Source organism: Lagopus muta, chromosome 17, assembly GCF_023343835.1.
Source record: "Lagopus muta isolate bLagMut1 chromosome 17, bLagMut1 primary, whole genome shotgun sequence".
Taxonomy (NCBI): domain Eukaryota; kingdom Metazoa; phylum Chordata; class Aves; order Galliformes; family Phasianidae; genus Lagopus; species Lagopus muta.
The window spans coordinates 10,397,822-11,265,356 of NC_064449.1; the positions used below are offsets into that span (position 1 = coordinate 10,397,822).

Here is an 867,535-nt window from a genome sequence, read left to right on the forward strand (position 1 = left end):
CACTTCTCAGATGACAATCCAAAAGTTATTAAAGACACATACAATTAGCCTGTCTTAATTGTATCTTCATCAAATGCAACCACAAAGTTTTGAAATCTCAATTCAGCCACCTTGTGCCTCAAAGTAAACGTAAGCCTTCAGACAAAATGTTTGCCAGGCTGAATAGCCCGGAGTGGTGTGAAACCAGTGTCATGTGAAAAATTGAGAGCCATGATGCTTCTAAAAGCATTCCAGATGATGGGGGAAAAGCAATCAAAATGCATTAGTGGCAGAGGGCATTCACACCTCCCTTCTACCTTTTTAAAAGAAATAAAAGCAAACACCACATGAGCAAAGCAGATAAAGCTTGAATGGACAGGATTAATTAGAAAGCAAAATAGTAATGGGAAAAGCTGCTGCGCTTTCTCCTCTTTTTTTTTTTCTCCTCTGTAATTTTCCATTCAGTAAGTGGCCACTTACAAAAACAAAACAAAACACTCACAAATCCCTAGCATGGAATGACGCCTCCTTTTCTTCCTTTGAGTAATGAACCGATTTTCTTGTTCCGTGACGATAAGGCAACTCTTGACTATGAGAAATTTAGGAGAAAGTTTTCTATTATAGGTATAGGCCAGATAGAGAACAGAAGCAGAAAATTGCTATATAGCAGCAATACAAAGTTGCAGAACATAAGTTTTCCAATGGACTGTTACACTCTTTTCTTCATTCAGTTTCGGGAATTTCAAGTATAGGCATCAAGAGTGAAGTCTGCTTCATTCATCTCATAGATAAAGGGAGCAATGGATCACGGGACCATGGGGTAAGAAAGAAAACAACTGAAACATTCCTCTTCCAGCACTGGTTTAAGTGGGGATGGGGATAGAATGAGCCTGGCTGAGAGGTAGGGAAGGCAGTCTGTGCAAGATGGTAAGCATTGAAACTGAAACTTCACACCACGGAATATGAGCTGGATTAAATGCTGTTTGTCTTTAAGAAGCCATTTTATGAGCCAACTAACAATGAATTCACTTATGCTCTCATTCTTCCCAAGTGATCGGATCTGAGCATAGGCAACCCTCCCACTCCTGCAAATTAATTTCTGGTATCCTCAGTAGGACACCATTTTCTTCATAAAACTTGTACAATTAGATCCTTTCTTCCTCCTCAGAAATAATGGAGGACCTTCTATGGCAAGAGCTGCCTCACTTACTCAAGTACATTATTCCATAGCTGCATCTTTCCAGTACATAATTATTTGAGAAACTAGACCCTACCCAGCAGCCAGGCTAGGTGTGACTAAAGTCTCCCTATCACACAGTGAAAGGCCTTTAACCCCTCCAGTGTTGTGCCCATTTTCTTGACCCTTCCAAGAGTACTTTGAGAAAGCATATCAATCACTGAGCTGTTCGAACAACAAATAAATGAAAAATTTTATAGTATAAGAGACAAGACTGTGACACCAGACTAAAGTGAGAAGACTTATTAGCACTGAGCTGAGGAGTTGTGCTACAGATCTCTGCCTCACAAGCATCACTGCAGTGTCATAGTTTGACATAGAGACAGGGAAGAATTCTTCAGCAGTATCAAAGAAGGGAAGAAAATTGAATTCCCTGTCACTCAGCTGTAAATGGTCTAATGAAGTGACAGTTTCCCCAAATAAAATAAAAGAAAAATCATGCTCCAAACTCAATGAATACCATTAGACTGAAATCAGATAGAAGCTTGTGAACAAAAATAGTGAAAAAATAATGAAAGATAATAATAAAAATCACCTTTTCTAGTAAAGCCATTGCTTCTCCCAGGTACTCAAAGGCTGCATCTCAGCAGTAGATCTCTTCCAACAGAAGGGCTACAGGGCCAGGAAGAATCATCCCACAGCCATTCCTGCTGTCACGTTAGGGATACAAGTCCCACATGGGGCTGCTTGGGGATCCCCAGACACTGAGTCACAGAACACTCCAGAACACCTCTCCCACAGAGGCCAGATTTATACTCTTACCTCAGTGGGACTGATCATGTATTCTGATAGGCATCAGGTGAGGCTTGTCTTGCTAAATAAAGGAGGAGTTGCAGGCAATGCTTGGTAAAGAGGTGGGGTTGCTCAGACTTGTAGTAGTTCAGGTGTATGAATCTGGGAGCAAGGTTGCACCTGCTTTCTAGCTCCCAGTTGGTGCATAGTATGGATAAACAAACAAGCCTGTAGTCTCTAATAATAAAGTACCCTTGTTGCTCCAGCTCTTCTGCTGAGTTATGACTTAGAAGTCAATGTAGACTTTGCATCTTCTGTAAGAAATCCATGTAACTTGGGCTTGTGGCACAGCCCTATTATATGTAGGCAAAGATCTTACTATAAATTGTACCAGGTTGACTAATGAGTTTTGTTTCCAGTGTGTCTGTAACATTTGGCAACACTGAAAGAAACAGTAGTTGAGGATGAGGATAGCAACCCTGCATTTTCAAGTCAACTGAAACAATTGCACTGCATGTTTTTTCCTCTGCCTCTATTCTTAACGCATCTATCTTAAAATACCTGTAGCTACAAGCTTGAGTCCTACCTGAAAGAAGGGATGGGATCAAACACCTTTAATCAATTAGTAGAAATGCCTTTATCACTTGCTGTCATCTTTATTGGAAAAAAATCAGTCTGAAGTTTTATGACCCCATACTGCTTTTATACTATTAGCTCCATGCCCGTTACTGTCTGGTTTCTTTGTATATAATGAAGCTCTCACTCAATACAATTCATGAGTTTTTCTATATGCTATCATTCATATTGATACAAATCAGTGTGCTTCTGATTAAGCCTAATGCCCCTGGCAGCACTGGCTGTTTCTTCCATCCTCCTGGGATTGCATTTAGAGTTTACCAGTGTAGGAAAGGAAGGGAACTGGAATAGAAATTTTCAGCACCTTTTGGCTGTCTGCATAACCCTGGTCACATCGCTTAATCTGGACTCTGACTGTCATTGCAGGAATTTGTGTTTTGCTTTTGAAGGAAGAGCTTGTGTGTAGTGCAGTTGGATTCCATCTCTGTTGGACTGTATAGGTGCTCTTTGTCACAGATGTCACTATTCCATACTGCCAGGTTGGTAGGAAAGAGTTATGTTCTGCAGAACTGTGTGTGCAGGCAGACCTGGGTGCAGTGGGAGCAGGGATTGCAGCGCTTTGTTCCCAGCTAGAACTGGTCCATTGTTTCTTGGCACTGATGTTCTCCAGCTCCATCTCTGTTCATTTAGTTTCCAGAGCTAAATGGTAGCTGTTCATTTCTTTGCACATACGCTGGGTTTTCACTGCATTGGGGAGACTGCTTGACTCAGCATGAGGAGAGCTCATTTGCAGTGTGTCAGAAGCATGCTTTTCCACTTGACCTGTGTGGTCACAGGGTGATTTGACATCAGTGGGTCTTACCAGGCCCACAGCCAGCTGAAGCCTGCCTTGTTGGCACAGCAAGCAGTCACTGAAATTCTTTCTGGAAATACAACGCACAACAGTTTCTCCACCACACCAGAAAAGATCATCCTGTGCTAACAAAAGGTTTTCACAGGCCAGCAGGCAGGAAAAACGCTCACTTCTCCTCAGGCACAAAGCCATCAGCCCCGTGCTGGTGTTAATTAGTGAAATTCTGATTAAGTCACTGGAGCAGTGCCAGTTGCTGCAGATGAGGAACTGGTCCGCATGGCGTGGTGTGGGCTGAGTGCTCTGGGGATGTAATAGCTGTACAGTGAAAGCAGAGCCTGGAGTAAAAGCAACGTGCTTCCAGTACCACTGTATTCTCAGTACTTTCTGGTACTTTATTTTTACAAGTTATCTCTCTGTCTGCATATGAAAATCTTACCACATATACATTATGTTTATGTACCTACCTTTCCAGCATGAGATGAAAGGGGTTGCTAAAGTCTGCAAAAGCCAGCACTATGTAGTTAAGCTTTTAGGTGTACACAGAAATACTGACTGCCTTGGTTGGATAACATGGGGAAAAGCTGTGTGGGCTCCACATAGTATTTCAGTTCTTAGCTGGTTAAAAAGTAAATTTATTCCCTCTTCCATCCAAAAAACATTCCTGAGACAATCTATCAAACAGCAGAAACAGAACCTTGAATTTTTTCAAAAGTTTTGGAACTCTTGAGATTTGATCATAAACACATATGTTCTAGATATAGTATCTTAACACTTCAACTTACCCATCTCTTCAGTCTTCCTGTTATTTTGTACTCACACAGACACATTATTCCACTTTAATGTCTGAAAATGTTTCTAGATTAAGTGAGTAAATTACCATCTGGGTCTACACAGACTGACTTTACGGGGTTTTATCTTTTCTGCATGAAATATTTTTATTTATAATTCTCTCCATTTTTCGGGCTTGAGCATCAGTGGTATCTACCTTTAAGAACAAAAAGTTCATGGGACTGTATCTTCAACCTCGCTGGTTTATTACAGAGGTGAATGAATCAGCAATATCAATTAAAAATAAACACTGTAATATTGCTGAAACACCAAAGTGTTTGACCTATTTCTCTTCACTCTCACTTTGTTAAATCCATGCAGGTATTAACCTGATACTCTGGGAAAACACTCAGCACATTACATATTTGCTTTTATTAAGTGAACAGAGAAAAATATGTTGTCGTGTATTGTCCTAGAATACTGGAGAAACCTTGCTGCCTTCAAATCAGATGTGCCTAAGAGGGAGCAGGCATGGGGAGAACTAATAATTTTTCTGGTTTTGGTAGAAAATGTTCTCACTGCATGCTATTCTTTTGTGCAATTCTTACTAGGTATGTATCTAGCAGGACTTCTGATTTTAATGTCTAGATAGATTGAGGTGGGAGCTAATATTTGTCAGACTACAGATTAAACAGTCTCCACTCTGGCCACAGTGGCAATGAACACGTTGGCCTTTTTCAAACATACTGCACATGCTCTCTCTTACTGGGGTCAGATGCACAAGCAGTGAGATTCCCCCCACTTGGAAAACAGATTGGTTGTCACAACAGCCTCAGATTCATGCTGGCTGGCTGTACAAAGTAGAACCAGCTAATCTGCATGCATAAGAATCCCTTCCTTGTCACTGAAGTGGGGAAGACTCTGGGATGAAACGCAGAGGCTGTTTTAATGCTCTGAAGCAGCACTGCACGGTACTTTGCTGCAAGAAAATCAGTACATTGGAAAGATGGACTGTCAGAAGAGTGCAAAAGGCCTGAGCACGTGGAGTGATGGACAAACTGTGCCAGTTTGTCACCACATCTCTGGAGATTGTTCTCTTTTTCCTTCTCAAGAGAATGAGCATTTCAGCTTCATTTGCAATCTTTTGCAATTTCTGATAGAGACAAGAGACATCACTCACTGTTCAGTTGTCATGAGGTTAAGATGCTGGTGGCTTCTAGCTTACTGCAGACTGAAATTACCTTTTTTTTTTCTTTTTATCCTTTGTGTAATGTACCCGACTTGATTATTTGACCCACTGAGCTCAATGAAGGTCCAGCAGGTGTGTAAATGCTCCTGAGCATTCATGAGTAGTTTAAGAGAATCTGCTGAAGTGAAGAAGAAAAAACAGTAAGATGTGTACAACTGCTGTGGAAATTTTAAAGTGTTTGCCAGCATCACTGGAAAAAGTTTCAGTGGAACTTTCAGGTTAAGGTTGCAAAGATAAAAGACACAACAGGCCTGAGAGACACAATGGAAAGTGCTCTGGGAATGGATTTGGCACCTGAAGAGCTCTTGGATACATTGAGACTAAAGGCATAGAGAAATGAGACTGTGACCCTTTAAGGAACTGCCTTTCCAAATCCCCTGTAAAATCAGGAAGACCTCAGATCCCACCTCAGTCAGCTGAAGCCTCAGAGTTATGGAAAACTTCAGACACAAATACCTTTTTGGGATTAGTTCAGGTAGGAGGGTGGCTGACTGATGCTTAGGGTGTCTGTAACATTCAAAGGCAGGTCTGCATGTCTAATACAAAGAGAAATCAAAGGCCAAGCATTCAGATTAGCATTTCAGTAGAGCAATGCTTCATTGTAGCCTAATTTAATCTCATTATTTGTGTAATGAATAGTTGACAGCCATCATGTGTTTGCTTAAAATATACATATGGTCCAGCTTCTGAACCTTAGAGCTGCATTTGTTCTCAATAGCGTTGCCTTGGGAGAGGAAGATCTTAGCATTTCAGGAGATGGTAAGAACTCAGTCTTCCAGAAGTAAAATGTGAAGCATCACATGGAAGACACATGGCTTTATCTACAGTTAAAGGACACTGCTGGCTGCCGTGCCTTGGGATTTGCTCGCATGAATCTATGTTTTGTTACCCAGGTTTCACAAAGTAACAGAACTTACAGGGTTGCTTCTTGATTTTCTTGTTTTTCCCCTCTGGTAATCACACGAAACAATTTTTATTAAAAACAAACAAACAAACAAAAAACAAATTGGAGGAGATACATTTCCTTTTTGTGCTGTTCTGTGACAAGCATGGTGGGGCCGTTTGTCTCCCCCAGCTGCCTTCATTGCGGCCAGCTGCAGAACAATTGGTGAGACACCATCTGCCTTTCCCTAATTTTCACCAGCTGTAGGTATAATCAGCAGGATAATTGCCAAGTCCCTCTTTCTTCCATAGAAAGACTCTGAAAAACAAATGTAGTGATGCATGGAAGTGCAACAGGAGATTAAAAACAGCTTTCAGAGGGACAGAGGATCTGCAATAAATAATTCCTGTGCAAGTTTAAAAGCACATAGCTTCATGTGCATTGAGTGAACAAACTGCTGGTGTTAAACAGCTGCAGCTTATCAGGAACTGGCATTTCTCAGTGTGGTTGTGCACAGAGACAATGGACATGGAGACATGGACAAGTACAGTGAAGTTTCATGTCTGGGCCCCTGGTGCTCATAAGGGCACAAAGACCTTCCTTTCTACATTTTCTCCTTGTTTAGATGCATTTAGATTATAATCTGTTAGGTCAAGTAAAGTGTTCTTCATTGTGCAACCAGTGAGGACAGTGCTACTGAACGTAAAAAACAGCAAGGTTTAACACATGGGTTAACTTCTGTTTATCTTGGGGCCAGTTGAGTCAATAACAGCATCAGGATTTAGCTCTGCTTGTGCTAGTTGGCAGTTCTGCTCTCACTGCCATGCCTGCCTCATTAGGGCTGATGTTTCAGACAGGTTGAGCACCTGTAGCTTCTGTTGCCTTCAGCTGCTAAATCATTCAGCAGAGCAGATCTTCCATAACAGCCCATAGGTAGTGGGAGGTTTTCTTTTACTGAGTTTTACTTTGGAGTTGGCCTGGATTTCATCTGATCTGAATATAATGCACCTTTTCAATCCCAGTTCCTACTTCTATTACTTCATAAAATCCTACAGGACACCAGATTCCCAGTGAAGTCTTTCTGGATGGCAAATAAAGAGTTGTCTGGGGCTCATGAATCGCTGAAGGACTGAACTGCACTGGAACTGTTTAAAGCCATGTGTGCTCTCAGCCTGTGTACTGTAGGTTTGTGTAATGTCCTACTTGCTTGCCTTTTAATTATTCAAGCAGTACAAAGTACAACTAGCTACCAGGGCACCTTAATAATAGATTGCAGGGCTAAGGATTATGGCAAACTTGCATAGAAATGTAGAGGAGTATCAGTTTGGAAAGTGGATTATTTAAAGGCACGTAGCATTTGTAGCCATCTATGCATTTCACAGTTCAGTTTATTTTTTAGTTAGAGCAGCTAGTTGTTTTTTTCAGTCATGTCTACTAAAAATCACTGCTTTAACAAAAATAAAAGCAGACATTTCCTCCCCACGTGACTGAAATTAATGTGGTCCAGGCAGCAACTGAAGAATATTTCCATCTTTGTCTAGTTGTTTTAGTAGAGGTTCTGGGAGATGCAGGGGGCCCTACGCTATCCCATGATGATCTCTTATCAGAGAAGACCAGAATTTCAAATGCTTGAGAGGCAAAAAATGGTGATTGGGAAGCTAAATATCCATTTAGAATTTGTGGGAGGGAAAGGGCTTAATATAAACTGTTAGTCTGAGCAAGTGATAATCTGTACTTTGCTGTCAATATTGCAGACTCCTGAAGTATCTGGGGACTGGCTATGCTGGGCTCTGACCTCTTGCAGCCCAGATTAAATATCCCATTTGTCCTTGAAACACCATCAAGGCAGTGAAAGGAACACACACGTCCCTGAAGAAACGATAGTTGAGCTAAACTGGAGAATACAAATGTGATCTGTTTTTAATGTGAGGTTAGCTTTTGCACTGGGAGAATTGTAGATATCACAGACCTCAAAGGTTGTGGCAGGGTGACTCCTCTGTTAAGCATGAACTGCTTATAGGCTAGAGATAACAAGATCTATAGCAAGCAACCGTTAAGGAATTGATTACTGTCATGTGAAGAAACACTGTGTTTTGAGAACAAAAAAATAACAGGGGAAGTGTATGTGCTTGAGTTTGGTAAGAACAATATTAATTTTTCTTTCAAGAAACAAAAATACAAGAAGATATTTAATAGAAAGTGATCAGTTCTAATCTCAAGGTTATTGATCTTGTTGCTAGCGTAGAGCAAAACAAATAAAAACTCCAAATCCCAAAAAAATCCCTCTATTGTGTATATCAAAAATAGCTGCATAAAAGCTGTTCAGTGGAATTTGAAATGCTGGTTAATTACACTGCCGTGTTAATTAGTACCAGTAGTCCTGAGACAAATCTGATAATTAGTGAGTTACATATCCAGTGGGGAAGCCCAGCAGAACACCTGTTTAGGAGCGGCTCCTGGATGTAAATGAAAGGCTTGCTGTACAGTGGCAGTGCTGCTCCTTTTGTTGTTTTGCTTCTTTGGTGCTGTGCTTTTCCAGCAATCCTCTGGATGCATGTTAGAGTTCCTGTGTATCAGCCATTTCCCTGAAGCCATACAAAGCACGCTTTGCTGGTAGGCTTTCAGCACCAGGCGAGGTATTATCCTGGCAATTGGGGAGATGATGGCTGTGGCTTTGGAACATCTATTTCCCAATTTTTCAGACTGTAGTGAATACTCAGACTTGTGAGAATGGACCAGGTGTACATTTGGCTGTCAAGATAATTGCATGCAAATCTCAGACCCCAAACTGAATCTATCGTTGTTCCTAGTAAGCATTTTGTGTTAAGCATGGAAAAAATGTCTATCCTGTTCAGATACAGCACACAGCAGTAATTGTCTTCTGAAAAACGATGTGCTCAGGATTAAGATTTCACTTGGCCTTAATTAAGGATGTCATTGGTTAAATAACAAATGCAATAGTGCAATGTTCAGGTGCCCTTTGGGCAAGGCTCATCTGCACTGAATTCCAGAGGTCTGTCTGCATAGTGGTCTCACCAGCACTGATTGTTTATGCAGTGGGAAAGGTGAGCTTCAGAGCAATTTACACCACCTGGATTTGATGCTTAGCAGACCAGAGCTGTGTCAGCACTTAAGGGCAAGAGACAGAGTGGGTCAGCATGGAGCAACACTGAAAACCAGAGTTTTAGAAGTGCTGCAGAAAAAGGGATTGTTGCTAAGGAGATAGGCTTATTTAGTAGTCTGTACTTCTACCAGCCTATCCCTAGCAACTTGAATATGGTCATACTTCACTTGATACAGACTGAAAGGGAAAATGCATCCCTTGGCCATGAGCCAAGCAGACTCAGCAGGATCTTAGAAGGAACCAATCAAGCACCAACCCAGTTAGCAGAAAAAGAAAAAAAAAAGTGTCTTTTTTCTAGGGATAGTTGGTGTTTTCTAAAAGGTCTCGTGACCAGAAACTTTAAAATATTGCCATGCAGAAAAAGTGCTCCACAGCAGTGTTCTGGTCCCTGAGATTTTCAGGAAAATTCAGAATCACTTTATAGTGTTTTGTACAAGCAAATAAAAATACCACGTAAGTCACGGTATTTTAATGTGAAAAGCAACTATGATATAAGCTACTATTTCATCCTGTCAGTGCCTCAGCCTTTCAGGAGATTTATCTGAGAAACTAGATGTGAGAAAATCTTGGCAATGTTGTTAGTTGGGGCTAATATCCTTGCTAAACCCACAGCTATCAGCATAAGAAAGAAATAATCTGCTTTTGGGCATGCAGGCACCATTCCTGGTGCTGAAATAGAGGCCAGTTCTGTACCCATGGGCTGTTGTGTGAAGAGGAAACTTGGCACCAAATGTCTGGCATGGCAGTTTTAGACTGGATAGCAGATACACAAGTGTTAAAGGTGGACACTCCTAGATGCCAACAGAGCTGCAGCTTCTGACTAGAATAGCACTGTGGATGGATCTTTTTCTTTGTTAACTATTGTAATACTGGTTGGTATCATTATTAAAAGGAAGAAGGCAATGGCTGTGATGCATTAAGAGTCCAATCAGCAGTTTCCTTGCTGCAGCTTCACATGGATTATTTTATTCCTACGCCTTGAAGCTGCACTGGTGAAAATGGCTTGAGAAGCACTAAACACCACAGGTCTCTCTTTGGGGATCTCATAACTGTTTACAGACATCTAACGTGCAGAAGTTGAGGGAGCAGGCTCTTTTCTGTGGTGTGCAGCAGTAGAACAAGGGGAAGAAATTGGAACACAGGAAGTTCCATACTAACAAGAGAAATAACTTTCTGTGAGTGACAGAGCACTGGAACAGGCTGCCCAGAGAGGTGGTGGAATTTACTTGTCTGCAGATATTCAAGACCCATCTGGACTCTTAGCCGTGTGACCTACTGTAGAAAACCTGTTTAAGCAGGGGAGTTGGACTCAATGACATCTAAGGGTCCCTCCCAATTCCTAAAATTCGGTGATTTTGTGAAGTCCAGGAGGCATGCCTGGGAAATGCAATAGTTGGCTTAGAGTTTGGATGTCAAGCCTGGCATGGTGCTCTGCCTCTGAAGCATAACTGTTAGAGGCTGTTGGAGCATGGCTGTAAGAAGGCTTAGACACAACATCTATTCTTATCTGACCCTCTCCGTGGAAAGCAGAAAAGAAACTGTTTCTCCCTTGCTGTGATATGGAAGGAAGATAAATATCAGCAGGGCCAGGTTTTTCCCCAGTGACAGCGATGCCACAAAGATGTCCCAAACACATTTTGCTGTAGGCAAGTCTAGTCTAGAACAGAGAAGGAATGGTAATGTAAGTCACAAAGTGAGGTCTTCCAAAGTGAGCTGTAGTGAGCTGCATATGGTTTATACTCGATCCTGACAATACTTGTGCTGCTGTGGTGCAATCAAAATACCAGCCTTGGTACTGGCTGACACCATGTAGACATATCCTTGGGCTTATAGGTTTTCAACATGAAGTCACTTTAATTTTGCATGCACAAACACTTTGTGTTTCTACAAGGCAAAATGATAAATGGTAGTTCAGAGCAGGCAGTACACTAAGATTTCTCACAAGGACTCTGCTTTCAGCAGAGCTGAACTGTGTAGTTCAGTGCAGCTGTTGACTACACATACCTATACAGAGCAGCTGTGATCACAAAATCTATAGCTTTATGGAAATTAGAGCTGCAGGGCAAGTGACCTTGTGGACTTGCAGTCTATCATAATAGCCTCCTCAGGTCGATAAATGCTGTGAAGAATAAGCCAAATCTTTCCTTTCTAACCTATCTCCATTTTAAGAAAGGGCAAATGCTAAGGTTAAATGTAAACAATACGCTGATGATGGGCATTGTGAAACTTGCCACATGCGAGGGCTTGTGGTTAAAATGATGGAGAGAACTTTAGTCTTGTTAGCAGTGCTGCCCTGGAGCTATCTAAATAGATGACATCTGAAAACAGATTTTTCTGAAGGTTTCTGGGTTAGCTGGAGGCTTTCTGCCTTTTGCGTGTTACCTGAGTTCTGAAGGAAGATCAAGAAAATTGTCAGCTCCTCTTAGAAATGTGTACCTCAATGAAAGGAAGTAAGACAAACTTAGAGGAACTGAAATGTTCACAGGTAGTCTCAGAGTTCAGAACAACTTCCAGAGGAAAACAGACAGCAAATGTCCTCAGAGACACAGTTGATAAAATTTGTGAACTCTTGGGGGCAGGGGGAAACATGTTACAAGCACGTCCATTAAATCATTTTCTAATTAGATCCATGCTTCGTATGATGTATGTGGTTACTTCTTTGTAATGACCTTCCTGATTACTGACCTTCCTCCTCCTTCCCTGAGGGATAAACCAAAGGTGCCCACGTAAGGCTGCAAGTTAAGCATATGATAAAATTTGAGACCTAAAGGGATGAGTGAGCAATAGCAGCAGGGACAGCGTTCTCTGCATTGCTGCAGCGCGTGTGGATGGAATCACAGAGCTGGGACAGGAAATGGTTGTATCTCCTAGGGGAACGGTGACCACAGTGGATGTTTTAAGGACTGTTACTTCTCTGCCAGCTTTGCTGGCAGATTGTTTTGAAGGCCTCTCTCCAGTCCCTGACAGCTTGCTTCAGCTTTCATTTTGCTCGTGTGCAGACTTCTAAAAACTGGTGCCTGAAAGGTCTTGCTAGTGATAAATATTTCTAATAAAAAAATCACTGGAATACCTGTGGTTTCTGGCTGGGTCCTTTCAAAGCAAAACTCTAGGCTGCTAGGCACTTTGGTGATGAAACAAGACGTTAGCTTAATTAGGTGGAGAGAGCTGGATTAGTTTGACTGGAGGATGCTGGAAGTGATCCAGTACTGTTGAAGTCCCAGACTTACGTGCTAATTGCCCTCAGGAAATAATTTTTAGGATTCTACTGGAGTTTTTTCCACCAGGGAAAAGCTGTTCTTTGGGAAAACAAGAGTTTATTTCAATATGAGAGAGAGTTCTTAGGCACCGTTTAGCACAGTCCTTAAGGATAAGGTGCTCTGTCCCTTCTTAGTGCTCCAGCAGAGCTAAGACAGAGAATTCTGAATCAGCAGAGAATCACAGCTTAAGCAAAAATGTGATTTAACCAATATAGTTATCTTGCACTAAGCTTGAGCAAAAGTGGGAATTGAGCAACTTGTTCATGTGGTCAAAGCACTGGACAGGCTGAAACGTGCAGTTCAACACTCCCCTAAGGTATGTGTTGTCCCCGTTATCGAGTTGCATCCCGTTGGGGGCTAGCCATCTGCCCTCACTAGGACCATAGCGACACAAACACCAATATGAGGATGTAGCAAATGGTGTTTATTGTAACTACAAAGAGGTTTATATATCCTACGTGCTTCGCCTACACCCCTAAAGCATGCGTCATAAATTCATCACAGAGCAGGGGAGGTCCTAACGCGTCACATCCAATGCCTCGCTAGCGCCTACTGCAACAGCTATGGAGACTGCACAGCAGTTGAGTGATGCCTGCACTGAGGCAGAGCTCTCACAGCCCACTATCACTTCAGTAAAGCTAATGATAGTCCAGCATATCCTTCCAGACTTAAGATTTTCCTTCATTCCTGCAGCTGTGCACCGCACACGCTCAGCAGCTGTGTCTATGCCTTCCTTCCAATGCCAGATTCTGGGAACAGAAGATGTCAGCATGTGGAAATATTACCTTTGAATTACACAACACTTGGCAAAATTAAATGTGATATCCAAAAACCTGACTGGGTTTTGATTTGTTTGTAATTTAAATCTCGTGAGCTGCAAGATCACCTGCGGGTTCTAAAATGACTTGTGTTCAGTTGAGAAAAAGAGAGCTGGGTAGCATCTGTGAAAGACAGCTATTTGACTTTGACTTGTGAGAAAGGTTGACTGAGTACTGAGTACAGGCAGAACAAAACCAAAAACGCTGTGAGCACAACTATGTGGTTACCCACACACGACACCAACACAGAGGGCCTGAGGATAAGGATCTGGCCTTGCTGTAAGACACAGGCACGTTTACATATTCACATGAGACACAGTACAAAACCACCTGCTCTATGGAACAACTTCCATGTCAACCACTTGCTTCCGTGTGAGCTTATCTCAGTCTTACAACACCTAAACCATTGTTGGCATCAGTTGTTGGGGCTGTGAAGCAGCATTCTATCAGTGCTTCACCCTTTACCTCCACACTTCATTCTTTTCCCTATCCTTGTTTGAATACCCTCCAGCCAAAAGTAGTAGCTTGCAGTTTCTTTTAAAATTTCACTTGATGTATTAGTTTTTTCCATCTTCCTCTATCCTTTTCCCCCCACTCTTTCTTAATTTCAGTTCATATGTTCCTGTTTCTAACCTGTTCCCACACAACTTTGGTTCCATCCACCTTCTCCATCCAGAATTTTACATCTCAATCATGTCCTTTCTAAATCAGCTCTCTTAATAAATTCAAGGCTAATTTTCCTAACCTCTCCACATAGCTCTAAACCACTGAGACCTTTTATCCTACTAGTTACTCTCACCTGCACCTTTTCTAATTCTTCAATATGCTTTCTGTATTAAGAACAAACCACTAGTGGCAAAAGCCTCTTTTCTGGCACGTGGAAAGAGACTTATTAAAAAGAATAGAACGATCATAGCAGCACCATATCCTCCTTGTCTGCATAAGACACAAGCAGACAACCATTTGCAGCCTGGGTAGATCCTTAAGATTCAATACTTCGGCGGTGACAAAATGGGAGCAGCTAATCTGCACAGGATTCAGTCTCTTTTCTCATCTATTCACACTGAACAGACTGCCTGCAGCTGCTTCTGGCCCATGGATGGGAATGGTAAGAATTTGATTCCCCATTTGATAAGCTTTTCATTTAAAGCAACCCCATCACTTCTCCAGAGTGCAGATACCTGAGCAGAACAAGTTCCTTTCAATTGTTTTTCCTGCCTGCTTCAATCTTGACCCACACAGACAGGATCAAGCACTTCTCTCCGAGAGCACGTCAGTCAGCCTCTGCATCTGTTTCCTGGCAGCCCAATACTGGAATACACTGCAAATTTACCATAGTTCAAACTCAAGAAAAAAAGGAACCTCACATCCTGGATGCCATCAGGACAGTAGAGCAGTCCAGAGCCTTACATGTCCCTACGTTGCCCAAGCAAAACTTTAGTGGATTCTTCTAGTGTAGTTTGCCACCAGTTGTTGAAAAACAAAGCTGTTCACGGAAATTTCTGAGCCACTTCTCCAGACATCTTCAGCTCACTGAGTTAAGACGACAGAAGAAGACACAGAGCATTTCCCTCATTTTCATTAACCTAGGGGAAACATGCTGGCGAATTAACAGGCTGCCAGTTGTCATCCTATCATGCCTGTTAAGCCGCACTGAAGAAGCAGCTTCAGATGAACATAAGCAAGTTTGAAAGGTAATATTTCATTTGCAAGACACAGTGACCACCCATCTAAAGGGTAGGACAGCAACCACAGAGGACAATAGTTTCCTACTGATTAAAATAAATAGGAAGTCACTAAGTTTGGTGATGAAACTATTTAAGTACCTAATTGGAATCACCCATTTTCTTGCTGTAAACCTTTAAGAATAATAGCCTCGGGTTTATTCTACTGGTTTTTTTGGACCAAAACGTCAAAGGGACAATAATCAAGAGGCAGGTTTGCAGGGGGCAGAGATGTTATTAAATAAGGCAGCAAGGAGTATGGAAAGATACATTCGGTGCCAACGAAGCCCATCTAAAAAGCAAATCCCTGTTCTCAACGCAACAGGAGACACGTTAGGAGAATTTCTCAGCTCTTCCAGAGCACAAATGAGGCCATTGCTGGGCTGTAATAAATTCCATAAACAAAGCATATTGTAAAACTGCTGTTTTCACATCCTCCAATAAAATCATACACCATCTTTAATCAGGGTTCTTTTCTTTTTATTACCAGAATGTTGTTTATGATTGCAGAGTGTTCTTCCAATAGTACTTTCATGCATCCATTAGGCTTTTGTGGTAGCCACAGGGAGATACAAAACCATCATTCCCTTCCTCCAAACTACCCTCATCCCAGCACTGCTGCCTCAGGCATTCAGAAAGATAAACTGTATCCTGCAGAAACATCTGAAACTTGTCTCTGAACAACTGAATTACCAAAGCACTTCAGCTCTGCTTCTACTTCCCAATCTCTCCATAAAATGGAAAGATTTAAGTCGACCACTGATGTTAAACTGTAACCAAACTTAGAATCCAAATCTCAAATCTGAACTTTGCCACTTTTGGCAGGAAGCTCTGCAGCAGTTTGAAGTTCCTGGCTAAACATTTACAGTAACAGCAACCCATATTGCAAAGATATTCTTTATTATAACATTGCCATGTTCTAAACAAAGAAAATACAATGATTACTTCATGTCATTAGAAGATCTGCTTTCTTTTCATCCTTACTTTTAACTGTTTCATGCTAATCTTTCTCTGAGCTTCAGTCAGGCCTCCCAAAGATCATGATTTTTACTGTTGGCATTCAGTGCAAGGGAAAATTGGAGTTAACACAGAATCTTTCTCTCTGTTGAAAAAGATTCAAGTTTATACTCTCACTTCGGAATAGCAGTATAACAGCTAAGGACATGAAATGAAACATTAGGAAATCCTCCTGGAGTTATTGAATCCATTACATTTCATGAGATTTCTACATTTCATTTAGCCCTAAATACAACAAAGATTGTCTATCTTTCCCGACTCTATGGAGTGAAAAACTAAACATGCCTTAAACAGAGCTGCAAAAATTAGTCTCTTCTTATTAAATCATACTTAACAAATTACAGCAGTGACACAAGTTAATAGCAGGGTTATCTAGAAGATGGTAGAGTTATCATGAGTCACACTGTAATTAGGAACAGAGCATGATTTCTAACAGCTACCAATGCTATCACTGGAAGAAATTCCTACTGTGAAGTGATGGGAAGTGGCCTGTTCTGTTCCAGCCAAACACTCTTTGCAGACCAGTTACATTACTATCATCACTATCTGCTCAAACGATACTAAAAAGAAGAGTGTAGAGGCATTCACTGCACTCTAAAGATGGATGCTGCTTCAAAATTTCATGGTGTCACTACAGACTTCCTGAAAGGTGACAGGCAGATACCATCACTGACACAGTGAGGAGATGATGAGTGAGAAATACATGGTAGCATAATCCACGTTTAAGCTCAGAGTGAACTTGAACTTGAGACAACAGCATCCACTGTCAGAATCATTGCTCTCACACATCCTGACTGGACAGAAAACATGGCATGTCACATCTCTGTTCTTGAGATGTCTATGGTCAACTGTATGAAGAAAATGAGGGAAAAAAAGCAAATGTAAAGTATGAAAAAATACCTCAGCAGCAAGACGCTGGCTACAAGTAATCAGAGACCTAGCAGAGTTACAGCTATAGAGAAATGGAGAACTGGGACCTGGAAAAAAGAAGTCAAAACAGTCACCAGTGGCTTGAAAGCAAGAGGTGAAAACCTGGATATGTAGGGGCAGATACTGCAACCATGTAGAGACAGGATAGGGAAGAAGAAAACAAAAGGCAAGATTTTCATTCAGTGAAAGGATTGGGACTTCCTGGACATTTCTCCAGACTTTCCTGTAGAGGCAGATCAGAAAGGCACTGAAGCACTGAGAAAGGTTTGGATGACCACAATTACTTCATACCAAAGAAGAGCAATATGAACCACATGTGGTGAGAATTCTGTGCCCCTTCACAGACTCCAGCTTCCAGGCTGCAAACATTAGCATATAAACACAGAGAAATATTTTATCAGTTTAACTGGACAAACTTCTCTTGTGATAAGTTCCAGAAGAAGGGGTGCCTAATTTCTGCTCAGCTTAATGCTATAACTTCTTCAGAGCCTCCCAGTGTTTTCTGCCAGCAGGTTCTCTTGGGTAGGAGAGTAACTGCTGGTAAGGGGCCTGTGCACTGTGGGGGAGCAAAGAGTCCCCATGAGATTTAATGCTGAATTTCAGTAGCAGCTTGCAATACACTCATTGGAATTTCTTTGTTAAGATGTTTTATGATAAATCAGTGCTAAACTGTAATTGCAGTTCACTTTTCAAGAACACTCATTTCTTAGAAGTCCATAAAGTTCAGGAGGAACTAAGCCAAATTTTGCACTTCAGCCCCTTTTGTTTTTTGGATTTGAACTACCCCCGATTACCTTCCTTGTATACCTCAGACATTTAAGAGATCTATACTCAATGTGTTCTGTGCCTGTTGGCAGGAGCACAGCATTATTCACACCACCAGATATCACTTTCTGTAATAATTCAGACTGGGGGAAAGTGCAAGCAAGGCAGGCTGACATATCTGCAAAGAGAAAGTAATATGTTTTTCTTTGGTGCAAAATAAGTGAAATAAGGTTCTCCCCACATATCTGAAAGGGAGCTTTGAGACACAAGGGTCTTGTTTTAAGCTGCATACATAAGGGTATGAGGAACGATGTGAGAGGCATGAAGGGGAGGGGAAAAAAACCACCAGTAATGATATTCAGCTCCTTCTGCCCATTTCTGCCATTTGCTATCACAATCAGACACACCTCCCTCCACGTTTCTGGGATCACATCTTATTAACCTGGGTATGCCTAAGGTAATCAGTAATTTGCAGAGGGTCCATGGGTACACAGAAGAGATTTCTGCTTTAAGAAGGAGATGTTTAGAAGTGTATTTCTAAACCAGACATGAACAGCCTTTCCCAGGGCTCACATAGCAGTGATCTCACATCCCCTTTTCACCATGCAGATGCCCCCGGGAGCAGCTTCCTACTGGCACTGGCTGCAAAGTGGACCTGAACAGACGCATCATCATTGATTCAGACTCTGTCAACAGGGTTTTGTAGATTCCCTGATAGAAACCGTGGATCATCTGCCTCTGGGACTACTTTCAGCACTGTCTATAATGGCCAAATCTTGATATAACCGCGCTAGTGCAAATCTCTGGTACAGACATCTGGGCCATTTACCCAGCAAGAAAACAGGGAGCGCAGCCCTGGCAGAAAATTGAGGTTTACAAAAGATAGATGCAGCTACACTGACTGCTGAAAAATGAGAGCTGGATGGTAGATTCCCATTTTAGAAAAGACTCTCTGGGGATCACTTCTGTGGAAAAACCATCTGCCCTTCCTTTGTAGCAAATCCTTGCTGTTCTTTAGTGTCAGAAGAGGAAGCTGCACAGGTTAGTGCAAAGCGCAACACTTGCACCAGCAATATAGCATCTTTGACTTGTAAATGGATCTGCAATGCTCCTAGGAACAGTAAGGTCAGAAAGTGACACTGAAAGACAAGATGGCTAATTGGACGATGGCATTTGCATAGAGCAGCTAATTACATTCCAGATTATCAACACAAGGTAAATTTCAGCACTCTCATTATTACATTCATTATTAGTAGCAATTATCTCACTTAAGACAACAGAACTTACTTTTGCCACTGTCATCTTACAGTTCTCTTGCACTTCGAGATGGGTGTTGTGAACTCCACATTTCCAAAATACAACAGTCCAGTATGCTTCATCCTCTCTTGTCCTTTTTTTCCCCCTTCTCCATTTATTCCTTTAAAATGTCATAGGAAAAGAATCTGCCCATGCCTCATGTTTATTCTCAGAGCAAATCCAGCCAGTCCTTTCTGCAGGTATTTGTCATTCCAATATGTACTCCTCATTTGCAAAGTCTAATTGTAAGAACTTTGTGGTAATAACAATTTTATGGATACATATATGTGAAAAAAATGGGCTGCTGCTATACTGCAAATAAATTATAGTCAAACTAGTTAGCTTTTTCTAGAAAAACTTGATTTCTGTCTTTATTAGCTTCACTGCTACCTACTTACAAAAGGAACAAACCAATGAATTCTACTTCCTTCACATTCCTCCCCCTCCCCCTCCCCCCCCCCCCCCCCCCCCCCAAAAAAAAAAAATCACTTAATTCACTTTTGGCACTGACTTTCAGGGAAATAAGTGCTACAGAAATGACACACGCCATGCTGAGTATTTTAGTGTAATGGGCATCCTCTAATTCATACTATACTAATTTGTCCTCTAATATATGCAGGTGATTTCATCTCTAAGCCATTACAAGCTGATAGGGAAAATTCAGGTTGGACATTAGGAAAAACCTTCTCTGAAAGAGTGCTCAGGAGCTGGAATGGCTGCCCAGGGAGGTGTGGAGCCACAAAGCCTGGAGGTGATCAAGAAACGTGTAGATGTTGTTCTGAGGGACTTGGCTCAGTGGGAAATACTGGTTGTAGGTGGGTGGTTGGACTGGATGATCTTAGAAGCCTGTTCCAACCTTGGTGATTCTATGATTCTATGATAAATTACGTAGCAACACAGCAGGTGATAGGAGATCACAGAAGAGCTTAAGACCTGTTCAGGCTTTGTCTAGCACAACAGAGCAGCATTTTTTACTCCTGCTCAATATTTGCCATTTGTCATCCATTAAATCCACTTAAGAGGTTAGTCCAGCAGTTCACACGTGCTCCACCTGGTTTCACAGAATGCCACATCACTTGGTGACTAGTAAAGCCAAGGAAATTGAGCAGCGAGTAGAGTGCACTGCCCCACAGCACACAGAAACACGAGCAATGACGAGTTGTATCCCTATAAGTTTACACTCTGCAGTGCAATGTAAAGTGGGAGTGAGTGGTTTACAATGCAAGAATTGAAATGACGTGTTAGTCGTGCCCCTGTAACAGCTCAAAGACACTTCCACTTTTACAGAGGAATTATAATCCGCTTGCGTATCAATCACAGGGCAGCGCATTGAGAATTCTCTCTTAGCTTTTGGTCCTATGTTCAGCAGCACTGCATAAGCCAAGCAGCAGGGAACACACTGCCAAGGGGGTAACGAATAGGCTGTACTGTATTTTAATTATGGAGAAGAGAACAAGGTATTCTGACAGATGATGGCAGGCTGCATTGATGGCTTCTTTGATGGAAGCCTGTCTTGGTGAATGAAGTGTCTTTCAGTACAGCAAAAATAATGAGCTCCCCAGTGTAGGCTCAGCTATTTTTAAGAAACCATTTTCTTTCTGCTCCACAGTTATCAGCCAAACTACACCAATCCTTTCAAACATGGCTTAGGGTATAAAAGAATAGCTGGAAATTCACAGCAATCCAACCTATCATTATGGATAACGAAACAAACTGTGCCAAGTAGCACTTCACTCAGATTTAGAAATGCCACCATTTGATCAATGAGGCCCTTTGCTGACTGCACAGCCACACTGCCACAGGTAGCACAGGTTACAGATGTAGTCAGTGCCTGGCACTATACTTGCTAACAAACAGATTTGCCCAATAGTTCCCCCTGAGCACTGTCAGCCTGATCCCCTGCTCTGCCACCTGGTCCCCACTGGCACGTCCAGCTGGATCTTTGTGCTTTAGATTTTTCTCTTGCCTTCCCAAATCCTGTCCCTGCTGCTCAGGTCTCAGCCTCAGTTGCAGCCTGCCCACATCTTGGAACTGCAGCTCTTTCCATGGCCCTTCTGGCTTTCGTTCCTTTAGAAACAGTTTACAACAGGCTCCACAGATCCTGCTTCCCCTGGCCTTCAACCCAGCAAAAGGACACTGAGTATTCTATATTACATGCATATCCACAGCTACATTTCCCACAGATTCCAGCATTGAGGAGACATCACATCTGGTGACTTAGATAGGAGGACTGAGCACTTACCACCCTAAAGAACAGATTTTCCCATTACTAGGCCCAGTGTGACCTAGAATAAAGGTGACTGTATTGCACACTGGGGGAAAACAAAGCATCACTGAAGCCAATGCCAGGGAAAATGCTTCTAAGTGAGTAGCAAATTTATGAGCAGATTGGAGGAGAAACTATTAAGCACTGAAATGTATACTTCCCATAATAAAACAGGCTAATAAAAGAAGCATCACATTCTAATTATGAGAAGGAAATAATTTCTAGTGATACCGTAATCTTAATTTACCGTTAAAAGAAAATGTGAGGGTAAATTAAAGCTAAAGCAAAAATTGGAAATCAGAAGATAAAGTGATATTTTCCAGGAGAACTACGAGGTGGTTTCACCACTTGTTCCACACACTTCAGTGTACCACACTCCCTAAAAGTATTCTGAACCTAATTCTCCTCTCGAATGAATCAGCATTGTTGCAGTTACTTCAAAAGCAAGAGCAATACAAACTGAAAGCCTGACATTGAAGCTTAAGGAGGAAAAAAGAGGCCTCCTCTTCTATCATTAATCTTTCATGAGCCACCCATGATTCCTGCAAATTTATTCATTATTTGAAAGTATTTCCCAAACAGTCAGCATGAATCATTTCCAGACTTTGGGCAGTTCACTGAAACATCCATTTCAGCAGCACGCAATTTGAGATGTGCAGTTTTGTAACACAGTTTTGCTTCTGCTTCGCTACCTGAAACATTTCAGCAGGGATATGAAGACAAGACAAGGCAGTGTGCGCACAGCACACGCTGCTGTGGTCCAGGAAATGGAGAATGCCATTCACAAAAACCAGACACAAAGATGGATTTCTTATACCCTGCAAGCATCCTAAAATATCATAAGCAAATTATTCATAAGCATAATTGAGAGGGATGTGAAAAATGCAGTTGCAACTTCCAGTCAAAGCTAAAACCCATTTTCAAAGTCCTGCATTAGAATGTGACAGGAAATCTCATCAGCGCCAATTATAAAAAAGGTAAAATTAGAGTATAAAATGAGTTCTTAGCTAACTATAAATTTCTTACGCAATTCTCTACTTTTAATGTACAGCAGTCTAAAAAGAGATGGCAAAATAGCAGGGTAACCTCTTGAGCATGACAGCCATTCTTGGACATCCAGTGTCCACCTGTAGGACAGCCCCAGCGCAAGGAAGCTCCAGCTGAGCTCTGGAAGCAGAGGGGCAATTCTCTGCACAGCTGCTTGTGTCCAAAGACCAGAAGACCATAAAAGTGACCCAAATAAACCACATTTCCCATGAGTACAACCTCGCTCTTGCGTTCCAAAAAAGGGTGTAGGTGACAGTGTTCAAGCTTGCTTTCAACTGCCATTCATAAAAGATGTATTTATTTATTTCAAGGAGAAACTGCTATAGTCTTTGCTTTCTACAGATTACCCTACAGACCAGAACTTTGAAATTGCTGCTTGGCCTGAATCTTTCTAACAAAGTCAGCCTAAGGCGTCAATCATCAAAATTAATTAAAATCTAGAGAAAGCAATAAATACTTGTAACAGAAGGGTTAGGCAGGCTCAGCATTACCTGCTGGTATTCACAGCTACTGTAACTTTAGGAGGAACATTGTTTAACCACAGCCAGCACATCTGAGGGATCACACCCATCCAGCTGCATTCTGATGGAAGATATTTCACGGTCAAGAAGCCACGAGGATAATTTTGCTCATCAGCACCTACACCAAGCTTAGTCTGGATGGGAGGAAACTCTGAGGACAAAATGCTTTATGAACACTGGAGAGCTCACCCACAGCACCTTGTGTTTCTTGTAAACACCTCAGTCATTCTTTACCCTGCGAATAATTTCATACTACAGAAAGCAGCCCAAGGCCATGTGAGAACGCAGTATTCACCCAAATTCTTTCATTTAGTTAAAACCACTCACCTTCCTGATCATCCAAGTCACCCAAACCTGACGGACCGTGACTTGCATCATAGTCAGAATGGGATTTACCTCGAGCACAGCAGTGACGGGGAGTGTGTCAGAGGACAGCCATGGGACACAGAGCCGTGCTACAGCTGCAGTCTCTACGTCTGCCATTTCAGACACGGCGCTTTGCAGCTCCTGACAGCTGCAGAGCAACGGCCGACTGCGTGCATTGCAGCACTGCACAGCCTCCATCGGCCCATGCTGCCTTTGGTTCAGGTGGATCGGCTCCCTGTGATCCTGAGCGCAACACAAGCAGTTTGGACTGTGCATCCTGAAACAGAGCTGCTAACAAACACGACATGGTTTCCCAGGGGACTGGGTATTTTAGGCACTAGAACTTCATGCTTGTCTGACTGCTGCTTCTAAACAAGCTGAGCATGGATAAAAGTTGTTTCTTCAGTTCGCAAAGATCCCTTGATTGATGTTAGAGCACGATCTAAAGTCAGTGGGTGCCAGAGCTGCGCACATCCTCTCCAGTGCACCCAGGTGGGAACTGCCGGGCCGCCTCAGGAAATGTCTCAAAGTGGGTGGCCGTGTGTGTGCGTCGGGGTCAGCTGCACCGCTCAGCTCCTTCAGCTCCTACCCTCATTGCTCAGATGAACGTAGCCGCGGGTCCCCGGCAGGCGATGTCAGGGCTGCCCGCTCTGCACGCAGCGGCCCCAGCGGGGCCCCGTGAGGCGGCGCTGAGGGGGCAGCGCGCGAGCGCAACGGCAGCGGGGCCGCGAGGAGCAAAAAGGGCAGGAAGCGGCCGTGCAGCACCGCGAGGAGCAAAAAAAGGCGGGAAGCGGCCGCGCAGCACCGCGAGGAGCAAAAAAAGGCGGGAAGCGGCCGCGCAGCACCGCGAGGAGCAAAAAAGGGCGGGAAGCGGCCGTGCAGCACCGCGTGGCGTCACGCACCACGGCAGGAATTCCCATGCAAACCACGGGCAGACAGCAGCAGAGCTGGGGAAGGTGTAAGGAGGAGCTGAGAGGGCTCTGCTTTGGAGAGACAGCACCTTCTGTCCTCCATCGAGACACAGAAATGAAGTAATGGCAGCCTTAAGCACATCCAGCCATGTTTGCAACATCCGTGGCTCTATCACTGCTAATGGCTGAATGCAAGTGCTGTGAAAAATAAGTCAGTTAACACGGTGTTCTCTCCACAGAATGTCAGTGGGGAAATGTAGTCCTGACATGCAGTTCAGGGTGAGGCGTCCCTGGCATCCAGCTGAGTCAACCAACACTTCTGTGGAATGAAATTGTTCCCAGCCGGGTCTTTCAAACTTTGTCCATCAGTTCTGTTTGCAATCACAAAGTTTCATCATGGTGAAATGGAAAACATGGAGAGGAAAAACAAAAGCTATGTCATAAACCAGACTAAAGAGGAGAAACTGCATGGCTAGCACAACTGCTGCTCAGAATGGACACAAGGGACACGGCCATTTATAAGGCAACGTTGTGCATCCAGACAGAGGGACTGCTGAAAACAGATTAGGATCCAGCAGTGGAAACACAGCCGGCAAGCGACGTTCCCTGTGTCCTTCTGAAAGGAACAGACATTGCTGCTACCAGCCAACAGAAAAATCTCACTAAGATTCAGCCGGGGTCTGCCTGGAGGTGTTCTGGTTTCGCTGCAGGATCCTTCCCTGCTTTGATTTTTTCAGCCCTTGGTTGGACTGAGACACAACATGATGAGAGAATGGCAGCCTGTAAGGAGAAAGGGGCACCGGGCCTTCAAAGCACAGCTTCCACCTGGAGCTGCAGGAATGGAATATTTCTGTTCAGAGCAGTCAGAACTTCAGAAATGTTTGCTTTCATCTTCCAAAAGGAACATTTTGCTTTTTAACAAGTGTTTTTAGTTTCCTCTAAGGAGAGCAACAGCCATGCTCAGATCTCTGCCTGTCACTAGGCAAGGATTTCCATGACCCAGAGCTATAGCATCAAGGAAATCATGGAAAGATTTTTTTTTTAATATAATGCTTGTACTTTTTTAGCCTTGCAGTGTGCTGAGAAGGGAGCAGGCCACCTTAGCTATATCCATTACCAGTGAGAGATATGTTGCCTTGAAGGGAAGCAATTCTGCTGCTGGCAATTGCAGGCTCCTACATCTGTATACCTATTGCTAAGATACCTACAGTGCAGATGCCAGAACACCGTTTGTTTGGAGCAGTCACACCGTGAAATTTGTTTCATTGATGAGAAAGCAAGACAAAACTTGGCTACATACAAACAGTCTGCAGACTTTTTCCTGTTGCTGTTTGCCCCCTGCGTGCTGCCCTTACTCTCATTTAACAGTGATCACTAACAGTGCTCTTTCCTACCGCTGAGCAAGGCTCAAGGAAAAACAAAAAAAGAAAACAACAAAACAGACAAAACAAAACAAAACCAAACAAACAAAAAAAGCCCCCAACCCAGACCTCATTTACTTGTTTGCTTTTCTTCTTTCTTACACCAAACACCTCCTGGTGCCCACCACCACTCATTTCAAGTTCAAACCTGCAGGTGTAATTCCAGTAGAGCTTTATTGATAGCTAATAACTTCTTTTTACAGGCTTCTAAGCTAAGCCTCCAATTGACTTCAGGAGAATGGTATTTATCACTGTTTCTTGTCCTAAATATACACCCAGAGACACATGCACACACATATACATCCAGTATCAGTTTAACTTCTGCTGGCCCTGGCACCACTCCTTTCTTCCAGACCTGAATCCTTTAAGAGTTGTTGATTGCCCCTATAGATCTCATGGCACGTGATCAAATTTCTTCTTTACAGTGTTAAATTCTGTCCAGCTGCCAACACCCCTCCTCTCCACAAACTCATAAAGAAATGAGCTGCTGAGAGCATTTTCAACCTGTTATCACTATACTGGCTGTTCCACACAGAGAAAACTGGAGCAGCTACATCTCACACTCTTTATTTAATACGTCTCAGTGCCAAGCAGTATCTAATGGACGTAATGATTGAATACTGACATGCATATTTTTCCAGCCCAGCTCTCCTTTGGCAATAATGCCTGACCAAGATTGATGAGTCTAATACAAAAGCAGGCAGTTTGTTTGCTTCTTCTATAGGCTTCATTTTTCAAATAGCCTCAGATTCCCTCTCCTTATCCTAAAGAAAAAGGAAATGGAAAATTGAGATGACTACTAAGATACCTATACAAGTTCAGTTGTTGTTTCTTCAGGCCACCAAACCACAAAGGTTAGATTCACTAAGTCATTCACTTGATTTATTCCAGCATAATTCCAATGGTTTTACATCAGTATGAAACTGGTCTGTCACAGTGACACATGCGGCTCCCTTGGCGATGGAGCCAGTTAGCGGTGCGGAACAAATCCTAAGCAGGTCTCATCCGATCACAACAGCCACATTTCAAACGTAGGTATGAAGCCATCACACAGAATTCAAGATTAGGAATAAAAGAGTGCCATCAACACGAACAAAAGGTACAAAATGGATTCCATGCAAAAAGCGCTGTTTTCCTTTTTACGCTGCCTGTAGGAATCGGCAGCAGATCCCAAGGATGTCTGAGAACAGCAAGAAAACACTGACATGCAAAGCTGAACTGGGAGCCATTTTACAGCAGGGAGTAAGACCACAGTGTATGTGACACAAAAATAAGACACTTAAAGCTTGTCTTGCCTAAGAAGAATCCACTGGGAGGCAAAGTACAGTGCTGTATGCTGCAGATGGCAATTACCTAGAAGAAGAGCAGAGGAAATGGAAAAAAGCTCTAAAATAGGAACTTGATGATACATTTGGCTCTCCAAGGAAAAGCCTGGCAATGTTGTATTTGTAGATCGACCCTCCTGTGCTTTTGTCAAGAGCAGTTAGGACCTGGCCTACTGCTTAGTTCTGTCATATCACTTACGTTTTTATATGCTTGTTTTACAGAGGAATCATCTGCATCTTGGAGCTCATTTCAAAAACAAAGATACAGGTCTTGTTTGTTTTCTGGTGTAACTGACCTACTGAGGGAGATGCTCAAGGGCTGGACAGAGGAAGGTATCTATTTTTCTGAACCCTACCTTCACGATCACCTGCTTTCATGTCCCACTGATGTGGCAATAGGGACTGAGATGACATAAACTGAATAGAAACAAAGCAGGGGTCTGTCTTCCACGAGATCTGAATACTCAGGCTTAGAAACCAGCTGCCTCTTTCTGAGCTTCAGTCAAGAAGCACCAACGCTGCAAATTACACAGAGGCAGAATTTCCTGTGAGCTATAATCAGAAATAGCCTCCCTTTAAAATTGCCTGAGTCCCATTTACGAGATCTTAGAAAGTAGTGGCACTTAAAACTTCAGAGCCACAGACAAAAGAAAATTGTAGAGATGAGTCCCCAGGGCCAGCTCTGCTCATTTTCAGCTCAGAGAACTTCTTGCCAGTCTATTATATGGGTCCTAATTTGAAACAATATGTGATATATAGGAAAGGTTAAATAGGACTGATCAGCAGCACAAAGTGCACTGGGAAGAGGTAGACAGAAGCTATCATCTGTGTCATATACAATAGATCTACACTACAGTGATCACACTCTTGCTAATTCTCCCTTGAATGAAGCATCACAACACTTACACACCTGACAAAGTTTGCAAAATGTCACTACATCATGTATCATCTATTTAAGATCCTTTAGAGTTTTGAAAAGACCAGCAAAATTTTGTTCCTTATGACCTTGAGCTGCAATTCTCAGCCAATCACCACTGATGCCATTTACAGACATCTTTCATTCAATCCGCTGACTCTACCCCCTTTTCTCTCTTTCAGTTCCAGTACTATGTTCTGAAAAGTCTTTCAACAGCTCACAGCTCTGTAATCAAAGATTGCAGACAAAGTCAAATTATAAGGTCTGGACTGAATTGCAAAGACATTTGGTGAACGTCACTGAAAAAAACAAGAGCTGCACAAGAAACTCCAGATGTTTATTGCTCTGAAACACCCTGCTCTCAGTAATAACCTAAATCTAACTCATCTGCTTCTTATTTGCTTCTCACTTTATTGGAAGGTTTTTCTTCAGAGCAAGGGTGCCACTGAGAAAAGGTAGATCAGCTAAGAACAAACAATGTTATTTGAGAAGAAGCTGAGAGGTTAAATGCTTGGGAAGGGGTGCAAGAGTAGCAAGATGCAGCAGTAAAGCACAAATAAACACAGTAACTTATGCAGACCCTGGAAATAAAAGCAAAGCAAGCTCTCACTATTTCATTCATTATATTGGTAGCGTAATCTGATGAATGGAAATAATGGACAACACAACACAAATTATTTTTGTGTGCCCACAGACATGTAGACGCACACGCATACGTAAATAAACACATCTTCTGCTGATTAAACCTGAATTGTAAGGAAACCAAATTAACAACTACGTGAATAACAACGCTAAAGAATCTTTGTAAATATTCACTTATGCACTGGATCAAAATACCCTGCCAGAATCCCCAGTATTTGTACCTAATGCTAAGTCTCAGGTACAGGAGCATCGTAAACATGCATTTCCTTTCCAAATGCACAGCAGAACCGTCTGGAGCCCTGTGCCTGGAGGAATAAACTGTAAATCCTGGATAACATCCCGCTGAGGTGGAACATCGTTCAGCATTTCATGTAAAGTTTTAGGCAAAGAGAGAACAAAAGACCACTCGACATCTTGTGGGAAGCTATCTGCTGCCATTTGTTTAGAACGTGATTACAACTTTTGATGCTCATGCTAATCACAGCAAAGGATACAAACAACTACTGAGAACAGAAACAGAGGCTGCTTTCCTTGTCAGTCTGCATAGCAAACCCAAAGGTTAACCCAAGACTGCAAGAGAAGCACACACAGATTTCAAATCTTTATTTCACACTACTGCTGCAGATACAAGCATGCCTTGGCTCCAGTAAATCAGTCATAAGCCCTTGCTAGACTTCTACTAATTATTTTTTCCGTTGCTGTGTTTTTTCCTCTTCTTTTTAAGAGAAAGTTTTATGTTTGTGCACTGTAGATGGCATCATCACTAGCTGCATTTTCTTTTTAGGGTTCCTAGGGTTTTTTGTTTGTTTACTCCCTTACATATATACATTACTTGTACCTTTAAGATTATTTCTAGGTTGGGACTGTGAAAAAAAGAAACAAGTCCAATTTTCAAGATCCTACATCTTGGATCCTGAGAGATGCTGCGCTGCTCACTGTGTAAAATAACCTCTGCTATATTCAAATCCATCTCCAGTTTGGTTCAACAGACTTATTCTCTGTACAATATGGCAGGTGGTGATATGTAATGGGGAGCAGTAACTCACAGAATAATCAGCTTCTCCGAGGTCCTTTGAAGGGATGTTACTATTCTTGGGATATTTTTTAAAAGCCTTTGCTAAATGATCCATGTCCTCTACTGCAGCTAAACAATAATTGATTTTTCTGCTCTTTCTAAGCACTGTCCCATTGCCAACATATATTTCTCATTTAGGTTCCTGGAGCATTTTGCTGCCTCTCCAGCTTAATCTCTCTTTTCCATAAACTTACTTTATGAGCCTCCACATCTGTTTCTGTGAGATGTGTGCACACATACATACTGCATGCGTATCTCTCTACACAGCTATTACCCAGACACGTGCATGTTTGCTGACTGCACAGCATGTACACAGCCTGTCAGGAGCTGCCATGACGATGCTGTAAAATGAGATTCTGAATCTGCTTTGCTGCTGATCCTGCCACACATTTAATATCTGTGACCATAATAAATTACGTTGGACATCCCAGCTTCTCATCACCAAATCACAGCCTACCACATAACAACTCTCTCTAGTCTCACACAGATTGTTTGGGGATTACGAGCTCTCTGCATGTATTTTTGGCCCGTTATTATTCCGGATTTTTATGCAGATAGTAAAGCAGACTATTAGCACCACACTCCTCTTTATCTGTTTGCCAATACAGCACCAAAGTATTGCTGAGTAATCTCACTGCGCTGCCCACCCTCCTGCTTAATGTTATACCCCGGGGAGACACATCTTGCACAATTAAATGAAAGTCAGTCCTAACTGGCCTTGAGCCTGAATAAAACAGGTCCTCCTACCCCTTCAAAAACGCCATTAATGCCTGTAACACAAACAGCCCATACTGACATGCCCCTGCAGCTTGCTGTGCAAAGGTGGTTGGGCTCTGAATCCAGCCCTACCACATCCTGCTGTCCGGACGAGGGCATCAGCTCAGCAGTTACAAAAAGCCTAAGGAACAAGATGTAGTTTCAAGGGTTCTTTTGCTACTGCTTTGAGCACAAGATGCAAAAACCACAGCTTACGTCACGTTTCTGGGATGGCTCTGTGTACTTAGTTCAGCTGAAGAGAGCAGCAGCCAGATATCTGCTCTCAGACCACTGGTCCCAGCAGGCACTGCTATCTACTGTAAGCTGTCGCATTGTCTGCAGAGCACTTTCCACTGTTCTGGTTGGGGTTTAAAGAGAAAACATGTAAGGCTGTTTTTTCAGGGAAGCGCTGTACACGACCCCCCCAGCACACAGCAGGCTGCTTGTGCTGCGTTCCCAGCTGCTGACATACTAAGGGTTGAAAAGACACCACTAGGTTTCTCTCTCTTTCCTTCCCCTTTGTTGATTTTTCATAACTCAGGACATGTTTCTTTCCTTAGGCCCTCAGCTGGGAATTTCACCTCACTAAGCTGCTGCTATTGCAGGGACCTACAACCCTCAGCACGCCCTTGGGCCTTCCTGCTCTTCTCTTACAGTACAGCATAGCTGTAGTTTGTGCTTCTTTTTATATTACACATCTCAAATTTGCACAGTATTTTATGACTACATCTAGCCATGAAAGATGAGTTCTTCCAGACGCAGAGCTTCTCTCCATCCAAATCTCATTCCTGATGTGCCTTTCTAAAAGTCAGGGGACACTCACCTGCAGTAAATACTCAAGGAAAAAAAAAAATAAATCCCTCTCTGAATTTCAAAACCAACATGTTTTTGTTAAAAGTGAGTGTTCCTCTCCCTGCAGATGAAATACACTGAAGTACACGGTTCAGAACCACCAGCAACTATCACTTATCCCTAAGGGAAACGTGCACAGCAGTTCAGAAGACTCCATGGCCTCTGCTGACAGGCCAGGCTCCCAGCCCCACTTCCCAGGCCTGAGCACAGTAAGGTTGAAGTGCCATTGAACACACGGCAACATTTTGGCACTTTCTGGCACTTGTACAAAGGCCCTTCCAGTGTAGAAACTAAATCATAAATGCAGCATGGTGCTCAAGTGCCTGTGACCCTATCTAAGTTCAAGCACCCTCTGTCAGAACACTGCATTTACCTGTCCCAGAAAGAGCAGGAGCTCGCTTGTGCCTGGCACTCAAGGCAAGTGCTGGTAGGGAAGCATTTCAAAATCCACCTACACTCAATTATTTTTCCCAGTCAACCATAACTGTACAAAAAAAGTAGAGGAAACTTATTCCTCGCAGCCACAGAGCCCTTATTCTGCTAAGAGCCATGCGTCCCATGCACCTGCTGCTGCAGCTACGCCAGCCCTCTCAGCTGCCAGCCAGCTGTGCACCAGGCTGGGCTGGGACATGTGGGGATGAGTGCTGGGGCAGAGCCTCATGGGCTCACATGGCCCAGGGTGCAAAAACCGTGCAGATGGAGAGAGCACACAACTGAAACATTTCCTCTTTTTTTTTTTTTTTTCTTTTTAGCAAATTAAATAAAAAGTCTAAAAACTACAGCTTGCATAATTTAACATGACTGTAAACATGGAACATGCATAATTGATGTTAAACAACACGCTAATCACCTCGTCATGTGAACAGAGAAGAAACATACCTGGGTTTATGTACGAGTAACGAGATGGAAGCCTGCTGGGCTCTGTATAATAGCTTCCTTCCCCTTTTACATTTGTGTCTCAGCATGATGGTAGGCCACAGCTTAGACAGGAAACCTGATGTATTATTTATGCTAAGCTTTGAACTGAAACGCTTTTCTCTATTTTATATAAGTATATACATTACTCCTTCAAACACAGTGATTGATTCTGTTAGGTCCCTGTAAGCATAAATTTCCCCACTATGGTCAGAAGGAGATAGCGCACAGCAGGAGTGTCAGCAGTGGGGAGGGATGCTTGTTGCTCCATGCAGTGCCACAGACATGTCCCCAGTTCTCCTTCTGCTCCTGTATCTGCCTTGGAAACATCACAAACAGCATTACACAGGTGCCTACACCAGGGAACACTGCTGGAGCTGCCTGTGAAGACGAAATGTAATCTTTTTCCCTACCAACTTTAAGGCATCACTATATCCACTGAGGAGAGAAGTGCTGCCAAGAGGATAAATGTCCAGAGCCGTTACTGCTTCTAACAGCAAAGTCCTGATTTTCCAGTCGCTAACAGCAACAACTGCAAACTGTTTGGAAACAAACTCCCAAATTAACCTCTGATGGAGACAAGGATGTTGATTTGCAAGCAGAGAAATTGATCTGCCAATTCTATTACAAAGATGGATGCCATCAGTGGCGAAATAGAAGAGCTTTCCCACCAAGTATTCCCAATCACAATGAAGGAAAGTAGGTTTGTTGGCCCTCACAAAGACTGAGGATTTCTATAAAGAGGTGGAAGAGAACAGGGAAATAAGAACAAACATCAGGGCAAGTGAGCCAATAGTAAAAATATATGGAGCAGGAATGGCAGAGGGCAATTGGACAGGCAAGCTCAGCTCCCACTAGCAAACTGCAGGCGTTATGGAGAAAACTCAGCCACAAGCAGCAGGCTGCTGAAGCCAGGGACAGAGCTCCTGTTGACTTCAGAAGGAACACAACTGAGCTTAAGAGCAAATTTAGCATGAATTTTATTGTGTTTCTTCCTCCAAACTCAGTGCAGATGGGCTGAGTTGGACAAATAGCTGTGTTTTTGTGCCGTACCTATGAATCTGCAAGTAGATTCCATCTCACTAACACCATACATCTGACTTTGGCCTTATCAGAGGTCTGGCTTTAATTAAAATCAACCTTAAATAATTTACATAGCATTTCATTAGATGCATACTGACTCAAAGCAGGGCACTACCACTGCAATTTAATGTTTCCAGAATGCTAGCTGAGAAGCTAAGGTCATAACAGCATGTTTTTATTTCTTCCTCCTTTTTTTTGGAATCTGCTGTTTAAAGATAAAATGCCAAACATTCCTTAACCTTGCTCTGGGCAGATGGACTCACTGCCATGGAATATGTTACCCAAATAATTAAGACCACCGATAGCCACAAACAGATGTGAATTAACCCTAACCCTAACCCGAGCCCTAACCCTAACTCTAACCATTACCCCAACCCAAACCCTAACCCAAACAATAACCCTAACCCTACAGTAACCCTAACCCTAACCTTAACCCTAACCATACCCTAACCCTAAGCCTCACCCTAACCCTAACCCTGCCCTAACCCTACCCTAACCCCAACACTAACCCTAACCCTAACCTTAACCCAATCCCTATCCCTAACCCTAACCCTACCCTAACCCTAATAGATGTGAGTTATTCTGCTGTAATGCCAGAGCTTCACAATGCCACTGCTTCACAAGTGGCAGTTCTGAACTTTGACAGGATCTCCAGCACGCGCAGGCTGTGCTCTCAGCTGATGTTGGGTAAATATTTATTTGTGTTTGGGGGAGGGGGGATAAATAAAGGAACAACATGGCAAATGAGACACAAAGGATTACATGGAATAAATCCATCTCCAGGCTCTTTTTCACTGCCCATCCCACTCACACTTGTTCAAGTAAATCCTTTTTAACTCGGTGTACTTGAACCTAAGATGTGATTTATTTATTTTACCAATTTGACTAATTGTGGTGGCAGTGGGCTTCCAAGCTCTTGCACAAGTCGTTGTGCTGGCAGCTTGCAGGGAGGAACTGCAGGAAGGGGCAGGCAGTGAGCAGCAGTGTGAGGAGAAACGTGTCTGCACTGAGACATGGCACGGTTACAGGGGATGCTTCTGCTTGTGCAATTATGTTTTTTTCTTTAAAAAACTCCCTATCTTAAACGAGATTTGCAGAGTCGGGCTACATTTAGAGAAATGTGGAGAACAAAAGGCTCTGAGGAGCAGGGAATTGGAGTTGACCGCTCCCTGTCACCTCTGCACATCCCTCTGGGAGACAGAAAATGCTCAGCTGGGCACAGAACGCTGCCTGAACTTGCAGCCCTTTGGGAAAGTAGGGAAATGGCGACCAGGAGGAGCAGGAAGCATCGTGCTCTCTAGTTTCACAGCAAACCTTTTCTATTTGCAAGTCAATGATACAAAGAGCGTGTCACACGTTGAGAAAGATGGATTATGTAGAGGGAAATTGGTGCGAGAATTACATTGCTGGGAATGGAATTCATCTCTAAGCCAGATGGAGATGAGTTTGTTTACAAGTCTGCATTGTGATATCCACTCCGTCCATCTGGCAGATGCTGAAGGGAAGTCCTTTCAGCAGATATCCTCGAAGCACCGTTCTGCTTGAGCTTGCTTTTCATCACTCCACATCAATCAGCACGTTATCTAGACTAGTGCTGAGTATAGCAGGTAGAGAAAACAGCAAGCTCTGAAACTCAGCACTCTTTCCAATCAATACTAATTAAAAACAACAACAACAAAAAAAAACCACACACCACCACACCAAATCCTGCCAAATTTCAGCGGAGGCCTCTCTGCAAAGTCATGTCCTGGATCTCATTTATATCAAGGGAACTTTCCAGCCCTCTTATTACCTACTGTACTGTAGGTACAGCTGTACCTCTGCCAGGGGACTTAGAGACACGAAGATCACAGAGTCACAGCATGGTTTGGGTTGGAAAGGACCTTAAAGCCCACCCAGTGCCATGGGCTGTGTGCCCCCCAGCTCAGGCTGCCCAGGGCCCATCTGCGGCCTCGGGCACCTCCCGGGGTGAGGCACCACAGCTCTGGGCAGTGCCGGAGCCTCACTGCCCTCTGGGGAAATCATTTCTTCTTTACATAGAACTTTCATCGCCGGCTGCATTCCGTGCAGAGCAGCCGCCAGCCGCGCTGTGCTGCAGCCGTGTGTCCGTGTGCCTGCAGCGCCACCCAGCGGCCATGGGCGGCCACAACACCCTGGGCGACGTCAGCCTGTCCGGCAAAGCTGCTGCCCCCCTCCACCTCCCCACTGCCCCGACTGGAATCTGACGTTTCTCTCCTGCAATGGCCTGGAAGCCCTCTGCTCAGCAACAACTGGGGAGTTCAGCCTGCAAAAAAAATCCCGAACATATCTAGAAGGACAAGTCTATTTAAAGCTTGTCCACTAACACTAAGGATCTCCATTTAAAATAAAGCTTCCCAAAGAAACCTGTAGCAAAAATTTTCTAAGCGGTGACTAATCCATTCTAAGTTCTCTTCCAGAAGAGAGCAGCAAAACTGCCAAGCCTAAAAGGGCTGCAACCAGGTTGATTGCTCCTGAATCACAGTGCCTATGTCCTTATCCAGATCTTACTCTGGATGCCCATCACTAAGTCCATCAGCTGCACTCCAGCTGGATTCTCCTTCCTCCTCCTGGTTCATTTCTCTATTCCTAAGACAATATTGTCACTAGGAACTGCCTTTGTGCCGCTAAGATTCTGACTGTTCTCCCAAAGGATGCTCAGTGGTGTGGCTGCATTCCTTGTCTTTGGATGAGGGACATATGAGCATTAAAACAGTGAACTTTAAGCACAGTTTTTGGTCCTTCTGCAGTCCCTCTGAGAAGACTTCGGAGCTTAATAAGGACTGTGCTAGAACTGCGAGTGTCCTTTGGAAATTAAAGCACTTACTAGTGTTTGATATTCTGTATTGAGCTCCTGATTAAAAGCTCAGTTTCTGCTGCAGGTATCTGCCTGCTTGTTTGTTTTTTTTACCCCTTATCCCTCCGTGTTCCCACTTATTGTTCCAGGAGTCCTTTCCTTTCAGTTTTATACCCTGATGAAGATTTCCCTTTGTAACACAGTTTGCCCTTACTCCAAAGATATTAACTCACTTATTTTGCTGCCTGCTGGGTTAAAAGATAAAAGGGCACCACTTCTATCAGTTTAAACTCTCTTAATAAAGGGAAGTAGAGCATTAATACTACGAACTATTTACATGGTTATATAGCATTATAGCCACATATGCGCTCCACATTTAAAGTGCATTTTTTCCCTCTGAAAGAGCAAGTTAACCAATTGCTAACTAGTCTCCGAACTAAGGCAGAGCCAGTTACTATTCAGCAGCATAAGCAAAGGTGGAGCCCTAATTCCAAAACAGACACACGTAACACAAATCAAACCCCAAATTAGCTGCATCACATCAGGATCAGAAAGCTGGCCACGAACCGTGCACTGTATGCAACCTTCATCAGATCCCACGGGCTCTTAAGGCGCTCAAAGGTCGCAGACTCTATCATCAGCCTCTCCATTGTACATAGAGAAGATGGGAACACTCAAATATCATCATGAACTGCTTTCACAAAACCCTTCTTTTCAGTGCTACGTCTGCTTATTGCCCAACAAGGAGCTCCACTGAAGCACAAAGAAGCACTGAATAAACGGACCCACACCTGTGCGTCCTGCAGCACTGCTGTGCTCATTACTCTTTCTTGGAAAAGACCCATAAATGACCACTGAAACCAGCAGCAGCAGAGCACGCCTGAAGAACAAATATTCAGCTTGCAGTACTTATTTTTTTAAACGGCTGTGTGTGAAGGCTTCAAATGTCGGAGCCTGATCCTGGCATGATGTGGGACAACTGCAAATGTAAATCCTGCTGTTACCCTGACGGCCTCCCTCGGAGCCACCAGATGTCACTCTTGGACTTTCAGTGGCAGCAATCGTTTCCTTCCCCTCCCCCAGCTGTTACGCCAGTTGCTGCAAAGAATGAAAGCTTTGCTGTCATTTTACATCTTAATTTAATATGATGGTTCCAAAAGACTATATTGAGCGTAATGATTATGGGAGAAGACACATACTAAATTCCCCCTGTAAGAAATGGGAACTGGTCTGCTCATAATTCAACTCAGTGCATGATCGTCTTAAGAGGAGCGCCAGCTTCAAGAACTGCTTGTTTAAATATTGATCTTAACCTCAGCATTGTTTAATCCCTATAGAAACACAAGAAGAAAGCAACACCTTACTGCATGACTCATATTTTAGGAGGAAGGCTGCTGGATAAGATGATGGAACCAAAGTGCCTTAGAAACAAAAAGTGTTCCGAGTCAAATCCAGACCACGAGGGTATAAAAATGGGAAGGTCCACATAGCACCACTGCAATTGCAGGGCCACAGACAGCCCTTTCACACACACACGGTTGCATGTTTTGCCTTGAAGGTTACTTAGATGCTGGAGTGGGTCCTTTTTCAAGGCTGGATGAACCTTGGACACTGGATGCACATTTCCTTGCTGGCAGCAAGTGCACTCAGCCCAGCCATGGAGCCACAGCCCACTGAGCCAATTCCAGCCAGGAATGGTCACAGCTTCACCTAGGAAAGTGGGTTTGGCATGAGCAGCTCTCAGCAAAACACAGATTTCAGTCCTGGCAGGATTAACTCAGCACCTCACCTGCAATTTATTCACACTCAGTTCTTTTAGGGCTGTACAAATAACCCTCAGAACCAGCCGAGCTGTCTGCCAGCTCCTCCAGCTGGGATCAGCTCCTCTGGGCCTGTTTTCCTTCCTGCAGCCAAGCAGGAATTAGCTGTCAGCATCCTCTGCATCTGTCTCTGCATAACTCTGAAGGGAGAGCAATAATCAGAGCAAGCCTTCCCGTCAGCAGAGGTGTGAAGGAGGAGGATTTCCACTGCCAGGACTCAGTGGTGCTCTCAGCAGAACAGATGCCTTTGTCACCTGAAACCCATCGCAGTGATGCTGGACTTTGCAGCCCTTTTCCACTTCCCACAAGACCTCCATGGTTGAAGCAATTAAAAGCAATGCTGCAGTGATCAATATTCACACTAACAATAAAAGAGGTGTGAAAATGTAAAAATTCTGATCCAAGCAGGAAACAAAAACAGCATCACAGGCAACCAAAGCAATCTGATTGCAGCTCCCCCCACAGAAAGCTGCACTCAACTGGAAGGCAAAAGAAGTGTCTGAAAAACAATCCATTTAGAAAGACACCTCTTTCTTTCTGAAGGAAAAGCACACGTGACATTGAATTGGAAATCATTTCTCCAGCATCTCCAACATCAGTGACAGTTCCTATTCTAGAAGCACCTTTTCTCTCTCCTAACTGAAAAACCACACTCATGCAGGGGTTCTTTCACTGCAAACTGCACCCATCAGCCTGGCAGCCACTGACCAACAACTCCAGCAACACTTTGACATGCAGCTGAAGATATTTCTCTTGGAAATGACAGCACTGAGCTTATGAACAGCATGTTCTGTATCTGAAGAACCTTCACAGGTCCTTATGAGGGACACACAGCTATAATAACTGCTAAGCAGCTGCTTGCTTTCATTCTTGACTCAGCTGTTTTTATTACACGATGCTGCTCTCTATACAAGCAATCAGCTTGACAAACCACCCAGATGTTTTTGCCCTCTTTTGCACAGTAGCTGCTGCACAAGCCGGGAAGTTCTTCAGCTTCAGCATTCCTTCTCTCCACAAAGGTTCTAAAGAATAGCATTTGGATGCTTTGCACCTCAACTAAGAGGGTCCAAAGATCTCAGTTCCAAAAATCCTTGCCCAAAAATTAGGATATCTGCAGGAGGAATTTGGGACATAGTCCTACAACAGCTGGGAGGGAGTTGCAGCTCTGCTTTGGGCAGAGCAGCCTCGCCATTTGATTAGAGCAGGCCTGATTCACACAGGCAGCAGGCTGTGGTTACAGTGACTGGATCTGTCAGCTACCAGTGGTAGCTGGGGATGAGATCAGGGCAGGTGCTGTGCAGGATTTATAATCCACATCTGCATCACGAAGCACAGACAGCTTATTGAAAAGGACGATAAAGCTGTGGATGTTTAGAACAGCAAATCATCTTTCCTTTTCTTTTCCCCCCCCAGTAGGGAAAGAACCCAGCCAGGCAGCTCTTGCACTGAGCCAATGGTCCCACTGTACTCCTAACATGCTTAACATGGGGGAAAAACATCTTAGGGGAGTTTGAAGTGGTAATGGGCCATGAAGCATATGGCAGTGTTGTGGCATCTCGAGAGCCATATGTACAGACCGACAAACTGTAGGGATGTGATACACTGCAGATAATATCCATGATAAATTATTCACTTAACCAAAAATTGTACATCAACCCTCAACAGCTGGTAAAAGCTGGATCCTTGCCCAGTACATTAAGGAAGTTTGCTTCCTCAAAGCTCTACTGTTCTTTGGGGGATTTGAATTATGCATGTTACCATGAAAGCTAATGCTGCACATATGCATTCAAAGTTATTATTAACCTCATCAGGCAGAGAAGGAGTAGAAAAGGCAGTTGTTTTTCCTAGCTCATGTGCTTCGGACGTGGTGATGTTTTCAAGGACTTGCTGAGAGCAAGGATATAAAGGATATAGGAGAGTTTATTCCTTCTCCCCCACCCGAGCAGCCTGACAGCAGCCAGCTCAGCCTGAAGGGTCTCCTTTTTGGGGGTGGCTGGCAGGGCTCAGTCTCCTCTTCACTACTTTTACAGAAGGAAAAAAATGTTGCAATTGTTTCATGACCACAGTTTCAGTTTTACTGCGCTGCCATTTAAGGATGTCTCCAAACAGGACGGCTGCAGGCTGACCCAGCCCTCAGGCTCCCACCACATTTACTGACAAGCTCCACCACAACTACCAGACCCTTGCTTGCAGGTCTGTCACTGCAGAATCTGGCTTTCTACAACCATAATATCCTTGCTGGCATGTAGGGAAATGGGCTTGAGACCTTCAACAGTCAAAAGCTGAGATGAAGTGTTATAAAATTCTGGTGCATATTTGAACGTTGGAATGACTTTCAGGCAGATTTCACACTTGACTGCAGAGCTCAACAGGTGTGAGAAAAGCCTGAAGGCCACACCACACACATCCACACCAGCTCTGAATTAGCTCAAGCAAAAACCCAACTGCTTGGCTCCCAGTCATCAATGATGCAGTGAGTGGGGTCATCGTAACAGCTCCTGTGTCACCAGATCAGTATCACATTAACTGCAGGAGCCAGGAAAAAAAATCAGGAGAAACAGCAGCTGCTTAACTCCTTCCTCCACCCCTAAGATCCGTCCTTGCTTTTCTCCTTCTCCCCTGCATTAAGACCACATACCAGTGCGAAGCTGAATTTATTATTATAGCTGCAGAAATGATGTAAGTAGCTTCAAAACCTCCTGTCATCCACACACAGAATTGCACTAGAGAAGCACAGCTTGCCATTAAAACAGACTTTGATTTTCTCCAAACAACTTCAAGATACAGATTGCAACCCTGCCTGCAAGACTGACGTGTCTCTCTTGATCCCAAGCAGCAGGAGCATGTCTGTGACACGAGCTGCAGACGGAGTGCCCAGGACAGTAAAGGCAGCACCATTATCTCCTGCCTGGCTCACACACGCTCTTGGCATTCATCTTCTGTAGCTCCCCCAGTCACTGATTTCTTTCCCTTTCAAATATTTTGCTCTGCCAAGAAATCCAAAGCTAGGCTATCTGATGAAGGGACCAGCTGGTGCCACAGCACAGAGCATCACTGACCAGAAATGAGTTTGAACTACAGTTTGGGGGAAGTTTAAATCCCTCAGCCAAATTAGTTGGGAGATGCAGACCAGACTTGCTGCTGGGGCCTGGAACGTTGTTCTGCAGCATTAACTGGTCTATTCTAGCAGCTGCTAGATAGAGCAATAATCTTTGAACATGATTTCCAGAAAGACAGGCTAATTAAAAAGGGGTTATGGACAGATTTGCAGACTAAGAGATTTCTGAAATACATGAAGAGCAGCTCAGCAGGCAGATCTCCTTTAAAAAAAAAAAAAAGAAAGAAAGAAAAGAGAACCAAAACCACTTCTCACAGCTATTAAAACTTCTCCTCTGGCAAAAAGATAAAATAAACTTTAAAAATCCCAATTTCTTCTGCAAAGCTACGTATCCTTTAATACAAATTTCTGATCTTTTAAAGCATCAGTCACTGCACAGCAATCTGTGGTAATATCGTTCCATCACCCCATCTCTCAACCAATCAATCCACAACCACTTGACCTTCACTCCACCTCCAGCAGAAGACATTCAGTAAGCAAGGCAAGCACACGCTGGTTCCTCCACTACACATGCAAACAGTGTTCATTGCTGTCGATGATGGAAATCCAACAAGTCAGTCAATGTGTTCCCATGTTTCCTACAGGTGTGAAAGGAAGCAAAAAGTGCTGAGATGAGAACAAGGCTGTACCTGCTCACCACCTCCCTAAAGAGGGGAGGCCAAAGCAGCACCTGTTGCAGCAGCTCTTTGCTGCAGGCTCTCCTCCTGGGAGATCCTACAAGGAATTAGCAAGCTGCTGCAAAAGCCAACAACCCATCTTGAATGTCAGTGTCATTTACACAGTAAATGTCACTTAAAGCTAACACCAGAAGGAGCTTGTTGGTATAATTCAGCAAGAAGTGGCAACAGCAGCTTAGCAGCTCCTTTCCCAAATACATGTGTATATGTATAAATATACTGACCTAAAACTGAATTTAGACTATGAAAGGTTTTCTAGAGATGGCATCAGATTCCCAAGCTTAAGTTTGCAAAAGTAAAATCCCCTCCATCATACACTCATGTGCCACCTCCAGGCACTCACGTTTATTACTCTTCCAATTTACACACTGCTTCTAAAGACGCAGGCAGCTTACAGTGTCAGCCAACTCCTTGGGGACCAGCCCTGTCTGCAGCTCTCAGACTAAACTTGTCCATCCACCACTGGACTAAGAACCATTCACTCATTACATTCTAAACAGCAGTTAATACAAATGGCAACCAGACACCGCTAGTCTGGGTTTCAGCTGGGAGCTGGAAGCAAGAGAACAAATCCTCTCTAGCAGAATCCTGCTGGCTGGCCCAAATGTCATAGCTGCACCAAAGCATCTTCAGCCAGCCCATATATTCACTCCTGCAGGAACTCAAACCAAGACCCTGGCATTTGTGATAAAGGGAGGGGAGCCCAGCACACAGATTTCTTCCTGCCTGGCTTGCAAGCAGCAAAGCTGCAGCAGGGAGGACGGCTGCTGCTCATTTCCTCCCTGGACTGAGGGACGGGAAGCTGGCGCAGTGCCTGGAGAAGCCATTTCGGATGCATACCGGTTTGACTCGGCTACAGGCTTCAGCCCTGAACAGAAGATAAAGGCGTTTACAGCACTTATTTATCTCAATACAGACAGAATCTGAAATTTGTAATCAACTCATCCCCTGAAGCACTAAACCATGCACTGATGTCCATTAGGACGTCTGTCTCCTCCCAAACTCTCCTGTGCAAGTTACCTGGAATCTGTAGGGCACGCAAGCACAAGGGCAGCTTTGGGAAGCAAATACAAAAGAGCAGTTCATCAGACATTAAGGTTTTGCCACCACACATGCATTTCATAGCTCTTATGCAAGCCAGGCACCGGAAAAACATCCACCTGTTGAAAGACATCAGCTATAGTCATATATGGTGTACTGCTACAACGTAAAACACAGATTGGAGTCTTCATTTTCTCCTTTCTTGACAGACGGCAGCTGCGTGGAATTGAGACATAGCGCAAGAGCCTCATGAATCCACAGCTAAGCTGTGGGAGAGCAGAAGCAAATAAATATTTCACAAAGCATTAGCACAGGACACGACAGCATAAATAAAGCAGGAGTGAGGATAACAGCTCCAAATGCAATTTGGCTTAAGTCATCTGTAGCTTCAGAAATAGAAAGATGAGAGATTTATTTCAAAGCTGAGTGACCCAAGAGGAAGGCCGTGGGGCTCTCTTGGGTTATTTGTTTATTTTTAATCAGTACCTGTGGCTTTTATGCAGGCAGCAACGAGAGCAGAAGCAGAGGGTTGCTGACACTGTGTGTTGGTTAGCCCTGGGAGCACTTCTCAGAGGTCTGATGGATATCTGATGAAGTGAGATGAGCTGATCAGAGCGATCCCCAAAGCCCTGCTGGATGGAACACGTTAGCCATGCGCCCAGGCTGAGGCCTGGTAATGAAAGCTTCCGTGTTTAATAGTCCTCAATGGACATTTCTTCCTTGCATTCACCCAACTGCTCTGCACTGCACATGGCAGGAGGCCTGCTAGGCTCGGATCTGCCACCTGGAGGATACATGCAATGGCCCTTAAGTCCCCGTTCATTCAGAATTAGACAGGGTAAAGCATGGACAGTACAAAGCCTTAGTCAGCTGCTATTCCTCAGCCTGAAGCAGTGGAAAATAGCAAACAGACAACACAAACAAAATTAACAAAATCTAAACTAGTACAAACACCACAGAGTCACGTTGCGAAACAGAGAGGAGTTCGTTCCCAGCTAAGCATTCTGAGATTCCCAGTAATATGCACCAATTCACACGTGTCAGAGGAATAGGTGTGTTGTATACAGCCAGAAGCAAAGCCATCCACTCTTTGGAGCCTGGTGGTGCCTTCAGGCAGCAGCCCTCACTGGCAGCAGAGGAACTGCTCCCATTTTCCACTGAAGGAGCCGGAATTCACTGCTTCAATTTCACAGCACAAGCAGCATGCCGTGGGCTGGCAAGCTGCCACCCCCTCCAGACACAAACCTCACAGCAGCTGCTGAGCACTCCATCTCTCCAAGCAGCAGAAGATAAGAGCTCGGAGGGGGAAGGGTAAAAGCCACATCATGCTGTGGGTAGGAGGGACAGCAAGCACTTTGCACTCATCAGCAAGTGAATCATTTCCACTGAGCCAGCCTAAAGCACCGTGCAAGTGCATGAGGCACTTCAGGCAACTCACGCACCTTTACTCCAGCCCTACCTGTGAGTGCAGGCTCAGGCTTTATCCAGGAGGAAAACCCACTGGGGAACGCTGCACTTGGAACAACAGCTGCTCTGGCAGCTCCTTTCAGATGCACTCTGCTGCTGGAGCAGGAGGCAGATCTGGGGAAGATGAGTTCAGATAATTATTTCCTCCCTGGAAATTGGCACTTCCTTCTGGAGCTGGCAATCCTGCAGCAAAGCCCTAGTGAAACCCAACCGATGGGCATCCGTTCTTCCTCCTAAAGTCTAGTTTGAGTGGCTCTCCGAGCCTCAAAGCAGCCTGCAAGCCTTCTCTTGTACAAACACCAGGCAGCAGCAGGCAGCTGTGAAACTCTACTGAGCAAAGGCCCCAACAGCTGCCGTGCACACAGAGCCCAAGCACCCAGCAGTGCAGACAGCGGGCATTGCTGCGTTCCTTTGAAGCCGTGCAGCTTCCTGAAAGCCACCTCTGGAGGTGCCAAGCCGCAGCCTGCTGCTTCCAGCTAGGGGAGCAAATACACTCTTGCGGTGAAGGTGGTGGCTTTTTCCATCATTTCCCAACTTTCTTTTGTTAGCACAACATGCAGACACAAGGCCTGACCCTCAGGCAGCTGTAAAGCATCCCAGCTCTCCCTGTTTCATGGACTGAAACCGATGCAGTTCAGCAAAGGGTTTGATGCTCAGTGCTACAGCAAGGTCTGATTGTATCCAGCCCATCTGACTCTGCCACACAACAAATATCCTGACTGCAGATGGACCAGAGCTAGGCCAAGGCTGGATGCTGCCGAAAATCCTCCCCTGCAGATACTGCAACAGCTGACTCCAGCTCAGGAACTTGAGAGCATAGTGAGGGATAAAAATGAGATTGAGTAAAAATGATGGTCACATTCCAAGCTGGCACGGTCTGGCACAACCCCACTGACTCCAAATGAAGGATCAGCAATTTCAACCAGCTGACAATCCAATCAAATTACCCCGGTTCAGATGAGAGCAGGTACACAGCTCTGAACCACGGATCCCAGCCACACTGCTCAAGGCTGTGTACACGCACATAGGAAAAAAGGAAATGCTGCCAAAAAGAAATTGTGAAATCTTTACTGATATTATTACCTAAATCGTATTTTATCACTCAATTAAGGAGATGCTCTCCTCCAATCTCTGTTTGTTCCCCCTTGCTCTAAACATATCTCCTGATCTCCTTGTAAACATACCTCGCTTGCTTGCACCTACGTGGCACAACGTAATGCCATAAAGAAAACTCAATTACACCCGGTTAAGATTTAACGCAGGTAGAGAAAGAGCTCTACACAGGCAAATACATCTATCAAGAGTAATTAACCCCACCTGAACTCTGCGTAAGTTCAGCTACATTGCTTTTAGCATCTGAGCTGGATCATTTAGAAGTGGATACAAGAACTCCCCACGGTGATTTGTGCTTTACAGCCAGACAGTAACCACCCTTTGTGAAGATGCACAGAAAGTTACCCTTGATCTGAAGGTGGTGACTCTTTTATAGCCTGCTGAGGCTCAGATTGCCTCACTTGCAATGTATTAAGGTGTCACAAATGCAAGAAGAGGATCCCTATCTCTTCTTGAACACGAGGCACCTCCAAACTGCTGTCTCCAATCCTCAGAAAACTCGGCCATCACAGTGCCCCCAGCAGCAGGAAGGTAACTGACCACCAAGCTAACACAGCGTGTGCTGTCTCCTCATAGATTTTATGACCCTGAATGAGGCATTCCACAGCCCCACACTCTTCAAACAGTAGACTTGAACTGCTCTATGCACAGTACAGTGTAAGTAATGAACTTGGTTTTCACTTGTTTCCCTCAGTCTCAATCTCGCTTCATCATCCTTTTATTGGCCACATGCTCATTTTACCTCTGAAGCTAAAGAGTAATGACAAGTCAAAGGCAGATTTGTTTCTTTAAAAGCTGATCCTGTTCTTTGACTCACACACATTGTCTGGATTGCTTCACTAGACCAAAAAGTAAAAGAGAGATTCAAAACATCCTTGGTTGAGATTATAAAACACTGAATTTCCACTGAAAGCTGGTAATGCTCCAAACAGGGGCTGGATCGCATGCACTCCAAAGATTTCTTCCAACTTAAATTACTACGGATTATCATTACCCCAGGGTAAAACTCAATCCACTGTAGTCAGATTTTATAGCAAGGATAATTAAGACTAAAAGTCTTTGGAATGGTACAGCCTACCAATCTGGTTAACAGGACAATTAAAAGCAAACAAACAAACACAAAAAAATCACTAGATTGAACAGTGTTCAATACCCCAAATTAGCTGCATTACAAATATTATTTTATTCAGTGTCATGATTTATTGGCACCCTCCCTCTTGAGAGCTTCCACTGACCTCAGGTTCACCTCAATGAATCTTGATTTTTGAATGAAAAAAGCAGTCAATAATATTTACTTCCTATTGACTTCATCCTCAACAGCACAAGGAAGAGACTGAACTATTCCTGACCTCCCTGTCTCGGTTCTGATCACAGCAGTGAGATGCAGGGCACCATCTCTGCAGGTCAAGGTGGGAAGTAATGCCCAGCAATGACCCCACCATAAGGTGATAACAAGCCACACAGCAAGGTTATTTATACAGGGAGACAATGAATTTCCCAAAATCTCATGGTCAATTCTCTGTGACAAGAGCTTTCATTTAAAATATTACCTTGCTCCTATTGCTATTTGTGAAATCTATCACTGGGGAGCAGCAGAAACTACAACAGAGAGACCTGTGACGAACGCTGAGAAGTGAAATTTGGGTTCCTGGAGGAACTCAGCGGCACTCCATGAATACTGCTGCTTATTTACAGCTTCCCTCATGATGCTGTGATTTCAAATGGAAAACCTTCCATTTGTTACTCCTCACCCTCTGATCCTCCTCGGTTTGTTTGACAGTCAGCTATCTTTCAGGTGCTCACAGTCAAGGTTAGCTGAACTCCGGCTGACAACGGGAAGCTCAAGCTGTGGCAAGGCTTGGAGGTGGCAACAGAAGGCAGCTGCTCACACCCAGCAGGTGCTGGCTGATGCTGTTCAGCTGCCTGAGGCTTTTCCCCCTTGGTACGCTGAGGCTCAGGGAAGCAGTTCCAGGTTACCCCTCATTAAGCAGATGTTCTTTAAATGATTTATGCTTCTACCGAGCTTGATATCCCCACAGAAGATTGTTAGTGAAAAGCCCTGTGTAATCATTTATAGTGGGATTTATGGTGTTTAACTGAGTAACTCTCTGCAGGCCCTAGCAGGATGAAGGCGGGCTGTGGGCAGGCAGAGGCTGCTCCCAGAGGAAGCACGACCATGATTGTAAGAGGAAACTGGAGTCAGGCTCTGAAGGGCTGCATCCACCCTGCAGGGGAAGCAGCAGAGGCTTCGATCATCCCTGCCAACAGCACAGCGACAGAAGATGAGCAAGACTGCACCTCACGTGGCCAAGGCTGATGGTGAACGTGTCCTTAAAGTGTCTTTTGGCTTATTCCTGCTGTCATTTCTTTCTCTGTTCATATTAAGTTGTCTTGTTTCGCGTCTCATATCAAGCCATCAACCAGGCACACAAACATATAGTAGATAAAGTCTTTGTCAGTGTATTTTCAGGCCAACAGCTATCTGAGCCAGACCACCACCAAAGCACAGGCTGAATGGTGAGTGAGACCAGGCCACGCTTTGGTCCCTCCAGTAGCACAAGCACAGCCTGCTAATGGCCACCAAAGTCATTTCTGAGACATCTGCGAGCCACCAGGACATTCTGGAAGTAAATTTCATATTTTAGTCATCTTTTTGCTTTCCTTTTATCATCAGGATTGGGAGGCAAAGTGCTAGAATACACCCAGAAGGCCAGAAATGGCATAAGGAATATTCACTGAGTCCAGCAGCAGGGATTACTGACAAGTTCTGGGAGCAGCCCACCTTCTGCTGCCCAGCAGCGCAGCCCCTCAATGCTTGGATAATTCAGCAGCCTGGATTTCCCCTCCCCACGCTAACCTGAACCACCTCCTGCTGCTGCAGTCCAGCAGTCCCACATTTGTTACTTTGAGCTGTTTTGACCATTCTTTCTGCAGGTTTCTGACCAAACTGCTGCACGGTTGGCTTCCCAATACACACTGGGGCTTATAATCACAGACAGCAAAGCTGGACCAGCTGGAAACATGTGCTAAATACTGAATTATAGCTCATCTAAAGAAATATCATTATCCCACAGCACCTCTGGGACAAACCAGCAGCCTGGAATTCTCCACCCTACCTACCCAACAAAGGCTGCAGTGCTTTGGTGAGCTCTGCTATTTGCTTTCTGTCTCCATTTCCTCCCCTGTAAGATGAGGTCTTGTTTAAAGCCTGTTTGCAGAGCTTGCCACAATGCTCCTGGGGCAGCTGCTCTCCCAAGGCTAAGCAGTTTGCAAAATCCCTTACTGGCCTAAAGCAAAGCAGCCAGGAGGCTCTGGGCCTGTTGTTCAGCACATGGTAGGGGATGGTTCCTACCCTGCAGGGGCTGCAGCTCGGCCAGTCCCGTGGCAGGGAGCGGAGCAGCAGGGCTGCATGCAGCGCCCCGCTCAGTGCCCCCCGTGCAGCACAGCAGATCATTAGCAGAGCTACAAGTAGAAAAGCAGCTCCTCCACAAAGCCCAGCAAATACCCTGAGAAAAGCCTCGCTGTTTCCTTCCCACCCACTTCTCCCCCAGGCCAGCTCTGCTGGAAAATCCCATCCTCCCTCCTACGCACACAGAGCAGGCTTTGCACAGCTCCTGGAAGAAAATGCTTTAACCACACACTTGCACCTGCAGCGCCCGGCCCCATGTGTCACCGAATTCAGAATTAAGTAGCACAGCTATTGTAAAAATGAGTTACAGCAAAAGCTCCTTCATCTCAGTCATCACAAGGGCTACATCCCGCTTCTGTTTTGGTACCAGATGGCTCAAGGTCTATTTTTCAACAAGTGCTGTCTGCCGCACTCACTGACACAAAGCCCTTTGAGTTACAAGCCAAATCTCTTTCCTTAATATCTTTTTCATCCCATTTTTTCCCTTTTTGAGCTCACAAGTATGTCTTTTCTTAAGGAAAAAAAAAAAAAAATCTATTATTCTTCAAAGGCCCGGTTGTGTTCTTCATTTACTGAAGTAGTCAAAGAATATTATGGGTCATTTTGTCACCATGGAAACCACAAATAGACCTTCAAGGTTTTGGAGAGGTGATATTATTTTGGAGAGGCCACGTAGGGTTCTCTGACAGAAAATAATAGGGATGGCAAATCAAGGAGACCTTTTATACAGACTGTGTGAAATGCAAAGGGTATCAAACATCATTTCTCTGCCACCGAAGACTACTCCAGGCAGCAGTTTAATATGGTATCCTCTGACAGCTGAGCCCAAATGGAAAATTAATGAGGCAGCATGATATATGAGTCTTTTTAAATCTCATAACCAGCCTCCTTTATAGAATAAAAATGGCCAAATCAGTTTAATATTAGTGGAGAGCTTCTCTGTGCGTCTTCCTTCAAAGCCTTGTCAGCGCGCTGCTGAAGAGACAGTTCTGTTTTATTGACTGTGTAAGTCGAGCTGTTTTCAAGTTTGGGATTATCTAAATCAAAATAATTCTGAGCTTCATTGGTTCAGCAGAAAAATGTGAAAGCCTAAGGAGCACCTGGGCTCTCAAAGGCATCACACCCTGCCCTGCAGGACCCACAGCACAGCAAGCAGCCCCAGGGACAGCAGCCCCCTTTCTGCCTCCTTCTACCAGGGCTTTCCACATCCCACCTGCCAGAACACCAGCACTCCTTATTTCCACTATTTGAAGGCACGCAGGACAAGAGGGACTTCTCCACACTGCCAGTATAGAAGCTGCTGTGAGCAAATAGAAGTGAGACTCAGGAAGTTGCCCTGAATCCCCCCAGGCAAATGCAGCCCAGATCTGCCCACTGGGTCCAGTCCCCATCTGTACAGATGTCTCCCTTTCAAGATAATAGTGTGGAAAGGAGATGGCTTTATCTCTGTAGGTCATTAGCGCTCTCAGGTATGTGCTGCCTGCCTCTGTTGCCTGGTTTTGGATGGAGTTTTTCACCCTAGAGAAATCAATCAGGATACTAGCAAACATTTTCACTGGAAGACCTACAGAGGTGAAAAGAGAAGCAATCACAAATTGGGCTTACAAGGCTGCATCCTACCTGCATCTGGATGGAAAATGGAGTCCTAAACCTAAAGGGAGCGCTGACATGTCATAGCTTCTGCTACCCAGAATTAGAACCAAAGCTCAAAACCTCAAGTTGTTCTGCAGAACAGAAGTTTCAAAACACTTCTGCCCAGAAACAAGCAACCACTTCACTGAAACACTGAGAAAACAGCTTCAGCAAAACAAAGGAGACAAAACAAGCATTCGTTTCCAAACTTTTCTGCCAAAACGCCCTTGAAATAGACACCTTCCTGCAAAACATTTCAGCTTCAGCAGAAAAAGAGCTTCTGGAAAACTACTTCAGCAAAGACACAACTCCTCTGACTTCCCTCTGGGATGCTAATGGGCACATTCAGAACAGCCACTCACGTGGTTCTAAAGTTGCTCCTCCCCCTCCATCCCCTCACTGGAGCAACATCATTGTCTGGGTGCTCTGTGCATCCCCCACAAGGAGCCACACTGCAGATGTCAGGGAGCAATAGGAAGAACTGGGGCTCACGGCGTGCCAACCTCTTTGTCCTTGCCCCATTCAGCTGCACTGTGGGCTTCCAGCTGTCCTCCTTACCTCTTCTCCACTGAGGTCCCCAGCCAGAAGGGGCTGAGGTGCTGGAGCAGCACTGAGCAGCAGCACTGGGGCAGTGTGGGAAGGATTGGATGAAGCTGTATGACAAGGGGTGAGGACGAGAGGACCAGCCAAGCCTTCCAAGGTGCTCTATCTGATACACTTAAGGATATCAAGGGAGAAAATAGAAAAAACCCACAAGTGCCTTGTAATAAGCATCCGGACACAGGGCAGGAGGATTTTCTCTGTCTTACCTTCCCAGCCAAGCAGCACCATATTCCAGGAGCAGGACTCAGCCCTGTGGGAAATACTGCCCTGCGTCAGCAATAGTTCAGCAGCCCTGTGTTGAAGTTCTTCCTGCACTAAGTACTTAGAGATCTTGTCTTCCCTAGGCTCTCTAAATGCTTTATAAACATTTATAAACAGACAGAGTGAAAAATCAATGCAGAGATACTGTGGGGAGGGAGAGAGAGCAAGAAAGAAAAGAAAAACTCAATGAAACATGAAATAGTGCCCAAGCATCACCTACTATCAGCTCCAGGGCTTTGTCCTTACTCCTTCTCTACCCCAGGCTTTCCGTGCAGAAGGAAAGAAATGGACATACATACATTTTACAACAGACCTTTAAGAATGTGGTTTTAATAATGGGATGTATTTTGTCATCCTCTACAGGCAGTTCAGGTTTGGAAACTCCAAGACTCCTCCATCAGTCTTCAGAAATAAGAAGTACTGATAAAGAAGAGGCAATGACTTCTTTAAGGCACCCACACTGCAGACACTGGGGTGCTTTCCCTGCTCCATAGCAGGAAGCTCCTATCAGCAGCACCAGCGACATCCAATAGACACCTACTTTCCTTACTCCAGTTATTTCCCAAAGGAGAAACCCCCACTGAGCAGCCTCTTGGCTGAGGAACAGATGTTCAGGGACATTTCAGGGACGTTTCACAGAGCGTTTTCCAGGGAGAGTTCAGACCACTGTTCCAGTGCTGCAAAGGAACCACATCACAGTGCCATATCAGCAAGCAAAGACTCAGTGAAATTCCGTGGGGTTGTACAGACATACAGCCAGGATGGATCATGTCCCACTGCAGCCCTGTTCTGCTGGCTGCATTTCTCAGGTGAATTCAGAGACCTTTTACAAACAACCTCACTTTAATAACTCGCCAGGCAAAGCTGAGAGCCCCAACACAGCCCTGCCCTAAGCCAGAAGAGTTTGACTTTTGTGTTCAGCAGGATGGGAAGCAGCCCCTGAAACAACAGGAACATTTGCTAGGAATGTGCTGGGTGCACCTTGCCCAGGTGCTGCGCTGCGTGGAGCCCAGTGCAAACACTCTTATCTCCCTTACTCTGGCAGACTAGTAATAACACGTTTATACAGTTCATCTTAAACAAATATTGGGAAAGTCAGTCCATACAAGGTCTGCTAAATTGCAAAGACGTCTGTGCGAAGGCGATTGATGACACGGTGTTGAATTATACAAAGGAAGAGGTCAATGCCAGTAAGGCTGTTTCTCAGAGCAGATTGCACGGAGGTCTCATTTAACACTGCCAACTCTGAACATGTGCACTGTTGAAAGTAGAGCCTTTATTGTTCTATCACAGGTCCCTGATTTGGCTCTAGGAACCATCTGCTGATTTAATAGGGGATCTGGATTGTTAGGGACTTTTTTTTCATTCTTATAAACACCTAAAGCTTAGACATTTAATAGAGAAAAATATGGCAGTGGCATAATCCTCAGTGCAGCAAAGAAGGGGAGAAATAAATGTGTTAGGCTTTGTTTAATTTTGTCTCCTAAGCAACCAACATATTGGATAGTGTTGGTATCAAATCTTGAGTGTGTGAAAGTCATTAAAGCAGCCCTTCTGAGACTGCAGTAACCATATTATTAGGAAATTTTAGATAAATTACTCTGTCAAGACTGTTAACTATCACCTGTGCTTTTATCAGCCGCTAATTAAGACTGAAATAGAATATTAATGCCCATCTTACTTCTGCTAAACAAACAGATAATACACACAACACTGCCTGTGCATAGATAATGGGCACAACCGCCCCACGCACGTATTCTTCCTACATTTTCCCATGCTTATCTGCCTGAACACTGACACCCCATGGCTGCCAGAATCAGGAGCCTTGACAGGGTGTTTCTGCTGCTAAGTACCACGGGCACGGCTGGTGACATTTTCATCTGTCAGCAACGTGAAGTGTGCTTCCAAAGCCGATGGGAGCGGTGGGCTCAGCCGTCCGCCCGGCCTCTGTGATGGATCTAATGGTGTGACTGAAAAAAACCCTGAGCTTCCTCACTGGGATACAAGGGCACACATGTGCACAGTGCAGGCTGAAGCCCAGCAGCTCTGCTCTGCATTATTCAATGCGTTTCTGGGAAGATGAATTCCTGCAGTTCATGCTGCATAGCAACTGCTCCTCACGGACCTCGCAGTAATTCATGAAACAAAAGCTTTGCTCCTGCAGCTTGTCGCTGGCCTCCAGCTCTGCCCAAGAAAGGAGTCAGTCCAGGATCCCCACCCATGGGGTCTGAAGCAAAAGGTTTCCGTGCTCCCCATGAGCTTCCCTGTGTTATCATAGGAGACTGTCACATCCCAACTCCACTAAATAGCACTCGTTGCCCCCAGCTCAGATGGGCTGTCCTTGGCAACAGTTTGCTCCTTTCTCAGCAGCCATCTGCTTTCACTTAACAACCTGGGTTGTGTCTGTGTCAGCCTGCCCCACGTCTGGCTCTTTGCAGCTGGACCTGCATTGGTGATGCTTCCATGTGCAATGAGCACAGCTCAGGTCATCCTCAGCCTTACTGGGAAAGGGGAGGAGACCTTTGAGAGGCAGGAGTTGTGCCACCTCATCTCTCTCTCTTGTGCAGAAACCAAGCCTTCAGCTACCACTGTTCCTCCCCCCTGCCTGCACACCATCTTTAAGAAACAGCCAAGAGCCCTAGGTTGGTCCCTACCAGCATCCAGTGTGTGTGCTGGAGGTGAGCACCAGCAGCACAGAACGAAAACTTCAGCTGATGCAAAATTAATGCAGTGCCACTGAGACCAGCCCACCTTCGCTCCAGTTCAATCACACTCTGACGTTTTTTATATGGAATTTTGAACAAATATTTTATGCAAAGGTCTCAGATTTCTCATTTCAAGGGCTGTGAATCTCACAGGCAGTTCAGAGAGTACAGAAACAGGTGAGAGGTAATTACCTTTAGCTGGGTTGCAGAGAAATTCCCTTCTGAATTCAAGAAATGAGCTGCCAGCTGAGCATTTCCTCAAAACATTTAGCACAAAATGAAGAGTGGTTCCATCAGTCACACGTGCTGAATTGAGATAGTATGAATGGCCACTGGATGGGGCAGCTCACGTCACCACCAGAATCTTTCCAAAATTTACTCTAGCAAATTAGTTTTACTCTGTATTCATGCTGCTATTTGCAGGCCAGAAGGTTTGTCTGGGTTACGTCCTTGATTCAAACTAATAGACAGGAGCAGAGATAAGAAAACAAAGCCTCCCAAAAATGGAGACCTAAAGCCAACATGTTTTCCTTAGTAAAGGTGAGAGAGAAAACAATTTACCAACCAATTTACTGAGAAGCTATGGTACCTCTCCTGCTACTTGCATAATGGAAAATGCTTTGAAAATGAGTTTCCAGATTTCTCATTTGCGGCGGATTTAATATTATGGGCAAAGTTGTTAATTAGACAAGAAAAAGTGTGCCTGGAGTTTGTAATACCTTGCGAACCAACACGATTCCTTCTTATTCTCCATCCATGGTTCAGACAAATGCACCTGAAGCATTTCTGGGACTCAAGAGAAAAAGGACTCCTTTTATCCGCTATCTCAACACATTCTAGTTCCAGGAAAAGGAGTTCAGTTAGTGATGAATCACAAACTGAATGAAACCTAACCTTTCCAGAGGCACTCAAATTTAAGTGCTTGAGCAGATATCTGCAGCAAACTGTTCCACCTGTGAGCAGCCACAGCAGAGCCCTCTCTGCTCTTCAAGTGCCCGATGGCCAATACAGGATGTTTCTCCACATGCTGGATGCAGAAGACAGCCAGCAACTGACCAGCCATGAGCTCAACCGCATGCATCTAGCACAGCCACAGCCTTAATAATTGGTCATTATCCCATAAGCCAACATTCAGTGGAGCCAACCAACTAGCAACAGAGCTTTGGCTCACCAGAACATGGCTGAAAACGTGAGGCCAAAGACTCACTGGTGAACCTCTGTGCCACAGAAGTCACCCCCTTAGCTTTCAGATAGGCACAGCTTTAAGGCACGTCCGTGCAAAAAAATCTTAGAGAGCTTCCCTTGTGAAGGTGTGCACTCAAAGAGCTTGACCTGCACCCAAAGAGAATGGAGGTGACAGAGGGGGCAAGATGCTACTGCTCTACAGGGGTTTAACCCCTGCAGTTAAACTGCAAGAAGAAAGCCAGAAGAAGAGGTGAGAAAGCAGAGAACTGAGCCTTAGCTTGGGGCTTGGCTCTGTAAGTGTCCAGGTATAACGCCAGAGAAAGCCTGATGCAAAAATCTGGCACTGCTTTCTGGCACTCTGATTGACCTCAAACAGGAGATAACTTAAGAGTCTCTCTGGTTTTGTTCTTTTAAATACACGTACAGTCTGCTCCAGCTGCTTGGCTCCAACTTTAGCTCATGGTGCCAAGCCAGACATATTTGGCTTTGATACAAAGCTGGCTCAGCCTTCAAATAAACCACTGCTGTATTGTCGTTACGAAACAGGAGCTCGAGTGATTTTACCAGAGCTGTCCCAGAGCTGCAGCACCAGGCGGAGCTGAGGTACCGCCGTGCTCAGGAGCAGCAGCAGAGTGGTTGCAGGCAGCAGACTGCTGCAGAAAGTCTCCCATTTCCAACATCTGTCATCTATTTCTCAGTCCCACATGATTTGTGACACACTGAATGCAAGCAGTGTTTGGACAATCTGTATATCAAATGTGACAACCCACTAGACTTTGGGTGCTTTCTAATTTATTTTTGAATTCTTAAGATGATACCATCCAAACCTAGGGCTGATGCTCTATGAGTGAGTATTGGATGAGTTTTACAGAGGAGCTCATTTAATTCATTCACTTAGCTAAACATGCATCATCTTTCAAGGCCATGGTAAGCATTCAGGCTGCACAAAGTGATGGGAAAGAAACTCATCCTGTCGCCATAGGTAGAGTTAAGGTAGCCTTAGCACTGAGCTGTTTGCTCGTTCTTCATGGTCCTCACCCACCTTCAGCAGGATCACATCATGTATTTGTAGCACAGCATCTCCTCTCTACCTGGCATACACCACATGCGAACCACTGCGAGTACCAACCAGCTGCAAGTAATCATCAGGTTTGGGCTGATGAGAATGCCAAGTCCCTGCTGGCCTCACACGCAGCACATCTCCACTCTGCATTGCACACATCACCCAGGGTTTGCCTGCATGGGGATGGGAGCCTCACAGGTCTGCCTGCAGGAGCACAGCTGGGTCTGCACACCAGGAGAGGAGAAGCAGAACAGGACCTCATCGGAAATATTTGACAGAAGCTAACAGAGCGATCTTGCTTTTGTCTACTGGCAGAAACTCTGACAATTGTATATAATCTGCCTGACTTTCTATAGTCCATACAGTTAAAAATAGAAGTAGTTTAGCTTTTACAGGAGCTGACCCTGGGGAACAGAAAGCTTGCTAGACAAAACAGTGACCACAGAGGAAGGCTCCACTCTCCCATTCTCCCCATCTCCTCAGCATAACAGAACTGGGAACACAAACACATCCATCAGACCATTCCTCTACAGATGGGAAATGCAAGGAGAGAGGGAGAGAGGGAAGGAGTGAAAGACATCATGCTATTTCTAAACACTTGAGAATGGCTCCAGAACTACTGAGACAGGCACGGAAAGTGCTCAGAAAGAAAAGAATCACCCAGGAACACATTGAGATCCCCAGTGACTGCACTGTGGGCTTTGTGCTGTATCAGAACAGGCAGGGAGATTCTCTTCCCTTCTGGCTGGGCTAGCTCACATCCACTGCCAGCACACACAGACTGAGGCAGCAACCACCCCCATTCACTCCACAGGCTTTCCACTTCCATTCATTTCACCTCTAAGCCTATGAAAGCTGGAATTCATGCTGAAGACTCCCAGCAAAAGGGCAGAGTGAGAAAGGATGGAGTTAAGGGGACAGAGGTGTGTGACCAGCGTACCTCCAAAGGATGGAGTCACCTTGCTCTGAGCAGCAGGGGACTTGCTTGCCAAAGGCACAGATAAAATCCTGACCTGACTGATACCAAAGGATTCAGCCTTTGTATTCACTTTCCTGTGCTCCCACATTATCACAACAGTCTGCCAGAATTTAGGAGAAACTTATCTAAGATCTACGAGCAGGCTTTTTGAATCATATTCTGGGACTTATGAAGGGTTAGGGGCTGAATATTACAACTGAGTTACGGATTTCATCAAAGAATATTCTATTAGAATGAAAAATGAAATAACTGTCCAGATGCTAATACAAAACAGGTGTTAGGCTTTGAACATGACAGCATTTAATGTTTTAGCCATATTAATATTATGGTCAAGACATACTGTACTGATTACAGCTTTAATTTAATGAATGTCAGCAGTGCAGAGCATCGTATTCTTTACTTACACATGACATCCTTCCTCGGCAGAAGAGAAAAAACAGATAAACAAAGGGATTTTTACCAAGGAAAATACACTGTGAATGAAAGAAAGCTTTGCAAGGTTTAAGGTCTTAAGCATGATATATAGCTCACCTAACGGCAAGTTTTGATCATTCCTAGAAATAGCAGTCCCAGGACAGGGCTGATTGGTAATTATGTGTGAGCAGCGCTGCCTCACCCCTTCCCTGCCATGGGAATTGTTCATCTTTCCCAGAATTATAACACTATTTATTTTGGGAGGAGCTTTGGGCCCTTTGGTGCTGCTCAGTGACCTGAGAAGCAGTTCAAAAGGTTTCTTTGCTGGGGGTCCCAATCCTGCGGGTGTGCAGTGACTGCCAGCATCTCTCTGTTTTCTTCTGTTTGAGGAGGAACGGGGCAAGGATCACATTCAAAGGGGAATTTACTGCTTGTGAAACACCACACACCCACTGGGGTCAAGGGGAAAAGGCAAAGATTATAAAATAAATTGAAACATTCTTTTGCAAAATTAGGTGAAGAAGTGTCATGGAACAATAATGCAGCGGACTGAAAAACCCACAAAGCCTCAAGAATCCTCAGAAGCTCTGGCAAACATTAAAACAAACAAACAGAAAGAGGAAACAGAGAGGAAAAAGAAAAAGACAGCACACACGCTTTGAACAGAAGCCAAGCACTTGCGACGGGTAGGTTTAATCCTATCCTCAGTTACTTTCCCTGCCTGCAAGGACCCCCTTGGCAGCAGCTGCTGTGTGCCAGCAGGCACTGCACCCCAAGCACGGCGCAGCCATGCAGCCATGCTTGCGTTCAGCCCAGAGCTGCAGCGCAGGGTCAGCGGCCGGCTGCATTAGGAGAGGAAAGGCTGATAGCCATTGCTAATGGCATTTTGAAAGTAATGTTTGCACAAAGCATAAGAACAATAGCAATAACATTCTATTGTCTCTAGGTTTTAGAGCCACTAAGACTAATGAGTTCATTTATAGCCCTGATGGAAGTAATTAAATCTGAAAATCAAAGCACAACATTCTTGTTTAGTGCTCTTTGAAACCAGAATTCTAATGGAAAGCTATCAACAGCTAATTGAAGCACTAATCTTGCCCAGGGTTGGGCCCATTGCCCAGATGGCTAATATATCATTTTCTAGTCTGGCAAGCAATATATTGCTCTGCCTGGATAAGGCTGAGATTAGATATATCTATACGAAACAATGGGAGCATAAGAACTTTTTCAATCAATATTTTGATAAAATTGGCATTTAATGTCAATCATTTGATAACCTTCTCACTGAAGTACAAGGACACGTCCTTGGCTTTATTAAATATATATATCTGTTGCATTATACAAATAAAAGTTCCTACCAAGTGGATGGGAATGGCCATACAGAAACATTAGCGAGATAAATGCTGTGCGACTGCTGTGAGGACAACTGGGAGCCTGAATGGCTTCATTTTCCTCACACAGCCAGATTGTTTAACGGATGAAGTCCACAATTCTCTGCTGTAAACAAGGCCTTTCTCTAAGTTCTTGCATACTGTGTACTATGGCAGAAGGAGGGGTGCAGGAGAGCACTGTGCTATAGGAGATGCTCCCGGCAGGGATCTCTGACCAGCAGCACGATGGGGATTCTCATCATTTAGTGCCCATTGTAAGATGGCTTCACCCTCTACACCTGGGATGCCATATTCTGCCATTCTCAGAACTGGATGTTAGAAGTACCAGGGATCCCCTCACCAACCTTCTGTGCCTACAACACTGGGGGCACACAGAAGCAGGGAGTCAATGAAGCGAGAGTCAATGATGAGAAGCATCCTTACAGTCAGTGCCCAGTGATCCATGTCTGCTCTCTGACAATGTGGTTTGAACTTCAGCCTTGAACTATGAATTAAGAACCACTTGCAGCAGGGTTTTCTTGCCAAGCAGTGCACTAAGTCTGCTGTTTGCGGGCAGCACAAGAGTGGGTTTGTTTCTGGACATGCATGTGCACTCACATGAGCTTCTGAAGCTGTACAGCTGTCTCTGCACGCACCCAGACCTCTCTAAAAAGCATAAATAATCCCAAGAACATCCTGTTTTATTCATTTTTTTTACCAGAAGCTGGTCAGACAGCCTATATCACAAATATTTTGAAATACTAAGTGGGATATGGCTTAATGCCAGTCAAGGTCCAAGTGCAGCATTATCTGCAGACTTAGCAGGAGGCAGCAACTGCTGCCATTGTATGCTACTGTCATACAATGCCGTCTCACTTGAGCAGACAAGAATCTGCCCTCAGGAGTGATAGAAGTGACAGAACTGAACATCTCTATCTGCAGCTTCTTACACATAGATGTACACCAAGTTCTTGGTATTTCTGCTCCTCTACCTTTACTTCACATTTTGTGGCTTCAACTTCTGTAACAAAGGCTTGACACTGGTTAAGCACTATTATGTATTCTCCTGAGGGCTCTGAATGAGAAGCGTGGTCATCCACAGCTCCCTCAGGGACAGGGAAGGAGAGGGGCAGCTTCCAGGCACAGCTCAGCCCACGTAAGATCTGAGTTCTCCCCCCTCTCGCACCACATTCTGGATACAGCCTAGGACAGGACTTCTCCAAATTACGCACCACTGTTTGTCCAAATCCCAGCTAAGGTGGAAAATAAAGGTTAAATGACATTCTTGACCCAGTGCACAGCCACAAAGCCAAGCAAACATACAGAAGCAGCAGCACATTCCAGCTTTGGCATTCCAAGTACCTCATGCCAGATGCCAGCAAAGCTGCTGTCAGAGGGTCCAATGCACTTCTCCCTCTATCTGTGCTTTGTGCAGGGGCACTTCTCCTCACATCAGGGACTGCCCAAACTGTCACTGCAAGAAAGTGCCAAGTTGGCATTGATTCCCTGCCACGTGCTACACTTCTTGAACTGCAAATGAAATCACATGGCCACAGATGGCCAGGACAAGATGACCAGGGCACAAATCTGGTGTCGGCAGCTGTGGAACTACACCGCCAGATGCAAGGAAACAGGAGAACTAAGACAGAGGTTCCTCAGTCACAGGCACAGCCCTCCTTCAGGAGACCTACAGAAAAGCAGCAGGGAAGTTAACATCTGACAGATTCAAGTTGTTCCACAGCACTCCTCAGCAGGCATAAAACCAGCATTAAAATGCCATAAAGAGTCATTTGAAATGTTTAGTTTACAATCCATCTCATTGCAGAGATGTAAGAGCGGATACAGACACAACAAATGATGCCCACTGTGGTGTCACTCCCCAGAAGCCCTCTGCAGGTGTCAGAGATCCATTGGCTTGTAATGGCAAGGCACATAATTGTTCCCATTCCATTCTGAAATGCTGCATTACCAGGATGCATCGCCTATTACTTTCTTGCTTCCACCTCCATTTAAATACTTAATTGAGCAGAATCATTTCACTCAAGCACGGGAAAGAAAATCCATGTGTTTTTTTTTTAACCAATAATTAAAAGGCATGGTGAGCAATCCTGCTCCACCAGCCCAAGGCAAAACCTGCCCAGCAGATGGAAGAGCTGGAGGAGACGTGCTGGGAGCACCACGTGTGGGGATGCAGGGCAAGGGGAGCTGTGGGCAAAGAGTAATGAGCTTGACCTTGTCAAAGGCCATCATTATTGATAATAACAAAGTTCAACAGTATTATTATAGGATTTCACAACTGTTAACCTTTATTGCTGGAGGGCTAATTGTGACCTTCCTTGTGTCTCCTTCACACCTAATTAGGTTTCCGTTGTAAAGAGATAAAAGAGTGTTTGTATCAGTGGGGCATCTCTTTCTGCAGCTGAATGAATTCATGAAAGAGTGAGATTGTTAAGAGAGAGACAGAGAGAGGGGAAAAAAATACAGAAAAAGGCAGGAGTCATTAATAGACTTTAGAATAAAATCCTGACAGATTCAAATTGATTCTGCTGCCTGAGAAAATTGAGTGCAGAGGGAATTAGATTTATGCACTGTTAAATGTAACTGCCTGGCAGTATCCATACAGAAAGCTGTTAAAATGGTAATCTTTAGAGATGTATGAAAATTGTGTGTGAATAGGCCAATGAACCATCACTCGGAGCAGGCTTCTTCCAGCCAAATAATACAAGACGGTATTATTATTATTAATAATGTATTACAAACACTATGCATTATGTATGTAATTTAATCATAGCATCTAAACGTACAAACAACAGCAGAGGCACTCGGTAACTTTGCTGTGTGTGTGGTTATATGTTTGCTTTTCCTCCTGTAGGGCCCCCAAGGACTGGGGCAGCACTGCTCCCAGCAGAGCAAACCTGGGGCTGGCACTGCAGCATGTGCTCAGGGCAGAGCAGCAAGGAGCTTTTTTTAGAGGTCAGTGGGATCTAAATACAGCTGTTTGTTTGCTTCTGGTTCAATCTTTTCAGCTAAAAATGCCCGATCAGGAAACCGCACAAGGTAATTTCTAGCACGAAGCACAGACAGCACATGCAGACAAAAGGAACCATGAATTTCTACCAAGGAAGTCAGAAACAAGTTCGTAATAAACATACACTGTAGCTCAGATTGAGAGGAAAAATCAAGCGGAAGAAATGCCTTCTTGATTCCCCATTTGAATTCAGATCTCTGGTTCTTATCTCAGACTTTTCTCTGGCATCAAAGAGCTCAGTGAGATGAAGTTACTGCTGATGATAGGAACAATCACTGATTGATCTTTCAAGATGTGATTTAGATTAGAGACTGTCGTATCTCTTTTTATAACTCTAATGGCTGTAACTTTGCTCCATCCGCACAGAGTGGTGCACTCAGCACAGAAATGGAGCTGTTTCAGAGCACAACAATTTGCCCTTTATCCTTGCTTTGCCCCTTCCAGCACAGGGAGCTGTAAAAGGTTGTAAATCCAGAAATGCTTCCAGGTGAGCCAGATTGTTACCTCATTTGGACCTTCCCATTGCCAGACTGGAACTCACCACATACTTTTTTCCACTGAGAAAATGCCATTTCTACACAGAAAAATTAATTCACCAAAGCTCTGTGAAGGAACAGCTGCTTCCTTGGCCCCAGGAAGGCAGCAGTGAGCACCCATGGGAGCTGAACATCACCCCTTTCCTCCCTGCCAGCTCGCTCCTTCTCCAGCTCTGGGGTTACCTTGAAAGGTGCACTTCATGCCATTTCATTAACATAAGCAGACGTACCTGCTGTTGAAACAGAGCAATGTGGGCAAACCTTTAGCTAACGTGAGATTGCCTTCCCTTCCCTGTTGATTTCATTTTCTTTAGTTCTTACCTTTGTTCTCTATGAGGCAGCGCTGAAAATAACTTGTCTGACTTGCAACTGAGTCACTCAGAGCAGCTTTCTCCTTTGCCTTTGAAAAATAGGTGTAGCCCTGTGCAGTTTGCTGGCAACATAATTCATGGCTATTTTTCCAGCTGAGCTCAAATGTGATTAACCCAGGCTGAGCTACACAAACAAGTACTCGAACTAATGGGCAGCAGGTGGGTGCTTTCACTCCACTGTTCTTAGTAGAGGACAGTCCTCTCTGGTTGCAGAGCACTTGCAATATTGGGAATTTCTTTTATGAGAGCATTGAGAAGTCCTGAATGTAAAGATGTCATTAAGTCTCCACATTTCTTGGGTATGAACTGAGACACATTAATTTCAAAATAAAGCTCTTCACTTAAAGCGATTTGAAGAGCTGCAACTAGCTGGAACACTCATTGACAAGCAGGAAAAACAAAGCACCAGTGCTATGCAACAGCCCATGTTGCAGCAGGCCCTGCAGTAATGCAGCAGAGAAGCAGGGCTTTGAAGGGTAAAGAGGTGGTTTGAGGGCACAGCTGATTCAGTTTCAAACCCTAAATGCTCATAGCCAAAACAAAAGCAAAGCAGACACTGGGAGAAGAAACTCAGGTACACAAACATGGGCTGAAAGTGGAGCTCAGCACAGAGGTTAAGAGCACTGTATTGGATAAAAGGCAAAGTACCTCAGCCAGAAGGAGCAGGAGCCAGCAGCAGATGGAGGGCTTCCTCCACAGCCTGTGTGTGCTTTTTCAGGTGAAGATGCTGCTTTTCAGAATGGCCTACAAACAGAAAAGGAAAAAAAAAAAAGAAATTCCAGGTTAAAATACATAACTATAAAGGCAGAGTGCATCAAAAATGACAGTGGTGAGCGGGGCTGTGCAGGGCACGAGGCAGCAAAGTGCAGCACTGGAGCACTGACCTGTCCTGCCTGCAGTCCTGCAGGCACAGCAGTGGGAGCACAGCACATGGGACATTTTGTTTAGTGCCTCAGTTCTGGTGAACAGATGTTTTCTGGCACCACAGACTCCTTTAATTTGCATTGTTAATAATGTGCAGCAGAAAACCCTGATTAACAAAATAATTAACAAGCATTTAAAGTCTTTTTTTTTTTTTTTTTTTTTCTTTTTCTGGTTGAATCCTATAATATCCTCCATCACCTCAAATGCCAACCACAAGCCATAAGGCATGAGACCCCAAGCAGCCAAGCAACATGCAGGGAATGACCTCCCCTCTCCTCCATGGGCCCTCCCAGCCCCTGGGGTCAAGATTTACTCAGTGCTGTCTGCTCGCAGCTTCTGGGATTCCCACCTCCAATCAATAGGAAACTGCTGTAGGATGCACTCAAACTGCTTTACTGCTTAAACAGGCATGTGCAATAACGTGCTGACAAAAATGTATGGGGAAAATATTCTTCAGTATATTGTTCTGAGGAGAAAAGCATGCTGGTAAAGGCGAGCATGTTTTATTTACCAGGTTGGCTCATTTTCAGAGCAGCTTTCTATAACAAACCAGTTTAATAATATTCTTGAAAGCAAGAAGGATACCTATAAATAGGATCGGGACCTGTCTGTGAAACTTCTACATGAAACTTTAATGGCAAGAGAAATAGCCTTAATGTATTGCACTTGACAAATTCTTTATTGCTTTTCTACCTACGTGTTGCACCAAAGCCAGGACCAAGAAGAGCACTGCCCAGCAGCACAGGCAGCCACCCGCTGCCCCAGTCCTCAGCCGAGCAGTTTTCATCCACTGCACCACTCAGTCAAAAACAGCTTGGGATGAGGATCCCCATACGGGCTTCAAGGGGATCAGCTGCCCTATGCAGGTAGAAGTCTCAAGCCCAAGCTGTGCACTACTCTGTACACAGATGTTGGCCACACACAGGGGCTCTTGAAATGAACAACCCATTCATTTCTCTCCATCCATTCAGGTGGCCTTTGCTGGATCTAATAACTAGCGAGCCTCCAGTCTATCGAAAAAGCAATCTATCTTCTAAGACTTTTAAAGATTTTAGCCACGTGCCCTCTATGCACACAGTGCTACATGGAAACAGAAGGGATTTACTGCTGGGCGGTTTGACTGTAACACAGCCCATTAGGAATTTCAGATGAAAAGCTATTTTTAATAAGACACGGTGATTTCTGCTCTTAATTTCCATTTTAATATTTTTTTTATCGCATATCACATATCAATTTACAAATATTTACCACAATGATCATTGTTTTAATTACTTATAACTAATAATTACTTCAAGTAGTTTTTCTCTCCTTCCTTTTCCATTCCTCCCTCCTCAAATCTCTGTGGTGCACATAATGAAGGAGTGTGCCTTGCCTAGACTGCTCAGAAGGAACTCGAGGCTGCATTTCTATTACTGGCTGCTGTGCATGTTTGTACCAGTGCCTGAGAAAGACCAGAAATCTCTCTGCTGTTGGCCACTTGGGTTCCCAGAACCATACAGGAGCACTTCTGGCTGGAGCCCCTGCCCATCCATCAAGCACCTTGCTGTCCTGGTGCAGGTCAGGGGTCCCACAGCTCCCATCTTCCCAGGGGTTTTATTTTCCTTCGGACTCTCCCCCAGAGAATGCAGCGTGAAATGCCACGATCTCAAATTGCCTTTGCTACTCCACAGTGCTGTAAAAGGCTGGAATCTGCACAGTGACCCTAAGGGAGGTCGGTACCTGCATCCCATCAAATTGAAGGATTTGCATACAGACAGAGGAATCCAGCAAAGGCCAGAGAAATGAGATAAACCCACACAGGCCTGCGCAGGAGATGACTTGATCTTACAAACCACTTGGTAGTTTTGTGCCATGTTTAGCTCTGTGACAGAGGGGGCCAAGCCACAAATAGCCACTTCTTTCTACAAGAAGAAAAACCAAGAGCCCTCTCCCTGCTTAGCAAAACAGCTGCTGTTCCCATCTGGCTTAACTTCCCCAGCCCCACCTGCAGCCCTGACCCTCTGTCGCATCCTCAGCTTCCAGCTCCAGCCCTTCTCACTGCATCTCCTGCACATCTGCTCACAGCCTTACCCACACTGGGCCTCGGAGCCAGCCCAGCAGAGCCAGCCCAGCAGAGCCAGCCCAGCAGTGCCCCGACTCCTCTGCTTGCAGCCCGGCAGAGATGTTGGGCTGGAAGTCATCAGCCATGGCCGCACACCGGGGCCAGGCACTGTTTACCTAATCTGCAGACCAGGCACATCCACTCAGGGAGAAAAAAAGAAAATCACAGGCAATTTGTCAGAGCATTAGCTGATAATTCAGACAGAAATGTTAGATCTTGAGGCACAGCTTGGGGCTGCAGGGGAAATGTTATTGACTCTGACAGATCCCTGATGACATATCCACCCCCTCTGCAGGGGCAAGGCTACATTTAGACACACTTAAGTTTTCATTCAAATTCAAGATTAGCACAGCAAGTGGACAGTGGGGAAAGAAAGTGAGAAAAGGTTAGGGGAGGAAAAGGGAGCTTACTTTGTTGGGTTCTGGCTTTTCTTCCCCCTCTGTAATTGTGTCTTATTTCTTTTAAAACTCATTGAGCTCGCCATGATAATTATTACACAAGCTTAGAAATAAATATTCCCTCCTCTATGGGACAGCCGTTACTGCCAACTTAATACCACTTATTTGCTGTGATAGCTCTGAGTGCAAACTTATGCAACGCCAAATTTTTCTGAGACTTGATCAAATGTTTCTGAGGTCTCCTCCATCCCCTCCTGCTTCCCAGCCCATTGCAGTTATTCATTGTCTCAAGCAGAGATTTGAAGTGCCTTCAGGTTATTTCTTCTCTTGCTTTGTGTACTGGTGTACAAAGCTGTCCTGAGCCTTCAGTGACAGCTGTTAAGCAGCAAATAAGAGTAATAATTGGAGCATATCTAATTAGACAGCAGTTTTCAAATTTGGGTGCCTAAGGAGGTGCACTGTCACTCAGCACGACTCTGCTCCTCATTCCCTTGAGTTCCCTTGAAAATGCCACACGTGCAGTTGTACTTAAGCCCATCTGTGCATACGATCTGTTTTTTAAAAACAAAGTTTGCCACCAGTTTGCCCAAACTGAGCCTGGTTAACAACACAGCTCTGCAAACCGTAGCACAACCTGAACAGGATCTGCTGCACGTTGGTTGCAGTAGCACCATGAGCACCATGCCCTCCCCAGCAGTCCTGCCCGACCATTAGGCTGCACGGCCATCCAGACTGCATTCCCATTGACTTTGGGAATGCCGTAGAGGATTTGAGTAAGAGTTGCTCATCTTCTGGCAGGGGACCAGACCCAGCTGCTCTAGTGGCTATTTGAGTGTTTGTAATGGCATAAAGACTTTGCTGAAGCAAGCACAAGCGCTCCCAAAGCATCGTATACCCAATGAATCAGGGCCACGACAGGCAAGAGGGAAACAGGATCCCATTTAATCCTGGACATGTGCAATAATTTAAAGAAGACCCTCTCACACTTGAACTAGCATGCAGGATGCAGCTGTTAACTTTCAGCATGCTAAAGGCCAAAGACAATGAAAGATCCAGACACCATAGAGGTTAAATCAGTGCATCATTTGACAGAGAACTGTGAGCCATTAACCTTTCCACTGGCACTCAGAGCGAAGAGCTGGAAGATAAACACGTTGGTTAGGAAACAAATTGGTTCATTCGAATGCTATTAATGTGTGTGCCCTTGGAGGCCACATTTATGCTTTTGGAAAATTACACATTCATGCATAATGAAGTGAGATATAGCTCACCGATTACCAACGGGGTGCAGAGCCCACGATAAGGATTTATAGCAGGTGCCTAATTCTCTAACCATTTGCAAATTAAGTATTTACAAGCGTAATGCTGGCTATTTTATTGCCAGTTTAAGTTACCATCATTTCAGCTTTTTACTTTGCACTGAAACTGAACTGAGCATTTAATATCCATGACGTGTAATTTATTGAAATATAATTTGGTGATGTTATAGTGGGAATTTGGGCAGTACCTAGAGATCCTAATTGTGACACAGCTATACATAAACACAGGAAGAAATCTATGTCCTAGAAAACTTGTTCTCAGCTGCTGAGACAGATAAAGACTGTGATGCACACTGCAGAGGAAGGAAACCTGGTAAAGAAGTTAAAAGGCTTGCTAATGCCTCATGAAGTGTTGGCCATGGTTAGTAATAAATAAATAAATACACAAAAATCCAGGCCTCCTATCCCACACGCTTCACTTTTTAGGGCAAAAAAAAAAAGTAGATTTTTTTACCTGCTTATGGATTCTGAGCAAATCCAGCCAGATGAGCAGCTCTCCATGCTGCATACTGCTGTTTGCACCTGGGGCACTCATCCATTCCCCACTAGACCACGGGGTTTGTACTGTTTTAGCATGTCCTGCATACTGCACCATGCACAGGTTACCGTGTGCCCCAAAGGGCTGCCAGCACCTAACAAACCTGGCTTGTTGTCTTTAGCACTCGCCCTCTCCCACCACCATCACAGGTGCTGCAGCCTGCATGGGACAAGGGCATGGGCTGCTTGGGTTGGAAGGAACCCAAATCCACCCTGCTCCGTCTGCAGCCAAAGGAGAACAGGGATGAATGGCAGAGTTTCAGCTGTGGAATGGCTCCCAGGAGGAGGGATGGATGACATGATTTACACCAATGCTCTCCTCCAGGCGGAGAAAGCATGTCTGTTTTTCTCAAAGGGAAGAGCACAGTCCCCTGCCTGCCCCAGCAGCGTGCTCACCTGCCTCCTCCTGCTCTGGGCCTGCTGGCCAGCACTGAGGCATGAAGGTAAAGTGTCTCCCTTCCTCATCCCTTGCAGTTTAGAAAGGAGAAGATGGCTCACTCATTACAAACGTGGCTTTGAACCAGCCTGAAGCGTCATCCCAGGATTCCGATAACGAAATACACAGAGGCCACCATTTCTTTGCTCTGCAGCAGGAGAGACGTCTGCACGTGACAGGCCATGGTGTGGTCAGAGCAGAGCTCTCCCTGCAGCCCCCAGCTCAGCCCCAAGTCCTGGCAGGAGCCATGAGCTGTTGGGTGTGTGCAAACTGATATTGCCCTGCATTTCTTGGATGCGGGTCAATCTGAGGAGCATGGACTGTTTTGTATCACTTTTCTGCATTCTGCTACTGGAATCTCCCACCAGTTTCCCTTCACTAATATAGCAATAAATATTCTTCCTTCCTGATTTTCTGTATCAGGAACAGACAGCAAAAGCAGAAAGCTCTTTAAGCCAGCCATTCCTGACTGTAATAAGTAAATTAACTTAAGGGTTGTGACCTAAAGAAGTGGCTCTTGCAATATCTTGCACTGTAAGTCTCTCTTGGCCAAGTCCCCCTCTTAGACCACAGCAGAAAACTGATGGCCTTCTGGCACTGCCCTGACCTGCACGAAAGGAGCAGATCAGAGTCTGTCGTGTGTAAATGCAAGGTCCCACGAATCAAGATCCAACACCTACCAGGAGGTTTCTGAGATGAGATTCAACTCATCCAGATGAATTCATGCCATACCCTGGGAGCCAATAAACCCATTAGATATTTCTGGTCTGCTGGAGAACAGATAAAATGATGTAATTATGGGAAAACTGTTAATGCACAGTGGTTCAAGAAAAAGGAGAGAATGGGAAGAAACCAGATTGGACTGGAACAGCTACCAAGTACTTAAGCTGTTTTCCAGCCAGCACTTACTGAGAATCTATTTTCAAATGTAGCAGGAGAAGCTGTTAATAATTGGTGAGTTAGCCCTGATGCTAAGTACTGTGTGTAAGTTTAGAACAATTGACATTTGTAAAGGTTAAAACAGGAGATTCTTCATCCATAAGACGCTACTTCTGTGTCTTCTGGAGATGCTGAATGAAAGGCACATAGTTACAATGACAGATTTACAAGAGCTGTTAACACCAGAACAGCATTTGAAAGCACTTGTTTTCTCGCAGAAAGCTAAGTGGGAAAACATGCACAGGTCTCTAATTGTTTTCCTTAAAGCAATAATGCTGTCTTTCCTTTCACTCTCTTGAATTTCTTGAATCTGAGTTGAGTTGGGTGACAAAGTGAGCAGGTCAAGGCTGCAGGACTTTGAAAATCCCATCCTTTATCTGGGGCTGAAGCAATCACAGGAAAATAAGTGAAGAGACAGAAGACACAACAAGATCAAAACATGTCTCCATCCTCTAACACAGCGCTCACAGACCCCCCATAGCGATTCAACATGAAGCATGTAATTCCCTTTCCCTAAACCATTCTCAGTTTGAAGATTCTCTTATGTGGAATGTAAGAATCAGTTTTCCCTCATCTCACTGTTCCTCCAGCACACGCAGATACCTGCAGTGCCCCCACAAAAGCTCCAAATGCTCTGCCAGTGCCATCCCACGCAATGCGCACAGTTCCAGCACGCACCCAGCGGGACTCCAGCACTGATGGCAACACGGCGCTCCTTCCCTCAGGCTGCAGAACGATGGACAAAACCTGCACCCATGCCAAGCTGCCCCACACCACGGCCAGGGTTGCTCAGGGGATGTGCAGATTGTCCTCAACCCACGCCAGGCTCACGACTGCAGAATTACACCCCTTAATGAGACCACCCCAGCTCCCCAAATGTTCGCCTTTTTTCCAGTTACTAAATAAGTTAATCACTTCATGAACAAGGAAATCTGCAGATGCCTTTGAGGCTTTGTTAACATAGTGCCTAAGCCAGCTTTACACTCTCTTCTAATCCTCTTTAAGACACTATGAGGCAGTGAAGTAGCCTATAATCAGTTTTTAAGGTTATAGACAATATCCCTACTCAAGCTGGTTGCCTAGAGCAACAGTGCAGGAACTGAACACTAGCAATGAGATTGGATTACTTGCCTTGTTTATTCATCCATATATATTTATCCTCTGCTCTGCCTACAGCAGAAGCAGGGATTTTGCAGCCTGTGCCATACGCGTCTGCATGAGGAGCAGAATTTATGTAAATAAATGCAGACAGGCTTCACAAATTAATCTCTTCCCATTTCTGGTTCTTTCCCTTCCCTCTCCACCTCAGCACCTGGAAGCTCAGAGCCCTCCCAGGACAGCAGTGTGCCCTGCCAGCAGCTCGGCTCTGCACAGAGCTGGGAAGCCGTCGCTCCTGAGTGCCAGAGCCCCCAGCAAGCAGGCACAGGGCCACAGCTGGGGCTGCCAACTATGGATCTGCACCGCTGTGACCTCCAGGAACCCCCAGCTACTATAGGATAGTATAGTATAGCATAAAGGAAATCGGAAGCAAATTGTCGCTGCAATCCAGTGAGGAATTCATGTCATTTCCTTCTGTTAGAAGAACTTGGTCTTCCCTTGAACAACTGGGCTTTCCCTCTGGCCAAAACCCACTGCCCTTTTGCTTCTGAGCTTTAAGCACAGTTCCACCAGAACCAGAACAACATGACCATCCATTCCTGACTGCAGTGGCTCTTCTTTAGAAACTAAGTTGTACAAAAACCCCTCAAAAAACAGATGGGAGAGCTACACACAGCCCTGATACCAATGCAGTCAGTGACAGTCGAAACGTTACTGACAAACTTCGGGGTGGCAGACGGCACAGGAGCCATTCCAGAAGCATGCAGGACAGCAGCAGCCTACCTGCCTTCCCACATGTGCACAGCAGCCTGCCAGAAGGTCAACCCAGGGCTGCTCCCAGGAAGCCCTCCTCTTCCTGCAAACACACATTTCTGTGGGGTTTTGGTATCTTGTTAAGTAGCTTTGAAAATGGCATGGTGCACAGAAGCAGCACATCCTAAGGCTTCCATGCTTCCACGTGCCTGAGCCCTCTTAGAGTTCACACCTGCAAACTTAGCCTATCCTTCCTATGCACAGGCCAAACCACTTTGTGGAGATTTCTCTAACACATACAAAATTCAAAACTGGTCATTAAATGTAAGTCTGAAAACATCATCCTGACCTCTCCCATTCCAAACCTTGCCTGGAGCTTGGCCGCTATCAGTGACCTCTGCTGTGCACTGGGCGTCATTTATCAGAGAAAACAGAAATCATCTGATTTCCTCCCACAGTCAGAGCACCACATCCCTGCGCAGCCCCGTGACAGAACAGCTATGCTTTATTACCCAGCAGCTTGCAGCCATTGTGGAGAGAGGGGCTGCAGGAAGGTGGGGCTGCGGACCCAGTTTCAGGGGAACCACCAAGAATTTCTCAATGTAATCTGGGACGACTCACTTTGTAACTCAGTTCCTCACTAGGGGAGCGGTGCATTCCTTCAAGAAAAGAGATTAGGGGCTTGACAAATAACAAATTTACCAAAAAAATGGGTTTTAAGGATATCTAACTGAACGGCAGGTGAACTGGGTGAATGGCAGCACAGAGGTGAGGGACAGAAAGGCTGCTGCTGCGAGGGGAGCCTAAAGGAGAAGAGCTCAGTCTGCTGCATTTCAGGGCACAGTTAAAATGAAAAGCTCATCTCAGAAATGCTGATGTTCCTCCCTTCAACGTTTTCTAAAAGAAACTTTCTGGCTTTTCAGTTCGAACTGTTTTATTTCCTCGCACTGAAAGCCACCGACGTTCATCGGAAAGAGGAAACCAGGCGTTAAATAACCCCAAATCAAAACTGAACGTTTCATTTTGGATCCAAGCTGACGCTTCAGGATGACCCAAAACGAAAGCTTTGTGGTTTTCATTTCACTGACAAAAAAACAAAACAAAACAAAACAAAACAAAAAAAAAACCAAAAAAACAACCACACACCAACACAACCCAACAACAAAACGCCGTGTCTCAAACGGACAGGAACCGTTTCCCACAGCTCCCAGTCGGGCAGCTCACTTTGGTCTCGCAGAGCAGACGGGTCGTCCCTTCTTCTTCTTCTTCTTCTTCCTCTTCTTCTTCTTCTTCTTCTTTTTCTTCTTCTTTTTCTTCTTCCATGCGCTGCCCGGGCTGCGGGTCCCTGCAGGTGGCACTGCAGGAGCGCCCTGCCCGCGCCATCGCCTCCCGCCCTACTTTCTGCCGGAGAAATTATTTATCGTCGGGATTGCCAGCGCTTAATAAACATCCCTCCAAGAATAAATTTGTTTATCTAAGGTATTTTATTATGCCGCCTCAGATAAAAGAGAAGGGAAAGAGAAATCCTCCCCAGAATATTTCTGACTGAGCAAACAGTGGCAGAGCGATGTCCTTGAGCGTGGCGTTCAAAGGAAGGGCTGTCAGAAGCCATTCCGGCTGTTAAGGAATGAGTTATCCCCCAAATGAATAAAAAGAGGTGGTGATGTAGGCTCTGGCCATTGATCTGGTGCGACAGGGGCAGATTTAGGGCCCTCGGAGCAGTTTTTTGGGGGCCGCCCGCCTCACCTCCTGCTGCCACCCCAGCCAGGCAGCGGGGGAAGGAGGGCAGTGGTTTGAATTTGGGTTGTGCAGGTTCAAGCAGCAGCACATGACAGCAGGTCATGGAAAATCAGGTCTGGTGTCACTCAATCTCAGGGCAGCTGAGCATCACGCCGTGCAGCTGGGTGCTGGCATGGGCAGCATTGGGCTGCATGGGGATAATTCACTGAAAGGAATGCTCATTAGGAGTAGGAATCCTGGCAGTTGGATTTCTTATCCTAAATACGAGGTTTGCAGAGGTATAAATAATGCACATCAACTGCCAGCATCCTGAAAATTAGTTGAAGTAGGTTAGGAAAAAAATAAATCTCACTTCAGTGCTCTCCATTCAAAAAGAGTTAGCTGCTCACAACGGGCCGGTACAGGAAGAGGGGACAGGAATTAAAAACCTCACCCGCTGTCACATGGGACCATCTGAGTGAGAAACAGAGCCTTCTCCCAGCTCTTGGGCCCAACGCTTTGGTGTCTCCCCCAGCAGCATGGCACTGCCCTGTCTGTCACATGGATGTCACACTCCACACCTTGGCTCAGAGCACATCACCCAAACATGTGCCTGGCCCATTCTTCAAGAGGACGCCTGGTACTTCACTGCAGAAGGTGGCAGAGCGACCATTTGCACAGCAAGGGCTGTAGGAAGCACACGCTGCCCTGTGTGCTGCAGGCTGTCACCTCGGGCACTGAGGTCATCCTCACAGAGGGCTCCTGATGGCTGTGCTGAGACTCAGCCTCCCAGATCTAATCCTCGAGGGACTTGCAGTGAGCAGAGCTGACTGTGCCTTTTTTGAAGTAAAAGAGCAGAGGCTTCATCCCATCCCCTTCCTCTCCGAGGACAGCTTCCCTTCCTCCAGCCACTGGTGCAGGGGTGACACACAGCTCTGAGCAGTTCCAGCACAAGGTCTACCCATGACTTACATCCTAGAGACAAAGATGCTGCACAAAGGTTTGTTCTGGCCTATGTACAGAGCCATATCATCAGGGATTACGTGAAAGATCACAGCTGGAGGAATTGGAGCAGTTAATGAAAGCTATCAGCCTCTCACAGGATCCCTTGGACCTACAGATCGCCCATCTCCATGGCAGAGGAAAGCAGCCCTTTTTCCTCCATTCACCACCCCTGCTGAGCACACAAGCTGTCCCTAGAAATGGGATCGTGAAGGGCAGCTCTGGGGATGGAAGAAAACCTTCAGTGCATTTGTGCTTTCAGCCTCCAGAACTTTGAAAGTTGCCTAGAAGTGACCACATACCTTTCAGCATCTGCTAGGAGGTGAGCACCCAGCTCCATCCACCCAGGGACAGCGGCCCAGCACTGTGCACCAAGTGCTGCAAAGCCAGAGTGTGAGGTGCCAGCAGCTGGGCAGGGAAATGCCCTGGCTGGGCCAGACAGACATAGAGCATCACAGCTGGAACAACACCCCGAGCATGGAAAGGCAAGGGACGGGCATGGAACTCACCAGGGCTCACCCTCTTCACTGTTTTCAATCCACCTAATCTCTGTTTCCTGGCAGATGCTGTCACCTGGAATGTTCAGTGCACTGAACACTGCAGTCAAGGAGCTTACTTTACTTTCCAGATATTGCTGCCCGAGCGCAACCAACCTACAGCCTAACCAAATCTATTAGGATGAAGCCTTCTGAATTCCCCATCTTCACAAACAGCGCCCTGAACACCCCCAGCAGATACAACTGGTGTGCTGGAGGCCAGTGGCTCTCTAAGTAATCACAAGCAATTTCATTACCAGCAGCAATTCCAGCACTGAGTCTCCCCTCGGATCCATCCAAATTCCAGTTCCCACTGAACTGCCCACCCCAGCTGCAAACTTCTCCCTAATCTAATAATTCCACCAGCAATAAACACGGTAGTGCTGGTAGAATGCTTCTCACTAAAATGCCTCTGTGCACATCAGCGATGATCTCTGTACAACAATTACAGTAAAAAGAATTTCTGGAAAAAAAATAGTTTTCAAAACCCTCCTTCTTTTTTCATTTAATGTTGATCACCGTGGCTGTCTTCCAGCTCCTCTCTCAAAGTGTATAGGCCTTTAGAAAACATCAGATATAATGAAAAATGGTCCCCAAGGAAAGATAAGCACTAAGCCAGTGATTTTCTCAAATAATCACTGTATGCATGAAAGCATTTATCATCCGCATATGGCACCAAACCTTTCACTCCTGCAGGACCGCGAATGTCTCTGCAGAAGTTCTCTGGAAGGAACACCTATCCAAACACACAGGACAGCCCTGTCTGCTCCACCAAGTGAGAACATGCCTTCAGCACAGTGGCTGCTAAATCTGTCAGCACTACAGGAATTAAAAGTTCTGATTCCACTGCAGCTGGGTTCTCCAGAGAGCAAAATCCTTACGGCACGTGAAGCAATTTGACTCGGAAAATACAGAAACATCTCCATCTGGCTTCCTGTCTGTCCTGACCCAAACTTTGGATGCTGTTCAAGAACACATCAGGGACCCAGAAAACTGCTGGAGCTGCCTCCTTCACATCGAAACAAAACATCCATTTAATACATAGCACTTCCAGTCCAGATCTGAGAAGTAAGACATTTTTTCTGTGTTACTTCCAGAGTGACACTGGTGTTAACACACCTGTTAACAGAAGTCCCTAGCCCATCAGCCACACTAACGTAAGGCACTGCAGGGTTGCTGCAAACCAGCAGCAAACAGTGACCGGAACACCAAGACAGCAAGGAGTGTGGCTGCAGACAAGCACCTGCTTTAGCTCTTCAGCCGAGTCAAGCTCCTGAGACGAGCAAAGCAAAGGCTGTGTTAGGATGTGTTTACTGACTGCCCTGGATGTTTAGATTAGTCCCGAACACTGCGCACTTTGTATCCAAAGCTGCACTTTGTTTCGTGTGGCTTACACCGTGGGGCACAGCTCCACAAACACAACCTTCGGTGCCAGGGGGTTTCCGTTGGGATGGGGACCTTGCCTGCATCTCACTTCTGGATGGCATTCAGCATAATGGAGCCTCTGTCCAAACAGAAGCTGTCCCTGAGGAGGAAAGCACCTGGGTTGCATCCCAGGAGGCAGCACCGCGTTCTCAGCTATGCCAGGCCTTCCTGGTGGCTGGGAGTACCTACATGGCTCTGCTGCTTCCCTGTAAAATAGCAACAGCAATTCCTTCCGTGTCCTCTGCCCATTTCATGTAAAACAGAGCTGCGCGTGGCAAAAAGCAGCTCTCATAATGGGTACTTACAGCACCTGGAATAATTCACCTCCTTTCCCACTTCACTGTTGAGATGCTTTTAAGAGAAAGCTGAGTTCATTTTCCACTTAAGAGAGAGGTCTCTCATCACGGAACAGTGATGCTTTGTAATGAATGTGCTTCCTATGCTATTTTATAAAAACAGTGTTCAGGGAAATTTGTATAGTCTTAAATACATGTATTAAAATGCCATTCATACGCTACTTTGCGACAAGTTCAAAAGCAGAGACTGCAGCACTGAGACCAGGCACATTTCATAGCAAAGACTGTATGAAACGGAGCTGTAATTAGAAGACTCCACATAATTTTGTGAGATTTAAAACAGAACATGGCTTACCTTCTGCAAGTAAGGAAAAAACAAACCTGGCTTACACTGCTGTGCTCCCCACTCTCAAACTGCCACTGTGAGCATTTGTTTTTCATCTTTTTTCCATTATCTGCTTAGGAAACCTAGCTTGAATTTCTGATTACAGTGGTCAAGTATAGGGTTGGTTTTGCTTTGTTTTTTGTTTGTTTTTTTGCTTAAGCAGAACAAATAAAACACAAATAGGAAACTCAGTCAGCAAAGCCTCGCAGCCCTCGGAGGTGCAGGACGGCTCTGTGCTCCCAGCAGCCTCGCATGCCCCTGCACTGCTCACTATTGAGCACAGTAATTACGCTGCTTCCTTCCCATCTGGGATCCCGTCCAAAGACATTTGACAAAGTAACAATGCATTCTCTATTCGCCCTCTTCAGAACAGAATAGGATTGTCTAGTTTAAGTGGGCTCCCAGCCAGAAGAAGGTCAATCATAACAAAGCACTGACATTAAGATAAAGGCTAAAGCTGCGCTCCATGAAAAGTATCCAAGTTCTGACAGTTGGCACTTGAGTGACAAGTCTGTGCTGGGGGTGTTCCATGTACTTAGCTTTTATAATTTGGGCAGTGTTCGATTTCACATTCGTGTTTATTTACTGCAAACCACAGAATCGCCCTCCAGGTTTTCTCAATTTTCCGTGAAGAAAAATACAATGTTCTCTTGCAATGAAGTAAACAGAGTTGGTTTTAGCATACACTTTAAACAAAACATTGGTTTTTAAGGCTGCCAGTGGCTCGGCTTGTTTACAGTTTGCGGTCTGAGGCATTTTCCCTGTGGTTCTCTATATGGTAATTTCGCAGTAGAAAATAGTTGGCATTGCCTGCTCTCCTTTTTTGGCGATGTTTGCAAAGCAAGCTATCTCAAATAGAGCTGTAAGGATGAGAATACATTCTCAGCTATCAGACACCTACAGATTTCAACTGTTCCTTTTATTTCAGTCTTTTCCCCCCTTTGCCATGTGGTTCATACTACCCCTCATATTTCTCCTCTGGGCTTTGATCCACATTCTCATTCCTATCAGTTCTTCAGCGAGTCTCTGATACCTCACTAGTATCCTCTGGAGTATCTATTTGAAGCTCTGCTGCTTCTCATCTTCTGGTATGGCTCTCACTCCATGGTTGAGCATTTTTTGCTCTTTCAGTGCAGGATTAGATAACCCTGCTCGGTTAATTTTCTATCCACTCCAATGCAATGAGTTTCAAATTGAGATCTAAGAAGGAAGACAGTTACAAGTTTAAGACCACAGACGGGCTGGGGAGGCTCATATGCTCTACTTTCCCATTTGACTTTCTGCATGTCACTTGAGGGCACCATGCTTCCATTCCCATCTATAAAAGAGGAAAAAACTTTTCCCTTCCCTTTCCCCATCCCTTCTCTTTTTCAGAAGGCAGAGTGGTTATACAAAAGCCAAGTACAACAGAGCGCAGGGGTGATCTGGGGTTTCTAGCTGCTAGTGCAATAAAATTAACACACTGCTTGCAGAGCATCCTTCCACTGATGCTATGTAGCAGTTATACTTTCAGATAAACAGTCTTGCAGACAGACGGAGCCTGTGTCAAGTTAAAATGTTCATGAAGAACGCCTGCACTGGTTACCATGCTGTCACTATCCTCCTGTTGCCAAAAGAACTTCTATTAAGAATGAGAACATATTTTTGAAAGATGAGAAGATTTTGTGATACACAATGCACCAGCCAAAATATTTAATCATATTTAATATGTGCCTCAGTCAAAAATTCCATCGCTGCCTCCACATAATCTGCACCGAAGCACTGCCCTGCCCCCGGCGCTCCATTGCCCAGCACTTTTCTGCTCTGCAGTTGGTAAAGGAAGAGTGAACATCTCTCCATGACACTCAGACACACTCAGGCCATACTGCTCCAAAGCTCAGGGTTGAACTGCAGCTGCTGTCCTGCCCAAGGGCTGCAGATAAGCAAGGAAACACCAGCAGCTCCCAGAGCTCCCAGCACAGCAGCATCAACACTTACGGACATTTCTGCTGCCCCTCAGCATTTTCCCTCAGAACGTTTCAGGGTCTGGTGTTCAAACCAAAGGTGCTAAGGAGAGAAGCACTGCTTCTCCTGACAACGCAGGAAAAAGCCCAAAGCGTCCAGGCACAGGATCTGCTCAGATCTGTCAGATGAAGACGTTTGTGAGAGCTTATCAGGTTTCTGCTGTCAGCTGAGTGCAGGACAGAACATTTTCCCACAGATCTTGCATACTTCATAGTCATAAACCTCTGCACTAGTAATTCACTCTCAATAATTTATTCCTCCCCCTTCCTGTAAATCTAGAACTGTTCATTCAAAGCACATATGTTGTGGGAGGAGAAAAGAGAGGAGAGGAGGACGAGCACAACCTGCACGGGGGTAGCAGGCAACTCTGGGAGCAGCAGACTCAGAGAACCGCACGTTTCTGTCTCACATCCAACCCCCAGCAGCTGTGCCATCCCCATTCCTACCCCCAACCCCATCCCCATTACCCACAGCTGTCTCACAGCCTGCCGTAGCACCAGCAGCTCCCTGCTCACCTGCAAGCAGACACCAGTCACTCCTGCACTAACAGAAAGCCCCTAGTGACAGCATGGGCAACACGCTGCTGGAGAGATGGAAGGTCCAGCACTGAGGAGGCTGCACTGCTGCCTGCTGCTGCTAGGAGCGTGAAACTGGTTGCACTTGTCAGAACTAAAATTAACTCGCACACATTCTCAAAGTTGTCTTAATTTGCTAAATTCTGCAGCTCAGCCTAGATTATCTGAACTTCAATTATCCCAAGCTCCCCGGTATTCAAAACAGGGTCAAGTCTCTTGACATCCATTAAGTACATTGAAAATTCCCTCAGTTATCAGAGACCTCATTTATAGGAACATATTCCATATCCCCAGTGCTTTTTCTATAATTGAGGCTGAGCGTCAGTCAGGTTTTGATTTCAGGATATTTTGACTAATAATTGAAATTGCCAGAGAGATGATTGCACTTTATTTTCGCCTCTTTCTTTTTTCTTTTGTGTTCCGTGGAATTTTATTTTATTGAACATCCAAATTCAAAGCCAAGCTTTGAACTTTCTGCAGTTAAACAGACACACTGTTTGCAACAGGCAAGCCAGGATTTCATTGGATATAAGTTCTATGTAACTATAGTGAAAATCAACAGCAAAAAATCAATTAATACCGAATTCAAATGCCTACAAAATGTGGGGCTTACATAAATACTGTAAGACAACTGCTTTGTATCACAGCTTATTAAAATTTACATTCCCTCCTTGTTTAATTAAAGGAAGATACACTGCCATCAGTATGGGTAAAACAAAGCGTAAGTTTGGGAGGGAATTCCAGTGTTTTCAGCCATCTTAGCATTTCAGCACTGCAAACACTGTGCATAATGAATGAGCTGCAGACAGCGAGGTGGGGCACAGCCCTGCCTGGCTCTGCTGCCCCTGTGTGATTGCAGCCACTGGCAATGCATGTGGAAGCACAAACACTGCACATGGGGATGCTGCCCTTCAACTGTGCATGTCATGTGCCTGTCTGCTTGTGCAAGTCTGCATGCACAAAACACAAAGAAGTCATCACAGGTATTCGGATCGCAGAGTATCCAGAGCTTGAAGGGAGCACTAGGATCATGGGTTCCAAGAGGCTGAGGAGGATCGTGGCATGGAAGACCTGAATACCAACTATTCGTATAAAGAAGCGTAATCTGAAGTGCTGATAGACAGTGAATGGCTGCACTGACCACTGGTCAGTCACAGCTCTGGGTCAGCATAAGGATCTGAGAGGTGGCTCAGACATGCTCCCTTCCCCTACCTGTACACCCAATGCTTGCAGCACACACACTGCCTTACCCATAAATGGCAACAATTTTTGTAATAGGTCATTACTCCTTCCTCACTGGAGCCTTCAGAAGTGAGCTTAAGCATTTGGTGAGCAAAAGGTTACCGTAATTACTGGCATGGATCTGTGCTCTGGAAACAGCTTTTCCAGTGCATGCTGTGTGCATGAAAAATATGTCCTCAGCAAACTGAACTGTAGCCCTGCATGCTAACTGATACGTGTGAATGTACACATCTGTGCACTTCTCAGCTACCTGCGAGCTTCAGCACGAGCTTTTAGGAGAGGTACCACATTGCAGTGTGAACTGATTTGATCTGCAGAGCGCGGACTGGAGGTGGCTGCACAACACGACAGAGCATGTCAGCATCTCTCATCCCGATGTTCATTACTGTCCTGTCTGTATCCAGATGGAGAAAGGATACAGAAAGCCAAGGAGCAATGCTGTGCAGTTTGCAGCAGTGTGGGCTGTCCTTTGCTCACAGCAATCCCAGTTAGAGCACGATGACAGCCCTGGGAATGGCCTCGTTAGTGTTAGTGGAAAAGGTGTATTCTGTTTGCTTACAAAACCTTGGGTTAAAAATGGCTGCCTCATCTGAGCCAAGAGCCTTGGGATAGTAAATTTGCTCGCACTGTGGAAAGACAGCTTATCCTTCAGTGTGAAAGAAGAAAGAACAAAATGCGCGGACAGAGAAAGGAAGCAATAAAAGTAGAGTATTAACAGCAACAATAAAACACAAGGAGAAGTCAAAGGAAGGTTGAAAAGCACCTCAGGGAGGGAGCCAGGCTCAGGAAGTTTGGGGAAGGAGGAAAAAGGACTGAATGTACCTTTGTAACAAACGGATCCTCTCAAATAGCGTCAACCAGCATCAGAAGGAGCTGTAACACCCCCTTAGGCTCAGGATAGAGAGCTGCCTTTGGAGTCTTCTATAGATACAATTACTGTATTTCTTTAAAGAAATAAACTTTAAGGAAAATAAGGACATATTCAGAAATGACAGGAAGGTCCATGAAGAGGATCCCAGAGCAGCATTTGCAAATTCACTTCTTCAAAAGAATCCAGGATGCATATTTTGGTGGTATGAGGAGTCAAACCTGGACTCTGGAAGGAGGAAACACCAGAAATCAAGTTCTCACAAAGTTTCAGTGGCTGAGAATCCAAGTGTCTGCCTCCATCACGTACCCAAAGTCGGACATTTCCAAAAAACAAATGTCAGTGTATTTTCCCAAGCACTGTGTCACACATTTCAGACAACACAACACACTCCTCACTCTCAGGGTAAAGAAGCCTCCTGAACTATTTCCAGCACACAGTGTCAGCAGGGGAATCCCATCCTACCCCTCTGAGTTGGAAAACACCCTCGCACTCAACAGCACTCGATCAGAGAAGGAACTCAGACCTGGAGCCTGGCAGAGAGCAAATCCTTGGATACAGATTGCAGCAGGGTGACCAGGAGGAAGGGATACTTCCCTCTACCATAGGTCAGCACTCAGAGCGTAGCCCCGATAAAGCTGAAACCATCTCCAATTGCCTGCCTTCAGAACCTTTATCAAAGTTATTTTCCGCCGACCCGCAGCTGCAGCAGCAGGAAGTGAGCAGCTCTCCTCGGCGGCCCCATGTGCATGCCTACAGTAACCACATTAACCGCAAAGCATGTTTTTATCTTGTTAAGCCGCTAAGCTCTGAAGTGTTCCGTTTAGTATGGTAATAACAAGGCTGAGTGATAAAGCTTTTAGTGGGTAGAGAAATAGCAGCCAAGATCTCCTGTGAAGGGGACACGCAGTTTGTTTTCTTTACACGGATTCTTCTGGACATGCCAGCACAGAAATAAATCAAATTCCGCAGGCTAGATAACACCCCAGCTACGAGACAGGCCAACAAAAGGCAAGAATTCAGCATTAAGAAGACACCGTGAAGTAATTCAGGCCATAAAGTTGACTTGTCAAACCTGATAAGGAATATCATCCAGATACTAACCAACCAATAAAATAAACCACACTATTAAGGCACTCAGGTGTTTGTAAATAAGACAATACGTGACCATCTGTAATTGCAGATAGAAGACGTTATTTTTATTCTGTTTTGGTTCCACATGGTTAGGCCCCTAATGAAAACAGGAGCACTAAATGCACCCACCCCATGTCCGGCACCGCCCCGCTGTCTGCCACACACACACCAAGTAGTCATTCTGCCCACTCAAAATACTCTCATCATGCAAATAAGAGCAATCAGGGCAGTCACTCTGCTGTTAGGGCAGGGGTAGCACACACGGCACCCTTCCTGTGAAAGGAAGCTCTCTCAAATCCCACACTTGGCAAGGATCCTTATAATTTTGCACCAGGGAGGACCACGGTGGTCCCAACAGCACACTCGTGCTTCAAGCCCCTGCTGCAGCCTCAGTAAGGAATGAGGTCTTTGAGAGCAGAGCTCTGAGCACTCAGAATCAGCTCCGGGCAGCTTGCATGGGGGTTCATTATCTGAGCACCTTGTTATCTTGTCACAAACAGCAGCATCAGTTGCTAATTTGTTGGTAACTGCTCTGCTCACAGAATCTGCACTATCACTGGCCTCTGCATTTTAAGATAAGAAAAATTCCATTAATTTATTTTTTTATTATTATTGTTTAGTTTAATCATGAAAAACACTCTTTTGGAAGTACAACTGATAGCATTTCTGGCTTGCCATCTTTTTGTTTAATGCAGTTTAGCAGCAATGCATGTTTCCTCTATATCTCTGCTCCTACAGAAAACATGAGTTCAGGTAACAAAATGGCAGAAGTATCTTCAGATTTCAATAACCACATTCCCCTGCACACAGCAAAGCTCCATCAAGTTCGTGGCCCAGCACCTGCACAAACCCACTTCCCAGAGCCAAAGCTCTGCAGTACCACACAGTGGGTTTCACCGAGTCTCCATCTGCATCCTTAGAGGCCAGAAACAGAGGAGCTGACTGAGACCTGAGGTTAATGACTACACCCAACTCCACAGAGAGCTCAGGTAGATTCCTGCAGAATATTCCTCATACAAACAGTGAGAGGTGCTTGGTGGGAAACTGGAGCTCACATAGTAGGTGGCCTAAGTGAAAAAAATAGGTCCCTCGGTACTGGTTTACTTATGTAAGTACTGCTGCCCCATGCTTTTCCAGACCGTAATAAAAGAGGGATTGCATCCTGCAGACGCTTGCCTGCCCAGACAGCTGCCTGTTCTGTGCCTGCAGCTGCCTTGGAGTGACAGGGACAGCAGGACCAAAGAGGGAAAGCAGAAAAATAGCAGGCGGGTGACCAAAGCCAGGCTCTTGGTGTGAGCACATGTTTTACTCTGTCCTGACTTTTCAAAGACTGTGCTGGGCAATGCACCTGGGGACACTCTGAATGCTCCAATGCTGGAGCAGAGCTTGCAGCCACCAGCACGCTCCACCTCACCAGACTGAGGGTTTGGCTTCTCTGCAGAGGACAGGATGAAGCCACTCAGAAGGGTCGAGCACCTCCATCTCACTTGCCTAGTGCCGTGCAGCGCAGGCTGAGAGCACAGGGTGGGATGCAATCTCCTTCATGTTACCCGAGCACAAAGCGACAAAGTGATTCAACAGAATTTTAGTGCTTGCAGCTCATGAGGCAGATATTCCAGCATTCTCTTCTCTGTAATGCCTTAACTCCCATTTAAGCTCAATAGAATGCTATTCCACCAACGGAAAGTACAAAACCAAAGGAAATAAGCAGTTAAGTCAGTCAGGCCCCAGCTCCCACACAGCCACCAGTTCCCTATGGTAACCTCAGTTACCTCGCCCTGCAGAGCAGCGTGCACTCCTCACTGCCTTGCAATCAGTGCTCATTATAGCTGTGCAGAACTGAAGAAATTGATGTGGCTTCCTTTAGCCCAGCTGTAGAAAGTTAGGTTTGTCTCATGTGAGCGCCCCAGGACAAGGGTTACTGCTTGGGTCTGAGCAACAAAGGTGTCAGATGGAATTAGGGCATGGATCACTCAATGAGCTTAACCTCCGTGTCCAATAAATGAATTCCACAAGGAACTTCAGTAATTTTACCCCCTGATTTTGCCTCAGTCTTTTGGAAATGAGTGGGCTGTTGTAATCCAGTGGTGCTCTGCAGGAGTTGAGCTGCTAACTCCTAAAAATATCATCTGGTGGGCACTGCTGTTGTGGTTATTGGCCTTACACAGATGAAGCACTTTGCTGATCCTCAGGGGGACTGCACACTGCAGGGCACTGCCAGCTCTGGGATGAAGACAGCAACAGAAAGAGGAGAGAAAGGAGGAGAGCAGAAGTGAAGACCTTAGGCATTAAGATTTAACTAACTGGATGAGACAGAATTATTAAAAAGGAGGGAAAGGGGGCAGGGAGACAATTTTCCCTAACCCGTCCCATTTTGCCATTAACATTTAAATTAAAACGATGGATTACTGCAATAGCCAAGGTCCCGGCCTCCATATCCTCCCCTGCACTAAGTACCCTGAAGCACTGTCATGTGCAAACAGCTCCGTCATGAGACACCAAAGGGCTCTTAATAATGGATATTACACTTCTGCAATGATCGCAGTGGAAAGCACCCAAAATTACCAGCTTTCTTTGCAAAGTAATTTGTTATTTTAATGCTGTCAACCTGCAGAAATAGATTTATTGTTATTAATAATAGTGATTTGCCACATTTTGCTAGTTAAATTACAGTGCTGTATAGTTAGTTCCACAATAAAGGACTGGAAGCGTGCCAGGAGATTGCTCATAGCTCAGTGTAACAGCAGTTGGCACCGTTCCCATTAAGGCATTAAAATTTGAGTCAGAAACATAACAGATGCAAAACAAAACATGAGGTCGCTCGCGGGGATTATACAAAAACAATTAAAACAAATTAATTACCAGTTATGTTAGTGTTGCTCCAAGTACACATAGAATGATTACAAATCCACGCAGAGGTCTTTCGGAGACCGTAAAAGTCAACGAGGATCCCCGAGGGACTGCCAGGGAACTTTGAGTTTCCAGCATACCCACAGGTTTAGGGGCACAAGCCTCGGGGCAGCACAGGTGTGGGACAGCCCCGACTTCCCAGGAGCAGAAGCAGCTTCTGGAGGTGCCCGAGGACATCCAGGGATGAGGGTTATGAGTAGAGAGGGACAAATGAGTGTCTATCCTGGGAGTGACGCAAGGCACAACTCTCCGACCCACCTGGGCTCAGCACAGGTAAGCTGAACTGGAGCCAGCATGCCAGCTGGAGTCAAAGGGACACCTTAGAAATTCCAGGCACGCACAACGCAGAGAAAGTTAGCACAGAGGTTTCCTTAACAAACCCGGGGCTTTCTGGCAACAAACAGTGTCTGCAGCTCTTCAGATATCCAAAGTTTCAAGAACTGAAGGCAGGCTCCTCAGGCAGCACGCAGGCTGATGCTGCTCTGACTGTTGTGTCTGGCTGTGCATCGCCAAGGAAAGGAAAAAGCATGCTGATATTTTTGCATCTGAGGAACAATGCAAAAACATTATCTCACTGTTGCTCTCCAAGGGGTGATTTAGTTCATATCCTTTGGAATGAAGCAGGTATGGAATAATCACATCAGCTCTGCTCATTGTGCACGTATGACACCTAGCATTAAAAAATACTGAATTCAGGCTCAGTGCAGCCCCTGGCCCGGCAGGCAGCCTGGCTCCCAGCAGCAGGCAGCCCCAAGTTGTCCCACATGCTCATGTACCTTACTTCTCAAGAAATAAGGACCGTGCAGACTGTAACTCCACCCTCCTAAAAAGCAGATGGTAGCAGTAAATATTGATGGGTATCACCAGATGTCACTGTTGTACAAAGTCACCCAAGTTGCACTTGTTGGAGAGCACACTAGTGGCTGGAACTGCTATCTTTGGGTTTTCCCTCACTTGCCCCTCTCATTGCCCCCCACCAAAATGTTCTACAGGAGGAACACAGCAAGGTTTGCTCCCTGGAATGGGCTGGTTTGAAATCTAGTTCCTTAAAACAGAGGCATGCTGAGCTGTGGTCTGGAAAAGAAATCACGGCATGACCAAACCAGGTCTGATACGTTTATGTTCTAATTTTGTTCAAGGACTTCTTTTTCTTTCTGCTGGAAACCTAAATTGCAGGGCTACATCTACAGCTGTCAGCTGACAAAGAGACAACAATGATTAATATTTGGTAATATTGAGCTTAGAATGTCTTTGCATGATGCTGCCTTAACAGTTTCAGCAGGGATTCTCTGAGCTATCAAAGCCAGGACTTTGGAGTTCATTTGCATGAAGCCTGCTTCATACAGATTCTGATGCACTTCTGAGATGGCTTGGATACGAACATTTCCTGTCAATAATAACAGATAGTTCCCTACCTGCAGTGTGTCTATCAGAAGCACGGAGCTGTAGGTACATGAACTTTGGATTGAACAAGATATCCTCAGAGCAATGTCCTTTCAAAGGCAAATTATGCTGAGGAAATAATTTTAGCTATGAAAATAAACATCACTGGAGCTGCATCAAAAGAACAGCACAATAATGCTGATCTGCTGAAGGAGCACACTTGATGTTTTCAAACAAAACAGATCAGCGCGAGGAATTGATTGCTTAAAATATGTGTGTATTTTTATTCTTCATGACATTCAAAAACAAAAGGACGACAAAACATCCGTGCACATCAAGCCCCTCAGTCTGAGCGTGCTGATGCCAGCTTGTTACGTATCATTAGCTACCCCCAAGGTGACAGGCGTTATCTGAATGAGGTTGTGCAGCAATCCAGAACCAATTACATGTAACAGTTCTTTTGCAAAGTGCCCTGACAAATAAACAAAACACACCAATTGACAAATGCACTTCACACCCTGCTCCTGGTGGCAGCAGCAGCAGCCCAGGTGGGTTCTGCGGGACCACAGCAGCATTCAGACAGGACTTGCTGAACACAGAGATCACAGCACCTGGTCTGTGCTGAGTACCTTCAGAGCTACCACCCATAACACGAGCCACCCCCTCTCTGCACGGCTGTTTTCACAACGTTAGATTGGTTCACTCCACCCCTCATTACACAGATGTAGAGCAATTTTTTATTACTCATCAGCTTCCAATTTGGCTCAGCTACACACACCTTCATTCCTGTTTAATGCTGCCTTAAGCATAATGAACAAAGGAACAATGAGGACCAGAAATGTATCAGCTTGGAGGGGGGTACCCCTGGGATACTACAGGGATTTCACTGCAGCCTGGTACAATATTAATATATATATTTTTAATAGGAACAGAGAAAACGGCAATTAAATTAAGTTCAGATCATTTCAGGATAAAAGGTATTGCAAAGAGAAATAAAAGAAAAATAATAGGCCCGAGGAAGTTTGCAAAATATGGCCACAGAGTAGTAAAATAATCTTCCAGCCAAACGCAGAGCTAATGCATGCTGCAGAGGCTGGGGAAATAAATCCCACGTGCAATGGTGTGAGGAGAAGAGGGATGCTTGTGAGGCACTCCAAGGGCTGTGCTGCACATTGCTGGTGAGCATGATTTCTCTATGGGGTTGGTACAACACTGCTGCTGAACCCTCCCTCTTCCCACTGCAGCCCACTTCTCCAGGTCACACCGAGGCATGAAGGAAGCTCAGCCTCTTGACAAGGAAGCAGAAAGCAAAGAGCTTTGGAGAGATGCCTCTTTGTTTCGGGTCGATATGAGCCTGAGCTCGCAGCGGTGAGGCGGTGAGCAGCCCGCCGTCGGGCTGTAATTGCCTGCTGCAGGATTTCTGACATTTTCATCTTATACAGCTGGTAGCACAGTGGGAGACAAAATACAGTACTCTGATCCAATCCATGAGCAGATTTCATCTCTCGTGCTCTCTTCCCCTGCCATCCTTCTGTAGTAATTCCAATAAAACCAAAGCGTTTTCACCCGGAATGAAAAAACACACTTAGTTTTGTAAGTCTGAAGCCAAAGCCCAGTGCATCCAGCAGCCAAGGTCACTGGGCAGGCTGCGACCGATCCAGAACCCAGCCCAGATCTCCTCAATCCCAGTCTCACCTGCCTGAGCTTTTAATAACTGTTTGCAACCGACTCGGCAGCACTTGCCAAACCTTTGATGCAGGGCACGTACTGCTGGCTTGCAAGCATCTCAGGTGTCCACCCCTTCCCTCCAGGGTACCAGAAGCTGCACACTGGATGATTGGGGCAGGCATATCCTGCACTGTTGGACTGCACAGAGCCTTCCAAGCTGCTGTGCTGGGCAGTTAGCATCATCACCAGCCCTACACCCAGCAGTGACAGCAGAGGCACTGGCAGACCCCTGTCTCCAGGAGGATCCCACTCAGCCCCGCTGTCTCCCGCTCCCACCGACTCACTGTTGGCTCGGGGGCACCCTCAGAAAGCTGGGACCAGTGAGCCAGGAAAGAAGAGATCACAGTGGAGGAACAGAGGGGAATCCAAACATGAAGAGGAACAGCCCTTTGCCTTGGGCTTGTGCAAACTGCCACACACCTCGCTGCAAAGCACTGGGCTTGTGAAAGTCTCTGCGCATGGGGAGAGTGATGAGGTGTCATGCATTCATCTGTAAGCTCTTTCTGGCTGCTTTTTGACTAGATCAGCATGAATGTATCTTAGTCTGTGAGGCCCCAAAATGCAGCAAATACAAAGCAGGGAGAGAACGCTGCAGTTTCACTCTTTACACAGGTAGGGGCTCCTCTGAAAAGAGTAAAATTAACTGCAGCACCATAAAAGTAGAGCGCTGTGTTTTCTACCTTATATGTGCATGTTCAGCTCCAGAACTTTTAGAGAACATCAAGTTCTAAGAAGCTGGATGCAAATATGGAACATCACACACCATGCTCAGACAAAAGATGAAAACTGGTCCCATAGAAATCCACAGAAAAACCCGCTGACTTCCAAAAGATGAGAATATATGCTAGGCTGCAAAAAAATCCCCACCGCCAGATCACAAATAGGTATAGGACTGCCAGGACGAAGGCACTGCCTCTAAAATACATGAGAGACTTTGGAGAGACTGCAAATCACTTCAGCTCTCAGCACGTCACAGCAGGAGCCTGAAAAATCCCCCTGGTTTTTCACACAGCTCTCAAAGAGCTCTGGGGCAATCATTCCCACACGGATGGATGCCACCCACCATCACACCCACCTCCACCCAGGGCTCCCCGTGCTCTCAAAAGAGGCCAATCAATGTCAGTACAGTTGAACAGCACAAGCAGGAGAACTAGGAAAGCAAGAGGCGCAGCAGCAAGATTGCAGGCTGAGGCTCTTCCCAACAACAAAGGGAACCAGAGCTGCAGAGCTGCTCATCTTTGTTCCTTGGGCCTTAATGCCTGCAGCAGGTTCTGCTGGAGATCTGGGGGTTCTAAGTGCTCAGTACCACATGCACAGTGCAGGACAGGGCAGAAAAAAACCTTACTAACTGTGATCATGATGAGAGAGCATTCAGACAGCATCTCTCCCTCTGTTCCCCTGTCCTCTCCCAAGTGATTGCAGCAGCCTGACTTACATATCATTTCAGGAGAGAAAAAAAAAAAAAAAAGCAGTTGAGGAAAAACCATCAACTCGATGTTAACAAAGCCAGACATCCTTTCCTGGGAGGATCCATCCTATGGGAGCAGCTTTCTAACTGCCACAGCTCTAAGGAGGAAACAGTGAATGTGACCATATGGAAAGATGGCTCTTGGTGCAGCCCACAGCAATGGCACACTCACGATTATCTTAGCTCAGAAGTGGGGATTGGAAACAAAGTGTGCCTGCCAGCTTTGAGTTGAAAGGAATGCTTTTTCAGTTAAGGTAAACTTCTTAGCCAGACCTCTCCAATCTTCAACATCCGTAATTTTACCACTGCAGCTGGGAGAGCAATTACTGCTCTGCAGGGCTGGTGGTCAGACCCTCTCTGCTGCCTGCCTGCTGCCGGCCCCACACCCCACTTATCCCCATACACTGCACCCAAAACATCCCCAAAAGCAACCTGGCCTCGCTGCTCTGACAAGCACTGGGGACAGTCCACCCTCAGAGAGAAGAGACAAGTGCTGCTGAACTGCTGACACTGGATAAATGCTGTCACCAAGCCAACAGCAGTCACTGGGGGCTGAAGAAAAGAGCAAATGTTTGCAATCAGCGCCGCTGCAAACTTACTGGTTCCTTGCTAAGCCCTTAGAAAAACAAGGAGATGAAAAGTTGGCTTCTGCTCTTTTTAGTAGGCACTGGAAACGCCTTGGCTCTGCACAAACCCGTGTGTTTACATAGCCTCCCCATCGCCTCCTGCCTGCATTCGTGCTGTAAGCGGCTTCTGTTTACGTGCAGCAGGGAATGTGATCTCTGTCCATGAAAATGTATGATGTCAGGGTTAATTAATCCGACCTGAGGTGACACGGCTGGGTGCAGCCACTACAACTCCCAGCAGGGAGAAGCTATATATAGTTTGGTGACACATATCAATCACAGAGCAAAGGAAATAAGAAGGCACTTTGATTTAACAGCACATTCTACTTTGCCATCCCAGTAAGGCTGGCCAGCTGAAATGGTGCATAAAAGTCGACTACTGTGCAAAATGTATTTTCAGATGCGGTATTTACTGGTAGCAATTTCAGCCTTGAAAAAGGAGACTGTTAGAAGATTTAGAACCAGGAAAATGTAACAGGAAAATTTCCTGGAGGTCACAGCTGTGCAAAACACGCAGCGCCTCGTTTCCCAAGGGGACGTGAGCACAGCACTCAGCTCACGCTGCAGCCTGCGCTCCCCTCATTTCTCTTGCAAATCTGTTTGAGCCCAGAATGCAAAGCTAAGTTCAGTGCAGTGCCCAGATAAAGCAAGCAAAGCTGTGAGCTCCTCATGGTTCCTGGTGGGAAGTCATCAACCCATCTAGGGCTGCCCCCGCATTTCCCAAACCTTCGGGGGACTTTTCAGCTACTCATTTGTGGAACTGTGTAATTTCTCCTTCTTGCTTTTTTCTCACTAATTACCTGACCATAAATCCAACCCACTGACCAGGGGCAATTTCAGGAACCAGCTGATGCTGGATAACACAACTAGCATAGGTTGAAATTCCCTATAAAACTATCCAACCTCACTTCGCTGTGCATGCTGTAGAGATAAGGGGCAGGCCCAGGATGCAGCACCACCACCAAGCAGAAGAGACACCAGCTACCCTGGAAAGGTACAGTCCAGCACTAGAACAGCATATATGAAAACCAGAGAGCTGCAGGCAGAGGCCAAACACAGCCCCGAGCAGCAGCCCTAAGGAGGGCAGAGTGGGTAGCAATACATGCTCCCTCTTGGGCCTCAAAGAGATTAACCTATACATACGGATAGCCCTGAACATTGAAGTTCTCAGTTTATCTACAAAAGAGGTGAAATCTTGGCAACAGCCAAGTACCTTCCTGGAAATGGCTCGGGTCTATGCAGCTCCTCAGCCTGGGAAGGAGTGATCTGCAGCACAGTGCATTGCTGAGCTGCCTGGGGATGGCCACCCCCAAATCAGAGCCCATTGTAGTGCAGAGGGTACAACAGTAAAGCTGTGGGATGGGGGCTTTCCTGCCTCCGCTGAGGGACAAAGGAGGAGAGTGATTTAAAAAAAGAAACCCGACAACAACAATAAAAAAGCCTCTTTGAAGTAAGGCTCAAGCAGCTGAACACGGTGATGGTAATGACATAGTGTAGGTGCAGCAGGGATTTATCAATGACAAACGTATGCGAGAAGATTGTATGTTTACCCTGTATGTACACTGTGAAAAATATAGCCCCCCATTGGTGCCACGGCTGAGTGCAGCCCTGCTCAGCACAGGCCGTGGATCAGCCCAAGCTGACAGCCTTGTATTATTTATGGCAGCTTTTCCAACTAGGTAGACATTTACAAATCAAAATAACTGTCATCTGTGTTGTCTGAGTGCAATTTGGGGTGTGTTTTACCTCTGCCTTCCCCCTCCTCCTGCATCATCTCCAGTCCTGGCCTCTCCCTGCCAATCTCCATCTCCCCCACGGATGTTTCCATGTGCCCCAGAGCAACGCCCTCCTCACCTCCACCTACCACGACGTTAATTACAAGCAGGCTGCACAGAAACCTGATTTCAGCCCTCCACTGGAACACGCATTTGTCTCTTAAAAATTGCACCTCACACAGCAAGTACTGCCATGGGCAGGGACTGCTGCAGCTTGTGACCTGCCTGGCTGCAGAGCTGTGCTGACGGGGGCCTTGCAGGGCTCACTGCCATTCTGCACAGCCCTTCCCATCCCCATGGAAACCACCGGTGCATCCAGCCAAGAGTATGAATGAGCCTCTCATATAACTTCATTCTGCATGCTATTTTATGGCCGCAGTGTCTTAACACCTTCAGGTGGAACACGGACAGCTCTGTGCCTGCAGTGCACCAGCACAGTGTTTGCCCCTCTGTGACTAAATACCATCCAAAAGAGGACATGCAGACAGAGGCACAGGATCCCAAGGAACTGAGGGACCACAATGACAAGTATAGCAAGACATGGTCAAACAGCATCTCTCACAACAGCGTAGAAAGAGGTCATCGATCTTAATTTTTCCATAAGGAATTTTTAAGTGACTTTACATTCCCTATGTTAATTTTAAGAGAACAGCCCTTAAGAGACACCTGAGATGCCCGTCATCTGATCCCAAGGAGCCATGCAAAAAATGGCCCTGCATCTTAAAGAGTGATAGAATCTTCTTTCCTTCTGTGCTCCCATGTTCTGTGCAGAGGAGCGCAGTCCCACCTCCAACACCTCCAACAGCTCCTGCTAGGAACTCAGCACAACTGGGAAGATCTGCCCCAACCCTACTGCATGAGCTGGGCACCTCCAGGCAGAAGAGTCAGCACTCAGCCATAAAGCCCCAGTGCTCAGCCAGCAGGTTTTGTTCCATTTTAAAGGATACTGGGATAACTTACTCTAGCTTTAATGTTCTATCTTTATTCTACGCACATTATCTGTTGTCCTTTCAAAACAACTTTTTCGGGGGAGGGAGTCTGTCCAAGCAATTTCCTTTTTGCTGGAAAGAATTAGACACTGCACACTATAAGGTCACCTGCTGCTGCACGGGAGGATAAAAGCTGTAAGTGCTATGAGGTGCCATGGGGTGCTTCTCATCATGCACTCCTGCCCATACACACATGCAGAATTAAACATTAGAAGAAACAGCAGCAGAGAAAATGTCATGCCTTGTCAGGGCTTCTTATCCAGGTCCCCGAAGTCTGCTGCCACCTTCGCTTTATCAACTATTATTATTGCTAATAATTATCAGATTAAACTCCATGCAGAGGAACTTCTCAAATTAATTACAGCTGGGAATAGTAACAACAAAAGCATTGCCAGACCTAGATCACATTCCTCGATGGCTCTGTGAACTGTGCTACAGCGGTGAGCCTGACAGCAAGGGAGAAACCTGCCTGACTTTGTTGGAGTAATTTTATTAACTCTGGCTGGCTGTGTTAGTTGACAAAGTGACAGGATCCTGGGGAAAATTCCTCTGTGTGTTTAGTACATCTTTGGCAGGTGTCAAGGTATATTCTCTGGCTTGTCACTCACCGTGCTGCCCTTTAGATAGTTATTATTTCATGTAATTATGATTATTACATGCTGAGATGCCACCCTTATGAATAGCCTCTGGTTGCTGTCACTCACCGCACCATGATGTGTGAGGACGAGTTGTCAGGAAGGAACTGCAGGGTATGAAATTGCCACGTCTCCCTATTTTAAAACAAATAAGCCCCACATTCCTGCCAGCCATCCCATTGTGCCGACTGTGGCAGTGCAGACAAAGCCACCTGCTATGCGGCACCCATGCTGGATCCACCTACAAAATAATTGCGACGTGAAGCCACCAGGAGAAGGAGAAAGCAAAATGACCGCGAGAGCTGTGCTCAGCATGCGACCACTCTGTGGCATCTTTGCTCCAGAGATTCCCTCTCCATGACTGCTCAGCTCAGCACAACTTCAGCACGGCCTTCTGTCAGACTCGTGGTGAGATGCACCGGGCACAGCTCCATCCATCCTGAGCTCACACTGGCTGCTGAGCCTCCCACTGGAGGGAACTGTCACTCCATTTGCTGCAGAGAGAGGGCAGATTACACGAGATTTCACACCGCTTCTTCCCAGCTCAAGTGTTCAGATAAAATCCTGATTGCAAAAGTGATGTTCGTGTAGCAGACGCTCATAAAGTTCACCCTAACTGCTAATAATTCCTTCTCTGGAGCTATTTCATGCAAACCAAAGCATTCAACTTGAACTAAGTCAACTTTTTTTTCCCACATCCTGCTGTAGACTCTCCTTGATCTTGGGCAAGTTGTTCAATACCTCTGTGGCCCAACTACAAAATGCAAGTCACAGTATTCTTTAAAAAACTCTTTGACCACAGAGTTCCTTCCCACAGTACGTGTGAAACGTGCAGCACAAGAAGGCTGCAACCTTGACCAAAGCTTTCTGGAATAACTCTGGTATTAAAAACAAATGCACTTTTCCAGTTGATTTCAGATACCTGATGCTTCACGCAGTGCGCTGCTTCCACAGGGAGATATTTGCAATTACAAACGGATCAATATTCATAAATCATCTCCCTAAAACAGCTGAACAAATCATTTGCAATGATTCATTTCCTTGATGAATTTCACCTCTTTTTCTGTTTGCAAATTATGTGTGAACAGAGTGGGATTTTCCAAATTGATTTTTCCAAGTCGTTTTCCACTCAATGCAATTTCCAAGAAAAGTTTCCAAGCCTTAAAAGAGCTGCAGTGTTCTCACCTGCCCACCACCAGATTGTAGCCATCATTGGCAGCAATGAACTCATTACAGCCACCATTATCCTAACTGCAAAATGTCACTTCTTTGCTCTTCATGTTTCTTGACAGGGTCAGGACAAGCAGCATTAAGTTTCAAGTGCTAATACTTAAGAGTACAGATTTGCAGCCATCTTGGGCACTAATTTCAACAAATATTTCCTTTCCTTATAAGACTGTTGCCTGTTAACACACTTGTTTTAATAGCCACAAAGAACTAATGCAAGAAGGACAAAGTGCAGTTAATGCTGAGACCAAGTCTGCTGAAGCACTTGCTGGATTTAACACTTGGCCCAACTCAGACATCATTGCAGCTCTGTTCCCATCTTTGGGCCATGGATGATACACTAAGCAACAAAACTCTGCCCATGTTGCATCCCAAGCTGACTTTATGAGCTGAGTGTTGCAAAGGCTGCTGACACAATGACCCTGGGGGATGCATGGTGGGAGCCGGCCGGTGAGGCGCTCATGTGGCTGTGAAAGAAGCTGAGCAAACTGGATTTGGGGCATAGAAAAAAGCCGCAGCTGAGCTTCCAGCAGACTCTCTTCTGAGCTGTCATGCAGCCAGCAAGTCTTGAGACAGCTCACAGTTATGTCCACACCTACAGCCACTACTTAGCAAGCCATGCACAGGACAAATCCACAGCATTCTGGTTTTCTGGGTTGCCACCAAACAGAAACACAATCTTAGTCTTGCTGACAGGACAGAAACCCAGCTCAAGAAGCAGCTGTTTACCTCAGTTCTACCCTGATTTACTCCCAGAAGGGACCCCCTGGCTGTACAGGAACTAGCTGTCCCACCCCAGGCTTTCAAGCCAGTTAAACTTTTATCTGGTCAGTGAGTGGCAGAGCCAGGGCTGGTTGAGATGCCTTAAGCCCACACTGCGCAGATGCTCAGTGGAGTCATTTTGGCCCTGCCTGGCCAGACAAAACTGCAGCACAGAGCACATCTATAGTGGTTGCAGCCAATATGAGAAGGAACACTGTGAAGAATGCACGATAGCAAGAGCAGGCATGTGATGGCGAGGGCAGGCACAAAGCTGTCCCCAAACTCTGCTACCTCCATTACAGGCTGGAAGGTACCTGCGCATGTCGATATCGCACTAACAACACAAAGCAAAGACCGCAGGCTGTGAGCCTAACCATGAAGGCTCCCACCTCCCTTCCAGTGCCAGGAGCCATTTCCTTCCTGCTGAGCATTGAGCTCCCCTGGAGCATCTCCAGCTTTCTTATGAGCCCTCCCCACCTCAGCAGCACCACTGGGGTTCCCCAGCTCCCCCTGAGATGCAGCCCCCAGCTTGGGAGCCTTCTGTGGCCGCTGGGGGAATCTGGTTCTGCTTCACTGGCAGCAAAACCAGCTCTGCTCCGCAGGGGCAGGCCCGGCTGGTAATTAAATCCACCACCGAGATATTCACATTCTGCTCCCTTGCCAGTTAAACAGACATAAAACATTTTATTATTCTGCTGATTTAGGAACCTGAATTTAAATATTAGAGTATTAAAGCGATACTTAATTAGTTGACTGAATGTTCTCCCTTTTATCAGTGTTGACAGATCTTAATTATAGCAGGGGCTGTGAAAGCCGATAGAGCAGCTGATGGCAGCAGCACCGCCAGGAATAATGACGTGTGCCAGAACGGCTCCTCTGTTCTCCCTCTCCCCCTTGATCTGCTCTTCAGGCACACTCTGAAGTCCTTGGCAAAGGCAGACAAGGCCTCCGCCAAGCCCAAACACGCTGGCATTTACTCTCAAGGACATGAGAAACTGCTAACCCTTGAGACAGCCAGGATAATCCATAGGCCCAGACTTCCAAATGGGCCGAGTGATGGGAAAGTATTTCCCCATTAATTATTTTCCTGTCCGCTAATCAAGCAGACGGATGGCAATGCAACAGGAGCATAGATGTTCCTTATTCACTGAAATCCCACTTTCACATTTAGGTATATGGGGACAGACATCCCAACAAAACCTGAAGATTTCAGCTGCCGTCATCCACTGCCATTCCCTCTACTGCTGACAGCAGGGGTGCTCTGAGGCCTGGCCGCACTGTTGGATCAAGGCTCCCATCATCTCAGCCAACATCATCCCCTCTCTTGCCAGCACAGAGCCAATGCTGGGCCCCAGGCTGTCCTGACACCCCAACAAGTTCATGGATGAGGCAACGCGGGCAAGAACACAAAGTTTGGCCAGGCTCTTGCCCTGGCTCACCAGTCCCCTTGCCCTAAAGCCTCTCTCAAACCTAGCTGAGAGAATACTAACATCCAGCTTTCATTTCCCTATCTATTCCTTTTGACATGAATTAGGAGATGTGCAGCTCACATAATAACAGTCTGCTAATACTACACTCTGCAGAAAAAACTGTCGTGAGAAACGTGGAGCAAACAAGGTAGGAGCAATGCGTTGGAGCCAAATGTTTAATCAACTAAAGTTACAGCCCTAAAATGGTCCCTAGACACCAGCAATAGAGCGTGGTTCTCAAAAGTGCTGAATGCTGACTGTGTTTCAGCTCGTGCTTCCCCACCCAGAATTCTTAAGGATTATTCAATTACTCTGATCCAATTTTATTCTGGGAAAAAACTGTAGTAAAAATAGAGAATAAAATCAGTAATTGTCATCAGTTTGTGCATCCTGCCTTTAGCTCCTTCCTTTTAAGGCTGCAGACAGAGCGAAGTTTCGATCCCTATGGTACATTGACGCTTTCTAAGTTATTCCAGCCTGAATGATCTCAACCTCAGGAATGACGCGCACAGACACTGCCAGGGAGCAAGCAGCCATGCACAGGGGAAACTCTCTGCAGCCACGATTCAGGCACATTACAGGTTGTGACACCTTTCCCCAAGTGCCATCCATCACATGATTTCCACTGCTGATCACCACTGGAAACAAACCCTTTTTCTTCCCATTATTGAATGCAAGAAGAAATCACTTGGTGCTTGCTTTGCACAACACAGTGGCAGGCAGAGGGTCTTCCCATGGGATAAAGGCTCCTCTCTGCTGTCCTGTGTCACAGCTGTGTCCCCCAGACCCACACTCAGCCCTCTCTGGTGACGGCCAATGCTCCTCAGGAGCTCCATGGGGTGCAGCACTCGCTCTGGGCCTCGAGGCATGCACAGAAGTAGGGCCCCATGAACACCTACATCCTTTACCAAGGAGTTTATTTTACTCGGGCTGGCAAAGAGCCTACGCACAATTATTTTAAACAGCAACAACAATCTGGCCGTTCCCGAGTTGGCCTCCCAGACCACATCCAGGAAAGCAGAGAGTAGGAAAACTGGAAATTATCATTAGACAGGAAAAACAGGCAAAGTCCTTTGGGGGAAAAGGAATCACCACAAAAACCTGTTTTTCATTTAGCATTCAGCCCTAATAGAAACACATTTTTCTGTTTCTTAAGCCACAAGGCCAACAAAGCAACAAGCATTGATTGCTCTTCAGTAACAGCTTTATAACAACCCTACCAGGCTGTCAGTTTTACAGAAGCAGATCAGACATGATTTTTTGCTGCCTGTGATGGTGCTGGAAATAGAACCTTTTTACACCTTACAGTATTTTCAGCATTTCTTCCGTTGGCTGATACACAAATAAAATAGAAAATAATGGATTAGAGGGGAAGGCAGACGTTTACTCAGCTTCTACTCATACTTCTCTAAAGTTCAAGCAGCAGTTTGACTTGAAGCAAAATGGTTTTTCCAGACCAGCCCTGCCTCCATCAAGGAGGCAAAGCTGGCATGGCTGCTGCACTCACACCCAGGCTAGGCTCAGAGAGCAGCGCATCACAGCACCACGTGCAGTGATTATTGAGGGCACGTGTTGTTCCAAAGGCCTCCTCTAAATCCTGGCTGCTTTAGGAAACCCAGCAGCAGGACGGCAGGAAAAGATTTTTTTCTTGCTGAGGTTTTCTCTGCCCCTGGCACTGTCACATTGCTCTGGCCTTTGTCACCAAATGGGGAGCAAGTTCATGACCTCCTGAGAGCAGGTGCTGGCTCCCTCCGGAGCTTTTCCACCCAGATGAACTGCTCCATTGTGGAGCTGGCAGCTCTGCTGTACAGCCATTGTCAGCAGCAGCAATAGCAGATGTCATCGGCAGTGTGACAGCAGCCAGCGAGCTGACCGCCAAACCTGCTCCTGGGGCACCGCTGTGCCGAGCGATCCCAGCTCCTGTGGGCATCCCACGTGCTGATGTCCACCCAAAGAGCCCATGGGATGCAAAGGAATGCACAGAGCCACAGCCTGGACCTGACTTGCATCAGGCTTTTTTGGTTTGGAAGCTATTTTAGTTGGGAGGAGAGCTGCCCAGCCTGAATCCCCCTGCCACTGGCTCAGGCTGAATCAGCAGGGCCCTGTTGGCTCTCAGCCTTGCCTTTATAAACATGCTTAATGATCAGCAATGATGTCTTGGCGGCCTCACCCGCTTGCACTAGTGCCCATGTGCTAAGAAGGCATTTTGCCTGCTCGCAAACAAGCCAATCCCATTTAACAGGGCAGAGATTTAAGAGAGGCAGCCTGCTTGGTGCAGCTGGGTGCCTGCAATCCTCTCCCACAGCAACCCAGCTCCCCACTGCCACAAAGCCTCTTTGCTTAACAAAACTGCCTCTCAGCCGGAGAGGAGCGAGCACTTCTGGAGGCATTCTGATGCTGGTTCACAGTAGCCCCTTCCAGCAGGAGAGGAGATGCTTTGTCACTTTCTCCTGCAACACCGAGAGATGCAATGAATGAATTTATTTCTCTGGGGTTTGTGGAGCTAAATATCAGTGTGGGTTCCACCTATCTGCCCAGCTGGTATATCCAGCCACATTTGGATCCAGCCCACTGCATGCAGTACTCTGCCTGGAACCTGGAGAATGCACAAGCTCAGCTGTTACTGAAGGACATTTTCTTGGGCAGACGAATCTGTCTCCAAGGCAGCCATCCAACGCAAACCTGGCAGTTTGCACGAGAACACATTTCAGAGGTTTGCTCACCTGGGGAGCTGCCCACAGTGGGAAGGGGAGAAGGAATAGTTAAAAATTGGGGTAGCAGCATATCTGACAAGCCATCTCTCACCACAGATCTCACAAAGCTTTTCTCGACCATCATCTTTTTTTTTTTTTTCTGATGCTATAATTGTACTGAATGAGTCGTAGCTTCTTCCCGGTGTACACTGCCTTTCTTTGGCCACCATCCAGTGTTTGCCCCACGAGTTCTCTTTCTGTCTCCAAGAAGCTGTCACAAATGGAGCCACAATAAATGTAATACACAGACCACAGCTTTCCAAAGAGTTGGCAGACACAGGCTGCAATGATAAAAGATCAACGAGAATTTCAAGTGCTGCTTAAATGCCTGTTAGGCTGTGAGCTCCCTATCTTTGATCACCAGCCACGCACAGCGTTTTTTTGTTATTCAATTTATATGTTCACAGTGGCCAAGAGATTCAGGGTGCTGCAGTGATTTGGGCAGTGGAAAGAAGTGCTGCCCATGGAGTTTTTCTGTCAGCAGAGGGACAGGCAGAACAGGAAACGCAGAGCAGGCAGATCAAGACAGGGGCACAGATGAGCACACGATAGGAGGGAGCATGGACTTGATGTACTTCTCCATGAACCATAGAGAGAGATGCCATGCTGAACAAAACCTCTGTGCAGTCATACAAAAGAAACACGCGAGCCTCTTCCTCTGGATTTCTTTGCATCCAAGACAACATTTTCCTCTACAGCAATCAATAAAAAAGGAGCTGCACCCAATTTTCACTGCACAGTACATTGTGCTTGTGAAAAGGACTTCTGAGCACAAAGCAGGCAGGGTCCTCCTGCTGCAGCACACCAGGCTTCATGCAGAACTCCCCATGTTTGTGCCAACCGAGGCTGTGACCCATTATTTTCTGTCACAGCTGGCACTGGTCAGACTGCTGCTGGCACTGCTCTAAACAGGCAGCAAAATCCATGGCACTGAAATTATGGGAGCTTGGTGTCAGCGGATGTGAATCAGTTTGCAGACTGCTGTAATACCATTTCAGCAAGCAGCACAATAAATCAATAACTGCAAATTAAGTATTTTGTTTACGCTCCACACAGCAAAGCTCTTCCTTGGATGCTATGCTAGCGCTACAGAGCACTGCCCATGGATTTCATCACATCAGTCCTCAATTGTGCCTGGGCACCAAGCTGATGGGCAGGCTGTGCTGCCCAGGGTGGTGTTAGGCAAGGGTACAGCCATCAGGGAAGGCTCCCCTCCTGCTCTGCTCTCACTGCGGGCAGCTTGCAGCTTCCAGCCTGCCATTCCCAGGCTGGAAGGCTCTCAGGCTTCCCCACTACCTGTAGTTGCCTTGGGGAGGAAATAGGAAAGCACGTAGTATCCCTGTGTGTGGGGCAGCATGGCAGGTAGAAAAGGGGACAGGGAAAAGCTCCTGGCATCGAGTCATTGCTTGCTGTTGTCACTGGGACTGTGACAGACGGATGGCTTTCACACCACCACCCCCAACCTGGTGGGAAACTGCAGAGATGCTCTGCACATGAAAAGCAGAGGATGTACTGAATATGCCTCTACCCAGCCTCTGCCTTCCTCATAGAAATGCTTTCAGCCCCTTTCAACACACAGGATAATGCTGCTCTCCTTCTTTCCCACCCTCCTGGTGTGGAAATGACAAGTCTTTTATTGGCACTTTTTACAATTTCCTGGTGATGTGTATATGTCTCTCTTTTGGCACTTTACAGCAGAGGTGAGACTTCAACTCCTATAAAGCACAGGCACGAGTCAAACGAGTCCCTTTCCCCACATAAATGGTGCAGAACAAGCATAGCAGTAACTCACCAAGGCTTTGGGGGATTTTTTAATCCCTCCCTTCTATCTGAACAGCCACATCTGCCCTCCTTTCCAGCACCCCACTTCCATCCAGTGCCACTTGTGCTACCCATGGCCTTTGCAGACAGGAGCTGGATTAAGGACAAAGCATGCCAGGAGATTTGCTGCTGTTGTCCATCTAGCAGCCTATCTCTAAGTGCTGTAATCCCTGCTTTTGGGGCTTTGGTTGTGCAGAGACAGGTTTGAAAGGTCTTACATGACAGCTTTGAGCTCCACGTGGAGCTTTAGTAGCAAGCAGATCCCCACGGCTTCAGCCCAGCACCAGAGGATGGCTGTACAAGATGCTGCATTGACATGGTCAGTAACAGCCCCAAAGGTAACTGCCTGGGCACGCACAGAGAACAGGTGAGGAAGAGGAATGAAGGAAAGCATGCCAAGCCAAAACGTCCCAGCAGTCCCCACGGCCAGGGCTCGAGGCAGCAGATGAAATATGCGTGCGCGCAAGGTTGTACCTCATCGCCAGAATATGTTGTTGCCTGGAGCAACACATCTCACACAGTGGTGGAGGGACCATCAGAGGCAGAAGCTTTCTGCCTTGCCAGAGGCAAGAGAGTCTGCACAGCTTCCAAGCAGAATGCTGTGGACAACTGAAGTTTGCATGGTAGCAAGCCTAGCAATATCACTTGGAGTTTGCTCTGCTTCCTTCCTCCAAACGGAAGAAGGCTGAGGGAAATGGACCCTGCAGGCGAAAGCCCCCCACTCCATCATTAATGCTCAGTGCTCACGCAAACCAGGCTGCTAAAGCTTTCCTAATGAACTGTGTATTCAGGCACTTAGACCTGGATAAGCAACCTTGACAATACAAATATGTGCAATCTGCATATCTTCTGAACATTGGTTCAAGCAGCATTACAGCATCTCTAAAAGCATTACTTTTATGCTTCTCTAGATAGAGCCTGAGGATGATCTGGGGAGATAAATGTTATTCCCCAAATCCCAGACTGGGAATTCACAGGACTACAGCCAGTGCACGAGCAAACAAAAGGAGAGGAAATGAGGAAGGAGAGTCTGATCACATTTCTTACGAATGACCATCCTGCATCTTCTCTCAATGCACGTCAGGTGGAAGGCCTGGAAAAAGAGATTTTCTTGCTACATCTGACCAAAAGTTGGTCTTGTCCCCCAGGAAATAGACAAAATGCCATTTGCCATTAACTTGGCCACGCAGCCCTTCTCTATACCCTGGAGGCGGCTATATTTTAACAGCAGAGTGATCCTTGCACTTACTTATAGTTAGCACAGTGGTTGTAGGTCCTTTGGGACTGGGCACATTACATATGTGAATGACAGCAGTATTTCAGAAGATGACAGTGATAGCTAATATAGACTGCAGAGCTCCCTGTGAGGAAGTATTATAAAGGCCATAAAAGCTGCAAAGGACTTTGCAATTGCTAACAATTTAATGGAGAAGACACTACAGTGATGGGCAACAGGCTGAAACTCGAGATTACCCAGCTGAGACATGAGGGAAATGGCACATCCCTGCTGAAGGAGCAGAGCTGAGAACTGAGCACAGGTACCTGCATGTCAATAACAAGAGAAGATTTCCAAGGGAATTAATTCAATAACTTACACAGCGATTTGTGTGGGCTTTTTTTTTTTTTTGTGGTGGTGGTTTGAGGGCTTTTTTTTTTTGTTAGCTTGAGGACTGTTGAAAATTGACTACTGTATAATTATTTGAGAACACATCTCTTCCACATTTTCAGCCAGCTCTGGCTCAGAGGAGGTGAGAAAGCTATATTTACTCTGGTTAAAGTGCTTTGACTTTCAGCAAAGCAAGTGTGAAACAAGTCCTCGAGCCTCCCACAGGGAGTGCATGGACCTCACTGAACTCCTCAACCCCTCTGCAATCTCAACCCTCAATTGCTCCTTGCACCCAGCCATGGCACTGTGGCTATGCTGCTGTACATTAGACGAGAAAGTAGCTGGGAGCCTCTAAGCCTTTGCTCATATCTCAGATAATGCTTTCATTTCAGAGAGAGGTGGGTACAGGTACCCTGGGATGAATTCAACTGTAAATATTCAGAATGATTCATTGTTTGGCTTTTCTCTGCAATCTAAATAGTCGGAGCTGTCAAAATTGATCTGAGTTTTTACGGTACAATACTTTGGAGAGAGAACAAACCGTGGATTAAATTTGCTGTTGTGGCCCAAAATAGCTTTCAAATATCAACACAGGCAAGATACACATAAAAGAGACTATTTCCTTGTGAGACAAGGCAAGTCCTCACATCTCCATTTAACTGCCTTTCTCCCTGGAGGTGCACGGCAGAAAGCTGAATGCTTAAGCTGCCTCTCTTTCCCCTTCCCCATCACTGGATGAACTGAGAGCCACAAAAATCTCATTCTCCTGAGGAGCGCCTGCTTGTGCCCTGTAAGCTGTCCTGCATGGGAGCAGAGCTGGAAATAGTGAGCGGCCCTTGCTTTCTCATTATGTCATTAACACAGCGTTTCTCAGAACAAAAGATCATTGGTTGGCCCTCACCGCCCTTGAGGCACCCATTTCTCCACCAGAGCCACTCCAAGCAGTTTCCCCCACTGCAATTCTGCTACAGACAGCGGGTAGACAGGATGCATTTTGTCCTTTTGAGACAAGAAAGGTTCACTATTATGAAAGTACACCACCTCCAGAAGGAAAATGCTCTGAAATTAAAGAGGCATAAGAATACAGGTTTTCCATCTGAAAAAATAATAATTAAAAAAAAATCCATGGATGCTTGTCACTAGAGCTAAGTGTGAGCTATTGCTTGTTTGAGAGGCAGTCAGAAATGCAAGCAGGGTCTGGTTGTAATTCAAACATCCTCCATCCGGCTATGAGCTCAGAAACATTTCCAATTACACCAAGCACTAGAGGAAAAGATAACATTTTCTTTTGTCGGTTTCACCTTAAAAACCAGAAGAAGGCAGTTTCTTGAAAGAAGGCCAGCTTCTGCAGGAGGCATGCTTCAGCATTTAGTGCTAAAATTACCCAAGGAGCCACTGTGAGGCGATATAATATTGCAAGAAAAAGCAGCCTTGGCAGGTGAAATTTTGTGGAACGGAAATTAAGAAATTCCTCATCTAAATATACCAACATCATCAGCTTGGTGATTGCAGGAAAGCAGAAAAGGGCACAAGAAAAAGAAAAAGCCAACGAGCTCTTACAGTTTTCACAACTATTTTTCCCCATGCAGCTTTGCAGCTTCCCAGTAAAAGCTTCTCCTTCGTTTGAGGACGCAATGTAAAAGTCAGCAAAGGTGAATTTTGACCTTTTAATTCAGGGGCCTTTCAATAAGCTCAGTGTTGGAGCTGTAGACTCCCCTGCATGACTTATGCACTTGGTCAAAGCTGCCAGGCTGTAGGTCAGCAGAGCACAAAGTGCAGCCAAGGCCACTGAGCCACTGCCAAGGCATGGGGTCAGCCTGCACCTCCTGGCACCGCCTGGATCAGCAGTAATTGTTTCAAGAAAAACATGTAAAGCAGTTAATGTTCATTACAGACCGGGGAGCTGAAATAAAGTGGCTGTCACCCAAGACACAACTATATTGAGATTTCAGTTTGAAACTGCCCATGGTGAAAGAAACGGGGCTTGGCACAGCTCTGGAAAAGAACAAGTTGTGACAATGCTCCGTCTTCAGACCTACTCCCAGCAACCAAATAACTTCTGACCAAAACAAACACTGCAATAAGATGCTTATCGCCCTTACGTAGCCTTCATATCCAGGTGACCAGCTGTGCCTCAGTTCCCCCTGCACAGTGTGAGCTGCCACCTTTGCTTTGCCTGACGGCTGAGGCGAACCGCATTTTCCTGCGTTCACACTGTAGCACTGAGAGGTGCTGCGGTGACACAGTGAATATTCAGCTTTGAGGCCGCAGTGCTTGTGACTACAGCCACATGGATGCTGTGCTATGAAGGAGTTTCTTTGGAAAAGAGGCATATTTACAGGAAAAAAACCTTGAAGCGGGAGGAAGAAAACACTTCCCAAGTGCCAGGTTGCTCTCCAGAAGCCCTGCTGTGTCCCACTGGATTTCCAGCAGCAAACAGATAGTAATGCAGTGACTGCCTGCTTCTAGGAGGGACCAGGGCAGGCAAGCCAACAACTGATTGCTGTTCTGCTATTGAACAGATCTGTCAACAATCAATCTTTTTCCATTTACTTTCTAGGGATTGCTGTCTTTCTCTAGAAGCCATCTCCACGTTGCATGCTTTCTTCCACATATTTACATTTCCCTTTTCAACACCTGGCTTCTGAGGGCTGGTAAATTCACATCCCTAGAACTCAGATCTTCTGGCCAAGCTGTGCTGCAAAAGTGAGCCATGAAAAACCAAGAACTGGGAGAAGAGCACCAAGTTTAACAGGGACCTTCTAGGGAGCCTGTGGGAAGGAGTTGTAGGTGCAGAAGTGTGAATAAAGCTTGGATATAGAGCCTTAAGCTACTGAAATTCAAATCAAACAAACCAAATGGCACAGAATTAGATTTATCAGCTGCTTACAGCTGCCCCGTGATCAGAATCAAACTAAGGGCCATACTCCCTCACCGTACAATGCAGACATGCTTCCAGCCGAACAGGGGCAGATTTGTCACTTTACAAGTCAACCCAATAGGATCTCAATGAAGTGGCTGAAATAATTTCTCCACAAACAAATTATTCCCAGCAGATCATCATCAGTGGGATCCTTACGGCTGTCCCACCAGCAGATCTGCCAAGCGGTGCCACTGCTGCACTTTATAACCGAGGCTGATTGGAGCCAGGTTGAGCTTCTGCTGAGTTTGTTATTGCAGCAAAGACAGATGGATGATAAGTGTGACTAATCCCTGATTCCCATCCAAGAGGCTCTTCTGGAGCAGAAACATGAAATTACCATTCCCCAGGCTACTTCTGCACAGTCCCCACTTACTTCTGTCAGCTGGTGGCATGGGAAAGAAAATCTCGTCTCCGCTGCCAGAAGCAAGAGACCAAGGACAAGATTTTCTGGAAGCAATCTGTAACTCTTAGGCTCACTGCTTTTGCTTCAGTCTCCCCAGCACTCTGTACACCTTTCCTACATGAAGAAGCACCTTAAAGAGTCACGATCTCAGAGACCAGTCGGAATGAGCCTGCACATCACTGCCCAACCTGCTGGCAAATATTTCTGTGTACTGCAAGGCTGTTAAAGAAAGAGGTTCCCTTTGGAGAAGAAACTGGCACTTCAGCACCAGGTAACACCTTCCCTGCAGAGAGATTAAACTTAAAGGAGAGGAGGAGGAAAAACAAGATAAGAAGAGAAAGAAAAATAGATGGATCCTGCCGGTGTTACAAGATGTGCTGACAAGAGCTTTACAATGAATGAGCAGTTATTTTCTCTCTCTGCTTGAGAGAGGACGTGTCATCACAGCCTCTGGTCTCAAGAACTTGACTGCTGTATCCAGTAGGCCAGTAAGTGCCTGTTCACTTTCCCCAGGTAACACCGTGGCCTCCGTAATTCACTGCTGGTATTTCACCACGGAGATGGGTCTCCACCTCAGAACCCCCAAAGGGGACCCCAGTGTCACAGCAAAGTGCTGCTCCTCGCAGCCTGGCCTCAGATCTGGAGGAGTCAGAAGAGCTCGTTTGCTAATGACTCACCAGAGACCATTTAAGAGTTACTCAGAGAGGCTGTGCAAAGGCCAGGGCTGAGAACAGAAGCCTTTGTGGTACAAATCCACAACTACATTAATGCATATTAACCTATGGCACAAAAAACCTTTAAGCAGCATGAAGAAGTCATTAAGCAGAAACCATCAAAGCCAAAAACCTTGTCTGTAGAGCAGGAAAGGAACAGGGGCAAATGTGTGCTGCTTTCTGTATGTCTGGCTGAGGAGGAAGCGTTTGAAAAAGAAAAAAATGAAAAATGCCAAGATTCCAAGGAATCCATTAATTTCAGCACCACCATAATGCACTGCTAGTGGGGAAGGCCTAATCACGCTCTAATCATGGCTTCTAACCCAAAGCACAGACCTGCTTTGCTGACGTGTGTTCCTGGAGAGAATACAGAGCACATCTTCTCTGACAAGAACGCGTTCGTATCTCAGCATCTTGAAGTCATTGAGAGCCCTCGGAGCCAAATGCAGAAGAAGCTTAGCAGCTGTAAGGCAGTAGCACTTTGCTCCCATGCTGTGCGATCATCTGAAGACCTCAAAGCTCTTTAAAAGCATCACAAAGTCACGAGGACCTCGCTGGAGATGTTATTAAGCTCATTTAGCTTGTGGGTAGACTCAGGCCCAGACATGATAAATCATGCTTCCACTCAAGACCTATGAGTTCTGTAACAGCAGATACAGGGAAGAGCACAAGATGATCTAATCTTATTTTCCTTACTTATCCCAAACAATTTTCCACTCCGCTGGTAAGGAAAGGAGACATAAACTTTCCCCGTCATTGTCCTATTCACTCTTGATCCTTTTGTCTGCTTTGAGACAGCAGCAGAAGTTACCTGACCACCTTCATCCTTATGCTGATCACACAAACCCAGTTGCAACTGGAAAGCTCTACTCTCAGTTCTTAATAGCAGTAGGCAGAAGACAAGCTGGTGGCATGACAACAGGTTTTGATAAGTAAGAATGCTTGTCACACACTAAGTGCTCAGGCAGCAAGGTAAGAAGTATAGAAATATAGAGAAAAAAATTGAGCCACATTCCATCTGTCGCATTAAGGACATTGATCAATAAAAGCACTATCTTGAACAGTGTAATAGCATTGTTAAAGATCATTGCTGCTTCTTTAGCTAACAAGTCGGCTTCTGAAAGATCAGTTTTAAGTGGAAGCTAGGGAAATACATAAACACTGGCTGAGATCACCAGCAAGTGTAAACTGATGTGGTTCCACAGATTTTGGGATACAAAAGTTTGCTGTGGAGCTGTGTATATAGTATCATAGTAGTAAATAATATTTCTGAAAAGTAGCCCACAATAATTGTTCTATTTTAACCCCACAAGCACCAAAGCCCAGAACAGGGCTCAAAACAACCTTTTCCATCACCCAAAAGCAGGAAGCCTCTTCAGCAGAGAGCAACACAGCAGAGGGGTTTTTCAGCAGGGCCTAATCCTTCATACCAAACCAAGCAGATTTACTTTAGACTTTAAAGTATAGATATCTACTTTATACCGAGTAGAAAGAATAAGCAAGTCTCACATGCTTCATATCGATGTATTGCCCTAACTGCGGCAGACTTGTCTCCAGGCTGCCCTGCAGCTGGTGCCACTGAACACATGGGAGCAGATGAGCTGCTCACAGCTCTGTGCTGGCATTGTCTGCCGCACTGCCCTCCAGATGCCTGACAGTCAGCAGCTTCCCCAGCCATACATGGCACAGGGCTCAACGTGAAGTCTCCTGCCTCAGCTCCTGGTTTCTTAACCCCATGAGGTACTGAGGGACCTTTCAGAAGCAGAATGACAGATAAAGGGAAAGTTAATAAAGTGGAACTGGTTCCCAGATAAACAAGCTTCACCCCTCAGCTACTTGCTCTAAGGTGCTTTTGGTTATATCTTTGAAATATTTGTTCTAGCTGCCACTCTGCTGCCTCCCTGCCCTGCATCCTCACCAGCTCCACAACAGAAATATATGCAGTTTGTGGCAGTTGATGGTTTTCTAGAAACCTTAGCACAATTGTGAGGCAACAACAAGCAGCAACATAAAGTACCTGTCTGACTTCAGGAAGGTGCTTTAGGTACATTTGTGCCTTGTCAACAAACACTTGGCTCCACAGTCCAACATCTCTGAACACCTTCTGAAGTGCTTTTAGGCTCCCCAAGAAGCCTCCTGTTCCTGCCTTTTGGGAGGAAGAATAGCAATCACATCAAAGGGACACAACAAAGCTGCTCCTTCAGCTGACTCACTGCATACACAGCAGCATCTGGTGCCAGTTGTGATTCTTCCAGCTACATACTCCAGGTAGAGCAAAGCAGAAACCCAAAGCAGAGCTCCTCCATTGCCTTTGCATCACAGCCCTGTTGGCATGACGATGAAAAGGGACATCACGGTGAGCCTGTATCACTAATAAGCTGCAAGGTCTCTGCATTTCTTCACCTTGCTGCCCCTGCCTAGTGAGCAGCATCACACTAATCTGCTTATTTCACCTCGCCTCCGCCTTGAGTTTCCTGCCAACAACAACAAAACTGATCCTGTACATTAGGTACGCCTCTGATCACAATCACCGAAACCTGTGTTACATCCCATTCCCTGGAGACAGTGCCTGTGCTCAGAGAAGAAAGGCTGCTGTGTTTTCCAATTCCATGCCCCAATCTCTTTAGACAGATTTCACAGTAATTGTAGGTCTGAGCCACTGGATTGTGTGCAGCGCCTTCGTTTCAGTGTTTATCCGAGGTGCTGCATATTTCCAGCTGGGATCTGTCAGTGATTATTTCCATACCCTTCACTTCACCCTTGTAGGCAACCATGTATCAAGGAGTGAGCAGTAATTAAAAGAATTGGGGTCTATTTAATTACCTTCTGACATGATAGTGCAACCGCTGCCTTCAAAGCAGTGCAGCTCCCTGGCAAATCTAATCTAATGGCATCAGCCTAAGACTGTGCTGTATTAGCACAGGTTGTCTTCACTTGCTAGAAAGAGGGAAAAGGAAAAAGAAAAAGGAAAAAAAGAAAGAAGCAAGTTTTCTAATTTCCAGCTCAGAAGGAAAAAAAGCTGATTTCAGATAGGCAAGCCAATGGAACTTGGAAAGGGAAATTCTGAGTGCAGCCTTGATGCTGCAGAAGCTATTGGTCCTGGAAACAGGCTGCAGTTACAGCAGAGGAAGCAGGGGGTGCCCAAAAGCCACCCACACAAGCTACAAAGATTTGGTTTCCATAAAGATTCATCGGTAACTCTTTCCTGAGGCAGAGGAAACCTTTGATCCCACACAACTTTCCCATTGCTTCTCTGTGGTCTGTTTTTAAACAGCTAGAGCAGCCTGGGAAAGCAATGGGGGGAGAAACCAGAGCCTGTGCTTTGGATCCCATGGGCTTGGTCTAGTTTTCATGCTTCTGTTCTGGTGAAGGTCACAGTCCTGTTATGCCCAAACCCAAATCCTCCTGCTTTTACCTCCAAGCTATAAGAAAGGCAGCCCCACTGCCTCCTCTGCCTCAAAGGTGGTGACCTCTACCTTCAGCTGAACAAGCCAGCTTTCTGCAGCTTTTCTTCCCCAGAAGCCTCTGAGCTGGATCCTTGATCATCTCAGATACCTTCTGCCCTAGGGAAAGACATAATTGTCTTAGGAGACCTTTGGAAACTAAGGGATCCCAGGGGATGGCTCCAACACCTGTGGACGAGGTCAACACTGCGGTAGCTTCAGGTTCTTTCAGCAGCGCCGTGGGGATGCTGGCTCCCCACACCAATCCGTTACAAACTTGCGGTGAAAAGACAGGATGTAGAACCCACAAACTGTTCCTTTGTAGAAAGAAAATGAAAACCAAGTAGAAAAGTCTAACCACACGCTCTTTAGCTCATCAAGAGACGACTCGAGTGAAAACCAGTAAGGGTGATCCTCAAGGACCGGCAGCAGAGCCAGCACCGCCAGCCCAATTTGCGCTTCTCCCAGAAGGACCTGCAGCTGCACACCACTGCTGGCAATAAGATGCTTTTCATTTCATACATCACCCAGAAACTCACAAAACCAGGCCAGGTTTGCTTGAGAAAGGAGTGCTCTCATTGCCTTCTAAAAGCAGGAACAACTATCAGTGCATCCTAGAAACTGTCAGGATATTAAGACAGGTTCTTGATGAGTGAAACTGTGACCTAGTTGTGCTTCATCAAATTAATGCCATGATAAGTGCTGATGGGTTCAAGAAGACTTATACAGAATACCAACAATAACCACAACTTCATTTTCCATGCGTTTTGCTGTGAATGATCGAGAGACTGTGTCTCTCTTTTGATAAATTCACAGTATTTATTTCTTAGCTTCTTTAGCTGTCTCACTCTGGGCTCTAGAAAAGTTGGAGGAAAAAGCTCCAGAGAATTAGGTATTGGTAGAGGTGATGCAACCCCTCTGAAGCCATTGCATGAAACTGTCACCATTCCTTAGACTACAGCTAACAGGACATTCAGTTCAACTGTGTACTTTCTTGGTACAAATAGGCAACACCCTCTTCCCATTTCCTAGCCAGCTCTACCATCACCACCTCCCCTTGCTCTTACTGGGGAGGAAGATGTGGGACAGCATCAGGAGCACCAGGCAGGAGCAAGGTGGCCTCAGCTCAGGGCCCAGCTACCAAGAGAACCCAGAGACCGGTCAGTGCCCATATAGACCAAGAAGATACCCAAAGAGTTCCATTGCTTTTGACAAAGCTTCCTTCCCCTGCCAAGCCCTCAAGCACCACCTGGATGTTCAGCTGATGGAGCATAAAAAGGATGAGTCGGCAAAGTCACCCCAAACTTGTCAATAGAAGGCAGCAATAGCAAAGAGAGGCAGTACTCAGGACAGAGCTGGGTTTTTCAGGATCATTTAACATAAACCCTTTGGCTCAATTTGAACACCCTAAACAAACATGAAAGGCTCTAGGGGTTGTGACCTTCCTCCCTTTCACATTGCACTGCCAAGTTTCACTTCCCTCATACCTTGTGCCCATGCCGAGTGCAGTGAAAAATCTGCACCAATTCATTGCATTCTGCCCCTGCTTTTTGATTTTTCCTTGTTTGTTTTTAGCAGTCAAAAACAGGGGAAGATGACATCTTTCTCCTCTTAAGATGCTTTTTGGAAACATTCAAAATGCAGGCTGTTCTGGCTGATCTGGGCTGTAGGAATGAACATCACGCCTCTGCTCTGCAAATGGCAGGTTCACTTGGAGCCCAGGGAATAGATTCACATTTATGACTTGAAATACATTCTCTGGAAAAGTCTTGCAAGCTTTGTTTAGAATTCATTGTTTCTTGTAAACTCATTCACTAGAATATTAATAGAAGGAAAACATATAAAAGGAAGAAATGCAGCTGACAGGAATTTGGTTAAAAATTCAAACCAGTGTACACAGGACTTTTCAATCTCCCATCTCTGGGTCGCATAATTTCCGATGTGCAGGGCCTGAAACAGGCCTGAATGCTAATGCCATTCTGAAAAGAAAAGGCATGATGAATGTTTTGGCAGATTCTTGATTCTCTTTTTAGCTACCTGGGAAGTTCTGATTGAAAATACAAGAGACAACATTTAAAAAAAAAAAAGGAAAAAGAGATAAAGAATATAATTCCAAGCTACAGGTAGAAGAAATTGGTAGGGAAGGCAGGAGAGAAAAATGGCTGAAATAGTTATTAATGAGGAATTAGCCCATACATGCACAGATCAGCAATATCACACCAGAGAAGAGCAAAGCCATGCTGAATTAACACCCAAAGACTCCAGCAGGCACAGGTTATTTCATAGCCAGAGGTCGCCTTGCCACAGGCCCAGTGCATGGCACCTCTGCAAGTACCAGCAGACTTGGCCTCTGCAGACAGATGGCATCTGCAGTGCAGCCACCCTGTTTCTCTCCAGCTGTAATTGAGAAAATCACCAGCAATCAGAGGAAGTCAGCTGCTCCAAGGCCGTAATGAAACGGGGCTGGAACAGCTGTGCTGCAGCTTTTTTTCATTTTTAATTTAATTTTTTTTTTTTTTTTTACAATCATCCTTCCTCCACCTCTCTAATTAATAACACTTTCATGAAGAGTAAACCTTGCTACACCTGAAATCCTTCAAATGAAAAGGGATGTCCTACCTCTGCCTGATCAGTAGCAGTGAGAACAGCACCAGGGTAAGCACCTCACTGGATGCACTCAAACACTGCCATGGATGTCACAATATCACCTACAGAAGGGGCCAAGGTGCCAGCTAACAACACTGGTGCAAAGGACAAATCTCATGTGCTTAGCGAGACAGGAGGAGCACCGAAGGCAGGAAGCAAAATGCAAAGGATATCAGTAAAACACCTCAGCCTACAGGAACTCCAGGGTCCTCTTGAATTCTTGTTTGAATCACAGGAGGAAAAAACAACAACAAAAAAACCAAAGCCCATTGACAAAGGCTGTGCCCTGAGACACCTCTCCCTGTCTGCAACACAAGACAAACAGACAGGAGAAGCTGCAGACGCTCATGGGGTCACACAGCCACCAGCAATTGCAGCAGAGCAGAGATGTCTCAGAGGGCAGCGAGGTGGGCATGGCAGAGTCCCAGCACTCCATATGCAGCATTTACAAACAGCAGCTCAGAATGAGAGGCCTGGCATCGCAGCGTACCAGCAAGGTGAGAAGCACCTGCAGAGATCCTGCCCTGCTCAGAAGTCTGCCAGCACCAAGCCTGCTCCCCTGCAGCTGGAGCCCGTGCTGCCCCATGAGCTGAGCGCAGGCAGAAGGATGGCCCTGGGCACGTCTGCAGCAGCACAGCCAAATCATTATAAATCACAGAGCCATTATCAGGGGTAAAATTAGCTCCTGTTACTGACAGCATCTATCACTCATCCCTACGCTAATCTATACCAGGGGAAGGATTTACAAGCAACAACGATGAAAGAGAAGAGGGGGGGAAAAAGAAAATCAAAGCGATGCAGAGGAGGAACAAAAATAATCAAAGGAAAGATAACAAAAGCATTTGCAAGGCTGCAAGAAACAAACTACATTATATTATGGGGACTGAGGGACTCTCATCATGGCCAGATAAGATTTTCATCCAACATGTTGAGAATTTCTTTAAACTGCTGAAGAAGATTCAAATTCCTTGCCAGACACCTCCAAGCTCCATTAAGGATTTCTTGTAGCCACGCATCATCACAGCAGCTTGGCTCTATAGAAAACCTGAGGAAGCATTCAACGAGAAAGGCATCAAAGGCAAAGAAATATGTAGGAAACTGACTGAACAGGTACTGGGATTTAAGCTCATATTTTATCTCGACATTATCCTGTAAAAGGTTTATTAACCCTTAATAAATGGTTTATTAAAACAGAGTAATCAATAATCAGCTGTGATGAGCCTAACCCACAGATCAGAAGATAGCAGGATGTTATATAGCACATATTAGTAAATGAGTACACGATGCAAAAAATTGAGCCCTTATGAAAACATAAAATGAAACATGGCCAGAAGAAGGAAGGAGACCACTAACAGTGCTGTTTGTTGGCACTTTTCAAGTTGCACATGAGAAGATTAAAAAAAAAAAAGAAAAAAAAAAGCAGTGCAGGGCCTGCCCTGTCTTTGGAACTTTCCTGCTGGCACATCTGCTAGAAGGCATCTCCAGCGTTACCAGCCACAGCCAATGCCATCCCAAGGTCCCATTTGGCTGGGAACACCTGTAGGATGCAGGCTAACAACTGGGAGGGAGAAAGCCCGGTGTTCCCAAAATATCTGCCACAGCTGCTGCCATGCAGGGTCTCAGCAAACAGAAAATGAGGGGTTGGTGCTGCTGTGCAAGTTGGAGTGTCTCATACCACCAACCAGATTAATTCCTCTTTGCCTTCTCAGCAGAGTCCCCACGCTCCTCTCCCCTCCCCTCAAAGGCTCCAACATTGCTCGCAAAACACCACTGCAATGAGCATGAGGAAATCACCCATTTGCTAAGAGAAACTATATAGATGCATATGTGCTTTGGGAAGGCTCGTTTGCATTTCTGGGCCTCGGAGTGCCCCTAATACAATTTACAGTGGGTTGTGAAGATTGCCATCCCAGTTAATCAAATATAATAAATAGCTCTGGCTGCGCAGATGACTCTCCTACAGCACTGTGGTTATCAGAGGGATCGGTCTTAATTTGAGACTCCATTCATCAGCCCCACTAACAGGATTGCACAGAGAGCGATATTTGACAGAAGTGTTTTCGAAATTCCTACATGGAGAGCGTGCACTGATGGTGACAAGATGGATGTTCCCATTACAGTGGCTGCATGGGATGCCTCACCGTCTCCCCTTCTCACCCTGTAACAAACACATGACACTGCAGTGCATGTCATTGCCAGGGGTTCCTCCTCATGTTTACCTGAAGATAAAATGAGTTCAACAAACAAGGGACAAAGGGTGGCAGGGTGCAGCAGTTTGCACTGCACTCACAGCTCTGAATTTTACAGAGAAAGTGAGGATTACAGGAGAGCTCAGAGGGATGTGCACCTGCACAGGGATCAGCCAGGAGCTGCTACAGCACCCACAGCCCCTGCTGAGGTTGTTAGGGACCAAAAGCCAGAAAGGACCTGCTGATGCATTGATTCATGTACCCTGCAGAAGTGTCAAAATCCCATTCTCCAGACCAGTGTCTATCAACTTTAAAACCAGTTTAGCTTTTCTAACCTCACCACCATCACTGGGAAGAGGACAACACAAAACCATTTTCTCCTGCCGTTGACTTGAAGTGGCAGCGTTGAGGAACCCTACAGCTGGCCCCAGGATTCTTCCCTGTTCACCCTTCCATCTCTTCATCTGGTTCATCTGATTCCCTGTGACAGGAACAAAGTAGATGGGAGATGCTGGAAAAGGCTTCTCAGTTTGTGTCTGGTTGCTCCAGCAAAGACCTTCAAGAGCCACAGGACCGATAGCTTTTGTCCTGATGTGGGAAATAATTACCACTGTGAACCCCCCCTCACCACCCCCCCAGAGACAACCAAGGGACAGAGGGGAGCTGGGGCAGGACAGCAAGGAATAGGGGAAAAAGACAAAAGAAATAAGAGGAAATAAGGAAGCCCATTCTGCAAGTCAACAAGAGTTTGGCATTTCCAAGTTAAATACAAACGAAGCCTCTGTCCGCATGCCTCATTGTAACACTGTTGCTCTAAATCCCCTTTTATCTCTTTAATTATGCATGAAAAAACCACACGACCTCCCTGCTCGTACGCTCAGCCGAGCAGCAGCTCGCAGTGCAGAAGGCTCATTATACAGCTTTAGCGGGGCTGAATACCCTGAATTATTTAAATCTCCATTAAGCCTTCACCATGGCACATCTATGTGATAAACGGATCAGGTGCTGCTGGATTTCTCCCCCGGCCAACGCACTCTCCCTTTGCCTTCCCCCGCTTCTTTCCTCCTCCTGCACAGCTCAGTAGGGAAGGGAGATAATTGCCAAGAGGACAGGAGTTCGCACTCGTGCTATCAAGTGTTTCCTTGTCGTTTAAAAAAGGCCAACTGAGCCAAGTAATAAAGACACTTAATCAGAATTAGCACTAGAGGGCATGGTGAGGTGGTCAATGCATAACTTGTTTAATAGCCATTTTATTGTTTAAATTAAACTTAAATCATTATGCTTTATTTAAGTAGCATGAATGCCCCATCCCCGCAGCACCGCTGTAAGAGCGTGCAGAGGAAACTGGGCATTTTCAGAAACAGAATGGTTGTGTGATGATGGGGCTCAGCATGCCTAACGTGGGCAGTGGGTGCTTTTATTCCCCCTTTCCCTTTCTATATGCTCGCTGTTCTACAGGACAGTGACGGTGCAGGGAGAAGCTGGGAAGCATTCTGCACTGAAAAATCTGAGCAGTCAAAGCATGAGAAATTGTGCAACGGGCTTCCAGCCCCAGGAAAAAGAAAGGAAAAAAAGAAATAAAGAAAGAAAAACCTCTACAGCTTCCATAAAGCAGGAATGGTCATCAACACATCAAGGAGAGCCTCTCAGACCCTGTGAAGCAAAGGGCAAGAACGGCTGCCCTTAGAGAAAGTTCCTTGCTGCCACAAAACTGTCTTGAGCAGGAAAGCATGAGGGAGAGGAGGACCACCTCCATACTGCTGTCCCAAACACCTCTTCAAACAGGCAGGCCCCCCGCAGAACCTACCAAGCAGCATCCCAAGGCAGACTCCAAGGGCTGCAGCACAAAAATCTTCAGTTAATACTGTTTTCCTTGTTTTCTTCTCCTTGGTTTCTTGCTGCCAGGGACCAAGAGGCAAAAGTGATATCATGTGTAAACACCCAGCAACCACAAGTTTGTAAAAGAAGTAGCAGAAAACTCTAGTAGGAACACTTCCAGAATATTCTGGGGTTTGGTGGAAAAGTCCTTTTCAACAGAGACCAATGACAGCCCTAAATGTGCTTCTGTCCATCTCAGTGCTGGGAAAGAGGAAGAACATCACAGTCCTTCCAATTGCATCCCATCACTGAGGCCAGGGTAGGTTGAAGTAGAGTCTGGTCACCACCAATCTCTGGGTGCTCAGCACTACCACTGCGAGCACAGCATCAAAGCTGGTCAGGGAAGCACAAGTACAAAAAGTACTGAAAAGTACAACTGTTACCTCAAATTCACAACTCCCTGCTTCTCAAGAAAAGCAAACTAGATACAGCTCCTACTTGACCACAAGTTTTCTAAATGAGAGCCATCAGCTCCACAGGTTCCCACAGGCTTTGGCTTCTCATCTGCACAGTGGTGATAAGAGACAGTCAGCCCTCGTGGCTGTGGTGAGGCTGGAGCATCACGATGGGCACTGGGAGGTGCAGATAAATGGCAGGCACTCCCCCCTGCCCCAGGAAGCACCTGAGTGGGGCAGGAAGCAGGCAGAGATGAGAAGGTGCTTTCTGAAATAAACAACAGCACAACTGGAAAAATCTGCAGAGGAAAGAAAAAGCTGTTGGTGTTAAAAATAACCTCTGTTGGGGAAAAAAAAAAAAAGCCTCTCATTTTAAAAGTTTCTCTCCACATTTACTTGAGATAAATGGAGACAGCTCGGTGGCAACATTTTCTTAAGAGCTGAGAAATAGATGGCAGGACTCTGGAGACAGGTTTCCCTCATATATCATTCCCTTCCCCTCCCAGTCTCTGGGGGACGCGTGCTGCTGTGAGATCTCTTACTAAGATTTACAGAGCAGTCATGCTGTCAGGGATGCAACGGCAGCCTTGCTGCCACGGAGCTGCTTCAGGCCTGCACCGCGCTCCAGAGGCAGCAGTTCACCTTGGGTTTAAGCCGTGGCTTCCAGTTGGAAGCCACACAACAGACAAAGAAGCAGCTCCAGCTGCTGCACTGGGGGCTGCCCACACTCGCCCTGCCTCAGTTTACCTCACCATGCCAGCTCCCAGCTGCATTGGTAAGAACTGCATGAGTCAGGCGTGACTCAGAGTCCCGAAGCGTAAGAAACTGGCTTTACATTCAGGCTGTGTTTTGAAGAGGAAGATGGAAATTTCTTGCAGGCAAAAAAACTCCGGTCGTCAACTCTAGGTGCTGAGATCTTCTTTAAAGGAGTATGAGATTGTTAGTAAACACATAGCATCTAATGGGCATGAATAGTCAGGGTTTAAACATCAAGCGATCCTTGTGCGGGCAGCTCTCAGACTAACCTAACCATACCAACCCAGCTTTTCCTGGGGGAAATAATGTGAGCATTGCCTCCTATTAACGATTAAGCCAGGATAGTAATAACTAAGGCAGGAAGGGACTTCAGGGCTTCACTGGGTGTCCCCCAGCCCCAGCAGTCACCCTGACCAGAGCGAGCTGGGGTCTCTGCCAAGGAGGTGGGGATGCTGCAGTCCCAGCCCTGTCATCCCATGGCTGGTCACACAGGAGAGCCCAGAGTCGGATACCCGGAGAAACTTCAGTATTAAAGGAAAGCCACTATCAGTTTCTAATGCAATTAACAGCCCCCTGCCAAGAGAGCCAATAAGAGCACTTCATCAGACCATTATAACCCTGGAGGGTATAGAGAGGCTGCCACGGTAACTCCTTTAATTGCCCTTAATGTTTCATTAAACACAATTACATTTAAACCTAAACTGTGCCATTTGTTGTGGTTTTAATTAGACAAAGGGCAAGATAAAAGGATCGGATTAACCCTCTTCTCTTCCCTGTACCGGGAGCTGGCTGCATTGGAAACTGGGTCTGGAGAAAGGGAAGCAGAAGGATGGAAGCTCACCCACAGACACTGGGAAGGTGCTCCCAGCAGCCAGGAGGGCAGGAGAGGCTTCAAGCTCACAGCTCCGTGTCAGTGCTGCCAATCCAGCCCCTACGAGGGGAAAGGCATGCAAACACACGTATTTTAGCCTAATGAAAAACTGTTTTTCCTTCAGAATATTAATTCAAGTATTTGCTTAAATATTGTTTCTGATCAGGTCTAGGGCTTAAATGCTGAATCTGCATTCATTCGCTGCGGATAGCTGCAGCAAATCCAGGCTGTCTCCTCCATCTTTTCCCAGCTTTCAGAGACTCGGAGGAAAAAAGAAAAGCAGGTTTAGCTGCAGAGCCACATGCTCAAATCAGAATAAACTGCTAAAATGCTGTTCTTTTCAGAGATTTATGATATAATTAACATTTTTTGTCGGTTTCTAATGACTTCTTTCTTCCTTTCTGAAGCTGACAAGAGAGTAGGAATAGCCACGGGGTACAATCAGACTGTCTGCAAGGTGGAAGAGAAATGAAGCAGAGCAGAAAGGGGCCCTCTGAAGCAGGCAGGTATCACTATTATCTCTTTGTGGGAGCACGAGCACCATTGGAGGGCACTCAGGCACTGCTGGAACAAGAGCAGCACAAGAACTTGAATAGAGCAGATGAGAAGATGAAAGGAATGGAACAGGCGCTCAGTGACAGATCTGAATAGAATCCTTTATGCCACAAGACTTGCTGAGATTTAGCTAGCACTTGACAAGTGCCAAAACTCCACAAGTCTGATCCAAAGACCACATATGTCAACAGGAAGTCTCCCATTAGCTTCAGTGAAACTGAGCCCAAGCCAAGGTGTAATAGATCATGTATCACTGTTACAGGGAAATAAGTGAAATCCAAATTACAATTTTTGCTACTAATTTTCAGCCGTTTTTCACAATGTATCTCATCTTCACAGTGTCTACTCACGCCATAAATCGCGCTTTTGCAGAGCCAAGAATGAAATGAGGGGATGGGGTAGGAGAAAAACGTGGGGAAAGGAGAATTTCTGCCACGGCTGAAAAGACAATAACTGCAGCAAGAGCAGGTGCCTTTTCAGTCCACTGACACTGCAGAACAGGGCAACAGAAATGAAAAGCGAAGAGGCTTCCACCCAGGTGTTCAGGATCACAAAGGAGACAAGACAAATGTCCTTCTCCTGCCCCTGCAGACTGGAACCTACATTTCCCAGGAGAAGAATGTGCCTATGGGTCAGACAGACTGAAATCATTCCTGCGGTTAGTGCTCCAGTGTGCATGAAACTGTTGGCACAGATGGGACCCCTGTGACCTCTCCTCAACAGTCCAGAGCTCTGAACTTCATCATTCTTGACATCTCCCATTCCCTATTCCTTGACTCAATAAATATGCTAAAAACATCATGGAAAAGTAAAACAGCAGAAAGTGATGTACGTCCCTGGGGACAGTGCAGGCTTGCATTCCCTCACACTGAACCAATGGAGCAGGAACTGTTCTTTCACAAAGAGACACACACAGAAAACCTGCTCCCCATCCTTCTCTCCTGCCACATGAGAGAACAAAGGGTACTTTTACAGATAAGGCAGAAATAAAATCCATTTTTCCTAAGGTCCAGAACAGACTTTCAGCAATCAGCCTTCTCTTACTCTATCATAAGTTTAACACTACTCACCTCTCACAGTTTGCCAAAGTAATTCTCACTTCTTTATTCTCTTCCACAGGTATCTGAAGTGTTTCATCGTCTGTTCTGTGCATACCTGGGGACTGTGAAATTAGCATCTGCACTCCGTTCTGACAATTTCCTAGGGCACTTTTAATTTTATAATTATAACATCTGCCTATCATTTATTCCCTAAGAGAATAATCTCTTCTCTGCATTTATCCTGAGCAGAAATATTCAATACTGGCAGTTGTATATAATGGACATCTTCAATAACACATTTAAAGAATATATGCATATTTCATAAAGCCACAAAGCAAGAAAGATGGTGAAGGAACTGAGGAGTGCACAGACACACTGTAACCACTAGGACAACCTGCCCCACATCTCCAAGTGGAAGAAGAGGGTTTACAGAGAGCAACCCAAGGAAAACAGTGCTATCAGAAGGAAAGGACATCAGAGCAGACTAGGGAAAAAGCCAGACTTCCACTGCCAACTGTTGGGCAGAGGAGTGGGGAATGCCATGGGGCAGAAAGACCTAGCTTCAAAGCAGTGAAAAACAGCAGAGCAGCTTGTGAGCTGGCAACTAGACATGCATGTCAGAACTAATAAGAAAAGCTTCGCAAGGGGAACATATCTGAATGTGTCCTTTTCAATTACTCCATCATTCTTTTGATTTTCTATTTCTCAGAGATAAAGCTGGACGTGGTCCAGTTAGAGCATCACTTTTTCCTCACCTCTCTGCCATCTCTGGGGCAGCTGTTCCCCTTTCTGCTGAGGTACAGAGACAGGAACATCTCTAACCAACACCACGGCCAAGGTAGGCTGACTTTGGCACGATACTGTTGCTCAACAGGCAAAATTGAGGAGTAGGGGACTTGCCTACCATTGAAGGCTGGCTGCCTGTGGTAAAGCTGCACTCAATCACTGTGTGTACATCTGTACATCACTGCTTCTACTTCCAGGACTGAGGGGTCACCCTTAGGTTTGAGCTTTGGGGAGGAAGAAGGAGTAAGGGGGCAGGGGGTACGAGAGACTGGGGAGAACAGCTGTTAAGCTCTTAGAGATAATAAATTGAATAGCTCTGAAATTGGACCCACAAGGATAAAAGTGTTTTTAGTGCCTATAAGACCGACTATAAACTCAATCTGTCAGACAGCAGCAGCTGTTAAAGATAATGGTCCTGGTAAATTTAACTTCTGAACTGCCACAAAGGGACTAGCACAACATTAAGTTTCTCCCTTCTTTCAAAGGGGGTGGGGGAAAAAAGCATCAAAAAATGCAAGATTTTAAACATGCATCTCCAGTCAGCTAATCAAAAACCTGCTTTGAAGCACAAGGATGGGCTGTGCGCCCATGGGGGAGAAGAGATCCTCCAGGAGCTATGAATACCTCTGGGCTCCTTTGATACGATTCCACAATTATACCAAATACTTGCTAATAAGCCAAGGTCAGCACAGAAAGAAATGACTCTCTGCTCTGAAGCCAGGCACCTCCTCAGTCCTCCCTGCGATTTCATCATAAACTGTGGGGAAATAAAAACACCCAGCCGGATTACCTCAAGCAGATGGTGATTCTGAAGCAGTTCCTTCTTTGAGAGGGAATAACCCTTAGCCTGCACTGGGCCGACCTGGGAACCAGGATCCTTTCCACACGCTGCCCTGCCCAAGGAAGCCAAGCCCCAGCACAGCTCCTGCAGGGCGAGCAGGCAGCACGCGCTCACAGCGATCCCACAGCAAAGCTGCTGGCACCGAGCATCCCAACAACAGCCAGAGCATTATGCCATTGAAACCCTCCATACAGAGATCAGATAGAATAGCTCAGGTATCCAAATGCCTGAGAGATAGATAGTCTCTAGCTCAGCAGTGACTAGGTGCAATTCTTTAAAGCCTATTTTCCTTGTCAGGCTTGTAATACTGCTCTGATTGAGATCATGTTTACACAGACCAATGTTCCAAATAATCCATTCACAGCAGGTTTTTTTAGTATGACAATCAGAACTACTGAAGCAGTTTTGAAGAGGCAGCAGGATTTGACAACAGGAACAGAAGATATCCCAACTAACTTTACCTACAAGGCAACTCTTGCAACCAGAAAACCATCCTAAACAAGCTAATAAAGCAAACAAGATGTGAGTGGTCCCAGTATCCCAATATTCCCAATACCTCACTTGCTTTAAGGTTGGAGGAAGGTTTCATCCTTAGAGGATTCCTTCACAGCTCATTTTTCAGCCACCTGAGCAGTGTTCTTGGACTGCTGCCACTCCAGGGGAAACCTGTAAATGACCTTCACTGGAGAGACAGGGAAAAAGTGGTTCCTTTGGAAACATTTTCACCCCAATGGGAATGAGATTTCTCACGTGCTTAGCATAACATCTGTGCCTTGATGGATTTGGGTTTCACTGCAGTGAGGGATACGGTGTCAAACCAGCACAGCTTCCAATCAAGTCCTTGGGAGAGGACCATGCAACTCCATTGCAGCAGTAATCTGGAATTACTTACCAAGACAGAGAGATTTTTCAAGGGGTGGGAGGGCTCCTTTTGGGTGCATTCCAGCTCTACTCATCCTTTCTAACCAGCAGCTAAAGAGTGCCGAAGGTCTCACAAGTCAGAATCAGCACAAAGTAAAGGAGCATAAGGCTACTTAGAAATTAAAACCCTTGATTTTGTTCAGTGCTATGGACAGCTTCTCATTGTTTCTCTTATTGGAGGAGGTAAGAAGAGGCCAATCCAACACAGCATTTGGGAGGCATTTGCAGACGTACTAGTGAAGGAATGCGGCCCCAAACCCTGTGTTTACACCTCTCTCATTGTCACCAGAAAGCTCCAATTCAAGAGCAGCTCTTCCAGCCTTTTTCTGATCAGTGGCACAGGACAGCACAGAACAGAGGTGGAACCAGTGCTTGTAAAATGGCTCATTGCTGCAGCCACACACAACACAGCTCTGTTATAGTTGCCTACTGCTTCCCAGAAATGAATCCATGTGGTTTAATCCCAGGAACATTCGAGTTTGCACCCTGAAGTGATTCTCCAGCCGTCAGCAGCGCTATGCATGTGGCACATCCCCAGGGCCTTCTTCCTCCCTCTGCATTCCTTTGTGCTCCCAAAAGAAAAAAAGGAAAAAAAAAAAAGGAGGGGGCAAAATGTTGTGGTTTTATGTTTTTTTCATAAAGAAAAAAAAAAAAGCCTCTCCAGGCCTCTGGGTTAAACTGTGACCTACTTCAATCCATGCTGCTGTCCATTATTACCAATCCAATTATTCCAGACAGGTTAACTCAGCTTTAATTTATGTCAATCCAATTACTTTTTTTTTTTTTTTTTTAATCTCTTTATGCTTTGAATGATATATGAATACTAGGTCAGCATCCCAGGGAAAGGACTTGGGAATGCTCAAGGTCAAGACTGGCCTCACGTAGGAAATCCCAGCCAGGGTTTGTAGGGGAAGCTTTGCTCACCTCTTCTCTCACTCTTTTCTTTTTCCTTTAAATTGGATCTCTCACAAGCCTATGGCTTCCAACACTGCTCAGTGAGCACAAGTGGTGTTCTGACTGAAAACGTGTTTCAGCTGAAGTAAGAGGCACTTAAATTAAATAGATCTCCTTGTCTGCCGCAGCATAATGGGACAGCTGAGCACAAAGCTTTCTCCTTCAGGGGAAAAAGGAATCCAGGATGGAGATATTTCAAAGGCACAAAGGGGAGGAAGGTATCTAATTCCCAAAAACGTCCTCCCAATTTCCCTTTGTCAGCCTCCTCCAGAAGTAAACAGCAGGGATGCTTTAAACACAACCCACAAAACATGACCTCCAGCCATTGGCAAGGTTCCCACAAACCTCTCTGAGCAGCCAGCGTTGTTAAAAGGCATTTGGGTGTTGTTAAAAGGAGCCCAATATGCTCAGCTGGGTGCAAGGCCCCACTGCCTGCCCCTGGGGACAACCAGCACCAGGACTGATGCTGTCTGCTTTCTTACACTCTAGAGCTGCATTTCTCAACCATTTTTCTCCAGTGCTCCTAATCAGCACCAAAATAAATTCACTTCATATTTTCTGTCCAGATAGACTCTGCAGTCGATCTCAGCTGCCATGACAGCAGTCAGTTCAGCAGGTAACCTGGATCCCAGTGCATTTCCAACCCTTGATTTAAATCCTGCAGAATTATCTTTAAGAGAAGGGACAGCTGCTGTGGTCAATGGGATTCAGACAGCTTCCTTTCAGAAGAGGATGAGGGAAAAAGCCTCGCCTGAGTGCAGTTTTAGTAAGGTCTCCTCAAAGTGCTTCCTTCACCCCCTCACCATGACAGCAACTGAACCAAGGATCATCTATTCCTCAGCCCTAATGAGTCAGACAACAGCGCTGCTCAGAACTCCTCACTGTCAAGGACAGCACAACAAATCCTTTGCCCAAAACAATGTCTGGACATCCAAACACTGAGTCACTTCAGCATCCTGGAGAGCGTGTCCTCGAGGCAGAAAAGCCAGACAGCCCACAGTGCCAGACAACCTCCTCAAAGCAGTCACTTCAAAGCAATGCTGTTCAGATGTCGGATCATGCAATACAAGGTGGGATGTTGCCTAGTCACAAGGAACACGTGGGGAAGGGCACCTTATCCTCATGCTACCCAGTAGCTGCAATAGCCTAGGCAGCATCTGTTCCCTGTCCTTCCCACGTTGCGTTGGGTAAAAACCTCTTTTCCTCCTCTTCACTCAGCTTTTTATCTAATGTCCACTTGTGTGTACAGGTTATTTGTGATGAGCTGTGGATTGCCATCCTTCCCCAGTTCTACATCAGAACACAAGGACAGCTCAGCAGGCTACTAATAAGGTACTCAGTTTTCAAACAAACCACAGTAATGCTATAGTTGGAAAGGTAAATGCTGGATAAGTAAAACACTAACGTGTATAAACCCATTACATTATCCCTTTCCTGATCCTCAAGCTGGGTTATTAAGAAAGTACACAAGAAAATGGAACAGTGCTATATGGCTACAATATGTGTCCACATGCATCTTTTGAGGGCTTTTTAGATGCTGCTCTATGGAATGCACAGCTGAAATTCATTATTTTCTGAAGCAGTCTTTGTCTGAAAACAGACAAATGAAAACACTACACCAACCAAAAATAATAGCTTTTGAAGAGGATTTTAAAATTCAGGAAATGCATTACTAAAGCCAGGGAATTTAAAGCTCCCCTTTCACATGCCACCAGAGCGATGTGGATGGACTTCCTCGAAGTAAACAAAAGGAGAAGTCCATGTCTACCGAGTGACATTGAAATTTTCACCCCCAAAACCAAAAGGACCCTGTGAGCTGGGATGACATGGCACCAGACAGTGCTTCAGTGCCCAGCCTAATATGGCTCAAAGGACCAAAACCTTCCCTGCTGTTTTAGGCTCAGCATCAAGCAAGCAAGTGAAAGGAAATAATAGTGACAAAAACTAGGAAGGGAAGCACCTGTATTTGCTTTCCTTGTGGCTGTTTCTGCCAAACCTTAAAATAATACTGAGAACCTTCACCTTCTCCCTCTATACTTTCCACTGCAGACGCTGGGTTTCTCCAATGTTGTCTGTGACCTGACATGATATCTCCCAAATGGGACCCCTCATCTTGAGGAGATTCAGTAAGGGCAGAGGGAAGAAGCGCTCACAGCTCCTGCAGCAACAAGGCTTTGGTGAGTGCAGGGGAGAGGCAGCTGTCTGGAAACAAGGACTGGACACACTTTCAGTTTGAAGGGAATCAGTCCTTCAGGATCCCCTCTCTGCCCTTCATTTTGAAACCAGCAGGCTCCAGCTCAGCATGTACTTTCATTTCACTCGTGACACATGCCAGTGTTGGTTTTCTGCCCATCCTCTTCAAAAGCAAGAAAGAAGAGACAAAAAAAAGTACAGCAAAAAAAATGATGCCACTCTCAAGAAATGGCACTTTAGGCAGTCCCTGCTACATCAGTAATGACAGTCAATAGTGCCTCCAAGGACTTGCTTTCTTCAAGTCAATACTGCATTCTGACAGCCAGTTTATTCCTGGGATCCATGAGCCTCTCTTCCAGATTGAATCTTGCTCAGACAATCATTCCTCTGAGGCTTTTATCCAGCTCACAGATAGAATAGCCATGCAAGAGGCAAACAGTGAAGAAATCTTAGTGCTGCTCTGAAGAAATGCTTCTCTTCACTAAGTGGTTTCTCCTACCCGGCAGGGTGACCTGCAGCCCTGAGGAAGTCAGAGGTCATTAGAAATAAAGCAGAGATGCTTAAACAAATACCTCACCCCAGATTCCACAGGACTTAGGCTCCAGGCAGTCCTTTCCTACAGCTTTCCTTCTTAAGAGATTTACCACTCTGCTGCCTTGTGTACACATGCAGAAGAAGAAAATGAGGCAGAGAATCTTCTAAGAATAAACCATGATTTAAAGTCCACAAAGCTCATTTCACTGACTTGGCTGCCTGAGCCAGAGCTGAGAAGGTACCCACTGACTTTTGGTTTCCAATCCTGGCATCTCAACAAGGCTGGCCCTGTCTGTTAGTGAACTGCCCACCTGTATCACTAAGACAGCTTTAATAGGCAGCCTTTTTCCCCTCAGGCACAAGGCAAAAACCACCACCAACAACAAAAGACAGTTATCTTTGAAGTAGGCTTAGAAAAAGCATGTAGAGAAAGCATGTACTACAGCAATTAAGTTTAGTGCAGAAAGCCCCTGGCTTTTCCCTTCAGTATTCTACAAGCACATGAAAGGCCTCTGGGACAAAAGCTAATTTTGCAAAGTTCAACAGCAAAGTCTGGACCTCCATGACTTAGTGGCTTCCACTCCAAAAAGGAAACACTTTGTGCTCATGTGCATCGCTGCCTCAGATCTACTCACACCTGAAGGGTGCCTTGTTCCTAAGGCATGTTCTGAAAGCACTTGTTGCTACTGCTGCAGAAGTCTGTGTTTAATGAGCCTTTCTGCTGTGAGCTGTGCAGATGAGCAGAGGGATTACTACTCAGCTGGTGAGCAGCATGGGCAGACAGAGGGATGCAAACTAACCCATCGCTCCCAGCCTGGGAGTAATGCAGAGAGTTGCTGTTGTGCCCCCTGGGCACTATTTCTTCTTTTCTTCCACACCAAAAGTCTTCGACCAAACAAAACAAGCTGTCTGTCAAAACGCATTGTCCCCATCAGCCTGACTTATCCCTACTATGAGTCACCCAGCCTCTGCCCTCCGCCCTGCACAGCAGAGCCACAGCTGAAGGTGCTCAGCAGGCAGGTGGGGCCTGGGAAGCCAGGAACCTCATGGTACCTCCAGCACCTGTACCAGCATCTCACCCCAAAGGTCAGAACTTTTCTGTGGGAGCAGGAGTGTCACAGGAAGCTCACCCTCTTCAGCTGACAATTTTAGACATGGTTGGTTGGTGACTAATGTGGTCCAGGGGGCACGGATTACTGCTGTTTGTACAGCTTTATAGAGGAAGCTGTAAGAGCACTGTTGATGAAATCAGTACATATTTGCACATTAGTGCAATTTAACCAGAACTCATTCTATCATACAAATCTCTGGAGTGGACACATGAGCAAACAGGCAAAGAATGTCTTTATTTTAGAAAGGCTAAGGTGGCAGTCTGCAATGTGTCATATCTGAAGCCAACAGGAGGGTGGAGATCCATGCAAGGACAAGGAAGATTCCAACAGAGAAACACCTCAAAAATTTCTCTGCCACAAACCATTTATTTATTTATTTTTTAAAAAGCCCTTCAGTGACATAAACAGTTCCAGTTTCTGTGCCTTGCGTGCAGGTACTGATCCTCCCCTGCCACCCAGCAAACCTCCCCTTCCTCTAGGCCCAATCACCCCCAGATCAGACCACAGGGTGCTGGGCTGTTTCCCCCAGGAGTAGCACTGCTCCCTTGCACTGCTGAATGCTTTTGAGGACAGCTATGACACATGGCCATGTCTGACACTCAGAGACAACTGCTCTGCATGGCTTTAGCCTTAGAAGGAGATGCTTTACCAAAAACAGATGTTTGTATAAAATCCCCAGAGGCTTCTGAAAAGCCCCTGCTGTTAGGAGCTGTCACTATCAGTATTTTGTATAAAATAAATTTTGCTCTGCTGGGGAAACCAGGGACTGCTCAGTTCCCCACAGGGCAAGGTAACTCAGAGTTTTTATTACCTCTGTCCTCTTCTGCTTGCTCTGCTGATCCTGTACAAGCTCGCTGGCCCAAAGCAATGATGACAGGCTAACCACTCTGCCTGGCCTTGTACCAGCTCAGCCTGTCCTTCCACAGATGGCACAGAAGTACAGCAAGTCACCTGCAGCACTTCAGCTAATTCAACAAGCATGACTGTAGGTGAGTGCATAGCACTCAGAGCCCCACATACCGGCTGCAGACACAAGACACCTCACAAAGCCTCCTTTGGATGGTCTTACACATCTAGCACATTTCAGGTGTATCTGCATCGCCCAGCCATGGGCCCCCCACACATTACGGGCATCCCAAGCTGGTCCATGCACCAGCAGCAGCACAGAGCTCAGCAAGGGCTGCCCGTGAAACCCAGGCAGGTGCTCCCAGCCATGCTGAGCTCCATGCTGCCATCGCTGGGCACATCTGGCCCAATTCAGCTGGTCACTGCTGCACTGTAAACAGCCCTGACAGCAGGGCTCCCAGCCTAAGTCTGCCAGCTTTGCCCAGCTTGAGATAAAGAATGTTCCTTAATAAAAATAAGGGGTGTGGGATTCCCAAAAGGGACTGACTCAGAACTAGCTAAGTAGTGAGTAGAGCCATGCTGAAAAAACTCCATCTACTTCAGAAGCAAGCTGGCTGCTCAACATATCTTGCCCAGCAAGGGAGGAAAAGAGAATCTCCTGGGTATGATTATGGATATTGCTAAGTGAAATGTCACAAGGCGTGAGATTTCCCTTCTCAGCATCAGGCAGGATGCAGAGCTCTCTCCTTCCACCCTCTTTACACCAGTTCTCAACCAAGGGGATGCTGCTATGCCATTTTAACTCAAGCTACGCAAATCAAGAAACTGCCTGGAGCCCAGAGTCCCAGAGATCCTGTGTGTGTGATTCCCTACTGCTCACCTTGTCTCAGCCCCAGTTCCCAGAAGCTGAAGGACACAATGGCAACAGCTGATCCACTGAAGCGAGGTAAACACCACACAGTCTTGTTTAGCCTGTGGCTCCGTACACACACCTACCAGACTATGTGAACCAACACAGTGTGTCACACAACCAAAAGTGTTATGCAAGGCTGAGTAATGAAAGCAGAGACTGTTACCAGCTTTAACAGGCACTGGATCATGCCAAGAACAAGTCCCACTCTGTTTTAGTTGCTGCAGTATGATATCCCACATCTTTTCTATAATAATCAAATGCTCCTACACCGCAATCAGGAGCAGGAGACAAATAAGTAGTAAACAGATAAGCAATGTCTAACGAGCTGACAAGGCTGCCAGGAATATTACTGATCTGATTTCAGCCCTGTCTTTCTGCTTTCCCTGACCTGCCACCAGACTCTATGCGATGTGCACAGCTGCTTCAGGCTGCGGTGCAGAGATGGCTTCTGAGCAGACCAAGAAAAGCAATCTGGCTGGCAGGCTAAGATTCATTACAGAGGGAGTTGGAATGCTGAAAATCACTGACCTGCACCAACCCATGAGCTCATTTATGAAACACTTGCACTCTGTTACAGGTCAATGGAAAAAAAAAACAGGTTAGATGGGTGATGTATATATTGCAGGAAACAAACCCACTTACTGGACCATGAGCTGAGAGGAGTTCCCCACTGTCTACAATACCAAAGAGATACTTGAGATCAGAACAGACTGTAATCACTTCTACAAAGCAAAGAGACTTCTGTTGAACAACATATTGTTGGTGCGTCCCCTCCTGGGCAGAGAAGTCTGTCTACCATTTGCTGTCAGCCACAGCAGAGATGAACTGGTAAGAGCACAGCGTGCTCTGCTCTTTGCAGGAGAGCAAAAACTGTATCCACTTGTCACCTCCTCCTCTGTTATCTGCTACTCCAAAGCGACACATGCAGCAGATTGTTCTGAGATGTGTAACAGAACAACCTCTAGGTTGGCTTAAGCTGTCTCTCAGAAACAATCCTGACTCATGAAGGGAAATAAAGCAAAATAATCACTGCCCCCAGGTGCAGCCCCAGTCTGAGCAAAGGCCATAAAAATTGAACGACACAGTACAGCAGATTGCATTCCACTTGGGTTCCGCACACCTTGCAACCACACCAAATAGAGGTCTCAGGAGCACACAGCGGAGACTTGAGATTCTCAGGAGTCAACTGAGAGGAAAAGCAGGAGGCAGAGGGCAGAAGGTTAATTTACACCTTTCTGCTGGAAAGTAATCACCAGTTTTAACAGTTTCCTGCAGAAGATGGGGAGGAAAAGGGAAATCAGTCACAATCCACGGCACGCCTATCAGTTCCTACACCTCCAGCGTTCTTTCTAGTATCGCTGCAAACCCAGCCACATCCACACTCCGATAACGCAGCAGCAACACACTATTTGAATACAATTAGAGGAGGCTGCTCCCTCCCTGAGCGCTGTTAGGGAGGGAGGATAGGCAGTGTTACAGCTGCTCCTGAACAATCCACCAACACTGAGCTGAGCTGCAGCTCACTGTCACCCCTGGCTGTGGCTCTGGAACTCCCCTCCCAGTTCTCAGGAAGGTGTCAGGACATGCGGGAGGGATGGCAGAGCAGACGTGCTTTGCTCCAGGCCAGGAGGGATTATTTGCAAAGCAGCACTTATTACACTGAATTAAAACTTGTTTCACCAGTTTCAGTGGGAACCAGCACTAAGGCATATAAGTCACACACACACACACACACACACACCAACAACATATAGAAATGGCTTTTATAACCTTAGCAAAACTCAGTGAAGATTAACAGCTCACTGGTCCTGTAAGTCTTGTTGGCCTAGAGAAGACATCTGATTTCCTGAAGATGCCCCACTATATCAATAGCAACACCATGGCTGCACTGCCCTGCACAAGGACCTTCCCTGCAGGCTGCACTGCAAAACAGCTGCAACAAGTGACACCCTTCAGAAGGATATCATTCATGACAGTAAAATACAAAATCAGGACAGCAATTCATGCTCATCTGCAAATAAGACACTGAACTAATTCCTGCTCATTTGCACATGAAAATTACTTAAGCACTGACTGTGCGTTGCAGTGATCAAAACAGCTTTGGAGCTGCTGCTCAGTGGTCATCACACTATGTGATTAAATACATTTCATCACTCATTTCAGGAAAAGCAACTAGAGTTGCAGGGGAGAGGCTGAAGCAGATGACAGGAGTGTTACATAAATGTTATTGATTTTGTTTCTTCAAGCGCTCATGAAATAAACCAGATAAACATGCCAACCAATTTTGTTCAACAACTTAATGCATCACTCAGCCCTTCAAACATCTGTGCGTAGTGTGTGCGCGTTTGATGCTTCCATGAAGGGCTGAGGAAGGAGGAAGTGGTGATCAGATGAAGGGCACACATTCACTCATCTGGCAGCAATGCAGCAGCAGCTCCTCTTCCCACTGCCAACAGAGATGTAAGGCTATTTCTCACACAGACTTGTTATTTTTTAATATATCAGCCTATTTTTTGGCAACACAGAAATCGTGGAGGATAAGATTCAGTTTGTCAGTGCACCATAATACTACAGCCAGTACTACTGATGACAAAGGGTGAAGGAACAGGCATCTTGGTTGTACCTCTCTTTCCAAATGAGAAGGGAAAGACCCAAATGCTTGAGTTCACGGTCAGAAAAAGGTCTTAGATTGTTGCTGTTCTTATTGAATGTAGGGGGATTAAAAAAAAAAAAAAACAATATTGGGGATGAAATATCACCATTAACTACAGCAAGTGCTCATGGCACATCATCTGAGAGTGCTTGTGAAAACCAGAACAACCCTCGTGGCCAAGGACAGGGATAACGTCCTTACTTCGCCAACATCTTCCCAAATACATCTTTTTCTTCATCAGCAAGAAATCTGATTGTTTAAAGCAAGCTAAATAAATAAATGATGATAATCACAATTCTCCCATCTGTTCAGTGCCCGTTAGCTCACAAATTGTCAGAGTGTTTCGAACAGTCACATCAAGGGCTGGATGGATGGATGGGCAACAACAAAAAGAAAAAAGCAACTGCTCCATCCAGTTTTGATATGTAGACTCTAGGAGATTAATTCTGTTGCTACAAGTAAACAGCTTTATCACCTATCTGCTTTCTGGGGAGGCAGGGACGGAGGTGCAGAGAGAAGAGAGTGCCAAACCCTTAAAATACAAACTGCTTTATTCTTTCTAGGGGTTGGAAACAGCATTTGCTCCTCAGTACATCTAGTTCTACAAATCTCAAAACAGAAGGACAGAAAAAAAAAAAAATAGATCAATGGATATCAGGGATGGATCACCCACCTGAACCAGGAGAAATGTCAGCTTGTATCAGATTTGCCAAGTGCTGAGGAGATAAAAACTTGATAGGGAAAGGAACAAACTCCTACAACTTTTCAGGTGATTCTTTAAAAATCATTTTTAACTTGAAAGCGTTCCTCCTACCTCAACTCTTTAACTCCAAAAAGAAAAGGACAGCACAGAAGCGTTACAGCCTCACTGCTGTATCAGGGCCAAACAGACCCCCTACCCTAAACCAAAAAGCAGTCAGTTACATTTTGTGACAGCTGAATTGTGTAATCAGTATTAGTACATAAAAGGGCAGAATCAGCACTGGGGTTTCAGATCTTAATTTCAACTGCTTCCTATTCAAGCCTCAGGCTGAAGTATGTCATTTGTTCCTGTTTAAGTTGGATTTAGTTTGGTGCTTGTATTTGTAGCATTCACAATGATAACAGACGGAGCCCCTGTCCTGCTCCCCGTGGAACAAACTGCACAGCCTGGAAGACCCTACTTTGCTCAGGTCACACCACACAACGCAGCACAGAAGGAAATCCAACACAAGGGCTCAGCTCTCTGCATGCTCACCTTGTGGGAAGGGCAGCAGGGCAAGTCTGCAGGGTGCATCAACCCCACAGCCCACGGAGCTGGGAAGCACCAAGTGCTGGAGCACATCACGCTCCACCCATCCACATTCAATCTCCTTCACAGACCTCATGTTCTTCAACTTCCCCTATAGTGAATCAATAGCATCTGTCCTCTTACATTTTTATCACACACAGTTTTTTCTGCTGTTATTTTCCCAGAGTTTCACCTGTTGCATCCTGCAGTTAATGTGATTTTACACTCCCCCCTCACAACCTGCATTGATGGGGGCTTGAGGAGGGTGGGGAAGCAGGTGGTAAAGAACTGCAGTTGCTTCTCCTCCTGATTTTTATTTTTATTTTTTTTCCTGTGCTGACAACAATTACCAAAATGCCACACCAAAGCCACCCTGCTGAAAGAACTTCATTAGGTACAAACGCAGAAGCCCATCTGCTTAGCAACAAAGTATCAGCAAAACTGCTCCCAGAAGCCTCACGCTGAGGTATGCAGTTGCATTTGGTTCTCAATTCCAAGGCTCTGAGATGGGATAGGACAAGTAGCCATCCCACAGCAGGAAGCTGCAAGCAGCAGGACACATCTGTCTGCCACTGTTGGCAGAAGGAAGCATCACACCAACAGGAACCTGCTGTAGGACTTCTTGTCTTTGGAAACAGTGTTAAGATGCACCCAAGACAAGTGGGACATCAGAGGGGTTTCTGGAAGAAAGAGACAGTTGGGAAAAAGTTAACTGAAAACCTCTGCCAAGCTTCAGAAACTGGCGTGAGAGGCCAGAGAACACTAAGAACAGGAGGGGAAAAAAATCAGATAAAAGAGGCAGTTAGAATTGCTTGAGTGATCACAAAGAAATGATGTTTTGTTATGTGATCCAAAGCCCTCCGCCACAGGTGCCATATAAATAATTATTAATTATGTTGTTGATTAGCTGTGTGAGCAATAGAGCTAATGAGCTGGTTCTTACAGGAGATAAATACAGCTTCTAAAGAGCAGGGCAGCCATTCTGCCAAAGGCAAGTAATTAGAAGCATTTCTTCTCTGCTGAAAGTTTGTTGTTGTTTTTTTTAAACCTGAGGACAACCAATGTACATTGTAGATATTTGCTATTAAACCCCTCCTCTCACAGTCCCAGTGGACATAAACTGAATTTCACTTAATGACTGGGGCCAATTAACTGGAACCTGCAGCTCCACTTTGTAAGCAGCAGGGTTCCTCTTCGGAGGGTCGGCCCCAATGGGCAGAAGACCTCCAAAGGTTGAGGATTAAAGCTGCTTTCTTTCACTGAGCATGTATACCATATTGCTGAATGGTTGGCATGGGAACACAGCTATGGAGAAGCCTGTTGTGCACAATAAGCAGTCTCCATGAACTAAGGAAGCAAATAACTGAGGAGATGAAGAGTAAACTCTTCACCCATCATTTGGGAGAGATCAGCAGATGGAGGAAGAAAGAGCAGCCATTCAGATCCACTGTTCTACTGCTCTGCCTGCAGAACAGCTGCTTCCAGGGGTTTTGTTCCAACATTACTGCTTTAAGTCTTCAGTGCACGTGTTTGCTCAATCCATTTTGCTGCCTGGTGTCCAAAGCACGGGTATCTCAGAGGAAGCTCTGCCTCAGCTGCTGCCATCACATTACAGCCCTGAATTGCAAAGGCTATCAAGGTGCTGGTTAACCGCAGGGCAGAATATGAGCAGAGGACTGGCCTAGAGGGGCATGATTAGCAAGCTAAGATTACATGGGTTTCTCAATGCTGTCAGCAAAACCTTAAAGCTTGTTTTCTGACACAGGAAAGGAGAGAAGATGTCCAGGCCCTGACCCAGCTGACTAAACAGTTCCATGCTAGTCAACAAGTGTTTGAGCAGGGTAAGGAGGTACCCTGCTGTTACCTCACCTTGCAGTCCCACCAGCTGAGCCTCCAGGACTGCCTCAGCACCCCTTGTAGCTCTGTACAGGTAAGCAGAGCTGGCTTAGCCCACACTATAACTTCACACATCCACCAAAAATAGGGAAACCTGGAGACGTTCAAGTGCCCATACTATGAACTGGAATTCAGCTCTGGAAATGGTCTGCAGACATGTCTGGCTGCACAGAAAGCCACCGCCTCCTCCTGGAACGCAGGAAGGGCAGGGAAGCCAGCAGAGCCCCAGGGAGCAGCAGGCTGCTGCAGTGCTGAGCTGCTCAGCGCTGGGACGAGTCTCCAGCTGAATTCCTGGCCAAGTTTGCACAGGACCTGAACAGGGTGTTTGACTTACAGTTAAGGATTAGCACCTCAGTGCTTAGGGCTAAGCAAAAATAGAGCTCTCTCAGTGAGGCTTACAGATGGAAGAAGCGTTAATTCCCTTCAGTTCACAGCAGGTTGCAGTTCATTCTCCTGCACAACCCAAAACCCCAATGGCTCATCCAGTCCTCCTATTACAACTTTACTTCCTGGACCTCTCTCAACACCAATTAATGAAGGGGGAGAGGATAAGTTACCCCTGTATAAGTATGCCCCACTTTCTCAGAGTCCCAGAGGTCCATGAAAAGTAGCTGGACCCAAAGTCACTGAGCTGACCCCTGCCAGCAAGTGCAGTAACAAATCAGGAATGAAGCACATAACCCTGCTTCTGCAGAAGAGGGGAAGGGAAGGATAATCAAACTTCAGAAACCTGCAACTTCTCTGCTAACACTTCACTTTGCCTCCTCTCTGACTGCAGTGTGATTTGCAGATGAGACACCACAAGCATCTTCTGATCTCATCCAGGGTTGCTGCTCCAGCATGCTGACCTTCAATCTGTAGAAATCTCCCAGCCCAGATTGAAGCACTAGATAAAACTTGCAGAACCCTGACCCCGGGGATTTGCTCAGGAGACAGAAACATAAAGGCTCAATCAGCAGAGCTGGAATTTATGAGCTTGCTGGCAGCCTGGCTGCAGGACGGACACTGGTATTCAGCAAGGGCTGGGAAAAGTCATTCTTTGTTACAAGCGAGACAGACGAGAACAGACAGGATCACCCGTAGATCCAAAACTACAAACTCCAAATACCATTAGCTTTTTTTCCTTTCTTCTTTTCTCTCTAGCAAAAGCAGAGAGATGTTTCATGCCAATGCAGCCTGAAGGCCTTCTGATGCATCTCTGCCTGCAGTTTTGAAGTGTGCAGTACAGAATTAATACATCTTTAGGACTTCTGTAACGTAAAGAAAGAAGCCCACAGTGCACCAGAACAGGAACTCCATAGCTTTAATACTCAGCACCGTGGGCACTGACCTACACAAGCTGCTTCACCCAGCCAGACCATCCACTGCTTTTCATATCAAATGTGACCTAGAGTGCCTCATGTGTTCTGCTATGTTTTAAGAGGTCAGACAAGAGCTCTCAAACAGGCTCAGAGCTGCCAAGGACACCTTGCTTTCTCTCCCTTCATTGCTCTTCAGTAGCCACGGGTTAGGTGCAGGGCTCTGCATCCCAAGGTTATTATGCATTTCTCTAATGGATACCCATGCATAATTAATTAGCTCATTAATGAATTGATTTGAAAGCAGAGTTCAGCGCAGGGGCCAGGAACTCAAAGACAAATGCCTAAGACTGAACAAATAAGTCAGTTCTGCTTTTGTCATAACATCTCTGTATTTGCAGAGGCCTGCTCTCATGTCCTTGCAGCCCTTTTCCATTTGGGCCCCTCGCATTTACTGCTGACATCAAGGGAGTCTGTGATTCTAGCACATCTTCTGCAGCACTGGAATCATTTGGCTTGGGACTGTGGGTCCTCCTAGAGGGCTGTTACCAGTCTGCAAAAATCCCAGAGTTCTCTTGTTTGCTTGCTTGCTATTGCTGTACACAAAGAGGGAATTTAATCTGGCAACAGCTGCCCAGAGCTGCTAACTGAATAGTTCCAGATGAATCCAGGAACATACCTCCGTGCTCCAGCACCAAGCACTACCTTGTAAACAAATGCCCTTATACAGGTCTGTGTGGGCAAAGTTAATTATCTCCAAATAGCTTCCAGAAGCCTCAAATCAATTTATGAAAACAAAAATTAACTTTCCATATAAACATAATTACAGTGAGACAACAGTACCCAGCCTCATGCTAACGCTGTTTTTGGAAGCTGGGCAAAAAGCCAAATGAGTTCATTAGGCAGTAATTAATAATGGTTTTCCCCTGCTTTAGGAAGCCATTTATAGCCCTGAGAGGCAAAGGTACTGGGGAAAAAATCCACAGTGAGCAAGTTTTAAAAGGTACTTCTGCAACAATAATTTGTTTTAGAGCCTCCGTGTGAACACACATTGTGTATAGCATTTAATGAGCATTAAAAAAAAAAACACAAAGAAACTGCACTGCAGCAAGACCAGTTCATTCTACTCAAAAAGGTGCCTAGAAACGCTCTTCCTAAGAAGGAGCCACCAAGCTTCCCCTCCAGAGCATCACCCACGTCAGGACCAAGAAGAATGAACACAGGAGGACGAAGAACTACCAACTTCCTCTGTTCAGTCCCCCACCTCCAGTAAGGGGCCTGGAACAGCTTAAGGTCCCCAAAATGAGCAAGGAGCACAAAAGCGGACAGCAAAACAAATGTTGGTTTTGTTTTTTCTACTAAACAAAGTCTAATTATTTCTTAGCTGCTCTGAACTACAGACCCACTCTCAGGCTAGACAGACAGACATACTTTGCAAGCACAGATCGTTTTATCTCAGTCCTTAGTGGCAAGGGGCTATCTGTAGTAGAGGTCTTCCATGTGTGAGAAATCCACATTCATCATCCTCTGTCCCACTGAGCCCAGAAAGTTTGTGCTGATGTTACCAAGAAAATGCCAGTCAATGCTGACAAATACTGTGCTGGAGGATAAAGACAGAAGTACAAGAGTTGAGCCTTGTTCAACTGAGCAGTCATTCCTGTGGAAGCAGAAGGTCAGTACTGTACTAGTCAGTAGCCTTCTAGTTACCAGGACAAATTAAAAACAGATAACATCCATCTAATCATCATCATCTGGTCTTCTAGCAGCATGCCCCAAATGCAATTACCTTCAGAGGGAGCACTACACGAGGCTCCCATGGAGCCTGGCATGGGCTGCCAGCCACCGCTGTGCAGCAGGAAAGAGGTGCTGTCTCCATGCAGGCCAGCAGCACTGCTGTCACCACTGGAACAGCAGAGCCACACCAATTCACTCCCACAATAGGGCCAGGGCATCTCTGAGCAACCGCTGCTGTTTCCCACCTGACAGCTATCCTGGCACTCCTTCATCCACCCTGCTCTAGCTCGTGCAGGATGTATTATGTGGCTCTGATTCAAGGGAATATTTAGGGATCCATCTCCAAAAGCTAGGAAAGCTGTTGATAGCCCCTCCTCTCCAGCACCCCAACTAGCTTCTGGCTCAGTTTCTCCTCTAGTTCCCTATAGCAGAGGCAGAGAGAAAAAAAATCCAACATCCTGTGCTGCCTGGATTGAATAGACCCACCATTCCATCGAGCTGCCTGCCTCACAGCACGCTGCAGCATGACAACATAATCTATTTATGAATGGCAGCGGAACCCCTAGATTGAATTACAAGGCAGGTATTCAATCAGGCAGGATGTGTAGCTGCTTTCTAACAGACTAGAGGATTAGGAGAGCGATAGGATACACGCTTTCCTTCCATATGACAGCATCTTCTCCTCTCCCCAGCCAAGAAACCAGCAATCTGTACTTAAATGGAAGAGAATTTACAGTGCTTGGGACCCACAGGAAGGGTTAGAGAAAGGTTAGAGAGAACATTCGTGCAGAGATAACTCTCCTGTATCACCCACAGCAGAAGGATTATAAAACAACAGTCTGCAAGATCAGGCAAACACCTGAGCTACCAGGAGGAGCAGGGCACAGCTGGGAGAGCTGGCAGCTGTTGAACACTACACAGCCAGCACTCACACAGCATCTAATGCAAGAAATCTGCAGCACTTGTTTCCAGCACAGCTCAGAGACAGGCTACACAACACTGATAGTCTGCACAGCATTGGTTCTGGGGGGAATTGCAAGCAAGATGTGCTGCAGCCAGGTAACAACCAAGGTTTCTCATCACCTAAATGCGTTTAGTCTTGCACATGCAAAACTGGGCCTCTGCAAAGAGCACATCACGTATGGAGTAGGGACTTCCCTGTACCCATTGCTACCATTCCTAGGGACATACATTATAGCAGAGCATGGTAAGGAGAGAGGGGTTTTAGCCTAGAGAAGAACCTTCCATGGTTATGAAAGTCATCCTACAGAGAGGGGCTGCAGGCTGGTGCAAGAGGACAGAGGAAAGGATTTCACGTGATGTAGAAAGAAGTGCTCTATCTGATGCAGCAGGATTACATCATGTCTGACGGCAGAGGCCCATTGTGCTCTCCCCTGTAAAGGAGGATTACCGTATATCTGATCTGCAAGAAGGATTACTGTGTTTGAAGCAGTAGAGTACAACCAGGATATACTGACAGGCAGTAACGCGGTGCTGTAAGGTCTCACTGGATTTGCAATGAGTGGATGGAGAGCAGCATCACAGGCACTGGCACAGCTGCACCCACACACTGGGTCCTCCTCCAGGTTGTTCCAGCCCAGGACACAGGTCTCCAGCCCCCAGAGCACTCAGAGGCTGTCAAAGCAACATCTGAGTTCACAGCAGAGGCCCATGTGATTCTTGAAACAAAATGCCAGCTTCTGAATTCTCCTCTGATTTGGAGTCTTTTGTGTCCCCTGACTTAGCACTTATTTCCAGACCTGGCCTTGCTTACAATCTCCTGCATTTGAATGACCATCTCCTTTTATTTATAATGAAAACCTTAATTGAATTTGACAGTGACAAAGATGCAATGCATGCTCTAATGTCTTAAAATATATTAACTCTTGGACACATAACTATTGCATTTTCTGCTATCAATACTCCAATAAACTTCCCATTAAACCTTGTTACAAGAAAATTGAGTTTTCATTGAAATCTACAGGGCCAGTCTATTACTGTAGGAATCATATCAGGGAAGACATCACAGCCACCCTAGCACAGAACAAGCCAGACAGTACTTAACACAGCAGATGGCATTTATCAAGATATTGACTATAAATCGTTGCAATTGGAACTGCAAGAGAAGCAAATCATAGCTGCCTGTTGGTATCATGCAAGCCTTATTTTACATTTTGCTGGGTATAGCATGCACCTCTGCAGGACAAGCTTGAGGTGTCATTGCCTGTTGCCATGTACAGAAACAGCCCACCATTCAGGCTCTCGATCAGAGCAGTCTAGTGAATGAATGGGCTACTTTATCCTTCAGGAAGTAGGACAGCACCCCACCTTGAGGGGAGAGCCCCATGTCTTACCACCTTGCCTAAACGTTCTGCATTAGGCACCACTTTCAGCTGAGGCATAAAGGAAATGGGAATTCGGTGAGACTTATGCCAGTCACAGAACATGCAGCCTGTTGCCTGATAACTCTTGCAGCTCCTGAGCTATCAGGAGGTTCATGCTCAGGTTTGGCACAAAGAGGCATCTCTTGATTAATTCCCTCCCACAAACATGTTCTTTTCTCTTTGTCACCAATTCCTCCTGCTAAAATCCATCCTTCAGAAAATTCTGCAGCAAAGCAAGTGGATTTGCTGTATACTGAGTATTTGACAGAAGGAAGAACAGATTGGGACTCCGTGAAGAGTGACTCATTATCAGCAAATAGTTTTAAGTGATGATCGTCTCACCATCACCCACCCAGCTCTTCCCAGTCTCCAGGCTAGAGCAAAAATTCACTGCAAAAGGGTGACACAAAAGAAAAGTTAGGCAGACAGCTTTACCTCTTGCTTTCTCTCCCAGGTGCAACAAGCAGAACTTTCTAAGAAGGGAATGTGCAACAGGCCAATAGAACCTTGGGATATAAATTGGCATTTAGGTTGTGGGGTTTTTATTCCCCTTCCGAAAGCAGTACATAACACTGCCTCCCTTCATTACCTACCCAGGAAAATGCTGAACAATGTTTTCAGACATCTGCCCTTTCCCTGTGCAAACATATGCTGAGCCCAACCCTTAGGGACACTGACACCCTTGCAGACATTTAGCGGGTAAGCCCCTGCTGTAGGATCAAAGCTCACTTGCAACGTGCCAGCTGATGTTGCTGTAAATGAGCATTAGCACATTTGGGATCCAGCAGGACTGGTGCCTCAAGGTGATGAATTCCATACTCCCAGTCAAACACATCAGAACTCTATCAATAGCAGGGTACGGAAGGTTAAGGCAGAAAATAAAAGAGAAAAAAAAAAATTCTTGCTATATCACATTGCTCTCAGCAACTATTTCCAGCAGCGAGCTGCATTTAGAATAGCTGTAGATCAAATCTAGAGAGAGAGAAAGAAAAAAAATAATCACACGCAGTACCTAGAGAGGATTTTTGAATTGAGACAGCTCAAGGGCATCCATATAAGAGAATGGAGTTGTGTTGCTTGAGGAACAACGGCCTGGCTTCTATTGCAAGCAGGAAAAGGGAGGAGGCAAGAGGATGAGGCAGCATCCCGTGGTGTCGCCCTCTCTCCCAGGCAGCAGCCTCCTCAGTCCAGCACCACAGCCTCTCCTGTCCCAGACACTCTGCTGCTCCGAACAACTGCTTGCTCAGGCCATGCCTAGAGGCAGTCCTGTTCTGCAGCCACAGGCTCCATTCACCCAGCTGACAGCACTTGTTCCTCTTTGGTAGACCATCAGATGAGATGCCTCCGGATTCCTGAAAATCAATTTTGACGATATCATACAAACGGCCCAGGCACCATCCAGAACACGGCACAGCAAAAAGCTGCTTCGGGTTCCCAAACACTCTCAGGAGGACCTGCTCCAGGGAACCCAAACGCGCAGAGCCATTTGCACCAGGCAGTGAGGCATGCAAGGAGTTCTGGTGGCAGGAGGTAACTGCATCCCCTGGGCATTGCAGTGCATACAGCACAGCTGTGCCTGCTGTCCCCAGGGGCAATCACCTCCTCATAGACCATGCTTCCCCTGCCCTAAAGCTGCTGTTAGTGCTGTTATTAAATTGCCCTCACCTCCATAGCATTGTAAATTATTGAGCATTATTTGAAGGCCTGGGAGGCATTACTTTGCATATCCCAACTAAGGAAACCACTTTCCATCATGCAGTTGGACTTGGAAATTCCAAGTTTAGTTAAAAACTAGAATAAAACTGCCATGTTTTGTTGTTTTTTTTTTTTGTTTGTTTGTTTTTAAGCAATTCCTTGAAATATTAAGCACAAACCCACACCCAATGCCTAACACTTGAATACCCACGTGAGCCCACAGGAATTCTGCATCCCAGCTCCCAGTTGTATTTTGTAGGCTTTGCATCACTACCAAAGCTGGAGACAGCTATCACTGACGGTGTGCCACGCAGAGAGAAACAGCATTCTTCTGCTGCTCTTTGTTCTGAGGGCCACCACCCATCCAGCTTCTGACCAGACAAGCTTCCTTCCCCACTGGCCCATGGGCCTTCCTGACCAAAACAACCACCCCACCATGCTGGCACTTGCACCACGTTGTGCAAAGGGTCTTTACAGGCACAGGAGAGAATGATTTAGTGACTATCTGTTATTAACTACCTGCCACTATCCCTTCAAAACATCTTTACAACATGGAGGTGGAAAATGAGGAGAAAGATGAGCTTTGCAGGCAAAGTGAGGAAGCTGATCCCTCCAGCAGAGGAACAGTCTGAAAGTCCCCCATTATGGAACCACTCAAACTGTACAGGGTCACACAGATCACCACGCAGGCCAAGGTCACCCTTATCTACATTAGACCTTGTTTGTCTTTCAGCCTTTACTCCCAAAGAGCTGAAAGCCCAAAGCTGAGCAGAATATACAATTCCTTTTCCCTGGACACTTACTGCATTATTAAAGATGGATTTAAACAAGTTTTTCCTATCCAAAAGCTAAAATGCCTTTAAAAAAAAAAAAAAAAAAAAAAAAAAAGCAGAAAATGACAACTTTGCCTGAGGGAAACCACTCTTTGTTTTGGCTTAACTGAACACCCATTAATTTTATAAGAACGGGCAGGGGGAAGGGTTTGCATCTCCTCAGATTTATAGCCTTTTCATGCCAACTGGGAAGGAAATTCTCACATGCTCATGGAGCATCAGACTTCTCCCACAAAGCTCATATTTACAGAAGAATGCAAAGTTCCCCAAGGGAGTCTACAAGCTGATGAGAGTACGAGGATCTGTTATTTATATTACAACAGTGCCCAAGATTCTTGGACATCGCACACATTTGGGGGAAGACACAGCCCCTCCCTCTTCACGCTCACAGCAAATTATTCACTTTCATGGAAATCAGCATGAGCTTCACGTGTTTTCTGGAACAGAGCTATTAGTTCACACACCCCAGAGGCAACCTGATGCCTGTGTCTGGCCACTGCAGCAAACAATGAGCCTTCTCATTCGGGTGATATTTGCTGTGCCCGAGCTTGCCAGACAGGATTGCAGGCAAGCAACATGAGCCACAATGTGCCAGATGCACCAGCGTACCCTGGAAACAACCCCACTCGACTCACTGGAGCTGATTGCTAAAGAAGTGTGTGTGTAATCTGACCAATTTAACCAAGTTGGTGAGTCCCTGGGAGTGTGCTGAATCAAGCAGCTGCTGACAGAGCTGGTGTCATCGCCTCTCCTTCAAGCCACAAATGACTCATCCTGGTTAATGCAACCAGTTTTCCACTTGTGTATGCTGGGGGCACAGAACAAAGAAAAGGTTGCAACGTGATTTGCCCTAAAGCCAGAACACAGCTTTGTCATGAGAAATCCCTCCCTGAAGGGAAACAAGTCGTTTCACAAACCTCAAAGTATCCACTGAACCTACAGAGCCTTCTAGAATGGAAAGGGCTTGCACAGAAAAAAAGTACAGACTGCTGAAAGGACCAGAACGGGTGGGAGAAGAAAGGAAAGCCCCATAAGTGTCAAATGCAGAATGACTGACTGTGCGCTGGAAAGTCCTCCTCCTGTCTGCAGTTTGTGTGCAATACAGAGAAATGATGGGCTTACAATTACAGAAAGGGAAGTTTGGGTTAGAATGAAGAAAACACTTTGTACCAGAGAGAACAAAGCTGTTGAATAGCAGTGACTACAACACCTCGCCTTCTGAGGTCAGCCAAGGAACCCACAGCCCATCTTCCAAACACCTACTGACCCCACACAGGATGAGGAGGACAAGACAGATTCATAGGGCCCCTTGCAGCCCTACAATCAACTGGGAGCTCCTCAAAAAGGAAGTAAAGAAATCGGAAACGTGTCCTGACATCAGAGCTCTGGACTAGGCACAGTGGGGGTGTCCCTGCTACGTTCAAATCTAAACAGATTCCAGAGGGGCTGCATCGTGATGGCGGGACTCTGGAAGGCAGCTGGAGCCTCCTGGGGACCACAGAGCCTCCCCATCCTAACACTGAGTTTTGGAATGGCTGTACCGTGCCTGCAGGCCAGAAGTAGCACAAGTAGAAAGGACTGTACTTCTGAAAGCCCCAAATTAGCCTGGGGCAACAGAAGAATTTAACCAGTAGTACTCTCACTCCCAGAACAAATCTTCACAGAGCTCAGCTTCTCCTGGAGGTGAGCTGAGCATCCCTGCCCTCAGGGCAGCAGAAGAGTTCCTACCAACTCCCTTTCCACAGAAGTCTTAACTTTCTTATTACTTTTAACTTCTGATAGGGAGCAAAGCCTGTTGTCACACAGAGGTTTTAAGCAATGAACGTTTGTCTTTCTGCCTATAGAAAGCTGCCAAATCATAAAGCTCCATCCTGTTTGTAAAGCAAGCCCTAGGGTATTATTTTTCCTAAAGTCAATGATGTCACAGAAATACTACTTGAAAACAGAATCTAAAATTACACTCTTGAGTGCAACACATTCTGGAGTTTTCGTTGGCACTGCTAAAATTGTTCTGTTGTGTTTTTCTGGCACAAGCCACAGTCAGATAATTGCTTGGGGCTAATCTTGAGAAGGCAAAATATACACAACCAGCACAGTTCCACTTCTGCTCCATGTTCTATTAAGAAACAAATATTCTCCACAGCATGAAGTCCGATTATCTGTGCCAAAAATATGTACTAAATGGAGCTGAGTGAATTTGGAGAGAGGGGTAAGGAGTACAATCTTGGCAGTGCCAAAAGCTTTTGTGAATTATTGCACAACCAAATTGGGGTGAGGTGTTCCAAAGCTGGGACTGTGAGGTCAAAGAGCTTTGTTTTAGCCTGAAGGAATTCTGGTTTCACCCCTCCCAGAAGTATGAATGAACAAGGCAGAGAAGGGGACACCTAGCCCACATATTCTGCTCTGTCTCCAAGCACCATTTCATAACTGTTCCAGACAAGTTAAATCAGCCATTTAAAGACCTTTCCACCTCCTAATTTTACTGGGTTATAAAAGATTTGTTGCCCAGCATTATTCCACCCTATTTACAGTAGCAGAAACTTGGTGCCAAGAACCAGAGCACACGAAGCCAGTGTAGAGAGGTGGTAGCAAGCAGTGCCAACTCCTGCTTTCAAGAGCACGCTTGCAGCACCGCCAGTGTAATTGGGCCAGCAATGCAATTCAGTCAGATATCCCCTTCACCACATCTGGCAGAAATTATCATCATGCCCAGAAGACCAGTGCCCAGGTACAGCTTCACATCAGTGTCTCAGGATGCAGGTACGAACAGCCTTGCACAAACTAAGCAGTGCATGTAGTTTGATCCACTATATTGTTTTCACAGGTCTAAAGGTTAATTTAACCTTTAAAAGTTCCGTAATTAGCCTACCACCTATGAGGAGATTGTATGGGTACAACAGAAAGTACATGCGACCACCAAATGCAGATATTGCAAAAGGCTCAATGAATTTCAGAACCTGAGCACCTTAACCTAAATAGTCATCTTTAGTATTTAAACTGGCTGCGAGGCACTAATCCTCCAGCCCCTATATATTAGCACAATAACATAGGATTCTATAGGGGGAAAACAGCAGGATATGAAGTCTGTTTGTTTAGGTACATTGCCAAGGCTTCCAGTGCAGCCATCCCATCCTCCAGCCAGCTAAGATTTCTAATTAGAGTACGAGGAAGTTCAGCTTCAGCTGACAGCAAAAGGCTTGAAATAGCCACAAGCCATGGTAAATTTGGATTCTGGTTTCTGTCATCTCCTTCAAAGCTGACACTACACTATGCAGTTTTTGTGAAGGAGAAAAGTCAAGTTCATTCAGCATAAGGCCTTGGCACAGGGCATTTGTTTGCAGTCTTTAGGGACTGTTTTGTGTGTTATAGAAACAGGCGGAAAAGAGAGAGTTACGTGATAGATTTCAATGTTTTAGCCCATCAAGGGGATTTTACACATAAACCCATCATCCCAGCACAGCACTTCGGTTAACTCTAGCCAAGGTAGAGCCAGTGGAAAGATGACTGCTTAGGGCCCAGAACAGGCGCTGTGAAAAAAAGAAAAAGAAAAAACAGAAAGCTCTTTATAACTCCAAGCACTGAACTAAACCCCACCAAAGAGAAACAACAAGTCAGCTTCCTATCTAGTGCAGAAAGCAGTCACAACCTAACTCAGATCAATGCTGCTTTTTCTTTTAAATAAGAATCTAACAGCCTTTTGCTTGCTTATTAAAATGCCCTTACTAGAATTCTGGTAGCACAGTGATGTACCTTGATCAGATACCATTAACAAATACTTAGGTTTGTCCTGAACAGCATCCCTAGGAGTGGGACCTCCCTTCGCATCCACAAAAGGTGACATCTCTTTCAAAGCAGCACAGCTCTCTGGTTATTGCAGCGTCCCCAGAAGAAGGTTAAAAAAAAAGTGTCATCTTATTGTGTGCTTTCCTTCATCAGTCACCCAGAGGTCCCAGTGCCTCCAAGAGAGAGATTAATAAGGCGCAGTGATCATTCTCAGAGCTTCCCTAAAGGGCTGGAAGGAAAGAGATGCTCCGCGCTATTCTGACTGCTGGATTCCTTTGAGGCAGATTGTTGCACCATGAGGTAAGAAAACACTTCAGTTAACAACAGGCCATCTTGCTTTCTTATTTTCTTTGTGTCAGGCTTGAAGAAGCCCAACTCCTGATTTATTTTGGCACCTTTGCTATTGACCCCAGCTGCAACCAGAGCTGTGGAAACATTAGAAGAAAGGGAACCACACTTCATCAAAACTCAAACCCCAAATCTTTGTTATTTGGATAAGTATTCAAGTCAGCTTTATTTCACCTAGATGCTGATCAGAATAAGCAGATGTGTAGAATAAAAATACACACACCCTGAACATGCAGATATCAAGGGAATGTGAAGATGAGGCTCTAACTACACACCCTCTCAGTCTTCTGTTTTTGTTGTGTTGTCCCCCCCTTCTGATTTCAGGCTGGGAGAGAAGCACAGTGCTGAAACAACAGTGAATACAATTCTGTGATTCTGTGAATACCTTACGTACAGCCTTGGCACGGCAGCACAATTTTTAGGAGCCTCCTGGGAACACTGCTGCTCACATGCTTTTGATTCCCGTCTTCAGGTTCAGATAAGCCTCTGAGTTTGATGCCAATCCAAACTGAACCAGAATCCCAAGCCTCCAGGTCTAGCTCCAGTTCAGCACGTTATAACACAGTGCTTATCAGCTACATTCATAAGTGCTGTCACCTCGGAGCTGCTCTGGTGAAGCCTGGTCAATAGCACTCAACAGAAAGTTCAAGTTACAAGCACACACGGCTATTCAGATAATCTCTGGAGTGGTAAATGACATCAAATTGAGGGGAAAGGCATCAGCAAGCATGAAGTGCATGTCCTTCTCCCAGCCTGTCCAAGAGAAAAATGTGAGCTTTGGCAAGCACACCGCTGTGCCCTTACAACCAATCCTAAGTACTTTGCTGTACTTTCGCTGCATGCTGAGAACAGACTGCACATGGCAGTCAGCAGCACACCAAGGGCTCCCCGTCCTCCCCAGCAGGGTTAGGTGTCCTCAAAGGACATAAAAGGATGATTGGAATGCATTGGTTTGGGATGCCCTCCCAAAACAAAGAAATTAAGAAAGGGAGCTGGGAGTCCCTGCACTAGCAGCTCCTTGCTATGTATTACAGACAAAGAGTGATGAAAGTTGGCTCCCAAATGCCCTTAGGCCAAGGCTTACTACACAGAAAACAACGAATTTGCTCCCCCTCCTCTCTCAGAGGAAGCAAACAGCAATGTCTTTCTGTCCCTGGGCTACACAGATGAAAGGGCTGCGTCTTGTAAAGTGAACAAGCTGCCCTGAGGCCAAGACATGCAGGAAAAAGGCAGCTCAGGTTCAGCTGAGTGCTTGCTGGGAGGACTCTCATACCAAACAAGGCACAGTGCCCCATCTCCAGCTGCAGGTACCAGCAACCATCTCACCCACACCTCACCAGGGTATGAGGCAAGTACCAGAAGCCCTCTCTCCATCCCCTGGTTCCTGAAGCACACAGTCACTGACTGCCCAGCTGTGTGGTGCCAGGGTTGTTTTGGAGAAGGAAGAGGGAAAGGGAGCAGGAAAGGGCCTTCTGAATGTAGGAAATCAGCTATCAGGATGAAGGTAACACCTTGGCAAGGCTGGCTTATGAGTCCAGCTTCAAAGGCAGGAAAGCTGCAGGCAGGAGTTGTCAGAGCCTTTCACTGGGAGCTCTGTTATCTGCATATCATTGAGCTGCACTCTCATATCCATATTTCCTCCAGCGTTACAAGGAATTTCACTGCAGATGAGTGATGCTTTCAGAAAGGCAAGCGAGTGGGAAGGCTGTGCAGTGCAGCTCCTCTAGTGAAGTTGTTACCGTTTCAGGGTGCAGATGAAAGCAGCTCACAACTTTCACTGGTGGGAAGGTCAGGGCTTCTGCCCCGTAGCCTTAAAGACAAGTAACAGCAACAACATACAGGCATAGCTACAGTTGGTCAGGAAGTCTAACAATGTGTTTTCTTCATTGCGAGGTGTTATTTTATAATGATCAAAACTCTGCAGAACAGCTTGAGCAGGTACTGGTTTTGTCAGAGCCAGAAACAGCCTGTTATCCTCCCATAGGACAGGCTACACATTCTGTACTGCCAAAACAAGGACTTGGGCCCAGTTCTCCGAATCACGGCAACTGCTGTACACACTATTCACACTAATTTAAAGTTCACACATTCTCATGGTTTACTCTATCCTTATTTTGCAGATGAAAGCCAATATTTAGAGAACAGGCAAGTTGTATGAAGAACCACAACAGGAGTCAAAAACAGGAAGAAGCTCCATTTTTCAAGAATCCTTGTCTGCACCAAGTCAGCCAGCCTCTTCAAGATGAGCACTGTTACAGCCATTGCTGCCATGTACTGATGACAGGCTGCTTTCAGGAGCAAACTCATCAAGTGTTGTATTTAAACATTGCAAATGGGCAGTGAAAGCTGCATCTCCGACCAAGGACAAGGAGCAAAAGGATGTAGAAGGGCAAAAAAGGCAAACTGCCTATGGTCAAGGATCAGAAAAAGAAGAGGTGACCAAAGGGACTAACAGTATTTCACAACAGCATCTGGATACGCATTTGCCAAATGCAGTGGTGACAAGTGAGGAAATCTCAGAGAGATGCGAGGAGCTGGAGCTGTGACAGAGCCATGACATCTAATCTAGGGCGACATCTGCCTCTGGCTAGAGCAGCAAGATTGTTTTCACCACTACTGGAAAGAAGATTGCTGTAGTCAGAAACAGCGCTGCTGAGGAAAGGGAAAGTATGAGTGTAGGAAGAAAGCGGTCAGGAATTCACTATTACACACAAAACGGAGTCATACATTAGACATCACCCAAAGAAAGAGTGAATAAAATGCTAGACTAGAATCTTGGTGGGTTACAGAGAGAGATAAAGGAAGGAGGGACAGTTTGGGGAGAAAGGCCAATGACTTTCACACTTCATTCAGGTTGCTTAAGAGTCATTTGGCATAGACACCCTCGTGGGGTGGGAAGATGCAGTAGCAAACATTGGAGACAATTCCCAGTAACACAGTTGGCAACATGTGAAATCCCTTCTCGGGCCAGCACAGAGGCAGAGAACAAGCAAAACAGATTATTGGGGTTTAAAGCAAGAGACACCTTAGAAAGTCAAAATGAAACATGTCTGTTTATTGATAGCTCTTTGAGACTGAGCTAAATTTAAAATCAAGAACATTTGAAATGTTCTACACAGACATGGTGAGTTGTACAGCTTTGGTTAACACCCTTCCTGGCAGCAAAAGGCACTTTCATGTGGTAAAGGCAGTACTAGGAGAACATAGCAGCATTCTCCTAGCCATTCTCCAAGCAAGAACACTGCCGTGTTCTCCTCACCTGACCTCTGCTAGGTCAGTCTGCAGATATCTGCCCAGCGGGTCTCCGTTCCCCATTCCCAAAATTGGAGGCCTCAGAAGGTTACCCAGTTACTGGGCAGCGTAAGTCAGCAGTTGCCAGCACCACCCAACAGCCACCCACATCAGCACAGCATGGAGAGCATCTCAGAGCTCCCTTTGCATCACCCAGGTCTGAAAAGGATGCCTCCTCTCAAAGAATCCCAGGTCTGTCATTACAGAGGGTCAGGAAAGACTCCTTAGAGAGTCACAGGTTTCATGCTGTCACTCATATTAATGATGCAATGCTTTATTAATTGGAGTTTTCCTGAACAGCATGTGTAGTATCAGTGACACTCATAATTAAATAGGCAAGCAGCATTTTTTTTTTTTTTAAACGAGCAGAGAGTTAATTGAATTCTGGAGTCCCTGTGATCAGCTGTGAAATTTATACCTGCAATTTGTGCAGGCAGCAAGAACTAGAGCCTTTGGGGCCTTGTTATTCATCAAAAATAGGCTGATTTATTTGTGCCAAGTATCTCTGTAGGAGGCTCTTGGGCCCGATGTACAGTCACTTTCCTCCAATTAACCTCCCTGGCCTAGAGGGAAAAGAGAATTAGACATCTGTTAAAAGCACGAACCTAGTCTTGAGAAAGTGGGCACATTTTAGTGAAGCCAACTCTCATCTGAGTTAACCTCTGGCCACCAGTAGTTGAGGAGTTCCCAGTGTGAAATATGTCAAGAACAGCGGAGACAAACTACAGAGCTGAAGTTAATCACAGACAACAGGAGGTGGAACGGACCTGGCTTGGGACGGCTGGACCCGCCTTCACACTCGTTTTTACTGTGAACATCTCTACTCTGCTTCAAGGTTCCCACTGTTGTTAGTACCTTGGCAACTACTACCCCTCCAGACGTTTGATTTTCCTCTCTCTTGGCTCACCCTACACATAAATCCTCTACAGCCATACAACTACTTTCCAAGACTGAATTAGTTACTTATCACCAAGTAATTTCTCTCCTTCCATTTTCCCCATCTAGTCTGTGCAAAATTCAATTCCCAGAAGACAGTGTTTTGGTCAGCTCTTTTCAAGCCACCTTTCTTCCAATTACTGCTAAATCTGGGTAAGTCTCTGTAAAAGAACTGGAACTGTTTCACCTTTTTTGTCTTGCTCAGGTTGGGGCTCAGCACAAGGCTGCTGAGCACATAGGAAGCAGGCATTTCTCAGCAGCGCAATGAATAATTTGTATGCGCATTCAGGAAACTTTCCAGCCATGCACTCCTTTGCATCACCATCTCAAGACATAGCAGACAGCATCTGAGCAGGGGTCTGATTTGGAGCTAAGTGCCTCCAAACTGCCCAAGGCCTTTGTTAACCTTCTTTTAGAATTAAATATTATTATAAGGCGATGGTAGAGCCAGAAACCAGTGATATCTTTGCTCAACTGAGTTTCCAGTGCTGGGCTAGCTCTGCCAACAATATGACATCATTCTTCAGCACTAAAGCTCTGCACCAGCACGCATTAGCTAATCCCCTGCAAGCGTGCGGGATATAGATTTCAGTTCTGCAGTTGGCTTTTATAAAACTTTTGATCAAAAATGATTCCCAAACAAAGACAGAACTTCCACATGGACGTTCTGGAGAGCCCACAACTTAACTATCATAGCACGGGAGAAGCATAGGCCAGGATTTGTTTAATAACGTTTGCTTAGACAGGAAAAAGAATGAGATCAAAACAGCACCAGCTAATCTCAAAATACACCAGAGTGGCAAAACCAAGTTTTTCACCTTACACTCATCCAGACTGGAGCATAGCTTAAAAAGCATCAGCATTTTATACTATGATGCTTATCACTAATGGGCCTGGGACTTTTCCTTAAATTTTCACTTCTTTAAAAGTTTGGAGTTTAGGTTACAACTTGTTTTGACTGTGCTGGATATGAAGTCTGGTCTGTTACATATACCCAAATCTACTGAAAACTGTGGGTAACCAGCAGGACCCTATCTAGAGTAGCTCTTCTCCCCCATCCAACATTACTGGTTGGTTTGGAAAACACTCATTCAGGAGAAAAAGAAATAAAGACTGCATTGACAGCTCAATCCATTATTAAAATCCATCCTTCCTCATGGCTAAACGCAGCCTTTTGAACTGAGCAGTCAAGACTTGTTAACAATTCTTGTAAAGATCTTTAATGACGCCCTACGACACAAACATGACAAGCACACATGTAACAACTGTTTGCACAGGAACTAATTTCACAGGAAAAGTGTTTGAAGAATAGTTAGAAAACTCTTATTTCAGCTGGTATTTCTTCATATGAGTTCAAAGGCAAGCTCGCTACCAAGCAGCTTAGGTGTCTGCTTACAACAGAAGGCAATAACAGCAATTGCTCCCAGAGGATAGCCTGGGAGCCTCACAATAAGGACATTCAGCTCCCTAAGAAATTCATTCCTGCACAGAAATATGATTTCCACATAGCTACTGTAGCACATCCTCGGTAGATTGGAGCTCCAGTAGATTAAGAATAGCTCTGGTGATACTGCAGGTCTACAGCAACCTCATGACAGAAGTTTATCCTGGGAGCAATCCACAGGACAAGCCATGCTTTAAGGTGGGGTGCTCTCAACAGGTACCTTGCTCATTAAAACAGACAGCAACAGCCAGGCTGCTTCTGCTCATGTGGGAAACGTCCAGTTGGTTTAGTGCTCCAGGTACATAGACCTCAGGATGCCACAGCTTCACACACACCTGCTGCCCACCAAGCAGAAGTGCCACAATGTATTCTCAGTAGAAAGGCTGATGTTACCACTACTGCTTATAGAACAGCTTGCTGCACTTGTAGGGCACGCAGAACTGTATTTTGACTACAGTTAGTTAAGCGCAATATGTGAATGCACTTATCTCGGGCAATCTCTATCAGTAGATGAGATCTACTTGCACCAGAGGGCTGAATGCCAGTTATCAGTTGCCCTCCCACTGCACACCAGCCAGCTGTAACACGGTGGAAAGTGTAACAACAACAGAGGACCAAGATCCCAGGCTGCAGCAAGTGAGGATTTGCTCAAACACAGCAACTATAGGCACAAAAATAAAGAAGCTGCTTACCTTTAGAAGGCCTCAGGCATACAAGAGCCCCCAGCAAGATACCCTCATCTCCACTGCCAACCCTTAAATGAGGTCTGGGAACGGGAGGATTCTGACTCCACCCCATCCAATCACTGAGGTACACTGCCTGCCCCTGAGCTCCCCTGGGTTGGCTCTGCCTTCCCACCAGGTGCTCCATCACTGCTTCAGGCTGTAACTCAGCATTTCTGTTACACAAACAAGCAAAGAAAACCAGCATATACCCACCTCCATGTATACACACAGCAAAATCAGAACATTTACTATGAAGATATTTATGTAACCTCTGTAGGCTTAGTCATAGACAAAAACATTGCATCCATCTGTCACGCTGGATCAAATAACTGATCCATCAAACCTAATAAATACTTCTGGAAAGCAGAAGAAAAACATTCTCACATAATTGTGCCTCTTAAAGACACAGCCTCTGTTCTCACGCTGTGTGCAAAGAGGAGCAAGGCAGGTCCAAAAGGTCTGCACCGCACCAAGGGCTCATTTCAGGTCTCTCAGAACACGTCAAGCAGCAGAATTGCAGAGGGACAGGACTGCCCAGGGCAAAGGGAGGCAAGGAGCCCTTCTGCAGCATACCTCACACCAGATCTCCGTGTGTCCTCAGTCCAGCTGAAACTCCTCGTCTTCTCTGAGGTCAGCCCTGCACCCGCACGGCCGTTCCTGCCGGGCCACACGCAGCCCTGTAAAGAACAGCAAAATCCAAATTCCATTTTTTCTCTCTCTCCGCAGGACACACCACGGAAGCAAGCTTCAACGAGCACAGCCGGTACCACACGTGCCTTACATTTCCTCCAAGGCCGTCGGTTCGATCTGAGCGCATTGCGGCCGGGAGGAGGGCCGGGTCCCGCGAGCACGAGCCGTGCTGAGGCAGGGCACGAGGCACCCCTCAGCACCCAGCTCCACACCGCACGCAGCACCCTGCAGCTCCTCCGGCCCCGGCCTCCGGCTCGCTGCCACAAGAGGGGGACAGAGCACCGCACAGCCCCACGGTGCCCGCGGCCGCCCTGCCCCGCTGCCTGGGGCACGGCTACCGTGGCGGCGGGAAAGCCTCAGAGAAGCGGCATGAAAGCCTCAGAGCGGCGGCGCATCCCGCACGCACGAGGCGCTGCGCGGACCGCAGCGGGGCGGACGAGCTCCGCGCGAGCCCGCAGAGCAGCGCTGCTGCCCCGGGGTCGCAACCCCGCTGCCGCCCCGCATCGCCGCTGCTGTTGGGCGGCTCCGTCTGGGCACGCGCCGCAAAGAAAGTTGTTTGTTTAAGAGAGATTTGAGCGGCTCTGGGCCGTAAGTGACGAATCATTAGTTAATGCCTTCGGTACGGACGGAAATAGCATCGATCAAAGTGAACGCGTCTGGTAGCTAAATAGGAACGTAATCATCCATTAAAATGTTAACGTTTATGAAAACTGTTTGTTCAAACAAAGTCATAAGAATCTCATTGCGATTTGACGATCAGCTAATGTCCCCTTAAGGCAGAACTGGAACACTCGATGCTTGGAAGGAGATAACATTGTAAGTGCCCCGTCATTTTGTAACTCCACAGTTACTCTGCAACGTGATTAAGCCTTTGCATGGCAGGCCTGGAAACGGATGTCCTTTAGTTCATCTTCATGCACACACATTGCAGCACTGACCTTCTTTTCCAGCCATGCGTACATGAACCAAAATCACAGAAATGGCCAAAGAGCTGAGCACTGGAGGTAAGCTGAAGGTACAGCCATGAGGCTCAGCCCTCCCTGGCCTGGCAGGGCTCGCACAGCAGCACAAAGTGCTGGAGCTGAGAGCAGCTCTCCTTCAGATGTGGTGCTATTGGGAGGGCTGACAAAGGAATCACAGAATCACCAAGGTTGGAAAAGATCATCCAGTCCAACCTATCGTCGTATTTCCACCTATCATCAATATTTCTCACTAAACCACGTCCAATGTCTACACGTTTCTTGAACACTTCCAGGACTGGTGACTCCACACCTCCCTGGGCAGCCCGTTCCAGTCCCTGAGCACTGTCTTGGAGATGAAAGCAAGGAGCATTCTTGCAGCCCAATGGTCTGTGCTCAGGGAGAGCACGACAGCACAAACGATCCATGCAGCTACACAGGTGTGCACATGACATGTGGCCCTACAGACTGCTCTGCCCTTGTGTGCATCCCGGTTGGCATTTCCATTCAGACATGCACGTTGGAGTCCTCAACCTCAAACCCAACCTCATTTCCCTTTCTGAGAAGGGAGAAGTTATACATGTAATTAGATAACATTTAGCAGTAAGGCAGACTTAACAACTACAGGCAGGTTTCATTTTGAGTCACACTTTCAATTAAGCACGCACTGGATCTGCTTTCTTATACAAGCCTTAGACCCCCGGAAGCTTGCTGTGTGCAGAGGCTGGCATGCAGGAACCACACTGTGTGTTCATGTGCACAGAGATCTTTGGCCCACTCCATTTCAGTGTATCTTCAATTCAGATATGACCTCAACAAATTCAAGTTGGACTCTGTGTGCTACATATAGCATTTCACCAGGCGGCTCTGAGGGGATCCGCTCACTGAGCTCCACTAAGCTTTAATCTCCAGATTCAAGCTAGCTCACGCAGATCTCTCCAGAAATCTCCAAAATGCAGTTATCCTTTGGCAGGTGCAGTTTTACCCTGAAGTATTATTTTCACTGCAATTAATAATGAATCATAACACATATGTTTGCAACAACTGACTCAGGAATTGGGCTATTTCCTACAGCCCTGAAATGGGTAAGGATAATCATCGTGTCCTATGCTGAAATATCAATCTCTTCCAACACTGAGTGGGAAGAAGGGAATTTTGTGTCTTGATAAGTTTTTAGTGTGTACTTAAAAAATCTTGAGGATTTTTATGACCTTACAGAGAAGTAAGGACCTTCTCTAGAAATTTATAGGTTTCATCTATTTCAGTTGAATTTAGTAAACAATGGCCCCATAGTTCCCAGTGAATGGAGCTATAAACCCCCAATCACCAGCAATTCATTACACATTTGCTTTAATAAGAAAGATCCAAATTCTTTTGATAACCACAAGCAAATTGTGAGAGCTGTCTTTGTCCCGGAGAATTTCCACTATCATTCAGCATTAGTCAAGCACTAATGGACATTAAAAAATAAAGAATTGCTGGAGACTGTAAAAAATACATCATTTCAACTTTCCCATGTGACTGAGGCCTTGAGAAATTGACTGGCATAGCTATAACAAAATAATTAGTCTGTTATAGCTGTGCTGTATAACTTCTCCACATGGACACTCTATTCTAAAATTTAAGTGACTTTATTACAGGATAATTACTCAAGGACTTTAGTCCAGAATGAGGTTCTGCACAGGAGAGCTTTGCCCGTGTGCTCTAGTGATTTAAATTCACCATACTAAGCAGGTGAATTTTGCTGTGCAGACTCTCTGGAGAGACTGCCAGCAGCATTAGATAAGACATCCCCATGCTGTATTATCTGAAAATTGAACTTCTGCACTGCACGGAGCACAGCATGCCATTTTGCATGCTCTCACAAGCAGGCAGGGCATCTGCCTCCCCCAGGAATGTACACCCACAGCATGGAAGGAAGAGAAGGCAGATATCATGCAGTCGTAGAAGAAGAAGTGGGATTTAGTGAACGCAGGGTCACATTTTCCAAGTGCGCTACCAGATCCATTTTCAAATACAAACAGTGGATGTGCAGCCTTTCCACCCACTTGCCTACATTTTTGGCCAGGAAAATCTGGCTCTATTGCCAGATTTGCTTTCCTTGCTGGTGTCCTATTAATGCTCTTTCAGAAGTACGCAGCCCTTACACGGGTTACATCTGGCCTTTACAAAACACTGTGCTTTTGCACACGATATCAATGCGTGCTGTCAAAGCCTCAGCCTTCAGCAGGGCTCCCCTGACCGGCTGCTGGCTGCCATCCTGGCTTGGCTGAGTCACCCAGGCCGCAAATGATTCATTAAAGCCGCTGAGGATCATCACAAGCCGCATTCTTTTAACGAGATTTCACACACTTCATCAACAAATGCCATGATTTGGGGTGAAGTGAGAACCTCTAACCTGGGACACGCAGGAGATTCCCCTTCCTCCTCCTCGCACTAATTAGCTCTGCTGCGATCCAGCGAGTGCTAAATACAGCAGTGCGAACGAGCCACGGCCTGCCTGATCTCAGAGCAAGGCAGCCCTGGTCTCTGCAGAGAGACCACCCGGGATTCTGGGGTGCTCCAGGCGCAGAGTCATTTACCATGTGTTTGAAATTGAACTAATGGAAAGATCTTGTTCGGTCCCAAAACACAGCTGAGCTAACACGTAGGAATCAAAGGAAACAAGCAGTCCTATTAACAGCAGGATCAGTGAAGCCTGGTTTGCTACGCATTTGTCTTTCAAAGTTGAGCCCCTCTGTGGATTTCCTCGTGCTCAGAGGACTGAGTTCATGGCTTCCCTTCAGTGGACGAGGGCTTAGCATGCTTTCTTTTGCCTACACAGTATGCTGTGTTTTCCTAACTGTAAAACCTCAGCCCCCTAAATCAAATTAACCAGAAACTAACAATTTCTGCTGAAAACACTGAGAATTACCTACTGATGATGGCAAGCAGACTCAGGGCAAGAGTACAAGAATGGTCTATTAGAAGTTCAAGGCCTTCAACTAATTCAGTCACAAATCAAAGACTTTCTGGGTACGTGGGCAAATGCATTGTTAGAGGCTGTTCCAGCACTTCCCCGTGTCACATGAGAATATATCTCCCTGCCCTACACTGGTCTCCTAGAGTTTTAATACCATAGAATCATAGAATGGTTTGGGTTGGAAGGGACCTTTAAGATCACCTGTTTCCAACCCCCTGCTCTCTCTAGTCCCCATTGCTCACAACCCCAACCAGCCTGGCCTTGATGCTTCCAGGGTAGGGGCATCCTCAGCCTCGCTGGGCAACCTGTGCCAGTGTCTCACAATAAAGAATTTCTTCCTGTTACCAAGTCTAAATCTACCTTCTTCCAGTTAAAACCATTTCCTTTCATTAATACAAGAATCATAAAAGCATCTTGAGACCAGGACAGGTAATTTATGCTCAAATCCGTTTTCGATGGTAGTAAATCCTCTCATTTTATCTCCATTTGAAAGTGAAAAACTTGCTCACTGAAATGTATGTCACCTTGAGTGAGAATTAGAAGATGTCCAGTTGTCCAAAGTTGGAGCAGACTGCTAATGGTGTGTTTGCCCATCAGTAACACACTGATATCTCCTCTGCTCTACAGAACAGCTTCTGCTGTGAAAGTTCTCAAGTCTTTCAGAGTCAAACAATTGCCACACTTTCTCCAGAAGTACCAGTTCTGGGAGTCCAGATGTAGTCTAGTTGATAGGAAGGGAAAAGCCCTCCTAGGCTCTCTATCAAAGGCAGCAGCCATAAATGGAGCTTGCAGTTTCTAATGGGGCAGGGATTTCACTCCTAGGGGCCTATTTGCTCTTTTGTTTTTTTTGTTAAAGAGTCTGGGAACCCGTGCCTGTAAGGGTCAAGCAGGGGCAATGCAACGCTCTTCTCCCCTTTCAAGTGCAAGGCGCAGCCCAGACCACTGCATGCTCCCGCATGTGAATTATTTAACCGTTCTGCTGGTTAAAAATAGAATGGCAGCAACTCCCTTTGCCTCTCAGCCTCTGACTGTTAAATGGGCCGGCAGAGCACAGCCAAGCTCTGGGGTCAGGGCCTGGGCTGCACATGCGGCCAGGCGTGGGGTGCCAGAGGCTGCGAGAAGCAAGTGGCTGTGCAGCCTTGTTCCAGGCTGATGATATCAGCCTGGGAGAGAAAGGCAAGGCGAGCTCGGAACATTACGGAGCTGCCAAAGAAAACACTGTCTTCACAATGAACAAAAGTCTGATTAATTATTAATTGCCTGCCAGCTAATTAGCATTCCCTTGGGCAGCTGTCTACAGAATGCCTTATATTTCCAACCCACCCCAGGCCAACACCATCTATGCAAATGGCTTTGGATCAAAATTAGCAACTGATTTGTTGCCTGAAACAAGTTGTTCCCCTCCCCTCATCTCCTCCTGCCACCCCTTTTTCCGCCACCCAGGGGTTTGAGCTCATTACAGCGTAAGCTAAGCAGAAAACACCCCTTGCTGATGTCTCTCTCTGCAGTTCTTGCTCAGCCTTACCGAGAAACACAGACACCTCTCACCAGCCCTCAGCCTTTACAGCATGGGGACGTCAGTGTCTCAGCACAAAGCCATGGCTGTGGAGCAGGAGCAGCTCCAGGCTGCAAGGAAGTGGTGAGCAACACAAACAGAGACCAACTCTTGGCTTTAGAACTGAAGGCAGCATTTAGGGAATTCTTCGTCAGCTAATGCTCGTGTTCAACTCCTATTAACGCTAATGGGACTTACGCACATGCATCAAGGGCAAACAGACCCCTTACCAGAGCAGAAGCATAAATTACAGCTAAGTACAGGCAGAGCAAACCTTCAGCTTGCTGTTTTACCTTGCTAAGAAGGATGCACTTCCATTTTAAGATCTCAGCAGCATCTTTTTTTTTTTTTAAGGGAAAGAATTGGTGAAAAATTGCAACAGAACATGAAAGTATCTCAGTATGCCATTACACTGGTAGGCAAAGGCTATTCCAAACCTACCCAAGCATTACAGCTCGAGGAAGCACAACATGAGTATTTATCACGCTGTCCTTGCAATACAGGCAAATCCCAAAATGGATTTATCATTTTCCCTGAAACCCTCACCCAGATTTTGTGCTCACAACTGACACCTGAGTATACCTGATGTACCTGTGTTCATTAGACGATAATGTGTTTAAGAGTTTAACAGGATAGCAGGTAAAGTTCACAAAGAAAGATGAAGAATGAAACAAGGATCAACTATAGAGTGGTCTTAAGTATGAAGGCTGACCATCAGCAACCAGGTGTAGCAGGGAAGATGAGCTGAATGAGAACCAATGGCTGTAATGGACAACTCTGCAGCACCTTCACCAGACCTCAAACTGACTCCCCAGGTCCAGAGATCTGAGGAAAGATGAGGTCCCTCACAGCACGGCCGGGTGACAAAGGCTGCCATGGCAATTGGAGAAGTCCTCATTAGTGGGAGCACAGAGTCACTGGGACAGAGCAGTGTCCTGGTCTGCTTATGCACTTTCTAGACAAGGAATTCTGCATCTAAGACTGAGTGTCTTGGCTGTCAATGCAATGTAAACATCGTAAATGGACTGGTTTTCACCCAAAGGCAGAAGATACGTCTTATGCAGCAAGACGATTAAGGTAAGAAGAGCAGTTGTGTTCTGACTGAAGGGACATAATCTGTGTGAAGTTCCTGTGTTATAGGCAAGGGACTTGATCTGCCACGTAAAAAATAAAAAGCCCAATTACCACAGTCAAATTCTTACTCTCATCCTACAAGATTTACCATACCTTCTGTCTAGCTACACACTCTGCTATGCCAAGAAGGCAGCACGTTAGTCAAGCACAAGATCATTAAGTTACATCTCCATAGCTATGGGATACGGCCCTCTGGGACTTCCAGGCACTGCACAGGAGCAGAAGGCATTTTTACAGTGCCCCTGTTAATGGCTTTGCAAAGAACCTGCAGCCATGGTGCACAGGCAGATTTTTCTTTATTAGACTACATTTTCCTCACATGCTTGAGTCATATAAAGTACATAAACTCATGAAGTCCAACTAAGACTACTATAAATCAGGGATAGCACCACTGAAGCCAATGGAGTTGCACTGGGGTGAAAAAGTGGCATAAATCAGAGCCTGATCAGGTACACATTTTCTTTAAGGTAGACAGACCATTAAGTGGCTTACATAGACTGCTGATCACATTACAGCTCTGTAAGGTAAATAACAGTCACCATGCACTGTATGTAATGAATTGCAGCCTGCAAAATACAAATGGCCATTTTTCTCAGGGAATCTCAGCTCAGAGCTCTGGGACCAAAAATAATGGGCAATATTCTCCAGCATTCATGTGTGACATTCCCATTAGTATTAACAGGAGGTATGTGCCCAAAGTCAGGATGTATTCATCAGCGATCTGAATTGGATATTTCTGGGGATCCTGATCAATGTTCCAGTTTCCTACCCAGAAATGATCCTCCTGAGAACAGACACAGCTCTTTACTCACCCTTGCATAGCCATTGAACAGGAAAATATTTACACAGTGGCAGGTAGAGCTAGAATCAGAAGCAGGCAGCCTTGTATCAGTTACCTCTAAACTAAACCCCTCAAAGCTGCATTCTTCAGCCTCACGATTTGATGATTTGAAGGCCAGGTGGCAGCTGGTAGCTAAAGCATGAAGAAAAATGGGCAGAAGTTAGGTGACCATGAAGCAACAGGGCAGATCAGCAGGAGCTAGCAAAGCCAAGTCTCTGACCTGTTGGTCACATATTCTGTTATATGCTACCACCTCCCTACTTTTAACCTGAGAGGCTGTAATCTCTCTCGTGTTTCATAAGGTTAAGTCTACTGACCTCAAAGAAGTCTGCACCAATCTTATGTTGGAGAAGGTAAAAACAAAATTCTGATCCGCAAAGTACAGCATAACTGAGCAGTGAGATAATTTAATGTAGTGCATTTACTGATGAACTTCAGAACACAAATGCTCACCCTGTTTTCATCCCAAACAGCCTATGCATGTGTTTTACTATTCTCTGCTTATTTTTTGAGTTACACTTCAAGACAACTTGAATATGGAGCTGCAGCAGGTGCAACTGGTGACCAACCTGCAGCCGACACAGGCAGAGCGTGCATTAACAAGAACATTCATTAACAAGAACAAACTGCTTCCCGAGTTGCACTTAATGAGAGCCATAGGCTGGTTCGAAACCAAATATATGCTATAGCATATCATTAAAACACAGAGCTTGGGGAGAGTGGAGTGGTGTGAGTAGATAAATACAAAGCTAAGAAGCAGTGGAATCTGTACAGGAGAAAAGGAATGAAAAACACAGAAAACTGAGGAGCACAGCTGCTCGAAATAACTCTAAGGAAGAGCTGGAACTGTTGCTTGCCTCAACCTAAGCCCTTATTTCTGAAAGTGAGAGCCTTGGCAGTACCAGTCCTGGCCTGCTCAGGCACTGGGAGTATATCCCAGAGAACCAAAGGGCAGAACCGAGTGCCCATCGTCAACCATCAGATCTCAAGATTTCAGAGGTATCAGCCATGCAATTAAAAAATTAACAAAAACTTTCAGGACAGCAATACCAAGTGCTTGCAGCTGTGAACACAAGGCCTTAATCCCAGAGTTACCGGCCTGGGGATAAAGCCCAAGTACTCCATCCATACCTTCACAAGGTGTATTTAGGATAATAAAACAATGTAAATAGGACTCCCAACCAAAAGATAACTGACAGCAATACAACAGAGGGGTCAGGGGAATCTAATCCAGAAATTCAGCGTGCACCCCCTTAAGCAAGGAATTGGAGCACTACTAAAAATAGAAGGTGAGACTGTCTGACAGCTAAATTGCCAGTGGTGGCTTAGCATGGATTCGGTTACATTGCTCAGCGACCCTCAGTGAATTAAATAGATTGAAATGCTAATGACAGAGTGAATTCCCAGTGCAGAGGTAGAATAAAGTAGTCAGATTGGGTTTCAGACAAGGTGAGTTCAATGGCAAGGGAGAGATCAGCGTTTGTTTGGATCAAGGTACAAAGGTAATTTGTCTAGATCAGGGCAAAGAGATGCTGCTTTAAAGCTAAGTAACACTCCACAGCCAGCGTGGGCCCGCCAGCCATCTCAGTAACTGGTAGATTCCTACCATCACCAGAACATTTTTCACTGGTCTCAAAATGCTCTTAACGGCATTATCATTTATCTCCTAATTAGTTAAATGCTACTCTGATGACAGATGTGTGACGGTTCACCTGTGCTGTCACTCAGGCTACACTTAAAAATTGCAGTGAGATTTGTTGCAAAGCAGTGCAAGATGAGACAATAGGGTGCACCAAGGGTGTGCTAACACAGCCTCGGGAGGAAAGAAACAGCAGTATTCTTACTCTGGTATCTACAGGATACCACGGCCTCACAAAAGGCCACAGGGGTTCATCTTCACTGCTCGTCAAAGTCAGGAATCAATACTGTCAGTCTGTCAGCACAGATAGCAGACCCAGCCCTGAGCAAATGCTGTATCTGCCTGAGCCCAGGCCACCTCCTGAACAGAACATATTCCCTAGGCTGGTGATAATACATGGCAATGCTCTCATAGAGCACAGCAAGAATGAGAATCCAGCCTGAAACTCTATCCAGGGTTTGCTCATTTAAAACAACTCTGGAGGCTCTCCAGGGCAGGTATATTAGTACATAAATTCCAAGATCAATTTAGCCTTAAACAACTGATCCATCCCTTCTCATCCAAGGTCACAGAGCAACTCAATGACACTAAATTAAACAAAAAAACAACAAAAAAAACCTCACAAATCCAGCACTGCAACCATCTTGAAATGAAATGCCCTATCCTAGCAGAAAGGGCAATTAAAGACCTTACTTGACAAGACAGGGGCCTCAGCATCACTTGGAGCTTCAAAAATGAGAGTCGGCATCTTTCTAAAGGATATGTTTCAATTCACTACTCTTGTAATACAGGATAGTTATTCTCATAAGAAAGTGACATTGTAACATGTCGTTCTACTATCAATCAGTGGTGTCATAGTACTTCAGCATCAATTGTCTGTTTCCATTACAATAAATAAGAATTAGGTATTCTAGAGGAAAAAAGTTATGTAAGCCGATGTAAGGTTGGGGGAAACATAACATTGTGCCCACAGGAGTTTCTTTTTTTTGCTGTAGCTCTCAGAAAGCTGTGAGCAGGAAATTTCAGCTCTTCTGATGGCGGTGCTTGTGGTCTAGGAACCAGATCTCATCATCTGGTCATTGAGTTAATTACTATGTAAGGAAAAAAAAGATAACAAAAAAAAACAACCAAACAAACAAAAACACCAACCACATGAAAATAAGATTTTCCAGAGTGGTAATTTGATTTACATTGCTCTGTTTCAGCGCTGAGATACAAAAAGGACCAGTTTTCAGATGGCAGCTGACTGCAGGAATTAGCCCAGGCAGAATGCAATTTGAGCAGTCATTTTTCAGCCACTGCACTTGGGATGGGGCTTAATGCTGCCTTCCTCTTGACTCAGATCAGGTCTTGGTTTTGTCTCACTATCACTAGAGGAAAAAGAACATGTGGGCAGTATTTGTGAACTGCACGAGGCAGCTGTGATGACTGCCTGAGGACCATCATCCTCCGCATCCAAGGTTAACAGGAGGCTGGGGCCATTTCTCCCATTATACCAGTGAAAATGTGATTAAGTGCAGTCACTGAAGCAGAGAGGCTGACAGCAGAGCCTCACCCCTCATGGTTCCAGGCCTAAATGAGATTCAGCAAGTAGAAGTAATTCTTGAGAAGCAGCGCCCTGATATGCTCTCTCCATTCACTGTAAGTCCACTTCATGCCAAGTGACTCATTACCATGAGCGAAGGGAATGCGATTCAACCCGAAAAGTACATTTAATTTGCATAGATTACTTTCCCAGTTGGTTTCCATACTGTGGAGTAATAGGGACTGCCTTCAAGGCAAAAAAAAAAAGGATATTCCCATGAGTAATTCTTTACTGAACTATTAAGAGATACTGGATTGAAGAGACATTTGGATACAGCAGTCAAGAAAAAAGCGCCGCAAAGAAGCAAGATTTGTGCTGTATTTATTTCTATTGTTGTGGAAGTGAAATGAAATTAGCATTTAGAGGATGTTTCAAACAGCAGTGGTGAAGTGAGGAAGAAATGCTTCTCTTTGCAGCCCACGGAAGTCTGTGCTGGGAGAAAGAAAGACGAGGTTGGTTCAAAGATGTGCTTCTCTCCCCCAGCTGGGCATGGCTTGTTGTTCTGTCAGAGTCAGCACCACACCAACAGCTTTTGTAGATACAGACCTCACTGCAGCATCAGGGGCTCAGTTCTGTGAAGGAGGTGGTCTCCAGACTCCCTCCTCCCTCAGGGTGCTGCAGCCATCACAGGATGACACTCAGAGAGCTTTCAGCATTCATGTATCAGACCATTAACCTAAAATGAGGATGCGATTTCACTTACAGCTCCGCAGTAAAATGCAGCAACTGCAGTGGGTAGCATGTTGTGCTTTTGTTGAAGCAATTGCTGGCAGAATTATGACAGGAATAAGCAACTGGTTCCAGTGAAGTCCTAAGGACAAACCCAGACTGCTTACTTTCTACATAAATGGTTTAATGTAGCAGGGCACAGGAGGAGCAGAAGATCTGTCAGGAAAAGTAAACAGGAAAGGAAATATTACTTCAGAATAACTCCTCCCAAGTAAATTGAGCTTCCTGAAGCAGCAGTATGCAGCTACTGAGTTCCAAGAGTTTCATCCTGGCTCCAGGCACTGCATGATGCTCTACTGACAAACAAGCCAAGTTCAAGAAAAACAACCTTGCTAGATTAACAGAGCAAGGAAGGATTGGGGAGAGCTGACATGCAGCTTATCACTTACAGGGCTTCTTGTACTGCAGGAGAGCAGGCAGGCTTTGATAAGCATCCAGATCTGAAGCCCAGTAAAAATTCCCCACACTTTGAACCATCAGCAAAGTCAACAGCATTTTAGGAAGTGTAGCAGTCGGTACGCACAGATGGCTGACAAGGACGTCGGTGATGGCACTACCAAGGAGAACAGAACACAGCAGCACCACGGGGCAGCACAATCCCAGCACAACTTAGGAGAGCAAAAGTAGAAATTTCACCCCAGTCACAGCTGGAAACACGAAATACAAAGCAGAGAATACTCTAGTGATGGGGGGAGTACTGGGGGTCCATCAGCCAAAACAGCACTGTGTTCTGTAGTTCTGGACCTCATAGAGAGGCACTATATAATCCCTCCAGTCCCCTGAAGAAAGTGTTTGGCTGATTTATCAAGGGCTCTAACACTGAACAGAAATCTTCTTACAGTTGTTTTCTTTGAGTAGCTCAAAAGTCAAGTCAGAAGAGTCCAAAGGAACATTCTTATCCCAAAAGCTGCACAGAGGCAAAATTACACTGTACATCAACACAAAGCAGACATGCAAATCAGCACCTAACTGCAAACCCATGGCTTTACTCAACCTTCCCTCCACAGCCTCGCATCTCTTGAAGTCTACTTTCTTCTCCTTGTATTTCTTACCCTTCTGACCCAGTGACTTTAATGTGGTTACCTACCTAAAACCATGCTGCTGCTAGAAGAGGAGGTTCACTTCTGCTCTCCATGTCACTCAAGGAGTGGGTAAATTACACCCTCTACAAGGCACTTCCAAGTCATTCTTCTGTATATAAGAAACTAGCTAGAAATTAATGACTATTAAGTGAGTTGATGAGACTGAGAGGATCGGGGAGCATTACATAAGCAGCACGACCTGTGACAAATAGATGGACCTCTAACTCTGTCTTATAAGAAGAATTATGGCATGCTTTACAACCCTATCTGCAGCCCAGGCTGGGGAACCTTCCTGTAGCAAGCTATGGCTCTATCTCCTTTCTAGGAAAGTCAGAGCTCAGGAGAGGATAACAAATACCAAACTCTTCCCTCAGCACAGGAGCATTCCCAGTTCCCACAGTCCAGACAGCCCCAGAAATCCTATTATTGCTCTTCACATTCTTACCATGTTGTTCAAACTCCTTTGCTTTCCCACAGCACTTTGGCTGCGCTCCCAGCCACACTGGAAGTATTTGTTTGCAGACAGGGCCCCGTGAGTCCACTCTTAGCAAAAAAAAACATTGTGTAGGATCTGAGCACAGAACTAGAACACAGAAGATCATAGCTGCTTGAGAACTTCCTTGGAAATGGAAGAGAGCTGCCTGTTCTGGGAGCAGGAGAGAGACTGCACAGGTGAAGAGATCAGTGCTGAGCAAGGTGTAGGCTCTCCTTAGCAGCTGGCAGAGGCTCAACAGCACTCTGGAGATCTACATCAGTCTTACTGCAGGCAAATTTTAATGTGAAATCAGCTACCTGCAGCCAGTTCCAGGTATTGCACTCTGCTGTAACCACGTCCATCCATCCCTGGCAATCTCCATCCATGTGCTCCCTCCTCTTGGCTTATTCCACCTCCCAGCCCAGCAAGGTGATCGATGCTCAGGACCCACACAGATGTCCTTGCACTGAGAGTTCTTTTGCAGAACTCTCTACCTCTGCCCTCTGTCCCATCTCCCGTTGTGGAGGAGCCCCACAGAGCACTGTCAAATAGGTGCGTGGCAGCATCTCTCACACTATCAGCTCTTTGCCTTTCCCTAAGGAAAAGCTTTGTTAGTTTTTTTTTATCTGTCCCTTTCAGAAGAGGGAAGGAGGCGGGGATAACCATCAGCAAGCCCTTGTAAGTGCCGATAGGGCCCTAAGGGCTTCTCCACACTACAGCAGTGTAACTCCTACAGGCTGCTATTGTGGTCTGTGTTTGCACTCTCTACTCCTTAATTACAACTGTTGTTGACAACTGTTTACAAGACCACTTGCAGCTCTGTCTTGGAAATCAATTCAGATGTCAACAGTTACACTGTGAATGGGTTTGAAGCAAATGGGTAAAGGCCGTAAATTTGACACCAGAAAATGTAAACCTTCAAAAAAAGGGGAGTGGAACTTCTCATAGAATGTGACATGGGGGACACCAGATTCTGATCATTAAAGGGATGCCTGCACAGTGGCATTTATCCCGCCAGCAGGGCAGTTTTCTTCTGCAACAGTAACATGAATGTACAACCCTAATAATAATACACATCATGAGGAAGATTAAACCTCCCAAAGCAGCAAAACTCAGGATTCTCAGCGCTTGCCAGTCTGTTCCAAGCAAGTTGCATCTCTGAGCTGCAATGGCTGGAGGGCTCATCTGCAGCCATTGTGTCCTTGGGTAGAGCTCCGAAACAGGAGTCAGAAGGTACTAGGTGAGAGTTTACAGATGGGGAACCAACGCACAGGAAGATTAATAATAATGATACTTATCGTTTCTTTAATTCTTTAAATGGCCCACACCCTTTAGAGATGTTGACTGATCAACCCTCCCAGTACCCTGGGGGGAGGTGATCGACTATTGCTATCCTGTTTATCACAGATGGAGACAAGAAGCCTGAAATACGCTGTGCCCAAGGCCAAATAGTAGACAGCAGATGAACATAATTCAGTGCTTTGAGTCCACTCCATATCCTGCACAAAAACCATCTTAACGATTCTCTTTCTGACCGACTTTATCCTACTGCTTGTTGCAGTTGCAGACATGCAGAGCATCCTCAGTCCTTTTGCTGAAAAGATTAATTTGAGGCCAAGCACAAGGTGTCTTCACTGAAAAGTCCCTCAGAATCCTTTCCTTCCCCATGGACAATCTCTTCCCCACTAGGAAGAATAATAGCTATATAATGCCACCAGCACCCCAGGCATTCATCTTGCTGGGCTCACTCCCCTTCCCACAGTACTGACTTCATTGCTCCAGTACTGCCTATTGCAATACCCTCCCTTTCCTCTGCTTTTCCAGTGGAAGGAGGACCACACAGGGCTGGGAATGGGGCTGAGTGAAGATTTTAGGAGGAACAGAAAGAAAAGAAACAGCACAGGCAATGTTGACAAAAGTCTGAGTAGAATCAGAATGCAAAATAAACAATTGCCACCAGCAGAGTGAGCTTCTGGAACAGGCCTGGAAGACCAATGATATGGGCAAAACCACAAGGACAAAGAAACCTCAGCCAATCTATGTTGTTTTAAGGTGGACAGAGATGGCTGTTTGGGAAGCATGGGATCAGAACTCATGAGGAAAGTTGTAAGGACAGCAATGGGAGTTGGTGCAACCATGTAAAATGTTGAAAATCTGTTCAAGACCAACCCTCTGCTCCTCCCCTTCTTTCCCCAAGGTGCAGACACCCCTCCTTCTCAAAATCATGAGCACATGTCCACCCAAGGGGATGAAAGGGACTGGGTTCCTTTTCCAAAGACTGGGTCCTCCCTGCTGACTTGTGGAATGCCAGAAGGGCCCAGACCCATCTATCAGCTGTGCAGGGCTGGCCATCACAGGAAGCATAGGGAGATTTTCCTCCATGGGAAGATCATGCTGTTATCATTCAGGGTCTAAGAATAAATTACGTGATCCCTTGGGGCCCTTCTTCACGAGAAAAATGTAAGTCCTTAATGCCCATTAATTAACTCAAAGTAGGCTTTGCGGGAAATGTGTAGTTTTTACATGAATCAGTGGGTTATATTAAAGACCAGCTCTGCATATTTTATTTGCTATATGATTCAGCAGATCTCGAGCATGCACTTAACTTTAAACATGCTTTCAGAGCTCTGTGAAGTCTGTGGAAGGCTGCTAAAATGCTTCAGTAACTTGGAGCTTATTTAGACTGTGTGTGATTTAGGGCTACGCATCTGCAATCACAAGTTTCCGATACTTCACCTCCTACTCTAGTACCTGAATATGTTCTTCTTTTGTCTGAAAGCTGCTAGCACTATGTGAAAAAGTAAGACCCAAGCCTATAGGAGATCTAAATCTGGCTTGCTTAAAGCTCAGCAAGGCTTTGTGATCAAAGGGCAGAGGTTGTGTTGTTTCCTGCTGGTCCAATTCAGCCCCTCTGCAATTAGGACTGACACCAGGGTTCTGCTTTCCTGAAAGCTGTTGCACCAGCAGATTGAGCTGCTTTGTGCCAGGAGGCTGCAACGCACTGCCCAGATATGTTGGAGAGCTTATGAGATTTCTGTGTGCATTTGGAAAGGACTAGCAGCCTTGGAACGCTATAAAGTTGAGAGGAGCATCTCTTGATCATCTGTGCTTTTCTGCCTGGAATGCAGCAAGCAGCAAGCGTGAGCACCATGGAGGCAATTTCCCACATCTCCTTTCTCCTGCCAAACCACACAAGACAGTCTCCGTGCAGCAAACACCCCTCCTTTAAGCCAGGGCCACCTCGTAGGCTCAGATCACTGCCCATTTCCCTGCCCCACAGCCCACCCAGCTCTGCCAGGGCTCCCCTCCTCCCTGCAAGCAGCATCAGCCCTCAGCCCCTAATGATCGCTGTTTAAACTTAAAATATGACAGCACTGTGCTACACTTACGTGATCCTGTAATCATATCTTCCTACAGATGCCCTTTTCATGCAGCTTAAATATTTTACAAATACATGTCTAAGTACAAATCTATTGCATTAACTCTTGTATAGAGGGTACTTATGTTCAGCTAGGTGGCTGGGATTCCTATAAGTATAATTTACCTTGCAGCATGACAGAGCTGGGTTAGAACGCACGGCTTTTACTAGCTAAAATACAATAAAATATGCTACACTGTGTTTCACAGATGAATCACTTCTTAAACTATACCTTTAAGTATTGTCTGTCACTGCAGTTCCTTATTGTAATACTTTGTGAGAGATGGAGGAAAAGAGAGAGAAATTGCCCTTTAAATCTCCACAAAGCTTAACATCCAGAAGAAATTAGGGACATTTGTTCTTGGAGTCAGATGGGTTGTATAAGAGAAAGCTGTATACAATGGATTTTACTGGGGTGGAGGTGAGTAGAATGTGTTTTTGCTTATTTATTTACATTATGTTTTATTAGAACCTGTTTAAACACAAGCTCATGAACAAAGCAGCACCCAAACTCCATAAAGAGCAGCTGTGGTCCAAAGGGTGCAACCATTCCATCTCAGCCCAAGCAGCCCAGACAGTGGGGTGACAAGAACTTCCTCACACCTGCCCTATGCCAGCTCCCAAGAGGAGAGCCAGCAGCGTGGGGACAAAGCAGAGGAGTAGGATGGGCAAGTCAACAGGCTGTAGGGTTTTCAAGACTCCCCTCTCCCTTAAAGCTACCCCCGAAATAATGCTGTAATGGCAACGCTGCCATCTGCAAGAAGTGAGACTCAGGATCCACAAGATGTGCTCTACACAGCACCAGCCCCGGCTTGGCATGCAGTGCTGCAAGGCTCAATGCAGCTTCCCATTAGCCCCACTCGCAGCTTTGGGTTTCTGTCTGGGGCTGCATGGCTGAGTGTGTCTCACTACCAAAAAAACATTAAGAACTTAATTAGAATGATGCCTTCCTGCAGCTTTTGTAAACAGTTTGAGGCCACAGGGTTTCACTCTGCCTCATGACTTCTCCAGAAGGAGGTGACTAAGAACTGGGCAGTGCAGGAGGGCTGGGAGCTGCAAGGTTCACAGCTGCACTTTGCAGACGCCCTTTGCTCACTTGCTTTAGATGTCAGTTTGGGAGGAGGAGGCTCAGAGAGGAGAGACTTTTTCTTTTCTCCTTCTGACAAAACTCCCAAAAACAAACAAACAAACAAAAAAACAACAGCAAAAAACAACAGAACAAAAAAAACCCAACCAACCCAACAGAAACCTCAGAAACACCGACTCTCAGGTTTATGCAAGAACCTCCACAAAGCTCCCCTGAGCATTCATATCCAGAATAACTCTGTCTTCTGGAGGCTGACACCTACTCACATCACTTTCCATTAAGTATCACACTGCTCCCTCTCAGTGCTCACCCTGTGATCCTTCACCTCTGTGCACACAGTGCTCCCCATGGCAATATGATGCTCCCCACACACACATGGTGCTCTCCAGTGCAGCACAAAGCTGCCCGTTTGCTGGCTCTGCTCTTGCCATAGAAATGCAGGAGTTCTGCATGCCCCTCATGGATCAACCTTTCTTTCAGCCAAAGAGATTTATGTGCCCACCCAGTTTAAATTAAACTTCTCTCAAAGAGCACAACTGTAAAGCTCAGTTCAGGCACAAACCCATGCAGATGATAGGGTTGGAGATTAGCGTGGTTTCTACTGTCTTCTCTGCATGCTCCGTTGTAATTTCCAGCTTCCTTCATGTTCCCCAACACTGGGCTGTGACTCAGGCTGTCACCCTGAGGTAGTAGCCATGGCGGAGGGGACCAGACCTTCCTGTCACCAAAGAGACACGGGGCCGGTGCCTGGCTTGGTGAAGCAGCCCCAGCTCTTGGGCCAAGGACTTGTTGGCTTTTTCAACACCATCCATTTTACATTTACCTTGTGAGACCACATAAAATGTGCCCTTGCAGTGAATGAGTTCCATAAAGATCAGACATTGGTTATTGCCTATTGATTTCATGAATGAAATATGTACCCATAGTGTGAGAACTGAGAGCTCGCACCAAAGCACTTGTATCATTACAGGAGATGTGCACGTTAATGAGAGACCAACTGTATTTTCCTTAAGTGCAAAGTGTGTTTAAAAGGAGAAGGAGGCTCCCAGAGCTTTTGAAGTCAGAAGTTGTTAAATAGCCAGCGGCTGGAAATTTAAAATTCCTTCACATCAGGGCTCTCGGATCTGTGATCAATAGGGATTAAGTCAGACAGCACTTTTCAAAGCCTCTGGCCTTATTAACAAATAGGAAACTGAAATGGCAAGGCACTGTGACACCTGTGAGATCCTGGGGGGCAGAGGAACACTGGGCAGGGTGCTGCAGCTCCTGCACCGCCGGTTATAGCAGCTCTGGGAGCACACAGCTGCAGGCAGGCAGAGGGCAGGGAGTGCACAGACAGCTGCTTTGCATTTTCTCCATCTGCAAGGCGCAGTGTCCCTGTTTCCATTCTAATAAAATGTGGTCCAATGGTTTGCGTTTTTCCCCTCGACCTTAAGGCCTTTAGATCTCCTTTGCAGACCTCAGCTGTAGGAGCAGGTCCTCTGCTGATGCAGCTCGGTCTAACTCAGGGTCCCATCACAGGCTTTTCCAGAGGCTTTTCCAGAACTTGTTTCTGCTGCCACTTAAAGCCCTAAGGCCTTTGAGATGTAAATAAAGCAGAATCCCCTCTGCTATGCTTGCACATCACAAAGCAAGTGGACTGATCCGTAAAAAGAGCTCTGCCTGTTACACAGAGGTCAGTTTTCTGAACATCTGGACCCCCCCCGGGGCTCTTGCAAATCTGCTTTTTCTCATCTTCTGCTCTTTAGACCACTATGCAAAATGGATCACGAGGTTGCGCAAGGCATGGGTTCACTTATGTGCATCAGCTCAGTCCATGGGCACGCCATCTGTGCTCAGCATGCAGCACTTGAGCACTGTGATGATCCTCTGCAGGCTGGCTGCAAGATTAGGTTTGTTGTTTGGGTGGTGAACCTCATCCATGGGAGGCATACGGGCATATCAGCAATAGCTGGGCAAGCTGGGCAGGCAGCTGGCGGCTGTCTGAGTGAGCCTGAAGAGCTGAGCACATCACAGGGAAGGGCGAGGGCTGGACCCACGGGGTCACCCTGCTCTCTCAGTAGTGCTCCTATCAGTGCTCGGTTATGGAGTCACAAAACCTGCACTTGCTCCTGTCACCTGAGGAGCTCAAACAGTCAAAGAACGATTGACCCAAATCTCTCTCTTTTTTTTTTTTTTAATCAAGGAGAGAGAAAAAAAAAAAAGATTCTTACCCTTTTCTGGCAGTCTTCCATATGAGTATGGGCAGACCAAAACGTTAGGGCCTAGGCCTTCAGAGGCAGCAATTCTATTAAAGAGGAGCAAAGATTAAGAGCTTTGCTCTGATCAGATCCAGAAATCAATTTCTTCCTCTTGTAAAGCTCTTATTATTTACCATTTTTTGCAGTTTTACTGGAGTTATAAATATACTGCCTTCTGAGGAAAAAAATAGACTCCTGCAAAATTGAGAAATCCAGTCCTTTTCCTTTTATATCCAGCAGGTGCAAGCTACCAAAAGAGATTTCCTTCCCAGCAACCACTGAATCTGAGTTCTGCAGTTTCATTTACGTTTCCTGCATGAGCGAGCTAAACCCTGTTGTAGCCATGTCACTGGATTTACGATGTGGTCAACAGTTGGTTATCTGCTTCTCCGCCTTCCAGTTGCCTTTGTCTCACTTAGAGATGAACGGCTGAGGTGAGACGTGTGGCTGCTGCTCAGCATGTCACCCCAGCAGCAGTGGAGGCCCCTGGAAGCCGCAGAGTGCCTGCCAGCCCGAGGTGCTCGCTAATGACCAATCGCCGAGATGCACAAGGCTCAGAGGGTGAGCCCGTTGTCTTCAGCACAGCGTCGTGTGTTGACTAGCAGAGCAAAGTGTTTTATGTTGCTGTGAAAGAAGCCGACACGGCTGGAGATTTAATCATTTCGAATTCATCTTGGCACGAGGCCACGAGTGCGTACAAATGGAGCGTTTAATGTTTAATGTGCTGCTCTGACTGAGCTGTGACCTTCTCGTGCAATTGCATGTTGGGGATTTCCAATGCCGTGTCATTACAAGCAGCAGTGCCACTTCAGCTGCTAGGAGCGGGTGGAAGTCAGGCAACCTGGTGCAGCATCCTGCCCATCCCAGGGCCTGGCACACAGCAGGAATGTTCCACCAGCACTTACTGACCTGCAGCATGTGGTGGGGCAGACAGTGTGGCTCTGCAGGCTGTGATGGCCCTCGTCTTTGTGCTGCTCACTGTGTCTCTGCCAAAGCACCAGGAGATGTGGATTAGGAGACCTGGATCACTTCTTCTAAGCACTCTTCTAAGTGCTAAAATATTGTGGGAATCAAATAAAAGGTGAAAATGCCTATTATGTGTGTTCCTCTTCCATTCCTCTCCCCAGCCCAGGAAAACAAGGCTTCTACAATATGCAAGCTTCCTAAAGATGCCTTTATCAGTCAAAGCAGTGATTGTTTGCAGTGTTCCCCCTCTTGCTCTGTCACATCATTTTTATTGTCTTGCTCGGTTTCTGCTGCATGTTCTTCTCACTTCTCCACCAGAGGAAATGAGCAACACACAGACTGGGCATTAGAGAGAGAACTCAAAAGCACTTAATGTAAATTAACCTAGGAGCAGCTCAAGCCCAGTGACTTCTCCCCATGTAGCGTTATTATTGATTGTTCATTTTTGAGAAGCATCAAATGCTAGGAGGAAATTTCAAGCAGTGTTTGTAAGTTGCCCCAGCGTGGGTCAGACAGCACAAAGCAAACCCCCACAGCTCTGCCCCAAGGAAACTGCACTCTCATTTCTGCCTGTCCTGAGTTTCAGACATACCTGAGCATTTCAAACACCTAAAGAAGGCAGGACATGCCCTAACCAAACTGCTGCTGGGAAACCAGGCTGACTCTGAGATGCACACTTTCCTTTCAACATTTCTGCTTTGTTGCTACACTTTACACCCTTTCAGTATCCATTGTGTTTCTCGGCTGCATACCCTTAGTCCAGAGCAGACACCAGGAAAGCACATAGCTCTTCTCCTTCTCCAGGGGAGGATCAGTCAGGGGTCACCTCTGACTAATACCCACTGTTCTTAAAGATCCTCCCAAGGTTAAGATCTTGTAGCATCACTGGGCGAGCCATTACAGTGCTTCATAATATTGAGAACATCTCTGTATTATTGCTTGAATCCCACTCTACCATCTGCTTCAGGTTTGGTAATGACATTTCTGAACATCAGCAAAAATCCCAGGCTTAGTATTTGCTGGACAAGTGTGCACGCAGGTATCATTACAGCAAGAAGGCTTCCAGGAACAAATAGGTGTCCGGAGGTTTGCTGAGTTTTAGTTGTAAGGTTAATCCTGGATATAAGAGAAAAACACATGGCCTGTCAGAGAGAAAGAGAAGAGCTGGGTGAGACAATGAGGCGTGGAACACGGTGCAGCACCAGAGCAGATGTGTCCTGACCAGCACCACAAGGCAGTGGAAGTGGGACCCTCTGCTGGGCAGCCATTCCAGCCAAAGATGAACCTTCCTGGTCAGCATCAGCTCCAGTCTTTCCACCAAATAGACGCCAGTCTACTAGGAACTGGATAGAAATTGCCAACTCATTTCATAGGAGAGCACTAAACATCATCAGAGGAATGATGAATGTTCAGTCATTATTAGCATGTGCCAATTCTGAACTTACACAATGGAAGGAAAACACCTCTGAGTCACCTCAGGTCAGTGCTACAAGTGCTGAGATGGCAGCAGGCTCCTGGAGCATTCCTGCTGCACCCCACACAGTGCGTTCAGGAGCCAGCAGGAGGGCTGGCTGCCGTGACATGGAGCTTCCTCAGGGGAGGTCACTGATCAGAGCAAGGCTGGCTGTGGTTTCCTTTCTCTTCCATCAGCTTTCATGCCCAGCAAGTGCTCATGTGTGCCTGGTGCTCAGGACTACATGCATTACGGCAGGTGATTTAACACGGGTATGAAGTTCAGCAGGGATCCTCACCCAAGCTGCTCAGAGGGCTGTTGCACCCATCTAACAGCTCCAGCCCCAGCTGCTTCCCACGCTGAGTGAGGCGGTTGCTGCCTAACAGCCTCCTGTTGCTCAAGGCTCCATGAGCAGAGGGTCATTTCTTTTTCCTCTCAGGCCACTGGCACAGCCCTCCAATACCACATCCTTCACCTTTCATGAGTTCTGGGCACAAGGAGCTGAGTCTCACAGAAGTTGGAGCAGGAAGTGTGGAAGGGCTCGATGTAACCAAGGGAAGGCAAAGGAGAGTCTCTTGCTAAGCCAAGAGACCGCAGGCACAACCACACCCAGTAGCCCTCACACAGGGAGGAGTTTTTAATATAATACAATTGGAGACAAAAAAAAAACAAAAAACAAACACAAACGTGGGATTTTGTTGAGGCCAGAGGGCCTAGGTGACTCTGCTGAGAAACAGAACAGCGCTCAGCTAACCTGACTAATGAGCTTATCTGGATGGCCTGGCTCAGAGATAAAGGCAAACCTGCAAAACTTGAAGAAACACCTGCAGCACGAATCTTATCTGAGCTCTTAAGTTTTCTTCCCATCCTCATCTGCTTTTCTATGTGTTCTGAATAGTTTCTCTCCCTCCTCCCACAATCCCATGTATCAGCACAATACAGGCTCTGTTAAAACTTCTAGAAGTAGGCTCCAGGCTTACTGGGAAGGATTTGGATCTGCTGGAAGACTTGAACATTCTGTTGTCCAACAAAGAACAGCGAGGCAGAAAGAAAAGTGTGCAGCAGGTTGAGGCTAACATCCCTGACTCCCCCTGGGGACTGTGTGACACCGTGCAGCCACAGCAGGCCAGCTGAGCAGGGCTGGCACCAACCTGCCGTGAGCCCATCCCAGCCACATGTGGCCACTTCAGCATCACAACAGAGATGGAGAAAGATAACATCCTGCCGAGCGGTACAGGTGACTTCAGTCTGATGATGATAAGAGGGAAATGCAGGTACACAGGGCTCATCCTTCGCGCAGCTGGAAGGTACAGGTACAAACTGGTGTCTCAGTCCCAGCTTAATTTGTAATGAGAAGAGCAGGAAGAAGTGGGCAGAAGATGCCGGTAAGATGTGTAAACAGAAGAGCAGCTGACTACGCATACCCAGAAACATATCACACATATCTCACATGGGACGCATCACGCGTTACAGACACCTCTGCTCCCCCCAGCATGGTGGCTCCAGACTCCCTTTATAATCACTGGAGAGAAAGAGGCCCAGTTAGAGAATGATTCATCTGACCTATTTTCAACATCTACTCTAGCATACAATGACTCATGTCCTTAGGGTGCCCATTTCTTTCCTATAAACAAGAGTCTAGACAACTAACTCAAACGTAGACATCCACAATTAGATGTCAACATTTGGGCAGATGTATTTTGCCTCTAACGTTCATCCAGAAATCAACCTAGAAGCTGTGCCAAAGACAGCTCTGGTTGATAGCCATGTTAGGGAAGAGAAACAGGGTCATTCATTCTTTTTGATGGTGCGTAGCTCCCTGCATAAAACGCTTCAAGCACTAGCTAAAAGATTAACCACCCTGTGAATGGTTGCGATAGTACCAGTGGAACAGCAGCAGGGATCAGTAAAAGGAGATTCATTATTGCAACTATTTTTCTAACGTGCACCTGTGTCTAATTAACTGGTGTCAGATCCCTTTTCATTCAAACACATTTAGCAAAAGGAAACACAAATCAAATGACTTTCTCATACAGCCTTCTCTTGGTGTGGGTTGGTAATGGTGTGGACGGGCCTCTGGCCATGGGCTTCCACTCTCCCAGACCTGAGAGGCCACAAGAGAGGCTGGTGCCAAATCTGCCAATCCTCAGCATCCCTTCAGTGTCAGCACAGCTGGCGCTGTGTTTTGCAACGTAGGGTCTCAGCAGCTGGGGTAGCTGCCAGGATCTGAGAAGACTTTAGGAACCAATAATCTGGACAAAAAGTCAGGTCAGGCCACTGGGACCGTTTTTTATTCTGACAATTTTGAAGTGTTTCTCATTTCATCCTGTCAGTCTGGCTTCCTACGGCTCGTACATTCACATTGTCTGTGTCTCCCTCAGCAACTTTGAACTCATTGAGCAGTTTCAGACGAATTTGACAGAGATAACAGCCTCAGAGACGAATCAGTTCCTCAAAGGTTCACAGAAATAGACATCCGCGTAAAGGAGAGAGATGTTATGAGTAACCTCAACCGAACAAAAGGCTGCAGTGTGTGCTCAGCCTTGATTAGTCACCAGAGAATCCACAACTGAAGGAGGCACCACAGAGCCCTCAGACTCCAGCCCTGCAAACAGTTTTCTGAGCTCGCCATCAGCTCAGACACACACAGCAGGCTCAGCTCAACCTCCCAGAGGCCCTGCCAGCAACCTCCCAACCCACGGCATGGGTCCAGGAGGCACTGCCTCTCCATCCTGCACCTCAGCAAGCAGGGGGTGGGGAGGGACCGTCACCTGGCTGCTGCTGCCACCAAGGCTCACCAAGACTGCCTTAGGCCTCTCAAAGTGTTCTGTGTGAAAAAGGTGGGAAAATGCCTAAGAGCCTGAGGGAGGCTCTGCGGGAGTCCCTTCCCTCCTGCTGTTAAGGGGAGCTTGGGCAGGGAAACCAGGAAGCTTCCAGGAAGCTGGAAGAGGGATGCATCCTTCCAGCTCATGGGGATGCTGTGGCTGTGGATGAATAGGAAAAGTTCCATATCATCAGGGAACTTTGCACACTCCAGCCAAATGCTGCATGAGTCACTGCCCAGCTGGAGCCAAGTGTCTGGCTGTTACAGCAGCACTGCTCTAGGAGCCCGTGCTGAGCTACAGCCGGTTACTTCTTGGTGCCATTCCCTGTGTATGCAAAAGGGACTTGCTTACAGGAAAAGGGCAGCTGCCAGGAGAGAGAAAAAACCAAATCCACCACCCAGCACCAGAGCCATGGGAAATCCTGAGCCAAGGCTAGAAGGCTACAAAAAAACATCATTTGGTTTCTTCCACTCTCAACCTCAGCAGTGAGAGCAGCAGCAAGTCTCTCAGGCCCATACCAGGGTTTCACTACGAGGAAACATGGTTTTATCAGCCTACAAAAACCCCTATAACATCTGGGCACAGGGCAGGCAAGGGCTGCAAGAGGAAATCTGTAACAGCATCTGATTTATGTTGACACCTCTCAAGCCTTCCCTTTCCCTTCCCACACCAGCCCAAACTGTTGCACCTGCACAAGCCTACAGATGCAGCAGCTCTGCTGTCCCAGAGGAAGCAGCCCCATAAAACAGCCAGCACAGGGCTCTGGCTTCCGCAGCTGCTGCCCTGTGCTGAGTGCAGCTGTCCTGCCAATGCCTGGGAAGTTCCTCTGCTCTGCCCCCACAGCAGCTCCCCAAGCAGAGCACTTTTATTCCATCTGCCCTTATCAATCGCACAAGGGACAGAAGCAGGAAAAACCCAGACATGCAGGCTTCCAGCAGGCTGCCACAGGTTTGGCAAAAACCAGCATCAGAAGTGAAGGTTTACCCCCAAGGAAGAAGCACATAAACAGCTCCAGACACCCTGAAGTGCTCAGACAGCATAAAGACAGACTGCTGGCCACCCTGAGGATGCACAGAAAAGCCAGAAACCCACATCTCCCACTAGCCAGAGTGCTGTGAGCTGGAGGGAGCACAGCACTTTGCAGCCAGCTCCACCTGAGCCCCTGACTTGCAGCTGGGGAGCAGTGGGGGCAGGTTGTACTGAATGGACGCACACAAAGCACAGCTACCAGCCTGTTCTCAGGACATGCATTTGCCCCCAGCAGAAGTTCTCCTGTAGTGCAGGCAGTACGCCCTGCTGCCTCATTTATTGTAAAGGAGGCCTATTCTGGCAATATGGAAACAAAACAACTTCCTCTCCCCTTCACACCCATGATGTTAATGGACAGGACCAAAACACAAAGAACATCAAGCTGTCACACTGGCTCAAAGGTGATGCTGCTCCATCCACAGTGGCAGAGGTCCCAAAGACCACGCTGCACTCAGCCACGCTTCCAGCTGGCCCCAGCCCAACACAACCATGAGCTCCAGAGGCCAGCAGTGCCAAAGAAGCAGGATGCCCATCTGCATGCACCTGGAGGAGCCTCTGTGCTTACAGCAGTGGCATTTAATGTTCTCCTCTTCTGCACTGCTCTGCTGATTGATGGCTTACCACAGAGCTGTTAACACAGCAATATCCCAGCCCTATTTACAGACATCTCTGCACATTTACTTTGTCACAAGTAAACTCTGCACACAGCAATAAAGCTTAAGGTAATGACTTCTTCAGCACAAAGCCAGCAATTTCCTGTCAGCTTGGTTTACAAATGGCTAACTTTTGGGTTAATTTTCAACTGTGATTCCAAAGACAGCTATGCAAAGTAAGGTGAGAAACTCTGGACTGTGCCACCCCAGGCTGTGGCATCCCTGCTCTGCAGAACGGTCATGCTGGGACAAATTGTGTTTCTTGCTTCCACACCTTGCTCTGTAGCTTGCAGGAAAGATGCAAACCAATGCACTGGCTTGCAGAAAGCCTGCAAGTGTCAAGGAGAACAAAGAGGTTAATGGTCCTTCTTGCATGCATCAGCTTCCATGTGTTGCAATGAGGATCTTAACTTCTCTGAAGTCCTTCTATAATTAGGGAGGATGTCTGAGAACAGGCATCTATTTTGGGTGTTGTGAGTCACCTTCCAGAGATGCGTATCTTTTTTTGCAGTGACCATAGAGAAGGATCTGAAAGTAGTTACCTAAAATAGATGGCATAAATATGTATTGAAATCTCGGAGTACGCTGCCCTTTAATTGGGTTGTGATGTTCTTTTTTAACAAGGGTGAGAAAACACTTTGTCACACTGACATTAAATTGTGGCATCCAGGAGGGTCGTCAGCAGCCAAGCAGACGCCAAGGGGACAGGATGATGTTGGTGGAGGAGCTGTAAACCACCTTGGTCCAACACCTTTGGAAAATAGCAGCCCATTCTGTCCTCACCTTGGTGTGGGCCTGCGCTGCTTTTCTACGCTGATACTGAACCATTGGAATGTTGCCTTGCTAGAGCTGAAAAGAAGGTACAAATGAGCATCATTCCATCTGTGAAAACGGGCCAAAAGATCAGGAATTCATCCTGGCTGAGAGTCCAGAATTCATGTCTGTGCATCACATTGTCATTTTCACCCATGGCTAAAAGGAGAAGAAACTGAAGATGGAAACAAGCTGCTCCTGCTGCAGCCCCGTGTGTTTGAGGACACACCACCAGGGAAGGAGGAAGGGCTGCATTCAAACATCAACATTTTCCCATTCTTATGGGCTTTTCCTTTTTAACCCCTGATTTTTCCTACTTTTTCTTATTTTCTTCCACTAAATTTTGCTCTACCCTTTCACAGTGGCTTCATAACCAAAATTCACATAATTTACTGGAATTCCTTCTGTTTTCAAGTCCCCAATTCTTAACATTTTCATTATTCTTCTTGAGACCTTTCTTCCCATTGCTTCTATTCTGTCTAGAAAGCCCTTGTTCTCCTGTTTCCATTACAAGCTGTTGGATTCACTCCCCTTTTCCTCCTTCTCCATTTCTCCACTGCCCATTCCCCAGCTCCGATGAAGTCTTCCTCAAGTGCCTTCTGGACTTAAAAGCTTTCTCGAATGAACCGCACTGCAGCTCTGTGTCCTCTCACACAACTTGCTGAATACTCTTCTTGTTATTTTTGAGAATCTGTTAGAATTAAATCCCACTAAGAAATCTGCCACCATTGTGCAGGATAGCCCATTAATCAAAGACACAAGCCTCTCCCCAGCTGCCCAGGCAGGGTCCAGCTTGGAATTGATAAATTGCACCTGGAGGTAACTAATAAATCTGAGAAGTCATTTGCTTTTTCTGAACAGGAGCAGTGGGAGGTCCTGCTGCTAGAGGGATGTGGTTGGAAGGGCGCAGTGCCCAGAACTCTGCACACATGTCCCATCCTATTCCCTTGCTTCCTGGCATCCCTGATTTTTGCTTACAGAGATGCTGTGCCCGGAGGTGCAGGAGCTGCCATGGGGCTGATTGGGGCACACAGCAGGCATGCAGCCAGAGCATCCCCAGGGTGCAGGGCTCTGTGTACTGCTGCCAAAATCAGCACTTGAGCATTGCCACAAAAGACTTGGAAAACTTCATCCTCACTGACTGGAAACAATTTTACTGCACCCATGCCATAAAAATCCATAAGAAATAAGATAAATCATTAACTATGGATCTGGTCTTTGCTGATACTACAAGCAATTCTGCTTAAAAGCATGGGGTGAAGAAAAATGATTAAAAACCCTCTGCTGCAGTACCACCCCAAATATCATTTCCTGTTTTCTCCACTCACAAACTCCCCAAGGTAAGCATCTCTCATACCTACACATTTCACAGAGCTGAGCACAGTCAGTAGCAAACCGGCCCCAACAGCACACATGTCAGTTATTCAGATGCGCAGGAGAGGAGATGGGACGCGATTACAGCAGAGATCAAGCAAGATGTGGGTTACAGCATTTCCTCCCTCCCCTTCCCTTCCTCTTCAGAGGCATGTGGCCGTGGTTAGGGCGGTCTGGAAGCCACAAGGACGCAGTAGGGTGGGTGCACACCTAGTGAGAGGGCTCAGTGCTTCGGAAAAGCTCTGCTGCCCCCAGTGCACTCAGCATCCAGCAACATCAACTCCAAACCCAGCAGCAGCAACTGGGACATTTCATTTTTTCCCCCTCTTTCATAAATAGGGCCACTCTGATGTTTGTTCACAACACGGGTTGCACACAGCAGAGTGGGATTACTTACTGCCAATTAGTACATTAAAGTTCAAGTGGAACGATGCACTAATTGCCTTGTTATAGCTATTAAAGCTGTGTTATGCAACCAGGGCACTCTTAAGAGTATCTGCACGCAGCATGGCAATACATGAGGTATGAAGGGATCTACTAAGAAATGAATGCTGATACAGGCATAATCTCTTTAATAACAAATTATATATATGTAGTGAAAAAGAATGCTCAGGTTTGTTGGGGGCTCTGCAAACTACTGAAAGCAAAGAGTCACCTGCTGCCTATTCACCAAAGCAAAGCTCCTGTATCACACCTTTCAGAAAGCACCGTAAGTACAGCAAGAAGCACCACCCCATGAAGCAGGGGAAGGAGACACCTCATCTCTTCTCACCTGGAGCTTTCCTGCTGGCCGGCTGGAGGCACTTCAGTCATCGTTGCCTTCCCAGGAGCTCATCGTGCTTCCAGGCAAGGGGAGGCCATGGCGAGTCCTGTGGGATTTCAGACAGTGCTAAACTCTCTTGCATCTTTCTGGGGAGCTAGTTCATTCCTATTAGCAGGCTTGCAGCTGGACCAACAAGTGAGTTGCCAGGGGTGATTCCCGCTGCAAGGTGATGGGAACGGCAGAGAGGCTGTGGGGGAGAAGAACCTGCTGCCTTCTGCTTCCCACTCTTCCCTCCTGGTTGTGGTCAGCAGGACCTATCTCTGCTGCTCAGACGTTGCAAGAAAGTGTTAAACTATTAACTATAGAAAAACTCTTGCTCAGGGACTCATTTAACTATAAGCTCAATTCCCTGAGAGCCCATCTGGTCAGATTCCAGCTTCTGTTTTTCTGAGGGATCGCTTAGGAAAAAGAGACAGATAAGAGCTGAGTTACAGGAAACAAACCTTGTTTTCTTTCTGACTGCTTGAAACTATAGCTTAACTTTATCAGTAACTCGGCCTGGTGCAGCAGTGGTGCCAGGCAGTGCAAAAAAAGGCTGGGTGGTCTCACTGCTGACAGTGGAAATTAGTGCTTCCAGTTCTTTTAACACCAAAGGGAGGACAGAGCAGTGAATTCATGCACTGCTTTTCATAGGATAGCTGAAAAGAGTAAGAAGAAAGTAGCAGAGATAGCAACGAGAGATCCAGAAATATTCATATCTAAATTAGCTCCTCTAAACTAAAGCTCCAGCTTGACTATGTTTTATGGACTGTGCATCATGCGAGACATAACTCACACCTATAACAAGGGAGTAACAGTGCATGCCAACCAACCAAAGGCCTTCTAGACACCTTCAGCTCCAGCTTCATCTTTCTCATTAACCTGAGGTCTTCCTGAGTCTCCCGGTAGCCCAAGGGACTTCTAAAGGTTTAGTGCACAGAAGCCCGTGCCAGTGCAGCCACGCACAGGTCTGCAGGTTGCACATCTTTAAGGGAAAGGAAACCACCACCAAATAGATTAGCTTCACAGTTGTGCTGTTCATTATGGGTCATTTAGTTCAGTTAATCAATAGGCAGACTTCTTTAACCAGCTAATTTTGCCAAATTGCTTCCACAACAGGCAGGTTTGCTGCTAGATGTTAGCCATGAAGGGATAATATTTCACTGCAATGATAAGCACAGCCCTGGTGCTCAGGTACTTTGCAGCCCCGCTGTTTGCACTGCCACCGGCTGCAATTGAACCCCTTCCTCACCAAACAGAGGCTTGAAGCTGGGCAGAGCTATCGGCATCCTTGGTCTCTTGGTGCTGGGCAATAACAGGCCATCTCCAACTGAATCACTCACATCATTTACCCTCCTCATCCAGGATAAGCAGGAGCTAGAAGTTATCTGCACAAACCAACCAGCTGGACTTCCCGATGGCAGAGCAAGTTAAACTAACACTATCACCTTACAGGCCATACATATACAGTTCCCTTCTTTGCTTTGCTAGGCAGTTACATGAGATACCTCCCAGCCAAGGCAGGAGAGCCCAACCACATCCTCCAATCCGATCCTCGGGGCACATCAGCACGCAGAGGAGGAGGGCAAGGTCCTCGGCTTGTCAAAACAGATAAAAGGTCAAGACAAACCCTTGATACTTGCGGTTGTTTAGGGGGGAAAAAAAAAGATTTTGTTGTACACTTGAAGAACTGATTGCTGGATTCAAGGCCCCTGTTGAGGTCATCAAATAGTTATTGCAATAGAGCAAGATAAGAGCCAAGCAATAGGAAAAGTTTGTAGTTGAATTTCCTGGAGGTTTTTTTTAACAGAACAAAACAATTGGTGCCTGGGGTTTGTTAGCAAATTGCTTTAGCTGAAGAACTGCAGCTTGCTGAGTGCGGGCCCTCAGCATCCTCTGCAATGCTTCCTCTGACACGTCAGGGCCTCCGCTCCCACAGGGGGACTTCAGATGCCCCCACCTGAGGAGGACCCCAGCAGGGGCACGCTGGCTCTGGGACACATGCCACCAACAGAGCTCTGTGTTTCTGCTGGCTTCTGGATGACTCAGTTCCTGCCCTACTTGTATCCCCTATCTTTATTTCCCCTTTTGTATTTCCCCTCTTTAATCCCTCACCTATTGGCAAACCAGACCTTTGCTTTTCCTGCTTGAGAAAGCCCATTAATGAGACATCACTAGAATAAAGAAACACAAATACAAGCCCTGGCAGTGAGTGGTTGCTAAGAATTTCTCTCCATAGAAAAATCACACTGTTGTAACTACACCAGGATGACTGGTAGTAGTTGTTGTAAAAGCACAACTGAAGACAACAGATAAGCTATGCCAGCAAAGTCATCTTTAACTGGAAGAGAACTCAATGCATCCACCTGACCATTTGGACAACTGGAAATTAAATCCCTGCACATCTAATGCCATCCATCACACCAATGCAGAACTTGCATGTTCCCCAGATCTTGGCAGCATATTTAAAGCTTGTAATGCACTGCCTCAGGGGGTGCAAAGTGCCCCCAGACCATCTGTGCCACCTCTGAACACTGCTGATGACCTTCTGTGACCACCTTGCTGCACTACCAGCTGCACCAGATCTCAGTGCCCACAAGTAAGACGTTTGTTGCAGGTAGAAGCACTACCTGTGCTCTGTATCACCTTCTTTTTGGCACTTCAGTGCTGAGTTGTTTTAAAAAGAAGCCAAGCTTAACTGCAACAACTCTTGTCTGCAATCAGCTCTAAATTACATTGCCAGGGCGAAAGCTTTGTGTAAGCTTTTCAGTTTCAGATGTTATTTTCCAACCTTCTCAGATGTTTACCAAAACATTAAAAAGATTGCAGCATTGATTGGAAAAATGGAACACGGGCTTACAGAGAAATAAGGCTTTGCTGAATCACAAAACCTGCAAGAATTGCTAAGGTTTGTATCCCGAGGCAACCTGCCAGCCAGCCAAGCAGTCCTGCTGGGAAGGGAAGGTGTGGTGAGGAGGGGCTGCCAGCACATCCCAGGGGTGCTGGGGCAGAGCTGCAGGATCCCCAGCTCCAGGCTGAGCGCAGATTTTCTCTGGGAGGAGCGCTGGTGAGAGGTGAAGCCACTCCTTGGGAGCACTGGCGAATATCACTCATTTGAACCCGCACGCAACCCATTTGCTAAAGCTCAGTGCAGCTGCCAGGAGGTGGAATTTCAGTCTAGAAACTGGGAAACAGAAGCGTAATAGTTCACGTTAGAAAAGCTTGCTTTTAGCCAGATCGCTAGAAAAGAAAGGGACAAGGAGTATTCCTTTGGGACAAGCGGTGCTAGATTACAAATGTGATTCATGGAGACATTTGATCTGATGGCACATCAAAAGCAATGGCAAATTACATGTCTTCAATAAAAAAACCATTAAGTCATAGATGCTTGGCCATGGAGTAAGGCGATTAGACTTCAGCATTGTTTGTTGAACGGGCATAAGATGATACAGAGTGAATTTTTTCGCAATAATAGCCGTTCCTGGTTATTCATTCTGAAGAGAATAAATCTGCCACTTGAGTGAAAACAATTGACAGCACCATTTATTACCCCGCACACTACAGAATAACAGCACGATTTACATGTTGCCCTTTGGCACTGCGACTCTCATCTCGCTTAGAAACAAAGCAAAAAATATCTGCAGACTTGGTAGTAAGGACTTAAGCGGCCGCTGACCTTATGTGGTTGATTTTAACTTCTACAACCAGGGGCTGAACGAGGGCACACCGTGATCAGGGAAATTGGTTCTTCTGAAGTATCCACACCCTGTGGATGCTGAGACACTGAGGGTCATGCAGAGGTCTCGCTATGTGACAGTTCAGAGAGTAACAGTTCGACTCTGATCCTCTGAGATGCCCCCTGGGAATTAAAGATATTTGGTTTCCTTTCAGAGGCTTTACAAGGTTGAACCCATCATAAAGGGAATTTTTCCCTAGCTCATGAGGCTAAAACTTTGTGCTGGGTCTTAGCTTTCTCATTCAAGCGAAGGCCAGATTCTTGGTACATCCAGGCAATGTAGCCCACTGAAAATCAAGACAAAAATAATAGGGGGAACACTGTGTTACTATAACAGAAAATGCTCACCCAAAAAAGAATGTGAATGTGTTGAAATGCTGCCCTTCACAGTGACATCTCTGCAGGCTTAGCTGCTGCCTGTTACTTGTTTTTATGAAGGTTTACAAGTTTCCTCTGGCACCTGTTACAATGCATATAACTCTCAAATTTGGGATCAAATACTGGGGAAGCATGAAGACAACTTCAGAAGGACATTTTAAATACGTACTTGCTTCTTGAAGCCAACAGAAACATTTAGGTGGAGAACAATTATAATCCCCTACCAAATACTTCTCTATAATTGATGAGCAAAAATCTGTCCAGAATGGGCCACCTGGAAAATGCCCTATTCTCACCCTTATGGTATTAAACTGGGATTTCAGGGTTATAAATGGCTACTGGGATAGGGTGTCCATGTCAGCCAGGCACTGGGAAGCATTATGTCTGCTTTGGGATGTCTCCAGAACTCCACCACCTCAAAGCAAGAGCCACAAACACAGCTTTTTCCATCACAAAACCACAGTTTAGCAACATCCATTACAGTTCCTAAAGGTTCCCATTGCACTTCCCTTTGGCAACGGCTCCTTCGGTACACTTAAAATATAGAGCAGTCAGTGTTTATTTTAATTTTCCCCACTGTTTGACAGCACACGGCAAGGTCAAGAGAAAGGTCATTTATTAATAATCCCTATGATTCCTAAGAGCTATCCTACACACTGTGAAATCCAGAGAGATTAATACAGCCACTGGCAGCACTTTGCTCTCCGTCAGCACAGGTCTCGGTGCCTCCTCCCAGAGCACCCAGCTCTTTGTAGAGTTGGGAAGAAACCATCACTCTGAACTGTCCTATTCTCAGCAATGGGACCAAGTTAGAAAAACGAAAATGAGATTCTGGTTTTCAGATATCTTAAGGGAAGATTTTGGCTCTTTGCTGCTACAGAACATTTTTAAAGATTGAGGCTATGACTGGTTTCTTAGCCTTTGCCTTCTCCTTTCTAATTCTTAAAGACACCAACATATAATCAAAATGTCTTCTCTTCCTTCTTTCTTCTCCCTTCTTTTTTTTTTTTTTATAAATAGTTGCCATCAATCTGCAGTTCTGTTGTCAAATAAACTGCTGATACAGGTATATCATTTGCTGTAATTTCTAGCAATGCTGAGAGTAGAGTTTCATGACTTATTTATTTATTTTAAAACACTGCAGCCCACTCACATGTCACTTCAGTGCTCCAAAAATACCCGAATCTAAAACCTCCATTTGAATGAACAGCGTGACAGAGAAACATCAGAGAAAGCTGAATAGTCCAGACCCACAAATGTCTTCTCAATAGCAATGGACCAGAAACCACTGATAAACCTTAACCCTTTGTTACCAAGAGACAGGAGGCTTATATTGGTCCCTCTGTGAAAGTAAAAAAAATAGATGAAATCTAGGTAGGGTTTACTTAACTACTTTTTCCAGTGTTTGGTGGAAAAAGCTTCTCTTCAAAAGAGGCAAGGCAAGACACCATAGATGGTTCTCATTTTTAATATTGTCCTTTGCACTGTCAAATGTGCAAATGTTTGGGAACTCCACACAAAGCGATTTTTTGTTCCTTTGCCTATCCTTCAGGCCATAAGTGTTACCTTCCTAAGGTCTGGCAAGGAAGGCTTGAAGAGGAATTCCTCACTTTAGCAGGGGAAGGCTAGGTCTCCTCACCTTTGCAGTTTTCTTAATCAGGCCTAAAACACTTTATCCTGTTCTCTTCCTTATCTCCTGCTCCCCATATCTACTGCCTTCTTAAAACAAACAAAATTTGGCAGTGGATGAAGCAGTGCAGTGCCAGGCTTATGGGGCAAACAGAGGTCGCCTGCCCTATCTCTGCCTACAGGGTCTGAAAGCAGAGTACTTAGCATTATTAGCTTTTCTGCATGAGTGATCAATCCCAAGTTGGACATACGGGTGCCATGGACACACTGATAAAGTGACATTTATTTTTTCTGAATGGGCTATTTACTACTTACTTGTGACTGCGGTAGCAGCTTGCAAGCTATACTTCTGTGATATCCTGCTATCACACTTTGTGATAAGGCTGAAACCATTAGGCAGGCAATAAATAAATTTTAAAAAAAGGGAAAGTCCTCCTGTGTGTGCTAGGGGAATGCTATGAGGCAAGCTGGATGCCTGCTTAGAGGCAATACCCCCACATTCTGCCCCTGGTCCCAGGGCTATTCCAGCTCCAACTCTGCTGGGGCACCTGAAGAAGTAATTCAGGCTCCCGCCTATTTTAGTGAGGTGTTGTGGGATGCAGCTCCACACACAGAGGCTCCAACCACCAGGTTTTACAGCAGGGGAACCCAATGCTGCTTCGCTTGCTCAAACAAAACGCCCAGCTCTGGCGAGGCCTTCCTTCAGAACACTGCCCTGCACCACAGCCTCAATTTCCCTGAAACATCACTGCGGGGCATTGTTCACCAGCAGAATCCGTAAGAGCACCGGATGAATCATTACCGTTCAGATGACCTTCGGCGCAGCCTGAGCGGTGTCCTGACACCCACACAGCCTGCGAGGCGATGGGAAGCCATGGCCTTCCTCTCCGTGCCTCCTGCTGCTCCCATGGCCTCGCTTTGGTTTTTTTCAACTACTTCTGCTTCCCACAGAGCAGGGATGGGGCGTACAGCGGCGATGCCTTGTCAGCCCAGGGCCAGGCTGGGGCTCCTGGTGCAGCCCGCAGGCCTGCCCTGTCCTCAGGAGGAACTGTAAGCAGGGCAGGGGAGCTGGCTCTGCTCACAGCCTCCTGCACCCATTTCTTTAGAACACTCCTCCAGATTCTTTCTTCTTCTTTCACTTCCCTTCCTCACCCTACCCTTTGTCTCTGCAGGCCTCACAGCAGGACTTGAAAGATTTCTATGCAATGCCTTCACATGGCACTAACACATCCAAGTCACTTTGCTATGGAAGGTTCTTTCACCCCCCATCCCCACCCACCAAGAAAACCATCATAGGGTACAGAGGGTCAGCATCCCACCTGGGAGGAGGAGACATGAGGCACAAGAGCCAGGCGCTGTGCAAAACAGGACACAGGATTTCCTTGCACCAGGATCCTTTGCTTAGACAGTCATAAACCCCCTGTCACCTCTCAGCCCAAGCCACACATACCCCCTTTGAACACCAGGAGATGACTTTCATTTGCAGATTAACTTTAAAAAAAAATCAATTTCAAATTGAGAAAAACATTTCCATTTCAGATAGCTTTACGCACTGCTCCGAGTAGTTTGCAGCCCAGCAATTTGAAATGTCTGCTCCTGCAAAGCTGTCTACATTTTCTGGCACCGATTAGTTTTCCGCTGCAAATCCCATGTGATCAATCTGTTCTTCAGGCAGCAAAAGGCAAACAAGGAAGCCCCAGTTGCAACAGAAACTGATGGGAACCTTCTCACAAGTTTTAATAGGAGGTGAATTAAACCCAGGGTTAATTTGAAATGCTGGGACAACCCGCAGCTCAAGATGGATGCAGTAAATGCCTGGGATGCCAGACATCAGGGAGAGACCACAGTGACCCCCTGTCTCACTATAAGCCCCAGTGCTCCCAGTGCTGCCTCAGCTGCTCAGAGCCCGCCCTGTCTGCATGCTCGTATAACTGAGAGCTGCATCCAACAGACCTGGTCTGCTGGGTTCGTTACAGTTAATTAGTGTGGCTGCCCCCCAGGCCGATCAATAAATGAAAACAAACAGGGCATGCATATGTGCCACGCATCTTTTACAGAAGCCCCAGCTGATGGCGTGCCGGGGTCTCAGTCTGCTCGACGTGCCCTAGGAGCAGACCACCCACACTCTGAAGCCACAACATACGCACAGCAAGGATTGGCTCTGCACGAGGAGGGGTTAGGAAACCTCTACCTTTTGGCATAGCAGATAGCAAGAGGATAAAGGAGATGTTTTTAAATGAGAAGAAGGGAGACTTTGATTAGATATTAGAAGCAATTATTTACTTAAGAGGGGGATGAGGCCCTAGAACTGCTGCCCAGAGCTGTGGGTGCCCCATCCCTGGAGATGCTCGAGCCCATGGATGGATCCTGAGATGGTGGGGATCACACAGTAAGGGGTTGGAACTGGGTGGGATTTAAGGTCTTTTCCAACCTAAACCATTGCATCATAGAATATCCTGAGTTGGAAAGGACCCATAGGACCACTGAGTCCAACTCGTGACTCTGCACTAAACTGCATGCAAGATCTGAGCTACTGTGCCATGGGGCCTCTTGTCCCATTTAGCACATCCCTCCTGCCCCCAGCTCAGGGGCACTTGGCCTTCAGTTCATGGTGCAGACCTGGGGGCTTGCAACTCCACAGGCAGCCCGACCAAAAGGAAGAGGTGAACAGCCTTACTATATCAGATTGGGTTATGAGAATCTGGCCCCAAACTGCTGAGGAGGTTTTTGTATGAATAGTAAATTAATGATAGGTTTTTGGAAGGAAAACTGATATGGGAGGAGATAGATTTTCCAAAATGTCAGAACATTCTGTTTTGACATTTTTCCAAATGAAAATGTTGACATTTTGCAAGGGAAAAAAAAACTAATTTAGATTTTAGTTTAATGTTAAATATGGACTCATCAGCAGTAAAACTCAACAAAATAATCCATTTTATGTCAAGCATTTTACATCTTAGCTCAAAATTAATTTTGTTTTTGGGATTCGTTTAATTAATCGAACACTCCTGGAAAGTACCAGTTTCAGCTGGCCTAAAGTGATACATCCCAAATCACACATTCAGCCACTGAGAAAGAATTTCTACACTCAGATTAATGCAAGGCGGGAGACGATAAACCGGCTTGAAAGAGCAGCTCTCACTGACATAAAGATAGGAAGAATAGGTTGGGAGAGGGTGTGAGATGCACAGAACTCAACAGCAGAGATCACAGAAGAGAAGCAAAGAAAAGAGTGTAGAAGTGCATAGACTCCATTGGAAAGGGAGAGAGGATTTAATATTAAAATACTGGAAAAAAGTTGGATGCAGAAGGGGCTTTGCAAAAATATCTCAATAACCGTGTATCCCCAGGCTAAGCCCAGCTTCAGAAGATACAAATGCTTAAATAAACATGAGTCAATTTATTATTCCTCTGTGTTTTAGAGCTTCTTCACCTTCTGCCTGGCTCATTTACTGCAATTAAATGCTTGTAAACAGATTATACCCTGAAAGCTACATTTTCCTGTTAAGTGGTCACCTCAACCTCCACTGCTTTGACTGTGGCTGATATTCCCCAGGTTTCACAGTAATCACTGAATAATGAGACCAAAAAGGATCACTGGGTCAGTTCATTGCACAAAACTGTCTCCTGCACCCAAAGCAGAGCTGTGCTCTGCTGGCTGCACTGACAAGCACTGCTTGTACACTCAGAAAAAAACTTGTCACTCTCCTTAAAAAAGTATTCCAGCAAACATGCACTCAACACAGAACATAGCTGTATTAAATTAGTATTAAATTAGTAAGCGTAATAACGAACTCTGAACTCATAGTTTTGCTTTCTTGCTGGTTATGATGTGTACACATTGTGAAACCAGCAAAGTGGAGCTTGCTGCGAAACAGCGTAATTTTCTGGAAACGTAGATGAGCTTCTCCAAGCTATTCTAAGAACTGGGATCCAAATACCTTGTGTTTAACCCAGCCCCAGATGAGCCTCAGCACTGCCTGTGCTGGCAGGAAGGAACAGCAGGAGCAGTGAGAGAGCCCCCAAACAAGACTGCCTTCTTAATGCTTTGTTTGTTATTAGTGGCAAGATTTGACCTGAAATACTACCGACAGGGAGAAAGTTGATTACAGCTTCTTAGATGGGGAGCAGGTTCTGAGATGGCACAGATTAGTGTGACTCCTCTGGATCAAGTGGGGCTACCAGTTTACAATAATTGGTAGTCTTAACCTGCATTTTCTGTCCTTGGCACTGACTGTCAAACTGCATTGATCGTCTCTAACAGCAACAAGAGAAAAAAGAAAAGATGCATGGCTTAAATGGAGCCTGTTTCATCAGTGTCTGCCCAGCACGGTGCCTGGTGTCTTGCTACACCCTTTGGAGAAGCAACTTGCAAACAGGCGTGCTCTCTCTCCCAGGCCAACACACAGCAGAGAGAGCATTGCATGCAAGTCTCTAGAGGAAGCCAGTTCTGTATTTTTACATAATAATCTCCATTCTGAGCTTTATGAAAAGTTCACAAAATGGAAGGAACAGAAAGTCACAGTGCAAGCAAAACTCAAAGATGCAGCACGATACTTAGTGTTGTTTACCTGCTCCAGTAATTCTGATCCCAGGGCAAAGTGCTGAAGATTAGCTCCAGACCTCATTAAGCAGGATAGAATTACGTGGGTTAACAAAGTAATACTCTCGTCTTTCCTTTGCATTTTAAAACTGGCTTGAGACCTATAAAATCCCTTTGAATTTTATTAAAAGTCTTCCTCAATCATTTTTCATCCCACAGCCCCGCTGAGCCAAAATAATAAATTAGTGTGTTATCTGCATGGATATCCATTAGAGCTTCAAATGAACGTTATTGCAGCCAACAAACTAACAATGTTGGTTCTAAGCAGGGAGAAGGCAAGCTGCTCCAGTGAGTGCTGCCCCATGAGCCCACAGGAGATGGGCAGAATGGGGCTCCTGGCCAAAAGGTGACTGAAGCTCACGGGACTCTTCCATGGATTATCCTTTCACCCAAGCCCCAGCTCCTCCTTACAGGGCTCTGGTTCCTGCAACCCCATTCCGTGTCCCCATCACCCCAACATAAACACAGACATGGATTCTTACAACCCCCCAAAATAGTCTGCATGAGCTGAGACGCATGATGTGCTGCCCAGAGTGAATTTCAAGATAAATCTCCTTGCTGCTGTTCTTCCCTTGGGGTCACACAGACACCATTTTAGTGTGCCTTTATTTCCAGCCTTCCTCTTCTTCATCTAATTCCCTTTTACCTCCCACTCCCATCCTTTATTACTCTTTTTCTATTCTTTTCTAAGAGGAAAATGTTTCTTTTCACTCTCAATCTCTGGTCCTTTCCTCCTGTCATTCCCTTCATGTCTCATCCACAATGGTATTTTTGTTCATGCAATAACTAGTTTGCTCTTTCTCCTCTTCCTGCTGGGCTACTTTGATCTACTGTTCCTGTGTCTGTTTTACACATCCCTTTTCCTCCTGCCAAAGACACATCAGTATATTTCCCATTCCCTCCTCCTTACTTATTTCTCTTTTCCTGCTCTGATCTATTCTTGCTACACCAAACTCGTTTCATGTGTAGACGGCTTAAAAATCTGCTCTGCTGCCCCAATAAGCATTGCAGTAAGTAATGGAGGATATGGTCTGTCAGTGCTGTCGCCCTGCACCAACTCAGGATACCCCTTCAACAACCTTCCCTGTCATACTTTGTTGAGGACACCCAACTTCCAAAGGAGATACAGACTTGCAGTTTTTAAACAAACAATTTCTCAGTTACTGCAGATCTGAAGAACACCCGTGGACTTGTCCCAGCCACAGCACATCCCTCAGTGGGAGGACACACGTGGCCCTTTTGTTGTCCATAGTCAAGGACATCCCCTGAAAATAATGCACCTCACTTATAACCTTATAGGAGCACAGAGAGAGGAACTTTTAGAGCTGCATGTTCTCCATGACAGTAAATCACGGCATGATTGTGTTGAGCAGCAGGGACCCCACTGGGAATGATGGGAATCTGAGGGTGAAAATTACTCTTCCACTCCACAGGACAACCATTTACTAATTTGCCCTCTGCCCTGGGAATCTGTGAGCAAGGAGAAATGAGAGCTCTGACAACCACGCTTTTCTACTCTGCACCAAGCAAGATGAGCCATTTCTGTGCTCCTTCAGGTGAAAACTCACGTCTGACTTAGCCACTTCTTGGGGAAAGCAGATAAACAGCAAGAAAAAAGTGACATGAGTTGCTGTAATATTCCGTCCAGAAAGCAAATAACACTTCCTTGGGGACAAGCCTTTCAAAACAGGGCCTTCTGCAGCCAGAGCTGTTGGACACAGTGCACAAATGCCCTTTGGTGCCCACTGAATTCCCCTGCTTCATGCACGCTGACTCCTGGCTGCTTGGTCAGCTGCTTCACCCCAGGGATTGAATGAGCAGCACTTAATCTGAAGACTGCAACAGAGAGTTTCAGCAGCTTCAATTCATAGAGCATCACCCAATGATTTCATTAATGCCAGAGAACTGAAAGAAGTGTTCGTATTAATGCCTGGAAAGGAAAAGAGTAAAAGGGCTTGCTTTGTTTTCCTTTGTTCCAAAGGGGAGAATACAGGAACGTGGTGTTGTACATACTGTGAAAGGCTGGTTTACCTGTAAGGGGAGTTAATAGATCCAGTTGGCAGCAAACGAAACATACTATTAATTAATTTTGTGATGACAGTCCTGGAAACCCAGCACTGCTTTCTTTTTCCTTGCGCAGCCACATGAATCAGCCATTTCCAAAATGATAACTACACTCACAGCCGTGCAAAGGCCAAATGCTCCTCCTTGATCTCCAGCCCTGAATTCTCCAGGCTCACTACTGACAGCAACCTGTGAGCGAGCTCTGTGTGCGTTCAAGCACCCATGAAATAACAAGGCAGCCACAGCAATCTTTCTGCCATTCCAAAGGTTAGGTTCAGGCTGCCCTTTGCATGCCCCACACCCAAATGTGGTTTGCGGCTGAGCGAAAAAACTCGAGATGAAGCAGGTCTGAGCAATTGCTTCACACTTGCACACGGCGCATTATTCAGTAGCAATGGTCTGAAACATTACGCTTCCATGGTGCTCCAACAGCATCACTTACAGCCATCACACAGGGAGAACGCAGCTCTGCCTGGCAGCGGGAGGTTTGCTGTTGGTTTTTAGTAGAGTAAGGAAGAGCTTAAAGCTATTATCGCCGATAGAACCATACAAATATGCAACACAAATGCTGCGCTAGGAAACAGCTTTTGACCTGTTGGCATCATCTCCTTTTGAACTGGACACCAGCTACAAAGCATAAGTCCTTTGAACCTGGAAAGATAGATACACTGCACACACAGTGAACTCCTAGCCTTGAGGCTGAATGTTGCCTTATTTAGTGAAAAGTGATTAGATTTGTCAGGTGAATAAAACCCTTTATTAAATTTGCCTGGCTGAAAGTATGCCTGTGTATTTTAGTTTTTCATTAGAGTGTCGGTAAATTTGTCAGAAGTAGTTAAGGATATCATAAGTAATACATCAGTAACAATTGGACCAGTCCACAGCAGAAACCCCTAAGGAGAGTGTGCCTTGCCTATGGAACTGAAGTCTGTATGCTGCTGGTTTCGATTTCTGCCCACCAGAGGGGAGCAGAAGAGAAATTAGCCTAAAATAAGGTATCTCTGCTTAAGAAAACAAAAAATGAAATAAGGCAGAAAAACCTCTGAACCACCTCTCCCTGCTTGCACACACACACAAACAGTGCCAAGAAAGCCAGCACCAGCATTTCAGGATCAGCTGCAAAGATCAACAACAGAGGGCAGACCCTCTGCGGGCACAGAGCAGAGCTGCCCAACATCCCACGCTGGGGAATTCGCTTCACTTGCCCATGTCTGATTTCTAATTATGATGCAGCATGCACAGTCATAAATTTCCTATGGGATACTCATTATATAGAGCATATGAATGTGCTGTAATCAAGCGTATTTGTTGCTATGGAAAAACACAGCAAGCATGCGGAGCCTTCTGTGTGGCATCCTTAGTGTCCCTTCACCCGGAGTACTTGGATTCCTTGGCAGTGTGTGGCATAGCAACATGTTATCTGGCACAAAACTCAAGGACGTTACAAGCTTCAGCTGACAAACCTGCACACCTTGTTAGCCCGCTGCATTTTCAAAGGACGTTACTAGTAACGATTTTGCATTATTGCCTTTTAAAGAATGGAGATCAAAGAAAAGTACCATAGGCTGCACAACGCTGAAAGTGTGACCTTTCCCTCCTCCCTCCTAATGCCTCTTGTCTTACACCAATATTACTGGCCACATCCATTTCAGGAGGTAAGACATCACAGTGTGATGTGTGCCCAAACCTGCGCTAGCCATGGCTAGCCAGGGCTCAGCACAGCTCTCTGCGTGCCCAAGGAGGGATGTGCAGCCACACAGGGCAATGCCCAGCTGGCTCATGCTGAGCTTAAAAACAATAAAAAGAAATAAACAAGGAAAGAAAAGTGCCATGCTCATTAATTAACTCCCCTGCTAATCTCTTCTGTGAGCAGAAGTGGGGGCAGTGCCCAAGCGCAGTTTTCCTCCCGCTCCTGAATTAATGGCTCCTGTTGGCACATGGAATTGAGGGGAGCATTTGCTTTCTGCCTCCCCTGTTTTAGAACACTTAACCCAAGGCTGGACCCACAGAGCTGCAGTGCATTTCTCAGGAGCTCCCACAGTCTCCATAGAGAGGCAGAGCAGAGCCATCTCGCCCTGCAGCACAGTTAGATGCAGATGCAATGAAGAGCAGTGCTTTTTCTCCAAAATGTGAGTCTACTCATATTGTTTTACAGCAGCACCCACGTTTATGTTCATCTCAGGCTGGAGAAGAGATCCAATTTGTACTTGGGAGTTTAGCCCCACTGCCTCTGTGCAACAAATAGGGATAGAACAAATTCATCTCTCTTGTTCTCTAAGTTGGGCAATAGTCCAGCGGATGGAGTGGCACTAAGCAGGGCTGCCACCATTTTTGTGATTTGTATCATGTCTAACAACTCTTACTTCAGGAGGAAGATTGTGGAAAAATAGAAGTGTGCGTGTGTGGGAGAGGAGAGGTGTTCTGCCCTGCCCAGCTTCCTCTGCCCCTATTTCCTTGCCTGAACTCCCAGGGAGAGCCAGCTATGGGCTGGCGGAGCTGAGAAACAGTGTAACATAGGAAAACCATGTGAGCGGGCATCAAATGCAAACATCTACATCTGTAGGGCCCATGCATCAGTCGGCCAGAAGGGATGGCCATACCATGCAATGCTCTGCTAAGATGGCCAGCAGCCCACCTGAGGATGGTGGATCCTCCCAAATCCAACCAGCCTTGTTCCAAGCTGGTGTCCTCCAGAGAGCACTCACAGATACAGCGTCCAAACAGCACATGCACAGAGCAAGCTAAAAGTAAACAGGGACATTTCAGTCTCCATTCATTCACTTAAGGAATTTCTGTTTCATTCACCTGCTAGGTTGTCCAGTCTACAGTGCATTTTAGGGAGTCATTGTCACTCCTGCGTTTTATCTATACAACACATCACATCATGCGCCCAACATCCTGGAAGGCATAAAATACAAACCTACTAGCTTCATAAAAATTTACCAGCATCGCAAGCTCGTAACTCCACAGAACAAGTGCATTGCTGGAAACTAATGTCCCAACAAAGAGCCCGTGATGTAAGGCCAGCTGAGAACAGACCAGTGATTGTCATGCTCCCAAGCCCATAGCAAGCATGCAGGATAATGGAAAAGTGTTATGCATAGAACTTGCAGGAAAACTGTCCAATATTTTCTTGGTTTTGTTTACATAGATTTTTTGCAATGCTTATGAAGGAGAAACTTGACAAGAAATGTGAGCACACAGTTTCTCAAACAAAACACACAAAAGGGTGAAATTCCCCTCCTACTTCAAGGGAAAACTGTCTCATTTGCTGATGCCAAATACTGATTTAAAACACTGACAGATACAGACCACTAAAACTTCCCGTAATGAACTGTGGTTTTCAGTGTTGGTAAGAAACCTCAAAACACAACAGGAAATGAGGCAAGGGTTTTGTTTTGCTTTTTTCATTCCCTCTATTGTAGCTTATAGAAAGGCAGAAATTGTTACCTTTTATTGCTAAATCCGTAACTCAAAGACCTGATCTGCCTGTTTCGGAACCCCAGGCACAACCCCTCTGGCTGCAGGGGTGCCCAGAGGGTGCAGCTCTGCAGCAGCCAGGAGGGAGTGCGAGCCAGAGCTCAGCTGCTGACTGAGAGCATTTCAATCTCTGCTTTTTGGGAAAAATGCAAAAAACATTCTTCCTTTGTGTCAGTTGCATCTTGCCAGCAGTGCTGCCATGGTTACCACATGGGGCTTTAGTTTTATAGGGTTTTATTGCTTTTTTGACTCTCAGCTGAATTTGTTCTCTCTCACTGCTGAAGTGTTTGATAATGCTATCTGGTTTTCTTTCCTCAAACAGAGGAAACTCCTGTCTAGAAAGTTTTGGAGAAGTGATCTTGTCTTGTTTTAGTTGTTGTTGTTTTTTCCTGCATAAACTCAGCACCTCGTTCCTGCCCTGAGAGCCTGATGGCAAAGCCCCAGCACAAAGCAAGTGGTCCAAAGACATAGGAGCTGCTGAAACCCAACCCAGGCAGCTGAGGGAGCAGGAGCCGGGCAGCACAGCAGACTGCAGTTGTGGCACCCATTTCACATGCCGGGTAGCAGCAACAATTAATAGAAGTGAAACGAGCTGTTGTGAGTTCACTTATTTCTCACCTGAGCGTGTCCATTGCTCAAATCAATGAGGGACAGTTATTAGCTCAGCAACAGTAAATAAATACTGAAAAAATACCCCAAAAGATGACCCTCATTTCTGCGTTTGACTTTTGCACCACGCATCAAAGAAGCTTTCCTGACTTCAGTTCTCAAAATTGGTGACAACTGCCTGATTCTGAGCATTTCTTCAGCACAGCATCAAGGGAGAACACACAGACGTGGGGATGCACTCCCTGTCCCAGGAACTGGTCATTTCTGTAGGTTGTTTGCAAAATTTGAGATAAAGTACAACATCTACTTCCTGAAAAAAAAAAAAAAAGAAAGAAAAAGAAGAGATTGCCTGGAAACTACAGATAGATCTGCTTTAAAACCCATGGAAATATTTGCAGACATTGTTTTCCTAACCGCATTCAAATTAGCCATGAATATGAGCCATTAACAAAAGCAATATTAGCATACTTGCAGCAAAGCATCTCCTGGCACTATTAGTCTCTGTCTGTGTCACACTGCACATGTTCCCAGAGGACCGAAAACACACAGGACCAGCTCTTTGAAGTGAGTGGGAATGCTGCTATCCCATGAACAGGATTAAGTGTAACGCAGAAGAAAAAATGATCTCGTTTTTGAGCACAGAGTCCAAAGAAAGAGAGGTAAAGATCCCAAGGCTGTGGTGGTTCAGTAATTCAGCCAGAAGGTGCCGTGAATTAGGCCCACCGGCCAGAGACAATAAAGAGGCAGTAAGACAGTTTTCCCAGGGACAGAGATGGTAATCGCTGCTCAGTTGCAGCTGCTAAAGAATTGCCTCAATTCCAGTAGTTCCAGAGACAGCTTATCAGCCTGTGCTGTTCTGCCCTTGGAGCGAGAGGTTATGGCCCAGGGACAGCTGGGACTGGAGAGGGACAAAGGAACGATAACAAGGAGGAAGAGGAAGGCCCGTTTGCTTCCCACTCCACTTTAGTTTAGAGAGATAAGGATATTTTTCCTCTCCTTGGAGCACTGTAAGGGAAGCAGGTTAGACGTGTGGGCTACAAACTTCCTCATGCAACTTAAGGGATCAGGAAGCAAGGAGCTTGCATCAGCCAGCTTCCTCCTTAAGGCCAGCTTGCATCTCCATCCCAGCATCCAACCCCAGTGTGATGCCCACGACACCAAATGTACAGGAGGTGAGCAAAGCCTCCTCCAGGAGGAACCGATCCCAGCATAACAGCTTCCTATTTGATGGGGGCACAGCAGTTAACTGATGCTGCTCTATGGCTCCCAGGCAGCAAGAACCTAACTCCCAGCAGTTCAGAGCACAGGAGTTAAGTGTGTTTGTTCTGGCCTGAAAGAAGACATCTTAAAGACAAATTAAGAAATAAAAATGCACCTTTTTAACCTGCACCCAGCAGCTCTAGAACAGAGGACAGGTATGTGAGGAGTGGGAATCTAAGTCTGATGAAAATGTTGCACCTCCCTTTACTTGCTAGACAGGAAAAAAGCAGCAGTATGGCACACTACCATAACGGTACAGAGCTTAGAAAATATTCTTTTGCTGATCCTCCTCTTTTGGCAGAACTGTATTCTGCTTCTGGGCTAACAGGTTTCAGAGCAGTTGGAGACACTTGTCTGCAGGGCAGACATTGCAGAAAGCAGTGCCTGGAAGCAGCCAGCCCCACTCCCACCTTCACACCCCAGCACAGCCCCACAGAGGGACACATTGGTGGGTGCAGAGCTGTTAGAATAACACTTACCAGTGGTTATCCATGGTTACACTTGATTTTGTCAGACAGCACGTTGATGATGTCACTTCTTAAACCACAGCTTAACATAATTCTTAGGTGCCTTGATAAGTCTCATTGAGCTCACAGGAAATTAAGTAGATGATTATCTAATCAAGAGCACAAACAGCTATAATTTTCCCTTATCTCCCCATCAACCTTAGGATCTCAAAGCAATTTACAGAACGAGTAAGACGAGACACATAACTACTCTCCGAGGGATGGTACTCTGCCCATTTTACAGGTAGGGAAACTGAGGCGTGCATTTTCCAGGCAAAGGTCAGCAAACCTTCCCATCATGCTGAAAGCAGACTCATAGAAACCAAAGGGATGAGTTGAGAGAGAGGATTTGCCTTATGAATGAAGGGAACATCAATGGGCCCCAAAGGTCTGCAGTTACGGATGAAAGCATAGATGAGACAGGAAGAGACCTAAAGAGCATCAGCTCCTGGATGCAAGGATGCCTGCCTCTTATGTGCACAGTCAGAAAGTCTCCCTCTCTCTCAGTACATGTGTTCCTCTGAAATTCATTCTTACATTGCTCTGTTGACTTAGCAGCCCTCTGCGGCAAGGGAGGGGTGATGGATTCATATTAATGCGCATCCCGGGAAGCAGGCACATCCCCAAGGGAGCAGCATGATTCATTTTTAATGATACTTCACTGAGTCTGTAGGCCCCATAAGCCAAGAATTACAAGCCTTGAAAGTCATCATCACTGACTGAGCTGTTGTTGGTGAAGGAGGGTTTCCAGCCCAAGTGGGAGTCATTACAGCAGGGGGATCGTTTTAAACTAAGTGACAAGAATATATCAGGGACAGGAAAATTACACTTTTCAACAACCAAAGAAAAGAAGAAAAAAAAGAAACTACTTCCTGGCAGAAATTCTGATTCAGAAAGACGACAGAGAAGGCAAATTGCTTCCCCTTGTCTACTCTGCATGGAGCAAACCTACACACATAGGTCAGAGGCCTAGCAAGAGCCTGAGGCTAAACTAATTATTGTGATTTGCTCGTCTTTTGTAATTAATCTAGGAAAGGCTTAAGGCTGTTAGCAGCTTTAAAGAAGTAAATCTGAAGGACCAATTAATTAAAAACAGCAGCGCTTAATGAGGACCTTTTGGTTCTCTCATGTTGATTGTTATATTTGTTGAAAGTTAAGTTTCCGCTGTCTGTCAGATCTTGTCTGGTCTTGTAAAATAGATCTTCTTACTTGGTGCTTAACCACTTGACACTGGAACAAAAGCTTTCGATTACAAAGCAATTTGTGGGGATTATAATGGAATGAGCTACACCCACGCTCCCTGATTTAACAATCAATTTAAAGCTATTTTCAGTTGAACCAAGAAACCTTAAGGACCAGGAAACTATTGCTGGGATCTCCTGGTACCTCTCCTTTGGACCTCGCCATTATTGATAGCAGAGAGAGACTGAGGTGTGCAGCTCAAATTCCAAGAGAATTTGAGAGATCTTCTTTGGAAATCAGAAAGACAGGTGCAATGTTCCTTCTTCTTAGTCTTAAGTTTACTATGTTTAACCAGGGGAATGAGCACTTCACCCCAAGAATATACCTGCGTAACTGAGTTAGTGAAAGCAGTGAAACTGCTTCAGGGAAAACCTGGACTGAGAAACTCCCTTAAGAGCCTGAACATCTCACAGAAAACGATATTATTCAGGAGTGAGGCACCTGCCATTGGCAAGGCTGGGGCCCTAGGACAGCTTCACCTGTTGGCTGCTCTACCAGAAGAGATGCAGAGATGCTTTCAGCTGGAAAAAAAAAAATAATAATAGAGGCTGGGAAAGGAGAAAGCGAGCATAAAAGGAATAAAAAGCAGATTACCAGCTTAACCCTAGAAACAGCCTTTTGTGAATACAAAGGGTCGATTTTGCCTGGCGAGATGCAGGAATACATCCATGCCGTTCTCTTTGTGACACCTCTGTCATCTGTCCCCACAGCTAGCATTTTTCACATGCAGCAAATTAATTTTACATTCTCAGCAGGCTTCCCTTTTAGAGACCAGCCAACTTCCTGATATTTTGTGTTCAGTTTTTATATCAGCAGATCTATTTTAAATAAAAAGCTATGTGTTTTACAAAACATGAGTGCCAGTAACACAGAGGAAGAATGTGACATTTTTCTCCCCAGGATATTTTGACTGACACACGAAAAAGTCTATAATCTTACATAGGCTCAAGCTGCTCATGTTGACATCCAAATGTTTGGTGAAAAAAGAGCTCGATTGCCTTCCATGAAAGGTGCAGGCTTCCGATTTAGTCTCTCCTCACAGAAGGGGAGGAAAAAAACAACTAAAAACTGACCTCGCGCTCTTTCTGAAGGCATTTTGTTTTATTCACCTGCCACAGATGCAGCGGGTGAGTTGTCTTTCCACTGCTTCACCAAGTCTGCACACAATACCTTATTTACTTCCATCACATTCTCACATTGCCAGCTGCTTATGTGAGCCCGCTGAGCCTGCCCCCAAAGCCTTCGCAGCTCATGGTTCAGCTCAGTGGAAGCACTCCCTGGCTTTTGTAATTACTCTGTCCTTCAGCATCCACAGACATCCACCGTCTTCCTGCAGAATCAGTCACCCTCCATGGAAAGGAAACACCAGACTTATCAGTGGAAACGAGAAAGCCTTCCCCGTCCCACAGCACCACTGTGCTGCCTCACCTGAGCACTGTGCAGCTTCAAAATCCTTCCAGACAGCAGCACACAGATACAGCCTCCTTGGAGCCCAGCTGTAAAATTAGTCAAACTCCAAAATGAGAGCCAGAGCAGAACTGCACTATTTTCTGGTATCCTTATGGTTCTGTACTTAAAGCACTCCACCACCGAGACAGAAATAACCCCTTTCTGAGGGTTTTTCCCAAAGACCTCAGTGGAAACTCCATAGGCTTTGACTCATTGTTTCAGACTGATTGTTTCAGCAGCAGCTGGGAGAAATGCAGACTGAACTGGAATTCACCCGACAGCTGTAGGGCATAGGAAAACCTGCTGGATCTGGGTCTAACAGAGTGGAAACCCCAAAATCCACTCCACCTCCCAGCAGTGTACATGTAACATTATCTCCAATCTGAACCAGCAGCAAACCTCCCCAGTGTTATGAGTGAACACAGATTTAAAACCAAGCCTTGTGTACATGCACACAGCATTTATGAGTCAGGTTTATGGCTGAGTCATAGCACATAAATCAGGAGTTAATGCATGAAAGGGAAAGGGCTTATTTTCCAGTGCAAAGAGGTCATGTCTATGCTTCAGATTACTCTCACTTAGATCTAAGTTTTGGGGCTGGGAAAGATGGAAGTTCATTGCTGCTTTCACTAACTCAATGTGCTGGATGAGTATGGTGCCAGCAGCATTAACAGGCTCAGCTTTACTTCTGAGCAGCTCAAAAAACAGAGAAACAAGGTGGAAGAGAGCAGTTTACCTCTTCTTCTTCCAAGCTCTTGGAAATTTAACATGTATAGGAACAGGCAGCTCTTCTGGTCTGTGGGGTACCAGGCACCAGGTGGAGCCAGGGGCTCAGGTTCTGAGGAGGGCCCCTTTTGGCAATTTTGAAACATTGGAGAGCTGAAGAGGTGTAAGGGCCTTTCAGAGGCAGAGAGAGCAGCAGGGCAGTTCCTTGACATGAGCAGAGCTCTGGGGTGCAGCTCACAGCCTCATGGTCATCTACAGCTGTGGTTACCCCTGGGTTTTGATTTAATGCATTGTAAGAAGTATACAAAAGGAGGTGGTGGTGGAGAGCAGCTCTGTGATAAGCTGTGGAGAAAAAGAGGAAGAGGTGGCAAAACCAGTTACTGTTGGTATGAGCACAGCTGGGCTGTGCTGGGATGGGCCAGACGTTTGTGTGAGCTCCGGGATCTGCTCCTTGCCGAACTGGTGTCAGAAGGGAAGCATTTATGGACAGGCCCTCCGTCACACCAGCCATCAGGCTCTAAATGCTCACAGGACAACAAAGTGGCATGCCAGGGCAGGAGGGGAATGCACAGCTGAGGCTAGAAATTGCTGGAGTTGGCTTCACTGCAAGGTATAGGCATGATTAAACTGAGGTCTGTGCTGCAGTGTGTGAGAAATCAGTCAGTCAGCACCTTCCACCTGTCCCAGTGCTCAGCCATGTGCTGGAATGCTTTTCCACAGCTTGCTATGGCCCAGACTTGTATGTACTCAACACTGTGGCACGTGGCCCACGTGCTGAGCTCATGCTGCAGCTAGAAAGGTCAGAATGGATTTTGTTAGCATCAGCAATAGCTCCAAAAAAAAAAAAAAAAAAAAAAAAAAAAAAAAAAAAAAATCATTATAAACAACATACAATTTTGCAGCTTCCCAGGCATGAATGCAAGACAGAAGGCTGGCAAGGGGAATATTGCCCTAGCTAGATGGCTCAACAGCACCTGGCTGCAGAGTCTGGGCAGGGAAAAACAGATCCTATTCCAGCAGCATTAATTTCTTGTTTGTTTAGTTGAACTTGATAAAGACCATGGCGTCATCTGGCTGCTTTTCAACAGAGGGCTGAGAAGGGCGGGAATGTCTGATTAGCTGTGTATTGTCAGTCCAGATCTGGAGCTCAGCATCTCTCTGGATAGGGATTTTTACATATTCTTTGTAGAGTAGGACCCTGCTGGGATTGAGGGAATCCAGTGGTCACTGGAAATATTGATCTCAGACTCTCTATTACACTTCACAAAGGAGAGAGTGAAAAATGTGCTTCATGTTTGTTCTTGCAGTAGTTCAAAGTACATGAAAATCAAGCAAGATATTCAGAAAAAGGAACATCTAAATATTGTCTCTTACATAGGACAAGAACACTTGCCTGGAAGCAATCCGAAGATGCTTGATAATACGTTTGCAGCTCTGTCACTAGTGACCTATCAGTCTCCTTACATATGAAGATAGATGTCAAGGCTGAGCCATTGTGTATTCTCGAGACACAATGGAGAATACTTTGAAAAGTAGTCCCAGAGCACTTCAGTCATCACTATGAGATGAAGCACAATAAGACATCTGAAAAGCTGTGGCGGTTGTTTTATGTCTGATATGTGTTTTTCTGAATAGCAGCTTCAGTAATTTATGTTCCTGTTTGAAAAGCTTTTTGTAGCCTTAATACACACACAGCAGTTAACCCTTTGCTCCTCAGCCTAGAAGCCTTTACAAGTCACTGAAGACAAATAGTGCTATCCTTGGTTCCATCTCCAGATCTCTTTCAAGTTTAAGCACTAACATCCCTTATTTTCTATGCCCTTAGAGCAGCTGTGCACCAAAGCACAGAAGATTTCCCAGAAGAAATATCCTGATGTACCAGCACTTGCCTTTCTCTCCCCTTCCACAGCCCCTCTCAGCTCCACCCGTTCTGTTCCTTTGGGGCTCCCTCCTCCCCTCCCCAAGGAGTCCTTTATCTGTACTGCCTATAGCAACACTGCCATCCAACCTCGTCTGCAAACTTTCTGCAAGGGATCTATTCTCTGAAGATTAATTCTACACATTTTCCAGTCTCTCCTGGTAAATACAGGTTTGGAAGAATGATCCCCCAAAGCCTTTCCCTGGTATTAAGATATCCAAGCTGTACCCAGCAGACCAACACCTTTTAGCTGATGGAAATCTTGACAGAAATGTTTGCAGTCACTTTGTATGCTTGTGCACATGCATAACATGTATAAGATCATTAAGAGAACAATATCATACAAAACAAGAACAGAGCAGAGAACTCCTTATCGCAGTCATGCCAAAATGACAAGAGTATATAGTCTTAAATGCTGAAAAACAGTAAAAATGTCCTTCCTCTGCAAAGGTTCCTTTTTCCTTTTGTCTACACTGACCTGTGCCCATCTCTGCAGGCTTGAGACAATCACCGAGATCCTCTGAAATCTAACACAGAGGTGTGAGATGTCACTAGAATTATATTTACCTATTAAAAAGAGGCTTATGGTAATAAGTTTGCACGATGCCTGCAGCTGCCTCTGTTACATCATGCTGCCACTGCATGTCACTGTTAAGACAGAATGGCAAAGAACTGATGGGGATTTCAGGAATGGCTACAAAACTGTGGTTGGACAGACCCCACTCAACCCAAGGACTGCCCCTGGTTGTGCCTTAGTCAGCATCACCCTCCTGATCCAAGCACAAGGTTGAAGACCCAAGAAGACCATTTGGACTAAGCTGAAAGCAGCAGCAGATACAACATTCTTGGAGGAGAGGAAAGGTGGCAGAGCAGACATGGGGAAAAGGAGAGATTTGAAAAAAGCCAGAGAGAAGTGCAGCAAGCAATGGTTATTAAATATCACCTGCAAGCAGAGCTGGGGCTAAATCTCAACTGTCAGTGCCTATCAGCAGTGGGGAGCCTGCCCAATTTTGCAGCAATACCTATTTCTCTGCCAACAAAAAAACCTCAGCTAATTAGAAGGAGGAAAGCAAGGGGCAGTCCTTGCTCACCTTGTTGGTGTGTTCATAGCCTGCTAGAAGAACAGCTGCCAACAGCTTTGCAGTAGCACAGCCCAAAAAAGCGTTCTCATACCCATCCCTCCCTGCTCGCTCTTCAGGCACAGGAGACCCGCTGCTCAGCACAGGTCCTGTGGTTGGCCTGACATGTTGTTCTCATCTCTGGTTTACACAATCTGGGAGACTCATTTGAGATTAAACAAAGGGCTAAAGATTAGGTGTTCTGTAATTTAGTACTTCCTTTGCCTGCTTTATGTTTAACAGCTTTTGGCAGAGAAGAGGAACAGCAGCAGCCAAGATGGGTTCTGTGAATCCACATGACCTAACCAGAAACGAGAGCATGTCACTTGACTCTAGTTAGCACACCAACCTTTCATCCAGGGTACCCTTCCACACACTGCACTTGCATTCGTTTTGCCATCAAGCCATGTGATTGTTTAAAGAGACTCATGGAAAACACATTAAAAAATAAACTGTAGAGGAGATCCAGATGTTTTGAGACGTTAAGCAGCGCCTCATGCTCTTCCCTCCCCATCCTGCTTGAAAAAAAACTCCCAAAAGAAAAAAAAAAAAAGGGAAAAACTCAAAAGCATTCCTGAGCTGGTTTGTAATGAGCCATTACTTCATTCTAAGAAGTATACTCTAACACAGACTCAAATAATCAATCTTTTAGCCATAAACACAATTACCAAAACACTTTGAAGGCTTGGATCAGCTTCATGGAAGGATAAAAATTCTTCACTCTCTTTCCTATTTTAAATAGGAGTTTTGTATCCAATAAAAGTTCATTTCCATATTGAAAATATACACAAAGGAGCGAGATGATATCCCTGAGTACCAGTCTGAGCGTGGTGCAGTGGGAAAGGATTTCACACAGCCTTTCAGAAATGGAGACAAAGGCACTTTGCACCTGATTTCAGAAGTGTTATTGACAAGGCAGGAGCAACAAAGCTCTTAGGGAAGATCTCAGCTGGCAACTTGCAGGGCCACCTCTGTACCATCAGCAGAAATATCAGCATCCAAATGCTTTCACCTCTGCCAGTGATGGTGGCAGTGGTCCACCATACAGCAACAAGAGTGGCTGTGTTAGGAATTATGGCATTCTTGTCTTTAGGCAATATCCTGGTGAGACTGGACAGCTCTGCCTTACTCACCCCATGCTGAGTATCCCTCATCACCAGCTTAGCACTTATCAGTCATCTTATAGGGACATTTTGATGCTAGCAGGCCACTACCACCTCTTTTCTCTCTTATTTCAGACACCTGAAGACCTTGGTCTCCCACGTTTATCTGTGCTTCTGAAAATTCTTCCCCTTTTGAGAACCTAACAGCTTCAAAAAGTTGATGCCTCCACCACCAAGCAGTATCCACTGCATCAGGCAGCCCTCACGCACCTTAAACCAAACAACTCCACAGCCCTAAAAAGAAGAGCCAAGGACCAACTGCCTTGCCAGGCAGGTGAGGAGCCCACACACACCACAAACCTGCATGATTTCCTCATGACTTTGCACAACTACACACACATTTCAGTTCCCTGAAAGATGCAAAGAGCTCAGCCACCAGTGGGACCAAGCCTTGCTGTAATACCATGCAACCAGAGAGCAAGAAAGCAAATCTTCTCTACTTCTGGAGTCAGCCACCATTTGCACATTACTGCTTCCCCCATTCCTACATAAATATATTCAAACGTGATCTTGCATCCTTGAGCTGGCCAGAAACCTCCTCAACTCCATCTCCGTATCACAAGTCAGATTCATAGGCCAGGGTCAGATCATTTTTCCCCCCTTTTTTTCCAGCTATTAGCTAATAGTTTCCCAAACTCTTCCCCCATAGCTCCTGATAGCAGTTGGAGGCTATTCAGTGGATGAACATGATAAGTGCATTAACACACAGTATTGTTGTCAACCATAAGAAGCTGTGTTGAAAAAACATTGAGAGTGGGATAGAGGAGTGAGACAACAGGGTGACTGCCTTCCTCTGAACCCCCAGGCCTAGTTTCAGGCTTATTTAGGCACAAATACCAGGTATGAAGTAGTGATTTGGTCAGCTCAGCTGCTTTAGACAATCTCCATACAGTTCTCATTGCCATCTATAACCATTTCAGTACCTTTGAAAACCTGACCCACAAACTCGTTTTTAAATATGGGGAACAGAAGCCTCACAAGTCTAAAAGAGAAAGTGTTTCTAATCGATGTAACGGCCTCACTTCAAAATCATCTACTGAGATACATTAAGGTCTATGTCTTTATGTTTTAAAAGTTGGGGAGAGGAATGTGTTTCTTCATAGAGCATCAGAACGGTCACTAAAGTGCTCCTGGTACCACAAGTCCACAATGTCTGCATACTGCTCCTTTCCCTCCCTGACCCAGAGGCCCCCTGTACCCAGACCTGCCTCATCTCTCACATCAGCCTTACAACACAACTGAAGGTTTCCCCACCAGGCTTTGCTTTACACCAAGAAGAGTCCCAGCCTACCCATCCAAGCAAGTCCTCTGTGATCCAGGCCTTTGAGACTTATAACTACACAGTGCAGATCTGCTTTAAAAATCAACTCCAGAACATTTGGAAGTTATTACAGCCTGCTAACTCTGTAATTATAAAACACTGAAATTACTTTGAAACTTCAGTTAGGGAAGACTAATGCTGCAATTACTCAGCAAAGCCATTTTGCAACCTGATTATTGATGATCATGGTATGTTCATATCTGAGCATGAATGTGAACTACCAAAGGGCAAGACACTGCTAAGCACACACCTACTGGTATCTCACTGGTATGCTACCCCATAAAACCACCTTCCGTAAACTAAGAAAATAACATGGTACGTGCTGGTTTAATTGTTAGTTACAGCTTCCTTGTAAAGCAGCACATGTGAGAGGGCACTTAGAAAAGTTGTTATTCTGTATATGGGATCCCTGCAAATCATGGCTCAGCAGTGTGGAAATGGTTAGCACCTGCATGTCAGCATAGGGCAGCAAAGTTTGGAAACCATGATCTCAGCTTTTGGCAAAATGAAGAGCTTGAAAGGTCTTAAGTTTTCCTGGGCAACAAATCCAGTGATTACAGAGATTATATTAACTTCACATCCATCTTTTTTTTGCTGCAGCAGCATAAACTACTGCACCCACATCTTGTCCAGGGGGGCATGACTTTCAGAGGCACTGCTTCCAGCAGACAGGAGTGATGAGTCCCATCATTAGACCCAATGCTACGAGTTCCTGCATCAGTGCATCCCTGTCTTAAAGCTTTGAATCAGTAACACAGAGTTACAGGTACTCGAGGAGGTAGAATAACGTCTCCCTGTTCTACATCGTTATGCAGAATTACAGAGACCGCTGCTCTACAGCTCTGTTTATCCCAGGGGCTTATTTCAAAGCCATGTCCTGTTGTTGATGGCTTGACTTTGAACTGGAGTTGATACAGCACTGCAGCAAACACAAACTAAGCCTGTCAGCATCAAGAGAGCTGCTCAGATATGTCACTGAAACAGAATGGCAGATTCATGGGGGTTTGGCAAATTAACATTTTCTGGAAGGGCTTGTAGGTGGAAAGCACAGAAGGGAATGGGAACTGGTGAGGATATGAAAATAAGCCAAAAGCAAACAAACCTCCTTCGCCTTGTTTTGCTTGCTCTCCCCCACCCTCGATTTATTTTTGTTTTAAACTTGGTTTTCTGTTTGTTTTGTTTCCCAGTAAGATTTTGGAGGTGTTCCTGATTTTACCCCACCTTTTTTCACTGTCTGAGCATTTTAGCATCAGTCATAAAAAAAAAAAAAACCTGCACACAGAGAAAGCTTTTAACCTCATTCTACACTAAAAAAAAAAATACCCACAGTCCAATACCTTTCAAGTCCATCCTCATCAAAGAGTTGCTACCCACAGCCAGCCTTTCCCCATGCCCTGACTTGCCCTGGCTCGGAGGAACTTATTTGCTGTCAGCTTCAATCAGATCCCTGCATCCATCTCATCTCAGCTCCTGACACGGCATGGCACCACGTGCCTGGGAAGAAGAGCTGAGGGCTGTGCAGGGCTGGAGGCAGCTCGCCCTGAGCCAAGCCCACACTTCAGCCCAGCTTTTTGAAGGAATTGGAGTTATGGGCTCAACAGGCACCTGGACAAGATATTGAAGCATGGCAGACATAAGTCTCTACCCAGCACTCCTCAAGCCCACTGTCCCATTGGTATGGGACACCGGGACGCAGAGCCACACTTCTGCCACCACATTTCTCACCTCCACACATCCCCATGGAGAGACCCCAAGGCAACCCCACAGCTACATCCATGCTCAAAAATGAAAAGAAAAAAAAAAGCCATAAAATCTACAATAATTTAAATTCCATTTTAATACCGCTACGCAAGAGAGGGAGAAGAGGTCTCTGGCACGTGTTTTCCCACTACCACAACAGTCTGTGCATTGTGTTATAAAATTGTTCAGTGCCATTTATTTTTATTTGGCCTGTGAAAGACTTTGGGGGAAGGCCTCCTTGTAAATGGCCCATAAAGTTTGACAGGAACTAAACCTCCCGCTGGTTTTGTGACTGATATAAAAAAGAGCCAACTTAGTTGGCACCCTTAATGCATGTTTTATGGGAAGAGGAAGACTGTCCCTCTGTAGTAGCAGCCGATCGCTGAGCAAACCAACTTGAGTCCTGTAAGCATCTTTTGTGGCCTTTTACAAGGTAAGGCTTTCCTTATAAAGCTCCGGCCTCACCGCAAACCCACTTCCCTCTGGGCTCATCCATTAATAAGCACTTTCATTAAAATTCCACCTTTCCTAGAGAAACAGCCAAGCTAATTCAACAGGAAATTGACTTTCTCCATCTCCTTCATGCCTCTGAGTGCAGCAACACGCAGCACTGCCAGCCAGAGACATCCCGTCTGCGAGCAGCTCTCCTTCATGCATCAGTCTGTAAAACCACACAGCTCCTGGGCTGCCTCGGGAAGGAGCAAAGGGAAAGTCTCAGGGCAACTGCTTCATTGAGTCAACCAAGGGTTGGAAAAGACCTCTAAGACCATCCAGTCCAACCATCCACCTACCACCAATGTTCCATCACTAAGCCATGTCCCTCAGTACAACACCTATACACATCTTGAACATCTCCAGGGTTAGCGACTGTACCACCTTCCTGGGCAGCCCATTCTAGCACCTCAGCATCTTAGTGACCCTAATAGCCAACCTGACCTCTCCTCACACAACTTGAGGCCATCCCCTCTCATTCTCTTCTATGCACACTGAGCAGATGGAGCCGCAGCAGTTCAGTGAGCGATGGGGTCGTGCCACGTGGCTCTCAGTCCCCTGCACTCTGCTGAGGTGCCATCCTCCCAGGGATGAGCTACCACTAGCAAGAGATCAATCCCATATGAATAAAAAACAAAGAAAAAGTAGATTTACTACACAGTGTGTTCTGGGAAATAAATTCCACACACACACCAATATTTTATGAGCGGAGAAGGGGGTCTGAGTTCAAATACATTATATGTATCCTGTGTACTGGCAAACTTATAAGAATTAATGACTTCTTTGCCCTCATTGTAAAAATCTTCCTTTTCTTTCTGCTTCCAAGACAAGCTTTCAGGTGGAAGGCTGTACATAACACCACTGTATTTAGAAATGAGAAACCAGAAATGACAGTGACTCCATCTGTCCATAAAAAAAAAAAAAAAAATAGCATAAAAATTCCATATGAATTTATTTTGCATTCTAGTGACGTCTCTCTCTGCATTTCACAAGAAAACGTCCAGGGAAAATGACAGGTTTATTTTTAGCCTTCCTTTAATCTCTGCAGAGGATGACAGCAGATTGCAACCCATCATGAGTGTCCCAAACTAGGCTGAGATCTGCTACCGAAAAAGAATGGCTTTGGATTGACTGTCGTGCTGCAAAGATATGGAGATGTTCTTAACAACCAGCCCCACTCCAGCTATAAGAAATTTTATCATATGCATTTCATTCTCAGTGTCACATATAAGTGGGAGATACATTTGTCACTGGATAATACATTCAGAATTAACAAGAAGAACTTGTCAGGTTTTGGCTGCAACCACTGAAGCTAAAGCCTAGAGCGAAATAAACTGTCAGATCAGAGCTTTGTTAAAAGGATTAAACCCATTCTTAAGGGTGGAGCTGTGGAAAAGCTTTTAAGCGTTATACTTACACCTGAAAGGTTTTTAACTGGGATTTTAAGACTGACACGAAACAAATATCTCAAGAATCAGCAGCAATTCCAGCCTCAGTTCAGAGCCACCCCCAGAGTTGCTGGCACCGTGAGCCCCACGTCCGTTGGGCAGTCACTAATTACTGCCTGCATTTCTTGGCATCTGCTCAAGTTGCTGTAGAATCAGGAACTGTTCTGTAAGTTAGTCTCATTACAGTCCTGCTGCAGTAATTGGTTTGCACAGTGGCCATGTGGTAACTCATAAAACTTTGCACAAGGGTCCCAGCTCTGCCAGTACTTCTTCCTGCGCTTAAAGGGAACAAAGCCCCCTCTGGATGCTAAGGAGCTCAGCCTGCAAGCAAGCAGCAGGAACATTGCATCACAGCCTGAATGCCACCATAAGTGTTCTCCTACGTGCTATTAGTTATAAAATAGCATGACATGGTCATAGAATCATTAAAGTTGGAAAACACCTTCTAGTCCAACCATCAACCCATTGCCACCATACCACTAACACAGCCCTCAGTGCCACAGCCCCCGCAAATGAAGTGGGTGTTCCTGTAATGCTCATTCTGCAGCTGGGGAAGCAGAGCTATGACTCAGAGCTGCTCAAGGTCACCCAGTAGCATAAATAAATAGCATCCAGGAGCCCTGCTCTTGCCTAATTTCCAGCTTTTTCCACACTGCTCACAGTATTTGGGGAGTTTGTCTTCAAAGAGGTTTGGAACCCACTCTGTGCCTTTGCGACAAGGAGGCTGCTGGACACCAGAGCAGCCTGCGTTCATCGCTGCTGCTGCTTGCTGGGAGGAGGTCAGCATCTGGTTGGTGGGTGCAAAGAAAGTGCACAAAACTCAAGGTTGAATAGTGCAAATGCTATGTATAGCTCCATCACTGAGCTAAAGGCTTTCAGGCGGCTGATGGGCTGCTCTTTATCACCTCTTTGGGCCCAGGGTGAGATTCTGGGCTACATGCAGCTGTGGAAGTTGGGCTTTACAAGGCTGCACTCTAGGGATGGAGAGAGCACCAGCTGCAGACACACAGCTTTACAGAGGCTGCAATGCAAGGATAAGGCAGAGCCACGGTCAGCCTGCATCTCACAAGCCAGCATTTTTTCTGCAAGTGCCATAAAATGAACTGCAATAAGATTAAAGTTTAGTGAGTCAGACATCAGATAGCACGGCATCAGTGGTCTGGGATCATGAGAGCTGAAGCCTAACCTCATTATGGTGTTGCTATATTCCTAGGTGATGAGGAGCGTGTGGAGTGCTGCCACCCAGTAGGACACATCTCTATCACTTCATCTGTCTGGGTTATCGAGTCATCAGAGCACAGCCTGTTCCTCACCTGCCACAGCTCTAGTAGATAACCTCTGGCAAGGCTCTCATATTTAATGCTGTTCTTTAAGCAGGGCAGACACCACTAAACGCATATCTATATCAAAGCAAGGAATCCTTGTTTCATATTTGAAGCCAATTTTGGTCTGAAGAGGCTCATTTGCCCCACCTGTGAGGAAAGGCCCTGTGCCATTGCACCTCTCGTAATGACCAGAGCAGGCTGTGAAAGATCAATCCTCCCAACCCCTTTCATAAGGACATATCACAGCTGGGGAATTCCCCCCGCTCCCTCCTCCCCTTGCAAACCTGCTGCTCCCTTCCTGCTCTTTCCAAGCTTCTGCAGGGCTGCGTAGGCCCTCTTTTTGCCTTTTAATATTTGAACTCAGCGGTGCTAGGAATCATACACCCTCCGAGATACCAGTACATCCCCAAGGGCCACGCCATCCCTCCCAGGTAATTAGGTCTGTTGCTTTTACCAAAAACAGAAAGCAAAATAAGAATAATAATAAAAGTGTAATTATGGCACTGGTCTCATTTTTTCCATTCTCAAAAGTCCTCTGGGGATACAAAGAATGAAAGCTCCTTATTGATTTCATCCTCCCGATGCTCGCACGGCACTGGATAACGGGGCCCGTGCTGGAAAGCCCCGCTGCCCTCAGCTCCCCCGGGAAGCAACGCGGAACGGGGGGGGGGAGGGGGGGAGTGGGGAGAGAACACGCTTGGGTTTTAAAAGGAAAAGAAATAGAGAAGGGAAAGGAAAGAAGAAAAAGAGGGCAACAGCTTGGGCTTTCATTATAAGCACTGTTCTATCAACAATGGCTGGGGAACAAAGGAAGCCATTTCCACGAGTTCCTGCTTCAATTAGTTATTTGAACTAGTGAAGATTGTGCCACTTTATCTCCCCCTTGTAACATAATCATTGTATTTTACATCTCACGAGAAAAAAGGCCTGCCAGAGGACATTATCTGGCTCTGGGTCATACATCACAGGAGATAACATCGTTATTCATGTCAGAAGGGATGATCAAGGTCTTCCTGTTTTATCAGCGATTAGCCAGGAAAGAAAAGCCGCGCTGCTGCTGGCGGGCGGCCCGGGAGCTCAGCCAGAGCCGCTGGGGGTGCGGGGGGACCGGAGCGGGGCTGCGGAGCGGGGCTGCGGAACGGGGAGCGCCCCGACCCCACAGCGCCCGGCAGAGCTCAGCTCCGGGTTTGTCCCCCGAGCTCAGCGCGTTCCCACTCCGAGCAGCTCCCCACCTTTTCTCAGCTGCAAGCCCAGCGGGAGTTACAGCACGGAGCCTTCAGCCTCGAACGCTAACAGAAAAATAAACCAGAAGTACGCCGCGATTCGAAATCTACCGCACCGAATTCCAGAGGTACAGCCACAGTGCTGCACGATGCGCCTCGGCTCGGCACCTGATGCAGAACTCCCAGCTGCCCTCTGAGCTGTGGCACCACGTCCTCAGCAGGTTCTACGGCATCACTGTGGTTCAGGGTCCCAAACTGCCAGGTAAAACAGGATTCTACCATCTTCTCCCAGCCAGCTGACAAGAGAAAAGTCCATTCCCTGACCGTACTGTTGTAGAGCACAGAGGGGTGCTGTCTGTAACTGCTGGGTAACAATCAGACCAGACTTACACAAGTTTTGAGCTCTACTAAAACACAAAATTCAGCCTCCCAGTTTGGGGAAAAAAATTTGGGTGGACATTTTAGTGTGATCCACTGTGCAAGCTCTATGCCTTCCCCTAGATCATTCACCACTGGCCAGGGGTGGAAAAAATAGGAATTGATACTTCAAATCCCTTCAATAGTTATTCTCCAAAGGCTTCACAATGGTTACGCCAACTCACAGCCCAACACATAATTATGCTGTTGCAGCAGCCAGCCTGAAACTGGAAGAGTGTTAATAGCAAAAATAAAAACTGTGAACCAAAACTTATTAAACACTGCAATACGTTAAAATAATAGCAAAAGAAAACCGAGACCAAATGCCGTTTCCCTTCAAAGGGAGATAAAATTAAATGTGACTCAGCAGCTATGAGTCAGGACACGAAACCTGTCACAGAGCCAGCAACTGTAGCTCCAGTGGAAGCGGGCACGAGGGCTCTGAATTGCTATTGCTGGCACTGGCCACCTCCCGCCTGCCAAACCCAATGTGTGACGCCTGCAGAGCCGCTCGGGACCGACTCACCATGAGGGCTTGGGGACGTCGGGTGTTCTCTGGCTGAAAGAGACCCAGAAGTGCTGAGGCAGAGCACAGAGGTGAGGCCAGGCGGTGCGGCACAGCTGGGGCTCTCACTGCTCACGCAGTTACAGAGGGCAGAGCCCTGCTGGAGCTTTGCTCCCAGCCTTCAGCTGGTGTCCTGCTGCTCGTTAGCCAAGTTGTGGGAAGTGACCTCCAAAGTCAATCATCAGGATTAAGTCAAACTGACAGCTGGGCTTCCACCCACAGCCAGCCAGAGTCCTCATCATCTTACTAGAAATTATGGGACCCAGGCTGGGAAAGGCTGGCAAGTAAGCTTGCTTGAGCAGTGAACAAACCATGTACTGCTCTTCTGGAGAAAGAGCCAGGAGATGACTGTCTAGATAGAGGAACTCATAAAGTTTTACTACAGAGATCATATAAGCCCTGCAACCTTTAATAAAGCAATTGCTTTATTACAGAGGATTACTATTATTTTTTTTTATTTTTTATTTTTTTTAATCAAACGTTTCAAGTGCCAGGTATACAAAAACACAATTGTACAAGCTGCCAAAAAAGGAATCAAACAAGTATGTAACCCTCCCAGTAATTAACATCCATTAGGGCTTATTTGCATACAAATAAGATCAGATCTAGAAATGCCAGCCCCAGAGAACTGCCCAGTTTGCCCTTTGGGTGTACTAGCCTTGCTCATATCCTGCCCAACCTTACACCCAAAGACCTCAAAACACGGCAGAGAAGCAAAGCACTGCCACCACATGAGGATTCTTAGCAAGCACGTAGTGAGCTCCTTACAGAGCACAGCAGCAGGAGCTACAAAGCACAGCCCGTATTAACTAATTAACAGAGCTCAGCTACATCAAGAGTATGCTCCAATCTTTCTTTCCTCATGTGGCCCAGATCACCTCTCTGGTTGAGTCCTCTCAGGAAGCAAAGCCAAATCTCCCCAGCAGGATTTTCCCATGACCCCCAGCCCCATGCATCCCATCAGGACCACTGAGCTCCAGCCCCCAGCTGAGCCCCATGGCCACACTAAGCAGTTCAGCATGGCTGTGGGGCTCTGTGGGAGCACAGCCAGAAGCACAGAGTGGCAGGACCAACCTGAGCACCGAGCAGCTCCAATCAGACCTGGAAAGTTCTGCCGCAGATAACTACTTCTACAAGTGCCCTAGGAAAGCTATTTGGAGTTGGCTAATGGATATTCAAATAACAGAGAGATTAAATCCATCTGCAAGAGTTTTATTTTTGAGAGAAAGAACTCCACTATAGAAACTGTACATACTGCTTCTGGCCAAAGATGCTATTTTGCATGGGCTGCACCACATGGATGTATTTATTACTACACTTCATAAAATATTTCTGAAGCTTCCTGGAAGATCCTGTTTCACATGCCACCAACAAACACAACGCTTTCTCCAAACAGCTCACAATACATATTTGGAGGAGGGGAGGAAATTTATCAGCCAGAGCCTTTTCAAAAGCCAATTCTTCCCCGCACTGTGGAGATAAGAGCGATGGCACGTGATGGACGAGGCCATCTCCAGTCCAACTCACACAGAGCTGTCCCAGCCAGCTGGGCACTCACTTCATCAGAGCCTTGCTAGGATCTCACACCCTGGGCAGGACAGCTTCCCACAAAGGCTTCCAGATGCCCCATGCCAGCAGCACAGTGCCTCCCATCACCCAGCAGCCCCCACATGCTCTGTGCCCTTTGTAGCCATCTCAACACCTCAGCATCAATCCTGGCCTCTCCATCCTGTGCCCAACGCTGCACCAAGGCATCTAAAGCTCCAAAAAACATCCATGTCTCATTCCACGGCTAAGTAGTACCTGGCTAATAATGTAATGACATTTAAACCTCACATCAGAGAAGATATTAATGAAGATATTCCCCATCTTCTCCATTACCATTATTGATTACATCTTTTTAAGGAGGATAGATAGGATTTCGATTTCAACGCTGAACTGCTGAAATGATTGACTGGAGATGCTCAGCACCTCCCCACCTCAGTGACCTTTTGGTTTTTTAGCAACGTTATCTTTGAAAGACTTTAAGAGATTCTGAAATGAGCCTCAGTGTCCCAGATTTCTCCTTCATGTTTCAGCAGAGCAGATATTTCCTCAAAGATTTATTTTTAAACTTATTACAAGTCTCTCACATGAGTATAGATCTTACCATGGAGTATCTAATTCTGATAAATTGTTAATTTTATTAATTTTAATTGAAAGCCCTACTGCCAAAAATCTGAGAGGCTTCAGACAGGATCTAACTGTGGGGGTAAAAAAAATAAACCTATTTCCTTTGGAAGCAAAGGAAGACTCAAAGAGACCAGTCTAAAAAGAAGCAAATCATCCTAAGTATAGACATGCAAAACTTCTTTATTCTGTTCTTAAAATGATTATTTCATTTGAATCCTTATAATGTCACAGAACAAATTACTACGAGGACAGGGCCATTATCCCATTGTTGTGGGACAGCGCTGCCAGTTCTGCTAATAATTCCCCCGTGGATCTGAACGCAGATACCAAGAGAGAAGGGGCTTATCTTTGCAAGTGTACAAATGGGGGAGAGAAAGAGAAAAAGCAGCACATAACCACATCTTTGTAACAGAAGCCTTCTCCACCAGCTGCTGCACAGAGCTCCCAGATAAAGCACACAGCCCCGTCCAGGGCTGGGGCAGCTTCCACAGCTGTGCTAGGGCAGACCACAGGGTTTGGGGAGATGCTGTAAGCCCCGATTCGCCACTCAGCACCAATCACCTGGATTGTATAGAACTATTATTTTACGTTCTACACTGAAAGGGGGAAGGGCAGCACCTCCAGGAGGGAGGTGACGAAGCTGAGGATGAAGATCTGTGCAGCTCTTTCAGTTCAACACTTTGCATATGCGATCAGTAGCCAGAGGATAATTTATTGACAAAATTTGTGGCAGATCAGACAAGGTGTTTGTGAGATATGGGGCTTTGAAAAATGAGGTGCAATTCAGTCTTTGAAATATTCCTCTAACAATTTATCGCAGAGCCATATCTCAAAACCCTTTTGGCCTAGAAACTTCAAGTTTGTTTTATTCAAGAGTCCTTGGCTAGATTCACTGCACAAGAACAATTCAGAGAAGGTCAGAGCCTTATTTACCATCGGCTTCCCACCAGACCTTTTATTTTTATCCTCCTTTTTTAATTTTTAAACCATCAAGCATCCCTTCAGGCTGAAAGAAGTATCAGGCAGAGCTCCCTAGGATGCTAGCAGGACTTAGCCATAGGGAAATACAGACACACAAACGCCAGCAGCACTGCAGCCCCATCAGCCATAAGGACTCCATTTTCAGAAGATCAACACCTCTCCCACCCTACTGCTGAAATCCCAGTGCCTGAACCACCCTCACTGCAGGCACCGATGCAGATGGGTTTTGGGCCCCACTGAGCCAGCTCACACATGGTAAGGCTGTACCACACAACAACCCCCCATATGGACAGGGACCACAAACAGCCAACCCAACAGCTAAAGTACATCCCAGGAAAGACTACAGACTCACCTAGAACAGAACAAACACAGAGGGATGTAAGAACTCACATCACACAACATTTCACTCTTCCTCCCTGATCCTTTTAATCACCCCCTGCTTAATCACTCCTGTGAAAATGCAACCCTGAAGCACCTGCCCCTCATCTCTATTTGCCCTGCTCAGCATCAGCTACAAACTGCCATCCCTGGCAGATGGATTAAATTTCCTTTGACCTTACAATTTCAATAATCAGATGGGCTTTCCACCCATCAGAGACCTGGACAAGCAAATTGGTGTTGCAAAGAGGAACAAACCAGCAAGGAGGGGTGGAAAGAAAGCAGAGGGTGAAGAATAACAAGCCTTTTCCTAACTTGCCCCAGGTGAGCGTGGTGAATTGGCAGCAGCAATAAGGGAGTCACCCAGGGTTACCATGCAAATAATTGAGTATTAGCAAGCATCCTTGCATTGTTTTCATCCATGATGTATAATTAACCCCTTGGAGCCGATGAGTCTGGCACTGTCATTGTTGGGGTTGATGTAAAATGTGGCATGGCATGCTACACTAGGAATTCCTAACAGCCCACCATCAAAGGTTTAATCATATGCAATTTATGCCTTTGCAGTTTATTACATATTAGAGCTTGCTGGAACCTTTCCTGTTATCGTGCACTAACATGCAACGAATCTGTGTCATCTCCACTTGAGAGCATTGTCTCACAAGTGCCCTTTCCCCATAGGAAAAAGAAAAAAATGAAAAGCAGTAACAAGATATTTTTAAACAGTCTAGACTGGAAATTGAATAGGAGGAGGTGGAGGCTGAGAAAGAAAGATATGAATGCAGCTCCTGCAATATAGGACAGCCCATGCACGTAGCTTTAACTCTTGCAGCTGTTATGGAGCCCCAGAGGGAAAGCTGAGATCAGAGATTTTACTCTTTTGGGCTCTAAAACATTTAAATGCTGGTATAATTTTTCTGAGATATCCAATACATGCTATGTGCCAGCAGGTAAACCAATTAAGTCACAGAAGAGAAACATTCGTGAAGATTCATACTCCATAACAGCAATCTGTCCAAAAGAAACTTCTGGACTCAGTTTTAGAGTGATGGTGTGAGCTCCAGGAGGACCCCAGTGCTGAATGTTTGGGGTCAGGTTTGCAGTGATGCTGGTAATGTTTCCTTAAAAGATAAGGCAAAAACCCAAACAAAACACAGGAAGCGAAGTTCTCACCTCATCAGACAAGTCAAGAAGTGGGGATTTAAATACTGCAGAAAATCTCCTGAAACTCACAGTCAGGTTAGCAATGAACCAGAGGAAAGTGAAGTAGTGGTGGTACCAGCATCCCTCGGGGCACTTCATGACCTGAGGCAGTTTGCAGGGACGCTGCATCCAAAATGGAGCAGCGCCTGATCTACAGAGGGCAGGCAGGCAGGCAGAGGGGAAATGCCATTTACATTACGGATGAGGAGCAGAACATCTGAGTGACTTGCTTTAAATCATGGGCAGTGCACGAGCAGACGCAGGGGCTGGATTCAGGCCTCATGGACTTTCATTGCAGATGATTGGCACTGAGCTGCCTTCTCTCTGCTCCGTGCCAGAGGACAGCACAGAGCAGCCGCCCGGAGGTCACAGCCTGCAGAGCGCCAGGACGGGGCGCCCAGAAATAGATCCCTGTTACAAAATGTGGCGGGATGTTTTTCACATTATCACCTTTCAGAGGTAAGTTCTCAATGCGGGCAGGGATGCTTGCAAGCAGGCAGGATTTACTGATGCTGAGCAAGGCCTTATCTCTGCTCCAGGGACGTGACCAGGGGAGCGGGACTGCGTTATCTGCACACAGAGCACCGAGCGGCACAGCAGTTCCTCCAGCAGTGATACCAGAGATAGTGGGATCGCAGGCTGTAACATCTGCTGTGGGAAATTCCTTCTCAGGGGAAGATGACTCTGCTCTTCTGCTTTCCGATCAGCAGAGGAAAAGAGAATTTCTTCCTGTGCACAGTGCCGGGTGGGAAGGGGTTGGGTGTTCACCACAGTATTGGTGCTCAAATAATGCCAGCTTACAGGCACGGCAATTGCTTCAGGCAATAAGCAGTTAATTTTCAGCGTGCTGTTCGCTTGCTTTCCCCTCGATGCCAGGGATGGTGTAAAATTATTCAAGGCCTAACCTCTCACTCACCCCTTGCACTTCAAATCTCTGTCTAAGCCTTGGAATTTAGGCTTTTCCAGAAAAAGATGCAAAGAAGAAATCTCTGCTCATCCCCATCCTAGATGTACTAATTGCCTCTGAGAGAACTTCACCAAGAGAGAAAAAGACAGATGCCATAAATGAAAAGCCCTTATTCTGATTTCTGCAGACCTTTCAGGTCTTTACACATACTTTTCCTACTGCTTTGAGCAGCCACTGTCACATCAAAGTTCATAACATCAAAGTTGGTAGCAGAGCTATCCACCCAGGAGCTAATAATTCACGTCTCTCACAGCCAGGAAGTAATTTGGCTTTAACCTCTCCGTTCTGGGACCCGTGCTAACAAGCTGTTCTTCTCAGATCCCTCCTTGTGTATCACAGCTGACTCTCTTTCCTGGGAAAAAGGCCACAGCTAGTCAAAGATGCACAGAGGAAATAAGTCATTAAACCCATGGCATCCCCAAAATCCACATTCCATGTTCAGGGCTGTTATAACCTTGCCTGTGCTGGCTTCCCTTGCTGGCCCTGAAGGCGCACACGCAGGGAGGAGGCACTGCCTGCCCTTCACAGGAGAGATTGTGGCAGAGGAAAGTTCTGTGCTGGGCCACGTTCACCCCTTGATGCCTCTTCTGCTGGCATCTATTAAGGAATTACTGCACACTGCTCAAATATCTCTTGATTAGCATTAGCCACATTATGCTCTGGTCTTTTCATAGGCAAAGCAGAGTTCTTACAGCTGTGTGATGCTGGTAAGTGCTCCATGTGATGAACCTCAGCCTGACATACATTCAGCTCAGAACGAAGCGTGGCTTAAATGTGAAGTGTCCATCATGCACATGGGGACCTGACACAGAGGCTGTACTTTCCCATCATGTCCTGGCCGCTCCCTAAACCTGAGTGCAATGCAGAGACCTTCAGCTGAGCAGAATGACTCTTAGGAAATGGTATGGAAGCTATTAAAGTTTAAAATGCAATCATGTGCATGAAAGAGAGGTCATTCCTTCACACTGCTTCGAGTCCAAGTAAGAGGAAAAGGGAAAGTGCCTCAGCTGATTAGAAGAGGGCAATGGAAAGGAAACAGAAATTGGAAAGGAGGGAGCAACTGAGGGGAGCACCTCTGAAGAGGCAGTGTGCCACGCTGATGCAAGCAAGGAGGAGGTGACAGAGGTCACCACTCTGCACCCCAGCTCACAGCCTGCACCCCTGAGTGTTGGGGGAGAAGTGGTGAGCTGTGCCTCCTGAGCAGCACACAGATCCACAGGTATGTTTCATAAAATACTTTGTTCTTAACCCAGGACTCTGTCAAGCTCCCATGTTGGTTGAGACTTGTAGAAGCAATAATTTATAAATTACAAACAGTAGCAAAGCAACAGCTGTTTCAGCATCTGTCATTTCCTGTGACAGAAATACATGCAAAGCCCCGGGAACCTCAAGGTGTCAACCCAAGCAACCTGCTGCTGCTACAGTCTTCCATCAATCAGAGTGACCGGCGCACGGCCGTGGTTCTGAGTGGCAGCAAACAAATGCTTCCAGCACGCTGCTCTCTGCCTGCTCTGGTGACTAACAGCTCAGGGGAAAAGAAGTTCGCAAGCAATTTATGGCTGGAAAAAAAAGGTAACACTTGAATATTATTCATTGCAAATTATTCATGCTCTTTTCCAGGCAACTAGTTTGTCCATTCATCAAAATTTTTGCTCCATCCAGGGCTGGGAAACAAGCTGTTACTCATTTTTATTTTCTTGCTATTGCTGTGGAAGGATAATATATAAGAAAAGCCGTGCTCTGTTGGTACACAGGCAAAGGACAGAATTACAGCCAAACAAATGCAGCCAGCAGAGCCGTGGGGCTGCACACAGCTCTCCTGGGGAAGGGGACAGCACGTGCAGGTGGTAAATTCAGTGAGCAACAAGGAACAGCCAGGCATTGGGTTTCACCCCTCATTCAGTGCTGTATCTGCTGACGTTTGGTGGGTAGGAGCAGCCCCCAAGGGCTCTCGCTGGGCGTCAGACCAACTCCAGGCAGGGCTCTTCAAACTTTCCACACCTGCCCATGCTGAGCAGACTGCAGGGCCGGGCACACTGTGGGCAGGTCAGCGTGTGAGGGACAAGAAGCCACCCAAGGATCACAGAACCCTGTGCCTGGGGTTTGCTCCTGTGGCACTGATGCAGCTCAGCCCCAGCCCAGCAGCTCCCATTCTGCTCCTGCAGAGCCAAGGGTTTACTTCCAGCGCTGCTTTCCTGCAGCAGCTGGAAAGTAGGCTGAAATACAGGAAACATGACATCATTTGCCTTCTCCAGCAGAAGATAGATTAGCTTCTTTGTAAGGGGAAGCAGTGGTGAGAAACGCACACCCCCAGCAGTAAATTCCACTATTACAGAGACACATTTATTGGGAGATAACAAAAGAAAGCTGCTTCTGCAGTGACTTTCTGGATAGAAAAAAGGAGACATCTATTTTATTCTTTTGAAGTAGATGCTGTGTAGGAAATAGCTAGCTCTGTACAGCTGGCTGTGTTTTCAGCTCTAGCTTTCCCCAGACCTGTTCCCGAAGCTATGTGCTATGTGAGTCACTCCATCAAATAAAGAGCAATAATAAGTTATTGTGAGCAGCGGGCCTTTAGATTTCTCGGTCTCCTCATCTGAAGAACAAAAATTACCCCCCTCCTGGCTTCTTAACTTTGTTGGACAAACTTTAAAGCCATGGCTGAACACCAAGCAAAGTACTGAGCGCAATACTGCACTGCAATGGGTTTGGTGTAGTTCAAAGTCAACATTCCTGGGTTCATTTCCCAACTCTACCGTGGCCTTTTCTTCCTCTTTTTGGATTAAACCATCAGTCAGTGAGTCATGTGATGACTGCCTGCAAGATGGTCCCATCCTGAATGACACCAGAAGGTGCAGAAGTTCAGATGAGTAAATTTCTTCCCATCTTTCTTGCATATAAAGCCACATAAAATGAATGATAGAATTAGTACCTTCTTCCTGAAGAGAGCACGACTTTCAAGGTTAAACACTGCCATTTGGAGAACGTTCTCACAGAAGCCAACTTGGGTCATCTACAGCAAAATCTCCCCTTTGTCCCTACCTCCATCCCTGCACCTCTGCTGCTCACAGCTCGCATGGCTGGGGATGGGATACAGAGAGGATGGGTAAATTGCTGCTGCCTAGAGCAAAGGTTCAAGCTGCAATCCTTCTGCTTCTCACCCACAAGGAGGAGGAAAGTGCCTCTCTGGTGCCTCTCCCAGAGCAGGGAGGCTGCCAGCAAGGAGGTGCTGCAAGCGAGAGGATGCTCACTAGGTCTGATCCCCAGCTGGGAAATGCATTATGCATCCAGCACCTTGGGGAATCTGTTGGGAAGGCTGAGTGAAGCTGGCAGTGGGTAGCTATTAAATATATTGCAGCTATTATTGCTGTTACTGTTGAGAAGGCAGGCACTGGGATATCATTGAGGGAGGCTGAGGAGAAGAAATATAAGCAAAACACAGGCAGCACATAGGAAATTAAACCATCTTCAGAAATGCAGAAGCAGAGTAAAACTAGCTGGAGCAGGCTCTTTTTCTGCAAACGTTTCCTCATTCAGCCCATCACTCGCTCCTCAGCCACACTCAGAGCCCCATTTTGCACTGGGATGAGGTGCTATTATTCATTGGAAATGCCATGGTAGGACGTGTTTCTGTTAACACCACAGCCCTCTCCACCCATAAATATCCTCCCAGCTTTCAGACACCCCCCAGCACTTTCTGCTGCTGTCCTATACCTGTGGCTGCTCTAAGAAAAACATACACCTTATTATTCCTACTTGTACAGGCTGCCACAGGAAAGTAGATGACCTAAACACTGTATACATGTGCCCTGGGATGTGGAGGTATATGCAGACAAAGCCTTTTACACGCTTCTTTTCTTTGTCAGCACTCTATTTCCCAGGGAGTATCAAAATGAAAGGTCTTTTATCGCAAGTCAGACTGGAAGTTTCCAAATGGAAATGACATTGATGCTGGAAGAAATGCCAGGCTCTGTGCAGCCCAGGAATCTGGCAGTAACTCTGCTCAGACTGAGCACAGCAGCTTCTGCTTCATGCAGGACGTCACACTGACAACCTCATATCTGCTGCCTGCTAACATCTACTGGGTTAGCACACTGCAGCCCTCTGCACAGGATAGCAAAGCAGGGTGCAGCTTCCAGCTCTCAGATGCTCTCCATCTCCAAACTGCAGACACTTTCATCCAAATAAGGGCAGACTGGGGGCCTTCACACAGCACTTCTGCACCCTCCTCACTGCAATCCCTGCGTGCATTTGGTCGCCACGGTCTTGGCAGTGCTGGTGATGAGGGGCCCGGTGAGTTCCCCCATGGTGCAGATGTCTGTGCTCCCACATCTTTCCCAGCACATCCCTTCAGAACCCACTCCACACACTCACCAACATGAAATGAACTTTAACCATCCTCATCTGGCCCAGGGTTTGGTTTGTGGGCAGGTGAGGACTGGTGAGAAACAGGGCCCATGTGCCTGCAGGTGATGCAGCGCTGCCCTGCGGCTTGTTGGAGCAGGCAGAGATTGCTCCTCCCCTCCCGCTTCCTTGGCAAAAGCCAGCCCTGAGGTTTCTCCTTCCCAAGCTCATTCACATAAGGAAATAGTGGGTGAGCACCAGAGGTGGACAGGTTTCCTGTATGGAGCTTTATGGATCTACCTCATCTGCACAGTGTCCTTCTCTCTGTGGCGCAGGGCGGAGCGATGTTCCACTTGGTCAAATGCTCTTCCCCTTTTATCTTTTAATTTCCAGCCCTGCAAACACGTACATCTGCCAGACTGTATGTAAACAGAATAATGGGTTCTCTGGCCAGCAGGAAGGTATGACTCATTAATTGCTTTACTCCACAGTATAGAAAGCCGTCGGTGTCCACAAAGGCCAATCCCCTCCTAGAGAAGGTGTATTTGGATTGTATTTTTCAAAAGAAAACTCTGTATGCTCTGCCACTGTTTGCTATGCAAATTTTGGTGTTAATTGCACCAAAATGAGAAGCATATTACTTAAATCAGTGCACTCTTCAGATGGGCATCAGTGCATGTGTGTGATATTCTGCCAGATGTTATTTTATTACTGCAGTTTAATACCTAACCATCTGCTTCCTTCTTATTTTGTCATGGTTTGTATTCTCCCTGGGACCTCTTTTCTGTTACACTGGCTTTTATCATCTGCATTATGTATTAGGATGGTCAAGGCTAAAGGCTGACAGCATCCTGAGCATGATATTTGCCCAGCAAAGCAGATGAGCAGCAGATTATTAAAGTAAGAGCATGGAACGGATACCCCAATTGGAGCGAGGAATCAAGTTGACAAGACAAAAAGATGGAAGCAGAGCTGGACATTTTTATCAAACAGGGCCCTGTTTCACTGTTTGTGATGTCAGATCTGAATGTCTTCTTGAGACATCTTAGCAGAGCCTCGGTGGTTCTCCCACACACAGCTGGGGATGAGAACAGGTCGAGCCAAGAACTCACAGGGACGCGAAAGTGAAAGCAGCAATCAGTAAGGAAGGAAGAGCATTTCCTTCCTATTTCTCTTACTGTTTAAAAGAGACCAAGATAGTGTTTTTCAGATCAATTTCACAGGGATGCTTTCAAGGGTTTGGTGGTTTATGAGAAGCCAGGAGCCCCAGTTGGCAGCAGGAATGCTGGCATTGCCCAAGTGTGGGTCTCAGAGGCACCTCAGTGTCGGTGCTGCCATGTGGGAGAGAGGTTGTTCAGATAATTCATTTTGCCAACACATACAGCAATATTTTCAATAATTCTGTCTAGTCTGTTGCAATTTTATTGTCTAGTAAGAGATAATGGATAAAAACGACCTGACCTTTTGTTAGTAAACTTCCACCAGGCTACACATAATATTACTTAGCACTTCATATCCTGCACAAATAGTAAGTAATGGATCCACACAGTAATTGTCCTGCACAATAAAGAGCAAAGAGAACAGCATTTACAGCAAGCACTGGGAGCACAGGGTGCAGGGCCCATCCACAGCACAAATCTCTCTGATTCTGGAGGACATGTAACACCAGCATCAGGTCCTTGTTGTGTTATAACAGGTCTAGAAAAACAGACTTGCAAGGGCCAAAAACCAAAACCAGCTGCATAACAGTAACCTGCTTCTGGCTTTCTTTTAGTTAAGAATGAAATTAACTTTTAATTGATTAGGAATTAAAAGCATAACAGGGAATATAGCCCAAATGGACCAAAGAAGAGGCAACAGACCTGCATAGAATACACTCTTCCTTCCAACCTTTAAAGCTATTAACCCTGGCATGAATTTTTATTTACTGTTAATTAGGGGACTGGCAGCAAGAATCAATTAATTAATTACATCTCAGATCCACTGAAAACTATAATGGAAATCAAAGAGAGCTTGATTATCCTGCATCCACAGAGAAAAGGCTGCAAAGCAACTCTGGATAATGGCACTACCTCTCACTTAAGTGTGAAGAAATCAGGGCTTAAACAAAATGAATGAATAAACAAGCAAACAAATAAATATTGAAGTCTGGTGAGCAAGATTGTATCTCATGTCAGAAATGATGAATCCTCCCTTGACTTGGGTCACCCTATGGCACAGTACCCATCCCTGGCTTCCGCTCCCATGTTCAACTCCAGAGCATTCTCTTCCTGGGGCTTTCCCCTCTCAGTCCTGCAGAGTTCTCCCTTCCCCTCATCACCTGCAAAGCACCCCTCAGGTGCAGGTGATGGGAGTGCTGGGGAAGGTCCAGAATGTCTCCAGGGAGGTGTTCCTGCAGGACACAAAGAGGGACGGCGGCACACATCCACGTCCTCTGGGGAACGTGCACATTTTGCTATGACATCTACTTGGGTAAAATTATGGACTGGGTTTGGTTTTGCTTTGTTTTTCATTGCTCAAGGTACAATTAGCTAGATAGCATCATAGACAATGATCAGCAGGTGCTAATTAGAACAGGATTTCTGTCAAGTTACACACTGCGTAAGTATGGCCTGACAAAGCAGCCCTGTTTTTACAGAAGGAGCATGTGCTGCTGTGAGCATCCTATGGGCGAGGCAGGGTGCTCAGCTGAGGCATCTGCCCTCTTCTGTGTTGGTTTGGGCAGGAAACTTCCACCAGGGGATTTCTATCAGTGCAAGGTAACAACATTTTGGCTTTCTGATGATGGCTTATGGGGCCACGGGATCAGGGAGCGCGCTGCACGCTCAGCCCATCCATCACTCATCAGTGTCACAGCAGAGGATAAATATTTACAAATGGATTGTCAGTTCTGCTGTGACAAATTATCCCAGCCACTGCTGAGATGGTTTGAGATGTGTTGGGCCAGTCCAAAATGCGTGGTTAAGAAATGTATGAGAGGGGAAGCAGAGGGAGAGAGAGGAAAGCCGCCTGTGCCTGAAGGCCTTGCAGTGAAGGACAAAGCATAGAATCATAGCATTGTTAGTGCTGGAAAAGCCCTCTAGGATCATCTACTCCAACCACGGACCAACGTGGAGCAGCCGCCTTTGCACTGCATTCTTGCCCCTGGTTTGGGATGTGTAAGTAACCTGCTGAAGTACATTAAAACTCTCTTGACTAACCCCAGTTTATTGTAAATATTACAGCAAATCCATTGTAAACAGCAGCAAGAGGCTTTTGGGAACCCATTAATCAAAATAAACTGCTCTGGAAAATGCCTCTGCTCAGCTTGTTTAACTAGTGCTGCAGCTCCATGCTGCAGAGCTGATTTCCAAATATACAATTTATTGCCGCGGATGTCTTTGCTCAGAGCTGGGTCTAAATTCCTCTGGGTACTTTAACATACAGTTAATCAAAGCACAATGCCACCCCTATCATATTTACAATCTGGCAGGCAATTAGTCAATAATAAATAAAATGCATTGGAAAGACAAATGATATTACTGTGTATGTATCAATGGGCTTATAGGCTCAAAAGATTTATCAGTACCACTGGAGAGAATAAATATTTATAAATGGATGTGTCACTCATAAAGTGATAAACTATCTCCAGTCATCACATGAAGAATGCATATTTTCAAGTTGACATACTTTATTATCCGCCTAATCATTTTTCTAAAGGTGTTTTTCAACTTTATTAGCCATACTTAGCAACGGGAGGAACTTCTTATTGCCACTGCGGGGTGGAGGAAGGACAGCACAGCCGCGCTCAGGATGCGAGCTGCGCGGTGGAGAAGAATAGATTTTCTTTCTCCTTTGTTATCCTTTGGCCGCAAACGTGTACTTAAAAGTCCTGCAAACTCTATTTCTGGGAGTGGAACAACTTGAAAGAGAAATCAATAAGCAACCTCCGCTGAATAAAAATCTCAAGCAGTCGGAACGCTTACATCCCCAACGCCATTGATAGGCAGATATCCGAAACCCATCAGGACTGGGAACGCTTTGCTCCATTCCACCGCAGCTCAATACTGCGAGGGAGCATCTGAGCCTTGGCACAAGCACATCTTTGCTGCCATTCTCCATCCCAGCCCTGCTGCTCTCAACGAGGGGCTCGCCCTGTCAGAACTAAGGATGTGTTTTAAAACCTACCCATTTTTTTTTTGGATAAATATTTAAATAGGAGCGCTTTTTAGCAAAGTAGCTTGTGTTAGCAAAAGTGTGGCTGAAGTTATATTTGTATTAAATGTTTACACGATAGCTGTATTTGTGGAGAAGATTTAAACTAATATTACTGCACCCACACTTAGAAACGTCCACTGAAATAGCACAGAAAAGAGTAATTCTTTCCTGCTTACATCCCCACCAGCAGTTCATTAGCTACTGATTAACTCAGCCACATTATTTATAGAAGCTCGGCTTTCATTTTGTACTATTATATTTTATTTCATTGACCAAAGAGCTAAGGCTATATACTCATAAATAACAAGCACTTTAAGCCCACGTATAAGGCAATAGCTAAGCGTTGGCACTGAGGACCAAACTGGGAGCTGGGCTATGAACCAGCAGTCCCATGGTGTGCTGGGACCTGTGTGCTGGGAAAGCCACACTGCTGGGGATTGCAGCCCCGAGGGATGGAGCTGTGAGCAAGCAGGGGAAACTGTATATCTTCCACATCTGCAGATCTGCCATGCCAGTTAGACCTGATGAAATTTTAAATGCTCCCTTGAAGGAAGTTTTTTTAAATGCTGCTGTTGTCATCCCACTCGTTTTACATGGGAGTTTGGCAGGAGATGCCATTAGTGAACGTTCAGTGTCAACAGTGTCACGATGCTGCTCTTAGAGATGTGTCAAACACCGCAGAGCGATCCTATTGCACTCAGCATTGAGTGCAGCAGCGAGGCAGTGCCAGCTCCCACCCATACAGGCTGCAGCCAGGAGCTGCCAGGTGGGCAGGGAGTACTGGGGGAGCCAACAGGCACCAAACCCAGCTCTGTCCTGACGCTGCTTTTTACTTTGTGCCACATCTTGTGCAAATAGGAATAGGCCTCTCTTGTGCTCCTGTTGCTCTGAAAATTCACTTTGCAAGAGAAACCAGAGAGAGTGGCTGGTCAATGGCGCATCCCCTGGGAACCCTGTGTGACAGCCATGTGCAGCTTGTGCTTCTTTATCCTCAATCAAACTAACTTTGGAGGCGGGACAGGACACCACGTACTTTTAGGAAAAAATAAAAGCCTCTTTTAGAAGCATGCTGCCCAGGTGCTCGTGAGCACAGCTCTGTTCCAATGCACCTCTTTTCCTGACGCATTCAAAGTTTTCCTCTGCAAATCATTTCTCGGCGTAAATCTTCAGTTTCTTGGAAACCACATGACTGATGGTCCTCAAAACACGAGCTGCAGATAATCTATTGCACTTAGCACGGAGCTGCCCACTCAGCATTACGCACCGCTCTTTTGCACCGCGTGCTTTATGAGGTGGAACACAGCTCTTATATCCTTCTGAGCTGATGCTCTGACGGTTTTTTTCCTCTATGATTCAGATGGGGGGAAAAAAAGAAATGCATTCAGCCAATTGATAAATGTTGGTGTTAAGCTGTTTTCACCTTGCTTGTTCACCTGAAGATGGAACAGATTTAGGATAGAAACTCTGAAGGGTGAGCAGAAGTGTGGGTTCACCCATAACTTGGCTTTTTCTTGGGCAAAAGCAGCAGGAAGAGCACTCAGGGATCAGACCCACTCTGTGCTCCTGTCGTGCTGCACAGACACACACAGGCCATGCTCCTAAGGAAGCAGGCACACCCTGTGACACGGGAGAAGTGCTGGCACGGAGCAGACAGCAGAATTTGGTTTACAACGAGAGGGGTTTGGAAAGAGCAGCCACCTTAAAAAAAACGTATGGAAAAAAAAACAACAACAAAACCCAACCCTGTGCTCTTGTTTCATAAGAGCGCCAGAGACCATTTCTTCTTAATAACACCTCTTACACAACCTGGGCACCATTACATCATCGACTGGAAAAACTGCCAGAGCAGGCAGCAGGGTCACCACGGCCCAGCCCAGCACGGGGCAGCAGCAGGGAGGGGTTCAGTGCTGAGCTTTGTAGTGAGGAGAACACAAATGGAGCACACAGCCCAGAGCTGCGTGAGCAACACACAGGATCTCTGAGCTCAGTGGGTGACCTGAAGTCGCCTCTCTGAAAGCACCAACCTCTCATCCAATTTTGTTGCACCAAAGCATTTCCAAGAGTCACACCCAGTGAGCTGCAACAAGTCACCCAGGTGCCACCTGGGCACTCATTACAGCCAGGAACAGGACTGCCTGCCCGCAGCCATGACATCCACCCTGCCCATGGGATGCAGCACTGCTGCCATTGCAAAAGGTGGTGGGTGCTCAGCAGGTTGGGGCAGGGGGAGAAATGATCTCTGCAGGACAACCTTTGTTCTGATCTCTCTGCGGCAGTGGGACTCCATCTTATCTCTTTGTTAACCCACAGCCCCCCTCACCAGGTGAAGCAGTGCCCCCAAACACCCCAAAGGCTGGGATCAGCTGCACTGTGCTCCTGGGGCACAGCCAACACACACAGCCCTGTGCCACCAGGAGCTGCATGCTCCTGAGAGGTGAGTGGAGGAGCTGGTTGCATTACGAGTGATGATTTGTTCAAACACTGCTGCGAGGACTCCCCAGAGGTATTAAAAGCTAGGGATAGATTTTGCAAATGTGTTCTTGCATGTGGAGGGATGAACTGATGACTGCATGGGTCAGTTTCCTACTGCAAAGGGCAGGAGAAGAAAGGCACAAGTAAAATTCTCAGCTCACTAATTGTGGCCTCAGATGAATTCCCTGCCATCAGGTAGCTCTTCTTGCTGCAGTCAGAACTTTTTGTCTGCCTTGAAATCATACAACCAATTAAGGTTGGAATCTGAGATCATCCGGTCCAACCCCAAGCCACCCCACCATGCCCCCAACCACATCCCTCAGTGCCACATCTCCATGTCTTCTGCACACTCCACAGATGGTGAATGCACCACCTCCCTGGGCTGCCCCCCTGGGCATTACCATTCTTTCTGAGAAGAAATTTTTCCTAATACCCAACCTGAAGCTCATTTGTATCCTTGCTGCCCCTCCCCTCATTGCCTTCACTAGGAACGCACGCACCCACAGTGCCACACGCAGCCAGTCCCATCCTGCAGACAGACCTGGGTTCACGTTCTGCCCATCCTCCCCAGAATCTGCATTGGCACTGGGCAGCACCTTGTCCTGCAGCACCCTCACTGTGCTGAGCCATCATGAGCTGCCAGATGGAATCAAACCAAGCCAAGGTGATGCCAGTCTCTACAGCAAAGGGCAGGGGGACGTGGACACACAGCTGCTGGGAGCAGGGGACACAGCACTGCATTTTAATACATAAATTTAATTCACTACGAGAACCACATCCCTGCATCATGAACACCATACGGTATTTTACAGCTGGGGTCATAACTCAGCTCCATCAGAAGCCTGCGGTGGCCAGGAACAAGCTGTAGAAATGGCACATCACTTTCTAAAAGGCTATGACACAGCATATTGCTGCGGCCAATACATGCAAAATCAAGAGAAAAATAAGAACTGCCGTTAAGCATAATGGCAGTTTTCACCTATCTGCCAGAAGCAGAGTTTCTTTTGACAGACAAAATAACACATATGCAATAATTAGTAATTACAAGCCCTAAAAGTACCACGTCCATGCTATTCATACATGTACAGGTGTGTGTCACATCAACAACACTTCTCAGATCATTTCAGTTTGGATACTAGGAAAAAATTCTGCTCAGAAGGAGCAGTAATACATTGGCACCAATGAGGTGGTGGAGTCACTGTCCCAGGAGATGCTCAGGGAAAGGGCAGCTGTGGCACTGAGGGATGTGGTGGGGATGGGTTGGACTGGGTGATCTCAGTGTGTTGGTTGTGTGTTTTTTTTAACCTTAATGATTCTGCCATTCTATTCCAAGGACACCACAGAGCCATCCTGCATCCAGTCCCTGCAACCCTGCTCTTTGCAGGCAATGATTTGGGGACATGGAGGCTGTGCCCCTGCTTGCAGGGATGGGGGAACTTTAGGATGCAATTACAGTTCCTTTAATTTCAGACAGGACAAATCTGGTGCTCTGGCAGTGTTTAGATGTGAAGCTTTAGACTGAGATGCTCTGAAGACTGAGAAAAGGAAATTTCCCAGAATGGGTGTCACGAAAATAAATAAATAAATCTAATCAGTGCAATTTGGTAACCGATTTGTTTCAGGCATGCTCTCGCCCTTCCTTTTGAAATGAATGTTCTTTGGAGACAAGTGTCACAGCACAGGGCTGGAGTGTGAAATCCATCACAAGCACAGCCACCGGATGCATTTGGCTTCATGAGCTTCAGATTTCCTGAACTTCTCCACAAGAAGCGCGTGCCTCTGCAGCTTCAGACTGGGGGCAGTGAATTCGGCAGCCAGCAATCAAGCCATAGTTATTTCTCAAGGAGTTTCAGCAGATGAGGTTATGTGTAGTGGATTACATGCCCAATTCAAGCTGTTTGAAATTTTCCAACAATTATTTGGTTCTCAGACTCGCTGCCTGGATACAAAATAATCTCGTATAGTTACTGGGTATAGGTATCAACGCTTAGCAGTGAGCCAACACTCAGTTTTTGCCAGAGGCTGCTGGACAAGCCTGTGAGACACACACAGCTCTAGGAACATGCATTTCTGGTGTAAACTGGGAAGGGATCTGTTTGAGGCAAACCCTGAATCCCTAAGCCAAAAGTGCACCTGTTTGATTTGAGTGGCTGTAGAGCTCCTGTAGGAAGCGTGCCACCTTTGACTTATGAAGAACACTGCAAAGCAGCAGCCCACATCATTCGTGAATTCAGCATGCAAGAGAGCAAGCGTTATCATCTTCTAGTGGCCCTGAGAAGCTGCTGCTAACATGGCTGCACCAAGCACTATTGCACAGGTTGCCTTATTCGTAGGACTCGCTGCTGTTTCTGTTGTACTGAGGTTTAAAAATCAGTACTTGCCCTCCCACCACCCCTGCCCATAGCACACTGCTGGGGCTCCAGTGGGAGGGCAGGCAGAAGCCCCGGTGGGCAGAGGCACACCGACACAGCCCAGAGGGACCACAGCTTCCCCAGTCCGAGCTCAGCATCATGTTTGCAAACCTCATCTATTTGCTACAAGCCTGCGTTTTGACAGAACAAAAATCTGCATGTTTCAGACACCTTGTGCTCTAACTCATACTGCTGGCATCCAGAGAAACGCACTGAACCACCCAGCCATGGCTCTGCAGCCCAGCTCCTCATGGCTGGGAGTGAGGTTCACAGCGAGCCCTCATTTCCCACCCCCAAAATCAAGAGAAGCACAGACGATGCTGTTTCCTTTACAGCTTATCCCAGAGTGCAGCACAAAGGCAGGTCACAAATTTATGAAGCAACTTCAGTGTAAATTGATGACCAGGCAATAAACCTGTCTTTAGATAAGTAGAACAGTTTGCATATGCTTTTGTGCATGCACCTGCCTGTTCAGCGAGTCATCACTCATTTCACAGCTCATTTCGCTGACTGTGGTCTACAGGTTTTATCTTTTTAATTGGGCAAACAATACACACCTTGTCTTTGCACATAAAGTCCAGTGCTAACGTGCACGACTCCTACATTTTTTTATTATTTATATATATATATATTTTACACCATAGGCTCTTAGTAATGAAGCACATGCTGTGCTTTTAAGGTGAACGTGTCCCCTTTTTTTGCCAGTTCCCTATCTGCAGTGCAAATACTCTGATTTCTGCAAACACGTTAATTCTGCCCATAGCCAATCTTCTAGAATCTGTGTCTGTGTCCCTCAGCACCCAGGGGAACACTCCCTTCGATTTGGCTTTGGGACATGCCCAACACCGCTACAAATCACATCCCAAGTAAGAAGGGACCCATAAGGATCACAGAGTACAACTCCTGGCTCCACACAGAACCTCCCAGAGCTCAGACCACGTGCCTGAGAGCTTTGTCCAGATGCTCTTGAACTCCAGCAAGCTCAGTGCTGTGACCATTGCCCTGGGTCCCAGATGGACAGAAATAGATGGCCAAATGAAGTATAAACTACTAAACACACCACCAGGATGTTTAAGAGCAGATGAAGAGCAGCAGCAATGCAGCAGCCATCCTGCTTCACACGGTTTCCCTGGGAGATGATTTGGGGGTTGGAGGCAGGGCCAGAGGGGTGGGATGGAAGGGCTGAGGCCACGCGCACGCCCCACATGCACTGTGCAGCTTGATGAGCTGCAGGCGAAGGCACACTGAGTTATGGGGGGGAAAGTGCCGCCTTTGTTCTGCGATGCAAATGAGCATTTTTTTTAGAAGCTGAGAAAGAGCCCCAACTAACAAAAATTGCACACTGACTGAAATAAGCCAGGCTGCTTTTCAGATGTAGACTTCAGACGGAAAATGAAACATATCAAAGTGTCTGATTTGACGTGGCTTGCAGCTGCAAGGCAAAGCGACTGTCCCATTTTTTTCCCCCCGAGGCAAACACTCAAGATTTTCTTGATCTTATCGTTGTCTTTCTATAAGTCTTTGAAAACCATCTGTAGAGATTCATAAAGGGTATTTGTGTTTTAAGTAAACTGCAGAAGTGATCTATACCGAACAGATGGAAACAAATCAAAAAGCTTCACAGGATGCAGGAAAAAAACAGCAACACTCAGAGAAATGCTGGATGTGACCGAGAAGGCAGGCTGCCTCCCATTTTGTGTGCTATTCCCCCTGCTCCTCCAATGCAGCCAACACGGACTGCTCTCACCACTCTACTGCCCCCACAGGGGCTGCCAGAAGCTCTCTGGCTGTGCTCACCCTTCTGCATCACTATGCCTTGGTTGGGTCCCATGCACTCGATGCCATCCTGAGGCTGGCTCTGCAGGGAGCACAGTGCCTCAGCCCCACTCTGCCCGCTATCTGCTTGCTCAGGGCAACATTGCTCTGCTATGCCATTTCAAGGAAGCATCAGCCTGTTTCCTCAGTAACATCTTTTCGTAGAAGACACACTGAGGTGCAAAACGTGTTCCTGGAGTGAGTGGGAGTTAATGGGACTTCCTGAGCGTACTAACAAAACTGTCAGAGGAATGAGAAAGCTTTGTGAGTTCTGCCGTGTTTTAGCCCTCTCCCTCACTGCCAGCACAGCCCTGTGCCTTCTCCTTGCTCCTCTGTCAATATCCACCCAATTTCAGATCGGTCATTGTAACCCTGAGTAAAATCTTCACTTTGCCACACCTTCACCACACAGATTTTTGCATTGGCACAGCTCTGCTGACCCACACCAGGACGCAGGAAGGGCCCACAGAGCCCAGTCCCAGCCAGCAGAATTAACATCTGCCACCATCACAGAGCCACACAGCTCCACACACACCCCCAGGCACAGTGACCCACACCACCTCTGTGTGACAACAACTCTTGCTTTATTCCCAGCTTACATTCACCAGTGGCCAGCTTGCACCTTTTCTCTCCTCCAAAGGCTACATAATTCCTAATTGTAAGACCCGGGCTGGCTGGAGCTACATCAAAGCACTCCTGCTTTGTTTCTGTAGGATGTTACATGACAGAAGTTCAAGATAAATGTGTGTTTCTATTGAGCTCCTTAATTTGTTATGAAGTGAAGACACGGGTTCTGCCTCAAGCGTCTCAGGAGGAGGGTGGTCCTGAAGTCCCTTTACGCCCCCAGGAGGGACACCATGCACAGCCTTCTGACTGGGACCACGCTTCGGTTGGGTGCCAAGGGGTGACACAAAGGACAGGAGGAGGGACTGTGAATGAAGAGAAGGGTATGCTCTGAGCCCACACCACGCTGAGTGGGGCCATCTCCCTCTGCCTTGCCCTGCAGCTGCCTCTGGGTGCTCCCAACAGGCAGCCCACGCTGCGGCCCCACTGGACCTTTGGTATTTGGATGAGTGCAAGTGAAGATTCACAGTTCTCTCCACCTACCAGCCCAGGGAGCCTTGTGCTCAAAAATAGAGGCAACACTGTGACCGATATTTTTAGAAAGGGAATGCATATGCAAATTATCCCCCTGAAAATGTCTCTGTGCGTCACTCTCCCCTGATTCAGAGAACATCCCTTCTCCCTTTTCCTCAAGTACACGCTGCGCACAGCACAGCCAAACATCTCAGGAGCCTGCCAGCAGGAAAGGTTGCCGCAGGAGTGATTCATCCCCACATCTCACACAGCCTCACTGAGAGGGGCACAGTTCTCTGCCTCCAGCTCGGGCTGCCTGTCCCCCATTCACATCCCCGTGATGGGGGTGAGGACAACGAGCAGCGCTGCTCCCTCACCTCCACACCTCAACCTCGAGCTGCTGCACCCAGACACCCCGCAGGAGGTGCAGCATCTCGAGGAAGCAAACAGCCCCGTCCCCAGCACTTCTCTCCATCACCAGCCACAAGCAATGAGGAAGCTAATGAAAATGAATAGATCACTTAAGCATTCAGAGTTTATATCACATTAATTCTACAGGGCAAGATACAGAGAAAGACAAGGGCTGAAGAAAAGGCCAAGGGCAGTACAGCAGTGCTCCACAGTGTGTTTTTCACCCTTTCCTTGTAATGCAAAAGATAATCCTGTCTCCTGGCTTATCTAGATACATTTGTAAAGATTAAAACACATGCTGCTTTTCCATTGGAAATGATGATTACCCGAGGTACCATTAAGAAGGGCTCCCTGCCAGCCTTTAGGCTCTGATTCAAACCATAAGGATGGGGATACTGGGAGCAAAACTGCAACTGCCTGCATGGGAAAGCCAGGGCCCTGCCACCCCATCCTCATGGGTGAGCAGCTGCAGTGCAGATGCCTGCCTCTGGCTGCAGGGGTGATGCTGCTTTATTACTGCAGAGCCCCACTCTTCACACCTCTTTTTAAAGCAGGATTTACTGGCGCCACTACACTTCGTATCTCTTCCTGAAAATAGCTGTGGGTCACAAAATCTCAGCGGCAGGCAGCCAGCTGAAACGCACGGATGTTGGTATGCTGAAAGCCTGTGGTCGTTGTCCTATGTCTCGGAGCTCTTTGGCTTAAGAAATCTAACAAGGAAATGCATTGCTCTGTCACATCCCAGTCCAATACAAATTAATGTATTGGTATTGAAAGACCATGAAAAATGGGGTTAATTACGGAAATGATGACCCTTACATATAGCAGCTCAACCACGGGCAGCTAGCATACATCATGACCTTAGGGAGAGCCACTTACTGATACACAACAGCAAATAAATAATAAATAATAAATCCATCAGCCTAAACTGAACCTTACATAAAGTCATCCTGACATAGCAGCCATTAATTTGGCTAGCCCATCATTTGTTAATCCTTCATCCCAAGCAACATGCAAATGCTACAGCAGCAACATTTGAGCTACTCACATCACACAGTGACACCAGCATGTCACCCTGGAGACCATCAACTCAGTTTCCTGTGATTTACAAATAGTGCCAAAATACAGCCAGCATTACAGGACTCCACACATCGAGGTTGGATTACACACAGGGTGAGCACAGCTCTGCTCTGGGATTAAGCAGGTCACATCAGAACTGCCCCTCCTGGATGCCCAATGTGTTTGGCCATGCAAACCCAGCACTCACTGCTGCCAAGGGGAGCATCCCACCTTCTGAGGCCACAAAACTAATGATTAGGGGTTTGTATCATCAGTAAGAAAATTCCACTAGACCGAGCATACTGTTTGTAATAAATGCCATATTCAGTGATAAAGGGAACAAGTAATCCATACTAGTAGATTTATGCAGTGAAGTTCACTGTATAAAAGCTGGCATATTCTAGCATAGCCCTTGATAAGGGGAGTGAGTTAAAAGAATTTTTAGGTTCTAAACGTATTCTACCCTGGGGCTGTTTGGGGTTTTAGAGCTGTAAGAGTGGTTCAGCACAGCAGACCTGGGTGGAGAAAACACAGCAGAGGCAAATGTACCCACCTTGGGGAAAGCTTTGCAGAAGATTCTCAAGTTATTGAAGAAATGCAGCAATTCTTCCACCGCTCACATGGAGTGACAAGCCCTGCAGCAGCAGCAGCACCTAAAACACCCGCTTATTAGAGCCATTATTAGACACCAGAAGCACGTCTACTCCCACACGAGAGCTGGAAACCTATGCCTAATTTTAAAGTGAAAGCCAAGAAGCAAACAATGGAAACAATATTTTCCCTCCCAAAACAGATTACTCTAAAGTTGCTTCTCACTGCTATTGTCAACTCTAATTATTGTGTTCCTTGCAGCACCTTTTGCTCTAATTGTCAAGTGACACACAAGTGATACATGTGATGGTTCCAAAAGTGCCCCGGAGCTGCAGCCCTCCTGCACCCACTGAAGCCCTCACACCACTCATGGCAGAGCAGTGGGACAGCACATCTCTGGGCAGCAACAGTCACATTGTCATCCAGACACCAACCACAGAAATCCTCATCTGTTTTCTCCACTTACTCCTTCACTCAAGAGAGCCAGACCAAATAATAAACCATCACACTTGAGTGTTATATATGATGATCGCTATATAAATGTCATCACATTTAAATCACAATCTGGTGTAACACAGAGGTCAGCCCTGCTTTGAGCAGGAGGTGGACTCCCTGACCTCCAGAGGTTCATCATAGCCTAAATTATTGTGTGATTTGGTGATAGAAATTTTCCATCACAATCCTCCAACAGAAGTTACTGCAAACCACGTGGAAACAAAATTGATAAAAGGTACCTGCTGCTTTGAATTCGAAGCATTAAGGGAAGTAAATACATTTAAGAGGAATTGCAGCCCTTAAGGTAGCACATGGAGTAATTCTGTAGCATTCAGCACAGCGCCAGTACCTGGTTCCAGCACGGGCAAGACTACTCCCATATCCATTGCTACTGGGTTTTACAGGGGCGTCCAATTACCTTTTGTTGCATGGAAGATGGACTTTAAGGTGCAGTTACACCCATTCCTCCTGCACCCAGCCCTGCTCTCCCTGGGGAAACCACATGGCCCCACCAGCACTGGAGGTAGGAGGCTGCCCTTGCATACAGCATGTGATAATCCCATATCAGCAAAACCACGGGGCCAGGGCATCACTGTTGCAGTGGTGGACTCTCAAATCTGCATTTATTTTGCTAAAATCACAGGGATAGAAGTGGCACCACAGCCTCACATCATGAAATCAGCCTGGTTGCAGTAAGGATCAAGCTGTGCTTCTGTCAGGCTTTGGTGTTCCCAGGTGGAAGGAGTGCGAGCAGCACGGTGAAGTGTTGTTTTTACACAAGATTTATCAGTACGGTTAACACAGCACCACAGAGCTGCTACTGCAGCATGCCCTGAATGCTAATAGGTGCACAGAAGGAAGAACGCTGCTGCAGGTATGAGAGGAAGGAATAGAGGCACAGGGTCACGGATGGGCTCATGAGAACAAGGCTTCAAAAGCCATGGAAGCACCCTATTACCATCATATGGGATTTACATGTTGCACTGCCCAGGGGACCTCACACTAAAGCATTTTGCTGGGTGAGGATGTGTCTCATTCTGAGTGGTGTGCTCTCTCAGTGTTTAATGGGATGAGCGGACTGTAGAGGTTCCCATGCAGAAGCTTTGTCAGGTGTCAGAGACATGTCAATGAATCTCCACTGATGTCCTATGGAAATCAAACAGGAGGCTAGGAAAATACAGCAGAAAACATCCAAGAATCTCTAGGGAAAATGCTAGCAAAGTATCACAGGAAAAAGAAAGCTCGATGGGCTATCAAGAGGTCACCCAGTCCAGTGTTTCTCAGCATTTGGAGATCATTCCGACACTTTCTTTCAGAAGTTACAGACTTTTGTGCATCATTGGCATAACCAGCCTATTTGCAAACCTATCCAGTGTTTGGATTAATGCTAATAATATATATTATTTACTTTTTTTTTTTTTTTTTTTTTTTTACTCTTTATCAGTATGGTTAACACAGCACCACAGAGCTGCTACTGCAGCATGCCCCGAATGCTAATAGGTGCACAGAAGGCAGAATGCTGCTGCAGGTACGAAAGGAAGTGATAGAGGCACAGGGTCATGGATAGGCCTGATGTTATTTACACTTTATTATATACACACATTTCTCTCATTTTTTCAATCTCCTGAATGATTTACTTTTTCCTGGTTTTCTTATGGGCCACTTTGTGTTTTGAAGACTCCTGGGCCAGTTCCCCAGCTCCTTAGCAAGGCTTCACCTTCCAAAACCATGAGATACACGCAAACCATCTGCATCCAACCATCACAAAATGCCTTCAGCAACATCTCCTTCACCTCTCTGCAGCCCCATGGGGATGTGGCCCACATGCCCACCTCAGTGGTTGTCCTCAGGCACCCTCTGACACAGCCTGGTTACATGCTGTTAAAAGCAGAGCAACACTCAACATATCCCTTGTTAAAGTATTCCCACATCCACCCCAGCAAACAAAAGCAAATGAGTCATAGAGTCACAGAATCACCAAGATTGGAAAAGACTGCTAATAAGATGGGGGGAAAGACTTATCCCCACCAGAGGAGGAGCCACCCACCTGAGCAACCCCTGCACACCAGGGTCCTCCTGACCTCCCCCCATGCCCCAGACCTGCATGTAGGCTCCGGACCCCACGCCCAGCAGAGGGGTATTTCCATATCCAGGCAGGCATGCAGAGCATTCCCACACCTTTCTCACGCCTCCTCCCCAGAGCACACCCAGCCCATCCAACTTCTTTCTAAACCATGGGAGCAACAATTCTCTGTGGCTTGTGCACATAACTAATGCACTGAGGTCTGTTTTTTGTTTAAATAGCTGTGAAAAGCACTGTGTGTGTTTTACCCAGAGATATATTACACTTGATTAGGCGGTGCGCTGGAGCGCAAATGGTACAACAGGAGACGGACGTGCTTAACTAGCGGTTTCAGCCTGCGCTCCGGTATTGGGAGGTCAAGGGAAAGATTAACTATATCTGACTGCCATGTCAAAACACTCAATTGGAGCATTTATAAACCCGCAGAACTAGTTGCCTCAGTTGGCGGAGCAGATTTATTTCCCTCTGCAGCTGCCTCAGAGCAAACGAGGGCACTTGCCCAGCCTCTTTTTTGCTTTCAGCCCCATCCAAAGGGCAGGCAGAGCTGAGATGCTCCAATAGAGCCACACACTTCCCAACAGCTGGCTGCTGTCTTCAGCCAAGATGTAAACACAGCAGGGAAATCCTGTGATTTCAGTTGCCTCTGCCTATGGGTGCTTTGTGCTTCAAATCCAAGAACACTTTCTCAGCACTCAGACTCAACCTTACCCAACTTGTCACCCCCCTCTGCCATGCCAAACACAGCAGTTACTGTGTGATGTGCAATGACAGCTTATTCCTCCTATTTCCTCTGTGGCTTCAGCATCAAGGTCAAGACTAGAGATGTTGCTATCATCCATCACACTGGAAGATAAAGGATGCCAAACATTCAGGGTCAGCCTATGTGGAGAGTGCCTACGTTCTGCATCAAACACACTGCAAATACAATAAGGAACCACAATGCCCAGGCTCTGATAAAGCAGCACTTTTAAGGATTTCAAAGAATAGAAGGAGCTACTGTGGGTCCAGGGATAGGACCAGCACATTCAGTGTCCCATTGCACAGCATAGACATGCCCATGTTACCTTCCAGAAGGCAGCAGATGGGACTTGTCCACTCCAGTCACAGAAATATCTCTAGGCTGAGACTGCCTGGATAAGCCAGGCACTCCATCACTCCAAGCAATGCCGCAGGGGTGCAATTTTGTTTTTAAACTACACTTAGCAGCGTTCTGACTTGCAAGTTTCACTTTTTAAATAGTAAACACCTCTTGTAGGTGCCAGGGAGAATTTCAAAGCAGTTCAGTGGAGTCCTTTTACCTTCACAGCCCAGGGGCATATACACTGAAACAACAGCTGAAATCCAATTACTAAGGAATATTCTCAAGTACATTTCCATAGGTAATTTGTTAGTCTGTTGGAACATGCAAAGTGATCTCTCCCTACTTCTTGATGTTGTACCTCAGGCTCTTTGGTTGAAGACTTGTATCCAAATTGCATAGTAACACTACCACTGAAAAGGAGCCCACACAGCCACCCTCCTCTCCAGGGGAAGCTGCAGTCTGGAGCACACCCAGCATTGCCCAGGCCCAGCCCTTACCCATGACTTGACAAAATCCAGCAGCCAGCCATGCTCCAAGCCCTACTACCATCCAAGCTGCTCCCTGCCCAATCAGTTTGATACATAAAGACATAAGAAGCCTAAAAGTATTTTTCCTTCAGCATCCTGTTTATTGATTTAGCAGAGAGCTGACACAGACGTACAGTTCTCGAGACAAGCTGTAATGGAATCCCTTCATCTGCTGTCACTCACGATCGCACAAGCCGGCTGCTGCCATAATGTGGGGAGGGGCTGCCCTGCTCATTTGGGGGCTGTCACACAGCACAGCTGCTCACATTGCCCTCATTAGATTAGGGAGATGCCCCAGACTTGCATCACACCCACGCTGCGCATGCCGTTACAACACATCTAGCACCATGCCCAGAAAACCACCATGTGCTGGGCACACACAGAGCCTGCAGTGATGTACTTTGGTCCTCCTTGCAGGACCTTTGCCTCTGCTGTCTTTGCCCTGCTTGAGTTAACCTCACCCCACTGTGCCTTCATCCAAGTCAGCAGCACGCTGCAGGGATAAAGCAAGGGTTGGGTGCCAAGGGAGAAAGCTGTAGAGCCCATTGTCCGCCCTGTTCACGAGTCAGAATCATTATCACTGTTGAGGTATCGTTGGAAATTAGTCTGTTTTCAGTGGGGGACGGAATTAAATAGGCAAAGTTCGGGTCAGAGTGACAAGGAGCATAATCAGAAAAGAGCATAGATGAAATGCAATGAGTCCTACAGATAATTCAGGGCAAATTAAAGCATCTGAAATCCTACTGAGAGCCACTGATTTGGAATTATGAAGTTAACTTACAGCAATCATTTTCTATATGAAAGCAATTATGGATGGGTTAAAAGCTTCTGTTATTATGGATTGTGTATGAACCTTCTGTGGCAGCCAATCTCCCTGGATGAAATTTTAGCCCTCATGAAAAGCTACTACATCCTGTATGCCAAATCTTGTTCACCCATCAGAAAGTCATTGAACATTATCCATTTTATTAACCAATGCAAATGCAGACAGCCAGGGAGAGGTAGATAGGGAACATCCTGCTCACCAATAAAACACATACACACAAATCACCATGGTTCACTTCCCAAAATAATCACATGAGCTCAAACGCACAGCTGTGATGAATGGCAAATTTCCAAGTCTTAATGCATCAGAAAGCAGAAACATTGTTTGAAGTGGTCATCTCTTGAAAGGAAGAGAAAAGTCAAGGGAAAGCATGCAAGAAATCTGTTAGCACAGAGCTGTCCCCAGGAGCAGCTTGGCAGAAGGCCACCCAATGGGCACTGGGCACACAGGAGCTGAGCTCAGCATCCATCCCCAGCCTATGCCAGAAGGCAGCCCATTGCAGTTCAGCAGCAGGATAGAAAGGGCCAGCTGGGGTCTGGTGGCTTGGCTGCACCTGGGAGGTGATCCTCATGTTCTCCACCACCCCAGAGCCAGCACCCAAGCCAGCAAGTTCACACAGCAAGAGCTCACGAGCAGAGCTGACAAAACCACTTACCCAAACAATCCATTATCCTGAGCTTCTTCCTTTTCTCTGTTCTTAATTGGGCTTTATTTCTTGTTTGGTGTTTTCTATGCAGTTAAATGAATTGACAGACTTACTGTTTCTGGAATGAAAATGAGGTTTTGGCTGAGACGTGCATGGTGATGAGCTGATGTGAGGGTACCTCCATTGCACATCTTCAGAAGAAGAGTCAGAAAGGGGAACACCCACCAGACACCTGCTGGAAGCCAAACATTCTCATACAGCCTGACTGCCAGCAGCGCTGCAAGTAGTTGCACTGCTCCTGCTGCAATGGCACAGAGAGGCACACAGAGCAGCCTGGCCCTGGGGCAGGGAACAGCCCTGTGGCCAGCAGGCAGTGCAAGGCTGATGGGGCAAGGCTGCAAGGGAATCAATACAAAGCTCTGATGATCACTGTTGATCCGTGTTTAATGTTAGCTGCTATGATAAATAACATTTAGTAGCTAAACTCAGTTATAGTAACAGGTCACTGAACTACGCGTTGGAAAGACAATGAGAAAGCAGAACTTGCTGCATAATGCATGAGAAGGAAAACCACGGTGCTGACAGTAAGAGCCAGTTACAGAAAGGTTGGAGGCAAAAATCCTCATTGGATTCAACAGCACTCGGACTGAGTCCTAACAAGGACACCAAGCTGGTTCTCGTTACAGCAACTCTCTACTCCCTCTTTCCTGATATGACCCAAGGTCCCACTCCTCTCGCTCAACACAGAGGTCATGTGGTAGAAGGGCTTTAAGCTTGCACCTAGGGACTCCTCAGAGGCAGTTCTGTGCCCTCCTCCATCTCACCTGTACAAGAAAGCCTCTAAGCATATCAGTATTGCCAGAGCACCCAGGTAAGTGAGGCTAAGCACCCAGGGCCAGCCAGAAGGGCTACGGCCAAGCCAGCTCTTGCCACCCTCCACAGCCAATGCAGTCCTTCCTGCAGCTTTGCCCTCTGGGCTGCTCTTTGTGCTTGTTCCCTGCACCAGCAGCAGGTGTAAAGGTAGTAAGTGAAACAGTCACATTCCTAAAAGTCCTGCATTAAAGTGGATTTGGATTTAGGATTCCTGTTGTCATGTAATTTCAGTTCAAAGATGTCTTTTGGGGAAGAATTCCACGGCTGAACACAGAAATGGTGAAAGCTCACTGGGAAGCAACAGTAGGACAAATCATTTTCCCCTTGAGCTCGTCTTCTCTATGAAGTTTCACATGGCAAACCTAAGGCAAGAATTGCACCTATTTAGCACTATTGATCCATCTTACTTCAGTAACAATCCACATTAAGTTAAAATCAATACCAGCCACTCTTAAACTGATTTAGGAGTGTTCACACAAAGGGGCTCACGCCAATTTAAACAGATCTTTTTTGAAACCAATTTAGTTAAAACATGCAATCTAGGGGCTGAGCTGTGCTCTGAATGGCTTAAAGGCATTAATTCAAGTTCCATCAATAGCTCCCAAAGGACAGGACACCAAAGGTTAAGTGTCACCAACCAGAGTCCATCTTTCTTGGCAAAACATAAGGTCTCCATAGCTTCAAAAGCCAAAGAGCTGAGGAGAGAGCCAAGACCTTGGGTTTAAGGTACTCGTATGGCACAAACTTGGCTTTAAAAAAAATAAAGTAAGATAGAAGATGCTCGAGCCAAGCAGATCTAAAAGCTGCATTTTACTCCTCTCCCCAGAATATTTACTCAGGGGGACTCACAAATCACAGATAGCTTTACTCACTATAAATCCACTGGTGCAGCACTTCATGGTTCATTCTGCCGCGGAATTGAAGTGGCTGAGGTTAGGAAACGTAACGTGAGGAAGTGTTTCTGAGCACCGTATATCACAGCAGCTTGGTTGTGCTTTGACATCTTCTGTTGGTTTAATATCCAAGGGTCTGCGTGCCTGGGAAAGAGGCTTGAGGTGCTTCACTCCTTGGTGCTCACAAGTCTTGCCTTACACCACGACTTCATGGAGTCACAGGCTGCCCTTAGAGCTGGACTGTAAATCTCCTTGACAAGAAGTAGGAATAAGGATTCTGACTTGAAATGAGATGAGGCTTTAATGTTTAATCAAGTGAAAGCTCAGGGGTCTCCATCAGACACCAGCCACAGCTGCTTGGGGATAGATAGACCCCCACTAGGTCTAAAATCTCTCTGAGAGGCAGAAAACACCACACTTGGTTGCTGCTCATCCACCTACAAAATAAGCACGTTTAGGCATCTCTTCTCCTAAGCTGTTTTTAAATCTGCCATTCTGAAGTAGTTTGGGGTTTCAGGCTCAGGCTGTAAATCTGAAGAGCTCTGTGATATTCCAGATACCCTGGAAAGGTTTTGAAATCCTTTTCTCTGTTGTTACTAGGTAATAATTGGTTTCAGTGAAGGATTCAAGACTTCTGCTTCAGCTGCTGAATTAAACACTGGACTGTTCTGGAAACAGAATCAAACCTTTTTCCCCTTCCTCCTTTAGAGCCAAGGAAATCCCACACGGGACCTGCAGAGCTGCCCCAGTGCTGGGGGAGCAGGGCACTACCCAGGGACAGGACCAGGAAGGTTACACTGGTGTGGAATAGAAGCAAGGGCAGCTTGTGTTCCTCACGCATCATCTAATCTAAGCAAAAAGACCAACAATAAACCTACATCCTCAGCTACACCATGTCCTCTGTGAAGGGTATCTTCACTGCCAAGTGCCAAAGGCACACAGCCATCCTGTGCCTGCACTGACGGTACAGACAGGGAGGCAGTCACTCAGCTCTCTTCTGCTTGAGTGCAGAGTGTCTTCCTGCAGTGCCAGATGCACTTTGCAACAGGAAGATTTAAAACCCAGTTGCAAAATAAACTGCATGCAGTGATAAGTTAGTTCTGGAAAAAGTGCTACAGGCCAAGTCATTTCTGCATGATCCCAGCAAAAGTAACAACAAAAAGAAACTGGAATTTGTGGTTACAAAAGCAGTACTTAAGTGCCTGTCAGCCTCATCCTCACAATCCTTTCTGCTGTATTGAACTTCAGTTGGAGACTGACATTTGAACCATCCTGCAGTCCCCTCGTAGCGAGGCCTTACCCAAAGCACACAGAGCATTCCGAGTCCCAAGCAGAGAGAGAAGAGGTGCTCCATGTGTCAGGTTAAAGTGTGTATGGGGGGGTCCCTTTTTGCCATGGCTCGGGGTGGTGGTACAGAAGATGCTGCAGAAGAGGTATTGGCTGTGTCCCTCGCCCCACAGCCCCCCTGCCCTCATTGCAGGCATCCCAAAGGGCCATAAACACCCACAAACACCCTGACTGTGAGTCAGCAGCCCAGCAAAGGGGAGCATGCAGCTTGAGGGCACCTGCTTCTCTCTGCAGCCATTGATTCACATTGATAGCACGAGAGATTAAGCAGCTTTACCACATCCTGGCAATATGGTGATTAAAATAAAAACAAAATACCACCACAACACCGCGTTTGTTTAATCAGGATTTGCACAGCACCAAGATGCTCAGGCACCAGCAAGCACAGAACAGCATCATCACACGCTGACTGCCATGTGTCCAAATGCACCGCGATGCCCAGAGATCCTGGGAGGAACTGGGCTGCTCCAGAGCCCCCAGCTCACCACCACTGGTTCCTGGCACTCGAGGTACTGGGGATGCAGAGCTCCTCCAGCCACCCTGCCTCGGGGGTAAGCTGCAGCACTCTTTCCCCTTACCTGCTAAGCAATAAGCATGAGGGAGAGGACTTATTGTTTTTTAACAAGTGCCACAGCACATCCATTTCATTAATTTACACAGGAGGCGTGGGGGGGCTGTCTGCTCGATAAATTCTCCCAGCCTATTGCTTTGGAACAAACAACTTTGTGCATTCAGGCTGTGGATGTCACAGCAGAAGCTTTTATCCAAATGAGCTCTGCGTTTGCCATGGAATGACTAAAATACTTCTCCAAAAAAGAAAAAAAAAAAAGAGGGTGGGGAGGGAAGCCACTCTACAGAAGGTGACGTATCACTGACACATTGTTTGAACTCCCAGTGGCGTATTAAAAAATAAAAATAAACCCCCTCTGAACCACAGCTGCATCCTCAGTGTGTTATTTTAGCTCCAAGGGAAAGCAGGTCATGACTTTTTCTTCTCTCCCCCCCGCCCAAAGAGGAAAGCACGTTGGTTTTCCTGGTGCCCGATGTGGCCGTAGGGTGAGGAAAGGCAGTGGGGTGGTAACCCAGGGAGAACATGGGGCATTCCCAGCACAGCAGGGCTTCTGCCCTCCCCGAAGGGAAGCTGCCTACCAGCAGGGCTGTAGCAAAGCCAGAGAGAGGGATTTTACCTTCCACTCCACCTCTCTATTTCATATCACTTCTACAGAAAGCAAACCAGCATGCATACACACCCTTCCCCTGCCATCCAGAGGAACAACTCAGACAAAGCCAACAGGAATGTTCCTGCAAAGCTCCCTGAGCACCAAATCCACATTTTAACCATGCTCTGTTCTCCATATGCCTCTTGGTAACAAATCCTGTTCTCTCCAGCCCAGCTGCACAGTTTGCACTTCACTGCTAGAAAATGAGCTGCAACCTCAATCTGCACATGAGGGAATTGTCATTCCCATTCAGGCCCTGTGCCTCTTCCCCAGGTCTTCATGGCTGGTGGGCACCACAGCCATTGTCCTCTGCAACCTCCAAAGGCAAATATTGGAGGTAGAGCTCACAGGTGTTTGTTTAAACTATTGGCAAACACATGGAGCTTATCAGAAAGTGTTTGTTCTGATCTGTTTTGCCATCAGATACAGAGTGAAAGAGAAGGGTTTTGTTAAAAAGCATAGAAAAATACAAGGTTGTTACCAATAATCTGCTTTAAAATTCTCTTACTATAAAAAGACAGAGGAATTTTCTTATTTATGAAGAAATATTTGCCAATATTTTTCCACAAGTCTTTTTCCCCCCCCCTACATTTCCCATAAATATCAACACTTCCACTGCCTCCAATTACCACAGTGCTCATCACCACCACCTCTAAGCACCTCACAAATCTCAATTAACCCTAATCATCCAGGGAGCAGATTAATGACTGCCTTGGACCCAGGCAGAGCAGCACAAGCATTGCCAGCACCCCACACTGACCCCAGCACTGGAGGAGAGGGGCTGACTGCCCAGCCTGCTGGCAGAGCTCCTTCAGCTGGAACAGGAAGGCTAATGGCACTTCATTATCCTCACTTATGTCTTTCTGCTCAACAACATACAATGCTAAGCCATTCCACCAGACTTTTTCGGGGATATTACAGAGTCTGAACCCAAAAATCTAGGTTTCACACCCAAATTAAATCCTATTAACTTCTCCCCTCCCCTGACGTCCCCTGTACAGTGGATCTCTCATCATCACTACCTCATAACTCTTTCTGGGCTGATCTACACAGGACCTAACCTACAACAAACTGCTGTTATTCTGCTCACACAGGTGAGGGCAAGAGCCCAGACAAAGCGCTGCAGTTGGCTGCTGTCACAGGGACAAGAGGACTCCTCAGCCCAGCACCCACTCAGCTACCATGCATCTTCTGCAGGAGACTCTCAGCAATAGGACCTTGCAGCCATGGAGCAGAGATAGGGCATGCTAATGCTGCCTTCAGAGCAAACGTTACAGGTTGCTTGCTATGTCACACACATATAATGCTAACAAGCATTTAAAAGGTGCACTTACAAAAGAAGGCAATATGAGATTAGGATTACCTGCATTTTGCCCTACAGCAGCCCTGCCACACGACTTGTTAAAATCAGAAAGATTAACATGGTGGAAGGGCGATACAGGAATGTAACAGCAAAGGGACTACTGCAGACAGAACAGTGTTACAAAGGAAAAGCATTCACTCACCTCCAAACATCGGGGCTTACAGGAAAGACTCCACAAGAAAAGGAACTCCAACCACAGATCCTTCCCCACTGGCACTCAGCCCTTAAATGAGGTCTGAAAGAGGTGCAGCCAGCCTCCACCCCTTCTGGTCACACAGCTGAATTGCCTTCACCTGTGCTCCCAGGGCTGACCCGGTCCTTTCCCCAGGTGTTCAATCAGTGCTTCAGGCCACGACTCAGCAGTCACCACACAGGGCTTCAGGCTCAGAACTGCAGGCATTCTGCTTTGTTCCCCCATGACCCTCTCAAAAGAAAATACCCTTGCTTATTACCCCCCCTACAACGCAACACCCATTACCTTACCCTGTCCTGCCATGAGCACAACAGCAGGCAGTGGCTGCAGCCTCATCCAGCAGCAAAGACCCCCCTGTGGGCACACACCCAGCTTAGCCATCACCTTGCAGCAGTGCAAAGCCCAGCCCCTGCTGTGGCCTTAAATAGGAAATTCAGATCCTCTACTGCTAACTATGGCCACCCATCCTTCCTCCCTCGTTCATCAAAAACGAGATGCAGCCCAGTCGATTAGCTAATGATTAAATCTAAGTTCCAGGGCTGGGAGCCTTCCAGTCCCCCATTTGCCACACTGGGATGAAGCCCCTTCCTAACAGCACTGCGAGTGCTGATGGGACTGCCCTGCCGTTCCCCTCACCTGCTCACCCCCGAGCTGCAAGCCTCCTGCTTGCTGAGCTCAGAGATTACTCTGCCAGCCAGGAAACCATGTGAGAGTGGTTGTGAGACCTGAAATGAAAACAAAACTCGAGACAAAAGCATTCAAAGAGGCTGTGAAACGGCTCCGATTAGCAGCAGGCGACAAAGCGGCTTTCAGCCACGGCACACACCGCCCTCCCTTAGCTGCCGCTGCAGAATGGATTTGCTGAACTCGAGTGCCAAGGGAAAAATAGAGAATTTGATCCGAAGAGCAAATCCTACCTACAGGAGGCTCAGCCCCGCTCCTATCCTCCAGCTGACCCCAGGGATGCTCACTTTTATTTCTCCACTTGGAAAGGCGCACGGTGACATCACTTCATTGCCTATGGGAACAAATCAGTGCTTCCCTACTACTCGGCCCGGCGGCAGCGAGCTGTGGGGCAGCGCGACGTGACAGCTCCCAGCAAAAAGCAGAGATGTTAACGAGAGATGTCCCTCTGAGTCACAACACTGCAGGGACCCGCAGTGTACGGTCAGGGCTATCCGCCAGCTTTGCTTGGGGACTTCCTTAAGGTCAAGCCCTGCACTTAGAACTGCCCATCTGTGAGCAGAACAAACACTTGGCCACGTTTGTGCGCTCAAGCTGGAGATGATTCACTCGTAATGACTTTCAGAGGGAAAATTATGTGAGTAATACTTTGAAAAAGAAGGTATGAAAAACACAGGGAGGGAAATTTGTGATGTATTTAATAATTATGAGTGCTCACAGCATCATGATACTCATACAGAACCGCTTCCAGCGTTCCCAATTATTGCACTGTGCCGCTCTGGAGCATGCTAACCCTAAAATGCTCAGCAAATACATTTGTGTCACTCAGTGCTATCAGTGTTTAGAGAATGTCTTGGAGCTCACATTAAACACTTCAGCTGCTAAAGCGAGTGTCAGCGCTGTCCCAGGAGCCTCTGAAGTAAATGATGTCGTTAACCACATCATGGGAATACTCGTATTAATCTCCTGGCTCTGTGCAAACCTGCTTTGCAGAGCAGAGCCACAGGTGCTGCAGCTCTTACACTTGGATTTACAGCACACTGGAACACGGAGCAGGGCTGGGCAGAGGTGGCCCCATGGGTATGTGCCTGGGGACAGCAGTGGGATGCTGTGCTCCCAGCCTCCAGCTGCTCCTCACTCCTTGCCCTGTGTGCCAGACCTTGCTAGCACCGCATGGCACCAGGGCTCCTGACACGGCCGTAATGTAATTTCGCATGTGTTAATTTCATTTCTTGGCTTTGCTTAGTATCAGTTATTATTCTGCTGAGACTGTAAGCAGGAATGGGTGAAGCTGGTTCAGAGAAAACAGCCAAGCCCATGCCTTTCATTTCCCCTCTCTTTCCAGCTGCCGTGACCTTTGCCCATTATTACAACCAAAATTGAAATCAGCCTGCTCTTGCCAAGCCTCTGAAATACTCAGCTCTGAGTCAAATATATGAAAGAAGGGAACTGATTCAGACCACCACAAGCTGTTGTTTCAGTTCCACCATAGAGCAGTTCCAGCACCACCAGCTCTTTCCCTTCCGTTGCAAGCAGTAGAAAGAAACCATGGAGCAGCCCAGTTGGATGCTATTGGCATCGAGAACCCCGCAGCCCCACAGTCAGTGCTTCCATCCCCAACTGACCCTCTTTGTCCCAGCAGGGCTGGTCCCTGTCCATCACTGCCCAGTTGGGACCCCAGCACCACCCTGCAGCTGAGCCAGGCACAGTCCCTTGGCTCATAGCAGCCAGCTGGAGCTTCGTCCCTTGGAAAAGGACAGAAGTCCTACTTGAAGGGCTGCAGCATTCAGTCTCGCTTCAGTTTAGCTCGCATCCACCACAATAAAGCACTTGCACACCATCGCAGCTCTGGATGGGGACAGATTGCGCTGGTGTAAGTGCTTTCTCCAATCTCACCATGCTTCAGGAACAGGGCCTTCTGATTGCACTGGTGTGGCTACACCCATGCAGACTTCTCCAGAGCCGAGCCCCCAGGAGAAAGGCTGTTATTTGTGCTCTGAGTCATGGAGTGCCTTGTCCAGTTCTTAAGTCTGATACTGATCCATATTTTTGTTAAGAGCATAAACGTAGCAGCTGAGCAAGTTGCTGGGAAGGCAAGTTTAGGGCTTTTTCCTCAAAGGTGATTTCAAAATGTTTTCCAGCTCTGCCTTCTTTACTGTAAATACACCACCCCAGGTTCCAGGGGCCTTTGGGGAAAGGCGCCTGGTGTTGTAAGGAAGCATCTCCTCTGCCAGATCTGACATTTGAGAAGCTCCTACTTGCAGAACAACACAGGCACCTGTTGTTTGTTTTGGCAATCCCGAAATTGCGGTGTTCCCAGCACGCAGACATGGGCTCAGGGAGAGCTTGAGCACTCAATACTGAAAGATATCATGCTATTTAAATAAAAAAATCCTCTGTGGTTCAGCAAAGATCGCATGGAAATACTACTGTGTAAGTATCAAATAGCTGAGATTCAGGCCCAAAGGTGAAGGAAATTGTCTGTTCTTATCTCCATAGGGAGGAAGGCCTGCTTGCCAGGTCTGTGCTGAACAGAGCTGCTGGGAACACAGGCGGTTCTGGGTCAGGAGAGCTGGGATTTGCTCTGGAGCACCCTTCCCCACCCAGTCTCATGGAACCCAACCACGTAACAGTGCCCCTACCCACTAGCAGGGACTTATCTCTTCTGCTGGGATCTGAGTCAAAACATCATGCCAGCTAGGCTGGAACATCATCTATGCCAAGGCTTTTTGCACTCTTCCAGAAAAGCAGCAGACCCAGGGATGCTAACTGCAGACCTGTGCAGGAAATACCAGCCTGCTGCCTTCGCTCTTGGCTTCTCACCCGAAACACCTTTGTTTTGTACAGCCTTTATGCAGAAAATTTTTCCAGACACCCACGACAGTTGTGATTACTCACCTTAATGTTCAGCATTTATCCATATCTATCTCACAGTAGTTAACATACACAAGTCAGCCAGGCTTGGCAAATCTTTGCCCTTTCCTACATTATCGATCTGACATTTCCTCTGGAGTATTTCAACTGAGAATTAAATTAACGCCGTATCTACGGACGTTACCTGGTTCAGACAGACCAGCTGCTCAGACTGGCACACCTTCTGCTTAGTCAGTCACAATCTTCCCTTTATTAATCCACAAATTCTTGTTGTTTCTCCAAAGCAGAAGATGCCACTCCTAGAAAGCACAAAAACCATCACTCCTGCCCCTCTCCAGCTCACCCCAAAGGAGCTCTGCTCCCTTCTTTGCTTCTCCTGTTGTCAGGTTAAACGTTAATTAAACACGGTTTTCATTGTTAAACATTCCATTTTCCCATTTCCTTTCATGCCATGGCAATGCCATTGAGGGATCAGCAGGAAGAACCAGGGGCTTCCAGAAAGGCTGCTTGGCCTGGGGAAGAGGTGTCCTCCACATGGACTGCACCGCCTTCCCAGATTTATAGGGCTTTCTTTGGTATTTAATAAAGATGGCTGTTCTGACAATAAAGAGAAACATCTGCTGCCCTGTGAGAGCCTGGCCTGCTCCAGCAGCCTCTGTGCTTCCTTCTTCAGAGAGCAGTTTGGATTGATTAAGACTTGAGCAAATACCTTATGCTTCTATACATCCCTGGCTTTATTGAAATCGTACCTGAAATCTCACAAAAACCCACCAAAACAAAATGCTACATTAAATGAAAGTCTGGAGGACACGTGAAGGCCCGAAACATCAAAGAAGTGCTTTCAAGGACAAAGACTCCATCCAAAGGCTTTTAAATTGCTCCAGATGCAAAGGAGGCCTTCAGATGGGGTCTGCAATGGTGCTGTGCACAGGACAGGGCTTTGCTCATGACTGAGGGCAGTCCCAGTTTGTACACATACAAATACAGGCTAACCAGGGCAAGACCCCCAGGGTTTGACTTGTGTTCTGTGCCCAACCTGAGGGTGAGAGGGGCTGCGTGCTGCCAGAAAGCTCAGAGATGGCACAGGAAGCAGAGGATGCCATAGCATCACAGAACCAAGCTTGGTGCTGGAACAAGATGGGTATTCCATTTATTTGCAGGAACAATAGTAAATACAAAAAAAAAAAAACCAAAAAAATACACCAGACAACAAAACACAAACCTGCACTGATGGCTTTTATCACTTCTAAGGCTCTGAATAGGAATCAGCACAGACTTGTTGGCTCCAAGCACAAAACACCTCTAGGTAAATAAAAATGCCACATAACAGGAGTTGGAACTAGATGACATTAAAAGTCCCTTCCAACTCAAACCAGTCTACAATTCTACATATTGCCAAGGTTATTCCTCCGTGGAATACCTAAAAAGTAGTTTTTGCTGCAAGATACCACTTGCTTCCTTTAAAGTCCTCTGGTCTTGCATTTGTAAGTAGAAAAGCTGTGATAGAAGCTGGTAAGTGTTAATGTTGTGTTCAGTAAAGCCGTGGGGCACCCAGGCAGATGACTGCTCTTGGCAGCAGCATCTCAACCTGCAGATGAAGCCCAGCCAAGCTGAGGCTTGGGGCTGGTGTGTGCCCTGCTGGGCACAGCTGTGGGGCAGCAGCTGGAGCACAGTGCCTGCAGAGCATGGGCAGCTGCTCAGCCCTAGCATTAACAGCTCTAAACCACCACCTGAATAGCCCCATACAGCAAAACAATCTTCTTTGTTGCAGAAGAAGGAAACGATGCGCTACACTCCCTCGTGCAGCTTAGCTGACGTTTAGAAATAATCCGCCTTACTTCTGCTATCAAATGGAAAAAAAAAAGCCTTGCCTCCACTCACCCAAATCTTCCAGTTGTGTCAAACCATGTGGTGCATGGCAAACCTTCGTGGTGCAGGCAAAATGCACATAAGGGATTAGGTCAGGAGCATCCTCACCCTCCATGTTTTATTTCTCAGTGTCTACCTGGTGTGAGCATGAATATTGGAGTCATCCCCCTCCTGTAGTTTAATTGGTGAAATTGCATTACAGGACTGGAGGAGGACACAAAGCACACAAATCAACGCCCAGAAGCATCACAACATTCCTCCCCCTCCCCCTGTGATCCACTTCTCTTTGCAGAGAGGAAATCACCCCAGATCAGCTTCTGCACAGCCACTCATTCAGCCAAGACAAGAGAACTGCTGGAACAAATAATTGAAGAGTAATATGATAAAAACACAACATAAGTGGTAACAGCCTTTACAGATCGGCTCCTGAAGGAGATGCACTCAGTACTGCACATTCCCCACTTACAGTCATTTTCTTGCTACAAAGAGATTTGCTGAAGATTTGAGCCCTAATCAGCGTAGTGTAACAGTACCTACATTTGTATCTGTATGCTCCTCTGGTTAGATGAAGGCTTTGGATCTCAGGGAATCCACAGCACAGTTTGATTATCCCTGTTCCAAGTTAAGTCTGTGCTAGTTTGTTACACAGAGATCCTTTGGTTTTCTTTTTAATATCAAAGACAAGTAGGCAGGGGCTTGTTGGTGCCCAAGCTGGTGCCCTCCCTTGGCTTCAGAGCCACTTTGCACAGAACACACGAGCAGCCACGTGTAGAAATGCAGCACCTATCAACTCGTGCTGCTGCTTCCAACGTACTCAAGGTGAAATCATCAGTCAGGAGCCTGAAAGGGAAGAGCACCTGCTACTCCTACAGCCACCATCTCCCTTTTCCTTTATCTTGGGCTTCTGACTCTTTAATCTGTTGTGGAATGTCATTTAATTAAGCATTTCCAGGGTTCACTCTAGGCCATGGGATTATGCAGTAAGCAGGCAGCTCCGGCCTGAAGCTGCGATAATTAAGGCCACAAAGGACAGCTTGGCACTTTGTCTAATCGGGGAGCCAAAAGAAATATGCCAGAGCTGGTACTAAATATTACCACAGTAGAAGCATCCTCTCAGATATCTCCTAATCAAAGGAACAAACTGATCCAAAAGTGTGTTTTTCAATCCAAAGTAGACCTCGACCCTGGATGTGCAGGCAGCTCCGCGATGCCAACCCCTCCAGCTACCAGCAATTAGTGCAGCTGCGCTGACACGGGCAAGTTCTTGATCCCTGCTGGTGGAGCCATCCTGCCACCAGGACAGCTGTGCCCATCCCTGTGCACCACAGAGCCTGACCTTGATGTTGCTTTGCTGAAGCCAAGCGCAGGTCAGGGCTCCAGCTGGTGAGCTGGCATGTTTCCACCAGCTCCAGAACAGCCGCTTCTGCCAGCAGCAGGCATGGGTTGAGCAGAGCAGTGGGCAGCTGGGTTCCTGCAGCACATGCTGAGCAAGCTGGGGAAAGGAAGAGAAGAAGCGGGCTCCATTCAGCACTGGCTGATAGAAGTTTTCTTCTCTAACATTCACATTAGCAGTGGTATTGTTACTTTTACTCAAGTGCTTTGATTTCAGCCACAGGAGATGTCACAAATCAGTGTTTACAGAACTTAACATGAGGGGCTGTCAGTACTTGCTCGGAGATGAGGATTCAGCAGCTGAGACCCCAGTCTGGAGGCAGGAGGAGGGCAGACTTGCAGAAGAGGTGGAACTAAGGGAGCTCAGATTGCAGCAGGGAGGCACACTGCACCGCTCCTATGTCTCCATGCCAAAAGGAACAAAGAGAATAGTGCAGAAGGGGCAGGCTGGTCAGATGCAGCTTCTTCTGTGATCCGAGGGCTCAACAGCATTGCTTGTTGGCTGGGACAGCAGTTCCTAGTGGTTTCCTGCCCAGCTGGAAGAAAGCCATTTTTCACTTGGGCTAGTTAAAAAGACAATCTGCAGAAGAAATGCAAATCTGACAGTAGCATGACATTAAAAATCCTTCAGTCAGCAAAGAAATACAGTCCACGTGAATGCACAGAAGATGCAGAATATCCATGAGAAGTGGGCTCTCCTATGGGGCACTGCAGCACAACCAACTGCCCCCACGCACCATCACCGAGCAAACACACATCACTACAGCAACCTAGCAGTCATCCTGGCTGTCTTGTTTTGTTTTTAAACCAGCACAGACTTCTCTGTGCTGTGAATGCCATCTCAGAGCCATGGGTGCAGTGCATGGTCCCCATCAGAAACCCCCTCCAGCCTTTCAACACGAGCACAAGTTTTGAGCTCCACAACTGCGTTATCACTGCAGCTCTTTTTAATCAATTCAAGGTACTGATGCTTGAGTATCTCCTGCATTAAAGAGCAACTGCTGTTTAGATATTTTTTCTTTAAGAAATCATTATAACATTCTCATAATTACTTATCTTTCAGAGGAAGATAAGACAGACAGCTGCTATTTCAAAGGACACTTTGTGCACATTGCTCAAGCAGTCACGTGTGAAGCAGAGCAGATTCTCTCGAGTTCAGGAACCTCCTTCTCTCCAGCCCTGCATGGCAGCACTGTGCCCAACTCCCACAGCTCTCCCAGGTGGGTCCCTCTCATCTCCACACCCTATGGTGAAGTTACCAGGAAGCAGCAGCACACCAGAATCCAGGCAGGTATTAACCAACACTTTGTTTCGGAATGGTTAATTAGACATTTACAGGAGCTTTGGGTCTCATCTCTCAGTCCCCTCTGCAAAACATGACCTGCCAGTGATCCCCTGCTATTTCCTCAGAGCCAAAGCTCTTCTCACAACCAATGGAAGTTCAGTCACAATGGAGAAGAGCAAATGAATAAAAAGAGAAGAAAAGCAGAGGGTGGAGAGGGACCCAGGATCTCACCTGATTGCAATTGTTGTCCCCAACACAGCACAGTGATTTCCCACCAGTTACAATTTAAAGAAACTCCTAATGCAATTCCAGTGCTAAAGCTGGTACTTAATAACACAAAGACTCCCTGATGCCGTTAGCACAGCTGGACTGCCAGTTCTGAAATGTCAGCTTTCTTCCCTGTGCTGCAGAAGCTCTACTGTTAATTTTGACATCTGTTTTTTAGTGAGATGTATTTCTTGCAGAGCAAATGCACACTGACAAATCCGGGGCCCTCTGTGTATTTTGGTAAATTGCAATCCATTATGAATATATATCTTCCTATAATGAAATGTTAGCTTTGCTGCTGTAATGCAAGCTGTCCAACTATCTGGTGGGAACATTTAACAACAATAATAATATTTTTACTGAGGATAACACCACTACCTCATTTAGGCAGCCCTGGTGCATTCTGCTGAAGCAGTTTCCCCTGATATATTAACAGTTTAACAGCACACAGGTGAAAGCAGCTAGGTGATAGTTACATAAAACACTGCCCTGGCAGCTCAAAGCCTCCCTGCAGAGGAGGCAGAACAGCACACGTCTGCTGTAGTTCTCCCTGGGACCTTGCTGATAGCCAACATTGTGCATCACAGCCATCCTAAAAAGGCACAGATTTGTTGCTGCGCTGCTCACCTCTGGATGCATTTTGAGGGCTTGGGAGGGCAGTGATAGGTATGGTGAGATACCCTTCCTGCAGGAAAAGGACAAAATGCTCTGTGCTGTGCTCAGACCTGACTTCACCCAAGGTCTGTTTGTTTCAATGGCTCTGCCCAAGTTGAGCTCAGATGGGTATCCCAGTGAACCACCTCCTGTCAACAGGACAACCTTCCACAGGCTCTCATGGCAGCATGGTCACCCTTGTTCCCCACACTGGCACTGAGATTTCCCAGCATCTCCCACCAGCCCTGGTACCAGGCAAGGAGGAACCTCCCCAGCAGTCCACATGCAGAACGCACCCAGTCACATTCAGCTTCACGTGGCTGCCTCAGCCATATTGCAGGCCCTCATTCCCTCCAAATCACTCACCACACTTCGCACTAGCACAGTCTGGAGTGACATCCAGCTTGTCTCAGTACTCCAAGCATTGAAATCTAGGGATAGTCAGGACCTGGCTTATTAATCTCATTCAACTACTAAAGCAGTACTCAAAAATCCTACTTAAAAATCAGTTTATGTCATCTATGTAACAATCAGAAAGAACAATAGGTGGATACAGGAGCTGCAATGGCAAAGGGACTAACACGATAGAAAGGGACTACAAAGAAAAAGGGAAGTGCTCACCCAGCTCTGAACAGCCAGGCTTACAGGGAAAACTCCACAAGAGAAGGATCTCCAACCACACATCCTTCCCCAGTGGCACTCAGCCCTTAAATGAGGTCTGAAAGAGGTGCAGCCAGCCTCCACCCCTTCTGGTCACACAGCTGAATTGCCTTCACCTGTGCTCCTAGGGCTGACCGGTCCTTTCCCCAGGTGCACAATCAGTGCTTCAGGCTGTCCCTCAGCAGTTACCACACGGTGTTATCACAGAGGGATTCATCATTACACTACTGCACTGCACAATGCCTTTCTACGCGGTTGTGCTGCGTGCTTAAGGGCTTCTTCTTCGAGATGCAAAGCTCACAGCTGAACGCCTTCATTGGCGCTGAGGATCTGGATCAGATGCAGAGAGCAGAAGAGAATATTGGTTCCTAACTCTCCTATTTGAGCGTGACATGCCCCCAGGCTTGCTGCTTGTCTTAGCAGAAGCATTATCTCCTGTTTAGGCATGACAACATTTGTCAAGTGTAATGCTCATTAGTCTGCTGTGTGGTCAGGCTCACAGTGTATAAACACTCCCAAAGATCAGGTGGGGACTAAAGGTCTGCTTTTTGTAGTCAATTATAGCCATCAACCTTAATGATGCCACCACGGAGAGCCACGCAGGAAGAGAAGTGCTTCTCGGAGGTGAGGCTTGACAGCATACCTGGGCTGCGAGGAGCTGGCGATGAAAACGTAGCGCGCACCTCCAGCCTTCCTCTCACCCTCTCAGTGATTCATTTCAAGAACAGTCTAGTGGCTTTTAAAAAAAAAAAAAAACACAACATGGTGAATAAAAGACAAGCTTTCTAACCTCAAGTGCATTTCATGTATTCTTCAGAATCCGCGCTGTTGATGATACTTCAACCTGGTATTTAATCAGAAAGAGAAAAAGCAGCACAGAGGCTGAAAGTTTCCCATCTCTGCCTCTGACGGTACGTTTTCCCAGCAAAACCTGAGATTTCCCAGCACAGCCAAGCTTTTTAATGGCATTTGCTTGGAGACAGTGCTTGTCCCATTTACTGCTGGGAAAAACAGGAAGCTTTTTACCCTTGGAGAATTTCATCATTATTTTAATTATTTTAAAATGATTTTCAAAGTGCAGCTACGCTTTTCCAAATTTCTTTCACAAAGAAAATGGTAACAAAATTAAAAAAAAATCAAATTACTTGAATTCTCAGAGAAGCAGGAAGACTTGGGGTTACTCAAAAACTGGTTCTCAAGGTGAAGGAAATCCCTGCTGCAAAACTGACCATATGAAAGTCACCCACGTGGCAGCATCCCACATGCTGCCAAAGGAGGAGAGGAGGAGCTCCCCTGTGCTCCGTCCCATCGAAGGGCAAACTTCAGGAAAAGCCTCATCGTGAAAGAAAGAGAAATAGCACGCAGTTCTAAAAGCCTGGTACAGTTCTCCATCCTGCCAGACTGCTTTAAATACAATGGAGCATGAGACAACAAGAGCATGTCCTGAAATCTGGCACGTGTGTCACCGTCCCTATAAATGCCATCCACGTAGAGCCAGGTAAGAACGGATACTCCCAGACAAAAACTAAACTCCAAAATGCATTTTCCAACTCTTCTCTAAACAGGAAGTTTCTTAAGCACGTGCTTAATTTTAAGCAGAACCATGAAGAACATGTATTTCAGTTTAGGAACCGATTTACTGCTTTGCTAAGGAGGAATGCTTTGATCAGAGTCATCATTTGCTTAGCCCATGGCCATTGATTTCAATTTAATTGGCATCCATCATCTTTGCAAATGCAGCAGAACAGAGCACCAATTTTATAGTCTATGACATATTCCATTCCTTTAATTGCATTTGCTGGCCAAAACAGGACCCAACATGTAAGGTTATTTATGCACTCGTCCACAGAGCGGATTGCACAGCAAAGAGCAGCATTCAATATTTGATGCATCCCCTAAAAAGAAAGCCACGTTCTCTCTAAGAGAGGTGCAGCTCAGGCAGTAATTCAAACTCTCAGCATCCATGAAATCCTGCAATCCATTTACGCCTGCTTTGTAGAAGTGATGTTTGCGTGGTGGTCTAAAGCCTTTTCTTTTTCTCTTTGCCTTTCCAGCATGTGCTCTTGTACTTACCAGGGCACTTACAGCATTATTTAGGTTGCTGCCTGCGATATTTTCAAGCTACTAGAAGACAGTTTCTTCGACATTTTCATAATGTTTTGAAATGCTGATGAGGATTTAGCATTAAAATTAATGGCAGCCAGCCGTGGTCTTTCAGATGTGAAAGACTGCACAGTATTTTCTGAGGAAAAAAGAGAGGGGGGAGAAGAATGGAGATATAAATAGCCAGTCTTGCTTTTCTCCAGGCAGGATCCTTTTAATCATGTAAAATAGATTTTAAAGATTAAAGACTCTAGGCTCTGTTCTGCCTTTGCTCATGACTCGTATCACAATTTTTTTGTATGTAATTTGAATGAAAAAGGACACACATGGTGTTTCCATTTGCATTACCCCAAACTGGAATTTCCCCCCGAAGGATGGAGCCCCTTCCTCCTCTGCAGTGAGGGGAGAGCCACACACATCCCAAATCATCACCCCGCTTCTGAGGCCCGGACCTTCCATTTTCAGAGATTCAATTCAGAGCCACGTCTCAGATGTAGAAAAAGAGACAGAAGAATTACTGGTCCAGCAGCTCCGTCTGTATATGCATGAGCTGCAGTCCCAGTTTCCATCCAGACATCAGAGCACTGATGGAAATCCTGCGCTCACTGGGACGGGAGCGGATGGCGGCAGGCAGCGCCTGGGGCCTCCTTGGAGCTGCGGTGGGTTCTGCAAGCTGCAAGACAGCCGCTTGTTGGAGCCTCTGCTGCTCCAGAGAGCAGGCAGCCCTCCTTGTGGGACCACTGGGAGCCAGCATGGTGAGCAGGTATTCTTCCTGCTAGGTATTGCTTCAGAATAGCAGGAAGCAAAGGATGCTGTCGGACACAGATACATCTTCCAATGGCATTCGGGATTCAGCTCAAAACCTTTTTGGTCAAAGCTGAGACTGATTTCTGGTGGGCTTCATTTCCAAGGCTTTGAGGAGCAGAGTCTGCCGTTCACATGAGAATATATAAGAAAACATAAGAGCAGAAAAGCAGTTTTCAGATACGAGGAACTGCCTCAGTTCTTAGCATCAACTTTCCAGGGACAGCACGGCCTGAATGAAAATAAATACGTGCAACCTTCCTACAGGAAAATAAAACACTTCTGTAATTGCAACAGCTCTGCCTTGGCAGCTCTGGAAATGCAGCTGATGAAGTACAGTGTGGGCAGTGTCAGAGCATCCTCCCACATGTGCCTGCAGCCCTGAACATAAGCAGGGCTAAGGGCAGTTTGCTCCCCCCTGCCCTGGGCTGGCAGACCGCTGTGCCCTCAGTCAGTTCCCTCTGCTGGGAACCCATCCATGAGGAGCTGACCCAGAACCGCTCTCCTTGCTGTGCAGATTGCACACATCTCTGCTCCCTCGCAGACTCAGATCTGTTTCAAGGTCCTGACCCGAGTTTTTAAAGCCCTTAATAGGCGACAGCCTAATGAACCTTGGAGACAGCCTTTTAGTCTGCAATCCAAAGCAACAGCTGGGAGTGCTCAGGGCAAGCAGGATTGGCTGGGCTCGGGGCAAAGCCCTCCTCGCTCTCTGAACCCAACCCTCTTACTGCCCATGTCCCAGTTCTGCCTTTTACCATCTGTGACACAGTCCAGACTGGCACCTCAGACCTGCCATGGCCTTCTTTACTATTGCTGCTGCGAGAGATTGGTTAAGTGTTGGCACAAGGCAAGGAGAAGTGGAATTTTAGGAATAAACAATTCTCCAGACTTTTGCAGAAAGCAGTCGTGGAGACACCGTGCTTCCAGGAGTAAGGAGAGAAGGGCTCTGTTCAAGCTGTATGAAGGCAGGGCTGGGAGAGACCTTGCTAGGCAAGTGGATCATCCCTGCTGGCAACAGCAAACAGAGCACAGGCACCAGAGCTCTGAAGGAAAAGCCCTGGAGTTGCTGGGACCCACACAGCCTGTTTTCAGGAGTCCTCACAATGTGACCCTTCCGAGCAAGGACTGGCTGAGGCCATGGCAGCTGGAAGCAGAGGCAGCGCCAGTGCTTCATCCTTGCTTAGGAGCAGCACAACATGCAGCTGTAAGAAGACATTCTCCATCACAGATGCATTAATGCTTGCTAATTTGCTTATCAGCTTCTTCTCACTCCTCCACACGCAGCCTATGCTCTTCTACCATGCAGCTATGAATAGAACCGCAGAATTAGCCTGCACCATAACTCTGGCTTGAAAACTCACCCGCATCTCCATCCTCCTTGCCACACACCATTTAATACTCCAGTATCAACTTTTAAATAGCTCAGAGGCTGAGGAGCTGACAGCAGCAGCTCATTACTCCCACAGCTCTAGCACCCCCTTCCCGCAGCCTTCCTTCTCCTCGGCAGCCATCCTCTGCCCCCATCCCCACCCCGGACGCTCCCTGCCACATGCACAGCCACAGCAGGGTGCACATCCCCAGCTCCCACCCCAGCTTCAGAGAGCTGAAGCCCTCATTCTGCTGAGCAGCTCCTCCCGCTGCTCATCGCCCTCCACCTTCAGTTGGTCACTGTGTGCATTCAGACATGTTCACTGGCTTTCACATCCTGCTCTTTTGTAAGCACGTGTACCTTCAAAGAATGAGCAGCAATGACTGCAGCCACACCTATACTGGAAATGCCTGTGCAGCGAACTGTAGGTAGGTTCACAAAGAAAACCAAAGCTGCAAAGAAGTGAATATCCATTCGCTTTGAACTTTGCTATCAGGTCCTTCTCTGGACCTGATGCTTTGAAGCACTGAGCTGCTACAGCCCCTGAGGGACCTGAGCTTCTCCTCACACACAAACAGAAATCACGGGTCGCTCTATTGTAGGGAAGTGAATTATGCAGGTGTAACCTCGACGTGACAGAGGGCTCATGGATGCCAGCAGAGACTGGAACAGGTGCCCTTTCATTTTTCACATGGTGATTTTTCATTTTCAGCCACTTGGTTTGCACAACTACATGAGCACATGCAGCTGTGATGCAGTAGGAGAGGAAGGCTGATATTGAGGGGAAATCACACGCTTAGATCAATGCACACTGCAGGTATTCAGCTGGAACCAAATGTGTTGGAAGCCATGTAAACCCCAGGGGGCTTGTTCACTAATCAATAAACACAAGGAATGTACGCCACTGAGTTATTGCTGGAGTGTTAATTGCAGCCATACAAGATGTCTCTTTTGCATTGCTAAAGACAGACAACATCGCAAACTTTGTTTTCACAAAATGGATATGGTAGGAAAAATGTATTTATATTCCCTCTCTCCAGTATGTTTTCAACTTTAGGAAAATATATAAACTGATTAGAAGCTCTCAGTGATGTCTCATGAAGGAAACAAAGGAGTTCACAGTGGTTCCAGTCCCCTGGTTTACCACTAGTGACATTTAAGCAGTCACCTGGGGAAAAATCCCAATGGGAGCACTGACAACGCTTACCATTTGAAAAAGGTCAGGCCTTCTAGTCTTGCTTTGAATAGATGGTGCTGACCTTAAAAACCTTTCTGCCTCAATCTCCTTCCCTGTCAGCGGGAGGAGCTGATGACGAGAGGCCGCCATGGCACACCTACCTGGGACAGGCATGGGGCACAGAGTTCTTTCTGCTCCTTTCCCTCTGGACCAATTGCAGGCAGCTCAGCTCAGCTGCAGGTGCTGGGCAGCACCAGGCAGGGCACTGCTGCTTCCCGGGATGACTGTGTTGAAAACAAATGGTGAAAATTGCAGTAGCAACACAACCCAGGGTGGGCAGAGCACTCTGTGCAGTGGTGAACAGAACTTCCATCCTGAGGAATCCTCACTCATCACCTCAGCCTGCAGGACTGAGTGCTACCATCATCCAAAATTTGGGAAGAGAAACTCCTAACCCCAATGGGGTGTCAGAAAGCCAACATTCCTTTATTCCTCATGATAAGTACCATGAACGTGCCCTCAGAGTTCAAGTTTTAACAGGTAAGACATACATATGCAATACATTTGTATACATACTCATTATTTTCCAATAACTCATTAATATATGCTAATGTCCTTCTGGGCATGTGTGGTATGGACCTCTGATGGTTGTAGACCACTTACTTCCTCCCTATTTTTCCATCATCAGCTTCATCATGGTGCCTTTTGGCTCACCTTTGGCTATTTTCTCCAGTTTGGCAAATTTCCATTTCTTGTTATGCCATAATGAGCAACTCTCTATCTTAGTGCACTATAATCCAAAACAACGTATGTGAAATGCAAGGAAAAGGTCCTTGCACCTGGTGGGTGCAGAGATAAAAGTCGTTTGTTGTGACTCCAGTGCTCCTGTGAAGCAGGATAGTTGAGAAAGCCAAGGCTGTTCACACACCAAGCAAAGCTCAATTGGAAAGTTCAGAACTAGCACTCATCGATTCCTTTTGCTAAACTAATGTACTGGTCCTTAAGCTAATGTACTGATTCCTATTGCTAAAGCAGCTCATATCACCATGCATACACCTGGCAGCTGCCAGCCCAATACAGCAGGATGCAGCCCTCAGGCCGGTCCCGCAGCACAGCCTTTAGAGCAGCACAGCCTTTAGAGCAGCACATATCCACCCCACAGCTGAGACAGACAGCCCACAGCAGCAATCCCGAGCACTGCCTCATGCTGGGGAATCGGTCCCTAACCACTGCAGTCACGAAAATGCAATAAACATACCCTAGGATTCCATTTTTAGTCGCTTTTTGATGCGGCACTGCAGTTTGTAAGCCTTTCTTGTCCCAGCTGGAACAGATAAATTGCTGATGCTTTTTAGGACCATTGGCATATGAGCACAATAGAAACATCACTCAGATATTGATGACTCACGCACACGAAACACTTCCAAAAACTGCGTTGCCATCGCAGCTAAACAAAGTGAACTAAATTAACATTTGCATGGAAGGAAAGGAGTTCATTTCCACATATTCAGCACTTAACCCAGCCTATGGCACCCCTGCAAAACTCGGCTGAAACAGAAACTGCCGGTGCTTCTCCTGAAAGTTTCATAGACCTCCACAGGCCGAACTCAGGTTTCAGGCTGGCAGCAAAGGCTGGAGCATCTCACAGGGTATGGGATTTCAGGACAGAAATTTCACACAGCTCTCACAGCTACTGGGACATCTTCCCTGTGTCACAGCCCTACCGACCGCCAGATAACGGTCTGACTTTGGCTTACATCGCCCCGGTACGAAAGCAACAGACCTCGTATTGTTTGTAAGTTGCAGCCCAACATATTGCAAAGCTCACCGATGTCTCTTACCATTCCCAATGGATTTGATCGGCTCCTTCGTGGGAGACCTCCTCGCCAGCTCTCCCTCCAGGAGGGGAAGCAGTCTGCTGGAGCACGGCATGAACCCGGCTAACCTACAGAGGTGGAAATCCTCACCATGGCTGGAAATGCCACTGCCACAGAGCCAAAAGCACAGAAAAAAATGACCTCATTTAGCCAGCAAGAAAACAACAACCAGCACATCTAACAGTAAGGCAGCACTGACACACTGACTAATAACAAAAGGAAGAGCCCTCTGTCTGGAGAGGGATTAAGCAGATGACTCATGAAGTGGATCTGCTGCTGTCATCTCTGACTCAACATGATGCTGAAGCCCAGATACGATGTGATCTGAGTGTGTTGGCTGTGGGAGTTACGGCAGCAGGGGGATCAGACCCCCAGCCCCTTCCCAGCACCGCAGCCATGGCCAGAGCCCAGCACCAGGGTTCCTTCCATTGCAGCACCACAGCAATCCTCTTCCTGCCTCGCGCTCTTCAGCTTCCTGCTATGCAATGACAAACCTGAAAACCCCTAAGCAGAACAGACTTCTTCAGGTCCCCTGTTACTCCAATACACTGGCCTGCTTGTTTTGTGCCTGAAATAAGTCAGCATTTCCTGCTGCATAACCACTTTGTGAGGATTAACATTTACTGCACTTACAAACTGTCTGAAATATTATTTTTTCCCTCAAAAAACCCTACTCCCCTAAGTTATAGCTCTTTCTTCAGCTTCGGAGCAGATGTCTGCACCTCTGGCTGTGTTTAATGGCATCATACACCAGCACCTGAGAGCACCTGAGAGCACCTTTTGGTGCCAGGAGCTCCAGCACAAATACCTCTCCTTCTTCAAACAGGAACACCCCTTTGTGCTCCTGCCCATTGCAACAGCTGAAACCCAGGCAGGCTGTGTGTATTATAGAGCCCACCCTGACACACACTGCACGAGAGCGCTTTTCCAACAGGCTGACCTTGCTCACAGAACCAGTGAGGGGGAGAACAGGATGTGCTCTTGAAACCCAGAGAAGAATAGAACGCTTATAGACATCTGATGGATTTCTGTTTCATTAGATCAGGAGCCGTGCCTTTAACATAACTAACATGTGGCAACCACAGGGTCACCACAGTGAGTAAATCTGTCCTGCAGGAGGAAGCAGAAATGCAGCAGGGTTTGCTTCAGCTGTGAGGAAAGCATGCAGCAGTCGTCAGCACCGGCGGCAGCTGGGGGTGGTGGGGAGGAGAACTGAGAGTACGGAGCTGAGAACAGAAGCGTCACAGCGGTGGTGGGTGGGAAACCCAGCCAGCCCCCACTGCCACCACTGCTTTCCTGCTGAGCACAGCAGAGCAATGGAGCTGATAGTCCTTGCTCTCCTGGGAAAGGCTTGAGGTGGTCTTAAACAAGATAAATATATATAAAGGCAGTTAATAACAACGTGACAGGGTATGCATTTAAATTTGCATGGAAAAAGCATGCAAAAGAGAGGGGCTGCAGTAAAGCTGGGGGTCTCTCACATTGCCCTGTTGTGGGGAGACTGCAATCACAGAAACATAGAGCAGCTTGGATTGGAAGGGACCTCAAGGATCATCAAGTTCCAGCCCCAGATATTCCCACTAGCAATGCAGCTCCCTCGCTTCGTTCCCTAAACAGCTTAGATGTTACCAGATGTCCAAAATAAGTCACCATCTTCCCATCGGTTTGGGGACTAGAAGCTATACGAAAGAAAAATAAAAAATCATGGCCTAATAGAGCATGGCAATTAAAGAACACTGGCACACTCTGGCCATTTCCAAAGAAGCCGGGGTACCTTTCAGTTCGCTGCACACCAGTTTGTGTTTCAAATCAAAGGGCTGTATGTCATTGACATTCCCCTGAGCAATCTAAGTGACAGGGCTCTCCAAGGTGCAGTAATAGGATGTAAGTGAAGAAGTGGATATTATTTTACTCGTGCTGTGATAATCAGAATGCACCACTGCCCAGCATCATAAACAGCAAAGCGAGAGGTATTAGCAGCATTTCAAACCCTGTGCACTGGGGGACAGCCTAAAGGGGGTCCGAGGGGAGCAGAAGGAAGGAGAAATTGGATCCCCAGCAGTAATGTAAACATCTAAATATAAACATTAAAAGCTAAAGCGGAGAGAACATGACAGTGCTTAAAATCTAAAGACTAGAGGAAAACTGTTAAGAGTTTGCCTTTCACCTTTCCAAGAAGGCAGCAGTAGTGCCACGAATTGCAAGCAGAGTGTTCTTAATAATCATCGCATTTTAAAGGCGATCTTGGAGGTTTGCACAGAGACACTGTAATTAAGAGAAGAAATCAAGGCTTACTGGTCACCACCTGTCTGCAGCAGAGAGGGATCCCATCATATATCTTGCACAGAACAGCACACACTGCACAACGTCAGGAGAAGGAAACAAGTGCCAAAGGCACGGCATGATGCATGCACTGGTTTCCTTTTCTCCCTGGCCAGGTTTCCTGCACCCTCTCCCCCCCCCCCCCCCGGTCCCACAGCCCCCCTGGCATGGGGCTGAGGTGCGGTGCTGGTGGGAGGCTGAGGCTGAGCAGGCAGTGGGGCTGGGAGCAGGAGCTGCCTGCTGTAGGGATGGCTCAGCTCAGCCCACGCTTTGCCTGAACTAAAAAGGGCAAATAGATGATTGGTAAGGCAGGAAAACAGGGAAAGGGATCATTACCTGCAATTATTTTAAAGGACTGTTTTAGAATTCCTTCCAATGTCAACCAGGTGAGCTAACACTACACAACCCGAGGAGTGCACAGAGCTTTCTCGTTCCAGTAAAGGAGATTCTCACATGGATTTCCCAGGAGTCAGCTGCACCCACTCACCTGTATGCATCCACAGGGCCCACCCAGCACCATGCAGATGCCCAAAAAGAAAGAAATCAGTGGAATTTTTACCCACTTTGAATAAATAACCTTGTAGACTGATATGTGAATTGCTCCCAAATTACTGAGGGTGATTGGATCAGTTCTGTACACCAAGCCAGTCCTCCTTTGACTCCAGATGCAAAATTACCGTTTTTCTGCTGAAAGGGTGATTTCATGCCACAACATGCATGACTAAGGTTTTCAGAGAAGACTTTTGTTTAGATAAGGGCTAGAGATGCCCCGAGGCTTGTATTGTAATGCTATATGGATATATAGATGGAGAAAAATTTTGTCGGGCTGAGGGAGTGGTGAGATGTTTATCTGCATGATTGCTTACTGACAGACACTGGGAACAATGAGATCCTCCCCGACCTTTCCTCACCCCATCCTCGTTTGGGAGGCAGCAGCAGCCTGCTCTGCAGCACCTGGTCCTGGGCAGCCGCACTGCATCTGCTTTCTGCACACACCTCCATCCAGCTGGGCACCTCTGTCCCCAAAATAGAGCTGTTGTCTGCTTGAAACCCAATCTACAGCTCCAGGGAAGAAAGGAGAGCTGGAGCTGACAATGCTCCCAAAGGAAAATAGTCAGAAGAACAGTGCTGATATGTGGAACAGTTCCTGGGACTTGCCCTCTGCTCACATTGTTAAATAAGCTTGCAATTGCATCTCTTTTGCTGTACTACCAAGCTCCAGATAGAGCAATCTGCGTTGCAATGCAACCTGCACATCTCTGGGTGCAGCGGTGCTTACACAAGCAGCAGAAAGCACTGCACAAGCTGTGGTGGGTGCTGCTCCTGTGGTGGGTGCTGCTGCTGTGGTGGGTGCTGTCCTTTCATTAATGCACACTAATTGCAAGCAGTGCTGCAGGAATGTGATGAGCTCTCCCAGGGCATTTCAGGACGTTGTGGAAACTTTCTTGTATCTTCGTTGAGACTGCAGATAACCTCAGTTCAGGTTCTTAGATGTAAAACTCTGTATCTCAGCCTAAAAACTGAGTTCTGAGCAATTACTGAACCCAAGAACAGGAGACTGGATGGCTTGGACTCAGCAAGGTCTAAAATACTCACTGAAAGCTACTAGTGGTAACTATGAAACGTTTTCATCCTGAGACATCAAAACCATTCAGGAAATGGACAGCTATTCCCATTTTATAGACAAAAAAGAACAAAGGAGGCAACTTGTTTTCAAGGAATGCCATGTAACCTTCGGCTTCTGGTGGGGGAAAGCTGCAGCAAGGCAACACAGAAGTGCCATGTAAAGACCTGGATCATTTTCCACTCAATAATCCTCTCCCATCATTGCTGGCGCTGGCCCATGAGCAGTGCTGTGGGATTTTGCCTATGCAGCAAATCAGCATCTGAGAGCTCTCTGGACATACAGCTCCATACCTTCCTCCTCCAGGCCCCAAATAAAACACCAAATCAGAAGCCTTCGGCTCATCTTTTAGCCCAAGGGCCATCTCAGGCCCACCCAGCTGACAGAAACAGAAAACATTCAGCTGCTTCAGCAAACTTCACCTAGAACAAGCATAAATGGCACAATAATTCACTCTATTGACTGTTGTGTTTTTGTGAGGGATAATTTCAGGGAATGCCTTGTTTTGCCCATCCATCCAAGCTTCAAAAGAAATTTAACTCCCTTCTGTCCAGTTGAATATCAGTGAGTGCACGAAAGTGTAATGCTGTAGTTTCAGTGACATCAGTCAATGGCACCATTAAAGCAGACTCCTGATAGCTGGCAAAAAATACTCTATTAATAGGTTAAAGGGGTAAGTAGGAAAAGAAATATGAAAATAAATATGCACTTAAATTGTGCTCTCTCTCTGGAAGCTTTGGAACATAAAAGAAATGTTTTCCATCAGATTTCATTGCTGACATCTGAAGAATCCCCTTTCAGCAGAAGATGACAGTTTGAAAGGTTTCTAATTTTTCGTTTGCTGCTTTTTCTTTTAAACTGCCCGTGATCCAGCACCGAGTCACAGCAGCTCAGTGTTAAGGGGATCAAAGCCTCCATTACCTCAAGCTTAAAAATTCTTCACACTTTCCTCCTTATCCTTATTCAGCTACAGGAAGGGAAATAATATCTGCCTTGGATTTTATTCCGCATTTCAAAATGCCAAAATCATCCAAACAAGAGCTGCTTGTGTACGGTGCGAGGGCTTTGTTTTGACTGGCACCCGGAGCAATTATGACATACTATCATCAAAGCGAACTCTGCAGATTATGGGGTAAGCAAAACAGGTTCTCAGTTTTCCAACTTCTCCTGATATAAACATCTCCGCAGTCGAGCAGGTACAATATATGGGAGTTATAACCTTGGAACCGAGGCTGTCACTTGGTTAAGGAATATTAATGCCATCCACACAGAAGTTCCCCGCGAAAAAGTACATAGAAGTTTATTACGTATATGTTTTAGAATAAATTCTGATCTGATGTTCATGTATATGCACAAAAGGCACTGACATCCGTGCCACAGCCACCTGTGTGCACAAACACTGTGCTGGGAGGAGGAGGAGTGCACTTCCACCTCACAGCTCTGCACGGGGACGAGCATCCCTTCCTACGGCACGGCATCGGCAACGCGACCAGGGCCAAAAGCCAACCTACAGCTATGCAGAAGGAGTTCAGGGTTTTAGCCAAAACACAAATAAGAAATCCCACATTTTCAGAAGCCTGTTTTTTATCAACTTTGACCTCGGTTGGTTTCTTGCCTGTGAAACATTTGCTTTTCCTAATGCCATTGTTCTTACAAAGCTCTCCCAAAGCCCCCTAATCGATGCGTATTTGTAAACCATACAGGTCCTTTGTTGGAGCTTCCATTCTAATCTGGGGACTTCATTTTTCGGAGCAACCGACTCCTCAGTGGTGTGGAAGCGTCAGGATGAAGGCTCTGTGAACCCAGGGTCAGCAAGTCATGCGTTCCTTTCGACAAGGATTTGTTCTCAACAAGCAAGCAGCTCACAAATCCCTTGTGCGAGTTTAAGGCTCTGTGTAGCCTGCAGAGACAAAATTAGAATATAAACATCTACTCACTAGAGAAACAAGGGAGTTATTGTCACTGTAAAGAAGGAGACATCTAAACCATACCCCCTCTGCATTAATTCCATTCTTGTGCACAGGCAAGCTGACAGTTATACCACCGAGTAAACCGCAGTTATCTAGTCAAATGATCGTTTAATGTTCTTTATTTTACTTTTTCTAAAGAAAATTGATTTCTTGCTATTTATGTTCAGGGTATTTCATTGTGCTGTGATTATAAACTAGACTGAATGCATTTGCACTGACTCCCTGCAAAGTGTTTTACAATCCTTCCTGTTTGCACAACGCGAGATGTCTTTTTTAATTGCGAGTCTTTTTTTTATTATTATTAAATAGAATACTTGCTTATTTGTTTACTCAAAACCTCTGGAAGAGCCAGGCTGGGCTGCAGCCCCTCAGGCGAACTGCTATGAGGTAGGGGAGGAAATATCCCCGGAAAAGATGTCTGCCATTTCATAGCAAAACCATCCTCTCAAACTTCACCAAACCTCTGCAGATGTTTAACATTTAAACTGGAAGGACAATTCTGGGGCACGGCTTTGGTTCATAACCAGCACGGCTGTCACATCAGGTGCCCCCTCCCCTCTGACGCATCACACAAGCAGGGCACAGCAGGGACACCGCAGCCAGGTGGGCAGCGAGGAGCCAGCACAGTCCAACCATCCATCCCTACTGCAGGAGCCAACATGCAGCTCAGTGGGGTTTTGTCTCGTTGTGCAGATTGCCTCATCTCTGAGGTGCTCCCTTGCTCAAGAAGTGCAAAATTCTCAGCTCTCCTCCAGGACTGCTAATGTAATCACTCCAACCACCCCCACTCTGAGAGCCTTTTAAGGGCAGACATTTAGGCACAGGTTTTGAAACACATTCAACATCCTGTGATTATTTTTTTTTCCCCTTTCCTTCCCACACCTCAGTATGTAAAATGCTATTGCTGTGGAAATAAACGTGTGAAAATCAATCGGGGACCTTTGCAAGCTATTCAAAACCTACCATAGCATTACAGGTTTACCACCAGCAGCTAAAAGAGGCTCTCTGTGAAACTGTGTGGGAAATATTCCACACGACACAAGGATTTTGACTGACATACAGAGTATTTTGAATAATCCAGCTACTATTTACCTAGAAAACCACAGTCACTCGCACAAATACAAAGCTCTATAAATATTATTTTACTGCTGATGTTTTGCCATCTTTTCTTGGGAAAACTATCTCATGTAGAAACGTGTGGCTGCAGGGAGGGGTCAAACTTTGCTGTAAATACCGATTGTTAAAAGGCAAACAAAGAGAAGTGTGGGGGGTTGGTTCCCACCCACTCCTCGCTGCCTTCTTCCCTTCTCTGCTCAGTACTTCTCAGAAACGAAGCAGTGCCTTCCTCCTGCTGGCTGCTTCTCTCTCAGCTGTGCATGGCGGCGAGCCCTTGTTATGGGGGTCTCAACTGATTCCCATGCCAAAATTACCCCTGCTCTGCTGGGCCACCCCATGGCGCACGCTTGAGCGTCCTGCACCAAAGCACCTCTCCTCCAGCTGCTCCCCCTGCCTCCAGCCTGCAGACTCCAGGAGACATCCATCCTGTGGGCCACTTTGGAGCTGGATGCACCAGGGACCATCCAGCAGAGACACTCTGCCCAGATGGCCCCTAACATCCCCCAGACAGCCCTGGGAGAAGCAAGCAGCAAAAGAGGGATCTTGGCAGCTGTAGCCTTGGCAGAGCCCATCACAGCTACAAGAAATTGTTTTCCTGACCACCCATACAGAAAAATCATGGAATCTCCTGTGAATAGCATGGAAGGAAGTATTTCGGCAGAAGTACAAGTCTCTTTGTCAGTACAAGAGTCAGCCCGTTGCGTACCGCAAACAAGGTCATCACAGCTCAAATCAACAGGGATAAATCTACACTGAAAGAAGGAAGGGGGAATAAATTCACCTTAATCCAGTCTCGCACAACCCTGCGCTCATACCAGAGACATAACACTCTGGCTGTAGAGAGTTATGACACCTTCACAGGCTGCATTTAACCAGCAGCATGACCTGACCTGCTCTGCAGAGAAAGCCCTTTATGTTCTGTTCCCAGCTCTGACCCGCACTGCAGCCTTGCTGGAGTGCACTGCATTGATACAGCATGGAGTGCTGCACGAGGGCTCTCAATGCTACTGCCTTTCAGATTCCAAGCTACACCTTTTCAATAGATCCTCCCCAAAACCATGAGAGCTCCAAGCAGATGCATGCACTGCCCACAGTTCTCTAAGAATGAGGAGGGAGTGCACCACAAAAGCATGCTGAGATCCACATGAGTTTGTGCATGCACTCATTTTGCAGACAAATCGTGAGCACAGCTATTTTCCACTTCGATTAAAACAAAAACCTGAGAGCTGTAATGCTGATTCTCTGCAGATTTGTAGAATTGTGACAAAAGTTTCAGCTAAAGCAGGTTTACCACTGTGCTACAAGAGAACCACGCTGACACGACAGGACCTTGTCCATCTGCTGCAGAAAGCCTGCAGGACACTCTATAGCATCTCATCTGGCGACCACTAGCAGAGCTACTCCCAGAAGATGTCCTATGGCAAGTGAGAAAGCAATACTCCCAACCCCTGCTTTGTTTTGAGGAGAAACCCTCCCACCTTTCTTGGCCACAGCTCTGTTTCTCCCAGGTCTGAGAAGAAGTTCTCATTGCTGATGGCACCAAGTTCATGCAAGCGCTGGTTATTTTGGAGTCTCTCCAGAGGGAAATATTTTGACAGTCATATTCTGTTCATTACTCTTCCAAGAGAGGAAACACGCACGTCGTTATCTGCAGGAACACAGTCAGCCCACCATGCTCTTTGCCTGACTGCCTTATTTATCTTGATAAATGCCAGCTAAGATCAGGACTTAGTGCCATTAGATGTGTCTAAAACATGAAGCTGTCATTACCATGTCAGCACCAAGGACTGTTTCCAACCGTGATAATGGTGGGGCCACGTTTTGAACAAAGACAGATTTTAGTCTGCAATGGCCTACCACGCCAGCTGTTTCCCATTACAGCACTGAGACCTTTTGCTCATGATTATGAGCTACGCCACCATTATATTTTTTTTTAAATTGGAAACCAGAAATATCCTCCCCATCTATGACTCATATTGGATCTAGCAAATGGTTACCTCATGGCTGGGGGCTGGCAGAGTTGAGTCTGCAACAGTTGAGAAATCTGCCTGATACAGAGCTTGAAGAACACTCCATCAAGTAAGGAACTCCAGAGTGCATCCAGCACCACCAGCAGACCTGCAGCCAGCTCCACATGCACGCCATGCAATGCAAGGTGGATGCAAGAATGCATATTTTCCATGCCATCTTTTTGACTTTGGTCTTTCAATGCTCCTGCTAGCTCTGAGGGAAGTAATTTTGAGCTCACAGTGAGACAAATTTAGACCTGACTCAGCCCAATACTTAAGCAGAATGCTTAAGTACTTCCCATTCAGTAAAGCACTTAAGTGTGTGGTTTAATTTATAAAAGGTAAGCAGGTATTTCTGTGCTTTAGGCGGTCAAATTTGGAACTGTTGTACAAACTGCTGTCTATATATAGTTAACTCTGGATGACTTGCTAAAAATATATATAGCTGGCTTTAATCTCAGGTTTTAAGGATTCTTATTGGGTTTGTAGCAATCACATTGCCCTACAATCAAGCCACATTTAGCAGAATGATTCAAACAAAACTATGCACATCACTCAAGTTGCTTTCTAGTTCTCTGAGCAAAGATCTATCCCTGCAAGGCAGCAACTCGTGCTTTATTCCCCCAGACCAGCACCTGAAGTTGTGTAGTTGTTCTGTTCCCATCAGGCTGACTGCAAAAGATTTCACATGAATATAGATTTATGACTTGCTGCTTGAAAATGTACAATGTCAAGTGTCCCACTGAGTTTTATTGAGTTGGCTCTGGCAGTATCCACTACGCAGTGCAACATGATCACTTCAGACTTTAATCCTGCCTAATCCTGTTCCACAGAAGGGTTTCATATTTTCCCCTCCTCTATGCCTGACAATTTTGGCATCCAAACTGCAAATATTATGTTACTTATACTGAAAATTAAGACTAACTGGGCATCTTAAAATTAGCTGACCAGAAGGCTTGTCCGAGACCCAGCCATATCTTCTGCTCTGCCTGCCATCTACGTCCAGTCCTGCCTGAACCATCTGGATTCAGATGCACTGAGAGCTCCTGGGTTTTGCTCAGTTTACCCTTCAGCTGGTGGCATCTCTTATTTATGATTCACTGCAATGCAAATTGTTTGCAGCTATTAACAACGCAAAGATTGCAGAAGAAGCAGAAATCACATGCCTTTTAGTTTGACTTTTTCTTCCTATTGCAAAGCAACAGGAATTAATTGACTCTCTCTAAACTACAACTGGTTAGAAAAAAAAAATAATTTCATTCCCTAGTAGATACGTGCAGCTATAGATCTAATTTGTTGAATTGTCCCACTGGGCAACAGGTGGAAACACACTTTTTGCTGGGATGGGAAGGCCCAGTTTTGGAGCAGTATGCTGGGCATCCTCTTCCCATATGGAAAAAAAGTGCATTTTTGGTGTGCAGCCACCACAGAGGCAGAGGATTGCTGCAATTATCTAACTGCCAACTTTGACATCTGTAGATGTTTTGCTCCCATAAAGAGGGCAACTATGCCTGTATCTCCTGGAATGAGGAGATGAACCCACAGTGACTCAGGGGAGATGGAATATTACACTCTGTTAATGCCAATCCCTAGAGAAAAGACTGGTTTCTTGAAAACAGTTATGGGCACTGCAAGGTAGTAATGAATGTCAGAGACTGTGAGGGCATCATTTGAAAAGACTAGATATGTATCTTATTAATGCTGTCTTCAGGGCAAGTATAATTAAACAAACCATAGAGAAAAGACAAACAACCCCAGAGCACCATTCCTCGCTCGGAATGCAGCAGCTAACATTCCTGAATGGGCAGCAGCAAGGAGGAAAATTGCTAGTTACTGTGCCCATTTTACTGGCAAAATGAGCCAGGGCATCTCAAGGACCAACCTGAAAGCTTCAATGGAAAGCAGCTTTGTCAGCATTTGCTAAGAGCTTCCCAAGGCACAGCGACATCCACCCTGGGTTTTAGACTGAGGCTCTCCAGGAGCCTGAAGACAACTCACACCCGGCCTCCCCAGAGGACAGGAGCTGAGCACTTGCCTGCCTCTGGCTGTGTGAACCACCACGTTTCAAAGTCTCTTCATTAAACTCAAAACATCCAAGAGAGTCACTGCTGGTGGTTCTGGAGCACCCAGATAAAAATCTCTTTGCTAGGCAGTGCAAAGTTTTTCTCACTCCTTCCAAGATGCATCTGGAGGAGAGGAAGGAGCCCTGCACCTCTGCTGCCGGCTGGGACTGGGGAAGTCAGAGTTCACTTCCCAGTCTGTCACCAGCTCCAGCCATGCTTCCTCTTTCTGCTTTGATATCTCTTTTGTGCAGTTAGTGTGCTGATAGCCATCCTTTGCCTTCCAGGCTCTTTGCAATTAGCCACAGCGTGCCACAGAGCCCTCAAACTAGACGAGGCGAAACGCATGAAGAACAGAACAGAGTGGCACTGAGTGGTTAACACGCTCCTATATCACCCTGCTATCATGTGTTATCACTATTCAACAACTGAAAAATATAGGTACATATTTTTATGCCTTGAACTTTCTTCTTTTGACAAAGCATTTTTTTCCTGAGAATTTCAGAAGGTTGCTACACTGCTCTTACTTTGTTCAAGCGTCCCCTGTGACAACCACATCCTGGAGCATATTAGAGTTTAAAAATACAGCAGCAAGATAAGCAGTGGCAGGAAGATAGAGGAATTCACAACTTTGAGACTCAGAAGAAAAGATATTTCTAATCTCTGCTGAAAATATAAGACAAAGTGGATAAGGCAGACAAGCACAAGGAGGCTGCTACAAACAGGAGAGGCTGGAAAGAGGGGAAGGAGGGGGCAGCTGCTCACACCAGCAAGTGAGCTTGATAGCAAGATGAGAGAGAGGTCACAGGCAGACAAGGAGAGCGAGCAGGCAAGCAGAGCTCCAGAGAGATACTGACTAGAAGACAGGTCAGGGCAAGTCTACGTCTGTGTTTTGCTTTGTTCTTATTTAAGGCTTTCCACATACCTTCAAAAGGAGAGATTATCAGATAAGAATTGATGGGACACCATTAAAACAGGAGGTTTTTCCAGCTCTATTGTGTGCATGACATTCCTTCCCCTCTGGTCTCCAGAGATCTCATACGTCTGGGGATGTAATTTGCAAAGCACACACACAGCAGAACTGCACGGCAATGCTGCCCTTGGTTAGGAATTTGATCAAAGGTGCAATTTGAAGTGGGTGTTTAATAGCCTAGCTGTGTTTCTTTACCATGGGACTGTACAGCCCAGCCTGTAACAAACACTTTGTGCTATCAACAGGTGCTGGGAAGCATGCCAATGTTCCTCATCTCACAAGAAGCTTCTGCCTTCCCTGCTGGTGTCCATGTGCTCTGGGAGAAAGGAATTCTACACCTCCAGTAGCAGGAGATTTAGCCACCTCAGCTAAAGAGCAGTAATTGGGACCAGATGCTGACTTCCCGGGGGCTAATTCTACAAAAAAATAATAACAATAATAGTAAACTGGAAGCAAAAAGTCTATATCATAGCAGTGTGCTGGGAATTGAGAAGACATGCAAACGAGAAGGCTAGATGTGACTATAGCAGTCAGATCTGCCATACTTTTAAAGGTCAGAAGAACCTACATGATCAACATGGGGAAAAAAAGCGGTGTACAACAGTCAGACGAAAGGAATTAGCAACCAGAGATCTGTATAACACTATCACCAGCAGTGCTGCCAAGGTGAAAGAGGACCTAATATACTTCATTACTGAATACGTATTTTGGTAGAAGAAATGGGGAACGAAATGAGAGGGAATCATTGCTCTAAAATTTCAACCGCTCTTTTATAGGCATTTACCCCTTCCTCCCTTTCTGGTATTTTCTTCCCTTTCACATCACAGGCTGCTCCCTTGCATTAACCAAAAAAACTGGCAAATGTGAGAATGCTGCCGAGATTACCCCAGTGGAAGAGCATGCAAGATATTGTCCAGAGCTCCATTGCTCACGCAACAGCTCTTCTTATCCTTTAATATTCAGCAGCATTTTATAGCAGCAGGACATCCCTGACTCTTCCTCTGCTTTGGAATGTAAATAGCAGCTGGCTGGGTGCTGGCTGGCACGGAGGCATGCCAGAGGCATGCTCAATGCACAGTCGGTGGGGCCTCTCAGGAGGCAGCAGGAGAAAGCCTGGCCTGCTAATCTTGACAGGGCTTAGGAAGGAGATCAGATTTGAACAGTTCAACATCAACATGACTTGGATAATTCTAGACATACAGAGAGGAGCTTTAAGTACCTAAGGAACCCTCTTGGTGGTGATACTCAGCCGCTTACTGAAGTCGGCAGGAGCGGCGAGGATTATCCTTTTGGATTTAGGAGCCTAAATTCTTCAAGTTCCTCCTTAGGCACTTACTCCTTTCTGTAAATCCAGCACTCTTAAAAATCACTGCTCCTTTTTTCTATCCATGAAGTAACGGTTAAAGATACCTATCAGAATAAATGCACGCATCACTCAGCCTCATCCACTTGTCATCGTTTGTCAGCTGGGTGCCGTGCAGCAGGACGATGTCCTGGAGACGTGGGCAGGGGCAAGGAACAAGCGGCTACAGCGGGAGAGCTCAAAGCCAACCCACCAGAAAATAACACTCATCTACTCCTGTCCTAGCAAAGCACATCACAACACTGCTGCTGGCCCTGGAGTTACTTCAGGGCTCCCACCAGACTGACTATGAGCGTGCAGCTGAGGTTTGAGGAGCTACTCATCATTTCTCCCCCTCTAATTGTAATTTGGCGCTGAGAACCCCTCACAGGAACCTTTTCTAATATCTTCACTCCTCTAGTAATTGAAATATGAAGATCTCCTTGCTGGGAACCTGAGGATTCCTGCAGAGCCTGCTGCAATGTAAATCTCCTTAGTAACAAAGGAAATGGAGGGGAAAAGAGGAAAAGAGAAAAAAAGAAAAAAAAAAAGAGGAGACTGCAAAGAACCAGAGGCTGCCTTTCTGGGGGTTTGCTGCCATGTTGCTCCAAAAAACAGTCCAGCCTCTCTCCCATCAGCTCCCCTCCTGACTTCTGAGAGGGATTGCTTCAAAGAGGAATGTTTTTCAAAGTTCTCAGTGAGGTATCCGCCGTTCTTTAAAGAGATTATGGAGGGAGCATTCCTAGTACATTGACTCCACTGTGCAGCCAGCCTTGAGATTAAATGGCTCAGAGGTGGTTTCCAAGGATAAACTGTGCCAGGGCTGACAACATTTCCTCACCAAAGAGGGGTGAATGTAATAAAGAGTAAGGAGGAAAACTGCTCCAGCTCGGCAGCTATTATTAATGTCTCAGAGCACTGTCACTGCTTCGCCTGTGCTGTCAGATGTCGCTTTGCATCAGTTCTGGGCAATGCCCGCCAGAGGAACGGTGCAACTCATGTAGCTGTGCAGTGCATGGCTCACAGCACGGCTGTGCAGAGGGCTGAGCGACCTCTTGATGCTGGTGGGAGCTTTGCTCAACAAGTTCAAGTGGGCTCTCCAGTGATGTATGCAAGCACCTTTCTCTTAGGCTGGCAATTAGTAGCAATTTATACATGCTGTCCAGCTGTTCTTGCAATGCATGACAAGAAGTAGTTGCAAACAAGCTCTGGCACTCAGTCCTACCATCCCTATACCAAACTGGCAACCCAAATAAGGGGGAAAAAGAGAACTGAGGCAAATAGATAACTGACATATAATGGATGTTTTACTTTCGGGCACAGGCTGTGCTTGGAAGCCAAGTTGAGGGCTGCAGGCACCAGACAGAACCCAGCAGCAAACCCAGCAACAGCACACTACATCTCTACACTCACCATACTGACAGCATGCTTTCCATACTCTTCCTGCTTATTGCAGGATCATCCTTCTCACTGAAACTACTCTTTTCCAGTTTTTCAGAGAGAGCTTCCTAGGATAAGGCCAAGCAACTTTGTCTCTTAACAAAGAACTTGGCAATCAGCACATGCTGACTGTATTTTTTTCAGCTGTAAGGAAACATGCAAGGAACATCCTTTACACTTTCTCACCAAGAGCACAGATCATAACATGCTCTTTGTTACAGCACAGGAATACTGAAGAGTTGTGTTCATTTTGCTGACTGTGTGGCAGTTTACTTTGAACTGTATGTATAAGCAAAATTAATCAGAGTTGAAGTGAGATCTGCACTCATCCTACACCATTCTCATTACACACTTACAGGCCTGCCTTAGCTCTGAACTGAAAGCCACATCCACCAAGAAAATGTAACTGGTTTTTCTTCTGATCTTAGTCATCTGCCAGCACACTGTTTGCTGTAGAACAACACAGCACTGCTAAATGGTTGGGTAGATGCAGGTTAAAATGGCAGCTTCAGAAAACAAACAAAAAAAACAAAACCAGGTACTGTGATTTCAGTCCACTGCAATAAGTCCCTCCCTTAGTATCCAAGCTGCAGACAGGTCCTGCATTTTTGAGGTGAATATGGGGAAGCCAATTTAACTCCTTTCAAAACATCTATTAGCTGTTCAGCACACTGGATGTGACTGGGAGTAACGTCATGCTGACAGCTGCAAGATTTCAGCCAGACTTGTAGATCAGAGCACCTGATGGATTGTACTCCTAAGTACCTGCAGAGCTCTGAAGCTCTGTCTGACTGATAGTACTCTTCCTGTTCTACTGAATTAGAAGGCGTGCTTTAAGTAAAACCCTACTTGACCACAGTATCATTGTCTTGACCACAGTATCAGATCTCAGAATATGAAGTGCCCTTCATTAAGATGGATATTTTCCCCGAGACAACAAAAAACAGCTGTGTGAGCGCACATGCTGAGATGTAAAATTAGGAAAAATCAAAGACTGAAGTCATTTTTCTACATAGACACACTTGAGGCACACTTATTCACTGGGAAAAGTTACAGCACTGGCACAGATTTTCTGTGGCCATTCTACAAGTGGCAGACAGCTGTGACAGTCGCTTGATGAGATGGAGCCCACACCTCCCATTTTTCCAAAGGCCCCGTCCTCTCCACCTTTCAGGCTATGGTCCATTACAAAGGTAGTGCTGGTCCTGCTGCCTTGAGAGTTAGGAGCTGCACTAAGCATCTTTTCCCCTGCCCTAGTCAGGAACAGCCCCAGAACTGCAGTGGGAGGAAAGAAAAAAGGAATGTCAGGCACATGCTTGCGAGCTGGTGAGTTCCCTTGGGGAACTCTCGGGTTAAGAAAGAACAAGCAGGAATTTAATGATCATCCAAGGATTAAAGTGTGGAAGCGCCTGAATTCTGGAGTTAGAACTAAATTCTTTGAGAATCACTCTCCTTTGTTTCCCAGGTCTGAATTTTGACTTATCTTTTTTAGCAATAATCTATTGATAACACTCCTTCCTCTCAAGGGAAAAAAAAAAAAAGAGTAGTAATGAGCAGCAATGCCTTTTTGAGCTTGTTTCCGCTTAGCTGCTGCCCGCAGGTTTTCGGAGAGACACAGAACTGTAAGCAAAATCCTCATCTTTCAGTTTAATCACAGCGAGGGAAGCTTGACCAAGAAGTGCCTCAAAGCTACCTCAGTCCCAAGTGTAATAAATAAAGAAAGAAGCAAACAAATAAATAAAACGGAGGAAATACACGAGGTGCAGATTCTGCCAGGCAGGAAGCAAATAGCTGAATTCATAGAGGAAGTCCTCAGTCACAGAACAACTGCTCAGCCAAAGCTATTTCATTAGCTTCACTCTGAAGGGTCCTACAGACTTTCTTTTTGAGGTGTAAGCAATTCAGAGAGCTGGAAGATCACTGTAATTTGGCCTGTGAAAAATGAGTAGGTGTTCACAGTTCATTTCCCAATAGAAAAGTCATGCTCATCACAGAAACCATCATCATGCACAGAACTAATAGCTGCCCTGCTTGGCAGGCACACCCATGCACATTAAAAGCTTGCAGTGCACTCGCTTGTACCAAGTAGGAACAAGAAATTTTGGTTAGCAGGGCTGTCAGGAAGGCGCTTTCTTTTCCCTAGCACTACATTCAGGTGAAAGAATATAATTATGGCATAAATAAATACACACAAACAAAACTAGACTCCTGAGAGAGCAGAATAAATTGAAAATTCTGCAGCATTCCCAAATAAAGCCCCTGCTCTCAGGTAAGCCCAAATGAAAACACCCTGGAAGAGCCATAAACACAGAGGAAAATACTCAAAGCTACGGGGGCAGGAAGCCAGCAGCTCAGAAGGTTGATGGAACAGAATAAAACATTCTGCTGCTTATCTGGATAAGTAACATCAGCTGTGGTCAAAGGGCAGTACTGAATAGGATTTGATATTTTCCCATTTGTGCTGTGAGTAAAGCAGGGCGTGAGGCTTGGGAACAGCCGCAGCTCTTGGGATTCCAGCAGTCCACCCATGTGGAGACTCTGCCTTGAATCCACACAAAGACTTACAAAACATCAGGGCCCCTCTAGAAGACCATTTAGCATCTGACCTCTGCTTGGATATTGCCAAAATAAACTGAAGTCAAAATTAGACATGGCTGAGTCCAATTTCACCTTGATTAGTATTTACATAACGCACAGAAACGTGAGAAGGGCACATAAATAATGCACTGTTTGTGCAGCCCTCTCAGGAGGAGAGTGCTCAGATACGTTATTGATCCTCAGGCACACACAGCTCACTGTGCAAAAGGCCCCATCTTCTCTGTTAATGAGAGCAAGCTTCCAGAAGCCGAGCCATCTGCGCTGGGCTGCATTCTGGATAAGAGCCTCATATGGAAAAAAGTAACATGGGGAGTTTCCAGATCTGGTTAATTTAGAGGACATTCTGCTTCCTTAACTTCTTTCCTACTGGCAGACTCGGCATTTTTGACAGCATTCCCAGGAAACACAAATCTGTGAGAAGCTGGATGTTGGGTTTGTCCTGGTCCCGCAGCACTGCCCCCCCACCCGATCCCAATAGCAGCTGGGGCAGGGGGCAAAGCAGGGCTGGCAGTGGGGTGACTTGGTGCCATCACTACTGGACGGTCACACAACACAGGATTACTCAACAGCCACACTTAGTAGCTTAGTAGGTGTCCATGCCACCTGTGAGAATGAAGCGAGAATAATTTCTCTTCCCTGTTCTCCCTCTTGTTGGAGGAAGGATTCAACTTCATGCCCCATCCATGTAGGCAGAGGTTTGGGGCGTCTGGACATTTCTATCCCTTTAGCACTGTGATTCCATGAGCCTTCTGCAGAACCTCACCACACCTGAGGGGAACAGGTCCTGCAGCAGAACTGCCAGAGGGCTGCAACCTGTCATGTGCCTCTGTGCTGCACGGCCACAAAGCAAAGCAGCTGAGGATACTGCAATTGGCAAAAGGTGAATCAAGCTTCAGATCTGAAGTGCCCAACGCAGCACATGTCCTCTGATAAGACACTCGCACTGAGCCAGCAGGAGAGACAGCTGTAAGATTCAGCATTACTATTTTCCTGAAGCTCCAACGTCTCAAGTCTGCAGCAAATGAATGTCACTCTCAAGCACACTGTTAGGAAAGATTGCTTAAAATTAATTAGCTTAGTAACAATGGCCTGTCATTATGCTACTAAGTCACCAGAGTGAGCACATAAGTTACAGTGACAGCTCAGGGTATAAAATAAGTGCCACTGTATTGAAATTTGCAAAGTGCCTGGCAGTCAAATGCCAATCTATTCACTTTTGGTGATATTGCACAGTTTCTTCTTAATACGCTGTTCTGAACTCCCACACAAAGATATGACTTATTTCACTACAGAGCGGTCTTTCGCTTCGTGCATTGACCGTGCCCAATTTTAGAAAGCTCTTAAAAACGTGTTCATTTGTTCAGAGTTGCTCCATGCAACTTCCAGCTGAACGTGAGATTTAGAATATGACATTAGAAAAAGCGGTAGGTAATTGAAAAAACTCTCCTGGATGCCATAAAGATGCATGATAAACCAAAGGCAAGGGCTGAGTTCTGAGGTGCGAGAGCATCAGCAGTTCCCACATTCAGCACTTTACAAGATTTCCCCAGAAGAGAAGGGAATAGTTATTGCTATAATTATTTCATAGTTCCAGTCAGCTGCATTCAGTTGTACTGTTATATTCCAATGGCAGAGAAATGGAATACAGTAAACTATAAATATCTGTCAGAATTCCTTTGAAAGGACAACAGTTAATTGCATAGCTTGATCTCCTGCCGTGCAGAGCTTGCATTTCAGGTTAGAAAGGTACAGATTGTTATTGATTTAATTCTCTTGAAACATGTGTGGTATAAAACAGTTCCAGAGACTTATAGGGAGAAATATGTGCTTCCAAAGGAAGGCCTATGGCACAGGATTGTGGAGGGCTACATTCTTGTAAAATGCTCTCTGCAGTGCAGTACACCCCTCTTCCAAAGGCCATCCGTATTCTCAAATCGAGGCCCTTTCCTTCCCTCACAGAAGTGAAATTAAATCAGTGAATCAGATGAAGAACAACAGATTAGCAATAGCATGAGGCACATGCAAAAAATAGCCCTCTGTGTTAAGAATAATTCAGTACTTATGACACATTCAGCCTAATGGTGACCCATTTGAATCTTCTGTTATTTAGCTTCCAAATCTACCTCTCTTTTTAAAATGATTCCAGGCAGCTAATCTAACATTTAAACTATTATATTCTCCTAGATATCTTTGAATCCATTTCTGATTCAGCTCTTGCAAAGTCAGTCTGAGCTCCTAAAGACACCAGAACATATAACCAGGGCAATTTGTTAAGCCTTGTCCATCCTGGGAATAAATTCCCCATTATAGCTATCGACAATAGGCAGGGTGAAGCCCTGCTTAACACTTGCACAGCTCACCTACTTTCTGTGAAGGGTAACTTGACCCAATATAAATTATGTATCATCATGATTTTGACAGTCTACTTTGGGTTTTATCCTGCTGCTGCTACATGGCGAGCCCAATCCCTGGCAAAGAACAGCCCCTACTAGCAAGTTACCCAGCTGCTAATAAACTCCCTGCTCCCAAATACTGTAATTAAGATGACACATCTTCCTGATGGTCGCTTCAAAGAGACAAAACGTGAACGAAGGGAGCACCACAGAAATGTCTTAGCACCTGTTTATCATTAGCGGCTGACCACGTGTTGAGTTACATTTGTGCTCCATGCCAGCCTCTTTTGGGAGATCTCTGGGACTTGGATCACCAGATATACCCTCTCCAGGATGGTTTTAGCCAGCTTCCCCCTGGTTTTTGGGCTTAGAACACAAAAATGTGTTTAAAGCCTTAATTTTTAGGCTTCCCAGGGTTGGTATTCGGGTTGTTTATTCTTAAGGGGAAGTTTTATCTTACACTATCAATATTGTAAACGGGGAAATTAAAAAGAAATGATATTTTAAAGGAATGGTATTTTAAATGATAGAAAGAGCACAACTTACAGCGCACTTGCAAAGAGAGGCGGCTTCTGTCCATGGGTTCCCAACAGCAGCAGCGATGGCTGCACTGAGCAGAGCTGATTTTAGCTTTTATTCACCAGTAAGTACATCTACACATTACATGCTGAAGAAGATGGCTATACACCAGCAGCGTTCTGAAGGGAAGTAAAAGAATCATTAAATAGATCACTGAGCCCAACAGGATCTAGGCATACCTAGTCAAGCAAAACACAGCATTTAGCTACTGAGCATCATGCTGCATGTTTGTTTTTTTTTTTCCCCAGACTTTGCAGAACTGAAGCAAGAAGCAGTGCATTCCCTGCAATGCTCACAGCCTCCTGAAATCTGAGCCATGCATATGCAAATCCCCGGGCTGAGAGCAGCAGACTTCACAGGGCTGCAGGCAGGAGTCAAGGCCTGCCCACACGGAACGAGTTCTGCAGCCCCAACTGGGGGAGAGCAGACAGGCAAACATACAGCCAGCAGCCTTGGCAGAAGGGTGGGGAAAGCTTTACTGAGATGAAGTAGGCAGGAAAGAATCTCTGGAAGAGAAAAAAAAAGTTATAGATGGAAGATAACAGACAGTGGGAGCAGACAGGATGCAAACGCAGAGCTCTTCCAGCAGAGCTTTACCCCGCAGGATCTGAGAGCACCATGGGTAGGTGAGAAGCGGGCTGCTCCTATGGAAGTTGCGAGAGGAATGCTGCTTCTCTGTACTTCTGCAGCCTAAAATAACGATTTAAACAATAAGTTCTTCCTAAAACCATTTCAGGAGCTAAGCAGAGTGTATATGGTCGGACAAAATTAAGCTGCTGTTATTATTGCCTTCTCTTATCCGTGACAGAAGATGAAAAAGGCTTCCTTGGAGAAGAGCATTATACAAGCCACCATTCACACTACTGCAACCCACAAGCACACAAAATATGAATATCTGATTATAAAAAGACTTACACTTTTTCTTTTTTCCCTCTACATTTAAAATGTCCATCACATCCTTTACCCATCTGGACAGCCAGAGGTAGACTGTTCCTCCCTGCTGTGCTGGCTGCTGGGAAACAGAGGCTGGCTAGAGCCCACCTGTACGGGGCCCACACCAGCCGGCAGAAGGATGAGAGCACCAGGGCTGCAGCAGCTGGGCTGGGAGGGATTGCACTGCACACTTCCCCCTTTGTGCTTCCAGGCCAGCAAATTCATACGGTGTCAGCATATGGAAATGCTTAGCAGACCAGGGGAGGGTCAGACCCAGTCGTGCACACATTGATTGCAAGTGCACGCTTTTTCCCTAAGGCAAAAAAGTGTACTTGAACCTTTAAAGCAGATAGGCTGGAGCTGATTTATTGGGGTGATTTAGGTCTGTTAAAACAAATTTAATTTTGAACACAATTTTATATCAATTAACAGAGTCTCACAAGTGTAGCCATTAAGGATTCTCTTTCCAAAACCAAAGCCAAATATTCAAGATTTATGAGACTGACTTGCCATATTGGAAGTAACTAATTATTCGTAATGATTCTTTGTACTCTGACAGTGATTATGTATTTTCACTGCAAATGACCACGATGAAGCAAGTGATAAAGGCAGCCCATGTTTGCGGAAGGGATAACAAGCAGTTAAGGTCTGATCATTTTGGCAAAGTACTGGGATAGAAGGGGGAGAAACAACATGAAACAGCAAAGCCTGGTGACACAATATCCAGTTTATTTAACATCTTGAAGTATGCTCTATCTCATGTCAGAACTGTAAAGAAATGCCCTGGTCTCCCTTTATTGCCTTAAGCAATTGTGTATTCAGTTTATTTATTCTGACCTTTTGGTTGTCCTTCCACCTTACAGTCTTTAACAGAGCAAGGCTCTGCAGAAGGAACCTGCGCTGCTGGCAGCAGATGATGGGGTATGTTCAGGGTGATGGGGACGATGCAGGTCTGGGGCCTGATTCCCATTTGCACTGAAGTTTCTCCACCTAGCTCTGACAGCACAAGGCACTGACAATAAAGTCAAGGCCCAGATGAGGGAAAAGGCTCTGGCTTATGCTGCTCTGAGTAAAGTCCCTGGGAACCAGAAAATGATAGCAGGACCGGGATGGGCTAGATTTTCACATAGCCTTGGGCTACAGAGAATGTGCTACAAAAGCACCGCCTTCCTCTTCTCTTCATAACTCCCAGTCCTGCCCCAGATACAGGAACAGAGTAATTGAGAACAAAGTCCTGTTCTAGTGAGGTGTTTTGTGCCAGCAAGGTTAACGTTCAGGGGCAGCGCATGGCAGAGCAACGCCGCACTTACTGCTGGGGAAGCTGCTCTCCGGGTGCTGTACTCACTCCAGCTACGAACAAGGGTCTGATTTCTTATCCTCAGAAAGCAAAGACAAAGCAAGTTGGTCATTGAAATCTGCAGCAGCATGCATGAGATTAAAATGTTAATGTCAATATTGTAATCAAGGTCTGACTCACAGGACAGCTGGTAAGAGACTTGATCTGTATTGCTTAGCCCCAGTCATCTGATGCAGACCAGGGTTACAAAAAGGTTGCGCCCCATCACATGGCAGGGATTGGCATGCATCGGCTTCTGCAGCTATCTGTGGGCTGGTGGCTGAAAGGGAAAAATCAGATCAAGTGCAGGAGCAATATTGATAAGTTTGGCTCTGTCTGTAAACCAGCAATGTAGAGCCCTTCTGAAAAGGTCCCTGGTATCATCGAAGCTGCAGCTCTGTTACAACAGTAATGGGATGCCTGCTGTCTTCAGTGGTGCTGCTGAGAGGCTCTCCTCCTTCCTTGTCTCACTGGCCCATCTCCCTGCTTTTGGAATTTTCTGTGCTAGTTTATATTTAGCTGAGTTTTATCTCTTTGAGCCTCTGGTAAATTTTGCCTGGTGTTGACTATAGTCTGCAGAGCTTCTTTTCAGTAAATTCAGGATTAATGAAGAAGGCCCCTCTATTGTTGGAATGTCTAATACAATTATGAACTGAATGAGAGGACTCGGCAGCAGCGAAGGGCTCCCAGGTTCATGGCAGAGAATTGTCTGTTTTAACATCCATCTGTTTTCATTCCCTCTGATCCATTATCATTCACCTAGAGTTATAACATGATGAATATCATTGTGTGGAAAGCCATTTGATGCTAGGGGGGAAAAATCACTGTAGGTCTGCCTTCTATTGAAAACGTGAAATTGCCTTGGTAGAAGGAAAGGCACGATTGATTCAGAGATGCTGTTTCAAACAGAAGCATCCTTTCAGATTTGGACTGTTTGATTTTGTTAATTCCTTTGGGCGACCCTTCTGCTGTGTTTTTCAAGGAAAATATACATATATACAAGCTTGGGGTTTCCCACAGATAAATATTGATAACCACAGTGCAATAGATGTGTTCATTGTTTTTTACCTCCCACTGCTGAAACTGTGCATTTAACTGATAAAATATATATATATCTTCACCATTTTCCCAGGAAGACACCTTCAGTTTGCATGCAGAGTGACACTAAGCAGTTGTATGTAAGCACATAAGCAGGGTGAGAATCTTGATGACCCTGCTGACAGGAATTAAAGGAACTTTACAGGCAATTTCCGTTATCCTCGTTGGTCAGAAAATTTGGAAGTGAATGAAAAAAGAAAAGGGAACTAGAAATGCATGTTAATGATGGAGGACTAAAGCACGATAGGATTGAAGGGAGTGCTACCCAGAGGACCTGTTATAAATTCCACCTTTTCTCTTTGTTAAGGGGTTACCATTATAATTAACTTGTGAACAATACAGAAATTATCTTGTGAGTTAAGAGATGCTCACAAATGTAAGAAAAAAGCTTATTGAAATCAGTATAAATGCTCTTTTCTAGAAAGTGACTCTTAAAATATTGGTAAAGCAAATACAGTTGTTAAGATCAATCCATTGTTTAACTGGGTGTATCTAAGCTTTCATTAACAACCCTCTTGCAGAACTTGGTTATATCTTTAAAATACTATGTATCTGAAATATTACAGTACTGTCCTTAAAGAGACAGGAGGAGAGAAAATGCTCCACTGGAAATCTCACAGCCCAGCCAAACACAAGGCAGGTAAGTGTGACCCCACGAGCCTGTAAATATCAAACCAAGTGGTTAGACTTAGACATCTCCCTTGTTTAACTGATGTGCAAAAGATTATAGGATTTTATTAGGACATAAATGACACCAGTACAAGTGTGATTGAGGCATGCAATGCATGAATGACTATTTGCATTAAGAGGCTCTGTACCACACATGGGATTTCTACCTTTGGTTTTGAATTGCTTAAATTTAAATGACGTTTCTGTGCTACTTTTTAAGAGGGTGATATTTATTTTAGCTCTTGTTTAAGTAAGGCAGGGCAAAGCTGTTGCCAGACACCAGAAATCCTCCAAAAAGGGCCTGTCAGGGCCAGGTGGAACGAGGCTGATTTTCAGCTGCTCCATTACTACAACTGGATGAGAAATGTGATGAAAGCAAGGAAAGGCAGGCACTGCATACACAGAGCCTTTGGCAGGCTAGAAACCAGCCATCAGCCTGCCTCTGCTGGGCAGGCCACTGCTTCAAGGAAGCCATCGTCCCTGGCGGTGACTGAACAGGTGGCAAGGGCCTTTTTTGGCTTCCCTCACTTCCACAGCTCCCACTAACCCTGAATCTCCTTCATAGATATTTATCTGCTTATTTATGTAACTTCTACTCCTCTTGCACACAGAACTTGAGGTTACCCCCCAGGGAAGGGGGAAGCTAGAGCAGGTGAGGAATGAAGCCAAGGCAGTAGAACAGAGCCAGCCAAGGAAAGGAGGACCCAGGAGCGATGCTAACATGTGGCAATATCTAACTGTATGCAATAAAAAACGATAACGGGAGGATTAGGTCGTGCTGCTGTTGTGACACACAGCGCAGCTGGTGCCCTGCATCAGGGCCAGTGTCCATGCACCCCTCCCAGGCCGGGCCCTCCCCAGGTAGGCACAGGGACCCTGCCTGGGGCCAGGCCTAGAGGAGACCCAGGGGAGAAGCTGTAAGAGCAGGGAGCATGGAGCAAAGCGGGGCGTCATCCTGTGCGGCAGAGGTCAGATGAGGCCTTGGTGAGATGGACGGGTGCAGAGCAGGGCTTTAAGGGGAAGGATCTCCTCCATGACTCTGGCCTCCATCCTCTGCTCCCTGCGCTGCTCCAGGTGCCACCTGCAGCTCAGTGTCACCAGCCTGTCACACAACCTGCCCCTCTGCCCTCACTCCACAGATCTCAGCCTGTCCCTGTCCCCCAATCACCCCTCAGCCTGCTTCTCACCTCTGTTCACCGCGTAACTCCTATCTCACCCTCCGCGCAGTTCACCCCTCATCACATCACTCCTAGCTCAGCTCCTCACAGAACCCCCAACTATTCCCTGAGCGTCGCTCACAGCTCATCCCTCATTCCTCACCCACCGCAGGACCCTGCTGAAGGACAGAGTTGGACTCAGAGGTCCCTTCCAAGCCCTACGGCCCTGTGACTGCATAACCCCCAGCTCGTCCCTGTCCCCTGCTCATCAGTCCCTCAGTTCTTCCCTTCGCTCCCAACTCTTTCTTCAGCCCTCGGTTCATCACTTCAACTCCCAACGGATCCCTTTTTCCCGACCCCATCCCTCAGCTCTCCCCCTGCTGCAAACCGCTTCCCCACCGTCGCCACCCTCCATTTCCCGGGCCAGAGGCAGGAGGGCGGGCGGCGGGCAGCCCCCCCCGCTAAGGGAGGAGCTCCGGGGGGAAACTTTTCCGGGCGGTGGGGGTGAGGGCGGCCGGCGGGTCCCCCCGCTGAGGCGAGCGCGGGGGGGTGGTGGGAGGCGGCCGCGCGCCGCCGGCTGGGCGGGAAGGAGGAGGAGGAGGAGGAGGAGGAAGAGGGGGGGCCGGGGGCACGGCCGGGCCTGCGCCGGGGAATGACGCGCAGCTGGCAGCCCTGCTCATGCGCGGCCGGCCGGGCGGTGCTAGCGCCGCGTCCCAGCTCGGGGAGAATGGGGCGGCATCCGGGCAGCGCCGACTGAGCGGCTTCTGGGGGCCGGGGCTGCGCCGCGCCGCGGGCGGCCGGGCTGGGGCGGGCGGGCGAGCGGCATCCGGCAGCGGGCGGCGGCGGAGGGGGCGCCGCGCCGCGCCGGAGGGGGCTGCGAGCCGCCGGCGGCGCCCGGCGAGGAGGGGTCGGCGGAGGCGGCGGGCGGCGGCGGCGGCGGCGGGCGGCGGCGGGGGCTGCCCAGGGATTGTCTCGCTCGCTCCGCGGCAAGAAAGTTGGGCGGCGGGCCCCCGGCCGCGGAGCGGGGCCCCGGAGCGGCGCTGCCCCCGGGGAGGGGGCGCCGCGCCTGGATTATCCCGAGCCGGGTCGGAGCCTCCTGGATCTGCCTCTCTCTTCCGCGCCGAGTGAAGCCGAGCTGTCCTCGTCCTGATCCAGATAGACCCCCCCCTCCTCTCTGTTCTCCCCTCCTCTTCCCGTCTCTGCTTTTTTTTGGGGGGGTGGGGGGAGGCAGGGGGGTGGAAATTTGTCAAGGTCATTCCGTGGATTTAATATTTTTGGTGTGTGTGTGCCGCTCGCCCCGCCGCCACCCAGCCTTGCTCTGTGGATTACCATCGCCCTGGATCCGAGGCGCTGAACAGCAGGATTTTTGTTGTTGGTGGTGTTGATTTTTTTTTATTTTTTTCCTTAAATTATTATTATTATTATTGTTTTTAAAGGGCTGCGGGGTTTGGAGAGGGGAAGCGGAGAGTTGGAGGGGGGCCACTTTTAACCCCCCCCCCCCCCGCACCCCCCACCCCCACCTCCCCGCGCCCGGCCTTCTCATCTTTTATTTTTCCTTTTTTTTTTTTTTTTTTTAAATATATATTTTTATTATTTTATTTTTGCTTTGCCTCCTCTTCGGAAATGGATGGGAAAATCCGGCAGAGCCGGAGGTCGAGGTCGCAGCGGGACCGCGTGCGGCGGCGGGAGGCGGCGGCCCGCGACCCCCGCAACCAGAGCCCCTCGTCGGGCTCCGAGAAGGAGCCGAGCCCCGGCAAGGAGAACGGCGCCCAGAACTGCACGGCCCCGCGCGGCCCCCCGCCCGCCGCCCGCACCGCGCGGCCCCCGCGCCGCCGCCGCCGCGAGTCCAGCTCCCAGGAAGAGGACCTGATCGATGGCTTTGCCATAGCCAGCTTCAACACGCTGGAAGCGCTGGAGGTAAGAGCCGAAAGGGCGGTGTGGGGGGGGAGGGGGAGGTGGGAAGGAGTGTTTCTTCCCTTCATCTGTAGGAGGGGGTGGGAGGAAAAAAAATAATAATAAAATTTTGGAGGGGAAAAAAAAAAAAAAAAAAAAGCATTGTGCTTTCAGAATGCTGAATGTTGTCAGTGCCCGTTTATGTGTGTTAATCCCCATGTTTGCTGGGGGGGGCAGCTTGCTGCAGGCGGTGCCCCCTGCTTGCCCTCTCTCAGGACAGGAGGGCTGCGGCGGTGCTGGGGTGTTCCCATGGCGCGGGGCCCCCCCAGCTCTCAGAGTTTGTGTTTGCCCCGTGCCAAAATGTGACTTGATCCCGAGATGGTTAGCAAATGGCCAGCGTTTGACATTTTGTGGAAAAGAGATGTTTAAATGGATAATAATCCCTCGGCTGTAATTCCCATTTTTGAAGTAATTGAACAAATTCTTCATCTCTTGTTGACTGTACATATTTTTCTGGTGTTAATAGGCTGGCAAAAAATATTGCTTGTCTAACTTATTACAAACAATATTTGCTGAGCAAATACTGCCTGCCTTGTCTGGGCTGAGTCGAGCAGAGCAGGAAATCCAATGTTTTCAGAGGGGCATTGACAAACTACAGCTTTGGCTTTTGGTTTTTGCTCTGTTTGTGTGCACCCATTGGGGCGCGTGGGGAGCCCTGGGATGTGGATCTCAAGAGCACCCCGTGTCTCCGTCTGCTCCCTCTGACACAAATGAGGGAGAGCTTGGGGTGCTGCAGGTGTCCTGCTGCTGTGTGTTGATGAAGGGTGTTGCACGGACTGCTGGACGATCCCAACGTTGCAGTGGGAGCTGTGCTGCTTCACTTCAGAATCCCATCTGTGTGTCACCTCTGTGCTGTCCTGCATGGGAAACCTCAGCCCCAGTGATGGGGGCAGATCCTGGGGGGCCCGCACTCCCTTCGCCCCAGTGCTGAGTGGAGCTGAGCGGTCCCTGAGCAGCACCAGGTGTGTGTGCTGTGCTGGTGGTTGGCCTTCACGTTGTCACTTGTGGGGTGTTGTCCTGGCAGGAAGGCCAGTATTTTGTCTAACGTAGCTGATAACAAACTGGGGATCTGCTTGTGTGCCTAAAACATGCCACAAAACTGTATTATTATTATTTTTTTTTCATGGGTGTGCTCTTAGCCAAATCCCCAACAGCAGAGAGGTCCAATTAGAGCCCCCAGCCTCCACCGAGCTGTCAGTGCAGAAAGTAACGTTCATCTTGCAGAAATTTTCCCCCACAATGAGCACATTATCAGGAAATAGAATTCAGATGAGAGCAGTGTGGTCCCTGTAGAGCTGGAGGGAAAACTCGGTGCTTTTTCAATGGGATGCGCCCTGTTATTGCATCGACGGGGCCGGAACCTCGATAAGGGGCTGGGAGGTGACCTTAAACTTTGTTCACCCCTGTGGACAGCTGTCTGTGGGAGCACTGTGTTGTTTTGTCCTTCAGTAAAATGATATACAGATCTTTTTGAGCGGTCCTCTCTGAAATGTTATACGCTAGCAGCTGAAATAAATGGATTCCTATTATTCCCTTGCATGCAGGGGTGCGTGCATGCTCCAGCACCTCAGGGTAGCGGGTTCCTCTGGAGGAGTGTTTCCTGCAGGTATGGGGCCAGGAGATGCTCCCAGCGCTCTGATGTCCGTGTCTGATTCATAAATGGCAGTGACACACAAAAAAGAGGAAACCGCTCAGTGTGGTGTGGATTTCAACTTGTCCATGGGTGCTGCCCAGTAGAGCAGCAGGTGAAGGGGGTTGTTGAGGCACGACTGCTGGTTGGCAGCGTGTGCCCGTGTGGTTGGCTGGTGCTGCGGGGTCACTTCGTGCTGTGGCACTGGAGCTGTGGTGTGCTTGGCTGCAACAGGTGGTTTTCTTCTGGTTTGGAGGAGATCAGCCTTTCAGTCTGTGTTCATATACATGTTTTTTGTTGGAGTACTTAAAATCTGCTCTGATGAGATTTTGAAAATAAGTGAGAATTGAAACCCTCCGTGTCGGTGGAGAGGGAGAAAGGATATAAGTGAGTGCATGGATCGAGGGCCATACTGGAGTACCAAAGTCTGCTTTGTTTGATTTCTAATCCTAAACAGAACCTTTGTTGTGTTTGTGATAGCGTGTTGCGGTCCCTCTTTGCGTTCTTCCTCGAGGTGTGTTTGTCACTAGGTGGTGAGATGACCTGTGCTGGCACAGCTTTGGGTTTCCCCCTGGAAATTAAATCTGAGTGCTTAGGCAGAATTTTATGACAGAAGTGTTGGGAAGACGTAAGGGTTTTTTTGTTTGTTTTTATCTCAAAATGCTGTGAATTCCCCTTGCCCACTTCAGAAAATCCTCAGCAGTGGTGTTCCTGTAAGCACAGGGTGCTCTGTGGCTCCTGCACACTGACCTGGTGATGGGGGCAGTTAGCATGAGTGCTTTGTGAAGCCTCTTATAGCTCTTTGGTGTGAATTCCAGGCATTTGGGGCATCTCATTTCACTGGTGTGGCAGTTTTCATCTGAAAATATGGCATCTTGCTTCTATGATACCCACCTGTGGTTCGACCTACATCTCCCTGGCTTTAGCCCCATCAGGTAAAGGCAGATTTGACATGTATTTATTTATTTGAAGGAAAAACAAGCAGAGCCCGTGGGCAGAGCCCAGGAAGAGGAGGCTTCTCTTTTCACTTCCTTCTCCTGAACCTTCTGTGATAAATGTGACTCCCTTTCAGGCTGTGCCCCACTGATACATGTGCAGGGTGCTCATCTCCCTTGGGCACAGCGCTGGGGCTAAAAGCCAGGACATTGGGTTTGCCCAGTGCTGGTCATCACAGCGAGCTGCAGCCCAGGAGATGGATGGGGGATTTTTGGGCACCTCCCGAAATGAATGGGACGGAGGGGAGCGAGTGTGGCTTGTTATGTTCAGATGAAGCTGCTCATTATTCGTGGAGGTGATTGGTGAATCAGAGTGAGAGAAGTGAAATGAGTGAGTGGTGGCTGAGGGCTCTCTGATCATCGCTGTTCCTTTCAAGTACAAAAAACAGCCCTAAAAGGGAACTTCATCAGCATGTTAATGAATGCGATCTTGGAGAGCAATTGTTCTCCCAAAGTAGTCATAAAGATGAGGGGTTGTGTTTTCCTTTTGGCTTTTGTTTATCAATTTTACAAATTCCAGCAAGGCTTTGGAACACTGTGTGGAAATTTTAACTTTCTGGGTGTGTGTGTGTGTAAGAGCTGTGCGTATTTCTTGTTTTAAAGGAATGTTTAACCTATTTATAGCATCTCCTGGAGGACCCACGTGCAGGCCGGCATTGGGCAGCAGCAGGTCCCTGACTGGAGCAGACATTGACCCTGTGCCCACCGTGGGGTGCTGGTTCCCTCTGGCTCCTGACTCCGGGGGCTGAGCACGGCGACTCCCCCCCAGTGACTGCTCTGCTGTTGGTGTCACAGGGTTCAGGGAGCCCACGCGGTGCCAGCAGGTTCTAGACAGCGTCCTTGGGTTCTTCAGCTGCTGTTCTGATAAGGCTGCTCTTGTGTGTGCTGGTGCTCTGATCTCCCACTGATAAGAAAAGCAGTGCATGTAACTGCAGCTTCCTGCTCCAGCGGTCTGTGCTGGCTCTGCTGGCCTGGCTGTGCAGCTTCTGGTTCATTGGATCTCCCTGTATTTCGCAGTGTAGCTTTTCCATGGCTAATCTGAAGTTTGAAACAAGCTCCTAGGCTTAAGCGTTTATTTTCCTTCTACTTAATTGCCAATTGCTCTCATCGCTGTTGGTTTTCAGTCTGAAGCAGGTACTCTTGGTGTGTTTTTGTCGCTATCAAGGTGTGAGAAGTCCTGAGTACAGAGCTTGGGGGCTGGAATGAGATGATCTTTGAGGTCCCTTCTGATTCAACCCATTCTATGGTTCTAAAACAGGATGGCTCTGGGATGCCAGGGTGCCTGCTTAGCCCTGAGCAGAGATGTCTGGGTGCCTGCACCGTGCTGCGAGGTGATGCGGTGCTGGGCGGGGGTCTGGCTCTCGTTGGAGTGCTTTGCCCCACTAGTGAGCCTTGCTGGGTACGGTAGCGTGCAGGTTGGGTCAGCTGGTGGCATTGTCACCTGGTGTGGGGTCACTTGCACAGGAGCTGTAAGCTCAGCCCTGCCAAGGCCAGTGCCTGCTCGCCCAGCTCTCCAGCGTGCCGTCAGCAGCAGCAGTGCCATTGAGCATAGCTGCAGTGTCATGGGGAGGAAGTGGTGTGCTCAGCCCAGGCCGGGCTGTGGGATGCTCAGGCCTTTCAGAGCTCAGCCTTTCTTCAGTGGGCTGAAAGCTGGGGTGAAAGGTGGGATGGAACTTGCTGCAGTGTCTCATTATCCTTAATAATAATAACATGTAAAAAACCAGGGTATTATATATTACACAGGCAGGATTTTTGGATAAAAGGGCTCTAGTGTAGCTAGTGTTCCACTTAATCCAAATAGTAGGTGGTACTGGACCCAAGTTAGTGTTGTGTGTAGCAATGTGCTTGGCTGCTTGTCTAATGGAAAGTGAGATCTTCTTTGTCCTCCCAGTATGTCAAGGACGTGCACTTTTTATGTTTTGCCTCAATTATTTCCCAGAATGGGGCTGAGTATTACAGTGTTTCTTTCTGGGAAAATAACAGTGCAAGGGAGCTGGGAGGGATGGGGCGAGCTGGGCGCTGCGCTGTTTCTCTCAGATTCCTGCTTGCTTGGCTGATGGATCGCTCTACTGTAGCTCTTTAAAAATGCACTGAGTGATGGAGATGCAGTGCCTGGGCTGCAGAGCCACACTCACACAGCGGTACCCACGGTGCTCGCACTGCTTCCTGCGACTGTGAGCTTTGGGGTGGTGGTTTCATTCTGATATCCTCCTGCTCTCTTGTTTCCTGGTTGTGCAGAGCTGAGCTGTCTGGCACTACAGGCTGCTTCCCTTCACCTGCACGGATCCTAACTGAGTGAAGGTCTGCAGGTCACTCTGTGCCTGCAGCACTGCAGGAAGCTCTGGAAGCAAACAGCATCTCAAAGCAGCCCGTCCTGCCCCATGCAGTAATTTTTTTTTTCTTTTAAAATAAAGTTTTGAAATACAGTGTGGAGGACTTGCACCTCAGTATCAGTTGTATGTGAACATCCTGCTGTAAGTGAGAACAATTTCCAATTCACTGCACTTTAATGCCTCCAGTTTATCACCGTAAAGGTATAAAAGAGTTTTATGTAGGTGAAGTGGCTCTTGCCATTTAAATATCTCCTGGCTTTGCTGTGTTCCAGCACCATGGGAGCTTTGCTCCAGTCATGTTCCTTGCAAGCTCTGAATGCAATTTTACGAGCTCTGTTCCCTCTCTTTGAAAACCGGCCTCCTCCAAAGCTAATGAAATTTTAAGAATGCTGTTGAGATGCTGAAAGGAGAGCCAATCTTTGTGTTATTGACCTGATAGGTGTGAAACAGAGGAGAGGGGTGAGCACTTTGGAGCCACCAGGGATGGGGAGCGCCCTGCCATGAGGACAGCCTGCCTCAGTCTGTAACTTTGCTGTTCTGGATCTAAAGTTCAGACATATCAGGTGAAAGCTGGCATTGAGGCAGCTCTGTGTATAGTACTTGGTGCTCCAGGATGAACAGAGAGCATTTCCTTTGTAGCACTGTCTTGCTTCGAGCCAAAAAGAGGCTAAACTTGAACAAAAGTTGCATCTGCAAGGTCAGTGGTTGGCATGGATAAGGGGATTGAAGGGATCAAAATGATTTCCCTGCGCTGCTGGCTGCAAAACATGGGCTTATGGCACCGTTCCTCTTTCTCCTTTGTGCTCAGAGCAAAGCTTTTTTAATCTTGTGCTGCCTATGTATAGCTGTGCCACATGGATGTGGCAGTTGGAAGTGAAATGCTCTATTGCAGGGGCTCTTGGGCTCTGTCACTGGGCCTGGGGAACTGCTGACGGAGCAGGATGGTGTTGGTGCTTTCTTCTGGGTGTGCTATGAGAAGTGCATGTTTGTGAATGTCTCTGTGCTGCACTTTTGCCTATCATCCAAATGCAGTGCTTGTGTTTGCTGTTGAGTATCACTGTATAATTTTTGCTTACAACAGATGTTCGTTCTAGGTCTGTAACAACACCTGTAGTTGTTCGGTGTTTTCTTTCTTGTTTCACACTTCGATGTAGATTGATTTGCTCTGCAGCCAGTTCCCTGGTCTGGGCTCTGCTTGATGAGGATGTGCTTGGGCTGGAGGAAGCATACAGCACAGCTTGGGTTTGAGGCTTCTGGCTGGAACGCTGCTGGACACCCAGGTCACATCCTGACCCCCTCCTGTTGAACAGTGAGACTGTAGTTTGCTCACTGGTAACTCTTCTATCTACTGAAGAGCTAAAGAAAAAAAAAAAAAAAAAAAAAAAGAATTTTAGGGCAAGCAATGTCTTGTTGGACCTTACAGTGTTGCCAAGTGCATCAGCTAATAAATATACTGTTGCTGTTGATGTTTTTGTGCTCATAAATGTCTTGTGTGCTGCTGTCTGAGGACGTGCAGCCGCTTTATTCCCTCCAGCCCAGTACATGCTGCACATAGGGGGAGCAGGGTTCTGTGCAGCTAGGAGATGTTTATGGAATCAGCCAAACTTATATAAAATGATTATGGTGTTTTGACAGCTTGTTAATAACTTGCAACCAATGGAAGAAATGGAATTGCAGCATTCTTGGTCTTTGGAACCTTGGCATTTCTTTCAGATTGTAAAATTAAAGAAAAAAATATGAAAGCCATTAAAATAGTTGGATGTAGTGCCTGGGAAAAATGATGGGCCACTTAATTGAAAAAATGCTTCTTTCCAGTTGGAGTTCATTGCAGTTTATTTCTATCTGGCTGCCCGGGTCCGTTGTGGAGAGGGAAGAGACCCCAAAACCCATCTGAGACTGGTGGCTGTCGCTCAGTTCTTCGTCTCGTCTGAATGGAGTGGAAGGAAATTTGAGCGAGCATTAGACAGGGAGAAGTCTTGTCACCTGTAATGACTAAAATCCCCTGAAGTGTTGCCAGCATGTACTTTAGGAATCATATAATTATATGATTATTGTAAGAGACATAAAAGACCTCATGGCAAAAACCTTAGACAGGGGGAGGGAGGGAATCCATATGCAAATGAAGATACACAGAATTTGCTGTCTTTTTTTTTTCCTGGTTATTTTTCAGTGCAAAGCTCGGTAATTGCTTTTATGGGGATTACTTAATAAAACTGGGGCATGGAAAGGAGGGAGATGTTGTTTATGCTGTGTCACAGGACTGGCTTGCATTCCTATGGAGTCAGAGTCTAAATGAATGTTAAAAGTAAAACTACAGAGTGGGTTTTCTGCTAACAGAAAATAGCTATTTGTTGTAACGTTATCCTACAATAAAAGTGTTCTGTGGTCTGGCGGTTAGCAGAGGGGACCGGAAGGCGAGATAATGGGGTTTTCTTTCTGACTCGACCACGGGCTTCCTGTTGGAGTTTGGGCAGGTCCTGCCCCTGAGGTGCTCAGAGCCATGGCTGTGCTGCCCCTGCCCTGGGCAGCCCTTGGCTCACCTTCAGCCCTTGGTGCGTGGAAACTCAGCGCTAGATTTTCCCGAGCTTCAGTTACCCCTGAAGCACAGGTCTGGAGTTGAAGAGCCGAAGCTCTCCCAGCCTTCAGCTTTTTCTTACCGGTGCCCTGGATTTATAGACTTGCTTCTCACAGAAGCACTCGTTCATGTGGTTACAAGGGAACTCTCCTGATGCAGAACAGACCCATATCTCAAGAGAGGTTTTCTTGCAAGATAGGCAAAAATCTCCTTCCTTTTTTTCTTAGAAGCACCAAAGCATTTGGTGCATTAAAAAGGGGAAAAAAATCATGCTGCTATTAATGTTGCATTACTGAATATTTTGCAAGATTCTCTACAGGAAAAAGAATAGCATTTGCTCTGGGAATCCAGTCTGAAGCTAAATGGCACCAAGTTGTGATGTAAGTTTGCTAATGTGATTTTTAGCTGAAAATGACAATGGTTTTCCAACCAGATGGATTCTATAACATGCCTGCTATCAGCTCGTCCATCACACTGCACAGATGTCTGTACATTCATTATAATGGGTGTGTGGTAATGCTGCTGATTACATCGAACGTGCTGATAAACCCACTCCAGCCTGATTACCATTGCCCTGGTGGGTGCTGACCCTGAGGGCACAAGCAGGGCCCTGAGGTCCTTGTCACTGGGTCTGTTTGTGGGGAAGGTGATCTTTTCAGCAGCTGCTGGAGATGAGGTTTTCTAAAGCCTTATGTTAGCACCAGACCTTCAGTTCTAAGAAATGAGCCTGTGTTTTGGCAGGTATAGAATGTGCCATTTCCAAAGGAGAGGTTGTGATCTGGTGCAACAAGGGCCTATGTGTAAAGTAAGTTCCCAGATCATGAGCTCAGATTAAACATCTATGGGTAGTTTGTTTTCATAAATGCTTCCCAGGAATTATTTCTGAAGTTGCAGGGGGAGGGAAGGCAGCTGTTTTCAGAGAATACATCTTAGGGTTCTTAGCCTCACCCACGCAGTGCCCAAAGGAGTGCAGCGATGGTGCTGGTGTGGCTGAGCATGGATTCCCACCTGGGAGGGGGGGCTGAGGGCTGCCACCTCTGTGCGCAGGGCTGCAGGTGCTGGGCTCCATGCTGCAGCCCTCCGGCTGCCTCCCCTGTGCTGTGGGCTCTAAGGGCTTCCTTGGAGTTGTTTGTTTTGAGCACTGTGTTGCTCTGGTGTCGGGGCTAGTGAGTGAGCAGCTTCTCCTGGAACGCATCTTGCAAGCAAATGTACCTTTCCAGCATTGTCTTTTTTTTATTTGCACTTTGATTTTTATGTAATTCTGATTTTTCTGCTCGTTACAGCAAGTGAATTTTCACTGTTTCAGTGCACTTGCCTGGGAGAAAAGGAACAAGTGCTGAGATGGAGGAATAGATTTTTGTCTCAAGCGATACATGAATTCTTTTTGTTCTTTTACATCTCCCTCCCTCTGTGCGTGTGTATGTTAAAATTCCCGTTCCCTGTTTATAAATGTTTAGCAGCTGAAGTCACTGGTGTTTTTCAAAGTAGTACCTTTGCGAGGTTGAGAACATAAGCAAAATGTGATTCTTCACTCGGTCTCAGCTGAATACTGTAGGAATAATGAGTCTGTGCCTACAGCACAAACCGAGACACAAAAAGCATGCCAATAAGAATACAAGCCTGGGGGAAGAGATAGTGTGGTGTGTTTTAGCAGCTGTACTGGAGCATCTCTGCCTGTATTTTGGGGCTGGGAAGGGTCAGCTGTGGTGTGAGGCTGCTCTGCTGATGGCAGCCTGGCTGGCACTGCCCCTGGGCTGGGCATGCAGCTGGCTGTGTCTTCCTGGTGATGGAGGCATGTCGAAAAGAGCCAGTGCAGCTGTCTTGCAACATGTTCATGAGCTGATGAAGGGAAGGGAAATGGTCGGACATCTTCCTGATCGGCGAATTGATGTCTTATAGCTCATGCTTCCCAGGTGGCTGCCAGCTAGCAACAGCTGTATCTTCTGGAGGATACAGGTACCTTCTAGGCCAGTTTGGGTTACAGCTGAATTGTAAAGTAAAGTGCAGTGATGTACAGATATATATATATTTTTTTAGACTATCTAGTTCCTCTGATAATGTGTTGTCAAGTTTTAAAGCTGAATGAACTTCAAATATCATCTGTGTTTAACAGCGTTTAATCTTTGTTTTCTGTTTTATTTAGCCTGAATAAAGACAGTGTTGTATTCCCTTTAGATCATGGCCACGGAAATGGTTTGTCTCTCATTAATTAAGGAATGAGATGGAGTGCCCGGTTACTTAGTGCTGCTCCTCTTAATGTTGAATGTTCATCCTTTGCCCCCACTTTTTGATGTAGATTTTTCTCTAAAATGTTATAAAAATGTGTTTCTAAAAGACCTAATTAGGGTTGATATTTCTGTATCTGGGTTTGTAATGCAGCTTTTATAACAGGACACCAGGGCATCAGCACTAAATATAAAGAAAATTGAACCTATACCCAAAGTGATGCATGTGATTTTGAATAAAAACAAACACCTTACAGGTTCAGGCTGTTACCTGTTGGTGCAGCGCTTATCCCGGGTTCACTGTGCCCTTTGGAGCGAAGGGGAAAATGGCATCTGACTAATGCTGAAGTAATTAGTCACTTTGCTTTATGGTTTGAGAAAAATCTGCCTAGGCAAACATGTCCCAGCTGGGCAGATAGCTGTGTGGCTGATTCTGTTTTAGGGCCGATAAAGCATTGTTCACACCTGCTTGGAACGTAATAGGGGAATAAATGGGAAACCCGAGCTCCTCGGTGCTGTGCGCTGTGCAGACAGGCCGTGCTCCAGTACAGGGATTTATTTCATGCACGGTGGCCTAGACATGAAACAAATGTGCAGAAAAAGGAATTATGTAAAATTGAAAGTGACAATTATGCAAACATTCCGGCTGAGGAAGAAGTAAATTCTTCTCATTTTCCATGTGCTCAACTTCAGCGCTAACGAGCAGCCTGTTGGGGTTTTCACGTCTGCGTCTGTATCTGTCATCTCTCTCATCTCGGCTGCTTCTCATTTCATGTTTTCTTTTTTGTTGTTGCTTTGACCTTATTTTCCCTTTTGTTCCATGGCTCCGTCCCCGTGCTGTTGGCAGGTAGCCTTGTGCAGAGCTGCCCTGTTGGGTGTCCGTGCTGCCTGGGAATTCCCACTGCGCAGTGGCAGGGAGGCACAGCAGTGGCTGTGATCTGACATTGCTGTCTGCCTTTGCTGCAGGGGACGGACCTCTCCTGCCTGGTCCTGTTGCCTCCTGTGTGCCAGCACCAGTATTTAGGCTGGCACAGGGGGAGAGGATGAAAGAAATCACTCTGCTGTTCTGACTTGAGCCTCTGCAGTGGGGCTGTGGCCAGGTTCTCCCCACGGTTTGGGTCACCTGGGTGGTGACACGGACAGGGATGGGCAGTGTAGAATGGTGACGATGCTGCGCTGGTGCTTTCTGTGCTGCTCTCCAGTTCAGCCTGTGGAGTTGGGTTGAGGTGGCCAAATGTGGGTTGGGATGGGACACTCCGATGGGAGTGGGTTACTAGGAAGAAAGTTCAGAGCAATTCAATTGCTCTGAAAACCTGGTTTCCTTCCACCTTGCTTTTAGTGATTAATTTCAATATGGTGGGGAGAAAGAGTCTCTTGTTTGTGCTTTGCCAGGTGCTTCAAGTGAAAGAGGTCTCTAACCCTGTTGATGGCAGAAGGTTAAAACTAGTTCAGTCTGTGCATGGCTTTTACAGCTCAGTTTACACAAGAATTCTTTCTCTTCAGCCTTCTTTTCTTCTCCTTTCTTTCTTCCTCAACTTGTTTCTGGTGCTTGTGCTGTATGAAGAAGTGCATTCTGAATATTAAATCCAGAGAGTGGGGGAAGAAGCAGCTCTCCTCATCAGTGTCACTTTTCCTTGCTGTAATCCCACAGAGGGATTGAAGAAAGTGTTGGGAGGATAAGATCAGTGTTTGAGCCCAGCCAAAAGATGACTCTGCTGCAGAAAATGGTTTTAATGGAGGCTGGTTGTGTGGGGAGGGTGAGAAAATTGCACAGGAATTGTGCAAATTTCTAAATAAAAAGCATTTAATTGCATTAACAGAAAGGGAGGAACCCTCTTGTGTGCACATTGGAAACTTCAGTGAGCACATGTAACCTCTGTGGCACAGTAGTCATTGACCTTGTCAAATCATGGCACTGGAGGTCATGTGTGGCATAGTGAGTTGCCACAGGGGATTAGCACATGTGGGCAGAGGGGTTTTAAATCAGAGCACACATGCCAAATCTCATCTTCAGCGGTGCATACAGATTCATCAGAAGGCCCAAGGAAAGGAGATCAGAAGGCACCTGGCATGGGAGAGAGCTGCTGGGCCGGGCTGCAGCCCACATGCAAGGGATGGCTGGCCTGGGCCCCAGCTCACTGGTGGGACGTGCTTGGAGCTTGGGTGCAGGGAGCTGTGAGCTGTCCTTGGCAGTCTCAGGTTTTGGTGGTGTGGGCTCACCGCTGCCTTTTTGCCTCTGTTAAGGAGAGCAGCAAGAATGTGAAACTAGCGGGTTGAATACAAATGGTCTAGATATAAATGAAGATACAGATGGGAATGCCCGAAGCATAGGGAAGCAATTCACTGCTAGCAACTGATCCGTTTTCTCTGTGCCTAGAAAGGAAAACATTGAAGGCTTGAACTTTGCTGCGTTGTTGAAGTGTTTAATAGAAAGCTTGTTGGCATGGCATCCTTGAAGCCTCAGCAGCCGAGTGTGAGGCTCTGTACAGCCCTGCTCTGCGGTGCCCTGGGCGGGTAGGCAGGCCCACAGCACGGCTTTCTGTTTATTAGCTGACAGGCAATAGCTTACGGCTCAATCAGGAATGCAAGTGCTGCCTGTGTGCTTAAAGCGGATTCTGTGCAGGATGGGAAATCGTGTTCTCTGTTATAGCTGCACGTGTAATGTGTAATCAGAGCTGCCAAGACCGTGCTTTGGTGTTAGACCTGTGACCCCCTGCCCCAAGCAGAGTTACCCTGATAGCAGAGCATGGCTGTGTGATGGCTCATTGCTGTTCATACAGGTAAGCCTGATGCCATAAGGGAGCTGAGTTAGATTTCTTTCTGTTCTACAGAACCAATGAATAGAGTTGTCTGTTTCTATTAAAGACTCAGATTATGTTGTGTGAATTGTTTCTCTTCATATTATTCTTCTATTCTTCTAAAAGTCTGCCTCAGTTGATTTAATTTCACATCTCACAAAGAAAGTATTAAAAATTGAGTCCTTCTAGCAGTGAAATGCCTGGAGCTGAGTTAAAGCTGAAGCTGGCTAGTCTTCGTGCTTGCTAGTAAGGGAATCATTTGTCCTCTGTCTCTGTTGTCTCACAGTGAGGAAAGATAAGTAATGCTTTGCTCCCACCTCAGTCATAAGGACCTGGAATGAAACTGATCGGAGCAATGAGAACGCTGGATCAGAGTTCCTGGAGAGCTGTGGTTCTACAGAATGTTTGTGCCAAACTTCTGGTAGACAAGAAAACATTGAAGTTCTGCAGAGTTAAGATTTTTAGAAGTCAGTGTTTGTAAGGAAATCATTGGCAATGTGATGCTGAGAGTCGGGTGAGAAAGATGCTCTGTTTGAGGGGTAGCTGTGTTTCCAAGGGGAGGTGGTGGCACAAACAGCAGTAGGAAGACCAGAGCTGGGCTTCTCAGAGCTGATGGCTTTCTGCACTTTTCAGAGGATCTGTCATTTTGGACCAAGATGTGTTTGAAACCACTGGGAAAATGGGCTGATGTTCTGTAGCACTGTTAGGATGCAGGCAGAGTGGCTGTGCTCGTGCTCTGTGGCTGTGGGGCTCTGAGCAGAGCCTGGCTGCTTCTGCTTCTTTAGGGCATTCGCTGCTCCAGTTCGCATCCCAAATATTAGGCTGGACTTGGGGAATTAAGTGGCGCAATTATGAAGCGGAGGGAAAAACACTTATGTGGTGGCTGTGATAGATTAGTCATTTTGTACCTCCAAATAGCCAATTATTCCTCTGACTGGCTTTTATCTGACCAATTTGCATGTGCAGTCATGGTAACTGGTTTGCAGATTAGGCACAGCGTTTCGTGTAGATCTGATGTCGAGTTTCGGTCTGGTCTGCTTGGGAGCAGGAAGCGAAATAAATGGATGAGAGATTCATCATTAAAGATTACGATGAGCTGCTTGGTATTTTTCACTCTGAAAGCCTTTTCACTCTTGCAGGGGACAAGATGGCTCACTTTATTGTAGTCTTTTCTCCTCCTTTTTGTAAATGTGTGACAGAGCTGTGTAAAGTGGTCCCAGCTCTGTGGAGCCCGCAACACAGATTCCATTTGTATCGCAGTTGTCTGCTGCATAGCTGGAGAAAATGCTGTTCGAGGGCTGGGAACTCGCTGGAGCGTCAGTGTGTTTTATAAGAGATAGGAAAGGAAAAAGAGCTGGAGGAAAGAAGGAAAAATAAACCGAAGCAGCGTGGAGTGACCGAGGGTGAAGCCCTGCCTCCTTGAAGTCGTGTCATAACTCTGCCTTCGCTGGCGCCGAGTTTCCCTGTCCTGCCTGATTTTGATCTTGGCTACATGGGTGTGCTGCAAATTAACAAGGTGGTTATTTGATTTAATACCGTACACCTAGAGAGCTAAGTGAAATCTTAATTTGAACAATATTAATAATTCAGATAGCTGTATTTTGCTATTAGGTTAAATATAAGCTCTGTTTCTGTCTGGGATTTGTGTCAATTTAGCATGCTGTGGACTTTGCAGAATCTCTGATGTGAACACGCTTTGAAGTGGAGAAATGGTCTAAAATATTTTCCAACAGCCAGCTAGCTTTTTAAAGCTCCATTTGCTTCAAATCAGCAAGCCTTTTTAAAAACAAACAAATAAAAAGCAGTTTGCAAGTGCAAGAATAACAAGATACTCTTTAAAAAACCCATTTTTTTCATATGGGCTCCAGCTACTCAGCTGTAGTTACCTCGGTCTCCAGTGCTGCCAAAGACAAATTAAGCTAATAAAACAGTATCTTGCAACATTGTAGCAAATAAATTATTTAATGTGTATGCAAGTAGTTTGCTATGCCAAATTTAAACTCTTTAAGCCTTTGCTCTTTGGATGAGAAGAAGAGGCTGTTAGAAACGTAACCCCATTAAGGATCTGCAAAACAATGCCTCGTCCAGCCTGCAGCAGCCTTCTGGAGTGTTCGGGGAATACAGATGATAAGTTGAGATGCACTTCTAAGGAAATCATATCTTTATTTTCCTATAAGTGGCAACATGATCATAGACTGATAATAAAGTCGTGCGTTAGAAGGCAGGTTCTGAGGAGGCTGCTGTATCCACCTGTCTGCATGGCGTGACCAACCTTGGCAGGGAGCTGAAGGCGTTCCTTGGTTTGCATCATATTCTGGCTGTAATAGTGCATGTGCGTGCACGTACCTGCCTCAGCATATGCATTTCTTCTCTGCCATGGACAGAAAACAAGTGGACCTGTCTTAGATTATTATGATTATTTTTTTGCAAACTCCTGTTTGTTCCCTCGCCTGTTCTTTTGGGACTGGCCCCTGGTCACACCATATGGTTTTCAAACAGAGCACCTGTGCAGGCTCCCAGTTTTGTGTAAAACATACTGTAAGAACAATTGCAGGTGCACAAGCACCTCACTTTAAGTTATCCGAGCTGTTTTAACTTGGGAGGCTTTTTACATTTCAAATGCTGGAATCAGCATGTGAGGAGTTTTAATAAAACTGGCTGTCAAGCTTCATTTCAACAGATTTTTCTTCCACTAACTGCTGAGGAGCCCCTCCAAAGCAGTTTCAGCGCAGCTTGGGGTACTGGAAAAATCAGAGTTGAAAATGGGGCAGGTCACGCTTTTTCCACCCTCCTCCCCTCCTTCTCTAGATAAGTTACGTAATCTCTGTTCCTCTGTTTCTTCTGTAAAACAAGGATAACTTATCTCACGGCACTTCTACTGCTGAGTAGTTGTAAGCCCTGCATGCAGGATCTTTTTTGATAGGAAGTACATTAAGATTAAAGTACATGGTGTTTTGTTCTGAAGAGTTTGAGGATGAAATTTATAGGCAACCGTAAGCTGTGTGTTTGTTTATGATAAAATTGGGAGATGAAGTATAAAGGAACAGACACTGGTACTGGCCGTGTAACTTGCAGCTTTACATTACAAACAGGCTCTTGTTTGTGGCGATAAAGGCAAGAAATCCAGTGTATTCTGCTAGCTGCAAATAGCTACAAGGGGTAGAGCTTTTCACTCCTTCAGAATGAGCTTTTTCTCCTTCTCAAATCAATCTCTCAGCTGTTCCTTTTCAGAGGGTCTTCTCTCCACCTGTTTAGTAACTGAATTTTTGTTGCTGTAAGAGTAAACAAGCATCTTTTGCTGCTAAACATCAATGCTGTCATCGTTCTCTCCTCCCCCACTTTCTTTTATATTCTCAGGATTTAGTTACCACAATTCCTTCCTCCTTGCTCTCCCCAGTCCTTTAGCTGAATCAGTATGACAGCTCAGACAGCAGGCAATAGGTTGCTCATGATTATTGCTTTCCCTGCTAACCCTTTCTTTCTTCTGCTTGGTTCTGTAAAATGCTGTTGAATTCCTCCAGCCTACCTGGCTTGGGCACTGCTGCAGCATTGGGAATCCCCGCAGTGTGAGAGCTGTGCCCAGAGCAGATTCCTATCAGTGTGTGCTGCCCTTGGGATTTCTGCATCTCGTGTGCCGGAGGGCTGCCAAGTAACACTGCTCTGCAGGCACAGGAGTTCTCTTCTCTGCCCCGCAGCTCTTCTGGTTGTTGTGTAAATACTGGAGAGTTTGAGGGGATGAGTTTTGTGTGGATGCTGAAGAATTTTGGAGGCAAAAGGTGGCTTGGTGGCCTTGGAGTGTGGTTTTGTAACTATTGGAGGTGTTTCCTCCCTAATGGGTCTGCTGCCTTAAAGCTTCTGGTGACAAGATGCAGAATTTGTCTTTAATCTTGAGAAGAAAAATGGAATACTGAAGGCAGCTCCTCTTCCAGGCTGTGTTCTTGAGTATTTCTGGAGATGTGTTTACAGGCTGCGTGTCTCTGCAGCCCCTGCAGCCCCTGTCACAGAAGCAGCTCATCAGCTTTATGCTATGAGTCGTTCCCTCCTGGTTTTGAGTCAGTACATCTCCAAGGCTTTGGGACAGCATTATGAATGCTGGGCTGCTGGGAACCTGCAGGCCTCTCAGGTCTCAAACGAGTGGGGAAAGTGCAGGTGTAGTGCAGTGCTGTTCTCTTTCTCATGGGCTGTGTAACCTCTGGGACCTGCTGACCGCTTGGTCACTGCTGAAAGGGAATCCTGCCTTGGGAAAGATGCTCTATCGAGGCTTTATTCCTGCTGTTTAGCCTGAGCCTTTTCAATAAGCATCCATGCTAAGCAGGTGGGTGCACAGCGTGGGGGTGGGAGGCAGTGGTGGGTAGCATGGTCAGCATGCACAGCGTTTGTTGTGCTGCTGGTTTGCTTCGTCTGCCTCGTCACGTTCTGTCTGTGTTCCCCGTGCATCGTAGCTGGGGGAATGGCAGGGAGCTGCACAAAGCTGCCTTTCTTGTCATATCTGCTCAAATCTCACGTGACAGCTGGACAGAAGCTGTTTTCACTGCTTACAGTGAGGGGGAGGTGGAATGGGTGGTGGATTTAAAGAAAACTATATATACTTTTTTCCTATATGCAGGCGGCTTGTGTTTGTGGTGGTGGTGTGGGCAAGGAAGCACCTTGTTATGCAATCTGTGTCGGCTCTGTAGTGGAGAGAGCTTCCTCCCAAGTACGGGTTTATGCCCTGGTTCTGCAAGCTGGGGTGCTTGGCAACTCTTGCATGCACACACCTAAATGTCTGATAAAAATGCAGTGAAGCTGTACTGATATTCTTCATTGCCATGGCTTCATTGGGCTGGGGAGGAAATGAGACCATGACAGAGGTAAATCGGAGCGATGACCTTGTGGAGCCTTGGGGAAAAAATAATTTGTCAAAGAGTGTGCAGTTACTTATTAGAATTAATGTCACCCTCCAATCTTTTTCTTCATTCTTTTTCCTGTTGCCTTTGCATCCATCAGTGAATTCTTCTTTTTTTTTTGCTGGCTGTAGACATGTGATGCTTTCTCATCCATTCACTCCCAATCTAGTTCTCCCTGCTGGTCATTCAAAACCTTCCTTTGCAGGAAGGAGCACTGAGTAGTAGATACGCAGGCATATGTGAGTGAGCAGCAGAATGGGATTTGTGTATTGCTGTGTTTTGAAAAATGGTGATCTTTCACCTGATGAATTGCTCTCTCAAACTTGAATCTGGCAATCCCCCTAAATTGGACTTGGCTTTCTCTGGGAACTATAAAAGCAGCAAATTTCTAAAACCTTCTGCTAATGGATTACTGAGTGAAGATCAATAGAGATGCTGAGAGAGGAGCCAGACCTGGAAAAAGAACATAGAACGCAAGCTGCCTGATTAATTTGCTCTAGAGAATAAAAGCCTTCAGAGATGGGAACAGGGTATAAAACAAGCAGCTATAGACCTCCTGTCTGTTGAGCAGAAAATGTTAACTTCTCAGGTCTGGTAAAGATTTCCAGCGTTGGTTTTGTAATGATATTCTGTGTGTGGTGTAAGGGAGAGTGTTCAGTGCCTGCCTGGCAAAGGAACTTCCATGCTGGCAGGGGACATGCTGGCTCCCAGACGGGAGAATGTGTCTGCTTCTCATCTTCCAGTTAGGTCCACTGAGCCTCTTGATTTCCTGTCTTTACTTGTAAATGGCAGCAGCAAGCTTGCTTTCTTCTCTTACTTCAGATGTTTGTCTGTATTAAAAAAAAAAAAAAAAAAAAAAAAAAAAAAAAAAGCAAAAAAAAAAAAAAAAAAAAAGTTATTTCCTCTAAAGAGCTGGATAGTCATTTCTGCTCTCTGCAAGTCATGTTTAACCCTCTTTATAGGGCCTCCACCACACCTGGGATGGAACTTATGGGCTAGTGGCTTGGTCGTGAAGCTGAAGATGGATGGTGAGCAAAGGATCAAGTAGAAGCACATGCTTGCTGCTCAGATGTTCTTAATTCAGTGGACTGCTGGGTCACAGCTTGAAGCAGTGATGGAGCACCTGGTGGGAAGGCAGGGCCAACTCAGGGGAGCTCAGGTGCAGGCAGTGTACCTCAGTGATTGGAAGGGGTGGAGCCAGAATCCTCCCCTTCCCAGACCTCATTTAAGGGTTGGCAGTGGAGGTGAGGGTATCTTGCTGGAGATCCCTTCATGCCTCAGGCCTTCCAAAGGTAAGTAGCTTCTTTCCTTTATTTCTGTTCCCATGACTGTTGTGTTTGAGCAAACCCCTCACTTGCTGCAGGCTAGGACTGTGCTGCTCTGCTGTTATTTGCTGCATTTTCTGTTGTGTTACACCAAGCCAAGTGGCTTGTGCATTTGTGGAGTTATTTCAATTCTGTTGCTGTTTTTTGTGATGGCTTATATTAGAGAAAAGTCAGTTTTCCAAGGCAATATGACTTCCAAGGCTGTTTTCTTGCACACTCCTCAGGCTGTTGCAGTTGGGGCAGGGATTTTCCCAAATGAGTTTTGGCCAGGAGACTGGTGTTAACATCTTCTCTTTGCTCAGAAAGAAATGGAGCAGAAAGAGAGAAGGCTTCATAATCAAGACTGTCCAGAACTTCCAGTTTATGTCCCAGTGGTACTTCTCCAGCAGCAAAGGTGCCTGGTAGACCCTGTGTTTCCACTGAGAAGGAAAATGTTATCCTAAAATCTTGTTTGCATGTTTGTTCTCGAGCTTCTTAACATGCATGGTTTATTTTTAGAGAAAACAATGTCAGCCAGATTTGTACTAATTGTTGGCAACAGTATGTTAGTCCCTCAAATGCTGACAGGGAGACAATGTTTGGTGATTGCAGTCGTGCAAAGCTAAAAATGACTTTAATTAAACAATCATGAAATATACTTTGCAGCGAAGGAGCTGAACAGCAGGGTTTTTGGTTTGGAGTTTCATTTGTATGTTTTGAGGTTTTTGACTCAGCTGATTGCAGGTGTTGTGTGACAAATTGGATATACTTGTGTTCTGCCTTGAATCATTACTGGTTTTCTAAAATAATGAAAGCAAAAGCTATCATCCTCCTTAAAAGGAGTTGGTGAGAAGTTCCTCTCCTTTCTGCCGCCCCCCATCCTAGCATTGTAGCAACTCTGTTTCAGCAGTGCTTACATTTTTTTTCTTTTGTTTTTAGATTTACTGTAGTGGAGGTTTTTGTGGTGTTCTGGGGTTGCATTTTGACAGTGCTGTTTAACTGTTCTGAGGCCTCCATTTAGCCCTGCTGTGCCCTGTGGTGTGCGTCCCAGGGCTGGGGGGGGAGGAGGTGGGGGACTGCCTTCCTGCTGTGAGCTGGGCCTGCGGCTTCAGCAGTCCTCGTGTTATTTCTTTGCTTGTAGGAAGGAGAAAGCAAAACATGGCATTGGGATTTCTTTATGATGGAGCCCCTGGAGAGCAGCGGGTGGCTCTGTGCAGCCCTCAGCACGAGGCACAGCAGGTCGGGTTGGCTGCACGCAGGCTGCTGAGGCATTCTGAGGGTGCAGTGCAGTATGTGCACTGCTGAGCAGTGCATCTGTGACATCGGGCTCTGCAGGCTGTGCTTGTGATGGCCTGGGGCTCCGGATCCTTGTGATGAGGAACCAGCGTCTGCAGCTCCTGCTGCGGCTGCACGGATGTGAGCAATGTGCCAGGCATGCTGCACCAGGAAGGGATCCTGCCTGTGAGTGCCACCAGCTATTTGCTCTGTTGGTCCAGAATTAAAGAGTGCAAAGCAGTTCCTGCCCAAAGTGTTTGTTTTACCTTTGTTTGCCAGGCTGACAAAAGATGACAAAGATTTAGTGTACTTGAATGGCTAGAAATGACACACTGCTCCTCATCTGCACATCTGGGATGGCTGAGCTCTCTGGATGATGGAACGGGCTGGTGGGTGTCTCTGGCTGCCCTGTCACTCAGCTGCTAGCTTACCTGGAGTGCAGCTCCCGTGGGATTTTGCAGATTTTCACTGCTGTTTTCACAAGCAAGAGGACAGCTTGAGGTATGAGGGCAGCACGTGGAGTTAGTAGCAGTCCAAAGGCAAGGGGAGGGAATGAGGAGACGCCTAAATGCAGCCTGAAGTAAATTCTTTTCTTACAGAACTTGGAGAATGAATTGCTATTATCAGAGGGCATCAAGGTGCAGGTTAATCATCCTTTTGAGATTTATTTTCTGGATCTCTGCTTTTTTCCTCCAATCAGAACAGTTTCAGTGCTGATTTTTCTCTCCTCTTCTGTAGTGTGTGACCAGAGGAGCATCTTCAATGCTGTTGGCCTAGCTCAGGAGGAGTGTGAGAGATGTTCAGCCCAACACACCTGTTTAGTTTTGTTCTGTAGGTTTAATGAGGCATATGGGGATGGGTTTTTTCCAATTTTTTTTTTTCATTTTCCTTGAGAAATCAATTCTGTATTTTATGTGATGCCAGAGTAAGCAGAGGGAGGAGCGCAGCAGCTTGCCTCTGATTCCAGTGCTGCATCTTGTCTACCTTAAATCTCTAGCTGTTGTAAAACCACTAAGAATTAATTACAGAGGCTTCAAACCTTCCCTTCTTCAGCTCCTGCCTTTAGTAGCTGCCACGGAAATGAGGACTTGGATAGAAATAAACAGTGTTGCATTTCATCCTCTGGTTTGAAGATATTTTTTTCATCTGTAGCCTTTCAAGTGGCGTCGCCAATTGAAATGTGCCTGTGGGGAATGGAGTGGCAGGGCTCCACCAGGCTCTGGAGTGCCTTGCAGTGACAGTGCAGGGGGCACTCGGTGTTTCAAAGAAATGAACAAATTAAAGAGCAAAGAGAGCATATGAAAACAGCTCAGCTTTAAAGGGCCTTTGAGTGCACTGCCCAGTGGCTGGGTCAGAGCTGTACTGTTTGGCCCAGCACAACTGCTCCTTACCCTTCTGCTTGCTTGCATTGCAGAATAGAGGGGGAAGGAAAAAAGGACATCTTATACAAGCAGGTTAACCCTAAACCTTAAACGAGTTGGTTTGTTTTTGGGTTTCCTAATTGCTCTTTCAGCACCATTAGGTCACATGTTTCATAATTCTTGCTGTGCTGCAGTGGTTATTAAATTATTTTGCTTGCGACACCTCAAAATGCCTCTGTTTCAGTGCATGCTGTGGCCATGGATGTTTCTTCCAGAAGTGAATGTATTTGTGTAACATCTTTAGAGCATCATCATCATGTTTAGCAGTTTGGTTCATTATTGGTGTAAGCTGTCTTTCATTGTGAGTAATGGCTAAGATAGCCTGTTTTGCCTCTGTCTGCTGGTATCTGTATGCGACTGCTGGCACAGGAGGCCAGAGGGAGGGGGTTTAGCAGAGCATATGAGCAGAGAAGGGGAGGAAGGGATGCAGGTGGGCTGCTGCCTGGCAGCCTGCACAGGAAGCAGGGCGATACTCTGCAATTTGCTGGGCTGGAGTCTCTCAAAGTGAGGAAGCGTGGCTGTTTGCATCTGTAAGCTGGGGGTGGTTTGAGGTTCTCCTCTGTCTGTGTGCATTGTGTAATAAATGAATTTAATTAAAAAACCAACCCCAACAGACCAAGTACTTGGTGCCTGATGAGTAAGGACAGCATCGGTGTTTTTGCCCTTGTTAAAACAGCTGCTCCCAAAGTTGTTTGCAAGCAGGTGATTCCTAAGGAAAAAGAGGGAAGCACTGGTGGGACAATGGCAGCATCCGTGGCAGTGGAGGCGCTCATAGGGCAATGATGTTGCTGCTGTGTACCTGCTTTAATCCTCTTATCTCTCCTCTGGTTGCTCCACAGAAATGCGGAGAAGCCTGCTATGGCCTTCTTGGAACAAACAGCTTTGATGCTGATTGTGCACTGTGAGCAAATGTGAGCAACTGCTCCAGTTCTAGTGAGGCAGTGGGCAGAAACAAAGTGAGGAACCTGGTTGGAGGAAGCAGAGCGTATTCCGATTAGATAGAAGAGGCAAGGAGGAAAACGCTGAGAGAAAACCCAAGCAAGCAGCCAGGAAAGCCGGCACTGTTTATTTTTGGCCGGAGCTGCTGAATGGAAGCTGCTTGTAAGTAGTGTTGTTGGTGGCAATGCACAGCCAGGGTCGGGTTACAGCGCTGATTCAGTGACCAGCAAATGATTTTGCTTTTCCCTCTTTGCTCTTCTCCTTTTGCACAGACTATTTGGAGCACTGCTCTCTTTCTCCCTGGCCCTTCCTCCTCTTCTTTGGGTGCTCTGTTCTTCCCTGGGTGTTGTGAACACTGGAGGAAGATGCTGGTATCACGCAATCGCTTCCAGCAAACCCAGCAGCTCTGTAGCTGTTCCACATTAGAGAGGAGTCCAGGTGTGCCTCTTGTGTGGATCCTGGCTCTGAGAGCTGCTTGTATTTCAGAGCATTGCAACCTGGCTGAGGCCAGGGGCTTTTGAGTGGCTCTGCATTGGGATGGCTGCTGAGCTCTGGGGCCACCTGGGTGCAAGATGAGCAGGTGTGAAATTGCACGTGCATGGCACTGAATAGATTGTGCATTGTACTGCCAGGTTTGGGCACAGCAGTGTTCAGAAATGAGCCCTCTGGTATGTAATACCACCAGGAAAGAGAAATAGGGGAGTGTTGTGTGTTTTTTTAAATTTTTTTATTTTTATTTTTTAAGAAAACAACTGGGTGGTTGCCTTCAAGGTAGGAAAGCCTCGGCAAGATGAGTGGGAGAAGAGCCCTTTGCCTTCCCTGCTCTGTCAGCCTCTCTGTGGGCTGGGTGCCTCCTGCTTTTTGAGGGGCAGAAGTGAAGCAGGAAAGGTGAAAGCTTGCATCGCTGGCTGGAGCAGGAGGGGCAGCCTGGGGGGGCTCAGACTTCCTTCCTCTCACCAGGGTGCTTTTTCTGCACTGGGGAATGTTTTTCCCACTTGTGCAGCTGGCCTGAATGTACTGGTTTGGGGCTCTGTGCGGTTGTCTGTGTGTCAGGAATTGCACAACCGTTTAGGAATTACAGCCCCAAACGTGTGCAGGTATTGCTGATGCCAGCTGTGTTTTCACTGTGAGCATGGTCACAATGCTCAGGGAATTTCAACGTTTGTAATTTCCAAACACTGTTTTGAAATAAATGAATGTTCACAAATGACACAGTGACTATCAAATGTGGTGTAACTGTGTCCATAGCAGTGGATCTCAAAGCGCTTAATGAACGAACTGTCACAGCTGTAATATGGGGAGAAGTGTTCCGTTTCTTCAGGAGCAGAGCTGCCAGAGTGGAATTGAAGCAGCAAACAGAAATTCCCCTGCAGGTTCTGCTGGAATGTATTCAGCCCTCAGTCTGCAGTGCTTACCGATACTTTTTGCTACGTGTTGCAGTTTGTTACCAACAAGTTGGGAAGCTTTAAAGCCAGGTAACAAATACTTGCTAATTAGAGCTAATGGATAGCTTGTTGCAGCCGTAATCTTTTGATTTGCTTTAGTGGCTCTAAAAGGAAATCCAGATCTCGAAGCTGCTTTTTGTGTGGCTAAACTGCTGGAAAATTGGTCATCTCCTGGAAGGGAATGCCTGAGCTGCTTTCTCTCCTCTCTGCAAATCGGTGATTATATATAAATTTTTCTACTTAGAGCTCCCTTCTTGAAAGGAGCTTGGAAATGAAGTGCAGCATATGAGCCTCTGTAAAAGTGCAGACTTGGTCTGCATCGTGTGGTGTTGGAGAACCCTGCTGTGTTTTTCCTGCACCGCTCTTAGTGAGAAGCAACAAATTAGCTGCAGCTCAGTCATCCTGCAACATCTCTGGAAGTAACTGGAAATCATGTAATTTCTAGGCCAAAAAATAATAAAAAGCACGTATGTGTGACTGCCATGGAGGAAAACAGCTAAAGATGGGAAGGCTATTGTAGTCTTATCTCAGTGGGGAAAAAATTAAGGGTTTATTTGGCTCAAGTTATTCCCTTTGTCTGCCTAGCTGTGTCTGATGAGAATCAATAATGACTGTCTTGGTGCAGAACTGGCGCGTGATGAAATTCTCTCCATCCCTCCTTGGGCGCCTGCTTGCATTGCTGGGATGGCTGCTGCGTGCGTTGCAGTGCCGATGAAAGCCATTGGCTTTGACAAAACCCTGGAATGTGTCACTGACATTGGCGTTTTAGAAACTGCAATCAGTGTCTTTGGGTTTTGAGCAATGCAGCAGAGCCCAGGCTTGCAGGATTTGCCTGCATGGCCGTGCTGTGCTGTTGGTGTGCTGGTTCTCCTGCTCTGGATGCTCTTGTGCTTCAAAATCAGCCTGAAAGTGGCAGTGGTCACATAGGTGTTTATAGAGTGAGCTGTTTAACCTGTGTTGCTGATTTAATCTGCTCAGGTTGTAAACTCAGGGAAGGAAGGACAGAGAATCAACTAATATCCTGGTATGCTGCTGGCTTTTCAGTGCACATACTCGGGGCAGCTGCTTACTGTGTTGTTCAATTTCATTCAAAGACATTGGCAGTGCCCCCCATAAGTGATGGGGCTGGTGGATAACTTCAGGTTGTAAGTGCTTACACAACTGCCCTTTAATACTGGAAAGATCCAGAGTGGTTCTCTCAAAGAGAAACGTGTGAAAGCTCTGGATGGAAATGGTTGGTGTCTGTTTCTGGAAAAAACTGTGGAGCCGTAAGCAGCTTCTTCCCATCAGTGTGCTGCTGGGAGGAGGATGTGCCTTGCTCCATTGGTGCAAGGGAACCTGGTGTGTACCCTGCCATGTGCCTGCTTGTCTGCTTGAGAGACAAGTTGGGAATTTAAAGAGCTAGTGTTGCTGTCAGTAAAAGCAGATGTGCTGCCTCCAGCTCAGTCCTGCATAGACAACTCTGCCTGTTTACAGCTAAGGAAATGGGGAGTCCCATGGGATGCCAGTGGAAGGACTTGGAAACCTCCCACAGCTCTCTCCTGGATTGGGGCTAACGCCTTTATCTCTTTTTACCTTCCACTAATATCTTGTGAGCCAAAACAAAAAGAACAGTGCATGAAAACTGCGTGGCGGCACTTCTACTTGATTTCTTATTCACAGAGTCCTGGAGCAATTCCTAGATTTTCTGGTGAGCTGTTGAAATGACTCTGGTTTCCCTGCTGCTAATACGAACCTTGTTAGTGAGACAAAGCGAGAAGCGCCAATCTGCGTTACCCTGGGCCGGGACGAAGCAGCGCCGTGCTGTGCCCTGCGTGCTCGGCCTCCTGGCACGTGTGTGCCTTGTGCTGCTGCTTGCCTCTGCCCCTTCCAGCTGGGCAGGGTCAGGAGGGCTCTGTCCTGCCCATGGCACTGCCTGAGGAGCTGCTGCGCTTGCATGGTATTCGGTTTATTTGTACAAAAAAAACGAACAAATGTGTCAATTGGCTTATATATTGCATTTATCCTACGGAGAGGAATGAGCTGTGCTATGGTATTATGTCCTATAAATGAGCTGACATCACTTCTTTGTTCCCTTCGGTGAGAGGCACACTCTCTTTGGAGCGGATGGGTGACTGCCACGTCTCGGTGAGGGCTGGTGCTGGCCACTGCTGAAAGCGCTTCTGGGCATTTTGAAAATAGAATTAAGACCTTAAGAAGTGGTGTGGGTTGTTGGCAGGAAGCACCATGACGTATTTTATTTTCTGTGAGCACCTTACCTCATTCCTGCAGCAGACTCCAGTCGGTGAGCAGTGAACCCTAATGAACACGGGCTTTCTCCAGCTCCTTGCTTGCAGGGTTGCATGCCGTAACTGTAGAGACGGAGATGTCTGACAGCTGCTCCAGAAGCAAAACACTAACTTGGTCATTGGGCATTAAATTCAAAACAGTTGTTGCACAGAAATACTGCTTTGTTTAGGCACTGCTCTGAGTCAGAAGTGGACTGACAGTGAACTTTTAGAGCTGAGATAAGTAGGAGCGGTCAGTGTTAACTTACAGGAGGTAAAGTAGATCTTCAGCAACTCTTGGTTTCTTTTTTTGTTGTTTTTTTTTTTTTGTTGGTGTTTTGGGGTGGTGTCTTTTTTGGTGGAAGCATCACATTCTGGAGAATGAAGCAGGAGCATGAATAATTGAGGAGCTTCACTAGCTTTCTTTCAACTGGGCTGTTTATAAAAGGCATCATACAAGACAAAAATAATGTGTTTTTGGAAGCAAAGGGGGTTGCAGAAGAGCACTGCAGTGAGCTGATGCCAGCTGTGCTGATGGAGACAGGGGCCAGCTCATCCTGCAAGGAGCCTGCAGTACACGCAGCTGAATGGGCTTTGGAGCCCTTACCTCCAGAAGGAGAACAGAGGGTTGGACTTATTGAAGTAACTTGTCTGTCACTGCAAGTTGAACGTGAAGTTGTCATTTCCTTGCCCAGCTATTGTGTAGGAGAATTTCCTGTGCAGCTAAAGGGGGCTTAGACTTCAAATAAGTTTTTTTCCAATTGCAGTATTTTTGCAGCAGGATATTATGGCAGAGGCTTAGTGAAGGAGGCTTGCCATGTGTGCGACTCTTTCAGACTCACATTTGGAAGACTGAGGTGGAATGCACTAAAATGCATGTCGTAGCAAGGATTCTTTCTTTCCCCCTTGCCTTTGAACGTGCTGATGGCTGAGGAAATGACAGTCTGACTTGTCTGTAAGGTCAGTGGCTTCCAAGCACTTTCTGTTAAACCTCTGTTTCTAATATTTTCTGAGGTTCTTGAATTTGGTCCAATGCTCGTTTCCTAGTTTGTCAGGAAATTGTTTTGCTGCTTTATTGAATGAACTGCAAAATAATCCTAGGGAAGGGAAAAAGTCTTAAGGAGATTCTCAGCGGTGCTTTGGCTGCTGGTGCCAGGTAGGACTGCACAGATCAAAGGTATCCGTCTGGCCTTTTTATCCTTATTGCTTTCAGCAATGATATTAAATTGATTCTTGGGCAACTGGGAAATGCTGGGTTGAAATAAATCAATAGATGCACAGCAGTCTCCCTCCATGGTACCAGCAGGACCCTGGCTGATCAAGGGGCAGCTTTAGGATCCATCAAACTCAACGAGTGCAACAGAGGAAAAACTGCTGTGAAGTTCTTCTTGCTCAGACACTTGGTAGAAAGTTTACGAGCTGAGTTGATGACGTTGTGCTTCAGCTTTCTAGCCAGCTTGTTTGGGTGCTGGGTTATGGCTGGCTAGATCTTCTGCTCGTTGGCCTTCTGAGACGTGTTTGTCTGGACACAGTCTGGCCTTCCACCTCTATGGCAAAGAATGACAAACAGCCTGTGAGGAATTTCGCATTTCACATCGGCATTAATGACCTTAATGTACACTATTACGAAAACAATCTCTCTTAGTTATCCTGTCCTTTCGTGGGTCATGCTTGGTATTTACTTTATTATGTGTTCTCTGATAGTGTCCCACCCTCTTGCTGCATAACTTGTTTTCCTGGAGGCTGGACGTGCCTCTTGTTGAAAACATTGCCAAGCAAGAACTAAATAGCTGGCTTGAATTAACTGCTAGAAAATGTTTCTGCTCAATCTGTGTAGGAGGATAGAAAGGGAGAGGCTGTATCCTGACTGTGGAATAATGCAGAAATCATAGGATAAGTAACTTCCAGTAAGCAGTAAACTTTTTCACTAAGTTCTTATTAAAGAATGTGAAAAAATGACAAAATAATGGCGCACTTTGAGCAGTGACCTCCTTCTCCGCACTGGCCGGGCTTCTGCTGTGCCTGCCAAAGCCAAGCTTCATATAATAGATGCTTTCTTAAAATAAAGCTGTATTGAAAACCAGCGAGAGGCTTTAGTGATACTAAACCCCCACCCAGATATTAAGTGCTCAAAGGGGTTTTTGTATTGTTATTTTTTTTTTCTTTCCACTGATGTGGTAAAACTGCTGATGTGACTGGAGAAATGGGGGAACGGCTCGAAACTTGGTGAGTTCCAGGAAGAGCCATGGCTTGGGCATGCTGTGGCAGTGGTGGGTGCACAGACAACTGCTGCAGGGCTCTCTCTGTCCCTCCCTGCCCCCTGGTTAAACTATGTCCATTTCTGGAATGTTGCCGCAGTCCCACCGTGTGCGCAGTAGGCTTTGCATGTGGGCATTGCTCTAGGTAACAGCTCGCTCCAGGCTTATCTCTATCCCCTCTAAGCAGGGAAGTGTCAGACCTTAATTCCCTCTGTGCTGTGTCATTGAACCGCAGCATCTCGTTTTATCCCCTTATACACAGACTTAAGGAAGATGTGGCAGTTGGGTGCTGTGGTGGTGCTGGGCCTGGGCGGCTCCTGGGATATCTGCTCTGACTGCCAGCTCACCTGACCTGGGAGTCCTGGCTGCTGCCAGCCGCTGTGCAGTGATGCTTTTCCTGTGCCCCATCCCCTGGCACCTGCTGGCTGGGACCTAGCTGTGATGCTGTGACATTCCACCCTTTTGTCACCCTAAGTGTCACGAATTTTAAATCAACCTCCAAGGAATGTTGGAGGAATTTTGAAACATTTGTTCCACTGCCCAGGAGTTGTTTGGGGAGAAGGCAGGCTTGGTCACCCTCCAGCAGTGAGGAGAGCAGCGGCCCCTGCAGCTCTGCTTCCCAGCCGGGGCTGCCTATGGAAGGCAAGCTGTGTTGCAGGAGGGAGCTGGGCTGCTTTGGTTCTAGAGCGTGGCTAGAGAACAGGGCTTCCCCTTTTTAGATGTGGTGGCTTGGGTACCTGGCTCCTATGGATCTGTTGCCGTTAGCGTTTCTATTCAGAATGAATGCCTCAGACTTCTTTGCTTGGCCTCTGTAACTGAGAAAGAAGTGTGTGTGTCACATTATTTCTGAACCCTGGGAATCCAGAGCATTAAGTCGAGAGCTGTACGGTTGAATCCTGTAGTGCAGAGAAGCTGTTGTGACTCTTCTATTCCTTTGTTCCTGCTGCGGAATACAGCACGCTAACTGAACACAAAAAATGCTCTCAGGCTGAGAAGCAAGAGTGGCACAGATAAAAATGGGAATTATAAGAAGACCCTACCTGTCGAAGATCTGGCACAGTGCGAATTCCAGCTTGCTTAGCAAAGGGCGTTGCAGTGGGAGAGGCTTTAAAGATCAGGTCTGGTTCCAGGTGTGAGGTTTACCTCCTGGGCTTTGTCTGATCTGCCCAACAGTTACCAGTGGTGGGTTTCCTTCATAACTTGCCCTCCCTGGCTGTGTATGGGTATGGGATGGCGCTGGCACACAGCTGTCCCAGTGTGGAAGGAAGCAGTCCTGGGAAGCTTCACACAGCATTGGTGCGAGGCTGCTGTGCTGTCCTGGCCCTTGGCTCTATTTTGGTATTATCAGGAAGCTGCATGAGAAAAGGAGGACTGATATCTCTGGAGGCAGTGCCCAAAACCCAAGGGAAGGAGATGAGAGGCACGCATAAATGTCACAGTTAAACACTTAATAGGATTTAGGGAGGTTTTTTTTTTTTATTTTTAGATGTATTCTGTTAATTTTTCTATGGTCTCTACAGAGCTGTGCCATTCTTAGTGAAGCTAAAACCAATTAGGGCAGAAGTTCTGACTTAGACTTTGAGTTTTCGAGTTGAAACTAAGTTACAGATAGCTTTCAAGGTCAATATGTGGTTGCATGCTATGAAACTTAATTGATATTTTTCTTCCCTAAAGCATCGACGTATTAGCAGGCAGCTCATCACTTGCATAGAATTCCCTTGGACATCATTAGATTTAACCTGGGATGCTTTATCTCTGAAGGACTCTTATTCACATTTGAAACGTTCTTTTTCCAGAAACAGGTGATAAATTCTGCTTAGCATTTCCAAAGTGAAGTATACAGAATGAGAAACAGAGGAGGAAGAGGGATTTAAGTGTGGGAGCACACCTGTGTAATGAACAGAAATGTTTTAAAAGGAAGAAGATGGGTGACCTGAAAATAAACCTTTTAAGTGAAAAACAAAGCAGAGCATTTAAATGCACAAATATTGCCGAGTTAGAAGTAGTTTTGTTTAACATATCGTCCTTTGAAATAGGTGTTGTCATTCCTGTGTTTTATAAATGGGTAAACTGCTGGGACTTGTCTGCCCCTTGTCCAGCCCTGAGAGCGTTCCCAAATGCAAGGAGAACAAGGAGTGCTTGTGCTTGGGGGGATCGCTAACCACGTAAATGCAGTGTGCAAGAAGTGAGTGCTCGTGGTCTTCAGAGGTTTGGACTCCTTTCAGGTTGAGAACTGAGCATCTAAGGAAGGCATTCTAGATTATTAATCACCTTGTTTTCAAGTCCAAGTTTTTTTCATAGCTAATGAGACTTTTCCAGAGTGGACAGTACCTGAACAGTGCATTTAGTATAATAACATACAGTAACAGAAAAATTATCTGTGAGCCAAATGTTATGTGATTCCTATGCTGGACTCTGTCCTATTTATTCTTGGCAAGAGCTGGCGTACCATAAGGGAGCGGTGACGCTTCCAGAGATCCGTGGCACGTGACGTGTTTTTCTGCACCGAAGCACGAGGCGACGTGCCATGAGATGTCAGCTTCCCGTTTCGTAAGCGAGGCCGTGCCGTCCAAGGGTGCCGGCAGTGCTGGGAGGCGGGCAGGTGGAGCTGCTCTCAGGAGCATCCTGAGCCCCCCAGCCCCCACATGGCCGGGTTCTGCTTCTGATCAGAGCTCTGGCATTTGCGTCGTGAGTCGGGGCGAGCAGCACCCAGGCCTGAGAGCAGCCAGAAACAGCAGAGGCTTTTTATTTTCTTGCGTAGTCAAGCGAAAGGAACAATCTCTCTTTTATGTTGGTAGCCAGGATTAAATTATTCTTGGACTCATTATTAAATGAAGCATATGATTAAATGTTGAACCGAAGAGTATTATCTTTCATATCTGCCTCGGAATGAAGAGGGAAAAACATATGGATGAGTCAGTTCCTGTATCCAAAACAGTGGGGGAGAAGGGAGCAGTGCTCAGACACAGAATCTGGGGTCTGGTTCCCTGCATGCAGGAGGTGCGTGGTGCGGAGCAGTGATGTGCCTGGAATGGAGCATCGTGGTGCTTCAGGAGCCTGTGCTGGCTCCCTGCAGGTGCTGAGAAGCTGAACCCCCTAAGGACCCCATTTCCAATCACTGAGTTAAATATGTACTTTGTGAAGCATGCTCCAAGCCTATCCATGGGTGGGTAAATACAGAAATGTTTCCCTGCTGCGGCAGCTTGCTGAGATCCCAGTGAGGTCTGTGTTGTGCTGCGTGGGACTGCGCTGAGGGCTGCATCTCAAAGGTCTGTGGAGCAAAGGTGGCTGACCAAAAGGCAAGAAAAGGAAGATGCAAGAGAGAATATTAACTTGGTGCTGTGGGTGGCAGTTTGCTAAAGCAGTCTCAAAAGCTCTGAGGGAATTTGACGTGAAGAATTTGAATAATAAACTTCCAGCATTTTTGTTTTCTGGTGGTAGTGAGTGTACTTCTTTGCCTGCAATCTGTGGTAAGGAAACTAAATTGGTGGAAGTGCACACGTGAGGGATGGGTGTTTTGAGAGCACTAAGGCTACCCTAAGAAATAGGATCCTGGAGGACAAGGGCACTTACTCTGGGTTTCCCAGTAGGTTAGTCCATAAGAGAGGTGGGCTCAGGAACACGGGCTGACACTGAAAAAAGTCTTGTTACAACTGCAAAGTGATGCTTTGGCAATTAGTGTGCTAACCAAGTGGCTAATTTATGAGACAGTGGTTACCCAGCAAACAAAAGGCAAGGAGGAATGTGTTGGGTGGCCAGCTGTGCTCTGCTGCCAGTGCTTCCTGGAGGCAGTGGGCTCTCCGTGCTGTAAAGTTCCTGTATTCGTTGCTGAGATAAAGGTGTTAAAGCAGAATAACCTTTTTCTCCTCTATGAAAGTAGAACTTTTAAATTGATTTTGTGGACGCATTCATAGTGCTGGAGTAGTTTGCTTTTGTAATTACTGGTTTTCTTTACGTGTTCAAGAGCTAAGAATTTGAAAAGGCAGGGGAAATGTGCGTATCAGAAATACAAGGGGAAGGAAGCCCTCATCTTGCTGCTGTGTGCTGCCGAGCAGCCCTGTCACAGACCTGTGCTGCTGTCAGGTGTTTGGCTCCTGACTCGTAGTGCTTGGGGTGGGAAACTCAGTTTTGTTCTTGAAAGTCGGAGAAGCCAAGGACTCCTGAATCCAGCCATAGCAAAGCTCGTAGCCCAAAGGTTTGCTGCTTAGGAGCATCCTCAGCATTTCTTTGTGCTGATCCCAGAGGTGTGAGTGGGGCTGTGCGACAGCCCCCATTGGGGAGCTGACAGCTCACCTCCTATCCCTTCTCCTTTGCTCTCTGCTGCCTTTCTGCAGCCTCCATACCCGTGCTCCTCCTGGGGGCAGTTAGCAGGAGCTCCCTGAGCCGTCACGGGGATGATGTCAGGAGTGACTGAGACTCAACTGCAAGGAGTGCATGAGTTGGAAGCGTAGCACTGTGTGTGCATTGCAAGGCTTCGTTTTGTAGCTCTGCTGTATTGAAACCCACAGCTGCTTTTGCACAGTGCATGCATTGCTGTTGTCTGCTTGGTAAACCTTCTCATATGGCTATTAAAAGTATTTGCTTTATTGCTGCATTGGCAGTGCTATTAATAGTCTAACTTGGTAGGAATGAGTGGAAGTTGGTGCACGAGTACAGGCCCTACACAGGCTCCATTTTGTTATTTTTATTAGTGACAGATGTATTTTGTTGGCATGCTGTCCTGCACAGCTGAATTGCATCGAACTACTCGTGCTCTTGGAACTGTGCTTTTAAAATAAAAGAAGTTCAGACTGGAGCTGAGCTTTAGGTTGAGCCTGCTGGGTAGTTTGTGTAATTACTTAGGAGTTTATCGCGGACTCGCTGAACAGTGTTTATAAATCAGATTTCAATAAAGTTTGCAGTGTCAATAAACCTGGGGAACGACTTGGCAGTCGGCTCTTGAACCACTCACGGGCAAAGTACAGTGACAGCAATATCCCGGTGCCGGCGTGCCCGGCTCCCTGACAGCCTGCAGCCTGGGGCCATCCCCTGCCATCTCGGTTCGCATCTTCAAACGAGCCAGCCCGCTGCGTGCTGATAGCATTGATTCCAAATCGGCAAATAATGAAGCGGATCAAATGCACCGGGGATGCGGCGGCTCTTCCAGAAATTAAAGCTTTTATTGTAGAAGTGTGGAAATGGGAGACTATTAATTTCGTTCTCCTGACAGTTATTAAATCCGGCTTAGTTCACGTGGTTCTTTTTAATTCTGATATTGCAGCGCGCTGGAGAGCGGTGTGAGAAAGCTCAGCCACTCCAGAAGTTGCTGACGGATCGGACTGCTTTGTAATGGGAGGAGCTGGGGTTGTTTCTGATATTACAGTGTCCAAGCAGAACGGCCTTGCTAACGCTATTACTAAGTGGAAAACGGTGTGAAAAGGAAATCTCTTATCCAAGTCGACATGGGGGATTTCCTAAGCACGTGTAAGTGTGAGTAAGGAAGCCGTGAAGCCGATGGGATCCTTCTGCTCCTGGTACTGTTCAGAGGAGGCCTCCCAAGATGCTCACAGCAAAAAGTGTGATGGATTTTATTTCAAACCTATGCATCATTTAACTTTGTTGCTCAACTGAAAATCCAGCCAGTACTAAATCAACCTAAACTCTTTTTTTTTTTTTTTTTTTTCTTGTTTCTGCATTGCTGGTTTGATCCCTAGATATAGAAGATCAGCAGAAATCCCCCACCATTTAAAAGGATTAGAACTGGCTGGTGAGGTTTTGGCAGTGGAATTAACTTGTGGGAGCTATTCTGCAGCACTAATGCTCGGGTCAGGCACGTGGATGGGCTGCGTGTGTCTGCATTGAGCAGAAAGCGAGATGCAGTTCTTCAGTGTCTGCAGCCTTGCTGCTGGATGTATGGCTGCCCCTTTCTTTCCAGCCCTAATTCCCATCTGTTCTGCTGCTCAGCCCTGCACGTAGAACCTGCTTGTCTCACAACTGTGCTTAATGACTTCCCCAAGCATAGCTGTCTACGTTCTCCTTTCTTCCGGCACCCACGCACAAACTGGAAGGCGGAGGGGTCTGGCAGGCCTCATGACAGCAGCTCTGCACTTAGCTGCATTGCCTGCCACTGCTGTCGTATTTGCAAAACTTTGGCGTTTCTTGGAGTGATAACGGTGCTTATCTAAGTGGTGTAGTAATGTGGGAGGTGAGGGTTTACCTGGCCAAGGTGATATGGCTTCTGCTAGCAAGGGGAGTGGAGGTAGTGGTGCAGGGAGAAGAATGCCCCGTGCTTCTTTGCTCTTCCAAAGGACTGCTTTCCTCTTCTCATGCTGCAGAAGGGAGGATCAAAGTCCTGCTGCCAAAACTGGAGGAATCAGACTAGTTTCTTCATCTCCACGAGCACGCTGGGGAAGCCAGTGGAACTTTAGCTGGGTGCTCCTTATCCGTTTGTGTTTGAGCCTTAGATTATTTTGTTAGAAATGGAAATGAGCCTTCTGGTTTTGATGTATTTCCTATAACGTTATCTTTTTGTTCTCAGTTAGCATTCACTGTGACTTTTTGGTACCTTCAGTGGGCCTGACCGTTCCATTGTGTTAATCCCACCTATTTTTGGCACCAGTATTAAGAGAGGATGTTTAAGGAGAGCATCAGTCAAATTGCCTTCAGGCAACCTTTGTCCTCCTGTGACTGACCGACTCTAATCTTTGCTCCAAGGAGCCCTGTGGCCATTGCGGGGGGTGATGGCTGTGTTTGTCCTGCAGCAGCTTTATCTGTAGTGTTTGTGCTGTGAGGCAGTGAGACTGCTGCTGATGAGTTCTTTGCGATACCAGGCAAAGCATTGCTGGTGATGCTCCTTCCAAGGAGGCGGCCTTCAGCTGGGAGATGTTCTCCCTTTGGAGGACTTTAATGAGCCCAGGTTTGGGGGTGGGAGGTGGACTCTGGATCCAGCCTGTGGTCATGTGGGAAGCAAGGTGAATTGCTTGCACCTGTGCTGCCTGGGCTCCTCCCTTCGTACTCCTTCACTAGGTGCTCAGTCATCAGTTCAGCCTGTGACATAACAGTTCCCTACAGCTAGATACTACAGATATGAGACCTGGGCAAAAAGCAAGCAACTTACCTGAGGTCAGATAAGCCACGTGTGACAGTTACTGGTGTCTCTGTGTTCTTTGCTTGCCAGGCTGCTCAGAATTTCTCAGAAGCTGTTTGCTTTTATTTCTTCTACCTTTTTACAGCACATAGCAGTGTGATTTTGATTTAAGCCTCGAGCCTTTGATTTAAGCATGCGGGAGCTGCTGCAACGCAGTAATTGTGAGCCCTTGGAGTCTCTTGGCGTGTAACGATCATCATTCGGACAGAAGTAGTGAAAGGATTGCAAATACTCTTAATTCCTGTTCTCGTGCTGTCTGCTGGCTTGTTAATAAATTCTCAAAGCTTATATGATTAAAAACTTGAGAACCTGGTGTGCTCTGTGCTCTAATTACATGTGGTGGAAATTCAAAGCTCCCTTTGAAGGGCTGTGAAAATTGGAAGGTGGCTTTGGGGATTGGATCCTGGCAGCAGAGGAGGAGTGTTGTCACCCTGTCGCATCGGATGGGTTCTGATACAGGGGCAGGACGTGGTTGTTCTCTACTCCTGATTTACTGCAAGTAGCAAACACAACTCGAGGTTGGCACGTAAGCTCTTGGCTGCAAAGAGCTGTGCTGAGCGCATCTGATAAACTGTGGCTTCTAGGGCAATGAACAGGGCTCAAACACTGGCTGCATCATCTCCATATACCTGCAGCCTGGGGAAAGGCTCTCCTTTCAGGATCAGTTTGTTTCAGATCCCAAAGGGCAGCAGCTGTGGCAGGAAGGTGGCTCTGTGTGCACAAGCACAGGTCTCCCTTGGAGCACAACAAGCTGTGCTGAAGGGAATGTGAGAGTTAGGCTTGTGCTTGGCCCTGCCCTGGATCCCAGGGAACCGGAAAAGTACCCTGCACTGCTGGAAGCTTGCGTTTATTGAAGAGTAAGCGGTGGATATGCGAGCATAATTTACTGGGTATCACAATGTGTCTTTAAACACAGCACTGAATTAAAAAAGAAAAACTGCTTTGCGTGGTTTTATTGTTTCTTTATGAAATACAGCTGTTGAATTTGTGTTTTCCCTTGTTAGATTCCCTGTCCCCCAGCCATTCATCATTACAGCTCTCTGGAGTCATGATTGCTCCCCAGCTCTAGTATTAAAAACTCATAAGAAGAGTCTGGTTGGGATTTTCCAAGCACGCGTGGTATCTCAGCATCACAGCTCTCATTAATTTTTGTGACATTCAGGGTTCAGATCCCACGGACGGCCTTTTGGAAAGATTTTGTTTCCACAAACGAAAAAGCAGTGAGGGATTTTTATGCCTCTAAATTTTTTTTTTTTTTAAGTGAATAGCAGCAAGCAATTGTATCCTTCTGTTAGGCCACTGGTGGAAGCTCTCCTCCTGCATATAAGGCAATGTGTGTTGGGGCTGGGAGCATGTGGAGTGCTGGAATTAAAGCTGCATCTCTGTTGGTACGTATTTAGAATTCAGATATTACTGCAAGTTGAAACAACTTTGGCTGCATGTGCAAATTACTTGGCAAAAGTGTTGATTTCCTTGTTAAACGTTGTAGCAGGAAGGGCCTTTGATCCCAACAGCCTGTTGGGAGCCCTTCCTAATTGTTATCGTACTATCCTGTAGCTTTAAACAGATAAGGCCTAATTAGTTAAAGTGGAGTTGTGTTGTTTCAAAATGGAGAGCCCTCTGGATGCTGGGCACCTGTATTTGTGCTCCTTCAGCACAGATTGCTGCCCTGTGCTGTGGGGGGACGGTGCGAGCCCTCCTTGCCGTGGTGGCAGGCAGCATTCTCAGCTCTCGTCCTCACAACGTGCACCAGTGCTAATAGAGAAGTCTTCTTTCTGCAATCCTTGTGCTGTGAAAAAGAAGGAAAGATCACACGGGTGTAGAGTAAGGTCTGACTTCCTTGCCTTGACACTGAATCTTCTCCCCATTAAAAGACACGGTTGACTGGAGTCTCCTTTGCTGCTTTTACCTGAGGCCATTAGTGAGGCCTCTGCAGAGGAGGAGGAAGGAGAAAGAGAGCTTGGAAACGCAATATTCTTCTGTCTCCTTCACCCATCTGCTTCCAATGGGAAAACTGAAGCATTAAGGATTTGATTCAACACCTGCTAGGTTACTCAAGGAAACACAAAGACTTTACCAGATGTTTAAGAAGAAACATATGGCAGGCGGGGAAGGAGAGCCTCTGCCAATTTGTCTGTTTAATCAATCAAACTTGTAACAATCAATGCTATTGTCCGTGCCCTTGATAAATAATTGCTCCTGTGAAATGCTGCTGGATGCAGTGCAGAACTTCACTAATTGCCCCTCGCAGTGGGCAAAATGGGAGAGGTAAAAGGTCCTGCTTTCTTCCCTTGCTGGTGGTACAGAGCTGTTGGATTTTATTCCTTCCATTTTTAAGCCCCAAACAAAAAAATCAATTCTGGTAATAGATGGAAGCAGAACTCATAACCACCAGCATGGCTTTTAGAGGCCATTTGAAATTAAGCTTCGGTGAGTATCAGGGAAGGTAAAGAAAACAGGATTTTCTTTCTTAAGGTACTTTATGAACTCACTGAAGTCATAAACTTGGGTTCCTTGCTGCTTTTTATGTCAAAAACAGACAGTAACAATGCCAGGATTGCTGTCACCACAGCCTCCCACCCTCAGCCGCTGTCTTACAAATACCGTTCCTGTAACTCCAGAGCAGCACCTGCAGCACTGTGCTATGGGAGGAAGCACGGTGCTTTTAGGTGGTTTCCTGAAGAAATGCTCAACTCCAACCCCTCTCAAAGCTGCTTTTTGGCCACACACCATCGGGGATCCAACCCTGAGCATTGCACCTGTGTCCTTGGGCTTCAGCCACCACCAAGTGAGCAAGCCATACAAGTGTGGAGCACATCAGGATAAGCAGGTTGTCGTTAGAGGCAGGGCACAGCTCAGCTCCTGACGCTGTTGCACAGTAGTGCGCCTTCTGTCGCTTCGTGGTGATTAATCACAGCCTTGCACCCAGTGTTACCGGGCAGCACGCGTTTGCTTAGCAGTCAGTAACTGCTGTACAGACTCAGCTGGCTTAATCCCTGGCGACTGTTTTCTAATGCTATCAGTGCTGAACAATGGGATATCATGACAGCTTGTGATTGATGCTTTTTTTCCTTTCCCCCACCTTGTGTCAAAGAATTGGGGCTTTCCCTGTGAGATGCTGACTTAGTTCCCTTCTACTCTCAGTAGCTGAGCACTGCATTGGTTGCTGCCATTATCTAACAACTTCTAATTCTACTCTGATTCAGGGTTTGACCAAGTACCAAATCAGGGTATTTCCTTTCTGTCAGTTCTCTGTTTGCTTGTCAGTTGGTCAGTGGTTAGGCACTGGGGCAGGTGCTGAGGGAGGCTGAAGGCCCCTCTCTCTGAAGCCCCCACCAGCATCCTCAGGTAACGGTGCTGCAGTCTCTTCTGCATTAAAATGGAGGCAGAACCAGGTTAATTCTGATAGGAAACAACGGTGGGTGTCACAGCGAGTGCAGTTTGTAGAAGAGAAGTCAGGGTTTGTCTTCACCTCTGTTACGTGAACAGGATAGGAGAGTTTTTCTCCATAGGTGCGTGGGTGCAGTGATTTGCAATGCACCCAAGTTGGCTAAGGCCTACTTTTCTTAATTCCTACCTTTTTGCCAGTGTCATACAAAGCATTACAGAAAAACCTGGTTAGACCTGGACCGGCGTGACTTCAGCTGTCAAGCCCTTTGTCAACACGACAGCTATTGCTAAGTGAAGCATATGCTGATCCTGGTCTAAATATGTTTTTCTTCCATTGCCTGACACCGTGTTAATTAAAACATCCTTTTACTGGAGGAACTGCTGGTGGTGAGCATCCCACCGGGCCTCTCCTTGCTGACCTCCCTCGTTATAGTCTTGAATTTCTTTGGAAAAGCCAATTCTCCCATTTCTGATATTTCCAGACACCTCTTTTCTTGCTACTCTGTTCCTTACGACTGCTGGAGTAATGGCTTTGTTTGCCCTATGGGCTGAATTACTGCTCTGTAGACTTTTTACTCGGTCTTTTTTTTCTCCAGCCTTTCTGGATGTCTGAAGTAGGCTTTCCTGCTTTAATCCAGATCGCTGGGATTTGCTTATATATCAAATGCAAATCTCTCTGCATCCGTAATCCTTCCCCATAAACTGTTGTTGACTTTTCTGTGGGATTTCTTATTTTATGCCCTATCTCAATGGGTACATATGTTCCGAGGTTTGTGGTTTTGAAAAGTGCATCCCGAGTGAGTTATGAGACAGATCTGTGCTAATATGGCTTGACAGCTCACTGCAGTGTTCGGAGGAGGATTGTGCTGAAATGCAGCTTCTATCCTGTCTGAGCTCTTGTATTTTTCCTGAGATACGAGGAGGAAAAGTTTGCCTGCACTCTGAAGATGTTTTTGTTTGCTCACCAGACTGAGAGCCAGCACATGCGCTGTTCTGGGATCGTTGGTTCTTCTGTGCTTGTTGGAGAAACAGTGAGGTGTCTGTGGTGCTTGAAGGTATGGTGAGGGTGGGGGCAGTGCTGGGGCTGTTGGTTAATGCCCGGGCACCTGGGGTTGGATTTGACAAGGGCCAGCCCCATCTGAGCCTCTTGTGAAGCTGTGCTGTGACTTGCTCGCTCATGGTCTGTATTAAGTTGCTGTTAAAGGAAAAAAGAAGGAAAGATCTTCAACCCTAAGTATCAAAGATTCTGGTTTATTCTTGAAGTAGGTATAGCAGTATGGAGCAGATTTATCAGCAGTGTAGAGCGTTGTGTTCGGTAGGAAAGAAGTGAAAGAACGATTGGTAGGAACGAGGAAGAAAGAAAACAAGTGAACTTATTTTCATCTTAACTAGAATATGCCTAATTAAAAGAAAACAACAAACAAGCAAGGATCTAGACTGTAACAGCTAAGTGTGCTTTAATCACAGCACTGTTCTTTCATGCTGTTGTTTTCTGTCACAAGGGTAGCGCTGAGAAGCAGGTAGTGACTAATAAGTTGTGAATACACTTGCAAATGGTTTGGGGTTAGTGCAAGGTGAAAACATGAAGCAATTACCCAAGATCTATTACGTGCTGCCTACCTTTTAAGGAGGCCATTAGCGTATTTAACAGCTAGTTTTCACTGCCAGGTCGTTGGACGATTTCTTTGGGTGAGGACAGCAGAAGTGCAGCGGTGGTGTCGGTGGGCTGCTGTTGCTCAGCGCTGACACGGAGATGTGGGCATCTGTGCATCTCCCCCCAGCACGGGGCACTGTGCATCTCAGGCGGTGTGATGGCAGGGAGCCACCGGGATCTCTGCTTGGATGGCAGGAATTCATCAGAAATGGCACACAAGGCTTTTGCTGGCAGCGTCGTTCAAAGCTAACCCTGAACGCGAAGATTTTGCAGCCTAGCGATGTGCTCAGGGCCAGGCGGCGGTGTTTATTCCATCTCCTTGGTGAGGAGCTCGGATGACGTTGTTGCTAATTCCTTCTCTGGAAGTGTGGCTCTTCTGCATATTTATCGGTGTGTGTGCGGGAGCTGCTCCGCTCCGCCGGGGCGCTGCAGTGAGCGGGCTGTCAGTTTGAGAGGCAGACAATTGAATCACGGCACTAAAACATGCCACTCCAAAGCCGTTTAAATCATCGTAATGCGAGTTAGGAATTTATTACAATACGCATTACCTCAGGGGACAGAGAGGGAAGGGAGATCTGAAGGGGCTGTTTGTAAACATGCGAGACAATAAGCGCTTCCTGCGTCGCCGCCGTGACAGGGCTGTCTGGCTGAAATGCAGCGCGGTGTACACGGGGAGCAGCTCACCTGGGGCCGGCTGGCTCTCAGTGCCAGCAAAATAAAAAATATTAAAAACCTGCTGCCAAAAACCAGGCCCAGCAACAAAGCCAGGAGCTCTCGGCTGGGGACGCTGTGCCTGTGGGCTGCGTGGTACTGGGCTCGGAGTGCTGCCTCCTCACCTGCCCAGCTCCGCGGAGATGGCCGGTGCTTATCACCGTCAGCCCGGCTGCGGGTGTCTGTTTCTGCTTCGTGAGCCGCTTGGCGCTCTGTAGATTTGGTGCTGATTTGGGTGAGTGCTGTAAACCTGGGGAGCCCCTCTCCTGTGCCTCCAGGACGAGGGGAAGCTGACGCTGAAGGTGTCTGAATGTGGAACAGTGCATCTTTCTTCAGGGCTTTGGCTCTCCTCCTGCTGGGTGTGCACACCTTGCAGCCTGGGTAGCAGTGGGCGTGTAAAGCAGAGCAAGTTTTGCTCAGAGATTTCCTGACCAACGTCGATAGGGCTTTCACTGGCTCTTATTACTTCCCTGTTAAAAGGCACTTCTGATGCCAGGAGAGCAGCTTTGGCCACGTGCCCTGATGCTCTGCACCACACAAGTAGCAGAGCCCCTGTTGCAGCTCTTGCCCTGAGGCCAGGTCTCTGGCTGTACAGTGTGCTGTTTGCCATGCGGCTGCTGGAGGTGTGTTGTGTCTGTGCTCTGGGCAGGCTGTCTCCAAATCAGAGGCTTGGAAGGCTGTGGACACCCCAGTGCTTCCTGAAGGATTTCCTTCTCTCTCCTCCCCTCGTGGGAAGCAGCACAAAGCATCCTGCAGGGTGCTCAGCATCTCCCCAAACAAGGCTCCTGCAGATAAGCAGTGCTTGTTTTGGGGTTTTCTCCAGCTTTGAGCATCAGTGCTGATGCTCAGTGTCTGACAGCTTCAGCCCCGACTTCAAGGGTGCTGGGCAGTGTCCCATAGAGCCATTCGGTTCCACAAGTGAGCAGTTCTCTGTGAGATACGAGGGCAGACGCTCCCTCATGATGCTCTGCTCCTCAGCATCCTTCAGTGTGGGTGAGGCAGCTTGCATGGTCTGAGGATAAGCATGCTTCCAGAGCTCTGGGAGGGCTGGTGCTGATGTATAAAGTGGAGAACCTCAACCTGGTGCAGGGTGTGCTGCCAGCATCCTGGCTGTCCTTAAAGGACTTCTGGATATACTGCACCACAAGACTGCAGCAATTTGGCTGCAAGCTATATTTAGCCTATTTATTCTTTGTTGGTGTATAATGTGCAGTTCAGTGGAAAACTTGGTCTCTCCAAAAAGGAGATTTGAACTGGAGTCAAGACAGGGAAAACACCATCTGTCTAGAGAACATTTTTTCTTAAGTGATTTGAAGGGGAAGGCTGCATGTGAAGTAGATGCACACGGTGCTTGTTTTGCTGCTTGTTTGTTTTTAAAAAAGCATTTTTTGTCATCGGATTTCTTCCTTCCTCTAGTTCTGTTATTGTTACACTCTTTTGAAAACAGAGAGAAATGCACTTTGTAGTTCAGCTTGTTGGATGAACTCTGTAGGAGAGCCTGTGCTGTGCCAGCACTCTGCAACAGCCTCAGGAATTACCTCTGGGAAGCTCTGCACTGGAGATGTCCTCCCTGGGATGTGATGCGATGGGGCCCAAATGCTCAGCCTGCAGCCTTCACGTTTGTCCCTCCTTTTGCCCAAGCAGGTCTGGTAGTGACCTTAGGGGTGCGAAGTGGGACTGTGCTGCAGGAGGTTGGATGCAGGAAGCTGGGTGAGGAAAGCTGGGAGGGATGTGGTGTATGCTTACGTTCTTGTAGCTTCGTTATGCTTGTACTGTGCACTGCAGGATGCTGTGGGTACCTGAAAGCACTACTGCAAAACAAGTGCACAGATAAATTCTGAGTGCACCATGCATAGAATGAAATCCCACCCGTTCCGTATGAATTTCAGCAGGCTGGGCACAGAGTCTTTACGCAGATAACATTTTCTTAGATAATATTTTCTTAGTTTCAATAATGTTAAATATGAAATATTGCTTTTTATGGCCAGGCACTATCTTCTTATTCTGTTTCTTGGGTGTCTGTTCATCTGTCTCCATAATTATATTTTACTTCCTGGAATTATGCAATCCATCACTGTCAGGAAGGGCAGGGCGGCTGAGGGCTGCTCTGAGACTCATCAGACAACTGCAATGCATTTCTAGCTGTTGAAATTGTATCCTTATTAAAAGTGAGATATTTCTTCTCCCTACACCCCCCCAGCTTAAATATTTTAAAAAGACACTTGATAAAATGGAAACCTCTGTACACATACTGCTCTGTCGTGCAGCTGCCGTGCTGCCCGATGGCAGCAACCTGCAGAGCTGCATGCTGCAGGCAGTGCTGTGGGTCCTTCCTCCTGCTCCCAGCACGCTGCCCCATCAGCAGATGATACCCGTGCTGTATGCAGCTTGGGCTGCATTCCACCCAGTTCCACTTCAGCACTGCCAACACTTGCTGTGACTTTTTTTTTTTCCCTCCATGAAGGAGTCCAAGAGAAATGGTTCTGTGCTGGGTAAGCCTTAACCACAGGGCTGGTGCTGGCAGCTGCAGCCTGTTAGGCAGATGGAATTTCTCTTGGCAGTTTGGAGCCCAGGTGAGCTGGTTACTGTTGGTTTTGGAGGCGTGGGAGGTTGTGTCTGCTGCTTCGTTCCATTGCAGAGCTTCACTGCTGCCTGCCTTCGTACCTCCCCCAGCGGTTGGACGAGGAGTGAATGCAGTTGGTAGAGAAATTAGACAATTAATTCCGCAAGATGTTTTTAGCGATACTTCAAGATGTCAATTTGATAGGAAGTGCTGGTTAGAGGAGGGAACCATCTGATGGCTTCAGATTGAGCAATTAACTACTTAACAGCTGGAAAAAAGATTGCGAGCGATGCGATTCTTCACAGCAGCAGCACTTAGCTGTTGTACCACAGTTGTAAAGTGCTTTGAGCAGGAGATTGGTATCTTGCTCATTTTGCAGATGAGCAAACAGAAGGACAGAGAGGAGCGAATAGACTCGAGCAGCAGGTCAGCAGCACGGCCAGAAGGAAGAATCGCGGTCGCCTACCTCCCACCCCCTGGAGCACAGGCGACGATGTTCCCCCCAAGATTATTTCCTCTGCCAGCACTGATGGGGCCAAGATTCTCAAAGCTTGTCTGTTTTTTGAGCTTCTTTCTTTTAATGTGTGGGTGTTCTGCGAATGAGATCCTCAGGCAGTGCAGATGCCCAGTGCTTCCCAAGCCCCAGGCTGGGCTGCTTGCTGGTCCCTGGGCTGCTGAGCCCAATGGCTCTGTGCTCCTGCAGGCACTGCTCCTTGCTCAGCGGTGCTCGCTGCACCCCAGCTCTGTTGTTCTTTAGCTGGGTCTAAAATATACATCGTTGCTGGCATTCCAACCCCTATCTGCTCCCAGCATATGCTCTTGGCGCCGTACCAGCAGATGCTGTTAAGCGGTATCGAATCTTAAAGCGCAGATATGTTCTGAAGCGTGACTCTGTGAAAATGACGCTTTAGGGTTCCTCGCCTGCGCCTTGGTGCCTTGCACGTTACGTCCTCTCTTAAAAAGCAAACAATGTTGATTGCTGTTAACAGTCCTCCTGACAAAGCGGACCCCACCAAAGTGGTGGGGTTTGGATGGGGGGAGTCCCTGCAGTTGTGCAGGGCTCAGCCTGCAGTGCGCTCTCTGGTCTGGGGAGGGGATGTCCATCAGTGCCCTGCGCTGGGCCTGCTGTGGTACCTCATAAATATTGCTGTTTTGCTGTTTAATAGCAAGCCGTTCATGCTCGATTTGCAGCTGTCTTAAGAATGCAAAATAAGTGGGGGGTGAACAGAAATTTCAGAAATGTCAACAAACTGTGTTGTCGAGAGTGGTTTCTATTGAAAAAAGAAAAGAAGGATGTGTGATCACTGAGTCAATATTCTTTACCCTTTTCCGTCCTTATTCTCCTTTTGCTTGTGTGACATTAAATGATTATAAGCAAACTCACTGCACAACTGACTCTTTGCTTATTGTTCATCCTCCTGTGAAGTGCGGTGCCATCTGGCAAATGGACAAGTGGGGAAGATTGATGGTTAACAAAGAGCACCATTCATTTTCTCCTACCAGATCTGGACAGAAAGCAAACGTTTTTAATCAAATCTATATGTTTCTTAGGAATATTGGCTGCTGAAAATTTGCCAAGGGCTGAATTTTTCTTCTCCCTCCCCCATAAGGGAGAATTGTATCCTGCCAGGGAAGGGGCAGGGTGGGCACTTCTGTCGTTCATGAGTTTCTTATATGCTGATGAGAGAACAGGAAGGTAAAGGGCTGCTGGTGCCGGGGAGGGGGAATGGTAGAAATGTTATGTGTAGCACGGATAATCTTGAAATGTAACAGTACAGTACTTCTGTTGGCCTCTCAATGAATCATGCAAGACAGCCATTGGAGCAAAATGCACAGTTGCTTTCAATGAAGCAATCAAAACTACAGTGGAAAAGTTTGCCTGCAGTGGTTTTTCGTTTTTTCAGAGAAAAATGAATTATGTATGGGTTGCCTTTACCATCCCATCTTCTCTCAGCAATTATGTAGTCACAGGATAGTGCAGGAATTTAGGATCCATGGGACAGAGGGAATCCAGCCGTGCTGATCAGCTGGGAGGCACTGATGGGCTTCTCCTGGGGGGAATGAGGGGAGGGGGGACAGCTGCTGGCCCCAGGGAGCTGCCTGGCTTCAGGGCCAGGGGAGGGCCAGCCCCACAGCCTGGGGTAGGAGGATGGGGAGAGCAGCTGGGGGCTTCTGGGGCGTGAGAGATGCAGTCTGTGCTGCAGGTGCCTGTGGGATGCAGAGCGGGACTTCGGCGTTTTGCCAAGATTGGAAAAAAGAAGCCTCGCCTATTTGAATATTAATTTCAGATGCCTTTTATAATGCCTATAAATTAATAGGATTTCAAGCACAGCATTCAAAAGCATTGTAAGGGGGATATGGGATAGGTAGAGATAAAATGGATTTTGCAGCGCTTTATAGCCGTGGAAAGAAAATGATTTTCGTTTTGATTTTTTAATATATTTTTTTCCTTTGAAGTGTAATAATGGAGTTAATTAGCTCTAAGCACCTGGACTGGGAGCTCTTAAAACGATCCTTTCATTGCAGAGTTCCTGAATTTTCTGGAAGGTTGCAGCCGTGTGCTTGTATCCAAGCATGGTGCATGGAACCTGGTGCTGCTGCATCAGGCTGCAGGTTGGGCATCACCGTCTGGAGAAGAACCTCTCTTAGCTTTGGCAAGTTGCTGCTGAGTTCGAATGCAAAGCCTCCTTTGCTCTGCCCTGCTGCACCGAGCTGTGGATCCTTGGCTGCCGTGTGTCTGTATGTTAATTGCAGAGGGTTTTGCCCCTGCCCCGAGCTGGGAGCACAGGAGTGCTGCTGCTGGGCTGCATGGTGGTGGGGAGCAACGCGATGGGAGCTGGAGGAGACCACGCTGACGTGGAAAGTTTCCAACTGTTGTATTTATGTAACAGTGCAGAGCTGAAATGGCTCTCAGAGCAGGCAGATTTATGTCCCTTCCAACACTTTCTGCACGCTGTTCCCCTCTTTTCTTTTTTTTCTTCCTGCTGCCGTAAATCTGGATGCTCTTGCTGATATAAATATTCTGTCTTTTAAAGAATTTTGCTAAGGTTTGCGGGCACTCAATCACATCTCGTGGGTTTTGTGTTGTGATTTTTTTTTTTTCTCTATTTTTTCTTTATCAGTCTTCAATTTGTTTTAAAGTATTTCCTCACTCATGAGACTCAGGTGCTGCAGGAGCACAACAGCCTGCTCTCCCCATGCTCACCCTGCTGCGGTGCCGGGTTGGGTGGAACAACCTGTCAGGTGCTGCTTGGGGAAATGTGCAGGAGCTGCTGCTGCAGGGAGAGCAGAATGTGTGCCCAGCCCAGGACTCATGCTGTGGGAGCCACGAAGCCGGCTGTGTGCTGGGCTGCTGCACGCCTCTCAGCGCGCTCACTGTGTCCTGTTCTGTCCTTGAGCAGCAGTGCTGCAGCCTGCAGAAGGGAAGGGGATGATTTCCATTGTCGGCGGTGGGTTGTGGATTAAGTCTCGGGAGTATAATAATATCATGGTTTACTTGGCATTGATAATGGCAGCAGTGCTGACTGCAGACAAGAAGCACGTTAGGGAAAACAGGATAGCTCACTTCTGAACGGGACGGGAGTTGCTCGGAAAGCAGCCCGTTTTGCATGCTGTGTGGGAGCTTTGAGCAGGGAACTTTGACATGGATTCCATGTAGGTGAAGTGCCAGGCCTTAAGCAGACAAGGATATAATGAAACTGCCGGTGAAATCATGGAACGAAGCATGTGCTCTGCTTTGAAAATCCCCATAGAGGTGTCTGTGGGCACTCCAAGCTGGCTCCAGCTGCCTGGTGCTCGGGGGGGGTTTCAGCCAGGAGCTGTGAGTTTGCAGAAGCGTGCAGGCAGGGCACCAACGTGCTGACTGCTGTGAGGCTTCCCATGGGCAGGACAGCCTGATGTGGGTGGGGGAGGGAGGAAACACCTGATACAGAACTTGGTCAACTAGGGGAGCTGTGTGTGATAGATTTAAAAAAAAAACCCTGCTTTTATTGCACAGCACAGCGTAATCCCTGGTATCCTGTTTCAAATCAAAGCTAGGTAGTACAGGAGAGGCTGAGTTCTGCTCTGACCTTTTCAGCTGAGGCCAGCTGGCAGGGGAAACCTCCGGCTCCCAGCACAGACGTGCACGTGGTGAAGGAGTAATGCAGAGTTGCACTGGGGGCTGGGAGGAATCTTGTTGGCTTCCTATCCTTTGACAAAATTGTTTTGGTTCTTTAAAGAGAAAAAGGGAAAAAAGCATTATTGTTGCAGTGTCTGACAGCTAACCTGTGCTTTCCTGGGTGTTAATGCACCTTCTGGGACGAGGGGCTGGGGGACACTTAATGTATTTGGTAAGGAGCGTTCTGGTGAAGCAGGGATCTTGTAACTTTGCATTACCTTGTTGCTGATCTCTGCATTGGACGTTGCCCTTGTCCAGTCACGGTGTGCAGTTGTGGTTCTGCTGCTTCCCATTTGTGGTTGGCAATCTGAAATGCGCAGCTGCTTTAAGGAAACAAAAAGCAAAAAAGGCCATTGTGCTGTAGGGTTGTTTAAAACTAGGTGAGGAAGTATGGGCAGAGGCTAAGCCAGTGTTTTTTAAAGTGGAGGAGTGCAAATCCTCGAGGAACCCGGTGGTCTGATGCTCAGAGGTAATTAGTAGGTAGCCCTATTAATTTTAATGGCAGCTCTGAGCCGTTAAAGCCTGGCTATTGCCACTATATTTTAAATATTATTAAATACTAAATACTGAAGCGCTTTATTGCTCTCATTATAGAAAGAAGTCAGCTTGTTCTTCAGGTACCTTGGTTCCAGTTGTTATTTCTGGTGCCTGCTGGAAGCTGGGTACATTCTCTGGGAGGAAGGCCGCTGTTCAGGTAGTTGTATTTGGATGCTGTGTGCAGCTTCAGGATGCCTCCAGCCTGTTCTTGGTGAGGGGCACCTGCTGGTGAAGGCTTACCCCAATAACCGTCCAAACACGAAGCTGGACCCCAATACCAGCACCGCAGCCCACACCCCCAGGTGCTGCAGGTTGAGTTCCCTCCTTGTGTGCTTGAGGTGGCCCTGAGCCCAGCCTCAGCCTGTTTGCAACCAGAAGTGAGGAGAATTTCACCTCTCCTTGGTGCTCTGCTGCGTACCAGGGGAGATGTGCTGGAAGCATCAAGTCCATCTGCAGCGATTCCTTTGAGGAGGCCTGGCAGCCCATCAGATCCTAGGCTGCTTGACATCCAAAGTGCAGCATGAATTGCCTTTCAAGTGGAAGAGATTAGAGCATTCCCGTGGCTCTTCTGCATTTCCCTCCTAGGTTGCTGTGTGCAGTGCTGGAGCTGGCCCAGGATGGGGAGCTGCCTGGGGGCTGGTCCTTGCTGCCTGCTCTGTGGTGTCCTGCCACATCTCCCTTCTACTTGCACATGCGTTGAGTGTTTCAAAGTTTGCCATTTCTGATGATATGGAAGGACTGGGAGAGAAGGTGATAAAACCGTGCCCCATTTACCAGGCAACCTTATTCATTCATTGCTGAGGCTTTCTGCTACCTGTGCAACAGCTGTGAAAGCAGAAAGTGAGCCGTGCAGTGTGCAGCTCTGGGTTGCTCCTGCCTTTGGCCTCCCTCTACTAGGAAGCAGAGTCCCAGTGTGACACGCTGGTGTTGTCAGGTCTTGTAGCAGAGCAGCACAGCCGTGCTGTTACCTTCCCAGCCTTGGGGTGCTGGCAGCTGATGCAGGAGCACCCCGGCTGGTGTGGGGGGAGGCTTCCTCTGCAGCTGAGCAGATGCCTGCTCGTCTCCGTGAGACACTGCCTTGCTGTTCTATCAAGCCGTGCAGAGGACAGATGTTGGGTGGAAGCACTGGAATATTTAACTAGGATATTTTCCCCCCCTTGCAGCCGCAGTTGCTTGTTGGGCCTATTAATCTTTTACAAGGCTTGCACCTGCTCAGAGGTGTTGGCTTCTTTTCAGGTTTTGGATGAACTTTGTGTGTCTGGTTTGAACGAGTAGTGTAAAGAGCAAATGTGTGCGCAGAGAAACTGAGCGCAAAAGGAGGTGAATTTATCTACTGGCTACTGAAAGCCTCTTGTAATAATGCAAATATTATAATGCTCCTTCTCCTATGGATCCTTGCCCTTTTTTTCTATGTGGAGTGTCTTTAACCTCTAGTCTGTACAAGTAAGATTGCTATCAGTGTATCCTCAAAGGGAGCTTGTCCTTATGTATGGATGGCCTTGTAAAGTGTATCGCTAGATAATGAAGTGCTCATTTGCCCCACTGTCCCTTTCTTCCTTGTCTCATTATTGGCACATTTGAGTAGATCTGAATATGATGACATCTTTAGAGGTTATTGGAGGGGAAGGGGGAGGAACTCATCAGTAGTTAACTGCTCATCCCAAGTTAGCAGCTCTTTTGCTTATCAGGAATTTATTTTCAGCTAGAATGTTACCTGTCTGTAATGCTTTATTCTTCTGCATCCACTTCTGATTGTAGTCACTTGCGTTTCCTTTTCCTCTCATTGTAACATTGGCACTGGCACCATAGCTGGTGATGGAACCCCTGTGACAGTCCTGAATAACACGACAGATTGAAAAAGCAGAGAAACAACGTGCATGCAAAACTTATGCCCCCCTCAAGGAATAGCCTTCCTGGACCATATTTTATACACTGTTACACTTCAGAAAGAGGAAAAAAAAACCATGCTTGCAACCTCCTTAATTAATACTTAATAAGGATTAATACTGGTTGAGTAATTAAAAAGCTCTCTGAAGCAGAGTTTTTTCCTTTGCTGCTGCTGACTTAATAGCTCATAGTTACACATGGTTGATGTTGTCTGTTGCAGCCTGCTTTTCTTTCAGTGTTGCAATTCTGAGTTTAAATTGCATGTTGCCTTCTAATATCTGGTGGATGTAATCCAGTTTTTGTTTTCTTTAGACTTAGTTCATTTATTAATTCCCTTTTTCTCTGTGTTCGATGAATTGAGGTAAAGTGAGAAATTGCCAGATACACTCACTGAGCTTCCCCCTCTCCTAGCAGATGAATTATTCGCTCTGCATTTTGAGGAGTAAGAGCAATGCTGGTTTGAAAGTAATTTAGTGCAGCTGGAGTTCATCTGACCACTTGGAGAGCATCTCAGGGCCATCCTGGGAGATGGTGGTGCGTAGCAAGTCATGTCTCAGCAGAAAAGGCTCATTTGGTGAGAAGCTCCTATGCTTACAGCCAGTCTGGTTCGGGTCTGGAGTTAATTCATTTATAAGAAATAAGTTTTCTTCTTTGAGTAATCATATTTAAGTGAAATACGAACCTGTTGTTTAGTCTCTGTGCTTTGCTCGATGCTTCTGTTTCGATCTTCCTCGTTTAGCAAAAGGAGGTGGCAAAGTCTCAGCGATGTCTTTTCTCAAAATGCTCACTCAGTTGTAATTGAAAATTAATTGTTCAGCTGCCTGTCTTCTGTCTCCATACCTCCCATGTTCTGCCCAGTAACATTCTTCTCCCGTACCCTCCGATCACTTAAAAAATATCCTAGGCAAGGAGGACGTATTAGCAAAGTCACAGCTATATTGGCAGGTGGAAAGAATCCCTTCTCAAGTGTCTCCGTACGTGCCAAGTTCCCGTGGTGCATGCAGAGAATACAGGAGCGGGCTGCTGGGGCTGCTGCTGATCACCAGCACGGCTGGGCGGGGGGCCTGCAGACCTGGATGAAAAAGCTGATGGGTGTTGTTAGGGATTTGTATCGCCTTCTGCTCATCGTCATGAGCATGAGAGTCATTAAATATAACTCCTTGCCACCCTCCTGTTCCTCCTGTGAGCTCTTCCTGCAGACCTCAGCTCGGTTGTCTCCATGCATGTAGGAGCGTGGCAGTCTCACATTTGAAGGCCCTTCAGATTGAATAAAATGCAGTAAATTTATGAGATTGCTGCATGAATCCCCCCGATAACTGCAGGTTTGTTGTGTCCTGCCTGCCCGATTCCACATCTCCCCAGTGGCAGTGCAGTGGGACAGCCAGTGAATGTCCCTGGGTGGAAACTGGCATTGCCTGAGAGGAAAAAAAACAGCACCGTGTCTTCTGGGGAAAGGTCTGCTGGTGGTGTGGGGGATGAGCAAAAATGCCTGGGTGTGAGGAAGTGGTGGAATTGGCAGCCTCTGGCCTTATGGTGCATGGGGTTCCCACATTGGCCCAGCACCAATGGGCATCAGCTGTGCTTTTCCTTTGGTTGTAGATTATTATGTAGGGCATCCAAACCATCTTCCTAAATATGGTTGAGATTTAGTACAAGGAGTGCTAAAGGAGTACAAGGAAATTAAAATGGAAGGCACAAGCAAGGCAGGCATTTATAAATGATTGAGCTCAAGTCTGTTCACTAGAATGAGCTGCAGTTGCAGCAGCAGTGTTTCTTTCTTCAGGTACAGAGCATTGCCCATCATTATTGGTTATGCTAAAAGGCCGCAGTTCCACATGAACACGTCTTACTGCAGCTGGATAAGTCATAGCCTCGTGTCCATCAGCAGTGGTGCCTGGCTGAGGTGATCTGTGCAGTGAGGAGATGCAGGTTTTGGCTTCTGGCCGTGAGCATTGCGTGCTGTTACAGCACAGCTGCAGTGCTGCTGGTGTTCTCACTTCAGTAAGTTGCTGCTTTTTGAAGGCTATAAAACCACAGGCTGTTGAAATTATATGGTATAATAATGGAGTCAAATCCACATGCTCAAGTGATCCTGTGTGTTTTGGGTGTTTTATTAAATTGATGAGTAGGTAAAAAGTCAGACTTGCTCGTCATGCTGCTAGTTGTGAGAAAACAGAGGCATGCAGACCTTTCCAGTTAGCTGTTTGCAGGAAACATCATCAATATTTTGGATCCTTCTCGCCAAAGCATGAGGAGATGTATGATGTCCTCCCTCGTGGCACAGATGTGAACGGCTCTGGGGTCTCTGCAGTTTGCACCTCCTGACTGCTCAGTTGATGGTGGATTCCATCTGAAGTTTGTTTACTGCAGAAGCACTTAGACCGAAGTTGAAACCAATGGATTAGCTTTGTTCTGCGGTCCTTTCAAAAATGTCACGTGCCAAATCCTCAGAAACAATTGCCATTGAAAAGCTGAGTGCGTTTTTCCTCCCTGTTCTGAGCGGCGGAATGTGCAAGAGCAGCATTTTTACTATCTGAAAGTTCCAGGAGCAGCAGAGAGGTGCGATCCCGTGATGGCGGTGTCTTTCACACGGCTCTGTCTGCTCCTTGAAAGTGCCACAGGACAGCAAATGGGCAGTGCTGAGCAGGGAAGAAGAGGCCTTGGGAGTGCCTGGTGGGGATGGCATGGGTACCCGTGGCAGAACATCCCTGTGGCTCTGCCCCACACCACGGCTGTCGGGTGGTCTTGGGTTGGGAAGGACGTTCTGCTGCACTGTAAGAATTGAGATACTTGGTTCTGTGGGAAAAGAGAAACACGGTTCAGAAGGCAGCCAGGGTTTTGCAGAGATAAAAGTATCATCTATTCCTATCACCCTGCTGGTTTTCGCCATTCTCTGCTGCTGTTGTGTGCTGTGAAAGCTCAGTTTCCCTGCCTTGGATTTATTGAGGGAGCACGAGAGGAAAATGAAACGAAGCAATGTATTTGCTTTGTTGTCTTCTCGCTGTCAATTGAGTCTTAGTGGTACCATTAGTCATTTTATGACACGTTTACCTTACCTGAGTGAGTTTTGCTCCCCGCTCAGTGTGTTGGGCTGAATTTTTAAACGTGTTTTTGTAGGTTCCCTGAGATTGGAAGGCATGCTTTTCGTAAAGTTGGTTCCTTTCTGAGCTTCCAAAGCACGCCTCTGCTCAGCCTTCCATCAGCTGGCACTCAGAGCTCCCAGGGCTGAGTGAGCTTTGTCTCTGTTGACACAATTAGTTGGTTCACAGTGTGAGTGAGACAGCGGCTGTGTGCAGGTCTGCTGGAATGCAGTTATAGAGCAATAACAAACCATCAGAGCAGTGAGAAGGACCAAAGAATCGTGATTTCTGTGGAGAGCTCTGCAGTCCCAGCGCTTCTCTCACTTGCATGAATGTACAAATCCATTGGGACTGTTGCCTTTCTCTCTGCTTCTGCCCTTGATGCTGAGTAAAGCTGCAGGGGCTGAAGTGCAGGGTGTGGAGTGGGGAGCTTCCTTGAGCACAGAGCCACTGCCTGAGCTGCGCTGCCTTGCAAGCCCCAAGCACAGCTGAAATTTGTCATGATCTTCATGGAGCTGGTTAAGAAAAGCTGAGCTTCCTTTTCTGTGTGTTGAAGCTCTGGAATCCTTTGAGTGTGCATGCAGCTTGTGATTCCTATTAATAACAACTGGTTTATAAAATGTGGTTACTGGATTTGGCAAGCGTATATTGGCAGCAAGGCAACACAATAGTCAGCTGAATGCAAGCAGCAGGCTGCTAATGCACCCCTACAGTATCCTTGTTTGTGCATTCTGAAATGATTATGTTTGGTCTGTACTTGTGTTAAGTGCATCTTGGGTTCAGCCATTAGAAATTTGAAGATCCTGATAGCAAATAAGCGGTCTGCCTTGTAGCTGTATTGGTCAAAACTGAAGTGTTAGAAATATTTTCAGAGAGAGATCTTTGAGCTGAATGCTGCAATTACGGATCGCAAACTGGTTCTGAAAGCTGACTGCGCCGGGCAGGGGAGGGCTAAATATATCTCTAATCGTAATAGTTGGGTTTTGAGCATTTCCTATAGTGATCTTACATCTGTAACTGCAGATGGAGAAATCTTCATGTGAAGCCTTGAGTGTGTCAGAACTAATGGGGAGGCAGTGAAAGGAAGCCCGCTGTTCAATGAATTGTTGCCTTTTGGCCCCATGTGGATCTGCAGCCGGTTTTTCTGTTGTCCCACCACCCCCAGGCTTCTCCAGATCCCACGTTTCTGGTAGGCAGAACTTCCAGTTTGTGTCCCATGGCCCATCTGGGAGCAATACCGCGTCTCTCTTGGCACAGACCTGCAATCTGTGTCTCCTCAAAGCGCAAGCTCAGGCAAGTCCACAAACCTAGGCTATCAAGTTCAATCTAAAGAAAGGGGATTTTTATTTAGTTTCGGTTTTTTAACAAGCGAACATCAGAAAGGCAAGCCAGTGGCATCGTACCACATTATTGCTGTGCCGTGTTTAGGGTTGTAAAGCTTTCTGTAAGACTAACACAGACTGACGTCTGTTTTGTTTCAGCTTTAGTATTTGAGTTACCAAAGAATAACTTGCTTTTGAGACCCAGTCAGATAATGTAAGAGGGAAGCTTAGTCCAGCCCGCTCAGCACAGAACTGCTTCCCCTCCCGAACTGTCTGTGCCAATGGCTTGGAGGCTGGTAGGGAGCTTGCAAGTTGGTTTGGAGGACAATTCTTTTGAACGTAGACAGTAATTTCATAATTAGCCCTTAAAATTGCATAGTAGTAAAAGCTCAGGAAACATGAAAGATCGCAACCATGAAAGCATCTGGTTTATATTTGAGCTACTCTCGTCCTGATCCCTTCAGCTGTCCTCAAAAAAGGAAGGGAAAGAGTTGGTGTGCTTTGAGTTAGCGTAGGACTGCTTGGAGGAGAAAGGGGAAGATGATTAAAGGCAGCTACTGAGCTGGCCAGAGGCGTGAGCCATGGCGATGCTCTGGTAGAGGGTGGGTTATTTTTGCACGGTCAGAAGCATGTGTGCATTTAACTGGCTGAGCTTCCTTATCTTCACTGCTTACTGAGTCCAGGTCAGATCACACTCAGAACCCGGTGATGTGAGCAATGCCTGTGCAGGGCACAGAGCCCTGTGTCCTGTGGCATGAGCTCTGAGTTCAGGTAGTGAACATGTGATAGCTCAAAACTCGCAATTAAAAAAAGAAAAGCTGGAAGGTTTGCTGAAAAGGGTTCAAAACTGTTTCCACCGTTGTTCTCTGCTTATTTTTTTTCTTTTTTTCCTTCCTTTTGATGAAAGTGTGTTGTTCAAAATGAGACGGAGGACAATGCTGGCATAAATTATTGCACCAAATTGTTACCGTTTAATGTTGACCTCTCTTGTTGTCCTCACTTAAAAGCTGATAGCTGCTTCAGGTCGGTGCCTTATTTTTGGCATTCCCTTGGCCTGCACTGCACGTAAGCAGCCAGTTTAGTCACATACGGAAATTCTTCTTTTCAGACACAGGTTTTCTAAACCAGCTTAGCTCCTAATTATAAGGCTGCTTAAGCTCCAACCATTTGAAGTACATTTAGAGTTGGTCCACAGGAGACTGCAGCTATTTACTGTGTTAGTTTAAAATCACACCTTTCCATGTCAGCAGCTGGAACTTCACAGCTTATAATTATCCCTGCTGAGGCCCTCTGTGTCCTGCCTGGGTTGCAGCCTGCAGCTCTCTGGGCAGAGCAGCAGGCTCTTTGCTTCTGTCCGTTCTGGTACTTCAGAAAAGGCCTCTTGTCACACAGGCACCTCTTCATTTCCAGCATCCCTGCTGGTAATTGAATAGAATGAGGAGTCACGGATCAACAAAATGCAGGAGAATGAATTTAGCATTCTTTAACTTTGCACTGTAGAAAGGGAGGATGCGACTGAATTGCTTTCCTTCAATAGCAAGGGTATTTCTAAAATAGTGATGAAAAACATTTGCATTAATGTTCAGTCTGAACAGTGCTTGGGATGCTTGTTGTCTGCCTCGTAGGCTTGTTTTTAAATGTCAGTTTGCTTTTTTATAAAATTAAGAGCAAACGATGACTACCATCACAGCTTTACCCAAAGCTCTACTGTTGTAGAATATTTCTACAGCCTTCGTTTGAATAATAAATAAATAAAATAAACTAGCTGGGAAACAGCCCTTTTGGGGAATTCATTAGTGGAAGGCTCATGGGATCATACAGCATGTTGTCTTCCAAATTGAAATTTTCCCATCAAATCCATGTGGATCTCTTTTGTTTTTTTTAATTCTCTTTTTTTTTCTTTTTTCTTTTTTTTTTTTCCTTCTGGGCATGTCTGTGTGAGACTGAAGCCCAGATGTGCCCAACTCCAAAGGGAAGGACAGGGTTGCTTCCTTCCATCTGTCCTTCAAGGACAGATATTACTTGCAGAGATCCAGGGCCATCAAGTCCTGTTCTGGAGTACCAAATGGAGTAGGCAGGCTCTGGCACTGAAAAGCAAAATGCAGACTAGCAATTTTCCTCGGGTGTGTAATTGCACCCACATGGTGGTTATTAATGGGAGAGATGCAAGCGCTGAAAGCGAGGAGTGGAAGCTGAACCTCCGGCATGCAGATCCTGCTGGGGCCCACGGTGCTGTGAGGGAGGCGTCTGGAGCCCAGCAGAAGCTGACCTGCTGGGGCTGGAGCAGTTTCTTTTTGGCTTTGACGCAGGCTCAGGTAACCTGCAGAATGCACATCAGCGCTCGGCTGGGTTTTGCCTTTTTGCCACCACGCAGGTCCCTGTGTGGGGCTGCAGCCGTGGCAGCGGGAGCGTGATGGGGGTAAGGCAGGGTGCCGAGCTTTCTCTGCATTTAGCACCTTGTCCACTGAGCTGTGATCTTAAGCCTTAAAATCGATGATCTTGTCATCGTGATACTTCCCTGCCTCTTGTCACCTTTATGACTGTTCTGCTTATGGTAGTATTTTAAAGCTCTGAAACATAACACTTGTGTATTTTCAAGTGATACTTAAACTGTAACTGTAGAAACATGCCTTTTTATGTGGCAGTGGAGCGATACTTGGCCAGTGTCATCCCCAGCCTTAATTTTAATTCTGGCAGGATTGCTGCGTTGCACAGAGAAGGAAGCCACGCACTTTGCATGGAGCTCTGGGACCCGGCGGACTCTGCCCTGTGCTACCTGCAGGCTGCTCTGTGCTGCTGGGCTGTTATCTCCTGCGGGAGGGAGCTGAGGGCTGCCCTGGCACTGCTAACCTCAGATCCACCAGCCCTTAAAGCTGCTTTCGTGGAAGCAAGTGTGTAACACGCGTAGCTCTTCTTTTGCCAGGTGGTTCAGACTGTCATGGTGGTTTAGAAATGAGATGTATTAACAATTAATGCTCATAACATTGCCATTATTATTAGACTGTTTATTCACAGCCGCATTGATTCTCCTTCCTTCAGCCCCAGCTGAAGTGTGAGGGGCCGAGTAAAGCCTGTGGTTTGGTGAGGGGAGGTGAGCGGGGATAGAGGGAACTTCCTCTGTGTGGAGCAACCTGCAGAGAGCCTGGCTTCTGGGGAAAGGGCATGGAAAGGAATGAGAGAAGAAATAACACGTGGGGCCAAGAATGCCGTTTTGTCTAAGCCAACTTTTGTAGCTTAAAAAGCAAACAAAAACACCACATCTGGATGAACAAGGGGAGAGGATGGTGATGGTAAAGGGAGAAAATGGAGGGCAGAAGTAAGAATTCAGCTGCACAGATACAGCAGTCTGGCTGCCTAGGGCAGGCTGGAAACGCTGTGCCTCCTGCCCTGGCAAGGCAGAGCTTTCAGGCATAGCCATAGCAACTAAATGGCTCTGGTTAAGGTTGCTGCCTGCTTGGGCTTCTTTGTGCATCCCAGCCTCCTGCTGGCTGTTGGGGTCCCAGCTTGCGTGTGTGGCAAGGGAGGCAGGTTCTGAAACAGCTTGCAAATGGGCACTGTATCACGGTTTAAAGGGTCCGTGAATGGAAGAAATTCTTGCTTGACCTGCTGGTATCAGAGGGAACTTCCTTCAGGGTGGATTTTTGCAGCACATATTTCCAATCCATATTCCCAACAGTTATCAGAGCCAAGTTATGATGTTTTCTGGGTTTTTGTTCCCAGGGCCAACCCACCCTCAACTTTCATTAGCAAATAAAAGCACCGCATGACCCACACTCTTGGCTAGCACTACCTCAGCCATATTGTAAGCATTTGAAGTAATCATATAGCTTTCATAGCTTTCCCAAGCAAGCTCAGTAATTTTATGTTTGGGGAGTTTGAGCCAATTGGTCCCACTTCAAGAGAAACACTGCATGTTCACCCACTTTACCTTTAAGCAAAAGAGAGAGGATTCATATGGCTCGTGTTTTATGGTCTCTCCTATAGTGCTATACCACTGTCCTCCTGAAATTTCTTTTCCTGTTGAAGAGTGGCATTGAACGTTTTTCTTCTTGAGTTCCCTTAATAAAGTGAAATCACTGAGGTGCGTGTCTGGGTGAGGTGAATTTAACCATACCTGAAGATGGGCTTGTGGTGTTTGGAGTCAGCTTTGACAGATTCTTTTAAAGTACTCAAAATACAACAATCTGAAAACCAGTGCATGGAAACTTATCTGCAATCACACGGCCTGCATGTCCTCAGGAAGGAGTAGGTGCTCCTAGCTGCCTTTTCATCCATCCTGCTGTTGGGTTTAGGGAGAGGCTGAAGGGGATCTCAGAGCTGCTGGGAGAGACTTCACCAGTTTGAAAAGGAAAGGGGGAAGTGAATGGGCTTGAAGCAACCTCTAGGGACAGTGGTGAATTAACATCTGGTAAAAATTAAGAGTTACTTACTGCACTAATTAAAAAAAAAAAAAAGAAGTTAAGATGGCCAGCAGCCAGGAGATGTAAAGTGGTGAAGAGTGGATTGCATTTTGCAAGCTGTATGGAGGTCTCTCTTCAGCTTTCTCTGCTCAGTGGGAGATGCAAACCTGTATGTCGTGCAAACAGCTCCAAGTCACCGACTGCCGTGCCTTGTGCTTTCCCCTTCCCTGTTTTACAGCTCTTCTCTTAATTGTTAGCCATCTGCTTTTGGAGGTCTTAACCAGTACTATAAAGTGACCAGTGACCGTGGCAGATGTGTTCATAAACATGCATTTAATTTAGGGTGCCTTTTCGGAAGATGCCTGTCACAGGAAAAAATTTCAGAACGTTGGGTCTCTGATTGTAAAAAGGCCAAAGATAACTTTAAAATATGATGCAAGTAGCCATCTGGTGTTAAAATACCTTTTGTAAAAGCACTGCACCCCCAGCTGATGTCTATTTAGTTCTGGCTTTCATTTTGTGTCTATGAACTTTCTGGTGTTTTCTTTTATATCTTGGCCAAATTTGTTTCAAATTGTGAGGAATCTGTCTCTATTTTACTGGATTAAGGTAACTATTCTGTTTACAGTGCAGCCAAGGTAATTGTTAAGGAACCAGGAGGTCTGGGTTTCTAGGGAACTTCAAAGTTTCCTCAAAAACTTTGGTAAATTGTCAGTATTCCCTATGAAAACAAATTAGACAAATCTTCTGTTCGCTGCTGTCAAGTGTCAACACTGGCTTGATTAATGCAAAGTAATGTTGTCTGGCTGATTGTCTGTAGCTGTCCATAAACTCTCCAGCTGGAATGTGGGGTTGTATGTTAATGAGCTCGGGGGCATTTTACCCTCCTGACTGCGGTACAGCTCCAGATTTTGACCACTATTCACAATTTGCAAAGTGACAGCTGAACAATTTTATGTCTTTGCAAGGGAGAGCGCTCTGTTCTTGCAAGTGCTTTCTGGCAAGGGTTGCTCTTTGCGTGGTTGCTCTAGAGATGGCGTGTTGTGCTTCAGCCTGGGGCTGGTAAGCACCAGCATCCTGCTCTGACAGCCTCCTTGCTGGCTTCTGGCTTCATGTGGGCAATTGCATGCATGCAGAACAAGCAAGGTTCATTTGCAGTAGTTCGTTACGGACATGTCTAAGCTGACTTCTGCAAACCTACTTAGGTAATTATTTGAAATAGAATTGAGTACCCCCAAGCGTGCTTGCCAAACCCAGGAAAAAGTGTTTTCTCCAAAAAAAGCATCTTTCAGGTGCTCTGTGTGTCAGTTTCTATTTATTTCTAGTCTCTCTCTGATCTTTGACCAATTTAAATAAATTGACTTTTTTGGGTTTTTGAGGAAGAGAAAGAGGAGTAAAGATGTGACTAAAATGTCATGAAAACCACTGGGTTGACTCTAGGGATCTCTGCACCGTGTTGTTTTGCCTTTTATCTAAAACTCTCTTTTGATGTGCTTTGATCTTGGAGGATTTTTTAAAAATGCTTTTTTTTTTTTAATGTGCAAATGGCCACTAAAAAGTTTACAGATTCACAGCATGTGTGTACATGGGGCTCTCTCAAGACTGCTTTTGATATGTGACTGTATCCACGAAAAAATCCCTGAGCCCTTAAGCAAGCTTACTTCTTATGATCATATCTGGGTCTTACATAGTGCCTTTTGTCTCTGTGTCTTGAGGCTTGTTGAGGAGCTGGTTTCATCTTCCTCGTTTAGCTGATAAGGGTAGGGAATGGGAACTGGAAAGTAGTTGTTACTGTGTGGGAGTGGGGAGAGAAAAGGAATAATCCTTTTCCAGAAGGCCCTGGGAATGGATGCACGAATAGCAATTGCACTGCCTGAAATCCCAGTCTTGTACTCTCTAATACTGCCTAAGTTTTTTCTGCTGGGTATGCAAACCTACAGCTGAAGAGAGATGTGATGTCTGGTGCTTGGTTTGCATAAACATTTATTTCTATTTTGTAAAGGTTTTTAGTTTGTCGTGAAGATGTGTTTGCTGTACCTTAAAATCCAATTTTCCCTTGTGTGTTTTCAGCCTCTGGAGAACTTTTGATACCTCAAAACCAAAGCGTGATCTTTCTGCTTGGCTCTGGCAGGCACTGCAGACTGTAAACAAACAAGTCTGTGGAGCTTTTCTATTTATTTTACTGTTGCTTTATTTGGGGTCTGGTGGAAAAAGAGTGTGGTGCAAGACTGAGGTGAATGTGGTGCATGTGGTGCTGGAGGGGAAGTTGATGGGTATTACCTTCTTCTGGTTGCACATTTGGCCTCTGCTTCCTAGTAGTTAGACGTTCTCTTGTGCTTAAACTAATTTGTTGTAAAATATGGCTGGCTGACGTCAATATTCTAAGGAATCTTAACTGGAAATGGTCATGCAAATTACTTGGCACCTTTCAGTGACCACCAAAGCCATTAGTTTCCTTGGATAATATTGAGAGGAGCGTTAATTAAATCGACAGGAATGGACAGAGAAGAGAATGGTAGATAGGCAGCTGTTTGGAGAAGGAAAAAAAATGCAGTTGACAGTATTCCCTATGAAAGCAAATCAGTCAAATCTTGTGTTCGAGGGGAAGAAGGAGATCCTTTAAATATTTGGTGGTATCCAGTAGTCAGACTCCCTTCCCTGCCCCCCCCAAATACCTTTCTGGCAGTTTCTGGAGGAGAGGCAGAGATGAAGAAAGCACTAAGCTTGGTGACCCTTCTCTGCTAATGCCTTCTCCCTGCCCCCTCCTGAGAGCTGGCACAGCTTTCCTGCACCAGCAGGCGCGTCTATCCTGCCATCTGTACTGCATGCATAGAGACAAAGGTGCCAAATTTCAGCCAGGGTCTGAGAGACTTGTTCTCTTTGGGGTGGGAGACAGAGCAGAGATGCAACTCCTTCCCACCTTCCCACTCACCTTCTAGCTTGCCTTTCCATGCATAATGCTGCTTGCTCTCAGAAGAGTGTCTGGGGTCTGGGGGAGAGGACAGGAGGGAGCCTGGATCCATCGCATGGTTAGCATGTGCATCCCACAGTTAATTCATTAAGTCAGAGCTGGGAGCACCAGAAGTGGAAGGCAGAGAAGACTTGTGAAGCAGTGAGGAGAGGTGCAGTCCTGGAGGATTCTTCTTTTGCTCCTCTTCACCCACTGGCGGTTGGCTCTGCTTTTCCCCACTGTACTGTTCAGAGCTGCTATAAATTGCAATCAGATTTGATCTTGCCAAATGCAAGTTAAAATGTCAGAATGATTCCCAATTCCTTTTTTTATAACTATGGATTTCTAAGGTACTTTTTTTACCCAATGTTTTCTCCTCTTTCTCCTTCTGCTGTGATTAATAGTGACCTTGTGCTCCTGCACATGAAAAAAATGCAAGCATTATGCTCATAATGTGTAAGATCACACAATTACTTTTTGCTGGCACATTCTTACAAGCTCCTGTTCTGCATATTGGAATATTTTCATGCTGGCTTCCAGAATTCATGCGCAAGGGCAAGCTAGGTTTTTGTGTTGGACAGGAATCAAAGGATCTGGAAATGCAGCCAGCAACTGTAGAATAAAAGCAATTATCACATGCAATGGTATGTAAATGTGTTTATTAAGGATGTGTATGTCACTTGTTACTGTGTATCGTAGAGTCGCAGTATCTTTGATTCTGACAATAGCCTTGTGAAATGCAATAGCAATATTTTTCCCAATTTGCAGAGCTTCTTCTTAAATAACTTCCCCCTCAAATTAATTCTCTTGGCCTCTCTTCAGACATGCTGTTATTTTCTTTTCTTACCAGCCATCCAGTGATGTGGTTGACCTTGGTTTTCATATCCTGCAGGCCAGATCAACTACTTCCTGAAAAATATTTGACCAAGGGGAAATGCGAGGCAGGGCAGAGATTTCTGACGTGTTCTGCTTTCTGCACCCAAGCTAGATCGGAGGAGCTTGTGGAGCAGCCTGAGAGGCAGCTGCAGCACTGGGGGTGATCAGGAAATCCTTTGAAAGTCGTTCAGTGCCTGCTGGATATTTCAAAAACAAACACCTGTGCTGTGTCCCCCTCTGCCACAAAAGCAAACGAACCCAACCAACCAAGTGGTGTGTATGTAGAGGGGAGGGGGGCTTACTCCCTTGTTTTGAAACAAAATGAAGCTGATGGCTGCTATGAGGCACAGAAGTGCTGGGTTGTGTTTGTGTGCTCCATAGGAGCATTTCCTAAAGATCAGTTTGCTTTTGTTGTTGTCTTTACCTTGAAATGCATCTGCACAACAGCTGTTCTTCTAAAAACGCATACCTGTCATTAAGTATGCATAATTAAGTTGAAAATGGGTTTGATTCCTTATGATGGCTGCACAAGCAGGTTTTATTTTCTGTGGGGAAACTTTTTTTAGGATGTGCTTCCAGCAAATGATGCAGTCCTTTAAAAAAAAAAAAAAAAGAAAAAAAAAGAAAAAAGAAAAACAGCAAAGCTTTTGGCCTTGAAAAGAGGGTGAAGATATCTGAGAACATGTTCCTCTAGATAACGTGATTTGTTCCTGTCAGTCTGATCCAGCCAAGCATCCCATCCAGGTGTTAGTTGAGCTAGGAACTTTACGGAATTTAAATGGAGTATCTGGCTCGTGTTTGCTGCCAGAGCCTATGCAGGTCATCTGAATGTGAATGTAGTGTGGCTTCTATCGGATCGATCTTCTTTCCTTAAGGTTGGAGAGAGGAGAGCAGCAAGCGTGAGCCAGGGTTGCTTTGGGAGAAAGGAGAAAGTAAATAAAAGCGTGGACTGCAGCTCAGGATATAAAAATCCCTTCCTTCCTGCATGCAGCAGCCAGGGACCGTGCAGTGACCAGGTTTCACCCACTGGTGGCTTTCCCAGCAGCTGTCATAATGTTATTCTTTTCAGCAGCCCTTTTTGTTTTTGTTAAGAAATTATTTCAAACATCTCAGCCCTGATCCTGTGAGGAGGAATTAAAAGCTTTGGCAGCTGGGCTTCATCCATCTCTCCGCCCTCCCCACAAAACGCTCCCCATGGAACTGAGGCCTCCATTGCTGTGCCCGCTGCCATGAGGGGTGGGGGGCAGGCAGGGCTGGATGCCATCAGCGTGGAAACGGCAGTGTCCTGTGGTGAGGTGGCTGTATGGATGTCCCCAGCAGGTGAGGGAGGCCTTACTGAGAATGAAGGCTGCTGTCGCTGCAGGATGTGCTGCAGGTTGTGGGGGAGCCCGGGGCTGGGCGCCATGTTGTTGGGGCTGGGCGCCATGTTGTTGGGGCTGGGCGCCATGTTGTTGGGGCTGGGCGCCATGTTGTTGGGGCTGGGCGCCATGTTGTTGGGGCTGGGCGCCATGTCCCCTCAGCCACGTGTTGCAATGAGGAAAGGATTAGTAAGGTGCCAAAGGGTGGGACGCTGCGCTGCACGTTTGTGTGGGGAGAGCAGTGGTGTAATGTGCTGCTGTGCCCTTCAAGCTGAGCCCAGCCTGGAGCCTGCCCTCACCAGCACCCAACTGAGACCTGTGGCCCCTCAGCCTGAGGAAGCCTGTCAGGGAGGAGGCCTGCGACCCATCCTGCCCTCCGCTTCCCCCCGCAGCAGTGCTGTGCCCTGAGGCCGCCTGCTGGGCCCTGTGTGGGTCTCCATCCCTGGCTTGCCTGGGCCTGGTGCCACAGTGTGGCCTAAGAGCTTCACACAGGAATGAAATGCGACGTTTGTGAGGAAAAGCAATCAGCATTGTATTTCAAAATGCAACTTGGAGCATGGATGTGTCTACAGCAGTGGAGGAGGGCCGTGCAGGGAGGTGGAAAATGGCGGGTGAAGCCTGAGTGGAAGACAGGCTGGAGACCCAGCTGGGCAGAACGCAGCCTGGCTTCTGGAAATACTGCGATAGAACTGCCAAAAATGCGGAGCAGCTTCAGTGCCTGTTAGAGAATAGCAGCAGGGCAGTTTGCCTTGGAGTTTGTGGTGTGGCATGCGGTGCTTTTGCAGGTAAGTCAAATGCTCTGCAAAATGAAGTGGGTTTCAAGCCATGGCTGTTGTGTCTGCAGCATGCTTCTGCGTGCTGCCAGCTGCAGACCAAAGGCATTAAGGAACTGTCACTGAAAACAAAAGTACAGTAAGGAGTGAAGTCAGCCAGTAGAAAGTGGGAGGGAAGAGATGTGTTGTTTGTGTTGGAATGGCACTGATTTTGTAGCACAAACCAGAAATGGATGCACTTTGGGATCCACGCTTCTCTGGGGACCTGTGGTTCTCTTCCTCCACTCATTTTTTTTTTCTTTTTATTTTTTTTCCCCCTCCATCGCCTTCTCTGGTAATGTAACATGAAAGGGTTGTGGTCTGATGTGGTCGTGACTGATTTGTGTACCCTGCCTTACCTTTCCTTTGTCAGGAAGGCAATGCAGTCATCCATTTTTGGGTCTGTTTGCTCAGGGTCTCTGCTTGATTCTGTTTCACCAGCTTGTGATTCATACTGTCAAAAACCATCCTCTGTGCTTTTGCCTGAAGTCAGGCTGTGATTTTCTCATTTTCAGAGTGATTTGCCTCTTTCCTGATATAATTTAGACAGGGAAATGTAATCAATCAATCAGCATGGTAATTGCCTGTTTAGCATTGACGACAGCTGAGAGATTGCTTTGCATTTAACAAGTCCTCTTCTGGTGGAGGCAGAGATCAGAGGTCAGCACCTTCTGACTCCAGGGATACACTCCCTGGGGGAAATGTGGCTCTCCTTTTGGCCAGAGGCAGCTGTGTGGTTTCACTTGTACTGCCTGCAGTAGTGGTGTGTTATCTTTGAGAAGAATGGCGGTCTTTGGTCTTTGTGGGACCAGAGCTGGCTGCTGGGTAACCCATTGCAGTAGGAAATATTTCCAGGAAAAATCCTAGTGGATTCATGGTCAGATGATCTCTCAGGTTACTCAGAGATTTAAAGGTGCTATTTGCTCATCTTTGGCAAGATAGCACAGGGGATGTCATCCAGAACTTCAGCTGACAGGGAACAAGCTCTGCAAAACCTCTGGAGAATCTCGCTCTGAAGAGGAGATGTGGTGTGCTGAAACAAATGGAAAGAACAGCTTGCTTGTAGGACACCTGGAAGACAAGTAGTAGCATCAGTTGGTATTGGGCTGTGGAGATGAAACTTGTTGGGTTACAATTATGCTTCTTAATAATATTTTAAAAGCTACTGACTTTGCTGTGTCAGGTAGCAAGACTCTGCAAGGCTTTGCTCAGCCTTCTTTTCTTGTCTGTCTGCATAACATCTGGCTGTCTGGCAGAAGCTTACAATGCTGTCCCAAAGACCTATTTCAAAAAGTGATAATTCAGATAAATGACAGTTCCTGCAGGGAAGCTGTTTCAAATCATTGGCCAGTGAACCATGTAGTTCTGCTTCTATAAAACCACTACTTCTGCTAGTTGCAATGTTAGAAACACGTTAAAAATGCGCGGCTTTGTCCCTTCTCCCTCCCCACCCTTTTCCCTTTGGCAGCTGCTTCGCAGTGATCCCAGGCAGTTAACTTATGCTGCCATTGTCAGCAGGAGCTGGTTGGTTGTGCTCAGCAACCACCAAAACATCATCTGTTTTTTCAACACTATGATTTCAGTAGTGTTCCGAACAACAAAATAATGGAAAGCTCAGTAAGTGATACTAAAGTATCTCAGAGCACAGAGAAGCAAGCAAGTTTTAGGACAGAAAGCATCGGTGGACGTGAGTACACCAGCAATCTGAGCTTGAGTCCAGATGCCTGCAGTTGAGTGTGTCCAATTAAACCAGGGCCACGTCTCATGGGTGAGCAGCTCTCAGCAATACCGGTATGAGCGGTTTTGTGTTTCTCATTCCCACACACGTGATCTGCTGCACCAGTGTAAGGTTTCTAAGATGGCTGAGCTGTGCCATGCCGGTGGAAGTGTCTGGTTCCCCTTCCCTCGCCAGTTCAGGCAACTGGCTAATCCTTCGGAGGCAGTGAGCTGTTCTGTGAAACCCTGTTTCTGCTGTGCCAGCGCAATATCCTTTTTTTTTTTTTGGCATAAAATGAGGTTGTCGATTCCTTCTGCCATCCTTCATTTCCTGGTCTGAATGGATGTTGAAATAGTTGTGCTGCCACAACTTGCAGCATGATCGTGCAATGGCATGAGGTGGGCAGTGGAGGAGAAGGGAGAGAGCATGCCAGGAAGTGCTGTAAGCCGTTGGGACTGCCAAACATGCCACATCACCAAAACGCAGCTTAAGTGCAACTGAAAGATCTGGTAAGCATCCAGCAGGAGAAATATGCCCATCATTAATTAAATAAAGAAACAAATGGTGAAAGTTTAGATGTCCAGTCAGAAGGTGTCTGTAGCTTGCTGCAGAATTGCCCCCAAGAACAGAATATTTTTCTGCTTCATGTTCAGATTTCCAGTGTGAGTTTAATACTTGGCTTCTGAAATGTCTTTACAGGCAGGCTCTTTTGACTGTTAAATGCCTAAAAAAAATTAAATAAATAAAATTATTAAAAAAAAAAATCCACTTCAGTCAGATCAGTGGTTCTGTTCGAATCTTTAACCATTGGATCTCAGTGGATAGCAGTTGATGACCATTTTATTGCATCTTTGCATATTGTTACAGTCGTCATACAAACTTTTAGCTAGGGTGTGTATGTGTCATTAACTACTGGACAGAAACTGAGGCAAGTCGTGGCTATGGAAATGAAGTTAAGATGCTGCATTTCATTCACCCAAGAAGAGCAGGATAGACCCTGTCAGAGTCCTTCTTGAAGAGCCATTAGAGCCTGGGCTGTGTAAGCAATGAGTCACCAGGCTTCCTTCCTTCCTTGCTGTGTCCCTGTGTCATGCAGCTGGGCGCTCCTCACCCCTGCAGACCCTGCATGTGGTCGTCCTAGAGCAAGGAGGGGGAGGGCAGTTGCTCTTGAGTTTTGCTACATTGGTTCCTCGATGTTACAGTGTAAGTTGTTTGGTTTCTGAGCTTTGGAAAACGGGCAGTTCCCCACCTCACCTTTATCTGCACAGGTTTCGCTGCTGTGATGCAATTGACACCATTCTACTTGGCAGTATGAAGGCACGTGTTGCCAGAAGGCTGGCAGGTATTTTTAACATAGCCTGCTGGGCAGTAAAAAAGGAAAGAACCCCTTTTCCCCACTGAAAGGATCAAGGGCTGTGGGCCACGTGTTGTTGGATGGTGCTCAGCTGTTGTTTTTTATGCTCCTGTTGGGTGACTGGTTGCCTTCACCTATTGTTTATAAAGAAATGCCTCATGCGTGGGTGCTCTGGTTGCCGCAGCTGTCTTAGCTTTTGCCTTTCCCTGTCTGTCTCCGTACTTTTTCCTCTCATTGTCTCAAATTAGCGCCACAATTAAAGTGTGAAGCCTGCTGGCAGCTAACTGGTAATTACTGTACAATGAAAGAGGAACATCTGTCAAAGCCAGGACAAGATAACAGCTGTAATTGATTGCCACATCATGGAGCTTGACCACCAGCAGATGGCTGGGGCCGGCTTTTAAGAACCGATCGCAGCAGTGGTCCCTGGGATTTGGTGCGACTCTTCTGAGGTGACTGCAGGTTACACCTGTTTGGAGGCAGCCATGCAAGGCTCCATCGTTTTTGATTTTGTTTATATACTTTATATCTGTGCTCACCTCCGAAGCGGTACCAGGGCGCAGCAGTGCTGCCGTTCCCACCAGGCAGGGAGGAGCAGGGCAGAGCTGGGGCTGCCAGGGAGGACCTGCAGGTTGCTGACAGCTGCTGCTCCATCGCACGGCGAGGCCTCTGCTCACTGAAGTGCTTGAGAAGCACAGAAGCGAGTTAAAATTCCTGCTGGACAGAGGGGTCCCTTCAGAGACAAACTTAAAGAACGTGCAGTGGGGGGAACCTCTGGCTGCAGAACATGGGGCTCTTGTGTCAGAACTACATCAGAAGTACTTACACTGTGATCGCTTCCCCTGCTCTGAAATCCACAGCTCCTGCTCTCAGCTCCTGTATTGTGTCTCACTGGCAGAGCTGACAGGAAAAGGTCTGCATTTATTACAGCACTGCAATTCATAAAACCTGCAGACTAAGATGAACTGAGGAACTGTCATTGTTTCCACTACAGCGTCGGTGCTCTATTTTACTGCATTGTTAGAGCATGTTTGTGGCACATTCTCTCCTGCACTGGAATTGTTGCTGAAGAGAGAGAGAATGAATAATCTGGAGTGAAGGTTGTAACTTTTATTACACATAATGGTACTTGCTTTGTGGTAGCGCTGAGATAAGGGCTGAGGAATCAGATCTGCCCTTGTTCTGCAGTTTTCCTTTTCTGGTCACATACATAGAAGAAAGTGCACGGAATTTTTTTCTATCCTTCATCTCCAGGAAGAGAGAGAGAGAAACAGAGAGCGTGTGTGTGTTGTGTGGGGTGGTGTGTGTGTGGTGCTGGGGGCGAATCTTACGTTATTCTCCATGAGAAAGCAGAATGTCTCCATGTGAATGGATTGCACAGAGGCTAGCTGGGAGTCCCGAACTGCAGAGAGCCTGAATAGCTGTTGCCATTCGGCTCTGCCGGTGTTCAGTCATAGGGTTAATTGTTAAACAATTAGTGCTGCATTTCAAAGGCAATAAGACAGATGAGCTCAGGTATGCGAGCAGTTTCACCTTGCATGCCGCCCTCCTCCCACCCTTGCAGTGACTCAGTTGGACAGATCTTCCTGCATTATTGTGTAAAACAGCAGCTTGTTTTAAACGGCACAATCTGTCATTAATTCAGCTAATAAATCACTGCATAAGAACAAGAGTCTTGCAAGATTAACATCTACAATCAATTGGGAATTACAACATTGGCTTTCATAGGCAAAGCTGATCGTTAAAGTCATGGAAAATTTATTACCTTACAAATCTACTTATAAAAAGTGTTGACTTGAAGCCTTTATAGATTGTATTTGTTATTATCAGATATTCAGGTTTTCTGATGAGAGGTTAAATACCTACAGTGCTCCTGCTCTGCTTTGTCATTGAATTTCAAAACGCGATGAGCATTTTTCTAGGGCAGACGGAATGTTTTGTGGAGTGATCCCATGGAACTATGCAGATCTTGTGCATCAGGATCCTCTCAGCATGGTAACGCCTGCATTAAATGCCAGGTGAGGCCCAATGCTGCCATCAGTAAAGGAGGAAAAGGTCGTATAGGCAGGGTACGGCACCAGCTGGGGCTACCTGAATCCCAGCTTGAGAGATCAGTTCCTGTTCCTTCACCCCTGTGCCTTGTTGGTGGCACCTTGGGGTTAGCGTCCTCTGCATCTACATGCATTCCAGAGCAGTGGGACTGCGGCAGCCAGCGCACTTGACATGGAGAGCCCTGCGTGAGCAGCAGGTCAGCCAGTGAGCAGTCTGAATAAGCAGCCCTTGTCTTCGTGTGTCTCTCTGATCCGCTGAACAAAACCAGCATACGAAAGGCAGGAAGGCAAAGTGAAGGCCTCTTAAATGTCACTGTAATGTCAGCAGCACTGGGAGCAGAGCAGCCTCCGAAGAGCAGAAAGCTTTGTAATATTTATAGAAACAGAATTTGTTAAAAATACATTTGCCTGTTACTGTTCAACCTCTTGGAGTCCTCACTCCTTTCAGTTCTGGGAGTGGGTGCTGTGCTGAGTGTCAGCATGTGTTTCAGGCTGGGTTTGAGTTGCTGCAGTCGTTCTGGGATCCTAGAAAATGCTAGAAATCCTGGCGTATGCCAGGAACTGATGCCGTCCTTGTACTGAAAAAGCTTAAAGCCTTTTGAAATCAGCCTATTCTACCTCTCCCCTTGTAAACATAGTTCAGAATCAGGGTGTGTGCTGTGCAGAGCAGCTAGTGGCTCGCCTCCTTTTGCAGAACTAGTCAGTGGCAGTAGGTGGGATACTTGGCACCCGGTCCTCTGTCCTGGAAAACCCCACTTCCCTTTCTCCATGCCTTGGACTCCAGTACTGACAGCAGAACAATGCTGGCCTGTCTTCTTGTTTGCGCAGAGCCTGCTGTGTCGAGCTGCTCCAGCATCGTGGTGTGTCTTGTCACCACGATCACAGGCACGTAACACTTTTACAGCATAACAAAACAGACCTGGAAAACAACCAGGAAATTCAGAAAGAGAATGCTGTGAAATGATCTGAGATAAACCTGTCTCTTGTCCCATGTTGTGCAGGAATCCCAGCAATTGCTGTGCTGTTCCACATTGCCTGTCACATAGCTGCGGTGGCTGGCAGCAGACAGGAGCATCCCGGACCCAGATGGGCCAGCAGTGTTCCCTGGCACAGCCCGAGGCTGTTCCCACAAGCGGGAGGTGCAGGCTGTGTGCTGCAGGGAGCAGCGCTGCCTCTTGAGAGCATCAGAGTGGATGGGGCTGCCCGGCTCCCCCAGACCTGAAGTCGCAGGCTTCCAACAAACGTTATTTCCTGTAGCAGGGAAGAGTTGCTCTTTATGCTGTGTATACACCTAGAATCCTTCTATGGCCCTATAGTTGTTTTTTTTTCCCCTGATTGCTTGCCCTGTTCCAAAGGCACAGTGCCCCTCCAGCTTAATGGGGGTCAGTCAGCACCGCATCCAGGACGGCTAAAAGACAAATTGTTGCCTAACAAACTCTGTGGCTGCTGCTCCTTCCTTTCTGCTCTCCCCTCCCTTCCATTCCCCAGGAGTTTGGAAGACGCACTGGTTTCTGATGTGCAGCTGGGTGCTCTGGAGCCCTGGCTTTGCTGCTCTGATTTACCTGAGCTTGATTTCAGCGAGGTGGAAAAAAATCAGCTCCAATCCCACCCAGTATGTTGTTTGAGTTGAGCAGGCAGCAGCTGTGTTTTAGAGTGCACTATAAGGCTAGATATGACATACTCCATTGGGGGAGTAAGAAATCATTCTTTTGTTCTCTGTGTTTGACATTACACAACGTTTCCTCATACCAGATTTGCTGCTGTGCTGCCCGCCTCTCACTGATGTCTTCTTGTGTGTAGCAGCATGCTGGTGGAGCAAAGCACTCACTGCCCCTTCTTGTTCAAACCATATGTTTTGCAAAGGCTTCTCCTCCTCCCCTCTGTTCAGAGCAGGAAAGGCCTAACAGGACACGTAACAGCTCCTGCTAGTTTCTTTTCCCTGCTTATTAAAGTCAGTGAAAGAGGCCACTTCAGTTCAGCAGGCTGAAAATTGCTAGAGCTTGGGTGCAGACCTGAGCCCTCTCATGCATTGCTCTTGCAGGAGGCAAGCCCAAAATCTGGAGCAGGGCAGCAGGCCAAAGGTGTGTAACCACACGAGCCATCCTGTTTGACCTGCTGTTGCTGTGGGTTGGGACAGAGGTGTCACTGCTGACACTGCTTGCCCCCTCTTGCCCGCACTGCTCTCCCAGGAGCTGAAAATCCAATTGCGTGAGTGTGGCTTTCTTTTCCTTGCTTGGGATGGCTGTGGGGGGAGTGGATGGAGCAGCGCTGCTCAGTGGATTAATAGTGTTTCCCAGCAGTTAGTGGATGCTTTGATTACAGTACTTTCTTAATGACCACTTGACTGCAGGTGGTCAAGGATGGCTTTAAAACGTCCTTCTTAAATTACTTTCAGCCTCTACAGAGCAATATAAAACTGTATTTTTCCCCTTCCAGCGGAGCTGTGGCAGCGCTGGGTTACCTGCTTGTGGCAGAAATGCACGCACCTTTCTGATCTGTCTTTATCAGTCTCCTGTGTGGTTCTCCCTGTGGGCAACTAAATTACTGTGGCAGGAGGAGGAGGAAGATTAGCAAAGCGAGTATTTATCTATCTTAATGAGTGCTCTGTTGACAGAAATTATTCCAAGTATTTGCTGCACTGTAGTTACTGTTCATGTAAATCTTTTTTTCCTTACTTGAATTGACAAGTTCATTTCTCGTGCTGAGCTCTTGGTGCACATCACACAGCTGGCTGCCGCTTGTCCTTGCAGACAGACGCGTGGTGATTCTTTGGTCGGTCGCTTGCCCTCCGTTTGCCCACAGGGTTCCCGTTGCAGCACAAGCTGTGGAGGCACAACATGGGGCAGCTGGGCTTTGAGAGGAGCTGTGCCGGCTCTGCTTGGAGCCGCTGCTGCCTGTGGCTGTGGTACAGTGAGGCAGCACCCCGGGGCTGCAGGGGCTTCGGATGAAGGAGGTCCCAGGTGTGCTCCCAGTGCCCAGCCCTGTGTGCTGCTGGCATGGTAAGGTGTGATGTTAAAGGACTTGAATGCTGAGCAAAGGTGCTCCTTGCTCGCTGTTTTTGTTGGGAGATTGCACTATCGCAGCTCATTAATCCTCTGGTACATTGTGAGAAGTTCTGCAATGAAAGCTCAGCTGTTCTGCAGCTTGGAGAGGAAGGAGGATAACTTGTGAGGTTTGAAGAGATTCATGGATTTATTCGGGTCCTGTACTGGTAAAAAGCTGCCCAGCTCTCCTGGCCATAACAGCACTGCGATGTCACCCTGGGTTTAGGCTGCCCTGGTCCCTTATGACTACCTTCCTCTCAGTGCTTTATTTCTCTCGTTGTAAGGTGGATGTAGCACGTGGCTGGGGCAGTTTTCCACTCACTGGCTCTTGCCAAGTGCAGGGCAATCCGTGCGTGGAGGGTTACCCGATGGATGCTGTCCTGGGCCTGGAGATGCTGTGCTGCCAGCCCTGAGGGCGTCCTGCTGTCCGGCTCTCCCCCCCTCTGTGTCTGGTTCTTACGGAGATGTGGCAGGACCCTTCCAATTTGGAGCAGCACTGCTCAAATCCAGCGTGAAAACAGCCTGCTGCTGTGGTTTCCCGACTCCTTGGGCGACGTCCCTTTAACGCGGCAGCTGCTGCCAAGGTCTGGATGCCGTGGTCACTAAATCATTCAGAGCTGTGCTGTAGCTGAGGGCTTCCAGCTTCGCCTTTTGTTTCTGTCACACAGCGGGACGTGGAGGAGAGCCAGGGCTGCGGGCGCCCATTGTGCCGAAGCCGCACATCTGCAGCAGGGCAGGCCGGCGGGCAGCTGCCCGGGCTCGGCTCCGAGCGGCCCGCGAGGGACCGGCAGGTTCCCCTCGGCACAGCCGGCCTGCTCCGCCGTGTCCTGAATCCTGATCCGGGCTGTGTTTTTAAGCCCTACCTTTCTTTTGGAGGAGGGGATGGTGGCGGTAAGAGAAGCGTGGCCAGAATCTTTATAACTGTAATAGACTGCAACAAAAGGGCTATTCACCCCTTGATGAAGCGGGGATTTACGTGCATTAGTGCCCACTCTGCGCTGAGAGGGGAAGGCTGCCCGATGAATGGGAGACATTCCTCTGCTCCGTGCCCCCTCCTCCCCCCTGCCCGAGTCAATGCGTGTGTCTGACATGGCTGCTTGGTAATTGGGAATCTGCGAGCTGTGCCTGGCTGGTGGGGGAATTCAGCTCGTTCTCATCGCCTTCTTGAGCGTTCAAGGAGCGGAGCCGGAGCTCTGATGTTTCTTTTAGCTTTCTGTTAATTTGAATATTAATTTTTGGTCCAAATCTGCGCAAACACAAATTAAGGAAGGGTTCACATACAGCCAAAATGCCCGTTAAATGAGATTTGTGTGCAATACGAGTATGTGTAGTGCAAAAGTAGCGTGCCCGTCTCGGTGCAGCTGGGAGTAGCTGCTCTGGGTCTGAAGGTTTATGTAGCAGTTTTAGGAAGGTCTGTGCTGCTGGATGCTGTACGAACACTGCAGCCTGCCTCTGGAACAATATTTGCAGTGGTAAAATAGTGCCTGATAACAGGGTGGAGTCGGCAGAAGTGAATGAGCTTAAGGGCTCGTTCAGAATTTCCAAACAGAGCTGGGTTTTCCTCGAGTCGAGAGAATAACTATTTCCTCCAAAGCATTTCTCTGCCCCTCGCCACCTCCTCGTACCTCCCCCAGGACCGCAGTGAGTCACAGTGAATGATCTGCAGAGGTCCCTTCCAACCCCTACGACTGTGACTTTTCCCTGAGCGATCTGAGGTCAGCCCTTATCCGGTGTCTGCAGCGCGTGGTCTGGCACTGCGCTCTGTGCTTCCTGGGGAGCTGAGCAGCCCTCATCAGCAGTGTGCACAGAGCTCACCTTTCGGGTGGCAGTGAGGGATCCCAAGGCACGTGTGTGCTGTGGGGGCCTGATTTGCTCTTTTGCAGATCTTCTGAGGGCACCTGTTGGCTGGGGATGCTTATTGAAAAGAATGGAGTGGCTGTGCTATATGCGGTGTAAAACAGGAAAAGACCAGCCGCTGTGGCATCCAGCCCCTTCCTGCTGACTGGTGTGAAGAGGGCTGACCGGCGGCGTGTGCTGGAGTCCTTTTGTGCTGGGAGAAGCCTGGTGGGGGGAATAGGAAGGAGAAGGGCGACTTTTCTTTAAAAACAAAGTGGGGAACAGGAAGGAGCAGCTGGTCTGCAAGCCGCCTTCTATTGATGCAAATATATTTTCCATTAAGGCACAATTGGGAACCATGTACCCACGCTAAGGGAAGAACCAGTGCCATAGTATACATGCTTTGGGGCTGGAAAAGCGTCTTTGTCCTGTTTCCATAGCAGTCCTCTTTGGGAGCTCCTTCATTCAGCCTCCCGTTTGCTGCCAAAATACAAATGTATTTCCAGGGGTGGAGGGAAGGCTGAACCTCCTCACCCATACCAAAAGCAAGCTCTCTGAACTGACTCCAAATGTTTTCTCCTAGCTTTCTTCATCTCTGGGATAACATGCCAAAAAAGTTTACTGGATTTACGAAGCCACAGCCTGATTAGGTGATGCTAGCAGTGTATTTGCAAGTGCAGTCAGTGTCTTGAAATTAAAAATAAAGTGCTATCTTTCATATGGCTCTCGTACTGCTGATACAGCTAATGATTAGAGAAGGTTTAGAAGGAGCGATAGCAAACCATGAAAATAAATCTGAACTGAGCTGATAACTCAGGAGTCCTGGTAAGTTGAGTCACATGTTTTCTTGATTAGAGTTCGCTCAGCCCTCAGACTTCCATGCTCCAATCAGTTGATTCGGTGCTGCCTGTGTGTAAGCATCTTGTAATCCAGTCTAATCTAAACAAAATGTTTTTTTAAGAGATTATATTTTCCAGCTCTTTTGTTGTCTGCTTTTAGAGTAAGCAACGTCTGTAGTTGAATGTTGGTCCTTGCAGGTGGATTAGTCCTTTCCTTGTCTTTACACGTTGCCTCAGCCTAGCTCAGCTGCAGGATAGATGTGTGCAGCTGCATTGGCTGCGGCACATCACAGAGAAACTCGAGCCCAACACAGCAAACCCAGCCTGCCTAGTTGGCATTGTAGCTCTGCCGTGGCAGACGTGCTGCCATGGTGAATGACACAGCAGGGAGAATTCTGCTAGGGGAGTGAGAGGGTTGGTGCTACAAGTAGAGCTGTGCGGTCTGCAGTGGGGTTTGATTTCTGAAAGTACTGGGGATCGTCCTCTTCCCAGCGGTGCTTAAATGCATCTTAATAGACAGGAGCTTGGAACAGGAGCCCCCAAATTCCTCACACACTTCTCTTGGCAATGGGAGGGCTGAGGTGTTGAGTGCTGGTGGTTCGTGGTGTGATGGCTGGAGCTAACGCTGGCAGCACACATCTTTAGATTATGCAAATGACCAATGCATTATTAGTGAGGCAGTGTTCAATTTTTAATGTAGGACATGAAGCATCGTGATATTACTGCCATTATTTAATTAGGAAGTTGTCTCAGTAACCGTTGGAATCCTGCTTTGAATTTTTACATGTTAATAACTGCTTTGTACGAAGTTGGGAGCGCCTGCTCTTGGTAACGCCACGTGTAAATACGGCTGCCTTCAGTCTGCAAAGACCTTTCGGCAGTACGGAGCAGAGTGAAGCAGTCTGTATACAAATGTTTAAACTTCATTCTGACCTTGTAAATCCTGTTTTCTCCCCAAGTGCAAATCTGCTGCAACGCAAACAGCAGTGCTTCAAAAATAACCCTAATTAGCAATTAGCTGCAATAAATCAAGCCTGGATGGGGCGCTTGGTGCTGCTGAATTTGATAGTATATTATGGCAGGAGTTGTGTAATAGACATTTAACTGTTTTAGCTTGTGGGGCTGCTTTTCTCACTTTAATAGGAATATTGAAATGTCGTGTGAGTTGCAGCAGTAATTTATCTGATCGTGCGTACACTTGTCGTGTGGTGGAGACATGCTTTCTGTGTGAAGATAGTAGATAAACTCAGTTAAGTGAGCCTGTGAGGAACAGATGCCTTTATTCAGTACCTGTAAGTACAAAAAGCAGCAATAATTCAGCCTTCTCTGGAACGCAGTGGGTTGAAAGGCAGTGATGGCAGCAATCGTTGTGGTGGGGGCTGCGTGGCCTGGAGGTGTGCGCTGCCATGGACTGCGACCACTGGCTGTGGTCCTGAGGAGTGACTGAAGGGAGGAGCTCTGCGTCGTGTCCTTTGGTTTTTGTCTGGGCTTTTTCCTGTCTGGATGTGTGACACTGTGAGTGGTGTGCTCTGGCATTATATTCCCTGAAAGGTATTTTCAGGGCCTCTAAAACGGCCATAATTCATCTTCTGACTTGGCTCAGGCCATGTGCTTTCTTTTGGTAGAAAGTCAATATTATATTATTGTGCAGGGAAAGATGACATTAGTGTCTATTACGCCTCAGTTTCCTTGGAAGAGAATGTAATTATTGGTACTAATTAAGATAGCGGATCCCTAATTTATCACTAACCGTGTTCTCAGTGTAGCTTCCCTATTTCCCTTCTTGACTTTTATCTATGCCTACAGGATAACAAGGCTGTTCTTACAGGTCACTGTAATTTATGGCAGCATTACGCACCGCTGAAGTTTTATCAAAGCAGGAGTTGTGCTGATGTGTAAATGAAGGGGCGGAGGAAAGCAGATGAGCTGAGCTCTGAGCTTGTTTTTAGTTGCAGGGAGGCTGGTGACTCACTGTAGGTAAGGAGAAAGGGAAAATGAATCAAGATGTAGCATGAGGAACTCCAATACAAACTCTAATTCTAGAGGTACTGCTGGAAGGAGTGAAACCCCTGAGCTGGGAAAGAACAACAATTTGCAGGTGACTGTTTAATGCATGTGCCAGAGACAGCGCGCTTGGCTTTTAATTTGAAGTAAGTGCTTCCTCTGGGACTGTTTTTAAATGTTTTGCTCTCATCATTCCTTGCTGTTTGTGCTGAGCTTTCCTGGATGGCACCGTGCTGAGCCTGCAGGGCTGGCTGCAGCAGCAGCCCTGGGGCGAGCAGCACGCTGCCTGTCTGCCCTCTCCTCAGCTGTGTTCCTCCATGTGTTATTTGGCAGGTTTGGCTGAATTCATCGCATGGCTTGGGCTGGAAGGGACCCCAGCGATCATCCAGTTCCAGCTGATGAGTCAAACCCATGCATTCTAGAGGATATAAGTGCAGGATGTGCACCAAACAAAGAGGGGTGTTGTGCTTCTCTGCCGTGTGTTTTGGATGTTCTGTTAGCATGCTTTGAAATTCTTCTTCCGTGTCTTTTGAAGAGAGGTAGTTTCTTTTGAACGCTACTTTAAAGGATGCTGGCTCTTATTCAAGTAATAGGTAAAATCCCTTAACATCTCGAGCTTAACCTGGAATTGGTGTCATCATCTTCCTAACCTTACTGCACTCCTACCTGCATGCTATGATGTAAGGAAGATGCTGATAGTGATGCCAGCACCACCTGTCCTTCTCTGCACCCCTTTCTTGTTCTGAATTATTGACTTCTGGGATTTATGCTGTGTGTGTAGTGTGGAAGTTTTATCTCAGCGATTGTGCAAGTAAACCAGCTGCTGGATAGAGTTGATCTCCACAGCACTGGAAGAATGCTGAAGGGAAGGACTTCCATTTAATTGGTTTTATCTGTGGCTCCAGATTTATTCATTTTTCTCTTTATCTACAGTTTAACAAATAATCATTCTCCATAATTTGACACGTTATATGGCTGAGTAATTGTGTTCTAATTACAGAATCCCTTAACTGCAAGGTATAGTTTGACGAAATAGTTTGGGTCTTTTATTAAATTGTAGCACGTTTCCATAGGATGTGTTCAAATGAATTTAAGGGTTTCCAGTGCTGGAAAACTTCAGATGTGTAATGTTATTGTTCAGGTGATGAAACGGGAATGAGGGGTGGGGAGGAGAACAGAAGGACTGGAGGGCAGCTGTTAGCCGAAGGCCTCAGGGTGGCTCAGTTAAAGTTCTCACCATAGGGACCGTGCTTCCCAAACCGTATCTGAGCTGAAAAGAAGGGTATCTGAGTCATAAAATCCCAGTGTAGCATATTGAAACGCGAGGAGATGTGAGCAGCTGAATGTAACCATGAATAGCGTGGTTATTTATTTATTTATTCTAAATCTCTCGTCCGGATATCTTTCTTTAACTCCAGAAGCACTCAAGTGCATCCTGGAGGTGACTGTTAGAATTGTTCAGTACTTTTCCGCAGTGAGAGTCAGCAGATGATATATTAGAAATAGAAAAATCTAATTTGCTGAAGGCTTAAAGCACTGTTGGTGCAGCCCTGCTCGGCGTGGTGGCAGTGAGTGGCCCCTGAGGCAGAGCCACCGTGTGCTGGTGGGACGAGGGCCTCGTGCTGCCATGATGATACACTCTAGGCTGGGTGCCTCTTGTACTCATTATCTCCAGTAGTTGTAGAGCTGTAGGTGACAGTCTCACTGTGCATCGGCAGCTTCCTGGCCAGAGTGTTTGCAGAAGGTGCTGCTGTACTGGCAGAGCATGAGCTGCCTTGTGTGGTTTGTCGCTTGTAGGGGGTTGGGAGCATCGGCACGTGTGGCGTTGGCAGCATGACGTGCTTTGCCAAAGGCAGCACTCAGCAGCTATGCACTGTAGATCAGAAAACCCCCTGTTCTGTGCTCCCCAAAACACTGCCATTGGGGCTGTGTTACCTCATAATGCCAGAGCTAATATATTGCAGGGCTCAGTGTTCTCCTAAAAGGAGAAACCTGAAGATGGTGCACCCAGACTTTATTGTAATTTTAACATCTTGCGTTTGTTGAGATGGGGGCTGGTTGGGGGATGCTGGCCACAGCAGCAGTGTCTGTGCCCACTAGGAGCAGTGAGATTTGTCAGGAACCTTCTGGGGGTGGGGGCAGCCGTGGAACACAGGGCTGTGCTGGGACGTAAGGGCTGGAGGGAGGGGACAAACTTTGCACATTACTTGTGCTTAAAATTCTGTGGGAAGAGTGTCCTGAGGGAGAGCCTGATACACCCTGCTTGTTGTGGGGACTCGGCTTGAGTACCGGTGGGAGAATCTGCCTCCAAGGAGATGTCCTACTGAAGTGCTTTAGTGAGCAGGTTGCACACAATGTGTCCATTTCTTTCTAATTCCCTATCACCAGTGCCATTAAATGCACCATTACCAGCCATCTTATGTAAATGATTTTTCCAGTCTTTTCTCTTAGTTCAAAATACCCTTTTGGAGGGCTCTTGATTAGTTGAACTCAATTTGCTCAAAGGTTAGCATGTTAAATTGGTATTTGGTTTTCATTAACCTGTGCAGTAATATCTTGTCATTAGGAAAGGCTTTTGCTGGGTCTCTATCATCATTCATTTCTTGTAGCTAGGTGCTTTGCTTTTTCTTCTTTTTCCATCTCATTCATGCTGTCAAGGATGCTGCCTTAAAGAGAAACAGAACAAAGCAAAAAACAAATAAAATAGCCAGAAAAGCATGACTTCTGTATCACAAAGGGAAAAAGTGTCTGGCTGCACGTAAACCCAGAAGTGTCCTGTGTGCTGACTTCAGTTAGCAAGAGCAGCTGCTTTGTGGCCATGAGGTTCTGGCAAGGTGTTACCATTGCAGTTCTTTTAGATGGGAGAGCTTATTGCTTTGCTGAATGAGGCACAGGTAAGTAATTAAAACAGCACTTTTAGAAAGAAATCAGGGCAAATTGGTCAATCCTTCTGCAGCTGAACAGAAAAAGGCTCTTTCCTTTTCTGCACCAAGTATTTGTGTGCAAAGGTTTTCCAATGATTACTATGGCCATGTGTATCTTAAGTCACACATCTGTTCTTCAGCCCTCCTGCACCATTTTTTCTGTAGTGCTTAAGCACCAGACCTTCTTTTGTGTGTTCCTTCTTCCTGTACTTTAGAGGAAGAACAAGCAGACTGTTCTACCAGCAAGAACCCGAGGCACCGTTGGGTCCAGGATTTTGCAGCCAAACCAGGAGTAGCAGTGCTGTGCCGTCAGCCCCTGGCTGCTCCGTCCTGCAGGCCTGGCAGGGAGATGCTGAGCCGGCTTCCCCCAGTGCTGGAGGCAAGGCAGAAAGGCAGGGCTGGGTATTCATTTGGCAATCTGAACCTTGTGCCCAGGGACTGCAAACTTCCTTGTTCAGTCAGCTGTGAATGCAAGAAAGAAAAGGATGCATTTTTCAGGTTAAAATGAATTATTTATTCAGATAATTCAAAAAAATCTCTCTCTGAATAAAAATCTGGCAGCTCAGGTTGGTAACCAGCTCTAGCTTTTTGTAGAAGCGTTAAAATATGTTCTGAGTCCTGATCACCTCTTTCCATCTGTTCAAGCTTTTGTCTATTTCTACTCTACAGGAAGAGGAAGTTAATTTTTCTGGTGACAGACAGATCCATTGGGTGACAAATAGCACCCGGGAGGGGGAACAGGAGGTTTAGGCAGGGTGCTGTGCACCTCTATATGCTATGTGTCTGTAGTCTCCCAGTAGAAAACCCAAAATAAGCCACTAAAAAGGATGATGTTTTTACCCTCTTAAATAATGACAGCTTGCATACGCATCTGCAGCAAGGAACATGAAGGCGTGGTGCTAAATGTATGGTTGCGGTAGAGCTCTGAATAATGCTGAGTCTATCTATCAGCTGTAATTGCTACCTATCAAAACTTCATTATGTTAATGTCTGATGGCTTAAGGTGGCTCAGACATCTCCTGCTCCTCTTCTGCCCAGAGCTTCGTTTCAAGGTACCATCGTGTCTCTTCCTCCTGATGCATCTTTCGCCCTCAGACCAAATGGATGGAAACAGCATCTTTGAACATAAATAAAACTAATGGAGCACTAAACCAAAGGAAATTGGATTCTACTAAATCCAGTCTGTTTGCTCTCCTGAAAATATCTCTTACTCTAAGGATAAAGAGAAGCAGCACAAGACACGCTCTGAATCAAGAGAGTTAAGAGAGTTTGTTTTCCTTCTTAGGAGAGAGCAGCATTCACTGAAACACTTGCTATAAGAAAGCAAAGCCGGCAGGTGAATTCTTGGTGCTGACAGTAGGGTATGGAGTGAGGCCTTTCCACATGCCTAACGAGTGAAGATTGTTGGATAGGGAAAATGGCAAATTCCTGCCCTTGTGGAAAATGTGAACATCATAGCTTCTCTCCTAGGCCGAGTTCTCCCAATGTATGATTTGTTAATGTTATCAGCTCAGCAGCTCTGGCTGCAGAAACTGACTCTTGAGCTTTGCATAACAGAAGTGTGTCATGATTACAAGTTGTCTTTATTTTAAAAGGCAACGAGCAGTTAGCAGTTTCGGTTTTATCCTTTGACTCATTGTTCCCCAAGTGTAAGAGGTGCTTCCATTGAGTTCCAGCAGAAACCATGCTGTAGCTGAAGGGCTGCAGGCTGGAGTTGTCACTTAACGAAGGCTGGTGACCAGAAGCGGCCATCTGGCGTTCTGCAGTGTCCTTAGTCATGAGACTGTGCTCCCCTGATGGAACTGCTCTCATCTGCTGGATGGCTTCAGGTGACTGTTCTTCAGATCCACCTGCAGAAACACAAACTGAAGGACTGTATTTTAAGGTATAGGGGAAGTCAAGTCACCAAGTAAAGGAGCTTGGCTCAGGAGAAATGCCGGCGCTGTTTTGGGTCAAGCTGTCAGGAGCTGAGGAGCGGAGCAGAAGCTTGTTTGATCTAAACCCTGAGCTCACCTTTGGTACGGCTGCATTCCGGCATCGAGAGCTCTTAAAATGGCTTCCTTGTGCCTCTTAGCAGCACTGTGTAGGTGAATTACTCTGTTTAAGAGTTTGCTTAGGGCTGTAAATATGTGCTTTTTATAAGTGAAGGGTTTTTCTGTCCGTGTGTCAGTGGGCACAGGAGCCCATTCAGCTGTCATGGCTGTGTAGCAGTGCCAGAGGGACCAGGTCCTTGGGCGGGGGTTCCTGGCTTCCCCACAAGCCTGCTGGCAGCAGCAGAGCGGGAGTCCTCGGGGAGGGGCAGGGAAATGTCACATGGAAAATCATTTGCCAGAGCAGATGCGATGCATCAGTTTTTCCTATTGCCGCACCGCACATTCCCTGGGTTTTTGGGTGTGTAGGGTTTGGTGCTTTTTTTGTTTTTTATTTAAACATTACATTCTGAGAATACAGGGCTTCCCCTGGCTGAGGATGGATGTTGGGTCAGCTTCAGAGCAAGGAGGGAGCAGGGGCTGCTGGAAGGGAGCGGGGCTGCCAGGCACAGCGGGGCAGCAGCCTGTGCCAACTGCGGGGTTAGAGCACGGATTGCTGGAGATGGAGAGCTTGTGCCTTCGCTCTTCAGCTTCACACAGAGGAAGGTTTACCGGCTGCTAAGAGCTTTCCTTGTTTTTATTCTCCTTCGACCCCCTTTTCAAAAGGGAGAACTGACAAAAGCAACCAGGATGTGAAGCAAAGCAGTTTCAAGCTTAAGCTTTTGGCAGCTCACATGGCATGTGTGCAGGCAGGTGACAGCAGTAATGCTCAGTGTCCCGGCACCAGACCTGAGCTCTGAGCCCTGCAGACATTCCCAGGAGCAGGATCGTGGTAGCAGCTCCTGCCATTGCGTTCCCTGCAGTGCTGTGTGCTTTCGCCTCTGTCCCGCAGAGGGGGAAACCCGGTTCTTTGTCTTGTACGTTTGGAAGAACAGGGAAGGATGGGGATGTGTGACAGACAGCTGAGTTGGGAGAAAAGGGCTTGGTCATGCTGTTGTACACAGCAGCAAAAAGGAGCATGCTGCCCAGGCAGAGCTGCTTATCTGAGGGCTCTGCCCCTCTGTCTGTCATTCCTGGGATGTAAACAATTGCAGCCACTTGCTGCAGAGTGAATGAAAGCAGCTTTCCCCTTTCCTGCCTGTGTTTGGTGCGTAGCAATGACTTTGTCATTAAGATGAACTTAGTGTCATGTATTTGTGGCCTGTTGTGCCTTCAAACATGGGCTTGCTGGGAAGAGTTAAGAGCATGTTTGCGTTTCATTTTCACTTTGTTGAAAATCAGAGTTTTAAAAGCTGTAAAATCTGATCATGTGTGTTTAAGGCTTGGTTGTTCCACCAAACTTTCTCAGTCTCCCCAGCTTAGTCTGCTGATATGAAGACAGGTCCTCTTCAGAAGGCACCTCTTCAGAAGCCCTTGGCATCACTCACTGTAGCCAGCACAGAGCAGCAGCGTGTGGCGACAGGGCTGCAGCCTTGTTCCTCTCCAACAAAGCACATCTTCCTACTTGAGGTGGGCCGTGCTGCCCACAGGCAGGGGGGGGGCCCCCCAGCAGCTGAGCCAGCCCCCCCTGCACCGAGCCCTCTGTGCACAGCGCGGTGCTCTGCCCACCACCTGCAGGCCTGCCTCGTGTCCATGCGATGCTGATCCTTAACAGCTGTAGCTGAATGCCGTACTGGAGGGGTGGCTGTAATCCACTAATTTATCTTAAAAAAGAAATGTGACTTCCGATGCTTGGTGAATGTGGGAATGGAACAAAAGCCAGTGAGCAGCTGAAAATACAGAAAATATTCAGTTATGGTGGCTGAGCCGAAGCTTATAAACCGTGTGCAGGTGCGAAGGAGCATCTTAGAACCTTGGGCAGCAGCCCCTGTACGTCGCTGCAATCCTCCTCATTCACCCTTTGATATGCAAAGAGGAAAGGGATTGGATGCAGCCAGCTGAGACGGGTGGCTCTGGCAGCACATGCTTGAGCAGGGAAAGCAAGCATGTCCTGCAGAATGAGCCGCTTGTACGTTTGTACCTACTGAAATCAGGCAAGCAGATGTCTTTCTGCTCACTTGTACTCCACAAACATGTCATTGCTGCTGTATGAGCAGCTACACAAGTCAATTTCTGGAGTAGCTTTTCATCAAATGGCACAAGACTTAATCGGTGTGATCTGTTTCCAGGAGGATGGCATACAGAAGCAGAGCAAAGCACTGGCCTTCAGCAGGTCTGGTGACTGGGAACTCTTCCTTGGAGATGGCACTGACCCCTGTAAACAGGGAATTGCCACTGCTGCTGTATGTAGCATCAGAATTTTATGCGTGGCATTCTTCTGTGCTTGGTTTGGTAGCTGTTTGCTGGGGTATTTCGGGTTCTCTCTCTGTGCTGATTTCTAGAGCTAAGGTGCTCGCAGAGTTTCTGTGGGTGGCAACAGAGGGACTGCTATCATAGCAATATTTTCAGCACTAGGCTTGTGCTATTATCTGCTGTGAACAGCAGCTAGAGCAAAACAGCCTGTCAGTCCTGCTGATAGGAGAAATGCTATTCTCTGGGCTTCTCTGTTGTTAGAAGAAGCTGAGCTTAGCGAAGACCCAAATTAAAAGTCATCTTTCTGCCCTTTTTGCTTTTTGACATAAACACTGTAATTAACTTTTACTTACCATCAATTTTCATGAGCTCGGTTCCAAGGAAACGTTAATGTAAGATAGCAAAGGCATAGAGATTTTTTTTCAGCTCCCAGCCAAGTAATGTATAGGTGTGTGTCCTGCAAAGTGCTTTATGCTTTTGACACTGAGTTGCCATTTTCCAAAGCACGTCAGCAGCAGGGAGTGAGCAGACGATGCTGTTGCAGCATAAAGCAGTGTTGAGCCCATTGCTGTCTTCAGTGGGTCATCTTGGTGGCTTTCTCCAAATGCCAGCTGTTCCAAATTAAATGCTAGTAGGTAGATTTTAGAGAATCTGCCTTCTGCATGAGCAGAGGGAATTTTTCCACCCCCACTTTCCAGCCTGCTATTATTGCTACAAGAGGCTTGTCATCCTACACTTCTTAAGGAAGCCAGATTTTTGGCTTGGGTTCAAACATATGTTTCTCTGCTGCTGCCTGTGCTCACCATGATCCGCCACTGGAAACCAATTCCAAGCGATGCTCTCCGCTGCATTTCCTTCCCCCACTCCTGCACCGCTGCAGGCGTTGCATTAAGGATGATAGGTGGGTTGGGAAGAAAATTCATGTCTCAGACCACTGAACTTTTGTAGTTTGTGGCCACTTGATGATGGTTTCGTTGATCTGTCCAAAATAAATAAAATCTGGAGCCAAGTTATTCTAGGCATCAGGAACCCGTACTAAAGAAAAAGGCAGGTATCTGTTTGTTAGTACCAGTGTTAGTATTTAAAGAGTGAAAGGAGAAATGATGGGCTGCCTGCTGGGCGCCGTGCGCGAGCTTTAAGGACCCGAGTTCCCACGTTAGCAATTTGTGCGCGATTGCGATGCTTTCCAGTCTGTGTGAATGTGACCTGCATCTAAATGAAAGCAGCTGGTGGAGGCACGGGGTGGAAAGCGTGGTGCTTTAACGTGTAAGGACTGGCTGCTCCCGTGGGCAGGCGGTGTCTTGGGACCTTTGTGTGCTCTGCTTTGGGAAGTTTCAGGGTGCACTTTGGGGAGCAGCGAAAGCTGTGGGCGCGTTGTGCTGTGACCCGGCGGCTGCCCTGCTCGGGTTGTTTCTGCACAGCATGAAGTGCCGATGAGAGGATGCTCAGTGGGTTGTTGCAGGTGTGTTTTCCGAAAGTGCCTCTATCTGGAAAAGAATCAGGCAAACAAACCAGAAAAGAAAACCACTTTCTCTGTAGTTCTTGAGAGTGTGCTTGAACTTGGCACGCTGTGCAGGCTGCCAGCCGGGGCGTGAGGGCTGGAGCACAGCTCGTGCTTTGTGTTCACCCCACTCGAGAATATTGGGGGATTAGCAGCTGCTAAATCGTGTGAGATTGGGGATTATTATGGAATTGGGGTACTTCTCTGCTTTCTGAAGTTGTTACAGGTAACTGTAAATAGTGTTGAAAAAGAGGAAAGGCTGCTTCGAAAGTCCCAATAAACCATTCTTAGAGGTATTATTCTTTCTCCAATGACAAGCTGTCAGAATCTGTCTTTGTGCAGGTCCTGCCTCTATGAATAAACCTGGGGTTCTCCCTGTTGATCCGGGCTGACTTCCATGCTAGCTCTTCTCCCAAACGCTGGGCTATTTGGGTCACCTCTAGCAGCATGCAGTGGTTTGTTCAGCTGTCAGAGCATTTTACCCGCTCCTGCTGCCACACAGATCCATCAGGCAGCGGCGTTACCCGGAGCCTTGCCTCACCTGCTCTGTGCATCACCTTTCTCTCTACCTCCTAGCAGGTGATCACAGCTTAATCTTCCCATAGCAGCCAAAACAGCATGCAGCACATGTGCCAAAATGAGGCATTGTCAAGCATTTCTTTATTCGGGGCTGAGGTTTTCTAGAAGTCATGTAACTATAGGATAATGGATGCAGACACACTGATACATTTTCATAAGGCTTTAAAAAAGACTTTTGTAAGCAGTATTGGGATGGCAGTGGTGTGCTTTGTGGAAAGAGTTTGAGAAATGTAGGAAGAAAACAGGCCAGGTTTGGTTTTCTGAGGGCTTGCAGTTTGGATGTGATAACGAGCAAGGTTTGCTCCTGACCTGATACTCTTCCATGGTATTTTTGCAAAGAAAACAGCTTCAGTTAGCTCTTTAGCCTTTCATTCAATAAACAATTGTGTGCATAGCCAAAAATTTTGCTAGCAGGCAAAAGCCTGTTTTTACTGATGCTGAGACAAACAATGTTAATTGCATCGAAGAATCAACAGCATACATTTACTCCAGATCTCCATTTGAGAGCTCTCATGTGATTGTGGGGACACTGTTTGCAAATACAGCACAGTTGTCCATCCAGAGTCTTTATTTGGTGCTGGGATCTGCTGCAGTTGAGAGGTTTCACTTTCTCTCTTTCGATCTCTCTCTTCCCCCTTTCTGTTTTGTTTTGTTACTGTTGTGGCCAAAATGGGGGGGGAGATGGAATTTGAGGGAGGATTTTAGAAAGCAGTGAGGATAAATATTTTCCAAATTGTGTCAAAATCAGATAGGCTTTTCAGCAATCTGACATTTCAGGGTAGAGGTAGGGTGGAAACATTGCGCTTGGACAGGCTCACCGCAGTGATTTATGCAATGTTATCCTTGCAGTTAGATGCCTCGTCTGCCAGATGATGCAGTTGCATGCTTAGATACATTTTCCAAAACCTTAAATTTTTCTGTTCTAAAAAACAGTAATAGCACATTGATTGGACAGGACAGAAAGAAACACCCATTAAGAAAATCCCTGATCTCTAAGTCCCAGAAGCAGGGACTTGGCCGCTCCTGGAGGGAGCTGCTTTGGGCAGTGGGCTGTCTGGTTCCCCAGCAGCAGCTCCTGCTGGCAGAATTCACTGCTTCAATTGAAGGGAAGGTTTTTCAGAGAGAGAAGGTGGGAAATCTTGAAGTCCTCAGCAGTAACAAGAGATACAGGAGCTTTTGACTAAGAAAATGGAACATTGGGATTTCATTTGTGCCTTTGGTCTGATGTTGAGAACTGACTTGCACAGCTCCAGGGAAGTGTTGGGCTATGTGTTTGGCAGTGTGGATGGGAAAGAGATGGAAGGGACTCGTTCAGGAGCTAAAGCTCTTGACACTGGCACATGCTCGTCTCTTTGTTCCACTGACCCTCCCCAAACCCAGATACCAGTGCTGCTTCCTTCTGACTTCCTGTGCTCACAGATTAAAGACTTTTTGGGTCCTTCTGTCATGATGACTTCAAGTCTTGTATTGCCATTCCCTTTGGATCAGGTATCATACGCTCTTCCTGCCCTGTTAGCAATCTTGTTCCAGATGCAGCTGAAATGTAATCGCTCATTTCTGGCCATGCCATCCCTGAAGTTGCTGCATTTGATTACAAAGAGGTGAAGAAAACCACCTTCAAAGTTAGTGAGTATGAATAGGAGGCAAGAAGTCTGTCCTAGAAAAGTCCCTTGGTTTGCTGGGTGTGGAGATCCCAGCCAGATCACTTCCTGGTTCCTTCATTGCCCAGCCTGCCTTGGCTGCAGGTGCTCCGCTATCTGGAAGGCTGGTTGCTCTACTGGTGGCCGTACATGTTTGCTTTATCTTTAACCTGACAAGCCATTTGTGCTCCAGGGCATGTGTAAGAAGAATTAAATGCAAACAGTCAGAGTCCTCTGCAGGTTAGAGACAAGAACGATAGTGCAAAGGGATTAAGGATTAAAGGGAGAGCAGCCATAAGCGGGATGGAAGGTTCATTTATGCACTTGGCTCCAACTAGATAAATATTTATGAGCAAAGGGAATGGGTGATTGTAAGAATGTCTGAGGTTTGTATAAGCAGAGCAAATACAAAATTCTTGAAGATTTTGGCACTATTGACTTTCAGAGATTTTTTTAGCAGTTTAAAGGGGTGAGGAGCCCAGATCCCATTAAAGCCCTAATTAGCTAGGTATTTATGGCCATTCCAGTTCGCTTCTGAAATTTGAAAAGATTGTATTTCTTGGCTGAGCTGTACTTGGTGTGCTTTTGCTATTCTTTCCCCTTGCTTTCTTTCAGAGCAAGTTTTCTATTCGTGGATATTCCCCATGGCATGTGTATAATGGTGCTGCCTTCATTGCACAGTGTATTTTCAGATTTATTGTGTAGATACTAATGGAATAAGTAGCACAAGGTGAGAGGGCTCGGAGGCAGCGAGGGGAGCAGGAAATCTTGATGATGCAGATGAAAGGGAGGTTCTTTGAAAACGATGCAGTAGCAGTGGTCCGTATTCCAGCAGAGTTCCAGGGAGATACCTGGGCAAAGGGACGGGTTCTCATCTCAGTGCAAACGCTGTGGCAGGGCAGGGAGGACTCAGCTGTGAGCATTCGGCTCTTGGCTTTTTCTTCAAAAAGCTCCCCATAACCCTTTCCTCGTTCTTTGGGACGTGTCTGTGGCAGGGCTTGTAGAAACACACTGCTGGCTGTGGCTTTTCTGAGAGGCTGGGGCTCAGCAGGAGGAGATGGAAGTTATTCTGTCATGTTAGGATTAGGGAACCCCTGCTTTGAGCTTCTCAAGCACGGCCCTGGCTCTGGTCTGGAGAAGTCTGTGCTAGGTGTGCTGAAGGAGCTCCTGGGGCTGGAGCTCTCCCTCCCTGCCTGGAGTCTCTGCAGCGAAGGCAGCAATGCAGGCAGCTGCGTGCGGGCCCTTGGACGCTTAAAATGAGCTCGAAGCTATTTGCTAATGGTGTGGCAGTTGGTAGCTGTATTTTTCTGAGATCTCCTGCAGTCAGCTGTGAAAGCCCCAGATATTTGATTCAGTATATTTTGAAGTCGAGTGGTTTTGTCCCAGCTTTATTATTTTGCTAATGCAGATATTTAATAGAAGCAGCACGAGAACTGAATTCTAAGCTATCTGACCAGAAGGTTTCAAAAGGGCAGGCAAGAAAGAACCAGCTTTCAGGAGGTATGTTTGTACTGGGTCCTTGGCATAGCACTATTTAACTTCTTTTAATCAGTGACCCAGGGGAAAAAAAAGTAAAACCATTACTCAAAGTCCTCAGATAACACACAGATTAGGTGGAGTGCAAGATAAGGAGCAGAACTGGAGTGACTGGGATTGCTTCATGAACGGTATGTTCTGATGCATTAAAGCACCCTGCACTAGGGACAAAGTGAGGGCCCTTCGTGTGCAGGGAGGAAATGGCAGAGGGACAGCTGTCCCCTGAGATAGGGCCATTACCCTGAAAGGTGTCAAGATAGGTAGCCATCTGCATGGGAACCTAGCTGTGTCCAGGACTGAGCGTGTAATCCTTGAACACACAGCAAAAGAAATGCTCAGCAGGACTAAGGTGGTAACACAGCCCTACGTTTGGCATTGGCACGAGTGTAAGACGAGTGGCATACCTTGGTACCTGCCAGGGAGGCTGGTAAATTGGAGAGGCTTCAGAAAAGTGTCATGAGAACTGTTGGAGAAGGGGAAAATTGGTCTTGCAGGAAAGGGCTCCCGGTGCTCCGGCGGCTTTATCAGAGGAGGTGAGGGATGGCATGGTTACGATTTATAGCAGACTGCATAGGGGACAGAAAGGTGAAGGGAAGGGAGGGCTCTTCCTTCTGGCAGTCGAACTTGTAACTAGATCCAGTGGCTGGGAGGCCACAGCGGTGATATGTTTGAGCTAGAGATAAGCTACAGAACTTGACCAGGATGAATAATTAACTGCTGGAGCAGTTTATCATGGATTGCGATGACTCCATCTCTGGATATCTCCAAATCAAACCTTTTTAAACAAGAGGCCGTGCTCCAGTCTGGGATTAATTCAGACAGGTCTGGTACTCTGTGTTGCTTTGGTAGCACGTCTGCAATGAGGAGTTTGGAGCTGGCTTATTTTTCGGTACATAAATAAATAAATAAAAATGCTCTGGAAATGAATTCTGTTCTTGTTGACTCTTGAGCAGCCAGTGCTTGGTGTCTGAATGCTGGAGTGCCTCCCTGGTTTTCTGCTTTGCTTTCAGAGATCTCGGAGCAGCTGAAACTTGCAGGTGCTGCTGCTGCTCTTGCTGGGGAAAGTGCATTTCTGTGGTTGGTTGTGCGCCGAGGGGAAGTGGATCTCTTTCTGTCATGCTACTTTTCAAGAGTCAAAACCACCAGGGAAGCTGGGTTTGCTCTATTTTCTGGGCTGCTGCAGTTCCATTCTGTGAGCTGATGGATGCTCAGTAGGAGCTTTTGAAATGTGAGAGATGGAGACATTTAGCACCTTTGATGCATTGGTCCCTTTTGTTCGCCAAGAGGAAGGTTTGTATTGAAGCACAGGGATGTATTTGTACTGATGAGTTATCTGAGCCTTCGCTTCTCAGCTGCCTGGCTCCAGGTGGAGCGTTTCAGGGGAATACTGTGGTAACCGGCATTAACGTTGTGGAGTTTGGTCATATAGGTGCAGTAACACTGCTGGAGCATGTATAGCTGCTGCTGCTTTGAGGCTTGTGCTTGTTTTGCTTATACGTTCCCGAGTGGGGTCATGACTCAAATTGAGCCAGCACTGCCGTTAATGCCGGAGCGAGCCTTCGGCAGGCTATTCTTAGCAGTCGGAGCTGTTGTTGAGAGCTCACGATTGCTAAAAATGCCTGGGAGTGATTTCACAGGCGATATTGTCTGTGGTGGAATTCGCGCACCAGCTGTCTGTCTTCAGGCCAGTTGATTGTGTTGACACGTCTTCCCTGCGATTTGTCATCCCTGACTCCGGCAGCGCTGCGGCTGTGACAGGCGTGCTATCAGTGTCTGATGGGAGAGTGAGCGAGCAGGGAAGTGACAGCAGCAGCCTCGCTGCTGACAGCTTGGGAATCACTGAGATCGCAGGGAGAGCTCTGGCTTGGGCCGATATTTGATTTTTCCTTTGCCACCTTGTCGCATGGAGCGCGTGGCTGCTGCCATCTTCCATGGGAAGTGTCTGTTCCAGGGCTGGGGCCATTTCTTGGGTACTCAAAGCGGTAGTTACGCATTTCATTGGCCTTGGTGGCTCCCTCCAGGCAGAGGTGTATTTCCTTGCAGGCAGCACTCCCCTGTCCTGAGGCCCTGGCTATTGAATGAGTCACACTTTTAAAAGATGCTGCACCATGAAACAAAGCTTAATGCTGGGATCGCTGGGAACTGTGACTCCGCTTTTGACTTTGCTACTAACTTAGAAATCCAACCGTATTTGATGCAGTTTTCCATGAGAACTGCTAAATGAAAAGTGTGAGCTTTGTGTGCAAGGCGATAGAACTGTTCGAAGCGCTGCCGAACCTGCTGAGCACAGAGAGCTGATGGTTGCTGTGCCCTCGCCGCCATTAACATCGCATCTGTAAATGTCAAAATGCACCCGTAACTATTTTCCAAGTGGCATTACTAGTTTGGTTAGTGAAATCAAAGGCTGTTAACTCTTACCCAGGGATTTCAAGGTGTTCAAGTCCTGGGAGTACAGAACCTTTGTGTTACACAGCTGTGAGGGGAATCAGGGTTGCTGTGATTCAGCGACTTGAATTAATTTCGTTTTTTTGTAACAAATCCACCCATGGAAAGAAGTGCTACAAACGATTCCGTTTGCTGACCTTCAGAGTGACCAGTTGCTATTGTCTCTTGAGTTATAATCTGAAGTATTCCACCAAAGTTTTGTAATGTTTTTCATACTTGGGTTTCAAATTAAGTGTAAAAATATGCAAGTAAGGCAAACAGGGAGCTGGTAGTGACTTATAATGCTGCAGTCTTTTTGCCTCCCGTGACCTCAATTCAAATCTTAGCCTAAAACTGAAGAGGAAATGAGTTTGGTTTTATACTAATTCCTAGGGGATTTTTGTCCAGGTTACAGAGATGGTGTGTGGCTCATCTGGCAGTCAGGAACCTTCCTCAAGTGAAGGCTGAATTAGAGTTTGTGTTTTAATAAGGCTTACGGGGAAATCTGTCTGTCTGGATGAAGCTCTGACCAATTCTGGATCACTTGTCTTTATAAGCAGTAAGTTTGCCAGAAATTAAATAAAAATAAAGAGAGGGAGTGGGAGAGAAATTGAACTGTTGTTAGGGGCTGTAGTTATAATTTGCTGTGGAAGGAGTCAGTCTCTCATCACGGATCTGTAATGGTTCTTGGTGCAACCTTGCCTTTTGTACGTAGTATTGTATTTCTGCTCTTTAGCTCGTGAGTTTTGCCACATGAGAGAGCCTCTGTTCGGCCACAAAGGGATCTTTTTGTTTCCATATCAGTCCGAGCCAGACACTGAGCTGGCTGTCCCAGGGGTGCCGGGGCTGTACCAGCAGCAGAGCAGATGCTGGCAGGTAGCTGGTGCTTCTCCTGCTCCACAAAACGTGTCTGCTGTCTGGTGCTGCTTGGGGATTTTTGTCCTGAGCTCTTGGAAGGCATTTCCAAGGAGAATGTTTGGGTTGTGGCTGAAATAATTCGTACCAGAGAGCTTTTAGGACCAGCAATGTTCACATCCAAAGCCGTGGGGCGTTGCTGCCTCACGTTGCAGAGGTGATGTTGGGGTGAGCCTTGGGGTCTGCTCCTTTCGTCAGTACACCCCCTTTCCCTGCATAAGAGGAGCTTGGAAGAAGTTGCATTGGTACAAGTTTCTTATTCAAATAGAAAGCCACTTCATGCAAGCTATCCCTGGTAAGAGCAACTGGAAACAAGCATATACGTTCTACTGCAGTGTCCTTAAATATCCTCAGTGCTTGAGCAAAGGCGTATGAGTTTATTTAAGGAATATGAGAGAATTTGGATTTGGTGACCTTTTTCAGTCAGACTCTGATGGAGCTTCATCATCGCTTCTGAAAGAGATGATTTGACCTTTATCAGGAATTAAACCTAATTGACCCTGAAGAAGAGTCCTGAGAACCTACTTCTTTCAGAGTAATTATGAGCATGCAGAAAGTGATAGCAGCACCCTTTCTTTTTTTAATTGGAATGATGTACTTTACCCAAATATCTGCGGATTCTCACCATTATTAAAACAGGCTGAAGTGAAAGAAGATTCAAGTAGTTGCAAAAACACATTTTTCACCATAAACCAGTTTTTGTCTTCTATTGTCTTTACAGTTAAAGTGCTTCCCAGTGGAAACCAGATGGGGGTAACCAGCATGCTTATTTACACAAATAACTTAAAGCATGCATGTAAAGGAAAAAGCAGTCTGTGGCACATCCACTGCTGTGCAGGACCATGCTTTGCAGCCAAAGATCCATTAGTTCCCCTATGACAAGGTTACAAGACTCCTACAGCAGTGAAATCCTGTTTCCTCTCAGTTTTCTAGACCTAGATATGAGGTAAAGCAGCTGCTTCTGCAAAGGCATTCTTGGGGGAGGAAAGTGAAATCCACAATAGGTACATTCAACCAAAGCAGATGATTTCCTCTTCCTCTGCTGCACACAGGCACTTTGCTTGCTTGGTTCAAGTCTGTAGCCCTTAATAAACCCTTGAGTTTTTGTGTGGTTAGCTTTAATTCACAGTTCTCCTTTTTTATTTGTATGTATTTCCTTCATCTCAGTAAGCAACAAGCTGCATTAGTCCTTTCTGTGTACACAGATTTATAGTCTGTTGCTGAAGCACTGTCCTTTGCTTCTAGGGATCAAATGGCAGAAGCACGCAGTGGAGCTCGGGACCCCCTTTCTCTTCAGACTGCACTGGGTTGTTCAGCACAGGTTGATGCAGGGCTGTTCTTTGGGTGAGGGATCAATCCCACTCTGAGTACTTTCGTGCTGTGTCTGAAAACTGCAGCTCAGTGTAACGCTTTTAACTTTGTAATGAAGGGTTACCCTTTTTTAACAGTGAAGAAACAAAGGCAGAGAGGCTTAGGGATGCAGATTGATGGGATTTTGCAGCAGCTGAATGTGATTTAACTGCGATCAATTTATAGTTTACAGTAATCCATCAGGTTATGAACCGCAGGGGCTGCGGGCTGGATAAGCTGTACTTGGAGCAGTAAATTGCAGCAGAAGGGCGGGAGGAGCGGCTGGTAGCTCAGTTGGCTGCTGTAAACTGACAGATCACAGATGCAGAGTGGTAAGGACACACCTCTGCATCATGCAGTGCTGAGGCTCACAGAGCTCCGTGGGGAACACAGCCGGTACCACAGCACCCACAGCATCTGTGTGTGTGGCTGCTGCAGTGCCCCAGAAGCATGCACCCGTTTTCCTGCCAGTTTTGCCTCATCTCTCAGGAAGGCCTCTGCAGCAGCCAGCTCAAACTGAGGACCCCAACCCCCCCCCCAGGGGGCTGCCAGCATCACCGCTGCAGCCGCTGCTGATGCTGCCCCCCGAGAGTCCTGCACTGCTGCTTTGTGCCTCTCCAGTGCTGCTGCTCCTCAGACATTGTGCGTCCTGCCATTCTGCAGGTGCTTGTTCTGCCCGGAGCTTGGCAGGAGCTTTGGTGAGATAGCTCCTTGACAGTCCTGTAATTTCAATCTCATGTACTTCTAGATGCACTTTTTCTGGGAGCTGTGCTTCCACAGCACTCGCTAAATCGTTTGGAAAGACTACATATGCCTGAGGAACAAAATGCAGCAGGAAACGTCAGCAGCATGTCTAAATAAACATCTCTGTCTCTCTTACCAGAGCGTTTAGCAGCTCTGCTGGCAGATGTTTCTATAAAATGTTAAACACTGTGCTTCCCAAACCTCCAAAACGTCTGTAACCCTGCTGGTTGGGAAGGACAGCTGAGGGGAAGGTATGAGAGAACAGGAGTGCCCAGAAGGGCTGGTGGTTCTTCAGAAACTCCACATCAAACTGGGTCCTGGGAACTGCTGTCTCACTGATAACACCACTGTAAAATGCTGTTCTTACTGAGGTGCACTGCTGTTGCTGCACAGAATTAAAATAGGCAGGAGGGGCTGCTTTACAGCAGGTTGGGCCTTGTGCTTGTCGTGGTGCGAGCTGAATTTATCAGGAGATCACACATGCAGCTGAGCCTGAGCAATGTGCGGCAGATATAATCTGCTATCTACCAACTTGTGGACATGCAGGACTGGAATAGAACTTAGTGTTGTTTGTCCCCCTTATATGCCCCACATCTCTTAAAATGCTACTTGATTTCTTAATTATTTTTGTTTTGGTGTGATGTGGGGCGAAGAGGCTTTGTCTGTATTTTACAGTTCCCCTTCTCCCAGGTCAGTCACAGCCATGCTGAAGGCATTCTGTGGCCTGAAGCAGGATGGGGCAATTAGCGCCTTAATTCTCATCAGAATCCATGTAACCCTTTGTTCTGGCCTTGGTGTAAGATTCCAAAGCTCCTGACTCCTTGAAGTTTGACCTATGAAGCGTAAGGCCATTTTTATAAGAGCTTGTTCCTCTTTGCTGTCTGTAGTCACTTATTTATTTGTACACCTAAACTGTTGTAGTTCAGCAAAAAGAAAATTGTCATTTCGTTGTGGTTTGTAATAGAAATAATTGGGATTGGTACGTAATGAATGTCCAGAATTTTAACACGCACACGGTTTTCATGATGAGCTTGTAAGGGAACTGAAGACAAGGATAACAGGTTTTCCTGCTGGTGTCTTTGAGGAGATATAATAACTGTGCAGCCTGTAGCTCTGCTTGGTGTCTTCAAAGATGTGTTCCAGCCTCCATGGCTCTGAAATTTTGACAGGTCAGGGAGGAGAAATTCCCTCTGTTCGTGTATTGACAGTTCCTTGTGTTTCCCTTAGATTTCTGATGCAGCTCTTCAGTATGCCACGAGGTGTAAAGCATTAACGGTGTGGGAGATGTATGGCTGTGGGACCCAAATCAATGAGAGGACCTGGGGGGACGGAGAGCTGAGAGATCCCTCTGAACTCGTTTATTTAGGGAACTTTAGATTTCAACCTCGGTGTCTTTAAATCTGAAGCAGAATGATTTGGGAAGCCTTCAATCAGATTCCTGGGGATGCTTTCCTCCCAAATGACAGCTACACATCTTAAGTCTTAATCCCCCCACCTTGACACAGCTGGGCTTTTGGTGTTGAATGGGCCTTCCCATTGGCTCTGTATTGTGGTCGTACCAAGCTAAACATGCCTTCCTTTGTCTTCTGGCTTTGGTGTGCTGACCTTCAGTGAGAAGACAAAGTGGATAGGTGGGTATGTTTTAAAATGCAATAACTGTTTTGTCAGGTTCTTCGGTGATCCCTGGTTTTTTTTTTTGAGTTGACGTAAATTGAGTTCATGCTTGTTCTCTCTTTTCCACCCCGTGATTCTCCATATCTCAGTGGAGTTAACATCTGAACAGAAGCAGATAGGTGAATGCAGAATGGGATGTTAGCTGCCCAATGAGACATTCCACTTGCTGTCCCTGACAGCTGGCTAGCCATGGTGTTACTGAGCTGTTCACATTTTCTTAATGCCAAATCATCAAACCACTCTTCAGGTGCTAGAAACTGAATTTGAAGAGTCTGTGTCCTGCATCCTGGTAGCGGGAGAGGAGGAAGGAGTGGCCTGTGCTGTAGCTGAGAGGCCAAGCTTTAAGAAGCTGTAAGCTGTGGAATAACATGTTGGTTTTGACCGCTGGGAGAGCGTCATGCAAGACTGAATGTAAAAACAGAGGTGGAAAAATCAGAGTTCTGAATGTAGGGATTGGCTTTTGAGCAGGAAAGGAAATGTGATATGCTCTGCTTCGACTCTACACCAGGAAAACCATTTTGTTTATTTTTGTGGCATTGGTGACAGTTTCTACAAACAAAATAAGTGTTTACCTGGCTCTCGTGTACAAGCAGCTCTCAGCCCGTGGTGCCCTGCAGTCACTTAACCTGGTGTCACTCGCAGGACGCAGAGCTGGAACGCCTGAACTGCTGTACTGATGTCATCACATCTGGCAGCCAGGAGCCTCTCCTGCCCCTGTGTGTCCAGGCATGCTGGCCAGATGGCACTGGCTTTGGGTGCCATCCAGAGCAGCGCCTTAGCAAGGCCAGGCTGTGTGTCAGCTTTCAGAAGCCAAGAAGAGCTGCCAGTTCCACTCTTTTCCGTCCAAGAAAACGTCTGATAGCTCCTCCAGCATTATTAAGCCCTTTGTGGTGTCAGAAGGAGGGTTCTGTCCTTTGGCTGTTGGTTCTCTTGGACCACGGTGTGGTCACAACCTAGGACAAGTACGTTCTCACCCAGAATTTACCAGAGGACTTAAGGTTAGTTTGGGGCAAGTTGCTTTGCATTTGTTCATTCCTCATCCTGTAAAATGGGGGCACTGGGGTTAGCAATTGCAATGGGAATTGGGCTTTGCTAATCAGCAGTGCTTGTGACGTGCTTCTGTGGCTCTTTGGTCTGGAAAGTTCTTTGTATCCTAACACTGAGAGAGATGCGCTGCAGCTGTTAGCGTTAGCTGATCTTGTGAGCACCGTAAAACAACTTTTTTAACCAGGTATCTGAGATATGGTCACACTGAGAATTGGTGTCAGAGCCCAGAAGAGAGTTCAGGAGATGTTCATGCTACCATACCAGCCAGAGTTGTTGGGCAGTGTGTGCAACTCCGGCTGTGTCAGCTTTCCTGTTTATCTACAGAAGGAGGAGGTTCTGGTGGAAGTGTCTGCTGGGATGTGACTTACTAAGAGCTGTGGGACAGAGTAATGATGAGAAGCCCTGCTGCTGTGCTGGAATGTGTCTGGTTTCATCCGTTCATCTGTTCTTCTCATGTGGGCAGGTTTTTAGTTCCTGCCAGAGGGCAGGGCCCACCTGGACGAGGAGATGCTGTGTGCCACATCTATGCTCCTGGCTCCATGGTGCTGCCATGGCAAAGGCTGGGCAGCTCACAAGAGGCCGAGTGCTGCCCTCAGAACCATGAGTTGTGAGATGCACAGTGGCTCTCATCTAATTGGAATGGGTTGGCAGTGATGGAAGTTGCTGCTTCGTGTCACATTCGAATTCCCTGTTGCACTTGGAAGTGATGAGCTAGCATCAATTAGAAGCATTGCAGGGCTGGCCCTCTCTGCAGCTTCTGACTGGCAGGGCGTTGTTCAGGGACCTGCAAACCGGCCCTGGGTTCTGCTCTGAGGAAGCAGAAGTGCAGGCAGAGGTTTCTGGCTCTGAGAATGAAGCAATGGGCAAGAGCAGAGCTGGCTTAGCTGGAGCAGCAGCACGTGTGCTGGGCACCCAGCGGTGCGGTGGTGGCCAGGTGCTGCTTTGTTTGCGTGACTCACAAGTCAGTGGTGATGGCACAAGAGAGAGGAGCAGCTTGGCCATGTTAATAGAATAACCTTTCTGGCCTCTCTTTCTAAACTGTTGATCTCTTTATAAAAGGAGGATTTGTCTTGCTGTTCTAATAAGAGTTGTAAAATAATATATGTGTAATTAGAATTTAATAATGATTTGTCTGACTGGTTCTCCCGCGTAAGCTGGTTCAAGTGGTTGTGTAACCTTTGCATTGTGTTCATTATCTAATGTTGAAATAACAGCTGGAAGTTGAGAGACTGACATGCAGTTTTAAAATTACAGAGCTTGAAATTGCTGCTGTCTGTAAACATATGAAAATCTATTAATGACCTTTGAGCTCTGCGACTGAAAAATGTTTTGTAAGATAGAATACATCAGAATTGCCCGTTACTGTACTGCGCGTTTCCCTTTTCTCAGCGATTGCTTGGGATATAAATGAGCGCCCTGCTCCTGACACAGATATCGGAATATTTGAACTGTTCTCCGGAGCCCTGAGGATACATGGAAACATTTGGTTGCTGATTGTTTGTTCTAGCGAACCAGTTATAGATTAGCTGCCCACGGGCACGTGGTGCTCAGCCGCTCGGCGCAGGAGAACATCGCTGCTGGCCAGACTGACAGCTGCAGAGCCCTGCTGCAGAATGCACTTCTGCAGAGATGTGTTTGGGGAAGAGCGAGGATGGTGAGAGCAGCACAGATGCACGGTGCTGGACTTCCCATTAGTGTATGTGACATTTCAGCAAGGCATTTCTCTCATGCTGGAAGTCGCCTCACTCAGAGATTTCCCATTAGGTTGAAGTGATGTACCACGGGCAGCTGTTTCTTGAGATGGCTGGCTTCTGTGTAGTTCTTATTGTTGGATCATTTATATTTCCTCTCATTTGTTTCCCAGCCAAAAGAAACTACCAGAGGACTAATTACTTAATATGCACTCTAGACCTCATGGCAGCTGAACTGCAAATTGTTGCCTACCACTGAGGGCAACTGCAGCATTGGTAAAAATGCCTCTGGTGTCATAGTGTTTGAAGACGAATTAATTTCTCGTGTGGCACAGGGGATTCCTGATGTGGCTGCATTTTCTTCTGCAGACTCACCCGTACAGAGGAGCTGGCTAATGTGCAGTTGTGAGCATTCATCTCCCTCAGTGCAGCGTGTTGGCTTTGTGCAAGCAGTGTCCAGCAACAGTTCAGGCTGAGCTACAGCCAGAGGTGCTCATTGCTCTGCTCTGCTGGGCACAGAGGGATGGCACCTGGGTGCAGCTGGAGGGGAGCAGTGCTGGCACTGCTGATGAGTGCTCAGCAAGTCCTGCTGCCCGGCTTTCTGATTTGCAGAAGGCGAAATACCAAAATAGTTGTTATTTTAGTTTAATTTTAGAGAGCCAGAGTTTCATGTCCATCAATGACAGATAGGTTGGAGGTGCCTTTTACTCAGTGGTGACTTCTTGTTTTTTTTCTGACTAGTTTAGCTGAAAATTGGTACTGGCAATGCATCTAGCTTCTATACTAGTCTGTGCTGATAGATCCCTAATGCCTTTTCCCATGGCAGCTCAGTGATGGCTGCTGCAGTTGGGGTAGCACTGCCTTTCTGAAGGGCTGGAAATGAGTGATGAAAAACCACATCTGGTGTCAGCAAGGAGCGGCTGCCTTGAGTCCTGATTCTGTCACTCTGTGGGAGCGGCTGGAATTTGATACGGTGCCTGTTTCAGTAATCCAGGGAAAGGGGGAATTAATTCAGATTAAGTGTTTATGTGGTGCTCTTTAAACAAGCTTCTGATTACTGCCTGGCAGCAGTGTGGCCCCAGCAGTGCCACTGAGTGTTCCCCAAAACACTGCACCTGCATTGCACGTCTGACCTTGCTGCTTGCTGGGTAGCTCTGGGAAGTTGGGAGCGATGTCCTCCAATTGCCTTTCTTTAAAACTGCAGAGGTGCTGCCATCCTAATGCTGCCCTGCCTGGAGAATGCTCACCCAGGTGGCTGCAGTCTGCAGGAGCAGCACTTCCCCCTGCCATTGCTCTGCACTGTTCCCACTCGCAGTGCAGCTGCTATCAGCTGAACCTGGGTGCTGCCAGATAAGCATGAGCTGTTTTCCAGATCTTTCACGTGCTGCACAAACCAGGCTGACCGAGCGGGCAGCCCTGGCTGAAAGCAGCTTCAGCCCAAACACGTCATGCTGTGTGCACCGGGCAGGCTGCCCTTGTGGTGCTTGCAGTGCTCCTGCAGGCTGGGCCCACAGAAAGCCTCATTTCATCTACCTGCAAATGGTGCCCCAGCTCTCCCTCCATCATTTAAGCTCCCTTGCTCTCTGACACACTTTCTACTGACGGTAATTCTGCGAGAACTTGGCGGGCATTTACTGCCATCACCGGAGGAAATACTGATGGCTTAAAATGGGATCATTTCCTCTCTGATGGACAGCAAACACCTGTGGGAGTTTTAATAGCTGTCTGTTAGCAGGTAGTGAGGAAGATGTGTGCAATTCTCTGCAGGGAAGCACCTGCAGGCTCCAGAGAGGGGATTGGAGGAAGGAGCAAAGCAGCAGCTTGCTTCCTGGGGAGCTGCCGAGTGGCAGAACGGTGCCAGTGCTTTATCTGTTCCCTGGGGGAGATGCTGGAGGAAGGTTTTTACCAAAAAGGCGGTCAGCCATATGCTCGCACTGAGGCAAGTTTCCTTGGCTGTTTACGTAAGGCATTTGCTGTATGCCTTCTTTCTTTTACTGTCCCCTACGTTACTGCTAAACACTGTTCTGCAAGAAAAAGAGAGGCCAGAGGTCTGCAAAAGGACTGTGGGTTGAAATGCATTTCAAGTAGAGTGGCACTGACATTCCTTCTTGCACTTTTTGGTGGCACTGCCTCAGGGTAATGTCTGCCCGAGGCAGCACTGCTTGGAGCCTGCCCAGCCTCGCAGCAAAGGGCTCTCTGTTCCCACAGGACAGCAGGGAGCAGTCAGTCACTGGGCAGTGCCTGCAGCTCGCTCTTCGGCTCTTTGCAGGTGACAGGAGTGCAGCCTCTGCTAATAAATTTGGCTGTTTCGATTACACTGAGTTTATTGGTTCACGCGCTTTTATTTTAAAGTTAAATTGTGTATCATAAACCTGCAAACCGGTGGCAGCTTCAAATGTCTTAACATTTCCAAAGCTGCATTGTCAAAAAGCCATCTTACTCCAGAGCTCAGTGCTTGACAGGGTCAGAGCAAGTGTGATGCATTTTAAAAAGCATGCCCCAAACTCATCTGCAATATGTCAGCTAGGAAAGGAGAATTGCAGTCTAAGGTTAAACAAGCAAGGATTTCATTTGCAATCATTTTAATTGATATTGATTGTATTGCTTGAATGCGGGGTCAAAGCAAGAGAGTTACTTCCAGCCAAGACTTTTTTTGCCTAAAAAAAAAAAAAAAAAAGCTAAAAAAAAAAAAAAAAAAAAAAGCTTCAGTGGCACAGGTTGAAAGGCCTGGGGTTTGGGTTGTGCCTTAGTGGAGCTTGCGGGGGGCCAAGAGGCAGGAAAGTAAAACACATGAGGGTGTGCTGAGTTACAGGAACAGTGCAAGCTTCCCCTCTGCGAAAGCACCACTTGTGACTTCTGCCTGCAATCAGTGTCATTTCCATCAGCTTAGTGTTCCTCTGTGGCAGTGACCACTTCTTCCCATCCTACATCTCTGTTTTCTCCTTGCTCACTGCACTGCATTTGCCTGTTGGCTGCTCCTCTTCTGTGCTGGTCCCAGAATCATTTCTCTCTAAAGTTCATTTCTTTCCTTACTCTCTGATATACATCTCCAACATTATCTTTCCTTCTGAATTACTGTCTCTTGTGTCACCTCTGTGTAATGAAATGAACAGCAGGTATTTCATGGCAGAGGTCCTGGCTGCATCTGCACAGTGCTTTTTCTGCTCAGAAGACACAAGAGAATCAAATCGGCACTGGCTTCTGTGTTGCTGTTCTATAAACTGGATATAAGGTCAATAGGAATATTTAAAAATTAACCTAATTAAAAGAAAATCTGTTTCAGCTTGTCTCTGAGCCAGGATCACTCCCTGGGGTATTTGACAAAACCTCCTGCTAATTGCAGGATGAAGGTAATGTAAGGATAGGTGGTGCTCAGGTCCTCAGGGGCCTTTCTGCTGCGCTTCTGCTGAGAGCAGGGGGAGGCAGAAGTGGAACAAGAGGGTCAATTTTAGGGATGGTACTTCCCTTCTATTTCCATTGCATGGAAGTGGATGTTTTATGTTCTCCAGCTTAAGGAGTAAGTGCTGGAATGAGCAGCCTGTGAGAGAGGAGCTCTAGGCTGTTCCCCTGCTGGGAAATCAGCCCGTATAATCTTTTGAAATCAGCAGAGACAGTTTGGCAGCAGTGCAGTGTCACCACCAGCCCTTGGCTGCTGCTCTGAGCCGTGCAGTGTCCGACAGGCTTGGTTTTGCACTGGGGCTGCAGTCTGCCTGGTGCTGGAGGGCTGAAGCAAGCTGTTTTAGCAGTGCTAGGAGTTATTCTCGTCCTCTGCACCCCAGAGCAGCACGCTTGAGGTTTTTCTTCTAGCTGTGTGGTTTTGCATTTTTTTGGGGTCCTTGAAGTGCTCCTTCTCTGTGAAAGGCACTTAGGAGCCAGGCCTCCCCCTGTGCTCTCCTTGCTCTCTGTGAGCTGTGCGGGCTGGGAGGATTAGGGCACAGAGCGGGCATGCAGGGTGCCTGCAGCCAGAGGGCTCCCCGAGGGCTGCCGCCTGCTTCCTGATCAAACGGATGACATGGACACCACTGTGCAGAAATTGCTTGTCGTGGCATTTCAGGGGTAAGGATAACCTCATTCCAAACCCATGGCCGTGCACCTGCATTATTCATAGCTTTATTTATCATTTGAGGCCTGTGCACTGAGCGTCTTTGGAGAGTGCAGCCGTGCAGGCAGCAGGAATGGGCCTTTTGGGAAGGAGCGGTCCTTGTGATGGAGGATGCCACCAGATTCACTGCAGAGGTGCGATGCGCACCTTTAGCTTGGGCCAAAATAGTGGTAAAGAAGCATTTACTAATATTTGATGCTAGTAAAATTCTGTTGCAAGGTCTGTTTAGCAGAGTGGGGCTGCCAGCCTGCCCCAAGGCACGCCAGTGCATCTCCACAGCCGCTGCTGTGAGAGTGTTCTGGGTAGCACAGAAAACAGCCCTGCTGACACCCTCCCCACCTCCAGCAGCTGCGAGCTCTGTGTTCTGCATCCCCAGCAGAAGTGAAGTCCTGAGAGCCGCATCCTCTGCTGGAGCGTGGAGGAATAGAGCCATGGGGTAAGCTTGTCACAGGGCAGGGAACTTTGCCTGCTGCCTGTACATGCTGTAGAGCCTGGGGAGCTTCCTGAGCTTCCCGGTCGCCAGGGCCTGGCTCTTCCTTCAGGTCTGCTTAGAAAGTTTTGGAGGTTTGAGGATACAAGTGCTGCTGTAAGGGAAGGCCCTGAGTGTGCTCACATAATTAATTCTAATGGTAGCTCAGTGGTGAGGCAATGCTGCAGCTCAAAGAAAAATGGGGATAAAAAGCCAAGTGTTTAAGTAGAAATTTTGTATGTGTCAGGAAAGGGGAAAATGCAGCTTTCTTGACTAGCTGTGCAGGAAAGTGAACGTCCTGAAACCTGCAGTGAACGTGCTGTGGGTAGCACAGAGGGAAGGTCCTCAGTAAGGCATTCCCAGGGCTCGGGTCCCCATGTGAAGCCAGGCAGAGCCTCAATGCCATAATTCCTGGTGCCTTCAGGTGGTGGCATTCCCTTAGAGCCGCTCCTTTCCCCCACACTGGTGCCTATGTCCTCCCATGCAGCATCTCTGTGCTCACTGTCACACTACAGCTGCAGCTGGCTTTGTCAAGAAATGCGTGCTTTTGGTGACTTCTGTTTCTAATGTTTTGCTGAGTGTCAGTTAGCAGATGTCATTTCCATTGCACCAGTTTCTGATTAGTTACTAAAGCTTAGCATTTTGATTTCTATCTCTGCTGCTTCCCAGCAAATAGGATGACGTGACCTTCTTGAAGTAGCATCAAACTGCTGCTGTAGAATGTTATCTCTGAGCTAGAAACCAAAGTGAGCAACTAAACACTAATTTGTATTCTTCATTTCATCATTTGCAGCGAATAATGCCAGATAATCCTTTTCTTTGCTCTTTCACTAGTTATGGATTTGGCAAGCTGAGCTGTATTGTTCTGAGGCAGTGCTACTTATTTTAATTTGGGGGTGGAGGTGGGAGGTGATGTCTTTGTTTTTTTGCAGTATGTAAGAGGAGCTTGGCAGCCCCACAGTGCATCTCTGTGCGGGGTCTGTGGGGATTCCATATTGCTCTTTCACAGCAGTGAAGGTATGTGAGTTGTGCTGTGCGCTCCATTCATAAGGGATACAAATGCTGCTGATGTGACTGAGGCAGAAGTGAGGGACGAGGCATTTAGGAGTATTTCTGTGGCTGAGGTTGGCATGTTTTAGCATGGTTAGCAGTGCCTTTTGAGGTGTTCCCTAATCTGATACAGTTAGGTTGCATAAAAACGTTAATTGGGCTAGAGAGTCACCAAAGTCTTCCAGAAAGCTTAATTTGATGCAGCAGTCAAGGCGTGGGGAAAAACGTAAGTGGCTGTAATGAACTACTGCCTCAGCCATTGGCTTCTTGTTTCTTATGCTCTTTCCGTACTGTGTGTTTGGAGGGAGGACGGGCCGTCACAGCCAGGGTTGTGCTTTCAGTTCTCTAGGATGGCAGGGACAGCAGCAGGAATACCCTGGTCTGACCTCGCCTCCCAGCATTAGTCAATGTGACGTGGCAGAGCAGCTCTCAGCTTGTGCCTAGCTGTACGCTGCGGTTCTGATTCATGGCAGGCACGGAACGCTTGGAGGTATTTGGCTACTGTGATTTGTGCAGATTTCATTGATCTCGGCTCTCTGATTGAACGCGTGTTGGCTTTCAAAGTGCGTTTCCCCATGTGAGTGCTGCTGTGAACCAGAGACCATCAGGCCCAAGGGGGGTCTGATACGTTCCTTTCTGAGATCAGACAAAACAGTACAACTCAGAACTCTGTTCAGATGAATGGAGTTAAATGCTTTTCTTCAGGATGCTGGTTTGTTTAGGTGCTGTTGACATATGGTTCCTGAATTAATCTGACGCAAACTCATTTTCATAACCAGTTCCAGCATCTCTGAAATTAATCAAACACATAGCCTGGAGAGTGTTCATCTTAATCTAATCTAAAATTACTGTTTGCATTGTGCATGCCTAATTATTCATCTTAAGTCATCTCTGGAAAGAATGTGGTGTCTTGTCTGTGTTTTTATTTAATATTTATATTGCTGAATGCTTAAAAGTAGTCTTAAAGAATTAAGGGCTTACTGTATTCTTTTTCCTTTACAGAAGGACATGTCGCTAAAGCCTCAGGAGCGGAAAGAAAAATGGGAGAGGCATCCAGGCAAGAAACCTAGAGAATCTGAAAACTGCGTGTCTGCTGAGCCAAGTGAAAATGGCCACAATAACGATGCGGGGAGCTCAGAGAGAGAGGCAGAAAGAGGCAAAGAACGCGTGAAGAAGAAACTCCCGCTGAAGCTAACCAAGCAGGTAGGGGAGGTACTTCTCATCTGAAGTGACTGCGTGGTGCTGTTGGCCGCTGAGGTGCTGCCCTGTTCCTAGGCTGGGTGTTAATGTAGCTGCACTGCTGAAAATGTCTCACAAGATTGCTGGAAAGTGGGAATAGTCAGTGTTGCAGGCAGGTTTCATAAACTGAAATGGAAGGCCAGGTGTTCTGAGTAATGCGGGAAGGAAGGAGCAGAGCTCCCTTGTATCCTTAGAGAACATGCGTTAGTTTGCACTGTGAGTTTGTGGCTCTCAGGCAGATCACGGCCTCCTTTGGATAGTCCTGCTGGTGAATGTGCTCCTGGAGTTGCAAACGTGGATGTCTCCATCTCATTTGTTAAGTTCATGTGCCCCCAAAGGAGTGTGCTGAGAAGGGAACATCCAAGTATTTCAGAAGTTGGAAATCAGTTTGGAGGAAGTTGTGCTTTAAGGAATCTTTGTGCCCTTCTAAACTACGGTAGAGCATTAATTCATTCAGAGTTGTGACACTGGAGAGGATGATTCTAGTGATGTCCATCAGGGCAGTTTGTAGCAGACCAGGCAGCAGCAAAGGAGAGGCTCTGTGCTTAGCAGGCTGCTTAGTGCTTGCTGCTGCTCAGCGTGGAGATCTGCTGGTGACTCAGTGCTCATTCATCAGTTTGAAATGCACAAGGCACAGCAGCCACCATTTGTGAGCACCTTCCAGGTGTCCGTTAGCACAGTGCCGGATGGTGGCTGGTGGGAAGATTGGTGTATTTGAACCTCCAGCTCTTGTTCCAAGCTGAAAAGTATACTATGACAAAAGAACTATTTTCAATTCTTCACGATGCAGTGAAGTGCACCTTCTGCTCCATGATACTGGCTCTGTAAGTGTGCCAAACAACAGAAGATGGAATTCACCATATTATTGGAAGTATTTTCTTTCCAAAGGCTTTTGATATTTTAGGATCTGAAGGGATCAATAAGGTCCTGTAACACAACCCTCGGTGTAACCTCTCCACACTTGCAGTCATTTGTGCTTACATCACAAGATGCTCCTTCAGAAGGGCTCAGTGTGTTTTACATTAGAAGCTCTGTGGGTCTTCTTACAGCCCCACTCTTCTAGTAGCTCATTGTTCTCATTATATTTGAACTTCTTCATTTTAATTTAAAGAAAAATAATGGAAATAATTTACAGCAAATGACTTCTGTCCATATGTTACTACTTCTCTGCTTGGAAACAGGTAGCAAATCATGTGATCAGGCATTTCTAGTAAAATACTTGCCAGGTTTATTTTCGTTTTAACTCCCCAAAATGGTACCAAATGTTTTGTTTTTATAATTGCCTCTGTATATATAGCTGAAATAGATCAGGTTTCTTGTTTGCTCTTGCTAGTAGTCAAGTGATTGGGTTTCAGTTCCCCCCTCTAGTTACAGGTGCAATGGCTTTGTGCACAAATACACAGTCTGTGCAAATTAAAATTACTTTTTATAGGGGTAAATAGATGCTCAGTCTTTCAGTGAAACTAAAACGTGCAACTGAGATCCTTTCTTGACATCAAAACCTGGAAGTGGTAAGCCTGCATTTCCCCAGAAAGCATCTGATACAAAATATTTAGAAGCAATAATGCTTTACTGTATTCTTAACTGCTTCTTAGACTGGGGTTGCAATACTGTACTTCATTAGTTCCTCTGCTTTCTGCCTTGTGAAGCTCTTGTGTCAAGTTTTTTTATTTATTGATGTGAAGAAGCCCCCACCATGTCTGTCACCCCTTGCAAAGTGCAGATAAAGCTAGCTGCTGATCAGTGCTTGTTCCTGGAGGAACCCTACAGATTGTCACGTGGATGCAGCTGGGTGTGAGTGTGGAGACCAGGAGCACTGCAGGAGGTCATTAGTTCTTGATTGCCTTCAAAATCTCTGCAGCGTGAAGGCCTGGCTTCAGTAAATGCTCCTCTGTGAAGGGTTAGGGTTGTTCCCTCCAGTCAAAACTCACGCTGCAGCAAGTTCAGTGCAGCTTAGCTGTCTGTAATGGATGTCTGGGGGCAAGGTCTTCTTGGAGTCTGGGTGAGCCTCACTGCTGCACGAGAGGAAAGGGCTGTTAGTATGGAGAGCTTCTGCATGGAATACATAACTGAGGCTCGGTAGTTGTGGCCACTAGGGATGTTGTGATGCTGCCTTTCCTACCTCTGGGGCAGGAGGCTTTGGCACGCTGGCCAGGTTCCCGTTTCTGCAATTATATTCTGCAGCCTTAGTTGACCAAATATTTGGATGCTTTATATTTCTGCTCTGAGAAATGAGCACACTGCCATGGGTATGGCTGGCAGGTGTTTCTTCTGGCTAGCATTGGGCTGCCATGGGTGGAGGGAGCAGGCGTTGGCTGCCTCATCCGCTGGTCCCTGAATTCATCTCGCTTTCATCCATGGCTTAACCTTTTCTTTGGTCTCCTGGTGGTTTAAGTGTCGAACCCCCAAAAGAACAAGAAGTTTGCACAAAGACTATAAAATAAAACCTGTGATGATTCACTCAATAATACACTGCACATCTTTCAACAAGTCACACTTTGAATTTGTCTTTTGTTGCAAACGAAGCTTTTGGAAATAGCTCATATTATGCTAGCTGATATTGTTGTGGAATCCAGACAAGTTTTCAGGCCTGTAAGGCTGCTGGAAGTAGCAGCAACATCCAAGGTAGACAAACTAAGGTATTCTTAGTTCAAACTAATTATGCAAATGATATAGGGAACTTAAATGTATTTTAAATAACCACAGCTTCACACCTAGGATTCTGGCATTTCCTGCCAAACTGTCTAGACAAATTGGCTGTAATACAGAGTTTTCTGGAAGTTGGGGGTGATTTTTGCATCTCAGGGTTATTAAACATAGCTTTGTAACTAATTTGAAAAGCTTACTGTAATTAATGCTAATTATATTGAGACATTGCTTGGAAATTACTGATCAATTTGCAGCTTTCCTTATACTCTCATCACTTCTTTTCACAATTCAACAGAATTGTCATCCTTTCTGAGCAGCCTCTAATAAATCAAATTGGGCATTATAATTACAGCGCTCTGCTAATCCGTGTACAGAGGTGCAAAGTGGTAAGCTGCTTTGAGTGCCAGGTTGTCTGCTTTGTTTAGAAAATTAGATTAATACTTCACTCCTTCTGACAAAACATCCGGATTCCTGTTTGCTTCTGAATATTCGGTTCTCTGTACCTCAGGCTACAGGGAGAGAACTGCAGGAGCTGGTCTGTCCTCCCAGCCTCCTGCTCAGCTGCACGTGGGAATCTCATCCCCCTGTTCCTGCTCCAGCCAAGTGGAGGGAACAGAGGGAGTTCCAAATAGCTGTAGGTCTTTGGGGCAGATGTCGGGATTTGGGTCTGTTCTCATCCTCTTTGCTTGGAAAGGTGCTGACTGCAGCTGCTGCCGTCTGACAGAAGGCAACCAAACCGCTCGAGCTGCGAGGTGGGGTCATATTTTCTGGTGTTATGCTGAGTTGCTCTTCCAGTTTTCAGAGAGCCATCCTTTGACTTCGTGCATCTTTCATTGAGCCTTAGCTGTGCTGCGTTGCTCTCTTCGGTGTTGAGTTCATGTTTGGAGTCGCTGATAGGTCTGCACATAGAACAGGGATTTCTCCCCAAGTTCAGGACCTGTAGGCATTTTGTGTGCTGCCTGAAAGTGGGCTGGTCTCCTTCTGAACAGAGTCAGTGCTGGCGGGGAGGAGTTGCTGATGCTTCAAGTGAGCTGTGGTTAGTCAGCCTGGGAGCCTCACTGCGTACTGAATGTGTTTAGATGTTAAATGTGGTTGGAATAACACTCTGTTCTGCAAATAGTCATTTGTCATGAAGATGACTGTCTTACACCTCCTCCTTCCTTTTCTCACCCACTGTTTAGGTCACCCAGGATGAGAAGAGTCTCAAAGAAGCAGATGAGAACAGGGTTCTGTAGCACATATTTCGTGTTTATAAATAGCTTGCTGGGCTGGGAGCATGGGAGGAAAGGACACGGCAGCTAATGCTGTCACGTTGCTTCGGAGGTGTGACATCTCTGTGATGTCCTAGGGGAAGGGAAGGCAGAGCTAATTCCTGTGTCTCATTCACTCCCCAGCCTTCGTCATTCTGCTGACTGTTATTGATGATTAATGTGTAATGTTGGACTGGAACCACTAAATGACATTAACATGTTTGATTACCTACTCGCATGCTTTTTCTGTGGTGCTTATCAGCTCGTTATCTGACATTTGTTGATGAATATAACACCCCCAGAAGAACATTGCGTCAGGTTAGTGCTAATTGGAGCTTAAGGTTGTGTTCCATCCCAGGTTCCATGTCCAGGTGAAAGCAGCCAATCTTCAAACCAGTTGAGTACCTTTGGCCCCGTATTGTGTGGTGGTGTGGAAGGGCTGTGGGACTCTCTTCCCAAGTCAGAGAGAAGCAGTCTGGAACTTGCTGGGCTAACAGAATGATCCCATTGGCATCATGCTGCTTGTGCTGATGGGCAGTAGGAGCTTGTAGCTGCTTGATTTCTATTTGCATGTTTCCAGATGATGATAAACTGTAACTCTAGAACAATAATGTGTTTTTTAAAGCCTTGGTGGGCTGGAGGCAGTGTTTGTGGGAGTCTGGAGACCAAAAGGTGCACTTCTCAGCCCAGGCTCAGCAGCCAGGTAGGAGGAGTCCAAACACAGCCTCTGGGTCTGGAGAGGTGGGGGTTCCTGTCCCTCACGGCTCAGTGCAGTGTTCAGAAGCTGAATGGCGTCTGAATGGGTCCAAATATAACAGCGTCTTACTCTCTTACCTGAAGTGTCTCAAGCTGTTAAAAGCAACCAATTCTAGAGAGGTAACTGGGGGGGAAAAAAACCTTGCCTTTCATGTGGGTTTGGGGGATTGGTTTGGTTTGCGCTTTTTTGGTGCTTGCGTTTCCCTGCTTTTGAATGCTGAAATTATACAAACCGGTTTCTTTTTGCTTCTAATTGCTGTTACCCTTTTTGTTAGCAGGTATTATTTAAATGTTCTTTGAATCTAAACAACAAAGTGCAAGGGAAAAATAAAAAACAAAACACATCCATTTTCTTTTAATCAGGAAAACGCTTCATGCATTGCTTGAAAGCGGCATCCATTTCTACTTTTGTAAGCACGAGACTTTGCAGTTAGAACATACAAGCTCTGAAGCATTTAGCTTTAAGCGTGTTTGTGTTGGCTGGGAGGTTGGGCTGGTGGGGCTCTGCTTCAGCCTCCGCCGGGCGCAGAGCAGGCTGCACGCCTGCCCCAGCACCTGCTGCACCCCCAGCACTCCGCTGACTTCAAAGCTCCTAATGAGGCTGCAGTGCCCGAGGCCTGCCTGGGGGGGTCGGAGCAGGGCCCTGTTCCTGAGCAGGGCTGCAGGGCAGGCGCAGATGGCCTTCCCCTGCTCCTGTGCACTAATCTGCCCGCGCTGAGCCTGCACAGCTGCCCGGGAAACCGCTGGGGAGGCACTGCGCAAAGTACTGCAATGGCATACAGTGTTTAGTCATTAGGTTTGCTAATCCAGGGCCTAAAATCAGCCTCATTTCAGTCGATAGCAGTCTGTTTGCACTGTCAGGAACTAATTTAAAAATCTGCTTTAAGTCCTGGTTAGGCACTTGGTGTTCTGTTTGCTGCATTGAAGTACAAGGGGAGCAGTGGGCATAGCACAACAGGGGCAGGAGGAAAATCCTCTGTAAATAAATAGAGGGTGGTTATGTCCCGAGTGAAACCCTGCTGTTAGCAAGAAGCACTGTTGTTTTGGCTAAATGTATCCAGGAATTCACAGCCATTCCTGAAGTCAATGCAAAGCCCACTTTGCTACAGGAGAGCCTGGTGGTGTTGGCTGAACTCTTGGCTCAGTGGTCCTTCAAAGTGCCACATGGAGTGCAGAAATGTGTTGGTCAGAGCTGTGATGGAGGTACCTTGCTGATCACTGGGTCACAGGTAGTTTTTGCGATGTGCAGATCTCTGTAACACTGTTTCAGGCGCAGGGCAGTGCCACAGAACTCCTGAAAGCTGCACCTTTGCTTAAGCTCAAAAATATGTATTGAAGCCCTACATAAATTGAGGAGATAACATTTATTGAAGGTGTGAGGGGAGATCCTACTGATTCTAGAACAAAACTGAAGTGTAACTTCTCTGCCTACAGTTAGTTGGCTGAGAGTGACCTCAGGTAGGTCGTGTTGCTCAAATGCAGCTCAGACTTTGGGCAGTATGAGGGGAAGCAAAGCCACCTGGCTCCTCTCGAAGCAGCTGTGAGTGAGTCTCTTTACAGTGGCTCCTTTGGAAAGGAAGAAATAAAAAGAAAATTTCATCACTAACAACTTGGGTGGCATCAGACTATAAAAAAGGTTGTTGGTGGTCATTGGTGACATTGTTGTAAAAGAAGAGCTAAATGGTTTGTAATTTAGAGAAGGGAATTTAATTAGATGAAGTAATTTACAAGAAGCTATAACCACTCGTATCTTTTCCTCTGTTGAATGTAATTGGCTGACACAATGCACAAAGTCCCCTTTCTTTATCTTTCTTCCCTCTTCTCAGTCCTCTTTTTTGGTATGATGTATTTGTCATTGGGGAAGAGAGGGACCACCACTCAGAGTGCTGCAGTTGTATCTTGTGGTTGGAGCAGTGGAAAAGAGCAGAGGGGTCTTTGGTGCCCTGTCCATGGCTCGTCACGCTGCGTGAAGGAGCCCAGAGCCCCAGCTCTGGGGCAGAGCAGGCAGGAGGCTTCTCTGCTCTGTGCCTTTGTGTCATGGGTGGGCACGGCCCAGGCATCCCACGAGCTGTGGAGTCCTTGTGCTGGCTGTCACGGAGCTGCTGCGGAGGGGGCTCAGGCACGAGCAGCTGGAGCATCACGGCCTTTTTATGCGTTGTTTTTCTGGTTTGGGCAAGAAGCATGCAAAAAGTTGTTCCATCATGATTTAGCCACCAACCGCCTGACGTTTTAGCTAGTTTGATGTGAGAGTTTGGCATCTGTTACCTATGTCTATCTTGCATTCCTAGGCATACTCCAACTGTCTGCAATAAAGCCCAGTCTCTGGGCATCAGCGGGCAGGGGTTTGGGTCCTTGCTTTGTGATCATCCTGCGATTTTGGGGATGCTCAAATATGTGTGTGAGAACCAAGCACAGCCAATGCGGAATGTGCCCGTGCTTGCTGTTGGCTGTGGTATCCAGTCGTGCAGGAGGCAGCATTACAACAGCCACAGCAGGGCTGCTTGGGGGCTGCTGGGCTGTGCTGTGGTGCTGGCCCAGTTCTCCTGGCCGGCCGCAGGGAGCTCGCGTCCCATCAGCAGCCTCAGGCAGCGTTACCGCATCCCTCAGCCTCTCTTTGCCATGTGGGTTCTTAAGGAGCTCATTTTCATGCTTCTGCCTGCTGGGTGGTTTGCACGACTGCTGAGAATGTGCACAGCTTGAGCAAACACGCCTTTGGTTTGGAGACGTCGCTTAGGTAACATAAGTGCTTGCTCTTTTTTCCTTAGGCCTTCAAGCAAGGTTACTGGTAGCTGTTCAGGTCAATGGCATTGCAGTTATTTGGTGAAGTCAATATGTGGAACCTGGGCTATTTTCTCCAGTACTGCATCTAAAAAATCAAAGAATTCAATAAAGCCAGCGGAGGTTTGTGATAGATGTAAAGCTCTCCCAAGCCTGCGGGATGCGGGGTCCTAAGGGGCACACAGGCATGTGTGTACTTTTTGAGCTCAAGCGGAAGTGTGCCATGTCTGTAGGTTTTTTCAGGCATTAGCACTGTACATTGATTCTCAGTTTGTTTTTTTTTTTTTCCTGAAGTTGAGCCTTGAAATCAATTTATTAAAGAAAAAAAGTACAGCAAGGAGAATACATCAACTTTTAGGAATTAGACAAATTATTACTGTTAAATGCAAAATTGTTCCCCTCCCAGCCCTGGTGGCTTCCTCTCTTTTCTGGTTCCTTGCGTTTGGAGTTGTTCAGGTTACAAAGCCAAGTATTACTTGGGTGGCTGCTGGATTCTGAGGGCTTGTGTTTAATGTTAGTTATGTAAATACATGCAGATCATTTAATTTAAAAACGAATCTTTTGGCTTCACATTTCCCTCCACATCTCACTGTCTTCCAGTAAAAGGCTTTGATTTAGGCACTAGGGAAAGGTGCACAGGCAAGATTCTTCCTTCGGCTGCTGCAAATCCGGTGCAAGTTAGCATTTAAGACAGTAATGGCTTTCATATTGCACTCTCTGATGTCTGCTACAGCATTTCATGCTCATTGTCATCCAATAGTAAGAACAAGCAAAAAGCTTTTCCAAGGGAAACCTTAACCACTGGAATAATGTTAATAAAGAATCCAAGGGCAGAGTAAGGGATGGAGCAGGGGCACAGTGCTGAGCCCCTTCTGGTGCTGCAGTGTGGCACCTCCCGGCTGGCGGTGCTGGGTCTCAGCAAGCTCTTTCTGCTCCTTCTCGAAACTTCTTTGTGATTGTAGGACAGCATTTTGTGGCTCGACGTGGCGTTATTGGCTGTAGTGTCAATCAGAGGTATCTGTTGGAGTTTGTCCTTTAGCATGGGAGATGGCGATGGTTCAGCTGGGCAGATGGATCTGCTCTGAAGAGCATTTGCAGCTTTAATTTAGGAGGAAAAAATGCTTTCTGAACATATTATACACTGACACTGCTTTGTTATGAGCTGATAGAGGTGAGTGAGGGTGGCGTGAAGGAACACAGCCATATTACAAATGTTACCTGAATTGAGTTTTTTAACTTGTATCTCATTTGTACATTACTTTTCTTCCTGGTGCATACTGCCAAAACCAATCGTGTAGAAGTAAAGAAGTTATTCTTTGCTTACATCACGGCAAATAATCCGTAAAACAGAGCATGGAGTCTGTATCCACAAAACCCAAACCCTGTTCCCAGCAGCTGAACCCAGCACTCCCCCAGCACGTGTCCTTGCTGAGGAATGACCTCTGCCAGTGGGCCGCGGTGGCCTGATGGCTGCATGCCATTTCTTGTTGCTTCCCCATTTCCATCTCTTGTTTCCTTGCGACTGCCTCATTTTGTTCATAAAGCAGCTCGTAATTGAGTGTTTGACAAAGAAGTGTTTACAAGCTGTGTTTCTTGTGCATAGCTGCCTAGCTGAGGGGAATAACAATTTGGGTCTGAATTTCAGCCCTTCTTTGTCAGTGCCGTGCCATCGGCGGTGGCGGTGCCGTCTCTGCTTAAAGGGAAAGGAGGACTGAGGTTGGGGTTTGATGTGGGCACTGGGGATGCATTTGTGCAAAGCAGCTCTTGACTGCTTCTGCTGGGCCACGCATTGTTTTGTGCCCTTGTGCCAGCATTGGTTTTGGACACCACCGAGGTGTGCGCTCATGTAAACGTGTGCCAACTTTGGGGTTTTTAGAATGGAGCCTGTGTGTTCACATGGGTCTTTAGTGCAGTCAGGTGAAACAAAGTGACTGGGGCTCTGTTGGGGTTTGAGCCTTCTCTTCTCCAGCTGTTGTGTGACATAAGCTGTCCTCGTTGGTACGGCCGGAGTTCTGTCAGCATGGGTTGGAGCCTATGGTGTTATCGCAACAAAAGCCTTGTTTAGCTGTCCCTCGGGAGGAGCAGGGCTGTGGGATCAAGCTTTGAGTTTGGACTAAATTTTGAGTCTGCGAATGATGCCAGCTGGGCAGGGTGTGGAGGAACAGAAACAGTGAAGTTATGCGTGGGTAAGGAACAGCTCGGCCTTCATTTGGAGCCATTACAGCCACTTGCAAAGGGCACTCTGACTTCTGGGGCGATCTCTTAAAGGTGCTGCTTGCCCCGTGTTTGCAGGAGTTCCCAGCTTTCATCCCAGCTGCTGGTTGCACGATGGCAGAACCAGTGGGAGCACCTCAGAGTTGGCATCGCTGCCTGTCAGTGCTGTGACTGCGGCGAGGTGCTGAATTGTTCGAGCCTTGGTTAAAGAACACCAAGCAGCACCCACAGCGTGAGTCTTTGGTTTGTCTCCAAACAAAACAGCTCTGCAGGTGTTCCATTAAGACATCTTTGCTGTCCCCTTGGCCTTATTCTGAATCATCTCTATGCAGCAAGTAGCTGGTTCAGACAGGGCGTGCTTTTATATAACCATACAAACGCCAGCTCTTCTGTTAGCCCTTTGCTGCCCAATGTTCCCCCCTGCTTACCTAGCTTGTGGAAAGCAGAGGGGGAAGAAAAATGTATTTGTGGTAGCTTTTTTCTTTTCTTTTACCCCATAACTTCCAGTGAAGCGAAGGAACAACGGGATCCATCCCTGCCCCAGCCAGTCCATCCCAGCAGCACCAGGGCCTCCAGTAAATGGATCTGGGGACACGTGTGATCCTGTAGGGCTGCTCGTTAGAGGATGTTGTTAGGGGCATGTGACAGCAGATGTAATAAATAAAGAGTCCCAGAGAAAAAGGAGAAAAAAAAGTAGGTTGTGTGGTTTTTTTGTTTTTTTTCCCCTGTGTTCTTTAGTGGGAAGTGAAGTGTCTGACAGCCTTGGGACGCCTCACATAGGTGTAAGCCTCAGGCAAAGCCACAGGCAGAAGGGTTGCAGAATAAGTTGTATGGGATCTTGACAAACACCTGGTTGCTATTGTTTATTGAAACTGAGAGCACTGTGAAGAATTGGGTTTATGAAAGGGTTATTTCAGTTGGAAAATGGAAAAAAAAAAAAAGAAATAATAATAGGAGATGTCGAGAAAGGAGCAGTGCTGTAGCTCCTGGAGGCTTCTTGCACGTTGTTTGCTCTGCCTTTAGCTGCGAGGGAAGCATTCCAGCATGCTTGTTGTTTGGTCCCAAGCTGCCTGGGACAGCAGCTGCTGGGTGTCTGTGGGGCTTCTGTGCTGCAGGGTTGGGCTGGGGACTGAAGTCAGAACGCAGGGGGATGCGTGGAAGTTGGTTGGCCAGAGCCAGCTTTGAGAAAACGTACTCTGCTGTTCATAACTTGAAAGCACACAAAAAGAAACCCAACAAAAGTGTTCTGATAAGGAACTACCACCATGAGCATTCAGGCAGCTGAGAACCTAAATCCCAGAGATTTCTTGCTCCTTTGTCACGTAGGTATTTACGTAAATCCCAATAACTGGTCTTCCTTTATCTCCATTTTTCTGTTTGGTGCCTCTTACAAGAACAAATGGGTTCCTTTAACAGATTTCTGCAAGTAAATGTGCAAGCTTTTGCAAGATGTACGCTGTGCTCCACGAATGGGAAGCGGGACATAATTTCTAATCATTGGAGAGATTTCCTCGTGTGCCATTATCGGAGGGTTATGTATTTATTTTGGCAAGCTGTCTTTAACTCGCCTTGGTAATAACAGGAATTTCTACTGCTTCAACTGTATTCATTTCCAGAAGCAGAAAAGGGCGACTTTTTGCACTGTTCAGCAGCCCATGTGCTTTGCATGGATCAGGTATTTCCTGCAGTTTGAAGACCTATTGAGATGTATCTGCTAACATGGCTCAGTGTGGAAAGGTTTATTAGTCCTTAAATGAAACAAAGGCTGTTAATACAGATACACAAATGAGAGCCCTTAGTTAACTCCCTTATTGTTAAAGTAAGCTTTAACAATAGTTTGTGCTGAAGGAATTAGGATGTAGTCAATAAAATTCCATCTTCTCCTTATTTCTGAGGTAGAAAAAAGGTGTTTCCAATATTAATTATATATACTAAAAGAAAAAACTGGACATGATACAGCCTTCACTATGAGAAGCTGGCTTTCATCTGGTACAACTCCATAAGGAATTAATTTGTTTGATAATTTTGTCTCTGAATTGAATAGGAATCTTAATCTCTAGCATAATGGTAGGTACTGTTGTGAGATCTTTGTTTTTTTCCTCCTGTTTCCAGATTGTAATTTTAAGCCCTATGTTACTCTTTCTTCACAAAATAACTCATTCAGAGAGTGGAGGCTCAGCCCTATTCTCCTTCACAATGCTAATTGGTAGATTTGTTGAGGTTTGAAGGATGTATTCTGCCAAATGTGGCCACTCTCGCTGGCAGGGACAAAAATCCCTTAGCAGTTTCCAAGACCTTGCGCTGGGGTCTGGGCATCCTCCAGTAACTGAAGCCAGCAAACCTTGCAGAAAGCTCCGGCATCCGCTGGAGGTGATCTAACAGTGGCATTCAGCAGCATGCTGTGGTGGGGCTAGGTGTGAGTGCTGAGGAGGTTTCTCAGTTCAAACCTAGGGAGGGATCCTGGCAGCTAACTCATCGGGCCTGTTTTCTAGCCTAACCATTTTCTTAACGATAAAGCCTCCAGAGGTCTTCCAGGGGTGAAGAGCCAGTTAGAAATACTAAGCATATAATTTTGTGGCTTTCTGTCTTTAGTAGCTGGCTTCTCAGGAAGTTGATCTTCTTCGGAAGATCTACTTCTGTATGCCTGAGGAAGCACTCAGGTACCCATTGCTCTGAAGCAGCCCCACGTGGCTGTGTAATGTCAGGCAGGAGATGTGCGGGGGGCTACAAAGGGCTGCCATTGCTCTGGCTCACCAAGGAAGACATATTCTGCAGTTCAGTGTGGAGTCACCCCTGTTCCCAGCAGTGTAGTTTGTCTCTGCTGCTTTTAGCTCAGCCCTATGCCTTTCCATCCAGCAGAGCCTTGTCATCCCCTGATGTGAACACATGGGGAACCATCACCTCTCCCTCCCTGAGCGCAGGTGGGATGAGGCAGCAGGAGCTGAGCTGGTGGGCTCCAGCCATGGGGCCTCACACCACAAAGATGTCCGCGAGCAGAGGAAAGCAGCCGCCTGCGGCAAGTTGTGCTGGCACAGCCGGCTTTGTTGAGTTGCATTCTGTTTTCTGAAACCAAGTGCAGAATATTCCAAATTCCTAAAATTCTGTCTGCCCAGCAAAATAAGAGGGAAGCGTAGCATTAATAACCATGTGAATGGTTGCTTAATTTAGCAACAAGTTATGAATATTCAGAGGCATGGGCTTTTGCAGAGTAGAGGAAGAGGAATGTAAGCCCCCGGGGCCGCTGCCGTGGGCTCCCAGCCCTGCCTGCACTACCTGCGAGGGAAGCAGCGCAGGTGCACTCAGCCGTGCTGCGCTCTGGAGATGTTCCCTTCGAGCCGCTCATGTGGAAGTGGGACAGCCAGGCTTTGTGTGAATGCGAATGTGTGTGCATGTCTGTCAAGTTTACTCTCTCAGCTTAACCGTAATTCATTACATAAAGCCTGTTTGTCACACATGACTTTAAATATCCACAGGCCGGTCTCATCTAGTAGTTCTAATGCCCGTTTCCAAGCACGGCGAGGCAGGAGCTGCAGTTCAATGCGTGTCTCAGGGCACAGGCGGCTGTGCCTTGTGCTGGGGACCTTGATCCGGCCCAGCACCGGGCATCCCTGACCTGTCAGAGGCTGCACAGCCCCACTGCATCTGATACCAGGAGCTGCCTGTGTCCCTGTCTGCCGCTGATTTACGCTTTCATCCTCTGGTACACATAACTGCTGCTTGAATTAAGCTGTGACACATCTTCACTCCGATGTAAAATTATTTCCAGTTAGACCTTGCAAAGGGAATGTCGTTCCCTCCATAAATGCCGCTTCGGTTTAATCCTTTCCCACCTGGTAGTTCAGCACCAGTGACTCATAAATTACAATTATTGAGGTACCAATTCATCATGTCTCGACAGTGGTGTTGCTTGTTCCACTGCATTGACCGAAGCCCTTTGCTAGCCAGCTAATGGACTGCGGTCCTACTCTTTCTTGTCCTGTAATGATGGGATCCCTTGTACCAATTTGAATCCTATTAGATAGCAATTAATTTATACCTACTCCAAACTGAGGCTGAGTCAAGTGCTCCTCTGTGTTGGGCTTACACACGGGTGTATCTGAAGGATAAAGTGCTGAGGGGAATCCTGCCCGAGCGGTCTGTTAAATCTGCTCCTCATCTTCCCCACCTCCCCTGACTGCAGTAATTAGCAAACCAAATTCTTTGCTTTGGGAGCACCAAAGCAAGCAAGTGGGGAGAAGATGTTTGAAAATGCTTGAAGCTTCAGATGTTTGAAGAACGATTACCAGGAAGCGGAACAGTTGCAGCAAGCTGGGGTTGTGGGAGAGGGATGTTTTGTGTTTAGATATCACTGACTTTTATTTATGCTACAGTGGGACGTTGTCCTGTGACAGGCAGGGGGCTGCTCTGCCTTGCAGTGAGCAGTGCAGTGCATGCAGGTCCTGCTGCAGGGCTCCTGCAGGAGCTGCTGGAGCTTGGCCTCACCACCCGGTGTGGGGCAGCAGGCAGGGTTAGTGCAGTGCTGGATCCATCCCTCGTCCCCCCGTAGATATTTAAATATTTAAGTGTTGGCGTGTGACTGTGAAGCAATAGTTTTGATTTATGATTTAAGCTCACATTTCAGGGAAGAAAGGACTTGCCTGCACAGTCACTGTGTGGTTTCTGCTGGACAGATTGATCCTTAGAGGCAAACTAGATTAATACTGGGAGGAGACGGATTTAGAATTTACCCTTCTCTGTGGTTTCTATAAACTAAGGAATACTTCTGGGCTTTTTGTTGCTCTAGCAATTTTCTCTCTGTTGGACGATGACCCTTTCAGTAAGTGGTCATTCCTCATTGAATTTTTCTGTCTCAGAGCTTAAAAAACAGTTATTTTATTGACTACAGAATTCCCATATCGTTTCTTGACCTCAGTGCCAGTTTTTCATTGGAGACTATACAGAGATTTCAGCTAAAGCCAAAAGAAGCCATTCACCTTTTTGTGCTTGCTTTTCCCTGGCTCGTAATCTCCATCTGAGTGAAATATAAAGTATTGCTTATCTCTTATCTCTGAAGCCTCAGTGAGCACTGGGCTGTGCGTGCTCTGTCTGACAGCTGCAGCGCTGCTCTGCTGCTCGGGAGCTTTACAGGTGGGAACGTGGAGGCAAAACAGGAGTATTGCTTTTACTTTGAAGGCGAAGGTGATACGTACTCTGTTTGTGCCAGACACGTACGTGTAGAACATGTTTTGTATGAGCAAGAAGCTAATAGGTGTTGGTAGGGTGCTGTGTTTGCTCGCCCTTACAGGTCACTCCTTGTGAGCTGTACTTGAGTGCTAAAACGAGTTCAAGCCTCTAAAAGCAGAGCGGGGTTGGGTTCTTGGGAGCCGGCCTGGGGCAAGTGTCCAAACCTTGTTCTGGAAGAGCACTTTCCATGAGGAGAGGCATCCATGTTAGTTATACTTCCAGAATATTTTGTGTTTGCACATATGCTGTAAAGTTACCATCTTTCATTAACTTCTATTTGCTGTCCTGCTACATTATAAGCCTCCTTGGCAGTAGTGCCTCCAGAAATGAGAATAGATAGAAACTCAATGCAAATCCAAACAAGAAAAAAGTGCTACATATTATTTAGAATTAGCATTTGATGTCTCGCGGAATATTTGCTCCCATTTTTGTTGGCCTTTTTGCTGACAGTGTGCTGTGCTCTGGGAACAGAGCATGGGAAACTCACTTGGGATTTGTGTGAAGGATTAGAAGTGAAGGAGGGAGAAAATCTGGCCTCATCCAAAGGAATTAAGAAAGTTTCTGTTAAGTGATGGCTTCAAAATTTAATTTTTCAAATTGAAATGACTTCGTAGCCAGACTTGAGGCAGGTGTTCCAAATGCCATGTGCCAAATGTCTCTTTCAAATTAAATTCATTTTGCTCTACTGCATAACAGAGCTGCTTTAAGTACATGGTAAAGGTGATGACCTCAAAACAAGGCTTTTTCAAATTACTCAAAGTCGTTATTTGTGTGCAGTTGTGGCTTCGGGATCTGTCCACTGAAAACAAGTGGGTTTTTTCCAGCTTTATGCCCCCCTGTATCTGCACACTGACTCTGTGTGCTTCAGAAATGAGGGTGCCAGTAGGAAGGGTGGGCCCACCAAATCCAATGTGCTGTAAGGAAGTACAGCCTGATGTTTCCTTTTTTTCCTTATGGCCTCTGCTGAGCTAATGGATAAGAGGTGCACGAAGAAAATACGTGACAGCTAAACTTGGTTGGTCTCCTTTTTTCTTTTCTTTCCCCTTAATGTATCTTCAAAGGATGTGGCCATCTCCTTTTGTTCCTGTGCAGCTTGACATGTCCAATTTCGCTCCTCACAGAAGTAATAGACTTGCATAGATCCATTCGTGCTCTTTTAAGAACCCTTATTTGAAAAACACATCTTGTAGATAGGCAATTTTTCAAGTACCCAGATTGCTGGGTACTTCTACAGCAAAGCACATCTTCTGAACAAGCTACGTTATTCTAATGTTAATCCCAACCATTTGCAAGTCAGCACAATTATGGTGCTGTAACACAAAACAGGAATTAGGCCCAGTATCTTCATTTTTAAGCAGTCATAAAGTGTCTTAAAAGATAAACCAATGAATGACTTTGCTTTTGATGTGGAGACGAGGAACAGAAGTCATGTATGCTGGCTATTTGGTTACTAAACCTAACGTTGAGATTCACAGTATTGCCCTGCAAATAGATCATGCTTCAGCATTGCATTCTTATGCCTGCCCCCTGGGTCAGTAGCTTTCAACGCCTTCAATTCCTGCAGTTACGATGGCTGCTTAAAAATGTTTTTTTTAGAGGAGGAAAATCTAAATTTTTCATCACATGACTCCAGGGGGTTGAATTTGAGAAAAATCTTCTAAATATCACAAGACTGCCAACTCTCTTGAGTTAATGAATGTGTTCTCCCACCACAATAGTTGTGCTTCATTTTGCATTATAATGTTGTCTAACAGCAAGTGGCACTTCTGATTCCTTTGTAATTTTCAAGCAAAGTGCTGTTTGCAAAATAAACATGCTGAGAGTTTCCTAAAGCAAATGTCATCAGCAAAAGGGAACTGCGTAGCTCCGTCCGTTTTTGGTGGCTTGGAAATGGGTAGGTTCCCTTAATAGCCATCACACAGATGGGAGCCCTAACTTGTTTCTCCTTCCCTAAGTGTGAGCAGGCTGCAGCTGTGCTGTGCCCACTTATTGCTGTGTGGCAGAGAATGAAGCAAAGCCTCTTCCCACTTGTGCTGCCCTGCAGAGCGGCTGGCAGAGCCACAGCAGCATCACTGCGTGCCGGCGGGACGGCTGGGGCTGCCAGCACAGGCTGAGCAGTGACAGGGCAGCAGGGCAGGCTGTGTGAAGGGAGGAGAACCTTTCCTTTGGTCTCAGCCCTCCTGAGAGGCACGCTGGTACACACGTAAGGGTCGCTTGAGTCCTATTGCTGTGACTGGCTTATGCACCTGTATGTGCAAGTGGGCACCATTTCAGCCAGAAATTTGTGTAGGTGCAGCATGAAGCTACAGTGGAGCAGCTTAAATGGGATAAGATCACGGTTTTTAGGCCAAGGTGGAATTTCTTGCTCAGAGAAACTTTGACAATTCAAGAGCAAGTGTCATTAATGAGTGTGCCTGTTCTCACCTCTTCATGTGTGCTGAGCTTTATCTGCTCTGTGTTCACAACATATTTCCATGGCTTAAACCCCTCGGTGCAGCACAAACTGTTGGTAATAACCAACTTGCACACAATTCAACTTTTGTCATTGATTTCCTAGATTTCTGCAGAAAAGTTGAAGATTATTTTTGTATTGTTATGGATGGGAAAACTGAAGGTGGGCTCATAATAAACACCGATTAATTGCAGGCATTCAGCAAGGTAGGGAGGGTTAGAAACAGAGCCCAGCTCTGTGCTGTTCTGCTTCCCTAACTGAGGGGATGCGTCTCTTTGCTGCTATTGAAGCCTGCATTACAATTTGGAGATAACTTTTGAGAGGAGAACCACAGGAGAGCAGTCAGCCACACAGCAGTATCTGAGTTTGTTCCTACACGTTGGTGATAACTGCTGGTAGTTAGATAGCATGGCAGGAAAACTGCAGGTAAACGTTGATTCGTGGTTTTAAGGGTATCTGCTGTGGGAGTGGGAGAGGTACTGAAGTTGTGTGTGGGAGGGATATTAAGGAGCCAGCTTGTCAGGGTGTAAGTTCCTGCCAGAATGCAAAGAACACCCGGTGGAGGCTCGTGCTGTGGTTCGGTTCCCATGGTGCGCTGGTGGGACAGCAGAGATGATGCAAACCTCGTGCTGAGGTTGTGTGATGGAGAGGAACTAGAAAGGAAACCACAAAGGCTGCTCTCACTGCAGATGGGAGCAATAGCAGCAGTGAATATTCATGTCTCGAAGGCCGCAGCCATAGGTGTGCGGAGGGGCTCTGTCTGCTGGTCAGGGCACTGGATGAGCCATGCTGGTGGTAAAGCTGATCCAAAACACCAGTCGTGTTACAGATTTGCATGCAATCTACCAAACTTTCTTGGGATATAACTTGCAGAAAGAAAGGGGAACCAGTGCATAAAACAAAACAGCAAAGCCCCAAACACAAAACTAGCAGCTGTCCGTAAACCTTGTGCTTATATTTTAGACTTTGCTGTGTTGTAGGGTACATCACCAGCACGTCCCTCCTGGAGAGAGCAAACAGCTCAGGCACTCTGTAAGTACTGTCTGCCATTGGCACGCAGTTGCTTCATAATATCTGTTGGTGACTTAACTAAATATTTATGGTCCAAGCCACAAGCCGACCAAGCCAGTCAGGCCTCGTCTGGAAGAGCTGAAAATACAACAGCATGAGTAAGTGCCATTTGAGAGTATCAAAGAGCTATAATAATGTGGATAGCATTACATTAGAAAACCAAGGTGGGAGGATTACATGAAAGCAAAACACACAGACAGGCCCCAAGGGGAGACCATCTACCACAAAGGATAATTTCCTACGGGATTCAGACCCAAGAGCACATTCCTCAGAGGCTGCTTTAAAGCATCCAGGCAAGACATCTAAAGAGAGAGAAAAATTCATAATGCTTTCTTAAAACAACTGTGTAGCTGGAGCAGATGCAGCGGTGCCTGGTCTGCAGCTCTATCTGGACTCCTACATGTTTTTCTCCCTGTGATCTCTTTCTCAGCCTAAGAAGTCTTTTTTTTTTCTTTTTTTTCCTCCTGGGACAGAAGGAGGGAAATGTCTTTTATCTGTGCTTTGGTTTTGCGGTACAGCAATGCTGCAGTCACATCCAGGCTGCTCCCTGGGAATTGCTTGGACTGGACAGGATACAGTGTGACCGTGTTATTACAGCTTTTGCCACAACACTGGAAGACTTCTGCAAGGGCGCTTGCTGCTTAATTCTGGTAGTTGAGAGACCCAAATGCAAAACCAATATTTTGATCTTCCTCTTTTTTTTTTTTTCCCCCAAGTTAGCTGTCTTGGATAAGTGTTGTTTTCAGCCCTTTCCCCCAGACACCCTTCGGAGCAGCTGAATCCCACGCAGAGCTGTGTATGTGCCTGTACATGCAGCGTATGTGAGCACACAGCCTTGGACGTGGCAGGTTCAGACTCCTGGTAGAGCCCCGGGTGTCTATGTATGGCAGGAAGGGAAGGATTTTCTCCATTTCCCTCTTGGTTGACAGTGGAAATACAGTGGGAAGGTGAAATGTGTAGGTGTTGAGGGGAGTGGGAGTGGGAGTGGGCATAGACAGGTGTGCATGCAGCATGTGAGTTTGGCAGGACGCAGCAGGGTTTGTGTGCGTGGGTTTCTGCATAGAGAAAAGCTGCACTGCAGTCTGCCAGCACAGCCTCAGGCCTCTGGGAACACAAAGGCCTTGGTCACAGGGAATGTGTTGTGCAGGGAGCGACAGCGTTTAAAAAAAAAAAGTCTGGTCCCTGTGTGTGACAGCAAAATATTCAGAGAAATGTGCACTCATTATGCAGCAGGCATCCTGAAACAAGGCACTGGCACCTTTATAATACAGAAAGTGAAGCAAGATGTTTGGAGGAGACAGATAGACAGCTGGTTTGTGCCCAGCTCGCTCTTGTACGTAATCCATCACTGCCAGCCCTGCATGCTGGCGGCAGCTCGTGGTGCTGCCTTCCTGGCACTGCCCAGCGGCAGCTGTGGGCGGCTGGGGGCTGAGCAGGGCTGAGCAGGGCTGGGGAGGTCCCCTGGTTGGGGAGGCACTGGGCAGGCAGGGCAGACATGCAGGAGGGGGAAGCCGGGTGCATTTCCCTGGTGGTGAGTTGGCAGCAGCGTGCTGGGAAACCTGTGCTGGCAGGGAGGTGAAAGCTGGAAGGCTGGCTTGGGGCAGGACATTGTGTTAAAAGCTCTGCTCAGAACTGTCTGCCGGTTCTTGCGCAGAGTCTGTGTGCTGGTTTGTGGGGGGGTGCTGGTTTGTTCTGGTTTTAATTCCAGAAGGCTACAGTGCAATAAAAGTCCCCTCTGACAGTAGAGCAGATGTTGGCAGGCCCTGCTGTCCCCTGGTAGGGAGGGAGGAGCAGTTTCTGGGGCCATGCGTTCTGCATGAAAACACAGCTTTTGCCATGAGTCTGTAGTTTCTGTGAGGCCACAGCTGAAGAACAGCAGGTAGATATTCAGTCAGCTGCTGCGTGGGTGCACCTGAATGTGGCTCTGAGGGCTCTCAGGGTGGGTTTGTTTTCATGCAGGCCGTTGTCACTGCGCTTCAGAGCGCGCTGAGCTCGGCAGGATGGTGCCTGTTGATTTAGTGGATTTGGAATCAGGCCAAGCATCACTTCAGTGCGGATTTCATGTATTTTCCTTAACTCACAGCTATTGCAATGTGTGGTCAGGCTTGCTAGCAGCCAACAGGGAAATATCCCCCTTTCCCCATATTCTTTAACGATTTTCAAGCTGGTGCTTATCTGGGGCTTCAAACAGGATGGGTTTGATCACATAGTGCTAACTTCAAGTATCTGTTATCAAAAGATACGGCTTTTGTAAAATATTAGCAAAGATGTTACAAAATTATGTAATTAAAACCCCATTACAAGCCCTGAAAGCAAAGCAGAGAAGCACAGCAAGGGCTGTGTGATTCTGTGACCTAATCCCACCTTCTTGGCTTTTAGAGCCTGACCTAACTCAGTGCATGCACTGCGCTGCAGAGCTCCCCTGCCTGCCTTGCAGCAGGTGGGTGAGGCACTCAGGGAATTACTGCGTGCTGGCCAAGCTGTGTTGACTTCAGTACAACTACTGAAGAATTTGGGGCACACTTGATTCCAAAGCAGCAATCTCTGTGATGTGGGGCTTGATTTTTTTTTTCCCCATAACTCTTCTTCCCGAGGTGCTATTACACAAATGTTGCACAATCCCAGTCAGCGTCAGTGATTTTTGTGCATGTTGTTTAAGCGTGTTTATGGCAGCTTCTCCTGGTCTGAGAGGAAGGTTGGTAACAACACATCCTGGTAAAAATTTGACACAAACAAGCGATTCTGCAAGAAGTCTTGCTCAAAAGACACAGTGGGGGAAAAAAAAAAAAGAAAGAAAAAAAAGAAAGGCCACAATATAGTGTCTTTTCCTTTGACAGTAATTGTTTTGCTCTTTGTATTATCTTACACAACACAACCACACCACCCGCTGCTACAGCTTTTGGAAAAAACAGAACTGTGCATCCATGAGCCAAGAGGAACCAGGATGATTCCAAACGATACAATTTGTAGAGGAAATGACTTGTTCTGTTGGGCTGTGTGATTCCAAATGATGTGCTTCTCAGGGCCTGCAGCGTGCCGGGCTCGAGCCGCTGGAGATGCCTGGTACCAGTGGGTGTCCCCAGGCTGCAGGGACAGATGACGTGGCAGCTGGGCTCTGGGGTTGGCCTGCAGGCCAGTGCTCTGCTAGATAAGGATGTGGGATGTCCAGAGGGGACATGGGGACAGCTCTACCTGCCCTTGCCCTGAGGTGTGCTGCCAGGCTGGCAGTTACAGGGACCAACATCCCCATGTGTGCAAACGGAGGTATGGCAAAACCGCAGTGCTTGGGCTCCCCAGTGTCTAACTCAAGGGCAGATGTGTGAATGATTTGGTTAAGACACCCTTTGCGTTATTTTTATTTTAGCACTTAAAAGCACCTCAGTTCCCAGGGCTTTGGCTGGAAACCTCTTCCCCACACGCACTTATCACACTTCCTCCCTCCTTCTCACCTTGCATCCACTGCGACACGACAGCGTCACCTTCATGCCTGCACAGCAGTTGATGCTGGCAGCCCTGCGTTGCTGCAGGTGGGCTCCCCGTGGGCTGGGCTGCTGATGGCCTCACAAGGGGACATGCTGTAACCCAGCTGGCACTGTATTTCCTTTCCGCTCTGAATGCTACCCTCATGTTTCTGTTGGAAGAGGTTTTCGGGTTCTGAGGGTAATGGATGTTAGCAGATCGCTGGGACTGAAAATAAAAATCAGGAAGCAACGCAGGTGAGGTACGCTGCAAGCTCAGCTTGTGCTTCATGGCTCTTTTTCTAATAAGGGGGGGAAAAAAAAAAGTGACATCAGCTCTGCTGCAGGCATGAATTAAAGATGAGAACTTAATAAAAGTCGTTGGAGGGGAGAAGCGGGAAGGCAAGGAGAGCCGGAGCGGCGGCGTCTCTATTTTTAAGCAGACAGCACCACCTCTGCTCCGGCGCTGGAGCTGGCGGCGCCGTGCGGGGCGCAGCGCCCTCTGCCGGAGCGCGGCGTGCGGGGCTGAGCGGAGCTGCGCGCGGCTGTGGCGTTCGGCCGCCGCTCCGCGCGTTTGGCGTGTTGGAGCACGGAAGGTAAGAATCCGGGTGTGAGTAGGGTGTGCGTAACGTCGTGCTCGGCTGGAAAGAAGTGGTAACGAGGGGCCGGGGTGGGAAGGAGCCTGCGGGAGCCGCGATTTAACCGGTCGGTGTGAGGGAAGCAGAGCCGCCCTGTCCTTGCTGTGACCCGGGCTGGGTCGGGTTGCACTCAAAGCACCGGTGGGAGAACTTCTCACAGAGCAGGAAAATCCAAATAAGCGCGTCAGCTCAAGTGTGCACGGCTTCGGCTGCGTGCTTATCTGCTCTGTGCGTCTTCAGCAATTGCAGTGACAAGAGCTGCTTACCTAATTAAAATAATGTATCTGCACAGCTGGAGCAAAAAGGAGTTTGATGCGCCTTGTTGGCTGTCATCGTAAGAGAGCTTTAAAGGCCAAATAGGCAGATACAAGAGTTGTGGAAGTCAGAGGGAATGGATAACTGAACTCCAGAAATCAGCCAATGCCATGTGCTGCGTGTGCCCTGTGGGAGCAGAAGTACTGGTGCTGTGTGGCAGCAAGGAGCAGTATCAATGGATCCTGAAGGAAAAACTGGCAGGACGGGAGGGAAATAATCCTTGTGACTGCGAAATAAGCCTGAAATCCCAAAGGAGCCATCGAGCTGGTAGCCTGGGCTCTGCTGTGCCGGCACTGCTTGGCTTGGGCAGGCACTTCTTCCTCTAATTGTCCTCGAGATCCCTTTGCTTGTTCTGCTTGCACTCGTGGGTGGGAAGGCAGTTTTAGTTAAGGTGGAACAAATATTTGTTCTCTTCGAGCCCTCGCCGCAGCTCTGCTGTGCAGGAAGGTGGTGGTTTCAGTTAGAAGCGCGTCCTGCAAACATGGTGCCTTTATGACTTGCGCCTCCTGGGCTGTGGTTTGGGTAGGAATGAATCTAAAATCTCAGAGGTGAAGTTCACCAAAAGCGGTAAGTTTTGGCTGTCTAAAGTTATGAATTATTCATTTCTTTTTCCCAGTGCTGTGAAACCACCCAACCTCCTGCCCTGCGCTCTGAGCACATTTCTTGGTAAATCTGGCTGTCATTTCAGGAGTGCAGCAATCCTTGGACCTGTCTTCAGATGTGATTTTGAACAAACTGCAGAGCTCAATCACATCCTCTGCAGTTTCTGTGAGTTTAGACACAGGGTTTGGTACCTAATTCAGATAATCTAGTGAACTGACAGGGACATCCCTACCTGCTCCTATTTACTATAGGAAACGGTAGGCCTGTGTGATGGGAAAAGACTGGTCAGTGCAGAGAGCTGTTACCCCTGAAATCTAACAATGGTTAAATATTGAATTGACTCTTAGAGTGCAGGGTGTTAGAGTGCTTGGCAGGGCTGCAGGGTGGGTTTGGTTATGGCACTGGTCACATTTTCATCATACATATGCTCCTGGAGGCTTCTTGGTGTGTCATCGGTGCGATATTCGTAGTGGACTGGGACCACTGCTTGTATTAAGACATAATGCTCTCAGTTTTACGTCCAGAAATTTACCAGGTGCCCTTCTGGTCGTTGTAGGGATTGAGAAAAGTGCTGCAAACAAAGCACAGATTGAGATGTCGTGAATGCAGGATTTCTGTAACTGCCTTCCTTTTGAAGTGGGCAGGTGAAATGATATTTTTTGGAGCTGCCTTTTAATCCTTGCTGCTTTCTTCCTGCCTTGCCATCCAAGCACGCTTTCCTGAGGGCTTTTATTTCTGACATAGGACTTAGAGATTCAAGTCAAACTGGTATAATTCCAGCCCTTTCAGGTAGCAGAGGTGAATCAGAGAAGTAAGATGAAAAACGAAACCGAGGAGGCCTGTTCCGTAATAACACGAGGTTTATTTCTTAGTAATGTTTGGTGCATTGGGCAGGCAGGGTGCTGAGAACATCGGAGGGATGGGATGCTTTGTCCAGAGCCTGGTTACAGCAGCGCTGCAAGGTAGCACATGCTGGGATCTGCTGTGCTGGGACGGCGTGCTGGGGTGCTGTGTGTGCAGGGGGGGGGGCGCAGCACTGCGGGCAGCACTGCCACAGCAGCTGGGCAGGGAGCAGAGCAGCGGTTGAGCTGGGGCCGCTGGTGTGGGCAGGGCTTCTGCTGGCAGTGCTTCTGCTGGCAGCGGTGGCACCCAGGTGGAGGTCGGCACCCCGTGGTGGAACGTGGGATCTAAAGGGTTTTAACAAATGGGTTTGGTTCCTGCAGACTTCTCATGTGGAAAAGCAGTGCGTTGCTTTCTTAACACCTTAGTGAAAGGGGATGCGTTTCAGGGGATTGAGCCATTAGCTCCGAGGATGTGGTTAGTTGACAAATCAAAGGAAACCCAGCTGAGAGAGCTGACTTGCAATCTCAGCACGGCTCTGAAACGTGAAGCAAGATCTGTGAAATGACTCCTCTTGTTAATTTGCCTCATTAGCAAGACGGGGACTGTCCATGATGCAGAGTTCCTTTCTGTTGTTCCCCTTGTTGGTAATTTCTAAATAGAAGAAACGAAACTCCCTCAGTACGATTTTCAAAGGCAGCGGTCCCAATTGTATTTCTTGTCTCTGCATGGAAGAACAGCCTCGTGTCCTGTTGGATGGGAGGCAACTGATCACAAGGCAACACACAGTTGCTCTTTCAGCAGTGTTTCGAGAGTTCCCCTGTTCCATGTTCCATACCTTACCGACAGCCGTAGATAAATGGGAAGTAGGTCTTAAAAAGAATCTATCTTGATGTGAGCGTGATATGATTTTAAACAGCTGTCTTATTGACCCAAGCGAGTAAGACTTGTCATTTTCCAATAGAGCAGTGAGAACACGGCTATTTAGGGATCCTGTGGATGGCAAACATTCCTGTGCTGCCAAGTCTGCTGGGCCGTGGCAGTCGTGGCACTAGCACTGAGTTTCTGCAGTTTCGTGCTGTGTTTTCAGCATAAGGTTTTGTTTTCCCATGGCACCTGTTCTTTTGGGCTCAGGATTCATTGTGGTGTGTTCTGCACACAGTGGGGCTCAGGCTGCCCCGCAGGATGCATCAGTGGCTGATGCCAGGCGTGAGTCCCAGGTTACTGCAGCACAGAGCCCACAAAGGTTTCCTTTTCTCCAAAAGAAAAAAATCACTTTCTACAACTGTCATAAGTTTTAATTAAAACGTGCACGTAATGATTTTGGGTTTGAATCCAATTTTGTATGCTGTTTAAATGGAGAAATAAAATTATTTCCATCAGGCTCTTAGTTCGAGGTTTGTAACTACTGGATCATTTCCTTTTTCATCCGTTTCTGAGTTTTAAAATGGTTTATGAACTTCAGTGAAATCATCTAGAAATGGATTTCATGCAGAATGGTTAATAAACGAAAAGCAGAGCCATGTAGTGAAATGAGCCTGGTTTGCATCTCAAGCAGCACAAATTTAAATAAAACACGGGGTTTTGCATAACAGCGTTTGTTCTGCGTGTCAGCGGTGCTTTTCGAGACACCTCCGATATCCCTCGTTTTTCACAGGGATATCTTTGGCAGCAAGGAGGATTTTCAGGGGCTGATTTGAGGTACATAATTGGAGCACTAAGACTACACATACAAAGTGTCACTTAATGGATGAGGCTCATTTAATTGTAGGCTGCTCAGAAATAACCCAAGAAACACTTCACTGGTAGCTAATGCAGAGGTGTAATTAGACTTCTACACAAGTGTAATTAGGCTGATTGCATAGAAAGAAAAAGAGTTCAGAAGGTTTTTAAATGTGTGCAGAGTCATTTTCTCAACTGTCTTTTCTCTCAGCTTCTGCCATATCTGTGTTGAACTCGGGTAATGAAATGAGCACGTTGTTCTACAGCTGCTGCTCATTTCGCCTGGCCCGCAGGCTGTGCAGTGCTGGGCTGTGGGTTGGGTTTGCTGGCTGTACGGTGACCCACTCGATGGACGTGCAAGCAGTCCAGCCTGAGTGTCAGCATCTGCATGCATTGGGTCCATTTTTTGGCAGTCCTGATTCAGAAAGCAGCGCTGAATTCAGCAGAGGGAACGAGGCTGAAGCCTGGCCCTTGGCAGAGCTGCTGCGGGTTGGTGGGGAAGCTCAGTGTTGGGCTAGGAAAGTTTGCCCCTCCAGCACTCATGCTGGTGGCTGTGTGTGATCACAGCCTGTCTGGGAGCACTGCTGGTCCTGCATGCCACGTCCAAATGGACCATGACACCACGGGCTTTGTGCCACTGCTGATACAGGGTTGGTCTCTTCTTCAAGGGTGGATGAGAGGAGTACCAGCTATGAGCTCTAAGAAGCTGTGTGCAGCCTGGGGAGGGATCTGTGGAAGCCCAGGCCAGGAGGCGCACACTGTGGAAAGGCATGGGAAAGGGAATTTCCCATCCCCATGTGTGCTTTGTGTTTGCTTCTGGCATTCTGCTTCTCTTGCTAGCTGGGCTTGAAAAATACTTAGAAATGGTCACATTTTGCAACCCGATTGCTCTTGAGCAAATCCTTAGCATTGGTGGTTTTCAGAGGGTTGCTGTCTTCTTCGTCAAGGTTGGTGGGGGGAATACAGAAACACTGTCCTGCAATACTGCTGCAGGCTGCTCTGGGCCCTCACCAGGAGGAGATCCCCTTGGGTGAGCTGTGTTGATGAGAAGTTGCCCAGCAGCTCAAGCCAGCCCAGCTTTGGACTCAGGTGGGTGTTTGAACCAGAGCGGCCACCGTTGCTGTTGTTGGGCAGGGCTCTGGCAGCAGAGCCAGCGTGGAGCTCTGTGCTCTGCAGCTGCAGCGTTGTTAATGAAGTAACTTCTCAACCTAATGAAATAACTCATTGTGTGGTGAAATGGTAGCTGCGCCCCGCCTTGTTTTTCTCCATCCACTCTCCACTGGGGAAAGGCAGGATTTCTTTTTCCTTGGGAAATAGCGGGTGTTTGACCCTCACCCATCTCCTCATTGCAGAGGCTCTGGGTGCACTGTGAAGGAGCTGCACCGTGGGCTTCCAGGAGGAGCCCTGAAGTGCAGCTCCTGCAGCCCCAGCAGAACGGAGCTGGCTCCAGCATGGGCTCCCACAGCATGAGGATTAGAGCTGCCTGGGAGAGTGACAAATCTGTTTTGTTGCAGCTTCTGAGATTTCCAAGTTTGTTTTGGTTCCATGTTGCAACAAAAGGAAAAGCTTTTGAATGTTGTTTGCAACATAAGCGTGTGTCGAAACACCTTATTTTGGGCAGCGCCAGTGAGACTCAGCCAAGCAGCTTTCAGAGCTTAAAATGGCAGAAGACAGCTTTCTACAGGGAGAGAAGAGCATGTGTGAGTGCAAACTGCATTTTATTTGCCTTGCCTTTTACTTTAATAACTGTTGCCATCAGGGAAAATAATGTTCTCGCTTTGTTGGCAAAAAATCACCACCAAGCAGCCGCCTCCTAAAAGAGTTTGCTCCCTATTGCTCTGCAGGACGCATTTATTGCACGCTCTGAGCCTGGTTTTGTGCAAGCCCTGGGCTGGCACTGCTATGGACAAGCACTCCTGCCCCTTTCCAGCTGGCTTTCTGCCTGCTTCTCCCATACAGCTGGACAAGTGTGCATTAGGATGGTAGTGAGCTGTGTTTGTTGTAGTGCTTTTATTTTGGCCAGGCTGGTTTTCCCCTCACCAGCCCCAGGTGTGCACAGCCACTTTGCTGGATGTGCGAGGGACTTGATGGGGTTACTGATATGAACAAACCTCTGCAGAACAGAGGATTTAGAGGAGAGGATGGTGACTACGTGTGTCCAACCTGCATGGCCCTGTGTGCTGCCTGGAGCTCCTGGCCAGCCACTGCTGTTCCTGAGAGCTGAGCCCACCGCAGGGTTGCGGTAGGGGATTAGTTACGCAGTGCTCCTCTGCTGTGTTGTTTATGGATGAAACTGCCTGCAAGTTAAAGAGGTTTTAGACTTCTGGCCTTGCAAGCTAGGATAAATCATGGCTTCTTCAGTTAAAATCAGCAATGATGCGAGTTAAAGAAAAGCTTCAACAGTGAGTGTGTGGTCTAGTTGGTAAATGGGTCATCTTAGGGGTACAGATGGGTGTGCATGGCAGTAACTCCATCCCTGAATAACCTGTGCCATGGCTGGTTGGGGCCGTGGGCAACCTGGTGCACGGGGAGGTGTCCCTGCCTGAAGCAGGGGGTTGGAATGAGGTGGTCTTTAAAGCTCCTTTCCAAACCAAACCATTCTGTCATTCCATGAGATACGCCCTCACCTTTCTTAGGATGATTGTGGACTTCTGACATCAGCCTGTGGCTGCTGGAAAGTGTTAGAGAGGTGTCCAAGCAATTAGAAAGCAGTTTACGAATCTGTGCCAAGTGAATTAAAAGAGTGGGCAGACTGTATAGGAGGAGTAAGAGTTCATATTTCCATGTCTGAGTAAAGTCAAAGTCCGCACAAGTTCAACAGCAACAGTCAAAAGGATTAACATCATGCTGACATTGGTGCTACTGTAGTTTGAATACATGATCAGACCCGAGATAGTGTTGCTTTTGCGGTACAACTGAACAAAGTTCTGGATACTTCACGTTTGCTAATTGTTTTCAACTGTGGAAAGACCACAAAATAACTGGGATACTGTGGATCAAGTGGGTTAATATTACACCAGCAGTGATAAGATACGAGGCTGAAAAGTCCCCGAGTCTTTACCTTCCTTATCTCTTATCGCTCTTCTTAATAGTTATAGTTTTAAATTAAATAACCTCTCATATCATAAAATAATTTACAGTTTATTGGTGCATGATACAATTTTGCTTCCTATTTGTTGTCATTTAGTGAGCTTTGCAAAACATCAAAGGTCAGTCATTTATTTTATCCCCTGTAGCATGAGGGCTTTTTAGACCATGAGTAAGAACATTACCCCTTAAAAGAGGCTGATTTTTGCCTTCCTGGTCAGGATTTGTAATAGAATAAGCTAGAGGAGAGATCTCACAGGAGTAATGAGAAGGCAGAAACAGGTTGTGCAGGGTCCGGCTCCTTTCCCTGCTGCTTTAAGAGCTCGCTGCTTTCCCCTCCTTCCTCCTCTGCAAAAGGGAAAGAAGACTCAGCCGTGTGCTTTCCTTCTCTCTCCTAGTTAAACATTTTTAAAGATTTAGGGGATGGCAAGAACTGCCTGTTAATGATTAACCTGTCCCAGCAACTGTCCTGTACTGCAGCTTTCACTTACCCGGTTTTTATACATGTTCCTTTCTTGGCTTTGATCATTTCTTGGTCTTTTTGCACCAAAGCACAAAGTGTGCCGTGCAGCAGGAAGCACAGGGCTGCGTTAGCCAGAGGAAGCCGTGGGCTGCAGCGCTGTGGGGCTGTGCAGGTGGGCTGGCAGGGAGCGCTGCGGGGGGCTCATGTCAGCATCCGGCCTGCTTTCAAGTCTGCTAAGCCCACGTTACTGACCTACCGGCTGCAGGAATAACACATAAACTGCATTTCTGAGCGCTCTGCGATTTGGGAATCACGTCAGCGTGGATGAAGAAGCGCCGTGTGGTACAGAACGTTGCTGGGGTGTTGTGGCTGTGCTGAGCGGTGCTGAGTGTCAGCAGTGCTAATGGGAGTATTGTGGGTTCCAGAATGCCGAGGTGAGGGATGGGAAGGGGTCGTGACGCTCAGCTGTTGTAGCCTACAGCAGACGGCTGACTTGCCCTCCGGTTCCGTGCATAAGTTGGGTACGTTCTCATGACTACCTGAGATCCTTCGTCCGTTCCCATCCTGTTGCGTGCGAGAAGAAGGATAATTTGTGGATCCATGGCAGGCTGTGCAAGGGAAGTGTTCCGCTGTGATCAGAAATACGGCATTGGCTTCTGACTGCAGCCCTTTGCCTGCCGACGTTTTGTGTTTCAGGACCTGGAAATCGTGTCCCTCAGGTGGCTGCAAAGTGAGCAATTGAATGCTGCTGCTTTGATAGCAGCACTGACATGGGGGTCAAAATGTTTTCTCTTGGCCTTCTTCAAATGATCCCAGCAACACCACAGGAAATAACGTTGTTTTCTTTTCTGTATCTGTACTCCTTTCAGTTACCAAAGTTTATTCTGAATTTTGCTACAGAATTTCTCATGCGTTTTCTGCTTTTATTTCCTTCATGATAAATTCATGTGCTGCAGTAAAATAATCTTAGTGCTGAAATAATAGATATATTAAAGCATGAATTACCTTGGTGGTAATAAAGGACAGGCTTTATTGCTTGCTTATCATGGAGGGTTGGTGTTTATGAGTTTGCTGAGTTGTGAGTGCATTGCATTAGAGCTAAATTTAACGTGGCTAGGTAGCAACAGCTTACACAGATCATCCACGAGGTCAGTGCACACTTATATGGCAGCAAGTTAAATAAAAAAAGAAATGCGTTCATAGTTCTTCTCGGCAGAGAAACTGTCAATAGTATTGAGAGAGCAGATGAGCAGCTTTTAGAAAAAGATTTTAATACTGATATATGAAAAGAAAAGAAGGCAGCTAATCCATAGAGGAGCTCTTCCAGATGCCACAGCAGGGCTGGGAGGGCAGGCGGCAGGGCAGGAGCCCGGTTATGAGGAGGAATGGCCTGAGAAGCCCCAGCACATTTGTTGAGCTGAGCTGGAGAGATCTTGCCAGAAAGGAACAATTTTGCCCTTTTAAAAGTCACATCGTGCCTCAATTTGGAGTAATGTCCGCATGTAGTCCTGCTGTAAAAATTATGATGAGGAGTGGCCAAGCTGCATTTCTGCTTTGCCCTGAGGAGTGGGTGCTCGGCTGTGTGCAGCAGCATAGCAGGGAAGGAAGGCATGTTTTCAGCTTCTAAGAAAAATGCTGACTGCGTTTGGCAATGGCACAGAAATGAGCTCCGTGCTCTGAAAACCTCACAAATGCCACTGCAGCGAATATGATGATTAAAATCACTCCCTGTCTCTGAATACGAGTGGATGCTGCTGCTTCGAGATTATCCAGCTGAGAATGAAGCGCTGTCAACAACAGATGATAGAGCTGCGCATCCTTGTTCTTGTGGTGGGTGACAAGCTCTGGGTTGTGGGCACGTGTGTGACAGGCAGCAGCGTTCTGCAGGGGACAGCTCCAGAGCTGGGGCTTTGCTTCCAAGGGCAGGCAAGGAGGAAGCAAGTCAGAAAGTGTGAGCAGTGCAGCTTTAACTGGAGTCACACACCTTGATGGAGCAGAGGTAAAAAGGAGGAGACGTATGGTGTAACCTTTATTTTTGTTAGGTTCCCTGATAAGCCGTCGCTTTGATAAGCAGTGCAGCTCCATTGAGCTTCCAGGGCACAGTTGCTCTGCGATAAGTGTGCTTAGCATCTGCCATAAAGGCCTGCTGTGACCGTTGGGGCGGGTGCGGCTGTGCGCTTCGGCTGCTGTGGGGCCGCAGCGTCCGTCTGTCCTGCAGGAGCCGGGTAAGTGCAGCATCTCCGCCGAACGTCAGACACTGAGATCCATCTGAACGCGATGGCAGCCCTGTTTACCCACAGCACTTGGGTTTAAGCTGCGCGTCCCTTTCAGGTGAGGTGACGGCGTCCTTTCTGCGCTGCCTGTAGCTGCGCCGTGCCTCCCGAGCAGCGCTCACCCCCTGGGGCTGCGGCCCTGTGGGCAGGCAGTGCCGGCTGTGCGGGGTGCTGGAAGCACAGCGCTGCCCAGCCTGCGGTCTGTAGAAGAGAAACCCCTCACAGCCTTCACGCTGTGGCAGAGAGGAAATAACTCTTTTGCTCTTTGGACTAACCGAGAGAATGATGTATTTATAATGTTCTGCTTCTGATTGAGTGGAGCAGTTTGTTCTGAAACTTGAGATATATTCTTTCTGATTAAAATCTGAAGACACTCTATTATTTCTATAACCACGTTTAAGTCTTGCAATTTGAACAAATTAGTTTTCATTTTGCATGCCAGACACTGTGATTTATAGAGCAAAATGGGCTTTTGCATCTGTTTTGTCTCTTGATTCATTAAATTTTGATTGAAGAAAGTTTTTGAAATAGAGTGTAAAAGCTTTTCCCATCCTGAGTGAAGGCATTTCTTGCTTGTTTTCCACACTGTCTGGTTTACTTTTTTTTTTTTTTTTTTTTTCCCCATGTGCATATTGCAAGAAATCTTCAATTCCCTTTCCTGGATTTGAAAGTTCAGCTGGGGGGAGCTGAGTGGAGGAGCGGTGTGGTGGAGCTGCATGGTGGTGCTGCATTGCTGGGAGCTTTGGAGGCACTGTGGGTGCACTGGGGTGTGAGCACCGCTTGTCTGTTCCAGTATAAGGAGTGGAAGAATGGAATCGGGTCAAGGCAGTGGCCAGTGGCAGGAAGGAATTGCGTTGGGTCAGCCAATGCTTCCATCCAGCTGAAGTGGCTTTGGGGTTTTGTTTCTGGAGAAGGAGATGTGAGGCTACAGGGCTCCTAAGCCCATCCCTCCTTGGGACACGTGAGTGAGAGCCCGAGGGCTGTCCCAGCAGTGCTGCTGTGCACAGTACTGCTCTGGCACTGCAGGGCCAGGGCTGGGAGAGCTGGGCGAGATGGGAGCTCACACTGCAGAGAGCTCTGAAATGTTCTCCGTGGGGATGGCTGTAGCTGGGGATTTTAATTGCTGAAATTACCTTGTCAGGATGCCTTATCAGCTGCTGTTCTAGTGATTGTTTGGTTTAGATAAGAACTGGAGTGTGATAAAACCTCGATAACAGTTGAGAGATTAGAGCTCTTTTGAAACTGCTGGCACTTACTGGGGCTCAGCTGCCTGCTGAGGAGCTGCGGCTGAGTTTAGGCCACGGCAATTTTTTCTGCGCTGCTTTTGCTTCCTCCCATGCCTCTGGGAGCGGTGCTGGGACTCAGACGGTGCTGCCCAGGGGAAGAAGAGCAGCAGTGAGGTACCCACACGTCCTTCCCAGCAATGGCAGCGTGGAGCTGGGCACGCAGGGTGCAGTGCCACGGTGCTTCCTGGCACGGGGCGCCTGTAGGAGTGCTAGCTTAGCCCAGTCTGCTTCGTGGAGATCTACGATATCAGCCCTTAAGTATCTTCTGACTGTTTGTCAGAGGGGTTTTGTGTCGCTTGTGCTCATTCTGATGTTGGACTTGCGATGCTGAATTTGTTTTTTGCAGACAGGCAATAGTGGGCGCCTGGGGAGCAGCTCCTGCTGCGGTGCAGTGGCTGGGACACAAGTGGGGCTGCGGACACTGGGGGGTTCTTCATAAGGGTCGGATGAAAAGCAGCCAGCAGCAGAGCTGTGTGGCTGTGGATTCGTTCTGCCTTTCTCCTGCAAAATGAGGCACTTGGCAGCTTTCTCATGTCTGAAAGGCTTTGCCCTTTAGGATTTCTAAAATACTTTAGAAATTGCTTTTAAGAGGAAGCAGGGAAACTTAGATAACTCAGATGAGCAGTGGGGGCAACATTGAAATTATAGAGCTCTGGTTAGAAAGTGGGAATTCAGGGGGCTGGAAAAAAAAGATTTCCATTGTGAAAACCCTCTCGAGTACTCCTTGCATTTGGGTTTCTGGTCATACTCAGTAGGCTCAGTAGCAGAGCAGCACATCCCAGATCCCTTGTCTACAGGTGCCTTCAGGCTGTCCAGAAGGGTGGGCTTCAGGCGTTAGGAAATAAGCCTGGGGAAGAAGTGCCTGTTGCCATAACTACATGTCTTGTGTACTAATTATATTTACAGAATGCAGTATCTCATATAATGTCATTTATTTGCAGAGACTTGGGATGTCGGAGTGCTTGTGTGCTCCAGTTGGCACAAGTGCCTGTATGTTCTACAGAGTCCACAACAAAACTTTGGACCACGTCAGTTTGCCTATCTGGGATATGTAAATAATTGCAACACAAAGTACCAGGGAGGATGTACTCTGGAATAAGCAGACTTTGCTTTGCTGGCAGTTGTTTTTGTTCTTTTTTCTCTGTTCTTAACCTGAAATGCTTCATTTTTCCTGTAATATGGGAGGAAATGTTTTTGTTAGTTGTCTGGCTGTGTGCATGTTAGTGTAAGCTTGCAGCTGACGAAAGGCATCGTCTAAAAGCATGAGTAAGAGAAACGAGCAGTTAAAGGCTGGTAGTTCTGTGCGCTGGTCATATCCCAAAATGTCAGTTTTGTGAGATCACTGTGAGCTAAAACGGTGCTGTTTACATGTGGATGATAGCCTCTGCATGGAAGGGTTTTACTGGGGCAGCGTCTGTGCTGGGGATCTGGTTCCTGTCCAGGAACAGATTAACTCTGAGATAGTGAAGATTAGCTTTCTGATGTGATGACAGCTTGTTGGGTTTGTGTGTTTCTTAGGTGCTCCAGAGGAGAGGCTCTCAGAGTTGTGATGTAAACCATGGCTGGTCCTCAGTGAGATGGCAGAGTAGCTAAACAGGGCAAAGTTAAAAAGGATCAGGCTGTTTTTGGGAATACTGGAGTGAGGCGTGGGGTGGCTGTGTGATTTCCATGGGGAGCCCTGCAGCAGAACTGGTAAGCAAAAGATCAACCACTGCAGAAACACAACTCTAAACTATTCCAGTTATCAAATATAGTCGAATGAACAAATAAGCTACCCGGCAACCGAGATACTTAATGAGCACTGGATTAGATTCTTCTTAATTGTGTTCAGGCACTCGCGGGCTGTATTTTCACATCTGAGACAATGCTCTTTGTTTTTGCCTTCTTAGCGAAAGCTCAACATTTGTTTTGTTCCAGCCAATTTCAGAGCTCGGAGGGTGATGCCAAATTACCACGTGCCTCACAGCAAAACAAAGGGGTGCCTGCATTGCCTTTCTCAGGAAGAATGTGGAAATATCCTAGGTTCCCTCCAGCCACAATCCATCTGGAGGCTTAACGCTCTGTTAGTGTCACACACCAGTATCTCTTAGCAGCACGGCTTGGGGCTGCCGAGGAGCCGGAGCTGCAGCGCAGGAGCCGTTTTGGGCAGCAGGCAGCTCAGTGCCCCGTGGGAGCTCAGAGCTGTCTGTGCCAGTCCTCCCTGCTGCGTGGCTTTGCAGAGCGCCTGGGGCTGCAGGCTCGCTGGTTGCTGGGTAAGATGCTCAAGGCTCCTGTAGGGCATTTGCAGGAAGATGTGCAGAAGTCAGAGGTTTTGCTTTTTACCCTCAAGTTTCATTTTGAATCTGAGCTCCATTTCAAATGGTGCAGAAAGTGAAACTCGTCTGGGCTGGAACAGTTGCCAAAAGAACATGTCTCAGGTCTTGAATACCTCACATGCAAAGCAGTGGGGTAAAGAAAGATGATAGATTGTTCTCCTGGGTTTTGAGAATCATCTGAGTAGTAATGCTCCAGCTACGTGGCCTGGATGTCCTGCTGCTGCTATCTGGATATTTTGACTCAAAGCTCTGAGAAGGGGACATCAGCTTAGCATTTCCTTCATGACATTCTGGTTTAGAAACAAGGAGGTAAACTGATGGGGAAAAAAAAAAAAAGCAAACTTCAAGCTACCACACACAGCTGGTGTTTCTAATAAGACACAGATGTGTATTGGGATCTCTCCCATCTCCTGCACCGTTTAAATGTAGATAAATAGAATTTAATCAGCTATAAATAACAGCGTGTTGTGCCTGTGGATCACTGGCTTTCCCTGAGACTCCCACCAGATTTGGGTTAAGCTTAATTACTTCAGCCTGCTACAAGCAGCAGTGCGATCAGCTGCTGGGACTGCATGGGGGACGGGGGAGGGAGCATGGAGGAGCAAACATCCGTAGTGATGTGATGGTCAGGCGTCCAGTGTGATGTTCTGAGACCAACAGGGTTGTTTTATTCCCTGGTTTAATTCAGGGTGCTGAGGTTTCCCAGTTGTATTGGCATGAGTAAAGTACTTTTTTCCATAGTGATGTATGTATTCTGTAATGGTTTTGCTTGTCACTGCTCACAGTGAGCACTGGTGAGGAAGATATTTCCTCGTCATTTCTCCCTGTTAGCTTCTGCTCTTGCATTGCAATAAAGCATAAGTGGATGTTGTCATTGGCATGGCCATTTCCTGGCTGGAATAGGCTGGAGCTCCCTGAGGTGTACAGAGGACTGAGCGTACAGCAACTGGCCTCGCCCCGTGTCCCCGCTGCCGTCCCTGTGTCATCAAGAATAGGCACTGGCTGCAGTGAACACCTATTTACCTTTTCCCCTTTCTCTTGCAAGCTGTGCTGCCCTCCTCTTATCGCAGTTGCTGGGTGTGTGCGGGGCAGGGCCAGCGCCCAGGGCTGGGTGGAACTGGGGCGGGGGTTGGGGCTGCGCAGGGCTTTGGCTGCAGCGCTGCGGTCCCCGTGCTTCTGATTCCCCCGCTGAGGGCTGGGCTCAGGAGATGGGGAGTATTTATTTATAAGCCGTCTGTACAGATGTTTTCATTGTGGTTTGCGGTGCATTGGTGCCACTTAGTGGGGGGAGAATTGAATTGACAGCTTGAACAGTGCTGGGGAAAATGAGGAGAGGCGGGCTGTGGGTTCCGGCCCCCACTCCTGCCGGTAGTTCTGCAGCCAGCTGGCAGACCCAGCCTGTGCCAGGCACACAGCAGCTACGGGGATGGGACGTGGCTGTCAGCAGAGCCCTGTGGGGACCACAGCCCTGGCGGCACCGAGCTGCGCTGCGAGCACTGCTGAGTATGGGGCCGAATTGGCTGGCTTTCCTGATGGAAAACATTAATCCGACCGTGCCATGTGCTGGGCGAGGCTTTGGGGACCTTAAAAACTGCTCAATCTCTGTGTTATGATTTCTGTTGTTGTAGATGTAATAGGAAGGATCATGGAGTGATGTGGTGTCAGCTCTGATCCCACCTAATCTGTATGGAATATTAGCAGCATTTTTGGGAAGCAAGAAAGAAGTCCTGAGCTGTGGTATTTGAGCATAACTCATCTGCCCAAAATAAATGCTTTGGTTAGGTACTGGCACCTGGGAAGAGACACGGGTGTCTGCTGCTTGCTGAATGCAACTGGCAGCAGGCATTGGCCATCCCAGCAGTGTGGTGTTTGCTTGGCAGGGTTTGATAGTTGAGCATCATGCTTTGTCATAACAATGTGGAATGTACGCATTAGAGATAAGCAACTGGGGTTGGGATGACAAATCAACTGTCAGCCATTGACCTCCAGGTAAGGCAGAGCCTCGCTGCAAGGCACTCCAGGCACCTCACAGCACCCTCACATTGCGCATGCAGAGCAGGCAGGAGCTCTGTTTTGGCAGGGTGAGCATTCCACAGCTGGTGTCTGTGCTTTTGCCTCTGGTAGGAAGGGACGCTCAGGATGGCCTTACCAGCTGCTTCCTTTGCTCATGGACTGCTCCCCTCATTGAGTTCCTTGGTGTTCCTTGTGGGCACGCTGTGTTTGCTGAGCCGGTACTCCGGGGAACACGAGCCTGGTTTTGCAGCTGCTCCCTGTAGAGAGCTGCTCCTAATTCTATTGAAATTTCTAGTCATGGAACACTTACGCTTTCAGTCCTTAAGAAAATCCTTACCCATCCCTGCTCCACCTTTCATCCAGTGAGTCCCATTGCCCTCAGCAAGAAAGGCAGCACGTAGTGGAGGCTGGCGGGGCCCAGCTGCTTAGGCATGCCCTGCAGCCCCACGCAGGTTGGTTTGCATGCTCCTGACTCACCCAGCACAGAGCTGGCAGCTGGCACATGCACGTGGCCCAGTGTCAGCCTGCGTGCAGCCCTGCCCTTGGTGCCCTTGGTGGCAACGCAACTCCTGTCTCCAGCCTGGGGCTTGGACCCTTCTGTCTGCTGCGCTCTCACCAGAGGGCACTGCGCAGCGTGTTGCAGCCTAATAAATAACCCCTTAACCTGCTTAGCTGCTTTATGCTCAGTGGCATGTTTTACAATGTTACCTGGAGTCCTTGGATGCTGGTTCCCATGACAACCTGATATAGCATTTTTATTCTTTATTACTCTCAGTGTTTTATTGCTGCCTTGTTCAAATGCGCTGTCATCTTTATTTTGCCTTGGTGTGTGTGTGTGTGCATGTGTGTGAGTCACAGATCTGCTTCTAAAAATTATATTATTAAACAGTTTAGTGAATTTGGAGAAAGGGTGACAGTCTGTCACTGTCGATTTAATACTACATGGAGAAGCACGGCACAAATGGAAAGAAACTAGAAAGCAAAAATAAACCAGGAACTGAAATGTGGATCAGTACAGCCAGCCGAAGGCGTTTGGTGGAGCTCTGGCGGCAGGGCTGCCTCTTTAGCTGGACTTCCTGTAATCAAGGAGTGAAGTAGCATCATTTGGAAAGGTGTGAATTGTCTGGAACAGCCTGCAGAATTTTACAGCCTGCACTGGGATCCTTCGTTGTGTCTTGTGTCTGCAGTGGGGAGGATTCTGCAGCCTTTCAGAGGGCACTAAGCCAGAAAATCAGATGCTCTGGAGCATGCGTGTCCTTCCAAGAGTCTGAAGGATTCTTCATTTCCCCCCTCCCCCCACAATTCTTTTTGTATTCCTCTATTTTGTGGTGATGTTTAGTGGCAGGGCAGGTTTGGCCGAGGTGCTTGGTCAGGGAAATTTCTTCCAAATGCTCAAAGTCTCCATGCTCATCTCCAGAACCCAAAGCTCCCAAAACAAACACACACTCACATGTAACTGGAATTCAGCCTTTGCCTGGGAGTTGTGGTGAAAAGGAAGTGGGGAAGAGTTGGAAGTTTGAGAGAATAAACATAGTAGTGTATGTATGTGCTCTTAATGGAGAGTACAGATGGGAAATGCAGGAAGAGATTAAGGTAGCTAAATCATGGGCTCCTTAAGGACCTGAAATTCAAAAGCAGCACAAAGAAGTTGGAGAATATGTTGAAGTATGCCAAACAAATGGCTTAAATGGCAAACAGAGTTGTTTTGGTCATGTTGGCAGGCAGCTGAGCAGGAGCCTTTTGGCATCTCATGAAGCCTCAGTGCCCATGAGAGCTTTCCTTGCACCCCTCTGCCCAGGGACGCCCTTGTAAAATATTCTTGTTTTCTTTCCTTTACTTGAATGTTAGGTTTTCTGTTTTCATCCTTTGCATCTCACTAACACTGCAAGCATCTCTAATTGAAATGCTGCTGTTCTGTGTGAAGTGCTGATGAACGGGGCTGGGAAGGACCACGGTCCCTTGGCGTCTCTTCATACTTGCCTTCCAGTCCAAGTGCTTGAAGACTCATTAAAAAGAAAGGAAAGGAAAAAGACAAATGAATATCAAATTCTTCAGAAGGGAAATGGAGACTGTAAGTGGTGTCTGGGGTGACATCAACATTTGGATCCCCCCTCTTTCAGTCTGAAATCAGGCTTAGGAAGGAGATGAAATAGTGTCCAGGAGTTTTCGTGACAGGAAGAGTCTTCAGACATCAGAGGACTCTTTAATTATAGGCAGAGTGATTTATTCAGTGGTCGGCATCTGTATCTCATTAAAATATGAAATCCTTCACTGTTTCTCCTTTAAGTATGAAGGAATCCCTGTTTTATCTTTTTTGGCTTAGCAGAGCCATATTTTATGTCGGATCGCGGCGGCGTACCTTTCGAGTGAGCTGAGTTATGTGCGGATTATTTAATGCTGAAACTGTTGAGCAAATGTAATTCACCTGTGTCGCTTCCACAAGAGCCTTTCCTCCTTCGGCAGCAAGGCAGCTTGGAATTAAATTGCAGGATTAATTTTGAATTATTTGGGGAATGGATGTAATCAGTAGAAGTGAGCCGTTCTGCTTTTTCCGCCTGATCAGCAAGTGAGCTTTGTCCTGAAGCAGACCAGCTCCTGGTAAAACTGCTCCAGGAGGAGAATCTCCCATTCACTTCAGTGGGAGCAGACTGCTTTGAAGTGACTTCATTGTGGTGAGGAAACTGTTTTGGTTGCAAGAGATTGAGCATGGATGTATGTGTGAATGAATGCATTTGCAGCCTGGTAGAGAAGTGTGAAGCTGCATGAGGTTCAGGCAAGACCATCAGAGGTGGAAGCAGAGACCTGTCCTGCATCATGCCTTTGTTTTCCCCCCCCCACCCAGCCAAAAGTAAACCTCTGGGAGTGTAATGGGACCAATAAGGACGGTTTTCAGATTGATTCTGGCAAGTTATGATGACCCTTTCAGGCAGCGTCCTCATTTTTTCCATAATCTCATTGTAACTTCTTGGATTTAGAGGAGAGTCTGCACACAAGCAGATTTTTACAACAAATTAGGAGCAACTAAGTGTTTTCAGCATCCTTACATCAGTTAGGATTAGCACAGTGGCTTCTTTCTCTGCTGCCTGTTTCCAAAATGCATTAAGGCTCTCGGATGTAAATCAGGGGCATCAAAGTGCTTTTTGCATGGTGTTACTGGCTGGTCTGTAGTGCAAATTGCTTTGAATTCTCCCAATGTGTTCAGTGCCAAACACAAATTACATTTTAAAAGCAATATTTTGTTTGGCCAGTGTGTTTTAATCCAACTATGTTCAGCAGCTGTGAGGTTAAATTCTGGCTTGCCAGTTGGCTTCAGGGCTTGCAAGAGAAGTAGCAGCAACAGGTTTCTCAGCCCTGCCTGTGATGAAGGGGAAGAGGAGCAGACCAGAGGTCCCCAGCTGAGCATGGCACGCTCTGGGCCGCACAGCCACACATCGATGTTTTGGGGATGTTGTGGTCTGCCCAGAAATACTGCAAAGGGGGCGGAAAGCTGGGACCAATATTTGTAAGGAGCTGGAAAGAGGGCTGGCTGCCAGTCGGTGGTGTTACAGTTGGCCCCCAGCTCTGTTCCTTGCTTGTCTTGGCGCTCTAGCTGCAAGACAAATGTGTTTGTTCTGCCGTTGTTCATGGAACCTGGTTGGCTGCACAGAGAGCAGTGCTGAGCCAGAGGAGCCTTCATCCCAGGAGTCATCAGTGAGCAGGGACAAGGCAGGGGGAACAACTGGGGCCTCTGGGTTCCCAATGCTCTTCTCTAAGCACTTCATGAACGAGGAACAGCCGTGCACTGAAGCCTTCTGCTGGCTGGCGCTGCCTGTATGGGGCTGGGAGGGACCGCCGAGAACCTGGGGAGTTTTAGGGGAGCGCTGTGGGATGCAGCAGGAAAGACAATGGGCTGGGAGCTGCAGGGTGCTGAGCCTCCTGCGGGCAGCACGGAGCTCAGCCTGAGTCTCACTCTTTATCTGCGGAGCAGAAATCATGGCAATGCCCAGCCCGGCAGAGCGCTGCGAGGATAAATCCACTGAGGGCTCTGAAGTGCTCAGATAAATACCTGCGAGAGCACAGGGAGGCACTGGTGCTTGTATGAGGGATAAGTGCTTTATTAGTAATGACCCGGAAAGGACAGAGCTACTTGCAGGTATAGTAAGCACAAGTAAGTGCCTCCTGTAGTTGACAGGCTCTTGGTATAAATCATTTGTGGAATAAATGACGCCGGAGAATTCATGCTTCCTGGAGGAGAGGGAAAGAAGTCTCTGCTGAGCTTAATAAAAATGAAAATTCGGTAATGGATAGGATGAGTCTAGAGGGGGTCACAGCGTGCTTGACAGGAGCTGTAAGGTCACAGATTAAGTAGGTGCCCAAGTCAGCTGCAGCAATATACAGGAGATTACTGAAAGAAAATGCATCCTGGGAATCTTCCCCCCCACCTCAGAAGAACAAGGTGTAGGGTGGCTGGAACTGTGGTTTTGCACATTAGAATTGAAGGGAATTAGAAAAGGAAAGAAGAAAGAGAAGAGAAAAAAAACCAACAAGCTTTGACACAAAGGAGCAAGGAGGTCGTGGCATCAGCGCTGGCAGCACGCTTTTTGCACAGCGTGTCTCAGGAAGGGAGTGATGGAGGCAGAGCCCAGAGGTAACTGACACTGCAGGTGTGCTGCTCTGCCTGCTCTCTGCAGCAGTGGTTGCTCTGTGCAGCCGGGGCTCTGCATGCAGCACAGCCTGCCCAGCTGCTCTGGAGCATCGCATGTGCAGGGTGCATGCTTGGCTCATGAGCTGTGGGGTCACGAGCTGTTGGCTGCCATGTTCCTTGGCTGTGTTGTCCATAAGACACTTGCTGTCCTGGTGATGTTACAGTGAAGCCCAGGGCCTTGCAACTCAAAGAGGGCAGTGTCACTGTTACCCTGAAAACATGGTCATAGAAGGAATTAATTTGCCAAGAGCTTCCTGTTGAATCCTTACGTGCTATCCTGCTGCTGGGCTGTCTTGCCAGCAGTGTGGTGGTAGCATGGTTTTTAACTTCTCTGTGTACAAGCAGGATGACTTAACCTCTTTATCCTCTTTATCCCTAAACAAAAGAAAAAGCTGATGATGTGAGCAGATGTTCTGCAAATTGGTAGCTGGCTTGTGGTGCGGCAGGGAATTAGCATGGTCTTTGAAAGCTCCATGTGCATGCCTTGGTGCTTTCCTACTGCATGGACCTCGTGTTCTGTGGGGTGCATCCCTTCACCAAAGAGAGGATCCAGAACAAGAGAACATCATGAAAGGAGCAGCTCAGGAGGGAGAGAGGAGCAGCATGGGGAGCACAAACCTGTGAAGGAGCGGTTGGCAGGAGGTGGAGGTGCAGACACTCGGAAGGCAGCGATGCCTGGGCAGCGGTGGCACAGGTGGGCTTTGGGCATGGCCCACATGTGGGGATCCACATCTGGGGGGGGAGGAGAGCTCCTCCTCATGAGCCAGGGCTCTCCCAGCCTCCAGAATCCAAAGAAATTGCTCCATCATTCTCTGAGTACACATAGTTAAAGCGGTGCAAGCCATCGGCACGAACACTCAGATTGCTTTAACGGTGGCTGATACAGAGGAAATCCATTGGAGCTGGTGGATGTGTCTGCGTGAGGGGTCACAGCAACTCAGTGCCGTCAGTAGAGGTGCTGGGGCAGTCATGTTAGTGCAGTGTTTGAATGCAAACCAACAGGGAGAGCAGCCAGGAGGCTGTGGGAAAAGATGTTTTTCATTGGAACAGCGTGTAAAGCTACTGAAATTAATAAAATTCTGAGGTTTTATTTCTAGCAGGAGGCTGTGCTGTCACCTAGCAGGGACTCGATAGCTCTGGGGAAAAGAGGGATCTTTATTTTTCTAAGGAAAGAACCAGGGAAGTGCTTAATTTATGTATTCTATGCTTCTGTATCCTGAAATTTTTCAGAAAGGTTTTCCCAAAAATGCAAATCTAAGATGCGCAGAGGCTTGGCCCTGGATGGCAGTCAGTTGTCCCAGTGTGTGAGACCATCTGAAATGAAAAACAAGAGGACAGTATTTTTGCATTGCCCAAGTGCCTGACATCCCTCAGGGCGGCTCTCACTCCGAACTCGGAGCTGCTTCCCATGTTTCCCCTGCTTGAGCTCTTCCCTTCCCCCACTCACCGGTGCCACTGCGCTTCCCTAACTACAATTAAAATGTTGACACCTGGCTTGGCTCTGCAGATTAGGATTTGATTTTCTGTAATTATATGTTATCGCTCACATTCAGTAGCAATTTTACCTTCTGTACAGTATGATAACACTTATTAATTCAATAAAAGAAATCAATTCACAGGCAATTTCAAAATGTAACACCTTGGTAACTGAGTACTAACCAATCAGATTACGCATCTGACATTGTGCCTTGTCATTTAATCAGTAATGGGTGATTGCAAAAGCAGATATATGTCAGATGTTAATTAAGAATAACACAGTTTGGGACCATAATGTTAGCAGTGCCTGTTTTGTTATGATGCTGTGCTGAATACAGCTAATATTTGACTTGCACTTAAGTATTATTTACAGTAACTGGAACGATAAGGATATTTACTCTGTCTCTGTGTTCCGACAGATGTATTAATGTTCTTTTCAACCCGTGGAACACGCTGGGTGTTAATGGATCGCCGCGCAGCCGCGGCTGTGGGACGCAGAGTTTGTGGAGCTCACTCCTCCTTATCTCCCTGAAAGTGAGATAATATTGCTTTCTCACGGCTTTTTTTTTTTAATCCTCCCCATGCGTTTTCCTTGGCATCTGCCAATCAGCTCTTTCCTTCACTTATTGTGGTGGTATTGAGGAAGAAAAGCCTATGTGCACTGCCTCTGGATTTGCCCAAAGGCTCCATCTCTTGTGCCTGTGCAGCAGATCCCGACTGAATTCCTTCTCCTTCCTAAGCTCCTGGTGCTGCTCGGCCCACACAGCGACTCTCGGCCCCTCGTTTCATTCACACACACCTTATGTGAAAACAGCCATTTTCCCCTTTGGGACGTCTCCTAGCCCTTGTTACCCCATGCTTGTTAGAAGGCTCAAAGCAGGGCTCGTTCCTCACCTCGCTGGTGGCTGCTCTGGTCTGGGTTGAACACTCCCACTGTTCACTGAACACCCGGCTCCAACTTACCCGGTTGGTCTCTAATGACCATTTGTTCTGTGGGATTAGGAGCAATTAGTCCAATCAAATTAAGATGAAAGCAGGTGAAATACGCCTGGAAGAGTGATTTCTGCTTAGCCAGGTGTTACCATGCTGGCACAACCTTCACGTCCCGTTTGTAATTAAGTTAGGACTAAGGCCACCAGCTATTGAACTCTGCAAAGCTGATGTGTGTGATGCAAAGAATCTCCGCTGAAGTTGTAAACTTGAGTTAGATGGCAGCAGCCCAGGGTCCCGAGCTTTCATTGGACACAGCTCATTTTGTGATAGCACCAGTAACCTCAGAGAGCAGCTCTGGGGCACAGTCTGTTCATTTCACAGTGTGCATATTCATTACATCTTACGAATTAGCATCCACATTGTGTTCTTAGAAGCTAGTTGAAAAAGAGAGGCACATCCAGCATCGCACCATTTATATTTTCTGTGTGTTGAAACAGTTGCACTCATAGCTTGACTAAAATGTGGCAGTTCCTCCAAGCTGAGCTAAATGTTCTGGTTACACTGATGTGCTAATGGCTGATACAGCAACACAGAGCTGCAAAACCATTTGCTGTGAAATTTCAGCGAGGATGGCAGTGCTCACTGTTTTGCCTGAGGGATGTCATTGATTGCAGGTGGAGATGGGAGCAGTCAAGGTTTCCTCAAAAATACTCCTCCTTCCCCCACCTCTATTTTACTAATAGAGAAACTAGTGCTGCATCTGTCTGTTTTTCTCTTAAATGTTAGTTAGAAATACTGCCATCTGTTTCTTCTGCTTTGGTTTCCCAGAAGAAAAAGGTGCTTCAAAAATAACATCTCTCAGTGTAATTTTGTGTGTCGTGATTTCATGCTCAGTACTCCAGGGTGGCTGCTTGGCTTGGCTTCTCTCCCTGCTGTCCCTCTGTATAATGCAACCAGCCTGCATAAAGCAAAGCTGGGAGCTGTGGCGACTTGGATCCATAGGTGTGAATGTTGGCTTGTTGCTTCAGCGTGGCCCACTTGAACTTCTAAGGGAGGAGAGTGTTTGTTCTCAGAAGCGAATGCCAGTAATGAAGCAATCCTGTATGTTGCAATAGCTGATGAGTGTATCTGGATAGAGGCCAAGTCCTGGAAATGATTTTTAAGCTGTGTTTTGTTGCACTCCTGTTTAGGAAAGATCCTGTCTCTCCTAGTGGCCAGCTTGAGCCGTTCTGTGCATTTCTGTAATGAAAAGTTAGTTATGACTTCAATACTCATTTTAAAAAGGATAAGTTAGACATTTTTTTTCTAATGAGAACTTTCACCTCCAATTTGGATCTTATTGCAGGTTTTCTCAGTGTCCTTCAGGGGTGAAGAAAGGGTTCTGTTGGCTGGCTGGTTCTGTTAGTTGGCGTTCTGTTGCACATCCCATCTGCACTGGGAAATCCAGGATGATTAGTAAAGAGTTCCCTGATTGTCTTTGTGCAAAGTGAAAGTGATGGATCCATCCATTCATTAAAATACCTGCAGACCCCACCCAGACCGCCGGAGTGGTGATAAAGACTGGGAGCAGAGATAAGATGCTGTTTTATCCCAAATGTGGTCAGGCTGCAGTTTTGCCTATGATATGACAGGCTTTTGCCTGCCCTTTAAAAGGGACTTAGAATGGATTTCTGCCTGTTTGTGCACGCTGAGGGAGAAGCAGAGCACAGACTGCAGGGGTGGTCAGGCTGGGACAGAGTGGTGGTTTTTAAAGAGCAGTGCTGGCAGAAGCAGTGGCAGTTTCATGATTGTAGAAATAACTCCATGTCACGCAGGGATTATGCCTTTAATGTGTTTATGCCTTTATCAAGGATGGAATGGCTTTGTTGCCTAGCTATATGGCATTAACTTGCTACTATCTAAGAAATGGTGCCCACTGGTAAGTTCTGACTTGGGTATTTATCCCGTGTTCCTTATCTGGCATAAGCTAATACTGATCCTTTTCTCACCAATCCAGAACATGGATGAGTTTCCTCTGGCAAAAAACTGATACCACGGCTCATCCTTTAGCTCCTGGGCTCCTGGGTTTAACATCAGCACTTTGACCTCTTCCCATTGAAGGGATAACGTGAGCATTGCTTCCAGCAGAGAGGTGTGATGGCAGGGCAGTCGTACCCCGCGCTGGGGATTACCTGTATTACCTGCTTTGGGCAGCTACAGATAAACAGCCTCACAAACTGATCACAGTGATGTTAGGTACAGCTGGCTTCTGTTTGAGAAGGAAATAAGTGGTGGGGTGGGGAGAAGGCTCCCTGAGTCTGGGGAGCTCCGTCCTGTGTCAGTTGTACTGACCTAAGTAACGCACGTCATCACTTGGAAGGCAGGCTGAGTTCTGGCCCGTAATAAGCTCTGCACTTCAACAAATAATGCTTCAAGACTTCAGCATTCTCAAATAGATTTGTAAGGATACAATATAGATCTTAAAATGCATGGTCGATGTAGTTTAAGCTCAGATATTAAAGATGGATAAAAGCAGAAATAAGCTCTGACTTTCAAGGTCATTATTTCTCCGTTCTAGGTCATTTGATCTGTTTGCCAGTGTATTGCAGGCCATAAGAGCTGAGTAGATGCTTATCCATGGGAACAGTTTGCTTTACCCTACCTGGTGTTGCTGATGATTGGCATAGTAAAACTTGGCTTCCCCCACCTGGTAGGGGCACAGAGACACTTACTGGCAAAACTGGAGCCTCTCCTTTCTGTTGAACAGTGCAATTTGTCAAAGAATACTGTAAACTTTTACCACACTAGTTCATACTGGCTCTTTATCACCTGGTTTTCTGTGGGAAATCACAAATCCATCATAGCAGTAAAGCACTTCATTTCAAGGCATTCTGTAGCCTCTTGAGCAGATGGGGGAAACTAATTAAAATCGTATTGTAAAAGGTGGTCGTCCTTCTCTGTGTGTGTTTCTGGAATTTACCTAGGGGGAAATTTAGGAGGAGGAGAAGGAAAGGTCTTCATATGGTAAGTTGTCCTGGGAATGTAATCGCTTGGATGCTTTGTTCCGCACAGGAGCTCTATTCCAGAGTTCATGGAATAATTAAAATTAGTTCTCAGGATGCTGACCATCATGTGACTGTTCCTGTGTGTGCCATACCAGGGCTCTGTATCCCACCTTTGCTGCCAGCACCTTCTTCCTTTCCACTTCTCCATCTTCCCTTACCCTGCTCTGCGGTAATGTGGCACCACTGCAATGCCAGTGTGTTGCTCAGGAGGTAAGGGGATTGAGGGAGACCCAGGGAAAGATGCCTGGGGACAAGAAGTGCTGTGGCACATGGCAGTAAGCAGGCTGCACAACAGGTCACTGGCTGTGAAGCTCCTACTGCAGAACTTGTTGCCTGCTTAAGTCCTGATTCAAGCTTTAACATAAGGTTTTCATTGGTCTTAACTGGTGTGTAAAGCTCTGCATGCAGCAGTAGTTACACCTGAGTGCTCCAGGTCGCTCTGCTCAGAGCAGGTGATGCTAAGGGGCTGATGGATGTTCACTGCTGCTCCCCTCGGTGAATCATAGGGCGTTTAGGGGCCATGGTGGTGAAGCAGAGATGAGTGTCTGCCCCAGTGCCACCAGCTGCCTGCCTCTGTGCTTTGCGTTCCCGTGGTGTGTTGGGAACAGAGCAGCCCGGCTCCAGAGCTTGTTTGAAAACTGATCTGCAGTGAAATGGGAATTTACAAATGTGGTGTGTTCTTCTCAGAAATAAAATTGGGCTCTACCCATATTACTATTAAAGTATAAAGCTTTAATTATGCCCTAAATCCACTGCTTTAGCTGGGGGGCTCACATGATTAGCAGGGAAAAAAAAAAGGCATCTGGAGAGGCTGTGTGGTGCCTTGTTTTCCCATATGTGAAATTTTATACAGTACAAATTATTAAACACCAAACCTCCGGAGGAACATTGTAATGAAAAATTTAGCATTCCCCCATCAGGCTGCTGCTAATTTGCCTTCTGACTAGATCTGAGAGATGAGAGGGCTGTGCTGGGGGTGCTCCTTGATGAGCTGCTGGTAAGAGGAAAACAAGTCGTGTTGTGATGTGACGCAACAGGAGAAGCAGGCTGATGCTTCTGCAGGCAGCTCCTCCGAGAGATGCTTAGCCTAAAAGAAATAAGAATAAATAAAAGAAATCACCATTTTCAATCAACGTCTGTGGGAGCGCATCCTGTTCTTTCTCTTTTGCTTTTAGCCCCAAGCTCCCAAATTTCATCTCGCAACACTTCTTTGTAATAAAGATGTACACTGGAGAGAAGAGACCTGGAAGGGATGCTGTCTGGCTCGAGTTGAGCAATCCTGTCTCGTTCATGCGTGTGGGCACACACACATCTGCTCACACGCAGGCTGGCACCTTCCCCTTCTGCTGCTCACAACTCTTCCCCTGCTTGGGGGATGCTGCCCAGTGCCCAACCGTGCCCACGTGGAGCCAGAGCGGCTGCTTGGCACCAGCCCTGTGCTGAGCATTGTGTGCAGTGTCCTCCAGGCAGCCCTGAGCATGGAAGCCTGAGCGCTGCAATGCCAGCACATGGGAGCCCGTCCCCGATAGGCAGGAGGAAGAACTTCCCCTGCTATCCATACATTTGGATCTGCCCCTATAATGCAGGGCCTGCTTTCCCTGGGTGCTTCAGAAGGAAAGGGCAGTAGGCACAGAAACTCCTCTCCCTGCTGAGTCAATCTAAAATCCAGATTTTACAGTTTGAGTCCAAGACATCTCAGCACTGGCAGATTGCTATTGGCCCCTGCTTGGCAGGGTGTTGATTAATAATTTGAACCTGCAAATCCTCTATCAACTATGTGAAATCTAAATTGTCCATCTGAGGCCTGCTTCTTTCAAAACAATTCTGCTGTGGTTTCCACTGCTCGCATAATTCTTTGTAAAATAGATAACCCTGTCAGTGGAAGAGCTGCACGGCACACCTGGAAGGCAGCCCAGCTGCTGAGCATACAAATGTGCAGAGCAGGCTGTAGGCAGGGAGTTTGGCTCACCTATAGTTCGGTGTGTTCCACATCTTGGAGCTTTATTTGTCTGCTGGACGAGTTTTATTTTGATATTTATTTACTTACTTTTAAGCCGAATTTTCCAACACAGAGGATGGGAGATGGGAATCTCAGCACCTTTAGGAGCCAAGAGACCTCTGGGGCACGTCAGAAAATCTCAGCTGTAGGATTTACCTTTAGATAATGGCATGATAGCAACAAGGGCTGTACAATTTAAATGTGTTGTAAATCCACCTGATATGTGTAAATTGATTTTAGGGAAATAACATGTACGAGATGAGTCTTTTACCATATGCTTCAGCTCTCCCCAGTACCTGCTTTGAATGGTGTTCCAATGCACTTTGCCTGTTGTGCTGCAAACTTTTTCGGACTCTGTCAGGTTGTACTAAAGCTTCTAAAATACAGATGGTGCTGAAATCCCCAGTGGAAAACAGACTTCTATTTCAAACTTCAGCTCTGTTTTTTTCTCTTCTAGTTCATAGCAGATTTTGACAGATCAGAAGAAATATTCACAGCTTGATGCAGCTGGATTCTTCTTTGGCATGAGCAAAAACATCTGGCCCCAAAACAGTGCATTTTACCAAAGGACCCAAATACATGCACACGCATCTGTTGTGCTAATGTATTTTTCTGTGAACTCAGATGTTAATTGCTTTGTTTTGCTGAGGCAACAGTGTTGGTTCAGCGCATAAGATTGTTTCCTTTAGCGCTCTGTTAATGGTTTCCTTTAGCAGTAATAGGAAACTGTCAGGTATGTTGTGAATTGCGTTAGGTGAAGTGTTTTGAGCAAGAGTATTTTACTATGTGTGCTTTCTTGATGTGTGCTCTTGTATGGAATTTGGGTATCAAATGAAACAGCTATTAGCACACAAAGGCTCCACGTGAGACCAGTTGTACATCTCCAGTAGACGTGTTCAGTTTTTGCATTGTAACTTCAGAGGCTTTTCCATTCCCACTTCCTACTTCTCGTGTACTCTTGCTGCTCATCCACCAGTAACAAAACATTAAAGATGTAAGCAGGGGCTGAGCTCCAGCCATACTTGTGCCTTGGTGAATTGTGGACCTGTAGACCTGTTCGCTCTTACAAAGAGCCGCAGCTCACTGAAGTCATAGAAGTCTGTTTGGTGGCTTTTGGTCTCCAGATTGAGCTTTCAGTTTCATTCCTCCCTGGTTATGGCAGTTTCGTTCTCAACTGCTGCCTGCAAAAGATACCCTTGGTCATTTCCAAAATCTGTATCCGAGGTGCTCTGAAGCCCCCAGCCCGTGGGCAGTGCTCACACACTATTTCACAGGGCTCTGTGCTTAGTTCCCCGCGGAGCTGCTTCCCATTCCTCAGCTGTGACTCAAAGTTCAGTGTTGATTAGCTAAAATAATCGCCTCCCTTTTTGCGTTTACTCATGGCGGAAAATTTCCAAAGGGCTTCACCTGAGCTGCTTTGGCTGTAATTATTCTGAGATTTTTGTTTATTTTTTTCAGGATGTCCAACAGCAAACAGGATGTCCCATGGGCACTGAGAGGAAATTGCTTCTGAGCTTCTTTGTGGAGCCGGCTGTGCTTGCTCAGGCAGTTATAACAGTGCTTTCTCAAATCAAAAAACTTGCAGTGGTGATGTAGGATCTGATGACCTTACTGAAAGTTTCCTTGACAACGCCGATATCTTGGCTGATCGCTGCAGGTGGCCATAAGCAGATGGATTGCTTCTGCAGTGCACAGCCCCAGGGCCCTGCCATCCTGACCTTGGTGCTGGGAGCCCACAGGAGCAGGTACTGCTGCTGCTGGGATTTGCAGAAGCAGCTGTGGTTCCTCGGGAAGCTTTGCATTGCTTGGGGTGACAATGGATGGGCGCCTGCAGGAGGGAGAGCTGTCTGGGAGAGAACACGTCCTGAGAAGCCTAGAGAGCAGGGGTTTGGGAGGACATGAGGAGTAAAAGCCTATCGTGGGTCTGGCTAGAACGAGGTAGATGAAGTTAAAGGAAAAATGTACTTCTATTTGGGGGTCGTATTTGCTTTGCAAAATCCAAGTGATACCACAGCTCGTACCAACCATCTGCTCTCAAGACGTGGTTCTCCTGCCTTGAATGCTGGTGTTTACACCAGCTGCTGCTGTGCTGGAGCCGTGCTCCTACGTTTTGGGGGGGCTCCAGAAATAACAGAGGAAGGAAATAAAGATCATTGCAGAGGCGTGACTGTGGGCTGGTTTGTGGAAGGGCTGAAAGCGTGCAGTTTGAGGCATGTTCCCATATAGGTGAAAGATCACCTGCTACCTATTGCAGTTTCAGCTGTGCCACGCAGCTTAGTCTTCTGCTGGTGCTGTGCCCACAGCTGGCTTCCTTGCAGCCACACACGAGTGCTCTGCTCAGATGAAGGAGCTCAAGGTGCTCCTGCCCTCTTAGTACTCCTCAGGCAGCCTTTGCACATACTTGCTTTGTTTCTTCTGCTTTGGTTTTTCACTTCAGCTTATTAGTTGCATGTGTGGCTTTATTTGGAAAGATTTGCATGCAGCTTACACATGCCTACGTAGCATATGTTTTGTATATTGGGTTTATAGGGATTGTAGTGATTTCTGAATTAATTTAAACAGCAAATTGTTGTATCTGCACACGGTATGTCTTTTCTTTCTTTAGCATGTATTATTATGACACATCTGGTGGTGGTTTAATTGTGCTGTTGTGGTGCTTTGGGGTCCTAGTAATGACTGTGAAACCCTATGGTACTAAATAGAGGGCCCTTCACGTGGGACACTTGGAAGGGTTCGAGTCCCCTCGAGAGAGGGACGGGAACACTTTTAGCCCTGCCCTCAACTATGGAAGAGAACCTACAGTGTTTGGTGTCTGCAGATCGCTATGAGAAGTTCTCTTTGCCCATCGCTCAGCACCTCGATGGGCAGCTCAGCTCCCAGCTCTTCCCAGGCAGCTCGGTTTGGCACCATCAGGTCTCTCATAGCTGCCAGCAGCTGCCTTCGTTCCTCGCAGCATGGCGCAGCTTTGCTTCTGGATGTGCTCTTGGTCGTGAGGGGTTTTGAAGGAATCCAAGCTGCTGCCTACAACTGCCTTCTCCTCATCCTTACTTGATTTTAAGGAAATACTGTAAGTGTCTGAATTTTATCAGCAGTGGCTTTGAGAGTGTATTTTCCACAAAAATATTGATGGAACTATTGAAAAACAGCAAGCCTTGTTTTAATCTTTCCATCTTCTGCAATAAACATTGATGGTTATTTATTGACACTATGTTCTGAGATCTTACCCGAGATGGTCCCCATTTAATATATGCTTTCTTGATATTTATATCATGCTAATTTTTTCAGAATATCAGCCAGTACGTGTACATCAAGGATTACATATATTGTATTTTTCCAGTTCTATTTTCAATAGACTTACCAAAGAAATGAAACCAGACTTACTGAAATAGATTAATTTTCCAGAAAGCCTTGCTGTCTGAAATATGACTTAAATCAATCATTAGAAGGAGGTTTTGTATTTCTTCTCTTGTTCAGCCCTGGTGTCAGGGTAGTGTGCCCATAACTGGCTGTAGCTGCCCAGCCGGTCCCAATTGCTTCTTTTTCACTCCTTCCCCAACACTTACCTCTTTCAGAAGCTATTCCAGATCTGTTGATGCCATCCATGTGCACATGAACTCCCATTCTTCTGGGACTTGTGCAACACATCTGTGCTTTGTTTTTAGATGAGTTTGTTCTTAGCAAATGCTGGGGAATGAGTCTGCTTTCTTTCCAAGAGCAAAGCACAACTGCATTGAATGTTTTTGTCCACATGACATCATTAGTAATATGTTTAGCCCTTGGAGATTTACTCTTACTAAAATCACCTTTGAAGATTATCATCTCTTTTGTCTTTGATTCAGACTTGTTACTTTTGATGGATAGTGTTGCTAGCAGAGAAATACTGTGATATACAGAGAGATTTTTCTTGGTTGAATTTCCTAACATATTTTGAAACATCTCCTGCAGCTTTGGACAATTTAATATGTATATTAAATCTACTTCTGCTTTGAACATCACAGCTGTTGATATTAGCCTTTAATAGATGGTATCTGTATGCGTAGATGACAGCAATGTTAGAGCTGTCAGTTCTGATTGCCTCCTACATGGTGTTTAAAAGCATTGTGTAGACTCAGCCTAATGCAGTCTGTTGGCTCCAGCTGAACACAACTCAGGTGATGCTTGGCTGATGGTACCCAGGTCCTGCCCCTGCACCAATAGCACGTGCTGCATCTCCAGTACGAGCCCTCCGCTGATGCTGTCTGTATCCCTTTCTTTCACATTGCCCCAAAAATGTGCAAAATCAACTTCTTGCTGCGTGCAGGTTGGATGGCACTTTACAACTGAGAGCCATAGGTCCACATTGCCTGAGGGTGAAACTTGAAGCTGCAAATCTTATCTAGTAATTTGCTCTGAGGCTTTCAGCTCTCCTCAAGAGTGTTGTATGCTGTTCCTTTGGACCTGTGGCTAAATTAAAGGACAGATAGGGCATCCAGCATCTGGCGTATCATGACACCTGACGTATTAATTATTAGGTGCTGTTGTCTTGTCAGTGATTACACACCCACCTCATGCAGACTGGCTCTTTAGTCACCAAGTAACATCTGTCTGTTTTGTGCCTGCGAGCGCCTTCCCTTACGTATAGACCCAACATAGGTGCCTACGTGTGGTTTCTCAGCTCTTTCTGCTGAGGGCCTGTGAGGAGGAGCACCAGCAGTGCGCTGGGCACCATGTTGTGCTGGGCCACCTTGTGCTGTGCCTGCTCACCTCAGAGCCGTGCTGCCCTGCCAGCCCCATTGCTCCTGTGTCTCTGGGGTGAGCACAGGCTGTGGCTGAGCGCCGTGCAGCACCTCGCTGCTCGCACACAGCTCTCTGTAACCCCAGCAGGTCTGTGCCGGCGCAGTTTATCACTGACGTATGTCAAACCCAGATTTTCCCAGCTGTCTCCTACCATCTGCCAAGTACGGCTGGGGGCACGCAGAGTGCAGTTTGCTATGCAGGTCTGATGGCAGCTGGAAAATGGAGCAGTTTTGCCTGCTGAAGCACCAGCTCTCTTTCAGAACGAGCAGGAGCTGTTGCTTTGTGGCACACCTGGCCATCCTGGCAGCGCAGGGCAGCAGTGTGGCTCTGCTGCACAGGCCAGGCTGCCTGACAGCCCGTGTGCTGGGGAGTGCGTGTGCTGCTGTCCCAGCGCCTCGGCTGGGTGCAGAACTGCTGGCCCTGCTGCTCCTGAGGCCTCTGGGTGTGGGGCACTGCTGGAAAGTGCTCCTCCAGCCCCCTGGGACACTGGCACACTCTCAATCAAAAAGGTAAAATCCAGCAGTTCCTCTCGGGTTGGGCATTTAGAAATGCAGAATGAGTGGGAATCCCCTGCTGCCTGCCTGGGCACTGCAGGGAGTGTGAGGCTGCAGCCCTCAGGTCCTAACCTGAGATCTGCTCTGTACTGCATGCAGGTTGGACAGCAGCCCTGGAGGAGCTTCTCTCGGAGAGCCAAAGCTGAGCTTGTTGCAGATGTCACTCTGGCAAACAGGAGCACATTTAGCAGCTCCTCCAAAAATTGCAAAGCCAAGGGGCCACACCACATGGCATCGCTTTTCACTTGTTTTTACAAACTGAAGATGCCTCTCGTGTCAGCTGTCCGGACTGATGCACAGTGCTGTTATTCACGAGTAGTTCGTGTTACTCAAGTAGCGGAGAAACCAACAATGCCTTGGTTGAGTATTTTGACTTTTCCCTGGCACTGTGTTTTGCTGTGGTGCGTTGCTGCCCACCCTCCTGCCACAGCTGAGCGGCAGTCCGGAGGCAGAAAGCCTTTGCTAACAGGAACTTGCTCTCCTCGCATCCCAAAGAGGCTAAAATGAACCAGCGGGTTACAGTCTGCTGAGCTGCAGTACAAGCGGTGCAAATAACTTTTCCAGAGCAAACAGCTAAGCCAGCATTAGAAACCAGTTGTCTATCTGCCAGTCAAATGTATAAACTCTAAGCTTCTAAAATTCGTACAACACATTTTTACATCAATCCAAAGTTATATAAAAATAAGGAAGGAGAAATGTCTTTCTGCGCCGTGACGATGGGCTTTGTTTTGCTCTTTATCGCAGTAGGTAAAAATGGACGTGTCGTACTGGTGGTGAGTTATGGCTGTGACAGCTGATCGCAGCATCCACAGCAGCACCACCCAATTAGAAAAACTGCTCTGATCTAACCTGATGTTACTGTCATTTTTTAAAATGAGTCCTACTTCAATCATAAAATCCTCAGACCATAACATTGCTTTCTACGCCATATGTCCTTATTTAGAGGAAAAAAATGATTGCACCCTTAATTCAAAGGGAACGTTTCCCTCTGAGCCAGAACTCAATAAAATGTATCAAAAAAATTGTGGAAAAGGGCAAGCAAAGAAAATCAAATTGCAGCGTGTGAAACGATTTAAGGAGGGACCTGGGGAATACATAATCTCCAAACTGCCAAGTTAGAGCAAGTATAAAATATACAAACAAGCCTGATATTTTTCCCAGTTGATCTCATTATGAGGTATGCTTGGGATAGATAAATTTTGTTAGAATGCATTAAGGCCGGATTTTCAAGGAAACAAGTCAGAAGTAATGTGTTTAGCTGAATCCACCTTGTTTTGATACATGGGTCTTTTCAGGTTTAAAGAAGTACGTTTTTAAAGCCAAATGGTTTGTTTTGTTTCAGGCATTAAAGCCAGAGGCAACGCCGTGGCTATTTTTTTTCCCTTCTGGAAAACTGATGTTTATAATTTCAGTGTGCTCTTTAATCACTGGGGCAGAGCGCTGTGCAGTGTTTCTCTGCCACTTATTGTTGCCTGCTTAAAATACACGGAGCTGGTCTTGAGCATGATCCCTTAACAGACTGTTTCATCCACAAATAGTACTTTTTCCAAGTCTCCAATATATCTTAATTAAATTGTCCATTTGTATTTATTAAGGCAGTTTACTGTGTCTTGCTGCAGAAAGCTGCTGCTGCTGATAGTCTACCAATAGAAACACAAGCTTATCTGGGAGTTGATAATAAAATGCCAAGCATATGTTAGCAAAAAAAAAAGTCTTCCTGAAACATAGTTTAAGCGTAATTTTCTTGTTTGTTGGGAAGTGAACAGGCCTTACAATTAGCTTTGATAAGTTTTTGGAACAGTTGCTCATAATGATTCTTGCAGCCTTAGGGAATCATCTTTGTTATTCTGAGATGCTATCTGCAGGAAAGTTTTCTTCCTCCGGCTGACCCTGTAGGAAAGAGTGGCGTAAGGCCGTTACGCACTGATAGATGCAGCATTAGTTTAGATGGATGAGCATAAGGTGGATCCATCCCTATCCCCGGTGAGCTGAAAGCTCGGATGTAAGCTCTGCAACTTGGATGTCTCTCTGCTGCGCCTACTTATCTCCAGGCAGCTTATGCCAAAATTTTGGCCTCGAAGTCAGTGAAATCCTGAATCTGATGGCTGTGTTGGGTCTTTCCTTTTTCTCAACACCACGAAAGTTGATCTTCCAGAGCTCTCAAAGGAATTAAACTTTTTTCTCGAGCAGTTAATGCGTTCCTAGAAGGCCATGAATGGGCACGGAGCTGTGTGGTCCTCCTTGTCCCCTTCTGACCTGCATGGCACGCTTGTGCCTGTGGGAATGCTCCCTGGGTGCAGCACAGAGGCAGCGGTGGCTGCTTGGCCAAGGCAGGGGAGCGGATGGACGAACAGACCCAGGGGAGCCACCAGAAGAAGCATTCCTGAGCCCAGTGCTTTCATTATGTCTCTCCTCCAGGGCGTTTCCTCCTGCACTGCCTTCAGAACAGCACAGAAATGGGTTGCTGGGAATTTCTCCTCCCGGCCGTGTGTCCACGTGACCCATTTTGTAAAAAGCAGGCGTGCACCCAAGCACTGTGGGAGAGGTTTCAAATCCGACCGCTGTGACTTTAAGAGAGAGGAAAAACCGCTAAGGAAGGAAAATAAAAATCCCACAGCCTGTTGTAGCAGCTGTAGCTTCAGATCGTGTGGAAAATGAAGGCAGATGATTCAATTTGGCCTGTGCCCCGAGTACATTTCCAAATGCTTCTGTGTGTGCGCAAGATAATGAACAAATATATTGAGATGGCACAAGATCAGTCCAGGCTCGCCGCCGCGCAAGCCGGGGAGCTCCCAGCAGGAGCGAACTAGCTGTGCTGGGTTAATGGGGGTGAGGGTCGGGGAGCCCAGCACCTTTCAGAACAACTTAAGAAAAGAATTTGTCTCCTTTTGCCCCAGGCTCCCCGCAGCACTTCAGCAGAGCTTGTGATAAATCGAAGTGTGTTTATTAATAACAAGTGGGGACAGCGGTCTTGTGATTTGAAAATAGGTGCGCCAAATAAAAATGAGCTTTGCTCTGACGTGGACGAAGCTTAAGTAAATGGAGAATGGACTGATCTGTTATGATTAAAACTCTGGTGCTGAGAGCCAGCTCGGTAATAATGAAAAGCCCTTTGAGGGATTTGAGACCCCGTTCTGCCCATTCATATCTCCCTCTGCCCATGCCCCATTAGGAGAAGTAGAGAGGGCTCAGGTTTGGTGGCAGGAACGAAAAGGCAGCAGCAGTTCAGGAAGCAGAGCTGGACTTTAATGAGAGCCGGAGTTATTACTGGAATGAGTTATGGTATTTAATCATGCTACATGATGTCCAACAGCGCAGGGTTCATAATTCTTGGCTCCAAATATGGCTGGGGATTGTCTGCAAGCACCTGCAGCATGCAAATGGACCGCGGCCGTGCAGGTCCTTCTGGACCTTCCCTCGCTCCTGCCAAGCCAGCCTGCCATGCAGCGCTGTGTTCCCAACAACAGGTCAGTGCTTTCTGCTGCAGACCACACCTGAACGATGGCACACAGCTGGGACCGTCCAGCTTTTCTTTGCTCTGCGTTGCCTTGCCTCCTTCTCGTGTGTACCTCTAGATTATTTGGCTCCTATAATTCAAATATGTAACGATTGCTACTGATGTTGCTGTAATGTCTGTGTGAGTTCCCAGCACAGCAAGGTGCAGCATGTTTCTCCTGTGCAGCTGTGGCACTGCTGTCTGGGCTCTGTGCTGCAGGTCTGTGCCTTGCCCTATGGGGTCCTGCAGCACGGCTGCATTGCCGCCTCCTCGCCTCTGCTGCCTGGGCCTGGTCAGCTTGCTGCAGTGTGGAGAAGGAGAAGCTTTTTTGGAGGCAGGGCAGCAGCAGGTTTTATTGTAAGGCTTGGTTAGGGGGTACAGTCAGGAGGAATTTCTCGACCTCAGGCAAAAACAGCCAGAGGAAATGATTGGAAGTCGTGCAGCCAGCAACTGGAAGAGAAGCTTCTGACCGGCTTGCTGTGATACCCCGGGCTGCTGAGAGTGCCCATGAAGCCATTGCATCCACTTAGCAGAACAACTTGTCCTCCTAGCTGGGTCCTGCATGTGGCTCATTAGGGTAATTACTGATGAATTAAGGCAGCTTGGCTCAGCGCTGGGGCTGCGGGTGTGCAGGCTCCCCCGCTGGCAGGCAGCAGGTGTAAATGAACAACATCTGTCAAAAAGGCTGATGACCCTCTTACTTCACAGCAGCAAACTGGGGACAGAGGTAGTGCTGCAAGTTTAATAATTGATATTTACTTGGAAAGGTTAATGGCAGTAGTGATGCTTCTAATTTGCTTGCCCGTGCAAGACCTTGTCAGGTCAAATTGTCTCAATTTGTTACCTTGTGTGTAGGTGTAGTTCTCCTTTAATGAAACTTGGAGGAAAGAAGCAGGTGGTGTTTGGAGCATACTGTAACTTGAGAAAAACAGCAAAGGATTGAAGTCTGGTAAAAGGTTGTGCAAGGCTGTGCTAACTTTGAACAGCTTAGTCCCTTTGAATAACCCCACAGCGAACGCTGGCGCTTAGGAAGGTTTAGGAAGGTTAGGAAGTGATTTATTTCTCCTTTAAGTTGCAGCTGTCCAGTTGTTTATGTCAAAAGCACAGTAATGGTTACAGGCTTTGATGTGTTGCTAAATGAAAGCAGTCCGGTTACGGATCGGAAAGCCAGGGAATTCAGCAGGTATTTCCCTATTGCATTTAGGGAGATTGCGGTTCTTTCCTGGAATAGTTCAACAGTTTCCATTTGGGGAGAAGCAAACGTGCTTGTTGTATCTGGGTGCGTTGAAATTGGAAGCTGAGAGTCTTCAAATCCAGGAGCTGCAGAAGTGGGGGATGAGTGGGAACCAGGAGAGCTGTGCTCTGAGTGAGCGTACGTCCAGGGGCTGAGGAGAGCTGCAGTGCAGCGGCTTGAAAGGCAGCAATTAATTGGGTTCTGCCCTTTACCCGATTGGCTTGGCATGAATCCTAGTCAAGATAATGCGATAAGTGAAATCAGAATTGCTTAATGAAGACCTAAAAGAGAATATAATAAGTGAATGCCGATAATTTTAGGTATTTTGAAAAAAAGATCTTTTCAAATGTACTTACTTTATGCGGGAGGAAAATTGTGATTGATGGTAGCCACAGCACTGATGTAACATGGTTAGGTTTCAGTGCTTGATGTTGTTGGCCTTTTTATTAAGGAAATACAGCAGGGTGAGTTTAGCGTGATGAGTTTCAAGTGGTCGATTCCTGCCTTATTACTGGATGCAAATGCAGAGTTGCCACTGGTGGAAGATCTTCTAGGAGATCCCAGCAGGGTTTGCCTCCCCTTGTTGTATCAGATGTAAAATCCCTCTTGGTAGAGGTTGGGGTGTGGTAGGGTTCACCAGCGAAAACCTTCTACTAGGGCTGCAGGCTGCAGTGAAATAGGACAGAGAGAAACAAGGGGGTTTTATTGCCATTAGAAGTACCAATTTGTACAGCCGACATTTTAAATAGTGTAATTTAAATTGAACCAAACTGATATGAATAGAACCTATTAACAAATTAAACACTTCTTTCCACCCAATATTTCACAAGGGAATTAACAGAATAATTTGTTAGTAAATGAGCCCAGGAAGGAAGCTGTGAATGACACATCTATCCTATCCTCCTCCTGCCCGGCAGCGCGCTTTGCAGATGGCAGTGGGAAGTTGGGTGATGTCCCACGCTGTCGCCTCTCGCTGAGCAGACGACGTGCGAACAGAAACAAACTTCAGGAGGGACAGATGGGTGGTCAGAGGACCTGCCCTGGCGGTAGGAGTTATCTGTGGGCACGTGTGCTGAAGCCCCACTTTGGAGAATCGCTGTGAGCTGGAAGCAGCCCCTCCATGGTGCCACGGGCGTAGCAGCGACGCTGTGAAGCGCTGTCGGTGACCTCGGGAACAGGTGGCAGTGCTTGAAAATCTCCTTTTTCCCCCTCCTTCTTCTCCCTCTAGATGAAGGTCCCCACAAGCAGAAGTGGCAGAAATAGCGAGGAGGACAGCATCAGGGAGGCCACAAGCTCTCAGCGGAGCAGCTCCAGGGACCGCCTCAGTGATGTAAGTACCGCTCAGGAGAAAGCACCGCTTGGCTGCAGCAATTCCCGCTGCTGACACGGCTTTTCATAAATCTTGCTGAACAAATGTTGGCATCCAGAGGTCACTGTGTAATAACTTTTTTTTTTATGTCATGATTGAGTGTTATGGCATAAGTGGTTGAGCTGCCTCGCAAACACTATAATCACGGTGCAAATAATATGATAAGCGAAAGATCAGAGATGGGAAAACAAAATGGAATTGTTATTCCTCGGGGAAAAGCGGCTTGATGCTTTGTTGTGTTTTCTCCACGAAGTTGTGTTAAAAAGCTTTTTACAGTATTTTTGGTTTTAGCTCCTGCGCATAATTGCGTAGTTTGGGTGCGAAGTCAGTTCATCTAATTTTACGCCTCCTGCCTCCAAGATATGGGAGGCTTTGGGGGGAGAGCTGTCATTCTCTCAGGAAATTTGATGGTATGTTGAGTGAAATGTTATGATAAAACAAAAGCAAACGGTGCCTTCGTGTGTAAACACACAAATGGGCTTTTGAGTCACCGAGAAATCAATGGCAGTGCTGGGATAATTTTATATGAAGGCTTTTTGTGTTAGCAATTAGCATTTCGCCTTCATTAAAACATGATTTTTTACTAATTAGGACCTTTCCCGTTAGGAGAGATTTAAATGAAGAACAATAATCAAACGCTGGCACGAGCATGTCTGAAATATTAAATTTGCCATTTCAATGGCAAGCCACAGAAATCCCAGAGCGAGTGGTTTTCATGTTGAGTTCTATTAATGTAAAATATGCTTCATAACTAAAACCTGTCACAGAAAACGGCTCACACCAGCTAAATTCAATTGGACAGTTAATTTAGCTTTAAAATTGAAAACACTACCTCCGCTTCAGGATGCAAAAGGAAGGGGGGGAAGCCTTTGATAAGTGTAACGTATTTGCTATTAAGGCTTTCAGAGCCCATTCTATAGGAGGAGAAGGGAGAAAAAGGGGGAAAAATGGCTCCCACAAATGTGTTTAAAAGCTGAAAGTATTTATTAAAAATGTCAGCAGAAAAGTGCTTTTGGCAGATTAAAGCGGGATTCAGCTTGACAGCTCTGACAGGGAAATGTGACGGGGGAAAATTCTCTCTACATGTTTGGAGTGCGAATGGGGGCTGCGAACAGCCCCGCAGCGGGAGGAGGAGCGACGCGGCCCCGTCCTGCGAGCTGCGCCCAGCAGCGCCGGCGCCTCGTCCTGGGGGCGGGCGGGGGGCCCTGGGGGTCGTCACCTCTGAGGGGCACCGCCAGCGGGGCAGACAGCAGCGATCCCCATTGCGTGCGCGCGTCCACGTCGGTGCGATGCCCTCCTTGCCCTCCCCGTGGCCGCTCTTGACAGGTGTGTGAGCGCAGCGCCTGGCAGCACGGCGACGTGGGGGCGTGGGAGAGGGAGAAGGCAGGCAGAGCCCGCCATTAGCGCAGGTCAAAGCGTTAAGCGCTCCTCGAGCCGCTCCTCGTTAAGCCTACGCACTTGCAGTTCTTTCTCCTCTTTTCCCTTTGCCCTCGGAGTTACGGGCAGCGCCTGTAGGAATGGAGTGTGACTGCCTAATTCCCTGCAAACCTTCAAAGGCAGTTAATCAGCCGGTGAAATGCAGTGGGAAATAGGCGCTCTTTTTCTTCTCGCTCAATGGGGATGTCTGGGCAGCGCCTGGAGGCCGGGGCACGCTTCTGAGCTTTGCTGGAGTCGCTCTCGTGACCCGACGACCCATTGCAAATGAGAATTTTTCAAATTAGTAATTAAACGGTTTGAAAAGTAAGGTTCATGAATCGCAGAATGCTCTTCGTTCATTATGTGATGAGTGCAGTTTAGCTTTAATTACGTACAGTGCTTCCTTGTGTACCAGTAAATGTTCTGTAGTCTATTTAGTAACTGTCAGAAAGTCTCCGAAAGTCCCATGGGCGCAGTCGGGCGGTTTTCCCCATGTGTGTGCCAAGGAGCAAGGCAGCAGGTTGTTGGGGCAAGGGAAGGAGGAGCAGAGGATGCCGCGCTGCAGAGATTCAGTTTGCACAGGATCTGTGCTGTGAAGGTCCTCGCGCTGCTCTGAAGCTGTGTAAGCTGGCACGTGGCTTCTGTGAGTGGTGGGCAGCTGAAGCAGTGCAAGACCTGCACAGCACCAAGGGTGGGGAAGGGGCTGGGCAGGAGGGCTGTGCAGGGAAGGCAGGGGCAGCACTCTCGTGGTTAGGGGCTATGCGTGGAGCTCTTAGGATGTGGTTGCATTGGAGTGGCTGCGCTCCTTGCAGATGGATGTGCTGTGCCAGCAGGCACCTGGGCTCCTTATTGCTCTTTGCCAAGTGGCTCTCCTGCTTGGTGCATTTGGCCTTCAGGACTGTTTTTCGTGCTGCCTTTCCCTTCCATCCCTGTCCCCATTAACCTGGGTGAACAATGCGGTAAATGAGGCGGGAGGCAGCGGGTTTGGCTGCTGCAGGCAGCACGCAGCAGGTGTGGTGGGAAATGCATGTCTGGAAGTGCCAGTGAACATGCTTGGCACTGCGGCCCTCCCTGAGCCGCACGGAGGGCTCCATTGGGAAGGCACTGTTAGGAACAGCTTTAGCTCCTCAGTGTGATTTGTTTCTCGAGGTGACTTGTTCAGTGGGATGCCAGTAAGTTGTTCTTTATTTACATTAATGCATGTCATTAGTCTCTAATGGACCGTGAAGTCAAGAGGTGGCCTGGTCTGTCGTGAAGTAATTGCACTCTAAAGAAAAGCAAAGCCACTGATTGATTGTGCCTTGCACACACGGGCACGCACACACACACCGCCGTCAGACACAGAGTGTTCTGCTGTTACACAATGCAACTTCCATGAGGAGACAGCGCTGCAGCTTCAGAGCAAAACAGCAATTGTGCTCCGCAGTCCCTTCTTTGCAGACATTACGCTGACTGCCATTTATTATGGGTCACTGGGAAAAAATGCTTATTATCATCTGGTGAAATCATCTTTGGCTGCAGAGGTGTGATTTGTTGGGGCTGATCTCGTCCTTGGGATGATGAAACTTCTGAGCAGGATAGCAGACCAGTTTTAACCCAGGTTTTGTACAGCTGAGATAGCGGTGCGGGGGGCAGGGGTTGGGAATTTGCCACTTGTCTACGTTCCCAGTGTTGATGTAAAATTCCCTTAAAACCTATTACTAAGCTGTCGTCCCTGTTACACGTGTATTCTTGAGTCCTCTACAACCAGCACAGAGTCAACAGCCCTTCTCCAAAATGGGATTTTCCTCTGCTGTCTTTCATAGTGCGGTAATTGGAAGTTGCCAGAGAATTAAGATCCAGATAAGCCATACTGCTGTTTTGTTGTGTTGACCCAAGTAAAAGTGGAAGGCTTGGGCATCTTGTTTTGGCCTTCCCCGTGTTCCATAATTGTCCTAGTCTTCTCTGATGTCCTGAGCAGTCCAAAAATCCACACAGAGCCTTGTGTAATGGCTTTAAAAAAAAAAAGGGTTTTATCTTTTTCTTGACCCATCAGCTTAAGAACTGCCTGCTTTTTAATGGATTTTCTCCCTCGCTAAATTGAATGGATCGTCCCTCATTATCATTTAAATAGAAGCCTCACTCCCTGTGAACATGGAAAATTTGAATGTGGTAGTAGAGCTGTGATAATTTGAAATATTCGGAAGGTGGGGGCGAGGAGGGGGAGCAGGCGGCAGAGTGCAGAATTGCTGAATATAATTGTCATGGATTCTCAATTTTGTTGCCACAAGATGGGAAAATAGACTAATAATTGTCTTCCAACCCTAGTAGAATAGTTGCCCTAGTTAGCTGAAGCTAACACTCTAATTGTCATGGGGGCACAGAGATGAATGAGGATGTATGCAGGGCACAGCCAGGGCTAAATTGAGTGATATACTAAGGCAAAGAGCAAATTGGCAATTATTGGCCCAGCTGAAAAGGTTGGCAGGTGTGCTGCTTTCTCACGAGCCCTTAGGGGGAAATTGGAAATATAAAATATCGACCGTAAATACTCACTGATTAGGAAATATGTTGCAAGAGGTGCTGGCCACTTAAGAGTCAAAACTCTCCTTTTCAAGGGATTGACTTCAGCTGAACAAAAAAAGAAGAAAAAAAAAAAAAGCAAGCCCTGCTACTAAGTTGTTCAGAGCTTTTTCCTCTCATCTCCCATCCCCCAGGCTATCTGTTCAGATTTTCCATCATCCTATCTTTGTATGTTTGTTTGTTTTTCTTTAAATGTATTAACAGACAGCAGTCTTTTAGGAAATTGAGAGATTTTCCTCTCTCTGAATGTTCTTTGATAAGTGCTTAGCATATTGTATAGACTAGATATGAAATTCTCTCTCTGGTAGATGAATATAAAATAATTTCTGTGATTTCTAATTCAAACAGTTTGCTGTGATCTGCTTTTCTTTGTGTGCCATCAGTCACCATCTCCCCCTTCCCTCCTACTTTCTGTACCGTGCTTCCCCTCCTGGGGGAAGGGGATTAAAGCAGCACAGGGCACAAAGCTGCAGGTCCATTACGTGCGCCTAAGGCTGAAGTACCTTGCCAGAAGCGTGATCAAAAGATCTACTGAAGTGAGAATTGGACCGCAGTGGCACCACAGGTCCACCTTTATCCTCTTTATGAACAGCGAGACGCGTGGGATGCCCGGTCTCAGCTCTAGGCAGGGTGCGGAGGGACAGAAGAGCTCTGTGTGCTTCAGACCAGGAAAAGCTGAGCACGGGGATGCTGCAGAGTGTGGAACCCTGAAGGAGCTCTTTGGAAGGCCTGGAATGGCAATATGTTGTAGAGTCGCAGAATATCTCCAGTTGGAAGGGATCTGTAAGGAAGGAGTGCAACTCCTGGCCCTGCACAGAAGCACCCAAGAATCAAACCACAGGACTGAGGGCGTTCTCCCGACTCTTATGGAGCTTGGGCAGCTCAGGGCTGCGCCCACTGCTCTGGTGAGCCTGTGCCAGTGCCCAGCCACCCTGTGGTGAAGAACCTTTTCCAGGTATCTAGCCTTACCCACTCTTATCGCAGCTTCATTCCCTCAGGTCCTGTCGCTGTCACAAGAGAAAAGAGACCTTCCCCTGGTGTGACTTAAGGCCGTCACCTCCTGCACTGTCACTGTTATCGAGGGAAGGTGGCTGACCCCCATGTCGCTACAACCTCCTTTTGAAGGAGATTGCAATTAAGCTCTCCCTTGAGCCTCCTCTTTACCGTACTAAATGATCCTGGTTCCCTCAGCCACTCTTCATAAGACCAACGGCATAAAACTTGGTGCTGTTGGTGACTGCCCAGCTCTAATTGTCTAAATCTCTCCACAAGGCCTCTTGGTAGAGTTAGCAGCTCCTCCCTATTGCATATCATCAGCAAACTTGCTCAAAACACCTTTTAGTCCTATATCCAAGTCATTTATGAGAACGTTAAGGAGAACTGGCCTTAAAATGGAGCCTGGAGATCCCCACTAGTGAACTGTCATCTGCAGAGTTTTGGGAAACGATGGACGGTGGCTGCCCCTGCATGTACCGTGCTAGAATCTGATCCCTGCTTAGAAAAGTAGAGTGATTTAGAGCTCAGTGAAGTAAAGGCAACAAGAGGATAGTTTTAAGACTCCCCATCAAACCATGAGTCTTGATTTGTTTTGCATCGTAAGAGCAGGGGAAGGCTTCCCATGTATACAAGGAAATAACACTTGCCATCAATTCAGTAGACTAGCTTGGAAAAACTTGCTGAAGGTTGTCAGCAAGGTTTTGTCATGATTTTCTCTTCTAGATTGCAGTTGTGGTATTTATAATGAATGGAGACCTCTTAAATAAAATTGCAGCGCATCTCCAACTCTGAAGGACGTTGGTGTGGGAGTAGTTGAGTTTTTCAACAGTAGGATTTTGTCTTTGCTGCCGGAAAGGTGTATTTATTTTTTACAAGCAGTGTAATTAACAGGAGAGCTATCCCAGAGTAGAAGTAATTCACTCTGTGACACAACTGAAATGTCTTGTCTGTGCTGTCTGGTTTTGTTTTTAACCTTGGGCTTAAAAAGAACTAAAAATCTTTAGCTGCAAAAGAGCACATCATCTGCAAAACGTTACAAGCCATTTGTCTTCATGCACAAATGCCACCTGGCACTGTAGTTCCACTTACACCTCATTAAATGTGCAGACCAGCCTCGTTTTGCCCCTAACTAGTACCAGGTTCCCTTGGAAGCTCCAGGTGTTCCGGGCAGTGCAGAGCAGAGAGGCACGAGGGCCACCAGTGCTGGCATGGCAGCAGCCGTACGAGGCTGCAGCTGTAGGCTGCCCAGGAACTGCTCCTGCCACGCAGGCCTGCGTTCACCACCACAGGTTTCTCCCAGCTTGGGTAGAGGCCAAGTGAAACTCCCACTAAGATTTCTTACATCTGCAGCCACATTGATCGTTTTCCCTCTTATTTGATGTGGATATTGAGACACATGGATTGAACTACGTTTATGTCAACCCCAAAAGATATTCACTTTAGGAACATCCACCGCGGTTGCGTGCAAACTGTTCTCTGCTCTGGCACTCATAGCTGAATTTCATTGGGGCCTTCAGAGCTTCTCCATGTGGCACTTTGGTACGGATCCCCCAAAAGAGCCCCCAGCATTCCCAGCTAACCAAGAAAGCAGCAGTGGTTTGTTAGATGTGCAGAAAAATGCTTGCAAACAGCTCTAATTGTTGGAAAGAATTTTACAAGTTGAATCCAAAGTGTTCACCAGCTTCTAACTTTATACGCATAATAAAAATTCTGAGGGAGGGGGAAAAAAAAAACCTTTTTCCCCTCGATTTCCAGGAAATGTAATGTTAAAACTCGCAAAGGAGAAAGCGGTCCTTAGATGTGAGAAATGCCAGCGTAAATTGCCATTCCGTTTTAATTATTTCTGATGTAACACTTTATTCAGCAATTGTTTATTCTTTTCTGCTGGGTGGTTTTAAATCATTGGCCTGCAGATTCCTGGGGCTCTTGGGCAGCCTGGGATGCCGGGCCGTTATCTCAGCAACGCGGCTCTGCGGTTGGCGTGCCTGGAAAGTATTTGGGGAGTCCGCAAGTCACTGAGGTTGAAAAGAACCGTGTTACAGCCAGGCTGCTCGGAGGGGCTGTCTCCCTAGGGAGAAGCTTTAAATGAAACCTCCTGTTTCTGGTTTGGGTTATTATTTCCAATTTGTTAGACACTGTTGGTCTGTTAAAAGCGAGCTGAGTGAGGGGCAGAGGAAGAAGCGCCGTCCGCCCTGCTTTCCAGCTCCCACCTCTCCCATCCGTGCTCAGGGTGAGCAGCAGAGCAGCCATCAAACCAGCCAGGATGGACTTGTGTTCAGCTGGAACTGCAGGATGTTGTTGCTAACTTTCCTCCTATACAAAACTGAATTCTATGAGCGTTTGGGTTTTTTTACATGTATCTAGGAGGAGTGATAGGTTCCTTTTAGTTTCTCAAAAAGAAAGAAGCGTTGCTTCCCTTCATTTCATCAATCTGTTGCAGTTTCTGGGCAGTTTAGATGGAAGAGGTTTTATAAATACCTCTGTAGCTTTTTACAGCTTGAAGGCAAATCCATGTGTGATGCACAAAAGGCCGAAGGTTTGCCCCCATAAAGGATCTGTTACTGACATCTCAGACCTGCCCTGGAGCTGCCTTTTTCCCACAGAGCAGAGAGCTCCAGAGCACTGTGTGCCAGGCAGGGCTCTGGGAATGGCAGCAAGGAGGGTCCTGTTGTACCGGTGGGGAGTTGCAGGTGTTTGCAGTAGTCCACGGTCAGTTTGCACCGGTCTTTGTGGGGGGTGCTGTGCTGTTGTGATTGTTGAGTACCACAGTGACACGCTGTGCTGCTGCAGGAAGAGAGGTGATCTTTGAGGTCTGCCTGCAGTGCGTCAGTGCTCTTGTTCAGGCTTTGATACCCACTGCAATATCACTGTTAGAAACGGGGCTGCTAAGACTCCCTGAATCTTGTTTAATAAAATCACGTAGCAAGAGCGTCATGATTATAAATCACACTTGGAAATGGGCCTGCAGAGTGCTTGCTGGGTCATGTGCTGCTGCTCCCTCCCTGTCACGTGCTGAACTGTTCCAGGCTCCTTTTCAATTTCCAAAAAGAAGGCATAGAGCATCAGCTGCAGATAGAGGTGGAATTCATTTAGCTGCTTCAAGGAGGCCACTGCCAGCGACGAGTAGCAGCTCAGTGGCCTTGGGCTGTGGTGAGGGGAAGGAGAGCCAAGCGGCTGGAGGTGGTATAATAGAAGGGAAAAGCACTGAGTGATTTGGCAGTGTGTGAAAGAGGTAAGGATGTGGTAGAGAAAGGAGCAGGAGGAGCTGGACTGAAAAGCAGAAGTAAACAATATAATTTAACTTATTCAAAAGGGACAGAATGCTTATTAAAGCTCTGAGAGATGATAAATTAGTGCTTCGGTGCTATTGTTTCAGATAGAGCTGTCATATGGTAATACTGCAGCGATGAAGGCTGCAGGCTCATGAATTCATGAGGGGAATGGAAGTGGACTGCGTGGTTACGTGGCAGAGCTGGAGCTGGTGAGGCAAGATGTGCTGCCTGAGCCGGGGGACGTCTGTATGCCCATGTGCTGCATGGAAGTGGCTGTTGCCTCTTGAAGAGGGACAGATTAAACAAATACTCCACTGCATCCTTGAGTCCCTGTTTCTATGAAGATGTATCCCACGCCAAGCCTTTACCTCAGTTAGAAGATGCTATAGTTTATATAATCCTTGTCTGAAATAGCTCCAGAGCCCTGCCCTGGAAATGCTCTTTTGCTGTCGCTCCCGTGGCAGCACGCAGGATGTCAGGAGAGAATTTGAGACGCTCTGTTTGTGAAGTTTTCCCCTAAGTAATACCGGGCTGGGGGAGGGAATCACAAAATGATCTGATCTTACATTACACAGAATCTCTTGCATTACTTACTGTGGCATATTGTTTCCTCCCACAGAGTTCTGCTCAATCGCTTTCAGGAAGAGGCTACTCCGTAAGTCATTTTACAGCTAATTCTTTCGCTTCTGTTGATGTTGATTGCAGAGGTCTACACCACCTATTGCATATCCACTGCCATGAAAGAAATGCAGAGTATAAGAAGTAGGCGTAGAGAACGGGCCTGTCATGCACCTGGCAAGGGACCAGTCTGACATGAGGGAGCATGAAGGGTCTGGGGATCCTTGAATTTAATTTTATGCCTTTGGAGAGGGTTCTTTGGTTGTTGGATAGTGCATTTGAGCTAGAGTCAGCTCCTGAGGATTGAAAGACATGTGGGGAGTTTTCAACATTGGTGGGAGCTGCTTCCCTCCTCTCTCCCACTCCTTCCCATATAGGTTGTCATTTTTGCATTAAATACAAGAATCAGAGGGAAAATTATTGTGCTTTAAGAATTGTGTCCTTCACCACTCTGGACAAAAACAAGTCAATACCCTCTTTTTTTACAAGCCCTGAGTTACAAGAGAGTGTGGCAGAAAAACAAAATCCCTTGTTTTCAGAGGAAGGTTTTCTGTTCTTCTCGCAGGAGCGTCCCAGGTACGGGGCTGGTGGTATTGTCATGTGTGTGCAGTGGAGCAGTGATGTTGAACTGACCATTTCTGTTCACATGTCCCTTATTTCTATGTGCAGTCGCATTTTGCTCGTGTAGAGGTGGTACAACTATTTGGGTACCATTGCTGCTCAGTTGTCCAAAAAGGCAGGCACATAGATGTTAGTGTGTATACTGATGACAAAATGGGAGAAGGTATGAGTGGCTTAGCAAAGTCAGTATGAAAATTCCTGGAATCACGCTTTGTCTGCCTGTCATAACAAACGTGTGGTGTGTAGATACCTGTTACGATAAGGGTAACGCTGGTGCATGCTATGATATGTGTTATCAGAAATGCGTGATGCAAAGCTAAGCACAACTGAATCACAGACACTTTACAAAATAACATGACTTGAAAAGTCTTAAAGTATTGTGAATGATGTCACAAATTTTTAGACAGTAACAACACGTATCTCTGAAGTATCCTTCCATCAAAAGCTTTCCAGCATCCCAGGTGAGTATCAGTGCTGACTTCACTGGGCGATGAGGAACATTTGCTCCTGGACAGGGATTGAAATCTATCCTGGCAGACTGGCTGAGCGCTGCTTTCCCATCACACGAACAGCTGGACTCACCTAAGCTTCTAAAGGCAGATGCTGCATCTTCTGTTTATCTGAAAAATGCCCTGCACGCCTGTGGCACCACATACATAATAATGAATCGCCTTCACAGATTGCAGGACCGAGGGCACGGTGTGGGAATGAAGCAGTTTCCCACTGGCTGTAACGCAGATTTCAGAGTAATGGAAAAGGCCCAAAGAGTTCTTTTTAGAATCTCTAAGCCTGTAAATCATAGGACTGTTTTCCAGCACTGCTGAATGTTAAAAGATTTACTTTTGTCTCTCAGATAAATGAATTTGAGAACATTTTTAGCTCCCGCTCTGTGCATGTGCGGGGATCAGTTTCTTTTATTAGGCAACCCGTAGCTCTTACCTCCCTTAGCAGGTTTTCCGCATGCCAAGGCAGTGTTTTGAGATTGTGAGCTGTGTGAGCTGGGGTTGCTTTTCCTTATGGGTTGTCATTTTTCCTATTAAATTGCCTTCTGCCTCACCACGTACCAGCTGTTGAGGCTGGCCATTTCTCTTAAGACTCCAGTGCTGCTCTAAATTGATTTAGCATAAGGCAGAGCCTATCACTTCCAGCCCTGCCAGACCTCACTGGCCCAAACCCGCTCTGGAAGCGGATCCTCCCAGGTGGCAGAGAGACGTTCAAACCGTGGCTTTGAGATGACTGGCCCCAACCCAGGGGTTGTCCGTAATATCAGTAGCAGTTTTCTTATTCTCACGAAAGCAGCTGAGTGCAAAACACAGAAGCAGTGGTTTGGCTCTGCAGCAGACAGGTTGTTTGCCAGCTGTGGGGAAAGCACGTTGCTGGTGGTGCTAAGTGGGGAGCACACGCCTGCTGCCCTCCTGGTACTGCTGGTGTCACTGGAGACTGCTGCTGGTGAAATGGTGAGGTGTGTTATCACTGCACAGTGCTTGTACTGCTTCCACAAGCAGCTGTGTGAACACCACAAACTGTTTTGTGTGTGTTCCTTTTTCAGTGACAAACAAGTGTGTTCCTTGTTTCAAATCTACTCACTTTGCCATTTGCTCCCTTAACCTTGCAGACCAGTTTGTTTTCAGAAGCAGTGGTAGAAATGTTAAGGACGTGCTTTTGCAGGAAGAGTACTTGGCCTGTAGTAGTTACCTTGTGTGAGAAGTCTCAGCCCAAGTTTCAGCCATCCAACAGGGGAGCAGCACTTCCTACACAAGGGCCATGCTTAGCACAGGTCTGAAATTCGGCTCTCACCAAAGACAACAAAAGCCCGGGTTGCCTTCAGCTGCACCTAGGTTTCATTTCTGCATTTGGAGCCACAAAAGTAGTGCTGGCAGTGCTGCAGCACATAGTTTCTCAGTCTATCTGAAGATGTCACAGGCAAAATTTCTTACAAAGCTGTTTCCCAAAATAAAGTTTGGAATGATGTGTAGCTCTGTGTCAATAACGTGAGACTTGTTGATGTCTGTACTGTTTCTGCAAGCCCCTTATCTCATCAGCAGCATGTGTTTCATATGTGCTTCCGCTGTGCTGAGAAATAGAATACCAGTTTGTTTATGGAGGTTCGTATCTTATTCCCTTTATGACTTGATGGTTACATGTATGTACATGCACTTCCTGCACGCACAGATGAGATATGTGATTTGAGTCAGGAAGGTCTGTCTGTCCTCTTGAGCAGCCAGAACAGGTTTTCATTCTGCTAACAGTACGAGAGGCCTGTCCACCCGAAAATGCACTGATTTGTTTGAAATTACGTGTAGGGTTACAGATTGGCTGCATTGCTGAGGCTGGACCACCTATCAAATTTATTTCTGATACCTAAGTCAGTTTAGGATCTGAAATACTTAGAAAGTGGCTACAATGAGCATAAGATCAGCCCGTGCAGTTTGTTGCTCATGGCTGCAGTATTGCTGCTGTTTGCAGCTGAGCCCATCACGCAAAGCCAAGCTGCAGGTGAACTTCACTAACTTGTGCAGAGTACAGTGAAGGATGGAGGTGGGAGTTTGTAGCAGCTTAAAAAAATAAACAAAAAACCTTTTCCAAAAAATTACATAGTTTATTTATAAAGCATCTGTGCAGCTGTTCGCTTCTGAAATGGAAAGGAATAAAATGCAGGAGCGAATAACCGAGTAAGCTTGAAAGCATATGGCAGATGGACAGCCAGTGAAGCAACCTGTGGTCCTCAGAGCAGAAGTGCAGGAGGATGAGGCAGCTTTGTTTGATTGCATTTGTTCTTGGAAGATTTCTTTTAAGCAAAACCAGTAACACACACTTGACAGCAGCGGCAGCTGATTTTTATTCTGAGCTTCAGCAAAATATCAAAGTCTTTGCGGCCTACTCACATCCCTGGCAGCAAATCAAATTCTGTTGATTTTACATCTTCCTTGTTGAGCACCAGAAACCGGCATCTCAGCTCAGACTGCAGCTCGTGGATGTGAAGAACCACCCAAAGAAACCAGGAGGGCTGGGTCAGCGCTGCCCCACAGCCCACGTGGGAGCACAGAGATCCCTGTGTCCAAAGCTGCCTTTGTGACTGGCATCCTGAGGAAGATCAGTGTCTGCATTAAGATCAGCAGCGTTATTGCACTGAAGCATGTACTGCTCCTGCTTGGGAGTTCTTGTGGCTGCAGCTCGTGGCTGCGGAGGTGTGCTCAGTGACCAGAGCCAAACTCAACTTGTAACTAATGGGCTTCCTCTGCTTGCTGATCTGTCACACTGATGAAAAATCTCTCCTTGTAGGTAGGTAAAATTTTGTAGCTGGACTGGAAAAATCATTGCTCTTTTGGACCTTTGATAAATTAGCATTTTCCCATGCCAAAAATCAATATTGGAAACAGGGCGCTTGTTATGAATCTAAAACTCCTTGAGCTGGAGCCAAAGTTAAATGATCAAAAAAGTGAATTTAGTATGCACTTCCTACAATGGTGTGCCTGTGGACTGGCAAAATGAGCAAGACTTTCTGGACAAGATTTACGAATAAGGGACCAGTCATTCTAAGATAAGTATCAGTCTTGTTTTGCTGTGATGCCAAGTGTGAAAGAGGGACTATAACTGTCATCTTTTTCTGGGCAAGAGGAAGAATGGCAGGTAGGTTCTCCTTGGGTGGAGCAGCGCCCTGTCTTAGAAGACAGATACTCAGAAAGAGGAAAGAAGAAGAGACCGCGATGAAGTGGTGTGTGGTCTGTAAGAGCAATGCAGGGAATGACAAAAGATAGAAAAATGAGAATATATTATAGAAATACGAAGACTTTTTAAAGGGCTTCTTTCTGTAAGGCAGCTGGAATATGTGACAGCCGAGAACAGAACTGTAGGTGTCAACCCAAAGCGATTAGCTTCTGCTGTTGTTCTCTTTGTGTGTGTGGAAGTAGCCTCACTTCACAAGGCCAGGTTTGAATTCACATGGACAGACAGCATTTCCTGGATGAACAGCCCGCGTTAGTTTGCTCTGAGAGCTGAGTTAGGCAGGGCCAGGCTGCTGTGAGCCAGCCGAGCTCAGCTAGCCCCTGTGTCTGTAACCCATGAGCTCAGTGCTGGTGACTAATTAGAGCATATATTATTCCAGATTTGTGAGGGCTCTTGAGGGTTTTTGAAGCGTCCTGTGAAAAGCGTAAGCAGAAGTACAAACACAAATGAACTACGTACTTCAGCTTTACAAATGCTGAAGCCCATGAACGTCCTTACAACACATTTCCTTTAGAAGTTCCTTTTCCAAAAATCTGTTTCTTCTTAGATGGCTTCTGCTTTTAATTAGGATGAAAAGTCCCATAAATTTTCACTCATCTCCTTGGCCATAAATAAGCACAAAGGGCCTTCTCTGGCGAAGTTTCAGTCTGCATGAACCAGTGGCACTGGCACTGGGCTGCCCCAGAGGCTCCCGAACGGCTTTGTTCCTGCAGCAGCTCAGGCTGCTGCCTGCTCCTTTCCATGCAGCCCCAGCGCAGGGCGGCTGCAGCCAGCTGGTGCCTGAGCCCCTGGAGGGATGGGGGCAGATGACTTCTGCGTGAGTTTTGCCCATGTTTTTAATCTCCCTGCCATCACCCCGAGCTTGGCTGGGAGTGCTGGGGAGATCAGATCTCTCATCGTCCAGAAAGATGCTGTTATACAAACTCATCCCCCAAAATTCCCCGTGCTCCTCAGCTTTTGGGGCAGGATAACCTTGCTGTCAGTGGCCTTACACACTGAAATGAGGAGTTGTCTTAAATCCATCTTGAATTCACCAGCCTAGAAAGAATTGCATCTTACTGAAGAGGAAAGACAAGGGAGTTTGAGGGAATCTGGTCTTTATTTCTGGACCTTTTTGATTCAGACTATCCTGAGGCAGTTGTGTTATGTATATGCCATAGCGTTCTTTGCATAACAGGGCAGAGTATTTGCTCATCTGTCTCAGTGGTTTTCACATTGCTGTGTCTTCTCCCAGCTCCCTTTCCTTACAGTCCCATGCCTTGTTCTCCCTTTCTCTCCATTCCCTCCACCAAAACCAACAGAAAGACAATGCAAACAGACAATGGATTGGGGCTGGGGCAGCTCTCCTGGTGAGCACAGTGAGCAGGGGGTAAAAGTCTGGGGCCTCTGCAGGGATTTGGGTTTCGTGTTTTAATTCTCTGTTAGTCTCACGCAGTGGGAATGAGCAAAGCTGGGGCATTGTGCACGGAGAAGGGGCTGACAGAGCCAGCTGCTGAGGGCTGCAGGGTGCTGGGCTTTGCTGTGCTGCATGTGGCTGCAGGTTCCTCAGAGGAAGTTTACGTGGTGAGGGAGTTCACGCTTTCTTGTTTTATCTCGTATCTCAATATGCCCTTGCTGAAACCTACACCCAAAACCACGACGTGTAAAGGGAGTAGCAGAGGAAGTAACAGTGGCGTTAACTCATAATGCTATTGTGGAAGTGAGACAAATGACATGTTTTGGTGACCTTAATAATAGGTGAACAAGAGAGAACGAGGAGAAGAGATGGAGTGAATTAATGTTGTGGATGCTATTGGCATTAGAGAATGCTGCCATTTTATTGCACTGTACAATTTAAAATGTTTAATTGCACAGTTCTGTGGAATAGTGTCTTGTCCCCGTGCTCAGGAACTGATTTCTCTTATGTCCCCAAATGATTTTCCCTGTATTGAACTGCTTGGAAATAAACAGATCAACAGAGGGTAAGTTATTTGGACTGATGATAAAACTACCTGCATATCCCTGGGCTAGGAAGGCTTTCCTGTAGGTTAGTGGCCTTTGCTCAATTGAATCACATATCTGACTCCTTTTTTAAACTGTGATTCATTATTAAGGGCTAGAGACAAATCTTCATTGCCTTAGCAGAATACATAGATGCAACTGTAATTTAGCAAAACTGATACAATCCTAAGCGAGATCTCACACCATAGGAAGGCTCTGGTAATATACTGAGATGTGTGGCTCTGCTGCAAAAACTGCAAATGGGAGAAAACCTGTTGCGTGCTGCAGGTTGAGGTTTCTCTCTTTCTCACTTGGTGTTTCAGCCTGGCTGCAGTGTAGCAGGCTGCTAAGATGCAAACATACCGGGGAACATAGCTGTGTGTACAGCAGAAAGGCAGCACTCCTGTGCTTGTGATGGGTGGGAGAGCAGAGAAATGGCACCATGTCTGCTAACGTCAGGTGAGAGCCCAGCAGGGCGGGCAGTTGAGGAGCAGGAGTCGGATGGGTGCTGGAGTGATGGCTGCACCTCTGCAGTGCTGCTCCGCTGGGAGAGGGGCGTGCGGCTGAAGCCCTGCTCAGCCATGTGAAGGGCTTCTGGGCACTCAGTTTTCTTTTCTATCTCCTTAGCATTTCAGCATCGCTGTTCCTTGTTGGGTCTGGCCCCAGTCACCATGACTTGCTGGGTGGCATTTTAGAAAGTGAAATAAAAGCTAGGTGCCTTTCTCCTTCTTATGGCAAGTAAGTCAGTGGAAGTGTAGAAGTCCTGCTTACGTGATGCAAAAGGACCAATGGCAAGAAAGCCAGGGAATGCAGCATAAGGGAGACCGTGTAAAGGAATCCACAGTGTGCAGCCTGTGTGTGAGAGATGAGTTGCAAAGGGATGGGAGGCTTTTCAGTGCTGTTTGGCAGCCAGCAGGGCCAGGTGCTAGATTAATACCAGACTATTTGTCAGAGTAAAACCTTTTTGGAGGCAGTGGTGTAATACAGAAGTTCAGTTGTTGCTGTACCCAAAAGTTGGTCATTGTCCATCTTGCTTTAAAACCTGTTGGTTGGTGGGCTTGGTGCTATAAGAGAAATATTTAACTTCCAGCTGAAAATACCCAATGTTCGGCTTAGCTCCCAGTGACTGCAGCTAGTCTTTCATTTTTCAGTTCATCACAGGTCAGGAACTCAAAGGCACTGAGGCTGAGTAAAACTGTTTGTCGCTCTGAGCTCTGCTTTGGTTTTGTGTGAATTGTCTGCTTCTGTGGCACTTTGTTTCGTGACTTTTTTAAAGTTTGCTTTACTATGCTGTTCTTGGAACAGACACAAGAACCAAAGATACTTTTTAATTAGCCCCGTGGCCCATCCGGGGTGTATGTGCTAACATCTTGGCTGTACAGTGTATTTCCAATGAAAGGAAAAAGTTTGCCATAGAGTCTGGTAACCCTGAGGTCAGTTTTGAGCTGAAAATTGCTTTTGATTATGGTGTTAGTATATAGCTCAAAAAAATAAAATCAAAAATCTAGCAAGAACTCGCGGTCCTTACAGTGATGTAAGTAGCACGCTCAAGAAACATCACATGTAGATTTTAAGGGAATTAATGGTTTTATTTATAAATTCTTTATAGATGCAGTCCTGTACCACTCATTGTGAGCATTCCAAGTTTTGCAACCAGAATGGTGGGAAGGTGGTATCCTGTGTCCTTGTGGTGGCCCTGTCTGCAGTGCTCTGTACTGGAGCACAGGCTGGCTGGTTCCTGCAGTGCAGCTCCAGATGGTGTGCCAGTATGGTGGTGTGCCAGTATGGTGGTGTGCCCAGTATGGTGGTGTGCCCAGTATGGTGATGTGCCCAGTATGGTGGTGTGCCAGTATGGTGGTGTGCCAGTATGGTGGTGTGCCCAGTATGGTGGTGTGCCCAGTATGGTGGTGTGCCCAGTATGGTGATGTGCCCAGTATGGTGGTGTGCCCAGTATGGGTGGTGTGCCAGTATGGTGATGTGCCCAGTATGGTGGTGTGCCCAGTATGGTGATGTGCCCAGTATGGTGGTGTGCCCAGTATGGTGGTGTGCCCAGTATGGTGATGTGCCCAGTATGGTGGTGTGCCAGTATGGTGATGTGCTCAGTATGGGTGGTGTGCCCAGTATGGGTGGTGTGCCCAGTATGGTGATGTGTCAGTATGGGTGGTGTGCCCAGTATGGGTGGTGTGCCCAGTATGGTGGTGTGCCCAGTATGGTGGTGTGCCCAGTATGGTGGTGTGCCCAGTATGGTGGTGTGCCTGAGTGCTGCTGGCTGGGCACTGGACGATCCCGGGATCTGTCTGAATAACTCTGCATGCATTCTCCAGCAAGCTGCACTGTCAGTCTCTAAGAAGCATGTTAGGACTGTGTAGCTGTTCGCTGTTTGCAAAACTGAGTTTATCTTTTCATTTTAAACCAGTTGTTTACTATGGTAGGTCTGCTTCAGAGGCTGTCGGGTGTGGTTCTTAGGTTTTCTGGGCATGGTCATGCTTAAACTTGGGGCAGTTCCTGCTAGCCTTGAAATGGGCTGCTCAAGCTGAGATTTTGGGCCCTGTTTAGCAATCGGAGCACTGCAGGTGGCACAGCATGTGCTTTTAATTCATGCGACATCACACTCAGACCAGTCAGTAATTACCAGGGGGAGAAAATGGTAACACTGAGGAGGATAAAGCATTCATCATTTTTAAAAGGCTGATGAGCCAGTGCTGTCAGCTTCAGTGGTTAAAACTCCGAAAGTGATGTGGTGAGTCACCAAAGCCATGTGCCCTCTTTTTGTGTCCTGGTTAAGAACACCAGGTTAAGTCAGTGGGTGAAATTTCTTGCTGCCATCAGTAGGTGAGGACTGACCTGCAGAGCCTAGGCAGCAGCCTGAGCAGCTGAGAAGTGCAGAGGGATATTCTTATTGCGATGAGCCAAAGATTCAGAACTTGTTCTCAGAAATCATTCATGTTTACAAGGCTCTTCAATGTAAGCATTTTTCGTAGCAGAATACAAGCAGATGTTGACACAAGCATGATTATAAGGCTCATGATCAAAGTGAAATCAAACCTTCTCTTCCAGTTTGCAAAACAAATTTTCCCCACAGTGTTCACTGTTCTTCCGAAGCTGCTTACTAGCATCTATGCCAAGTAGCAGGCTGGTTTAAGAGGAAAAGAGCTTGAAGCATGAAGATTAGGATATGACAGCGAAGAAGCCCGAGGCCAATAAGTGCTGTGTAACTGGCAGGCAACAAGCTGTGATGGGTGGAGGGCGGTCACAGATTTGTTTTAAGTGTCTTTCCCTCCCACTAAGGACTTGCTGTTCTCTAAGAGCCCTGATTCAGATCATTTCTAGGGAGCCAAGGGAGAGGGCGGGAGAGAGTAATAAATGGTCCCTTGAAAACAAGAGTCAGTAATACGTGCCACATAGCCTATGTAAGTGCAGGCAGTTTCCTGCTGAAGGTTCATTTCTGAGAGATTGAGAGCACTCAAACAGGATGCTGCAGCTTCTCCAAACGGTTTTGGTATCAGTGTGTTATCTGTGGTCATTCCCCTCCGCAGCTTGCGGCGAGCTTCTGGTTAGCAGAGAAAGACACTTCGAGCTGAGCTGGCATCAGTTCCCACCTACTTAATCATGTACGCTGTGAGCTGTGCGGTTAGCTCGAGTCCCCCGGTTGTCTTGCGGATTGCCAGTGACAGGAAGGTGGAGATGCATTGAGTGGTTCAGACAGGAATAGCTTGGTTATCTGATGGTCACCCCAGAGACTGATAAAATTCGGTGAGCTCTTTTCTGAGAAGACATCAAAAAAGCAGAAACTGTTGTCTGTAACCACCTGAAGAGTTTATAACGTCAAGGGAAATTTTTCTTATCTTACAAGCCTCAAACTGTTAACCCGTCTTAACCACTGCAGACCACAGCCGTGCCTTAGACTCTCGGTGTGCGTGATGGAGCCGGCACAGACCATCATGTGCAAGGCTGTGAAGTTATACTGGGGAAGTGCTATCGATCACGTCTTCAAAAAGTACTTTGGCCCTTCAAATTGGAGGCGAACAACTTGAAACAGATGAGAGGAGCCGGTCTTTTCTGAGGGATCGCGCTCCGTGTTTGCAGGCAGCTCAGTCTCCCTAAGGCTGTCAGTTGCCTGGAGTTTGGGCATGGAGTGAAGAGTCACCCTTCAACGCACAGCCTGCCTGATGAGCCTGAAGCCAAAGGGGTGGTAGCGGTGCCATGGGCTGCCAAGGGTTAGAGCAGGGGTGCTTGTCATATTCTCAGGACCGCTTAGGGCGCCTGATTTATTTTCCTGGCACTTTTACTGAGCGAACTGCAGGATTATAAGGGACAAGATTTAGAGAGAGACCTTGGGCAAACGAGGTTTTAAATTAGTACTTTAAAGGTGGCCTTGGGCAAGATGCTCCAAGCCTCAGTGCCTGAGGTCCCCGTTGTTCAAATGGATGGTGGCGGTTGTTGCCATTGCACATGGAGATGGACAGATAGGAAGTGTTCTACTCAGCTTTGCTCAGCGTTTGAAATAAAGAGGACGTGTTTGTGAGGACATGTGTCTGCATGGAGGTAGGAGGTAGGAAATGCTTTTGTCTGCGTATGCTGCGCAGCTCCGTCTTTCAGTGACAACCATAACAATCAGTGCTTTTTGACTCAAAGCTATTTTCTTTCCTGGTGCAGATTGTCTGGTATGCATAACGTGTTAATTTAACAAAGCATTTCTTTTGATACAGCTTTAATTTTTTAACAACAGCTCGGAGGCAGTGATGTACAGATTATATATTGTCAGTTTCCCAATTAAAGTTTTACAGGAAAATACTCTGGTTTTGCTTTAAGCCTGTGTTGAATTCTTCCTTCTGGCACTTGTGCAAATGAAAACTGTGCTGTTGCAAAGCATCCATTTGAAACCTTGAAATATTTATTGCAGCTGCACTGAATACTGAAGCAGAAATCTTCCTGTAGGCTTGTTGGTGTCTGTCATACGCATATATTTTGTAATTAAATGCCTGGAAGTGTGTTGTGTGCGTGTGTGTGGTTGGTTTCTGGTGCTTTAGGCTTTTTTGCAGGTTTTGCTGCTGAGCTGTTTTTCCTGAGAGATGATTTTAGCACATCCCTTTCAAGAGTTCCTGTGAAATCTTAGCCAAGGCAAGACCACATCTTTGAAGTATAACATAATAAAAACGAGGCTCCTTTTAGTTGTTGTACAGAGCACTGAGGAGGTGGCTAAACTGCTGCCCTTCCTCGAATGCCAAGCCTTGTGAGGGTCACCCCTGCAGCATCACATGTGTGTTTGGATGATGTGGGATGGAGAACACCCAGAAGGACCAGGAGGAAATATTTTGCTCTTAAAACATTGCCCATGGACTGGGCAATTACAGCCATGTGTAGTTTTTAATTTTATATTCTCTTTCTCCTTCTTCTTCCCAGATTAGATATCTTCCCGTCTTAGATAAGGACGAACCAGTGACTTTTCATGTTTCTGTCACCTGGAAGCAGCAGAGTCTGACCATATCCAGAACACTGCTAGTCCAGGAAAGCCCAGACCAAAGGGGGGTCGTGATCGTGTGCAGTCTGAGCTGGAGCTCAGAGTGATGTAGAACAGATACTGGGGAGCACGAGGCACCAACAGAGTGCATCACTGGCAAGCTGTGGAGTGAGTGCCGCATGGCAATGTCCTCTGGGCCCTGGTGTCAGGTGCCCTGTGGCACAGGCAAGGCCTCGGCCCGCTCCCGCCAGCAGCACGGCCCAGCTCCAAGGAGCATCGCCAACCCGTTGAGTGATGTCTGGAGGAATTGAACTGGAGAGTCAGCTCATTTAGATTAACCTGCAGCGGCATTATCCATTGCCTGGGTTTGTGAGGAAGCATGGCAACACGATGATATTTGCAGCAGCATCTCAATCTAACCATGAGCGGGTTTCTGGAAGGGGGAAGGGCAGCTGATATCTGGGTAGCGAGCGTGAGCCCTGGGAGTGTGGTGAGCCAGCAGGGCTTCAGAGCGTGCTGCCAGTCAGTGCTGTGTGCTGCTGAGGTGCCAGGGGAGCCACCTGCCTGCCTTGGAACCAGTGCTGCGCTCTTGTGTGGTTAGTTAGCGCTGCCCTTGTTTTCTGTCTTTGTTTTTATTTCCAACCCATCTCTTTGGATTCATCCTACTGGTAGATAATTATGACTTTTATATTCACATCTTCTCCTCAAGCTTGGCTGTGTTATTTTTGGACGGCTCTTTAAGACTTTATTATTTTTTAAAACATATTGTGTCTTTATTTGCATATTTGTATTTGAGAACAAACAAACAATATGTTTCACACTGCATCTTTGTTCAAGTGTTTTTCTTAGCAAATAGAACTTTTTCAGGCATGCCAGAATCAGCTTCATTATATAAATCCTATTTATGGCTCCTATTTAGAGCAGGGAGGGGAGGGAATTTAAGGGACTGTTGCCACAAACACTCTTTCTGGAGCTGTGTGAGGAGGTACTACAGCAGGTCCATAAGGTAGTGGCCTTTCTGTCTGTCTGATTTGTCAGCATTTCTTCTTAAGTTCTGCGTGTTATTTCCTTTGTTGAACAGTGGAGCAGAGGCTGAAAACCTGAAGGCCTGGGGAGCTGGGCTGCATCTGCTGGGTGAGGGGCGCCGTGTGGAAACCTCTAGCAGGCACTAAACGAGATGAGGCTTCTCCCATTGCTGCGGTACGATGGTCTCGTGATACATAAATGAAAAGAATAGATATTTATGTGGGAAAGAAAAGCCAAGGCATTTGTTATCAAAACCAAAAGAAATTGATTCCACAACAGAATTTTGTCCCAGTGACTTGGTTTGTATAATGGGCAGCGATTGATGTGAAGTTAATCGTTTTATCTGAGGGATGCTGGTGCAGGCTGGCAATTAATACTCTGCACTGCTGATTGGCAGCACTGTGCTTGGCACACAGGGCAGAAGGCCAGGCAGCAGAGCCTGGCGGGCCCCACTTCATCCACAGATTTGGTGGGTTTTAAGCTGTCGTGGGGGAAGGCAGAACACAGATCCGTGGATTTTGGAAAGGGCTTCTATTGATTTCCTCAGCTGAATGATGGCCTCTGAGCTGTTGGGTTGGCAGGATTGATGTGGTAGCTGCCTTTCAGAAACAAATGCTAAAATCTGGCAAAAAGAAAGAAAATCACTTCCTCAAAAGCTTCCAGCAATGCTGCTATTCTGAACAGCAGTGGGAGTTGTTTGGGGCAGTGTAGTGTTAAAAGAAGTCTCAGTGTTTGAACATGCATGAAGAGGTATGCAAATGAACTTCAGACCAGTCTGATGTTTAGGAAGAAGGGCTTTGGCATGTTGTCAGCTGAAGTGTCCACATGCTGCCCGTCTTGTTGGCCCAAAGTGCTGTGACTCGTTGTGCATCGGTGACTCACGCTTTAAAGTTTCTGTTCAGGTGGTTGGATCAGCAATCAGATGGGCTCATTGGGAAGATCAAAGCCGAGGGCAGGTTCTCAAAGGAGAAAGACAAATTAGAAGGGCAGTTTGCAGTTTCACATTAATTTTCTTCAGTGCTATACTGGACAACCAGGGAAAATGAGAAGATGATTGCAGGAAGGGGCTGAATAGTGTTGAAATGTGCAGAAACAAAGCTATGGGGCTGCCTGCCAGCTCTTTGTTGTGGGCTGCAGGGGACAGGCAGGATGGATCGTAACCTCAGGCATGAGGTGTGCAAATGGTTCAGTGTTTGAACAGTTGGAACAGTGCGTTTGGCACAGGATGGGTTTTGTCATGAGCTTTTGACCAGGGATCTTTTTGTGGGTTTTTTTCTGGTTTGTTTTACTGGAGGGGTGGAGTGTGAAAGACCCACAGTAAGTCTGCTTCATGCTTTGCACCTGATCTGATCGGAACCTTATCTCTGGTCCGTCTGTGCCTTGGGCAAACATCCCTGTGCCATTCTGTTCAGGTAGCTCTCCCTCACTGCCCTTGGACAATGAATGGGAGAGCAGCAGGGCTTTCTTCATCGCTGTGGCAGTGGTGGGAAGTTGCAGCAGTCCCAGGAGAGCTCAGCACATGGGGCAGAGGGGCTTTGCAGGCTGCATGGGATCAGATCATGGCTGCAGCTTTAGTTTGCACGGTGTTTTTCACTCACCAGAGCTTCTCAAGTTGATCGATTTTGTCAGAATTTGCTTTAAAAGAAATGAGTTCTTATCAGCAGTAGTGAAATCTAAGGCAAACATGTCAGTGAAAATAAGCTTACAATGGCTTTATCAAGGTCTCATGAGTTGAGGTTTTGAGATATTTAAACACGTTCAATTGCTACCAAGCTGGAAGCACATGTAGGAAGGACGTGTACTTAAAGATACATTGAACTGCCAGATTCAGAGCTTCTCAGAGCCTTACTGTTGGCATTCTCTGATTTGAGATTTGTAGCAATATGCTTCTAATAACTCTGTGTTTCGTTTTGGTCAGAATCTGTTTCCCTTTTACCCAAACCTCCTTTTTAACAGCAGGTATATCTCATTCCTCGCTGAAGGAGTCTATATAGTGGCTTTCAACCTTTTCAGTTTGCAACCACTCTGAGAGAACCACCACAAAAGTGGTGGAGCTCCTTATTTTGAACAGAAGGCCGTCTTGACCTTGGCCGAAAGGCTTGCTTTTCTTAGCCATGTTCTTACAACTAATGTAGAAGCACAAGGCAGAGCTGGAGATCTGGTGTCCCAGAGCTGATGGGCAGCTTGGCACAGTGCAGCACCAGGGCTGATGGCAAGCAGTCCCACAGAGGTTGTGCTCCCTCAGGCTCTGTGCTTGCCATGGTGGGCTTTCCTTGTTCTCACTGGAGCTAGCATCCCATTGGTTTGGATGTTGCATTGGTCTCTGATGCCTCTTTAATTTCACTCGAGTGGCGTTCCTGTGACGCTGTGGTGCTGTGAGAGTTGCAAATGATCCTTTTACTCAAGGAGACCTTCCTTGCTTGGAAAAACTGCTTTTCAGTGAAAATCATCCTGGAAGTTAACATGTTCATTAGTACTGGAGTGGCTCACGTACTGTAGTACAAACTGCGGATTATTTCACAACATGTTCTCCTCTGGTTGCTTGCACACACGTTGCCTTTATATTAATCTTTAAAGTTGCAGTCTTGAATGCTTATAATTTCAGTATCCTGAATGCTAACCAAGAAAGGAAGCGTGGTTTTATGTTCAAAGCACAGGGTGAGGAGCCTTCAGGTCTGCACCGTGCTCCTGGCACTCCTTGATCTTACTGACGGTCTGGGCACGTCGCTTGCTGAGCTGCTCAGCATGATACAAGACAGGGAAACCTCGGGGCGTCGTGGTGACAGGCTGGTGGACGTGCAAAGCACTGTGAGGGGTGCACGTGTTGGGGATGGGAGGTTACTGACCGGTCCCAGTGACCTCCTGCTTCTGCTCATGAGCCAACCGCAATCTGTTCCATCCCTGGAGGTGCTGGAGGCTGTGGATGGGCCCTGGGCAGTGTAACGTGGTGGAGGCAGCCAGCCTGCAGCAAGGCTTGGAAGGTCTCTTCCAACCTAAGCCATTCTGTGATCTGCAGTGTTTTTTTCCCTCATCATATTTCTGTGTTCTGCACGCAGGGTTGGAGGAGAAATGGGGATGGCAGACTCAGCACACATCAGCAGTGGGTCACACGGGTTCCTGCCGGTCCCTCCTGTGTGTCCCACCACAACACGTTGCCTCTGCCTAGAAAGCTCCTGCAGAACCCAGCGTTCCGTGCTCCAGGTGGCCCCTTGTTAGCTCTGTATTTCCCCAGTTTCTTTGCATCTCCAGGTCTGAGTTAGACAGCATGGTGCTCCATCGGAGCAGCCCTTCTCGAGCTGCAGCAGGAACGGCCGCTGTCGTCTTCCCTTGTACGGCTGGGTTACCGTGCAGCCCTCATTCCCGCTCTGCAGCCCTTATCCCCGCTCTGCCCCGCAGCGCCGAGCCTCACGCAGGTGTTCCTCCGCTCTGCCCTCTCACATGCACCGCAAATTAGTAACAGAAGCTAATGGCCCAGCATGCGGCCATCAAAGGGCTGACAATTCCAGCCTTTCCAAAGGGCCCTTTATGTCACAGCCCCCCACGAGACCTGTCCGGCTGAAAAGCCCATTTGTCTGTCCCTGTGTGCGGGCCTGCCGCAGCTCCACGGCCGCTGCTGGCCCCACGCTGCGCCCCTGACTGTTGCTGCTAGCAACAGATAACATCGCTGTTCCCCGCAGCGGGGCCGCAGCACATCAATCATCCGGCTCAGATAAAGGCCCCGGGCCTTTGGCCCCATCCCTCGGTTGTTTCTAAATAATTTCCAGTGGCTGAGCATGCTATGGTGTAGGCCGGGTAATTCAGTCCAGAAAACTTCATTTCACTAAAAATGCTTTGATTTCTCCCTTTTTTTTTTTCTTCTTTTTTTTATCTTTTTTTTTTTTTTTGAGTAAAGACTGTTTTTGTTCAAATAGATGTTTGTTTCGAAAGGGGGAGTTTAGCTGATGAAAGGGATGCCGTGAAAGTTCAGAGTGAGAATAATAAATAGAACTGTGTGGCTAAATGTAAAGTACAACCACGCGGGCAGCAGAAAGAATGAGCATTGACTGGGAGCCACAAAGCAAGGGGAGCTCCATGGGAAGCCTCGCTCTGCGCCGGCGTCCTTCAGCTTCCTGAATACATTTAAATGGAGATTAATCTTCCTATATGGGTAACATCATCTCTGCCACACCTTTATTAAAGAGATTTATTGCCGGGCATCAAATTACACTTTTAACACAGCCTACTTGATTTTTGGTAGCAGCAAATCATATTTGTAACTACAAATAACTAAACAAATGTGACAGTAGCAAATTCTCTCCTTGACACAGCTAATTCTTCATCCTGTCTTAACGTTCTGCTGTAAAGCCATAAGGAGTTGTGATGCTTAGAGCCTGGCAGTCCCAGGTTTTGTCCTTACCGCTTAGTAATCCTTCAAAGAAGGAACCACTGCAGTTTGTATGGAGGAGCATTGCAGTCTCAGCAGTGGGAAAGTGCAACCTTTTGACAACCCCTTCTGCAATCTGGCTGGCTTGTGCTGTGTGTGTAGGTGGGATGCAGAATACCCAAGGTAAAATCCAGCGTTAGGTCATAGATGAAATCCCTGTGGAAACCTTAAAATTAAATCTCGATCACATTGCCCCCTGCACGTGCATCTCTGCGTACTAATTGCATGGACCCTTTGTATTTGTTGTGGATACTAGTTATCGCCAGTTGGCAGTGGGAATTGGAGGCTGATTGACTAATGCTGCTTTCAACCTCCAACTTTACGAGCCTCACTTTTCAAGGCATGTTGGTCCTGCTGGTGTCTGCTAAGTACAGGCTTGGTCCAGTATGTGTGCAGTGCTGCTGGCGGGTGGTGATGAGTCTCTCCCAGTTGTGGAGGTCCAGCACACTTGTTGGGCAGCTACAGCTGCAGACTCCAGCTGCACAGCAGTGGTCAGGTATGCTGACCAGCAAGTCCTCTGCAGTTGTTGGAGTCCTGAACTGGTTTGCTTTGCGTTGAGCATGTGATACTCTTCAGAGAGAAATGCTTCATGGTGTTCTTATCTTAGTTTACAAATACAGTTGGAAACATGCAATGTAGCTAAGGAAGGATAAATGTTCAAGGACCTGTAAAATTTTAAGAACACTTAAACTTTCCAGCATGAAAGAATGCATGTAGGATGCTCGCAAAACAGAAACGTGCATGGCTAAATCCAAACTGGAGGGAATTTGGGAAGTATGCACAAGGAAGTAACAGCTGAATTCCTATGGCTATGTTTAAGCCAAAAGGGACTTTGCTAGTTCAGTTCTGACATGATTGGCGTTAATGCGAGCTGAGCCTTTCATTTTGGTAGGCCAGGACTTCATGCAGAGTGCTCCTGGACATACTGAGCTTCTGGGATACGTGGAACATGCTGTGTGTTTCCTACTTCAATAAATGAGATATACGACGAACTTGAGAAATTTTCTGTAAAAATGAATCATTAGCTTGACAAAATATACCTGTCCAGTACGTCCTTCACTATCTTCTATGAAAACAAAACCAGTTTTATCATTGATCCTGCTGGATTTTGACATAGGTAGCACTAGAATATTTTCCATCCAGCAAGGTGACTGCAAATTGCTTGTGTCCCATGTTACTTATGTGCCACTACCCTGTTTCCCTCTTCAACTTAAAAAAAAATATATATATATTAAAAAATACTTCTGTATGATACTGCCAAAGAAATAACAGAGGGAATGACAGAGAAGGGTAGGCTAGAATAACCCTGAGGGTGCTTATTTTCCTCAGCATTAGCTTCATATCCACATTCATTATGTGAATGGGCCAGGGAAACAGTTTCTGTGACAAATTGGAGCGCAGGGTAGGTTGAACGGACTCAGTTCAATTTTAGGTAATGGTGTACAATCATCTCTATGGCAATGCGGGATGCGTGGCGTAGTCCCTCATTTAGAGAAGTTTGAATGCATAAAGCCCTATAAGAAGCACTGTGATAACTCAGTTTCGTGTTTTTAGGGAGAGTTGCCATGCATACAATTAGCTGCTCCATTCGCTCCCCTCCCTTCTTTCAGTAGCAGCAGCAGAGCTTCCCTCCACCTCCAGCACCTGCTGTCGGGTTGGCGCTTGCAGCAGCATGCAGCTGGGAGGAGGACGGGCAGCCAGAGGCAGGTCTGCAGGAGATGGACAGGCACGCTGACACAGCTGTCATTGTGCTGTGGCAGGCAGGATTGGTTACCCTTCCATCGCACTGCTGCGTGCATTTATCAGATGAAAGACAGTTTCAGTTTGAATGGGAAGATGAGTGGAGTCGGTACTTTGCTGCAAGCTGCACGGTACTTGGGCAGAGCAACCTGCAGCATCTTAGCTAACACGTCTGATCCTTGCCATAGAGCATGGCTAGTATTGTGCTGAGGAGTTGCTTGTGGAAAATGGAATGGCACTTGTTGATAAACATTCTTCTTGCTAATTGACCGCTGTGTTTGCAGACAGATGCACAGATCTCAAGCTTCCCACGTACTCGTGCAAATCCCTAAGATTGGCTAATTAACTTCTCCATCTTCATGGCAAGATCTCCTGAACAGTTATGCAAAGCAAGTGAAAGAAAGCGCTGGGCTGCAAGGAGGAGGAGAGCCAGGCTGCATACAATTTGTGTGTTAAGAAACGGCCCATGCTGTGTGTCTTCCTTCAATGGGAGACACAGAATTTCCAATTGAAATCGGGTGGGAGAGCAATCAGCAATAAGGAAAGATCCAGAAGTGCAGGTTCAGCCTCCCAGTTTTTAGAGGATGTAGTTTATGGGAGCAAGGCTCTCAATTCCATAGCAGTAATGGCATGTTTTGATTTCCCTTGCCCTCAACAAGCCGACAGCAGTAGATGTAACCTAGATTGAGCACGGCATCTTGTTTGAGCCAAGTCTAGCAGATGTTAATCTTGGAAATAGATCCTCTGCCGTTGAACAGATCACTCACAACAGGTGAGCAAACGGAGATACAGCTCTCCCCAGCACAGCACACTGTCACACACCGCCCTCAGAACGCACCTCTGCTGCTCAGTGCAGGCAGGGCAGGATCCTCACCTCACAGGGTTTTGATCACATCTGAGGTCTGCGATCGTGAGCAATCACAAGGGCGCTGAACAAATGGTGTTTCCTTTTCAAGTCTAATGTGTGAGATGAATGCTTTGTGATAGTGGAAAATAAACCACCTCCCCGTTGTGTCTCAGTCGGACACCGTTCCTCAGAGTGGAAAAATGCGTTTTTTTGTAGGGAGTTTCTTGCTCCTCTGTGCAAACTGGGCAGTATCTTTTAAACAAGGTTATAAATTCTAAACTGCAGCAGATATGTGTTGATGTAGTCTGTTACCCACAGACCTGTTCTATGTGTTGCTCAGAACTGTGCTCCCATTTCTACCCCACGTTGGTTCTGGTTGTTAAGGAGAGCTTTTCCAAAGTGGAGAAGCATCCAAATAGCAGCTCATTTACAGGAACAAGATGCGTATCTGCTCCTTAAGAAGTCTGTGCATGCACACACACACACACACGAGCTGTTACATTATTTAGATATAAGGTTGGTTTGGGGATTTCTTTGCATTATTTTTTTTCAGAAATACAGTTTATTTTCTGAAGCTGTTCTCTCCACCCTTTTCAGGAGCATTCTTGCCAAACACAGCAATAATGCTGGTGGCACTAGTGAAGCTGAGGGCTACTCCAGGCAGCGCTGCAGTCTCTCTGACTTGAGTACTGGCTCAATAAGAATTCTTGCTCTTAAAAAGACAAAATTCTGTTGAGACATTTGAGACATTCAAAATATGTATTTGAACATTAGATCTACCAATTTCTAGTTACAATGGGTCAGAAGAGAGAACGGCTTTGGTTTCCCATTCCTCCAGTGAAGGTAATGGTGAGAAATGAATTTCAGCATCAGAGGTTTCTTCCTGGGCTCTGTCAGAAGGGAGCCCAGAGCCGTTCTCCATTGGGGGTCACACTGGAAGCTGCTTCCAGACCTCAGCAAAAGCAAGAAGCTTCAACCTGCTTTATAGGGCTTGTCTAACAGGAACACCATGGGAATAATTTTAATCTCAGTGACTGCATCTTGGCAGGGGGAGGCTTACTTAGATTTAAGGTGGTTTTTTGGGGTTTTTTTTTTTGTTGTTGTTTTTTTTTTAATTAGATCCAGGTCTGCTGGCAGCATTTTCTTCCATTTGCGTTAGATTGATGCCTGACTTGACCTAAATGGTTCATAACTGCTACAACTTCCCAGTGTTACTGCCTTAGTTTAATGGTGTCTGCTGGTTATCGTATGCTGTGCATTACCCTATTGATCTCCCTCCTTCTTGGTGTTTCTAATTACACGAAGGGATGAGATGACCCTGCTGTACCTGGCATTTTTCCAGTCACGTGGGCTAACTCTGCACCCAGTCTTACAGTTTCTTTCAACATGGTGTTGATCCCACCACCTTGTCTGTTTAAATTATTGCAAAACTGCACTATTTTGAAGCCGCTGTAGCATTGCTTAAAGAACTCTGCACATAAAACAACTCATTAATATTTGTGCTATTCAAGGTTTGCCAAGAGTGTTACGGTCTGTCTTGCCTCCTCCACTCTTTGCTCCTTTCTGCCATCAAAATGTCTGCAAGAGAGTGTGGGCAAAATTGATTCCCCTGTGGCCATTTCAAACTACACAGCTCGGGCTCATCCTTTGATCCCTCCTCATGACTTTATTTCATTATCCCTTAAGTATAAGGAGGAAAGTTAATGACATTATAAAAACTAGAACTCTATAAAAGATGTTTCTGCTGATTTACTGCCAATGTACTAGCAGCATGTCATATAACTGCCCATTAAAGATGGTGAGTTGCACTCCTGCCTGCAGCATTCCTTATCATCAGCCCTTTTATTTATGACCAGATTATAGGGATTGGGTGAGCGCTGTAAAACATAAAACTTATTTTTATCATGCCTATAATTAACCCTTTAATTATGGAATTGAGTTGCATCTACCCTCCTTTTCTATTTAAAACCATATTGTTAAATATTCCTGTTTGTCTTCAAAGGGGTGAACGCACTGTTGAGAAAATGTAGTTCATGATTTCTGCTTACAGCAAATCTTTGTCCCTTTCCAAGCATCTCCTGAAGCTTTCTGATCATTGAAGAGCCTCAGAGATGATAGGAGCTTCCTTACTCAGGTAAACAAAATCCTGTTCAAGGAGGTTGAATTTGGCCCACAGAAACCCAGTGTTCTTGCTTACCTGCTCCTTGAACTTCTAGGCCTTGGTAGCTGGAAGCATTCTACTCCAGTTCTGAAAATCAGAAGGTTTCCATCCTCAGCAGCTTTTAGACTCAGTTGCTCTGCTTTTAGAGCTGACTGGATTTTCAGGGTGGGGGGAGTCATCATGTTGTGAAGGCAAGGCTTCTTTAAGAGTATCTCGGGTAGATGGGCTGGGGAAAAGGCTGGGTGTTCGGAGTGATTAATTGCTTCTGAGAACCTTGGACGGTGAAACTGCTTGTTTAAAATTAATCGTATTCCTTGTGCATCAGGCATCTTCCATGCAATCGTAATGGTTTGTTTGCTTGATACCCACACTGGATCTTAGTCTCAGCAATGCACTGTGATCAACTTTATACATTATTAAAAGCTGTTTGTCTTTTTCTGTCTTGTACCCAGTGAAGTTCTGATTTCCTTTTGTTGGTTATGAATTGCTGACAAAGAACAGAGCTTCCTCAAGTGAAAAGCAAGAACAAAGCTTTCTGTTCATACCATCTCTGTCACACAGGTTTCATATTAATACCTACATAATTCTTGAGAATGTCTAAGAAGAAATGTTCTGTAATAGCTGTTTTACTGGGGTTTTCCCTTGGTTGGATATGAATTTCAGATCTCCTTGTGCAGTGCTGATAGGTTGTCCTATGGAGGCAGCAGCTTGAGGCATGCTGTGCTGTGTTTGTCACTGGTCTCAACCAGGAAAGTCTTTCTAATGTTTTCAATTGTTTTGAGCTGGTTTCCTCCCCCTCCGTCCAGAAGAGGGAAATGCAATGTATAATTGCATAAGCTTGTTTTTACTTGTGTGAGTGATGGAATAGGAGAAGTTCCAAATGAGGAAGTCATAAAGAAAAATAATAAAGGAAGGAAGCAATGAATTAAACACTCAGTGCTTTGTTGTAGGGCTATGATTTATGAAGAGGTATTTATTTCTTACAAAAGGAACTCCATCTCTGCGTAGAGCAACATGAATAATAATGGTTTAATTTAAGATATTGCTGTGTTCATAGTGGACCCTTGCTGCCTCTGCTCGCATTCATTTTATTTAAGATGAGGTGGATATTTTTTATCTCATCAGGGCTCGAAACCTAAGCAATAGGCGGTGGGTTTACTTTTGATCTGTCCTCATTTTATGAGGAATAAAGAACAGCAGGTACCACGTTGTTCTGAGGAAAAGGTATCGAGCATGAAATACGTTCTTAATTACAAGGTTATTCTAATTGATCTGATGGGTGTAAATGATGCAGACAACCCTATTGCCTTGGAGGCAAACCTTGCTGTGTGTCTGAGTCCGTGGTAGGTGGGTGTTCAAATTGAACGGAGACTTCCCAAGGCCCTGGATGCGTGAGTGTGAGATCCAGTGCCCATCAAACAGGCAGGAGGAGCAGTTTGCATGAGCCTGTCTCTACATACTGTTTTTAAGGGCGACGGTATCGGTTCGTTGGCTTATTGAGAAATCCAAATCATAAAGGCCAGATATTCCATGTATGCATTGGACCAGGTATTCCGGGAGCTCTCCTCCCCCTTGTCTGGGCTTCCAAAGATCCAGTGCTTGCTGAAAGCTTAATTAATTAATGAGTAATCAGTTCTCAGCTCTAGGGTATCAATTTGAAGCAAAAATTGATTTTCATACCCAAATGTCTTAGACTATTTATATTCTGAAACTGCTGTGCGTATCATAGTTCTATTTAGAGAAGTGTCCAACTCCACTCAAGGACAGGCAGCCTGAGGAGTAAATTAGTTCTTACCCATCAGAGGATGAGCATCACAGAAGAGCTTGGAGTATCAGTGTGCCGGTGAGAAGGAAGCTTGTGGTACTTGCACCGGAGTCGAAATTGGCCAAGTATTTAAAATTCACGTTTCATTGCTGCCAGACGTTTACCTAGCAGGAACGTTAATAGGATGAGAAGGGGAAAAAATGGAGTTCAACAATAATACAAAGTTCTCTGTTTATAATGTGAGAAATCATCAATTAATTCCATACCTGGAATAAAGCATGCCCTAAGGCCTGCCATCTGCCCACATTTAAACTTGAAGATAATAGATTTGGAAGAGAAGTTTGTAATTATTTGCTAGGTGGTTCTGATTAATTTACAAGGAAAATTGCTAATAGTGATGGTGTATTACTCCGAGGCCAAGTGGAAATCACAATATTGCCAGGAGGGATAACGTGTAAATGATGGCTTGTGCGTTATCTGCTAGGCTGATGGAACAGTCTGATTCTTCTTAAGCCACTAATGGATGCGTCTAAGATTAGAGTGTGCTTTGAACAACACAGCTGTAACTCTCACCTAACAGGCTGTAGAAAATTCTTAGTAAATATACCCCCGTGGTATTCTTACAAATGAAAAATGCTAAAGGCTAGATTATGAAATTATAATAGATCTACACCAGCATGACTCAGATCGGAATCTTGCCTGAATGCACTGGAATATGTTTATGGAGTGATCTCTGCTCCTTCGAAATTATCGTGTAGGAAATGCAGTTTGTGCTGCCAGGACCCCTGTGTTTAATAAGGACACACTGGAGAAGCTGTTGTGTGAGTCCTGTGTGAAGTTCAGGTTGAAACCAACTTCAGAACTACAGCCTGGTGCGTATGGAAGAGGGTAATTTCTGTGCTAAATCCTTAGTTTGGGCTGCTATTTACTTGCATTGGAGAACATTGTGGACCTTCTGCGCACCATTACAGTTCCAAGTGCACAGCTGCATGGTTGAAGACTGACCTTTAAAGAGTTTGAATTGCATGTTGCCAAGGTACAGCTGGAAGATCAAAAAGGGTACGGATGTACAGTCCTGAGATAACAGCAGCAAGGTGAGGAGGGACACCTGGGTCCCACAGTGCCTGGCCCATCAGCTCCAAAGGGAGGCGGTGATGGTTGTACGGCCCCAGTGCTCCTTCTCACACATCCTGTACCATCAAGGTCAGATGATATTCAAATAAAACAGAAATTCCTTCCTTCGGCAGTCGAGCACCTTGCTAATTTTTTTTTTTATTTATTTATTTTTTTTAACGCGACCATTTATTGTAAAAGATAATTGAAATTCTCATGATATCCTGGAGGATTCAAGTGATTACTGTCTTAATATAAAGTGTGGGTTCTTGCAAGTCGCCGAGAGCCCCGTGAGGCCGGGGCTGGGCTGGGCTGGGATCTGTGCAGTGCCGGGTCCGTGCGCTCCGCTCACCCTTGTGGCTGGCAGCAGGCACAGCATCCCCGAGTTTCACCTGAGCAGTTAAATTCTGAGAGGGAGCCTCTGACAGCCAGCTGCTTTTTGAAAGGAGATATCCTGAGAGGTCCCGGGTTCAAATCTCGGATGTGCCCTAAGCTTAACATGAGCCAGCAGTGTGCCCTTGTGGCTCGAAAAGCAAATGGTATCCTGGGCTCCATCAGCAGAGGGGCGGCCAGCAGGGACAGGGAGGTGATTGTCCCCCTCTACTCTGCTCTTGTGAGGCCCTATCTGGAGTACTGCATCCAGGTCTGGAGCCCCCAGTACAAGAAAGACAGCTGTTGGAGAGGGTCCAGAGGAAAGCCACAAAGATGGTCATGGGGCTGCAGCACCTCCCATACAAAGACATACAACAAGCTGGGCTTGTTCAGCCTGGAGAAAAGAAGGCTGCGGGGTGACCTCATTGCAGCCTTCAGAACCTAAAGGGAGCCTACAAGCAGAAGGGGAGTCAACTCTTTGAAAGGGTTGATAACTGCAGGACAAGGGGAAATGGTTATAAGTTGAGGGGAGAAGATTTAGATTGAAATTCTTTACAGAGAGAGTGGTGAGGTACTGGCACAGGCTGCCCAGAGAGGTTGTGGATGCACTGTTCCTGGAGGTGTTCAAGGCCAGGTTGGATGGGGCCCTGAGCAGCCTGGTCTGGTATTGAATGGGGAGGTTGGTGGCCCTGTGTGTGGCAGGGGGTTTGGAGATTCATGATCCTTGAGGTCCTTTCCAACCATGGCACCTTCAATTCTGTGATTCTGTGATCAGTCCTAACAGAGGAGGCAGATTGGAATAGTTCTTGCTTTGCTTTCCATCTCATGTTTTCTCTCTTACTGTCAAAATTTCCCTTACCTCATCCCTTTTGCTGTGCGCTCTCCTAGCTGCCACTCACCTTTACGTGCTCTCAGTAACTTGCAGGAGCACACTTGTGCAGTGGAGGAGCACCTGAAGCCATGGGTCGATGCGCGTCTCCCCAGCACTGCAGTGTGCACGTGGCAGTGAGCTGTGCTGGCCATGCTCCCAGGGCTCTGCCCAGGCTGCGCATCCCGCTGGGGTGCTGCTGGCAGGGAGCTGGCACCACTGCTTCCAGGCCTGGCACTTCCTTTAGGGAGCAGCTGGTGGGCAGTGAGAGCAGCATCACAGGCTGCAGGCAGAGGGTGCTCCCCACGTGCTCGCTCCCCTGGCTGAGGGGCTGTCCTATGCTTCGCCTCGCTGCAGTGCTGGAGATCAGAGTGCTGTGAGCGGGCGCTGTGTCTGCATGGCTCTGTGCTGACTTTGGCAGCGGGTTCGGGAGCGATTTCCTTGATTTAATTGTTTAGACAACTGTCTATTTACCAGCAGCATTTACAGAGCATTCTTTGAAGCTAAGCAGACATATGCTTTTTGTCACTGTCACGGTGTCAGGGAAGTTACAGGCACTTCGTTTCCAGTGCTTCCTGCGATTGTTTGGGAGCAGTTGTGGAAGGGCGGCCCGGGGCCACCTGCAGCCACTGGCCTGCACTGCTCAGCCCTTCACTGTCAGAGTTTCATCTAAGCATAACAGACGTTTTTTCTTCTGGTCATTTGTAATTATTATCTTACGAGTTTTTCAAGCTTGGGAGGAGATGGTTGTTTGATTCCTCTTTTATTACGTAATGTCAGTGATTCACGCTCATTTCTGCCCTTCCGTCTGGGGCTGAGCCCAAACGCCAACAGGCACAATCTGCTGCAGATGGGCTCGGGGTGGTGAGGCTGCTGTGCTCAGCACCCCGTGCTGCCATTGGCTGCCCATCACCATAACGGCTCTGCTCTAGCCAAGCACTTCTAGCTCTCAGATTCAGAAGTCTTTTCCTTAATACAGAAAGCTCATGTCTCAGTTACTTCTCAGAATGTCAAGAAGGAAAATCTTGTAACTAACTGAATCTTAACTTCCTGCCTATTATTGTGAAGTTCACATTGTTCGCGGTATTGCAAATTAAAACAGGAAAATATGCTATGAAGGAGCATTGTTCCAGCAGCTTCAATGTGGTGGCAATTGGATTTATTCTGACATTGTTTGTGAATGTCATTATTCTTAGTTCCCGTTGTTTGTGGTGTTTATGTTTATTGTGGTAACATGTAAGGAGCAAGCTTGTATTGAATGCAGTCCTGTGTTCTTCAGGGCTGTGTCCTCCTCTTCAGTCCTGCTCGACTCCAGCAGCCAGTCTGGACTGACTTCTGAACAAACATAAAACCGAGCTCTGCAAATTGCCCATTATCCATCCAGCAGGTCTGCTCTGAAGTGCCGCTGGGTACTGAGCCCTGGAATCCTCCATCAGCCTGGACAGGAAAATTAGCCTTCCACACTAATTTGACATTTAAAAATATACATAAACAGGCATGTAGGTATGTCCAAATCAATCCTTGAGCAGCGTCTTCTGAACGACCAAACGTTTCCATCCCTGCGGAATGACAGGTAAAACATGGCTGTTAAAGCAGCAAACGGAAATTTCAGTTGCTTGTCAAAACAAGCCGTGCTTTGCCTCTCGTGCCGTAAGATGCCGAACAATAGGCAGCACCTCTCACTGCTGCGTCTTCATTATACGTTATTCTAATGTAATCTTTTCATCCGAGAATAGCGTATTATTTCTCCATAACACTCTGTAATAAGTGGACGTTGAATTAATGCTACATGACAGTGGAGTTCCTGCGGAGCTCTGCGCTGCCCCACATGACTGCCAAAGGAATCTGGTGCGGCTAAAAGGAGGGAGTGAGAGTGGAGGGGGAGTGCTGATGGGTCATCGCCCGCACCAGAACTGAGAACAACAGGGCTGCTGGGGGGCTGTGGGCTGCAAAAACCCCCGAGCCTGAACCGGAACTCAATCTGCAAGTGTTGGGACTTGCTTTCCGTCTCAGGTTCTTGGGAAAATAATTGTTTCTTTGTTACATTCTGGCGACTTTAATCATTAGATTGCCTTTGTCTTAATTGTGAGCAGGATGTGTTGTGTGATTCTGGCTCTCTAAGGCAGAGACTGGGGAAGATCTTGGAGAGAATTTTAGTCCTGAGAGTGCTCCCCCACCATCCCTGCTTGCCACACTGCTCCTGGACGCTGGTCTGCGTGGGCTGGCTGGGCACAGCAGGCAGGACAGTGACATCAGCACCTGCCCTGGGTCTGATTCCCCCCATTTGCATCCCCATCATTGTCCCAACGTGCCCCATCCCAGCACGTGCAGCACACAGCCTAACTGTGTGTTAAAGAAAGAGCTCCTTGGCAGGCTGCAGTGATGAAGTGTGTTTTTGAGAGGAAATAAGAACCAGGCGAGGGTATGGAAGACAAGCAGCTTTGGCTGTCTGAGTACAATGGGCCTCATGGCTGGAGAGGGCAGGAGAAAAAGTTGAGTTCTTCTGTTCTGTACAAAGCTGAAATGCAGTGTCTCACCTCTCTCTGTTCTAATTGCTCATCCCACTGTGCTACCCTTGAAGGTACCAATTTCAATCCAAGTGAGGACTTGGATATTTAAAAAAAAACTGAAAAGTCTTCCGTTTGAGTATTACAGTCAGCAGCAGTCAGTGGGCATTCTTCTTGTACGCTGCAAGCAGCAGCAGCTAGTTAGCAGAGAAGCATGCTGCATCATCATCCCTGCGGAGAAGAGAAGAAGCAGACAGCTTCCTTCCTTTGTGGCAAACAGCCTGTAAATGAAATCTTCTCTCTGAAGATGCAGCAGGGGCCAGATGGGAGAGGAAACTTAACCTAGAGAGTAAAGGTGATGTCCTGCTGCTGACTCCTTGGAAGACAACAAACAGACTGTGACCGGCTCTGTTGGTGGTAGATGCTGATGAATACTTGGGCAGAAGGAAGCGAGCGCTGCTGTTTGATGCCACCAAGGCATGCTGTACTCTGAAGCAAGAGCCATTTTCTGCTGGAGCTGTGTATTCCAGAACGCTGCAAGCCTCAGCTGTTACAGGAGGCAAGGCAAGAGTTGGGTAGTTCAGTCCAGGGAACAGCAGCCCTGTTTGTCTAGTGGGATGGTGATTTCTGTTCCAAGACATGATTTATACCCGCTCCTTCCAAGGAGTACATGCATTGTACTTTGGAGTAACTCGAGCATAAGCTGTGGGAGCAGTGGTATAGCTGGTTCCCAATTTTGCTGAGAGATGACCTTCCAGGGAGAGCCCCGACGTGCGTGCAGCACTCGATAATAGTTCTCAAACTGACTCCCCAAATCCCACTTTGGATAGAAGCAGTCATAAAGACAAGTTTCTTTAAAAATAAATAAATAAAGCTCACCCTCGTTAGCAGATGTTCTCAGAGGCTGTCAAATAGCTGCACTAACAGCATGTTCTGTTTCCGCAAACCTGTCTGTATTCAGAGGGGTATAACGTGCAGCTCGCAGACTTGGCTGCTGCTCTCCGCCTTTTCCTAAAAGAGCTGTGGTCTCCTCATGAGCAGATGTTGCTAAATCAATCTACTCAGAGCCCTCTGCAAAGTCTTTTCAGGTAACTCATTTTTCTCTCTTCTAGCATTTGATGCTCTGAAATATATTTTTTAAACCCACATTCAACCAAGAAATCCTGCCGATAATTTAGGCAGCAGAGAGCTCTTTCTTCTCGGTGCCTTAAAATTAACAATGCCTGCTGATGGCGTACTCACGGCAAATAAATATAAGAAATGCAATGGTCTGACAGCATGGCTCAGAGAAGGAATTAGAGATGGGCAGAGGTAGAAAGATACAGAGAAAGAAACATCATGAGCCAATTACTCTGTGCAATATCAGAGATGAATTGCACATATGTCAGGTACAGTTACCTTCCTGTGAACCAGAAAGCATAGATCAGTAGCTGAGACATCTGCTAAGTCCTGATGGTCTGTCGGGCTGGTTGGTAACAGCAAATCCTGTCTGCTTTTCTCTGGATTACAACAAAACGTTGTGGCTTTGGGCAGCCCTGAGCTTGTGGGGCAGGAGGGCTTTGGGGCAGCATCCATGGGGCTGAGCGCCTCCTGAGGCACATCTCCCTGATTTGTGTGGCCAGGTGTGACGGGGCAAATAGGAGCAGCAGGAAGCATCGCAGATGTTACTTGAAAGGGTTTAGATCAGCGGGGTTTTTGTTTTTAACCACAGGGTGGTAAATGCAACATATTGTGAAGGAAAAACGAGCTGTAGTTAATACATACCTGTTAGCAGATATTTGCCTCATAATCTCATAAAAGGATGATATGTTTCTGTTCAGAGCTGCACTAAAGAAACCTTCCTTCTTCCCAATGCTTTCCTCAGAAAGTACCATTGCCTTTCATCCTAAATCACAATATTTTTGTTTCGTGCTGCATGAGGCGACATTGGGGTGAATTCTGTAGATGCCTCACGCCTGTTGAGGAGGGGAGCTCAGAAGCACTGGCTGGCAGTGCAGGCTGTGCCCTGTGCTTCTGGCTCCAGCACTGCCTGGCCAAGATGACTTGGTCCAAATTTGTTGCCCTGACTGTATCTCTAGAGAGCAAGTCTCATCCTGGTTTGCTCATTCTCCTTTCACTCCCATTAGGAATTAGCAGCAAAGTAAGTGAAGAAGAGCACAGTTTCTTGCCCGCTGCCTTACTCTGGGCTGTGTTCTCTGGTCTGTGACTTGGGAAGTGCAAAGGTCAGAACGGTTCATTTCCTGTCTATCTTTTTTTGCTTGTAAATTTAAGCCTCCTTCCTCCAATTCTGCTTGAATTTCGAAAACCAATGGGCCAGACCTTCAGCTGGAGTAAATTGTCACAGCTCTGTTGATTTCAGCAGTGTGTCATCTTTCACCAGTGAAAAATCTGTCCTGTGAGCTGAAATGATTAACTTTGAAAAACACATGATTATCACATTTGTAATTTTCTGTGGTTTTAATGTACTGAGACAAGTCTGTGGAAGGATGATGGCTCATGGTTGAATTGTCTTTTTGTCCCTTTGAGTATTTTTTAAAATTTTTTGTTCTCTTAAGTAGAGAGAGATCTTCCTCTTGAGCTCAGTGTCTGTTTCACAGTGTTAACTCTTCACCAGTCCTGGTGAAATCTCAGCTCTGTGGAAGTCAGGCAGGAATTTACCAGTGATTCCAGTATATAGACTTTCACCTTTATAAACACTTTAAACCCCAAAGCGACCGGGTTCTGATTTGTACTGCAAGCACCCATTATGTGAAAGCGTGGTCGTTATTAATGCGCAGTGATGTGGGAATGCATGTGAATTTTGGTTTCTTTGCACAGCAGACCAGAGTTGGTTCTTTTATGCTGGGGTTTCTTATGCACAGGAAAAAGAGGAGTTACCTGTGCTTAGTGCTGGGAGGAAGCAATTATTCTGCTTTTATGCAATACCTTTCCTTGCACTGAGTGACAGAGGGCATTTGTCATTTGCCATTTGACCTGGTTTTTATAGAACATACTTAAATGCAGTTTAATTTCATAAAGATTTATTCACAGTAAATTTCCAATTATTACTCATGTCTTAATGGCTTCAACCAGAAAGCTTGCAGCTTTTCCCCAGCATATCATCAGATGTTCTTTAGCACTATAAGATTAGTTAGAAAGTAATTTTCTTAATTTGGTTTCTTGCAACCAAATAAATGAAAATCTGTCTCCAGCTGAAGCTGCGGGATTTAGGGTTTTCCTTTATTAAAGAGAAATGATAATCTATAAAGTAGGGATGCGGCTGGGGACGAATATTAACTACTGAAAGGCTTATCTGCTGTGTCTTAGAGATGCTTTGTCAACCAGCAGTTCCACACCGACATCTGATACGTTTTAGCTACAGTGGAAAGAGGACAGCTCATCTGTATCCTAAGGAAAGGATGGAAGGTTTGGTTAAACACCATCTTTTCTGTATGTCTGGTGGCATGCTGGAATAAAAAACAGCGAGGACCCTGATTTAATATAAGTCTGACACCAATTCAGGAAAGCGTTTAAGCATTTGCTTAAGTACATTCTTGTTCAACAAAGCACTTAAAGCATGCTTAGCTCAAGGCATTTTCTTTAAGTCCTGTTAATTTTAATGAAATTTAAGCACGTGCCTAACTTTAAATAGATACTTAGCAGCTTGTCTGAGTGGAGTGCTGTGCTTTAGCTCTGTGACACTGGTGTTCTTCTTTTTTTCTGGTGAAAAGAGAAATGGTAATTCCCCACGGCTACTATTACTAACAGACACTGACGCTGTGATTGACTACATAGAGAGGGAGCAAAATGACGCGCCGCAGGTGTTACTGACAGCAGCTGGAGTGAAATCAGAAATCTGCTTATGAGGATCCCATCCTAAGGCAGATAGGGTTATGGTACGTAAATAGGATGCTAAACGCACATCCAAAATAGATCTGTGCTGGAGATGTGTTGCCTAAAAGTCAGCCAGTGGTCCATCCTTTGTTGGCTACTCCAGGACAAGACTTCGGGATGCCTTTAGCTGTGGTGGTGAACAGCCCAAGCTTCTGGAAAGGAAAGCAGAGAAAGTTGTAGGGTTCCTCCTTCCTTTAGAGACATGACTTCTGGATTTGCTGGAAGTAGTCAGTAGGATTGCTGCAGTGACATGTGGATGAACACATTGAAACCCAACCCAGGTCTGAGATCCCAGCCTCCTCCAAAGCAGTGGGTGTCTTCAGTCCCATCTGAGAAAGGCTCCATTTTGACCTCTCCCAATGCCAGCATTGACAGCATTAGCCCTGTTCCTGTGTGATTCAGTCCTGTCACTTTGCTCCGTCATCTGCCACATTTTCTGTGCTTTGTTGACTGACAGCCTTGTGTAAGCTGAGCTCCAGCCATTGCATAAGCACAGGCAATATCTGGGCACCTGGCGGCTAACTGTGCCAGCTCCCCATCTCCTGCAAAGAAACGCATCAGATGTGATAATGTGCAAATGAAGTGTGAAGGCTTTCCTTCCTCTGATTTATGTGAAGAAGTGTTTTAATTTTCCTGATGTTATCTCCCTTTACAGGATATAATTACCTGATTTACTTGATTGCCTTCTGGGAATTTTTTTATATAAATTGACTTAAAATTGTTTATACTGTTGCAAACTGATAATTTCATAAAGTGCCTTCTAATGTTTTTGAGTTGTTTCTTATATGTTATTTTGTATTTTTCCTCTCTGCCCTTCTTTGCTTCCATTTGTAGTTATTGTGGGCAGCTGATATCATGCTTTGGACTATGCTGAGTCTGGAACAGCTTACGAGACATTTCATGTCATGGTCTCAACGTGTTGCTAAGAACAGGTTGTCTTCCTTCATTTAGCCAAGCAAAGCCAGAGCATGAACTTGTAGTACATATTGCAGTGCCTCCTGAGATCTGAAGAGCTGTCTGTATGAACCAAGATGGGTCCAGTCCCTTCTATTCCAGCTTAGTCACATTCACCCAGATGTTAGGTGAAGGCTGCTCTGGCTTCATCTTGCATGTCCCTGTTCCATGCTGTGCCCCTTGCCCCGCTGCAGAGCACCTGCACCAGAGGTAGGGATGCTGTCACAGGCTCATGTGAAGACCCTCATGTCCTTCTCCACGGAGAGGGGTTAAAAAGAGGCACCCTAAACCCAGTGGCATTGATGGTGCTGGTGTTTGGGTAGTTTTTAGGGCTCTTGAGTTTCTGAGTTCAGATGTCTTACAGCCTGGGAAGAGTCAACAGAGCTGCTTGGTGTTGCTACAAGAGAGGGATAATTATGATTTTATTTAATAGTGCCTCTAGCGTGCTGTTCCATCTTATTACGAGGCAGCGAGCACTGAGCTGGGGGAAGAAGCCTCTGCCCTGTTCTGCTCACTGTGGTTATTGTTACTGCACCCCACTGCCAGAGATGCCTTCCTGCTGATGGCCGCGTTTGTTCAGTGATTCTTTACCTCCAGCACTCCCAAAATGGCATCTGGCGCCCGGGGGCCACGTGCTCCTCCCATCCAGGCAATTGTGTGATCTGTAAATAGCTATTAGACTGGCATGGCCTGAATTAACTGCAAATTGACAACTCAATTGTAAAACAAAAAATGGCCTAGTAATTAACAGGATATTTCCATAAAGGCATAATTACCATTTAGCACGGCACTATTTGTACTTCCCTTTATTCTGCTAAACTCTTACTTCTTTTTTTTTATACTTCTCTGCCACAGAAAATATTATTGTTCCAACCTTTATCAATTTTTCAAGCTGTCTTTTAGAAAAATAAATGAGTACAAGTGAGTAGTCACCATCCTCCCCTCTCCTCCCTGCAGGGAAGAGACAACTTTGTTTGGACCGAGCAGCCTCTCCCTAGCAGGGGTTGGGTTTCTTTGTTTTAACTTGGAGATAACGTCTCTCTGCTGCCTTCCCTTCCTGCTGGCAGCACCAGGCTCTCCCTGCAGCTCTTCCCACCCCCTCGTCCCTTCTCCTGCCGCCCGGTGAAGTAATGGCACTGATGAGCTCTTATCTTTTTGTCACACTCCTGCCAGCACAGGAGACAAATTGATTTATGTATGTGGCATCCTCCTCCTGATAGCGCCATAATTTACCACTAAATATTGCTTTGACACAATAGTTTTGTAACAAATACATAATGCATATTGCTCTACTTTCCCTCCACCTCAATCGGTTTTTGAATTAATGGAGTGAGACTCCCTCAATTCAGAGGAATCTCATGTCCAACGCCTGCGTGGATCTCTCAGCATACCAATCCGCTGCCTCTCCTCTCCTCTGCTTAGTGTCACCTTGAAATGAAGCCTGCTCCCCCATTAGGTTTTTTCCCCTTCCCTGCGCTGTCAAATGAGGCGGTTCCTCACTCCTTCACAAGGAGCGATGCTTCACTCAAAAAGGCCTGACTTGATTTATTAGATAAAGAAATACATTGTGTAAAAGGCTGGAAGGCTCTGCACGTCCTTGCACAGAGCTGGAGTGCTACATGGGAGCTTGCAATCGCTGGTTTCATTAAACTGGAGCAACACACTTGGAAATGCAAAATCCTTTCTGAGTGGGAAGGACAGGCTCTTTCTGTCTGGCTTGATTGATATAGTGCTGCTGCCTCATAGGAACCAGCCAGGAAGGGGCTTCTGTATCCTCAGTAATTATCCGGGCAAGCGAGCAGCTCAGTGCTGATTTCTTTCAACAGTCCTATCCATAACAATTACACCACTTTTCTCTCCTCCTGACTTGTCATTTCATCTGTATCCTGCTGAGGGGTAGAGGTATAGAGAAGGGTGAAGACCAGCTGCTCCCCAAACGCATCGGTAACACGGGGTGAGCCTGGCACAGCCCTGCTGGAGGCAGGCACGGTGCGGTGGTTGCTGAGTTCAGGTGTCCCACCTCCCCATACCCTCTTGCAGTTCAGAGCCACCGTGCACCTGCCTCGTGGCAATTACCTTACACTTACTGCTGCTAATAATGGATATTTGCTCCCTGCAGGTCTCGTATTAATTTTCAATCAAGCTACACTATTGAAAGAGAGGAACTTCTGAAATGATTATGGGTTGTAAACTCTATCTGGCAAATTACGGCGTATTTCTAGCACAGTTTCAGTTGTCAGAGATACTTGTTAGCCTGTGTGCTTCCAAACAGTCCTATCAATTATGTTTCTTTTGACGTTTGAGTGGAACTACTGTCAGCTTGCTTTGCAGTTGTTTCTCTTTGCTTTTGCAGCTTGCTTGTGTAACCAAGTATGAGAATCCCAGGAGAGTGTGAATCCTAAAACAGGCATAAATGAAAAATTCTGTTTTGCCTGATACTTTATTTTGTAACTGTAAGGAAGGTTACTTACGGGCAGGTCAGATCTAAATTTCAAATGAGCGAGGAAAATAGAGACGGAAAAAACCAGGTTGTTCAGTTCCTCCCTTTGCGGACGCCGGGTTTGCTGTGCAGTGCATGCAGCCTGGCTGCCGACAGCCAAAGCAGCACCTGTGCAGCTGCATCCCTGGGAAGGGTGCTGAACTCTTGGCAGTCACTAACAGTCACTCTGAACTTTCATTTACTTAGTGAACTTCCTTATTTCTTTCATTGTATGCAAACCAAAATAACAGCCTTTATATTTCCCCTTTTTGTCATCTGCAGCAGTCAGCATATTGCTAGTTGTAGCTGCTCCCAGCGTGTTTCAATGACAGCTGCACTGCATTCTGCCTTCTGGCATGGCTTTTGCTGTCAAGGCCGTCTTCTTCAGCCCATTCCACAATGAGGCATGTGCAGTTTGCTTCTGCTCCCTCGTTTTTGCTGTTTGACTCTCTCCAGTTGGGTGTGTTGTTGGGATTCAGGAAGGGCTGTTGCTGCCCACGGTCTCTGTGCAGTGTGTCAGAGTTGTTAGGCACACAGTGATGGATTCTGCTCTTCTCTCCCTGCAGTGTCTGCTCATACGTCACAGTGATACATCACTACTGTAACGTTTTAAAATCGGTGTATCGAACTGAAAACGTATAACCCAGCCAGCTGGGCTTAAGACTGATATTAATGCTTGTGATCTGGGAACAGAGCACGGCCGTTTTGCAGCATGATGTGTGTCTGTCAAAGCACTTGTTTGTTCTGAGTGAGTGAAGGAGCGGAATGGAGTGAGGCTCCTGCAGGTGTCCGCTGATAACACGATACCAAATGCACTCCCCTTCAGTGTTCCAGCCAACCTTCACTGCTGTTTTATGCTTTGATTGCCCTCTCTCTTCTGGAGGTGTGCCTGGCACAGCCCTTTGGCCGCTTTGTACTGCTGTGATGGATGACCCCAGGCACTGATGCATTTGGTGCAGTCCCTTCAACAAACTGCAGAGCTGGTAATCTCAGCCCCTGTGCAGTGCTGAGGGGCTTCCTCTTGTGTGCTGTTCACAGTTCTTTCTCCTTCCTTATTTGTGAAATGCAGAAAGAAAAAAAACCTCTCTGATGAGAGTTTCGTCAGTATTTAACAAAGACGAGACTGTCAAGTACTGGATTACTGCAGTTTCCTTGCATCTCTTCTTCTTGAAAATCATAGCATCAATTTACTATAAACATTGTCTAAGTGACCAATACTCAGCCAACTCCTACCACTCCTCGCTTGTCTGAGAAATCCCTTCCTAAATTGCTCACTAAAATTATAGCATTTAGGGAGAGGGAAATAGCTCACAGTTATCAACATTATCTCTTCAATCCTAAGAATACCAGTGTCTTATCACTCAGCCTGTTGTTGAGCAATTCATTTCTCTGCCTCTGTACAAGAGGAAACAAAACAGCTGGGTGCCTATGAGAAACATTCATTATAATGCCAGAGTAATTAAGAGGTTCTCTTAAATGATAACTTTGCTGAGCTTTCAGATGGTCCTGGGGTAGGATGCCTGCTAAGGTTGCAGCCTACAGTCGACATTATTGTCAGAGTCAGTTAATTACTGTCCTACAAATCATTAAAGTTTAAAAGGGGAGGAGTGCTGCTTGTCACTGGTTCTGTGCATAGTGAGAAGCAAACACCATGGAGAGGAGCAGCAACCATTCCAAATTCTCAAAGGAGTGCAAGGCAGCAAGCGGTTTGTGTGCATTGGGGTTTGGATAGGACCCACACTGCTCGTGTAAGGAGCGATGAACGAGTGGCTTTGTAGCCTGTGTTTGTCAGTATCTCCTCCAGTCCACGCAGTTCACTGGGAGGTGTGGCTGTGGGCTCCTTTTGCCTCGAGGAGACAAGATGAGGCTGGAGACGGCAGTCTGCGGAGTGCGGGGCTGCTGCAGGTCACCCCCAGCAAAGCTCTGAGCTGAGCTGGTTGACCAGATCTATAGCTGTGCTGGGAGTGGAACACGGGTAGCATTTCCTTTTGCCTTTATGCTTATGGAGATGTGCAAATCTCTCCATTTTTGTCACATCTTGCTGCTCTAAGTGAGCCCTGAACACAGTCTCCTACCTGCACGCATGGGCTGATTTTATATGAAATGGTAATCCAGATTGCAAGCGTTCAAACTCCAGTCAGTATCTTCTAACATCTTATCTTCCTGAAAGCAGCCTTTCCTTCTTCTCGTGGTGAAGCTGTCTGTCCCTTGCTGCTGCAGGGACAGGGTAGATCTGCTGGTTCCTCCAGGACTGCCTGGCACGCAGCCGTGGCTCTCAGTGCAGCCCAACAGCAGCTTTGCTTCCCGGCCACCTCCGCATCTCCAACCTGAGGTGCTGACAGTTCAAGTACAATGCAGCCAAGTGCACTGTCTAATAAGGTTGTATAATTTTGATATAACAGCCTAGCTCTGTTGTACTATTAAAGCTTTAAAATATTAATGCTCGTTAATGGTGTCACTCAGCCATTTTATATGATTAGTTTTAAGTCTCTCTTGGGTAGGCAAGAAGGGGAATTTTTAATGAAATGTTCCCTGCTCATCTGACCTGCTGTATTACTGCATGAATGCCATTTTTATGAGGCAGGTTTATGACGTTCATTACTCTGCTCCTTGAGCCACTTCATGGCTGCTGTAATTTTTAAAGAAGAGATAAAAATAAGTCAGTTCTTTCTTTGCAGTCAAGAAGCTCTGCATTCTAGCTTTGACCTTTAAGCTGTCATGCATGGATTAATCACATTTCAGCTGGAGATTGTTTTAGACTTAATACTAGCTGCGGACTGATTAGCTGACTTGCCTTACTCGCTACTTCTTAAGGAGGTTTGGCAGTGATTTAGAAAAACTGCAGAACTCCACGTAGTTCTCCATCCCCAGCCTACCCGTGTGTGTGTGTGCATTACATTGGTGTACTTGCCCATCCAGTCGATGCCAGGTGTTTTCAGCACGTAAGGGAGAAATCACATCAAGTTCTTTCCTTACGTAGTGCAGGCTGTGCAGTCTTGCACTCAGCAGCACGTGAGGTTTGCCTGCATCCCCTCCCCACGCCTCGGGGTAATGTGGCTCTGTGAGAGCCGGGCTGTGCACAGCTGAGCAACTCACAGCCACAGGAGAAAGAGCAGGAGGGGACATCCCTGCGTGGCCTTCCTCCCAGCTCCCCACAGAGAGCCTGAGAGCAGGTGGTGCAGCCATGGCTGTTCCAGCAGAGGAATCCGGAGGTAAGGGTGATAGAAGAGACTGCGGAGTTGCACGGCTCATTCTGAATCTCCTCCATGGAGAAGCAAAGCAACACCCCTGCAATGTGCTGTAGCTGGAAATAAGTAGGGACTCAGCTTGCCAGCCTCCAGATACAGGACTCCCTTTCACTGGGGGTCTTGGGGTGAGAAAATAAATCATGACAGCAGAGTGGAAGTGGTTTGCGCATTCAGCTTGAAGAGCCCTGTGATAAAAATAAAGCTGCCTAATACACATTATGTAGATGTGCTTGGTGCTTGTTTATCAGTGAAAGGTGAGAATATTTTATTCCAGCTTCTAAAATGTCTATTTTCATAAGTCTGGATGTGCTTTCTTCTGTGATGCCGCTGCCTCCATGCGACCCTTGGAGCTCCTTTCCTCCCCACTGCCCTCTGCTTCCCTTGCATTGTGGTAAATGGGGTGGGAGGCTAAAGAAATGCTACAGCAATGTTGTAGCTGAATTTTTCTTAAAATATTTAAGAACTGTAGTTTTCATTTGCGACAGCAATATGAATAACGTCACAGTGTATTACTGCAGCTCACAGTGTTACTCAGTGAAATACGAAGCTCTAAAACACAGTTGTAAAGGACTGGTTGAGAAACAAACGTATTGTGCATGCATACATCTGCTTGTACTGCAGTGACAGGTACTAACGATGCTGCTCTCCTCTCCCATTCACCTTGTGATATGATTATCTGACTGTTTTACAGAGCGTAATTTGAAGAGTGGGTTATATGCTGAACATTCTTAATAAGACATGATAAAAGAGCAATTCATTTACTCCTCCCCTAAGTTTCACATGAGCAGTGAGATTTCTGCCAGTGCTGCTTTTGTGGAAAAAACAACCCAAAATCATCAGTGCTGGGAGTAGGTCTGAAGAATCCTGTTCCCTTTCTTATCTTCCTAGGTAATCAGACAAAGCATTTACAAACATTGTTGAATCAGGTTCAAAGGAGGGATGGTAAGATTAATCGTGTTCCAGGGACACAGGGAGCTTTTCGTACGTGTGTTCTGTTGTTAGGAAGGTAGGGTTAAATGAACAGATGTGGAGTTGCCTTACTTTTGCCCCTTTACCCTAAAGGAGATGCTCAGCACAACAGGGACAGCCTGGGTGCAGCTGGGAATGAGGTCAGGAATGCGATACTGCTCTGCTCATGGCACAGACCTTCCTCCTGCCATCGTCCCTTGATGATAATGTTTAACCACATCAGCTCTTGCATTCGAAGCCCTGCCAGCTTAATCCTGACCTTTCCTGTGCTGAAAATGATGGTACAATGATTTTCTCTAAAAGTTAGCGGCTGTTAGCTTTATCCTTTTCTCACTTTATCTACCGTTGAGATCTCGGTAAAAAGCTTTCTCGGGAAAGGTTATGAAAGAGGTGAGGTACCCAGACAGTTTGCTATTGCACAGAGTGATGGAGCTGGAGCAAACAGCCAGGCCCTTCTGTATGTCTGGAGCAGCGGTGTCGGGCTTCCCCCTGAGCATGAGCTCGTTGTGTTCTTCCAGCACCTCCAGTCTTGTTTGAAAGAAGAACAAGCTATAGGGAAGCAAAAGCAAATCCAGTTTAATCCGTCACGTGGAGACGGATGGTACAGCATGTTTTTCTCCTGCTAGGTGGTTAAAGGTTCTCATAAGGCATTAGGTATTTCAGGCGAACTCCAGGCAAAACATGTGCCATGTTGTTCAAAGCTCTCTAAACTCAGGCTCGGTCTGTGAGGGATCAGCTCTTCATGAAAGCAGAATAATTATCTTCGTGTGGACAGGGAAGTGGCTTAGTGTTAAGCAACACGGAAATACCTGCTTTGCATGCTGAAGTGTATTTCCCCACAAAGATTCCTTCCTTCTATACTCCCAAGCCATGAGAGCAACTTCCTCCCCCTGTCTGTGATGTGGGATCTGGACTGCAGCCCTAAACCCGCTGCCGGTAGCCCTGCATTACAGTGCACTTAAATATGTAGATAGATGGACAGCATTTCAATGTAACGTAGTGATGGAATCGACAAAGCAAGGCTGGACGCTGCTGCTGTCTGCAGAACGTGTTTTGGTTCTTGTTGGGAGCAATATGCGAGTAACTTTATAGTAATTCTGTGGTGTGACTGATGTGCTTTTGTTTGTGCATTTCCTGTTATCACTGTATCAAGGCTCCTACAGATTCCCTCTGTGGGCACCAGAACAGCACATGTCTGCGCTGTTTATATCACCCTCCCAAGAGAGTAAGGCAGTATCATGGATAGCACAGGGAAGAGCAGTCATCCTGCAGCTGAGAGCTGTGTCAGTCCCTGCTGGATCCTGGAGCCACGCTCTCCAGGGGACCCTCCCTCCACAAACAGGTCTGTCTGTATGGTTGCACTTACCTGTGCTTATCGCATGGTTCCAAAGACAGACTTTGTTGCTTCCCACTTTCTAAACACCACTTATCACCTCCTTCCTTCAATAAAGTAATCCAGGAAGATAAGCTAATTGTGGCCTTCCCCTTGAACTGTATATCACGCAGCTGTCTCTGAGATACGTATAAATTCCAGTACGTGTGTACCCTGAGCTTCCAGCTATCTTCAACTTTTTATTGAAAAGACATTAATGGCAGAATGAGAGCAGCTCTCCTGCTCTGCTCCCAGAAATGCTGTGCCCCGTGTTTCTGTGCTGCTCACCATGGGTGAGGCTCACACACCACTGCTGTATTCAAAGCCAGTCTCCTGAGGTTGCCCTTTATCAACACTTGGGACTGTCACTTAACGTGTCCCATTGCTGTTCTCATAAATATGGCCCGCCTTGCTCTGAGGCGATGGTAGAAATTGTGCTCTGTTGCAGTAGGAGGGTTTTTATGCTAAGGCACAAACATGGGAACATTGTCTTCGTGGTGCTGGCACCTATCAGCACACTGCTAATTAACTCCCCGCTATTTATACCTCACTTCTTGAAGTTTGGAACACAACCCTTCCATTTGAATTTGAAGCCTAATCTTGAAGCTGAAAGATAAAACCAAAACATTACATTTGCATGTAGATATCTGTTATGAAACATTTTGGACAACAGTTAAGATACCTTAAGAGGGGGGAATTATTCATGCAGGGTATCTTTTAGGAAATACCAGCAGATAGTTTATTTCTAGCATGCAGTGATTCTCTGGGCACACTGTGCTGTACCATCAAAGAGATGGGGCAGTAGCTGGGGCTCACATCCCACTGAAGTCTGGGCCACTTCTTCCTTCCTTGGTGCTCCCGCTCTGGCCAGCCATTGTGTGCTTTGGATTAAAAAGGACTTTGGTGTCTGCTCGGCAGCATCTGGAAAGAAATCAGCCTCTGTGGACCAAGTGGTTGGAACAGCCTGTTCGTGCTACGGGGTTATCGGCCTCCGACAGCTCCCCATAGACAGGGCTTCAATGCACTCAGCATCCTGTGTTCTTTCTTAGCATTATATTGATGCTCCAGGATTATATTCCACTGCTTAGAAAAGCAGTCAGAAAATCTTCCTTACTTTCCTTCCTAAATGATGTTTTAAAACTAGAAGCCATAAGTTAGGCTGCATCTTTAGCTTTACTGTTGCCCTGTCGTGCATGCTGGAAATGTATCTCTTATTTGAAGGGGTTACAGACAGGTTAACTGACTTGTGACATACTAAAAATGCATATTTCTCTTGGAAGTCCTAGATTCTAAACCTGATTCAGTTGTTCTAAATTTGGATGAAACTGTGCTCTGTTTTCCCTTCAGAGTTCTCCCATATGCTAATGCTTATTTTATATCATAAATATGCAGCGACAGCACTCGTGGGTTTTTTCTTTTTTCACACCATACATTATGTTACATGTTGTGGAGCAGAATTCATCGCTGATGCTCGGAGTGGCTGGAGGGATGCTTGGTGCCATGCAGTTATGTGAGTTGTCCCTGTCAGATCCGGGTGGCAAATGTCTGGGCAGGACAGAGGAACAGGCTGTCTGTGGAGCCTGTGGAAGGTCTACTTGACTTCTAGTCTATTTCTAGATTATACTGTCTGACTAGAATTTAAATGTGCTCCAGAACTTAACATTCTCCATTAAAAAAGCTGGGAAAAAAGACAATAGGCGCGTCAGTGTGAGATGAGAGCCTGGGCTAGGCAGTCCCACCAGGAGGCAGAGCGAGGGAGGAGGAGCAGGCACGGCCGATGGGAGCTGGTTGCTGTGGCTTGCCTTTGATTCCCAGTACCACAAGCCCTAGGTCTTCCTTCCAAAGCACTTGTTTAATTACAGCTTCACGAACATAAAGCCTGTTATTATTTTAATGGAAGGAGCTGAGACTGAAATAAAGCTGAACTGGGCCCATGTCTTTTTCTGGCAACTTGTAATTTCGTGGATGAAAAAAACACCTGTTCAGTGGGGGATCCTTATCATTACGCTTTAGATTTCCCCATTAATTTATTTTACAGTCTTTAAGCACATATACAGATGAAAAGCAGTCTGGTTTAGGGCCTCTCACTGCTCTCTCCTGAGGCATTACGGCCATGATGTCACCTCTCCATGAATTTACGGTGGGCTCAGGATCTCCCAGTGCAGGCTCAGGGTCAACCTGCACAATGTGAGCAGGGAGCAGGGCTCTGTCCCCGCTGTCCATGGCAGCATGGGGCTGGCATTGCCCTGCATGGTGACCATCTGATTCCTCAGCTCACTACAAGTTGCATGTCCTGCCATTGGGTTGACTGTGAATGAAAGCAGCGAATATGTGGAGTCCTGAAAATGTGGTGTTCTCAAGTGTTCTTTCTTCCTAGTGGAATTTGTGACTGTGTTTTTATGCCACAGAAGCAATGTAAGGCCTTGAAATTAACTATAGTGCCTCCTTGCAGGATTGAAGGCCATGCTTAGAAGTGAAGGCTGAGCCCAGTTAGCTTGGGCTGGTTAGCTTGTATTCATGGAATCACAGAATCATTCAGGTCAGGAAAGACCTCTGAGGTCCTCCAACCCCAACCACCCACCACCCCCAGTGTCCGTGTCCCTCAGAGCCACATCTCTACAATTTGTGAACACCTCTGGAGGTGATGACACCACTGCTGATCAGCTGAAGAACGTGCAGCTGCCTGCTGCTTGGTGGGCATGTGCAAGGAAAGGCTCTGGGGCTTCTATCTCACTTCCCACCATCCCCAAATCCCCCGGAGTGGCTGCGCCCATGCTCCAGCAGGGCTTGGTACAGCAGAGTGTGGGCTTGGAGCTGAGATGTCGGAGTGCCCCTGTTCCAGCACTTCGCTGGGAATAGATGGCAAAAAAAGGGAACAAAAGAGTGTCAGTACTACCTGATGGCTTAAGGTAAAGTCCCCTACAAGGACAAAAGAAATCTGTTGTAGGGAGGAGAGCTAGGAGGCTTCTCTTATGTCACCCTCCCCTCCCTCGTTCCTGCTTTAATAAAGAAAATCACTTTTCTTTGTCACCATCTTAATGATTCCCAGGGCGCTTCACAGCACAGACATAAATCTGGAAATCAACTCTCAGAAAGAATGAGAGATTTCTCTTCTCTAAATCACAAAAGTATGCTGAGCTCTTTGTAAATCCCCACAACAATGTAATTGCGGTTCTCCCATCATTATGTGGAATGTTTTTGGTGGCTTGTTTACAAGCTAAATAAATAGCTGTGCAAAACATCTGGAACCACAGTAAGTCTTAAAAGGCTGCTTTTAGCTGGGCTGGGAGTCTCAGTTATTGCTGGTCTTGTGCCTTCCCGATGTGACTGGGGTATATTAATAGACTGCATGGAAATATTTGCCTGAAATATGATTAATGTTCTTAATTTCTCATGGTGAGAGTACGATTATTGCTTTACAGAAAAAAAAATGCATTGATCTTTCTGTATTTTGAGGAAAAGAGAACCCACATAACGTCTTTGATTCTACTGTCCAACCGATGGAAGAGATTGGTTTTAGTACCAAGTATGGAGTTCTTTGGTGAAGCCGACATTTTGGGGCTGGCATTCTGCTCTTTATATATCAATTAATGGAAGGGATATACAGGCTGTAAGCGAAAATAGAAATACCACTACCTACAAATGCTCTATAAGCACAAGGGGTTAGGGCAAAACCAGAAATCTGTGATACGTAGGAACAGTCCTACAGGTCCTTGCAGCCAGAAAAGCCTTGGGATCCCAGCAGCTTCGTCCTGTGGATCGATATTGTTTCCCCCTCCCCTGAAAATATGTTTACAAAGAATAGAGGCTAAAACTTTTACAATTCAAGCTAATCCATTGAGGCTTAGGGGATCAGCTTTTGTCACAGTAAACGATAATAATAATAACAGGCCCCAGCAGTTTAGTCTCTCCTGAAGCCTTGGCTGAAGCATCCCGACTGCTGCAGCCATTGGCAGCACCCATCTGCTGTCATTAAGTAAATGCTTCTCAGCTACAGAAATTGTAGTACTGATTTCAAGCTTTGCACGCTTGTGGTTTTGCTCACAATGTCCTGGATGTACCACAACTCCTGTACATTTCTGCCAGCCAACAGGGCAATCCTGTTTCTGCATTTGGTTCCATTCCTACAGTCTGTGTTTTTGCATGCTCTGGGGCAAATGTTGGGTCGAAAGGAGATGGGTTCCCATGGCTGAGCCTTTCTGTGCTCCTGCCCTGTGCTGCAGCCTGTGTACTCCTAGCAGGTCATACCAGATGTGTCTTGAGCTCTCCTGCAACATCCAGGGCAAGTTTTAGTCACGGCGCTCATGCAAGGACTTAGTAAATCAACATGAAATGTATGATAGTTACTGTACTGGTAAATCATGTTGCCTGGGTCATTGCCCACATTAGCCTAACACAGTAGCTCTTGTGATTTGTGTGGGGTTGTCAGTGCGGTGCTGTGTCTGGTAGAGGTCTGTGCATTGTTTTCAGACCAAAAAAGGAACCACGAATAGGCTGTCCCAAAGTAAAAGTTCCCCCGTGTTTTACAAGTGGTTGTATTGATCTAAAATGACTGTTCCAACCCAGAGGCAAACCAGGACACAGACCTGCTGCAAGGTCAGCGTGAAGAGCTGTCTGAAGGTAGGGCTGGGTAGATCACTGCAAGGAGCAGCGTGCGGCCGCCCTGCTGGGGAGCTGGAGGGGCAGGAGGGTCCTGGCCTTTGACCCATCTGATCCATCTTCAGAAGGCTGCTTATGGCTGTGGGGCTTCTGCTGTGTGTTACAAGGCATTGAGGGGAAAAACTGGCAAGTTTCTGTCCTTGTCCCATGCAGGGAAACAGCCCAGAACCCTTCAGTACTTTTTGCCATCTGGTATTTGGGAACCATTGTAGCCTGCTCATGGTCCTGTGAAAAATTAATACACCAAAGGAAAACAGAACAACTGAGATTAATATGTGATTAAAACAAACTTTTCTAGGCTTAGCTCTAGTTCTTGTGTCGGTTATTTAATACAATGGGAATTGCACTGTAAATTTTACGTGCAACAGTGAGGAAATAATGCTAACAGTATGTTTGATGGTCTTTTACACTGCAGTTAAGAGGGAAAGAATGCTTTGGGGAAGGCTTTTCCCTTTTAAACGCAACTTTTCAGAACGGAATAAGACTTTGTTTACTAGTCTGGTATTGAAATGATTTTTAAAGCATGGCTTGAGCAATCGCTGCAGCCTCCTGCGATGAAAGGAGAGAATGGAATTCCTGTCTCTCGCAGAGGAAATTCTCTTTCCTTGCATTGCTCGAAGGATCTGTTGTGCTCGGTCACATTAATTGAGTCCCACTGATTTCTGAAACCATTTCTTTTCAAACTGGAGAAGAGCTGCACTGGTTGTAAGTTTTATGAGGAAAAATCTGTTACAGAATAGGACCTGAAAGGGAGAAGAAAACACGGCCATGCGCGCCGGCCAACTGAAAGAGGCGTGCGGAGTAGTAAAGCTGGTAATTTACAGTCACACGGGCCAGGGAAGATCCAGAGCGGGGCTTTTTTCCTTCCTTCTTTCAGAAGAATTTGGTGACTTCTAAAATAGGCCATGGTTCAGTCCAACAAAATAGCCGCTAGAAAATCATTTCCATCCGTGCGTAGGGGTAAGTCAGGCTCAGGTTTACTGGAGCGCTGTGGAAAGCGTATGCACTTGTCAAAATCCAACCGAAATAGGAGGGGGGTTCCACCTCGTCTGCTCTTTCTTCAGCCCAGTCCTGCTTTCATGCGCCTTCCCAAATCTGTCGTAAAAGGTATCCCAAGGTGGCTGTTAGCGGGCTCCCCTCACGAGAGGTGATTAAAGCCAGATGAGACAGAGCCCCAAACACAGTCCCTTTGTTAGAGAAAACAAAGGCCTGGGTAATTGGATTCACATTGAGGGAGGCACTTAAAACAGCAAAGTAACAAGAAAAATCTGCCGGGTTATGTCATAACTGCCAGGGTGGGTGTTTTGTTATTTTAAAAGAGCATGACCGTCTCATTTTTTTACTAGCTTAGTCTGGTATATTGAAGTGGAAGATTGAAACAACAACAACAACAAAACAATTGTAACATGCTTTATGTGACCGACCGAGTGTGGGACGCGTGGGATGGGGGCTGGGCACAGCTGGGGAGCGGCCGTAACCCAAGGAGGTGGGTTTATCCGTTTGCCATGGGTGGATGGCCTCTCAACAGGGCCAGGAGTCGGCCTCAGCGCATCAGTCATCCTCCAGCCTCAGTTCTTTGGCTCATGTGAAGGCTCTTTGGCTTCCAGTTGGCCTGCGCAGTCATTTTCCATAGCTCAGGAGCAGGCGTGCACAGTTGGGAACGAGCTGTCACCATCTTCTGCTGTGTTTGGGGAAAAAATCTAATAAATACCAAATTGAAGGGAGACCTGAGCTGTCGTATGGATTTACTGCAGAAGCGTGTGTCTTCCAGACCTTTCATCATCACTGCTGCTCTGAGCGCTCACAGACGAGGAAGAGCCAAACGCGCCAGGTTATCAGGGCTCCAAAAACCAGGTTGGTGTGACTTACAGAGGTGCTAGTGAGATCTTGCAGGAAGGATGTGAAGTGGCTTTCAAGAATTGCTTTTCACTGTGTCACGGCAAACAATTTTAGATTTAATATGCAAACGGCTGCCAAAGAAAAGTATCTGGTTTGGCAAAGACTGATATATTCCATCATGGGCTCCAGAGTAAAAATAAAAACAACTACAGAAAAAAAAATCAGCTCTGAAGATCCCAGTGCCTATGAAAGATTAGCCTTAAGAAGAGTTAGCAGAGTGTTGAAAAATGTCGTGTCTTGTTTTCCACTGAAAGTTGGCTGGCAGTCTTGAATGGAAAACCCAGAATCACAGAGCCTAACACCCGCAAAGCTCAGCATTTTTTCAGCTCACATTGAAGCACTCGTAGTCGTCTGATCTCTTATAGCAAAGGTGTGATACACACGGCTCCCGGCAGGGCGGACCGCTTGATTCCCAAGCCAGTCCTTAGTAAGGGGTAACATCATTCCTCACTTTGGAGATGGTGGCAGTCTTTTTTATTAAGAGGTTTTAAAGCCTTCTGGGGATTAAGGCACCCAGTTTCCATTAATCTGAAGGAAGCACCCCAGTCCTGCTGGCAGCTCTGTGAGAGCACAGCTTGCATGTCTCTGTCTGGATGTACATGCAGCTCAGGGTTCTGGGCTCGGGCCCCGTGTTCCCAGCAGGATTTGTGGCTCTGGGGTCAGGACATAGCGCATGCCTTCAGGCCATTGCTCACCTCAGCTCTTGCTTCCCAAGCAGCTGCAGCTTTTTGGTAAGGTTACTCTGCCTTGAAGTAATTGAAGGAGCTACAGCTTTTGTCCTCCACAGGCTCTGTCCTTCTCTCCTGGGCAGCAGTCCTGTGCCTGAGCTTTTCTCCAGCATCTCTGCTCAGACCTGAGTGTTTCTGGAGCCCTTCCCCATTCTGGGCTCTCTTCGTTCTCATTCAGCCTCTGGGTTAAATCTCCTGGGAAAAGAGTGAAAATCTCTTTGCAAGACAAAACTGTTTCCATCTCCTTCCTTCCCTTAGATGGGGAAAGGACCAAAGGGATTTAATGCTTCTCTCGCTGCCCTTGTTGATTCTGAGAACAGAGGGAGAAAGCTACCAAAGCTGCTGCTGTTGGGCTGAGTTGTTCCAGGATTTAGAGCCTAAAGCCATTTCTCATTTCTATAAGGCCCTCTTATGCTCTGATGATAATCTCTGAGCTGTTTCTTCAGGGATGAAGAGAGACCTCAACCACTGAGCGTGAACTGAAAATAGAGTACCAGGTTGGTGCTGACTGTGTTGGGGCCAAGAGCAGAGACGGCTGTATTCTCCCAGGCTGCTACAGGTGCTTCTCTCCTGCAAAGGTAGAGTTACATCTCAGGGTCCAGCCAGAGTTATCTATTGTGTAATTTCCCAAGACTTCTGGAGGGAGCAATTGTGAATGCAACCCTTGAGCTCTACTGAACCCTTGTATGAGGTCCTCATAAGGTTGATGTGAGCAAATAAAGCCTAACTTGTGATAATTCTTCAAAATTGACTGGGAATAGCAGTTGAAACCTTCTGCAAAGTTGTGAGTGGTGGATTTGCATGAGCTTGTGCCTTTGGGGAGCACCCATGGCACAGCAAGAGGTCAGTGGGCTCTTATTTGAGAGGGGTGGGGGGAAGAGCAAAACCAAATACCAGAGCCTTTGGGCAGTCCTCCCAGCCTCATCCCCACTGGTCGCAGCGCATCAGGCAGCCCTGAAAGCAGAGGAGGCAGGACGCACTTCCATAGCAGCCCCAATTAGAAATGCCAGTTGCAGGATTCTGAATAGTTCAGCATCTAGAATTGTTCTGGAAGTGGGGAGCCCCAGTGCTTTTAATTGCTGCAAACACGTTCCACATTTGTCTCCAGTCAGGCTTATTGCTTACAGAAACCTGAACTGCCTGTAATGCGCCAGATGTGCAAAAAGAGCAGCCGTTCCTCTTGCTATCATAGGCAGCCACACTTACAACAACAGCGACTTGTGCTTTGATTGCTTGTCTAAAACTAAAATTCAATTATGCAGTGCAGGCAGGCTTTGCTGTGACACAGAGGGTTAGAAATTAATGTTAACACTGTTTCTGGTTAAGACTTTTTGTGTTGATAAATAATTCATAAGGCAGTTAGCTCTTTGAGTCTGACAACACAAGAATATATTAATACAGTAGACTCAGCTAAAGGTCAGCCCTGAACAGTGAAGCATCTGAGCCATCTTTTATTCATTTTCTGACACAGACTCATTAATTATTACCGCATTTGAAGGTCTGCATGGGAAAAGTGCTAATGAGAAAAAGGATATTGGGTTTGATATCTGACGCTCACTCTTTGAAATGACTTTAGATTAAAAAAAAAAGAGGCAGAGGAGAGAACAATACAAAACAGGCCAGGTAAGACCTTTTCTTTTATAATAAGGAAAAAAAAAAAAGCTAGAAGAAAAAATGAAAGAATGAAGATGGAGTTGGGAGACACTACTCAATCAAAGCCAGCCGCTGCTGGGTTATGAGTTTGAGTAGCTGACGAGTGATGAAGTTTCCAAGAAGGCATTGATACAGACATGATTAAAAGATCTCCCTTTTTAGGTGAGTTGCTTTGAATCTTGTTTGTTGCCTTCAGGTTTGTTTTCCACATGTTTTGTCTTGGCTGACCATTAACTTCCTACGCTGTTTACAGATGAGGATCCCTGTGGCTTTGTTCCGTTGCTGTCTGATGTTTTTCCACGCCTTTGCCATGCCATGCTACTTTAGAAAAAAATGACAAAACTGCCTTGATACAGGCATTCACAAAGCCATCTAAACCAAAAGGAGACTGTTAGGATTTCTCTTTCGCCTGGTAGCCCAAGAAAATCAGATTTATGCAGAAACAGGCCCTTGCTGTCTGTCTGTGCTTTCCCCATTAGAGGCATTTTTAAGCCCATCCGTAAGTCGGTCCATCAGAGTAGATAATGTGATAAACATCTCAGCTTGAAGGTTGAAATGCTGATTGAAAACAGAGGCCTCCACATGTACACACGTCAGGTGTGACCTTTTCTATCCGGGCACAGCCAGCCAGCAGTGCACCCAGCCATCCGTGCTGCTGCCTGCGCTGCTCCGTGGAGTCACTCAGGAAATATGGTGTGTGTGCAGGGCTGTGCTCCTGGAAAAGCAAAGCTTGTCTTCATGCAAAGTTACACCAAAAGATGTGCCCGTCATTGATGTGAAAGTTGAACTGTGGAGCGCAGTTATAATGACACGGGTTGGGCATCACTGGAGAGAAGGCATTGCAGGAGCTGAGTCCCATCTGCTGTTAGCATTCATGGCACTGCGTCTGGGCACTGCTGACTGCATGGGAGGGGAGAGCTCTTCTAATTCCTGACCGTAATTCAGGGTTGTCACGCTTCGTCACAGGCAGTCCCATACACCAGAGGAGCTTACGGAAGCGTCTTGTCTCCTCTCACACAGTAAAATGTCCTTATTTGATTGCAAACCTAACATTTCTGGTGCAGTGTTGCCTGCTGCAGAGAGCATCTTAGACTCCTGCAAATAAGTAAATATTTTAAAGCCTTTTCCTGAAGACGTGAAGATGCAGAGCCCTCCCTACCTGTGAGTATAGCTGTTGGGAAATGTGAGGCCTTCCCCTTGTCAGAGCTCTGCTGAGCAAACTGGCAAACTCTGCTCACCAAACCCCGAGTGATGATTCAGGGCTGTGAAAGTATTAGCATGTAATGTAACATCTCTGGAAATGTAATGTTTGCTACAGCTGTGTATAAATTTGTTTAATGGGTCTCTAACTCACCATCAGACTCATAAAGGCAGCCACTGTACAGGCTATTAGGCTGCAGTAACTTAATTGCTCGTTAATTGGGTAATTAGTGCTTTGTTTTGCTTTAAAGCCTAAACACTCATAAAAAGTGAATTAGCTGAGTAAACAAGAATGGAATTTTCATGATATGCCGTCCCAGTTATTGCACATAATTAATCAACCTTTTATTATCATCCCCTTTTTGTGTGTGCGTGTCTTTTCCCAGCGGCTCTGCAGGTAGGTGGGTGCCCCCAGCCCAGCCAGGCACCCCGCTGCATCCATCCAGCTCAGGCTGCTGCCTCTGCTCCACATGGAGGATGGATGCTGTTGCTCCCCAGGGCCGGAGCACCCAGTGGCTGGGAGCTGGTGTGGCTGAGCGGACACAGAAAGGGCTGATCCTCCACCACCCTGCCTACATGGGGCTCAGTTCCACAGCTCCAGCCAGTCTATCACAAATGTAAATGAGAACGCAGTAGCTTGGAAAACTGGTTTATTTAACCAAGATGTGCATTAGCATGAAACTATTGCTGTACTACTTAGGTATTTGGGCAAGAGATGGGCCTGCAAATGAGTGCGCTTAGCAGCAAGTGTTTCTCCAAGCTGTAACAGGGAGTTAAACTAAATATTAGAAGAGAAAAAAGTAAATAGAAAGCCTGTTTGCACCCAGCAATCAGGGGCTTAATTTGCACTCACAAACAGGATTGCAGCCCCCTCATCCCAGCCAGCGGCACGTGGAGTCATGAACACCACATGGGTTGCAATTGCTTGCACTGCTTAAATAGTGTCCCTAATTGGGATTACGGCCTTTGCTTCAGCAATCCAGCACAGTGCTGTCGGAGTTCCGTGGTGCTCTTCCCTACATTGCTGGGCCTGGCTGCTTAATGGTGCTTTAATTGGGCTTGATAATTTACAGGAGGAGGAAACCAAGAGAGAAAGGTGTGGGTGCATGTTATTTTGTATTTGTCTGTGCTCTGTGAACAGTTTTAAAGGACTTAGGTGGTATATCACCCAGCAGTGCTTTATCACTATTCACTCGCCGTAGTGAGGTGCGTGCGGCCGTGCCTGGGGCACAGTGTGGGCCTGGAGCTCCCGAGGCAGGCAGAATTGATTGGTTGGGAGGTTCGGGTTGGATATGAGGAACAATTTCTCCTCAGATAGATTGATAATACCTTGGAGCAGGCAGCCCAGGGACGTGGTGGGGTCACCATCCCTGGAGGTGTTCAGGAAGAGGGTGGATACTGAGCAGTATGGTTTAGGGTAAGGGTGGTGATGGGTTGATTTTTGAACCAGTTGATCTTAGTGGTCTTTTCAACCTTAATAGTTCAACGATTCTGTGATGCTGTGGTTGTTCCACAGCTGCATGAGCCCTGCTGGTGTTGGAAACTCCTCCACTCAGGAGGCACTGGGGAGGAGATGGACAAGAGTGTGCATGGGGAGCGCAGGGTTGGGCAAGCAGTTGTGCTCTCCCAGTTCTGGTGCAGTGGTGCGGTTCAGCTCAATGCTACTGTCACTACTGCTGGTGTAATAACAACAGCCTTGGCACAGAGGGGCTGCAGCTGCCCCCCACCCCACACCCAGGCAGGCAGAGCCAAGCAGTGGCTCGGCGTTGCCTTGGTTGCTTGGTTTCAGGGAAACAGTGCAACAGTGAGGGATGATAAAGGCTGATGGAGAAGATCAAGCTGATAAATAGTCAGAAAATCTTCACATACGAACCCCAACAAATCTGAAAATAGAGCCACAGCAACATAAAGATTTATGTATTATGTATTGAAAAATACAAGCGTGGCATGCTTTGTAAATGCAGGATATCCAGCTCTCCTGAGCTTTGCTTTACAGTGTATTAAATTACTCTAGGCTGCAATCTGTTACAATAAATCGTTTGTATCACACCTCTGGAGCCAAGCAGGAAAAAGAGACTTCTCCAAAAAGCCTGCAGCCTGACCAACAACTGCCATGGGTGGGGAGGGGCCCAGGGGAGGCTGTCCTGGAGGGTGAGTGCTTGGGGGCATCTGGGGTGGGAGACAGGAGCTGGAGTCACAGGAGGATGGAGAGGGAAGAAGATGCTGGAACCTGGAAGATGCTATTAAGAAAAAAAGAGAACAGGAGGGGATTTCCATCTTTTAGACTGTATGGGATCAAATGCATTACTACTCTGAATAATGCCCTCATTTAGGTCTGGTGGGTGATGGATTTGAAGCTTCAAAACATAAATGAAACTAAGGGCCTGGATAGCCTATAGCTGTTATAAATTTTGAAGACCTAGTTCCAAATGTGATTCAGAGGCCTTAGTGAAATGCATTTGGGGATCTCCGCTCCATCCCGGTGGGTACTGGTGCACATCACAGAAACATCACATCCTGGCACGGCTCTGAGGCTGCAGGGCTGTGCTGGCATGGGCAGCTTGAGCTGTGGCTGAGGAATGTTGGCTGCGAGCTGTGGAGGCAAAGTCTGCAGCATTTCTGCCTAGAAATCATGAAAAGGGGAAAAGGAAAGAAAGAAATTGCTGGATGAATTTTTTGGTGGAAAAAAAGCATGCTGAAAAAGAGTCAAGTGCATTGTAAAATTGCCAGTGCCCCATTTACCTTGGTTATAAAGCTTCTGGCAGGTACCTCAGCTGTATTCCCCACTCCTTTTAGACTACATGTAGCATATTTAATTTTTTTTTTTTTAAACATTCTCCAAATCACAGCATTAAAAAGGAGGGGAAAACAGGCTGAGTAAAATCAAGTAGGTGAAAGATGGAATTCTGACCTAACGCACAGCAAAAGGAGCTGTAGCTGTTAGTGCTGCTACTCCAAAACCCACGGGCACTCCCTGATTGTGCCCCCTTTGGGGATTACTGACGTTTTTCTCTGTCATCTGAAAATATAAGAGAAACTTAGGCTGCAAACATCCTCAACTGTGTTTGAGTAGCTCTAATTTACATGACTTAGGTAGGCGTAAAAGATGAGAAATGACCTTTTCAACATGACTTCAGATATTAAAACGATCTTACAATCTTATTATCATGAGAACATTTCGCAGAGTATTAAGCTCAATAAATTACCTTTTCCCCAAGCTGCTAACCCTCGATCCCTCAGGGGCAGCTGCTGCAACGATGTTGGTTCACGGCCTTCTTATTTTAGCTGAATTGCTTAATTGGTATGTGTTCTACATCCCCGATTGAGTATTTGGAGCACAAATGAAGGTTAGAACCTTTGCGCTAGTTATCGACTGGAAGAAAATTGATTCACGCTCAGGAGTGCAGTTGGGAGACGGTTCACAATCCTCCCTATGAGGGGAAGATCCTGCTCTTTTCTTTTTCCCTGGTTTTCTTGCAAAGGTCACTCCAGTTGAACACGTTCATGTTTTTGGTTCATTCGTTGGGTTTTTTTGATCAGCCTCTGAGAACCTGGGGTTTGGCTTCCCAGAAATTCTTGTCGCTGATCTTGAGCTAGTAGCACTGTAGATGCTGCTGCTTCTCCATGTTTGAGGAGGAAAGGGGTTTGGAGGAATAGTGCTGTTTCAGCTCCGGGCCTCAGGATGTGACTTAGGGATGTGTTCCACCACGTGCCCATCTGTAGTGCAGCAAGTGAAAGCAAAGTGCCCAGCCATTCAAGGGGAAGCTCAGGAATGCAAGAGCATGACTGCGAATTTGCCGAACTTGAGTGCGAAGGAATTTAAGCAACATGCACATGTGCCATATTACTCTTTTCCTTGCTGCATGATCAAACCCTTCTGCGTGTGCTGTGTGCACTGACTGCTAGAAACGCCTTTGTTTTCTGTCATCATCGTAGCAGGAACCTGAGCTTTCTTGTGGCCTGTATTAATAGAAACATCAAAATGGCATAGATTCTGCTCTCTTTTTAACATTCATTAAAGGGCAAACATGTGTCTTCACTAGCCTCAGCAAGATTCCCTTTGCTTCCACAAGCGTGCCAAAAAGAGAGACAAAGCAGCCAGAGCCAGAGGCATTGCTGGGCTACAGTGCGTGCTACACAGAATCCAGAAGGGAGAAAGAAAGAAAAAGCTGAAAAGTCAGACGGGCATGGAGGCTGCAGCAGGATGTCAGCTCCGTGTGTTGGCACGGCACAATCTGTTAGCACAGCCTCATTTGTGTGTAGGCCAATGGGAAAGCGGGCAGACAGGATTGGAGGAGAAAATTTGGCTGCAGCAAATAAACCCGGGTAGAGGCACTGAGATACAGGGGGATGCTTCATCTGAGGAACGTTGTTAAATTGGAACAGAGCTCAAGCGTTGAATTCATCCGTGAGGAGTCTGCAACCTTGAGCGTTTTGTTCAGTGGGAGGTAACTAATCTGAGAATTGGTAGTTTCTCCCCTTTGTGGCAAGGGACAAAAACGCAGCAGAAATTGTGATTTTCTATAACACACAGGCAGGTGCCAAGGGAGGGCATTTGCTGTGACAGGTCTCACTTCTGCAATCTGTTGGTTCTGCAGGCCTGCGGGCTTTGGGCACAGTTCTGGCACCGTTCTGCTCCTGGCACTGCGCAGGCAGAGTGCTTCGGAGGCTCCAGAGAGTCAGATCAGTAATTGAGCAGCAATTTGTGTGCTGACCAATGGTTGGAGATCATTGCCGTGGTCTGAAGGATCACGTGGAGGGCTGGGGGGTCTTCATTTGGCATTTTACTTGTCTTTATTTCTTGTATAGCTTTGACTGAAAGCCTTTCAATGTTACTGACAACATGAAAATTCACAATAAGCATCATGGTAGTTTAAATAAATAAAGGCACGCGTTGTCTTCTGTGTATCATAGGTGACTGCACACAAGGTGTTTTGACTGACGGAAACTGATCCTCTGTGAGGAATGTAACACAGAAAGATAGCCCTGTCCCAGAAACCCATAGGGTGGAAAAGCAAAGAATGAAATGTAGATTTCTGTCTGCACTTGAGATGACGACAGACTGTAGCTCTGCACACATCTCCGTTTGGCTGCAGATTGACCCTGAGCGAGCTGCGCGTTGCCCTGTTGTAACGCAGCTGAGATTTCGGAGCCAAAGTCAGATATCAGCATGATCAGTAACTGACTGTACAAATAAGTAAATGGAGTGCTCCCCTGACTTCTGGCACTTCTGAAATGTTTTTTCTTGCTATTGTTTGCAGGAGTCCCTTGGGAGCTCAAAAATGAAAATGTTTATTTAGGTTTTCTCTTCCATTAGCTCTTGCTCTGAACTGGAGGGCTGCTCTTGACTGTCAAACCACTGAGTTCTTATTTGAGGAAAGAAAAAAGCTTTAAATCATTTGTTTTAAATTCTCCTGCATCCCACGCAGGTTGTTAAAACAATATTGCAGACAGATCATGGCTTGGGCAGAAAGCGTGCAGAGTTTGCTTCCTATCTTGCACTGCTTGGCTTGTAGCACCCTGCTGAGCTGCAAGGAGCTGCACATTGCTGTGCAGCGCTTTCTGCTGGCACCACGTGTGGGGATGGACACAAGGTGCCACATGGCCATGCCATAGGGTGCTCCAGACCTCCTGCCATGCTTGCAGGAGGAGGAAATGTTGTCTTCTGTTCTGGAGGAGACACCGCTGCCCAGAGAGCAGTGGGCACAGGGACCAGCAACTCTCCCCCAGGGTTTTCCAATGGAAATCTTTCACTTGTGGGCACGTGAAGAAATGTGCTCTCCTATGTTGGCTTGGTGGCAGGAAGGAAAGTTCAGCTCTGATATTGGACCTTGGAAGCTCACTCTTTCTCTTTCCCACCTCCCCCCCACCCCCCATGGCTTATCTGTGATCTGAATGCATTTGTAAGTCCTCCAGTAACCCTTAGGGTTATCTAGACTGGGTCTGTGATGCAACGTGGCTGTTCATTTTGCCACTCTGATAAAAGCAGCATAGTCCTTAAACCACCTGAGATCTCTCTTCCTAGAAAAGAAATATGTTTGTTATTAGGCTATATAGGGAGCGTAAATAATTGTATTGGGAGTGAGATCATATTTGTAGCTTGTATTTATATTACCAGCGTGTGCCCCAAAAGGTCTAAGGAGCCAATGAGCAAATGCCTTCTTTTTGCAGTGTCCGTATGGTGCACATTGTCTGCAGACACCAGACATCGACTCTATCACTCACAAATTATAGAAAAGCCAACTGTAAATATGTCAACATTCTCTTTGTCATCCCAGAACACTCAATAATCTTTTAGATGTCTTGGCTGTAAGCCGGGCAGTGCCGTAGCAATAAGGTTCGAAGCTTTGAACTGGATTCAAACTTATATGGAAACTTGGTGTCAAACATGAAAATTTTGATGTTCTTACAGTAAGTTCCCTTGCCAAAGGGATGAATTCCAGTATTTTCTATTACTTTAGAGTTTCTTGAGTGCTGTACATTTCAAGCCTAGCTCCCATCATCTCTGCAACCTACACAACAGCATTGCAGCCGGGTTCCCTTCACTTCTGGCTATTTCCTTTGGTACTGCCTCAGTTTCGTGGCAGACTTTTATCTTTTGTACAGATAAAATCATTCATGTCCGAGAAGTTTCCAAGCTTTCAGTGTCAGAGAAAACATCCAAGTTTTCGTGGTGCTGGCAACTTTTGCAGGTCAAGTGATGGTAGCTTGTGACATTTTGGGGATCCTTTCTTTTTTTCCACCTTTTTGAAGCTCGCACAGCAATTTCAGTAGTGCTAATTGTTCAACTGCCTCTTCAGGCAAGAGCAGGAACCCACCAGCTCCTCATCACCTTCCAGCGATGGCAGGAAGGGCTCCTGCTCCTCACCCTGCACATGGTGAGCTCCAGGCAGGCAGGTGCCGGTGCTGGCAGCCAAGCCGCTGGGGCAGCCTCAGGTTGGATTTCCCGGTCTGGAAAGTCTTCTAAGAAAGGAAAAGAGTTAAAAGAAAAATAGTGACCACGTGCCAAATGGCAGCCGGGAAGCGGAGCGCAGCTTCTAGGCCACCAGCCAGCAGCTCAAGCACAGCAGCATCTGACAGGCAGCAATGGGTTCTTACGGGGTGAGTCCACCGCCGTGCAAATGCAGCAGGGATGTCCAGAGGGGAAGAGCCTTCCAGATTTCCTTCCAGCTCAAGCACGCTCACCAGGCAGAAGGGACGGCCCACACAACATGATGAAGTATGGAATATTATTTCAGAAAAATGAGTTTTTAGAGCCAGGTGGAACTATTGCCTTCAGTGGCACCACCTGTATAACATAAGCCAGGCAATTTTATTCTATCTGTCCCCAGCAGCTTGCATTTGCCAGTTCACGTCTCTCAGCAAGCTGCTGGGAATGGGTGGCAGAAGGAGCCCTGGAGCAGCAATTTGCTGTAACAGCCGGGGCAGTGAGTGCTCTGGGTGACAGCTCTGGGGAGCTGCTGCACAGACATCCCTGTTTCCTTTCCCACACACCCTGTACATCACAGCTGAAGCCAGCCCTCCTTCAGGATGGGGCAAATCCACCATATTTCTTTTTCCTCTTTTTTGTGCTTTATCCACAGTGGGGACTCAACCTTATCTTGCTCCATATCTCTGAATTTGTCTGTCTTTACTGTCCTACTGCTGCTTCTTGTTCTCAAGTCGTGCCTTGGAATAAAAACAATTATATTACCAATAAATCCCTTCAAACCCAGCAAAAGAAATTTTGAAACAACAGATACTGGCTTGTAATTGTCATGGCCTTACTGGGGCTTAAAGCAGAGAAGCCCTTGGGGCAGCATATGGAAGGGTACATAATTGTAGTCTTTTTCTTCTGATTCTCCTGTACCCTGGGTAGGATTCCACCCAAACGTGGGTTGCAAGTATGGACACAAAGGTGTGGGTGTCTCGGATCTCTCTTTTCCTGGGAAGAAGGAATGACACAAAGCCCATGTCTTCTCAGTGGGCTGAGAAGTTTCCTCCTTTATTTTCTTAGAAGGATAACAAGAAGCAGACCATCAGGTTGAAGCGGGAACCGAGAAATGCTTCTGAACACTCGCTCTGAATGTGAGAAGCTCAGGAATCAGTCTGTGCTGTAATCGCAGCATGGAGGAGCGGGCGACTCACTGGCAGAACCCCGCTGCCAGCGGCTGAGCACTGGGGGCTGTGTCTGTTGAAATCAACGTCTTTCAAGTTGCCAGTTTTAATCCAGCATTCTGGTGCTAGCCAGGAACTTTGTTTCTTTAATGGAGGAGAAGACAAATTCTGCAGGGCAACTACCGTAGCTATTAAGATCAGGATGTAAGTTTATCAGATTAAAAGAAAACACACTTTTCTTTGTTCTGAAGTGGAGGGCTGGTTGTTTTTGAGCACGTAGCCTTCCCAGGTCACCCAACCACACAGGGCTGTTCAAAGGTATTTAAATTGACAGCATGGTGTAACACAAAGAGCTCGCCTTTGTTTCTGTTTTCGTGACACAGAATTGCATTAAATGGGGAAAGTTATCAGCCTGAATCTCTGTTATCCTAAACTTGTGTTTAGAGTAGGGTAAATTACAGGATCCTGTTCTTCTCTAGTGGCTGCTGAATTTGGTGATTGTGAAACTGAATATGAAATTATGACCCAGTTTTTTAGGAGTAGTAGAGTACACAAATACACCCAAAGACTTCTTTGATGTGGTCCTTTTTTGCAGTTGTAGTTTTTAAACGCTCAGTCAAGCTGTTGCTGAAAATCTGAAACAAAGGTGAGGCTTGCTAGTCAAAATACTTGTATTTTAAAGAATATGAGGCCTAGATTTGCTTGTGTATGCTCAGGAAAAAAAGAAAAAAGGGGGGGTGATGTTTGGTGACTGCTATTGCTGCTTGGATGTACATACCTGAGTGGCAAAAGATGCCACATTAATGGAGTGTAAATTAACATGTGTGGTGTGTAGGCTGCAGTGTGTTGGAGCTGTAGGCTCGTTCCTCTCTCAGACCTCTGTTCAAGAGATAGTCGCATTGATTTCTTGTGTTTGGTCTGTAATGGGATACCTGGGCGATAAGAGTTTTGGGATGTGAGAACTGTGTTTACTTTAGGGGAGCTTAAAGTGGCCAAGAAAGAGAAGAAGAGAGTAAACAGTTACTGCATTCAGGAAGCAGACTTCAAAGTTTGTTGTGAGTGTAACATTCTTCCTCCCCAAAAGTTCAAAATGCCAGAGCCTAAAAGCCACTCCGCACTTCAAAAGCAAATGTATCACGGTAATACATCACCATGCCGATAAGGTGTCTCCTGCCAACAGGAAAAAAGGAAAGTAAAAGCGGGTGTGTTTGTGTGGGATGGACGGAGACACGCGGGGTGAGATGGGCAGGAGCTGGAATACAGCTATGGGCTGTTCTAAGGAGAGCCTGACTCGGCGCTGGTGGAGCCGGGAGCTCCGCTGGCACCTGCCTTCATCCCAGCACTGGAGCTCCTCAGGCATTGGGAGCAGCAGAGAAGCTGGCCTGCCCTGCTGCATGGGCCTGCTGTCTGTCTGCACTGTATTTCCTGGGATTTCCAGTCCTGCCCCACAAAAGTCAATCCACAGCAGTTTCAAGATGTTGCCCAGGAGCACACCGAGAGCGTTTGGCAGGAATATCACTGCATGCAGATTTGTTTTGGAATGCAAGTCAAAGTAGGAGTAATCACTTTCATGAATCATTGAGGTAATAGAGAAATTATCTTCTTTATTGACCTGTGTACCATAGCACTGATATCAGTCAGTACACTGTGCAGCTACGGGAAGCTTTATGGGCATTACTCATTCAAGCAATAAACACCAAAGAAGCATCTAGGCTGTGTTTTGTTCTAGTTGCAGCCTTAGTTGGCAAAGCTGAATGCACCTAATCCATTGCAACGTTTTAAGCTTTCGTACAGTCATTTGTTATGATTACTCCCCAGTCGCTGCAAAGACATTCATTACTTTCCCTATTAAAAGCTGTTCCCTTCTACAAAGAGGGCAAAGTGTGTTACCCACAGCTGTGGGGGAGGAACGTGCTCCTGTCGCTCTGGAGCAGCAACAGTGCTCTGAGCTGCACTGGGTGGCACCCAGCCGTGGTGCAGGGAAGGGCAGTGGCTGCGAGACCACATAGGGAGGAAGGGAGGGAGATAAGGATGCAACTAAGAATATTTCCTCCGTGTCACACTGTAACAATCAGACTGCACTTCCCTACTGATGCCTATCAGCTAGATGCATGAAACTGTAGAGCTTCCTTTTTTCCTCAAAGTCTTACTGCACTCGGATATTCTGTGCTGCTGTCAGTAGCAGATCCAGGGCCACAAAAGTCAGACGCCCATGTAGACAAGGCTGATTTTGTTAGCATACTGAAGCAGGTTTTTTTCACGATGTCATTGTGAAAGCACCTGAGCCCTGTCTGTTTTCAGATACACATCTGTTGAAAAATGAGTATGTTTTGTAGTGTACCAGAGATGGCTTCTCGGTCTATAACAAATACCACTGGAGAACATTAAGCAGCAATTCACTGTTTCATTGGCAGGAAATAGAATGTTTCTGAAGTGTGACAACACGTCCACTTGGATTTTGATGAGACACAGGTTCACAAAAGGCAAAGAGGGTTTGTTAGCCATCCTGGAGGGCTTGCTTTCAGCATCAGCTGATGGAGGATGCTCGTCAGACGGGTCTTGGGCTCTTGACTTGCTTGTTGCATCTGTTCCACACAGAGAGACAAAAATATAAGTGGCCACCAAGCATTTCTCATGTCAGACCTTTCCCTAAGTTAGGTAGGAGCTGTAAAGAGCCTTTAATTAAAAATCATTCAGAAATAGAACCTCTCTAAAGCTGCCCTGCTGCACAGCAGTGTGGGGAGGGTGGGCTCTGCTGTGCTGTGGGTGATTTGCTGGCAGCTCTGCAGGGCATGCCCTCTCCTTTCCTCTTTGCTGGACTGTCCGGTTCCGGCTGGGTCATCTCATCCTCCTATGTTTGCAAGATAAAAAGTGGGCTGAGGAGGCAGCTCCGTTTCATAGTTTGGGTGTCCTTATCCACTCCTTGTCTTCTGCTTGGAACTGTTTGCGACATTCACCTCCTTCTTTCTCAGATGTCTGGGATGTACTTTGGACTGTTCCTCTTTTTTTTGTTTGTGTAAAGTACAGTAAAAACTGCAAACAGGAAGGATGTGTGTGATTGCCTGCTGGTTATGAAAGCTCCTGTAAGCGCCAGCTTGGAACAAAGGAAGCACTGAAAAAAGCAACAGTAAAGAAGCAAAGGATTAATTTTAATGCAGTTTAGAAATTCCAGCAACTTTTTTTCTGAGTGTAGAATAAACATTTTAGCGAATCGAGTGAAACAATCTGGAGGAAACAGGGATTTGTGTTCTTCTCGATGGAGTTGATCCAATTTTTAGTGGAAATTATCCTTTAAAGCTTTACTGAGGCCCACATTCAAAAAAAAAAGCAGCCCTTCATATTAAGCCTGCTCGAATGAATCATTGTTCTTTATTTGTGTTATACATTAACGCTTCGTTGCTTCCATCAAGATGGATGTTCTGCCATATGCAAGCACCTCTTACAGTCTTTGCCAAGAGCCTTCCAGATAGCTGATGTGGGGAAGGACTAGCGGACTCTTAAGAACTTAGATTGCCCCAGCTTCTTCCTTGTGCACATGTCCATAGCTGGGAAGTCACACCGTCTCTGACTGTGACTGATGCAGTCTCAGAAATGCCATAACAAAGGGATCTTGCTTGGTGGAGCCGTGCTGCTGCCCAAAGCTCCAGCACAAAGAAGGTCACAGCACATGTAGAGGAGCATCGCCTCCATGGCTCGGGTTCCTGCCCCTATTTCTGCATTTAGCAGCAGGCACAGGAAAACAGATAAATGGCAGTAATGGATGGACAGCAGCCCAAATGCACCGCATCTTCCTTTAATTCAGCATCAAATATGGCCTACAAGTTTATCTGTATCTCTCAAAGTAAAAATAAATAAATAAAATACAGGTTTTCCCACACATTTCTGTAGTTATCCTGTGCAACTGAATCAGCGAGAGATGAAAAGGAGGTTAATTACCACATGTCAGTGTTTCAGATTAAAGTGAGATACCACAGATTCAGGGAATTATGGTGCTATTCAAGAACTGCGGAAGATTCAGAGATAAATATTTTGCTTCTCATCAGCTGGGGGGTTCACTGCCTGGAAATGTCCCATCCCTCCGGCACGTCTGATGCTGCAGACATCAGTGGCTGTACCTTACGCTGTACCCGCTGGGCTGGCGATGAAAGCATTTGGGAACAAGGTTGTTCCCATGGGCATGTTCTCTTCTGCAGTGGGAATCATTTCCCATGACTCCATTGCCCAGGCAGTCAGCACTTGGCAGATCAGGGGGTGCTGAGGCACCAAGGGTGGTTTGTCCTCCACCTGAGCACCAGTCAGGATGTTGAAGTGTTTCAAGGTGTTGCTCATACTGGTAAATGATTTTTTTCCTTAATTTCTGTAGGTGCTAACGAAGAACTGTGAGACCATTCTGTCCTTTTTTGCTAGTTTGCTGCTGTGCCTTTAAGCTCTTGTTCTCACAACTTGAGGAGGACAACACTGCAATGAGAGCTTTTGTTTCTGAACCATTTTCAGAAACCATACCAGTTATCAATGAGCTGCAGTTCCCTCTCTGCACTGAGGGAACACTGAGGCACAGATGGATGCAGGGATTTGCCCAAACCCCAGGCGGTCAGTGGTTTGGTTGGGAGCAGACTTGGGATCTCCCAGACAAACTAGGAAGCTGTGAGGTACTGTGGACCCCCTGGGGGTTTCCCGTCTCTTTTTTACCTTTCTTTCTTCTGAAGAAAGGTGTAAAATAGGATGGCTTTCATGAGATGTGCATAAAGAAGGCAGCTGTTACAGGCTCTGAATAGGCCTGATTAATCAGATGTATCCACGTCGACATGTTTGTGTGCCTGGTGTGTAATTTGGAGTTGTATGTTTTTAACTCTAGCACACCTTAAAATCCTCTCTGGATAATTCTCTGTAAGTCTTCTCCATCGATCATATGAAATTTTTCAGCTGAAATCTGCTTTCCATTTACTTTTCACCTTCAAATTGCGGTTCCCCAAGGTCCTTTATAGAGAACTATAAATTGTCGATAGACGTTTTTGATTCTTTTCATTCAAGCTTAATATCTTGCTCAGTTAGTGAACCCTTAGGAATTGCCGTGTGGCCCCTTATAACCGGGGTGGTAATAAAGTGGCGGATTTGCAGAAACCCTATAAAAATGTGTGCAACGGTAAATTGTATTTAGGCTACTACTGGGGAGAGAGGCATGAATGTGCAATTATGAGAAGGATGTCCCCAAAGAGAGATTTCAATCCGTTGCCATAGTCTAAATCCTCTATCTTGTGGTGCACAAGGTAATTCAGGCATAGAGCAGAGGATTTTTTTTCTGAAGAGATTATATTACCCATCTCCTCTGTTGATGGATTTTATTGCACAGGTTCACTGAGAGTTTTATTATTGCATTACTTAATCTGTTTCTGAGGTTTCTGAAACATTTTAAACACAGAGATGAGCTGAGCCCTACAAACGTCCCCCTCCAGGCACGGCAGCCCTCCTCCTGCATCGGGAAGGGGTGGCACCAGGACGGAGCCAGCCACAGCACTGCCCTCGCTTGGCAGCCTTGTTTGCCTCGGGAGCTGCTGGTGTCAGGCCCAGCGTGAAGAGCCAGGTGGTGACATGTCCAAGTGTCCGTAAGAGGCACGGCCTCCAAGAAGTGCCTCGGTGCTCTTAAAAATGCATTCCCATGTGGAAATCGTAGCGTTGCATCCTTACTTGTGAGATAATTGGAGGACAGTCTCGGTTGTCTTCCAATAGGTAAGAACTTGCTCCTAATTTACAAGAATTTTTATACTGCATAGACCTGTTTCATAACGGGCACTTAATCCAGGCCCTCCAAAGCAATACACTTTTCCATGCCAGGCTTTTCCTTTTCGTATGGAAAACATAGGATTTGCCTTCTCGAGCATCAATTTTTTTTGTTGTCCTCAGAAGAGAGGTAGATATATATGGGTGTAATAGCTCAGCATTTATGCATTCTGTGTGCTGAACCAATCTGAAAGCGGCGTGGGAATATAGATCACCGTTACAGCAAATTCCCACACTGCCAATGTCAGAAATGATAGCGCGGCTTTGTAAAAGAGCTACTTCCACCAGCAGCAGTTCTGGGGTCGTGTTGCCAATTATAACATAAAACAAACACGCACAAGAAAGCCCTTCATTTTGAATTTCAGTTCATAGTTCAGACGTGGCTAGAATTGCTTTTCCAAGTGAACTTTCACTCCTCTTCACAAGCCAAGGGCATTTATCTGCTATACGTGTGTATTTAGTAGAAGCTTAACAGATGGGCTTGGGCTTTGCAATAGCCGCCACCATTGGCTGCTGGAAGCATCCACATCCTGCACAAGGTTTCCCTTGCGCTGGGTGAGGCTGCAGGCTGCAGGTCAGATCCTGCAGAATACTGCTATGGCTGAGATGGTGCCTGAGCAATTGTGTTTGATTTCTTCCTCTGGTTGAATTTTGTTTTCCCAGACAGATCTATGGTTACCTGCAGCAGCACCAAGTTCTCAAAGACCAGTTCTCTAAGCACTGTGATGCTTAACAAATCCAATTTGCAGCCAGTTTTCCATTGATGCAAAGCTGTTGTAATTAAGTAGGATGCGTGCAAGTACAGACTTTCAACAGCTTGCTTTATTTTGAAGTAAACCCTGAAAGAAGTTTGCTTTGAAAGTTTGTTTTCCTGCCTTACGAAGTCTTGCTTGACATGAGTAAGGCGGTTATACTGGATAGGCTCTGCAGTTTAAGGCTTTGTTCCTGTCTTTTCCTGTATTCTTAACCCAGAGAATAACCTGTATGTAGGATCTAGCATCTGAATGCGTGGGTGAACTGAAACCATTTAACCTCCTATGAAGACGAGCTGGCAGCTGAATTTTAAAGGAAATGCATCTAAACTCTCTTAGGTCGCTTTACTGAGCAGCACTTTGAAAATTTGTCTACTTTGTTCTTATTCTTTTTTTCTTACATCTGATCACCAAGCTACGACTTCTGTGCCATGCAATGCTGCTGGTGTGGTGCAGGCATCACTGAGCTGCTCCAGGCTGCCGCCCAGCACAGCTGCACGGCCTGCCTGCCTCTGCTGCCCTGCACCAGGAGCTGCCCCGCCAGTGAAGGAGCAGCACGGGGACACGTTCTGCTCTGCATGCAGAGGGCACTTGGTCTGGCAGCCTTCAATAGTTGTTTCTCGGCAGATAACGAAGCTCAGCAAACAGCCTGCATTCAATCAAAACCCCTCTGTGTGTGTTTGAATGGTTCAGCAGTCCACAATGTAGTTTAAACTTTATGCTTCTAATTTTGCTCAATGGAAACCAGATGAAATGAAAACGGGAATAGTCAAAAGAAAACTGTGCTTGAAAATACAGGCCTGTGAGCAAGGAAAAACCCTGAATTTTTTCTAACCCCAGATGAGTCACTAACCCACTGTAAGACACGGTTCAATCGCTTGAGTACTCCTCATCTTTTATAAAGCAGGAAAGAGCTGCAGTCCCGTGCGTCTGTGTGCTCTGCAGGTGAGCCAGCACAGCCAGGAGCTGTGGTGGCTACGGGGCCGCGTGCCGGGGTGCTTCCACCACTGTGGGTCCCGCTGCTCTCCTCCGCTTACCAGTGGCCAAGAGAAACTCGGCCGTACCCATCGAGTTTCCTCTCTGAGGTGGGTGTGTGGGAGGCTGAATGTTGGTTCTCATGAAAGCGAGAGAGCGAGCGGTCGCCACGCATGGCGTGCAGGTGCTGCGCGGCCGCCCAGTCATAACTGCGCGCTGTGGTCGGGCCGAGCCGAAACCGCCCCGCTGCGGGGTGCCTGCAGGGCTGAGCCTGCTGTGGGACAGCTTCCAGCTGAGGCACGGCTGAGACCACCAGTTACTTGCCTGACGAGTGGAGGCAGATCACTTTATGAGCCCAGAGCTTTAAAATGTCAGGCGTAGATATTAGGGCAATTTAAACACATTAGCAAGTAATACGCAGAAATAAACCCCTTAAATGAATGAATTCTAGGAACGGGCATGCCTGAGCTGTTTTCTTCGTTGGCAACGCACTTTTCCTTTCGAAGCTGTAGCTCCTCGTTCTGACTGGGTCTCGTGAACTGGACCCAAACCTGAACAATAGATACATTCAGTGATAATTCAAAGATATGCAAGATATAAAGTGACTTAAGGTATAAGGGGGAGTCTCTGCAGTTTGGTACCACATCAGTTTTCTCTTTATAGCATACATAAATATGTTTTTGAGCAGCAAATGTTATACCAGCTTTAAGTTCCCTGTTTACTTTTCAAGTATTGGGACTTTTAAATTTCTTGCAAAGCCATTCCCAACACTCTTTTAGTTCCACAAGTACCTGGGAGAACCAGGAGGGAGCCCCTGCATGAATATCTAAGCTACGCACAGTAATAAAGCCTGAGTTCTCCCTTGGAGGTTTAGTTACGGGACTTCTGGTAAAGTAGAAAGCAGATGGGTCATACTGGTAGTAATGTGTGTAGTAGTGGTGACTCACATGTAGACACTTTCGTACTTGAAACTGCAGCAGAGCGGTGCGGTTTGCTGTGTCTGCATCTCCAGTGCGATAAATGGGCGACAGCTGCCAGACGTACCCCATAAAGTTCCCAGCAAGGAGCTCTGAGACACAAAGCAGGCTGCAGGTTGGTCAGCCCCCCAGACATTGACACTCAGAGCTGCAGGGCACTTTTCTTGAGTCAGAACTTCCCTCCGGGTGCCTTAGCTGCTGTGTGGTCAAACAGACTTCAGCCGCAGCTTTGCAGTGATCTGAAGTGAAAGACAGCTCTTCCTAGCACGACAGGAACAAAAAGCACCGCCAGGGAAGAGCGGGCAGGAGAAGAGACAGCTTTGTTTGATTTAAAACAAACAAAAAGAAAAGGCACGTTGAAGAAGAGGTTTGTGAAGGACCAGCGCTAGCTGGTAATGGGGGAGGTGAGGCCTCACTGCAGGAGGAAGCAGGTCAGAATCCCAGCATCCCAGGGTTGGCACCGGCAGGTGGGAATCAGCATAGGTGTTTGTATCCTAACTCAGCCCCGGTGTTCCCAAGTGCACAGAGACACTGCAGAGGGACAAAGCTGAGGGGTTGGCTGAGGTGGCAGCATCTGGGCTCTGGGCGCCTCAGAGCTGAGATGTGAGAGCTTAAGAAAAGTGTGTGGAGGTTAAATGCACTCCATTATCCCTTATCACCAGGCTGAGATACAGAGCTGGTGAAACCAGTGTGCTTATTTACCTCTCCTTTGACTTTTCTCTCTCTTGTTTACCACCTTTCCTATAAACATCAGCAGATACCTCTCAAAGACCGGGCTGGCATTTGTCAGCAACAGCTTACAAAAGAAGAGAAAGAAGCTGTTAGCACTCCTTTCTGTCACTTTGCTGTAAAACAAAGGCTTGATATTCTTAAAAACTTTCTGCTTTTAGAGGAGTGGAAGCCCATTGCTCCTCTGGGCAGGGAGGTGCTGCATCATCCAGTGAAGCCTCAGCAGGCGTGCAGGAGGAAGCCTTCTGACTGGCAGTTTGCTGCTGGAAGGGCTCTGTCGTTGTTGAGAACTTCTAGAGAAGAATTTCAAACAGTACTCTGGGAGAAAGCTGGGAACTTATGTGAACTTTTGGCTATGCTGAGATCTTCAACGCCATTACCAGCAGTTTTTCCTTGTTCGCCATTATCTTTAGCTGACTGTTCTTTCCCAGCTTCAGACATTTAAACACGTTAAATCTTTTTGCTAAAAATCTTTTTGGCAAGGGAGATTAATTCAAAAATTGCCTCAAATTCACAATTCAGGCTTCTGATCTGCCAGCACGTTCTGTGCAGCTGAGGTGTGTTTGTGTGCAGTCCCCGCAGGCAGGCAGTACGCGCAGTGATTGCGTTGTCTTCATGTGGCAGTTTATATTCTAGAAGGTGGTATGCTGAGAATTCTGATGCAGAATGGTATTTAAAAGCTTGAGGCCACAGATTAGGGAAGTTTGGGGTTTGAAAGATGATTCTTAGTGACTCACCTGCGGGATTTCTCTTTACTAAATTAACACAGGAAGAAAACACTGAGCAGTTCAGACAGTGAAGACTTCAAATTCCTGCTTCTGCTATGGTGAATTTGATTAGCTAAGGGAAGGAGATTGAGATGATCCCCAAAGCTTTTGTGCTGTGCTTGTTCCTTGTTAGCCTGCTCCATGGCCCCGTTCTATGGACACTTGATCTGTGCCTGACTTCCATGTCAGTGAACACCAACTCGTTTTCAGAGCTTTTGAGAAAGCCTGGGCCAGGCTTTAATGAGGGACTGCTAACTCACAAATAGCCCTGTGTCTGAAGCCAGTTACTTGAAAGAAAGTTTTAGATCTTATCAGAAACCATGCCAGAATTAGTGGGATCTCTCTCCCCAGTTAAAGAGTGGCATTTCAGACGGCACAGAGTCTTGATAAAAGTCTTGTGGCTGGGGAAGTTCCCCCTGCGCCTGCTCTCAGGTTGTCAGGCTGCGGTTGGACCATTTTCAGAGTGCTGTGCCAACGTGCTGCGTTTCTCAGCATCAGACAAACCACAGAGAATCTTAGTTCCTACCTCACGGACAAATGGATGCAGTGAGTGGTGTGTCCTCAGGAGGACAGACATTTTAATGTTCAGCTTTTATTGTAAGCTGGGTGAATGATGCTGGAAGACACTGTTGGCCAGTGAAAATACATTGACAAGGTCACATGTAGCCTATAAAATTCTGGTTGCTTTTAGATCCGGCTGACAGGCATCCTTTAGACTTGAATATTGCTGTGTAACCTTCCTAAGGACCTCCAGAGCTGAAATATTTGACAGGAAAACTGGAGCTCAACACCAAGGTCTTCTCTGCTCATGAATTTTTCATGTCTTTGTTTGAGAAATGCTAGGCAGTAAAACCCTCTCGTTATCTCTCCTGTAAGGCTCAGTAATTAACATTCACACTGGGAAAAAAAAGAAGAAGAAACAAAACAAAAAACCTGTCTTGTTTCTATTGAAGCTTAATTGCTTTGTTGATTTTATCTTTTGGGCTCGTGCGTGACTGTGAATTGCCACCACTAGTGCACTTTCCTTTCTTCCTCCCGTTCCATTACAGATCCCATCCCAGTTCTTGTGGAAGTAAGCCAAATGCAGACCATTAGCTGTGGTCAGGTTGGGTCTGAACCCTGAGTCCTTACATCTTCCCATAAAACAGGATCCCTTAATTAACCCTACAGTTAGGTGTATTTTGTTTAGCTGTTGTTTAGCTGCTGATGAGCTGTTTTGCCATGATCGGTTTAGTACAGCCTATCATCTTACACTTGGCAGCTCAGGCTGGAATGCTCCCACTCAGTGACATCTCCATCCTGCTGTGCTCTTCCATTTGGAGTTTGCCTCAAATTGATACCCTGTGTCAAAGCTTTGTTAAAATCTTCATATCTGATGCTACAGTAGAGCAAATAGTGTGTCAGAATAGGGTAGGATGCATAGGTGCACGCTGGCATATATCCAAAAGTGCCTAAATCTCACGCTGTTATCCCAATAAAATAGTGCCAGCCTGAAAATATATCCTGGGGAACTGTCTAAAGTTTGCCTAAAGCTCTTAGAATATAGAAAGTATCTCCCTGTCCTTAAAGGGAAATCACCTTTATTGAACACGAGCCCTGCTACATTGCAGGTGTTGGTTTTCTTAGGAAAGATCTCTGGTCGCTGCTGTAACTTTATATCCATAGGAAGCAAGGAAATGTACGTGATGAATCTGTAGACTTCAGTCCTGAGCTGGAGGGAGCCCTCCCCACTGACTGAGGACCATCATCACCATCCCCCTCCCTAGCTCCATTCCCCACGCAGGACTTCTCTTTCCCAACATCTCCTGCCTGGTGCAGGAAGTGCAGCTGTGCTCATGTCAGTGTCCAAAGTGCCTTGGTGATCCTGTTTTAACACGCTATGGCCAAACGTGTAATTGCAGGTGTTAATGGAACGGTACCTCTGTAGGTTGACTTGACTTTTTTGGTACAAAAAGCTATGAATTGTGTACAGAGGACAAATTATGGCACATTGTAAAGTAACACAATGGCAAGAACACATCCATCCTTTCGACAGCAGTAGGAATAGGTTAACCACTATTCAGCTCTCTGGCAAACTTGCCTAACCCCTAATTGCTAGCTGCTTTATCAATGAATATCTAAACAATCCTTTTTTTTGTTACTTTTCTTTAGCCCAAATCCTGAATCTCGTCCTTATTGCTGCTGAAAGGGCAATGAGTGTGCTGATTACCTACACACCACTTGTTCCATCAATTCAGTGTAGGAAAACAATTACGGTTTGGAAAATTTGCAGTTCATTTGCATTAAGAGAAAAAAAAAATCTTTATTCAAAGATAATTACTGCTTAAGAATTTGCTACAAAAATACCAATGGATTTGTTCTCTTTAAATATTGTTTAATATTCATACTGTGTGACACCAGGAGCAGTACGTACACCTATCCGTCAAGGTAGGACTCATGAACAATAGCTACTGTTGTACATGGGAAGTGCAAAAAGCCTTCACTAGGATGAGGGTAGTTATGATCCTGGGTATAATCATTTTATTCCTCCTTAAATTCTGAAATAGATTGAACTCAGACTTCTTCAACAGTTAAGAACCTGAGGGAGTTTAATTAACCCGTTCAGGAAGACTCCACTGCAGAGTTAAGACTGATGTGGAAAAATGTAAGTTAATGTATCGCGATCGATGAAAGTACAAAAGCTTCTGAAAGTCCTATTTTTTTTCGCCTCCCCTGGATGTCGAAGAGCCTTAAGCCTCTAAAAATTATCACTAATGTACGTCAACTCCCCCAGTTTCATTTTCTAGTGACATCGAGCAGATGTGGTTCACATTTATAACCAGCATGATCTTCGCCGTCGGAGCACTCATGACTTTACGAAATAAGGCCCTTGAGACATCATGTTTGATTCCCTCGGGGTGCCACGTACCCAGCGAGTGACTCAGATGGAAAGCCTGCGCCTGCTGCAGCGCCTAAACTTTCTCTCTGCGGTGGCAGCCAGGCTGTCGGAGCGGTGGGCGGCACGGCGTGATTGGCAGCACCGCTTTGAAGGTCGTTTTGCTCAATGTATTCAAAGTGAGACAGATGTGGCTTTTTTTTTAGTTCTTACTCTGATTAATTGCCTCATTCAATTTCAACTCTATTGCAGTTAAACATTAATTCAGTAGGACTTAATAATGTATTCATTTATGATCTTGCTTGTGCATTAATGACAATGATTTGCTGTTTTTTTAATTATAGGGATCCATGCAATGCGTATTTTACATCCACTTACAGGAAAATGCTACACACTCTTGTTCTTTTATGTCAGATAAATTAAACACTCAAAGAAGTGCTGAAGTACTTTACGGAATATTTCATTCTAAATATTTGCTGCCAAACATGTATTGCTACAGATGCCAGCTTTAAAAACACTTGGAAAAGATTTGTATATACCTAGGGATTGCATCGTTTCATACATCGCGTGAGTAATAGTCCTGCACCTCTGTGAGAGCACACTGCAGCAAAGTGTGCATCCTGCTTAATAGGAAAGTGCCTTTGTCTCATTTGAGCACTAATTAGAAGGTTTGCTTTGTTTTGGATTTCTTCTCTTTCAGTTTTTCCCAGTAACTCAGGCACTGTAGGCCAGGTGGCTCGGCGTGGTCTCTGTGCCATGCATCTCCTGTGGGGCCCTGCTCTGCTGTCCCCCAAATGCTCTGTTTGAAGTCAGCTCACAAAGACTTTGCTAAGCCTGAAGCGCGACTGCATTACATCTGTAGAGGCTTTATGTCTACATGTTTTTTGTATTACTGGGACTTTGCCTTGGTCACGTTTCTTATTCCATAAAGCACAGAGTAGTACAAAACCCATTTTCTTTCTTTAGGCCTCCGCATGTACTTCTGCATCGTGATGAAGATCCAAAGTAGGCATTCATGTGTCTGAGGATTTCACTGTGTTGTGCCCACTCGCTTGGTACATTTCATTTTCACTGTTGTTTGGAACCAGAGGGCAAGCACCATCGCATGCAGGCTGTGCTCCCACAGATGGTTACCCATGGCAGCAAAGCCCGGCTTTCTGTGTGTGACACCAGGCTGGGCTATGTGCTGCTGTGCTGGTCTCAGATGTGGCCAGAGCTGAGGCCACTGGTGTAGCTGGTAGGCCTTAGCTGGTGCCACATGTTGCATTCATGGCACTCCTGTATGTTGCTTCCTAGGGTTGTGCTCATACAACACATGGCTCCTGCTAGAGTAATTACTTAGCTTGAAAGATCTGATCACCTACAGCTAACATGACTTTAATGGGGGTTACAGTTTTCCTGCTCAAGTATGCAGTTGCATTAATTAAGCAGGAAAAGGCCAGATCAGTAGCAGGGTCAGCATCTGCTGGGCAGCGTTCTGTTCTGATCCTGGGCAGTTTGTTGCTCCCATGCAGGTGATGCATTGGAATGGCCTTTTTGCTGCATAAGATTTTACATATTCTATTTTCAAATTAAAAAAAATAAAGAAAAGTGATACTGTGAGGCCCATTGTTCATCTCCAGATTTCACTCTTCCCCTTTGCTCTGAAGTCCAGTTTTAAAATTTCCAATGAAAGCTAGGAAAGAATTTCTTGGTGCTACGTCTTTTTTTCTTCTTTCCCTTGCAGCCTCAGACAGCATTTTGCTCATTCTTGTTACTGTAGAACTACTCATGGGAAGGTGGTTGTTATGTTTAGATTTTATCTCCTGAGCTGAGATGGTCTGTGTCTCATAAGGCCGTGGGACTGTTGCTGGTGATGGCGGAGGCAAACCGGTGTCTTTCGGATAATTACCAGCTGCGTCCGTCTCAAATATCTTTGCTGGGGCATTGAATTCTCCTTCTCTCTCTTTTATACATTTGTTTATCCACTTGAAATGTAAAGCCTTTCCTAGTGTCTCGTGGGCTCCTCGCTCTTCGGGCAGTTAGTTTAAACTTGCGCACAGTTTTTTATTTACTGATCTGGATTGCATTGGGGCACCAACCAGCCTAATCCAGAAATTCTAATTAGCACTTCACATCTTCAAAGCATTGTACAAACGTGAACTAATCATACATTAATCATGCTGAATTTTATGTTGGCTTATGTATTCTCTCTTATGTGCTGTGCATTACAACCTGTCACATTATGAGCTGTAGTATTTGAGAGATAAATCCAAGCTCTTCAGCTTTGTGTTCCTTGGAAGGAAGGCAGTTGTCTGCAAATAGCTACATCTCCTTTTCTCCGCTGTCCTTTACACTTGGTACTGTCATTCGAAAAATTACTGTCCTTGTTTCTATGGATTGTCCAACGATGATTCCCCTGTTTGATTTCTGCTTATTCATATTGTCGATTCACTTAACTGTGTTCTGCCATTCTGTCGGTTCTGGAGTTGCTAAATAGCATGTAGTCTTGGTTTAATTTAAAAAAAATGACGTGCAGTGTTTGTGCTACAATTGATTCTTCTTTGCTAAGCTTGTTTAATTAATTTGGAATCTCCCTCTCTCTCCTTGTTGTCTGATTCTAAATAAAATAGGAAGAAGTTGTTAGGACACCAATAGTGGATTCTTTAAAGAAAGCATTGGCTCTGTGCTCAGGCTGCCTGCCTGAGCACTGCTTGCTAGCACAGTGATTCCAATTCACATCGTCAGGTATGGCCTAACTGCAGGAGATCTACCGAAAATTAAACCACAGTAGGTTTCTTTTTAATAGCTGCTCCTTGAGGAAAATAAGCAAATTTAATTGTGAAGAAAATTAGCAAGAGAGTATCTAGTAATGTCTTCTGATCCCATGCTGCAACATAAAGATACAGAGCCTGGTCCTGTGGGATGTGAGCTCCATCATCTCCCACCATCTACGGCTCATTGCAGGAGCTGTGCACAGAGAATTGCAAGCTTCAGTTTGACCTGCATGGAGCACAGTTGAACAGTGGATCTGCATGGAGCAGTAGCACAGCTGAGACGTGAGGGGTTTGGAAAATGGTCCAGGAGCCTCTGAAGTTTCCAGGATGCTGAGCATTTTAGGAGCTTGCCATCCATGCTGGCTGTGCTCAGCAGATTATTTCTTATATGAACCTCTATTAACTCTAGCATGATGTAATTTGATTAGACATTACCATGCTAATTACATGTTAACTTCCCATACTTACCATGTACCGTACCTCCCAGAGGAAAATTCTGTATTCAGGAAAAAAAAAAAAAGAAGTTCCAGTTCATACAGTGAAAGAGCGTGTATCTGTTGTCATTCCTGTGGAAACACAAAGCACATAAAAAGCATTACTTTTGGAGCACCCTGCCTACCTTCCTAATAACCAAAATCAGTGCACTGTGGTGGTGCTGTAGGAGACTGTCAGTCAGCGTTGGTTACTTGTTTGAAGCACATCAGGACGATGGTTCCTGCTCAGATTTCATTTCTTTGTCATTTTTTTAGAAAGGAAAACTTCTGGTAGCACGTTGTGCTCCAAACTTCTGTAAGTGCAGAAGGTATGGAGACATCTGAGCACACTATGGTCACAATGCACTCACGTCTTAGAGGAAAGTAAGTTCCTTTGGCATGTGAGGGCTTGGCACTGCATCTCTTAGCATTACACTCCGTTACTTTGAATGAGATCAGTAACATAAATGAGGAGCTCCACGCACTGTGCATTCATCATGCACATCACTGTCCTTAGAGATCATCAGATAAGCAAATAAGAAAGTGATTTCTCATTTCTTATTTTCAGTGAGTAATTACTAGTAATGGGGAAGTGTATTACGCATCATTACTCGTTTAGTGTCCTTTATTACAAAAGAAGTGTAGAGGTTTAATGAAAGGTCTTTAGCTAACCAGAAAGTCATAGAAATAGAGAGAACTCACTTAAGCAAGTTTTAAATGAAAAGTGAGTATTATTGCACATTTTCATCATCAGTTCCTAACAGAGTATTTGCAAAACAGGACTGTGTGATGGAAGATGCATCCAGAGTCAGGAAGATTGAGGCACAGAATTAGGTAGAAAATGGTTGAGTTAGAAGATGAAGTCGGTCATTGCTTGCACTCTCATCTTTCATTCGCTTCACTGCTGTCAAAACTTCAGGTGTATGGGGAGCAGAGAAAAAGCAGAAGCTGATTTGAGCATTAATTTTCATAATAAAATAAATAGGAAGTGTTTTGCTAACATCTGAGCAGATGATCTGAGGTCCCTCCTGCCTTTGTGCTCCAGTACTGTGATCTCAATTTTCTTTTTAAAAGCCTTTCCTGAAAGGTAACTTATCTAAATTGGGCAGGAGTTTTCCAGTGGAACTTCCACCACACTTCAGTGAGCACAGAGCTTCATGTGGGGTACTGCAATAGTCCTGAGAGCATCAATAACTTCATTTTGTTGGGATTTTGAGGCAGGCATTAATATTTGGGTTGGACTTTCATTTTTAATTGATGAGGGAAAAGACTGTCTGCCTTTTTTCCCTTCTTGATAATGCAAGCTTCTCTTTAGGAACTTCAAACACCCCAATTCTTCAGTTAAAGGCGAATTAAGTTTCCCTGTATTTCAAATTAGCTCTCTGAGGGTGGCATCAGCTCTGTTTCTTTTATGTTTAAGTCTCAGTTCTTTAATCTGTTTCTAATACATTCTGTTCAGCAATTTTGCATTTCTGTTTTAGTGGAAGCAATGCTGATTAATTCCTTCTTATGACATCTGTGGCTGCATCCTAGATTAAACCTACTCTAATACAGAGCCTATCATTAAGTGTTAAATATTCTTGCAAGGCTACTTAAATTAGATTCAACATCAGTGGATCATTTAGTAGAGAGTCGTTAATTCTCCATCTTATGGCAAGGCCACATTCTGGTGATGCTTTTAATCACAAGATTATTGAGGTATGATTTGAAAGGGATATGCTGCCCATATTTTGCCTTTGGGCAAATTAGGAAAGGTCAAGTTGCCAAGGAAACAACACTAAGATAACATTACTAATTCCTGAGTCCAAGAGTTGTCTTTCCTGATCATATCATTTGCTCAACATACATGCTTGGAAAAGAAACCAGTTAACAGTATCTCTGCCGTTCAGCTCCACAGAAAATGGCTTTATCTCTCTTAGTCTCCTAGATAGGGTTCACAGGGGTGATAAGTACTGAGTACTTTGCTTCTGTATAACCCATGGCCAGATTGGCTTGATAGCTTAAGGATACGGTAAACATTATTCCTAATTTATGGAAGGGAAATAGGGAAGAGAAGGGTGAGGATTTACATACTCAAAGGTAGCTGCAGACTTAAGAAATTACCATTCCAACCGTCTAATTTACTGCTCTTTAGAGAATGCTGATGTTCATAAAGTGAAGAGCACTTGATAACACACCTTCATTAAGGCACCTCAAGTTTAACACTCAGGATCACAGGGCCCTGAATTTTCCTTCTGGTCGTAAGTCAGTGGCAGAGCTCTCCAGTATTGCTGCTTTCCATACTGTCCTTCCCTTCCCTTCCCTTCCCTTCCCTTCCCTTCCCTTCCCTTCCCTTCCCTTCCCTTCCCTTCCCTTCCCTTCCCTTCCCTTCCCTTCCCTTCCCTTCCCTTCCCTTCCCTTCCCTTCCCTTCCCTTCCCTTCCCTTCCCTTCCCTTCCCTTCCCTTCCCTTCCCTTCCCTTCCCTTCCCTTCCCTTCCCTTCCCTTCCCTTCCCTTCCCTTCCTTTCCCTTTTCCACATGGGATGCAGCTGTATAGAAGTGGCTCCTGTGTAACAAAACCTGTACCAAGCAGTAGAATGCTGTAATGAGTCCCTTCCTGTCCGTTTCTCCCTTTCATCCATATCCGTGTGTGTGTACACATACAGCACATGTGTGTCTTTGTGTCCAACTCCCTGTCCTTTCTTTGGAGAACTCACAGAAGAGGAATCCTTTTATTCCCTGTAGCATCAGCATCTGAGACTGTGGCAGATTCTGCCCCTAAATTTCCATTCTGAACTGTGCTGTATCGTAGGGCACTGCATAATGAATACGACCCTGCCAATCAAGACACTCTGTTTTATATCACTTATTACTAAATTGAAAATGGTGTTTTACTACGGCAATAAAGGGCTGGTACAGCATGAGGTACATTTTTATACAACTCTATGAACTTTGTCATTGAAAACATTATAGCCTTGAATTTGAGAGCACAGTGGAAGGCAATATAATTTGATTACCTATATTAATCAAGTAGAGTACAACATATAAAACCAGTAATGCATAAGTCTGACTGGAGCCAGATAACCCTCTTGTGCATCTTAGAAAGATTTATTTTCAGTAATATAATTCATTTGACATGAAAGTATCATAATTGCAGTTGCTAGGAAAGATTTCTTTCTTCTCTTTTTTAGGGGAAAAAAAAAAAAACGATCATGCTTTCATGAGCAGCTTGTTCTTTTAAGGCTATGCTTAGTGAAAATTGGAAACAAAGATTTGTTTTTGTAATTGTGGCAATTTTTCATGAACCAGCTGAGCTAACAAAGTGGCTTGTTTTGAATCCTAGTCCTGCTTCAGAAACAAACGTGTGTTAGGTGTGAATTGAAAAGAAGTTTTGTTTTCAAATGGACGTTGGTTAGCATGGGACCTGCCCTTCTCAGCAGTGCTGCTCAGAGCTGCCCAGGAGCTGGGCTTCTCGTTGTCTGTGCTTTGCATCATGCTGGGGAGAACCTCCCCACAGTCCAGCTCCGTGAAAGGCTTTAAAGCATCCTTCAGGGCACCTCATCACTCCACAGCCCAAGAAAATCCCTCCTTATAACGCCTGCGGTGGTGACACACACTATTAATGATATTACCATGAGTTGTTCTGGTGTTTTATTGCCATGCATGGCTGCAAAGCATGTGTGTGCATTGGTCATTGGGCAGCATCTCTCAGCTGATGCAGCAAGAATCACAACAGGTTCAGAAAGGGACTTCTGGCAGTGAGAGGAGCCGACAATGTAACATGTAGTCAAGGCATTTTCCATTCATTCAAACAGACTTTGCATTCAGCTGTGTTTACCGTTACCTACTGAAAAATGAAAAGTTTACATAATTGAATGTACCCTCGCTCCATGACAAATACACACCGGTTTGTTCCATCTAATTATGAGCAATTTTATTGTTGTGCTAACAGTGCTGGTTACTGATTAAAGGCGATAGAGCTTGTACCCAAACAGACAGTGCTTGTAGTCCCATCTCATTACTGGTCCTGCAGCACAGGAAGCTCTTTTCTCCACTCTTACTCTTCAGTCTATTGTTCTTTTTCTCCAATTTCCCCTCCTGTTGAGATGTTTTCCTCTTTTATTCTCTAATCACTGCAGTCTGGATTAGCTTACAGGGGGCTGTCACTACTGAGGAAAGACTTTTGACATGATGGAGCTTCTACTCCTGAATGATGGCTGTCCACACATCTGAGCATCACCACAATAGTTGTGGGAGAAAAATGCACATTAAAAATTCTGTAGAGCCAAGAGCAAAGGGTAGGTGTATGTCCTCACCTAGAGCCTGTTGGGAGAGTTTCAGGATAGTTTGGTGAAGAATACTAGCATTGCTGTCCTTGAACGTGTACTTCCAGCCCTTGTCTTGATCTTTAAGGTCACTGCTGGTCAAAAAAGCAGAACAGCAAGGTAACAGGCTCCTTCTTGTAAATCATTGCACTTGCATCAATCACTGACATCTGGAGGGGTGACAAGAACAAATGAGTAACTAGGGGGGTCAGAAGAAAGGAGCAGATGTACTGCTGTAATGGGAAGCCCTTGCAATTTCCCCTGAAATAGCAAATATATATGTTTTTAGATTGCTTAGGGTTTGCTCAGTGTGCTGAAGGACTATTTTCCAATGGCATAGGCCTTGAAACTTTAATGTGTAACTTCGTCCTGGCATAATTCTGTGAAAATGAATAACCCACTGTGATACTGGCTAACTGGATTAGCTCACATCCTCTGTTACATTCCTCAGACGATACTGGAGACACCCAAATACACACCCCTAGGCAATGGCTGTTCTCCACTCCCAAGAATCACCTACTTCAATATTTTTAAGATCTAGAGGAACAAAAGGAAGAAAAAGACTTAATATGTATTCTTAATGACTCAAGCTGGTGATCATGCTCTGTTATTGTTTGGGGGAGTTTTGTTGTGGGCTTTTTGTTTGTTTGCTTTCACTCTTTTTCTAATTTCCTTCTTGGTGAATTCCTTTGTTCAGGTTAGCTTGCCTCTGGGTCTGTGGGGCATCCATCCCCCAAGAATTATTTTAAAAGCAGTGGTTGAATTTTTCAAGCACATCATCTGAGAACTTCCTTGGAAGCAAAGGTCTTCCATGAATATCTCAAATATTGTGCTGCCTTTTCCCAGGCCTGAAAATGAATGTTCAATAATCCAAACTTTAATGGTAGATACTGTAAGGTTTATATTTTACAGCCGCATCACAAACGTGGCTATGATCTAAATAACAATGTAATTAAATAATACTAATTATTATATTAACTAGCTATGAATACTGCAAACCTTGTCCCTGATGGGGACTTCCTTTCTTAATAGCCAAAGGTTACAAAGCAAAGCATCTGATTCACACAAACTTCCTATTTCCACTAAATTAAAATGAACAGTGCTTCATTTCATCAGATTAATGTATGTTAAGAACACAGTAGATCCTTTAGATTGCTTTCCAAATCCAAAGTTACTAACCGAGTAGTCAGCAAAAAGTAATATCACATACAGCATCATACGGATGTGTTTCAAGATGTGTAACCCATCAGCTCAGCTTCACCACAGCTGAATTCAAATGGACTTCAGCAGAGTCATCCTGCCAGGTCCAGAACAAGTGGTTACAAGACACAGTGGAGGTCTTTTTTCATCCCTGAAGGTGTCAGATTCTGTAATGAATCACCACCTCTGTGATTTCGTCTCAGAAATGTTTAGGAGGTCAGCCTGTATTTGAACGCAAAGATCTGCACAGTATCTTGAGGGGAACTGTAGGGTCATCAGGTGGATGTCTTCATGCAGAGCCTGGAATGTTCTCTTCTCGCTGCACCACTTGGAGCCGCAGGGAGAAGCAGGAAGGAGGAAGGAAGTTGACAGCATGAGAAAAAAAGTGTGCAAGTGTATACGAAATGAAATGTATAAATCAAATACGGTAACCATTCATGTGAATCAGCTGTTAAAAATCACAGCAGGTTTCCTCACCGCAAACCCATCGCCCTCCTTCTGGAGGGTGGCTGTTATTAAGCAGGATTCTGAGGTATTAAGAAGTGCTGTCCCTGCTGAGTTCCATGCTGAAATTTTCTCTAAGAGCTTCCTGCAGCTAATGGTGGTTCGGCAGTGAGGGAAGACAGCCGTGCATGTTCTGCTCTAAATGAATATGTAAATGAAACTTCCAAATGGAGTTCTGTGCCGTGGAGCCAGAGAGCTGAGAACAGCTGAATGTTTGCCATTAGAGCAGGGGTACTTTAACAAATCCTCTTCTAGTGGCTGAGTGGCAGAGTACTTTTTTGTGACTCCATGGTGACGTGGACATGGCACAGAAGTGGACTAGATTTGCAGTCCAAACAGAAGAAAAAAACCTGATGTTTATACTAAGTGGGAAACTACTAGACAGACCATTATCGTTAAAGTGGCTTTTGGCTGTATCCATATTAAGTCCTAAACTCCATCATTTTGAAGAAGGTTTACTCCCCGTCCGAACTGCAGCAGCCTCTCGGTGTTGTAAATAATGGCTTTAAGCCACTTTTCTGCTGCTGGGTACGTCCTGTCCAGGTGTCCTTGCATTAAACAAAAGTCAAGTGGCTCTGCACTGTGCGTCACTGCGAATTCTCTTGCACCAGAGCAGTCAGTGCAGCAGGGCTGGGTAACTCCAGTCCAGCTCATGGTAAAAGGAGGCAGCAAGGCAGGAGGTCTTCTGCAGGCAAATGGGGTTAGTGAGAGCTTACAACCACAGAATAAGAAAGTAATGGTTGTTTCTCTAGTTTCGTGGTGAAAATCTATATCCAGCACCGAGGCTGCAATGTCTCCTAGCGCGTCTGTCTAATGAAAAGAAAATGAGTGACGGGTTACACAATGCCCAGCCAAGGGGAGAATGAAAGGAACTTGTGAGTGCTTCAGAAGAGGGGCAAACTGCGTCTCTTTTCTTGTCGGACTCTCCTCCATTTCGTAAATTGGTGAAATGCAGTGTCAGCCATTCAACTCTGCATGCACTGTCCTTTCAATTACCCAAGCAAGGCTGTGGGATCGCACCACCGGAGCTGTGTGGAAATGAGTTGAGATAGAAATGGGGTGAAAAAGCTTCAGTTCATTATTTGCTTGGTCCTTGCAAAGGCTGGGCTAAATTTTGCCTGTAATTCGCATTACCTGTTGGTATGACTGCAGGTGTTACAAATGAAAAAGAGCCACATTGTCCAATATCTCTCTTGTTGAACACGGACTGAAATTTACCATAGGATTGTATTTGTGGAGCTGTCTGTGAGTTTCCCAAAGCATCCATGCCAGGGTACCAAAACGCTGCAAGTGCGGATATAATGAGTCAGGCACATGCAGTAAATTGACTTCAAGGCAGCTTATCAACCCACCATTAAATGCTTAAAAAATAGAGAGAAAGATTACACACAGAAAGGGTTATATTGTGTGAAGATAGATGGTTCTGTTTTTTCTAGCAGTATAATAGAATAGATTGATTCTGGAAAAAAAATCATTAAATCATCCAGAAATTATGGAAAATCATTGTGCGGGCGTATGAAGGTCTAAAGAAGCAGGTAAAGGCAGTAGAATGGGCGGAAAGGCTCTCAGCTGGTGTGGGCATTGCTGCATAGGTGGCAGAGGATGCTGGCTTTTCTATTTTTAATCAACATATTTTTATTAGAAAGCCGAGCACCAGCACTCATCTGTGCAGACTCCGCTCCAAGGCAGCCTTACAGAAAGGTATTTCTGCCCTTCTCACTCTGGGGGCTGCAGGGGACAAACAAGAGCAACCTGGCGGCTCTTCACGCTTTCTCACGATGGCTCTCTCCACCAATGGGCTCGATCCCAGGCCTGGCTTAAAGTGGGCAACTCTAGATCTTACTTTGCAGATCTCAGGGAATCACTTGTGATTACCCTTGTTTTTTCCCCAGAATTGCTTTCCTGTATATAGGTGTAATCATAAAGAAACCATTTTCAGCATAGAAGATGCGCTTGTCAAACCACAGCAATGATTTTCCAGTTGCTGGCTTTTTTAGTTGTGCACCCTTCTAATATTTCTGCTTGAATTCTTTCACGACAGAAGCAAATGAAAATTACACCGTGGTTTTTAGGTCTGTGTTCCCTGATTTTTGCTTGTCATGTCATGAACTTCTTCGAAGCAGTGAAATGGCAGCCCATCTCCCTGAGAGCTCCAGACAGATTTCTAAAGTTGTCTTGTTAACAGCTTGTCAGAAACCTACATTTCAGTCTCGCCGAGTTTATATCATGCAAAAAAAAAAAAAAAAAAAAAAGTTGCTGGAAATTATGATTTTTACAGGTTCTGACATTTTTCTAAAGAACTGAAATGCTCAAGGCTGCTGCCTCCCTTAACAGGCTGTGCTGTTTGGGGTAATATTCTGCGTTGCATCAACTGAACATCAGAGCAACATTCAGCTTCTTCCCTTTAACATGTTCGTTGAATTATTTAAGGTGTTTTGATGTTGGCTAGAATTTGTAACAAAGTCCTCCAGCTTTTATCCTAAAAAATCAAAAAAGGTTGAGATTTTCTCCTTTCCCCCTCCCTCCTTTCCAGCCCTTCCTCCCACCCCCTCCCTCTTTTAATAGATGCTCGCCTGGATCATCGGGGACTTTCTTTTATGTTGTACAGCATGAAATGACTTAGTCAGGGTCTTCCTGATTAATTTATGAGTGCTAAGGAAAAGGGAAGGGGGGAAAAAACAGTCCTTGAGGGATTGACCCTAAGCTGCAGCAGATCAACTCAATTTTATGGAATGAAAAGAGACTTAAACAGTATTTTTAGCGTGGGTTGGCGGGCCTGCGGGGGCCGGAGGCTGGCTGTGCTGGGCGGGCAGAGGCACCCATCTCTGGGTGGCAGGCGGCTCTTCGGAGGCACCGAGTGCTGCTGGAGTGAAAGCCGTGCCAGATTGCTGGATTAATGCGCTCTGCCTGCAAGGGACAAATGCTCTTTTTTTTTTTTTCCCCCTTCTTTTCCTCCCTCCCCCTTGCTCCCTCCTTCCCTGCGCCGGGCTTCCAGATGACAGCTGTTGGTCACTTAACAAAATGTCCTCTTGATTGCTGCTTCACAACGGGGGCCCCCTCAGACCAAACAGCACACAGCCCGTACAATGCATCACTGCCCCTCAAAATTAGTTATAGTGCTCAGGGCTATTCTCGGCTGCCATAGCTAATACTCTCTTGCTGTTCTTCTCCCTCCCCCTCTGCAGACAAAGGCTCAGCCTATACATCTGTAGTGCTCATAACCTCCCCCTTCCCCCAGCCAAATGCTGAGGAGAGAAAGGGAAAAAAAAAAAAAGAGAGAGAGAAAAAGAAAAAAAAGATTGCTGCCCTGAGGCTCAATCTGTTTCTTACAGCTCTACCCCAGCGCTTGGAAGCCTGAGCTGGTCTAGCCATAGGGAGGCCCTGACTCATTTCATCAAACTGTCAGGGAGGCAGTGGAGCTAAGAGGGCTCTGCTGCCTGGGGCAAGTTCAAGTCAACATTCGATTTCCGTCCCCCCCCCAGCCCCCGCCTCGTGCTTGGACACTTTCTGCGCTCTGCATCTCAGCTTCTCCCCGAGCTGCAGCAGCTCACAGCTTCTTGCCAGGAGGAAGGACTTGTGGGACCTTATAAAGGACACAGTGGCAAAATTGCTGCAATAAATCAGTGGCCCTCTGACACTTGGCGGTAGCTTAATGTTTTGGCACTTTCTTTCCTGTGTATGCCTCAAGTCCCATTAGCAGGCTTTTCTGTCAGTCTGGCTCATGATAAAACTCTCTCTTCCTATCATCTTAAGCAAGCCCCTGCAGACATGAATCTGATGCCAGACTTAATAGGAAACAACACCCTCCCCCTGCACACCCGGGCGCGCATCCGTGTGCACTGCTGCTGTGAGCAGCTCCCAGCAGCACAGCAAACGGGACCGGGGGGAAGGGCTCTTCAAAACACACTCAGTTGTACCTCCTCCTTTAAGAGAAGCAATAACAAACCAGGTTTTAGGCCTGATGCTTCCTCGAACCTCATTATTAAAAGGAAGCTCAGTAACTAAATGCAGTTGGAAATAAGGAGAGAGCAGAAACACGGCCATCCTCCAGGGCTGAGTGGGTGTGTAAGCTCTGTGGTTATCTACACGGTTTGTATATCTTGTGCAACTTTTCAAATGTGTAGTCTAACCTGTCAGCGTGCATTGTAATATTGTAGATTGTTTACGTAATATTTTGGGCTCCTCTTCTTTCTGCCTTATGCTTCCCCACGCCATTTTTTTGGCAGGTAGCCTGGTTAGGATACATGTCCCTCCGGGCTGGAATCTGCTTGTTCACACAGCCAGCTCAGATGTCTATCACCATCTTCATAAGCATGATATAAATAATACCTGTAGGTATGTGCGTTTTTGAGTAAAGAAAAGCGAGCTTTTCTGTAAGCTACTTGGGCAGGAACCTGTAACTTCTGTGCCATACAGTGCTTGCACAACAGGACCCAGCAGCCTTGGGGCTGCAGAGGCACGGCGCAGATCTTACACCTCCAGGCTTGGGCTGAGTGGGAGATGCCACATTTACATGAATAAGCCGAGGTGAATTCTGTGCCACTCTCTAAAACGTGGAGGATGTGGCCCCATTTCAGATAGCACTGTGTTTTTCTGCACTCGATGACATAACACTGAAGTGTTGCCGATCTTGCTGCAGCCTTGCAAAACTTGGGTTGTTTTTATTTAATCTTAAAGCTCTGGTTCCTGGCGTGAGGCAGCTACGTGGCAGCCTGGTTTCATGGTAATAAATGGAGGACTCCTATTACGCAAACAAAAACTGGATTATCTGAAAGTTAAAATGTTGAGGGTAAATAAAAAGAGCTGACGGTTATTTTGATGGTTCCTGAACTTACCAGAAAAGAAGATGTGTAATCTCAGTACAAACAAACTGTAATACAGATCTTGCCACTTTCCTGAGTGGGAAGAGCCCTATGCCATTGCCCTGTGCCATTGGGATGTCCCCTGCACAGAACCTCTCCACGGGGCAGAAGGCGAAGAGGAGGGGAAGGACATTGCATGGGCTTTCTGCTTGCACACTGGGCGAGTTCAGCCCGAATTCTGTGTTGTTTCTGCTGAACACTGCGGGGAAGGAGGCTTGTTTCTGACTTGAGTGTGTACTGCAAGGAAACGTTTCCAAAAAGCAGCACAATTAGGGATTGGCTTTGCAAACATTCTCGGTGGCATTGAGAGGCAATTGGCACAAGGCAGTGAATAACCCTTTTACAAGCCTTTATGAACCCAGCACAATGCCTGTTTACAGTTTCGCTTATAGACCAGGAGTGTTAACAGGCCTTTAGAAAAATCCAGGTAATTGAAGCTTTTGTCTTTCAATGAGCCCCATGGCTGTCAACAGTTGACATTCCCCTCATTTTCTTTAACCTTCTGTTTTGACAAGGGCTGCTGTCCCCCTGCAGCTGCTCAGAGGTGGATGTGTTCCTGGAGGAGCACCGCCAGCCCCGCTGGGCCTCAGCCCTCTGCTCCTGCGCCCCGAGCCACTTGACTCTTCAGACGTGCACAAAATCCTCTGGGTCAACCCCAAGTTTCTCTTTTGACTTCATTATTCCCTTACAGTCCCTGCCCGTCCTACACCACCCCAATGCAAGTCGCTCTTTGTTGACGCAGGGAGGGAGGTGGAGGCTGGGGAATAGAGAGTGCAAAGATAAGTCAAGCTGTTGCCACAGAAACTGCACCGGCCCATTGCCATCTGCGGTGTTTTTACCCCCCCAGGGGGATGGGGTCAATGCGGTTCTGTTTTCCTCAGTGTCCCAGGCAGGTCTGGTTTTGCTGTCGCTGTTTTCTCAGTGCGGCACATGCTCAGCAGCCCGCGGGTTCCTGTTTCTGTGTGCCGATGTGGGAGCGCATTTCTCCAAATTAAAGAGAAGAAAGCCTAAATGAATAGTGAAGCTTGGGCTTTTTCACCAAAGCAGCCTGTTTGTTCCCTGTAGGAGCCGGTGGGAGCTAATGGGAGTGGGCAGCCTTGTGCCCAGGGCTGTGGTCAGTTCTCCACTTTCCAGGACGCTGTACATTGAGCAGAAGTCCAAATCCTACAAATAGCTGTGCTCATTTCCCTCCCCATGTTTTCTCATCATGTAGACCACTTGGTAGCTTTGGTTCAGTTAAAGACTTCATTCTTACATGCATTAAGATGTGGTATGCTGGTGGTTTGGAAGCTGCACCAGAGGAATCTGTGCGCCTGCTCTGCAAGGGTGGGAGTGGGGAAGTCAGGCTGAGCACACTGCCAGAGGGCGGCAGTTTCAGGGGATGAAGGAGAAGTTGTGCAACTTGCTGTCAGAAGGACAGTTCCTAAAGCACACATTGTGCAGTCACAGCTACGTGGCTGGGACCTGTGTCTGTGCAGAGCAATACTTACATCCATGGGCCCCATTGGCTTCTTCAGACGCAGGACTGCAACGCTGCTGATAAAGCTAAGGAAGATGTAAGCTAAAATGAAACTAAATTCTTTGCTTTTTCATTTTAAAAACAATTAATTATGGAGCATTTTCCGATGCTGAATGAGGAAAAAATGTGTCCTCAGAGAGCAGATGTTTGCTTCCTTCGTATGTCTGTTTATAAAACTTAGCATGTGGATTTGATGGTTCACTTGCGTTTTACAACTTGTGCTTATCTACATGAGGCAAAGTTGCATATTGGTACAAAGCAAAATTAGGCATCTAAATAAGCCAGTTCTGCACCTTTTAGAAACACAAACCATCTGCAGTGGTTTTTTATATTCATTATAGATGTAAGAAGTTTTGAGGCCAAATCTGTTTTCAACAAGAATCTTCTCTTAAAAGCCAGAAAAAGCCTGTTCTCTTAATGTATTACAACAGGAAAGGCAGAGACAGATTGTGGTACAAAAAGACAGAGACAACTGAAATCCTACAGCCTGTTGGAATGGTAATGGTTACTGAGTTTCCCCCAAATTTTCTACATCTGCTCTCAAATATTTTAAACCTAGATTTATTACTGTTTGTAGTGCTGTTGCATTAGTAACATGTTTACCCACGTTTACAGCAATAGCATCCAAGTTCTAATGATCATTTTGAATGTTTTCTAGACATCATCTTTCTGAATGTATGTGATCTTCTTTTTCATTTTAAGTCGCTGTACAAATTAAAATGTGAGTAGATATTGCCTATGCGTAAAGTTTAAGCAACACGGACTTAGTTATTAATTTCTATTCCATTTTTGCAATAAGAGTAAATCCACTGCAGTGTGCTTTAGACCAAAGTCTGCAAGAGTGAATCGTCATCGAAATCCGCTCCCTCTGTCAGCATGCAGGTGGAGCGAGTGCTTTGGGCAGGACACGAGCTGCGGTTACCTTAGCTGACAGTGGGTCCAGAGCCTAAAATAATACCATGTTTGTGATGCTCACGGCTGTGCTGGCAGCAGGGAATGCACGCAGCCCCCAGCAGCCGCGTGCTCCTGGCTGGGCTCAGCCCGACTGGAGGAGAAAGGCCTCCTGGGCAGCCGGTGTTTGTCAGTAACACAGAGTGCAACCCTGCGACTGCGTTTTCCTCCCCACCCTCTTGTTTTTGATGACTGTGTTGCTTTGTCAGCACAAATTAGCACCATCTTAGCAAACAGAAGTGCAATGAGCAGTGGGGCAGCCTCCACCCAGCAGGTCTGTCCCAGCACGGCTCAGGGCTGATGGACAGCCCGTGTCCTTCCAGGCCTGGCGCTCCTCGGAGCAGAGACCTCTCATTGTGGTCGCACAGCGTGGGCTTGGGTGAGTGGCAAATGGCTGCCGCTGATGATTTATCAGGACTGATTGTACTTCCCTCTGAATGTCTGACCTGTGAAACTGCATTTCCTGTAGTAGTTTTCATAAAGCTCAGTGATGAAAATAAAAATCCATGAGAAAGCACAAGCAGCTCACAGGAAAACACTTGCTAAAGATGAGGCTCTCTGATGCTCTTGTCTGTGCACAAAGCAATTGGGCAGGACTTAATGCAGTCTGCAGGCATTAGTGCTGCTTTCCCAAGGGACTTGGCCAGCACCGCCTGCAGCCCCACAGAGCAGCACCCTCCCATCCTGTCACTGCATCCCTCTCTGCTTTGGGCTCTTATTGTTCCAGAATGGCTCCATATGAGGTTAGAGCTGTGTGCGGTGCTCTAAACAGTTGGATTTCTCTGGAAACTGTGCTGTAGATCAGGAGGGGCGGTGTGAAGCACAGTTTCATTTCAAAAGGAAGAGAGTTCTGCTTAGTCAAGACTGTAGAAAAACAGCTGCTTTAAACCAAGTGTTTCCTCTGAAGGTAAATGGAAATAAGGAGTAAATTGGAAAGCTGAGCAGTCCTCGCTGCAGAATCTCTGCGGGAGACCCCTCTGCTCTGTCACTGTCCTTCGTGTGCTTTTGTGTTTCAGAGAATTTAAGAGTAAAATGTTCCTCAAGTGTTTGGGGTCAATCATTCCGTGTGCCAAGCACAAGAAAAACAGATTAAATAGTCTCTCAGAAATCTGCGGAAAGCAGAGAATGTCACAGCTGAATTTTCTGCTTTGTGACTTCTGGATAAGAAGACATGACAGCGCCAATGGGAGGAGTGAGAACGGGCAAAATGACACAGTGTTCAGTTCCCTCTTTTACACTAATGCCACTGAAGCACGTGTGTTCCTGTGGACCATTCCCACAGCGTGGCTGGGCACAGCTCTGCCCTGCTGAACGGTGCAGCTACAGAGTGCCGGGGCTGCAGAAATGCAGCCTGACCTGCGGGAGGAAATGCACATTGGGCACCAACGCTGCAGAACGCTTTGCTCACTTTGCATAACAGACAACCAGGGGTTCATTCATGTTCCCCAGTGTTCCCCAGTGCATGTCCTGAAACATTCAGTGCTCCACTTCCCTTTGTGCACAGCCGCCTGTGCTGTGCGTTTCATTTTCAGAGGCTGAAAGAGATTTTGCTCTAAAACTCTTTATGAGCAAACATTTCCTCCTGGGATCGTCATCTGATTCAAACTAAAAAGTGGACCAGAATTTATGATGTCTTGTAATTACTACTCCCGGTACCACTCATTAAATTAGAAATTGATTGCTGGTTTTGCAGTTTCCTTGTTAGGTGACAAAGTGCTTATCAAGGTGGAGCAGTGCAGGACCATTAGGAAATATTGTGCAGTGTGGGCTGATACAAAGGCATGCTTTCTGTTGTGGGGTTCATGGTACAGTTGTTTTTATAATGCACAGCTGATTGTCTTTTTTGTTTAAAGTTCTCTGTCACCCATTAAAGTATGAGTACACCATATTTTTGTATAAAAAGAGAGAAATTGGCTTTGGTTTATGCTGGCAATCTAAAAGGCATTACTGCAGACATCAAAAGTGTATGTTTCATTGAACTGAGAACATCATAAACAGCTATCCTAAAGATTTAAGCAGATGATGCAAAAAATCTCTCTACATAAAGGTTTTTCACATTATCTTTTTCTCTCTCTAACCCACAGTGTGACAGCGAGAGTGATGTTGACGATAAGGTAAGACTGAATTTTCTTCTTTCATGTGCTTTACTAGCTTGGAAATTCCCTCACAGTCAAAATAAGAATGAATTTACAAGCAATATTTTTCCTCCAGGCTTCATGTCAGATTTAAAATTGTTTATAATAGAGGGAAGCAAACACTGGATCAGACACTTCATGGTTTTCACTAGTTTACAGAAGAGAAGTTAACGGAATAGTGTCTCAATTAGTGTGTGAGCATTCGGTGAGACCCAAATCACAGTGCTGGTGCTGTTTCAGAGGAAGTCTCCTCTGATAACCTGCCAGGAGCCCATATTTTATTTACAGTACCCTTTGCAGACGTCAGTTTTGTAATCAGCCCAGAAGGTGGGACGGTGGCACCCACCTCCAGGGCAGTGCGCTGTCTGCCAAGGAGCGCTGTGTCGTGTTGCATGCATATTTATCACAGAGCAATGATTTTCCTGACCTTTTCTTTTGATACAGAGGCTGGTCATTGAAAGGTGGCAGTGGTGTGGTTTTCTGTAGGGATTTCTTTTTTCACCTTTGCAAGGAAAACCGAGAAGTCTGGCAACATAGCCACAGTTGCACCGTGCTCTTAAGCATCAAACGTATGAAAGACTTTGGTATTCCTTGCTGACTTCTGTTCTGGCAGATCAAACCTGGCATCTCAGGTTAGATCTTCATCAGACTGTCATTATATTTTGGCTGTCCAGTCTCTTGCATTCTGAGAAGCTGTGGCACGTAGGCTTGTACTGGATCAGCATTACAGAAGTAAAGGCTGACTTCAGACAGCCCTGTCACCTTGGCAGCACACTTGGCTGCAGCCATACATTGGGGGTTATCATGAATTCAAGAGACTGTGATAAAAGCAGCTTCTGGTTAAGTCTTTTTATTTTTTTCTCAATATTTGAAAGCTTTATAGTTTCTTGAGCTTCTTTGAGAAATCCCACCAGATACCCAAAATATCCCTGGAATATGGCAAAATGTGTGTCTTGAGAAGAAACCTTGATGGAAAGGAAACATTTACGCCATTTATGTTTAATGAAAGACGCCGTGCTTATTTTGTGTCTGTAATGTGTAAAGTCACTCCCAGAAACCAACGCTCAAGTTCTGCTTCTCCCAAAGTTATGCAGCAGATCTGACGGCTGGGATGGGGAGGGTGAGAAATTATTCCCTAAAAGCTCAGGTACCGTGGGGTTAAACCATTTCTTACACTGCCCAATCAAAGAAAGTAAAAGCAATCACTTAGAAAACTGTTTAAAGATCTGCCAGTCAAACCTCAGATGAAGTTGTAAGTGACATGTAGTTTTATTATACAGCTATGCTATTAATGATTATCTAAATTACACTGGTAGACCCAGCTAGCAGCATTACATCTGAGACTGACATTTGTTAGATTAGGTTTGACTTCACCTTGTAGAGAAGAAATTGAAATCTGAACAACATTGATTAGCTTTCAGAATGTGGGATCTGAGGTTACCTTCAGAGGAAGCTGCAGTGCGTTTGGCCGGTCGCTCACTGTCCTTTACAGCAAACGAAAGGCTATTACAGCATTTCTAACCATTAATGTGGCATTTCTTTACATATCTATAAAAGTAATTTGACCTCCTGGGCTCCCGTATTTCCAAACTACCTTCTCCTTAAGGTGACTCCAACTTTTTAGTAACGTTTCTTTTCTTCATAAGGAGAGCAGAGCGAGTTCATCTTTCTATCCCTTGCCTGACCTGCAGAGACGTGAGACATGACACTCGTTCTGTTAAATAGGTCTCTGGAAGTAAGTAGGGTTCCTTTGCTTGTCAGCAAAGATGTGTGCACGTGTGTGTAAGCTCAACAAGACTGAAGTGAAGAGACTTCATGGGGATGATGTAAATGCTACATTGCCTTGCAGCTGGGGAGCACAACCTGGCTGTCGGCATTAGTCCTTCTCATACTGTACTCTCCTGGAAAGCCATTCGGTGTTTGTCTAAAACTTAACCTGGCTAGATACAACAGGGAGCTATAAACATGTTGGCGTGACTGTCCTGAGGGACTGCCCTGAGGAGTGTTTTTTCCCCTTTCCATTTGGTGGCAAAAATGATACTGCTGTGTGTCTCCTGCAGGCAGATGGAGTGTTGGATGCACTCTCACCAGCATCAGGCTTCCCAAATTACATGAGGGGTCAGCTTCATTCTGCAGTGCTGCAGAACAATCCTGCTTTGCTGCTCGGTCAGCAAGAAGCAGCTTCCTCTAGGTAAACCTACACGCTGGCACTAATGAAGGGCAGGGCAGGAATTACTAATGTGCTTTGATTTGCATAACACTTCTTGTTAGTCATCGGGAGCAGATCACTGTCATCTGTGTGTACCTCGTGAGGGAAGATGACAGAATGCTCACGTCCCAGTGCAGGCTGAGTCAGTGATAGAGCTAGATGTAAAACTGAAATTTTCCACCTCCTACACCTCTCCCTCTCTACCATGCTACTAATTATTCACTATTTATTTATTTCATAGCTCTATGGGCTGTTGAGCTCCTTAAGTTTCCAAACGCAGATGTTATAGCATAATTAAGGCTTTGCCATCACTACATCGAAAAATATAAGCACACTCGTGGTGGTTTTTTTGCTTTTGGCGGTGTTGTGAAGGAGTCCAGGGGAGAAAAGTAATTGAGCGTAGTCAGTCATATGTACAGTATATGGGAATGGAGGAGTCATTACTTCAGTGCAAGGTGCAGTTCTGCAGCAGATTGTGAGCTGCTGCTTTTCATAATGGGAGGACGGGACCTCGACGCTGGGGACTTGTCCATCCCATCTCCTCTCTGAGAACTGTCTCACCAAGTATTGCCTTTCACTTCTGCATCACCGCTGAAGTCTCGAAGGAAGTAAGTGGGATGATGCTTTCTCACTCCTATCATTCTGTCACCACACTCTTCTCCAAGAACTGTTTGAAATACCCAAACCAATAAGCCGAGCTGTCCAGCCATTTAACCAAGCGAGAAACTTAGCAAATCATGCGTTCCCAGAGATGGAAATGCAAATCCTGTTTTTCAGACTGTATGTTCGTTGAAGGACAGAGTTTTGGACTTTGCAGTTGTTAGGAGAATTGCAGGGTAGTTTGTCAGAGCTGTGGAAATGATATTGTGCTTTTTGTGAGGGAGGAGAGAGAGAAAGGGAGTAAGTCTGATAGTCGTATTGCGCTCTCTGCACTGTGCAATAGCTGCGATGTGAGGCTCACGGTCCATAAACATTGTTACTGAAAATATATACTTCCTTTAATAGCAACAACAGCATTAACAGACAGCAATTACCCTTCATTTTCAGGAACTATAAAGTCTCCATTAATTCAAGATTTATGTAGTTATAGCATTTAGCACAGGAATAACACCACAGAGAATTGGTTTATACACATGTAATGAGAGAGCTTATGGCATACTTTAGTGAACATTAACATAATAGAGTAATATAAACCATCAACAGTTCCACTTATTGTCTCTTACCTGCTCTAGCATCACTATGAAAAGTGGCTAGCAGCTTGGTAATGGGCTCTGTTAAGTGGTGTTCTGCAGAAAGCCAAAAGTCAACTTGTGTAAAACAAGGGAATGAGTAATCTCTGCTCGTTACTCCAAAATGCAGTTCCCATTTTTTAATAACAGTGTTCAAGGCGGCATTAAAAAAAGCTGGTGTGTTTCAGAGCAATTCAGTGCTCATGTCCTTTCAGCCTTGGACTTGTGTCTGCTGGATGGGAAATTGCTGCTTGTCACACAAACTCAGGTCAGGTTTCTAAAACAGTGCTTTCATGCAACTTCTTGCAGCAGCACAGTAAATGCATCAGACCCGGCTCCGGGTGATGTGAATTCAGCCCTGCCACACTGTTGTGTGCTGGCCAGTGAGAGATGAGAGCCGGCATCAGTACTGAGTGTCAGTGCTGGGAAAAAGGTGAGCTGTGAAGGGGTCAAAACGTGAAAGCTTGCAAATTGGGAAGTGGGAAGTTGTGTAGGGAGCAAAGCATCAGACTAGGAAAAGGATCTCTGCAGCAATTTTATCCATAGGCACAAGGACACCGTTACTTCTGCCAATACCAGAAGAAAGGATGAAATGATAAAAGGAAGGTGGGATGGTGAGAGCTTGAACGAGAGCTTAGTTGTAAAGAAAAAGGATGCACAGGACTTAAGCATTGGTTGGATGTTAAGATTTAGAGAGCAGTGTGAGCCAGAGAGAATACTGAGAACTACAGGCTTGAGTGAGGGGTGGAAGTGATAAGGATGGAAGCAATGAGGAGAATAAACTCTGTGGGATGAAATTATCAGTTCTGGGTTGACCTTGAAAGGGCGTCTACAAGCCCACAGGAAGGAGGCATAGTTCAGACAGCACAAGAAGTGGATGTGATCAAGACACAAGATGTAGTAGTTGCTCTAACAGAAGTGGTTACTGTCTCTATGTATGTGTGTGAAGTTACCCAGAAAGAAGATGAAAGCCCTGTAACACCATGTTATGGATGTTCTTAATGCACATAACGGCAGCAGTGGTAAGAGAGGTAGGGCAGAGAGGGAGGATGTGCTGAAGCCCAGGGAGGGAAGAGCGGTGGCAGGTAGGTGGTGGCCAAGGGAGAGCAAATAGGAGGGTTCCCACTGAGCCCCAGAGGTTAGGGGGCCCTTTACATTGTCCTCCCAACAAGAGTGCCTGCAGCTCTAGGAAAAAGCCTTATGAATAATGGCCCTCCTTGGTCTTGGTATTCCTAGAATTTAAGTAAAGCAAGAATGCAATTGAAAAAATTAACCAATGTTCTCCCCTCCTACTGAGATTTTATGTCTTTGCTTTATCCAGACAAAAAAGGCAGATTTTAAGAACATTAGTCTGTATATAGCAAGCTGAGTCATTTCAGTCTGTGGTGTCCATCCTCATTCTTGAAAATGTAGAATTTTCTTTTTTAGAGCAAACAATGGGAAGGGCCTTGTAGTTTGCTAACAAAAGTCCGTCATTAGCTCACATAAAAAGGCTTAGATCTTATGGAGAGCTCTTGGGCAAGACAGGATAATACCAGTTCTGTTGCTGGCACTTGGCAGCTCCCAAGCCCTCTGTTTTTTCTATTGTTTGACATCTCCCAGTTCCACTTCCCCATCCATGAGCGTTTGCTTATCTTTCCAGGGACCTTGTGAAGACACTTCTAACTTGAGGCAGCAGGGAAGAGAGCAGTCTTATACAGCTGTCTGCCCACACCAAGAAACCCCATTATAGCACAGGCACAAATGCAGAGGGCTACCTGTGCAATGGTAGGAACTCCCCGGAAGGTGATAGTTATTCTGGTGATGAGCGTGACATAGTAGGCAGCAGACAGGAATTGACATTGTAATTTAATGATTTAATTAACCGTAAGGATGCCAAGAAGATGAGAAGATTTTGGAGGATGTGTACTGTAATTGCTGCAATTGCAGTCCCTCATTTGGCTTACAGCTTCTTGTGACCATATTCCAAAATTGTTTCAGCAGGTTAAATAGATCAGAAGAGCCCAGCATGCAGCACAGGGTGCTCTGTGCTGGCATGAAGGATAAAACGTAAGGATGGCCAAAGAGTCAGCTTTGGGTTTTGTAGCTTTCTAATAATTCCTGTTTCTAGGTCCAGTTTGCAATAAGATCCAAACTAGTTTTCACTACAGGAGATTTCCAGACATTTTGATTCTCAGAGCAGTATCTAGCACAAATCAACTGCAAACATGGGAGTTCTAGCTCCAGCTAGAATATCACTCCTGATTCCATCTTCGGTATTATTAATTTCTCTGTATGTGCTGGAAAGACCCTGTAATCCCTGTTAGGCTGTTACACTTCTTAACATTTCTTGACAGTCTCAAATACCAAGTTCTGCCCATCTGCATTTTTCATGAGCATGAAGATGTTCTCCTTGGCAAATGGTTCACATTCAAATTTGTGATGCCTGGAGATGCAGCCGGAAAGCTTGACTTGATTTCTTTTTTGGTTTTCAAATAGCATGCCACAGTTTCTGCATTCTGACGGCTTTCCTCTAATTTTGTATGATATCTGTATGATTATCTGAGGAATAGGATTTTATGTTTTCATTGAAGCTGTGCATACATTCAAAACAGAGCAGCAGCTAAATGAAGCTTTTATGAGCTCTCATCTGCAGAAGACAAAACGATGGTCCCGGTAGGTTAAAGCAGTGCTTGCCATGGTGCACCTCCCACCAGTGCTGCATCTGTAGTGTCAAAAGCACCATCAGTTCTGCTTGGCCGTTCCCACTGATGTCCAGTCCTCCTCCCTTCAATGGGTCCAATTGAAATATGTCAGATATGCATGCTTGGTTTGCAGAGCCTTACGGCCCCTGGTTCCTTGGCCTTTCCCACACCTGTGTCAAAATTAGTTGGAGATCTTTGCCTAAATCTTTGGCAGCAGCTGACTTAATTTGTGGTTTACTACTCCTGACAGTTTATTGGGGAAGCAAAGCGCGCCTTCATCTCCAATAATAAACAGCCCACCCGCCGACACTTTGACAGACTTAATGATTTTTTATACAAAAATGGACAGACTTAATGTTTCGACTGTAGCGATCATCTGTCCTGATCTCCGTAATGAAATTAGATTAAGTGCACCTGGGAAAATGCTGAGACGGCACATTGCCTTCATCACCTTCCTTAATTTAAAACCAATTTGCGGGGAAAATATCCTCTGAAGCTGAGGGAGGCAGGGAGGAGGGGGAGGGAAGGGGATTTTAAAATCTATCTGGATAGCTACTGGCAGTTTTAATTCCTTTCCCTGCTGGCAATGTGAAATATTAACAGCCGTAAGAACGGAGAGTTTAAAGACTTACTAACCTTCTTGCCTTTCTTAGGGGGGAAAGAAACAAGACAAGGCTTTTTACTATCAAGTTCACCTCCAGGGACAAAGTCTAGTTGCTGCTGGGACTCGTGTTGGGCAGGGAAGGGAGGCTGAAATTGGGAAGCTGCTTCTCCCAAGGGCCAGACTGCGTTTTCCAAGATGTACTGTAACCCTTGGGTGTTGGTGGCACCTCCTGTCTGCTCCTACCTTGATAATGATTTAGTTGTGCAGAAAAACAGTAATTTGGCCACGTAGCTGTGAAAGCAGCCACCGTATGTACAGTATAATGTGACCTGAAAATGATTACAAATGTTCCTTGGGCTCATTCTGAGGAGAATGAGAAACGTGTCTTTTTAATTAAAAATAAAATGTTGCAAAGAACAACCATAAGCATTTTTCCCATGAAAGATGATTCCCATTCTCTCCCTCTGACTCCACTTACTGAGAATGCACCAATGGTAGCTCAAGGTCTGCTGCTCCTGAGCTGGTCAGAGCAGAGCAGTGTGCCATAGGCTGGAAAGTCTCTTTATAGCAGAGAGTTAAATGTTTACTGCCTTTGTCATTTGGACTATTAACGTCCCAGCTCAGCGGTGCACTTGATTTATCCACCTCCTGCCTCAGATTTCCGTGTTGCTGGAACAGTGGTATTCATACCAGAGGTGGGCAGTTTCTGCTACCGACTTGGGGATGCTTTTCTCACTTTGCTTAGAGTCAGCTTTGTTCTTCATGAAAGCTTTCGTAGCACAGACTTTCTGCAGAGATGCCCGCCTCGTGCCTTGCCTGCTTCACACAGAACCCACGCCAAAATGGAAAGTCCCACATCATTCAGTGCTCTAGAAATGTCTTGCAGCAGGCTTGGGCTTTGTTGTAATCACTGCGCAGTGCCTCAGATTTCCTTCAGCTGCTGGAGATCACCACTCAGAACTGTAGTCATGAGGATCTTTGAGGAAACATCATTCAGAATAACTTTGTTGTAAGTGCCAGTGAAGTGATATTTGTTAGCAAAAGCGGCACCTGATTATCTGAAGTGCTCCTCACCCTAATTGAAGTCAGCATTATCTGTGAATGCTCAGGGCATCCCAAAATCTGTTCACTCATCTTCATCCACTCAGCTGGTCCTATCACTGGGACTCGTTGTGCAAGTGGGAGTTTGCCTGAGTAGCCCAATTGCTGTCAATGAATAATTTAAATGATGTGAGCCTTAGACGTGCTGGTTAGTAATGAGAGAAATTGGCCCCGTATGTCCTTGTCCATAAATACTGGAAGATGGGGACAAGTCACTTTTAAATGGGATTCATTTATTTTTAAATGGAATAATGATAAGTGTTTTAAAGGTAATCAAGCATGTGTAGCTATCTTGAATATTATAAATATGATAGAGCATTAGTCTGAAATTGAAAGGGATCCCATTCATATATGAAGTTGGTTGAAGGTATTGTGAGTGGATAAAAGCACAGGGTGATATGTGATAGCCAGCAAAGATGTTAAGGCGTCTCTTCTTTTTATTAATTGCCACAACAGTGGCAGAAGTGACTGCTGTGTATTTGTCACTGTATTATGTGTGCAGCACCTGAGTGCCCACGAACCCCTGGGTTTTCCCCTCTACGCCCTGCTGGAGATAGACAGCTCCTGAAGAAAATAATTAGCGGGACTGGAATATGTTCTGGGTCACACGTAAAGTCGTAAGTCTTTACATATTAAGTTGAAAGTCATATTCTTTCTGAGGCATTAGAGCTTGTTTTCATAGCTTCATCAGAAAAATGTCTTTTAAGGTGGTGGTGTTATCAAGATGTTTTGAGGACGGCTGTTTTCTTTGAACTCCTTGCACACCGAGATCTTTCGTGCAACTGCAACAAATTAAAAGGTGGTTCTGAAGAGGGAGAGCAAGGCTGGAAGAAGCGACATCTTCTTGGTGCATATGTCTGTGTTTAGTCAAAACAGTGTTCTTGGTTATCTTCAGCCTTCACAGAATCACAGAATCACCCTCAGCCTTTTGAAGTCTTTGCAACTCTGGCGTTGTATTTGCTTCATACATCATCGCCAACAGCCATCAACAGCTTAAACATTCAGAAATTGGCTCTCGGCAGGACAGCAGGTGATGATGATGTACAGAACAAACCAGATGGGAGGACGAATTGCCTTAAACAGATGAGTAAAAACTCATTTCCACTTAAAAAACGAAATAAATGCAACGTATAGGAAAATCAGGAAGGAAACGGGCAGGAGGCTGAGGAGGAAGGAGTAGGGAGGAAGAGAGCAGCTGCCCTTCCCAGAGCAGGGCATCCGCACGTGCTCATCCGTGCAGCACAGGTGGGAGGCAGGCATCCTGCACCCCAGCAGCACGAGCACGGAGGGGAGGAGTGAGCCTGTGGCTATAGGAGCCGTTATTTTTAGTTGTGCTGTAAAGTCAATTAGAACTAAAGCAGATCTGTATTAAAGGTTAATTCATTTTAAGGATAGCACTGCAGCAGCTCCCGCACAGCGGCACAGCCATTTCTTGGGGCTGCTCTCTGGGTTTCGCTGTTCTGTGCGCTTGGGCTGTGGCCATGCCTCAGACTTGTATGGTAGGCAGAACTCCCATTCCTCTTGCCTCGGTGAAGAGCAAACGTTTATAGGCAAAGTAACTCTGTGGCAAGAAGCAGGTAACACACTTCAAATGTGTGACCTCATTCTTCGGATGATGTTGTATAAAACATTATTTTCTCATACTCTATGTGCGCTGATCTTCAGGGCTCTCCCTTAAAAATAACAGCGGTGACTTGAATTAATTGATAGGGAAAGATTTCTTTTCTCTAAGCCGTGGTCCACAACAAAGCCAGAAGACGTGGACTCAGTTGCACACAGAGGCTTGAAGCCGGCACGTTGCTCTGCAGACAGATGCACACATCCATGGCTCTGCTGCGACTGCCGTGCTTTCGCAGGAAGAAAAGCCAGCCAGGCTGCAGGGCTCCCAAACAGTTGCTCGCCAGATCCTGATTTATTTGACAGCCTCCGTAATAAAGTAACTATTTGTCTAACTCTTCCTGATTAGTCTGAAGAGGTCTGCCAATCTGAAGAGGATTGACTAGTCAGGAAACCACTGGTATTTTGGCTGCTTTTTTCTTTTTCTTTTTTTTTCCTTAAGGGTTGCGATATTATTCGCAATAATTTCTCCGTTATTAAGTTTGGCATTTCAAAATAATTCACTGCTGCGATGTGAACATTTTCCACATCAACAATAAGTCTATTACGGAGAAATTTACAAAAACAAAATGACTTCATATTGCTTGCAGATGTATTCTGTAAAAATAATTGTTTTTCACTCGATTTTAATGTTTCTAGGCCTTTGTAAACATAATGCCTAAATACTTCTATTCAATAAACGAGAGCCATTTGGTAATTGCTTGCACATTTGAAGTCCAGTAAATAAGGAGCAGATTTCGACCAAAATCTGTGTATCATTTAGGCTGCTTAGGTCACAGCCCTAGGGCAGAAAAGAGCTGGTGAGAAACTTGTGTTTTCAGAAGTGGAGAGCTGTGACTTCAGAAACCAAGACAAATAAGCCCCATTTCTCTTTAATTAGTGAATTCCTGCTTACAGCCCAGGCTTTCTTTATTCTTGGTTCAATAAGGCTGGGAATTCAAAGGAGACTGAAGATGTTAAGCATTGTGTTCTCTGGGCTTCCTTTATAGTCTTGGGATACCAAAGTCCTTCAGGCTCCGTTGGAAATCCTATCACACAAAACCATATTTTTTCCTTGAATGCATTGTTTTCAGGTTAAAAACACCATTGTGCATAGATAGAGAAAACGTGGACACACATATGGAGGGGAAACAGTGGCTGATGTCACCAACTGCGTCTCTTTTTTGTGTGTTAGGGGCTCTGTGTACTAGTTTTTAAGAGCCAGCAACACAGAGGACTTTGTTGAAGCTAAAGGACTGCTCTAGTAAGCATCTTGTGGTCTTAAGCCTGGGCAAGATGTCAATGTGAAACAAAACAAAAAAGGCACTGCACGAATAATTGGATATTGCTTGACATGCAAGAAAAATAACTTACAGAGCAAAGCAGAATCCAGAAATAAAATGGAAATAAAAACAAAAACAAGCAAATACCACATGCATTGTAATTCCTGTGTGAGACGTGTTTGGTGGAGTCCTTAAATCACCAGCTCCCAGACTGCATTCATCAGCTCTCCTTGTGCCTTATGAAAGCTAACACTGAGAGAAGCATTCTCTGCGCTGTTTTGTTTTCCTCTGAAGATGGTTTTTAAGGCAAGCAGACCTTTTCACGGAATTGAGAAGGGCAAAATACCTCAGACAAGGTGATGTAAATGATAATGTGGAGTTTTTCCTTGGACTTTGCTACCTGCTGTTCTCCAGCCACTGTATTCTCAGGGGTGAAGTTCTGGCTCTCAGGAGGCAGTAATAAAACTCTTTAATTTACTCGTGTCCAAGATTTCAGGTCATATCAGCAAGTATACACCCTGCTTCTCCTTCGGCCGATGTGATTTCTTAAAATGTAGGTACAGGTAAATAGTGATAAAACAGCCTCTTTGCTTGATAAACAGAGCGGGTGCAGAAAGAAACGCTCGTCCCTCCTAGCATTGGCAGCTCAAGAGATGCTGCGGGTCACACCAACCTGGTTCCAGGTGACAAGTCATGAAAAGCAAACCCTTTGAGATAAAAGGTCTTTGTATGCTCCAGTCTCTAAGCTTTTACTTGGTTGTACAACAGAGTGCTCTTCTGCCATCACAGGTCATCCCCTGCCGGCTCCTACGTGTCTAATTCCATCTCCTCTTTCCCCTCCTATCCAAAGAGCAACAACCCTGAAACCCCATAAAGCTTCACAGCTGTTTTCACACGTAATTAAATTGTCCGAGGTAATCCTTGCCCGGTGGCCTTTCATACACTTCTGGGGGAGTAGCACTGAAACCACCAACATGCGTCCATTACTGGGATTCTTGTGCAGATCAGCTGCCCCACAGAGGTGGCTGTGATGTTCCCAGGGCTCAGGAGAGAACCTTTCCTCGTGGCAGCTATCCCTGGTGAAGGGGGTGTGCAGGGGAAGGGAGCTCTGGGCTCAGCGACACCTGGATCAGCACTCAGCCCTGCAGCAGTGCCGGGCATGGAGGTGGGAGGCAATCCTTGTTGCTGCTGGAGAATCTGCCTGGGATGGGCTGCCTCATAGGCACAGTGTATGTGCATCTTTGACCTGGGCAAAGGTTGGAAGTGAGACGCAGGGATGCAGCGAGGTGAGAGGTGTAAAGTTATGCAACTAGAGATAATCCCGAGCTTATCTGTGTAATCTTACTTGTGTTCAGAGAGAAGGAAGGAGTGTGAAACTGGCCTGACTTGGTCAGAAGCTGGACAAAAGCTGTGTTCTATGAGCACTGTGTTGCTTCCTCTACCTGTGGCTGACCAGAAGCTGTAGCTGATGAAGCAAGCCTCTTATATTTAGCACAGCTTTATGCTTAGCCCAGGGAATTGTGCCTATCTGAAACAAAATTCTCCTCGGATACATCTTTCTTACCAATACAGTGCAGTTTCCCTGTTTGCAGACTTCACTGGGGCAGTAGGCAGCAGGGATTACTCAATTACTGGCATGGTTGCAGGAGGGCCCAAAGTGCTTTGGGCAGCACACACTGACAGAGGGTCCCTGAACAATTTGAATCAACAGCAGTTTTTGAGCTGTCACACAACAGTGCCAAAGAAATGGGAAGAGTCAGTAGTTTCAATGAGCCTGTGAACTCTTGCCTGATGAAACTCTATACAGCAATGGCCCTTTGCATTTGGAAACTCCCTTTCTGGTTTTGGTTTGATTTGTAGATCTCACATGGCTGTAGACGTGCCTGCTCCTAGACCTGCACGCCTTCCTCTCCTAGCTTTTGGATCTCATTTTATCAGTCATTTAATGTTGAATCGTGGTGTGAAAAGCCTTGAAGAGGAGCAAGGGGTGATAGAATTGATCCTTGAGAATCAGGAACTACAACTTTCATCACAAGTCTGCAGAGGCTGTGGCGTGCTTCAGAGTAGGAGAGAGCTAGAGAGTGTTCTTTACTCCAGGTGAGTCAGGAAAATCAGTGCAGCACACAGGGCACACCAGAGACTGGTCTCTCACTGGGTCATCTCTCCAGGGAATTTTATATGCCGGGTACTGCCATGATACGTGCTCTTTATTATGTCTCTCAGCACACAACAACAGTGCTGAAAGCACTTCCATTCTCTTGTTATCTAATCTCTGTCATCAGAGGTCAATGGATAGAGGCCAAGGTCCTGCCTCAGCATATTTCTAAGCAGAAGCCCCACATGCTTTGACAGAGCCTGTTTCAGAGGAAGCTTACACTGGGGTTTGCCTCACACGTTGCCTAAGAATCCAAGTTCTTAAAAGTTTCTTTTGTGGGTATTTTTGCAAATGAGATTTCTGAACCCCTGTTGTAAAAGAGGCTGTGGTTTAGGTGCTCTAGTGGTTGGTATCACAAGTTTGTCACTGGTTTCCACAGAAAGCTCTGCTGGGTGATGCTGGAAATCACTGTCGTGTTATTTGATGTATTAAAGCCCCCAGGAGCTCCAGCCAAGGCCGTACCTGCAGGAGGGAGCAATCAGAGGTGGGGAGGTGCAAAGGAGTGCTGCTCTGTGTTGTAGCTGTGTTCTGTAATAACCTCTACTGCTAGAAGAACGGGTTTGCATCAAGGAATTACTGTAAGAAAAACACTCTGACTGATAGGCTGTCCCTGCAGTCTGAGTAGACAGAAATGCTTGGAATAAGGTCACATCACAGTAATTGGATTATCTAATAAATAGCTGGATGTGGGTCTGTTACAGGCAGGGAAAGCTTGCAGAGCACTCCCACTTTCTTAACTGCTGCTTAGCCTGCTGGTAGGAATGGGGAGGTGCTGGGAAATGACATTTACAATAGCAGGTTCAGAGTTATTGTTCATGAATCAGTGTTTCAGTGCATCCTCTGCTCCAGTCTGTGGCAGGCAGTGAGAGCTTTTTTATGAGTATTTTGTTTGTTCTTATGATTTATTCCTGGCGTTCTTCTCAGGTTGCCAAGACAAGGTAAAAGATGCTTGTCTTGTGTGATTTTGTAAGTGTAAAGTTCAGGGTTATTTTCCAAAGGCAAGATGAGTATGGAAAATCTTGTCCAATCTCAGCACAATTTTTTTCCTTGAAATGGCATTTATCTCTGTCATGTGCAGCTGCCTCCGCTCCCTGCTAGAAGCTTCTCCCTGAGCAGCTTTCCTGTCGTCCTGGGTGCACAGATGTCCTTGTTTCACTGAGGGCAGTGGAGAGATGAGTTCTCTTCATTCTTCTCAAAGTCACGGAACGCAGAGGTCTTTCCCCCAGCCTGCACACATTGCAGGAAGGCAGGCCCAGCATCCTGCTGTCCTGCAGGGCACACCACGAGGCTCTGCCTTCGCGTGCTCACTGCCCAGCCAACTGCTGTTGTGAACGTCTTTGTTCAGCCTTTTCTTCTCACTGAGCTGTTTGGTGAGTTGCACCTTGGAGCATTCCTTTTCCCATGCCTGGTTGTGCGGCGCTCCAAATGGGCGAGACGGTAGAAGGAGTGTTACGCTTTGTGTGAGCCAAAGAGCTGCACTAAAGAGAGAAAAATGAAAGTGTTTATCAAACGCCGTTTATATTTTAGGGTGCAAACAGATGTTCTCCTTGTGAAACTTGGATGGAAGTAGCATTTAGCAAAGCCTTCCCTCCCCTTTTGCTGCTGCTCTCAGAGATATATCAGCCTTTCAGAGATCAGGTCCTGCAGCTCTTACAAGCCATTGTTTTTTGTTACCGAGGTTTGCCAAGCCCGTCTCTGGCTGTAAACCATTATTTCCTGTAATTTAAACAAATGATACATTTCAGAAGTGACTCAGTTCCTTAAAATAAAGATATATTTCAGCAGGCCGGCTGAATGGAGGCCTGGGTTCTCCGCAGCCCTGCCTTTCCCGAAGCCTGCCGCCCGGCCTGCCATGCTGCTCGGCTCTCAGCTCTCCTCTGACCACTTCCACAATCTTTTCTGGGCAGAACCTGAATCTGAGAAAGTGTGCAGGGAAGCTTTCAAACCACGGACGTCTGAGTGGGTTAGGAAAGAGGAAAGCGGTTTTACTGTGGGCTGATGCCGCTTTGCAAGCGAGCAGGTATTTGTAGTGCTCTTGAGTAGAGCTCTGGGCTTGTCTCGATAGCCAGGGTACTTGGGAAAACATCAAGGGGACTCAACTGGAGTGAAAGCACATCCATGTGTAGGGATGTGCACAACTGTGAACAAATGCCTCTGGGGCATGAATGGCATTCCATTGCTGAGCTGGGCTGTAACCATCCAGTGTTATTTTATGTCACAGAACTATTTTACCTAATCTGCCTCATCTTTGAACCCTTACTTCCTTAAGTTTATTTACTATTCCAGCGTAGGGAGCAGTATTGTCAGAGATACAAGTCTGAAGCTCAGGAAGCTCTGGCTGTTGCCTGCAGCTAACGCTAATTCCTCTGTCTGACCTGCCTAACTCGCTGTCTGGCGACCCACTGAGCCATTGTTTTTAGTTAGCAAACTAACTACTAGTTTGCAATTCAAGGATTAAAAAAACAAAACAGCCTCTGGAAAGGCTAGGTTAAATTGTTTACAGTGCTGCTTGTAAACTTCTCAAGTATGCTTATTAGAAGAGGAGAAATTTTGCAAGTGGAAGCCTCCTTGTCTCGTAGCGTAATGTCCTGGTAAGCTGTGTGAAAGAAGATGGTGTTTGCTTTTGTTCAAAAAGTCCCAGGTTGGGCAGATTGTTGGCTGGAACAGAGAGTTCATCAGATGTTTGTGGGCAGCCGAGATTTGCAAGGCCTCAAACACCTGCATCAGAGGAGTTGAAAAACCTGTTGTTGGAATGAATGACATGCAGGGACTCTACCAAAACTCTCCTTAGATTTCAGCGTAAGTGAAAACAAATGTTCTGCCGTAAATATCCCCCAGGTGAATACGTTTATTCTCTTCACAGCTTTGAAACACGCTTCAGGCTAGAGAGGCTCCCCGGAGAGGGAATTTAGCGCTCTGAGCCAAAGGTCAGGGTCAGGTCACTCTGCTCCATTTGAAATTTGGCACCTAGGTACATATGGCAACTGCATCATCCCAGGGGCTAATTTGCCAAATCAGATTGCATCCTCTTTCATTGCTTCGTGCCAAGCTCGTATGTCAGTCTTCTGCCTGCAAAGCCAAATGTTGAGCATCCAAGACCTGCTTCCAATACCAGCCACTTTCAGCAGCTGAGCTCTCCTGGAAGAAAACCAGAGCACGCCTACCTGATAATAAGAACAACATTTACGTAGTGCTTTTGATTTTAAAACTTTATTAAGCATCAAAGGCAGCACCGTGCTTGACCCTTGGCGGCATTTACAAGGATCTCTCTTCCTTGCAAATACTGGAGCGCAGGGTATGAGTGGATGGGAGCCGTGACCTCCGCTGAGCGTGCAGCCACAGCACGGTGCATGAGAAGGCAGCACTGACGACAGAGCCGGTAAATGGTAAGAAAAGAGGTCCCTGAGTGTGCTGGTTCAGCTGCATGCAGCATCCACGCACTTGAGTCAGCCAGGTTGTTACAAAGCCCCGCGTGGGATGCCGTGGTTATCTGTATGCTGCAGGTTCGAGCTGCTTAATTAGGTTTGTCTGGGGTAGGAGGAGATTGGCAAAAACCTCTGCTGCATGTACAGTTATGCTGAGAAACTAGTTTTTCCCAGTACAGCGTTGCTTTGATAGGTTTTGTTACTGGGATGAGTTGCATGCAGTGTTTTGCTGATGTTGGTATTGATAGACATGTGTTGTTAACGGCTCCTAAACCCCAGTGTTCTTTGATGTCCTTTCTTAACAACGGAAAAAATGAGGCACAGAAATTTCATGGTGACACAACTGTGGTGAGTTTGTCAGTGATTGTACTGAGATTTGGGATGTTTTCATTCCTGCTGCTGTACCCAGGCAGCCACAAAAGGCATCTCGGCGGTGTCAGTCATCTGGCCACATTCGCTTTGCAAGGGCTGGGGCAGGGGAGGGCAGGGGAAATGCTGAGGTAGAAACTTTGGAGAGCCCAGAAGGTGCTGGAGGCTTCAGCTTGCTTCAATTAGTGGAAGTCAGCATGTGCCTCCTTCCTCGCTGGCTATCTTTGATCTTTCTTAAAGGTGTACGGCTAGAAACAGATTTAATCACAATACAAAATACCTGAGAAATGCAGTCTGTAGCTTTTATGATTCTTCTCCAAAAAGGGCCTTGGAGACGTTAGCTTTTCTTTTCTTCTGGCCTTACAGATAGACATGTTCATATAACCCTGCTGTTTTAACATTCATGCCATACCCTTGCTGCCAGGATCCAGCATTTCCTGAACACAAAGCCCATGCCCGAGCATCACTGGCTCCAAGGGCTCCGTGCTTAGTGCTGCTGTCCTCCCTGCAGGCCCACGATGAAGGGCAGCCCTGGGCAGCATCCCCCTGGGGCAGCTGAGGACACACCTTTGCCCCCTCAGTTGGCCTGATCTGCAGTGCTCTTGTCTGCCCATCTGCTTCTCTTCCTCCTCTTTTTCTTGCTTTTTAACATGACAAAGCGTTCATATGCTGAACCTTCCATGGCCTTCCTGCTGGTCCTGTTTGTGAAGCCTGGGGGCAGGGTGGGATGGGAGCAGAAGAGTGTGTTTGTCTGCTGCAGCATCCTCGCCAGTGCTGTGCAGTTGGGAAGGCTCATGCTGTGCTTGGAAGGAGCAAAGCACAGCAGCAGGAGTCCCTCTCCAAAGAGCAGCCAATTAGATACCCATTGGTGTTACCCTTGTACAGAAGACTTTTTAGCCCATCGAGCTACGGAGAGCAAATGTGGGCTGTGTTTTACCCTAATTCAGCCAAATAAAGACCAATCCAGAATGTTTTGCAAGAACTGGTCTTTGATCTCTCCTAAGGCACAGGCTGTGTCAGTGATCACAACCATCCACTTCTCTCTGCCTGTTTCTGTTCTCTCCGATGCCATTTTTACATCAGTGCTGCTCAGTGACATCAGTGGAGCAGTTCCAGATTTATACCAGTGGTTTGGCAAGCCCCTTGTGTTTGAAAAGTCATGAGTCAGGCTCCAGGAAAATAATGTGATTTTTCTTAAAAATCATTCTTTCAAACAGGATATGTTTTTCTAATCTGCCTTCCAGTGTTTCTGCTGATGAGTGCCTTTCAAGCTCTTTTAATTGTATCAGCAAGATCTGGGAGATTACATTTGTCAGTGAGAGCTGCAAACTCCCGGAAAGCACAGAACCCCAAGAGGTGGAACTCTGAAGTGGGAACTTTGCAGGGGACTCTGACCCATCTGGGCAGCACCACGAGAGATGGCTGATCTGTAGCACAGGCCCTGAAGGCCTCTGTGTATTTAAGGTACCAGTACAATCAATAAGCACAATTATAATCAGCATAGTCATGGATATATGCTAGGCATCGATATTTCTTATTAAAATCCCGAGTGGTGTCTGCACTGTGTCTCAGTAAGAGCAGAGCGCAGTCGATTCATCGCCTCCTTGACTCCTTTTGTTCACATCTGTAGGCACAGTACAGGACTTCTTACCTTGGGTGCCTTTGGTTCGAGCTTGAAATCCTGCTAACACGACGGTGGCCAAGTGTTGAGGCTCACCGTGGACTAATGTTTGATACTGATGGCTGGGTTAGTTACACTGCTCGGCAGGAAAGCCCGTGCATGTTTGCATCTGTGTGTGCACTTGCACAGATCTGAACGGTGCGTCCTCGTATGCACGTAGGAAGCCAGCCAGCCCCTTCAGCAATTATGGTTGTGTCTTTCTGTTGCCCATGCCTGTGCCTTTTATCGTTTATTTGGAAAGTTAATGAAAACAAGCTCTGTACAAGGAAAAGCATCCAGCAGAGCAGCCATCAGTGCTGGAGGAGTTTTGCCTTGCCTGCTTATAATTAATGCCTCTTCCAGCAGAGAGAGCCTTCATGCGGCAGCGCTGGCCGTGTGCACATGGGCTGCTGAGCAGCGTCTGGGAGGGAAGGCTGCCCTGGGGGGAGGCCAGCCTGCCTTACCTGGCACCGAGGAAAGTGTGGAAAACATCATTTAAAAAGAAATGCTTTCCAAAAATAAGTATTTCTGCTTCACTTTCACTCAGCACAGCCAGCCAGCACTCAGCATGGTGCAGGGTATGCTGTGGGGATGTTTAGAAGGATTTGGGATGGATTAGAAGCCCAATCTGGCGTACTTGTTGACAAAGGCCACCTGCGTTGCTCAAAAAGCAGTGAGCAAGAGGAAAAGATGCTTGGCTGTGTGGCCTCCACTATGTGGAGTATTGCTGGGTCTATGACTTAGCTTTCTCGAGGCCCATTTTTTATTATTGCAGCTCTGCCATTGGCACTCCCTTATAACAGTGCACCATCTTGGTTAATGGTCTCTGTTTGCAGTTTAACTGAGGTGGTTATAACCTTAAGTGAAGGATAGTGCTGATGGGCTTCTACTAAGAATTGCACTGGTGGGGAAGATACCTACAGATCCCTTTGCACATGTCCGTTTTCAAGATAAACGCTTCTACCAGGAGCTCGATTTTGCAGTGAGTGCTGTAACCTGGGCTGAGGTGCAGTGGCAAGCGAGGCAGATGCGAGTCCATGCCTCAGGGCGTCGCAGTGGCAGCCTGGGCTGGCTGCTGGTGTTCCCCTCAGCACCATGCAGGGCTGTGTGCAGCCAGCCTGTCCCCCGGCCCTCCGGCTCAACCGTCGGAGGAGGCTCCTATGGCACAGTCTGTGTGTCAGAGATGGAGGAAGTTTTTTTTCTCTAATCAGCCAGTCTTACATTTCAATCAAAGAGTTTTAAATTTACGCACATAAATAATTCATGCGCTTATTATGCTACATATTCAGAATGCAGAATGCACATTAACTTGTCCTTGTCCCACTCTAACAGATCTGCAAGTGTGATCATCCCCGTTTTATTACAGAAAAATGATACCAAAGGTGATATCCTGGTGCATTAAAATGGACAGCAAAATTCTTACAGACTCTGGCAAAGATAGATTTTCACTGTAGTTCTGGTGAAATTACTCTGCCATGGAAGGGACGTTCTGGTAGTTCTGCATCACAGATGGAGTGACTGAGAGTGGTATTGCCCTGGTGCTCGTGGCAGATAGTAACCAAAGTGAGATTTGGGTGCAGCTCACCTGCAGTGCCATCCATTCCAATGGGCAGTGCTTCCTCCTGTCTGGAAAACAGGGCAATTTCTTATGCTGTGAAATACATTCCTGTCATTTACCGAAGAATAGAATCTAATAATAAGCTTGATTGTCTCCATTTAAAAAGATTTATATAGATCAGCGGCAAGTTCCTGAAATAGTATTTTCTACTATGTCCATGAGTAGGGCTTTGGCCTGGGGGAAGGCGCTGCCCTTCCAGCTGCTGCTCGGATTTGTGCCGTTCTGCTTCATTTTCCTGGATTTTTGTCTCAGCTCGGTCTTGTTATTTTTTTTACTTTGAGGAACTTCCATTTCCTTTTAAAAACTGTCCTCCAGCATTGTATGCAACATCCATATTGCAGTAAATGCCTAAAGCAGGCTCCAAATCTCTGCAAACAGTGGGCAGTGCCGTAGAAGAAGTGCCGTAGAGCAGTCCTAGAGCCGAACTTTGCCATGTGGTCTGTCTGCCTGCAGCTGATTTCCTCTCCTTTGAAAGTTCAAAGATTTGGCTCCCTCAAAAAACGTGATGGGGGAGAATAAATGGTTTTGGTCATGTTATGAGCTCTCGCAAGTAATTCGCTGAGAAATCTGCCCACCTCCATCCTTTGGAGCGAGGATGTGAAATCTGGCAGGGGCTGAGCCTCGGGTAAGACAGATGCCTTTTGCTATCTCTATGAAAGTTGCATCAAATGGAGCCAAGCTGAATGCTCCTGGAAGTATCAGTTTGCACATTCCCGAGATTTCAGAGGGGCAGAGTCCCCGTGCTTGCACTGGTAGGCTTCTGAAAGGGAAATACTATTTCCTAAGGAGATTGCTAGGTCTTCTAAATGAGCACTTTCCCGAAAGGCGGTCCCAAAAGGACATGCCTTCCTCCAGGAATACAGAGAACACTCAGAATTGCTTAGCAGCCAGGATCACAAGAAACCCCGGGTCTGCCCAAAGGGCACCTGATAAGATCAGTGAGAAAACACCCATTGCTCTGGAAGGCCATGTAAATCTGTCTGCACTTGCCATTCACACTTTTAATTGAAAACAGAAAGGGAAGGTGGGGGATCATTTAAGCAGATTAGCTAATTGATTATTTACAAGGAATCAAAATTAGAGGGACAGGGATATCTTTTTAGTGAGCTGTCAAGGCAGATTCCGTGGTGGTCAGGTTACCCTGTGCACAGTTCAATGTCTGCAGCACAACTGTACCTCCTGGTGCTCGCATCACGCCTGAGTGTTCCCTAACCTGCTCAGGGAGAATGTGTAGTGTCTTTTTCAAACCACATAAGCAAAGCAACACTGAGTTAAGAGTGCAATATTCAGCTCTGGCAGAGCTTGTGTAGCTCGTGGATGCCATCAAAGGTCTCAGTGCGCTGTGACCATGGTTTCACCGAAGGTGCTGGGGCCAAATCCCTCTCCTGTTTATTCTGGGCCGGAGACAGGCACAAAAAGAATGTGTGTTAATGCGCACCATATTCTCAGCCATCTGTTGACCCCATCTGACTTGCTCTGCTGTGCCGGTGGGGCTGCTCTCCGGGGAGAGCCGGCACGGGTCGGAGGGCACCCAGCCTTGTTGTGGGCTGCCGAGCGGCAGTACCATCTGTAAGGCTTTCTTCCTCTGCTTCTGTTCCAAATCTGCCTTACTCAGGGCAGTGGGCAAGTATGTCGAGATAATTAGTTTATCCTGAGAAAGCAAGCCCTGCCCTTGGGTCGGCAGCCCCATCCCTGCTGGAGCAGAGCCGCTGCAGGGAGGGACCTGCGAGTTCTTTCTGGTTGTGCTGCTTGCTGACAGCCCGGCAGGCCCATGGGGATAGGCTGGCCAGAAGTGATTTCTTGCAGTGAATGGTGCGGTTTGTGCCAAGAGTTGGGTTTTTTTGATATTCAAGGCCTGCCAGTAAGATCCCCAGCGCTCTTGTCTGGGGTGGCTTAGCCTGCCCAGAGGGTATTTTGAAATTTAAGCACCTTTCTTAGCAGCTAAGGCAAGTTCTCAAATGCTTCCCATGGCTCCCGAGTGACGGTCACAGTCTTGGTGAGCAGAGATGGAGGATCAAGCACAGGATCCGCCTTGGTGTCCCTGCTGCAGAATTGTTTTGCTCGGAGCTCACTGTTCCACATTTCCTTCTGCTTTCACGATACTGTTTCAATTAATGCCATCCAGGGGACACATGAGCCCCCTGTAAAACGTCATCAGTGGTCTAGGGTGATTTTGAGAGTCTGTTATGTACTTATAAAAAACTGTGTCAATACATAGTCAGGCTTTTAAAGCAGTGTTTATAGCACCATAATGAGCCTATATCTAGGTCTTGAATCAGAACAGGGTGTGGGCCCTTTACAATGGGAATACAATAACGTGTATTAAATAGCATTAAGAAGTTACTGCCTGTACCCAGTAGCCAATTTTCCAGCGTTAATACCTGAGAACAACAAAGAGCACAGAGGGCCGCGGGCAGCCCCTCCTGCAGCCCCAGCAGCACCAACACTGCCTGCACCCCTGGGGGCTGCGGGGGCAGCGGGGGCTGAGGGACCCGCTGGGTCGGGGGGAGCCTGCAAAGCGACGACGGGAATGCCCCGGGCAGGGGAAAAATCTGTTTGCTCTGAGCTCTGACCCTCTCATTTGCATGCAACATATGTCCTCTTCGTTTGCATGTCAAAATAACCCTGCCCCAATTGCCTGGAGCAAAAAGATTAGATCTGGGGAGGAGGCGCACACCAGGACAACTTTAAGCACAACAATGAAATTCTAAAAGAGTAAAGATAATTAAAAACAAGAGATGAAAGCTAGCTCAGTCAGCTCGTTTGACAGAGCCAAGTATCTCCCAATAATTCAAGAAACCGCTCGCTATCCAGAACTGTCCATCACCCCTCCTGTTTTCCCCTGCCAAAACGATTTGGCATTTTAAAATTAAAATTGTTGTGCTTGTCCTGCTGACTCACACGTTGTGCTTCTCTCTTCTGTCCAGATTTGGGATGAAGTCTTGGCCGGGTGCTGTAAGCCTGCGTTGTGCGGGAGGTCAGAGCAGTTAATCAAAACGGATCATTCTAGCTTTATAGCGTAGAAGTCAGCTAAGTCACTGGCAAAATTCCTGCTAGTGCCTATAAAGGCAGAATTCGAGCAGCATAACCCCAGGACTTCCAAAAGGCTGGCTGTATGATTACCTCTCCCAGTCCAGATCTTCTGTTTATAAGTCCAGAGCCGCTCTGCATATTTCCTATCCCATTTTCTGCATGCATTCTATGGATTTTAAGTGTTGAGCTTTATTAATTGTAAAAGCGAAGCCTTATTTCTCAGGAACAAATGTGTTTTGATGTTGTTGTTTGGGTTTTTTTTGTCATGAAAACGAATAGTTGAAGATACCCCTAAGCCACGTGTTAGCTTTTTTATCGTGAAGTTTCTTTCACCTTTACAATAAGATGAATTTATTTTTAATGGGATCGAGGGGAAAAATTGCAGGATCAGCTTGCGCCCTATTTCTGCCTGCAGCTCAAATCTCAAATCTGAACCGTAAGCCCTTAAGACAAGTGAGGAGGAAAAGATCATTCATAAACTTAAAACGAGCAGGACTGGTTCGAAGACTCACCGTATAAACACGATCTGTGAAGGCAACGAGTCGGTTCCACCGGCTTAGCAGGGATAATCAATAAAAATAAGAAGCACTTCAGGGCCCAAATGAGAGCAGAAGCCCAAAGCGTGACACGAGGCTGCTCTGCAGCACCACGGGGCAGCCCGAGGCAGCGCAGCTGCTGGCCGGGAGCTCGGCTGTGCCGCGGCTGCAGGCAGCCCCACGCGGGTACCCGGAGCCGTGCCCACAGCTTTCCTTTGGTGAGATGCGGCCTTGCCGTGGATCAGATGCCCAGTATCTTTGTGCCTTCTCTCTGAGCTGGGAACTCTCCGTGGGGCAGAGGGAGAGAGCCTGGTAAGTTATGCAAACGCTATTGTGTGAGGCTTGTGTAAGGGCTGCATCGTTTCAGCCTTCGGGCTAAATCTTTGGATTGGATGGAAACCATTTAAGATGAGGCTATTTTTTTTCTTGAACCGGTTTATTCCCTGACCACATTTAAGTAGCTTGAATGTTTTGCTTGGTGGAGTGTGTGACTGTGGGGGGTGGAGAGCGAGGGAAAGGGAATTGGGACTCATTTTTGTGGATATCCCAAAATAACCCAAATGAAGACAACTCAACCTGAAATGTAAGAATTCCCAGGGGCTGCTTGGTCACAGGATATATTTCCACATTGTATTAGAGCAATTCCCTGAACTGGAGAGGACTGAGGCAGTGCTGGCTGGCTGTAGTTTTACTGCCCAGTTGTTTATTAGCAATCCTGCTGTGCAAAAGCATTGAAGAAATGGAAGTTATTCAGAGGCGACTCTGAGCCAGACTTGATTGTTAGCAGCTTTAGGGATTTGGCTATTAGCTGGTGCGTTCTGTGGTAATGGAATATTGTAAAAATGTTTATATAAAAAAGTGCAAATGTCAAGGCAGTGTGTGTATATGTGAATACCTCTCTTACAATAATAGTTCTTAGAAACAAAATTTACCAGAAATGTAATGGGACAAAAAGTTGGTCTGGCACATTTGGTTGTTTTTTAATTTGCTTTGCTGTCGAAAGGCATCCTTTAGCCTGCACTGTACGTTAGGCCCTGATGGCAGAGTTGGGAACCCCAGGACGGGCTGAGCTGGCTGCCGATGCTCAGTGTTCTGTTTGTTTCTGCCCTGAGGTCTGCAGGGCTGTGCTCGGATGCTACGCCAATTCTTTTAGGGTGAAGTGGTGTTCTAGGTCAAGCGGTGGGAGATAAATGGGAGCTTTCAGCGCCCACTGAAGAGGCAGAGGTAGTTCTGTTCCTGGTTTTGTCAGCGATTTGCACAGCCATTTCCAGTCACAGGGATAGGATGGATCAGAGTTGGGGGCTGAGGGGGACTGTGCTAACTTGGCCGCTCGGCCGCCTGCAGAGCGCTGCCGCCCCACCAGCACTGCCTTGCCCAAGCCCACACCTCACAGCTGTGGCTGCATTGCTTTCTCTGAAGGTTATCTATCAGCCTGCAGGATTACGAGAGCAATATATCTCCTAATGAAAATGTTGATTCTGCAGTACAGTTATAGGGTCATTTCCATTATTATGCACATAATCTCCACCATCATCTCTTTCAGAGCAGGGGGTCTAGAATGACCTTTTAAGGTCCCCTTCCGTACTGTATTTCTATGATTCTGTAAAGTCCTCGCTGAAAACAAATAAATGTTATCAACATTCCTATAAATTATTCATTTCTGAAATCCACTGGTCATTATAAGATGATTGGCATAAGTAATAATCTGTGTTCGGGATGTGAAGGGAAGCGAAATGATGAAAAGCCTCCTTGATGTACTGCTGCTGTTTGTCATCTTCTGGGAGAGAAAGCGGGGCCAGCAGAGCTCTCCATGCCCTCGGAGGGCCGGGCTGACCCTCTGCTTCCCCCACTGCGTTTGGGGCTGTGGCAGATCCTGAGGGATGGGCCGAGGCACTGGTGGGAGCTGCCTCTCTACTGCTGCCATCCGCAGACTGCCCAAACGTGGAGACCGCATTCATCCAAGCTGTCAGTAGACACCAGCCAACTGTATTCCTCTCGGGCCTGCTTGCCTCTCTTTGTCCCACAAATGGCTTTTAAATGGGCTAGTTAGCTGTATTTTGATCTTTGCACTCCTCCGTGGGCAGGTCCGAGTGCTGTCCCCACAGCTGTGAATGTGCATCCTGCGCTCGGCACGGGGTGGGCGCTGGTGGCCGTGGTGCTGGTTGGACCCTTGGGTTAACTTAACAGAATGTCACTGGTGGGCTCTGATACCTACAATTAGCTCACTTAAAATGATGCCTCCGGCGCTAAGACACTTACAATTAGGACCAGAAGTTAGGCAGTTAATCTGTAAAGCTCAATAAAGCCCCCTGTTTCATCCCAGGGTTGTCAGAAAATTCGTTCCACATCTGTACAGAAAAAAGCGAGGTGTAAACTGCCAAGAACCATTTTAATGATGGCTGGAGAAAAAAGCAGCCAGATGGCAGGCTCTGCTGTGGCTGCGGTTGGTATTTAACTGCTTTTTTATTGGAAAAATATGGGGTGAAAAATTGTGTGGGACTCATTAGGCAGCCTGCTGCGATTCTGATCAGCTTGCCAATCTGTTCAGCGTGGCAAAGATCCAAACAGCCATAAATTTTTAGCAGCGGCTTATAATCTATGACTTGGAGCTTGTTAAACCTTCTCTACTCCCCCCACTTTTGTACATGGCTTGGTTTGGGGTTTTTTCCTTTTTTTCTTTTTCTTTTTTTTTATTTTTTTTTTTAAATGAAAGCTGCAGGGCTCAAGCTGTGCTGAAAAAAAAAAAAGTGGGGGGGAGAATAAAGTCTCTCACAAAAAGCTGCAGTGAATGGCACGTCTCTGCTCCTTCTCAAAGTAAGACTCTGGAACACGAGCTTAGTTTTCTGATCCTGCTGCATATGCACTAAAAAATTGGGGTGCGGCATCATCTGGAGCAAGAGAGCGCGTGGTGCTGTCATCCCATTGGCACAAAGAGCAGTGGAAATCTTCCCCTTCCTCTTCTGTCATTTTCGGAGGAGCAGGGCTGGCGCAGGGAGGGCTGCTTCTGCTCCACAGCACTCACCTTTGTGCTGAAGCAGTCCCAAAGTCAGGGATATGCAGATGTTGGGGTTTTGTAGCTCGGAGCCGAGTGCTGTGCCCGCAGCACTGGTGCTGGAGGTGGCGAGCTGCTGGCAGGGTCCCATTTTCCATCGTGGCCATGTCTGGATTCTGAAGGGCTCACAAAGGATCCTAAGAGAGAACTTAATGCTTCCTTTTTCTGCGTATTTGCGTGTTACAGAAATCAATTTCAGACAAAGGAAAAAGAGGTTTTCGAGGCTGCTGTGACATGTTTCCAAGTAACATACACAGAACTATTGATCTGACCACTTTTACGGAGATGGAAAATAAGCAGCCAACACTCCTTCGCGGGAGTATAAATATTGGGTTTGAAAGATTTATGGAAAGCAGCGGCCAGCAGCCATATATATGGTCTCTCGCATATGTGCTGTTAAAAATACTATGGTATTTCTCAGAAATTGCCCCAAGTAGTGAAGTAAAATTATAAGCTATGGAGTTTTGATTCTTAACTGAAGCATTCCTACGTAGCAGCATTTTTATAATGGCACTGCTGAACTTGCTCGTGCATTTATAGGCATGCATGCACGCTGTATATATGCTGTCGGTTCAAGGTTATTTCAAGGAGATGTTTGAAACGGAGCAGTGATCCAGTTTCAGGCATGTATGTGCAGATAGATTTGCGTGCACAATTACAGTAGGGCTGTATGCAAGTTGGATGGCTGTCACAAACCCAAATCTTTCTGCACGGTCCAGGCGAAGGTGCCGACTTCTGCCAAAAATGAAAGGGACTGGAGGTGGTTGGCTGTGATTTTGTGTGCAATTTTGAATCTAGCAGGTACGCTGTAAAGAAATTAGAGCATCTGTATACGCCACGTTTCAGTGATCTAGGTTTCTTTTTATTTGAACTAGCATTTCCAACAGCATGTCCTTCCTCATCACATTATCAGACAATGGAGGAGTAGAAATAGAGAAGAGTTAGAAGAGCTCTTTGCAAATGCTGTTGGGTTTGTTTCAATGTCTCCCTGGCTGACAACAGGCAGGATCCTTCAGCCGAGGGCACCAAACTCAGAGCCCCCATGGGAGATGCGTCCTGGCCATGCCCAAGCCATCTCCATGTCCCTGCCCTCCTGTCCAGCACTGCACCATTACTAGCCAGTTGCTGATTTCTGTGGGCTCTTACCTTTGCCTGGAGCACACGTGTGAATTGGGAAGATAAAAGGTTGTTTCTTTCCTCTCTCAGAATTCGCTGTAAGGAACGGCGTGGAAAAGCCTAGGGGGGTTGTCTCCTATTTTCTTTAAATATAATACGAAGTCTCTGTGTTGTGGGAAGGGGATAAGCGAGCAGATGCCAATAACAGAATCCAGGAGTGCAGTGGTCTGCCTCAGGTCTTCCTTCCATTCCGTTCCACCAGTGTGAATATTTGTGTACTAATGCTCAGAGAAAAGCAGGCTGTTTTCTTCCCAAAGTGATAATTTATGAGACATGGAGGCCACATTTTATCCACGCTGGCTTGCCCGTGTTCAGAGCTGTTTTTCTTCTTCTAATACAGGACTTAGCGTTCAGGCTTGGCGCTGGGCAGCGTGGGGTTTTTTCTGGACATTTCTGCCACTTGGAGTGGGTTTTCTTTAAACAGAAAGTTGAATCGCGCCTCTGTCTTCCCAGCTGGAGTCAGAACTCTGCAAAGACAGCCAATTTTTCTTCACTTCCAGGAAATGGGCTGATTCCTTCCCCTCCCCACCTTGAAATACATCCATCCATAGCATGGCTCCTCCCCAGAGCTGATCCCCACAGCATGGCGTCGCTTCAAGGTGCAAAGGGCTCTGCTCGTGGTGGGACCCATTGGCACCACGCTGCATGCCATCACAGCGAGCCCTGGGGTGTGATGGCTGTGGGGGGAGCAGGCTGAGGGAGGGACTGCCGTCCTGCCACCAAATCTGGCAGTTTTGCTGCAAAGTGTTTCCTCAAGGCACAGCTCCTGGCATTCCACACAGAGAAAAACAAATCTTGACTTTGGTGTCAAGGAAAAATGAACCTGTGGAGTTGCTTTGGAGATTTGGCAGTAGGAGCCACTCTACCGCAAAGTCACTGAGCAGATTAAAAGACCACAGACTGCGTTTCATCAGTTAGCTTTCCATCTTACTGTTTCAAAGCAGATGCTGTGATTGAGTGAGGAAAGAGGGAGAAGCAGAGGGGCACACTGACACGGGCCTTCCGTGCTTTGGAGGTTTGCTGGCAACCAGAATTGCCAGTGTTTGTGACTTGTGCACCTCCCACCGGAAAGAACATTCACCTTTTTGAGAAAGTGAAGAAACTGGAATGGGGCAGGGTCTTTCCACATGCCTCTGATCTCAGCTCCATCTCTGGGAAAGGCCAGCTAGGATCTGTGAGGCAAACAGTTAGGGCTGATGCTCCTTTCTCTTAGCCACCAAGCAGGCATCCATAGGAGGGAAGGCTGAGCTCAGTGTGGTCAGGAGCCCAGGAGGGAAGGACCAAGCCCCACAGTGCCAGTCTGGGTGCCCTGCAGCCCGCGCAGCACTGCCGAGTTGTAGTCCCAGGTGATGCCTGCTGGTGGGGCACAGCACAGGGCTCCATCCAGGCACTCACCTCCCAGCAGCATCCTTGGGGCTGGGACTTCACTGTACGGACCAACCGGGGATTTGACTGTAATTGGTTTATTTAAAGCGCAGCATGGAGACCAGCTGGCTCTATCTACTCAGTAGCATTTCTTTCTGTGCATCACCAACGTACAGAAAATGTTTGCCTTGCTTTAAATGCCTTGTTTCTATACACAGCAGCTTTGTGGGGGCTGCAGGGTCCAAAGCGCTGCTGGAGTCAGCAGCCCCCTCCCCACACCACCTGTGCTGGAGCATCCTCACTTGGCAAGATGCTCTTTTAAATAAATAAAGACCCTTCCCAGCTGATGGCAGCCCTTTACCTGCTAATAACACTCGATAATAACAGCCCTTTACCTTTGGCTCTCCGGAATGTCCCTTAAGAGGAGATTCTGCATTAAGTGACTCCAAGCAATGCACCCACAGCCAGCCCACGGGGCTGCCACCGTGAGGCCCATCAGTCACCTACAGCAGGACCTGCTCGGCTGTCTCCCAGACCTCCAAGCTTCCAGGGCAAGATCTAATTTTTCAATAAAGATAATTCAATTAGAAGGCTCTAATTAGGGAGCTGAAGCCGATTTCCCCACCCAGCCCTTCCTGGAGCTGTCAGCCTCTGCGCAGAAGCGCCGATGCCCCCCATTCTGTCTCCTCGCTCCACTTTCATTTATTTTTTTTTCATTCCTAATCATCCTGGTGGAAGAAAGCAGGGAAGGGGAAGGATGATGAAGGGAGAACAGGGACATTAAAAAAAAAATTAAAAAAAACACAGCGTGTTGTGTCATTAAAAAGTGCCTTGTATTACCCGGGAGCTCCTCCATCTGCTTTCGGTGGGCATCCCAGGAGGACTTGGCGATTATGAAGGAATTCTCGGAGGCCATTACTGGGACGAGGAAAAAAGGCTTGCTGCAGACAGCTTAATGGACTAATTTGTAACTGTGAGAGCAGGAGAAATGAGTTGTTGGCCACGTTTTAATTTGACAGCGAGTGGCAGAACGAATGCAAAATGTGATGAGTGAGCAGGCGCGCTCGTTTTCGCAGTGCACTTTGCGAGGGCCCCTCGGCTTCCCCAGGGGGGCTGTCACCATTATTTCTGCCTTGCCCATGTGAGCGGGGCCGGCAGGGGCAAAGCAGCAGGGAGGTGCCAGGATGAGGGCAGCAGAAGGAGGAGAGGCATGATGCAGCTCAGGGCTCAGGAGCCAGCTTTGTGCCAGCTGGGAAGATGGCAGAGGATGGGCTCAGGAAATTAGCGGTGTGCCTTAACACTTCACGCGGTGAAGGAGGAAGATGCTTTGGGAAGAGCATTTTTTCTGTGCATGGTGACTTTTTGTTGTCATCGGACAGAAGTGCAGCCCCTTGAGGAAAGAGTCACAGGCAATAGAGCAGCAGCCTGGGCAGTCTTTTCCAAAAGAAACTGGAAGCTCCTAGATAGGCTTGGGCAGGGGATGCGCAGTGCTGCCCCTCATCCAAAATCTGGTTCCTGCTACATCCACGCAGAGGCTACAGACCCACTGCATCCATGGTTTCCCTGCCACACAGTGTCACCTGGCCCTGCCTGTGCTAATTGGGCCTTGCCATTAATTCAGGCGGTACCTGCTGGGGAGCCTGGCCGCTGCAGAAATGGCCACCCCACTCCCAAAGCCTGGCAGCAGCCCCCCAGGCCCAGCCACCTGCAGCCCCTGTCCTTGCTGTACTGAGACTGCTGCCCGAGGGCAGTGCAATGCTGCCTTCCTGCGTTGGGAGGACCCTGCTCTGTGCCAGTGTTTTGTCAGATCACATATTCTTTAGCTTGTGATGTTTGAAAATCAATGCTTCCCCACCCAGAGGCTATAAGGCAGCAGCTTGTATGAGCTGGAGGATGGATAAAGAGGTGTAGTTCTGTAAGTGCCACCTTCCTGCCCATCAGTGCTTGTCACAGCTCCCCATCAGATGCGGTACTCTTCCCATGACGCGTCCTTTACTGAAGCTCTTGTGAGGTGTAGAAAGTCCAGCTGGCTGCCGCGTTCTCCTGCAGCTTTTCTTCATTGGCCTGTTGTTGAGTTGTATGATTAAAAAGAGCAAAGCCTAATTCTGCCAGAAGACACACACGGATTGATAATAGAATAAATTGGTACATATGAGATGAGATGATTGTTTGTGGCTCTCTTCCCAGGCTGCAGTACCAAGGTACACTCATGCCATGAATTGTGTGACAGCTTCTCACAAGGCAGCACAGCAGATAGCACGTCTCACCTGTGATCAGTTGTAGGGATGCTCTCAGGGAGTCTGTGGTGTAGGATTTGGAAGCCATGTACAAGGAAAAGGCTCCATTCTCTGGGCTATGAAAATAGAAGAAGAGAAGGAGGACTGCTCCTGCTCTCAATGAGTTCAGGGAAGCTGGCCTGGAATGGCAGAGGTGTGTGCAGCAGATGCTTTTGCTGACAAACACTGGAGTGTTCTGATTCCTCTAGGGTTGGCCGTGCATTGGGAGAGCACTGGTGGAGCGAACCCATCCAGCAGGTACAGGGATCTGTTACCCTCTGGTTTGGGCATCTGCCCTGAGGGGCACTTGGGTGAATATGGCACTACCTGAGCTGGGTTACAAGAACATGCATTTATTATTGCAGGTGTCGGGTATGCAACAACCAAAGCCCCTTGATTTTTCAAAGGTTTCTTTACAGATAAATTAACTGTGTTCCAAAACTTCCTGTTATTTAACTATAATTGTAGGTAGCACTGGGCTTTTTAAAGCAGGCTGGGAGGAGACAGAAGAAGACAGAAGCATGCTCTTGATCATGGCCAGAGCACGACAAAGAGGAGGGGGATTTTTCCAACCAGAACAAAACGTTGGCCTTGTGCCTTCTTAGCTCATTCTGCCTCGGTTCTTGCTTTGGTGTTTCGATAGAGGCTGACAGGCAGAGGACCATTTCAGTGCTCGTGTTCTTCTCACCTACTTGCCCATTTCATCTCTATCTCTGAGCAGCAATCTCCAGAAAAGAAAGCTTTGGGATTTCTCCAAGCTGTCAGCCGGCCCTGGGATGTGATCGGTCCAAGGCAGCAAGGAAACTAAATATAATGAAGACGGAGTGTAGATGGCTGTGTTTATCAGGAAAATTAAGTGAATGAAATGCATGCTACCTCCAGGTCCTCTGTTCACACCTCAACCTGTCCCCCTTTGAGTTTAAAAACACAGCTCTCTGGTTTCAATCCCAAAGGCACTGACGTACAAATGGAAGCCAGAATTACTAGATAGCAGTGGACAAGGCCATTCGAACCGAGTGCCCCCGGCTCCGGGCTGAGTCCTGGCAGCAGGGCTGGCGAGTGGGAACTGGGAAGGGCTGTTCCATTTGCAGGTAAAAACTCGCTTTTGAGGTTGGCGTAGGCTGTCGAGGATCCTGTGCCACAGCTCTGAGGTACCTTAAAAAGCAGATCTGTGTTGGGCTGTCTGAATTCCAGCCGTACTGCAGCCTCCCTGCTTGAGACAGCGCGGCTCCCGCTGCTGCCGCAGCCGCTCCCCCCCTTTACCTTCCAGCTCACTGCGTCTGTTCCTGGAGGCCCCGGGAGGCTTTAACAACCACTAGATTGTTAGTGACAGTCAGACACTTTAACACTTAAAGTAGAAGGTTTGATTTAATCGCAAGGCTGTCATTTATTATTTGTCTGCTGTGTTCCGCTGGGGCGCCCGCTGATCAACTGCCTGCTCCCAGGAGGGCTTTTTTTTTTTTTTGTTATGTCTAAATCCTCAATACAAATTGCAGCGCTCCTAGATCTCCCAGCGGGACCCATTACCGCCTGTGGGGCATTAAGGATCATTAATAGTGCTGTCAGCAAGCTAGCCAGTTGGTTAGCTTCTCATAAATAGGAAATTAATCCATCTACTTCATTAATAATGCCGAGTGTAGCTATTTTGTTGCACTTGATGTAAGGGGCCTTGTGTTTGTCTGTAATGCGATAAGACAGGACTCCAAATTAGCATTGAATGTCTGATACGGGAGTACAGACTCAATTACTTAGTGGAAAGGTTTTTGTTTTGGTTGGGGTTTGTTGTTGTTTTTTTTTTTTTTCCCAAACGTCTTTAAAGTTCTTGAGCAGCAAGAAAAAACAACAGCACTGATTTGCTTCATTATTTGTATTTTGCAGGATCTGTTTCTGTGGCTTGCCTCTGCTTTTGAAAAATAAATGGTTGGGGAGGGGAAGCAGCAAGGGAGACATGGGGACCACACCTGGCAGAACAGCAAAAGCCGTTAATTAGAGGCAGGGCTAACTAGCTGTGCTCATCTCGCCTTCTGTGTTGAGGCTTTGGGGATTTTGCTTTGCTTTTTCCTGCATCTCTAGTGAAGGAATCATTACAATGCTGACGGGTGTTGCATTTCACTTTGGAGGAGCAGGAGCAGTAACAGTGTATGTTAAAGGAGAAAATGAGCCGTGATAAGGGCTGTCCGGTTCTTATGAGAAAATCATTTGCCAACCCAGCAAACGCAGCATCCCTGATGGGTGGTGTTGGAACTGCTCCGAGGATGTGAATAATTCTGAATACATTTATCTATTGCATTTCTAATTAGTTTTACTCGATAATATCTAGGCACCAGAGACAAAATAGAGAGTTACACAGCAATTACCCATACAGGCACTTCATCCTGTGCTTCTCTACTGCTCACATCTTCCTGTGTTTCCTTCCTTCCTATAACTTTCCCATCAGTGTGGGGGAATATACAAGACATTTTTCAGCCTTAATAATTAAAGAAAAGCTTCTCAAAAAAGGAACGGTTTACCTCCTGCCATCCAAACACTGTGCATTTCCTTTCTTGTACATCAGCCTGCTGGGTTCATTTCCAGCCGAAGGGACGGAGGGGCAGCTAGGCTGAGCAGCTCTTGCTGGAGCTCCAGTTGCAGCATGGGAACCACTCAACGCAGGATTTTCGTCCAGAGCTCTGGGAGCCTTTGCTGGCAGCCTCCTTCACGACACTTCAAGAATTTGCTTTTACTGGCCTCCTAGCTATATGCTGTTAAGTAACATGTGGAGGAGAGATTATAAACATATAAACATATCAGGTCCTAGCCTATGTCTGGGGCTCCGAGGCACCGCCACAACATAAATAACAATCATTATAACTAATTACTGTTTGGGAAATGGGGAGGGAGAGCACTTGTATTTATTTTTATAATGGGAAGCAAATAAATTTCTGAAATATCAAGAGGAGGGAGTAAAGAGCTTCTACAAAGTGATGAGATAAATAGATTTGGAAACATTCCAGCTCTCAGAAGCCAGTAGCCTGGGATGGATGGGTTTTGTTGACAAACTCCTCGAGCCATGTGAGCTGTGCTGTACTTGTTTACATCATTCCTGTAGGAAAGTGCGTTATCCAAACGTGACGTGTGACCGCAGAGCACCGTGCAGAAGCAGGAAGGATCCCAGTATTCCGAGGAGGTGCAGGAAAGGGTTTTGGGGATTTCCGCTCTGGGCGGTGGAGACACTTGCACTGTCTGTGTTAGATGTGTGCTGCACGATGGTGCCATCTGGGAGTTGGTCCTAAAGAGCAAAATATACAAAGAAATGCAGGAGGCATAGACCTCATAACCTAACAACCTCACTGTGGGCACCCTCAAACTTTGCAAATACTCGTTGTCCAAATTCCAGTGATGATTCTGAATTTCACAGTTGCCCTGTAGGACAAGCGAGGACAAAAGGATAAAATCAAACAGCTTTAAATGCAGAGCTGCACTGAAGGAGAAGGGAGCGTTCCGTGTTCAGATTCGTATAGGGGCTGTGCAGGTTGGCTCTGTTTCCGGAGGTGTTTTTTTTCAACTGCTGCCTTTTCCTGTTTGGAGCTGTTTTGCAGTGTACAGTGAGTAGCAATCAGTGCTGCCTGCCATGTCCCTCACCTGGGTATTATTAGAGACAGTGGTGCCGAGAATCCAGTGGCCGTAAAAAGCCCAGCTGCAGCCAAAATCTTAATGCACTTCCAATTCCCAGTGCATTAAGTTGGAGGAGTCTGCTGTGTATTATCCCAGGCTCTGTCCAGTTTCTCTAGAGGTTTTCTGGTGCTAAAATCTTTGCAAGCATTTTTTGTCAAATGCTTAAATGCTTTAAAACTTAACCTCATTATGCTCCGGTCTATTTCTGTAGCGAAGGAGAAGAGAGCATGGGAAGGATCTCTTCCCTGAAAATAAAAAGTCCAGCCAACATGTTAGATGCTTTGGAGGTTCTTTTAATGTAAACTACAGGAAAGAACTTTGGCAATGTGTTGAAAATGTTAGATTAAAGCTTTCCCCTCCATCGCCCCCCATTCTGCCATTAAAGACCAATGCTGCTGTAAACAATTTATGGCTTTCTTAAAGGAAGTCAGATAATCCTGGCTGATTTGTGGCCATTCCTTTATTGCCTTGCCAAACTCTGCTTTGTCATTTCTGGTTGGAGGAGAAAGCACACACAGCCACATATGTTCAAGTTTCTGACCTCATTTTGACTGTTACGAGAGAGTGAGCACATGTGTCTTTGGAAAAAAAATAATTAAAAAAAAAGTCTGGAGTAAAAGAAGAATAATTTTCCTGGTAATTATGTTTTTTAAGAAATATGGGGTGTAAAATACACCATTAATGATTTTACAATCACTTGGCCAGTCAGGCAGGAGAGCTGGCTGACCCAGCCTAGCAGAGAGCACCGCTCCGCATTAGTGTCAGAATGGATGTTTAGTCGTGTGCAGCCATGGTGAAATTGGAAGTGGAAAGGGGCCAATGCCTCTTTCAGAGCGAGGGGAATGAAAAACCCTCTCTCTTGTTTTACAAATCTCTCCAGGGATGACGAAAATGGCTCTCTTTGGCATCCATCTCCTGCTTTAGTTCTAGATCAGCACGTGCGGTGGGGAGACGTGTTCTGCATAGATATGTCATGGCTTCAGAGGAACGAGGGAAATAAGAGGGCACGTTTCTCCCCTCCGCAGCTCTCCTCATCCTGGCGTTCTGAATAGCCACCAGTTCCTGATCAGTGACTGTGAGCAGAGCTGTGGCGGTGCTGCTGGTGGCGGTGACCCGGCACGCTCCACGCTTTGCGGCAGTGGGTGTGCAGAGCCCGTGTCTGTTTGGTCTGGTGTGGAGATACAGCCTAGCTGGAGATGAGAGTCTTTCGCTTTTAGAATGGCACTGTTGTGTCAATTTAGGAGAAGGTAGGGATTTAAAAACAAAATGAAAATGAAAGAGCAAACACCAGAACAGATGCAGTTTTATCAGCTAGAAGTCCTGTCATTGGATCAGCATTTTCTTTTTTAGGAAGCTAGCATTCTCTCATCAGCAGAAGCTGAGCCTCTGTCTTCAGAAAAAGCTTCAGTGCTAGACTCGTTCAGCACAGCGCTCAGTAAGGTCAGAGCTGCGGGTGTTAACAGAAATGGGAGTTGGAGGACATGTGCTAGGTTGCTTCATCCAATCTGCTGACATGATAGTACTGTCTGTTTCACTACATTTTCTCATACTTTTCCACCATTTCAGCGTTAACTGCAGCAAGCAACAGTTTTCTTCTGCCCCCTCGCCCCCCCGGGTAACTCCGCCATAGCCCAATAGTTGTCTTGGTCAATAAGACAGATCTTTTGCCTGCAGTCTGTTTCTCACTTAAACTAAAGACAATTTCTTACTTAGTATGGCATTATGAGATAATTTATAACAGAAATTGTGGTTTTACTCATGTTAATGTCTACTCGTGCAGGCAGGGCAGCATTGGGTGGCCTGAGCCTAAATACCAATAAGATCACCTGGCCCTAAACTGTCCTGTTCTTGATTTCTTCTTGTCTTTCTTCCATCATCCATGCACTTAAAATGAACATCCCACCTTAGCTGTTACTCCACAAAACTGTACTTATAGCCACAGGTTATAGAGAGGGATTTGTGATTGCCTGTGGAGCAGATCATCATCTGTGGAGATGGTTTTATATCGGCTGGAAGCAATGCAAGCATGGCACTGTTCAGCAGCTGATTTTTAAAGCACAGAACTTCTTCTGCAGTTGCAAAGTACTCCACAGGTATTAAAAAAGTAGTAAATCTCTTATTTCTGGAGTTATCTGTATGAGCACTGCCAAGAAACAATGACAGAAGTGAGGTGCAGAGATAAAGTGTGGAGTATCCTCTGAAATACCCAGTGCAAAAGCTGTTGAGCATTCAATACTGCTGTGACTGTAAGAGCTTGCAAATGCTCAGCTTGTCTGGAAATGGGGCCAGGGAGATTTCAAGACGTATATCCAGAAATTCAGGGACACCAAATTGCTTTGCCCTTTTCTTTTTCCTTGGGAACTGCAATCAGAGATTTGCATCCAGAGTCATGGCCAGTCTTTGATGAAACCCAACCTTCTACTTTCAAGAGCCTACATTCTTGGAACTTTCAAAAGAGCAAGAATACTGGGTCTTGTACCATAACAGTGAGTTACTTCACTTCTTTCAGGAAAAGAACTCAGTTCCAAATGTGGAAGGATTTTGACAAGCTGGGATTGAGGGAGCTGTGCTTTCCATTGTCCAGAAGGGGCTGTGATGGAGAAGGCACACATTGCTGGTAGTGCCACTTACATACCAGCTGTGTTTTTCTTCTTTTCTGTCTCTCCCAACGGTGTGTGAATCAGCATAGATTGGAGATTATTTTAAAATGTCATTTGACAATCCGTTAAAAACTCCCCTGAATGGAGCATCGTCCTTGATTGCAGTGGGGTTGTGACGATTATGCTAAGAAATGGCATTCGATGCAGAACAGAGTGTTGCCACAGCAATAACTTCCAACATCCAGCTCTAACAACAAGTCATCCCGGATCCTCACCATGGAGGGCTGGGCTCTTTATTTACAGACAGAATGGGAACCGTGGGCCTGCACCCCCAGCTGGCTGAGGCATCAGGACATGAACTAAGCCTTCCAAAACACCTCGAGCATCTGTAGGCCCTCACTGGTTTCCTCATCAGTACAACACTGGGGAGGAAGCACGAGTTGCTGCGATGCGCTCTCCCACATGAGATGTGTGGCCCTGTGAGGGTGAGGTCTCGACCTCAGCATTTCCTGGGCCCGGGTTCTGTGGTCAACCCAAGATCGGCGGCACTCCCCTGAGACACCTTTCCACTACAGCAGGAGCTTCTGCAGGCTTTTTTTTTCTGTTTTTTTTCTTGGTGTTTTTTTTTTTTTCCAGCAGTTGCATAAGAAAGTGGCTGTTGTTACAGATATTAGCAATAAATGCGTCACTCCTTGAAGTATATGTACTTCGTTAGCCTCTTCCCAGCACTCCCAATTTCTCAGTTGGTTGTAATTTCTCCCACTAATTCTTTCCTTCATAAATTTTAGAAGACAAAACATGTGTGCCTGCAACAGTGAAAATAGCCATTAATGGCACACATGTGCCATTTTTCTGTCAATTTTTGAAAAATATATTGCATTTAGAACAAGTGATTTTCAGTGGTTAGAAGGGTGGACTTTTTTGCTTTTCAAGTCATAATCAGTAGCAGTGGCAGAAGAGCCCACAGGTCTCTCTGGATTTGTAACACTAGGGAAGCCTGGGTAGGTTTTTGAGTTAACAATTCATTTATATCTGATGATGGCTTAAATGGGTTAACAGAAATGATAAAGGGATTTCCCTTATCACTCTGTGTTTCGGTGATGATGTTCCACTCCTTCACTGGCTTATATCTGCTGTTCTGCACTATACAGAAAAGAAAAACAGTCACTGAGACACCAGCACATCATTTTCTTCAGCAGTTTATTTCAGCGTCGTGGTTGGTTGTTAGATCTTCCAAAATGTGCAGTGTGGAGTGGGAGCACACAGGAAGCAGCCGGTGCCTTCTGCAGTGGCACAGGGCAGAGCTGTTGCACTGCTGTGTGCTCTCCACCCGTGTCTGCATCCATAGCCATTGCTGAACCCCGTTCCCCTCATTTTGTTTTGGCAATACCAAACAATCCCACACTTTGACTTTTTTATTGACGCCGTAGCTTGGTCAAGCTTGTGAAATTCAGCTGGATGTGAAATGCTGCCATTAGGCTTCAATAGCATGTGGGTTTTTGATGTGAAGCGATCTCTGTTTTTAATCCTGTCCCTTCCTACTTTTTCCTAATCTTTGCATATTTATCCTGCGTGCTCGTGTGGCGGTCAGGTCCCTGGGCTCAGCTCGGGAGCCCTGGTTCCCTGCGGAGCCAGCCCTCTGTGGCTGCAGTGCGAGCCAGCCCCATCTGGCTGATTTATGAGCGGCACTAATGGCCCCCCAGGGGACCCCGTCGCGCTGCCCTCCAGGCTGTGACACAGGCCTCCAGGGGAGGCGGCGGTTCTGGGAGGAAGCTGGGGAGGAGCGGGGCAGCGGGAGCAGAAAAGCAGAGGCTGTCTCTGGGGGACACAAGAATTACAGCCCCGCCGCCCCCGTTGCTCTGTCTCTCGTGATCTCTGAGCAAATGTCCTTGCGTCCTCAGGTCAGGAGTCTGCACGAATAAATTCGTGGGGCATGTTTTTCCTCTCCCATGTGTAATGTCTATCCAGTCGATAAATAATTATTAAGCAATTATGTCAAAGCTGCGCTCGTGGAAAATTCAAACTTTAGTTTCAAGAAAATGAATTCATCCAGTAAAAAACACCTTTGTGCAATAAAGACTGGAGAAAGTAAGATGAGATTGCGGTCTTTCTTTCCCCAGGCTTGGATATTGCTTTATCAATACGGTTCTGTCAATAAGCTGTGAACAAACGCAGGCCTTGTCAGATTTACTAACTAATCACAGGAAAGTGTTGGCAAGGCTTAAAGGATTGAGTGACCAGACACAGTAACTCATTTTAAGCGTTCCTGCTTGCTATGTTTTTTTCCTGTCCTTCCCACTCACCGTGCTCCCTTTGGCATTGGGGCGGCACACAGCTCCCAGCACTTTAGCCACGCGGGAAGGAAAGATGTGCAGACTGCACAGAGTGTGTCCAACCACAGAAACACGCAGATACAGAAATGATGTCACTCTTTTAGTGCACCCAGATCTACGCTAACCGGTGTGCATGTGGTGCACAGTGCCGTGTCTCAGCATGCCATGCAGTAATTTTTAATTGAAGGAACTCCCCACCCAGCTCTGATGGCACCACAGGGATGTTCACCATCAGCTTTAGCAGTGCTGTTCCTTTGGTCATTTGATAACAGGTTTTCCTTTAACTGAAAAGATGAAACGAGAACATAGGAAATGTTTAGGGTTTTTTTCTTCCCTCTCTCTGTGTAATTTCTGTCGTGGGTTCCTCTGTTTTTGCTGTTCGTTCCCTGCTGGCAGCTGCCATCTGTAGCAGCTTCTCTTCTGCCAGGACGATTGGCAGCAGCTCCCCCAGTGCCCACGTCGTCCTGCCTGCACCTCCCGGCAGCGGCTCGCTGTGTCACTCAAGGCAGAGCTGCATTGCCGGGGCTGAGAGCTCCGTCCACGCTCCTGAGCACCTGCAGCCTGAGTGCACACGTCTGTGCACCAGAGAGACGTTTGTGTGCGGACTTTGTGCTCCATTCCAAGCATGCATTTTGTGTTCCTGATGCCAGAGACTCTGCATCACCTCGAACAAAGTCCAAGCAGCAGCACCTCGTAACTCAGCACAGCGGTGGGAGGGCCCTGACATTGGGAGGATGCGCGGCGTTCTCACATCTGCCAGAAATAGCTACGGTGCCCTGGCTTGGATGAGCGGGGTGAGCAGGAGGGATGTGAGACACAGGGATGCTTGGTGCTTCCCTGGCTTTCCCCTCACGCCAGGCGTTGATGCGCTCAGCTCAGCCCCACACTGGTGCACGGCTTCCTGATGGAGCTGGCCCTCTGTCCCCCAGTGCTCCCCCAGCCTCCCCTCCGGCCGTGCCTCATGGCCAGGCCTCTGTGCTCGCTCCTCTTGGCAGCCCTGCTGCCTGCCACCGCCTCGTAGAGGTCAGCAGAGCCGGCAGAGCAGCATTCCCACAAAGGCTGCGTTGGTGCAAGAGCCGTGTCGGTGGTTCGGGCTCTGCTGGAAAGCCTGGGAGCCTCTCTCTCCCCCAGCTGTCAAGGAAACTCGAGGAGGCATTCAAATGAGAGACACATGGATGTTTATAATTCACAGTTTTGCCATTGTTGTCACCAGAGATTTGTTCTTCCTGCTTGGTGAGGGGAAAAAAGGAAGGATAAAATTGGTACCATAACATGGCCAGACATAACTTGTTTGAAAGATGGGCCTCCAATTATTTACTTAAGGAAATAGTGGGAGATTTATTAATAACCTCTGGCGACTTAAATAGCTCTAGTGATTTCCATGTGTGACCCGAGGCCTCAGCCTTCCTGGCTGATTAGACACGAACCTCAGCTAAGGAGCTGACCTGCTCGGTTTCAAGTGCTCTGCTGGGGAACTCCCAGATGTGCGGCCGAGGAAAAACAACGTCTGTCAGAGCCATTATGGAGCGCCGCACTACAGCAGATTTAATCTTGCCTCTGATTTCAGAGGAAGCGGTGCGGTAGGAGGGCCGAAGCAGTAATGAACTCCTAACACAAAAAACTATTCTCTCCCGTGCATCTGAGAGCAAGCAAAAGTGCTCATCGATCACTGCCTGTGCCGGCCGGTCTGCACCACTGTTTGTGGATGTGTCACTTTCTTCATCTTGACAAAAAAGGGCCTTTTAAAAAAAGAAAAGTAAAATCCAGAATAGCGTTGTTTTCTCCGGCCATGTCAGCACCCCGTACCAGTGCTTCCTGGGGCTGGTGTCCAGGTTGCTGCTGGATGGTTTGGCCAGCTGCTGCCTATGCCTCGTAGCAGCAGGATCCGCTCCTTCTCTGTTTTGGCCTCGACAGAAGTTGTCGTAAGTTGGAAACAAAACCTTTCTTACGTCACCGAAGAGCCCTCTTCCTGCCTTTCCATTGCCTCTCAATAGACAGGAGAAAAGTATGCTGCCAGGTGGTGGGAAACAAAGTGGAGAAGTGGGGAACTCCATCACCACTTCAGCTTTTCTGGGCTCACTGCACACATTTTGGATACTTTGGAGCTCGGTGTGAGTAACTTGTCATAGTTTATCAGTATATTGCAACTGATGGGCGTGAGTCTAAGCGTTGTTGCTGTCACTCACTAAATTTTCATGGGACTTAAAGACAAAAAGCATATTATGGAAAGGCAGCAGAACCAGAAAGGGCTGGAACTGCAGCACATTACCATAGCTCTGACGGAAATTAAGGACATGTCCAATTCCCGAGTGGCTGGGCTGGTATCTGACCTGAAAACAACGAAGTCTGATGCAATAAGTGGAATAAAACACTGAAAAATAACGTGGATCTACTTGAAAAACACGCCAATGATGTGGAACTTAATGCTGTGTTAGCATTCATCACTATGACTGCATTCAAAACGGCATCAAAGCTCAGGCACTGCTCACTTGCCGCTAATAGAAACAGAAGTGTTTGCTGCCTGTAGGTGATAGCTTTAAAAAGTTAAAAAGGAGCCTTGTGTACTTGAGTGGGATTTATTAAGCAATGTGGAGGCTGGGTGGGGAAGGCAGGAGGTTGGCTCGTTCCATGAATCTTGGTGATTTTCTGCTAGGCGTCCAGTTGTGTTGTCCACAAGAGCCAGCTCTTGGGGACCTGAGGAATCCATGAGATCACACATCTGTGGGGATCATCAGGTGGAAGGCTTGAGAAGACAAAATAATTAACTGAAACTATTTTTGGAGTTGCTGATATTAGTGATGGTTTGATTAAGGTACAGAACCTCACAGGACACACCTCCAAAACTTACAGCATAGCTCTTCAGACAAACCAGGCTGCCTCTTGCTGAATTTTCTTACATGAGACATGCAAGGGACAAATGTCTCATTACGTATATATACATACATGATTTAAAAAGCGTTTTGGAAATAATTTGTACAGCACAAGGTAATGCAGAATGTATAAACAAAGAATATTTTCTAAGAATTGCTTTCAAAAGTATTAATAGGTAAAAACTTCTGACCTCGGGCTTGTTTGTTGTACTAGCTGGCACATTAGGGAGTGACTTAAGTCACTGAACTTAGGCAGAACGCGGCATGGACATTCTTCTTTCTTTTTAAACCAGGATTGTATAGATCTTGACCTTAATTTAAATTTGTCCATCAAATTGAATTTGGAATGACTGCAGTTTGCCCTGAGTGAACAATTTATTTATTTTTTTAAAACCAGTAGAAATTTGCAGCTAGACAGGATGCTATTGGGAATTTAGGCTAGCTAATTAATAAGACGTCTCCAGGACAGTTAAACAAGGAATCTTGGTTTTGATGTTTTCATTGTATCTTGTGACAAACTCATACAGATTAATTCCAAATCTTCGTCATGCTCTGTAATGGAGATATTAAGCCAAGGAACTTGATGCAGAGCACGTGCTATTTTGGGGCTCAGAGAATATGAAATTCAAGCTACGTCTGGGTGCTCGTGGTCAGGGGCTTGGCTGTGGCTACTAAGTAGGTTTGACCCACATCACTGAATAGCATGGGTCTGAGAAAGCATTTTGGTTTTGCAGGGGGGAGGAGGAGGTGTAGTTTTTAAATGAGGTCTTTCTCTCTGCCTTACCACAGCCTTTGGGGGATGAGAGAATGCATTTAGATCACATTTTTAAGCTTCACAGTGCTAGAAATTTATCATTTTCTGTTTCATCAAACAAAAAGATTCTCACGGAATTACCCTTAGAGATAGGCTCCAGGAAAAGCACCGACTATCATAAGACTTAAGAATTGCGCTGTAAATAAGTCTGGGAAGGAGCTCTGGAGTCCAGAGTTATGTCTCTGTAAGTCTGCACTCCACTAAGGCAAACCCCTCCTGCATAAAATGCGGCGCTGGTTCTGCTTTAGCGAGGCGCTGGGACACAGTCTTGTTTAAATGACTTGAAGGAATGTGAGTTCAGTAAGTGCTGAATGTATTCAGCTGTTTCATCAAAATTTGATTGAAAGAGTAAAACAATAGTAGTACAGCTGCGTTATACCAGTAGGAGTAAACAATTTATTCTGTTATGTTTTAATATCTCATTTGGAGATATCTTGTTTTAAATGGGGGTGGCAAGAAGCAAAAGTTGTTTTGTTTGCCATCGAAGTGATTGCTCAGGCTTGTTCCTTATTGAAGGTCACGGAAAACTTCTCAAGATGTGGGGAAAAAAAGCAGCCTTCCACACGTCCCCAAACTGCCTGCTTCACAACGAATTTCAGAGCTGTGTTCAGATCCAAACTGCCCTCAGACAGTAGGAAGTAGAACTGGGTTGGCCTGCCTGGCCCCGAAACGCCTGTGCTTGCAGCGCTCAGTGGGACCTGCCTGGGAGGGACTGCATGGAGCAGGCGTGCGCGGGGCCAGCCTCATCCAGCCCACGTCTGGCCGTCCCCAGCTTAGGAACTTCCTGAGCCAGAGGTCATATCCAGACCATTGTGTTTAATTGCCGCTGGTGGACTTATCCCCCGTGAATTTGTCTAATCTTTTTTGAACTCATTTATATTTTTGGCCTCCGCAACATCCTGAGGTAGTGAATTCCACCATTTAATGACATGTCGTGTGGAAAAACCGCTTCCTTGGGCTCGCCGTAAAAAGTTTACAGGTCTCGTTCAGCACAACTGAATTCAGTTCAAGTCGAACATCAGAACGAAGTACTTCTCTGAGCTGAGGTCTTGACTCAAAGCTCACTGAAATCAGGAAGAAACTCTGTTATTTTTTGCAGAATTAAAAGCATGTTTAGTCTCCAGACTTGTTTTATGCTAGCAACATATTTTTCTGTCACTCAGGCAAATTATGTGAAAGAATTTGGTCATACCACTCAGAGGATGGATTTGGGGCTCTTGCAGTTAATTCCGTTTGCATTTATTGATGGTGTTAGTAGTAAAAACCCACTAATACTCAGTCTAGGAGCAGAGTGATAGCCAACATATGGCTCTATGTGAAGGCCCTGACTTTCCTCAAAATTTTGTTGACAGCAAAAAGCATTTGTGCTGCAAGTAGCAGTGTTACTGGGAGCAGAGTGCACTTGTTTTATTTTGACCCCTTCAGACCAGCATGGCGGGTTGGGTTGCTGTGGTCCTTGCTGAGATTTCCATCAACAGCCCAGGAGGAGCTTGGGGGCTGGCACTAAGTAACACAGTGATCCAAAGTGCAAAGTTAGCTACTCCTCTGGTGTGACGGCAGCAAGGCAGGGGCTGGAGGGAGCAAGAGCATGCCACGGTGTGGCCAGCATGCGGGAGTGGGGCAGAAGGGCAAGATTTCAGCACGCAGCCCTTATGACAAGGCCGCTGCCGTGGCTCCTTCAGGAAAAAAAAGTCCCATGCATCTTTCCACGGACGTTTATTAGACATCGTACCTCCCAGGCTCCTCTCTCCTCACAGTGGCAGTTGTGCCTGCAGCCACAAGGGCTTCGTGCAGGAGAGGGCAAGGCGTTTGTATCCATACGTCTGGGGAAGCCCCCACCGGGGCTGGAGACGTGTTCGTGTGGGCACCCAAAGCTAAGCACCAACAGCCATTTCTGCGTATTCAATTTGTCTTGATTTTCAGAGCTCCTTACCTCGTATTGACTTAGGTATCTAATGACCCAATTCATCAAGTAGTTTAAGCATGTAGCTAATTTTAATCAAGTGCATAATCCCGCATTTAGTCAGGCGCACGTTTCAGTATCTTGCCGATTGAAAAATGGGTATAAAGCCTAATTTAAGGACAGTCCTTGCTTGAATGCGCTGCCTTAGTTCTTCATAAGGAAAACGGGAGTATAAGGAGGTGCTCCCAGGCGGCCAGCAGCCCTGGATGCAGCCCCAGAGATGGGCAGTGGGCGCATCCCCTCCGAGCGCCGGCCGTGCTGCACGATGGCCGCTCTCCGCCAAGCTCCTCCGCACCCGCTGACCCTCGCCTCCCCGACTTCCATTCCCCTCACCTAACAATGACAAATGGAGTTATAATATTGGTTGTTGAACCATAAGCTGTAGATAAATGCGCTTCTGAGAACCACCATTAAGTCCCTAAATGGATTATATATATTTGGTTTAGAAACCTAATATTTAATATTAGTGTACTCTCCAGCGGTTGGCTTTATTTCTCTTGATAATCTATTCCCACTCCATTTCCTTTTAGATTTCTAACCTCATTAAACCTTTCATATCACAGTTATTTTCTGTTCTAAACAAAATTAAAGACACACCGTCCCCAGGTTTTAAGACTCTAATTTTACTCCCAAACTGGAGAAAACATGGAGATAAACATTCTTTTCAGTGATGAATTTTAAAACCGCTTTACGAGTCAGCTGGAATTGCTAACCATATTGAGGACTGTAAAAGTCTGTGAAAGGCAGCATAATAAATGATGCTTGAAATGGCATTTGTTGTATGGGAGCTGAGATGCTTACATGGTATCTTTCCCTTCTTGGTTTTATGCAAAATGTGAGGATGTATCTCACGTCATACAGTACCTTAAGAATTTATAACGTTTCGTTTCTGGTCTGATTGTCTGCGAAGAATCTCAGTTACCAGCAGGGGTTCCTTAAATTCATATGGCTGGGAGAAAGCACTATCTGTGTAATACTCTGCTCCCAGTGTGAGCATTAAACTGGTTTTTCTTGATCGAGGACACATTTCTTCCTTATCATCAGGCACTTGGGCACATTGCTTGTTCTGATATATGTAAGTATTGCACTCTGCCTTGCTAGACATGGTAAAATTGTGTTTGACCATTCTTGTTACACAATACCCTGGCCCCTACAGTGGCTGTTTTAAGAAAAAACACAATATGTGTGGTGGTGAAAAGAAATTTGCAGGCTTCAAGAACCTCAAATGTATATATATATATATATATATATATATTTGCCCACATTCACTTCTTTTTCCGTGTTTTCATGTAGAACCTGTATTATTTCTGCTAAATATCAAATATATTTGTAATTAAATCAAGGCAGTGCACTTCGTAGCCCATCTGCTGCTCCTGTCTGCTCTTCCAGCAGAGCCCTGTGGCTGAGCCATGGCATCACACCGCTGTGTGGCATTGCCATCGCAGGGCAGAGCGAGTTGCAGGCAGAACAGGTTTCCATTCAAAGAAAAAACCTACCAGCAATGGTGCAGGATGTGTTTTAGAGGTGAAGGGGAATCTTCCTATGAAGCACCTAGATGAAGTCTCTCCTTGTTTTAACTGGGAAGTCTCCATTGCTGGCCTCTTGTTCTTGCTGGCTGCAGCAGTTTACAGTTTACATGCTTTTGTTACCTCTAATTTCAGTAGAGACCTGCAGTTTGAATAACAAGTTCGCATTTTGCATCCTGAAAAATCTGAGCTTCACCCTGTAGCAGGAGAGATGTTGCTATTTTCCATCCTTATGTGACAAGCAGGGAGGAGTGGGGAAGGAGCAGGGAACCCAGGGCGTTGGTGCTGAGCATCAGTAGCCAGGATTACTGCAGGCGGATCCTGGCTCCCGTCCTTTGCTCATCTGCTAGTCTTTAGGTGAGAGCTAACATTTTAGGGATTTAAAATCACGAGGCAGGGGTCTCAGCAATTTGCAGAAGCTCTCCCTGTGCCACAGGAGCAGGCCCTGTGACAATAGGCATTTGTTTGACAAGGGAAAAATGATAGGGGAAATTGGCTGAGCAGTTTCTGATCATTGAAGTCCCTGCTGATAGCTTTGTGCTACTCTTGTTCAAATTCACAGTAAGAAACAGCATGGTGCTAATCGCTGCGAAGTTCTGGGAGAAGGCCGGTCAGCAGGGTGCTTCCATGGAGAGTGATGTGCTGAAATGATAGGGAAATCGGTCTCTATCCTGACCCTTTCCCTCTGCTATCCAGCTGCGTGGAGAGCTTAACAATGACCAGAAGCTTGCCTGGCAAACCGTGACCAGCAGTTCTGCTAATTTACATTTGTTTTCAAGGGTTCAGCATCATTGTCTTTAATAGGATGCTCTTGTTTGGGACTCAGTTATGGGTGTTTACGAGGTATCTACATTTATGTTCTCCTTCTGTTTTCCTCCGCCGTACATAATGTCAATTTGATGAGGACAACATCCTTCAGCGCTCCGTGTTGCAAGAGGACTCGTTATTACCACACGTCTATTTTAAGCCAGTTTCCATCAGGTTTATTACACCCTGTGAATTCATTATCTTTCTGCTCACCTGCGTTAGCTGCACACGGCAGCGTTACCATCTCCTCTTCCGAGGGCAGGGGTGGGGGGCTGAGCTCTCCAGTTCAGGTTCCAAGGGCTGCTTATTTCGTACACTTTTGTCTTCACCCACCCGTAGCAACCAGCTCCTTACGGATTGCCTCCATTATATCCATTCTGTCCTCCACTGCCAAACAGATCGATGTGGCCCTGACAGCCTGAGACTGTACAAGCACGGGAATCCCAAGGAATCAATGGCACGCAGGTGCAGCGCAGGGGGTGAGTGGCGTTCCCCTGGGAGAAGCGCCTGGCCGTCTTGGCCCCTGACTCAGCAGCTTCCTTCTCACTTCCCATTTCAGAAATAGAGCGGCACGCTCAAAATCTTCCACGTCTGAGTGAAGAGTTTTGAGCCCAGTGCAGAGTTACCGTTCACTTTGTACTGACTGATGGGAAGCTGTAGCAGTGGGCCTTTCTTCCTGCGGAGCGCTGGGCTCCCCCATGCAGGAGCAGTGCTGCAGGGGCACGGGCACTTCCAGGAGATCTGGAGGATTGCTCCGGTTGCTCTCTGCTTGCTGTGGGGACAGGGACTGCTACGAGGTGTGGCACACTGCAGTGATGGGGAGACACCAATCAGCTTTTGTAGGTAGAAATCAGTCCTGGTTGCGTGGCACCATTACTAAACTGACACCAGGCTCTTCCATTTGTTTGAGTCTGGATTAGGGCAATTTAAACAGATGCTTGATGTCTTTCCCTATGTGGGAGAATTGCAGATAGCAAACCTGTTCCACAGCGGTTGTGTCTTGGTCTCTTCACAGTTTTCTGGTACCCTGAAAATGCTGGAGATTAAAGCAGGAAAAGGCAGTGAAAGCCTTTAAAATTAAAGGTCTTGGGCAGATTTCAGATTTTCAGGAGGAGTGGGTGAGCAGGAGTGCATCCCTCCTATTGTATGATGGAGGAGACAAAGGTTTTCCTGAGGTTGATACTTCCCACTAACATTACATTTACTCGAGGAGTTGAGATGGGACAACTGAATAAATCATCAGGATGAAAGAGACAGATCCTTATGATCACAAAATAGTGATAATACGATGCTGTAATGTTAACGAGCTTGAGTTTTTCAGGCTTGCCATATGCAACCCCCCTGTTGCCTTTAGTAGACATTACCATATGTGTTAGGGGGCCAGGATCAGGCATTTTTTCAATTTCCCCGAGTGGAAGATACTCCTTTGTGCGGAGAAAATCTGCGAGTAGGTCAAAATAAAGTTTTCCATCAAAGGACCACGTTTCCTTCCCTTTGAGCTCACTGGTGCTTTCAGAAGCTCTCCTCATCGACGTCCAACATGCCAAGCCGGCGGCGGGTTCCTGTGTCTGAGTGTGTGGAGCTGCTCAGCACGCCTCGCGCTGCCTCACGAGTTGGGAGCAGATGTTGGCTCCATGACAGCTCTGTGTCAGCAATGTGTTTTGATAAGAACAGACCATTCCCAGCTGGTTTTTAAAGAGTTTTTCTCTTTTCTGGTTTCCTCCTGTCGTGCTTTTTGAGCTCCTCTTCATCACGCTTGGAGCGCACTGTCTGAAAGGATGTGCCCAGCTCTTCTTGATGCTGTTTTATTTTCCGTATCATTCATATTTCAAAGCTTTTTTTAAGAAGTTGTTCTTCGCATGGTTTGGAATCCCTGCACTGCTCCATCCATCAATCTGTACTGACTTCCACGGAAGGACCTGGAGAGTCGGAAGGTGTGGTGTCTCCAGATTAAATGTGGGAACTCAGGTTAACCAACCGCTCTTCTTATCTTCCACCAGACCCAGCGTTAGATTAGTGCTAGCAGACTGCTGAATGAGTTGGGATAATTTGCTATTCCACCTCCGCCTTCCTACATCTGCTTACCTGGTTGGTTGTGGTTGAAATATCCTCCAGTCTTTATTTCAGATACATAAGACATTTTGGCAGCCTTGCTAGCAGGGTAGGAGCTCTCTGTTCATAGAGGACACTTCAGGAACAGACTCAGTGAGCCACTAGCCAGCTTCCAGGCAAGATACTGAGGCGGCGTGTGGCTGCAAACTTGTTACTAGCCCTCTTTATGCCATAAATCTGCCCATCTGTAAAAATGGGAAGAAAGCAGATCCTCTGGATTTCCCAACAAGCTGTGTCTGCTGCATTCTGCGTTGCTGCAAGCACAAGTCATTCCTTTACCAGGAGCTGAGACGTGGCAGCTTGCTCACCTACCTTCCCCTGCAGCCTTGAACTCCCCGCAGCAGTTTGCAGGCAAACAGCAGGTCTGGGGACTGCGCTGTAATGGGAAACCTCCATTTCCCTTTTAACCAGGACTTCAACCCTGCAAAACAATCAGCCCTCCCCTTCCCGGGGAGAGGCCGCGGTATCTAATCAGGTTTCACTCCTTTGTTGTATCTATTGATCCTCAGCACTGTAAGATGCAAATTGCCATGCCTGACAGGATTCAGGGTGTTTTATCATCAATGGAGAGTAATTATCCTTGGCTGCACCAATATTGGATTGTTAAGCCCCAGGATAATGCACAAGGTAAAGACATTTAGAAGGCAGTCCACCTTGGGGATTTGTGTAAATGTGATGGATAGAGTGAGAGGAGGATAGCTGAATTACAGCCTGCAGGGACTGACAGCTGCATGGGGGTGTAGCCTTGGTAATCCTTGCGGCAGAGATAGCGCTGCACTTGGTATTGAGACACAAAGTGCAGCTAAAGCTGTAAGGTTCCCTTTCTGTTTAATCCTTGTAATGTGTATTTGCTGAGGAAGAAAACATATGCAAGATTTTGAATGGATGCTGTGCGTTTGCAGGACCAGCCAAGTGACTTCTTCCATTCGTTTATTTATCTGGCCATAAGTCAGGCTTTTGGTGTAAGCATATTTTAGAGGCACGAGGGTTTTGGGTGCTTATTTCTTTGTCTGTGGATTTCAGTTTGATGCTAAAAGCAGAATTATAAATGAGTTAAGTAGGAGATATGTTTCTTTATGAACGTATCTGGTTAACCATTGCATATTCTGCCATATAAAGCAGTTAAGCTGTCTTAGCCTTGGGGAGGAAATGAATGTCATCAGAGATGCCATGTTAGCTGGTAATCCTTCACTGATAGCAGCAAACCCAAAAGTAGGCTCATGGAAGAAAATCTCTTTTTCCGGAGTTACCCATATGAGCGGAGTCTTACACACCCGTCTCTTCCCTCTCCAAATCGGCCCTTTTCTGCAGAGATACATGAAGCAGGAGGAGCGTTGGTGCCATAGAACTCCTGCCAAGATTAACACTGGAGGTGGTTCCCAAAGGCTGTTGGGCTCTGGGTATGGCAGTCACCTTCTGAGCTATGACTTCTGCTGATGTTCTTTAATGTCCTCAGTCGCAATTCACTCTTGTCAAGCAGCTCCTTGTGTTTGACCGAGGCCATGGCTGAGACCAGCCAACTTGCCTTGCTTGACATGCAGAACGTGTTTGCTTCTCTTGAAGCTGCTGAGGATACCGAGGAGCGAATGCCAGGAAGTGAAATGCACAGCCTGTGCCTTAGCAGTGCTGTGCCAGAGCTGCAGCTGCAGGCAGCGCTGTGCTGATGGCATTGTGCTGGTGGCATTGTGCAGGCAGCGCTGTGCTGGTGGCATTGTGCTGGTGGCATTGTGGTAGTGGCATTGTGCAGGCAGCGCTGTGCTGGTGGCATTGTGCTGGTGGCATTGTGCAGGCTGCGCTGTGCTGGTGGCATTGTGCTGGTGGCATTGTGCTGGTGGCATTGTGGTAGTGGCATTGTGCAGGCAGTGCTGTGCTGGTGGCATTGTGCTGGTGGCATTGTGGTAGTGGCATTGTGCAGGCTGCGCTGTGCTGGTGGCATTGTGCTGGTGGCATTGTGCTGGTGGCATTGTGGTAGTGGCATTGTGCAGGCAGTGCTGTGCTGGTGGCATTGTGCTGGTGGCATTGTGGTAGTGGCATTGTGCAGGCAGTGCTGTGCTGGTGGCATTGTGCTGGTGGCATTGTGCAGGCAGTGCTGTGCTGGCGGCCATGCCTGCATGCACTGGAGAGTCAGGGCACTGTGCTCTGCTGGGATTTTGCTGCCATCTTCCCACACGTTGCTGCCTGCCTCATTTCCCACGTTATTAGCAGCGTGCCGCCAGCGCCGCACCTCGCTCCCTGCCTTCACACAAGTGGGAGAGGATTTTGCTCCACAGGCAATTTCCACTACAGTTTTGAAATTGGAGAAAATTGAGAAAGGTGAAGAAAATGGTCTCGTATACTGATGCTGTTTGTTGTGTTTTACAAAGGAGCGAGGCTCGCAGGCGTCGTTGGCACTGCCGAGGCACAAACACTGCTCACAAGGGCGAGTTGCTGGCAGCCATGTAGGGGGAGCAGCCCATGTGCTGCCCACTGCCGTCAGGCCACGAGCAATGCCCTTCCTGCCCCAACCCTGGCCATGGGACATGGAAGGCGGTTGGCCTCAAATGGAAGCATGCAGAGGTTGAAGTGTGATGGGGCACTCTGAGCTGCTGGAGTCATGGCTCCTTCCTGGAAAAAGCCACGTGAGCAGAGCTCCAGCCCATTGCAGGGAGGAGCTCCAGCTCAGAGCCAGGCCACAATTGAGACCTTCACACCCCGTCCCACTGCCGCTGCGGTGGTGTAGGTGAAGGGCACAGGAGTGGAGGATCCGTGCTCGGTGGCACGCGTGTTAAAATAAACACATGTGCTCGTATATTTGCCTTATTCCACACAAAAGTAGATGTTTCTTGTTGCTTTTTTTTTTTTTTTTAAATTGTTAGATTTGATGGCGGTATGTAATTAGTAGTTTGCCAGCAATAATTACAGGGCTGCGCTCCAGAATAAATGATGTAGCATTCCTGTGCATATAATATGGTATACCACAAAATAAGAGCTGGGAAATTGCAACATTGCTGGATCATCATCTATCTGACATGTTGAAGGGGGTTTTTGCTCTGATAGTTTATGAAAAATACTAAGTATGGTGCACTGTGAACCAAAAGACTTTCTTTGTTAAATTAACCACAATTGCAACCACAAATTATGGCTTCACAAACTATAGATTTAAGGCTGGCTTTTCATAAATAGAGTTTCTTTGTGTTTTAACAAAACACACATAAAAGAATGGAGCCATACAATGATGCCAAAGCAGCACTTTCAAAATCATCAGCCCATTCAAGCCTTTGGAATACAATCATAATATTTGTTTAAAGTTTAATACCCAGAAAGGGAGCTCGTAGAAATCCCATGAGCTTAAGACAGTTCTGATAAGATTTCAAATGTGTCTTAATGAAATAATATCGAGATAGTGACCCTAATGAGCTGGATTTGTGTACATTTGAAAGTCCTTTTTCTTTTAAACAAGTGTGTTAGTCACTAAATGACTAGTATCTAAAGTTCTGAAAAATGAAACGTGACGGAAATACCCTTACATGGATTCTCAGTATGTGTGTGACACATCCGTATTTGAACCCAAATCTTTTCAAGCAGGAGGAGCAATGCCAGTTACTTCCAAAGGGAAATACTCCTGAAAAGAGTTTTCTCCACCACTGGGTGACTGCCACAGATTTCTCCACACTCTAAAATATCCCGCAGATTATTGGCACTCTCTGTTCACTTTTGAAAGGCATACTTTTGGCAGCAGCAAACCGAGGAGGGCCATGTGTTAACATCCTGGTTTAGCAATATGTATTCCCACATGCTAAGCCCTCGTACAAATGCAGTTTTTATTGCTGTTGACTTCAAACAAAGATGCTTTGACATCTAAAGTTGTATATGTTACAGATGCAATGCCTAACCGTACTCTGGCTGTATATTTTAGGAAGAGCTGGCTGCGGTCCCAATTATACAGTCAAATATAAACAGTGGTAGGATGCAGGGCCCCATACCGAGAGTCACTTATCTCTGCTGTGCTGTGTAGTGCTGCGCTGTAACATCTTGCCTTGGCCGATACTTTGTACTCGGGCTCATTTGCACGTCATTGCTTAACATAACAGATAAATAACAAATGGGAGCAGGCAGCACCGCTTGCCTTCTGACTCGGGGTGTGGGATGAGAAGCGTCCATGAGTGGCTCAGCCACCCCGATCTGCGGCCACATCTCTGCCAGGTGAGCGAGCTCGCTGGTTCTGGATGGTGCAGCTGGGAGCATTCCTGAGATGTGCGTTTATCGGCCAGTCTTCTGTGATGAGCAGAGAAGCTGCAGGCTTGGCCTTGATGCGATCAAATGGTGGATGACACTCAGCCGCCCAGCTCCACAGCAGTAGGTTTGTTTTCTGGGTAAAAGCCTTTGAAAAACCAAGCAGATCTTTCTGCTCCTTCCACCGCCATCCTTCCCTCTGCAAGGGCAGCAGGGCGCAGGGTGCGTGGCAGGGCTGGCTGTGCTGCATGCTTCCCCTCCCGCAGCTGCCGGGGTGTGCAGGAGTTACTGCAATGAGAATTAGCCGTAAACATTTCTGTCTGATTCCAAAAGGTTACTTGAGAGAAACGTGTCTTCACATCACTTGTGATCTTTTCTGCTGTTGAAATACACATTCACGAGTGAAGTGCTGCAATTATGAGGATGTTTAGAGAATCACAAAGGTATTTATTCTTGTCCCGGCTAGTTTGTAGTAGCAGAATTGCGAGCGGCAAGGCTAAGAAAATGTATTCAAAAAACAAATGCGTAATTGTTTTGTTGAGAGTTGGAGTCAACAATGTTTGCATACGAGGCTCTGCCGTCCACAGCGCAGCGACCAGACGGAGGTGCCACCTCCAATCCCAGCCTTGGTGGGAGGCCCAGCTTGGCTGCCCCTGGCAGCTCAGACTGCGTCCTGCTCTGCTTTTAGCATCTGAAGGCACGGTGGGAAAAGAACGTCCTTTTGTTTAGGCAGTTTCAGCCTTTCCCTCCCCTTTTCTGTTTAGCACATGGGAATGACATGTCACAGTGAAGCTGTGGAGCTGCTATAGGCTGTACCCCCGTGGCCATTGAGCTCTTGTGCCAGCAGTCCCCTCTCCCCACATGCACCTTCCTTCCAGGAAAATCAGAGCATATTTTAACAGTTTCACTGCAAATCCCCATGTTGCTTCCCTTCTATTTTCATGCGCTGGCTGAGCGTACCCTGTGCATTTCCCAGCTTACAGACAGATTCAGCCAAAGACTCGCAACCACTGCAACTCCCTCCCAGCACAAGCCAGGGGGGCTGTGATTTGGGGTGGCAGTTGCTCCTCTTGAACCTGGCCCGGCTTTCATCCCAACTCTTCCTCTGTGTTTTTTCTCCTCTCCGCTGTAGAACCGTGATTTCCTCATGACATCTTCATGCCACACTCCAGCCAAGTGCTTCCTCCTTCCATTGTCAGCACTGCTCGAAGCTTTTAGCTCCCAAACAAGAAGTGTGATCTGGCTGTGGTCAGGGGGAGAGCCTTCAGTGCAGCCCCAGGCACCATCCCAGCCCACAGAGGGGCTTCCACATGAGATGGATGTGGGGTGCCATGCACAGGGGCTGCAGGGTCCTTCCTTCCCTAGCAGGAGCATTTGTCTGAGTGCAGCAAGTCCTTTCCACTGGGCTGTCTGCAAAACACGGAGGAGTGAGCCTTTTGATGTTTGTATTTACAGTGTGTTCACATCTGGATGTTGTCTGTGACACAGCCTCTCCTCCCTCTCAGGTCCCCGTGCCTTCCTGTAACATTCACATAGAACTGCTGGGCCCTCAGCACACAGCAGCCAGCCATGCACAACCAGGAGACAGCCCCACACCAGGGCCTGCAGGGTGCTGCAGGGGTGCTGCAGTGAGGTTCAGTTGCTGCGCAGCCCCGTCCTGCAGTGCCTGCAGGTGGCCACACCCTTCAGCCCACATGCTTTGCCCCCACTGCTCCAAAGCATCCCCATCAATTCTTAAATGTCAGCAGATATCCCTTGGAAATTATTTATTGCATCTGCTGTCGTATTTAATGATTTAACAACATACTAATAATCATAACATATTAACTTTGTGTAGCGATACGCCACTCGATGGCAGGTAATGAGCACATCGCACGGCTCTAGCAGCATACAGATGCTTACTGCCCTTCTCCCAAAGGCTCACAGGTGGTTACTGGAGCTCACAGGGCAACTGCGCTGCTCCCTGTGCTCCCCACGTAGGGTGCGGGGCTGCAGCGCTGCGGGGCACAGTGCGGGCCCCACGAGCAGCCCTGCGGCCATTGGTTGACCATTGGTGAAGCCCCCCAGGATCACTGCGATGCTGGTTATGTGCAAAAGAACCGATGGGGAAGAAAGCACACGTGCAGCCCAGACACACTGTGTGCACAGCCTGCTGCTGGGAGTGCCCAGAGGTGATGGTGTGCACACTCACACACGCACTCACACCACACGTGCTGTGCATGCATGCACGCAGTAACTGTGCACACTGCAACCGCTAACACCAGCACAGACTGCACAGTGCTGCGGCCCAAGCACAAACTGCACGTGCAGGCTGTGCCCAGGGGTACACAGGCACCTTGCACACACACTCAGACCGCGTGCACTTTTCTTGCACACCTGCAGGCACGCTGACAGCGCACACACCTGCACTGCACACACACACGATGTGCCCGCACACGCACGCAGCGCACACACAGAGCACACGCACACACACTGTGCACACGCAGCGCGCACACGCACAGCCCCCACTCGCTCTAGCACCACGTGCACGCACGCACTCGCGGCGCGCTCCCGCGGCCCGGCGCAGCTCGGCGGGGCGGGGCGGGGCGGGGCTGTCGGGCGCGCGCTCGCGGTCGGGCGCGCGCGGCGGCTCGCGGCTCGCGGCTGGATTGGTCGCGTCTGGCGGCGGCGGAGCCGGGCGGCCGCGGGGCGGGGGGCGCGGGGCAGTCGCCGCGGAGCAGTCGCCGCGGAGCGCCCGAGGAGCGGCAGCGCGGAGCGGTCCGCGGTTGGAATAATGGCTGCCGCGGCGTGAGGACGCGGGGCCGGAGCAGCGCCGCCCGGGAGCCCCTCGCTGGGGCCGCGCCGTGGCTGTGGTGTATTTTTCTTTTTCTCCTCGTCGGATGCCGGCCGGAGCCGCCTGTGTCGCTTTTGGGCTGTTGTTGTGATTGTGGTGGTTTTTTGGTTTTTGTTTTTTCCTCTTTAACCCTTTTTTTGGGGTGTTTTTTTCTACCGCCCCCCCCCCCCCCCCCCTTCCCCGCCGCGCCCCGCGGCCATGGACCCGTAGCGGCGTCCGAGCGGCGGCTCCGGGGCTGAGCGGCGGGGCGCGAACTTCGGCGGCGAGACGAGGGCAAGCGCAAAGGCTGCGATCAGACCCAGAAAGCGAGGACGCGCGGAGGAGCCGAGGAGCGGCGGGGCCGCGGGCAGCCCGGGCCGGGAGCGCTGAGCCCTGCGGCGGCCCCGGGCGGCTCTGCGCTCCCTGCAGCGCCCGGCGGGGCCATGCGGTGAGTGCGGCGGGGCGGCTCGGCCTCTCACTGCCGTGCCTCGATGCTTTTCTGGGTGCGGAGGGGGGGATTTGTCCGTCTCCGCGCGGTGCTGAGGTGCGGCGCGGCTCCGTCCCACAGCCGCGGGTCCCCGGGCGGGGCTGTGCGCTGCGCTGCGGGACTCCTCCCGAGGTCGCCGCTCTCCCCCCGCTCCGCGCGTTCCCCCGGGTCGGCCGCGGCCCTCCGAGCGCCCCGCGCCCATGGGAGCGGCCCCGAGGCTCTGCCCGGCCCGGCTGGAGCGGCTGCGAGTCGCGGAGCTTAGCCCGACGGGCAGCCGGAGCCTCCCGGGCGCGAAGAGCCGCCGTTGGGAAAAGGGCTGCGCGGGTTTTGCCCGTTCTCGGCTCGAGGAGTCGCTCCGCAGAGCGCCGGGCGGGGAGGAGAGGCGGCATCCCGCTGCGAGGTGGAGCGGCCGAGCGCCGCGTCCCGGGGGCTGAGCGCCGAAGTGCGGCTCCCGGGGCGGCGTGGGGATGGGGCTCAGGGACGGGCGAGGGCACGGGGCCGTGTGAATGGCAGCGGCTGCCGCGGCGCTGCAGAACGGAGCGTCTTCCCGGCCGGGAAATGTTGGTGAAGTTGTGCATCCGTCTCTCGAGGCTGCGTGTTGCCCGGGCTGCTGATGCTGGCCCGGCTTTCGGTGACACTCCGGGACCTGAGGGCCTTTTAACCTCGTTTTGTAACGAAGATAATTTCCCGTTATGTAAGGCGCTGCTCCAAGCGGGTGCTCTGGTCCCGTTCCCCCACACCGTGCAGCCGGCAGCTCTCCTGGCGATCCGTTCCTGGAAGAGACCGTGCAGGGCTGCAGTGGAGCTGTGGGCGCTGCCTGCTCGCTCATCACGAGCTCTGCCTGCGGAGGTCCCTGAGCAGGACCCGCCTCAGGCGGTTATGGTGGTGTCTAAGGGGGATTTTCCCTGCATGCAGACTTACCAGGACGAGCCGCTCGGTGCACATGCACAGCATTAACTTCCACAAGTGGGGACTTGGAATTGCTCTCTGCAGGAATGCTGTCCCTTAGCGACGCAGTGCTGCCTGCCCCACGGCACGGCCCTTCCTGCGGGACCGCTGCTGGCACGACATAGCGGCATTCGGGTTTGCTGGAGCAGCAGCTCATGTGCCTCTTTCCCTCCGTGAGGAAGGTGCATTACACCAAGGGAAGCCCTAAGCCTCGTGCGCCGGAGGGCCGCTCCGTTCTCCCCAGCAGCCGCCTGCCGACAAGCAGAACAGATCCCCGTGTTGTTCTATGGGACACGCGGCCATTGGCCGGCCGAGGACGGCAGTGCCCAGAGCAGCCCTGGGACCCATAGGTTAAGAGAGGGATGGCTGTGTCGTGAGTCCCGCTGACAAACGACAGGCACGGAGCGGCTGTTGGGATTTATTTTGCTCTGATTTTGCACAAACTTCCCATAGAGGTCCAAACGCAGGTTTCTGCTGTTGTTGCTCTTCCAACTCGGAGCTGTTAGGATATTCAACAGCGCGTGTGTTGGCGGAAGCGCTGTGCGAAGGGCTGCGTTCAGCGAGCTGCTCTCTGCTGCGTGCTGCTTCTGGAGAGCGCAGATGTAGATGTCATTTTCTGCCTTATGCTTTTCATACATTCTTTTGCTGGCTCCCAGCATCCTTGTGTGGAGTGACCTGTAATCGCTGGTGGTTGTGGTGTCCGGATGGATTTGAATATGAAGCACTAAAGCACTCTTTTTAAAGCAATTAGAGGAGATTCAGTCAAGGAAAATTATTTGTGTCATCAGAATAGGAAATGCAGGCTGGTTAATTTTAATGACTTGGTGAATTTACAAGATCTGAAGCTGGTCAGGTACAAGGGATGCCTTAATGGCATGTTTGGGCAGAGGCTGGCTTTCTGCATCGGAAATGGGGACACTGGGGTTTCTTGCGGTCTTTTTTCCTCCTGAATAAAGATGGAGATTCAGAACCAGGTAAAGAAACACATGGTTTTACCAGAAATTATTTCCTAGGCCGATCAATTACTAGGAGATGTAATGAGAAATGCACTCCTCGGGGAGAGCAGGGAGGAATTGCCATTACATAATATCCCTTGGGAGAGCTGCTGCGTCGCGTAATGAGGCCGCTGATGGAGCATTTGGGGAAATGCCTATGGATAAGAATTTGTTCTTCAGATTTCCATAAACAAAACATATTACTGAAAAATAGGCTTGTGAAGGGTAGCACTGCTGGGTAGGAGGTGGTGCTTTGCCTCTGTGTGCACTTCTTTTGTTCTGATAATTGCTGTGTAAGAGATTAAGTAACGGTGCAATTAAAACTTCCGTGGAATAGGAGGTGCAAGTCAGTAGTTTCCTTACCTATGTAGTGCCAGGGGTAAAGGGCTGTGTTCTGTTGTAGGCTTCGTTACATTGCTTGTGTTTATCTTCTGAAGATCCTAAGGAAAAGAAAATCTCTGGCCATAGTGGTGTGAGCAGCGATCTGTGGGCAAAACAGCAGCAGTGCGAGGTGCGATGCTGTGGGCTCTGTAAGCTGCAGGGCTGCATGGTGCGCTGGGCCCTCGCTGCTGGGCTGACTTCCAGCAGTGGAGGTGCTTGGCAAAGAGTGCTGCAGCAGATCCTTGCACTTCCAGTAGCAGTTGCCTTCTAGAAGAAAATAATTTCCATGCACTTGCCCTTCCCACTGGAGCACTTGTGTGCTCGGAATACGGAGTGGTACTTCCAGGAGCTGACTGGGAGCTGGCTGCCCCGCATGGCTGGAGGTGTGTGAAAGCAGCGGTGGGAGAAGGCGAGAAATCTTCACACCTCTGTCACAGCTGGGGAACGGCCGAATGGAGCTGCTGATTTAAAATCTGTGCATCCGATGGTGTGTCCTGCTCCTCTCCCCAGGGCCACTGATGGCCCAGCATGGGGACCTGCAGCGTGGAGCTGGCGGTGGAAGCTGCAGGCGCAGGCAGCTCTGCATCTCCAGCTGTTTTGGGGAGTTAAGGGTGCAGTGACTGTTGCGAAGCCCAGGCCCCTATTTCAGCACTTCATTGATAATATTTTGTAGTATGCTGTGTGCCACCGTGTGGCTGCTGAGCCGCAGTGCAGTTATTGAGGTACGGCTCGGTTTCTCCGTACAGACGAGGGTTTGGTGTTTGTTGTTGATTTGGTTTGGTGTCAGCTCAGTGCCTGCTCTGTGCTGGTTGACTGGGCTGTGGGATGCTATTGGAGGCTTCCAGTTTGCCCCAGGGTTGGCTTTCCAGTGCAAAATGGTGCTGGGTTGGAGCACGCGAAGGTTGCATAAGGAAACTGCTGACATTTCTGCATCCACGGCAAAATGTCAGAATAGCTGGAAGCACCTCACTCATACTGGTGGAAGGGCTCGACTGCAAGCAGGGCACTGGGGCAGCAGCTTCCCAGCAGCTTGTGAGCGAGAGGAACAGGGACCTGCCGTTGTTGGCTCTTGTAGACTTCGACCAGAATGGTGCTGCTGACGTGGGCGTGGGGAAACAGGTTCCTCAAGGCATCTGCTTGGCTCAGAGCTGCTTGGAAGGGCCGGAGATAAACAAAAGGTGTCACTTGAATCCTGTAAAAATAAGCCGTGCTTTGTGGTGGGTGGGAAGCGAGGTGTTAGGGTTTTCATCAGGCACCATGTCTGTGGTGGCTGTTTATGTTGTTACCAAAGATATTTCTGGCTTGCTTATAAAATGAGAATTTAACAAAACATTCTGAATTTGGAAGGTGCTCAGCCTAGCTTGTGTTCTTGCAGAAGAATGTTACGGTTACGTTGCCCCGGAGGTAATCACAGGACTCTTAATCTCTAGTTAAAGCAGGCGGGTGAGTTGTTGCTGTCGTGGCTCTGGGGGGAAGACGTCTGTACACAGATGGATGCCGTAACTGCAGTCACTGCTGTACCACAGGAAAATCGGGGACGTAATGGCATTAAATTGTTTTTTTTTCTTTCCGTGGAATAATCAAGAGTAAAAAATGTGCACGCTATTAAAATCCGTGCTCCAAAGCTGCAGGGTGTAAGCCACAGCATAGCCTGCCTTCAAAATGGTTGGAAATCCTTCATAAATATCTCTTTAGCACATACCTTGTATCTCCCCGGATGATTGGCTCTCTAGCAAAGCCTTCCGTAGAGGGTGTACTGTAATCCTTTTATGTTACTTCTTCAGTGCAGATTACGCAGCAAGAAATAATTAGGAGATTAATTTTCACCTGTCACTGCCAATAATAGATAACCTTGATACAGTGACAGGGCTAGGAATTCGGGGAATGGGAAAGCATTTAACCCTGTAGGGACTGCTGCAGGGAGCAGGCAGAAAATGGTTGCCAGGACGTGACCTCCCTGCTGGCCGCACGCAGCGCCTCGCTGCTCCGCCAGGACGCCCCGCAGCCCCGGCTGGTAATTCACACACAGTTCTGTTGCTTTCCATGATTTCAATTCCCAATCTGAGTGGTATTCCTGGGCTGCTCGGGGAAGGAGCAGGCTAATGAAGATGGCTTCATTAGGCAGCGTGCAATTTCGCCTCTCTGCAACAAATGCAGCTGAAAAAACATCCCAGAAGTAACTGTGCTTCTGGTCTTTGGAGAAAGCATGACGGAGGTGTTTCTGCTCTCTTTCAACATTAATTATGGGCTGGCATAAGGTGTGCCTAAAATGCAGCCTGTGCTCCAGGACAGGGCAGGTAAATGGAGAGGGAGAATGCCGCCCTTCCCCCTTCGCTGCATTTCTTGTTGTTTTTTTTTTCTTTTGTGCCGAAGTTTAAATCTACAATCTGTTGAAAACATAATGGGAAACCAGCCTACAGAAAATGCCATTATTCATATCATCCTGAGCTCATTTATTTTATCTGCAGTAGTAATGATAAGACAGGCTGCTTGGCAATGCTGATAAGCTGAGAAATATCTTAGAGCTATTTGTAAAAGTTAAAGCAGATCTTGGTACTGAGAGATAGGGAAACTGATGAGCCTTTGGGCAATCTGCAAAGCTGAAAGCTAATAAAGATTTTAATAGGAAGGCCTCATTAGGATTAGGGGGAAGATCTATTATCTGGGATTTACACAACACAAATGGTGGGGCAACTTTAATTTTTGCTTTTCTATCCATTAAATGCTATTGCTGAACGTGAAGCCCGTGAACTCAGTTGGGATCTCTTTGTGCGTGCAGGCAGCCATCGCCAGCTGTTGGCTGAGCGAAGGGAAGGGCCGATGGTGCAGGAGTGTGTTCAGCGTGCTCAGTGAGCTGCTGTGTGCAGGGCCGGCTTGCTCCTTGTCTTCAGGGAGCTGGGAGGGAGCTGCTGGCTGCAGTGTGCCTCTGGGAACGGTGTTTCTAATCTTCTGGCCTTGGAGAGAATCTTCAGAAAGAAATGAACCCGTTGGCGTGGTGCTGATCCTCTTGGCAGTGCGCCTGAGGCAGCAGCCTGGATGAACGCCTTGTCTGTCCCCATCTTTAGTGAGGGTCAGTTAGGGTTGCCTTGTGGAATAAGGAGCTGTATTGCAGGAGGGAGGATGGAGCAGCCCCAGGCCACTGGTGCCCTGAGGAACCACCTGGGTGGGTTGGGATCCCTGACTTTGCACCAGGACTGATGTAGCGTTCTCACCGCTGAGATGGACAGAATGCTCACTTTGTGCAGACCCTTTGTGTACGAGCACCTGCTGTGCAGATTCGGCTTTGTTCTGCGTGCTCAGCCCAGGATGTAAGGTGCATGAAAGCCACTGAATGAGCATTCATTGGTGTGGAGTTTGTAGGCGTGTTTAATATTCTTTCTCAGGGGCCATCAGAACTTTTTCTTGCCGTTGAACTGGATTGTAAGGCAGGAGGAGAAGCCATGCTGGAACATTCTTTGGTTTGCTTCTGAGGTACAAGCTGTGCTGTAACCTGGTTCTGCCATCCCACAGTTCAGACCACAGTTCCCTAGGGGCAGCCAATGCAATCCAGTGGGACCTGTAGTGAAGATGAAGGGGTTTGTTAGGTGACATGGACTCTGGTTGCGAGGTGCCGCTCTGTGAGTGCAGCAGTTGGAAGCTGGCTGGGGACAGTCGGGTTTCTTTGTGGAGCACCCACGGGTGCAGGAGTCTTGGTGCTCCCCCATTTTCCTGGCACAGATCAGCATCTCACACAGCCCTAGTTGTAACTGCACTGCTTCCATAGGAGGGCAATGTTTGGAAAGTTTGCTCTTCTGTTTTTAGTTTTCGTTAATATGGTGTAGCAGCTGAAAGCCAAAAGGGAGTGTGACATCGCAAGACACAGGGAAGCGTATTCCAGCCTGTAGGTTGGGATCCTTTGGTTTCTGCTGTTGGTTTCAACCGCTGGTTCCGTGGGGCATGCGGTGAGCACTGTTAATAACAGGTTCAGATGCAGAAACTGCATCTTTCATGCACACTGCAAGGTGGCTCAGCACAGCTGCAGCTTGGATCCCCTCCCCAGTGCTGTGGCAACTGGGCAGGGTTGGAGGCAGCTCCCAGTACCTCCTGCTGAGGACCAAATGCAGTTCCCATGTTGGCTTGGTGTCAGCTCATTGCCCCTTGCTCATAACAAATCGCATTTTATGTCAGTGAACCAGCATGGCCTTCTATAGAACTTGCGCTGTTTGCACGTAGCATACTGCTCCAGCAAGGCTGCCATTTGAGAAGTTCCTAATATTTATGTTTGATATGAATGAAACTTTTTGTTTTGTCTGTAGACTTCAACGGAACTGGAGCTGACTCGTATCAGGAGTGCCTTGATAACAAGCAAGGTATGAGATCAAGTCTCTCCAACACGGGCACTTGGGACTGACTTGGCTTGATTCTTGCAGCTGAATTGGTTGCTGTCTCTGTCTCTCTCGCTCACTCTGTCTACCCGTATTTTTTTTTATTATTTTTTTTTCTTTTGCTGTCTCCGAGCCAATTCACTGTTAACAGTTCCACATCAGCTAACCTGTGAACTCAGGGTCTCATTCTACATTTGTGGTAAGGCTTCTCATTTCTAGCACGCCAAATCCTTTGTTGTTCGGGGAGGAGCTGAGCAGGTTGTCCAAAAGAACCAGCAGCATGTGCACTTGCTTGCAGTTGTCTTTGTCTTTAATTGCACAGCCAAGCAGAAGAGTATTAAAGCTGAGCTACGGGAAGGCACGTGCTAGGCTGGGTTAGCGTAGTGCCATCCTCCTGTGGTGGGGCTGTGCTCTCGTACCCATTCAGACTTGCCCAGCCTGCTGTCTTCTGTGGAAGAGTTGATAAGAGCTGGAAAAGTCTGCTGTGATTTGTGAGGGAGAGGTGATGGTGGGGGAGGAATCTGTTGTCCTTTCACTTTAAGCTTGGAAAGAAGAGTCACATCAGTAGAAATGGGAATGGTGGAGGTATCTCAGGAACAGAACCCAGCAGCAAGGTTTTTGATTCTGTGTTTGGGAAAAGTGTTGGTGCGTTTTGTTCTCCTCAGATTTCCTCTCTGAGAACTCAGTTGGAAGTGCTGTTCCGCCACCATATCCATGTAGTGTTGGACCTTCTGTTAACTGGGGAAGGCAAGCACCATTCGCTCCAACATTTCAATCATTAAAGGCTACAAGGAGCAAGAAGGAAGACTTAACCTAACCAGGATATAGGCGTCAGTTGCATGCCAGTTCTTGCGCTGCTATTGATCCAGATCCGTGTCAGTAGATAAAATAATTGTTTGCTGAAATTCTGATCCTTGTTACATAATTTTCTAAGGTAATGCCAAGGAACACAAGAAACTCTCAATCTTGTTGCTTTGTCGGGTTTGATTTTCCACCAGTGTCCTCACTATCAGTATCCATCAGTCAGTGTTACGTGTGCTTGGAGTCAAAGCTGCTATGAAATGCACTGCCCTGCTGCTGCTGGGTTTGGGTGGGCTGTGTGGGAAATGGCTGGGGTTGTTGGGGGGGTTCAGATGTGTTGTCTCTTTGGTGACCTTTGCACTCATGTTTTCCCACTGTTTTCTCTCCCAGTTGTGGTAAATACCTAATCATTGCTGAGCTTTCGTTTCAGAAGTCACAGCTGGAATACTGATATGGAAGAACTGTAATCAATAATGGCTTCTTGATTAGATTAAGTTTAAAAGTGATCCAGAGCAATGTAAGTCAGGATGCTCCATAGGAAGATAGATGGCTTGTTCTCGAGGGGAGTCCTTTTTTTCCAGTCAAGGCTTTCTGCTTGGCTGGGACTTCTGTTCCATTTGGTGTTTTGGAGAAAGTGACTGAGTTTCAGTTTTTAAAAAATCTGGTCTGTTAATCGTTTGAACCCAGTTGCAGCCCCTTTGATGTGCTTGTTGTTAGCCTGGCTTATCTGACAGCTGGCATTAAGTGGCGTTACATCTATTTCTATGACTGTACCAAAGATTTTGCTTTTTTTTTGTTGTTGTTGTTATTTTCTTTGGCATTGCTGCTCATTTCAGTATGAATTGGCTCTGATTTGAGTAATTTACCATGTCCGTGCCACATCATCAGGTTTAAAGCAGAAGCCTGTAAGAAGGCAGGGGTTTTAAAGATAAAAGTGTGAGCTGACTTGTAGTCAGCCTCTTGCTGTCTGACGCACGGTAGTTCTGTGAGCGTGCAGCAGGTCTGAATCTGCCATTGGCAACAGTTTGCAGAGTATAAAATACACAGCAAACAGTGGGCCCGTAATTCTGGTTGCTTCCTGTTGAATTCACAACAAAACAGCGCCCGTGGCTGAAAGTAGCAGTGGCTCTTTAAAAATACTAAATCATCAAGCCCTGTGAAATGCAATTGCCACGGCTTCGTTTTTATAACAGCGTGCTTGTCTCCTAAAAATTATGCTGTAATGAGGTTTGGTTTATATATTTGCCCTTTTCCTCATTAAAGTGCTCTCCCTCAGAAGAAGCGCTTTGTGTCGTGAAATACTGCGCGGTTAAGATGAAGGCAGGTTTATAAGGATTTAATGTACTTGGGAGCCAAGGTTTTGCAGCTTTATGGTGAGGGTGTCTGAACAAAGGGCTTTATGGTAAGGCTGCGCTGTATTTTAGGCAGGCTCAGGAGGCGTTTGGTGTGAGCACCCCATGTCAGCAAGGAGGAGTTGGCAGGGACACGGGGTGATCTCAGCTGATACAAAGCCTTCGTTCGTAGCTGAATGACTGTGTTGACTCAAAAAAGACCCAGCATTGAGTTACCTGGTGAGACAGACTCAGAGACTCAATGGGGTATGGCAGAGTGTGCCTGGCACGGCCGGAGGCTCACAACTGGGCAGCACTGAGGCAGAGCTGTGAGCGCTGGCACGTGGCTGTGGTGGTCGGTGAGGTGGGGGTGTCCGTGGGATCAGGTTTGGATTTGCAGTAAGTGGCCATAGGCTGGACTTTCCTTCTCACCACCAGTCCCCTGGGCCCTGCAGTCCCAGCGTGTGTCATCTCCTATTAGTCCTGATGCAACCAATGACCTTGTTTGTGTGAAAGCATTAATTAAGCACAACATTAGTGTCTAATTTGACTACTTGGAATTCAGGCAGGCTGTAATCAATCACCTGAGCTCTCTTGATTGTTAATATGCCTGAATAAGATAAAGAGAGGGGATAAAATGTATGCTTGGGCTGAAACGAAGAGCTTGGAAAGCTGCTTGTGGGCCTGCCTTACTGCCGTACCCCCAGAGCTGTGGTTGGAAATGGGTTTGGTGCTGGAAGGCAACTGCTGAAATTGCAGTGTGGTAAATGAGACCACCAGGAGCACCAGGTGCAGGGGCACCTCGTAGGAGAAGCTTTGTGGAGGAAGTCCTAATCTCTTCCAATTGTTGGATCCCTTTTGAGCCCCAGCAAGATGGCTTTTGGATGGCAGGGCTGAGGCACGGGCAGGTAAATGGAAATGGCAGACTGGCATGGCTGGATCCTCTGTGTTCAAAACAGTTCTGTCACTGAAGATGCTATTTCCATTAAATGTTTTGAGTTCTAATGTTGATTTCATTGAAGTTACCTTCGAAAACAAATTTCCGAATTTCCTCAGAACCTTTACTTTTAATGTTTGTTTTGGAGCTACTTTAGGAGGCAGAAAAATGAAACTTCTGTTTCAAACAGTTTTTATGTTTTGCAATTGGCTTTTCTTACTGTATGAATAGTTTTTAAAATAGTATTTATTATTTGTATTCCAGTCATGCCTATGTTCCGCAGTTCTGGGCTAAGACTCCTTTTGCTGACCGCAGTGCAGGCCAGGGGGGATCAGTTTCTGCCTGAAAACAGCTTCAGTTCAGCGTTTCTGACGGGGGCTGCATTGATTGCCAGTGCCTATTGAAAAAAAAAATAAGAAAGAAAAAAACCTTCTCATTTTACAATATGTTGGCTGCCTTTTTGTTTAAAGAATTATAAATACATCAGCAGATTTTCCACAAAAACACATATGCTTTCTTCCTGATGAGCGTGATGACGCGCTGAGAATCCTTGCAAGAGGCCTTGAATCTCCTTCAAGTAGAGGATAACGCTGAGGTTGAAATTGAAATTTTAAATAACTCTCTTCATTAAAAAAGGTACTGGTGGGGCCTTGTTAGCAGAATTGCCATTTTCCAACTAAATTTTTTTTTTTTCTTTGCCAGCATGGGAACAAAGAAAGAAAGGAGGAGGCAGAATAAAAGCCTCTGTGAGCGTACGTACAGAGGCTGCAGCTCTCTAAACTGGTAATGGTCTCTGGAAAGAGTCCAGGCTGTTGTAAATATGAACTTTTGTCAATATTCCCCAAGCTTCTTTGGACTCTAGGGTGGGCTTTATTAGCTGAAGGTCACACCATTGTGCTGCCTCCCTCTCCTGAGACCTCTGATACCTTCCTGAAAGGACAGCCCATTATCCCCGGGCTTAGCAGCCAGCTTTCTCCTCGGTGGCACTGAGGCTGATAAGCTTAAGAGGCATATTTCATCCCCCCACCACTGCTTTCAGGAGACAAACAGTGTTTATCGTTCCTGATTAATTCCAGTTGAACAAAAAAATAAAATAGGAGGCATGTGTGTGTGCACGCGTGCGCGCAGGCACGCCGGGCTGGCGGCTCTTCGGCTGCAGCGCCTGATGTGGCTCTGGCCGCGCTCGCGTCGCTGCTGCCTCTTTGTTTTTTCGAGGTGCTGTGTCCAAAGATTGATTGGGTAACGTGAGAGGATCCTGGGCTGCCATCGGCTTGAAGAGAATGGGCTGGAAGGGGGGGATGGGTAGCAGCAGCCCGAGCGTGGAGGTTGGAGTTGATTTGTGACAATTAGGCATTAAGGGCTGCGAGAGCAGGACCACCCGCTGGGAACGGGGCTTTCCATCACTTGGGCAAGATGAATGGCCCAGGCAGAGGGAAGGGCAGGGGTTCTGTGCTCTGCTACCTGCAAGGAATCATAAGCACACACCATATCTGGCTTCTGTATCTCACAGCTAAATCCTGTGGCTGGGAATTGCATGCGAGAAGACTGGAGGAGAGGAACACTAGTTGCTTCTGCTCTTCTGCATTCTCCATTTCTCAGTTTAGGTCTGGCTTGAAATTTGTCCAGCAGTGTCTTGCTGATTTTCTGGTTAGTGATATTTCAGTAAAAATGTCTTCTGTGCATGGTTCAGAGGTTCTTGGAGTCACTTTATTCCTTGTACTGAGAGCTGGAGTATAGAAGGAATAACAATGAATAATGCATACAATGAGTGGCATATAATCCCTCTCAATGCTGCTGAAGATCTGAAAAATGCCCCAGCAGCCTGTCCCTGGGCTGGAGCCTCATCCTGTGTGCTCCTGTGCGCTCCCGTGCCACAACCTTGCTGTGCAAGGCACCTGCCAGCCTGTACACGAGGTTTTCCAACAGCGAAATGGGAATATTGGCACTGCACGTATCCCTGGTTGTTGGGTGAACATGTCATTTATGAGCCCTGTAGGTCTTTTATGAAACTCTCTGCATTTGCTTTACTCTTTCTGTACTTGCTGAGGTTGAGGAGTAGGAGGAGACCAGACGTAGCTGAGAGGAGCGTGTTGGTTTTGTGACCAGAGGAACTTTTATGATCCAGGAGTGCAGTGAGCATCAGCACAGGGCTTGTTCCATGCGTGTTGCATTCCCTCTTTGTGTTGCTTGCCCCCGTGGGCCGTGTTTAAACCACACTCCTGGTACTCAGGTTGCAACTAATTTAATTTCCTTCACTAGAATGGGCAGAGATGGAACGGTATTAAAAATAATTTCACAAAACTATGTTTAGTTCTTGCCAGTGAGGACTATGTTTTGAAGATGGGTTTTGCTCATACGGCTCCAGTGCTGGTGTAAACTGTAAAAGGCTGTAAAATAATAGGCCTATTGGTCATCTTCAGGAAAAAAAGAATTTCCATAGGGCCTTTTTAACCAGAATAGCTCAGAAGCTTCAGCTGACCAAGCACAATCAGAATTTCCATTGCAAAATGCACACAGTAACATGAAATGCGAACGCTGGGTCTCTGTTGTTTCTTTAGAGGTGAATTGCAGGAACCTGTGTGAATGGGCAGTGCCTGTTTTGTTTGGTGCGCTGGGTTTCGCTTGTCTTTCTCACAGAAAACGGGATACAGTCAAGTTTTGTATGACTGCCTCATTAAATGTACTGCAGGCTCCTTTTTAAGGGTCAAGTAGATTTCAGGGTGAAAATGGCTTAGAAATCACAGTGAAAGTTTCTGACACAGTGGCTGTGGCTGTTTATGCAGCTTGGTTAACATGGTAGAAAGGTTTTTATTAGTCCAGTGGTGCTCCATAGGCTGCAGCAGTATTCTTACTCACTTGGACCCCAGGTTAGGTGATAAGTGAAACGTTAATATGTGCTTGGCAGAGCATTCTCTTAATTTCCCTTCAAGTGGAGGGGGCAGCAGTGATCTCATCAGACAAGGTGCCTTTGGGCTACTGCCCACCATTAGGTATGTCCTACAAGAGATTTATTTACTCAGTGTGGAAGGATTATTTCCCTTTCGTTCTCTGAGTCTGGCCCGCAGTCGCTGCGAGCAAAAGAGCTTTCCACCTCCTGTATTGCAGGAAGCATTTTAGCTCTTGTTGAAATACGACGCTCCCTTCCTTTATTAGAATTAAGAACCACTTTCTCTCATGGCAATGTGATAATAAAGACTGAAATTGGATCTGCAACTTAATGAAAAGAATGATTTTTTTTTTTTTTAAAGAGAAATCATGCATGCTAATACGCCCATTGTTCTCATGCTACGTTCTTTGTATTGCTTAACTCCCTGTGAACAAAGAACCCATAACTGGAATTGTAAAAATAATCCAGGCATTTAAGTCAAAACTCCGAAGGCCCTTGGGAATCTCATGCAAAGGTGTGCCTTTGAAATAGTGGTGTGCGATTGTCTGAGCATGTTTGAACATTCTGGCCCTGAGGAAATCTGTAGGTCAGGATTCTGCACTCAGAGCTGTGTGTGTAGTGCTGGCCATAAAGCAGAGCCCACTTTCAGTCTAAGACAGCAGGAGGAGGTTTTCTAGCTGGTTGTGCTTGTGTATTCTAGTTAGGAGAATTGCTCTTGGTTCCCTGTCTTTGTAACTTAACCAGGCAATCTGGAAACAGTCACTTGCTTGAAATTGAGCAGCGAGTGCCTCCTCAAGAGCTCTTGTTAGTGGTCTAGAACTGAAATTGGTTGGGAAAGTGGTTTTAACCTGAAGTTCAGCCCCATTTAAATGAAACCGTTTCGACAAGAGGATGGAAAATTCTATTCCCTGTTGCCATTCAGATTTCTGAGCCCAGCTAGTTTGAAGCACAAGAAGTGTTCTCTGAGCAGTACGGAGGTTGCATTATAAGCTGCAGCAATGTGTGCTTCACCAATTACAAAACCAGGTGTTGAAGTCAAGTTACTAGGAGAAGAAGGTACTTAACTGAACAGTGAGGTAATGAGTTCAGTGCTGGGGTGCAGATTCAGCTAAATCTGCTGGAGCATAGAAGTTAACTCTGTTTGAGCAGGAGACTGTGCCAGGTGACCTCTCTAAGTCCCTTTTACTTAAATGGCTCCTTGGTTGCCTATGCCTCGTGCCTTCCAGAGGATTGGAGCAAACCACCAAATTGCCTGATGGTTTTAAATGTAATGCCTTCTTCCTCTGTCGTGTCCCAGCCCAGAGAGAAGAGAGGACAGGCCACAGAGTTGTAGCAAATTCCCCTCTGTGCTGTCTTCCAAATTCATGGTGCACTGGCTAGTGACATCATCTGTTGTTTAAGAACTGCTTTTGGCAACTAGTATTGTGAAACCTGGAGTGAGCTCTGTATGTGTTGAGGGAGAGAAGAAAAAGGCATTGTAATCCCAAAAAAACGTGATCCAGGGCATGCACGGGCTGCAAGGAAAATTGGAACACGTGGGTTACCTAATTACAGCTCTCCATCAAGAGAAAAAGATTAGGAAAATTTATTGCAGAGGAGCCTTTCAGCAGTAATATCCCACAGACTATTGTCAATCCAAGGACCACAAATCTCAGTAAACTGTTTTGTAGTGAACTTGTTTGTAACTAATACCAGGAGAGCTGAGATCAAAAAGTGGGCTGCATGCCCCTAGTTACTATCGGTAGTTGGAAGGGGAATTTGGAGAGCTACGTCCTCTGTACAACACAAACATTTACTGAGGCTTCTCTGTTGCTCAGGGAATTGCAGAAATGTTGCAGTGGCTGGAAGGTTGGCTTTAACTTTTCTGTGTGTAGCTGTAATGGAATGTGCAAAAACTTACAAATTCCTGGAAGGTGTCTGGAGAGACCCAACTGTGGTGTCGGCGGGAATGTGCGTTGAAAGCTGCTCAAGAGAGAGGAGTTTTTCAGAATAATTGGCAAAAAGTAACAGTAACAGCTCAGTGTGGACAATTAGAAAATGTTAAAAGTAAATGGTTAATTTTCCCCTACTTTTTCTTGCGCAAACACAGCTTACAGACACTTTAAAAAAAGGCATGGTTGTTCCTCACTGTGGCTGTGTCTTGAGGGCTTCCCTTAATGAGCTGTCTCTTCTGTCCAGTATGGAAAGAAAAACAAAAGAGTTAGAGACCTTCCTTTGTCCCCATGTGATTTTAATCTGATTCATTCATTCTTAATCATCTCGAAGGATTATAAAAACAAAACCTGTTAAATCTTAGTTCTTACTTCTTTTCTTTCTCTCCCAAACATCATTTGTTCTTTTATCGTGTTGCATTTCTTTACCCATGAATCAGCTGCCTTTCTATTATTTTTCTGCATAACAAAAGTTGGGCAGGAAGGGAGGGGGAGAAGGAGCACAGCTTTCTTTTATTCGCTTGACACACAAGTGTTCCTTGGCCTTTCATACCGAGGAGTGGATTCAGCTCTTGAACAAATTGGACCTACTTGTTTGCTGGCCTAGGCCATCTTGTTATCCAGCCAGCTGTGTTTTGATCTTGGAGGGCCGTTTGAAGATTAAATTGAGACATCTTTTGTTAGTATTAAGTGCAGTAATTAAATCAGCTCAGTGTTATTTAAGTGTGGAAAACGTTGCTTCGCTGGCCCATGGGTGCCTGAAGTTGCCATTAGACAGCTGTGTTGCTTCCAGTACTAACGATGGAGAGGTAGGAGAAATGAGCCAAGAGCTCTCTAAATAAATTCCCAGCCCTTTGCGGGTGACGCCAAACCCCCCCACGCTGCGAAGAGCGAGGTTTGTGAGGTGGAGCGATGGACTGCGGGTGAGGAGGGGCAGCCAGGGCCTGTCCTGAGAGGCAGCAAGATGGTGCCAAGATGGCGGCCCGCAGTGTGCTGCGGCCTTCTGCTGCTGCTCTGCGAGCCCGCGGGCACAAAGGAGCTTGAGCTAGCAGGATGGAGGCAATAAATGAGCAAAGTTGGCCTTTCCCCCTCTTCTGCCGTAGGGGGGGAATCTGCCAGTCAAGTCGAGCATGGCAAGCGTGTTTGTTCCCACAGGAGCCGTTGTCATGCAGTGTGCTGGTGAGGGCTGGCCTGGCTGTGGAGCGCTGGCAATGCAGAGATGTGCACTGTGGCTTCGGCCGGGCCGGTGTCAGCCAGAGCTCTGCTGGGGCTCGCGGTGAGAGCAGGCTGCACCGAGCAGCACACAGCTGGCGGGGGAGCAGCGGCTGGAGGTGTGATCGGCACCGGAGCCATGCAGAGGCGCGGGAGGAGAAGGCGAGATCCTCGGTGGGAGAAGCAGTTCTGCAGAGGTCGAGTGTGTTTTAATGCTGGGTTAAGCTGAGAAGCAGTGTTGGTTCATTGCTACTGGCAGCACTGATCACTTGAGCGTTTCCTTGCTCTTTCATAGTTTGCCCTCGAGAAATCCCATCATAGCTCCTGCATGCAGCTGAATGCAGCGTGCTGTGCTCACAGCCGTGGGCAGCCCTTCGTGCTCCAAGGAGCAGCAGCAGGTTGCCCGTGGCACATTTTGGCCGGAGCTGTGCCTGTGCTGCCCCGTGCTATCTGCTCAGCCTGTGCTCCCAGCTCCATCCCCGGCAATCACCCAGCAACATCTATTTGCATTGCTTTGTGCACTCCTGTGTTTTATAAGGGGGGTTGTGTTTACACTTCGCCAGTGTTTTTTAGCTGTGGCAAGGGCAGGAGTATGGCAGATGGGTGGGGATGGGAGAATCGAGAACATGATGAATCTGTTTTTCTTACCTTGTTTAAAATTGCCTGTTAAAATTCAGCAGCCGCACCTCCGATCAGCCTAATGGTGTCTGCCATGTTGCGAATACACAGTCATTAGTTGGTCCAATTCATGCATGCTGAGGTAGGAGGGTGATGTGAATGCAAAGGAGATGGAGAGAATAGGAGCTGGGGGGCGGAGGAAGGAGGGGGAGAAGCTTGGTAATACAGTGACAATGAAACATACGGTAGTCACACTGGAAAACTTTCTCCTTCATTAGCAGGGATCTGTTGAGTTTCTGCTCACATTAGGGTAATTAACACAAGTACAGATTGTTGAACATCTGTGCAGTTTAACTATATGGCCGGTTCCCAGGCTTTAAACAGGGCTGTGAGGAGCCAAATGCAAAGCAGTTTGAAAAGCCCACACACTATTCATTTTACTGAAATTAGCATTTCTGGATGAAAGCTGATGTTGCACGTCGGCTATAAATTTTCTCTGGCCCGCTGCCAGAGTGGCTAATGATCTGAGGTTAGTGTTTGTTAGTAATTTTTTAAAATTTGTTACTTTTAATATTCTAGTGGGGAAGTTTCTGTTTTGCTCTGCTTTTTTCTTGAAGACAAGACAAAGCACATGGCTGTGTTGTATCTCATGTGCTTCTGGTCCTTTTTTCCAGTGAAAACTCAGGAAGCAGTCGCTGGTTGTGCCCACACCGGGGATGGTTGGCCTTGTGGAACCACCGAGGCTTTTCTGTATTTTTGACCAGACCACGGTTGTAATTTCTGAGCCCTGTAAATGCCCAGGAGGCTCCGCTGGCGGTGCTGTGCAGATGAGCTGTGTGAATATGAGAGGGGTTTTGTCTGACCTGCGGCAGCTGCGCGCTGTTACCGGGATGTGGAAGTGCGGTGGGATTCATAGGAAGCCGTGTGCTGCAGGGTCCATGTGCTGTGCCTGTGCCCGCTGGGTGCTCCCAGCCCCTGCCCACATGGCCCTTCAGGCCGTGCCCCAACTCCACAGTGAGTTTTTGCATCCCTTCCTCCTGCATGGACAGGGACAGGCCCGTTTTGTCTTTAGCGGACAGTGTGTGAAGTGTTCTTGATGTGTTTCCTGGCGCTGGTGATTTGTGGTTATGGTTGTGGTTTCTCTGTGTTTCACTTCACACCTTGAAATGTTCCCTGGGAAGTTCAGACCTGTGACTCTAACATGTGACCATTCACTGTTTTCTTGATCTGATTCCCCTTTTGACTTTTTTTCTGACCATCTTTTGGCGCCCTGCAGTGTCCCTGGTTGGGTGTCTGCTTTGGTATCCCGGCTGTGCCCACAGTCACACCTTTAAACAATATGTGAGCAAAGTGCTTTTTTGTTTGCTTTTCTTTTTTTTAGAAAGTTAAGTGAAACAAATTAGCACCATACTAAAAACCTTCCCTGGAAGTGACTGCAATTGAACCAAAGCGTGAAAGGCATGCCGGGAGGATGGAAGAGGGCCATCCGGGGGGGTTTTGTGACAGCTCTGCCTGGTGCACCAAGGGGCAGTGTGAGGAATTGTTCAGATGACAGTGCTAGCATGCTGAGAACAGTTGGGTTTACTTCTGTGGACGTGCTGACAGTCAGTACTGCTTAAGTATTGGCAGAATTGTGCCACTTGAAGGTGATGAGGATGTTCCCCAAGGCTAACGTCGGTGCTCCCTGGATTTGTACCCTATTTTATTTGTTTGGGATTTTATTTGTTTCCACTCTAGGGAAACCCAGCTCTATCCAACAAAGACAGTCATGCTCAGGGAGGGGAAAAAAAAAAAAAAAAAAAGCATTCCTATTAAAACAGAAAAGCCTGGATTGTTCTCACTGGCTACTAGGCAGAAACCAAAGTCTCCTATTTGGGTACTTGAGACGGACCATGAAAATAAAGGGCTCCTGTATCTACAGATACGCTGCCAAAAGGAAACAAATTTTTCCTTATTGATACCCCCCTCTGCAGCAGCTTCTTTCCTGACGCTGGAAATGATCCAGTGCAACTTACTCCCTAGGAATATTTCCCACAGACTAGTGTTAGAATGCTTATTTGGTTCCTGAAGAGCTGAGCACATCCTGCGAGGAGATGTGAGCGCTGTGCGGGCTGCCGGGACTGCGGCTGCTGGAGGAGAGCTGCTGGCCATCGCTCCTAAGGCTGCATCTGAGGCTGCAAATACTCATTTCTCTTGCAGTCAAACTAATAGCAAAAATGTTTCTAGTGGCTTCTTCCAGCACACCAGCAGTGTATCCCTCACCGGCTGGAAGGCTACAGAGCGTGCACTGAGAAACTGCGATTTGAGCACAGCATTTTGAAGCACTCCCACAGTTTCCTTTGAGGTTTCCTTTCATTCCTCACAAGACTGACTTCTGCTGAGCAGCAGCTCTTCTTGTTCTCCAAAGGAATGACTCTGAGCGGCTAACTTTATTTATATAAGTGCTAAAGAAAGCTCAGAGAGCTTCAGGCTGTTCCTCCAGGTAGGCTTTTTATCCACCTCACAGACCGTCAGCAGACCCAAAATTACGCGTCTCGCCATTGCAAGTGTGTGGTTGGAACTACACCCATGGACAGGGATGGGAGCGCTGAAGCAGGTTTGAAATGATGATAAAGCACCTTCAATCCCCAAAGGCATTTGGTTGGTGAAATGTACGTTGACAAGAAGGAAAGGCTCCAGCGGGGATTGCTGAGCACATAGTTGGCCACGAGAGCGCCCGGCAGCCCATCTGCATTCTGCCAGGGAGCTGCCACCGAGCAGTTTGTGCGCTAGCCTGCTCCAGCCTTGAATTATGCATGACCAATTTATCATGCCCCCAGCTGAAAAACTAATTGTGTCCCTGGGATATATTTACTAGGAATTGTAGTTTGCTGTGCTGGGGTCCCCTGAGTGTCCGGCAGAGAAAATGGCTGGGAAGTGGGATGTGTTTGGAGCAGGGCTCCTGGCTGTAACTGAGCCAAAGCGCCAGGGATAGATTTTTCTCTTCGATTGCTTTTCTGAGGGTTTCCCCCCTCCCTCCTATTTTTCTTAACGCTGCATTACACTTAATCGGGCTGCAGGAGCCCTTCCAATAGTCTTCAGTATTAAAAATGTGCCTCAAAAAAAGGCAATGTATTCAGGAAATGCCAGCCTGGCTGGGAGGAAGGGGGTTGGTTTTTTGTGTGTGGTTTTTCCTTTCTTTTCCCCTTCCTTTTTTTTTTTTTTTTTTTTTTTTTTTTAATAAGCACAGTGTGGCTTCGTGTAATGTCTCCAATTACCGTGAAAGTCCCCTCCCTCTCCAGGTCTAGAGTGATGAGATTCTTTAATTACTGTCATTTGAATGAGAGGCTGGGGAGGAGAGGATTTCTTTCCCTCATACAGAGCCCATGGGGTGGGCTTAAGCTTGCAAATGTTATTACCACCAGGTCTGGCAAAGGAGCTTGGGATGCCCCCAAACAGAATTTTTCATAGGGAAAATGTCAGCTGTCAAATCTGCATCTGGCTGCGAACCGTCCATAACGTGGAGCAGAGCCATAAAGATCATGGGTGGGAGTGAGGCTGGGAAGGGAAGGAGGCAATTCCCTGACAAATGGATCGCCGCGTTCAGCCTGTCCTCCCCCACTTGTCACGGGAGGAGGATGTCAAGGAGTTAATCACAGTGAAGGAGTCAACAGTGGCACGACAGAGCCCTCAAATTTTCGGCTTCCTTGCTGGTCCCCTCCCTGTCCGACCCCACGCAGCTCCCGCAGCGCCTCCCGGTGCCGTGCCAGCTTCTGTCCCCATCCCTTCGCTGCCAGCAGAGAGGGGAGGTCAGTCTGGAGGGACCAGGCAGCCATGAGGGGTCACGGCTCTCTGGAGCCTTCCTGCTGCCGTGGAGACACAGGCTGCACTCTTGCTGCCTTAATGGGATTCAGCACGTGTCCTCTTGGGGGGAGCTGCGGGGAGTTAATTGGGCTGGAAGAAAGATGCTGGCAGAGGTCAATTCAAGATGTATGAAGTAGTTTGTGGAAACTATTTGCAGCAAGTGCACGCATGGGAAGTTGAAAGAAGGGAAGGTGGTTTTATTTGGCATTGTTTCTGAATGTCACAGAGCTGGATCAGCTCATAAACATTCAGAAGTTCTCTGCAGCTTCCTTCTTTATAGTTCCCCAAATTTGTATTCAACGTGTTTCCCAAAAAGATCTGGTGAAAAGATTTTGTTCAGGTAACTACATGTCTTGCAGGAGAAGTGGAGCAGCTCTGCTGTGTGATGAAGCTGTGCTCCTTTGTGCTGAAATACGTAACGCAGCCAACATGAAAGTAGATTTGAAGCTTGTGAAATCGTACCGGAGTTGGGCTATAAGCAGTTCTTCCCCTGCATGCAGCTGGCAGAGTGAGGCAGGGCTGCAGAGTTCAGGCTGGTACAGCAAAACAGGGACAGCCTGTGTGGTGTGTCCTTAGGTTTGTCGTGAGAAGGCCTAACGCTGAGTTACCTGTGTGAAAGCATCGTTCCTGCCTTTCTGTTCTGTAGAGATGACATGGCCTTGGGTAGGTGCAGCAGCAAGGAGCAGGAGTGTAACAAAGCTTCTGCATAATAAGCATTGATTATTTTCATCACCTCTGAAAAGCACTGAAAGAAGGAGGGAGACAACCCCAGACTTTGTGGGAAGCCTCCCACAGTGCCACAGCGCTGGGAAAATGTCACACTGGGCACCGGCTGCGGTCCTGTTCTCTGCAAACAAGTGGCCTGGTGATTTGGGGAGGAGCTCTGGTGTAAAGAGCCCTGGTGAATGGGGATGTCTGGAGCTGCGTTGTGTTTGTGAGGCCCCACCACGTAGGGCTGCTTTGCTCCCATCCAGCAGTTGTATCCCACCTCCCAAGGACAGAGGTGTGGCCATGGAGCATGCAGTTCTGAGGGGCTGTGTGGGGATTCTGAGGCTGGGCTGCAGCGTGCTGTAATGTGCTTTTTCTGGAGGGTGGTGTATGAAATCATGGTGCTTTTGAGCAGTGGGGAGAACAAAAGAAAGGCAGAATGGGGCATGGTGGTGGTGGAGAATGCTCTCGTGCAGCAGCAGCAGTAGTACCTAAGGAGAGGCTGGGGTGGGAGACAGAGCGTGGATCACAGCATCTTTTGTGACAGTGGTTTTAGCTGCAGTGACTCCGTGTCTGAGTACTTCTGCCCTTTCATTATTCAGAATGAGGCACGTTAGTGAGTCCAGGTAACACTCCTTACACTGGTGGTTCCTATTAGTTTATTAATGATCTTCCTGGGTTTTAAGAGTTCTCAGATGACTTGAGTTCAGGGCAGCCGTCGTTGGCGGGGTGTCCTGATTTCTGCTGTGGGTATCTCCTATGTTCTGTGCTCTTACAGTCCCTGCTGACCCGGTGTAAGGAAAGGAGAGATGTGACACTGGGGTTGTTGCTGTAAGGGAGCCGCTCATCCCTCAGCCTGCCTCCTCTGCTGTTTCCTCAGAAGCTTGTCTGTCTGGCGATTGACAGCCTCTGAAAGGCTCCATGGTTTTTCTTCCTCCTTATTATTCAAGCCCTTTTGCCTTTGCTGCTTTCTTTTCAGTCCGCTGCTGCGCTGTGCAGGTTGCCTGAGCTGTTTGGTTTTCTGCTCCTTGCTTTGCTGCAAGGCCAAGGTGGGACGGGAAGGGGTCAGGCGTGGAGGTACTGACAAGCAAGCCCCAGCAGCAGCCAGAAGATGAAAATAAGGGAGTGGAACTGGAGTGGAACAGAAGCCATCACCTGCTTTGTGAGGGTCTGTGTTACACAGGCTGGCTTCCCCTTGCTCTCTTGGCTTTTTCTTCCCCAAAAATCCCATCCTCCGTTCTTCCTTCTGCTCTTTCCCCTGCAGCTGGGATACAATTCAGTGTCAATATTCATGTACTTAAAGTTATAGAAATAGTTAAAGAAAGGCAAGTTCTCATCAGCAAAGAGAGAGGGGGTCTGGATGCCTTCGTAAATAGGGTATTTTTTTTAATCTGTGCTTGAAGGTTCAGGGGAATCATGCTAACATTGGCTACAACTTCAGCCCGACTCTTGCTACTGCTGTTTCAGATCAGAGTGAGTGCAGTGAGCTGAAAGACCCCCCGGCTCAGGGATTGTTTTAGGGGGCTGAGCCCCATGTCCCCACCACTCTTTGTCCAAGTGCAAAGGCATTCCTTCTTGTCAGGAACGTGGGGAAAAGGGAACGGCCCATCCTCTCTGATGGGAAGACCATCACTGGGGCCTTGTGCCCGTGCGTGGGGACACCGCAGCCCTTGCTGAGGAGCTGTGAAGGAATCCGGAGGTGGTGCAGCAGAACAGCCCTCGCTGCTGTAAGAAATCCCAAAAATGTCCGTCAGAAATGCTGTGAGTATTGCGAGGCTGCTGGAAGCGTTCCAGCACCGGAGTCTTTGTCTCCATCCATCACAGGCACTGCAATCTTTGTGCCCCCAGCTTCAAACAAGGGCTTCACGCTGTCCTTGCAATCTGCCTTTATGCAGCGGAGTGTGGAGGCTTCTAATTACGAGGCCGAGCGGCGCGGCGGGTGGGGAGGCGTGCTGAGCCCCACAGCCGCGTACCTGATTATCCGTTGCTGAGGTCGTTAGAAGGGTTACTCCTGAGTTTAAGCCTGCTCCGCAAGACCCCTAATTATATGCTGCTCTGCAAGTTGCATTAAAAAGAAATTGTTGAAAAGACAAAGGACAGAATAACATTTCCTCCCTCGTCTTCCCCTGTCTCCCCCCGCGCCACGCACAGACACGCACTCCCCCACCTCTCCCCGCTGGGCCTGGAGCTACTTTTCACGCTTGAGTTGGTGCGAGCTCTGATAAAGCCATTGAAAGATGCAGCGGGGAGACAGAGCGCTCCCAGGGACGGGGGGAAGCAGAAGAGGAAGCCGAAGTGAAATGACCCCCTCCCAGGTAGATACAGCCAGGCGCTGCTTGCTGAAGGAGCTGTCCCACCGAGCAGAATTAGAGAAGAGATTAACCATCCTTTATTGTTTTGTTTCACTTCCTAGGGAGCAATGTAATGTAGTTTCTTCCATCGTGGAAAACCCGCTTCAGCTGGAGCTCCGGGAAGCCTGAATCGCTGTAGATAACGCATTCAAAGTGCAGTATCCCTTGCACATGCTGCCAGTTCTCATTTTAATCTCCCCAGACATCAAAAAAATTAAAATATAAAATTCTAAGCAGTGCAGTTGAGTGACGCGAGAGCTGCGCTCGCTGCAGTGCCGTCTCCAAATCTGGGACATGCACACATGTGTCCATCCCTGTCAGAGATAACAGCCCTGTGTGTGCTCTCCAGGAGCTCGGGAAGTGTACCTCTCACAGAGATAGGGAATTGAATGGGTTCTTCATTACCACATGTCTGGACTACTAATGAAACTAGACCTACATTGATAGCACTAAATATTTCCAGTGCTTCTCGGGGCGATGGTAGCGTTTTCAATTTGCACTGGAGGTTATTACCGGGGCATCGGTGGTACCAAGGGTAACGTTCTGCAGGACTGTTATTCTGAGAGTGCTTTTTCTCTATGATTTGCATTACAGTGATACCTGAAAGCCTGAGCAGCAGACCGGGATTTCAGTGTGCAGGGCAATAGATTGTCTGCTGCAGAAGGGGTTTTTTGAGATGTGGCTATGGGGCTTTTTCATTGTTTTTGTAGCTGCAGAGAAATTTATGTTGAAACAGGAGTTTCAAAGCCAAAATATCAAAGTTTGAGTCACTTCTGTGCTGGGGAAGCTTGCACACTCGGCCGTTTTATACTCTCCTGGATTCTGAAAATGTTAAGCCTTGCTCAGCCTCTAGAACGTCTCAGTTGTAGCATGCTGTTGTACGCTCCCTGCATCTTGGTCCCCTTCCAAGCCTTTTTGCGCTTGCCTTTACCAGGGTCCCACGTTGGCTTTCCTGTTTTTGCTCTGCAGTATCTCCCTGCTTCGAGAAATAGGAGGAGTGATCACAGCTTTCTGTATATGTGGTGTGTTGGTTTCTTCAACCCAAGTCCCCAGAGCCTGCACGTTGAGTCATTTTTCTGCTGGCACAGGCTTGAGCAGAGGCATTACTCAGACAGCAGAGTCCTGAGGCCTCAGCACATGTTGCTGAACAGTCTCCAGAGCCACTGTCTTGCTCATTTTATCAGCTTGGAAAGAGAAGAACTTGAAATCCAGAAGTAGCAAAGATCAAAGCAGATCTCATTATGGCACTATCAAACCCCTGGACGTGTACAAGCCCACAAAGCAGCCAGCACATTCAGCCAGAGCGTGCTTAGCAGAAGGTTTGGATGCTGTAATCCTTTCCATTAAGTCAGTATATGCAGAGCGTGAGCGGGTGCTTGCATTGCTTGTGGGTCAAACACCCCATCTGTGCTCCTGGGTAACCTTGATGAGTTACCCAGTTACAGTGAGATCTTCCAGCTGTAGCCTAGGTAGGCCTGAAATATCCATCACAGTGCAGAACCAGTGGAAAAAGAGTGTGCCCACAGTTGGCTGAAGCAGTGATAAAGCCATGCCCAGGAGGCGGGCAGCAGGGTGCTGCAGGCTGATGACCTCACATGCAGAAGGATGTGCTGCCATGCATCGTGGCGCTGATTCCACCCTGGACTGCTTCATCTCAGTGCAAATTAACTTAATGCTATGCAATGGCTGCTGCAGATTTATGGTAGGATGTGTTCGTGGCAGTGGTGCACATCTGCTTCAGTTCACAGCGTGGCGGAGTTTGCTGCAGCTGCCTGGTCCGTGCACAGGGCAGGGTGCAGAGCAGGAGGCAGTGCTGCTGCTTGTCTCAGTTTAAGTGGAGCCTCTTTGCTGCCACTTCCTGAGGAAGTTTGGATTTTACTACTTGAAAAATCCAAGGCAAATCTTCTCCACTCTTCTACTGCTAAAGAAAATCTTGTGGTGGAAGAAAGATCAAGTGGAAGAATGTGGCTTTTCTTTAAGTCAGGCCTTGTGCTTTATGGAGAGGGAAAGTGTGAAAGTCTGAGGTCAGCCAGCGTGACTCAGAGTCAAAAGGTCATGAGACAAAGGGAAGGGGGAAAAAAAGAGTTCCTGATGTGTGTTTGCAGGTGTGAGAGCTCTGTGGCCATGCAGCTCCTACAGCCTCAGCACTGTGAGAAGTACCGTGTGCGTAAGGTTTTCTTCTCAAACAATTCGTGTTGCTGCCCCTCCAGCTGCTGTTGGGCTTTCCGCTGTTGACTTTAACCGTTGTGTTGGCAGCCTCTGCTCTGAGCCTTGTCCTGCCCAGCGCTGTGCCACAACCGCGGCTGGTCGTTCCGTGTGTGCAGAGGGCTGGTGTGAATTGGTTCAGCACAGAGTAGTGCCAAATGCAACTGTTTGCCACTGGCATCCTACAGCAGACTCCTGCAAATGGAGCAGCATTCGATCTGAACCTTGCAAAGATGTCTGAAAGCCAGCAGAGCAGGAGGCTGGAAGATTAACTCTGCACGAGGATGCTTTGGAGAGCAGAGAGCCACAATAGCAGTTCCAGTGCCAGCTTTGTCCCAGCTGCCAGAAGGGACTGTGTCAGGGGAGTCCTTCACCATGGCGCTGGTCCCCCGGCTGCTGGAACAATGCTCACACCACTGGCAGTCAGCGTGATTAAAGCAGCCTTCAGGCTGCTTCATTGTGCATGGGCAGTTATCCAGGTCTGTGCATGGGCTCAGCCTGGGAGGATGGAAAAGGAAGTTTGCCATATTGTTCCCTTCCACACCACGTCTCTTGTTTGCCTGCATCTCAGGGTCAGAGCAGGTTGTACTGGATCTGTTGTCCCACCGGCTTGCAGTCCGTGAAACATGCCAGTATCTCTGGGTGTTGATTGATTGATTTTTTTTTTTCTTTCTACATCAAGGCCTCGCTTAATTGACCGGATTACCTAATGTATTACCTGCTTAGCTGCAATTTTAGCTGCAAGAAAGAATAGTACATAGAGCACTTTTAAAACTGGAGCCCCTTTCCTTTCTCATAAACTGTTGGATCCCACTGACAAGCTGAAAGTGATGTGATGGCTGGTTCATGTCAGGAACCAAAGATGGCTGCTTCATTCGCTGCTTCCTTCCATGGGCCAGGTACAGCCTTCATTTTTATTTCTGTTCTCCAAAAGAGGAATTTGGAGTTATCCTTGTCGAAATGGATTTTTGTCCCGATGGGAATGGCCCTCTTTTGCTTTCCTCTGCTTTCTTTATGTGAGTATGTAAATATATGTAAATGTATACAGAGGCTTGGATTTACCCTCTTCGTCTCCCCCTCCCATGTATAATGTATGTGTTAAACACGTAATCATTAATCAACTTTGTGGGGAGTGGAGACAAGAAGGGCTCTTTGATGATAGATGTATACTTGTGACTATGCTTGTATGTGTGTTTATTAAGCAGTACAGTGCTATCAAAAGAAACTCCAGGTCCCCGAGGATAAGAGACAACGTAGGGAACAAATGAAGAGGGAAAAAAATCCAACCCCTCTTACTGTAAAACCCTCTGTCTCCCACCATCTGTCTCCTTCTTTGGAGTGAAGTAAACTGGGGAGAGATCTCTGAACGATGTTCTTATTTGTAATGCACAGAAACAAGAACAGAGAGCAGAAGCCAAGTTACGGCTAGCATTGCCTCGGATGGGTGGGAGTACGGAGGCAGGGTGACATTATTTCTTTTGTCTGTGCATGCTGAAGTGGTTTAGGCCACAGAAGCCTTCAGGTTATCCTGCACAAGCACAACAGCCTGAAAGCTTGAATTGGACGGCGAAACCGGCCATTTCCCTGGCTGTTAAGAGGGAGCTCAGTCAGCCCTGTGTGTGTGCTCTTCCACGAAATGAGTAAGTCATAATGGACATGGTGGAAGGTGGTAAAAATACAAATGATTTGGGGTTCCCTGAATTTTTTTTTTTGCTCTTCTTACTCAGCTTGTACACTTGCAAGTTTGTATTTTCAGAAATACCAGTTAAAATGTGTATCTGAAATGAGCTTTAAAAGTGCCTTTGGCTCATCGTACAGAACTGCTACATCTTCAGCTTTGTATTCTTGCAGAGCCAGGCAGGAGGTGCTGAGGTTGGATTGCAAATACCAGGCGTGTAGGAAACAGCAGCCCAGCTCCATTGGCCATCTGCTGCAGGTCCCACTATCAGCTGCAGCCGGGGGAGCGGGGGAAGAAGCTGCAAGTGCTGGTGGGGAGCAGGCAGCGAGACTGGGAGGCAAATGGGAAAAGAAAATTCTGTTTCCTGCAGTCTGCCTGATGCAGAGAAGCAGATGGGTTGACTGGAACGTGCCAGAATCATCGAGGTGTATCTGCTACTGTCTGATGAAAGCTAAAACGGGTTTTGATTTTTAGCTAGTGCTATCTGCGCTTACAGAAGGAGCTGTCCTGTGATGGAGAATATTGCTTTGCAAATAAGTCATTCTGTGTATTAGTAGTCACTCTCGTTTTTGGAATTAAGATCTATGAGTCTGCCAGGGTATTGTGCTGGGCGCTTTGAGTAGGTGTTCCTCAGGTCCACTAGAATAAAATAAAGATACTAAAACACCAGGATACAAACATCGAAAGGTATACACATTTGTATTACTAATCTGTGCTATTCTTGTGATGTTAGCAGCTTCATCCACTGTGGTTATTTATTTTCTATTTCTTTCCTCCCCTCCCCTTGTTTGTCAGAGTCAGCACTTCAGTTTGTTTCACAGCTGAGCTGAAAGCCGCAGCAATTCAGGCCCTCCTCAGACTTTTCCTATGCTGTTGACTGTTCGGTTCTACATTTTGAGTTGTGGAGGCCTTTCCATTGTTTTATTTTTCACAGCAGAAATAAACAAGATGTTGGTTTAGGGGACTGCTTCAGCTACAGTGAGATTAAGCACATCCATAGAGCCGAGCGTTTGATCAAGTGCTTTTCGGGATACACTTTCTAGAAAATTGATGTCCCTTTTAGTGCTCTTGCTAAGCTAATCAGAAGATGCCAGCGTCTGATCAGAGCCTTTTGTGCATTTTCAAGATAGTGTCTCTGGAGGATCATTATACACATCCCTCTGCTGCAGCGAGTACAAGAAGATTGTCACCAGGAAGGTGTTAGTCACTGTGTATTAACATGCAGGATTATTACGCCTTTTTTCACTGTGGGCTTTTCATCTCCTTACTGAGCAGGCACAGTCACATCTATGCTTAAATCACAAAGCCTTCTTGTAACACCACATTTGTGCTTCTGGTTCAAGCAATAAGCTGCGGTGAGGTGAGTTGTTAGCTGCCGTATGCCTTTGGGAGAGAGGTGTGGGAGAGGCACCAGCTTCGGCCCTTTGCACCAAGAGGGGCTAGCAGAGGTTGGCCAGGACCAAGCTTCAGGAGCTCAGCACTTGGCTTCGGAAAGCAGGTAGTCTGGGGAGTTGAAGGGCTGACAGCTGAGCAGAGCTGTTGCTTTCTTGGGAGAGGAGCACGTAGCTAAAGAAAGATTAAGTACAGCACCTCCTGTGCCTTACCTTGAGCAAAGGTGGTGGCTGGACGTGTGCACCAGTGATGTTCCGTGTTTTCTGACTGGGTCGTATTGTTTCTGCCCAGGGCCACCTTGGCTCTTTGGCAAGCCACATGCACAAGCTGAGTGAAAGCTTTGCATTTTCCTGAGCACCACAGGCAATAGCCACAGCCTCCAAAAAATGTTTACTTCATGTTTGCATGCAGGGGAAGGGCAAAGCTGTTTCAGTGGTGGTTTGCTATATTGTAGATCCACATGCTAATGCAGAACCTCAGTCAGACATCCACCATACATCCACCATTCACTGCAAGCAAGCAAAACTGTACGTGCAAAGTCACGTCAGCACACAAGGAGACGAAACCTAGCAATTGCCATGCAATCATGCTGTTTTGCAACAGCTGCTGTTAATTGGCCTGACCTGCTGGAGTACAGCACCTTCCAGGTATGAGGTGTGCATCTGTAGTTGAGCCTTCTTGAGACTCTTCAGGCTCCAAACCCAGCAACTTCTAGCACACAGAAGCATGCTTTTGTTGAAAAGAGTTGGCTACTGATACAAGTCAATAACTGGCAGAAGTTGCTTTTGGTTTGTGCATGAGGAAGTGGGCTGCTTTTGTGGTCCGCAGTTGGCATGATACATATTTGACTGCTGTAATGTTTCTGCATCCCCACCCAGGCAGTCACTGTGAGCGTAGTATAAAAGAAATGTGGAAGAGCTGCATGGGTGTAGCTGATCACATTCACCCCATTAGCTTCAGCTGTCTTGTAGAGTTCCTCTACCCAGAGCACTGAGAAGGCAGAGCTTTTTGAAATAAAACTAGCCATTCCCTATTTCAGATCAGTTCTTGTTTGTACAGATGGCTTCTCAACTGGAGTTGCCAGTCACATCATCAGCAAAGGCTTTGAATAGCATTTTTTGTTCATTTGAGTTTGGGGAATTTTTTGTTTTGTCTCTCCAATTGTATTTATGAAAGAAAAATTTAAAAGAAGAGAGCCAAAGGAAAGGCAAGGCATTGCACAAGCAGGAAAAGGTTATAGCAGGGATGCATAATGTATTGAAAGTGAAAGACCAATCCAATGTATTGTGGCTTTTCTCAAGAACGTGAATGTACGTGTCTAGCAGAAGAAGGGAAAAAGAAGGACTGACACTTTGTGGGGGTTCTGACAAAAGAACCGAGGTTCTTTTCCCGTTGCATCAAGCAGTCCATAGAAATTAAATTGTCCTCTTAATGCAGGGGGGAGTTCCTGTCCCGAATGGATCACAGCAGGATGGCCACTGTAAAGAATTCTTCCCTTCTACTACCTTGCTCCATGGGGCATTTGCTTGAAAAGCACAATCAGGAAATGCTTTTGGCAGTAAAAATGCTAGATCTCGACTGAACTTGAGTCTGCTGGGGCTGACAGGAAAAAGACTGAGACAGACAGCACCAAAGCTTTCTTCCCATGAGCTTTCCCTCTCACTTTCTTCACGTACTTTGGCTTTTGCACACACAAACCTCCTGTGAAGGAGGAAGTATTTAAATCCCATGGAAGGAGTTTGATATAAGAGCAAACTTGAAAAAGAGGATGAAGACCTGGCTGATGAAGTCAGGAAAGATCTCTGCTTTGGATGGGAGGCACAAAGAAGCTAGGCAAAGCTGCTGGCCCCGGGTTTGTGGCATGGCTGGCAGTGCCACCGCCAGTTCCTCAAGGAGCTGAGGTGGAACGGGAAGGTTGTTGTTGGCTGGGTCAGCCTTGGGTTGGAAAGGGCAGCGAGATGCAGGAACTGAGAATCTTTTAGGTTTCTGGAGACGAGGATGAGAAGGTTGTTTGTGAGAGCAACTGGAATGGGGCATGGAAAAATCCAGGAAGCCTGTTTTACCCACAGGGTGAAGCTCTCTTTGGTTTGGACCGTATCCAGTGGCACAGAGCAGCAGAAACTTTGGAGTTCGTGCATCTGCTGCTTGGCCGGCCCTCACTAGAGACTGTCAGAGCAAATGGAGCTGCCTGTTCTGGAACCATTTTAGCTAGAATCAGCTCCCAGAAGATTGCTGTTAATAACTCATGTCTCACCAGCCCTCTCCTCCTTCGCTCCACTCCCTGCAGTCTGGGCCGGGAGGTGCAGGAATGTGGGCTCTCTCGGGCAGGCCGGCAGCGAGGCAGCGCTCTGCTGAGCTCATCTGCTAAAGCGATCGCCACAATTCAAAGCACAGCCGTGTTTGAACGCCGGCCTGACTTCTCTGCCTCTCTTAATGCTTTAAGCAGGGCTGTGCATTCAGCAGTTATTTGTGTAAGCGTTCTCCAGGCGTTTGAAAAGGACTTCTGTTTTTCAGAGGAGAGGAGGAAAAAGGTGGGAAGGGATTACGTGGGGTGGAATGGGGGCGAGTGATAGGGGAGCAGCCAAAAAGTGTTTCAGCTGAGCTGGGGTGTGGGTCTGTAGGCTCCCCACACCTGGTATTAAATCAGGAAAAAGCCTTCCACCTTCTGTTGCTGGGAGTTATGCTCTTTAGAGCCGAGTTCGACAGTTGTTATTGCAATTTTGTGGTGCTCTTTTGATTTACAGCTGTTTTTACGACCATTGAGACAGCCACAAATCGAGGAAATCTCATAAAACAGAGAGTAAACGTCTCCTTCACAACCCAGGCAGAGTTTTGGCATCCGTGCTTATTCCATAGAGCAGGATGTGTAAACAATATTGTGTCCCCTGAGTGGCTGATATCAGTACAGTTAAGTGGTAACAGCTTGAAAAATGCATTTCTCTTATATTAGCGGTAAAACTCGAAATGGGCCCCCAGGCTAAAGTAAATTGGTGACATTTTGCAGCAGAAAGGGGAAAAAAAAAAAATCAGGACAGGAATTGGAAATGTGGAGCCCCAGCTTTGAAAGCAGTGGGACCGAAGCCAAAGTTGGATTTATCTGCGTTATTGCAGTACGGAAATAAATGGATCCACCACACTTGTTGCGAAGCATATCTAATTGGAGAAGACGGATTATATGTCGGCTGCAGAGGGCAGGCTGGCCCCTCCACTGCCTTCTTACCCAGAAGAGGAGGTCAGTTAATGCCGTATTTAATCAAAACACAAAACACGATGATGAGAGCTGCTTTCTTGGCTCAGTGCATGGTGTGGGAGAAGTGTGGGCGAGCAGTGAGCCCAGGCTGGCAACGCAGCAGGGATCAGTGGGACCCTGGGGCTGGAAGCCTTCCCCCAGGCACTCCAGATTGCCAGATGCTTTTCGGCCATGAGCTCTTGTGTTCCTTCCATACCATTTCCCTCACAACTTCCATACCTGGGGAACTTTATATACTGCCCTGGCTCCATTTGTTCGGAGCTCCTCGTCCCCTCTGTAGCTTTCTGGTGAGGGTGAGGCTGTCTGTGCGTGGGCATGGAACCGTGAGCAGCCATCAGGACAGCGAAAACAGTTTTTCCTAAGAGGCAGAAACAGAAGAATTGAAGATTGGTGGGCAGAGTCGTTAATGAAGTTATCAAGTCAGTCTGATAAGCGCTTGAGAGACTGGTTTCACCACATTTTGAGATTACCAGGTTCGTGCTGTTTACCTGATGAATATTTGATAGTTCCTTTGTGTATAGAGTTGCTGCTGCCTGGCTGTGGTGCTGGGAGGCGTTGTTGCCGTTAGCCTGACTACCCATGGGTCAGCAGTTTGTAGCACGCAGTGTTCCAGCCCAGTTCCAACTAATCTGGGTTTCAGTTTGGCGAGGAGAGCTGTGAGAAGACCTTCCACAGTGGTGTTCTTCTCAGATTCTGTCAGAGCGAGGTTTTCAGTGACCAAGCTGATGTTCCTTTCCTGAGCTAATACTCAGAATGTACTTGACCATTTCAGATGAACCTAATGGCTGATGTTAAACCCTGGGCAGCTGGTTGGAGGGATTGGATGCTGATCGTCACATCCAGCCCCTGTTCCAGCAGGTTCCCAGCACTGGGTCGTGCAGGATGGCATCCAGCCAGGGTCTCAGTATTTCCAAGGGACACCCTACCACCTCCCTGGCAGCCTGTTCCAGCACTGTACCACCTTCAAAGTAAAGAAGTTTTTCGTCCTGTTCACATGGAACTTCCTGTGTTCCAATTTGTGCCCACTGGCCCTTGTTCTGTCACAGAGCACCACGGAGAAGAGCCTGGCCGCATCCAGCTGCCCTTTCGATAAGCACTGATAAGATCCCCTCTCAGCTTTCTGTTCTCCAGGCTGAGCAGTCCCAGGGCTCCCGGCCTTTCCTTGTACAGATGCTCCTGGCCCCAGCCATTGTGGCCCTTCGCTGGACTCTCTCTAGAAGTTCCCTGTATTCCTTGAGCTCAGGAGCCCAGAACTGGTTTGTGGACCCAAAGACCTTCACGTGGTTCAGGAAATAATTTCCTCATTTTGAATTTTTTACTAGGGTGTTAATAGGAGGGACTAGGAAGGAGATGATGGCAGTATTTCTTCATGGTTGTAATACTTTGCTTAAATTTTTACCTTCTGGAGCCAGATTGCTCCATGGAAGTCCCGGTTTACATTTATTGCATCTTTTTTAGAAAGATTTCACCTGTCTTGATTGCAAGGATTAAATGCAACAACGTAAAAACATCAAATGAATGTTGACAAACGTAGATGGATGTCCTGCTTGGTTGCCTTTCAAGGTGTACTAAGTTTTTCAGTATTTTTAAAGTGAGTTCCCTCGGTCTTGATAGTCACTTTGCAGTGCTGCGATGCAGACATGATGGTGGGGGGCTGCAGTAAGTGCTCGCACTGAAGCCAAGGAAGAGTGGTCCCCAATCCACAGCCCGCTGTAATAGGCTCAACGTCCTCAGCCACTGCAGTTAGAATGGATCAAGTGCCTGAGGGTGCAGGGCCAGTGCTGCCCCTGTGCGATTGGCACGGCGGTAATGTTCATGTTGCAATAGGAATCCCTCCCACACATCATTCTGGTGGGGTTGAAAATTCCCCCCAAAATATCCAAGTGAGGCTGCTGGGCTCAGGCAGGGTCTCGTGTTCCTTCCCCTGGGTTTGCTTTCCTCAGGAGCGCAGCCTGCATGCTGCCCCTTTGGACAGAGCCGGAGATGCACTCAGTGTCCAGACCGAGCCGCGCTCTGAGAGGAAGGGCAGCCCACTGCAGAAGCCCCATCACCCTCCCCTTGGCTTGCACAGCTGTGGAAGGAGTGGACCTGCAAAAGAACGCTGCTTTTGTGCAGCGCTGTTATGTGTTTAACATAATAAATGTTTATTGTCCTCTGGAGCAAAGGAGCAATAGGCTAAATTATAGCCCGGGGAGGGAAAGCTAGAATCATGAGGTATAGGCTGTTAATTATCTTTTTCTTTAGCTGTCATAATGTACTGGCGTTTGCCTGCAGCTCGCCCCCTCCCACCGATCCATTACCTCCACCACCACTATCTCCAAAATATCTGCCTCCCGAACCGCTGCTCCCCCATCCGTCCTCCTGCTCTCCCTGTTTGTAAGGCATTCAGGCCCCAGCAGGATTTGTGACTTCTCCCCCGGCAGCCGCCAGCAGTGATAAAGGCCCTCAGCCTGCCTCTCGCCAATTAATCAGCCCTCGTGCAGCCTCGATAGGGTGTTAATTTGTAAACTCAGTGGACAGGCAGCCGTGATAAGCCTCCGCAGCTGCTGCGTGTCTGCCGGGGGGGTGGGCAGATAAGGCTTCAGCCCTGGGACGCAGCCAAGAAATATTTTGGAGCAGTGAATTAGAAACAACAACAACAAAAGAGCCTTCTGCAGAGGCACTCCTTTGAGGTTGCTGCGGGTAATGCAGCAAGTCTCAATAGCAGCGGACAAGAGCCTGTTTCCTGATAAGCTCGCTGACCTCCCCCTGGCCTGGGGAAGGCCATGTCAGGATGGAGTCTGTCCCAGTGCGTTGCCCCAGGCAGGTGGCACAGCCAGAGCCAGGAGCAGGACACGGTTTGCTCTGCACCTCTTGTGCTCACTTGCTCACTGCAGAAAATTTGGTACTGGTTCATCATGTCACCAGCAAGGGGATGGACTCTAAGGGCTCCCAGAACAGCATTGGTGTCAGGTGGTTTGGAGTGGCACCAGGCATTCACTGTGTGCTGGGATTCATGGAGAATGGTCGGCGCTGCCTATTCAGCATGTGCAGTAAGAGCAGGCAGACAGCATTTCCCTGAAGCAGCAGGTCATCCTGAGTGGTCTGAGACCACCGAGTGTTGCAGTAGCCTGAGAAATAGCAGTTCATCGTGGTGTGCTCTGAAACAGGCAATGGAAACAGGTTGCACTGATGGCAGGCATCTCTTCTGCTTACCTATTCAAAGTGGTGATGTCGAATGTTTCTCATTTGGCCCATGCAATTTTCTCTTTTCTATTGAATCAATTATAGTTTCTTCAGCAATTGAAGAGATATTTTACTGAGTTTGTGTCAACTCCTCAGTTCAGCTGAATCCTAATGATTCTTCCATCGTTGGCCTCCCTAATTGTTCTAATGCTATCTGACAACAGGCAACAGACCATGGAAGCTGTTCCTTCCCTGGCTGCCAGTGCAGGTTGTTATTTGGTACCTTTTTGAACCACAGCAGTTCTCAGGCAGACAGTGACCTTTTTATGAAATCAAACGTCTTGCAAAACCCTCTTGGTCTCTGAACAGTGATTTATGGCCATTTGTGTAGGAGGAGGCTGCAGGTGGGATTTGGGTGACACGTAATTGGTTAAAAGATAAAATGAAAGGAAGGTTGCCCTGCTGGTACAGCGATGGCAGGAGCTGCAGGAATGAATTGCTTGGCAGTGCGGAGCCTGGCCCTCCTCCTCCCGCCCTCCTCTGCCGGCTGCCAAGCCCTGTCTGGCAGGCCATTACAATGATAAATGCAGGTAGCTGGCAAGGACCACAGTTGAGAGTTTGTTCTAGCATGCCAAGCCCTGCTTGGCATTCCCTGTTGGTGCCAGCATTTGCACTCTTACTCAGTTTGACGGAAACCAGGACATGAGGTGTGAATTTATGTCCGCATCCTTCCAGGAGAGAGTTGGGATAATGAAATGCCAAGGCAGCCCTGGGAGCAGCAGAGTAATTTGGTAGGTACCAAACAACAGTCTGCCACCTGTCATTTGCAGTGCAGTCCCTGCTCTCGCCCATCACTCTTCTTACAATGCAGCCTTTGAATTATAAGGAGTCTTGGGTAGTTCTGCAAAGAGCGCTTTCCATTCTGTTTGATTTAGTGCAAATAAAAATCCGTATCCCAGCCAAATAGATAGTCTGGCTAGATAGTTTCAAGCTGTAATGACAATAATACAAACTCCCATAGTAGTATGTTGTGCGGTGTTCTCAACCTTTCATCCTTGTAGACAGACTTTCCCCTATATTTTGTAGCAAAAGCTAAATCAGTAATCAAGTCTGCGGTTGCCTAAGTCAATGTCTAGGTAATGGAAACAATTTAAATGTGGAAGCCTAGGCTGAAAAGCCTGTCTATTCGGGGGTGGGATCGGCCCTAGGGAAGAGGCCTGAGATCTCTATTGGTGGAGATGTGTAAAATCAGATTGCGCAAAGCCCTTCTCTAAATGTATTGTGGAGAATTGTTTTCCACTGACTGGGGCACATATGGTTGCTCTTGGCATCCACATGCTGCTGCCTCTGATCTGCGGTGAAAGTCACAACCTGCCCTGGTGATGAAGGGGAAGGACTGGCCTTTGGGTGCTGCTCACATACCAGGCTTCCCAACAGCAAAGGCAATGCTGTTCCCTGTGAGCAGGGAGAACAGCCTGGGGTAGGACTGGGGCAGCAGCGTCTCCCTTTACAGCCTGCTTTTCCTTTTGTTTGTGTTGGTTGGAGCATACGAACATGGAAAAAAAAAGGGGAAATCAGTGCTGATTTGAAGGAAAATAGCCAGGAATGTAAAATCAAGATAAGTTTTGGTCACGGTTTGGGAGCTGTGGTTGGAGGATACAGAGATAAGCGTAGAGCACACCTTCATTTAAATTAGGCCATTCAGGCACAATGCTGTTAGGCGAGGGTTTTTTGGCTGGGATTAATGAGGGACAGCTGGAAAATGTCTTTTTCTGGTCAGTGTCTCTGCAAACAGCTGAGGGACCTTCTGCAGCTGTAGGACTGGCTGCAGTGAGGCCCAGGAACTCCCCAGCTTCCTTTCCTTCTCCTCCCTCACAAGGATTTTTTGCAGTGCGTGTACTTATTTATTTATTGAAGCCGAGCTGGGAAGGAGAGGGAGTTTGATCTTTTCCTTTGGGAGACAGCGACTGCTCAAAGGAAGGTGAATCATAAAGCATGGCTAATGGAGGGAATAGGAGCGGGAAAGCTCCGGGCTGCAGCCGTCCCCCCAGGGCTGCAGGGTGGATGGAAAGGTGGGGGAGTGGAGTTGGTGGGCTGTGCCCGAGGTGTCTGCATTGGGGTACTGGTGGGCTCCCCTTTGTCACAGCAAGGAGCACGCTGAGCAGGGAGGGACAGACCGGAACAGCAGTGTTCAGAATTGCATTTGCTGCTTCATGTAGACTGGCTTGATCCATCTCCAAATGTTCTGGATTCAAAATGGTGATGTTTTCGACTTCACGCTGTGTTGCTGAAAGAGAGGGTGCAGAGCAGAAGTGCAGCACAGCGCTGCAGAGCAGCAGTGGGCTCGGCTGCTCGCTGCCCAGCACTGGCTGAATCTCATCATCTGTGCAGCATCTCCTTGCTGTGCCTTCCAGTCAGCACGTGTTTTACATCACTCTGCTTCCACCTTGCCATCGTGTGAATCTGGTGCAATTCAAGAGTGAATTGGGACCTCTGATCTCTGCTTCCAGGCTCTCTCTGGCCTAATTTCATTCTCCGTTCCCAGACTTGTGCTAGCTTCTCAAAGGGGCTGTTGCAAAAAATAGGCATGGTTATATAAACCACTGAAAGAAATCAGCGCTCACAGAAGAAAAAGTGATGAAGAGAGAGATGTGTGTGTTGTGAAGGGCCCTTTCCAGGGCTGAACAGCACTGCATGTGCACGTGTTAAATCAGTACGAGGTGGGAACCCAAACAGGTATGTTCTGGACTAAAGTGCGGTCCCAGAAGCATTTTCTCTCTCATGGATCCCCTGCAGAGCGAACTTCTGCACAAGATGTGGAAAACCCGCCTCCTGCCAGAGATGGTCTTGAATCAGAAATGATCCCGAAGTGTTTGGGAGCACTTAAGGCATTGCTGTTTCAGCACATGGTTGCCTGGTCGAGGTGTTTGTCCTGCACGTTTCGCTGCATTCTGTTGGAGTGTAGAGAAAAGCGCAGCCAAAGTTTTAGGGATGTTGCTGGAAAGTTTGAGGTCCATCTGGAATTCATCTTGTTTAGTCATTAGTCCTTATTTGCATTGGGAATCAACAGCCATAATTGATGTGTTCCTAACCAGCTGGAACTAGGGTTTTCTGGGCACTTTGGTCACTGTGCAAGTACCTAAGGGGGTTTCCAGAAGCACTGTGTGCCTGGCAGTCCCTGCCAGGTTGGTGCCCCTGGCAGCTGCTGGGCACCGGTCCCTTTGCAGAGCAGTGGCTGTAAATCCTGCACAGAGGTAAGGGGACCGGTGAGCCCATTTGCTATTGAGCTGAAAAGTGGGTTCGTAGTGCAGCACGTATCCAGCTCCCTTCTGCTTGGTGCCCTAGCACAGCTGGGTTGCTCTCAGCCAGCCGTGTCCCCCAAAGCTGAATTTTCTTAGAAGGTGTCACAAGAAGTGCTTCGCATACCTCAGCATTTTGCCTGAGGTGGTGCATGGAACGACCAACTTGAAGATCCGCCTTTCTTTTGTCTTCTCAGTCGAACTGGGATTTCCCTCCAAAAATAATACTGCTTTTGAAAAAGGCCATAGGTTCCCAGAAGCCCCAGCTCAGCCCTCACAAAGCAGGCACTGTTACTTACAAGTTGCTGCATTGCTTCTGGATCCTGGAATGTGCTGAATACTTTCTTGGTCTTCAGGGTGAATTTCAGTTTGTTTTTGTGCGTATGTGTGATTCCTAAGCTGCTCTTTCACTTCCATATGTACCCAGTTTTATTTCCTACAGGAGAATCACAAACTGAACAAATACCTTCCGCTGTTAGTTACTGTTCTGGTGTTGCTGCTCAAAGGGCTCTGCTGTTAAGGGTTCATAGAATCAGCTGGGACGCTGACCTGCTGAAATGCCTCGCTAGACAAGCAATCAAGTGGCATCAGAGGGGTACGTAAAGGCAGGGGAGCAGATCAAAGGCAGGAATGAAAATTGGTTCCGAATTCTCGAGTAGTGGCTGTGCTTTATTCTGAGTCTCTCTGAGCATATCCAGCACTTCTGGTTTGAAAATCTCCTGGAGAAAGGTTTCTTGAGAGCTTTTCAGTGCTTGCTCCGTTCGGTAGCATTTTGCAAACAGTCTCAACTCGAGACCAGCTCTTGACTATCTAAAAGATAGTGACATGTAAGCTGTGTTAATGCCTGCTCTGCTTCTGCCTACCACACTGCACTCAGATTTGGAGGGATGCTTGGCTTTTGCCCTGACAGGAGCTGTGTGCCAGGTCCCGACCACCAGCACATGCTTTCGCTCTTTGTGAGCCCGAGCTGCGGCCGTGTTGGCAGTGTTGGGTGAGCAGAGCACGGGCTATCGGGTTGGATCTGCTGCTCCGTGCTGCGGGGCGCTGCGTGGGGATGTGCGGCACTTCTGCTCGCAGCGATAAGGAACTGTTTATTCCCTGCAAGCAATTTTATAGGCTACAAAGAAGGAGAGGGGGGAAGAATAGTAATTACCGCAGGGCCTGACATAGCTTGTGATGCCAGCTCTGTCAGATGATATTGTTCTGTTCTACATAATCATTAAATGATTAATCTGTAAGAGCTCTTGCACCTTTCAGCTGCCCTGGGGAGGCAGGAGCCGTGGTGAATGAGGCCTGTGGCTGCACAGCCCGCCTGCCCAGGAGCCTGTGCTGCATCCTCTGAGGTTGGCAGCTTGCAGGCTGAGGGAACGCCGCCGGGGTGAGGCTTCTTATGCTGAAGCAGTGCTTATGTTTGCTGGGATCCAGGGGAGAAATGGTGAGGGAATGGTGCTGGCTGCTAAGTTGCAGCAGCGACTGCCTCGGAAGCTGCCAGTTTGTGAAATGGCAGCGTGCGTGTCTGCTGGGACACATCCTGCAGCCTTTATGCTCGCCATACAAAGGTCGGTACTGTGGATGAGGGTGGGACTTTGCAAGCAGCAGCTTTTATTAGAATATGCCCGTCTGGGGCTCGGCTGTGATGCAGTTAGAGCAGAAGAGCTCCATGGGGAATGGAGACGAAGAGCAGATGTACTGGAGAGCCGTGGGGTGTCTTTTGTCTGCCCGCCTGGGCTGCGGCCGTCTCCCTGCCTCGTGCAGCAGCAGAAGGAGCCGCGGGGTGCGGGCTGTGCTCCTGGAAGCTCCCAGCGAGAGGGAAGGGGAAATGCCTCCTTTTGCTCTCTAATCAAAAAAGAAGAGGGATTTCCTGGGATGGCTTGAACCCGTCCGCATAAAGGACTCCCAGAGCCTGGCTTTGCTCACAAGGGAAGAATTCCACTTTTAATTTTTTTTTTTTAATCCCTGCTTAATCATATGCAAATGATTTGCTTGAAACAGCAGAAAAACTTGGGAGGGGACTTGTTCTAGCAGATGCGTTGGTTTGCTGGATTTTTTCACTCATTAGTGGGCTCCCTCAGACACATAGGTTTTATTGTATGCTTTCTTTAAAGGGTGACTGATGAAATTGAATGATGTATTCAGGCTCTTCCTCCCCCAGCTCCCCTTCTGCCTTTACTGCAGCTCACAGAATATGCTATAGCACAGACATTCACTGTTCCAGCACAGTGCTTATGCCAAAAATGGTTCAGATCTGGAGCTGGAAGTCACCAGAAATGAGAGCAAAAGTTACTGTAAACTCTAGGTGTGAAAGTTTGTGTCTGCAAACCGAGGCTGTGATGTCGAAAACTGTGCTCTGTAAATGTTGGCTGTGATTGCTGAGGGCGGTGCCACATGTGCGGTTTTGCTATCAGCAGACTGAGCAATAATCCATGTGTTTTACTTTCTCTTAAAAGCCATTTTTCTTGCTCGACTTCCTTGAACACTGTTTTCCTATCATTCGGACCCGAAGCAATGAGAAGTGCTCCTCTTGGTTACACAGCAGCGGTCTCAGCTGCACCCTGGGTGCCATGTTGCGCTGCCTGTGAGCTGGGTAGCCTGCTTTATCCACCTGCCACGTGTCCTGCTGCTCACCGAGGGCTCCAGCAGAGCCTGCCTTAGCGTTAGCATCACCCGGTGTCCCCAGCCCGTGTTCCCAGAGCCCACAGATCTCCTTGGGATCCATCGTGACACAGTGCTGATTGGATGTGAAAAATGTGAACAATAGGTTGTAAATTCAGAGCTGGCTGTCGTTTTGTGCATTGCTCTTGCTGCTGCGTGATGCCGTTACACTTTCTTTGCAACCCAGCCTAGACAAAGCCCCATTGAATCCTGGTTTGTCTTCTGTTTGGTCAGTGCACTGACGGCGTGCTGCAGCTAGTTGCTTTCCCTGGCATTTTAGGCTCCTTCTGCAGAGCTGTGTGGCAGCCATACATGTCACAGCCCCACGCACAGCTTTGTCCTGGACGTGATTGAGAATTTCTTTCTTACGCGCCTCAGCCTCAATGTGTTTTTTGTGTAGATTTCTCTTTCTTTATACATTTGCATCCAGTAAGACATTCAGTGCTTGCAGTGCCGATTGCCATTGAAGTCACATTAATAGATCACCCTTCCTTGCTCCTGTCTGTATCTGATGCAGATTTTGCATTTTACTGTTTGTTGTTTTTTTTTTCCTCTGGAGTCATGACTTAAAATATATAACAACGTACAATTCACAGTGCTCTTTCTCTTGTGGTTCTTCCAAGGCACCTTACAGTGAAATCAGTGAAATCAAAAATAAAATCAATTCAGTTCAGCCACGTGTTGAATTCATTCGTTTTTTGTAAAGCAGAGCCAAGGGAGAAAGCTGTCTTTTCCATTTGGTATCTTTTGCCCTTTCGCTCTGCACCTCAGCCCATTTGTGCAGCACTGAGTGCCACAATGCTGGCAGTAATGCTAGCTGTCTCGTAGATGGTGGTAATGTTGATGGTGCTCCCTGCTCTCAGACCAGCTTTCATTCCGTAGAGGCTGCTTGCTGGTTTATCAGATAGAAGGAGGAAGAGCTTGTGCTGCAGTAGGTTGGCTGTTTGAATGTGGGAGGTGGGGGTGGGGGAAGCCATCAAATTAACTCATAAAAGCTTTATTTACAATGAATGGACTTTTTTTCCTGTCTGCCATTATCATCTTGTCTGTAACCCGGTGACCCTGATTATCATGAGGCTGTTTACAAGGTTTAGGTTAATTGGATTTCTTTAACTATTTCCCAGAGCTGTGAGGAGTGCGAATGCACAGCCATGGAGTTCAGACAGCATAGTGCAACCCAGTTTGCAAGGAGATGGGCTTCTTCCAAGAGGAAGTCATTTTATTTCGTATCCAACTTAAGTGCAAAGCAGCATGGACCTATCATTTGGTGTAATGTTGTACAACACCCTCTTTCATATGGATGTCTTCATTTGCAACTTGTGTTTTCAATACACCAATTGCATTTTACGTGTTCAGCAAGAAATGAGCTTATTTTCAGTGAGATAGGCTTGGAAATGTTTGGTTTTTTTCTTCAGCTTGAAAGCAGTTTCACTGGTTTTGTTTTTATATGAAGAATTGGATAAAATAGCTGTGCATTGCATGGCTGCCTAAATAAACGAGGCAGGAGGATATAGCTGGGTGAGATCAGGACAGTGCTTCCACATGCTTTGCTTTCATCTTTTTAGGATGCACGCTTGTTCTTTAATGGCACAACATTGCACCCTCCAGGTGCAGCATGTAATTGCAGGTCTACAGATAACAGATTTGTTTTATCAGCTGTGTTTTTGTGAGCAAGCCTTCCTAAATTCTCCTTGAGTATTACTCACCCTCTCTTTCTCTTTCCTTTTCAGGCTTCTGTAGGCTCTGAGAAGCTGTTCTCCCCTGCAGCAAATAAAGGTAAGTGATTTGGAGAAATTCTTTCTTGACCTTACAGCCAGTGATTTGTGTGTGAGGCCGTAGTGAACATCATGCAAATGGCAGAATATTTGTTTTTCCAGCACCTATACTTTTGCCACGTCCACCATCATAAAGATCAGCCTTGTAGGTTTGTGTTAAGTTAAAATGAAGAGCTGTGTTGTCTCAATGTGGGATGAGACCTCTTCCCTGCAAGTCAGAGCCACGGCACATGTCTTACAGAGAGAAATTACTGGCAAAGGAGAGGTCAGCCTTTGGTATAACTGGTTCCCTCCAATACAGTCAAATCTTCATTTCTTCCAAACAGAGAAATATTTCATTGTTTGTTTCATATATATTATTCTCAAAAGGCCTTGTCCATCCACCTCCTGCCTATGTGTACAGAGCATTTGTGTCTGTCTCAGCTCTCCAAAATGCGGTGGAAGGTACTTGGTGTGTCACAGGGTTTCAGCTCCAGCTATTACTATTAATTGCAAGTTACCTGTGGTACACACTGGGTGTTGCTAAGAGACTGAGCCAGTTAGGATTCACACTGGGAGTGACAGTGACATATTTCTAAATATGCCAGGCTGTCCTTTGAGGGCTCAGTGCAGCTGTGAGGTGGGGCTTCTCCAGTTCCTGCTGTTGGTAGGGACAGGCTCGCTTAGCTGGAGGCTGTCGGTAAAAATCCTGAAGAAGCAGCTTGAAGGACAAAGTGTGGAATATGATTGAAAGCACTGTGGTGGGAATGGTTCCACTGTGTCATGCAAGGTTTTGTACTCGGAGCACAGTGAGGCCCCAGCGCTGCCCAGAGCTGTGGTGCCCCATCCTTGGAGGAGCCCACGGCCGTGGCTGTGCCCTGGGCAGCCTGAGCTGGGGGGCACACAGCCCATGGCACAGGGGTGGCACTGGGTGGGCTTTAAGGTCCCTTCCAACCCAAACCGTGCTGTGATTCTGTGATACGGCTCCGAATGAACTGGCAGGGCATGCAGCTGTTCTGCAACATTGCCAGCATTGAGCTGCGGCAATAAAAAGTAGGAGGGACGTACAAATACCCTGAAGGGGGGAGATCAGCATATTAATAAAAAGTGGTGAAATAACCTTCTTGTGTTATTACAAGAGGGCCAAGAAAAAGGAGTCGTTTGCAGCTGTGTAGGAGTGGGTGCTGGCCATGCACAGGCGTTGTAGTGCGTGCTGCATCACCTGGATACAGGCCCAGGTTATAGCTGGGATCTTCAGCAGTGCTAAGTATTAGGAATTCTCTTTCTTTCCAGGTTTTGCAAATTATCAATTCCAATGTGGAAACTGATGACAAGACTATTGTGTTATTACATTTGCAGATATTTTTATGAAAGTATGCGGCTTGATGTGGGGGAAGGAGAGAATTTAAACAAATGGGGAAGAGCATTTATCTTCTGTCGGCCTTGGCTCGCTGATAAGGCAAGCCAGATTGCCCATACGGTACTGCCTCAGCAAAACAAAACTCCTGCCATCCTGAATAAACGCGTGGCACAGAGATCTGCCGCAGAGGCTTGTGTTGAAGTGTGAGCAGCTTTGTTGGCTCCTCCTTGTGTTGAAGCCCAAGATCCCCCACCCCTTCGCATCACAGAGCAGCTCAGCAACACGAGTTTTCAAAATACCTCTCCGTCGGGAAGTTAAATGTGTGAATGCTGTGAATTTGCTGTCTTGAAGTCTTTTCACTGCTGTTTATATCGCTGCAGCTGACGGCTGTTCACGTTTGGTTTGCTGTGGAAGTAGATGGTGCAGCACTGGGTTTGGATGGTAATTTTTGCCTTGGTCTTGTCCTTGCGCTCAGCAGTGCTGGCAGACCTTGCTGAGAGGCACGGGCTGTGCTGCAGGCAGGTTCCGTCAGGCGCTGCCTCCGCTCCTGCTGAGAGGTGAGATTAATTTGTCTCGTCGAGATTTTGTGCAGAAACTCAAACAGTGCTAAATTCTACCCTCGCCCTGTTGTCACTCTGCGACGCAGGAGCCAGAACTTGTCTCTCACACATGCAAATGCACACCGTGCTGACAGGGCCGGGCTTGGCGATGCCATATGGCCAGGAGAAAGCGATTTTCAAAGCGTTTCACTGGAATTCCTTTTGCAAGATAACAGCCTTGACTTCAGGCACGCATTGGAGCCATGGTGGCGGGGCCGGAACTCCCAGTCGTTGTGGGCACACACTGCTTGGCTCCCGAGGGCGCTTGTATGGCGCACTGATGTAAATTATTTGGGGCTTTCTGTAGAGACTGCACCCAGCACAGCCGCAGCAGGGCAGTTGTCAGTTAGAGGCAGGCATGCTCTGTGGCACAGCGAGGCAGACTTGTCATCTGGCGCAGCTCTCCCTGTTCTCCACAGGCTTTCCCCAGGGATGTGTTTGACCTAGCTTATTTGCTTTATGCTGTCCTAGCTTATCAGCGGCTTAGCAATGCAATTAAGTGCTAAGATAGATAGTTCTCACCTGTTGGAGGCTGGAACAGCTGTAAAATGTCACCTTTGACCACATGTGGCGGCTCTGCAGAGGAGCAGTGCCTGGCGCTCCCTGGGAATGCTGCTCTCGACCCTTGGCCACAGACCTGCAGTGGATGTGGGCTGAGCTCCTGGGGCTCAGGAGTCAAAGCGCCCCGCGGGAGGAAGCAGCAACTCAGAACAAAAGCAGAGGATCCCCAGCCTGCTGTGCCAATGGCTTTGTGTCTGCCGTAGGACAGCAGTTGTTGAGGGCTCATTGTGGCGGGCAGTTGTGCTGCCCAGGGCCAGGTGTGAACCTCCTCTGGGTGCATGAATCAATTAACAAATAATAAAGGTCTGCTTGCTCTCTTACAGGCTCCTTTCTCACAGGAATCTGCCAGGCAGACATTTGCCTTCTCTTAGGGCAGGCACAGCACAGGGAGGTGGGAGCATAGGCCAAGCCCAGCCATCTCCCTGTGCATCTGTGGGCAGAAGAGAGCACCTGGGGTTGGTGGGGGACTCGGCTGTGGGAAGGCCGGCCTGCCTGCCCTGGTGGTGGTGGTGTGTGTGCTGGGATTAGGCTGTGTTCTGTGGTTCTTGGGCTGTGCTCCTGCATTTGGGTTGACCTCATGAGTGTCATTGGAGGTGCCCTGCACTGGGGTGCTTGCCAAGCTCCGTGCCTTGCTTCCCCCTGTGTGAGACAGAGACCAGGGCTCGTCAGCCAAGTGTGCTGGGAGACCCAGCTAATGAATGTTTATCAAGCATTTTATCTAGAGATCTGCTTAATGAGAGATTCCATAAACAGCACAGGGCTTCTCTTTCATGGCAGTAATAAATGGCAGTGAAAATAAGTCTTATCCTTCCCCCACATGCTGCCCCCCAGGACAAAAAGATTGCTTACCCTCCACTCACTGCTCCCTGGTTTCGAGGCAGAGGGCTTTGAAGTGCTATCTTTCATCATGAACTGTACACATCCTCAAAGCTCTAAAGCTCACAGTCTGTGTCTCATCCCTCTGACAAGAGGGAGGCAAGCCTTCCCTGTGCGCGGGTCGTAATTGTCAGCCATGGGATGTGCCGCAGCCACCCGCCCCAGCGGGCCGGTGCAGCTTATGGGCCTTTGAAGTTCCCTTCTTTTATTTTCTGTCCTCTTGACCACAAAAGTGTGCCTTGGGCCAGCAAGAGAGATTTCTTGTTCAGAGACAACACCGAGCCCTGACAAGCGCATCTGAACCAGAGAGGAACCCTTGTTCCTCTGAGATCACTGCTCCATAATCCTGTTGCCTTAAGGGGACTGTCTCTCCTTTTTCTCTCTTCTCTATCACTTCCCTTTTTTTTTTTTTCTTTCCCTTTTTTTAAATTCAGTACTAAACTGTCACACTAAATCATTTTAAAAGATGAGAACACAAAACCTCCAGTGTAGGACATGCTGTAAAACTGATGGTTGTTACAGCGAGCTGGGGTGAGAGGGGAAGGCAGGGCAAGGGCAGGGCAGGCGGTCCGCTGCCAAGGAACCTGTGACAGCCAGCAAAGCAGGAAACCTGAACACAGCTGAGCTGAGAACAAGGTGCTGGGCGTGGGTTTGTGGCAGTGCAGCTTCCTGGTGGCGCGGTGCTGGCAGGCAGCTGAGAGCAGAGCCTCCCCTGCTTGCTGTGCCGCTTGATGCCAAGCTTTGCAGTGCGAAGGTCTGTGCAGGTGCAGAGCAAACACCCTGTCAGGCACTGAGCTCTGTTAGACGTGAACGGAGGTCAGCAGTGATATAATTTTTCTAGTTTGCTGCGTGGGGACCACACAGGGTTTGAAATGCAGGAAAAGCAGCGGTGTCTCCAGTCCCTTGACCTCAGCTTTATCTCCAGGTTTTGGTTACATTTGGATGAGGTCACCAGCCTGTTTGCTGGCCATTGTGTGAACTTGAGGGGGATGATAATTTGCAGCTGAAATCTTGGGACAACAGTCCTCCATAATTACAGGCATGCAAAAACTTGCACAGCAGCATCTGTAATAATAAATAAAGCAATGCATCTACATAGATAGCAACCACATTGCTGTGATTGATACAGTTCTCAGGATGTTCTGCAGCTGCTCTACTCCCTATGTTGCATCTCCTGTGGTTTTAGCACAACTGTACAATGTTCGATGTTCTTCATGAAACCCAAGCCCTCAGAGGACTGTATGAGAATTGAAGCTTTAATTTCATTCTTAAGTGAGATTTTAGTCTTCCTGGCCACAGAGGAAAGCTTGGAACTGTGGTTGTTCTGTGCTTCCCAGCCAGCAGGTAGTTGAAAAGAAGCCCAAATACCTTGTTCTTAACCTCATTTTAAAGATGGCTTGTGATTTGTGAATTCTTGGGGTTGGCAGTGCTGGATACCATGAAGCACTATGAAATCCAGCATGTGAGGCCATCCCAGCATTGTTTTGAAAAGATCCATCTAATTTTGTCACTGCTTGCATGAGTATATTAGCTGTCTGGCTGTTCTGCATATGCAGATGTATAATTACACAGTGGCCAGTGAAAGAGGAGGATTTTGATTTTCTACCAGCATGCATAACCAAGATAATCACACAAGTCACAGCCAGTTAGGCACCTCTCGGAATAAAAGCAAGTGCAGGGAACTGCAGTGAGCGCAGTCATTTTGTCTTCTTGCAGTTTTGTCATCTTGCAGGCTCTGGAAAGCTCTCAGGATTTCAGCTCTCTCTTTGGGGGTGGCAATATGCACTGGCATCCATGTCGCGGCGATGCGCTGCATGCATTTCATGGTAATTCAGGACACAGCCACCATAGCGACCTTCTGGAAAACACATCCAGTGGGGAAGTGGGAGAGGCCATTCACCACAACCACACTGTCCAACTGACTTCGTGCCATTCAGAATGCAGAAGTGGATAATTTATTGACTTGGAGCTGAGTGCCGTACGCCTGCAGAGTTAGAATGGCCTCGTGCCGGCGGGCGGCTTTGGCTTGCGCCATTTGCTGTGCAGTTTGCACAGCTATCTCCCGGTGCGTCTCCCTCAAGTGAGCCAGCATAGAGCTTGCTTTGTAGCTTCAGGCTGCAGCCAAGAGAGTTGAAAAGTTGAATTATAAACATTTCCAGGCCTTCTGTTTGGTGTCTTGTGTTTTGTTTTGTTATTTTAAGGATGTGGGGTATGTTGCTGCATTCCCGTCAGTGGGATTAGAATGAATAGAGGCAATACTGTAGGAGATAAAGCGTGTTTAATTATTTATTTGCGTATTACAGACTGAAATTGCTTTTTGATTTAAAGCATCCAAGCCGTGGGTATGTTTTTGGAGCAGGGAGAGGCACGCAGGAGCACATGCATGCGCGATTACCGAGGGTAATGTAAGAAGGCTCTGCTTAACTGCCTTTCCTCCGCAGAATTTGTTCATTTCCTTTAAGATTTTAAATTTCAAATGCGGCTTTGTTAAGTAGCGCAGAAAGCCAACTGCATGCTGTGCCTTGCCCACCGAAACGTAAATAAAATAAATAAAGTCTTCGTTGTGTAAATGTTATGAAGTGAGCGGTTTATTTTCTTTAATTATACTTTTTATTTAAAATAAACTATAAAAGCAAAATAGTGTGTATCCTGAGCGCGCCAGCTCAAACTCGTATTGATCGAGGAGGCCAATTTTAGCTTTCCTCAGTTCATGTGAAAGGAGATAAAAGGGCCATCAAACTGCAGACCAGAAAGAGAAGAGAATTCCGTCCAAATGTGCGCAGGAGTTTACATTAGCCAGACTCCTAAAGGACGTTTGCAAGATACCGTATTTTGCACTCCCTGTTTATAGTTGGCTTATCTGCTTCCTGCGGAGCGGGGCCGAGGCGGCCTGCAGCCGGTGCCGCGGGCGGGCGGCCATGGCACAGCAGCAGCTGCAGCCCCCATCGGTCCCTCAAACCACCGCTTCTCCTCTGTTCTGGCTTTAAAACGCCTCGGGGACATGTTTTATTCATGTAAGATTCCGTAAAGCTTCAGTTCCTCAGCAGACAAAACGCGTGGCGTGAGCCTGATGCGCCGCTCATCCTGGCTGGCGGCAGGGCTGTGAGCGGGGAGCTCCAGGACTGCCGTGGCTGCCTGCTGCTCCCCGCGGGGCCGCGCTGACCCCATTCACTTCCCCTGGCTCCGGGTGTGCAGGGCAGGAGCGCCGCGCTTGGCGTGCTGTTGGTGTTTGCCTCTCTGTGCTTTTGAAAAGGATTCTTGTTCTGGAGTGGCTTGTTTCCAAACAGTAAATATTTTCTTGTAAACTGCTGGGACAGACAAGTGACTGCAGTGCTTTACTTCATTTATTTGATTTGAATGGATAGCAAACTCTTGCAGGTAATAGGAAATTAAAAGTCTTTATATATATATATACATAAATTTTTAACTATCCTGCAAAATTTATTGTAGAATTACATCTCTGCTATAGGGTTGTGTCGGACAGTTCAAAACGCCTATGGAAGGGTTCTCATTTGCCATTAAATTGTAAAAGATATTGAAGTAATTTATATGGGGCCCTATTACGTTGCTGAAGAAACATATTGGTTTCATCACTAATAAATTCTTACAGGCTTGCCCTAAGGGAGTAGTCATACTTGCAGATTTCCCTCCAATGAAATGGATGTTAACTTCTTGCCCTGTTGCGGGTACGTGGTTGGAAGGTGTTAGCAAGGTGAGCAGCAAAGCCTGACAGCACACAGGCTGCCAGCAAGGAGAGTTCTTTAGCAGGCAGCCCACTGGGGCTGGGTGATTTCAGCAAGAAATGGGTTGTTAGAAGGTGAGAGAGAAGGCTGCAGATGGGTGTGTGCATCTCCCTGCTGTGGGTCACAGTGCTGGGCTGGGAGCTGTGTCACGTTCAGAACTACAGCTTGGAAATGGGGGACGGTGCAGCCCGGCTGTTGCTGCTTCCCAGGCAGCACGGGGCACTTGCGGAATAACATAAAATAATGTGCTAGCTGTGCTTGCCTTCTGCAACCAGAAAAGCACATGTAGACTTCCTCCCAGTGAAAAGAAAGTACCAAGCTGGCTTTGTGCTTAACTCAGCGCTCACAAGCACCTCTCATATTCAAGCACAGAGCAACCTGATGAAAAGCAAATGGGCAAGGAGGGAAATAAAATTAGGTAATTGCCAGTTTCCCTCTATTCCACTCCCTCTCCTGTTTTGCATAACAGAGACTATGTAAGTCTCAGCTGCAGTGGATTTTGGTAACAAGCAGACGTCTATGAACCTGCATCTGCTGCTGGTGCTGGCTCAGTTTGTTCTGTATTTCTGTATTTATCGGTGATCCAATGTTGAGAGAGCTTCCAAAGAGCTGCACAGCCCCTGCACGTGGCTGTCCTGCATGGCACAGTGAGGGGCTCCCAATGCCAGCCCTGCAGGCACAGCCTGAGCTGGTGTGGGCATAATGGCTGGGAAAGAAATCTAACAACCTTAGCATTGAATGTTTATACAATAATGATCATTATCATTGCTTTTATTATTGAATCAGTCTTAAAACTTGTGCTAGAAACACGAAGTCAACAAGAATTCTTCCATTACGTTCTGTACTGACCAGCCTAATGATCAAAGTAGAGCTGATTGTTTTGTGCATCTCAGCGGAGCAGCAGACAAACTCTGGGCATAATGCTTTTAATGGACTGGGTCTGGGATCGTGACTCAGGCCCTGCCTGCTGCATGCATTTCCTCCACCGAAAGGACAGCTGCAAACACCTTTCTGCATCATTTCCTGCAGCCTGCTCTGAACATGCTGCCCACATGCCCCGTGTAGAGCAGCTCCTTGCCGAGCTGCTCATGCTGCTGCTGGGCTCTCCTGAGCCTCGCAGGGCGTTCATGCTAAGCAAACAGAGGGCGTGTTATGGTTTGGGAGGGTCTTCCCAGTGGGTCCTATCAAAGTTTCTCTTAAAATGGGAGTCTTGGGGTTTTTTTGTTCTGCTTTGTTTTATTTTGCCTTTTCCCCTCTTTGAATGTGATCCCTGCAATTTTGTTTTCACTGAAATATTGACTGGCAGCATTGCAAATTGCCTGCATGCAGGCAGGAGCTTGCCAGCACTTTCTTACTCAGCTAGCCGTCAAGGTTGTGGATTTCACCAAGAGCAGTGCCAGGAAAGCTGTTGATCAAAAATATTCCTAACATCTGTGAGTCCTCTCCATCCAAATGAGATGTAGTTACATTCTCCTTTTCCCCGTTCTCCTTCCAAAGCGTTCCTTCAGACACCTAGAAAGCCCTGCTAGCAAATCATGAGCCGAACTCTGATTTGCAGCTCCATTTCCAGCTCTGTCCAGTATAAACTCCCCCTGCCCCCTGTCATAACACACGAGGAACTGTGGAGAGGAGTCCGGGCAGTTGCTCTGTGCTGTCACTCATTGGATCCAGATGCTGCCCTGTGCTGTCTGTGGTGGCAAGCCAGCAAGGAAGGTCTTGGCGGGGGGAGGATGCAGCTCTGAGCAGGCTTGAAGCCACTTGCTTGCATGCACACATATGTGCACACAGTTGTGCCAGCACAAGGACGGGGCTGGGGCAGTGGGGAAAAGCCTGATTTCCCTTCCACCCCTTTCCTACCACCACCAGCAGCTCACAAACCAGCCCTTAAATAATTAACGTGCCCAGTGGGACAGAAGGAATCAAAAGCTGTTGTGTTCCCAAGTTTTCCCTGGCTCCGACAGGCACAGCTCGCTGTGTATTCTGGCACCTTGGAGCGGGTTTTCCTCCCTCCTTCGCCTCCCCCTTATTATCCTGTATGTGTGCTGGACGGGGAAGTGGCGTTCCCAGCCCAGCGGGGGATGACTGTTATTTCAGACCAGCAACAGGGGAAAAGGAACAGCCTGTTGCCTGATTGATGTTTGTTTTTGGTGGACGGACACCAAAGGTTCATTAGAGACGGAAGGTTTGGGAGGAGGGGGCCGGCGGGCAGGGGAGACACTCGCTCTTAAGGAACTATTGTACCCCCGCGCTAACCTGGCTGTGCACTCTCTTTGACTTCTGTGAATGTCTCAGCTGTACTGTTTTGGCCCTGGCGACTTTAGGAAAATATACACACCACACAGAGGCTTCAGTGAAAGCTCTGCGATCGGGGGTCGGGAGAAAAAGAAAGGGGAGGAGAGAACAATGCAGTAGGTTTTTGCTGTAATTAATTTCGAATGTGTTGCTCATGTGTTCTCCTTGGGTTTCAAAGGGAGCTCGGGGAATCTGCAGGGCTTTTCCTTCAGCATCTGCTGCTTTCCAGAGGTGGTAATGGAAAGCCTGCAGGGAGCAAGGGGTGGCAGAACCTCACTGCTCTCCACTGTGGGTGCGTGGAGCTGGGGGGCTGTGCAACTTGGCACCAGGAGGGCAGATCGCTCCACAGAGCTCTTGGAGCACATTCAATTAAAGGAATGTTGTTTGCTATTGGTGATGGTCCTGAAAGCATCCAGGTTGTGGTAGAGGTGAACTGTGTAGTTACGGGGATTTTAAAGGTTTGGGTCAAACCCTCAACTTAATTCCTGCTGACTTTGTGCCTTTGAAAAATCTCCCATCATGTAATTCTGTCAGGAATCAATAAGTTAATAGTAAACCCCAAGTATTAAGGCATCTTAAGTAGAAGCAGTTCCATGTGATTCCCGTTTTGCAAATCTCATCTGTTGGACTGAGTTGCTGTGGCTGTGGCATGAAGCAGGGGCTGAAGCCTGGCGCAGAGCAGCATCCTCATGTCCTTTGCCTCCAGCTCTGAGTATCGATGAAATCATACAGTTGTGGCAGTAAAGAGAAACGACGCAGCCTATTACAGTATTGACTTTACCAGCCTTGACAAGATATCCTCGTGCTGACTTGATATCCCTATGAATCTTAGCCAGAAAAATCAGTACTTAAACTGCCAGTAGGGCTTTAGCAGCTCTATTCTCAAATTGCTCCTTGCTTCGCAGCTCCCACTGTGCCCTGCAGCTGGTGGATAATGACTTCTTGTTTGACCACGTGGCTTCCTTGTGATCCTTAGCTCTTAGAAAAACCACCTTCAGTATGCGATGGTGAATATGTCTGAAGTTTGGCCTTAACGAAAACATTTCCTGAGAGTGACTGAAGAAAGTGTTCCCTTTTCTGGTCAGAAGCTAATTCCGGGCAGCCACAACATGCTGCAGACCCCAGGGGTTCTTGGGGTGGGCGCTTGTTTGTGATACAGTCCTTCTCCAGATGCCAGGGCTGGTCTGTGGCTGGGGGAGCATGGCCATACAGTGATAAATGTCTGTGTGGTTCTCAGGGAGAGATGTAAACACTGCAGCTGTGTTTCAGGCTGTGTGAAGGTTTTGGCCAGTTTTTGTAGCCTTGCAAACTAAAGAGAATACTTTCTGGTACTGCTGTAGGGCTGGCCTCTGCTGTCGAGTGATGGGGTGTCACTCAGCATGTGTGTAGAGCTCACAGCTCCGGTGCCAGAGAGTGGTGGGCACATGTGGCTGAAGTGACCTCAGTGCAGGTTGTGGAAGGGTCTAACTGATGTGGGGAGATGAGGGAACGGGTGTTCATACAAGGCTCGAGGGACTGGTTCTTTTAAACCCTTTTCTCTAACAGTGACTTGTACAGGAAAGGGAAGTCACATTTGGAGAATATTCAAGCCACCACCCCTTCTTTGTGCAGTGAAACCCATAAGAGCGAGGAGGGAGATCTGGGACCAGTCCGGATTTAATTTCCTGGTCTTCCTCCATAAGGAAGAAGTATCACTTCCTTTTAATTCTTGAACAAACAACTGTGCTGGCCACATCATAGTGAAGCATCCCTTAGACCGCATCCAGATAAGCCTGGATTCTGGCCTGCACTTCTGGCCATGGGTGTTTCAGTGCCTGATGCCGTGGCAGCACATGGGAGCACAGCTGTGGGTCTCTCCATTCTCGAGCCTCAGCCATGCTTTTCACTTTTCACCTTTATGCTCTCTTCAATTTTAGCAGTCAGGGAGGAACAAGGGCAGGCAGCGGGGCTGGAGGGGATGTGCTCAAACTGCTTGTCTGAGGCTGACATTCCTCTTGCCTGTGCCTCCCAGGAGAGGCTGACACAGAGCTTGTAAATCCCCCATAGAGCAGAGACCCCCAGGCTCCCCCAGAAGGTCCGGGTGCAGGTGCTCAGAGCCGGTAGAGCAGTAGCAGACGTGCTACCCAGTGACTCCCTTGGGTGCTTGATCAAACCCTGGGAATCAGAATATTCTTCTCTTTTTATTGGTTACAATTGATTTTTCTCTCTGTGAAAGGATTCCCACCAACTGCTCAGGACTGCCTGTGAGGTTTGCTTTAAAAACATATCTTGCTCTTACAGAGGAAGAGGGGAGGGCTGGAGCATTGCAGGAGCATCGAACCGCTGCGAGTTTGCCTTTGGAGATTGGTGATGGAAGAGCAAGAGCAGAGAATGCTACAGGGAGATATTAAATGAGGCACTTTTGTTTCTCTCCTTGTAGAGCATAAAAATGCCCAAGGCATGAATACTCCATTCAGATTACTCTTGAACATTTAAATGTCTGTTCTGGTAATTTACAAAATGAAGGGGTGGGAAATTCCTGATGCTAGGAAGGAAGAGGAACCCTTTAGCAGCACACCAAGCTCCCCATGTGGCACTGTGGGATGTGCTCTGTGCTGCTGGGGGGAGGCTGTGCCCTGTGGCTGCAGTAGGGCTGTGGGCATGGGGACACAGGCACTGGAGACACAAGGAGAAACTGCCTGCTGCCCTGGTGCCTGCTGCCCGCACCGGGTCCTTCCTTAGTTCTCCTTGCTTCACACATCTGTATATGAAATAGTGGATGCTCTGTCCCTCTTGGCCTTGTTTGTCTGTGGAGTGATCATAAGGCAGAGTGGGGCATTCAGGTCACTTCCCCTGGCTGTCAGCATGGCCTGTAACACAGTGCAAAGCAGCCATGCATGGACCAGCATTACCATTCCTCATCTTATGGGAGCAAGAAGGTTTCGTATCCTTACTGCAAGCCAAGGCAGGAGGAGGCTGAGAGACGTGCCAGAAACCAATAGCTCTTTTGTTTTGTCTTTAACTGTGTTTATGTATCGGTGCAGGTTGCTTACTATTGACAGGTATTCTAATGCAAAGTGAATATAGCTCAATCCACTGTTAGCATGAGGCATCAGGAGGATGGGATGGGTTTTATTACTTTCAGATATTTGGGCTGGAGGCTCTCATGCTGTCAGAGCTGAATCAAACTCTCTGCACGCAACATATGTGATCCATTTTGCAGATGGTTATATGAATGTGGGAGGAGATGGTTCCCTAAAACAAACCGCTGGCAGTTTGGGTGTTGTCCTCAAAACCAAAACCATATTGAGTCCTCAAAAACAGAAACAGTGCCACCAGAACTTGGATTCTGCACAAGGAGAGATGAGCCATTGAAATTGTAGTCGTGGGATTGATTAAGCATTTGGGGTCCATCCATAACGATGCATTAGCTACAAGAAGGAACCAGCCCCTGTAGGGACCTGGTGTGTGAGCTGCATTTTGCTTGATATGAGCCAGCGTGCCTCAAAGCGTGGCTGAAGGTGTGAGCCGAGGGCTGCCTCCTGCCAATTCTTTGGCTCTCTGTTGGGCCTCTTTGGTATGGAAGCTATACATTGTTTCTAACTGCTGGGATTCCCTGCTGGTCACAGAGGGTTATTTTTGAGCTTTTCCTCATGTAGAGGGCAGCACTCCTCCAGCCTGTAGGATTGGGACTGGATGGGGAGCAGGTGGCTTTGGGCAGACAGATGAAGACAGCAACCTGCTTGCCAGGAAATACAGGTATGGTGAATGGAAGCTGTTATCTGCTGTGCCAACAGGAACGGGAAACACTCAAGAATTTGCACAGACCCCACTTTGCCCTCTTAACACGCAGGAACCGTGTATTACAGGTGTTTTGCCAAACCCAAGTTGCTGCTTTTCACTGGGCTTTTGCTGTTCGGAAAAAATGTGACATGGAAAGGACTTGAAGGAAAAACTTACTGTGAATTCAATGGAATTGCTGGGACACATGGCAGATATGAGAAGGGGAACACGAACTGTGCAGCAATTACTTTCTTAGAAAAGTATCTGCAGGCTGAGGCTGGATGCTTCTCTCTGTCTTTCACCCAGCGCTGAAATAAAAGTATGCAGCAGTTCTGTATGAAGTATTTTCCACGACTGTACTCACAGATGTCAGAATCACGGGTGGCCTTGAGAGCCCACCTGGTAGGAGCTGAAGGTATGGCTTCCCCAGCATCCAGCGGTCGTGGCGGGGCCTCTGCAGTGACATGGGGCTCCAGAGGCTGCAGGAAGAGGAGTGGAGCGGAAGCGTTTGGGTTTACAAGGCTCAAGTGAGTCTTTCAGGCTTTGTGCACAGCCGGGCTGGAATTGCAGCACTGCACCACCCAGCACCCTCCACTGGGGAGATTTCTTTCCGCAGTCATAATTCTTGATGAAAGAAGAGATTCAAGTGTTCCTTTTCATGTAGGGTGTGACTCCACTGCAGAGCAGAGCACAGAGTTCCTCTGCTAAATCTTATTAGATGCCAGATCTGACATTATCCTCAAGCATTTCCGGCACCAGAGTATTCCAAAATTTCTGCTGCCCATTGAAGAATTCACACTTCATCAAGGGAGAAGGCTGGAAGGAGCATCACAGCTGCATTTCACTCGCACTGAGATCATGGCAGAGCAGTCTGCCTTCTGCAGTGAGGGTCATAAATGAGCGCACTCGTTCCTTTCCTCGCTGTGTACTGAGCTGCACTTCTGCTTTGAAGGAAAAGACCATCATTCCTCGCATTTCCCACCCCACGCACACCCAGAAACTGTCTTCGTGCTGTTGCATTCTCATAGTTTGTCCCTGTTGAGCTGGGGGAGATGGAAACGATTTTTCTGAAGATTTAGATGCAAAATCTTTCAACACGAGGAGCAGAAACACAGTTTGTACATGTGATTCAACATTGCATGTGCAACACCATCCAGTTTTCTTGACGTTTGTAGTCAGTGTTCTTAAAGGAAGAATGGACCTTTTTCAGTCTTAAAAAACAAAGGGCCATTTGTGCCTTCTGAATGCTGTTGGCAAACCTTTTTTTTGCTGGTGCTGTGCTTGTCAGTAGCTGTATTTATGCATTGCTCTCTCTGTGAATTAGAATGTTGAGGCAGCTCCTGACATGCTTCTTCCAGCGCATCCTTTTGGAGTATTTGGTTGCCATAGGGACTGAATCCAAAGGGCATACACCACTCACCTAAATGTTCCCTGATTAACAACTTCCAGCGTGTCCCTTAAATATTTTAATTATCCACGATGCAACTTGAAATGCTGTTGAATGTATTATCTCTTCATTTCAGTATCTTAATTTTTCTTCAGCTGCCATTGCAGTACCTGAAAATTGTGACCACGTGAATAAGAGTGAGGTGGGAGGTCTTACTGCCTTGCAGGATAATCTGTTCTTCAGCTTCTCTTCATCTTGACTGTAGATCCTCAGTACCATCAGTGTGGAAAGGGTGCTGCTGTCTCAGTGCCAGGGAGATGGGAGCAGTGTGGTACAGGGCAGGGATGGGGCTGCAGGGGCAGGGAGCATGGAAAGCATTGGCCTCGTTTGACAGGCGCTGAACCTCAAGTCTTGTTTGCCCAAATTATAGGTGCATTAGCACTAATGTGACAGCAGCTATTGAACTGTGAGAGCTGGACTTAGCAAATAAATAAGACAGGATTTTGCTGATTTGTGTGTGGTCAGTCACTCCTTTCAGTTCCTGTTTAGCAAAGCAAAGTCACCTTGGAGCAAAATGTTCTGTTTTCAAGGCTCCAACCATTACACTGGGCATGGGAGTTGGTCAAGTTACTGAGAGGTTTCCTTAACAGCTCTGTTGGCTGCCCTTTCACATCTTTCACTGTTGACTTTCCTGAGCCAGAAAAACAGCCTTGGCACTTCAAATGCTGATTGCACACAGACACAATAGGTCTTTTTCTGCAGTCTGCTGACATCCAGCACAGACCATTGCAGGCTTACATCCATTAGAAGTGATTACTGCTGTGTGTGTTTTCCTTGAACACCTGAATGGCAGAGTATAGTAAGAGCCTCCTAACCTGTGTGGAACACGTGCTGAGGCAGGGGTCTGGCAGGCCTGCAGTGTGTGGCTTGGGAAGAGGGCCCTTCCCTTGGAAATGTTGGTCTATGCAAGGGCTCTTCTCTGCCCTGAATGGCCAGTTTGAATCCTGAATCTAACTGGGGGCTGAATTTGTATGTGTGTATTAATGGTCTCTCGTGTGCTCTATGAGATGACAGGAAAGTCAACCAAGAGCCCAGAACTTGATGGATGGGGTTGATCTTTTTCTCATCTAGAGCCCAGAAAGAAGCTCGGTTCAGGAGACATGTAGGATGCTGGATTTTGAGCTGGTGTTTTTTGTATCAGCTGTGCATACCACATTCCAGAAAAGAAATCCCAGCGTGGATTTGGGCTGTTTCTGCTGCAGGGGGGAACAGCCAGCCTCCCCCCCTCCTTTTGTAAAGCTGTGTGAGTGTGGTGATGGGGAGCTGTGGTGGCGAGGTCCCTGTCCCAGTTTGGTGCCATTCCTCCATGGGAATGCTCAGCATCATGCAGGGCTGCTGGGCACATCCACACCGAGCTGGTGAGGGAACAAGGCAGTACGGTGCCCTGCTGATGGGGCCCGTCCCTGCAGCCTGAACTGAACTCATCTCGATTAGCTGCCTGGCGTGAGTCCATCCCCACTTAATTGGATGCCGGTAGCTGCCCTAACGAGGGGTGATGGACGGCACTCGGTGACCTGCTGGAAGGGGCAGCGGTTGGAAGCAAGGATGTGTGTGGAAATACGGCTCTCACCTGTGGTTCCCATTTGCATTGCATCGGGGCAGGCATCGGTGATGTTCCAAGGCAGGGATGGGAATTTCTGCAGCCCTGTGTACGCTTGGCTGCTTAGGGTAATCATCTGCCGCTCCCAGCAGAGATGATCTGGTGCTGGAGAATGTTTCACCGTGCCTTGTTCTGGTTTTGGTTAGCAGACGTGCTTTCTCAGCCAGCCGCTGATTTAACTCCTCCAGGCTGGGGTCAGAAAGGTCATTCCCACTCCTGCAGAGCAGTCTCCCTGACGGGTTTTACTTTAAATGATTCTTTGGGTGTTTGGAGTTCTCCGATGTCATCTAAAAAAAAAGTCAGAACCTTTGTAAGACTGAGCAGATGAAACAAAATTGTTGTCTTAGCCCACACAGGGTATTATGCAGCCTGGCAGATCCCTTCCTTGTAGCAATAAGAAAAGGATTTGGCATTTAACCTCTTGAAATTAAACCAGAGTGTGAACTTCAATAGTTCAATCTTATCAGGGCTTTGCTAGAATAACAAATTGTGAAAAAATGTAATCGTGTCTCCAATGTGACCTTGGCAGATCTGCCTCTGTGATGTGAGAGAGATTAGGTAACTCTGAGCAGATGTCTGTTTATTTTGAAAATAATAGTTATAAAATCTTTTTTTCCCACTTTGTTTGCACTGCCTGGGAAGGATATGACAGAGAGTTGTGGCCTGCGTGGAGCTTTGTTACGAGCTGCTCTGTTGTGCTGAGCAGTAATTGCTCTTGGAGATTTGAGCTATTGATCTATTGGTGGGAGGTTCAATTTCAGCATAAAGACCTGTGTTTGTGATTTAATTGGAGTGATTAATAACTCACTCGTAGGCTGGATGGGGATCGATGAGGATTTGAAACAGCAAAAGTAGTACTTTTTCTCCTGTAATGTAGTAGTTGATAGTTTATTATTTGTGCTGGTTTGACTAATTAAATTCATAAGCTTACTTGGTGTAGAACACTTCTGTCTGCTTAAAGCTTGATCTGGATTTGGGTTTTTGTATTTGCTTGTTTTCATGTGTTTGAGGCTTTTTTGCCTTTCAGATAGCTTATTTACCTTGCTGCTTGTCTGTCAGTCCAATCAGATGCGCAGTGTGCTGTCACACATGGCAAAAACAGCAAAAGGAGACAAAAACACCCTCAGTATGTAACTGCTGGGTTTATAAAGGCTGTGCCCAGGGCTGGGGAGCAGCTCCTACGTCACACATTTCTGGTCATCTGCTTAGGAGCAGCACTGAAGGGATTTAACCCTGCAGTGTGTGATCCACCATTATAGCCCTAGATTAATAGCCTGCATGAAACTTTCAATCTCATTACAACGCTGGCATCCGCAGTAGGTGCTTTAGCTGCAAATCCAGTTTCAGCTTTGCATTGAAATGGTGCCAGAAGCAGCATTGCTAGGAAAATGCAGTGTGACTTACTTTGGGGGATTAGAATGGTGATCCTCCTCCTTTATGCACTGGCCCCAATCCCTGTGTTTGGCACCCATCTCCATTCAGCTCCTGCAGCTTTGCGGTGTCGTCACGCATGCTTACAGCTAACGTGCCTGGATAGAGCATGGAAAGCTCCCAAATCTTCAGGAATAAAACGTCCCGTTAAAGAACCATAGAGCAGCAGATCACCACCAAGTCTGTGGGTCTTTATGCTGTCCCTTTGTTGGGGGGAGAGTGAAATTTCCCTGCGCTGCAAGCTGCCGCAACAAAGAGCCTTATCTGCAGCTCTGGCTGAGGCAGACATTGTGCACAGGGCTTTTTTTAACCTTCTTTGTAATTAGTGCTTTCTAGTGAAATTGCAGATGCCTCCACCAGAGTGCTGGAGGCAGTTCCAACTGACCACGTGTTTGGTTGGGTGAGCCCCTGAGCCGGCTGTGTGAGGAAGCAGGACTGGGGGCTGGGGATGCTCGGGGCGTCCCTGAGCTCCTGGCAGCATTGGCGTCACTGGGGGATGGCAGCCTGTGCCTGAACAGAGCCGGTCGTGGCCCAGGGCTGCTCCACACACAGCTGGCAGCCTGCAGCCCTTTGCTTTCAGGAGCCACGGCTTCGTGTTGGACATGCGGGATGCTGTCCTTGTCGTGCCACTATGACAGCAACTTGAAGATATTTTACTCTTGCAACTTGGGTGCCTCAGAAGGGAGAGGGAGGGGGAAAAAAACACACTTGGAAGTTAATTCTGAGGACCAGGCTGACAGCTTTTTGCCACTGTTGCTTTCTTCTCATTTGAAAAGCTGAAGGCTTGTTACAGCCCCAGCATACAGCAGTCTAGCAGGTTAAATGACTTGGGCAACACAGTTTATTAAAACTGGCAAGTGCTCGCTCCAGTTCTCTTCCTGATAGTCAAGGCTGTCTGCGAGAGTAATTGATAGTGGCAGCTGTTGGGAGGGTGCTTCAGATGGCTGCGAGACGACTTGACTTGACAGACAGCTTGGTACGAAGGAACTGAGCGCAGGGTTGGAGCCGGCCGGGCTGCATGGAGCATCCCACCATTGCACATCATGGCTGGGGCACAGGTTGGAGGCCGAGCTGGGGTCGGAGCAAGCCGTGATAATTGTCTTGTGTCTTAAATAGCACTGCCTTCCTAAAACACAATGAAAAATCTGAAGTCTGCTCAGGGTAAAGAATTAGGACTTAAATACTGATTTTTCGCTCTGCCAGCATCAGTGCTATTGTTGCCAATGCAAAATACTTTGCTTTCACTTGTGCCTTTCTGTGTTGCACACCCACAATACATTATGCAGCAGTCTAAAAGCTCTGTTTTAAAAAAAGAAGCTTTTGCTGAAGCTCATTGAATAAGTTATTTTGGTAATTCCTTTGTTTTGCTGTACTCTGCACAGTCGTGCTGTTCTGCGATGATTCCTAATGCTGATGGTTCAAAACTCATTCCTGGGACTCGTCAACCAACTCTGAAACACTCAGCTTCTTGCCACATATGTCCCTGTAATTCCTGCGGTGATGCTTTTGCAGCATTTCTTGCTGGAATTTTAATATGGAGCAGGGTTGGTAACAGCCAGGCTGGCTTCTGTCTGTTTGCAGGGATGTGTATGGGGGGATAGAAAGGCTGCAGATGGTGGTGCTTGTGTTTCTTGGGAAATTGCCATTGGTAAAGATGTCATTGATGGATGTCGGAGAGGAATTTCTTTCTCACATCGCCCCATCACCATTGCTGTTTGAATACAGTGCAGGAGACTGCAGAAAGACATCTGAATGACTCCACTTTCTTTTCTTCGAGAGACAAAGGAAAGGCGCGCAGGCAAGATTGGATTTTTTCCGATCACGTTGTTCGTGTGCTGACAGCAACAACCGGCGGCTTGCAGAGAGCAGAGGCAGGGCTGGAAATGCCGTTGCCCTAAGTACTGTTTGTATAACACAATAACTGCTTATTGGAGTCCTCAAAGCAGCGTTACATGTTTAATCCCTTGCACTTGAGCTACTCTTAATCAGCTTGAAAGCAAATTCCTGTAACAGAAGGCTTTAATTTGTGTGGGGGGCTTTCTGTATAGTATTTAGCCTGCAATGCGCTGCAGTTATGCGCAGGCAAGCGTGTCACCCTGTGCTGCCCTGGGGATGGGCAGCATGCATTTATCCCAGTGACATTTCGTATTGGGCCCGTGCTGCTGGTTTTCAAGGTTCACTCAGTTCCTCCCATAACATCCTTTTTGCGGCACGTTCAGCTGTAATTGAATTTGGTCTTCAGCCTAGTGCTGCACATTTCCAGCAGCAGTAGCTAAAGCTCTCTGTGGTTTTAAAAGTGTTCGGAAGTTTTCATCTTCGCCGCATTAAGTTGGGATGGGATGTAGCACAAGACTCAGGAAGGCTGGATTTCTGCAACGTTGCAAAGGATAACTGAGTTGGTGAAGAAGACAGGAACGCCTCATCTCAGGCTTGTTTGGTTTTTTCTTGTTGAAGCGGCTTCACTCCTTCCTCCCCTGTCTCTGGCACCAGGTCATCATTCATGCCAGTAAAATCATACTCCACTGACTGCTCATTTAAGAAAACCTCTCAATGGAAGAAATGCAGAGTGTTTGGTTAGAAAATAAACAAAGTTGGCATGCTGAAAAGGGGTAGCGCTCTGCATAGTGGAGAATGGCAGATGTGATCCGGCCTTCCCGTAGCATGGCTGAAGCATGAATCATTGCAAATGTCAGATTTGCTGTGAAGGGATGAGCTGAACTGACACGCGCTCGGGTTTAATTAAGGTTGAATTATTAGAGCTGACTGTCAAGTCTTAGGCAAATTGGCTCAGCCTGTTATCATTAAACATGAAAATTACTCTAGGACCTCGTTAAAATAAACACGTTTTTGTCTCTAGAACTTCATGGTGTGGTCTGGTGGAGCCATGCCTTTGTCGGGGCGGTTGTGCTGCGTCTGTGCAGAAGGGACTGGGTTGGGAGCTGTGGTACAGAATGCTGAGAGAACCTCTGTGAGACCTGGCCCAGCATCAGGGAGCGTGGATGTGGAAGTGCTCAAAAGTACCCACCTGGGTGTTCTTTCATTGAGTGTTTGGTTGTGCTGGGGAGTGGAAAACAAAAGCAAGGTGGCAGCAGGAATCAGGCACATACCCCTGTCACTAACTGATACAACCAGGCTGGTGTGTCCATTCAGCCAGCGAGGTTTTGCTTTGAGAAAACTGCAAGTGAGAACTAATGCTGAAATCGTGGGGAATCAATACCTAAAGCTGGTCAAACAGCTGCTTTTAATGCGGGACTTTATTGATTCGTTTTGGATCTAATTGACTTTTTACTCAGCTAACTTTTGTGGTGCCACTGTGTTTTGAATATACACCATTAGTTTGCATTGCCTATAATTACAGGATATGAAGTTTAAGTCTGTAGGAGGAGGACTACCGGCTGCAAAGATCTAATAGGCTCTCAGGAAACCTATGGTCAGAGATGAAACCCAATTGCTTTTAATGTGTAGCTCCTGAAAAACAGTGGGATCTGCAGCTGTGAGTACACTCACTCTGAAATGCAGCACATGGACCCATGGCTTAATTAGGCAATGACAGTTTTTCAGTTGTCAATAATAAAATCTGAGGAAAAATGACAAACGGAGGTAGCATTACTAGAAATATTGGCAAATGAGAGCAGAGAGTATTTGGTTTTAAAAGCAATTTCCCTAAATAAAGCAGAGTACCTGTGATGCACAAACTGTCCCTTTGTCTGATGGCAGCACCAAAGGGGCCAAAGCCATGGCAGCACAGTCCTGCTCCAAGCAGGCTGCATAGCACACCGTGTGTGCTGCCAGAATTAGCTCCCCGTGTGTGCTGTGCTATTTCCACACCTCCTACAACAGGAACTGGCTCCGGCCTTTGATGAGACAGGAACATTTCAAAGGTGGAATTTGTTGGCGAGGGTGTTGGGAGCGTGTTAAGGAACGTAGGTAGCATCTCATGGGTGTCTGCAAGCCAGTTAAATGCAGACAGCCCAACACCTTCTGGTGGGTAATGACAGCGTGCGCCCTGCCTGTCCAGGCAGGTGAAACACACAAATTACTCTCATTCTGTAAGCTTTCCTTGTGATTGTGTCTATGTGTGCCCTCAAGGACAAACAGATTCTGTTGAAAAGGACTCCTGTGGGAGCTGAATCTCATTCATGTTGGTCCTTTTGGTTCTCTTTGGCCGTTTGAATACTGTTCAGTCTGAAATTTCTGTTCTTTCCTCCCTTTTCCCATTTCCCTTCCATCCTTTAATCTGTTCCACTGCATTTCTAGTTTAATTTGGAGAAAAGAAAATACTTGTCATTATAGAACCAGTAATACCAATTGGAATTCCCACCGCAGATGCATTCAGCAAGGTCACAGCATTGCATATAGCTTTGGTGTACAGATATGTGCAGTGGCGAGGACAAGTTGGACTACATGTCTGAGGCTACCCGTGCTTACTGCAGTTCTGGCTGAATTTTTCCACCCTTCTCTGATCTATTCTTCCATACAAGTGTGTGGCCAAGGAACAGCAGTGTAACAGCTTCACAGCAAAGCTGTCCCATCCCTTGCTACGCACACATACCCAGAGAAGCCTCCTCCCCAGAGGCCAGGTGGGCTCGTCGTTGGTGGTCGGTGCTTGGTCATGGTGCCTTGTGGCTGGGGTTGAGCCTCGACACAGTGTAGGTTACCTTGAAAGACCACTGGGAAAGTGAAGGGCCCTTGTGATCGGACTTGTGTTCGTGAGTTTATTATTGGCCTTAAATCTGACATTGAACAGGAAATCCTGTAGCAGTAACTTGAGACACGTTCACACTCCTACTGTACATAACCTTGGGACTCTGTAGCAGTCACCAAGCTATATGTTCTTTGTAGTATGGATTCATTTAATGACACCTCAGTCTTCTGCACACATGCCAAGGAGTACTGGCTAACCAGTCAGGGACAGGAAAGGACCGGCTCGCGAACACAGCCATCCTGCAGCAGCACTGCTCCCACAGTGCTCCCACAAGCTGAGACGTGTCTTGGTTTTTTTCAGACATGTGTCCTACCCTGCGAGACAACCACAGACCTCTCAAGTGTGTGCCTTTTGTTTTTTCTTGTTGCTCCGTAAGGTCCCACCTTGAATGACAAGCCAGAAGCGAAAGCAGCCAATGTCCCAAAGGTGTCTGGGCTAGAGCGGAGCCGGGAGCTGAGCACCGACGTGCCCTTCACCCTGCCTATCCCCAGCCCCCAGCCAGTGGCTGCCGTTGTGACTTCTACTTCCTCAGCGCCCACGTCGAGCGCCAGAGCGAGCCCGCTGTTGAAGAAGGAGCCCGTGATTTCAGCACCAGCACCACCAAGGCTCACGCCACAGCCGCAGCCTCGGCCTCAGTCACAACCTCAACCTCGGCCGCAGTCGCAGCCTCAGCTGATACCTGAGCTTCGGTCCCAGCCTCCGAGTCACATCCCTCCGCCTCTCAACTACCAAGTGCATCACCAGGTGGCCCACAACGGACTCAATAATATCAGGTAGGAGAAGGGGACGCGTCACCTCCGTGACCTAATGACCTGTGACCTGTGATCTAATGCCGGGATCGAGCTTGTTTCAAATGGGAGAGAAATGGCTGGGACTGGAGCCGAGGGCGCCCTTCCTGTCTGGGTAGCATGCTCCGTGCTTTGGATATTGCATTTTCCAGCTGCACTGGCTGGGTTGTCCACCGTGGTAGATAGCTGCATGTAAAACATGGTGATAAACTCTCCCTTTCTGGGAGGAAGGCATGCAGAACTGAGGGGTTAAGATCTTTTAGGTCCGGTTTCTAGTGGAATTTTGCACTGTCCTGTCTGAGCCAGCCAGTATTTGCCTTAGGATTTTAAAGCACTTTGAATTTGCACTCCCTTATTTCGTATTCAGAAAGACTCCTGTTAAAGTGGGTGGGTGTTCACACTTGTCTCTGTTTTGTTGGTTCACCAACATTCTGATATGGGTAACCCTATCACAAAATGTGCTCCATAGAACAGGATTCCCATGTAGGCTGACAAATTTGCTTCAATCCAACATGCTCAGATCTAGCAGGAGGCTTAGCTTTGCTGTTTAAATTGCTTCCATCCTGTAAGTAAGAAGGATGAAAATGGTAAGGAAGAAGAGTTTCTAGAGAGAAGAGTTTATCCAGTCAAGTGGAACCTGTATGGCACTTGGGCTGGTACAGAAAACATGCCTTGCCTCCCAGACCAGAGCTAGACTAGTTATACAAGATTTAAAAACTGTTTTTAAACATTGCATTTGGCTGCACAAGGGTCAGTATATAACAGAGCTGCTGTTAAGTTTATATTTCACTGAATCCCACATACTTAGGATTTGTTTTTGTTGAACTCTGTAAATGCCGCCTTGATATAAATGATTAATAATATTTCAAAGTCTTCAAGAGATGTCAGAAATGTGAAACTGCAACAAATACTGCTATTGTGGGAATTACAGTAAAGAACTGCAGTGATAATTCCTTTCACCCCACAAAATTCAGATCACTCGCAGCAGAGTAATAATAGGAAAAAAAGATTTAAAATACTGATTTATTATGAGGATATATTAACATGGTGTGTGTTTGCATGCTTGTGTGAGTATAGCTGCACAGTAAGAACAGCAGATAAAACTTGGTGCCCAAATCACACACTGCAGCTCTGTACACCCAGAGTAACAGAAGAAGGAAATGGAAGAGTTGCATTGTACGATCACGAGGACACACTGACCAGAGCCCAAATAAAGGTGCAAAATCCAGCAGTATCAGTATCTCATAAATAGCTTTGAGGGTTGTAACCTGCTTGAGCACCAGAGGAAATGCTGCTCTGGAGAGTAAAAGCTTCACTAGTATTTGTTGCTCTCTCCACTGACATTAAAAAAAAAACAACAACCAAATATAAATCTGGGGAAGTCAGTGCTGTGTGTGTGGTTATATTGTTTCAGGCTGTGTATTGCTGGTTCTGTTTCAGTGTCATTGTAACACGTTTTCTCTCTGTTTCTCTCTTCCCTTTCTGCCCCTGTCTCTCTCTCTCTGCAGCCGGAGCAGCAGTGCTAGCAGTGCAACGAGCATCAGCATCCCGAAACACCTTCCTCTCTCTCCCCAGATTCCTCCGCACCATTCCTCCGGCCCAGCCCTGCCCCTCTCCATCTCTAATCTTGCTACCTCGCACTTCTCTCTCAGATCGCAGACCCAACACCAGCACCATCCGGCCATGTTCGCCACCCCACCCACGCTGCCACCTCCACCAGCGTTACCTACCAACAGCCTCGTGATACCAGGTCACCCTGCAGGTAGGTTCCCTTCTTCTTCCAGGGCTGATCTGCCATGCATGCACAGGAGGGTGTTGAGAGATGGGCTGGCTGGTGGGCAGCTAAATAACGTGACACAAACACCTCTGCGGGCAGTGCGTGCTGGAACTGTTAAGAGTGCTTATGAAACAGGTAGGAGACCTGGACAGGCTTTACCAGTAGAGACAATGTAGAGACAGCACTTTAGTTTCCTCTTCAAAGTGATTTTTTACCCTAAAAAATCTCCTTTTCAGGGCATGAGTTATCCATCGTGGTATTCCACAGTCACCACTGTTGAGTTTTTGTACTCAGCAGAGGATTTCCGTTTAGTTTGCTGTTCTCTCTTCCCTCCCCCCATCTCTAATGAGAACGACTGCTGCTAGAATTGACTCAAGAAAAGAACTTTTTTCTAGTCAGCCCTTTGGGATGACACATGGAAAACCCCCACACTCATGCCCTGCTCTGATCCTGCAACAAGCAGCGCATCCTGCCAGCGGAGCAGCATCCTGCAGCAGCACCAGCTCTCTGTGTGTCCGTAGAGGCTTGGCCTTTCTGTGTGAGGCAGGCAGCTCAGCTGTCAGCCTCTGCTGTTCAACACTCTTTGCATCCTTTTAAAATGTTTTCTTTGTTCACCCCACCCCAGTTCCATTGTCAGACCTGCCCTAAATGCCCTCTTTATAGCTTATCCATTAGCCTGCAGCTGTCCCTGGAAGAGACCCTGGCAGCAGGAGACTTCCCTGTAACTTTCACTTGCTGGGGCCTCCTTTTGATCTGGTATTTGACTCTACAGCTAACTCAGCAGGGATTAAACAGGACAAGCATTTTGCAGGAAAATGCATCCTATGAAGCCAGTTAAAGGAAAAAAGAGAGGGCAGATTTGCTGCTGAAAATTCTGATGGTTTTGCATCCCCTTGTTTTTCCTTCCAGGAACTAACTAATGTGTCGTTATTTAGAACTGCTTCCTTAAATGAGGGAGAGATGTGAGTTGGTCCAAAGTGAGCTCTCAGAACAGTGAAAAGTAAGAGTGCTGTGGGTTCACAGCCAGGAGCAGGACCACATAGGCCAAAGCTGCTGGCTTTCACAGCCCCTGGCACAATCTAGAATTTCAACTACTTGGCTGGGAAGATGTTGGCAGCACTGTGGGAGACCTATTCATTGCTTCCCCTGTTTAAGGCAAAGAACTGCTGTGATGGAGATGTTGAAAGGGTTGCAAAAGGAAATAGCAGTGTGCTCGCTAAAAGCATGATACTGCAGTCACTGAAAGCAAGTATGTTTTCACCATTAACTTCAGGAGGTGGAAGATCAAGTGACCTATTCACATTCAGCAGCTTGCCAGGAAATGGTAACAGTCTTGTTCCTACTAAAAGGATTTCTTCTGCAATTGAAGCTGGAGAGGCCTAAGTTAGTGGAGGGAAAGGTCTGAGTGTCTAACCTGCAGACAATGAAATGCCTCTTGTCTGCATTGTATGAAATGCCTGCAAACAGGCACATCATAAAATCAATACAGAGAGGCGCATATCCAGGAGCTTCTGTTGTCATTGACATAAAACTTTCTTAAAAGCAAGTGATGTTGTTGAGTAGCCTAGAGAGGTAGGAGCCAACTACCACTTGCAGCATGGTCCTTGCTGTGCTATTTGAGTGTATGTGTGCTCACAGTAAATGCACCAGCTTAGAAAAGCCTACAAGAGAGCATGGAGCTTTCAAGTCTCCTGTTACTGTCTTTTTATTTCCCCTGCTTTGGAGAAAAAAGTGTTCTTCCTTAAAAGTCAATTTGTCACTCTTAGCAAGAGGAGCAAATCACTAAGTTCCTGCATTCACTGATGGTAAAAGTTCAGATCTCAGAATAGCAAGAATGCACTTCTGGTGGCACTTGTTCTTCTGGAAATCTATAGCTTATGCAAGTAACTTAGGAGCAGCCATCACGTGGGCCTCCTTTCAGAGGCCTCAAAAGTGGCTCTAGTGTATTACACAGAGGAAACACCAATCTTTGTCTCTCCTCTGCTGAATGAGGGTATCTAGCAGCATCAGCAGAGTTGACCCTTTGCTTCCACGCCCAGCTCATGCGTGCACACTTAACAGTAGTGTTTGAGCAGTCCAGAGTGTGCTGCTAGCTGTGTTCTACACAGCCAGGCCCATGGGACAAGGCATCACTGGCAGGCCCAAGAACTGAGTTCTAACTTTACATTTCTCAGCGCCTCATGGAGCTGGGTTACTACTTGGCAGTCCCATCTGTGAACTGGAGCAGCCATTCCTCCAAGTGCCGTGCTGCTTCTCCGAGCATCTGTGGGCCTCTTCTTGTCCCAGCAGAGGCCAAAACCATTGGGCAGGACAGTGAGCCGGAGCCAAATCTATCAGTCTGCCTTCCAATCTCTTTAAAGAAACTTGCTTTTATGTCTCCCTCAAGAAAAATAGAAAGTGGATTATCTTGATGCTAACAGAAGGATTCCATTTCTTTAAGTTGTGCCAGATTTAAATGCATAAACACAACACGCTTATGAAATTATATTTATATTCTCTAACAACAGTAGGTTTTGGCCCTAAGTGCTCTCACCTTTTTTGGAGTGGAGCCCATTATAGACTCATGTGGTCCAATGCCTTAGTCTTCAGCATCACAAGTATATGTACATTCTGCTCTCCATTTCTGTCCATGTGTAAATATTATTAATACGGAATGTAGCAATGCACGGTCCCTGCTCTTAGCAGCACATTATTACTCAAAAGCAAATGAATTAGGCATCCAAAATATGCTTTCAGCAGTGCCTTTCAATGGAATATACACTTCCAAGTGTCAGTAGAGACCTTGAGATCCTAGATCAGAGTGCCTCTTTTTGAAGAGCTTAATGATTTCAATTCGGAAAAGGATTTAGATACTTCTAGTGGTACTGTAAAATACTGAAGTGAAAGAAGTGCTTGTGGAATATGCAATAATAAGCATGTATTCTTTTGCCCCTTTATACCCAGTGCTGCTGTTCAGACGGGGTCTGACCATGAGAAAGGAGGGTCAATGTAAGTTCAGTCACAAGAAGTCAGTCAGGAATGGTGCCCATCACCCACAGCTCGTGGCACAGGTTGTGCACAGCTTACAGAGCGCCTGGCGTGCTGGATGCCGGCTGGCACCTGTCTGAAGCTGTTAGGCAAGATCACAGATGGATTTAATTGACACCAACAGACATTTCTGGGCAAGCGGACATTTGTTTTTATTCTCCTCAGTCATTTCTGAAGGGCTGGTACCTTCCATTACCCTGGAGTACAGTCAGGGCAGGTTGAGTGGTTCTTCAGAGGGCAGTACTGAGGACTGGCCCCTTGCTGTGGGGCGGAGCGCTGTGTTCCATCAGTCACTGCAGCTTCCATGAGCTCCTGTGCCAGCTCAGCCTTTCTCCTCATCCCACCAATTCCTCCTTATTTTCTACTGGGAGAAAAACCTGTAGGCGAGGACAAAACATTGCAGCATACAGCCTGTTAGAAACTGAGGAAGTTTACTCCTTAGTATGTAGGGCCTCAGTAAAAAAGACGATTTGCAAAGAACGCCTCAGAGAGCGGGGATGGGTTCCTGGTCGCCATGTGCAGGGGGAGGTTGTCCTGCAGGGAAGCAGCCGGCCGAGCGCATCGGCACCGCACTGCCTGCTGGCCCCGCGCAACGGTTTGTCCTTTAACTCCACGCATGTCAAACTGTAAGTTATGCATAGGGCTGCCGTCCACCCGGTGTGGTTGTACGCCCCTGGATGGGGACAGCTGGCAGGAAACAGGTCGGTGCGTTGGCAGCGAGCGCAGGGGAAGGGCTGAGGTGGGGGCTGAGCGCCCCGGGGTGGGCAGGGGGGGGACGTGGGCGGCTGCTTGCTGAGCCCCGAGATGATGTTTTCTGCTGTGATGACTCATGGTGTTCTCTCTTGTCTTTAGATACCAGCCTGTTGATATCATTCAACCAACCAATCATGTATTGCCAGCCTCATTCGGGGATTCTGATTGGTACTTTGTCACAGGCATCTCTCTTACCTCCACCAATGAGTCCTCACGTAGAAAACCACCACAGCATGACCTGCAGAAACAGGGAATGCCAGGTGAATATTGACTCTTTCTCCTCCATCTTTGTGGTACTCACAGGCCCACGGGCCTCTGTGTCTTTTTTTTTTCTCTCTCTCTCTCCTCTAGATCACGAACTGCTCAGGCAAGAGCTGAACAACCGGTTTTTGGTTCAGAGTTCGGACCGGGCCGCTGCCTCACTTGGCCCGGTGCCGCTGCTGAGAGCGGAGTTTCACCAGCACCAACACACGCATCAGCACCAACACACCCACCAGCACACATTCACTCCTTTTCCATCCAGCTTGCCCCAGACGCCGCTCATGCCGCCCTCTGCACCTCCCATGGTGCGTACCCCAGCCCAAAATGTGAGGATAAGTAGAGCATCTCTGGTCAAAAAGCCTAACCCGCTCTTGTCAAAAGGAAACAAGTTCCTCTTCCTTCCAGCCAGGCGTGCTGCCCCCGCCCCTCCTGCGAGGCCCCACAGAGGGCCCAGTACTCCCCAGGGTCCCCATCCCAAGCCCCAGGTGCCCCTGGCTGCTGCCCGTGAGAAGCCCGGAGCCCCTGCACCTCCCCTTCCTGCCGTCCCTCTGGGTACTTTGCTTCCCCATTCCCCCACACCAAAGCACGCCAACAAGGACACCACGAAGTTGGTGGCTGCCATGACAGGGCACGTCCCCATGGCTGCGATGCCATCTGCGCCCATCGCAGCTCAGCGTCTCTTCTGTTTGATGCAAGTGTTGTCCCTCTTCCTCCTAATTCCCAAATCTGTATCGGTTTTGGCATTTTTATTTGGTCACCTCAACAAGCGCTAAGTGGTGCTTGGCTGGTTCTTGTAGCAGAAATCCCTTTGGCCACCTAATAAGCCTCAGCCTTTTTCCACTGAAGTGGCACAACGAGGCTTTGCTGCAGCTGTTATAAAATTGTTAGCGATCCACCACAAATGGGTTTTGTCAGTGCTTTGAAACACACTCTCCCTCCATTTCTGGCAATTACTTTGTTAGGTTGAAAGAACAAGATTCAGCTTTTTTCCCTCTCAGTTTCACACTGTGTCTAAAAGGTGGAAGCAGCCATCATCTGCTAAGGCAAGCAAAAATGAGGACTAACAGCAAAAGCAGCATTTGGGAAGAACTACCATGAACTGAACATAATGTTTCTCACTTTTCTTTCCCACTGTTGATTGCCTGATGACATTCTTGGGTTGTAATCTGCTTAGCAGCAAGACAATTAAAGTAATATCCTCCACTCAGAAAGCAGCCCCAGGTGTTTGCTCAGTCTACTCGTGTGTAAACACCTTCTCCCGTTTTCTTGATCTGTGTCAAACAATCTCAGAACTTTTCTCAGAAACCTCCTGTGTTATTTAAGAATGCTGAAAGCTGATCCTGCCACAGCTCACTGCCCTCCCACCCATGTCCCACTGATGTCAGCCTTCATAGCAAAAACAGCTTGCAAAGCTCTTTTGTTATATTTCACTCACATCTTCTTATATTGCACTAGATCAGCTCTGCTAATCCCAACACCAGAGAAGAGTGTTGAAATTTACAGCTGCATGTGTTTGGTAATTTTTGGTATTTACTCTGGAGGGGACATGACTCCAGTAATAACTGTAATTAATGAAATTACGAATCTACTCTCCTGCACGTAGAGGAGTGTGAAACAGCAGCTGACTTGTAAAATAAGCAGCTTTCCATGGGGTCCTACAGCTCCTTTCCCTGCCTCCTTCCCCGCTCCCTCCTCCCCAGCGGAATGTACATATTGTTCTGAAGTGTGATGTGTATATGCTTTGCTTTTGCTTCCAAGGTGGTACAGGACTAATGGTCATAAAAATAAATACGGGGCACAGACTGCACACGTGGAGGTGTTAAAGCCCCATGCTGGAAAGGCAGAGGTTAACAATCAGCCTTTCTCCGGGGAACTCTCTCTTTTACAGAGGAGGGAGAAAAAAGATATTTGTGCATCTAAAGCCATTAAACCCTTTTCCAATTCTGAAATTGTTTCCAAACAACTTTGACGCTTGGAGAATTGCAGAAAACAGACAGCAGATATCGGTTGCCCCGTGGTAGAGATTATGGTCTAATGGAACCCATTCCTCTCCATCGAGTCGGTGGCGTGGTGCAGTGCTCCAGGGATAGGATCTGGAGCAGAACTCCCCCTGCCTTTCGCTGGGGTGCAGATACCGGGGCTGTTCTCTTCAGAGAGAGGGAACACAACACATGGTGCCTCCTGGCTGGATTCCACATGGGGACTTGGCGGCACCCAGTGCACAGTGGGGGCAGTGCCTTTCCATCCCCGTTAGCTCTGGGAAATCAGTCGGCTCCCTGATGAGCGACTATGGAATAATCAGTCCGTTCTGCTCTGTTAAGTGTTGTTCAGATGGGCCGTGATGATTTGTCTGTGTTGAAATCCTGATGTGTCCACTACTGCCGAAAACAAACTCACCTGTTTTCCTTTCTGTTTTTCCTTTCCAGTTTGACAAGTACGCTCCCAAATTAGACAACCCTTACTTTCGACATTCCAACGTGAGTGCTTACGTTTCTAGGTGGTGTCTTTGTTAACGGTTCTGCTTGCTCTTCTGCTTGTTTTTGGTTGATCAGTAGTGTTTTGATTCATTCATTCTAAGCTCTTTGTCCGTCTCGGTTTATTTTTTAAGGTACACAGTTTTCTTTGAGTTTTTGTTGTTTTTTTTTATCTTTGTCTGCTGCATTTTTGCTGCTGCGGCTCTGTATTGCTGTGCCTGGTGTGGCAGGGAATGCGCAGGGGTTGCTGGATCGGTGGTCATTGCAGTGTCTTTGCAGCTGGTGCTTCTCACAGTGCAGCAGCCCGTTGTGCATGGCTCTTTCACAAGATTTTGCTCAGGTCACAGGAGTAAGTCAGACTGGTGGTTTCTTCCCGGTGCTCCCCACTGCTCCAAAGCACAAAACTGTTACGTTTTAGGACTTAAAAAGCTGCTGTACGTGCTCAGGAGAGACCAAAGCAAAACTTACCCCAGCCCACACAACCTCAAGGCAGTGTGCATGTTGCCTGTGGTTAGTGTGCAGTAGAGCATCTTGTGGTTCTTTTTTGCTTTGAAAACGAAAGCAGATCGTATTTCCAAACAGGATCAATTTGTTTTCTACTCCAGAAAACCACAAAGCTAACCAAAAATGAACATAGAAGCCAAATTACTCCAGTTCCTCCAAGAATGGTGAATGCTCTCTGCTTCCTGCGATAGTTCCTCAAATTTTAAAGGCAGACACGTTCAGCACTATTGAGAAAACTCATCAGATGATCACATTTTCCAAGTTTTGGCTTTGCTCTTAAAAATTTTGATAGCAAATTTAGTTTGTATATTCACTGTGGCACTTGTTCGACACTTTACTATTTTTGTATGTGCCAGGCCTGGCACCTACCTCCACTGCTGTTCAAGTTGTCCTGTGACATAAGCATCTCTTTTTCTTTTGTAGTTCTTTCCAACCTATCCTCCAGCAATGCCTGGAATGCCACCCATGCTTCCACATTCAGGTCCCTTTGGGTCACTTCAGGGAGCATTTCAACCGAAGGTACAGACTTCTTCTTTGAAGGCTTTGTTCTTTTGCTGGGAGAGAAACTGTATTCAGAGTCGTGTCCCTGGTGATTTTGTAGCACATGACTGAAGTAGCAGGAGTGCAACACGGGGCTGGAAGCGCTCACCCCACAGGTCAATGAGCGTCCTGTACACAAAGCAGCCAGCGCTTGAGCAGAAGTTTTCTCTTGGCTCTACAGATTGTTCCTTGGAAAAGGATGAGTGGTTCACTTGGGAGGTCAGCTCAACCTGGAGGAGAAGAATGCAGGCAGATGCATTATTTGATTGACGTATTTACAGCTAATACTAGACCGATGAGTCTCAAATCATTTTATAAATTTAGCAGACTGAGATTGCAAAAGATGGGCTGTGTTTATTCCCAGAAAGAAGGAAAAATTGACTGTACAAGTGTGAGAACAATAGGAAGAGACAGCTAGAAATGGGTAGAGCAGTGTGAAGGATCTGAATTTTTATTCCCAGCTCCAGTGCTGTTCTGACCTTGGGCAAGTTGCTTGAATCTTCTGTTCCTCAGCTTCCTCATCCATAACGTTATCTTTTAGTAGCTTTGTAAGGGTCGATTAATGCCTGCAACCTTCTTGCTGATAATGTTTGAAAGGTGCACTGCACATGTAACATATCATTGCAGCTGGCACTGACTGGCATTTTGAGGTATTGCCATGATAACCACCATTTTCAGTGAATTCTGTGGTGTGCACTGTTTTTTTTTCTCCCATACTTGGTCTTTATATTATCTGAAGTGTTAAATCCCTCCAACCAAGAAATGCGAATACAGCATTGGTTTGAAAATAGAGCATCTATCATTTTTAAGGTGCCATGCGTTTATCTTCCTCGCATGCTGTGATTTTAGAGATTTCTTACCTTGAACTGCATCTCCATAGAGCTCTGCCGCTGTCTTAGAGGAGTTTAAGAACTAGCACTGTAACCAGTGCTGTTCTGATAGCATTTGGAAGGTCATTTCTATAGCCAGGTAGGACTGTGCAGTGTGCTTTTCTCACTGATGTCAGTGGAGGTCAGTAACCAACCTCTGCAAGTAAGGTCTCTTGCAACCTTCCCAGTGAATTTCATTTTATCGTTAGAACCTCAAATGTTTTCTCAGTGCCCACCTAATCTTTTAAATTGGTTTTTTTTCCTGGATAAATTGCAAATAGCAGAGCCTCTAAGATGACTTTGTTCGACAGCAGTGCTGTACGTAATGACTGCAGAGCTGGGAGAGTAGCAGTTGCATCTAAGCAGAGGGAGCAAGAGGGAAAGGACGTAGGTATCCCTGGGCGAGATTGTTGTTGTTCTTGCATGGAAGCCAGTAGTTCCCTCTGGACCCCAAGTTGTCGAGATCTGAACTTTATTTCCCAAGCAAAGCTGCACAAATTATGTGGAAATGACAGTTTTTTTCTCGCATGAAAAGAGAGTTGAGTTTTGCCATAAGGCTGCTGTTAATGAGGAGCTTCTGCTGCACAGACAGCATGCTCTTCTGGCTTCCACCTTCACTGCAGTTTTATAGATACCATCTTACTGTAAAATGCCAGTAGATCACAGAGAAGCAATTGCATGGCAAGAAGGAAAAAGCGGGCACAGACCCTTGACATTTTTAAGCAGAGCCATATTATATGCAGATTTAATTCATCTCAATGACAGATAAAAAGAATTTTGGTCGTCTGAGTGTAAACAGCTCAGGGTCACACTCTGGTGCGATGGTTACTCACTAACAGCACTTGATCTCTGGAAGTGCTGTATTTGCTTGCAATCTAACATCTCAAAAAAAAAAAAGTTGAGAAATGGATCTGCCACTTTGGCATGTTGTTTTCCAGTTTTGTAGAGGAGACGGAGTTGAACTGCTCAGCAAAGCCACTCAAGTCTGTTCCATTGTTACTGCATCATTTTTCCGTGCTCTCCCTCCTAAGCTGTTTGACCAAAGCCTTCTTAACCACTACAGAGCTGATGGCTTGGTTTTGGCATGCTGAATCCTGCACTTCTTGGTTTCCAAAGCAGAGGTCTTGGTTTTGTTTTTCCCCTTCCCATGTCAGTTGCCTACAGCTGTGTGTGTAAATCCACTGCACATAAATCCAGGCTGACGGTAAACTTCTCAGTGAGTTTCCCAAAGGCATTTCTCACAAGCTAAGAACTTGAAAAGGTCAGAAGTATTCAGTGTGCCTTGCTGGAGGAAGCTTTCACATCTTTCTCCAGGGGACAGAAGGACAGGATGACACCATGCTATTAACGTGTTGTGATCTTAAAGCTCTTGCCTGTATGATAGCTGTAACTTATTTGCCACCTTACATATACCTCAGCTGTCAGACTGGCCCTGGGAGCTCAGCTCTGCCTGGGGAGCTTGATGACTTACCTCCACACACACAAGAATTCTATTTTTAATGAATCTGGAAGTTACGTAGCCCTCGATAAATGAAAACCGTCCACACCCATAATTTTAGTTGTTCCTTGTGCGGTTGAAATCTACCATAATTTGACCTATAATGTGAGTCAAACAATTGCTCAGGGAATGAGGTTTAACCCCTTTGCACTCAGCTGTGTGGAGGCACCAGGTGCAGCTGATCTGGGAGTGGGAGATGGATGAATTCCAGAGAAGGCAATGAGTTCTGGGGGACCAACTAGGACAGGGCAACAGGTGGGAGCCGGAGGAGGAGGAGGAACAGGGATTCATTCAATGAAGTGTTTAATTCTTGCTGGAAAATAATGGGATAAACAATGCAAAGCTATAAAAGACCCACAAGCACCTTCTAAGGTTTCTCATTTTGCCTTGTCAAAGCAAATAGATGGGCTGTTGCCTTTGTAACCATTGTATCCTGTCGCCCTGGATGGAAAGAGGCCACGGCCCAATAGGTGGAATGCAGGACTAGAATGCTTGAATTGTTCTGTTCCTGACTGTGGTACTGGCTGCTGCCTGAAACACTGAGGGAATCAATCCACCTCTCTTGTTTCCTCTCCTGTTGGCTGCCTGTTTTGTCTAAAGAATAAGCTTCTGGGGGCAGGGACTGTCTCTTCCCATCCACTTGCATACTGCCTAGCACGGTAGGGTTGGTATTTCAAGGGGGCTTAGGGGTGCTGCCATAATTCTGCTGCTAAATAATTGATGACACAGTGATTAAATGCTGTTGGCTGTCAGTAAGAGATAACATTTAGCACTAATGTAGCGATATGCGTGTTGGAAGCACAGTACAAACGTGGAGTAAAACATGCTGTTAACATCTAATAGAGATGTTAAATGAGCTGGTGATATGACGCACTTTTATTCACTCTCTGTTCTTGTCTTTCAGACTTCAAACCCTATCGACGTGGCAGGTAGACCAGGCACAGTCCACCATACGCTGCTGCAGAAGACTCCAGGGGTAGGCAGCACTATGTCACCTTCCTTTGGGCTTCTCTGGATTTACAGTAAACGGAGTGATTGCTTGTTAAAAGAAAAAGAGAGAGAGCAGCTGACAACTAAATTAGCCTTTCAAGGGTCTGAAAGTGCAGTCCGGACTGAATTTTCTTTTATTGATGAGACAACTGTAGCCTCCACCAGTCATGAATGCAAAGAGATGTATTGACTTTTTTAAACAAAGTCAGAGGGAAATGAGGCAGGAAACTTCTTCAAGGACTTTCCCCAAAGCATCACTTGGAGAGTAGTTTCATGCATGCACTCCGTTTCAGAGCAATTATAAGGTTCAGAAAAGCATGAGCACTGTTCATTTACTGGTATGAAGCTGCACTGTTTATCATAAAATTCTGTTGAGTCTGCTGCAAGGAATGAAAGAGAAATTTTAAGCCTGCTTTAAGCCTTTTAGTTTTCCCTTGTCACAGGGGACTCCTCTGGAACATTGCCTTCTGAATGCTTCTACTTATTCGGAGGAAGTTCCCCACCTTTCTGTATACTTGCTAGTTTTAGAATGACTGATTGTTTTCTTTCTGCTTTTTCCATAGGTGTCAGACCCTTACAGGCCACCAGTAAGAGTAAGTAAGGTTTGTGGGGGATTTTATATATATTATGTGCATGTGTTTTTGACATTTAACATGTCCAGTAGAAAAATTCAAGCTCATCCTTTATTTAAAACAAAATGTCATTGATGGCTCTTAGCTACTTCTGATTAATAACTTACAGGTTGAATCCCATCCATGTTTTGCATCCATTTTTGTACATTAATAGTTCACAGTGTGAAATAAGGGTCACAGAAATAAAGGACTGCAAGCGTGGGCAGACATTCACAAATGATCACATTCATGGTGGCTTAGGACACCGTGCTTTGTCTGGGATTCTCATGTTTCACAGAAACACTCTGTAGTGGGTACTGCAGATCAGCTGACAAATGGTAACTCGTTCAGCTGTGGCACTGGTCATCCCTGCTCAATCTCTGTCCATACACTTTTCCTCTCCAAATGCAAGCAGTCCTAATGACCACACATGAGTTAGCTTGCAGACACGGTGCAGCATGGATGAATGGACAGGGCTCTTTCCAGAAACAGGATGGTTAAGCATCAGCTCCTTTCTCTTCAACATGTTGTAGTGTTCTTTGCAGCCATTTATTTGAGTTTATGAAGGAGAGAACACAGGTATGAGAATAAGGGCCGAGAGTGAGAGATCTCAGATCTCCATGAGATGAGGAAGACTTCCCACATCCCACATTCTTCCTGTTTCTTTCCTTCTTAATTTAAACATCATCAGCTGCAGTACAGAAAATGTCTGTCATCTGTTGTGCCATTTTAGTCATCAGCCTTTCTCATTGCTTAGCTGCTAGACAGAAAGGGAAATGAAACTTTCTATCTGATGTAGATTGCTAACGTATAAATTAATCTAAATTCTCGCGTTTTCCATTGCAGAAACCCGGGAAGTGGTGTGCAGTTCATGTACAGATCGCCTGGCAGATCTACCATCACCAGCAAAAGATAAAGGTAATTCAGACAGCTTGTGGAACAAAGCCAAGTCTTACATGTTACGTTGTAGTGACAGATGAGGCAGAAGCTAGCCTGTATTGATTAACTAACACATTCAGACCTTCTAACATTTGTTGTAGCAACTGTATAGTTTACCTGAGGGCAAAGGAGTTCAGCTGAAGGGTACCAAATGAGCAGGAGAAATTTAAGTGTTTGGAGACAGAGAAGAGAGGTGGAGGGCTGCTTTGCCCAAAATCCAGCTTTGTATGAAGTGTGGATGTTTAATGTCATTCCCCTTCTGTACAAGTACCTCCTGTGGAATATGGAGTATTATCCCAATAAGGATTAAGTGACTGATACTGTGGAGAATGTTTTTCCAAACATGGACCTGGAGAGTAGGTTGGCAGTTCCCGTGTTAGAGATTGTTGGGCTTTCTGCATTGCAGTGAAGACGGGGTGGCTGTGAACCTCGAGAGTCACCAAGATGCAGATACACCGGGGTGCTGCTGTGGGCTCAGAGCTCCCTGTGGCAGACAGAATAGAATTAATATGGCTTCTGTAGAGTGGCATTTTTTATTGGTCCTGCTGTAGGGTTTTCTCCCATTAATGAAGAATATTAAGTGCTTAAATAAGTACTTCTAAGAGTTACGTCTTTTTTTCTCAGTAAGCAAATATATCTTGAAGATGCATACTTATCAAGAGGCATGCATGTTGTTGACTTAGGTGCAGTTCCTTGGGCTGGCCACGCTCACTTCTGTAGGGGAAGGGTAAAAGTAGCCCCTGGGTGAGACTCGTAGTCAGTTTTCTTCATCTCTCTCCCCATACCTTCATGCTGAGTGATGCTGGCTGGAGGAAAGACACAGTCTAAAAACATCTCCCTCTTTCCAAACTGGAAAAGCAAACCAGACGAGTCCGTCACCCAGCTCCCAGGGCTTCTGTCGGCAGCTTTCTGCCCTCAGAATATTTTTTTGTCAAGCTGAGACTGCTGACTGCTCCCGCGGTGCAGCACGCTCGGTGTATCGTGTTGCATGCTCCAGTGTGTGCTGAGGGGCTGAGCGCTCACTTCAGACCTTATTCATGTGGATGAGGCAGGCAGCTGAGAGGCTGTGGAGTGAAATGGCCTTATAGATGCTGTCAGAGCGTGGCTGTGGTACGTGACCAAAGCTGCTGCTGTCACTCTTACTAACTCTCCCTGGCAGTGCTAAGCAGCTACAAGCCTCAACTCCCTTTCTTCTTCTCCCATTAAAAAAAAAGGTAATGCATAATGAGACTGTTTTTGTATTGTTTGGCAGCAAATGCAGCTGGATCCCCACAAGCTCGAGATAGGCGGTAAACTTGACCTGTTCAGCAGACCTCCAGCCCCTGGAGTGTTTCCAGGCTTCCATTATCCACAGGACCTTGCCAGGCCTCTGTTTTCTACCACAGGTAAGGGCAGCTCATCATTTGTTGCTTCCTCCCCCCACCCCTCCAAAAAGAAAAAACAAAAAACCCCACTGCATTTAAAGTGTATTTCTGCAGCTGCGTGTGCCTTCAAAATTGTAGTGGGCAAGATTGCTTCAGGGGATGTGGAGGCACTGGGGATGGGGCTGTGAGCCCTGCTGTGGGAGCAGAGCTGGCAGCCTGCAGAGCGAGTTCTCTGCATCACTGAGCTGCAGCAGTTGGCTCTTGAAGTTGTGTTTGTGTGCTTATGTGCCTCCCTGATAGACTGTGGAGGGATATTAAAAAACAATTTTGACAAAACACTTGAAAATGTTTCCATTGCATACGATTGGAAATGGTCCTAGGTTTCTTTCTTGGTCTTATATTTGCTGTGTTCTTCTTAGCTCATCCACTCACCTAGTTGTGTTTGTTTTCTGGAAACCTGGAGGTTTTGTAAAGTGAAAGACTTCACTAACAGAACAGAATTGAAAAATAGCACAGAAGGTGTATTTTTTAAGCAATTGTTTTGTAAATGTAGAATTCCCTTACATATTTCTAAGTGCAGCCATCTCTGAGGCTTAAAATAGTATTGAATGTTTTAGAAGAAACTACTGTTTATGTAGATAAATTGCTTTCCAATATGTTGTAGAAGTAATTACACTTAATTCGATTACAAAAGTCCAGTAAGCCTCAGTGTACTGTTCTTAATGTTTCTGATCACAGGAGACTGCAGCTCTGACATTTTCTCTTTGGAGGTCACTGGTGCTTTTCATGCCGGTGCCCATTTGCCAGATGCTGATTTTCTTTGTTGGAGATGCTAAAGTCAGCCTTCTCAGTGGGCTGACAATTGATCTGGTGCAGTTCAGCCCCTTATGTGTGTAATTCATTGACAGCAAGTGCAATGCTTTTATGATGCAGTATTGAATCATTACTGTTGAGATGAATGAGGTTAGAAGTGTTCCGGAGTTCGGTCCCGAGCAAGACCAAAACACAGCAGGATGGAGCTGAAGCCTCAGTGAGAGATGACTTCTGAGTGTGTGTCAGGTGGCCTTCAGGAGCTCCAGTAGTGGTTCAGTGTCCTTTAGACCTCACCTGTGGATGAAAAGTCTTAAACCTCGAATGCAGGCTTCCACTGCGTACAGTTGTTGCTGATTCCAGCTGCATACTGTTGAACGCTTCCCTGTGTTTTGGTCTTTATAACGACACTTTGATAGTATGGAGCTGAGATACTTACTGCATCTGCTGGGATGCACGAGCACAGCTGATTTACAACCCTCCACCTGTTCTCCTGTGGCAGCTGTTTCCTTACCACTGGCTCAGTCTGTCCAGTGTTGTCATTACACGAATCGTGCCTCCTGTATGGTTTTACTGCTGAATGCTGTCTTGGACAGAGTCTACCCCACCCTACCGGGCTGAAACAGTCTGTTGAATCAAAGCACCAATCTACTTGGTGTCTTGAGCTTTTTCTCTTACAAAGATGCAAGCGTGGCTCGCTTCTCCATTCATAAAAGCAAGAGTGGAACAGTGTGAAATAGATATATTAAAGATGGCAAATTAATAAAAAACTTCTATTGGAGAAAAACAACCTTACAGCAGCTTGTCCACGAGTGTATTAATCACAACAGCCATCACATTAACTCCAGGCAAAGAGTGCTATCGAGGTGAGCAAACACTGCAGCAGTAATATAGAGATGAATAAATCTTCTGCTCTGCAATATCTGAGGCATTCTTTTCACCTTATCGAACAAGCGTGTCGCCGACGTGAGTCATGGCTTCTGCTGCATTGCCTCGTTACTGTGGGAGCCATAAGTTATCTTAGGGCCACCTGTCCTCAGGACGGATGTGCGGCTGCCTGGCAGACGCTATATTTAATAACTACCTGACAGCCTGCAATGCTGCTACCGGCTTCCTCCAGAGGATTTTTTATTATCAGCCCGTGTAGTTGAGTTTGTAAGCCGTCTCCTTTGAAGAAATCTCCCATCCATTATACACCTTCTGAAATCTTAAAGGATTAGGAAGATGACAGTCTCCATCTGTCTTGAGGCACTGGAGCAGTCAGAATGTTTATAGATAACTTCAGGTCTCATACCCGTGGTCTCTCTTAAGTTTCCTCAACTAATTTTCTGGCTGCTTAGGTTTGTGGTGCCCAAGCTGGTGAGGGATGGGAAGCACTGTCTCCCTCTCAGGCTTTATAGACTGCTGATATCTGAACACAAGTGCGTTTTACAGCACTTCGAGCTCTGGCACCAAGGAAAACCAGGTCCTGGATTGACAAGAACCTCCATAAAGTCCTGTCCTCAGGAAAGTGCTGCTTCTGTCATTGTACGGAATGACGAGTTTCTAACAAGATGAGACAGTATGGCAACTTTTGCTTTCTGCAGGGGAGGCACAGGTTGTTACATCCAGGCGGCAATGGCAAGCTGTGGTAGTTGATAATCCTGCCTTATTTGCTGAGGCAGAAGTACAGGCAGAGGAGGCACTGAATGGACATCATGGCCCAAATATTTGCAGAGGGTTTTTGTGCGTACGTTTGAAAGACAGATATTCAAATTTTAGATGTTAGGTGCATCCTGAAAATGTTCTGTGCTGATCTCAAGGGGCTCAAGTCAAGCCCAGCAGATTCCCAGACACACACTGATTTCCAGTATATATGGGAATCTGTCTTCCTCCAAAACCTGTGTATCCCTGTGCGAGGGGACAGTGCTTTCACGTGATACAGTTGCAAACCTGTTTGGCTCAGTGTGTGTCTGCCTGCACCAGTAGCAAATCTTTTATGTGCTCTGGTTTTCCCTTTTGAACCCACCTGAGCATGAGCTTGGTCCACCTGGGAATGCGGGACAGACTAGCTCATTGCAGCCTATTCTTTCACCTTTCCTCAACCTAATGTAAAGTACTGTGCTGAGCTGTGCTGCTCCTTCCCCAGAGGGCATTGTGGTACTATGGCCGTGGGCTAGGAGAGGAAGAAATACCATGGGAGAGGCTGTGGTTGCAGAGACAGATGTGAAAGCTTGAGTTTGATGGGCAGGGTCTGTGTCACCTGCCACTGAACTAAAAAGGGACCTTGTTCTCACAGGTGCAACACATCCAGCCACCACCCCCTTTGGTCCTTCACCTCATCACAGCAGTTTCCTGCCTACTAACCACTTGGCAGGTAAGTGTAAGTAAACCCTGCCTTCACCTTCACACTTCTGACCCTGGCTCTCAGCACGGCTCTGCCTGAGGCACTGTAGCAGTAGCAGAGGGAGAGGACAGAACTGTCTTAGGGATGAGGAGCTCACTCGGAAGTCCTCCTGCCCAGCCACCCTCTCTCATCTCCGGAGGAGAGGAGTGGGATTTGCAGACCCCCTCCTGTGAGAGGGGAGCACGTAGCACTGCACACAAGCTGAAACCTGACCTCTGGAGCCCTTCTGTGTTGTTGAAATGTGCCCAGGGAAACAGGAGGTTTTACTTCAGAGGTACCTCAAACAAGTTTGACATGGGCTCCTCCCATACCCTCTCTCACCTATGAAAGTTCTTGGCTATGTTCTTTATTAAGGTTCACTGAACAGTTCCTGGCAAATAGCTGTTCTGCACATTGTGCCAGTCTTTCAGTTTCCTAATTGGCAGTAAGTAGAGCTTGATTTTTTCATATTTCCTCATTTTAAAAGCTCACAAGCAGCTCGTTGCCAATTCAAGATCAAGCTCTGTTGATTAATGTTGTAGTAACACTCACCCAATCAGTAAATGTAGCATGCCACATGACCCAGTACACTTTTTCTGTTGCAAATACCCACATTTACAATTCCTGAACATCCTGTCAAAACCAGCTGTATCCCTGCAGTCACCAACTACAAAAAATATAAGGGGGAGGGGCAAGAACAGCTATTTCAAAATAAGTAAAAAAGTGAATAGCTGTTGGTGTAAAACTCCAAGCTGTTTGGGCTGTTTGCCTGTGCATGGTAAATATAAGGATGTCCATGAGGAATTGGGAAGCACTTCATCTCCTGTGACATGGCAAGTTAGACACTGTAAAAAGACAGACAGTGGGCAGGAGTTGTTTCGAGATGAACAGGAGAAGAGCAGTGAGATCGTAGCCTGCAGCTGTCCTTGGAGGGTGTAAACCTGAGTTGGGCACTTGGAGAGGAACCCCTTGGTGATGGGTGCCTCAAGTGAAGTGAAAGGCAGGACTTTTGAAAGAACAAGTGTTAGTAAGGATAAGGCCATGCTATCATTTCCACCACTGTGATCAAGAAAGCAGTTATGGGAGAGGATTTGGGCACGAACAGACCCACATGTTTAGTTGGTGTATGGATGGATGTCCATAGCAGTTAGGACTGTTTCTGTGCACCAATACAGAGGGCAAAAGGTTGTACAGAGAAATAACAGTGAGACACTGCATCCCCCTCATTTTGCTGACCTAGGAGTCTGCTTATGTTCTTTCAAAGCAATTGCAGTGCTTCTGGTATTACTGCTGACAGGGAAGGGGAGTTAACAATTTAGCAACAGCCACCTTAATTGCAGCTATAGAACTTAATTTCTCGCTCCCCTCTGACTGGCATACAAAAGTTTATTGCAGCACCTGTTTGCAGGGTGAGCACTGAATCCCTTCTCCATTTTAACATGCTGGGAATTTTCTGTGCAAAGAACCTTGCGATGAGAAGGATCAGCTTAAAGTCTGGCCTAATCCTTCTTGGATTCAGACCGTTAAGAAGGGGAGGGGTGCATTTCATTCTCCAACATTCTTGGCTAAATGCCTGCTAAATCCCTGTTTGCCTTTCCAGATCCATTTAGCAGGTCAAGCACCTTCAGCGGCCTTGGGAACTTAGGCAGCAATGCCTTTGGAGGATTAGGCAGTCATGCTCTGAGTAAGTACTGGCTGGGTTACTGCAGACAAACATCCCTTCCAGAAAAGCCACATGCTAATATTTACAGCAGCTGGTGGTAGTTTTTAAAGAAGTTTATTTCCTAACCTCCATTCTGCTATCTGAAAACACTGCACCTAAGATTTCCAGGTCTCTGCGGTGGGAGCTTTTCTGCGTGTCACAGATATCAGTAGCTGTGCCCTGTGTCTCCTCACTGCTGAAGGCTGTTGCCTTGTGTGTTCCTAGGGGTGCTGGAGCTGCTTGACCCGCTGAGCTCTGGCACACCGTGTGCATCTAAGATAACACCCTTCAAACAGTGGAGATGGACGGGGGGCGGCTACTGATGCTTCCCCTAATTCAGAGTGTAGACTTCCTCTGTAACCAATATCTGGAGTTTGAATTACCTGTATAAAATGATTGCACATCAAAAGCATGTTACCTGTAGGCAAGACATGCTCGGGAGCCACACATGAGAGAGCATGCTTATGCATCTCATGGTGCAACAGGAATCAGTTCAAGACTGGTGGAGGAAAATCGTGTGACTGTTCTAAAAAACCCTACAGCCAAGCTCTGTTTCTGTACACATACATACGTACCACCAAATAGTCTGGTTTCTTTAACAAAAACTCCTTGACTACCCAGCTGCAGGCGGCTGATTGCTTGTAACTACCCAGAAATTAACGGTTTTGCCAGTGAGGGAAGCTGAGGAAGAGTTTTGCTTTTGTGCTGGAACCTTTGCAGGGGTGGGGGGCAGAAAAGGAGCTGTGCACTTTCGTAAGCCATCTCTGAGTTATTTGGACGTACACAGCTAAAGCTTCCTCCACCGGTGTCCTTAAAAGAGCTGGTGGGTCTTTGGCCAGCGCCAGAGGAATCTCTGACGCCCTGTTAGCAGCTCTCCCTCGCCATGAGCTCCACGTTAAGAAGTCTTGAAAGGACAGCTCTGGTTTTACTTTGTCTTGTGCAAAATGCATCTGCAATGATTTGGTTTGAACTATCTTTAACCCTTCCTCCTCCCCCGCCGTTATTCTAGCTCACAACAACATTTTTACTCACAAAGACGGCCCAAACCTGCAGAATTTCAGTAATCCCCATGAGCCGTGGAACAGACTCCATCGCACCCCGCCATCCTTCCCAACACCTCCGCAGTGGCCCAAGCCGAGCGACTCCGAGCGAAGCTCCTCGGTGACAAACCATGACAGAGACAGGGAGCGGGAGCCCGAGAAGAGGGATCTTTCTCTGAGTAAAGACGACAGAGACAAAGAGAGGTGAGCAGCGTGTGCTTTTGAGCTGCTTATTCTTCCGGTTCTCTTTTTCCTCTGTGTTTCTTCTCATTTTTCCTTCACTGCCAGTTCCCATTGTAAAATCACCTTCAGAGCAAAACACTGATTGTCTCTGAAGCAGCTGATAGCCGTGTCCTCCAGGTAAGTGTAAGTACTAGTGGCACAAAAGAAACGCCTGCCTTTTAGGTTCTGTCCTCTGTGGAAATACAGTAGGCTTGTCTTTCCTTCCCTGCTAGCGGGTTACTAAAAAGCACCAGGTTGGGAAAGTGAGCGTGTCAGTGCAGCTTTCGGGGGTACTTGACCGTTTTTAGCAGCCTCAGATTCTGAAAGGGTGGAAGTGGTATTGTGATGGGTCCTTTGTAGGCAGTCATAGCTCTCGATGAAGGTAAACTGATAAACTCAAGTGTTAGCTGGACGTTAATGAGATAAAAATGCAAATGTCTGTATCTGGAGCAGCATGCATGAATTCATTAGTAAAAGTGATTTTAAAAAATTACACTGTAGGCAAACCCTTAGTAACGATGACAGAAGTGTATCACCTGAGCTATAGGTACGTTGTTGGCTTCCAGCTTTATGATTCTGAAGCTTTACATTTTGATTTTGAAGTTCTTTATATTCCAGACCCTGGCTGTCTCCAACAGCCTATTTCTTTTGGGCAGTAGAAGCCTGCAAGCCTTAGATGCATTTGACTGCTGATCAGGGTTTTGCAGTTTGCCTGGAGTGCTTTTAATGAGCTCTTCAGGCAGTGCCTGTGAACAAGATTATATAGAAGCAATAGGCTGAGAATCATCTTGCTTTCAGTGTTAAACTATCTGACACCCTTGTATGAATAGTCATTCAGATAGGAAGCTCCCTTGTTGGCTTTAGCATAAATCATTTCTAAACCAAGGTTACTTCACTCTCAAGAGTGTTCACACAGGGGTTAACATCTCTATTACGTTTCTATTAATTCAGCCTAAGCTGTCCCCAGCATCGATGTTTGGACATGGTTTTAATAACCTATATCCCTGGCCAGCAATCAGGACTACCACAGAGAGAGAAATCCAGGTTAGCAACTGTAATCATAAAGAATAAATACTGAACTCCCCCAAACACCTCCAGTTCTCAGCACTCTGGCCTTATGGCTCTCAAACACAAACTCAAGGCACAAAAGGAAGGCATCACTGAGCCCTTCCAGCATAACACTCTTCTCTCAATCCCACCATGATACTCTGCATTTAAAGTATCTGTCATTCAGAGCAAAGTGCTTCTAAAAGGTGGCCTTATTTATTCACTTAAAGACATGGGAATAAGTGCAACTGGTTGGCTTGCTCAGAGGCAGAAATATAAATCCCGTTCTCACTGCTTCTTCTACACAGTGGAGGTTATCCTTGAACCCCTTGCTCCTCATTGCAGGCCGTCATTCCTTTTCTTGGCCTGTGCAGGGATGTTTTCCTTAAGCACTTGGCTGAATTGACAGAATACCAACAGCACACAGTTCACTGCAGCTCCACAGAAAAATAATCATCATCTCGTAGCTGCTTCTAGTTGTTGAGGCTGTCTCATGAAGCACCCACGTACTTTTCCATAGGTTTCCAAAACAGTTCTGTTTTGTGTGCCTACATCCATGCTCTAGGAAAGGATCCACGCAGTAAAGAGAGTTGTAGCCAAGGAAATGTTCGTCTGGCAGCAGGAGATGTGCACACACAATAACCACCTTCTTTAAAAAGCAATAAACCATCCGTACTTTTTCATTTCTTAGTGGACAGTGAACTAGCCTGGTGAGCTGCGTTAAGGCAGGTCGTTCGTCCCCCGCAGGGGATGCCACAGCTGTGGCTGATGCTAGCAGAGCTTTTCAGATCATTTTCTGAGCAATCTAAAATGATGCAGCTAGGCACAGCACTGCGCGTGTCCAGCATCACGTGTATCTTTGTTTGCACAAACCCAAGGACGTATCTGCACTTCTTTTACAGAGACCTCATGGATAAAAACAGACATTCAAACAGATCCTCACCGGCATCAGCTCCAGTGACGCATCAGATCAGCAATCTCATCCGCAGCAACAGCCAAACCTCCAGCGATCCCATCAGGCAGGTGAGCCTTGCTGAAAGGGAAAGGTCCAAAGAGCCCGAGCGAGAGCACCCTGACCGGCTGAGAGAGCCGCCCATAGCAGAACACAAGATTAAAGAGAGCCGTTCCCCAGTGAAGGAAACTCCAAGCCATGATAAGAGACCCTCTGAGGACAACACAAAGCCAGTAATCCAGTCTGTATCCCCATACAGCAAACCTGCACTAAGTGAGAGCTTGAAGCTTACCAATCTAATGAGCAAGGACATGGAGAGAAAGACGGAGCTTCCCAGTGACCTGCAGAAGATTAAGAATGACATCAAGGTCAAAGAGGAGAGGAAGGAAGACAGCGACGTGCTGGTGGTGGGCTCTGAGCCTTCACAGCACTCCCGATCGGTGGAGCATCCCCCGCCCCCTACTTTGCACGGATTATCATTGCCTCCCTCCATGGCGGCCTCCATGCCCATCTCCATGGGCAGCGTGCACCAGATGAACAACATGAACGTGCTGGACCGCAGCAGGATGATGACCCCGCTCATCGGCATGAATCCTCTATCAGGAAGAGAGAGGCTGCCGCACCCCGGGTTTTCCTGGGACCCGATGAGGGACCCGTTGCGAGATGCCTACCACCGGAGCTTGGACCTGCACCGTCGGATGGACTTCCAGCTCCGGACGGATCCCATCCACAGGTTCCCCACCACCTCCGGGTTTTATGACCACGAGCGTTCATACAGAGACAGGGAGCCGCACGACTACAACCACGAGAACCTTCTGGAAGCGCGCCGAGAGCAGGAGCGGTTGCGGCAAGTGGAGGAAAGGGAGCGCTTGCACTTACGGGAGGAACTTGAGCGTGCCAGAATGCACCACTTGCACTCGTCCCCTATCGAAAGTCACCTGGCACACGTGCCATCCTTCATGCCTCATTTGAGCGGGATGCATTACCCCAGACTGAGTCCATCCACTGCCATGCACAACGGCATTCTCAACAGGAACCCTCCGACCGCGGCGCTGAGCGCCCCGCCGCCCCTCGTGCCAGCGAGCAGCACCCGGCCTGCCTCCCCCCGCAGGACTACCCCGCTCACTAACTCAGAGTCCAGGGACTACTCCCCCTCTAGGAACCCCAAAGAAGTAGAGGCCCGATAGTCCCCCGCACGGAACCTTGAACTCTCCTGTACATAAAGCAGACGGGGAAAGGAGAAAAAATAAAAACAAAAAAGAAAAAGGAAGGAGAAGAAGAAGGAAAAAAAAAAAAAAAACAAAGAAAAAAAAAACAACAAACAGAAAAAAAAACCGACAACAAAAAAAAAACACAGAAAACCTTTTACAAAATGCACTGCTGTAAACTTTTTTTTTTTTTTTTTTTAATGTAAAATTTGTAGAAGTTAAGCACATTTCCATAAGTAATGGGGTCGGGGCGCAGACTTTCCAACAAGAAGGTTGCTGAGAACGGGAATTTAATATATAGGTATTGATTTTTGGTTTCGTTTTTTGTTTCTGTGCTAAAAAAAAAAAAAAAAAAAAAAAAAAAAAATACGAGTTAAAAAGAAGAAGTTTGTACATTTTTTCCCAAATGTGAGAAACATTTTTAATGGATTTGTATTTTTTTTAATTTTGTGCTCTTTATTCACTTAGGGGAAAAAAAAAAAAGAGAAATTTGCTTTTGTTTTTAGTTAAATTTGCATTTTAAAGGCCTCAGATCCTTAAGAAAAAATACCCAGGGTTTCTTAAAAGTATTATTTATGGAAATACTGTAGTTTTACAGTCCACTGTGAGGTTCCCTTCTGAGGCCCGTCGATCACTTACCTTGGTACTTTGGAACCGAAGTTACAGATATATATTAAAATATTAATAATAATAATAATGTACAAAACTGTTTGTTTTTTGCCTTATTATATTATGCAGAAATTTAAGAGGAATTTTTTTTGACTTCTTGTTTTAAACAAAAGAAAAACAACAAAAAACAGAAAACAAACTGTAAATATTCTGTTAATATAAATGTACACCAATATTAAATTCTTAACATAGGTAGACTTTATAAAAATGGTTTCTAGAACCACTCTGGTTATTTGTTAACATGGTTACAACTCATACTCTTGTCACAGTCAGAAATTCACACTCAGAGCGCTACGTACGGCATATATACTTCAACTATGCAAGAACCTGGAGGCAGGTCGTAGTGGATGCTGGGGGGAGGAAGGTTCAAAAACAAACAACCCAAAACCAACCAACTCGCAACGACGGAGACCGGCGGAAGCGGCACGTGAGCAGGAAGCGGGCGGCTTGTGTTTCACAAAGGCAGAGACTGGATTTTGTACAAACACAAGGGACGGTTGGGCGAGGGAAGAGAGACACGCTCCTGGAAGGGCATTCTGGTTTCCGACTCTTCAAGCTGGCAGAAGCAGATGGAACTGGCACAGTACCATGCGGCAGACCCTTTCCTGATTTTTTTTTTCTTTTTTTTTTTTTATTTTTTCCTTTTTTGTTTTCTCTTTTTTTGTGTTGTGGGCAGGATCGCTGGCAAGCAAGGACAATTTTCCGTGGACCCCTTGTGCTAATTGTGCAGTGTTCTTATTGGAATCTGTATACAAGACAAAGTAGAATTTTAGGAGTGCAAAAAAAAAAAAAAAAAAAAGTCTAATGGTTGATTAAAAAAAAAAAGAAATTCTGATATATTATCTATAGTACATGAAGACCATAAGCAAATGTTTGTTTCAGTGTGGTTCTGCCTTGAACTGCTTTTTGGCATGATTTATTTTTTATTTCCAATTTTACTTTTCATCCATATGTAAATTTTGCCATGTTTTACTTGCTGTACCATCCCCCCCTCCCTTATTTTATTTTTCAGTGTCCATGTTTTATATATCCTGGGCTTTTTCTCTCTAGTTAATTCAGCCATCCGCTACTATTTTCTTGGCTCTGTAACTCTTGTTTCCCCCCCCCTTCCCCATCCTCCCCCCTGCACCCCCTGTAATTTTAAACATTCAGTTTCCTTGTAGATCAATGAAGATAAATACAACATTGATTTTGGATGAAAAAGGCAGTGGTGTGTTTGTGTGAGTGGCCGGCGCTGCCCAGCGGAGGCCGATGGTTGGCAATGGCGGCTCGGCGCCGGGGTTGGTGCTGGAATTGGGGCTGAGTTCGGTCTGTGGGTCTCTGCTCCCGGTGCAAATGGTGGGAAGGATGGAGAAGAAGGGCCAGGCTCTGCGCAGCCGCTCACCAACAGGGCTGTGGCTGTGGGAGGGCAGCAGCCCTGAGCTGCTCTCATGTGTGTCTCTGTTTGCTCCCCCCAGCTCCTCCCGTGGGCTGAGAGCAGACATCTATGGGGCGTGGAGAGGTGCTCCGAGCCCCCCAGCCCTCAGTGGGCGACTGCGCTTTAACAGCATGTTACGGCTTCTGTTCTTAAGTCTGTGTGTGACTAAGTTACCGAGCGTAAAAAATAAAGTGAAATAAAATAGCAGGGTCCTGAATGTGATGAAAGGAGGCTTAAGACAAAACAGGCACTGAAAATCAGCACCTGCTCTCCCAGCTGAAATCGGAGGAACGTACAACACATGGTGGAAGCGCAAAGTGTGCTGCAGTCAGCATAAAGACGTTAGTCATGCTGGCTGAGGGGCTGCGACTGTCCCCCTCTGCCATTGTCTGATGCACCGTCATGCTTGACATCACCTCTAAGGCAGACCTGACCAAATCAGCCTCCCTAACCTCTATGACAAAGAGTCCAAAGCGCAGGCTGTCAGTGCACACTGCAGCAAATCTGAGCTTGGGCTGTGCCCCGTGGAAGCGTTGGGCCCATGCAAAGTTTGGAAGGCAAGCGTTAAATCAATGCCGTGCCACCGTGGCATTCCTGAAGGATTGCTTGTTGCAGCCGCAGCGGTGCTGGAGGAATTCATCATGATGTGGCAGTCTGAATATTAAAAGCACGTCGGTGGTTTGCCATTTGCTGTAGTAGGAGGCATTGCTCTACGCTTTCGGAGGATGACCCGTCAATAACGCTGCACTGCAGTGGGATTCCTGCGGAATTACGCTGGGCTGGATTTCAGCCTTCTCACAAAACGGTTCATCGTGATTAATGGTATTATTGCCTAAACAGAGAAACTAATTAATTCAGCCCTATTCCTTTAAGCTACCCCAGCTGAGCCGCCTTCTGTTTGAAAGGACTGTAACAGAACTTCCTGGGGTTTATGCATTTCTACCACCGTTGAGCTTTCATTCTGTGCTCTTCTTACCATTTTTATTACACTTTCAGAGCTCTCCTGAGGGACTTCCCTCGACCATTGACAACTTGGGAAGGAAGGGGTCATAGCAAGCAAATGATGGTGGGACAAAGGATGGGATTTGTGAGGTGCTTCAGGCAGCCTCTGCTTACGAGCAAGCTCGGGAGAGAACTGAGGGACGGCAGCTCTTGCAGTTGTCTGAGCAGTGTGCTGCTGAGGGTGTGATGTGTGATCGCCATCAGCCAGGTATGGACCAGCCATTGGAACAGGAGTACCCAGGAGATGGTGGGGTGCAGGAAACAGCCTAATGAATCCTCAGATGATTTGTTACAAGGTACTGTTTTGGTTTGTTCCTTCGTTTTTAACGAAAGATCTTGTGGTTCCCTAAATAGCAAGTTTTATTGCCTAAATTAAGCACCTGGGAATTCTCATTCCTGTTATTTACGGATGGAAAAGATAGAAGAAAACTGGCCAAAAGCATGCTAGGTTCCTTTCTGGGATCTGTGTTCTTAGCATCTCACTACAGTGAGCCACAAGCTGCCAACATCCCGCCTGCTCTTAGGGATGCTCTTAGCCACTGATGGGCAGCTTCCCACCAAATCCATCAGGGTGCAGGAAGCCATGAGCCGTCTGTCAGGCACCTGAGGGCTCTCGGAAGGAGAGAAGCACACAAGCCAATCTCCTGCCCTATGGCAATGCACAAGTAGCAGCACACACCACTGACAACCACCTGCCTCCCTGCCTGATGGTGTTGATGATTCCTCAGCTGTAGGAGCTGAGGTCTGATACAACCACTGCAGAGAGAACAAAGGAGAAAGGAGGAAATTTATGGTGTTTGTTTTTGTTGTTGTTCTTCTCTTTTTTTTTTTCAAAACTAAGATGGTTCTGGATTTCTGGTTTGTTTAATGGATGTCAGATACTACAGCGTGTGAGAAACTTCTGACAAGGAATCCAACCTGCTGCTGCTTTGCACTAAGCCCCTCTGGACAGAAGAGGTGGTACAGTACCATAAAGTCAATGGTTACAGCTTCTATTTTAAATTAAGAAAGGCATAGCTGAATTCTCAGCTGGTATCCCTGAGGAGGCCAAAGCCCGTGCTGCTCTCCTGGGCTGTGCAGGCCATGCGTCAGAAAGCAGTGACACCACTTAGCTGGCTGGGGAGGCAGTTCGTGTGTGAGGACGGCTCTGGGGTCGCGCCCCGCCAGATCTGTCTGCTCAAGAGCTCAGTTTTTCCTACCGTGTCCTGAGGAGTTTCAGCAATCGAACTCTTCCAAGCTCTCCAAAATGGTTTCTGTGCACCCTGCAGCCAGTGTGCTCACTGCATGACTTCACGCAGCCAGACGTGGCCAAAAAAGTGCCTCTGTGAACTAATGAATTGGTTTAATTGTCTGCCAAACCTGCGAGCAGCCAAAAGTAACAAAGTTTACAATCCTGTGGTCTCATTTACAAGGGGATAATACAACAACTGTTTATTTTGTGAGATGTCAGAGTGAGGCAGGAGAAAATCGCAGCCCCCGTACAACATTCATCATCATCATCATCATCAAAATACTTTCAATAGGAAGCACCGATGCTGTTCTGCTCCATTAACATGTGCTGTGCTTCCAGCCCGCCTGGCTGGCATCGGTGCGGTGCAGTGCTGAGCTGCTGCACGGCCCCATCCGGCACACAGAGCCCCATGGAGGAGCAAGCTGCCGCTGCTCAGTGGGGTCAGCCTGGGGCTCCCAGGGGCGCTGCCTGGAGCCCACGGCTCCCACTGCGGGGCCAGAGGCTCTGGGTGTGGGGGAGCTGGGCTGTGGGAACGCTGCAGCGGTCGGCTGGTTTCTCTTCAGAATAGATGGTGGCCGTGCAAATAAGCTGGGCAGCCGGGTGAATGGCTGCGTCACCAAAGGCAGCTGAATGGGGACGGAGAGGGGAAAAATAAATAAATACGTGCATACATCCCTGTGCAATGAATCCCTCCCCATTCAGACCTTTCCCTTTATTTCTTCCTTTGAGAAGCGAGGTTATCGGGTCTAACATCACATCCAAACATTTCAGCGCTCGCATTATCCGGGATGCTCCAAGGTCAGCGCCTGCAGCTGTAAACTCATTAGTCTTGTCTTTTGTGAGAGAAGAAAGCCTCTTCATTCCTCCCTCGCCCCCTTCCCCCCTAATTAAAATTAAAGTATTTCCTGGCCAAAAGTCATTTCTGCATTCATTCATCTCAATTCTTTTCTGTTTGGATAAACCACCCTCTGGTACTCCGAGGGTGTTATGTATACAAACTATAAACCCTTAATGGTCCTGCCGTGTGTTATGACTGGCCTAAGGAGCGAGCGCAGGCTCTGAAAAAGCAGCTCTTGGCAACGCTGTGTGCGGAGCTCAGGCTCATCCGTCATATGCAATTAGAGATTAAAAGTGCTTGATGGACTATGGGGGAGCCCAGCACGGAGGGAGATTAGGAATGTAGGAAAGAAAAGGCAAACAAAAGCTTTTATCTCTGCGCAGCAGTGGCTGCTACAAAGCAGGATGGGAGGACGGGCCTCATTCTCCTGAGGCACCCACGGCCCTCCTGGCCCCACAGCCGCTGTGCGGGGCCCCACGGCTGCACGGCCACCCACAGCTGTGCCACTGCCCACAGCCGGAGCACGCTCTGAACCGAGGGTGCTGTGGGGGCTGCAAAGCCCTCAGAGTAAGGGGCGATGTCCTGGTTGGAGTCCTGCTGCTCCAAAAGGGTTTTCTTTCCTGCAGGCAGCAAGAGAGCGGGGCTAGAGGTGCCCAGCCTGAAAGAAAGATCTCCTTTCCGAGTTCCGCTATAGAAGTCCCAATCAGCCACTAGAGGTGCATTTAAATGGGTTTTGTCAAGCATTAAAAGGCTGCTGCCCTGCATTCAAAGCGACTTTCTGCGGTTTGGGCAGAAAGTGGTGTAAGTAGGTTTCTTCAAGTGTGTGTGATTGCTCGTAGCTGCTGAAGTTGATTTGAATCGCTTGCTGCTGCGCTCACCAATTTAGCCTGATAAATTGTGCATTATTAAATGGGGGAAGGGAAAGGTGCTGCGTTCTCCCTGACAAGAAAGTGCAGCGTTTCTCATTGGTGAGGAGCGATTCCTCTCATCAGCACAGCCTGAGAAACAGCATAATGAATCATTTGCACCTGAGAGCTCAAGTCCTCTGCATTTCCCATCGCTCCTCGTGCTCTGAGATTTGGATCCCATGGGTTCTGCCCAGAGCCAGCCACAGGCATCGCGTCAGCCTTGCCCAGCGCTGGAGCTGGGAAAGGTCTGCATTGCCACAGTACTGTTCCTCATGCCCTGTGTAAGTGCAGGGCCTGCAGGCTGTAAGGCAGGCATCTCGCCGTGCTCCTCACCAGCACTGGGGTTGTCAGTGCATTGCCACACAACAGCCGGGTCCGTGGTGTCCTGTGATGGAGCTGTGCTAATGAGCTCCAGAGGGAGCCCGTTGAGCCCTCCTCGCTGCAGGCACCGACCTCTGGGGAGAGGAGTTAAAAGGGGGCAGAGAGGAGCAGTGGAGGAAGAGAGGCTCCAGATAGCTCCTCTGGGGACAGCGAGGTTGTGCTTGATTAAAAGCGGTGCTTTATGAAAATGTTATTTGCTATGCTTGGAAGATGGCAGTCGGTGCAATAAGGGGGTACTGCAAATCTATAATGCGCTCCCTGCGGAAAGGGCTGGCACGTGTGCCTGCGAGTGCGTCCAGTCCTCGTGTCTTTGATCCCTCCTCTTTAGTAGCTGAGTTTTTCTCCCGGTGCAGGAAGGATCCGCTCTCCCAGACATTTCAGTACCTCTCTGTGGCCACATATGTCAGGGATGCCAAAAGGGCCCTTGGTAAGAAGGTTTCCAGAAGAGACTTGGCTTTCATGGCTATGCGTATGGCTGGAGGTGAGCGCAGCCCTCAGGCCTGCCCTGACCACTCGTGGTGTATTTGCTTTGGGCAGCGCCAGCACACTGGAATGAGCCTTGAGGTGATTCACAGATCTATTTCCAAGCAGTTCACACCAGACTTTGTCTGGACGTGTTTGGTTTTTAATGCTTTCCCAGAGCACTTGTAAATTTTTATTTCTGCTGAAAGCGGGAGAAACTAGCTGCTGTGCACAGAATAAAGTTGATTGTCTACAAAGTTTAATGCTGTTTTCTTGCTCTATTATTTGGCCATTCTGTGTTTGTGCAAAACTCTTTTAAAGCTCACTCAGAGCTCCTGGGCTATGCAAGGAGAGAAGAGGGGAAAAGCTATTTCTCTGCAGTGCCAGAATATACAGAAGTTTTATGTACCATGATGGAAAGTTGAGGTGAAAAGGGCTGGATCTGAGACAGAAAACATTTCTTTAATTTTCTCTACTTTTTTTTTTTTTTAGCAAGATTTGCTGTTGCTTTGAAAGCCTCCTGCTATTTTGCAGGCAATAAAATGAGAGACTTAAAACATTTATTTCCTGAGACTTGCCCATGTCTCGAGCCCCATGAAACCAAGCATGCCTGGCAAGGGGAGGAGATGGCCCCAGGGAGCCTTCCTCCATCCAGCGAGCCCTGTTGGCAGCTGGCAGCTGTGTTCTGCTCTGTAGCCCCATCCTGTCCTGCCCCACATGTCCTCTGCAGCCTCAGGATGCCCATGGATGGGGGGCACATCACCCAAACCATGAGAATCCCAACTGCTGCCAAGCCAGTGCTTTGCTTCCTACACTGGTGACTGCTCTCGAAAGCCCACAAGCTGGGGCCCCACTGATGTCCCCTGTGCGTCACCTTCTTGTGGACTGATGGTGTCACAGGCATGTGAAGAAAAAATATTGCCCTAGGACTCTTGTAGAGCTTAGCTTCAGTTTGACCTGCAGCATTACCCTTACTTGCTGCCATTGTTCATGGCTGAGCATTACGAAGCTCCCAGAGCGCCGTTCCCAACAACGCAGGGAGGACTTTGGAGAGCGGCTCAGCACCTCCTGCCAGGAGCTGCGGCTTCTGACGATGGTTTGATGTTTGGGGAGGATGAAGGATCATCATGAGGAAGACAGGAGATACATGGTTAATAGGAAGCCTGACTAGCAGTGATTCAGCTCCGCTGTGCAGCAGTGGAACCTGAGCAGGCAATGGCAAGAGCTACACCTTTGCTGCAGTACAGCATCTCAGTGCCTCGTGTTTGCAAACAGAGCTGGTGCTGCGCAGTATTGCTGCTGAGGGGAGATGCAGGCAGGTTCCCTGCGGAGCCCAGGCTCTGTCCTGGCTGACCTGCCTCCCCTTTGCTCTGATGTCTGGATGAGTCGCTCATGAACATGTTTCTGAGTGCTATTTTTCTCCTTCCTATTCAGTTGTTGTTATTCCTGCTCTCACTGTACTTTTCTATTATCTACTCAGATGGTTGAACTGGAGGTTAAATGGAGTAAAAAGTTATTATGTTGGGAAAAAAAAAATGAAACTTAGACGTTTTTGGCTGAATTCCCTTGGCTAAATTGTGTGGGTCTTTTATTTGCTGTAACAGGTCCCCAGGCTCGTGACTAATGTTGCAACACGTTAATGGTTTCTCTCACTTCCCTGCACTCCCCCACACCACAGCCAGCATCGCGGTCTGTCCATCCGGAGTGGGTTCTCCAGTCTCTGCTTTGCTGCTGCAGGAATGTCAGTGCAGCTCCATTGGCACACGGGGCCCCATGGTCACCCCAGTGCCTTACCTTGAGCTCATCCACAAAGCATCGCAGCGCTGAGCAGGTGGCAGTCACACAGACTGGGTAGAACAGGGGCACTCGTTGGTAACTTTGTGTGAAGAATGTGGTTTTTCTCTCAATTCTATTGCTAATGAAGCTGGAGGAGCCTGCCCTGAGAGGCCATTGCTGCACAAAGTACATTGCTGGGATGTCCTGCAGGGCACAGAGGCAACCAACAGGCCCTGCCCAAGCTGGGTGCCAACAGGTTGTGTCCCCACAGGGACTGCTTGGAGTATGGGAACAAGAAGATCTTGTTCAGCAGAGCTTCCCCAGGATAGGGAGAGCTGCAGTGTGGGAGGATCACTCCAGAAGTCGCTTGCTCAAAGCACAATCCCTTGTTAATTAACAGAAGGGTTTCCGTGCGCTGTAAATTCTGGGGAGCTTTGTTTGGAAGCCCCCAGTCATTCCCTGTGCATTCTGAGGGAAATTCAGGTGATCTGTAATTCTTTGTTGCCAGCTGTGTACCAAGTGCAGGGTTTTACATTTGCCCTGTTGCTCATGAACCACACAGAGATTCAGAGGGGCCATTCTGCTTTATTTGTGATGTGGGCATGTAAACGGCTGGCAAGACCAGACCACATCCCTCCCACTCCCCTGTGCTGCAAAGGGCGAGCCTTGCTGGAACAGCCATTTCTCTGACATGGGCAGGACAGGACACCACGCTGCAGGCAGGGAGGGCAGCTGACAGCAGCATCAGCTGAAATCTTCGGCTTTGTTCCCATCCCAAAAAGCATACAAACAACTCTCCCTTGGATTTCCATGAAATGAAGCTCAATATTCACAAGGTACTGAAAAGCAGAAACAAACAAAAAAAGATAATAGAAGGGACCTGCTATTCCCCATGGCATCCAAAGCGACCTCAGCCCAACCCTTATGACCCCACATCATTACCCACAACATGCCATAGGGGCACGGGAAGCCCAGCCAGCAGCACAGCCCTTCAGCCCCAGACCCTCCCTCACACCCAGCCAGGCCCTCCTGTCACAGTAACTCTGCTCCGTCACTTGAGCTTGCGTGCAGCCTATGTAATCACAGCAATTAGATACAACCGCTCTTAGCTGCATAGCTTAATTGCAACTAATGCACATCACTTCAATTAATTTTAATTATATGGAAAACGTGAAGAGTCTGTTATTCCATTGTCAAAATCGTTTGGGACAAACAAGATTAAAGTGCTAAATTTCATAAAGGGCCCAGTTATTAATTTTAACTTGCTAATGAACAAACGTGTCTCTGGGTTCTTGGAAGACGCGTTCCTACTCGGCGAGGAAGTGCTGTGGGTTTGTGGCAGAGAGATGCTCCTAACACTGCATGCAAAATGCACATCGCCCACTCTGCACTCCCAAACAACACTTCTGCAGAAGTGGTTTCATATTAATTAAAACTAACGGCCACTGCTGCTGAAATATCTGACAAAATACATGTAGGCACGACATTTACTTGGAGTAATTGTAGCTTATAATTAAGGCAATGATTTTTTTAAGACGTCGAAGTCTACCCCCTACCAGATCCTTTCTATTTAATCTTTGGAAGAAAATGTTTAATGTTCCCTGGGCAAGTTTGCAAAGTCTTATTTATGATAGGTACTATTTTTATCTGCTCTTATAAATACCACTCCCTTAGAAATAAAATGTTTCTGGAGTTTGCTAAATTAAAAGGGAAAGAAAACGCTGAGAAACTTTGAGTCCTGTTTTCAAGCATAAAAGAGTTTATCTTATCTAGAGCAACTGGTACAGGATAACCAGCGTTATCTTATCACCACATATTGATGTCAGGGCTTAAAAGGACTTGAGGCTGTTACGCTACACGGAGCAGAACTCCTACACTGATAAACACGGAAAAAGCCGCAGTGCTCTAATCTGAACTACACCTCCTTTCTGCCCCAGACACACGTGAGAAGAGCCAGAAGCCCTTTCCTTTCACAGCACGCTGCTCCCAGCGCCGGGCCCAGGGCCTGTGGCCGCCTCCATCGGGAACAGCACTGCTGCATGAGGGCATGGAACGGCGGTGTGATGCTGGGGCTGGTGGGGCTCGGGGGAGGTCAGGCCGTGCAGGAGATCCCTGCTGCATTTCTAACCCACACAGCCTTTCTGTGGGAGTGGTGCAATGAGGCAAAGGGCGGAAATGGGGAATAAATGAGGATGTACAGTAGAGGTAAGCAGCGTGAAGGTTCATAGAGAGGACCAAAGTACGAGGCTGAGGCAGTCACGCCACAGTTGTTCAGCATGCAGCGCGTAGGACAGCCACATAATCTATGCACGAACTCAGATCTTGACACATCTCGCCTGCTTGCTCAATTCCAATTAAATTTGGGTGTATTAATCTCTCTATTTTTAATAAAAATTCACTCGTTCACTTTCCCTCACCTTCCATTTCTGCCAGCTGCAGATAAAACACCCAGCCAGCCCTCTGCTCGTTTGATCCTAAGGTGAAGCGATCAAACAAGCTTGCACCCTCACTGACAGATCACACAGAATGAGAAAGTGGGCTGCAAGGCAGATTAGTGAAATAGCTTCTATTACAGCTTGAAGCAGGGCCATATGCATTCTTGGCAAGTTTCTTTTACAATAAGCCCAACTTTCCTCCTTCGGATTTGCTGTGGTGCTGCAGTCCCTTTCCCTGGCACTCAGGATCACCCCTTGGTGCTGCATCCTCTACACGTTGCCTTGAGCTCACAGAGTGATTTTCAGCCGCATGGCAGCAGGGACACTGCAGCTGCAGTCCTGGGGACTGAGACCCTGCTCACTTTCCATGTTTGTTTTTTTTTTTTTTTAAACAAAAAACAGGAGGAAATTTTACCAATTAAATGTGCGGGGAAGCAGCAAGTTTGGATCAGACGCACACAGCAGCCGCCACAGCATGACTGCGCCGCACAGAGAGGCTGCGAGCTCTTTAGTAAGACAGAATTATCATAGCACAAGATTAGCTCAGATATCATAACGCACAGCTCCACTTCCAACAGCTCCCCACCAGGAAATCTCCGCCCATCCCTGCAGCTGAGATGCATATCTGCCTTGCAGCGTTAATTGTGCTGGCCTGCCACTCTGGAGTGCTTTCTGTAGGCGGCCCAACTGAACAAACCTGGGCAGCGCAGGCATTCCCGAGCTGGGGTGGGTACTCTGAAAGTGAATAAATGCAAGTCATGCAGTTCTGCTGAACCTGTGGTTTAAAGCTTCTAATTGCTAACTTTCATCTTTTACCGGCATAAATAATAAATGTGGCATGTTCCCCATTTTCCATCAGCACCACATTATTAAAGCAATAAAACAATTTCAAAGGTGTGGTTATCATGAGCTAATGGCACCTCCAGGGGATTGGTAACACCCCAGGAGACTTCTTCGTCTTCAAAAAGCCAGCACCCCCTGTCAGGCTCTATTAGCTCGGCTCTGGGAAGGTGTGTGTACAGAGCTCCCTGCTTGTGCTCAGCCACTCTGTGTGCAGGACAGGGGAGGATTCCATCAGCAGAGGGGCGGCCAGCAGGGACAGGGAGGTGATTGTCCCCCTCTACTCTGCTCTTGTGAAGCCCCATCTGGAGTACTGCATCCAGGTCTGGAGCCCTCAGTTCAAGGAAGACAGCTGTTGGAGAGGGTCCAGAGGAAAGCCACAAAGATGGTCACAGGCCTGCAGCACCTCCCACACAAAGACATACAACAAGCTGGGCTTGTTCAGCCTGGAGAAAAGAAGGCTGCGGGGGTGACCTCATTGCAGCCTTTTAGTACCTAAAGGGAGCCTACAAGCAGGAGGGGAGTCAACTCTTTGAAAGGGGTTGATAACTGCAGGACAAGGGGAAATGGTTTTAAGTTGAGGGAAAGAAGATTTAGATTGAATGTCAGAGAGAATTTCTTTACAGAGAGAGTGGTGTGGTACTGGCACAGGCTGCCCAGAGAGGTTGTGGATGCCCTGTCCCTGGAGGTGTTCAAGGCCAGGTTGGATGGGGCCCTGAGCAGCCTGGTCTAGTATTGAATGAGGAGGTTGGTGGCCCTGTGTGTGGCAGGGGGTTTGGAGATTCATGATCCTTGAGGTCCTCTCCAGTCCTGGCCATTCTGCGATTCTGTGAGGTGCCACCACAGGCACAGCCCTCAGCACCTCTCCAGGCCCAAGCTGGTGGGGAAGCGGGAGGTGCCCCAAGGGAGCTTGCCTGGCAGCATCACCCCATGGGGCTTTGCAGAGCTGTCTGGGAAGCTAAGCCTGCTCCCTGCTCACCACTGCTCCACAGATATCCTTCCCCTCTTGCTTCCCAACAGCTCCTAATCTTGGTGTGACATCACTGGGAATTACAGTTATAGTATCTACTGGAGTGGTAAGACTAAGCTGTTTAGCACATCAAAACAACAGTATTAGCAAACAGACCTTCATTTAAGGTAATTATGCACCAAGGAGACTGCCTTATCTTTCATCTCCTGTTTATTTTGCAAACAACCACCCAGATTCTTTAAGTAATACCTTCCCTGCTCTCAGTTATCAAATCAGGATGGAGGTGGAAGGCAGCTGAGCGCACTCAGCTCTACCAGCAGAAGGTGGGCAGGTGGGGGCTGATGAGGGGAGAGCTTCCCACCCCCACCTTCAGCCAGCCAGCAGCTGGGCTGCTATGGAGCACTCATCCTGTGGCACTTTGTGCAGCCTGGAGAGGAGATGGGGTTAGGAGAATGTGTGCTGTACTGCCTTGGTCCATAGAGGCTTCTGGAGAGTTCAGCAGAGCACAGGTGATTGTTAGTTGCTGTTGCAAATGATCACACTGAATGTTAAATTTCTGCAGTGCCTTTCTGTTGCTATCACTCCCAGTAAAGATAAAGGGGATAAGGGGGGGGAGGATGTGGAGAACAGCTGTGTGCTAAAGCACATTGACATTGAAGGTCAGTATCAGGTTAACAAGGCCTTCAATATTTCTGTCCATTTCTATGTGAAGGGCACATGTGAAGCCAGCTGCAGTCCCTGGAAGGCACTGATGTGACCATGGAGCAGTGCTGTGTAACCACACCACCCAAAAAGCACAGTGGGAGCTGAGCTGCTTGATTCCATGCTCTGCTCAAAAACAACCAGGGACAGAGAGATCCTGGGAACATTTAAGTGTCTCTTTTCACCACAGCATGAGTGGGAAAATGTGACTCACATCACAGAGATGGTGAAGCAACAGAATTCCTGAGAGGAGCACTGCAAACTGGATAGACTTTGTTGTGATGGCTGTGAGGAGCTTGCTGGTGGATCGCCTCATTGTAAAGGTAACAGCTGCCTGCCTGCTGTGGGTCAGGGAAGCACAGCCAGCCTGGACCCTGCAGGGCTGAGTTCTGGGGATGCAGGCTGTGCTTCCACCATGAGTTCAGCGTGTGGGTAAAATAGAACTGTTTAAATTCATTCGTTGTTTCACCTCTTCCTGTTGTAAGAGATGACATTCACAATTAGAAATCTGCTATTCCTTCGGTGGGTGTATTTATAGTATTATGTGTATGAATTAAAGGACAAGAAATATTTTCCAAAGGTTACAACCAAAAATGGAAGACTGGTGTTGTATGGACAGAAAATAGGGTGGAAATTATATATCCAAACAGTTCCCAAACAGGGTTCAGGAGTGGTCTGTAAGTTAGCATGAGCTCATATGTGGTAAAATAAAACAAATAGAAAGAGGAAAGTCTCATAATGTTCAGAAGTTAATCCAACTATGACTGATAAGCAGAGCGACTGGGGGAGTTATTTGGGGTTTTATAGCTTTTTCATGTGTGTCTGAAGGAAACATTGATTGAAATCCTCATGGATATCAGCACAGTCACTCAGATGAAGAAAAGCATGAACTGTAAACAAAGGGCTGCAAGAAATGAATGTGCAGCGCTACAGAGGGACGTCCAGGAACGTATTATTCATTGGTAGACTAATAGAAAGAGTGAACTGGGATACCAGAGGACTTTGCTGACTGTGCTAAATGGGGAGAATCCAGATGAACCCAGAGGAACAGTACCAAAAAAGGACCTAGATAAACTAGAAAGAACAAAATACTGAGATTTAATGTGGAAAAAACCTGTAAGTAAACCTGTCTGGGGAAAACTAATCCAAAACACAGATGTTCCACTGGAGAGAGAAATCTTGAAAGCAGTTGTGTTACAGCAGACCAGGAATGACAGGGGAACTGATGGTGAATCCCCGGCACAGCAGAGCATGCTGCCTGCTCTGTGCTGCTCAATGCCCCCACAAGATGCTGATTGGGGCAGCGTGAGCTGCACAGAGATAACACACGGTGCAGGCAGCTGTGAGAGGTGCAGCCCAATTATGACCACTGTGGAGGAAAGACCTTATAGAGCGCTCAGTAAGGTGTGAGGTCAGAGATGAGCCCATAAAGACTGAAACAGAAGCACTGTGTGCTCAATAGCATGGCACGCTTAAAACCAAATACCCAGAAATCTAACAGCAGGCTGCCTGGGTTGCAGAGGTCAGGTGTGCCAAGAGGCTGTCCATCATTTCTTGTCAAATTTCCTCTTAAATATCTACTTCTGACTGACAGACTGAGCTCCACACAAAGGCAACAGCTGAAAAGGATCTGGCAGTGACTTTCTCAAGAATGCTTTGGCTTTTTCTTAAGACATTAGATGGAAGGTAATTAATGAAGTGTCCAGGTACAAACTCTCAGAAATGTTAATCAGGACATGGAAAGGTAACTCTATTCTCTGCTGGGTGGCAAGGCTGCTGCAGACAGTCCAAGACAGCAGCTCAGATGGTGGTAAGGCTGGTGCTTTCCCAGCAGAGCTGTACATGGAACCACAGCCGTGCGTGGCTTGGACAACTCAGGCACAGGCACAACTCAAAGCCTGCTGATGGGGTTTGATGCCCTGCATGGCCTCCCTTGGGTGCTGGTGCGTCCCAGCAGTGGGTTAGGCTGGCAGCAGCACGAGCTCCCAACCACAGCAATGCGTGGTGTGGCAAACCCACTGCCAGCTCTCTTTTATTCCCAGAGATGGATCAAATCCAGTTTGGGAAGAGAGGCGGCTGGTGGCCGCGAAGCCATTGGGAAGCATTTCTTTCCACGTTTTGTCTAGGAGACTCTTGCAGGGTGATGCGGGGAGGGATGCAGAGGGCGTGCAAGGACGCGGTGATGCTGAGCTGTGCCCGCGGGTACCCACCCCCCACAGGCTGCCCCAGGGCCGCGTTCCGACGCTGCTGCAGACCCACATTGCCACCTAGTGCCAGAGGAGCAGGCCGGCCGCGGGCACCCAGCGCTCCCGCACCGCTCCCCGGGTGGCTCTTCCTTTCGCTGCAGAACCTTCAGGCGAAGGGGGGGTGGGTAAATCTTGTGCTGTTCTGCTGAAGACACAGAGCTGGCACGCTCAGCTGAAAGGATTCGCTACTGGATCCTGAGAACTATACCAAGCAACTGACGCAGTGCTGCTATTAAACTTGCACGGTGAAGTGGCCATGGCTTTCTGGCCCAGTACAGCTGAAGTTTGCCGTGCAGAGCAAGGTCATCAGCCCTTGCACACAGCAGGAAGGAAGGGGCAAAGCCTGAAGGTAAACATCTTCTGCACACATCTTGAACTTCCGTCAAGAGAGCTCATGGAGAAAGAGGTGCTCCAGCCAGTGCAGTCAGCTCCTCAGCCCGTGATGCTCTGAAGCTCGGGTTCATCAGGCGGCAGGAAGCAAACATGGGCTGCTTTGGTAGCTGGAAGTCAGCATGGGTCCAGAGGACTGGATGAACGTTTCACCTTCAGCCTGTTGAATGGCTGCTGCAACATCCACCAGGTGAAGCTGTGGCCCTGAAAACAGAGCATCCCTTTACTGAGGCAATGAAAACTTTAGCATGGAGTGGTTACTAGAGGATCTTTCTCCTCCAATACCAGTATGGCTTTGAAATCCAATTGTTCGAGGCTCACTGTGCCACAATAGAAATCATAACTGCATCCTTCTCTCAGAAAGAGGCAAGTCCTGTTTGAGAAGTGTTAGCTTTTCATGACGTTCAGTCTCAGCTTCTGCACAAGGTGTTAAATACTGTCTCTCTGGTGTAGATCGAGGACCAGCTTCCTCCTCAGTGTAATTCTGCCGAAGCCCATGCGTTTACACTGGGGATGAATTTTGTCCATAAGGTTTGTGATTCTTAGGCAGAGGCTTATTGACAAGCACAGTTCTGAAGACATTTACATGCAGTAAGGCTCATAAGCCAGCAAACATCTGTTCTCTCGTTAGCAGCCTCCACAGCATTTGCCCTGTAGGCAATAATCTACAGGACAAGTTTCCCAGCACCTAAACTACTGTAGGATAATTCTTTAACTAAATGGAAAGCAAAGCCCAAGGCCCTGGGAATTCGCTTTTGTACAATAATCTTTTGTGTGCGTACAGCGGAAACCAGAGGATTACGGAGTCAAATCATGAGAATTCAGGTCAAGTGAGATTTGAGGGGGAAGGAGAATCTGACAGCAGCACCAGGGGGAAGGTAAGGATCCCAGGGGAGGTAACGTGACGCTTGCAGATAAGCCTGCTCTCGCCTGTTCTGCTGTCACGGTTTAATTTTACACATCAGTATTAAAATTTCTCGGCTTTGCTGAACATCCGCTCTCTTTACCGTACAAAGTTCTTCTCTATTGTGGTGCTGTGTTTTTTTTTCCCCCAGTTAGCAGTTGCATTATTTTGGACTACCTTGGTGCCTCGGTTATTTTCTTTCACCATCTCTCTATTTTCTAGCTCTTCTACTGTTTTTCTATGATCTGAAAGTGTGTTTAAAACTCCTTCCTCCATTCCTCTCCTTGTTATTTTTTTTCATTACTACACAGCTTGGATCAAGGGCTTTGGAGATCCTCTAGTTATACAAAGCAATTCATTTACCTCCCCTGGACATTTACTTTCTGGAAGGAAGGAAATGTCATTAAAGAAAAGTGTGATGAAAAATGTGACGCTTCTTTTTCTGGCAAGGGAGTGATCTGAACATCCAGACTGACACCCAGAAACTGTATTCAAAGGGCTGCCAGCTCTCCCTGCTGTGCAGACAGACCCAGCTGAATCCAATCAACTGCTTACCATGAACTCCGCTGGTGTAGGATGTTAAGCTGATGGGAGGACGTGCTGTTGGGTAGCGGCTGCTGAGAAAACAGGGGAATAGAAAGTGCTAAAGTAGAGCGGTAAACAGAAGAGGGAAGCAGGACCTAGGAAAATCAGTCTTCTGCAAAACTGAGCAGAAGTGAAAATAAGGATTTCCTTTATCTTCTAAGAAGCTAGGCAATATGGAAGAGAGGTTATGTTTTGTGTGTGGCATAAGATCCTGTCTCAGTCGCCATGTATGTATACTAAATGAGGCAGGAGTGAGCCATGGCACAAAGCAGCTTCCTCTGCAGTGGTGAGGGGAGCAGGGGTCCGGAGGCACTTGAAGGATGAAAGGTCTGTAGGCTGGGACATGCTGATATATCTATCTGTAGGCTTTATTTTTCTTTCCTGGTCACAACATTTTACTTTTTCGCATCAGTTTGAATCTGCATGCATAGGAAAGCTTCATTATATGAAAGCTGTACGTGGTGCTACGTTATGGATTTTGCTAGCTGGTGTGCCATGCATTTACTCACTGTTGTGTTATTTGAGATCAGCTATGCCCTGTCTCAGTTCTATATGCAGACTGTCACATAAGAAGCAGAAGCAGCAAGCACTTTGCTTCCCAGCTCTCTGTTCTCTGTAAGAGAACAGAACACAGTCTTGGTCTGTCACATGCAAAAGCAAAAAATAGTGCTTGCTTTAGTAGACTTGCATTCTACAAAAATGTGTATTATTGCCCTGAAAAATGATGTAATCTTGATTGTTGCAAAATCATATGTCAGAAAAATCTGGAACTTACTTTATTGTCCAAGGACTCTTAATTTGTTCTTCCTCTGTGTATTTTGTGGAAGCCCCAGGCTGTCTGCCCACATGCTGTTTTTCCTTGTACCTTTGAGAGGTTGTGTTCTCACTCTGATTCCTTTGTGTTGCGTTTCCAGTTGGTTAGCTCATCTCTTCCAGGTGAGCGTGATGGGCCAGGGAAGGAGGCAGGAGGGATCGTGTAGGGCGCAGCCTACAGTTTGAATGTCGTATTTTCAAAAGTACAGCGCTCAACACAGATGTTACGGATTGCATTCGCTCGGTCTGCAGGGAACTACATCCTGTATTGGATGAAATGGTTCGACTGCTATTGAAATGCTAATGTCTGTCCATTTCCTCCAGCAAAGTGAGTCTCATTATTTCTCCTTGTAGCCTACATTTACCCTTCCTCCAGTCTCCATCACCCTGACCCCAGAGTTTCTGCTTTTCAAATATGCGCTTAAAATTTGTCTGCTATGTGATCGTTTTATGAGGTGATACCACAAGGTTTAAGTATGCGTTCCAGCTGTGCTAGTGACCCTGCCTATAAACCAAGGAGGTTGGCTTAGTACACTCTTGCCCTCTCGCTTAATGTGACTTAAGACAAGAAGACACAGATCCAAAGTGCAAAAGTGAAAGAGTGAAAACTCAGACTAGACGCTAGGAAAAGGAAACTCTAAGTGAAACTGACTTTTTATCTCTTTGTGTCTTCACGTTGACACTACATTAGGAAGGCTGACATGAAATATCCCCAGAGGCCCAAATCCAATTTTCAATCAAATGTAAAAGACTGGCTTGTAAAGGCCGAGAATGAATTGGTTCTGCCAGAAGAAAAATTAGCACAGAAACAAGCTTATTTCCAGAGAATCCACTAAAATAACTCTGTGACACCTTAATAGGGATTGTCCTTGTCTGGTTGCTTTTTTTATTTCTTTTTTTTTCCAACTTAGTGGAGGTTCAGGGCCAAACCATATGAGGAACACATACGCACGTTGCATAAGTAATTTGTTGTCGAGATTAGTTTAGTTAGCATTGATATGGGCTGCTCTTTTTATTCTTTGAGTCTATTTTAACACTAATCTCCAAACAAATACTTACAAAAGCTATACAGATGTCTGTCCCACTTATTTCCATTTTCATCTGTAAGAAGCTGCAGAGATTTTGTTCTGCTTAGCTGTCGTGCTGCTTCTTAGCACCAAGTTCTCGTATTGCTGCAGTTCTAGGCTGTTTGCTCTTGCAGGAGAAGATTTAGGTCAGTCTCTCTTCAGTCCTCTGTGATTTGTGGACCCCTAAATTTTCCAGCAGTAATGCGGACTCCTTAAGGAATTTCACATATGTAGCATGCTGTCTGGCACAAATGAATTTGCTTTTCCTTCTCTGCTTCATGCAGACTCTAGTTTTCCATGGGTTTCCCAGGCTCTGCAGGACGTGAGCTGGAAACCAATGATTTAGGTGAGCTCTTGAGCTATTAATCCTCCATGTACACACCGGTGTACTAGATGAGAATGCCATAAGTGAGTAACATCAAGGCAAATATTTGGGAGTTATTGTGACTTCCAGTGCTTTACAGTTTCAAACCTGAATGCAGGATGTGTATGGGGTCAGTGTTCACATAGACAAGAAATACGTGGTGAAGGTGAACCAAAACCCACACTGTCCTCCTGCCTGACTGGCTTTGGCTGAGGAACTGTGGGCATTCCAGCATCCTCATAAATTGTAACCAGTTGCCTTCAGAGCTTTTGCTATCAGGTAATACATGCTCTTTGGTTTTTCTAAGCCTAGATCAAATCACCTAAGGATCTACAATAAGACTCCTTTGGATTGAGCTCAGGCTTAGAAGAAAATGTGGGATAAAACCCACACATAAATCAACCTTCTCCCTGCACTGTTTCATGTACCAAATTCTTCTGTCCAATGAAAACTGGTATGCTTCTAGACACCATCAACACCTCTCTAAGGGCTGAGAGGTTGCTATTAGTAAGAAATGCCATACTCAGTGCAGGAGGTCAAGCTCCTTATCCTTTCTAGCCCCAGTATTTGTACAGCAGCAGAGTACTGCATCATCTCCCAACCATAACTTTGCTGTTGGTCAGCTTTATTTGCTGCAATAGAGAATGCTGAATCAAAGGAAGGATGTAAATAGGAAGTGACTTGGTCTAAGCAGAGCTCTGGTTAGGAAAAGGAATTGGATGAGACATGGAATGGTTAAAACAGAAGTGAGAATAATGCAGCATTGGTGATGCAAAGTGAACAGAATGTAGCTAAGAGTTCTAGCTGCATGGATAGGGAGAAAAAATCCTGTATCTGATCTGTCACACAGGAAGAGACTATAAACGTGGACACTTTTTGAACAGGAGGGCCCAGAGCAAGGTCCAAGCTGAAGCTGATATCTGACTTGCATTTATTCTCTCTCTCCTTTACTTGGCATCTGTTGTAAACCCACTGTTGCCCAGACTGGGACTGATCTCAAGGTCATTGTTTTGATTCTGCTCTTATCCCTCCTGCCAAGAATTTTATAGAGCTTGGTGTTCTTTATAATGAAAAGGTACTGCCCATCAGCTGATACTTCCAGATTTTCAATTTTCTTTTTGGCCTCCTAAGGCTTTAATATGAAACTTTCCATCTCGCTGTCCATCAGATCCACTGCTCCTGAATTATGGCCAATTTCCTCTTAATGTCCACAGCAGGGATTTTTAATAAATCAAAATAGCAAAAAACAATGCTGGCCTATTCCCATCCTCCAGTGCTGATGGATTTAACTCCCTGCCAATAATAAGCCAGACAGGACATTATGGAGCCTTTTGTTCTTGTACAGCTGGTAGAAGATAGACTCTTCCCTTTCTCTGGAGGCATCTCATTCTAAACCAGGCCAGCTTGTAAGCATGTGTCTCCAAAGGTAATGCAAAATAAAAATAAGGCTTCTCTAGCATATGGTATTGAGAAGAAGTCAGAAAAAGATTGGATGTTCCGTTAATCCCATTTTCTGTTCTGAAAATGATGTAATTTAGAAAATGCTACCACTTAGCAGAACAATGACTAGACTTTCAGCCGTGTACTGCAGTTCAGATCTAATTCTCATCTAGTTTTCTTTGTTTTGATGCCCATTTAAAGAACATTGCACTGTATAATGCATAAAATAAAAATAAATTTCAGTTAACATGTAGTCTGCATGTTGCCTAACTGCTGCTCTGTCCCACTCTGATTTAAAGATCCACTTCAACATCTAGGGCGAAAGAATGGTCTGCATCCCATCATTTCAATTTCCTTTGGTTACTCTTCCTATCTCTGAATGTCTTTTCATCCATATCCAGCATTTATTTGTCCCCTCTGTAACAGAAGCAGTACTTGCTGGGGTTGCTACATGGCAACCGTACAGTCCATGTCAAAGATGCTCAACTGAGAGGAGAGCTTCAAGGCAGAGCTCCTGGATGGGTGAGCTGCTCTGAGGGATCAGAAGTATACTTTGTATACCAGAAGCATACTTTGGCACATCAGAAACGTACTTGGTATACCAAAGTGTACTTCTGATCCCTCAAATGAGTTGAAATCTTTCAGCTGCTCCTTTCCAGGAGGAAGGCACAGGAAAACTTTGCCTTTGGAGCCTGTTGCTACCTTTCTCTGCATGGTCAACAAATTATCTGCAGCTCTCAAGGTTCTGGTTCATGAATTTATTGTGCTTTCGTAGTAATTCAAAGCTTTGCCTGGTCTAGATAAGTAATAATACAAGGGATGCCCTGAAAGTAGTCTCTCCTAGTTGATTATTTTGGCCCACATCATCAGAGGCAGATGGTGGTGATATGACAAGGGTTGAACTTTCCCACCAATGTCCTGTTACGTTTTGTTGCTGTGCAAGAGATGGCAGCAGAGGGGCATCTGACAAAATGTCTGCTGTAGTTCCCATGGAAATAAATGGGAGGCAGTACTTTTGGAGCAACCTAAGTATTTTTCAGCTGATATACGGAGTTTTCTGACAGCAACTGCAGTGGTGCACTACTGGTACAATGCAGCTAAAAATTTAGATGACTTCTGGAATTCTGAGCATCCCTTCTGCAATTCAGAGCAGTACGAAAGCCCTGCTTCTGAGACTGTCCAACACTGGCTTAGTGTAACACATGGAGATTTTTTTCTATTCTGACAGTGTCCATAACTATGAGCTCTGGATCAATGACGTTGATAGTGCTGGCTTCCATTGCTTTTCTTGAAGTAGAAGTAAGCTTACACTTCGAAATGATAGGGCAAAATAAATAATATATTAAGGATTTTGTCTTTCAGATTTGGAGTCTTCAAGAATGCTTTTTCTTCAGTAATTATCCCATAGAGAACTTCACTGCCAAGTAGAAGGTAACCAGGCACTATTTGAGTAATATTTCTAAAGCAGTGGGTGAAGGATTCACAGTATCTGGACTGTGTGATTGTTTTATCTGCTGTGTAGATAAAAGCAAAAAAATGTGAGCAGTGAAATGTGGAAAATGCGCGTATATTTTATGACATTATTTCTCAGTTTTCTTTTGCTCCTTAGTCTGGGAGTGGTGTTTAGATTTTCTTGTATAGTAAGTGTTTTTGCTCAAAGCAAAGTTTCTGTTCTCAGAGCCAGCAAAACTCCTCTGCTTTAACGGACTTACAGACATCCTACATGGGCTGGTATTCCCTGCAGACCTGTAGAAAACCCAGTGATGCTCCTGGCCAGCTCTTCTTTGATTTTCTGTGTCGTTACCATGTTCAGACTTCTGCCCTTACTCATAACCTAGCTGAAATCGCGTGCAGCTGTGACTACATCTGTAACTTCTCCTCTCCCCAGAGGCCCTTTCTCTCAGAAGATGGGATGAATGTATTTCTGCACTCAGCCACTCTGAAAACCCATTTCCAAGGGATGCGTCCTCTCTGAACTTGGCAGGAATGCGCTTGACATTAATTGTAGGACCAGGCAGCACCGCTTCTGACCGCTCGTGAGGGAACAGCTGAGAAATTTCATTCTCAACACTGGTGCCTTTGGCTCTGGTTGGAATGGCACATTACTCACAAGACGCAGTGACACATACAACGTGGAGAGTTATGTCCTTCCTGTGGATCATTTACACACGCTTACGTTTATACATTTTTACTTTCCAGTGGTGTTAATATGGCACCCCCTGGAGGAAGTATGTTTGAAAACACTTGAAGGAAGAAAATATTAATTAAAATCCCCTTTGAAACCAATGCTTTAAACAGACTGTAAATTTTCCCAGTTATCTATGGAGAGGGGCCTTTGCAGAAACATTCGTGTCATTTTTATCTGTAGGCAGTCTTTCATCCTGAGATGACACATGCAATTTTTTTCCTCCTTAGACTAAACGTGTCAGTCTAAGACTCTTACTGTGTAAGTGCTGGAGAATTAAGCAGTCAAAAAGGAAACCCAGAATGGCATCCATAAATGGCAACTGCCAAAGAGTCAGCTTGAGCCTGCCACAGTCGCTTTCTGTGTTGGACAGAAATGACCACATCCTGCTCATTTTAGAATTAGACTTAGATGTTCAGGAATTAAAAAATGCCAAAGGTGACTGTTTTATTTGTTTTGCCCCTCCAGTCTTTATTTAAAAAAAAAAGCAAAACAAAAATATGTATTTACACGGTTTTAAATGCAAATAGGATTTAAACAAAACAATTGGGTGTTAGTGATTTCTAAAAGCAAAAAAATAAACAAGGTTAATTATTATTATTTCGCTGACTTCAATAAATACCTGATTACGTTTACAAACAACTTCAAAAGGAAGCTGTGAATGCCATATATGAGTGCAGCATCCAGTCAAGCTAAGCTGTGAAGTGTGAACAACAATTGCATTATTTCAGTCTGTTTGCCAGCTGGGCATACAACAGTCTCCTTGGTGCTCCTTCTGCCCCAGTAACAAAGCTCAGTCAGGGTTCCTTCTGGGAGGAACTTCTTCCAGGAAAACGTGGTGCTTCAATTGCTCCTGCGTGCGTGATTTTGGTGTGTGGTTTTACTTTGTTTCCCTGGAAAGTCTTTTGCATTTCCTAGGGAGTCTGCTGTCTGCGCGATCCAGAGCCTGAAAATTAATTCCACGTAGAACGATTTGGATTGTAGAAAGAAGGGAGAGGGAAACTGCTAAAGAAACGTGGAAGAGGTGGGAAAGACAGACTCCAGAAGAAAGTTCCTGTCTATTAAGCCCAGCTCACAGCAATGTCTGGTACAGAATGGGCCTGTTCATGGGTGGCTTCTTTGGAATGCCATGAAAACCACCCTGAGCTGGGAGGGACGTGACAGCGTGTATTGAAAGCAGCTATAGCAGTCTGCTGTTCAACTGCACAGAGCAGCAGATCAGTATATCTCTAATTATTATTTATCTGGCTGGCTAAGCTGTGCAGCATTTAAAACCTAATTTGTTGTATAATTTAATTTTAATTGAGTCTCCCATCCACACAGGACTCGTTAAGCTAGCTGTGTGTTTCACTTGCTGCCTTTTTACTTGGTACAGCAGAGCTGCAGGAGCTGAACCAATCGTTTGCTTGCACTGTGCTATCACCAAGGTGCAGTAATTCCTCGGTGTGACTGCAAAGGGATCTCTTGGCAGGAATATTTAGAAAATGTTTTCTCAATGCCTCAATGTAACAAAACAACTTCCTCCTTCAGCTAATGCTGTGGTTTACACAAAAGATTTGGTTGTTGGGCTTTCAGTCACATCTCCCATGCGCTGGTATTTTTCTCTGTCTCTCAGAGATAACAATGACTAGTAACTGTGAGCAGTAATAAGAATGAAGTGCTATGAAAATGCTTTTGAGTGATAGTAACCTCCACTTACAACTTCTCTTCAAGTGTATAAAAGGCACTAGTCCTCAGTGAGGACTAAGTTAAAAGTAAGAAGGGCATTTTATAGGTAAACACTTTATAAGGAATATAGACAGGCCCATTCTTGAAGGTCAATAATGCAAAGCTTTTAAGTACACGCATCCCTTTTGACTTACATGGGAGCTTTTGATTTCTCTTGAACTGAGGCCCATGTGATAGAGAACGGAGAAGTAATATTGTGCTTTGTGCATTGGATAGAACAGATAATTTTGCTTGTATTCATAGAGCTGAAGGGCTCTCTAACACAGGCTGGAGTTGCTGTGAGGCTCTTGTGGCCAAAAGGATCCACAGGGTTTTTAGGGAAGGCCAAAATGAAGGAAAAATCTGAGCACACAATCCTGTGAATCAAGTAGCAGCATCTCAGCAAAGAAAGGCAAATAAAGTAGCATAAAAATGAGGTGGTATGGGGGGTAACAAAGAGCAAAGCGATGATTCTTAAAGAGTTTGTTTCCATCCCCGCTAGGCAGGTATGTCGGAGCCCTTGCTGATGAACGCTGGGGCTCTCTGAGCACAAACTCTGTCAAAGGGAACAGATTCTGCCTTAATGCAAACACTATTTCTAACACCACTTCTCTAGTACAGCAAGCATGCTTTTATTTAACCATTGCAAGCGAACAACTCTTAGGTATCGAAGAGTTAAACGCAACGTACTGTTAACTACACGCGATCCAGCTCATCCACGTGCCGCTGCCCATACGTTGTCGAGACGCTCCCACCCTACCCGCATCAAAGATGGCGCCCGCCATGTTATTCCACCCGCGGGCCTGCCCGCACCCAAGATGTCCGCCGAGGCGTCTCCGGCACCCTAACCTCGCCATAATCCTTCCGTCATCCGCGGAAGAGGCGACGCTCTAGCAGGTGTGGCTCGGTGGTGGGCGCCGGAAGGTCCGCCTCTGCCGCCGCCGCGTTCTCTATGGCCGCCGCGCGCCGCCTCCAATGGCAGGCCGGGCCCCGCCCCGCCCTGATCAGCTGAGGGTGGCAATGTCTGTTGACAGGAGCCGCCTCGGCCGCGGGACTGGGCGTAAGGGCCGGGCCGAGGGGAGGGGGCGCCGCGCCCGAAGGGGCGGGTGGAAGCGGCGGGGGGGGCCGCGGTGCCCTCTGCCTACCGCTCAGCGTCGAGGGAGCGTGAGCCCGCGGGGGGCGGAGGGCGGAGGGCGGAAAGTTGGGGAGAGAAGTGAGCGGGGGGAAGGAGGCCGCCCGGCCCGATTCACAGCAGGCGGGGAGCGGCCCTACGGGGTGGGGGCGGCGGGGAGCAGAGGGGGTGGGCTGGTGGCGGGGGGCCGGAGGGCGAGGAGAGGAGAGGCGAGGAGAGGCTCTGCCTCTCCAACAAAAGGAAGCGGGCAGGGCCGGGAGCTCCGGGGGGCAGAGGGGCGGCGACGCGCGGGGCTCGGGCCGGCCTGCCGGGGGGAGCGGGAGCCGGCTCCCAACGGGCCCCTCGGCGCCGTGCGATGCGGGGTTCGGGTTCGCTTTGTTTCTTTTCGTCAGATGTGAAGGCAAATGGAGCGCTCGGAAGGAGGCGAGCAGAGCGGGCGGCGGCAGCAGCCTTGGGGGAGGCTGACCCGGCTGGGTGCTGAGGAAGCAGAGCCGCACGTCCTGCTGCTGAAGAGAGAGTGGACCATTGGCAGGAAGAAAGGTGGGACGGGCTGCGCCGTGCGGGACGGCGGCGGGCCCGGGTCCGGCCTCACAGCCTGCGGAGGTGGGCTGCAAGAACCGGGCCTGGGCTTTTCAGCTGCTGGAGGCGCTGCCTGGCGGCCCCTCGTGCCCCCGAGCTGTGTGAAGAGACCTGTGCTCTTTTTCACCAGCTTGTGGTGTGGGAGCGCTTACCCGTGAATGTTACCTTTGGGGTCACCTGAGGCAGCTTGTGCAAAGAAGAAAAAATGACAGTTGATTCAGAGAGTGTCCACAGTAGTCCTGTTTATGTTCCCTTTGCGTTTTTGGAAGTCACTGTAGAGGCTTTCACTGAATAGAATGAAATACTGGTGAGCTGCTTGGTACGTTTTGGCCTCTGTACTTCTGTGGGCTTCTGTGTCGCAAGGCTTTCAGGTAGAGGAATGGTACTCTCTTTTATCAACTACTATTCCCCAGTACTTCCTATTCTGGTGTTACACTGGTGTGAAAAAGGGCTGGGTGCTCTGTGGCAAAGGCCTTCAAAATTTGGATTGAGTGCATCTAGGATTTGTGTGAATTTATACTGTTCCGAAGTGGACAAGTTGTGGTTTGGTTTTCATTTGTAAAGGTTGAAATTAGGGAAAGAAAGGGAACTACAACAGCTTGAAGTGGTTGAAAGAAACCTGTCTTGGTACGTGGGGCTACTGCACAGTATTTATACATCACATAGATGGACTATGTTTCTGCTTATATGCCAGCAGGATTTTTGAACTATTGCAGATGTACATGAGTCAGTTTGTTGTGCATTTATAGACATGCAGAATGTTGAGCTGTCTGTGTAATGTGTATTTTTAAACATGCTGGAAAATCTGCTTTCTTTTTAAGGTTGTGACTTATCTTTCCCTGGCAACAAGCTGGTGTCTGGAGATCACTGTAAAATCATAGTGGATGAAGAGTCTGGTCAAGTGTCATTGGAAGATACAAGGTTAGTTCTCCTTTGAACTTCTGCTACTATCTTTTCTTTAGGCCATGAAGTAAAATCTTGTGCATTGCTCAAGGCATTTATAACAAATCCTTTTCCTTCATTTTTCTTCCTCTCTTTTTGCAGCTGTGGAGTGGTTGTTTTTCTTGTTTGTTTGTTTTTTGCACTTTCCCAGTATTTTTTTTCCTCTTCAAAGGAACCCATGGAAAATACTGATGGTGTAATAGTTCTTTGGGATATTTCTTTGGGCTTCTGAGAGAAAGCAAGATGGCTTGTTGGAGTTTTGTTTAACTAGAATAATTATTCCCATGTGTATCGAGGGTTTGGGAACTAAGGTCCTTAATGTAAAAAGAGATAAGCACATACCTCACTGGAACTACTGTCAAGAAGCTAAGCTAATTTTGTGAAACAACTTTTGGCGTGTAAAGTTCATTATGTACTTCTTCGTATACTGAAGGCCAGTGAACTTGGCATGTTAGCCTTGTTATTTCCTGTAGAGTTTTAAGGTTACTGTGGGAGTACAAATAGCACTGCAGGGTTTGTGGGTGGCTTTCATTGGATTTTATCTTGTTTTCTTTGTGAAATCTGAGATAGGAATTTGAATAGAAGGAGATTTCTTAGGAGGAGATTGTAACCCCCTTCACATTTTCATCTGCTTCATTTTTGACAGGATTTTTTTGTCTGAGCTTGCAGAAAGCTTCTGGTTTGTTGCATTTCAAGAAATCCGTGACATTTTAAAATGTTTCTGTAAACCACATTCTTTTTCTGCTCCACTGTTGCAGTCAATAAAGAAACAATTCTTTTTTTGCCAGCTCCCCTCTTTCTTCATGTCTAGAAAGCTACTACACCCAAAGATGAATACAGTTCAATGTATATTGATGAATATACGTGACGATGAAATTGAATGTGAAAAGTTTTATGTGCCATGCTGAATCTGCTGTTTCTTTTTCAAATGTCCTAGGATGCAGTTAGATCTCTTGTTCTGGTAGCTCAGGTTAGTGTTGTATACTTTCTAGGGCTTTGAATTGAACAGTGGGTGCATCTTGAGGGACGCTGTTGGCAGAACCTGTGAGATATAGTTGACAGCTTTCCTTCAGCAAAATTTCTGTTGCTTTGTTAATTAGTGGCTGTGCCAAATTTTCCTCCAGTAAAACAGAACATCATGGAATTACTGATGTTGGAAGGTACCTCGGGAGGTCACCTGTTTCCAACTCAGTGGAAGAAGGGCCATCGTTCTGTTTGAACTGGGGTGTTTAGGTTTTCTCTAGTCCTTTAAGCACGGAAATCCTGTAGCATCTCATGGCCCTTATTCTGAACCTTAATTATACCTGTAGTGGCTTTTTTTTTTTTTTTTTTTTTCTTGTCTTGTTTGGCTCTACGTAAAGAGCCTGACTCCATAGTCTTGGTATCTTTCTTGTAGGTACTGGCTGATTGCTGTTTGGTCTCGTGGTGCCCAAGCCACCTTTTCTCTGGAAAAATAGGTCCAATTCCTGTACCCCTTTAGCCCATTGGTCTTGTGCTCCAGCCCTCTGGCCACTTCGATGGCTCTCTGCTGGACTTTCTCAAGTTTATCATCACCTTTGTTGTCCTGGTGTTCCAAAACTAGATGAAATATTGTAGATGTGGGCAAGTGATTTCTAAGCAAAGACTAATCACTTCACTTGATCTTCTGACTACACCCTTTTTAATATAGCCAAATATGCTGTAGGCCTTCCTCACTGCCAAGGCACGCTGCTGACTTATGCCTAGGCATAAATCCAAAGTGTATGAGCTTATGTTTAGGCATGAAGTTCACCAAGATCCCTTGCAGATCTGTCCCCAGCCTTTACTGTTGCAGGTGATTGTTCCATCCCAGCTGCAGAGTGCTGGGTTTGACCTTATCATGGTATTCCCATTGGTCTGCCTGGGTCCCTCTCAAGAGCCCAACTCTCACATGTACTAAATATTTAATATAGCCCCTACTTTGGTGTTACCTGCAAGCTTGGTAAAAGTTTAGTTCCCTCTCCCCATCTAGGCTGTAAGTAGAGGTAGTAGGTTGTCTGAAGGATAGGTGTCTGAATCCATCCCCGATGGCTTGTGGCTGTTGGGAAACTTTGTACTCCAAGAAGCTGCGGGATGAAGTGCCAAACTTTAGGGAGAAAAATCCTGAGACTTCTAGGGAATGGTTATAAATGTCATTATCCAATATTAAGCCACACATCGAGACATTTCAAGCAACAGGTCAGGAATGTTTGCTGGTCATGGTAGTTTTAGGGGGCAGCTGTAAATCTGTGTTTGGAAAACCATCACTTGTTTCAAGTGTGTGCAGCTGGTAGAGTTAATTTATACCAATGTGGTGATAATAAAATCCGAAGAAATTGTGAATGATGCAGAAACTTTCCTACTTTTCCTTCTTTGCCTCCCTTCCTGGGGTGGAAAAAAAAAAAAGCAGTAACAAAAAAAAAGAACTCGCTAAGCCAAATTAAACTTATTTTTTCATGTGATGCATTCATGAAAAGGTGGGACTTGTTAAGCTGATGTCATAGATGGGCTCCATCAGTTAGCTGCTTATGCATGTTATGTTTGTATGTAGCTGACAAAAAAGAATTGGGGTCATTCAAGTGTTCTGCTTGCCTGTGTGTTGCTGTGAAGTGTAGTTACCTCTTGCTGAATCAGTTAGCGTGTCTGTTTGCAGAAGACTCCACTCCTCTGACTATTCCAACTTTTGCAGTGAGTAATAGCTGAGCTCTAGAAAATCAAGCAGGCTGAAAGAAGAGTTCTGAATGTTTGAGTTGGCAATACTGATGCCCAGAGTCCCAGAAAAATCTGCAGCATCAGCTTTTTTCTGCTGTTAAGTGGAAAATAGTTTGGAAACATTGCTGTGGTCAAGCTCGGATTTTTCTGGTGAGAAGGAATGCATTGAAGGAGGCAGCTAGCATGGGATACTTGGACTGAGTGGACTTTGTTTTTGTATTGTAGCTAAATCAAAGAATATCATCAAATACATGTAGATGGTCAATGTTGTTGTTTACCACCATGGTAGCGTGATGAGTTTACACATCTATTTTTGAAAGAATTACCATAAATTTGCAGATGAGAGCAAATGTGTAGAGGATTTGAAATTACTGAGTAAACAGAACCAGCAGTAATGTAACAAAACCCAATAATTAGCAAATAGTGCAATAAGATATCCATGGATTTGGGCCCCCTCCCCCTTTTTTTGTGTCTGTGTTTCTGTTTTGTTTTCCAAGCCATGTCTGACAGAAAGACAAACTGACGTGGCACAGCTGAGGCAGATGCTGGTCTGCCATCAGTAAAAGCAACTGTAAGATTCTTCATTTTGAAATAGCAATTTGGAAAGCAGCTGTGGTAACTTGTAAGGATTTCTTTCGTCTTCCAGGTAATTTTTTTGAAGGATTCTGGTTAAATATTAAAAGATTTTTTTTTTCAGAGCAGGAGAGATGTTCTCAAGTGACAGACTAGCAGGTGTCCCCTTCCTGTGGGTAAGGAGGAGATTGATCTCCATTGCATAGTGGTGCCCTCTCTGCTATTGGGTTCTGCTTACCCTGCAGTCAGGCTGTTTCGGTGGCTGTTAGCAGTATGGAAGCTTATTGAAGCTCAAAGTGCATCTCAGTTTATAGTGTGTTGAAGATACTATGCACTTGCACAACTTGTAAATCTGTTAACCCGTATGTTTTACCATGAATTACATTTCTGTTTCCTGGATGGACGCTAGTAATCACTAGAAGGTAACGGGCTGGCATTTTTCTGGGAAGGGTAACTGAATGCCTTACAATACACAGATCATTAATCTACTTTGAAGGTCAGCATCTTCTAAATGAAATGTGGTTGTTCGTAAGGTCAGCATCTTCTAAATGAAATGTGGTTGTTCGTATCAATTCTGTACTGTTGCTGGGTTTGGGAAGTGAAGGTAACGTGTGGCTGTGGATGGGGCTGCAGAGCCAACAGCTGGGCTGGAGCTGAGCTGGCTCCTGACTTTTATTTCTTCCTCTGTTCAGAGAAGTGGCAATGGGACCTTTTGTGACATTGTTTCACAACTCAGGCAATTTACACCTGATAGTAAAGTTTTGTTCTCCACATCAAAGGTAATGCAACTAGTTAATGTCAGTTCAGTGTCAAGTGAACCTTCCTCTGTGGGGTACGTTTTAAACATTATTTATCTTATGAGGAGCTTGCTATGGTCTAAAACATCAGAGGAATGTACAACTGCCATTATTTATCATGTGTGTCTCATTCAAAAAAACCACAGCATTAATGTAATGTCACTGTATCTGTTAGATGTCTCATGCTGCAGTACTGAAACTAGGAAGGCGCTAAGTGGAGGAATAACAATCATCTGGGGTGATTTTTTTTTCCTTTAATTACTGACTGAGATGAAACTCCTTCAGTATGTTCGTGTATTTAAGAAGAGCTTTATTTTCCCCTTCTTTATAAATTGTATCTGTTTTTACTTACTTCGTGTCCATGGATGCCACCTAACTCCTTACTGAGCTCTCCTTGGAGTCAGCACAGCTGCAGGACTGAGGAGACTTGGATATTTGTAGTCACTGTGGATGGGGCAGCTGTTTCTGCAGCTTCTGTTAGCAGACCAGAAATGAGTGGTTTCTGATGCACAGTGCTGATAAACTTTTTTCCAGGAATGCCACACTTGGCTTATTGCCCCTCATAGCCATCTTTTTAATATCACTGCTATCAGTGTTAAGTTAAAAATGGGTATTGTTTCTGGCAGAATGACTAGAATTCTTTCTTCCTCTTAATTGCTGAACTTCTGGTGCATTTAACTTTCAGTGATGTTCCCATTCTGCTGCCTCTTTGGTTCTCATCTCTTGCAGGCTAGTCAGCATCTATATTCCTAAGGTAAAAAGGCAAGCTCTAATTTCTTTACTTGTAAAAGAAGCCTGAAGATTCGTTAGTGGAGCAATGATTGATGTGACCCAAAGTTTTTTCTTTGTTGGTGCTTAAAGTTGCTTTTTAATGTGTGTTGGATTAGTTGTCTGTGTAGGTAGTGAAAGCTGTTGCAGAGGGAGAAGGAAGAAGTGGTGCCTTGAACAAGGCGTGCTGCTATTCAAAAAGACTTGTTTGCCCTTTTAGCTTTTTCATGTAATGCTTTCAACTTTGCATCTGGGAAGATCAGCAGTACAAAGTGTTTTCTCTATTTGTCTTGCTAAATGACAGGAGATTTTTTTTCTGGTTCGAGTTTGTTTTTAAAGGAAAAACAATGAGGAGAAGGGAAGGAAAGATGCTTATGTCTAAATTACCATTGTTCTTCTCTAGGTAAAAGCTGGTCCTTTTGAGGAAGGCTGGAATGTGTTCTGAGAACAAGTAGTGGCTTCCAGGAGGTGGCAGCAAAGGTTTGCTGTCGTTTCTTGGAGGAGGTGCTTTGCTGAGGGGGAAAAAGCATCTTCTTTTCTTTCATACTTGGTACTAGTTATGGGACAGAAATGGCAGAAATCTGAAGTTCTAGAATGCTGCAGCCCTGAAAGGGGCTTATTGCAAGGTAGCTGAAATTTTTCAGTATTTGGATAATGACTGAATTATTAAAAGCTAAGAGCTTGCCTATTGAACAGCACCCACAGTGAAAGAACAAAGGTGAATTAATATGGCAGTGCTCTGTATTTGCTTCTTTCCTGGTTTAATTTCTTCTGTAAGTCTTGGAGCTTTCATAAATACCAAAATAATTCTTTCCAGCTCTCCTTTAAGTTGTGCTCAGCAGTTCTCTCACCTGACTTCTTCGGTTTCAGTTGCAGATGGCCTATGTAGCCTTGAAATTTTTCACTATTTGAAACAAAAATGGAAGCAAAACGAACACCAGCCATAGATCCCTCACTGTACAGAAGTTCCTTTGTGCCAAAATGTTTTAGAAGACTCCCATTGTTAATTGGAAGACAGTTTCTTGAATAGGAATCCTACTGTCCTTTCTTCTTTCATATTTAAAAGACGGAGACTTTTCTGTAGTAACAATCACTGAATTATTTTGAGGCAGTGGCCAGGTGTCGTGTTTCTGTGAAGGCCACATCTTTAGTAGGAGCTGCAAATGAGCTTTGAAGTACAAACTGCTCTTCTCTCTTTGAAACAGGTTTTCTCTTTTCTTTGGTTTGTTTCTGAACATTTTTCTTTATCCTTGCTTAAAATGTCTTGGAGAGCCAACAGTTTCCTTCATTAAAAGTATCTTGAATTTTCTTTTCCTTCTCCCAGATAATCATGGAACCATTTACATTGTTTTCTTTTTCTTTATAGTACTAATGGAACAGTAATTAATAAACTGAAAGTGGTTAAGAAGCAGACGTACCCTTTACAAACTGGAGATGTGATCTATGTTGTTTACAGAAAAAATGAGCCAGAGAACAGTAAGTAAAGGATGATTTTTTAATTGTGCAGTCTTTTTGTACGTCAGTAAAATCAAATCAGGGTTACTTCATTTTAAGGCAAATAATTTGTTGATATGTAGAAACGAGATTCTATGGACCAGGTTGTGGATGTGCCAGTTTTGACAAGGACAGGTCTGACAGCTGTGGCATCGAAGCCTGCCTGTGAGCAGCTTTGGAAGAAACAGTGCATGCAGTGATAACTGATAAGGTCCTGGTCACACACCCAGCACTCATTTCAGGACTCCAAATTCTCAAGGTCATTAGCACTACTTTGTATATCACATTTAAGCAGTTTTTGGCATGAGAAGGGGATCAGGGAGTTGCTGCCTAAGTTGAGTTTGATGTTTTATGTTCTTTTAAAAATGTGGGGCAAGCTGGGAATGGGAAAAGATCCTGTAGTATAAGTAAAATCAGTAAACCTGAAAAGGTATTTTTGTACCCTTGGAGTAAAATCATCCCTCACATGCCTGTAGTGCTCTTTAGGAATCACTTACAAGCTCCCCTATATACATTTACAACATGATGTTTGATGGAAAAATAAAAGAGCATACTACAGTTTTCATCCATCGATACATGTATTAACTGTCCATAAAAGAGTATGTGTGCATCTCCTTTTAGGAAGTTGCTGTTAATTTATGTGCAGACAGATCAGGCTGATTTATGCTGACTGATGTGAAAGTTACAAGCAGCAGCAATATGCTATATCTGTCCATCTGTTTGGCTTGTTTATCTCATAAATCCTCTAAGATGGCACTGTTTGTGGTTAGAACTCATTTATATGAATTTTTCAGGTACTTCATATTGAATTGAAGAACAGATTTCTTATTAACAAGGTTTTGAATTACAGAAGCATTCAGTTTGGCTCTTTCAGCTTCTCCATCTTCAAAGACAGAAAGGAATTACAGAATTGACATTCTGGCTGGTCTGAGTACTTCTGAAGGAGTTTAGACTAACTTTATGAGAACAGGGGCTTCTGTCCTTTTTGAATTTGATTCTAGTTTGGGTAAAAAGTAGCAAGATAGGGGGATCTGTCAGAATGTTTTAGTCTGAAGTGGTTGGTGAAAAGGGGAATATTATTCAGTTGTTTTGTATTAATAGATACTAAATTAGTTTCTGGATGTAACTTGGAGCATGCAATAAATCTGTATGTTTTAGAGTTTGTTTCTTGCAAAGAAATCTAAAATTGAATGAAGAATTGGAGAGGTGAGCTCAGTAATAATAACCTTCAAGTAACTTTAACTGAAGTATCTGGAAAAAAAAAAAAAACAACTTGGTTTGCTATGATTCATAGCAGATTTTACATGTAAGAAATGATTGAGCCTCTGCTTCCATAGCTGGCACAAGTTAAACCTCACACAAAGGCCTCTTTGCCTGGTTTCCTGAGAAGAAAAGATCTTGCTGTGTTGTTCCTAATTGCCTCCTAAGTAGGAGTATTACCATTGTACAGTGGAGGTGGTCCCTCGTTGGCCTGTTGTGTTGTCAGACACTCTGGGGAAGCATCTGCCAGGCAGTAGAACTTGTTTGTGAGATTTAAGTGAGTTGGTTTTTATTTAAATTCTGTTTAATATTTTTTTCTCTTTTTCAGACGTTGCTTATCTTTATGAATCCTTAAACGCAAAACATGATGCAACTCAAGAACCAGTAGGTAAGGAAGTAATTGGAGATTTGAGAAGAGTAGCTAAGCTCCAATGACTAACAGTGCTTTTTTTAGAGTTTGAGCCCTTGAAATTCTGAAGCCATCATGTGAAAACTGTCACACAAGTTCTTTTTTCTTTCCCTTTTTTCCCCCTCTCTCTAGCTGTAGAAGCTAATGTAGAAAACCAATGCCATGTGACCAAAGATACCTCAAGTACAGGAAGAAGTAATGATGAGAACCAAATTACCTCATCACCATCAGCTACTCAGTCTTGCTATGAGGAACCACAGCCATCTACTTCTACATCTAACCTCTTTAATGCTTCTTCTACCTCTCTTATTGAGTCTGCATCTGTTGAACAGGATAATCCTTCTACATCTGGTAAGAATTATATCAGTATTTAGAGTGCTTCTGATCTGTTATAATGATCGATATTGTATAAATCCTTTCCATGGCATCTTTGTCAGAAAGCACAGATATGAGTAACAGTGTTAGGAATAAATGCTCTGCACTTTGAAGGGGATTTTAAGTACGGTTCCACAACTGAAGGCCTTTTTTTCCAGGTCCTCCGCATGGAGTGTAATGATACATGCAGTCCTTGTGCCTTGGCATCCTTTTTTCCTGTACAGATGTTTGGATTGATGTATGTGCATAATTGGGGTCTGAGTGACTTCTGTTTTTGCATGTCTATGCAGCTGCGTTCACTTCGCTGTTTTTATTTTGCAGGATCACAATCCTCACTCTTCACTCCTGTGCCTGCTTTGCCCATCTTAGAATCTGTGTGTCTAAGAGCACTTCATGATGAACATGAGAAGCTGGATGTGAATGCTGAAACTTCTGCAATCACTTCAGAAATCAGTGACAAAGAAAATGCAGAATTGGGTTCTCAGAGGACAGAGGAGGAAGAAGTTTTGGAACCTGCTAAAAAGAAACTAAAAGGAGGCTAGTATGCTGCAGTATTCTGCAACCAACTCTTTAATGTTATTATTGAGAGTTAGTTTTAAAAGTTTAAATTAGAAATTTAGTGCTGTTTATTTTTCATAGAAACCCAGTGAGGTGAACAGAAACTTAAGAAAAAAAGTGCCGAGTTGTAACATGAAATAAATACAAAGGCACTCATCAAATTTAGAAGGGATTGAGAGGTTACCAGCTTTAGCATGGGGGTTGGGCTCAGTGGCCTCTTGAGGTCCCTTCCAACCCCTGCAGTTCTGTGATTCTGTTAGGTTAGTGTGGGGTAGATAACTTTTTCCCCCCTCATAAGTAATTCTATGTTGTAGTATTAAAGAAAAGTTAAATAAATAAACATTATTTGTCTGTCTTCCTGTGTTCAGATTCAGTCAGATCAGTGTCATCTGTCCTTTTTCAATTCCTTTTTTCTCAATTGCTTTGTTTCTGATCGAGTGAAAATGGTTACGTGATTAGCAGAAACCATTATGTGAAAAGTAGGAACCTTTAGTGGCACCATTGTCGTTGAACAAGGAATTTATTTGTGTGCACCTTTCCAGTTGTTTTGTCAGATTAAAAAAGAAAGTTTCAAAATCTACATACTGTGGAGTTTTCTCTCTTTGTAGATGAAGGTGCTTGTCCAAATCTTCCAGCAGCAGCTCCAAGTGAATGTATAATTAAAATTGGCTCTGAAGATGCCAAAACATCAAATGTGAAACCAGATAAGATGGAGGAAACATTAACTTGTATTATCTGCCAAGAATTGCTGCATGACTGCGTGAGGTATGTATGACTGACAAAAACTGTGTTTAAGTGATAATAATGTAAGTTCAGTGACAAAAGTTGGAGGTGACCAGGAGATTCGGGATATTTACAAACCCTCGAAGTCTTTTTTAATGAGTCTTTCTTATTATCTAAGTAGATCTTACATGTTTTTTGAAGTGTTATGAATGTAAATTAAAAAGATGATGTATTTAGGGTTTACTTGTCATGTTTGTGTTTTCCAGCTTGCAACCTTGTATGCATACTTTCTGTGCTGCCTGCTACTCAGGATGGATGGAAAGGTCTTCTCTGTGTCCAACTTGTCGTTGTCCGGTAGAACGTATCTGTAAAAACCACATATTGAACAACTTGGTTGAAGCTTATCTGATTCAGCATCCAGGCAAGTTCAAGTGTGTTACAGAGCCTGATATATTTCACATGTTGACTGTATAGCTGATGTATGCACAAAGTCTGTCATCAATAATGTGTCTGTACGTTATGGACTCTTAGTACTATTTTCTCTGATGAGACTGCAAAACAAAACACAACCAAGATGTTTTTGAACTGTTATGTAAAAACAAATTTTATGGCAACAAAGATGCCGTAACTCTGTGTAAAAAGAGCAGAGTGGGAATAACAAATGTGAAGAATCTTGTGCTTTTGTCTTGAAACTTGAGTTTGGTTTTCATACAGATAAATGTCGTAATGAAGATGATGTACGTAGCATGGATGCCAGAAACAAAATTACTCAAGACATGTTGCAACCTAAAGTGCGGAGGTCTTTCTCAGATGAGGAGGGAAGTTCAGAAGATTTACTGGAATTGTCAGATGTAGATAGTGAGTCTTCAGATATCAGGTAGGTCTGTTTAACTTGTGTACTGAATTGAATTTGCTTATGCTTGAGTGCCCAAATGTACAAACTGGTTTCAAAAACATTGAGAGCATTGTTATTGCTGATGTTGCCTCCACGATCACTTCCAGAATGAGTCTTTCTTCTGTTTTGAGGAAAGTTCATTTTTCCCATTAATTATCTCTGCAATTCTACTGGCCATCTTTAAGCAGTCAACAAAAAATATGTTAAGTTGGAACTCCTTGAAGCCCAGCAAGATTCAGTTTATGACTACCAACTTTCTCCTGATTAGCATCTCGTGATGTGTGGAAATACCTTCTGTGGCTGTTACTTTATGGAAGACTGATTTCTGCATAAGGTTTTGTTATGAGAAATAGCATTCTATGACCATTTAATTATAGCTGCAATTAATGTCTGGGATCCTGCTTTCAGTAGGTGTGTGCTACCGAAGCAGCTGATGCTTGACCGAGGGATTACTAGCCACCAGAATAGTTCTTCTTTTTCAGCAGCAAGCATTTTTTGCTTTATGTCTAGAGGAGAAAAGAAAAAGTCTTCCAGTAGATAATTATTCCAGCTTTGTTAATCTTGCTTCCACTCACACCACTGTTCTCTTTTGGAAGCTATTGGGAATCCTTTCTTTTGCAGTACTCTTTGTTACAGCTACAGCATTCTTCACAGCCGTGAGGTACTGAGTTATGTGGACTTCCATATGTTACTGGATGGAGAAATTCTAGATTAGAACTTAGAGGGTAAAATCAACCCGCAGTCTAGCATAGCAATGAGTTGTATTTGCATTTGGGTATGATTTTTTAAAAATATTTTATTTTTTCAGTCAGCCATACATAGTATGCAGGCAGTGCCCAGGGTATCGAAGGCACTCTGTTGCAGCTCTGCCTGGCACGGGCCAGGAGACAGAAGCAGGAGGAATGCAAGCACTGGGAGATGCCCCCTCCACATCTGCCAACTTTCCTGCAGGTCAGTGTCATGAAGTCTTGTTAGCAGTGTGCAGATAGTAGGTGTATGAGCTACAGGCCTTGTAAAGCTCATTCTCACAGTACTGTATCACCTCTTCACACAGATATATTTGCAAGATAATTAAATTTGAGCATTGTTTTAGTGTTGTCATCCAAAATAGACATCTGATGGTTGATAGTTCATAAACTCTTTTGTGTATTTGAATATTTTTGCACACCTATGTAGTTTAGAAGTCTTCTATGCTTTTTTAAAGAATCTTTGTGGGGAAATATGTATATTTTTATAGATCTATATAAACAAGCAAGCTACATGTATGTATATATATATTTGTATAGCTTGCTTGTTACTTTCAGATTTTTGTCTATTGTTTGCTATCATTCCAGTCCATTTTGTAATTCTTTGCGTTGTTCAGCCTTACATTTTTCTTATTTTTTCTCACCTACCTAGCTGTTCAGGAGTATGTGTGTCCTGCTCAAGGAAGTCATGTAATATGCACCTGCTGCTTTCAGCCAATGCCTGACCGAAGAGCAGAGCGTGAACAGAATCCTCATGTTGCTCCTCAGCAATGTGCGTGAGCAGTTCTGCAGTCAAACTTAAGAAAACAATTGAAAAATAAGTTTCTCTTTGTTTTAGTGAAAAATTAAGTTTATTTCAAAGAGTGATTTTATTTGAAATTCTTTCTTTGGAGTCTTCTTGTCAAATCATGAAACAGTCTTCCTTTATAAAATGTATTTATTCATCCTCTTTTTTGAATAAGAAAGCTGTGCTTTTTTAACAAAGTTTGTTAGGACTCTAGTGCTGTAAAAATGACAGACTGTTGAGATTTGTTGTGTGCAATCCTGACGGGTTTTCTTTGCTATTTTCAGGTACTGTTTGTCTGCAGCCCTTCTGTCACTTATACTGGGGCTGCACTCGGATGGCGTGTTTTGGCTGTTTGGCACCATTCTGTGGTATTTTGGAACAATATGTTTTTTACCAGTCTGCTCTCTTTGCCATAATGTGTCTACCTTAAACTTTGAGTAATTTATGAAAGGCAATAGACTGCCACAGTTATGCCAAAGGAAACAGAGGCTGTGTCCTCACACTACAAACAGAAACGATTCTTGAATGTGCATGTCTTAGATTTGAGTGGAAAACAGCACTTGCTGAGCATATTGCTTCCCAGCATTAAAAAATGTGGTATATTTCAAGCTAGCAGGAGAATCATGCATGTCTTTGCAAGAGCATTGAATGTCTGATGTTAGCTGGTTAGAAAAGAAGCTTTCTCTCTCAAATTTCTAGTCTCCCAAAGCTCGAGGTTTTTGATGCTTTGAAAAATACAAATAGTTGAAAGGACTTGACTGTAGAATATGCTTTAATAACACTGTTAATTAGTGCAGATCAGTAGCACTGTTTGAACTGACGGTGAAATTGTAAGATCTTAATGTCTTGTCTTCGATTGCAACTAGAAATTATGTACTGCACATGTGTGTTCAGCATGTGTTGAACTTAGCCATGTGCTTGGTGCTTGCAGGAGCCTGTGTGTGTTATTTCAGGAAACAAAAGAGCCTTTAGAATGCATGTGAGGGCCAAAGGGTTTGGGAAGAAATAATAATTCTTTTCTTCTTCTATTAGAAATAAACCTTGGTGACAAGTGTTTAGATGGAGTCCTAAATAACAACCACTATGAGTCAGATATCCTAAAGGTATTTTTTCAAATGTTTATTGTGTTACATAATAATAAATCTGTGTTGTTTAAGATTTGCTCATGAAATGATAGCGATATTTAATTGCTCAAACATGTATGTCTGGCAGCTGCCAAGAAGGCCACAGTTATGGCAACAATTTATGAATTTGGGCTTAAGTGACCATAGAATTCATGTATGTTTGATTGCTAAATCAAAGAATTTTCCTTGTACGAAGTGTTCGTTAGGGAGCCCAGTATCTACAGTCTGAACTGCAACATCTGAAATGTTAATTAGAGAAAAATAATTCACTAGCATATAACAGGAAAACAAATTTTTTTTTTTTTTTTTTTTTTTAATGCTAGACAAATTAAGCTTCAATTGTGTTGCATAGAAATATTTCTTTCTATACCATAATAACTAGATTATCTAAATTAGGTAGGCTGGGTGAAGTCTTGCTGTAAGTTAAGTGATAATGTGGCTGGTGGGAATCTGTAGGCATTCTTTTGGCAAAAGAAAGAATGCTCTGGATGAAGAAACTGAGCTAACAGTTTTATTGGTGATTTGAAAGCTGAAAAAAAAATAATTCTGTTATTCTATTTTTGTTTGTAAACAGCCTCATCCCATGTTGAAAGCATAGTTAGATCTAGGATTGGAAACATTTGAAAACTAATGGCTTGGTATCTTTTTAATGTTTGAGATTTTTCAAATGAAACAAACTCTTTTTCAGGATTACCTGGCATCCAGGGGTTTGACGTGGAAGAATATGTTAAATGAAAGTCTGTTAGCTCTTCAGAGAGGAGTTTTTATGCTGTCAGGTGCGCTTTGTTCACTTCTGTCCACCTATAACTGTGTGTGTGTGTGAGCAATCAAGAGGTTTGATGTTCTGTATGTACATAGCTTGTGATGTCATGACACCTTCGTTAAATCAGATTTCTTATTCCTTACACTGACATCTTGTGCAAACTGTCCTTTTCTCCAGATTACAGAATTACTGGGAACACAGTGCTTTGCTACTGTTGTGGCCTCCGCAGCTTTCGAGAACTTGCCTACCAGTACAGGCAAAATATTCCTGTTGCTGAACTGCCAGGTGGGGTTTGCTTTGCACAGTACAGAGGAAGTCAGTTAAAAAGTTAATCACTTTTGGGTCTTCTATATGAAGCCTTAGTTTTAAATGAGATATGGGTTGTGGCCTCCTGTGGCAGATTTAAGATTGGGAACAGAAACTCTTCCTGTAATCCAGCATTACTTTATCCATTCAGTTCTTGTTGTTGCAAGAGCTTCTACATCTTTAACTAGTGAGAGTTCTGCTTTATTTCTGTGCATAATGAGACAGCTCACCTTGTTTCTCCTCATTATTGCCTTTCTATTTAGTGTAACAGCCTGCTGGACCACTCATTTACTATGTATGTAAAACTGGGGGAGAATAACAAACTACCCAAATTAACGATTTTTTTTTTTTCTTTTAATGGAAAGGTATCTAGATATATTCCTGGTGTCCTAAACTGTAAATACAGTATCTGTTAAACTAAATAGTAAAGCTTCAGTTGAGAACACTGAGAAACAGTGGCGTAGTATTCTGTCACCTTATTTAATGGCTTCAGAAATAAATGTAGCTTTTTGTCTTCTCTGCAGTGACTGTCACATCACGTCCTGATTGCTACTGGGGGCGCAACTGCCGAACTCAGGTCAAAGCACATCATGCCATGTAAGTTGCACCTTTTAGAAAGTGGTAGGATTTTGGTTTTGGTTGTTTTTGCTTAAAAACAAATCCTTCAAAGTGCCAAGAATTGTGTGAGGAATGCTGCTGCAGTACAAACAAAAGTGAATGAGCTTTGGGTTGTGGGTTTTTGTTTGTTGTTTAAACACAGCTTGGAAATGGACCCTTTGTGCATGGCTGAAGGTACCACTAGCACTTTTAAATTGGTATTTTCTACCCCCACCTCCTCCTTATTCATATCTTTCTCAGTCTCAAGCAGCTTTTCATTTGGCCTTGTCTTGAGTGCTTCTTGAGAACACTGTGCAGATAATTAGATAATTAGCCCTTTGTTATTTCTTTTGGTACTGTGAGAAATGATTTTTAGCAAACTGCAACAAACTTTAAAGGGGTAAATTGATGGGAACAACTTGTGAAATGGAAGGAAGAAAAGTTTGGAATGTGATATTGGAAACCTGGTGTTTGGTCATTCACAAGAATTATTCATCCAAAACAAGGTCCTTGATTTTTAAAAAAGGAAGGCCACTGATAACTGATGCCAAGTCATTCTTGCAGAAGGAGGCATGGGTTACAACAGGTATTAAAGAATTTCAAGAATAAAACAAAAATTGGCTGCCTGCAAGTTACCTTGTTCCAGGAAGGGTAAAGAAATCCTCCTTGCTCAGGGAGTTATTCTCTAAATTCACACTGCAGTTCAAGACAGTGGAGCTGTTGCTCCTTACTGAGAAACTGCTTATAATGAATAGCAGATTCTGCAACATCTTCCTAATGCTGCAATGAACATGCACAATTAGCATTATTCCTTTAACATTTCAGATACTGTGGGTTGAGCATAACCCGTCTATATGGCTCATTCAAGCAGATAATAAAGAAGAGTTAAAATATTAATCCCCAACCACATACAAATGCAGAGCTTTACCAAATACCTTTCAAAAATAATTTGGAATTTAAGTTGTAGTTTTAGTTCAAAGCTCTGCTGTTATCTGTAATTTCATGTTACGAGGCTCTCTATTTTTCCACAGGAGATTTTATTTTGAAGTGCTGAAGAGTTAACTCAGTATGAAAGCACTCACCAGTTGTCTACATTCATATTTGAGTGGATAATTTCATCTAGAATGAGAAGGGTTTTTTCCACTTGTTTTTCCAGCATTAGCTGTTCTGGTGCTTTACTCTTTGCTGCTTAACTTTTTTAAATATCCATAGAAATGAGGGAGAAGAGCCCTCAAAACCTGTCATATACCACTCCTAGATATTGGTCTGGGTTTTTTTTTTACTGAGCTAGATTGTTTTGCTAAGTAGTTTGGTTATGTAGGCAAGGTTTCTTTCTAATCTTCTGTCTGATTCAGTAAAGAGAAAATGCACTCAGCTCTTCAAGTTGTGTTTCACAACACGTGCTGAGGGACGCATGACCCAAGAGGAGGAAGAACAACATGAATAGCTGGAGATTCTAGAGAAGTAGAAAGAAGTGCCTTACGCAGAATTTTGTGCAGACAGGCTTGCTATTCCCATTGAACTTCAGTAACATAGATTGAGAGAAACCTTACTTATTTTATTTCTAGAAGAGGATCGTGCAGAAATGTGTTGTGAGACTGGTTAGTATTAGTTCCCCTAGTGAGCTGTGTAATGCTGCTTTAATAAAAATAACTACTGTCTCTCAGGACAAAATTAATTCTCTTGATTCCTGTTTTACTTGCCTTCTGGATTTGAAGTAGGCAGAAGTACAGAGGAATGCTTTTAATAACAGGTTTTCTGTGTACATAATAGAACTACCAATTGTTAGGCAGGAGATGCTGAAAATCCTGCTACTGGTTAGAGTTCATCTAAAATGGCTGTGAAAAGCAGCTGTGTTAGTATGTAAATGTTCTCCTTTGAACTGTTTAATGTTTAAAATACCCTGTGAAAGATGACAACTCTTGTGTTGCTTGATTTCTGAGAACTTTGTTACATATTAATACTTCTTTCAATTTCAGGAAATTCAATCACATTTGTGAACAAACGCGATTCAAGAACTGAATACTTGTAGTCTGTAGTGAGGGGACAAAAGCTTGTCATACTGCTTGTACAGTTTAAGGTTTCAGGGGATCTTCTCATTTCTCCCATAGCAGGGAACCAATAACTTCTGCATCAGGTAATCTGAAACGAACTTCTGAATTTGTACAATTTGACAGCTGTAAATGAATGAGGTAGGTTGTTTTTTCCAAGAAAGTCCAGCAAGCGTTGCGTTCCGTTCTCATGACTTCAACGTCCCTGTGTCACTTCACTGAAGAACACAAGCAGAAATCACTCACACAGAAACCAGCCATATCTTGGGAAGGCCTAAGAATAAGGAGTGTATTTGCACTACTTGTGAAGAAACTAAGAATAATCCTTAAACTTAAAAAATAGAAATGTTTTGTATAAGTATCTGAAGATTATTTCAAGAGCCATTAATATTTAAGAAGGAAATTGTCAGTGTATATTTGTAACTGCATTTTGCGGTGCTCTGCTATTTTGTCACTACTCACAGCCTTTGGGCTACAAATACATGAACCTTCACTGAAAAAAAAATCCGTCCATGAAACAACTGTTTTAGCTTAAAGCTTGTACCATATGTGCAGTGTTATGGTGGAAGTAGTACAGTTTCTTATCTTAGTTTTGTCATATTGATGGGTTTTATTCACATTAAATTACAAAAAGGAATTGCACAAAAATTTGAAAATTGCATTTAAAGTTGGGGTAATACTTGAAGCAGAACAGCCTTCTGCTAATATTACTTCTGTAGTATTTTATATCAGAAGACCAAACAGTGCTTTTGACATAGAGCAGCAGCCAGTAGGACACACTGGTTCATTTTTTGTATTTCCTTTGATATTGTATGCTGAGTATGTACCTCTGCCATGCAGCTGTTCTCTAGCATGCATACACTGGTGAAAATGTAGAAAAGGCTGTAATTTAAAACAGAATATAGCAGCTTTACTGGAGAAAGCAATCTTTCAGAAAGCAATTGACAGATTGTAGCAATATGGAGGCATTTCTAGCTTGGGGTAAGAATGATGAAGGGGGACGCTGGTATTGCTGTCATCAACAACATAGCTTTTATTTTCACACCTTTTGGAGAGCTTGTTCCAGAAACATCCCATGCATCACTTCAAAAAATATCCCAACACTATTCCTCCCCCCCTCCACTTCCTGCCAGTTAATATGATTTAATCTATCTCAAAGTAACTTGGTAGTTAATGTTCACAAAGCTCTACTGGGACCAATTTCTCTCTTTCATCGTACTTAGAGTGAAACAGAATGAGAAGAAAGCATACCACGTTACCTCTGTAGATACCACGTTGTTTTTAAGTATGCCTTATTTTGTCAGTAGGATTTATACTTCAATATTAAAGTGTACACAGCTATCTTGTGACATAATGGAGCACAAATGATGCAGCACATCGTGTCTACTGGCGTCAGTGAGTTAAACCATTTGCAGTAACGCACACCTTCATATGAATGCCAATTAAAATTATGCATTTGTGTTTAGATTTTTATTTTTCAAATAGCTGCCGCGAGGATGGGTCTGCTGACCACACCTGTGTGCTATTAAAGATACACTTCTGTGTGGACTTCTCTTCTTAATCTCTGGGCATTTTCTCCTGTGAGTAGGATTGAAATTGGATCTGGAATAATACTTGAAACTTTTTAACAGCATTGCGTTTCTGTCTTTTAGTATTATTAACAATGTTCTGTTGCCTCTGTATTTGTATTTTATGTTTAGATTTTTTTTAATGGTTATTGTTATCTTCTCAGGACGACCATTCCCAGCTGTTTTTATCTCATTTTTCATCTCTGGCTGTGCATGTAGCAAAATGAGTGCAGTTGTGGAGATCAAGCCTTTGCACATTATATGCAGAAATGTGCTTTGCATTCTCATTCACCACTTCCCACACCCCAGATGGGCTCTCAGCATAGACTTGTCACTGTACTAGTGTTCAAGCCTCCTGTGCTGAGTTGGGTTTTTTTGGTCAAAAATCATGTCTGCAGTACTATGTACAACCTCACTTGCACTTCAAGTTATGTTTATATGAGGATATATTATGTGACAAAAAAAAAACCCTGAGAAAGAAATTGAACCGATGTACTTAACATCTAAAGTACCTGTGCAGTAGAGGTTCTTCAAATTCCCTTCAAACAACTTTTTGCTGTTACAGACAATTGATCTGCCTTTCTATGCATATAGGGTTGTGGTAGTGCAATGGAATGAAGGGATTCTTTTGTCACTTATATTGTACCAGGACTAGATGAGAAACTAACTTGCAGATGGGGAGGGTGAATAAATCCTGATCTTTATATGCTCTTACATAAGTAAGAGTATCTGTCATGGGTATTACATACTCTATACACTAGACCTTTTTAAATGTATGGTTACCAGATGATAGTTAATGTGATAAATGTATGAACTATGCTTGGTGTAATTGTTTAAATACTGGAAAGGTGCAGCATATTTTTTAACCTGTTTAAAGCACACCCCCACCTCCTTTATAAGAGATACTTGGAAGCTGAGCATGAAAAGTGGTAGAATAGATGCTGTGAAAGCCAGGGTGGTTATGATAGGCTTTGACATAGTGGTGAATAAAGTACATAGTCTCTTTGAGAGAGTTCTTTTATAAAGAAGGTGGAGTGTAGTTCTTCCAGTTGTCTTTGGGGTTTTTTTCCTGAACTAAGAAGTTATTAATTAAAAAAACTTTAAAAAAAAAAAAAAAAAATCACTGGAGTAATCTGTTTTTTTTTTTCTGTGGCATGTTCTCTCACCACAGGCATGGATGTGTCAGTGTTTGTCATGATTGGTCACGCTATCAGTCACTTGAATGTTGGAATTTTGCAATGGAATCTCATCCTTGAACTTGTCCTAACTAAATATAAGGTCTTTTTTTGGTCCTTCACAGAAACTTCCCCAAACCTTATTACAGATGTCTCACTGTATTGTAAAGGATCGTGAGTCTGTCTGCAGGATTTATAACAAATAATGCCTGTTTAAAGACAGCACCTCCATGTTTGTAAAAAAACAAGCTCACTTAGTTTTTTAATTAACTGGAACTGAAATTCCTACAGTACTGTAGAGACTGAACTGACAGCATTATGCAACGCGGCTCATTTAAGAGCAGGGTACAGCAAATGTCATACTGTGTTAATCTTTATACCTTCTGCATTTTCAATGATCTCATTTGTATAAATGATTTCAAATAATATTAATAGTACTTTTCTTAGAACTTTTTTCTCGCTCAGGAAATAGGAGTTCTCTGTACCCTCATTCTGTCTGATGCTGCAGACAACGAGGCTGAGTTGCACTTCAAATTGTAGCTTAGCATCCCAGGATCTTTTGCACTGCTGCTGTTCCTGCAATTGAAGCAGGATATCCGTTACTGTTGTAGTCTTATCTGAACTGCTGTTCTTAAGCCAGCTGTCATTTCTTCTTCAGTCTAAATTTAAAGAGATTAAAACTTGTGCTTCAGTAATACGAAAGTGCTATATTGTTCTGTGTGCCATCAGACAAACTGATAGGCCTTAGAACTCATAGTACTCAAAAGAGGCTTGTTTTGCACTAATATTGGTGGATTGAAACATTCTATGCTCCGCTGTGTCACAGAACTACCTGTAACTAAATTAGTTTGAGAAAGCTGTTGATTTTTTTTTTTTAACCTAATGCTCTACCAGCTCTGTCAAAGCTCAGTCATTAACTCATTCATCTTGCAAACAAAATACATCCATTTTAGATCCATTCTTAACGTCTAGTAGAGCTGTGTAGTACAGATGGCTTAGCTTACAGTGAGAGCTTAAGGAAACAAGTGATTGAAGAAAGAGTGAAGAATTTGAGAAGAGAATGCTGTGGTTTAAATTATGATCTGATTTTTTTATTTTTTAATGGCCTCTTACAAAATTCTGTTGGGAGGGGGCTTTATTTTGTACGGCCTGCTCCAAAAATAAGCCATCGGTGGTGATATTATTGGAAGTTAGAAGAAGGATCTCTTGGTTTTGAAAGAAAGTGTGGGGGTTCTGCAGGTTTTCCATTTTATCTAACTTTATTTCTGCAGGATGCTTGGGACTCAAACACCACTTACACAATTCCGAGGGAAAACTTCTGAAGAAACTAATTATACTATTTCCCATAGCAATGTTTAATATGCAAAGATTGCTTCTAAATCTGCTTTTCAGGTCATTCTTCTTTTCTTCACACTTCACCATTTTGACTTTCAATGAGGCAATTTCACCCTTAAGCTCATTAGTTTCCATAGGAAATGAATTATAAAAAATGCTAAGTGTGCCATATGAGGTTTAACATCAAAGACATTTCTAGGCAGACCATGAATATACGTTGAAGCTATATTTGGTCTCTGAGTCTCCTCTCAGTCCTACTGAGTTTCAGTCGCTTGCTTTCGTTAGGTAAGTGTTGGCTTAGGACTTGCATTTCTTCCTTGCGATCCAAATTAATCTTTAATTATTTAGAATAAGAGGTGGTCATTGACTGTATGGAGTGGTTGAATCCACTGTGTTTAGTTATTACTCACATGCCCTCAGCGAGGAGGGAGAAAACTGGTTGTTTTCCCATCAGTGCTCTGTGCTCAACCATGTGAACTACCTGGCAGTAAGAAACCTAATGTACAGGATTCTTGTCGTTAGTACAGCTTCAAGCTTTTGTTCTGAAGCTCTGTATCCAACAATGAAATAAGCAAGGAATGCCCCCAGTCTTGTTTTGTTTCTTTTTTTCATGTCCTATTCAATCTACGTAACACACTGAAGGGAGTGTCTGGCATATCCCAGAATAATTATATTTTTAAAATACTGGATTTGAATAATGTACACTATAACTGAAAAGTGCTCCTTTCTGTTAGATCCTATAACATTTTAAGACATCTTTCCCATGCAGTTGTGATTGAAACTTCCCTTCCCTTCAGCGAGTGTTTAGCATGCTTATCCCATTTGCTGCTTAGTTACAGTATGCAAAGGAGCACAATAAAGTGACTGTACTGCCACAAAGGTAAAACTGAACCCAGAGTCCATGAGCTGTGGGGTTTTCTGTCGTGAGAAGATTGTGACGTGTCCCTTAAAATAACATAGCAGTTAGGAACAAGTGCTGTAGGAGTGTCTTGTGTTCAAAATTAATCTTCGTTGGTATTTACAGGTGGAACTACTACAGCACTCAGAGCTTGTTTGTAAGTTGTGAAGAATTTCAAAATGGAGGAAAATCTCCTTCAAGTTCTTTGAAGGTACAAAACATACTGACATCTTTAGCAGTAAGTTTTAGTGATCTGCCTAAAATAGGAACTTCAAAAGCAAGCTGGGAATTTAAGCTTCAGTCTCCCATATGCTGTGCTTCTGTTTGTTCATGGTTGACTCTGCTCTTGGGTTACAAAGGTGCGTACAGAGAAAGTCAGTGAGTGAACGACCTCAGTAGATGTTACTGAGGAGAAAACCACGCTGTAAAGCTTGGGCTTCACAGAATGCTGCAGTGGTGGCACTGATGTGCATCAGGGCACATCTTGGTGCTCTGGGGCAACGTCTGTCCAACTTAGCATTTCAGTAAAATAAATGTCATTACATTGCAGAAATTAATAGTTAAACATACTTTTATTGGAAAAAAAAGTCACTTTCCCAGCCCATCACATGTAGGTATTGTCAATAACTGAACACAGTTACTTTTTCAAAGCAGATTTTAGTACTTGAATCTCTAGAAATGTAATAAGTAACGTAACATGGACTCTGTTTTACAATGTGTATGAATTTAACACAGTGGAAATCATTAGATATTTCGAAGCCTGCAGTATTCTTTTTGTCATAAATATATTAATTCATCCCTCTGAATTATGTTACATTAATTTAAAAATAAAGCAAAGAACTTAGAGACAGACTTTTATGCTTCAAAACTATTCAACGCCATCTGGTAATAATAAATGCTGAGGTTTGTCTGCTGTTTGTTTGAGTCAACTGCTACAAGGCATGTTTTTGCTGCCACTGTTACTAGATGCAAGGCTTATGTCTGTGTAGACACATACACAAAGTATTAGGCAAAACCTACAGTCTTGTGTTGCATATCTCAGACATTAATAGGTGGCAGATGGAGACTGTAACAGCAGGTGAAATCATAAATAATTCAGTTAAATATTCCAGGAATCAGACTTAAATGCTTTAACATAGAAGGCTTAAGATGACTCACTTGTCACACACTGTAGCTAATACGGGAGACTTGTATGGGAGATTTCTTCCTGGCACCTGTTCAATAATGTAATTTGCTTTAAAATAGTATCTTATGTCAGCTGTAAAATACAGCTTCCTAGGGGATTTTTTTTAATTTTTTTTTTTTAAAGCAAAATAATTCTAAATTGTGAGTTAAATATGCAAAATTCTTTAGCAAAGACAGGAAAATGTCACTGGAAGGTAATTACAACAGTGATGGGATTATTAAAGGCAATAGGACAAGCAAGCTTCCCTTTGGTTCTGTGCTCCACTGACTGCCCTGCATTTGTAATCAGAGTGGCACATGTACTTATTTTCTATTAAAAAAAAAAGGATCACTCAAAGTTTGCTGTATTTGATTTTTCCTCTTAAGTCTTGCCTGCAAAAGGAAGGGAAATAGTTCTCCAGTCAGTGTGCGTTACCAGTAATAAATAGTTGGTGAATATAGGATCAGAGCAGCTGCAGATATCCAAGTGTTGGATGCTGAGGACTGTTCCTAATGAGTATTTCAGTATCTTTGTACACGTGTTCCTGTTGCCAGGAGGAGTTGCTTAAAAATGTAGTGGACTGAGGCACTGTAAGCTTATGTAGATGTAACAGAAATAAAGCTAGGTCAGGCTTCAATAAAATTAGCATACAGCATGGTTTTGCTCAGCTTATCTGTACTCTTCTTTAATGAGTTAGTATGTGAGATAATCATGATTTTCAATATTAGAGATGTTAATGCTTGGTAAACTTTGTGCTAGAGTGCAGAAGTTATGAAATGTTTAGAATTGTTTACAAAACAGTATGCAAACGTGCAAGAGGAATTCTCATTTGTACAGGCACACCTATGAGCACAATTTAACTCATAGCTTCTACCAGAAGGACTCAAGTGGTACCACAGTGACACAGGACTGACATTTCAGATGTAAACCATGATGTAACCATCTCAGATGACTTTCATATCTCATTCCAGACAAGATTTCCTGCATTGTGAAATACCTTTTCAGATGCTTTCATGAATAAAGCATATCAAAATTCCATGCAGAAGAATAGGTTTGAGGATAATGAGTAAAAGGGAGGATGGTGTAGCTGTAATCCCAGTGGTGAGGCAAAGACTACTCTGTGAACAAAGCTGTGTCCATGTATAGCTGTCAATCACACAACTGTTTGGCACTGCTTCCACTCTGTTCGTGTGCCTGCTGCCTCTTTTTGTGAACTGGTGGTTCGGTCTTTCTGAGTATCACTGGACTGAAGCTTGACATAGTGTAGGAGCAGCCAGGGTATCAAAGTTCTGTGAGGTCTCACTACTATTAGCATCTACAACTGATGAGCTCTGCTGGTCCCTGGAAGAGTTAGGGACCTTCACCTGACCTTTGTACAAACCAGGAGATTTTGCCCAAAATGGAAGATTTGATGTTAAACTGGCAGAACTGTTACCCTCCACAGTCAGAACCACTGGTTTTTTATCTGGCACTGTTACTGCATACGCAGCGTTTGGTTCGGACAGATGATCTCCACATTGACTAAGATGTTCAGCTAGGACCAGAGGCTGCTGATCATCTCCTTCTTCAGAAATGACAAAAACTGGTTTGTTTTTATCTGCTTCTCCCCCAAGGTCCTTTGTTTTTGAAGCATTGGCCAAGTTGATTTTCAAGGGGTTGGAGCTCTCTGGAGCGCTCTTGGGGCTTTGGCTGTTAACTGGAGATGCTGCCCCTAGATGTCTGGAGGAATCCAAGGACCTCACGCGTTTGTTGTCAGGGGAACCAGCTAAAAATCCAAAGTAATGATTTCCAAACCTGGATTTCTTCAGGTTGCAGGAGCTTAGCTTCCGCTGCCTTTGTGCAGACAGAGTGAGGGGGTACGAGGCATTGCTGACAGATGAATCAGAGTAAACCGTTTCTGAAGCTCCCTCTATCTCGGTGGCTGAAATCACCTTTCTGGTTGGAACACCTTGGATTCTTGCAGCTGTAGGAAAACCCTGTGCAAAATAATAATAAATTAGTAGTCATGCTTTGAAAAGCAAATCTCTTAAAAAGCATTGATCCCAAGGGAACTAACTGAAAGTTAAAATTCCTTGTTATGGTACAGGTAAGATATTTTCTTCTGCAAAAGTCTGTTACTACCATCAAAGAACATCCTCTATTAGCTTTGTAACAAGCTCTGTTGCTTTGATGGCAATGGTCTGTGAGACCTATACATATATATCCCATGTCTACAGATTCTTTGCTATGCAATAGCAATCTGTCAAATTTAAGGTGTCACCAGGGGAAAAAAAAAAAAAAGAATATGTTAGAAAACTCAATGAATGCAGCTTCTTAGCACTTCAGGGAGGCCAGAGTAAATTACAATAGAGTTAGGCAAAAGAATTCCCAGTACACTAAGCAAGATGGGCCAAGATGTGCGTTGTACCTGCAGGTTAGAGGAGCAAAGAAGGGGCACTGAAGCTGATCACCCCATGCTCTTCTCCTAGCAAGACTTACACTGTTGTCAACCAGCTTTGTGAAGGGGCTGTTGGTGGTCCAGCTACACCACTTTTTTTGTAGCTGTGGTATTGGAGCCAGGAAGTCATGGAAAGTGCGGGCACTCCACGTGCGTTGCCTGGGATGATGATTTTCTGTCTGCACGTTCCTCTTCTCAACAGGATCTGCTCCTGCGGCCGTGTGACCAGGCGTCACCCAGTCAGACACGGAGCCTGGGCTTGTGACACTTCTTTTTAGGTTTTTGTCCTACAATAGTAAATCAATATCGTTAGCAATGTCTTTTGTCAGCAGGTCTTAAAAACACATTAAAAAGCGACTTCTACTGCAAGCAGCCAATTTTTTCAGTGGTTCTTTTTCTCAAGATAAGACACAGGAATGCAACTTGTTTCTCTTTCAACATGCTGCCTTGGAGTCAGCGGCTTCCCTGAGCAGCAGTTTTACCTTGCTTCTTCAATTTCAGGTTTCATGTTGAATTGGGAAATTCCACTTATGTAAGAAACAGAATCCTACCACTGACTGCATATCCAACACAATGAAGCTCTAGCTATTTTATATGTATCTGACAGATTACAGTACTAAACTTTGCTGTGCCAAACATAATTCCTCCTCTCTGCTTGGCTCTTGGAAGGCTCCAGCTGCATCTTTATGGGGAACAAAACCCCAGGGTGGGGGAATGAGGCCCACTGAAAGAAATTTAGAAGCAAGAGACTTAGAAGTCTAAAAAATGCATAATTCAAGAAGAAAGACTGAAGTAAGTGTTGTTCTTTAGTGTCAGTTTTGGAAGAACTAAAGGAATAATAAATTTTTTTTAAAGGCAGTAATCTGTTCTCAGTGTCTGTGGTAAAAGGAACGAGACACGAGGCCCAGAGTGGAGCCAAGGGGATTTTCAGTTCACATAGGAAATGTTTTTTTGGGTGGAAAACATGCTTTACCAGGAGCATAAGATGTCTAGACAGGTGTAAAATTGGCAGTCAGGAGCTGAGCACGTGAAATCATTCTCACCAGCTCTATGTATGAGAATTGCCCTGACATAGGAATGAACTATGGCAAACTTGTAAAGGATCCCATGCTTACTTACTGTGTATGTTCCTATATTGATTTTAAAATCACCATTTTTCTTCCTAATGTGGTTTTAGAAGCAGAAAAGGTAAAGAATGCCTCATGGTCCTATGAATCTCCTTCTGTGCTTGCTAATGCTTCACCTGTTGTTAATATAAGCCCCTTGTTCCATAACTCTGCAAGTATTTTTAATTTTCAGCTGTGCGAACATGGCTGTCATGAGAAGAATGCAAAATCCACATTCCTAGAGTTTACACATTTCTTAAAAAGAGCCTGAAATAAATCCCACAGTGTCCTGGATTTAAAAGGTCTGAGAGACAAAAAGCTTCTCATTTGTTATTTCTGATAAACAAAATCTCCCAGGTTTCCCCAAACCAAAGAAACTCTTTCCCTACAATGTCATGTTGGAAAAGGATGGGCAGAGAGGCGAGCAATGAGCTTCTCTGCAGGAAGCTGGCAGAGGTTCTATTCATGCTCTGGATAAATTTGTTTCAATGTTAAGTTCTTAGTCTTGGATTTGATTAAAGTAACAGTCTTTATATAAATGCATAGTAATTCAGCTGTCTTCTTCTGAGAAGCCTCTTTAGGCTATTTAGGGTTTATTATTTTGATGATTTCGAGACAGTTGCACTGAAACAGCTACTGAGATTAATAGCGTACTTTCTAGATTTTTAAAAATCTTTTAGCAAAAACACGTCTGAAGTACTCTCTTATTCTTTACCCAAAACCTATTCATCTGACACTTGCCTGGATAGAAGGCAGATCGTAGCTGTAACCTAGCCAAAGACTGAGTGATGCTTTAAAACCAACTGGGCTAACTAACGAAGAACGTCCAAAGGAGGGCTACAAAGGTTGTGAGGAGGGCAAGGTGTGTGGGCAGCACCTGCGGGCCTCTGCTTGTTCAGCTGGAGTAGAGGAGGCTGAGGGCAGCCTCATGGCCCTGCAGCTCCTCACGGCGGCTCTTTGTAGTTGCTTTACTTAAGTGAGCATTTGGGGTGAGATGAATCTGAAGACGTTATTTACTGTGCTCTACAGACTCGGGGTTTCACACATCTTTCCATGTGAGGATTACTTCCCAGTTCCTGCCTGCCCGGTGCTGGGCTGCAGACACTGGGCTGCACACCCGGCTTCTGCAGGGCTCAGGGACAAAACTCAGGAGCTGGGTGTCCAGCTGAGATGCATCTCACACCCTGAGAATTCACACACCTGGAAACTAAATTGTGAACAGAACTCATTTTTACCTCTAACACTCAGTAGCCCTCCGTTAACCTAGGTGGAGTGCAGGTGTGCAGATGGCCTGCTGGGCCCAATCTCTGCCCCCCTCAGAGAGGATGGCCTGCAGCTGTGCTCAAAGAGCCCGTGTTTCTACCTGTGGCCCTTCACCCTTCCCAGGTATGTTTTTGGATCTTCTGAGGGTTTAGTACTGCTTCCTTATATGCAAAAAAGACAGAACAGAAGGAACAGCCTTCTGAGTTGATACGGTGGTGAATCACTTTAATCCTTTGGTTATGTGCACTTAGAATTGCTTGAATGCTATATTATATGTGTATATATACACATAAATCTGCTATGCGTACTTGTGGAAGGCATGGTATAATAGAAATGTTTTGCTTTGAGCATTTCTTCCTCCTGACTAGCGAGGGGGAAGAGGAAGGAAAATGGGTTTTTCTCCTTATCCAGAAATTGTATTTGTAAGTGGTTGCCACAAGGTGAAGCTCTCTCTGCTGGAAAGCGGGACCAAGAAGTAGAGGGGTTCAAGAGTGCCTGATCTGAGTGCTGATACAGTGCATGTGCTGTGCTCCTCAGAAAGCAACGTGCTTCAGTCAGGCAGAGCACTGGAGCTTTTTCCTATTCTTGTCTTTCTTTGCTGTTAATCAGGGTGGTTGATTGGAGGAGGAGTTCAGCATATGTCTTGTACTAGTGAGGGAAATTTCTAATCAGCCTGCATCCGTGGGTAACTTACTAATCAACTTCAGGGATACAGAATGCTGTTGCTCTGTAATCTGTGATTAGAAACATTAGGTGGACTGTCTTGGGGTAGGCGAGCTCCTTACAATGGTTCTTTCCCCTCTCGTGGCGAAAAAAAGGAGGATGTTGGACAGTGTTGACCTGGAAAGGTTTTAATGTAGACTTGAAAAGGACTTGCACTGATAATCGCTAACTTGTGATGAGGAGAGTGCTCAGAAATCTCAGATCTGGCTGCTATCATCTACTTCTAAATAAGTGATTAGGAATGAAGAGGAAGGAGCTAAAATAAGGAAGGTTACTAAAATGATCTAGGTTTGTGTGCGTATATTTGAAAGGGTGCCAATGCTTTCCCTTTAAGGGTTTGCTTTTTAGAATAGGTGTTAATTCTTCATGTGAGCTGGGGAGACAGTGACAGAACTCTCTGACAAACTGAGAAGCTGAAGAACTTGCCTAAACACTTGGTAGTGGTGTGCAGGAACGGGTCTGGTGCTAGGTCCTTTGGCTGTTACAAGTGATCCTCAAAACTACATATTGTATTTAACAGAATACTATCTTTGCTAATTAACAGATATTTCTTGACAGCTGGTGCTTCAGCTTGGTGGCATATCTCTGCATTCTCTATTATAATATCCCAGGTGGACTTGTAGACCTGATCTTATGAAAGCTGAGAAGATGCTGGCTGAGGGATCACAGCCCACATGTTTTTGTAGCAGCTCTGCCTGATAGTTGGGAGAACTGCCTGGCTTGGTTGCTACTACTTCTGCAAACTAGCAAGCGTGAGTGAAGGAATGTGACAAGTGCTGTCCAAGAAGGACGCTGTGTGGCTTGCTATGCCTCTAGTGATGTCCAGGAGCGTTCTTACCTGTATTCTGTAGGTAGTAAAGCTCAGTCCACTGGCTCCAGGTCCAGCAGAAATAATAAACACTTCATCACTCCCTGTCTCAGTGGTCACTGCAGAGGTGGAAGAGGGCACGTCTGGGTCAGTATCCTGAGGAGACTGATCTGTGCTGCCTCTGCAGGAAGTGACTGAGAAGAGAAAATCCATGTAAAAACAACTGAGGAGAGTCCAAAGCATCTGTTCCTAGCTCCTCTATGACAACTGCCTTTCCCTCTCTCCCCAGACAAGCTAGAGCCACTTGGAGCTGTCACACGGGTCAGAACTAAGCTCAGACCAAGTTTGCTCTCCTGAACCTACAAGCTTTTAAAAATAAGACGGAAGGGGATGAGGGGAAGAAAGGAATGACCTTGAGTCTGCTGTTTGATAAAGACAGACCCAAACTGAAATCCACCATACGATATGCACAAGGTTTTCCTGCAGATCAGATTTTTTTTTTTCAATCCATATTTACTCATTCCTGATAATGGTGAGCTCTGCTTTTTCTCTGAAGTGCAAGCATTTCCTGCTTGAACCCTGACAGTGTTGCTCCCACAGGCAGCCGTATGCTACAGGTATATGCACCTGCTTGCATCCTCAAGGCCTAATCCTCTGGTCCAGGCCAGGATATCTCTGCCTGTGGCTCCTGGCTGTGATCCTTTCAACGATCTTTGAAAGCAAGTAATTAGCTTTTGAGGAAGATACGGCTTTGAGAATTGTGTGTAAAAGCTGACGGTCTAGTGGGAAACTGATGGCGTGTAGCAATGTATTGTGAAGTGGTTCCTTGTTGGCCCTCCCCCAAAAGGAGAGCTAATAGAATTCATTGGTTGTAACTCAAAATTGCAGCAAGTGACGTTATCTGCAGCTTGGCTGGGGAACTCCTGCTCTTGTTTTGGAAACATGCATCTAAGGCAGTCTCACTTGAAAAGCCCTTCAGAAAGTCAGCTCCAGCAGTCAGATATGTCCAAAGCCAATGTAAGCATTATAAAACTCATCCCTTTCCAGGCATGGTTAAGCATAGGGCAGATGAGCCATCCACAATTTATGGATTATTATAAGCTGCCGTTGTAGCAGCCTGTAGCACACACATTAGCTCTGCTAACCCAGTGTCTCTGCAACACTGTGTACTAGGACGGCTTCTGCTGGCAGTGTCCTGAAGCTGTGCCCGTGTGCTCCTTGCCAGGGGAATTGCCGTCCCAGGGAGGGGGGAGAGCAGCAAGGGATATTCCCACAACAAAGCCTTTCTGCTGTCAAGCAGCTCTCCAGCTGTGCATGAGCGAGGCGGGTGGGGAGAGCAATGGTCTGATTAGCAGGCCAGGGCCGCGGGGTGCCCTGACCTGCTCCTGGGGTGCGCCGCGCTTACCCGCCTGCTCCCGGCTGACAGAGTGGTTGTTGTTTTCATTCTCCCGACTTGGCACCACGAGCTGGAGCTCATTGATATCAACAGCGGAGTTCTGGATCCCATTCTACAACTCAGAACATGCCCCAGTAAACATTGTCAGATAAACAGTGCAACAGCCAATATGAAAGAGAGAAACAGAAATTGCTGAAGCCATTAGCACTAACCTCCTGGTCACCGCATACGTTGGATGAGCTCCTTTTGGGGCACGTTCTCTGCCTGAAAAGGAGAGACAGCAAGAACAACAACAAGCCCACGAGTGAGTTAGACCCAGAGAAGGGAAGGTCTTGGCTCATGCAGTGGGAAGTCAGCTGGAGAAGGACCTGTCTTCCTCCCATGATCACCACGAAAGTGGAAACAGAGTTCAGACCTCTTCGAAGTCCTGCCAGCCTTCCCTCCATAGGGAATAGTGCATACTGATGTGCTTTTTCACATCAGTAACTAAATAGCAGGACTGAAATCCGTTGGTCTGAGCAGTGACATTGTTCTTGCCCTGTTAGACTGTTTCATCGTGTGTAGTCAGTATTGCACTCTGTGTTGTATTTAGCAAGCAGAGAACATCAGATGTTCATCTGCATGACCATTTTATTAAAAGGAATGGCTAGGGCAGATCATTACCAGCTAAATGTGCCTGCTGGACTGAAGGGAAACAATCATATTCATCTTTTTTTATTTTTTAGTTTTAAATATGAAACCATGAAACAAGTGTTATTTACATACTGGGTGAATATGATGTGAGGATGTCATGAAGAATAGCTGAACGTGATCATGACTGAAGCAGGAATATTTTGGTGTGCAGCTGTTCTTCATGCAACAGTGCAGAAAACAAGTGTTAATGCGCTATGTGACCTGTTATTATTTTTCTCTCGTATCTATGGCTGGAGGGGCTGGTTTAAGGTAGTTAACATCTTCTATACAGAGTCAGTGGTGCCTTCTAAGGGGTGTGTTAAAGGCAAGATTACAAGTTTTCAGGCACCTTTTCATTATTACTTCTCTCTAAGACATGGGGGCTCAGAGGCTGCCTGGTAAGTCTGCCCAGGGGACAGGGACATCTGCTCCATCTTGGTTGTGGTGGGTTTCATTCTTTCACTGTATCACTGGAAGACTTAACAAATGATTATTGACTCTCAATTGAATTGAGAGAGGAAAAAAAAACAACCTGATGTGTCTCCAAGACTGTTCCTAATGAATATGGAGGAGACTACAGAAAGGAGAGCAAGTTCGCACTTGAGCATTTAATTCAGAAGGGATGCAGAGGGATAGCTGTTACCGTAGGAGGCAAGATCCCATTGGCTGGGCTGAAGCAGGGGAAGCTCTTCCTTGGGTTTGTGGAGAGGGAGCAGAGAGATTTCCAAGGAGAAGAGGTCTTTCCTCATTGGAGAATTGAGATTAAGCGAAGAAGGAAATACTGCGCAGGTACAAGGAAGATAGGAGAGAGGAGAGCCCTGTACCTCTCAGTTTAAATGAGGATAGAAAAGGTTAATGGGTTGGAATGTCCTCTTTTTAACTTTTTCTTCCCTCATTGTGGCTTGGTATTGATTCCACTGAACAGTTTGATTTCCTATCAGAAACTAACTCATAGAAAGGCTAAAGTTATACAGATTCACTCCCCCAAAAATTTCTGATGGCAACTTGAGATTGGATTCCTTCTACTCAGAACTGTTGCCATGGTGTCTGGGGAGATGCTCTAGTTTGTGAGACTTGGGCTTTTGGACTTTCTTTAGCCCTCTCTCCAACTGGACTATGTCTCCACAGCATGCTGCAGTGCCTGGCCACCACGGAGGGGAGTGATTCAGATCAGAGCATAGCTCCTGCATATGAAACACCCAGTGTACAAATAGTTTGGCTTCCATCAGTAAAAAGAATGCGCAATTTAAAAACAAAAATTGCTTAAATCTTCCCAAGTAAAGCAAATATTCAAATCTGTTGAAAGCTTTGTGAAAATTGCCCTGTGCTCCCCTACCCTCTCCAACCATCTGTGTTTCTAACTAAACTACCTCCAGGTGAACAGAAGATGAAGGCCAGCTACAAACAGGCAGGTAGAGGCTTCTGGGTTTTGCCTACCATAAGGATGACAGAGAAAAACCTCTGTTTTTAGCCCAGAAGTGACTAGAATCTTCTAGGAGAGCGTTAAATGAGGAAGGAGAAGATCACGCTGCAGGCCGTGCATAGCAGGGTGGCATGTATGGAGTGAAATGGAACACAACGACTTGAGGAAATAGCTGTATGCAGAGAGGGGCTGTAATTGGAAACAGGTCACTGGCAGGCAATGCAGATGTAAAATGCAGTTGCAATCCACAGGTTGCAGCCATCAAGCAAAAGTCTGGCTGCATTGGATGGGATTAAAATTAAATAAGGTGGACGTGTCTCTTGTTCTTGGGGCTTGGGAAAGAAAATAAAAAATACCCCATTGCTTGAGCCAGGCCTCATGGCCAAAAGTAATTAGAATTATTGGCCAACTAACAACTGAAGCTTTCATTTCCTCCCCAAACAGCAAACAAAAGCTGCAGTGTGGTGGAGACTTGGAGTTTCCCCAGAGAGCTTTGCCCTGGCTGAATGCAATGAGCCTGAGCAGACACTGCTGACGACTTGGTGCATTGGAGTGGCAGCAGGTGCCAAGCTTGGCCCAAGGCATTTCTAATCCTGGCAAAGATAGCTCCCTGCTACTTTTAGCTGAGCAAGAGCATCACATAGAAATGGTAAAAAAAACACTGCTAAATGCCAACGTGGTACCAGAGGAACAAGCAAAGCAGAGGAAAAAGTGGGAGGCACGTTTACAAGGCCAAGAGCTTGAAGTTTACTCTTAGCATCATCTGGTGAGGTCTCCTTTGCAGTGGCACGTTCCAGCCAGGACAAGAATTGTCACACCTCAGAGAGCTGGTCCCATTTCTGAGTGTGCTGTTATCAAAGCATCTTCGCTTCTCCCCACAGCCCACCCTGTGCAGTCCTGGCATTTTCAGCAGTGAGGTTGGGCTGTGGCTAAAACACACACAACACGTTATATCAAGCCAGTATCTAGAGCAAGAAGCATAAAATGCTTGCTGGGCTCAAATTAAAAGTTGTTTAGATATGCTTAATGGCCTCCACAGCCATATTCTGAGCTGCATTTCAGGAGAATCAGTTGGAAACTGTAGGTTAGCTCCAGCCAGCACCAGCGGCGCTGGGGCCAGAGAGCAATCCTCAAAGTATTGGAGCAGGAAAGATGGAAAAAGCATTTTCCAGTGCAGCCTCAGTGAGGCTGCTCAGCACATGGCATGGTGTGATGCTTCCAAACATGTCAGATCTCACATGCTTTTTAAAGCAAGAAATAAAAGCGTAATGTCATTGAGGCCTCCCTAGAACAGTGCACAGAGAACACGAGCAGCCAGGTTAGCAAAGGGCTTCCTCTCAGGAGGTGATGGATGTCTATGTCTATGGACAGTCTCCTCTATATACAGTCAATATCTAATATATCTCCCTACCAAATTGAAGTGGTAATGGAAGGGCAGCCATGCAGATGTCACCAGAAGCGAGCCTGTCCCTGGTGCTGTGCCACAGCGGCCGTGGTAGGATGTGCTCAGTGATCAGACTGCGTGACATTTGTGCAGGGTAAAAAGGCATTCAGTTTTCTATGCTGGTCAACAATAGCATGCTTTGCATGCTTTGCAAATATCTGAGAAGCAGAAAAGCAAATTGTACATGTGAGCAGCGTGGCCTGACTTTCTGAGCAGTCTGCACGGGGCACCTTTCAGGCAGCGGAAGCTCAGACTGCTGTGTGCTTTGGTTTGAACAACATGCAGCTTCGTGGATAGCTGCAGTGCAATTAAATGGCAAGAACTGCCTACTCAACATGTGCATCAGCCCAGGATGCTGCCATAGCAAAGCAGAGTGTTTCTGCTGCTTTTGAAATTTGGCAAGGGTATAAAAATAATTTAGTGTCTGGAAGACATTTTCCACCAGACGTTTTCCTTTAGAACCAGCAAAAAAATGTAGTCTAAATTAGTGTTTGGCAAGGTCTTTACAAAGGAAGGTTAGTCAGATGTAGCACACGTAAGATTAACTCTTACAACTATGAAAAGCTCAGATTCTGAAAGCAGGAATTTCTTTATGCAGCAAGAGTTTATTTGATTCTAAGATTATTAAGATTATGTTTAGGCTCCCCCACCTCACTCATGTTTTCTTATTCTGAGGATGGCAGTGGCCTGTATTTTGTGTTGATTCAGCACAGCTAGTAATGCAAATCCAAAATCACACAAAAAGCAATGTTCCCTTCTCAACCCAGCCTCAGTTATAAGCAGTTGCTGGGCCACTCTGAGACCTTCTGGGTTGGAAGATGCACAGGGCAGAGGATGCAGGAAGAGGGGACAGACCAGTTGAATGGTGCCACTGAGAAATAAGTGCTATCACAAACAGCCAGTCACCCCATCAGAGCCCTGCAAGGGATGGTGCTTGTTTCAGTTCTCCGATGCTCCCAGTGCAGTCAAAATATTTGAAAAACACCATTTCACAAAAACCTGGGGAGCTCCTGCTTTGTTTTGCATTCGTTGGAAGGAAAAAAAAACGTTTTCACCAGAGTTACCAAGAAAACAGCAAACATAAGCTGGGGTGTGGAGAAGCTTTTTCCTGATAGACACATTGGGAGAAAACAAATAAAAGCAATTGAGTGGAGAGGAATGCTTTTGTCACTGGCTGGTTGTAGCAGTTCAGCTAGTTAGGTCAGCCCCTGGGCCCAGTCCTTTCAGATGACATCTGGGGACAGGCAGGATAGCACAGCACTTTCCCAGGCAGGGAGCAGGCACTGCAGGTATGTGCTCACCTTGCGAGTGCATGAGAATTAAAACATCTGTTACAACCTCTTGGATAAAACTTGCTTCAGATGGGGAAACATGAGGTTACTGCATCTTAATTCCAAGCGGCAGTATTGTATTGTAAGTATTGTAAGTTAGTTATTTTTCTGCAGAGCATTAGTGATGGTTAGATTCGAAGTGAGAAGACGCAGGGACTGTCAGCTCAGCCTGCCTGGGAGATGTGGGGAAGCGTGCTCTCCGCCCTGCATTTGTCCATTGGCCACTATGGGCCCAAAACTGAGAAACAAGTATTGAAAGCAAATAAGAACCAAGAAAGACCTCACCCTTCAGGTATTTCTGCAGGGGAACAAAAAGGAAAGAAAAAAAGAATAAAAGAAAAAAGTAAATAAGAGGTACCAGAGCTGTAGAACTGTGAAAGAAAACTGTAGGCATAGGGCAGGAATAGAAACTGGCTTTGGTTTCCTCTACATCCATGCACTACTGCACCAAAAGGACAGCAAGCATTAGCAGGGCAAAGAAAATGTGCATTTGTTTTCTGATTTTCCTGTCCTGTACAGATAATATCACATGCCTCAGAGGCTCAGACATCCATCATCTTACCTGCAAGCTATGCAGAGGGCAGAGAGCAAAGCAAGTACAAAGAAGACAGTCCCTGTTAAAATTGCCAGCATCAGTATGTTTTCCATTCTCTCCTGCCTCACAGCATCCACGGTGTTGGGTTCTGTGATGTTCTTGTACTCAAAGAGCATTGCGAAACCTCTGCCCCGGTTGGTGGTGGTAATGAGTTCCATGATAACCTCAACCATTTCCAGAGACGAACCAAAGACCATGGTCCTGTTTAAAGGTGAATTTGGTCCACAGAAACGAGAGGAAAACGTGATGAGATCTGAAACATACAGTACGTCGTGGGGACAGACATCCACTGCCGGCTGCTGGCTGGAGATTTCCACTGGCAGTATTGTTGTGGGAAGCGTCCAGCTCTCTCCCAGACTTTCATCTCTCTCACTAGCAGCTAGGTGGGCAAACAAAATATTGCCTTTCCAACCTTCTTTTGTTTCTTGGCTGCTAACATTTTGCCTCTGTGTTTTGGCCCCATCGGAATCAGGTAATGGCTGTTCTTCTGTTGGAGTCTCCATAATCGCTTTGGGTTCCTTCATCTGTTTTGACTGGTTTCCTTCGGACGTCTGTTTGGCTTCACCTTTCTTTGAGGCTGCTCCTGGAAGTTCGTCCAGGTGGCCAGGAAGTCCTTTTGACTGATCTCCTGCACTGCTCAGATTCTGAGCTGCCTTCGACGTCCAGCTCTGAAGAGAGGATTCTGTAGTCTGGAGAACAAAGTCCAGGTTTTCCTCGGGAGGAGTCACGTCCTTATTTCCTGTTATCGCAGCAGCTGGAAAGCCATCCCAGGGGGTTGGAGTTTCACTTGAGCTCTCAAAAATGTCAAAGTCAAAAATTTCCAAGATGAGATGCGTTCTTACGGGAATGAAGAATTGCCAAACGCAGTGTGTCCCCGGGTAGTAGTTGTTTGGAAATCCTGGTGATAAAATCAGGCCTCTTTCCATTGACTCCACCACCGCGCCACAGGAATAATAGACCTGGGAAATAAAACAAACACACTTACTTCTTGCCAGAGACAACATACAGGACGCAGCATGCTGGACCTACAGAAGATCCTACCCCTTCCCTTTAGTGACTGGTGTAGACTTCTACAGGCTTCATGAATTCCGAGTTCCTGAGGCTATCTTCTGCTTGCACATTCAGAGCCTTAATCTCTAATACGGACAACCAGTCTCAGACTGTGAGAGCGCGTACTGAGCACACAGCTTCTGAGGAAATATAATCCAGATAAGCAATTCACACAGTGTTCATTTTCTATCCCTATTTCAATTATAATAGCATCCCTTTCTGCTCTTGGCTGATGCACGTTCCCAGGTTACTGAATCCTGAATACATTTGTTGTTGACACACAACTCTTTGCTGCACAAATGTGTCATCCTAAACAGCTTGTAGTGTGATAAAAACCTTAAGCTGAAGAAAAACTGTGTCACTACAGCATCTTGAATTCTATGTTATTCTCATTACAAAACCACTTGTTTAAGTGCAACAAGGCCCTCGCACTGATGATTATCCATGAATCATCTAAACAACTTATCTTGGTTTCAGAGACGTTGGGACTTATTTACTTCAGTAATACAGGCGGTTTTGATTGGGTACATTTTCTCTTGAAATGCAAAGGCTCTGGAAATAGTGCCAGCAGATACCCCTCACACCGGTAGGCCAGCAATCTGCAAGCATTTTGCATAACAGTGACAGTTCCGTTTGAAATTCATTTCTTCTTTCTCTATAAATAGCCTTCACAGTCTCCCGAAAAGGAAGAAATGGGTGCACTGCCAACCATTCCGCTTCTTTAAAGGTAGGCGAGGCTGTTTTCACACATCATATTCACAACAACCTTTCCCAGAAGTAAGCTCCCGGAGCCCTTTTTCAAGATGCTTTCCATAAACGTGCGGGGTGCAGAGCCCTGTCTGTGCCTGGGGCAACAGCTTTTGAAAAGGAGAACAAATAAGTCACAAGTGCTGAGGTCATGAGCCTTGTCTGGGAGCACGTGTTTACTATCATAAATTGGAAAAGAAAGGGAATGCTTGGGGGTTGTTTTTATTCTTTATTATTATTGTTGGATTCATTGTCTCAGTCTGTTATCTATTTAAACACAAAGAAAGCTTGGCAGTAGAACAAACAAAGCTTATGAAGTCCATATAAAGCCACAAAGATCAAAATACTCCAGATTTCTTTTTTTTTTTCTCCCGGTCCCTCCCCATCTCATGTTGAAATGGAAAGAAGAAAAAAACCCAACAACCCAAATGTTAAAAGCCCCTAAATAAAAACAAACCAAAAAAAGCTGGGTGTTCTGCAAGGCATTAGCTTTGTTTTCCAACAGGTGCTTTTCATATTCAGAGCGATTTCAGGGGGGTGGCAGGGCAGCAATAGGAAAGGACCAAAACAGTGGTGAAGTAGAAATTGTTTTCTATACTCCAGGTTGAAATCCGATCTTTGATTTTGAAAAGTGCCTCTTAAATCACAGGTTGAGCTAATTATAGGGGAATGAACTGCAGGTTTCTCATTTAAGACACCTGGACCATGGCTTGAAGTTTCAAGTGAAAAAGAAACCATGCACAGCTGCTCAGGTTTTCTGTCTAATCATTGGTGCTGTGCAGCAAGTAATGCAAAAATGGCTAAACTGTGTGCCATTCTCTCCAGGAGGTAATATGTTGTTATTATTATTCGAGTCTAAATCAGTTTATTCCAATAGAAATCCAGAGGAAAACATTGTCAGTTTAGGAGGATATAGATCCTAACTTCCACTTTTCCATCTGAATTATGGATGCACTTCTTTTCACTTTGTAAATGCTGTTGACAAGGAGCTGGTTCCCAGTGACAGAACCCTTCTTCCCTTAGGGAGAGGGTTACTCTGTGACACAGAGTTTCCCTGTGAGGTCCCTCTGTCCTGGGCTGTCCATGCAGATTGTCTTCATTTCATGGCAGTCTCTTGAGCTCACTCATAAGCAAGATACTGGTGTAACAGGATGCAGCATGCAATACCTAACTTTCCATTTAAAAGAAGCATCCAGTTTTGGAGGCAGAACGTGCACCAGAACTGCTGCTGCTGAAGGATACCTCTGCTGTCTGTAGGAGGATTTTGTGTGGGCCCAAACTTCCTCAGTTAGCGCTCACTGAGGCTGAGGTTTTGTTTGGAGGAACATGCCGACTGATTGGGTTCTCTTTTTTCAGATACCAAGAAGGCAGTTGGAGGTGTTTGCAGCCCCACCTCTCCTACCAGAACTCTGCTAATGTCTAAAAGCAGCAGCCGTCAGCTCAGCAGCTCTCACACTGAATGGGTAAGTGCCTTCCTATCCATTTCTCAGCCCTATTCTCAAGTGAGGTGCACTTTCCTGTCTTCGCTTCCACCTGAATCTGTCACCATTTGGAGCAAAATACTGTGCAGATTCTGCATGCACCTCAGGAGCCTCAGGTCCAGGCTCAAAGGCCTCTTGCTCCCCACAAGCCACGTGGCTGCCAGCCACTGCAATATTTTGCTGAAACCCAACAGGTAGCCATGCCCACAGGTGGGGATTGGGAATTGTGCAACGTGTGCATCCAGAAATACATCTGACAGCTCATGGCTGCAGGGCAACCGTTCATTTGCTATGGCCCATGAGACTGAAAACATTCAAGATTTGCTCAGACAACAGGGAAAAAACACCCAAAGGACAGGAAACGCAGCATAGATCTGAGGGTGGGGAAAAAAAGATTTCTGATAAATTTCTAATCCGGAACTGAATGACTGACAACACTGCTTAGTTCATTTACATCATCCATTTTGCAGGCTGAATTTCATCAATTAGATGCAGATGTTCCCTTCCACAGCAAGTGGTATATTCACAGGCTTTTGACAGAGGCATGCAACAATTTGGCACGTTTTAGACTTTGCAAATTATAGGTTGTTGTTTGTTTTTTATAAACAACAGTTTTTACACCAATTAGGCCAATTATGAGTAGGGTGGAGATTTATTTATTTTTTCTTTTTTTTTTTTAATCTGCTAATAAGACAACTCCTTGAGAGTGTTGATGAGAGGCACAGCAAAATTCTGTGGGCTCAGAAAACATGGTGCTTTTGGAAGGCAGCAAGGGTTGCAGTTTCCAAGCACACAAAGGAGTGGGATTGGGAATTACTATTGTACTGAGATGTGAAATACAGTAACTATCTATAGGAAATCGTAAGGTATGAGGAAAGGCTGGGTGTTCACCAGGCAGCAGGGGCCATGTACATGGCAGGTGGCCCACAGGAGCCTTCAGGAGTCGTGGGTATTGGTCTCGCCCAGTCACTAGAAGCAGGCAGGGCTGAGTTTTTAGGCTTGTCTGGACTGCCTCCAAAAATGGATTGCTTCTAGCATGAGATGGGAGGCTGGAGGGAAGGTGGGGAGGATGCTGTTGCACGTAGTTGGTAAGAGGAGGTGTCATGGTGTGTGGTTTGTCTTGTAAAGATGGAAGCCCTGTTGAAGAGGAGACAAAGTGATGGAATGTGCTGGCTACGGAAACCCTCAGACTATTTGTGTTCATAGCTTTTGCTGCAGCCCAAAGAATGCAGTACTGATACTGCAGTACTGACCTTCATTCATGTTAATGCTGGCATGAGGAATTGCTGTTTGCAGCACCCTGGAGGTTGCTGTCCTGCCTGTATCCCATGCACAGTCCCAAAGGCATTTTTCTTTTGAAGCGTTTGTTTCAAAGAAGAGAAAGGAGGACATCCTGTTTTGATGTTTGTCATTCCTCTGCTGGCACAATCTCAGATTCTCTGCCTTGGGTGCTGCCCAGTGTAGTTTGTTTTCTTTTACAGCGTAGTCACCCAAGGAATATCAAGCTGTCTTACTGTGCATGCAGAGCCAGAGTGAAAGCCTCAGCAGAGCAAGCTGGAGGCATACAGCAGAGCCATTCCATTTCCAAGACATTCTCAGGGGCCAAACCCGTACTTAACAGAGACATCCAGTTGCAGGCACGCAGGGAAAAGATGTGCAAAGATCATAACCTACTTCTCCCTCATTCATGCATTATGCACGCCTCGATTTCTGTGCATTTCTCACATGTATTTCCAGTTTTAGGCAGACTTAAAAATGTCACTTCCACTTCTCTTTAGAAATGCCAGAGAAGGAATAATCAGCTACATCTCAAGCTGACTGAACGTTTAAAAGCTGCTGCATTTATTAGTGTTTTCAGGAACAGATGTGATTATCTCCTTATCCAAGTTAAAGGGCTTTTTGGTCTTTGCTTAAAGGGTGCACTAGAAAGATTTAATATTAGTGTAATGAGAGAAGATGGGGATAGAAGCTGTTTATGCAGACCTTAGGCATCACTCTTGAGTCAGAACGTTTGGTTATGATCCTGTGCTTATGACCAAAAGAGCCTTTTATGTTTCATCTTTTCTTGCAAAATGCATCCACTAAATAAATGATACTTCACTGGTTACTGGGGCACTGGGGGGGTAGCAAAAAGAGAACTCCTCCAGGTAGATTTTTTGCTTTGTTTCAAAAAGCCAATCCCCTGCGGCCACTTGGTGCCAAAACAGGACTCCAGGAAGCATATGGCCCTTCTACAGAAGCCTTATCTTGTCAGCCTCCAGCTGACTCTACAGCAACCATAGAGATATGCAATTAGCTTTGGACAGAGATGGATTGGTCTTAGAATCCAAGATTGTTCAGTCTGGGTGACTAAATTTAGCCATCTGAACTCACCGTGTATCAGTGGAGTGAAAAGCCAGCAAGCTTTATTTAGGATCCCTCACCCTCCGAAATTAAATACATCTTATGTCCACACATGCACGCACATGTGTGTTTCTTTCAAAGAGCTGGCAACACTTTAGCACTACTTCACCAGCTCCTTCACATTTTATTCTGCCCCAGGGACCTCTTTAAAACCCTGGATCCACCAATCTCTGCAATTGCCTGTAACGTGCAGAGGGAGGTGAGGAATCTCGGTTACTTCCCCCTCCAAACACAGGAGGTTCATTTTGAGTTAAATATCACTGGGACTCACTGGGGTGACTGAACAGAGCCCCCCACGTGGGATGTAATACCAAGCAGCCTGACCTTTTGGCACAGCAGGAAGAAAATGCTGAACTTCAGACTTTAGAAAGAAAAAAGAAATAAAGAGGGAAAGAGGGGAAGTGGCCTTTCCCTTCTTCGAGCTTAAGGGAGGAAGCAAAATGTAGGCAAGCCTTTACTTGCTGACGTGGCTGGAAATAGCTGCAAACTACCAGAAATACAATTCTTGTGGTTCCCAGCAGAAGGCCCAAGTTCTGCTCTCACAGTGTTTCCAAGTTACAGCAGTCTGAGCGTTTTGGATGCTCATCAAATACAGGATCTAAGGAAAGACAATCCCAAGAGTAAGATCCAAAACTCCAGTCTGTTGGTTTAAGTGACCACATTTACTTCGCTAGCTGACTGATCCAGAGATCAAAGTTGGTTGAGATTTTTTTTTTTTCCAGCTGGAAGAGAAAGTTAATCAGAGGCTTTATAAAATTAGCACTCTACTTAATTTTGCGTTTTCAGGTCACCTCTTCATGAAAGGTTTATTTTCTTTCATTAGAATGAACTAGATACAGCAGCAGCAAATCTAATCTATTTTTTCACTTGGCAGCATAAGAATTTGTGGAAATGCCTTGAAATTGCTGTCCTCTCCACTAAATTGCCTTTGCTCTTCAAAGCATGGGGCAGCAGCAAAAGGAGAATCCCATTCTGTACTACGGAAATTCCTCAAGCATCTTTGGATGCTTGAAAGTAGAATGTCTGGTGGTGGAAGGTCAGGACATGCGACTGACAAAAACTGCAAACAGCTTGCTTAGAATTAAGGAGAGGTTTCCAGGGACCTTTTTCCAGTTCTTAACTGTGATTTTTTTCAGACTGATCCTCTAAAGAATTCTTAATTTGGAGAGAATTCCCTCTGCTGAGGGGTCTCCTTTCCCTCCCCATCCCAACACAAATCCATACAGCAGCACCTCCAGCCAGCGTTCTTGCCCTGTGCCCTGGGGAAGCTTACAGCAACGAGCACTGTACAGGACTTGAGAGTAGGACCCTGAAACCACGCCGAACACACATTTGCTTTGAATTCAATTACGGAATCAAAGCAGCCATCCTTATGTTTTCAAACAAGGGTCCAGGATTTATTGAAATGAGCACAACCTGCAGGATTTAAGCAAAACCAAGGCTACATTTTTTAACAGATGCTCTGTTATTTCAGTAGTGGGTAGCAGCAGTTCCACCACATGGATGTGATTATGGATGTGACATTTCCACTCTGCAAATCCCATTTCCAGGAAAGAACCCATCTTGTCTTACATTCCTACTTGGCACACATCAGCCGGTTTTGCACGGCCCTGTTTTCATGCCTATCACCACATTTTCTATTGTTCTTACTGGTTCATAGGACATTTGAAAAGAACCAGTGTGCAGGTAGGAAGGGAAGGGGACTATAAAAGCCTGAAGGTGCAGGAGGTGAGGGAAAGAAAAGTATTGCCACTGGAGCAGAGGAGCAAAGCAGGAATGCGGTGCTGCAATTAGAGCAAAGAATGCAATGTCTGAACAAGGCTTCAGGAGCTGGAGGCCCAACTGTGCCTCCCACTGTAGGCATGCTGTTTTCTCTTATTCCTCCCATATGTGAGTTTGCTGCAGCTGAGCCCTGAAAATCTGAAAAAGCCTGCTGGGAAGGTGCTGCTTTATTTCACATCCTCTTGGCTTTGTGGAAAAGAAGTCAGTGAGGTTGCAAATGTTTGTGTAATCTTGGAGAAAGGCAGGTAGGCTCTGTCAGAACCGAAAGCGTGATGGGGCTGGGGTCATCCTCACCTGCTGGCAGGTGTCAGCAGCCAGATCTCAGCACCTGCCTGGGGATGCAGCTTCTCCTGCAGCACAGTGCCAAACTGCTAGGCAAGCCATTGCCACAACAAATGTCTGTGAGTCAAAGCAGCTGCAGAGTAAGTGGCAGGAGAAGGTCAGCAATCTCATTAGAGCCAGGAGGCCCCGGCCCTCAGCACAGTAAGGTCCCGACTTCACAGCTGCAGTGTATTTTGATACCTGGCCTCCGACAGATTGCATAACTGCACCATGAGGTCACCATCCTTCCTACTTGAGCCTCTCTGAGACTGGGAGGTGGGAGAAAGGAAAATCACAAAAAAAGAACCAACCAACAAACATGGGCACTCAGGCAACCACCAGACACAGCGATGCATTCCAGTTTCTGTGGAGAACAACAGACCTCATTTGACTCCAGAGATGCAATGCCTTTTGCTGCTTACAAAAAAATGCTTGTTCCCAGAGATAAAAACAGGGGCTGTTTCCTGAACAATCACCCATGGAACAGTACAGCTTTCCATAGCATGAGCAGCAGCATACACGGTCTGTGCATACACTGTAACTGACATTTTGTACTTGCCTTCAGAGCAACCACAGAAAAGCTGATGCTCTTCTTCTTTTGAGAGGTTTTCAGGTGAGAAGCTGAAGCAGTTTCTCCTCATTAGGCCCAAGATGCCAACCTGCATGTAGTTATGTACAGGGCAGAATTATCTAAAGCTTCCCAGGTGAAAGTTGTCTGGATATGGAGAACACAATAAAATCAATTCTTGCTCTTTTTCTCAACATCATGAATATGCTGAAGCGCTAGTTCTCCCATTCTAGATCTTTAATTAAAGATTGTATTGGATTCACCTACAAGAGGTCTTGCAAGTTATAGCCATGTAAGTCTGGCAAAGCAAAGCTCTCTCTCCTTATCTCGTTCTATATTTTGCTTTATCTTTTTTGAGGCTGGAAGTTCTTAGGATGACAGGTGTTGTTTTCGTGTTTTTTTTATTTCCTGGACTTGGCATTAAGTTAAAGTTACTGCACAGGAGTACCCAGCATTCACTCAGTGCTTGCCGGATGCCGAGGTGGAGAAACACCCATAAACAGATAAAACATTGTTATGAACATGAACTACAGAAAGAAATGCTCTGAGTCCTGTGAAAGGGGCCGGGGCCAAGGCACAGAATGCTTCTGATTCCTGGTTTTTGTTGGAACTCTTACATCCAGGTGTTCTTACTAGAGACAAAATGACAGGTCTTTTTCTGAAGTCTCCTTCATTCCCCACTGCAGACCCACACTGCACCATTCATGTGCTTCTCATCCCCATCTGAAACAGAAGACACTCGGACTACTCTTCTGTGAAATTGTTTGAAAAATCTATTTAGAACATGCAAATCCAGTTGCTTGGAAAGACCTGCTTGAATAGGCAATCTTTCCTTGGGGGCAACAATTACACTTGTGAAGAGGAACTTGTGAAGTGAATCAGGTAGAAATTCGTCATCAGTACCTCATACATTTACTGCTGTGTGTTCATGCAACGAACACACATGAAATCCTGTGAGAGCAGTCTGATCACTGTTTTCCCACTTCCAATCGTGACATCGGCGTTTGTGGCTAAGGCAGCAGATGACACAGGTGAGATAACATCCAGTGCCAGGCCTTGCATCAGCAGCCAGCTTTGTCATGTAAGACTTTCCAGGCTAATCCCTGGGGGCTGGGAGATCTAACTCTTGTGACTGGACACTCCACAGACAAATGGATTTCCTGCCATACAGATGTGAGATGCCGTATCAAATAAGATCCAGCATCCATACAAAGCTGTGTTCCTCTTTGTCTTCAGAAAATACTCTCATTCAAACATACAAACAAATGTAAAGCTTTAGAAAAAGAAACAAAGGAATCATTTACAGCGTCTCCTCAGGCAAATAATCATGAATGTGGTGGGGACCATCATAAATAAAAGTAAGGCTTGTAATGAAGAGTTCAAGATGCTATGGCCTTTTGCTTCAGGGCTTTAGTAGGTCAGCAGAGGACTTTTTTTCTTATAGAACAAGTTCTCATGAACAAAGTGTACACGACACACCGCAGGAAAAATCAACAGTGAATGACAGGGCTGGTGGGAGCGGGTAGGGGTGGCAAAGGAGTTTCCAGAAGATCAATCTGGTTTTCATTTTCTATAAGCTGAACGGGCCAAAGCAGCTCAAATGAAAGAGTAGAAAACATGCTCAGATTATGTCTGAACTGCTTGGTAACCAGACAAAATACGAAACAAAACAAAAGCTATAGCACTGCAGTAAAAGATTGCTTGCAGAGTTCAGTAAAAAAGTCCATTCAGCAAGTTATGTATGCTCACAGGAATCTGTGAAACTGTGTTCCCAAATAAACTTTATAGACACATAAAAACCTCCCAGATACTCAGGAGAGATTTGAATAATGAAATCCACATGCAGCTTAGGTGCTCAAAAATGCTTTCTTTTGTTTTGGGAGTACCAAAAACAGGAGAAGAAGAAACTGGAAAGCAATCCCAAGCAAGTTCTGCTGGTCACTTCCCAGCAAACAAATTTTGATCTTTAAAAAGCCAACAAAAACCACAGATACTTGTAAACTGGCTTTGCAAGAGAGAGCTGTTTGTGCTTGGATTTCCAGCTGCATGACCCTACTGTTTCATCCAGACACTTCTGATGTTCCATATGATGGAAGCCTATTGTACAAACATACAGAGAAGGAAACAGTCCAGATGGGAAAGCTAAAACCTGCTAATATTTGGGATCATCACTAGCAAGCTGAAACTCTGTGGAAGTCAGGCCATTTCTTCACTCAGTGCAGGCAAGGAGGCTTTTGCAGAAGACGTGAGTAGTGATCTTTACAAAACTAACAAAGCAAGAAAAATCCCTTCCCTCTTTGATGCAAAAACTTAGAGTAAAAAAGATATTTTTAATGAAGTTTCTGAATGAGCCATTGCTACCACCAGGACCGGCCGTTCCGAGCTCTGTTATGGTCCAAACACACACTCTGTTTTGGATGGTATGCAAACAGCAGCGCCTTTCTCCACCTCACTGGTTCAGGATTAGTCTCCTCTTGTGTGCTCTGTGAAGGGAAATTTCCAAGAGCCCTTGTTTGCCAGGATCTCAGAAGCAGGATGCTTGTAAATTTTACTTTACTGCCTACTCATAAGGGGAGACCGTGAGGGCACAGCAGGGAGGGTGTAGGAGAACACAGGGAAAAGTATCACAAATACTGCAGCCAGAGGGAAAACTGAGCACTGGGTTTGTTGTTATAGGGTCCCAACCAGGGAGCAGTTTATTTTTCCAAACAAATCTGCTTCGCAGACATCCTTTCTTCTTCCCCATTCAAGTTTCAACCAGGAAACCTGGAATAAGTTACGGTTGATTCTAGAGGCAAATCAAAGCATTCAGCCTACTGAGCTCACATTTAAAGTTAGCCTTTATGAGGAACTCCTTGGGGCCCTTGTATTCAAACTGTGAAGTCTGAGATTCACCTGAAATGCCCACACATACGGATCTGTAATGAGGCAGCAAGACAAGGAAACGGGCAGATTGGTCTTCAAGCCTCAGTTCTAACAGCAGAGGCTCCGTATTTCAAATCAAAATTAGAAAACAACAACAACAACAACAAAACTTTAATGAAACCATAAACAGTCGTTCCAGACATGTACTTACTAACTACCCAAGACCAGGACAGAGCTGGATTTAAGCAGAATGAATGGGTTGGGTGTCCAGCAGGCACACCACTTTGGAAAGGCTGAGCAATTGTCTTTCTTGGATTTGGATTAGGTTGGAATTTCAGAGGCATTTTATCCCAGATCTCTTGTATTCAGGAAGCTTTCCTTATTGGCATCCTTGACACTCGACCCTTGTTAGTAGTCCTGCTACCACTTAACAGAATCATGAAACAGAAGCACAATGGAAATGGATTAGTAAGAAGGCCAGTGAAATTCCACAAGTCCCTTCTTCAGACCTGACAGTAGTTCTGACTGGAGGCTCTTACCAGCCCATTTTGTTGAGGTAGTTTGATGTTGCAACCTGGCTGCCAGTATAAAGAAATGAGAATAAAATAGTGGATGAAACTGAGATAGCACAGCAGGTTATGGCTTGCATGTGGCAAATTTGCTTTTGTTTTACCCACTTTGAACACCACCCACCCCTGCTTATACTGAAGCGTAATGGTGCTGTCTGTACTCCCCCAGGACCAAGAATTTCATATAATTTAATAGTTTCTGTAATTAGATATTTGTGAAACTGAAATGCTGTGATGAAAGGTGCTGTAAAACTATTACCAACTTTTTCGCCACGAAAGGACTCCTCCCAGCCCGAAATACAGATGTTGTCCTCAGTGCACATCATTACTAATCCAAATCAGCAGTACTTATGGCCTGATTTAAATCCTCCTGAAGTCCAAGATGAGTTCTGTGGGTCTGAGTAGGGCCTCAGGAATTTTCAAATGGAAATTAAGTCAAATTAACCTTTTCTTCTCTCAAAATTAAGACCTCCTTTTCCTTGGTAATGACAGGAGCAAGACTGTTTGAAGTGAAGTATAACACCAAGTGCTGCCGAGAGCTGTGTGAGGAATTACCATACTCTTACATCAAGTCCAAGGACTTCTCTTGACTGCTGGATAATCGTTCCATGTATTAATGCAACAGTCTGCAGTGCCCCATCCCACCCCGCCCTCCTCCTGCCATGGGTTTCTACAAGAGGATTCTATTTTACATTTAGTATTCCTCGTTCCCAAGGGATGACCTAAAACATCTTAAACATAGCTGATACAGTCATCTACATCTAGCCATCAGGCCGGTCATGGATTGTTTAATATTGATGGACCTGAAATACCAGCGCAGATATCTAAACTGACCCAGTAATAACAACGTGATGGGAGGGCAGAGCTGCTGTGCCAGACGTGCCATTTCTCTAGCTCTGCTGCTGCTGAGTAGCAGCTCTGGTACCAAACACACCACGCATTCTTTAAGAAGAGGAAGTAGGAAGAACATTCCACCATCATTCCTGTACTCAAAGAAGCAAATGAAGAAGGAGAGTAATTGTTTGCTGGTTACTGCAGGAAAGATTGTTTGCTGGGTCTTTTTAAACCAGTACAACAGGCTTGTTTGCTTCAAGCTACTTAGATATTAAAGAAACAAAAATGATTTAGCTTTTTCATCTCAGGGATTGCCAGCATCTCTAGAGCAGCAGCACTCTTTCACCTTCTTCAGCACAAATGTTACCCACACCCCTCCAGAAGTCCTCTGCCACTGGCTTCCCTCTCTTACCTCGATGGCATCCCCCATTGCCAGCCCCAGCAAACAAGAGAACCGTGGTTCAGCCACACAAAGAGAGAGCCCCACGTGCTGTGCTGGACTCGAGGCCAGCCTCATCCATCTTCTCTACTCTCAGTTTCTTCAGTGTTTCAGTAATTAGGATATTCAGGACTGAAACATTGCGGACATTATTGCTGCTTAGCGTGAAGTTAACAAGAGAGCCAGATTTACAACATTCTGGCCAGACAGAGAATTAAAAAAAGTTACGAATGATTGCCCAGTTGCAGGGATACATACTGCAGGATCTTATTTTGCCAGAAACTCCACATGAACTTTAGCCTCCAGGAGAAATCCGCCTGCATTTTTCTAACTGACATACCAGTCAGACCAGTGGCAGGACGCAAAAGAACACGCATGAAAAATTAAGGTTCAGTGACCCAAATCAATTATGTGTTAAGGGCACTGCTCTGGACTCAGTAGGAAATAGTTGAAACAGGAAAAAAGAACTAAATGGAATCATTCATTGAACTGACCTGGAAATAAGACAGAAATTTGGTAAATAAGTTCAGTGCAAGCCAGTTTCATGTAGTGATGGCAGTGGATTAAAAAAAAATTTTAATGGGGGCAGGGGAGAAAGAAACGAATTTCTTAGACTTGAGTAATGTTTCAGACTTCTATGAACAGTGCAGTAAAACAAAGCAGTTCTCCCACTTTCCTTGCACACAGGTGATGTAATGCAGTTTACTTCCAGAAATAAAGTTATATTTAAAAAAAAGCAGTTTATAGAAATCCTGAAACCGTATCTTTATCAAAACAGGACAACCTACAGCTCTTCTGTATCAAACAAAAGCAATCATGTAAAGCAAGAATATCTTCTGAGGATGAGGACCAGGTACTGCAGCTGTGGATTTTTGCTTTTAAGCACACAGGCACGAGGTGGGGAGAAACGACTCCACTGCTTCAGGACATCAGGACAGAACTGCTTCCCACACTGCCTGAACTCCAAGCCCTGCTCACAGTACCTAGCTGCCAAGGTATGTTGTAAACGCAATAGGAAGAAGCTACAGCAATTCATCAAGGTCTGAAGAAAATAGGAAAGACCTATCACTTCTCTGAAAGCACAGAGTACTTTTACAAACAGTGATGAGATTAATAGACAATGAGCTTCTTGCCAACAAAACTTCCAGATTCTTTGAAGGTCCCTTATTTGTCTTGACTGGTTCAGATTCTTGGGACAGAAACACAGTGCTCTGTAGAGACCTATGAAGTAAAACCTACCTGGAGCTACAAACCCTGCTCATGTGCCATGAAATAACCCCTACACCTGGCAGCTGGGATATGAACCAGATGTGTAGCGCATCCGGGCAGGAGCAGGGCTGCTGCCATCAGCACTGAGCTGGCTGAGGGATGGACTTTTCCAGCCCAGCGATTGTTCAGAGAGATTTCATCAAATGCATCTCTTTTGCCTTCACTTTTCTTAAGGCAGAGGTTGACCACAAACGTCCTCAAACCTACTGTTTGTCGGCTTTCAACACTTGAGTGTCTGCATGCCCTTCCCTCCCCAGTCAGAAGTGCATATTTTGCTGCTCCAGTTGCATAATTCCCTGATTCAGCTGCATGCTTGGTTGGCCTGGCAGGAGCCTGGGACAGTCGTTGAGATTCTGGATACATTGCCAATTGTGCAGTGTGCTTTGTTGATGGGGGCCGTAGAATCTAATAGCTGAAATTTCATACACTTTACTAATCAGGCCACATTCTTTGCTAATTGAGGTGCATATTTTAGTAGTTGATTTTTTTTTTGTTTAATCCTTCACTGATCTTGGGAAGGATCCTGCTCCCTCTGAAGCGAACGGGAATTTTGCCACGGTCCTCCCTGGGACTGAGACTTTCACCAGAAGGTTGGGATCACTGCAGATTTCTTCCCTTGAAAGAAATAACAGAGACTTGATGTTTTTTTAAGCCATCAAGTGAGCGGCCGAATGCTAGGTGAAAGATGCCACTGATGCAGAGACCTCTTCCACAAGGATTTGATTAAACACATAATATTTTATGGGTATACAGAGACCTGGAATTTTGACTATGTGTTTCTTTCATCAGGCTTCCATTCTTCCTTCCTGGATCTTCCTCCTGGATAAACAAGCCACCTGTCCGCACATTTTGTTCCATCTGATACAGACATACAGGAGGAAACACCATTCACCTTATCTTCAAATTATCTCTCGTTTGCTCTCACTCTGATTCTTATGTTGCTGCAGTCCTTAGTTTGGGGGTTCCAAAGCAGGCTCTGTTTTGCGACAAAACCTATTTCAGCATCCACACAACCCTACAACATCCCCGCAGCCTCAGCTCTGACTGGCACAGACCACCTCCCTGGATGCCCAGCTCAGCCTGCCATCCCTCACACACACAGTGCCCGTTCCAAGGAGTCTGCTGTGGTTTTCATACTGCTAATTCCACGCAGGCAGATAATTCATTTCTCATTTTTGCTAAATCGAACCAGATTTGAACAAACCATTTAGAGGATTTTTTCCTAGCATAGCAACACTATCAGAAGGCAGCCAAAACAGATAAAAATAATGAAGCCTACTCAGACCTTGACGAGCGAGGAACAAGTACAACTTAATCAAAAGAATAACAAAACCAGGGAGCAAGAGATGTGTGCGTGTGTCTACATGCATGAATTTCACTGTCACATTTAGGCAGATAAGCTATAGAAAATGCCTAGGTTTTACTCTGCAAAGGAAATTGTCCTGCATGTTTAAAGACTACAGGCAGTGTGCAATCACATGAATAGCTGACATGAGAATAAGTCATGCCTGGGAAAGTAAGGGGGAGGCTGCTGCTGCTTCCTTAGGGAGGCACTTCTGCTATGGTGCCTGTGGTCAGTGCTTAACTGGGAAGGTAAATGGTCCTGGCTTCAGAACCAGAGATCAATGGGAGCTGGCTGGGAAAGACAGGAAAAAGACAGATGGAACAAAGTGATGCAGGGTTTGCTGATGCACACGGTGTCACACCATTGAACTCACACCCAAAGACACACGACAGCAAATATTTGTTCCGTCTCATGACTGTCCAGGCAAAATTAGAACGAAGCACAGGAAGGATGTAACAACTTCGGGCAGGGAGCAGTTATGCAGTGTAAGTGTGCAGCTGGGTGCGGGAGTTGTTCACCCCAGAAACAAGCCCGAGGGAAGGGTAAGTTTCCAGGTTACATGTTGCAGTTCTGAGTTAAAAGAGAGACCAAAGACAAAAACCCACAGCCGTACAATTCAATAGATTAAAGCGAGCCCTTTGGTGAAGTTGGTACTCAGTACTTCAGAATCAAGATCATGGCTTAAGTAAGAAGTTCTCGGTAGCTATCTTCACGTGAGTGAGATAAAACATCTTCATTTCAGCCACGAAGTCACTGCTGTGCTGGTATGTGCTGTGGCAGGCTGAATCATACCATGCTGCTTTCCCCCCATAAAGCAATCCCCCACATTTCTTTGATATATTTATACATAACTAAAGAAATACTTTTACAGAATATTATTCTCTTATAGCATCATGGCTCATATTTCATAGATCTGAGTGCTCCAAGAGCCCACAGGATCCCCACGAGGGCAGCGGATCGGGGCTCTCGCCCTTCTCGCAGCACCCAGCTCCCGTCACCCCGCAGCCGCCCGGCGCTCCCGGCACCGCTCTGCCCCGCCGCGCTGCTTCCCACTGCCGCCCCCGGCCGCTGCCAGCGCCCGTCCTACGGAGCGCCCGTCCCTGCCGCTACTCACCTGCTCTCGGTACCACAGATGTGCACGAGGCAGGAGAGCAAAGGGAGGGTAACGCGACGGGAGGTGCTTGGGTTGGGTTCCCTGCTCCAAGCTACCCCTCGTTCTGGCCGCCTTTGGGCAAGTGCTCCGATTTCTGCCTGGAACGCTGATATATCGATATCCACGGGGCTCGCCCCGCATCCCGCGTCCGCCCGTACCGAATCGGAACGACCTGAGACAGGCTCCCGCAGCCGGCCTTACGGAGCCGGCCGCAGACCCCACCCCGGGCGGGGGCCGAGCGCAGCCCCTCCGCATCCCCGCGTCCCGGTGGATCGCGCCGAGCCCCGCTCCCGGCGCAGCCTCCCGCCCGTCGGGTGTGCCGGCCCCGACCGCGGTCCGCGCCGTGCCCCGCCGTGCCGCGCCGTGCCCCGCGTGCCGCCGGGGGCGGGCAGGGGCCGCTCGGGGTTACCTTGCTGCCTCCCGCCCCGCCGAGGCAGAGCGCCGCGGTCGCCGCCAGGATGAGCTCCGCGCCGGTGAAGCTCCGGCCCATGGCGCGGGGCGCTGAGCCGAGCCGAGCCGAGCCGAGCCGCGCCGCTCCGTGCCGTGCCGAGCTTTGCGCTGTCGAGCCGCGCTGTGCCGAGCGGGGCTTTGCGGAGCCGTGCCCTGAGCGGGCGCCGCTGCCAGGGACCCCCCGAGCCCGGCCTCCCCGCCCCTCGCCCCCTCCCCTGGCTGCTCCCGGCCCCTGCCCTCCCCCGGGGGGCACCTGCGGCGCGGGGCGGGGGGACCTGGGCTGGAGGGGAGCGGGGCTCGCGGGGTTTTGTCTTTTCCGTACTTGGAAAGCGCCGGACTGCAGGCGGCGCGGCCTCGCGGGCAGCGGCTGGAGCGGCTCCGGGGGAAAGTTCCTCCTGCGGGGAGATGGGGGCGATGGGGGCCGCGGGCAGGGCCGTGCCCCGGAGCTCGGGCAGGGTCAGAGGAAGGGGAAAGGGGAAAAGTGCCCGAGCCTTTCCCGGGGGGAAAAATCGCTCCGGGTTCGCGTGAGCAAGGAGCGGAGGGAAGGAGTGCCGCCGTGCATCCCAGGGAGCCCAAAGAGAGGGAGCTGCGCAAAAAACACTAATCTGCGTCCCTCAGCCGCGTAACCTCTGTGGAGGTGATGGGAGGGCAGGGACACTCCTTATTCCGTGGCATTTGGTGGGTTGCCAGCTGAAAAGCTCTCTCATCCCCGTCCTGTAATGGCACCTGGCAGCCCCACAGCCCCAGCGCTGAGGACTCGCAGGTGGCAGCGAACGCCGATTGCTAGCTGCAGTTAGTTCTCATATTCTGCAGAAGTTGTTGCAATAATTTAGCATAGAAGTAGAATTTGAAGTCAAAAAATTGTGGTTTTACAAATGACAGTTGCTTTATGCTTGGATCTTTATGGAGCTCAACTGCATGCACACCCATGAAGCAGCATGCAGACTCAAGCCAGCAGCAGGTGGGTGCGGGTTTGGCACACCTTGCCCAGAAACCTCCTGTGCTGGCCCCGGTTGGCCTAGGGGCACTGGCATGGCATGTCCCAAAGTCCTCCTTCCCAAAAGCAGGCATTCACCTGGCTTTTGAGGGACAGTAACTAAAAATCCCCACATAACACCTTCAGTTGGCTGATGAGCCCAAGGCTTGGAAGGGGATCGGGGATGGGATGCTGGTGCTGTGTTGCTGTGTGTGCTCACCCCCTTCTGCACCAGCCCCTCCCCAGGGAGACTTGTGTTTGCTCTAAGCAGGGCGCACGAGCAATATCTTGGTAGCTTAATAGGATTGTTTTTCCTCCTTGCACTGAGGGCAGAAGAAGATGCAAATAATTCTTTGTGTGGTCAATTCTTATTTTACTCTTTTCTTCCCAGGGCAAATGTTGTGTATGTGGTGTTCCCAGGCTATGACCCTGTCAGTTATTTGCCGTGATTGCTCGTGTTCAAATTTGCATTTTGCTCCTCCTGTGTAATATTTCTTTGAGTTCCCTGTCAACCGAAACGGCACATACAAGTGCATGATGGCTGTTCTGAACAGCAGAGAGCAAAGGGATTTTTCCCAGCAGAACGCTTCTGCCTGAAGGGCAGTCTGGGCTCTGTGGCACAGCGCTGTGCTGCACTGCTGTTCTTAACACCGGCAGTTAAACCTCAGGGCAATGTCACCATGAATGTATGTTAAGCTTTGAAAAATCCCCGAAACGAGAAATCTTTTCCCACATGAGGCTCAGTGTGACAGAAGTAAATATAGAGATTCCTTCTGCTCTTTCCTTATGTTATTGCAGTCTTTGAGGGCATAAGGGCTAGCTGGCAGGAAAGGGTGTTCAAAAAGTGGGTTTTATTGTCACTTGGGCAGGCCTGGAACAACAGTATAGGAAATACCTAAATGAAAGAAAGAGAATGTGCTCAAGTCTGGCACTGCAGCGCCCTTTTTAAGGACCTTACATCCCTGTTATTTGGATTCTTTTCCAGGGGTCATCTGAGTGCAGGCACCCGTAATCCTTCTGAGGCAAGCAGGCAGTGCTCTGGGCTGTGCTGCTGCTCCAAGCTGCAGACTTGAAGTGCAGCACGGACACAAATGTACGTGGGTTTCTTGTGTTTGTTTACTCAGTTCTTGGCCCAGCCACTTCTGTCTGTATGTCTGTGCAGATCTCAGCATCCTTCTGCCAGCAGGACCTGCCTGCACAACACTGCATCACTCTGGCTTAGCAATAACTTAGCATGCAGAATGAAGGACCAAACTGAGAGCAGACTGCTCAGAAGGATTTCCAGCTCAGAGCAGTGACCCCCCTTCCCCCAGGCTATAGCTTTTATGGAAATTCTGCTCTGTATTTGTGAGCTCTTTCTGTTGGGAAGCTGTGGGGGGACACTGCATGGCATGGACAGCTTCCTGCTTGAGGGAGCACATGAGACAAGGACCAAAAGATGTCTGGTTGCCTGCTGAAGGTGTCAGGCACGAGGCCAGGCACACGGCAGAGCACTGAGCCCAGCAGAAGCACTCCCACCACCCTCCCAGGGAACATCTGGCTGCTGAGCCAGCTTTCACAGCCAGTGTCTGGAGGACAGCTGTGCCAGGCAGCTGGGATAGAGCAGAGAGATTTACTGGAGGGATCAAGACAGGGCAGAATGGTGAACGGGACTTTGCTTTCTGCCCACTCTTTATTCCCCATCCAGTGTTTTCCTACAGCCTCACCTTGCACATAGCTGCTGCAAAGCCCAGCTGCTCATCTCCACCATGCATTGTAGGGTGCCTGTCCCTTAACAAGCAAGATGGAGCTTCTTCCACATCTGTTGAGATATCCTACAGGAAACAAGTGTCCTGCTTTTTGTGCTGAGCATCCCGTGAAAGAATTCCAGGCTTCCACACTCCTTTAGTGAGTCCTTCCAAGGACTGGCCCATGTTGCCTGCTGCACAGTGCTGTCCAGGGGCTCTTGGAGTCCTTGAGGGAAGCACTACAGTGCAGTAGAACAGTAGCACTTATGAGTTAGTGGGTGCAATTTCAACATTTTCTTAACCAGGAACCCCAGGCTGGGAAAGTAACTTCCAGGAAAGAAAAACAAAAACTTCTTTCTTTCAGGCTGACAGAAAAATCATTTATTGTGTAAAACCTAAGCTTAAAACCACTAAAAAACAGTCATTTCCTTCCCCTCCCTCCACACGCACAACACATGAATCGATACATGGAAAAAGAACTTTCTGAATTAGTTTCCTTAAATACATAAGGCGTCCTGACAGCAGAACTAACCCTTGTGACCCAGGGACACAACATTGTAATATGCCTTGGAAATTAATGAGCTCTTAGAAGTTTGTTTTTCAGAACAGCTGCTTTGACCAAAGGGAATGCAGCTTTAAACAGGAGGAGGGCATTGGCAAGAGACTTTCAATAACAAGGCCTTAAATCTTAGTTTATTCTGATTGCAAGAGTCCCCATCTGCAAACCTTTCAGTTACACAACACTGCTTTTTATATTTTCACGGTCTTCTTTCGTGTAGGATAGAGGTTGGTTAAATTCTGAGTGAAGCTGTTACATCAGACATGCCACAGTTCCATCAGAGTCTCTCTTCTGTTCATAGGAATGGGTCAGGAAAGCAACACTTCAAATCCTTATCGCTGTTAAAATAGACATGCTAAAATTATTTAGGCAGTGGCATGTAAACGTTACACGCATATAAATAACAGATCAATAAATAAAATACAAAAATAAAATATTAAGGCAGCCTTTCCTAAAGCCCATTGCCGAAGAGCTGGCAGCAGCCACATGTTCTGTGTTTAACACAAAGCCATTTTTTGCTGGGAGGGAAGAGCTGGATGCCAGAGTCTGACTGCAGCCAGCCAGTAATAGAGCTTTTTCTGCATGGTTAGCATAGGTTTCTTTTTTAATGAAGTTTTTGCAGACTGAGTGACACCAAATAATAGAAGGATGTAAGCAGAAAAGCATGCAGTAAGCAGAGGGAATTGGAACGTGGTGCTGTCAGTGGTTAGGGAGTGAGATCTCTGCTAAGGAAATATTTAGAAAAACATGCTTGTAGCTTTCATAGCTGTAACTGGAAAGCACCACAGCGGCTTTGTGCTGTGCAGAGAGTGCCACCCTCTGCTCCTGCTGAGCACAGAGCCCTTCTCTCCCCCCTCTATCCCTCTTTTGCTACTTCTGAGACATTTGCTCAGAATTTGTACTTGTACAAGCAGCAGCCTTTCCTTGGAATGCTTTCGTTCTTCATGACGCCAGGAATAGGCTGAATTCTGCAGCTCTGTGCAGACAGACTCACTGCATTTAACAGACCTGCTGGTCTTTGCTCCACCAGTCCCTTAAGAAGGGGAATAATGAGAGGGCAGGTGTTTTCAGCTGAGTTTATTGCAGTGGGTTACCCAAACACCCTGATGGACAGGTAACTCTGCATGTGGTTTGTCTTACTCTAAAAGCTGTCAGAGCCAAAATAAATAAAACAGCCTTCCCCTTTTAGGGGCAAAGCCTTGTGGGTTCCCGAAAAAGACAATTCCTATTAAGGTCTGAGGGAGCTCACTTGCAGAGAAGTGGCAGGACTGTTTGGCTGCCGGGTGGAGGAGAGCTGTGCCAGCTGCGGTGGAAGGGCAGTGTGTGCATTCTGTATCTGAAGGGGAGAGGAGTGCTTGGAAAAAGGGATTTCAGTAAACTTTGGGAGATGCCATTGGCTCTTTCTCTGCCGAGAGAGGCTGCAGGGCACACAAATACATCTCCTGCACAGCTGCAGGAACCTTTGTGCTCCAGGGTCTCATGAGTGCCTGATGATTCTCCTGGCACTTTAAGCAACTACCACGACACCTCCCTGTCCTGCCGAAGCCTACGTTACTGACGATAGATATCTTTCAGTCTGAGGGCTCCTCCGTCTTCTTTGGGCAGTCTGCTGCAGCTCTGTGCCTCTTTTAGAGGCAGACCCTGAAGCAGTGGTTATCCCTGGCACTGGGGGCTTGGTGCCATGTGGCAGGCTAACAAGTAAAATCAGAGATTTGTCCAGGCAATAAATTGTCCCAGAGACCTGACATCAAAGCCAAGAAGCAAATATAGACACATATCCAGACTGAAGAACTACATTAGTGACTCATCCATTCTTAATTTGAACTCTCTGTGGGAGGCAAAGGTCTTGCTTACATCCTTAGGATGGGCAAAAAAGTGTATGAGGGTGAAACACTGAAGTCTTCCTCACCATGCTGTCCTTGGCATTTCTGTAGAGGAGTACTCACGGAAGGAGAGGGCAGAATAGCTGCTATTCTCTGAATCCTAATGTACATTTTCTAGGTATTTGTGTAAGTCCCTTACTGTGACCTTGTTTGTGAATTTGTGAGCAGCAGAAGATGTCTCACTCAGAAAATTCTCTAAGAAGACTGTGCCGAGATGCACACTGCACAGCCTTTCCTGATCACACTCCTCCTGTCCCTATCTTTGGCCAGCTGCCTTGCCAGCATCACTTGGCCATGCTTTCCTTCATTTCTACTTGCAATTGTCCTCTTCCTCAATTTGCTTGTAACGCTCTCTTCCAAGCCTTCCCTTAGGGGCTACCACCGCATGAGACGTACAGGAAAGCGCCCTGCTAGCGCCCTCAGCACTGTGGCAGGAGCCTCGTTAGCATCTTTGTGAGTTCTTTAAACAATTTATAGACTCCCTGATGGTTTGGGCTTTGCTATCTTCCTGACTTCTACTTATCGAACGGCCTTCTTTTAACATCACAGTAGGAAACAGCTGGAAATCAGCCACCTCTTCCCTCCGGATCCATGGAACAAGCAGGCTCTTAGGGTGACCGAAGGTTGCGCACACATACCCGCCTGCCACCGACGAGGCACAGCGCGGTGTATGCGGAGACGTGCTTTCACGAAATTCAGTGCGCGTGAACAAATCCAGAGCAGAACAGTTGCGGAAAGCAATCAAACGGGAGAAACGAAACCAAAACCGCCCGGCAGAGCAGCGCGGTGCCGCCCGCCGTGCCGCCCCTCCCGCAGCGCACGGCCGTCAGCTCGCGCAGGTCAGCCGCGCGCGGCCCCGCCCGGCCCGGCAGGAACGCGCCCCGCAGGGCGGCCCGGCCGAGGAGGCCGCTCCCCTTCCCCGCTCTGCCGGAAGGGTCCGTCCGGAAAAGCCGCCGCCTCTCCACAGGCCCCGGCGGCGGAGGCCGCCCTGCCGGCTCCTCCGGGCCGCCGAGCTCCCGCCGAGCTCCCGCCGAGCGGCGCCGGGCCCGGCGGGGCGGGGAAAGCGCGGCGGCTGCGCGGGCCTCGCGCGGCCCTGCGGAAGTGGCGGCGGCGGCCGGCGGGGAGGGAGAAGCGCGGTGCACCGCCGCGCCCCGCCCGCCCCTTCCCGCTGGAGGCAGCGCCACGTCTCGGGCGGCAGCCGGGCGGGCGGCCACAGGTCTGCGCGGGTTCGGCCGGGTCGGGGACGGGGATGGGATGGGGGTGGCGGGGCGACGTGCGGTCCGAGGGGCTTCGCCGCGCTCCGGCCCGGGCCCCGCCGCGCTCCGTGCTCGGAGCGGAGCGGGCAGGTTAGCGGGCTCACAGCCGGCTTCCCGCGGCGCGTCTGTGTGCGTTCCGAGTGGGTGCGCGGAAGGGCTTGGGAGCCGTCGGCCTTTGGGGTTGAGTCGCACGGGAGAGCCCGGCTGCGGAGAGCTGCCCCGCTCACTGTGCGCCGCGTGCCGTCCTGTCTTTGTCTGCGGCTCCTCTGCCCGCACGGCAGCTGCTCTTCAGACGGCCGCCGCGAGCTTCTGACGCGGAGCGTGGAATCCTTCCGAGGCCGTGAGCTCGTTGCCTTCCTCTCCCGTGGAGATGTCGGTTCCGTGCCCCTGCCGCTCCCTGAGAGCTCCCTGCTGCGGCGCTTACACGGCTGCACTCTGGAGATGGGGACGCGGCGTTGCATACGGTGTGTGGAAACTCACCGAACCTAGGCCTGGCCCAAAATCCCTTCCGCCACACAGAATCGGGGGTTCTGCTCTTTTGGTAATTGCAACGCGAGTTCAGCTGTCGGTGCCTGTTTGAACATTTTGACAGCCACAGTGAGTGCTTGCAATGGCTTTTGTCAGATGGCGTCAGTAGTCCGGGTCTGTGTACAGGTAGGAGCTGAGTGCAGATTATGGGATTTGCATTCTGTGTTTGGGAATCCCTCCTGACTCCCCAGGGCACTGGGCCGTGCCCTCCCTGCTGCTGTGCTGACTTTGGCCAGGCAGTGCACCATGTGTGTGCCGCTCTGCGGGCAAGTAAACAGCAGTGATGTCATTTGTATAAAATAGCCCTGGTTCCCTCTTGTGTTGTGACCAAAGGATTTGAACCAGGATGGCAGTAGGTCCTTGGAATGAAATATGTTATGAAAGTCTAGACTGTGACTCACAAAGCAGAATGCAGCGCTGAGTGCTGTCTGGCTTGTGAAAGCCGAGGTGAAATAGAAGTTTCTGTTAAAAAGGACAGCGATCTTAAATCAGTCTTGCTGAATGGTATCTCATTGCCTTATTACACTGATCTATTAATGCAACTGGAAAATAGTAGGTGACTAAAATGGTGTTAAGTAGATCATTTCATATTTAGAGAAGTTGGGCAGTTGTGGTATTGCATTGTCACTGTTGCTATCCCATCTGCTGGTTCTGTTTGTTGAAGTTGATGGGCTGGTGGGCAGTCTGTGAGTGCTGCTTGCTTTTTAACTGCTGTTTTCAAACTACGTTTGTTTGTAGGGAATGAGGATCCTTGCTGATTAAAGCTTTGGCCGTAAGCTGTTTTCATGATCTGGAATCATCAGCTGCCTGCTGCTCACCAAGAGCTGAAAGCTCAGAACTGTGCCCTGCATAACACCTTGATGCTGTTGCTAATGGAGAGAAACTGGACTCGGTAGTTTGCTTGGCAGCACATTTAGAAGAAATACTTTCCTGTGATCTGGATTGTTTTTACCATGGAATCCTCATCCATGCAGCAGGATGTTCTGTTGGACAACAGGAGCAGCAGTGGGGCTCCTGGCACCTCTCAAGAACATGGGGATTGTAACGCCAAGTCAGCTTTGCGTGTTACAGGAGATGAAGTTAACCGTAAGTTATTTCTTATGAACTGCATCATTTCCAAGTCTCACAAGGCTTCCCTGCTACTTTTATTTGGGCGGTGCTGAAGGACATCTTTGTCCTTGAGGTCAGAGATTTCTTGTACAGCAATACATAGAAAGTTTAGTGAAGGCCATGACTCTGCACATGAGAAAACTTTTCTGTTTTAAAATTCATTCTTTCAAAACAAACCCACACTACCCAATACTATCAGCCACCAACTGAGCATGTGCTGCTCACAGTCTTACTCTGTCTTCTGAAATCATTTCCAGTCACGTATGCATGAAGCTCTTCAGAACTGCCAATTCTAACAGGTCAGAAATGGAGTATTTTATTCTAGTATTTAAAGTTCTAAGTTAAAACGTGCTCAGAAAGTCTCTCTAAATTTGCATTGTGGAAGAGAGATGCTGGCATGTACGCCCCAGATTATCTCGCCCAAATTATCTCAAAATAATGTAGGCAGGCACTGTAGTAAAATAATCATGCAGCTGCTCAGAAGAAACTTAAAAGTGTACAGATCTGAGTACAAAGTCATGGAAAAACTGAGGTTGGAAGGGACCTCTGTGGATCATCTGGTCAGGTCTTATGCACAGAGCATTGCTGTCACAGTGCTCAGGCCTGCCCAGGCCCTCCTCATGCTGGCTTTTAGAAAATCTCCAAATCAACAGCTTTTCTGCCCGTGCTGTCACTGAACTGCTTTCGTTGTGAAAATCTTCCGCGTTGATGTTCCCATGTTTCCACTGCAGATAGCGAGGGACAAGTTGATACGAAGGGGGTCTGCGTGTTGCAGCTGCAGGCGTACGCTGAAGGAGGACACAGTGCTTATGTTAAAGGAACTTTCTGTTGATACAGAGGGGATCATGTGACAAAGCTGTTAGTCTTCGCTCCTCCTCTAGTGTCACAGAGCGTCGCCTTGTCACAGGCAGGAAAGTGGAGTCCTAAAACTGTGTGCACTTATCACTCTGCCCTTTATCAGAGCGGCAGTGCGGCTGTGTGCTGATTCATTCATCTTTTATGAAGCCAGAGATCACGCTTTCCTGCTTTCTCCTGTCTTGGACATCATCCAAACAGTTGAATTGTGGCTTGTAAATAGGTAATGTGTGACTCCAGTGTTTTCAATTAAATTCCATCTCTTCCCACACTTTTCTGACCACGGTTGTATTGACACCATTGCCAGTTCCAGACAAAATTTAGATGCTGAGTGTCTCATGGCTTCAGGAAGTTGCCAGGAAGCCATTCTTCCAGAATTTTGCTCCAGTATCTTTTTTTTTTAATCCATGTGTACCACTCAAGGTTGTGAAAGAAAAAAATACTAATAGAGTACAGGCTCAGTGCAGTAATAGCTGCAGTTTCAGAAATGTGGGCAGAAAATATTTCTGCATGTGCAAGGTGTTGTTACTCAGAGCACTCACTCTCTTTGAAATTTCCTTTTTGCATTCCTGAGCTGCAGTTTTAAAATGTCTTCATCCAAACCTTATGTTGGTTGGTCATTTATAGAGCAGCTCCATCTCTGCTCCTCTGCAGCCTGGTTGTACCCATCCCTTCTGTCGGGTGAGCTGCATCAGAGGACTGGTTTGGGCTCAGAGGGGCTGCACGTGTTCCCTGTATGACAGAGGTGATACTCGAGAGCATTTCAGTTCAAAGCATAGGGAGCTGATACGCTCCGGCCACCTGCCATGAAAAGCTGTAGATTTTCTATGCACGCTGTTTCCTTGGTCAGAGCCCTGCAGACATCCCTGCTGGGATGGGTGGGTGCCTCACAGACATAGCAATGGATGAACGCAGTGGAAAAAGCCCTGCTTTTTCCTCCCTCTCATCTGGCTGGTTTTACTTCAGGTCTGCTTTCATGTTCGCTGCAGACATGCACAGCTTTGTCTTTTTAATTGTTTTGCTTTCAGAATATTGCAGGGATTCATCATGTGAGGGTAACTGTTCAACAGCAGCATGGTGAAGGACTGATGTCTAAGTCAGTAACTGAAGTATTTAATCAGTGTCACCAACTTCCTGTGTGTGGGTCTTAGAAACACTTCAGTTCTGACAGGATCTGTTTTCTAATTGAATGTTTCTCAGTTCTCTTATTTTCCCCACGTCAAACTTTTTAAAAAGAAAATGCAAGAAACTGTGTTTTCGTGTCTGCAGCTCAAGGGAGGGGAAATGGAAGACTTGATCTTTCTACTTGCAAATACCTGGTGGTCACACATGCTAAATATTGTCAGACATATTTATGGAAAGCCATAATGACTTCTTCCACATCACTCTCATGAGTTCTGGTTATCCCAGTGATACGCAGTGTGTGAGCAGAAAGATGGGCTGCTTCACTTCTCTGCTCTGACAAGGTGTTTTGCAGAGGTTTAATGTAACACATTTGAAGTTAGATGTATAATTCTGCTGCAGCAGCAGTTCCCTAAATGGAAGTAACCCCTGATGGAGCAAAGTAAAAACGTGTGAGAAATACAAACCTACAAAGTATTGGGCTGGCATTAAAGAAGTATCATGATGGGAAAGGAGATGAGACAGAATTGGTACCAAAGTGGTCCTTGAATTGCCTTCTAATTGCTGGATTTATTGCTTTGATTCACATAAGGATTGCTATCATACTTTTGATGGTGTGAAAATTGTAAGCTAATCTTTGAAATTGGGAAGCTGTGGCTGACCCACGTGGGGAGCTGGGTGGTGGGTGCTCTCTGTCCCCTTGCCCAGGGCTGTGCCCAACAGCTGAGTCACCATGCAGGGCCTGCAGTGCCTGAGTGTGATTGCAGTGGCTTTGCAGTGTGCTGTGACAGATTGTGTTGTGTGTGTTGGTGCGTAGTGCTTTGAAATCTAACAAGATTTGTGTGAAGTTTTGAAGATATTTTATGATTGCATTTGAGATCCTGTTTGAAGGCACCGTGTTCAGGCAAATCGAAGGTATTTCATTTCTTAAATTGGAGGAATGTCCCCTTATAATACTGTGTTTTCCACTTACTGTCTTAGCAATTCCTGTATTCTTGTCCAAAGACAGCAGCATGGGCGTTGTGTGTGGATGGGGCAGCAAGGATACACGGAGTGGTTTACAGCAAAGCTCAGTGAACCTTTCTTTTCCAGCCACCAGTGTTAACCTCAGCGAAGTGCCAAATGAAGAGGGAAGTCTGGAGCTAAACAGCAAAGCGGACGCCTGCCAGAATGGGCCAGAGTTGCTCTTCCCTGACTCTCCCATATCTTTTGATCCCACCAGCAGTCCTCAGGGTCAAGAGTCATCCCCAGGTGTGCCTGGTTTCCATGACAGCCTAAGGAAGTCTCAGGGAACTAGTGCTGAGGGCATAGCTCTTAGAAAAGAAGCTTTGCAGTCTCTCAAACTAAGCCTTCCCATGCAAGAAACAGAATTGTGTAAGCATCTGTTTATGATGGTGCCCCTGCTTTCCATTGCTGCATAAAGCTTTTTTCTCTGAGCCTGACTGTGGAAACCTCTACTATCATTTCAGCTTGGACTAAATGTCGTTTTTGCAGTAAGCTTTTACTTTGAACTAAAATTCATTTTCTTTCAGTATACCACCTCCTGCTGCAGCTAAAGCACGTGCCTTAACATTTAGAAATTATTCTCACGCTGGAGGGGGATCTATGCTTTCTGGGATTGAGGCTGTTCTGATCTTCCTGCCTGATTATGGGGAGTAACAGGTGACAGCAAAACAAAAGGAGGTCATTTTGAGCTAAGTAATGAAGAGGAAGAGGAGAAAGGAAGAGCTTTTACTATGAGAAATCTAGTGCTGCACAACATTTGTGGATTGTTCTTTAAAAGCATTCCTGGACAGACCATGTGAGTTAGCAGAGTGACAGAATATATCCGTTGAATAGTCTTTCTCAGACCTTTAAGGAATGAGCAGACTGTGTAAGTCTGTCTCAGCTATTCAATTTCAGTACTGCCCAAAGTTCAGAACAGGTGAACTAAACTTGCTGTAGGATCTTTCTCTTTTCTTATGTACTCAGAGGAACTACAGCACTGGGAAATTGGACAAACTGAAATACACAATCATTATCAATGCTTACACAACAGTGTATTAGAAGAGAACATTTTGGGGTGCATGCTATTGGGCTTTCCTTGCATTTCTTGCTTAAGCATGAAGCATGTTGCTGGTGGTAGAAGGGGTTGTTTCCTTTTGCATCAGATTTGCCTGTTGCAGTTTTCCTTTTCTAACTGTGAAGATACCCTTCACTTACAGGCTCAGCAGAGGCTTCCCTCCCATTGGAGAATGAAGAACAAATACGACTTCAAGCAAGAAGACGGCTAGAAGAGCAGCTCAGACAGTACAGGGTGAAGAGACATCAGGAGAGAGTGAGTAGCACACAGCAGGTGTTGTAGCTTCCATAGTTGTTGGTAGGCTTGGAAGCTTCATTCTCTCTGTGCTTTAAATTATGTTTTCTATGTTTTAAAAATTCAGTTGCTTTTCCAAATGTGAAAAAGCATGCTTTTTTTTTTTCTTCTGGATGTACAAAATATGGTTCTGTTACTGTATTGCTAACACACCTTTTTTACAACTCAGAATATGAAAAAAATAACAGAACTGAGATAACTTTAAGCTTAAGAAAACTCCAGTAGTTATTTCAAGTCTTAATTTTTTTTTCTTCTATCTTTCTGCTAGTTTCAGCTGGAACTTACTTGGTTTTTCCCTCACAGTGCCTGGTATGATGCTGTGTTTTGGCTTTAGTGGAAAGCCATGTTGATAACACACTGATGCTTCTAGTTGCTGCTGGGCAGTGCTGCACTGAACCAAGGCCGTTTGAATTTCTCACACTGTTGTGTAGTGAGGGGGACTGAGGGACACCAGGAGTTGGGAGGGGACGGAACCAGGACAGCTGAGCTAACCCAGCCAAAGGGATGTTCCATGCCGTAGGACACCATGCCAAAACAAAAGCCTGAGAAGGGCAGGGATCTGGCTGGGCAGGCAGCTGCTGCGTGGACTCTGGCTGGGGGTCAGTCAGCAGGTAGTGAGCAATTGCTTGCACATCACTTGTTTTGTGTACATATGCATTTATATTATTATATCTGTTATCCTATTTTCCTCTTCCTTTTTGCGTCTTAGTAGTTTTTATCTTGACCACAAGTTCCACTTTGGGTTTTTTTTTCTTTTTTTTTCCAGTTCTCTCCCCCATCCCTCTGGGGGAAGGACAGTGATCAGGACAGTGGTGCTCAGCCACCTGCCAGCTTCAGCCACAACAATCCTTCTGTTCATTTTTAGACTCTACCTTGATCACGAGTCTTGATAGAGTTGATTGCTGCCATAGTTCACTTGTTCATGAAGTGATGCAGAAATATAAATATAAACGTGAAAGTTCAGAGCTTCAGCAAAATAAATCCTTGACACTGGTTCAGGTGTAACGTTCTGAAATTTACTGGAGCCTCTTGGTTTCTTTTAGTCTAACCAGTCTACATCCAAGAGCCGGCCCTCCAGCACACTGGATCCTGAGCTGATGTTAAACCCAGAAATCTTACCAAGGGCTAGCACTGTAGCAATGACGAAGGAATACTCCTTTTTGCGGACCAGTGTCCCCAGGGGGCCGAAACTGGGAAGCCTGGGACTTCCAGCATCTTCAAAAGAGAGAAAAAGTTCAAAGTCTTCGAAGTCCACTAAGATCCGGTCCTTGGCTGACTACAGAACTGAAGATTCAGGCTCTGGGAGTTCTGCAGGGAATCTTGTGGCTACCGATTTACCTGGTGGGACTTTGAAGCAAAGCAGAAGTGGTCCAGCATCAGTTGTTTCTGAGATTAGTCTGCCTTTTGACACAGATGATCGAATAGAGGATTCCTCCTTAGCAGGAGATAGCGTTTCAGAGATTGATGGAAGTGAAGTGGGAATGAGGCTGGATGGAAATGAAAGCGACAGCTCTACCTACAGCAGCGTATCAGGAAAGGGGCTGTATAACAATTTACCAAATTCAGAAGGCAAACAGAGAATTCCATACACAATAAATGGTCAGAAGATACATCCTGATGCGATAGGACAATTTCCTTCCATCAGTGAAGTGCTACAGGCTGCAGCAGTGGAGCACCAAGCCCAAGAGCAAGAATTTAATGGGGAAATACGGAGCCGGAGAGACAGTATTTCTAGCAGGTAAGAAAGACTGATACACAGTCAGATGGTTACCAAGCATTACACTTTTTTAGTCGGTGCTCTATTGCTCTTCTGCTAACATTGGATGAAACTTCTGTTCATCATGATAAAATCTGCTTTTAACTTAGAGATTATGAAAGAAACTGAAAGATCACCAGGTATCTACTGACTAAATGCGTTTTAGAGAGGATAGTTTTGACACTGATCGGATGTTTTAAAAGTTCTGCTAGCAATTGCCTCCATCTATATTTGCTTGTGGAGCATTTATTCACAGAGTCCCTGATGTGGCATTGGCCTTTAAGGCCTGAAAGTGTTGACATAACTGAGTCAAGCAGTGATGTTTGTTATGATCATTTATGTGATCTTTCAGACCTTGAGTCACTGTGTAATGCTAAGAGTCCTGCCCTTAATACTCTTAGTCTCTGCAGCCCTTGAGTCTAACAAGCTTACATGTGTGTGATAGGTGTTAAACTGATTATAGGCAAGCTGAAGCCCTTACTGATGCAGTTATTTGTGTGTTGTTTTTTTTTTTTTTTAATCACTTGTCTGCAAATGCAGTGATTGAAATATGGTATATTTATGGAAATAGGGTAGCAGTTTAGAGATTATCTCTTCTCCTTCCCCACTTTGGAGTAAAGTGAAGTTCCATGAGACATTAGAGTAAAATCAGTTGTCACTGATTGTCTCATCATGGGCTTAGTTCTTGCAGTAATGAGAGAGAAGATCTTGTCAGCTTTCTCTGGATTCCTCAGCTGTATATGGTGGAAGGAGAATAAGGAAACCCTTCTGCCAAATACCTTTTCTTCCTTCTTCTGCACTTCCTGTTGTTACCTTGCACTTCTGTAAAAGTAACAGAAGTATGGGTATCAGAATAAACTCTAGTAGCTGCAAATGTAGGAAGCTAACATGTAAAACTTCAGTGTGAATGTGGTTTCTTTCTCTTTAGATGGTACTGAATTTGTTCCCCTCTTTTCTGGATCCTTCAAACTTGGAGTGCATGTTGCTAGGTCACGTGGGAAGCATATTATCTTATGGACTCTGAATACCTCTTAATTTTGCAATGCTTTTGCTCAGCAGTATTCTAACCCTTAACTGTGTATGGATGTTTCTGCAGTGTATCTATGGAAAGCTCTGTCGCAGGAACTCATGACGAAATGTTGCAGGTGCTAAAGGAGAAGATGAGACTTGAAGGACAACTAGAGGCACTTTCTGTAGAAGCTAATCAGGTAGAAAATGAATTTCTGTATTTAGCAAATTATGTTAATGTGTTAATTAATTTTCAAGGGCTTCCTACTCTTAGGGAAGTGTGTTTTGTAAAAACATTGTTGAACTACTTGCATTACAAGGATGTTTAGGGAGATAAAGCCAGTAAAGCTGTTGAAAGGTTTAAAAAAAAACAAAAGGACAAAAGCAGTCCAGAGATGATAAATACAGAGTTGTGCTAGTGATTGCCTGTATTGCTGTATTTTCAGTTTGTACTGACTAATGGTACAATGTACATAACGCAAAACATTCTTACTTAAAGGGTGGAAACAAATCTTATATGCCAATAACCATGTCAGGATTTATAACAGAAACACTGCGTGGTTTGTCTGTGCTGTCTTCTGTATTTTCTTTGAAAATTTGGTAGGCAAGATGTCACTTCAGAAAATGGTTTTTAGAACAAAATGGTCTTTGCTTTAGCAAACTCATTTTGCTATGTATCTTCTGTAGTCAGCCATTAGTGTATTTTCTGTTAAGACCTTTGTGTTTTATTTTTGGGACGCGTTCAGGCTCTGAAAGAGAAGGCTGAGCTGCAGGCCCAACTTGCAGCTTTGAACATGAAGCTTCAGGCGCAGGTGGAGCACAGCCAAAGCAGCCAACAGAAGCAGGAGTCACTGAGCTCCGAAGTGGCCACATTAAAGCAGTCTTGCTGGGACCTGGAACGAGCAATGGCTGACCTGCAAAACACCTTGGAAGCAAAGAACGCTAGTTTGGCTTCTTCAAATAATGATTTGCAGCTAGCAGAGGAGCAGTACCAAAGACTCATGCTGAAAGTTGAAGATATGCAAAAAAGTGTTCTCACCAGAGACAGCACAGGTGGGCCGATGTAAATTGTGATCTCTACAATTTTTATACTCTAGAAACACTTCTATTTTGACATAATTCTGAAGCCCAATTTGTAATGATGAATCTCCATCTCAGGGTACCTGATCTTCAATTCTATTTTTTAATTATTTCATACCTCTGTCCCTTAAAAAGCTTAAAAATTACTCATTTATTTTAATTTTGTTCTGCTTATGGCCTGATTTTTTTTATTTTTTTTTTTTTTTTATTCTAGAATTTCGGCTCACTTGGAATAGCCAATCTTTGTGTAATGAGGTGCACATGTTTTTGATCAAATAAATAGCTGTGAACACAGCAATAAGCCTTGAAACCCTGTGCATGAGTGCAGAGTGATGGTGTATGATAATCCCTCTGCTTTCTTTTCCTTTTTTTAGTTCATGATCTGCGACAGCAGTTAGCTTCCTTACAGAACCAACTTCAGAAAGTGCAGCTGGAACGAACCACGCTGACCAATAAGCTGAAAGCATCTGAAACAGAAATCACTTCTCTCCAGAATGTGCGACAGTGGTACCAGCAGCAGCTGGTTCTTGCACAGGAGGCTCGAGTCAGGCTGCAGAGCGAGATGGCCAATATACAGGTGTTGTGATTGGCTTGCACGTAGGACTGAGGATGTTTCATGTTTAGTTTTATCGAGGGGATGTTGTGTGTGAACCCTGATAAGGGAGCCTCACTCTGTGTACTTCAGGTGGAGAGTAGAGTGGGGGGGGTGGTTTGGTTTTCATCATGGTGTGTTAGGTCATGTCACTACTGACACGCAAATATAACCAAAACACTTGTCATATGTTTGTGAAGAACCTTGTAGGTAATAGTTGAGATGAGGCACAGATTCTGGTTTTCTTGTTTTTCCTTTTTTTTTTTTTCCCCTTTCCCCTGGGACTGTGACGGTTTTTTTTGGCTGAATTTTGGCTTTTCTTTCTAACCAGTGTATTTTTTTCCCCTTCCCTTCAGGCTGGGCAAATGACCCAAGCAGGTGTGTTGGAACATCTCAAACTGGAGAATGTGGCATTGTCTCAGCAGTTGACTGAAACCCAGCACAGATCTATTAAAGAAAAGGAACGTATTGCAGCACAGCTGCAGAATATTGAGGTAAGGCTGTAGATGGTCTCTATGACTTATATTCTGTTGAACTTGTGTATTTAGGTTCTGCAAATGTCATATTTGAAAACAGAAGGATTTTCCATCAGAGCATTGAATTTTGCTCCTAATCTCTTAAGCTAGAAAGGGCAGCAAAGCAGCAGGTTAGTGGAAGCACCTCATCTCTGGTGTTGCTAATAGCAGTTGTGTCAATGACAGGAAATGTTATTTCGTGGAGTAGCTACGGCATCTCACGAATCTTCTGGTTCAGAATTTTCTATATGGCTTAATCATAATACTTCAAAGATTCCTTTTATTTATATCTTGTTTGGTCAATTTAGAAAGTATGCAAAGTTATTGAAGAGGAATTCAGATTGTCACAAGTGCGCTCGCTATTTTTTCTGCTGTGTCTTAAGTGCGTTAGTGGATGACTTCAGTAAAGATCTACTGGGCTGTAGGGCAGACATCAAAATGTTCACTTGTCTCTTTCATCGAGAAATGTTCTTCATTTATCCTTCTCACTTTTATTCTCCCAACAGAGCATGTGTACACAGTCCCTACCCATTGAAGTTATAAATGCTGACTCCTTACTTTCTTCTGTGCAGGCTGACATGTTGGACCAAGAAGCTGCTTTCATGCAGATCCAAGAGGCTAAAACCATGGTGGAAGAAGACTTGCAGAGAAAACTAGAGGAGTTTGAGGATGAGAAAGAACAGCTTCAGAAAATGGCTGACTCTGCAGCAACTTTGGAGCAAGAGCTGGATCAGGTAGGCTGACAACTTCCCAAAGATTGCAAAGGATTCAGCTAGTTGGCTGAAAAGGCAGTAATAAGTAAATGCTGAGCTCTGAACTTCTGTAAATCTTCTGAAAATGAAATCCATGTGAAAATTGCTCCGCTTCAGATGAGAAGCTTTCATTCTCCTTTTTTTTTAATCGTCTCAATAACAATACTTTCTTGAAATTTCAGATCTGTTCTCTTGGAAGTTGCTTTTGCTAGTGAATTCAATATGTAATTATTCCAAATATAGACAAGAAGCATAGATCAATGTCCAAAGTTGTTAGGCAGTCAGGATCTTCTGTTATTTTCCCCTACAAGCTCAATGGTAGTTACAATATTTTGTTTTTATTGCAGTGCATTCTCAAATACAATGTTCATTTTGTATGAACTTAATCTTAAAATACTTTTCTCAGGTCAAACTGACTTTGCATCAGAGAGATTTGCAGCTTGAATCTTTACAGCAAGAGCACCTAGATCTAATGAAACAATTCACCGTGACCCAAGAGATGTTGCATACCAAAGAACAGACCCTGGATGACCTGCAAACTCAGTATGATGAACTGAAGGCCAGATTAGAAGAGTTCCAAAGTGATGCTACTTCTAAAGATGACATGATACAGTATTTGCAAAATGAGAAGATTGTCTTGGAAGTTGCTCTGCAGACAGCAAAAGCAAGCCAAGAGCAACTTGATGAAGGAACAAAACGCCTTGGAGAAGATACAGAAGTAACATCAGAAATCTTGGAACAGTTGAGACAAGAGATGGCAATTAAGTCAAGCCAGGTAATAAATCCCTAAAAGTGTCTTTATTAAGCATAGCTGTTGCAATTCAGTATTGCCACAGGCACGTGGCATTGCCAGTTACATGGCAGGAGATTTGTACAGGCAGGTTCATCTATGTCTGTGCTTTCAACATTCAGCTAATTGGGAATGTTTTAATAATTCTGTTATATTTCTCTGTTGGAAGACTGATGCTTTATATTTTGTTATATCATTAGAATGCTTACAGTTTCAGACTACTTGGTATCTGTATGGATTTATGCATTTTCATTATACGAGATGGGAAGCTGAAGTAAATTGATTCTGTTCTGTGATCTTTCTAAAACATAACAGTTAAAAAAAAAATTGAGTACAGACCACATGAAAATAACTTTCTGATGTGCTCCTTTTTTTTTTTTTTTTTTTTGACACCATCAAACATCTCCCATAGGCAGTAATTTAGTTCTGTTTAACTGAGCCTTTATCTTGTACCAGTACAGCAAGGTGAGGTTTGGATATTGCTGTATACCAGCCAAGGCTTTTTTCTAGGCACTGAGCTGGTTAACAAGTTTAAGTCTAATGCATATCCTTACTCTTCTTGTGCCTGCTTTCAAGTATTGTGACCCTTCCCTTTGCACCTTCAGTGTCGTAATCATATAAGTTCTCTATCTTTTATGGCGTCCAGGCTCCACGTGAAAGCTCCATGAAGAGCTTGCTTATTGAATACAGCTTATGATGGGTGCCTGGTAATCTGTAGAGGTTTCTTTTGAAGAGAGCAATGGAACTTGTTAGTATTACCAGTAGAAGTGTAAAATAGCTGTGGATGCCCATATAATGAGATTGCTTTTTTTTTTCCCATTCAAAGAACCAGCTGCTTTCTTCACTAGGTCACGTACGTGAGAACTGATGCTCTATGGATACCATTATACAGATCAGTGGCACAAACTAAAATCTTAATGTCAGAATAAGGAGCCCTTGTTTACTACACGGTTCATTATAAGATGTAAATTTATTTCTGTATAAAATGCTGGGTTATCTAACAGTGTCACTGACAGACCTAGTCACAAACAGGATCCTCATTAGTATGTTGTATGTTCAGCAGTATGTTCAACCATAGTAGAAGGTACTGTCAGTGCTTGAAGTAACATGGAATATGTGGTGTGGCATGTGGAACAACATCTTTGGTTTTTGTTCTGGCAGGTAGAAAATCTGCAACAGGAAAATGGCAGCCTTAAAAAACAGGTTCAAAAAGTGAAGGAACAGTTCCTACAGCAGAAGGTAAATAAAAGCAAGTTATTTCAGAGAATTAGAAGCAAAGAACAGATTTTTACAGTCTAGGTGGTTCTGAGGGCTTTTGTGAGAAAACTGGAATCCATTTTCAGTACCAAATACAAATAACTTTGTGACATAATTATTTTGTTTGTGTATGCTGTACAGTGATTTTTTATCTGCAGTTAAGATAAAAGTAGATCCACCAATCAATTCGTGCTTTCATAGGACTTTAGGAACTTTGCCAAATGGTCCATCATATCACATTTCTCTGGCTTGCTGATATCAAGTTTGCTTTTGCAAAAGCACTCAGGAAAATCTTCAAGTATCATCATTTTCTTGCAGCTTTGAAAAGCGGTTGCTACTTGACTTTTATTCTGAATAGCTTTAAAGTAGTAATTTGATGTGTTATTGGTTTTGCAAGAATATATGTATTATGGCACCACTGATTACTTTTTATCCCACTGCCAGCAGTTGTTGTAGTTTGTTTGGTTTAGCTTTGAGAAGGCTGTTTAAACGGTGGGCTGCCAACAAATCCCCTTCTCGTGTCAACAGTTTTTAATCGTGCACATGTAATAGTTTGTTACAACTAGTTTAGTTTTTAAGAAGTAGCATTTAAGAAGTTCTATAAAGAATATGAAGACGAGGGTACCATATTGCTGTAAACATTCTTCCCTTAGTTTTTAATGAACTGCTGATATTATCTGATTATTTGATACCTGAGCTTGCATAAGTCTCTGAACTTGCATGAGTGTGTCACAGAGATGATGTCGGTCTGTATTATTTGATGATGCTGCCACAAAACTGGAACAACAGCAGTGAATACTTCACAGTAAATCACAACTTTATAGATTTTGGAGTTACAGGGATGATCTTTTCCTCTTGAACTCTTGTGAACAAGGTAATGGTGGAAGCTTATCGAAGAGATGCAAGTTCTAAGGACCAGCTGATTAGTGAACTGAAAGCTACGAAGAAGCGCCTGGACGCGGAAATGAAAGAGTTAAAACGAGAACTGCTACAAATTCAAGTAGAAAAGCAGTCACTGGAATCTGAACATTCAAAACTACAGAAGGAAGTGACTGAGGTTCGCCAGCAGATGGTGGAAATAGAGAATCATCTTCAGTCCGTGCAGAAAGAACGAGATGAAATGGAAACACGCCTACAGGTATGGGAGCTGTTAAGCTTTGGACACTGGGGAGTGTTACATACAGGATATGTTGTCACTTCTGTTAGTTCTGGCTACTTGCAAGTTAAGGTTCTTGATTACCTACTTAATGCTGTATATGTAGGTGTGCATATGCCTTCCACAATCAGTAATGGATATCTCCTGTAAGTCAGCAGGGAGGAGGGTGCTACAGGAGTGGCAGAGAGGTGACATGGAAGCAGTTAACCTGGTCTCAAAGTGAGTGCAGTCTGAGAGACCAAAGCAGAGCTCTGTGCACACACGTTATCATGGTGGCCACAGAGGAATTCATTTAAAAAGAAATGCAGAGGAGTTGGAAAGAAGACAGAGAACCTTGAAATAGCTGGGTTTTTTTCTTCTGTTTCTATTTAGAGTTGAAAATAGTTTTGAAACTTTACATCTGTTTTCTTGTAATCAAACATAAAGCAAATGTGTATTTTTTCTCCTTCCGTATCAAGTCTCTGCAGTTTGATAAGGAGCAAATGGCATCTCTTGCTGAGGCAAATCAGACATTAAAACTGCAAGTAGAACAAATGCAAGAAGAAGCAAAGAAGTAAGTCTGTTCTTTTAATACAGACAAAAGAACTATGATGTTTGTTTTTGTGAGCACCTTTCTAGCAGTAAGACTTTTCCTATTTCTTAGTCTTATTTGGGAAAATGTGGATTGTGTGCTAAGCAGGAGTTCCAGCTTCTCTGATTCACTCATGGTTTTTAACCAAAGATATATGCCGTGCAGCATGTATGTTATGTCAACATAGCAGAACATGTTAAGTGGAGTTAACATTCAGTTAATCCTAGTTTTCCTTCAGTGTCTTATAGCCCCAGCTGGCTAGAATGATGGCTTTAATGAGAACAAGTTTGGGTTTGTTTTTTATTTTCACTGGTAATCATAGAAGAAAACTTTTTGCAAAACATATCAAAGATCTCAGATTGGATGACACATTAAACTGAATTCTTACTCTAAGTTTCCATCATTCAGTTTTGTTTATGCTTTCATTCTAGGGCCATTACTGAGCAGAAACAGAAAATGAAGCGTCTAGGGTCAGATCTGACAAGTGCTCAGAAGGAGATGAAAGCAAAGCATAAAGCCTATGAGAATGCAGTCAGCATTCTGAGTCGGCGACTGCAGGAATCCCTCACTGCAAAGGAGTCTGCTGAAGCAGAGCTGAGCAAGCTAAAAGCGCAAATCACTGATGGTGGAAGCAACCAGATTGCTCAAGTATATGGATGTCTTTAACCCTGTTAATACAAAGATAGCACTGCTACGTTGTTAAATGTGTCAGAATATTATTTTACACTGAAGTGATGAAAATACTTGGAATATAGAGCTAGATAAGAACCATGTATCAATGTTCTAAATACTTGGAATTTCCTTAATTACATTGGAGAGAGATGATTTGGGTTTTTTTTTGTATTTCATCCATATTTTTCTGATTACTGATTGCAGCTGATTAAAAAAAAACAAAGTCTCAGCATCTGAAGATTTTCCAAAATAGTAAAGCTCTGAGCAAGACCTTTAAATTGAGCGCTAGCAGCTCATTTAATACTTGATAGTAGAATAAACTCCTTAACAAAACAATTGCTTCTGCAAGTGAATGATGCAATAATCTGCCTTATCCCTTTGTCTTTAGGAAAGGATTCAAGCCCTGGAGACAGAATTGCAAGCTGTTAGAAGCAGTAAGTTGATGCTGGAAAAAGAGTTGCAAGAAGTGATTTCACTTACCAGCCAAGAGCTTGAGGAATACAGAGAGAAAGTGCTGGAACTTGAGGATGAGGTGATTGTACTGCCACTTTCCCATCTGTCATGTAATTCAGGCAAAGTACCTAGAGGAAAAGAGAAATTTGAGTACTGTTATTTTATTCCAACAGTGCAGAAAATCCGAACCTTGTGTAGGAAATGCTGTGTTTGTGGCACTGGCCAGTTGTGCTGCCTTTCATGTCTGCCCTTCATGGCTCTTCATGGTTTTATGAATCATTTTAGCGTAGAGGAAAGGAAGAGAGAAGGGTAGTTCCTTTATTAGTTACCAGCTGAGTGTGGTCACAAGACAGTGATTGTGCATGAATCACTGTTTATTGGGAGTCATGGATGCTCAGTGAGTTTTGAAGTGCAGGATGGTAATGATAGTCCAAAAAATCAACTACTTTTTTTCTGCATCTGAGCAGTACTCAGAGATTCAGCTGTCTAGCAAGCATCCTAGTCTTCTAAAAAACTCCACAACTACTGTGTAACTGTGCCTATTTTGAACTATATATTAAAAAAACAACAGCCTGTGAAAGCAGAGAAACGTAATGACTTCATTTTTTTTGAGGTTGTAATCTGGAACTGTTTGTTTATTTTGGATTTCTCTTTGACTGTAGCTTCAGGAGTCTCGAGGGTTCAGGAGGAAGATAAAACGTTTAGAAGAGATTAACAAGAAGTTGGCCCTTGAACTGGAACATGAACGTGGAAAACTCACAGGCCTTAGTCAGTCTAATGCTGCTTTGCGAGAGCACAACAATGTTCTAGAAACAGCGTTAGCAAAAAGAGAAGCAGATTTGGTCCAACTGAATCTACAGGTATTTGACTTCTGGTTTAATATCATAAGAAAGGAACTGGCTGATGTTTCTGATAACAAGATGTAGAGGTCGTCGCTTGCATGATGCAAGGTTGACACAATTTCTTCAGCTCCAGATCTCGTATGTGTTGCATAACAGCAGTAGCATGAGACTCAACAACAGATGAAAAGTGAGATTTGGCACTAGGCAGAGCTGCTGGTGGGAGGTGGAATAAATCATGCAGAAAAACTTGCAGTAGTGAAAGTTTGATTCGTTTAAGACTGGACCTTGATGTGCAGACTGTGTCACATAAGGACTCACTGAGATGAACGTTGGTTTGTATGCCAGTAGTAATGTATTCCTGGGATATAAACAAATGGGAATACTGACAAAGAATTGCCTATAACGTGCTACCATTTGACCTGAAGAGCAGAGGGAAGCTTTGCAGTTGCTGCATTGGCTAGTGTTCATATTTACCAGCTTGTCTGATCTTCCTGTGAGTCTGGACAAAAGGTGCATTTGTTTTTGTGATGTGATGCAGGTTCAGGCAGTCCTAAAGCGGAAGGAGGAAGAGGACCAGCAAATGCAACAACTTATTCAAGCTTTACAGGCTTCCTTGGAGAAAGAAAAGTCGAAAGTTAAAGACCTTAAGGAGCAGGTAATAAGTCATCTTTTCTTTTATTCATTTAAAAGATGATTTAAATGTAAAGTATTTGGGCAGTGGCTTTACAGAAAATGTATGTTTCACAATGTAGTGCTACCAGTAGGACCTCCATTGTGATGGATGATAGTTGAAAGATCAGTTGATGTCTTTTCTGTTATGCTCTGTTTGTTAGCCATGCTCTGTGACTACCAAGAAAATTCCATTGTAACTTGCAATGTGCAGAGCGTATCCTGAAGTGAGGATGCTTCATCAAAAAATTAGCATTGAAAAAACAGTCTTGCAGACAGGGTTCTCCCTTACATACCTATTTACCACTAGTGGTAATAAGGATGACAACACTAACAGTGTTTTGTAAATGAAAATAAGAAGTGTTAGCAGCACATTAATACTGCTGCACAACTTTCTTCTTGTTTTGTTTGTAGTCCCTTGGCCAACATCCCCGTATGATTCTCCTACTGTGACAGAGCAAAGAAAATGGCATCATTTTTTTTCTTGCAGGTAGCAGCAGCCAAAGCAGATGCAGCACACAACCGCCGTCATTACAGAGCTGCTGCCCTTGAGCTCAATGAGGTCAAGAAAGAGCTACATGCCAAAGAACTGCTTGTCCAAGCCCTTCAGGCTGAAGTGGACAAACTGCAGTAAGTGTGCTGTAGTAAATGCCTAAGTTCTGAGAGTACAGGAAACAAAAGAAGCCGTCTGAAAAACATCTATCTTAGCGAAATTGGATTTCACTGCTCTGGAGTGGATTATGGTGAAATGTGCCCTAGCTGAGCTTGATCATAAAATGTGTGGTTGGATGCTAGGCATGTATTTGCATGTCTCTGTCTCTTGGTGATTAAATTAGATCTGAAGTGGGCTGTATATAGGTTTCACCATCCTCTTCTTTTTTTACATTTTTCAACCTGAATTTTTACTATTTTTCTTGTTAGTAAAAGTTAGCAAGTTAAATATATATTGTTCTCCTCTCTTTACAGCTCTGAAGAATGACATAGAGGATGAATTTGAGGGTTGAATATATTCCACAATATATTGCAATTCAGTTTGTTTTGTTGTATAGAGTGTATTTTCTTAAACTGTAAGGATCTACAGGACTTATGTGAGAGTGGATCTAAGGCTAACTCTGTTCTTCCAAGAACAAAATGTACTGACAAGTTTTTTTTTGTTTACATGATCTGTTGTTTGTAAGTCAACCAGTGTTCATGGAACACAGATTTTTCTGTGGTACTTACAGTAGTTATGCACCTGGCACTGGTGACATAACTCTTGCTGTGACTGTGTTGGCAAAGACTTCAAAGCTGTAAGCAGGTGCCACGCGCTGTCACATCACTTGTGATTACATAGCTAACACAACAAAGTACTTGGGCAGAGTGAGTAACTGCTGTGTGTGTTTCTGTTCATCCTGCTGCTTAGGGTAGAGGATGAGAAGCATTCCCAGGAAGTATCACAGTTTCAGCAAGAGCTGGCAGAAGCCAGATCTCAGCTCCAACTTCTGCAGAGACAGCTGGATGAAAAGCTGAGTGAGCAGCCTTTAGTAAGCCAAGAGGTAAAAGCTGCACGCTTACTGTGTTTATCCTTATTTATGATGTGTTGTGTGATTTCTTTTGTCCTTCGCTCAGCAATTTTTAATAGTTTGGTTTCAGAGGTTTTCTTAGAGACAGGAAGGATTCATGAGACTTAGGTAAGAATACTTTAGATTTTGTGATTCAGTGGATGTATACAGAATGCTAACGGTACTTCTTTCTGCTAGGTGGAAGACCTCAAGTGGGAAGTAGAACAAAAAGAAAGAGAAATTGAAACACTTAAGCAGCAGTTGGATATGAGTGAGCAGCGCAGCCATAAGGAACTGGAAGGGATGCAAGTTGTCCTGCAGGTATTCAATCTAGCGAGTGGAGATTCTGATGGGTAACAGGTATTGGTGTAGGGGGATAACTAAGAAAGCCCTTCTTAGTTTAAAATCATACTTGCACTAATTATTTGAGTAGATGTAAATTTATTTTAATAAAATATGTATTGTGTTTTTCAGCTTTTCTTCTTAGTTACACTGGGCTGTTAGCTTCTTATTTTATTGGACAAAACAGATCATTGACTTTTTATCTTATTTCTGGATTTCTGCCAAGGTTGATCAGTTTCATATCATGCTGTTACGTTTTGCTACTTTTTCTAGTTTCCCCTGGGGACTGAATAAGGTGATGAAGGCATTAGTTGGCTGGAATTCTATATTTTTTCATGCATCATATTCATTTCCTTATTTTGCTATTCAGAATATCAAGACTGAGTTGGAAATGGTGAGAGAAGATCTGTCGGTGACTCAAAAGGATAAGTTTATGCTGCAGGCTAAAGTGAGTGAACTGAAGAACAGCATGAAGTCACTGCTGCAGCAGAACCAGCAACTGAAGATGGACCTGAAGCATGGCAAGATGAAGAAGGTATTTTAGCAGAAGGAATATGTAGCAGTGCCATTAGATTACAGTACTGGGAAATACTCTGCTGCAAGGGAACTTGGTGAAAAATCCTAACTGAAATGCCTGCCTGTGATACAGACTTAATGATGTTCTGAGATTGAAATAAAAAATACAGCAACATTTCCAGGCAAAAGCAACTTGATCGATTTGATTTCACATCTTTTTCCTTAAAACTCTTTGTGTTTAGCATATTATCTTACATTTCCATTTTAACTCATTATTATAAAGCAGAAAAGAAAGTGCTTAAATAATGATTAGTGGGCAAGTATTTATATAATATTTTCTTGATGCTAACATGTTTGTCTTCTCCATTCTGGACCCGTCTAGTTTATTACCTTGCACAGTTTCAGAAGCTAGCTGTTAATGGTTCTTTGGTCTCTTGCACTTATCTTCTCTCGAGCGATAAGGGAGTTTCATATAGAACTTCTCTGTTTCGTTCTGTAGACATCTGTCTCTGTATTTCATCCTGCAGGTCTCAGGATATCCAGAAGGACTTCTTTGATTATACACAACTGTTGTTGGTTTTTTGGTTTTTCTTCTTCCCTGAATTGTTCTCTTTAACTATACTGAAATAACGTCATTAATTTCTGTGTTGAAAACAGAAGTAAATTGCATTAAATCCCTATTGTTTTATTTCTTTCATAGGGTGATTTCTTGAGCAGCCCTGCATGCTTTCTGTTTACTTATGAGTATGGCTAAAAGTTGGCTTTAGGTTAGGAACTTACACTTGTGACCCATGAGATTTAACTGTATCAGAAGCGTGTTCATGTTACATACCAGTAGTGTGAGGCTCCATTGGGTACAAGTGAAGTGGATGGAATGGATTAATTGATTTCTGACTATTCTGTTTTCCCTTTAACCAGAGGAAAGGAGAGAACAATTCTTCAAATCCTGTGACTCCAGTCAAGATCCCAGATTGCCCAGTGCCTGCTGCCTTGCTGGAAGAACTGTTAAAACCATCGACAGCTGTGAGCAAGGAGCCTTTAAAAAATCTGAACAGCTGTCTGCGGCAATTGAAGTATGACCTGGTTCTAAAACTGCATTAAATACTTTTTAAACGTTTCCAGGAAACCAGCTGCCAACTAAAGGGGGGAGGAAAAAAAAAAGAGTTGTGAAATGAATTATTTTCCTCTTATTAGGGCTGTATTTAGGACAGTAGGATGTTCTGTTATCTTAAGTATTTGCTTATATGGCAGTGGAATAAGGAAAGAACAAGTAGACAAAATGTTCATCCTAAATTTCTCAGTACAAAAATAGATACACTGCAAAACAAACCAGAAACTGCTATTTTTAGTTGCTCTTGCTAGTGGAGAAGCTGGTGTTTGTTTCTTCTCACTATCAGCAGGGTTGCTTGTGATAGGAGCCCAAGCAATGAATTAATGGATCTCTACAGTGGAATTTGATTCTGCCAAGTGTATGTTTTTGTGTCTGCCCTCACAAGGATGTATGCAAAGTTCTGAGGAGGAAAGCTCCAACCTCAGGAACTTGGGCTTATGTGATAACTGAGATACTAATACCACCTTAGCTGCTCTTTTGGGGGAGTGAGCCTGCAATATCTGTGCAGTGAATCTGTATTACCAGACTCGTCTTTTTGCAAAGCTGCTGTCTGAATACAAGTCACTGTGTTTGTTTATTTTTCTCTGATGCTTTCCTCACTTCCACGTCCCTGTTGTCTTCAGTATCTGCAAGGCAGCCATGTCTATCAGGTTGCAGATGCTGGGTGCCTTTCCTGAGGAAATGGTGCTGCATCTTGCTTGGCAGCAAGTATGTGTAGTAAACGAGTTGCTGCATTGTTGGCACTTACTTTTGGGTTAAGTGTATTGCATTTGTTTTTCTCTTAAATTACAGACGGTTTCTAAGTTTTGTTTAGACTTCTTTCTAATGTATACAGCTTTAGCTTAGATAATGTTGAAGTAGGTATCAGAAATCAGAAAATTAATTAAGTTATCTTTCATTTAGTTGTTAGCTTTCTGCTTGATAATATTTGCTCTTTTTTGCTCCCAAAACTTTCCAAAGGCAAGAAATGGACAGTCTTCAGCGTCAGATGGAGGAACACACCATTACAGTGCATGAATCAATGTCTTCATGGACTCAGATTGAGGAGCAGCTAATGGACTTTACCTCCACTGGTCCTGCAGCTGCTTCAGAGCATCAGGAGCGTCCTGCTTTGGTTGAAAAGAAGCAGAATTGCGATGTTAGCGACAAGGAAGCTTTGACACTATAACCTCCTCAGCAGTTGTCTTTCTTCCTATTGCTTTAAGTGTGTAAACAAATCTTTATCAGAAATATTTATTTATTTCGTTTTTAAACTGGTCTTCAGAATTTTGCTTTTGCCTGTAGAATTAAAAGGCACGGTTTATGACATCAGCATAATAGTAAGTGCAGAATGTGCTGTTCTAAGGGTTTGTTTGAAAGCTTACTGTAATGAAACTTCATTGTAATAATTCTACCATACTGGGGACTGCCAAGTGAGAAATCTGGCTTGTTTTTGGGTTTAGTGAGAGGTTAAGTTGAAGACTTGCATTGAGCCCCAGAAGACCATCTGCTTCCAGGTCTGCATTTGTTTAATCTGGGTAAATTTGTTAGCAGATGACAGTTAATTATGCTTCATCTGTTTTTTGTTCTGTTTAGTTCTTTTTTCTTTGGGTTGAGGGTCAGATTTTTGTTTTTCTCTCTTTGTGGGCTGTGTCCAGAGCACAGAAAAAAAGAGAAGTCCTGCTCATGTTCAGCTGCAGGCAGTGGTTGAAAAATGGCTACTCCTACTAGAACATTATCCTTCCCCACACCTATAATCTCTTTAAATTTGAGATTACAGGTGTCTGTATTTAAAAATTAAAAAAAAAAAAGAAGCATTTGAAGCCCTTTCTAGCTATAAAGATGACAGAACTTTGGCAGTTTTGCCTGGGATGTTTTCATAAGTGTCACAGTTTCTCTCTTACAGCTGCAGGCCAGTAGGGAGCTTTGCTTCACTGCACAAACACTTCTTGCACCTTTTTAGTTCGACTTTTGAAGTAGACATCCTTGATTAAAGGTATGCTTGTAATATATATTTATATATATAAGAGATAAAAATCATAATTTTCTGACTGTTTTAATATGCTTGTATGCAGTAAGTCAAGGCTGACATGAGGTTGTTTTTTTTGTTGTTGTTGTCTGTTACTCTCTTTGTTATATTATTACATTTTAAGTTTGCTGGGTTTTAATATACTGTCAGATGGCTAAGGGAAGTTAGCCCCCAAAGCCAGAGCTTCTAGATATATAATTATTTTGCTTTGGAAGACAGAATTATAATGCCTATAAAATTATTATTTCTATTATCTTCCCAACACACTTCACCCCCTCCCCCTACATCCTCTATGATAAGGCGTCCACTGTGAGTGGAAGTGGTGGCACTGTGACGCCTTAGCTAAGCTGTTATTATTCTCCTTTGGTCCCGTGGGCTCAGAGTGCAGTGATAAACCCCTCATTCAAAAACTGCTGCAGAGGTACTGCTGCATCCAGTGTCCTAAGGCACAGACCAAAATGTACGGGATGTTCTTTGGAAGCTTGAGTGGCTGCTTGTGCCGGCATGGTTTTGTCTTTGAAACAGACAGAAAACAGGTCAATTGTATTCACTGTAGGCTGGTGTGAAAAATGAATCTAACAAGTGCAAGGAGACTGATCAGCTGTTTAAAAAAAAAAAAAGCATCTCTTCAAGTAACTTTTTCATAATTAGCTATAATCCAGGGTTTGGAGAAGTTTCCCTGTCAGTTGTCCAGCTTGTTTATTTTTCTCAAGAGGAAGTAGCTTCTTGGAGGAGGCTGCTTTTGGATGGGTTTGGGTGTTTTGAGAGGAGATGATTGCAGTTCGCTTCAAATAAGTAAAAACTGGATGAGGGGTGGGGATTGGGTGGAGGGAATAACGTTTATCCAGCTTTGCAGCTCATAATTACCTATTGAAGCTCAAATCCAGTTGAGCACTCAATAGTTAGCATCTGTACTGAATGACATTGTTCCCCTTGCTCAGCTCCTGGATTTTAACTGGCATTTTGTGGAGTCAGAGTCAAGTGATGCTAAAAGCCAAGGTTTTCAAGTTAGCAAAGGGAGAAATGCCTTAGTGTAAATTAGGTGTCCAACATACAGAGTTACTGACGAATTTAAAGAAAAGCTAGAAGCTTTACTGACTAGCTTAAACATGTTAATGTCTGCAAACCACTGCAGTCCACTTTGCAGAGTCAATGGTACTGGTTATCTCGCTGCTGTCATGTTCTTGAAGTTGCCTGTATATTAAGCTCTAAGAAGAAAAACATATGCAGTGTTGTTAAATAACAAAATCAAATCTACATAGGGAGTAATATATTCAGTACAAAAAGTTATTGAATGTTGAGGATTTTAAATAAAATAACACTTGTGCAGGGTTAACGTTGCTGTTCATTTTGGTGAATATGTTGCCTACAGTTAATCCATTATGTTTTAATCTCCGAAGTTTGCCAACAGTTGTATAGATAAAGCTTTTATCTGATCTCAGAGAAGCCAGGATTGTAAGAAACCTTCATAGGTCTTGTCTTAAAAATGTCTGTTCTTCTTTTTGTATCAGTACTGCATTCTGTCTTCGGTGCAGCGCTGTGTTTTTGCACTAGCTCCTTATGAAGGCAGCTGAGTTGGTACAGTCAGGTAGTCTTAGGTATGTATTTTTCTTTTTAAAGATGAAGGAGCTGTTGTGAAATTCTGAGATTAGATTTCTGCATCGATCGACCTGTCTCTCTTTCAAAGTTCCTGGGCACTAGTTATTTTATTTTCACCGTGTGGTTTTCTATAGACACAAGCACCATGCCATTTGTTTCATTGCAGATCAGAGATAAGGTCTGTGGGTCCAAACCTCCTGTGGTCCTAAGTGCTGAAGTCAGAGGAGTCACTAGAAAGCCTTCTAGAAGGGGCACTCAGGATGTGACAAAAGGAAAGGCCTTTTCTTTCAAGCTATCAGCTATGTATCTTAATTATCCAGAGAAATAGTTGCTGCTTAATTAAGAGGCCTCGCCCTGAGGCTGAACAGCTCTCTCTACAGAGGCAGAGGTCTCTTGCTGTCTGGGCAGTAGAGTAGTTACTGGAATGAGAAGTGGGTCCCCTCTGCATGTCTGAGAACTGCCAAATGTATCAGAAGAGTGTCAGTGCCTCATTGATGTTGGTGTGCTTTTAGAAATTGCAGAATACTGTTTCAAAAGGTTTTTTTGCTTTCTCAAGTATTTGAGGGGAATGTATTTTCCTTGTCTGTTTTTCAGCAGTTGCTACCCACTGAACAGGCTTGATGATGGGGCAGAAATGTTGCTGTAAAGTAAGAATGTTTCCCAGATGTTGAAAGTTGTTAAAGGCTGTACTGTCTGTTTCCAAATGCTGTTGGGTTTTTGGAGGCTCTGGAAAAAACTGCATTAAAACAACAACAAAGAAAAACCTGCAATGAAAGAAGTGTTAGTTACTGTCTGTGACGTTGCTGAACACTGTAATGTTCCATCCTGTTGTCTTCCAGATGTCTTGAAATACTCATGCACTGTACAGGGGCCAGCTGAGCCCCGCATCCACTCCTGCAGTAGAGGATCGGTTCCCACGCTGTTCATTCAGACAGTATCCTAGCTGAAATCTATGGCATCGTCACAGGCATAGAGAGCAGAGTATTATCAGAATGAATGTTGGAGTGCTAGTATTATCATGGATTACCTTTACCTCCTTAGGGGAGTGAAGTGCAGCAGCACGAGTGTGGTGTGACAGCAGCTGTGTGCTGGGCACACACAGTGCCACCAGTACCAAATTACCTCGGGGCTGACAAGTTTGCTACTGGTGATGCACAGCTTGTCACATATGTTCCAATAACTCTGCCAGGGAGATGTGAGCACTTTACGTGTGACCTGCTGTGATCAGAGCCTTGATTACTGACACCAGTCCAAATTACTGGTGCTCGTTAGCTGTCAGTCTGATCACAGTGGTCTCCCGCTGCTGCGTAACACTGCAGGCTGAGAGCAGAGCAGATTTCCAGTACGGATGCACAGATCCCTAGAGGAGATAAAGGTGTTCTCAGTGTTGTAAAAGCAGCGTTATGTTTTATACACGATGCTCGCTAATGTAATGTCTGCGTAGGCTGGGTGTGTAAAGATGGGAGTCGGTCGCTTTGTGTTGTGAGGGGATAACCCAGGGAGGGAGGAGTTGTGCACAATCGATCACACGAAGCATGTCCGTTATAAAATAGTGTGCATAGGAATTCCTCTAAAAGTTTTGTGCAATAAACTATTTTTGGTAAAGGGCTCCATGCTGTTTTTATTTATAAGGAGAAACCAGTATCTCTTAATTTTGACGATTTATTTAGAATTCAGAACGTGCTGTATCGCCAATTTTTTAAAAGATATTTTGAAAGAGTTCGTCACTGTCTTCGTTCTTATCTTTTTTTCCCCCGATGATTTTTTACTACACCGCAGGCGCCGGTCATGCTATTCCCATTCGCTCCTCAGCCGGAGAGCAGCGCTGCGAGCGGAGCGACGGGAGGCCGAGCCGCCGGCAGCTGCAGCGCAGCGAGCGGGAGAGCGGAGCGCGGCGCGGAGCTCCGCCAGCAGGGGGCGCCGGCGGCCCCGCAAGAACTACGAGGAGCGGCGACGTTTACGGAGAAAAGCCTCCCCGCGGCGAGCTCCGGGCGATCCCCGCTGCGCTCGGCGCCTCCCGCGGGGCCCCGCCACCCTTCAGGCGCCGAACTCCCGTTTTACACCGGACTTCCTCTCGGCGGGCCGGCCGCGGGAGCGCGGAAGGCCGCGGGGATCGGCGCCGGAGGAGCGGAGGCCAGGGCGCGGCGCTCCGTCCGGAAGCAAGCGCGGAGGTGAGCGGCGGGGCCGAGAGACGGGCAGCACCGCTTCGCGCGCGGCGGGAACGCGCGGGCGGCGGCCCTCCCGCCATGCCACGCGGCCGCGTTGCCGCGCGACGGGCGCTGCAGCGCTGTATGGCGCGGCGCGGGGCGGGGCGGAGGGCCGGAAGCCGGGAGGCCGCCGAGGTACCGTGCCCGGAGGCCGGCGTCTGCGCGCGGCGGGCGGGCCGGGCCGGGGCATGGAGCGCTGGGCCGGGGCGGCCGGCGGCGGCGGCGGCTGGGGCTGGGGCCCGCTGTGGGACGGCGGCTGGGGCCGCTGGCCGGCCTGGGAACTGCTGGCCGCCTGCGCGTTGATCGGCGCGGTGGGCTGGCTGCTGCGGCTGCTGGACGGGCGGACGGGCGGGCGCGGGGCGCCGCCGGAGGGCCTCCGTTGCCCGACCCCGCGCGGCGAAGCGGAGAGAGCGCGGCGCGGCCGACCAGGTGAGAGAGGCGGGACGGCCGGGGCTCCGCGCGCAGTGGGAGCCGAGCGCGGGCCGGCCGCGCCGGGGATCGCCCGATCGGCGGCCCTCGGTCACGGGCGGCGCCCCGCGGGCCCGGCACAACTCCGACCGCTCCTCGCGTCTCGCGCTGCGTCCCCTCGGCGCCGCCTTTCCCGCACCTCGTTCCCGGTTCGCCCGCGTCCGCCGCGCGGGGCGGGACCGGCAGCCGAGCGGACGCAGGCGGTGCGCTGAGCTCCGGCCGCTCCTTGGCGCCGCGTCCTCCCGTGGGCACCCGGCCGGGCGTGTCCCGAACCCGGGCTGGGGGAAAACGAGGATGTTCGTGTGTGCGGTGCTGCGCGGCGCTGCGATTGAGCGGCTCGTTTTGATAAGCGGGACGGCAGAGCCGTGTTGCTGTGCTCTGGTGTCGATGGCTCGTTCTGTCCCGGTATCTATCTTAATTTCTGGAAGCGGATCCTGTTCACGTTGTTGCCGCGAGCAAAGAGAAACGCGTTTTTGCCCCGTTGTGCTTTGTTAGGCAGAGCCTCTGAAGGGCGGTGGCGGCTCCGCTGGGTGCGGGGCGGGGCGGCCCTGCAGGATGGGGGGGGAGCGGGGGGTGCAGCTGCCTGCAGTGCCTGAAGGCACTGAGCACCGCCGGGCTCGTGTCATCCCCGCTGCCATCCGTGCAAAGCTGTCACGTAATTGCCTTAAAACAGACGGGTGTGTGGGGTTGCAAGGCACGCTTCTGATTTGGATGGGTAAAAATAGGCGGTGCCTTTAAAAATTAATACGTTGTCATCAGTTTCTTCGGTGTTCTGTTGCTTTTTTAAGTGAACTATAGGGATCTTAAAAATAAACCATATTTTTTTAAAAAGAGTGTGAATTGCACAACAAAACAGCTGCAGTGTGGAAGGCCGAGTACCCGTGTGGTCCATCATCGTGTTGATTAAAAAAAGTTGGTCTCTGCTGCTCAAATAAATGAACTGCTCTGGAGCATTCTGGGCAGTGTTGCTCCGAGGAAATTGCCCACTGATTCCCAGCAGGGAAATACATTGCTGTGAGACGTGCAGGCAGCTCGGCTGGGTGCCACGTCTGGCCGTTGGGTGACAGAGCCATCCACAGAACTGACCTCTGCAGTGCTGTCTGTGCTCACGGCCGTAACCCGAGGGCTGTTTGCTCCCCTGGCTGCCTGCTTTGTCACCTCGCTTTTGGATTTGGTTGTGTGCAGTCTGCAACATGTGAAATGGACACATGAAATGAGTACTTTTTCTTCTGCTGCTGAATTCTAGGCAGTAATCCAACTAGAACATAAGACACCAGAAAAATTGGTCCTTTACTGTGTTTTTTGCTGAACCATATGCCGGGAGAAGGGTTTTGTGTGCCTGCACGTTGTGTGTCTATGGTTATGCAGGTTCCAGTGTCTGCTCTCATGCAGTGTTTGGAATGGCCCTGCTGGTTCTGAACCCTGAAACAGGAGCATTTCCTGAATTAATTCTTCAGGCTTTATAGAATATTATCTTCAATTATTTTTCACTGAGGTGTTTCTACCATAAACTCTCCTGCTCTTAAGTTTTTACCATTATTGTGGTTTTGCAGTCAATCTCAAAAAGAAAACTATCAATCAGAATAGCAATTTCTGATATTCTCTTACGTGACTTCATGACTTTGTCCCTTAATTAAAAGCAACATAAAACTACCAAAAGAAACCTCAAAATACTTGAAGATTAAGTGTCAAACGAAAGTGAGAAGGTGTGTCAGCCCGGTCTGTGTGGGCTCAGCCACGGGCAGGCAGGCGATGGCAGGAGGCTAGGTGGCTCCAGAGCTGCTGGGGAGGGGGAATGCAGTGGGGCTCAGTTCCTGAAGCTGCCCTGCTCTCACTTCCCATGCTTCCAGTGTGCTTCTGCTTCATATTGATGAAAGAACCTGCGGCTGAGGCGGGTGCTCGAAGCACAAGTTTGAAATCAGACATTAAAAGAAAACACTGTGCACAGAAGACAGTGCACACTCATATACGCATACACATACATATACACACATCTATACCTGCCAGGCTGTGCTACTTGGAATCGATCTGTAGTTTGGCACTAGTGTTGTTTTCATGGTATTTCCTAGTTTCAGAAGCATAATAGCTTTGAATTCAATCTCTGGCAGGATTTCGCTTGGCTATTATCACTGCTGCAAGAAGCTGGGCAGGCTCCAGTTTTTTTATATTAAGAGGTTCTTTACCAACTAAATCTTGGACAGCTTAATATGCAAAGTAGTCACGTACAGTTTGTGGGTGTATTTTGTGATAAGGCTGCAGGCAGTACATGTGGAAAAAAAGAAGTGGTGGCTGTGCAGTTGTGTGAGAAAGGTGAGATTTTGGAATTTCTTCTGAGCCGGAATGCTGGCAGGAGGGCTCAGCTGTTGGGGCGCAGTGCCTGCAGTGCTGCAGCCCGCTCTGCTCCGTGCAGTGCTTGCTGGCTCAGCCCTGTGTTGGTTTCCCAGAGGGCCTCACACGTCTTGGTGCATCTTCTGGTTGGTGCTGATGGCTGCCTGCAACACTGCTGCTAAAGCAGGGGAGCACTTGAGCTGATGAAGTGTTTCACATACCGCGTTCAAACACCGCCATAATGGCTTTAAATGGGAAGAGGGGAGATTTAGACTAGATATTAGGGAGAAATTCTTTACAGTGAAGGTGGTGAGACACTGGAACAGGTTGCCCAGAGAGGCTGTGCAGATGCCTCCACCCCAGAATCATCAAAGGCCAGACTGGATGGGGCTGAGAGCACCCTGCACTGCAGGGAGGTGACCCTGCATATAGCGAGGGGCTGGAAATAGGTGATCTTACAGGTCTCTTCCAACTCAAACCATTTTAAGATTGTAGAAAATCCTTTGCTTTGAATAGAAGGGCACAGTCTCGCTGACCTGTATCTCTATGTGCAAGTACAACCATTTCAATAACATTTTTACTTGTGAAGCAGTAGCTTGCTTGAATTGATCCTAAAGATGCTGTGAGTGCCAGCACGGGGCATGGCCTGGTGGGGCAGTGAGGGAAGACCAGCACCGCGAGGGCTGTGGCTGTGCGAGCATCTCAGTCCTAAAGCTGTCACTGCTAACAGTGTGCAGCAGGAGGAAGGCACAGCTCTTCTGGTTGTGCGGATGTAGTATCTAATGAAATGACATGGAAGCTTCGTATGTTATTGAGCTCTCCGAATCCTCTATTTTCAGTTGTTTTTTTAGGGTCAGAGGTTTCTCACAGCAGGGAATTGTGTTGGCATCGTGATGCTTTCAGTGTCTCTTTGCTGCTTGTGCAGAAGCTGCGGGTGTGTGGACAAGATGGAGGAAGGTGAGCAGGAGCACTGAGCGTCACACTGGAAAGAAGGATTTCCCTGTGGAAATAGAGAAATTTTTACATTTCTGCTCTATGTTAGGGAGGGAAACCTGGAAAGGTCAGCTGCTCCACTTTCCTGACTGTTTGATCACGGAACAGGAGCTGGGAAAAACCAAGTTGTGTCAATAGTTCCAGCCTTGAGTCGTTGCCAGAGGCAGTGCCCTGGCTGCTGCCTCACACGTGTGTGTTATGTTTTTCAGTGAGAAACTCTTCCTGCAATAGAGACAGCCATGCTCCAGCTGTAGGGCTGTCTAACCAGCACTGTACTGCAGCCATGTGGCCTTCTGCCCCGTTTTATGCACAGGTTGTTGGTTTCTTGACAGGAGTGAAATAATATCTGTCATCAATTTTCAGACATAGATGTTCTGGGTTAAATTTTCACAGTGACATAAATGTTCTGGGTTAAATTTTCACAATGAAAGTCCTAATGAAACTTAAAAGGAGCAAAAGAGAACAAAATGTATGTTGTAAATACTCTTTCGGGTAGGCACAAGAGGAAGAAGAAACAGTGTAAGTCTGATGGCTTAAACACTATTAATGAGTTGGAAAACATTTTGCCTTCTCTGTAACTGCATTAATCTCATCGGAGTCAGAAAAATTAAGAGATACTTTTTTTCTTTGGTTTAATACAGCATTAAAATAATAGGAAAAAGACTTTGCAATTGATCTCATCTTTTTCTCCTCCAGGTCAGATAACGATGGATGCGATCTTATCCCGCTTGAAGCAGCTCAGCCCTGATGAGCTTAGAGAAGAAGTTGTAAGAGCAGGGCTGAAGTGTGGGCCTGTCACCTCGACTACCAGGTTTATCTTTGAGAAGAAATTGGCTCAGTTTTTATTGGAGCAGCAAGGAACGTTGGAAGGAGAAGGGTCTGCGTGGTCAGAGGGGGCTGCTGGGAGCGACCCGTCTGATGGCACACACACAGCTTTGAAAACTACTGCAGTGAATCACAACCATCATGGAAGCGTGTCTGAAGAGGTCGACTTTGGGTACTGTGTCGGGCTGAACCCTCCAGAAGAAGAAGCTGTGGCACACATGAACTGTTCAGCTCCAGCCTGTGGGGCAGGGCATGCTGGCTCACAAGGCAGTGCTCAGACACCATCCAGAGACCCTCCGCTGTACTACGGCGTGTGCCCCGTCTATGATGACATCCTGGCAAGAAATGGCAAGTAGCATCTGTGTGCTGCTCAAGTCTGCTCAAATCCAGTGTGTGCTTCTTGTGGCAGGCAGTATAAGGAAATACTCTTTCCTCAGCAATGCTTTCCATAGCATTCAGTTGCATATTGTTGTCAGTTGAGGTTGGTATAAGCAGGTGGAAACCAAGTGTGGGCAAAAAATCTTGGCAAAGCATGAATGCAAATGATTTCAAGTGATCAAAATTGTTATGACTCCATCTTTTTTGAAAAAGAGAGAGAGAAAATTAGTAGTAGCAGCCTTGCAAAAAAAAAAAGGAAATAATTTCTCTTGTGTGTGCTTTAATTGGCAGGAATTAATTATGGACATATCTGAATTAGTACTGAAATACTAAACGTCAGGCTAATATTTGAAAGGACTAAGCTTTATTATTAACGAATGTATTTTATGGATGGATATGTATTTTATGTATTTTATTCTGTTTATAATTATGGACCTAAATTGAAATTTTATTCTGTGAAGTCTTTCTAGCAATCTCTGTAGTCAAACAGTACTCTTAGGTACTGCAGTGAGGAGACAGATGTTAAAGAAGATGTTACAGGAGGTGATCAATAGCATTAACATTAATTGATTTTAGTAGCATGGTTACTTAAAGTTTAGAATTAATGTTGTGCTCTCAGTTGACTCATTTCAGTCACTTTGGAAAATCAGGATGGTCCTCTGAGGCACTGGGATTTGTTCTCGTTCCAACGACATTCGGATGTCTTCAGTTGAACAAAGTAACTTAAATGCAAAAGGAGAGGAAGGAGAAGGGTTTGATGAATATCAAAGGTTCTTTTTAGAGGTTCTTACAGTGATGGCAACGGGTCACTTGGTAGCTGAACTCTCTGTAGAGAGCAACAGGGACAGAAATGCAGGGTGAATAAACTCCTGGTTCGCTTTTCAGTCTAGGTGTGAAATGCTCTCTTGTTGATGTAGGCTCACCTGTATGAAACAGGCGCTCACATCTGATGAATGTGAAGGTCTGAGCACTGTACAGATATCCCCTGATGTCACCTGCAATGTGTAATATTCTTCTATTCAGTTTTCTAGAGGTAAAATTTAAATTGACTTTGATTTTTTGGCCGTGTTTGTAGAGAAACCAAACTGTAAGGATGGCTTGATAATTTCAATCTGTTTCTATGAACAAATCTGAGATTACTTGAATAGCTGAATACTTGAATAGCTTGAATTGTGGCTGTACTGTGTTTCAGAGAGAATACACGTTTATGAAGATAAGAAGGAAGCTCTCCAAGCTGTGAAGATGATTAAAGGTTCACGATTTAAAGCGTTTTCAAACAGAGAAGATGCTGAGAAATTTGCTAAAGGAATCTGTGATTACTTTCCATCTCCAAGCAAGTCCTCTCTGTGTTTGTCTCCGATGAAAACAGGATCACTGAACAGAGGTTTGGAGGATATTCATCTGTGTACAGCAGACACAATATAGAGTGGTAATTTTTTGAGAGAAAGGAATCAGTCCCTTCATTAGCAGTGTGCTAATAACAGGAAAAAAATTCAGAGCGGTATTTTGAAACCTCTGAATACTTTGAAATGGGCCTGATGGTAAATTTGTTACTTTTAAAAAATGATGATAGTTGTACAGTTTTGCTTGAAGTTTACACTAAAAAGTACTGCTTCTCTCCTGAAGCTGAAATGTTAACAGGCTGCATGGATGGGAAGTTCTTGTCGAACTTTGATTTCAGGCTTGGGTGGAAGCAGGCTAGTTGTTGTGAGGCTGTTTTAGACTTTATTTTGGACTAAGAAACTCTCTAGGTTGATTATGTTGTATTTTCTTCCCTACCTCCTATCACTACCAGGGTCTTAAAGCGCCAATAATCTGTTTCTTTATTTTTTAAAGAAACTTCTTTACATTAAAGATGCAAAGTTAATAGATAGTTTGGATTAAATGCTTATGCTGGTGGTATGAAAATAGCGATCACTGAAAAGAGAGCAGCTAGAAGCATGACACTTGTGTTTCAATAGATGGCTTATGCTCACTTGAGATGGAAACTGCTAACAAGGAAAGGGCCAACAGTTACAAAAGTCCACGTACCCAGGATCTTACTGCTAAGCTTCGGAAAGCTGTGGAGAAAGGAGACGTATCAACATTTTCAGAACTTATTTGGAGTAATCCTCGCTATCTTATTGGATCTGGAGACAATCCAACAGTTGTACAGGTAAAATAAATACATAAATAAATGTATTTATTCCAAATTCTGGTCTAGTAATATGAGTTTGAGGCCTGATAAGCGTAACTGGGATGGATGTGCTTCCCTGCTTTTCACTGCTTCCCTGTGTGCAGGTGTAAGCAAGCAGTTGGATTTCAGTTAGTTCTGATTGATTTTTCAGGAGGGGTGCAGGTACAACGTCATGCACGTTGCTGCCAAGGAGAACCAGCCTGCTATCTGCCAGCAGTTATTGGAGACTCTGGAAAATCCTGACTTCATGCGGCTCATGTATCCAGATGACGACGACACGATGCTAAGGAATCGCATCCGGTACATCGTTGACCTTTACCTCAATACACCGGATAAAATGGTGAGACTTGGGATGTGGGACAGTTCCTGATGCCTGTGAAAGCTACCAGAAGGAAACAGAAGGGAGAAGAAAAGAGGGAAGGGACCATTTTAGCAAAAGATAGCTGGTCATGGGTTTTGTGGGTTTTAACAGTCGTTGTTCCACAGTGCTATGGGAAAGGATCTGTTATGAGCCCTGTTTGCTTACTTACCCTAGCTTCAAAACAAAACATACGGTGCTGATTTTATGGTGTTTTCAAATACATGTGAATTCTTTCTCTTTAATGTCACAGGGATTTGATACTCCTTTGCATTTTGCCTGCAAGTTTGGGAATTTGGATGTGGTTAATGTGCTTACCTCACACCCGGCTATTGTAAAAAACTCAAGGAATAAATATGATCAAACTCCAGCAGAAGTAAGTCTGTCCGTGTCCACAACAAACTCAAATGCCAAAGCAGGGTTTTTCAACTTTGAACATTCACAGACTGCTTCTTTCACAGGCTGAGCTGCCAGTGCCATGCTCAGAGTGAAAATCTCTGGGAACATTGCAAATATTTTGTGTTGATTATCTCTAGAGCAAAGTTCTGGATGTTAGCATTCACTGCTTTGTGTTTATGGTCCCTCTTTTATGGATAAGTGTGTATTTCGTGGTCAGTTACACTCTGAGTTAAAAGAACTGGATGAAATGGGTGAAGGCCAATAGTGTGGCTGTTGAGAAATACCTTGCAGTTGATTGGAAATTGATGTCTTTTGTTTTATTAGTAAAACACTAATATTTTATTAACAGGTAGTTTGTGAGAGAAGCAAGAATAAATCTGCAGAATTGAAAGAAAAACTGAGAGAGTATTTGAAAGGTCAGTATTCAGTTTAAACTACATCAGGCATGTGACATACTCTGTCAGACTCTCAGTGTTTTCTGTTGGTTTTCTTCAGCATTCCTGTCCATAAGAGATGCTGCTGTACAGTACTGTAAAAATCAGAGAAGCTCTAAAACGGACTGTGTCTTTTAAATTATGTGGTTGGTACTCATGCTGTATGGATTGCAGGGTTTTCCTCATAGCTCTCTGTAACATAGGCATTATTTTATTCAGCATGGCTCCAGCAGAAAACATTTCTCCTAAAGCAAACAGAAGACCTCCACGGTCCAGAGGTTCCTTGGTCATGTTTGATGTCCATGTGGTTTCCCTGACATGAAGGTCTTCCCTCTCTGTCACATGCAAGTTTGGGCATCTGTAAAACAGGCTTTGAAGCTGAGTGAAAATCCTTTAGAAACTGTTGTATGTATCAGTGCATGTATTTTTGCATTTGAGACAGAAGGGAGCCTGGACTAGGATCTGCAAGCAGCCAATAAACACTGAAACAGTGAATTTGAATTATATTTGAGTTTTACCGATAAAGTGAAGTCAGATTAAGGTTAAGTATACAGGTGTATTGATCTTCTAGGAGGAAAGAGCAAGCTGATGGAAGATCAGCTTAAGAAAGCTGGGTATTGTTTTATTCCAGGTCGATACTATGTGCCACTCCTGAGAGCAGAAGACAACTCCTCAGCTCCTGTGATCGGGGCGCCGTGGTCACCAGATCAGACAGATGAAAGTCCCCAGGCAGCTTTGTCCAAGTACACGGGCAGCCCCAAAGATCCCGTGTTGTCCATACGAGCTTTCGCAGGCCCCATGAGTCCCTCCAAGGTAAGGAGCTGAGGAGAACTTCGTGTGACGTCGGTGCTGTTTAGTGAAGGTGGAGCTGTGGATGGGGTCAAAAAAATTCTTGGTCTCCTTTCTGGAATGTTTGAAGCACTTCAGCTTTACTTACTGAATTCATGTGGACGTTTTTTTCTAAATGGAAATAGTGGCAAGCAAATAGTAGATATTGGATAGTTCTAGAAGAGTTGTGCTTGTATAGTAGAAAACAGTCTTTTTTTTTTTTCAGGTGGAACACTGGAATACCAGTTATATGTGTTGTAAATCAGTAGGCACTTAGTGAGTCATTTGCTTAATATGAGCACGTGGGCAGTAGGGCAGCTGCAGGTACAGTGGGAGCATGAGATGTCGTGTGATGTTTGAGCTCTTCCAGGTCTGAGTTTCACTGCAATGCTTACTGTGTTCTTTTCTTCTAAAGATGCTCTTTGGTCAGTTTTCTGTTCACCTGACAGAAATGTGAACATGTTTTATACTCTGAAAAAATTTGTATGTTGTGTAAGTAAGGCATTACTTTGATTGCTGGCAGATACTTCTGATGTCTGAACATAAAGGCATAAAGCTTGGGAGTTTGCAGAAATCCCTTTATTCCCTTTAGGAATTCAAACAGCAGGAACATGTTACAGTAACTGATTCCAGTCTGTGGAACCAGCAGTATGTATATTAGAACACCTTTGTGCCTTGGAAAGTACTGACCAGGAGAGTGTGTGTCATGAAATGAAAGTGCAGTGTTGTAAGATATGCCTCTTATTTCCCACTGCACACAAATGAAAACCAGTTAGACTTCATATCTAGCCAGGTTGCTTCGAGGTGGTTATATATCATTGTCATTCTTCTAATAAGCAAGCAGTTACAAGACCACAGAAGTAAGGTATGAGATGTATCAGTAAACATACAGGGAGGAGTATCTGCCTTTAGATCCCTGGTGAGACTTCTGTAGCGAGAGTTGAGCAATACCAGTGGCAGAAGCTGAGTCCGAGCACAGCAAAATGTTTTCTAGAGCTGTAGGGAAGCATTTAGCATTGATTAACTTCCATGTTGGGGCAGAGTTGGGTGGGTTTTTAAAAATCATTTCTTTTTTTAAAGGCTGAAGAATTTCGCAGGCTGTGGAAGACTCCACCCCGAGACAGAGCTGGCTTCTTTCACAACGTCAGGAAATCTGATCTGGAAAGAGGTGTTGAAAGAGTTGGAAGGTATCTAATGGAGTATCAGCACAGAAAATTAACAGAGTAATTAAAAGCAAAACAAGTGTGCTGAGTTGCATAATAAAATACACTCTTTAGGCAAATATTGCTGGAAATATTTTATGAAGTATATTGCAGTTGGATTTTTACTGCACTTCTGTCTAAACAGAATAGTTCAGGTAAAAACATGGGACCTGGTTTGGCTGTCCAGCTTTGGAAGTAAAAAGATATTTAAATTGTTACTGATGATATGTATAGAATGTTTTTCAAGTTCAAATCCCAGGAGATTTAAAGCTATGCACTGGGTACTTCCCCTGTTAAAAGGTAGCTGAATGGAAAGTTCCCAATGCAAATGTTCTGCTTTACTGAACTGTGTTGCAGTGTCCGTGCTGTTGAAATGCTTTGTATCAGCAGCACCTGCAGAAAACATACCTTGCTATAAGTGCCCTGCATTTCTTCCTTTAAGTCAGCCTTTGCTCCCTCCTACTTTCTTCCATTCCCAATTAAAAAAAAGCTACTGAATGGAGTCTTGTTCAAATTTTGCCTACATCAGTGTGGATTCATCTCTGTCTGATGTCTGGATACAATCAGATTAAAAACAGCAATATGTACACTGCTAAATGTAAAAACAAGAAAAAAATGGAAAACTGGTCTAGAAAAAGTAGATTACAGCATGCTTGGTACCCATGTGTGTGTGTCAACTGTGTGTTGTTGCAGACTGTTGATTGTTGCAGAATTCTGTTGCCTACTTGCATATTTATATTCCTGCTCGTAGCTGATAAAATGTGTTCAGAAAGTTATTGTCAAAATAATATTCATGTCTTCACAAATGATTCGTTTTATTTTATTTATTGCAGGGAGTTAGCTCATGAACTGGGGTTCCCGTGGGTTGAATACTGGGAATTTCTGGGCTGTTTTGTTGATCTGTCTTCCCAGGAGGGGCTGCGAAAATTAGAAGAGTACCTGAGCCATCGGGAAATGAGCGAAAAGGCTCAGCAAGAAACAGGGGAAAATGAAACCTGCAACAGACACAAAACGCCACATCCTTCTGGTAAGGACAGGGCAAATGTTACAAACAACAGGGTGTACCTAGGGAGAAGAGGGAGGGGAGAAAGCACCGTGTCCAGGGAGACTGTTCACCTGTTGTGGTTGCTGTTGTTCATCTGTTATCCTAGCGGTCTGATTATATTGTTGAAAAAGTAGCTAAGGACAACATGGATGTGGGAGAATTAGAACAGCTCTCAGAAGATGTCCTTTATGTGATTGTAGCCCCTAAGTGAAATTCCTGTAAGAAGACCTCTCTACTTGCAGTATATTTTTCACTCAAAGCATTTGGAAATTCCTTGGTAGAGCATGGAATTTTGTAATCCACAGATACTGAATAAGTAACTTTTTCTTAAAACAGAATAATAATCCTTTAAACTTTGTGGTGAAAGGTGTGTATTTGTTCCCACTTTACTTGATGGGAGTTGCAAGTCTTTTTACACATTACTCTTATTATTTCCAGGCAAGAGTAAAAAGTGCTGCAATTCTATTTCTGTTGGAGCGTTTTTGGATGAGGATGATGATGACATGAGCTTAGAAGAAATTAAGAACAGACAAAACGCAGCACGGAATAACAGCCCACCTGTTGTGCTGAAGGAACCCAGCATTGATGCTATTGGAGATGCTGAGTGTGAAATCTTGTCAATGGAGCACACCAGAAACATCATAGAAACATCAGCTCAGCCCAGGCACTACGAGAAGGGGGTTTCTTCCAGCAAAAATGGATTTTGTAACCCTGTGGCCAGCGAAAGGATAATTGGTGACAGAAAGCATGTGCATGACGGAGAAGATTGCCTTGTGTCACCTGTTTGCAATTTAATGTCAGAATTTGAAAGCTTAACATTCCAGCCACAAGCAGGTGCAGGAGAATCAAATACCATCAGTGAAAGAATTAAGAATGAGAGAATTCTGCCTGAAAGAACAAGCCAGGTTAGAATACCCAAGGACTGGCTGGATAAGTCCTGCTATGCAGCTTCACCAGCAAGTTCTTCTGAGCCAAGCGTTACAGGGAAACCTGGAGAGACCAAGCTAAGGACAGAATATAAAATGCAGTCAGGAAGGGAAAGATTGTCTGTGGATTCTGGAATCCAGCCTAATGAGGCACAACAGTCTCAAGAACCTGCCCAGAAATTTCTGTTGAAGACTTCACCGGCAAACGACAACTCTACAAAATTATTTCTGCTTGGGTACGTATTATTTCTGCCCTGTGTTCCGTATATGCAAAATGAGATACTTACTGTAATGTCATCACCAGCAAGGTTAAAATCATGTGATACTAAGCAACAACTCATTTATTAAGTACTCCAATGTTTGTACAGTAGCCACATAGTTCTCTTGCAGTTACTGACCTAACTCTAGCTAAAACACAAGGAGCAGAAGAATCTCTTTGTTTCCTAGTTACAGTTGCAGCAGACTGCTGTTTACCATTCACCTGACGGGCTTGGAACCTTGTGGAGAGCCCGACTTAGATTAATACAGTGTTCACCACTCTTGGCATGTCCTCAGATTACATGTTCAGAGGTGTTTTTTTTTTCTTTAAATGAGGCTGCTGCATAATAATGGGCAGTCATTTACTTCTGGGTCTGCTGAGAAGTGTTCCTAGGGAAGCTAAGGAAGTTCAGAGAGGAACATTGCCGATTTGTTTGCTTTTATTAGAATAAGAAGTGCTTTGGAATTGGGATGTCACTGCCTGGACAAAGGTGTAGTTCTCCTTTCATCTGGTTCTGTGTTATTCTAGGGAGCGTCCATCAAAGCTGGACAGTGACGTCTTGGCAGCTATCGAAGCAGTACAGATCGATTCCCAGAAGTACCCTGCCATTTACAGATGGAAACACGAGGTGCAGTCCTACACTTCAGCTGACAGGCAAAGGTATTTCTGCAAAGTCAAACAAATGAGCTGAAATATTGTTTTCAGTGGGTTAACTGCAGAACAGCTTCAACAGTTTGGATTTCAGGCCTCACTACTCACAAAAACCTCATTAGGAATACTGAACTGCATTAGCTATAGGTGTGCTTCAGTAATTAGCACAATATTTTGGCTGGTATCTGTTAATAAGGAAAGTTCAGTGGTTCAGTCAAAATTCCTCAGAGCATGCTGCAGTTCCTGGTAACCTCAGCATCTCTGTACAGGCTACGCAGACAGAAAGCAAGGCTTTCAGTAGCACAAGTGTTTTCTCTTTGGCCAAGGTGCCAAGTTGCTGATTTATTAATTAGGTCCAAGGAAGGATTCATGCAGTATCAGTGTTGGTAATTCCATTGTGGATGCAATGCAGTAATATTGTACTGTTTTCAGGGGCTGATGTGCAGGGGGATGTTCATTCAGTATTTTCATGCATCTTATTTTACATTCTGTGACCCTATTCCAAAGGAATGAATAATGTCAACTACAGAATGTGGTCAGTTTTTAGAAAGAATGTCACTGTAAGCTACACAAATAATGGTAACAGTAGTTGGTGTGCCTGAATAGGTACTGTGCACATTTATACATTTTATTTTGAGTGCAGTTGCTGTGGGGTACAGATGAGGAGCAGGAGAAGCTGCGTGTGTGCCAGGCACCTGGAAACAAACAGCAGCTTCTGGCTGTGTTTCAAAGAGCACACTGAAATAGAGCCATTAAGTGGTGGTGGGAGAAAACATCCATTTCCAATGGGGTAGAGATAGGCAGTTATTTCTTATGCCTGGTTGATGCAGTGTCCTTTTACCACTCCTTCACTTTACAGAGTCAAATTCTCTTGTTCCCCACCTGCTGTGATTAATTTTATGAAATAGGCTAATTAATAGGCTTCTTTTTCATTCTTACTCCAATGTCTGAGAGGTTCAACGCGTTCTTCTAAAGTGCTCAAACTGCATGCAAGACTTTTAGGTGTAATCACTGTTCTATCACATAACAATGTTTAAAAACTATGCCTTGAACTAATTATTTGACAGTGCCAAAGCTTGCTCTGTCAGCTCCTTCATTGTACAGTGGTACCTCTGCCTAAAGCACAACACAAAGACCAGAGCCGTCTGATAAAAGTAATTCAAAAGGTTTTAAATTAGCTGCATACGTACGTATTAAAAACCTTAATATATTTGTTGTATCCACCTTATCTTATTACCTGGGTGGCAGCCACCACAAGGAGAATTTGACAAAAGAAGGTGGGGAGAGAAATCATACCCACGCTGGTAGCTCTGGCACTGAGCCACGGTCAGCTTTGATCCTGAAGCCTTTTCCTGAGATGCTTCACAAATACACACCTATTTCTTAATGGCCATTTTGGAGCAAATTGCATCTCACTCGTTAAGCAACACGTCTCAATAAGTGGCACATTCTGTGCTGTCTCTTTTCCTTCTCAAACCCAGCTACGACCCGTTCTGGTTGTTCTCTGCTTGTGCATTTTTTTCTAAGATTTCTGCAAGGGATTCTGAGGAAAATGACTGCTCTTCTTTTTGCCATTCGTAACGCAAAATGACTTTGTCTTTCTTTCAGCTGGCCAAGTCCATCACTAAAGGGAAGATTCAGGTCCCAAAGCGCAACTGCTGGCCCACCAAATGCTTCAGTGTATTCTAGTCCAGGAAGAAGCAGTCCCATGACGGGAAGTCCGGGGAGCCATAGCAATGCTGCCTCGTTCTCTCCAGATCTGGGGAGCCCTGGCCGCTACAGTCCTGCCTGTGTCAACCACTCTGTGTTAAAACTGCGTTACTTTTCAGAGCCTCCTGCCCACTAAACTACGTTTCGTTTTCCTGAAACTTTAATTGAATTTTCTTTGTCAGAGTGAAGGAAAAAAACTACAATGCTACTCAAGTGACACGAGGTTTGCACTCGGCTATTTATTTCTCCTCAATTGAGGACAAATGTATGTTACAAAAACTGAATATATGTCTTTATGTCATATAGGAGATGACAGATTCCTGGTGATATGCAAGAAGTTAGTGAGGTCAGTGCAGTTGTCCAGTAGCTATGGCTTTTCCCTTCTTGCCCCCAGGGCAATGAGCTGAACCTTGTCTGAGAGCTGGTGGCATTTCACTGTCACCTGCTGTCGTTAGCACAACGACCTCATTAGCCCTCAGCAACTTTTCTTTGCTTGGGTAGGCTGAAGGAAGCACATCAGTAAAACCCTACTAGAAACCTTACTAGAAGAAACTAAGGGCAAGATGTAAAATGTTCTTCTGCTTACAGGGGGGATGTGCAACTGGAAAAGCCTGCAACAAAGCCTGGGTGGTGACAGCGTTCCAGTGTGGGGTACCAACGTGGGACCCTTCAACATAGCCAGAAAGGAGGTGTTTCAGCCAGCAGGCTGATGGAGACAGTTGAATACACACACACACAAATATATATGCACACATACTTCTAGATGTATGCATGTATTTACACAGCAAACCTTGAGTCTTAACCTGAGACTGTTAACATGATGTAATGAGTGTTTTAGTCAAAGGGCACTGTAGAAATACTGGTAATCCTTTCAGTGGTAGCTTGAAGATTTAAAAAAATTAAAAGTAGTTGCTTTTTCCCCACAAAAGCTTTTCTCGTTTGCAGAACATAATAATTAGTTATTAAAAGCACATCAGCAATAATTTCAGCAAGTTTACCAGTAATGTACCTTAATGGTGTAGTCTGCAATGCAGTACAGTGCTCTCCAGTGACTCATGATACAGTTCCTCAGTTCCCAGCTGCTAAGAGAGGACTACAGATACTGGCCTACGCATCTGAGCTGCCACTGTGTCTCCAGGCCGGACGTGGGAACCCATTTCTGTTATTACTTCTTTAGCCTCCTGAAAGAATCACTCATTTTGGCTGTACACTGCTGAAGTTTCAAAACTCAAAGGGAGCTTTCTGTTTTTTTTAAAAAAAAAAGGCAACCAGTCTTATCCTCACATCCTAAAACTAACTAGAAAAATTAATTACAACCTGCCAGCGGCGTGCTAGTTAAAAGGATGGGTTGGGATTCACTGGTGCCACAGAGTAGAAGTAACCTTGGACTTTGTAACCTAACTGTACACCTAAGGAGACAGTAACTGCAGGCAGGATGCCATCGTGCAGTGCTGGGTCACTGGGGCTGACCCACAGAGGCAGGGCAGCAGGAGCCACACGCTGCCACGTTCTGTGGCCAGCACACACTGCAGCAGCTGTCCCATACACCCTTAAACAGGGTCCTTATTTGGTAGAAACCTAAAAAATGCACTTAGTGCTTTTGCAAGCTTAACAGTGCCTTTTGTAACATACATTTTTAATTACACTTTTGTTCTTTTAAAAGTGAAGACGTGTCATCCACTCACTTACTTACAGTGGGGCACAAAAGTTTTTTCTTCTGAAATTTCTAAATTGAAGATATTTTAATGTCTCTTTCTAAGTTTATTTGGTGCAACAGGTCGACACTGTGGAAAAACATTCCTATTTTAGAAATTAATTATTTAAAAGAACTTACTGAGATTCTTCTTTATATTATAAGTCTTTTTTCAATGATCTGGACATCAGGAAGAGCCATTTTATCAGAGGACTGCCCTTCAGTGGTACTCCTGGCACCCAGCTTGGCTGTGGGGTCATTCCTGAGCAGATACTTAAGAAAAAACATACTCTACGACATAGCTAACTGACTGCTCAGCATTCTGTTGTTGTTTGAGGTCTCTGTGCTCTCCAGGTGCTTTTGCAGGGCCCACAGTCCTACAGCTTTAGTTTTAAAAGGTTTGGGAGGGGTTTGGTTATTTTTAATGATGAATCCAACATAAACGATGTCACTCATTGTGCAGAAATTATTCAAATGCTAAATGAAAATCACCTGACAACATGGGTAAAAGCATAAAGGCAGATTCCTGTCCTAAGCTGTGCAGAGACCTGGCCCTTCTTCGTTCCTCACAGGGCAACATTGTGCTTTTGTGAAGTTTGTCAGAGCCAGCAGACTGACACTAACAAACACAGTAGTACCTTTTCCTTCTGTCCTTGCATTAAGATTTTTTTTTTTAATATTTCAATGTATATCACTGCTATGTTTGTGTGTACACACCGAGCCAGGCAGAGGCACTACCCAGCCCCGCAGCACTTCCCCCCAATCCCCTGCCTTCCACTTTGTAATTTGGTTTGGTTCAGCCCAGAGAATATTTTTTTAATTGTTACACGATTTGCATTACTCCAGTTGTACTGCATTTTAAGAGGTAGTTTTTCTAATAAACAGTATATTTAATTCAGCTATTTTTTAAAAGTAGCAGTTTATGTAGCAACTGATCACTCACAGTTGTGAAGAATGGAATTTGTGGAGACACTGAATCAGACTGGGGTTGCTTCAGTTCACTTCTAAAGGTGCAAAAGATCAGGGTTTTTTGTTTGTTGTTTGAATTAGCCAAGTGTCATGTTACAAATACAGTTACCTTGCTTTCTATTCAAAAATAAACGAGTGCTCAAAGTGTCAGGCTGTGTTTGCTTCATGGCAGGAGGTGATAAGCAGCTGGGATCAAGGCCAGGTGCAGGCCAGTTACAGCTGTACAGGACTCTTTAACACAGCCTGTGTGTGTGTGTGCACAGGGCAGTCTGACTGTGCCACTATGTACGTAGGACCACAGTGTTCAAGAAGGAGGAAATCTGAATGCATTCAAAATTACACACTGAGATCTAATGCTCCTCCCACACCTCAACTTACGTGCTGCTAAAAAAAGTGGCTGTAGGACTACAATGTAAAGGAAAATACAGCAATAATAGCAGGGCAGCACAATCCTAGGCTACAGCAAATGAGAACAAGCCCCAGTGCAGCAGCCATGGACACAGAAACAAAAGAAAATCTGCCTACCTTCAGAAGGCCTCAGGCACGCAGGGATCTCCAGCAAGATACCCTCACCTCCACTGCCACCCCTTAAATGAGGTCTGGGAAGGGGAGGATCCTGGCTCCACCCCTTCCAATCATTGAACCTGAGCTCCCCTGGGTTGGCCCTGCCTTCCCACCAGGTGCTCCATCACTGCTTCAGGCCGTGACTCAGCACTTCTGTTACAGTGCTGATTTCTGTATGTGTGCAAACACGTTTTGGATGTGCAGTGTGGCCAGACACCACAAAGGGCTGGGAAGGGAGGGGGGAAGACACCAGTCCCACCAGTGCTGGAGCAAACAAGGAGTGCACTTACTTAGCACTGACCTTGAGAAGGCTTTCTAGCACCTCTGCAATATTTGCATAGCGCATGGAACTTTCATCTTACAGGTTTGGTGTTCCTGTTCCAGGCAGTGGTAACCGACACAACATTTTGCTATTCAACTGAAGGGACAAGAAAGAAAGACAGACCAGTTATTTTATTCAAAACGTTTAAAAAGTTAATAGACAAAAAACCTGATAAATTATTCTCATTGCATCAATGAGACAGACATCACAACGGTTTCCTGCTGCCCCCACAAGCTGCACTACAACGACCATATTTTATTCCCCATGAGCCCCAGTTCCCTTGGAGTCATTCTGATGTAGCAGTCCTGTAAGAAACAAGACATTGAGCCTTGTCTTGCTGGGTGGTGTGCCACAATCACGCTTCACAGCTCTGACAGGAGCCAGCCTGGGGTTTCCTCTAAGATTTTTGAAGATAAGAAAAATCTATAGACAATAAAACACCTTATTTATGTCCACCATACTGCAGTGTGTGCACAATCAATCACCACAGCAGACCATGCATACAGAACTTTTCAGCATTACAGGCACTGTGAGCTAATCAAACACCGGTAAGATGAAATGCTTCTGAGCCCTCCTCTCAAAAATGCTACCTATTCTCAGCCACCTCTATTCTTCCTACACAAGTCCAGCTGTGCCAAAGCCACTGAAAGGAGCACCTTAGCTCAGCATAAGGCATTTGCCTGGTGGTTACACGAAGCTCTGGCCTAGAGAAGCCAGACCAGAGACGCCCTGTCATTTGGGTAACTGCAGTTTTAAGCAGCTGTCTGCCCCAATCCTGAAGAACCTGTGACCTGAAGTACTACTGCCCTGAATTCAGTGCTGCTATTTCTCTACACCAAAAGCAAGGAATCCACAAATAGAAATCCATGGGAGAAAGCAAAGGAAAAAAGTTTACTCCTTGTAAATATAAAAGTAACGAGAAGAATGTGCAGATAAAACTGCTTTACATTGCTTTTGTCTTACTGCTACAAATCCCATCCCTACATCTTTCTACAGATCAAGTTTTAATGCAAGGCTTTATGAGGCTGAGAAAATAACGTTCAGAATAGTTTAAAGTACTTCCTGAGGATGGAGGAACACTCAGTATAAGCAGCAGTTAATGCTAGCACCACAGCTCTGAGGCAAATGTTTTCTTACCCTCTTTATGCCTACAACCTTCAGGCACAGTTTACATGAGCTTCTCAGGGCAGAGTGGAACAGTGACACAACAAAAACGTACATCCTCCTCAGCTTATGAGAATAGAAGCCTTAACCCTTTCTCCTGTCAACAGCAGAACACCTTCATTTTGCCACTTCCTCTGCAACAGCTGAAACAAGCTGGCACATCTTCAGCTGCAGTGTGCAATACAAGGCTGTTCATACAGTTCCCATAGCAATTATTTTCCTGCACAAGAAAAATATCCACAGGAGCAAGCTTTGGCTATAGGAATTCACAGGGGAATAAAAAGTCGGTGCTCTTGCAGCTGCTGAGCACACAGACATTCACTCTTTTTGTATTCCACAGCTCAGCTTTGAGCTCTGAGGAATACCTGAGGACAGGACAGCTTCAGGCCTAGAGTTCTTTTCTTTACTGGAAGGCAGATATGAGTGCGCATGAAGGAGGCAAAGGGGCTGAAGGACATTTTTAAGACAGCATCACAACATATAAAAATCTAGTGGTACTGTAGCTGAGTGTATGAGTGCAAAGAGTCCAGAGGCAGCCAGCACCTTCACTCCTCAGGTGCGTGTGATTTTATCTGGAGGCATGAAACCTGTGTCACCCAGCGTTCGAAGGGCCACTCTCCCATTTGGCCGTATCACCAAGTGAGTGATGCTGCCATTGTTAAGAGACATTCGCAGCCAGCCTTCAGGGGGAAACTGCAGTGCTCTGTTATGAAAAGAAACAAGAAAGAAAGACAAATATTGTTATATACCAAAATATTGCTAATATTGTTGTACTAACGTGTTGACAGCATCACTTTCTGTTCAAAATAGGAAAAAAAAGCTGTTGGTGGCTCTGCAGCTTCCATGTAAATGCTCCTACAGAGCCTAGGATATTTTTTTTTTTCCCTGCAATTAATTAATACAGAAGTGCAGCTTTGGTCTAACTGGACCAGTGCCAAGAATGTACTTTCATAAGCAGATTCGAGCAGATGGATGCGATTAACGTAGACAGGATTAATTCAGATTGACAGAAGGTAGAAGGTGTAATGTAGTCTGGATGCTGGGAGTGCTCTGAGCAACCCGGGAACAGATAGGATGGCACATGCCAAAGGTTCAGCTGGTCATTGAGCCAAACACAGCACCATTAACCAATGCTGTTCAGGGCAGGTAGAGACTCTTCTCCAGCAGACCAAAGGCACAAGCAGCACTACTTCTGCTGATAAGACTAAACAGTGTAAGGAAATCCACCAGAGAAGAGACAGTGATGTCTAATTCATTCTAGTTACCAGCGTGTGCTAATGGAAGCCAGTGGCTACAACTACTTCCCATCAGTTACACTGCTCCCCAGATGTGAAAAGAATGAGTGCATTGTGCTTCCTGTAGAAATGCAGTCTCACAGATCTGCCCAGTCTCCAGCTATTCTAAAATCCCTAACTGAACGGCCTCAGGAGGAGTTTAACCAATTGCAGGTAAACAGCTCAAGAAAACATGAAGTTGACTCAAACATTTCACTCTGGTGCCAAGGAATAACCTGGTCTTGAGTCTACAGCGGTCTTTTGGAAACGCTGAAAGAACAGATAATAGCTACAGTCAAGCTGGACTCAAAAGGAACACTGTGGATTGCATTCAATTGCTATGAGATAGCCTGAAATGGCAGATACAGAGGGTACAGTGAAAAGAAGATGGAAGAAAGCAATGAGAAAAAGCATGCAAGTATTTCAGAAGCCTAGGGAGCAGAAAGGCAACCCCTTTTGGCACAGAAAAGAATACTCTGTGTGCCTGATCAATAACTTTAAGTACAGCAATTTCAAAGAGCTCTAAGCAGTCTGCAGAACAGGCAGGCTGGCACACAGCTAGCTCAGCTAAAAAAAATTAACTGAAATTGTTGTAGTTATTGATCAGCTTAATCACATCTGTCCCACTCAAAACACATTATTTACAGACAGCATTTTGTTGAGAAAGAGGATTCAAACAGACTTGGTTGACTGGATATGGAGACAGGCAAAGATGCAGAACTTTTTTCTCCTTTGCAGGCCACTCTGACGTTAGCTGGAAGATGCCCTCTCCCATCCAATCCTACACTTGATGTTATTGCAAAGAACACACTAATACCACCTGTATGTACTGCAAAAACAACTAGTAAGGAATTGCCAAAACTCAATCAGCCTTTCATTAAATAAGAATCGAATTCACGTCTCCCCAAAAAGAGGCAGCTAGGTGGGTGCTCTATCTGCTGTCTTTTCCAGATATGATCTTCCGTTTTTATGATGCAAAGGCACATGGTGCTAAAGAGACTGCTCAGACATACAAAAGGGCACCAAGTGTCCCCAGTTTTGCCATTTTCACTTGAAAGTGTTCTAATTTTCAAATCCTGTATCTCCAAATTCACCGTGTGACAAAGCTGCAGGATCAGCTGCTCCTACTGTGAGCGCCCACCTTCAGCCATCTCTAACACAGCACACAAAGTCCTCCCAGCTCTGCGCAACAAATACACCAATGCTAACTGAGCAGAACTCCACCTTCAAAGAACACAGGTGAGCATGCAGTCCGACACACACCTGCAGACAATATAGCGGATCACGTTGGCATGACAGACAAAGATCTCATAGCTGTCCTCCTCCTGCTTTACGTCAGCTCGATGAATGAAGTTTCGAAATGCAGCCTCAATTCGAGCTCCATCTTCATAATACTGCTAATGGCACAGAGTTCAGATTTAAACACAGCTCAGAGCAGGTTTGCATGTTGGCTACATCTTCTAAAGATCTCTTCTCTACACAGATGCACTCTTTTGAGGTTCAATTAGCACAGAGAGATTTTTAATTATTGTAGGGGTTCTGCACACTTAACGAGGAGGAAGAACCACATACTTATCTAAGGTCTATGATGAAAAGCATCAGCTCACCACAGTTATTACCACTGTCCACACAAAGTATACTCAGATATAAAAATGAAAACACATGAAACAAAGTGAAAAGGTTACCACAGCTTCTGGTTTCCAGTGGGAGACAGGAGGGTCCGGTTCTATAGGTGCTCCCTCTCTCAGCAGATCAGTACTAATTTTTTTGACACCTAGAATATTAAATGCCTTTCAGAAGGGAGTTGTTACGGCACATGTTCATGCAAACAGGCCCACAACTCTGCAGCCAACACATTTTTCTTATTTTTTCCTGATGACCTGCAGCAGTCTTAGCTTTACAAAATGCATAAAGGAAGAGCAACCAGCAGAGCTGCCCACGCAGCAGCACACACAGGTACCAGCATCTGACTGAGGGGCAGCTCCCCCTTGATGTTTTAAAGAGAAACTGGGAACAAGCACAGGAGGGCTGTCAGCTTCTTTACAGACATTCACACAGGTCTAGAGGTTGATTACTAACAGCTCAGTTACACTGTAAGTCAAGGACTAGCTCAGAATCCCACTGGAAGTAGTCCAAAGGATCAGAAGATACTGAGAAATTAACAGAAGTCACTTACCTGGGAGGTATTTGCTTATAATTTCAGTTGTTTCAGTTGCTCTGGTCATGGAGGAGTGGATGATCTGATTAAACTTTAATCCCAAGCTTGCTAGTCTGTGTCCCGTCAGCTCAGCCTGCTCTCGACCTTCAGGAAATAAATCAGCAAATTAACAAACACAACCCATTGGTTAATGGGAACTCTACCTCAAAGATTGCTATGGAGCTCAGTTTAAGACAAAAGCCACAGCCAAGGGAAACTGTATTGGCCAGCAGGAAAACATGCTCAAAAACCTTATAATAACTGGAAACTTCCTTTATGTTTTTTTCACAAGCCAGTGTTTTCTGAATGCCGTAAAGCAAGTTTAAATGTTTGGATTTGGAAGATCAAAAATGGAAAAACCACATTTGCAACATCTTTCTGCTACAAGGGATCCGTGAAGAAGCTTTAGCAGCAAAACCCGAAGGAGAGCTGCACTGCCAGGCCAGCAGCTCTCATCCATCTATCTCCGCGCCCAAAGCGAGGAGCACAGCGTCCAGCTTGTACCCACGTACCCAGCGGGGTCAGCGTCCTGTCCTTATCGGCACGGCCGTCCAGGTTGTACTGCGAGTGGCGGATGAGGAAGATGTGGCGGGTGGCCCTCGCCCTGCAGTGCTCCAGGCGGGAGCTCAGCTCCTCCTCCCCCGTCTCCTCGTTCTTCTTTTTGAGGTTGATGAGAGCCAGCGGTTCGCGCCTGGACGGGTGTGTGCGGAACAGCATTTGTGGGAGGGAACACAGAGACAGGAATTTCAAAACCCAAGAAGCCTGCCGCAGTTCCACGCACCCGAAGCACCGAAATGGACAGTTTAAGCAATTCTATCGCAAAACGGATTGAAACCACCGAGCTGGAGCGATCAATAAAATCCCGCGTTAAAAAAAAGGAATCCCGCAGATTATGGCTTATAACTGAGAGATAAATCCAATAAACGTGGCGACAGCCGCCGCTAAACCAATTCGCAGCCCCCCGGTACAGCGCGGCCCCCCGCAGCGCCCACCCACAGAGCACAGCGCCGCAGGGCCGCACTGCGCGGCGCGGCTCCGCCGGGCGCCTGCAAGATGTCGGCGGGGTTCCGGCGGCGCGGAGCTCCCGGCCCTCGGGGCTCCCGGCCCCGCTCCGCCCCCACGCAACAGGCGCCGTCCGGCCGCGCGGCACCCAAGAGGCGCTCCGACCGAAGGGCGCCGCGACCGCCGCCATCCCCGCCCGGGTTGGCCTCCGCTCCCTCCGCCCGGCCCCGTGCCGCCCCCCGCGCCGCCGCACGCACCGGTCCCAGTTGCTGTCCCAGAAGCCGCCGCCGCCCGCGGGCCGCTCGATCCAACCTGGGCCCGGCGGGCAGGAGGCGGCGGGCGGCAGCAGCAGCAAGCCCTGCGGCGCGGCGGGAGCGGGGGGAGCGGCGGCGGAGCCCCCCGGGCGAGGCTCGGCGTCCCCGCGGGCCGGCTGCTTGCTCACGGCCACGGCGGAGAAGAGCGCGGAGCCGCCGGCCAGCCCGCAGGCGGCCAACGCCAGGGCGCGGCGGAACGACATGGCGCGGGCGGCGGCCGCGTGCCTCGCTCCCACGCACCGCCCGCCCCGCGCCGCGCCGCCCCGCCCCGGACGGAGCGCCGAGTGGGGCAACATTCACCGGCACGGCGCGGCACGGCAGCACCGTCAGCGCTGTGCAGAGCCGGTCGGAGCTGCCCCGTGCAGCCCATGTCCGCAGCACAGCAGCTGTGTCCGCACGGCTCCGAGGAGACGGCCTGCGTAGGTCGGAGGAAAAGACGTTCATTAACGGTTGGGCACGGCGTGCCTCTAAATAACGGCATTTGGGTACCGCAACACCGCACATCTTTGCACAGCGTGCCTTGCTTCAATCACCGCTTCCTTTGTGCAGGCTTCCTTCTGCTTTCCGGATCAAGAAGAAAAACAAATGATCATTTCTGTTGCCCGATCGATACGCTCCTCACGTGTGATTTGGTCGGCATCTCACCTTTCGGCCCCACCCCAGAAATACCTCCGACTAAGCAGCTGAACGGCGGCTTTCCAGATAGGCCCAAAGCCCATCCCTGCACAGACACGTCCAGCATCGCAGTAACGGCTGTAGAACCCTAGCAGCCCCACGCAGTTCTCTCCCAGTCCGGCAGCCCTGCAGCCCAGAGCTCCAGTGTCCCTCCCCTGCCCGCACCGCGGAGCTGCAGCTCGCTGTGCACACAGTGCTAAACCTCACATGGTCTCACGAGCAATCATTTAGAGCTTTGTATGAACCTGTTTGCGAGTTAAAACCAACTGAATCCTTGCGGAAAGATAAGCAGAACGGGGTGCTTTTCCTTCTGAGCTGACATCCCAATTCATCGCTCATTTCCACCTATTGCATTCACAGTTTTGCTATGCAGTATTTGCCACATTTCAGATTTTTCACATTTAACAATGCATCCTTCCAATTCCCATCCACCCCTCCACGCTGCGGGTCCCGGACCCACACAGCACACGGCCGGAGCGCGCGGTGTTGCAGCGCAGGGCTGGCAGCGGCCGTGCTGCACGCGGTGAGCGCAGAGCGGAGCACGAAGGGCTGCTCCCCGCACACAGAGCTGCACCACACCGCGGCGGGGCGGGAGCGGCTCTCGTGCTGAACTTCGGGCCCTTCCCAGCTCTCAGCTCTGCGTCCTTCCCTCATCCGCCGCTCCGTGTCTCTGTTTCACGCACAGCACAGCACTGCACAGCGGAGCACAGCACAGCACTGCACTGCACGGCACAGCGGAGCACAGCACAGCACAGCACTACACGGCACGGCACGGCACGGCACGGCACTGCACAGCACAGCACAGCAGCACGCACCCCGCAGACCCGCTGCGGCCACACAGCTCGGACAGAGCAGAGACTGAGGAACGTTTGCTACAAACTTGCTGCTTTTTTCCGTCCTTCTTGCATACCTCTGTCTCTATAGCTAAGGTACTGAGCTTAATGTTTCCTCTCACGTAGCTTTAACATTTCTATTTTGTTATTTTCTTTAACTTGGAAGTATTAGCCCGTATCATAGATGCTATGCTTGTACTGTATATCTTCTTTCTCGTCAAGAGCTGAGAAGAACAAAAGCTTATTTACAGAACGTTGCAACCAAATCTCCATAGAGAGCAGTCCTCTTTTCCCAGCAGCTGACAGAGCTGCCCATACACGTGGTCCCATCCCCTGCCTGGGGCTGGGCTGAAGCCGGATGGGACAAACACTGCAATTGCTAAAAATAATAAAAATAAAAATAAAAATAAAAATCTCCCACCTGTATGAACTGAAATCTCAAATCAAATCTTGGTTCAATCTTGGTGTTGTTACAGGAGCACTGATTGCACAAAATGTCCCACATGAGGTCCAAATCCCCATTCCCACAGAGGGAATTCTGCCCATCACCGGCTCACTGCAGGGCTGTGCTCAGCCACCAGCAAGGGAACTCACAGACCACTCCATGACAATAAGCAGCAATCAGAACTGTTTTCTCAGCAAAAAAAAACCCACCACATTGCTGAGCTCCTGGTCAATCTCACTGTGCTAGAAAAGAAAATGGATAATATGACTGCTTGCCTCAGTGCTGCATCTTGGATGTCACTCTTCTGTGATAACACCATCAGAAATCTCTGCAGATGCTCACACTGCAGTTCAGTTTTGGTTGCTTTAGGGACTATCATACTTAATTTATACGCGAAAGTCTTTTGAGATCACCTTTGAGAGTATCACTTTGCTCAATAAATCAAAAAATTATTTTTAATTTAAGTCTACCATTCTGTAAAGCCTGAAGTCAACCAGGCTGAAAAAAACAACTTGTTGCAGCGGTACCCAGAGCTCAGACATGCTGCCCTGCACTACATTAGGAGCTGTTTCACTCCATGCTCTCGTTTGTGTTTGTTTTAATACTCGTATGACTACAATTCTAATCCCATTTCATTGTGTTGCGTTTCATCTGCGAGCAGAAAATCCCCCTAAGAGGATAACAACTACTGATGGTACACACTAATGGAATTATCCTGTTAGTCCAACAGCAGCACGCCGGTGCTACTGACAGCTGCAGTGGCCATCCCACCTGTGTGAGATGCAGAGCTGCTCAGGTGCTGAGGGCCAGGGCTGTGCTGCTACCACAGAACCTCCAGAAGTCACAGAGCCGTCAGAACAGACGGCATGGATGCTGTCTGACAAACAGTGTTGTTTCTCCTGGCAGGCAGCAAAACCTGATGGCGACAGCAGGAGCAACGGCAGCTCGGTGTGAGCCTCACTGCACAAGGAGTACGAAGAACTCCTGTTTCCTGCACGGGACCCAGATCACTGCAGAGATGAGGCAGTGTACGGATGTTTACCATTAGCTGTGTAGGTCTCTAGCTTACAGCTGGCAAGAAGAACTTAGGCACTTTCAGGCATTTTTTTTTTATAACAAAACCATTAGAGTAGTAAAAGGACATCTGACACGAAGAAAACGTGCTTTTGAAAAGCCTTTTCCATGACCCCAATATGTTTGCTCACAATATATCATCTCACATGATACAAAATGCAGCTGTAAATTTATTAGCAGAAGAGGAGAGAGAGAAAAGGAAACATGAGGTCATTGGATCCAAATGCATTCAGACACACTGTGGGCTCACTGCTGGCCTTCGTGAAGGAAATACTGATGTCATCCTGGCTTGCTTCAGGCCCAGCAAAATTTAAATGATATGCTAGTTTAAACTATTGGGTTATAAAATGATGTCTACTTGAGCTCATTTAATACATGTTTTAGAGAGCAAGAAATACTGCTTTTAAGCATCATTGGTTTGTATGACTTGACAAGTTAAAAAAGAAGAAAAAGATCTGGAAGCTGTGTGCTATTGGCTTTCTGATCATATCTGACTGCTCCACTGAAGACTTTAACACAACCACACAAGATCTGTGTTGGTTAAATACAACATAAAATCTAGGGAGATTCTGGCATGAAAGGAAGTCTACACAAATCCGTGCCAGATCTGATTCAGATCTTGACTTTAATCTCGGTATTGTGAGTCACGCACTCAAAGATCCTTCAGCTTTCTTTTGGCCACAAAAATGAGAGAGGAGCTCACTGAGGATGAAAGACTTGCCCTCCTCCACAGACACCCTCTCCATAAACATACTTAAAATGAGGCTTCACCTTATCTAGGGCAGAGAAAGTCAATCATGGAAGACTAACCCACTTCTTAACCTGGAGCTCACAGTCACCATCTCCTGGGCTGAAGCACATGGAAAGGAAATTTTTTAGCAGTGCTGGTAAAGAGAAGCATCTCAAATAGAGCCGTGAGCAGCTGACCAAGGCTGTCTCTCTCCTTTCTCCCTCAGTAAGCAGTAGGGCCATTTAAAACTAGAATGTTTGCATTTACCAAACATGAGCATGCAGAGTTACAAATCAAAAGCTGCACCAAAAATGTTATTTGTGAAAGACTAAAAAGAACATTTCTGAACTGGTAAACGAATTACACTAATACAATCTCTACCTGTTTCATTAAGGAAAGGCATCCAGTTCTGCCCCTGAAGTCATGCTCATAAAATGGAGGGGTTTATTACAAAAATACTAACGCCGTGTTATCTACTGTAATGCTCTAATAAATAATGATGCATCACGCCAGAAGGGTCTCATTGGAAACAGATGGTCTAAGCAATGGAAACATAAGCAGAGTGTTTTACTGCAATCACTATCCAGGAAACAAACAGAGATTTGATACTATTGCCTCAAGAACAGCTCCCTCCCAACCCTTTTGTCTTAGCAATCAGTAAGCCTTGATTTTGCTAACAAACTGTCAGTGTCAGCAATAATGGCAGCACTCTGCTTGCAAACCATTTTAGGTGCTGAGATGTACAGCACTACACAATTCAGGGGATTTCTACTTTTAACAATCCATTAATATTTAACAAAAACTACAAAGGCAAAACTCCAGTATCCCCTTGTTCTTTCCTACCTCTGTCCAGAGCTGGTTCCCAGCATCCCCGTGTTCCTTCAGAACTATCACCCTAGGGATGAGCTCGACACAGGCTGTCTATACCCTGCTGTTCTTCTTTTGGAAGCAAGCTTTTACACACAGTGTGTTCACATACAGGCCCCACTGAGGCCGTGTAGGGAAAAAAATAGATGAAATAACTTTTAGATGAAGTGGTTCTAACCACAGGTCTGGAGAACCCACATCCATGCCGTTCTCTGCTGGTGACATGGCAGCAGTAGCAGCTGCAGCCAGGAGCCATTCCCCCCAGCAGCAGCCCTGTGTCAGGCAGGGAGGCCCAGGCAAAGCAAAGCATTTGCTCAGAGCCATCTGCCATTAAGCACGCTGATCACCCTGATAAGGGATCGTGTACTTGATTGCCCCAAGCAACTCAGCTTTTTCCTGCCTGCTTACTGAAGCAGGTGTACAGGATACAATACAATAATAATAATAATTAAAGTTGCTGAGCAGAATTACAGTAAAATTCGTATTCTCGGCATTGTGCCAATGCTTAAAAAAATTGCACTTGAAGGAGAAACCGTGGCCTTATTATGCGTTCATTAGGCTTATACCTCCAGGGAGAATACCAGAGGAATGTTGCATTTGTCTTAATGACAGTATGTCTCAAGGCAAATGGGCGTAACGTACATCCATGTGGCTGCTGTGACACAGACACAGCCCTTCCTCTGCTCACAGAGACAAGCATGACATCAGATGGAGCCAGGGCCATCTCCTGATAGTGTGGCCAACGGCCAGCAGTTCCGAATAAGAGGAGTTAGTGCAGTTCATATTTGTTCAGGGTTTATTTTTACCTGAACGCAAAACACAAAAGTCAGTAATGAGAGTCACATCGGTTACAAGAGCTCAGCACCTGCAGCAGTGAAGCTGAATCCTGTGGCGCTATTTCAACTTGACTAAGTGTAGTTGAGATCTGTCTGTCCTACAGCATGACAGCCCCACCCCCGCCCCAGATCTGCCACCTGGGAGCAGCACATATTGATGCTATTTCAGCTGAGGTGCTTGGTTCTCACTGAATCAAGGAGAAAATCATGGGGAGCATCTTCTTGTATTACAAGCAGTACTACACGTCGCTTTTCTGCCTCCTTCCCAGCACTAATAAGCACAAGACCTAATTATCCCCATTTATAAATAACTTTCCTCATCCTATCTCTGTCCAACAATGTGCTGGCAGACACCCTCAGCAGGAGATTTGAAATTATGTCCCTGCCAAAAGCTATTGCTGCTGATGAATCACAGCACACACAATTAAAAGGCTGTGCTTTTTATTATGTATATCCACACACACGCATAAAAATGTAAATATGTCCATGTGTGTGTGTGCAGTGACTTGGAAATTCTATCCAGTATTTGCCAAATACAGCCAGTGTCAGCAGAAGTAGCCATCTGGTTTCAAACTAAGGGTGTTTCTGACTGTCTTTGCTGGAATGACTTCACTTGGGGAATTCCTTGTCAGTGCGCTGCTCTGGGATTTTTATGGTACAGGTGACAGACACGTGGCACTGTAGGACTGGTTGCTGTTTAAAATCAAAACATGTGTTTTATATAAAGTCCCTCTCAGAGACAAATGTAGATTTGCCAAATTTGATTTTTTTTTGCCAAAAACTAATGGCTATCCTGCGAGGACAGATCTTCATTTGAACTTCCTCCTGCTGGCTTGTTTTCTGCCCCCAGTCTAATCCTTTAAAGGGCTCTGAAGATTTATGTTACTGCTCTGCCTCACAGCTCTGCCCTGATCAAGGCCCTGCCTACATTATAACCTTCTGACATTCCAAAATATAATGATGGGAATCCATCTGGAGAGGAAGAAAAGAACTTCTATGTACTTAACAGCGTGCTGCCTGACCCGGCCAATCCTTCACGCTGATAGAGACTGGAGGAAACTTTTCTTGCCAGCAATAAAACCAGCTGCCCTTTGCTCTCTACTGACACTATCTGTTCTCTTTCATGTCAGCTGAAGCTATCTTTTCTCTTTTCCATTACCTCTTTTTCCAGCTCTCACTCTGTGTTCTGCGCTATCAAAGCACACTGCAATGGCCTTACAGCTATTTTACTGTATTTCTGCTCAGTAACTTTAATTATTATCGTATTGTATCATGTACACCTGCTTCAATAAGCAGGCAGGAAAAAGCTGAGTTGCTTGAGGCAATCAAGTACATGACCCCTTAGAATGAGGACAGTGCTGTGTCGGGTTATGAAGAGGTTTGGATTATAGGGAAATATGCAAGAAGTCAAGGGAATGATCAAGGCAGACATTTCTACCATCTTTTTACTAAAACTACCCTTCAAAGTCAGCACTGAAGAGTAAGAAGACTGTCAGCAACACCAATCACACAAACACCCAAAATCTTCTTCCCAAGAACGTGTCCTGAAATGATACTTTGAGGTTAAATCTGGCCCCCATCTGCCCTATTGCTCCCAGGTACCTGTGGGATGCAACTACTTGGCTCCAGCCACACAGACTTCAGAACAATGGGATTTGTGCTTCTCACAAACACAACACGTTTGTGAGGCTGGGGAGTCACATCCCCATCCGACACGGAGCAAAGAGGCACAGAAAGATGTGCAAGGTCAGCAGCAATTTGCAGTGGAGCCAGGAAATGGTGCCAAACTGCCCAGTGCCCATTCCTGCACCTGAAGTGCAGACTGTGCTTCCAAATGAACATCTAACTGCTGTGGCTCATCCTGCAGATCGCAGCTCAATGCTGGGAAAGCGCCAGCAAGACAGCAGCACAAAGTCACACTCCTAAAAGATTATGGCCAACAGCACAGCAGCCCATCTGCATGCTGTCACAGTGCATCTGGAAAGCTAGTCATAACCAACACCTACTTAGAAGTACTTAATTCCTTGGTTTTACACAGTACAGTGAAATGGCATCACAGGATCCTTCCAGCTCAGATCCATTCATGCAGGGGATGCAGGAAGAAACCATTGCCTAGGAGACACTTACCTGCATGTGATGGGAAAGGACAAGCCAGAAAGCAGGAAAGCATTGCTTTGGTGCTCCACTAGTACACCCACATCCCTCCTTGCTGGCTGCCACTCAAAAGCACATACATGGAGACATCAAGGTTCTGTTAGCAGGGAGAGAGGCTGCTTTAAAAATAGAGTTGGCCAAAAAATTGGATTGTGTTTAGGAAATATTGGTAAAGTTCAGCACTGCCCACACTGCTCAGATGCCATCCTCCTCAGGCCAGCATTTTATGATCTAATATTCTGTGAGGGTAGGACATGTCAGTCCTTTATATTCCCTGCAAATAAACGGTCACACTATTATATGAAATTCCACAGTAGAAAAAAAAGCATGTCTAAAGGGCAAACAGCATGGCAGCACAGCATTAAATAATTTGTATGAAAAAAGCAAGACAAAGAATCCTTACAATCATGAGATGCATCTCTGCCTCAGAAGACACTTCTCTCTCCCCCTAGGTAAGATCCACTGTCTGAAGCCTTGCAAAACTTCCCATCCTGTATCTAGCCTGTATCAGGAAGACCGCATTCCTGTTGGGAGAAAAAAACACTTGGCAGGAAGGAACCATTTTGCCCATTTGAAAGAACCGGTGGATCAATGCCAGCGAGGCTGAAGGAGTCTTGCAGTCAGAGCTGGGTTTCCCAAGGCCACTCGTTTCAGGCAATTCCTGACAGTTCATCGGAGCTCTTAGCTGCCCCATGGAAGACAGCCCACCCCCCACTTCAGCTCTCTTTTGCTGGGGTGCTCTCACAACTTCCCACAGACAGGCCCAGCTCCAGGAATGCCCAGCGTCACCATCTGCTGCTGATGCAGCCACGTGGCACGCAGTGAATACAGGGGCAGTGAATACAGCAGCAGGGCCTTCAGGTCCCACAGCCAAACTCGTACGTGGCTTCAGGAGAAAAAGCAGAATTCATCACACAGAGGGCAAATTCGTAACACAGTGAGTGCAGATATTCAAACTGGGGCACCGTGCCGGGGGGAAAGGAAAGCTCTCCGATGTTCTCCGCCTTCTCCAAGCTTCCATCGGTGCTTTCTCTTCTCCAAATATGCCTTAAATTAGTGGGCATACCTACCAGTCTTCCACAGCATGGAACATAACCACTGGCAGAAACACTGTTTTCAGTCTGTTTTATTTGCTAATGTTTTAATAAGTATTTTTGGTTTTGTATTTTGCTGCTGATACAACCATTTCTTTGTCTATCAACACAGATCAGTTCCATTTAAAATACACCAGATAGGGACACCTAGAACTAGTTTTACTGGAATATATATGTACAGTTATGTATACATTATATACACATAGGCATTATATATATATACATATATATATATACACATATATATAAGGCACTGTAAAATGTACCATCACTTCTCCGAGACTCTTTAATTTGCAGAAGTAGATCATATTTCTTCATATAATTTGAAATGTCTAACCAAGGAATCTTTCAAATGTTTCAGGGTTATACAGATATCAGCTATGAAATAAGCCTTAGTTTAAAATTCAAGTTATTGTGACAAGATGAACAAAACCTATTTTGACAGTAACTCTAATCCATTTATTATATAACTGCTTCTCTCTTAGAAGATAGATTCACCTGTATAAATAGTTCCCTTTGTCTCTCCTTATTATGTTCCAAAATGTGAACTGAAACTCATCCTGCAGAATGAAAAAAAAAAACAGTGATGGAGGATTGAATATAAACGTGGATAATTTATCCATTACTTAGAGAGAGGAAAGCCAAGACCTCTGTAAGCCAACATGTCTTTAAATAAAATGTACTAAAACAGTTCATGACCTTACATAAATCTGTTTGACTTAGTTAACATCAATGGAGCCTGCTGATTAAGTTTTTGGACATGCAGACCTCTGCCTCTACGGCACGCAGATACGATTGGTATTTATAATGAACAAGTTTGAATGGGTTCTTGCTCAATATAATTAGTCTACATATGCAAATTACAGCATCAGAAATCCTGAAGCAGCTGCGGTTAGGAGTTTGGCAGTTGTGTGAATTATAAGCCAACCTTACACATCAAATGGACGTGTTTCCAAAGAACAGAAACAGATGACGACAGATAGATGAGAAGTCACACATCTTTGGGATGTATACATCCAGATATCCTGGATAGGACACTTTTTTCCACACTACTCTGTAGCAACAATTCCCAATTGTGCTGGACCACGGGATTCCTATTTAGTCCCACAACTTCGACAACAGACACTGGGAGAAGCTTCACTTCGTGTTGCCCTGCACCACCCGCTGCGGCCCCACAAGCACGATCCGTTGGTCACAACCAGGAGGCACTTTTTAGAAGGTTCTTATTTTCTACTCAAAGCACCTTGAAGATGAGCACCTGCAATCACTTGGTTTAATATTTTGACACCCATGGGTTCTGCACTGGAACTGGCCTGCCCAGTTCAGCTGTTTCAGTCCATGTTTTGCAGAAGCAGAAATGAACAGGGGCAGCACCCCACGAACCGACTCAGCACACGAGGCCGTGTCAGGCATAACGCACCAGGGACACTGGACACTTTAAAGTACTGAAGTGACTCAAAGGTTTAAAAATATATATATGTATTACGAGAGCCACAAAAAAGGTTACAGACAGAGCTCCACAAAGCCTGCACGGATACATTCCAACAATTCAAGGTGGCAGAACAGGTGAAATACAGACCATAGAAACGGTTCAGCATTAGCTTTCCAGACTGTCAGGGACAGCAATCTTAACCTCATTTTCCCCACATAAAAATAAAAATTGTGTATATATATATATATATAAGTCTATATATATATATCTAGTCTGGACATAGATATAGTCCAAAGAAAACCACATTTCCACATTAGGCTTGTAGAGTAGGCATTCCCCGAGGAGCACCACGGTAACACCCACAGGGTGATCATCTCAGGCCAAGCTGATGTGTCCTCATGCCTCGTTAGCAATTTCAGAATGGCAACTCAGCACAATTCATTTGCTGCACACGGCTACTAACACAGCCCTTAGTGCAACCCTTAGAGCTTTGACCAAACTGCAATTACATCTGTTTTCATTTAAAAAAGAAAATGCAAACGTAAGATATTTGGGCAGGTCCTGCTATCACCTTTCTTTAAAATTCAAGACTTGAGGACTTCTTTAATGTGCTTACTTACAGACACAGCACTCAGGCTGTTCTAATGGCCTCCAGGAAAAGATGCTGCCCTGAGGCTTTCTCCCCTGTTACCTTCAGGTTTTGTCTGCGTCCAGTTTTGACGTGGGGGCCAAATGCTGTTTGCATATCAGTGCAGTATTTGGCCCAAAGTCTTTGCTATTTAGACTTTCCTATGAGGTCAACAAACAAAGCAGTAAAAAAAGAAAATATTAAGGCTTCAAGTAAAAATATTTCCTCTCTCTCCCACCCACATAGTAAGGTACATTTAATTTCATAATGCTCAATATATTATACAATTAACAATACAGAGATCCAACTTTTC

The 867,535-nt window shown here is 46.3% G+C and overlaps 6 protein-coding genes and 2 long non-coding RNA genes across 41 annotated transcripts; 5 read left to right on the top strand and 3 right to left on the bottom strand.

The window, feature by feature from the left end:
* Window positions 1-248,304: 248,304 nt before the first annotated feature.
* On the bottom strand, window positions 248,305-255,329 carry LOC125701936 (uncharacterized). The gene is made up of 3 exons (XR_007380401.1): window positions 255,254-255,329; window positions 251,161-251,618; window positions 248,305-250,650 (listed from the first exon to the last, which is right to left on the bottom strand). It is a non-coding gene; the product is annotated as an uncharacterized LOC125701936 (long non-coding RNA).
* Window positions 255,330-299,511: 44,182 nt separating this feature from the next.
* Window positions 299,512-716,842, top strand: FBRSL1 (fibrosin like 1). Of its 21 annotated transcripts, none has more exons than XM_048964519.1 (20): window positions 299,512-299,855; window positions 406,883-407,083; window positions 467,950-468,051; window positions 476,956-476,991; window positions 568,201-568,230; window positions 632,432-632,485; window positions 668,491-668,536; window positions 691,267-691,663; window positions 693,187-693,440; window positions 697,335-697,495; window positions 699,923-699,973; window positions 700,898-700,993; window positions 704,286-704,357; window positions 704,935-704,973; window positions 705,829-705,900; window positions 707,174-707,306; window positions 710,374-710,451; window positions 712,061-712,144; window positions 713,172-713,406; window positions 715,374-716,842. In XM_048964519.1, exons 1-20 carry the CDS (start codon window positions 299,562-299,564, stop codon window positions 716,608-716,610), a joined length of 3,672 nt encoding a protein of 1,223 aa, XP_048820476.1. In that variant the 5' UTR covers window positions 299,512-299,561; the 3' UTR covers window positions 716,611-716,842. The 21 variants fall into 21 exon arrangements, with proteins under 21 accessions (XP_048820476.1, XP_048820471.1, XP_048820472.1 ...); XM_048964514.1 differs by lacking the exon at window positions 697,335-697,495 and adding an exon at window positions 697,587-697,822; XM_048964515.1 differs by lacking the exon at window positions 697,335-697,495 and adding an exon at window positions 697,587-697,822 and having other exon boundaries at window positions 704,935-704,964.
* Window positions 716,843-729,870: 13,028 nt separating this feature from the next.
* Window positions 729,871-741,241, top strand: LOC125701870 (uncharacterized). 2 transcript variants are annotated; one of them, XR_007380383.1, is made up of 4 exons: window positions 729,871-730,069; window positions 730,453-730,585; window positions 739,434-739,502; window positions 739,960-741,241. It is a non-coding gene; the product is annotated as an uncharacterized LOC125701870 (long non-coding RNA). The 2 variants fall into 2 exon arrangements; XR_007380382.1 differs by lacking the exon at window positions 729,871-730,069 and having other exon boundaries at window positions 730,271-730,585.
* A 1,600-nt stretch (window positions 741,242-742,841) lies between these two features.
* CHFR (checkpoint with forkhead and ring finger domains) lies at window positions 742,842-797,557 on the top strand. Of its 8 annotated transcripts, none has more exons than XM_048963848.1 (21): window positions 742,842-742,860; window positions 743,488-743,635; window positions 744,496-744,595; window positions 750,830-750,939; window positions 752,546-752,605; window positions 752,759-752,977; window positions 753,323-753,538; window positions 754,168-754,324; window positions 754,549-754,703; window positions 754,997-755,159; window positions 755,986-756,128; window positions 756,576-756,695; window positions 756,995-757,078; window positions 757,743-757,813; window positions 758,523-758,610; window positions 758,775-758,882; window positions 759,428-759,500; window positions 782,606-782,667; window positions 784,044-784,150; window positions 794,728-794,944; window positions 796,008-797,557. In XM_048963848.1, the coding sequence occupies exons 2-21, from the start codon at window positions 743,500-743,502 to the stop codon at window positions 796,043-796,045; spliced, it is 2,427 nt and encodes an 808-aa protein (XP_048819805.1). In that variant the 5' UTR covers window positions 742,842-742,860; window positions 743,488-743,499; the 3' UTR covers window positions 796,046-797,557. The 8 variants fall into 8 exon arrangements, with proteins under 8 accessions (XP_048819805.1, XP_048819803.1, XP_048819807.1 ...); XM_048963846.1 differs by lacking the exon at window positions 742,842-742,860 and adding an exon at window positions 742,894-743,023 and having other exon boundaries at window positions 796,008-797,556; XM_048963850.1 differs by lacking the exon at window positions 742,842-742,860 and adding an exon at window positions 742,894-743,023 and having other exon boundaries at window positions 794,833-794,944; window positions 796,008-797,553.
* On the bottom strand, window positions 767,081-798,375 carry LOC125701589 (uncharacterized). Of its 4 annotated transcripts, none has more exons than XM_048963842.1 (7): window positions 798,126-798,375; window positions 780,858-781,849; window positions 775,638-775,689; window positions 775,435-775,537; window positions 774,060-774,223; window positions 770,171-770,416; window positions 767,081-769,668 (listed from the first exon to the last, which is right to left on the bottom strand). In XM_048963842.1, exons 1-7 carry the CDS (start codon window positions 798,204-798,206, stop codon window positions 768,931-768,933), a joined length of 2,376 nt encoding a protein of 791 aa, XP_048819799.1. In that variant the 5' UTR covers window positions 798,207-798,375; the 3' UTR covers window positions 767,081-768,930. The 4 variants fall into 4 exon arrangements, with proteins under 4 accessions (XP_048819799.1, XP_048819798.1, XP_048819800.1 ...); XM_048963841.1 differs by lacking the exon at window positions 798,126-798,375 and adding an exon at window positions 797,678-798,021; XM_048963843.1 differs by lacking the exon at window positions 798,126-798,375 and adding an exon at window positions 782,438-782,598 and having other exon boundaries at window positions 780,858-782,080.
* A 6,037-nt stretch (window positions 798,376-804,412) lies between these two features.
* GOLGA3 (golgin A3) lies at window positions 804,413-827,981 on the top strand. 2 transcript variants are annotated; one of them, XM_048963835.1, is made up of 24 exons: window positions 804,413-804,527; window positions 805,834-806,181; window positions 809,275-809,556; window positions 810,387-810,499; window positions 811,582-812,276; window positions 813,391-813,502; window positions 814,049-814,355; window positions 814,757-814,959; window positions 815,331-815,468; window positions 816,062-816,223; window positions 816,648-817,016; window positions 818,193-818,270; window positions 819,163-819,426; window positions 819,903-819,997; window positions 820,447-820,663; window positions 821,076-821,219; window positions 821,803-822,000; window positions 822,521-822,637; window positions 823,142-823,281; window positions 824,054-824,186; window positions 824,391-824,513; window positions 824,905-825,069; window positions 825,969-826,123; window positions 827,122-827,981. In XM_048963835.1, exons 2-24 carry the CDS (start codon window positions 806,049-806,051, stop codon window positions 827,327-827,329), a joined length of 4,551 nt encoding a protein of 1,516 aa, XP_048819792.1. In that variant the 5' UTR covers window positions 804,413-804,527; window positions 805,834-806,048; the 3' UTR covers window positions 827,330-827,981. The 2 variants fall into 2 exon arrangements, with proteins under 2 accessions (XP_048819792.1, XP_048819794.1); XM_048963837.1 differs by having other exon boundaries at window positions 809,275-809,433.
* A 4,033-nt stretch (window positions 827,982-832,014) lies between these two features.
* Window positions 832,015-849,767, top strand: ANKLE2 (ankyrin repeat and LEM domain containing 2). The gene is given in 14 exon segments (XM_048963840.1): window positions 832,015-832,149; window positions 832,152-832,404; window positions 836,461-836,937; window positions 838,160-838,351; window positions 838,929-839,122; window positions 839,295-839,483; window positions 839,755-839,877; window positions 840,250-840,316; window positions 840,966-841,147; window positions 842,243-842,349; window positions 843,198-843,391; window positions 843,848-844,571; window positions 845,123-845,254; window positions 846,854-849,767. Coding segments are annotated over 14 exon segments (3,207 nt in total). The 3' UTR covers window positions 847,092-849,767.
* An 848-nt stretch (window positions 849,768-850,615) lies between these two features.
* Window positions 850,616-856,695, bottom strand: PGAM5 (PGAM family member 5, mitochondrial serine/threonine protein phosphatase). Of its 2 annotated transcripts, none has more exons than XM_048963839.1 (6): window positions 856,398-856,695; window positions 855,651-855,829; window positions 855,118-855,243; window positions 854,627-854,715; window positions 854,205-854,335; window positions 850,616-852,370 (listed from the first exon to the last, which is right to left on the bottom strand). In XM_048963839.1, exons 1-6 carry the CDS (start codon window positions 856,655-856,657, stop codon window positions 852,220-852,222), a joined length of 936 nt encoding a protein of 311 aa, XP_048819796.1. In that variant the 5' UTR covers window positions 856,658-856,695; the 3' UTR covers window positions 850,616-852,219. The 2 variants fall into 2 exon arrangements, with proteins under 2 accessions (XP_048819796.1, XP_048819795.1); XM_048963838.1 differs by having other exon boundaries at window positions 854,205-854,338.
* Window positions 856,696-867,535: the final 10,840 nt, after the last annotated feature.

Bases quoted from the DNA above. Each gene is read 5' to 3' on its own strand.
- PGAM5 (XM_048963838.1), bottom strand. From the start codon at position 856,657: ATGTCGTTCCGCCGCGCCCTGGCGTTGGCCGCCTGCGGGCTGGCCGGC. The intron at 855,244-855,650 runs GTACGTGGGTAC...TATTTCCTGAAG, and splicing joins CAGGACGCTGACCCCGCTGG to GTCGAGAGCAGGCTGAGCTG. The intron at 852,371-854,204 runs GTGTGTGTCGGA...TTTTCATAACAG, and splicing joins ATCCGCTATATTGTCTGCAG to AGCACTGCAGTTTCCCCCTG.
- FBRSL1 (XM_048964514.1), top strand. From the start codon at position 299,562: ATGGATGGGAAAATCCGGCAGAGCCGGAGGTCGAGGTCGCAGCGGGAC. The intron at 710,452-712,060 runs GTAAGTGTAAGT...TTGCCTTTCCAG, and splicing joins GCCTACTAACCACTTGGCAG to ATCCATTTAGCAGGTCAAGC. The intron at 713,407-715,373 runs GTGAGCAGCGTG...CTTCTTTTACAG, and splicing joins GACGACAGAGACAAAGAGAG to AGACCTCATGGATAAAAACA.
- CHFR (XM_048963848.1), top strand. From the start codon at position 743,500: ATGGAGCGCTCGGAAGGAGGCGAGCAGAGCGGGCGGCGGCAGCAGCCT. The intron at 756,129-756,575 runs GTCAGTGTCATG...TCACCTACCTAG, and splicing joins ATCTGCCAACTTTCCTGCAG to CTGTTCAGGAGTATGTGTGT. The intron at 757,079-757,742 runs GTATTTTGGAAC...TTCTTCTATTAG, and splicing joins CTGTTTGGCACCATTCTGTG to AAATAAACCTTGGTGACAAG.
- GOLGA3 (XM_048963835.1), top strand. From the start codon at position 806,049: ATGGAATCCTCATCCATGCAGCAGGATGTTCTGTTGGACAACAGGAGC. The intron at 824,514-824,904 runs GTATTCAATCTA...TTTGCTATTCAG, and splicing joins GGATGCAAGTTGTCCTGCAG to AATATCAAGACTGAGTTGGA. The intron at 825,070-825,968 runs GTATTTTAGCAG...CCCTTTAACCAG, and splicing joins AGCATGGCAAGATGAAGAAG to AGGAAAGGAGAGAACAATTC.
- LOC125701589 (XM_048963841.1), bottom strand. From the start codon at position 797,971: ATGCGGAGGGGCTGCGCTCGGCCCCCGCCCGGGGTGGGGTCTGCGGCC. The intron at 770,417-774,059 runs GTAAGAACGCTC...TTACTATTGTAG, and splicing joins TTACTACCTACAGAATACAG to GACAAAAACCTAAAAAGAAG. The intron at 769,669-770,170 runs GTAAGTCTTGCT...TATTTTGCACAG, and splicing joins CAAAGCTGGTTGACAACAGT to GGTTTTCCTACAGCTGCAAG.